Genomic DNA, 1,145,000 nt, shown 5'->3' on the forward strand with positions numbered 1-1,145,000 from the left:
GCCAAGCCCAGCTGTAACAACAACAAACTCAAAGGCTCAAACTGGGATGCGTTAGCTTCTCAAACTGGGACACTGTGTTAAGTGCAAGGGCCAGGAAATAGTGTTCATATTGCGTGACTCCATACTAAAGACAAACAGTGGTGTTATTTTATTATATTTTTTTAAAAAGGCCGATCAATACTCATACTAATGATAATTATAACTTGAGATAAAGTCAGTGAGCCAAATATATCTGCTGCTTTATGTTTGCTTATTTAGTATTACAAAATAAAAATACATTCCCAAATCATATACATCTATACACCCATTCATGAACAGTCTTATTCTTAAAAAACAAAAGAAAAAAAAACTGCCTCTATAATGTTTCATCGTCCAGCTACATGGTGGTGAAATTTATTTTTAATTTACGCTAACAGCACAAATTGTTACTCTCACTCAGGATCCTTCTACTTTATTCTCATAACATTTTTAAGGACGCGATTTCTCCTTCAGTTTTCAACCAATCACCACCAAATTTCACATGAAGGATACCTCCGGGCTGAATTACCTTGCTATGGCTTTTGGTGCTGATCCGGATCACTGAACCGAAATGATCCATGAAAAGCAGGATTTTTTTCAATCACTTATTGACTCTGAAAATTCAATAAATTTGAATTATTTATTTGAATAATTTAAAATAACATTTTAGAAATAATATAATTTATAATTTTATATAATTATATAAAAATAATATTTTTAGAAATAATAATTTAGAAAAATCAAATTCAGAAAATGAACACTGTCAATTTTCATTTTTTTTTTCAATCAGTTTTTTTTTTTTTCCTCAGGGCGGCAGGGCGCAACTTTTCCTCACCAAGTGTCACTCTATTTCTTACCGTTACGGATCTATAGATAGTTTTCACTGACGTCACGGCATTCCGGGGAACGCCCCCCAGCCGCCATCTTGTGGAGCAAACAAAACGGACCATCGCCACTACCGGCTACGTTATCTTGGACGAATTTATGAAGTTATATAGTCAGTTTTCTAAAATAAAGATCAATGTTGGCAAAATCAAGCAAACAGAAGTATATAGATACCTTAGACGACATCTCATGACAACGGTATGCAGCCAAACTGGCCTTGATTGGGGGAATTGACCCCTACGAAGTGGACAAAGATGCATTTTCAAGTGACTATGCAGGGCTGCCAAAGCCTGAAACTGCCAAAGCCTGCTCCAAAGCCTGAAACTGACTTCATCAAACTTTAAAGGCTGTCTGATATATACAACTTTATATATTCTACAGCGCGCCTTTTGTCGGATGCCGCCTTTTTCACGGCTGAATCGCGCAGATCCGATTTTTTTTTAGGGGGGGCGTTGGAGTGTCTGATTATAATTTCAAAGTAAATTCTGTATTAAAATTACTAAATAAGCAAATCCATTACAGTCCATGAAACAGGAAGTATAAGGATGAGAAAAAAACAGTTTAAATCGGAAAACTGCGCACATTTGCGCAGTCCTGCACACCGCTCGGGCTGCGCAAATGTGCGCAGCTTTCCGATTTAAACTGTATTTTTTCTCATCCTTATACTTCCTGTTTCATGGACTGTAATGGATTTGCTTCTTTAGTAATTTTAATACAGAATTTACTTTGAAATTATAATCAGACACTCCAACGCCCCCCCTAAAAAAAAAAAAAAAATCGGATCTGCGCTATTCAGGCGGCATCCGCCAAAAGGCGCGCTGTTTGCATCCCAAACACAAATTAAATCATACAGAATAGACCTAAAATGTTTTTCAAAAATGACCCTTGCGTGAGTGAAGTGACAAGTTTCAAATAGAAACGTGACAAACGAGCGATATTAAAGGGATAGTTCGGGATTTTTGACATGAATCTATATGGTATCCCCGTCAGCAGTGTCGTGCATCCACACTGACTTACCCCCGACAGTGTTCTGTGAGCCTAGATATTGTACAGTGTTGGTCAGTGCACAAGTAGTTCCGGCAGGTTTCCTGGGGTCTGCAAAGTAACACGTTTTTCTTCTCAAAACAGCTCGTGTTCGAATGAGTGATTTATTAGCATAACAAAACCCTTGTAGTCCAAAAAGTCACACCTTGTAATTGCTTGGGGCTACTTTCTCTCAATAGCGATCAGTGCGCGCTGTCACTGTTAACAGTTGTGTGCGAGCTAGCCAACAACTTTCATTAGTTGTTCGACAGAGTGTTTAGCAGCAGCAAATTGCTTTCCTCCTCAGTATACAAGTGCGCTTCCATGGCAGGGAAAAAGAAACTACCACTGCTGCCTATGTAGTGCCCTATTTATACAAATAGGAGTCATTCAGGATTCAGCCATGACACGGAGCAAAAACATGGCTGAATCCTGAATGACTCCTATTTGTATAAATAGGGCACTACATAGGCAGCAGTGGTAGTTTCTTTTTCCCTGCCATGGAAGCGCACTTGTATACTGAGGAGGAAAGCAATTTGCTGCTGCTAAACACTCTGTCGAACAACTAATGAAAGTTGTTGGCTAGCTCGCACACAACTGTTAACAGTGACAGCGCGCACTGATTGCTATTGAGAGAAAGTAGCCCCAAGCAATTACAAGGTGTGACTTTTTGGACTACAAGGGTTTTGTTATGCTAATAAATCACTCATTCGAACACGAGCTGTTTTGAGAAGAAAAACGTGTTACTTTGCAGACCCCAGGAAACCTGCCGGAACTACTTGTGCACTGACCAACACTGTACAATATCTAGGCTCACAGAACACTGTCGGGGGTAAGTCAGTGTGGATGCACGACACTGCTGACGGGGATACCATATAGATTCATGTCAAAAATCCCGAACTATCCCTTTAAGTGTACATTACAATGTAAACGTACACTCAGCGGTTCCAGTTAGGCATTCTCCAGAGATTGTTCACACGATGTTTTGGTTTCCAAAAACAAACTTAAACACAATTGATTGTTTATTTAAACAACTTACCACTTATAAAATGATCGGAGCAGACTTTGCTGTGTTTGGAAGGCTGATAATCCTTGCGGTTGATTCTCGCAAGCCATAGATTTCTCCTTTGTATGCTGAGTTTGTTTGCTCGCCTTCGTGCTCCCGTACAGTGGGAATTCCATAAAAGCTCCGCTTGACTTCATCATCTGACCTATTACGACAGCCATGAATACAACAGGTGTGCACCATTGCTAGCTTTAAATAGCCTGCTTGGGTTCTTTTGAAGACTTTGTACTCGCGCGTTACAATGTGTGCTCAGTCACCCGTACGGTAAGCTTGACCCGCAAGATGGCCGCCACTAGGGAATCCCCGACTCTGTGACGTCATGTGAAAACTATCTATAGGGTACGGTGACCAGACGTCCCGGTTTGTAACAGCTAGCGCAAATTACTGTGACTTTAGTCACAGTCTCTATCAAGTTATATTTTGCTGTAAGTCACACCGCCTTTTAAACCACATCAGCAAGTCTGAATGTGGTTTGAGGCAGATATTTAAGTAAAAGATTTTGTATTTCCAGTGCAAAACTAAAGAAGCAAACACTGGACACTCATATCACTGCTGAAGGATTACAGCTGGTGTAAATACAAAACAGAGTAAATAAATTATATTTTCTGACAAAACTATTAGTTTAATTAATTGTAGTAGTACCTCTGTATATGCTCTCTCGCATAAGAACTTAATATCTTACATAGTGCAGGTGTACGACTGCTTTATCTGTCCAGTTCCTCAACGGCTGTTGTTTTGGAAATGCTTTTCTACCCATCACAAATCAAGTTCTGATTATTTTTTCACATCTGATGGATGTGAATCCTTCAAGTCCTTTATGAAGGAGCTCCAAGTTTACACTGATGCAGCAAGAGCCGAAGACGACACTGCAGAACACATGACCCCAGCACGCCATTTCCTGCTCAGGGAATGACTGGACACACCTCGGTCCTCCTGACCTGCTGAACCAACGCTCAGACAGACAGGGGTTACAGGGGTCCCTGCTGCAGAGCCTGATTTAGCCAGCTATTCTGGGAATGCGAGTCAAGAAAAGGGCCAGGACTGCCAGACTCAATTCCAGTGTTAGACGAACAAAAATAGGGCAACTTGAAGCATCCAACTTCAATGCAAACATACTCATTACTTCTAAAATCCTTTGATTCCTTAAAAAACTAGATAGAATTCGACACCAACGGCGTCGATGGGGACGCCTCCGCCCGGTAGACTACACGCATTATTAAGTTGTGATTTGGGGATGGACATTTGACCTCACAGTAATCTTGACCTGGTGAAATTACTTGTATTAGCCTTGGAGATATTGTGTTCACAAGGTTTTCGGACAGACATTTGACCTCACAGTGACCTTGACCTTAGACCTTTTGATCTCAAAATCTAATCAGTTCATGTTTGTCCCAAAGCGCACAAATGGTGAAAGCTTGGTGAAATTTCTTTCATTAGCCTTTGAGATATTGCGTTCACAAGGTTTCAGGATGGACGCACGCACGGACAACCCGAAAACGTAATGCCTCCTGCACCTTTCGGTGGCGGAGGCATAAAAAACATTAAAAAAAGATAGAACTCGACGCCAACGGCGTCGATGGGGACGCCTCCGCCTGGTAGACTACACGCCTTATTAAGTTGTGATTTGGGGATGGACATTTGACCTCACAGTAATCTTGACCTGGTGAAATTACTTGTATTAGCCTTGGAGATATTGTGTTCACAAGGTTTTCGGACAGACATTTGACCTCACAGTGACCTTGACCTTAGACCTTTTGATCTCAAAATCTAATCAGTTCATGTTTGTCCCAAAGCGCACAAATGGTGAAAGTTTGGTGAAATTCCTTTCATTAGCCTTCGAGATATTGCGTTCACAAGGTTTTGGGACGGACGCACGCACGGATAGACGGACAAACCGAAAACATAATGCCTCCTGCACCTTATGGTGACGGAGGCATTAAAAAAAATCCTTTGGGCTTCAGTGTGACCGTGTTCTTAGAACTGGATTTAGAAATGAAACCCTACGTCAAACACATCTGTAACACATGGAGCTGGGATTAATATCCAGAAATGTCAACAGCCCAATGTACACTGCATAAGCTCCAGAATTAATCGAGGTTAATTAGCTTAAGCCTAATAGGAAAGAAATCCATCTTTTAATCAAACTAATTTTACTCTAGGTACATTTTTAAAAATCGGTGTCAATTTGTTAATATTTTTAACAAAACCGTGTAACAGTTATGACATCTAGACATTTGAACACGATATGAATACAAGTGAAGCATGTTCACAGTTTACGTTGTCCTGAGTGTCTAGGAAATTGCTATTTAGTCTCCAATCTCATTGAGTGTTACAGGAGAAGACTCTGTGCCATTATACTGGCAACACAAAGCTGCACACGAAATACAGGTGTGCCAAAAATTGTGACTAAGGCTGGGCGATATGAAAACATAATACTGATATCGTGATAAACAAGATCAACTGTGAGCTACTGCTCACATACGTGAGCAATCGAAGGAACAGGACACTTATTACGAAATCAAGCAGCTGTGATTTATAGCTGCTGAGAAAAATGTTTAAAAAAAAAAAAATTTGTAAATCCACCCTGTGCGTTTCGTAAATACATTCAGTCAGTAAACAGGAAGTTGATGTGCGACAGACCTGAAAACGGTATACATGGTATAGAACCCCAAGCTGAAGCTCCGTACCAAATATCAAGCAGTTGTGATTTGTGGTTGCTGAGAAAAAGGGTGTTTCGGACGGATGGAGACAAGGACGGATGGAGGGACAGAGGTAAATAAACCAGTATACCCCCCTCCTTCGAAGTGTGAGTATAATTACAGTGTCCTGCAAAAGTATTCATCCCCCTTGGTGTCTGTCCTGTTTTGTCGCATTACAAGCTGGAATTAAAATGAATTGTTGGGGGGTTAGCACCATTTGATTTACACAACATGCCTATAACTTTAAAGGTGAAAACTGTTGCTTTATTGTGACGCAAACAATAAGATGAAAGGGAAAAAAAAAACAGAAATCTGGAGTGTGCATAGGTATTCACCCTAGCCTAGTAAACTAGACCCACCCGCCTAGCGGCCAAAAATATTTTTGCCTAGCGAATAGGTCTAGCCTCGCACCATATAAACAAAAACACCCCGGGCATCAAATCGTGCCCGCCAATCACAACGCAAGGTTTTTGTTTGGATTCTTTGGGCGGGCTTTTGCAGGAGTGACGACAAAGCTGCGCGACGCTGGAGAAAGCACAACAGGAAAGATGGCTACGGCTAGTGAACAGCGCGCGTTTGACTCCGCTTTGGAATCAGTTTTAGAAGAATTAGACTTGGAGTTTTCGTTGAAACATGAGCAGGAAGAGGCTCTCCGCTCATTCCTTTTCAAGAAGGACGTTTTCGCTGTTTTGCCGACCGGCTATGGCAAAAGTCTGATCTACCAGCTGGCTCCGCTCGTAGCCAAAAGGATGGGGCTAGTTTGTGCAGTACGAAGAATTAATAAACAGCTTTGAAACATTACTTTTTGATTGTTTCTTATTTTCCCGTTATTTTAAATTTAAGGGAAATTATTTCACCAAACACCACTAAATAAAAACTCTCAAAAACAGTTTAAGCAAACCCTTGAAAAAAATAAGAGTGTATGTTAAGTATGTGGTACAGACTCCAAACTTGTGGTCATTATCTCCAAACTTCTTAATATCTAGAACCTGTTTATTAATTAATACGCATTTTGAAAAATTATGTATTTCAAGGCCTCCCCCACTGCTTTCTGTCGCTCTGACTACGTCACAGCCACTGTTGCGCTGATTGGTCAGAGCGTTGGCCTATACGCACAGAGACAGTTTGAAAGACAGCGGTTTGTTCCTCCCACACCCGTCGGAAATGTCTACGAGCGAGGCCAGACTAAATATTCACATTTAGTCTGGCTTGCCAGGCTATATTCACCCCCCAAGCGGAAATTATTTTGTCAGATGTTTCGTATAAAGTTTTTATTTATCGAATTTGCAAAAATTAAAAATGCTCCGTTTCTTAATATCCAGTGAATGTGGATAGAATAAAAGTTATTCCACTCAATCTCGTCGTATACGGCTTACAGTGATCAGCTCATGTACGACTCGATTTCGTGGAATAACTGTTAAATATCACTTTACACTACAGATCTGAATAAGTGCTAATGCGGGGCCGTAGTGACTATGATGACAATTTAAGAAACACATCAGTACGTGGTGGATTAGTTACAGCGTCTCCTTCATGGAGAGAATGTTACACTGGGGTTAATGAACGCTTTATTACTACTTCACTTTTCACATTACTGCTTCATTTTTATCCAGAAACTAATGCATAAATGTGAGTAAAGAGTTTACTACAGGTTGTATAGCCATTACAAATTATTTTTAAAAAAAAAAAGCAGACCAGACCGGACCTTTACATGTCAGAGTGACGCAGCTGGCATGGATCGAAACCCTTTAAACGGAAACATAACCCCTTCAGAAAAGAGTCCGGTATGAATTAGTCTGGAGTGTGTAATGAACCACTAGTGTGATCATTGAGAAGTTAATAACTGTTAGAATGACAGACAGTATTTACTGTAATTGCTACTGTTATCCATGACATTAAATACAGTGCCATGCAAATTAGGACACGACAGGCATCTCAGACGTGTTTATATAATACTGCAGCTCAGACGCAGTTACCATTTAAACAAACGCTTGTGCACTTTTACATCAATGTGGTGCTCCGTCAAACTCGCAGCATCATTACATTTTGTAAAATCCGTCCTTTTTCACCTGGACCTATTTATCATTGCTCCCGCCAGGTCCTTTTCTTAATAAAGTATCTCAACTACACAAAAGCGGGTTAAAGGATGGTTTCAAACATGCAAGGTGACACTTCAAAACAGCCTGCGACAGGTTAGTGACGAGTGATTACAACCAGAACCAAGGCTTTAGAAATACTGTAAATTTCACAGCCAGCTGGCTTTCATATTTGCCTCATAAGAGCAATACAAACCAAAATGTGATGAATACTGTATTTAACTCCTTTCTTGTAATATTTTTTTTGTTTCTTTGAGTGGTTGAAAAGTTTTCCGAAAGTAACCTAAAAAAAAAAAATTTAACCAACAGGGAAGCGTGATAAGCCGATTTATTTTCCTATAACATCACATCCCAAAGTGTTTTATTCCTCTTATACTACAGTGAAATCCCAACGATTATGATTTTTTATTTTATTTTAAAAAATTACACGTTGTACTTTTTATCCATTAATTCTCATCTCATCTCATTATCTGTAGCCGCTTTATCCTGTTCTACAGGGTCGCAGGCAAGCTGGAGCCTATCCCAGCTGACTACGGGCGAAAGGCGGGGTACACCCTGGACAAGTCGCCAGGTCATCACAAGGCTGACACATACAGTGGGGCAAAAAAGTATTTAGTCAGCCACCAATTGTGCAAGTTCTCCCACTTAAAAAGATGAGAGAGGCCTGTAATTTTCATCATAGGTACATTTCAACTATGAGAGACAGAATGGGGGGAAAGAATCCAGGAAATCACATTGTAGGATTTTTAATGAATTAATTGGTAAATTCCTCGGTAAAATAAGTATTTGGTCACCTACAAACAAGCAAGATTTCTGGCTCTCACAGACCTGTAACAACTTCTTTAAGAGGCTCCTCTGTCCTCCACTCGTTACCTGTATTAATGGCACCTGTTTGAACTCGTTATCAGTATAAAAGACACCTGTCCACAACCTCAAACAGTCACACTCCAAACTCCACTATGGCCAAGACCAAAGAGCTGTCAAAGGACACCAGAAACAAAATTGTAGACCTGCACCAGGCTGGGAAGACTGAATCTGCAATAGGTAAGCAGCTTGGTGTGAAGAAATCAACTGTGGGAGCAATTATTAGAAAATGGAAGACATACAAGACCACTGATAATCTCCCTCGATCTGGGGCTCCACGCAAGATCTCACCCCGTGGGGTCAAAATGATCACAAGAACGGTGAGCAAAAATCCCAAAACCACATGGGGGGACCTAGTGAATGACCTGCAGAGAGCTGGGACCAAAGTAACAAAGGCTACCATCAGTAACACACTACGCCGCCAGGGACTCAAATCCTGCAGTGCCAGACGTGTCCCCCTGCTTAAGCCAGTACATGTCCAGGCCCGTCTGAAGTTTGCTAGAGAGCATTTGGATGATCCAGAAGAGGATTGGGAGAATGTCATGTGGTCAGATGAAACCAAAATAGAACTTTTTGGTAAAAACTCAACTTGTCGTGTTTGGAGGAGAAAGAATGCCGAGCTGCATCCAAAGAACACCATACCTACTGTGAAGCATGGGGGTGGAAACATCATGCTTTGGGGCTGTTTTTCTGCAAAGGGACCAGGACGACTGATCCGGGTAAAGGAAAGAATGAATGGGGCCATGTATCGTGAGATTTTGAGTGAAAACCTCCTTCCATCAGCAAGGGCATTGAAGATGAAACGTGGCTGGGTCTTTCAGCATGACAATGATCCCAAACACACCTCCCGGGCAACGAAGGAGTGGCTTTGTCAGAAGCATTTCAAGGTCCTGGAGTGGCCTAGCCAGTCTCCAGATCTCAACCCCATAGAAAATCTTTGGAGGGAGTTGAAAGTCCGTGTTGCCCAGCGACAGCCCCAAAACATCACTGCTCTAGAGGAGATCTGCATGGAGGAATGGGCCAAAATACCAGCAACAGTGTGTGAAAACCTTGTGATTTTCTGGATTTTTTTTTTCTCATTCTGTCTCTCATAGTTGAGGTATACCTATGATGAAAATTACAGGCCTCTCTCATCTTTTTAAGTGGGAGAACTTGCACAATTGGTGACTGACTAAATATTTTTTTGCCCCACTGTAGACACAGACAACCATTCACACCTACGGTCAATTTTAGAGTCACCAGTTAACCTAACCTGCATGTCTTTGGACTGTCGGGGAAACCGGAGCACCCGGAGGAAACCCACGCGGACACGGGGAGAACATGCAAACTCCGCACAGAAAGGCCCTCGCCAGCCACAGGGCTCGAACCCGGACCTTCTTGCTGTGAGGCGGCAGCGCTAACCACTACACCACCGTGCCGCCCTATCCATTAATTGTTCCGTTTAATATTGTGGAATGCAAGACAAGATAGTTCCTCTCTCTTGACGTTAACGAGATGAAAAGAAAACGCAGTCATGTTGTTGTTGTTATGCCCAGGTCAGATGGCAGAAAGATGCATGCTGCGACCTGAGATTGGTCAGGTGGCGACCGACTGCAGGTGGACGCAGGTGTTTTGCATCAAATCCTTCGTTGTGGTCAGACGTATTGCAAGACGCAGAGTTTTTAAGCTGAATCTTGTCACAAGCCAACCTCTAGGTCCTGATCCGATCTTTCACCCCATTCCCCGGTTTTCCCCGAGCTGCAGTCAGCACACCTGTCTCTCATCAGCTCATCCACGACTCTATATTATACCGCTCGGATATTCATTCGGCGCGAGATTGTCTTCGCCTCAGGATATGGTTTTTGGCCCCCTTTTTCCGCCTGGTTTTTGTATTCTATTATTTTGTTACTTTGCTGCGTGCTGTGGATATCTTTCATTGGGACTGTGAGCGCGTTGTTTTCCCGACGCAGAAGAGCTTTGAACTTTTAAACTTCTGAACTGTGTTCTTTGAACTGAGAGCTCTTTCCCGTTGTGAGGCTGTTTTTTCAGCCCACGACCGGTTGCTCAAGCGTTGCACGACCGCCTGCCTCTACATGCGTCAACCTGCTATTTGCACCGATTGGAAGCGAATCACAGCTGAAATGCGAACAGATCGTGATCCACTTGCGTCAGCCTGCCCCTACTAAAGACTCTCTGCAACACTCTGCCATTATCTGCGTTGTCGTACGTCGACGCAAGACCAGTTTTGTGTGTACCTGCGATTTTGTTATCGCAGGTAGACACAAGTAGTTGAAAACTGGTTGCAGCCTGCCGTCTGACCTGGGCATTACCAAAAAGCCACTAAGCAAAAACTCTTATTTCCTGAAGACTTTCCCAAGGTGGAAAATTATTTATTGCTGACTGTAATAAATAAAGCAGCGCGGACACTCCTTCCTCAAATGTTAAATAAGCATCTCTTCACCATATCACCACTTACATGTTTTTCTTTCCTGAATAGCAAAGTATTCTTAATGTTTATTATTATACATACAGGACACTTTTCCCATGGAATAAAAACATGTGTTCTATTCCCTTCTAGCGGGTTTCATTCATTTGGTTTGACAGCATGCAATATTGTTAGCATATCGCTTATCTTACGTGCATTACATCACTCTACCCAATGGAGAATGAGCGTTGAATATGATTTACGATATTGCACGGTTGTCGGGACAACATGACGTCACACGTCGGAGCTGATGCGAATATTTAAATGAGAGAGAGTTTTCTGCTGCGCGTGCGCAGAAGCATTTCTCTGTTCGCCGGGAAAGAGAAAGACGTGTTGAGCACCCGAAAGGCTACCAAAACTTCATTAGATATTCTTTACGCATATTTACAAGAGAAAAAAACATACCAACGGACATCGAAAAACTGGAAGAGAGACACATCGGAGATGTAAAACTTCCACGCTAGTGAGCGACTGCGACAGTTTGTAAACAAACATGGCCGCCAGGTTTGTGGAAGATTTTGAAAGAGAAAGACACGTTGAACACCTGAAAGGAACGTGTATGTATAATAATAATAATGGCTTTTCTTCATGGTATAGCAAGTATATTCCATTCAGCTACTTGTCTTTGATTCGTTCAAGATCATGCTAGCTGAATTGAATATATCTGCTATAACACAAAAAAAGCACCAGTCGATATTAACTTTAGATCATACAGAGCGTCCGCCATCCAAGTCCTTGTGAATGAGATGCGAAACGACGACGTATTAGAACGAGTGCATTAATATATACTGGTTATTTGACTGACAGCTGGAAGGACTGTCAGAGCTCCTGTTACAGACCAATCAGAATAGAGAAATGAACAGCACTGTGGTTAAAAAAAAAAAGCTGATAAAAGATGTATAACGGGGGCGTCGTGGCTCAGGTGGTTAAGGCGCCATACCATGAATGCGGGCGACCCGGGTTCGATTCCGGCCCGAGGTCATTTCCCGATCCCTTCCCGTCTCTCTCCCGCTCATTTCCTGTCTCTACACTGTCCTATCCAATAAAGGTGCAAAAAGCCCAAAAAAAAATATCTAAAAAAAAAAAAAAAAGATGTATAACTGAGGGCCCGTTTACACGAGGACGCTGTCGGGTAAAAACGACTAAATATTTTATCGGAAGTGCCTTTCGTCTACACGGGGACGGCGTTTCCGAGGCTGAAAAACGGAAAAAATTGAAAACGCCTTCCAGAGTGGATAAGTTAAAAACAGCCCCCGTTGCATATCCGTCTAAACTACCCAATACGCGAAACTCTGCTCGGATCTGCTCACGTCGGGTACGCGTTTACGTCATACATATGTCATATACTGTACATGCCAGCCCGGGAAGTAAGAAAGTAAGTAAAAAAGTAAGAGCATGTCTGATTACATCGATCCAACGGACCTTCAAGCTGCTCTGGCAGCTTTAATAAACGTCCAGGAGTCCTTCGAACATCTATACCGAATCTGCACATATACCGTTAATGAACAGAGGCGGGTATAGCATGCTCTTACTTTTTTACTTACCATAGCCAGAGTAGTCAAAGTTTTCGCAGCGCAGATGTGCAGATCAGACAAGACGGAAGACGTTGCGCATGCGTACAGACATAGCGGAGGTCTTTCACAGCACCACCTAGCCGCCTGGCATGCACATCCAATTGAATTCCGCACATTTATGCGTCACCGTATAGACGCAGATTTCGTCCTTGAAAACGGTCGTGTAGACGCGGAAAAAAGTGAGAACGAAAACGGACTTTTGCGTTTTTGTTTCAGACCGTCCCCGTGTAAAGTGGGCCTGAATGATCTGAATTTCTCCCAACACTAAAATCAGTGATTCTGGATGTGTAGGCGTGCAGGTATTCCAGTGCGATAAGCCGACAGCGAGTGTGGCGCACCGGGGAGGTTATGTTAGAGAGTGGGACAAGCAGGCTTCAGCAAACTCAGGGAGAAACAGAACACCTACAGGATCACCTCAGAGAAGCAGGCACTGCTCTTAACGTACCTGTTTGTCCCTTGGAGCCGTGCTAACTGCCGTCAGAAGAAGAGAAAAAAGATAGGAGGGAGGAGGGGACAGAAAACCACAATGATGAAGGAGGGGAAGAAGAGAGAGAGAGAGAGAGGAAAATAAAAAGTAAATAAATAAAACAGAAAAAGAACAGGACACAATTAGAAAGCAAACAGAGACAGATAGGAAGTGAAAATGATTGGAATATTCACCAAGGACACAGCAGCACCAGAGAGACAAAGATACCAAAGATACAACATGCACATAAATCACATGTTCATCTTATTCTGAAGAAGAGCTCGTTCATCTAAAGCAAATTTGCATACCCAAATTTTGTCCCCCTGGCATTAATTCCAGGTTCATTTCCTTCCATTTTACTGGTATTTGATAATCAGAGGGTCACCAGTACAGACATGAAAATACAACCCAAGTCCTGAAAGCATTTAACCCAAATGACATAAGAGCTCCAGCAGCTGTTCAGCTTGGCAAGGTTATTTCTCAGCTGCTCAGCTCAGCTCCAAAACAAACGTTATGAAACAGGCCTGGTGCCGCATCTCTGCTGTAGGAAGTCCGTGCTGTTGTATTGGGTCGTGTGCTCTTGATTTGAACATAATGTAAATTTTAATCCTATGAAAAAAAACACTTCCTAATGGGAACTGACCTCATTACAGTGATTAACAATTACAGGAACATTCCACCCCGAAACATATTGTGAGAGAATTTTGTCTCTAGCTTGTGGGTATAAGCTTCAGAATGTGTTGGGATTCCTGTAGACTTTCTGTCTCTGGAGGCACCAAAAGGTGTGAAGATCTCGGTCTCTGTAGCCAGTTATTTTTTTGTTGACTAGGTTACAAATACCCCTTTTCCACCAAATCAGTTCCAGGGCCGGTTCGGGGCCAGTGCTGGTGCTGGTTCACAACTCGTTCAATTTGCGAACCAGCTGAGAACCAGTTTGCTTTTCCATAGCTCGCGGTGCTAAGGGAAGCCACGTCATTACGTCGTTGTATACGTCAGTTACGTCACTACGTTTGCATAAACCTTGGCGCAAATATCAAAGCAAAAACAACACGGAAGAAGCAGCAGCAGCAACAACAATAATAATAATAATAATGGATGACTTCGCGTTTGTACAGCTGCTGCTTCTCGTCGCTTAAAAATGGCGATCTTTCACGGTCTTGTTATTGTTGTTGGTCTTAACAACTCCGCCCCCCCGCTGACGTAAGCGGTTCTTTCCTCTGGCCCAGCAGAGAGCTGGTGCTAGCCTGGAACCGGTTTTTCTGGCCCCAGAGCCAGTTCTTTGTCAGTGGAAACAGAAAACCCAGTTCCAAACTAAGCACTGGCCCCGAACCAGCCCTGGAACTGCTTTGGTGGAAAAGGGGACTGCTCTCCCATTTCAATATCACACCTCCAGTCACACACTGAGGACACACACACCAGACACATTCCACACCCCCAAACGGTTTTAACTTGCTTCAATTTTTCATCTCATCTCATTATCTCTAGCCGCTTTATCCTTCTACAGGGTCGCAGGCGAGCTGGAGCCTATCCCAGCTGACTACGGGCGAAAGGCGGGGTACACCCTGGACAAGTCGCCAGGTCATCACAGGGCTGACACATAGACACAGACAACCATTCACACTCACATTCACACCTACGGTCAATTTAGAGTCACCAGTTAACCTAACCTGCATGTCTTTGGACTGTGGGGGAAACCGGAGCACCCGGAGGAAACCCACGCGGACACGGGGAGAACATGCAAACTCCGCACAGAAAGGCCCTCGCCGGCCACGGGGCTCGAACCCGGACCTTCTTGTTGTGAGGCGACAGCGCTAACCACTACACCACCGTGCCGCCCCTGCTTCAATTTTTTTTAGCATGAATTTATGATTGTTATACTCAAGAAGTATTTGAACATCAAGCTCCTTTAAGCTGAGCCACTTTGAGTTTAAATGTTTAGAGGACCTCATGTATGTGTGATCATATTGTGTTCTCCACCACTGATTATCATTGTAAAGACATTTCGCATGACAAACACAGACTCGTCATTAAGTAATAAAACCTTTAGAATGCCATATGGTAAATGCAGGAAATATGTTTCAGCCAATCAAAAGTCTGTGTTTCAAACAAAGTCCTTTTACAATGATTTTAATAGGCGCTACCATTTTGTTTTGGGGTGGTCCTGAGGCGGTCCTAGGGTGGGTCTCCCAAAAAAGAGACCCGACTTAAAAACTAATGGAAGAAACTTAGGCCTCAGTGTTTTCGTAGGATTCACTCACGCTTGCATTGTTTCTGTGCAATAAAAGCATTTAAGACAACTTCTTATGGCTACTTCTGAGGTACAGACTTCCACGACAATATGAAATAGGTTTCATATATAATTGGCGGGAGAAGTTAGTGCTCATGTGCCGCGCTGACATCACAGAGACATTTCTACCTCAAATAGTGAAGGCTGCATCAGGGGGCGGAGCCTTTTCTTACAGAGCCCCACAGACATGGAACAGCCTTCCAAGTAGTGCTCGGGACTCAGACACAGTCCCAGTCTCAGTTCGAAACATATTTGGGGTGGGTTTCCCAAAAGCTTCTTAGCGTTAAGAGCATCTTAACTAGGAGAGAGTGTGTTCATTGTGATGCTCGCTCTACCTTGTAACAGTGATCTCTGTGCTATGATGCTTTTGGGAAACCCACCCGTTTAGTCAAACCTTTTTTATTAGGCAATGGAGTGGATCTGGAGGGTCTTCAGGCATAGTGCGTTTGGTAAACTGGGATGTATGGATGCTGTCGCTCCTCACTCTCATACGTTCACTCAGGTTTGTTGAAGGTGTAATGGCTGCTGCTTTATGTCCCAGGGCTCCCTCATGCCTGTTACCTTCTGGCTCTCCCTTTAGTTACGCCATCATAGTTAGTCTTGCCGGAGTCCCTGCTTGCACTCAGTGGACACCGTTCTTAACCATTCGTTGACAACAGGCATACCTGTGTTTTCTCTCTGTCTCTCTCTCTCGTTCCCCCTCTCTGTCAAATTACACGTCAATCCTGATATACCAGTGATACTGTCCTCTCCTACTCTCTGGACCTGCCTGATCCATCCTGCTGCCCTACTTCTAGCTGCAGTTCTCATCACTTCGCTCACACTATGGGCAGCCTAAAGAACACACTCAGAAGATAGCTTTGGACAATTAAGACAAACAGTTTTGCGACGAGGGTTTAGGACTATAATCACCATGATAACTTTCAGACTGCAGCTGTCATGAATGGTTTTGCACTCAAGTCTCCATCAATGTTAATGAACAGGTGATAACTTGAACAAAATAGACTTCCTGTGAAAACTATAATGAATTTCCTGGTTACACCGTTGTACTTTATGACGACTGTATATATATGACGTAGTTATAGAAGCGAGTTATTTATAAATCATGCTATCTGTTATCACCCAGATGAGGATGGGTTCCCTTTTGAGTCTGGTTCCTCTCAAGGTTTCTTCATGTCGTCTGAAGGAGTTTCTCCTTGCCACCATCACCTCAGGCTTGCTCATTAGGGATAAAATTAGTTCATATGTTTAAAACCTTTATTTTTTTCTGTCAAGCTGCTTTGCGACAATGTCTGCTGTTAAAAGCGCTATACAAATAAGCTGACTTGACTAGCGCAGTTACTGTATAATGGTATTTAAAAGGAGAAAAAATTTAAAATAAGTGACAAGGTTTCACGATCAGCTCCTAAAAACAAAAAACAGTAAGAGCTTAAGTTTTCCCCCCTCACCAATTTTCAGTAACGTTCAACACCATATTAAGAAATCCAGTGTAGAAGTAGAGGAGACGGTGGTGCACGTGCTGGACTCAAAGAGTGACAGCAGAGACTCGGTTCAGCTAGTTAGTGAGCTACGAGATGACGAATGCAACGGCGTGGATGGTGGTGGTAGCATGAAAGCTGATCAGTTTGAGCAGAGCGTACAGATGAGGGGTGAGAGAGCTGGACAGACTGAAGGCCTGAAGTACCACTGCATTGCTCTGGTTAGGTAGAGATGAAGCGAGGGCTAAATTCCACCACACCATTATCAACAGGTTGTCGTACAACATTGTAAGTAACTTAGAAACCATTTCCTGAAGTGAAACTAGACCAACGTGTTGATGATAGATGTTTAAACCAAAGAAGTCAACTCGGAGTTTAATTACAAAATAAATCTTTACGTCAGTCACTATGTTTACATGCACAAAATATTCGCCCTTATTTGGAAAAAGATGATACACGGCTCGAAACTCGCGGTGGTCCGGTCGCCCGAGGTGACTTATACCCTGTCCACACTAGGGATTTTGTACCGATACGAAACTACTTTCGTACCACAACACCTGTCCACACTAGCAACTATACCGGTACTGTAGCGGTATAACTGTATTGGTATGAAACCCACAAATGTATGGATTTCGTACTGGTACAGTATCGGTACTGTAGCGCTTCGCTGTAGTGTGGGCAGATGAAGCGGCTCTGTATCGATACAAATATAATCGATGTCTTCGCTGAATAAAATAGTGAAGAACGGAGATTTGTTTGTTTCTTTCTCAACTGCCTCACGCGTTTTATACGATTCGACTGAATAAATGACCACCAGAAATACAGACTGTACACTGACAACAAAAAGCACACACACGTTGTTTCATCCGTACGGAAGCCGAGAGAGGCCCTTCATATAATCCTTTTTTTTTTTTTTTTTTATTCACCTTGTTATCCCGAGATAACGACATAATTAATTCAGGATCTCGAGAAAACAACACAACTAATTCGAGAGCTCGAGAAAACAAAACCGTTATTTCGAGATCTCGAGAAAACAAAACGATTATTCCGTGATCTCGAGAAAACAAAACAATTATTTCATGATCTCGAGTAAACAGCTGAGAAATGGTTCATTCAGGTGCGCCAAGAGACTTGTGATATGCTGACTTTGGGGCTATTTCTCATTCTGTATAGACGCAACTTTGGTCATTAGAATGTCTGGAATAATCGATCACCTAATAAGGGAATATTTTGATCAGGGGTTGACACAGGGAGAGATTGCATCAAGTCTTTTAATAAGGGATAATTTCAAAATTAGCTTAGTCCGTGGCACCTCCGCAGAAGACTGGCCCGGCTTCGTCTCTACCGACGGAGATACAGTGATCCAGCTGAGATCATGAAATAATTGTTTTGTTTTCTCGAGATCACGGAATAATTGTTTTGTTTTCTCGAGATCTCGAAATAACGGATGCCATATATTCTCGGAAGGAAGTTACTCGGTAACCACGGAAACATTTCGCGCACGCGCATTTCAACTACCGTGAAAGAAAACCGCAAACATTTCTCGCTAGTGTGGACAGATGCACTAAACTGTACCGGTATACTTTGTATCGATACAGTTATACCACTTTCGTACCGGTATAAGTGTGAACACAGCATTAATTTGTCATTTGGTGGGCAATTCCTGTCACTAGCCAGCCCGGCTGGCTAGTTGAAAATAAAAAAATATATATATGAAGCGAAGATTCAGACACACCGTCAGCTAAAGCCGCCACAAATTAAGCATGTGCCGTGTCTGTGTTAATCAATGTGTTTATCGGCAGGACGGAAAATACCGAAGAATTCCGAATCATATCGTGTACGAGTCAGGCTGTCGGTTTTTTCACTACTGCGCATGCATATAACGCGTCTCGTTGAATATCGCAATAATCACGTTATCAAATTCAATAGATGTGGCCACATTATCGCCCATTTAAACACGCGGTTTTTTTTGTTGTTTACATCTACATCTGCCAAAGCTACGATGCGATGTGGAATTTTCTGAAAGGTGTACAGAAACCGCCAGAGACGGGGACAAAGCGACCTCGGTCTGAAGAGGAGAAAAAGGCCGCCGATAAAGCGTACGAGAAGGAGAAACGACAAAGGACTTGTAAGCAAACGTGGGAGCAGGGTAGGCCTTGGCTGCGATACGATTTTTATGGAATAATTAATTTTTTTCAAGTTGATTCCTAGTCAATATGAAGCTCCGAATGCTTTCTCTCTCATAAATGGTTAAATACAGAAAGCATGTTGGACATATTTTGGGTGCTATAGTCATGATAGTAAGTATATTTGTTTTCAATACTCATACACCAAGTTGCCAAGTTTTCCAATATATTATTATTTGTTGATATTATATTATGGTGCTCTGTGTTGTTCTCATTTACAGTATGTATTTAACAACAGTATCCAAATACTCGTGTCTTGAAATAAATGCAGATTAGTCATGAACAATGGTAACTACTCTCTTTTGTGTTATTTTTGACAGAAGTAAAATTCATACATGAACAAATTTTGGCGAGTTACTTTGGAAGGTAACTAGTCCGGCTGGCTGGTGAAAAAATACATGAATTTCTAGGCCTGTGATATAGAGCCCTGCACTCCCGCGGGAGTCCCACGGGACTCGCCGCAAAGCAGTGTGGTGCAGGACAAATTTTGAAAGCTCATTGCGGGCGCGACCGGAAGTGCACATATGCGGGCGCGGGAGTGCACATATGCGGCGCAGGCGGGAGCGGTGATAAGCTGCAGTCCCGCTAACTAAAAACGTGTTTGAAATAAAATTTATAAATTATTAATTTATGTCTATCATATATAATTTGTGCTGGACATTTTATTTGGCATTAATAAAAACATTTTAAGATGCCTAAATTTGCAGAGAGATTCAGATTGCCAGATTGAGTGAGGAATGGCATCTTAAATTTGCCTTTGATCACTCTAATGACTCGCCGTTCACACCCAGCTAGCAAGAGAACTATGAGTGAAGTGATTTACTGCTTGAGTTAGTCTACAACTCTAATCAGAGAGACAGGTTACACAGTGACGGTAGGCTTGACTCAATGCTATCCCAGAAATCCTTCCTGTAATATGCAAATTTGGCTGTCCAATCAGAGGTAGCCAAATTTGCATATTACAGGAAGGATTTCTGGGATAGCATTGAGTTAAGCCTACCGTCACTGTGTAACCTGTCTCTCTGATTAGAGTTGTTCACTCATGGTTCTCTTGCTAGCTCTGCTTTGCAATAAAAAAAAAAATTGTTACAAAGCAAGCCCATTCACTTTTTTATGCTGATCAGAGAATTACAATGGTTTCTCATGTGATAAAAATGTGCGATTCGCGATTAGATATTTTAATCGCTTGACAGCACTAATTATTATTATTAGAGACACTACATGCTGAATTCAGAAACAAGGTAAATAATAACAAACGTGAACGTGAGCTGTAGATATTTATGCTCAAATCCACTCAAAGTAGGGGGCGGGGCACCATCACGCTGTGTCAAAACAAGCACTTTCCTGAGAAATAACGTGAACGTCTGCATCATGCGGGATTTGCGGGCGGGAGTGGGACAAAATATGGCAGGCGCGGGCGGGAGCGGGACTGAAAATCATAATTCTTTCTGGGTGCGGGCAGGAGCGGGACTGAAAATCATAATTCTTTGCGGGCGCGGGCAGGAGTGGGACTGCACAATGCGGGCGCGGGTGGGACTGAAAAATCCGACCCGCGCAGACCTCTACTGTGATATTCCTACTAAGCTGTTCATATGTCTAATGGAAATTAATATTCCTTTAATATTCCCATTTACACACAGACATGCACACTTCCAGCCTCACAAACTGCTGTCTAGTTTCGTTTGTGTACAACACCACACACAGCTGACCATAAACAAGTAAGAGGCCGTGCGACACAGACTGCCGTAAAGCCCCAAATCGAGACGCATATTCCGAATGTGCTGTACACATGTCCAAAGAACGCTGCTAAAACCTGAATATCATCAGCATATCCTATGTCTTAATCGGAAAATTCCAAATTGGGAATATCCAACTGGAATATCCTGTTTACACCACCTGTATCAACTTCTGAATATTGGTGGAATATTAGCGTGCATGTAAATGTACTGACTGAAGATCACAATCATAAATACTGATTTGAAATAGTTCAGGGTGGATTTTTCCTTAAAAATCAATAAATTGTGATCATTAGAAATCAGAGCAATTCAAATGGCTTTCTTTAACTATTAAAGACAGAAAACGACGGGAAAACGGGATTCATTAGGAAGTGTTTTTAAGCAGGTAAATAAAATGCTGTCTTTCCTCAAAGCAAAGTGTTTGATAAAACTGATTGTCATAACTGGATTTTGTAGAACTATACATCAGAGGAGGCACCAATTAGCAACTAATGAATGAAAAAATTAAAAAAGACAGACTATAAATTTAAAACTCAGTAAATTGCACTTATTTGTCAAGAACTGGCTCTTTTAAACTGAACATTTACCAAAGGAGCGAAAGAGGATCATTGTATAAATGCTATAGAGAGTAAATTGGGGGGGGATTCAGATATACACATCAAAAAAGTGAAACAGAGAGAGAGACACTCAAATATACACATGAACTAAGAGAAACACACAGCGAGCGAAACAGACACACATGAAAAAAGAGAAACAGAGAGAGAGAGAGAGAGAGAGAGAGAGAGAGAATCAGATATACACATGAAAAAAGAAAAACAGGTGAAAAAGAGACAGTGAGAGATATGAAAAAAGAGAAATACAAAGAGAAAGACTCAGATATACACATGAAAAAAGAGAAACAGAGAGAGAGACAGACACTCGGATATACACATGAGCAAAGAGAAACAGAGAGAGAGAGACAGACAGACAGACACTCGGATATACACATGAAAAAAGAGAAACAGAAAGACAGAGAGAGAGAGAGAGAGAGAGAGAGAGAGAGAGAGAATCAGATATACACACATGAAAAAAGAAAAACAGAGGTGAAACACACAGAGAGAGAGAGACACACTCAGATATGCACATGAAGAAAGAGAGAGAGAGAGAGACACTCGGATATACACATGAAAAAAAGAGAAACAGAGAGACAGACACTCATACACATGAAAAAAGAGAAACAGAGAGAGAGACAGACACTCGGATATACACATGAAAAAAAGAGAAACAGAGAGACAGACACTTGGATATACACATGAAAAAAAGAGAAACAGAGAGAGAGACAGACACTTGGATATACACATGGAAAAAAGAGAGACAGACACTCAGATATACACATGAAAAAAGAGAAAGAGAGACAGACACTCATACACATGAAAAAAAGAAACAGAGAGAGAGAGAGAGACAGACACTCGGATATACACATGAAAAAAAGAGAAACAGAGAGAGAGAGACAGACACTTGGATATACACATGGAAAAAAGAGAGACAGAGACAGACACTCAGATATACACATGAAAAAAGAGACAGAGACAGAGACAGACACTCAGATATACACATGAAAAAAGAGACAGAGAGAGAGACAGACACTTGGATATACACATGAAAAAAGAGAAAGAGAGACAGACACTCGGATATACACATGAAAAAAGAGAGACAGACACTCGGATATACACATGAGAAAAGAGAGAGAGAGAGAGAGAGAGAGAGAGAGACAGACACTTGGATATACACATGAAAAAAGAGAAAGAGAGAGACACTCGGATATACACATGAAAAAAGAGAGAGAGAGACAGACACTTAGATATACACATGAAAAAAGAGAAACAGAGAGACAGACACTTAGATATACACATGAAAAAAGAGAGAGAGAGACAGACACTTAGATATACACATGAAAAAAGAGAAACAGAGAGACAGACTGATAGACATTCGGATATACACATGAAAAAAGAGAAACAGAGAGACAGACAGATAGACATTCAGATATACACATGAAAAAAGAGAAACAGAGAGAGAATAATGAAATGAAAAGCATTAGTTTCACACCCTTGTAATTACCTCACTGCCAAGACTGAACTCATGATCAGTTTTTTGGTTCGTCTATTTGATGGAATAAAAGTCAATATCTGCGTTTACACTCCGGTCACAGCAGGTTATTTACTTCTATCAAAGATCCATTCAAATATATAAATCGCAGCTCTAAATCAGTGATAACTGGGCAACCTTTTATAAATAACGGCTTTAGGCTAAACGCCTGTGCTTGCACTCAATTGAACGACTCGTTATAATGACGCAGGTGGGGTTTATTTATAGGCTACAGTGCATGGAAATGCGTTTATTAAAAGCGACAGAAGCAGAGTAACCATAGCAACAGGCATATAATTGATATGTTGGTGGGAATAAAAAAAAAAAAAACTGAAAAAGGCTTACAATTAAAGTGCCAAGCTTTCGATTTAGATAATTAAACACATACAAAGCGTCCACTGTGATTAGTTTTGGAGCAAGATAACGGCTAACAAAGACTCCAGATATGGAAAAATTTATTTTGCTGGAGGTTATTTTCCAATTTCAAGACACAAATTTGTGTAATTGTACTTTCCAGAGGCGGTATGTTCCTATATCTCTCAGAATATTAAATTAATAACACATATCTTGACACATGTACACGGTTTCTGATTTTGCAATGTGTAAATAAAGTGAATAGAGAATGATGACCCTCACAAGATGCCATGTGCTTTACCGGAGGAGCCGGATGGAGGCGGAGCTCCAGATTTCTGCCACAGCGTTGCCTCTGCAGCCAAGCGCCTCACGTACACGTCCGTCACGTCGAGCAGGATGTTCTCCGGCTTGATGTCAGTGTGGATGATCTTGCACTTGGTGTGCAGGTAATCCAGACCCTGGAGAACCTATGCAAAAGTTTAAAACGTTGAAAAGTTTTTCCCCCCTCCTCAGTGACACCAAATGTAGTGTGCGTAATGCACGTCTTCTCGACTGTTACGTTAACCCTAGATCACGGTTTTGATTTGATGCACACAAGGATGCTAAACCTTCCTGCCAATAAATAACTGCAAGCAAATGATGCCAACTGTTGGGTTCGTTGGTTTCGTCAAGGTCACGCAGTGTTCCAGCTAGCTTTCCAAGAGGGCAGGGTGCCAATAATTATCACAGACAAATTTTCGTTTATTACTATAGACAAAGAATCTATCATGCAAAATTAGCCATACTGGGGAACGATGCAAGGTAGATTACATTTGTAAAATAAAGTAAGCAAACCTGAAACTTCTTAATTAACCTGTATCATTATTCCTAACGTCACGTCCGTGCACGTTCACGCTTGGCACACCTCGAACTGTCACTCTCATCCACACACGTTTGCGAGGAATAATAACCATACACCTGCTCCTGATCAGAGCGTAATCACAGCACATAAGGACTCCAAACCCTAATAACAAAGCTAATAAATCTAATAAATCACCAATAACATGATGCACTGGGATTGTTAGTTTTAATTAAATATTAGCACAAAAATATTAGAGAATACAGATCTGGAAATCATCACCACCTAAAACGAGATCATGGGCCAAATATAGACCAATAACATTAGGTTGCTGTACATTAATAGGCCTAATTGTCAAGATTTAACATTTAGCTTTATTGCTGTATTATAATATTAACAGCAGAACTAACAGTTAGGCCTCTTTAAAATTAAAAATCAAAAATGTTTGTAATCCAATTGCAATTAACCTTGACTAGGTCTAACATTAGTTAATACGAAGAATAATAGTAATACTAATAGCGTTAATCAATCAATAATTAATATTATACCAGGATACTGAAGTTAATGTTAGATCTTGCCTAGCACGTTAATGTCAGCTTCTAGATCTACTTGTGTTCAGGCAGACAGAGATGCCGAGTTCTCCGAGCCCCTTGTTGCATTTAGCAAATTTTTTTCTCTCGTGCCTTTGTCAGCATCGCTGCTTTTCGAACGTACCTTGCTGCACTGACTTGTTATTGTAATAAGACACAAGTGTTGCCGGACAAAACAAATTTTGCCCGGCAGCACTTATTTTATACAACCCCGATTCCAAAAAAGTTGGGACAAAGTACAAATTGTAAATAAAAATGGAATGCAATAATTTACAAATCTCAAAAACTGATATTGTATTCACAATAGAACATAGACAACATATCAAATGTCGAAAGTGAGACATTTTGAATTTTCATGCCAAATATTGGCTCATTTGAAATTTCATGACAGCAACACATCTCAAAAAAGTTGGGACAGGGGCAATAAGAGGCTGGAAAAGTTAAAGGTACAAAAAAGGAACAGCTGGAGGACCAAATTGCAACTCATTAGGTCAATTGGCAATAGGTCATTAACATGACTGGGTATAAAAAGAGCATCTTGGAGTGTCAGCGGCTCTCAGAAGTAAAGATGGGAAGAGGATCACCAATCCCCCTAATTCTGCGCCGACAAATAGTGGAGCAATATCAGAAAGGAGTTCCACAGTGTAAAATTGCAGAGTTTGAACATATCATCATCTACAGTGCATAATATCATCAAAAGATTCAGAGAATCTGGAAGAATCTCTGTGCGTAAGGGTCAAGGCCGGAAAACCATACCGGGTGCCCGTGATCTTCGGGCCCTTAGACGGCACTGCATCACATACAGGCATGCTTCTGTATTGGAAATCACCAAATGGGCTCAGGAATATTTCCAGAGAACATTCTCTGTGAACACAATTCACCGTGCCATCCACCGCTGCCAGCTAAAACTCTATAGTTCAAAGAAGAAGCCGTATCTAAACATGATCCAGAAGCGCAGACGTCTTCTCTGGGCCAAGGCTCATTTAAAATGGACTGTGGCAAAGTGGAAAACTGTTCTGTGGTCAGACGAATCAAAATTTGAAGTTCTTTATGGAAATCAGGGACGCCGTGTCATTCGGACTAAAGAGGAGAAGGACGACCCAAGTTGTTATCGGCGCTCAGTTCAGAAGCCTGCATCTCTGATGGTATGGGGTTGCATTAGTGCGTGTGGCATGGGCAGCTTACACATCTGGAAAGACACCATCAATGCTGAAAGGTATATCCAGGTTCTAGAGCAACATATGCTCCCATCCAGACGACGTCTCTTTCAGGGAAGACCTTGCATTTTCCAACATGACAATGCCAAACCACATACTGCATCAATTACAGCATCATGGCTGCGTAGAAGAAGGGTCCGGGTACTGAACTGGCCAGCCTGCAGTCCAGATCTTTCACCCACAGAAAACATTTGCCGCATCATAAAACGGAAGATACGACAAAAAAGACCTAAGACAGTTGAGCAACTAGAATCCTACATTAGACAAGAATGGGTTAACATTCCTATCCCTAAACTTGAGCAACTTGTCTCCTCAGTCCCCAGACGTTTACAGACTGTTGTAAAGAGAAAAGGGGATGTCTCACAGTGGTAAACATGGCCTTGTCCCAACTTTTTTGAAATGTGTTGTTGTCATGAAATTTAAAATCACCTAATTTTTCTCTTTAAATTATACATTTCCTCAGTTTAAACATTTGATATGTCATCTATGTTCTATTCTGAATAAAATATGGAATTTTGAAACTTCCACATCATTGCATTCCGTTTTTATTTACAATTTGTACTTTGTCCCAACTTTTTTGGAATCGGGGTTGTACCTATATGTTGATAATGGTGATATTCTTCAGTCATCAGCTGTTAGGTTATAGTCGTCTGAAAATCCATGACCTTGAGTTTGACATTTCAAAGTCATTCAAGGTCAAAGGTCATGGTGCCAAATGAAAGCCCATATGGCACTTTCTATAAGTTGATAATGGTAAACAGTCTACCATCAACTGTTTTCAAGTTACAGCCCTCTGAAAATCCGTGACCTTGAGTTTGACCTTTCAAGGTCAAAGATCATGGTGCCAAATGAAAGGCCATATGAGAGTTCCTATATGCTCATAATAGTAAACATCTGTCTATCGGCAACCGTTTTTGAGTTATAATGGAAAATGTGTTATTTTGACTGAAAGGTTGACCTTTCCGGTGACCTTGACCTTCACCTTGACCTGACTACCTCCAAAACTTAATCGGCTAATCTTACCGGGCGCCCTGGTAAAATAAATAAACTAACTGGAACAGTCACATAATGCATTTGACATGAGCATAAAGCCCACTTTACACCAAAAGCATCACTGATTGCATGCACCAGGAAGTGATGTCAAGAGTTTAGTAAATATAAAGTGCAAATGTCTGAATATTATAAACATGCATTAGCAGTGTATGTGAAAATGTCCCCTTACGTTTGCTGACTGACAATACGATCACCTGTTTCTTTGAGTGGGAAGCCACGTCATTACGTCGTTGTATACGTCAGTTACGTCGCTACGTTTGCATAAACCTTGGCGCAAATATCAAAGCAAAAACAACACGGAAGAAGCAGCAGCAGCAACAACAATAATAATAATAATAATAATGGATGACTTCGCGTTTGTACAGCTGCTGCTTCTCGTCGCTTAAAAACGGCGATCTTTCACGGTCTTGTTATTGTTGTTGGTCTTAACAACTCCACCCCCCCGCTGACGTAAGCGGTTCTTTCCTCTGGCCCAGCAGAGAGTTGGTGCTAGCCTGGAACCGGTTTTTCTGGCCCCAGAGCCAGTTCTTTGTCAGTGGAAACAGAAAACCCGGTTCCAAACTAAGCACTGGCCCCGAACCAGCCCCGGAACTGCTTTGGTGGAAAAGGGGACTGCTCTCCCATTTCAATATCACACCTCCAGTCACACACTGAGGACACGCACACCAGACACACTCCACACCCCCAAACGGTTTTAACTTGCTTCAATTTTTCATCTCATCTCATCTCATTATCTCTAGCCGCTTTATCCTTCTACAGGGTCGCAGGCAAGCTGGAGCCTATCCCAGCTGACTACGGGCGAAAGGCGGGGTACACCCTGGACAAGTCGCCAGGTCATCACAGGGCTGACACATAGACACAGACAACCATTCACACTCACATTCACACCTACGCTCAATTTAGAGTCACCAGTTAACCTAACCTGCATGTCTTTGGACTGTGGGGGAAACCGGAGCACCCGGAGGAAACCCACGCGGACACGGGGAGAACATGCAAACTCCACACAGAAAGGCCCTCGCCGGCCACGGGGCTCGAACCCGGACCTTCTTGCTGTGAGGCGACAGCGCTAACCACTACACCACCGTGCCGCCCCTAGTAGCAATTTGTGTCAACATTTATTTTCGCATTTCTCAGAAGAATAGTATTAATTTTACAGCATGGATAGCGATAACGACAGTCTTCATAGCGAAAGTGAGTTTTACTACCCTGAGGAAGAAGAAATAAAACTAGATCACATTTCCACCGAGAAAATGCAAAGTGTGCTTGCGGAGCTGTAGCAGAACAGCTATCATGCTAGCATGCTAAAAGCTAGCATACCAACATGCTAATGCCAACATGGTAACAACTAGCATGCTAGCAGTTAGCATACTAACATGCTAAAAGCTAACATGTTAACGCTAACATGCTAATAGATAGCATGTTATCTATTAGCATGTTAACAGCTAGCATTCTAACATGCTAATGATTAACATGCTATTTGTTAGAATTTTAACACTTTAAGGCTAATATGCTGACAGCTATCATGCTAACAGGCTAACATGCTAATGGCTAGTATGTTAACTTTTAACATGCTAACACGCTGAGGGTGACATGCTAACAGCTAACATGCTAACAGTTAGCATGCTAACATGCAAACTCTGCATGCTATCATGCTAATCCTAACATGCTAACAGCTAGCATGGTAACACATGAATGCTTATATGCTAATTGCTATCGTGTGTGCGTGTAAGTATTCCTAATAAAGTGGACATTGAGTTGAAGTTGATTTGCTGTCAAAGTCTCAAATGAGCAGATCCTTGCCAAATGCATCATCACCTATAGGGGAAGGGAGGAATGACTCAGTCAAGCTTCCACTGATTAGCGGCAAAATGGAGAAAAAATGGACGGATGAAAGGCAAGAGAAAGACGAGTGCGGGTCAGAACCGATATCATGTGTGTGATGGTGATTTGGCCTGAGGTGCCGTATGAAGTTTGGTGGATGTGTGGTGAAGTGTTACTGAGCAAAACTCCATTCATTTGAAAGGGGCCAAAAATCAATATTAGCCTATGGAGGTAAAAAGAGATGCGTGAAAACCGAGGAAAAGACGAGTGCAGGTCTCAGATAAGGGGATGGATCTGTGCGGGGACTTGGCCTGAGGCATCAAGTGAAGTTTCGTCACTTGGTTAAAGAGAGTGATGGAGAGTGAAAGTTTTTCTCCTGAAACACCATTCATTTTCAATGGGGCCAAAAATCAATGCAAGCCTATGGAGGAAAAAGGGATGAGCAAAAAGAAAGGAAAAATATGAGTGCGGGTCAGAACCGATTGCATGTATGTGTCGGGGGAGTTGGCCTGAAGTATCACATGAGGTTTGGTGCATCTGCGATGGAGCGTGTCCGAGTAGGACGATTCGATTCATGAGCCCTATTCATTCTCTATGGGGAAAAAAACAAACAAAAAAACGACAAGAACAAGAGAACGGGCACGTTGATCCAAAAGCTGTATACAAGCACACTACAACACTTCAGGCCCGACGTCTCAGAGTTGGAACAGTGTCTATCTCGAACGCCCTAGGAGGATTAGTGGATCCAAAAAACGTGCCGGAATAAGGCAGAATAAGTAAACTTAAGAACAACAATAGTGTGCTTGCCTTTGGCAAGCACACTAATAAAACATTCCAGGAGAAAGCTAAAAACTTCTAACTTGCTGACGCCGAGCAAAAACATGGCTGAATCCTGAATGACTCAATTTTGTATAAATAGGGGACTACATAGGCGGCAAAATGTAGTTTTTTTTTTTCCTGCCATGGAAGTGCACTTGTATACCGAGGAGGAAGCCATTTGCATTACAGCCGTGAATGAGGATTCAAAATGGCGGCTCGACTCGGCTTGGTTTTCCCTTTCGGGCGCTCTCGTTTTCTGTTAGAATTTGGGAAAGAAAAACTAAATATATTATTTACCAGCTTAAGGTCGGTCCGTATGGTGAAATACCATGACCTCGGCCTTGAATACTGACCTCGGCCCAGAGGGCCTCGCTCAGTACTTTCAAGACCTCGATCGCGGTATTTCACAATACAGACCTCCCAGCTGGTAAATAGCATGTATTTATTTTTTTCACAGTGCGGTTTCCATCAAATCCTGTGCTCTGATTGGCTGGCAAGCGGGTCTGTATCCTACGATACGGACCCCAGTTACGGACTTCTGGCGACTCGCTCGTTCACAACAACAAACAACTTAGTAGAATTTTTTGTCAACATTTATCTTTTTTTTAAATACGATTTATTGATAAGATTATCAAAAATCTTATAAATTTTTGCCAGCATTTCTCAGGAGAACAGCATTAATTTTACAGCATGGATAGCGAGATATATATATATATATCTTTGGTTAAAACATTTTCATTTCAGGCTGCTTATGGATAAATTTTACATATTACAATACAATAAGCAATATAAATAAGCAATAAGCAATATAAATATTGCAATATAAATTTGTTTTGCTTTAGATATTTTGTGTTTTATAGAGGAATTTTTGTACAATAGACAATGTTTTGTAATTTACGGTAGCTATTTATTAATGTCTATAACGTGCATTTGATCATATTTAAATGTTAATTTGCATGAAATAAGTATTAAATTATTTAAATGGGCGTGGCCATACATACATACATACATACATACATAATGCATATTGCACGTACATGACATTAGAAAAAACATCAGAAACATTTACATGTCAGTTGTAGCCGCAATCACTAACATTAGCTTTCAGGGAGTTTTTGCTGTAGCTTTTTTTGCTGCACAGGCTACATGTGCATGCGTTCAATTCTTACAGAGTGAACTCGCTCTGATAAACACCATACTGTGTCATTTTCTTAATTTAAACCACTGTTCATGTTTTGAGAGCAAAGACATTCATCTGTTTATCAGCACAGACACATCAGAGAAAGACATTTCGTTGCTTTGCTCCAAATTCAAACAGCAGGTTTTTAGGTTTTGTACAGGATACACAATCGGATAAAAGGAAATCCGTTTTATGAAATACAACAGACTTTGTTTGGATATTAAAGCTTTTCCAAAAAGGATTTAAACAGCCATCGCAATAGTTGGACTCGATCGCAGAGTCTATGGAATCAATTTTGTGCCAAAATGTTCATACAATACTTTTGAAATATCAAACAAAAACGACAAATCAAAATACAAAAGAGTCAATTTTTTTAGACTGGCAAACAAATTATTCGTGTAATCGTGCAAAATATCAGTCTGTTACTCTTCAGAAACCTTTTATTTTTGTTCCGCGTCTTTCTCAGTTTTGCTTGACGTAATTTATTTTGTTTGTGATTATGATACTGAATTAATTCAACAAAGTGTAAATTCAATATCATAGTCGCCACTGAAGTCCACTCGATCCTTGTTTACCGTCAATGGATCGGTCACTCGTCAAACAGTCCGCCAGAATCCGAGTAGGGAATGGCTGAGCGTAGCTGTCAGTCAAACACAAGTTAGCCAATGGGAATGCATTCCTGGACAGCCCACCCACACGTGAAGTTTGTGCCAAAACTGCAAGCAAAAAGTCAGGGAGCGCAAACGAGAAAGCTGGAATCGCAACCAAAATAAATTACGTCAAGCAAAACTGAGAAAGACACGGAACAAAAATAAAAGGTTTCTGAAGAGTAACAGACTGATATTTTGCACGATTACATGAATAATTTGTTTGCCAGTCTAAAAAAATTGACTTTTTTTCTTTTTTTGTATTTTGATTTGTCGTTTTTGTTTGATATTTCAAAAGTATTGTATGAACATTTTGGCACAAAATTGATTCCATAAGAGTCCTGATACTGTGGTCAATCATCTCAAGCCGAGAACAGTTTCATTAATCTAATGACATTTTCACTCATTCGCCAAGTTCGGATTTTAACCAACGGTGTGAAACGTGCTTACGAAGAGCTTCGTATTGATTGAATGTTAATAGTACAAATTTTAATTAAGGCTAATTCATTTTTAGAGTTTAGTTTTAATGATTATTTTAAAATATTCCACAAATCCAATTTAGAAACACAGAACCACAATAAGCAGTTAGTAAAACTCTCCACCTGTGGAACACGGCTGTGGTTTGTACGTGATTATTTTCTCTGTACGTTCTCAGCGTAACATGTCGAATTGAGACGCGTACCTGACGGAGGATGCTCTTCACACACACCAGAGGCAGGCCCATGTAGTTGGACTTGATGATCCATTTAAGCAGCTGGTGCCCAAGCACCTCGAGCACCATACACACATCTTATGAGTCAAAAGAGTCAAGGTTATTACTGCCGAGTTATTAATAGTAATAGGGTTATCACATTCCACCATGAACTGTATGTGCATCTACAAAACGTGAAAATAACATGATGGTCCATCTACAGAAATAGATTTTGGCGAGCACGTACAGCAGGATACGGACACCGTTGACTCCAGATATCTTGAAATCATCAATGAGCTGAACTATCGTCTCCCGTTTGGCATCTGTAGGGTCGCTGTCTCGAACCTGTTCAACATGCAAAGATACAGAAACGACAGAATTTAAAAAAAAGTTAATAGATGAAACATGAGATTTTAAAGTGCTGATGACACGTTTTTGACATCTTTGGCGATGTTTTATAACATAAGTAATTCCCGATGATCCATATATTAATTCACGAAGGCGCCTATTTTACAAGTTATGATAAAAAACGCGGCTATTGGGCAAATTTGACGGGGCTGCAGCACCCAGGAGACGAAAGAGGAGGAGGAGCTATATGACTTCAGCGAAAGAACCTTCCTCCTAACTTACCAGTTTGTTGTTGATGCGGCAGGTGTTCAGTTTGTCATTATTAGTATTATTATTATACATTATTTTATATATATTAGTTATTATGCCTTCGCGTTGTGTTGCCGGCTTTTGCTCCAAAACCCACAAGGATGGGGTAAGTTTATTCAAGTTTCCCAGAGATCCCGAGCTGCATGCGAAGTGGGTGAAGCAAGTCAGGCGCACTCGTGACAAGTGGGAGCCCTCACCAACATCCGTCCTGTGCTCTGAACACTTCGATTTGGATTGTTTTGACACCCTTCCCACCTTAAAAGAATCTCTTGGGTGTTCAGTTCAGCACAAACGTGTGTTACTACCATCAGCAGTGCCTACACAGTGTTGCCAGACTGGGAGGTTTCCCGCCCAGTTGAGCGGTTTCAAGTGCATTTTGGTGGGTTTTGAACATATTTTGGGCTGGAAAATGTCAGCAGTATCTGTTGCCAGATAGTGCTGAAGTTTTCCAGCCCAAAATATGTTCAAAACCCACCAAAATGCACTTGAAACCGCCCAACTGGGCGGGATTCCTCCCAATCTGGCAACACTGCCAGTATTCCGGAGGGGGTCTACTAGTAGCTATGCCGGATCCAAAGACAGTCCTCCTGTCAGAACATGTGTTGTGAAACGACATAAGATAAAGGTACGTAGAGCTATAGATTCTACATGATAATCATAAATGTAATCATAAAGTCGGCGTGATATCAGTCATGTATTTGCTTGTGAAAGCTTGCGGCTTTCATGTAACTGCCGCCTAGCAACGAGAGGCAAAGGGTAAAGAGGGTAGGCTATCATAGATTCTATTCGGAAGAGATCAACACAATTCTAGACTCCCAGAAGAGGAAGAGCTAGCACTAAAGAGTTCACCGGCGTTTTCATGCGCCATTTCCATTGAGTAGAACCAGAGTAGAACAGCCAGTGAACTGCAGCGTGTTCTTCCGCTGACGTCACAACATGGCCGCGAGCCACGGACCCAGTTTTCTTGCGCTGTGCAATTAAAAGTTGGATATTCGCGTAACAACAGCTTCTTTTCACGTAATTATAACAGAAATCTAACATGTTTGCCATGTTGTATAGTTTATTTAAGAAATTGCATAGAGTCATGTTCGTGTCATCAGCCCTTTAAGCTCATTCGTTTTAATTCTTTTATATTAAAGACAATGCTATCAGTTATGTTATAGCAGCTATAAACAAACAGTCGTTCCCTCACCAGCCAGGGCTCGACATTAACAGTAGCCCGACTGTCCGGGACAATGAAATGTTTGGTCAGGACAAGTCAAATCCGCACCTGCCTGCCTGATAGGATGAGTTGAATATTTGTTGAAAATCACCATTTTCAGAGTAATTATTCAAGAGTTACATCAATAAAGTTCCAAAAAAACTAGTTCAATCCCTTCAGTGATCTGGCCATGTTATTGTTTACGAAATTCCAGGGAAGCCAAATACAACAGGTGCATGTGTAAAAATAACCACGTCATAATATCTAATTTTATTCTATCCACATTCACTGGATATAAGCAATCGTGCACACTGATTGGCTACTCTACTACTAGGATATCAGCTCGTATACCGTGAGTAGAGAAAAACAAAATGGCGGCGCGTTGCTGAACCAACCGAGGACGAAATAAAAACTCTACTCGAAAATAAAACCCCAAAACATACAAAAAAAAAGCAACAAAATATGGAACGAAAGTATTTGATGGGAAGAATGTATCTTTTTTTTTATTTTTCAAGAATTATTATTATCGCATTTTTCACAAATTGCTCCTGTCATTTCCCTGTTTTGTTTACATTCTTCAGTTTAAGCATTAAAATTTGTTGAATTTTTTTAGACTGGTTCAAAAGCTCAAAGAAGTTTGAAAATTACACAACTGAAATGTCCAAGGAAGAATTAAATAAATGTCTAAAGCTATTCTATACCTCGGCACGACAGCACTTTCTACAAACAAGAGTGCTCCGAGAGCACAATATCCCCCGCTGGCAACAATGCCATAACTCTGGTAAAATGCGACTGAATTGAACGAAATTGCCATATGACAAAGAAGCCTGTCAAGTTTTGTGAAATTCCTCTAAAAATTGTGAGAGGAGTTGATTTCAGAAGGTGAGTACCCTTCCGGGCAGCACGGTGGTGTAGTGGTTAGCGCTGTCGCCTCACAGCAAGAAGGTCCGGGTTCGAGCCCCGTGGCCAGCGAGGGCCTTTCTGTGCGGAGTTTGCATGTTCTCCCCGTGTCCGCGTGGGTTTCCTCCGGGTGCTCCGGTTTCCCCCACAGTCCAAAGACATGCAGGTTAGGTTAACTGGTGACTCTAAATTGAGCGTAGGTGTGAATGTGAGTGTGAATGGTTGTCTGTGTCTATGTGTCAGCCCTGTGATGACCTGGCGACTTGTCCAGGGTGTACCCCGCCTTTCGCCCGTAGTCAGCTGGGATAGGCTCCAGCTTGCCTGCGACCCTGTAGAACAGGATAAAGCGGCTACAGATAATGAGATGAGATGAGTACCCTTCCCAGGATGGACATTGCCACGGCATAATCCCTCTTCGGGCCTTTCGGCCAGCGGGGGAGAATAAAAATTGTGAGGGAAGCTGATTTCAGAAAGCAAGCACACCTTGATGAAATTGCCAAAGTACACATTTGTGAATAATCAAGGGCATAACTCTGGTAAAATTTTGCCCAAATTAAACGAAATTTTAATATGCGTATTACTGTCATATCACAAAGCCTTTTGCCAAGTTTGGTGAAATTCCTCCAGTAATTATGAGAGGAGTTGATTTCAGAAGGAAAACACACCCTCATGAAATTGTCAAATTATAAATTTTGTTAATCAAGGGCTGTAACTCTGGTAAAATGTGACTGAATTAAACGAAATTGCAATATGTGTACTACCGATATATAACAAAGAATCATGCCAAGTTTTGTGAAATTCCTCCAAAAATTGAGAGAGGAGTTGATTTCAGAAGGTGAGCACCCTTCCCAGGACAGACGGACAGATGGACGGAAGGAAAGAAAGAAATCGCCATGACATAAGGCCCGAAGGGGGATTTCGACCAGTGGGGGATTAAAATAATAATAATAATAAAAAAATGAAAAAAATGTTTAAATTTAAAAATAGTCAATTCGTGCAGCCAGTGATAGGTTTTTAAGAAGTCTGTCTAAGCGGAAATGATTTTGTCGGACATTTTTTATTAAAGTTTTTATTTATCGAATTTGCTAAAAATACAAATGCTCCGTTTCTCAAAATCCAGTGAACATGGATAGAATAAAGCAGTTATTCCACTCAATCTCATCATATACGGTATGGCTTATAGACAACTTGGGGCTACGCACCTCGTCAGCTATCAGCTCATGTACGACTCGATTTCGTAGAATAACTGTTAAATAGATTAGACTTTGAATTAATCAAAATCGGAGAAATGTCGATCAAATACCTCAATAAAATAAACATCTGTGCGTGAATCTTAATTTCATTCAGATATTCAGTGTATTATTATTATTTTTTTAATTGTATGGTTCACATTAACAATCATAAATGCCGTAGAATATTTCAGGGGAAAGTTACGACAGTGCTGAACTCGCTTACGTTTTGTTTTCATTCACAATGCGATTCTGTCACCTTTATCATGTCCAACTTGTTTTCTTTCAGTTCTTTAAATTAATTTATACTTCAGGTTTTACTGGATTAATCAAGATTCAACTTTATTTCCTCCAGAAGCTTTGAATTTGGCTGAGTCTAACTCTTAAAACTGCAGATCAGGTAATGGGTTAGAACAAAAACAACATATACGCCATAAGGAGGCATTGGATAGTTTTTGTTTATTGTTACGGTTAAAGTCGGAGTTTTATTGAAAAATTAATAATTAAAACGATTCTCATAACCAGACCTGCTTTTTGATAAACTTTGCGAACCACTTTCCTTTCAGTGAACTAGTAAATACATAGTAATAAAAAGGTTATGATCAGTAAAAGTGAAAAATCTTGCCGCTTGTCCGACTGGATTAAAAAGTTAATATTGAGCCCTCGCAGCCTCTCTTTATTTCTCCGTCTTGAAACCCGTCCTTCATCAAGACTTCCCCAGTGTCAAAAAACTTACAGCTTTACCTCTGACTGTTATAAAGCTCCAACACCGGAGACTCCTTCCACAAACGCGAAATAAAAACATTTCCTTACAGAAAACATCATCACATCAACAATTATAGCTTTTTCTGGGTTTATGTGGAGCATCTGCCATATAAGCCCATGTGAATGAGGCATTACCATAGAAAAAAAATAACCTATTAGAACACGTGCATTAATATAAATCTGACCAATCAGAATCAAGAATTTGACAGCATTGTGGTATATGTATATATAATAAACCACATTTTTCCTGCTAATTCAATTCAGCTGAAAAACACAATTACGGCTACACGGAGTTAACAGGCAGCAGTTCTGATGGATGGGGAATACAGGAAGTCCCTCCCTCCCACCCAGACAGCAGGTCGAGTTACACTTCTACCCTTCCCAAATAGCTACGGTTGGGATTATGTGATCCAGAGCACCACTCCAGATCAGATACCCATCGTGTTTGATTAAAAAAAAAAAAAACTTCAAGTTTCTTTCACACTTACACATTTCAGCAGTTTAATCTCATCCAGTGCAGTCTCCGTGTAATGTGGAGCACTCTTAACCACCTTTAAGGCCACAAATCTCTTCCTCCTAGACACAAAAATACAGATTTACAGTAAATCTGATGCATGGATTACGTGTCAAAGCTGTGACTCTCACAATGTACATGTTAAATAGATTGGAAGAATTGGTAATAAATTCAGGTGTCATCAAGCAGATATCAAACAGCTAAATTAAATTGGTTGCTTTGTTCTTTTTTTAACTGTGAGGATATAGTGTTCTAGGCTGCGTTTGAAACAGAAGGTCACTGCCTTGTTGCCGTAATAACCAGGTGTCGCATAAGGCAGGACTTTCAAATGAAGGACATTCGTTCGAAATAATCTTTTAAGGTAGCATTTACAGTAACGTGACATCAGCACACCATGTAACTAAAACAAGAGTGCTCTGAGAGCACAATATCCCCCGCTGGCAATAATGCCATAACTTGACTGAATTGAACGAAATTACAACATGCATATTAATGACATATAACAAAGAATCCTGCCAAGTTTCATGAAATTCCTCCAAAAATTGTGAGATGAGTTGATTTCAGAAGGTGAGTACCCTTCCCAGGACAGACGGACATCACCATGACATAATCCCCATTCGGGCCTTTCGGCCAGCGAGGGATTTAAAAAAAATTTTTTGCCAAGTTACATGAAATTCCTCCAAAAATTGTGAGGGAAGTTGATTTCAGAAAGCAAGCACACCTTGATGAAATTGCCAAAGTACAAGTTTGTTAATAATCAAGGGCATAACTCTGGTAAAATTTGCCCAAATTAAATTAAATTTCAATATGCGTAAAACTGTCATATAACAAAGCCTTTTGCCAAGTTTGGTGAAATCCCTCCACTAATTATGAGAGGAGTTGATTTCGGAAGAACGTACACCCTCATGAAATTGTCAAATTATAATTTTGTTAATCAAGGGCTGCAACTCTGGTAAAATGCGACTGAATTGAACGAAATTGCAATATGCGTACTACCGACATATAACAAAGAATCCTGCCAAGTTTGGTGAAATTCCTCCAAAAATTGTGAGCGGAGTTGATTTCAGAAGGCAAGTACCCTTCCCGGGACAGACGGAAATCACCACGACATAATCCCCATTCGGGCCTTTCGGCCAGTGGGGGATTTAAAAAACAAACAAACAAACAAACAAACAAAAAAAAAAAAACACTTTTCGCCAAGTTACATGAAATTCCTCCAAAAATTGTGAGGGAAGTTGATTTCAGAAAGCAAGTACACCTTCATGAAACTGCCAAAGTACAAGATTGTTAATAATCAAGGGCATAACTCTGGTAAAATCTGCCCAAATTAAACGTAGTTTCAATATGCGTACTACCGACATATAACAAAGAATCCTGCCAAGTTTGGTGAAATTCCTCCAAAAATTGTGAGCAGAGTTGATTTCAGAAGGCGCGTACCCTTCCCGGGACGGACGGAAATCGCCACGACATAATCCCCATTCGGGCCTTTCGGCCAGTGGGGGATTTAAAAAAAAAAAAAAAAAACACTTTTCGCCAAGTTACATGAAATTCCTCCAAAAATTGTGAGCGAAGTTGATTTCAGAAAGCAAGTACACCTTCATGAAACTGCCAAAGTACAAGATTGTTAATAATCAAGGGCATAACTCTGGTAAAATCTGCCCAAATTAAACGTAGTTTCAATATGCGTACTACCGACATATAACAAAGAATCCTGCCAAGTTTGGTGAAATTCCTCCAAAAATTGTGAGCAGAGTTGATTTCAGAAGGCGCGTACCCTTCCCGGGACGGACGGAAATCGCCACGACATAATCCCCATTCGGGCCTTTCGGCCAGTGGGGGATTTAAAAAAAAAAAAAAAAAACACTTTTCGCCAAGTTACATGAAATTCCTCCAAAAATTGTGAGCGAAGTTGATTTCAGAAAGCAAGTACACCTTCATGAAACTGCCAAAGTACAAGATTGTTAATAATCAAGGGCATAACTCTGGTAAAATCTGCCCAAATTAAACGTAGTTTCAATATGCGTACTACCGACATATAACAAAGAATCCTGCCAAGTTTGGTGAAATTCCTCAAAAATTGTGAGCAGAGTTGATTTCAGAAGGCGAGTACCCTTCCCGGGACGGACGGAAATCGCCACGACATAATCCCCATTCGGGCCTTTCGGCCAGTAGGGGATTTAAAAAAAAACACTTTTCGCCAAGTTACATGAAATTCCTCCAAAAATTGTGAGGGAAGTTGATTTGAGAAAGCAAGCACACCTTGATGAAATTGCCAAAGTACAAGTTTGTTAATAATCAAGGGCATAACTCTGGTAAAATCTGCCCAAATTAAACGAAGTTTCAATATGCGTATAATTGTCATATAGCAAAGCATTTTGCCAAGTTTGGTGAAATTCCTCCAAAAATTGTGAGCGGAGTTGATTTCAGAAGGCGAGTACCCTTCCCAGGATGGACGGACATCGCCACGACATACAGTAATCCCCCTTCGGGGCCTTTCGGCCAGCGGGGGATAACAAAATTTAGCTACTGGGACAACAGGCGCCTCACAAAGCATTTGGCTACAGTCACGGGATACAAGATAGTACAATGCTTATTTCTTGGTAACGTTTCAAAAGTCAAAGCGAATAAAAAGCCCCAAAACTTAAATTTGTATCTGAAAATCACTTTTCTGTTAAATTCAATCCGCCATCTTTTTTATTTTTTGCACTGCTTGAGGGAGATGCCGCACAGATTTGATTTATTGGTCATACGCAGCATCGAGGATACATCGCTGATGCCTTCAACTGGGGCAACTCGAAGGCACCTTAGAAGACAGGAAATGAGAGTATGATCAGTTTCGAAGAGTTCTTGATGCCTCGCTGTCTTGCTGTCAGCATTTTCCCCGTTTCGAACACACCCCAGTCCACAAGTTCACGCAGAGTTAAAACCCCAGTTTATACTTTCTCTAAATTTCTCACATTTGTTCAAACTTGTGATGATGGAGGAAGAATGAACCAAAGGAACAAAAGCAAATATTTCAGCTCAGCTGAATTTGGTCCAGGTACACAGTGTGTGTGTTGTCTATCAGTTTTCAAATATCTATCTGAATTTAATGCAACACACACACACCTCCCTCTAATCATCACAGCACCAGCATTAACTGCGCACATAGAATAGCAAGATAATGACAACGTGACTGGACTAGAACAGTTAAGTGGTTAGCTTTCAGCATTTAAGAACGGATTACTCACTGAAGATCCCAGCAAAGCCACACGGTGGAGAAATGACCCCATCCGAGCTTCCTAACTACGTGGTATCTTCCATTAAACAGGTCTCCGATCTTCACTGGGTAATAACCTCCTAAAGGAAAGACAATTAATAACAAATGTTTAATTATTTACTAATAAATAATATTTATAATAAGTCAGATTACAAAACATTATAGTTGCTACACCATAAATGCCAAAAGGAACCAACTAGTTTGTAGACATTTTGTTAACAATAAAAAGTAAATCTCTGGAAAATTGGTGCAGTATAACAGAAATAAAACAGTTCAGAATATCCCGTTATTGACAATTTTATTTATTTACACTGCCTGTCCAAAAAAAGTTGGTGTCTGGATTTAAATAAGCAAATACTTAAGAGCCTTTGCCTAAATAATTACACGATTCTTTTAACCCGAACTGATGCAGTGAGTAGCTTCTCATTTCTTAAAACAACCATATCAAAAGATGCATCCTGTGCTCAGGGAAAAGATGTTCTTATGTTTCAGAAGGATCAAATTACTGGCCTGCATGAAGCAAAGAAAACAATTAAAGGAACAGTCCACCGTACTTCCATAATGAAATATGCTCTTATCTGAATTGAGACGAGCTGCTCCGTACCTGTCCGAGCTTTGCGCGACCTCCCAGTCAGTCAGACGCAGTCAGACGCGCCATCACTCCTGTTAGCAATGTAGCTAGGCTCAGTATGGCCAATGGTATTTTTTGGGGCTGTAGTTAGATGCGACCAAACTCTTCCGCGTTTTTCCTGTTTACATAGGTTTATATGACCAGTGACATGAAACAAGTTCAGTTACACAAATTGAAACGTGGCGATTTTCTATGCTATGGAAAGTCCGCACTATAATGACAGGCGTACTAACACCTTCTGCGCGCTTCGACAGCGCATTGATATCTGAGCTCAGATATCAATGCGCTGTCGAAGCGCGCAGAAGGTGTTAGTACGCCTGTCATTATAGTGCGCACTTTCCATAGCATAGAAAATCGCCACGTTTCAATTTGTGTAACTGAACTTGTTTCATGTCACTGGTCATATAAACCTATGTAAACAGGAAAAACGTGGAAGAGTTTGGTCGCATCTAACTACAGCCCCAAAAAATACCATTGGCCATACTGAGCCTAGCTACATTGCTAACAGGAGTGACAGTGCGTCTGACTGCGTCTGACTGACCGGGAGGTCGCACAAAGCTCGGACAGGTACGGAGCAGCTCGTCTCAATTCAGATAAGAGCATATTTCATTATGGAAGTACGATGGACTGTTCCTTTAAGAGATTACTGAAATGACAGGAATTGGGATAAGAACTGTACAAGGCATTATTAAAACCTGGAAGGATAGTGATGCTATCACAAAGTCAACTTTTAGGAAAAAATGTGGTCGGGGGAAAAAATAAAAAATAAAAAATTCTGACCGACTATGATCAGAGATCACAAACACTTGGTGAAGTCAAATCATGGGGGGAAATAAATTGAAACTTGAACTCACAACTATGTTTAATAGTAAATGAATGAGCTTTCTACACTCACAATGTGAGAGAACTTTACAGGATTGGGACTAAACAGCTGTGTGGCCAGAAGAAAACCACTTCTTAGTGAGGATGATCAGAAGAAAATGATTCAATTTGTTAGGGAGCATAAAGATTGGACTCTGGAGCAATGGAAAAAGGTCATGTGGTCTGATGAGTCCAGATTGACCCTAATCCAGAGTGACGGGCGTGCCAGGATAAGAAGGGAAGCGCATGAAGCGATGCATCCATCATGCATAGTGGTGACTGTACAAACCTCTGGAGGCAGTGTTATGATCTGTGGTTGATTCAGTTGGTCAGGTCGAGGCTCAGCAACGTTATGGGGCAATAAAATGACGTCAGCTGACAACCTGAATGTTCTGGATGACCATTTTATCACATTTCTTCCCTGATGCTATCACAGAGTCCTGATCTTAACCCCGCTGAAAGTCCTTGGGATGTGCTGGAGAAGACTTTATTGCCGCTTTTCCACTACCAACGCGGCTGAGTTGGGCTGAGCCGTGCCGTGCTGAGTTGGGCTGAGTCGAGCTGAGCGGGGCTGTTGGAGTTGCATTTCGACTACAACCGCGCTGAACCGTGCTGGCTGGAAGTGGGTGGACACATTGGGTGGAGTTAGCGAAAGTGGGTGGACGTCACATGATGTCGTTAGGCGGCGCAAACAGTGACATCAGTGACCTTTTAAGCGGTAGTCTCACGACACGGAGAGTAAACAATAAACATGGAGTCGTTAGTGTTGCTGGTCTTGGTGCTGTGGCTTGTTGTCACCGACAACGCCAACAGATACTGGCAAGAGCGTATAGATGAGGCGAGGCGCATAAGGCTTCAGAAATTCTCGTAATTCGTAATTATTCTTCTTCCGGGTTTACGGTGTTTACAGATCCCAGCGCAGCGCTCGAAACTAACGGTGTCCCGATGTCCCGGGGACCATAAAAAATGTCATCGGGACACAAAATTATCATATCTGGGACAATCCCGGGACAATGGAAAAAAATAGATCTAGAAAAAAAGTTCTACATTAATATTATTTACAAAGCCGTAACACATACGTAGACATTCACCTAATTTGTCAATTTTAATTTTAAAACGTTAACAGCGAAAAATACATCGTAGCTACACTTTCGATGCACCTGCATCAGTAGGCTACAGAGCAGCGCATTCTGTTCTAGAATCTTCGGCCGGAGTCCGCATTATATGGACTTGGAATGGAATTGCTACCGCACACGCTGCGCCGACTCTTGCCAGAACAAAAATGCTGAAGTGGTTGAAGCGGACCGACCGCGGGGAAGAAACTGAAAGCCCAGACATAACGTCTCCGGGACCTTCAGGATCCAAAGTGTCATCGCCTGGTCTGCAGGCAACGCTAGCAACTGAATGAACTTAATGAGCACTGTTAGACACGTTATAAAATACAACAGGAATGATGTGGATGATATTGACGGAAGATACCGTTCAACAGAATAAGTGAGTTTTCTTGGTGTCTTTCTAGTTCAGAAAGTTTAGTCAGTCAGCAGCACAACTAGGCTCGGACCTGCCACTATGCTGATGTTGCTAACATTTGCACCCAAGTTTCGGCAGCGAAAGTTCATAAAATGGATAACGGAAAGTTCATAAAATGGATAACGGAAAGTTCATAAAATGGATAACGGAAAGTTCATAAAAATGGATAACGGAAAGTTCATAAAAATGGATAACGGTAATGGATAACGGAAAGTTCATAAAAATGGATAACGGTCTCATCTCATCTCATCTCATTATCTGTAGCCGCTTTATCCTGTTCTACAGGGTTGCAGGCAAGCTGGAGCCTATCCCAGCTGACTACGGGCGAAAGGCGGGGTACACCCTGGACAAGTCGCCAGGTCATCACAGGGCTATGGATAACGGTAATGGTGAAAATGATAAGTTGGCCTTATAAGTGCCAACAGATATTCAAGGTATAAGTAGATGAAATGAACATAAAAGGGGTCTTATTTTCAACTAAAGTGTACTGCAGATGTAGTGAGTTGAAACATTTTCTGAATGAGCTAGTTGGCCCCTTTAAATAAACGGGTATCTATTCATACAGTGAGATCGCCAAAGTTTAATAAACTGAAAATGCAATAACTGTAATTTTGAAGTAGATGATGTATAGGACATGTGTCACTTGTGTCTTAAATGATATAAAGGGTTCAAAATCACATAGTTACAAATATAATAGTAACTTCATATGATAATATTAACCACTGGTTATTTCAGAGAGGAAAAAAATGGGGACACTATTGCTTCCATTCGGGACAATACAACACAGAATTCGGGACCACTGGGGGACACAAAGAAAAAAAGTTAATTTCGAGCCCTGTCCCAGCGTGCTCGCGGGGCGTGTGTGGGCATGTGAGGACACTCCTCCTCACCAATCAGTGCACAGGGGAGTGTCTCCTCACGCCCCTAGCCCCACTCGGCTCGGTTTGGCTCGCTTCAGCCCTACTCCAAAACCGTGCGAGTTTTGGGTGCTGAGTAGGGCTAAAGCGAGCTGAGTCGTGCTGTTCTGAGGTAGTCGAAACGCGAGCCGTGTCGGGCTGAAGTGAGCTGAAAAAGGGTAGTGGAAAAGGGCCATAAGATGTGGTTCGACTGTCCCGTCATCAATACAAGATCTCGGTGAAAAATTGCCGCAACTCTGGTCCGAAATAAACGTTGTGACATTGCAAAAGGTTGTCAAAACAATTCCACAGCGAATGCAAAGCGAAAGGCGGTCCAACAAAATATTAAAAAGTGCGTCACTTTTTTGTCCAGGTAGTGTATTTTTTCCCCCACAGTAACAGTCACTCCATTTTATGTCAGTCACATCTAACCGCCCCATCTTTGATGATATTCCAATAAAAGCATGCCTTGTCATGTTTAATTCCTTGCATATTAGTTATAAATAGTGACTTACATCTCCACTGGTAATGTTACACGCTGCAAGAAGTTGGCGTGCTTGTGCTTGTGTAGTGGCTCTAAGAGATGCTTTGATGTATTACGCATCTGCCAATGTGTCACACAGCATTTCAAACTCAAATCTCAAACAAAACCCCATCGAATAAAATTAAGATCTGTTCCTGTGTAATCTCAGTGGTTTAACACTTCAACTTCTCCAAGGCGTCACTAATATTTCCAGTTCAATCCATCTTCTAGATGTGGAGAAAAAAACTAGTCTGTCTGAAAACGGTCACGTTTCACGCAAATAAAAACCCGGTCAGATAAAACAGCTGTATTATTGACTGTACCTTTGCAGTAATCTGCAGGATTCTCCTGCTCTTCATCATCTGATCCGAGGAGTTCTGCTGGGGGTGGGGTAAAATCAGGCGGGGGCGGACTCAGAGCCTGAGGCGGGGTTGTCGGTTGGGACAGGGCGATCTGAGTGGGAGGGGTTGTAGAGAAAGCAGAAGGTAGGCCCAGTGAAGGAGGTATGGAAGCACTTGGTGTTTCTGGTGATGAGAGGATGTAGGGAGAAGGAAGAGCTGTAACGGGGACCGAGATCGGGGCTGAATGGTGAACTGGTGCTACAGGTTGGAGGTCTGGAGCTACAAGCTGAAGGTCTGATGCCACAGGTTGGAGATCTGGAGCCACGGGTTGGAGGTCTGGAGGACTTTGTGAGAGATTCAGAGGAGGAGAGGGTGGTGTGTCCGGGGGAGTGGTGGCTCTGTGAATAGTAAGGATGTGGCACACTTCATCTGAGGTCTGGATCTGGGGCCTGTGAATCAAACAAACAAACAAACAAAAACAAAGCTATTACACAACTATGTAAAACCTGGGTGTCAAACTTCTTATTGTGTCCAATGTCGTCAAGTGAGCTGGATAAAAGAAAACCATGTTTATTCGACCAGTAAAACACCAACTCCTCTTAAATGTGTTCATTTATAGGCAATTAATCTGAAAGTTACAAATAACAGATGTAAAACTTGTGAAACAAACGCACAATTATTCACACGTTAACACATTTTGTCGGTAGCTGAGTTTACAGCTCTGAGTTTGTTTATTACTCAATGTTGACCTCTAGTGGAAGAACAGAGACTAGCTATTTATTTCCAAATCTTTCAAATACAGTCTCAGACACGATGCATTTACATTCCTGTCGGTATCAACTTGCTAAGAGTATATACAAGTCCTTCCTGCACCATACATGGCGCGTTTGGCGGTGCTGATCTCCGTTTCGTAGCCCTCGGCCTCTCACCTATATTACATAGCTAGGGTTACAGTGGGGGGGCTGGTCCTCTGGTAACCGCGAGAGTTTGACTCCCCACTCGCATCTATATTGCAGCATGCCTTGCCAGATGGCAGTAGGCACCTTTTTTTTTTATGATGGTCTTTGGTATGACCCGACCATGAGTAGAACTCATGATCTCCCGATCGAGAGGTGGACACGCTAACCATTGGACCACTCACCAGTTTTATATATATATATATAAGTGCTGTCAAAAATGTCGCGTTATTAACGCGTTAACTTGACTCAATTTTAACGGCGATAATTTTTTTATCGCGAGATTAACACTCTGTGACATGATGCCACGCCCCGCACAGCCAGAGTCCTCTGCCCTCCCCCGAAGAGCCACGGTGCTCGGCTTAGGTTTCGTTTTCCCATCGGCGGCTCCAGCCCCACTTTGCAGTGGCTGTGACAAGACGTGTTATGCTCTGCAATAAAAAAAATAAAAAAAAAACACTGGTACAACCAGTGTTCAAACTATGCCGCTATTTTCGGGGGGTCCCTTTTTTTCCCTTGGGGGGGTGCTTGCGCATGTCTCAGAGCGCGGATCTCCATCGTGCGCTCACTTCGGATATGCAAATGCTTCCCGTTACACACGATTGCTATGTCAATAAACATCATTTTGCCAATATTTTAGAGACCCCCCCCCAACATTTCCCAAATCATGTTTTCAAGGGATCTCATGTCTGTTTCAGGGGATCTCGGATCCCCCGAGTACCCCCGTAGTTCGAACGGTGAGCAAGCCCATTCACTTTTTTATGCTGGTAAGAGAATTACAATGGTTTTTCATGTGACAAAAATGTGCGATTAAATTGCGATTAATCGCGAGTTAACTATGACAGTCGCGACATTAATCGCGATTAAATATTTTAATCGCTTGACAGCACTAATATATATATATATATATATATATATATATATATATATATATGTATAAATAAACAGTGGTATGCAAAAGTTTGAGCACCCCTGGTCAAAACTGCTGTTACTGTGAACAGTTAAGCAAGTTGAAGATGAAATGATCTCCAAAAGGGATAAAGTTAAAGATGACTCATTCCCTTTATATTTTAAGCAAAAACAAATGTTTTAATTTTCATCTTTTACATTTTCAAAATGACAAAAAAGGAAAAGGGCCTGAAGCAAAAGTTTGGGCACCCTGCATGGTTAGTACTAGTAACACCCCCTTTGACAAGTATCACAGCTTGTAAACACTTTTTGTAGCCGGCTAATAATCTTTCAGTTCTTACCTGGGGGATTTTCACACATTCGTCCTTGCAAAAGGCTTCCAGTTCTACAAGTTTCTTGGGCTGTCTTGCATGCACTGCTTTTTTGAGATCTATCCACAGATTTTCAATGATGTTTAGGTCAGGGGACTGTGAGGGCCAGGGCAAAACCTTCAGCTTGGGCCTCTTGAGGTATTCCATTGTAGATTTTGAGGTGTGTTTTGAATCATCGCCTTATTGTAGGACCCGTCCTCTTTTTAACTTCAACTTTTTTACAGATGCTGTGATGTTTGCTTCCAGAATTTGCTGGTATTTATTCGAATCCATGCTTCCCTCGACCAGTGAAATGTGCCCTGTGCCACTGGCTGCAACACAACCCCAAAGCATGATCGATCCACACCCATGCTTCAGAGTTGGAGAGGTGTTCTTTTCCTGGAATTTGCCACCCTTTTTTCTCCAAACATACCTTTGCACATTGTGGCCAAAAAGTTCTATTTTGACTTCATCAGTCCACAGGACTTGTTTCCAAAATGCATCAGGCTTATTTAGATGTTCATTTGCAAACTTCAGATGCTGAATTTTGTGGCTAGGACGCAGGAACGGTTTTCTTCTGATGACTCTCCCATGAAGGTCATATTTGTTCAGGTGTCGCTGCATAGTAGAACAGTGCACCACCACTCCAGGGTCTGCTAAATCTTTCTGAAGGTCTTTTTCAGTCAAACAAGGGTTTTTATTTGCCTTTCTAGCAATCCAACGAGCAGTTCTTTCAGAAAGTTTTCTTCATCTTCCAGACTTCACCTTGATCTCCACTGTTTCTGTTAACTGCCATTTCTTAACATTACAATCTGAGGAAACAGCTACCTGAAAACACTTTGCTATGTTCTTGTAGCCTTCTCCTGCTTTGTGAGCATCAATTATTTTATTATTCAGAATGCGAGGGAGTTGCTTAGAGGAGCCCATGGCTGTTGATTTTAGGGACAAGTTTAAGGAGTCAGAGAATTTATACAGCTTTGAAATCTGCATCATCTGACCTTTCCTAATGAAGAATTTGAACAAGCCACAGCTCAATAAGCTAATTAAGGTCTGGAACCTTAGTAAAAGTTACCTGAGAACTCAAATGTATTGGGATGCCCAAATGTTCGCATGGTGTTCCTTTTCTTTTTTCACTCTCCAATTGTACAAAACAAAAATAAATACACAAGTCTTGCAGAAAACACTGAAAGGAAATGTCTTGTCTTTACCTTTATGCCTTTTGGTGATCAGTTCATCTTCTGCTCATTTAACTATTCACAGTAACAGACATTTTCGGCAAGGGCGCCCAAACTTTTGCATGCCATATATATATATATATATATATATATATATATATATATAAACACTGCTGTAATAGAGCTCTATTCTGGTTCTGAGGGCATCGCTACCATTTAATACTGGAACAGTTTTTAATCCTTTAAAATTGCAAATCAATGGCAAACCAGCTAGGAGATAAAACTATGCACCACCATGCACCCTTCTTCCCTTCCCTCAGAGCAGCACGTCATATCTGAGAGACGCTATAAAGAAATATGCGACAGAGATGAAAGCAATTATTATTTCTATGGTCACAGCGACGACTCTGATTGATGGGTCTTGCTTCAGGACTGTGGGTAGCTACTTCACTGGGGTTTCAGGATTTAAATAGGTTTTATAAAAAATAAAAAGTTGGAATTAGACCGAGTTGTGGATGCTGGAGGAGCGTACTTCATTGATGAGGAATCTCATAGCTCAAGGTAATAAAATTTTGTAAAGGATTATAAGCTACATTATGCTGAACACACAGCAAGAAAATGCTGTGCTAACAAGAAAATCAGGGCATAATAAAGTTTATCTCATCTCATTATCTCTAGCCGCTTTATCCTGTTCTACAGGGTCGCAGGCAAGCTGGAGCCTATCCCAGCTGACTACGGGCGAAAGGCGGGGTACACCCTGGACAAGTCGCCAGGTCATCACAGGGCTGACACATAGACACAGACAACCATTCACACTCACATTCACACCTACGTTCAATTTAGAGTCACCAGTTAACCTAACCTGCATGTCTTTGGACTGTGGGGGAAACCGGAGCACCCGGAGGAAACCCACGCGGACACGGGGAGGACATGCAAACTCCGCACAGAAAGGCCCTCGCCAGGGCTCAGTCGACTAAGGCGCCATACCATAAATCCGGGGACCCGGGTTCGATTCCGACCCGAGGTCATTTCCCGATTCCTCCCCGTCTCTCTCTCCAACTCATTTCCTGTCTCTACACTGTCCTATCCAATAAAGGTGAAAAAAGCCCTAAAAAAAATCTTTGAGAAAAAAAAAAAAAAAAAGGCCCTTGCCGGCCACGGGGCTCGAACCCGGACCTTCTTGCTGTGAGGCGACAGCGCTAACCACTACACCACCGTACCGCCCCATTATTATTATTATTATTATTGCCATTGATTAAAAGCTACAATATAAAAAAAATTGAGTAAGCAAGCAAACACAAACCCATAAATTGAGTAAAATAAAACTAATCATTCAATTATGATGAAAGAAACAGTGCTGTGTAAACGGAGGACGGGCCAATCTGTCTGCTCAGAGCCGTAATCCATAAACAAACACCTCACCTGATGGAGGATTTAGTGCTCGGTTATTCTCATCTCATTCTCATTATCTGTAGCCGCTTTATCCTTCTATAGGGTCGCAGGCAAGCTGGAGCCTATCCCAGCTGACTACGGGCGAAAGGCGGGGTACACCCTGGACAAGTCGCCAGGTCATCACAGGGCTGACACATAGACACAGACAACCATTCACACTCACACCTACGCTCAATTTAGAGTCACCAGTTAACCTAACCTGCATGTCTTTGGACTGTGGGGGAAACCGGAGCACCCGGAGGAAACCCACGCGGACACGGGGAGAACATGCAAACTCCACACAGAAAGGCCCTCGCCGGCCACGGGGCTCGAACCCGGACCTTTTTGCTGTGAGGCGACAGCGCTAACCACTACACCACCGTGCCGCCCCTGCTCGGTTATTATTATTAAAAATATTTTATTGGTATAGAAGTGAGTCAAAATAACTTCCACTTCTATCTTTCAGACTTTACTCTTATTGTTCATTTCATGCTCCCAGCAGTCTGTGCTCTTGACCTTTTATGGAGTTTTGTGGGCGTCGCTACAAGCAAAGCAGGTGTTTTGGAATGCATTTTACGGGTGATCGATATGCAGTACTGTCCAAAAGTCTCAGGCACATATAAAGAAATGCTGGAGGCTAAAAATGGCTTAAAAATAATGAAATGAAATGTTTCAACATTAAAAAAAAAAATACTATAAACAGTAAGTCACAATAAATCAATATAACAAAGTCAATATTTGGTATGAGACGACCCTTTGCTTAAAAAAAAAAAATAGTAGTCTGAGGTACAATGAGTGCAGTTTTATGCGGAAATGAGCTGTAGGTTTTCCTGAGCATCTTCCAGAACCAGCCACAGTTCTTCTGGACACTTTGTCACACTCGCTTCGTAATTTTGCACCAAAACCCAGTAGCCTTGATTATGTTTTCTTTTTTAATCTGAAAAGTGCTCTCTTACGGAATACGCTGCTCAGATACAAACTTTTTTTTGTGTAACATTTAATTTTGTGCTGGGAAAAAAAAAGTGAACGTTTGGAACTCAAATGTTTTTGTACTGACGCAATCATGTAGAAGTCATTAAAAAAAAAAAAAAGGAGGGGGGCAAGACTTTTGCACAGTACCGTATAGGCATGGGAGTACAAAGAAAATCAGTCTTTTTTAAAGGTCCCATGGCATGAAATTTTCACTTTCTGAGGTTTTTTAACGTTAAAATGAGTTCCTCTGACCTTCTTAAGTCACCCCAGTGGCTAGAAATTTCATAATGTGTAAGCCAAACTATGCCCACCCTTTGTCAACATTTGAGAATGGCGCGTCAAAATGGCGCGTTGATAAGCTCTTCCCTTTACTACGTCAGCAAGGGAGACGATCCCCACGCCCCCCCTCTGGATTCCCACCCACTGTATGGATTGCCCGCCCAGCTCAAAAGTTGCCACCAAACATGGAAGTTGCGCTGTACATGGATGTGACAACACAGAAAGGAGTCTGTTTTTACTGCCGACGGGAGAGCCCCTGAAGACGCAGTGGCTTAATTTTATTTACTCCAATAATACGCCGTCGAGTCTACCTAAGACGGTGTATGTTTGTCGGAAGCATTTTCCTGATGAATGTTTCCACAACTTGGGACAGTACAGGGCAGGTTTTGCACATCAACTGTCACTGAAGCCTGGGTCCGTACCAAGCATCCTTGCCGCATCAGCCACAAACACCGAACAAGTAAGCGTATAACTGTTAAGTCGTTTTGCCGTGTTTTAAAATCGGTGCGTTAGCCTTGCAATGGCTACATTAGCTGTGCAGCTAACCGCTTCCTGCAGTTAGCCAGGTACTCTGCGCTACAAAACCAAAAAGCATGCAGCATGCTCTGTTATAATAGCCAATCAAAACAGTTTTTACAAAGACACCCACATTCTTTTTTTTAAGTCACTTGTTCATTTTATTTGTTTGTTCAGTAAAAACCCAAACATTTGTTGAATTTATTTTATTTCCTCGCGTCGCACCTTAATGACGTCAGCGCGCGGTATTTTTCCCTTCGCGGTTTGTTCCTTCTCTCTCGCCATAGTAAGACACCCACATCCGCTTGTTCTGACCCACTGGAGGCAGCGTCACAGTGCTGTTAGCCAATCAGAGGTAACACATTTACATGTCATGAATATTAATGATAAGAGCTGAAATCCTGTCGTTCTCCCGCCACCCGCTCCTCCACCAAACTAGAACAGCCTGAAACAGGAGAACCACAGCATTTTTTTCACCAAAACCAGCTCACAGGGCATTCATTCATACTAGAGACCACCGCACAATTAATGAAAAAACGATGCAATGAGACCTTTAAAAACACTTATCAATCTGGCGGAAAAATTTAATTCAGTTTAGGTTACGCAAATATTTACACACGAGTTCACTAAAAGGCTGATCAGTGAGGCTCAATGTTGGTACGGAGATCTTAGACATCTAGAACTAACCGTGCAGAGATCTGATAATGGGCGTAAAACTTCAAATCTGCTGAGAAGGCTTGAGGTTTTTTTTTTTTAGGATGCACCAATCCTGCTGTTTGTTCCACTTTCTATACCTTGCGAATACCCGTCGGTGTAGATTAAGGTAAGGACAGTAGGAACATGTCCCTAGCATCTTTCAGGAAAGCTGAAATATCCTTACCAACATTTAGACCTGTAAATCACGGCGCAAACTGAGAATTTTTATTCATTTATTTATTCCATTAGGCACTGTCATGCACTTCATCCTCAGCCAGACTGGGTTAATGATCCATACTACCCGGCTCGCGCACACTGCAGGGTAGGATTACTGCACACGCGCATGAATAGAGTCGCTCAACACCACCTTGTCCACGTCAGTCAGTGTATCAGCTACTGATGGAGACAGGTGATGGATGGGGAGTAAGTAGTTTGGTTATTATCTAAACAGGAATACTAGATTTTTTTTTTTTTTTTATATCTTCTAGTTGACTGTAAAAAGGTTAAAAAAAACAAAAACAAACATATATATATTTATTACACAGGCACGAGTGTTTTAGTGGGAAATACGACACTCGTATTTTTCATCCGAGCTCCATCCGGGACATGGAGAACCAAAACCGTGATATAAATCTCTATACGTCACTTGTGAGGAAATCGATGAACTGTTTTGATAAATTTGGGGACTTTTTGTTTGTGAATGTGCCGATATAATAAAAAGAAACTCACACGTTGGCTTGAAGATATGAAGTTTATCTTCTCTTGTTGAAAAACTCGCATTTTACATACAAAATACATCGCGGATCTGAGTGACGTATTTAAATAATATTGGCTGGCATTTTTTTTCGTGGTCTATCAGATATATTCCATACAGCTAGCATGATATTGAACAAGTCGAAGACGAGTAGCTGAATGGAATATATCTGATAGACCACGAAAAAAAGCCAGCCAATAGTATTATTATTATTATTATAATAATACATACACATTCCTTTCGAGCGTTCAACATGTCTTTCTCTTTCAAAATTCTTTCAAAACCTTCCGTATTTAGCGAAGCAAACCTGGCGGCCATGTTTGTTTCAAACTGTCCCAGTCGCTCACTAGTGCGGAAGTTTCACGTCTCCGGCGCATAACGTCAGGTTGTCTTGACAACCATGCAATATCGTAAACCATATTCAATGCTCATTCTCCATTGGGTAGAGTGACGTAATAAGACGTAGGATAAGCGATATGCTAACAATATTGCATGCTATCAAACCAAATGAATGAAACACACTAGAAGGGAATAGAACACGTTTTTATTCCATCGAAAAAGTGTCCTGTATGTAGAATAATTCCTGATATTTCACTCCGATGACGTCACTCCTAGTGTTTTCCCGCTGACTAGTCAAAATTAAAATTCTTCTGATTGACTTGCGTATTTTTTTTTGTGGATGTGTCCATATTATACAAAGAACATTACACGGTGGAGCAAAGATATGAAGTTTATCTTCTCGTGATATATCCATTCACCACTCGAAGATAAACTTCATATCTTCACGTAACCATGCAATATCCTCTATTTAATTTTTTTTTCGCGGTCCGGTTTCCATCAAATCCCGCACTCTGATTGGCTGGCAAGGGGGTCCGTATAATACAGTACGGACCCCGGTTACGGACCTCTGGCGCCTCGCTCGTTCACAACAACAAACATAGTAGCAATTTTTGTCAACATTTATTTTCGCATTTCTCAGGAGAATAGCATTAATTTTACAGCATGGATAGCGATAACGACAGTGTTCACAGCGAAAGCGAGTTTTACTCCCCTGAGGAAGAAGAAATAAAAGAAAACATTTCAGGAGAAAGCTAAAAACCTCTAACTGCTGCTAACACCGAGCAAAAACATGGCTGAATCCTGAATGACTCAATTTTGTATAAATAGGGGACTACATAGGCGGCAAAATGTAGTTTTTTCCTGCCATGGAAGTGCACTTGTATACCGAGGAGGAAGCCATTTGCGTTACAGCCGTGAATGAGGATTCAAAATGGCGGCTCGGCTCGGTTTTCCCTTTCGGGCGCTCTCGTTTTCTGTTAGAATTTGGTAAAGAAAAAAATAAGTATATTATTTACCAGCTTAAGGTCGGTCCGTATGGTGAAATACCGTGACCTCGGCCTTGAATACTGACCTCGGCCCAGAGGGCCTCGTTCAGTACTTTCAAGACCTCGGTCACGGTATTTCACCATACGGACCTCTCAGCTGGTAAATAACATATATAAATGGGCATAAGCTTGCTATCTAGGTAGTTAGTTAACAGCGAGTTATGCCGTGACTTTTTTTTTTTAACTTTAATCTTGATTCGTATGATGGGCTTCCTTAAATAAACCAATTTCATGCTTGTTTGTATTATATAATGTCAGACAGTGACTTTAGGAGACATTTTGTAAATAGCTGACACTTGGCTAGGTAAATGTAAAACCTTTTTGCAGGTCAAGTTTCTGTTCAGGATGTGCCTTGAATACTGGCTATCGCTGAGATAGCTAGCGAATGTTTATCTCCCAGCCTATTTTTGTGAGCAAATATCAAATAGCAGGCAAACGTTGATTAATAAAACAGAGGAATATAAAAAGTTAACGTACGTCCCTGAGAATAATTTCTTGCGTCTGTGTGTGTTTATCAGTCATGTCTGAGCTTTGATTAAAATAAAATAAAAAAAAAAATCATGTGTCAAATGGACATCACCAAACACCAGTCTACTGTGTGGGCGATTCCCAGCTTCATAGTAATGTCATTAATGATGATTAGTAGCAAATCAATGAAACCAATCAAACCAACGGGGGGACCCCCCCCCCCGAAAGTCCCCCCACACACATTTTAAGGACCGAAGAAACAGGACAGGAGCGCAGTGCAGTTCTATTGTAAAAAAAAATTGTTCTAATTATTGTTCTAAAATAAACATGACCCCTTTAACTGTTTGTTCAGGTCCAAATGCTCTGTAATCGGAGCCACAGGGAGGAGTCCTGCAGGTCACCATCCTGATTCAGCACATAAAGTTAGGGGAAACACTGATTAGCTAATAAAAAATATATACTTTAGCGAGCCTAATTAGTGCATCCCTGCCAACTTTCAAACCGGCGAGTTGGCCTAGTGGTTAGCGTGTCCGCCTCTCAGTCAGGAGATTGTGAGTTCTACTCACGGTCGGGTTATACCAAAGACCATCATAAAAATGGTACCCACTGCCGTCTGGCAAGGCACGCTGCAATACAGATGCGATTGGGGAGTCAAACTCTAGCGGTTACCAGAGGACCCGCCCCCCACTGTAACCCTAGCTACATAAGAGGCCGAGGGCTACGGAAACGGAGATCGGCGCCGCCCTATGCGCCACATGGCGTCGGAAGGACCAACTTTCAAGCCAAACCTACTGTATACCCGAGCACTGATACCAAGATTCTTTTAGAAAACAAGCCAAAATCTTGTGTTGCAGTCATATGAAACAAAGCATGATTAATAGGGTGCATCAGTTGCCCTCACTTTCATAAAATCTGATGCATTTTTGATTGGGTGTTCCTTTTCACCAATAAAGACATCCTGTGAAATTTTTTGACCATATTCAAAAGTCTAATGGTGGCACCATGAGGTTCATTTTTTGCCAAAAAAACGCTTATTTTATGTTTTCGCGCAAGGTTTGAATCACAATGTTGGGCTCCATTTATTGATTTCTTGTGACCCAGAGATCATGTTAAGAACCTTTGCAAGGGATTGAGAAGCATTAATGTGATTCATAATACATTTGTATTGTTTAGTTGAACAATCAGGGTTTTTTCTAGAAAAATTTAGTATGAGGGCGCTCACCATGGCGAGGGAGCGAAGGGGGGGGGGGGGGGAGATGGTGCCGGTTGTCCACCCCCCCACCGTGCGAAGCCTTTGAAAAACTGAGGCTACAATGGGACATTCTGAGGCTATCTGAGAGGGAAATTGTAACAAATTGTCTGTCAACATTGAAAAAGAAAGAAGTAATCTTCTTCTGCCCCGGACAGTCTTTGGCTTTCTTCCGTTTCGTGCCGCGGGATGACATCTTTAAATGCCCAAGTGTCAACAAAAACAACTCGCGAACTACTTCTGTCAAAAGCTCCCGCGCCGGTGGTTGAAAGGTCATTCAGTCTCGAGAAATCTCGCTCTACAAGTCAGCTGACCTTGTATGTAACCCATGTCAAATCTTGCGAGAGCAGCCGCGACAAGTAAACAACTAAACAACATGGCGCCTCAGTCTGGAAAACGCCGATTCAGATTGTTTTTGCACCGTCTGGCGGTGTATCTACTATGATTGGAATATTTTTAGAGTAATTATAACGTATTTGATGATCAGACACATTGTCACGTGGTGTTGCTGGGATGTTTTCACGGAGAAAAGATCGTTTTGAGAAAGATTGCATGTTGTGCAGTAGCATATAAGTGCATGGCCTAAGTGTGACTTGGGGTTCAATCGGCATTTCGGTAAGAGGGCGCACGCCGAGAGTAAAGGCCTCTGCATGCTCTTGCGACAAGGCTTTCGCAGATAGCTTTTCGCAGACAGTTGTAATTTATTGTTGAGCGGGAGTAATAGGCGTGCGCGATGTTATTCACCGGCACAACGCAAGGGGGCGCGAAGTCGCTAGGAGTAGTTGGTGGGTGTGGTTAGTGGAGTGTTTATCCTCCGGTTACTTATAATGACTAGAACTTTTTTTTTTTATAATGACTAGAACTGGAGTCGTATAGATGTCCATACTTCCTCAATCAACCGCTCTTCATGCTGCTCCATCTTCGCTCGTGTTTTTAAAAATGCCGGTCATGAAAACAAAACAAACCGGGAAAGTAGGGAAGCGGAAGTGCGTGTACAGCGGATGTAGAGTGGACCAATCAGAGCCCTCTTGTCTGCGGCGCTGTCTGCGAGGCTTCTGCGGTGGTCACAATTTTTGGGAGGTGCGCGCAGAGCGTCTGCGAAGGTGGGGGGGCTACGCAGACACTGTCTGCAACGCTATCTGCGAGGATTGGGTTGTCAGTATAAATTGGCCTTAAGAGGGCGCAGCGCCCCTGTTCCCCGGTTTAGACGAAAGCCTGACAATGATTCAGTGAACAGCTAAAACTCAAACTGTGCTTGATAATATATTTAGAATATGTACTAAAAATGTGTATCTAGGATATTTGGTATACTCTATAAGGTGCCATAATGTTTCATGAAAAGTGATCGAAATTTTGTCATAAAAGTCATAAAATAGCAGCTTTTTCCATAACTTTGAGCTCCTGGTGCCACCATTAAACTTTTGAATTTTGTCAAAATATTTCACCCAGTGTGTTTTCTTACCAAAAGGAACATAAAAACAAAAATGCATCATGATCGGAGGAACTTTTCATTTTTAGGGGGCAACTGATGCACCCTAATGATTAAGACTGTGCGTCATGTTAAATCAACGGAGCACGAACTCAGGGCAAAAAATACATCGGTGAATCAGGTTGGAAAATATGTCCAACCCAGTGATCCACAACCCAATCCAGAGTCTCGGGGCAGCGTTCAGCACTGATAGTGATACTCGGCAGCGGATCAGTGCACCTCTCTGTGTTTTGTTGTTTGTTTTTTTAATATGTATGTTATGCTACAGTACAAGTCACCACCAGTGCTCCTGATCATCAGTCTGATGACTGTGCTGCTGTTCATATGTATTGTTCAGGTGACATTAAAATAGACACACATGGGCAGAAGGGGAGGGCAGGAGTCAGTGTGCATATGTGGAGAAGTGAGTCCCTTCACCGGCTGGAGATATTTTTAGCACACACTCATACACTGCAAAAAAAAAAAAGAAATCTGGGCCATGTCCTGTTATGTGTGTGTGTGTGTGTGTGTTGTAAGGATACTTACCCGAGCTCAACACTAGGAATCACCACCTCTGTGGTTGATTTGCGGTGTTTCTTTTTCTTTTTCGGCTTCTTTGCTCGGTTGTTCTGCGGGATTGTGTTACCGCTGGACACTGCCATCACACACACACACACACACACACACAGTGTTATCACCCTTATCTCACTGCTATTCCCACATCACACTGGGTTCAGTCCCGAATTGGCTCTGTACTATACCCGTAGTGCACTAGCTATGACGTAGACGCCACTGCTTCTATGCCTACCTAGGGCCCTCACATAGGGCGCACAGAGCTGTTTGAGATTCTACCCCCGTATAACGGCGAATCAAAACACTGACAGCCCCAAGGAATAATTTAATCTACAAAATAAGACCGGTTTAAACCAGTATACTTATTTAAATCCATATTTCAAAATGCTTCATCATTATTTGTGAGTTTACCGTGAAGAAATAAGAGACGCTGCGTCCTGGTGGCTAAGCTAACTAGCTCGCTACACCGCTAGCCTCTTCATATGTAATGCAAAGTGCTAGCTGAGACTCGTTTTCAGATTAAACTTCTGACATTAAATGACTAAACCGGCGTTTACACAACTGTATCGCTTAAATATACACGGTGTATGTGCGCATCAGCAAAAACAAAATTTCACCGAAATCGATTTTGTTTTTAAAACTCTCACCGTCAGTCGATATCATCGGGACAGCTGTCACCGCGCGCGCACGCGTTTCTGCGGCACGATTTGCGCATGCGCAGTTGAGGAGGACGGCTGGAGAGACAGGTGGTTGTGTGGCCATGAATAAACGCTTTACGAGCATGCAAGCAATGACGGACCATGTACACATCCATCCAAGCCATCCATTCAATCCGTCCATCCATCCAAGCCATCCGTCCGATCCATCCATCTTTCCATTCAATCCATCCATCCCATCCAGCCATCCATTCATTCAATCCATTCATCCATTCCATCAATTCAATCCATCCCATCCATCTATCCATTCAATCCATCCATCCCATCCAGCCATCCATCCAATCCATTCATTCAGTCCATTCATCCATTCCATCAATTCAATCCATTCCATCCATCCATCCCATCCATTCATTCAATCCATTCATCCATTCCATCAATTCAATCCATTCCATCCATCTATCCATTCAATCCATCCATCCATCTATCCATTCCATTCATCCATTCCATCCATCTATCCATTCCATTCCATCCATCTATCCATTCAATCCATCCATCCATTCAATCCATCCATCCATCCATCCAATCCATCAATTCAATCTATTCCATCCATCTATCCATTCAATCCATCCATCCATCTATCCAATCCATCCATCCATCTATCCATTCCATCCATCCATCCATCCATTCAATCCATTCATTCAATCCATCCATCCATCCCATCCATCCATCCATCCATCCATCCATCCATCCATCCATTCCATTCATTCAATCCATTCATCCAATCCATCAATTCAATCCATTCCATCAATCTATCCATTCAATCCATCCATCCAATCCATCAATTCAATCCATTCCATCTATCCATTCCATCCATCCATTCCATCCATCCATCCAATCCATCCATCTATTCATTCAATCCATCCATCCATCCATCCAATCCATCCATCTATCCATTCCATCCATTCCATCCAATCCATCAATTCAATCTATTCCATCCATCTATCCATCCATCCATCTATCCATTCAATCCATCCATCTATCCATCCATCCATCCATCCATCCATCCATCCATCCATCCTTCAATCCATCCATCCATCCATCCATTCCATCCATTCCATCAATTCAATCTATTCCATCCATCCATCCATCCATCCATTCAATCCATCTATCTATCCAATCCATCCATCCATCCATCCATCCATCCATCCATCCATCTATTCATTCAATCCATCCATCCATCCATCCAATCCATCCATCCATTCCATCCAATCCATCAATTCAATCTATTCCATCCATCTATCCATCCACCCATCTATCCATTCAATCCATCCATCTATCCATTCAATCCATCCATCCATCCATCCATCCATCCATTCAATCCATCCAAATTAAGGAGAGAAAATAAAGGAGTGTGACATTACCACAGCTAAGTCAGACACAATTAGAAACACATTCATTCATTTTTATTAACTGCTTTATCCTGGTCAGGGTAATCCAAGTAATAGTGAGTGCAGCAGAGAAGTGAAGGAGAGAGTGCAAGAAGGTTGGAATGGAGGAAGAGAATGTCAGAGGTGATTTGTGACAGAAGGTTGCCATCAAGAGTGTACAAGACAATAATAAGAGCAATGATGTTGTACGGTTTGGAGACAGTGGCACTGACAACAAGACAGGACGTGGAACTGGAGGGAGCAGAGCTAAAGGTGTTGAGATTCTCACTGGGAGAGACAACGCTGGACAGGTTTAGAAATGAGAATATTAGAGGAACAGGACATGTAGGACGGCTTGGCAACAAAATGCGAGAGGCGAGACTGAGATGGTTTGGACACGTACAGAGGAGAGATCCAAGGTATATTGAGGAAAGGATGCAGGAGATGGAGTTGCAGGTAGAAGGAAAAAAGGACAACCAAAGATGAGATTTATGGATGTGGTGAAGGAAGGCATAAGGCCGGTTGGTGTGACAGAAGAAGATACTGCATACAGGAGGAGATGATGGAGGGACGTTATATATTGTGGCAACCTCGAACAGGAACAGCCAAAAGATGATGATGATGATGATCCTGGTCAGGGTCACTTCTTTCCCCCCTGTTCTACCAAAACTGAAAAACTTCAAGAGCTGCACCAACATTTTGCTGGTTTAGAACCAAGAACTACTTACATCAGGGCCTGTGGATGGGATTATCATGACCACCATGATACAAAACTTTGTGATTACCTTTTTTTTTTTTTTTAAACAGAGCTAATGTATTGACCAGTGTGCCTCATCCAAAGAAGAAGAAGAAGAAGAAGAAACAGAGCTGGACGTGAAATTGAAGCAGCAGTGGTCCATGAAGGAGACAAACTCTCTCGTACACAGATGTATACAGTGACATACAGTGATGTGGCTCTGTGGTGGCTCTTGAGCCCATGGAAAAGCAAACCGGTTCTTAGAAAGTTTACAAGTTGAACCAACTCCGAACCAGCACCAGCACTAACCCAGAACTAGCACTTAGTTTGTGTTGGTGGAAAGCAGGTATTTGGTTCCAAAGTCTATCCTGGGAACACTGGGCACACAGTGGGAATACACCCTGGATGGGATGCCAGTTCATCACAGGAAATCAGGAAATCATACACACACACACATTCATACACTAGCTGCAATTTATAGCAGAACTGATCCACCTACTGGAAGGAAACCAGAGAACCTATGAAGAAAGGCATGCAAAAATAAAAGTATGAAAATAAAACACCTCCAAATCGCTCAAGAACACTATAAATTACTGTAAATTAACGTAACTTCTGTAGTTCTGTGGACTATTTATCATCCTCGATCTTTCCTAACTTTGTACATTAAAAAATGACAGTGAAAAAATATTTTTGTGCCACATTCTACTGAACACGGGCGGCACGGTGGTGTAGTGGTTAGCGCTGTCGCCTCACAGCAAGAAGGTCCTGGGTTCGAGCCCCGGGGCCGGCGAGGGCCTTTCTGTGTGGAGTTTGCATGTTCTCCCCGTGTCCGCGTGGGTTTCCTCCGGGTGCTCCGGTTTCCCCCACAGTCCAAAGACATGCAGGTTAGGTTAACTGGTGACTCTAAATTGACCGTAGGTGTGAATGTGAGTGTGAATGGTTGTCTGTGTCTATGTGTCAGCCCTGTGATGACCTGGCGACTTGTCCAGGGTGTACCCCGCCTTTCGCCCGTAGTCAGCTGGGATAGGCTCCAGCTTGCCTGCGACCCTGTAGAAGGATAAAGCGGCTAGAGATAATGTGATGTGATGTGATTCTACTGAACACCTTAGATTATTATTATTTTAAATATAAATTAAGGTTTTCGCTTGTATTTTTTTTCTGAAAGACGGATTTATTTTTACATCATGCACCAATCCTAAACTGTGCAAATTGTATATATTCTAAAACAATATTTTTACATTTTTAAAATAAAATAAAATTTGTCTTTACCTTTACAATTTTAGACCTTTACATGCCTTTTTTAATTTTTAACACTTTTTATTTTATTATTTTTATCATTTAATTTTATTAAAATTTTTAATTCGTTCATTTTTAATTATTATTTCAAGCATACTCTTTTAGCCTTTTTTTGAACTGATGTACAATCCATGGACTTTTTATAGGATATTTGATCGAGTCAAAGTTCATGCATCTTGCAATATTAAGTTTTTAAAAAAGAGGAAAAAATTCTGAAGAATCTGGATTTATACGTGTATAAAAATTGATGCAAGAAAGAGTTAATTTGTGTTGTCAGCTGTTATTATTGTTAGTAATACTGTTATTACCATACATAATGACATTTTAATCTCTCTCTCTCTCTCTCTCTCTCTCTCTCTGAATAATATGGCTAGTTGATGTGGTTTAAATATTTCAGGTCTCAAAATGCTGACACTGTGAGACACGAGTTGAGAGGATTTCTGGACATCTTGTTGCCGTTAGTTACAGCGCGTGTTCTCTTAAACCTGAAGTACAACATCGTCCTTTATCTATCTATCTATCTATCTATCTATCTATCTATCTATCTATCTATCTATCTATCTATCTATCTATCTATCTATCTATCTATCTATCTATCTAATTTTGGACTTTTATTAGTTTTGTGTTCTAGTAAAAGATTTTCCAGCTTCTTCCTGTCTGTTCAGGCATTTCAGCTTTTAAATTTGCCTTTAAAACAGCTCCCTGAAGCCTGAAAAAAGGCCACTGAAGGGAGAGATACATTTATTTATTTATTTATTTATTTATTGCCTGTTCCTATTTTAAAGGTGCAATATAGTTGGTTGTTTTATTTCTTACTTTAACAAACAACCTGGAAGCCATGCAATGGTTTAAATTATGGCCTCAAGACAAGTGCATTATGTAGCTGAGAAACCTGTAAAAAAAAAAATCCTGTGATTTCCTTTTGTTTACATCTTGAGAAAGTGTGAAAAGGCAGAAGAGATGACAACTAATCCAAGAGCCTTTCCATGAATTAACCCTTCAGTAAGCTCAAGGCTGGTTTTGTTTTTTATGTTTGTGAGATTATTATCCTCTTATTTGAAGGAAGAATTTGTTTCATTCGCAGTTTAACATTTTAGGAAGGTTTTTTTTTTTCGGGTGATGATAATCTTCAGCCTAAGAAGAAGAGCTTTATTTATCACATGCACACTTAAGCATAGTGAAATTTCTCTCTGCAGTTAACCCATCTGAACACGCACGTGAACAAATGAACACACACACATACCCAGAGCAATGGGCAGCTACGCTACAGCGCCCAGAGGAGCAGTTGGGGTTTAGGTGCCTTGCTCAAGAAGAAGAAGACGACTTTTTTGTCACAACTACATTCAAGTACAGACTTAAACACACAGTGAAATTCCTCCTCTGCATTTAACCCATCTGAAACAGTGAACACACACAAGTGAGCAATGAGCACACACACATACCCAGAGCAGCCCAAGGCCGCCTCCTATTAATCTAATCACGTCTTTGAACTGTGGAGGAAGTCCACGCAGACAAGGGGAGAACATGCAAACTCCACACAGAAAGGCCCCTCATTGGCCACTGGACTCAAACCCAGAACCTTCTTGCTGTGAGGCAACAGTGCTAACCACTACACCACTGTGCCACCTACCTCCTTTACTCGTTTTGTTCTTTTCTATAGACGCTTGTCATTTATAAGTCCATGCACTGTATATTCTTACTTCATCATTAAATTTATTTTTAGTCATTATTTAGTTGTAATATGAATCAACTGTGTAAGCATAAATCAAGGGTTTTAAATTTTCCTTTGTGAAATGCTTTGCTTCTTTTGATTGATATGTAAATATAACCCATATTTGTTTTAATTTTTTTTTTTGATAAATTCTTTCATTTGTGACATTTTAACATACAAACTATGTAAAGGTTGCTTTACAATTGGGGGGGGGGGGGGGGGAGTCCACCAAATGAAGGTCAGGATGTCATTCCAATGGTGTAGCAGCCACAGTCCCACCAAAAGGCGCACGAAAACAAGTCCCACACCTCCAGCACAGCCGCTGCGACGGCACCAGGCAACCTCACTCAGAACACCACACCATGGATCCACAAAGCGAGCACAGAAGCACCGCCAGGCAGAGCACTGGTATGTCCCAAACTGCCTGCACAGCTGCCGCAACGCCACCGAGCAACATCGCTCGGAACATCACGCCAAGCATTAAAGCACAGAGCGCTGGACAACCATGATGTTAAAATGAGCAACAAGCTCACTGCAGTCCATAGTGAGGAGCACAGGCATCACCCACAGCGAACCAAGGCCTGGAGAGAACCGACGCCCAAAACTGGGTCCAGAGCTACACCACAACCGGCGGACAAAACACTCAAACAAAAACAAACCACACAAACACAAAAAAGAAAAACAAAAGAGAAAATAAAATAAAAATCTCCGGTGAGAAGCGGCAGCCAGAATGCACACAACGTACTCTTAACCGGAAACGGAAATGCTTCCACTTTATTTATTTATCACTACTATTATTTTATACAGGCAGTGAGGGTGGTGCAGTGATTAGCACTGGCGCCTCGCAGCAAGAAGGTTCCAGGTTTGAATCTCACAGCCGATGAGGGGCCTTTCTGTGTGGAGTTTGCATGTTCTCCTCATGTCTGCGTGGGTTTCCTCCAGGTGCTCAGGTTTCCCCCACAGTCCAAAGACATGCGGTTAGGTACAATTGGCTACGTCCATGACCAAAAGCAGCGCAGCAAAGGAGCGGCTAGCTGGATGTACTTACTGAGCCAAGAAACACTAGGAAAAGGGACCCAACCCAGAACACACTGGACAGGTGAAGAAGAAGAAGATTTTATATTAAGGATGATAATTATTACTCAGTGTGAGCATGCATCATTTATGACAAAGTTGACTTTTTTTTTTATCACGTTAGATGTATTGAAAACTACAAAGTTGGCAGTGTTTTGTCAATAGTGTCCATTTTGATAATACCAGATATTCCTCTCATGGTAATCTTTACATGCCACCTTAAAGGACTAACGTACAGTAGGTAAAAAACTACTTCCTTCGCTACCACCCAAATTTGCAAAAAACCTTCTTCAGGCCATCAAATTGTCAAACAGGTTCTCTTTTGCTAAAAAAGTGAAACTTTATCTTGTAGAATAACAAATTAAAAACTAAATCTTAAAGCTAGACGGCCTTTTGATTTCATAAAATCGGTGAAATTTAGTGCTCTCTGAAATGTGGTCATATGTTTGTTTCTGTAATATCTCACAAAAATATCAGACCATTCTGTTCCGTGGCTGGGAACTTATTTAATTTGAGGGGATTAAAGCAAATAATGTGCATGAAATCGCTCGCTTCGCGCAGTCAAGCAGACAGAGGAAGTCTGTGCGTGTGCGCATGCGCAGGTTTACCTTTGACGCTGCACTGACAGTTCCATCATTCTGTCGTTAAATGAACAGCTGATCACACCGAGCTGCTTGCTGACCGCCGATATATATTTATTAGTTTGGTCCTGCGTTTCCTTTCCTTCGTATATAACATAACGTCTTTTCTTCTCGCTTTCCATTACTGTAGTCGGTCTTTCATGCTTCATTTGCACACTCACATCCACCATTTTTCTCTCCTGTTTCAAGTTTGTATCCCACAATGCCTTGTGCGAACAGGGAAAGCCCACCACGTCATGCATGATGTAGTATCTTGTATTGCGTCATGGTGAAGCAGGAAAAAAATAGCGGAGAATTTAAAGCCACGTGGCTCTAAATTCATTGTCTCGTCATCTCGTCTTCTTCCGCTTTATCCGGGACCGGGTCGCGGAGGCAGCAGTCTAAGCATGGAAGCCCAAACTTCCCTTTCCCCAGACACCTTGGCCAGCTCCTCGGGAAGAACACCGAGGCGTTCCCAGGCCAGCCAAGAGACATAGTCCCTCCAGCGTGTCCTGGGTCTCTCTCCAGGGAGGTGTCCAGGAGGCATCCGAAAGAGATGCCCGAGCCACCTCAGCTGATTCCTCTCGATGTGGAGGAGCAGCGGCTCTACTCCGAGCTCCTCCCGAGTGACTGTGCTTCTCACCCTATCTCTAAGGGAGCGCCCAGCCACCCTGCGAAGGAAACTCATTTCGGCCGCTTGTATCCGCGATCTTGTTCTTTCGGTCATTACCCAAAGCTCATGACCATAGGTGAGAGTCGGAACATAGATCGACCGGTAAATTGAGAGCTTCGCCTTTTGGCTCAGCTCCTTCTTCACCACGACGGACCGGTAAAGCGACCGCATCACTGCATCAATGCCCCCGACAACATAACTCCTAGGATCATTCAAGCACACAAACCCCTCCACCACAATAAGGTGGCAGTTCTAGGAGGGGATTCATTAATTGTTCTATTAAAAAAAAAAAAACTAATAAAATTGGAAGTCCATGATTCAAATTCAGTAGCTTTCGGTCCACTAAACAAAAATAATTAGGTGTCGGGGAAAATTCTTTCTATGAGCTACACTTGAAAAATCTGAACGGCAGTCTATCTTTAATAATTCAAAATGAACGTTGCATAAATTAAAAATTCTGGCTTTTGTTTAATCATAGTCTCCTTTTCACCAATTATTTTTATTAACCAAAATTAACTAGGGGTTAACTAGACAACTGTCAGTTCACTTAGCCGCTAGGCACAAAACTTCAAAAAATATTTTTTTTCATAATCATTGTATGCTTTTATATCTCTATTGTGCAAAATAAAATTGTTGTTGAACAGTAAAAATCCTTCAGATGTCCGGGAATCTTTGTAGAATCATCTCACACCACTGGCCTGGTTAAGACTTGGCTTTAATCATGTTCTTCTTCATGTCTTATAAACAAGGTGTCTACAATCTTACAAAGCCGAAGCCCAATTGAATCGAAGTGACTAATCTGGCTCGTGTTTGAAGAGGGGAGATGAGGAGGTAAAACGTTGTGCATACTGATCGACCCCACTAACTCCACTCTCTCATCTTTCATACAGCAGCAGCAGCAGCAGGCCCCCAAGACTTCTGCTGCTGCCAAATGAATTAAAGATGACTCGTCTCCCCTCCAATGCTCCTCTCACTCTACTTTTTTTCCCCCTCTCACTCGGTGTCCTTTGATACCATTTTTTTTCTCTTTCGGAATAAAATAACGTTTCGCATTTTACCACAAATTAGTCAAAGTTGAGTCCCAAGCAGGCCTGACAAGCAGGTTTCTTCCTGTCCATGCCTCTACTTTACACCTGAAGGTCTGTTGGTAATATAACATAGACCTATTTGACAGGGCCATAAAAATTCAACAAGCATCAGCTAGCTACACTGGTCAAGTGTAATTTAGCAGGTCTGTCCAACTATCTTGTGTTTCTTTTCTTTTCTATAGAACAGGTAATGAGGTGCCATGCAGGCTCCTGCTCCCCTGCTGCTCCTCCACACCATCTGCTGGTTGCCCACTCTACCCCTCTTTGCCCTCACCAACCCCCCAACCTTCATCTGTCTCCACGAATGGCACCTTAACCACCTCTTCCTGGACTCAGCTTGGGCTACATCTATGTAAATGTGGTTAACTGCATGAGCTGCACAGGAGGCTACAACCTGGCACAAGCAGCTGCGATGGGAACTTACCTTGGAAAAGCCACCATCTTTGTTGCCATGGCAGCGGGGCAGGCGTCGACACCCATGCCCATGGGGTGCTTGATGTGTGTGTGTGTACAGCATGGAGGAACTGGATCAGGAAAAGGAGACAAAGAGCAGGAGGCGTACATCGCATACAAAGTCTCCTCCAAGTGCCTCAAGCTTCCTCCGCAGAGTCATCACGAAAACATTAACGTGTTAGGTACATATTGGGTTACATTACGTGCTACCTGGCTACACTGTAATAACATTCAGGTATTGCGGAAATTTAATTACAGATTTAATTATTTCAAGGCTTAAAATCACTGTTTCATCTTATGAAAGGTTGGGAGACGAAAAAAAAACCCCTTGATGTTAAGAAAAGAAGAGAAATAGTGAGTGTGGGGTTTTTAAAGGTCACAAAGGAAATAAGGTCATGTATTTACTATAGTACAGGAAGGATTACGTTCAGCTGTATGCCTCATTGTTTACTGTTAACTCAATCCATTTGACAGCAAAAGTTTGCGTACCCTTAAATCACAATGTAAAAGACAAAAATTTTCTTCTTTTTTTTAATTTTAACCACAACTGCAAGTCTGAGATTATATAATAATAACAGCAACAACTCAACACAGTATAACAGACAGGCCTCGGGAGAGTGCTCAATGATCCGTATGCATGAGGTTTTATTCACAAGTCCCAAACAAAATCCGAGTCCAAAAGCAATTAACAGATCTTCATTCAAAACAGTGATTAAAAGAATCCAAACCACAACCAAAAGGTCAAAGGTTTTGTACAGCAGTCAAAGAAATAACAAGGCTCAAAACTTGCACAAACTAGAGGTTTGTAGTTGACAAGACTTCGCAAAGTGCATTTATGAACCATGTACAGTACTGTGCAAAAGTTTTTTTTTTCCTTCCATGCAAACTTCGTTCTAGATTTCTATTTTATGACTTCTACATTTTCGAGACATTTTAGAGTTACAAATGTTAGGGGGTTTTTTCCAGCACAAAAATGAAACGTTACAGGAAAAAAAAAAGTTTATATCTGAGCAGCGTATTCCATAAGAGAGCACTTTTCAGATTAAAAAAAGAAAACAATGAAGGCTACTGGGTTTTGGTGCCAAATTACGAAGCGAGTGTGACAGTCAAAGTGTCCAGAAGAACTGTGGCTGGTTCTGGAAGATGCTCAGTAAAACCTACAGATCATTTCCGCATAAAACTGCACTCATTGTACCTCAGACTACTATTTTTTTTTTTGAAGCAAAGAGTCGTCTCATACCAAATATTGACTTTGTTATATTGATATATACTCAACAAAAATAAAAACTTTACACTCGTTTCAAAGTCAATAATTTGAACATTTTGGAAAATAGGTTTGAAATAACGACTGTATTCAATTATCTTGCCATTAAAGATGCTATAGCATACAGATCATGTTTATCATGGAATCGGTTCCACCGGAAATGCGACGACAATGTCCATGATCAAAAACTGTGAGTCACAACTTAATGAAATCATGTCAATATCGGGTGTGTCTTCCATGGGCGTTCACAACTGCGATACAACGTCTCCTCATGGATTGGATGATGCGTCTGAACACAGCTTGGGGAATGCGCCGCCATATTTGTACCAACATGGCACCAAGCTCCTGCAAGTTCTGTGGAGGGTTCCTTACGGTCGGCTGTGGTGCCAGTTTGATGGAGACGTGTCTGGAGATTATGGATGGTCTGTCGACTGCATCCCATAACCCTCGCAACGTCAGTGACGGATGTTCCCGTATTCAGCATGCCAATGGCACGTTCACGCTGAATGTTTGACAGTCGTGGCATTGCAAATTAACGAATAATTAACCATAAAACCTTGTTTTTCTGAGATGACACTCTACTCTGCTACCGTGAGATCAACTGCACGTGTATCAATAGGTCACGTCACTTGTGTCACGTGGAAACGTGATTTTAGCGTGCAGTGCTCTCGCACGTGCTACGTAGGCCCGACCAGTAGAATGAATGTGTGACGTAATGCCCTTGACAATGCATTTAACCATAATCACAACAAGAACTCTTTCAAGAAAAGTTTCTAAACACTATTTGAAAAATAATGAGTGTCAAGTTTTTATTTTTGCTGAGTATATTATGTCTTACTGCTTACCGTTTATAGTATTTTTAAACGTTGAAACATTTCATTTCATTATTTTTTAAGCCATTTTTTGGTCTACAACATTTCTTTACATGTGCCTGAGATCTTTGGACAGTACTGTACTTATATACGTTTGCTAAACCAGGAAGTTAACAGGAAGTTGTGAATGTGGACGAAAGTTACAAAATTTGTTTTCTCATACTGTATCATGTCATTGTTAGTTGTTGTTTGCTGTTAAGTCAGAAAGGTGGAAATTCATTAGTCGTCATTGTAGTGAAATACAAAGCCACTACACTAACTTTGTGTGTACACGAGGGTAAGTCAAAAAGTTCTAAGACAAATGGAAAAAAATCTTTATGAAAATAACAAAGCTATTTCTCTACATATCCTCCATTTAAGTCTAAACACTCCTGCGAGCGATGTTTCCATCAGAGAATTCCTTTTGAAATTATAACATCTGTCTTAGAACTTTTTGACTTACCCTCGTACGTATATATACAGAATTCTGTGCCTGAATACTCGTGCGGAGGTGAACACACCCCTAGCCCCATCACCAGTGCAGTGCCCCTCCAAGCCACGCCCACCATCACCTTGATAACTCAAATCACAGCTGTTGCTGTAGCAACCAAGGCTGGTCAACTGTGGTGTGTTCTTGTTAGATAGTTCATGACTTATCACAGATAAGTGTGATCTGATGTGGCAGTTTAATAATAATAAAATTAAATTAAAAAAACAATAGAAATGGTCCAATCCTACATGTGCCCACCCACTTCCCCAGGTAAACTGATGCTTTATGGACTGCATTTGTTTCCTGGAAACTGACAGGCTTTTATGATTTATGACTCTATACTATTTAAGAATCTGTCTCACAGTGTTACGTCTTTGGCAATACTGTACTATTTACATGTCACTGGATATGCCATGTAAGACGCTTTACACCAATATATTGTTTTAAAAGATACTGGGAGGAAAAAAAATGAAAATTTGCATCTGCATTGGTTTATTAATGCTAACAAGCTCAGTAAGGCTCAGTGTATTAAGGATTTTTCACAGAGAGCCTTATTATTCCAAGGTCTTGACTTGCCTGCCACATGTTCAATGCTAGTTCTTATTTTTCTAATGAGATTTTCAGCTCCCTCAGTTTCTTAAAAATTAATGCATCAGAACCACTTTTTGCACACTTTGACCAGTCGGCACACTCAGTTCCTCAGAAAGGAATTAAATCAGATTTATTTTACAAATAAATGAATGTCACTTTGGTCAATACTTAACTTACCATGTTATTTAAGTCATTTCTAATTATGACACACTAAGTGTTTCATGTTTCAGTGTGTGTGTGTGTGTGTTTCAGTTGGACACCATAGACTGTAAAAATAATGGACAAAGCCTCTGTAATGCCACTCATAGGATTTCTGAAGAGCGGGTTTGAAGCTCAAATAAGGAGGCTCCAGGCATCGCCATCTTGGCAGCACCTGACTCCGCCTAACTCCCAGCTAGTCCATAAACGGAGAAAGAGGTGGGGATAGTGAAGCCTGGTTGCTGGAATAGTATGGCTGGAACACGCCTACTGACCTCGAAGCTAACTATAGAGATCGTGCACGTGATGTCACGAGCTCACGTGATATTTGTTTATCTGCCATTTTGGACGGCAAGGCCGCGCATAGAACTTAGACGAACCAGTTCTAATTATCAAGTGTGTGGGAGTAGATCTTTCGAGAATGGTTATATCTTGTTCAGCATTTGGTTGTACCAATAGACAGGGCCAAAAGGAGGGCCTGTCATTTTATCAGGGGCACAGATACGTTTTTTGAACTGGGGGGGACAAAGCTGCCAGCAAACCAACCCCAACCCCACCCCCAACATGTGTTGACTTTCTAATTATTCCTGTGTGTTGCGTGAGCGGCAGTCAGTCAACAACTCTGAAATTATGGCAGGGAACGCCAGATTAAACATTAAAACTGCCTTCTGAGCACTGTATCTACAGGCTACCACCGAAAGAAGGAGGCTACCAGAAAGGCATCTCTACTCCGTACGATTTTACTTTCACTACGACATTACTTTGAACAGACTATCAAAAAATTGCAAGGTGATATGATAAAGTGAGGCACAGTTTACTTACAGTCGTTGTTTTTTGAAAAAACGATGCAATCGTTTTCTGCCTTTTCGGTTTGGCACCCTTCATCATGCCGTGTTGGGGTCCTGAACTAGGAGCTGTCCCCGATATGCCTGTCAAACTTGCTGTGGGTAACCATAGCAACCAAGCTCGAGCTCACAACCTGTGCAGTCTGCGCAGCTCAACCAACCGAATATCAGGTCTTTGTTTTGTTTTATGTGAGTTGTTGCAACCATGTATGTACTGCTGTGCACCTCAATAAACCGAATGGTAATTAGTCTTTTGATTTTTCCGTGAGGTTTGCCAATGCAAAGAAAGACAGCATAGACGTTTTTTCCTCCCTATAAGTGGGGGGGACCGAACGAGGTGAATTTAAATCTGGGTGGGACAAATCCCACCTGTCCCACCCTCTATCTGCGCCCGTGCATTTTATAGATTCCCCGCAGACGAGGAGAGACGCGCAAAATGGGTGTCCGCTGTGCGAAGAGAAAACTGGTACCCCAGTTCTACCAGCCGAATTTGTAGTGAACACTTCATATCAGGTAGATGTAATCTTTTAATTCAATACTCCTAGTACATCTGTTAAGTTGATTTTCGGATTGAATGATAACTGCATACTTAGAAACTAGACAGTCTCTAACGTTTAAAATGGCTATGCCTAGCCCTACTACCCTGGCCTAGTCTATGACAATGTTTTAGCTTTTTGGCTCATATATGCCTTTGAAAGGCCAATCCACAGTAGGGATGGCGAAAACTAAAAAAAAATCTTGACCGACCACCGAGCCTCATTAGCCAGTTAAAGTCGGTTAACCTATGAGTTTAAACAGGGATGCAAACGGCGGATGCCGTTTCACGGCTGAATCGTGCAGATCCGATTTTTTTCTTTAGGGGGGCGTTGGAGTGTCTGAATAATTTCATCAGAGTAAATTCTGTATTAAAATTACTAAATAAGCGATAAAACGTCCTGCATAGTCTCTTTATGATAAACGTCTTAATGCCACTTACCCGTGAGGTTATCAAGTAGACATTCTTCTTCGGAACCTTCCAGAGGTATAGTTCAGATATCCATCCCGCAACAAAATATTTATAAGCTTCCAGGCTCTTGTAAGCTTTGAGGGCTTTGCCAGTGTAACACGATTAACGAGAAAATTGTAAAATGTCATGGTAGGCCAGATCGGGCAAATCGCCGGCACCGCAGCTCCGAATTTCCCTGAACAAGGATTGCGGCAAGTTGTACGGATCTGCAATCCCCAACCTGGAACACTTTTCCATGTAACGCTGCCTCACGTCACCTTCAAGATGCTGAACAAACTTAGACAAGTAATCGTGCGATGTAGATGGGGTATTTTCCGAATTTTCTTGGGGATTACTCCCTGGATCCATTACGCTCGCGCAAGGTAAACAATCCTGAAGCCGTCCAGTATGGCGGAGTAAACACGGACGGGTCACGTGACTGCACATCCTCTATACAAGCTAGCCAACAAGCTACTGGTTAAATTAAAAGAAGCTGCTCCATAAGATACAGACCATAACCTCAACAGCTGGTTTGCAAAAAAATTAAAATAAAATCACCAGGCGTGATCAAAGAGTGTCGTCTTTTAGTCACTCAAGCTGTCAAATTGTCAGCCTGAGCCTAATTTACTGAAGGGGAGACCTTGATAAACTTCATCAGCAGCGACTATGTCAAAAATATTGAAATGTAAGTACAATCTAATAAAGCAAATTAAAGTCACTTCCAGGTGTAGTAGTGTGTAAAAGAAGTTGTTTGCATGGAAAAGCTCAGACGAAAATAAGCAAGGCTCCATAAATTATTTTCTGAGGTAAGTTCTGAGGTAATGCCAGCTAACAACAAAATGACACAAACCCAGCTGTCACTCAAATCAGCCCCACCCCTAATTATGCATAAATGTATGACTCCGTATAAATTAAGCTGTTGAATTATGCAAAAAATTCACCCCCCGTACAGCTGTCATGAAGGGGGAAACTAGCTATAGAACCCGAACTTGTTTTTTTTGTACCAGGCTGTTTTTTGCTATAAAGTTGGACATTTTAACATTGGGGTTGATGGGAATTGACTCGCTTTTGGAGCCAGCCTCAAGTGGCCATTCAAGGAACTGCAGATTTTAACACGTCCACACTGGCTTACATACAGTACAGGCATTTAGTAAACGATCTTATCCAGAACAACGTACAACATACATACCTGGAGGAGCCTGAGGAGCAATTGGGGGTTAGATGCCTTGCTCAAGGGCACTTCAGCCATTCCTGCTAGTCCAGGGATTTGAACCAGTGACCTTTTGGTCCCAAAGCTGCTTCTCTAACCATTAGGCTTCACATGGCTTCACTTTTCTGGAGGTTGCCACTTGGTGCACACAGAAGCTAGAGTGTACCTGCCATTCACAGCCTCACCGCTGGCTGATGAGTTATGGTCATGATCGGCAGTGTGTATCCATCCAGAATCTGGATCCAGCCATTCAGAACCAGGAGGAGCAGACACAGGTACACACTTACACTGCATCTCACATGATTACATGTGAAGATGTTCATAAACTGGAATGAAGTCATTCTGATTGCAGATTCTAAAGAAATAATATGTGAGTCCTGTCACGAGTGTAGTTCAGTGTGTTAGCCTAGTGTTCTCTCACGGGTCATGTTTTTTTTTTTACATAAGACATGAGCAAAATAAACTCAAAGGTGAACTCAACACTGAAACACAGTGTTAGGTTTTGATCTGTGTGTACCGAAGGAATTGAAGAATCGAACTGACAAAGTATGATCTAGGAAAGTTGACCTCTGTCACCTAGGAGAGGTCAACTTTCATGGTAAGTGAAGTATTGACAGTTGTCATGAAGGGGGAAACTAGTTATTAGAGACCAAACCTGTTTTTTGTACCAGGCTGTAAACAGGTTTGTTTTCGCTGTAAAGTTGGACATTTTAACATTGGGGTTGATGGGAATTGACTCGCTTATGGGGTGGCACGGTGGTGTAGTGGTTAGCGCTGTCGCCTCACAGCAAGAAGGTCCGGGTTCGAGCCCCGTGGCCGGTGAGGGCCTTTCTGTGCGGAGTTTGCATGTTCTCCCCGTGTCCGCGTGGGTTTCCTCCGGGTGCTCCGGTTTCCCTCACAGTCCAAAGACATGCAGGTTAGGTTAACTGGTGACTCTAAATTGACCGTAGGTGTGAATGTGAGTGTGAATGGTTGTCTGTGTCTATGTGTCAGCCCTGTGATGACCTGGCGACTTGTCCAGGGTGTACCCCGCCTTTCGCCCGTAGTCAGCTGGGATAGACTCCAGCTCGCCTGCGACCCTGTAGAACAGGATAAAGCGGCTACAGATAATGAGATGAGATGAGATGAGATGAGACTCGCTTTTGGAGCCAGCCTCAAGTGGCCATTCAAGAAACTGCAGATTTTAACACGTCCACACTGGCTTACATACATTACAGGCATTTAGCAGACGATCTTATCCAGAATTTTATTATTTTGCTCATATTCATATTTTGCTCATGTCTTATGTTACAAAATATGACATGAGTGAACACTAGGCTAACACACTGAACGATCTGGGAGCAAACAGTCACGGACACAGACACAGCTGCTCAGAGATGTTTCTCGGTTTATTGTAGGACAAACATGAGCATATATTCACATTCAAGAGTGTGTTGTAGCTATGGGATTGGATAATGATGTGATTGACAAAGCTAAGTTATCTACGTATAAGGTAAATGAGTGATGAAGCATTACATCACTGGTTTAGACTACACTAATGTCTCTCTTCTTTCAGACATTACATCGCCATTACATCACCCGTCAGGATCATAGTCTTATGAAAGGAGGACATTACTGGTCAACGTAACCTTCATTAAAGGAGATATGCAGATCCATGGCCTCACTTTCGTTTATAAATGCCTTGAGACCTCAAGAATGGCACAGGAATAGTTTTAAGCGTTAAGAATAAATCTAATATAGTAATTTTTACGATTAAAGTGATTTATCTAGGTAGCGGTCTGAGTGAATGACCTTGACGTCCGTAACGTCACAGCAGGAAGTCTGTCGGTCTCATCGCCATTTCCGTCAGGTGCGGGTGCAGCAACACGACAGAAGGTGGATTTACATTGCATTCATGGTCTAAGAATGTTCAAACTGCAAAGATTTGGATGCGTTTTGCAAGAAGTTCATGGGCGCTTTGGGCGCCTATGAAGTGGTCTCTCCTCTGCTCTGCACATTTTACTGAAGACTCGTACGAGACCTCTGATCTGTTGAGGAGCGTTGGCTATAAGCCAGCATTGAAAGAGGGTGCCGTATCAACAATTAAAGGAAAATAAAACTACAAGAAAAGGAACGTATTTATTTATTTTATTTATTTTTAAAAAGTTAAGTAAGTTCAGTTGCACCAGTTCTCCCGGAGCGTGAGCCGAGGGTTGTTGGTAAAACCCGGGATGGAACGGGACGTGACATATTATTGCTTGATCAGTGACCTCCCCGCGGTTGTTGCTAAAGCCAGTGACGTTCTGTCCCAGGTTTTAGTAATTGCCTGAGCCGAGCAGTAATGGCGGAGTACTCAGTATGGAGAAAATGGAGAATGAGTGGAGAAGCTGTCTGATTTCTCCACTGGATATTGCTGCCATCTTGCCCTTACGTGGAAGAAGCAAATGAACGGAGAACTGAATGAACAACTGAAAGTCAGATTGTTTCAAAACAATCGGCCACAAGATTGGCCTTCAAGAAGCGAGAACACAGACGGGTAAGCTCCGACTCGCATTTGTAAGTAAGTAAAGTAAGTAAATTTAATTTATAAAGCACATTTAAAATAGGGCGGCACGGTGGTGTAGTGGTTAGTGCTGTCACCTCACAGCAAGAAGGTCCGGGTTCGAGCCCCGTGGCCGGCGAGGGCCTTTCTGTGCGGAGTTTGCATGTTCTCCCCGTGTCCGCGTGGGTTTCCTCCGGGTGCTCCGGTTTCCCCCACAGTCCAAAGACATGCAGGTTAGGTTAACTGGTGACTCTAAATTGAGCGTAGGTGTGAATGTGAGTGTGAATGGTTGTCTGTGTCTATGTGTCAGCCCTGTGATGACCTGGTGACTTGTCCAGGGTGTACCCCGCCTTTCGCCTGTAGTCAGCTGGGATAGGCTCCAGCTTGCCTGCGACCCTGTAGAACAGGATAAAGTGGCTAGAGATAATGAGATGAGACATTTAAAATAGTTTTCACTGACCAAAGTGCTGTACATAGGGTAGCTAAGAAATCAGAAGTAAAATGGACAAACAAGCATAAAAAGAAAAGATGCATTAATAGCTGCAACAAAAATACACATTACAAACACAGAGATGGACAGATAGACAAAGAGGCCAGAATTACACAAACAACAAATAAACAACAACATTGAATTAAAGCCGCAAGCGGCCTCGACGGGCCCTCGCACCAGCGGCCAAGGGGGGCGGGGGCATGCGTCCCCGCGAAAAACCTTCCACAGCTTCTTCGGCAAGAGACATTACTCCCGCAATGGCGACAAAGCACAGAATTGGACACATGGCAACGATAGGGTCTCGCACTGAACGGTGCTCGGGCCCTAATAATAATAGCGCCCCAATAAGGGTCTTGTAAAGAGTTTGCTTGCCAAGTTTGACAAATCAGAAGCTGCAATATCATTTCTGCCATAACCAGCACCCCCAGGGGCGAAAGTGCACAAAATTTGGCATACATGTCAGGTGAGCTATGAAGAGTTTGCGTATGAAGTTTGATGACAATTGAGTAAATAGAAGATGAGATATAGATTTTTGAAGAATACATTTTTTGGTTTTTCCCATGTCAGTAGGTGGCGCTATGCTGTACATAAGCGATTAGGAGTTGGAAAAAAAAGTGATTACAACAGCAACGCACTATCACAAGGTAGTGGTGTGAAGGAAAAGCGTTATGGAATTATTTACCAAAAATCCATTTTGGAGCAATTGCGTCGGCCAAAAACAGCGCCCCCCATGGACGAAAATTCCCAAAATGTGGTATACATGACATGGGAGGTAGTAAGAGGGTGGCCGTGAAGTTTGACCAAATTTGAGGAAAGATTGGATTTTTTGCACAAAAATAGCGCCCCCAGTGGCGAAATATCACAGAAATTGGGTAACATGTCAGAAGCCCAATGAGTGATTTGCGTGTGAAGTATGAGCGGTTTGGAGCAATTAGAAGATTTGTTATGAATTTTTAAGCATGTAAAATTTTGCATTGAAAATTGATTGACGTATAACTTCTGAACGGTTTATGCTACGTGAAACGTATTTAGTAACTTTTGTCAGCCATGTCTGTAGATGATGTGTATCAATTTTGGTGACATTCCTATGAACGGTCTAGGAGGAGTTGCGCCGTCTTCGTGGCCATGCATTTCGCACATAAGTGAAATTACCTCACTTCCTGTTGGGTGTGGCTAATGCATTGGCATTACATTTTTGTCCGGCTTAGTGAGATACATAAGCGTTCCAAATGGCATGCCACTACTACAAACTACATGGCAACCAGGCACCTTAATGCGGGAGACCAAAATCACAACGACTTAGGGGGCGCTATAGAGGCCCTGAGACCCGGCCAAGTTTGGGCTTCTGGTTCTGAGTAGCGGTGGCAATTCTCGGAACTGGGCGAAAACGCACGAAATTTGGCACCATGGCAAGCGCCCCGAAAATGGCCCAACAGCGGAGAAAAATAAAGAAGAAGACGGAAGAAGAATAATTAAAGCCGCAAGCGGCCTCGATGGGCCCTCGCGCCAGCGGCCAAGGGGGGCGGGGGCATGCGTCCTCCCGAAATAACTTCCACAGCTTCTTCGGCAAGAGACATTACTCCCACAATGCCGACAAAGCACAGAATTGGACACATGGTAACAATAGGGTCTCGCACTGTACGGTGCTCGGGGGGCGCTATAGAGGCCCTGAGGCCCGCCTGGATCTGGGCTTCTGGTTCTCAGTAGCGGTGGCAGTCTAAGAAAAAGGAGCCAAATTTCGTGCGTTGTCGACCATGGCAAGCGCCCCAATAAGGGTCTTGTAAAGAGTTTACTTGCCAAGTTTGACAAATCAGAAGCTGCAATATCATTTCTGCCATAACCAGCACCCCCAGGGGCGAAAGTGCAGAAAATTTGGCGTACATGTCAGGTGAGCTATGAAGAGTTTGCGTATGAAGTTTGATGACAATTGAGTAAATAGAAGATGAGATATAGATTTTTGAAGAATAAATTTTTTGGTTTTTCCCATGTCAGTAGGTGGCGCTATGCTGTACATGAGCGATTATGAGTTGGAGAAATAAGTGTCTACAACAGCAACGCACTATCACAAGGTAGTGGTGTGAAGGAAAAGCATTATGGAATTATTTACCAAAAACCCGTTTTGGAGCAATTGCGTCGGCCAAAAACAGCGCCCCCCATGGACGAAAATTCCCAAAATGTGGTATACATGACATGGGAGGTAGTAAGAGGATGGCCGTGAAGTTTGACCAAATGTGAGGAAAGATTGGTTTTTTTGCCCCAAAATAGCGCCCCCAGTGGCGAAATATCACAGAAATTGGGTAACATGTCAGAAGCCCAATGAGTGATTTACCTGTGAAGTATGAGCAGTTTTGAGCAATTAGAAGATTTGTTATGAATTTTTAAGCATGTAAAATTTTGCATTGAAAATTGATTGACGTATAACTTCTGAACGGTTTACGCTACGTGAAACGTATTTAGGACCTTTTGTCAGCCATGTCTGTAGATGATGTGTATCAATTTTGGTGACATTCCTATGAACGGTCTAGGAGGAGTTGCGCCGTCTTCGTGGCCATGCATTTCGCACAAAAGTGAAATTACCTCACTTCCTGTTGGGCGTGGCTAAGGCATTGGCATTACATTTTTGTCCGGCTTAGTGAGATACATATGTGTACCAAATGGCATGCCACTACTACAAACTACATGGCAACCAGGCACCTTAATGCGGGAGGCCAAAATCACAACGAGTTAGGGGGCGCTATAGAGGCCCTGAGGCCCGCCTGGATCTGGGCTTCTCGTTCTCAGTAGCGGTGGCAGTCTAAGAAAAAGGAGCCAAATTTCGTGCGTTGTCGACCATGGCAAGCGCCCCAATAAGGGTCTTGTAAAGAGTTTGCTTGCCAAGTCTGACAAATCAGAAGCTGCAATATCATTTCTGCCATAACCAGCACCCCCAGGGGCGAAAGTGCACAAAATTTGGCGTACATGTCAGGTGAGCTATGAAGAGTTTGCGTATGAAGTTTGATGACAATTGAGTAAATAGAAGATGAGATATAGATTTTTGAAGAATAAATTTTTTGGTTTTTCCCATGTCAGTAGGTGGCGCTATGCTGTACATGAGCGATTATGAGTTGGAAAAGTAAGTGTCTACAACAGCAACGCACTATCACAAGGTAGTGGTGTGAAGGAAAAGCATTATGGAATTATTTACCAAAAACCCGTTTTGGAGCAATTGCGTCGGCCAAAAACAGCGCCCCCCATGGACGAAAATTCCCAAAATGTGGTATACATGACATGGGAGGTAGTAAGAGGGTGGCCGTGAAGTTTGACCAAATTTGAGGAAATATTGGATTTTATGCCCAAAAATAGCGCCCCCAGTGGCGAAATATCACAGAAATTGGGTAACATGTCAGAAGCCCAATGAGTGATTTGCGTGTGAAGTATGAGCAGTTTTGAGCAATCAGAAGATTTATGAATTTTTAAGCATGTAAAATTTTGCATCGAAAATTGATTGACGTATAACTTCTGAACGGTTAATCCTACGTGAAACGTATTTAGTAACTTTTGTCAGCCATGTCTGTAGATGATGTGTATCAATTTTGGTGGCATTCCTATGAACGGTCTAGGAGGAGTTGCGCCGTCTTCGTGGCCATGCATTTCGCACAAAAGTGAAATTACCTCACTTCCTGTTGGGCGTGGCTAATGCATTGGCATTACATTTTTGTCCGGCTTAGTGAGATACATATGCGTACCAAATGGCATGCCACTACTACAAACAACATGGCAACCAGGCACCTTAATGCGGGAGACCAAAATCACAATGACTTAGGGGGCGCTATAGAGGCCCTGAGCCCCGGCCAAGTTTGGGCTTTTGGGTCTGAGTAGCGGTGGCAATTCTCGGAACTGGTGCCAAATTTCGTGCGTTTTCGCCCATGGCAAGTGCCCCGAAAATGGCCCAACAGCGGAGAAAAATAAAGAAGACGGAAGAATAATTAAAGCCGCAAGCGGCCTCGACGGGCCCTTGCGCCAGCGGCCAAGGGGGGCGGGGGCATGCGTCCCCGCGAAATACCTTCCACAGCGTCTTTGGCAAGAGACATTACTCCCACAATGGTGACAAAGTACAGAATTGGACACAGAGTACACGGTGCGCTGAGACGTTGTGATGGACAGAACATTTTATGCCATGGCTTCCCAACCAAATTAATGTATTTACCTCATCAGTCACCAAGCTATAGCTACATAGGATTGTCTTCTGTTAGACATCTATTAGTCTGTATGTAACGCTACAACACTTGCTCCCGACTGCCTACCCATTCCCCACAAGTCATGTGTGTTTAAGGCAACCAAAACAACATACTCCTGGTGCCTCATGATTGTAAACACCTCTCCTGCAACTGCTACAGTGCAATGAGCGCCCCCAGTGGTCCACAAGTCATGTGTGTTTAAGGCAACCAAAACAACATACTCCTGGTGCCTCATGATTGTAAACACCTCTCCTGCAACTGCTACAGTGCAATGAGCGCCCCCAGTGGTGAAAGTTCACCAAATTTGGTATACATGTCAAGGGACCTATGAAGAGTTGTTTTGTAAAGTTTGATCAAGTTTGACCAATCAGAAGCCGAGATATAAATTGTTGCCTGAAAACAGCGCCCCCAGTGGCAAAAGTTCACAAAATTTGGCAGATATGTCAGGTGACCTGTTAAGAGTGTGCGTATCAAGTTTGATCAAGATTGAGAAAATAGAAGATGAGATATTGATTTTTGAAGAATAAATTTTTTGGTTTCTCCCATGTCAGTAGGTGGCGCTATGCTGCACATGAGCGATTATGAGTTGGAAAAATAAGTGTCTACAACAGCAACGTACTATCACAAGGTAGTGGTGTGAAGGAGAAGCATTATGGAATTATTTACCAAAAACCTGTTTTGGAGAAATTGCGTTGGCCAAAAACAGCGCCCCCCATGGACGAAAATTCCAAAAATGTGGTGTACATGACATGGGAGGTAGAAAGAGGGTGGCCGTGAAGTTTGACCAAATTTGAGGAAAGATTGGATTTTTTGCCCAAAAATAGCGCCCCCAGTGGCGAAATATCACAGAAATTGGGTAACATGTCAGATGCCCAATGAGTGATTTGCCTGTGAAGTATGAGCAGTTTTGAGCAATTTGAAGATATGTTATGAATTTTTAAGCATGTAACATTTTGCATTGAAAATTGATTGATGTATAACTTCTGAATGGTTTATTCTACGTGAAAGGTATTTAGGAACTTTTGGCAGCCATGTCTGTAGATGATGTGTATCAATTTTGGTGACATTCCTATGAACGGTCTAGGAGGAGTTGCGCCGTCTTCGTGGCCATGCATTTCGCACAAAAGTGAAATTACCTCACTTCCTGTTGGGCGTGGCTAATGCATTGGCATTACATTTTTGTCCGGCTTAGTGAGATACATAAGCGTACCAAATGGCATGCCACTACTACAAACTACATGGCAACCAGGCACCTTAATGCGGGAGGCCAAAATCACAATGAGTTAGGGGGCGCTATAGAGGCCCTGAGGCCCGCCTGGATCTGGGCTTCTGGTTCTCAGTAGCAGAGGGAGTCTAAGAAAAAGGAGCCAAATTTCGTGCGATGTCGACCATGGCAAGCGCCCCAAAAAGGGTCTTGTAAAGAGTTTGCTTGCCAAGTTTGACAAATCAGAAGCTGCAATATCATTTCTGCCATAACCAGCACCCCCAGGGGCGAAAGTGCACAAAATTTGGCGTACATGTCAGGTGAGCTATGAAGAGTTTGCGTATGAAGTTTGATGACAATTGAGTAAACAGAAGATGAGATATAGATTTTTGAAGAATAAATTTTTTGGTTTTTCCCATGTCAGAAGGTGGCGCTATGCTGTACATGAGTGATTATGAGATGGAAAAATAAGTGTCCACAACAGCAACGCACTGTCACAAGGTAGTGGTGTGAAGGAAAAGCATTATGGAATTATTTACCAAAAACCCGTTTTGGAGAAATTGCGTCGGCCAAAAACAGCGCCCCCCATGGACGAAAATTCCCAAAATGTGGTATACATGACATGGGAGGTAGTAAGAGGGTGGCCGTGAAGTTTGACCAAATTTGAGGAAAGATTGGATTTTTTGCCCAAAAATAGCGCCCCCAGTGGCGGAATATCACAGAAATTGGGTAACATGTCAGAAGCCCAATGAGTGATAAGCGTGTGAAGTATGAGCAGTTTTGAGCAATTAGAAGATTTGTTATGAATTTTTGAGCATGTAAAATTTTGAAGTGAAAATTGATTGACGTATAACTTCTGAACGGTTTATCCTACGTGAAACGTATTTAGAAACTTTTGTCAGCCATGTCTGTAGATGATGTGTATCAATTTTGGTGACATTCCTATGAACGGTCTAGGAGGAGTTGCGCCGTCTTCGTGGCCATGCATTTCGCACAAAAGTGAAATTACCTCACTTCCTGATGGGCGTGGCTAATGCATTGGCATTACATTTTTGTCCGGCTTAGTGAGATACATAAGCGTACCAAATGGCATGCCAGTACTACAAACTAAATGGCAACCAGGCACCTTAATGCGGGAGGCCAAAATAACAACGACTTAGGGGGCGCTATAGAGGCCCTGAGCCCCGGCCAAGTTTGGGCTTGTGGTTCTGAGTAGTGGTGGCAATTCTCGGAAGTGGTGCCAAATTTCGTGCGTTTTCGCCCATGGCAAGCGCCCCGAAAATGGCCCAACAGCGGAGAAAAATAAAGAAGAAGAAGAAGACGGAAGAATAATAATAGTGAACTCTTACAAGAACAATAGGGCCCTCGCCCATAGGGCTCGGGCCCTAATTAAAGCCGCAAGCGGCCTCGACGGGCCCTCGCGCCAGCGGCCAAGGGGGGCGGGGGCATGCGTCCCTGCGAAAAACCTTCCACAGCTTCTGCGGCAAGAGACATTACTCCCACAATGGCGACAAAGCACAGAATTGGACACATGGCAACAATAGGGTCTCGCACTTCGTGCGTTGTCGACCATGGCAAGCGCCTCAATAAGGGTCTTGAAAAGAGTTTGCTTGCCAAGTTTGACAAATCAGAAGCTGCAATATCATTTTTGCCATAATCAGCACCCCCAGGGGCGAAAGTGCACAAAATTTGGCGTATATGTCAGGTGAGCTATGAAGAGTTTGCGTATGAAGTTTGATGACAATTGAGTAAATAGAAGATGAGATATAGATTTTTGAAGAATAAATTTTTTGGTTTTTCCCATGTCAGAAGGTGGCGCTATGCTGTACATGAGCGATTATGAGTTGGAAAAATAAGTGTCTACAACAGCAACGTACTATCACAAGGTAGTGGTGTGAAGGAAAAGCATTATGGAATTATTTACCAAAAACCCGTGTTGGAGTAATTGCGTCGGCCAAAAACAGCGCCCCCCAGGGACGAAAATTCCCAAAATGTGGTATACATGACATGGGAGGTAGTAAGAGGGTGGCCGTGAAGTTTGACCAAATTTGAGGAAAGATTGGATTTTTTGCCCAAAAATAGCGCCCCCAGTGGCGAAATATCACAGAAATTGGGTAACATGTCAGAAGCCCAATGAGTGAGTTGCGTCTGAAGTATGAGCAGTTTTGAGCAATTAGAAGATTTGTAATGAATTTTTAAGCATGTAAAATTTTGCAGTGAAAATTGATTGATGTATAACTTCTGAACGGTTTATGCAACGTGAAACCTATTTAGAAACTTTTGTCAGCCATTTCTGTAGATCATGTGTTTCAATTTTGGTGACATTCCTATGAACGGTCTAGGAGGAATTGCGCCGTGCTCGTGGCCATGCATTTCGCACAAAAGTGAAATTACCTCACTTCCTGTTGGGCGTGGCTAATGCATTGGCATTACATTTTTGTCCGGCTTAGTGAGATACATATGCGTACCAAATGGCATGCCACTACCACAAACTACATGGCAACCAGGCACCTTAATGCGGGAGGCCAAAATCACAACGAGTTAGGGGGCGCTATAGAGGCCCTGAGGCCCGCCTGGATCTGGGCTTCTGGGTCTCAGTAGCGGTGGCAGTCTGAGAAAAAGGAGCCAAATTTCGTGCGTTGTCGACCATGGCAAGCGCCCCAATAAGGGTCTTGTAAAGAGTTTGCTTGGCAAGTTTGACAGATCAGAAGCTGCAATATCATTTTTGCCATAACCAGCACCCCCAGGGGCGAAAGTGCACAAAATTTGGTGGAGATGACAGGTGAGCTATGAAGAGTATGCGTATGAAGTTTGATGACAATTGAGTAAATAGAAGATGAGATATAGATTTTTGAAGAATAAATTTTTTGGTTTTTCCCATGTCAGTAGGTGGCGCTATGCTGTACATGAGCGATTATGAGGTGGAAAAATAAGTGTCTACAACAGCAACGTACTATCACAAGGTAGTGGTGTGAAGGAAAAGCATTATGGAATTATTTACCAAAAACCCGTTTTGGAGCAATTGCGTCGGCCAAAAACAGCGCCCCCCATGGACGAAAATTTCCAAAATGTGGTATACATGACATGGGAGGCAGTAAGAGGGTGGCCGTGAAGTTTGGCCAAATTTGAGGAAAGATTGGAAATTTTGCCCAAAAATAGCGCCCCCAGTGGCGAAATATCACAGAAATTTTGTAACATGTCAGAAGCCCAATGAGTGATGTGCGTGTGAAGTATGAGCAGTTTTGAGCAATCAGAAGATTTGTTATGAATTTTTAAGCATGTACAATTTTGCATCGAAAAATGATTGACGTATAACTTCTCAACGGTTTATCCTACGTGAAACGTATTTAGTAACTTTTGTCAGCCATGTCTCTAGATGATGTGTGTCAATTTTGGTGACATTCCTATGAACGGTCTAGGAGGAGTTGCGCCGTCTTCGTGGCCATGCATTTCGCACAAAAGTGAAATTACCTCACTTCCTGTTGGGCGTGGCTAATGCATTGGCATTACATTTTTGTCCGGCTTAGTGAGATACATATGCATACCAAATGGCATGGCACTACTACAAACTATATGGCAACCAGGCACCTTAATGCGGGAGGCCAAAATCACAACGACTTAGGGGGCGCTATAGAGGCCCTGAGCCCCGGCCAAGTTTGGGCTTTTGGTTCTGAGTAGCGGTGGCAATTCTCGGAACTGGTGCCAAATTTCGTGCGTTTTCGCCCATGGCAAGCAACCCGAAAATGGCCCAACAGCGGAGAAAAATAAAGAAGAAGAAGAAGACGGAAGAATAATAATAGTGAACTCTTACAAGAACAATAGGGCCTTCGCCCGATAGGGCTCGGGCCCTAATTAAAGCCGCAAGCGGCCTCGACGGGCCCTCGCGCCAGCGGCCAAGGGGGGCGGGGGCACGCGTCCCCGCGAAATACCTTCCACAGCTTCTTTGGCAAGAGACATTACTCCCACAATGGTGACAAAGCACAGAATTGGACACAGAGTACACGGTGCGCTGAGATGTTGTCATGGACAGAACATTGTATGCCATGGCTTCCCAACCAAATTAATGTATTTACCTCATCAGTCACCAAGCTAAAGCTACATAGGATTGTCTTCTGCTAGACATCTATTAGTCTGTATGTAACGCTACAACACTTGCTCCCGACTGCCTACCCATTCCCCACAATCATGTGTGTTTAAGGCAACCAAAACAACATACTCCTGGTGCCTCATGATTGTAAACACCTCTCCTGCAACTGCTACAGCGCAATGAGCGCCCCCAGTGGTCCACAAGTCATGTTTGTTTAAGGCAACCAAAACAACATACTCCTGGTGCCTCATGATTGTAAACACCTCTCCTGCAACTGCTACAGCGCAATGAGCGCCCCCAGTGGTGAAAGTTCACCAAATTTGGTATACATGTCAAGGGACCTATGAAGAGTTGTTTTGTAAAGTTTGATCAAGTTTGGCCAATCAGAAGCCGAGATATAAATTGTTGCCTGAAAACAGCGCCCCCAGTGGCAAAAGTTCACAAAATTTGGCACATATGTCAGGTGACCTGTTAAGAGTGTGCGTATCAAGTTTGATCAAGATTGAGAAAATAAAAGATGAGATATTGATTTTTGAAGAATAAATTTTTTGGTTTCTCCCATGTCAGTAGGTGGCGCTATGCTGCACATGAGCGATTATGAGTTGGAAAAATAAGTGTCTACAACAGCAACGTACTATCAGAAGGTAGTGGTGTGAAGGAGAAGCATTATGGAATTATTTACCAAAAACCTGTTTCGGAGCAATTGCGTTGGCCAAAAACAGCGCCCCCCATGGACGAAAATTCCCAAAATGTGGTGTACATGACATGGGAGGTAGTAAGAGGGTGGCCGTGAAGTTTGACCAAATTTGAGGAAAGATTGGATTTTTTGCCCAAAAATAGCGCCCCCAGTGGCGAAATATCACAGAAATTGGGTAACATGTCAGATGCCCAATGAGTGATTTGCGTGTGAAGTATGAGCAGTTTTGAGCAATTTGAAGATATGTTATGAATTTTTTAGCATGTAAAATTTTGAAGTGAAAATTGATTGACGTATAACTTCTGAACGGTTTATCCTACGTGAAACGTATTTAGGAACTTTTGTCAGCCATGTCTGTCGATGATGTGTATCAATTTTGGTGACATTCCTATGAACGGTCTAGGAGGAGTTGCGCCGTCTTCGTGGCCATGCATTTCGCACAAAAGTGAAATTACCTCACTTCCTGTTGGGCGTGGCTAATGCATTGGCATGACATTTTTGTCCGGTTTAGTGAGATACATATGCGTACCAAATGGCATGCCACTACTACAAACTACATGGCAACCAGGCACCTTAATGCGGGAGGCCAAAATCACAATGAGTTAGGGGGCGCTAAAGAGGCCCTGAGGCCCGCCTGGATCTGGGCTTCTGGTTCCCAGTAGCGGTGGGAGTCTAAGAAAAAGGAGCCAAATTTCGCGCGATGTCGACCATGGCAAGCGCCCCAAAAAGGGTCTTGTAAAGAGTTTGCTTGCCAAGTTTGACAAATCAGAAGCTGCAATATCATTTCTGCCATAACCAGCACCCCCAGGGGCGAAAGTGCACAAAATTTGGCGTACATGTCAGGTGAGCTATGAAGAGTTCGCGTATGAAGTTTGATGACAATTGAGTAAACAGAAGATGAGATATAGATTTTTGAAGAATAAATTTTTTGGTTTTTCCCATGTCAGTAGGTGGCGCTATGCTGTACATGAGTGATTATGAGATGGAAAAATAAGTGTCCACAACAGCAACGCACTATCACAAGGTAGTGGTGTGAAGGAAAAGCATTATGGAATTATTTACCAAAAACCCGTTTTGGAGAAATTGCGTCGGCCAAAAACAGCGCCCCCCATGGACGAAAATTCCCAAAATGTGGTATACATGACATGGGAGGTAGAAAGAGGGTGGCCGTGAAGTTTGACCAAATTTGAGGAAAGATTGGATTTTTTGCCCAAAAATAGCGCCCCCAGTGGCGAAATATCACAGAAATTGGGTAACATGTCGGAAGCCCAATGAGTGATGTGCGTGTGAAGTATGAGCAGTTTTGAGCAACTAGAAGATTTGTTATGAATTTTTAAGCATGTAAAATTTTGCATCGAAAATTGATTGACGTATAACTTCTGAACGGTTTATCCTACGTGAAACGTATTTAGTAACTTTTGTCACCCATGTCTGTAGATGATGTCTATCAATTTTGGTGACATTCCTATGAACGGTCTAGGAGGAGTTGCGCCGTCTTCGTGGCCATGCATTTCGCACAAAAGTGAAATTACCTCACTTCCTGTTGGGCGTGGCTAATGCATTGGCATTACATTTTTGTCCGGCTTAGTGAGATACATATGCGTACCAAATGGCATGCCACTACTACAAACTACATGGCAACCAGGCACCTTAATGCGGGAGACCAAAATCACAACGACTTAGGGGGCGCTATAGAGGCCCTGAGCCCCGGCCAAGTTTGGGCTTTTGGTTCTGAGTAGCGGTGGCAATTCTCGGAACTGGTGCCAAATTTCGTGCGTTTTCGCCCATGGCAAGTGCCCCGAAAATGGCCCAACAGCGGAGAAAAATAAAGAAGAAGACGGAAGAATAATAATAGTGAACTCTTACAAGAACAATAGGGCCTTCGCCCTATAGGGCTCGGGCCCTAATAATAGTGAACTCTTACAAGAACAATAGGGCCTTCGCCCTATAGGGCTCGGGCCCTAATTAAAGCCGCAAGCGGCCTCGACGGGCCCTCGCGCCAGCGGCCAAGGGGGGCGGGGGCATGCGTCCCCGCGAAATACCTTCCGCAGCTTCTTCGGCAAGAGACATTACTCCCACAATGGCGACAAAGCACAGAATCGGACAGAGAGTACACGGTGCGCTGAGATGTTGTCATGGACAGAAAATTTTATGCCATGGCTTCCCAACCAAATTAATGTATTTACCTCATCAGTCACCAAGCTATAGCTACATAGGATTGTCTTCTGTTAGACATCTATTAGTCTGTATGTAACGCTACAACACTTGCTCCCGACTGCCAACCCATTCCCCACAAGTCATGTGTGTTTAAGGCAACCAAAACAACATACTCCTGGTGCCTCATGATTGTAAACACCTCTCCTGCAACTGATACAGCGCAATGAGCGCCCCCAGTGGTGAAAGTTCACCAAATTTGGTATACATGTCAAGGGACCTATGAAGAGTTGTTGTGTCAAGTTTGATCAAGTTTGACCAATCAGAAGGCGAGATATAAAATGTTGCCTGAAAACAGCGCCCCCAGTGGCAAAAGTTTACAAAATTTGGGAGATATGTCAGGTGACCTGTTAAGAGTGTGCGGATCAAGTTTGAGCAAGATTGAGTAAATAGAAGATGAGATATTGATTTTTGAAGAAAAAATGTTTTGGTTTTTCCCATGTCAGTAGGTGGCGCTATGCTGTACATGAGCGATTATGAGTTTGAAAAATAAGTGTCTACAACAGCAACGTACTATCACAAGGTAGTGGTGTGAAGGAAAAGCATTATGGAATTATTTACCAAAAACCCGTTTTGGAGCAATTGCGTCGGCCAAAAACAGCGCCCCCCATGGACGAAAATTCCCAAAATGGGGTATACATGACATGGGAGGTAGTAAGAGGGTGGCCGTGAAGTTTGACCAAATTTGAGGAAAGATTGGATTTTTTGCCCAAAAATAGCGCCCCCAGTGGCGAAATATCACAGAATTTGGGTAGCATGTCAGAAGCTCAATGAGTGATCTGCGTGTGATGTATGAGCAGTTTTGAGCAATTAGAAGATTTGTTATGAATTTTTAAGCATGTAAAATTTTGCATTGAAAATTGATTGACGTATAACTTCTGAACGGCTTATCCTACGTGAAACGTATTTAGGACCTTTTGTCAGCCATGTCTGTAGATGATGTCGATCAATTTTGGTGACATTCCTATGAACGGCCTAGGAGGAGTTGCGCCGTCTTCGTGGCCATGCATTTCGCACAAAAGTGAAATTACCTCACTTCCTGTTGGGCGTGGCTAATGCATTGGCATTACATTTTTGACCGGCTTAGTGAGATACATATGCGTACCAAATGGCATGCCACTACTACAAACTACATGGCAACCAGGCACCTTTATGCGGGAGGCCAAAATCACAACGACTTAGGGGGCGCTAAAGAGGCCCTGAGGCCCGCCTGGATCTGGGCTTCTGGTTCTCAGTAGCGGTGGCAGTCTAAGAAAAAGGAGCCAAATTTCGTGCGTTGTCGACCATGGCAAGCGCCCCAAAAAGGGTCTTGTAAAGAGTTTGCTTGCCAAGTTTGACAAATCAGAAGCTGCAATATCATTTTTGCCATAACCAGCACCCCCAGGGGCGAAAGTGCACAAAATTTGGCGTATATGTCAGGTGAGCTATGAAGAGTTTGCGTATGAAGTTTGATGACAATTGAGTAAATAGAAGATGAGATATAGATTTTTGAAGAATAAATTTTTTGGTTTTTCCCATGTCAGTAGGTGGCGCTATGCTGTACATGAGCGATTATGAGTTGGAAAAATAAGTGTCTACAACTGCAACGTACTATCACAAGGTAGTGGTGTGAAGGGAAAGCATTATGGAATAATTTACCAAAAACCCGTTTTGGAGCAATTGCGTCGGCCAAAAACAGCGCCCCCCATGGACGAAAATACCCAAAATGTGGTATACATGACATGGGAGGTAGTTAGAGGGTGGCCGTGAAGTTTGACCAAATTTGAGGAAAGATTGGATTTTTTGCCCAAAAATAGCGCCCCCAGTGGCGAAATATCACAGAAATTGGGTAACATGTCAGAAGCCCAATGAGTGATGTGCGTGTGAAGTATGAGCAGTTTTGAGCAACTAGAAGATTTGTTATGAATTTTTAAGCATGTAAAATTTTGCATCGAAAATTGATTGACGTATAACTTCTGAACGGTTTATGCTACGTGAAACGTATTTCGTAACTTTTGTCAGCCATTTCTGTAGATGATGTCTATCAATTTTGGTGACATTCCTATGAACGGTCTAGGAGGAGTTGCGCCGTCTTCGTGGCCATGCATTTCGCACAAAAGTGAAATTACCTCACTTCCTGTTGGGCGTGGCTAATGCATTGGCATTACATTTTTGTCCGGCTTAGTGAGATACATATGCGTACCAAATGGCATGCCACCACTACAAACTACACAGCACCCAGGCACCTTAATGCGGGAGGCCAAAATCACAACGACTTAGGGGGCGCTATAGAGGCCCTGAGCCCCGGCCAAGTTTGGGCTTTTGGCTCTGAGTAGCGGTGGCAATTCTCGGAACTGGTGCCAAATTTGGTGCGTTTTCGCCCATGGCAAGTGCCCCGAAAATGGCCCAACAGCGGAGAAAAATAAAGAAGAAGAAGAAGACGGAAGAATAATAATAGTGAACTCTTACAAGAACAATAGGGCCTTCGCCCTATAGGGCTCGGGCCCTAATAATAGTGAACTCTTACAAGAACAATAGGGCCTTCGCCCTATAGGGCTCGGGCCCTAATAATAGTCCTTCAAAAACAAGAGGGTCTTGCACTGGACGGTGCTCGGGCCCTAATAATAATAATAATAATAACTAGAAACTATATGCCAAGCAGGCACCTTAATGCGAGAGGCAAAAATCACAATACGTTAGGGGGCGCTATAGAGGCCCTGAGGCCCGCCTGGATCTGGGCTTCTGGTTCTCAGTAGCGGTGGCAGTCTAAGAAAAAGGAGCCAAATCTGGTGCGTTGTCGACCATGGCAAGCGCCCCAATAAGGGTCTTGTAAAGAGTTTGCTTGCCAAGTTTGACAAATCAGAAGCTGCAATATCATTTTTGCCATAACCAGCACCCCCAGGGGAGAAAGTGCACAAAATTTGGCGTATATGTCAGGTGAGCTATGAAGAGTTTGCGTATGAAGTTTGATGACAAGTGAGTAAATAGAAGATGAGATATAGATTTTTCAAGAATAAGTATTTTGGTTTTTCCCATGTCAGTAGGTGGCGCTATGCTGTACATGAGCGATTATGAGTTGGAAAAATAAGTGTCTACAACAGCAACGTACTATCACAAGGTAGTGGTGTGAAGGAAAAGAGGAAAGATTGGATTTTTTGCCCAAAAATAGCGCTCCCAGTGGCGAAATATCACAGAAATTGGGTAACATGTCAGAAGCCCAATGAGTGATTTGCGTGTGAAGTATGAGCAGTTTTGAGCAATCAGAAGATTTGTTATGAATTGTTAAGCATGTAAAATTTTGCATTGAAAATTGATTGACGTATAACTTCTGAACGGTTTATGCTACGTGAAACGTATTAAGAACCTTTTGGCAGCCATGTCTGAAGATGATGTGTATCAATTTTGGTGACATTCCTATGAACGGTCTAGGAGGAGTTGCGCCGTCTTCGTGGCCATGCATTTCGCACAAAAGTGAAATTACCTCACTTCCTGTTGGGCGTGGCTAATGCATTGGCATTACATTTTTGTCCGGCTTAGTGAGATACATATGCCTACCAAATGGCATGCCACTACTACAAACTACATGGCAACCAGGCACCTTAATGCGGGAGGCCAAAATCACAACGAGTTAGGGGGCGCTATAGAGGCCCTGAGGCCCGCCTGGATCTGGGCTTCTGGATCTCAGTAGCGGTGGCAGTCTAAGAAAATGGAGCCAAATTTCGTGCGTTGTCGACCATGGCAAGCGCCCCAATAAGGGTCTTGTAAAGAGTTTGCTTGCCAAGTTTGACAAATCAGAAGCTGCAATATCATTTCTGCCATAACCAGCACCCCCAGGGGCGAAAGTGCACAAAATTTGGCGTACATGTCAGGTGAGCTATGAAGAGTTTGCGTATGAAGTTTGATGACAATTGAGTAAAGAGAAGATGAGATATAGATTTTTGAAGAATAAATTTTTTGGTTTTTCCCATGTCAGAAGGTGGCGCTATGCTGTACATGAGCGATTATGAGTTGGAAAAATAAGCGTCTACAACAGCAACGTACTCTCACAAGGTAGTGGTGTGAAGGAAAAGCATTATGGAATTATTTACCAAAAACCCGTTTTGGAGCAATTGCGTCGGCCAGAAACAGCGCCCCCCATGGACGAAAATTCCCAAAATGTGGTATACATGACATGGGAGGTAGTAAGAGGGTGGCCGTGAAGTTTGACCAAATTTGAGGAAAGATTGGATTTTATGCCCAAAAATAGCGCCCCCAGTGGCGAAATATCACAGATATTGGGTAACATGTCAGAAGCCCAATGAGTGATTTGCGTGTGAAGTATGAGCAGTTTTGAGCAATTTGAAGATTTGTTATGAATTTTTAAGCATGTAAAATTTTGCATTGAAAATTGATTGACGCATAACTTCTGAACGGTTTATTCTACGTGAAACATATTTAGGAACTTTTGTCAGCCGTGTCTGTTGATGATGTGTATCAATTTTGGTGACATTCCTATGAACGGTCTAGGAGGAGTTGCGCCGTCTTCGTGGCCATGCATTTCGCACAAAAGTGAAATTACCTCACTTCCTGTTGGGGGAGGCTAATGCATTGGCATTAGATTTTTGTCCGGCTTAGTGAGATACATATGCGTACCAAATGGCATGCCACCACTACAAACTACATGGCAACCAGGCACCTTAATGCGGGAGGCCAAAATCACAACGAGTTAGGGGGCGCTATAGAGGCCCTGAGGCCTGCCTGGATCTGGGCTTCTGGTTCTCAGTAGCGGTGGCAGTCTAAGAAAAAGGAGCCAAATTTTGTGCGATGTCGACCATGGCAAGCGCCCCAATAAGGGTCTTGTAAAGAGTTTGCTTGCCAAGTTTGACAAATCAGAAGCTGCAATATCATTTCTGCCATAACCAGCACCCCCAGGGGCAAAAGTGGACAAAATTTGGCGTACATGTCAGGTGAGCTATGAAGAGTTTGCATACGAAGTTTGATGACAATTGAGTAAGTAGAAGATGAGATATAGATTTTTGAAGAATAAATTTTTTGGTTTTTCCCATGTCAGTAGGTGGCGCTATGCTGTACATGAGCGATTATGAGTTGGAAAAATAAGTGTCTACAACAGCAACGCACTATCACAAGGAAGTGGTGTGAAGGAAAAGCATTATGGAATTATTTACCAAAAACCCGTTTTGGAGCAATTGCGTCGGCCAAAAACAGCGCCCCCCATAGACGAAAATTCCCAAAATGTGGTATACATGACATGGGAGGTAGTAAGAGGGTGGCCGTGAAGTTTGACCAAATTTGAGGAAAGATTGGATTTTTTGCCCAAAAATAGCGCCCCCAGTGGCGAAATATCACAGAATTTGGGTAGCATGTCAGAAGCCCAATGAGTGATTTGCTTGTGAAGTATGAGCAGTTTTGAGCCATTAGAAGAATTGTTATGAATTTTTAAGCATGTAAAATTTTGCATTGAAAATTGATTGACATATAACTTCTGAACGGCTTATCCCACGTGAAACGTATTTAGGAACTTTTGGCAGCCATGTCTGTAGATGATGTCTATCAATTTTGGTGACATTCCTATGAACGGCCTAGGAGGAGTTGCGCCGTCTTCGTGGCCATGCATTTCTCACAAAAGTGAAATTACCTCACTTCCTGTTGGGCGTGGCTAATGCATTGGCAATACATTTTTGTCCGGCTTAGTGAGATACATATGCGTACCAAATGGCATGCCACTACTACAAACGACATGGCAACCAGGCACCTTTATGCGGGAGGCCAAAATCACAACGACTTAGGGGGCGCTAAAGAGGCCCTGAGGCCCGCCTGGATCTGGGCTTCTGGTTCTCAGTAGCGGTGGCAGTCTAAGAAAAAGGAGCCAAATTTCGTGCGTTGTCGACCATGGCAAGCGCCCCAAAAAGGGTCTTGTAAAGAGTTTGCTTGCCAAGTTTGACAAATCAGAAGCTGCAATATCATTTTTGCCATAACCAGCACCCCCAGGGGCGAAAGTGCACAAAATTTGGCGTATATGTCAGGTGAGCTATGAAGAGTTTGCGTATGAAGTTTGATGACAATTGAGTAAATAGAAGATGAGATATAGATTTTAGAAGAATAAATTTTTTGGTTTTTCCCATTTCAGTAGGTGGCGCTATGCTGTACATGAGCGATTATGAGTTGGAAAAATAAGTGTCTACAACAGCAACGTACTATCACAAGGTAGTGGTGTGAAGGGAAAGCATTATGGAATAATTTACCAAAAACCCGTTTTGGAGCAATTGCGTCAGCCAAAAACAGCGCCCCCCATGGACGAAAATACCCAAAATGTGGTATACATGACATGGGAGGTAGTAAGAGGGTGGCCGTGAAGTTTGACCAAATTTGAGGAAAGATTGGATTTTTTGCCCAAAAATAGCGCCCCCAGTGGCGAAATATCACAGAAATTGGGTAACATGTCAGAAGCCCAATGAGTGATGTGCGTGGGAAGTATGAGCAGTTTTGAGCAACTAGAAGATTTGTTATGATTTTTTAAGCATGTAAAATTTTGCATCGAAAATTGATTGACGTATAACTTCTGAACGATTTATGCTACGTGAAACGTATTTAGTAACTTTTGTCAGCCATGTCTCTAGATGATGTCTATCAATTTTGGTGACATTCCTATGAACGGTCTAGGAGGAGTTGCGCCGTCTTCGTGGCCATGCATTTCGCACAAAAGTGAAATTACCTCACTTCCTGTTGGGCGTGGCTAATGCATTGGCATTACATTTTTGTCCGGCTTAGTGAGATACATATGCGTACCAAATGGCATGCCACTACTACAAACTACATGGCAACCAGGCACCTTAATGCGGGAGACCAAAATCACAACGACTTAGGGGGCGCTATAGAGGCCCTGAGCCCCGGCCAAGTTTGGGCTTTTGGTTCTGAGTAGCGGTGGCAATTCTCGGAACTGGTGCCAAATTTCGTGCGTTTTCGCCCATGGCAAGCGCCCCGAAAATGGCCCAACAGCGGAGAAAAATAAAGAAGAAGAAGAAGACGGAAGAATAATAATAGTGAACTCTTACAAGAACAATAGGGCCTTCGCCCATAGGGCTCGGGCCCTAATAATAGTGAACTCTTACAAGAACAATAGGGCCTTCGCCCTATAGGGCTCGGGCCCTAATAATAATAGTGAACTCTTACAAGAACAATAGGGCCTTCGCCCTATAGGGCTCGGGCCCTAATTAAAGCCGCAAGCGGCCTCGACGGGCCCTCGCGCCAGCGGCCAAGGGGGGCGGGGGCATGCGTCCCCGCGAAAAACCTTCCACAGCTTCTTCGGCAAGAGACATTACTCCCACAATGGCGACAAAGCACAGAATTGGACACAGAGTACACGGTGCGCTGAGATGTTGTCATGGACAGAACATTTTATGCCATGGCTTCCCAACCAAATTAATGTATTTACCTCATCAGTCACCAAGCTATAGCTACATAGGATTGTCTTCTGCTAGACATCTATTAGTCTGTATGTAACGCTACAACACTTGCTCCCGACTGCCTACCCATTCCCCACAATCATGTGTGTTTAAGGCAACCAAAACAACATACTCCTGGTGCCTCATGATTGTAAACACCTCTCCTGCAACTGATACAGCGCAATGAGCGCCCCCAGTGGTGAAAGTTCACCAAATTTGGTATAAATGTCAAGGGACCCATGAAGAGTTGTTGTGTCAAGTTTGAACAAGTTTGACCAATCAGAAGCCGAGATATAAATTGTTGCCTGAAAACAGCGCCCCCAGTGGCAAAAGTTCATAAAATTTGGCACATATGTCAGGTGACCTGTAAAGAGTGTGCGGATCAAGTTTGATCAAGATTGAGTAAATAGAAGATGAGATATAGATTTTTGAAGAATAAATGTTTTGGTTTTTCCCATGTCAGTAGGTGGCGCTATGCTGTACATGAGCGATTATGAGTTGGAAAAATAAGTGTCTACAACAGCAACGTACTATCACAAGGTAGTGGTGTGAAGGAAAAGCATAATGGAATTATTTACCAAAAACCCGTTTTGGAGCAATTGCGTCGGCCAAAAACAGCGCCCCCCCATGGACGAAAATTCCCAAAATGTGGTATACATGACATGGGAGGTAGTAAGAGGGTGGCCATGACGTTTGACCAAATTTGAGGAAAGATTGGATTGTTTGCCCAAAAATAGCGCCCCCAGTGGCGAAATATCACAGAAATTGGGTAACATGTCAGAAGCCCAATGAGTGATTTGCGTGTGAAGTATGAGCAGTTTTGAGCAACTAGAAGATTTGTTATGAATTTTTAAGCATGTAAAATTTTGCATTGAAAATTGATTGACGTATAACTTCTGAACGGCTTATCCTACGTGAAACGTATTTAGGAACTTTTGTCAGCCATGTCTGTAGATGATGTCTATCAATTTTGGTGACATTCCTATGAACGGCCTAGGAGGAGTTGCGCCGTCTTCGGGGCCATGCATTTCGCACAAAAGTGAAATTACCTCACTTCCTTTTGGGCGTGGCTAATGCATTGGCATTACATTTTTGTCCGGATTAGTGAGATACATATGCCTACCAAATGGCATGCCACTACTACAAACTACATGGCAACCAGGCACTTTTATGCGGGAGGCCAAAATCACAACGACTTAGGGGGCGCTATAGAGGCCCTGAGGCCCGCCTGGATCTGGGCTTCTGGTTCTCAGTAGCGGTGGCAGTCTAAGAAAAAGGAGCCAAATTTCGTGCGTTGTCGACCATGGCAAGCGCCCCAATAAGGGTCTTGTAAAGAGTTTGCTTGCCAAGTTTGACAAATCAGAAGCTGCAATATCATTTTCGCCATAACCAGCACCCCCAGGGGCGAAAGTGCACAAAATTTGGGGTATATGTCAGGTGAGCTATGAAGAGTTTGCGTATGAAGTTTGATGACAATTGAGTAAATAGAAGATGAGATATGGATTTTTGAAGAATAAATTTTTTGGTTTTTCCCATGTCAGTAGGTGGCGCTATGCTGTACATGAGCGATTATGAGTTGGAAAAATAAGTGTCCACAGCAGCAACGCACTATCACAAGGAAGTGGTGTGAAGGAAAAGCATGATGGAATTATTTACCAAAAACCCGTTTTGGAGCAATTGCGTCGGCCAAAAACAGCGCCCCCCATGGACGAAAATTCCCAAAATGTGGTATACATGACATGGGAGGTAGGAAGAGGGTGGCCGTGAAGTTTGACCAAATTTGAGGAAAGATTGGATTTTTTGCCCAAAAATAGCGCCCCCAGTGGCAAAATGTGACAGAAATTGGGTAACATGTCAGAAGCCCCATGAGTGATCTGCGTGTGAAGTATGAGCAGTTTTGAGCAATTAGAAGATTTGTTATGAATTTTTAAGCATGTAAAATTTTGAAGTGAAAATTGATTGACGTATAACTTCTGAACGGTTGATCCTACGTGAAACGTATTTAGTAACTTTTGTCAGCCATGTCTGTAGATGATGTGTATCAATTTTGGTGACATTCCTATGAACGGTCTAGGAGGAGTTGCGCCGTCTTCGTGGCCATGCATTTCGCACAAAAGTGAAATTACCTCACTTCCTGTTGGGCGTGGCTAATGCATTGGCATTACATTTTTGTCCGGCTTAGTGAGATACATAGGTGTACCAAATGGCATGCCAGTACTACAAACTATATGGCAACCAGGCACCGTAATGCGGGAGGCCAAAATCACAACGACTTAGGGGGCGCTATAGAGGCCCTGAGCCCCGGCCAAGTTTGGGCTTTTGGTTCTGAGTAGCGGTGGCAATTCTCGGAACTGGTGCCAAATTTCGTGCGTTTTCGCCCATGGCAAGCGCCCCGAAAATGGCCCAACAGCGGAGAAAAATAAAGAAGACGGAAGAAGAATAATTAAAGCCGCAAGCGGCCTCGACGGGCCCTCGCGCCAGCGACCAAGGGGGGCGGGGGCATGCGTCCCCGCGAAATACCCTCCACAGCTTCTTCGGCAAGAGACATTACTCCCGCAATGGCGACAAAGAACAGAATTGGACACATGGCAACGATAGGGTCTCGCACTGTACGGTGCTCGGGCCCTAATAATAATAGCGCCCTAATAAGGGTCTTGTAAAGAGTTTGCTTGCCAAGTTTGACAAATCAGAAGCTGCAATATCATTTTTGCCATAACCAGCACCCCCAGGGGCGAAAGTGCACAAAATTTGGCGTTGACGTCAGGTGAGCTATGAAGAGTCTGCGTATGAAGTTTGATGACAATTGAGTAAATAGAAGATGAGATATAGATTTTTGAAGAATAAAATTTGTGGTTTTTCCCATGTCAGTAGGTGGCGCTATGCTGTACATGAGCGATTATGAGTTGGAAAAATAAGTGTCTACAACAGCAACGTACTATCACGAGGAAGTGGTGTGAAGGAAAAGCATTATGGAATTATTTACCAAAAACCCGTTTTGGAGCAATTGCGTCGGACAAAAACAGCGCCCCCCATGGACGAAAATTTCCAAAACGTGGTATACATGACATGGGAGGTAGTAAGAGGGTGGCCGTGAAGTTTGACCAAAATTGAGGAAAGATTGGAATTTTTGCCCAAAAATAGCGCCCCCAGTGGCGAAACATCACAGAAATTGGGTAACATGTCAGAAGCCCAATGAGTGATTTGCGTGTGAAGTATGAGCAGTTTTGAGCAATCAGAAGATTTGTTATGAATTTTTAAGCATGTAAAATTTTGCATCGAAAATTGATTGACGCATAACTTCTGAACGGTCAATCCTACGTGAAACGTATTTAGTAACTTTTGTCAGCCATGTCTGTAGATGATGTGTATCAATTTTGGTGACATTCCTATGAACGGTCTAGGAGGAGTTGCGCCGTCTTCGTGGCCATGCATTTCGCACAAAAGTGAAATTACCTCACTTCCTGTTGGGCGTGGCTAATGCATTGGCATTACATTTTTGTCCGGCTTATTGAGATACATATGCGTACCAAATTGCATGCCACTACTACAAACTATATGGCAACCAGGCACCTTAATGCGGGAGGCCAAAATCACAACGACTTAGGGGGCGCTATGGAGGCCCTGAGCCCCGGCCAAGTTTGGGCTTCTGGTTCTGAGTAGCGGTGGCAATTCTCGGAACTGGTGCCAAATTTCGTGCGTTTTCGCCTATGGCAAGCGCCCCGAAAATGGCCCAACAGCGGAGAAAAATAAAGAAGAAGAAGACGGAAGAAGAAGAAGAAGAAGACGGAAGAATAATAATAGTGAACTCTTACAAGAACAATAGGGCCTTCGCCCATAGGGCTCGGGCCCTAATAACACCCACTACAAAAAGAACTAGGGAATGGGCAGCTAAGAGGATGCAAAAGCCAGTGAGTAGAGGTGAGTTTTGAGCCTGGATTTAAAAGAGGAGATAGAGGGGGCGAATCTAATGTCTGGGGGCAAACAGTTCCACAGACTTGGAGCCGCTACTGCAAATGCCCCATCACCTTTTTGTTTAAGGTGAGTCCGGGGCACATGGAGGAGACCTTTATCAGCAGATCTGAGGGACCTAGGTGCAGGGGGTGGTTTCAGAAGATCTGAGATGTACCGTAAATAGGGGCTTGACCATGCAGCGCCTTGTAGACCATTAGTAGGACTTTAAATTGGATCCTAAAACTAATGGGGAGCCAGTGTAAAGAAGCCAGGACAGGAGTAATGTGCTCTCTCTTCTTGGTACCCGTCAGCAGTCTAGCAGCTGCATTTTGCACCAACTATAAACGCATTAATTGAGACTGGGGGAGACCAAGATAGAGGGAATTGCAGTAATCTAGCCGGGATGTAATAAAGGCATGGATGACTTTTTCTAGGTCTTCAAAGGATAAAGAAAGTTTGAGACGGGAGATCATTCTCAGCTGGAAGAAGCTATTCTTAATAACAGTACTAATCTGCTTTTTAAAGCAGAGTTCTGAATCAAGAGTGACACCTAGGTTTTTAGCATATGACTTAACGTATGGAAAGAGATGAGCAAGCTTGTTAGCCGCTGAGGATCTAGATTTGGGAGGACCAAAAATGATAACCTGTATGGAATGTGGCTGTATGTGGCTGTATGGAATCCCTAGATTTAAAGGGGAGGTACAGTTGTGTATCATCTGCATAGAAGTGAAAGGAGATATCATACTTTCTAGTAATAATCACCTAGAGGGAGCATATACAAACAGAAAAGTACTGGACCCAAAATAGAGCCCTGCGGGACCCCATAGGAGACTGAGGCTGAGGAAAAATGACCGAGAGATACGGAAAAGGTTCTGTGTTTTAGATAGGATCTGAACCAAAGCAGTGCTGTCCCATTAATGCCTACCCACTCCTCAAGACGAGAGAGGAGGATGTCATGGTCCACAGTATCAAAGGCCGCACTAAGGTCCAATAGGACCAAGATTGCACTCTCGCCTGAGTCTAGAGTGAGCAGTAGATCATTAGTCACTTTGAGCGGAGCTGTTTCAGTACTGTGGAGTGCTCTAAAACCTGACTGGAACGGCTCTAAAATGTTGTGCTCAGACAGGAAGGGAAGCAGCTGGGACAGCACGACTTTCTCCAGCACCTTGGAAATGAAAGGGAGCTTAGAGATAGGGCGGTAATTAAAAAAAAAAAAAAAAGGGCATTTGGATACAAAACAACATGTTGTTTACCTGCATTTAGATTAATCCATGTAACTTGTATTGTGTGTTTAAGTTACCGGTATAAGATTATTTCATTTGCTTCAGAATGTGATTGTCTCAGTTCATCTGATTATTTAATTAGCCTTTTACGTTTTATCAGTGAAAATGCATGCATGCATGCATGCATGTATGTTGCACAAGTTATAACACCCATCCTGTTTTAATGAGAGTCAACCCACAATCACTGAAGTCAAATCAGTCTTAAGGCCAATTTATGCTGACAACCCAGTCCTCGCAGATAGCGTCGCAGACAGTGTCTGCGTAGCCCCCCCACCTTCGCAGACGCTCTGTGCGCACCTCCCAAAAATTGTGACCACCGCAGAAGCCTCGCAGACAGCGTCGCAGACAAGAGGGCTCGGATTGGTCCACTCTACATCCGCTGTACACGCACTTCCGCTTCCCTACTTTCCCGGTTTGGTTTGTTTTCACGACCGGCATTTTTAAAAACACGAGCGAAGATGGAGCAGCATGAAGAGCGGTTGATTGAGGAAGTACGGACATCTATACGACTCCAGTTCTAGTCATTATAAAAAAAAAGTTCTAGTCATTATAAGTAACCGGAGGATAAACACTCCACTAACCACACCCACCAACTACTCCTAGCGACTTCGCGCCCCCTTGCGTTGTGCCGGTGAATAACATCGCGCACGCCTATTAATCCCTGCTCAACGATAAATTACAGCTGTCTGCGAAAAGCTATCTGCGAAAGCCTTGTCGCAAGAGCATGCAGCGGCCTTTAGTTGAGCAAGTCGGTAACGGTATTTCTTACTTTCACCATAAATTTTTATTTATATGACTTTGGTCTATAGCTGTCAAAGGCCTCGGCCTTAAAACCGGTTACCGCTGTGACGTCACGCACTCAGGGCTGGCTGGCTCAGCGGGGCAGCTCGAATGCCAACTTTGCGGTCGATTTTAACTCTCAAAAATATATATTTTTTATTCCCATTTATGCGGCATACAAGAGTCAAGGATGGAGATACTATCCACTCAGAAATGTATTTAAAAATAAAGGTTCTGCGTATCTCCTTTAAGCAGAGAGCAGAATGATAAATGTAAGCGAAGCTCGATCTCAAGGATTTACCTAACCAAAACAAGCAGCAATCAGACCAGCCTGTACCAGTTCAAGCATGCCAAACAGTTATTTCTATCACACAGTAAATGTGTTTATGCTGAAACAATACAATGTCACAGGGGGGACACTTATTATTAGCACAGTTGCAAAGAATCACAGGATTTAAAATGAACTCCCAGAGGGGGAATCTGCTATTCTGGTTATTTCTACTACACTGGGAGGCGTTTACACAGTATAGTGGTAGTTAATGTTAATGATATTACTGGATTTTGGGCAAATTATGATTGATGAGACTGACAGGGAAACAGCATGGTGACTTGTAACACAGCAGGGACTTTTGTAGAAATGACTGGGACTAAGCGCGTCACTGAATGCAGCCAGTCGCTGTTTACCTGCTCTAAATCTTGTTGTGAACCATCGTCTCTCAAGTTTTGCATACAGGAGGTTACTGGGGGCCGAGAGAATCGACAGAAAACAAGGCGACGTAAGAAGTAAAATCTGAAAGGGCAAAGAAGAGACCATGCAAAGACTGTTACTGCTGTCACTGCTGCTGAAAACAGGAAAGGACCCAAGAAATGTGAAGAATTTTTCAGTAGGATTTATCAAAAGAACTGGGTGTCAATGAGTAACATGATTACGCACATGGAAAAAGGATTGCATCAGGCTAAATGTCAACACGTGGTGAATCGAGTCTCCCGACCTGCTTTAGTTTTCGAGTAGCTCAATCCGTGTCTTAGGATAAAAGTGGCTCATACTTCACTTTTGTGTGATTGCAATAGAAATTGTTAGCATTCTGAATTTTTTTTTTCATAAACTAATATTATTCTATCCACATTCACTGGATATGAGCAATCATGCACTCTGATTTGCCTACTCTACTACTAAGATATCAGCTCATATACCGTGAGTAGAGAAAAACAAAACGGCGGAGTGTATCGCTGAACCAACCGAGGACAAAATAAAAACTCTTAACTCGAAAACAAAACCCCAAAAATACAAAAAAAAAAAACAAGCAACAAAATATGGAATGAAAGTATTTAATGGTAAGAATGTATCTTTTTTTAATTTTTCAAGAATTATTATCGCATTTTTCACAAATTGCTCCTGTCATTTCACCAGTTTGTTTACGTTCTGAGCGGAAATGACTTTGTCAGACATTTTGTCTAAAGTTTTTAGGTATCAAATTTGCAAAAAATAAAAATCCTGTTTCTCAAAATCCAGTGAATGTGGATAGAATAAAAAAATAGTTATTCCACTCAATCTCGTCGTACATGTACTGTATATCTAGTCCGCCCCACCACTCTAGATATACAGTACACATCCATCCATCCATCCATCCACCATAACAAGAGCAATGACAGACAATATACACATCCACACACATCCGTCCTTCCATCCACCCACCAGACAGATGAATGTTTATTCGTAGCAGTAAGTTGGTCTGTCAGTGCTCTAGTCATTATGATAAATGGATGGATGGACAGGTCATATACACATCCATTCATCCATCAATCAATTACTGAGTCTATCTACAGTGGTGCTTGAAAGTTTGTGAACCCTGTAGAATTTTCTATATTTCTGCATAAATATGACCTAAAACATCATCAGATTTTCACACAAGTCCTAAAAGTAGATAAAGAGAACCCAGTTAAACAAATGAGACAGAAATATTATATGTGGTCATTTATTTATTGAGGAAAATGATCCAATATTACATATCTGTGAGTGGCAAAAGTATGTGAACCTTTGCTTTCAGTATCTGGTGTGACCCCCTTGTGCAGCAATAACTGCAACTAAACGTTTGCGGTAACTGTTGATCAGTCCTGCACACCGGCTTGGAGGAATTTTAGCCCGTTCCTCCATCCAGAACAGCTTCAACTCTGGGATGTTGGTGGGTTTCCTCACATGAACTGCTCACTTCAGGTCCTTCCACAACATTTTGACTGGATTAAAGGTCAGGACTTTGACTTGGCCATTCCAAAACATTAACTTTATTCTTCTTTAACCATTCTTTGGTAGAATGACTTGTGTCGTTGTCTTGCTGCATGACCCACCTTCTCTTGAGATTCAGTTCATGGACAGATGTCCTGACATTTTCCTTTAGAATTCACTGGTATAATTCAGAATTCATTGTTCCATCAATGATGGCAAGCTGTCCTGGCCCAGATGCAGCAAAACAGACCCAAACCATGATACTACCACCACCATGTTTCACAGATGGGATAAGGTTCTTATGCTGGAATGCAGTGTTTTCCTTTCTCCAAACATAACGCTTCTCATTTAAACCAAAAAGTTCTATTTTGGTCTCATCCGTCCACAAAACATTTTTCCAATAGCCTTCTGGCTTGTCCATGTAATCTTTAGCAAACTGCAGAAGAGCAGCAATGTTCTTTTTGCAGAGCATTGGCTTTCTCCTTGCAACCCTGCCATGCACACCATTGTTGTTCAGTGTTCTCCTGATGATGGACTCATGAACATTAACATTAGCCAATGTGAGAGAGGCCTTCACTTGCTTAGAAGTTACCCTGGGCTCCTTTGTGACCTCGCCGACCATTACATGCCTTGCTCTTGGAGTGATCTTTGTTGGTCGACCACTCCTGGGGAGGATAACAATGGTCTTGAATTTCCTCCATTTGTACACAATCTGTCTGACTGTGGATTGGTGGAGTCCAAACTCTTTAGAGATGGTTTTGTAACCTTTTCCAGCCTGATGAGCATCAACAACACTTTTTTTCTGAGGTCCTCAGAAATCTCCTTTGTTCGTGCCATGATACACTTCCACAAACATGTGTTGTGAAGATCAGACTTTGATAGATCCCTGTTCTTTAAATAAAACAGGGTGCCCACTCACACCTGATTGTCATCCCACTGATTGAAAACACCTGACTCTAATTTCACCTTCAAATTAACTGCTAATCATAGAGGTTCACATACTTTTGCCACTCACAGATATGCAAGATTGGATAATTTTCCTCAATAAATAAATGACCAAGTATAATATTTTTGTCTCATTTGTTTAACTGGGTTCTCTTTATCTACTTTTAGGACTTGCGTGAAAATCTGATGATGTTTTAGGTCATATTTATGCAGAAACATAAAAAAATTCTAAAGGGTTCACAAACTTTCAAGCACCACTGTATCTATCTATCTATGATCAGTTCAATGACTAACTAAATTCTGATACAATGATTAATAAAAGATGTGAAAGGAGTACAATTGATGTCTTATACAGCAGAGGAGGCTAGTGCATGTTTCACTCTTGCGGAGTAAGTTCATCCATCAATCCATCGCCACTTATCCTGTGCAGGGTCGCGGGCAAGCTGGAGCCTATCCCAGCTGACTATGGGCTCAGAGGCGGGGTGCACCCTGGACAAGTCTCCAGATCATTACAGGCCTGACACATAGAGACAAACAACCATTCACACTCACATTCACACCTACGGTCAATTTAGAGCCACCAATTAGCCTAACCTGCACATCTTTGGACTGTCAGGGAAACCGGAGCACCCGGAGGAAACTCGTGCAGACACATGCAAACTCCCCCGTCCGCCACTGGGCTTGAACCCAGAACCTTCTTGCTGTGAGGCAACAGTGCCAACCGTTCCACCACCGTGACGCCCTCTTGCGGAAGAAGTAAGAAGTGAAAAACAAAGGAATGTGAAATTACAACAGCTAAATTATAACTTTGAAACAGATGTGTGTAAATCATATTTGGGGCCTTTGTTGACATACCTGTTTAGAGGCCAGTCAAATCATCATCAGTGTCTGAATAAATCATTCATCTCTTAAATAATCACTTTATCCTACTCAGGATCGCTGTAGCCAATCGTTGAAACACTGGGTGTGAGGTGGGAATACACCGAGCCCCAAACATTCACTGGCATGTTTTTCGGCAGTAGCAGAACAGAGACCCTGGAGCTGTGAGGTGCCAACTCTATCCACTCCAGGGTCCTGGGATTGATCCTAAAAGGTCCACCTTTTCTTCCTTATGTCTCTGTGTGTTTCCTCTGGGTACTCTGGATTCTTCTCAATGTCTGAAACGTGCCATTAGGTGGATTATTGACCCTAAATTGCCTGTGTGTGTGAATGTGTTCGTGTCCATGTTGCTCTGAGACAGACTAGCATCACATTCAGGGTGTATTCCAATCTATTTTTTTTAAATTAATTTTTTATTTCAAACGTGTATAAAAAAATGTACGTAGCTATTTGTACATACAAAAGAAAGAAAACAAGAAAGTGACAAAACAATTAATAAATAAAATACATAAAGAGCTAAGACATTACAATACACCGCACATTGTTCGAAAGAGGAGTGGGAAGAAGTACAATCTTGCACCCACTGTGAAGTTGAATGAAGAAAGAAAGAAAGAAAGAAAGAAAGAAAGAAAGAAAGAAAGAAAGAAAGAAAGAAAGAAAGAAAGCACAACTTTATTCATCACACACTTGTGAAATTCCTCTCTGCATTTAACCCATCTGAAGCAGTGAACACACACGTGAGCAATGAGCACACACACACACACCCAGAGCAGTGGGCAGCCATGCTAACAGCGCCCGGGGAGCAGTTGGGAGTTGGGTGCCTCGCTCAAGGCCGTCCCATATTAACCTAACCGCATGTCTTTGGACTGTGAGGGAAACCGGAGCACCCAGAGGAAACCCATGCAGACACGGGGAGAACATGCAAACTCCACACAGAAAGGCCCTCGCCAGCCGCTGGGCTCAAACCCAGAACCTTCTTGCTGTGAGTGGAAATGTGGCGGCACGGTGGTGGTAAGTGGTTACCACGGAAAGGTGGTATTTAAAAGAAATATTAAAGGGGTACCAAATATAATATATACAGTTGCTGATGTGACAAAGTAACGTATTCTTAAGTATTCTATCAAATTTATATACTAGAAAACAACGAAATATCTTGGTAATTGTAAATATAATACTTTATACGCTAAACCGCACAAGAGTCGCCATTTTTAAAAGACCGTGACGTCAGCGCTACCCACTGCACTAGCGGAACTCTCCGAAATAGAGGAGATAAGCGTGTAATCATGGCGTCGGGCGCATCAAGTGAAAGCGACAGCTCTGTCGAATCATACGAAGAGATCCCGCAAGACACACTGCAAGCAGGCTATGGCTTAGAAGGGTACCAGTTTGAACCTAGGAGAGGTACTATGTAGTGGAAGTTCATTATGTCTAACTATTAAAGCTATTTTAAGTTTGTTTCTTAAGACAAGGATTTTTTAAGATGTTACCTTGTTGACAGTTTCGGCGAGAATCTTCCACCTTCTTCAAAACAGTCACCAGATGTCGAGTGGTGACGTGCCTTATCAGCTGATGTTATGCTACGGAGGCGTGAACGTCCCGCCCAATTTGACAGGTAGTTCACGCCTCCTGCTGTCAGGTCGCTCCCCCAGGACACATCTGGTGACTGTTTTGAAGAAGGCGGAAGATTCTCGCCGAAACTGTCAACAAGGTAACATCTTAAAAAATCCTTGTCTTAAGAAACGAACTTAAAATAGCTAGGAGAGGTACTCTCGACTCCGGTGATGAAATAAGAGAAGAAAGCTCGGATGACGGCGAGGATGAGACTGATGCTGACCATGGGCGTGGCGAGCGTGGGGCAGAGCGTCTGCGTGCAGGTGACACGGCGTGGTGCTCGTGCGGAAAATGTAACGTGGAGTTGCTCACGAGTCCAGCAGAATTTATTTGCTGCAATGAGATAGGCGCCACCCGTGGACTTGCGAAATCGTCGCAAGAGGCAGAAACGGGTATTTCACACGTGCTATTCCCAACCTCGATGAGCCAACACAACTGGGCACATACATACGTCATGAGTGTTACGCAGAGAAAATGAACGTGCATTCTGATTGGATAAAATTAATATCATGGCGGGCTGTTCAAACTGCGGAAATAGTTTGCTCGAGCTACTTTCAAAACACTAGAACTTTCCAACCTTAGAACAAAAAACTTTTGTAAGTCTTGAATAAGGTTCGTTAATGTGTGTTTTATTGTTATATTTACTCTATATATTGCCCTCTGTTCCCCTTTAAATAACAAGAGACACCACATCCAGTTCCTCTGTTAAAATTATAACTTTATTTTTTTTAATTTCTCATACAAATTGTGATTTCATTCATTTTAGTGATTATTTTGGCTCTTGATTTCTCTTCAGCAGAGAAACGTATCAGAGTCAAAAAGTTTTTTTTTTCTTCATAATATTTACAGGCACATATACACAACTGTTAGCAAACTATATTCAATACAAATACAAAAGAGGATTGAAGTTTACAACGGGCCGAAGCTTTCTTTTAACCCTGATTCCATTAGAAAATTACCTCATAGTCTTTTTTCTTTTTTTTTTCCCCCTTTGTATAAAAAAATTGTGTAAAATATGGCGATTCGCTCCACACACACCATTCAATCAACAATCAATCAACTGTCCCTCTGGTGTCACGTGATGAGTAAAATACAGTAAAAGTAATGCACGTTTGGCAAGACAGTGTCACAGACTGTACAGTGAGAAAAGAGTTCAGCAGTTTCTCTCTCTTTTTTTTTTTTCTCTTGGGGAAAAGTGTGTTTTACTGGAGGTGCTCAGACTGTCGCCGTACACAGGGGCTTGCTTATACATACATACACACATACATACACGCGTTTTCCGATCGGGCCGGTTGTGAACCACAGACACAAGCATCATGCGCTCATTTAAAAAAAAAAAAGGCAATAAAACCTCATGCATGCACAAGTCTCTAATAATTAAGACTACACTGAGAAGCCAAACATTCAAATATCAAATTTCAGGCTAACACACATGTACTGTATAAACAAATGAATATTCACCTGCTGTTTTAAATTACCAAATCCTTCTGCATGTACTTGAGTATTATTTTCACCAACCCTGATATTTCTAAATTATATATTCTAAATAAATATCAACTAGCAATTTGTCTTTTTTTTTTTTTTAAAGAAACTCTAAAGTAGGAACAGTACATTTGATTCAGCAGTCCCTTGCAACAAAGGTGCAGTTTGTAACCATTTGAAAATATAATACCTTATAAAAAATTGTGGTTCGTAACATCGCCATGCAGTGGGTGTGGCTAGTTTTTTTTTCATGTCCAGTCTGAAAAGTAGCTCCGCCCTCAGCTGGAAGAGAGCTCCACCTTTTCTCTGGTTGCTTCACAAAACTCCAATCGATGCCTCCTTGGTTCCTCCATCGATCGATGATCAAGTCCACCATCTTTAACGATACATATCAATTCTAAAGTAACAACAATTCTTACAGAGTGAGGATACACAGGTGTTTCCAGCAGAAGCGTACTTTGTTGTCAAGTGTAACAAGGTTTAAAATTTTTTTTTTTTTTAAATTACTCTCTCTCCCCTGGTAATCACAGTGACACGAGCCAGTCGTGAGCATCTGTGAGCTCATGTATGTGGAAGAAGGCAGACAGCGCTTTCCTCTGAGTGTGTTACGCTGCTTTGTGATGCAGCATGAGCGGCAGTTTTGATAAAAGACGCAGAGATTAGCTGGTTGGTTTCATGTGTCTTGGAGGAAGCACGTGTTAGCCTTCACGCTCCCTGGTTTGTAGCTGTCGTATAACAGGGGAGTGTTAGCTAGTGGGTGGGACCAAATTAGGGGGAAAAATGAAGCAAATTTTTAGTCATTATCTTGTTTCGCTTTCTTGCCTCTTTTCTCAGCTTTCTTGAAAAGAGGAGCTAAAAAGAGGAGTGTAAAAAGGGAAGCGATAAACGGAAATGTAGACGCGTCTATAAAGAAATGAGAAGCGCTGGTACTTTCAATATACGGGGCTGGGGTCGATTAAAGGAAAGGGGAACCGCTATTCAAAAAAAAAAATTTTTTTTTTCTAAAATTGCAATTGCAACCAGTAGACGGCTTTACAAATTACAAACAACTCCTTTAATATGACAGTATATACATATAGGTGTGTGTTTTTTGGTGCCCAGCATTTTTTATTTTTTTTTACTGTACACAAGAGTGGCTGAAAGAGGGCACACACCGCACACACACACCCACCCACCCCATTCAAGCAATCAGGAAACACACTAGCAAAGCTTTATAAAGCGACAGAAAAGACAAAAGTGTAAACGGAAAGTGCTACAGACAAAAACAAAAATGAACTGAGACAAAAAAAAAAAATCCACACGTGATTACAATCCAATATCATTTCTATTTACAGAGAACACGAAAAAAAAAAATATGAGCCTGAAGACTGAACACTTCAGAACAGTGTACAGTGAAGTACGCTGGGAAGTATTTCGCAATACTGAAATTACTGAGAAGGGCAGCTGTGATCCTGAGACAGTAAACAATAAACACACTTCTCAACAACAACAAAGCCATAAGTGGTGTGAACTGCAGAATCTGTCTGTCCAGGCCAGCTTTTTTTTTTTGTCTTTTCAAACCCTGTGGCACTTTCCTCCTCTCTATTTGGCAAATAACGTTAAGCTTGTATACTGGAATCGGTAATCATTATTAAAGGTTATAAACAAGGCACGTTTGGCAATCCTGTATAAATAAGTGCTATTTACAGTAAAAATAAGTTAGTTTCCTCTATTCAGTGTCCACACATCTTCCACACTTTGTGGCTCCACCCACTTGCCCATATCGCCAATCCACTCGTTTAGAAAGGCCTACAACAGGTCCCAAATCCAGTTTCATTCTTTTGTCGAATAAAAACATTAACTCTGAGCTCTGTGCTAAGGCTTCGGTCAGTGAAATTATTTTTGATCTTTTCACTGAAGTCAGCAGCAAAGTATCAGGTATTTTTGAACCACGTTGAATTTAACACATACTGATGACACGTACATCAGGTGACGAAAAACACCCAGGGCTAAATTGATCATCATGGTTAGTTTCAATATTTCAATACTAAAATCGCGATTATTGCTCATAATTATCTGGAAGAAAATTTTGTTCTACAAGTTTAACTTAATATGCACATTGTATATTTAAATTCTGTATTACCCAATTATCTACCTTTAACTAAACTGACCGATAATTTTTTTTTTTACCCACTCTCAGCTTTGTTTAATGAACTGAAGAATTCAGGATCATGATTAAAATACGATGACTGGACTCACTCAGCCCCACTATAACATACATCTGTCGAACATCTTGTTACTGCTCAAATATTTTGCTGCTTTTGTCCCTATTATATAAAAAGCAATGAATCCAGTCTGATACCCTACCAGTGTATTCATTCTGACAAATCGTGTCAATAAAAGCTAAAAGTTGAAATGTTATCGTTCCAAAAAAAAAAAGAAAATAAATAAAACACAAAGCACGGCGCACCCACATATACACAAACACACACACAGCTGCTCTCTGACACATGCACACCTTGTGCTGTAATTTTAAAACGTGCTATTTTTGCACTTGTTATGGCACTTGTGCTTGTGATTTATAATTTGACATGAACGAGTTTGTCATTAATAACTGGTAATCTAAGAACCCAATTAAAATTCCAGACTGCAAAACTGAAAAACAAAATCACACGAATGCTATGTTACATAAAGCTACACTTTGATTAAAGCGACATTCTGATTCTGACTCAAAGCAAAAAAAAAAAAAAACCTGATCTCTCTCACACACGCGCGCGCACACAAAATCGCACTCACGCACCAGACGTGTCATACGAGCACTGAATAGTGTTTGACATTAGTAGAAAAACAGTTCGATGTGCTTAGCAGATAAAAAAAAATGGCTGTGTGTGCTTTTTTTTTTTTTTTTAAATCCCACACTCTAAAAACCTGCTTAACAGCCGACGCTTCAGCCTTATTCAATCTTTTCCCTTTTGTTAAGGCTGAAGCATGAAGTGGGGGTGCAGGCGAAGGGGTGGGGGAATCCGATTTCTCAGCTCGACTGGATTTCACGCACCACCGAGCTGGCTCCTGTCAGCTGTACCAAGCTGGTCAAAGACTCTCCATCTCTGGGTCAGAGGTCAAAGGTTCAAAGGTCAGTGACTTTGTTCTCCACCAGGGCAGCGACCTGCTGTAACCGGTAGGCTAACTGCATCTTCTGTCCTGCAGGATCTTCCTCTAGAGCCATGATGATCTGCATTCACAACACACACGCAACCATAAACGAGCCTTATAAATTACATAAACAATAGCGTTCTCATAAGGTGTGTTTCTTTGGTGCTCCAACACTGACCTGATCATAATATTTGTTGATGTATTTATAAACCTCGTGCAGAGCCACCAAGCTGTTCATCTCTGAAGCAAAGCTCTGAAACCACACAAAGCATATGTTTTGCTTCAAATAAACTTAGAGCTCATAATTTATTTAGCATTAGACCACAACACTGGTGAATTCTCATTTCTGATTGGTCAGAAGGTGCTGAATGACAGTAGCCGAAGCTGAGTTTTTATTTGTCTTATTTAACAAGGTTCCCAGTCTAACTCAAATGTCAAGTTCCCTGCGTTTCCCTTATCTTTCATCGACTGAAACGCTGAATTTCCATTATCTAAAATAAACTGAAAAATGCCCTCTTTGTGCTGAGCTTTATGTGCTAGTTCACAGACGTTTTCAGTACAAAACAAAGTTTTCGTTGTTTAAACATAGTGAAATTACCTGATAAAGAAAAACACTGCAGTGAAAATATTACATTTTGATAAAATGGCAACTAAAATGTAAACGTACTACAAACAAAATTCCCTGATATTCTATGAGCTGACCCAAAAAACGATCAAATCCTCTGACTTTCCATGTCTGGACTACACTTTTTAAAATTCCATGACATTCCAGAAATTCCATGACTTGTGGGAACTCTGTATTAATTTTAAGAGACAGAAAAAAAAAAAGACAGGATGCAGAGGGAATGACTCTGTTTAGCTGCTGTAATGTATGTGATAACTTGTTTCACGAAATGGATAAAAAGTATGAAGTTTTGTTCTGTAATAAACAAAAATTGTAATCGTTGGCAAATTGGTGTGGTATAAGAAGGATTATTCTGTCCACATTCACTGGATATGAGCAATCGCACGCTCTGATTGGCTACTCTACTACAAGGCAATCAGCTCGTATACCCTGAGTAGAGAAAAACAAAATGGCGGAGTGTGTTGCTCAACCAACCGAGGACGAAATAAAAACTCTACTCGAAAACAAAACCAGGAAAAAAAAAATAAAGCAACAAAATATGGAATGAAAGTATTTGATGGTAAGAACGCATCATTTAAAAAAAATTTTCAAGAATTATTATTAACGCATTTTTCACAAATTGCTCCCGTCATTTCGCTGGTTTGTTTACATTCTTCATCTTTAAGCATTAAAATTTGTTGAATTTTTTAGACTGGTTCAAAAGCTCAAAAAAGTTTGAAAATTACAGAACTGAAATGTCCAAGGAAGAATTAAATAAATGTCTAAAACTATTCTATACCTCGGCACGACAGCAAGACGGCACTTTCTACAAACAAGAGTGCTCTGAGAGCACAATATCCCCCGCTGGCAATGGTGCCATAACTCTGGTAAAATGCAACTAAATTGAATGAAACTGCAATAACCAATCTTAATATAATTATAAATACATGTCTACAGCTATTCTATACTTTGACACGTTTGGCGTTTCTGTTTCCGATTGAGAGTACGTCGTGCGCGTTCTGGCTGCCGCTTCTCACCGGAGTTCTTATTTTATTTCTTTTTCTATTTTTTTTCTTTCCTGTGTGTTTGTGTAGTTTGGTGTTTGTTTGAGTGTTTTGTCCGCCGGTTGTGGTGTAGCTCCGGACCCAGTTTTGGGCGTCGGTTCCCTCCAGGCCTTGGTTCGCTGTGGGTGATGCCTGCACTCCCAGCTGTGGACTGCAGTGAGCTCGTTGCTCATTTTACATCGTGGTTGTCCAGCGCTCTGTGCTTTAACGCTTGGCGTGATGTTCCAAGTGATGTTCCTCGGTGGCGTCGCAGCAGCTGTGCAGGCGGTTTGGGACACACCAGCGCTCTGCGTGGCGGAGCTTCTCTGCTCGCTGTGTGGATCCACGGCGTGGTGTTCAAGCAATGTTGCTGACGGCGTCACGGCGGCGGTGCTGGAGATGTGGGACTTGTTTTCGTGTGCCTTTTGGTGGGACTGTGGCTGCTACACCACGGGAATTACATCCTGACCCCTACTTGGTGGACTTTTTATTTTTTATTATATTTTTATTTATTTATTTATTTTTCTTTCCTTGTCTATAATTGTAAAGCGTCCTTGGGTTTTTTGAAAGGCGCTATATAAATTTAAATTATTATTATTATTGACACGACAGCAAGACAGCACTTACTCCAAAAAAAAAAACCACACTAAAAAGTCAATTTGTGCAGCCATCGAGAGCTTTTTAAGAAGTCCGCCTAAGCAGATATGATTTTGTTGATCGTTTTGTATAATGTTATCAAATTTGCTAAATAAATAAATAAATGCTCCGTTTTGCAAAATCCAGTGAATGTGGATATAATGAAACAATTATTCCACTCAATCTTGTGGTACACGGTTTATAGCTATCAGCTCATGTACGACTCAATTTTGTGGAATAATTGTTAATTAAACAGCTGCTTTTTTTGGAAAATGATCAACTTTGGGGTGGCAACAGCTTTAATGACATCATGACATGGCTGATTATTTTCCTGCATGCCCCCAAGTGTTTTATTCCTTGCATAAATTTTGCTCATGCTGCATTTAAATTGCCTTAAACGATTAAATGTCACTTTGCAGATTAGAAACTGGAGTGTAAATTGGTGCGGTAAGTGTTATAACTCACCCCGGATAACTCCGTGAGCATGGAGTTCATTTCCTGGTAGCATCCTGATGCAGCACTGTGAATATCACTATAGTACCTGCAGCATGAACAGACCACATAATTTAACAGTGCTGCACTAAAAACGGGTGTGTTACTGGTCATGATTGTCTGAATGTCTTTGTGTGAATATTGGAAAAACCTGCATTGTGCTTGTGTGTACTGTGAAAGCCTCACCTCTCCACTAGCTGTTTGTATCGAGGTATTTCTCTGGCATACAGCAGCTTGTTCACAGGGGAATCCTAAACCACAACAAAACAAAGCACACTTTACCATGCAGTGTTTAAATATGTCCTGTCATCCCGCTGTCTCTCTGAGCATGCTCGCTGAGCCGTCACAATCCACGACAAGGTCAGCGAGGAAGGAGGTCACACAGTTAATTAACACTGACCCAGCATTCAGGGGTTAATTAGCTTACTGACCCGTCCCACTTTGTGCTCGGAGGTGGTGCAGGAATCAATGAAAGTCTGAGCGATGACGGACAGGACGGCGTCTACGCTATCTGTTACTTGCACGTCAAATACAAACTGAGGGTTCTTCAAGATGTTCACCCAGAATCTCAGAGGTAAGCTGGAGAAAGAAAGAAAAAAAAATTAATGATTGATTAACAGAGATAAAGGCTGCAGTGCTTCCCACACATACACAACCAGTCAAAGGTTTGAACACGTTAGACTGAATATACACATTTTCAATTGTCATAAAAACATTTTTGATAAAAGGCTTCTGGTTTAAATTTGATTCGAAGACATGTAAATCGTGAAGTTATATTATATTTAACAGTTATTCCACAAAATCGAGGCGTACATGAGCTGTTAGCTGACGAGGCACGTAGCACCGAGTTGGCTATTAGCCATGTACGACGAGATTGAGTGGAATGACTTTTATTCTATCCACATTCACTGGATTTTGAGAAACAGAGCATTTTTATTTTTTGCAAATTCAATAAATAAAAACTTTTTACAAAACATCTGACAAAATCATTTTGGCTTAACAAACCGGCGAAATGACAGTAGCAATTTGTGAAAAATGCTATTATAATAATAATTTTTGAAAAATAAAAAAAGATACCTTCTTTCCATCAAATACTTTCATTCCATATTTTGTTGCTTTTTTTTTTTTTTTTTGCATTTTTGGGGTTTTGTTTTTGAGTAGTTTTTATTTCGTCCTTGGTTGGTTCAACAACACGCTCCGCCATTTTGTTTTTCTCTACTCACAATATATGAGCTGATATCCTAGTAGTAGAGTAGCCAATCAGAGCGCTCGATTGCTTATATCCAGTGAATGTGGATAGAATAGTAAGTTACATTTCAAGTTATTTTTACTTGAAATTGTTTTCTTAAATAAGCAGTTTTCATTTTAAAATTTCATTACAAGCAGCCAACGACAGCCCGTCCTATTTAAGAACTTGGTCTCATGGGTGAAGCTCCTTATGAAGCTGGTTGAGATAGCATGAGTGTTCAAAGCTTTTTTTTTTTTTTTAAAGAATTTAAAGTACAAAAAGGTCTCATTCTCATTATCTGTAGCCGCTTTATCCTGTTCTACAGGGTCGCAGGCAAGCTGGAGCCTATCCCAGCTGACTACAGGTGAAAGGCGGGGTACACCCTGGACAAGTCGCCAGGTCATCACAGGGCTGACACATAGACACAGACAACCATTCACACTCACATTCACACCTACGGTCAATTTAGAGTCACCAGTTAACCTAACCTGCATGTCTTTGGACTGTGGGGGAAACCGGAGCACCCGGAGGAAACCCACGCGGACACGGGGAGAACATGCAAACTCCGCACAGAAAGGCCCTCGCCGGCCACGGGGCTCGAACCCGGACCTTCTTGCTGTGAGGCGACAGCGCTAACCACTACACCACCGTGCCGCCCAGTACAAAAAGGTTTTAAAAAAAAATTGTTTAACATGTTTCCTTGGTCACTGCATAATTCCATATGCATAATTCCATATTATTATTTCTTCTTCTTCTTATTATTATAAAATAGTAGATAATTACAAAAATAAAGAAATTCTTACTATGAGCAGTCATGCCCAAATTTTTGACTGGTGGTGTCAATTTCATTTACAAATCTGCAATGGGTTTCCCAAAAGCCTCTTAACTTTAAGAGTGTCTTAACTAGGAAAGTGTTCATTGTGCTGCTCGCGCTACCATTTAACGATGATCTTTGTGTTGCAATGCTTTTTGGAAACCTACCCAGTTCAGAGAAAACATGACCCCTTGTTTCCTATTTGGTGGTAACATTATCACAGCTCAGAGTCAGGGAGAGAGAGTGCGAGAGAGAGAGAGAGAGAGAGAGATACCAAAACTCCTAACAGTCAAGCTGATGCAGGTGATCAGAGACAGGGTATGTGTTTATTCTATGTTATTTCTAATGTCTATCTTATCTATCATACCGAAAGTATCTGGGGGAAAAAAAAAAAGCAACACGTATTAGGACCTGCCCCTTATGCCCCCACAACCTCCTCTCTGTCCTCGGACCCCCATCTAAGGTTTGTTTCAGATCTGTTGGTAACACTGGGTTGCAAAGAAAAAACAAAACACTGCATCACCTTTGTTCACAAAATCAAACATATTTTTCTGAAACTCAAACGGTTTCAATGCTGTACCGACATTCTTGTGTATACCTGTTCGTTTTCCATATGTGTACGGTCTCTGGGTCATCGATGCCGTGCTTCTCTGCCATGTCATCCAGGAAGTCGAAGAAAAACCTGACGGCAATCGGAGGTGGCCGCTTGGTGCTCAGGATGGCTACAAACACGTCGTCCACAAATTTCTGCAGAGTTCCCTGAACACACACACATACACGACAGTGTAAGAGCAAATACTGCAATGCAGCAGTGAACAAACTGACAGTGACACTGACATTAATACTGAGTGATGTAACTCCGTGTTCACGCCGGCATTTGAAGATGTGACAAAGTCATTTCTTTTCCTGAGAGATGCAGATTTAAAGCAACAGAAGCTGTAGCAACTGGTGACTCAGTCAGGCTGAGCAGAAGTGAAGATATAACAAAATTAAAAAAAAGTAAAATATACTATGCATAATAAAATAGACGAAATAAAGAAAGAAACACAGGAAGAAAATTATAGAAAATGGTGCAATGCTTGCGCTGAGTGCTCATCTAAAGGCACAAGAGAACTGACTTTAAAACAGATGAATCTTTTTTTCTTCTGGAAGTTGGTTCCAGCTATGAACATCATGATCGCTAAATGAAGCTTCTCGCAAATGAGAACTGGAGCGATGTGGAGACTACCAGTGGGAGTGAGGACAATGGGGCTCAGGAAGCCTGATTTTCTCCCACTGTGAAACATTTTGCAATTAAGAACAAAAATGTGTTCACTTTCAAGACAGAGGAGGAACTGATTGCTGTGATGTACCATTTCAAACCTAGCTGGATGTAAAATAAAACAAATGATGCTTGACAAGAAAAAAAAAAATTGTAGTGATCCTGGGCAAGTTTGACACATTAATACACAGACAGATTGCGAAGCTAATTACAAGTTAATTACTTTATTACTGAACACTAATAAAAGATTGTGAAGTTGAAGAAACTGGAATCAGAATGGTCTTTGCTGCTAGAAAAAAAAAAGTATAACAAACAAGTTCACGAAATTATGGAAACCAGGAGGAGCATCGGGTAATACTCTACCGTTCAAAGGTTTGGGGTCACCCAGACAATTTTGCGTTTTCCATGAAAAGTCACACTTTTATTTACCACCATAAGTTGTAAAATGAATAGAAAATATAGTCAAGACATTTTTCTGGCCATTTTGAGCATTTAATCGACCCCACAAATGTGATGCTCCAGAAACTCGATCTGCTTAAAGGAAGGTCAGTTTTATAGCTTCTCTAAAGAGCTAAACTGTTTTCAGCTGTGCTAACATGATTGTACAAGGGTTTTCTAATCATCCATTAGCCTTCTGAGGCAATGAGCAAACACATTGTACCATTAGAACACTGGAGTGAGAGTTGCTGGAAATGGGCCTCTATACACCTATGGAGATATTGCACCAAAAACCACACATTTGCAGCTAGAATAGTCATTTACCACATTAGCAATGTATAGAGTGGATTTCTGATTAGTTTAAAGTGATCTGCATTGAAAAGAACAGTGCTTTTCTTTCAAAAATAAGGACATTTCAAAGTGACCCCAAACCTTTGAACGGTAGTGTACATGAATGAATGAACCCTTTATTGGTCACTAGTCACAAGTGCCAGCGAAATTGACCATCAACCCGTCCTTACATATACACATACATACAATTGACAGAGGGGGAGTAGACAGGACAGGAAGACAGGGATGAAAAGAAAAAATACAGAGTAACATGAGGAGAGGGGAGGAGAAAAAAGCAACCCCCACACGATGCTCCTGTGAGGAGTACAATGTGGGAACATTAAAAAACACCTCAGCACATAAGCACAAAATAACACAAGTACACTTTACAACATGAAAACTCGGGACTTGGGGGGAGGTGAGAGGTAGATGTAACCCAGCGCAAGCAAGTAGCCGTCCATTCCTGCAGCCATGACGGCGCTGGTCGCACATCCGCTTGTCACACTGGGGGTAAAAGCGGCAACCGTGGGAAGTGGGGGAAGGAATGCAAGAGCGTCTCACTGCAGTGATCTTCAGGGGGAGTTGTTGTTCCAGCAACAGCCTTGGCCGAGGCCAGTGCTGTCTGAGGGAGCCGAAAGCAGATAAGATTGGGATTGTTTGGTCTTGGGGTGAGTAGACGCATATACAGGTAACTGAAACCGTATTCAGTCGGGGTGTAACGATACACTCTGGTCACAGTTTGATTCGATTCGTGATACTGGCTTCATGAATTGATTCAGTTCAATTCTCAGAATATTTTTCAACAAAATTTAAAAAGGTCTGACTGAAAAGACTCCTTTTTTATTTCTGAATAATAAACCATGCAAAACATTTTGAATTTTTGTCTGAAAATAATTTAATAAATGAAAAAAAAAACAATTTGCGACGCATATAAATGTAATATTGTAAACAAAATGTACTACAGTCACCATATCTTAAAAATAAATACATTTATACATTCTCCCAAAATTTTTTTATTAAAAGTAGATCAAATAAAGAATACATTTCTTTCAATAGATCAAATAAAGGATAAATTTTAAATAGATCAAAAATTAAATAGAGCAAAAATTAAATCGATCTAAAATTAGATAATATAAATAGAATAAATAGATAATTTAGATAGAATAGACAATTTAAATAGATCTAAAACTAATTAGATAATTTAAATAGAATAAATACATAATTTAAATCAATCTAAAATTAAATAGATCATTTAAATCAATCTAAAATTAAATAGATACTTTAAATAGAATAAATAGATAATTTAAATAGATCTAAAATTAAATAGCTCAAATAAAGAATACATTTTCTCAAATCTCATCATCTCTAGCCGCTTTATCCTGTTCTACAGGGTCGCAGGCAAGCTGGAGCCTATCCCAGTTGACTACGGGCGAGAGGTGGGGTACACCCTGGACAAGTCGCCAGGTCATCACAGGGCTGACACATAGACACAGACAACCATTCACACTCACATTCACACCTACGGTCAATTTAGAGTCACCAGTTAACCTAACCTGCATGTCTTTGGACTGTGGGGGAAACCGGAGCACCCGGAGGAAACCCACGCGGACACGGGGAGAACATGCAAACTCCGCACAGAAAAGCCCTCGCCGGCCACGGAGCTCGAACCTGGACCTTCTTACTGTGAGGCGACAGCGCTAACCACTACACCACTGTGCCGCCAGAATACATTTTATTAAATAAATGTATAAATTCTCCCAAAAATCCAATCCTAAGACATGCGGTTAGGTTAACATGGGGCAGCCCTTGAGCAAGGCACCTAAACCCCAACTGCTCCCCGGGTGCTGTAGCATAGCTGCCCATTGCTCTCGGTATGTGTGTGTGCTCACTTGTGTGTTCACTGCTTCAGATGGGTTAAATGCAGAGGAGACATTTCACTGTGCTTAAGTTTGTGCTTGAGTGTATGTGTGATAAATAAAGGCTTCTTATCTTGTCTAAAAAAAACCCCCCAATTTGATCAAATAAACAAAGTCTCTGACCCAGGGGAAAATGAGCGACTGAACATAATGAGCTCTGTAGCAGAGCTTGAGGCATAATTTTAACCAGAAATAGAGCTGCAAAGTTCACCAAAATACTTGAGTTTAGCGAGCTCTTTCTTGAGCACCGTGTATCGCAGCGATGTGGCACTGGTGTTGTTTCAAAGCATCTGAAGAGCTCTTTTTACAAAGTCATCATGTAATCATATAACGTAATGCATGTCAGTCCCGGTGTGCACTCTATAGAGGGTTCCCGCATGACGTCACCGCGCCGCGAGATTTCGGTAGTCACCATATTGGAAGACCAAGTACACATCTATGCAAGTACATACATACATAAAACAAACTACACCTGAAATGTAGCCAGGGCCGGTTCTGCCCTAATCTGGACCCGGGTGCAACATCGCGCAACCCCCCCCCCCCCAAAAAAAAAAAAAAAAAAAACAACACCAGTCTAAATCAGGACAACCAGTGTTCGAACTACGGGGGTACTCGGGGGATCCGAGATCCCCTGAAACAGACATGAGATCCCTTGAAAACATGATTTGGGAAATGTTGGGGGGTCTCTAAAATATTGGCAAAATGATGTTTATTGACATAGCAATCGTGTGTAACGGGAAGCATTTGCATATCCGAAGTGTTGTGTTTACATCAAAGATAAAATAAACCGATATGACAACGACTGCTGCTGCCAGGTTGGTTGTTGAGTAGCCTGACTGTTTTTTTTTCTTGCATGTGGTATCATTGTTGACGCGAGGTTGTTTTTTGAACATGCCAATGTGGACACGATTTCCCCTGATGAGTTATGACTTCAGAAGCGATGCGTGTGTGGAGGTGTGGAGTCCGCGTGATATGTGCGTAAGATAGGCTTCTCATGTGTTTGGAGATCCGCGCTCCGAGACAAGCGCAAGCACCCCCCAGGGGAAAAAAGGGACCCCCCGAAAATATCGTCAGACCGTATTTTCTGGACTATAGAGCGCACCTGTATATAAGCCGCATCCGCTCTATTTTTAAAAAAAATTTTTTTTAAAAAGATATACAAGCCGCACCGGGCTATAAGCCGCAGATATCTATGTTGAAAAATTAGATATTTACTGCATGTACAGAACGATTTTGTACTGTAAATGTACATGTATGTACCTGAACAGATTCTTTCCGAACAGTGCCTTTTAACACGGCAGCAACTTTGCTGATTAAAACGGAACAGAACCAAGAGAAAATAACCGGTATTTATTTACCTTCATTTCTCCTGTGTTTGAAACCACAAGTCACTTTAATCATCTTCGCTGGATTTGAAAATAATTACCAGTTAGTAATTTGTCGTGCATGTTCCATCTGCTAAAGATCTGCTAATTCTTCTTTGCATTGATTTTTCGTCTATCTTATTTTTGATTCTACTTCCGGTTAGAGCGCCCCTAGTGGTGGAAGAAAAATCCACAGAATAGCCGCACCTTTGTATAAGCCGCATGGTTCAAAACCTAGGAAAAAAGTAGCGGCTTATAGTCCAGAAAATACGGTAGTTCGAACACTGAGGACAACAATCACATAACTATAAACATTTTAGATCAACTATTTTAACTAAATGGGCTATAATAAATAAGCCTGCAGGCAGCCACGGCGGGCTGCCTCAGAAAAGTAACCATTCAATGACACAACTGAAAGCCTGCAGCCACGGCGGGCTGCCTCGGAAAAGTAACCATTTGTCCTACCTTAAAACTCGTTTTGCATTTTCTGCCTCCTTTTTTGTATTTTCGACCCTGCGTTTATTTTCTTTCCTTTTCTGAAAACCCGATTTGTGTCCAGACATTTTGTTCTGCTACCAACGAACTAACTCGTCAGGTCTCGTCTCTCGAGTCCGCGATGAAGGGCAACAATTGATACATTTTTAAAAAGTTTACTATTGTAGGTTTATGATGAATCAAATGCCTCGTGGGTTTAAATTCCGCGCGCTGCTGTTATTTCCCCCTGATCACAAGTTTGTTGGTCTTCCAATATGGCGCAGGGTCTGTTTACTTCCGGTTTCGTCAGTGGGAAGGGTCTATATATTTAATCTCAATATGTTTCGCAGATTGAGACCTCCGGTGTTCAAACATTGCAACTGCATTAGACGCAAAATTAACAGAATGTTGATTCCCCCACATGTTCAGTCCCTCATGTGACCCCAATCATTCAATGACATTTTCATTCTAAAGAGTGAGCTACCTTCATTGAGAGCAGCCTTGTGAGATAGATCTCAGGGATGGCTTTGGCACGCTCTCGCTCTCTCATGCTGCTTTTTCTGTGTTTGGGGATTTCGGGATCCTCGCTGGACTTCACAAGGTGCCACAGACGTAGACCCTCATCTTCCTCCCCCTCTAACATGGGCGTCTCTATTAACAAAACACACCGAAAACAAGAGCAGCTTAGAGAAGAAGGTTGAAGCTAGAAAAGAGCATGTAGATCAAGTGTGAATATTCTACATTTACTGTACAAGATTTCTCATCAAACTGTCTGTGATGGCTGCTCTAATTTATTCAAAGGACAAATCCGTCCTGAATGATTTGCATATTAATGTTTATAATTAACGTGATTTTTAATGCCATCCAAAAAATATTTTGTAAGGAAATATGTTGATTTTACTTTAAACTTCTTTCATAGACATGTCAGTTTATTTTCACTTTGGTTAGCAGTTTCCTATATTACCCACCACTACCTGCTGATAGAGGAGATACAGTAGTGGGTTCTCCATTTCTATCAAAAGAGAGCGATGCAGCGGCGCTTTAGTTAGTCCTTCAGTCTGTCCAGCTCGCTCATCTCAAACAGATCAGCTTCCAAAGCTACACTTAAATGCTAATACCACCATCAACACCATCGTGTTCATCATCTCATAACCAAGTCTCTACTATAACTCTGTGTACCTGCCTCATACAGCTGCACTGATTCTGCAACTTTGAGTCCGATGCTTCCAGCCTTCACTACTTCTACACTGGATTTCTCATTAATGCTCTTTTTAGGAGCTAACAGTTAAACCTGGCTGTTATCGCTTACACTCACTGGCCACTTTATTAGAAACACCCATCCAACTGCTGTTTTATGCAGTTCTCTAATCAGCCAATCCCTTGACAGCAGCACAATGCATCAAATCATGCAGATATAAATCAAGAGCTTCAGTTAAAGTGCATATTCGGGACCAATTTAGTGCTTTTTGTATGAAAGTATGTCCCTTTACACACTCATCCAGAAGGGTAATTTTGCACAAGGCCATCTGTCTACAGCAGAAAAAAAATAAAATAACAAAACGTGTCTGGAAAAATCCCAAGGGAGTCTGGAGCCAGATTCATGACGTTATCTGCGGAAGCGCCAGCAGGCTGCGTGAGCTTTGCACGGTTTCAGTGCACAGCCTGTGTAGACCAAGCGCTCCCATTTCTCTCTCATTGTCCGGTCTTTTGGGAAACGATGAGTACTAATCCCATCAGGATTGGTGTTGCTACACCCTCCTACCATACATCTGTTAACCATTTTAATAATTACACGATAACATTGAAGAAATTTGCAGAAAACCACCGGGTCGTTTTCTCATAAACAAACCAGGGCTGACGTAGGATTCAGAGGGAGGTGTCCTGCATGCGACGTCACGAAAATCAATGTTTCCCGGGAAATTCAAATGCAAAGTTTTTTCAGAGGCGGACCAATTCGCCTCAAATGGCTTGATTTCAACTGAATTTTTCTGGTATTGCGCAAGGGGGAAAAAATTGCAGAGAATGCAGAATGTTACAGATATTTGACCAAAGTTTAATATAAAATAGGAGAATTACATTGATCTTGCTCCTGAATTTACCCATGATACGCCCTTTAATGTTCACTTCAAACATCAGAATGGGAAAAAATTGTGATCTCAAAGTGTGACTTTCTTTCACTGTGGCATGGGTGTTGGTTTGAGCCAAATGGACTGGTTTGAGGATTTCAGAAACTGCTGATCAACTGTGGGTGCGTGACAGTTCTGTGGGTGGAAACAAACGCCTTGGGGTGGGTTTCCCAAAAGCATCGCAGCACAAAGAGCATCGTTAAATGGTAGAGCGAGCAGCACAATGAACACTCTCTCTCTTAGTTAAGACGCTCTTAGCATTAAGAGGCTTTTGGGAAAACCAATCCAGATTGGTTCAAGCTGCCAGGGAGGATATAGTAACTCATAGCAACTCTTTACAACCATGGTTAGCAGAAAAGCATCTCAGCATCCAACAGCTGAACAGAAGACCACATTAGGTTCCACTCCTGCCAGCTGAGAACAGGAGTCTTAGAATCAAGAACAAGTTCCTATTAAAGTGGCCGGTGAGTGTATGTTTGAAATTGCTGAAATTTCTCTTCTCTTATTAAATGCGCCAAGAATAAAGAACCAAATTAACATCAGATTATCATCACTAAACACGTCACAAATATTTTAATATAAACATATTAATGCATTTTAAGGTGGAGTCTTACTTTAATTTTGTATTTTAAATTAAATGTAGTCCAATTTAGCTTCTTAAGATCGGTAAATATTTAAAGACTGATGATGATGATTGTTTACATGTTCGAAATAAACTAACAATGAATAAATAAACAGAAAACAAGCAAAACAGCATTTGCAACAAGAACTAAATTAGTAAAAAGTAATTTAGTAGTAAAAAGCTACTAAATTAGAAAATAAACCATAAATAATATAGGTAAAAATAATAATATAATATCAAAATCAAAACAAAAGAAAACAAAACAAAAAGACAAACAAGGACGCACTAAGCAGTTTTGAGTTTACATGTCCGAAAAGGAGTGGGCTGAAGTAAAATCTTATTTAATCCCACCCCTCTTCTTTAATCAATATAAATTGATTATCTAGCTTCCTTAGACACACACACACACACACACACACACTGTATATTAATTATTACTTCAACTATTCAGATATCAATTCTCTGACTATATCATATAATTAATTATATATGTATATCCATATGTCTACACATAAGTTTACTACTAATACCACACTCACAATAGAGAACAAGATAAAAACAAAACAAATAGACGATGACTCAAAAAAGAACAAAATAAAAAAAAAAATACACAGTAAACAGCCAGTTATGATTAATCCCCTTCATCCAATTATACCTTGTGAAAATCAAATTTTTGTACATCTTTTTAAAACGCTTCATGTCTGGACATCCCTTGAGATCCTCATTCAAACTGTTCCACCGTTTCACCCCACAAACAGAAATACAAAAACTTTTCTTGGTTGTGCACACCCTATAATTTTTAAATTTATATAAACCCCTTAAATTATAACTCCCTTCTTTTTCAGTGAACAGTTTCTTTTCTTTTCAGTCTAAAAGACTACTTAAACATGCAGCTAAAAGCTGCCAGATATTCTTCACTAAGGAGAAAAATGTCTTATTTCTGAACCGAAGGACATGGGACAATGGATTTTCTAACTCTGAGCTAATCGAACCCTGCAGCTGATACAGCTTCTATGTTTATAATTTAGCCGCTTTGCAGCCATACAGGACTGGAACAGAGCAGCCATCACTTTTTTATTTACCATGAATCTTACTTTCTCCAGTTTGGAAGATCTGATTAATGCCTGTGACACCGGCACTTGAACGAGGGATGAGAGCCACCGTAGCTCCGTCTGGCACCTGAGGATATAGAATGAGGCTGAATGAGGGCATCAGATAAAATCAGACATGATAGAATACACGAATTACGCTGCCTGTAGTGCTGCTGAAATTTCCTACAGGCTGTGAATGGGCTTTCAAAGTATAATTAATAGTGAAGGAAAACAGAAGCTGGCAAATCTCCGAGCTGACTCGATGCCATGTTCTCACAAGGTAAGCACGGTGAAAGAATCCACGGCAATGCTGGACTGGATTATTGATCGTTACATAATTGAATTCCCCTTGCATGTCTGTTCACTTGAAGAGGTGCAGAGAAAAGAGGAAATGCCATAATTGATAGATTTTTTTTCTACTTTAATGCATTTCTTAAAAAAAAAAAAGACAGTCTGCAAATAAGCACTCTACAGCCCATAATTACACACTTTTAAATGGACATTAGGAGTAATATGAGATGCGACACCTTGTAGTGCTGCAAAGTATTGATCCTCTTCCAGTGACCTTGAACTATGCCTGTGACATCATCATCAGACAGGGTCAGGTGACCTGCTTGCCCCGATCGCCACTCTATTAACGTGAAACACAAATGAAAGCGTTTATAGCCTAAATTATGGTCACCCAAGCAGCCTGCAAATGGACACAACCAAAAAAAAAAAAATTCCAGAGAAAGAAACAAAGACAATGATATTGAATGATTTCATAAACATAAATGGTTTCTTCGTTTCTGACTAAGCTGTACCGAGGTCCAGTGAATCAGCTGAGGGCCTCTGAGAAAACGGAGCTCCTTTGTAGATCTGGTCCAGGATCTTGTCTTTCACCTGAGTGATGGTGTCGATGTCCAGAACCTTAACAGGACAGGGTTGGACTTCTACCCCGCTCTTTACCAGCACTGTCAGAGTCTGGCGAAACAACACAGTAGCATGTTTATACTGATGAAAAGCCAAATATCTGATATATGTGGCTTAAAAATGGTATTAGACAACTAGAGTCTCTGAATATAAAAACTGCAACCATCTGAACCATACATTCTCAACGTTGGAGTCACAACCACACATGGGATCATCTGAGATGCATTTGGGGTCACAGGAGAATTTTATTATTAAGAAAGATGAGATATTTATACATGTTATATAAGATTTATTTATATCTATGCATGTAAATTGATTCATGAAATATCTATTAATAACACCGGTCAACAATTTTTCAGAAGTTGTCTGCTTCAGAGATGAAGTTGGCTGTTTGCTATGAAATATGGCGTGTTGAATTCAATAAAACAGCTGTCTGACTATGGCTTACAAGATATTTAAGATTTTACATTTTATACTTACGTACATTGTGTAGATAGTAACGTTTTAAGTATAAATTGTAAACCTAGGTCTCTTCCTGTGTTTATGGTTGGTTTACATGATATTTCACGTGTTCTCTTTATGTAACACTAGAAAATCATCAAAAAGTTTATATAAATAAAATGCATTATGAACCAAATAGCAAAAAACAATTATGTATAAGTATTGAATAGGTTTAGTCCTTATTCAGTGTGTACTCAGCAGAGTGATGTAAGTTGACTTATAATTGCATCATAAGTGACTTCTAGGAATAACATGATATCATGTATGATACAATACCAGCTTCAGATTGCATCATTCATTGTTTTGCCAAAAAAGTAAAGTACTATCCAAACCCAATCATAGATTTATTCATAGATCCAATCTTGAAAACTAGAGCCAATGAACAATTTTAAATTTCATTTTCGTTCTCAGCAACCCAGAATTAGTAAAGTTTGACTATATTTATTTCGGAAGCATTTTGGCTGTAGACCAGTGTAATCAAAATGGTCAAATAATTCAAATAAGTCAAATAATGAATGGCTTGCCATATTATGACGTCCTTCAAACTGTCCTGTTATGCAGAATGAACTGACTCGCTGGTGAAGATTGTATCATGTCGCAGTATATTTTAGCGTGCCAACCAGTGGCTCTGTTTGCAGAAACACTGTACTGTCTGAGAAGCTCTCATTTTAAGCATGCACTGTATGCATCAAGGAGCCCAGGTGTTACGCTTGATGCATGCACCAAGGGGCCTGGGGGCCCTAGTGGTCAGCTCAAGCTTTAAAGTGCTGATGACACGTTTTTGACATCTTTGGCGATGTTCTCATCTCATTATCTCTAGCCGCTTTATCCTGTTCTACAGGGTCGCAGGCAAGCTGGAGCCTATCCCAGCTGACTACGGGCGAAAGGCGGGGTACACCCTGGACAAGTCGCCAGGTCATCACAGGGCTGACACATAGACACAGACAACCATTCACACTCACACCTACGGTCAATTTAGTCACCAGTTAACCTAACCTGCATGTCTTTGGACTGTGGGGGAAACCGGAGCACCCGGAGGAAACCCACGCGGACACGGGGAGAACATGCAAACTCCACACAGAAAGGCCCTCGCCGGCCCCGGGGCTCGAACCCAGGACCTTCTTGCTGTGAGGCGACAGCGCTAACCACTACACCACCGTGATCTTTGGCGATGTTTTATAACATAAAAAGTAATTCCCGATGATCCATATATTAATTCACGAAGGCGCCTATTTTACAAGTTATGATAAAAAACGCGGCTATTTGGGCAAATTTGACAGGGCTGCAGCACCCAGGAGACGAAAGAGGAGGAGGAGCTATATGACGTCAGAGAAAGAACCTTCCTCCTAACTTACCAGTTTGTTGTTGATGCGACAGGTGTTCAGTTTGTCATTATTAGTATTATTATTATACATTTATATATATATATATATATATATATATATATATATATATATATAAAATGTATAATAATAATACTAATAATGACAAACTGATATATTAGTTATTATGCCTTCGCGTTGTGTTGCCGGCTTTTGCTCCAAAGCCTACAAGGATGGGGTAAGTTTATTCAAGTTTCCCAGAGAACCCGAGCTGCATGTGAAGTGGGTGAAGCAAGTCAGGCGCACTCGTGACAAGCGGGAGCCCTCACCAACATCCGTCCTGTGCTCTGAACACTTCGATTTGGATTGTTTTGACACCCTTCCCAGCTTAAAAGAATCTCTTGGGTGTTCAGTTCAGCACAAACGTGTGTTACTACCATCAGCAGTGCCTACACAGTGTTGCCAGATTGGGAGGTTTCCCGCCCAGTTGAGCGGTTTCAAGTGCATTTTGGTGGGTTTTGAACATATTTTGGGCTGGAAAACATCAGCAGTATCTGGCAACAGATACTGCTGACGTTTTCCAGCCCAAAATATGTTCAAAACCCACCAAAATGCACTTGAAACCGCTCAACTGGGCGGGATTCCTCCCAACCTGGCAACACTGCCAGTATTCCGGAGGGGGTCTACTAGTAGCTATGCCGGATCCAAAGACAGTCCTCCTGTCAGAACATGTGTTGTGAAACGACATAAGATAAAGGTACGTAGAGCTATAGATTCTACATGATAATCATAAATGTAATCATAAAGTCGGCGTGATATCAGTCATGTATTTGCTTGTGAAAGCTTGCGGCTTTCATGTAACTGCCGCCTAGCAACGAGAGGCAAAGGGTAAAGAAGGTAGGCTATCATAGATTCTATTCGGAAGAGATCAACACAATTCTAGACTCCCAGAAGAGGAAGAGCTAGCACTAGAGAGTTCACCGGCGTTTTCATGCGCCATTTCCATTGAGTAGAACCAGAGTAGAACAGCCAGTGAACCGCAGCGTGTTCTTCCGCTGACGTCACAACATGGCCGCGAGCCACGGACCCAGTTTTCTTGTGCTGTGCAATTAAAAGTTGGATATTTGCGTAACAACAGCTTCTTTTCACGTAATTATAACAGAAATCTAACATGTTTGCCATGTTGTATAGTTTATTTAAGAAATTGCATAGAGTCATGTTCGTGTCATCAGCACTTTAAGCACCATGGAACCTCACACTGTAGGTTGAGGTAAATGAGAGCTTCTCGGACAGTACAGTGTTTCTGCAAACAGAGCCACTGGTTGGCACGCTAAAATATACTGTGACATGATATAATCTTCACCAGCGAGTCAGTTCATTCTGCATAACAGGACAGTTTGAAGGACATCATAATATGGCAAGCCATTCATTATTTGACTTATATTTGAATTATTTGACCATTTTGATTACACTGGTCTACAGCCAAAATGCTTCCGAAATATAGTCAAACTTTACTAATTCTGGGTTGCTGAGAACGAAAATGAAATTTAAAATTGTTCATTGGCTCTAGTTTTCAAGATTGGCTCTATGAATAAATATTCCACTGCCCGGGGGCCCTAGTGGTCAGATCACACTTTAAGCCCCATTGGCTAGGGGGTCTAGTGGTCAGCTCACTCTTTAAATGCCAAGGGGCCTGGTGGCCCTCTCAATGTAAGTGCTGAGGGGCCCAGAGGCCCTATTGGTCAGCTTACATTTTAAACACCAATGGTTTGGGGGCAGTAATGCTCAGCTCATGTTTTAAACACTATGGGGATTGACCTCACATTGTAAGCACTTAGGGGTCTGGGGGGGCCCGAGTGGTGAGCTCATGCTATAAGCACCCAGGGACCTCATGGTCAGCTTGTACTATACATGCTGAGGGCCCTGGCGTTGAACTTCCTTCAGAAGTCTTGGGCTACGCACGGTGCGTGACCTAAGGCTTAGAGGCCCCCTTGCAGGCCGAGGCCCTGGAGCACTGGCCTGATCCACAATCCAGCCTTGCATAGCTCCAAATCTTCTGATCATTATGCTCATAATAATATACACAATGCACTGCCTGCATTTGCATTCTGGAATATAATAAGCTGCACTCCTGATACCATAACACTTCTCTAATTTGAACAATAACACAGATTTTCCACTGAGATTTTCAGGCCTGTTTTATTTACAGAAAAGCACAAAACTTTCACACTTTGACAAATTTATTCTCTCGTGAAAGGGTTTAATCGTTAAAATAGTTTTTTTGAAGTATCAAGTGAGAAACAGAAAGACAGTCAGAGTCAAAAAGGGGGGGGGGGGGGGGGGGGGGGGGGGGAGGATTAAAGAACTGACGAATGTTCTCTAGTATCTCTGTAGCCCAGATTCTCTTAAAAAGCCAGTCCATACGGGATCATTAAATGTTTGGTGAGAAATGGCCGTTATCTCCTTTCTTCCTAACACAACTCATTCTATACATCTAGACACGGCCATTGTTCTCAGCATTCAGAGGAAGTCCAGTGTTATGGAAAGTGCACAGCAACACAACTCTATCAGAGCAGCAACAGAGACACAGAGTACTAAAGTGCGCAGTAAAAGTCTGAGATTAGAATGAAATGGGATAGAGAAAGAGAGCAAGAGTAAGACAGAGCAAGAGTGACACTAATAGAGACATTCTGTGTCAGCTGTCAGTCAAGTGTCTCTCAATCTGCTTATAAAAGAGAGCGAGAGAGAGAAAAAGACACTTACCATGGAGCAGTAGTCTATATCCTCTCGGAGTAGATGACTGTCATTAAGGGTGCGCTTGGCTTTACCCGTCACTGCGTCCACTGGGCCTTTGTCTACTTGATATTTTATAGCTCTATACAGCATGTACAGAGGCTCCCCTGCCACCTCCTGCAAACAAGTGAGAAAAAAAGCATAAGTACAATGTTTATTTTAGAAATTTATGTTCATCAATTTGATATGATTAATTAAAATTAATATTATTGTGATTGTATGAATTATTATTACTTATCATACATTACAGGACAGTTTTTTAATGGAATAAAAACATTTATTTTTTTCGCGGTCCAGTTTCCATCAAATCCTGCGCTCTGATTGGCTGGCGAGTGGGCCCGTATCCTACGATACGGACCCCAGTTACGGACCCCGGTTACGGACCTCTGGCAACTCGCTCGTTCACAACAACAACAAAAATCGTAGCGATTTTTGTTAACATTTATTTTTGCATTTCTCAGGAGAACAGCATTAATTTTACAGCATGGATAGCGATAACTACAGTGTTCACAGCGAAAGCGAGTTTCACTACCCTGAGGAAGACAAAATAAAAGAAAACATTTCAGGAGAAAGCTAAAAACCTCTAACTTGCTAACGCCGAGCAAAAACATGGCTGAATCCTGAATGACTTAATTTTGTATAAATAGGGGACTACATAGTGTCCCCTATTTATACAAAAAAGTGTCTGTCAAGCCTCAGATCAAACAATATTATTCTCTTTAACATACCAACTCCTAGAACCAATTTTGGAAAATTAGCCTTTCAATACAATGCCCCCTCAACCTGGAATGAACTCCAGAAACAGTTAAAGCTAGATTTGTTCATTCCATTGACTGATTTTAAGTTACGCATTGCTGACATACTAAAATATCAATGCAAGTGTTTTTAAGGTTAAGGCTATTCTATTGAACACATTCAGTGCATTATTTTTATGTTCATGTTGCAAGTATGCCAGCTTTGGTCTATGTTACCTGTTATGTGCTTGTTTGTGTTCTTATTTCATTGTGTACCTATCTTTTACGGTAATCTCTGCTCTCTTGCTCTCTAGCATGCTATGTTTATATTCTGCTTGTCTCAACCTGCGTGTATATTAATATGTAGTGAAAGTTCATTATGTCTACCTATTGAAACTATTCTTTAAATTCGTTTCTTAAGACAAGGATTTTTTAAGATGTTACCTTGACAGTTTCGGCGATAAACTTCCGCCTTCTTCAAAACAGTCACCAGATGTCGAGTGGTGACGTGCCTTATCAGCTGATGTTACTCTAAGGAGGCGTGAACGTCCCGACCAATTTGACAGGCAGTTCACGCCTCCTGCTGTCAGGTCGCTCCTCCAGGATGGCGCTCCAGGTGTGTGACAGCGCGTACGCGCCCTCATCCCGGTTCATCGTTCTCTGCGCACGCTTGCGTATCTCCACTGCCTCTAAAATCCAACGCTGGAATCTATTTTCTTCAGCACGAATGACTCTGGCCTCTTCCCAATTCATTCCCAGATCCGAAAAAGAAAAAGCACACCAAGAAAACTTAAAATCAGCCATTTCAGACCACTGTAAACGGCAAAATCATATAATGAATTGGGAAGAGGCCAGAGTCATTCGCGCTGAAGAAAATAGATTCCAGCGTTGGATTTTAGAGGCAGTGGAGATACGCAAGCGTGCGCAGAGAACGATGAACTGGGATGAGGGAGCGTACGCGCTGTCACACACCTGGAGCGCCGTCCTGGAGGAGCGACCTGACAGCAGGAGGCGTGAACTGCCTGTCAAATTGGGCGGGACGTTCACGCCTCCTTAGAGTAACATCAGCTGATAAGGCACGTCACCACTCGACATCTGGTGACTGTTTTGAACAAGGCGGAAGTTTATCGCCGAAACTGTCAAGGTAACATCTTAAAAAATCCTTGTCTTAAGAAACGAATTTAAAGAATCGAATAAATGCGTGTATATTAAGCTAAGTGTCTCTTGTCCAACATGTTATTGATGTGTCCTGTCTGTCTTTTAACCTATTGTGTGTTTTAAGCTGTGTGTATCTTGTTGCCCTGAATGGTATGTTTTTGTCCTGCTTGTCTTATCAAGTTGTGTGTGTTGTTTAGTATGATGTGCTCACGCCCTGCCATTCTTTTAAGCTATGCATATCTTGCTTATGTCCTGCATGTTTTGGTTATGTCCTGCATGTTTTGATTATGTCCTGCATGTTTTGATTATGTCCTGCATGTTTTCTGTCCTGCATGTTTTCATGTTTTAATCTTTTATGTCTTTGCTCTTAATCTTTGTTATGCTTTGCTGCTGTGCTTATCTGCATGTCTGCTTTATGTTGTCTGTTTTAGCTTATTGCTGCTTTCTTGGACAGGGCTCACTTGAAAAAGAGGCAACAGCCTCAATGTGACTACTCTGGTTAAATAAAGGAGAATAAATAAAGGAGAATAAATAAATAAATAAATAAAATAGCCGGCAAAATGTAGTTTTTTTTCCTGCCATGGAAGTGCACTTGTATACCGAGGAGGAAGCAATTTGCATTACAGCCGTGAATGAGGATTCAAAATGGCGGCTCGCCTCGGCTCGGTTTTCCCTTTCGGGCGCTCTCGTTTTCTGTTAGAATTTGGGAAAGAAAAAAATAAATATATTATTTACCAGCTTAAGGTCGGTCCGTATGGTGAAATACCGTGACCTCGGCCTCGGTCAGTACTTTCAAGACCTCGGTCACGGTATTTCACGATACGGACCTCCCAGCTAGTAAATAACATATGTATTCTATTCCCTTCTCATGGGTTTCATTCATTTGGTTTGATAGCATGCAAGATTGTTAGCATATCGCTTATCCTGTGTGTATTACGTCACTCTACCCAAACGAGAATGAGCACTGAATATGGTTTATGATATTGTATGGTTGTTATGACAATATGATGTCGCACATCGGAGACATAAAACTTCTGCGCTCGCGAGAACTGTGACAATTTGTAAACAAACATGGCTGCCAGGTTTGCTTCGTAAAATACGGAAGATTTTGAGAGAATTTTGAAAGAGAAAGAGGTGATGAACACCTGAAAGGAATCTGTATGTATAATAATAATAATAATAATAATAATAATGTTGGCTTTTTTTCGTCTTTTTTTCATCTTCGACTTGTTCAATATCATGCTAGCTGAATGGAATATATCTGATATACCCCTCAACGCCAGCCAATATTATTTAATTAATAACCGAGACTTCGAACTTGAGGCAGATAATTGTTTTTGTATAAATACACAGATGATTATTTTTAAAAATCATATTAAAACAATTATTTCAAACTTGAAAAGCGGCATGCAAATGTAATAACGGCGCGGCGCAGACTTGTGTCACTTATCTATACTGACTCACATAAAATACTTTGCTTTGAAATCGATAAAATAAATCACAATCCCACCTTACTTTTGAATAGTTTTAGACCAAACTTCGTAGCATCTTTAGTGCTTTTAGGAACAGTATAATTCTAATTCTTCCTCACTTACGGTGACGAAGCGATCGGCTGCCATTTTGCAGAGTCGCTCGAGGTGATTATAGAGAAATATTCCGAATTTCTCGACCAATCAGCACGTCCAATTTTCTATAAATCACCTGTGTATTTATATTAATTTCTTATATTAACTGTACTATATTTTTAGGTACTTTTATTTACTTTTTGTAGTGGAGTTTTTTGTGTCTGAATGCAATGAATGTTTGAGTAAAAAGTAAATACTATATCTGCACGCATGTTGTGCGAATTAAAAGTGGATTCATGATATATTTATGGATGAGTATAAAAATTAGCATCTCCTCATTCATTCGTTTCATTTATTCATCTTCAGTAACCACTTTATCCTGGTCAGGGTCACAGTGGATCCACAGTCTATCCCAGGAACACTAGATGTGAAACGGGAATACTGGACACCTTGGACGGAATGCAGGTGCATCGCATACACTCATTTACACCTATTATATTTGTTTATCTATTCTATCCTAAATACACAAAATTATACCAGTTTTGTAGCTTGTGATAATGACAAAGAATTGTAAAACTCTTTCACTGTTATAAATTGTCAAACCTTTTGCACTCAACTGTAAGCAGGCTGTGGGTTTCTTCCAATTGCACCACACAGTACTAAAGTATTTTTGTCTTAGGCATAAAATTCATTGTACAGCGTTACAGTGTACCTTAAGGAATGAATAGAGACAGATGGACATCCAGTTCGTAAGCATTTTCTCCACCACTGTCTCAGTTCTGCAGTAACACAAATGAAGAAAAGCATGATGCACATTAAAGTATATTCACTATCTGATCTGAGGAGAAAAAAAAAAATCAGCAATTAATCCAATAAATGAGCTATAAAAAAGGAACCAGCGGGTGTGCGTTTTACCTGCGCAGCATTAGTTTGGGATTTTTAGCAACATACTGCTGCACCAGATCTCCTAACAGGGTCTTCATGACGTCGGTGAAGTATTCCAGCTTATCGTGGAGTGCCATAGTGAGCAGTGACGCCACGTAGCCGCGGTCCCGCTGGGAGAAGTTCTGCTGCTCCTCCAGGGTGTGGATAAACTACAAAAACAGAAAATCTATAACTAGAAATCTGTACTGCCATTCTTTGGTTTCTGCCTATTTATTTTCCATTCTCAAAGAACTGCATGTACTTGCCTAACTGCTCTAACATCATTTGACCAAAAATAGTGAAGCTGACACAAACCTTCCTTTAGTATTGGGAGAAACCCTAGTCTCTCCACTGGGTTATTTTGTTTCATTTATCAGAACAGAGTTTTCTAATAACGATATGAATGCTTGGTGTGTTTAACTATGGATACAAAAAAAAAAATTCAATTGTGCATCATAAATAAAATACCACACTCATAATGCCCATTCCAACACAATTCAAACCCTCGGTTCAATATTGTGAACAAAATACTTAAAAATGCATGAAGCACTAAGCCAAAGCGTTTTCATTTTGAGACTGGGAAGTTTTATCATTAATAGTATAGACAGGTACCGCTGTGTGAACACACAAGCTGAATTCACAATATTGGCCTTATTCTTTTTAACTCTTTAAGGTGAAATAATGTGCCTTAGCCTATGTAGTAACTAGTCATTCTAGGCTTTTTCTCTTCAAGGATAAATTATAAACTATGTTTAAAATGTCAGTACGCAGTAGCAGTAGATATAACATGTCAAGCCAACGCACTTTCACTATAATGTAGCCTTGGACTGAACACAGTTACTTTCACTGGCTCTACTTCGAGTAACTTTAGAGCAGTTTCAGTCAAAAATTCAGTTTACACAATTCTCCCAGGGGCGGCACGGTGGTGTAGTGGTTAGTGCTGTCGCCTCACAGCAAGAAGGTCCGGGTTCGAGCCCCGTGGCCGGCGAGGGCCTTTCTGTGTGGAGTTTGCATGTTCTCCTCGTGTCCGCGTGGGTTTCCTCCGGGTGCTCCGGTTTCCCCCAAAGTCCAAAGACATGCAGGTTAGGTTAACTGGTGACTCTAAATTGAGCGTAGGTGTGAATGTGAGTGTGAATGGTTGTCTGTGTCTATGTGTCAGCCCTGTGATGACCTGGCGACTTGTCCAGGGTGTACCCCGCCTTTCGCCCGTAGTCAGCTGGGATAGGCTCCAGCTTGCCTGCGACCCTGTAGAACAGGATAAAGTGGCTCGAGATAATGAGATGAGATGAGACAATTCTCCCACTTACACCAATTTTAGACAGACAAGTTCCCTAGCTAGCTGCTCATATGGTTAGGGCATGGAGAAGTTAAAAGTTAGAGAAGCAGCTTTGGGACCAAAAGGTTCCTGGTTTGATTCCCCAGACCATCAGGAATGGCTGAAGTGCCCTTGAGCAAGGCACCTAACCCCTAACTGCTCCCTGGGCTGCTCTGGGTGTGTTGTATGATATTTTAATTAACATCTGAAAGAATTTTATATTATGTTATTGTGAGTAGCTAATGACAGACGCCACTCCTTCCCATCTCTTGCACTGGCTTGTGCACCCCTGGGTGTTTTTACCTAATCTGCATGTCTTTGAACTGTGGGAGGAAACCGGAGAACCTGGAGGAAACCCATGCAGACACAAGGAGAACATGCGAACTCCACACATAAAGGCCCTCATCGGCCGTGAAGTTCAAACCCAGAGCCTTCTTGTTGTGAGGAGACAGTGCTAAACCACTGCACCACCGTGCCACGTTCCTCTGGTTTCATGTGGACTCTGGAAACGATGGGTGTTTCTCAGTGTTAAGGATGGTAGGATGGGTCCTTCCAAGTGGGGTCCTTCAGAGACTAGGCAGGACTCATTCTTAGCATTAGCATTCGTAGAACACATAATGGAACAGTCTATCAGGTGTGTAGATGGCAAATTTTCTTTTTTTGCAGGGTGGCTGGGGAAAACTCATGAATATTCCAGAGGAAAGTGCTACCTGATTGGCCAGTGAATGCCTTAATGTTTCACTACATTGTGCAGACTTGGGAACCCCAACTCAGAAAATACATATATGGCAGTAAATTAAGGGTTACAATTTGGATCAGGGATAGAGTCAGGTAAAGTTATATTATTAGATGATCTCTGAAATATGTAGCCAATCACTGAATATATAATTTCTATATGTGGACAAATAATTAAAGCATGAACAGCTGCGCTAATTACTACGCATGACTGGCTTCAGTGGGAATCATACTCAGGGCACAAAACGCTATACAACCCATAAGAGAAATTAGATAAACAAATGAGTATCACTGCCTCACAGCTACAGCACCCTCTACTGGATTCACGATGAGTCTAACCACATTAAAGTTCAATGCCGAAGATAAAGAGATGTTTCACAAACTCGTGTGAGGAAGAGTCTGTTGTTGAGCAGGTTGTTGAGTTGACCGAGGCCTTGCTCCACTGTCTGTCTGCGAGATTCTGGCAGGTCCAGGTTCTGGCTCAGTGGCGCCCCTCTCTGACCAGGGAAAAAAATGCGCTCGGCGTATGTGCGGTAGTCCAGGAATGGTATGCCTGGACCACCGACGTCGCTGCTTAAATCCATCATCTCAGTCATCAGATCTGAATTCAAAAGAGAAAAGCATGCAACAGGCTTTCGGTTAATCCTCTATAAATCCTTCGAGAGAGAGAGAGAGAGAGAGAGAGAGAGAGAGAGAGAGAGAGAGAGAGTGTGTATGTTTGGGGGGCAGGAGATGAAAAATCCAAATACACCTGTGAACTCCTTCCTGCACTGGTCTCCAACATTGATCTCTAATGTTTCCAGTTGGACCAGAACCTTCTTGTAGTCTCTCATTGCTTGCTTACTCTTTCTCCTGCACACAATCATAACGTAATATCACAGCATAATACACCATAATCATAGCATAATAGACGCAAACACAAGATGAGACAAAAAAGGATTTGAATATATACAAAAAAAACAGACAGACGGCTCCTAATTTACAGTTAATAGCTTCTGTTAAGAATTTAAAGCGTTCTCTTAAGCAAGAAACCTCTAAATTGGAGGGGAACTGGCACTCCCTGGATATGACAGAATGTCTGTGTATAAACATTTCATCTGTTATGTTTAAGTGGTGTACCTGTACATAAGGATGATGACAAGGACGATGAGCACGACCACAGCTGCTCCAGCTGCCAGCCCTACTTGAGCCTCCAGAGGGACGGGTGTGTGAGTGCCGATGTCGTACTCCACTGTACCCAGATTAAACTTCAAGTTCCCCATTTCCACCTGAGAGACAGACACATACGGTACACACTAGGGACGTAACCGAAATTATTCTATCCACATTCACTGGATATGAGAAATCGCACGCTCTGCTTGGCTATTCTACTACGAGGCTATCAGCTCATATACAGTGAGTAGAGAAAAACAAAATGGTGGAGCGTGTTGCTCAACCAACCGAGGATGAAATAAAAACTACTTGAAAACAAAGCCACAAAAATACAAAAAAAGCAACAAAATATGGAATGAAAATATTTGATGGTAAGAACGTATCTTTGTAAAAATTTTTCAAGAATTATGATTACCAAATTTTTCAAAAATTGCAACTGCCATTTCAGCCAGTTTGTTGACATTCTTCATCTTTAAGCATTAAAATTTGTTGAATTTTTTAGACTGGTTCAAAAGCTCAAAGAAGTTTGAAAATTACAGAACTGAAACGTTCAAGGAAGAACTAATTAAATGTCTAAAGCTATTCTCTACCTCGGCACGACAGCAATTTCGACAACAACAACACTACTAAATCAATTCGTGCAGCCATTGATAGGTTTTTAAGAAGTCTGTCTAAGCAGAAATGATTTTGTTGGACATTTTGCATAAAGTTTTTATTTATCGAATTTGGAAAAAAATAAAAACGCTCTGTTTCTCAAAATCCAGTGAAAGTGGATAGAACAAGACAGTTATTCCACTCAATCTCGTCTCGACTTGATTTCGTGGAATAATTGTTAAATAGATGATGTGCTCTGAACAGATGCTACACAAAATGAGATACAAAAATCTAGGTGCACAATTCTTTTTTTTTTTGTTCTGTTTGTTTTAGAAAGCTTGCTATGAAGAGTATTTTTTTTTTACAGGGCATCTAGTTGAGACTAGAGGTTTGCAACATGCCTGGGATTCCACGGGATCGCAACAAAAATTCACAGCCTGAGGATGGTTTTTACTTTCACGTGGATGCGAGTGTGCAGTAAGAAGTAAAGGATGCTAGACAGAAGTCATGTTTAGTAAAGTACAGTTTTCATTCACTCATCCCTAATAACTGCCTGGTACAGGTATTTAAAAAATATCTAATCAGGATTTTAAAAAAAGAAGTCCCACACACATCATCAGTTGAGACCAATTATCAACTCAAGTGATGTATCAGAGGTTGAGGAACTGTCAAACCAGAATTCCCACACCATGCTAACACCATGTTCATATTTCTGGTTTAGGCCGTGCCTACTTAAATCCAAACACAGATACAGATATTTGGTGGACAATACATACGCAGATACAGAGAGTGCCATTGCGTTACACCCCTAATGCACACACAAAAGAATATGCAATCCCATGAGTATACAAATGTACAGTGGTGCTTGAAAGTTTACGAACCCTTTAGAATTTTCTATATTTCTGCATATGACCTAAAACAACATCAGATTTTCACACAAGTCCTAAAAGTAGATAAAGAGAACCCAGTTAAACAAATGAGACAAAAATATTATACTTGGTCATTTATTTGTTGAGGAAAATGAGCCAATATTACATATCGGTGAGTGGCAAAAGTATGTGAACCTCTAGGATTAGCAGTTAATTTGAAGGTGAAATTAGAGTCAGGTGTGAGTGGGCACCCGGTTTTATTTAAAGAACAGGGATCTATCAAAGTCTGACCTTCACAACACATGTTTGTGGAAGTGATATCATGGCACGAACAAAGGAGATTTCTGAGGAGCTCAGAAAAAGCGTTGTTGATGCTCATCAGGCTGGAAAAGGTTACAAAACCATCTCTAAAGAGTTTGGACTCCACCAATCCACAGTCAGACAGACTGTGTACATCTTATCTCATTATCTCTAGCCGCTTTATCCTGTTCTACAGGGTCGCAGGCGAGCTGGAGCCTATCCCAGCTGACTAAGGGCGAAAGGCGGGGTACACCCTGGACAAGTCACCAGGTCATCGCAGGGCTGACACAAGTACACAGACAACCATTCACACTCACATTCACACCTACGCTCAATTTAGAGTCACCAGTTAACCTAACCTGCATGTCTTTGGACTGTGGGGGAAACCGGAGCACCCGGAGGAAACCCACGCGGACACGGGGAGAACATGCAAACTCCGCACAGAAAGGCCCTCGCCGGCCACGGGGCTCGAACCCGGACCTTCTTGCTGTGAGGCAACAGCGCTAACCACTACACCACCGTGCCACCCAGACTGTGTACAAATGGAGGAAATTCAAGACCATTGTTACCCTCCCGAGGAGTGATCGACCAACAAAGATCACTCCAAGAGCAAGGTGTGTAATAGTTGGTGAGGTCACAAAGGACCCCAGGGTAACTTCTAAGCAACTGAAGGCCTCTCTCACATTAACATTAGCCAATGTTCACGAGCCCACCATCAGGAGAACACTGAACAACAATGGTGTGCATGGCAGGGTTGCAAAGAGAAAGCCACTGCTCTCCAAAAAGAACACTGCTGCTCGTCTGCAGTTTGCTAAAGATCACCTGGACAAGCCAGAAGGCTATTGGAAAAATGTTTTGTGGACGGATGAGACCAAAATAGGACTTTTTGGTTTAAATGAGAAGCATTATGTTTGGAGAAAGGAAAACACTGCATTCCAGCATAAGAACCTTATCCCATCTGTGAAACATGGTGGTGGTAGTGTCATGGTTTGGGCCTGTTTTGCTGCATCTTGGCCAGGACGGCTTGCCATCATTGATGGAACAATGAATTCTAAATTATACCAAAGAATTCTAAAGGAAAATGTCAGGACACCTGTCCATGAACTGAATCTCAAGAGAAGGTGGGTCATGCAGCAACACAACGACCCTTAGCACACAAGTCGCTCTACCAAAGAATGGTTAAAGAAGAGTAAAGTTAATGTTTTGGAATGGCCAAGTCAAAGTCTTGACCTTAATCCAATGGAAATGTTGTGGAAGGACCTGAAGCGAGCAGTTCATGTGAGGAAACCCACCAACATCCCAGAGTTGAAGCTGTTCTGTACGGAGGAACGGGCTAAAATTCCTCCAAGCCGGTGTGCAGGACTGATCAACAGTTACCGGAAACGTTTAGTTGCAGTTATTGCTGCACAAGGGGGTCACACCAGATACTGAAAGCAAAGGTTCACATACTTTTGCCACTCACAGATATGTAATATTGGATCATTTTCCTCAATAAATAAATGACCAAGTATAATATTTTTGTCTCATTTGTTTAACTGGGTTCTCTTTTATCTATTTTTAGGACTTGTGTGAAAATCTGATGATATTTTAGGTCATATTTATGCAGAAATATAGAAAATTCTAAAGGGTTCACAAACTTTCAAGCACCACTGTACATGCTTACACATAAAGGCATGTTAAGGAAACATGTCACTTAATTTTTGATCAGTTGGACTGTTCCACTTGCTAATTCCCTTATATTTACATGCGTGGACGATAAAACAAACATTACCAAGGCTTTGTGCGATTTCCGTCTTATTTTGGCATTAAAAACAGTCACAATTGACTAAACAGATTAAAGTGGCTTTTAGTGCCCATTAAGATCAAAGAGGAGGTCACCACTTCATCACTGCATATGCATTTACACGAGTGCAAAATACCAGGCAGAGATTATAGCAATGAACCACCCATTTATCAAGGCTGTTGGTAATTATAGTGACTTTGTACACATGCTATTTAACGACTGTAAAAAGCTGGTGTTATTTTGAGCACGAGCAACCGAGGAGACTTTGCACAGGCAGTGCTTTCAGATACTTAGTATTATGTTCAATGACCAAAGAAGCCATTTTGCGAGCACACTGCCTCTGGGGTCATTTCTGGAAGTACAAATACACATAATGGGCCTCATTTGACAAGCTGGATACAAACAAATGCATCATTCATTCACAGCAGCATTTATACAAGAAATGTGATCTAAATGAAAATCTTGTTAGTTTGGAAAAAGAAAAAAACCTTTCATATCCTACAAGTGCGTATACATTTATACAAGTTTATGTACAACTGTATAAGCAGACTCACTACTGCTAATGAGTTAATGCAGTGTTATACACAGATTAAAATGTCTAAATTAAACCGATCAGATCAAGTTTAAACAGCTTATTTATTTCAATTACGCACATGAACATTAATGGAAAATTTGTAAAACATTTTCATGGCTTTACAGAAAGCGATCCAAAACAAATCCATACTATAATACAAATAAGCCAAGCCATTCAATTCAGGAAAAAGTAATGGCGCTGTCTAAAAAGAGGAAGAGTTCGTGTGTGTCTGCTTAAGTCGAAGCACTGGCAGATTTAGGCTACATCCACACGACAACGGCAACGAGATGTTATTTAAAAATATATCGCGTCCAAATGGGCAACGATCAATAAAATATCAGGTCCATATGGCAACGCAACGCTTGCTGAAAACGATGCAATACACATGCCACACCTCTAGGGGCGCTGTAAGACGGTCCCTTCGGAGACACCAGAACAATAGAAGAAGTAAGGATGCATGTGCATAAACTATTATGCGCGAGACTTCATATTAGCCACAAAGTCAGGAAAATCTGTTCGTAAAATTACATTATAATGACCAAATACAATGAAAAGTATTTTTCCAGTCTCACCTGTGAAAGGTAATCCCATGTGATCTCGTTTGGACGGCAAACCCGTTGGTACAGTTAAACGCAGCTAATCTTTATTCTCCGCTTTGACCTATCCAATATGGTGGCGAGGATGACGTATGATTCTACGCGGAAGGCGGCGTCTTTAATGGTCCGGAATAAATTGAATACTACACGTTGATGGATTAATTTGTTGTTTCTCACCTGTGAAAGGTAATCCCATGTGATCTCGTTTGGACGGTAAACCTGTTGGTACAGTTAAAGGCAGCGCATGAATCTTTATTCTCCGCTTTGACCTATCCAATATGGCGGCGAGGATGACGTATGATTCTACGCGGAAGGCGGCGTCTTTAATGGTCCGGAATAAATTGAATGCTACACGTTGATGGATTAATTTGCTCCTCTACGCCCTTTTTGAGGAATGTATTGTAGGACTAAAACCAACATCTGAAGAGGTGAGATCGCTCCTTTTTTTCCCTATTTTTGCTGGCGGGATTGACTCTGCCCTAAGGGCAGAGTCTCTCTCTCTCTCTCTCTCTCACTTTGCACCATTACACAATAAATATTCACAGTGAAAATATTTTGTAAGCGCGTTTCATGAACCAAGTTATAGGATTTGTTGACAACTCGCATCGCATCGCAATGAGAAGATCATTGGCACTACTGGTGTTAAGAATCAGACCATTTCATAAATGAATATTTTGCTGTAGAGCTGCAGTGTTTGTACAATTGCGTTTCTGCTTCACTATTACTGTCACTATTCTGCTTCTTGCATTACTACTGTGAACTAACACTGAACATAACAATAATAATAATAATAATAATATCCAAGCTCGTGTTTCACTCTCACGAGTGCTCTGTAAGGCTTTTTCCTGGTGATATCCTGGTGATATTCGTTACACTTCTACCCGGCGTGAAGCACTCACAGTCATGTGGTTGTGACGTCATCGTAAACAAATCCGTTCTACTCATCCAGACGACTTCACAACGGCAACGTTGCCAGATCTTTCCACTCTGGAACCCGTTCTCAAAAAGATTGCGTTTTGGGCACCCAAAACGCCGGTGCCGTGTGGACGCCAGGCCTAAACGATAAGCAATTGTATCGGAGTCACCTGAATCCGTTGCCGTGTGGACAGGGCCTTAGTGTGCATCATGCTTAAGAGGAGCTCTTTCACTGTTTGGTCACAACTGGTTGGTTTCAGTTCTCTGTGAGCTTTTTTATGGAGTTTTGTTGGCATCACTAAATGTAAATCAGCTTTGCCATGAACACGCTTGGTAATTCATGCATGATTGGCATTTATCAAAATATGCACAAGAGTATGAAAAAAAAAAATCAGTACTGCCAAAATATTTGTAAATCTGGTGAGAATTTTTAGTGCAATTTAATTACATTTACACACAGCTTTACTAAAAGCTTGATAAATGAGGGCCAATGTTCCCAAAATGGCCAGGATTCATGCAGTTAATGCAACATGAATTTTTAAATAAACACGGTGCGATAGACACGACTTACATTCAGTTAATTTCATCTGTCAGTAATGGACATGTTTGGAAACAAAGCATGCAGTCCTTAAAGTGCATATCACGGGTAAATTCAGGAGCAAGATCAATGTAATTCACCTATTTTATATTAAACTTTGGTCAAATATCTGTCTCATTTTGCATTTTGTGCAATTTTTTTACCTTGCGCAATACCAGAAAAATTCAGTTGAAATCAAGCCATTTGAGGCGAATTGGTCCGACTCTGAAAAAACTTGGCATTTGGATTTCCCGGGAAACATTGATTTTCGTGACGTCGCGTGCGGGACGCCTCCTTCTGAATCCTACGTCAGCGCTGGTTTGTTTATGAGAAAACGACCTGGTGGTTTTCTGCAAATTTCTTCAACATTATTGCGTAATTATTAAAATGGTTAACAGACGTATTGCAGGAGGGTGTAGCAACACCAACCATGATGGGATTAGTACTCATCGTTTTCCAAAAGACCGGACAATGAGAGAGAAATGGGAGCGCTTGGTCTACACAGGCTGTGCACTGAAACCGTGCAAAGCTCGCGCAGCCTGCTGGTGCTTCCGCAGGTGACGTCACGAGTCTGGTTCCAGACTCCCTTGGGATTTTTCCAGACACCTCATCTCATTATCTCTAGTCACTTTATCCTGTTCTACAGGGTCGCAGACAAGTTGGAGCCTATCCCAGCTGACTACGGGCGAAAAGCGGGGTACACCCTGGACAAGTCGCCAGGTCATCACAGGGCTGACACATAGACACAGACAACCATTCACACTCACATTCACACCTACGGTCAATTTAGAGTCACCAGTTAACCTAACCTGCATGTCTTTGGACTGTGGGGGAAACCGGAGCACCCGGAGGAAACCCACGCGGACACGGGGAGAACATGCAAACTCCGCACAGAAAGGCCCTCGCCGGCCACGGGGCTCGAACCCGGACCTTCTTGCTGTGAGGCGACAGCGCTAACCACTACACCACCATGCTGCCCTTTTTCCAGACACGTTTTGTTATTTTATTTTTTTCTGCTGCAGACAGATGGCCTTGTGCAAAATTACCCTTCTGGATGAGTGTGTAAAGGGACATACTTTCATATTAAAAAACAAAAAAACAAAATTGGTCCAGAATATGCACTTTAATATTAAAGTTTTGTGAAATACATGCTAGGCAAAACATTCCACATCCCATTTGCTTGACCTTTTGTCAAGTGCAAAACATGCTAATTAGGCACCGTGCACCTGTGTTCATTTTTATCTAAGCAACTACTAAAGTGTCCAGGCCCGTCAATTCAAAAGGTGCATTAAAACGCCATAATTAGCACTTCTCAATTTTTTTTGAGGAGAAAATTGTGTGGTATTTAGGCCTAATGCACTGACCTTCAGCCTGGGCAGGTTTTCATTGTCCGTACTGATTGGCTGCTTCTCTGGAGGTTCACAGTAGAGGTGAGTATCATCCAGAGTCTTCACATCACATATCTGGTCTCCAAGCCAAGCCACCACCTCATCTTTACTCATAGCCTTAGTTAGACCTTTCCCCTGCATAGTAAAAAAAAAATAAAAAATACACAGCAGAAACACAGGTGATGCATATCAGACTGATACTTGTTCACAAAATAGGTTTAAAAAGTGACAAAATTTAGATTTTTCAGGCTTAAAATTATACTTATCCGATTTTTCCCCAGAACTATAGTATTTTAATTAGATTTGAGCCGCATACCTATGTGGTCCTAGATTAAATACACAGAGGATATTACATGGTTGTGTGAAGATATGAAGTTTATCTCTGAGTGGTGAATGCTTGTGATATATTTTTCAACACGAGAAGATAAATTTCAAAGCTTCGTACCACCATGTAATATTCTTTTCATTATATAGACACATGCACAAAAAATACGCAAGTTAATCAAAAGAATTTTAATTTTGAACCGGCTCGCCATTTTGACAACGCGTGTCTCGTCAGTGAGAAAACACTGGGAGTGACGTCTTCGGAGTGAAATATCGGGAATTATTATACATGCGGGACACTTTTTTGATGGAATAAAAACGTGTTCTATTCTCTTCTAGCGGGTTTCATTAATTTTGTTTGATAGCATGCAATATTGTTCGCATATCGCTTATCCTACGTGTATTACACCACTCTACCCAATGGAGAATGAATGTGCAATATTGTTACAATATTGCACGTTGTCAAGACAACACGACATCACAAGTCGGAGACGTAAAACTTTGGCACTAGTGAGCGACAATTTGTAAACAGACATGGTCGCCAGGTTTGTTTCATTAAATACGGAAGATTTTGAGAGAAATTTGAAAGAGAAAGACGCATTGAACACCCGAAAGGAATGTATATGGATAATAATAATAATAATAATAATGGCTTTTTTCATGGTATATCAGATATATTCCATTCAGCTACTTGTCTTCGACTTGTTCAATATCATGCTAGCTAAATGGAATATGTCACTCAGATCCACGATGTGTTTCATATGAAAAATGCACTCAAAACAATACAAACAGCAACATTATTTAATGTTTTTCCTCATGAATTGTATTGTATTTTTTCAAAATAAACACTTATTTTAATTTTGATTCTTGCAACACATTTCAAAAAAAGTTGGGATGGTAAAGTATTTACTACTTTGCAATGTTGCCACTCCTTCTCACAACACTTAAAAGATGTTTAAGGACTGAATACACCAAGTGATTAAGCGTTTCAGGTGTTATTTTGTCCCATTCTTCCTGCAAACAGGTCTTAAGGAGGTGTAAAACAGTACGGGGTCGTCACGGTCATATTTTTCATTTCAACATTCACCACACATTCTCTATTGGGGACAGAGGGGACAGGCACCCTCTTCTTCCACAGCCATGCCTTTGTAATGTGTGCAGAATGTGGTTATACACTGTCTTGTTGAAATCTCCCTGGAAAAGATGTCGTCTTGAAGGCAGCATACCGGTATGTTGCTCCAAAATCTCAATGTACTTTTCTGCATTAATGCTCCATCACAGAAGCGCAAGTTACCTTTACCAAGGGCACTGACACAACCTCATACCATGACAGACCCTGGATTTTGAACTTGTTGCTAGTAACAGTCTGGATGGTCCTTTTTGTCTTTGGTCCAGAGCACACAGTGTCCATACTGACGACTCATCTGACTACTATACACATTTCCACTGTGTGATGGTCCATCCCAGATGCCTCCGAGCCCAGAGAAGTCAACGGTGCTTCTGGACACAGTTAACATAAGGCTTCCTTTTTGCACAGTAAAGTTTTAACTGGCATTTGTGGATGTAACTCCGCATTGTAGTGCTTGACAAAGGTTTGCCAAAGTAATCCCGAGCCCATGTGGTTACATCGGCTATAGATGAAAGACTGTTATTGATGCAGTGCCGTCTGAGGAATCGGAGATCGCAGGTGTTCAGCTTATGCCGCTTTTCCACTACAAACGCGGCTGAGCCGTGCCGTGCTGAGTCGAGCTGAGTCGGGCTGAGCGGGGCTGTTGGAGTTGCATTTCGACTACAACCGCGCTGAACCGTGCTGGCTGGAAGTGGGTGGACACATTGGGTGGAGTTAGCGAAAGTGGGTGGACGTCACGTGATGTCGTTAAGCAGCGCAAACAGTGACATCAGTGACAGTGGCGGAACAAGTCAGAGCCGGGCCGGGGGCGGGGCAAATGACCGGGCCCTTTATTAAAGCTTATCATAACATCATTTTAGGCTACAAAATGTCCGCAACTGCGGTGTTTACCAATTTCAACACTACCGGGTGCAACTATATGTTATTTAGTACATCAAGTCCTTCAAACGAACATGTAACTCAGAAACAAAAAACATTAGGATACTGTACATGGCTCATAATAAAACATCAATAGCCTATACTGCGCACATTATTTGAAGGGCATACGAATGAGCGCTCAGAGTGGTGACAGGAAGAGTCAGAAATAAAAGGAGGGCGGTGCAAACCTCACTGAATGCACTGTGTTTACCAATTTCAACACTACGGGGTGCAACTATGTTATTTTGTACATTAAGTCCTTCAAACGAACATGTAACTCAGAAACAAAAAAACATTCGGCAACATACTGTACATGGCTCATAATAAAACATCAATAGCCTACTGCGCGCATTATTTGAAGGGCATACGGCGAGCCTTGCGCTCCGCGAACTCGTCCACGATGCTCTGTATGTCACTGATTCAGTGAGCTTTTAAGCGGTAGTCTCACGACCCGAATAGTAAACAATAAACATGGAGGACATGGAGTCGTTAGTGTTGCTGGTCTTGGTTCTGTGGCTTGTTGTCACCGACAACGCCAACAGATACTGGCAAGAGCGTATAGATGAGGCGAGGCGCATAAGGCTTCAGAAATTCTCGCAATTCGTAATTCTTCTTCTTCCGGGTTTACAGTGTTTACAGATCCCAGCGCGCTCGCGGGGCGTGTGTGGGCATGTGAGGACACTCCTCCTCACCAATCAGTGCACAGGGGAGTGTCTGCTCACGCCCCCAACCTCACTCGGCACGGTTTGGCTCGCTTCAGCCCCACTCCAAAACGGTGCGAGTTTTGGGGGCTAAGCAGGGCTGAAGCGAGCTGAGTCGTGCTGGTTTTTGGTAGTCGAAACGCGAGCCGTGTCGGGCTGAAGTGAGCTGAAGCGAGCTGAAGTGAGCTGAAAAAGGGTAGTGGAAAAGGGCCATTAGGCTTGAGCCCTTGCCCTTTACGCACCAAAATTCCTCCAGACTACTTGAATCATTTAATGATATTATGCACCGTAGAGGGTGAAATATCCAAATCAGCTTCATATCTTTCTCTGAAGAACACTGTTTGAATTATTTCAATTATTTTCTCCTCATACAGCTGTTGACAAACTGGAGATCTTCGGCCCATCTTTGCTCCTCAAAGACTAGGCCTTTCCTGGATACTGATTTTGTACCAAATCATGATTACAATCACCTGTTGACGTCACCTGTTTCAAATCGCATCATTATTTAATTGTTTTACCCAGGGCTTTTAACCGGTTCAAGGAACGAAAACCAGGAACTTTTTCTATTTCACATGGAACAGAAACGAAACCAGAAACTTTATTTTTTTTTTATGTTCCGGAACAGAAACGCTTATTAAAAATAATGGTAACCGGTTAATACCGGTTTTTATTTCGTTCCTCAAAGTTTCCATAGCCTACAAATAAAAAAGCCATTCTTCTCCTGCGCAAGTTTCTATGACCCGCTGGGGTTCACTTCCTGTGTGACGTTCGCTGACTGAATGGAGAGAGCGGGAAGGTGGACTACTATCACGTCTCCATGTGATAATAAGTGCATTACTGAGTGTCTGAGCAAAGAAGAGCCTGAACGATGCAACCTCCCTATTGGCTGTTTGTAAAAATGCATCAGTTGTTGCCCTTCCCACGGGAATCATCGCGGGCTCGAGAGACGAGACCTGACGAGTTAGTTCGTTGGTAGCAGAACAAAATGTCTGGACACAAATCGGGTTTTCAGAAAAGGAAAGAAAATAAACAGAGGGTCGAAAATACAAAAAAGGAGGCAGAAAATGCAAAACGAGTTTTAAGGTAGGACAAATGGTGACTTTTCTGAGGCAGCCCGCCGTGGCTGCAGGCTTTCAGTTGTGTCATTGAATGGTTACTTTTCTGAGGCAGCCTGCCGTGGCTGCCTGCAGGCTTATTTATTATAGCCCATTTAGTTAAAATAGTTGATATAAAATGTTTATAGTTATAGTTATGTGATGGTTGTCCTGATTTAGACTGGTGTTTTTTTGGGGGGAGGGGGGGAGGTTGCGCGATGTTGCACCTGGGTCCAGATTAGGGCAGAACCGGCCCTGGCTACATTTCAGGTGTAGTTTGTTTTATGTATGTATGTACTTGCATAGATGTGTACTTGGTCTTCCAATATGGCACCTAACAAAATCTCGCGGCGCGGTGACGTCATGCGGTAGCCCTCTATAGGGCCTGACTAGCCTTTGGTAACACACTAAACAAATTATCTTTCATTTTTGGCACTTTTTCTGTTTGTGTAGATGGGAAGACATACTGAGAATCCAAATCGCCAACATTTGAAATAATAATTGTTTTGAATTATTTCTTGTCTTATTTAATGAAGGTTGTAATAGAATTAGCCTACATTTGGCTTAAGCTGGATGAGACCGAGACATAACTTTATAGCCATTTGTTAAACCGCTGACAGGGAACGTAATTAACCGTTCCGGGAACGAAATTTTTTTGTTCTAACCGGTTCGGGAACGTCTATTTAATGGTGGAACCCAAAACCGGAAACGTTAAAATTCCGTTTCTGTTCGGAACGAACCAATAGGAAAAAAATTCTGGTTCAAAGCCCTGGTTTTACCTCATTACTAGCCCTAAATTGCCCTGTCCCAACTTTTTTTGGAATGTGTTGCTGGTCTGAGACGTACAAATGAATGTATAATTAACAAATTAAGTGAAGTTGACCAGACAAAACATGAACCATCTTGGGTTCATACAGTCTGCAATGCAATACAAGTCAAAGTAAATTTAGAAATCACTATTTTTTTTATTTATTTGTATTTTCCTTACCATCTCAACTTTTTCTGATTTGGAGTTGTACAAGAATGCCGTAAAAATCAATTAGTAGGCTGACATGCAATACATTCATTCACATATCAGATTAAAGAAAGAAGGGTACATCACAGATTAGATGTACTGCCATATAAACCATTTTTAGAATAAAAAACTGAACAAACAAGCACAAATAAATCAGAAAAAGTCACTCTGAGGTCAATTATGTTTTTAAACAGGTAGGTTTTCAACGTGTACTGTACTCTCTGGTGCATCTATGCAGTGAACACAGTTATATAGGTCAACATGAGCAATCAGAGCCTGAACATTTAGCTGACATCCCTCTCGAGGTACAAGTAGGTTAAATATCGATAGTAGTAAAATGAATCATGGTTAATATATTCAAAGTGTTCTCATGAGAGTTGAGACGTTTTTAGAGTATTTTTCAGCTCATATTAACTGCAGTTTCTTAAAAAGAATTGAGTTTCATCACATACTGTATTGGTTTTCTGCTGTTCATATGCAAAGCATTTCTTTAGAGGCTTTGGATAGAATAAATTTAAAAAAAAGGGGGGGGGAGAAGAAAAATGACATGGTTCGGAAAGACTGAAAACAATTGATTGAGTCATCCATTCATCAACATGACAACCCATCAGGAGAGCGATTGAACAAAACCTTTCTTTAATTAAAAAGCATCTTTTAATTACATTAAGTAAAAGAATGAAGGCAGCTGCTAAAGATTAAATGAGCAAGTGACAGGAAAGCTCTTTGACTGATGCTACTAATGAAATTAAGTGACTGCAATATAATCTGTCTTTATGCTGTTACAGAACGTTTGACAAGATATGGATTAGGGATGTCTGTATATATTCTGAGCGCTAATAATAAATGCTAATTTAAGGTAATGATTTGAAGGCATGTATAATCAGTCAGCCTCACCTCCACAGCGAGCACTCCTCCAGGCTTGAAGCGGATAGGTAAGGACGGGTTGTCGCGGTTCAGTCGGTCTAACACTGGATCTGGATGGTATGTAAATCCTATGCCCTTGATACTCTCAAAATCCAAATGCACGTTATCCATCTCGAACCAAACTCTCACGACACGGGAGCCCTTTGGCACTGGAGGACTCGGACACTTCATCCGCTCTGAACTAACGTTTACACAGGGTTCCTTTTTCTGAGAGACAGAAGGGAAAATGACAAACGGATTAAACAGAGCCATACTGAAGGAGAGGGAAAACAATAATGTGCAATGGCAGAAAGAAGACAGAGTGGTTGTTAGGGAGAGATAGCAACAGAGTACTGTAGCTTGAGATATAGACTTGCTCTTTCCTATCATGTAGGAACTTCATCAACCAACTTGAGAGGACGAAGGCTTCCTAATGTGTGCTTCCTCTGGAAACATAAAACCAGTGTGCGTTTTCTAACTGCTGCTCATGCTGCGTCACAGGTCAGCTGAACAAATTTGGAGGAAAGTGCTGTCTGCCCTCTTCCACATACACAAGCTCAGTCACCCACGATTGGCTACTGTTGCCCTGATTGACAGTGTAAAAGTATTTTTAAACTCTTGAATGTCTCAGGAAAATGTACTCGTCCTTCTGTCAATTAGATGTCCATGATGGTCAATTAACAATTATTCCTTTGTCCCTCACGCCATCAGACTGTACAACTCCTCTCTGGGGGGGAGGAAGGGTAACAGGAGGACAGAGGATGGGAAGGAGCAGTAGCCTAGCCTGACAAAAAGCAATACTGGACAATGTGCAATATAAATGTGCAATACCTCTCCTGCTGGCCCCCCCCCCATATCTTATTCTTTTTTATATTTGTATATGTAAATACTTAATTTAATTTATCTAGAAGTTTTCTCTATTTTCTATTCTCTGTTTATCTTGTAATGATGCTGCTGGAATTTTAATTTCTCTGAGGGAACCCTCTCAAAGGGATCAATAAAGTTCTATCTAATCTAATTCCACGAAATCGAGTTGTACATGAGCTGATAGCCGATGAGGTGCAGTGTGCCTCGTTGGCTATAAGCTACAGTATATACAACGAGATTGAGTGGAATAATTGTTTTATTCTATTCACATTCACTGGCTTTTGAGAAACAGAGCATTTTTATTTACAGCAAATTATTTTGCAAATAAAAACTTTATACAAAACACCTGACAAAAACATTTCCGCTTAAGCAGACTTCTTAAAAACCTGTCGATGGCTGCATGAATTGACTTTAGTGTTGTTTTTTTGAAGAAAGCGCCGTCTTGCCGAGGTATAGAATAGCTTTAGACATTTATTTAATTCTTCCTTGGACATTTCAGTTGTGCAATTTTCAAACTTCTTTGAGCTTTTGAACCAGTCTAAAAAAAATTAAACAAATTTGTGACCCCTCACCGAATCCAGGGACACATGTCGGCCGAAACGAATCCGAGATAATCGCAAAAGAAGCATTTTTTTCGAAATTTGTGATTTTTGTTTTTTTCCATCATGTGCAAGTTGAGATCTTGAAGAATGCAATCAGTATTTCAGATAATAGATTGTTTTGTTGGAAAAGCATACATTTTTTGTTGCAAATTGTCTCGTTTTTGTCAGGACTGTAGCCTGCTGGGGGGTGTGGGTAAATTACCATATGGGCCATTCACGTGATGATTTAAGTCTTTTGTTTTTTTTTCGCCAATCAGCTGTATGATACGAGCTGAGCTCGTGGCTACTTAAGCTGCATACAGGCATGTAATTTCACTATGGAATGAGGAAGCTAAACAGAGCACAGAGGAGCTGAAACACCGCGAAGCAAACAGACACACGGTATTTACATCGGAGATAACCATTTCTAGCAAAAAAAACCCAACCTCGTTTTCCAGATTGAATGGAATACTTGAATGGTCGGATGATACACGGACCGTTCTAGGATTACATTCCATCGGAGGCATTGGTGTGTGCAAGGCGACGTTTCTCTTTCTGATGGGGTAAGTTTATTAATCTAAGGCTGTGTGGTTATTTTTGCATGTAACGGAGAGTGTTGTGGTTTGGTTAAGCCTAGGTCACAACCGGACGTACGATTTTTTGGCCGTGCGATTTTTGGCGTTTCCCAAATCGCTGTTTTTTTTTTTTGGTTCACGGAGAAAGACGCGCGTTGGCCGTAAGTTTGTCTTGCAACCTGAAAAAAATGTAAGCGCCCGTAGAGTTTGTTTGACATGACAAAGAACCTCTGCAGCCGGTCTGCGGCTCGAAAATCAGCACGTCACACGCGCGCTCTCGTGCGTTTCATGCGCGCCCTCCGTGCGTTTCTTGCGTTTTTTGCATGTAGACCAGCCGTAGGAGCACGTATGGCCGGTTGTGACCGAGGCTTTACATGAAACTAACATTGTGTTAGTTGTGTCATCATCGTGCTCTCTTTCTTTCTTACGGTGTGAGTAATTTTTCAACCACAAAACGTTAAAGTATACTTTAGGACTTATTTTTGTACTTCATACCGTATTTTCTGGACTATAGAGCGCACCTGTATATAAGCCGCATCCGCTCTATTTTTTAAAAAAAATTTAAAAAAAGATATACAAGCCGCACCGGGCTATAAGCCGCAGATATCTATGTTGAAAAATTAGATATTTACTGCATGTACAGAATGATTTTGTACTGTAAATGTACATGTATGTACCTGAACAGATTCTTTCCGAACAGTGCCTTTTAACACGGCAGCAACTTTGCTGATTAAAACGGAACAGAACCAAGAGAAAATAACCGGTATTTATTTACCTTCATTTCTCCTGTGTTTGAAACCACAAGTCACTTTAATCATCTTCGCTGGATTTGAAAATAATTACCAGTTAGTAATTTGTCGTGCGTGTTCTATCTGCTAAAGATCTGCTAATTCTTCTTTGCATTGATTTTTCGTCTATCTTATTTTTGATTCTACTTCCGGTTAGAGCGCCCCTAGCGGTGGAAGAAAAATCCACAGAATAGCCGCACCTTTGTATAAGCCGCATGGTTCAAAACCTAGGAAAAAAGTAGCGGCTTATAGTCCAGAAAATACGGTAATTGTTTTGGGCATACTTTGCATGGAAGGAAAATTGACGTGGTGATCTTTGTTTACATGAAAGTAGCATCGTGCTAGCTAGTAGGGGGTAGAGCTTTCATTAATGTCATGCAAATGAGCACCATTATGTGCCCGCCCTACACCCAGAGTAGCTGAGATGGAAAACTTTGAGGGCGATTTTCTCCCTTTTCTGTTTTAAGAGGTATACACTTTCAAAAGGCCACACATTCTTCAAATATTGTCAGATCTCCACATGGAAGGCATCATTGGAAAGCTTAGAAACTGTACTTTCTGAATCTGTCAATAACTCAAAATGCCCCCGGGCAGACATGTGTCCCTGGATTCCGTTATCGGACACATTTTAATGCTTAAGGACAAAGAATGCAAACAAACCAGCGAAATGACAGGAGCAATTTGTGAAAAACGCAATAATAATAATAATTCTAAAAAAAAATAGATATGTTATTACCATCAAATACTTTCATTCCATATTTTGTTGCTTTTTTGTATTTTTTCGGGTTTTGTTTTCGAGTAGAGTTTTTATTTCGTCCTCGGTTGGTTCAGCAACACGCTCCGCCATTTTGTTTTTCTCTACTCACGGTATATGAGCTGACAGTCGAGTAGTAGAGTCGCCAATTAGAGCGCACGATTGCTCATATCCAGTGAATGTGGATAGAATAATAATGAATATCTGCGATGATCAGCATGCACTGTGCTTCAAAAACACGCTGACACTGAAAGACTCAAATGCTCATTTGGCTATTATTCTTACTATTATTCTTATTTTACACTGAATTAAACAGACAAAATTTCATCAGACTTGGCTTTGAGTGCATATATAAAGGTTCATTATACAGACTGAGCCGTTATTGCATAGTTACACAGCATTTAAGCTTCCAACGCATTTGGACTAAACATAGAAAAAAGATGCAGGAAAGATAAAAGGGTCAAGAATAATACATCACTAAAGAGTTAAGTCTGTGTGAATCTGTGTGTGAATTTCCGTCTATTTGCATTTTTCCAACTGTGGACATTCCACACATTCATAAAGAGTGCTGTACCGTGGCCATGGTGCTGTCGAGGGGAATGTTCCGAGCTGAGACATGACTGTATCGGCGTCTTCTGACATTGCTCTCGTACCGAATGGACATCATCGGCTGCTGGACCACATCCAGGTTCTGGCCGATTACCGTTATATTACGCCCACCTCTATAAAATGTGGAAGATTAAAAGATTCATCTCACTAATTTTATAGCTTATATACAGTGGTGTAAAACAGTGTTTGTCCCCTTCCTGATTTATTTGCATGTTTGTCACACTTAAATGTTTCAAATCATCAAACCAATTTAAATATTAGACAAAGACAACACAAGTAAACACAAAATGCAGTTTTTAAATGAAGGTTTTTATTATTAAGGGAAAAAAAATCCAAACCTACATGATCCTATGTGAAAAAGTGATTGCCCCCTAAACCTAATAACTGGTTGGGCCACCCTTAGCAGCAATAACTGCAATCAAGCATTTGCAATAACTGGCAACGAGTCTTTTACAGCGCTGTGGAGGAATTTTGGCCCACTCGTCTTTGCAGAATTGTTGCAATTCAGCCACATTGGAGGGTTTTCGAGCATGAACCGCCTTTTTAAGGTCATGCCACAGCATCTCAATCGGGTTCAGGTCAGGGCTTTGACTAGGTCACTCCAAAGTCTTCATTTTGTTTTTCTTAAGCCATTCAGAGGTGGACTTGCTGGTGTGGTTTGGATCATTATCCCGCTGCAGAACCCAAGCGCACTGAAGCTTGAGGTTACGAACAGATGGCCGGACATTCTCCTTCAGGATTTTTTGGTAGACAGCAGAATTCATGGTTCCATTTACCACAGCAAGTCTTCCAGGTCCTGAAGCAGCAAAACAGCCCCAGACCATCACACTACCACCACCATATTTTACTGTTGGTATGATGTTCCTTTTCTGAAATGCTGTGTTACTTTTATGCCAGATGTAACAGGACATACACCTTCCAAAAAGTTCAACTTTTGTCTCGTCAGTCCACAGAGTATTTTCCCAAAAGTCTTGGGGGATCATCAAGATGTTTTCTGGCAAAACTGAGACGAGCCGTTATGTTCTTTTTGCTCAGCAGTGGTTTTCGTCTTGGAACTCTGCCATGCAGGCCATTTTTGCCCAGTCTCTTTCTCATGGTGGAGTCATGAACACTGACCTTAACTGAGGCAAGTGAGGCCTGCAGTTTTTTGGATGTTGTTGTGGGGTAGGGTTGGGCGGTATTACGGTAAGAAGGTATCCCGAGGTATCCAAAAGTACCAACGGTATCGGTCTCATTACCGTCATTTTAAAAAAATATATAATATCTAAATAAATATGGAGTACATGAGGTCATAATATAAAATAATAAATTGAAGATCATCCCGAATAACTGTGTGATCGTATTTTCACTAATTCTATCAATTTCCTAAAGAAGTTCTCATCGCGTGCAGGGTTGTTTATGTCGTTACCATGGCAACCCTGCGTGACATTTGGAGTCTGACAGAAAGCTTCGCAAGAGAGTGAGACCGGGGGTGTCATGGCTCAGATGGCTAAGGCACCGTACCATAAATCCGGGGACCCGGGTTCGATCCCGACCCGAGGTTATTTCCCGATCCCGTCTCTCTCTCCCCCGCTCATTTCCTGTCTCTCTATACTGTCCTATCTAAAAAAAAAAAAAAAGAGAGACTGAGACCGCAGTTGAAAGATGGCAAGTCAAGATAACGAGTTAGTGGCAAAAAAAAAAATACAACATCGGCAGTGTGGCAGTATTTTGGTTTCAAACCAAACGAAAAATCTAATATGTCCCCTAAGGCACACCATAGCCTGGGGTACTCCACTTCCACGAGATCTCTCCAATGAGTTGTGTTTTGAGTAGGTTACATGAGTAACAACAAGGTAAAATAATATAACGTATGACATTTGGGATGTGGGTAATAAACGTTTGAAATGTCCTCTACTGAAGAAACGGAAGAAAACATCGTAGCGTGAACTGTTCGGTTTCTGGTGGGAATTAGCAATGCGCTTGCTATCTTTGTTGGGTGTGTTAAACCGTATGGATTTAAGTGGAATAATTGTAAGGAGTTATGTGATCAAGACAACGTTTTAAGCAAGGTAAGGCCATTTGATTATTAATTTCCCCGCCACGGCATGACGTGGGCCCATATGATTTTGCCTTGTGCAGCTATCACGCATTTGAATTAGGTTCGCCTCATTTGCGCTGAAGAATATGGTTTATCGCGCAGTCTAAACGGACTTGGGTGTTGGTTGATTCTTTTTCTTTTTTTTATTTCCCATGCTTGAAAGGGTATGATCCTGCTCATCGTGTACTTTTTTTTGATGGAGTAGGTGAAATAGTGCTGCAAATGCGTTTCAACGCAGACATGTGTAAACGACAGTTGAATGCTATTTTCAAGATGAAGGAAGAGTTGCGTGATGCTTTGAAATATCTCTTAATCCATTCATCAATGCACAAAATTCGCTTTGCTGCTTAATCCATACCACAATGCACACAATTCGTTATGCTGCTTTTAAATAGTACATTTGAGGCATAGGCGCACGTTACACAGTAGGCCGAAACAAAATATTATTTTTTTCTCGGTAATAGCGTATACCCCGGGAAAACACAGAGACAGTTTAAAGGTATCAAAATTTGGATACCGCCCAACCCTATTGTGGGGTCTTTTGTGACCTCTTGGATGAGTCGTCGCTGCGCTCTTGGGGTAATTTTGATCGGTCGGCCACTCCTGGGAAGGTTCACCACTGTTCCATGTCGTCGCCATTTGTGGATAACGGCTCTCAATGTGGTTCGCTGGAGTCCCAAAGCTTTAGAAATGGCTTTATAACCTTTTCCAGACTGATAGATCTCAATTACTTTGTTTCTCATTTGTTCCTGAATTTCTTTGGATCGCAGCATGATGTCTAGCTTTTGAGGATCTTTTGGTCTCCTTCACTTTGTCAGGCAGGTCCTATTTAAGTGACTTCTTGATTGAGAACAGGTGTGGCAGTAATCAGGCCTGGGTGTGGCTAGAGAAATTAAACTCAGCTTTCCAAAGATGTGATAAACCACAGTTAATTTATGTTTTAACGGGGGGGGGGGGATCACTTTTTCACACAGGGTCATGTAGGTTTGGATTTTTTCCCCTTAATAATAAAAACCTTCATTTAAAAACTGCATTTTGTGTTTACTTGTTTTATCTTTGTCTAATATTTAAATTTGTTTGATGATCTGAAACATTTAAGTGTGACAAACATGCAAAAAAAAAATCAGGAAGGGGGCAAACACAGCAATGGTATTTATAGTACCACACAGGAAAAACAAACAAACAAAAAAAAACAGATAAATAGCAAAAAGGTATTATAATCTTTTATTTACTACACTGATGACCAGCAAAATCTTAAAATGATATTTTGCTGAATTAAACTCACCCATAGAAGCTCTCGGTAGGAGTCGCATCAGTGATCACCGGATCCTCTAGATAGTGAAACAGGATATTACCCACAGTCCTCTCTGCTGTTCCAAACTGCACCCGGACACGTACTTTTGCAGTTTGGTTTGAGTGGCTGGTGCGGCAGACCAGCTGTGTGTCACTCACTGCAACCACACTGTAAAATTAAATTAAATAAATACATATATAAAACAAACGAAAAAAAAAACCCTAATAAAATGGATAATTTCATTGTCAACTCTAAAATATACAGGATGTTCTTTTCACATGTGTGCGTGACACACAATTATTATCCATACAGGACACTTTTTCGATGGAATAAAAACATGTGCTCTATTCCCTTCTAGCAGGTTTCATTAATTTGGTTTGATAGCGTTGTACGCATATCACTTATCCTACGTGTATTACGTCACTCTACCCAATGGAGAATGAGCGTTGAATATGGTTGCATCGTTGTCAAGACGACATGACATGACACATCAGAGCTGATTCCAATGTCCAATGAGAAAGTTTTCTGCTGCACATGCAGAAGCATTTCTCTGTTCTCCGGGAAAGAGAAAGACGCACTGAACACCGGAAAGGCTACCAAAACTTAATTAAATATTCTTCACGCATATTTACAAAAGAAAAACATACTGACGGACACTGAAAAACTGGAAAAGAGACACATTGGAGACGCAAAACTTCTGCGCTAGCGAGCAACTGTGACAATTTGTAAACAAACGTGGCTGCCAGGTTTGCTTCGTTAAAAACGAAAGATTTTGAAAGTAAAAGGCACATTGAAGACCCAAAAGGCTACTAAAATTTCCTTCGATATTCACATATTTATAGGAGCTTTTGGAGTTGGACCATTTTTATTGCTAGAACTTTGACTTTCTTACATGTACATTGAATTGACAGAACATTGAATTACATTGGATCAGAATCAGGATTGGATATTGGTAAGCATACATGTCAACCTATACGGAATGTCCGTATTTTATACGGATTTGATTCAATAAACGTAGTATACAGGCGTATAAATAAAGTTATACGGATTCTTTAAAAAAAAGTCAATATTTATTTAGAGCTATAATCAATTCCCATGATGATAAAGGAACGCATAACATTTACAAACGTACTGTACACCACAGACAGCCAGTAAAGAGTCTTATGAAATCGCGCGTTATCTTGTGGTAGCGAGACTTCGTTCCACTTTTGATCATGCGCACACCGCATTGCGAGAATCCCGACAACCGGGAAGTCATAGACATATAAACATAGACGCCGCCTTCTGCGTAGAATCACACGTCGTCCTCGCCGCCATATTGGATGTGGCAAAGTGGAGATTCTTCAACCGTCTCTGGTATAGCGTCTAGACAGTAGCCGAGAATAAAGATGCCTCATTCATGTGCTGCGTTTAACTGTACCAACAGGTTTACCGTCCAAACGAGATCACATGGGATTACCTTTCACAGGTGAGATTGGAAAAATACTTTTCATTGTATTTGGTCATTATAACGTAATTTTATGAACAGATTTTCCTGACTTTGTGGCTAATATGAAGTCTCGCGCATAATAGCCGCTCGGTGAAACCTGTCTCCAAACAACGAAGTATTTCCTTCGTAACTACGCTGATAACACTTTGTGTTTTTGTCAAATATTGGAGCTTTGTATTCATTCTGAAGGTTTATTGTTATTAATATTGAATAAAAAGTAACTGGGATACATCATTGTTAATTATCATTCAAATTTTAGGTAAATTATTTTAATTTGCATCTTATACGGATTTTATAAGGGAAATACGGATTTTGGAGGTTGGCTATACAGGTTTGATTGACCAAAGGTTGACATGTATGGGTAAGTAACCCCCTGTTCTTAATTTTCTGTAAAATCTATAATTGTTCCATTGAATGTGTATAATAATAATAATAATAATAATGGCTTTTTTTGTGGTATATCCGATATATTCCATTCAGCTAGAACCCGTCTTCAACTCGTTCAACATCATGCTAGCTGAATGGAATATATCTGATATACCACTCAGCACCAGCCAATAATATTTAAATGCTGCATGTTACTTTTTTAATGACAAGTTTAATGAACGGACTCACATGTGACAAGGCTGCGAGCCCACGAATGCCCGGAGGTCAGTGTCTTGCCCTGTGAGGAGCTGAGCACCGTGCACGGTAAGTCTGGTGCCTCCTGCCATAGGGCCTTTACTGGGCACAATGCGGATCAGCTCAGGGTTCTGGTAGGTGAACGTCTGCTGGGACTGACCGGGCTCTGAGATCCCCACCGCAGTCACCACCACAGGCCCTGCGGTGACATTCATGGAAGGCTGAAGCTCACACATGATTCTGAAAACACACACACACAAACAAACAGCAAAATGAATACCATACATATGCAGGACCTACACCCAATCAAACCATTAAAATATGCTGGTCTGACTGAATTTCTATGGAAACGGTATCATTTATCTGAAGGATTTTCTCACACAGAGCCGCATTATTTGCATTAAGAAAGGAAACGAGAGCTCGCTGAACGTCACACCAGTAAAGATAATGTTGAAGTTTCGTACAGATGATTTCCATATCAGTCTTACATTTAAGGGTGTACTCACACTAGGCAATCTGTTTACGTTTGACCCCCAAAGTCCAGTTTCTTTGAGCAGTGTGATCGCTGTGGGCCCGGTTTAGATATTGTGCCCTAGCTTGCTTGAAGAGGTAGACTTGGGCACAGTTCAGTTGGACTCAGGCACAGTACACAATTACTATGATCGCTAACCATGCCCAATTGTACTTGGGCACAGTACAAGGCAAATGTGCCTCGAGTGAGTATACCCGTAAGCAACATTTATTGTTAGGAAGAAGCTACGTCCATCACTACCACTGATGGGGTTGATTACTTTATTAATCCCCAAAGGGAAACTGCAGACTTCAGTTTCGAGAGGCGGCGTACACCCTGGGCAGGTCACTGATCTATCACAGGGCTAACACAGAAACTAACAGTGATTAACACTCACATTCACACCTATGGGAGTAGCCAGTTGACCAAATCGGCATGTCTTTAGACTGTGGGAGAAAACTGGTGCGCCCAGAGGAAACCCATGCAGGCACGAGAAGAACATGCAAACTCTACACAGAAAGGCCCAATTAGGGCGTAAGTTTCAAACCCAGAATGTTCTTGCTGTGAGGTGACGGTGCTAACCACTACGCCACCATGCTGCCCAGGAACAACATAATTATAACATTTTTTAAACCAATAAGTAAATAAATATATTACATTACAGGCATTTAGCAGACGTTCTTATCCAGAGTGACGTACAATGTACCCAGAGCAGCCTGGGGAGCAGTTGGGGGTTAGGTGCCTTGCTCAAGGGCACTTCAGCCATTCCTGCTGGTCCAGGGAATCAATCCAGCAACCTTTCAATCCCGAAGCTGCTTCTCTAACCATTAGGCCATGGCTTCCCCCAAAGAGTTTAAATTAAAAAAAAAAAGTATAAATATACTCTGACTATAGTCTAACCACCCTGTGATAAATTGGCGACCTGCCCAGGATGTACCCTGCCTCTCATCCGAAGTCAGCTGGGATTTGGCTCCAGCTTTCCCTGCAACCCTGATGAATAAATGGTATAGATAATGAATGAAAGGCTGGATGTATGAATGGATGGATATAGTCTCACCCTTTTTTACCTGTTGTCCTACTGACCTAGGAAATACAGTTTCACGCAACCCACATCCTTATCTCTAAAATATCAAATCCGTAACGCAGAGTTTCCCTCAGTAGCATAAGTACAGTATTGTGTACTTTTAAAACGATATTTTTGTTCCCATTTAAATGATTTATGTTTTCAGCAAAAACACTGCAATAGGTCTCCTATTTTCAATCAAATGTTGTCTGTTGCCAGAGTGTATGGTAGTGAGTGACTTCTTTTGTCCTGTCGATAAGGTGTTGTCGTCTCTGGCATTGTGTGTGGTATGATGTTGTCTCCTGCTTTGTCTACTGTCTTCGTGGCTGTATTTGTAAGACTGATTCAATTTGTAGTGATGTGAGTGTCTTGATGGTTTGTCTGATGTGTAAACACTTTTCTGTTCTGTTACTGCTTTGTTTGTTTGTTTCTGTTATGCTTGTTTATGTCTTTGCTTTTAACAACCTGACTTTTACAAAAGTTGGTCACACGGGCCTACAAACATCATGCCTAAGGACTGAAGTTGAAAATTAGCCCGCAGGCTAACGCTGGCACATTTACAGTTTTGTTAATTAATGTGCAATATCCTTTTAAATAAATGAATGAATGAAATGAAATCTACGACAGGAGTATATCATTAAAACATATTTTCGATTATAAAGAAAGAAATGTAATATAGAGCACTGGTTAATGGTAGTGTGTCCGAGGATGCGTATACCGGGTTGATATAAGGTAAGCGTTACGCAGCGGCTTGCAGGTGACTCCAGCCACCATTACTCCATTCTCAATATCCTCGTAACGCTGACCCAAGTTGGAGCCCAGGACAGTGACGACAATCCCTCCTTCTAATGGTCCTGTCAGTGGCCTAACCTGAACACAACACACAAACACGTGTAAATGCACATGCACTATATATAAAACTATCTAATAAAAGCTGAAAATTGTGCGTATGCAATGTATGTATATCTCTGTGTGTGTGCACGCGCACGTGTCTGTGCAGGGCTGTAAAATATTGCTGCACATATGAGCAGAAATTCATTAAATTTAATCAAATGCGGCTGTCAGTGTTGATTTTTCTGTCACAGACACTCAGCTGAAAGACTGTCACGGTGCTTCACGTCTCAATCAAGAACCATGTGAGCCTCCCTAATCAGATAAAAAGTTAATGATCATAGGAGCATTACCGTTAACATCCAGTCTTATAGCTATAATCTTAAGTGCCTCAGGGATATTCCTTGCCTAAGCAGAAAATGGATGCTTTGTTTGTGGTGTCAGGCGAGGCAAAGGATTACAACAACTGTCACTACGTGAAAAAAAGCAGATCGATTGAATGCAAGTACTGTACGTTTTTAAAAATGAACACCTTTTACGTTTTCTGTGTCTGAATTCTTTCAGTCTGCGTGTATATAGTGGTTGTGTGTGAGTGTGTATTAGTAGTGTACCTCAGTAATGAGCGGTGGAGGACAGGCTTCTTCAGTAATGCTGGAGCAGGACTCGTGAAACACACAGCGTGGACTTTCTCCTCCGCACCACACACATGTGTACTGTTTCGGTACGGCACGGCACTGACTGCAATCTGACTGACCCACTGAGCAGTTATACAGCTGCACTGTATTCACACACACACACACACACACACACACCAAGCCAATGCATTAGTAACCCCACTAATGTTTTCAGAGCAAGAGTAGGGGGCGTGTAGTTTGTTTAGATAAGTGAGCGATGCTGGTGAAAAGCTACACCTGCAATATGTCGGGGTCTGAAATCAAAAGGCGATAAATGCAGTGTGAAAATGAAAGCTGCTGCCTGTGGTGTGTATTTTGGGGTATTATGGTAATGACATACAGAAACTAGTGTTCTTTTTGAACTTAGAGTCAGCTGGATAATGGTTATTTACAGCTTCAGCACTGACTAAGTGCAGCGGTGGACAAATCAGTATCCCTGCGACAGGAAATTTACGTGTTTTTTATGCAGCAGACAAATAGGCTCAGTAGGCTAGTGGCCACCAGTGTGTTTTTTTTCTCTTTCAATAAGCAGATTTAAAAAAAAAAAAAAAAAAAACACACACATCCCAGTTACTTTCACAAAACAACATACACTAGTATTTATTCTATCCACATTCACTGGATATAAGCAATCGGGCGCTCTGATTGGCTACTCTACTATGAGGATATCAGCTCATATACTGTAAGTAGAGGAAAAACAAAACGGCAGAGCGTGCTGCTGAACCACCCATGGACGAAATAAAAACTCTACTCGAAAACAAAACCCCAAAACTTATCAAGTATTTAAAAGAAAAACAGAAATAGCTAAAAGAATATAGTCCCCCCAATATCTCCTGTTCCACACTCCAGCCCAGTCGATGGCGATAATGCACCTTTAAGTTTAACCGCCAAAAAACCTTGAAGGCAAGGCAAGTTTATTTATATAGCGCATTTCATACACAGTGGCAGTTCAATGTGCTTTACAGAAGTAAAAGCAAAACAGTAAACAATAGAAAATAAAATTACATAAAATAAATGGGGAAGATGAGAGAAAAGAAAATAAGAATTAAACAATAGTAGAAATAAAATAATAAAATGAAGTAAAAGTTCAGTAAAAAAAAAAACAGTAGAATAAAATAGAATAAAAGTTAAGTTTAAAACATGCAGAGACTGTAAAAGTAAAGAAAGTTCAAAACGTAAAACAAAAAAAATAATAATAATAAGTTACATTTATATAGCGCCTTTCAAAAAACCCAAGGACGCTTTACAATTATAAACAAGGAAAGAAAAAATAAATAATAAAAAATAAATAAATAAAAAATAAAAAGTCCACCAAGTAGGGGTCAGGATGTAATTCCCGTGGTGTAGCAGCCACAGTCCCACCAAAAGGCGCACGAAAACAAGTCCCACGTCTCTAGCACCGCCGCCGTGATGATATTAATCAGTTAGCAGAAAGCATCTGAAAACAGCTTGGTCTTTAGTCTAGATTTGAAGCTGCCAACAGCAGGAGCATTTTTGATGTCCTCTGGGAGTTGGTTCCATAGCTGTACTGCATAGTAGCTAAAAGCTGCTTCACCACACTTTGTTTTAACAACAGGTTTTACCAGTAAATTTTGCTGCTGCGATCTGGTAGATCTGATTGGGTTAGGCCGCTGCAACATATCAGAGAGGTAATTGGGCCCTGTACCATTTAGAGATTTGTACACCAGCAGCAATGCTTTAAAGTCAATTCTTTAGCTTACTGGAAGCCAGTGAAGGGACCTTAGAATTGGAGAAGAAAACCCCCCGAGAACGTATCTTTTTTTTTATTTTTCAAGAATTATTATCGCATTTTCCACAAATCGCTCCTGTCATTTTGCCGGTTTGTTTACGTTCTAAGGGGAAATTATTTTGTTGGACGTTTTGTATTAAGTTTTTATTTATCGAATTTGCAAAAAATAAAAATAAAAATGCTCTGTTTCTCAAAATCCAGTGAATGTGGATAGAATAAAACAGTTATTCCACTCAATTTTGTTGTACATGGTTTATAGCCAACTCGGTGCTACGCGCCTCGTATCGGCTAGCAGCTCATGTACGACTCGATTTCGTGGAATAACTGTTAAATATACACATTGATATATACACTCACCATCAACTTTATGACGAACATCTGTACACCTGTATATTCATGCATTTATCAAATCAGCCAATCACGTGGCAGTAGTGCAATGCAAAAAAAATCATGCACAGGCCAAGAGCTTCAGGTAATGCTCATATCAAACATCAGAATGAAAAAAAAAAAAAAAGTGTCATCACTGTGACGTTGATCATAGTATGAATGTTGGTACCAGATGGGCTGGTTTGAGTATTTCATAAACTGCTGATCTCTCATACAGAATGGTGCGAAAACCAAAAAACATTTTGAGCGACAGTTCTGTGCGTAGAAACGTCTTGCTGATAACAGAGATTGGAAGGAAATAGGCAGACTGTTTCGAGCTGCCAAGAAAGTTCGAGTAATTTATATAATCGTTCTTTATATCTGTGACGAACAGAAAAGCATCTCAGAATGCACAACGTTGAGGTGGATGGGCTACAACAGCAGAAGACCACACTCCTTGGGTTCCACTCCTGTCAATCAAGAACAGGAATCTGAGGCTATCATGGGCACAGGTTCACCCAAAAGGACAGTTGAAGACTGTGTGTGTGTGTGTGTGTGTGTGGGGTGGGGGGGGGTGGGGGGTGGGGGTGGGGTCACCTGGTCTTTTTCCAGTCTTCCAGTCTTGGCAAGTCTGTACCCATGATAGCCTCAGATTCTTGTTCTTGAATAACAGAAATGGAACCCAATGTGGTTTTCTGCTGTTGTAGCCCATTCTCCTCAAGGTTTGGTGTTTTTTTTTTTTCCCCTGAAATGCTTTTCTCTTCACTACGGTTATAAAGGAGCACTTATTTGAGTTACTACAGACTTCCTGCCAGCTCAAACCAGTCTGCAAGGATGACAGGCAATCTTTCAGAAGTATGCGGAAACACCCACCCATTAAACACATCACAGAATGTCTTCACTGTAGAAAATCAATCTTACATCTATCGAGAGAGCTTAATAGTTTCATCTGGAGAGATTTCTTTAATATGAATGTGTCTAGGAAGGATTTTTAAAACACGAACTGGAAATTTGATGACATTGATGTGACTAACGTTACCTATTCATCACTGGTGATTTAATAACTCATTATTTGGGACACATGGCTATTCCGAGCGCACTGTAAACTAACTAGCCTAATTATAAAATCCATCCTAATGTTATTAGTAGTGCATGTGTTCAGTGACAAACAAATGGCTTTTGCTCAAATGTCGATAGCTGGCTGGTGAGATATCGTTAATACTGAAATAATATAGATATCACGGTGGCTAGATGGCTAGGTAGCTTGTGCGATCAATTAAACAAGCATTTTTCTATTCAACTTCTTGATGTTTTAAACATTTTTAATAGCTAACAGTTTGTCTTAGTGCACGTGTCCAGAAAAGTTCAAATAAGTAGATATATGAAGTGAAGTTTGGTGGTCTCTTCCAGTCACGGCTGTCAATCACTTCATTTCCAATTGTATCCGAGCCTTTGTATGATATAGTAGATTATTATACATACAGGACACTTTTTCGATGGAATAAAAACGTGCTCTATTCCCTTCTAGCGGGTTTCATTCATTTGGTTTGATAGCATGCAATATTGTTAGCATATCGCTTATCCTATGCGTATTACATCACTCTACCCAATGGAGAATGAGCGTCGAATATGGTTTAGAACATTGCATGGTTGTCAAGACAACATGACGTAACACATCGGAGCCGATGCGAATATCCAATGAGAACGTTTTCTGCTGCGCATGCGCAGAAGCATTTATTTGTTCGCCGAGAAAGAGAAAGACGCGCTGAACAATTGAAAGGCTACCAAAACTTCAATCGATATTCTTCACGCATATTTACAAGAGAAAAAGATACACATCGAAAAACTGGAAAAGACACTCGTCAGAGACATAAAATTTCCGTGCTAGCGAGTGACTGACAATTTGTAAACAAACGTGGCCGCCAGGTTTGTTTTGTTAAATACGGAAAATTGAGAGAATTTTGAAAGAAAAAGACGCGTTGAACATCCGAAAGGAGTGTGTATGTATAATAATAATAATAATAATAATAATAATAATAATAATAATATTGGCTGGCTTTTTTTCATGGTCTATCAGATATATTCCATTCAGCTACTCGTCTTCGACTTTTTCAATATCATGCTAGCTGAATGGAATATATCTGATAGACCACTCAGCGCCAGCTGATATTATTTAAAATGTTTTAAAAACTAATTTCTGGCGGGGGGGGGAAGAAATTGCGCAGATATGAGCAAAGGGAAAACTGTTTGAGTTAGATACTGCAGATGGAAAGATTTTTAGACCAAAAATGTAACGTGGAAAAAAGGGCCATTTTGTGATTGAAACACATGATGATGGGCGGAGCTAAAATTGTACTGCAGCCAGTCAGCAGGGGGGGCTAGACCTGTGGTGGCTTCACTTTTTAAAGGCAATATGCTGTCCATGTTTTCTCCAATCTTGTTTGTATGTGTGTTGCTTTCTTTAGTTTGATAAATGCTGGTAAGTTGTGAGATTCAGGGCTTTCCCCAGAAAAAATATCAGAGCGATGCTATTGATGTGGAGCTGCCCGGCCCAGAGAGCCCTGAAGACTGCTAAGGGGGTCCGGGGGCATGCGCCCCTGGAAAATTTTGAAATTAGAGACTTCAAATAGTGCATTCTGTTGGCATCTAGGGCTGATTTATGCACAATTCTACGTTATTAAATTTGCTATTTTTTTTACCTTGTCAAATATGCAAGGGGAAACATTTAAAGGACAAAACTAGATTTGAAATGAAAACCCTTCGTAGCGCGCCTCTTCATTTTCCAATTCCAGGATGCCAGGAACAGAATCGAGGTCAATTTACGCAACAGCGCCATCTAGCAACCAACGCCCAGAGCATGGTTTTATGTATGGTTTCGAATGGCAGTCAGTGCACGTAGCGAAACCCTTTATTTTCACTTCTGGGTTGAGTACCAGGATAGTCTAGACGTACTGTATACAGTATATTACAATATCTTCCAATTTCTATAGTTATTACTCATTTTCAGAAGGGAATAGAAGATATTTAGGTGCGGAAAGTATTCTGCATTGTTCAATTTATGTTTTTTTTTTTTTGGTGTGCAAGTGACAGTGTGGTGGATCACTGTGTATCTGCACTTTGGGGAAAGCCCTGAGATTGTAAAAATGTAATTCAATAAACATTCCTTTACTCCTTTTTTTTCTGTCATGATCAATCACTGATGTCCATTATGAGTGCGATGCTGTAATGTAGAGGCCACCAGTCTTTAGCTTTTCATTCCAGCCACACTGAATACTCAGTTGAAGACCAAGGTCAATCGATTAACCAATCGGGTGCAATCGGGTGTAGCTGGAATGGAAATCTGCTGGAATGGAAATCTGCAGCCACACACTGGCACTTTTGCAGATAACACTGAAGAACTGTAAACAGATCAAAGATCAGGATGTGATGCAGTGCACAGTGCATCAGTGTGTGAATCTGGAGTGTGTGCAGATCACAGGTCAGTATACTTACAGCGGAGGTGTGGAGCTGAGTCTATACGCCGAGTGCCTCTCTGTAGGTACACTGGAGCCAAGTACTCCATCTGTTTTACTGTGTACTGAAACTACACACACACACAAAACACAATTAAAACAAAAGTCATTAAATTATCTCATCTCATCTCATTATCTGTAGCCGCTTTATCCTGTTCTACAGGGTCGCAGGCAAGCTGGAGCCTATCCCAGCTGACTACGGGCGAAAGGCGGGGTACACCCTGGACAAGTCGCCAGGTCATCACAGGGCTGACACATAGACACAGACAACCATTCACACTCACATTCACACCTACGGTCAAAGTTAACCTAACCTGCATGTCTTTGGACTGTGGGGGAAACCGGAGCACCCGGAGGAAACCCACTCATTAAATTATGAATGCTTTTTTTCCCCCTCAATGTACCTGTGATCATCTATTCTCTGCTTAAATATTGAACATAAAATCATTAAACCAGACTTAGGTATTTTGCTTTCAGGCTTGGTCCCGGAGATGAGTCCAGAACAAAAAGCTTTATTCAATGTTCTTTTAAAAAGTAATGACTCAAGGAAAAATATACATGTAGCCTTAAATTTAAATTGTCATAAATTTAAATAACTACTTGAATAAAAGTAAGGAATATAAGGAGGTGAAAAAACTACTAAACTAATGCATCACTAGTTACAAATTGCATGGTCAGATTTAAAGTGCTTCCCTCTTCACTTTTGACAAGCACCACAGGCTGAATAAATGAGACATCTATTTTGAATTTGATCCCAGGAGAATAAATGCATACTTCTTAGTCTTTATTATACATTCTGTTTTCACTCTCTCTTTATAAAGGCCTTTTGTCAGTTCTGTAAAAACTCTCCACTTTCTTAACTAACATCTCCAGGACTGTTGCTAGTCTCTGGTTTGCTAAATAATTACAAATAAATGCATATAATTGGATACAGCACGACCCCTACATCATGTACATATTATTATATGGCACAAGCTACTTCTGGGAAAATCGTGTGCTCTGATTGGTCCCTTGGCGGGCAGTATTTTCCTGTAATGCCCGTGGGCGATTACGGACTTTTTTCCCAAGGTGCCGGCTTTCAATGTTGCAAAAAACAAACAAAACCAAAAAAAGATTAACTGGAAATCAAAACGGAATCAAGAACAGCCAAAACACAAACAAGAGTCACCAAGTTATTCAAGAAATGAGCAACGTAGAGCGTTCAGAAACCGCTAACTGCTAATAGCAATTCGGTTTTGAAACCGTGAGACGTTTATTCTGAACGCGTGACTCAACTACTTTACAAACATGACGTGACTGAAAGCATCACCACGCCTCATTATAATGACCGTCGATTTTAATCTTAGAAATAAAAAAATAAAAAAGCCTCAATGAGGCTGTAGCTCATACCGGCCACTGTTGGTGTGTGTGAGTTTGAAATCCGATCAGTCCTGTAGGAGGAGTAGCGATTTTTGTGAAATTGTATATGACCCCTGTGTAGCTGCATCCAGGGCAGGTGGCACCACCTGGTGAACAATTCTTGTTGGAATATGTCTTTAGAGTCTTCTGGGTGAGTTTCAGTGAAAACGTCCCAGCAGTTTATGAACAGTAGTGTTTGGTGTAACGAGTCACCCAAAATTTTCAAATGTCCATAAAATGTTAAATATGACAGGTGGCGCCACCGTCTGGACAACTTTTATACAAACCAACCTGGAGACCATTGTCTGTGAGTTTGATCAAAATCTAAATCACTCCTGTAGGAGGAATAGCGATTTTTGTGAAATTGCACGTGACCCCTCTGGAGCCTCAGCTATGGTAGGTGGCGCCACCTGGTGAACAATTCTTCTTGGAATATGTCTTGAGAGTCTTCTGGGTGAGTTTTAGTGAAAATGTCCCAGCAGTTTACGAAGAGTAGCGTTTAATGTGATGAGTCACCCAAAAATTTCAAACGCTCATAAAATCGTGAATATGACAGGTGGCGCCACCATCTTGACAATTTTTATGTGCATCCACTTGGGGAACATTCTATGCGAGTTTGATTGAAATATGATCAATCCTGTAGGAGGAGTAGTGATTTTTGTAAATTGTGGATGGACAACAACGGACGGACGATGTGTGATTGCATAAGCTCATCCTTGCCTGGCCTGCAGTCAGAGGAGCTAAAAAGTCATATAATAAACTCCTTATTAACCTCGCTTGCTCGGTCTTTACGAGAAAATATCAGACCGAGGTCTTTTTGTACGGACCTTGCCAACAGCTCAGGGGTGGGTTTCCTAAAAGCCTCTTAACGCTAAGAGCATCTTAACCAGGAGAGAGAGCGTTCATTGTGCTGCTCGCTCTACCATTTAATGATGATCTTTGTGCTACGATGCTTTTGAGAAACTCAGGCCAGTCCGTACTGTCAAGACCTCGGTCTGATATTCTCCCATAAAGACCTTGCGCTCAGTTAATAAGGAGTTATTTTTTTCGTGGTCCGGTTTCCATCAACCGGACCACGAAAAAAAAAATAACGTGACCGGTCCGGTCCGGTTTCCATCACCCCTCCTAGAACTGCCACCTTATTGTGGTGGAGGGGTTTGTGTGCTTGAATGATCCTAGGAGCTATGTTGTCGGGGGCATTATGCCCCTGTTAGGGTTTCCCAAGGCAGACAGGTCCTAGGTGACAGGCCAGACCAAGAGCAGTTCACCAAAAAACCCCTATGGAGAAAAAAATCCAGGACCGTGACGTCGCCCGGTAGGACACAGCCGGGGCCCCACCCTGGAGCCAGGCCCGGGGTTGGGGCTCGTATGCGAGCGCTTGGTGGCCGGGCCTTTGCCCATGGGGCCCGGCCGGGCTCAGCCCGAAGAGGTGACGTGGGCCCGACCTCCTGTGGGTTCACCACCCACAGAGGTAGCAGTAGGGGTTTGGTGCAGTGTGGATTGGGTGGCAGTCGAAGGCAGGGGCCTTGACGACCTGATCCCCGGACACAGCGGCTGGCTGTTGGGACATGGAATGTCACTTCGCTGGGGGGGAAGGAGCCTGAGCTTGTGCGGGAGGTTGAGAGGTACCGGCTAGAGATAGTCGGGCTCACCTCCACGCACAGCTTGGGCTCTGGAACCCAGCTCCTCGAGAGGGGCTGGACTTTCCACTTCTCTGGAGTCGCCCGTGGTGAGCGGCGGCGGGCTGGTGTGGGCTTCCTTATAGCTCCCCAGCTCAGCCGCCATGTGTTGGAGTTTACCCCAGTGAACGAGAGGGTCGCCTCTCTGCGCCTTCGGATTGGGGAGAGGGCTCTTGCTGTTGTTTGTGCCTACGGGCCAAATAGCAGTATAGAGTATCCGGCCTTCTTGGAGTCCCTGGGAGAGGTACTGAGGGGTGCTCAGACTGGGGACTCCATTGTGCTACTGGGGGACTTCAATGCTCATGTGGGCGATGACAGCGACACCTGGAGGGGCGTGGTTGGGAGGAACGGCCTCCCCGATCTGAACCCGAGTGGTGTTTTGTTATTGGACTTCTGTGCTAGTCACAGTTTGTCCATAACGAACACCATGTTCGAGCATAGGGGTGTCCATAAGTGCACGTGGCACCAGGACACCTTAGGTCGGAGGTCGATGATCGACTTTGTAGTTGTGTCATCTGATCTCCGACCCTATGTCTTGGACACTCGGGTGAAGAGAGGGGCTGAGTTGTCAACTGATCACCACCTGGTGGTGAGTTGGATCCGCTGGCGGAGGAGGAAGCTGGACAGACCTGGCAGGCCCAAACGTATGGTGAGGGTCTGCTGGGAACGTCTGGCCGAGCACTCTGTTGGGGAGGTCTTTAACTCCCACCTCCGGGAGAGCTTTTCCCAGCTTCCGAGGGAGGCGGGGGACATTGAGTCTGAGTGGACCATGTTCTCTACCTCCATTGTGGATGCAGCTGTTCGGAGCTGTGGCCGCAAGGTCTCCGGTGCCTGTCGTGGCGGCAATCCTCGAACCCGGTGGTGGACACCGGAAGTAAGGGATGCCGTCAAGCTGAAGAAGGAGTCCTATCAGGCCATGTTGACCTCCGGGACTCCTGAGGCAGCTGACGGGTATCGGCAGGCCAGGCGTGCTGCAGCTCGGGCAGTTGCGGAGGCAAAAACTCGGAACTGGGAGGAGTTCGGGGAGGCCATGGAGAAGGACTATCGGTCGGCCTCGAAGAAATTCTGGCAAACCGTCCGGCGCCTCAGGAGGGGGAAGCAGTACTCTGCCAACACTGTTTACAGTGCGGGTGGGGAGCTGTTGACCTCGACTGGGGACATTGTCGGGCGGTGGAAGGAATACTTTGAGGATCTCCTCAATCCCACCGTCATGTCTTCCACTGAGGAGACTGAGGCTGATGACTCAGAGGTGGACTCGTCCATTACCCAAGCCGAAGTCACTGAGGTGGTTTGCAAGCTCCTCGGTGGCAAGGCACCGGGGGTGGATGAGATCCGCCCTGAGTATCTCAAGTCTCTGGATGTTGTGGGGCTGTCTTGGTTGACACGCCTCTGCAACATCGCGTGGCGGTCGGGGACAGTGCCTCTGGAGTGGCAGACTGGGGTGGTGGTCCCTCTTTTTAAGAAAGGGGACCGGAGAGTGTGCTCCAATTATAGGGGAATCACACTTCTCAGCCTCCCAGGGAAAGTTTACTCCAGGGTACTGGAGAGGAGAATTCGACCAATAGTCGAACCTCGGATCCAGGAGGAACAATGCGGTTTTCGTCCTGGTCGCGGAACACTGGACCAGCTCTATACCCTTCATAGGGTGCTCGAGGGTTCATGGGAGTTTGCCCAACCAGTCCACATGTGCTTTGTGGATCTGGAGAAGGCATTCGACCGTGTCCCCCGTGGTATTCTGTGGGGGGTGCTTCGGGAGTATGGGGTTCGGGGCTCTTTGCTAAGGGCTGTCCGGTCCCTGTACGAACGGAGCAGGAGTCTGGTTCGCATTGCCGGCAGTAAGTCAGACCTGTTCCCAGTGCATGTTGGACTCCGTCAGGGCTGCCCTTTGTCACCGGTTCTGTTCATAATTTTTATGGACAGAATTTCTAGGCGCAGCCAGGGGCCGGAAGGAATCCTGTTTGGGAACCACAGGATTTCATCTCTGCTTTTTGCGGATGATGTTGTCCTGTTGGCTTCTTCAAACCAGGACCTTCAGCATGCACTGGGGCGGTTTGCAGTCGAGTGTGAAGCGGCTGGGATGAGAATCAGCACCTCCAAGTCCGAGGCCATGGTTCTCGACCGGAAAAGGGTGGCTTGCCCTCTCCAGGTTGGTGGAGAAGTCCTGCCTCAAGTGGAGGAGTTTAAGTATCTCGGGATCTTGTTCACGAGTGAGGGAAGGATGGAGCGTGAGATCGACAGGCGGATCGGTGCAGCCTCCGCAGTGATGCGGTCGCTTTACCGGTCCGTCGTGGTGAAGAAGGAGCTGAGCCAAAAGGCGAAGCTCTCAATTTACCGGTCGATCTACGGTCCGACTCTCACCTATGGTCATGAGCTTTGGGTAATGACAGAAAGAACAAGATCGCGGATACAAGCGGCTGAAATGAGTTTCCTTCGCAGGGTGGCTGGGCACTCCCTTAGAGATAGGGTGAGAAGCACAGTCACTCGGGAGGAGCTCGGAGTAGAGCCGCTGCTCCTCCACATCGAGAGGAACCAGCTGAGGTGGCTCGGGCATCTTTTTCGGATGCCTCCTGGACGCCTCCCTGGGGAGGTGTTCCAGGCATGTCCCCCCGGGAGGAGGCCCCGAGGAAGACCCAGGACACGCTGGAGGGACTATGTCTCTCGGCTGGCCTGGGAACGCCTCGGTGTTCTTCCCGAGGAGCTGGCCGAGGTGTCTGGGGAAAGGGAAGTTTGGGCTTCCATGCTTAGACTGCTGCCTCCGCGACCCGGTCCTGGATAAGCGGAAGAAGACGAGACGAGACGAGACGGTTTCCATCAAATCGTGCACTCTGATTGGCTTGCGAGCGGTCCGGAATCCTACGATCCGCACCCCGGTTACGGACCTTTGGCGACTCGCTCGTTCACAACAACAAACAACATAGTAGCAATTTTTTGTCAACATTTATTTTCGCATTTCTCAGTATAATAGCATTAATTGTACAGCATGGATAGCGATAACGCTAACGCCGAGCAAATCCAGTAGTTTATTGAGGAGCAAAGGGCAGAAAATACAACAAAAAAGACGACCTATGACCTCAATGTCTTTGGGAAGTTCTGTCGAAACCTAAATGAAGGTTGAAAGGTGGAAGACATACCTGGCGAAGAACTAAGCATGTTGCTGTGCAACTTTTTCATGTCCGCAACAAAGAAAAATGGCGATGTGTACGAGCCGTCCTTGCTCACATCTTTCCAGAGAAGTATCCAGCGCTATCTGAATCAGGTTTGTTCTAAATATGGTTTCCCTTTCGGGCGCTCTCATTTTCTGTTAGAATTTGGTAAAGAAAAATATAAATATATTATTTACCAGCTTAAGGTCAGTCCGTATCGTGAAATACCGTGACCTCGGCCTTGAAAATACCGACCTCGGCCCAGAGGCCTCGGTCAGTATTTTCAAGACCTCGGTCATGGTATTTCACGATACGGACCTCCCAGCTGGTAAATAATATATATTTATTTTTTTCGCGGTCCAGTTTCCATCAAATCCTGCGCTCTGATTGGCTGGCGAGCGGGTCCATATCCTACGATACGGACCCCGGTTACGGACCCTGGATACGGACCTCTGGCGACTCGCTCGTTCACAACAACAACAAACATAGTAGCAATTTTTGTCAACATTTGTTTTTGCATTTCTCAGGAGAATAGCATTAATTTTACAGCATGGATAGTGATAATGACAGTCTTCACACTGAAAGCGAGTTTTACTACCCTGAGAAAGACGAAATAAAAGAAAACATTTCAGGAGAAAGCTAAAAACCTGTAACTGCTGCTAACGCCGAGCAAAAACATGGCTGAATCCTGAATGACTCAATTTTGTATAAATAGGGGACTACATAGGCGGCAAAATGTAGTTCTTTTCCTGCCATGGAAGTGCACTTGTATACTGAGGAGGAAGCCATTTGCATGACAGCTGTGAATGAGGATTCAAAATGGCGGCTCGCCTTTCCCTTTCGGGCGGTCTCGTTTTCTGTTAGAATTTGGGAAAGAAAAAAAAATATATATATATATATTATTTACCAGCTTAAGGTCGGTCCGTATGGTGAAACACCATGACCTTGGCCTTGAATACTGACGAGGCCCTCTCAAGACCTCGGTCATGGTATATATATTCTGACAACTTAGAGACTAAATATTTTTTTCAAATTCTGCCAAGGATGCCTTTCTTCTGCTGAGTCACTGATTTATGATAAAACTGTCAACCACAGGCTCACAAATGGTGCAACAGAAAAGTGTTCAACCTATTTATAGGAGATTACGAATTCGAAACACACAGCCATCCTTAACTGAGCCTAGACAGCAAAACTATTCTCAGGGTGGGAGGGATGGTGTTATTTTAAATTCCCTGTCGATCACAGTGACGCTAGCCAATCATGTGCGTCTCTACATGGTGCTTTCCTCTGAGTGTATTAAGCAGCCTTGTAATGCAGCATGAGTGGCACTGTGAAAAGGTGCGACTGGCTGGCTTTGTGTGATAGCCTTCACTCTTGCCCGCTGATAACCACTGTTGATCTTAATGTAACAAGGTTTGATCGCTAACTCAAGACGTGACCTCATTGTGGCTTCAGTTGTGTCTCTCGGATTCAATGGAGCACTGATTAAAGAAAACAAATCTCTAGAGAACAAGGTGACATTAAAAACTTAGAAAACGTAGTAGGAAGAACATTGCTTTGTTCTCACTTGTCCACATTTAGTCAAGTAAGATTAAAACTACTCAGGACAATTTATTTAAGAAGTTTGTACAGTAATAATAAGTGCAATAATGCCTGCTTGCCTGCTGCAACACACACCCTTCTGATGCAGGTTATTGAATGTGACGTGGGACTGAGGAAATGAAAGGCGTTTTTATCAACGCTGGTACCTTATGAGTGGCGCACTTGAACACATGGGTACCCGTCTCTTTGCTCCTGTCCAGGGTGGCGTGTAATAGCATCTCCTGGCCCTCAATTACCACCACACACACATAATCCTCGTCGCCCTGCACACATGGACACAACTCATTCTCACAATCCAATAACAGGTGCTCTCTCGAGTCTGATACCAATATCATGACTCATAACCTCAGTGGCCTTTCAAACACCCGCCGCCACGTAATGGTTTTTATAAAAGTATTTCCATAAAACAGAGACCGGATAATCAAGGAGACAACAGAACCAGGGTTTCTTAAGGAAAAAAAAAAAGAATATAATAAACAGAATTACTTTATCACCTTAAAGATGTCCAGGTTTTTGCCTTGTAATAACAGCTGTGTGTCAACTCCAACCGGAATCAAAGTGGAACTTTCCAAAGCCCATACGCACGGGCACGCATCTGCACCATGGGGTTCTGAGATCTCCTGTTACACACAACACAGCAAGCACAGGATTAGATTTTGCTCATCGATGATTAACAATCAAAGAAATATATGGACTTATAACAAAAAAAAAAAAAAAGTTATAGACTCTAATCCAAATGCCACCCTAAGCCATATAATCCTCCTCCTTGGTCCTATAAAATAATATGATGGGTTATGGGTAAGAGACTGCTAATGCTGGATTCACTAAAGAGAGCATTAACGTTGCATAGTGTGTTTGTAAGCTACAGTGAACTACTTAGGATGAGTCACAGTAATAACACCTGCAGAGGAAAACCTGATGGGACGGGTTTAAATAGGCAATATGGCAAAACTAAGACAGTATTACCAAATTACACGCATTTTTCACAAAACACGATACCAGGGTTCCCGCTGGTGCTAGTCACAGACGAACATAAGCCATCAGTGATGAAGAGAAAATTACTAGCGGTTGTCACAGTGACGAATGTATTTGTCATCGTTATCATTAACCTAAGTCATCTTTTCTAGAAATCCCTCCACAAATCCTTCCGTTTGCTGAAATCCAACCCCAGTGAAGAGACGGCAGGAAGCCAGAATGTAAACAATGAGTACATGCTTGTGACCAATAAAAACTGACTACGCATAATGACCAAATGAGGGCCAAGCTTTTGACCAATCGTGATACGCGTCTTCATCGACCTGGTGTGGTGGTGTAATTATCTTTGCCGTGAGCCGAACAATGGCGCAGTCTAAGCTGACAAAGTTTTTTGGGCGGGGCTTCTTCAAGCACTGAAGATGATTTAAGGGCTGAGGGGGAGGCACACTCAGAGCCCCTACCGTCCCCGAGCACATCAGACAGTGTCAGTAATACAGGGGTTGGTTAAAAAAGCGCCAAAGTAAAAGTGCTGTCAGCTGTGGCAAGTGACTGAAAGGAGCTATGTTTCAGAGGGCGTGGCGTGTTGAGTCCCCGTGGCGAAATCATGATAAAAAACGTGGTGTCATTCTGTGTTCGGTTCATAAATCGACGGGAAATTTGGATTCCTTCACTGTTGGTTGTTCCAAGACTCTTCTCGACTCTGAAGTAAAGGCTAAAAGGAGTCCTAATACCTCTTTTGAATAATTCCATGCTAAAATAACCTTCAGTAAGCTCAAACTAAAGAAGTTTATTTTGCCTTAATGGCGCACAGACTGCCCAAAATCAAGTCTTTCTTATTAGAGGCTGGAGTGGAGCCCAAATTTTATATGTAATGGAGAGGCCTGTACAAATATTTGAATTGTGCCAGTTTGGTTGGTATAAACCTGTATTAAGTCCACTTTGACGAGTCGGTAACTAAGAAAAAATACAGATTAAGTGGAAAAAAAAATAATGAAAAGTGAAGAATACTTCTTTGACTTGATTTTTCAAGGAAAAAAGTGCAGAATATTTTTCAGAACCCGGGGGAACGCTGCAGTACATACTGAATATTTTGTCTGCTAAGGATTTTAAAGTGCCATTCCACCATTGGATGTATTCTTTGGCATAAAATACAATATATTTTATGACAACATGACTAGACAGAGAAATCTTTTAGCTTCAAAATGATATATCAAACATAATTTTTTGACAACGACAAGTATATTAATTTTCCTACCCTTTTAATTTCCGCGCGGTAGTGAAACGTGATGTCATCGGCAGGTTCCCCTTCTTGTGTACCACGTGTCGGTCTATTTTTAGACCAGGAAACCCCCAAAGTGAGAGAGTCATTTCTCCTCGTATATGGGGGCCAAAAAAATTGCGAAAAATTTTGAGTTAATCTTTCAGTTAGCTAGATTTATTGGTATTAGCTAGATTTATTGGTATTATTTTTATCGCGTTCTATCCGCCATTGCTGATAATATGTGCCACGTCACAGGTCACGTGGTACACAAGAAGGGGAACCTGCCGATGACATCACGCGCGGAAATTAAAAGGGTAGGTGACTTTGGTCGCAAAATTAATATACTTGTCGTTGTCAAAAAATTATGTTTGATATATCATTTTGAAGCTAAAAGATTTCTCTATCTAGTGATACCATTTATATATGTTGTCAAAATATATTGTATTTTATGCCAAAGAATACATCCAATGGTGGAATGGCACTTTAAGAGTCAATACAAAAGCAAAACAGTGGAAAAAAAAGATGCCACAGAAAATTTTTTCCCCCAGTGTTTACAAAAATAAATAAATAAAATCTGACAAACAGTTTTAATTCAAACCAATTCAAAAGTACAGAAAAACCCCAATGTTTTTTAAACAGCATAAAGCCAATGGATGTTCATAACACGATCTGTATGACTCGGCTTAATTCCTTTTTTATTCTTGTCCTGATGATACCTGGAACTCAGTCAGCAAAGGATATAACTTTTACATTCACTCAACAGTGGTGGATATCGGATGGTTCTATGGAATAAACAAACTTCTTGTGACTCACTGGAGATGTTCCTGGCTGCGTACTAAAAATGATTTGCCCTCTAGACAGTCATAAAACAATGCTATGTACTACCCTGACTAGTTTGTGGGAAGGAAAACATTGAAATTTCGACTTGAAAACATTGCCATTAAGTTTTTATGAGCTACTTTCATGCGCAAATACTTATCTGGATGACCACTTTTACTTCCAATTGAAACTTTTGCTTTTTAAAAAAATAACAGTACATTTTTTAAGTGATTTTGGCCACATTTGCTCAATGCTGTATTAGAGTAAAGTAAAAGAGAAAAGAAAGACGCAGGAAGTGACAGAAACCAAAAGGGGGTCAAAAAAACCAACAACCACGAACCTAAAACAATAAACAGAGCCCGACACAGACGAAAACAAAAAGAAATCTTACTCTGCTGTTGTAGATGATGTGTTGCTGCGGGCAACTGTGGTTGTGAGTGCAGAGTTCATCTCGAGCGCACCAGCGACACGGCCACTCGCTGCTCACACACGCCATGCACCTGCAGTGAGAGGGATGATATTACACACGAGCAAATTCGCAAACATCTGTCACGCACCTGAAGCAAGAGCGAACCCATTTACATACAGATGCACGTCGTGCACCCGCAGCGCTGGCTATCCGATTACGCTTTTAAACACAAGAAAATGACTGGTGTCAAATAATCTCCTTGAGTTATATTTACTCTTTTAGAGCTAAATATGATCCAGTTTACCTCTAGGACATCATTCAATACTGGGGATCTGATACACACAAACACATGGCAAGGACAGTGAGTATGGAGGATGATCTGTTTTGGTTCATAACCTACAGTGAGCTATAAGTGGGTGTGTGCGTGACTAATTGGTTGCTGTTCAAGTTTCTTAATTTAGTAAGCATAAGACTTCATTCTTCAGCCTAATCTTCCTGCACTGAGGAAAAAAACTGAAATATTGGCAGTCTAAATGCAAAAAAACTATTCTTGAACACTTTCTTGAATTATGAAGTCTTCAATCAGATGTAGAATTTATTAATTCACTCATTCATCTTCAGTAAGCGCTGTATCGTAGTCAGGGTGATGGTGGAGTCAGAGCTTATCCCAGGTACACTGAGGTGGGAACACACCCTGGACAGACCCAGGGCACCACACACCCATTCATACGCTCATTCACACCTAGGAGCAATTAAGATGTGGGTGGAAACTAGTCTGGTTAACACCAGACCATATCACAAGTGAAATATGATCTGGAATCCGCCTATTGAATTTCTCGTAGGGGAGGTGTGGTTTACGATTGTCAACGGCCGTTTATTGGACGTTGCGAATGTCTATCATTTGGCGTATACGTAGCCCATGGCCAATCATGGCAGTTGTACCAGGTGACGTAGTTAGAGTGACGAAGAAGACGAAGAGGCGCTGTTCTTTTTTTTAAAACAAACTTTCGCTCTAAACTATTCAGAGCAGTGTCTAAGGCTTGATCGAAAGTTTGGTTCGTATCGCTCTCCGCCATGTTAAATGTGATCCGTAAACAGTCCCAAATAAACTACAAGCTTCCGTTTGTCGAGTAGTATGCGTCACCGTCTTTCCACCCCTCCCCGCTCTCTGATTGGCTCCCTAACTCAGGCGAGCCTTTAGACCATAGTTTCCATGCTGTCTTTTCAGATCGGAACGATTGTGCAAAGCAGCATGGGATTTCCCAGGCTAGGTGGAAACTGGAGAACCCAGAAGAAACCCACAAAAGACACACAGACAGGAGACCAAAGCTGGAACTATTAGGTGTATCTGGATAATTCTTCAATTTAAAAATAGGACTGCTTAAAAAAAATAAATAAAAGGAAAATATGTTGTCATGTTCAATGCAGTTGCATATTTTCAGGGCGAGTTGAAATTCAATAATTACACTTAAGGCGACGATACACGGGGTAACTTTTTGGGCAATGTTGCCGGTGACGGGCAACCAGGTGAGACACAGGGCAACTAATTAGGGCAACAGACAATTGGCAACGACCAATCAGATAAGAGCAAATCTATTGCTAGGGAGACACGCACCGCAAAGACGGACACTGAAACATTTGCAGCTGTCACTTTTGTCTTGGCTTCAGCTTTTATTTATTTCGCTCGAGTAAGTATCACTTCTGGAACAAGACTGAACAGATGCTCTGGGCAAAAGATTATTTGCCATTATTTTATCATTTAAAAGTCAAAATAACCACATTATTCTGTTAATCATAAACACTTTTTAAATCTCTTTAAAAATGCTACTAGCCTCAATCCCATATGCTATATAACTAATAACTGACAGATACATCACAGAAACATAATGGCGAAAACATAATCGTTTAATTCTCATCTCAGCAAAAAAGAAAAAAGGACATGGAGCAGGAGATGCTGCTGAGGAGGAAAAGGGGCTGACAGAGCTCCTGAAAGGCTTTCTTTCTTTTTTAGATCCCGAAGTTTGTACTGTTTTGACCTCGGGTTCCACAAGTAGCCATGCTCTGTATGTGAATTAGATCAGACGGTAAGTTGGACAATCTCTATTACAACTCATAAAAAAAAAAAAAAAAGAGCTGCCCATCACTTAACATGATGCAAGAGAGCTAATGTTATCCCTACATAGCTAGCGATAATGTTCAACTAACTATGCTAGCAAAAACCACCGTTAGTTAGTTAAATCCCATTCAGTCTCTATGGAGCGGTGGTTAGCTAACGGCAGTTTACACCTAGATGAAATAAATCGATGGCTTAATTACAATCTGAGCACGTAAAAATAGATGTCTGTTGGTTTTCTAAGCATTCGATGAGGTAAAATCACCACTTTGGGTTTACACAGAACAACTTACCGGCAATTTCGCTCCACTGCCATTGAGACGCCGCCATCTTTGTTGAAAATTTCAGGAGCTCTCAGGTGGTCATGTGTTTCACTGCGAGCACTCTGATAGGATGATCTTAAAAAGTTGCCCAAAATGATCAAAATCGTTCAGATAGAAATTATGTTGCCTAATCTCAATGGGGGCGGCACGGTGGTGTAGTGGTTAGTGCTGTCACCTCACAGCAAGAAGGTTCTGGGTTCGAGCCCAGCGGTTGGTGGGGGCCTTTCTGTATGGAGTTTGCATGTTGTCTGCGTGGGTTTCCTCCGGGTGCTCCGGTTTCCCCCCACAGTCCAAAGACATGCAGGTTAGGTTAATTGGTGGCTCTAAATTGACCATACAGTGGTGCTTGAAAGTTTGTGACCCCTTTAGAATTTTCTATATTTCTGCATAAATATGACCTAAAACATCATCAGATTTTCACACAAGTCCTAAAAGTAGATAAAGAGAACCCAGTTAAACAAATGAGACAGAAATATGATACTGGGTCATTTATTTATTGAGGAAAATGATCCAATATTACATATCTGTGAGTGGCAAAAAGTATGTGAACCTTTGTTTTCAGTATCTGGTGTGACCCCCTTGTGCAGCAATAACTGCAACTAAACGTTTGAGGTAACTGTTGATCAGTCCTGCACACCGGCTTGGAAGAATTTTAGCCCATTCCTCCGTACAGAACAGCTTCAACTCTGGGATGTTGGTGGGTTTCCTCATATGAACTGCTCACTTCAGGTCCTTCCACAACATTTCGATTGGATTAAAGGTCAGGACTTTGACTTGGCCATTCCAAAACATTAACTTTATTCTTCTTTAACCATTCTTTGGTAGAGCGACTTGTGTGCTTAGGGTCATTGTCTTGCTGCATGACCCACCTTCTCTTGAGATTCAGTTCATGGACAGATGTCCTGACATTTTCCTTTAGAATTCGCTGGTATAATTCAGAATTCATTGTTGCATCAACGTTGGCAAGCCGTCCTGGCCCAGATGCAGCAAAACAGGCCCAAACCATGATACTACCACCACCATGTTTCACAGATGGGATAAGGTTCTTATGCTGGAATGCAGTGTTTTCCTTTCTCCAAACATAACGCTTCTCATTTAAACCAAAAAGTTCTATTTTGGTCTCATCCGTCCACAAAACATTTTTCCAACAGCCTTCTGGCTTGTCCACGTGATCTTTAGCAAACTGCAGACGAGCAGCAATGGTTTTTTTGGAGAGCAGTGGCTTTCTCCTTGCAACCCTGCCATGCACACCATTGTTGTTCAGTGTTCTCCTGATGGTGGACTCATGAACATTAACATTAGCCAATGTGAGAATGGCCTTCAGTTGCTTAGAAGTTACCCTGGGGTCCTTTGTGACCTCACCGGCTATTACACGCCTTGCTCTTGGAGTGATCTTTGTTGGTCGACCACTCCTGGGGAGGGTAACAGTGGTCTTGAATTTCCTTCATTTGTACACAATCTGTCTGACTGTGGATTGGAGGAGTCCAAACTCTTCAGAGATGGTTTTGTAACCTTTTCCAGCCTGATGAGCATCAACAACGCTTTTTCTGAGCTCCTCAGAAATCTCCTTTGTTCGTGCCATGATACACTTCCACAAACATGTGTTGTGAAGATCAGACTTTGATAGATCCCTGTTCTTTAAATAAAACAGGGTGCCCACTCACACCTGATTGTCATCCCATTGATTGAAAACACCTGACTCTAATTTCACCTTCAAATTAACTGCTAACCCTAGAGGTTCACATACTTTTGCCACTCACAGATATGTAATATTGGATCATTTTCCTCAATAAATAAATGACCAAGTATTATATTTCTGCCTCATTTGTTTAACTGGGTTCTCTTTATCTACTTTTAGGACTTGTGTGAAAATCTGATGATGTTTTAGGTCATATTTATGCAGAAATATAGAAAATTCTAAAGGGGTCACAAACTTTCAAGCACCACTGTATGTGTGTGTGTGTGTGTGTGTGTGTGTGTGTGAATGGCTGAGAGGAGAAAAGTTCTATAATAATCCAGTAGAAGGCAACAGGAAACCACTACTGTAATGTTCCTGAGACACTCTGATGGCTGAAGCTGTCAGAGTGGCCATGTCACTGTAGTGATATGCCAAAATGGATGGAATCTCAATGGGAAAGTGTCGAAGCGCAATTGCCCGGCAATACTGCCCAAAAAGCTGCCCCGTGTATCATCACCTTTATGCTTCCGTTATAACTACATCAGAGTTTCGTGTTCTTTTCTCAGTACAGGCAAACATGTCAAAATTCTTATCTGCAGTAAGTAAGTTTGCATAAACATTAGATATGATAAATAGATTAGAGTCAGTATCATCAGTGTGTGTGTGTGTTTGTGTGTGTGCTTACGGCGAAGTGGCATTGAGCCTGCCCACAGCTCTGCAGTCATAAAAAGTGATATTTGTGTCAGAGACGGTAACGTTTCCATACATCAGCGCTAGCCTGATAGTCATGTGATCTAGAGAACAAAAAGAGAGAACATCTTACAATCAGAGCAGTCCACAAAACCACAGACAATTACTAAGCAACTAAAAGAACTGACTGAACATCTGACCTCAAACTATAGACCACTAATACCATTTCACTATTCTAACACAGCTGATGACGGGTTTCATAATAAGCGGATGAGTCAAGGGTGTTACAGCGGGGGGGGGGAGCACTAAGCTTTTCAGACTATCAACATGACTTCTATCAACATGATGACATAGATGTCTACAGGCATGCAGGGAATCGCTGTTTGCTAAACTCTATCACTGAAATCTCAGCCTGTGATGTTTACTGCTTAAACATGCCTTCTGGAAATTCTTTTCTCTGAGGAATCCATTAAAGATGGAGTGATATCGCAGGTTGTGGGGTTTTTTTTTTGTGCTTCGGTTGCTTGCGTAGTTATTTATTTTTAACATGAATTTAGACCTCTATCTACGGAAATGCCTCATTTCCATGGCATATCCTGTTTAAAAAAAAAAATTATTCCCCCGTGTGAATTTGCATGTTCACGGACCAACAGCTGGCTTTCGGGCTGAAATTACTTTGGTAAGAAGAACGGCAAAACCACTCACCACTGCCTGCTGGACTCGGGGGGAGGAGCATAGGTGGTGGTGATTGACAGGTGATTCTGTTGCTCTCCACAATAGCAGGTTCAGCAGGCAAAGTCCCAAATGCACAAGACAGAGACTCATTCTTAGACAGCGCTGGCAATGGCAGCACCATGAAAGAAACCTGTGAGAAAGGAGGAAGGCAAAAAAAACAAAACAAAACCAAACCCCGTGTTTTTATTTTAGCAAAGAAGGTTGCCAAGACTGCAGCAGGGAATACGAAGCAGAAATGTAGCCAGTCGTTGTTTTCTTTTTCTGTGAAAAGCCAGAAATTTTTTCACTGTGACTGCTTCCATGGTGGCACACGAATGCAAGGTATTCAGATATTCGGTGTGTTGTCAGGCTGCCGCATTCAGCTGGGTGTGTGTAATGAGTAAATTGGGGTGTGCTGAGGCAGATTACATGTCAGACTGTCTCACGCTGACTGACAACTAATTCCATAACTGCTCATTACACTGACTCCGGTCAAAACACTGACACAGTTTACACTCTTTAAAAAGAATACTTTTGGGGCATTTTAGTAAATGTGGTGTCAGTTATTCCACGCTGAAGAGATGTGCGCATGTGGGTGCTGAGATGTGAAACTTGAAATTAAATGTCAAGGGATACACTAATGCAGGAAAGTGGATTTAATTGAACTTCTTACCACAGTGGTGTCAAAGTTTAGTGTTCACAAAACATGACAAACAAACAAGACAAAAGTACTGGAGCAGCAAAGTTGTATAAATATTTCTCAGTACTGAATAAAAAGGAAGTACTTGATTACATGGCTTCACAAAAAGACAAATATTTAGAATAGTGCTGTCAAAAATGTCGCGTTATTAACGCGTTAACTTGACTTAATTTTAATGGCGATAATTTTTTTATCGCGAGATTAACGCTCTGTGACATGATGTAGGTTTTTCATAAGCTTTTGAACAGAGGAACAGAGACTTTGCTTAGAAAACCGATAGCAGCTAGACTGTAATGCCACGCCCCGCACAGCCAGAGTCCTCTGCCCTCCTCCCCCAAAGAACCAGCGCGGGCAGGGCGCGCTAGTAGAGATGGGATTTATGGCTCTTTGATGGGATCCGCATCTTTGTGATCCGTTCTTTGAAAAGAGCCGTTCAAAAGACTGGCTAATTTGGCTCTTTTTAAATATTTATTCAGTTTTAAGAAGACAGCGTCTAAAGAAGCCAGATCCCTCTGAACTGTAAACTCAAGGCTATCCCAGAAATCCTTCCTGTAATATGCAAATTTGGCCGCCTCTGATTGGACAGCGCGACGCATCAACAGGCAGAAAGTGTAAAAGTACAAAATGTGTTAAGTGAGCTGAAACAGTAAAGATCAGATTCAATGCAATATTTATCAACGAACAACTTAAACTTAATATAATAGTGTACTTTATATTATAATCAAGCATGTCAAGGCTACCGTCACTGTGTAATCTATCTCTCTGCTTAGAGTTGTAGACACTCAAGCAGTAGATCACTTCACTCATGGTTCTCCTGCTAGCCCCGCGCCGGTGCTCGGCTTAGGTTTCACTTTGTAGTGGCTGTGTCAAGACGTGTTATGTTTTGCAATAAAAAAAAAACAAAAAAACACTGGTACAAAGCAAGCCCATTCACTTTTTTATGCTGATAAGAGAATTACAATGGTTTTTTTTATGTGACAAAAATGTGCGATTAAATTGCGATTAATCGCGAGTTAACTATGACAGTCGCGACATTAATCGCGATTAAATATTTTAATCACTTGACAGCACTAATTTAGAATTATTACACATACAGGACACTTTTTCCATTGAATCGAAGCATGTTTTCTATTCCCTTCTAGTGGGTTTCATTCATTTGGCTCGATAGCATGCAATATTGTTAGCATATCGCTTATTGTACATGCATTACGTCACTCTATCCAATGGAGAATGAGCGTGCAATATTGTTACAATATTGCACATTGTCAAGACAACATGACGTCACATGTCGAAGACGTAAAACTTCCGTGCTAGCAAGCGACTGTGACAATTTGCAAACAAACATGGCTGACAGGTTTGCTTCATTAAAAATGGAAGATTTTGAGAGAATTTTGGCTGCCAGGTAGCTCCGTTGTGTTGTCAATGTTGATTTAAAAAGTAACTAAGTAAATTACATAGGGAAATTAATACTTAAGTATGAGTGAAAAATACTGTGGCGAGCGTGCGTGGAAGAAGAGTCTGGAGACCGAAATCTTAGTTTCTTGATCATTAGCCTGTGCGAGTATCTCTCGGTAGCACTGGCTTGACTGCGCTAGCATTGGCCTTTGCTAACACCACTGCTGAAGGCTACATCGGCTGGAAAGAAAGAAAGAAAAAGAAAGCATAACTTTATTCATCACACACTTGTGACATTTCATCTCTGCATTTAACCCATCTGAAGCAGTGAACACACACATGCGAGCAATAAGCACACACACATACCCAGAGCAGTGGGCAGCCATGCTAACAGCGCCCGGGGAACAGTTGGGAGTTAGGTGCCTCGCTCAAGGGCACCTCAGCCCAAGGCCGTCCCATATTAACCTAACCGCATGTCTTTGGACTGTGGGGGAAACCGGAGCACCCGGAGGAAACCTACGCAGACACGGGGAGAACACGCAAACTCCACACAGAAAGGCCCTCGCTGGCCACGAACCCAGAACCTTCTTGCTGTGAGGCGACCGTGCTAACCACTACACCACCGTGCCGCCCAGGCCCAGAAGGTAACTGGACTGCCATGCTAACAGCACCAAATCACCACTGGCCTTCACTAACACCACTGCTGAAGGCTACATCAGCTGGAAGGTAACTGGACTGCCACGCTAACAGCACTGAGTCACGGGTAAGCTAGCACTGGCCTTCGAGAATGCTAATATGAAGAGAATGTGTATGTATTATAATAATACTAATACTAATAATAATGGCTGGATTTTTATGATCTATCAGATATATTCCATTCAGCTAGCATGATATTGAACTCGTCTTCGACTCGTTCAGTATCATGCTAGCTGAATGGAATATATCTGATATATCACTCAACGTGGGTGGCACGGTGGTGTAGTGGTTAGCGCTGTCGCCTGACAGCAAGAAGGTCCGGGTTCGAGCCCCGTGGCCGGCGAGTGCCTTTCTGTGCGGAGTTTGCATGTTCTCCCCGTGTCCGCGTGGGTTTCCTCCGGGTGCTCCAGTTTCCCCCACAGTCCAAAGACATGCAGGTTAGGTTAACTGGTGACTCTAAATTGACCATAGGTGTGAATGAGAGTGTGAATGGTTGTCTGTGTCTATGTGTCAGCCCTGTGATGACCTGGCGACTTGTCCAGGGTGTACCCCGCCTTTCGCCCGTAGTCAGCTGGGATAGGCTCCAGCTTGCCTGCAACCCTGTAGAACAGGATAAAGCGGCTACAGATAATGAGATGAGATGAGATACCACTCAACGCCAGCCAATATTATTTAAATGTCACAGGTTTAATCTTTCTTGTTTCAGACGTTAGTCCTTCTCAGACAGGAATAATTACATGACAATATGTGAAAATGCCAGCTTTTACCAGTGCAACCTAGAGATTTATTTTATCTTTATATCCAGTGTCTGGGTTTCTCTCACCCTACCAATAAGAGTACATGCGATAGAGCCCTGCACTCCCGCGGGACCCGCCGCAAAGCAGTGCGGCGTGGGACAAATTTTGAAAGCTAATCGAGGGCGCGACCGGAAGTGCACATATGCGGGCGCGGGCGGGAGCGGTGATAAGCTGCAGTCCTGCTAACTAAAAACGTATTTGAAATAAAATTTATAAATTATTAATTGATGTCTATCATATATAATTTGTGCTGGACATTTTATTTGGCATTAATATAAACATTTTAAGATGCCTAAATTTGCAGAGAGAGTCAGATTGCCAGATTGAGTGAGGAATGGCATCTTAAATTTGCCAATGATCACTCTAATGACTCACCGTTCACACCCAGCTAGCAAGAGAACCATGAGTGAAGTGATCTACTGCTTGAGTTAATCTACAACTCTAATCAGAGAGACAGGTTACACAGTGACGGTAGGCTTTACTCAATGCTATCCCAGAAATCCTTCCTGTAATATGCAAATATGGCTGTCCAATCAGAGGTGGCCAAATTTGCATATTACAGGAAGGATTTCTGGGATAGCATTGAGTCAAGCCTACCGTCACTGTGTAACCTGTCTCTCTGATTAGAGTTGTTCACTCATGGTTCTCTTGCTAGCTCTGCTTTGCAATAAAAAAAAATAAAATAAAAAAAAAAAAACATTGGTACAAAGCAAGCCCATTCACTTTTTTTATGCTGATCAGAGAATTACAATGGCTTCTCATGTGACAAAAATGTGCGATTTGCTATTAAATATTTTAATCGCTTGACAGCACATTATTATTATTATTAGAGACACTACATGCTGAATTCAGAAACAAGGTAAATAATAACAAACGTGAACGTGAGCTGTAGTTATTTATGCTCAAATCCACTCAAAGTAGGGGGCGGGGCACCATCACGCTGTGTCAAGACAAGAACTTTCCTGAGAAATAACGCGAACGTCTGCATCATGCAGGATTTGCGGGCGGGAGCGGGACAAAATATGGCAGGCGTGGGCGGGAGCGGGACTAAAAATCATAATTCTTTGTGGGCGCGGGCGGGAGCGGGACTGAAAATCATAATTCTTTGCGGGCGGGAGTGGGCCTGCACAATGCGGGCGCGGGCGGGACTGAAAAATCCGACCCGCGGAGACCTCTAACATGCGACTCCCTTTTCTGTGATTTTATAAGAAGAGACGGCATTGGAGGACGTTTTGCACACCACAACACGCTAATAATTTTGCTATCTGTGTTTGGGAATCATTTTAAACACCTGTTAATCACAAAATAATTAACGTTCTAAAAGTCTCTGAAAACACATAGTTGCTACGTGCCACATCACTTCTTCTCCATCATGCCTTCACTGACAGCCCATTAAATGGAAAAAATAAAGCCAATCAAAAGAATGCGATACTGCAAGCTGATTAGACTGTTATAATGTCGGCTCTGAAGATAAAGATCTCACTTCATGCTCGCATGACCGCAGTGTTCTATAAATAAATCGTTAATCTTATCATGGGATCGTGTTACCATTTGTGTTAGGATGATCTTATGTTGCCGTGAAGTGCTGGAACACAAGGAGGAACCATGGAATATTTTATTACAGAAATTAATGCTGACTGAATAGGAATATACAGTACCAGTTAAAAGTTTGTACCCCCCCTACTCTACTCATTCATAGGTTTTTCTGTATTGTGACGATTTTCTACATCGCAGAACAATACCGAAGACATCAAAACTATGAAATAGCATACGGAACATATATGGAATTATGTGGTAAACAAAAAAAAAAAAAAGTGTTGAAAAGAACAAAAAAGTTGAGATTTTAGACTCTTTAAAGTATCCAGCATTTACCTTGATGATGCTTTGCACACTATCTTAACCAGATTTATGAGGTAGTCACCTGAAATGCTTTTCAATTAACAGGCGTGCCTCGTCAAAAGTTAATTAGTGGACGAGCTTATTGCCTCCTTAATGCGTTTGAACTCAAACAGTAAATAGGAAATTATAAAAACACAGTAAATAGCCCTATTCAACACCATAAATGTAGTAATCCATACAGTATTATGTCAAGAACCAAACAACTAAGTCAAGAGAAACGACATCCATGATTACTTTAAGACATGAAGCGTCTTTTAATTCTCATCTCATCTCATTATCTCTAGCCGCTTTATCCTTCTACAGGGTCGCAGGCAAGCTGGAGCCTATCCCAGCTGACTACGGGCGAAAGGCGGGGTACACCCTGGACAAGTCGCCAGGTCATCACAGGGCTGACACATAGACACAGACAACCATTCACACTCACATTCACACCTACGGTCAATTTAGAGTCACTAGTTAACCTAACCTGCATGTCTTTGGACTGTGGGGGAAACCGGAGCACCCGGAGGAAACCCACGCGGACACGGGGAGAACATGCAAACTCCGCACAGAAAGGCCCTCGCCGGCCCCGGGGCTCGAACCCAGGACCTTCTTGCTGTGAGGCGACAGCGCTGACCACTACACCACCGTGCCGCCCGCGTCTTTTAATTAATAAAAATAAAGAAAAACCATTGAATTATAACATGTGTCTAAACTTTTGACTTGTACTGTACTACTGTACAAAGATACTTTTTGTTCTCTTTGGTATTTCAAGAGAATGAGAGTTACGCAGATGTTTCATCAGACCAGCATTTTGTCAGTGGGATGAAACTCTATTAAGGCTGCTTCTCAGCTTCTAAGTTATTTGAGAGAGAGAGAGAGAGAGAGAGAGAGAGATTTTTTTCTTTTTAAAACTAGAAATATTGAGCTAACACACCAGCCTCAATTGTCAATGTGGGCCATTTTCTTTCATCATCACACTGAAGAAAAATCACTTGTCCTGCTGCCTGGTGCGGCGTACGTGCTATCACTAAGTCGATAGATCGGTTTTCTCAACGTCTTTTCTTCAGAAGGGTAAAAATCTCACAAGTATTTGATGGCTCCGGTAGGAGCAACAGATTGAACTGCTCTCAAAGTCTATCATCATTTTAGATGTTATTGTAAGTAAGGGTCCCTCCCACGACCCCCAAAGAAATCTCTTGAAATTGAAAACACTGTACTATCTGGATGATATTGTGGTCCATGTATGTTTCGCTCATTTCATTTCAAAATGACTATCGAAAAACAAGGAAGCGTTTTTATTTTATATTTGTTTTTCTTGCCGCATACAATGTTTGGAAATAAAATATGGACTCTTTCTTTCCACCACAGAAGTCTAGAAATCAAATATTCATGAATCCGAATATAAAAAAAAAAGCCTACTGCAGTACATTTCAGCATGAATAAAGTGAACTTGGAAGTACAATAAAACTGTTTTACACACTCTTTACTCAGGAACTGGCTTCTATTTTAATTAAAAACATGACAAACATGAGATCTCTGATCGCAGAAATAGATTTTGGATGATTATAATATTCATAATATTCATATATAATCATCCACGCCGTCTTCCTTTTCTACCATCAGCCTCTTGTTATTTTTAAAAAGCACGCTGTCATCCGTATCAGGCGCTAACGCCGATCTTTAATCGACTTTCCTTGACACTAAGTGCTCATTAACTGCTGATACACTTCCGTGTCATTCAAGTTCATTCATTAATTTTAGCCTTGTAATGAATCTGTAATGATGAAAAACACGCAAAGGAGAAATCTGACAGCTTTCTATAGGAGTTATTATTTTAAAAAAGGCAAACATCTCTTTTTCATATTTGAAAAATGAATCATGCAATGTATGCAGACTCTTCAAAAAAAAAAAAAAACCCTAATACACCATTTATCAAACGTTTTCAATACACTGTTTTTTCCCCCCCTTCTCGTTCAAATCACTATTGTTTGCGGTGCAAGACAAGGCCAGAACGCTCAGTGTGAATTGGAACAGTCGTGTAAGCCACCTGGTCTGAGCTCAAAGTGCAGCAGCATCCATCAAACGTGACAGTTATTATTATACACTTAGAGCAGGTAAACAGCAACTGGCTGCATTCGGCATCGCACTCAGCCTCTCTCGTTTCCACGAAAGTCCCTGCTGTGTTAAAAGGCACCATGCTATTTCTCTGTCAGTGTCGTCAATCAGCAATTTGCCAACAAATGCATTAAGATCATTAACCACAATGCTGCAGACGTACCTCGGAATCCCAGCACAGTAGAAATAACTAGAATGGTACGTTTCCTCTGCTGAGGGGTTAATTTCAGTCTCTTTGCACTCCTAGCAGACTGTTTTTACCCTGATAAACAAACTTTTCTACTGCATTGCCTGAAAGACCGGCTGTAATAACATTTTATGAGATTGTATGAATACGAATGTTGATACCAAACTGAAATTAGTGATAAGTGAATGGAGCTTATCTACTAGCCTAGGCAGTGCCAGTTTTGTGTTTCCGATACTGACGGCCTTGTAGCTGCCCGTTCCACAATACAGCAGTGTTTAACCTTATCTACACAGTGCCAGCGTGAGTCCACGCTCAGCCTCCAACCACTCAGCAACACCCATAATCCAACTCATTCAATTCATCTGTCTGGCAGCAGATGCTTTTTTGGTCCCTGAGATCAGTGTGTAGAAATACAAGCTTTGGTAAAAACCCAAGTAATATCCAGGCAGCGCTTTCTGAATAGAGAATTAAGAAGGAAACATAAAACTAATGATGAAAAGGACTGCATGATACCAGAATATTTTCAGTAGTGAGCAGCTAATTTTGCATGCAGCCTAACAATCTGACTGATAGCTCATACATCATAAACAGCCTTTACATGTACACCCGGATTTCTCCAGGTACAAGCTCGTTATATAATATATATCGTTATATTGTAAATCTCTAACTACTGTAGCTTAGCTGACTCTCTGCCACAACTTGGAGCAACTGCAAGATATACTGTAGCTACATTGCATTCTGGGACATGGCTGCTAAACACTAACTCACAGGAATAACAAAAATACAGCAATCAGCCAACAAATTAGCACCAGAATCACGAAACACATCACAAATACTTCAATACAAAGCTATATCACCAAAAGTTTGTGGACACCTGACCACCACACCCATACACGACCCTTGCCCGAACACAGTTGTAAAGAATGTCTTTGTATGCTGCAGTATTACAGTTTCCCTTCACTGGAACTAAGAAGTCCCAACCTGTTCCAACATGACAATGCTCCTGTGCACAAAGCAAAGCTCCATGGACACATGGTATGCTAAGGATAGAGTGGAAGAACTCAAAAGTCCTGACAGAGCCCTGACTGAACTCAACCCCACTGAACACCTTTGGGATGAACTGGAACACTGACTGCACCCCAGACCTCCTAACCCAACAGGACCTCACTAAAGGCCCAGTCCCACAATACTGTTAACTGTACCTATAACTACAACTGTAATGATAACTATAAATAAATCGGTCCCCTGCAGTTTATGTGGTCGGTGCTCACACCAGACCGATAACAATCCCTACATCCCAGTCCTGGGTTTATCCGTATCGGTGAGATTACTTCTGGAGCGATTTTTCCAGGCCTGGACCTGATCCGATAAAACATCTGACCAATCAGGTAACTGTTTACATGTGACGTCGTCTGAGCACATGCCATTTTCCCTCGGGCATCTTTGTACATCCTTGTTGCATCTTGAAGTTACAGAATACGGATTCACGGAAAATAAAAAACACAATACAAAGCATGGATCTTTTATTCACGGGTATGTGATTATTTTCCATGAAATATCAATAGTAAATTAATAAAGTAAACATATAAATGCAGGTAAAATATTTTAATTATGAACTTCGGCAGTCCAAACATTTAATTGCTTTAGACTTCTTAATTTTTTTTTATCCGTGATGGATCATCTGTATGAAATCAATAACCAATCTGTAATATGCTGAAACGTCCGTGACCAATCTGTAAATTATTAGCAACTGTATTAAAATCCGTAACCACTCCTTATTTTTTTCGCGATCCAAATCCTGCGCTCTGATTGGCTGAAGAGCGGGTCCGTATCCTACGATACAGACCCCAGTGACGGACCCCGGTTACGGACCTCTGGCGACTCGCTCGTTCACAACAACAAACATAGTAGCATTTTTTGTCAACATTTATCTTTTTTTTTTTTTTTAAAATAAGATTATTATCAAAAATCTTAATTTTTGCCAGCATTTCTCAGGAGAACAGCATTAATTTTACAGCATGGATAGCGATAACGACAGTGTTCACAGCGAAAGCGAGTTTTACTACCCTGAGGAAGAAGAAATAAAAGAAAACATTTCAGGAGAAAGCTAAAAACCTGTAATTTGCTAACACCGAGCAAAAACATGGCTGAATGACTCAATTTTGTATAAATAGGGGACTACATAGGCGGCAAAATGTAGTTTTTTTCCTGCCATGGAAGTGCACTTGTATACCGAGGAGGAAGCAATTTGCATTACAGCCGTGAATGAGGATTCAAAATGGCGGCTCGCCTAGGCTCCGTTTTCCCTTTCGGGCGCTCTCGTTTTCTGTTAGAATTTGGTAAAGGAAAAAAATAAATATATTATTTACCAGCTTAAGGTCGGTCCGTATGGTGAAATACCGTGACCTTGGCCCTGAATACTGACCTCAGCCCAGAGAGCCTCGCTCAGTACTTTCAAGACCTCGGTCACGGTATTTCACCATACGGACCTCCCAGCTGGTAAATAACATATGTATTTTGTATCCTTTTTTATTATATTTCCGTAATCCGTGACCTATCCGTATTATATCAACCACCGGAGTGTGTGCATGGGTTGTTTTGGAGTCCAAGCTGTACAGTATGACCCGGAATAATGTGCTACGACTTGAAAAAAACTTCCATGACTATTCCTAAGTTGTATGCGTTTATTTCCCTGAGTGGCAGGACCAAGCGATATTATAGTCAGGATTATAGCTGTGGTGTTTCTGCTCCAGACTGGAACTAAATTCAGGTATAGGTACAGTCAGAGTTGTAGTTTTAGGCATAGTTATAGTTATTGGTGTTGTGGGACCGGGCCCTAATGCTCTTGTAGCTGAATGAACACAAATTCCCACAGCCACGCCCTAAAATCTAGTGGAAAGCCTTCCCAGTAGAATGGAGGTTATTATAACAGCAAAGAGGGACTAAATCTGGAATGAGATGTTCAACAAGGACATATGGGTTAGGTGTCCACATACTTTTGGTTGTATAGTTTTTTTTTTTTTGTCTGTTTCAATGTGAAGTTCTCCTTTAAGATTACTTAAAGGATGTTTTGGTCATCATTCATGAGTCATGTTAAAAATATAAAACAGGTGACTGAACATTTGGTGAAGACACTGAAATCACTGCTACTCGAATAAACAGCATAGAAGTTTTAAAAAGTTTGTATTGAATCTGCAATCAGAATGAATTCGTTCTAGTTTATGAACATCTTTGTATGTAATCATGTGAGCTGCAGTGTAAGTGTGTACCTGTGTCTGCTCCTCCCGGCTCTGAATGGCTGGATCCAGATTCTGGATGGACACACACTGCTGATCATGACCATAACTCCACAGCCAGTGGTGAGGCTGTGAATGGCGGGGACACTCTAGCTTCCGTGTGCACCTGAAACACACACACATAATTGCGAAATGAGATCAATGTTTGATCCATTATGCGAGTAACAGAGTAGCACAGTGACAAGAGAAAGAGAAGGAACAGGAAGATAATCTGAGGAAGGAGGAGGCAGGTAGAGAAAAGACAGGAGACTTACCTGCCCTTTAGTGAGCACCATCCGCAGTAGGGGTCTCGCACAGAGAGGCATGAATGACAGTCTGAATGCCTCTCACACTGAGACACTGGCAAACATGTTACCTTGGAAACACACACACAGAGTTACGTCACTCCTTGAATGACTCTCACAATGTCAAATATGCAACATCAGGAGCAAATCATCTTACAAAAAAAATGAAAGCGTCTCTCCTTAACAACTGCACAATCACTAATTACAAACTCCTACTGTCGCACTACTGCTAATGCTGAATGTTAGCTCTGGGAGTATAAAATTAGAGAATAATTAATATTTGAATAATAAATCAATAAAGTAATTAAAATCTAAATGTGATCTGTAAAGGAATTTGACAGCTCTAATCTCTGTATCTCAACTGCTCGTTCGTGTTCCGAGAGGATGGATAGCATTTAGCTGCCGTACAGCAGTTAGCACCACGGAGTGGTGAGGATTACACTCATTACACTATTCTTCTTGCGCTCTATGTATGAAAGTTGAGAGATACTTTGACAGTCAGGTGTTCTCACATATTTCTGTTAAACATAATGTAGGTTAGTCATTAGGGTTGTGTTCACACTAACGGGGGGGGGGGGGGGGGGGGAGAGCGCTGCCAAAACAAAGCAAAGCGCTTTGTGCTGAAGAAAAGGGGAAAAGCAGCTCATGTGAAGCACACACTGTAACCATGGTGATGCTGTTATCACTGAGTTCTGCCTTATGTTTATTGTTTATATTATTTATTTAAAAAAATAAATTAGGTTTACTGTGCAACATCTAACCTAACTAAGTTCGAGAGTGACACCAGAGAACAATGCAATTAAACATGAAACTGGTACTGAAATAAACCCAATATAACACATCATAGCTCCTTATATTCACTTGCTATATTTAGGAATATCTACTACGATAAAAGAAAGGTGCTTTCTGCTTACAAATGAACACTGCACGGGTGGGTGGGGGGACAGAACCATAAGCCAATGTCCAAAACTGTTGCTATAAAATACTCTATTGCAACCACAATTTTTGAAAAGGTAAATCAGGAAAAGATCAATATCACACAAACAGCAAAATGCTTCTTTTTTTTAACGTTTGAGCTCGGCTTTGGCAAAAAGACACTTGTGGTGATTTTAACAAAGATGTTGCCCTCAGCTGCAGCCACTTGCATGCGTACCTGTGGTCAGCGGATGTAAGTGGGTCAGAACTCCCACAGGATCGTGTGTAATAATACGAAGTAAACATGGCAAGTGTGTACACAGCCTAAGGCCAGCAAATTCACCCACATGCTGGCAATAAACTGCAATGTTACCTCTATTACTTACTGCTGTTTGGAGCCATGTGTGTGTCTGTGTTTAGTTTCAGTACACACTAAAACAAATGGAGTACTTGGCTCCAGTGTACCTACAGAGAGGCACTCGGCGTGTGTGTGTGTGTGTTTAGCTGAACGTACCTTCTTCTCAGTCATGACGTAAACATTGCGTAAGGTGGAGTCCAGCAGGAGGTCGGCGTTAACAGGCCTCTGAGGGTCCAGCTTCACCGAGTCATACTGAGAACCTGAACCATTCACATGAACAAAGACCTGCACACACACACACACACCAAGTCATACAATACACCTGAACCATTTGAACACACACACACACACACACACACACACACACACACACACACACAGTCATACTATGCACCTAAACCATTTGCACACACGCACGCACCCCCCCCAAGTCATACTATACACCTAAACCATTTGAACACGCGCGCACACACACAGACACACACACCCCAAGTCATAATACAATACACCTGAACCATTTGAACACACACACACACACACACACACCAGTCATACTATGCACCTAAACCATTTGCGCGCACGCACACACACACACACCCCAAGTCATACTATACACCTAAACCATTTGAACACACGCGCGCGCACACACACACACCAAGTCATACAATACACCTGAACCATTTGAACACACACACACACACCCCAAGTCATACAATACACCTGAACCATTTGAACACACACACACACACACACACCAGTCATACTATGCACCTAAACCATTTGCGTGCACGCACGCACACACACACACACCCCAAGTCATACTATACACCTAAACCATTTGAACACGCGCGCGCACGCACACACACACACACCCCAAGTCATACAATACACCTGAACCATTTGAACACACACAAACACACACACACCAGTCATACTATGCACCTAAACCATTTGCGTGCACACACACACCCCCCCCCCCCCCCAAGTCATACTATACACCTAAACCATTTGAACACGTGCGCACACACACACACACACACACACACACACACACACACCAAGTCATACAATACAACTGAACTATTTGAACACACACACACACACACACACACACACACACACACACACACACACACACACATCATACTATGCACCTAAACCATTTGCGCGCACACACACAAGTCATACTATACACCTAAACCATTTGAACACACGCACGTGCGCGCGCGCACACACCCACCAAGTCGTACAATACACCTGAACAATTTGAACACACACACACACACACACACCAGTCATACTATGCACCTCAACCATTTGCGCGCACGCACACACACACACCAAGTCATACTATACACCTAAACCATTTGAACACGCGCGCGCACACACACACACACACACACACACACACCCAAGTCATACAATACACCTGAACCATTTGAACACACACACACACACACACACAACAGTCATACTATGCACCTAAACCATTTGCGTGCACGCACGCGCACACACACACACCCCAAGTCATACTATACACCTAAACCATTTGAACACGCGCGCACACACACACACACACACACGTCATACTATGCACCTAAACCATTTGAACACGCGCGCACACACACACACACACACACGTCATACTATACACCTAAACCATTTGAACACGCGCGCACACACACACACACACACACGTCATACTATGCACCTAAACCATTTGCGCGCACACACACACAAGTCATACTATACACCTAAACCATTTGAACACACGCACGTGCGCGCGCACACACACACCCACCAAGTCATACAATACACCTGAACAATTTGAACACACACACACACACACACACACACACACACACACGTCATACTATGCACCTCAACCATTTGCGCGCACGCACACACATACACACTAAGTCATACTACGCACCTAAACCATTTGCGTGCACGTACACACACACACGGGGCCTGTATACTGTTTGCGTACCACTGAGTCACATAGGGTCCCTGTACAACTTGTGGACAAACACCTGCAGTCACACACTCATTACTAAATCGGGAACGAACTAATATGGATAATAACGCACCACAAAAACTCTCACATTAGAACCCACACCCACCCACACACACCCATACATGACAACACAAAATTAAACAAATGTGCACTAAAATGTCTTGTTCTGGCTCTAATTGCAGCATGTTCACATACATACCCAGTGCATCAGTTTGCATATTCATGCCAGTATCAGTGTGTGTGTTTTCCAGCAGGCACATGGCAGGGTCGGTGTAAGGCTGGAATGAAACTAGCCGGAGGAGTTCGATGCTGTAAACAATTGTGTTTGGACATTCATATTTTATTCAAGCCTGGAGCTGCTGTAGTGGCTGTCGCTCCTATCTGCCTACAAACAATACACCAAGGAGGTGCAGCTCCTCCGGGACCAACACTCCTCACCAAGATAAGCCCTCTCATCTCTTTTACATACGCACAAATGCAGACGTACGCAAACATGCAAACGCGTACACACACACACGGTTCATATACAGACACAGCAGAGTTGTCAAATTGTTTTTTAAATCCTTTTTCATAATGCCACAGACAAAACAAACATCACAATGACTCAACCACTGTAAAATCAAAACTTGCTGTTCAACAAAGTAAACATGTTTTCTTAAAGAAAAATGTGTCAACCTTATATAAATCACTGATTTAATCATTGCTTATTTATGTGCATTATTTTCGTATAACCGCACAGACTGTCAAGTGTTTTTCCATACTAATTAAAAATTATTCGCTGAAGTCGAAGTGAATATCTGTGAATGATAACTGAGACGAAGTCATGGATATTATTCACCGATATTCATTGAGCCTGAGGCAGATAACTGTTTTAGTATAAATACACAGGTAATTATTTTTTTTAAAAATCATATTAAAAAAATTATTTCAATCTTCAAAAGCGGGATGCAAATGTAATAACGGTGCAGCGCAGACTTGTGCCACTTATCTATGTGAGTCACATAAAACGCTTTGATTTGAAATCAATAAAATAAATCATAATTCCGCCTTACCTTGGAATAGTTTTAGACCAAACTTCATAGCATCTTTAGTGCTTTTAGGAACAACATTTTCTTTTATAATGTCTAATGTGACAAAGTGATTGGCAGCCATTTTGCCGAATCACTCAAGATGACTATCGAGAAATAGTCCGAATTTCTCGACCAATCAGCATGCACGATTTCCTATAATCACCTCCATATTTATACTAATATACCGTATGGACCCTTTTCACGTGACGTCATGACAAACGCGGCCGCCATTTTGGACATGAACTACCAGTAGTCTACCACAGCCAACAACGAGAAACGACGGCGAAGCATCGAAAGGAATATAGCCATCAAAGAAAGTTTTTACTTTCAGCAAGACTTCCATCATGCCATTATATCGTTGTGCACCTGGATGTAGAAACCATCAACACGCAAGGCAAGACTTATCATTTTACCGGATCCCGACAGATGCTGACCGACGGAGAAGATGGATGGTCTCTAAAATATTGGCAAAATGATGTTTATTGACATAGCAATCGTGTGTAACGGGAAGCATTTGCATATCCGAAGTGTTGTGTTTACATCAAAGATAAAATAAACCGATACGACAACGACTGCTGCTGCCAGGTTGGGGACACAAACTAGTAGAAAGGAAGTGTGCCAACAGACTTCCTTTGTGGTCGATTCTGCTTTAAGGTAAGATGCATTTAATTATTCGTCTGCTGTGGGTTTGGAATCGGTAGCCTGACCGATTCGTTCATGTTTGTGGTGCCATTTGTTTGTTGACGCGTGTTGAAATGGAAGATTGGTTGTTGACATGATTTCCAGTGATGCTTTGGTGCTGCTGTGGATCAGATGTGTTGAGTAGCCTGACTGTTTTTTTTTTCTTGCGTGTGGTATCATTGTTGACGCGAGGTTGTTTTTTGAACGTGCCAATGCGGACACGATTTCCCCTGATGAGTTATGACTTCAGACGCGATGCGCGTGTGGAGGTGTGGAGTCCGCGTGATATGCGCGTAAGATAGGCTTCTCATGTGTTTGGAGATCCGCGCTCTGAGACAAGCACAAGCGCAAGCACCCCCCCCCACAAGGGAAAAAAAGGGACCCCCCGAAAATATCGGCATAGTTTGAACACTGGGTTGGAGAAAGTAATGGCAAATAGTGAGTGCACAAACCATAGAAGGTAAACTGTACACAGCGCCAGGGCAGTGTGATGGTATGTCTACTTTTAGATTGTGTTAGCTTATCAATGAACACACTCGTAACTCGACGAGTTTCACGTCTTTACGACGGATACTTAAATGTGTGTTAGGTATTATTGTTGCAGTCTAAGCAGTCATTGTAGCAGCTAGATGAGCGAGAACCGAAAGGGTCTGTGCCATAAACCGTTATTTCTTCATGTCCAAAATGGCGGTCGCGTTTACGAAGGTCACGTGAGTGAAAAGGGTCTATACTATCGAAGTGATCTATGGCTGGTTAAGGTAGCTGAACATATGGTAACTATCAGCACATGGTCATTATTTTCCATGAAACTATTTTTTTTAAAATTAATTTCAGACCTCCTCTGATGAAATTCATTGCCCCACTTTTATGTATGACTTCGCGCCCCCTTGCGTTGTGGCGGTGAATAACATCGCGCACGCCTATTACTCCCCGCTCAACGATAAATTACAACTGTCTGCGAAAAGCTATCTGTGAAAACCTTGTCGCAAGAGCATGCAGAGGCCCTAAGGGATATTGGCCTCTGTGCCCCCTCATATTTGTCCCCCAGTTAATCAGGAAGTCATGGATTAAAGCTTGAAAGTTCCTACACACTCCAATCAACTTAAAAATGTCCAATTTAAATGAGAAACATGCTTCAGTTACATTGTGTTCAATATAATTTCCAGGGGTGCCAATAATACTGGCACAAGTGTTTTTTGTTGAAAATAATTATTTGATGATGGATTTGTTTTTCTCTGAATAAATTCGCTTCACTTAATGGTTGGATTGTTCACATTTTTTCAGTGTGAGATGAAGCGACTTCACCAGAAGGTGGATTTCTTCTAACAAGGGTTGCCACGGATATCGATATACTCTGGCTCATGTAGGAATCAATCAATCAATCAATCAATCAATCAATCAATCAATCAATCTATACACATTCCTATATAAGACAGGGTATATAGGTAAGTATATTCACTTTAAATCCAGAGTCTGTCCCAGAAACAGTGGGAGTGAGCAGGGAATACACGCATTCACACCTCGTGGCAATTTAGCATAAATAATCCACCTATCAGCAAGTTTTTGAAAGGTGGGAGGAAACTGACACAGACATGAGGAGAACATACACAGAAACTCCACACCGATACTAAACCGAGCTCAGGCCTGAACCAGGGACCTACGAAGTGACAACGCTACTCCCAGCACCACTGTGTAGCTCTGACTAGGTTACAGATAAACCTCTATAGAGGCTTGTCTGGTGTTATCTACAGAAATGGAATCAGGTTCAACAGCCCCGTCTCCAGAAGAGCTGAAGATAAAGAAAAAACTCAGTGTACCTAAGAGAACCGATGAAGTTTTAATACCCAACAGGGTTACACCAAATATTGGCTTGGTTTAGTTTATCACTGTTTACTGCTCCATTTTTATGCAGTCCCTCCCCGCTGCAAAGATTAGAACAGCAAGGCTGATTGTTTTGTTTTTGTTATACACTGAAGACATTTGGGTTTGAGATTAAAAAGGGGAACAGATTAGAAAGATGACATGATAGATCAGACTTTCAGCTTTTATTTGCTGATATTTAAATCTTGTGCTAAACATCTTAAAACACGACACCTTTGGGGCAGCCCACACGCTTTTTAGGTAAGCAAACTATAAGAACAGATAGTCTTAAAGTAAATAACATTTATTAGTCTATCCACATTCACTGGATATGAGCAATCGCGTGCTCTGATTGGCTACCCTACTCCTAGGCTGTCAGCTCATATTCTGTGAGTAGAGGAAGACAAAACGGCATAGCGTGTTGCTGAACCAACCGAGGACAAAATAAAAACTCTACTCGAAAACAAAACCCCAAAAATACAAAAAAAAGCAACAAAATATAGAATGAAAGTATCTGATGGTAAGAACATATCTTTATTTTTCAGGAATTATTATTCTAGCATTTTTCACAAATTGCTCCTGTCATTTCGCCGGTTTGTTTGCATTCTTCATCTTTAAACATTAATATTTGCTGAATTTTTTTTTTGACTGGTTCAAAAGCTGAAAGTTTGAAAATTACAGAACTGAAATGCCCAAGGAAGAATTAAATAAATGTCTAAAGCTACTCTAGTAGCTACTGCACTTTCTACAAAAACAACACTAAAGTCAATTGCAAATGCAGCCATCGATAGGTTTTTAAGAAGTCCGCCTAAGCGGAAACGATTTTGTCGCATGTTTTGTCTCATTCATTCATCTCATCTCATTATCTCTAGTCGCTTTATCCTGTTCTACAGGGTCGCAGGCAAGCTGAAGCCTATCCCAGCTGACTACGGGCGAAAGGCGGGGTACACCCTGGACAAGTCGCCAGGTCATCACAGGGCTGACACATAGACGCAGACAACCATTCACACTCACATTCACACCTACGCTCAATTTAGAGTCACCAGTTAACCTAACCTGCATGTCTTTGGACTGTGGAGGAAACCGGAGCACCCGGAGGAAACCCATGCGGACACGGGGAGAACATGCAAACTCCGCACAGAAAGGCCCTCGCCGGCCCCGGGGCTCGAACCCAGGACCTTCTTGCTGTGAGGCGACAGTGCTAACCGCATGTTTTGTATAAAGTTTTATTTATCGAATTTGCAAAAAATAAAAATGCTCCGTTTCTCAAAATCCAGTGAATGCGGATAGAATAAAACCATTATTCCATTCAATTTTGTCGTACATGGCTTATAGCCAATTCGATGCTATGCGCCTCGTCGGCTATCAGCTCATGTACGCCTCGATTTCGTGGAATAACTTAAATATTTGGTTGCATATCTCTCGTTTGCATCAAGCCGGTGACCCACTGACATCACTAAATGGTTGCATTCTTCTCTTGTGGTGCTTTAACAGGCATGGACTGAAGCTTCTTTCAATAGTTGTTTGTTTTGGAGGTGGTGGTGGTGGGGGTCTCCCTTCAGTCTCCTCTTCAGGAGGCTAAATGCATGCTTAATTGGGTTAAGGTCTGGCGATTGACTTAGCCAGTCCCAAACTGTCCACTTTTTTCCCCCTGATGAAATCCTTTATTTTGTTGGCGGTGTGTTTTGGGTCATTGTCTTATTGCATGATGAAGTTCCTCCCAATTAGATTGGATGCATTTCGATGTATAATGGCAGACAGAATGTTTCTGTAGACTTCTGAATGCTACTATCAGCCACATTTGTTCTTGCTGTGCCTGTGCGGGTTTCCTTCGGGTGCTCCAAAGACGTGGATAAGGTCAACTGGCTACTCTAAACTTCCCATAGGTGTGAACGTGAGCGTGAATGGTTGCTCACCTCTGTGTTAGCCCTATGATCGACTGGTGATTTGCAAGGGTGTATGACAGGATGTACACCACCTCTCGCCCAAAGTCAGCTGGGATTGGCTCCAGCTACCCCGCAACACTGACATATAAGCAGTATAGATAATGGATGGATGGATGCTACTATCATGAGCTACATCATCAATAAAGGTTAGTGAGGTCGTTCCAGAAGCAGCCATGCAAGCCCAAGCCATGACACTCCCTCCACCATGCTTGACAGATGAGTGTGTATCTTTTGGATCATGAGCAGATCCTTTCTTTCCTCACACTTTGGTCTTTCCATCCTTTTGGTAGAGGATAATTTTGATTCCAGAACTTTTGTGGCTCATCTTTATATTTCTTTGCAAAGTCCAATCTGATTTTCCAATTCTTACTACTAAGTGGCTTCCATCTTGTAGTATGGCCCCTCTATTTTTGCTCTAAAAGTCCAACAGTGGATTGTGATACCTTCATGTTGGTGATGTCACTGACTATTATTTTTGGGTTTTTCTTCACAGTTCTCACTACGTTTCTGTCATCAACTGCTGTTGTTTTCCTTGGCTGACCTGTTCCATGTCTGATTGTTAGTATATCAGTAGATTCTTTCTTTCTCAGCACACTCCAGTTGTTATACAGGTGAAACGCAGAGCTCAAACCAAGAGTAAACATTTAGCGATTCAATATTTAAACAATCAATCAATCTAACAGGGCATACCAGGGCAAGACGAAACACTTGTCAGTCAAATGTTCCCATATATTTTGATCACTTGAAAAATGGGTGAGTTCAAACAAAAGGCGCCATAAAATTAAATCTGAAATTCTGATTTATCATATCATATTCATCTTTTGATCTCAAACACAAATGTCTTCAGTGTATAGCAAAGACAAAAGAATTGGCTTTGCCATTCCAATAATTTTGGAGGGCAATGTATGAAGAAATGCTTCATCTCTGTTTGTTGAAGACATCTTTGTTTTACAAATCCTTTACGTGAATGAATGAATGAATGAATGAATAAAGACCCCGGGGCAGACCCAGGACACACTGGAGAGATTACATCTCTTGGCTGGCCTGGGAGCGCCTCGGTATTCCCCCGGAAGAGCTGGTGGAGGTGGCTGGGGAGAGGGAAGTCTGGGCTGCTCTGCTTAGGTTGTTACCCACGCGACCCGGATAAGCGGTAGAAGATGGATAGATGGATGGATATGTGTGTGTGTGTGTGTGTGTGTGTGTGTGTGTGTATATATATATATATATATATATATATATATATATATATATAAAAATTTGGGGGGGGGGGGGGGGAATCACTTCATGGTAGATGATTTTGGGGCTTCTGGGGGTCAACCGGCATGCGCTCCGGGTCCTTCCGTCGGAATACGTGAGAGCTGGGGAGCTACATTGACAACCGGGAGAGCATCCCCAGAAAGTTTGGTCGTGTTGAAAATTGTCGTGCGTTTGTACCAGATGAATTCATCTGTCGCAAACGTGAAGGCATCTGTGAGCATCCCTGAGGCTTATGTGAGCATCCTTGAGGCTTACGTGTGCTACCGAGGATTACCGTAGCATTCTGGCACAACCAATGAGCTCAAAATGTTCACAGAACAACATTCTGCAGAAAGTGAAAAGTTTGCCTAGGGGGTGTGGCTTATTTCGTGTTGCCGTGGCTATGCCATACTGCAGCCATGAAAACCATACACGCTGCTGTCACTGCCGTAAGGCCACACGTCACTGCTGCCGCCCAACCGCCCTCAACCGCAGAGGCTACTGCCGCCCAGCCTTCGTTACCGTCGGCAACCATAATGGCATCCATCGTTGCCAGTGGTGTTTCCGGCGTCTACTGTCCCAGCTACCGTGACTTCATTTGCACATTTACTCTGCCCAAATTTATGCAACAGATCATCTACAAAATCTGCCAGAATGACCACGGTAGCCTCAGCCATGGTTCTCACTGTTCAACCGGCTATGTGTGACCTTAGCGTTAGAGCACAGTGAAATTCTTCCTTTGCACTTAACCCATCTGGCGATGGGAGCACACATACCCAGAGCAGTGGGCAGCTGTGCTGCAGCGCCCAGGGAGCAGTTGGGGATTAGGTGCCTTGCTCAAGGGCACTTCAGCCATTCCTGCTGGTCCAGGGAATCAAATCAGCCACCTTTTGGTCCCAAAGCTGCTTCTCTAACCTTTAGGCTATGGCTTTCCCTCTTTTTTTTTTTTTTTGTATTAAAATAAAAGAAAAAAAATCCACTCATACAGATGCACACACATCTCTCATGATCACACACACATCCCTTCGGGCCAGATCAGGCTGAGCGCGGCTGGCAGACATTCCTCACAGCAATAGCGACCCAAACGAGTGAGATCATAAACCACCAGCAGCTGACACACACACAAACATTACACACACACACACACACACACACACACATTTACATACCCCATTACAGCAGTGATGCAGTCTTAAAGAAGCTCCCCACCGTGTGCACATTTAGTAGCTATAAAGTTCAAAACCGACAGCAACAAATGATCATCTGCCTCCGTAGGGCTCAAAGAGAGAGTGTGGAGATAGTACAAGACTTACCACATGTGGTTTTCTTTTTTCCTTGAGTGAAAATGCAGATAATCTTTCTGCCTCTGAGTAAGACGGTGAGTAGCAACCTGATAAGCAGATTAGGATACACATGTAGTCACCTGCCCGTGGTAAATCTACCAGAGCCATGAACGAACATGTCAAGACGCTAAAGCAATCATGGCAGATTTTCTCTGCTCCAACACGCATGATATAACACATGAAGTGTTTTGTAATTAGCCGTTATGTCCCACCAGGTTTGGTGTTATTAGAAGGAAATACAGCTAAGAGCTGTAAAGCGCTGGTCTTGACACTTAACCCAGTGCTAAGTTTCTTTTGTTACATTTATGTCACTGACATTTTGAATAAACTGTATTTATACGATGTTTAACATTTTGCTCGTTCTGTTCACTACACGTTCTTAGTTCATTTGCTTCAGTTGCTTATCACACACTCACATTTCGGTGAAGTCACACTGAGGTCACTCCTTGCTTGACTCTTTGACTCATTTCATTGTGGCTAAACAGTGGCTAAAACTGACGCATTTATTGCAGAGTATGACTCAGCGTGACTCAGCATAAGCATTCCTGACTACATATTGAAAATTATTCTATCCACATTCACTGGATATGAGCGACCACGCACTCTGGCTATTCTATGACTAGACTATCAGCTCATATATCATGAGTTGAGAAAAACAAAATGGTGACGCGTGTTGCTGAAGCAACCGAGGACAAAATAAAAACTGTACTCGAAAACAAAACCCCCAAAAATACAAAAAAAAAACCGAATAAAAGTATTTGATGGTAAGAACGTATCTTTTTTTATTTTTCAAGAATTTAGAATTTTCACAAATTGCTCCTGTCATTTCGCCGGTTTGTTTACATTCTAAGCAGAAATTATTTTGTCGGACGTTTTGTATAAAGTTTTTATACATTGAATTTGCAAAAAATAAAAACAAAAATGCTCTGTTTCTCAAAATACAGTGAATGTGGATAGAATAAAACAGCTACTCCACTCAATCTTGTCGTACATGGCTTATAGCTGACTTGGTGCTACGCGCCTCGTTAGCTATCAGCTCATGTACGACTCGATTTCGTGGAATAACTTAAATATTTGCCCACCAGACTGTCATAATTAGGAATAAAACACAATGCCGTTATCGGAAAATTACCAGTATCGAGGCTGCGTAGAGTTACTCTTACCACAACAAAAGTTGATTATTTTCCTATTGAGGATTTGCACGTGACGTCACGAGGTCACGTGATATTTGTTTATCCACCATTTTGGACGGCAAGGTCGCGCATAGAACTTAGACGGACCTGTTCTAATTATCAAGTGTGGGGGAGTAGATCTTTCGAGAATGGTTATATCTTGTTCAGCATTTGGTTGTACCGATAGACAGGACCAAAAGGAGGGCCTGTCATTTTATAGATTCCCCGCAGACGAGGAGAGACGCGCAAAATGGGTGTCCGCTGTGCGAAGAGAAAACTGGAACCCCAGTTCTACCAGCCGAATTTGTAGTGAACACTTCACATCAGGTTAGCCTGGGAAATCCCATGCTGCTTTGCACAATCGTTCCGATCTGAAAAGACAGCAGGGAAACTATGGTCTAAAGGCTCGCCTGAGTTAGGGAGCCAATCAGAGAGTGGGGAGGGGTGGAAAGAGGATGACGTGTACTACTTGACAAACGGAAGCTTGTAGTTTATTTGGGACTGTTTACGGATCACATTTAACATGGCGGCGAGCGATACGAACCAAACTTTCGATCAAGCTTTAGACACTGTTCTGAATAGTTTAGAGCGAAAGTTTGTTTTAAAAAAAGAACAGTGTTTGGCGTTACAGTCTTTCTTCGCCTTCTTCGTCGCTCTAACTACGTCACCGGGTACAACTGCAATGATTGGCCATGGGCTACGTATACGCCAAATGATAGACATTCGCAACGTCCAATAAACGGCCGTTGACAATCGTAAACCACACCTCCCCTACGAGAAATTCAGTAGGCGGATTCCAGACCATATTTCACTTGTGATATGGTCTGGTGTTAACCAGACTAATATCAGGTAGGTGCAATCTTCTAATTCAATACTCCTAGTACATCTGTTAAGTTGATTTTCGGATTGAATGATAACTGCATACTTAGAAACTAGACAGTCTCTAACGTTTAAAATGGCTATGCCTAGCCCTACTACCCTGGCCTAGTCTATGACAATGTTTTATCTTTTTGGCTCATATATGCCTTTGAAAGGCCAATCCACAGTAGGGATGGCGAAAACTAAAAAAAAATCTTGACCGACCACCGAGCCTCATTAGCCAGTTAAAGTCGGTTAACCTATGAGTTTAAACAGGGATGCAAACGGCGGATGCCGTTTCACGGCTGAAACGTGCAGATCCGATTTTTTTCTTTAGGGGGGCGTTGGAGTGTCTGAATAATTTCATCAGAGTAAATTCTGTATTAAAATTACTAAATAAGCGATAAAACGTCCTGCATAGTCTCTTTATGATAAACGTCTTAATGCCACTTACCCGTGAGGTTATCAAGTAGACATTCTTCTTCGGAACCTTCCAGAGGTATAGTTGAGATATCCATCCCGCAACAAAATATTTATAAGCTTCCAGGCTCTTGTAAGCTTTGAGGGCTTTGCCAGTGTAACACGATTCACGATTAACGAGAAAATTGTAAATGTCGTGGTAGGCCAGATCGGGCAAATCGCCGGCACCGCAGCTCCGAATTTCCCTGAACAAGGATTGCGGCAAGTTGTACGGATCTGCAATCCCCGACCTGGAACACTTTTCCACGTAACGCTGCCTCACGTCACCTTCAAGATGCTGAACAAACTTAGACAAGTAATCGCGCGATGTAGATGGGGTATTTTCCGAATTTTCTTGGGGATTACTCCCTGGATCCATTACGCTCGCGCAAGGTAAACAATCCTGAAGCCGTCCAATATGGCAGAGTAAACATGGATGGGTCACGTGACTGCACATCCTCTATAAGAGCAGATCATGAAGTGATTTGTTCCTCATATACCACAGCAATTTGGCAATTACAATTTGTATCTTGATTAAATGACACGTCCTACTTTTCAATTTGATTCAATTCGATTCTATTTTATTTATACAGCACCTTTAACAATGGAGATTAGACACAATGCAGATTTGCAGAAATCCAGATATAAATTTAAAATTTATAAATTTATCTGTAATGAGAAAGTCAGAGGCAAAATGCTTCATCTGTTTGCAGTTAAAAATTATTTTCCAAGCTGTTGTTATACAAAAATAATTAACAGTGTGACCAATCAGAATCGAGAATTTAACAGTGCTGTGGTATACTACTGTTATAATACTTACCCTTGTTGTGTCCTGAAAATTGTGTGCATTTCTGCATGTAAAAACACTTTAACTTGAGAGATGATGTTGCAGTAAGCTGCAGTAGCTCTGCCTGTGATAAACCTAAGTGCCAGTTGTGATGACTTTAGCTGCTGAAGGGATCTACACAACCAACGTAGCTGAAGTGACAGTGTCTCTCTCTCTCTCTCTCTCTCTCTCTCTACTCTGAAGTTTGTCAAACTTCCGCTCCCTTTGAAAACTGATATTTCAGCCTCTTGAGAATTGTCCTTGACCCAGGAGAAATGTAACTCAACTCCGGCTTTGAAGTCAAATTGATGTTCTGGGTTTCACAAAAGCACACTGTGCTCTCGTAATACAATCTAGTACATAGAGAAAAACTATGTAGAGTGTTATGTACTGACCAAGGTCACGTTCATTTCTGTATAATACACCTGATTAAATAATGTCTAAGGAACTGAGTGTATGGACAGGGCAAACAGTGCAAAAAGTGCTTTTGATGCATTCTTTTTGAAGAAACTGAGGAGACTGAAAATCTCACTGAAAAAAAATAATGGACCTAGTTTTGGACATGTGGCAGACTAGTCTAGACGTTGCAATTATATATTTATGTCCAATAACTCCGTGAATTTGAAGCACACAAGGCTCAAAAAACCGCACGGTCGATCGTCTGAGACGACTAAAGTATGTGCAAGGATGAGTAAAACTTTAATGGTAATAGTCCGATCAGACGACAAAAGTTAGTTCTAGCAACCTAAGCAACACATACAACCGTTCCGTGATGCAGGCCTGAACTGTCAGTCCGGTAGTAGCATATTTTACACACACACACACACACACACACACACACACACACACACACACACACACACACACACACACAGCGTTCCGTCCTCTCCAAAATGAAATAAAGCTCTGGGCAAGTGGAATTGTTTTTCAGGCAAGTATGCTTTGGGTGCTGTTTGCCCATTGGGCAAGTAAGACAGGGCAATTTTTTTCAAGGACTGCACTATTAATGCACACTCACCTGTACAATGCACATACACACTTTTTTTATCGTTAAATTTTTATCTGTATATTATATAATCGGCTTGTTCTTGGGGTTTTTTAAATTCTATTTTATGTTGTACAGGGTCTCTTTTTTTCCACTTGTCTGATAACTTGCAATAACTAACAATTTTCCAGCTTGGGATCGATCGATCGATCGATCGATCAATCAATCAATCAATCGATCAATCGATCAATCAATCAATCAATCTCTACTGAGCCACAAGTCTTGAGCCCCAATAAGACAATGGGAAAGACTTAACTTTATTTTTTAAATAAATTTTAAGCAATGTATTTGGCGTAAAATGTCTTACATATATTCAGTAATATGTAAGACAATGCCATACAAAAAAAAAAAAAGACGACTTTATAATTCCTTATAAAATCCTGAAGACTTAATGTATCACAGGAGCGGACAAATCATAAATTCATTAGCTATCCCACCAGTGAAGTGAAAGTTTCAGTGTGCTGCCCATTGCTGTGTTTTCGTTGCCCAAACTCAGCTAAAAAGTTTTATTCTATCCACATTCACTGGATATGAGCAGTCGTGCATTCTGATTGGCTACTCTATGACTAGGCTATCAGCTCATATACCGTGAGTAAAGAAAAACAAAATGGCAGAGCATGCTGCTGAACCAACTGAGGATGAAATGAAAACTCTACTCGAAAACAAACCCCCCCCAAACTGTTATCAAATATTTAAAAGAAACAGAAATAGCTAAAAGAATATAGTCCCGTGTCCCCCTCCCCGAATATCTCCTGTTCCACACTCCAGCCCAGACGGTGGCCGTAATGCACCTTTAAGTTGGTTTGCCAAGCACCAAAAAAACCCCTAAAGAAGAAGAAGAAAACCCCCCCAAAAATACAAAAAAATACGGAATAAAAGTATTTAGGCGGCACGGTGGTGTAGTGGTTAGCGCTGTCGCCTCACAGCAAGAAGGTCCTGGGTTCGAGCCCCGGGGCCGGCGAGGGCCTTTCTGTGCGGAGTTTGCATGTTCTCCCCGTGTCCGCGTGGGTTTCCTCCGGGTGCTCCGGTTTCCCCCACAGTCCAAAGACATGCAGGTTAGGTTAACTGGTGACTCTAAATTGACCGTAGGTGTGAATGTGAGTGTGAATGGTTGTCTGTGTCTATGTGTCAGCCCTGTGATGACCTGGCGACTTGTCCAGGGTGTACCCCGCCTTTCGCCCATAGTCAGCTGGGATAGGCTCCAGCTTGCCTGCGACCCTGTAGAAGGATAAAGCGGCTAGAGATAATGAGATGAGAATAAAAGTATTTGATTGTAAGAACATATCATTTTTCATTTACTCGCGAACTAGCTTGGAATAATTGATTACATTGCATTAGATATTTAACAGTTATTCCACTCAATCTTGTCGTACATGGCTGATTGCCAACTTGGTGCTATGCGCCTCGTCAGCTATCAGCTCATGTACGACTTGATTTTGTGAAATAACTTAATTATTTTTTTCGCGGTTCAAATCCTGCGCTCCGATTGGCTGGCGGGCAGGTCCGTATCCTACGGTACAGACCCCAGTTACGGACCCCGGTTATGGACCCCTGGCGACTCGCTCGTTCACAACAACAACAAACAAAGTAGCATTTTTTTCAACATTTATCTTTTTTTATAAGATTTATTTATAAGATTATCAAAAATCATAAATTTGTGTCAGCATTTCTCAGGAGAATAGCGTTAATTTTACAGCATGGATAGCGATAATGACAGTCTTCACAGCGAAAGCGAGTTTTACTACCCTGAGGAAGAAGAAATAAAAGAAAACATTTCAGCAGAAAGCTAAAAACCTGTAATTTGCTAACACCGAGTAAAAACATGGCTGAATCCTGAATGACTCCTATTTGTATAAATAGGGGACTACATAGGCGGCAAAATGTAGTTTTTTTCCTGCCATGGAAGTGCACTTGTATACCGAGGAGAAAGCAATTTGCATTACAGCCGTGAATGAGGATTTAAAATGGCGGCTCGGTTTTCCCTTTCGGGCGCTCTCGTTTTCTGTTAGAATTTGGTAAAGAAAAAAAAAATATATTATTTACCAGCTTAAGGTCGGTCCGTATGGTGAAATACCGTGACCTCGGCCTTGAATACTGACCTCGGTCCAGAGGGCCTCGGTCAGTGCTTTCAAGACCTCGGTCACGGTATTTCACCATACGGACCTCCCAGCTGGTAAATAACATATGTATCTAATGCAATGTAATCAATTATTCCAAGCTAGTCAGCGAGTGCATTAATGCAGACTGTTTGTTTCTGAGTTTTATTCTTCAGAACAACTCGCAGCCTGAAGGCTGAATTACTGTACATGTTCCATACAGCAATTATACATGTATAAAAAAAAGTAAAAGATGACCATATACCAAACATTCACAATATATCAACATTTACAATTGTTTAAAAAAAAACACCTACCACTCAAAAACCGACTATTATAATAGAAAATCCAAAAGTTTAATTTACACAGGTAACTACAAGTACTGCAGCAATAATCTTCAGTAAACACATGCTAATAGGCGGGTCTAACTACGTTGCATTATTTAAAAGTTTAACGAGGTAGGGTAGTGGGCTTTTAGCATAACGAGCGGTGCGTGCTGGCAGTTGGTCAAGTTTTTTGTTTAGTCTTGTGATCCTGCCGCTCACCTCACCCCTTAGTCGAGGTAACCAGTGTTTGTACAGTTCAGACTTATACAGCTTCTTGGCAAAGTTCAGACACAAGGTGATGCGTCGATCTTCGAGTTCTTGGAGATGTAGAGTTTCACAAGCCGCAGAGTAACTGGTAAAGTTGTTGCCTAAGATGATTTTTGTTGCTCGCACTTGGATGTTTTCTATCTTTTTTCGTTGGATAGTAGTTAAACCTGGATGCCACAGAGGTATGGCGTACTCCAGGACCGGACGTACAAAACATGTGTAGACAGTCACCAGGTCATGTACGGGTAGATGAAATTGCCGTAGTCGGCAGAGGAGATAAAGCCTCCGATTCCCCTTCTTGGTTATCTCAGTAACAAGAAGGGGAATCAGAGACTATGGGAAAAAATAAATGAGTACATAATCATCATCATCCATTTTTAAGAACGTTTCTAATGTAGCACATTGTGTTTGCACTACTGACATTAAAGGCCTTTTTTCACATTTTCATATCGCAATTTAGTGTCGTATCCGGCCTTTACACACTGAAACTGCGATGTGAGAATCTGAAAAAATGCACACCCAGTCTGATGCAAAAGTTTTAAATATGTCACATTATATTTTGTGCTCTTTTTATACTGGTTTCACGCCACGACTGTCAGTAGCGTCCAGAATGAATAATGGAGTTGTCTAGTAGTGATGAAAACAAAATAATTATAGACGTGCTCTCAAGAAAGACAAAGTTTTGGGTACACCCATTGTTGGAACATCGATGACAACTGGGAGAGTTTCATAATCTCATTCAAGAGCTGAAGCTGAGAGATGGGATGTTGGGAAACAAGAAACAAAGCGATGCTCACAGTGTTGTGTGTTGATGGGTGAAATATAGCTGCTCAGCTCCCTGACGTGAGTGACGCCAGTGCACAGCAACGGCTCGCCGCAACATTCTTCTGTGACATCAATGGAAACCAGTGGAAGCTTCATTCGATTGGTCAGATAATCATTTCACGTTATAAAACAAACAAGACAGAACCGAATTTATTTTTCATCGTAACGAATTTCGTTCTTGGTGTGTAAACACTAATGTGTGTAAATGGTGTGTAAACGACTTGTGTGATTTTGTGCAAATATTTCATCCAAAAATCTGGACTTGGTGTGCAAGGGATTTAAAGGGGAACTGAAGGCAAATTTTTTTATCATCAAAATTCTATTTCTCTCATTTTATTAAATATAGGAATGCATTTTTGAGAGCTATTTTGTCACTCCTATAGCAAGTTATGAGTGTTTGAAATACGGTATGCTCTGTAATATATCAGTCCATATGTCAAAGCAATGGCCGTAAATGAGATTCGTTGAGACCTGTGCGAGACATCATAGGATTAAAGTAAAACATACAGCAGAAATCAAAGTGACCAACATTTGCCAACGCTGTTACACGTGCGCGCCCTCTTTCGAAAGCTGACGTAATCAAGCCCGAAATTTTCCCTGTGTCCAAAATCGCTCCCTACTCACTATATAGGGCACTATATAGTGAGGACGCCATTTTGTAGTGCCATCTGAAACCTTAGTGAGGATTATTTACACCCTATATAGTGAACTCAAAGTATCCCACAATGCATCACGAAAAGTAGTGTACAACCGATGTTCACTAACCAAAGCAATATATCCCATCATGCTTTGCGGTCACGCTGAAAGAAATCAAATTCAAAGTCTCAAATTTGATTTAATAAAAGGCAGCGGCAAAGAAGAAAGTATTCGGCCTTGATTTAAAAGAACTGAAAGATGCAGGGACTTTTCTATTGATTGTGGGAAATGCGCTCAGTATAATATGGATTTATCACAAAAATTCATGCATGTATTAATTATTTTGAAAACCCACCAGCCACCTGATCTGGCACGTTTTAATTGTGCGACAGTAATGATGTAAAAACCAGGATGACGGACTAGTGTCTGAAAGCTTTTTTTTTTTCCATTTAACCAAATGGTTCAAAGTCGTATGGAATAATCTCCATCACTGATGAAGCTGGCAAATCTCGAAATGAATCTAAATTGGAATGATATGGCGATCTGGCCGCTGTGTAAACAGTTTTCAAAATTGGCGGCGCGGACACTTCCCGTTTGAAGTCTCGCACAAGTCTAGTGAAGATCGCGCGGATAAGCGGCGCCTGCTGTGGACCATACGAACTACATTCAACACGGCTAAAAACCGAAAAGGCCGATAAGTGTGATATAATATGCCGATACGAGTCACGATACAAGGTTAATTAAACAGAAAATGTAATTGAATAACACGTTAATTAAGAAATAAAGCAAGTTTAAAAATGACTTCAGTTCCCCTTTAAGTCAGCAAGTGGTTTCCAGTTTGAGAGCTGTTCTGTCCTGACACTGCACATCCAGGATGTTAATCAAGTAAGTCTTTATTTTCTCTCAATATGTTTAACCAATAATTTGTAGTAAGCAGGTATTTAACACTCATTCCATGAAATCAAGTCGTACATGAGCTGTTAGCTGACGAGTCGCGTAGCACTGAACTGGCTATAAGCCATGTACGACGAGATTGAGTGGAATAATTGTTTTATTCTATCCACATTCACTGTATTTTGAGATACAGAGCATTTTTATTTTTTGCAAATTCAATGAATAAAAACTTTAAACAAAATGTCAGACAAAATCATTTCCAATTAGAATGCAAACAAACTGGCAAAATCAGTATCAATTTGTGAAAAATGCTATAATAATAATAATAATAATAATAATAATAATAATAATAATTCTTGAAAAAATAAAAAAAAAGATACTCACCATCAAATACTTTTATTCCATATTTTGTTGCTGCTTTTTTTTTGGGTTTTGTTTTTGAGCATTTGTTTATTTCATCCTCGGTTGCTTCAGTAACACGTGCCGCCATTTTGTTTTTCTTTACTCACGGTATATGACTTGATAGCCTAGTAGAAGAGTAGCCAATCAGAGCGCATGATTGCTCATATCCAGTGAATGTGGATCGAATAATATATGTTACATGATGGCCTCATCTTTACTTTGCTATGTTTCATCAGTGTTTTCATAAACCTACGCGTTCCTGATACAGAAAAGGTTCTCTGTGTACAGACAGATCACGCCTTGGCCAGTGTGTGTAGTGCATCACAACAGCACGCAGTGTGTTTGAACACAGCCTTATTACCAAATGAAACCTTTTGTTTTGCAAATGTCAATAAAAAATATTTTTTTTCTCTTTCTGGTTATTGAACCTACTTGCCTGTAGGAATCTATGAATTTAAAAAAATCTAATAACCCAGACAAGAAATGTGCTTTTCTAGTAGCACGAACTACTGACTTATCCAACCTTGTGTCACTAATACATGAGTGACCCTATTATGTTCCAGTTTGCAAATACAATATCATTTCCCAGACGTAAACCAATTCTCCAGCGTGTTTATACATACAAATCTCTGCATAGCCTCCTCTCTGATTTTTCCTGCCAACTAATGATGCTTTGATGAAATTGCCACACTCAATCAAATAGTGATGATCAGATCTTTAACTAATCATGCACTAGCGCTCTCTCTCTCTCTCTCTCTCTCTCTCTCTCTCTCACACACACACACACACACACACACACACGACTGTTCAAAAGTCTTAGGCAGCCTATTTATTTTTCATACAAACTTTTATTTCTATTTTATGACTTCTACATTATCGAGTCGGTACAAAAACATTTTAGAGTTCCAAACATTCGTTTTGTTTTCCAGTACAAAATTAAATGCTACAGGAAAAAAAAAAAAAAGTTTGTATCTGAGCAGCATATTACACAAGAGAGCACTTTTCAGATTAAAAAAGAAAACATAATGAAGGCTACTGGGTTTTGGTGCAAAATTAAGAAGCGAGTGTGACAGTCAAAGTGTCCAGAAGAACTGGGGCTGGTTCTGGAAGATGCTCAGTAAAACCTACAGCTCATTTCCACATAAAACTGCACTCACTGGACCTCAGACTGCTTTTTTTCCTTTTTTTTTTTTTTAAAGCAAAGGGTCGTCTCACACCAAATATTGACTGTTTCATTTATTATGGCTTACTGATTCCTGTTTATAGTAGATTTTAACGTTGAAACATCTCATTTCATTATTTTTAAGCCATTTTTGGTCGACAGCATTTCTTTACATGTGCCTAAGACTTTTGCACAGGACTGTATGGCTGTACATACAGACAAAACATACAACTTAGAAATGATACACATATTTATACATGTAATTTTCATATGCTCCTTGTTAGAGCTGGGCGATAAATCGATTTTATCGATTAATTCGAATTTACAGTTAAGGACGATGTGTTTTTATGAAAATCTGTTTTCTCTCAGTTTTAACCTCCGTCACCGACGCTCCCCTCTGCGCATGTGCAGAACAGATCGGGCAGCAGGGACGGATCGGGCACTGACGCTATAGTCCTCCTCCCGCGCGCTTGCCATAGACACACACAAACAACATGGCAGCGATTGGGGGAAAGCCGCAACTTGTGCCCAAGAAAGGAATAATTTCCTCCATGATCTGGAATTGGTTCGGTTTTGCGGCGTTGGACGCAGACCAAACAAGTCCTCGTTGTAAGGTGTGTTTGAAAACACTTGCTTCCAAAGGAAGCAGCACGATGAATTTATTCCAACACCTTAAACAGAAGCAGAGGAGTGGGAGAAGTGCTGCTCCCAGCGGAATGAAAACAGCCGCAGCATGAGCGCACCATCCACACTAAAGCAAGCAACCATCCCGGACACATTTTCGAACCGTGTGCCTTATGATAAGAATGCGGCGTGGTGGAAAGCGATCACAGATGCTATCGCGAAGTTTATTGCAAAAGACACGGTGCCCATACATACGGTGGAAAAGTCGGGATTTTTTCCCCCATTTTGTCAGTTTTATCGAAAAGGACACAATTTTATTTATTATTATTATTATTATTATTTTCGCGGTCCAAATCCTGCGCTCTGATTGGCTGGCGAGCAGGTCTGTATCCTACAGTACGGACCCTGGTTACGGACCTCTGGCGACTCGCACGTTCACAACAACAACATTTATCTTTTTTTTTTTTCAAGATTTATTTACAAGATTATCAAAAATCTTATACATTTTTGCCAGCATTTCTCAGGAGAATAGCATTAATTTTACAGCATGGATAGCGATAACGACAGTCTTCACAGCGAAAGCGGGTTTTACTACCCTGAGGAAGAAGAAATAAAACATTTCAGGAGAAAGCTTAAACCTGTAATTTGCCAACACCGAGCAAAAACATGGCTGAATCCTGAATGACTCCTATTTGTATAAATAGGGGACTACATAGGCGGCAAAATATAGTTTTTTTCCTGCCATGGAAGTGCACTTGTATACTGAGGAGGAAGCAATTTGCATTACAGCTGTGAATGAGGATTCAAAATGGCGGCTCGGCTCGGTTTTCCCTTTTGGGTGCTCTCATTTTCTGTTAGAATTTGGTAAAGAAAAAAATAAATATATTATTTACCAGCTTAAGGTCGGTCCGTATGGTGAAATACCGTGACCTCGGCCTTGAATACTGACCGAGGCCGTACTTTCAAGACCTCGGTTACGGTATTTCATGATACGGACCTCCCAGCTGGTAAATAACTTTTTTTTTTTTTGAGGGGGCATTTTTTTTAAGGGGCATTGTGTCAGTGCCAGTTTGAGACTAAGCTATGTTGGAGAAAGCTTTCTAAAAGTTACTGTATGTTCTCACTGTTTACAATGGCATGGTCTGCCATCTCATCTACAAGCTTGTTTTTTGGCTTCTTTTTGGTTTCTGGTTGCACTTTAACCCCAAAGGGGAAATTTAAGTGAAAACAAAATAAAGGTAAAACTTGTTTTGAACCATTTCTTTGTCATCTGTAGTTTGATTTTTAGTAGGGGGAAAAAAAATCGATTAAAATCGAAGATTTTTTTTTTAGGCCATATCGCCCAGCTCTACTCCTTGTAGACACACACACACACACACACACACACACACACACACACACACACACACACACACGTGTTCTGTACCTTGTGAAGTTGTCCACTCTTGTCACCCAGGAGTGCAATGGTGTGGCCAGCCTCAGTTGCTACAGCAACAGCGGTGAGTTGAGTTGCCCAGGTGATGGTGGGGTTGACCTGGAGGGGCACTGCACTGGCAATAGGGCTTGGGGTGTGTTCACCTCCGCATGGGTACTCATCCACAGATGTCTGTACACACACACACACACAGAGTGAAATGACACCCTGAGGCCACTGGTCTAATGGTTTTAATCTCAGCCAGGGCATTACGCATCACATTACAATGGCAATAAATTATCCTGCAGCAGTATGACTGGATCTGTGCTAGCTTTGTTCTTACAGTGGCAGAGTTCTACGATTTTAGCCGTCCGATGTTCTCCCTGTTTCAAAAACACACCAGCTAGATGCTGTAAGGAAACAACTTTCCAACTTTGACTGAACAGCAAACAATAAACAAAAACAACAACAAGAAAAGCTATATTTAAAAAATGTCAGGATGTTACAGATTAAAATGTTCACGGTATAAAAATGTATATGTTACAGGTCAAAAAATTTCAACCTAGGTGATTTTTTTTTTTAATCTGGGTTAAAATGTTTAACCTAGTTCATAATTTCCAACCTAGGTAAAATTTTGGATTATCTAAGATTCTTAAAAGGGATTCTCCATCACTTCTTTTTTCCATCCACTTCCTTTCTGTGTACACCTGCCCAGTATTTCCTCTTGTCTGTCTACCTATTCACCTAATTAGAATCGGGGGTTTTTACGTATCTTTTTTCATACTTAACCAGGATTCAAACCCAGAACCTTCTGATTCTTAACCCAACACCTTAACCATTAGACCAGCGATGACTGCAATGGAAGGAGTGATATATAGTTTGAATTTATTAATGAGTCCAGTCTTATTACATCACCAAGTAATTTAAAATACAAAGTCTTCCAAAATCCTAGATACAGTAAGTCCCCATAACAAGTCACAAGTCCTTCCCACACCATGCCCTGGTCTTCCCAGGCAGTCTCCCATCCCAGTACTAACCAGGCTGTTAAGGCGCATTGGGTGGCGCCGAGCTCTGTTTCCGTAGCCCTCAACTATATAGTGGGGGGCTGGTCCTCTGGTAACCACGAGAGTTTGACTCCCCACTCACATCTGTATTGCAGCATGCCTTGCCAGATGGCAGTAGGTACCATTTTTATGATAGTCTTTGGTATGACCCAACCATGAGTAGAATTCGCAATCTCCTGATCGAGAGACAGACACGCTAACCACTAGGCCAGCTCGCGGTAAGGCTCCCTAATACAAGTAGCAAATTATGAACTGGGTTAAAAATTCTAAGCTAGGTTGAAAAATTCAACCTGACCTACAATTCTGACCTGTAACCAGTGTTGGGCACGTTACTTTCAAAAAGTAATTAGTTATAGTTACTTTTACCAAAAAGTAACTGAGTTAGTAACGGAGTTACTTTGTCATAAAAGTAACTAATTACCAGAGAAAGTAATTATTCCGTTACATTTTGTTCCCCTCAAAAAAAATCAAATTCAATTAGTGTAATCATAATAAAAGTGAATGTTAAATGTGTTTAATGACTGAAATGGACACTTAACAGAACCAATTAGTAACTTTATCTACACTATATTAATATTTTTGTGGGACAATGTGAGATAAGACATCTATCAAATGTAATATATTTTTGCAGTTATTAAAATTATGTTACTAATTACTGGCCACTGACGAGGACAAACGCTTTGTTCCTCAACATAATGTGCATTGCACGTAAACACTCTTGCCTTTTATTTCAAGTAATGAAAAGTAATGGCTGTATTTCCAGTGTGAAAGCGCAGTGCTGGGCTGACCGCTCGCCATCGCTGGGTCTTCCGATTGAAAGAGCGTGCAGTAGTGCAGTAGGCGTGGCCTACCTACATATGTTGTCCAAATCTACTCTGATTGGCTTACTGTGCCGTTGTCTCGTGTCTCCCCGCCCCACACTAAAGCAGAGTAAAGAAAGGCTGAACGAGCAGCGTGCCAGATGAGAACAGCTTTAATAAAGTAACGCATAGTATTTTATTGTAAGTAACGGGAACGGCGTTATAACGATGTAAAAAGTAATTAGTTAGATTACTCGTTACTAAAAAAAGTAACGCCGTTAGTAACGCTGTTTATTCTAACGCCGTTATTCCCATCACTGCCTGTAACACATTTTTTTCAAGAAAAGCAATGAAAGAAAGTAAAATGATAAAATCCCCTAAATTTTCTTCTTTTTCCCCGTAATTCTTCTTGTTTTCTTATTTCTGAGGTCACGTTTTTTCATAAAATTCATACTGTCAGTATTTATCAGGTTGTCGTTATAAGCAGGAGCTTGAATTTGACCAGGTTAAAAAAAAAAGTGAACAGTAGTAAGAGAAATGCATTTTAATTGAAAGTTTGAAGTCAACAGTGAGGTAACCATCCATTCAACCATACAACGTGACTCAGCATGACATGAACACAGTTTACTCCAACCTCGTCTCTGGCTCATGGTAGTTTGATACCTTGACAGGTTTGGGCTCCGAAGTTGACTACTTTAGTTTTAAATGAGATCCACACGGTCAGTGTAGCTGACAAGTAAAGGCAGCATGTGTCCCCCAAACCTCATGCCTAAATCATTACCCACTCACCTCAAACCGTGATATGATCTCAAACAGACTTCTTTATGTGGTTTCTGGCCCTGTGTGACCTGCTGTTCTTTATAAAAATGGATAAAGACTGGAAGTAGCAGCCATCTCTTTCTTTTAAAGATGGAACGGAATGGAGTTGAAAGTGGTTCACACAAGAACTTGTATATTTTATTGATGATAAAACTTTTTTTTTGCTATGTTATAGCATTTTTTAATGCACAAATAATCGTAAATTACCCAAATTCTGTCTTTTCAGATGTTGATGATTTATGATACAGTCTGTACAAAGCTGTAAGAGGATATAATCTTCTTTTACTAGCTCCATAAGCCTCGTAACTGCAGTACAACACCAAATCAGCAAACCTCAGACGCAAACCATGGCTGGCTGATGGATTATACTTGGATGCTTGGGGTGGATAATAAGGAAAATTCCATTTTGCCCAAACTCTACCTTTAATCTTTCCACTGCATAGTGTAAGGCAAGCAACGTCCTTATAAATCATCAAACCCGGCTCTGAAATTCAAATCCGGCACTGTGCTCAACTGTGGCAGCCGTGTCCTTGCACTTTTCTCCGTTGTAAAGTGAAAAGACTCTCTGCTATGTGACTGAGAAATGTTTGCAAATTAACCCTGAGTAAATGAAAGTGTAACCTCCCGTTCCCTTGGTGTGCCAGCTGCTGACTCCAAATGCCTCCTGTCCTCAGTTCGCAGGAGGAAAACCCTCAGAGACATAGCACTGACTAATAATTATTAATAATTCAGGCAGAATGTTAAATATTAAGTGTGTAAGTGTAAAACGATGAATTAAAAAAAACAGGTGTGGGGCGAAGCTGCTTACAGAAGCTTCCAGGAAAAACACAGATCCCTGCACCCACCCTGTGTCTGGAGGGAGGCACCAGCAGGTGCTATTCATCTCGCTCTGTGAGATAAATCAATACGGTCATTAGGAGTTAAGGCAAAAATAAAAAAGAGCTGAAAGGAAGGAAGGAAGTGCAAACACACGTGGCTATCAAATCAATATTAGGGTCAAACACTGACTGCCACTGTGTGTGGGCAATATTGCCAAAACGTTGTCTCTTTTCATTCTGTCTCTTAAATCACTTCTCTTTTGACTTCAGTTTAAAGTTACAACAATATGTCATGCATACAAAGAATCATTCATATGCAGGAAACGGCAATGAAACAAACCACAATAAAAATATCATTCTGTCTATTATACAAGAGAAACCACAAACCAGTGCAGCGGTAGGTGAAGTTTAATTACCTTCCTTGTGAAATGGTTTGCATTACTCACATTCAATCAATTACTGTACCTCCTAACAGCTTTGTGTCTTTGTGACATCCACACTCGCTCTGATTTGCATCATGGTAGCTAAAGAGGACACCTAGTTTACGCTTGACAAATTTCTACTTACATGAGGAAGCCCATGATAAAGTGGTGTAATAACAGTTATTCTGTCCACATTCACTGGATATGAGCAATCGCGCACTCTGATTGCCTACTCTATTACTAGGCTATCAGCTCATATACCGTGAGTAGAGAAAAACAAAATGGCGGAGCGTGTTGCTGAGCCAGCTGAGGACGAAATAAAAACTACTCAAAAACAAAACCTCAAAAATTGTTAAAAGTCTTTAAGGATTGGTAATAGGGCTTCAGCCAGCATTATCACAAACATTGGCACCCCACAGGGATGCGTCCTCAGCCCCATCCTTTACACCCTGTTCACCCATGACTGTGTCGCCTCCCACAAGGACATCATCATCCTGAAGTTCGCGGACAACACTGCAGTGATGGGACGCATCACTGGCGGAGATGAAACGGCCTACAGGAGGGAGGTGGCCAGTCTGGTGTCATGGTGTGAGGACGACAACCTCACTCTCGACACGGACAAGACGAAGGAGATGATAGTGGACATGAGGAAGGAGAGGAGACCTCATCGGCCACTGTTCATCCGGGAGCTTGAGGTGGAGAGGGTGAGCAGCTTCAAATACCTGGGTATTCACATCAGTGAGGACCTCACGTGGACACCTAACACCACACAGCTGGTTAACAAGGCTCAACAGCGGCTGTACTTTCTGAGGAGGCTGAGGAAGTTTGGTATGTCGCCCAAGATCCTCAGCAACTTCTACAGCTGCGCGATTGAGAGCATCCTGACCAACTGCATCACTGTGTGGTACGGCAGCACTACAGCTATGAACCGCAAATGCCTGCAGAGAGTGGTGAAGACTGCTGAGAGGATCACCAGAACTCCGCTGCCCTCTCTGCAAAGCATCTATCACCGCAGAGTCCACAGGAGAGCTGCCTCCATCCTCAAAGACCCCACCCACCCCCAGCACGGACTGTTCACACTTCTACCCTCAGGCCGGAGGTACAGAAGTGTGAAATGCAGGACTGTCAGATTAAAGAACTCTTTCTTTCCCACCGCCATCAGACTCCTGAACAGCTGACAGGAGTCTATAACCATGGACTACCTCCCTGTAAACCGTCCTTGACTGTTTAGATCTGTTTGCACACTACTGCCCTTTTTGGTGCTACGTTCTATCATTGCCTTGTAATTTGGCATTCATGGTGGACGGCAAACTAAGAATTTCACTGTGCAAGAGGACATGTTCCTTACTGTGCATATAACAATAAACACTTTGAAACTTGAAAAGAAACAGAAATAGCTAAAAGAATATAGTCCCCCCCAATAGCTCCTGTTCCACACTCCAGCTCAGTTGGTGGCGGTAATGCACGTTTAAGTTGGTTTGCCAACTACCAAAAAAAAAAAAAACCTAAAGAAGAGCCCCCCCAGCAACAAAATATGGAATAAAACTATTTGATGGTAAGAACGTATCTTTTTTTTTATTTTACAAGAATTATCACATTTTTCACAAATTGCTATTGCCATTTCGCCAGTTTGTTTACATTCTAAGCAGAAATTATTTTGTTGGATGCTTTGTATAAAGTTTTTATTTATCGAATTTGCAAAAAATAAAAATGCTCTGTTTCTCAAAATACAGTGAATGTGGATAGAATAAACCAGTTATTCCACTCAATCTCGTCGTACATGGATTATAGCCGACTCGGTGCTACGTGCCTCATTGGCTATCAGCTCATGTACGACTTGATTTCGTGGAATAACTGTTAATTGTTTTGGCTGTTCACTTTAGCGCCACATGACTGTCAGTGACCGTGTCATGCACGTGAAATTTTTGATCAAAGCAACTGTTCGCGTCTTAATTCGACATTAAATGCCCAAAGTATAAAGCAGGCTTAAAGTCGTCGGAACAGGGCTGAAAGAAGTGGCGCAAAACAAAAAATCAGAAATCTCTCTGAAATTTGGAAGCCAATGGAGCAAAACTGGCTGTGCTCTCCGTGTGGGACGGATGGCCTACTGTCTCTCTCAGAGTGATATTCGTCAAAGGTGAGCTAATGCATGCAGAAGAGGAAGGATAGAGCTTTCCTACAGCACTTTGAAAAGATAAATTAGGCTGACTTCACATGTCTCGAAGTAAGTGTGTCACAAAATCCCTGCCTCAGCATGAGGCATGTTTCCCTGACCAATATGCACCGCTTGCATGAAATTTTGTTTTGAGTTCACTCCTTTGGTTTCTAGTCCTGTCACTGATGTGCTATCCAAATGCATTCACCTTGATTAGTCTGTCTATTTATACCTTACTGCTTCCTTGTATCACTGTGACAATTTGGATCATTATTTTGCGAGTCCAGTTTTCCGATTTATATTCCATGTCTGTGTTTATATCCATCAATCACCTGTGTTATCTTTTATGCTTGATGCGACCTAGGGCTGCACAATTAATTGAATTTAATCGAAAATCGCGATTTTGGCTGCCACGATTAAATTAAATGAAAATCGCGATTTATTTCCATTTAAAATGCGAGCTCTGCTGTATATCTTTTTTTTGACATGTATTTTTATTATTTCAAAAGATATATATGTCACAGTACAGTATTATATTACACTCTCTCAAAGTCCTTATAACCCATATCCCACCCACAACATTCCTGCCAGGAAAGAAGGAAAAAAAAAACAAAACAAAAAACAAAAACAAACAACAAACAAAAATCACACAAGAGGGGAAGGGAGGGGGGGGCTCCTCTGCTGTATATCTGATCAAGCACTTTTTGACCAATACTCCGCCAAACCATTAGGGGGCGAACCGACGCATGTAAGGTTTCCAAGCAAGCCAAGTGCAGTGTTGCCAGATTGGGCGGTTTTAGGTGCCTTTTGGCGGGTTTTGAACATATTTTGGGCTGGAAAACGTCAGCAGCATCTGGCAACACTGGCCAAGTGCGCAGAGCTTCAGTGCAGCGGTATCTTCTTCAAGGGGTGATAGCGTGAGAGTAGGTAGCAGATTGAGGTGAGAGAGAAAAGCTAACTATGTCGGAACAACAGACTATTCAGCACTGGAGGCAATGTTGTGACCTGCCTTCGCTCATGTTTAAAGCCAGAGCATGTTGATAGGCTGGTCTTTCTAGCTAAAAACTTGTAGGCCTCAGTATAATGCTATGTAATTGTTCCAATTAAGTTTTCAGTTCCTTCATCCTTTGGTAATTTCTTGGATAAATTTCATTTATTTGTCATTTGGAAATCAGAATTTCTCTTTTAAATTTCATTCTGCACTGAAAGCTGTTCATATTGTTTGTTTGAATATAGTGAAATAAAATTTAATTGATTTCCCTAACATCAAGAATAATCGTGATTAATAATCGCGATTACAATTTTGATCAAGATAATCGTGATTATCATTTTTTCCATAATCGTGCAGCCCTAATGCGACCTGCCTGTGTTTTGAGCCCCAGCATGGACTTTGAATATGATTTTTTTTGGACTGCCCCTAATAAATATCCAGGGTTCTCCAGAAAATCTGAAGTAGCCAGCTAAAAAATAGTAGGTGGCTAATGCTACTAGATGTCCCCCGCCCAGAAATTTTTGAAATTTACATGCCTTCTGGTGCACTCTCAGCTAATAAATTACTAACCATTTCCCTGTAAAATACTTGCAAATATGTATGAAATTTCCCTCCAGATCTGTGAGTGCTTGGCTTTCTCAGTTACCCTCTGTAGTACGCTGCCTGGCTCTGTAACATAACTACATGGTGAGCTTATTTGGTGCCTGTGTAATGTACTTGATGTGCTTCTGGTGTGGTATAGTTTTAATTTCAGCATAAATATTTGCACACAATTACTTATTTGCACTTGCACTTTAACTATGAAGCCTTAATTAAGGGACAAGACATCTCTATGGGACCTTCGGCACTCCCGGTAACTTCTGGATATGAAAATAACAATTCTTAGAAATGAAAATATTAATTATGATTTATATGTACAAACCTGCAGAAAACAGATTTTACATTTATTTGGTCAACAGAAGGTGTTAGTTTCTTCTTCGGTGGCATTTTGTGAAAACCGAGTGACATCATCTACAACAACCACCAACTGCGTCTTTACCGTCTGCTATAGCGTGGTCACTTGGTCCGGCTCAGCCAATCAGAGCATGAGAATCGATCAACAAATATAGCATCGCTTCCAGCCATACTAGACCCGAATTGAAGACAATTTCGTAGTGAAATAACTGGATTTGCAGCAAATTATGGACACTGGAGATAATATAAAAATCGCTTGAACATTGAAAGGCAAGTTTTTATTTTTTTTTCTGGGACCAAGTAGCCGGCGTAAACCATCTGTGTGGGCGGAGAAAATTGCCAGTTGCCGGTGCTTGTGGACATCTCTGAATATCACTGATTTTATGCACTTGCGTTCTTCCTTTACTAAACGCCTACACTTCACAACCTCACACGCTCAAGGCATTCAAGGAAAATACATCAGTCACCTTTGTAGTTTTGCTCAATTGTGGTAGAAACATCCATCCATTACCTATACCATAATCTATCAGGGTCACAGAGGAAGCTGGAGCCAAACCCAGCTGGCTTTGGGAGAGAGGTAAGGTACACCCTGGACAGGTCACCAATCTATCGCAGGGCTGTGATAGAAATAATTTCTCAAAATTTATCCTGGTTGACAAATTTCTCAATTATAGCCAAGGGTGTAGGAAGAATTTGGGAGTTGATTTGGGGACGGTGATGCTTCTTGAGTGGTGCAGGATATTAAGTATGTAAACGCGCATTTTCATTGGTTTCAAAAGCAGCATTTATTGCTGGTGACACAAAAACAAGCAAACATCGCAACAACACTGCAAAAACACTCAGGAGTTATTTCAACATCCAGCAGGTGAAGCACAAGGTGGTAGTTACGCAGAAACACACTTCTACAAGCCTTGTAAACATCTCAAAACTAACAGAACTGCTTAGAAACTATTTTTTAAAAACGTGCAAACTTTTTTTTTGCAGGAAAGATCAGTGGCTGCTGAATTAATTAGTGACTAATTAGCGACTGTAGGCTGAAGTACTGGTCTATATTTTGCTACTGGAGATTACAGTCTTCCTTTCTTTTTCTAAAAATTTCAAAAACATGTATCCTTGGCTCATTTGCTGAGATGAACCGCTTGCATGCTTTAAAAGTGCCTAAATCATCCACCTTATCATGATTAATGTGACAGATTACAGTGCTGTGTAAACGATGTACAGCAGACGACTTCTTGAAAAATTGAAAAATGTCATTCTTCTTTATCCATGTGTCTCTTTTGCTTTTTATTACACACAAATAATTAAAGCAAGCGCTCATGATTCATTATATCTCTTTTTTGATTGAGCATCCACAGCAGGCAGGCTTCTCTTCAAACTAAAACCACGTTGTTGCAAAATGAAGTAAAACTTTATGGAATTTAGGTCATGGAACAGCTATTTACATCCAGAAGTTGATTATTTTCCAAGAACAGCATATACTGAAGTGTGTTATTCTTCTTATACCAGAGCAATTTGCTAATGCATACTTTATTATTATTAATGAACGTCATTCTTTTTATCCATTTATAGTAACGTTTAATCGTGTGGAACACGAGACAAGCTAATTCTTGTTATCACTTATGTTACAGCAGCCATAAACAGTCGTTCCCTCAACAGCCTTTTTTTCTGACACTGCAGACTCCTTCCATAAAAAATACACGTGTCCTTCCAGAAAGCTTCACCATACCAACGATAACACATTTTTCTTTGTTAAAACTTGTACCTTAGCCTGTTTATTAGTATCCTTAGATACGCAATACATACAGTATTGTTCAAAAGTCTTGGCACCCTCCTTTTTTTTTTTTTTTTCATACAAACTTTGTTATAGATTTCTATTTTGTGACCTCTACATTATCAAGTCAGGACAAAAACATTTTAGAGTTCCAAACGTTTGTTCTTTTGTTTTCCATCACAAAATTAAATGCTACAGAAAAAAAGTTTGTATCGGAGCAGCATATTACATGAGAGAGCACTTTTCAGATTAAAAAATAAAACATAATGAAGGCTACTGGGTTTTGGTGGGCAGCATGGTGGTGTAGTGGTTAGCACTGTTGCCTCACAGCAAGAAGGTTCTGGGTTCGTGCCCAGTGGCCTTTCTGTGCGGAGTTTGCATGTTCTCCCCGTGTCCGCGTGGGTTTCCTCCGGGTGCTCCGGTTTCCCCCACAGTCCAGAGACATGCTGGTTAGGCTAACTGGTGGCTCTAAATTGACCATAGGGCCATTATTAAAAAATGTTCTGTTTCCGGTCCACCGGCCGGGTGAGTGCCGTTTGTGCGGGTGAAATTTTTTTTTTTAACGCTGGTTTTTCGACATTTTTTTCGGGTTCGTAAATCTAAACTCGAACTTGACATTTACACATTCCCAGGGCTTTCCACTAAGGCTCATACTAGCCAGCCATGACAAATAAGTAGCCAGCCGGGGGGGAGTAAACACAAAATAAACTCCTGTGCACGCAGTTCCCAGGATTAAACCCGACACACTACTGCCTCCGCCGAGTGCGCGCGCACACACTGCATGTTAGGGCCGTGGATGAGTTACTCTCTCTTGATCGAGTCGGCGGGGAATTTGTGGTTATTATCGGTACAAACAGTGCGAATCACAACTTAAATGAGTGCGGTTCAGTTTGACATTATTGTCAGTTCGTTAGATAAACATTTAATTTTATTAAAATCGAAAATTAATATTTAGAGCCTGTGGGCTACAAAAATAATAGTCATTAAATTAGCCGGCTGGACATAATTGTGTGGCCGCAGCCGGCGCTTGTAGAAAGCCCTGTCGAATCAGCTCTGCGCATGCGCCGTGCGGCACAAAAAAAATGGCAGCAGCTGGCGCTTGTAGAAAGCCCTGTCGAATCAGCTCTGCGCATGTGCCGTGCGGCACAAAAAAATGGCAGCCACCATGAAGGACGGAGATCCGGAGTTTTCAAACATTTGCTTAAGTGTGAAATCGCAAAATGGTATTCTAGCGAACAACAAAATAGTAAAGATTCAGAAAAACAAATCATTCAGTGATCATTTTAATAGTGTAATTTCATCCGAACTCGGCCTAACGGTCAGTTTAGAACTACAAAAAGGCCGTGTGTCGGACATTTTAAGTACCTTTGTAAAAGTTTTGCAAATGTTGCAGTCAGCATTTAAAATGCTAACTTAAAGTTTTTGTACAAGTTTCAGTTGATTAAACTGTCATATTTTATTACATGTGTCTGCTTTTGTAATAAAAAAGTACTGAAAGAAAAAGCAAACACAGCATTGCGATTTCTTATCCATCCATATATAATTTAAAAAAAAAAAAACCTCCCTCCCGACTGAAATTTTTTTTGCTCACCCGGTGGACAGGAAACGGATTTTTTTTTAAGGATGGCCTAGGTGTGAATGCGAGTGTAAATGGTTGTTTGTCTCTATGTGTCAGCCCTGCGATGATCTGGCGACTTGTTCATGGTGTACCCCGCCTCTTGCCCATAGTCAGCTGGGACAGACTCCAGCTTGCCCGTGACCGTGTACAGGATAAGCGGTTACGGATAATGGATGGATAGATGGATGGATGGGTTTTGGTGCAAAATTAAGAAGCAAGTGTGACGGTCAAAGCATCCAGAAGAACTGTTTCTGGTTCTGCAAGATGCTCAGTAAAACCTACAGCTCATTTCCTTATAAAACTGCACTCATTGTACCTGAGACTACTTTTTTTTTTAAGTAAAGGGTCATCTCACACCAAATATTGACTTTGTTTAATTTATTATGGCTTACTGCTTACAGTATATACATGTTGGAACATTTAATTTCATTATGTTTTAAGCCATTTTTGGTCTACAGCGTTTCTTTAAATGTGCCTAAGACTTTTGCACAGTCCCGGTCAATGAGCTGTTACTTTCGAAATAATACTGTTTCTATAGTGCAAGGTAATTAATATAAATCTGCAATTTGTGTTACTACTGTAAGAGCCACTGTTATTCAAATTAATCACCTTCTGACCAATCAGATTAAAGAATTCAACAGCTACGTCGTATGATGGGTACACAGTCACCCACCCCACGTTACTACTCCCCTGTTTATATTGGTATTGCGCCAAGCATTACTGTGAGTTGTGTACTCTAGGTTAGTGTTACTCTAGAACTGCAGTTGTTGAGTTGGCTGACAGACAGACAATAGCTGGGTGGGGGGGTGGGGGGCTGGCCGGCTGCTGAGCGCTGGCATATGATTAAAGTCAACTTGGAACACACATACGTATGCACAAACACACTCGGAGCACTACTGCGATTTCTTTCAGAGATGATGGCGACTCTGTGATGTTTACAACCACAAAGCAGTTTTCTCTGCGTGAGGTTTTAAATTAAACCAAACTGGCGCTCAACGAGGAGCCCGGGCGTGTTTTGTTTGGTTACAAAAGCCACTGTGGTGACAGTGTGGGTGTCTGTGTGTGTGTGACTGAGGTGTGGGGGGCAAAGTGGCGATTAGAGGCTCAGGGGTCAGTGTGGATTTGGGATGTGTGTAAACAGTATATACATGCTGTGTGTGTGTTGATGGTTAAAGAGTGGATTAAGAATGCAATAGGAGATTAAAGGTCAGTAGTCCGCTGTAAGCGCGCGCGTGTGTGTGTGTGTGTGTGTGTGTGTGTGTGTGTGGGGTGTGTGAGAGAGAGAGAGGTTGTGGGGGTAAATCCAGCTTAGAGCAGCAGCTGGATCGAGTTGTACTGACCCACATACCACAAGCACACCCTTTCACTGACCAACACACACACACACACACACACACACACGTTTTCTCACTATCCTTGTGAGGACCTTCCACTGACATGACTATTATTACAGTTAATTAATGCTGTGCCTGCACCTAAACCAAACCCTAACAACCTCAGTAACGAAAAGGAAACTTTTTGGCTCTTTTATTCATTCATTTATTTAAAAAACGCGACTACAGCAATTTCCTTGTGGGGACCACGCAGATGTTCTCACAAGGTCGAAATCGTCAGATCTTACTATCCTTGTGGTTACATTTGGTCCTCAGTTGTATATAAAACACACACACACACACTGTTTCTTACAAACATGCCCCGCTTTGTGTCTTCCTCCCCCCCACATCCCATTAAAAGCCCCCGTGTGAGTTTCCTCCTTCCTTTCACACATGCCTAAAAAAGAACATCCCGTTTTTTAAATTTTCTCACATGTTCCTGAGATGAAACAGCGGGTTCTTGCAAATGTGCAAGAGTGATTCTTTTTTTAGTGATTTTTCACGCACACTCTAAAATCATGAATAAAACATTTAAATATTGTTCCGCTACACTATACAAGCTTCATAAAACCACAAATGAATGAAACCCATTTCTTTAATTTTATCACATGGTAATAACTTGCTCAATAGACCAACTGATTATTTGTTTTAGTGTTAATTTTTTTAGGGTTTCACATTACAAAAAAGAAATTAAACTGTTTATTCACTCAAAGTGGCTATTATTTTGTGACAGTGACAGAGGTCTGAAGAATCATGCTGCCATCATGTGACACTGGAACTATCGGAAAAACTCCTGACTCGGTTCCTGACTCCAAGCGGATATTTCGGAAACGATTTAAAACAGGATTGCCAACATTTCAATGAATCAAACCACACTGGCATGATTGGTGCGTCCTTCAAAACAAGCTCACAGTCTGAAATTTAACCGAATGCACGTTTCTGTTTGATAAGAGTCCACCATTTTGTTTCGCTTCTTTTGGGTTTCTTTATCCTTTTGGGTACATTCTGTTGTCATGCTTCTTCATTTTAGCCAGCTCTGCTTTGTGTGCTTTGTGAATGGAGGTTGCTTTAAAAATAAAAGAAACAAATAATGCTAAACGACACAATTGGCAGTGTGAAGGAGAAGTGTTTTTAATTTATTGTTTTGGGTGAAAGTCGATACAGTGGAATCCAGTGGCAAACTATGCCACTTATGCAATATTACTGTACATATAAACAACTGTACATGTGTTCATACTGCTGCTGCGCACACTGCCACTTTATTGTACATATAAACATCTGGACATATGGGTTAACAACTGCTAACTGTATATACAACCTTACATGCTTTGTAATCCTGTCCACTTCCCCTTTGTAAATATGCATTTAAATATTTACAAACATCTCTGTATATTGTCCCTGTACATCTGCAGTACTTATTTCTGGCACATTTCTGTAAATAATATTGTATGTTGCACTTCTGATTAGATGCTAACTGCATTTCATTGGCTTTGTACCTGTACTCTGCACAACAAGTGTTGCCAGGCAAAACAAACCTCGCCTGGCAGTCTGGCCTATACACCTTACAAGGTGAATTCGTGACCTTCAGTTTGACATTTCAAAGTCACTCAAGGTCAACATTCATAGTGCTAAATGAAAGCCCACATGGGACTACCTATATGTTGATAATGGCAATATTTCTCAATCATCAGCTGTCAGGTTATAGTCCTATGAAAAAGCCTTGAGTTTGACATTTCAAAAGTCATTCAAGATCAAAGGTCATGGTGGCAACTGACAGTCCACATGGGACTTCTTATATGTTGATAAGGGTCAACATCTGTCTACCATTAACCATTTTAAAGTTATGAGCCTCTGAAAACCCGTGTCATATGTCAGTAATATTAAGTATCTGTCTGTCTTGAACCGTTTCACAGTTATGAGCCTCTGAAAATCCGTGACCCTGCGTATGACCTTTCAAAGTTACTCAAGGTCAAAGGTCATGGTGCCAAATGAAAGCCCATATATGACTTCCTTTTTGTCGATAATATTAAGTATCTATCTTGAACTGTTTCCCAGTTATGAGCCTCTGAAAACCCGTGACCTTGACCCTTGACATTTGACCCCAACCGCTAAGAAAACTATGAGAGACACCCCATCATGTACAGGGCTCGACATTAGCACTTGCCCGATGGCCCGGTGGTGTTTTTAAGTCTTTTGGGCCAGTTCGGGCCACTAAATTTGGCCAAACAGTGGCCCGGACGGGCCAGTACGTTTTCGATACAAATTAACAAATTTTATTACTCATATTTTACCCAGAATTGTGAAGAAATTGTTCGTAAAATGCACCTTTTCGATACAAGGTCCGTCATCTTTGTTTTCGTCACGCTCCGCTCCACGGCAGGAGTGTGTCGTCTTCGTGCATCTTCGGAGATGTTCGGCACTGTTCGGAAGCGCTGTTCGGAAGCGTCATTTTGGTGGGAAAATAGCATCTTGTAGACGAAGACGGTTGCGGCAAGGAGACCATCAGAACGGTGAAATTCAAATAGAAATATGTTCAAACTCCACGCTCCCCAACCTGGCCAAGGCCAGGTAAATAGTTTAAATACGATCGTGCATAAATTAACTATCGGGTGTTAACGAACGGCTTCATTTTGAACTCGGCAGCCAATCAGAACGCGTGACATCACGCTCGGTTTACAACTTGCCAAATCGTAAAACAGCATTTCAACACATGCGCTTTAGCTTCAGATGGTGTAAAATCATTTAGACTTTGTATATTAATATCAAAATTTCAGGATACACTGCCAAGAAATATGGCTACACGTATCAACTTTTAGTGATTAAAGAATGAAGTATAAATGTTGGTTGCTATGACTGAAATAGAAGAACAGATAAAATAATCTGGTAAATTAGATCTGATCCCATATATTACATTATTCAAATATCCAAAGATGATGAAATCTATCAAAATAGCCAAACTAGATCTACATTAGTTCATTACAACAAATAATAACTATTCTGACCCTCTCTGGTACAACCAGACCTTGCTAAACCCAGTATGGACCCTTTTCACGTGACGTCACGACAAACGCGGCCGCCATTTTGGACATGTACTACCAGTAGTTTACCACAGCCAACATTGAGGAACAGCAGCAAAGAAAGTTTTTACTTTCAGCAAGACTTCCATCATGCCACTATATTGTTGTGCACCTGGATGTAGTAACCATCAACAAACAAGGCAAGGTTTATCATTTTATCGGATCCCGACGGAGAAGATGGATAGCGGCCATTAACAGGAAAGATTGGCAGCCCTCGGCATACCAACGCTTGTGTAGTGACCACTTTGTTGGAGGTAAGACGAATCAAATTAGCCAGAAAAGGTATTACATTGCTGTTAACATTCTGTGGCGGCGAGTGTGTAACCAAATAGGTTAAAATAACCCATTGTAACCTCTTTGTTCTTCTGTAGTAGCTATTGTTGACTAGCTAATGTCAACAAGTAGCTAGTATGTTACTGTAGCAATGTTTACGTTCAGTCATTTGGATGACTGTTAAAACTTTTCAGTCTCAAGTTTTTCCTTTACTGTATTTACTAGTTTACTGTAATTATGATCTGGCAGCTATTTACACCGGATCCAGTGTAAATAGCTGCTGGAGCCAACGTCCGAGGTTCCGGAGCGCGCTCCGGCTTGCTCCCCCTCAAATTAAGCAGCGCGCTCCGGCTTGCTCCCGGAGTGCTCCGGCCGAGGTTCCGGAGCGCGCTCCGGCTTGCTCCCCCTCAAATTAAGCAGCGCGCTCCGGCTTGCTCCGGAGCAAGCCGGAGCGCGCTGCTTAATTTGAGGGGGAGCAAGGCGGAGCGCGCTCCGGAACCTCGGCCAGAGCACTCCGGGAGCAAGCCAGAGCGCGCTCCGGAACCTCGGACGTTGGCGTGTATGTGTATGGCGATGGGTTTTTAACGACATAGGTATACAGATCATGTGGGCCGAAGTCAGGTAAAGACGAGGGCTTCGTGTACTTCCGTAAGTCAGTGAACAATCCTGGTGGAAGCAGGTAAACGTCGTTCTCTAAGCCTGCTAACTTCAATTTTTGCAAATACCTCTCCCTCTGCTCGCCCTGTAAATGCCCTACGTCGCTGGATAGTGAAGGTGTTTTCTGCATCTCGCTCCTTTTTCTTTTATGTTTTTCGTTTGTCGCCTTCCTCGCATTCAAACTGATTCGAGCCGAAGTCCACTACATGTCCAAAATGGCGATCGCGTTTACGAAGGTCACGTGACTGAAAAGGGTCTATACCCCCAGTTGCTAGGCTATCTGCTGTTGCCATGGCAACGGTTTATGCAAATTAGCTGAATTAGCAAAAATTTACTACTAGTTCCCCCAAGGGCATATCCTGAAAATTTGGTGTTTATATCTTCTCTTATTAAAAAAAATACATTTCACCCCTTTTTGGCTCACCTGAGCATACCTGTTAATTAGCTAATTAACAGGTAATTAGGGTTATAAATCACCCCTGAGCAGGTAAGGCTTTGCAAAAATCTCACTAGATTATTCCCCAAAGTCCACCCTTTCAGGAAATGTATGGTTTGTCAATGATTCTCATGATATTTTATTAATTAAAAAATAAAACTTCTTCATAGGCAATAAAAATGCCCATTTAAATCCAGCATGATAAGGGTTAGTAGGCCACCCTCAACATTCATCCAGACTTGGGACTGGCCTGTGTGTGTCTTGTGGCTATTATATAAAGGTGTATTTAAAAAGTTAATTGTACTTCTATTTCTATAAGAATATCTACAGTGGTGAGAATTCAATATCTACAGTGTTGAGAATATATGAGCCAAAGTTGAAACCATGACAAAAAAGGAAAATATGTCTACATCACACAGGGTGGGTTACAGGCAAAGCTTATTCTATAAACAAGTTAGTTGCAGGGCGGCACGGTGGTGTAGTGGTTAGCGCTGTCGCCTCACAGCAAGAAGGTCCGGGTTCGAGCCCCGTGGCCGGCGAGGGCCTTTCTGTGCGGAGTTTGCATGTTCTCCCCGTGTCCGCGTGGGTTTTCTCCGGGTGCTCCGGTTTCCCCCACAGTCCAAAGACATGCAGGTTAGGTTAACTGGTGACTCTAAATTGACCGTAGGTGTGAATGTGAGTGTGAATGGTTGTCTGTGTCTATGTGTCAGCCCTGTGATGACCTGGCGACTTGTCCAGGGTGTACCCCGCCTTTCGCCCGTAGTCAGCTGGGATAGGCTCCAGCTTGCCTGCGACCCTGTAGAAGGATAAAGCGGCTAGAGATAATGAGATGAGAAGTTAGTTGCATGGTGAGGCAAAACTTAGCTTATTCTAAAACTTATACAAACAATTGTTAATGTAAAACAGTAATCAACATCATGTGTTAAATGAACAGAGAACAAGAACAAATGAAATTTTTAAATGTAACTAAGAAATTGATAGAACAAGAAATGCAAACAATAAAATATCAATGTGAACAAACAATAAAGATATAATAAATGTTAACAAAATATGAATAATCTTATTTTCATTAATTTCACCTTAAAATGCACCAGAATGCACGAATATGAATTGAAAAATCAAAATTTTCCAGGGGAGGGCCCCCCCCCTTTGTGCAAGCACCTATGGTGCTTGCAGCGGCTGCCTATGGCAGCCGTGGTTCGGGTATCGTGCGCATTCGGGCCACCACATTTTCCATTTGGGCCAGTAACTTTTCAATTCCACTGGCCCAATGGGCCACCAGTGGTAAATGCTTAATGTCTAGGCCTGATGTAGCATATCAATGGAAGCAGAATTGAAAGGCAAACATTTTGGATTTGGTTTGAAGTAAATATGATGAATATGAAGGAAGCTATTGCAAAAAAAAAAAAAAAAAAAAAGGATTTTGACCTTTTGGTGACCTTGACCGGATGACCCTCAAAATGTTGGAGGTTCTACTTGATACCAATGCCCATCTATCCTGAAAGTTTCATAAAGATTGGTCCAGCTGTTTTCCCGTAATGTTGCTGACAAAAAAAGCAAAAACAAAGAAACCCCACCAAAAACAATACCTCGCCCCCTGGTGGACTCTGTCCCGGGCGAGGTAATAAAGTTGAATCTAATCTAATCCAATCTAATCAGAGATTCTCTGCCTACACAGACTATCTGCGCTGGCTACTCGATTCCAAGAAAAAAAATTTTAAACTTGCCTTTTAATGTTCAAGCAATTTATATCGTCTCTGCTGCCATTAATTTGCTGCAAATCCAATTATTCCACCATGAAATTGTCTTTGATGCAGGTCTAGCATGACTGGAAGCGACGCCATATTTGTTGATTGATTCTCGCGCTCTGATTGGCTGAGGTGTACCACATGACCACGCCATAGTGTATGTAGCTATGTTACAGAGCCAGGCAGCGTACTACAGAAGGTAACTGTGAAAGCCAAGTACAGAAACATCTGAAGGGAAATTTCATACATATTTTTCATGTATTTTATAAGGAAATGGTGAGTAATTTATTAGCTGAGAAGCTACCAGAAGGCATGTAATTAAAAAATTTTCTAGGGGGGCATATGCCCATACTCCCCCCCCCCAGCATTAGCGCGCCTTTGGCGCTGCAAATTCCAGAGCCACCTACTACTTTTTTTATTAGCCGGCTACTTCAGATTGCCCCTGTGCACAAAGTGAGCTCCATGAAGACATGGTTTACCATGTTGTTGGAGTGGAACAAAATCAGTGCACAGAGCCCTGACCTCAACCTCAACCCCACTGAACACCTTTGGGATAAACAGGAATGCCGACTGCACTCCAGACCTCCTCACCCTACGCCGGCACCTGATCTCATTAATGCTCTTGCAGCTGAGTGAACACAAATCCCCACAGACACACGCCAAAATCTAGTGGAAAGACTTCCCAGAAGAGTGGTGCTCATTATAACAGCAAAGGATGCTCACGTAGCACATATGGGTGTGATGGTCCACAAATTTTTGTTCATATAGCGTGCACTCTAGCACAAAAACTTCATAATTTTGAGTTTGAAACAGACAAAGAGATAATGGGGAGGGGGAGATGATGTTAAACCAGCATCATTACTGAGAAATGACCAGTATCGGCTTCTGAGTGTATCTCTGAATGGCCATCGATATCACTGGTATCACGGTATGGAATGGTCCAGGCAGTGAATTTGTTCTAGTGTTACACACACACAGTGCTGTGTGGATTAGTGTTGTCTCTGGCAGCTTGAGCCTAATCTGTGTCAGCGCTGAGGCAGCTGCCCTCTGTCTGCTCTACAGAACTGTGATGTGAGCCCAGACAGCCCTGATGAGTCTTCCCCGTATGTTCCACTCTGTAACATCTCTTCACCTCACTGTCACACTCTGACCCTGCTAATGTGCTCAAAACGGTCAACCAGACCCGAATAAAAAAGTGAAAAAGTCTCCAGGCAGAGTGCCAGTGAAAAAGTCGCTTAGCATGCAGGATTGTTCTTGTTCCGAATACAGTTCATTACAGTATAGAGTGGCTATGTGACCATATGTGCTCTAAAATACAGTACAGATTTTCATTTAAGGGCTTTGATTAGTTCTTGCATCACCTTTTATAGCATTATATGCTAATGCACAGTAAACCAACCCCGAAATGCGACTTTGACAAATTACCAGCCCAAGGCCATTTTTCTAATGCAATCATGAGGTAACCCACACAAACTGGAAGCAACACACAATGGAAGCGTTTAACAACTTTTCCTTACCGCACTTCAAATTACTTAAATAGTGATTTATATTTTTGATATAGTTTTATATTAAATCTTTAAGAGGAAACGGCACATTTTTCAGGGACTTTTTTTGGTTTGTTTTTTAGCCATTAAAATTTTTCCTGGTCACAATTTTTTGTAATTCCTAACCATTTTTAAGGCAGCATTTATTGTTATTATACAACCATACATATATTTAACAGTTATTCCACGAAATCGAGTCGTACACGAGCTGATAGCCGACGAGGCGCGTAGCACTGAGTCAGCTATAAACCATGTACGATGAGATTGAGTGGAATAGCTTATTTTTTTCCACATTCGCTGGATTTTGAGAAACAGAGCAATTTTATTTTCATTTTTTGTAAATTTGATAAATAAAAACTTTACACAAAATGGCCGACAAAATCATTTCCGCTTAGAATGTAAACAAACCGGCGAAATTACAGGAGCAATTTGCGAAAAATTCTATAATAATAATAATAATGCTTGAAAAATTAAAAAAAAAGATACGTTCTTACCATCAAATACTTTTATTTCATATTTTGTTGCTTTTTTGTATTTTTGGGGGGTTTTGTTTTCGAGTAGAGTTTTTATTTTGTCCTCGGTTGGTTCAGCAACACGCTCTGCCATTTTGTTTTTCTCTACTCACGGTATACAAGCTGATATTCTAGTAGTAGAGTAGCCAATGAGAGCTTTGATAGCCAATGAGAGCAACGATTGCTCATATCCAGCGAACGTGGACAGAATAAAAATACATACATACTTTCAAACACACCAAACATGTAATTTAGACACTAGCAATTAGGCTAATCCGTTCGTTAACCGCTTTACCCTGGTCAGGGTTGCGGTGGATCTCGAGTCTATCCCAGGAACACTCCTTTGATGGGACACCAGTCTGTGAGCGGACACGGTCACACACTCAGTCACACCTAGGGGCAATTCAGAGTCGCCAATTGAGCAGCTGAAGCATAAAAGCCTTGCTCAGTAGTAGCTTGGTCATGCTGAGAGTTAAAGCTTCAATATCCCAGAGCCTTAACTGCCCTAACTGCTGAGCACTACCCTTGCATGAAACAAATCAAGACAGTAAATTCCTTCAAAATGAAGAAAATACTCTTAAATATGCAAATTTACTCTTAATCCTGTAGTGAAGCTACACAGGACAAACATGACTGCAATGTGGTTATCACGCTTGACGAGATTCCTGTATGAATTCTACATTTTCTTTCCACTCAAAAATCTTAGCAAGGAACTAAAGAACACTGCACTGTTTGCAAATTACCATGCTACACGTTTCATCATATCACGCTCTGTATCATGTAAAACAATGTGAAAAAATTATCATATAAATGGGCAGAAAACTGTCTAACCAGATCAGCATAATTATGTCTCTGTTATTCTGCTCATATAGGATAATCATGCTTATTTACTATATTAATTATTTAGTCATGGTTCACAAAATGCGACCTTCAAGGATGTAAAGCAGGTCTAACATCATTACAATTTCACAACAGCACACAATTTTGATCCATGTTCTGATAAAAACAGTGTTTCACAATCAGAAATCAGGTTTGGTAATTGTCCTGGTCCAGGTGACAACATACAGAATCCAGTATGAATGCTGACGATGATGCGCATATGGTGTTCCTATTCTATACACCAAACTGTACTAATAACAATATGGTGTATTATTATACATACAGGACACTTTTACCATGGAATAAAAACGTGCTCTATTCCCTTCTAGCGGGTTTCATTCATTTGGTTCGATAGCATGCAATATTGTTAGCATATCGCTTATCCTACGTGTATTACGTCACTCTACCCAATGGAGAATGAGCGTTGAATATGGTTTACGATATTGCATGGTTATCAAGACAACATGACGTCATACGTCGGAGTTGATGTGAACATCCAATGAGAAAGTTTTCCGTTGTGCATGCGCAGAAGCATTTCTTTATTCGTCGGGAAAGTGAAAGATGCGCTGAACACCAGAAAGGCTACCAAAAGTTCATTAGATATTCTTCACGCATATTTACAAGAGAAAAACATACCAACGGACATCGAAAAACTGGAAGAGAGATACGTCAGAGATGTAAAACTTCCATGTTAGCAAGCGACTGTGACAATTTGTAAACAAATATGGCCGCCAGGTTTGCTTCATGAAATACAGAAGATTTTGAGAGAATTTTGAAAGAGAAAAACGCATTCAACATCTGAAAGGAATGTGTATGTATAATAATAATAATAATAATTAAAGCCGCAAGCGGCCTCGACGGGCCCTCGCGCCAGCGGCCAAGGGGGGCGGGGGCATGCTTCCCCGCGAAAGACCGTAAAGAGTTAGCTTGCCAAGTTTGACAAATCAGAAGCTGCAATATCATTTTTGCCATAACCAGCACCCCCAGGGGCGAAAGTGCACAAAATTTGGCGCATATGTCAGGTGAGCTATAAAGAGTTTGCGTATGAAGTTTGATGACAATTGAGTAAATAGAAGATGAGATATAGATTTTTGAAGAATAAATTTTTTGGTTTTTCCCATGTCAGTAGGTGGCGCTATGCTGTACATGAGCGATTATGAGTTGGAAAAATAAGTGTCTACAACAGCAACGTACTATCACAAGGTAGTGGTGTGAAGGAAAAGCATAATGGAATTATTTACCAAAAACCCGTTTTGGAGCAATTGCGTCGGCCAAAAACAGCGCCCCCCATGGACGAAAATTTCCAAAACGTGGTATACATGACATGGGAGGTAGTAAGGGGGTGGCCGCGAAGTTTGACCAAATTTGAGGAAAGATTGGAATTTTCGCCCAAAAGTAGCGCCCCCAGTGGCGAAATATCACAGAAATTGGGTAACATGTCAGAAGCCCAATGAGTGATTTGCTTGTGAAGTATGAGCAGTTTTGAGCAATCAGAAGATTTGTTATGAATTTTAAAGCATCGAAAATTTTGCATCGACAATTGATTGACGTATAACTTCTGAAGGGTTTATCCGACGTGAAACATATTTAGTAACTTTTGTCAGCCATGTCTGTAGATGATGTGTATCAATTTTGGTGACATTCCTATGAACGGTCTAGGAGGAGTTGCGCCGTCTTCGTGGCCATGCATTTCGCACAAAAGTGAAATTACCTCACTTCCTGTTGGGCGTGGCTAATGCACTGGCATTACATTTTTGTCCGGCTTAGTGAGATACATATGCGCACCAAATGGCATGCCACTACTACAAACTATATGGCAACCAGGCACCTTAATGCGGGAGACCAAAATCACAACGAGTTAGGGGGCGCTATAGAGGCCCTGAGGCCCGCCTGGATCTGGGCTTCTGGTTCTCAGTAGCGGTGGCAGTCTAAGAAAAAGGAGCCAAATTTCGTGCGTTGTCGACCATGGCAAGCGCCCCAATAAGGGTCTTGTACAGAGTTTGCTTGCCAAGTTTGACAAATCAGAAGCTGCAATATCATTTCCGCCATAACCAGCACCCCCAGGGGCGAAAGTGCACAAAATTTGGCGTACATGTCAGGTGAGCTATGAAGAGTTTGTGTATGAAGTTTGATGACAATTGAGTAAGTAGAAGATGAGATATAGATTTTTGAAGAATAAATTTTTTGGTTTTTCCCATGTCAGTAGGTGGCGCTATGCTGTACATGAGCGATTATGAGTTGGAAAAATAAGTGTCTACAACAGCAACGCACTATCACAAGGTAGTGGTGTGAAGGAAAAGCATTATGGAATTATTTACCAAAAACCCCTTTTGGAGCAATTGCGTCGGCCACAAACAGCGCCCCCCATGGACGAAAATTCCCAAAATGTGGTATACATGACATGGGAGGTAGTAAGAGGGAGGTCGTGAAGTTTGACCAAATTTGAGGAAAGATTGGAATTTTTGCCCAAAAATAGCGCCCCCAGTGGCGAAATATCACAGAAATTGGGTAACATGTCAGAAGCCCAATGAGTGATTAGCGTGTGAAGTATGAGCAGTCTTGAGCAATCAGAAGATTTGTTATGAATTTTTAAGCATGTAAAATTTTGCATCGAAAATTGATTGACGTATAACTTCTGAACGGTTTATGCTACGTGAAACGTATTTAGTAACTTTTGTCAGCCATGTCTGTAGATGATGTGTATCAATTTTGGTGACATTCCTATGAACGGTCTAGGAGGAGTTGCGCCGTCTTCGTGGCCATGCATTTCGCACAAAAGTGAAATTACCTCACTTCCTGTTGGGCGTGGCTAATGCATTGGCATTACATTTTTGTCCGGCTTAGTGCGATACATATGCGTACCAAATGGCATGCCACTACTACAAACTACATGGCAACCAGGCACGTTAATGCGGGAGACCAAAATCACAACGACTTAGGGGGCGCTATAGAGGCCCTGAGCCCCGGCCAAGTTTGGGCTTTTGGTTCTGAGTAGCGGTGGCAATTCTCGGAACTGGTGCCAAATTTCGTGCGTTTTCGCCCATGGCAAGCGCCCCGAAAATGGCCCAACAGCGGAGAAAAATAAAGAAGAAGAAGAAGACGGAAGAATAATAATAGTGAACTCTTACAAGAACAATAGGGCCTTCGCCCATAGGGCTCGGGCCCTAATAATAATAATAATAATGGTAAAAATTGGCTGGCTTTTTTTGTGGTATATCAGATATATTCCATTCAGCTACTCATCTTCAACTCGTTCAATATCATGCTAGCTGAATGGATCTGATTTCCCACTCAACGCCAGCCGATATTATTTAAATGCAAGTATATAAATATAACCAATTGCAACAGCATTAAAACAGCTATGTGCAAAACTCTGCGTCTCCCATTTCTGTTTCTGTATAAAAACTAGGGGTGTAACGGTACATGTATTTGTACCGGACTGTTTTGGTACAGGAATTTCAGCACGGTACAGATGTGTACTGAATGCAGTCTTTAACAGTAGGCTTTTTTGCGTACTTCAAACCCGAGTTCCCACACGAACATGTTAAGTGGCGGACCGTACGTTTGTTAAGTCTCCGCCTCGCACTTCGAGCGCACTACACACACAGCCAAGCTAGCAAACGTCATGGGTAATGTAAACGAGAAGCCAGAGCTTGAAGACCCACCCTTATCATTAAGGTCTCCTGTTTGGGAACACTTCGGTTTCCTGGTGAAATACAACAACGGACAAAGACAAGTGGATAAGATGAAAGCACTGGGTCAACATTGTTCAGTAGTAATCGGTTACGCTTCTGGCAACACATTTCACATCAAACTTAATCACTCATGTGAAACAGCACCACACGAATGTGAATATAACCTCTGTCCCAAGCGAGAGGGTATTTTCTACAGCTGGAGACACTGTAATTGCCAGCAAATCTGCCCTTTCAGAGGACAATGTGGACAACTTAATCTTTCTGAAGAAAAAAAAGAAAAAGTTGAACGAATCTGAACAGGCCTACAAGCTGGAGCTGTTGATGCTGCTTGTCAGTCAATATGGAAAAGTTAATTTCATTTTAACTTATTTGAGAATCTTATTTATTGGAGATGTTATCAGTTGTTTGCATCAGTATTCTGTTTTTTATTCTATTTTATTTTTATACATGGGGCGGCACGGTGGTGTAGTGGTTAGCGCTGTCGCCTCACAGCAAGAAGGTCCTGGGTTTGAGCCCCGGGGCCAGCGAGGGCCTTTCTGTGTGGAGTTTGCATGTTCTCCCCGTGTCCGCGTGGGTTTCCTCCGGGTGCTCCGGTTTCCCCCACAGTCCAAAGACATGCAGGTTAGGTTAACTGGTGACTCTAAATTGACCGTAGGTGTGAATGTGAGTGTGAATGGTTGTCTGTGTCTATGTGTCAGCCCTGCGATGACCTGGCGACTTGTCCAGGGTGTACCCCGCCTTTCGCCCGTAGTCAGCTGGGATAGGCTCCAGCTTGCCTGCGACCCTGTAGAACAGGATAAAGCGGCTAGAGATAATGAGATGAGATGAGATGAGATGTTATCAGTTGTTTGCATCAGTATTCTGTTTTTTATTCTATTTTATTTTTATACATGGGGCGGCACGGTGGTGTAGTGGTTAGCGCTGTCGCCTCACAGCAAGAAGGTCCTGGGTTTGAGCCCCGGGGCCAGCGAGGGCCTTTCTGTGTGGAGTTTGCATGTTCTCCCCGTGTCCGCGTGGGTTTCCTCCGGGTGCTCCGGTTTCCCCCACAGTCCAAAGACATGCAGGTTAGGTTAACTGGTGACTCTAAATTGACCGTAGGTGTGAATGTGAGTGTGAATGGTTGTCTGTGTCTATGTGTCAGCCCTGTGATGACCTGGCGACTTGTCCAGGGTGTACCCCGCCTTTCGCCCGTAGTCAGCTGGGATAGGCTCCAGCTTGCCTGCGACCCTGTAGAACAGGATAAAGCGGCTAGAGATAATGAGATGAGATTTTTATACATTATTTTTTAGTAAGTTTCATTTAAAATGATATTTAAAAACTATAAACTGTTGATGTAGCCCTGCGATGACCTGGCGACTTGTCCAGGGTGTACCCCGCCTCTTGCCCATAGTCAACTGGGATAGGCTCCAGCTTGCCTGCGACCCTGTAGAACAGGATAAAGCGGCTACAGATAATGGATGGATGGATGGATGGAAACTGTTGATGTTTACAAAAGTTCATAATAAACAACCTGCAATGAACTGAACCGTGACTTCAAAACCGAGGTACGTACTGAACCGTGATTTTTGTGTACCATTACACCCCTAATAAAAACCAGAACAACAATCCAAAACATGAAAAATCAACAGAAAAATAGTCTGAAAAGAACTGAAGGAAACAAGTCAGCGGTTTGCTCCAACTCTCTTCAACTCCGGATCTGAATAGACAAAGGAAGTGTTTGACATCTGGGAGAGTTATAACCAAAAAGTGAACAAGACATGCAAAGACTAGTCGAACCATATGACAAGAGATTAAAAAAAGTTATCACATCCAAAAAAAAAAAAGGAGATTTTAAACTGACCTTGATTTTTTTTAACTTTACAAACACTATTTCATATAACAATAATAATTTATTACATTTATATAGTGCTATATCTGTACACGCTATAGTGCTTTACAATTAAAAAAAAATGCAAACAAACAACGAGCGCGTCAATGATGGCGTAGCTCACTCAGGACCCGTCTAATCCAGAAGGAACGATCTAAAGTGGGCCACCTTGCGCAATAAATGCTGCAAGCGATATACACTATATACAAGCTATATACATCCTAGGAATACCGACCTATTTGCCAGAAAGAATCCGGAATGGCGAGGAATTGACTGAGAAGAAGCCATTTTTGTTTAACTGCTTATTAAGGCTTAATTAGTCCATAACTTCATTAATAATTGCAATTAAGCAAATCTGGGTAGAAGTTATATGCACCCTACCTTCATGCCGAAAAGAATCAAAATCGGTGAAGAATTGAGGGAGAAGACGCGATTTGTGTGGAAACTGCTCGTTAGGGCTTAATTACTCCATATCTTCATTATTAATTGCAATTATGTGAGTTTGGGTTGAAGCTATATGCACCCCAGGCAGACCTACCTTCCTGCCAAAAAGAATAAAAATTGGTGAAGAATTGAGAGAGAAGCAGCGATTTTTGTGAAATGTGGATGACGCCGGACAACACATGATGGGATATCACTTGTCGGCCGGATGAGCTAATAATTATACTTAAAGTTTAAAATCACTACAGAATAAAAATTTAAATCATTAAAATTCAATAAACAAGTCAGAATCTAAGAAGCATGAGCTGATTTCAATCGGAAAGTTGTCAATTGTATCTTGAAATTGTTAATGTTTACACATGACTTAAGTTCACTCGGCAAGGTATTTTATAACTCGGGACCTGTGTAGGCTTGCATTCTTCCACCAGATGAATCTCTCTTGATACTAGGAACCACCGAATCATTGTGGTTGTCTGCTCTAGTTCTTTTTAGGGGTCTTTTCAGTCTAAGTTCTTTGAGGTACGGTAGAGAAAGGCCATCTGTGAAAATTAACTTACACTAAACATCTTGCTGGTTAAAATACATTTCTCTGTCTTTTTTTCCAACCTGTCCCAAACTATTACACTCAAATTTATTTAACCAACAGTAAACAATGACGCATACAGCTGAACTTAATCCTTCCTGTACCGCAGTAAATACGTGAGCTTCGTTCCCTTATGACCTTTTAAAAACCCACACTCATTACTCCTTTTCTTCACAAACTCCAAACCAAAACATCCACGTTTTTTTTTTGTCTCCCAACCTTTCATAAGACAAAACAGTGACTTAAGTCTGTGAAATAATTAAATCTGTATTGTCCGCAATATCTGAACGCTATTACAGTGTAGCCGAGTAGCACGTAATGTAACCCAAACATTAATGTTTTCGTGATGACTCACCTGAGGAAGCTTGAGGCACTTGGAGGAGACTTCGTACGCGATGTACGCCTCCTGCTCTTTGTCTCCTTTTCCTTCCTGTGTGTAGCACAGAAACTGTGTCTGGTTCAGCACCTGATCCAGTTTCTCCATGCTGTACACACATAGTGCCGAGCGCCCTGTGGGCGTGGGTGTCGACACCTGCCCTGCCGCCATGGCAACAAAGATGGTGGCTTTTCCAAGGTAAGTTCCCATGGCAGCTGCCTGTGCCAGGTTGTAGCCTCCTGTGCAGCTCAGTGGTACCTCCACATACGAGTAAAAGCTGGGGTCTCCGGCACAAAGGCGTGATATGTATGTCTGATAATCACGTGTGTTCAACGTATCGCGACGTGAGAACAGGAAATAAATGTGTGTGCCATGGTGCAGTGCCTTCACAAACTGGTTGTTGTACTCGGAGTAACTGCCCACTACAAGCTTACCCAGTTCCTCGTGTGAAAACGCAGGAGAGGACTGGTACTGCTCAAGGCGGCGCATTGTGATTGGTGGAATTCCACCGGGTCCTTTGCTGGTGTAGCCTCGTCCCACAAGCATGAGGCGCATGCCCTTGTGCTCGTTGAGCACGGCCACGGTGAAGACACGCGGGTCATTGGCAGCGACGTACTGTGTGTCCACGGGGTTGGCCGTGTGGTACAGCACCTGGGAGACATTGGCCAGGCTGCGCTTCTCGCAGATGCCTTGTAGCACAGTGCCGCACACAATCAGGCTCTGTGCTTGTGACCCTTCCTGTTTTTCCAGGAGCAGCAGCTGGTTGGTGTTGTCAGTCTGGCGTGCCTGGCTGCAGTCTTTAGGCTCAATCGGGGGCAAACAGTCAGGGCTGTCCAGCGTGGGCCCTGTTTTGCCCCATGAGATGAGCTGGAGGTCTGGGGAGAGATGGTAGAGCGCGTTAACTGCACCTACATAGACATAGCCTGAGCTGGAGTCCAGTAAGAGGTGGTTAAAGCGCGAGTCGTACAAGGAGATGAAGGTCGGGGGATTGGTGAGGCCAAAGAGGGGCATGGGGGGCAACAACAGGAACAGCACCAAGGGCCACCAGCAGATGGCGTGGAGGAGCAGCAGGGGAGCAGCAGCCGGCATGGCACCCCCTTACCTGTTAGAGAGACAGACAGAGAGAGAATACGGTAAGGGAAAAACAAGATAGGAATGAATGTGGGGTGGGGGTTTTTTTGGGAAAAAAGTGTTGCAGGGATGGCAGGAAGGCAAAAGAGAGGGCACACGAAAGCATTTCATGAATTCAGAAAGAGCACAATAGAACCAGAGCAAAGGAAGAACACAGCGCAGAAAAAAATAGTGCATGAAAGGAAGGAAGCAAACAGGGGAAAGGATGGAAAGTTTGGTACAGTATAAGAGAAAGGAAACACATGGAAGAATGATTGCAAGATAGTTGTAGAGGGACACATTGAATAATAGAGAGAGAAAAACAGAGAGAGAGAGAGAGAGAGAGAGAGAGAGAAAATAAGGAGAGAGGGCAAAAAAGACAATAGTTAGGTTAACACAAACACACCAGAGAGAATATGTTCTGCAGTGCCTTAGTATACAACACAAAGGCTTGCTGCTTCAAACAGATTCTTCTGTTCTTCAAAGTCCTGTCACCTTCAGAAGAACGGCGGAGGACATTCAGCTCCGACCCGGCATCTCTCTCAGCTAGCCTCAATCAAACTGCTGCTTTGCAGACACAGAAGCGCAACAGCATCTGCTGCGTTCATTCACAAAGGGCAGATGTGCAAACCATAAGCTACTTTTGGTATCATCTGAGACACACTCATAAGAACGACGGATGAAGGAACGAGTAGAAGTAGATACGAGTAGACGTTCAGTGCTAAATTACACGTCCCGTGACATGATGTAACTACTTAGCGCTTCTTGAATTTTATGAAATTTTATCACCAGAATCAGACGTGGAAAGTAATGGCACCTGAAACCAGACACATCTTGAAAGCAGACACCATTCTGTTTCTCTACATATGAAAACTGTCAGACCTGCTTGGGACTCAACTTTGACTAATTTGTGTTAAAACACAGAACGTTATTTCATTCCAAAAGAGAGAGAGAGAGAGAGAGAGAGAGGAAAAAAATGGTATCAAAGGACACCGAGTGAGAGGGGGAAAAAAAAGTAGAGTGAGAGGAGCATTGGAGGGGAGACGAGTCATCTTTAATTCATTTGGCAGCAGCAGAAGTCTTGGGGGCCTGCTGCTGCTGCTGCTGTATGAAAGATGAGAGAGTGGAGTTAGTGGGGTCGATCAGTATGCACAACGTTTTACCTCCTCATCTCCCCTCTTCAAAGCCTCAGCTCAAAGGCCTGTTTGACACGCTAGCCAGATTAGCCACTTCTTTTCAATTAGGCCTCGGCTTTGCGAGATTGTAGAAACACCTTGTTTATTAGGAGTGAAGGCGGAACATTGCCTTCCACGCCACGCCTCGGCCTTCCAGTGGGAGACGCTCATGCTGGCCTGCATTAAAGTACATGATCAAAAGGCTGGTAAAAAATAAAACAAAAATAAAACTGTGCGCTAACTGGCAACAAACCTCACCACTGACAATTTTTAAAAGATTTTAAGCTAATGTTGTCCGGGTAGACAATTGTGGAAAGCTTCCTGTGCATCCAGTGATGCTAGGGCTGTATTAACAGATGTAATAAGTCTCCACCTACTATCTATTTTAAATAGTTTGCTGTGCTTAATTAATTTCTTTGTGCTTCCTCTGAGAGGAAAAAGGGAAGATGGAAAAATTATGTGTGATTAATATATCATTAGCAACTACTTTTGAGAAATAATAATAATAATAATAATAACCAAAATAGCAAAATGAGTACAAAAAACTGATTAGGTCTATGATATCAGTGACAAACCATGGCCTAAAAACACAAGAGTAAAAAGCCAAGACCTTCACAGAGGCCCCACCCTGCCAAATAAATTAAGAAGTGTTACTGAGGGGGGGAAAAAAAGGGTGTGTCACCTACAACATCCTCCATGAAATCACAGGCAAGAGACAAAACAGACAACAAAACCGGAGGACGTCTCCTGGATCTGCACTGCCCACATACGTGTACGTGTGTGCCTTTCTAACCCGGGGAGGAAAGAGAAGCGAACAAAAGGCTGATATAATAGAGTGCAGGGGGTCTCGCTCGCTGTCAAAACATCCAATTTCATGGCTCAAATTTGAAACGAGCGTTTTCTGCACGATCAGCGTTCAACAATATCTCTCTCTCTCCTCTACAGTGTCTCGTTCTCTCTTCTTAAATGATAATAAGCCTTCCAGGGCATATGAGAAGGAAAGAGAGGAAAACACACACACACACGCACGCACTCAGCTGAGTGACAGAACTTCTTTGTGCGGGGAATTGAAAGAGAAAGGCATGAGGGGGGCTGTATTGGGAGACGAGCTCTTCCTTACACTTTGGAATGAGCTGTGTTGTTTGATGGGATGAAAGTAAATGGGGTTGATTTTTGCTTAGCGACGTTGCGATAACAGACTCGGTGCAGCTTCTTGGAGTCTGCTGAATGACTGGATGCTTTCTCTGACACAGCGCACGGTTAATGGAGGCAGCAGAGCTGAACACTACTGAAGAATTTTTTTAAGACTTTAACAGGCTCAGATTCCAAATCTGACCTTTGACTCTGGTTACGCCTACTCGTTCCCTACCCTCTCTCATTTTCTTTCTCTCTTCTGGTCAGTGGTGTGTTGCAGAGAGCTCATCTTTGGCATGTTGCTTAGTTGGCTGCAGAGTGCTGTCAAAATTCCACCCATTTCCCTCAGAAACAGACATCCGGGCAATTATAATGGTGTGTGTTGCACCATACAATGATAAACGGAAACACAGAAACACACCAACCCACACATGCAGAGCCTTTCTCAGCTGCACAGAAGTACTACAATTTTTGGCAACAGAAAACTCAACAGCACTGGCCAACAGTTCAGTACCAATGGTTCCAGCTGCTCAAAACTGACGCTACCAAGAACTAATGCAATTCGTGGGGTTAACACTACTCACTGCTACATCCTACAAACACTGAATAAAATTACAGCTACGTTTGAGTTGCTTTATTCTCTACGCATCTGTATTTTTGATTCAGCAAATTTCTTCTACAGCACAATCCATCCAGCCATCCATTTTCTGCACCGCTTATCTGTCAGGGTCAAGGTTCTTTATTTGTCACTTACAAATTACATACATATGATGTAATGTCTTTCTTTAATTCTTCATCCCACACTGCATCAGTACACACAACCAAAAACAACAACGAAATATATTTAAACACTACTGGCTTTTTTTCATGGTATATCAGATATATTCCATTCGGCTAGAACTCGTCTTTAACCCATTCAATATCATGCTAGCTGAATGGAATATATCTGATATAACACGAAAAAAAGCCAGCCAATATTATTATTATTATTATTATTATTCATACACATTCCTTTTGGGTGTTCAACGCGTTTTTCTCTTTCAAAATTCTCTCAAAATTTTCCGTATTTAACGAAGCAAACCTGGCAGCCATTTTTGTTTACAAATTGTCACAGTCGCTCACTAGCGCAGAAGTTTTACGTCTCCGACGTGTGACGTCATGTTGCCTTGACAACCATGCAATATTGTAAACCATATTCAACACTCATTCTCCATTGGGTAGAGTGGTGTAATACACGTAGGATAAGTGATATACTAACGATATTGCATGCTATTAAACCAAATGACTGAAACCCGCTAGAAGGGTATAGAACACGTTTTTATTCCACCGAAAAAGTGTCCTGTATGGATAATAATATCAATTATTACACATATGGGCCACTTTTTCCATGGAATAAAAACATATATTCTATTCCGTTCTAGCGGCTTTATTGATGGCATGCAATATTATCATATCGCTTATCCTCCATGTATTACGCCACTCTACCCAATGGAGAATGAGCGCTGAATATGGTTTACAATATTGCACATTGTCAAGACAACACGACGTCACACGCGAAGATCCAATGACAAAACTTTTCTGTTGCGCATGTGCACAATCATTTCTTTGTTGACCGGGAGAGAGAGAAAAAGGGGTTAACTCAGTGCTCGGTTTAAGCATTAAATAAAACTGAAACTAAAAACATGCTGAACACCCGAAAGGCTACCAAAACTTCATTATATATTCTTCACGCATATTTACAGGAGAAAAACAGACCTCAAAAAACCGGAAAAGAGACACGTTGGAGATGTAAAACTTCCGCGCTAGTGAGTGACTGACCGTTTGTTCACAAAAATGGCCGCGAGGTTTGCTTCATTAAAAGCCGAAGATTTCAAGAGAAAGACGCGCTGAACACCCGAAAGGCTACCAAAACTTCCCTGGATATTCTTCACGCATTTAATCTTCACGCATTAAATATATGGAAAAACTGGAAAAGACACACGTCAGAGACGTAAAACTTCCGCGCCAGCGAGTGACTGACAGTTTGTTCACAAAAATGGCTGCGAGGTTTGCTTCATTAAAAACCGTAGATTTAAAGTGACAGACGCACTGAACACCCAAAAGGCTACAAAAATTTCACTGGATATTCTTCACGCATATTTACAAGAGAAAAACATACCAATGGACATCAAAACCTGGAAAAGAGAGCAACAGCAGAAATATAAAGTTCTACTTGGAGGTGAGGAAAAGTGATGGAGACTTTTCCAAGAGGACTTCACTCAGCAAAGCCCTTTTGTTTTGAACAACTGCAATGGAACAATGAACTACAACCAAGAGTAACTTTGAACTTGCACTCTCAACCTGTATATCGCTTGCTGGGTTGCTGTTCAGGGTTTTTGGACTTGTACCATTTTTATTGTTAGAACTTTGACTTTGTACATGTACATTGGATTGACAGAACACTGAATTACATTTGATCAGATTCATCAATCAATATTTGTAAGTTACCCCCTGTTCTTAACTTTTTGTAAAATCTATAATTGTTCCAGCGAATGTGTATGTAGAATCATAATAATATTGGCTGGTTTTTTTCATAGTATATCAAATATATTCCATTCAGCTAGAACTCGTCTTCAACTTGTTCAATATCATGCTAGCTGAATGGAATATATATGATATACCACTCAAAGCCAGCCAATTTTATTTAAATATAAAATGATGCAGGGAAGCTAGAGTCAAGCCCAGCTGACTTTGGAGGTGGGATACACCCTCACCCTGGGCAAGTTGCCAATCTATCGCAGGGCTAACACAGAGATGAACAACCATTCGCACTCACATTCACACCTATGGGCAATTTAGAGGAGCAAAATGACCTCATCTTCATGTCTTTGGACTGTGGGAGGAAACCAGAGCACCTGCTTGCTGTGAAGCGACAGTGATAAATATTGCACCACCATATCGCTCCAACACGACACACACAAAATAGTTTCAATTTTTATTCATATCAAGTCATACCTTCCTTATTGTTTATCGTTCATTCATTTTTGTGAGCAGTCAAATGAAATTAAAATGATTTTTTCCCCCAAACAATTTACTGCTTTAATATCAACAGATCTTCGATTAAGGTACATGAATCCTTTCATCATGGCACACCTTCAGCCTGTTCAGTTTAGTCATTCTTCCTCCGTTGGTAGCGATAGCTTTATTTGTGATAAGTGCAGATTAGTTAGCTCTCTGACGGAGAAGATTACAGTGCCAAAAGCGTGTATCCAGGCTTTAGAGAAGGCCAGTGAGAACGAGAACAGTGTAGTTTCTGTAGGGGAAGTCTGGATGCCCTAGGTGGAGTTAGTAATCCCCCAACTCCAGCATTAGAGCCCTTACAGCGAGGCAAATGGGTGACGGCTCAGCGGCATAAGCGTAGAGCCAAAGCTACCGCTGAGGCTCGCCCATGGGAGCACCACTCCTCTCCGCGTCACGTGTCGAACAGGTTTGCTCTCCTTAGTGATGCACCCACTGAGAAACCTGAAAGAGCTCTGGTTATAGGGGACTCTATCATACGGCATGTGAAATTAGCTCAGCCTTTAGGGGCACCAGCAGCTTTAGTCAGGTGTATACCGGGAGCCAGGGTGCCAGACATAGCAGGTAATCTTAGGGTCCTAGGTAAGCACAAGTTCTCAAAGATAGTTATCCATGCAGGAGCTAATGATATATGCCTTCGTCAGTTTGAGGTTACCAAGAGTAACTTTGTAGAGGTGTTTAAATTAGCGAAGGCGATGTCCGATGCTGTAGTACGCTCTGGCCCCATCCCAATGCGGCGTGGCGATATAGCTTACAGCAGGTTATGGTCGCTGAACTGCTGGTTGTCCAGGTGGTGCTCTGAAAACAGTGTGGGCTTTATAGATAACTGGGCTAATTTTGAGGGCACTGCTGGCCTGTTAGGGCGGGACGGTATCCATCTCACTCGGGAAGGTGCTGCTCTCATTTCCTGCAGTATAGGTCATAGTCTCAGAACAGGCCTAGTTAATTTCTGACAATCCAGAGCCAAGGCCAGGGAGCAGACGAACAGGCTAAACCGACTGTCTGCTAGCTGCACAGAGTCGTCACTCAGGGTCCACTACATCAAGACTGTACCTGTTCCCCGAGCTCAACAAAAAAGTAGAAATACTCAGAGTTTGTTCCAGTAACCTAATCAATATAAAACTAGATCATACTGACTGTACAGCCACTGCCAGCACCTTTGATCAAAAGGTGGGGCTATTAAATATTAGATCTCTTACATCTAAAGTGCTAATGGTTAATAAACTCATTACTGATCAGGAGTTTAATGTACTTTGTTTAACTGAAACATGGATTAAACCAAATGAATATATAGCATTAAATGAAGCTAGTCCTCCTGGATACAGTTATATACACCAGCCTCGTCTAACTGGCAGAGGAGGAGCCATCGCCGTTATTCATAATGATTATCTAGGTGTAACACAAAAAACTGGCTATAAATTTAATACATTTGAAGTTCTTCATACTCATATAATGTATGTAGCCTTGAAAAATAGGTCTACCCAGTTAATTCCGTTGCTTATTATTTACAGGCCCCCGGGGTCATATTCTGAGTTTCTTTCTGAATTTGCAGATTTTATCTCAGATCTGGTTATTTCCTTAGACAAAGCTTTAGTTGTCAGATTTTAATATTCACTTCTATAACCCAGAAGACCCTTTGAAAATAGCGTTTGTGTCCATTTTAGATTCAGTAGGGATTAATCAGACTGTCATAGGACCGACCCATAATGGTGGTCACACCCTTGATCTAATACTAACATTCAGGTTATCTCATCTCATCTCATTATCTCTAGCTGCTTTATCCTTCTACAGGGTCGCAGGCAAGCTGGAGCCTATCCCAGCTGACTACGGGCGAAAGGCGGGGTACACCCTGGACAAGTCGCCAGGTCATCACAGGGCTGACACATAGACACAGACAACCATTCACACTCACATTCACACCTACGGTCAATTTAGAGTCACCAGTTAACCTAACCTGCATGTCTTTGGACTGTGGGGGAAACCGGAGCACCCGGAGGAAACCCACGCGGACACGGGGAGAACATGCAAACTCCACACAGAAAGGCCCTCGCCGGCCCCGGGGCTCAAACCCGGACCTTCTTGCTGTGAGGCGACAGCGCTAACCACTACACCACCATGCCGCCCTCATTCAAAATATGTCTGAGTAATAATATATGCACCTCACCATGCTACTGTATTAAATGTACATTCACGTCAACTACTGCACAGGCTTTATAAATTATCTCCCAGAGTTATCCACTTTGATTGGGTCACTGTCAGCCCCTGCAGAACTTGATCAGGCAACTGAATGCTTAGAGTCAACGTTCCGCCATACTTTAGATAATGTAGCTCCTCTTAAAAGGAAAATGGTCAGAGACAAAAAAAATTAGCACCCTGGTATAATGATGACACTCGCACTTTAAAACAGACCACTCGAAAATTGGAACGTAAATGGCGTCAAACAAAATTGGTAGTGTTCAAATTAGCTTGGAAGGAGAGCTTCCTGAAGTATAGAAAAGCTCTTAGTGCTGCTAGATAAACATATCTCTCCTCCCTAATAGAAGATAACAAAAATAATCCTAGATTTATTACTGTAGCAAAATTAACCAGGAATAAGTCCACACATGCACGCCTGCAGTATGTAGTAGCAACGACTTCATGAATTTTTTTTTAATGACAAAATTGAGAATATCCGACAAAAAATTCAAACCACTAATCTCCGCATCAAAAGCCTCAACTTGTGTACTAGATCCCTTACCTACATGTCTATTCAAACAGATAATACCTGAAGTAATTGAACTGCTTCTAAAAATAATAAATTCTTCTCTGAGGATCAGGTATGTACCCAAATCCTTTAAACTAGCAGTTATCAAACTCCTGATTAAAAAAAACCTGACCTTGATCCCTGTCAGCTGTCCAATTATCGGCCAATATCAAACCTCCCCTTTATCTCCAAGATCCTTGAAAAAGCTGTGGTACAGCAGTTATGCTCATATTTACATAGGAACAACATCCATGAAATGTATCAGTCAGGATTTAGACCTCATCATAAGCCTAGGTCACAACCGGCCGTACGTGCTCCTACGGCCGGTCTATGTGCAAAAAAACGCAAGAAACGCACGGAGGGCGCACGTGTGACGTGCTGATCACGTAGGCCGGCCGCAGAGGTTCTTTGTCATGTCAAACAAACTCTACGGGCGCTTACGTTTTTTTCAGGTTGCAAGACAAACTTACGGCCAACGTGCGTCTTTCTCCACGAACAAAAAAAAAAAACCGCAGCGATTTGGGAAACGCCAAAAAAAAATCATACGTCCGGTTGTGACCTAGGCTATAGCACAGAGACAGCTCTGGTTAAAGTAGTAAACGACCTACTGTTGGTGTCTGATCAGGGCTGTGACTCACTGCTTGTGTTGCTTGACCTTAGTGCAGCATTTGATACCATTGATCGGGGTGGGCAATTATTTTTTCCATGGGGCCACATGAGAAACAGAAAATTTTGTGGAGGGCCAGACCAAAAGGCTGAACTAAATTCTGTATAATATTAATTGTATTTCTTTATATAAAGCAATAAATAACATTGTTTTTACAAGCTGCTAAGACTGGTAAGAGTATGGAAAAAACGAGGTTGCCTTACAAAAAATGTCATTTATTCAATCAAATTTCCCAAAACAATGGTTAACAAAATGTGAACGTTTGTACCATTTTTTTTCAGTCACATTCACCCCAAAACACAATAAAGACATCACAATATTGTCTTTCTACTCCAAATATCAGGCAAGATACATCATATTATAATAATGATGCCCACATTTGTAGTCTAATCACCTCATTTGGTGTTTTTCAGTTTTTTGGATCTGCTCTCCGCAAACTAAACACACGGCTTTATCTCTGACTTCAGTAAATAAATACTTAGCAGTCCATGTTTTGTTGAAAGCCCTGTATTCGGCATCTACCTTTCTTCTTTTTGCGGACATTTTGGGGGCTAAAGTCTTCCTGTGACCTGCTCGCAACAATGTTGATTCGGTGTAGTTATCAGATCTATAGATCGGCTCGGGCGCCTGCTGGTGACGTCACACTATGTGATTGGCTGGACCGTTTGAAGGATGACGTACAAGTTTGTGGTTGGTCTGGACAAATTACGGAAGTAGTTATCGTGGGATTAGGCTTCGTGGGATTTCATGTCATGCTCATGTCGCGCGCATTGCGTTTTTGTTGAACACAACTTCAAAATAAAAGCAATGCACATTCAGAAAAGAAAAAAAAAAAAAGAAGAAACCGGTTGTACGAATTGCTATTCAGTCCATGAGGTAAAATTAGAAAATACGTTTATTTTGTAATTTCTAATTAACCTTACACGGGCCGGTCAGAATGAACCGAAGGGCCGGATGCAGCCCGCGGGCCGTAAAATGCCCAGGTCTGCCATTGATCATTCCATTCTTCTGGATAGACTAGAAAATGTTGTGGGAGTTAAGGGAATGGCCCTCTCCTGGCTCAGGTCTTATTTAACTGATCGCTATCAGTGTGTTGATGTAAATGGTGATTTTTCTAGACATACTGAGGTAAAGTTTGGTGTTCCACAAGGTTCTGTCTTGGGTTCACTGCTTTTTTCTTTCACGTGCAGCAGTAAAAGACCTCGGGGTGATTACTGACCCCAGTCTTTCATTCGAAACTCATATTGATAACATCACCCGGATAGCTTTCTTTCATCTCAGAAATATTGCTAAGATAAGAAATTTAATGTCACTACATGACACGGAAAAACTAGTTAATGCTTTTATTACCTCCAGGTTGGATTATTGTAATGCCTTACTGTCTGGATGTTTCAATAAGTGCATAAACAAGCTCCAGTTAGTTCAAAATGCAGCAGCAAGAGTCCTTACTAGAACTAGAAAATATGACCACATCACCTGTCTTATCCACACTGCATTGGCTCCCAATCAAATTTCGTATTGATTTTAAAATACTACTACTGACCTTTAAAGCACTGAATGGTCTCACACCACAGTACCTGAGTGAACTTCTGCTCCTCTATGACCCGCCACGCCTACTTAGATCAAAAGGTGCAGGCTATCTGCTGGTACCTCGTATAGTGAAGGCTACATCAGGGGTCGGAGCCTTTTCTTACAAAGCCCCACAGTTATGGAACAGCCTTCCAAGTAATGTTCGGGAATCAGACACAGTCTCAGCATTTAAGTCTAGGCTGAAAACATATCTGTTTAGTCAAGTCTTTTGTTAATGGTGTTTATGAGGTAAATGAGTAGATCTGGAGGGTCCTCAGACAGAGTGGTTTGGTAAACTGGGATGTATGGATGCTGTCAGTTCCCCACTTGCTTGCTCACTCACTCGAGTTTGTTGATGGTGTAGTGGCTGCTGCTTTATGTCCCAGGGCTCCCTCATGCCTGTGTTACCTTCTGGCTCTCCCCTTTTAGTTATGCTGTCATAGTTAGTTTTGCCGGAGTCCCTGCTTGTACTCCGTGCAATATGTATACTGTTCCTACTTATTCAGGTGACATTGGGCATACCTAACAACCTGTGTTTTCTCTCTCTCTCTCTCCCCCCCCCAATCTGTCCCTCTGAGTTACATGTCGATCCTGGGATCGAGCTGCTGACCTCTTCTGCTCCTCGGACCTGCCTGATCCATCCTGGTGTCCTGTGTCTGGTTGGAGTCTCATCGCATTGCTCCTGTTGAGGACGGCCCCATGAGGACAGTTGAAAGCCACACCTGGAGGACGCTCTGGACACTTACAGTAATGCTTTTATGGCTGAGGACTACAGTTGACTTGCTAACTTTAGGACTGCGGTTGTCATGAACAGTTTTGCACTCAAGTTTCCATCAATGAAGAGTTTATAACATTAACGAAACTGACTTCATGTTAAAACTGTTAATGTTATAGTCATGTTGTCGTTGCCCAAATGAGGATGGGTTCCCTTTTGAGTCTGGTTCCTCTCGAGGTTTCTTCCTCGTGTCGTCTGAGGGAGTTTTTCCTTGCCACCGTCGCCACAGGCTTGCTCATTGGGGATAGATTAGGGATAAAATTAGCTCATGTTTTAAGTCGTTCAAATTCTGTAAAGCTGCTTTGCGACAACGTTTATTGTTAAAAGCGCTATACAAATAAACTTGACTTGACACTCCTCACTCTCAAACCTACAAAATTGTCTCATTACTACAAACTTTTTTTTCATGGCAATTACTGAAGAAAAAAAAAAAGCAATTAATGGATAATATGCTTTATAATTAACAACTGAGTAATAAGCTAGGAGATTTAGGAGGTTACTTTCATCACTAATTTCATCACAGCTATAGGGGAAACGTCATGGGACTTTTGTACCAGATGTGCTGTTTACAGAATGCATAGAAACGGCGTTGAAAAGCGCACAATATTTTGGACTGTTTTCGTTGGCTGATCCAGTAACTATCAACAAATAATCTTCAATAGCGCCCCCTACAGGATACATTTACCACTTTTAACATCATCCCCGACTGAGACAAGTATAGATCTTCCTTCTGCCATAATATCAGTGAATGACGTTTTGATTTGTAGTGAAAATGCGTCGATCATGCAAGCGCAGTTTTCACGCAACATTCGCTTGGCAGCGCTAATAGTTCACCACGTGTTTTCTTGCCCTTCCGAGCAACATTTTGTGGTCTATTGCTCAACAAATCTGCGAAATGTGTCAATAATCTACAGTTGAGATTGTCTCCTGATGGATTCACAAGGTTCTGTATCATCTGGAGTCAGTGCCTGGAAAATGGACCATTTTGGGTTGCGTGCACATGATGTCATGTCAGATTTATAATAAATTCCATTGGTCTGATTTCACTTTGGTTTGTATTTCCTGCATATAGAGACTGGGTAGTTTAATGCAGCAAGTATAACTCAAAATCCACAATCTAAGCATCTGGTGTGAAAATCTGATGGACTGACACAAAGGCTCAAGCGAATATTCGAACCGTTTCTGCGCTGAAATTAATAATGACATTGCTCAAGCGGTCTCTAAGCTTGGTGGAAAATGAACGAGATGTTCTATTGGTTCCTGTTTGGACCTGTTCATGTTAAAAAAAAAAAAACTCCATACAGACACCATTAATGGCAGACTCAGTCGTACAGACACGTACACAAAGCTGAAGGACACTACACAAAGCCTGCACTTCACTTCGAGCCAGGAATAAAAAGCTATGTCTCTGCACATTTCTCTCTGGGTGTGTGCGCGCATGTGAAGGAAGACTGCTTTTGAGGGCACCATGTTGAATTTGAAGAGCAATTTGAACCCCACCCATGTGGCTGGAATCGTAAGTCAATAAGAGCGCCGACTGTCAGCTGTCAAATACCAAATACCGGCGCACAAATACCAAAGCAGGCACACTAACTCACGCGCCACACTTTCCTCCTGAATTCGAATGAGAACTACTTCTTTTTTGCATTAGCATAAATTCAATTTATAAAATCAACAGATTTCAAATGTGGAAGCTGTGGAAGCATTAAGGAGAATTAAACGGCAACAAATCTCACATTAACCCTGAGGTTTTTCAGATAATGTTCTTGGGGTAGAGGGCATGCGGCACTGGTGTGCAAGTGTGTATCACGCACGAGCGTGTGTGACACAACAGGGGATTTTTACCTGGTAATAAAACATGAAAAACTGCTGGAGAGGAAGACAAAGAATTTCATGTACCACACACACACAGCAGCAACTGCAACAGCAGCGGGAGGAACATCTCCGGGCAATGAATTCATTCCAGAGACAGCCAATGATGATTATAGGAAAGCGAGAAAGAGAGAGAGAAAGAGAGGGAGGTTGAGGGAGAAGAGGGCAGACTGGGATTTACAAGTCTCTTTGATGCCAAACACGAGAGTGTCAGCATACCAAGTGTGTGTATGTGTGTGAGAGAGAGAGTATATGCTTCCAGTGTGCTTGGGTTTTAATCACCACCTCAATATGATGGAAGGAGCTCATTATCATACCCAACACTGAGTGGGTGAAAGGGTGGAGAAACCGATACTCAGGAAAGTGTGGAACTAGTATAAAACCGAAAAAGGGAGTGGAAAAAAAAATCCCTGGCTGGTTGAAGAATAGAAGCAGGAATGAAAGCGGAGATAGAAAAATAGTGAGATTTGCAATGTAACCTCATAAATATTTTATCAGCATGAAACGGTACAGTACGTGCCGTTTTCCTAATGTATCACAAGAGGAAGTCTCTCTGTCTCTGTTTCCCTCCTTATTTACTCCCCGCCGTCTCCCAACTCCAAACTCTAACGTTATCTTTTCCTGACGGCTGCAATCTCTCTTTTGTTCATTTTATCCTCATCCTTCCTGCGTGAATATTTCTTGCAACATTTGATATCTCCCAGGCCCTGGTACGAACTGTGTGTGTGAGAAAGAGTGTATGTGTGAAGTGAACACGGTTTAAGTGAGATTCTGCTCCTGCAGGAATTTCCAATGGAAGAGGAAGCAAAAAAAAAAAAATTCTCTGCACTGTCGAGCAGAGGCTGTCGACCAATCATAGCGTGCTTGGGCTAATTATCACCTCTCAGAATAAACAAATATGATGATGACATCTCGTTTTGATGCTAATGACCCTTAATGGGCACTCGGGGAGCTGCGATGGCATTCTAATAACTCCCTGCGATAAGAAAAAGACTGTAGTTGCGCTGTCGGGTGAAAAAAAGAAAGACTTAACATTTACCGGCAATAAGGCAGCACACTTAATCTTGATTAGGTGCTGAATGTCAGGCCCTGAATGTGAGCTGCGACACGGGGAAAAAAAAAAAAACTGAAGATATCCTTCCATATGATTATCATTATTAGATATCACCTCGGCTCTCGTTTTCACACCAACACACTTCCTCTCACTTTTACACACACACACACACACGTAGCACGCAGCACATCAGCTTTCATCACCTCCCTGTCAAGCATCTGTGCATCGTGCTGTAATGTTAATTATTTGACGGAGACTGATAAACAGAGCGCTCTACTGCAAAACCAACGGAGAAGTTTATTAGCGCCTACACAGTTATCTATACATCTATACACACTAATCTTCTGAGCATCAGCATCACCCTGAAATATTAGATTGGATTTGAAATGCTGTTCAATCCAATTCACTGCGTGTTTTCTGTAACTGCTATGAATGCATCTAAGGTGTGAATAAGTTGTCAGATACCATTTATGGTTAAAAGAAAAAAAATGTGTTTAATGTCGTTAATGGATATTTTTGGGGAAAATGGGAGAGATGTGTATTATAAATTATATAGTTTGGTGTTGGGATATGTGATGGGAGGACTGGGGGGCTTACACCATTCAAACATCACTCTATAACCTAATAATAATAAGTTCAATTTATATAGCGCCTTTCTCAAAACCCAAGGTCACTTTACAATAATAGGCAGAAAAAAGAAAAGAAAAAAGTCCACCAAATAGAGGTCAGGATATCATTCCAGTGGTGTAGCAGCCACAGTCCCACCAAAAGGCGCACAAAAACAAGTCCCACACCTCCAGCACAGCCGCCGTGACGCCGCCAGCAACCTCGCTCGAACACCACACCATGGATCCACAAAGCGAGCACAGAAGCACTGCCACGCAGAGCACTGGTATGTCCCAAACCGTCTGCACAGCTGCCGTGACGCCACCGAGCAACATCACTCGGAACATCACGCCAAGCATTAAAGCACAGAGCGCTGGACAACCACGATGTTAAAATGAGCAATAAGCTCACTACAGTCAATAGCTGGGAGCACAGGCATCACCCACAGCGAACCAAGGCCTGGAGGGAACCGACGCCCAAAACTGGGTCCGGAGCTACACCACAACCGGCGGACAAAAACACTCAAATATCAAACACAGAAAAAAGAAAAAAATTAAATAAAAAAGGAGAGAAAATAAAATAAAAAAGCTCCAGTGAGAAGCGGCAGCCAGAATGCGCATGACGTACTCTCAACCAGAAACCAGAAATGGAAAAAAAAACAACACAGCAATAACAATGCCTTAAGTAGTTACCTAAGCATGAAAAAATAATCAGGACGTGCTGTATACTCCACAACAAGGTGGTGTGATGTTACCACACTCACGTGGACTGTTTTCCAAGAACTGCACGCCCTGAAGTATTTTCCTACTTCTGTTATCACAATAAATTGCTTACAGTTACTATCCATCCATTATCTGTAGTCGCTTATCCTGTACAGGGTCACGGGCAAGCCAGAGCCTATCGCAACTGACTAGGGGCAAGAGGCGGGGTACACCCTGGACAAGTTGCCAGATCATCACAGGGCTGACACAGAGACAAACAACCATTCACACTCACATTCACACCTACGGTCAATTTAGCCCATGTTTACATTAGACCGTATCAGCGGATCATCAGATTAACGTTTTTAAAACGATTAGTGTGCACACAGCAACACCAATACATGATTTGCGTGCACACAGCAATACCAATACACGGATACGCTCGGCTCCGCAGGCATCCTGCGCTCCAAATCACTCCGCCCTGAACAGCGAGTGCCCTCTGGAGGGTGCGCACTCCGGCCTTGCGCAGCTCACAGAGCACGCGAGTGAAGTGAACAAGCTGTGATTCGGGACTGAGCCGCTGTGTGTGTGATCCCAGCGCACATCACTTACCACTTGCAAATGGAAGGATGGCAAGCCTAAAGACAATCATAACTAGACAATGGGCAGTATTTGCATCAGTATTTGCAGTATTTTCATACTTTTATACTCTTTAATGAAAGGTGATACAAGGCGGAAGTCCGCGCCGTTTTTCAGCAGTCGCGTCACATGACCAACGCCAGCAAATCAGGAAGGTGGATGTCACAGTGACGTTGTCCAATGAGACGCCAGCTAGAGCTCAGCACAGCGTATCCGCGTATTCTGAATGTTTACACAGCACCGGAGCGGACACGATCTGGATTGAATACGTGGACGCTGGCGGATTCCCGTTTCCCGGCGTTTCCAGGCGGTTTAATGTAAACGGACAGTGCATCTGTGAAGAAAACGAGACAGATACGGTCTAATGTAAACGTAGCCTTAGAGCCACCAATTAGTCTAACCTGCACGTCTTTGAACTGTGGGGGAAACTGGAGGAAACCCACGCAGACACAGGGAGAACATGCAAACGCCACACAGAAAGGCCCTCACCGGCCGCTGGGCTCAAACCCAGAACCTTCTTGCTGTGAGGCGACCGTGCTAACCACTACACCACCATACGATTACTATTTTAATGTAAAAAAAAAACATTTTTAAAGACATGGTTAATTGGTGTTGTAATTGGTTGATTAGTTCATGGCATATATATACTGTCATGTGATGCAAGACTAGTCATTCCTCATTAAACTTAAGATGGCGTAAGATGTGCCGAAACATTTCTTTAAAAAGTTGTTTCGTGGGGCGTCGTGGCTCAGTTGGATAAGGCGCCATACCATAAATCCGGGGACCCGGGTTCGATTCTGACCCGAGGTCATTTCCCGATCCCTCCCTGTCTCTCTCCCGCTCATTTCCTGTCTCTACACTGTCCTATCCAATAAAGGTGGAAAAAGCCCAAAAAAATCTTAAGTTGTTTTGTGCTTTTTTTTTTTAATTTCTCTTATTTTTAATGTATTAATGAACAACATGTGAAGATTGTTAATCATTTATACTTGCATTAAATGTTGTGGAACAGCTGCAAAACAAACCAAGTTAGTTCCTGCTATCGTTTACACTGTAGCAGCTATTTAACAATTATTCCACGAAATCGAGTCGTACACGAGCTTATAGCCGACGAGGCACGTAGCTATAAGCCATGTATAACTCGATTTTGTGGAATAACTATTTTATTCTATCCACATTCACTGGATTTTGAGAAACAGAGTATTTTTATTTTTTGCAAATTTGATAAATGAAAACTTTATACAAAACGTCCGACAAAATCATTTCCGTTTCAAATGTAAACAAACCGGCGAAATGACAGGAGCAATTTGTGAAAAATGCGATAATTCTTGAAAAATTAAAAAAAGACACGTTCTTACCATCAAATACTTTCATTCCATATTTTGTTGCTTTTTTTCTGAGGTTTTGTTTTCGAATAGAGTTTTTATTTCGTCCTCAGTTGGTTCAGCAACACGCTCTGCCATTTTGTTTTTCTCTACTCATGGTATATGAGCTGATAGCCGTGTAGTAGAGTAGCCAATCAGAGCGCACGATTGCTCATATCCAGTGAATGTGGATAGAATAAAAATAGTTGTTCCATCACCAGACTCACTTTTTCCTCTCTCATGAATTTTATATATTACATGACAATCAAAACTCCTTCGATGTTAATAGAAATTTAATCAACACCTTCTGACCAATCAGACTGAAGAGGTCAAAAGTGTGATGCTACGAATAGAACTGAACCACTTTCAGAAAAAGGGGACTTTACTGTTTCTGAAATGAAAACCCTGTGTTGTAGGGTTCTAGACAGACCATCTAAGGGTTCCCCAGAGGGACACACCCGTCTAAATGCTGCACACGCTGTAACAGCGATGTTATAAATGTTTTAAGCTCAGAGCCAAACAAATAAGACAAACATTTCCCAAACATCCATAATCCACACAATGCACTCTATGCATTTGGCTCGCTGCTCATCTTACAGCTGAAATAAGGCTGATGGTGTTTGTTGGAAACAGAGGCCTGGGTTTTAGAAAGCATCTGAAACAGCCGTAATTAGTTTGTTATTGTGGATGTCTGGTAGCCATTGTTCAGTAATCCATGTAATGGATGTTTTTAATGTCAGAAAACAAGCAAAACAGCTGTCTGGGGTTTTGTTCTTGCTGCGTGCCTCAGACTTGCGGTTCGGAAGGGGTTTGATGTGGTGCTCGGGGTTGAACGTTCCCAGACGCGTTTACGAGTTTCATGGTTTATGAGAAAGGAGTTCTCTTTGAAGAGATTTTTTTTTCAAATTGGCAATAAGAAAGAAAGAGTGACAGTGAGTGAAGGCTGTTTGTGGGTCTGGGGTTTGTGTGACAAGCAGATTACTGGCAGAACAACACGTGCTGAGCGCGAGGTGAAAACCCCACTGCTCCTGAGAACGGAGGCAGCGTTTAAGATGGCAAACAATAGAGTGATAACAAGACAGTGTGCATGCATCGCATATGTGTTTGCGGGTGTGTGTATAATTGCGTGGGCGAGAGTGAAGGGAATATCTGTGTGTGATGTGTGGGCGGGAGTAAGAGAGACAATCAAGCATCGGTGGTGCATGAGAGAAAAGAGTAACGGGGGGGAATTAGTGTGCGCGCACGTGTGTGTGTGTGTGTGTGTGTGTATTCAAATCCTACTCTGGCAGCTCTGACCGTGGCAAACTGCTACTCTGACAGAGCAGCCACACCTCCCTAGAGATTAATGCAATAACCAGCAGAAATAACCAAGCGAACCTCTAGGGAAGGAGATCGAACAAATGCATGATTAAATATCCAGTAACACTTTAATTAGCTTCTAACACTTTATTTCTCTTTGTGGCTTCTTACACAAACAGTTCACGCAAAATCCCGCAAAACCATAGTTCTGAAACGACTTCTTGCTTACTTGAAAAATTCAAATTGATGATGAATAATTTTTGATAAAATGATGTATTCTTATCATGCTGGTGTAGTGACTAAATATCATCACAGATGTAAAACACTAGTCGCGACAAAGAAATAAAGCCAAGATAGAAAAAGGGAACGTCTCTAACAAAGGAAGAAAACAAGCAATAGTGAATTATGTATGCTTTCAGAACAACTGAACTACAAAAAAAAAATCCATGAAAAAAGTTAAAACTACTAAAGAAATCAGTGTGTACTTGTATATAAAATCACAAGAGACAAAGACAAACCACTAAGGCTGTAGTACATGATTTATGCTCACTGAGGTGGTGCGTTTTACTCCAACTTAAAAGAAAAAAAAAAACAGATAAAACAAAAAAAGAAAGAAATGAAAATCACACAGTGGGTTATAAATGACAAGAGGGAACAATCTGAAAAAGAAGACAAAGCACTAGTCTCAGACTGACTATCAGCGTTAACGGCAAAAGAAAGATACTAAAATCTGAATTAAAGAAATTCTGATGAAATGAAATGCCACGTAAAAATCACAGGAGCTGAAAATCTTTTTTTTTAACAAAGGGAAAGAACAAAACGCCCATTTAGCCTGGTGGAGTGTTTGATCAGCTTGGTTCATAGAGAAGCTCTTGAATTAGTTGACGGCTCTTCTGCCTTTTCACACTTTCTCAAGTGGAAAGAGCGCACACAAGTGTGCGCACACACACGTTCATCTTACTATCCTTTTGAGGACCTTCCACCTAATTAATACACCTAAATCTAACCTCGATCTTAACATCAATAACCAAAAAGGAAGCTTTTGGGATATTTAAGCTGTTATTGTGGTCGTTTTAATACATTATATTGACTTTTTGTGAAATTATAACATTGTTCTTCCATTACCGGACCAGCCTAAATGTTTCCACAAGGTCTAAACTGGGAGACAATTGCTGTCTTTGTGAGGACATTTGGTCCCCACTGAGATATAAAAACACGGACACACGAGAGCGCGCGCACGCGCACACACACACACGGGTGCGCGCACACACAGCAGTGCAGCTGCTGATGAGGAGCTCGAGCTCGTTTTAAAATGGGAATAGGCAAAATAATAATAATAATAATAATAATAATAATAAATATTCATTTAGGAGTCCTTTTCAGGCTTTTTACAGAAATGACACACCTGAATTGCAAGGCAAGCAGCCGGAAAAGCTTTTACTAAAAAACACACAACTCAGAAACGTCCATTCAGAGGAAAGAGAGAGAGAGGAAAAAAAGAGAGAGAGAGAAAAGAGGAAAGCCGTAAAGGAATGAAGGGTCATGTTGTAGTACTTCAGGTTCACGATAACATACTACACACTGTAACTAATAGCAACAAGATGACAAACAAACAAACAAACAAATACATAAAACTCTCAACTAATTCCCACCCGTTCTTGTTTAAACTTCCTTACTCGCTTCTCCAAGCATTTGTTTGACCCTTAGCAGGTATTTAAACCACACAAACGTCGCCAAGTTGTGAAAGTTTGCCTGAGGTATTATCTGAGGTAATAACGGTAATAACCGTCAACACATTTAAAAACACAAATCCTTCTCGCATAGCGATAAAGACTACTTACTTTATTTATTTCAGCACCGCCGAGTTTTCATTCCCTTCACCCGTGAAGGATATAGAGCGAGTCTGTCCTCTTTGTGTGTGTGTGTGGTGGGTTTTTTTAAATATATTTATTGTTTTTTTTAATTTTTAAAACTCCGAAGCGTCTGAGAGAGCAAACTCCCAACTCTCACACAGCGCACAAATCCCATCGCGTGCGCGAGCTCACTGGGCTCGAGCGTTTAAAAGAGCAGCGCGACGCGAGCCGAGCCGAGTCGAGCCGAGCCTCGTGCGCCTGGGCGGGGCTTTCGGCAGCAAAAGGGGCGGTGTATGCAAATTAACATTCAATTGTCCTTATCTGAAACAAGTGTACTGTATTTAAAGTAGAAAGCCACGCCCACTATTCTCCAGAGAGAGAGAGATCCTGATTTATTTTAATGCCACAATTCTTTAGCAGTGTAGAGACGGCCATTTTAGGTGTTTCTTGAGAATTAGTTCTTCTTCTTCTCTACCACTTTCATGTCCTCTCTCACCACATCCATGTATCTCCTATTTGGCCATCCTTGTTTTCGTGTGCCTGGCAGCTCCATCCTCAACGTTCTCCTTCCAACATGCTCTGCATCTCTTCTCAGGATGTGCCCGTACCATCTCAGTCTCATCTCTCTTAGCTAAGGCCCCGGTCACACCGCCCGAACTTTGCTGGAGCGTTCCTGGAGCGGTGAAAAAAATTCATCACCGCTCGTAACCGTTCACCACCGTTTAACAAAAGTTGGCCCCCGTTAAAGCAACGCCGTATACGCTCGGCCACCGCTGATGTTTCTCGAGGGGCCCTCCTACCGCTCTGAAAGTTTTGAGCTGCACAAAATATTGCGAGTGGTGAGGAGGGGGGCAATTTTCCGCCCCGGCAACGTTCACCCCCGCTCCACCAACGCCCAGTCAAAGTTTGGCACCGCTAGACGCAAGTTCGTGGACGCTTGGGTCCGCTAGGCCAACGCAGAATTCTTGAACGCTGGACCACCGCTGCTTCGCCAGCGTTGCCCGGGCGGCGATTAAACGTTGCACAAACTTCGGTGTAGCGGTTGTAAGCGTTTTACGAGCAGACACGGGGTTGCTGGAACGGTGTCGGGCGTTGAAGCAGCTATCCATGGCGGCGATTAACTTTGGTTTGGCGTTGGTATAGAGGTGTCGGAGCGGGACCAGAATTTGGCTATAAATATGGGGAGAAATGGACCAGGAGCTCATTTGGAATCGATCTGCCGTTGAGTTCAGACCTCATCTATATCGAATTTGCTCAAAGTTACAGTAAAACTGCATCACCATGGATGCTGAGAGACTTGCTATGATTGGTGCTAAACCAACTTTGTACCCCCGCCGAGCCAAAGCCCGCATGCGCAGAACGCCGCTATACCAACGCTCGCGTCACCGCTAAACCAACGCTCGTTACCGCTAAACCAATGCTAAAGCAACGCCGGCTTCAGCGGTGCACCGCTAAGCCAATGCCCGTGTTTTCGATTTTTTTCCCTATTTTGTGCGCGGTGACGAGCGTTGTCGAAATTCGGCCCCCCCCACCGTTCAAGGAACGCTCCAGCAAAGTTCGGGCGGTGTGACCAGGGCCTTACTTCCCTGTCTGTCCCTCTGATGTGCTCGTTCCTTATCCTGTCCAACCTCCCATCGCAAACCTTGACATCCTCAACTCCGCCACCTCCAACTTTGCTTCCTGTCTCTTCGTTAAGGGTACGGCCTCCAATCCATAATCACAGCTGGTCTTACTACTGTCTTATACATCTTACCTTTTACTTTTGCTGGGACTTTCTGATCACAAATGAATTAATTCTTGAGAATTAGTTAAGTGTAATATTTTTTAAGAAGAAGAAACCTTGGCGGCAAGGTGGTGTAGTGGTTAGCGCTGTCGCCTCACAGCAAGAAGGTCCGGGTTCGAGCTCCGTGGCCGACGAGGGCCTTTCTGTGCGGAGTTTGCATGTTCTCCCCGTGTCCGCGTGGGTTTCCTCCGGGTGCTCCGGTTTCCCCCACAGTCCAAAGACATGCAGGTTAGGTTAACTGGTGACTCTAAATTGACCGTAGGTGTGAATGTGAATGGTTGTCTGTGTCTATGTGTCAGCCCTGTGATGACCTGGCGACTTGTCCAGGGTGTACCCCGCCTTTCGCCCGTAGTCAGCTGGGATAGGCTCCAGCTTGCCTGCGACCCTATAGAACAGGATAAAGCGGCTAGAGATAATGAGATGAGATGAGAAGAAACCTTTATTTGTCACATGCACACTTCAAGCACAGTGAAATTCATCCTCTGCATTTAACCCATCTGAAGCAGTGAACACACACACACACGCACCCAGAGCAGTGGGCAGCCACACTAGAGCACCCGGGGAGCAGTCAGGGGTTCGGTACCTTGCTCAAGGGCATTTCAGCCCAAGGCCGCCCCACGTTAACCTAACTGCATGTCTTTGGACTGTGGGGGAAACCGGAGCACCCGGAGGAAACCCACGCAGACACAGGGAGAACATGCAAACTCCACACAGAAAGGCCCTCGCAGGCCGCTGGAATCAAACCCAGAACCTTCTTGCTGTGAGGCGACCGTGCTAACCACTACACCACCGTGCCGCCCCACATTTATGCAGTGAGGATCTCATTAAAATCTCATGTGATCCTGGTTACAGCCCTGATGCTGGAAAATTGAAATGAACAGGGGAAAAAAAGGAATTACAATAATTAAATAATTAATATAGAGGTTTAATATAGAGTAAGAAAGAAAAAAAAACTATTCATCACACACTTGTGAAATTCCTCTCTGCATTTAACCCGTCTGAAGCAGTGAACACACACATGCATACACACACGTGAACAATGAGCACACACACATACCCAGAGCAGTCGGCAGCCATGCTAACAGCGCCCGGGGAGCAGTTGGAGTTAGGTGTCTTTGCTCAAGGCACCTAACTCCCATATTAACCTAACCGCATGTCTTTGGACTGTGGGGGAAACCAGAGCACCCGGAAGAAACCCACGCAAACATGGGGAGAACCTGCAAACTCCACACAGAAAGGCCCTCGCCGGCCGCTGGGCTCAAACCCAGGACCTTCTTGCTGTGAGGCGACCGTGCCGCCCATGAGTATGTTAATGGTTCAAAATGGCATGTTGAGTGTGTGTGTGTGTGTGAGAGAGAGGTTTAAAAGCTCATGTTTATGACTGCACTTATTTATTTATTTATTTTAGTCCTTTCTTGTTTGCCATAGTGATGGATAGCTTGACGGACGAAGTGAGGCAAGAGTCACCATGGAACATGATGTTTGCGGATGATATTGTGATGTGTGGGGAAAGTAGAAAGGAGGTTGAGTTGGGTTTGGAGAGATGGAGGTATGCATTGGAACGAAGAGGAATGAAGGTGAGCAGTAGCAAAACAGAATACATGTGCATCAATGAGAATGGGGATGAGAGTGTAGTGAAGATGCAAGGAGTAGATGTAAAGAAAGTTGGTGAATTCAAATACCTGGGGTCAACTGTGCAGGAAAATGGGGGCTGCGATGGTGAGGTGAGAAAGAGAGAGCAGGCAGGGTGGAGCAGTTGGAGAAGGATTTCGGGAGTCATTTGTGGTCGGAAAGTCCCAGCAAAAGTGAAAGGTAAGATGTATAAGACAGTAGTGAGACCAGCTGTGATGTATGGATTGGAGACCATACCCTTAACGAAGAGACAGGAGGCAAAGTTGGAGGTGGCGGAGTTGAGGATGTTAAGGTTTGCGATGGGAGGTTGGACAGGATAAGGAACGAGCACATCAGAGGGACAGACAGCACATATGGAGAGCTTGGGAATTAAGCTAAGAGAGATGAGACTGAGATGGTGCGGGCACATCCTGAGAAGAGATGCAGAGCATGTTGGAAGGAGAATGTTGAGGATGGAGCTGCCAGGCACACGAAAACGAGGAAGGCCAAAGAGGAGATACATGGATGTGGTGAGAGAGGACATGAAAGTGGCAGGTGTGGTAGAGAAGGATGCAGAAGACAGGGAGCAATGGAGACGAAAGATCCGCTGTGGCGACCCCTAATCGGGAGCAGCCAAAAGAAGAAGATGGTTTTATTTAATTATTGTAATTCCTTTTTTTTCCTGTTCATTTCAATTTTCTAGCATCAGGGCTGTAACCAGGATCACATGAGATTTTAATGAGATCCTCACTGCATAAATGTGTCAGTTAATATATGAGAGCCAAATGTGTACTACATCAGCTGCTAATTTCAGATCCTCATAATATGGTCCTTCCATTCTTACATGCACTGTAGTTAGACTGTTTCATTTTGCGGAGTTCATAAATGAAATAGTTAACAAAAGAGTTTTCATATTCGTATTGAATTTGACAAATGGAGACGCTAGAAAACTACGTAAGGGGTAGACTTAAACAAAAACAAACAGACAAACAAACAAATAAATAAATGAAAAGTTGTGCAGAGCAAGATACAGCCGAAAATCACAAACAAACGAAAGTTATGGCCGATTAGATGTTTTTACAAGATTTGATCTTGGTGACCTTGACCCACCAAAAACTAATGATGTCTTTCGCTACGTTCACACTGCAAGGCTTAATGCTCAATTCCGATTTTTTTGTGAAATCCGATTTTTTTGTGAGGTCGTTCACATTAACAAACATATGCGACTTGTATGTGATCCTCAGTATGAACAAAAAGCGACCTAAAAGTGTTCCGCATGCGCATTGCACGATACGATGACGTCACACGCAGTGAGCATGGCCAGTGTTTACGGAAGTAAAACCGCCCGGTTGCGGTATGACTCATCCAATCTAGCTTGAATAGCTGCATCCCCCCAAATGGAAATCAGCTCCCTAACCTCTGCGTCCTTCCATTGAGAAGATTCAGAACCTTCACAGCCCGAAGCGTCCCTCGCATTGATGTCATGCGCAGGGGCGCAGATACGTTTTTTGAACTGGGGGGGACAAAAAACTGGGGGGGGACAAAGCTGCCAGCAAACCAACCCCAACCCCGATATGCCTGTCAAACTTGTTGTGGGTTACCATAGCAACCAATCTCAAGCTCGCAACCTGTGCAGTCTGCGCAGCTCAACCAACCGAATATCAGTCTTTGTTTTATGTGAATTGTTGCAACTATGTATACACTGCTGTGCACCTCAATAAACCGAATGGTAATTAGTCTTTTGATTTTTCCGTGAGGTTTGCCTTATGCAAAGTGGGGGGGGGGACCGAATGAAGTGAATTTAAATCTGGGTGGGACGAATCCCACCCTCTATCTGCGCCCGTGATTATGTGCCATGTTGTTGTAACTTTTTTTGAGAGACCCGCCGCCTACTTCAGCGCAGAATAGTGACGTTTGTGGCTTGTTGATGACGTGTAAGTCGGATGAATGCGACCTGGCGGTTCAGACTGAAGTCGCATATGAAAAGAGCGGATAGGAATCGGAATTAGGACCACATATCCAAACGGCCTGGGTCGGATTTGAAAAAATCGGATCTGTGTCGTTCATATTGTCAATAAAAGATCGGATACAGATCACATATGGGCGAAAAGATCGGATTTGAGTCACTTCAGCCTGCAGTGTGAACATAGCCTTTGTGTGACCCTAGTGAGTTGTCCTGTCCATTTTGGTGAAGATTGGTCAAGAAATGACGACACTAGAGCACAAACAAACAAGCAAAAACAAATGGACAGATCAACGTACTTGCAAAAATCTTTGATTTTCGCAAGTAACAAACCTTATGGCATTACTGATATAGCTAATTTTATTATATCCACATTCACTGGATATGAGCAAATCGCACGCTCTGACTGGCTATTCTACTACTAAAGGCCAATTTATGCTGACAACCCAGTCCTCGCAGATAGCGTCGCAGACAGTGTCTGCGTAGCCCCCCCCCTTTCGCAGAAGCTCTGCGCGCACCTCCCAAAAATTGTGACCACCGCAGAAGCCTCGCAGACAGCGTCGCAGACAAGAGGGCTCTGATTGGTCCACTCTACATCCGCTGTACACGCACTTCCGCTTCCCTACTTTCCCGGTTTGTTTTGTTTTCACGACCGCCATTTTTAAAAACACGAGCGAAGATGGAGCAGCACGAAGAGCGGTTGATCGAGGAAGTGAGGAAGTACGGACATCTATACGACTCCAGTTCTAGTCATTATAAGTAACCGGAGGATAAACACTCCACTAACCACACCCACCAACTACTCCTAGCGACTTCGCGCCCCCTTGCGTTGTGGCGGTGAATAACATCGCGCACGCCTATTACTCCCCGCTCAACGATAAATTACAACTGTCTGCGAAAAGCTATCTGCGAAAGCCTTGTCGCAAGAGCATGCAGAGGCCTTAAGGCTATCAGCTCATATACCATGAGTAGAGAAAAACAAAATGGCGGAGCGTATTGCTGAACCAACCGAGGACGAAATAAAAACTCGACTCGAAAAACAAAACCCCAAAAAATACAAACAAGCAACAAAATATGGAAAAAAAGTATTTGATGGTAAGAATGTATATCTTTTTATTTTTCAAGAATTATTATTACAGCATTTTTCACAAATTGCTCCTGTCATTTCACCGGTTTGTTTACATTCTAAGCGGAAACGATTTTGTCAAATGTTTTGCATGAAGTTTTTATTTATCGACTTTACAAAAAAATAAAAATAAAAATGCTCTGGCTCTCAAAATCCAGTGAATGTGGATTGAATAAAACAGTTATTCCACTCAATCTCGTTGTACATGGCTTATAGCTGACGAGGCACGTCAGCTCATGTACGACTCGATTTCATGGAATAACTGTTAAATAGCCATGAGTGTTGCATTCAAAATAACTTATTATATGGCACAAGCTACTTCCGGTAAAATCGTGTGCTCTGATTGGCTCCTTGGCAGGCAGTATTTTCCCGTAATGCCCGTGAGCGATTACGGACTTTCTTTCCAAGGTGCAGGCTTTCAATGTTGCAAAAAACAAACAAAAACAACAAAAAAGATTAATTGGAAATCAAACCAGAATCAAAAACGGCCGAAAAACACAAAAGACAAACAAGAGTCACCTAGTTATTCTAGAAACGAGCAACAAAGAGCATTCAGAATCCGTTAAAGTGCCATTCCACCATTGGATGTATTCTTTGGCATAAAATACAATACATTTTATGACAACATGACTAGACAGAGAAATCTTTTAGCTTCAAAATGATATTTTTCATTATCTCTAGCGTCAAACATAATTTTTTGACAACGACAAGTATATTAATTTTGCGACCAAAGTCACCTACCCTTTTAATTTCCGCGCGGTAGTGAAACGTGATGTCATCGGCAGGTTCCCCTTCTTGTGTACCACGTGTCGGTCTATTTTTAGACCAGGAAACCCCCAAAGTGAGAGAGTCATTTCTCCTCGTATATGGGGGCCAAAAAAATTGCGAAAAATTTTGAGTTAATCTTTCAGTTAGCTAGATTTATTGGTATTAGCTAGATTTATTGGTATTATTTTTATCGCGTTCTATCCGCCATTGCTGATAATATGTGCCACGTCACACGGTACACAAGAAGGGGAACCTGCCGATGACATCACGCGCGGAAATTAAAAGGGTAGGTGACTTTGGTCGCAAAATTAATATACTTGTCGTTGTCAAAAAATTATGTTTGATATATCATTTTGAAGCTAAAAGATTTCTCTATCTAGTGATACCATTTATATATGTTGTCAAAATATATTGTATTTTATGCCAAAGAATACATCCAATGGTGGAATGGCACTTTAACCACAATTCAGGTTTGAAACCGCTAGTTGTTTATTCTGCATGCGTGACTCAACTACGTTACAAATATGATGTGACTGAAAGCAGCGCCACGCCTCATTATAATGACCGTCTATTTTAATCTTAGAAATAAAAAAAGCCATATAATAAACTCCTTATTAACCTCGCTTGCCTGGTCTTTATGGGAAAATATCAGACCGTAAAGACCTCACGCTCAGTTAATAAGTGGTTAATAATACGCATCATATTAAGAATAGTGTAGAAAAAAAAATCAATATAAATGTAACCAGTAGACATATTGAAAGTTAGCAGGATGACATGAGTGTGACATACATGATGTACAATACAGAATAAAAAGCTTTCTAGACATGATGTTTGTAGCTACACCTGATCATACATAAGCCAAGGTTGCATTTGCTTATTGAATATTTCTTGAATGCTGAATTTTCTTCCTGAATATTCGATTGCGGATCTTTTACTCAAAATGAATAGCCACATAATTATGTAATAACACAATACGAGCATAAAAACTTCCAGCTAGAAATCAAAATCATGATACAAAGGCAGGTAATGTTTATTTCACCCTACGTTGTCCTTTTTTTGTCATCCTCATTCTTGTCCCCTTTTCTTTTTTGATTTCTCTTTTTTTATTAAACCTGCTAGATAAAGCCTCCTGGCTTACAAGGATTTGGTAAACAGAGCAAAAAACATTGTGTTCAGTGCTAAGGTCAATAACCTACAGCAGATTCTGTTCATCTATCCCGCTGAGGATAGTTGCCAGGGTTACCTAGGAGACAGGCCACACCCACTTGAAAAAAAAAACTGTATTTGAAGGCCTTTGAAGTAATTACTCTTAGAATAAAATAATAATAATAATAATAATAATAATAATAATAATAATAAACCATTAATTATGTGAATGTGCAAGTGCCAGGTTTTGCATTGAACTGTAGGCTACATACTACATACAATAATAATTATATTACTCATTTATTAACATCACAGCGGTCTAATACAACAATTTAGCTTTCCTTACCTAAGGTGTGAATTTAAACTCGGCTTGTGCTTACATTCGGACGTCCTCCTGTACGCCGCAGTTTGGGTAAGCAGATGGTTTTTTGGCACATGACTTGCCTTCGTTAAACCAGGGCTTGACATTCGACATGAAACAGTGTTGAACTCAAAATGTGTCGGATTTAATAGATTACTGCACATCCCTTTGGAGCCTGTCTGTGTAATGGGACACAGCTGTGATGAATTTCCCACGATGTCAAACTTCCACTAACAAACAGGTACAAAAAAAATTAAGTCAAAATATGGATATGCATTAAAAGGTTTTTAATGGAAAAAATGGAATGGATCCAAACTAAAGAAGTTGTGTTAACACTGCCTCGGTGTGTGTGTGTGTGTGTGTGTGTGTGTGTGTGTGTGTGTGTGTGTGTGTGTGTAAGAGAATCAGAGACAGAAAGAGAAAAAAGGAAGTAGGAAGAGAGAGTAGATTAAATGTAAAGGTGAGACAGTTGTGTATATAGAGACAGAGAGAGAGAAAGAGAGTGAGTGACAGGGGCAGTGGACTGGACGGCTCCCTGGTGGGAGACAGAGGACGAGCTCAGCTGGGAGTGTTTGGCCAGCAGTGACGAGCCTCATCAAACTGCTCATAAAATATTAATCACACTCACAAAGCGCCTCCATCACACACTCCAGGCAGACAAGGAAGAGGAGGAGGAGGAGGATGAAGACGAGAGAGAGAGACTATAGGAAAAAGAGGCGAGGCAGAGAGACAGAGGTAAAGTGGAGGAGGTAGAGAGAGGTGGACAGCTTGAAAAAAAGGAGTAAATGAAAGAAAGGAAGGAAAAGAGAGGAAGTGACTGAAGATGAGGGAGACAATGGGACTATGCAAGAAACAGGAGAAAGGAACAAAGGAAAGACAGAGGAAAAGACGGACAGAAGAAAGACAGGTTGGGAAGAAACAGAGAGAGAGAGGAGAAGATGGAAAGAGAGTGAGAAGAAGTGATAAGAAACAGAGGGAAGAGAAATGGATAGAGGAAAAGAAAAAGGCAAGATTGAGGAAGAGAGGAAAAGGGGTAGAATAAGAGCTGGAGAATTGAAAGAGGAAAAGAAAGGAGAGATGGAGGAAGAGTGGGGTTGGAAGAGGATGGAGAAGAAAGAGAAATGAAAAAAGAAGGAGAAAAAGAGTGGTGATGAGAGAGAGAGAGACTATAGGGAAAAGAGGCGAGGCAGAGAGACAGAGGTAAAGTGGAGGAGGTAGAGAGAGGTAGACAGCTTGAAAAAAGAAAGGAGTAAATGAAAAAAGGAAGGAAAAGAGAGGAAGTGACTGAAGATGAGGGAGACAATGGGACTATGCAAGAAACAGGAGAAAGGGACAAAGGAAAGACAGAGGAAAAGACGGACAGAAGAAAGACAGGTTGGGAAGAAACAGAGAGAGGAGAAGATGGAAAGAGAGTGAGAAGAAGTGATAAGAAACAGAGGGAAGAGAAATGGATAGAGGAAAAGAAAAAGGCAAGATTGAGGAAGAGAGGAAAAGGGGTAGAATAAGAGCTGGAGAATTGAAAGAGGAAAAGAAAGGAGAGATGGAGGAAGAGTGGGGTTGGAAGAGGATGGAGAAGAAAGAGAAATGAAAAAAGAAGGAGAAAAAGAGTGGTGATGAGAGAGAGAGAGAGAGAGAGAGAGAGAGAGAGAGAGAGAGAGACTATAGGAAAAAGAGGCGAGGCAGAGAGACGGAGGTAAAGTGGAGGAGGTAGAGAGAGGTAGACAGCTTGAAAAAAGAAAGGAGTAAATGAAAAAAGGAAGGAAAAGAGAGGAAGTGACTGAAGATGAGGGAGACAATGGGACTATGCAAGAAACAGGAGAAAGGGACAAAGGAAAGACAGAGGAAAAGACGGACAGAAGAAAGACAGGTTGGGAAGAAACAGAGAGAGAGGAGAAGATGGAAAGAGAGTGAGAAGAAGTGATAAGAAACAGAGGGAAGAGAAATGGATAGAGGAAAAGAAAAAGGCAAGATTGAGGAAGAGAGAAAAGGGGTAGAATAAGAGCTGGAGAATTGAAAGAGGAAAAGAAAGGAGAGATGGAGGAAGAGTGGGGTTGGAAGAAGATGGAGAAAGAAAGAGAAATTTAAAAAGAAGGAGAAAAAGTGGTGATGAGAGAGAGAGAGACTATAGGAAAAAGAGGCGAGGCAGAGACAGAGGTAAAGTGGAGGGGGTAGAGAGAGGTGGACAGCTTGAAAAAAGAAAGGAGTAAATGAAAGAAAGGAAGGAAAAGAGAGGAAGTGACTGAAGATGAGGGAGACAATGCAAGAAACAGAAGAAAGGGACAAAGGAAAGACAGAGGAAAAGATGGACAGAAGAAAGACAGGTTGGGAAGAAACAGAGAGAGAAGATGGAAAGAGAGCTAGAAAAAGTAATGAGAAATAGAGGGCGACAACAAGGGAAGAGAATGGGATAGAGGAAAGGAAAAGGCAAGCTTGAGGAAGAGAGAAAAGGGGTAGAATAAGAGCTGGAGAAATGAAAGAGGAAAAGAAAGATGGAAGAAGCGTGGGGTGGAAAGAGGATGGAGAAAGAAAGAAATGAAAAAAGAAGGAGAAAAAGATTGGTGATGGGGAGAGAGAGAGAGAGAGAGAGAGAGAGAGAGAGAGAGAGAAACAGGGGACGGAAAAGTATTTAAAGCAGAAGAAAGGGTGATAAAGAAAAAGAGATAAAGGAAAAGAGCCTGAAGCAGATGAAAGTAAGAAGTAAGTGTGATGGAGAAAGATAAAGGGAAAGACGGTGATGGAGGAAGAGGGCAAAAAGCAGAAGAAGGGGTGGTAGAGAAAAAGAGATAAAGGAAGTGAGCCAAAAGAAAAGCTAAAGTGATGGTGAAAGAAAGAGGAGGAGAGAGAGCGAGAAAGAGAAGCTAAAGCAGAAGAAGGGGTGATGAATAATAAAAAAAAAGATAAGGAAGAACGCCGCCAAAAATAAAAGAAAGGGTTAATTAGGGAGAGAAAGTGAAAGAGATGGAAGAAGAGAGTTAAAAACAAGAGAAATGATGGAGAAAGAGAGAGGAAATACAGGAGGTGTGCTGGAGACAGATTGAATGCAAGGAGGAGAGGTAATGAATGGCCGGACGGGTGGAGGAGGGGTGTGTGTGTGTGTGTGTGTGTAGGGGGGGTAGGGGTCACATGCTGTAATTGGGAGGGAATCTGTGTGACACAGAGGAAAGCATTATTGGCAGGTGGAACAAAAATGTACGCTTCTCTGAAATAATGAAGAGGAGAGAGAGAGAGAGAGAGAGAGAGAGAGAGAGAGAGAGAATAAGGACACAGAAGCCACAGAGCTACAGGAAATAACATCAGCTTGTTCTCAATTAATAGCAATTGCCTTTCACTAAAATGGTGTCTTTTTTAAAATACAGCAATTAGGAGTCAGGAATAGCAGCAGCAGTTTGCGTGTGTGTGTATATGTGTGTGTGTGTGTGTGTGTGTGTGTGTGTGTGTGTGTGTGGCCAACACAAAATCGAACAATGGAGGATTTGTTAGGAGGATGTTACTCTGCTCCCTTACACACATACACACTCACACACGCCAAGGACACTCTCAAAAGAGTACACACACACACACACACACACACACACACACACGCGTGCACACACAGACACCATACACACAGAGAAGCATATATTTATTCACTCTATTCATTTCTCCATCTGTGCAGCCATTCATTTGTTCTTTATTGATCCATCCAAACACCCATACATTTATCCACCCATTTATCCATCTACCTATTCATTTATCCACCTGTACATGCATCCACCCATACATCCTTACATCCATCCAACCATACATCCATCTAGCATCCATCCATACATGTATCCACCCATACATCCATCTAGCCATCCAACCACCTGTACCTGCATATAGCCATACACCTATCCATCCATCCATCCATCCATCCATCCATTTGTACATCTGTTCATCTGCACATCCATCTGTCCATCCATCCAACCTCCCATACATGTACTGTATCCAACCATCTGTACATCCATCCATCCACCTGAACATTCATCTATCCATCCATCCAACCATCCATGCACATATCCATCCATACACCCATCTATCCATCCAATCACTTGTACATCTGTTCTCCTGTACATCCATCTATCTAACCTCCCATACATGTATCCAACCATTCCGACACCCATCCATCCATCCATCCATCCATCCGTCAATCTATCGATCCATCCAACCATTCGTACATCCATCCATCCATCCATCCATCAAACTATCCATCCATTCGTCCATTCATCCAACCATCCGAGCATGTATCCATCCATACTTCCATCTATCCATCCATCCAACCATCTGTACATGCATCCGTCCATCCAACTATCCATCCATTCATCCATTCACCTGAACATCCATCCATACATCGATCCTTCTATCCACCAATCCTTACATCCACCCACCTTGCATTCATCCATCCACTCGTGCATCCATTCATCCATCTATCCATCCATACATTTCCCTCCATTCATTCATAACTCACCCCACCCACTCATCCATCCACCAATCCATTCATAATTCATCCACCCACTCATCCATTCATTGATAACTATTCATCTATCCATTCTTTCATATATATCTGTCAATTCATCCATTCATCCTTCCACCCTGCTCTGCCAATCCATCCATCCATCCATCCATCCATCCATCCACCCATCTTGTCACTTTCTTACAGCATGCATTAATTCATCAGTTCATCCATCTAATCACTCTCTTAAAACATATATTAATTCATGCATGCATGCATCCATCCATCATTTGTATTCTTATCTATCTATCCATCTATTCACTCTCTAAGAATCCATAAATCTTTCTCTCTCTGTATATGTATATATAATATACAGTCTCGCCATCCATCAATACATCCATCCATGGTGTATTCTGTCTATTTAATGAGTAAAATACTATATAGGAGAAGGTGCTAAACAATTAACAACACACACACATTTTATTATGTTATGTGGCGAGTTCTAAAAGGAACACAAAAAGCAACATAAATGAGCAAAATAAAGAGCAGACAGTTTGAAACAAATATCAGTTTCCTCTTGTGGTTAGTAAGGTGAGAGCTCTGCTTGCATGCAGCATGTGGTTTGGCTTTTATGCATCTAAAGAAAAAAAGTTCTACATCTGTAAGCTTGACTTGTGAAAAACGTCATATACATATATAAAATAGCGAGATAAGTTTATTAACACCACAGTGCAAAACATCAGATGTGGGAAATGATACAACACACACATACAGTATTCTATATAACACACACACACACAACTGTATAACAGTGCACATGTTCGTGATTAAAATCTGCTACAGAGTTCTGACTAAAGATTTTTTTTTTACTTTAGATTCATCTGATGTTCTATTTTCTAGCTAGTTAGTGCTTAACAAAATGATGTCACAGGGTTGATAATCCCACTCATATTTGATATGTAGGATCTGAATAATGGTTTTAATTACACAATACAAGAGTTTAGCCAAATTAGGTATGCTAGCTACTTAGCGTAACTCATGTTACCATGAAGTAGCTAGCAAAGCTTACTAGCAAACATTAGGTAAACTATTATTTTATATAATTATTCCAAAACAGCATTCAAATCCACCACCAAGTCGACTAAGGTTTTGCAGGTAAGGCTTAAACACGACAAGTTGTGCCGTTATCGGAAAATAATCAACGATAGGTTCGTGTGACATGGTGCGACATGAAGCAGATTTACTGTTACCGTCCTGAGGTAGATTATTTCATCCTAAAGTGTTTTATTCCACTTATACCACAACAATTTACAAGTACTATCTATCTATCTATCTATCTATCTATCTATCTATCTATCTATCTATCTATCTATCTATCTATCTAAATAAATGACACACCAGATTATTATCTGTTTATAGTAACATTTATGGAAGTTTCTTTTATCACTTATAGAAGCTATAAATATGCATTCCCTCACCAGTCTCTATTTTTTTGCTTCTCTCTTGAAATTAATTAAAAAAAACAAAAACCACCATGTCATGCTGCCTAGAAACCACAAACGTCAAGTCCTCTGTTCTGAAGACTTTCATGTGGAGGAAAACCTACTGACTGTCACAAAAAAGCACTGACACTGGAGACTCCTTCCATAAATACTAAATAAACATCTCCTTAATGAAAACTTCACCATAATCTTTTTTAACTCATTCCCTACAGCAAGCCGCTGACAGCGGCTCGGCGAATTTTCCCATTCCCTACGGAAAGACGGTACTATTGGCTTTGGTGACGTCATACGGAATTCCCTCGGAAACTCCCATAATAAAGCAGTACACGTGTATTTGACCAATCAGAGCCGTAGAGGACTGCACATAGACCACATTTGGATATTACAATTAGCGGGAAACCCCAGAAGTCATGCGTAGGGAAGGTTTATTATAGCAGGTATAGACTGCTATAATATTATTATAGTATTCATCTCATCTCATCTCATTATCTCTAGCCGCTTTATCCTTCTACAGGGTCGCAGGCAAGCTGGAGCCTATCCCAGCTGACTACGGGCGAAAGGCGGGGTACACCCTGGACAAGTCGCCAGGTCATCACAGGGCTGACACATAGGCACAGACAACCATTCACACTCACATTCACACCTACGCTCAATTTAGAGTCACCAGTTAACCTAACCTGCATGTCTTTGGACTGTGGGGGAAACCGGAGCACCCGGAGGAAACCCACGCGGACACGGGGAGAACATGCAAACTCCGCACAGAAAGGCCCTCGCCGGCCCCGGGGCTCGAACCCAGGACCTTCTTGCTGTGAGGCGACAGCGCTAACCACTACACCACCGTGCCGCCTTATTATAGTATTATAATATTATAATATAATATTATGACTGATGCTTGTGAAACCTACCATACTTTAGAATTATACAAAAATAATTCCATATTTAGAAAGGATAGGTTTCAAGGACTCGGTAAATGTATACTTTTCTACCTCTAAAATAATTTGTTATGGAGATAGAGACATTTAACTGAATGTACCTATTAAATTCGTGATTTTCACAAAAAGTATTCCGTCAAAACGTGACTGAAAAAAATTGGAGTATTCCGTAAGGAATGGGTTAAATATGTTTTTTAAATCTGTTTATGTGGAGCATCTGCCATTCAAGTCTCTATATACATTGTTACTATAGAAATGACAAGCATTTTAATATTAATTACTGCCAGAGCTGCTGTTAAAGACACGAATCAACACCTTTGGTCCTTCGGTGTAGTTAGAGCTACAGCTGGAGTTTGCTAGCAACACTTTTTAACCTAGGTTTTTTTTTTTTAAATAAACTAAATATGTACATCCCCAATTCCAAAAAAAGTTGGGACACTGTATAAAACGTATAAAAAGATTTGCAAATCATGGAAACCCTATATTTCATTGACAGTAGTACAAAGACAACATATCAAATGTTGAAACTGAGAAATTTTTTATTGTTTTTTAAAAAAATAGATGCTCATTTTGAATTTGATGTCAGCAGCACATTTCAGAAAAGCTGGGACAGGGGCAACAAAAGACTGAAAAAGTTGTGTAATGCTAAAAAAAAACAACCTAATTTGGTTCATTGGAAACTGGTCAGTAACATGACTGAGTATTAAAAGAGCATCCCAGAGAGGCGGAGTCTCTCAGAAGTAAAGATGGGGAGGGGTTCACCGCTCTGTGAAAGACTGCGTGGGCAAACAGTGCAACAATTTAAGAATAACGTTCCTCAATGTAAAATTGCAAAGAATTTGTGGATCACATCATCTGTGGTCCATAATATCATTAAAAGATTCAGAGAATCTGGAGAAATCTCTGTAGACAAGAGACAAGGCTGAAAACTAACATTGGATGCCTGTGATCTTCAGATCCTCAGGAGACACTGCATTAAAAGCAGACATGTGTCTGTAGTGGAAATCACTGTATGGGCTCAGGAACACTTCAGAAAACCATCGTCTGTGAAAACAGTTCATTACTACATCTACAAATGCAAGTTAAAACCAGATATAAACAATATCCAAAAACACCGCCACCTTCTCTGGGCCTGAACTCTTTTACGATGGACTGAGGCGAAATGGAAAGTTGTCCCGAGGTCTGATGAATCAAAAGTAGAAATTCTTTTCAGAAATTATGGACACCACGTCCTCCAGGCTAAAAAGGAGAGGGACCATCCGGCTTGTTATCAGTACACAGTTCAAAAGCCAGCATCTGTAATGGTATGATGGTGCATTAGTGCACATGACACGGGTAGCTTGTACATCTGGGAAGGCATCATTAATGCTGAATGATATAAACATGTTTCAGAGCAATATGCTGCCATCCAGACAAAATCTTTTTCAGGGAAGGCCTTCCTTCTTTCAGCAAGACAATGCCAAACTGCTTTCTGCACATATTAAAACTGCATGGCTCCATAGTAAAAAAAAAAAAAAAAAAAAAAAAAAGAGTCCAGGTGCTAAACCGGCCTGCCTGCAGTCCAGACCTGTCTCCCATTTAAAACATCTCATCTCTAGCTGCTTTATCCTGTTCTACAGGGTCGCAGGCAAGCTGGAGCCTATCCCAGCTGACTACGGGCGAAAGGCGGGGTACACCCTGGACAAGACGCCAGGTCATCACAGGGCTGACACAGATACAGACAACCATTCACACTCACATTCACACCTACGGTCAATTTAGAGTCACCAGTTAACCTAACCTGCATGTCTTTGGACTGTGGGGGAAACCGAAGCACCCGGAGGAAACCCACGCGGACACGGGGAGAACATGCAAACTCCGCACAGAAAGGCCCTCGCCGGCCACGGGGCTCGAACCCGGACCTTCTTGCTGTGAGGCGACAGCACTAACCACTACACCACCGTGCCGCCCACATTTGGTGCATTATGAAGCACAAAATACAACAACGGGTACCCCGAACTGTTGAGCAACTGAAATTGTATCTCAGGCAAGAATAGGACAACATTACTCTTTTAAAGCTACAGCAATTGGTCTCCTCAGTTCCCAAACGTTTACAGAGTGTTGTTAAAAGTAGAGGTGATGCAATACAGTGATAAACATGCCCCTGTCCCAACTTTTTTTGAAACATGATGCTGGCACTAAATTAAAAATGAGCATGTATTTTACATTTCTCAGTTTCAACATCTGATATGTTGTCTTTGTACTATTTTCAATGAAATATAGGGTTTCCATGATTTGCAAACCATCGTATTCTGTTTTTTTTTTTTTTTTTTATGTTTTAAAGCAAAGTTTGCTGGCAAGCTTGACATTGGTGGTGATTTTTGTACATGAAATTTTGAAATTGGTTGATCAAATTTACATAAGGTTCGACCTTTGTTATGTGATCCTTGGTCACGTTTCCTGCAATGTGGTGGAAACACAGACCAAGAACTGTATGGTTCTGCTTCGGTGTCTGTTGGCTATAAAGAAGCCTCTCACTCAGCATGTGAGCAAGTGTGAGAGTGGAAAAATGAACGTGATAAGATCTTAATGGCGAGGATGGTTGTGTGCTTGCGCATTTATGTGCATGTATAACTATATATATATATATATATATATATGTGCGTGTGTGCGTGCGTTTATAGCTGTGTGAATCAAAGAGTGTGTGGGCCTGTAAGTGAACGAGTGCGTGTGTTTGAAACAGAAACTGAAAGACATCGATTGTGCCCAGTTTCGTGCCCTGGCTGCATGTAAAGAGCCTCCTCCACAGCACAGAACACCCCACATACACTCCACATTCCTCCTTGGTCCCGCTCTGTCTCTCTCGAACACTTCATTTTTTTTTTCCACTCGTCTCCCTTTCTCACACAGTGCACTCCATTAACACCAGGCGGTTAAAATGCGCAGGCCGTATGCCCATTACAAAATCAAAGCGGGATTTGATAAAGATGACCAGTGTGCGTGTTAACGGAAGCGCCGTGACCTTCCCGTGTTTTGGATGGCTCTCGTCGGGCTTTGAATGGAGCCACTGTGACTGTGCATGACCTCTGACCTCTCTCTACTGCAGAGTTTCCTTTTTACATGCTGAGCCAAATATGCGACTGGCAGAAAGCAGACCTGCACAGAATAATAATTCTTCGGCTGATTCGATTCGGCTCGCGTTAACTGAACTGGAGACGCGCATCGTGTCTGGCTGAGGATGGAAACGCTCAAACTCACTGTGGATAAATACAGCAATATTTCACGCTCTGTAACTAAATGCTTATACAATCAAACAAAAGGTTCTGATCTGATAACAGTGTCTTTGAGCTGCACAGTGTGGATTCGAGATGACACTGATTTTATGATTAAATATTGTGACTGTGATGGACAGATCGTGATATACCTTATATTAAAAACTGATTCTGACCTGTGAGATAAGGCTGCGGTCCTGAGAGGGAGAGGCGTGGTAGAGGGGGTAGTGCAGCTGTAGACTCATTGCTAGCTGCTAAAACGGTGTGTGTTCAAATCTGAGGACTACCAGACAGGTAGGGACCTTTTGCCTCTTGAGCCAAAAGGTCCCTAAGCTACCCTTAACCTCGGAATAGTCTTGATCGGATTCTTTTGCCTCTTCTTGATTATTTGTCATCCCACAGTGCTGCTGAATTCTGAATTCAGATTGGTCAGTAGGTGTTGATTCGTTTTCAGTAACAGCAGCTCTGACAAGAAGTTAATTCACAGGTTTATATTTTATATCATTATCCATACAGGACACTTTTTCAATGGAATAAAAACATGTATTCTTGGTTTGATCGTATGCAATATTGTTAGCATATCGCTTATCCTATGTGTATTACGTCACTCTACCCAATGGAGAATGAGCATTGAATATGGTTTACGATATTGCATGGTTGTCAAGACAACATGACGTCACACGTCAGAGACGTAAAACTTCTGCACTAGCGAACGACTGTGACAATTTGTAAACAAACATGGCTGCCAGGTTTGCTTCGCGAAATGTGGAAGATTTTGAGAGAATTTTGAAAGAGAAAGACGCGTTGAACATCCAAAAGGAATGTGTATGTACCGTATAATAATAATATTGGCTGGCTTTTTTTCAAGGTATATCAGAGATATTCCATTCAGCTACTTGTCTTCGACTCGTTCAATATCATGCTAGCTGAATGGAATATATCTGATAGACCACTCAACGCCAGTCAATATTATTTATTATCAGTGATGGGAATAACGGCGTTAGAAATAAACGGCATTACTAACGGCGTTACTTTTTTTAGTAACGAGTAATCTAACTAATTACTTTTTACATCGTTATAACGCCGTTCCCGTTACTTACAATAAAATGCTCTGCGTTACTTTATTAAAGCTGCTCTCATCTGGCACGCTGCTCGCTCAGCCTTTCTTTACTCTGCTTTAGTGTGGGGCGGGGAGATGCGAGACAATGGCATAGTCAGCCAATCAGAGTAGATTTGGACAACATACGTAGGTAGGCCACGCCTACTACACTACTGCGCACTCTTTCAATCAGAAGACACAGCGATGGCGAGCGGTCAGCCCAGCACTGCGCTTTCACATTGGAAATACAGACATTACTTTTCATTACTTGAAATAAAAGGCAAAAATGTCTACGTGCAATGCACATTATGTCGAGGAACAAAGCGTTTGTCCTCGTCAGTGGCCAGTAATTAGTAACAATTTTAATAACTACAAAAATATATTACATTTGATAGACGTCTTATCTCACATTGTCCCACAAAAATATTAATATAGTGTAGATAACATTACTAACTGGTTCTGTTAATTGTCCATTTTGGTCATTAAACACATTTAACATTCACTTTTATTATGATTACACTAATTGAATTTGTTTTTTGTTTTTTTTTTTTGGGGGGGGGGGGGACACAAAATGTAACGGAATAATTACTTTCCCTGGTAATTAGTTACTTTTATGACAAAGTAACTCCATTACTAACTCCGTTACTTTTTGGGAAAAGTAACTAGTAACTATAACTAATTACTTTTTGAAAGTAACGTGCCCAACACTGTTTATTATACATATAGTACACTTTTTCGATGGAATAAAAACATGCATTCTATTCCCTTCTAGCGGGTTTCATTCATTTGGTTTGATAGCATGCAGTATTGTTAGCATATCGCTTATCCTATGTGTATTACGTCACTCTACCCAATGGAGTATGGTTTACGATATTGCACGGTTGTCAAGACAACATGACGTCACACGTCAGAACTGATATGAATATCCAATGAGAAAGTTTTCTGGCTGCGCATGCGCAGAAGCATTTATTTGTTCGCTGGGAAAGAGAAAGACGTGTTGAACACCTGAAAGGCTACCAAAACTTCATTAGATATTCTTCACACATATTTACAAGAGAAAAATATACCAAGGGACATCGTCTTCGACTCGTTCAACATCATGCTATCTGAATGGAATATATCTGATATACCATGAAAAAAAGCCAGCCATTATTATTTAAATATGTAATCGTTTTATAGTAAAAGCTCATTCACAGGGACTCCTAAAACAGATGTTCCAAATGTAAGCAGACATTTATGTAACGTTTATTTAACATGAAAGGAGTCTCTCATGTAAGAGCTTTGTTACAGTCGTACGTTTTCCAAAAACAAGCTGGTTTTTTTGTTCTGATTAAGAGACAAACCAGATACACTGTTTACAGCTGCTATAAGTGATACCATAGGTGATAACAGGAAATGATAACGTTATCACATTAACCATAACAATAAACAGATTAAAAGTATGAATAAATAGCCTCGTGATTTTCTAGGCCAATTTTCACCTTCCACGGTTTGTTATTATGAATGGCTCACTCTGTCTATGGCAGTATTATGTGTTCATTAATATTCAAATGGTCTCATTAATATTCAAGCTTGTTTAATACGTAAATAGAATTTCAGTAGAATGCTTGGAGGACGCTGACAGCCCTGGGCTGTAGGTGATTATGTGTGTGTGTGTGTGTGTGTGTGTGTGTGTGTGTGTGTGTGTGTGTGTGTAGATACATCTTGCGATGCACTGGGACACATCTTCAGTGATGTATATATATATATATATATATATATATATATTTTTTTTTTTTTGCAAAATCCTGTGTAGTTTAAATCTGATGATGTTTTGTGTATCGATGTACAAACAATGTAAGTACTGATTGCTTTTCCTAATGCCTCAGTGATTTATAGACATTCGCTTTAATTCAATTTTGTTTGTACAGAGCTTTTAATAATTGATATCATAAAGCAGCTTTGCAGAAATCCAGATGCAGACTTGGATCTCAAACAAGCAAGGCAGAGACAACACTGAAAAGAACGCAGAGGGTGGAATTATTATTATTATATTTCATTACATTTTATTTATCTCATCTCATTATCTCTAGCCGCTTTATCCTGTCCTACAGGGTCGCAGGCAAGCTGGAGCCTATCCCAGCTGACTACGGGCGAAAGGCGGGGTACACCCTGGACAAGTCGCCAGGTCATCACAGGGCTGACACATAGACACACAACCATTCACACTCGCATTCACACCTACGCTCAATGTAGAGTCACCAGTTAACCTAACCTGCATGTCTTTGGACTGTGGTGGAAACCGGAGCACCCGGAGGAAACCCACACAGACAACATGCAAACTCCACACAGAAAGGCCCTCGCCGGCCACGAACCCGGACCTTCTTGCTGTGAGGCAACAGCTCTAACCACTACACCACCGTGCCGCCCACATTTTTATATATATATCTCAGTGGCGGCTGGTAGTCTTTCAAACAGGGGAGGCTGGTCGGTTACGATATTTCCAGATTTTAAAAGAAAAAACATCAATTTTGCCCATACTCTTGCCTCTGATCTGGCTGATTGTTGGCAGCGTCACAAACTGTGAAATAACAGGGTCTTTTGGCCCATTAGCCTACCGTCCAATATACATGATGGTGGTGTTGGGGAGAACATGCAAACTCCGCACAGAAAGGCCCTCGCCAGCCACGGGGCTCGAACCCGGACCTTCTTGCTGTGAGGCGACAGCGCTAACCACTACACCACTGTGCCGCCCACATTTGGCGCATTATGAAGCACAAAATACAACAACGGGTACCCCGAACTGTTGAGCAACTGAAATTGTATCTCAGGCAAGAATAGGACAACATTACTCTTTTAAAGCTACAGCAATTGGTCTCCTCAGTTCCCAAACGTTTACAGAGTGTTGTTAAAAGTAGAGGTGATGCAATACAGTGATAAACATGCCCCTGTCTCAACTTTTTTTGAAACATGATGCTGGCACTAAATTAAAAATGAGCATGTATTTTACATTTCTCAGTTTCAACATCTGATATGTTGTCTTTGTACTATTTTCAATGAAATATAGGGTTTCCATGATTTGCAAACCATCGTATTCTGTTTTTTTTTTATGTTTTAAAGCAAAGTTTGCTGGCAAGCTTGACATTGGTGGTGATTTTTGTACATGAAATTTTGAAATTGGTTGATCAAATTTACATAAGGTTAGACCTTTGTTATGTGATCCTTGGTCACGTTTCCTGCAATGTGGTGGAAACACAGACCAAGAACTGTATGGTTCTGCTTCGGTGTCTGTTGGCTATAAAGAAGCCTCTCACTCAGCATGTGAGCAAGTGTGAGAGTGGAAAAATGAACGTGATAAGATCTTAATGGCGAGGATGGTTGTGTGCTTGCGCATTTATGTGCATGTATAACTATATATTTTAACATTTTATATTTTAAGATTGTGGCATGTTGTTTAAAAATTGACCTCGGCTGTGTTTTTGTTTAAAAATGTTTTCCAAATTGTAGCTGTGTTTAATTCATATCCAGAAAAACATATATTCCAATATAATATACTCAGCATAAACATTTTAAATAGATTCTATATTTGTGGTCCATCCATGACATATTACTAAAGTAGCCTATTTACTGTTGTTGATGTGGGTCACTTGCTGTTAGCCAGTTCACTTTCTCGTACCAGGAGAGCTGAAAGGAACGAGTATTATTCCCTACCTTTTTCACCAAGTCAATTTGAGGCGTTGGTCTGCCCTGCTCTTTAATTTTAATTTTTTCCTCGAAAGGAAGACTGGCAAATGGCTTCGCCAAAATTAAATCAGCAATGCTTGGCATCCGTGCGCAGCTTTCTTGCTAGCTGACTAGCCCCCTCAAGTTCAAGTTCAGTCACTCAAATAAACGAAATTTCTGGAACTAAGATAGCAAACTTGACAACACTATATTTACAATGAAAATATATACAAACTAAAAAAGCTGGTAGAAACCGTATGTAATGAATGAAATCGAAATGTAAGCTGATCTCTTACAATACACCACAGCACTTGCGAATCCGCATGGGACTGAACTGATGTTGCCAGATACTGCTAACGTTATCCAGCCCAAAATATGTTCAAAACCCGCCAAAATGCACTTAAAACCGCCCAATTGGGCGGGAAATCGCCCAATCTGGCAACACTGTCCGCTGCCTGTCTATAGTTGAAACGAGCTGTCAATCAAAGAAAATATCCAGCCGCTTTCACCAATCACCAGTCTCCTCGCGGAAACTGCCATGTCCCTCCCATGTGAGGCTCGGAGTCCGTGGGCGGGCATTTTCACAGTATTTGTCCAATAACCGTCTTGCATTTTGATATTGAAAGCGCATGGCTCCCAAATGCCGTTGAAGTCCATTGAGGCTGGGAGTCCGTGAGACTCCGTGGGCGTGCGTTTTCGCAGTATTTGTCCAATAATCGTCTTGCATTTTGAGATTGACAAGCACATAGCCCCCAATCCACTGAGGCTGGGCTGCATTGCGCTGTCACGAGGGGGAAAAACTCACGCACACATTAGGCGAACTGGGGAAAGTTATAAGGGAATGATTTCGCACTGTAGTTGGGTTGAGCACATATATTTCTATGATTCTGGATCTGAAATAGCAATGTTATAAGGTCGACTATAACATAAGCCTAGCGCAATTCATCCTACACGATGTTCGTCATTTTTAGAGGAGGCTGAGCCTCCCTCGTTGTCTTAGAGCAATCGCCCGTGATATATATATATATATATATATATATATATATATATATATATATATGAGAGAGAGAGAGAGAGAGAGAGAGACCATGTTAAAATGTGTCAAAACTATGTAGAACATTTGGTATGAACTCGGCCTGGATGCTTTCTAAACATCAATTATAATAACATTCATTTGTATTTTTAAAAAAATTGCAATGATTACATCTCTTCCCCATGCCTACGTATAAATCTGTTTAAGCAGGGTTGTTATGGCAACACTACTGTAGTCGAGTCACTAAACCTCGAGTCTTAGTCCAGTCTTAAGTCCCCAGTGTTCAAGTCCAAGTCATTAAAGAAAATTTCGAGTCGAGTCCACTATTGATCCAGGTCGAGTCCGAGAACAAGACTCCAATTGCACCATTTGACGGTGGCTGTTGCTGCCTTTATGTGAAACCGTTTATGCTGCCCGCACGAGTATCCACTTAGTCTGGAGTGCGCCCAAGAGTCTATCTGATGCACGCACCAAGGCGCGCAGTTGTGACACTCTTGCATGAAATTCGTACAAAAATTAATGTAGATATAAATATCTTATGCCGAATTATTACGGCATGTTACAAAAAATAAACAAAAAGTCAGAGTCCTCGTCTCTAATTTACGAGTTCGAATGCAGTTAATACACGAGTCTGAGTCCAAGCTCGAGTCATCAGTGCTCAAAACCAAGTCAAGTCACGAGTCTTTAAAATTAGAGCACGAGTCGGACTCGAGTCCGAGTCCTGAACTCAAGTACTACAAGCCTGCATGGCAACCTATTTCTCATTGCTCACGCTGGTTTCTGACTTCTTCGCATCCTGCTCTCTTCTTGCACCAGAATTTAAAACATTTACCAGCTCCTTTGGTTTAGACATGGCTTAAACACTGCAAAACCCAGAACACCACAGTCAGATTCCATCACATCATATGCCACAATCGCTCGTGATTGGTGGAAATACTCAGTCTGAGCAGAGACGTAGATAGAAACAGCTAAATTATGTTAATTTCATCAAAAAAGTTGAAATTAATTGGACTTAAATTAACTGTTTCAAATTACTTTTCTGCCTATTCCCCTCCCAAAATCCTCATCTGTCAAGGATTAGCACCGATTACACGTTAATCATCGCCGATAGCTGATTACATCGTCCTATCATCCAGCTCCTTTGTGTGCATCCGAGATAAATGTGTAGTGACCTGATGTTCATAATTCCTGTGTTAAAAAGCTGACAAATGCATTGTCAGGACTTTAAAGAATTAATGAAGATGAATTCATAACCATTCGTGTAAAAATGACATTTTAACAAAAAGATTAGCGGTAATCCCAATAATAATGCAACAGCCTCTGTCAACTTGCTCTCATTGGTAAGGTTTAGTAAATAGCTTTGTTGAAGATGGCTGGGAAAGCCATGCCTCTACAACTCATAGCAGCTTACAGACGCTGAACAAATCTTCTGAGAATTTTATCAGCTCACATCCCAGTGACGTGTTACTGGACGTTCCATTCACAACTGATTTAGATACGCATAGTACATACAGTATACTGCATTTATGGTATTTTGGATATCAGAGCTGTTGATTTCCATATTCTGATTCATCATGACTAATGGTGTTGATTAATTTTCTATAACAGCAGCTCTGACAGGAGTTCAGACTTTAAGGGTTATATTAATTAATGCACTTGCTGTCATGTAAATTTGGAAAGGAACTTGTACCGTATGGTAGATGCTCCACATAGATATAAGTAAGAATTAGTTTTTTTTTTCATTTATGGAAGGAGTCTAGTTGGTCTAGGGGTTAGCCTGTCTGCCTTTTGACTGGGAGATCGCGAGTTCTACTCATGGCCGGGGGCTGGTCATACCAAAGACTATCATAAAAATGGTACCTACTGGCATCACGAAGAATCAACTGAACTCATTTGCCACCGGCTGTTATTGTACTATATTAAACATCGAGTGAACTGATAGAATCACCAATGAATATGTCCTGGCTACCACCAAGAGGAGAAACCTTGAGGAAAGACTCATAGGAAAACAGTTACGCACCCTCGGACACTGGCTTAGAAGACCAGCTGAATCAACCATACATCAGGGACGGATCCAGCCCAAGAATCTGACAGATGCACGTCTGCAGAAATATTTTCTCTAATTTTACCAGATCGCTATGGATTTTCACAAGAGCGTAGCGCACACCAAGCCCTTTCCGAAGAGGGCAGCCATAGCTCGCTATGACCACAGCTCAGCCCACTATTCGCCCACGAAGCCCCAAGCAAGCGTGGCTCACCGAAAACTTTAATACGAGCCCTGGCTTCAGCCACGTGCAAACGCCGGGATTTAAAAATTCATAACTTGACCACCAAAAGTCCTAGCCCTGCCGAACTTTACAGGCACCTCTCTCTCACCAAGACCTTTCGAAACAGCCACGGCCCGCTATGACCGCGGTTCGGCCCGTTATTTCAACCTCTTTCTGGAGCATTTTATTGGTTTTACCTAGATTCTTTGTCTCAGGTCATGCTATACAAAGAATTGTGAGAATACAGGTCATTAGGTCAAGTACGCATCACTGCTTACCACAGGTGGTTGGATCCTGAACCATTGGTCTGTTGGTTGAACGTGGCTATAGCCCATGTAGCCAACTAGCGGTAAAGTAAACAAATGCTCTGTGACCAACACCAAGTGGTGCGCATACATTTCTCACCAACGCACGTGCATCGGTTTCATCGGTCTGGCTCCGTCCCTGCATACATCGCTATGCTTTATACACAAAAATGCAAGGCTGTAATAGAAGAAGAAGACCTTGACTAACCTACGTCAAAAACATGGAAGAAATCACCGGCCTCAGCCTAGATGAGATGTATTGTTGTGCGATGGACAGAGATGACTGGAGAAGCAGTGTATTTGGGAGATTCAACCCACAAACTCCCAGCCAGGAAGGAAGGAAGGAAGGAAGGAAGGAAGGACTGCCATCACAGCCAACAGGGAGTCAAATGCTTGCAGTTACCAGAGGACTGGCTCACCACTGTAACCCTAGCAATGTAATAGGCGAGAGGCTGAGGGCTATAGAAACGGAGATTGGCGCCACCCAATGCACCTTAAAGGCCTGGTTAGTACTAGGACAGGAGACTGCCTGGGAAGACCAGGTCCTGGCACAAGCAGTTCTTTAACTTTGATGGAAGGAGTCTCCAGTGTCAGTGCTTTGTAACAGTCAGAGGTAAAGTTGTAACTATAAAGATTTCAAACATTGGAGATTCTTCATGACAGATTCTTTGTAACATGGACAACACGGCGCGTTTTTGTTTCCTACCAACTTCAACTTTCCACTCACATAGCCACATGAAGCAAACATACACATTCACATTGATCATAAATTATACACGAAGCTAACACAACATATATTAAAAAAGAAATCTCAGCACTGGGATTTGTTTAGAACGCGAGCTTTACCTCCAACAGCAACATTATATGAGCTTTGATAAGGCCTGAGCACACTGACCTAATAAACATCAACAACTCCCTCGAGTGCCAGACAGACACTCTTGGCCCTGAAAGTAAAAGGCTCTTCACCCTCACATGCCAGCATTACGCTTGAACTGTATAATTGGATAAAAGCATCTGCCAAATAAATAAATGTACGTAAACAGGGTGTCGTGCCAACGGAGCATATGCTGTAATCCATTAGATGGAACGTGTGAATTGGTACATGTGCAAAATGATGAAAATCCTTATACAACTATTATCCTTATCGGAATTTGGTAAACTTACAGTTTGGTCACATCACCGTAAAGACATTGTTATATCTTCCTAAATAGGAGTACCAGTTAAAAATTTGGACACACCTACTCTACTCGTTCATAGGTTTTTCTGTATTTTGACTATTTTCTACATTGTAGAACAATACTGAAGACATCAAAACTATGAAATAACATCTGGTACTTACATTTAACGGTTATTCCACGAAATCGAGTCGTACATGAGCTGATAACCGACGAGGCTCGTAGCACCGAGTTGGCTATAAGCCATGTACGACGAGATTGAGTGGAATAACTGTTTTATTCTATCCACATTCACTGGATTTTGAGAAACAGAGCATTTTTATTTTTATTTTTTTGCAAATTCGATGAATAAAAACGTTATACAAAATGTCCGACAAAATAATTTCCGCTTAGAATGTAAACAAACCGGTGAAATGACAGGAGCAATTTGTGAAAAATGCGATAATAATTCTTGAAAAATAAAAAAAAGATATGTTCTTACCAAAATACTTTTATTCCGTATTTTATTGCTTTTTTTTCATCTTTTGGGGTTTTCTTTTTCTTCTTTTGGATTATCTGGCAGTTGGCAAACCAACTTAAAGTGCATATTCTGGACCAATTTCGTTTTTTTTTTTTATATGAAAGTATGTCCCTTTACACACTCATCCAGAAGGGTAATTTTGCACAAGGCCATCTGTCTACAGCAGAAAAAAATAAAATAACAAAACGCGTCTGGAAAAATCCCAAGGGAGTCTGGAGCCAGATTCGTGAAGTTATCTGCGGAAGCGCCAGCAGGCTGCGCGAGCTTTGCACGGTTTCAGTGCACAGCCTGTGTAGACCAAGCGCTCCCATTTCTCTCTCATTGTCCGGTCTTTTGGAAAACGATGAGTACTAATCCCATCATGATTGGTGTTGCTACACCCTCCTACGATACATCTGTTAACCATTTTAATAATTACGCGATAATGTTGAAGAAATTTGCAGAAAACCACCAGGTCGTTTTCTCATAAACAAACCAGCGCTGACGTAGGATTCAGAAGGAGGCGTCCCGCAGATGACGTCACGAAAATCAAATGTTTGCTGGGAAATTCAAATGCAAAGTTTTTTCAGAGGCGGACCAATTCGCCTCAAATGGCTTGATTTCAACTGAATTTTTCTGGTATTGCGCAAGGGGAAAAAATTGCACAAAATGCAAAATGTGACAGATATTTGACCGAAGTTTAATATAAAATAGGAGAATTACATTGATCTTGCTCCTGAATTTACCCGTGATATGCACTTTAAAGGTCCATTACCGCCACCAACTGGGCTGGAGGGTACAACAGGAGACATTGGGTGAAAACAAACAAACAACTACATTCTTTTAGATATTTCTGTTTCTTTTAAATACTTGATAATTTTGGGGTTTTGTTTTCAACTAGGTTTTATTTCGTCCTTGGTTGGTTCAGCAACATGCGCCGCCATTTTGTTTTTCTCTACTCACGGTATATGAGCTGATATCCTAGTAGTAGAGTAGCCAATTGGAGCGTGCGATTGCTCATATCGAGTGAATGTGGATAGAATAAATGGAATTATGTGGTAAAGAAAAAAGTATTAAAAAGAACAAAATGTCTTTCATATTTTAGATTCTTCAGCATATCCAGTGTTTGCCTTGATGACCCTTTGCACAATATTGGCATTATCTTAGCCAGCTTCATGAGGTCGTCACCTTGAATGCTTTCCAATTAACAGGTGCCTCATCAAAAGTTAATGAGTGGACGAGCTTCTTACGTTCTTAATGCGTTAAACAGTAAATAGTGAATAATAACAATACAGATAACAAAACAGGCCTACTCCATCTACAACTGTACTAATCCATACAGTATTATGTCAAGAACCGCTCAACTAAGTAAAGAGAAAGGACATCCATCATTACTCTAAGACATGAAGTGACTTTTAATGAATAAAAATAAAGAAAAAACATTGAATTAGAAGGTGTGTCCAAACTTTTGGCTGATGCTGGACTTAAAAGCAGGCAATTCACGTAGAGTATTTGTTTGTACTGAGGAAAATAGTGTACCTGAATGAAACCCACAGACTTTGGGAAAGCATGTAACACTAAACACCTAGGATAACCACCATTCAGGGTCGAATCTGGGACACCACTACCTGATGAATGAAGTCTATCTAAACTCACTGGTCACGTTAACAGGAACCTGTACACCTGCTCATTCATACAGTTATGCAAACCAGGTGATTTTTTTCTAATCTTCAACTGTCGCTTTGCTCATGGTAGTGTCGGATTCCTGTTCTTCGCTTACAAGAGTGGAACACAATGTGGTCTTGTCGCCCATCCACCTCAAGGTCAATGTTTGGTGCATGCTGAGATGCTTTTCTGCTCACCATGTTTGTAAAGAGTGATTATATAACTTGCTATATCCTTTCTGGCAGCCCGAATGAATCTTGTCCAATCTGAACTCATTTTCCTCTGACCTCTCTTATCAACAAGATGTTTGTTTCCACCCACAGAACTGTGTTGCTCACTCAGTGTTTTTTATTTTTCACACCATTCTGTGTAAACTCGAGAGACTGTTGTGTGTGAAAACCCCAGGAGATCAACAGCTTCTGAAATACTCAAAACAGTCCATCTGGCACACAGACAGAGATTATGAAATTTCTTCATTCTGTTGTTTGATGTGAATGTTAAATGAAAGTGGATAGTGATTCTATCTATCTATCTATCTATAGTGGTGAAAGTTTGTGAACCCTTTAGAATGTTCTATATTTCTGCATAAATATGACCTAAAACATCATCAGATTTTCACACAAGTCCTAAAAGTAGATAAAGAGAACCCAGTCAAACAAATGTGTTAGGGCTTTGCTGGGATTCGAACCCGTGTCGCTGGCGTGATAATCCAGCAAACCCCCACTAGGCCACCAGGGGGATGACTCAAGTGCAGAGGCGTGAGGTGAAAGTAGAGTATCAAAAACAGTTTATTTACACTATATACAGTCCAAAGGAAAAAACAAAAGGATAATCCAAAAGCTCAGATGATGTACAAAAAACAAAAATATCCAAAGGGTCAAAGTCCAAAATCCAACTAAGAAAAGAAGAGGCAAAAACTCAAACGCTCAGAAGATCAAAAGGTCAAAACAAAATTCACAAAGTCCAAAAGAAAGAAGCAAAAACCAAGAATACAAAGACACAGGCAAGGTACATGGGACAGAGGGAACTAGCACTAACAGCATAGCATAGGAAAAAGACTCCGTGACAAGGGAACAAACAGAGGGGTATTTATACACACACTAATTAAGGAAAGGGCGGGGCAGGAAACAGGCAATAAGACAAAAACAAAACACAGAACACAGTGGTGACCTCTAGAGGCCAAAACAAACATGACCAGAAAAGGAAATAACAGCAGCCTCTAGAGGCCTAAACAGTCCCAGTCCTAACAAAATGAGACAACAAATATTATACTCGGTCATTTATTTATTGAGGAAAATGATCCAATATTACATATCTGTGAGTCGCAAAAGTATGTGAACCTTTGCTTTCAGTATCTGGTGTGACCCCCTTGTGCAGCAATAACTGCAACTAAACGTTTCCGGTAACTGTTGATCAGTCCTGCACACCGGCTTGGAGGAATTTTAGCCCGTTCCTCCGTACAGAACAGCTTCAACTCTGGGATGTTGGTGGGTTTCCTCACATGAACTGCTCGCTTCAGGTCCTTCCACAACATTTCCATTGGATTAAGGTCAGGACTTTGACTTGGCCGTTCCAAAACATTAACTTTATTCTTCTTTAACCATTCTTTGGGAGAATGACTTGTGTGCTTAGGGTCGTTGTCTTGCTGCATGACCCACCTTCTCTTGAGATTCAGTTCATGGACAGATGTCCTGACATTTTCCTTTAGAATTCGCTGGTATAATTCAAAATTCATTGTTCCATCAATGATGGCAAGCCGTCCTGGCCCAGATGCAGCAAAACAGGCCCAAACCATGATGCTACCACCACCATGTTTCACAGATGGGATAAGGTTCTTATGCTGGAATGCAGTGTTTTCCTTTCTCCAAACATAAAGCTTCTCATTTAAACCAAAAAGTTCTATTTTGGTCTCATCCGTCCACAAAACATTTTTCCAATAGCATTCTGACTTGTCCACGTGATCTTTAGCAAACTGCAGATGAGCAGCAATGTTCTTTTTGGAGAGCAGTGGCTTTCTCCTTGCAACCCTGCCATGCACACCATTGTTGTTCAGCATTGTGTTCTCCTGGTGGTGGACTCATGAACATTAAGGCCCAATCCCAATTCTAATTTCTACCCCTACCCCTCCGCCTTCCCCTCCGCCTTCCCCTTGGCCCTTCCCCTTGAAACTGAGCTACAAGGGATAGGGCTTGAAATTCAACCCTTACGTATTGGGATAGCCCTTCAACGATCGCATACGTCATCGCGTACCTCCGTCAGCGTTTACGTTAGCAAAACGCGACCAAATGCGTCATTGGCTGCGACCAGCCGCTACAGTCAGAGCCAGAACAGAAATCTCTGCTGGCAGGGTGTGATTTGTTAACTAACACCACTGAATGGGATATCTTTGGCGCTTCGTGCACCACATCCGACAGAATGAGGTGTCAGAACACTCATGTAAACAATAAAAGCGAGAATAACAGAACAAAACGTACGCAGTCAAGCAACCGAAAACAATACTCACTCCCAAAGCTTTTTAGCAGCAGCTTGGATTTCAGAAATCGCTGCTCATTCTCAGCTCGAAAGCGAATCAAGCGGCGTGTTTCCTCTGGATAACAACTTAAAACACGTAAATAATGGAGAAAATACATTTATGACAATCTTTCGCCGCGGGAACCGCCATCTTTCTGAAATCCGCATGAAATCTCGCTGAAATCCGCATGGCATTGTGGGAAATCACTCAAACCCCTTCGTTTGGAGTCAGCTCCAGGAAAATCTCCGTTTGGAGGGGTACAGAAGCCCTCCCCCTTCCCCTACCCCTCCGCGTTAACTGGGATTGGGATACCCCTACCCCTTCACGTGAACGCACAAAATGGAGGGGAAGGGCTAAGGGGTTGGTCCAAGGGGTGAAATGGGATTCGGCCTAACATTAGCCAATGTGAGAGAGGCCTTCAGTTGCTTAGAAGTTACCCTGGGTTCCTTTGTGACCTCGCCGACTATTACACATCTTGCTTTTGGAGTGATCTTTGTTGGTCGACCACTGCTGGGGAGGGTAATAATGGTCTTGAATTTCCTCCATTTGTACACAATCTATCTGACTGTGGATTGGTGGAGTCCAAACTCTTTAGAGATGGTTTTGTAATCTTTTCAAGCCTGATGAGCATCAACAACGCTTTTCTGAGCTCCTCAGAAATCTCCTTTGTTGGTGCCATGATACACTTCCACAAACATGTGTTGTGAAGATCAGACTTTGATAGATCCCTGTTCTTTAAATAAAACAGGGTGCCCACTCACACCTGATTGTCATCCCATTGATTGGAAACACCTGACTCTAATTTCACCTTCAAATTAACTGCTAACCCTAGAGGTTCACATACGGTACTTTTGCCACTCACAGATATGTAATATTGGCTCATTTTCCTCAACAAATAAATGATGAAGTATAATATTTTTGTCTCATTTGTTTAACTGGGTTCTCTTTATCTACTTTTAGGACTTATGTGAAAATCTGATGTTGTTTTAGGTCATATTTATGCAGAAATATAGAAAATTCTAAAGGGTTCACAAACTTTCAAGCACCACTCTATCTATCTATCTATCTATTGATCAAAACGTAGCCCAAAACAAAATTGAAAAGAGAAAAATTAGAATTATTCTATCCACATTCACTGGATGTAAGCAATCACACGCTCTGATTGGCTACTCCACTACTAAGATATCAGCTCATATACCGCAAGTAGAGAAAAACAAAATGGCAGAGCCTGTTGTTGAACCAACCGAGGACGAAATAAAAACTCAACTCGAAAACAAAACCCAGAAAAATACAAAAAAAAAGCAACAAAATATGGAATGAAAGTATTTGATGGTAAGAATGTATCTTTGTTTTATTTTTCAAGAATTATTATCATCGCATTTTTCACAAATTGCTCCTGTCATTTCACCGGTTTGTTTACATTCTAAGCGGAAATGATTTTGTCGGACGTTTTGCATTAAGTTTTTATTCATCGAATTTGCAAAAAAATCCTCTGTTTCTCAAAATCCAGTGAATGTGAATAGAATAAAACAGTTATTCCACTTAATCTCATCGCGTACATGGCTTATAGCTATCAGGTCATGTATTTTGTGGAATAACTTAAAAAATTCTAACTAGCTATAGATAGTTTTCACTGACGTCACGGCATTCCGGGGAACGCCCTCCAGCCGCCATCTTGTGGGGCAAACAAAACGGACCATCGCCATTACCGGCTACGTTATCTCGGACGAATTTATGAAGTTATATAGTCAGTTTTCTAAAATAAAGATCAATGTCTGCAAAATCAAGCAAACGGAAGTATATAGATACATTAGACGACATCTCACGACAACAGTATGCAGCCAAACTGGCCTTGATTGGGGGAATTGACCCCTACGAAGTGGACAAAGATGCATTTTCAAGTGACTATGCAGGGCTGCCAAAGCCTGAAACTGCCAAAGCCTGCTCCAAAGCCTGAAACTGACTTCATCAAACTTTAAAGGCTGTCTGATATATACAACTTTATATATTCTACAGTGCGCCTTTTGTCGGATGCCGCCTTTTTCACGGCTGAATCGCGCAGATCCGATTTGTTTTTTAAGGGGGGGCGTTGGAGTGTCTGATTATAATTTCAAAGTAAATTCTATATTAAAATTACTAAATAAGCAAATCCGTTACAGTCCATGAAACAGGAAGTATAAGGATGAGAAAAAAACATTTTAAATCGGAAAACTGCGCACATTTGCGCAGTCCTGCACACCGCTCGGGCTGCGCAAATGTGCGCAGCTTTCCGATTTAAACTGTATTTTTTCTCATCCTTATACTTCCTGTTTCATGGACTGTAACGGATTTGGTTATTTAGTAATTTTAATACAGAATTTACTTTGAAATTATAATCAGACACTCCAACGCCCCCCCTAAAAAAAAAAACCGGATCTGCGCGATTCAGGCGGCATCCGCCAAAAGGCGCGCTGTTTGCATCCCAAACACAAATCAAATCATACAGAATAGACCTAAAATGTTTTTCAAAAATGACCCTTGCGTGAGTGAAGTGACAAGTTTCAAATAGAAACGTGACAAACGAGCGATATTAAGTGTACATTACAATGTAAACGTACACTCAGCGGTTCCAGTTAGGCATTCTCCAGAGATTGTTTACACAATGTTTTGGTTTCCAAAAACAAACTTAAACACAATTGATTGTTTATTTAAACAACTTACTACTTATAAAATGATCGGAGCAGACTTTGCTGTGTTTGGAAGGCTGCGTCTCCTGCCAGTCATCATGCAGACAAACTTCTTTTGTGCCTAAAGGTCATATTTGATGTTTCTGAGTGTTAAGGTGGTGTAGTGGTTAGCACTGTTGCCTCACAGCAAGAAAGTTCTGGGTTCGAGTCCCGTGGCCGGCGAGGGCCTTTCTGTGTGGAGTTTGCATGTTCTCCCCGTGTCCACGTGGGTTTCCTCCGGGTGCTCCGGTTTCCTCCACAGTCCAAAGACATGCAGGTTAGGTTAACTGGTGACTCTAAATTGACCGTAGGTGTGAATGGTTGTTTGTCTCTGTGTGTCAGCTCTGCGATGACCTGGCGACTTGTCCAGGGTGTACCCCGCCTCTTGCCCATAGCCAGCTGGGATAGGCTCCAGCTTGCCTGCGACCCTGTACAGGATAAGCGGCTACAGATAATGGATGGATGAATCAGGGATCAATCAAATGTTAAGGACCACTGTGGTATGTGTTACAGGTGATTTTTGAAATCAGATTAATCTGGATTTACCTAGGTGAATTAGGCTGACATTCTTAAAAGGGATATTTAGGGGGTTCATAAAAGAATGAGAACATTTCGACAACCACTTTCTATTGCTGGGTTTCAGTCATGTGACTTTTCTTAGCGGTTTTACCGGAAGTGAAATAGCTGGTGGTCTAAATGGCTGTCGTAGTGCAAACAACTAGCGATAACTTAAGCCTAGGTCACAACCGGACGTACGATTTTTTGGCCGTGCGATTTTTGGCGTTTCCCAAATCGCTGCGGTTTTTTTTGTTCATGGAGAAAGACGCGCGTTGGCCGTAAGTTTGTCTTGCAACCTGAAAAAAACGTAAGCGCCCGTAGAGTTTGTTTGACATGACAAAGAACCTCTGCGGCCAAGCTACGGCTCGAAAATCAGCACGTCACACGCGCGCTCTCTGTGCGTTTCTTGCGTTTTTTGCACGTAGACCGGCCGTAGGAGCACGTACGGCCAGCTGTGACCGAGGCTTTATCAGAGTACGCTTGTACTAATCTAGAAGCCACTGCTGGCTTTAGATATATTCAGAAGATTGCTATGTGCAATGGAATCGACCCCTACAGTCTGGGAAAGAAGGATATATCGAATGATCTCAAAAACTACCCTTCAGTCGAGTTCCCCGACATCTCGAACTATCTGGTGTTGCAGACGTCCTTCTACACCACAAAACAGATGAAAGCGTGGAAGAGTATGGAGGCTTACAACTTTTTTGTACGTGGCTGGGTAAAGGACCTCGGGATCAAGTCGCTGCCGAATGAATCTTGGATTGTTTTTGCCCGTCTAAGTATGGGTTTTTTTTTTTAAGCTTTTCATTCACGTCTTTACAACGAAGCGCTGCAAGTTGAAGTGTAAACAAAGAACAGTTGGCTTGATTCTGACTTGTGTTGGCTCTTATCTCTCAGCTAAATCATTCACAAAGATCATCAGAAACCCCTTTAAAGACCTGGAGCTTCGTGAAACAAGACAGAGAAGTGATCACGGCGCATTGTAACTGTACGGCTGGGGAAGAATTTTGTCGCGACCTTCATGCATATGGACTTTGTGAGGAGTGAACAAAGAAACAGCTGGGGACTTTAGCGCTTCGTGACTAAAAAAAAGTACCGTAAAATAACGACACATAGCAAGAAAAGTACTTGGAAAACCCTAAGGATGTAGCTGAGAGGGAAATACAAACCTTTCACCAAGTGATCACTGCAAACTCGAGCATGCTTCGACTTGGCTCCCTTCGATTTCAGTGAGAGGTTCGAAAGCCACCTTTCTCCACGTCTTTTTGTGAAATCCTGTGTTCGTTCACCCTTTTTTATTAGTTCACGTGGAACCCTGAAGAAACTTTTATCAGTTTTACGGTTTAATTGATTCGAACAACCTAAAACAACGCAAGCGTAAGGCATTTTTCATGTGAGCAATGCACCTTCTCCGTACAAACGCTTTGTCAACTGAGCTTTAGTAGACCACCAGCTAAAGTTCTGAATAACTAATGAGGCGGATGTGACGTTACGTGAAACCCAGCAATTCATCTTTCCCCCTCGTTTTCTCACTCACCCCACCCCCTTTAGATCTTCTTATACCTCTCTACCCAGAATTACACTTATATATCTGCCTTTCTAATTTAATTTGCTTTTTTTCCCCCCCTACTGTTTACTATCCTTGCTGAGAATTGAACTCAGGAACTTCTGCTCTGAAGTCTACCACTTTACCACAGAGGATTCAGTTGCAGCAAAGAAATTAAACATTCCACTAGATCACCCAACCCTAACCCTGAATCCAGAGTCACCCGATTTCAAAAATCATCTGTAACACATGTCTGAAACTAAAGTATCTCTGAAAACAACATCTGTGTTGATTTGGCCAAAATACAGAGGAAAAGAGAAACACGGTTTCTGCAACAGTGGAGAAGAAAACAAGTTTGCAAAGCAAGCTGTGATCTTGTGGTCCTCACAACAACGATCAAAGTGTGAGAAATAAATACAGAACTAGGCACAGGTTTCAGGTTCTACTTTCTGTGTGTGTGTGTGTGTGCGCGCGCAGTCTAACAGGTTTGACCTCAGAAACAGACTATGCACTGCAAATAGAGAAATCCTCCCACACCATCTGAGAAGCGCCACTGGGAAGCCGGAAACATACAACATTTATTGCAGCAGGGCGAGAGAGAAAAAAATCGTCTTTATTACCGCAACCTACGGCACATCGAGCCACACGATCAGCACCTTAATCAATCAAGAGGAATCCAATTTTATGGCGAAGAATACACTGCGCTACAATTGTATAAGGACGTTGAAGGAGGCGCAGAACACAATTTTGACTGTAGAGGAATATGCAATAAGTGCTTTTAGGCTGAAGGCGGAGAGGATCTGGGAGAAATATGAGTTTGTGAATATTCTGTTTTAGCGATGAGACTGGCTACACTGCTTTTAGTCTCCATATTTTTCTTGGTTAATCCGTACTTAATGCTTCACATCCTTAAAATGATGAACCCAGTATGCTGTGAAAGTCGAGTGTGTGTGTGTGTATATATATATACATACACACACACACACACATACATACACACATACATACACACACACACACATACACATACATACATATATACACACACACACACACACACATACATACATATATATATGTGTGTGTGTGTGTGTGTGTGTGTGTATCCCCACAGGCACTTTGGGATTTCAGGAACACACATATCTCGGTTTCTTTTGTTATTACATCTCATTAAAAAAAAAGTCTCTGTATCAAAAGGCTTTTGGTGCACAGGCTTAAGAGCTAGACCAGAAAATGTGTGTGTGTGTGTGTGTGTGTGTGTGTGTGTGTGTGTGTGTGTGTGTGTGAGAGTGAGAGAGAGAGAGAGAAAGAGAGGAGAAGAAAGAGGAAAGAAACAGATGCTGTGGCGTTCAGACAGCTGCAGACTAAAAGGCAGCAATTACAGTGCCACCCTGCCTCTGACACACATTATTACACACTCTGTAATCTCCACTGTGACTCGTACACCCACACACACACACTGCCACGATGGAGAGAGAGAGAGAGAGAGAGAGAGAGAGAGAGAGAGAGAGAAGGAATGTGGTGAGGCTGAGAGACAGAAACTCAGAAGATGATGGAGCACAGAGGCTACAGCTAGTAAGCAAAGAAAACATGAGAGAGAGAGAGACAGAGAGAGAGAATAAAGAGGAAGGAAAAAGAGAGGAGGAAAGAGAGCAGACAGAAAAAGGAGAGATGGTAAGATAGAAAGAGAAGGAAAAAGTTGAAGAGGGAAAAGAAAGAAAGAAAGAAAGAAAGAAAGAAAGAAAGAAAAATGCAAGAAGCAAAGCACATGAAGAGAAAGAAAGAAAGAAAGAAAGAAAGAAAGAAAGAAAGAAAGAAAGAAAGAAAGAAAGAAAGAAGAACAAAGTGAAAGAGACAGAGTAAAAGAAAAAGAAAGATGAACAAAGTGAAAGAAAGAAAGAGAGAGTGAAAGAAAGAAAGAAAGAAAGAAAGAAAGAAAGAAAGAAAGAAAGAAAGAAAGAAAGAAAGAAAGAAAGAAAGAAAGAGACAGAGTAAAAGAAAGAGATGAACAAAGAGAAAGAGTAAAAGAAAATGAAAGAAAGACAGTGAAAGAAAGATGCAAAGCTCATGAAAGAAAGAACAAAGTGAAAGATAGAGTAAAAGAAAGAAAGAGACAGCATAAAAGAAGGAAAGAAAGATGAAGAAAGATGAAGAAAGAAAGAAAAAAGTGAAAGAGACAGAGTAAAAGAAAGAGATTAACAAAGAGAAAGAAAGAGTAAAAGAAAGTGAAAGAAAGATGCAAAGCTCATGAAAGAAAGAAAGAACAAAGTGAAAGATAGAGTAAAAGAAAGAAAGACAGCGTAAAAGAAGGAAAGAAAGATGAAGAAAGAAAGAAAGAAAGAAAGAAAGAAAGAAAGAAAGAAAGAAAGTGTGGCAGTGGGGGCGTGGTCAAGCGTCGGTCTGTGAATGGAGGGCGGAGTCAGGGAAGGTAAGTGGCAGAATCACTGCACCTGATGTGGGTTAACCTGTGTTTGTGTGTCTTCCCCAGTGACCGCGCCCTATAAAAGGAGAGAGAGAGCAGAGAAAGGGAGCTCTCTCCCGACCCGAATGCGTGTGTGTGCGTGTGAGAGAGTGAATGAGCTGAAAAGCCACATATATACCCGAAAATAAAAGTTTCTGAGAACTCAGTTCTGGCCTGCCGTGCTTCTGTGCTCCACCCACCTGCTCTGGTTGTACAGACAGACAGACAGACAGACAGAAAGAAAGAAAGATGCAAAGCTCATGAAAGAAAGAAAAAGAAAGAAAGAAAGAAAGAAAGAAAGATGCAAAGCTCATGAAAGAAAGAAAGAAAGAAAGAAAGAAAGAAAGAAAGAAAGAAAGAAAGAAAGAACTCGACGCCAACGGCGTCGATGGGGACGCCTCCTCCTGGTAGACTACACGCATTATTAAGTTGTGATTTGGGGATGGACATTTGACCTCACAGTAATCTTGACCTGGTGAAATTACTTGTATCAGCCCTGGAGATACTGTGTTCACAAGGTTTTCGGACAGACATTTGACCTCACAGTGACCTTGACCTTAGACCTTTTGATCTCAAAATCTAATCAGTTGATGTTTGTCCCCAAATGCACAAATGGTGAAAGTTTGGTGAAATTCCTTTCATTTGCCTTGGAGATATTGTGTTCACAATGTTTCGGGACGGACGCACACACGCACGGACGGACAACCCGAAAACATAATGCCTCCTGCACCTTACGGTGGCAGAGGCATAAAAACAGACAGTGAAAGAAAGAAAGAAAGAAAGAAAGAAAGAAAGAAAGAAAGAAAGAAAGATGCAAAGCTCATTAAAGAAAGAAAGAAAGAAAGAAAGAAAGAAAGAAAGAAAGAAAGAAAGAAAGAAAGAGAACAAAGTGAAAGAAAGACAGATAGAATAAGAAAAAGAAAGAGTAAAAGAAAGATGAACAAAGAGAAAGAAAGAAAGAAAGAAAGAAAGAAAGAAAGAAAGAAAGAAAGAAAGAAAGATGCAAAGCTCATGAAAGAAAGATGAAAAGTGAAAGAAAGACAGACAATAAAAGAGAAAGAAAGAGATGCAAAGCTCATGAAAGAAAGAAAGCTCATGAAAGAAAGCTAGAAAGATGAACAAAGTGAAAGAAAGAAAGAAAGAAAGAAAGAAAGAAAGAAAGAAAGAAAGAAAGAAAGAAAGAAAGAAAGAAAGAAAGAAAGAAAGATGAAAAGTGAAAGAAAGACAGACAATAAAAGAGAAAGAGATGCAAAGCTCATGAAAGAAAGAAAGAAAGAAAGAAAGAAAGAAAGAAAGAAAGAAAGAAAGAGATACAGACAGCAAAAGAAAGAAAGTGTTAAAGAACGAGAAAGTGTGGCTGCACTTTTGCGTTAACTCTCGTTCTTTGGGTCCAGCAGTCTCTCTCAATTTCTCTGTCTTTACCTCTCAGAATCTCTCTCTCTCTCATTCTCTCTAGGTCTCTCTTTATTTTCCTTCCCCCATCGCTTTTTCATTCCGGCTATCTCTCTATCCTTGTCTTTCTATATCCCTCTATCTTTTTATTTTCTCTGTATCCCTATACTCCGTCTCTCTCTCTATATCGCTACTTGTTTTCCTCAGAGGGAAAGCCGAGACACCATAAACACACACACACACACACACCAGATCACCTCAGTGAGACCCACCTTTATTATTTATTGATTTATTTATTTATGCAATCTTTATCCCTGTGAGTCCCCAGTGAGCCAGTACAGTGCGTGTTCCCGGGACACGCTCCGGATCCACTGCAGCCCGACCCGGATAAAGCACACGGGGAAGATGAAAAGATCATTTTTAAAGAACTTCAGTTTGAAGTGTGAAACAAACTCTTATCATGAACCAATGTTGAATTTCCAACCGCCAACTGATGATGTCACAACAGCTGACCAATCAGAAGCTTTGCTTAAACGGTCAGGAGTGTAACAGTGCATTACTTCACTCTTCCTCCCTCTTTCCTTTTCTCACTGTTTCTTCCTCCATCCCTCTTTGTTTCTTTCTTCTGTTCTCTCTCTCTATCTATCATTCCTTATCATTTATCTATATTTCTCTCCTGTTATTTTCTGTAATCCTGCTCTCTCTCTCCACTGCCTCCACCATGAACATGAACATTTCTAATTTAGAGAAGCTCTTTTTCCTTTCATCCCACTGCAAGTGTAATATTTCCTTCAGGAAATGCACATCTCATTTATTCTACTACATTGTATTTCTGTTCCTTCGCTCTCTCTCTCTCTCTCACGTCTCCAGAGCTGCTGGTTCGATCCTCGGCTCCTCTTTCCTCTCGCCTAACAAGAACATGCCTGTAGGTGGATTAACAATTCTAAATTGCCCTAGGTGTGTGAGCGCGCGTGTGTGCGGAGTGTGCATATGCACACTTCCTTGTGATGGTCTGGCATTCTTACAGTAAATATTCCTAAAGCTGCTATTTGAAAAGAAACTTTGGCAGTCAGTTCACTTCTCCTAAACATCACTCTGTGGTGCTATATCTGTCTGTCTGTCTGTCTGTCTATCTGTCTCTCTCGCGCTCTCTCTCTTTTCTCTACGCTCTCTTGAGATCAGTCAGTCTTTCTCAGCTGATTTACTGCACTGGTTAATAAGAAAGCGAGCCTGGATCACTGTCTGCTGTACGAGAGAGGGAGAGAGAGAGAGAGTGTGTCAGTGGATAGTCTTCTCTGAGTGTGATCTCTCTCTAGAACTGCACGCTCACTGACGGATCACTCTGTGTGTGTGTGTGTGTGTGTGTAGGATCATGATGCTGTGTCGGACAAGCTGACACACTCTGAGTAATTTTAGCCATATCACACTGAGCTAATGGTATCTTCTTCTCTTTTCTCTTGTTCACCCCCCTGCTCGCTTACAACCTCCTTTTACCTCCTTTTCATTCTCATCTCTCTCACCATCGAGCTCTTTTATGTGACTTGTGAATTAAAATGGAATGAAAAATAAATTTTAAAAAAAGCCCTGAATATATCTTTTGGCTGACTTTTTTTTTTTTTTAATTATTTTCAACATTGAGAAACATTTGAATGGAAATACAGCTTATGATTCTTTCTTTCTTTCTTTCTTACCTTATACAGAGAGACATACAGAGTGAGTGAGAGAGACATACAGAGAGAGAGAGAGAGAGAGAGAGAGAGAGCGAGAGCAGGATTACAGAAAATAACAGGAGAGAAATATATAAAATGATAAGGAATGAGAGAGAGAGAGATACAGAGAAAGTGAGAGAGAGACATACAGGAAGAGTTTGAGAGAGAGAGATTTTGAGAGACAGAGAGAGATACAGAGACAAAGATTTTGAGACAAAAAGAAAGAGAGAGACAGACAGAGAGGGTGAGAGACATACAGAGGGTGAGAGAGAGAGACATACATACAGAGAGAGTGAGAAAGAGAGAGACAGACAGACATACAGAGAGACATACAGAAAGAGAGAGAAAGTGGGACAGACAGACAGACAGACAGGTTGTGTGACTTTTAATTCACCTATTACAGGCAGCAGAATCTCACACTGTTTTAAACCGACATCCAAATCAATTCAACAGAAAAGTCTTATAAACAGCACCCTAACAAGTGTGTGTGTGTGTGTGTGTGTGTGTGTGTGTGTGTAACCAAATGACAGTCTTCATGCTAAAGGCAGCTCTGCGATTAAAGGGTCACATTGTTATGGGAGAGTGAGATTTGTTTAACGTACAGCAGAACCAAGAACTCCCTTATCATCAGAGAGAGAGAGAGAGAGAGAGAGAGAGAGAGAGAGAAGGAACAGAAATACAACATTGTAGAATAAATGAGCTTGAAGTGCATTTCCTGAAGGAAATATTACACTTGCAGTGGGATGAAAGGAAAAAGGAAAGAGAGCTTCTCTAAATTAGAAATGTTAATGTTCATGGTGGGGGGGCAGGATTACAGAATATAAGAAACAGGTGAGAAAGATGGATAAAGGGATAAGAAAGGATAATGAAAGAAAGAGAGAGAAAAAGAAGGTAAAGGTGAGAAAGAGACAAGATGAAAGATGAGGGAAAGAAAAACAAATTAGAGAGAGAGATGGATGGATGGATGCTGGGATGTGGCGCACTCACACGTTCACTCAGGTTTGTTGAAGGTGTAGTGGCTGCTGCTTTATGTCCCAGGGCTCCCTCATGTCTGTGTTACCTTCTGGCTCTCCCTTTTAGTTACGCCATCATAGTTAGTCTTGCCGGAGTCCCTGCTTGCACTCAGTGCACAGTGGACACCGTTCCTAAGCATTAGGTGACAACAGGCATACCCAACAATCTGTGTTTTCTCTCTCTATTGAATTACACGTCAATCCTGAGATACCAGCGATACTGTCCTCTCCTACTCTCTGGACCTGGTTGATCCATCCTGCTGCCCTACTTCTAGCTGCAGTTCTCATCATGTCACTCCTGTGAGGATGGTCCCATATAAGGAAGCCATGGCCTAATGGTTAGAGAAGCAGCTTTGGGACCAAAAGGTTGCTGGTTTGATTCCCTGGACCAGCAGGAATAGCTGAAGTGCCCTTGAACAAGATGTCTAGCCCTCAGCTACTCTGGGTTTGTTGTACATCGCTCTGGATAAGAGCATCTGCTAAATGCTTGTAACGTAATATGGAAGATAGACTCAGAAGATGGCGCTTGACACTTACAGTTTTGCAACAAGGGTTTAGGACTATAATCACCATGATAACTTTCAGACTGCAGCTGTCATGAACAGTTTTACACTCAAGTCTCCATCAATATTGACAAACAGTTGATAACTTCAACAAAATAGACTTCCTGTGAAAACTATAATGAATTTCCTGGATACACGGTTGTACTTTGTGATGACTGTATATAGGACAGGCTTATAGAAGCGAGTTATTTATAATCACGCTATCTTATCACCCAGATGAGGATGGGCTCCCTTTTGAGTCTGGTTCCTCGTGTCGTCTGAGGGAGTTATTCTTTGCCACCGTTGCCGCAGGCTTGTTCATTAGGGATTAAATTAGTTCATATGTTTAAAGTCTTTATTTTTCTGTAAAGCTACTTTGCGACAAAGCGTGTTGTTAAAAGCGCAATACAAATAAACTGACTTGAGAAAGAAAGAAAGAAAGATGAACAAAGTGAAAGAAAGACAGACAGAATAAGAAAAAGAGTAAAAGAAAGTTGAACAAAGAGAAAGAAAGAAAGAAAGAAAGAAAGAAAGAAAGAAAGAAAGAAAGAAAGAAAGAAAGAAAGATGCAAAGCTCATGAAAGAAAGATGAAAAGTGAAAGACAGACAATAAAAGAGAAAGAAAGAGATGCAAAGCTCATGAAAGAAAGAAAGAAAGAAAGAAAGAAAGAAAGAAAGAAAGAAAGAAAGAAAGAGTGAAGTAATGCACTGTTACACTCCTGAACGTTTAAGCAAAGCTTCTGATTGGTCAGCTGCTGTGACATCATCAGTTGGCGTCTGGAAACTCAACATTCATTTGTTTCACGCTTTAAACTGAAATTCTTTAAAAATGATCTTTTCATCTTTACTGTGTGCTTTATCCTGGTTGGGTCTGCAGCAGATCCGGAGTCTGTCCCCAGGAACAGTGTTGTAGTCGAGTCACTAAACCTCGAGTCCGGGTCCAGTCTCAAGTCCCCAGTGTTCAAGTCCGAGTCATTAAAGAAAGTTTCGAGCCGAGTCCACTATTGATCCGAGTTGAGTCTGAGAACGAGACTCCAGCCGCACCATTTTACGGTAGCTATTGCTGCCTTTATGTGAAACCGTCTCTGCTACTGTGTTGGACTAACGTTACTGCTCAACTGCCCCATTTTAGCTAATAGGCTACAGATAAAAAGCTTGTTCATCGCTCAGCAAGCCCCGCCCATTATCAACAGGGCTAATAACATGAAAGAGGTTTAACACTAACTAGTTCATCGCTCAGCAAGCAAGCCCCGCCCACTATCAACAGAGCAATGTACATAGTGTGTCACTTTCTTCTCTGGGTGGAGTCTTACCAAACGACGATTGAAGTTCGAGGTCATCCCCTCGATAGTTCTTCTACATATGGAACACACAGCAGTGCATTTTTTCCCACTGCACGAGAAGTCTGTACAATAGATAGTTTTCACATGACGTCACAGAGTCGGGGATTCCCTGGTGGCGGCCATCTTGGAGGGCAAGCTTACCGTACGGGTCACTGAGCACACATTGTAGCGCGCGAGTTACATTCATTTATATATTATTTACATTTATAGTTACATTACTACTATTTAAAGCTAGCAATGGTGCACACATGTTGTATTCACGGCTGTCTTAATAGGTCAGATGATGATGTCAAGCGGCGCTTTTATGGAATTCCCACTGTACGGGAGCACGAACGCGAGCAAACAAACTCAGCATACAAAGGAGAAATCTATGGCTTGCGAGAATCAACCGCAAGAATTATCAGCCTTCCAAACACAGCAAAGTCTGCTCCGATCATTTTATAAGTGGTAAGTTGTTTAAATAAACAATCAATTGTGTTTAAGTTTGTTTTTGGAAACCAAAACATGTGAACAATCTCTGGAGAATGCCTAACTGGAACCGCTGAGTGTACGTTTACATTGTAATGTACACTTAATATCGCTCGTTTGTCACGTTTCTATTTGAAACTTGTCACGTCACTCACGCAAGGGTCATTTTTGAAAAACATTTTAGGTCTATTCTGTATGATTTAATTTGTGTTTGGGATGCAAACAGCGCGCCTTTTGGCGGATGCCGCCTGAATCGCGCAGATCTGGGTTTTTTTTTTTTAGGGGGGGCGTTGGAGTGTCTGATTATAATTTCAAAGTAAATTCTGTATTAAAATTACTAAAGAAGCAAATCCATTACAGTCCATGAAACAGGAAGTATAAGGATGAGAAAAAAACAGTTTAAATCGGGAAGCTGCGCACATTTGCGCAGCCCGAGCGATGTGCAGGACTGCGCAAATGTGCGCAGCTTCCCAATTTAAACTGTTTTTTTCTCATCCTTATACTTCCTGTTTCATGGACTGTAATGGATTTGCTTATTTAGTAATTTTAATACAGAATTTACTTTGAAATTATAATCAGACACTCCAATGCCCCCCCTAAAAAAAAAAAATCGAATCTGCGCGATTCAGGCGGCATCCGCCAAAAGGCGTGCTGTGAATATATAAAGTTGTATATATCAGACAGCCTTTAAAGTTTGATGAAGTCAGTTTCAGGCTTTGGAGCAGGCTTTGGCAGTTTCAGGCTTTGGCAGTTTCAGGCTTTGGCAGTTTCAGGCTTTGGCAGCCCTGCATAGTCACTTGAAAATGCATCTTTGTCCACTTCGTAGGGGTCAATTCCCCAAATCAAGGCCAGTTTGGCTGCATACTGTTGTCGTGAGATGTCGTCTAATGTATCTATATACTTCTGTTTGCTTGATTTTCCCGACATTGATCTTTATTTTAGAAAACTGACTATACAACTTCATAAATTCGTCTGAGATAACATAGCCGGTAGTGGTGATGGTCCGTTTTGTTTGGCCTCCAAGATGGCAGCTGGGGGCGTTCCCCGGAATGCCGTGACGTCAGTGAAAACTATCTATAAGCAAAGCGGACAATCCTAGGGGCGTCTCTCCAGGCATTTTAGCGCCATTAACGTTTTAGCTTGTTCCTGAACATGACGTATGAACAGGCGAATGTGCATTCTCTTGAACAAAATTAGTATAAAAATTAACGTAAATATAAATATCTTATGCCAAATTATTCTGGCATGTTACAAAAAAAAAAACAAAGAAAAAATCCGAGTCCTCGTCTCCAATTCACGAGTCCGAATGCAGGTCATGCACGAGTCCGAGTCAAGTCTTGAGTCCTTAAAATTAGGGCACGAGTCGGACTCGAGTCCAAGTCCTGGGCTCCAGTACTACAAGCCTGCCCAGGAATACCGGCAGTGAGGTGGGAATACACTGCAAAAAACTGAAAACCGAATTTAAGGAGAAAATTACTTAATACGAGTGAAATTATCTTGCTGCATGGACAGATATTTTTACTTGATAAGACATCTTAGAATAAGTTGGTTGCAATCTAGAACTAGGTTTAATAATCTCAGAATTGGTGTCTTGTATTCTTCTAATAGGAAATGCTAGATTGATTCAACTATTTTCAAGATATTTTCACTTGCTAAGATATTTTTTTTGCAGTGTACACACTGCACTGTCTTCCTGGGGACTAAAAGGTATAAAAGATTGTCAATAATAATAACAATAATAATAAAGATGATTATCGCTGAGGTGACGCAGTGAGTAGCGTACTGTGTGTGTGTGTGTTGTCTCGGCTTCCCCTCTGAGGTGTTCTCAGGACCGGTTCCAGATCCATGACGGATAAATGACAAGATGAAGTCTGAAAACGCTCTGCAAAAGACAATTTAGAAGAAAAAGCACTAAAAGCAGCAGTAGTGCGAGGAACAGCTCATCTTGTGGAGACTGTAACAGGAGAGAATGTTCAAATCTCCAACATCTCTACATAGCCTGGAGCTGCTATTTCCCTTTGGAACTCAAGCTGCCCAATCCCTCCCACCCACCCCCAGGCGCGCGCGCACACACACACACACACACACACACACACACACACACACACACACACACACACACACACTCTCTCTCTGACAAAAGGCCCAAGTTTAGGAGCCTTTTGCTGAGTTTCTCCTCCCATCTGGGCTAAATTTAGCCTAATTGTTCTCTCATATCGGGCTCATAATAGCAGAGCCGTGTGCCCACTTCGGCAAGTCGCTAAATCGAGTTAGCTCACTTAATGAGTGGAGAAAAACGCAGCGTGTGCCTGCAGTATGGCCGTAATCAGCCCGCTCGCGGCAAAGACAGAGATGCAATCCTCCACCGTATACCATGAGTGAAGTGGCTTTAAAAAAAAACTGCCTAATCCTGACAAGCTCGTTCCTTATGGAGAGCTTACTGTCAAATTCAAACACTCAAACGGAAAGAAAGGGAGACATAACGATAACAGAGAAAGCTAAAGGATACAGATAGAATGACAGAAAGACTACAGTAAGAGAGAGAGAGAGAGGATGAGAGATCTATGACAGCGAGAGAGACAGATTTGAGAACAGAAAAGAGAGTGAGGGAGAGATAAAGAGATAAAAAGGCAGAGAAAGGGGAAAGAATCCAGGCGTTGCTCAAGATAGAGATTAAGAAAGAGCAACAGAGAGTGTGAAAGAGTGAGAGAGAAACAGGGAGAAAGGGAATACTTATCAGGAGAGACAGACCGAGAGGCATAGAAAGACTTGAGGATTTAGAGCTTCCTTCACACTGTAGTGGAGCAAAGCGTTTTTCATGCCTCGTCCCTTTTCTATTCTCCCGAGACAGGTGAAAATCCTGTGCAGGGGATTGTGGGAGCGAGAGCGTACCAAACAGCCATTCAGAGCGGAAAAATTGCCGGGAATTTCGACTTTATGCAAACGAGCAGTCAGTATCGCTCTGGATCAGCCAATCAGATTGGCAAAGGAAGGATCAAGTCATGTGCCACGCCCACACCATCAAATCAGCATACATGACAGTGTAGTGACACGCCCTTTAAAAAGCTCGAGTGCTGGTGAAGAAAGAGAGACAGATAGACAGGGAAAGACAGATAGAAGTAGAAAAGAATGTGTAAAAGTGGACAGAGGTGTAAACAGAACAGAGAGGGATAAGGAAAGAAAATCTGAAGAGAGAGGGTGATAGAAAGAACGAGACAGGGATGGAGAAGAGGAGACTGATCCAGAAAGATAAAAGAGGGATAGAGGGATTGAAAAATAGAGAGAGAGAGAGAAAGGGAAAAGACGATAAAGGGATAGAGAATCAAGATTGAAAAAGAAAGAGAAGCAGATAGAGGGATGATGAAATACTAGCCTGGGCCCGCCCATCCTAAGCGTGACGCAACACGAGGGCCTGTTGCGAGCTTAGTCTGGCCAGGCAAGCTATCTACAGCTCTTCCAAGCTCCCGAAAAATCGGGAAACAATCAATTTTGAGCATCTCCAACGGCCCTGGGTAGAGGCGTGTTCAAGGCACTGACGTAGTAGAACTGCGACCGGAAGCCATAGATTGTTTACAGAATCTATGCCGGAAGCGCTTCATTCACGCTTCCGCATCTATTACGCATAGATGCTGTATTGAAAGCATTCAACGGGAAGTTCTCATTGAAAACGGAGCAAAGAGCAGCCCTGGAGGTATTTATTGAAAGGAAGGACGTTTTCGCCTTGCTCCCGACCGGCTTCGGTAAGAGTTTAATCTACCGGTTAGCCCCGTCGCGTACGTCAGAGGAAAGAGTGATGTGATTGGTTTAAGCTTCGTCACAGCCTTTTCTGGCTTCGACCAGTAGCAAACTGAGGCATTTCAGGGAGGCGGGTCAACCACGGGCTCTGGGAAACGGTTGGGCTTAATATCTTGGCCAGACCAATAGCTCGGAGAGCTTTGAAGTCGCGTTAGCCAGGCTAATGAAATACAGAGGCAGGCAGACAGATGAAGAAAGACAGAAAGAGATAGAAAAAGAAACTGGTAATGGTATAAAGAGGGAGACAGAGACTGGTGGAGGATTAAAGGTGCCGTTCCACCAAAAACGTTTAATACTGGCTCTTTTTGAAATACCATAGTTCACTCCGAGTTGCATATGCATGCTGCATGTGAAAATGTAATTCTCCTCCCATTCCCTGTATTAGCTTGTGAGGGACCAAGTGGCCACCTCCCTCGCAGGATGCCGATACGGTTGGAAGTCAGGGGTACAAGGAGTAAAACAAGTTGTCCAAAGTCGCAAAAATAGATTTCAAAAATAGGTGTTTTTTTTTTTTTTTTATAAATGCACTTTCCACCAGCAAACCAAAATGTCCAAAAATAATAAAGCTCGGGAAGTATTTAAAATAACAATACAAAAATACTAAACACAAAATCAAAATACTAGACTTCAAAATCACTTAGCGACAAGCCTACACAGCTCTCTCCGGTAAACAGCTCCTCCCTACATACCCCCAACTGCAAAATGAGCGGAGTTTAAATACACCCGTCCATTCCCTCAAAATTGGACCAATCATTGAGTAATAGGATGATTGGCCCATACCACTCTAACTGACAGGTAAATACACTCAGGCCCTGTCCACACGGCAACGGATTCAGGTGAACCTGATAAAATTGTTTATCGTTTCGGCCTGGCGTCCACACGGCACCGGCGTTTTGGGTGCCCCAAAACAAAATCTTTTGAGAACGGGTTCCAGAGTGAAAAAATCTGGCAACGGCGCCGTTGCGAAGTCGTCTGGATGAGTAGAACGGATTTGTTTACGATGATGTCACAACCACATGACTGTCAGTGCTTTACGCCGGGTAGAAGTGTAACGAACTCGATGCGAGTCGTCAACAAATCCTATAACTTGGTTCATGAAACGCGCTTACAAAATATTTTCACTGCGAATATTTATTGTGTAATGGTGCAAAGTGTGAGAGAGAGAGAGAGAGAGAGAGAGAATAGCCCTTAGGGCAGAGTCTTTAGTCCAAACACTGCGGAAGCAGTACGAAACCGCGCACCACCCGTGCACTTTCCAAAAACAAAAACAATCCCGCCAGCAAACATAGGGAAAAAAAAGGAGCGATCTCACCTCTTCAGATGTTGGTTTAAGTCCGACAATACATTCCTTTAAAAGGGCGTAGAAGAACAAAGTAATCCATCAACGTGTAGCATTCAATTTATTCCGGACCATTAAAGAATTCTGGAGGATATCAGAATGTTGGCGTACCGGCTTCCATCTACCCCCATTCATTACTCTTTCCGCGTCTTTCGTTTTACGCTACTGATTAATAATCAAAACTTTATGTGGCTAATGCTACAGAAGAAGGGGTTTATGCGCATGCGTCTACTTCTTCTATTGTTCTGGTGTCTCCGATGGGACCGTCTTACAGCGCACGTAGTGGTGTGGCATGTGTATTGCATCGTTTTCGGCAAGCGTTGCGTTGCCATATGTACCTGAAATTTTACTGATCCGTTGCCCATGTGGACGCGATATTTTAAAAAAAAAAATCTCGTTGCCGTTGTCGTGTGGATGTAGCCTCAGTTAAACAAAATCTAACACATACAAAACAATACCATATAACCCAAACATAAACCACACACATTATAAACACTATTTACAAACGTGATACATATTTTGACACACTAGAAAAGACTACAAACACAACCTGCACTTTCACACCCCCTTCACAAACATTTCGCCCCCTTACCCAAAGTCACGATGATTGGAGAAATACTACCAATGCGGCGCATGCTTCCGTTTGGCAGTACAGCCATGGTGACAGAGCATGGAGGAAACATGAGGCGAGTATGGCGTTTGTGCACATGAATGAACCGGAGATTTAGACGGCTATATGGGTGTAAAGTGTCGCATGAGAGTGGGTACCTCACCCTAATGCCGGAGATGTTAAACTAAATGCTTGGCACGGAGATATCTGTGTTATGGCTGGTTTGTTTATTAGCGCGACAAGCGCTAATTGTTTTTAATGACGGGGGTAACACAACATGATGAACAATGAGTTTGGGAACACATACCTGAGGCCTGTAGGTCAACTGGAGACAACTTTCATGCTGCAAATAGTGTAGGCAAACTTTAAAGGCTGTATGTGGGTAGCATGTGTGTAGTGTGCGTATGTATGCATGCGTGCAGGCGCTCAATGTCTCTCGTAGCCCCTCCTTGTCTCGCGGTGCTACCGTAATACACACAGTTAATCAAAGAAGTCCACAAATGTCCATAATTCATATATGAACACCATAAAATCTATAAAACACTACACTCGTGAGAAGGGCAGAGCTACCTTCGCACATAGCTTATGAAAGAAAATAGTCGGAAAAACGAGCGAATCTAAAAAAGCCCTACAAACTTGCGTCACTTTGAAGATTAGTATTCATGGCCTCGCCCACCTTGGGTTGCGACCGCCCCCGGGAAGAAAGTTCGGATTTCAGCGCGAGGAGAGATAGCAGAGCCCATTTCGTCAGTAGCTAATGAAGAGGACCTAACAGCAAGTTGAAAACATGTCTGAACAAGTTCGTGCCTGTTATTTGTGGCAGTAACAGATCAATGTTGCATGTTTGGGGAGGCTGGGACCTCCCCTGCGCGAGTTACGAGCGTTCAAATTCGGGCTGGAGCCGCCGACAGAAATGAAACCTAAGCGGAGCACCGCAACTCGCCTCGGGGCGAATTACGTCCCGAGGCGCGGGGCTAGCCCGCCCTGGCAGTGCTGGTTCGTTGGGGAGAGGGCAGAGGTCTCTGGCTGCCAAGTTTGGGGAGGCTGGGACCTCCCCTGCCCGAGTTACGAGCGTCCAAAGCAGCGCTCGAAACTAACGGTGTCCCGATGTCCCGGGGACCATAAAAAATGTCATCGGGACACAAAATTATCATATCTGGGACAATCCCGGGACAATGGAAAAAAATAGATCTAGAAAAAAAGTTCTACATTAATATTATTTACAAAGCCGTAACACATACGTAGACATTCACCTAATTTGTCAATTTTAATTTTAAAACGTTAACAGCGAAAAATACATAGTAGCTACACTTTCGATGCACCTGCATCAGTAGGCTACAGAGCAGCGCATTCTGTTCTAGAATCTTCGGCCGGAGTCCGCATTATATGGACTTGGAATGGAATTGCTACCGCACACGCTGCGCCGACTCTTGCCAGAACAAAAACGCTTAGGTGGTTGAAGCGGACCGACTGCGGGGAAGAAACTGAAAGCCCAGACATAACGTCTCCGGGACCTTCAGGATCCAAAGTGTCATCGCCTGGTCTGCAGGCAACGCTAGCAACTGAATGAACTGAATGAACACTGTTAGACACGTTATAAAATACAACAGGAATGATGTGGATGATATTGACGGAAGATATCGTTCAACAGAATAAGTGAGTTTTCTTGGTGTCTTTCTAGTTCAGAAAGTTTAGTCAGTCAGCAGCACAACTAGGCTCGGACCTGCCACTATGCTGATGTTGCTAACATTTGCACCCGGCAGCGAAAGTTCATAAAAATGGATAACGGAAAGTTCATAAAAATGGATAACGGTAATGGTGAAAATTATAAGTCGGTCTTATAAGTGCCAACAGACGGGGGCGTCGTGGCTCGGGTGGTTGGGGCGCCATGCCATGAATGCGGGCGACCCGGGTTCGGTTCCGGCCCGAGGTCATTTCCCGATCCCTTCCCGTCTCTCTCTCCCGCTCGTTTCCTGTCTCTGCACTGTCCTATCCAATGGAGGTGCAAAGGGCCCAAAAAAATATCTTAAAAAAAAAAAATAAAATAAGTGCCAACAGATATTCAAGGTATAAGTAGATGAAATGAACATAAAAGGGGTCTTATTTTCAACTAAAGTGTACTGCAGATGTAGGGAGTTGAAACATTTTCTGAATGAGCTAGTTGGCCCCTTTAAATAAACGGGTATCTATTCATACAGTGAGATCGCCAAAGTTTAATAAACTGAAAATGCAATAACTAATTTTGAAGTAGATGATGTATAGGACATGTGTCGCTTGTGTCTTGTGACTTATTGTAAAAATGATATAAAGGGTTCAAAATCGCATAGTTACAAATATAATAGTAACTTCATATGATGGGCAGCACGGTGGTGTAGTGGTTAGTGCTGTCGCCTCACAGCAAGAAGGTCCTGGGTTCGAGCCCCGGGGCCGGCGAGGGCCTTTCTGTGTGGAGTTTGCATGTTCTCCCCGTGTCCGCGTGGGTTTCCTCCGGGTGCTCCGGTTTCCCCCACAGTCCAAAGACATGCAGGTTAGGTTAACTGATGACTCTAAATTGAGCGTAGGTGTGAATGTGAGTGTGAATGGTTGTCTGTGTCTATGTGTCAGCCCTGTGATGACCTGGCGACTTGTCCAGGGTGTACCCCGCCTTTCGCCCGTGGTCAGCTGGGATGGGCTCCAGCTTGCCTGCGACCCTGTAGGGCAGGATAAAGCGGCTAGAGATAATGAGATGAGACTTCATATGATAATATTAACCACTGGTTATTTCAGAGAGGAAAAAAATGGGGACACTATTGCTTCCATTCGGGACAATACAACACAGAATTCGGGACCACTGGGGAACACAAAGAAAAAAAGTTAATTTCGAGCCCTGGTCCAAAGTCAGGCTGGAGCCGCTGACAGAAACGAAACCTAAGCGGAGCAACGTTGCAAGATAGAAGAGGTGAAGAAGAAATGGTTGGAATTTATCTTTGGAACACCACCAGCGAAGTATAATGCAGCGTTCGTACTGTGTTCTGATCATTTCAACCACAGTGACTTTTCAAACTTCGGTGCCTTCAGTAGTGGTTTTGCTTCGAGGTTGTTTTTAATACTTGGAACTGTCGACCACCAGCTCACAAGCTGTAAGTAAAACATGAACTTTTTGTTTGAAGGTTTTTGTTACAAAATAGCATGTTCATATTCTCCATGTTAGCATGCATGACATGGTCACAAGCTAGGCAGGGATGAGAGTTTTCCGCTTTTCGGCAGATTTCCGCTTTTTCTGAGTAAAAAAACGACCTTTTTATATTATGCCGAATCCGTTGAGAATTTTTTTAAATTAATTTCAGGGGGTTGGGGTATGTTCCTTCATGCTGTTCAAACTTTATTAACTCCAACGATGTTTACACATTATTTGTAAGTCGCCATCTTTAGTCTTGTTTAAATCTCGTTGAATGTGACGTAAAATTCGTGTTATCTACATTGTTATTGGTCAAAACATCGATGTCGAGACCATAATAGCCAATCAAAACAGTTTTTACAAAGACACCCACATCCGCTTGTTCTGACCCACTGGAGGTAGCGTCACAGTGCTGTTAGCCAATCAGAGGTAACACGTTTACTGATTGCTGTTAGCCAATCAGAGGTAACACGGTTACATGTCATGAATATTAATGAGTAAGAGCTGAAATCCTGTCGTTCTCCTGCCACCCGCTCCTCCACCAAACTAGAACAGCCTGAAACAGGAGAACCACAGCATTTTTTTCACCAAAACCGGCTCACAGGGCATTCATTCATACTAGAGACCACCGCACAATTAATGAAAAAACGATGCAATGAGACCTTTAAAGAAGATGGAGTGACAGAGGCAGAGAAAGAAAAGTTAAAAAAAAAAAGCACAGGAGAAGCAGGAGAGCATGAAGGAGTTGATCGAGAGAGGAGCCAGATAGAGGGAAGAAGAGACCAAAGAAAGTGAGAGAAAATGAGAGAGTGAGAGAAATACATGGGTTTATTAAGGAATACAGATAGATTCTCTGGCATTTCATCTTTCATTCCCTCTCTCCATCTCTCTCTCTCTCTTTTTCTTTCTGTCTCTATTTTTCCATCTGTCTGTCTGTCTTACTCACTCTTTGTCTCTATCTGTTTATCTCTCTCTCTCTGCCCCTCTTGTTGTCTGTCTGTCTGTCTGTCTATCTCTTATTCTGTCTCCTGTTTCTCTCTGTCTTTATCAGTCTGTCTCTATTTCTCCATCTGTCTGTCTCTCTCTGTCTGTCTTGCTTGCTCTTTCTGTCTCTCTGTCTCTCACTCTGTTTCTCCCTGTCTTTATCAGTCTGTCTGTCTCTCTGTCAGAAGGTGAATGCTGCCACCGGGGGTCAAGAGAAATAGAAAGAGAGAGTGAAAGATAGAGAACAATACAGAGAGAGAGAGAGAGAAATATACAGGTTTATTAAGGAATACAGATAGATTCTCTGGCATTTCATCCTTCATTCCCCCTCTCTCTGTCTTTTTCTCTTTCTGTCTGTCTCTCTGTTTTTTTCTGTCTGTCTGTCTTGTCTCTCTCTCTGTTTCCCTCTCTGTCTGTCTTGCTCACTCTTTGTCTCTATCTGTTTATCTCCCTCTCTGCTTCTCTTGTTGTCTCTCTCTCTCTCTCTTATTCTATCTCCCTCTCTGTCTTTATTAGTCTGTCTCTCTCAGTCTGTGAACACTGCCACCAGGGGTCAAGAGAAAGAGAAATAGAGAGAGACAGACAGACAGAAAGAGAGAGAGAGAGAGAGAGAGAGAGAGAGAGAGAGAGAGAAATGCAGGGATTTATAAAGAAATAAAGGCGAGGTTAAACACACGTTTCACATCTTAAATGCTCTGGAGTTGATTTGTGCCTAAATCCTTCGGCTCAGCTCTATCTCTCACTCACAGACGGTGGAGGGATTTGAGCGATGGTTACCGCCACCGAGGTCATGACCAGCTAGGTGGGAAAACAAGGGCCCTTGTTTGGAGTGCGCACTACAGCTCATACGGACAGTGTCCCACTCAGACAAAGAGGCACAATGAGTTTGTGCAGATGAGCAAGCGAGCTGAAGCCTGTGCGGTGAACAAGCTATTGTTTAGGAAGGCAGAATCACCCTGAATGTAAAAGTCCCCTGGGGAAGGCATGATGGGGGAAAAAAAAAGGCATGATGGGAAAAATCAGCACTTGTGTGCATTTCAGAACATTGAGGAAAAAAGCTGCTTTTTATCCAGGGTGCAATTTGACAAGTGAAAGGGAGGAAAGAGCAGCAGCTCGCATGATCAAGGGCACTTCATAACACACACACACACACACACACACCCTGCCAAGGCTTGTCAGGATCCACGTCTGAGCCGGGAGGTTCCTAATCTGTGTGTGCTTCGTGTGGAGGGGGAAGCCACGCACAATCTCCAGGAACGCGTCATGAGGGGCTAAAGCAGGGGTGGGCAATTATTTTTTCCATGGGGCCACATGAGAAACAGAAAATTTTGTAGAGGGCCGGACCAAAAGGCTGAACTAAATTCTGCGTAATATTAATTGCATTTCTTTATATAAAGCAGTAAATAACATTGTTTTTACAAGCTGCTAAGACTGGTAAGAGTATGGAAAAAACGAGGTTGCCTTATAAAAAATGTCATTTATTCAATCAAATTTCCCAAAACAATGGTTAACAAAATGTGAACGTTTGTACCATTTTTTTTCAGTCACATTCACCCCAAAACACAATAAAGACATCACAATATTGTCTTTCTACTCCAAATATCAAGCAAGATACATCAGATTATAATAATGATGCCGTGTCGATTCGGTGCAGGTATCAGATCTACAGTTCGGCTCGGGCTCCGGCGCCTGCTGGTGACGTCACACTATGTGATTGGCTGGACCGTTTGAAGGATGACGTACAAGTTTGTGGTTGGTCTGGACAAATTACGGAAGTAGTTATCGCGGGATTAGGTTTCGTGGGATTTCATGTCATGTTCATGTCGTGCGCATTGCGTTTTTGTTGAACACAACTTCAAAATAAAAGCAATGCACATTCAGTCCATGCATGAGGTCAAATTAGAAAATACGTTTATTTTGTAATTTCTAATTAACCTTACGCGGGCCGGTCAGAATGAACCAAAGGGCCGGATGCGGCCCGCGGGCCGGAAAATGCCCAGGTCTGGGCTATAGGGTCTTTCTTACCCTCACACACACACACACACACACACACACACACACACACACACACACACACACACACACACACACATTTCCTCCCCCAAAACCAGCATCAGCCTCAGTGATCACACAAGGCTTTGATCATCATGAATACACACCTTGTTTGATCTACAGCAATGACAGCAAACTAACCATTCTAGCGTATTAACATCTCTGACACACATCATTTTAAACCTAACCTATATTAAATATTACACTTAACAAATGCCGAAGAAACATCTAAAATAGCGGTCTCTACAATTACTCCTTTATAAAGAATGGAAGGATGTACCCCTTAGGGATCGACCGATATGTTTTTTTCAGGGCCGATACCGATTATTATGGAATTGGGATGCCGATAACCGATATGTGCAACCGATAAATGTAAACATTATAATTCACATGAAATTAAACATAGCACACACTGACACAGACCTTCATATCCATGAAATGTATGTTTAATTGTAAAATTGAACATGAAATTTTGTGCAGGGAGATGCCAGCAGCATTTGTACAATAAAGTCAAACATTAGTTAGAATAAAATGAGAAATAAAATAATAATAAAATAAATATTCACCAATAAAAAAATAAATCACTCCCTACTATATTACAGCTCACCATTTTCAGTGGAAAATAAATGAAAATACACTCTGGATTGTTTTACGCTAAGAACCAAGTAAGACTTACCAACTTCAAGTAGTTTTTAAATAACAAATCAAGTGTAGGGAGCTGCCTGCAGCATTTTTTAAAAAGTAAAATCAAACATAAAGTAGGCTATCACTTCCTATTATGTAACAACTTAACAAGTAACCATCTACATTCTAATGCTTTTAATCTCATCTCATCTCATTATCTCTAGCCGCTTTATCCTTCTACAGGGTCGCAGGCAAGCTGGAGCCTATCCCAGCTGACTATGGGCGAAAGGCGGGGTACACCCTGGACAAGTCGCCAGGTCATCACAGGGCTAACACATAGACACAGACAACCATTCACACTCACATTCACACCTACGGTCAATTTAGAGTCACCCGTTAACCTAACCTGCATGTCTTTGGACTGTGGGGGAAACCGGAGCACCCGGAGGAAACCCACGCGGACACGGGGAGAACATGCAAACTCCACACAGAAAGGCCCTCGCCGGCCCCGGGGCTCGAACCCAGGACCTTCTTGCTGTGAGGCGACAGCGCTAACCACTACACCACCGTGCCGCCCCTAATGCTTTTAATGCCCAAGCCTAATATTCCCAATTTAGGAGGATTATATTGTAGTGAAGGAAGCATTACATGTGGTTTCAGCGAGACTAGTTGGTTGTAGGCTAATTCAAGTGCTTCCTTCCGTAAGCCAAGTTTGCCTGGCTACACAGATGCAAATGGACAATTTTAACGAGTAGTAGATGAAGAGTATAAACATATAATGATGTTGTGCTTTTGCAACTTGTGTGTTTGTGACTTATTGCGGCAAAAGCAGCGTGTCCTTACCTTGAAGTGGGATCTGCTTCTGCCCGAGTGCCCGTACGGCCGCCTTGAAACAGTTCACAGCGTTTAGCTACGCGTGTTGATTGGCTGTATCCCTTGTGCCACTTCTGCCCGAGTGCCCGTACGGCCACCTTGAAACAGTTCACAGCGTTTAGCTACGCGTGTTGATTGGCTGTATCCCTTGTGCCGCTTCTGCCCGAGTGCCCATACGGCTCCCTTGAAACAGTTCACAGTGTTTAGCTACGCGTGTTGATTGGCTGTATCCCTTGTGCCGCTTCTGCCCGAGTGCCCGTACGGCCGCCTTGAAACAGTTCACAGCGTTTAGCTACACGTGTCGATTGGCTATATCTCTTGTGCCAAACAAATCAGATGTTGTGGTGGGCGGGACCGTGTTCTTGAACTCAGAGAGGCGAGTGCAGGAAAGGACGTGTAGTGACAGTCGCGTTAGAAACGAAATGGCTGCAAAAAGGCATGTTATCGGCATATCGGTGGAAATTATGGCCGATATCGATAACCCTAAAAATGCAGAATATCGGCCCGATATATCGGCCAGGCCGATTATCGGTCGACCCCTAGAACCCCTACCTCGGATCAAATCACACCCCAGATCCTTTAAGACTACAAATTGCCCCTTGCCTACATCATTTAATCACTAACCTACTGCAGGATTTCCTCAATGGCTTCCATATTGTCCAACAGTATGGCTGCACCCATGAAAGTTAGCTTTGTTGTTGATGCTAACTGCAATAATAACAGTATGATTTTTAGCTGTAAAGAAGCTTTTCATTTAAATTGTATCAGCATATCTGAGGTAAATGTTGATCTTCTCAATACTTTGGGCTTGTTTCCTCTGTTCCTATGCCTTTACATTACCCACATAAAACAATGTTAGTTTTAGGGATTGGCTAGCTATTCGCTTGACTAGCAACACTGTTCTCCTGACCTGAACCACTTTGTGTTTACTTTTCCAGGTTAAAACTAGACTTTCATACACACATTCTGGGAAATCATTAATTAGCAGACAATTCCATCAAAATATAACCTACCACGACAATCTCAGTTTCTTTTAATTTGCTAACTTGGTTAAGCTAGTTAGCTAGCATACAAGACATGTTCTGTTCTCAAGCATTTTTTCCAGCCAGGAATCACTTTAACTGTGAATAAAATCCCAAGGACGCCTCAGGATAGATTTATAAAGATCATAAAGAACATAATCGAGTTATTCAGATGTGAGAGTAATTATTTAAATGTGTACAATAATATAGTTACTACTGTACGTATTGGAAGCCCTGTGATGACCTGGCGACTTGTCCAGGGTGTACCCCGTCTCTCCCCTATAGTCAGCTGGGATAGGCTCCAGCTTGTCTGCGACCCTGTAGGACAGGATAAGCAGCTACAGATAATGGGTAGATGGATGGATGGATACACGTATTGGAGCCATAAAGCTTTTAATTCCTGAAGATTCTTCTCACAGAATACATTTTTATTCATGTCTTCAGATTGATGTTGATATTATTAATAGGTTACTTTTCTTTGAGTTATTGAGGTTTGAAGCGAAGCATTTTAAATCAAATGACCAGCCAAATAAGGTTCTTCTTCTTCTGGCTGTTCCCGTTAGGGGTCACCACAGCAAACAATGTCCCTCCATCTCCTCCTGTCTGCCATATTTTTTTCTGTCACACCAACCATCTTCATGTCCTCCTCCACCACATCCATGAATATTATCTTTGCGCTTCCTCTTTTCCTTCTACCTGGCAACTCCATCTCCAGTGTTCTTTTCCCAGTACACCCTGGATCTCTCCTCTGTACGTGTCCACACCATGTCAATCTCACCTCTCTTACTTTGTCCCCAAGTAGGGCTGTGCGATATGGGAAAAAATGAATATCCCGATACATTTTCTCCATTTCACGATATACAATATATATCTCGATATATTTAAATCTCCTCTAAAGGACCCCATGAAATCTAACTTTTACTCTTTACTGTTTTCACTACAATCCCTGCAGATTAAATAACATTCTTGGTTAACTTTACAGGTGGTTTTCAACAACACATTTTAAATTTTCATGTTAGTGATTAATCACAACTGAATTGAAATAAGACCATTTTTATTCAACAAAGATGTGGCACAAACTGCAAAAACAATCTTGAAAATTGCAACAAAGGGGCAACACAATACAGAGCTGCTCAGAGCTCAAACCAATAAAGTGCAAGCTCAACACTGAGAAAGACATTTAGCCTAAATAAGAAAAGTGCTCATTCATTAAATTATTTTAAAAAATAGATCTCCAAGCTATTAACCTGACTACTGAGAACCACTGGAACATTCACAATAGAGAGAGAGATTGAGGGAGAGAAGAGAGAGATCTGCAAAACATCATTTTTCTCTTTGCACACTTTTGAACTGAATGCTTTCTGGCTCTGCCTCTCAGATGTGTATAATTCCGGTATTGCCTTCTCTGTAAAATGTCTGCGACCAGGCAACTCATGTTTGGGATCGAGTGTGTTTAGTAATTTTTGGAAGCCTGGTTTTTCCACTATACTAATCGGGATCATGTCTTCGGCAATGACGTTAGTGATTGCATCCGTTATAGCTCTCCATCTCTGACTCGTTTTCTCATATGGGGGGGCTTTGGAGAACGAGGCCGCTATGGTCATTTGTTTAGCTTGTGGGGGGGTTTAGCTCGTGGGCAAGTAGTTCGGAGTTTAAGAGACTCTTCATGCTGTACCGGGTGAGTTTTCAGGTGATGGAACATATTTGTAGTGCTGCTGCCTTTCGTGATGACAGGTTTTTTTTGCACACTTTACAAACTGGCATTTGCTGTTCCACGTCCTCCTCGCAATATCCAAAAAATGTCAGATGACTGACCCCTTACTAGTTCTTTTAGGAACCAATTAGTCCGCTTCCATTTTTAATTTGTCGCTGAAATTGACAGAGCTTGCACAGTAGCCTATGCAACACCAGCGATTGCACGAACTGAGTCAGCGCTGTAAGCCGGAACCAGGAAATCTTCATACTGCTGACGTTTTCCAGCCCAAAATATGTTCAAAACCCGCCAAAATGCACTTAAAACTGCCCAATCTGGCAACACAACCTAAACTAGAAAATCTTCCCGGAAGTTCCTTTCAGCACCGAGATGTTGCCCGGGATTGGTTGGCGAGTGCGTGACGTTATTGTTTTCTTTACCCTTAGGCAGCCTCTCACGTTACTGCCTGAGGGACAGGGAGAAAACCACCGGAAAAGGTTTTAAACAAACGCAAGTCGGAAGATGACCATAAAATACTCGATAGTTACGATATAATAATTTTATGTATCGCACACAGAATTTTCGGCGATATATCGAGTATATTCGATATATCGCACAGCCCTATCCCCAAGCCATCCTACATGTGCTGTCCCTCTCATATATCTACTCATTTCTAATCTTGTCCAACTTTGTCACTCCTAATGAGAATCTCAACATCATCTCTGCTCCCTCCAGTTCAGCGTCCTGTCTTTTTGTCAGTGCCACTGTCCCAAATAGGGTTCCTTTTCTTCTTTCAGTTGTTCCTGTTGGGGTCACCACAGCCGATAATGTCCCTACATCATCTCCTCCTGTCCACTGTATCTTTTTTCTGTCACACCAACTGTCCTCATGTCCTCCTTCACCGCATCCATAAATCTCATCTTTGCTCTTCCTCTTTTCCTTCTACCTAGGAACTCCATCTCCAGCATTCTTTTCCCAATATACCCTGGATCTCTCCTCTGTACGTGTCCACACCATCTCAATCTCGCCTCTCTCACTTTGTCTCCAAGCCATCCTACATGCCCTATCCTTCTAATATACCTACTCGTTTCTAATCCTGTCCAACTTTGTCACTCCCAATGAAAATCTCAACATCTTCATCTCTGCTCCCTCCAGTTCGGCATCCTGTCTTTTTGTCAGTGCCACTGTCTCCAAACTGTACAACACCGCTGCTCTTACTACTGTCTTGTACACTTCTGTCACAAATCACTCCTGACACTCTCCTCCATCCATAAGAGATCAGCTTACATTTCGATTTCATTCATTACATACGGTTTCTACCAGCTTTTTTAGTTTGTATATATTTTCATTGTAAATAAAGTGTAAATATAGTGTTGTCAAGTTTGCTATCTTAGTTCCAGAAATTTCGTTTATTTGAGTGACTTAACTTGAACTTGAGGGGGCTAGTCGGCTAGCAAGAAAGCTGCGCACGGAGGCCAAGCATTGCTGATTTAATTTTGGCGAAGCCATTTGCCAGTCTTCCTTTCGAGGAAAAAATTAAAATTAAAGAGCAGGGTAGACCAACGCCTCAAATTGACTTGGTGAAAAAGGTAGGGAATAATACTCGTTCCTTTCAGCTCTCCTGGTACGAGAAAGTGAACTGGCTAACAGCAAGTGACCCACATCAACAACAGTAAATAGGCTACTTTAGTAATATGTCATGGATGGACCAAAAATATAGAATCTATTTAAAATGTTTATGCTGAGTATATTATATTGGAATATATATTTTTCTGGATACGAATTAAACACAGCTACAATTTGGAAAACATTTTTAAACAAAAACACAGCCGAGAACATTTCACACTACAGACCTGGATTAAAAGTGAAGGGTTATCAAAATTGTCAATAAAACATTTCTCAGTCAAAATAAGTAAAATATAGGGAAAGTGTCATTGAATGAAATGTGTGGCACCCAGCTCTATGTTTGGCTCCCCAAGGTCAGTGCTTGTGCCTATTCCAGAACACTCTGCTGTTACTGCTGAGGTTCCTGACAAAGAGCTGCTTTCAATAATGATCAATTTTTAAACAACATGCTACAATTTTTAAATATAAAATGTTAAAATATACCCCTCCCCCCCAACACCACCATCATGTATATTGGACAGTAGGCTAATGGGCCAAAAGAACCTGTTATTTCACAGTTTGTGACGCTGCCAACAATCAGCCAGATCAGAGGCAAGAGTATGGGCAAAATTGATGTGTTTTTTCTTTTAAAATCTGGAAATATCGTAACCGACCAGCCTCCCCTGTTTGAAAGACTACCAGCCGCCACTGATTCCAACCTGCTTGCACTCTCTTCACTTCTCTTCCACACTCACCATTACTTTGTCCAGTTGACCCCAGATATTTCAACTCGTCTGCTTTGACCACCTCTCTTCCTTGTAGCCGTACCATTCCACTGTCCTCCTCACCTTCATTTATGCACATGTACTCCAGCCAAATAGGCTAATAACTTTGATAACATTTATAAAAACCTATAATAACTGCAATAACTTTTATATTATAAGCCATGGGTGTAAAGTATCCAGTTACCACAGTGCTCTCCTCGAATAATTAGCAAAAACAGACATCAGAGGTTTTGTTTCACAATATTACAAACTGAGTTAATATCTTCCATGGAGTTCCAGAGTTCTTTAACTACTAAAGTTGAGAACAATGAACGAGGCAGAAATGGTGTTTATGAGGTGTGTGTGTGTGATTCAGAGGTACAGTAATCGTCAGGAACTCATTAACCATAAACAGCTGACCGTGCACTACGAGTTCCTCAGGGGTGGGAGGAGATCTGTCTCTGCCTCTTATGCCCTCTCTCTCTCTCACAGGAAGCTGTCTCTCTCTTTTTATTTTTCTTCACGCTCTAGAAGAGCTCAAACACCAAACGCCATATATAACTATCCCTACAGATCTTCAACCTGACCGTAAACAAGCACACGAAAGTGCAGACACTAGCATTTTCCCACTCTAAGCAGCGAGGCTTTGCTAATCCTGTTCTGGAGCAGGTGTAGGCAAACGAGTGTTACAAATCCAGCTCATACCCCACCCCTCCTCTCCTTTGCGTCCTCACCCTTTTGACCCCTCGCTTTCTCTGTGTGAACTACCATCCCCCCTTTGAGCTTTCTATGATTCCCTAAAAACACACACACACACACACACACACACACACACACACACAATGTACATAGACATCAATATATAAACATAAAAGTGCGCTTGGAGCCATATTTCCTGTCTGTTGCTTTCTGAAGTGGTGCGAGTTTGATTGTGACTTCATACACACATGCAAAATCTGAGCCATGCTCGAGCATGCAAACAAGGGCAGGAAGTGAGGACGCGGTGGTACAGGTCTGTCCAGTTGTCTGTTTGTATAAACGAGCCGTGTGTGTGCGTGTGTGTGTTTCAGCCTGAGTAGTTCAAAGCCTTTGTAAACAGGAACATGTATACGGGTTCTAAAGATGCTGTAGTGGTTGCACAAACATAACACGCTGACGGTTCAAGTTGGAAAGTTGCCCACTAGCAAATAAGATAAACAACAGCCTTATCTAACAGCCAGGAGCAATCATAAGCACGGCTTGTGTTTAATTCAATTTCACGAAGTCTATTTCTTTGTCCGCGACCCTGACGATCGTCTGATAACCCTAAACATGAAATGTCAGTGATTTACCATGCGCCGACAGATGTCTCCTTTGTGTGTGTTAAATGTGTGAGTGTGTGTAGTCTATGTGAGTGGGGGTTGGTAGGTGGGCTGTTGGATGTGTGAGTGAGCATATGAGCTAGTGTTCTGGTTCAACTCATCCCTTTGAAGGAAAATCCCATGGTAATCCAGATTGAGGAACAAGCACTGGTGATGGTAACCACTTAAAGGGTTTTTCATGTAACGTTCTCCAACTGAAGACTGAGGCAGTGAGTACGACAGTAAAACAAGAGACTGGGGCCAAGTTTACATTAGACCGTATCTGTCTCGTTTTCTTCGCGGATGCACTGTCCGTTTACATTAAAACGCCTGGAAACGCCAGGAAACGGGAATCCGCCAGGGTCCACGTATTCAATCCAGATCGTGTCTGGTCCGGTGCTGTGTAAACATTGAGAATACGCGGATACGCTGTGCTGAGCTCTAGCTGGCGTCGTCATTGGACAACGTCACTGTGACATCCACCTTCCTGATTCGCTGGCGTTGGTCATGTGACGCGACTGCTGAAAAACGGCGCGGACTTCCGCCTTGTATCACCTTTCATTAAAGAGTATAAAAGTATGAAAATACTGCAAATACTGATGCAAATACTGCCCATTGTCTAGTTATGATTGTCTTTAGGCTTGCCATCCTTCCACTTGCAAGTAGTAAGTGATATGCGCTGGGATCACACACACAGCGGCTCAGTCCCGAATCGTGGCTCGTGCACTTCACTCGCGTGCTCTGTGAGCTGCGCAGGGCCGGAGTGCGCACCCTCCAGAGGGCACTCGCTGTTCAGGGCGGAGTGATTTGGAGCGCAGGATGCCTGCGGAGCCGAGCGTATCCGTGTATTGGTGTTGCTGTGTGCACGCAAATCGTGTATTGGTGGTGTTGTGTGCACACTAATCGTTTTAAAAACGTTAATCTGATGATCCGCTGATACGGTCTAATGTAAACATGGGCTGGGTGACGATGGGTGTGACACCGTTCATGTTTAACCATCTGATTGGCTGATGGGTCTAAGGACCTTTTTCAACTACATAACCAAAAGTTACCAGAACTTTTGGCACCACAAAAAAACAACTCAGGCCCTGTCCACACGGCAACGGATTCAGGTGAATCTGATAAAACTGTTTATCGTTTCGGCCTGGCGTCCACACGGCACCGGTGTTTTGGGTGCCCCAAAACGAAATCTTTTGAGAACGGGTTCCAGAGTGGAAAAACCTGGCAAGAGCGCTGTTGCGAAGTCGTCTGGATGAGTAGAACGGATTTGTTTACGATGACATCACAACCACATGACAATCCCGCCAGCAAAAATAGGGAAAAAAAGGAGCGATCTCACCTCTTCAGATGTTGGTTTAAGTCCGACAATACATTCCTCAAAAAGGGCGTAGAACAACAAAGTAATCCATCAACGTGTAGCATTCAATTTATTCCGGACCATTAAAGAATTCTGGAGGATATCAGAATGTTGGAGTACCGGCTTCCATCTACCCCCGTTCATTCCTCTCTCTCTCTCCATCTACCCTCGTTCATTCCTCTTTCCGCGTCTCCATTCAAAAAACGAGCACGTGATTTAAAGGGACTATAGCCATAGGACAGGGAGTGAGAAGGTGTGCACGTGTGACAGGGAAGAACCTAGGCTCATGCTCACCCTGAATTTCTCTTAAAGTGAAGGCAGAAGAACGTTCAGTGCCTGGCCAGACTTTCTATGTATTAATTTACATAGACATTTTAATATGAAATATAAATAAGTGTCTTAGACAATAGATACTATTTTACGCTACTGACTAATAATCAAAACTTTATGTGGCTAATGCTACAGAAGAAGGGGTTTATGCTCATCCGTCTACTTCTTCTATTGTTCTGGTGTCTCCGATGGGACCGTCTTACAGCGCACGTAGAGGTGTGGCATGTGTATTGCATCGTTTTCAGCAAGCGTTGCGTTGCCATATGGACCTGATATTTTACTGATCCGTTGCCCATGTGGACACGATATTTAAAAAAAAAAATCTCGTTGCCGTTGTCGTATGGATGTAGCCTCAGAAGCACAGGTTCCAATCGTTGACCAAGATTGGTTACTAACACCAATTAATTGTACTAATCGAAGCTGTTAACAGAGGAATGAAAGGGGCTGTTTATTTTTAATCCCATTAGCACCTACTCCTGAAGGATTTCTGACCAATCCCGATCTCTCCTGTAGATGCTCGGTTTAATTCTGCCCGTCCCACAGTTATGACCGTCTCCACTTGTATTTTCTGGTTCTATTTGTGAAAATATCATAAGAGCACAAACTAAAATGTGCCAAATTTCACTTATATCAAATTTCATGTTGATTTAAAGATGTTTGTGTTAACATTTAAAAAAAAATATGATTATTGAGTCAACTGAGAAAAGAAATACTGTATAATCTGATATTCCTGAGTTGTTGTGAGTCACTTTCACGATCTTGGAAAAGAAATTCTCAGTCAGGACTGCGTCAGGGATGTAGGGGCCGGAAACGGAGGTAAATTTGAGTACATGAGTCACACACACCAAAGGTCACGTTAAAACATCAACATGGTGATTGTGAAAAAGCTGCAGCCAATCAGGGAGAGAGAGAGAGAGAGAAAGAGAGAGGGAGGGAGTGTAAGTAAACAAAAAGGGGGGAAATATTATTATACTATAAGAGAAATAAGGATTCAAGAGTAATAAAGTTTTAGTTTTTTTCTTGCTTCACAGGTGAGGCACTTATTTGTTCTAAAGACACAGCAAATGGCAGTTCACAGGTTTTGCCTTTTCATCAGGTCCTCAGTAAGAATGATAGTCATATTAATGTGCAAATTAATTAACAATTATTCACTGAAGCTGAAGTGAGTATTTAAATAATATTGGCTGGCTTTTTTTCATGGTATATCAGATATATTCCGTTCAGCTAGCATGATACTGAACAAGTCGAAGACGAGTAGCTGAACGGAATATATCTGATATACCACGAAAAAAAAGCCAGCCAATATTATTATTATTATTATTATAATACATACACATTCCTTTCGGGTGTTCAATGTGTCTTTCTCTTTCAAAATTCTCTCAAAATCTTCCGTATTTAACGAAGCAAACCTGGCAGCCATGTTTGTTTGTAAATTGTCACAGTCGCTCGCTAGCGCGCAAGTTTTACGTCTCCGACGTGTGACCTCATGTTGTCTTGATAACCATGCAATATCGTAAACCATATTCAACGCTCGTTCTCCATTGAGTAGAGTGACGTAATACACATAGGATAAGCGATATGCTAACAATATTGCACGCTATCGAACCAAATGAATGAAACCTGCTAGAAGGGAATAGAGCACATGTTTTTATTCCATCGAAAAAGTGTCCTGTATGTAGAATAATGGTGAATAATAACTGAGACGAAGTCGAGATTATTATACACCGATATTCACTGAGCCTGATGCGGATAATTGTTTTAGTATAAATACACAGGTAAAAATGTATTTAAAAAAATAGTTTATTTCAAACTTCAAAAGCGGCATGTAAATGTAATAACGCTGTGGCACAGATTTGTGTCACTTATCTACGCCGACTCACATAAAATACTTTGCTTTGAAATCGATAAAATAAATCACAATTCCACCTTACCTTTGAATAGTTTTAGAGCAAACTTCATAAAATCTTTAATGCTTTTAGGAACAGCATTTTCTTTCATAATTTGTAATTCTTCCTCACTTACGGTGACGAAGCAATTGGCCGCCATTTTACCGAATCATTCAAGGAGATTATCCAGAAATTAGTTGTAATCACCTCCGTATTTATACTAATATGTTTTATTCTCCAGCACTTCTGTAATACTTAGCAAATGAGTCATGAATTCTTGTGCTGTGTTCCAAAGCATTCAACCGTATTAAATAGTATGTCACATCATATTTTGCACTTTCCCATAACACCAGTGCCAAGAACAACAACAACAACAATGGCATACTACTGAATTAAGCAGACTAGATGCTACACTAGCTCTGTTTTTTTTTTTTTAATGGGACTTACACAGTTTTAACTGGTCCACCCCCAGCCCATGACATAAATGGCCCTTAGTTCTAGACCAGCAATGTGTTGGTGCTGCTCTTGAACCAGGTTCCTTGGCCAAGAGCCAGTTCTTTGGCATGTCAAAACATGGAGAACTAGTTCATGATTAGACACCGTTGGAAATTTTGCGTTGGTGGAAAAGGAGTAACGGTCAATTTGAACAGTTTGAACAGTTAGTGGAGAGCAAAATGTTAAGAAAGTTTTCCATCAAGAAATTACAAAATCTTACAGATTTAAATATTTAAAATTTAGTTATGATGTTGGATTTTGTATTGTACTGTTTCTTCATCCATCCATCAATACCACTTATGCCTCAGGGTCTCTGGGGAAGCTGGAGCCAATCCCAGCCAACCTTGGGTGAGAGGTGGGGTTCACCATGAAGTTCGAACCCAGAACCTTCTTGCTGTGAGACGACAGTGGCCACCACTGCACCACCCTCATTTATTTATTGTTGATGAAAATTTTAATATAGCAGCTGATCAGACAAATCCATGATAAACGCAATAATGTCGTCACTGCGCTGTAATCATGATGCAGTTGTTTATAATGTCACTCTGAGTGTTCCAGCTGAGAACCTCAAGTTCCTGTTTGGGCCTGTTTTGGTTCTGTGAACACATTCAGTTGGTTCCATAAACACATTTAAAGTGTTGAAAGAAAACAAAAAAGTTAGTCATCATCAACTCTGTTCTTGTTAACCCGGGCAATCCATTAACAGAATTGACGGTAATAGAGTTGATGGTTTCCACCATTTTGTGTCTTAACTCCACATGCGAACCTCAAACTCACTACCACATGGCATGTATAAAAACAGAATTTTATGGATTTTAATCATGTTATTGTTGCTGTTTTTTTAAATGAGCGAGCGAGAGATTCACTCCAATATCACAATAACAGAGTTGACGAATAATCAATCTACTATTGGTGTAAAATCCTCAATATTTTGTTCAAATGAATGAGAGAAGAAACAGAACACACCTTCTGAAGTTTCCCGCCAGAGGAAGCGACAGCTCTCGGCGCAGGTGTCATGCGTATTATTAAAAGCCTTTGTGGATTTGATGCGGTTATATAACAGAATTAACAGAGTTGACGAGAACATTGGGACGGATAAAAAGCATATTTTTTTTTATTACTGAAATGTCACATAATACAGAAAACAGACTTTCTATACAATTGATTTTATAACAGTTAATAGAATAAGCTCCAAAAAACAGGGGTGGGTTTCCCAAAAGCATCGTAGCACAAAGATTCATCATTAAATGGTCAAGTGAGCATCATAATGAACACTCTCTCTGCTAGTTAAGATGCTCTTAGCATTAAGAGACTTTTGGGAAACCCGCTCCAGATTGTTAGACCGAATCATTTCATGTTTATTCAAGTTGCATGTATGAATCAGGAGTCAAAGACAGCTGATAAATGTGTGCGTGTGTGTGTGGGGGGGTCACTGAGTTAATGTTTTATGCATAAATTGGGTCTAAAATGTAGCTCAACCATTGCTATTGGTGAAAGTTTGTCATAATTTGTATTATTTTTTTTGCGGTCCGGTTTCCATCAAATCCTGCGCTCTGATTGGCTGGCGAGCAGGTCCATATCCTACGGTACGGACCCCTGTTATAGACCTCTGGCGACTCGCTTGTTCACAACAACAACAAACATAGTAGAATTTTTTTGTCAACATTTATCTTTTTTTATAAGATTTATTTATAAGATGATGAAAAATCTTATAAATTTTTGCCAGCATTTACATTACAGCATGGATAGTGATAACGACATTCTTCACAGCGAAAGCGAGTTTTACTAAACTGAGGAAGAAGAAATAAAACAAAACATTCCAGGAGAAAGCTAAAAACCTCTAACTTGCTAACGCTAAGCAAAAACATGGCTGAATCCTGAATGACTCCTATTTGTATAAATAGGGGACTACATAGGCGGCAAAATGTAGTTTTTTTCCTGCCATGGAAGTGCACTTGTATACCGAGGAGGAAGCCATTTGCATTACAGCCGTGAATCTCATCTCATCTCATTATCTCTAGCCGCTTTATCCTGTTCTACAGGGTCGCAGGCAAGCTGGAGCCTATCCCAGCTGACTACGGGCGAAAGGCGGGGTACACCCTGGACAAGTCGCCAGGTCATCACAGGGCTGACACATAGACACAGACAACCATTCACACTCACATTCACACCTACGCTCAATTTAGAGTCACCAGTTAACCTAACCTGCATGTCTTTGGACTGTGGGGGAAACCGGAGCACCCGGAGGAAACCCACGCGGACACGGGGAGAACATGCAAACTCCGCACAGAAAGGCCCTCGCCGGCCACGAGGCTCGAACCTGGACCTTCTTGCTGTGAGGCGACAGCGCTAACCACTACACCACCGTGCCGCCACAGCCATGAATGAGGATTCAAAATAGCATTAATTTTACAGCATGGATAGCGATAACAACAGTGTTCACAGCGAAAGTGAGTTTTACTACCCTGAGGAAGAAGAAATAAAAGAAAACATTTCAGGAGAAAGCTAAAAACCTCTAACTGTTCCTAACGCCGAGCAAAAATATGGCTGAATCCTGAATGACTCAATTTTGTATAAATAGGGGACTACATAGGCGGCAAAATGTAGTTTTTTTTCATGCCATGGAAGTGCACTTGTATACCGAGGAGGAAGCCATTTGCATTACAGCCGTGAATGAGGATTCAAAATGGCGGCTCGGCTCGGTTTTCCCTTTCGGGCGCTCTCATTTTCTGTTAGAATTTGGTAAAGAAAAAAGTAAATATATTATTTACCAGCTTAAGGTCGGTCCGTATGGTGAAATACCGTGACCTCGGCCCAGAGGGCCTCGCTCAGTACTTTCAAGACCTCAGCCACGGTATTTCACGATATGAACCTGGTAAATAACACATTTATTGTTCAAAACTGATTCAATAAAAAAATTCTTTTGTGGGAAATAACGAAAGGTTTATCTCGGAGATGCGAAATGTACCCCGAATTCTAGATGGACCCGTATACAATAATTTAACAATTGGTGATTTGCAAAGTCTGTATGTACAGACCTTTAAACAGAACTTGTCTCCTTTTTATGTAAAGTGCTTGGTCTTGACCTCGGGTGAAGTTTGCATACGCGTAAATTTGTAAATGTGTTTCTCTCGCAGTGCTCTTATCTTAAACGTATCCATTCCTAATTAAATGATCTCTTCAATCCTGAGCAACTTGTGAGTAAAAGCATGATTTTCATCTCATTACAAAATAAGATTATTCCATCATGACCCATTGTTGGTTATTGAGCATGCAAAATGTCTGGTTTTTTTATTAATCAGCATCAGTAGGTTGGTACATGGAGGGTAGGGTTAATCAATCCCAATTCGGTGCTGTAGCAGGCTTTAAGTCTTGGACATTCAAATGTCAATCAAACCGACTCATTAGAGGACTCTTTAAATGAGAAACGCCCACACACAGGGTTCTGTCAGATCAGGAAGTTGAGCTTGCGTATGAGTGGCGCTTTAACGCATTTCTGGCTTGTTATTTTCATTCAAGGTTCGACACTCATGTTTTGGTATCATTAACTGAAACATGAACATCCACGTTAATTAATACAATAGTTATTCCATCCATGATTAAAAAATAACTACTCTTAGTGAATACTCAGTTTCAGCCAGAGTTGTCGGAGTTCATTATACAAGGTGTTTTGAAAAATTTTATATTATTTGAGATATGTCAATATCCCGGAAACTACATATTAATAGGCAAATTAAACTGAATAGGCTTAATGTTGAACAATAGAAGATTTATTCCTCAAAATTTGAATGAGAAATTCAAAGGTATGTGGATTCCATGAACGATTTCACAAATTTTCAATATGTGCGCTACCTGAGACACAGACACACACACACACACAGAGACAGCCTTCCTCTTTGAACTTTCTGTGCCGTGTCCAAATCTGCTTTGCAGTTGGTGCATTTTTTAGAGAATTCTCTCATAAATGCACGCTGCACAGTCTTGTTCGAGACTCTAACACACAAAACACCTTTTCTTTTCTACTGAATGGTATTTCTATAACTAAAAAGATAAAAACATCTCATCTCATTATCTCTAGCCGCTTTATCCTGTTCTACAGGGTCGCAGGCAAGCTGGAGCCTATCCCAGCTGACTACGGGCGAAAGGCGGGGTACACCCTGGACAAGTCGCCAGGTCATCACAGGGCTGACACATAGACACAGACAACCATTCACACTCACATTCACACCTACGGTCAATTTAGGCCCTGTCCACACGGCAACGGATTCAGGTGACTCCGATACAATTGCTTATCGTTTAGGCCTGGCGTCCACACGGCACCGGCGTTTTGGGTGCCCAAAACGAAATCTTTTGAGAACGGGTTCCAGAGTGGAAAGATCTGGCAACGTTGCCGTTGTGAAGTCGTCTGGATGAGTAGAACGGATTTGTTTACGATGACGTCACAACCACATGACTCTGAGTGCTTCACGCCGGGTAGAAGTGTAACGAACTCGATGCGAGTTGTCAACAAATCCTATAACTTGGTTCATGAAACGCGCTTACAAAATATTTTCACTGTGAATATTTATTGTGTAATGGTGCAAAGTGAGAGAGAGAGAGTCAATCCCGCCAGCAAAAATAGGGAAAAAAAAGGAGCGATCTTACCTCTTCAGATGTGGGTTTAAGTCCTACAATACATTCCTCAAAAAGGGCGTAGAAGAAATTAATCCATCAACGTGTATCATTCAATTTATTCCGGACCATTAAAGACGCCGCCTTCCGCGTAGAATCATACGTCATCCTCGTCGCCATATTGGATAGGTCAAAGCGGAGAATAAAGATTCATGCGCTGCCTATAACTGTACCAACAGGTTTACCGTCCAAACGAGATCATATGGGATTACCTTTCACAGGTGAGAAACAACAAATTAATCCATCAACGTGTAGTATTCAATTTATTCCGGACCATTAAAGATGCCGCCTTCCGCGTAGAATCATGTCATCCTCGCCGCCATTTTGGATGGGTCAAAGCGGAGAATAAAGATTAGCTGCGTTTAACTGTACCAACAGGTTTGCCGTCCAAACGAGATCACATGGGATTACCTTTCACAGGTGAGACTGGAAAAATACTTTTCATTGTATTTGGTCATTATAATGTAATTTTACAAACAGATTTTCCTGACTTTGTGGCTAATATGAAGTCTCGCGCATAATAGTTTATGCGCATGCGTCCTTACTACTTCTATTGTTCTGGTGTCTCCGAAGGGACGGTCTTACAGCGCCCCTAGAGGTGTGGCATGTGTATTGCATCGTTTTCAGCAAGCGTTGCGTTGCCATATGGACCTGATATTTTACTGATTGTTGCTCATTTGGACGCGATATATTTTTAAATAACATCTCGTTGCCGTTGTCGTGTGGATGTAGCCTTAGAGTCACCAGTTAACCTAACCTGCATGTCTTTGGACTGTGGGGGAAACCGGAGCACCCGGAGGAAACCCACGCGGACACGGGGAGAACATGCAAACTCTGCACAGAAAGGCCCTCGCCGGCCACGGGGCTCGAACCTGGACCTTCTTGCTGTGAGGTGACAGCGCTAACCACTACACCACCGTGCCACCCCAGATAAAAACATTAAACATAAAATTTTGACCTGTTTCAACAGATGCTGTTAAAATTTTGAGGTCAACTGATCAATAATTGCCAAAGTTATTAGATTGTGAAATGATATCGAATTTTTTGAAACACCCTGTACGAGTATTCATATTTATTAAAGCCATTTATGCTAATTGATGTGGATTTTAGGTGGTGTTTACATTAGACCGTATCAGCGGATCATCAGATTAACGTTTTTAAAACGATTCGCGTGCACACAGCAACGCCAATACACGATTCGCGTGCACACAGCAACGCCAATACACGGATACGCTAACCACATGACTAATTAGACGTCACGTAAGTTGAAATGTGTCAGTGCGGCTCAGCGCGTCCTCCTCAGCGGCTGCGCTCCAAATCACTCCGCCCTGAACAGCGAGTGCCCTCTGGAGGGTGCGCACTCCAGCCCTGCGCAGCGAGTGAAGCGCACGAGCAGTGATTCGGGACTGAGCCGCTGTGTGTGTGATCCCAGTGCATATCGGGCATGCGCAAGTCACTCACCACTTGCAAGTGGAAGGATGGCAAACCTAAAGACAATCATAACTACACAATGGGCAGTATTTGCATCTTACCATGAACAACATTAAGAATGACAAAGCAAAGCATTATATTCATAATTTTATACTCTTTAATGAAAAACAAAAAGGTGATACAAGGCGGAAACAATAGCAGGAAGTGAAGTCCGCGCCGTTTTTCAGCAGTCGCGTCACATGACCAACGTGGCACGACAAACGCCAGCGAATCAGGAAGGTGGATGTCACAGCGACGTTGTCCAATGACGACGTCAGCTAGAGCTCAGCACTGCGTTTCCTCGTATCTCAATGTTTACACAGCACTGGATCAGATACGAACTGGGTTGAATACGTGGGCCCTGGCGGATTCAAGTTGTTCCGCCTGTGGAGTCGTTTCCCGGCGTTTTAATGTGAACGGACAGTGCATCCGCGACGAAAACGAGACGGATACGGTCTAATGTAAACACCACTTTAGTCATAGCTAGACGTCTACTTTTAACTGTCGATTAATGCAAATTAATGTTAATTACTTTGACATTGCTCATAGTTTATTCATGGTTAATTATTACTTGCTAATTCTTCGTGGGCATGTGACGTCACGCTGATTTTCCAAACCGGAAGTCCGCCATGTTGGATGATAACAACAACAACCAGGAATCAGCACTGCATGTGTGAGCTGCTGCAACGCTTCATGGTTTTCTTTCGATTTCTTTACCTTTGAAGAAAGACAATGCCTACTTTGTGTGCGGGATATAATTGCGCTAATAATGCTACTCGTGACAAAGAGAAACGGTTCTTCAGAAAGAATTCCCAAAATAATTGAAAACAGCAACAAAAAACGGATGAACTGTCTGAAGAATGCCGTGCGAACGCTGTGGTTCAAAAACATCCATTGTAAGGACTTAACTGAGGAAAAAGCTAATTACACTACACCCACGTGTGTGTGTGTGTGTGTGTGTGTGTGTGTGTGGTGACCACTTTATATCTGGGAAGAGTTCATTGCCAATTAAAGCTGTGTTTTCTGCTGATTAAATTGATCTTTTGAGCGGACACTCAGCTTCTCACTCTGCAGGAGCACCACAAACCTACACGACTGGGCACCAATGCTCAAATTAGGACACGATAAGATCAAGATGAAAACTCATCTCACAGTATCAAGAAGCAACAGGATAAATGAAAGATCTGCCAAGAAAGCCAGATTAGAAATAGCGCAAACCTTAGCGAGTTTGGATACACAAGGAGAACAACGCGGGTCAAGTTTGCCAGGTGAGAGATTAGCGATGCTGTTCTAGTAAACCAGTAACTTTGGTTTACTTATGCACTTTGTTTTACAGACGTACCAGAGTCAAATAAAATTGTGCCTGAAACTCTTCCAGCAGAGACGCACACTGAAAGTGGTGCCAGACGGAACTCGCTGGGTTACAAATATCTCAAATGGAGCAGTGCAATAGAGATAGGACTTGTGAATTGGTGGAACTTTAAAAAAAATATATATATATACCGTAAAATACCAAATAATAGCCCGGGCGATTATTTGTCTCAATCACGTAAGAGACCCGGCGCGTATTAGAGACTAGGCGGCTATTTGGAACAGGCGATTAATTCCTTCTTCACAAACACCTTCCCCAAAATCTACCTCAAAACGGGGAAAAAAATCATTCTCAGATAGGCCTACTTTTAACCAGTATAACTTACAGTTTGTTTAGAGTTAGATTACAGATAGCACGGTGCCGACTTCGGGGAATTTTGAAGACGCAGAATGCATCTTCGCATGGCACAGTCGGGGTGGATAAAGGATAAATCACACACCTTTTCCTGTTAATGACTAGTTAAGCGCATGCTTTACAAAATAATCAAGAAACCACACCATTGTCTGTGCGCAGCACTGTGATTTAATTACTCTGCAAAGTTATGGTCACTTGCTATCACCCTCACCCATGCAGCCTCCACCCTTTGCGCTTCGCGATGTCTGTCAATCTGAAATTGCATGGAGGGCGCGACGTTGAAGCAACATAATTAGGGTGCGAAGTGTCAAACCAAAGGGTTTTTTCTTATGCTGAAAAATAAGTGACCTGCAGTGGCTACATACTGTCATCTTGCATCACGTTTCTCTCCAAGACGTCTCCCTATTTGGCCGATATGAGCCTATTCCCCGAGTGAGTTGGTACGGTGGCTCGACCCCGTAGAAAACTTAAAGTTCGGATGAAAGTTAGTTGAATAGGTTACTGACTTGTAGGCCTACATGTTGCCTGCCTGACGCGTGCTTCTGCCCAACTTGCACGACAGATTACTTGTTGAAAAGGCCTTGGATTAGATTGGCCGCGAGCAGACTGAAATGCATGTTAGAACGCTCTCACCTTTTTTGTAAAGCGTCTTCCAGATCCGAATGGGTAAGGGCAAGTGAAATGGTATAAGGTCTTTAATAAAACTCAGTGTGTGCTTTGACGCATGCATTCGGCAATTTAGGTCGTTTAACAGAAGCAGCAGTCCAACCTTGGAAACCCGCAGTCCTCAATGTCACCACACACGCTGGCTTTCGTTGGGTATACCCAAAGGGGTGGCTAAGACATCTGTCAAAAGTTACGGAGTTGCATTCCTCAAGAAATATTACGGTAGACCAAGATTATAACATTGAAATGGCATGTTTATTATCACGTAACAAAATGTTGTAAACAGTATTATAGAAATAATTTCATTCATTCATTCATTCATTCATTCATTCATATTGTTTCGGTAGAAAACTATGCAATGCAAAATCGTTTAAACACCAGAAAACCAGAAAAGTGCTGGGCCTCAAGATTCTAGATAGAACGTTCGGACGCTTTTTTTTTTTTTTTTTTTAGACCCCGGCGAGTATTCGGAACCGGCCTTTATTTGTCACAACACACGCGTACACCCGGCCGTTAAAGGGAACTCGGCGGTTAATTGGAACTCGGCTATTATTTGGTATTTTACGGTATATATATATATATATATATATATATATATATATATATATATATATATATACACACACACACACTAACTTTAAAAACGCACATTGATAAAACTTGCTGAATTCGTGCTGAGCTTATCTCAAGAAGAAAAGAAATATATCACAATGGAAAAATAACTTCGCTCCGCCCGAATAAGTTCCAAATCTGTGCTCAAATCAGAATTTAAGGGAGTTGTACTCAATAACGTACAATATGACTCGGGTAGTCAATGACATGGACAGGCTTTAATTTTCAAACAAATTTTGCATACACTGTACACACACAATCTTGCCTATAAATACCCGGGGGAAATGATGGGAAAATTGTCATTATTGAAGATGCCACGCCTAAGCCAAAATCAACGTGAACAGGCCATCGGGATGTTGCATGCCGGAAGTACACAGACAGAGGTCGCCCGGCACTTCGGTGTTCATCATTCGACCATTTCCCGTTTGAGTCAGTGTTACAGACGGACAGGGAGCACCAGGGATCGTCCACGCCCTGGCCAGCCACGCCCTGGTCACGACGCCAGTTCAGGATCAGCACATCAGGCTAGCTCACCTCCGTGACAGATTCCTGACACCCTCAGTCACTGCTGCTGAGACCCCTGGACGACACAGACCCAGAATCTCCAGCATGACGGTCCGAACATGGACCAACTGTCACTTTGAATTTTTTTATTGTGAATTAATTCTTGAGTTTGACAATAAATGTCCTTTATCGATGTTTCAAGATGTGTGTGCATTACATACAATATCATAAATTTCAAATATATGCATGGATCTAAAGTGATATCGTGTTGAATTCCATTGTGCGTTTTTAAAGTTACTTAGTATATATATTGGAAGCTGATTTAGCATGCCAAAGTATGCTGTGCCTTGTGTAATTTATCTCCATCATTTGTTCCTTTTGATTAGTGATTTTACTTTGTCGATGAAAAGAAAACTGAATCAACATTAAATAGTACTACTTGCTTAGCGATGTTTTTACTGCATGCTTTGAGACTGTGTGTGTACTCTATTTTGTTAAATATCTTTGTTTGAAATGTAAAGGTTTGTTGGGTTAATAATATAAAAACAAGAATAATTAGAATATCAAAATATGTTAATAAAATTTACTACTTATGTATACACCCTTGAATTCTAGATTTGTACATCAATTCAATATGGCGGCGGGTGGGCGGCACGGTGGTGTAGTGGTTAGCGCTGTCGCCTCACAGCAAGAAGGTCCGGGTTCGAGCCCCGGGGCTGGCGAGGGCCTTTCTGTGTGGAGTTTGCATGTTCTCCCCGTGTCCGCGTGGGTTTCCTCCGGGTGCTCCGGTTTCCCCCACAGTCCAAAGACATGCAGGTTAGGTTAACTGGTGACTCTAAATTGACCGTAGGTGTGAATGTGAGTGTGAATGGTTGTCTGTGTCTATGTGTCAGCCCTGTGATGACCTGGCGACTTGTCCAGGGTGTACCCCGCCTTTCGCCCGTAGTCAGCTGGGATAGGCTCCAGCTTGCTTGCAACCCTGGATAAGCAGTCAAATTCAGGAGAAAATATATATATTACATGTGTGTGTCAGAGAAAACCTGTTCGATGACTGAATTCTGCCAAACATTCAGAAAAACACAAAAAAATCAGGTTTTAGCCAAAATAGTCTTTTTTTTTTGCTTCCATCTCGAACAAACTTCGACATCTCAATATAGTTCATCAAAATACCATGGAAATGTTTTTATTCCTGTTTTAATCTTCTCTTGGGATCGTTCTGCATAAGCAGTTGTGGATAATGGATGGATGGAATTTAATCTTTAATCACCAAAAACAGATTAAACAAAGCATTTGTTCATATCCGTCATCGTAGACTTATTCTTTAAAGGAGAACTGAAGTCATTTTTAAACTTGCTTTATTTCTTAATTAACGTGTTATTCAATTACGTTTTCGGTTTTAGTAACCTTATATCGTGACTCGTATTGGCAACTAATTGCAATTAAATATTATACTTATCGGCCTATTCGGTTTTTAGCCATGTTGAATTTAGTTCGTTTGGTCCACGGCAGGCGTCGCTTATCTGCGCGATCTTCACGAGACTTGTGCGAGACTTCGAAACGTGAAGTGTCGGCGGCGCCATTTTGAAAACTGTTTTCCAAACGAAATATTGCACAAAAATGAGTTTAAATGATGATTACTGCCTACTTTTTTTTCAAACGTTCCTGATCGCTATCAAAACAAATAAAACTTCCAGCTCGATTACGTCAGCATTCAAACGAGGGCGCGCGCATCTTTTGACAACGTTGGCAGATGTTGGTTGCTTTGATTTCCGCTGTACGTTTTACTTCCGTCCTACGATGTCTCGCACAGGTCTCAACGAATCTCGTTTACGGCCATCGCTTTGACATATGGACTGATATATATTACAGAGCATATTTCAAACACTCGTAACTTGCTATAGCAGCGACAAAATAGCGATCAAAAATGCATTCCGATATTTAATAACATGAGATAAATAGAATTTTGATGATAAAAAAAATTTGCCTTCAGTTCCCCTTTAATTTTTTTTTTATCACTTTTTATTCCTTAAAGCTAGACTGCCTTTCAGATTTTTCAAGTGTAGGTCATAAAAAGAATTTTACCCGACACCTAATTATTTTTGTTTAGTGGATCGAAAGCTGAATTCGAATCACAGACTTCCAATTTTATTCATTTTTTAAAATAGAACAATTAATGAATTTATCTCTACGTGGCCCTAAATTCTCCGCTGTTTTTTCCTGCTTCACCATGACCCAATTCAAGATACTACATCATGCATGACATCACGTGCTGGGCTTTCCCTGTTCACACACGGCATTGTGGGATAGAAATTTGAAACAGGAGAGAAAAATGGATCACGTGAGTGTGCGAATGAAACGTGAAAGACCGACTACAGTAGCGGAAAGAAAGCGAGAAGAAAAGACGTTATGTTATATACGAAGGAAAGGAAACGCAGGACCAAACTAATAAATATCGGCGCTCAGCGAGCACCTCGGTGTGATCAGCTGTTCGTTTAGCGACAGAATGATGGAACTGTCAGTGCACGCTCACAGGTAAACCTGTAGATGGCAGTAATGCAACACTGTGGAAGCCAGCTGCAGTAAAACCCAAAAGAAGAAGGTAAACCCGCGCATGCGCACACGGACTTCCTCTGTCTGCTTGACATTATTTGCTCAGGAATCCCCTCAAATTAAATAACTTCCCAGCCACAGAGCAGAACGGTCTGATATTTTGTGAGCTATTACAGAAATAAACATACATCACAATGACCACATTTCAGAGGGAACTAAATTTCACCGATTTTATGAAATCAAAAGGCCGTCTACTTTTAATTTATCGTCATCCCTAATGTAAATCATACACTGAAGGGCACCATTACCAGAATTCAAGACTAAATTTACATGATCCTTTTATCATTTTAAAAAATAATTGTAAATCTCTGCAATTTAGCAAACCTAATACCTCGAATACGCGAACCCACCATGCACACGTTAGTCCAATTATACGATCATGTGTGACTGGTAATAACAGGTAATTGGTCACAATCAGCACGTATTATAAGCTAATAATGCATTACCGACAGGGTGAACAAAAACCTTCACACTTTCACAGCCTCATATGGTATTGATTAGAGCGCACAATAGCGTGGCAGGGAGCCTCGGCCATCGCTGCAGGCGAAGAAGGGAGGGGGCGAGGTCTTCGGGTAATACGGTGCAAACAAAAGGATTTCACACCTTCCTTCCTCTGGCCCTCCACATGGGGTTTAAGGGGGAGAGGAGACGGAGGCAGGCATTCATCTGTCTGTCTGCCTTTCTGTCTAGGCCGTAAATTAACTGCGTAGATTCCAGCACTAACTAGTGTGAGTCCAGAATTAGGAATGGCTCATTAGGGATGATCATAACACACTTAATCATACACTTTAGCGTTGGCACGTTCTCATATAGCATCATTGCTACTCACACAAGTACCTGTTGGGATGTGTGTGGGTGCAAATTGGCAGGTGATCAAATTCAGGAGAAAATATATATATTACATGTGTGTGTGTGTCAGAGAAAACCTGTTCGACGACTGAATTCTGCCAAACATTCAGAAAAACGCACACAAAAAGAATCAGGTTTTAGCCAAAATAGTCTTTTTTTTGCTTCCATCTCGAACAAACTTCGACATCTCGATATAGTTCATCAAAATACCATGGAAATGTTTTTATTCCGGTTTTAATCTTCTCTTGGGATCGTTCTGCAAAGATCATGTTGTGTAAGGTACCAGATTAGCAAATGTCCTGCTTAAACATGTCTAAAACGTCTTCATAATACTTATCGTCTCAGTACAGCGAACTGTAGCATCAGTGCTATAGTTTTAACAGTTGATTACGTCCGTATGTTGATTAATCTGAAGTAAATACTTGTTTTTTTATAGAAATGTGTTTGCATAATACTAATAATATTTGCTGGCTTTTTTTTTCGTGGTCTATCAGATTGATATATTCCATTCAGCTACTCGTCTTCGACTCGTTCAGTATCATGCTAGCTGAATGGAATATATCTGATATACCACTCAAGGCCAGCCGATATTATTTAAATACATCACTCAGATCTGCGATGTGTGTCGTCTGAAAAACACGAATTTTTCAACACGAGAAGATAAACTTCATCTCTTCAAGCCAACGTGTGAGGTTTTTTTTTTATTATATTGACACAAACAAAAAATCCCCACATTTATCAAAACAATTCATTGATTTCTTCACAACTGATAGAGATTTATGTCACGGTTTTGGTTCTGCATGTCCCGGATGAAAACTAAGAGCGAAAAATATGTATTTCCCAGTAAAACACTTGTGTCCATATACTACAAGTATATAAGGCCGAATCCCATTTCACCCCTTGGACCAACCCCTTGGCCCTTCCCCTCCATTTTGCGCGTTCACGTGAAGGGGTAGGGGTATCCCAATCCCAGTTAACGCGGAGGGGTAGGGGAAGGGGTAGGGCTTCTGTACCCCTCCAAACGGAGATTTTCCTGGAGCTGACTCCGAACGAAGGGGTTTGAGTGATTTCCCACAATGCCATGCGGATTTCAGCGAGATTTCATGCGGATTTCAGAAAGATGGCGGTTCCCGCGGCGAAAGATTGTCATAAATGTATTTTCTCCATTATTTACGTGTTTTAAGTTGTTATCCAGAGGAAACACGCCGCTTGATTCGTTTTCGAGCTGAGAATGAGCAGCGATTTCTGAAATCCAAGCTGCTGCTAAAAAGCTTTGGGAGTGAGTATTGTTTTCGGTTGCTTGACTGCGTACATTTTGTTCTGTTATTCTCGCTTTTATTGTTTACATGAATGTTCTGACACCTCATTCTGTCGGATGTGGTGCACGAAGCGCCAAAGATATCCCATTCAGTGGTGTTAGTTAACAAATCACACCCTGCCAGCAGAGATTTCTGGTTCTGCCTCTGGCTCTGACTGTAGCGGCTGGTCGCAGCCAATGACGCATTTGGTCGCGTTTTGCTAACGTAAACGCTGACGGAGGTACGCGATGACGTATGCGATCGTTGAAGGGCTATCCCAATACGTAAGGGTTGAATTACAAGCCCTATCCCTTGTAGCTCAGTTTCAAGGGGAAGGGCCAAGGGGAAGGGGGAGGGGTAGAAATTAGAATTGGGATTGGGCCTAAGTATGAGTCTTGCTAGCATGCAGGACTTGCGGAAATTTATTCTGAACTGTCGTGCTTTTCAAAAAGACGAATGTCGGTCCTACCTGTCTGGAAGCTGGAAAAGACAGAGAAAACAAGACGAGGTAAAGAGGACGCAGAACTATGGTAAGGGGTGGAGATAATCTGATCACGAAATTAAAGACTTGAAGAAGCACGGTAGCAATTTGTTACAAGTATTGTAACGCTAGCTAAACCGCATTTTGGCAAGCAAGCAACTAGCTAGGTGGATGTAATAATTATTTTTGGCCAGAATTTAAAATTTTCCTCAAATTGCTTTGATAGCTTGGTCCTTTAAAGTGCTGATGACACGAACATGACTCTATGCAATTTCTTAAATAAACTATACAACATGGCAAACATGTTAGATTTCTGTTATAATTACGTGAAAAGAAGCTGTTGTTACGCGAATATCCAACTTTTAATTGCACAGCGCAAGAAAACTGGGTCCGTGGCTCGCGGCCATGTTGTGACGTCAGCGGGAGAACACGCTGCGGTTCACTGGCTGTTCTACTCAATGGAAATGGCGCATGAAAACGCCGGTGAACTCTCTAGTGCTAGCTCTTCAGCAACCAAATACTGGTACTTTAAGCAGTGATCATGATGGCATGATTTTATCTGATTTTAAATAAATGAGATTGATAATAATGTGAATGTTCACAACTAGTACATACAAACTCTGTAGCTTCTAATTCAGCAGCTGCGTCATACTCCACAAAAACATCAGCAAGAACCTACAGTATAAATGGAAATGCAATACACTAAGCTCAAATGACTTTTGGAAAGTATAATTTCTAAATTTTTTCTACATATTCTTGAAGTCGGTCATCGGGGTACTTGCTACCGTTCCCTAACAACGCATGGCAAAGGGTAAAGTGTAGTGTTGCTACGAGTACTTGCTAAAGCCTCCGGTGGAAGATCCTCAATGTGCTGATAAGACATACAGTTCTATAGAACACACAAGTGTCACGATAATCACAAAGCAGATGCAAATTGTTAAAATACCTAATTTTTAAGCATTCATGTATTGATCTCTTCCGAATAGAATCTATGATAGCCTACCCTCGTCACCCTTTGCCTCTCGTTGCTAGGCGGCAGTTACATGAAAGCCGCAAGCTTTCACAAGCAAATACATGACTGATAATCACGCTGACTTTATGATTACATTTATGATTATCATGAATGTGTACTCTATGATGTGTACTCTATGAGCGCTCTGGAGCAAGTGACTTCCAAGATGGCCGCGCAGACCGCATGGTTACTATTTTTAGCATCATGTCGGAGCACTCTATAGCTCTACGTACCTTTATCTTATGTCGTTTCTCAACACATGTTCTGACAGGAGGACTGTCTTTGGAGGAGTTGGCTTGTCCCAGGCGACTGCTGGATCCGGCATAGCTACTAGTAGACCCCCTCCAGAATACTGTACGCACTGCTGATGGTAGCAGCACACGTTTGTGCTGAACTGAACACCCAAGAGATTCTTTTAAGCTGGGAAGGGTGTCAAAACAATCCAAATCGAAGTGTTCAGAGCACAGGACGGATGTTGGTGAGGGCTCCCACTTGTCACGAGTGCGCCTGACTTGCTTCACCCACTTCGCATGCAGCTCGGGATCTCTGGGAAACTTGAATAAACTTACCCCATCCTTGTGGGTTTTGGAGCAAAAGCCGGCAACACAACGCGAAGGCATAATAACTATATATAATAATAATGTATAATAATGTCTAATAAAAATACTAATAATGATAAACTGAACACCTGCCGCATCAACAACAAACTGGTAAGTTAGGAGGAAGGTTCTTTCGCTGACGTCATATAGCTCCTCCTCCTCTTTCGTCTCCTGGGTGCTGCAGCCCCGTCAAATTTGCCCAAATAGCCGCGTTTTTTATCATAACTTGTAAAATAGGTGCCTTCGTGAATTAATATATGGATCATCGGGAATTACTTTTTATGTTATAAAACATCGCCAAAGATGTCAAAAACGTGTCATCAGCACTTTAAAGGTCAAGAGAAATGCGGAGGGGTTTTGTTTGTTTTTTTTTAGCTTAAACAGAATAGCAGTTAAATTCGGCGAGGTTTATTGAGTCCTTGAACAGAGGCAACTATTCTCTAAACCGCATGGTAGCGGATATATTCGCAGACAAAAGCCGAGTAAATTTAGCCCTTTTAGACCCACCTGCCAAGCAACCGGAAGTAGCAGACGGAAGCTGCGTAACATCACAAGTGTATGTCGGATAGGAACAACAACATGAGCGACCAAAACGAGCAGGAATTTAGTGAGGGAGAAAATTCAAGTTTTACCCTGTGTCCGAAATCACTCCCTACTTATTATATAGGGCACTATATAGTGAGGATGCCGTTTTGTAGTGCTGTCCGAAACAATAGCGAGGATTATTACACCCTATATAGTGCACTCAAAGTATCCCACAATGCATCACGAAAAGTAGTGTACAATCGATGGTCACTAAGCAAGCAATATATCCCATCATGCTTTGCGGTCGCGCTGAAAGAAATCAAATCAAAAGTCTCAAATGTGATTTAATAAAAGGCAGCGGCAAAGAAGAAAGTATACAGCCTCGATTTAAAAGAACTGAAAGATGCAGGTGCTTTGTATTGATTAATGTGGGAAATGCGCTCAGTATAATATGGATTTATCGCAAAAATGCATGCATGTATTTATGATTTTGAAAACCCACCAGCCAACTGATTTGGCAAGTTTTAATTGTGCGACAGTAATGACGTAAATACCAGCGCGACGGACAAGTGTCCGAAAGCGTTTTTTCATTTTAACAATGAGCTCACTGTATAGTCCTCTATATAGTAATTCCCTATGTAGGGAGTAGTGAACAAGTGAGCGATTTCGGACGCAAGGTTAGTAGTTTTTCGTCAGTTCAAGTTGATGATGACGTACTGACAGAAGAAGAATTGGCCAGCGATAGGGAAGAAGAGAGAGGCATCGAACCGTACTGATTCGAGCCAGAATTGTCCGATGAGGGCGGGGTCAGTGACAGTGACAATGATGAACCCGAGGACGATCATGAAGATCGACTTGCAAATATGGAAGGGTAAGCTTTCCAAAACGTTCTTAGATTTAGAATAGACTTCTCATCTCATCTCATTATCTCTAGCCGCTTTATCCTTCTACAGGGTCGCAGGCAAGCTGGAGCCTATCCCAGCTGACTACGGGTGAAAGGCGGGGTACACCCTGGACAAGTCGCCAGGTCATCACAGGGCTGACACATAGACACAGACAACCATTCACACTCACATTCACAACTACGGTCAATTTAGAGTCACCAGTTAACCTAACCTGCATGTCTTTGGACTGTGGGGGAAACCGGAGCACCCGGAGGAAACCCACGCGGACACGGGGAGAACATGCAAACTCCGCACAGAAAGGCCCTTGCCGGCCCCGGGGCTCGAACCCAGGACCTTCTTGCTGTGAGGTGACAGCGCTAACCACTACACCACCGTGCCGCCTTAGAATAGACTTTAAAAAAAAAAAAGACTAAGATGATACGCTAGCCTAGTACAGCTACCAGTCTTCAGTTCAACTTTTCCGTAGCCATGCATAGTCTATCGCTGGCCTACCATTGTAGCATATGGGCTACAACTGCAAGCGATGCAACTTCCTTCATCAGCTAGCCTGCTAGGCTAATAATTACAACATTCGGGGTGGTGGTAAGGATGACTGGAAGTTGAAGATGCATTCTTCAAGTTAGTTTTATTACAGTATGTTGAAAACAAAATGCTTTGCAGTTCATTGTAGCGACTAGCGAAGTATTGACTAATTAGCGATTATCTTTTGGGAAAAGGAACAGGGCCACTCCCTCCACGGCATTTCTGTTGCTGCACCCAGCAGCGATGCATCGCTTTCCCTTTTTTTTCCTCTCTCCCCCTTCTTCTCCATAACGGTTGTAGATTGTAGTTTAACAACTTCAAAACTCTTTCTACGTTGTGTTCTGTCGCAAGTTTCCGCCAAAACGAATGTATTCTAGCAGAGAGTTGGACAGAAGCTACACTGTGTGGACGTCAGTGGAAAAACCGCAGGTAAAACCACTCACACTCATGACGTCACGCGAAAGCCAGCTAGTAATGGCGACATTGGTACCGGGATTCCCTTGGTGGCAAATTTAAACTCGACAAATTCTGAATGTTCCCGACATTTACGACGTGGGTTTCAATGATAAGTTTTCATTGTTGGGACTTGTACTATTATCATCATCCAAGGAGGCCTTCAAAGTATTTACAGAGTATAAAAGCCAAAAGTGTTCTGTTGTTGTCTAGGTGATGTGACACTGGTTTCTTTAATTGATCTAGCACTACAGCTAAAGCCTCGGTCACAACCGGCCGTACGTGTTCCTACGGCCGGTCTACGTGCAAAAAACGCAAGGAGGGCGCGCGTGTGACGTGCTGATTTTCGAGCCGTAGACTGGCCGCAGAGGTTCTTTGTCATGTCAAACAAACTCTACGGGCGCTTACGTTTTTTTCAGGTTGCAAGACAAACTTACGGCCAACGTGCGTCTTTCTCCATGAACAAAAAAAAAACAAAAAACGCAGCGATTTGGGAAACGCCAGAAATCGCACAGCCAAAAAATCATACGTCTGGTTGTGACCTAGGCTTAACACGTTTAGACAGTTATTCTATTGCATTGAAGCACAATATAAACTTGGAGAGTCCTGTGCATTTTGCAATATCACATGGAATTTTTTTTTTCTTGTCAGAAAATGCAGTTAATTTTAAAGTCTTTGTGGAAACATGGTTTTGTTTTTTTGCAAATATAATGCTTTTATTACCGTTTGACCGCTAAGGCCACACCCAAGCAGGCAATCCCTGTGCACCGGTTAAAAGGGCGTGTTACTTTTTGCTTGTTCCCTTTGTTAAAAACAAAACAAAAGCTGTGTTCCTCAATTACTCAAAGTACCCTATTATTATGAATAATGTGTAATCATCTTAGTATTTATCACGATTAAATCATTTGTAATTTAGGAACCTGAGGCAGCATAATGGTGTAGTAGTTAGCGCTGTTGCCTCACAGCAAGAAGGTTCCGAGTTCGAGCGACGAGGGGGCCGACGGGGGCCTTTCTGTGCGGCGTTTGCATGTTCTTCTTGTGTCTGCGTGGACATGTGGATTAGGTCGATTGGCTACTCTAAACTGCCCATACAGTAGGTGTGCATGTGTACCCGCCACCAGATGAGGGTTTGGGTCCCTCTGGTGTGCTGTAATCCTAGCTGATGGCTTCCCGGATCGCCGACCCTCAACTATGAGGACGGCAACACACAGAATTGAGAAACTGGCTGCTTTCTCTGTGTGTTCTTGGAAACTCATTCTTGCATTAGTGTCAGCACTTTAAACATTCCAGCGTACATCTTAAACTGGATAAGGCTTCACTCATAAGTCACTGAGGATATAAATGTGAAGGAACCTCGTAAATAATTTTACAGAGAAGAGAAGTAAAACCTCACTGCCGGTTGTTAGGAATTCAACAAGACACCAAGAAATACCTTAAATAATTCAAACCTCTGCAGTAAGATAAAGAATTTTAAATGCGTATTATGAGTATTAACAATGTGTGTAATATACAGGATAAAGATAAGGCTCGGTCTCCTGAGCCGGCGGAAGAGAGTTACCCTCCTGCAAAGGGGTTATTAAGGAGAAACGCACTAATGAGGACTGCTGAAATCCACTAATCCACAAACTATTGGAGAGAGAGTGACAGAGGGAGGAGTAATGATGGAGAACGGAGGGAAAGACGAGAGCAGATTATTACTGAGAAAAAGATGAGCTGAAACAGGAAAAGGAAATTTAGCTAATGGATTGCATCTGAAGGATGATTTTCCTGACTCAAAAGAAGGACTGATGACAATGTACTGTATAAAGACGAGCAGATCGGTTCATCAGTTTATCAGCAGCGCAGACGACTGGAACGGAAACGCAACTCAGAGGTGACAATCATCCATCCTAACCCACAACTTCCTTAATGAGCACGCACGTGAACACGCAAAATATGGAAAATGGAAGTGACATTAAAAAAAAAAAATAATAATAATGAGGAAGTGGGATCACTCCTGCGTATCTGAAACTGGATTGCATGTCAACTTGTCCTGTCCTGTTCTCTTCCCTTCTACTTGGCAACATAGTGAGGTGAGGACCAACCACTGAGTTGGTGAAAATGAGCCAAATGGCTGCGAGACAGACCCGAATCTGCTGGTACACATCTGCTCAGGGGGACGAAAGCAACACGGGACTGTCTGAAAACACTGCCCTCTGAAACACTACAAACCCAGCCTTGTCGCTCTGACACAGGTTTGGACATCGTTGTACGAATCAGTATAAGGTTTCAGCTTCATCCTAACCACGATAGGAATCATGAAACTTTTGGCTTAAATTTGAGATGATGCTTCAGACTCCCAATTTTGTAAGGGCGTGTGTGCACTTAGAGGAAAACAAGACCGTCAACGACAGCGTGGCTCACTCCGGCCTCGTCTAGTCCAGAAGGAACGATCTAAAGTGGGCCACTTTGAGCAATAAATGTTGCAAGCGATATACACTACATACCAGCTGTATATAGAAGCTATATCCACCCTAGGAATACCGACCTATTTGCCAGAAAGAATCCAAAACGGCAAGGAATTGACCGAGAAGAAGCGATTCTTGTTGAACTGCTCATTAAGGCTTAATTAGTCCATAGCTTCATTAATAATTGTAATTCAGTAAATCTGGGTAGAAGTTATATGCACCCTACCTTCATGCCGGAAAGAATCAAAATCAGTGAAGAATTGAGGGAGAAAAAGCGATGTGTGTGGAAACTGCGCGTTAGGGCTTAATTACTCCATATCTTCATTATTAATCGCAATTATGCACATTTGGGTAGAAGCTACATGCACCCCAGGCAGACCTACCTTCCTGCCAAAAAGAATAAAAATTAGTGAAGAATTGAGTGGGAAACAATTTTTGTGAAATGTGGACAATGCCTGCAAACTCGACTGCAAAGTTTTTTTCGAGTGTGTTTTGAGTTTTTTTCGAGTTCGAGTGTGAAGCGGCTGGGATGAGAATCAGCACCTCCAAGTCCGAGGCCATGGTTCTCGACCGGAAAAGGGTGGTTTGCCCTCTCCAGGTTGGTGGAGAAGTCCTGCCTCAAGTGGAAGAGTTTAAGTATCTCGGGATCTTGTTCACGAGTGAGGGAAGGATGGAGCGTGAGATCGACAGGCGGATCGGTGCAGCCTCCGCAGTGATGTGGTCGCTTTACCGGTCCGTCGTGGTGAAGAAGGAGCTGAGCCAAAAGGCGAAGCTCTCAATTTACCGGTCGATCTACGTTCCGACTCTCACCTATGGTCATGAGCTTTGGGTAATGACCGAAAGAACAAGATCGCGGATACAAGCGGCCGAAATGAGTTTCCTTCGCAGGGTGGCTGGGCGCTCCCTTAGAGATAGGGTGAGAAGCACAGTCACTCGGGAGGAGCTCGGAGTAGAGCCGCTGCTCCTCCACATCGAGAGGAACCAGCTGAGGTGGCTCGGGCATCTTTTTCGGATGCCTCCTGGACGCCTCCCTGGGGAGGCGTTCCAGGCATGTCCCCCCGGGAGGAGGCCCCGGGGAAGACCCAGGACACGCTGGAGGGACTATGTCTCTCGGCTGGCCTGGGAACACCTCGGTGTTCTTCCCGAGGAGCTGACCGAGGTGTCTGGGGAGAGGGAAGTTTGGGCTTCCATGCTTAGACTGCTGCCTCCGTGACCCGGTCCCGGATAAAGCGGAAGAAGACGAGACAAGACGACAATGCCGGACAACACACGACAGCATAAACTCATCACCTATTGGCTGGATGAGCTAATAATCAACAACAGGGTGGTGTCGTCATGTGGCCCAGTATGAAGCAAACTTACAGTTACCACTATGAAGTTGATCATTTTCCTGTAGAGGACCTTCACTGACATCATGGAGCGTCTGCCGTATTGTCGGGCAAACAAAGAACCATGGCCGCAACAGTTAATGAAGAAAATCGAGACGACTGCAGTCAGTACAATCGCTCTGAAGTTATAAAAAAAATTTAGATCACACCAGCAGATCTTGTAACATCCAAAAGCTGAAACATGCAGGTATCACATATCCATATAACTTGCCCAACAACATTTTTATTCCACTTAAAAAGTGTTTGGCAAACCAGCTACCGCATTTGTGACACTATGACATCCTGAACTATTTAGTATTTAGACTTTCTAAATACACCAAAGACGCTAAAAGCTTATAAAAGTGCAGATGCCTACAAATATTCCGAGGCAGGTTTCATGCCAGAATGTTATGGGAAATTCCCGATAAAGAAAAATACCTTAGGCCATTATTAAAAAATGTTCTGTTTCCGGTCCACCGGCCGGGTGAGTGCCGTTTGTGCAGTTGAATTTTTTTTTTTTTTAACGCTGGTTTTTTGACATTTTTTTCGGGTTCGTAAATCTAAAATCGAACTTGACATTTGCGCATTCCCAGGGCTTTCCACTAAGGTTCATACTAGCCAGCCATGACAAATAAGTAGCCAGCCTGGGAGGGGGGGGGAGTAAACCCAAAATAAACTCCTGTGCACGCAGTTCCCAGGATTAAATGTATTTTCCACAGACCATTTATTTATTCACTTTACTCAAATACAAAGTAAAATGGCAGTAAATCTTCTTTCTTTTCTTGCGTATTGCATCATGAGGCGTTCCTGGCTTGTAAATCTCTTATTTTCGGTGCATGACGCATTCACGCAACTGAGCATGCTACGAATTAACAACGACAACGGTCTGCAATGGGGCTACACAAACACTCAGCGAACATTTCTCCATTTGTGTATGAAAATACACTCCAACCACTCAGTTTGGTTTCATTTACAACCAACGGTGTCTTTTGATGCCAGCACGTAATTGAACGAGAGAAGACTGGTTTACCGGAGACAAAATAAGCGTTATCTCTGCTTCTGTTCCCTCCGACGGCCCCGACACGCTACTGCCTCCGCCGAGTGTGCGCGCGCGCGCACACACCGCATGTCGGGGCCGCGGATGAGTTACTCTCCCTTGATCAACGAAGTTGGCGGGGAATTTGTGGTTACTATCGGTACAAACAGCGCAAATCACAACTTAAATGAGTGCGGTTCAGTTTGACATTATTGTCAGTCTGTTAGATAAACATTTAATTTTATTAAAATCGAAAATTAATATTTAGAGCCTGTGGGCTACAAAAATAATAGTCATTAAAGTAGCCGGCTGGACTTAATTGTATGGCCGGCGGCCGGCGTTTGTGGAAAGCCCTGCATTCCGCGCAGAATATAGAACTGAATCAGCTCTGCGCATGCGCCGTGCGGCACAAAAAAATGGCAGCCACCATGAAGGAAGGAGATCCGGAGTTTTCAAACATCTGCTTAAGTGTGAAATCGCAAAATGGTATTCTAGCGAACAACAAAATAGTAAAGATTCAGAAAAACAAATCATCCAGTGATCATTTTAATAGTGTAATTTCATCCGAACTAGGCCTAACGGTCAGTTTAGAACTACAAAAAGTCCGTGTGTGGGACATTTTAAGTACCTTTGTAAAAGTTTTGCAAATGTTGCAGTCAGCATTTAAAATGCTAACTTAAAGTTTTTGTACAAGTTTCAGTTGATTAAACTGTCATTTTATTAAATGTGTCTGCTTTTGTAATAAAAAAGTACTGAAAGAAAAAGCAAACACAGCATTGCGATTTCTTATCCATCCATCATAAAAAAAAATCCCTCCCTCCCTACTGAAAAATTTTTTGCTCACCCGGTGGACAGGAAACTGATTTTTTTTAAGGATGGCTTTATCATGACAAAGGTAAGCTCAAACATGGGCTTCTAAAAATAATAAACAAGCCAGGGCCTAGATCTAGCATATTTTATGGTGTTTATCTGAATCTACATTATCAGTACATCACAAACATGCTGCTAGTCGAGCCAAGCATTAGGTCTAATAAAATATATCGCGTCCAAAGCCCACATCCAGATCTACATTTTAACGTTGCACAGAGCTTTCACTCTAACCTGATATAAAATGTTCTCCACACACACAGGAATGCTTTTATCATCCAGTCTTCCTGTTTAACTGCAGTTCGCCATTTTTCTCGTCTTTCTGGGTTCACCGGGAAGTGGTGAAAAGTTAAACCAGGCTTATCTCCACGTCTGTTATTACATCCAAAAGCACTACAAGTCTCTGGCGTAGGTCTAAAGGTCTTTTAGATGCAACTTAAAAAAGTTTCCGTAGATGTTTGCTTACAATCCCTTGTGTACACTTGTGCCGGTCATTTTCAAACACAAAGCTCGCCCGGCAATATGGCCACGTAAAACAAATCCACAGTTGCATCACATGAAAAGTCACGTGAAAGTCCTCCATAACACCATTTTTCTGATAACAAAACCATTCTGAATTACAATGGTACAGCACTAGCCTAAAACCCTGAGGTATATCATCAACAATTTAATATAAAACCTTCCAAAAAGTTAAAAGGAAAGTAGCGACATTAACAGTTGTGGGTGACAATCAGTCTTGATAAACACATTCTGTTTAAAACGCGTCACTGGTGAGTTTTGAGCAAGCGCCCTCTTGAATCACAGCCATGACTCACTCGCCCATTTATTTATTTCATACATTTAGTTAGCAAATAGGAATTTAATATTCAGTACATACTTAAACATAGAGCTGTGGTCAAAAAAATCGATCCACGATTCGATATCGATTCACGCGAAAAAAAACACGATATCGATCCAACAACATGTGAATCGATTTCTTCCAGGTGCCTATAACACTATTTTCTCGAACGCGCAAGGAGCACTATAAAAGCGGGTGCCGGCAAAACGAAACTTATAAAGAAAACAAGAAGATGGACGAAGCTGCCCGGTTAAAAACACCGCCGGGGATGAAGTCGGATGTGTGGAAACACTTCGGCTTCAAACGGTATGAGGACAGAGACGAACTGGACAAAACGAATGCAGTTTGCAAGTTATGCCAAATAGAAGTAAAATATCTGGGCAATACCACCAATCTAAAGAAACCATTTATCCAGGCACCACCCCGAGACAGCTAGTGCTAAACCTGACGCGAAGCAGACGGCACTTGAAAATGCATTTGGTGTGAAATTTCCCCCACAGTCTAAGCGTGCTATGAGCCTTACAGAGGGAGTCGGGATCTTTATTTGTAAAGACCTCCGCCCCTACAGCGTAGTCGAAAATGCTGGGTTTAGGCTACTAGTAAAGAGGTTAGAGAGCCACGCTATGTCTTGCCCAGCCGAAAACATCTAAGCGAGACGGTAATTTCTTGACTGATGAGCTTTTTTTTTTTTTTGTGTTCAGAAACCCAGACCTGGGTATGTTATTTAACTAGAAGAGGGCCACCAAATGTCATAGTTTGTTACACTCTGAGACTTATCAAACATAATTTCTTGACTGATGAGCTATTTTTTTGTGGTCAGAAACCCAGACCTGGGTATGTTATTTAACTAAAAGAGGGCCACCAAATGTCATAATTTTGATTTAGACTTCAAATAAAACCTGGATATGTTTCATTCCAAAATAAATAAGCTTTCTTTCAAACTTGAACTCTTGTCTCTCTGTGTGTCCCTCTTACACATACACAGATACAAGCACAAACAGACATGGAGCTGTTTGTCAATAGGGTCAGTTTTTATTTAAAAGTTTTAAAGTGACAATACAGCAATATGTACATGAATCGATATCGAATCGAATCGGATCGAATCGTGGATCGAATCGGATCGTGACCTAATGAATCAAAATCGAATCGATCCAGGAAATCCGGATCGATTCCCAGCCCTACTTAAACACTCAGCACAGGATTGTGTTTGGGACATTTTAAAATTCGCTCACAGCTTTCCGACATTGTTTCTCCACTTTTTCTTCTGTGGACTCGCTGAGCTTCAACGGTGGTACAAGCTGATTGGTCTAAGCGAATAACGTCATATGCTGATTGGTCACAGCGAATAACGTCATAAATATGCGTTTTGCTCTGCTCTATGCAAAAGTTGTCGGATCTATGCAAAATGCTGCAGATTGGATACCGGATCGTATTGCATCAAGAAACTAATCAACACAATTTTTTTTTTTTCTTGGTTAGCCACTTAAAGCTAACTAGCTAGGTTAGTGCTTTGGATCAGGTGTTCCTTTAGCCCTTTATCCTCCCATGACACTATCATCATCTAATCTTTTCATTGTAAATCTCAGAATCATGTGCTTTCTGTATCTAGCTGGGATTTTAAATTCATAACTTCCCTGTTTCTGTTCTCTCTTACACCGTTGTTATTTCGCCACGTGCTGCTCCATGACTTCTCAAGGTTCTCTACTACTTTTTTTTTATACAGAAGACTTATGACAAAAAAAATGTTGCATATACACTGACTGGCCACTTTATTAGGAACACCCATACACACACCTGCTGTTTGATCATCAGCCAATAAAATCATGTATCACCGGAGCGCTTATTTTATTTCTTTTTCTATTTTTTTTCTTTCCTGTGTGTTTGTGTAGTTTGATGTTTGTTTGAGTGTTTTGTCCGCCGGTTGTGGTGTAGCTCCGGACCCAGTTTTGGGCGTCGGTTCCCTCCAGGCCTTGGTTTGCTGTAGGTGATGCCTGTGCTCCCAGCTGTGGACTGCAGTGAGCTCGTTGCTCATTTTACATCGTGGTTGTCCAGCGTTCTGTGCTTTAACGCTTGGCGTGATGTTCCGAGCGATGTTGCTCGGTGGCGTCGCGGTGGCTGTGCAGGCGGTTTGGGACACACCAGCGCTCTGCGTGGCGGAGCTTCTCTGCTCGCTGTGTGGATCCAGGACGTGGTGTTCGAGCGATGTTGCTGACGGCGTCACGGCGGCGGTGCTGGAGATGTGGGACTGTGGCTGCTACACCACGGGAATTACATCCTGACCCCTACTTGGTGGACTTTTTATTTTTTATTATATTTTTATTTATTTATTTATTTTCTCTTTCCTTGTCTATAATTGTAAAGCGTCCTTGGGTTTTTTGAAAGGCGCTATATAAATTTAACTTATTATTTATTATTATGTAGATACAAATCAAGAGCTTCAGTTCATTAATGTTCAAACATCAGAACGGGAAAAATTGTGATCTCAAAGTGCGACTTACTTTCCCTGTGGCATGGGTGTTGGTTTGAGCCAGATGGACTGGTTTGTTTGAGTATTTCTGAAACTGCTGAACTCCTGGGGTTTTCACACACAAAGGTCTCTAGAGTTTACACAGACAAAATGGTGCAAAAAACAAAAAACACTGAGTGAGTGAGTGAGTGAGTGAGTGTTCTGTGGGTGGAAACAAACGCCTTGTTGATAAGAGAGATCAGAGGAAAATCGACAGATTAATTCAAGCTGCCAGGAAGGATAAGGAGATATATATATATATATATATATATATATATATATATATATATATATATATATATATATATATATAAGCTTTCATATAATCACTCTTTACAACAGAGCAGAAAAGCATCTCGGCATGCAACAGCAGAAGACCACATTGGGTTCCAGTCCTGCAGCCAAGAACAGGGATCTCAGAATCAAGAACAAGTTCCTATTAAAGTGGTCGGTGAGTGTATATTTACACACACAACATATTTGAATATACGTATACTCAAGCAGTCGTCTTTGAGGAGTTTAACAGCTTATACTTTGTACTTTAAAGGAGAACTGAAGTCATTGTTAAACTTGCTTTATTTCTTAACTAGAAAAGCACTCGGAGAGCGCAGACCCCCGCCAAGAATCCTTTAAAAAAAACAAGAATAATTAGAATATCAAAATATGTTAATAAAATGTACTACTTATGTATACACCCTTGCATTCTGGATTTGTACATCAATTCAATATGGCGGCAGGTGGGCAGCACGGTGGTGTAGTGGTTAGCACTGTCGCCTCACAGCAAGAAGGTTCGGGTTCGAGCCCAGCGGCCGGCGAGGGCCTTTCTGTGTGGAGTTTGCATGTTCTCCCCGTGTCCGCGTGGGTTTCCTCCGGGTGCTCCGGTTTCCCCCACAGTCCAAAGACATGCAGGTTAGGTTAACTGGTGGCTCTAAATTGAGCGTAGGTGTGAATGTGAGTGTGAATGGTTGTCTGTGTCTATGTGTCAGCCCTGTGATGACCTGGCGACTTGTCCAGGGTGTACCCCGCCTTTCGCCCGTAGTCAGCTGGGATAGGCTCCAGCTTGCCTGCGACCCTGCACAGGATAAGCGGTTACGGATAATGGATGGATGGAATTTAATCTTTAATCACCAAAAACAGATTAAACAAAGCATTTGTTCATATCGGTCATTGTAGACTTATTCCTTAAAGGAGAAATGAAGTCATTTTTAAACTTGCTTTATTTCTTAGTGTGTTATTCAATTACGTTTTCGGTTTTAGTAACCTTATATCGTGACTCGTATTGGCAACTAATTGCAATTAAATATTATACTTATCGGCCTATTTGGTTTTTAGCCATGTTGAATTTAGTTCGTTCGGTCCACGGCAGGCGTCGCTTATCCGCAAGATCTTCACGAGACTTGTGCGAGACTTCGAAATATGAAGTGTCAGCCAGGTGTCAGTGCCGCCATTTTGAAAACTGTTTTCCAAATGAAATATTGCACAAAAACGACTTTAAATGACGATCACCGCCTACTTTTTTCAAACTTTCCTGATTTAATATCAAAACAAACAAAACTTCCGGCTTGATTACGTCAGCATTCGAAAGAGGGCGCGCGCGTCTTTTGACAACGTAGGCAGATGTTGGTCGCTTTGATTTCCGCTGTACGTTTTACTTCCGTCCTACGATGTCTCGCACAGGTCTCAACGAATCTCGTTTACGGCCATTGCTTTGACATATGGACTGATATATTACAGAGCATATTTCAAACACTCATAACTTGCTATAGCAGCGACAAAATAGCCATCAAAAATGCATTCCGATATTTAATAAAATGAGACAAATAGAATTTTGATAATAAAAAAAATTTGCCTTCAGTTCTCCTTTAAAAAATTGTTAAACAGCATGTGTATGATAATGATTCAAAGGTCTCATATGTTTTTTTATTATTCTTCTTAGTTCTCCTTCTAATTGTAAAGAAAATGAACAGATGCTAGGTAAACCACTCTGAATGTTTCCAAGCCTCCACCTTAATTCGTACAGTCTAAATGAAATTACACTTTCTCAGAAGGGAAGGATAAATTCCTCTTGACCGGTCTAAACCCAATATATTGCTCAGTGAGCTAGCTTTAAACCCCCCGGATTACCCATAAGGCTTTAATACTGGCTAATCACTTCCGTGAGAAATATGCATGTCTATGGATCAACTGAAGCAAAGGTAAGACTATGGTAAGCCAATTGGTTCATTCATTGAAAGTGGATTATTTATTTATGATGCCTTTGCCAACCAAAATTACACGATTAGATCTTTTCTAACCAGGGGTTTAGCCAGGATTGGGAAGGTTGGGAGTGTTTTTCTGAAAGTAGGGAGTGTAACTTGGTCACGACCGGAGGGGGGCGGGGATTTTGAAAATTTCATCTTTTTGGTGCAATCTGATGACTTCCGGCGTTAACGTAATAAAATGTTATAAAGTTTAAATGTAGGTTCTTATTCATTAACCAGAACTTTACAAATCACTGTAATTATCAATAAAATCTTCTACAAATTCCTGCAATAAAAGCAGAAACCTTAAGTTATAATTTCTAGTGCACTTGAGATAAAAAACAAAATACAAATTGCTGCAATCGAGTCGTATTACACGGAATACATCTTTACGATAAACAACAAAGACAACAAATGAGATCCAGCCAACTTTGAACATTAATATTATGAAATTATTGTATACAACTGAGATGTATAACACCCACAACTTGTAACGTAGCACCAATAACCTGTTTGTCGTTTAATTTGCAATACTTCACCACTACTACCTCTGCCATCTCTCATCGATGCAATTATGTGCAATAATATAGGCCCGAAACTATTTTTATGCATACTTATATTTATATATAAATATTATGTATATGTGTGTATATATATAGAGTCTACCTGTAATGTGCAATTTTCCGAGCCTCTCAATAAGGCAATTTTTCTATACTTTTTCACGGTAGATAATGCAAATAGCCCTCTGTATTTAATCCTCCGTTTGTCTAATTTTTATTTCAGTTTTGTTATCTGTTTGACATTTTCTTGCTACTGTAACACGTGAATTTCCCCGATGTGGGATGAATAAAGTGAATCTAATCTAATCTAATCTAAAATAATAGTTTTGATTTTACAAAATATACATAATGCAAATGTTGCATCACAAAATGTTAGGAATCATTTTGATTCTGTTAAAAAGTGCAATAAACAGGAGTTAAAAATAAGTGGAATTAATTTACAAATGAAAGGAAATTTTCCTGTAGTTACTTGAAATGTAAATACTGTAAACAATACAAAAAATATTCAATAATAATGGTAGTTTATGAAAAAGTCTTATATAAGATAATGTAAATGTTGGCGGAATAGAAACCAATTGAAACCGAAAGAGTGAAAGTGATTATCATGCCGTTACCATGGGAACAGTCTTTTATGAATGCAGAAGTGGGCGCTCAGTACGCCGAGTCCGGTGTGACTGAGGAAGGTGATAAGTTTTATGTTTCATCTAATTTAGGTCATTTAAAAACTATAATATATTATTCAGCAGCAGTGTTGGGCACGCTACTTTCAAAAAGTAATTATAGTTACTAGTTACTTTTCCCAAAAAGTAACTGAGTTAGTAACGGAGTTACTTTGTCATAAAAGTAACTAATTACCAGGGAAAGTAATTATTCCGTTACATTTTGTGTTACCCCTCCCCCCCCCCCCCCAAAAAAAAATCAAATTCAATTAGTGTAATCATAATAAAAGTGAATGTTAAATGTGTTTAATGACTGAAATTGACACTTAACAGAACCAATTAATAACGTTATCTATATTATATTAATATTTTTGTGGGATAATGTGAGATAAGACATCTATCAAATTTAATATATTTTTGTAGCTATTAAAATTGTTATGTTACTAATTACTGGCCACTGACGAGGACAAATGCTTTGTTCCTCGACATAATGTGCATTGCACGTAGATATTTTTGCCTTTTATTTCAAGTAATGAAAAGTCCTGGCTGTATTTCCAATGTGAAAGCGCAGTGCTGGGCTGACCGCTCGCCATCGCTGTGCCTTCTGATTGAAAGTGTGCGCAGTAGTGCAGTAGGCGGAGCCTACCTACGTATGCTGTCCAAATCTACTCTGATTGGCTTACTGTGCCGTTGTCTCGTGTCTCCCCGCCCCACACTAAAGCAGAGTAAAGAAAGGCTGAACGAGCAGCGTGCCAGATGAGAACAGCTTTAATAAAGTAACGCATAGTATTTTATTGTAAGTAACGGGAACGGCGTTATAACGATGTAAAAAGTAATTAGTTAGATTACTCGTTACTAAAAAAAGTAACGCCGTTAGTAACGCCGTTTATTTCTAACGCCGTTATTCCCATCACTGTTCAGCAGTGGCCATGGAGGAAAGTGTAAAGTTTGTCAATATGTTTATCATACTTGCATGACAAAAAACTCGAAGATATTTATTGGCGAAGCTCTCAAAACTCGTAGTATTTTGCTTCTATTCAAGCCTTGTTTCGAAGTCTGACCAATAAGAACGCTACATTTTTGGTGGCAGATTTGATTTTCTCGATTTAACTTCTATATATGGAAAGCACGCGTGCTGGGCACGCCCCGGGAAACCGCTGACCGTCGACAAAAATGTCCACAGAAATGCACAAAATTAGGTCACAAAACAACAAAATTTCACAAAATTTTGTTTAGCACGGGCTAGTATAAAATTTATAGGCTGTGTTTGGGGATTTATGGCCGTGTTTTTTGAGAACTGGCCGTGTAAAACACGGCTGCACGGCTCGCTCGGTAAGCCTACGTTTCTAACATGAAAACTTTATATTAGCTTAGCTTTCACACTTGCAACTTATTGCACATTAACTTTGTGTTCAACTGTGTGTGTGATGAACCATCCACCCACCCACCCACCCACACACATGCCCCTTTTCCACCAAAGCAGTTCCAGGGCTGGTTCGGGGCCAGTGCTTAGTTTGGAACCGGGTTTTCTGTTTCCACTGACAAAGAACTGGCTCTGGGGCCAGAAAAACCGGTTCCAGGCTAGCACCAACTCTCTGCTGGGCCAGAGGAAAGAACTGCTTACGTCAGCAGGGGGGGCGGAGTTGTTAAGACCAACAACAATAACAAGACCGCGAAAGATCGCCATTTTTAAGCGACGAGAAGCAGCAGCTGTACAAATGCGAAGTCATCCATTATTATTATTATTATTATTATTATTATTGTTGCTGCTGCTGCTTCCGTGTTGTTTTTGCTTCGATATTTGCGCCAAGGTTTATGCAAATGTAGCGACGTAACTGACGTATACAGCGACGTAATGACGTATACAACGACGTAACTGACGTATACAGCAACGTAATGACGTGGCTTCCCTTAGCACCGCAAGCTATGGAAAAGCAAACTGGTTCTCAGCTGGCTCGCAAGTTGAACGAGTTGTGAACCAGCACCGGCCCCGAACCAGCCCTGGAACTGATTTGGTGGAAAAGGGGTAACAGACAGACATGTCTGAGGTACGGTGACTGACATTTGACCCTTTCTTCCAACCACAGCAAGAGCCACAGACATAAATATGTTTCTGGGGGAAAGGGGCAGTGAGAGAGAGAGAGGAACGCTAAATCTGGAACATGCTAACTTGCTGAACTCTACAACAGAACTGTATTGTCATGAAGGAGAGCTGGCCAAAGAAAGACCCAAAAGAGGAGAAAGTCAGAAGAACAAAAATTGAAAAAGGAGTGCTACGATCAGGCAAGGACGAAGAGCTGCGTTAACATCAGTGAGGCTTTCAGAGAGTTGAAAGGCATGAAGAGGGATGCGAAGGTTGCTCCATTTCTGCTTGACAGGTGGATAACATTAGTTGTGCCTTGTTTCACAGAACCAATTGGTCAGTATGGTTGTTAGCGTCAATGCCTTGGAAAAGCGTGTCCATGTGGGTTTGGCTGTCGAGTTCAAACATCAACAATCTTTCTCCAGAATCACTGATGCCATCTTTAAGTAAACACTCTACATTTATTTATTTCCCAGTAATTCACTTCCTGTAGAGCGGTTGGTTTATAAACAGTCCATAATGATGAATAACGTTCACCTTGCAGTACAAATTAGTATAAATACGGAGGTGATTACAGACAATCGCATGCGCCGATTATCGAGAAATAGTCTGAATTTCTCGACCAATCACCTCAAGTGACTCGGCAAAATGGCGGCCAACTGCTCAGTCACCGTAAGTGAGGAAGAATTACAAATGATGAAACAAAATGCTGCTCCTAAAAACACTAAAGACGCTATGAAATTTGGTCTAAAACTATTCAAAAGTAAGGTAGGATTGAGATTTATTTTATCGATTTCAAAACAAAGACTCGGCGTAGATAAGTGACAAGTCTGAGCCGCGCCGTTTATTACATTCGAATGCCGCTTTTGAAGTTTGAAATACATTTTTTTAAACAATCATCTGTGTATTTATACTAAAACAAATTATTCACCTCAGGATCAATGAATATCAGTTATTATTCTATCCACATTCAGTGGATTTGAGCAATCGCACGCTCTGATTGGCTACTCTACTACTAGGCTATCAGCTCATATACCGTGAGTGGAGAAAAACAAAATGGCGGCGCGTGTTGCTGAACCAACCGAGGATGAAATGAAAACTACTTGAAAACAAAGCCCCGCCGCCAAAAAAAGAAACAAAATACGGAATGAAAGTATTTGATGGTAGGAACGGTTTTTTTTTTTCAAGAATTATTATTATCGCATTTTTCACAAATTGCTCATCATTTCGCTGGTTTGTTTACATTCTAAGCGGAAATTATTTTGTTGGATGTGGATAGAATAAAACCGTTATTCCACTCAATCTTGTCGTACATGGTTTATAGCCGACTCGGCACTCTGCGCCTCGTCAGCTATCAGCTCATGTACGACTCAATTTCATGGAATAACTGTTAATTATTCATCTCCGTCTCGGTTATTATTCACCGATATTCACGTCGCCTTCAGCGAATAATTGTTAATTACAAAACCAATTACAACCACAGCACCAGTGATAATAGACTAACTTCAGAGATAGAAAAAACAAACATGACATGCATTTTTAACTCTGATCTTCACTGAACATTCCTCACACATCTACTCGTGATTATTTAGCTGATTTTTCTCCTGTCTCAAAACCTGGCAATAACAAATGACTAAGTCCCAGGACAAATGTATCTTCAAAATACATCCGAATCAGAAACATGCAGGTTTTCTTTTGCTCTCGTCCACCAGGAACAGCTGAGAAATGAGTAGGTGTAATTTTCTCATCTATTAACTCTCAGAGAGCATAAAAGAATAAAATAAACGAGCTTACTAAAGGGTTTCAGACGTAAAAAAAAAAGTATTAACAGGCTTTCAAACAGGTACGTGTCAAAGTAACACACAGCCGTTGACGAACAACGTCAAAAATGTCTCTGTCAAATTTCATATCTTTAAAGTGCATCAAAGCATGATGCGTGATTTCAGGTCGTCTGGTAGAATATGCTAGCAGGGCTATGACCTCGTTCTCTCTGAAGGAAAAAAAATGCATCTCATCTCATTATCTCTAGCCGCTTTATCCTGTTCTACAGGGTCGCAGGCAAGCTGGAGCCTATTCCAGCTGACTACGGGCGAAAGGCGGGGTACACCCTGGACAAGTCGCCAGGTCATCACAGGGCTGACACATAGACACAGACAACCATTCACACTCACATTCACACCTACGCTCAATTTAGAGTTACCAGTTAACCTAACCTGCATGTCTTTGGACTGTGGGGGAAACCGGAGCACCCGGAGGAAACCCACGCGGACACGGGGAGAACATGCAAACTCCGCACAGAAAGGCCCTCGCCGGCCGCTGGGCTCGAACCCGGACCTTCTTGCTGTGAGGCGACAGTGCACCACCGTGCTGCCCTCGAGAAAGAGGATGTGAAATAAAAATGGACATGATTATAAAAAAAAAAAAGCCTTAGGCAAAAATAGAAGTAACTAGATTAAGCAAATTGTTCAGGTTGAGTAATGCATTATATCACATGGTCTCATCAATAAGAATGAGACGGGGCAAATTATTACGCACACTTAAAGGCAGACAGGCAGTTGCGTTCGTGATTTCATTTCTTTTTAAACATTTCAAGCTCATAGGCAACGGTTTTAATTTTATGCACATTTGAAACTTTATATGTTAAAACACCCTTTTTTAATTAATTGCTCATTTTAACATCGTGGTTGTCCAGCGCTCTGTGCTTTAATGCTTGGCGTGATGTTCCGAGTGATGTTGCTCGGTGGCGTCGCGGCAGCTGTGCAGGCGGTTTGGGACATACCAGCGCTCTGCGTGGCAGTGCTTCTGTGCTCGCTTTGTGGATCCATGGTGTGGTGTTCGAGCGATGTTGCTGGCGGCATCATGGCGGCTGTGCTGGAGGTGTGGGACTTGTTTTCGTGCGCCTTTTGGTGGGACTGTGGCTGCTACATCACTGGAATGACATCCTGACCTCTATTTGGCGGACTTTTTTTTCTCTTTCTTTCTGCCTATAATTGTAAAGTGACCTTGGGTTTTGAGAAAGGCGCTATATAAATTGAACCTATTATTAATTGTTGAACCTATTATTCACTGCAGTCAATATTTTTGTGCTGAACTCATGTCACATGACTGGCGGCCATTTTGAAATTGCCAGATCCAAGTGCATACTTTAAACCCAAAACTAACAGACACAAAGAAGCACTCAAACTGCTGTCAAAAGTCCTCACCAGGTAAGTTAAATTGTGTTTTATATCAAATGGAGCTTATTCTTTACATTTCCATGAAAAAATTGATTCCATTGAGTATCACAGCTTTGGGGCCTTTTAGATCTAACAAGTAGCTTTGTTCACTGATTGATATTATGACTAAGAAAGAGAAAATTACCACATTTTATCTCTCTCTGTACATCAAATCATATGTCAATTTGGAAAGTGTCGCATCAGTTACCAAGAATGTTGCGTCAGTTACTGTACATTCCATGATCTCAACTGTCAGTTCTAAACATTTTTCATAGTTCATTTCTTTCATTGTATACTATGGCATGTTAAAAGCAAAGTTGGAAAAAATGTGAATAAAATTGCAACAAGTTTCACAGAAATTGGCGTTTGTACTTGTGTGCTCACAGCTGTCGAATTCACCAAGTTGCGTCAGTTACCAATGTGATCTGCATGCCACTAAATAAATTATTCATATCTGGGGGAAAAACTCTGTATTGTCCAAGATGGCCTTTGGGCCTTAAGCCATCATAGATTTGTTTGAGTTTGCCCTTTCTATAATAGCCACACAGTTTCATTTTAAACCCTCTGAATGTTGCGTCAGTTACCTGTGGAATTGCCCCCAAATAAAAATTTATTCTAGCAATTTATCCATTTTAAAAGTTATGATATTGTTAAAAATAGGCTTACCTAGATGCACCAAAACCGGATATCCGCTTGTGACATAACTGGATCACTAGAACACTGTTTACCTTTGTTACACAGAGCCATCAAATAAAGGCTTCGAAATCTAAAAACAAAAAAAATCCCCAGGCGCCACTGCTCTCTCTCTCTCTCTCTATGTGCATGCGCATGCATGTGTTTTCACTGCTTCAGATGGGTTAAATACAAAGAACTTCACTGTGGTGTAATGTATATGTGACAAATAAAGGCTTCTAATTCTAAAAAGCTAATCAGAAATTTTCTGTAACCTTGTGATTTTACTGGCAACAAAATACGTGAATCAACAGGCTTTACTTTTATGAAGTGTAAATCTAACTCTGCTAGAGAACGCATACTCAGTACTGACACAGATACTATTAAGCGATGTCCGTTGTCATAGCAATCTGATTCTTGTCGTCTAAAAGGATCACTTTTCTCAGTGAATAGAAATAAACAGTCACATAAAATTACAAGGACAAATTTAATATTTTGAAAAGCAAACAAGCAAACAAAACAAAAAAAAAAAAACCACTGCAAGTTGTCAGCAATGGAGCATTTATCGGCGGATAAAGGTGTCTGCTCACGTGTGTGTTTTCACTGTTTCAGTGATCAGGCTTATTTTTACAGCTTGACACTCGGGCATCCTGAGTGTTGTTTACAACAATTTTTTTTTTTTAAAGATATTTTTTTGTGCTTTTTGCACCTTTATTGGATAGGACAGTGTAGAGACAGGAAATGAGCAGGAGAGAGAGAGATGGGAAGGGATCGGGAAATGACCTCGGGCCGGAATCGAACCCGGGTCGCCCGCATTCATGGTATGGCGCCTTAACCACCTGAGCCACGACGCCCCCAACAATTTAAAAGTAAATGTATCTACTAGATCTCATCCTCGGTAAATCATACGGAGTGTAAGTGACGTCACAATCTCTGATTATCTCACGCAATTTGTCCTCAGGGTGCGATATGTGAACCTCAGAGAAAGTAAGACGGCAGCACTCAGGACATTGTTTTTCTTTCCAAATAAAATCTGTACACAGTATGTACAGATCTGAACAAATGAATAATTTAATACGTCTTGCATGGATATTATCCGTCAGCGTAAAGGAGTTTGGGCTTTGTTTGGCTTTAAGCTGTGGTTGGTAGAAGAGAGCAACTGGACTTGCTTGAAAAGTCTTGAAGACGTTTCGCCTCTCATCCGAAAGGCATCCTCAGTTCTATCTGTCTCTGTTCAGTGATGGTCATTCCAGGTTGACAAAAATGAACGTCTTCAAGACCTTTCAAGCAAGTCCAGTTGCTCTCTTCTACCAACCACAGATTACTATGTACCTGGAGGACTGAGTATCTTCACAGATATGTTTGGCTTTAAAGTGCCATTCCACCATTGGATGTATTCTTTGGCATAAAATACAATATATTTTATGACAACATGACTAGACAGAGAAATCTTTTAGCTTCAAAACGATATATCAAACATAATTTTTTGACAACGACAAGTATATTAATTTTGCGACCAAAGTCACCTACCCTTTTAATTTCCGCGCGGTAGTGAAACGTGATGTCATCGGCAGGTTCCCCTTCTTGTGTACCACGTGTCGGTCTATTTTTAGACCAGGAAACCCCCAAAGTGAGAGAGTCATTTCTCCTCGTATATGGGGGCCAAAAAAATTGCGAAAAATTTTGAGTTAATCTTTCAGTTAGCTAGATTTATTGGTATTAGCTAGATTTATTGGTATTATTTTTATCGCGTTCTATCCGCCATTGCTGATAATATGTGCCATGTCACACGGTACACAAGAAGGGGAACCTGCCGATGACATCACGCACGGAAATTAAAAGGGTAGGTGACTTTGGTCGCAAAATTAATATACTTGTCGTTGTCAAAAAATTATGTTTGATGTATCATTTTGAAGCGGTGGCACGGTGGTGTAGTGGTTAGCGCTGTCGCCTCACAGCAAGAAGGTCCGGGTTCGAGCCCCGTGGCCGGCGAGGGCCTTTCTGTGCGGAGTTTGCATGTTCTCCCCGTGTCCGCGTGGGTTTCCTCCGGGTGCTCCGGTTTCCTCCACAATCCAAAGACTTGCAGGTTAGGTTAAGTGGTGACTCTAAATTGAGCGTAGGTGTGAATGTGAGTGTGAATGGTTGTCTGTGTCAGCCCTGTGATGACCTGGCGACTTGTCCAGGGTGTACCCCGCCTTTCGCCCGTAGTCAGCTGGGATAGGCTCCAGCTTGCCTGCGACCCTGTAGAACAGGATTAAGCGGCTAGAGATAATGAGATGAGATATCATTTTGAAGCTAAAAGATTTCTCTATCTAGTGATACCATTTATACATGTTGTCAAAATATATTGTATTTTATGCCAAAGAATACATCCAATGGTGGAATGGCACTTTAAGGTGTAAAAATTTTGATTGGTGGCACCATTGGCCTCCCATATTAAACTCTTAAAGAACTTTGGAGAGGAGAAAAAAGCATAATAATAATAATAATAATAATAATAATGATGATGCAGGTTTTTTTTTTTAAGTGTCAGCCCTGTTCTTACATCACCATGATGTTACACAATGGACAGATAACTTATACAAACATTTCCACTGTTAAAGTGATCTACTTTTACTCTGACTTTAATAAAATAAAACTAATTCCCTATGAAAGTGGTGTGCAGTAATGAGTGTGCACCCTGAGCCTGGGTGTAGAGACAGTGTCCTGTGCAGCTGGGGTGAAACCGGGAGTGTGCTGCCTGAGAACATCTCTTACCTTCCGCACTCACTGCTCCACAGGATCCGGCTGAGATTCGAACCAATGTCCGCTGGCTGTTCGACACCGCAGCCCGGTTCGGTCCAAGGTCCCTGATCCCCGCCCCCGAGATCCTGCACACGCCAAAAAAAACTTCCCCGAGCCACAGTGGGTGAGGAGTGCAAAACACCCACAATGCAACACGTGGAGGTGGAGAGGAAAAAGCGCTCGAGCGCGCCGTACGAAACACGCGCACAGCGGGGAAGTGAGCGCGCGACTCCAGCGGCACCACGTGGCCTTGGATAGATCCAGTTATTAGGTTTGTATCACATCATCACCATCACGTCATCACCATCACATCACCATCACATCATCAGGAGTGTGTGTGTGTGTTAGATGGTGATGGATAAAAAAAGAAAAAAAAGAAGGCAGAGAGGGAATGATAGATAAAGCAAGAAAGAGATAAATGAGAGAAAGCGAGATAGATGAGAAAGAGATGAAAGAGAAACAAAAAGAAGGGGGAGAGAGATGATAAAATAAGAGGTGGAAGATAGAAAAAGAGAGGGATATGAGAGCTGATAAAATAAGAGGTGAAAGAAAAAGAGAGGAAGTGAGAGATGAGAAAGATCTGAAAAAAGAGAAGCAAACAGAAGAGAGGAATGAGAGAGAGAGGATGGTGATGGATAAAAGAGAGAAAGAAAGAGGAAGTGAGTTGGATGAGAAAGAGATATGAAAAAGAGAAACAAAAAGGCAGAGAGAGAATGATAGATAAAGCAAGAAAGAGATAAATGAGAGAAAGCGAGATAGATGAGAAAGAGATGAAAGAGAAACAAAAAGAAGGGGGAGAGAGATGATAAAATAAGAGGTGGAAGATAGAAAAAGAGAGGGATATGAGAGCTGATAAAATAAGAGGTGAAAGAAAAAGAGAGGAAGTGAGAGATGAGAAAGATCTGAAAAAAGAGAAGCAAACAGAAGAGAGGAATGAGAGAGAGAGGATGGTGATGGATAAAAGAGAGAAAGAAAGAGGAAGTGAGTTGGATGAGAAAGAGATATGAAAAAGAGAAACAAAAAGGCAGAGAGAGAATGATAGATAAAGCAAGAAAGAGATAAATGAGAGAAAGCGAGATAGATGAGAAAGAGATGAAAGAGAAACAAAAAGAAGGGGGAGAGAGATGATAAAATAAGAGGTGGAAGATAGAAAAAGAGAGGGATATGAGAGCTGATAAAATAAGAGGTGAAAGAAAAAGAGAGGAAGTGAGAGATGAGAAAGATCTGAAAAAAGAGAAGCAAATAGACGAGAGGAATGAGAGAGAGAGGATGGTGATGGATAAAAGAGAGAAAGAAAGAGGAAGTGAGTTGGATGAGAAGGAGATATGAAAAAGAGAAACAAAAAGAAGGCAGAGAGAGAATGATAGATGATAAAGCAAGAAAGAGATGAAAGAGATAAATGAGAGAAAGCGAGATAGATGAGAAAGAGATGAAAAAGAGAAACAAAAAGAAGGGGGAGAGAGATAAAATAAGAGGCCGAAGATAGAAAAAGAGAAAGTGAGATAGATATGAGAGATATGAAAAAGAGAGGGATATGAGAGAGAGATGATAAAATAAGAGGCGGAAGATAGAAAAAGAGAGTGAGATAGATATGAGAGATATGAAAGAGAGGGATATGAGAGAGATGATAAAATAAGAGGTGAAAGAGAGGAAGTGAGATAGATGAGAAAGGTCTGAAAAAAGAAGCAAATAGAAGAGAGGAATGAGAGAGAGATGATGTGATGGATAAAAGAGAAAAAGAGGTGAAAGATGGAGATAAAGGAGAGAAAAAAAGAGAGGACGCAAGTTCGATGAGAAAGATATGAAAAAGAGAAACAAAAAGAAGGCAGAGAGAATGATAGATGATAAAGCAAGAAAGAGATAAATGAGAGAAAAAGCTAGATAGATGAGAAAGAGATGAAAGAGAAACAAAAAGAAGGGGAGAGAGATGATAAAATAAGAGGTGGAAGATAGAAAAAGAGAAAGTGAGAGATAGAGATATGAAATAGAGAAACAAAAAGGAGAGGGATGAGAGAGAATAATAGATAATAAAATAAGAGGTGAAAGAAAAAGAGGAAGTGAGATAGATGAGAAAGATCTGAAAAAAAGAGAAGCAAATAGAAGAGAGGAATGAGAGAGAGAGAGATGATGGTGATGGATAAAAGAGAAAGAAAGAGGTGAAAGATGGAGATAAAGGAGAGAAAAAAGAGGAAGCGAGTTCGATGAGAAAGATATGAAAAAAGAGAAACAAAAAGGCAGAGAGAGAATGACAGATGATAAAGAAAGAAAGAGGTAAAAGAGAAAAAGAGAAACAAAAAGAAAGGAGACATAGATGATAAAATAAGAGGTAGAAGATTAAAAAAGAGAAGAGAGGAAGTGAGACAGACGAGAAAGAGATTTGGGGAAAAAGAGAAGCAAATAGGAGAGAGGAATGAGAGAGAGAATGATAGATGATAAAGAAACAGGTGAAAAAGAAAAAAGATGAGATGAAAAAGAGAAACAAAAAGAAGGGAGAGGGATGAGAGATGAGAATGATAGATGACAAAGAAAGAGATGCAAGATAGAGATGAGAGAACATGAGATGGATGAGAGATATGAAAAAAAGAGAAACAAAAAAAGGAGAGAGAGAATGATAGATGATAAAATAAGAGGTGAAAGAAAAAGAGAGGAAGTGAGATAGACAAGAAAGAGATCTGAAAAAAGAGAAGCAAATAGAAGAGAGGAATGAGAGCAAGAGAGAGAATGATAGATGATAAAGTAAGATGTAAAAAAGTGAGGTAGATGAGAAAGAGACATGAAAAAAGAGAAACAAAAAGAATGGAGAGGGATACGAGAGAATTTTTCTCCTAATTATTCCAAGTATCCCACAACATCCAATCCCAATCAACCCGAACCCAATCTATCTTAATCCAGCCCAATCTACCAGAACCAATCTAACTAAACCCAACCTACTATAATAACCTACTGTATGTGCCATAACCCAACCCAGTCTAACCCAACCCAGTTTACCCAAACCAATCTAAACCCAACCTACTGTAACCTAATGTTCCATAATCCAATCCAATTTAACCAAAACCTAGCCCAATCTGGGGGCAGCGCGGTGGTGTAGTGGTTAGCACCGCCACCTCAGAGTAAGAAGGTTCTGGGTTCAAGCCTGGTTGCCGAAGGGGACCTTTCTGTGTGGAATTTGTATGTTCTCTTCATGTCTGCTCTGCATGGGTTTCCTTTGGGTGCTCTGGTTTCCCCCACAGTCATAGACATGCAGTTAGGTTAATTGTCCATTGATCAAGCTTGGAGAGGGATGGGCTCCATCAAGGTTAAAATGCCCTAGACTCACCAATTACGGACTGTTAAAATGTCATCAGTGGTGTCCCTTACGGCCCTTACTGGCTATGGGAAGAAGAACCCAATCTGATCTAACCCAACCCAACCGAAGTACCCCACAACATTCAATCCCAAATCAACACTAACCCAATCCATCTTAATCCAACCCAATCTACTCTAACCAATCTAACCCAAGTTCCCCACCCCACCCCAACATAACTTCACAACAAGAAGGTTCTGGGTCAAACTTGCTGGTTTCTGTATGGAGTTTGCATGTTCTCTTCATGTCTGTGTAGGTTTTCTCTGGGTGCTCTGGTTTCCCCCACAGTCCAAAGACATGCAGTTAGGCTATTTGTCCATTGATCAAGCTTGGAGAGGGATGGGCTCCATCAAGGTTAAAATGTCATCAGTGGGGCCCCTACAACCTTTGCTGGCTATGGGAAGAACAACCACCATCCAATCTGATCTAACCCAACCGAACTATCTAAAGTCCTTCCCACACCATATGACGCATTAAGCAGCGCCGATCTCCGTTTCTGTAGCCCTCGGCCTCTCAACTATTACATAGCTAGGGTTACAGTGGGGGGGCTGGTCCTCTGGTAACCGCGAGAGTTTGACTCCCCACTCACATCTGTATTGCAGTGTGCCTTGCCAGATGGCAGTAGGTACCATTTTTGATGATGATCTTTGGTATAACCCGACCGTGAGTAGAACTCGCGATCGAGAGGTGGACACGCTAACCACTAGGCCAACTCGCGGTTAGATCAGATTGGGTTGGGTTATGGCACATTAGTGTAGCAGATAACTGAAACAATCTTTCAAATGGTGATACAAGCACCAAACTTGGCACAAATACTCCTTAGACATTATTCTTTTGAAAAACTACGCGGGCCACCTGAAATTCAAGATGGCCGCCGCTGCAGACTTGAAAATGGGATATAATCTGGCCACTTTGACCGATTTGAATGATCTTGGTGTCTAAAAGTAGGTTTTTGACTATGAGAAATCTAAAATTCCCACTCTTAACCTTCTAGGGAGCTCCTTTCTGCCATTTCTAGCAAAAATATGATGAAAAATATACATAGACCAGAACATATCCTACAAACTATTTTATTTATTTGTTATTTTTAAATGCACAACTGGAATGTTTAGTTATGGTCAATGTTTGTCACTGCAGAGTGCAATGAGTCAAATACAGAGCTCACAAATGCACTGTTCACCCCAGCAGTGAGCTGCATGTTTTCACTTGTCCTCACATTTGCAGCTACATAGTCCGGTGCAGGTGAGACTGAATCGGTAGCATTTGCACCTTCCACGGCATTCAGATTTGCATCCACATTTGGTCAGCTGTTGGCAACTCTCGGCAATAGGTGGAAGCGTTGTCCAGAAGACCTTCCATGTGTCTCCACTCTTTGTCCATCCCCAGTCAGCAGGACTTTGTGTTTCTGGTTGGCGCAGTGTTGACTGACTCCATATACAGCCTGCTTGATAGGCAGCGCGCTTTGCATGCTGAAGTAGTGCTGCTTGAGTTGGAGGGATGGCTTCATATGGCCTCTGCTTTCGAGCAAACATATCCAGCCTGGCATCATCAACACGTGCAACTGTACTGGACCTGTCATACATTGTCACCACAAACTTCTCCAGGACCTCCAGCTCATCATCATCTACTGTTGGTGGGTACTGGCTGAGCTTGGCAAAGACATCAGAAGCTTCAGCATACACATCCCAGGTTTGCCATGCAGACTTCTTCCCTTTGCTGCGGAAGCCTGATACAACATCGCAACCAATGAAGGCATGGAAGAAGAGTATTCCTTTGCTCTTCCCCAGTCCTAAAGAGAGGTGCAGGTCATGTACAGGAATCCATCTCAGGTTCCGTCCTTGGCCAAAGGCCACCCACAACTGGTGCAGACCAATCCCTTAAAGGAGAGGCAGAACACCGATTGCTATGACGAGGACATCCTCTACCTCTACTGCTACACCCTACACCCCAAACTATAATTATTGCTACAGTCTATACAAACGTGCATGCTAGCTATGTTAGTGGACTATTTTACAAAAGGCCAAGAATAAGGCAAAAGTAAGCTTCTGAGTGATTTTATTCTCCCAGATTTGGATTCTACATGGTCAAAAATGTATAATTTGATGCCAGAGTCATCCATATCGGACAAGTCTGTGCATAGTTATGGCAAAACGATATATTTCTGTACTGGACAGGGCAGCCATCTTGAATTTCAAGTGGCCCGCGTACTTTTTCAAAAGAATAATGTCTAAGGAGTATCTGTGCAGAATTTGGTGCTTGTATCACAATTTGAAAGATTCCTCTGAAATATTATGTTATCTGCTGCACTACATTGAGTTATAGTAGGTTGGGTTTAGTTAGATTGGAACCAAAGTATCCCACAACATTAAATCCCAGTCAACCCTAACTCAATCCAACCCAATCTACCCATCCCACCCCAATCTACTCTACTCCAACATAACTTCACAACAAGGTGGTTCTGGGTCAAACTTGCTGGTTGATGGGAGTCTTTCTGTGTGGAGTTTTCATGTTTTCCTCATACTTGTGCGGGTTTCCTCAGGGTGCTCCGGTTTCCTCCCACAGTCCAAAAATATGTAGATTAAGTCAACTGGCAATTCAAAAGCCCAACCCAAACTAAGCTAACTCAACCTAATTTAACTTAAACATAACCCGACCCAACAAATCATTGGTGTCGTTTGTTTGTCTGACGCAAACAGACAAACAAAAACTAAATCTGAGGTACAAGTATGCATGTCACTACTAGGACAGAATTTAAGGTCTTTGAAGGGAGGTAATTAAGAGAGAAACTGTATACATGTTATGACAACCGTTATGTTCAGCTAACTTCAAAACCACCATCACCGATTCTACCTTTAATCAGACTTTCTGTTTGATCATCCTGATCTAATTAGAGTCGTGTTCACTTCTCGCCTCTCACATCTTTCCACTGATAGACACTAACCTAATATCAACATTCAAAAGGAGTCCTCTTCATTTTTACCATAAAAGGAAATGTTTGGTTTAATAGCGCAACACTAACTCAGCTGCGGTCTGCTAGCGCTGCCATTAGTGAAATAGCCCGTTCATGTTTTTGTTATGAGCCATTTTACTGAGCAGAATATTGTAAACAGTAATAAAAGCCTTCCCAATACAAGAAGCAGCCGGTGTGCTTTGATTAAAGGTGTTGATTCTGTAGTAATCAACTGGCTGTACATGTTTATTCTTCATGCATCATTTGCATATCATGTAACGTTCCATATATTTTTATATAAAATTACACACAAGTCTCGTTTTTCCTCATTGTGTAAAAATTAGAATGGTATTAAACTCAGCAATAAAACTTGCAGTGTGTTCACTCTGCACACCACAAAACTAATTAATAATAATAATAACAATACCATCATGATGATGAATTATTCATGAAATGTTCTCCACACCAGAAATCAAATCAAGTCTTTTATCAGAACACCAACACTAGTGGAGGAAAAACTAACATGTCAGACAAACGAGTGAAAGCATCCAAGCAGAAAGTGTGGATTTCTAACCAATGGGATTTATTAGATTCTATAAACATAGGAAAATAATCTAAAGTCATGCAGGCAAATGTGCAAATTAAACCTCCATCACTGACAGCAATGAGATTTTTATCGTCATCATCACAGAGTCAAAAGATATCCAAAGTTAACATTTGTAAAATACGAATTGGGGTGGGTGGGTGTTGTGTTAGTTTTAAAGGTCCCATGGCATGAAATTTTCACTTTCTGAGGTTTTTTAACGTTAAAATGAGTTCCTCTGACCTTCTTAAGTCACCCCAGTGGCTAGAAATGTCATAATGTGTAAACCAAACTATGCCCACCCTTTGTCAACATTTGAGAATGGCGCGTCAAAATGGCACGTTGATAGGCTCTTCCCTTTACTACGTCAGCAAGGGAGATGATCCCCACGCCCCCCGGATTCCCACCCACTGTATGGATTGCCCGCCCAGCTCAAAAGTTGCCACCATAGATACGTCACTTCAATTTTGTAGTGAGGAGACCATAGAGGACACAACAACATGGCACCACCTAAGCGAGCGAAACATGGAAGTTGCGCTGTACATGGATGTGACAACACAGAAAAGAGTCTGTTTTTACTGCCGACGGGAGAGCCCCTGAAGACGCAGTGGCTTAATTTTATTTACTTCAATAATACGCCGTCGAGTCTACCTAAGACGGTGAATGTTTGTCGGAAGCATTTTCCTGATGAATGTTTCCACAACTTGGGACAGTACAGGGCAGGTTTTGGACATCAACCGTCACTGAAGCCTGGGTCCGTACCAAGCATCCCTGCCACATCAGCCACAAACACCGAACAAGTAAGTGTATAACTGTTAAGTTGTTTTGCTGTGTTTTAAAATCGGTGCGTTAGCCTTGCAATGGCTACATTAGCTGTGCGACTAACCGCTTCCTGCAGTTAGCCAGGTACTCTGCGCTGAAGGTACTCCTGCTGAAGTTGGTGATTTACAGTTTGTTCAACTGCTTGCGCTTCTGCTTCGGGGTCGGACTCCGGGTCAAAAGCAAAAGCTTGGACTGTTGCTTGACCTTCCATTGCTACTGTTCACACACAGGTAGCATGCCCGCAGCTTGGTCAAGCCCCTCCCCCCATGGCCCGCCCCCACCCTCTACCCTTCCCCGCCTCCATGCTTCTCATTAGCAAAACAACGCACTGGGAAAAGCGCTGAAATGGGGCTTTCTCCCAGGAGGCTATATCTACGTGCCGAGGGTTCATTTCGAGAAAGGCTGCGGATATAACATCCGGAAACCTCCACGAGCCCGTTTAAAGCATCAACAAACCACCATGCCATGGGTCCTTTAAAAGAGCCATACTCTACTCGACATGGAAAATTCATCAGATTACACCAGATCATTGATATCATCATGATACAAAACCGTCTGTGCAAAATCTGACTTAAATTTCTTACTTTTAGGGTAAACATCATGAAAAATGAAAAAAAAATTTTTTATAAACCTAGTCTGCACATTTAAACATTTTTAAAGCAGCGATAATTTTTTTTTTTTTTTGCTACAAACACCAGTCAACTGACAGATTTAAATCAGCAAAGTAAGTGGTTTGATTTTTTTTTAAGAAAGAAATTGAAAGGACACTTTCATTATATACAAAAGGAGGTAATCTAACAAAATAAAATAAAATTAAAAATGTTCACTGCTAGAACATCGTTGTATTAAACTGTTGATCTGCGTAGATCCAATCCATCGGACAGCATTACCGGCTCAAAGTGGCATTTACTGTATACGTTTAATTGTGCGCAAAAACGTTAGACTTCAGGTTTTTACAACACCGTGATTACAGAGTAAAAGGTCGGCTAAAAAGTTAACACAGTCCAGAGACTGGGAATAAAAGTGAATCAAGATGCGTCTACACTACAGTGATGGATTAAAATAAATCAATTTGCTACAGGCTGCTAAAGCAAAGATAAAACAAAAAAAGTTTGCAAACTTCCTCACAGGCAGTTCTCACGGATTGTACTGTAGTGACCTCGGCACTGGACGTGACCTTTTTACCTGGGGGTCGCTGCTCCATGCCTCATTGTAATTCACAAAATCAGTACATTTATAACACTGATCGATTCTCGGTGACAAACAAAACAAAAAAAAACAAGCAAACAAACAAAAAAAAAACCTCCCACAGCTAGTTGGACCTTAGGATGTAATTATACCACAGTGCTGTCGAATTCTCAATCCTGATTGGTCAGAAGGTATTGATTAATTTCCTTTAACAGCAGCTCTGATAATACTGCCAGCTGTAAGACAAGTCACATGTTTATATCAGTTACGGTTTCTATGGTAACAGTGACTTGCATGGTGGGCATGCTACAGAATCTAAGTGGTAACAGGAAACACCTTGTTTCGTTTACATTAAAATGTCATGTTGTTTGGTAATAAGCTGTAAATTTTAACTGTTGGCACTTAGCGGTTATTTAAGCGGAATAAATCACTACCGGGTATGCTGCTATAGGAAATTATTATACATACAGGACACTTTTTCGATGGAATAAAAACGTGTGTTCTATTCCCTTTGAGCAGGTTTCATTCATTTGGTTCGATAGCATGCGATATTGTTAGCGTATCACGTCGCTCTACCTACGGGAGAATGAGCGTTGAATATGGTTTATGACAATATGACGTCACATGTCGGAGACGTAAAACTTCCGTGCTAGCCAGCGACTGTGACAATTTGTGAACAAGCATGGCCGCCAGGTTTGCTACATTAAATACGGAAGAATTTGAAAGAATTTTGGCTGCCAGGTTGCTCTGTTGTGTGTAGCTGTTGATGTTGACTTTAAAAAAGTTAATTACACAGGGAAATATTATTATTATTATTACTACTACTACGTTCAAAAGTTTGGGGTCACTTTGAAATGTCCTTATTTTTGAAAGAAAAGCACTGTTCTTTTCAATGAAGATCGCTTTAAACTAATCAGAAATCCACTCTATACATTGCTAATGTGGTAAATTACTATTCTAGCTGCAAATGTCTGGTTTTTGGTGCAATATCTCCATAGGTGTATAGAGGCCCATTTCCAGCAACTCTCACTCCAGTGTTCTAATGGTACAATGTGTTTGCTCATTGCCTCAGAAGGCTAATGGATGATTAGAAAACCCTTGTACAATCATGTTAGCACAGCTGAAAACAGTTGAGCTCTTTAGAGAAGCTATAAAACTGACCTTCCTTTGAGCAGATTGAGTTTCTGGAGCATCACATTTGTGGGGTCGATTAAAGGAACAGTCCACCGTACTTCCATAATGAAATATGCTCTTATCTGAATTGAGACGAGCTGCTCCGTACCTCTCCGAGCTTTGCGCGACCTCCCAGTCAGTCAGACGCAGTCAGACACGCTGTTACTCCTGTTAGCAATGTAGCTAGGCTCAGTATGGCCAATGGTATTTTTTGGGGCTGTAGTTAGATGCGACCAAACTCTTCCGCGTTTTTCCTGTTTACATAGGTTTACATGACCAGTGATATGAAACAAGTTCAGTTACACAAATTGAAACGTAGCGATTTTCTATGCTATGGAAAGTCCGCACTATAATGACAGGCGTACTAACACCTTCTGCGCGCTTCGACAGCGCATTGATACGGAGCTCAGATATCAACGCGCTGCCGAAGCGCGCAGAAGGTGTTAGTACGCCTGTCATTATAGTGCGGACTTTCCATAGCATAGAAAATCGCTACGTTTCAATTTGTGTAACTGAACTTGTTTCATGTCACTGGTCATATAAACCTATGTAAACAGGAAAAACGCGGAAGAGTTTGGTCGCATCTAACTACAGCCCCAAAAAATACCATTGGCCATACTGAGCCTAGCTACATTGCTAACAGGAGTGACAGCGCCTCTGACTGCGTCTGACTGACTGGGAGGTCGCGCAAAGCTCGGAGAGGTACGGAGCAGCTCGTCTCAATTCAGATAAGAGCATATTTCATTATGGAAGTACGGTGGACTGTTCCTTAAAATGCTCAAAATGGCCAGAAAAATGTCTTGACTTGATTATTCGGCTTGACTGCGCTAGTGTTGGCCTTCGCTAACACTACACTGGCTGGAAGGTAACTGGACTGCCATGCTAACAGCACTGAGTCGCGAGGGAGCTAGCGATGGCCTTCAAGGTTCAAAATCACTTTATTATCCCCTAATGGGGCAATCTTTTGTGCAATAGATAGTATACAGCTCACACCCAATCACACACACACTGCTAACACTACACTACACTTCGCTAACACTACACCAGCTGGAAGGTAACTGGACTGCCATGCTAACAGCACTGAGTCGCGGGGGAGCTAGCGTTGGCCTTCAAGGTTCAAAATCACTTTATTATCCCCTAATGGGGCAATTTTTTGTACAGTAGATAGTATACAGCTCACACCCAATCACACACACACACTGCTAACACTACACTTCGCTAACACTACACCGGCTGGAAGGTAACTGGACTGCCATGCTAACAACACTGAGTCACGGGGGAGCTAGCGTTGGCCTTCGAGAACGCTGATATGAAGAGAGTATGTATAATAATAATAATGGCTGGTTTGTTCGTGGTCTATCAGATATATTCCATTCAGCTACTCGTTTTTGACTTGTTCAATATCATGCTAGCTGAATGGAATATATCTGATATACCACTCAACGCCAACTGATATTATTTAAATAATCAACTTTAGGTTAATAACATCACGCTGCTACTGATCGTCTTCCTATAACAGCACACCCCTGCACATTTTATTCCTTAATTATAATATTTATTTTAATCTAATTTATTGAAACTATAAGTTTAGAGAGGAAAAAAAAAGGATCGTTACTGTGTATATTTAGCAAATGTTAATATATGGATTGCATGTTGTAAAAATAACTTCCTATGATGTTTTTGGGTTCTCAAGTCATGTAAAAGATTTTGCTCTTTTTTTCAGATCACGAGTTTGAATCTTGACAATTCACGCCCAGTAGTTTAAATAGCACTGGTTTGACCTATCAACCGTTTGCACCATTTCTAGCTCCACACGTACCCTGATAAAAGGGAACCCAATTGCATCATAGGTACTTATATACAGACAACCGACTTCCTACTGAACCGTGCCATATCACGCTGTCCGATGAAGTTGTGCAACTTTCTTATCTCGTGAATACAGAATAGCACAGCGCTCTCCTAGAAGCATGTTAAAGAAGAAAATCTAGGCTTTATATCTTCTAAGATGGGTGATGGTCATATGACCTGTAGCTAGAGGATGGAAACAAGGTAGAACTAAATTGGGAGAAAATTTTTAAAAGTATCGTGATACAAGTTTCCGGCGTAAATCGCCCCAACCCTGATTCATAGTTTCACGAACCGCTCCATCAAACTGTGCAGTGGTTATCATTCTGACGGAGTATAAAATTCACAACCTTCTGCTCTTTGTACAAAACACGGCCCAAAAAGAAGCCTACAGCACTGAGTGGTAATCCATAACGTTTCATCAGCATCGCGAGACTGGTATTAAAATAAAACGAACAGTACAACAAACACAACTGTAGTCAGTGGGCTGACAGCAGCTCTTTCCTCAAATACCTCCCTTCTCACTTCCTCACACACACACACACACGCATCCAAGGTGCCAGAGAGAGTTTGTGCAAATTCTGTAGAGAATTGTAAAAACATGGGATTGAGCAGCTTTCATTATCTACTGCACCTGCAAGAACTGGCACCAACCTCCAGCTTTTCTGCACCTCGAACACACACACATGCACAAACATGCATGAAGTGGAAAACATGGTTAAGAAAAGCCCCTAAAGACCACATCAGAGCTAAGAATTCTGATCTGAGTTTTTTTTTTTACCCACGTACATGGTTCAGCACACTCGCACAGACACACACACACACACACACACACACACACACACACTTTCACACGCACAAACAGCTGGCTTTGAAATCATCTCCGTCTCCTGGCATCAAATCACTCCATAAGGCCTCGTCCCTGTTCACCGGAGAGCGCGTCTCTCTCCACCCTCTCCTCCTGCTGCTTCCTGTCTCTCTCCTCCTCCCCTTGTCGCTCCCCCTCTGTCTCTGTGGGGCTCAGCAGGCTGCTGTTTTCACCCAGAATGCTGCACAGTTCAGACAGACGCTGCTGCATCTTGGGGATCCCTGAGAGCTGCGTCTCCAGCCGCAGCTTCTCGTCCTGCAGCGAGAGCCGTGTAGACGCGTCCAGCTTTTCGAAGCGCCAGCCGCCCTCGCCGTCAAACTGCAGCAGGTGGGTATGGTATTTCCTGTGGTCAGAGAAAAGGAGAACCATATGGCATAATTAACGAGGACCATTAATCATAACAACAGAAATAGCAATAATTAGGGAATCTGAAAGCTCATTAATTTTTAGCCTTAAATGAAATCTGTTCTAGGAGGCGGAGCACGAGTGCCTGTCAGTCCAAGCGAAGAAGCCTGGTCCTATTTGTCAGTCCAAATGAAATAGGTGTGACCTCTGAGCCTTTAGTCCTAATGAAAGGAGCATGATTTCTGTGCCAGACAGTCCCACATCAGGAGGCGCGGCCTCTACTGCGCGCCCGCCAGTGTTATGGAAGGAGGCGCGGCCTCTACTGCGCGCCCGCCAGTGTTAAGGAAGGAGGCGCGGCCTCTACTGCGCGCCCGCCAGTGTTAAGGAAGGAGGCGCGGCCTCTACTGCGCACCCGCCAGTGTTAAGGAAGGAGGCGCGGCCTCTACTGCGCGCCCGCCAGTGTTAAGGAAGGAGGCGCGGCCTCTACTGCGCGCCCGCCAGTGTTAAGGAAGGAGGCGCGGCCTCTACTGCGCGCCCGCCAGTGTTAAGGAAGGAGGCGCGGCCTCTACTGCGCGCCCGCCAGTGTTAAGGAAGGAGGCGCGGCCTCTACTGCGCGCCCGCCAGTGTTAAGGAAGGAGGCGCGGCCTCTACTGCGCGCCCGCCAGTGTTAAGGAAGGAGGCGCGGCCTCTACTGCGCGCCCGCCAGTGTTAAGGAAGGAGGCGCGGCCTCTACTGCGCGCCCGCCAGTGTTAAGGAAGGAGGCGCGGCCTCTACTGCGCGCCCGCCAGTGTTAAGGAAGGAGGCGCGGCCTCTACTGCGCACCGGCCAGTGTTAAGGAAGGAGGCGCGGCCTCTACTGAGCGCCCGCCAGTGTTAAGGAAGGAGGAGGCGCGGCCTCTACTGAGCACCCGCCAGTGTTAAGGAAGGAAGCGCGGCCTCTACTGCGCACCGGCCAGTGTTAAGGAAGGAGGCGCGGCCTCTACTGCGCACCGGCCAGTGTTAAGGAAGGAGGCGCGGCCTCTACTGCGCACCGGCCAGTGTTAAGGAAGGAGGCGCGGCCTCTACTGTGCACCGGCCAGTGTTAAGGAAGGAGGCGCGGCCTCTACTGCGCATCGGCCAGTGTTAAGGAAGGAGGCGCGGCTTCTACTGTGCACCGGCCAGTGTTAAGGAAGGAGGCGCGGCCTCTACTGCGCACCGGCCAGTGTTAAGGAAGGAGGCGCGGCTTCTACTGTGCACCGGCCAGTATTAAGGAAGGAAGCGCGGCCTCTACTGTACACCAATTAGTGTTAAGGAAGGAGGTGTGGCCTCCGCGCCCGCCAGGGTTAAGGAAGGAGGTGCGGCCTCCGCACCAGCCAGTGTTAAGGAAGGAGGTGCAGCCTCTACTGCGCACCGGCCAGTGTTAAGGAAGGAGGTGTGGCCTCCGTGCCCGCCAGGGTTAAGGAAGGAGGTGTGGCCTCCGCGCCCGCCAGTGTTAAGGAAGGAGGTGTGGCCTCCGCGCCCGCCAGTGTTAAGGAAGGAGGTGTGGCCTCCACGCCCACCAGGGTTAAGGAAGGAGGTGCGGCCTCCGCGCCCACCAGGGTTAAGGAAGGAAGCGTGGCCTCTACTGTACACCAATTAGTGTTAAGGAAGGAAGGTGTGGCCTCCGCGCCCGCCAGTGTTAAGGAAGGAGGTGTGGCCTCTGCGCCCGCCAGGGTTAAGGAAGGAGGTGCGGCCTCCGCGCCCGCCAGGGTTAAGGAAGGAGGCGTGGCCTCCGCGCCCGCCAGGGTTAAGGAAGGAGGCGTGGCCTCCGCGCCCGCCAGGGTTAAGGAAGGAGGCGTGGCCTCTACTGTACACCAATTAGTGTTAAGGAAGGAAGGTGTGGCCTCCGCGCCCGCCAGGGGTAAGGAAGGAGGCGTGGCCTCTACTGTACACCAATTAGTGTTAAGGAAGGAAGGTGTGGCCTCCGCGCCCGCCAGGGTTAAGGAAGGAGGTGCGGCCTCCGCGCCCGCCAGGGTTAAGGAAGGAGGTGCGGCCTCTGCGCCAGTCAGTGTTAAGGAAGGAGGCGTGGCCTCTGGGCAAGTCAGTCCAATTCTATGCGGCACATCCTCTGTACCCATCAAGCCCAGTGGGGGGGGCTGAGACGGGGGACAGACGGTGTCCTTCCCACACTTCAAAACTAACTTCAGAGTTCTTTAAACTCAAACTTTAAACTGCTCTGTATCATATTACTGGCTGCTTTAAATACATCTTTCATTCTTAGAGCAACTTATAATATCTAAAAAACATCTGCCAGTTCCTATGTGGTGGCGACAGGCTTCATTAATGAGAATATTCATCTCGTTTCCAAAACAATTTCAGTCAAACCAATCTGCTCAAATGCTATTCCTGGCCTGCAAACTACTCCAGCTCTAACTCCTCAGTTCTCCTCCAGCTATGCAAGAGCGTTTCGGTTAGAAAGATAACAGAAAGACCCACCATAGAGATGGACGGTGTGTGATTGAGAGAAGCGCAATCCCAGCATCCTTGGCAGCTTCAAAGATTTTGCCCTCCACATCAATACTAACGGCACTGGTGCACTCGTCCAGTAGAGCGTATTTGGGCCTGGAGGAAATCAGTCAGGGATGAGTCAACATATGGCATAGAGCTGTCAATCACAGTCAACTTTACAAGCATGAAAAGAATTTTAAAAATAATCTGCTGCCAGGAAAGCTTTTTTTTCCCTCATCTTTGTGTTTGTTTGCTCAGTATGGACAGAAAGTTTCCCAGAACCTTGAGTTGCTCTAAACTTCAAACTCTAAGGGCAGCCAAGAAGAGTATATGGTTCTATATTGAATATCAATTTGTATTTCCCCCCCCCACAAACGTGTCAAAAAATAGCCACATAAATATGATTTCCCAGTTAGTTGATCAGTTTTTGTGAATAGTCTCAAATATGCATACAAGTACAGGTTTCTGGTGAGTTTCGGACACTTTTTTTTATATATAAATAAGACATTAAAAGTCTCACTTGTGGTAGAACATCCTGGCCATGCCCATTCTCTGTTTCTCTCCTCCAGATAGAACGTCCTTCCAATCACTTTCTGCATCCCAACCTGCCAAAACACCATGCATCAACCACCTCGGTCTAGACGCAGGCCTTTCAATATTAAAATGACCTTCTATACACTTTCAGTAGCTACAGTGATCTTCAGTAGCACCAACGGCTAGTGTGTAGCTACTGGACCTTGAACTTGAGTTAGTTTCTGGGTTTCATCCAAATCAAACAGCATATGAAATTCTATTCTAAAGTAAAAAAAAAAAGTCACGCCCTTAGGCAGCTGAATTAGGTCTACTGCAGCTGAACAATGCTAAAATGTGCTGTCTATGCAGAAAAAAAAAAGTGAATCTCAGCAGCGTTTATTGGTGAACGTGTGCGCTCACCTCCCTCCCTCTCGAGGATATAGAGGAGGTTGACGGTGCGCAGGATTCCCTCTAGCTGCTGATCAGTGAAGCCTCGCTCCTGCATCTCCTGATCCGTGTCGGGGTAAATCACCTGATCCCGCAGAGTGCCCACGGACATATAAGGCCTGCGTGAACACGCGCGTGACAAGAGACAAAAAGAATTTTTCACTAGAAGCCCTCTCAAAGAAATCAAAGCTGGTATGTACACAGCCACGTTCAAAACATACAATCTTCTTCAGGAACCCTGACCACGCAATGACGGGCAAAAACACTAAAGCACTTACTCAAAAAGGTCAAATCCATTTTTGTTCCCTTGGATACTGTTTCACATTCAAGAGCAGAGGAGTAATTTGGCCGAGCATACAATTTTTCCTTTTGAGACATGGGTCGTGTACACAGTTTGCTTCACTGGTTTTGTATTTACTTTTGCTGTTCGTTTATTTTTGGACTGAATTGCTTTAAAATGCCAATTTTCTGCATTATTAAAGTAAACAGCGCTGACTAATGCTTGATCCTGATTGGTCAGAATGTGGCGATTCATTTTTCATTTTCTATAACGGTCGTTCTGATAGTAGTTCCGTCTCAAATCACAGATTTATATTCACACACACCTTCTGATACTTTATCCTCTCTATAGTCAAAGCTTGCACAGGGACTTTTATGGAAAACGCGCCATGATATAGTGACGTTTTCTGTAACAAGATGTTTATTTAGCATTTTGGAAGGACTCTCCAGGGTCAGCACTTTCGAAAAGCCTGAATTAAAGCTGTAACTTTAAATTTTCCAACAACGGAAAATCATCAGGACAGAGGACATTCCACTTTGTCGTTTCTCTGTAACATGACCGTCTGTGTTTGTCTTATTGACTTCAAAACAGTATAAACAAGAAGACAGTCATCTATATCCCCCGCCCTATATACCAAGTTTCAAGATATTATTTGTCACATTTTTCAAGTTCTGTTGCAGGAAACCAACCCGACCTCTTTACACTGACCTCAGCAGCCCATGGCATAAACCCACCGGACCATTGGCCCAGGTGAGCTAAAAATTAAAATCTCACATTTCTTAATATCAAAAGGCACATATACATTACTTAATCAACACATATACCAACTTTCAAGACCGTACCACTCTTAATTTTCAAGTTCTGCTCCGGAAACAAAACCTACCCCAAGACTAACCTGAGAGACTAAGTCTGAAATTGTTTCCATGGAAACATGAAAAATTTCTCAAATTTCTTAACATGAAAATGCACATCTACATCACCTTGTTAACATGCATACCAAGTTTCAAATCTGTATAATGAATAGCTTTGGATATATGCTCCAGAAACGAACATTGCTCTTAGAAACTAAGTCAAAATCTATTTTTTAATGTAAAAATTTGAAAAACACTTTTTTTTCTTCAAAAATCCAAAATAGTAAAAGGCACCACTTCACATGTTGCTTGATATGTACACAAAGTTTCATGAAGATATCTTCAAGGCAAGGCAAGTTTATTTATATAGCGCATTTCATACACAGTGGCAGTTCAATGTGCTTTACAGAGGTAAAAGCAAAACAGTAAACAATAGAAAATAAAATTACATAAAATAAAGGGGGAAGAAGAGAGAAAAAAAAAAAGAAGAATTAAACAATAGTAGAAATAAAATAATAAAATGAAGTAAAAGTTCAGTAAAAAAAACCAGCAGAATAAAATAGAATAAAAGTTAAGTAAAGTTTAAAACATGCAGAGACTGTAAAAGTTAAGTAAAGTTTAAAACAATTTTAAAAGTAGTTTTAAAAGATATAGCCTGGAAATGTGACCGGACGGACAGACAGCCCGACGGACGGAACCTGTTTCTATACTGGATAAAAAGAGGCTAGTTAAGGAAGGACTGTTTATAGCTTCTATAATGTAAGTACCGTATTTTTCGGACTATAAGTCGCACTTTTTTTCATGGTTCGGCTGGCCATGCGACTTATACTCCGGTGCGACGTATACATGTTTTTTTTTTTTTTCACCGCGGAATAACTGGAGCTGATGCCGAGTCTGACGACAGCCACGCAGAAGAAGAGGAAACGGCGCTTCATCTGCCGCTGGAGGCAGAGTTGTTCAGAAGCGACACCGAGGATGAGGAATTCAGTGGATTTGCTGATTTGGAGTGAAATCATCAGCTTGATAAACTTGATTGACCTGTGTTTTATTATTAATGATAGGCCTATAGTTATTTAAATAAGTTATGTAGTGATTTTAGGCAGTGCTTAATTTGTGAAGTGGGAGGTCCCAGAACGCAGGAGGTGGGTGGGTCCAGCGACTCAAAAAAAAAAAAAAAAGGCGGGGGATGGTTTACTATAACTTTACGCACATGCGCTTATTGTGTGTGTAAAATAATAATAATAATAATAATAATAAGACATTATGATCTTAGAAAATGCTTTAGTGACAAACAGTTACAGACAGTAATATGTCGTGATATTATAAAATATTAATTTTTATTAGTCTATATATTAAATTATATATTACATTTATCTTCTAAAATAACAGACTGTACTCATCACAACCGGTTTATTTCACCATTGGAGATCAGATCACACAAGACATGAGTTAAATTACTCATTTTAAGGATTTAAGTTGGGGATTTAAAAGCGGTTGTTGTTTTTTTTTCACTAGACGGTTGTTTTTACTACCGTACCTGTCTTTGGAGATGATATACCTATAGCCTACCTGACCTCTGATTTGATGAAATAAAATTCGACAAAAATGAAGAATGACACTCCTCGATGATGACTACAGCTTTAATAACACAGATGAAAGAGCCATGGGGCGATAATAAGCCCTACCGGTAAAAATATTCTAAAAGCAAACTGATTAATGCATCAGTAATAGGCTACTAATATTAGTTATAATAATAATATAGGCTATTAGTAATAACGATAGTGATAGTATTAAAGATAGTAGTAGATATTTAAAATAATCAGACTAGGCTACTTACAGGGCAAAGGGCGCGTTATCACTGCTCAGCTGTTCGTTTATTAAATAAACAATGCAGTCGCGCAGTAACCACGCGCCGCTTATCAGATACAATCACAGATTCTATGGATAGAATAACCCTTCAAAAAAGTGCGACTTATAGTCCGGTGCGACGTATATATGTTTTTTTCGTCTTCATAATGCATTTTTTGGCTGATGCGACTTAAACTCCAGAGCGACGTATAGTCCGGAAAATACGGTAATTAAAAAATAATAATGTTCCACAACATGTACTTAAATGTATCTATAAACAGATAAAGTATGACATATCATTCCTCAATTAACCGAGGCCCACTTTACACGGGGACGGTCTGAAACAAAAACGCAAAAGTCCGTTTTCGTTCTCACTTTTTTCCGCATCTACACGACCGTTTTCAAGGAGGAAATCTGCGTCTATACGGTGACGCATAAATGTGTGGAATTCAATTGGATGTGCATGCCAGGCGGCTAGGTGGTGCTGCGAAAGACCTCCGCTATGTCTGCACGCATGCGCAACGTCTTCCGTCTTGTCTGATCTGCACATCTGCGCCGCGAAAACTTTGACTACTCTGGCTATGGTAAGTAAGAAAGTAAAAAAGTAAGAGCATACTATACCCGCCTCTGTTCATTAACGGTATATGTGCAGATTCGGTATAGATGTTCGAAGGACTCCTGGACATTTATTAAAGCTGCCAGAGCAGCTTGAAGGTCCGTTGGATCGATGTGATCAGACATGCTCTTACTTTCTTACTTCCCGGGCTGGCATGTACAGTATATGACATATGTATGACGTAAACGCGTACCCGACGTGAGCAGATCCGAGCAGAGTTTCGCGTATTGGGTAGTTTAGACGGATATGCAACAGGGGCTGTTTTTACCTTATCCACTCTGGAAGGCATTTTCAATTTTTTCCGTTTTTCAGCCTCGGAAACGCTGTCCCCGTAGCCTGGGAAATCCCATGCTGCTTTGCACAATCGTTCCGATCTGAAAAGACAGCATGGAAACTATGGTCTAAAGGCTCGCCTGAGTTAGGGAGCCAATCAGAGAGTGGGGAGGGGTGGAAAGACGGTGACGCGTCCTACTCGACAAACGGAAGCTTGTAGTTTATTTGGGACTGTTTACGGATCACATTTAACATGGCGGCGAGCGATACGAACCAAACTTTCGATCAAGCTTTAGACACTGTTCTGAATAGTTTAGAGCGAAAGTTTGTTTTAAAAAAAGAACAGTTTTGTTTTGCCTTCTCTTTCCTTCTCTTCTTCGTCGCTCTAACTACGTCACCGGGTACAACTGCCATGATTGGCCATGGGCTACGTATACGCCAAATGATAGACATTCGCAACGTCCAATAAACGGCCGTTGACAATCGTAAACCACACCTCCCCTACGAGAAATTCAATAGGTGGATTCCAGACCATATTTCACTTGTGATATGATCTGGTGTTAACCAGACTACCGTCCCCGTGTAGACGAAAGGCACTTCCGATAAAATATTTAGTCGTTTTTACCCGACAGCGTCCTCGTGTAAACGGGCCCTGAAATTCATAACTGTTGGTGTCGTGGAAGTCTGTACCTCAAAAGTAGCCAAAAAAAAAATCTCACACACACACTTACATGAAAGAAGTTGCCTTAGAAGCGCTTTTATTGCACAGATTACTGCAACTCACATACTGAGTGCTATCCAGACACACGCTGGCCTCTGACCTTCTTAAAAACAGTTTTTAAGTCATGTCTCTCTTTGGAAGACCCACCCTAGGACCACCCCAAGACACAAAACGGGGGCTCCTTTTAAAATCACTGCAAAAGGACTTTCTTTGTTTAAAACACAGACTTCTGATTGGCTGCCCCAATGGGGTGTCTCAGTGGCTAAAACATATTTCCCACTATTTTCAAAAGAAAACAGACTTGCTTGCATTTACGATATGGCATTTTAAGGGTTTTACGACTTAATGTCAGGTCTGTGTTTGTCACGCGAAATGCCTTTACAATGATGATCAGTGGAGGAGAACACAAGATAAATCACATACACACACTGAACATTTCAACTCAAACTCTACTTCAGCTCAGCTTAAAGAAGCTTAATAATAAAACATTTTCACCATTATATCAAAAATAATTGCAGCAAGCTAAAACAGTTGTGTGTCACTGGGTGTGTGTGTGTGTGTGTGTGTGTGTGAGGAGCCCATAAAATACTGAAATGAGAAAGAGTAGTCCTGGAGGCTTCACGCCTTGACCTAACAAAATGTGGATTCTACCATCTGGCCCTCGCAGCCCGGAGCCATGAAATAAAGATGACAGGATAACCGTGGAAAACCCAACACCTTCTGATGCCCCAGAAACCATGGAATTCCTAACACATTCTGAAGCTCTAAACAGCAAGCTAGAGTCAAAATACTCTCACATCGGCAAACTGATGTGGTATAAGAGGAATAAAACACTTCAAAACATGCTATTATAGGAAAATAAATCAATGACAGTATGGCAACAGTCACTGATTATTGGGGCCAAGCTGCGTAGGCACCCATTGTATTTCTAACATTTTTTAATTAAGCTGCTTCTTCTGGATAGGGTATCGAGCACACTGATTGGAGACTGTCCTCTGATTCTTTTCACCAAGTTTCATGTTTGCACCTTGAGTACTCCGGCACCACCAACAGGTCAAATTTGGAGATGTGTTTACGCATGTAACTTCTGAACCGTATGCCTGATTATCAAAAATGAGATTCTACTGGATTCCTTGGCTCAAACCGAGTTCAACGCATCCACATGACATCAATACTGGATTTACCACCATAGCTGATCTTATTAAAAACTAAAAAGTTTTCACAGGCCATAAATTTTGTTTATGAAATTTGGCACAGATAATCTTTTAACCAAACAATACAAACGTTATTTGTTGGCTTTTCGATTTGGAAAAGCGTTCAACCATTTATAGCCAATCAAATTCAGTGGTGAAGCCGCCACACAGGAAGTGAGGTCGTATGATGCATCAAAACCAAACCTCGTACATGCACCCGGGCCCCCATTTTCAGGAAGCACAGAAAATATTTGTGTTATTTGACCACTGGGGTGGGATAGGGGTGCTAGGGGTGCTGCAACAAGCAAATTTTTTTTTTTTGGCAAATAACTGTTGATGTGTGTTTACCTTTATATATTTTAAAAAAAAACAACCTTACTTTGCAACTTGCAGTCAAGTCAACGTAATTGATCCAGCTGCCATATTGGATTTTAAATTGTTTCGGTTTAACTCTTTACCCCTTAAAGCAGTTGCTATAGACCCTTTTCACGTGACGTCACGACAAACGCGGCCGCCGTTTTGGACATGAACTACCAGTAGTCTACCACAGCCAACAACGAGGAACGACGGCGAAGCATCGAAAGGAATATAGCCATCAAAGAAAGTTTTTACTTTCAGCAAGACTTCCATCATGCCATTATATCGTTGTGCACCTGGATGTAGTGACCATCAACACACAAGGCAAGATTTATCATTTTATCGGATCCCGACAGATGCTGACTGACGGAGAAGATGGATGGTCTCTAAAATATTGGCAAAATGATGTTTATTGACATAGCAATCGTGTGTAACGGGAAGCATTTGCATATCCGAAGTGTTGTGTTTACATCAAAGATAAAATAAACCGATATGACAACGACTGCTGCTGCCAGGTTGGGGACACAAACTAGTAGAAAGGAAGTGTGCCAACAGACTTCCTTTGTGGTCGATTCTGCTTTAAGGTAAGATGCATTTAATTATTCGTCTGCTGTGGGTTTGGAATCGGTAGCCTGACCGATTCGTTCATGTTTGTGGTGCCATTTGTTTGTTGACGCGTGTTGAAATGGAAGATTGGTTGTTGACATGATTTCCAGTGATGCTTTGGTGCTGCTGTGGATCAGATGTGTTGAGTAGCCTGACTGTTTTTTGTTTTTTTTTTCTTGCGTGTGGTATCATTGTTGACGCGAGGTTGTTTTTTGAACATGCCAATGCGGACACGATTTCCCCTGATGAGTTATGACTTCAGACGCGATGCGTGTGTGGAGGTGTGGAGTCCGCGTGATATGTGCGTAAGATAGGCTTCTCATTAGAGGTCTGCGCGGGTCGGATTTTTCAGTCCCGCTCCCGCCCGCATTGTGCAGTCCCACTCCCACCCGCGCCCGCAAAGAATTATGATTTTTCAGTCCCGCTCCCGCCTGCACCCACAAAGAATTATGATTTTCAGTCCCGCTCCCGCCCGCAAATCCCGCATGATGCAGACGTTCGCGTTATTTCTCAGGAAAGTTCTTGTCTTGACACAGCGTGATGGTGCCCCGCCCCATCCCATATTTGAGCATAAATATCTACAGCTCACGTTCACATTTGTTATTATTTACCTTGTTTCTGAATTCAGCATGTAGTGTCTCTAATAATAATAATTAGTGCTGTCAAGCGATTAAAATATTTAATCGCGAATCGCACATTTTTGTCACATGAGAAACCATTGTAATTCTCTGATCAGCATAAAAAAGTGAATGGGCTTGCTTTGTACCATGAGTGAAGTGATTTACTGCTTGAGTTAGTCTACAACTCTAATCAGAGAGACAGGTTACACAGTGACGGTAGGCTTGACTCAGTGCTATCCCAGAAATCCTTCCTGTAATATGCAAATTTGGCCGCCTCTGATTGAACAGCCAAATTTGCATATTACAGGAAAGATTTCTGGGATAGCATTGAGTCAAGCCTACCGTCACTGTGTAACCTGTTTAAAACACGTTTTTAGTTAGCGGGACTGCAGCTCATCACCGCTCCCACCCGCGCCTGCATATGTGCACTCCCGCCCGCGCCTGCATATGTGCACTTCCGGTCCCGCCAGCACCCGCAATGAGCTTTCAAAATTTGTCCCGCGCCACACTGCTTTGCGGCGGGTCCCGCGGGACTCCCGCGGGAGTGCAGGGCTCTACTTCTCATGTGTTTGGAGATCTGCGCTCTGAGACAAGCGCAAGCACCCCCCCAAGGGAAAAAAGGGACCCCCTGAAAATATCGGCATAGTTCGAACACTGGGTTGGAGAAAGTAATGGCAAATAGTGAGTGCACAAACCATAGAAGGTAAACTGTACACAGCGCCAGGGCAGTGTGATGGTATGTCTACTTTTAGATTGTGTTAGCTTATCAATGAACACACTCGTCACTCGACGAGTTTCACGTCTTACGACGGATACTTAAATGTGTGTTAGGTATTATTGTTGCAGTCTAAGCAGTCATTGTAGCAGCTAGATGAGCGAGAACCGAAAGGGTCTGTGCCATAAACCGTTATTTCTTCATGTCCAAAATGGCGGTCGCGTTTACGAAGGTCACGTGAGTGAAAAGGGTCTATAGTCACCCTTATATACGTATATACTGTTCACCCTTAGAACATATTTACAAAAAAAAAAGTCGTCATTAAGGGGTAAAGAGTTAAAAATTTTTCACAGGCCACAGATTTCAGGGTTTTTTCTAGAAAAATTTAGTATGAGGGCGCTCACCATGGCGAGGGAGCGAAGCGGGGGGGGAGATGGTGCCGGTTGTCCCCCTCCGCCGTGCAAAGCCTTTGAAAAATGCTCCAATGGGACATTCTGAGGCTATCTGAGAGGGAAATTGTAACAAATTGTCTGTCAACATTGAAAAAGAAAGAAGTAATCTTCTTCTGCCCCGGACAGTCTTTGCCTTTCTTCCGTTTCGTACCGCGGGATGACATCTTTAAATGCCCAAGTGTCAACAAAAACAACTCGCGAACTACTTCTGTCAAAAGCTCCCGCGCCGGTGGGTGAAAGGTCATTCAGTCTCGAGAAATCTCGCTCTACAAGTCAGCTGACCTTGTATGTAACCCATGTCAAATCTCGCGAGAGCAGCCGCGACAAGTAAACAACTAAACAACATGGCGCCTCAGTCTGGAAAACGCCAATTCGGATTTTTTTTGCACCGCCTGGCGGTGTATCTACTATGATTGGAATATTTTTGGAGCAATTATAACATATTTGATGATCAGACACATTGTCACGTGGTGTTGCTGGGATGTTTTCACGGAGTCGGTAAGAGGGCGCACGCCGAGAGTAAGAGGGCGCAGCGCCCCTGTTCCCCCGTTTAGACGAAAGCCTGGATTTTGTCAAATCATTACCAAATTTGGCAAAGATGACCTTCAGAATAACCTCACGGAAGTCATCAGACAGATTTTTTTAAAAATTTCAAAACCGTCAATCCATCACAACCTGTAGAATTCGTCAGTGAAGCCGCCAAACAGGAAGTGCGCTCATACCCTTGACAAAATGGCGACGTTTCCATGGCAGTATTCCCTGTTGGGCTGCTTGGCCCCCCTCATCGCTGCTTGCAGCTATATTTTTCTCAGTATTTTAATCCATGACCTATTTTATCCGGTGTTGTACGTGATTAAAATGTACCACATACAGTAGAACATCCTTCGCTCTTTTGCATTATGCTTCCCTCTCCACATGTGTTTAGATCACTGTTAAACTATAATGAGCCTGAACATGTCTCGAACTTAATTGATGTTAAAAACAAGTGTATTATTGCGCGGTTACGTTCGGTTGCCGCTGCTGCGAGTGTAATCTCTTTCACTTGTGCAATGAGGCAGTCACGTCAAACAGTCGCTCTGCAGGCCCATCTGGACCCACTGCTCTCAGAACCTGCTCCACTTCATCACCACCTTCATCACTACTAATTAGCTTAGCAGGGCATGAAATGAGAACGAACACACCCACTTACACACTTCCATAACTTCTAAACAGTTGGGAGTCATTCTAACGGTTAAATTAAGAAAAATGCAGCACCCTGTGATGTGTGACCATCCTTTAGTCTGTTATTCGCATCCGTAATGGAGGACGATAAATGGTTACATTCAAGCTCAAGGCTTCCTTTCCTTGTATCCATACAATTACAGTGGCATTAAACATCAAGTAACTACGTTAAATCAGTTATTTGCCTTACATACTATTAATGAGGTTTACTATAAAAAGCTGCACCTACCTCTGTGGGATGTAGAACATGTGCTGCGGCGGAGGTTTATACAGGACGCCACTGTACACAGGCCACAGACCGTTCAGGATCCGAAACAGCGAGCTCTTACCACAGCCATTCGGGCCTGTGATTAACAGATGCATTCCTTCGTCCACCTTCATGCGCACACATACCAAAACGAAAAACAAGACAAGGGGAAAAAAAAAAGACAGAGGAATAAGTGAATAAAACATTATGGGTTGTTTTACAATCAGGGTACAAAGTTTGTGTCACAGGGGTCCAAAATTCAAATTGATTCAAACTGGTTCTTGTACCAGTTTTTAAGTGAAGGACAAGTTAAAGAACAGATTTCAGGTAATTTTTTTGACATGCGTGTATGGTAGTTTTGTGTAATCTGCTATAAGATAAAGAAGATTAAGTGTAGCTTTAAGCAGGGCTGGGAGAAACAAATGAAGTGATTCTCGGAGTGGACATTTTTTTTTGACAATTCAGAATCCACTACTTCCATAGTGCTTTTAAATATAAGGCTGTAAGCTTTGTGTTAGTTGTCTCTAATATTTATGTCCCAATATCTTGACCACATTTTAGGATGAAAATAATCATTTTAGATATGTTATTTTATATTGAAAAATTAGCTGTCTCGGAGAGGACATTTTTTGTTGACACAATTCCATACTAATTTGATCAAAATAGTCTGAAAACTTACTGGCATTCAACATTAAAACTTAACTATGTTTCCATTGATATGGAACCAAATATCTGTTTTATGGTATAAAGAATGATTTAAGTGCATCCCTTTTGGAGCTACCGGTGGTCAAAAAAGCACTTTTTCTAAATGACACGAGTAATTTTGCTAAATATGACATATATTGCCATACATTCACCAAAAATAATCTCATCTCGTCTCATTATCTCTAGCCGCTTTATCCTGTTCTACAGGGTCGCAGGCAAGCTGGAGCCTATCCCAGCTGACTACAGGCGAAAGGCGGGGTACACCCTGGACAAGTCGCCAGGTCATCACAGGGCTGACACATAGGTGGGGTTTACATTAGACCGTATCAGCGGATCATCAGATTAACGTTTTTAAAACGATTAGTGTGCACACAGCAACGCCAATACACGGATACGCTCGGCTCCGCAGGCATCCTGCGCTCCAAATCACTCCGCCCTGAACAGCGAGTGCCCTCTGGAGGGTGCGCACTCCGGCCCTGCGCAGCTCACAGAGCGCGCGAGTGAAGTGCACGAGCAGTAATTCGGGACTGAGCCGCTGTGTATGTGATCTCAGTGCATATCGGGCATGCGCGTCACTTACCACTTGCAAGTGGAAGGATGGCAAGCCTAAAGACAATCATAACTACACAGTGGGCAGTATTTGCATCAGTATTTGCAGTATTTTCATACTTTTATACTCTTTAATGAAAGGTGATACAAGGCGGAAGTCTGCGCCGTTTTTCAGCAGTCGCGTCACATGACCAACGCCAGCGAATCAGGAAGGTGGATGTCACAGTGACGTTGTCCAATGACGACGCCAGCTAGAGCTCAGCACAGCGTATCCGCGTATTCTCAATGTTTACACAGCACCGGACCAGACACAATCTGGACTGAATACGTGGACCCTGGCGGATTCCCGTTTCCCGGCGTTTCCAGGCGTTTTAATGTAAACGGACAGTGCATCCGCGAAGGAAACGAGACTGATACGGTCCAGGGCTTTGAACCAGAATTTTTTTCCTATTGGTTCGTTCCGAACAGAAACGGAATTTTAACGTTTCCAGTTTTGGGTTCCACCATTAAATAGACGTTCCCGAACCGGTTAGAACAAAAAAATTTCGTTCCCGGAACGGTTAATTACGTTCCCTGTCAGCTGTTTAACAAATGGCTATAAAATTATGTCTCTGTCTCATCCAGCTTAAGCCAAATGTAGGCTAATTCTATTACAACCTTCATTAAATAAGACAAGAAATAATTCAAAACAATTATTATTTCAAATGTTGGTGATTTGGATTCTCAGTATGTCTTCCCATCTACACAAACAGAAAAAGTGCCAAAAATGAAAGATAATTCGTTTAGTGTGTTACCAAAGGCTAGTCAGGCCCTATAGAGGGCTACCGCATGACGTCACCGCGCTGCGAGATTTTGTTAGGCGCCATATTGGAAGACCAAGTACACATCTATGCAAGTACATACATACATAAAACAAACTACACCTGAAATGTAGCCAGGGCCGGTTCTGCCCTAATCTGGACCCGGGTGCAACATCGCACAACCCCCCCCCCAAAAAAAACCACCAGTCTAAATCAGGACAACCATCACATAACTATAACTATAAACATTTTATATCAACTATTTTAACTAAATGGGCTATAATAAATAAGCCTGCAGGCAGCCACGGTGGGCTGCCTCAGAAAAGTAACCATTCAATGACAACTGAAAGCCTGCAGCCACGGCAGGCTGCCTCAGAAAAGTAACCATTTGTCCTACCTTAAAACTCGTTTTGCATTTTCTGCCTCCTTTTTTGTATTTTCAACCCTCCGTTTATTTTCTTTCCTTTTCTGAAAACCCGATTTGTGTCCAGACATTTTGTTCTGCTACCAACGAACTAACTCGTCAGGTCTCGTCTCTCGAGCCCGCGATGATTCCCGTGGGAAGGGCAACAACTGATACATTTTTACAAACAGCCAATAGGGAGGTTGCATCGTTCAGGCTCTTCTTTGCTCAGACACTCAGTAATTCACTTATTATCACATGGAGACGTGATAGCAGTCCACCTTCCCGCGCTCTCCATTCAGTCAGCGAACGTCACACAGGAAGTAAACCCCAGCGGGTCATAGAAACTTGCACAGGAGGAGAATGGCTTTTTTATTTGTAGGCTACGGAAACTTTGAGGAACGAAATAAAAACCGGTATTAACCGGTTACCATTATTTTTAATAAGCGTTTCTGTTCCAGAACATAAAAAATAATAAAGTTTCTGGTTTCGTTTCTGTTCCATGTGAAATAGAAAAAGTTCCCGGTTTTCGTTTTCGTTCCTTGAACCGGTTCAAAGCCCTGATACGGTCTAATGTAAACTTGGCCATAGACACAGACAACCATTCACACTCACATTCACACCTACGGTCAATTTAGAGTCACCAGTTAACCTAACCTGCATGTCTTTGGACTGTGGGGGAAACCGGAGCACCCGGAGGAAACCCACGCGGACACGGGGAGAACATGCAAACTCCGCACAGAAAGGCCCTCGCCGGCCCCGGGGCTCGAACCCGGACCTTCTTACTGTGAGGCGACAGCACTAACCACTACACCACCGTGCCGCCACCAAAAATAATGTTATCACCAAATTTTTTTTGCATGGTAAATAGAGCTATCACAGGGCTACAATAAACAACCAAGTTTATTTAGTCAAGCTTTTTAATATTGAAGATAATAAGTGTTAAATGTGATTTTTAGCTTGCGTACCCTGATTGTAAAACAACCCATATGCATTCTCTGCTAAAGCTAGTCACACCAAATACTTCATAAAGCGGCAAAATTAACTCTGAATCGGTCACCGTGGTCGTCCTCTGCTGACACACTCAAAGAACTCAAGTGGCTGGACTTCTCAACGAAGAGAACTCCATCGCTGTCTTTACATGCATAATAAAGCATCTGAAGATACAGTCAAGCTTCTCTAAAGCCACAGACTTCCACAAGTACAATCCACGCAATAAAAATAATCCTGAGAACCGTTCAATCCAACACCAACTGGGGTCTGTTAAGATCTCAAACCTCGTGTCTACACAGCTGGAACTCTTTACCGGATGATAATCAATCACTGTCAACTGTTAAGAAATTTAAAAGAGCAGTGAAAGTTTTTATAGTAAATAATTAGGCTCTGTTTTTCTTTTTTTTAACGTTTATTTTATCGACAGTGTTTTTTTTTTTATCATCATCATGTATTAGAGTGACTTACTAACTGTTTAAGTGTTTTTTTATTACACTACCGTTCAAAAGTTTGGGGTCACTTTGAAATGTGCTTATTTTTGAAAGAAAAGCACTGTTCTTTTCAATGAAGATCACTTTAAACTAATCAGAAATCCACTCTATACATTGCTAATGTGCTAAATGACTATTCTAGCTGCAAATGTCTGGTTTTTGGTGCAATATCTCCATAGGTGTATAGAGGCCCATTTCCAGCAACTCTCACTCCAGTGTTCTAATGGTACAATGTGTTTGCTCATTGCCTCAGAAGGCTAATGGATGATTAGAAAACCCTTGTACAATCATGTTAGCACAGCTGAAAACAGTTTAGCTCTTTAGAGAAGCTATAAAACTGACCTTCCTTTGAGCAGATTGAGTTTCTGGAGCATCACATTTGTGGGGTCGATTAAATGCTCAAAATGGCCAGAAAAATGTCTCGACTATATTTTCTATTCATTTTACAACTTATGGTGGTAAACAGAAGTGTGACTTTTCATGGAAAACACAAAATTGTCTGGGTGACCCCAAACTTTTGAACGGTAGTGTATGTAACAGGGCTTTCCCCAGAAAAAATATCTGAGCGGTGCTGCTGATGCAGAGCCCAGCCCATGAGGGCTGGCCCGGTCCGGAGAGCCCTGAAGGTTGCTACGGGGGTGCGGGGGCATGCTCCCCTGGAAAATTCTGAAATTAGAGACTTCAAAATGGTGCATTCTCTTGGCATCTAGGGCCAATTTAGACACAACATTCTTCAACATTATTAAATTTGCTGTTTTTTACTAGTCTGGCCAGGCAGGCTATCTACAGCTCTTCCAAGCTCCCAAAAAATCGGGAACCAATCAACTTTGAGCATCTCCAACGGCCCTGGGTAGAGGCGTGTTCAAGGCACTGACGTAGTAGAACTGCGACCGGAAGCCATAGATTGTTTACAGAATCTATGCCGGAAGCACTTCATTCACGCTTCCGCATCTATTATGCATAGATGCTGTATTGAAAGCATTCAACGGGAAGTTCTTATTGAAAACGGAGCAAAGAGCAGCCCTGGAGGTATTTATTGAAAGGAAGGACGTTTTCGCCTTGCTCCCGACCGGCTTCGGTAAGAGTTTAATCTACCAGTTAGGCCCGTCGCGTTGCATACGTCAGAGGAAAGAGTGATGTGATTGGTTTAAGCTTCGTCACAGCCTTTTCTGGCTTCGACCAGTAGCAAACTGAGGCATTTCAGGGAGGCGGGTCAACCACGGGCTCTGGGAAACGGTTGGGCTTAATATCTTGGCCAGACCAATAGCTCGGAGAGCTTTGAAGTCGCGTTAGCCAGGCTAGTTTTTTACCTTGTCAAATATGCAAGGGGCAAAACTGAAACACTTCGTAGTGCGCCTCTTCATTTTACAATTCCAGGACGCCAGGAACAGAATTGAGGTCAACTCACGCAACAGCGCCATCTAGCAACCAGCGCCTAGAGTGTGGTTTTAAGTATGGTTTTGAATGGCAGTCAGTGGACGCAGCGAAACCCTTTATTTTCACTTCTGGGTTGAGTACCAGGATAGTCTAGACCTATACATTACAATATCTTCCTATTTCGATAATTATTACTCATTTTCAGAGGAGAATAGAAGATATTTAGGTGCGGAAAGCACTCTGCATTATTCAATTTATGGCTTTTTTTTTTTTGGTGTGCAAGTGACAGTGTGGCGCTGATGTCACACAGCGCGGTGGAGCACTGCGTTTCCATGCTTTGGGGAAAGCCCTGTGTGTGTGTGTGTGTGTGTGTGTGTATATATTTCCCCAGAGTCCTGCTGAAAATCATATACAGGTAGTCGTCGAATTATGACCTACGCGACTTACGACCGATCGACTTTACGACCGTCTGGTTATGACTGGCAAGTGTTTCCCAGCAGAGCTAGCTGAGCGTACGGCAGTTTCCACCCCAGCTCCCGGCAGCGCCTCTCGCCGCGTACAACAGTTTCCGCCCCAGCTCCAGGCACATGCGCAGTCTCTCTCACGCTCCCTCGCGCACTCCGTCATACAGTTTCCGCCCCAGCTCCTGGTTTATGAAACAAGCAAATCCTCCCGCCAGCCCGAGCGCTGCAACAGCTGATGATGACGTAGACGACCCACAGCCAAGCACCAGTGATGCCAGCGGTCACTAAATTTTGTATTTTGCTATGTTTTACATTTGTATTTCGGTATGTTTCAAACTAAAATATGTTTTCTATTTTTCACTCCTGTATTTCGTATTTTTTGTTTTGCACATATTAAACGAATTGTACTGTACGCAGTATCGTATGCAGTGTTTGACTTAAACCAAATAATGAGCCAAGGTAATGAAAAAAGAAAATGTTGATAAAATAAGACTTTAAGATGATTACAATATCATTACACATCACAATATACTTACGTTCATTTAACATAGGCCGACTTACGACCAGATCGGTTTACGACCGGCCAGTCGTTACCAAACGCAGTCGTAAGTTGACGACTACCTGTATATACACATACACACAATATAGTCAAAAGTATGTGGACACCTGACTATTACGCCCTCTTTTCCAAACTGTTGCCACAAAGCTGGAAGTACAGAATGTCTTTGTATGCCGTAGCGTTAAGGTCTCCTTTCACTGGAACATGTTCTACTGGAATGCTGACTGCAACGCCAGGCCTTCACACCTAACATCAAAGCCTGACCTTATGAAAGCTCTTGTGGCCGAAACGCATCAGGGTTCAAGCCTTGATACAATTCCTAACTCGAGACTGAGCAAACCTGTCTAAGCGGTTGTCACACATTAGAACTACAAGAGCATTTCAGTGATTCCTTGACTTGCTCGAAGAAATTATAGAAATTGTACCCCTCCTTTTAATTCCTTGGCAGTGTCACTATCTGTCAGCCTGACACAGTCGTCTGGAAACGGTAGCCACGGTTCAATGCACTCTTTAATGATATCACTGTCTTTTTTCCCCTACAAATCTCTACTTGTATCTATAAAAAGGGGAGGCGTGGTGCTGTTTAAGGCTGTCTCACAATGCATTGTGGGAAACAGCTTTGAGTCACGCGGGTGGCAGATGACTGCTGCACGCAAGCCATGGAGGGTTATTAGCGATGCGATCTCTTTAACGCTTCAGCGGAACAGCGTGTCATCACAGGAAGGCCTGTCCCCGTGAGTCCAGAGGGATGGCGGTGTTTGGGAATAATCAACACATTGTTCCTGGCAAACAGGCAATGAGCCAGAAGGCATCAGGCTTTGAAGTGCAAAGCCTGCTTCCCAGAAGTTAACAGGAAACATGATTATTCACAAGACGGTCTGGTGTAGAATGACTGACATCATTAAGAAAACAAGACTCGATGGAACAGCAACACCAACATACAAATGGATTAAACTATAATTCAACAAAAAAAACTAAATTCGGAGAATCCTTACAATTATGTTGTGCAAACACCGAGCGATCAGTAATTAGTGATATAGTTGGGTTTGAATGTCATTTTGCTTCCCAGGATTCCACAGCCGTTTTACATTTCTGGACTATTTCCTCTTCCACCACAGTGGGTCAGATAATTCATAATAATTATAATTGCTTTATACCACAGAGCTGTTGAATTCTGTATTCAGATTGGTCAGAAAGTGCTGATCAATTTTCTGACAGCGGCTCTAACCGTAGTCGCTGATTATTTTCTGTCTGCTGTCGTGTTTTAGTCCTTACTTGTGTCGAGTGATTAGATCCTTTTAAGGAAATGAATTTGAGTTTGCTCAAAGGCAAAAAAAAAAAAAAAGTGTCACTGCAGTGATTTTGCAGAAAAAGGAAAGTGGCAGTGTTACTGAAGAGTGAGAGTTAGCAGATGACAAGCAAGTGTTACTGTGTCAATATACAGTACAGTGAAAAAGTCTTAGGCATGTGTAAAGAAATGCTGTAGGCCAAAAATGGCTTTAAAAAAAAATACTGTAAGCAGTAAGCCATAATAAATGAAACAAAGCCAATATTTGGTGTCAGACGACCCTTTGCTTTAAAAGTAGTGTCAGATACAAATACTAATGAGCGCAGTTTTATAAGGAAATGAGCTGTAGGTTTTACTGATCATCTTCCAGAACCAGCCACAGTTCTTCTGGACACTTTGTCACACTCGTGTCGTAATTTTGCACCAAAACCCAGTTGCTTTCGTTAGTATGTTTTCTTTTTAAATCTGAAAAGTGCTCTTTTGTGCAAGATGCTGCTCAGATACAAAAAAAATTTATTTCCCCTGTAACGTTTAATTTTGGGCTGGAAAATGAACGCTTGGAACGCTGAAATGTTTATGTACTGACTCGATAATGTAGAAGTCATAAAATAAAGTTTGCATGAAAATAATAATGATAGGGTGCCAATACTTTTGCACAGTACTGTACATCATATACCCCTTTTCCACCAAATCAGTTCTAGGGCTGGTTCGGGGCCGGTGCTGGTTCACAACTCGTTCAACTTGCGAGCCAGCTGAGAACCAGTTTGCTTTTCCATAGCTCCTGGTGCCACGTCATTACGTCGCTGTATACGTCAGTTACGTCGCTACGTTTGCTTAAACCTTGGCGCGAATATCGAAGCAAAAACAACACGGAAGAAGCAGCAGCAACAACAACAACAACAATAATAATAATAGATGACTTGGCGTTTGTACAGCTGCTGCTTCTCGCTGCTTAAAAATGGCGATCTTTCGCGGTCTTGTTATTGTTGTTGGTCTTAACAACTCCGCCCCCCCGCTGACGTAAGCGGTTCTTTCCTCTGGCCCAGCAGAGAGTTGGTGCTAGCCTGGAACCGGTTTTTCTGGCCCCAGAGCCAGTTCTTTGTCAGTGGAAACAGAAAACCCGGTTCCAAACTAAGCACTGGCACCGAACCAGCCCTGGAACTGCTTTGGTGGAAAAGGGGTAATAGTCAGGTTTCAGTATGCAGCTGCTTGCAGCATTGGTTCACCAGGATAAGGAAGGAAGGGAGGGGGTTAAGGGGGTAAAACATCTAGGATTAGGGTCTTTTCAATTTGTATATTCATGGAAACTGAATTTCTTGATGAGGTGCGTCTCCGCCTTTTTTTTTTTTTTTGTCTAATAACATTTGCATGGAACCGACAAAATAATTGACTGGATGGATGGTTTTCAAATCTAACCTGAAGTGACTAACAGGAATAATTGGCAAATTTCTGGCCTGTGTGTTCCTAATGAACAGAAAAACGTAAGAGTTTATCCTTAAATTGTCTGTTAATCAGATGTCCCGCATCTTTGTTGATTTGCTGTCACTGCTCTGTGGACTGTACTAAGGCAGATTCTACCGTAACTGGATCCATTAACCACTTGCCCACAAAATAAGAAATTTTTCTTGCCCTTTTTTCAGTGAGGTAATATTTTCAAGATTGAAAATATGGTATTTGGTCTTCTAAAACAGCACATCATTTAAAAATACACCGAGTATACCAATAAAAGATTTTTAAAGAATAAAGTTCTATTTCTTTGACATATCTGACAGACATAACTCCCATTTTAAAAATCACTTTTATTATCCCTGTTGCTATCGTCAGTGAATTTCTGTCAGATGACCTGACGATAGACTCGGCCATTATGGATCTTTGGTAGTTATCGTGTGGAAGCAGGCTTTATCATTTTTGGGTGTCAACAGATAGAGTTGAAATAGATTAACAGCGAAAAAACTATTTCGTTCACAAGAGAAGCCCACAATTATTTTTAAAAAATGCTATCGTCAGTCTGTCAGTCTAATGCACCTGACGATAGCAAAATTCAAGCCCTCACCACGCACATGTTGACTGACGCAAAGAGGAAATTCTACTGCGCATGATTTTTGTGACAGCAGACATTTACTTCCGGGCAAGACTTGGAGTTCTGACAGCTAGATTTCATCAAATAAATCAAGGTAAGATTTTCAGTCAGCTATCCTGACGATAGAAATTTTTGACGATAGAAACATTGAGAATATATTTGTGCATTCATCTCATCTCATCTCATTATCTCTAGCCGCTTTATCCTTCTACAGGGTCGCAGGCAAGCTGGAGCCTATCCCAGCTGACTACGGGCGAAAGGCGGGGTACACCCTGGACAAGTCGCCAGGTCATCACAGGGCTGACACATAGACACAGACAACCATTCACACTCGCATTCACACCTACGGTCAATTTAGAGTCACCAGTTAACCTAACCTGCATGTCTTTGGACTGTGGGGGAAACCGGAGCACCCGGAGGAAACCCACGCGGACACGGGGAGAACATGCAAACTCCGCACAGAAAGGCCCTCGCCGGCCCCGGGGCTCGAACCCAGGACCTTCTTGCTGTGAGGCGACAGCGCTAACCACTACACCACCGTGCCGCCCCTTGTGCATTCATATTTTAATTTTTCTGGAGGAAAACTATCATAAGTTGAGATAAATCAGAGCCACTTGCGACCCTTTCAGCCGACAGGCCATTTCAATGTGTTATTTCCCCGCGAAAGTGACACAGTCGTGTCTATCGTCACTGTTCTGACAATTATTGTTGATATTTCAATTTTGAAAATAAATTTTATCTTTATTTCAATATATTATTTTATTATTTGGTTCTAGTGATGAGATATTTAATATTATTACTAAATTTGTCAGATTAATAATGTAAGAAACAGTTTTGTTGCTATTGTCATCTAGAGTGTCTGTCAGAATATGATGGTAGACGTTAGTTTGTCTGTCAGATTTTGATGATAGAAACCGATGTGTTTCTATTGTCATGTAGCATGTCTGTCATGTCAGGCTTTTATTAATTAGTTACCACGACTACTGTCCTAAAATTTACTGTGAATGTCCAAGACCCCAAATGCTACTAGAAAAACTTAACAGAATGATCAAAATAATCAATTCAGCAATTTAAGGAGATGGGACTTAACTGGCCTCTGTTATGGTAGAATCTGCCCTAACAGCTGAACACTTGAATTAAAGGCTTGACATTTTTCCTTAAAAATGCATTGAAACATGGCGACCGCTCTAAAGAAACGTTTTTAAAGCAAACCACCAGTAATGGCAGTGGTGGTACAAGTGGTGTTGCATGCTTGAGCAAGGTCCAGAAGCACCTTGGATAAACGCAGCCACCAAAATGAATAAACGCAAAATGATCAGCAGCTGCAGAGGAGATGCTTTGATGCACTGTTTCAGTTCAGGTGATGCTCTACTCTGCCACAGGCACATTTCAGACTTCAGGTGTCTTTAACCAGCTAATTCGGCATATCTAGAAGTTATTACGTTCTCCCTGAAACACTGAAAAGGTTCCTCAAGAAAAGGAGCAGGTCAAGTTTTAAAATAAATAACAAGCTTAGACCCATCAACGGAGACTTGAGTTCGGAAATATGCATCGCACGGCACCTCAAATAAACTAGGCCAAGCCACAAAGTCTCTAGCAACAGTTCACTAGACAATACCATATAAACTTCCTGCCTCATTAACCATTAAACTAACGGGAAACTAATTTACCTTCTACCTATACTTTTTAGGGCTAGCTTTTAAACGAACTTTAAAGTTTTCTGAAATGCTATATTCACTCATTATACATTTAATACACACACACACACACACACACACACACACACACTCACGACCTGTTATTTTAAAGAGAAATCGGTTGTACTTTGTTTCCCCAAGCTCATACCCTTGCACCTGATAAAGTGACCGCATCCATAAAGGTTTAAAAATAATTTCGTATCAATAACAGACTCTCTCAGGTCAAGAAAATCAGCCCTGGTTCGAGTAAGAGGCAGATCAGACGCTCGCTGGCCGTGCTGTGAAAATTGCGCTTGCAGACGGTCATGCAAGTTTCCAAATCTGTCACTGCTTCACTCTTAACTATTTTCTATCGTGAATATAATCATCATAATATAATTTCTGCTTTCCAAAGAAATTTCTCGTTAAGATCGGTTCAGTACTTTAGGAGTAACGGCAGGTTGAATTTGGTACAAAAAAAAAAAAAGAGCACACACTGTGTTCGCGGGACGTTCCGGTGATTTTCTTTTTGAGTCACGGGAAAGTGGTCAGGCTCTCTCTCTGTTCTGATCGGTTTCCGACTGGATTACTCATGAATATCAATCAGATGACTTTTACAGTATAGGGATGTTCTCTCGCCACTGAGCTCTACACTACCGTTCAAAAGTTTGGGGTCACTTTGAAATTCCCTTATTTTTGAAAGAAAAGCACTGTTCTTTTCAATACAGATCACTTTAAACTAATCAGAAATACACTCTATACATTGCTAATGTGGTAAATGACTATTCTAGCTGCAAATGTCTGGTTTTTGGTAGCCTGGGCCCGCCCATCCTAAGTGTGACGCAACACGAGGGCCTGTTGCGAGCTTAGTCTGGCAAGGCAAGCTATCTACAGCTCTTCCAAGCTCCCGAAAAATCGGGAGCCAATCAACTTTGAGCATCTCCAACGGCCCTGGGTAGAGGCGTGTTCAAGGCACTGACGTAGTAGAACTGCGATCGGAAGCCATAGATTGTTTACAGAATCTATGCCGGAAGCGCTTCATTCACTAGAAACATTACGAACATGGAGCAAGTTCTCATTGAAAACGGAGCAAAGAGCAGCCCTGGAGGTATTTATTGAAAGGAAGGACGTTTTCGCCTTGCTCCCGACCGGCTTCGGTAAGAGTTTAATCTACCGGTTAGCCCTGTCGCGTCACATACGTCAGAGGAAAGAGTGATGTGATTGGTTTAAGCTTCGTCACAGCCTTTTCTGGCTTCGACCAGTAGCAAACTGAGGCATTTCAGGGAGGCGGGTCAACCACGGGCTCTGGGAAACGGTTGGGCTTAATATCTTGGCCAGACCAAATGCTCGCAGAGCTTTGAAGTCGCGTTAGCCAGACTAGGTTTTTGATGCAATATCTCCATAGGTGTATAGAGGCCCATTTCCAGCAACTCTCACTCCAGTGTTCTAATGGTACAATGTGTTTGCTCATTGCCTCAGAAGGCTAATGGATGATTAGAAAACCCTTGTACAATCATGTTAGCACAGCTGAAAACAGTTTAGCTCTTTAGAGAAGCTATAAAACTGACCTTCCTTTGAGCAGATTGAGTTTCTGGAGCATCACATTTGTGGGGTCGATTAAATGCTCAAAATGGCCAGAAAAATGTCTCGACTATATTTTCTATTCATTTTACAACTTATGGTGGTAAATAAAAGTGTGACTTTTCATGGAAAACACAAAATTGTCTGGGTGACCCCAAACTTTTGAACGGTAGTGTATATAAAATCTGGAGCGCTCATAGCCTATTCCCTGCTGTAGAGACGAGTGAAGCCATCTGGCCACCATCTTACCACTCGCATCACGTGTATTTGGTTTGTGTGTTAAACCATTGTATCCGATCAAACTTGTCCCAAGAAAAGTAATCTCCTGACATTTTTCCCCCCCTTTCAAGACCTCCTCTTATTTTCTCAACTTTACCCACATTTCTTACACATTTTTATACTGCTCCCCTTCACTGTTTTTTTTTTCCAGTCTAGTCTCTGATCTTTTTTTCTGAACGGCTCTTTTATTTCAACGGAGATTATTTCAGTTTCTCTCTTAAACAGTGCATCTTTCTCTTATCTAGCTATACCAGCACACGGGCTATACAAGACTTCCTTTCTCTTTAGGACAGTTGTTGAAACAGGATTGTTTTCTCATGTCGTTTGCCGTTTTCACTTCATTCTCACAGTCGTGTCTTAACAATATTTATTGGTCATATTGGTTGCAAGCTGCATGAATATTGAGACAGTGACCAATAAATACTGTTAAGACACGACTGTGAGAATGAAGTGAAAATGGCAAACAATCCTGTTTCAACAACTGTCCTAAAGAGAAAGGAAGTATTGAACAGCCTTTGTGTTGGTATAATAGTATAAATAGCTAGATAGAAAGACAGAAAGAAAGGAAGAATGATACGAAAAGAGAAAGATACACTGTATAAGAGAAAAATTGAAATAACCTCCGTAAAAATAACTATACTAGTAAAAGAGCCATTCAAAAAAAAAAAAAAAGTCATCTATATCCCCCACCCTACAGTATATACCAAGTTTCAAGATATTATTTGTCACATTTTTCAAGTTCCATTGCAGGAAACCAACCCTACCTCTTTACACCGACCTCAGCAGTGACCCATGGCATAAACCCACCGGATCTTTGGTCCAGGTGAGCTAAAAATTAAAATTTATCACATTTCTTAGTATCAAAAGGCAAATATACATTACTTAAATCAACACATATACCAGCTTTCAAGACCGGACCACTCATAGTTTTCAAGTTCTGCTCCGGAAACAAAACCTACCCCTAAGACCAAGTCTGAAATTGTTTCCATGGAAACATGAAAACTTAAAATTTCTTAGTATGAAAAGGCACATCTACATCACCTTGTTAACATGTATACCAAGTTTCAAATCTGTATCATGAATAGTTTTGGATATATGCTGCGGAAACCAACATTGCTCTTAGAAACCAAGTCAAAATCTATTTATGTAAAAATTTGAGAAAAAAAACCCAAAACTTTTTTTCAAAAATCCAAAAATAGCAAGAGGCACCAGTTCACATTAAAACTACTGAAGATATCCTCATTAAACTTTTTATACACATCAAGCAGATCTGTATACAAAGTTTCATGAAGATACGTTCAGTAGTTTTAAAGATATGGCCCGGAAAAGAAAATGTGACCGGACGGACGGAACCCGTTTCTATACACCCCCCGCCAAACTTCGTTTTGGCAGGGGATAATAAATAGATAGATGGATGGATGGATGGATAGAAATAAAGGAAGAACTACTATACAGAAAGAGAAAGATATGCTGTATAAGAGAAAAACTGAAATAATCTCCGTAAAAATAATTATACTAGTAAAAGAACCATTCAGGGGAGGGAAAAACAAAAAACAAAAACCAATAATAATGGTGAGCGCTATAAAGATATGTTAAGGAATGTGGGTAAAGTTGAAAAAAATAAGAGGAGGTCATGGGGGGGTCAGGAGATACTTTTCTTGGGGCAAGTTTGATCAGATATGACGGTTTAACATATAAACCAAATACATGCGATGCGAACGGTAAGATGGCAGCCAGATAGCGTCACTCTGACGAGCCTATGAGCTCTCCAGATTTTATATAGAGCTCAGTGTCTCTTGCTCTCACGGTTTCTGCCGAAGTATTCAGCAAAATTTTCTGTCTGCTAGTTTTGACGTTATGCTTCACAGGAGACAGAGGCAAGTTTTCATAGCTTTACCTACTTATTTTTTCAAATAAAACTGATTCATGTAAATAAATAACTATTTTAGAATATAACTGTAGTTGTTTTGATGAATAATATTGAGATCTTAGTGGTCGGAATCTCATCTCATTATCTCTAGCCGCTTTATCCTGTTCTACAGGGTCGCAGGCAAGCTGGAGCCTATCCCAGCTGACTACGGGCGAAAGGCGGGGTACACCCTGGACAAGTCGCCAGGTCATCACAGGGCTGACACATAGACACAGACAACCATTCACACTCACATTCACACCTACGGTCAATTTAGAGTCACCAGTTAACCTAACCTGCATGTCTTTGGACTGTGGGGGAAACCGGAGCACCCGGAGGAAACCCACGCGGACACGAGGAGAACATGCAAACTCCGCACAGAAAGGCCCTCGCCGGCCACGGGGCTCGAACCCGGACCTTCTTGCTGTGAGGCAACAGTGCTAACCACTACACCACCGTGCCATAGTGGTCGGAATGATATTTTAAATTAAAAAATAAAAAAAGGAAGTCAGAAACACGAGTGTCAATTTCAGTTCAATTAGTCATTGAACTGTTTATTGGAAGTGGCTCATCTGCGGAAAAAAACGTTAATTGTTGAATTAATGCTTATTTATGCATGTTTTATAATTAACATTGATTTATCCTTCTTTGTGATGTATAAATGAGAGTTAAGATCAGTTATATTGCACAAATAATGCCATTTAGTGAAACTTTGAAGAAGAAAGTGTACTGATTTAATGTTTAAAACTATTAGCATAATTAATAATAATTGAATACACATTTGCATAACTTTTTTTTTTTTTTACTAATTTTTAAACTTTGTATTCAGTATACAATCATCTATGTGCTTGCCATGTAAATATGTTGAAAAATTAAGAGTTATTAAGAAAAAAAAACCCATTTGATCTCATTCGTTAATGAGGCCCATTTTGGAGCATAAAGGCCAATTTATGCTAACAACGCAGTCCTCGCAGATGGTGTCGCAGATAGCGTCTGCGTAGCCCCCCCACCTTCGCAGACGCTCTGCGCGCACCTCCCAAAAATTGTGACCACCGCAGAAGCCTCGCAGACAGTGTCGCAGACAAGAGGGCTCTGATTGGTCCACTCTACATCCGCTGTACACGCACTTCCGCTTCCCTACTTTCCCGGTTTGGTTTGTTTTCACGACCGCCATTTTTAAAAACACGAGCCAAGATGGAGCAGCACGAAGAGCGGTTGATCGAGGAAGTGAGGAAGTACGTACATCTATACGACTCCAGTTCTAGTCATTATAAGTAACCGGAGGATAAACACTCCACTAACCACACCCACCAACTACTCCTAGCGATTTCGTGACTTCGCGCCCCCTTGCGTTGTAGCGGTGAATAACATCGCGCACGCCTATTACTCCCCGCTCAACGATAAATTACAACTGTCTGCGAAAGCTTTGTCGCAAGAGCATGCAGAGGCCTTAATACATATTATTATGGCAGTTTTCGAAAAATTACGCCGTTTCTTCAATCCTTGATTTGTAAGATCTCAAGAACGGATAAACATTTTAACTCTGTAAAAAGCAAGTTGCTCAGCATTCAATTTGAGCAGCTTCAAGAAATTTGGATTGAATTTGAATTTTCACCTGATATGCCTATTAGTAATAGGGTAGTCACACTAGAGGCGGAATGAGCTGGAATGAAAATTCTTCGTATATTCCGGGATATTCAAAGAGCATTCTAAAAATTCTGACTGCGTTTTGAGTGCATTCCAAACATTCGGGCCAATTCTTGTGGCCGGCCCGAATGTTTTGCTCATGCTCAAAACATTCGAGGTGCATTCGAAGAGGAGAAATATCGAACGGCATTCGAAGTGTATTCCAACTGCATTCTAAAATGTTCTTACGGCATTCCAACAGCATTCGAAACATTCCGATCGCGTTCGAGGGAAAAATCGAAATGGCAAGCCACTTCAAATCCTGCCAGAATATCCCGAATGTGTCTCGAATGAGTCGGAATGCCGTCGGAATTAAAATTCTTCGTATATTCCAGGATATTCGAAGTGCATTCTAAAAATTCTGAGTGCATTCCAAACGTTCGGGCCCATTCTTGTGGCCGGCCTGAATGTTTTGCTCATGTTCAAAACATTCGAGGTGCATTCGAAGAGGAGAAATATCGAACGGCATTCGAAGTGTATTCTAACTGCATTCTAAAATGTTCTTACGGCATTCCAACAGCATTTTAAACATTCCGATCGCGTTCGAGGGAAAAATCGAAATGGCAAGCCACTTCAAATCCTGCCAGGATATCCCGAATGTGCCTTGAATGAGCCGGAATGCCGTCGGAATTAAAATTCTTTGTATATTCCAGGATATTCTAAGTGCATTCTAAAAATTCTGACTGCATTCCAAACGTTCGGGCCCATTCTTGTGGCCGGCCTGAATGTTTTGCTCATGCTCAAAACATTCGAGGTGCATTCGAAGAGGAGAAATATCGAACGGCATTCGAAATGTATTCTAACTGCATTCTAAAATGTTCTTATGGCATTCCAACAGCATTCGAAACATTCCGATCGCGTTCGAGGGAAAAATCGAAATGGCAAGCCACTTCAAATCCTGCCAGAACATCCCGAATGTGGCTCGAATGAGCCGGAATGCCGTCGGAATTAAAATTCTTCGTATATTCCAGGATGTTCGAAGTGCATTCTAAAAATTCTGACTGCATTCCAAACATTCGGGCCCATTCTTGTGGCCGTCCTGAATGTTTTGCTCATGCTCAAAACATTCGAGGTGCATTCCAAGAGGAGAAATATCGAACGGCATTCGAAGTGTATTCTAACTGCATTCTAAAATGTTCTTACGGCATTCCAACAGCATTCGAAACATTCCGATCGCGTTCGAGGGAAAAATCGAAATGGCAAGCCACTTCAAATCCTGCCAGAATATCCCGAATGTGCCTCGAATGAGCCGGAATGCCGTCGGAATTAAAATTCTTTGTATATTCCAGGATATAGTACATACTAAGTATTCAAGCTGCATTCTCTTTGAATTCTTAGACGTTCAAAACCTATTCGGCGGCTATTCCGGGAGCGTTCTGACTGCATCTGAGGTGAATTCGTACAGCATTCGAGGCACCTTCTGACCAGACTTCAGGTGGTATTCAGGCAGCAATCGAACCGCACTCGTACGGCATTCGAAGTGCATTCTTAATATTCTAACAGCATTCAAGGTATACTGTGTTCCAACTACATTTGAACTGCATTCGAAAGCTAGTACACCCGGAATGTGCAAGAATCATTCGAGGCGGGTTTGAAGCACGTTCTAAGTATTCGAACAGCATTCTTACAAAGCTGTAAGAATATTGGTCAGTTTGAAATTCCCGCTCGAACGTGGCACGAATTTTGAAAAATTTTTCATTCTGGCTGGTTCTGCTTGATTCCTGCCAATTCTGAATAAGTGTGACGGGGGCCCTAAAGCGTGTAAAAACAGATCGCGTAGTCAGGTGTGTATACCTTGATGTTGAGGCTGGATACTACCACATCACCTGTGGGTGTGATAATAGGCAGGTTCTCACACCTGATGCCTTGCTCCACGTCAATCACTTGACCTGCATGCATAAAACACACACTTGTATATTAACATGTATAGGAATATAATTCAATAAAGTTAAACCAGCGAACGGAACAAAACCTCACCTCGAATATGTAGCGGCCCCTCCAACCTCATACCATGTTTCACCTCACGTGAACCGCCACGGTTCTCTGTACCCTGTGGGTCCTCGACTGATCGGCGATACACACCAACGCGCACCTCCTCAAAAACATCAAACATCTCATACACACGCGCCGTGTAGCCTGCTAGCTCCGTCACCTAACATGAGATGGAAAATAAATAAAAGAACTACAGCTATATGAATCTGTAAACGTCACCAAGTCCTTGCTACTAAATATTAGTAACAGCCCAATACCACCACCTTTAGGACATCATGGAGCATCTCACCTCCTTGTAGGAGCTCATAATCCGCTCCACAGCGTCGGCTCCTGCGTTTAAAAGATTCCTGGCTGTGGTAAATGCCTGCGTGCGCTCGCTCACCATCTCTTCCTCCTTCATCACCATCACTGCCTGCTTCACGTCCTCTGAATCTAAAAATAAAACCATCACTGCAACTTAATGACGACGTGAAAGAGACGCCTGTAAACCGTTACGCACTGTTCCTTTGGAAAATTAACACATCATGCTACAAATACCACAGGCAAGGTGTGTGTCGATTGGTTACCGATTAACACAGTCAGCCACAGGCTAAGAGCTGGCTTGTTTTTAAAAAAAAAAAAAAAAAACAGCATTAAAAAGGCTTTGGATAAGTCAGGAAGCTGTGTTCAGGTATTAAAGCCAAAAATCAAGTCCTGTCATGCTTCACTGCATCCTAAGTATCCTTGACTTGGAAGTGACGTCAAAGCAAAATAGAAACCCGGATGTCGGCCATGTTGGTGGATATAGACCCTTTTCAGTCACGTGACCTTCGTAAACACGACCGCCATTTTGGACATGTAGTGGACTTCGGCTCGAATCGGTTTGAATGCGAGGAAGGCAACAAACAAAAAACATAAAAGAAAAAGGAGCGAGATGCAGAAAACACCTTCACTATCCAGTGACGTAGGGCATTTACAGGGCGAGCAGAGGGAGAGGTATTTGCAAAAATTGAGGTTAGCAGGCTTAGAGAACGACGTTTACCTGCTTCCACCAGGACTGTTCACTGACGTACGGAAGTACACGAAGCCCTCGTCTTTACCTGACTTCGGCCCACATGATCTGTATACCTATGTCGTTAAAAACCCATCGCCATACACTACATGCCAACGTCCGAGGTTCCGGAGCACGCTCCGGCTTGCTCCAGGAGTGCTCCGTCCGAGGTTCCGGAGCGCGCTCCGGCTTGCTCCAGGAGTAAGCCGGAGCGTGCTGCTTAATTTGAGGGGGAGCAAGCCGGAGCGCGCTCCGGAACCTCGGCCGGAGCACTCCGAGAGCAAGCCGGAGCGCGCTGCTTAATTTGAGGGGGAGCAAGCCGGAGCGCGCTCCGGAACCTCGGCCGGAGCACTCCGGGAGCAAGCCGGGAGCAAGCCGGAGTGCGCTGCTTAATTTGAGGGGGAGCAAGCCGGAGCGCGCTCCGGAACCTCGGACGTTGGCTCCGACAGCTATTTACACTGGATCCGGTGTAAATAGCTGCCGGATCATAATTACAGTAAACTAGTAAATACAGTAAAGGAAAAACTTGAGACTGAAAGGTTTTAACAGTCATCCAAATGACTGAACGTAAACATTGCTACAGTAACATACTAGCTACTATGTTGTTGACATTAGCTAGTCAACAATAGCTACTACTACAGAAGAACAAAGAGGTTACAATGGGTTATTTTAACCTATTTGGTTACACACTCGCCGCCACAGAATGTTAACAGCAATGTAATGCCTTTTCTGGCTAATTTTATGCGTCTTACCTCCAACAAAGTGGTCACTACACAAGCGTTGGTATGCCGAGGGCTGCCAATCTTTCCTGTTAATGGCCGCTATCCATCTTCTCCGTCGGGATCCGATAAAATGATAAACCTTGCCTTGTTTGTTGATGGTTACTACATCCAGGTGCACAACAATATAGTGGCATGATGGAAGTCTTGCTGAAAGTAAAAACTTTCTTTGCTGCCGTTCCTCAATGTTGGCTGTGGTAAACTACTGGTAGTACATGTCCAAAATGGCGGCCGCGTTTGTCGTGACGTCACGTGAAAAGGGTCCATACAAACATGGGGTCAAGCGACATTCCATACAAAGTATAGTCTGCTAAAAGAACTGCTTTAAGCGTTCTTTTAGCGCTGCCATATCTTTGTGCTGTATAGAGACTCGGATTGTTTTGCAGTGTGGGCCCCTCCTGGGAAAAAACAGGGGCTCATTTCTACAATGGGGGGGCCCAGTGATTATCCTTCAGTTGAAGTGAACCTAGTGAGCGAAGCGAGCCCAATGAACAGCTGGGGCAGCCCAGGGGCTGTTTTTTTCTTCTCAATTCTGGTTTTTTTTTGTATTAGAAGCCATATGAAGCAATGTAGATGACAAAAATCAATGCTTCAACCAAATATATTGAGATATTGTTTAATCAGTGGCAATATTTTGGAATTCAACCACAGGCCACTATATATCACATCTATATTATCTCCTCCTTGTAAATTATAGCACAAGAATGGGTTTGTTTTTTGCATGCTGTGACGGTCTAATTCTGCTTGTCTCTAATCATCTCTACTTCTAATTTCAGAGAATCAGATGGGATGCTGAATCTTCAATCTTGGGTTCAAATTCAGGCTATGAAGTTTGAAAATTAATAATGTCTGATACTAATGATAGTGGCAGTGGTAGCAGTAGTGGCTGCTGTTGTAGTAGTTGATGTTGCAGTAGTAGTTGTTGTAAATCTAGTATGACTAATTAGCTTGGGTATCGGGGTATCAGTTTTTTCAGGTGAATGCACTCTTTCTGCCAAAGAATGACAAAACAGATGTATTTTTCTTTTTTTTTTTCTTATCCATGTTTTCTTGTCTCTTTCGAATATTCGTACATAGACCATAAGACGCCACCTAGCGAAAGACTTGGATCAGGTTTTACTCGCTTGGGACGCTACAAACGGGGCGGCGTAAATACACGAACGGGTCCGATGTATATTCAATATGGCGGTGGTCAAAACAAATTCATCCGAGGCTGAAATCTGTTGAATATCCAGATAATTATGTTGGAAGTTGCATATTTGTGCAAGATTTTCGATATTGAGACCATGAAGTCAAGTAATACGCCACGAAACATTCCAAATAGGGTATAAAATGCTCGCGTCCATATTGGCCCCGCCCCTCTCGACAACGCGTTCATTATTCGAAATAGTGCGTCTTAGACGCAGGCGCGCCAACAATCTGAGGCCCTGTCCACACAGCAACGGATTCAGGTGAATCTGATAAAATTGTTTATCGTTTCGGCCTGGCGTCCACACGGCACCGGCGTTTTGGGTGCCCCAAAACGGAATCTTTTGAGAACGGGTTCCAGAGTGAAAAAATCTGGCAACGGCGCCGTTGCGAAGTCGTCTGGATGAGTAGAACGGATTTGTTTACGATGACGTCACAACCACGACTGTCAGTGCTTCACGCCGGGTAGAAGTGTAACGAACTCGATGCGAGTTGTCAACAAATCCTATAACTTGGTTCATGAAACGCGCTTACAAAATATTTTCACTGCGAATATTTATTGTGTAATGGTGCAAAGTGAGAGAGAGAGAGAGAGAGAGAGAGAGAGAGTGTGAGAGAATAGCCCTTAGGGCAGAGTCTTTAGTCCAAACACTGCAGAAGCAGTACCAAACCGCGCACCACCCGTGCGCTTTCCGAAAACAATCCCGCCATCAAACATAGGAAAAAAAAAAAAAGGAGCGATCTCACCTCTTCAGATGTTGGTTTAAGTCCGACAATACATTCCTCAAAAAGGGCGTAGAAGAACAAAGTAATCCATCAACATGTAGCATTCAATTTATTCCGGACCATTAAAGAATTCTGGAGGATATCAGAATGTTGGCGTACCGGCTTCCATCTACCCCATTCATTCCTCTTTCCGCGTCTTTCGTTTTACGCTACTGATTAATAATCAAAACTTTATGTGGCTAATGCTACAGAAGAAGGGGTTTATGCGCATGCGTCTACTTCTTCTATTGTTCTGGTGTCTCCGATGGGACCGTCTTACAGTGCACGTAGAGGTGTGGCATGTGTGTTGCATCGTTTTCAGCAAGCGTTGCGTTGCCATATGGACCTGAAATTTTACTGATCCGTTGCCTATGTGGACACGATATTTTAAAAAAAAAAAAAATCTCGTTGCCGTTGTCGTGTGGATGTAGCCTGAGTCTCTGTGTATATGGTCATGGTCACAACCGTACTCGTCACCGTGGCACGTTCCGATTTTTTTAAATTCCTTCCGTGAAACTCTGAGGATTAGTACGGAGAGGACACAAGCACGGCTGAACAACGTCGGCACGGCTGATCTAACAAAGGCTAAAACCAAAAACAGCTCATCTTTGTAGCGTTCATTTTATCTCGGGTGAGATTCAAAAGCCTTCTCGATAATATCATGGAAGAATTTTATTTCGTGTTACTCGAATTTTGCTATAAAATGAGCGTTCTCTCTCTTGTCGTGGTTCACTCAGTCATTGTTATAATTTTAACACCATTTGTGTATTACCATTTCGCTTCTAGGAGCGCTAGCAAAATTATACGATAGAAACAATCCAGACTGGGCACCCACTCAGAACATGGGCTATGTTTCGTCCAAGGTCGGACTGGATTCTTCAGCAGCCGAACCAGATAGAACGCGATATCTGGGTACTCGATGGTCAGTAGAAGCGTCTTATCTTCAGAAAAGTCTGACTTTTTTAAATAATACGGGTCAAAACCACATACATCTCTCTTCTCTTTATATTGAATCTTCGCTCGACTGTTCAAATCGTGGTAATAGTGAGAAAATTCAGCATTATTTACAGACAGCTTTCAGCAGCTGACATGCTAGTTGCTTTGTATATCCACCATCATGGCGGACACTCATGACATAGCACATTTTGATCACGTGGTTGGCAAGTCATCTATTAGAACGAGTGCATTAATGTAAACCTGTTACTTGAATTAAATCATCCGGACCTACTGTCAGAGCTGCCGTTACAGAAAATTTTAAAAAAATCAACCAATCAGATTCGAGAATTCAACAGCGCAGTCTTAAGATTTCCTTTTGTTCAGATATCTAGTTTTGAACTAAACAAGAACAAAATCATTCGCTTTGAATGAACAGGTCTGCATGTATATTACTTTCTGTACTTTTAAAAATAATATTCGAGTTGTTTCATGTTACGTTGCGGTACCCAAGGCTTTGTCGCCACCTCCTGGATGGTCCTCGATGTCTGGAAAGATCAATACTTTCATTCTGGTTTAAAACTATTGCCTCAATCATCCAGGCTAGTATAAATTAGTACACGTTAATTACTGTTACTTTTGATTAAAGCGTATCTTAAGTAAGGCAGTATGACACGTAGCAAAGTGTCGATGCCAGCCTGGAGTGGATTATTTTCATGGAACTGCACCATCTGGAGTTTATTATTCCGGATGTACTCCAGCGATTTGCTCATGATTACAATGTTTAATTTATTAGCCAATGACATTTCACACATTTTAAAGACTTTATAGTATAACAGTATATTTGACTGAGAAACTGGAAAGTCCTTTTACTCTCATCCGCCGGGAAAATTTACAGGGTTCTCCAGAAAATCTGAAGTAGAATTTGTAGCGCCAAAGTCATGCTAACGTTAGGGGTTCTGAGGACGCGCCCCTCAAGACAATTTTGAAATTCACATGCCTTCTGGTGCACTCTCAGCTAATAAATTACTCACCATTTTCCCTGTAAAATACTTGCAAAATATGTATGAAATTTCCCTCCAGATGCGTGTGTGCTTGGCTTTCTCAGTTACTCTCTGTAGTACGCTGCCTGGCTCTGTAACATAACTACATACGCTACAGTGTGGTCACGTGGTCTGGCTCAGCCAATCAGAGTGCGAGAATCGATCAAGAAATAATGGCATCGCTTCTGGTCATGCTAGACCCGCAATGAAGACAATTTTGTGGTTGAATAATTGGATTTACAGCAAATTATGGGCAGCAGAGATTATATAAATTGCTTGAACATTGAACATTTTTCTGGGATCGAATAGCCGGCGCAGATCATCTGAGTAGGCGGAGAAAACCGCAGGTCGCCGGTGCTTGTAAATTTGCAAAGCACCGTCGAGACTGCTACAAAACGGAGACACCGCAGACACCCAAGACTCCCTCCATAAATGTTAAATAAATCTCTCCTAACACAAAAGACAAGGGGGGAAAAAAAAGTTTAAAAAAAAAAAGTCACATGCATGGTTATACAGTATGTCTTCTGTTTTTAAATGTCTTTTTTTTTTTTTTAAGTCTTAGATCGTTATATCTACTGCCTGTTCATCACCTACCCGTTCATTTACTGCCCAACACGCCTCGCACTACAACTCCCATCATGCTTTGCACCGCTCCCTGTCCCCTGAGTACTAATTATGGACAGCTGTTCTCAATCACCACCACCTCTCTCACACACACGCACCATAAGGACTCTGCTTTCAGAGACACTTTATGAAGTATTGCTCTGGTTCATGCTGTCCATTACCAAGCCATGATTAATTTGCACTGGCACAAATTGCGATTCTCACTCAGGATCTTTCGACGACTTATTATTATTCTCAATGTTTTTTTAGGATGTTATTTCTCCATCACTTTTCAACCAATCATCACCAAATTTCACATGAAGAATACATCTGGGCTGAATTTACATTGCTATGACTTTTGGTGCTGATCTGGATCACTGATCTGGAATGATCCATGAAAAACGAGCTTTTTTTCCCCCCTCACTAAGCATCGTTCTCTATCTCTTACCGTTCCGGATCTAAAGGGTACTGTTCTACTTTACCATTAGCCTACGATGACCAGATGTCCAGGATTGTAAGAGGTGACGCAAATCACTGTCACAGTACCTATCTATCTTCTATTATTATTATTCTCCTAACATTTTTTAGGATGCTATTTCTCCCTCAGTTTTCAACCAATCACCACCAAATTTCACATGAAGAATACCTCTTGGCTGAATTACGTTGCTATGACTTTTGGTGGTGATCCAGATTGATCCATGAAAAAGGGAATTTTTTGTTTCCAGTCACTTATAACTGTCTTTTTTTTTTTTTTAAACAACTTTGTTCAGGGCAGCAGGGCGCAACTTTTCCTCACTAAGCGTCATTCTCGATCTCTTACCGTTCCAGATCTATCGCGTACAATGACCAGACGTCCCGGATTGTAAGAGGTGACGCAAATCACTGTGACTTTAGTCACAGTATCCATCTAGTTCTTCTTAATAATAATAATAATAATAATAATAATAATATCCTAACTTTTTTTAGGATGTTATTTCTCCCTCACTTTTCAACCAATCATTACCAAATTTCACATGAATACCACCACCTCTGGGCTGAATTACGTTTCTATGACTTTTGGTGGTGATCCGGATTGATCCATGAAAAACGGAATTTTTTTCAGTCACTTATAACTCTCTCAATTTTTTTTTCAATAATTATTATTTTTCAAACTTTGTTCCAGGTGGCAGGGAGCAAATTTTCCTCACTAAACATCATTCTCTATCTCTTACCGTTCCGGATCTACAGGGCACGATGACCAGACGTCCCGGTTTATAAGAGGTGACGCAAATCACTGTGATTTTAGTCACAGTATCCATCTAGTTCTTTTTCTCCTCCTAATGTTTTTTAGGACGCTATTTCTCACTCGGTTTTCAACCAATCATTACCAAATTTCACATGAAGAATACCTCTGGGCTGAATTATGTTGCTATGACCTTTGGTGGTGATCGGGATCGATCCATGAAAAACGGGATTTTTTTTTCTGTCACTTATAACTCTCTGAATCAGTTTTTTTTAATAAATTATTATTATTGTTTTTTTTTTTTTTACTTTGTTCAGGGCGGCAGGGCGTAACTTTTCCTCACTAAGCGTCATTCTCTATCTCTTACCGTTCCAGATCTCAAGGGTACAATGACCAGACGTCCCGGATTGTAAGAGGTGACGCAAATCACTGTGACTTTAGTCGCAGTATCCATCTAGTTATTATTATTATTATCCTAACTTCTTTTAGGATGCTATTTCTCCCTCAGTTTTAAACCAATCATTACCAAATTTCACATGAAGAATACCTCTGGGCTGAATTACGTTGCTACTGTATGACTTTTGGTGGCGATCCAGATCGATCCATGAAAAACAGAATTTCCTTCAGTCACTTAAAACTCTGTCAATTTTCATTATTTTTTCAATCAGTTTTTTATTTTTATTTTATTCAGGGCAGCAGGGCACAACTTTTCCTCACCAAGCATCATCTTCCATCTCTTACCATTCTGGATCTACAGGGTACGGTGACCAGACGTCCCGGTGTGTAACAGCGAGCGCAAATCACTGTGACTTTAGTCACCGTCTATCTCGTTTATGTTTACCATTTCCGTGTCTGACTTGTGCCTATTTATTGGCACTGCCTCTTGGTTTATTCTGTTTATGCCAGTTTGCACACTGCATGAACTCTGCCTCTGCTCATTGTTTTGAATTTGTTTGCCTTTTCAAACTTTCAGTAAAACACCATTCTTCTGCACTGCCTGGTTCGTGATACAGATCATGTAGCGTGTCTGCTGTGGAAGTCCCTGAATGAGCAGTTACTATAAAAACGATAACCTATCAGAACATGAAAATAATACGCTCTTTCTGACCAATCAGAATTGAGAAAATCAACCATACCATGGTATGAAGTTAACTTCTGACTCAGATTCAGAAAAATACAGAACGGCACTAAAGACAGACCAAATGCAGGTAAGACTGTGATATCATTATTAACATTATGAGAGCGGAGAATTGGGGGAAGGCTGGAAATGTTATCCAACACCATCACCAGACAAAGTGAACACCTGGCTGGGCAATGTGTTCCATCTTCATTTCTAAAATAAATCCTGAATTATTTCCATTTTATTCACTAGCTTTGAGCTCAGATCCACACACGCCAAAAAATCTGACGGTCCTCCCCCCAGTGCCAACATGTGATGCGAGTGTACACAGAGAAGAGTAAGGGTCGTACCACGTGAGGAATACCCCGGAGCGGTGATGATGGGCACGGCCACCATGACGAGACCCGAGGCGCTCCACAGGTACTTCATGAGGAACTGCTCGAGCATGACGTACCACAGCCGCTTGAAGAGGATCAGGTTGATCTGCGAGCGCAGTGCCTCGTAGCTCCGCTGCAGCTGTGACCTCTCCACCTACGCACGACACAACGGCAGAAGTGTGCACACACGCGCAGACACACGTACGCACACACGAACACACAACAGGTGAGCATTATGAGAAATCGGGAACGATGCAGACTTTCAAGTAATTAAATGTCCCTTTCCTATAATTTAGGGTCAGTCACGGGTCATGAAGTTGGGACAGTGAAATGAAAGCCTACAGTTCAGTCTGTGTGTGCGCTAAAAGGCCACTGACCACTGTGTGTGTGGGCGTAGGGTCAGAACAGCCTGACACAGAAACCTGCCCCAGTTCCAGGATTTTCTCTTTGTTCTAAATCACATGATGCTTCTTTGGTCTAGGAACAGTAACTACTGTGGAAGCACATGATGTTTGTTTATGGGGCAGGTGTTGTATACTTGTAACATGCTCAAAGCATCAGAATGACTGAACACACACACATGTGAAGCGGGTCAATATGCCAATAAGATATCAAATAAAGAATAAAAACATTGACAGACACGCTGTTAATTAACAATCATTCACCGATCTTCACTGAGCCAGAGGTGGAGAATTTTAATATAAATACACAGGTAACTTTTTTTTTTTTAATATCTAAATAATTTCACATTTAAAAACCAGCATGCAAATGTAATAAAGTTGTGGCGCAGACTTGTCACTTATCTACGCCGAGTCACATAAAATACTTTGTTTTGAAATCGATAATATAAATCACAATTAATTCCACTTTACCTTTAAAATATCTTTAGACCAAACTTCGTAGCATCTTTAGTGCTTTTAGGAACAGCGTATTCTTTCATTATTTGTAATTCTTCCTCACTTACGGTGAGTGAGCGATTGGCCGCCATTTTGCCAAGTCGCTCAAGGTGACTGGTCGAGAAATTCGGACTATTTCTCGATAATCAGCACGCGTGATTTTCTGTAAATCGCCTGCGTATTTATACTAAAGGAAAGTGATTCGTTTTCTATAATCACGTCTCCATGTGCAATATAACTGGATTTTCTAACTTCTGTTTCTACCTCCTCGACCAAAATGTGCAATACTCACTCGATTTGTGTAATACTCAATATGTACAATACCACTTCAGATAGATATTTATTACTTTTTTATATATGGGTCTGCCTCAGAAACTGGGTACTGTGGGGGTACCCCACTAAATATACCCAGTCAATAAACTATACGGTTTTGAATGGTGATGTTGGTTTTAATTTGAAGAAAAATAATACAGATAAAACTAAATCTTTGATGTGAATATTCAGAATTTGGCAAAAATTCTGCAAATTTGTGGAAAAATGGCGGCTTGATCTGGGACACGATAAACGGTCGACTACATCGCATTCCCTTAAAAAGGTTGTAGTCCACTGAAAAGTCTACAGTTATCACTGATTGTATTTTAACTTGTAACTTTATCCACCTGAGGATTGGTGCGCTCACAGAATAATCATAACCGTAATAAAACATCATGCAAAATATTTGATCACCGTCGTAACTCCATTTTCTGCAGACCCAAAACCAATACGATCGTGTGTTTTGATCTAAACGGAAAGCCTCAGGGTCGAGGTCACTACCTCGCCAAAAGTAGTAACTTAAAATCACTACGCCGTATAAAAATTGTTATAAATCTGCAATTTTGTTTTTTAAAACGAAAGCTGAAAAGTTAGGTATAGAATATGTTTCTTACAGAATATGTTATGATGGTAGCTGGTCTTGTATGAATTTCTGAGCTATAAAATGAGTCGTGGTCTATTTTTTACCGTAGCGTGTTATTTGTGTGCGCGGAAGGACACACATTAACAATTTGCATGTGTAGAATGGAATTTTCCACTCCGACAGTTAGAAGCTGATCGTGCTTCCATTTGCGGTTTTTCTGTTACATGGGTGATCTGTTCGGACGTTATCACTGAAAAGGTGAGTTTTGACAGTTTTTTGTTTTAGTCTTGCAGTATAAGGCAATAGAATGTTTCTTTTTCATCGTACTTTCATATTTCGTAGTGTTTGCGTATTTTTGGCCAATATTTTGCAACCATGGTCAATTTAGATCGAACTTTTGATAGAATCTATGGCCAGTCATTTTTGCCCCGCCCCGCCTCGCGCTCCGTCCGGTGTTGTAGCGATGTCCCGTTGCTCGCACGCCGCAGCAGAGACCTGCGCGACCTTCAGCCGGTACAGTCGCTGTTCTTTTACCACCGCCGTTATTCTCATCTTTCCGGTGTGTTCTTGATTTTTCCATTGTGTCCTATTTCGCCATATCAAATACCCAAAATGTATCATATTATTCATATTTAAGTGAATAATCAATTCGGTCATCATAACTTGGCATTTTTAACCCAAGCAATCAAAGAGGAAATTTTCAATATTTTCACTCATCTGTGAAGGAGGGGCTTTAATTCTTCATGCTGTAGTTATTTTATATGTAAATCAATTTTACAAAAGCATTTGAATTGTAATCAAAATTTCATAGTGGAGGCCAGATAAAGCAAGATGCTATCTTTATTCGTATTAAACATGAAAAAAGAAACATTGAGTGTTTAGGTAAATGAAAAAAAAAAGTAAAATTAGAAAATGTATTTTTTGACCATAATGTCCCAAAGGAAAGACCAGTTTCTGAGACGGACCCATATTTATTCATATACAGTTGCACTCTGTTTAATGACAGCCTTACATAGCTCTATCTAGCTCCCTCACTGTTTGTTATAATTGTGTATTATAGTGTTTTTAAATTTTAGAATGTATGTTTCGTATTTTTCTAGTCCTCCCCCCCACCTTTTTTTTTTTAAATAATAATGTCTATGAAGCCGACTCGTGGAAAACGCTCAAGGATTCCAATGTACCTGTACTGTAATGTATTTGTGGAAATGGCAATAAACTCTAAACTAATAATGTCCCATAATGTTTTATTCTTCTTACATCACAGCAATCTGCTAACAATAACACTTTTTTACTTAATTAGAATCTTATCCAAGACATAAAGGTAATCATTCACACGCCTGCTTGTTCAAGGGCCCTAATTTGGTTAAAGAACCACAGACATTTGGATTCTACCTTGTGACCCCCGTAGAAGGCAATCTCCTCCGAGTTGGCGATGATGCGTGAATGCATGTACCTCAGGTCCCCTTTTCTCTTGGCCTCTTCGGCCACCAGTTTGCCGAAGCGTGGAGAAAACGCCCGCAGGATTTTGGCTGTGAGCGCCACTACGATGCCGGCGATCGCCGAAGGCCAAGTCGTGTTGGCGCCTTTAGACTCCGCTGTTTTGATCAGCGTGTAGCAGGTCATCACGACATCCAGGCAGGGCTTGGTCAGGTTGGAGTACAGGTGGGCCACAGAGCCGGCGAACATCACCATGTCTTCGGTCAGCGACTGGTCCGGGTTGGCCAGCCTGCCGTCCATGTTGCTGACGCGGTAATAGGTCTGGTTGCTGAAGTAGAGGTGGTAAGCATGGCTCACCAGCCTGGTGCGAAACGCCAGGGTTAGCTGACCTTCTAGATAACGGATAGCACTGTTCACAAACGTTGCAGGGATAGCGATCAGGAGCCATTTGGTTAACTCCCACACAAATGCCTGGGGGTCTTTTTTCACTATGGTCTTCACTATTTTACCATCCAAGTTGGCAACATAAATAGACAGGAATGTGCGCGAGATAAGAGCGATCGAGTGGAAACCCAGCAGAGCCAGCTCTTTGCAGAAAAGCCGAGGGAAAAGAATGCTCAGAAGTCGCTTTAAACGCAAAAGGAATTCTCGGTTCACAGCCGGAGAGTTTCTCTTCCTCTTTCGCCTCTCCGTGACCTCCAGCGGCTCTCCATTCACATGATGTGCATTCAGTCTACCGCACTGAGGATCAGCCTGTCCTTTCAGTCTTTCAGAAATATACGGGTAGAGTCTTTTCACTCCATACGCAGCAACGAGGAGGAAAACCGCTTTCTTTGCTGCTGAAGACCTCTTCAGCTGCGAGGGCAGTTTTGAATATAATACAGGCATTTTTTCCTTGATTTTTTTTTTGCAGACCTAGATAAAACGAACCAGTGCAGTTTCGCACATACTAATGAGAACAATGGTCAACTGTATAACATTAACGCTTCTGAAACGTGTCCGACTTGCATGAGATCCAAGCGTCTCAACTAGTAGGTAAACTTTTTACACGTTTAAGTCGTACTGTAAAACTTCTGTTTTTATGTTTGAGAAGAATGCATCATTAAATTACACGCAATCATATAATGTTAACAGTTACCCCATTTATATCGATATCAATCTATCCAACGTCGCTATATGGCTGAGTAACGCTAACAGTTACCTAATTTACAGGTATTGGTTTCTAAAACGTTCTGGAAATGTTTGTTTTTTGTTCTGAGAGCTATTTCCTCCCCTCTCAAGTTCTCAATACAACTCAAGTTTGTATATTTAAAAAAAATCAAATAAAAATCTGAAAACTTCCTGGACAAGTACGTTTGCTCACCAAAATAAAACGTTCTCAAAACGTTACGAAATGGTTCCCAGAATAACCAAAGTGGAACTATGGGTAATTTGGACTACCATTTAAAATATAGCCTGTAGATATTTTTTTTCCTCAGTGAGGTTTTTTTTTTAAAATAAATAAAAACTTGACTAAACGTTTTAAAAAAGAAAAATATTTTAAGGGGGGAAAAGACAATAGCAATTCAGCTAGTTTAGCAGACGTGTTAGCAACTTTTGCTAGTAAATAAAATGAACTAGAAAAGGTAACTAGCTAGGAATAATTAATTAGATAACTAGCGAATGATGCAAGCAAACATTCCTAAAGCTATGTGTAATATTAAGATATAAAAGATATTGATGATAACATTAATGAATTTAAGTTATTTAATTAGCTAGTTGCTCTGGAAATCACTTTTGTCGTTCTTAGTCAACTGACCGCTTACTGTACTGACTGTAAACACAGTGAGGCAGCTAACTAACCCCGGTTACATAAATATCGCTAAAATAAATTTATTTACCTTCACTTATTAACCGAACAACACGTTTGGACTTTAACGCGTTTAATAATAATAAAAAATAAACCAGTCGTCACATTTTGTAAATTCACGGCTGCTCCCTGACTGTCCTCCCGTTCAGCACCGCATTAAGGAAGTGTTTATGCTAACTGATGCCCGTTAGCTAGCTGCAAAAACTTTACCCTCGTATTTTATTTACATATACCTCCAAATTTCGACTGAAAATCATCCTCAAGCGTGATCCGTGCTATTTTTAGCTATAATTAGCTCTAAAAACCTTGCTGAGACTAGCCTTTCTTCGTGGTCTATAAGTTGAGCAGACTGTAGCGGCTGAATACCGAATACCTCCTCGCTTCCTACTTTAAGTGCACTAGCTATGATGTGGAATAACGGCCTCTGCTGCCTACCTAGAGCGCTTTATGTCAATTTAGGATGCGGCCTTTGTATTTATATGCACATAGCCTGAGTATCAGACTACAGCAGTGCTGCCCAATAGGAGCAGGAGTAAAGAGGTCTGCCTACCACACACACACACACACACACCCCTTCTGTAGGTTGATTAAATCCGTTACATAACGGATTCCCTCCCACCACACACACCTCACCTACTTCCCTGCCCTTGGGGACAGCCATGGCCTGAAGGTTACAGAAGGACCCAAAGGGTTGCAGGTTCGAGTCCAAGGACCGGCAGGAAAAATGTGAGGGTAGTTGAGTGAATGAACAGCACTTTCTCCCACCCTCTGTATCATGAGCCAGACACCTAACCCCAAAGGGTTGCAGGTTTGAGTCCCAGGACTGGCAGGAAAAATGTGAGGGTAGTTGAGTGAATGAACAGCACTTTCCCCCCTCCCTCTGTATCATGAGCCAGACACCTAACCCCAAAGGGTTGCGGGTTCAAGTCCCAGGACCGGCAGGAAAAATGTGAGGGTAGTTGAGTGAATGAACAGCACTTTCCCCCCTCCCTCTGTATCATGAGCCAGACACCTAACCCCAAAGGGTTGCAGGTTTGAGTCAGTCCCAGGACCGGCAGGAAAAACGTGAGGGTAGTTGAGTGAATGAACAGCACTTTCTCCCGCCCTCTGTATCATGAGCCAGACACCTAACCCCAAAGGGTTGCAGATTTGAGTCCCAGGACGGGCAGGAAAAATGTGAGGGTAGTTGAGTGAATGAACAGCACTTTCCCCACTCCCTCTGTATCATGAGCCAGACACCTAACCCCAAAGGGTTGCGGGTTCAAGTCCCAGGACCGGCAGGAAAAACGTGAGGGTAGTTGAGTGAATGAACAGCACTTTCCCCCCTCCCTCTGTATCATGAGCCAGACACCTAACCCCAAAAGGGTTGCAGGTTTGAGTCAGTCCCAGGACCGGCAGGAAAAATGTGAGGGTAGTTGAGTGAATGAACAGCACTTTCTCCCGCCCTCTGTATCATGAGCCAGACACCTAACCCCAAAGGGTTGCGGGTTCGAGTCCCAGGACCGGCAGGAAAAATGTGAGGGTAGTTGAGTGAATGAACAGCACTTTCTCCCGCCCTCTGTATCATGAGCCAGACACCTAACCCCAAAGGGTTGCAGGTTTGAGTCCCAGGACTGGCAGGAAAAATGTGAGGGTAGTTGAGTGAATGAACAGCACTTTCCCCCCTCCCTCTGTATCATGAGCCAGACACCTAACCCCAAAGGGTTGCGGGTTCAAGTCCCAGGACCGGCAGGAAAAATGTGAGGGTAGTTGAGTGAATGAACAGCACTTTCCCCCCTCCCTCTGTATCATGAGCCAGACACCTAACCCCAAAGGGTTGTAGATTTGAGTCCCAGGACTGGCAGGAAAAATGTGAGGGTAGTTGAGTGAATGAACAGCACTTTCTCCCGCCCTCTGTATCATGAGCCAGACACCTAACCCCAAAGGGTTGCAGGTTTGAGTCCCAGGACTGGCAGGAAAAATGTGAGGGTAGTTGAGTGAATGAACAGCACTTTCTCCCTCCCTCTGTATCATGAGCCAGACACCTAACCCCAAAGGGTTGCGGGTTCGAGTCCCAGGACCGGCAGGAAAAATGTGAGGGTAGTTGAGTGAATGAACAGCACTTTCTCCCGCCCTCTGTATCATAAGCCAGACACCTAACCCCAAAGGGTTGCAGGTTTGAGTCCCAGGACTGGCAGGAAAAATGTGAGGGTAGTTGAGTGAATGAACAGCACTTTCTCCCGCCCTCTGTATCATGAGCCAGACACCTAACCCCAAAGGGTTGCAGGTTCGAGTCCAAGGACCGGCAGGAAAAATGTGAGGGTAGTTGAGCGAATGAACAGCACTTTCTCCCGCCCTCTGTATCATGAGCAAGACACCTAACCCCAAAGGGTTGCAGATTTGAGTCCCAGGACCGGCAGGAAAAATGTGAGGGTAGTTGAGTGAATGAACAGCACTTTCTCCCGCCCTCTGTATCATGAGCAAGACACCTAACCCCAAAGGGTTGCGGGTTCGAGTCCCAGGACCGGCAGGAAAAAATGTGAGGGTAGTTGAGTGAATGAACAGCACTTTCCCCCCTCCCTCTGTATCATGAGCCAGACACCTAACCCCAAAGGGTTGCAGGTTTGAGTCCCAGGACCGGCAGGAAAAATGGGAGGGTAGTTGAGTGAATGAACAGCACTTTCCCCCTCCCTCTGTATCATGAGCCAGACACCTAACTCCAAAGGGTTGCGGGTTCAAGTCCCAGGACCGGCAGGAAAAATGTGAGGGTAGTTGAGTGAATGAACAGCACTTTCTCCCGCCCTCTGTATCATGAGCCAGACACCTAACCCCAAAGGGTTGCATGTTTGAGTCCAAGGACCGGCAGGAAAAATGTGAGGGTAGTTGAGTGAATGAACAGCACTTTCTCCCACCCTCTGTATCATGAGCCAGACACCTAACCCCTGAGGTGCTGTAGCATCCCTGCCCACTGCTCTGGGTGCATGTGCATACACTCATTGCTCACGTGTGTTAAATGCAGAGGAAGAATTTCACTTGTGTACATGTGACAAGCTGCTTCTTCTATGCTTTGAACTATTTTTAGGTACCTACCTTCCTTCATTGGTCTCGTATCAAGTACAGTTACTGACCCTAGTCCATCTCTTACCTTATACATCACTGTTTCTCAACACAGTAGGTATATAATAGTCCTTTTTGCATTACTGATGCACCAGATACATTCATATCAGCACCATCACCACTAACTGCTTACCTGTGAAGTGCACCTACATGGTAGCTGTTCCTGATAAAAGGACTAGATGAGTGCATTTTTCAATAACAAATGCAAAACTGAACCTTGACAAGCAAGGAATAGAGCACAAGCACTTCAATTCATGGGTGGGAAATATTGAAACGATGGAAGTGATGATATTATTCATGACTGCAGTTTCGACAAGGATAAGCAGATGTTTGTAGACATATTGTTTAAGTTAACAAGCTAGTTGAAAGCTGTGAGAACTAATAGCCATGTTTGTTGTTCATCCCATCTCATTATCTCTAGCCACTTTATCCTGTTCTACAGGGTCGCAGGCAAGCTGGAGCCTATCCCAGCTGACTACGGGCGAAAGGCGGGGTACACCCTGGACAAGTCGCCAGGTCATCACAGGGCTGACACATAGACACAGACAACCATTCACACTCACATTCACACCTACGGTCAATTTAGAGTCACCAGTTAACCTAACCTGCATGTCTTTGGACTGTGGGGGAAACCGGAGCACCCAGAGGAAACCCACGCGGACACGGGGAGAACATGCAAACTCCGCACAGAAAGGCCCTCGCTGGCCACGGGGCTCGAACCCGGACCTTCTTGCTGTGAGGCGACAGCGCTAACCACTACACCACCGTGCCACCCCCATGTTTGTTGTTTACATTCATTATTATAATGTGAGGTGATTTTGTTTTTTGTTTTTGTTTTTTTTTACACGTGACTGAGACGAGGTATTTGGATGACAACGACGTGCTATGCTCTTCCCATCTACACTCTCCCTTATGGACTCATCCTCCAGCAGTAGTCAGGCAGTGCGCGTTCATGTGTCTTGGAGGGAGCAATGAAGCGAAGACGTGAGATTTTGCAGCTGGATACTTTCAAAATCTAGCTTACTTTTGCTGGTTTCTCCAAAATTACCTACCCTAGTTTTAAAAAAACTCCACTCGGACACACTAAATATTTTTATACATAGTTTTCACTGACGTCACGGCATTCCGGGGAAAGCCCTCCAGCTGCCATCTTGTGGGTCAAACAAAATGGACCATCGCCACTACCGGCTACGTTATCTCAGACGAATTTATGAAGTTATATAGTCAGTTTTCTAAAATAAAGATCAATGTCGGCAAAATCAAGCAAACAGAAGTATATAGATACATTAGACGACATCTCACGACAACGGTATGCAGCCAAACTGCCCTTGATTGGGGGAATTGACCCCTATGAAGTGGACAAAGATGCATTTTCAAGTGACTATGCAGGGCTGCCAAAGCCTGAAACTGCCAAACCCTGCTCCAAAGCCTGAAACTGACTTCATCAAACTTTAAAGGCTGTCTGATATATACAACTTTATATATTCTAGCATTAAATAGACTGTTGAATGTTATGCAACCGCAATAAGTTGATTAAACACAAATCAAATCATACAGAATAGACCTAAAATGTTTTTCAAAAATGACCCTTGCGTGAGTGAAGTGACAAGTTTCAAATAGAAACGTGACAAACGAGCGATATTAAGTGTACATTACAATGTAAACGTACACTCAGCGGTTCCAGTTAGGCATTCTCCAGAGATTGTTTACACAATGTTTTGGTTTCCAAAAACAAACTTAAACGCAATTGATTGTTTATTTAAACAACTTACCACTTATAAAATGATCAGAGCAGACTTTGCTGTGTTTGGAAGGCTGATAATCCTTGCGGTTGATTCTCGCAAGCCATAGATTTCTCCTTTGTATGCTGAGTTTGTTTGCTCGCCTTCGTGCTCCCGTACAGTGGGAATTCCATAAAAGCTCCTCTTGACTTCATCATCTGACCTATTACGACAGCCGTGAATACAACAGGTGCGCACCATTGCTAACTTTAAATAGCCTGCTTGGGTTCTTTTGAAGACTTTGTACTCGCGTGTTACAATGTGTGCTCAGTCACCCCTACGGTAAGCTTGACCCACAAGATGGCTGCCACTAGGGAATCCCCGACTCTGTGACGTCATGTGCAAACTATGTATTATTAAAATATTCCTAATGTTCTTAGTCATTCTTGTGCTAATTAGTTGGTTGGAGCTGTTTGTGAGCAGTTTGTGGTTTTGTTCTGTGCGGAGGTTACAGCCATTAGGTTAGCCTCTAAAAAACTAAACAAAGGTGTGCGTTTGTGGAACAGTTGAGTGAGATACACCGTTATTGCTTGATTTGAATAAGTCACAGAATTCCATATATATAAAGTTATTCCACGAAATCGAGTCGTACATGAGCTGATAGCTTGGCTAGAAGCTGTGTAAGACAAGATTGAGTGGAATAACTCTTATTCTACCAACATTCACTGGATTTTGAGAGACAGAATTTATTATTTATTTTTATTTTTTTGCAAATTCAATAACTAAAAACTTTATACAAAATGTCCGACAAAATCATTTCCGCTTAGAATGTAAACAAACTGGCGAAATGACAGGAGCAATTTGTGAAAAATGCAATAATCATTCTTGGAAGGGAAAAAAAAAGCGTTCTGACCATCAAATACTTTTATTCCATAATTTTGTTGCTTTTTTTGTGTGTATTTTTTGGGTTTTTGTTTTCAAGTAGTTTTCATTTCGTCCTTGGTTGGTTCAGCAACACGCGCTGCCATTTTGTTTTTCTCTACTCACGGTATATGAGCTGATAGCTTAGTAGTAGAGTAGCCAATCAGAGCGCGCGATTGTTCATACCCAGTGAATATATACATGACGTTATGATGAGTCAATATTATGCAAAATCATACAGCCAATCTTTATTTGCAAACGGATTCACACAACACGACGACGTCTGCTCTAGTTGGTCGTGCAACACTGAAAAGGAAACACACTGTCTGCATATTAAGACCAAAAAAAGCTTTTTTATTTATTAAAAACAAACTATATACAATTTCATCATAGTTACTGTTTTTCCAAGAGTATTGCAAACTATAGTCGGGCACCAACAGGGCTAAAGGTCACCAGAGGTCAAATGAACTAAATACAATATAAATCTTGTGTGTGTTGCAGAAATCGGATCTCTCCATGATCAGAACTTTGCTTCGTGTCCAGAGTTTACATCTGCGTTTTGATTATGAGAGCCTTTAGTCCCGCTGTACTCTACTATACAACCATATATTTACATTTTCTTTTTATGAAGACCATTTACATTGCTTAGTACTGTTTTTTTTAACCAAAAAAAAGTAAAACAACTTGTAATATACAAATACAAAAGACAGACGCATTAATCAGGGTGGGTTTTTTTTTTTTAAATACCAAAATGTGGCAATAACATTGCAAACAACAGTGATTTATTTCTGAAGAATGTTTTTTATCTGTTCAAAATAAAATGTTTCTGGCTACGCCTTTGCTTTGGGTGAAAGTTAAAGATGTTTCATCACAAGGCCAATGAAAGGAGGAGTGAAAATAGAACATACAAAACCGTTTAGTAAACCGGAGTCAGCAAAGTAAACATTCAGTGGCCTTCACGGAGGTCACTTGACTTGTGTTGCCATGTGGATAGAAGAAAAAAATAAAATAAAATAAAATGGTTGTCTTGTATCTGTAGTATACGGAGCATCTGAGGTGACATGGTGGTTCGTTTTTAAGACGGTGTGGCTTATATACGTAATTAATTTACTGAAGTAGCAAGACAATATTTTCAGGCCATGAGATAATACCGTACAACATGGAGGCAAAAAGATACATCGAGGCCACAAGATAATACATCGTGAGCTTTAAATAATTTACTCAGGCCAAGAGATAATATATTGTAAGTCCGGATTAATATGTTGAGGCCACGAGATAATGCATTAAGGTGACGATATAAATGTATTGAGGCGTATGTATTGGTAGTAAATTCGCAAAGAACGTTCAGTCGGTGGTTACATGTGCAGATAATGATCTGAGGGATTATTTGCTTAAAATGTAAATGTTTAAATCCAAGCTTATTGTCTACCAGCAGCATTGGCTTTTACGTTGGTCATTCAAGACATAAGGATGACACATATACGGGCTGTTCTGAGACTGCAAGAGGTAAAAGATATTGATGCATCCCAAAAAAAAAAAAAAAGGACAGATGGTTGCTGATCTTCACAAATAACACTCCGTTCAGACTGCAACCTGAAACGACCCATATCCGATTTGTTGTGAAATCCGATTTTTTTGTTAGGCCGTTCACATTACCAATTATATGAGACTTGTATGCGATCTCCAATATGAACGGAAAACGACCCAAAAGTGTCCCGCATGCGCAAATTGACACGTAATAAGCACATCTACGTAATACGTAAACAAAAAAAAAAGCGCACTCTTCAAGTTTAATGATTTTTTTGTTTGTTTGTTTAATTATCTGGTTAGTGTTAAAGTGTGAGGTCTCGTGTGTGTTTTTGTTTCTGAACTGAAATGAAAACGTGTAGCCTGGTAACGAGGGTTGACTCCTAAATGTGTCTCTAATTTCTATATAAGCGCACTACATGTTACTAGGAAGTAATGGATTTTTAAACTCTATATAGTGCACTCGAGCTTCAGTAGGCAGTCATTTGGGATACGGCCGCTGTATTACCAAACTCTTAATTCAGGCTTAATAATTTGCACATATTTATTTCGTCATATTAATAAACTTTTTCTACATTTTTATAAATATTTATTTAGATTGTTTATAGCCAGCTGAATTCTGCAACTTCTCTCAGCGCTGGCTCAAGGTGCAGAAACACCAGTGCAGTTTGCGATGGAGATGAGGCGAGACCTGGCGATGTGGTTTTTGTGGCGGCGGCGGAACTCGCACAATAATCTGATTAATGTGGGCAGCAGACTAATGAGACCGAAGGTGTCAAATTACTGGAAATTTCCAGAACAATCTTATAATCTTGTAATACAGGATGGTTTAAGTTATAAATCAGTTATAGAAACCGTTTTATTTAATCAGGCTAACAGATCAACATCCAGGTCCCTACCAAATCCACCATTAGCTTGATCAATTCTATAAAAGTCTATTTAAATTCTGAAAACTGTACAAATGTTGTTGTTTTCCACCAAAGAGGCGGGATTAGCCAACGCAGAATAGTGACGTTTGTCTCTTGTTGATGACGTGTAGGTCGCATGAATGCGACCTGTCCGGTCAGACTGCAGTCGCATGTGAAAATAACGGATATGCATCGGAATTAGGACCACATATCCAAGTGGCCTGGGTCGCATGTGAAAAAAATCGGATCTGTGTCATTCAGATTGTCAATAACAAATTGGATACAGGTCGCATATGGGCAAAAAAATCAGATATGGGTCGTTTCAGGGTGCAGTCTGAACGTAGTCTAAGATAAAAAATATTATATTATGGAGCACAAAGAAGCCCCAAAGAGGAGTATTCAAAGGTAATCCGAAGAATTGAACATCAATATAAATAAGGGTGCCATTAATTCTGGAGGGTCTGATAAAGTCTTTGAGGAATATTCATCTCATGCTGTGGTTGGAGAGTTATTATTATTATTAATAATAATAATAATAATAATAATAATAACTCCCAGCATTTTGGTCAGGACATGACTGATATGATTCAGTAAACTGGTAGAACAGAAATCTTGGGATTTAAAAGATGGAGTATAAACCTGAAGGGTTGGGAGGGAAGGGGGAGTTTGTTTGCTTGCTTGTTTAAATACACACAACTACACGAAGTAATTTTCAGTTTCATCTCACCTTTTAAAAAAGGTAAACTGGTTATCATGACAATTTTTTAAAAATGCAATTCTATTTAACAGTTATTCCACAAAATCGAGGCGTACATGAGCTGATGGCTACGTAGCACCAAGTCGGCTATAAGCCACGTATGACGAGATTGAGTGGAATAACTGTTTTATTCTATCCACATTCCCTGGGTTTTGAGGAACAGATCATTTTTATTTTTTGCAAATTCGATAAATAAAAACTTTATACAAAATGTCCGACAAAATAATTTCCACTTAGAATGTAAACAAACCAGCGAAATGACAGGAGCAATTTGTGAAAAATGTGATAATTCTTGGAAAAAAGATACGTTATTACCATCAAATACTTTTGTTGCTTTTTGTTTGTATTTTTGGGGGCGTTCTTCTTTAGGGTTTTTTTTTCTTTTGGTGGTTGGCAAACCAATTTGAAAGGTGCATTACTGCCACCGACTGGGCTGGAGTGTGGAACAGGAGCTATTAGGAGGAAAAAAAGGAAGAAACCCCCGCCCCAAACTATTCTTTTAGTCGACATTTCTGTTTCTTTTAAATATTTGATAACTATTTTGGGGGCTTTGAGTAGTTTTTATTTCATCCTCGGTTGGTTCAGCAACACGCTCCGCCATTTTGTTTTTCTCTACTCACGGTATATGAGCTGATATCCTAGTAGTAGAGTAGCCAATCAGAGCGCACGATTGCTCAAATCCAGTGAATGTGGACAGAGTAATTACTTTTATGCATTATTATTAGCTATATTTAGTAAGTTGTTGGGTGCTTTTGTAAACTATAATTGAATTTGTGCGGTGTGAAGACTTATTATTATGGCCACAAGATAGTACAGGGTGTTTCAAAAAAATTTGATATCATTTCACAATCTAATAACTTTGCCAGTTCTTGTTCAATTAACCTCAAGTTTTATCATCGTGTGGAAAGAGGTCAAATTTTATGTTTTAATGTTTTTTGTTTTTATCTTTTTAGGTATATAAATGCCATTCACTAGAAAAGAAAAGGTGTTTTTTGTGTTTGAGTACGCTCAAACGAGAATTTACAGAATTCTCTAAAAATGCACCGTTACCAGAAAAGACTGTTACCAAAGACATGCTGCAGCGTGTTTGGCAGGAGCTGGACTACCGACTTGACGTGTGCCGTGTCTCAGGCTGCGTGCATATTGAAAATTTGTGAACTCGTTCATGGAATCCATATACCTTTGAATTTCTCATTCAAATTTTGAGGAATAAACCTTATACTGCTCAACGTTAAGCCTGTTCGGTTTCATTTCATCTCAAATATCATCAAATTTTTTGAAACATCCTGTATATTATGGCCACTAAGAAACATATCGAGGCCACAATTTGAAATATCGAGGCCACGAGACAGTATCTTGATTTCACAAAAGAACATCTTGAGGCCATGGGACAACGTGTCAATATGTCGAGTCAACATAATATAATATAATATAATATAATATAATATAATATAATATAATATATAATATAATATAATATAATATAATATAATATAATATAATATAATATAATATATCCAGGCCACAAAATAATAAATTAAAAGCCACAAGTTAATGCATAAAGTCCATGAGATAATATTTCGATGCCAGAAGATATCAACTCAAGTTCTTCACGCAACCTTGGACAAGCCGTTTCAGCTATTTCCTCCAAATCATTAACCGGAGTCCATGTATTCAATAAGAAACACTGCAAAAAGTAAAATCTAACCAAGATTAAATATCTTAAATCAAGACAAAATATGCTTGTTATTTGTCTGCCAAGATAATTCTCCTTTCCAGGCAGGTTTTGTGTAAGAGTATTTCACTTACTTTAAGCATTTTTTTCCCTCAATTATCTTAATAAGGTATTATAACTTGTTATTGAGATTTTATTACTGGTTATGAGTAAGTTCTGTCTTAAAATGAGAACTACCATAATTTCATCGGTGTTATATTAACCATGACAGGTTTGTCAAAGTCAGAATTTCTTATTTCAAGCATCTTATCCTTTCTTTTAATCTCCTAACACAAAACAGATAATTAAATTAAATGAATTGTTGTATTGTCAATCTGGCAACAAAAATAGGCTACAAAATGGATTGGTTTGTTGTTTTGATTTTGATTTATTTGGCGGTCTCAGTTGGTATAAACACTTACTTAAACAGAGCACACCAATACGCCCAGATGAAATAGTCAAACTGTTGGTTGGGGGACAAAGTATCTAGCATGTTAAAGTGAGTAGTACAACTTTACTTGTTTTTAGTATAAATACACTAGTTTTAAGACATCTGTGGGGTTTCTAAAGCTAGATATATTTACTTGTTTTTAAAAATCTTGCCAAGTCAAATTTTCTTGTTCTGTTGGCAGATAATTTTGCTTATTTTAAGTAAAATATTCCTAATTTTATTACTTTTTTTTCTTGTTTTTGTAAGCTGGGTTTTTGCAGTGTATTCCCACAACAGTCACTTGTTGACTTAAGTTAAACAGTTTGTGACCCTAATACATTAATTCATGGCCACGCCCAATTGAAAAACAACCACCATGTCAGTTCAGCAGCTTTGTCACGGTGCTACCCATTCAGCCGTGGTGTTGATTTTTAAAGAAAGGAAGTGGGAGCAGCTTTTAGTTTGGTCCTGAGACGAACATGGCAGCATTTGGCGACAAGGTTAGAGCTTCCCAAGTACACTGAGGGAGACTCCTGATTGCTTTAGTAGTAGCATTCATGAGCATTGCCTTCTACACAAATATGCTCGTTTCATTACTATTTTCAACACACCCTCGTCGACTCATACTCACATTTACACAGAAAAAAAGAGAGAATTTCTCATGGGATATCTTTTAGAATATGTGCAGTCAGCTTCCCCCCCCCCAAGCTATATACAGTCCCATTAGGTTCTTGATACTAGTTAGCAAACTAGCATGGTATGTTGTATAGATGGAATGAATGAATGAATATACATCACATCTGAAACTGAATTAGAAAAAAAAATCCAGCAGGGAGTGTAAATTGCAATTTAAATAAATGATTTTGTGTACAGTGTCGGGGTTTTTTTTTTCGGTTTTTTTTTTAAATACTGAAATAATACTGATGGTCAGTTGACAAGGGTGAGTTAAAGCCACCAATTTTTGAGACAAGAGGACCACTATTGGCTCAGTTCAGAGATATAAAAACAACAGGGCTAGGGCATGAACGAACAGGAGGTTGTCAGAGTTGACGATCGAGTACCCGCATGCGCTTGAATAGGAGAGTTCATGTAGAAAACAGTAATAACACTATCAAAAACCAGATTATGATACATGATTTGGATTAGCCTGCAATCCTGACCCCTGCAATCCCCCCCAGTCTTGACCTGAAATACAGTCTGACTGTGAGAAAACGCACAGAAGCATGTTGAACTATACTTTGTCGGTTTTTACATAAGCCTAAAGCTTTATACTGTATATACAGTACTGTGCAAAAGTCTTAGACACATGTAAAGAAATGCTGTAAAAAAACAAAACAAAAAAACCCCTATAAACAGGAAGCAGCAAGTCATAATAAATGAAACAAAACCCTGTGTCCGAAATCGCTCCCTACTCACTATAGAGATCTTGCAGTCACATGACCAGAAAGTACACAGACGCCATCTTGTCGGGCAACAACACCGCTGAATACTGCTGCACTCGTGTACAGAATGGATCAATTTCAACCGACGGACTACACGGCTCATTTTTCTAATGAACAGATAACTAGATATATGTCTAAAATAAACGAGCTACAGATTAGTGACCCTTATGGCTTTCCGGACGGAGTTTTCACGACCGTGTCAGTGGATATGGAACTGCCAGAGGTGGAATACCCGGATGTGTATAATTACCTCATTAACTTTCCCTCGCTGTTCAGTGGTGAAGCACTGCATGCTTATAAATCTCTGCACAGTTATCTTTACAGAAATTCAGGATTTGTCAGCAACTCAGATGTGGCATCTTGTAAACAAGAAAACAATCCTCATTGGATGGGTAAGTCACTTAAGTATTACTAGTACTGCACTGACCAGCCGATTATAGAATAGAATAGAATAAGGTAATTCCAGCTGTAATTCCAAATCGTCCGTTTTGTTTACCATGGATCTGGCGTTGGAGAGATAGAGGCTTAGCAGTGGAGGTTTGAGTAGCTGTTTTCTGAGCTTAGTCAACAGGCCGGCTCTACAGCCTCGCTTTTGCTTCCGCTCCCGGTGCCGCCTCCTTCGCTTTGCTTCCGATAACAATCCACGGTGACCCCACTGGTCTCGCTATCTCGTCCGGAATGTTTTTTTTTATTCTCGTCCGGAATGTTGTGCATGCGATGGAAATCGCTACAAACCATCATTTTCTGCTGGAAACCAATGTCCAGTAAGTCCATACGGTTGTAGTGGATATTGAAGTCCGGTACAGATGAACTACACGCAAAAATACACACAAAAAACATAAAAACCGTGCACAGGTAGGGAGAGCTTGTAGCCGCAGCCGTTGCAGTAGAATTGTATATAGTAGGGTTTTCCAGAAGAAAAGGTAGAAGTAGAAGCAGAAGTAGAAGGCGGAAATATGGCGTTTGACCGACAAGATGGCGTCTGTCACAATCTGGATCGGCTGTGACGTCACATGCAAGTGCTCCATATAGTGAGGACGCCATTTTGTAGTGCTGTCTGAAACCTTAGTGAGGATTATTGACACCCTATATAGTGCTCTCAAAGTATCCCACAATGCATCACGAAAAGTACTGTACAACCAGTGGTCACTAACCAAAGCAATATATCCCATCATGCTTTGCGGTCACGCTGAAAGAAATCAAATTAAAAGTCTCAAATTTGATTTAATAAAAGGCAGCGGCAAAGAAGAAAGTATTCAGCCTCGATTTAAAAGAACTGAAAGATGCAGGGACTTTGTATTGATTAATGTGGGAAATACACTCAGTATAATATGGATTTATCACAAAAATACATGTATTTATTTTTTCGTGGCACGGTTTTCATCAAATCCCGCGCTCTGATTGGCTGGCGAGCGGGTCCGTATCCTATGGTACGGACCCCGGTTACGGACCTCTGGCGACTCGCTCGTTCACAACAACAAACATAGTTGAATTTTTTGTCAACATTTATCTTTTTTTTTATAAGATTTATTTATAAGATTATCAAAAATTCTTATACATTTTTGCCAGCATTTCTCAGGAGAATAGCATTAATTTTACAGCATGGATAGCGAAAGCGAGTTTTACTACCCTGAGGAAGAAGAAATAAAACATTTCAGGAGAAAGCTAAAAACCTCTAACTTGCCAACGCCGAGCAAAAACATGGCTGAATCCTGAATGACTCAATTTTGTATAAATAGGGGACTACATAGGCGGCAAAATGTAGTTTTTTTTCCTGCCATGGAAGTGCACTTGTATACCGAGGAGGAAGCAATTTGCATTACAGCCGTGAATGAGGATTCAAAATAGCATTAATTTTACAGTATGGATAGCGATAACGACAGTGTTCACAGCGAAAACGAGTTTTACTACCCTGAGGAAGAAGAAATAAAAGAAAACATTTCAGGAGAAAGCTAAAAACCTCTAACTTGCTAGCGCCGAGCAAAAACATGGCTGAATCCTGAATGACTCCTATTTGTATAAATAGGGGACTACATAGGTGGCAAACTGTAGTTTTTTTCCTGCCATGGAAGTGCACTTGTATACCGAGGAGGAAGCCATTTGCATTACAGCCGTGAATGAGGATTCAAAATGGTGGCTCGGCTCGGTTTTCCCTTTCGGGCGCTCTCGTTTTCTGTTAGAATTTGGTAAAGAAAAAAATTAATACATTATTTACCAGCTTAAGGTCGGTCTGTATGGTGAAATACCGTGACCTCGGCCTTGAATACTGACCTCGGCCCAGAGGGCCTCGCTCAGTACTTTCAAGACCTCGGTCATGGTATTTCACCATACGGACCTCCCAGCTGGTAAATAACATCTCATCTCATCTCATTATCTCTAGCCGCTTTATCCTGTTCTACAGGGTCGCAGGCAAGCTGGAGCCTATCCCAGCTGACTACGGGCGAAAGGCAGGGTACACCCTGGACAAGTCGCCAGGTCATCACAGGGCTGACACATAGACACAGACAACCATTCACACTCACAATCACACCTACGGTCAATTTAGAGTCACCAGTTAACCTAACCTGCATGTCTTTGGACTGTGGGGGAAACCGGAGCACCCGGAGGAAACCCACGCGGACACGGGGAGAACATGCAAACTCCGCACAGAAAGGCCCTTCGCCGGCCACGGGGCTCAAACCCGGACCTTCTTGCTGTGAGGCGACAGTGCTAACCACTACACCACCGTGCCGCCGGTAAATAACATATGTATTTATTATTTTGAAAACCCACCAGCTGGCTGATCTGGCACGTTTTAATTGTGCGACAGTAATGACGTAAATACCAGTGCGACGGACAAGTATCCGAAAGCGTTTTTTCATTTTACCAATGAGCTCATTATATAGTCCTCTATATAGTAATTCCCTATATAGTGAGTAGGGAGTAGTGAACGAGTGAGCGATTTCGGACACAGGGAAAGTCAATATTTGGTGTGAGACGACCCTTGCTTTAAAAAAAAAAAGTTCTCAGGTCCAATGAGTGCAGTTTTATAAGGAAATGAGCTGTAGATTTTACTGAGCATCTTGCAGAACCAGCCACAGTTCTTCTGGACACTTTGTCACACTTGCTTCTTAATTTTGCGCCAAAACCCAGTGGCTTTCATTACGTTTTCTTTTTTAATTTGAAAAGTGGTTTCTTATGTAATATGCTGCTCAGATACAAACATTTAACTTTGTGCTGGAAAACAAAATGAACATTTGGAACTGTAAAATGGCTTTGTACTGACCCGATAATATAGAAGTCATAAAATAGAAATCTATAACCCAAAAAAAAAAAAAAGTGCCAAGACTTTTGCACAGTACCGCACATTACTTTTTTTTTTTAAATTCTTATTGCTGCTAGGCACGATGGTTGATGGTTGTCGGTTGTCATCCTGGCTTTGAATAAACCACGCTGTAAGTGTCCAGTGGCCAATGGATTGACCATGAAAGGGTTGTGCAGGAGTTCTCATCAATGGCATAAGAATTATTTGGGCACAGTATTACACGTACGCTTGTGCACGGGATCAGATGACACAAATTCAGGCTGATTGAGACACGAACTTGTGGCCGATAAATTTCCAGTGCTGGACCCAAATATGGACGTTTGGGACAATGGACAGGCCTTGAAGTGCGACATAATTCAAGAACAATGATGTGGAATCTGGGACGGCCCAGGACATCCTGATAACTTCTACGGCGTGTTCCTTGATTGCCACGATTGACAATCTCTTGACCCTCCTCCCCGACGACACACAAGGACGTGAATGATGATCGGTCAAGGTCAAACTTGTAATGTCGCCAGTCTCCTGCCTAAGACACGGCAAGAATTTATGGCACTCATGGTCACCACGTGAAAGACAAAAATATTGTATAGTCTTATCCCGGCAGATATCCAGTCGATTAATGCTCTACCAAGTTCAGAAAAACGGTAACCCTTTTATTCAATTGGATGATCTACGCTTAATCCATCTACCTTTAGTCTTGCCTCCAAAGCCATTTCAGGGGGAACGATAGCATTATGACGGCATAATAATTCACCATGTAAACATTCAGAAGGTGCATGGGAAATACTGAAATCACTTCTACTGTGTTGAAAAAATAATCAGCTTTGTTGATACAAACAGGCTGCATGAATCTACAGTGTGGGCCAGGAAGAAATCAGCCCCAGCCTCGCTTCTTCACACGACAGTATTGTGTAATTTTTTCTATCACCATCGGTGGTGCTGTTGCGCTTCATTCCAGAAAAATCCCAACTAACCAACCGTAGTCAGTCATTTATTAACAGCAAGGTATCTGCTGTTAAAGTGCCATTCCACCATTGGATGTATTCTTTGGCATAAAATACAATATATTTTGACAACATATATAAATGGTATCACTAGATAGAGAAATCTTTTAGCTTCAAAATGATATATCAAACATAATTTTTTGACAACGACAAGTATATTAATTTTGCGACCAAAGTCACCTACCCTTTTAATTTCTGCGCGTGATGTCATCGGCAGGTTCCCCTTCTTGTGTACCACGTGACGTGTGACGTGGCACGTATCAGCAATGGTGGATAGAACGCGATAAAAACAATACCAATAAATCTAGCTAATACCAATAAATCTAGCTAACTGAAAGATTAACTCAATTTTTCACAATTTTTTTGGCCCCCATATACGAGGAGAAATGAGTCTCTGACTTTGGGGGTTTCCTGGTCTAAAAATAGACCGACACGTGGTACACAAGAAGGGGAACCTGCCGATGACATCACGTTTCACTACCGTGCGGAAATTAAAAGGGTAGGTGACTTTGGTCGCAAAATTAATATACTTGTCGTTGTCAAAAAATTAAGTTTGATATATCATTTTGAAGCTAAAAGATTTCTCTGTCTAGTCATGTTGTCATAAAATATATTGTATTTTATGCCAAAGAATACATCCAATGGTGGAATGGCACTTTAAGGTCAAAAATGAAAGACAGGGTGGGGCTTGCTAGCCCTGCTAGCCTATTTTATACCAGCTGCCCCAGGAAGCCTCATACACAGGTATATATAGTGTTTAATAAATAACGTTACAATGGAGAGAAACTGGGACTCTTCCATTATCAGGCTTTTCTACGTTTCGCAGTTGAATCTAATTATAATGAAGCCGAAGCCGAGATGACCAAGTGACCTCGGTAAAGGGCCATTTGCATGTGTGAATACTGAACAAGGAGACACAAATGAGCAACAGTCAGATCTAATCTCTCACTCACGCTCGTTCTCTTTCTCTCACACACACATACACATCTCATAAGAGATTTTGCATACACCAACAGTGTGTGTACATGTGTGTGTGATATATATAATGCTTCTTACAGGGCATCTTGCACACCAAATACCCGATTCCTTGCGTCTTAAAACAAAAAAACACATACTCACCCCCTTCCCTCGCTTTAGCAGCGGATATTTTTGTCTTTTCCACTTCAGAAAAGCAAAACTTCAGATTGGAAAAGTTGTATAATACCAAGAAAGCCAGGGAAGAGTAAAATGTTTAAGATTTGGTTGAACGTTCTCGTTAGAAACGCTATTTTGCATTCTGTATGAAAAAAAAAATTATATTAAACAAATCAATCATATATTAAAGACTATTCATCTTTTCTTCGAGTCATCTTGATTTTAATTTGCATAGGAATTTGTGTGTGTGTGTGTAAAGATTTATTAAAAGATCCTGACCCTTTAAATTAAAAATGGAATCTGAGTCGAAGCTGATCTATCGAGAAAGACCGGATATTTAATACTGATTTCACCAGATGATAAACATAAATCAAAATATTCAGCAAAGCAAATCAAAGCGATGCGAATTCAGACACGGCAAAGTCATCAAACGTACAGTTCGGGGTTTAAAATGACGTGCTACCTTGTTAAAGTTGACTGGGTTATTACTTCTACATGATCGTACTTAAAAGTGAAATCACTTTTGAACCACTGGAAAAAAAAAGAAAAAAAAGAAAAAAAGGATTTCAAGTGGGTTTTCTGTTGTGGTGGTTGTTGTCCATTTCAGTTCTTTTAAAACACCAAAGTGTCATCTATAAGAACAGGAGTGTGTGTTTACATCAGAGCTACTGGGTTCTGGTTAGGACTCCGTATTGTCTATAAAACAAGCCTCGTCTCGTTGTGCCAGTTTATGCACCCAACGTTTATGCACGTACGTGTGCGTGTTACACAAGTGTGCCTGGACTGGGTCGGTCATCATTCGTCTCCTTCAATGTCAAGTCCTCCATTTTGGAAGAGAAGGTGTCTTGGTACGGAGACAAATCCGCAGACCTGCAGAGAAGAGGGGGAAAAAAAAATTAGAGGATAAAATGACGTATTACACAATGACTTATTACACACGTCCTGTAAAAGATTGCATTCTCGCTACTGACATTTTACGACTGATCAAAATTGCTGTAGACTAATATATTTTATTTTATTTTATTCACATTCACCGGATATGAGCAATCGCGCGCTCTAATTGGCTACTCTACTACACGGCTATCATCTCATATACCATGAGCAGAGAAAAACAAAATGGCGGAGCATTTTGCTGAACCAACCGAGGACGAAATAAAAATTCTACTCGAAAACAAAACCACAAAAAATACAAAAAAAAGCACAATGAAATATGGAATGAAAGTATTTGATGTACGATCGTATTTTTTTTTAAATTCAAGAATTATTATTAATCGCATTTTTCACAAATTGCTCCTGTCATTTCGCCGGTTTGTTTACAGTCTAACCGGAAATTATTTTGTCGGACAAGTTTTTAATTTGGGCGGCACGGTGGTGTAGTGGTTAGCGCTGTCGCCTCACAGCAAGAAGGTCGGGGTTTGAGCCCCGTCGCCGGCGAGGGCCTTTCTGTGCGGAGTTTGCATGTTCTCCCCGTGTCCGCGTGGGTTTCCTCCGGGTGCTCCAGTTTCCCCCACAGTCCAAAGACATGCAGGTTAGGTTAACTGGTGACTCTAAATTGACCGTAGGTGTGAATGTGAGTGTGAATGGTTGTCTGTGTCTATGTGTCAGCCCTGTGATGACCTGGCGACTTGTCCAGGGTGTACCCCACCTTTCGCCCGTAGTCAGCTGGGATAGGCTCCAGCTTGCCTGCGACCCTGTAGAACAGGATAAAGCGGCTAGAGATAATGAGATGAGAAGTTTTTAATTTATCGAATTTGCAAAAAAAAAAAAAAAAAAGCTCTGTTTCTCAAAATCCAGTGAATGTGGATAGAATAAAACAGTTATTCCACTCAATCTTGGTGCTACGCGCCTCGTCGGCTATCAGCTCATGTACGACTCGATTTCGTGAAATAACTGTAAAATATACAAATAGCTGATATTTTATGACCGATACTGTGTCCGTGTATATAATTCTCTGTAAATTCGGCACAAGAAAAATCATATTGCAACAAACCAACAATTATACTTTTCACACAAAAAAAATTCACTAAAATCCACATCAGTTACCAAATAAAGTGGTGATTTCATATTATAATATACGCGTCTACGTATTTCAAACTCAACACTGTCAAAAAATATCCGTTTAAGGCCCTGGTCACACGACAGCTCGTGATGGGTTTGTGAATACTTCGCGATGAAATATTGGTAGCATTGCCACCAATCGTGTGATGCACGGCAAATGTTCTCCAAGCTTCGTGAGTTGTTTTGGGCCAAAAAACATTGTGAAAAATTTCAACACATGCACTGAAATTTGGTGGCAATTATGTTTTTGTCAGCAAACTAAGTGGCGAATTCTCGCAGACGGGTTTGGGAATATTTCCTGAAGCTCGGGGAACTTTCATCGAGCCTCTTGAGATGCATTTGTCTCGAATCCATGTCCACGATGTTGGCAGCAGCCTCATCAACACAACGGCTCAGCATAGCCCAACCTTCGCTGAGAATTAAAGTGCATTTATGTTCGGGGATCCTTCGGAGTGTGTTGTGCGTGCTCTTGGGAGTTAGTTGTTCTGAGAAACACCTGATGCTGATTTGAGCGCAATCAGTACACGCATACAAGGACGCTGTTTACATGGACACTTTGTAAAGTATTCTGTCAGGTATGTGGCGGTAGACGGATGTAGCAGGCGTGATATTTACAAAAACAACACGTGAGGCAAGGTCAGAGTAACAAAAAACACAAACAAATCCAAAAGCGGAGTGATAAACATGGCGAGAAACAAGCGTGACCGTGATGATTATATGATTGTGTTCAAATCAGCATCAGGTGTTTCCCATAACGACTGGGTCCCAAGAGCGTGCACAACACACTCCGTGAGCGTGCACGGCCATTCGAGCTGCCAGACTCAAGCACGCGAAGGTGCGACGGTCAAATGTTCACCTGCTGTGTGACCACAACTTACAGCTCACCATGCATCACCACCAATACGCCTCATTTTCATCGATAACCCATCGCAAAGCATCGTGAGCTGTAGCGAGACCGTAGCTTAACACATTAGTTCTGATATAAAATCAATATCCTGATTAACTACATCACAATACACTTTGCTGAGAACTCATCGATATTGTGATATCTTGTTACTTTTGTAAACTTTATTTTTATGTAATTACAAACGACTTAAATAATTAAAATTCTAAATTAAAAATCACTTAAATATTATTGCATTTGTTTACGGATAATTAATTATTTATAATAGTGTTTTAAATGCAATGCTACTGTATTGCTGGTACAAAGCTATACATCGTGAAACGTATAGAAATCCTTTGGAGTAAATGTGATCCTGTATGATATTTCCACAAACATTTTGCATCAGTGTTACTATGGCAACAAGAACTTTACGCATCCCGTCAAAATGGATGTAAAACACAGTTTGTATAAAGTGCGTCTTTAACGTAACGAACTCTGTCTCTGGCTCACCGTAACGGATGTCCATGGAACGTAGCGGACTGGGGCAGATGTGTGTATGCCATGTCTCCCTGAAACGACTGTGCCTGTTGTTTAAGCGGTGGATGTGAAGGGTGCAGCGAGGCTGTGGTCCGTCTGCGCTGAGACGGCGCCCCCTCCTGGCCTTTCCCCGTGCACGCCGTGCCCGGCTGCCCCAGTGCATTGCGCAGGTACCAGTCCCTCAGACCCTCGAGTGCCAGGGCCTTGTGCAGGTTGCGCGTAGGTTCATCCTGAGGGGCGGAGCCAGAAGACAGGTCTGTGTTGTAGTTTGGGGGTCTTTGCCGGGGTTGAAACTGTCCCATTCCGTTGTGTCCGTTAGCCAGAGGGATCTCCGTGTAACCTTGCTGGACTGGAATAAACGGCCCGCAGGATTTGGTTCGGCTCACCTTGACCCGCCGAGGTTCGCCCGGTTTACCCCGCAGCATCAGTGGGCTGTAGGCTGGCGGTCCTGAGCCCAGAACCAGGCCCTGAGATGAGGAGAAGCCATTCACGTAAGGGGGAGGGGGTATAGAGGGCACTTCGTGCCAGGCTCGTGCTTTTATACCATTTTGAGCCTGCAGTCTTTGCTGTTGCTGCTGCATCTTCTGCTGCTTACCCCACACATAGTCCAGCAAGACGTCACTGTAGCCGCCGGCGGAGACGCTCGTACCACGGCCGCCTGATATAGAGCGGACGCGGGTCAACTCCGCGTGTCCATTCACCTGTTTCAAACGGCCGTCCAGCAGCGCCTCGGAGCTCTTGTGAGACCCGTTTCGGACCATAGGACCTGATAACTGACCTTCATCCACACAGCGGTCCAGCAGCGCATCAGAGCTGTTGCTGCGTCGTGTTTGGGCGCTGTAAGAACACCCCAAGTGCCCAGTGGATAAAACATCCTGAGATGGAACAGACACCGTTTGGGTTACTTCAGAATTATCGGATCGCTGCTTTAATGCTGAAGTGCTGCTGGAGGATTCAGACCTGGAAAAAATTTTTTGAAATATTTTCACAAATCGCTTAAATGCAGTCAAAAAGCTAAAACATGTTTGGTGTCCAGTGTTTTTTCTATTTAGTTATACGTGGGAGCGTCGCTGTGTAGCTGAATACTATAGTGGTACAGAGGCGGCCATCTTCTTGTCCCACTTTGAAATAAAGAGCGTAAATACAGACTAAGAACCTAGCAATTTTTATTTTTTTTTTACAAAATTTCTTATTACTGCCATCGAGGAGGGTATGTTTTCCGTGTGGGTTGGTCGTTTGACTTAAAGAAGGATTGGGTAAAACCTACTGACCCGATTTCCATGAAACTTGGTGGAAAGGTGGAGGTTGGGCCAAAGAAGAACTCATTAAATTTGGGGGTGGATCTGAGTCATGGGGCGGATCCACGCATTTAGTATCTCTTTCGCTAATGCTGCGAGATACATTTGGTTTGTTTAACTTAAAGCAGGATTGGGTAAAACCTACTGACCCATTTTCCATGAAACTTGGTAGAAGGGTGTAGCTTGGGTCTAAGAAGAACCCATTACATTTTGGGGTGGATCTGAGTCACGGGGCAGAGCCACGCATTTACTATCACTTTCGGTAATGCTGCTAGATACGGCATTCGGCCTTGTTGGAGGTCTGCGCTCTTGAAATGCGTTTTCGTTTTAAAATGAGATTATGTAGTTGGAAAAACTAAATAAAGATAGACGTTTTCTACCCTGAAAATTAACCCAGATTTTATTTGCACTCGCCAAAATCCTTGCATTATTTCACAATTACACGTTAGCTATTCTGCTTCAATCCAAATCCTGCTCAAATTTCTACAGAAGGTCAATGCGACAAAAACGATGGCCATGATAACCATATCAATGGAACTAAACTCAGTGGAAACAAGGTTCAGTCAACCAGGTGAGGTACAGACCTGACATGCACACCGATCGGGCCGTTCCGGGTCAACTGGGGCGTTGCCGGGACGCTTCTGCCCTCCAGATTGGACACACTCCGCGGGAGAGAGCGACTCGGGCTGGGAAAGAAACATCAAGCTTATTCTAAATTTCTTCACATCGTGTTACAATGCAAGAATGATAAGCCAAGACAAAACGTAAACAGTTTGTGTTGCTGCTGCATTGCATGTAATTACAGCACTAATTCCAGCTGCTAGATGTGGCTCGCGAAGAATGTACATGCAAATAAAAACATGTCGATAACTTATAAGTAACACATACATTAAAGGGTGTTTTTACATTAAAGATTAAACATGCATTAAAGCAGTGACGCTTGTTATTAAGGTTTTCAAACAGCACATAACCTGAAGAGAGTGTGTGTGTGTGTGTGTGTGTGTATATATATATGTTTTGAGGACCAAATGCCGCCACAAGGATAGTAAATCTGAAAACGTTGACCTTATGGGGACCATCAAACTGAAAGTGGTGTTTCAAAAATAAATAAATAGCTAAAAACATTTCCTTGTCACTACTGAGGTTAAGGTTAGGTTTAGGAGCAGGCACAGTATTAATTAACTGCATTAATAATTAACTACTTTAATAACTAATAACTGCATCAGTGGAAGGTCCTCAGAAGGATAGTAAAACAAACGTGTTTGTGCGCGCGCACGTGCTTTGTTTAGCTCAATATTAACTCAATATAAAATTGATTACATTTGCAATACGAGAAAATCCACATTTAATTTCATTACACATTTTCTTTTCTTTCTTTTCTTATTTCTTCTAATAATTTCATAATAATGGCCACATGTTGGCAAAATGATTTCATCGCATTTCATCACACATACTGTATATTAAATTATTTTCAGAAAACATGAACAGTTCGAACGTGCTGTCCCTGTGGCTTCAATGTTTTTTTTTTTTTAAAAACACACAGACAGTGAATAGTGCATGCAACCAAAAAAAAAAAAAAAAAGTCCCTCTAATTCCCTTCAGCCATGACAAGCAGGCGATTCATTACAATCTCTGCTCACTCAGTATTGTGCACTTCGAAAAGAAAACTCCCCTAAAATCCACATGCAATAAGCCAAAAACGCAAAACAGTCACGATCTTATCAGCAAGCGTTTGGTGTTTAATCACACGTCGGGTTTCGATGCCGAAGAGATGATTTTCTGATGCAAACGTTTCGTATATATGGATCTACATGATATAACTCGAGGCTATTCAAACTTTTTGCAGCCAGGGATCTCGTTCACAGTAAAATAAATTCAATGTAATCCAACTATTTCAATATTAGGATAGTTATACATGTACAGTGGGGCAAAAAAGTATTTAGTCAGTCACCAATTGTGCAAGTTCTCCCACTTAAAAAGATGAGAGAGGCCTGTAATTTTCGTCATAGGTACACTTCAACTATGAGAGACAGAATGAGAAAAAAAAAAATCCAGAAAATCACATTGTCTGATTTTTAAAGAATTTATTTGCAAATTATGGTGGAAAATAAGTATTTGGTCAATAACAAAAGTTCATCTCAATACTTTGTTATATACCCTTTGTTGGCAGTGACAGAGGTCAAACGTTTTCTGTAAGTCTTCACAAGGTTTTCACACACTGTTGCTGGTATTTTGGCCCATTCCTCCATGCAGATCTCCTCTAGAGCAGTGATGTTTTGGGGCTGTCGCTGGGCAACACGGACTTTCAACTCCCTCCAAAGATGTTCTATGGGGTTGAGATCTGGAGACTGGCTAGGCCACTCCAGGGCCTTGAAATGCTTCTTACGAAGCCACTCCTTTGTTGCCCGGGCGGTGTGTTTGAGATCATTGTCATGCTGAAAGACCCAGCCATGTTTCATCTTCAATGCCCTTGCTGATGGAAGGAGGTTTTCACTCAAAATCTCACGATACATGGCCCCATTCATGCTTTCCTTTACACGGATCAGTCGTCCTGGTCCCTTTGCAGAAAAACAGCCCCAAAGCATGATGTTTCCACCCCCATGCTTCACAGTAGGTATGGTGTTCTTTGGATGCAACTCAGCATTCTTTCTCCTCCAAACACGACAAGTTGAGGTTTTACCAAAAAGTTCTATTTTGGTTTCATCTGACCATATGACATTCTCCCAATCCTCTTCTGGATCATCCAAATGCTCTCTAGCAAACTTCAGACAGGCCTGGACATGTACTGGCTTAAGCAGGGGGACACGTCTGGCACTGCAGGATTTGAGTCCCTGGCGGCGTAGTGTGTTACTGATGGTAGCCTTTGTTACTTTGGTTCCAGCTCTCTGCAGGTCATTCACTAGGTCCCCCCGTGTGGTTCTGGGATTTTTGCTCACCGTTCTTGTGATCATTTTGACCCCACGGGGTGAGATCTTGCGTGGAGCCCCAGATCGAGGGAGATTATCAGTGGTCTTGTATGTCTTCTATTTTCTAATAATTGCTCCCACAGTTGATTTCTTCACACCAAGCTGCTTACCTATTGCAGATTCAGTCTTCCCAGCCTGGTGCAGGTCTACAATTTTGTTTCTGGTGTCCTTTGACAGCTCTTTGGTCTTGGCCATAGTGGAGTTTGGAGTGTGACTGTTTGAGGTTGTGGACAGGTGTCTTTTATACTGATAACGAGTTCAAACAGGTGCCATTAATACAGGTAACGAGTGGAGGACAGAGGAGCCTCTTAAAGAAGTTGTTACAGGTCTGTGAGAGCCAGAAATCTTGCTTGTTTGTAGGTGACCAAATACTTATTTTACCGAGGAATTTACCAATTAATTCATTAAAAATCCTACAATGTGATTTCCTGGATTCTTGCCCCCCATTCTGTCTCTCATAGTTGAAGTGTACCTATGATGAAAATTACAGGCCTCTCTCATCTTTTTAAGTGGAGAACTTGCACAATTGATGGCTGACTAAATACTTTTTTTGCCCCACTGTGTATACACAAATGCGTACAATAATATTTGGGTTATTTATTAAAGCCATTTTCCTGAGGTTTTTTTTTGTTTAATTCCTGAACTTTGCACTGACAGAACACATTAGATTCAGGTTGATATGACAACAAGGCCAAAGTTATTTAAATTAGCTTTAAAGCTAGACGGCCTTTCGATTTCATAAAATCTGTGAAATTTAGTTCTCTCTGAAATGTGGTCATTGTGATATATGTTTATTTCTGTAATATCTCTCAAAATATCAGGACGTTCTCTTCTGTGGCTGGGAAGTTATTTAATTTGAGGTTTACATGCGCAGGTTTCCCTTTGAGCGTGCACTGACAGTTCCATCATTCTGTCGCTAAACAAACAGCTGATCACACCGAGGTGCTCGCTGACTGCCGATATTTATTAGTTTGGTCCTGCGTTTCCTTTCCTTCGTATATAACATAACCTCTTTTCTTCTCGCTTTCTTTCCGTTACTGTAGTCAGTCTTTCACGTTTCATTCGCACACTCACGTCTTCCATTTTTCTCTCCCGTTTCAAATTTGTATCCCACAATGCCTTGCATGAACAGGGAAAGCCCATTACGTCATGCATGACGTAGTATCTTGTATTGGGTCATGGTGAAGCAGGAAAAAATAGTGGAGAATTTAGGGCCACATGGCCTTAAATTCATTAACTGTTTTTTTTTTTTTTAAAAAGGAATAAAATTGGAAGTCTGGTGATTCAAATTCAGTAGCTTTTGGTCCACTAAACAAAAATAATTGGATGTTGGGGAAAATTCTTTTTATGACCTCTTCTCATCTCATTATCTGTAGCCGCTTTATCCTGTTTTACAGGGTCGCAGGCAAGCTGGAGCCTATCCCAGCTGACTACGGGCGAAAGGCGGGGTACACCCTGGACAAGTCGCCAGGTCATCACAGGGCTTTTTATGACCTACACTTGAAAAATCTGAAAGGCAGTCTAGCTTTAAACAAATTCAATTCAAAGGACCAGAGAAATAGGCTAATAATGATATGAGCTCAATAATAACAACTAGAAAGGGACTCGGTAGCGCGCATACCTTCATCAAGCCACATATCATCAACATCAAAATCACTTGAAACTAGGATAATATTAAAGCTGTCCATCAAATTTCATCCAAATCCGTTCAATATGAGTTACGTTGGGAAAAGATTTTTAAAAAAAATAAAATAAAAATCCTGGATCCGCATGCATATCTGGATCCTGGATCTACATATATATCTGGAGTTGCATCAAAATCTAATCGATTGTTCCTTGGCCCATGGCTCACATTTCCTCCAAACTTCATCCAAATCCGTTCACTACTTTTTGAGTTATGTTGAGAACAAACAAACAAACAGAGGCAAAAACATAACCTCCTCCAAAACAGTTGGCGTGGGTAATAATAAAACATAAAAACTTGGGATAATGGTGGGTTGTGATATCCAACAAAGTAATAAAAAAATAAAAATTCAGAAAGAAAGAAAGAAAAATCACAAACTTGGTCTGAGAGGCAGGGATTTTACACACAATGTGAAATCAACAAAATTCCTCCATTGTTTTGTTACTGAGGTTAAGGTTAGGGTTAGGAGCAGCTTAGCATTAATTAGCAACGTTAATGTGTGCATTTCTGATTGGTCGATACCTCGCTGAGCTGGACACAGAGTTGCGTCTGGCTTTCATCTCGTAGTAGATCTCGACAGGGGAGAGTTTCCGACAGAACTTGCTATCTGGGCTCCCCGGGACCAGCCGGGGCTGAGAGGAGGACAGACCATCAGAGACCTCCTCTAAAAGAGCCGAAGAGGACGACAGGAGAGAGATATAATGAATCAAAGGTCAGTATTATGAAGTAATGGCTGTCTCCTTCTGGGTTCGATTCAACCACAAGAGCTCATCACCTGCAATTTACCTCTACAGCGCCATCATTTCCCTCATCCTTACACTAGATTACCGAGTCGACCATTTTCATCCATGTGCTAGTTACAGGAGGTGGAACGGCCATTTTGTGCTCCAAAAATCTGGAGCTAATAGTACGACTTCTCAATGATCATCAGGCATGACTTATCTAGTCCCTGTTTTTTTTTTTTTTTTAAATATTTTTATATTACATTTTCTCAAAACGCAAAACACACCGAACTGCTCAGACACGACAGAAAAGGAAAAAAAAAAAAACAGCAGAATGTGGGCATGTGGGTACAGTAAATAGAAAATAATTATGAAGACAGGGCAAGACAGCAAGACAGGGCAGTATCCAGATAGGAATCAATACAGAGCATACAAAACACAGCAAGGCTACAAGGTGCTTGTTAGATAGTGAGCACTTAAAACAAAGTCACAGACAGGCTAGGTTGATCTGGGAAATCCACGAAGCAAGGAAGATGACAGCGTGGGCCCAATATGCTGCAAGTAAGGGTCCCAGACCTTACAGAAAGCATCTATTTTGAAGTGTAGCATGCACGTGATGTATTCACTAGGAATGCAGTCCATAACTACAGAAGCTGAGAGAGGCCCTTCGTATAATCCTTTTTTTTTATTCACCTTGTTATCCCGAGATAACGACATAATTAATTCAGGATCTCGAGAAAACAAAACCGTTATTTCGAGATCTCGAGAAAACAAAACAATTATTCCGTGATCTCGAGAAAACGAAACAATTATTTCATGATCTCGAGTAAACAGCTGAGAAATGGTTCATTCAGGTGCGCCAAGAGACTTGTGATATGCTGACTTTGGGGCTATTTCTCATTCTGTATAGACGCAACTTTGGTCATTAGAATGTCTGGAATAATCGATCACCTAATAAGGCAATATTTTGATCAGGGGTTGACACAGGGAGAGATTGCATCAAGTCTTTTAATAAGGGATAATTTCAAAATTAGTCCGCGGCACCTCCGCAGAAGACTGGCCCGGCTTCGTCTCTACCGACGGAGATACAGCGATCCAGCTGAGATCATGAAATAATTGTTTTGTTTTCTCGAGATCACGGAATAATTGTTTTGTTTTCTCGAGATCTCGAATTAGTTGTGTTGTTTTCTCGAGATCCTGAATTAATTATGTCGTTATCTCGGAATAACGATTTTGTTTTCTCGAGATCTCGAATTAGTTGTGTTGTTTTCTTGACATCCTGAATTAATTATGTCGTTATCTCGGGATAACAAGGTGAATAAAAAAAAAAGATTATATGAAGGGCCTCTCGCGGCTTCCGTACATAATGTTGTGCCATGATTTTTTTGTTGGAGCAACCAGTGTTCGAAATAGATTCTGGTTCAGTGTCAGTGACCCTGGTCACCCAAAACTTAGATAATAAACTTTATGGGAATCAGTTGTTGTTATACCGTAATAATGTGTTATACCATAATAATAAGGTAAATAAACAACGTATAAATCTTAATAACAGTGCAGGCCCAAATAACAGTATAGCCAAGAAATTCTTGAGCGATAATAATAGTACAGGACGGAATAATAGTATAGAGCAGAAATATCTCTTAATGGTTTGTATTTTACCACAGGCTTTGTAATTAATTGCAATAAACTGTTTTAAAATACTTTTTATGTAACGATGCATCTTATCTTTACTTGTTTCAACAAATGGGTTAAAAGCATTTGTTTTCTTTATCGTTGATGTGTTTACTGTCTCGACAAATACGTGTACTAGTCGTGCTATAGCATTTTAATTTCGTAATAAGTCCTGGAGCCTTTGGAAATAGTTTCTGGTGCTGTCTGACTGGCGCGCGAGAGACTACTTAGTAGTGCGACGTCACACAACAGCAACGAGGCAAACTAAAATAAAACGCTGTCTGACTGGCACGAGAGAGACTACTTAGTAACGCGACGTCACACAACAGCGTACAGACCCAAATAAGGGTATAGCTTTGACTCATGTGGGGGTTCAATAAACGTACAGACCCAAATAAGTGCGTATAGCTCAGGGGGGTTTTTTTGTGAAAAAGAATAATCGTACATGTACGGTTATTTGGAACATGAGAGTATACACATCAAAATTTGATGAAGTTATTGAAGTACATGTAAAAGATGGAATAAACTTACCAGTGATTGTTTGCAACACCAGTGAAAGCACATGCACACTGTATGCAGATGCAGGACAGATTAGGGTGAGTGACCCGAGTGACCACTGTGGCCTAATTAATTAGGGCAGGGGTTTTCAAAGTGTGGGAGAGTCCGCCCACCTCGGAGAGCAAATAAACAACAGCGCCCCCTTACAATTTTTGTTGTTGCTATACTTAATGTTCCATTCGTATTTTTAAAAAATGGTTGTTGTACACATTTTTATTTTTTTCTTTTTCACATTTTAAACATCTGTGCTTTTTAAAACATTTTTGTTTTACACATTTTAAACATCTCGTAGCATCGTCAGCTAGCACCTCTTGGCAGACAACACACTGTGGCAGTGGAGCATCTTCAGATCCAGTCCATGAAAATCCAAACTTTAAATAATCGTGGTCATACTTCCTTCTTTTTTCAGTCCCCCCAGGATTTCGCGGGCCTTTTTTGTGATTGTTGCGGGCTAAAATGTCTGATGTTGCGGGGGGTTTTCCAAAAAATTGCGATGAAAGTTGCTGTGTTTTTTTAGGTTTTTGTTGCAATTACATTGCGGGAGGAAGTGAAAGTTGCGATTTTCTCTTTTTGTGATTAAAATTGAGTGACAAGTTATTACTGAAAAACTATTGATTAAAAAAACAGACACTGAGAAATGGTCCTATAAACAACTTTACCAATATAAAAGATTACCAGGACTACAAAAATGCAAAAAATAGGCTTTACTTATCCAAATGCACCTGCTGGTTCAAAAGTTAAAGTGCATAGAACCTCACAGCACAACATGAAGTTACCTTAAAATATAATATAAATGCCTCAGCTTTCATGTAAGAAAAAAAACTATTAATACTAGTACTGTGTGCAGGCAGTCTCTCCTGAAGACCAAATTAAACAATAATTATAAACTAATAAAATAAATGTCTCAGGCTTCATAGAAGAAAAAAAAAACAATTTGAACAGAATCTCACAGTATGATGCTGAAGCTGCCTAAACAATGGAAAATAAAATACCATTTTGGCAAAAATGTTGGCATCCATTAATTTCTTGTATTAAGTAAAAAAAAAAAAGTAAAGTGCACACAGTCCTTCACTGTAAACATAACACACTTTCAGTAACAGAATTTAAGCCTATATAAACACTGACTTGCACATCATGCAATGTTGCCAGATACTGCTGATGTTTTCCAGTCCAAAATATGTTCAAAACCCGCCAAAATGCCCTTGAAACTGCCCAATCTGGCAACACTGTGCGCATGCTGCTTCTCTTGAACATATACACGGAAGTAAGGCGGAAGGTAGTTTGTCGACGTCACCTCAAGACGATGCCAACGATTGGTCAAATTTGCGGGAAAGTTGCGGTGATTGGATATAATTGCAACACCGCCCTGAATTCGCGGGGATTGGTTGAAGTTGCAAATCGCAACATCCTGGAGGCTCTGTTTTTTTGCTTGGCCCAGACTCTGTCTCCTCACTCACTGTAGCTTTAGGTACTAAAAATCGATCCATTTTGTCTCTGGTAAAGGCTAGCTGAAGTTCGCTAAATGTCCGCAATAGTAACTTATTCTGGTTTATTTTTCCTCACGTTGAGTCCCCCCCGAAGAACTCTGGCGCCCCCCCTGGGGGGGGGGGGGGGGGGGGGGGGGGGGGGGGGCAGGCACACTTTGAAAAGCCCTGAATTAGGGAATATCCGAATTAGGGATGTACCAGTTTAGGTTTAAGGAAGGGGACAATGGGTTATGGCTATTACAGTACATTATAAACTTACGCGTAATGCATTTATTATATAGGCTCATGCACAGGTTTTAGAGGGGTCTTTTTGGGACCCACCCTGGTCTTTTAAAATACATCTTTCGAGGGGGCTTGTTTAGCTTTTGGGAGGGTCAAACCCCCCTCATTTCGCACACTGGGAGCAACATTCTTGATCCAGAAGAGTAGAATGTTCTTTCTAGCAGCAAAAGTCAGTATATTGAAAAGTCTCCTGTGTTTACTGTCAGTGATCCGACCATCTGGGAGACCAAGTATCAGGCACATAGGGTCCATCCGTATTGGGACACCAAAGATAGCAGTCAGTTCGTTCACAATACTAGACCAATACCTTTGTAACTTCACACATGACCAGATGCAGTGAGCATAATTACCAGTCTCAGAATTGCATTTCCAACAAAGCGGGGAAATATTAGCGTCCATTTTGTTCTTGACAACAGGTGTTCTATGCGTGCGATGTACAATTCTAAACTGTATGGATTTGGTGCGGTTACACACAGAAATGTTCATGGCCTGAGACCAGACTTCCTGCCAGTCAGCATCATCTATAGCAACGCCTAGATCTTTCTCCCAAGCTTGCTTGATGGTTTGTGAGGTAAGAGGAGAATTAGAGTACAGGGCTCTGTAAAAAACAGGAATGCATTTCTTATTAATCTGTAGAGACAGGGCCTTCTCTACACATGAAGTGGTGTTATTAGTCATTAAGGTGGTGTCTTTAACTATGAAATCTCTAATTTGTACAACCCCGATTCCAAAAAAGTTGGGACAAAGTACAAATTGTAAATAAAAACGGAATGCAATTCCATATTTTATTCAGAATAGAACATAGATGACATATCAAATGTTTAAACTGAGAAAATGTATAATTTAAAGAGAAAAATTAGGTGATTTTAAATTTCATGACAACACCACATCTCAAAAAAGTTGGGACAAGGCCATGTTTACCACTGTGAGACATCCCCTTTTCTCTTTACAACAGTTTGTAAACGTCTGGGGACTGAGGAGACAAGTTGCTCAAGTTTAGGGATAGGAATGTTAACCCATTCTTGTCTAATGTAGGATTCTAGTTGCTCAACTGTCTTAGGTCTTTTTTGTCGTATCTTCCGTTTTACGATGCGCCAAATGTTTTCTATGGGTGAAAGATCTGGACTGCAGGCTGGCCAGTTCAGTACCCGGACCCTTCTTCTACGCAGCCATGATGCTGTAATTGATGCAGTATGTGGTTTGGCATTGTCATGTCGGAAAATGCAAGGTCTTCCCTGAAAGAGACGTCGTCTGGATGGGAGCATATGTTGCTCTAGAACCTGGATATACCTTTCAGCATTGATGGGGTCTTTCCAGATGTGTAAGCTGCCCATGCCACACGCACTAATGCAACCCCATACCATCAGAGATGCAGGCTTCTGAACTGAGCGCTGATAACAACTTGGGTCGTCCTTCTCCTCTTTAGTCTGAATGACACGGCATCCCTGATTTCCATAAAGAACTTCAAATTTTGATTCGTCTGACCACAGAACAGTTTTCCAATTTGCCACAGTCCATTTTAAATGAGCCTTGGCCCAGAGAAGACGTCTGCACTTCTGGATCATGTCTAGATACGGCTTCTTCTTTGAACTATAGAGTTTTAGCTGGCAACGGCGGATGGCACAGTGAATTGTGTTCACAGATAATGTTCTCTGGAAATATTCCTGAGCCCATTTTGTGATTTCCAATACAGAAGCATGCCTGTATGTGATGCAGTGCCGTCTAAGGGGCCGAAGATCACGGGCACCCGGTATGGTTTTCCGGCCTTGACCCTTACGCACAGAGATTCTTCTAGATTCTCTGGATCTTTTGATGATATTATGCACTGTAGATGATGATATGTTCAAACTCTTTGCAATTTTACACTGTTGAACTCCTTTCTGATATTGCTCCACCATTTGTCGGCGCAGAATTAGGGGGATTGGTGATCCTCTTCCCATCTTTACTTCTGAGAGCCGCTGCCACTCCAAGATGCTCTTTTTATACCCAGTCATGTTAATGACCTATTGCCAATTGACCTAATGAGGTGCAATTTGGTCCTCCAGCTGTTCCTTTTTTGTACCTTTAACTTTTCCAGCCTCTTATTGCCCCTGTCCCAACTTTTCTGAGATGTGTTGCTGTCATGAAATTTCAAATGAGCCAATATTTGGCATGAAATTTCAAAATGTCTCACTTTCGACATTTGATATGTTGTCTATGTTCTATTGTGAATACAATATCAGTTTTTGAGATTTGTAAATTATTGCATTCCGTTTTTATTTACAATTTGTACTTTGTCCCAACTTTTTCGGAATCAGGGTTGTAAATATCTGTCGAAGTCACCTTGATTAAATAAACCAAATTGCTGTTGCAACTGCTGAAAGGATAGTAAAATCTGGGCTTTAAATAGATCACCTATTTTCTTCAGCCCTTGGGTGCTCCATACTTTAAAGCCCTGGTCCTTACAGCCTGGCAGGAAGTCCGGGTTATCAAGAATGGGAGTGAGAAGAGATGATAAATGAGCCCGGTCTTCTACAGAGCGAATGGATCTCCAGGCTCTGATGGTACTGAGAGTAATAGGGTTAGAGCAGTGGGTTTTTTTAAACAGATTCAGGATTATTCAAAAACAACAGATTCAACAAGGGACACTTCGACTGAGAGAATTCAATATCATGCCAAATCGAGGCTGGATCACAGTTGTGCCAGCTTGCAATCACCTGCAGGTGTGATGCCAGTTGGTAAAATCTAAGATTTGGTACATCTAACCCTCCATCACAACCTGCCATTTGAAGTTTTGTCATCTTGAGACGGGACTTCCTTTTGCTCCAAATGAAGGAGCTTAGCCAGCCTTCAAGCACCTTAATAACCTTGTTGGATAATAAGATAGGGATCATTTGCAGTGGGTATAGCAGTCTGGGCAGGACGTTCATTTTGATAAGAGCAACCCTACCAAGCCAGGAAAGAGGGAGCGGGGCCCAGCGGTCTAAGTCTGCCCTTATAGCATCCAGGGGGGGTTGGACTTAAACATCTGACCAAAAGTGGGTGTTGCATGCACTCCTAAGTAAATGAAACCGGTGGGAGACCAGCGGAACGGGACGGGCTCAGCCATATCTGGAACACATGTTAATGACCCTAGGGGCATAGCCTCGGATTTTGCAAAGTTAATTTTATATCCCGAAAAGACGCTGAATGATGAAATGACCTTAAAATCAGGCAGGGAACAGAAGTTTGGGGTTGCGATAAATGTATCAAAATGTCATCCGCGTATAAAGTAATTTTGTGTTCCTTTTCACCAACGAAGATACCAGAAATTAAAGTGTTTTGCCTTACTGCTTGGGCCAGCAGCTCAATAGCAATATCAAAGAGCAGGGGGCTGAGGGGGTCGCCCTGCCTATTCCCACGGTGGAGGGGGAAGTTGTCGGATCTCAGCCCATTAGTCAGAATCGCCGCCATCAGAGTATTATACAGAGCCCTAATCCAATTCACAAAATTATCGCCTAGGCCAAATTCCTCCAGAGCGTAGAACAAATACGACCACTCGACCCGGTCGAATGCCTTCTCGGCGTCGAGAGACAGCACGAGGGCCGGGTCCTTGCAGCTCTGGGTTAGTTGGATGATGTTAAGAAGCCTCCTCACATTATCACAGGAGTTCCGGCCTGTGACAAAACCAGTTTGGTCCTCCCTGACAATATGAGGCAGAACCTTCTCTAGGCATAAGGCCAAAATTTTATTTTATTTTTTTAAAGATTTTTTTGGGGCTTTTTTCGCCTTTATTATTGGATAGGACAGTGCAGAGACAGGAAACAAGCAGGAGAGAGAGACGGGGAGGGATCGGGAAACGACCCCGGGCCGGAATCGAACCCGGGTCCCCGGATCCACGGCACGGCGCCCCATCCACCCGAGCCACGACGCCCCCAAGGCCAAAATTTTAGAGAGCAGTTTTTGATAAGAGTTAAGTAGGGCTACCAGCATGTATGAGGCACAGCTATCCGGGCATTTTCCTTTTTTAAGGATGAGAGAAATGTTGGCCTCCCTAAGGGCTTGAGGTAGGATCCCATTTTCAAATGAATGATTGAGCATAGACAGCAGAGGGTCTAAAAGAATACCACTCAACTCCTTATAAAACTCACATCCGAATCCATCTGGCCTGGGGCCTTACTGGACGGCATAGATTTCAAAGCAAGTAGCGCTTCCTCTCTCGTAATTGGGGCATTGAGTTGTAATTTTTGATCATCCATGGCTTTGGGGAGTCTCAAGTCTGCAAAAAACTGACGCACAAGGGTCAGGGCATTGTCAGGCCGCTCGGAACTATATAGGTTGGAATAAAATAATGCCAAGTGTTTATTAATGGTTCTAGTATCGAACGATCTTACACCATTAGTCAGTAAGAGAGACTATATTTTGAGAATCTGCCCTCTTTTGACAAGATTAGCAAGATATCTTCCAGGTTTATCCCCAAACTCGTATAGTTTCTCATTATCTCATCTCATTATCTCTAGCCGCTTTATCCTGTTCTACAGGGTCGCAGGCAAGCTGGAGCCTATCCCAGCTGACTACGGGCGAAAGGCGGGGTACACCCTGGACAAGTCGCCAGGTCATCACAGGGCTGACACATAGACACAGACAACCATTCACACTCACATTCACACCTACGGTCAATTTAGAGTCACCAGTTAACCTAACCTGCATGTCTTTGGACTGTGGGAGAAACCGGAGCACCCGGAGGAAACCCACGCGGACACGGGGAGAACATGCAAACTCCACACAGAAAGGCCCTCGCCGGCCCCGGGGCTCGAACCCAGGACCTTCTTGCTGTGAGGCGACAGCGCTAACCACTACACCACCGTGCCGCCTCGTATAGTTTCTGCCTGGCAAATTTAAAGGACTGTAGTACCTGTTTTTTTTTTAACAGCTATTTACATTACCATATCATTTTATAGTACCTAGAGCTACACTTACTGTACTTATTTATAAATAAACAATCATTAATGAGATACTAAATAATATTGATTTGAGTACTTATTTAAGGAAGCGTATTGCTGCCACACCAGAGAAAATAAAACAGTATCATGTTATAACCTGAAAAGTTTTAGTACATTTTTTTTTAATGCTTCAAGATGTTTTTCATGACATACAAACTTATCACGCTATAACAGGAAACTTTTCTTGCCATTTATCTTATGACATGAAATACTTCGCGTTAAAACGTGATGGAACAATAAAAATTAACATTTCCTGTTATAAGGAGATATTATTACACCATCACCCACCATGTTCCATAACAGCAGAATCGTGCTGGGTCTCAACCCAAGCTTGAAGTAGGACTTAATCAAAATGTTCATACACTCATTCCTCAGTGTATCCGTTCTCCACACACTGTTTCCTCATCAAACACGAGTTTCATATTATAGCCCAACAATATAACAAGCCTCACATTATAACATGAAACGTTTTATAACAATACTTTCACATTCTAACAAGATCAATTGGATATAGAAGTTTCTTGTTATAAGCTGACAGGTTTGCATGTCGTAATGTGAAAAACATCATGTTATAGCAATAACATTTTCATGTTATAAAGCCATACTGATCTGTTTTTTCTTTTTCTGGCATCACTTCTGTTTTATTTTGCTAATTTAGACATTTTTATATTTTTCTGCCATTTTTTTAAAATTACATTTCTGTAAACTGTTAGAGCAACTCTTACTAAGCAAGAACTTTCTTTCTGGGATGAATTCTTAAAATAAAGCGACATTTTAAAACACTAAAAAGTGCCATATATACAGTGTGTATGTGTATTTATTCTATCCACATTCAGGGGATATGAGCAATCGCGCACTCCGATTGGCGACTCTACTACTACGCTGTCAGCTCATATACCGTGAGTAGAGAAAAACAAAATGACAGAGCGTGTTGCTGAATCAACCGAGGACAAAATAAAAACTCTACTTAAAAACAAACAAAACCCCAAAAATTGTTAGCAAGTATTTAAAAGAAACAGAAATAGCTAAAAGAATATAGTTGGGTTTTTTTTTTGTCCCCCCACCAAATCTCCTGTTCCGCACTCCAGCCCAGTTGGTGGCGATAATGCACCTTTAAGTTGGTTTGCCAACCACCAAAAAAACCTTAAAGAAGAAAAAGAAGCCAACGAACACCCCCCCCCCCCCAAAAAAAAAAATAAATAAATAAAAATATGGAATGAAAGTATTTGATGGTAAGAGTGTATCTTTTTTTTATTTTTCAAGAATTATTATTATTATCGCATTTTTCACAAATTGCTCCCGTCATTTCGCCGGTTTGTTTATATTCCAAGCGGAAATGATTTAGTCGGACGCTTTGTGTAAAGTTTTTATTTATCGAATTTGCAAAAAATAAAAATAAAAATGCTCTCCGTTTCTCAAAATCCAGTGACCGTGGATAGAATAAAACAGTTATTCCACTCAATCTGGTCGTACATGGCTTATAGCCAACTCGGTGCTACACGCCTCATCAGTTATCAGCTCATACACGACTCGATTTCGTGGAATAACTGTTAAATAAATTAAATTCCTGATGAGTTTATGATTTTATCCAAAGTGTGACAAATGCCAAAAAAGCCATCATTCATTAATAGATGATAAATTGTAATCGTTAGTAAATTGCTGTGTATTAGAGGGGAAAAAAATTCTTGAAAAATATTCATCTTCAGGATGATAACAGTCATTCCACTTTGCATCAGGCGATATACAGTACCAGTTAAAAGTTTGGACACCCCTTCTAATTCAATGTTTTTTCTTTATTTTTATTCATTAAAAGTCACTTCATGTCTTAAAGTAATGATGGATGTCGTTTCTCTTTACTTAGTCGAGCGGTTCTTGATATAATACTGTATGGATTAGTACAAGTGTGGTGTTGACTACGGCTATTTACTGTGTTTTTATAATTTACTATTTGATGAGTTCAAACACATTAAGACAAGAAACTCATCCACTAATTAACTTTTGACTGTTAATTGAAAACCATTCCAGGTGACGACCTCATGAAGCCGGTGTGCAAAGCGTCATCAAGGTAAACGCTGGATACTTTGAAGAATCTAAAATATGAAATGTATTTTGTTTAAGACTTTTGTTGACCACATAATTCCATACATGTTCCAGATGTTATTTCATAGTTTTGATGTCTTCAGGTTTGTTGTACAATGTAGAAATTAGTCCAAATACAGAAAAACCGATGAATGAATAGAGTAGGGGGTGTACAAACTTTTGACTGGTACTGTATATCAGCTCACTTCAGCATAGGTTATTTTTCTATAATGGCACGCCGCCAAGTATTTTATTCCTTACAAGTCGATCCTGTAACACAGTGCTGAGTGTTAACACGTCACTGAGATCAGTCACATGGCTGAAGCTTACCGTTCTCTTGGCTGGTGGAGTCGGATGTTGAGCTGCTCTCTGACCTCACAGTGTTCTCTGGAAACGCACACACACACACACACTTTATTAAAACCTGTTGGTGATGATTCTCACATGCACTACCCTTCCAGTCAAAAGTTTTTGCTCCCTCTGTATTAATATTTTGGCTTCAAGATAAATGCTGAAAGATTATGATGAGGTGTGAGTGAAATTATTGTATTTTATTTGAAGAAAAAAAAAAGATCTGCTAAGAAAATCTTGAAATCACAAATATATATTTGTCTCCCAGCCAATACTAACACTGTAACTGAAGATAATACAATAACTTAGTCTTATAGTCAAGGCTTCACAGCTTCAGACAAGTGCACTTGCTTTTAATAAAGCATTAATTTAGAGTCCTATATGAGAGAGGACTATTATTATTATATTTATTTTTTGTTTATTTAATTGCCAATAGTGTTTGAGCTGTAATAGAACATAAGAAAGCAGCATGTCTATTGCGTTTACAACAGACCATCCCTGTGTCTGAAATCTCTCCCTACTCACTATATAGGGCACTATATGGTGAGGACGCCATTTTGTAGTGCTGTCCGAAACCTTAGTGAGGATTATTTACACCCTATGTAGTGCACTCAAAGTATCCCACAATGCATCACAAAAAGTAGTGTACAACCGATGGTCACTAACCAAAGCAATATATCCCATCATGCATTGCAGTCACGCTGAAAGAAATCAAATTAAAAAGTCTCAACTCTGATTTAATAAAAGGCAGCGGCAAAGAAGAAAGTATTCAGCCTCGATTTAAAAGAACTGAAAGATGCAGGTGCTTTGTATTGATTAATGTGGGAAATACGCTCAGTATAATATGGATTTATCACAAAAATACATGCATGTACGGTATTTATTATTTTGAAAACCCACCAGCCGGCTGATCTGGCACGTTTTAATTGTGCGACAGTAATGACATAAATACCAGCATGACGGACTAGTGTCCGAAAGCGTTTTTTCATTTCATCACTGAGCTCACTATTTAGTCCTCTACAACCCCGATTCCAAAAAAGTTGGGACGAAGTACAAATTGTAAATAAAAACGGAATGCAATGATGTAGAAGTTTCAAGATTCCATATTTTATTCATTCAGAATAGAACATAGATGACATATCAAATGTTTAAACTGAGAAAATGTATCATTTAAAGAGAAAAATTAGGTGATTTTAAATTTCATGACAACAACACATCTCAAAAAAGTTGGGACAAGGCCAAGTTTACCACTGTGAGACATCCCCTTTTCTCTTTACAACAGTCTGTAAACGTCTGGGGACTGAGGAGACAAGTTGCTCAAGTTTAGGGATAGGAATGTTAACCCATTCTTGTCTAATGTAGGATTCTAGTTGCTCAACTGTCTTAGGTCTTTTTTGTCGTATCTTCCGTTTTATGATGCGCCAAATGTTTTCTATGGGTGAAAGATCTGGACTGCAGGTTGGCCAGTTCAGTACCCGGACCCTTCTTCTACGCAGCCATGATGCTGGAATTGATGCAGTATGTGGTTTGGCATTGTCATGTCGGAAAATGCAAGGTCTTCCCTGAAAGAGACGTCGTCTGGATGGGAGCATATGTTGCTCTAGAACCTGGATATACCTTTCAGCATTGATGGTGTCTTTCCAGATGTGTAAGCTGCCCATGCCACACGCACTAATGCAACCCCATACCATCAGAGATGCAGGCTTCTGAACTGAGCGCTGATAACAACTCGGGTCGTCCTTCTCCTCTTTAGTCCGAATGACACGGCGTCCCTGATTTCCATAAAGAACTTCAAATTTTGATTCATCTGACCACAGAACAGTTTTCCACTTTGCCACAGTCCATTTTAAATGAGCCTTGGCCCAGAGAAGACGTCTGCGCTTCTGGATCATGTCTAGATACGGCTTCTTCTTTGAACTACAGAGTTTTAGCTGGCAACGGTGGATGGCACGGTGAATTGTGTTCACAGATAATGTTCTCTGGAAATATTCCTGAGCCCATTTTATGATTTCCAACACAGAAGCATGCCTGTATGTGATGCAGTGCCGTCTAAGGGCCCGAAGATCACGGGCACCCAGTATGGCTTTCCGGCCTTGACCCTTACGCACAGAGATTCTTCCAGATTCTCTGAATCTTTTGATGATATTATGCACTGTAGATGATGATATGTTCAAACTCTTTGCAATTTTACACTGTCGAACTCCTTTCTGATATTGCTCCACTATTTGTCGGCACAGAATTAGGGGGATTGGTGATCCTCTTCCCATCTTTACTTCTGAGAGCCGCTGCCACTCCAAGATGCTCTTTTTATACCCAGTCATGTTAATGACCTATTGCCAATTGACCTAATGATTTGCAATTTGGTCCTCCAGCTGTTCCTTTTTTGTACCTTTAACTTTTCCAGCCTCTTATTGCCCCTGTCCCAACTTTTCTGAGATGTGTTGCTGTCATGAAATTTCAAATGAGCCAATATTTGGCATGAAATTTCAAAATGTCTCACTTTCGACATTTGATATGTTGTCTATGTTCTATTGTGAATACAATATCAGTTTTTGAGATTTGTAAAATTATTGCATTTCGTTTTTATTTACAATTTGTACTTTGTCCCAACTTTTTTGGAATCGGGGTTGTATATAGTAATTCCCTATGTAGGGAGTAGTGAACGAGTGAGCGATTTCAGACACAGGGCAAGTGTTGTGTGACTGTATTATGGATGTGTGTATATACTGTAGTGTCAGTGTATATATATATATATATATAAAAAATTGGCTACTCTACTACTAGGATATATCAGCTCATATACCGTGAGTAGAGAAAAACAGAATGGTGGAGTGTGTTGCTGAACCAACTGAGGATGAAATAAAAACTCTACTCATAAACAAACTCCCCAAAATTATCAAGTATTTAAAAGAAACAGAAATATCTAAAATAATAGATAGGTTTTTTTTGTTTGTCTCCCCCAAATCTCCTGTTCCACGCTCCAGCCCAGTCGGTGGCGATAATGCACCTTTAAGTTGGTTTACCAACCGCCAAAATACCCTAAAGAAGAAGAAAACCCCAAAAAAATGTGCAAAAAAAGGCAACAAAATATAGAATAAAAAAGTATTTAAAAGTAACGTCTCTTTTTTTTTTCTTTTTCAAGAATTGTAGAATTTTCCACAAATTGCTCCTGTCATTTCGCCGGTTTGTTTACATTTGAAGCGGAAATGATTTTGTCAGATGTTTTGCATAAAGTTTTTATTTAGCGAATTTGCAAAAAATAAAAATGCTCCATTTCTCAAAATCCAGTGAATGTGGATAGAATAAAACAGTTATTCCACTCAATCTTGTCGTAGATGGATTATAGCCGACTCGGTGCCATGCACTGCTCTGGGTGTGTGTGTGTGTGTGTGTGTGTGTTCATTGCTCACGTGTGCACATGTGTGTGTTCAGGGTTAAATGCAGAGGAGGAATTTCACTGTGTGCTTAAGTCTGTGCTTGAGTGTATAAATAAAGTGACAAATGAGTGACAAATAAAGTCTGTTTCTTCTATGACTCAATTTCGTGGAATAACTATATATATATAAAATTTGAGAGAGAGAGAGAGAGAGGGAGGGAGAGAGAGAGAGAGAGAGAGAGAGAGAGAGAGACACTGTGTTCCACATTAATAATGAAAGGAAACAACCCAGTCTAATAAACTTCCTTCACCCCTTGTAATGTCTCGCTTATCTAAGGTGAACTTTTTTTATCCCCCCGGTGCGTGTGTGTGTGTGTGTAAAGGAAATTAATTTCACAGCACACACACACTTCCATATGTTCCCACGCTCCACAGTTGGAACCCCTACCTGTGATGCTAATATGGTGTAAAGTGGTATATTTAACTTGAGCTGGGAGCCTTCCCTCTCTCCCTCCTTCTCTCTCTCACACACACACACACACACACACACACACACACACACACACACACACAGTGTGTGTAAACCATACAGCGACTTTGCGGAGCTGTTTACATGCTTGAAAAAGGTCAAAGAAAAAACAACAACAATAGATCTGAGGCTTTGCATGATCTTATAACACTCGCTAAGGTTCCTGTTATGTTTCTGCTAAATTCCACATTGTTCAGAAGAAAGACATAGAGATAAAGTTTAATAATTGACCTTAAGCCTGAGACTTTCTTATACAACCGTACAAATATGTGAGCTGCATATAAAAGGAAATATATATATAATTATCTACATCACTACACTGTTGAATTCTGGCTTCTGATTGGTCAGAAGGCGGCAATTCATTTCCGATTAATACGTTATCGTTTCTATAGTAACAACTTCCACAGGGATTTGTAATAGCAGATGCTCCACATAACAGATTTTTTAAAAATGTATATAACGGTACAGTTTTCTGCAAGGAGACATTTATTATTTAGCATTTAAGTTAGAAGTCTCGAGCAACAGCATTCGTCAACAGCCGCAGTCAGGTAATGTTGTGGACATCACACAACATTAAACGCAAGTATAAAAAGTCATTCTTTAATCAATAATAAATAGTAATAATTGACAAACTGCTGTATGTACAAGGAATAATTAACAGCTATTCCACGAAATCAAGTTTGCTATAAGCCATGTACGACGAGATTGAGTGGAATAACGGTTTTATTCGATCCACATTCACTGGATTTTGAGAAAACAGAGAGTATTTTTATTTTTTACAAATTCGATAAATAAAAAACTTGATACAAAACGTCCGACAAAATCATTTCCACTTAGAATGGAAACAAACCGGTGAAAAGACAGTAGCAATTTCTGGAAAATGCTATAATAATAATTCTTGGGGGGAAAAAAAAAAATTCTTACTATCAAATAATTTTATTCCATATTTTGTTGCTTTTTTTAATTTCAGGTTTCGTTTTCGACTAGAGTTTTTATTTCGTCCTCGGTTAGTTCAGCAACACACACTGCCATTTTGTTTTTCTTTACTCACAGTATATGAGCTGATAGCCGAGTAGTAGAGTAGCCAATCAGAGCACGCGATTGCTCATATCCAGCGAATGCGGATAGAATAGTTAACAATTATTCGCCAAAGGTGAAATGAATATCAAGGAATAATAACTTTGACTTCGTCTCAGTTTTTCTTCACTGAGCTTGAGGTGGAGAATTGTTTTAGTATAAATACACAGGTGATTAATTTAAAAAAAAATAAATAATTTTAAAAAAATATTTTATTTCAATCTTCAAAAGCAGCATGCAAATGTAACAACGGTGCGGCGCAGACTTGTGTCATTTATCTACGCCGAGTCAGGTAAAATACTTTTGTTTTCAAATCGATAAAATAAAAATCACAATTAATTTCACCTTACCTTTGAATAGTTTTAGACCAAACTTCGTAGCATCTTTAGTGCTTTTAGGAACAGCGTTTTCTTTCACCATTTGTAATTCTTCCTCACTTACGGTGACGACGCGATCGGCCGCCATTTTGCCGAGTCGCTCGAGGTGATTATCGAGAAATAGTCCGAATTTCTCAACCAATCGGCACGTGGTTTCCTATAAATCACCTCTGTATTTATACTAAACACGGTTATTGGAAAATAATCAACTTCAGAGTGGTAACAGTAACTCTGCTTGGTATCACACCACCCTGTTACTGATTATTTTATACTCTACAATAACACACCCCAAGTGTTATTCCTTACTCATTCATTATAAGCCATGCATTGCTGTAACCACTTCTTTCATCTCACCTGTGTGACATCCCCTGTGAACCGTCGTCCTCTTTCCGTGAGCAAGCTGTTGCTCCACTTCTATGTGCCTGCGGAGGGCGCCACTGAACAGAGTCGACTTTTTCGATTTGCGCTGAGACGCATCTTCCTCCTAAATCGCAAGACAATCCACAAGCGTATTAAGGAAACATGCAAGAACCTGTACAAATCTTTGTAATAACATCCTGTGGAATCCCCCCACACACACACCTCGCTTTTTAAATTGTTCTTGGAGCCGGAGCGGGCTGAACCAACTCTTCTCCGCACGTGAGGAGGGTTTTCTCCTGCTTCTAAAGGAAACTCGCTGGGAAGCTCACCGGTCAATTCCTGCAACATGAGCCAATATTACAATGCAAAGGAACAGTTTGGCATTAAAGTGCATATCACAGGTAAATTCAGGAGCAAGATCAATGTAATTCTCCTATTTTACATTAAACTTTGGTCAAATATGTGTCACATTTTGCATTTTGTGCAATTTTTTTATCTTGCGCAATACCAGAAAAATTCAGTTGAAATCAAGCCATTTGAGGCGAATTGGTCCGCCTCTGAAAAAACTTGGCATTTGGATTTCCCGGGAAACACGGGCGCAGATAGAGGGTGGGACGGGTGGGATTCGTCCCACCCAGATTTAAATTCACCTCGTTCGGTCCCCCCCACTTATAGGGAGGAAAAAACGTCTATGCTGTCTTTCTTTGCATAAGGCAAACCTCACGGAAAAATCAAAACACTAATTACCATTCGGTTTATTGAGGTGCACAGCAGTACATACATAGTTGCAACAACTCACATAAAACAAAACAAAGACTGATATTCGGTTGGTTGAGCTGCGCAGACTGCACAGGTTGCGAGCTCAAGCTTGGTTGCTATGGTTACCCACAACAAGTTTGACAGGGATATCGGGGACAGCTCCTAGTTCAGGACCCCAACACGGCATGATGAAGGGTGCCAAACCGAAAAGGCAGAAAACGATTGCATCGTTTTTTTCAAAAAAAAACCAACGACTGTAAGTAAACTGCGCCTTACTTTATCACATCACCTTGCAATTTTTTGATAGTCTGTTCAAAGTAATGTCGTAGTGAAAGTAAAATCGTACAGAGTAGAGATGCCTTTCTGGTAGCCTCCTTCTTTCAGTGGTAGCCTGTAGATACAGTGCTCAGAAGGCAGTTTTAATGTTTAATCTGGCGTTCCCTGCCATAATTTCAGCGAGCATATTGTTTCATAAGGAAACTTTGCGAAGAGTTGTTGACTGACTGCCGCTCACGCAACACACAGGCATGGTTAGAAAGTCAACACATGTTGACAACACATGTTGGGGGTGGGGGTTGGTTTGCTGGCAGCTTTGTCCCCCCCAGTTCAAAAAACGTATCTGCGCCCCTGCCAGGAAACATTGATTTTCGTGACATCGCGTGCAGGACACCTCCTTCTGAATCCTACATCAGCGCTGGTTTGTTTATGAGAAAACGACCTGGTGGTTTTTTGCAAATTTCTTCAACGTTATCGCGTAATTATTAAAATGGTTAACAGATGTATCGTAGGAGGGTGTAGCAACACCAATCTTGATGGCATTAGTACTCATCGCTTCCCAAAAGACCGGACAATGAGAGAGAAGTGGCAGCGCTTGGTCTACACAGGCTGTGCACTGAAACCGTGCAAAGCTCTTGCAGCCTGCTGGCGCTTCCGCAGGTGACGTTACGAATCTGGCTCCAGACTCCCTTGGGATTTTTCCAGACGCGTTTTTTTTTTTTTTTTTTGCTGCTGTAGACAGATGGCCTTGTGCAAAATTACCCTTCGGGATGAGTGTGTAAAGGGACATACTTTCATATAAAAAAAAATCCGAAATTGGTCCAGAATATGCACTTTAAAGTAAACAGGTTCTGGTGTAAATATTCTACTTAACACATACATAATTGAGCAGCTAAAATGTCTAGAACGTCATAAAAGCTTCTTTAAACGTGGCTAACAAGTAAAGAAAGTCCGTCTTGCCTTAAATATTTTACACGGATACACACCCAAATCTTTAAATACTACCCGCTTCAAAATAATAATACCAAGCTACAGAATCTCATTTCATAAAACATCAAGGAAAGTACATGGTACGGTTTGGAGACAGTGGCACTGACAAAAAGACAGGAGGCTGAAGTGGAGGTAGAGGAGATGATGTTGAGATTTGCATTGGGAGTGACAAAGTTAGACAGGATTAGAAACAAGAAGGTATATTAGAAGGACAGGACATTTATGGTAGGACGGCTTGGAGACAAAGTAAGAGAGGGGAGATTGAGATGGTTTGGACACATACAGAGGAGAGATCCAGGGTATATTGGCAAAAGAACACTGGAGATGGAGTTGCCAGGTAGAAGGAAAAGACCAAAGATGAGATTTATTGATGTGGTGAACGAAGACATGAGGACGGTTGGTGCGACAGAAAAAGTTACGGAGGACAGGAGGGACATTGCTTGCTGTGGTGACACCTAACAGGAACAACCAAAAGAAGAAGAACCCTATTTGGCTGCTGATTTGATTTTAAAGGCTTCGCTTCAAACTTCAATAAAAGTAACCTATTAATAATTTCAACATCAATCTAAAAACAACATTAATAAAAATTTATTCTGTGACAGGAATGTTCAGGAATTAAAAGCTCTATGGCTCCAATACGTACAGTAGTAACAACATTATTGTACACATTTAAATAATTACTCAAACTTCTGAATAGTTCGATTATGTTCTTTATGATCTTTATAAATCTATCCTGAGGCGTCCTTGGGATTTTATTTACAGTTAAAGTGGTTCCTGGCTGGAAAAAATGCTTGAGAACAGAGCATGTCTTGTATGCTAGCTAACTAGCTTAACCAAGTAAGCAAATTAAAAGAAACTGTAATAGTCATGGTAGGCTATATTTTGACAGAATTGTCTATTCATGAATGAATTTCCCAGAATGTATGTCTGAAAGTCTAGTTTTAACCTGAAACAGCAAACACGAAGTGGTTCAGGTCAGGAGAACAGTGTTGCTAGTCAAGCGAATAGCTAGCTAATCCCTAACGCTAACATTGTTTTATGTGGGTAACGTAAAGGTATAGGAACAGCGGAAACAAGCCCAAAGTATCGAGAAGATCAACATTTACCTCAGATATGCTGATACAATTTAAATGAAAAGCTTCTTTACAGCTAAAAATCATACTGTTAATATTGCAATTAGCGTCAACAACAAAGCTAACTAGCTTAACCAAGTTAGCAAATTAAAAGAAACTGCGATAGTCATGGTAGGCTATATTTTGACAGAATTTATTCATGAATGACTTTCCCAGAATGCGTGCGTGAAAGTCTAGTTTTAACCCCTTGGCTGCCACCCATAATTAATTGTAATGTAGGACAAAAATAGGTCAAAATTGGGATATTTTGATAATCTTTCTCTAACTTGTTCAGAACTTTATATTTTTAATATTTGTATATAAAAATCTCAAAAAACACTGTTGTAGAGTAAAAATAACTTTAGTAGTCAAAAACAACAGACAACGGGTCTTGTCAGTGAGAACCTGTCCATAAACATGAATTACTAGTAATTGAAAACACAATGTACACCAAGTAACTGGGTACCATTTTTACGATGGTCTTTGGTATGACCCAACTGTGAATAGAACTCGCGATCTCCCGACTGAGAAGCGGACACGCTAACCACTAGGCCAACTCGCTGTAATGTGCCACTGTGAAGTAAATGTGCCATGTAAGGTACACTACCGTTCAAAAGTTTGGGGTCACTTTGAAATGTCCTTATTTTTGAAAGAAAAGCACTGTTCTTTTCAATGAAGATCACTTTAAACTAATCAGAAATCCACTCTATACATTGCTAATGTGGTAAATGACTATTCTAGCTGCAAATGTGTGGTTTTTGGTGCAATATCTCCATAGGTGTATAGAGGCCCATTTCCAGCAACTCTCACTCCAGTGTTCTAATGGTACAATGTGTTTGCTCATTGCCTCAGAAGGCTAATGGATGATTAGAAAACCCTTGTACAATCATGTTAGCACAGCTGAAAACAGTTGAGCTCTTTAGAGAAGCTATAAAACTGACCTTCCTTTGAGCAGATTGAGTTTCTGGAGCATCGCATTTGTGGGGTCGATTAAATGCTCAAAATGGCCAGAAAAATGTCTTGACTATATTTTCTATTCGTTTTACAACTTATGGTGGTAAATAAAAGTGTGACTTTTCATGGAAAACACAAAATTGTCTGGGTGACCCCAAACTTTTGAACGGTAGTGTACATAAAAGGAGGTGTTTATGACGAGTAGCGTACGTCATAAGGCACAGCGGTAAAAGATTTCATGACGTACGTGACTCGTCCGAGGGCATTGAAGGCGTTAACCTGAAAAAGCAAACACAAAAGTGGTTCAGGTCAGGAGAACAGTGTTGCTAATCAAGTGAATAGCTAGCTAATCCCTAACGCTAACATTGTTTTATGTGGGTAACGTAAAGGTATAGGAACAGCGGAAACAAGCCCAAAGTATTGAGAAGATCAACATTTACCTCAGATATGCTGATACAATTTAAATGAAAAGCTTCTTTACAGCTAAAAATCATACTGTTATTATTGCAATTAGCATCAACAACAAAGCTAACTAGCTTAACCAAGTTAGCAAATTAAAAGAAACCGCGATAGTCATGGTAGGCTATATTTTGACAGAATTTATTCATGAATGAGTTTCCCAGAATACGTGCGTGAAAGTCTAGTTTTAACCCCTTGGCTGCCACCCATAATTAATTGTAATGTAGGACAAAAATAGGTCAAAATTGGGATATTTTGATAATCTTTCTCTAACTTGTTCAGAACTTTATATTTTTAATATATGTATATAAAAATCTCAAAAAAAACACTGTTGTAGAGTAAAAATAACTTTAGTAGTCAAAAACAACAGACAACGGGTCTTGTCAATGAGAACCTGTCCATAAACATGAATTACTAGTAATTGAAAACACAATGTACACCAAGTAACTGGGTACCATTTTTACGATGGTCTTTGGTATGACCCAACTGTGAATAGAACTCGCGATCTCCCGATTGAGAAGCGGACACGCTAACCACTAGGCCAACTCGCTGTAATGTGCCACTGTGAAGTAAATGTGCCATGTAAGGTACACTACCGTTCAAAAGTTTGGGGTCACTTTGAAATGTCCTTATTTCTGAAAGAAAAGCACTGCTCTTTTCAATGAAGATCACTTTAAACTAATCAGAAATCCACTCTATACATTGCTAATGTGGTAAATGACTATTCTAGCTGCAAACGTCTGGGTTTTGGTGCAATATCTCCATAGGTGTATAGAGGCCCATTTCCAGCAACTCTCACTCCAGTGTTCTAATGGTACAATGTGTTTGCTCATTGCCTCAGGCTACGTTTACACTAGACCGTATCTGTCTCGTTTTCTTCGCGGATGCACTGTCCGTTTACATTAACCCCCCTGGAAAAGCGGGGAAACGGGAATCCGCCAGCGTCCACGTATTCAATCTAGATCGTATCAGCTCCGGTGCTGTGTAAACATTCAGAATACGCTGTGCTGAGCTCTAGCTGGCGTCTCATTGGACAACGTCACTGTGACATCCACCTTCCTGATTCGCTGGCGTTGGTCATGTGACGCGACTGCTGAAAAACGGCGCGGACTTCCGCCTTGTATCACCTTTCATTAAAGAGTATAAAAGTATGAAAATACTGCAAATACTGATGCAAATACTGCCCACTGTGTAGTTATGATTGTCTTTAGGCTTGCCATCCTTCCACTTGCAAGTAATAAGTGATATGCGCTGGGATCACACACACAGCGGCTCAGTCCCGAATCGTGGCTTGTTCACTTCACTCGCGCACTCTGTGAGCTGCGCAGGGCCGGAGTGCGCACCCTCCAGAGGGCACTCGCTGTTCAGGGTGGAGTGATTTGGAGCGCAGGATGCCTGCGGAGCCGAGCGTATCCGCGTATTGGTGTTGCTGTGTGCACGGCTAACGGTTTTAGTGTAAACGCGAATCATTTTAAGAACGTTAATCTGATGATCCGCTGATTCGACGTAATGTAAACGTAGCCTCAGAAGGCTAATGGATGATTAGAAAACCCTTGTACAATCATGTTAGCACAGCTGAAAACAGTTGAGCTCTTTAGAGAAGCTATAAAACTGACCTTCCTTTGAGCAGATTGAGTTTCTGGAGCATCGCATTTGTGGGGTCGATTAAATGCTCAAAATGGCCAGAAAAATGTCTTGACTATATTTTCTATTCGTTTTACAACTTATGGTGGTAAATAAAAGTGTGACTTTTCATGGAAAACACAAAATTGTCTGGGTGACCCCAAACTTTTGAACGGTAGTGTACATAAAAGGAGGTGTTTATGACAAGTAGCGTACGTCATAAGGCACAGCGGTAAAAGATTTCATGACGTACGTGACTCGTCCGAGGGCATTGAAGGGGTTAACCTGAAAAAGCAAACACAAAAGTGGTTCAGGTCAGGAGAACAGCATTCCTAATCAAGCGAATAGCTAGCTAATCCCTAACGCTAACATTGTTTTATGTGGGTAATGTAAAGGCATAGGAACAGAGGAAACAAGCCCAAAGTATTGAGAAGATCAACATTTACCTCAGATATGCTGATACAATTTAAATGAAAAGCTTCTTTACAGCTAAAAATCATACTGTTATTATTGCAATTAGCGTCAACAACAAAGCTAACTTTCAGCCATATTGTTGGACAATATGAAAGCCATTGAGGAAATCCCTGAATGCACTGCAGTAGGTTATTGACCCCTAAGGGGAACAGCCAGAAGATGATGACGCAAAGTACATATCTTCATATTTCATACTGCATATTTAACTAATTGCTATAGAGTTATGTGTCTTATATTGTCAGAGCATCGAAGTGCATCACAGCACTTAAAACATATTGTTCCCTGACATTTACTTAAACACAGCTCTAGACCAAATGAAAACATTTGCTTTGCAAAAGGTCAATAAAGGAGTCGTGGCTTTTCTTTTCCTCGTTGTTGAACCTACTTGCATGCCAGGCAAATACAAATCAAAATTTCCAGGACACAAAATTTGCTTGTCCCATTCACCCGGGCTACTCGAGGTCCGATCAGAGAGCGATCATGAAGCTGACACAGGAAGTGCACATAAAAGTCGTTTTTACATCGTAGAATTATTAACTGACCAAATGAATCGAAAAACGAGAGCGTCGATGACGGCGTAGCTCGCGCCGGCCCCGTCTAGTCCAGAAGGGACGATCTAAAGTGGGCCATCTTGCACGATAAATGTTGCAAGCTATATATCGAAGCTATATCCACCCTAGGAATACCAACCTATTTCATACATGTCAACCTTTGGTCAATCAAACCTGTATAACCAACCTCCAAAATCCGTATTTCCCTTATAAAATTCGTATAAAGACGCAAATTAAAATAGTTTACCTAAAATTTGAATGATAATTAATGATGTATCCCAGTTACTTTTTATTCAATATTAATAACAATAAACCTTCAGAATGAATACAAAGCTCCAATGTTTGACAAAAACACAGTGTTATCAGCGTAGTTACGAAGGAAATACTTCGTTGTTTGGAGACAGGTTTCACCGAGCGGCTATTATGCGCGAGACTTCATATTAGCCACAAAGTCAGAAAAATCTGTTCGTAAAATTACGTTATAATGACCAAATACAATGAAAAGTATTTTTCCAGTCTCACCTGTGAAAGGTAATCCCATGTGATCTCGTTTGGACGGTAAACCTGTTGGTACAGTTAAACGCAGCACATGAATGAAGCATCTTTATTCTCGGCTACTGTCTAGACGCTATACCAGAGACGGTTGAAGAATCTCCACTTTGCCACATCCAATATGGCGGCGAGGACGACGTGTGATTCTACGCAGAAGGCGGCGTCTACGTTTATATGTCTATGACTTCACGGTTGGCGGGATTCTCGCAATGCGGTGTGCGCATGATCAAAAGTGGAACGAAGTCTCGCTACCACAAGATAACGCGCGATTTCATAAGACTCTTTACTGGCTGTCTGTGGTGTACAGTACGTTTGTAAATGTTATGCGCTCTTTTATCATCGTGGGATTTGATTATAGCTCTAAATAAATATTGAAGTTTTTTTTAAAGAATCCGTATAACTTTATTTATACGCCCGTATACTAAGTTTATTGAATCAAATCCGTATAAAATACGGACATTCCGTATAGGTTGACATGTATGCTATTTGCCAGAAAGAATCCAAAACGGTGAGGAATTGACCGAAAAGAAGCTTTTTTTTTTGTTGAACTCCTCATTAAGGCTTAATTAATCCATAACTTCATTAATAATTGTAATTAAGCAAATCTGGGAAGAAGTTATACGCACCCTAAGTACCCCTACTTTCATGCCAGAAAGAATCAAAATTAAAGAAATGAAGAATTGAAGGAGAAGAGGAGATTTGTGTGGAAACTGCTCGTTAGGGATTGATTAATTACTCCAGATCTTCATTATTAATTTAAATTATGCAAATTTGGATAGAAGCTACCGTATATGCACCCCAGGCAGACCTACATTCCTGCCAAAAAAAAAAAAAAAAATCGGTGAAGAATTGAGAAAGAAGTAGTGATTTTCATGAAATGTGGACGCCGGCGTACGGACGACAGACAAGACACGATGGCATAAACCAGGGGTGGGCAATTATTTTTTCCATGGGGCCACATGAGAAACAGAAAATTTTGTGGAGGGCCGGACCAAAAGGCTGAACTAAATTCTGCATAATATTAATTGTATTTCTTTATATAAACCAGTAAATAACATTGTTTTTACAAGCTGCTAAGACTGGTAAGAGTATGGAAAAAACGAGGTTGCCTTACAAAAAATGTCATTTATTCAATCAAATTTCCCAAAACAATGGTTAACAAAATGTGAACGTTTGTACCATTTTTTTTTCAGTCACATTCACCCCAAAACACAATAAAGAGATCATAATATTGTCTTTCTACTCCAAATATCAGGCAAGATACATCAGATTATAATAATGATGCCCACATTTGTAGTTTAATCATCTCATTTGGTGTTTTTCGCCGGAGATCGGCTCCGGCTCCGGCGCCTGCTGGTGACGTCACGCTATGTGATTGGCTGGACCGTTTGAAGGATGACGTACAAGTTTGTGGTTGGTCTGGACAAATTACGGAAGTAGTTATCGCGGGATTAGGTTTCGTGGGATTTCATGTCATGTTCATGTCGCGCGCATTGCGTTTTTGTTGAACACAACTTCAAAATAAAAGCAATGCACATTCAGTGCATGCATGAGGTAAAATTAGAAAATACGTTTATTTTGTAATTTCTAATTAACCTTACGCGGGCTGGTCAGAATGAACCAAAGGGCCGGATGTGGCCCGCGGGCCGTAAAATGCCCAGGTCTGGCATAAACTCAATCACTTGTCGGCCGGATGAGACAATAATGTAATTTTAATATACAGTAATTGTAACCTCTTACAAAGACACCGCAGAGTCTTTATTTTTCTTACTTTTCTTATTAGTCTTACTGTGTTCTAAAGCAGATCAGGAAGTCAGTGTGACACCACTCAAGAACTGATGAGGTTTGAGGCAAATATTTACAGAAAAGGGTTTTTAGGTGGGATGGAGCTCTGTTAATTGTTAGCGATTATTAGTCCTGCAGTTCCGGTTCAACAATCATGAGACAATGCAACCAAATCTGAGCTTCTCATGCAAAAAACAATAGTGTGTATGTATGTGTGTGTGTGTGTGTGTGTGTGTGTGTGTATGTGTGTGTCAGCACGTCACAGCCAACAGTCTGATCAGGAGCATTTGCACTCAGAGGAAGCACAGCAGGAATGCAGCACTTATGCCCAGTTATCCAGCACCACATGGCGTTTGTGTTACTCACAGACAGCAGGCTACAGCAGAGAGAGTGCAGCAGTGTCCGATCACTCCACAGCTCAAGAGTGTGATAATGAGCTGTGTGCGTGCGTGCACATGACAGAGGCTGGTTCCACATGCCAAAGGGATGTCACTTTGACAGGAAGCAAGTATCATACATTTATGTGAGTGTGGCTCTGTGTGTGTGTGTGTGTGTGTGTGCACACACGTGACACTCACCGCCTCCTGGAGGCACACACGCCTGAGTTCAGCGAGGCGAGTGTTCAGTAAAGCCTGAAGGCTCCTCCGTCTCTCCTGCAGCTCCACCATTCTTTCAGCACGCTGCTTGGTGTCCGTGGAGCCCTGCAGCTCTACACACACAACACACACACACACACTTCATATCAAACAGGTAAACCCAAACAGACATTTTCCCTGATTCTACCCATAACCTATTCCGTCTTTGCACATTGTTCACCGCATCACAGTGCTGCTTAATCGTCATTTCTGATTGGTCAGAAGGTGATGTTTAATTTTCTACACCAGCAGCTCTGATGGTATTTCCGGCTCTAATTCAAATCCCAAGTTTTACTTTAAAGGAACAGTCCACCGTACTTCCATAATGAAATATGCTCTTATCTGAATTGAGATGAGCTGCTCCGTACCTCTCCGAGCTTTGCGCGACCTCCCAGTCAGTCAGACGCAGTCAGACGCGCTGTCACTCCTGTTAGCAATGTAGCTAGGCTCAGCACGGCCAATGGTATTTTTTGGGGCTGTAGTTAGATGCGACCAAACTCTTCCACGTTTTTCCTGTTTACATAGGTTTATATGACCAGTGACATGAAACAAGTTCAGTCACACAAATTGAAACGTAGCGATTTTCTATGCTATGGAAAGTCCGCACTATAATGACAGGCGTACTAACACCTTCTGCGCGCTTCGGCAGCGCATTGATATCTGAGCTCCGTATCGATGCACTGCCGAAGCGCGCAGAAGGTGTTAGTACGCCTGTCATTATAGTGCAGACTTTCCATAGCATAGAAAATCTCCACGTTTCAATTTGTGTAACTGAACTTGTTTCATATCACTGCTCATATAAACCTATGTAAACAGGAAAAACGCGGAAGAGTTTGGTCGCATCTAACTACAGCCCCAAAAAATACCATTGCCCATGCTGAGCCTAGCTACATTGCTAACAGGAGTGACAGCGCGTCTGACTGACTGGGAGGTCGCGCAAAGCTCGGAGAGGTACGGAGCAGCTCGTCTCAATTCAGATAAGAGCATATTTCATTATGGAAGTATGGTGGACTGTTCCTTTAACGTGCTTGGTTGTCATCATACGTTATCGTTTCTACAGTAACCACTCTTTCACAGGGACTTGTATGGTCAAGGCTAATAATAAACAAATTACAATAAACTGCTGCACTGATAAGTCTTACGTGTGCTCTGGAAATAAACGCAGCGTGCTCTGCAGGGTGGAGAGCTAGTCTTTATTTTTCAGTATTAACAATGCACTGATGTATCCTTTAGTGCTTAGGGGGGGAAAAAAACAAAAAAATCAACAACCCAGAGCTGGGAAATTGGGGGTGGAGGAGTGTCGCATGTGTGTTTGTGTCATGAGATCAGATTCGCTTGGATGCCTTCAGGTTTTGGAATCTGTGCAACACTTGGCTTTGCTGAATTGCCTGCTGTGGAAATCTGTGATGAATAAAACACTGCTATGTTTACCAGGCCCAGTGATGAGGTGACTTTTGACCTCCATATCATGTGTCTTGCTGCTTGATTGTGATTTCACCTACATGGAGAAAGAAGATGCACTCAGCTTTTCTGTAATCTGGATATTTTAAAATCATCATCAGAGGATCTGCAGCGATGTCTATATTTCTCAGATTTTTTTTCCCCCCTCACCTTCCAGCTGTGCTCATGCGTGCTGCAGTGTGTTGGGCTCGTGGCCATACAGCACCTCTACAGACCGGCCTGAAGGGGGAGCCACTGTGCTGCTGCTGCTGTTGATGCTGCTGCGGATGCTGCTCGATGCTTTCTGAACTCAATGCCCTGCCACACACACACACCAAAGCCGAGTGAATGATGCAGCCTTTGACAGCGAGCATAAGGGTCCAGGTTAAAAGACTGACTTTGAAAGGAGACTGATAAGGATATAAGTGGGCTCTGCGAAGTTACACATAACTGTAAGAGCTCAGGTGCAGTGGGGGTTATAACAGCCTAACAGTTTAGCTTTGTGTATAAAGATACACAAAGCTCGCACACCAGGACCAGGTGCAGGATCAGACTGGAGCTTTGAAAATGTGTTGAAGTCACTTCTCTTTACCTAGTTGTTCGGTTCTTGACATAATGCTATATGGATTATTACAGTTGTGGTGTCGAACAGGGCTATTTACTATTTGATCTCAAACACATTAAGACGACAAGAAACTCGTCCACTAATTAACTTTTCACGAGGCACACCTCATCTCATCTCATTATCTCTAGCCGCTTTATCCTTCTACAGGGTCGCAGGCAAGCTGGAGCCTATCCCAGCTGACTACGGGCGAAAGGCAGGGTACACCCTGGACAAGTCGCCAGGTCATCACAGGGCTGACACATAGACACAGACAACCATTCACACTCACATTCACACCTACGCTCAATTTAGAGTCACCAGTTAACCTAACCTGCATGTCTTTGGACTGTGGGGGAAACCGGAGCACCCGGAGGAAACCCACGCGGACACGGGGAGAACATGCAAACTCCGCACAGAAAGGCCCTCGCCGGCCACGGGGCTCGAACCCGGACCTTCTTGTTGTGAGGCGACAGCGCTAACCACTACACCACCGTGCTGCCCCACGAGGCACACCAATTAACTGAAAAGCATTCCAAGTGACGACCTCATGAAGCTGGTTAAGATAATAATTCGCCAATAGTGTGCAAAGCGTCATCAAGGTAAACGCTGGATACTTTGAAGAATGCAAAATTTCAAATATATTTTTGTACTACATACTTTCAGTATTGTTCTACAAATGTACAAAATGGTAAAAAAACAAAAAAACAAAACTATAAGTAGGTGTGTCCAAACCTTTGGCTGGTACTGTACACGTACACAATATATAGAGAGAGGTCTTATTAATGAGAGAGATTTATACCACACACATTTATTTGAACTGGATTAATAACCTGTTTTCAAATACCACTTTACTTAAAAACTGAAGTACAAATACAGTATATAGTGTAATAAAATATATTATTACTAGCAGGTTACCCGGCGTTGCCCGGGTTTTGCAAAATTCTGGGTTGCCCCCAGACTTCCATGTCAAATTTAATGACGATCCGTCGAGAAATGGTGACGTTAACTCAAGACAAACAAAAATCCAAAGCATCCATCACCAGGGGCCCGTACATGAATTTTGTTTATATCTGCAAAATTCCGGGTCATCCCCAGACCTACCTGCCAAATTTGGTGAAAATCCATCGAGAAATGGCGACGTTAGCTAAAGACAAACAAACAAACTTTGCCGCTTATTATATAGATACATACAGGACACTTTTTTGATGGAATAAAAACGTGTTCTATTCCCTTCTCGCGGGTTTCATTCATTTGATTTGATAGCGTGCAATATTGTTAGCATATCGCTTATCCTACGTGTATCATGTCACTCTACCCAATGGAGAATGAGCGTTGAATACGGTTTACGATATTGCATGGTTGTCAAGACATGACGTCACACGCCAGAGACGTAAAACTTCTGTGCTAGTGAGCGACTGGGACAATTTCTAAACAAACATGGCTGCCAGGTTTGCTTTGTTAAAAACGGACAATTTTGAGAAAATTTTGAAAGAGAAAGACGCGTTGAACACCCGAAAGGAATGTGTATGTATAATAATATTGGCTGGGTTTTTTTCGTGGCACATTAGATATATTCCATCAGCTACTCGTCTTCGACTCGCTCAATATCATGCTAGCTGAATGGAATATATCTGATATACCACGAAAAAAATCCAGCCAATATTATTTAAATATTAGTCAAAATATTAAACACAAGGGCGGCACGGTGGTGTAGTGGTTAGCGCTGTCACCTCACAGCAAGAAGGTCCGGGTTCGAGCCCTGTGGCCGGCGAGGGCCTTTCTGTGTGGAGTTTGCATGTTCTCCCCGTGTCCGCGTGGGTTTCCTCCGGGTGCTCTGGTTTCCCCCACGGTCCAAAGACATGCAGGTTAGGTTAACTGGTGACTCTAAATTGAGCGTAGGTGTGAATGTGAGTGTGAATGGTTGTCTGTGTCTATGTGTCAGCCCTGTGATGACCTGGCGACTTGTCCAGGGTGTACCCCGCCTTTCGCCCGTAGTCAGCTGGGATAGGCTCCAGCTTGCCTGCGACCCTGTAGAACAGGATAAAGCGGCTACAGATAATGAGATGAGATATTAAAGGGATAGTTCGGGATTTTTGACATGAATCTGTATGGCATCCCCATCAATAGTGTCGTGCAAACACACTGACTTACCCCTGACAGCATCCTGTGAGTCCAGTTCTTGTCCAGTTTTGGTCCAGACGAAAGTAGTCCGGCAAGTTTGTTGGGGTCACGAAAGTAAAACGTTTTTCGCCTCAAAACATTATGCGTTCAAAAGAGTGATATATTTGCATCACAAAACCGTTGCCAAATAAAAAGTCAGACCTCGAAATCGCTTGGCACTATTTTCTCTCCCTTCTTATCACTGCACGCTGCCGACAGGTGACAGCCACAGCCGTTTCATTCATTGTTTACTGCTAGCAAAGTTAGCGCCAACATGTCTGACTACGACAGCGACGTTGAAAACACTGACTTCATCTCACAGCCAAAGGGATATCTTTATGAACCCGAATATACAGATGAAGAAATTCGCCAGATGGAGTTAGAACGGGCAGAGAGAGAAAGGGCGGACAGAGAAGTGGAAGAAGGTGAAGCTGGAGCCGCAGCTTGTTAGCGCCGCTGATCTGAACTCCTAATCACTGCCAAACAATGGGAAAGGTGTCGATTCCTGCGCAGATGTCAACATGACAGCGCGCAGTGATAAGAAGGGAGAGAAAATAGTGCCAAGCGATTTCGAGGTCTGACTTTTTATTTGGCAACGGTTTTGTGCTGCAAATATATCACTCTTTTGAACACGTACTGTTTTGAGACGAAAAACGGTTTACTTTCGTGACCCCAACAAACTTGCCGGACTACTTTCGTCTGGACCAAAACTGGACAAGAACTGGACTCACAGGATGCTGTCAGGGGTAAGTCAGTGTGTTTGCACGACACTATTGATGGGGATGCCATACAGATTCATGTCAAAAATCCCAAACTATCCCTTTAAACCAGGGCTTTGAACCAGAATTTTTTTCCTATTGGTTCGTTCCGAACAGAAACGGAATTTTAACGTTTCCGGTTTTGGGTTCCACCATTAAATAGACGTTCCCGAACCGGTTAGAACAAAAAAAATTTCGTTCCCGGAACGGTTAATTACGTTCCCTGTCAGCTGTTTAACAAATGGCTATAAAATTATGTCTCTGTCTCATCCAGCTTAAGCCAAATGTAGGCTAATTCTATTACAACCTTCATTAAATAAGACAAGAAATCATTCAAAACAATTATTATTTCAAATGTTGGCGATTTGGATTCTCAGTACGTCTTCCCATCTACACAAACAGAAAAAGTGCCAAAAATGAAAGATAATTCGTTTAGTGTGTTACCAAAGGCTAGTCAGGCCCTATAGAGGGCTACCGCATGACGTCACCGCGCCGCGAGATTTTGTTAGGCGCCATATTGGAAGACCAAGTACACATCTATGCAAGTACATACATACATAAAACAAACTACACCCGAAATGTAGCCAGGGCCGGTTCTGCCCTAATCTGGACCCGGGTGCAACATCGCGCAACACCCCCCCCCCCCCAAAAAACAAAACACCAGTCTAAATCAGGACAACCATCACATAACTATAAACATTTTATATCAACTATTTTAACTAAATGGGCTATAATAAATAAGCCTGCAGGCAGCCACGGCGGGCTGCCTCAGAAAAGTAACCATTTGTCCTACCTTAAAACTCGTTTTGCATTTTCTGCCTCCTTTTTTGTATTTTCGACCCTCCGTTTATTTTCTTTCCTTTTCTGAAAACCCGATTTGTGTCCAGGCATTTTGTTCTGCTACCAACAAACTAACTCGTCAGGTCTCGTCCCTCGAGCCCGCGATGATTCCCGTGGGAAGAGCAACAACTGATACATTTTTACAAACAGCCAATAGGGAGGTTGCAACGTTCAGGCTCTTCTTTGCTCAGACACTCAGTAATGCACTTATTATCACGTGGAGACGTGATAGTAGTCCACCTTCCCGCTCTCTCCATTCAGTCAGCGAACGTCACACAGGAAGTGAACCCCAGCGGGTCATAGAAACTTGCGCAGGAGAAGAATGGCTTTTTTATTTGTAGGCTACGGAAACTTTGAGGAACGAAATAAAAACCGGTATTAACCGGTTACCATTATTTTTAATAAGCGTTTCTGTTCCGGAACATAAAAAATAATAAAGTTTCTGGTTTCGTTTCTGTTCCATGTGAAATAGAAAAAGTTCCCGGTTTTCATTTTCGTTCCTTGAACCGGTTCAAAGCCCTGCTTTAAACACAAATAGCACAATTATGATATCCCGGATACCTCGATTATCACCACCACTAACCGGTATCCAAGCTCTAAAGCAACCAAGCAATGAACTAATATCACATGCACAGAAAAGTGTTGAAGCTGAATCCAAAATGATGCCACCAAGGGTCCTGACGGTTGAAACGCTGCCTACTAAAAGGGAAGAAAAACAAACAAAGTATATACGATAAATTAAAAAGTGAATAAAGTTTAGTCAAATCATCGTGAAGGTTTTAGACTAGCCTAAGCCCATGATGCAGCGATGAGTAATAATACACCTTGTAACTGTTTTGAGTCGTAAAGATTAGACACTGTATGAAAGTCATAAACCCTCCGAGTGCATCCAGCTTCCCTCTCCACCCACGGGTCTCTCCGTGGGAACTGCAGACAGGAAATTGAGCTCCAAGAGCAGGAAATGGCTCATAAAGGAGGAAGTGAGTGAGGGAAGCAAAAAAAATAATAATAAATGGGAGGCTCAAAAACTGACAGACACAAACAATATCGAGAGCGAGAGTCTTGCGTGAACAATCTAGGCATAACCATGACTACAAAGCCTTAGACGGGGGGACCAAAAACAAATCAATTTTTTTTTTTTTTTAAATCCAAAAGGTTCAACAGAACCACTTCCTGTAAACATGTCCTTCACCACAGGCACCGCTGAACTCTTCGTTTTTAGCTTCAGAGCCCAACGACAAGCTTCTCCGTTTCTCATGGTGAACCGACACACAGCGGTTTTTCCCCAAACAGTTATTATGTGTGGACTGCAGGAGAGCACACGGCATGAACAGTCTGTCTCTAAAGTGCAAGCGATGAGTATGCTCAAAAAAAATGTTGCATCCTGTCGTCAAAAGACAGAAGGTAGACAACAGACGGCTTGATTTCAGGCTCGTTTTTTGTTGAAGGAATAGAGCGGGCTGAGTTAGCTTCGTCCAGAGATGAGCCCCAGGGCTATACGGTGATATACATTTCTCATCAATCTTAAAATACAGTGCTGTGCAAGAGTCTTAGGGACATGTTAAGAAATGCTGTGGACCAAAAATACAATAAACAGTAAGCAGTAAGCCATAAGAAATGAAACCAAGTCAATATTTGGTGTGAGACGAGACAGACCTTTGCTTATCAGCACGGTGGTGTAAGTGGTTAGCGCAGTCACCTCACAGCAAGAAGGTTCTGGGTTTGAACCCAGCGGCCGGTGAGGGCCTTTCTGTGTGGAGTTTGCATGTTCTCCCCGTGTCCGCGTGGGTTTCCTCTGGGTGCTCCGGTTTCCCTCACAGTCCAAAGACATGCAGTTAGGTTAATATGGGACGGCCTTGAGCGAGGCCCCTAACTCCCAACTGCTCCCCGGGCGCTGTCAGCATGGCTGCCCACTGCGCTGGGTATGTGTGTGCGCTCATTGCTCACGTGTGTGTTCACTGTTTCAGATGGGTTAAATGCAGAGAGGAAATTTCACAAATGTGTGATGAATAAAACTGTGCTCTTTCTTTCTTTCTTTTTTTTTTTTAAAGTAGTTGTTTCAGGTCCAGTGAGTGCAGTTTTATGCGGAAATGAGCTGTAGGTTTTACTGAGCATCTTCCAGAACCAGCCACAGTTCTTCTGGACACTTTGACTGTCACACTCGCGTCTTCATTTTACACCAAAACCCAGTAGCCTTCATTATGTTTTCATTTTTTAATCTGAAAAGTGCTCTCTTATGTAAAATGCTGCTCAGATACAAACTTTTCCCCCTGTAACATTTCATTTTGTGCTGGAAAACGAATATTTGTAACTCTAAAATGTTTTTGTGATGTGACAAATTGTGCTGGGGCGGCACGGTGGTGTAGTGGTTAGCGCTGTCGCCTCACAGCAAGAAGGTTCTGGGTTTGAGCCCAGCGGCCGGTGAGGGCCTTTCTGTGTGGAGTTTGCATGTTCTCCCCGTGTCCGCGTGGGTTTCCTCCGGGTGCTCCGGTTTCCCCCACAGTCCAAAGACATGCAGGTTAGGTTAACTGGTGACTCTAAATTGACCGTAGGTGTGAATGTGAGTGTGAATGGTTGTCTGTGTCTATGTGTCAGCCCTGTGATGACCTGGCGACTTGTCCAGGGTGTACCCCGCCTTTCGCCCGTAGTCAGCTGGGATAGGCTCCAGCTTGCCTGCGACCCTGTAGAAGGATAAAGCGGCTAGAGATAATGAGACGAGATGAGACAAATTGTGCTGACAGACAACACCATAGACAGCTACATGCTAACTATGCTAACTCACTCCCTTCTAACACTCCAAATCATTCGGTTTGACTCTGTTTTTTGTGCCAAGATTCCTGAAAATTTCTTTCAATAATCCTGCAAGTTTATCCTTTCTTACCAATTAATAAATTAGTTACTAATACATTTTTCTAGCGGGCGGCACGGTGGTGTAGTGGTTAGCACTGTTGCCTCACAGCAAGAAGGTCCGGATTCGAGCCCCGTGGCCGGCAAGGGCCTTTCTGTGTGGAGTTTGCATGTTCTCCCCGTGTCCGCGTGGGTTTCCTCCGGGTGCTCCGGTTTCCCCCACAGTCCAAAGACATGCAGGTTAGGTTAACTGGTGACTCTAAATTGACCGTAGGTGTGAATGTGAGTGTGAATGGTTGTCTGTGTCTGTGTGTCAGCCCTGTGATGACCTGGCGACTTGTCCAGGGTGTACCCCGCCTTTCGCCCGTAGTCAGCTGGGATAGGCTCCAGCTTGCCTGCGACCCTGTAGAACAGGATAAAGCGGCTAGAGATGATGAGATGAGACATTTTTCTAGCTATAAATCCATCTTAAGTCATTCCAAAGCATTCTGTCACAGTCCTAGCTTGCTAGCTTTGTACTTAGCAGAGCTTGTTAGCTAAAAGAAACATGTCTTCAAACAACAGCTTGATTTCATCATTCATTCACTAATGCGTCTTCAGTAAACACTAGATCGTAGTGTGAACAGACTTTCACTAAATTTGACAGCCGGTTGGAGCAATTAATGTTGTTTTCTACCACTAAATGCACTCAAATAGCAGATTTAATCTTGTTAGCTTATTACTTACCCACTATGTGTAACATCTTACAAAGTAATTCCAAATAATTATCGCCCATATAAAAGATTCTTAGCAGAAAGTGCTAACTGAATGAAACAAATTAGACACACAGATGGGAACCGTCAGGGCCTTTCTAGGCCTTCGGAGAAGGCCCTGACATATCAGCATTTCAAAAGTTATATTTAATTTCTTTCATTCTTTCATAATTCCATTATAATTATTCTCTTCCAATTCTAATTTGACCTCATTTTCTATCAAATTTGCTTCAGAAATGAAAGGGTTACTGTCCTAAAAACATTAAAATCAAGTTAAGGCTGCACGGTGGTGTAGTGGTTAGCACGGTCGCCTCACAGCAAGAAAGGTTCCGGGTTCGAACCCAGCAGCCGGCGAGGGCCTTTCTGTGTGGAGTTGGCATGTTCTCCCCGTGTCTGCGTGGGTTTCCTCCGGGTGCTCCGGTGTCCCCCACAGTCCAAAGACACGCAGCTAGGTTAACGTAGGGCGACCTTGGGCTGAAGTGCCCTTGAGCAAGGTACCGAACCCCTGACTGCTCCCCGGGCGCGCTAGTGTGGCTGCCTACTGCTCTGGCTGTGTGTGTGTTCACTGCTTCAGATGGGTTAAATGCAGAGGATGAATTTCACTGTGAATGTGACAAATAAAGGTTTCTTCTTCTTCATCAAGTTATCCAATGAAATTTTTTTTGGTTTGTTGTCTCTAGGCTGAGAAGAGTTTAAAGCTGCTCACTTCATTGGTTAGGACTTCATTACCGGGACAGAAGGCCATGGCAGTGTATGTTTATGTAGTAACCGATGAATTAACCAATCAGAGTTTGATTTATAGTGGGAGGGACCAAAAGTTTATCACCCTTAGCCTGCTCAAAGGCCAACGTGAGCTTAACCACGAGTCGGCGCCGTTAGCGCAGCAGTGAAGTCACCTTCCAGCCGGTGTAGCGTTCATCAGTAGTGTTAGCGAATGCTAATGCTATCGAGAGCAAGTAGCACAGGTTAATGACCAAGAAACTAAGATTTCTGTCTCCAGACTCTTCTTCCACGCTGCACGCTCACTACAGTATTTTTCACTCAGACTTAAGTATTCATTTCCCTGTGTAATTTACCGAGTTACTTTTAAAATCAACATCGACAGCTACGCACAACGGAGCGACCTGGCAGCCTGCCGCTAATCCCTTACAAAATCCTTTGCCCTTTTGCTTTTTTGGTGTCTGGCTAAGTTTTGGCTGAGCTCAAGTCCCAGCTCTAATAGTAACGGTTCGCCACTGGACACACATAGTAACCTAGCTAAATAATCCCTTAGCATAGGAATGAAGCCAGTTGGTTAAATACTTTGCAAAGCCAGATGAAACTGTTAGCTAGCTGTCTGGACAGACACATTTCATGTCGATGCATTACAATGTATACAACAGTCATGTAGAAGCATGGAACGGCATATAATGTGATGTCATGATACAAATCTATAACAATTCGAATCAATGAAATAAAAAAACGAATCACAATAATCAGGCTGCTTAATCGCCTTTTTCTAACAGTAATTGTGTTGTTTAGATAGCAGAGGGTGCAATAACAATTGCAGGAATACGCGTGACTTCACTGTAGGTGGCAGTAACACAGCTCTAATGTCACAAAAACACACAAAACAGCTCTAAAATGGGAAACTGCTGTTGTGTGATTGACTTTACGAATAGATTTAACAAGAAATCAAATCTCTCTTTTTACAGACTGCTGAAAGATAAAAGAGAAGCAAATGGAAGAAGTACAAATGTTCATAAAAATATTAAGAAAAGGAATATTTGTCAAGTTGATTTTTAGTAAAAGGAATATTTTAGCTAATAGGCTATTATATTTGATTCCAACCTTTACAAATGTAGGTAAATAATTATTGTTGGCTATTAAGAAAATGAAAAAAGTTTTTTTTTTTTAATTTAACAAAAACAATAGTTAACTTGATAAAGAAACTTGATAGGAAAATCAACGTTGCGTTTTTTGTAATAAAATTTTCATTTTTTTTTTCTTCAAAAAAAAAAAATATTGTGAATCAAATCGAATTGGGTGAATCGTTTCACGTCGATTCAGAAGATATTAGAAATGAAACAATGAATACTGACCAGCCAACTGCAGTTTCAATTATCATTCAACAATCTGATTTTAATCAAATCATCATGTAAAACTCTATATAACAGCATGCAAATTAATCTACTCTTTCCACGTCGTTGGCGCTCGATCAGCTCTTCCATGCCTCCTAAATCGCATTAAAAATTTACACAACTGTGCTTGGGCAAATGAAAAGAATGGAGTTTGTGAAGCACTTTGTTCACAGTTAACACACCAGACTCACGCAGAGATCCAGAGAGGGTCAGCTGAAAACGTGATCTACCTGATGAGCTCATCACAAATAAAACACACGCTGGTAGAGCAAACACAGGATACGAGTCTGCCTCCGTTTGCTCAGTGTAGGATTTCAAGGAACGGAGTCCCTGCTGTTGTGTGTGAGAGTGAGACGAAGAGCATTTCAAACAAAAACAGGACGACAAAACAACACGGTATACAGCGAAACCACAAATACAAGCGACAAAGGCAGATTTGAGAGAACATACTCGTACTCTGTGTGTAATGTCTCTGACTGTGCGCGAGTGTGTGAGCGAGATGGAGCAAATGTCGAGACAAATGGTCTGCGGTCCTCGGTAAGCTTGCCAGCATTCCCGGCACCTCCACTTAGTCATGTTGGAGCCTGCGTTATTGTTTTGGGAACAGATGTTGGGCCTGTCCATCCTTCATCATTCCTCTTTCTCTCTCAGTCTTTTCCTTCTCGCGCCATTCCCTTCCATTCTTCTTTCTCCTTACCTCAGCACAATCCTGCAACGCAGTTCTTGTCTTCTCAGACTCGTCACCTCTGTTTCAGACTGTGACATTACTGCAACTTTCTGCTTGCACACCTCTATAGCTGCCGCCGCTGCCTCAAGGGAGACGATTTTGCCCTCGAATTGCTCTTTCATGCAGAAGAAAACCTGACGCATGGACTCGGGAAATTTCTCTTCCCAGGACTGTCTGCGACCTCTCTGATCCCAACAGGCGCTGCCGGATACCCCTACACACACACAAAGTTCCCTGCCTCCACTAAATTAATCCAGCACTAACGAGGACGTGTGGACACAGCTGTTTTGAGCACATGTCCTGCGTGTAACCGCAGAACCCAACACTCCATGCTGACACAAGGCTGATAAACAGCTTAAAAGACGTCACAAAAATATTAATGACCGTCACGGATAGGACAAGATTCGAGAAGCAAAAACAGCTTACGTCTGAACAGGTGTCAGTACTGTTACACCAATAACATGTAGTTGATTCATCAACATATTCATAACATTTATTCCACAGCCAGGGCCGCTGACAGCTTTGGCTGGGCCCGGGACAAAATGCTCTGAATGGGCCCCCCCTAACAACCCCCCCGGGCCAACCCACACCCCACACACACACACCCACCTCTCTTATCCCAGTCTCTACTCACTCCAACCCTTAAATGACAGGTATTCAAAAAGGTATTCCTAAACTCGTGGATAGTCTACTATAATCACGCGATTGGGGTGCTCTTGAAGGAGCAGCAATGGACGGGGGATTTCGGGCAGGGCTGGGGGCGAACATAGTATACTGTGCGTGCGTACTGTCCAGTGTGAAAAGCAGAGAACACCACACCGCTCGAGAAACGGCGGGATATGATTGCGGGCTAATGTGAATATCCTTAGCTTCAATCAGATATATGAAACACAATGTTATTAAGCCGTTGTGGTTATGAAATTATTCAATGCCCTGTGCGTTTGATATGGTGTTCAGTGTGACTTGCTCTCCCCTCGTTTGTAACATGAATTGCGTGCCGCGCGTGCCTTGGTTGGGGTTACTTTACGGGGCTGGAAAAAGTTGGCTGTGTCTTACCTGGCTCAGCTGCCCCACTGCCTTTGCTAGTACCTGCTGCATCATCTGAATCTTTTTTAAAATATTTATGCAGTGAGCCTCTGAGTCTCTTGGTTTCTTCCACTCTTTTTCTCTTTTCTTTTCTGTGCTCCTGACTTGTGCATGTTGGCAAATGGCACGCACGCTGATTGTCGAAGCGCTATGATCGAACGATGTCGGTTTTTTCCCCTTAACCAAAGAGTCAGACCAAACCATTTTTGCATTAGGGGTGGTAGGGGGTTCTTGACGCCTTTTTCAAAGACAATAAAGGCAAAAGATCTAGAAATTATTTATCGAATGCAAATATAGCACGTTTCTCCCCCAAATCAACACATTTTGAAATGAAATAAAATAATTTAATCGCAACTTCATGAGAGCCCAGTTCTGGGCCCTCCCCATTCCTGGGCCCGGGACAACATACCCGTTTGTGCCCCCCTGTCGGCGGGCCTGTCCACAGCGATTGCTAAGAAAGCATTGATTATTTTTTAAAAACTGATAAACAGCAACTCTACACACACACACACACACACACACACAATAGTAACGTGTGTTATTTGCTCATACCACAGCACTGCTGAATTCTCAAATCATTAAAGAGGAAAAAAAGAAAGAGAGAGGCTAATGAGGGAACTGCTACCGGCACAGCTGTTCACAGCTGCTAAAGCATACAGTACTGTGCAAAAGTCTTGGCATCCTATTTTTCTTTTCATACAAACTTTGTTATAGATTTCTGTTTTATGACTTCGACATTGAGTCAAAACATTATAAAACATTTTAGAGTTCCAAATGTTCGGGGTTTTTTTTTTCCCAGCACAAAATTAAACGTTACAGGAAAAAAAAAAGTTTGTATCTGAGCAGCATGTTACATAAGAGAGCACTTTTCAGATTAAAAAAGAAAACATAATGAAGGCTACTGGGTTTTGGTGCAAAATTAAAAAGCGACTGTGACCAAGTGTCCAGAAGAACTGTGGCTGGTTCTGGAAGATGCTCAGTAAAACCTACAGCTCATTTCCGCATAAAACTGCACTCACTGGACCTCAGACTACAATTATTTTTATTATTATTTTTTTTTTTAAAAGCAAAGGGTTGTCTCACACCAAATATTGACTTGGTTTCATTTATTATGGCCTACTGCTGTTTATAGTGGTTTAGGTTTTTTTTTTAACGTAGAAATATTTAATTTCATTATTTTTGAAGGCATCATTGCTCTACAGCATTTCATTCCATGTAGTATAAGAGGAATAAAATACCTTCGGACATCTCAAAGTTATTATAAGAAAATAATCAACTATGGGGTGTCACTTTTTGTCAGGCTATATCACTATGTCGTTGATTATTTTCCTATAAATAAAATAGGGGGCGGGCGGCACGGTGGTGTAGTGGTTAGCGCTGTCGCCTCACAGCAAGAAGGTCCGGGTTCGAGCCCCGTGGCCGGCGAGGGCCTTTCTGTGTGGAGTTTGCATGTTCTCCCCGTATCCGCGTGGGTTTCCTCCGGGTACTCCGGTTTCCCCCACAGTCCAAAGACATGCAGGTTAGGTTAACGTAGGGCGGCCTTGGGCTGAGGTGCCCTTGAGCAAGGTACCGGACCCCGACTGCTCCCCGGGCGCTTTGGTGTGGCTGCCCACTGCTCCGAGTGTGTGCGTGTGTTCACTGCTTCAGATGGGTTAAATGCAGAGGATGAATTTCACTGTACTTGAAGTGTGCATGTGACGAATAAAGGTTTCTTCTATAAGAGCACCCCCCTTTGATTGTTTAATCCCAAACTTTTTACCAGTGCTTTTCTTTTTAACTCACTCACTTTTGTAAATAATATCAACCCCATTAAACTTAATTGTATCATACCAAGTCTATACAAACTTTATATATAAATTACGTTTAAAAAAAATACAATCTAAATCAAGATATTTACAGTAGTAGTAGTAGTAATAATAGGCAGCACAGTGTTGTAGTGGTTAGCACAGTCGCCTCACAGCAAGAAGGTCTGGGTTCGAGCCCCGTGGCCGGCGAGGGCCTTTCTGTGTGGAGTTTGCATGTTCTCCCCGTGTCCGCGTGGGTTTCCTCCGGGTGCTCCGGTTTCCTCCACAGTCCAAAGACATGCAGGTTAGGTTAACTGGTGACTCTAAATTGACCATAGGTGTGAATGTGAGTGTGAATGGTTGTCTGTGTCTATGTGTCAGCCCTGTGATGACCTGGCGACTTGTCCAGGGTGTACCCCGCCTTTCACCCATAGTCAGCTGGGATAGGCTCCAGCTTGCCTGCGACCCTGTAGAACAGGATAAAGCGGCTACAGATAATGAGATGAGATGAATAGACAGACAGATAGATAGATAGATAACGGTCATTCACCTGTACATTCAAAATGCACATTTGAACAAAATTTCGTTCCACTGGCTTACATCAATATAACTGCTGCCAGTGTTGTAGTCGAGTCACTAAACCTCGAGTCCGAGTCCAGTCTCGAGTCCCCAGTGTTCCAAGTCCGAGTAAAGTCCACATCATTTCGAGTCCGAGTCCAAGACTCCAACCGCACCATTTGATGTTGGCTGTTTCAGCGCCATTAACATTAGTTTGTTCCTGAACATGACGTGTGAACAGGTGAATGTGCTTCTCTTCATCAGGGAGTGTGAAGTATTCTGTCAGAGATGGTTGGGAGACGGATGTAAGTGCAGAAGGTGTGCTTATTAATACAAGTGAAGACACAAACAATCCAGAACGGCAGGAAAAATTGTAAAAACAGTGAAACAGGCGATAGGTCGAGCGAGGCACAAACAGGCTATCGTAGACTCGGCAGGATCAAAGATGAGAAACAGGAAATCAGGGATCAGGAAACCAACCAAGGAAATAAGGCTCGGTAATGTGTCAGCAATGCAGCTCAATTCAACACTTCGCAAAGTAAGTGCATTTTCACATAGGCATGCTGATTGTGCCTTAATCCTGTGCAGGTGTGAGTCATTTACGGCGTGTGCACGAGAGTCCACTTGGCATGTGTGCTGTCCGGAGCGCGCCCGAGAGTCTGTCTAACGCACATGCCAAAGCACGCAGGTGTGACACTCTTGCACGAAATTAGTACAAAAATTAATGTAGATATAAATATAAATATCTTATGCCAAATTATTATGGCATGTTACAAAAAATCCAAGTCCTCGTCTCCAATTCACGAGTCCGAATGCAGTTAATGCACGAGTCCAAGTCAAGTCACGTCACAAGTCCTTAAAATTGGGGCGAGAGTCGGACTCGAGTACTACAAGCCTGACTGCTGCATATAATTATTGCACATAATCCACTAACTAAAAAAAATTACTAAAAAAACACCTTAAATAAAATCATATTCTACAGAATAGAATATACCATGTTAGATATATTGCACAATAAAGAATTTATAGCAGCATGTAAGATATTGCACATCATCCACATAGTGAGGTTCTTGCTCAGATGTATACGGTAGGGCATTATGTAGAGTTCAGGAGTCTGATGATATGCATGTATAGCCTAGGTCACAACCGGACGTACGATTTTTTGGCGTTTCCCAAATCGCTGCGGTTTTTTTTGTTTGTGGAGAAAGACGCACGTTGGCCGTAAGTTCGTCTTGCAACCTGAAAAAAACGTAAGCGCCCGTAGAGTTTGTTTGACATGACAAAGAACCTCTGCGGCCAGTCTACGGCTCGAAAATCAGCACGTCACACGCGCGCCCTTCGTGCGTTTCTTGCACGTAGACCGGCTGTAGGAGCACGTACGGCCGGTTGTGACCGAGGCTTATATAATCATCAAATAATTAAAGTCATGATTTTATTTTTTTTTTTAGTTATTGTTTTCGAAAGGTTGTTAAATCAACGCCCTGCCCCTAGCTCATTGTGACATCTCTTTGGGAGATAAGCCAAAAGAGCCTGGCTACTTCAAGTGGATGATGAGGACTAGAGGTGATAACCAGACACAGTTATGGTGCCACAATGTGTACACTCTTCAGCGTGAAGGTCAACGGTTGTTAAATGTGTGTGTGAATATGTGAGAGAGAGAGAGAGAGAGAGAGAGAGAGAGAGAGAGAGAGAGAGAGAGAGAGCACGACAGAGTGCCAGTATCCTGCAGTTCTTTGGCACCTCTCCATTCTAATCAGAAAGTGTCTTCCTTTTGTCCCTGACCAAACACTGAATGTCAAAACCTCAGGATTTAGAACATCGCTCAAAACCCGAGGTCTTCGTTTCCAAATAATAGTAGGTTATAAAGGAAAAAAAAGTCAACAGCTGAGCTCAGGACTTGGATCAAAATGATCCCACGTGTCGTTCTTTTAATAAATACGTCATGTTATTCGGAAAAAGAAAAACACCAGCTAGAACTTGTGGACCTGTGGATTCTTTAAATCTATGTAGTTACAGTGAAGGCCAGTGCACGTGAAAGCTAGATGCTCATTTTTACTCTAGCAATTATACTAGAGCAAGTTATATATAATTACTTGTGATTACATGTAATTTTCTTCTACTGTTTTCACTTTCACAGACTGAGGTCACGAACGAACCTCTGTAAACAGCGCAGAGGTATTGTCATTCGATGTGGCGTGAACATCACCAGGCTGAACAAGTAAAGCAGACAGGAGAACTTTAATTACAGGTAGAGTGCTTCTCTTTCCTAAAACTTCCTCCCAATTTAGACGTTTCGACTTCCCAACCACTTCCTAGTCCTTCCTGACTGCGCCACAGCTACCAATCCTTTTCAAAAATAGACTCACAGGAAAAATTTTAAGGTGCCTAAAACTGCTTGGAAGAGACCATTATTTTATTTTATTGCTGGGTTTCACGTGACGTCACATCCGCCTTATTAGTTAATCAAAACTTTAGCTGGTGGTCGACCAAAGCTCAGATGACAAAGCGTTTGTACGGAGAAGGTGCATTGCTCGCATGAAAAATGCCTTACGCTTGCATTGTTCGAATCGATCAAACCGTGAAACTGGAAAAAAGTTTCTTCAGGGTTCCACGTGAACTAATAAAAAAAAAAAAAGGGTGAACGAACACTAGTCTGGCTAACGCGACTGCAAAGCTCTACGAGCTATTGGTCTGGCCGAGATATTAAGCCCAACCGTTTCCCAGAGCCCGTGGTTGATCCGCCTCCCTGAAATGCCTCAGTTTGCTACTGGTCGAAGCCAGAAAAGGCTGTGACGAAGCTTAAACCAATCACATCACTCTTTCCTCTGACGTATGCGACGCGACGGGGCTAACTGGTAGATTAAACTCTTACCGAAGCCAGTCGGGAGCAAGACGAAAACGTCCTTCCTTTCAATAAATACCTCCAGGGCTGCTCTTTGCACCGTTTTCAATGAGAACTTGCTCCATGTTCGTAATGTTTCTTCCGGCATAGATTCTGTAAACAATCTATGGCTTCCGGTCGCAGTTCTACTACGTCACTGCCTTGAACACGCCTCTACCCAGGGCCGTTGGAGATGCTCAAAGTTGATTGGTTCCCGATTTTTCGGGAGCTTGGAAGAGCTGTAGATAGCTTGCCTGGCCAGACTAAGCTCGCAACAGGCCCTCATGTTGCGTCACGCTTAGGATGGGCGGGCCCAGGCTAAACGAACACAGGATTTCACAAAAAGACGTCGAGAAAGGTGGCTTTCGAACCTCTCACTGAAATCGAAGGGAGTCGAGTTGAAGCATGCTCGAGTTTGCAGTGATCACTTGGTGAAAGGTTTGTATTTCCCTCTCAGCTACGTCCTTACTGTTCTCCAAGTACTTTTCTTGCTATGTGTCGTTATTTTACGGTACTTTTTTTTTTTTTAAAGTCACGAAGCACTAAAGTCCTCAGCTGTTTCTTTGTTCACTCCTCACAAAGTCTATATGCATGAAGGTCGCGACAAACCTCTTCCCCAGCCGTACAGTTACAATGCGCCGTGATCACTTCTCCGTCTTGTTTAACTCAGATCCAGGTCTTTAAAGGGGTTTCTGATGATCTTTGTGAATGATTTAGCTGAGAGATAAGAGCCAACACAAGTCAGAATCAAGCCGACTGTTCTTTGTTTACACTTCAACTTGCAGCGCTTCGTTGTAAAGACACGAACTAAAAGCTTTAATAAAACCATACTTACACGGGCAAAAACAATCCAGGATTCATTCGGCGGTGACTTGATACTGAGGTCCTTTACCCAGCCACGTACAAAAAAAGTCATAAGTCTCCATACTCTTCCACACTTTCATCTGTTTTGCGGTGTAGAAGGACATCTGCAACACCAGATAGTTCGAGATGTCGGGGAACTCGACTGAAGGGTAGTTTTTGAGATCATATGACAAATCCTTCTTTCCCAGACTGTAGGGGTCGATTCCATTGCACGTAGCAATCTTCTGAATATATCTAAAGCCAGCAGTGGCTTTTAGATTACGAGCAAACTCTTATAATGAGGCTTTTCCACTACCAACGTGGCTGAGTCGAGCTGAGTGGGGCTGTTGGGGTTGCATTTCGACTACAACCGCGCTGAACCGTGCTGGCTGGAAGTGGGTGGACACATTGGGTGGAGTTAGCGAAAGTGGGTGGACGTCACGTGATGTCGTTAGGCGGCACAAACAGTGACATCAGTGACCTTTTAAGCGGTAGTCTCACGACCCGGATAGTAAACAATAAACATGGAGGACATGGAGTCGTTAGTGTTGCTGGTCTTGGTGCTGTGGCTTGTTGTCACCGACAACGCCAACAGATACTGGCAAGAGCGTACAGATGAGGCGAGGTGCATAAGGCAAGGCAAGTTTATTTATATAGCACATTTCATACACAATGGCAGTTCAATGTGCTTTACAGAAGTAAAAACAAAAACAGTAAACAATAGAGAAATAAAATTACATAAAATAATTTTATCTTTATTCTAAAATAATTAATTAAAAGAATTAAAAGAAAATAATAAGAATTAAACAATAGTAGAAATAAAATATTAAAATGCCAAAAAGAAAAAGAAAAAGGAGAAAAAGAAGAAAAAAAGAAACTAGCAGAATAAAATAGAATAAAGTTAAAGTAAATTTAAAACATGCAGAGAAAGTAAAGATTATAAAAAATGTAAAAATATTAATTATTTAACAGAAAGCATCTGAAAACAGCTTGGTCTTTAACCTAGATTTGAAGCTGCCAACAGCAGGAGCATTTTTAATGTCCTCTGGCAGTTGGTTCCATAGCTGTACTGCATAGTAGCTAAAAGCTGCTTCACCACACTTTGTTTTAACAACTGGTTTTAATAGTAAATTTTTCTGTTGCGATCTGGTAGATCTGATTGGGTTAGGCCGCTGCAACATATCAGAGAGGTAATTGGGCCCTGTACCATTTAGAGATTTGTACACCAGCAGCAATACTTTAAAGTCAATTCTGTAGCTTACTGGAAGCCAGTGAAGGGACCTTAGAAGCATAAGCATAAGGCTTCAGATCCCAGCGTGCTCGTGGGGCGTGTGTGGGCATGTGAGGACACTCCTCCTCACCAATCAGTGCACAGGGGAGTGTCTCCTCACGCCCCTAGCCCCACTCGGCTCGGTTGGAGCTCACTTCAGCCCCACTCCAAAACCGTGCAAGTTTTGGGTGCTGAGTAAGGCTGAAGTGAGCTGAAAAAGGGTAGTGGAAAGGCCCATTACTTATAGCTAGTTGTTTGCACTCCGGCAGCCGTTTAGACCACCAGCTATTTCATTTCCTATAAAACTGCTAAGAAAAGCCACGCAACTGAAACCCAGCAATATACACAAGGTAACATGCTAGCGTTGGCTTGATTGATTAAGGAGCACGTGCCTTGTTTAAAGATGAACAAAATAACACATTACATTACTGGCATTTAGCAGACGCTCTTAACCAGAGTGACTTAAAACATACCCAGAGTAACCTGGAGAGCAGTTGGGGGTTAGGTGCTTGCTCAAGGGCACTTCAGCCATTCCTGCTGGTCGAGGGAATCAAACCAGCATCCTTTTGATCCCAAAGCTGCTTCTCTAACCTTCTCTAACCATTAGGCCATGGCTAGCAACCAGGAGCAACGTTCTCTTCTACTCATCATTAGCATTAGCACCAGGGCTTTGAACCGGTTCAAGGAACGAAAACGAAAACCGGGAACTTTTTCTATTTCACATGGAACAGAAACGAAACCAGAAACTTTATTTTTTTTTATGTTCCGGAACAGAAACGCTTATTAAAAATAATGGTAACCGGTTAATACCGGTTTTTATTTCGTTCCTCAAAGTTTCCGTAGCCTACAAATAAAAAAAGTCATTCTTCTCCTGCGCAAGTTTCTATGACCCGCTGGGGTTCACTTCCTGTGTGACGTTCGCTGACTGAATGGAGAGAGCGGGAGGGTGGACTACTATCACGTCTCTACATCTTAAATAAGAGGTAAATATTGCAGTCTATCGTTATTCAAAAACGTCAATTTCAAACACGATATCAATATATTTGTCCACGTTAATGAGAGGCTCGCGAACATTAAATGACGTTAACCTCTGTTAGCCTATCAATGCATAGGGCCTGACTAGCCTATGGTAACACACTAAACAAATTATCTTTCATTTTTGGCACTTTTTCTGTTTGTGTAGATGGGAAGACATACTGAGAATCCAAATCGCCAACATTTGAAATAATATTTGTTTTGAATTATTTCTTGTCTTATTTAATGAAGGTTGTAATAGAATTAGCCTACATTTGGCTTAAGCTGGATGAGACAGAGACATAATTTTATAGCCATTTGTTAAACAGCTGACAGGGAACGTAATTAACCGTTCCGGGAACGAAAATTTTTTGTTCTAACCGGTTCGGGAACGTCTATTTAATGGTGGAACCCAAAACCGGAAACGTTAAAATTCCGTTTCTGTTCGGAACGAACCAACAGGAAAAAAATCCTGGTTCAAAGCCCTGATTAGCACTTCAGCATTTTTTGGGTGAAGTAATCCTTTAATGGCAGGTCTTATAGAAATCTCCGTTACACTTTCAGTGCTTTCGGGTGTTCCCTAAAGACTAGGAGTGACATTTTTCTTGCAAAAAACCACACAGAATGATGGCGAAAAGAAAAGCATTACACCTTCATAACCCCGTAAGGGTGGAGGTCAGGTCCTGGCTTTTCTATGTCAGTCAGGTGGTACCGTGTTGCTGCGACACAATCTTTTCTTTTCAAGGGCTTCTAAGCTTCTGACGCAATCAACTCTGACAGTCACATTCTCAGGAACTGATTGAAGCACAAGTCAAACAACCAGGAACATGCAGTCTGGCTACGACTGCAGATTTTCAACCGAGGCCAAATGGGGGTTTCAACGGGTCAAATATGACACGGCGAATAAAGATGGGGTACGGGTCTGATGAGCATTCCCTACAGAGAGCACCTTCATGCTCTTTACTCTCCTTTCCCATCTCTCTCCTTTGTTCTTTCACCCCAAAAATCTGCCCCCTTCCCCCTGCAGTAGGCCAGGTGGAAGCCACATTTCCTCTGACTGGCAGGAACAGCAGCTCCAGCAGGGAGCAGGCCGAGAGGCTGCAGACAGCAGATGGCGAGAGCACACATGCGCTCCGGTTAATCATCCATCCGCATTCACCGAGATGATTTTCTTGCCTTTAAAAACACTGCCATGTTGATGCAAGATCTTCATAATGCCATTTCAAAAACTCCAAGACCTTTAATAACCACTAAAACATCAGAATCATCGAGAAAAGGGGGAAAAAAAAAAAAAAAACCTGTTACACAATATTCTCATTCTTGAGAGGTCACTAGTGTGTTTACTTTTTCCGGCTGTGAGATTAGCTCTGTTGCTCAGCTCTATCACACACTATCCACCTTACAGTTAACCCACTAGCTACCTGTAATCGCCTGGACATGTGTAATATTGCCGAGAGAAAAGACTGTCCCACAGAGTCAAATCAGTGCAGTACTAAACAAAAATGGTGTACGAAGATGCAAGAAGCAAAGCTAGCACAATTGCTGGGTTTCAGTCGCGTGACTTTTCTTAGCGGAAAATTTTACCGGAAGTGAAATAGCTGGCGGTCTAAACGGCTGCCGTAGTGCAAACAACTAGCGATAAGTTATAAGAGTTTGCTCGTAATCTAGAAGCCACTGCTGGCTTTAGATATATTCAGAAGATTGCTACGTGCAATGGAATCGACCTCTACAGTCTGGGAAAGAAGGATTTATCGTATCGTACAATCTCGAAAACTACCCTTCAGTCGAGTTCCCCGACATCTCAAACTATCTGGTGTTGCAGACGTCCTTCTACACCGTAAAACAGATGAAAGCGTGGAAGAGTATGGAGGCTTATGACTTTTTTGTATGTGGCTGGGTAAAGGACCTCGGGATCAAGTCGCTGCCGAATTAATCCTGGATTGTTTTTGCCCGTGTAAGTATGTTTAAGCTTTTCGTTCGTGTCTTTACAACGAAGCGCTGCAAGTTGAAGTGTAAACAAACAACAGTTGGCTTGATTCTGACTTGTGTTGGCTCTTATCTCTCGGCTAAATCGTTCACAAAGATCATCAGAAACCCCTTTAAAGACCTGGATCTTAGTTAAACAAGACGGAGAAGTGATCACGGCGCATTGTAACTGTACGGCTGGGGAAGAATTTTGTCGCGACCTTCATGCATATGGACTTTGTGAGGAGTGAACAAAGAAACAGCTGAGGACTTTAGCGCTTCGTGATGAAAAAAAAAAAAAAGTAACGTAAAATAACGACACATAGCAAGAAAAGTACTTGGAAAACACTAAGGACAGAGCTGAGAGGGAAATACAAACCTTTCACCAAGTGATCACTGCAAACTCGAGCATGCTTCGACTCGACTCCCTTCGATTTCAGTGAGAAAATGAAAGTAAAGAGCAGTGTTCTCCCCAGATATTTCAAATAGCATCCTGGTAAACGGTCATTTTGAAATAGCATCAAAATCCACCCTATATGTTTCGTAAATGCATTCAGTCGGTAAACAGGAAGTCGATGCGTGACAGACCTGAAAACGGTAAACATGGTATAGAACCCCAAGCTGACGTTTGGTACCAAGTGGCTATGATTTGTGGTTGCTTAGAAAAGGGGCGTTTTGGATGGACGGACAGAACTATGGAGATACGGACGGACAGAGGTAAACCAGTATACTGTACTCCCCATCATCAAGGGGGGGGAGAGAGAGGCCACATGTTTAGATAACAAAAATATCTTTATTCTTTTAACACGTGAACATTCACACTGTTGTGATGTTAGCCATGCGTGCTAGCTCGTATCTAAACAAATGCTGTTGCGTTGACGTGAGACGTAAATCACAGGGACATGTCCTAGCAGGTAGCTACATATGTCCTTTCAGATATGGAGCATTTCTTTGCAATAATAAAGGGATAAACAGAACCAAAATAACATTAAAAAAAAAAGTTCCTGGTACTATACTTGGCATTTTGAATTGGGTTCTAATTTGGAACCGAGTTTCAGTTCCCAACCCTTAAAAAGTTAAGTTAAAGTCCTTCCCACGCCCAGTACCTGGTATTCCTTGGCAGTCTCCCACTCAAGTACTAACCAGGCCCAACTCTGATGGTGGCGCATCGGGCGGCGCCGATCTCCGTTTCCGTAGCCCTCGGCCTCTCGCCTATTACATAGCTAGGGTTACAGTGGGGGGCTAGTCCTCTGGTAACCACGAGAGTTCAACTCCCCATGCACATCTGTATTGCAGCGTGCCTTGCCAGATGGTAGTGAGTACCATTTTTATGATGGTCTTTGGTATGACCGGACCGTGAATAGAACTCCCGATCTCCCGATCGAGAGGCGGACACGCAACCACTAGGCCACTAGTCGGTACAGTTCCCAACCCTACTGTTTTTTAAATAAGTAAAAAATGTAATTGTTGGCAAATTGCAGAGATATAAGAGGAATAAAAACTTCATTATGTCCCATTTTAGGAAAATAATAAAAGGTGCTAACAGTAGCCTAACTCCGCTTCGTTACACCACTCTGACTCGGATTACTTTACTATAAAACTATAATAAGCCTTTATAAATGTTATACTTGGGCGGCACGGTGGTGTAGTGGTTAGCGCTGTCGCCTCACAGCAAGAAGGTCCGGGTTCGAGCCCCGTGGCCGGCGAGGGCCTTTCTGTGTGGAGTTTGCATGTTCTCCCCGTGTCCGCGTGGGTTTCCTCCGGGTGCTCCGGTTTCCCCCACAGTCCAAAGACATGCAGGTTAGGTTAACTGGTGACTTTAAATTGAGCATAGGTGTGAATGTGAGTGTGAATGGTTGTCTGTGTCTATGTGTCAGCCCTGTGATGACCTGGCGACTTGTCCAGGGTGTACCCCGCCTTTCGCCCGTAGTCAGCTGGGATAGGCTCCAGCTTGCCTGCGACCCTGTAGAACAGGATAAAGCGGCTAGAGATAATGAGATGAGATGAATTTTATACTTTACACGGATAACAGAGTAACACTCAAGGGTATAACGAGCACATTTTGAGTGGGCATGAGCTCTTTAGTGTGGTGTGTGAAATGACAGTGGGACAGGAAGTGTGGCTTCTGCACTCGGACAAAACAGAGTCTTACACAGGCAGCGCTGGCACAATGCTGACCAGCTGAACAGGAACAAGCACGTCGGGTTACGAGACCACTGCCAAGTCCTCACCGTAACATTGAAGACGTCCAACTATAGGCTATTAATAGCTTAACTGAAAAGAACAAAACAGCAGCGCGCACACACACACACACACACACACACACAACGACCTAGTGCATAAATAATCCTAAGAAATGCACATATTCGTGAGCGAGTTGTTGGTCTCTCAGCTGCACTGGTCTCCAGAGACAATACAAAGCATTCAGGAATGCCATTGATCAAGGTCAGATCCTTCCACAGGTAATAAACACAATATTTATCAGCCTTATTGCTTTCCACTGGTTCGGCTCTCCTTTTATAAACCTGCCTAAATAAACGTTACATCTCTATCGTCTCTATCTATAGTCTCGGAGATAAACATTTCCCTCCTTGTTCATATCCCTGGAATGCGGAATGCCACTCACACGTCAGGTTTTTTTTCCCCCAGGCAGACACTCTGTTTAGAACAAAAAAACCACGTCGAAAACCAGCCATGGAAACCGCGTACAACTTGTGAGAACCGCAGGAGGCGGCAGTGGCTGCTGATCGAGCATCAGGTCAGAAAGTGAGGACACCCAAGGGATCCGTGACAAATGCTGACAGTGGCTGGGATTTTTTTTTTATCATCCAAAAAATAAAAATAAATTTATTATATAGTGGAGGAAATGATTATTTGATCCCTTGCTGATTTTGTAAGTTTGTCCACTGACAAAGAAATGAACATTCTATAATTTTAATGGTAGGTTTATTTTAACTGTGAGAGACAAAACATCAAAAAGAAAATCCAGAAAATAACTTCATATAAAGGATATAAACTGATTTGCATTTCTTTGAGTGAAATAAGTATTTGAACCCTCTAGCAAACAAGACTTAGTATTTGGTGGCAAAACCCTTGTTGGCAAGCGCAGCCATCAGACGTTTCTTGTAGTTGATGACCAGGTTTGCGCTAGCCTGGGAAATCCCATGCTGCTTTGCACAATCGTTCCGATCTGAAAAGACAGCATGGAAACTATGGTCTAAAGGCTCGCCTGAGTTAGGGAGCCAATCAGAGAGTGGGGAGGGGTGGAAAGACGGTGACGCGTCCTACTCGACAAACGGAAGCTTGTAGTTTATTTGGGACTGTTTACGGATCACATTTAACATGGCGGCGAGCGATACGAACCAAACTTTCGATCAAGCTTTAGACACTGTTCTGAATAGTTTAGAGCGAAAGTTTGTTTTAAAAAAAGAACAGCGTTCTCTTTCCTTCTCTTCTTCGCCTCTTCGTCGCTCTAACTACGTCACCGGGTACAACTGCCATGATTGGCCATGGGCTACGTATACGCCAAATGATAGACATTCGCAACATCCAATAAACGGCTGTTGACAATCGTAAACCACACCTCCCCTACGAGAAATTCAATAGGCGGATTCCAGACCATATTTCACTTGTGATATGGTCTAGTGTTAACCAGACTAGGTTTGCGCACATGTCAGGAGGAATTTTGGTCCACTCCTCTTTGCAGATCATCTGTAGACCATTAAGGTTTTGAGGCTGTCGCTTTGCAACTCGGAGCTTCAGCTCCCTCCATAGGTTTTCTATGGGATTAAGGTCCGGAGACTGGCTAGGCCACTCCATGACCTTAATGTGCTTCTTCTTGAGCCACTCCTTTGTTGCCTTGGCTGTATGTTTTGGGTCATCGTCGTGCTGGAAGACCCATCCACGACCCATTTTCAGTGTCCTGGCAGAGGGAAGGAGGTTTTAGGGTACATGGCCACGGCCATTCTTCCGTTGATGTGGTGCAGTAGTCCTGTGCCCTTAGCAGAGAAACACCCCCAAAGCATAATGTTTCCACCTCCATGCTTGACAGTGGGGACAATGTTCTTCGGGTCATGGTCAGCATTTTTCTTCCTCCAAACACGGCGAGTTGAGTTAATGTCAAAGAGCTCGATTTTGGTCTCATCTGACCACAGCACCTTCTCCCAATCACTCTCAGAATCATTCAGGTGTTCATTGGCAAACTTCAGACGGGCCTGCACATGTGCCTTCTTGAGCAGGGGGACCTTGCGGGCATTGCAGGATTTTAATCCATTACGGCGTAATGCGTTACCAATGGTTTTCTTGGTGACTGTGGTCCCAGCTGCCTTAAGATCATTAACAAGCTCCTCCCGTGTAGTTCTAGGCTGATCTCTCAGCTTTCTCGTGATCCTTGATACCCCACGAGGTGAGATCTTGCGTGGGGCCCCAGACCGAGGTCGATTGATGGTCATTTTGTATTTCTTCCATTTTCGAACTATTGCACCAACAGTTGTCTCCTTCTCACCCAGCTTCTTGCTTATGGTTTTGTAGCCCAGTCCAGCCTTGTGCAGCTCTACAATCTTGTCCCTGACATCCTTAGACAGCTCTTTGGTCTTGCCCATGTTGGAGAGGTTGGAGTCTGATTGATTGATTGATTGATTGATTGATTGATTGATTCTGTGGACAGGTGTCTTTTATACAGGTGTCAATTTAAGACAGCTGTCTTTAATGCAGGTAACGAGTTGATTAGGAGTGTCTAACTGGTCTGTGGGAGCCAGAACTCTTAATGGTTGGTAGGGGATCAAATACTTATTTCACTCAATGAAATGCAAATATCAATTTATATATTTTATAAAATGTGATTTTCTTTCTGATATTCTCTCTCTCACTGTTAAAATAAACCTACCCTTAAAATTATAGACTGTTCATATCTTTGCCAGTGGGCAAACTTACAAAATCAGCAAGGGATCAAATAATTATTTCCTCCACGTATATGTTGGGAATTTTTTTTATAGCTATAAGCCTAACTGACACTTGAATTGATTGTAACAACAATGAATGTCCTGTGTCTCTCTCTCTCTCTCGGGTGTCTCTCTGTCGTGTTTCTCTGTCTGTCTGTCTCTCGCTCATGTGTGTCTGTCTCTCTGTCTCCCTCTCTCTCGGGTGTCTCTCTGTCGTGTCTCTCTGTCTCTCTCTCTCACTCGTGTCTCTCGTTTGCGTCTGTCTCCCTGTCTCGTGTCTCTCGTGTGTTTCTCTTGTGTCTCTGTCTCTCTCATGTCTGTCTCTCGTGTGTCTCTCTCTGTCTCGTGTGTCTCGTCTCTCTCTCCCCCTCGTGTGTCTCTCTGTCTCTCTTGTCTCTCCCTTGTGTCTCTCTGGTCTCGTCTCTCTGTTGCTCTCCCGTGTGTCTCTGTCGCTCTCTCGTGTATCTCTTGTCTGTCTGTCTCCCTCTCTCTCGTGTCTGCCTCTCTGTTGCTCCCTCATGTGTGTGTCTCTCTCTCTCTCCTTTCTCTCTCTCGTCTCTCTCCTCTCTCTCTCTTGCTCATGTGCCTCTCTCTCTCTCTCTCATGTCTCTCTCCTCTCTCTCTCTCTCTCTCTCTCTCGTGTCTCTCTCTGGATTACACAATGGATTGAGCTCTGTTTATGGAAAGTTCAGGAATAAAATGCGCTAATAAATGAACAATCTCTCATATGGTTGATATTTCTCATGTGGATCATCTTTAAAAAAAATAAAAATACACCTGGGCTGCAAATTTTTTACACTTTAAAAGAGAACATGTGATTTAAAGGATCACATTAAGCAGATCCAAGTTTAGTTCGATAAAAAAATAAATATAACCCTGAATCCAAGTCTACACCAAATCAAGCCTTTCTTGTTAAGCGTACAGACTGCAGCACGGCCTCGCTTTGTTCTCTTATCGCCTCAATCTGCTTACGCATCTCAGATCCACAGGATTCGTCCAAAGGCAGGTGATAGTTAGGATGTATCGCCCGTATGAGTGATAAACATCAGTACGTGCACATCTGGTGGGCACATGCTGCCTCCAATTTACCTCTTTTGTCTGTAAGTCAGGGCTGAGCTTCAGAAAACACTCACACGATACGGTTAACAACAGAATGCAGGTGTGAAAATACTGTACAAAACACCACAAGTCTGTAATGAAAATGGCTCCTTATATATAAAACACGTCTTAAATATTCATCCACAATAGAAAGCGGATGTAACAAAGAAAGGAAACCTTTGCTTATGGATTAAGAAGTGTACTTCCTGTTTAAAGATATCGGCGTGTACATAACGTTCATGAGAAGACCTCTCATTGAGGACTGTTCAGTGTCCCTGCTGGAGGATTTCCAAAATCTATCATTGATTCGGTCTTCAAAGATCTCGGCGAGAAAAACAGGAGCTGCTTTAAATCAGAGCACGAGCTGCAGCAGCGCCGCGGCCTCCTTTTATAGCCGAAGGATTTTACGGCTTTTTTTTTTTTTGCTCTTTGATCTTTCTGCGGCACTCGGAACATTACGGCAATGAATCCAGGCAGGTTCAGGTTCGGTGGGGGAAAGCCGTAAAGAGAGAGAAAGTGCAACAACGGCAACAAGTAACATGGAAACGTCAGAAGAAAGAGAAAATCGGATGGGTGTGGGCGCAACGTGGGGAGCCTGAACACAAGTTACGATGAGCTAGGGTACCGAAATAAGGATTTAAAAAGAGGGAAGGATTAAAAGAAGGACCAGGGGATGTAAATAGTGACAGAGTGAGGATAAATGAGTAAGTTAGGATGTAGAAAGAGATGCACAGGAAGATGAGAACAAAAAGAACGGGTTAATTTAAAAGGAAAAGAAAATCAGAACACCCAGTACTGAGCAGCTGGAATCATACAGATGCAAATCAGAACCCAATTTGAATATTTAAAGCCAGAGGGAAGGACGGTGTGTGTGGGGCGTAGCACAGAGACCAAGCAGGCATTGTTTTATGTCCTGATCCTGTTCATTGTTCCACCAGGTCCACCTAATTCCAGGATGGCTTATATCATATCGTATATCATAAATAAATAAATAGATAAATAAATAAAATAAATTACCCGATATCCTCTCACAGCAGTGATATTTCTAAAGTTTAGGCAAAGGCGAGGGAGAAAAATATACATCTCAAAGAATTACACCTGCAGGGCTACTTCTGTCCTGAGCTGAACTTGCATCCGATGCTTTCCAAGCCCATACTGCAGATACACCTGGTGCCCAACCAAACACCCAGGAGACGTTGTTCTGAACTGTATTTTATGACGAATGAGCAGAGGTGGACAGTAACGAAGTACGTTTGCTTGAGTACTGTACTTAAGTACACTTTTTGAGTATCTGTACTTTACTTGAGTATTTTTTTTTGGAAACTTATGCCTTTCAAACTTCACTACATTTGAAAGGCAAATATCGTACTTTTCACTCCACTACATTTCCATCAAGGCCCTCGTTACTCGTTACTATGAAGCAGCTTTGAAAGTGGATGTTTTTCTCTTTTCTTTTCTAAAACGTGATTGGTTTTTTCGCAGGCGACACTGAGACAGCCGATCAGTAATCACTAGGGTCACGTCACATCCATAGACTGGATAAAATCAAGATCAGTGCTTTCTCGGTAGCGTTATTTGAACACGATCCGTTGACGGCAGAATGTGAGGCGGTTCTTCTGAGAAATGCACGCGCTCATGGCCCATGAACCCATGTTTCAGTTTTCTGAAAGGATTAAAGATTCATTTCATTTTAATTGTTTGCTTTGTTTGCCTAAAACGAACCACAAATCACGGCCGACAAAAACTCGCCGTCCGACCTGCGGAAGCATATTGCGGAAACACATCTTCAATTACGTTACATTTTATTTGGACTTTATAAACTGGAACAAACAGAAATATGGACGTAAATCTAGATCCCTAATGAGCAAGTCATAAGCAATAGTGCTGCGAGGAGGAGGAAAAAAAAAAAAATTCACCAAGATTATGAAGACGAAACTTAAGAGGAATCATTAATATTTTGCTTCTTACACACATCTCATCTCGTTATCTCTAGCCGCTTTATCCTGTTCTACAGGGTCGCAGGCAAGCTGGAGCCTATCCCAGCTGACTACGGGTGAAAGGCGGGGTACACCCTGGACAAGTCGCCACAATTTAGAGTCACCAGTTAACCTAACCTGCATGTCTTTGGACTGTGGGGGAAACCGGAGCACCCGGAGGAAACCCACGCAGACACGGGGAGAACATGCAAACTCCGCACAGAAAGGCCCTCGCCGGCCACGGGGCTCGAACCCGGACCTTCTTGCTGTGAGGCGACAGCGCTAACCACTATACCATCGTGCCGCCCTATGATAATGGGTGATACCTGTTTCTATTTTAATTAAAATCATCATATTCTGGACATTACCTTATTTCAAAAGACAAGAACTTGTACCTCGAGAGATGAGGTATGATTTCAACATCATGCCACGTCATCCGAGCTCCAAAAAAAAAAAAAAACACCCATTACTAGTCAGCGTTATTGCCCTGTGATAATTAGTCCTCTCCTCACACATTTTCCCCTCATTCAGATCATCAGTCACTGATGCGTCTCAGATCAGATCCACCACCAGAGCTAATGTTCCAGGGAGAATTTAAAGATGTATTTACTTTACTGTCCTATAATTATCTCTGTATTTCAACAGTTAGGTCTCTGGGCTGATGATTAGCCGATGAGTCGGATAAAGTGCTCATTGCAAAACGTCGGCTTGGAAACGGAGACAGAGAAATAGCTGTTCAGAGAAAACAAACAATGAGTTCATCGTCAGCACCGGTGCGGTAAATTACATCACCCTGAGAACAGGAAGCAAATCTGACAGCCAGATAGCGACACAATGACAAATGATTATGTAAACACCATTTTGTACATTAACCTCTACTTTACACGTCCTGTCATGCCTGGACCATTCTAGAATACTTTAATAATACCATAGCACTAATGACTTCTTTATTTAAATAGTATTGGCTGATGTTGAGTGGTATATCAGATATATTCCATTCTGCTAGCACGAGTCAAAGATGAGTTCTAGCTGAATGGTATATATCTGATATACCATGAAAAAAAAAATCCAGCCCATATTATTATCATCATCATCATCATTAAACATACGCATTCCTTTCGGGTGTTTGACGCATCTTTGTCTTTCAAAATTCTCTCAAAATCTTCCGTGTTCAACGAAGCAAACCTGGCGGCCATGTTTTGTTTACAAATTGTCCCAGTCGCTCACTCGCTTGCGTGGATGTTTTATGTCTCCGGCATGTGACATGTTGTCTTGACAACCACGCAATAATTGTAAACCATATTCAATGCTTATTCTTGTAGGTACAATACACAGTCCCTTTAGAAACTACATTTCCCATCACCAGCTTCTACGTTGACCTACATCACGCCGGGGCGGGATCACCAACAATCACATCCTCCATGAAAGAATAAGTAACCCGGAAACTTCCAACTCGGTCTCTTTTGGCGCCGTGAATTCAACACGGACACAAGGAGGACTTTTCTCTCTCTTTCCGTCTGGACCAGCGGTCTGCAGGCAAAAAGAGGATTTGCTCCACCAGAAAACCAGATAAAGACGTCTTTTCTTTTCTTTCTTGCAAGATCCACGATTTAACGCGATTTCTTTGTTTACCTTTGGCCACGGTAAAAATCCAAAATTGCGCGATCTAACTCAGATGAGTTACAAGCGGGTTTTTTTATTCATTATCAGTACGTACGACTGTAGCCCAAACAGTTTTAATTAAAAAGTTAGGAGTGACCGGAATTCCTCCTAATTAATTCTCTGTGCACATTGTTTGATCAGAGACTTTCTTTCATCACGAGCGACCACGCGTCGGACCGAGAAACTCTCTGCGCTTCACGGAGCGACTCATGTGCTTCACAATGGTGAAACTCCAAACGTCTCGGAACATCTCTTCATAATTTTGCGTAGAGGCAAAATACTGAGTAAGACTGGCAATTTTGGGCATAAAAACTAGTCTTAGGAATTAGCTTTTATGAAGAAGTGTGAATTTAAACTCAGGAACGGTTCAAATGTGTACACTGTAAACACGCAGCGTGTTGAATTAATTATTGTTTTGTTTTGATCTCTCAGTTTTGTTTAATAGATAAGTTTTGCATGCTTTCCTCTTTTCCCTTTCTAACATTTTAATTTCATTCTTACACATCTTTTGACCTTATCAAGATTTCAGTGAATGTAATACTGTTATAAGCTAGTGAAACTAGCCTACAGCTAATTCTTTTGTCCCATTAGCATCCAGGGCTAATTGTATTGTCTCAAGGGATCACACGGCCTCCACCACGTGGAGTTAGCTACACAGAGCTAATCTTTCGTCTCCAACACGTGGTCATCCTCCCCCACATCTTAGCTAGCATTCCTTTGTCTTAGCTAGCGACACAAGGCTAACCTGTGGCTCCACACGTGGCCAACACATCTCAATTAGCAACCAAAGCTAACTCTCGCTGTACTCAGGCCACGTGGTCACCAGGCCCCCCACACACACCCAAACACATCTTAATTAGCACACAAAGCTAATCTTTTGTCTTCACCACAACACACTCACATCTCATCAAGTATATATCATATTTGTATATATTTCAACTGTTATTATTCATTTTTATCATTGTTATAATAAATTCATTTATTATTGAAACTGTGTGTTTGTGTTCCAATATTTCTGAAGTCAACCAATCTCCAAGAATTCAAAGGTGCATATGATTTATGTAATATGGTACGTGATCATAATTTGGAATACACCATAACTTAGCTGTTTGGTAAGTTATTATTAAGCACCAAAATTAATGGTATTAATTAATGAGACTGATTCAATGAGATGATTCAATGAGACTGATTCAATGGTATGATTCAAATGAGACTGATTCAATTCTAATTATTAACCTTCAGATTTAATGAGATCGATCACTCAATTACCCAATTGCACCTACATGTTCCACTGGATAGAGTGATGTATAATACACGTAGGATAAGCAATATGCAAACAATATTGCATGCTATCGAACCAAACCTGCTAGAAGGGAATAGAACACGTTTTTATTCCATCGAAAAAGTGTTCTGTTTGTATAATAATGCTTTTGATTGGTCAGAAAGTATTGATTATTTGACAGTAGGTTCTGGGTGTAATGTTTATATTAGTGCGCTAGTTGTAATATGTTAACGTATGTTTCTATGGTAACAACTTACACCAGGACTTGTAGGGTGGATGCGCCACAAAAACGGACTACGAACCGTGTGCAGTTATTGAAATGGTGTTGAAACGTCTTCTGCGAGAAGGTGCTTATTTAGTATTTTTGAAGGAGACTCCAGTGTCAGTGTGAAGCGACGATCAATTAGTCAAAAATAAAATTAATAATAATTTGAGGTGGTGACGGGAGCTTCACTTTGCATCCAACCGGCGGCGTCCACATTTCACGAAAATCGCTTCTTCTCTCTCAATTCTTCAATGATTTTTATTCTTTTAGGCAGGAAGGTAGGTCTGCCTGGGGTGCATACAGCTTCTACCCAAATTTGCATAATTGCAATTAATAATGAAGATATGGCGTAATTAAGCCCTAACGAGCAGTTTCCACACAAATCTCTTCTTCCTCAATTCTTCATTTCTTCGATTTTGATTCCTTCTGGCATGAAGGTAGGGGGACCTGGGGTGCTTGAAAGTTTGTGAACCCTTTAGAATTTTCTATATTTCTGCATAAATATGACCTAAAACATCATCAGATTTTCACACAAGTCCTAAAAGTAGATAAAGAGAACCCAGTTAAACAAATGAGACAAAAACATAATATTTGGTCATTTATTTATTGAGGAAAATGATTACATATTGGTGAGCAGCAAAAGTATGTGAACCTCTAGGATTAGCAGTTAATTTGAAGGTGAAATTAGAGTCAGGTGTTTTCAATCAATGGGATGACAATCAGGTGTGAGTGGGCACCCTGTTTTATTTAAAGAACAGGGATCTATCAAAGTCTGAGCTTCACAACACGTTTGTGGAAGTGCATCATAGCACAAACAAAGGAGATTTCTGAGGACCTCAGAAAAGGCGTTGTTGATGCTCATCAGGCTGGAAAAGGTTACAAAACCATCTCTAAAGAGTTTGGACTCCACCAATCCACAGTCAGACAGATTGTGTACAAATGGAGGAAATTCAAGACCATTGTTACCCTCCCCAGGAGTGGTCGACCAACAAAGATCACTCCAAGAGCAAGGCGTGTAATAGTCGGCGAGGTCACAAAGGACCCCAGGGTAACTTCTAATGCCGCTTTTCCACTACAAACGCGGCTGAGTCGGGCTGAGCCGTGCCGTGCTGAGTCGAGCTGAGTGGGGCTGTTGGAGTTGCATTTCGACTACAACCGCGCTGAACCGTGCTGGCTGGAAGTGGGTGGACACATTGGGTGGAGTTAGCGAAAGTGGGTGGACGTCAGGTGATGTTAAGCAGCGCAAACAGTGACATCAGTGACCTTTTAAGCGGTAGTCTCACGACCCGAATAGTAAACAATAAACATGGAGGACATGGAGTCGTTAGTGTTGCTGGTCTTGGTGCTGTGGCTTGTTGTCACCGACAACGCCAACAGATACTGGCAAGAGCGTATAGATGAGGCGAGGCGCATAAGGCTTCAGAAATTCTCGTAATTCGTAATTCTTCTCCTTCCGGGTTTGCGGTGTTTACAGATCCCAGCGCGCTCGCAGGGCGTGTGGGCATGTGAGGACACTCCTCCTCACCAATCAGTGCACAGGGGAGTGTCTGCTCACGCCCCCAGCCTCACTCGGCACGGCTTGGCTCGCTTCAGCCCCACTCCAAAACGGTGCGAGTTTTAGGGGCTAAGCAGGGCTGAAACGAGCTGAGTCGTGCTGGTTTTTGGTCGTCGAAACGCGAGCCGTGTCGGGCTGAAGTGAGCTGAAGCGAGCTGAAGTGAACTGAAAAAGGGTAGTGGAAAAGGACCATAAGCTACTGAAGGCCTCTCTCACATTGGCTAATGTTAATGTTCATGAGTCCACCATCAGAACACTGAACAACAAATGGTGTGCATGGCAGGGTTGCAAGGAGAAAGCCACTGCTCTCCAAAAAGAACATTGCTGCTCGCCTGCAGTTTGCTAAAGATCACATGGACAAGCCAGAAGGCTATTGGAAAAATGTTTTGTGGACGGATGAGACCAAAATAGAGTTTTTTGGTTTAAATGAGAAGCGTTATGTTTGGAGAAAGGAAAACACTGCATTTCAGCATAAGAACCGTATCCCATCTGTGAAACATGGTGGTGGTAGTATCATGGTTTGGACCTGTTTTGCTGCATCTGGGCCAGGATGGCTTGCCATCATGGATGGAACAGTGAATTCTGAATTATACCAGCGAATTCTAAAGGAAAATGTCAGGACATCTGTCCATGAACTGAATCTCAAGAGAAGGTGGGTCATGCAGCAACACAACGACCCTAAGCACACAAGTCTTCCTACCAAAGAATGGTTAAAGAAGAATAAAGTTAATGTTTTGGAACGGCCAAGTCAAAGTCCTGACCTTAATCCAATGGAAATGTTGCGGAAGGACCTGAAGCGAGCAGTTCATGTGAGGAAACCACCAACATCCCAGAGTTGAAGCTGTTCTGTACGGAGGAACGGGCTAAAATTCCTCCAAGCCGGTGTGCAGGACTGATCAACAGTTACCGCAAACGTTTAGTTGCAGTTATTGCTGCACAAGGGGGTCACACCAGATACTGAAAGCAAAGGTTCACATACTTTTGCCACTCACAGATATGTAATATTGGATCATTTTCCTCAATAAATAAATGACCCAGTATCATATTTTTGTCTCATTTGTTTAACTGGGTTCTCTTTATCTACTTTTAGGACTCGTGTGAAAATCTGATGATGCTTTAGGTCATATTTATGCAGAAACATAGAAAATTCTAAAGGGTTCACAAACTTTCAAGCACCACTGTATAACTTCTACCCAGATTTGCTTCATTACAATTATTAATGAAGTTATGGACTAATTAAGCCTTAATGAGCAGTTCGATAAAAATGGCTGCTTCTCAGTCAATTCCTTGCCATTTTGAATTCTTTCCAGCTTGTATATAGTGTATATAACTTGCAACATTTATTGCACAAGGTGGCCCACTTTAGATCGTTCCTTCTGGACTAGACGGGGCCGGAGTGAGCTACGCCGTCATTGACGGTCTCGTTTACCCTTTACCCGCATGCTTGCAAGTGTTTTATTTCTTACATACAGTATTATTCCCCAGTATGTCAAGAATCACCTGGAAAGTGGACTATATGAATGCATCGTATAGTTCTGATGTCAAAAAACGTCCCAATAGTTTGTACGTACCTACCTTGCGGATGCCAAAGAGCAACAGGTTTCAGTTGCTCGTTTCCTCCTGTGCAGAAAATTTCCCTTCAGTCAAGAAGGCTCCATTTATTTGGGATGATCATGTCCAATCAGTGCACAAAGGACAAGCATCAAACATCAACCCTGACTGCACAACACAACACCATATCGATCTGTCCGCACAAGGGAATCAATAGGGTATAAACTGCGACAAACTGATTATAAAACCGATGTTTAACATCTCAGCAGAGCCAGAAAAGACCGTCACGAGACTGCGCTGGATCTCTGAATGCTCTAGAAGAAGAGATGTGGCACAAAACAAACAGCTGCTCGTATGGAATTCCATCGAGCCATTTAGCCGTCTAAGGAGAACGCATACATGCATAATAGCAGTCCGTCAGGAACGTTAGCTATGTCTGCCACACCACAGTCAATTATGACGAGAATGGCATCGATGTCCATTTGGCATTGGTATGCACGATATACACTCACCGGCCACTTTATTAGGTACACTCATCCACCTGCAGCTGTTTTATGCAGTCCCTTGACAGCAGCACAATGCAGATACGAATCAAGAGCTTCAGTTAATGTTCACTTCAAACATCAGTTATTATCTCAAAGCAGTGTTGTAGTCGAGTCACTAAACCTCGAGTCCGAGTCCAGTCTCGAGTCCCCAGTGTTCGAGTCCAAGACCCCAACCGCACCATGTCACGGTGGGTGTTTTACCATCATTAACATTAGTTTGTTCCTGAACATGCCGTATGAACAGGTGAACGAATGTGCTTCTCTTTATCAGGGAGTGTGAAGTATTCTGTCAGAGATGGTTGGGAGACGTGCAGAAGGTGTGTTTATTAATACAAGTGAAGACACGTAAACAATCCAGAACGGCAGGCAAAATCGTAAAACGGTGAAACAGGCGATAGGTCGAGCGAGGCACAAACAGGCTATCGTAGACTCGGCAGAATCAAAGACGAGAAACAGGAAATCAGGAAACCAAACAAGGAAATAAGGCTCGGTAATGTATCAGCAATGCAACTCAATTCAATACTTCGCAAAGTAAGTGTGTTTTCACAGTTTTTATATCGACATGCTGATTGCGCCTTAATCCTGTGCAGGTACGAGTCATTTGCAGCGCGTGCGCGAGAGTCCGCTTAGGGTGCGCGCGCTGTCCGGAGTGCACCCAAGAGTCTCTGATGCACACGCCAAGGTGCACAGGTGTGACACTCTTGTATGAAGTTAGTACAAAAATTAATGTAGATATAAATATAAATCTCTTATGCCAAATTATTATTATGGCATGTTACAAAAAAAAAAAATCCAAGTCCTCGTCTCCAATTTACGAGTCTGAATGCAGTTAATGCACAAGTCCGAGTCACGAATCCTTAAAATTAGGGTACGAGTCGGACTCAAGTACTCCAAGCCTGTCTCAAAAGTGTGACTTTCTTTTACTGTGGCATGGGTGTTGGTTTGAGCCAGATAGACTGGTTTGAGTATTTCAGAAACCGCTGATCTCCTGGGGTTTTCACACACACAACAGTCTCGAGAGTTTACACAGACAGAATGGTGCGAAAAACAAATTTGGTTCGAGCTGCCAGGAAGGATATAGCAACTCCTAGCTACTCTTTACAACCGTGGTGAGCAGAAAAGCATCTCAGCATGCAACAACAGAACAGAAGACCACACTGGCTTCCACTCCTGCCAACCAAGAACAAGTTCCTATTAAAGTGGCCGGTGAACGCATTTTGTACAACTTCCTGTATGCACAACTATCACTTATGTTTGATTTAGAAGTTGTCCAGGTGCACAGCTTTTACAAAACAAGTCCATTGTGTTCAGACTGAAATCAATCACATCTCTGCCAAGGAAGCAAACAGAGGAAGTTTCAAACAGATTTGAAATAAAAGGGTCACACGCACAGGCACAGCGCTGATAATGCTTTCATTAACCTGGTAACAAGATAAAGTCCCATTAACTTACTTTCTTTTTACAAAAGTGTGTTTGAGCTGCACTTGGCTACGTGCCACAATAATAAAGAAAAGGCTGGTTTCTAGGTAGCCCTCCAAACACTTCAGTAATCTCCGTCCTACTAGGCAACACTGCACTCCTGAAAGACCGGATTGTCCGAGCGAGCACTGCAAAACCAAGACAAAGTCATAATTTCTGTTAACTGCGATTGACTGTTGGTTTTTTTTTCCAAATGCTGTAAACCGAGTGAAATGCAAGTCCTTATAATGAAAGGTCAGCTCTTTCTGCACAGCACGAAAAACAAGATCCTACTAAAAATCCGAAAACATCTTGTATCTAAGAACTGTAGCTGTATTCGACAATGATAAGATGAGACGAGACAACAACGCGCAGAATGAACATTGTGGAAAAGTAATAATTTATATATTCACACTATCTGGTGTCACCCAGAAGAGGACAGGTTCCCTTAAAATTGAACTGAAGGCAAATTTATCACCATCAAAATTCTATTTCTCTCATTTTATTAAATATCGGAATGCATTTTTGATCGCTATTTTGTCGCTGCTATAGCAAGTTATGAGTGTTTGAAATACGCTCTGTAATACATCAGACCATTTGTCAAAGCGATGGCCGTAAACGAGGTTCGTTGAGACCTGTGCGAGACATCGTAGGACGGAAGTAAAACGTACAGCGGAAATCAAAGCGACCAACATCTGCCAACGTTGTCAAAAGACATGCGCGCCCTCTTTTGAATGCTGACATAATCAAGCCGGAAGTTTTGTTTGTTTTGACAGTGATCAGGAAAGTTTGAAAAAAGTAGGCAGTAATCGTCATTTAAACTCATTTTTGTGCAATATTTCCCGTGTCTGAAATCGCTCACTCGTTCACTACTCCCTACTCACTATATAGGGAGCTCATTGGTAAAATGAAGAAAAAAAAACGCTTTCGGACACTAGTCCGTCACGCTGGTATTTACGTCATTACTGTCGCACAATTAAAACGTGCCAGATTAGCCGGCTGGTGGGTTTTCAAAATAATAAATACCGTACATGCATGTATTTTTGTGATAAATCCATATTATACTGAGCATATTTCCCGCATTAATCAATACAAAGCACCTGCATCTTTCAGTTCTTTTAAATCAAGGCTGAATACTTTCTTCTTTGCCGCTGCCTTTTATTAAATCAAATTTGAGACTTTTAATTTGATTTCTTTCAGCGCGACCGCAATGCATGATGGGATATATTGCTTTGGTTACTGACCATCGGTTGTACACGACTTTTCTTGATGCATTGTGGGATACTTTGAGTGCACTACATAGGGTGTAAATAATCCTCATTAAGGTTTCGGACAGCACTACAAAATGGCGTCCTCACCATTTAGTGCCCTATATAGTGAGTAGGGAGCAATTTCGGACACAGGGTTCGTTTGGAAAAAACAGTTTTCAAAATGACGGCGCTGACACTTCACGTTTCAAAGTCTCGCACAAGTCTCGTGAAGATCGCACGGATAAGCGACACCTGCCGTGGACCAAACGAACTACATTCAACCGAATAGGCCGATAAGTATAATATTTAATTGCAATTAATTGCCAACACGAGTCACGATATAAGGTTACTAAAACCGAAAACATAATTGAATAACACGTTAATTAAGAAATAAAGCAAGTTTAACAATGACTTCAGTTCTCCTTTAAGTTTTCTTCCTATCATCATCTCGGAGTGTTTCCTCGTCTCTCGATCTAAATAGAAATCTACATCCGGATTTCTGTACAAGTGCCTTGTGATAATGTCTATTGTTAAAAGTGCCTTACTAATAAAATGGCATTGAATTGAACTCCTCAAAAAAAAAAAAGTCGTATTACTGTACTGTGAATTTCTAAGCTTTTCTTCTTCTATGGTTCTTTCCAAAGCCAAGCAGAACAGTTTATTAGGTGTTGGAGAGGAGAATCGCATGCAGATGACTATCTCAAAACCAAACACTCATCTTTGGGAAGGCTAAAGAATGAGTCAGCGTTTTCTTGCTAAGTAAGCAAACCGAGCTGACTGATTTTGTGTGAAAATCAGCAAGAGCAAGCAACACTATCAGATCAAATGGATCAGGGTGGAAACATGTTTGAGCTACATCTTCGAACCTTCTGATACATAAATCATTGATGGATACTATTAGAGCACATTCACGACGCCAGTCACGCAAAGCCGGGTTTAAACTGGACAATTTTCGACCTGATTTTGCCGTCACACACTGTAAAACAATCGCGAGTTGAGATTCGCAGTCTTAGAACACAAAGTTGTAATATCCTCGTCATCATCAAAGATGGCCGACAACAAAGTTCTAGCAACGTAAACCAAATCTCAGTGTGAGCACTGCGACAACGCTTTTCTAATGCCGGGATCAGACTACATGATATTTTCATCTTTCACAAACTGTTTGTCATTCCAGATGTTCATATTCTTTGTGCACATTTGACGTCACGCTTACTTTCCGAACCGGAAGTCCACCATGTTGGATGATAACAACCACCAAGATAGCGACGCGTCATGATTTTCTTTCTTTTGAAGAAAGACAATGCCTACTTTGTGTGCGGGATATAACTGCGCTAATAACGCTACTCGTAACAAAGAGAAACGGTTCTTCAGAAAGAATTCCCAAAGTAATTAAAAACAGCGACAAAACAGATGAAGAACTGTCCAGAGAACGCCATACACTATGGTTCAAAAACATCCACCGTAAGGACTTAACTGAGGAAAAAGCTAATTATACTACACCCGTGGGCATGTGTGGTGACCACTTTATATCTGGGAAGAGTTCATTGCTAATTAAAGCTGTGTTTTCTGCTGATTAAATTGAACGTTTAAGCTTTAACACCAACACTCTGCTTCTCACTTTGCACGAGCACCACAAACCTACACGACTGGGCACCAAACACTCAAATCAGGACACGATAAGATCAAGACGAAAACTCATCTCGCAGTATCAAGAAGCAACAGGATAAATGAAAGATCTGCCAAGAAAGCCAGATTAGAAACAGAGCAAACCTTAGCGAGATTGGATACACAAGGAGAACAACGCGGGTCAAGTTTGCCAGGTGACAGATTAGCGATGCTGTTCCAGCAAACGGACTTCGTTTTACTTATGCACTTTTTTCTGTAGAACAAGATAGTTCACGCTGATATCAGGATACTCAGTCGGTGGCAATGAAGCTAAATCCTCTGTATAAATCAGACGGCTTTAACATATACGGGTCAAAACCACAAATTTCAACTTTTTCTATGAACCTTGACTTGGCAGAGGACGCCAGAGAATCATAATATTTTGAGAAAGTCAGAGATGCATCACAGTTACTGTTCGCATGAGATGGCATTTTGGATTTGGAGATCATCCAACATGGTGGCGGATGCATGCGGTACGCTATTTTGTCACGTGGTTGCACATGAAGAATATAAGCCCGTTTTGTGCACGAGCCCAGATCAGACCAGTGTAGTTGATGATGCATACAGAACACAACATAGTACGTTACTATAAATACACGTCTGCTGATATATTATAGGATCTTCATCACGTAACCTGACAAGTTATTGCAATTCAGCCAAGGGTTTCTTGGGATTATTGTGTACAGTTTGAATGGGTTTAATGGATTAAGATCAGCCGCACAATTGTCACTGATTAATCCAGAAAATCCGGAAATGTAAATGATTTGATGAAATCACAACACAACCTAGTCACGATCAAACCAAACCAAACCACTCCTTCGTCAGGGTCACCGGCCCCTCAGGGCTGAAAACAGGGAGGACTGTCATCCTAAAGGGGGAGGAGGACTTTGTGCAGATGTATCCGCAGCTTTGTGATTAAAACAAACAGGGCTCGGTGTCATAAATGTGCCGTGTCGTACATTCGGATCTGTGAAGCAGATCAAGGCCAGATTTCGAGCTGCACTGAAGGCTGTTGGTGTCACTTTGTTGATAAGACGGGAAAAGTTGTATCGGTTGACTGGAGAACTTCCTGTGTCGGCTTAAACACAAGCACGATGACTGAAATCAGAAAACAGAAGTGTTTGATCAAACAGGTCCTACAAACTGGGAATTTCAAAAATCAACCAGTGGTGGCTGATAAAGGTTTCCACTCTGAAATGACCTGTAACTCCTGACCAGCAAGTCAGTCTGATAGGATTTAGAGTTTAATTCGGAAATGATCCAGAAGATGTGCATGTCTTATATTTTATTAATAGTAGGAACATTTTTAAAGTGCATCTTACATTCAGATCTTTATTCTAGTAATAACACTCACTATAATAAAGTAGCACTCACATGCATGACTCTTTTCCCTTCCCAGACCACAAGACAATTCATATCAATCAATCAATCAATGCATTTGATTCATCAAATACACTCTTACCTTAACTCAGCACTCCATCCAGACACACACTTTGTTATGGTCCTTAGGTTAAAGAGTTCACAAGGAGCTGCGTTTTAACAGGCATCAAATCCCTTTAAATCCCTCAGTGCATGAAAATACACATCACAGAACAACTCCTTGATGCAGTAATCACAAGAAACCTTTGTGTTAAAGCCAGACAGGGAAGTTTTATAACTAAAAAGAGGAATGTGAGTATGTTCAGAGCTCCTGGAGGAGAAGCAGCACTGAGACATTTCACCTCTGTTCTGCACTCAGGGCCAGGGAAGCCATCCAGCGGCCGGGCGATACCAACTGAGACGCTCAGAGGGGGAGCACTATTCCTCGGAACTACGTTTATTTAAAAAAAAAAACACACACACACATGAACTTGCTTTTACTTCGTTTAATCGACATTATTTATTATTGCACATCTTCGTTATCGTGATTTTAAAGCGGCATTTATGTTTGAAGTAGCTTTAATTTTACAACAGGCTCCCCTCAGGGAAAGACAGTTGGTCGAGACTGTTTTGGTAACATACAGTAGGCTTTCTTTCCAGCTTTCTTTTTTCTTACAAAGTGTTTCTTTTATCGAAAATATATACGTTTTAATATAACGATTTAGACTGGTAGTTTTCCGTTTTAAATGTATTTATCGCGTAAATATTTATCAAGAGTACCATTACTGGGAGTGCGTGCACGCTCATGCATTTACCCCCATTGTTTGTTTGTTTGTTTGTTTATTCAAATCAAGTGTCATTTTTAATTTGATCTAAAACTAGTTTCTACCAAAACAATATGGCAAACTTAACTTGGTGCCATCCCAAACAGAAAAGGGTTCACATAAGACCCAAGTGAATTGTGCGCTCAAACATGATTTGTTTTTTGTCCACTTCATGTTACCTGATGTCCTGGTTACACTCTCAGAAAACACAGTGCATTATTGTACCTTTACGACTACACGGCTTGATACACTATCAAGTGGTGCTTGAAAGTTTGCGAACCCTTTAGGATTTTCTATATTTCTGTATAAATATGATCAGATTTTCACACAAGTCCTAAAAGTAGTAAAAAAATTAGACTTGGTAATTTATTTATTGGGCGGCACGGTGGTGTAGTGGTTAGCGCTGTCGCCTCACAGCAAGAAGGTCCGGGTTCGAGCCCTGTGGCCGGCGAGGGCCTTTCTGTGCGGAGTTTGCATGTTCTCCCCGTGTCCGCGTGGGTTTCCTCCGGGTGCTCCGGTTTCCCCCACAGTCCAAAGACATGCAGGTTAGGTTAACTGGTGACTCTAAATTGACCGTAGGTGTGAATGTGAGTGTGAATGGTTGTCTGTGTCTATGTGTCAGCCCTGTGATGACCTGGCGACTTGTCCAGGGTGTACCCCGCCTTTCGCCCGTAGTCAGCTGGGATAGGCTCCAGCTTGCCTGCGACCCTGTAGAACAGGATAAAGCGGCTAGAGATGATGAGATGAGATGAATTTATTTATTGAGGAAAATGATCCAATATTACGGTGGTGTAGTGGTTAGCGCTGTCGCCTCGCAGCAAGAAGGTCCGGGTTCGAGCCCCGTGGCCGGCGAGGGCCTTTCTGTGCGGAGTTTGCATGTTCTCGCCGTGTCCGCGTGGGTTTCCTCCGGGTGCTCCGGTTTCCCCCACAGTCCAAAGACATGCAGGTTAGGTTAACTGGTGACTCTAAGGCCAAGTTTACATTAGACCGTATCTGTCTCGTTTTCTTCGCGGATGCACTGTCCGTTTACATTAAAACGCCGGGAAACGGGAATCCGCCAGGGTCCACGTATTCAATCTAGATCGTGTCTGGTCCGGTGCTGTGTAAACATTGAGAATACGCGGATACGCTGTGCTGAGCTCTAGCTGGCGTCGTCATTGGACAACGTCACTGTGACATCCACCTTCCTGATTCGCTGGCGTTGGTCATGTGACGCGACTGCTGAAAAACGGCGCGGACTTCCGCCTTGTATCACCTTTCATTAAAGAGTATAAAAGTATGAAAATACTGCAAATACTGATGCAAATACTGCCCATTGTGTAGTTATGATGGTCTTTAGGCTTGCCATCCTTCCACTTGCAAGTGGTAAGTGATATGCACTGGGATCACACACACAGCCGCTCAGTCCCGAATCGTGGCTCGTGCACTTCACTCGCACGCTCTGTGAGCTGCACAGGGCCGGAGTGCGCACCCTCCAGAGGGCACTCGCTGTTCAGGGCGGAGTGATTTGGAGCGCAGGATGCCTGCAGAGCCGAGCGTATCCATGTATTGGTGTTGCTGTGTGCACACTAATTGTTTTAAAAACGTTAATCTGATGATCCACTGATACGGTCTAATGTAAACCCCAATTAAATTGACTGTAGGTGTGAATGTGAGTGTGAATGGTTGTCTGTGTCTATGTGTCGGCCCTGTGATGACCTGGTGACTTGTCCAGGGTGTACCCTGCCTTTCGCCCGTAGTCAGCTGGGATAGGCTCCAGCTTGCCTGCGACCCTGTAGAACAGGATAAAGCGGCTACAGATAATGAGATGAGATGAGGATGACAATCAGGTGTGAGTGGGCACCCTGTTTTATTTAAAGAACAGGGATCCATCAAAGTCTGATCTTCACAACACGTATTTATGGAAGTGTATCATGGCACGAACAAAGGAGATTTCTGAGGAGCTCAGAAAAAGCGTTGTTGATGCTCATCAGGCTGGAAAAGGTTACAAAACCATCTCTAAAGAGTTTGGACTCCACCAATCCACAGTCAGACAGATTGTGTACAAATGGAGGAAATTCAAGACCATTGTTACCCTCCCCAGGAGTGGTCGACCAACAAAGATCACTCCAAGAGCAAGGTGTGTAATCGTCGGTGAGGTCACAAAGGACCCCAGGTTAACTTCTAAGCAACTAAAGGCCTCTCTCACATTGGCTAATGTTCATGAGTCCACCATCAGGAGAACACTGAACAACAATGGTGTGCATGGCAGGGTTGCAAGGAGAAAGCCACTGCTCTCCAAAAAGAACATTGCTGCTCGTCTGCAGTTTGCTAAAGATCACGTGGACAAGCCAGAAGGCTATTGGAAAAATGTTTTATGGACGGATGAGGCCAAAATAGAACTTTTTGGTTTAAATGAGAAGCGTTATGTTTGGAGAAAGGAAAACACCACTCCAGCATTATCCCATCTGTGAAACATGGTGGTGGTAGTATCATGATTTGGGCCTGTTTTGCTGCATCTGGGCCAGGACGGCTTAGTATTTAAATTATTTTTTTCTTTTCTTTAAGAAGGGTAGGCAAAATAAGCTTCGGCTTCAGCCTTCGGTGCCTTTCTGATTTAGCTGCCCTGACTCTACGTGTATATGTTTGTTCCTTGTGTAAATGGACCGAAATAAAACTCTTACTACTACTTGCCATCATTGATGGAACAATGAATTCTGAATTATACCAGCGAATTCTAAAGGAAAATGTCAGGACATCTGTTCATGAACTGAATCTCAAGAGAAGGTGGGTCATGCAGCAAGACAACGACCCTAAGCACACAAGTCGTTCTACCAAAGAATGGTTAAAGAAGAATAAATGTTTTGGAATGGCCAAGTCAAAGTCCTGACTTTAATCCAATGGAAATGTTGTGGAAGGACCTGAAGCGAGCAGTTCATGTCAGGAAACCCACCAACATCCCAGAGTTGAAGCTGTTCTGGATGGAGGAACGGGCTAAAATTCCTCCAAGCCAGTGTGCAGGACTGATCAACAGCTACCGGAAACGTTTAGTTGCAGTTATTGCTGCACAAGGGGGTCACACCAGATACTGAAAGCAAAGGTTCATATACTTTTGCCACTCACAGATATGTAATAATGGATCAGTTTCCTCAATAAATAAATGACCAAGTATAATATTTTTGTCTCATTTGTTGAACTGGGTTCTCTTTATCTACTTTTAGGACTTGTGTGAAAATCTGATGATGTTTTAGGTCATATTTATGCAGAAATATAGAAAATTCTACAGGGTTCACAAACTTTCAAGCACCACTGTATATGTACCTTTTTGGCCCTACAAAAGGTACACATCATTACCTTGAGGTCCAATAATGAGCCCCAGGAGGTACGTTAGTGTAGGTTGTACCTTGGGGGACAGAAATGGGCTCCTACTGTACCCCTATTTCTGACAGTGTAGGGTTGCCAATGCTGATGAAAACTGAGATGTCTCTCCTGCCCTGAATAACCCTGAGGGATCACGCACGCACACTAGGTTGATTTGCAAACCAATGAGCACAAGCACAGCTCCGAACAGGACACATCTATTCTCATGTTAAATACTGCCATTTAAATTGCACTACAGGACCATCTTCCTGCCTGAACTGACTACACACGCACTGCTTTAAGCATACGGAAAGGAACAGTTCAGTCCAAAGGCTAGCACCTCTCTAAAATTCACTAGAAAAGAGTTGAGCGTGTGTTCATCGAATTCAATCAGTTTTTGGATGGAAAGCTTGTTTTGCAAGCATTCATATCCTGTTACTGTCAATACTGTATATAAATTTTTTTTTAAATCACTGGTGGGCCCTTGAGCAAGGTTCTAAGCCCTCCTGGCTCAACCACACGACAATGGCAACGAGATGTTATTTAAAAAAATATTGCGTCCAAATGGGCAACGATCAGTAAAATATCAGGTCCATATGGCAACGCAACGCTTGCTGAAAACGATGCAATACACATGCCACACCTCTAGGGGTGCTGTAAGACGGTCCCTTCGGAGACACCAGAACAATAGAAGTAGTAAGGACGCATGCGCATAAACTATTATGCGCGAGACTTCATATTAGCCACAAAGTCAGAAAAATCTGTTCGTAAAATTACGTTACAATGACCAAATACAATGAAAAGTATTTTTCCAGTCTCACCTGTGAAAGGTAATCCCATGTGATCTCGTTTGGACGGCAAACCTGTTGGTACAGTTAAACGCAGCACATGAATGAGGCATCTTTATTCTCCGCTTTGACCCATCCAATATGGCGGCGAGGATGACGTATGATTCTACGCGGAAGGCGGCGTCTTTAATGGTCCGGAATAAATTGAATGCTACATGTTGATTGATTAATTTGTTCTTCTACGCCCTTTTTGAGGAATGTATTGTAGGACTTAAACCAACATCTGAAGAGGTGAGATCGCTCCTTTTTTTCCCTATTTTTGCTGGTGGGATTGACTCTGCCCTAAGGGCTATTCTCTCTCTCTCTCTCTCTCTCTCTCACTTTGCACCATTACACAATAAATATTCACAGTGAAAATATTTTGTAAGCGCGTTTCATGAACCAAGTTATAGGATTTGTTGACAACTCGCATCGAGTTTGTTACACTTCTACCCGGCGTGAAGCACTCACAGTCATGTGGTTGTGACGTCATCGTAAACAAATCCGTTCTGCTCATCCAGACGACTTCGCAACGGCAACGTTGCCAGATCTTTCTACTCTGGAACCCGTTCTCAAAAGATTGCGTTTTGGGGCACCCAAAACGCCGGTGCCGTGTGGACGCCAGGCCGAAACGATAAACAATTGTATCGGATTCACCTGAATCCGTTGCCGTGTGGACAGGGCCTAAGGCCCTGGTCACACTACAGCTCATGATGGGTTTGCGAATACTTGGCGATGAAAAATTGGTAACATCGCCACCAGTCGTGCCATGTACAGCAAACGTTCTCCGAGTTTCATGTGTTGTTTTTTGGTATGTCTCCGCCTCATGAGTGGCCAAAAACGTCGCGAAAAATTTCAAAACACGCATTGAAATTTGGTACCGGGGTTTTCATCAGCAAACTAATTGCCGAATACTTACAGATGAGTTTGGGAATATTTCCCGAAGCTCAGGCAAGCACTGCCACTAAATGCCTCATTTTCATCGATAACCCATCGCAAAAGCATCGCAAGCTGTAGTGTGACCGTAGTGTAGCCTTACCACATCGATTCCCTCAGTGAGGTGTGAAAAAGATGGAAGAAGAAGAGCATTGTCAGTAACTATTGAACGAACTTCAATAATACATTGATCATGTTTTTATATTTTGCTCGTTTCGTTTTTAACAAAACACCTAATTTACTTTTCAGTTTACCATGACTAGCTTGTTCTGTGTGTACTTTGTCTCTATGCAACGACCTCTACTGTTGTCACTTGTATATCTGTACTGTCCAGTATCCATCCATTATCTGTAGCCGCTTATCCTGTACCGGGTCGCAGGCAAGCTGGAGCCTATCCCAGCTGACTATGGGCGAGAGGCAGGGTACACCCTGGACAAGTTGCCAGGTCATCGCAGACTGTCCAGTATATATATTTTATTTTTTCACTTCAGATGAGAAATTGTAGTAGCTATATCTATACAGGTAGTCGTCGACTTACGACTGCGTTTGGTTACGACTGACCGGTCGTAAACCGATCTGGTCGTAAGTCGGCCTATGTTAAATGAACGTAAGTATATTGTGATGTGGCGGCACGGTGGTGTAGTGGTTAGCGCTGTCGCCTCACAGCAAGAAGGTCCGGGTTCGAGCCCCGTGGCCGGCGAGGGCCTTTCTGTGCGGAGTTTGCATGTTCTCCCCGTGTCCGCGTGGGTTTCCTCCGGGTGCTCCGGTTTCCCCCACAGTCCAAAGACATGCAGGTTAGGTTAACTGGTGACTCTAAATTGAGCGTAGGTGTGAGTGTGAATGGTTGTCTGTGTCTATGTGTCAGCCCTGTGATGACCTGGCGACTTGTCCAGGGTGTACCCCGCCTTTCACCCGTAGTCAGCTGGGATAGGCTCCAGCTTGCCTGCGACCCTGTAGAAGGATAAAGCGGCTAGAGATAATGAGATGAGATATTGTGATGTGTAATGATATTGTAATCATCTTAAAGTCTTATTTTATCAACATTTTCTTATTTCATTATCTTGGCACATTTGTTTTAAGTCAAACACTGCATACTACGCTGCGTACAGTACAATTCGTTTAATATGTGCAAAACAAAAAATACAAAATACAGGTGGGAAAAATAGAAAACATTTTAGTTTGAAACATACCGAAATACAAATGTAAAACATAGCAAAATACAAAACTTAGTGACCGCTGGCATCACTGGTGCTTGGCTGTGGGTCGTCTACGTCATCATCAGCTGTTGCAGCGCTCGGGCTGGCGGGAGGATTTGCTCGTTTCATAAACCAGGAGCTGGGGCGGAAACTGTATGACGGAGTGCGCGAGGGAGCGCGAGCAGGGGTGATTCTAGCATCTGATCTTTAGGGGTGCTTAGCCCCCAGAGCTGACAGAGGCACCTGGCTTGAACGACAGTGTTTCCACGTTTATTCCGCATTTAGACTAGACTTAACTAGACAAGAAGACTAGACTAGACAAGACTAGACTTATGCAATGTTTTAACAGAAGCTGACCCAATAAACTATGACATCTACACATTTACAACCACTGACACAAATATTTACGTTATATTTTTAACTAAACAAGACCTACTACTGCATTTGTAATGTTGGAGCTATTCATTTTATTGTGTTGTGTTTAACAATTGTAACTCCAGTCCATACCTTCACATCTCGCTATGCCAGTAATACTCAGGTGCTACTTCGAGTTCCTCATCGGCGTGGAATCCAGTTAAAAAAAACACCATGTCGTAGCAAGCACTCGCGCGGACAGGCAACCCAATCAGAGGGGACGCAAGGAGGAGAGGTATTTTACTGGTCATAGAACTATCACGTAACAGGCGAATTCAAGAACACACACACGGCCGCGCACACATTCATTGCGCAGTGCGCAAGGGCACTTATTTCTGAAAATTACGTCCAAAAGCAGTGTTTTTGAGGGTGCTGAGCTAGGGGGTGCTGAGCTCGTTTTTGGGGGTGCTTGAGCACCCCCCAAAATAGGCTAAACACACCCCTGAGTGCGAGAGAGACTGCGCGTGTGCCTGGACCTGGGGTGGAAACTGTTGTACGCGGCAAAAGGCGATGCCGGGAGCTGGGGCGGAAACTGTCGTACGCTCAGCTAGCTCAGCTGGGAAACACTTGCCAGTCATAACCAGACGGTCGTAAAGTCGATCGGTCGCAAGTTGCATAGGTTGTAAGTAGACAACTACCTGTATATATACAGTTAGGTCCATATATATTTGGACACTGACACAAATTTTGTTTTTTTACCTGTTTACTGAAACATATTCAAGTTATAGTTATATAATGGACATGGACATAAAGTCCAGACTTTCAGCTTTCATTTGAGGGTATCCACATTAAAACTGGATGAAGGGTTTAGGAGTTTCAGCTCCGTAACATGTGCCACCCTGTTTTTAAAGGGACCAAAAGTAATTGGACAATTGACTCAAAGGCTATTTCATGGGCAGGTGTGGGCAATTCCTTCGTTATGTCATTCTCAATTAAGCAGATAAAAGGCCTGGAGTTGATTTGAGGTGTGGTGCTTGCATTTGGAAGATTTTGCTGTGAAGAAAACATGCGGTCAAAGGAGCTCTCCATGCAGGTGAAACAAGCCATCCTTAAGCTGCGAAAACAGAAAAAAACCCATCCGAGAAATTGCTACAATATTAGGAGTGGCAAAATCTACAGTTTGGTCCATCCTGAGAACGAAAGAAAGCACTGGTGAACTCATCAATGCAAAAAGACCTGGATGCCCACAGAAGACAACAGTGGTGGATGATCGCAGAATAATTTCTGTGGTGAAGAGAAACCCCTTCACAACAGCCAACCAAGTGAACAACACTCTCCAGGAGGTAGGCGTATCAATATCCAAATCTACCATAAAGAGAAGACTGTATGAAAGTACGTATAGAGGGTTCACTGCACGGTGCAAGCCACTCATAAGCCTCAAGAATAAAAAGGCTAGATTGGACTTTGCTAAAAAACATCTAAAAAAGCCAGCACAGTTCTGGAAGAACATTCTTTGGACAGATGAAACCAAGATCAGCCTCTACCAGAATGATGGAAAGAAAAAAGTATGGTGAAGGCGTGGTACAGCTCATGATCCAAAGCATACCACATCATCTGTAAAACACGGCGGAGGCAGTGTGATGGCTTGGGCATGCATGGCTGCCAGTGGCACTGGGTCACTAGTGTTTATTGATGATGTGACACAGGACAGAAGTAGCCAGATGAATTCTGAGGTATTCAGAAACATACTGTGTGCTCAAATCCAGCCAAACTGATTGGTCGGCATTTCATAATACAGATGGACAATGACCCAAAACAGAAAGCCAAAGCAACCCAGGAGTTTATTAAAGCAAAGAAGTGGAATATTCTTGAATGGCCAAGTCAGTCACCTGATCTCAACCCAACTGAGCATGCATTTCACTTGTTAAAGACTAAACTTCAGACAGAAAGGCCCACAAACAAACAGCAACTGAAAACCGCTGCAGTAAAGGCCTGGCAGAGCATTAAAAAGGAGGAAACACAGCTTCTGGTGATGTCCATGAGTTCAAGACTTCAGGCAGTCATTGCCAACAAAGGGTTTTCAACCAAGTATTAGAAATGAACATTTTATTTACAATTATTTAATTTGTCCAATTACTTTTGAGCCCCTGAAATGAAGGGATTGTGTTTTAAAAAAATGCTTTAGTTCCTCACATTTTTATGCAATCATTTTGTTCAACCCACTGAATTAAAGCTGAAAGTCTGAACTTCAACTGCATCTGAATTGTTTTGTTCAAAATTCATTGTGGTAATGTACAGAACCAAAATTAGAAAAATGTTGTCTCTGTCCAAATATTTTTGGACCTAACTGTATATACACACACACACACACACACCGTGAGCTGGCCTAGTGGTTAGCGATTCCGCCTCTTGATTGGGCGATCGTGAGTTCTACGCGGGTCAAACCAAAGACCATCATAAAAATAGTACCTACTGCTGTCTGGCAAGGCATGCTGCAATACAGATGCAAGTAGGGGATCAAACTCTCGCAGTTACCAGAGGACTAGCCCCTCCACTGTAACCCTAGCTGTATTGGCCGAGGGAAACGGAAATGGAGATCGGCGCTGCCCAGTGCGCCTTAAGGGCCTGGTTAGTTCTGGGACGGGAGACTGCCTGGGAAAACCAGGTCCTGGCATGGGAAGGACTTTGACTTCTTTTGACGTCTATATTATATACATCTTTAAAAACTTGATAAAACACAGTTAAACACAAATTAAATTTTGTGCTAATCGGCAGGAAAACTGGTTGGTTGATTTACATGTTAAGCTTCATACTAGATGCATTGACAAAACATGCAAAGTAAGCTAAATATACTCGCTACACTCACTCACCGGACGCACCAGCAAGCTCCGCTACTTCCTTCCTTTTATTAATAATGTCTTTTATACACATTTAATGAGCGTTTGTATGTGGCAGGATAGGATGACTTCATGGTTATAAGGTTTATTTACTTTTGTGTGTGTCAAACAATAAAAGTTAGTGGGGAACTATCATCGAACTAACAGAGGAATCAATGGAGCCGATCATGAGGATTTGTTGCGTTACTATGCCATATCTGATTTGCAAAATGAAACTCGGTTATAACGTCATGTTTTCGCTTGCTGCTATGGCTGAAATCATGGCTTAGTGTCACACACACGCAGAGAAAACGAACGCTTTGTTGCTTGCTGCCGTGATAGGATAACGTACGCCAATATATTCTATGTACGTAATGAAACCGTTATCCACTTCTATATCTGTCTTGTCTATAACTAAAGCCTAGAGGTTTGGGCTGACGAAATCACATGTCGAAGGTTAAATAACGACTACACTTTGTTGCCTTTAATCAATTATTGAGATACGTTTGAGCGTGTTTATCATTACTGCTCTAAACCACAGCACTGACATATGATGAATTGGTTAATATTGTACAATTGCATGCTACGTCGCTGGTGGCCTGTGAGCGAGTGTTATCATCTGGGATTTGCATCAGAGACGAGAACTGCAGGGTAATTCAAGCGTGTGAACATGAATGGGGGGAAGTTCAGACGGGGAGCTAAACAGGTTACATCTCCTGCCCTTCCTGGAATTCTCTATGGCCTTGAGAGAATGTTCACACAAATGAGAAGAAACAGGAGAGACCGAGTCGGAGATATATATTATATATATATATATAAAAGGAGAGGAACAGGAGTGTTCCCTGCTGTGTATGGACTCCATCATTCACCCATCAATCACAACACACAATCAGCTATCAATCCTGCCACCTCCCACACCATGCCTCCTACCCCTGCCTCTGCTGTGCTTCAATTATCCTTACATATTAACTGAAGTGTACCATGTTTTTAACATGCCAAAAAAAAAAAAAAAGTGCTTTCTGTGTAGCTCAGTATGTGAGGGAGTTCTTGAAAACAGAACAAATGAAAATGATTGATTACGAGGCTTAATACATTTAACAACGTGCTTGGGAAAAACTTTTGTCTTTCATTTACCTTGATATTAGTAGCTACAGTAATACAATTCAAGGAAAAACACCGTACTTGAATGCAAAGTCAGAAGGGGAAAAAAAGAAAGAAAGGAAAGGATTTCACAATAATGCCTGGCATTATTATAATCAAAAATGTAATATCCGCATATATCCGGCTGTGAGCTTGGAATCAAGAATTACATCCAAAAGCACACATTATCATCCAGGATTTATGCTCTATTTTAAGAAATTTCTGTTGAGAGTACTATTTCGGCGTCATTGCTGGGATCTCTCTGTTCCTGTTGTGCAGTGAGTCATGTGACAGGAAGTATGCAGCAATTCAGACACACACAGTGGTGTAGTGGTTAGCACGGTCACCTCACAGCAAGAAGGTTCCGGGTTCGAACCCAGCCGCCGGCGAGGGCCTTTCTGTACGGAGTTTGTATGTTCTCCCCGTGTCTGCGTGGGTTTCCTCCGGGTGCTCCGGTTTCCCCCACAGTCCAAAGACATGCAGGTTAGGTTAACTGGTGACTCTAAATTGAGCGTAGGTGTGAATGTGAGTGTGAATGGTTGTCTGTGTCTATGTGTCAGCCCTGTGATGACCTGGCGACTTGTCCAGGGTGTACCCCGCCTTTCACCCGTAGTCAGCTGGGATAGGCTCCAGCTTGCCTGCGACCCTGTAGAACAGGATAAAGCGGCTACAGATAATGAGATGAGAATGTTTAATGTCTGAGGAAAGTAAATAAAGAAATGCTTACAATACAAAACATTTGAGAAATCCTGACATATTGGAGCATTAATTTATGCCAAAGTTGTGTGGATGGTTGGAAAAAGAGTGAAATGAGGTGATTGGGAGAGCCAAATGGAGACATTTGGGTTATTTCCCATCTGTTTTACAAATCGTCACATAAAACACTCCCTCCGCTTTTGCACATTTGTTTAACATTAGCCAAGGCCCCAAATGCTAGTCAGAAGGAATGACCCTACCCCCCCTAGCCAAAACAGTTGACCTGCAAACCTCCAAAATGGGGGTAGGTCGCCATGTTTCTCTTTCCCTCTCTCTCTCTCTCTCTCTCTCTCTCTCTCAGAAGTCCACTACGAGAGGCACCACTCCAGCCTTCGTTCTTCATGCATGCATTTTTATATTAACTCCACATGTGAGCGTTACACGCTAGCTACTTACATCCTTTCATCAAAAAGCTGCAAGCTCAGTGAAATGTTCGCTCTTGGGGAATGTTCCTGAGCTCTGGCAGGACATGAAAGAAGCTCTGTTTCCAGGACGTATCTGTACTCCAGGCACAAAAACAACGTGTTATAAATTTAATACCCCAAACTACAATTATGTATAATAGACGTTAATTATTTCTATCATATTATACAGCGTGTTAGAAAGGCACAGTGTTCTCACTGTCTGTTTCCTGAATTGAACCAGATTCACATTACAATGTGTCTCTTTATATATATATATATATATATATATATATATATATATATATATATATATATATATATATATATAAACACACAACACATGACATTTTTGGGGCGTAAGACAATAATCCATTGACGGCCAACAGCACAAAAAGTGTCCGAACAAATCTCTTGAAGAGAGCAGGCTGGAGATCTCTGGCAAACAGCTGATTCTGTCATGTTTAAATGCCGCACCTTTAATTTGCTGCCAGTTGGCTGGGAATTTTTTTTTCTCTCTTTAATCCGTTTGGTGAACGTTTAGAGAACCAGGACCCCCCCCCCAAACACTAATCCACAGCATGTTCAGACTCGCACGGAGGAGAACAGAGGACTCACATATGTAACCATGATGTACTGATGGACACTTCGAGCCCTTCACTTTTTGTACTGAATATTTAATGCACATTGCCATCTGGTCTTGCAGAGAGATGACATTCTTGTTTAATGACCCGTTAGCAGTGTTATAAGAATTCATTAATGCTCCTTAGAAATAAATATTAATGTGTGGGACACAACAGCTGAGACGGGAAGATCACTCCACAGACATGCACTCAATTTCCATTCATTCATATGCACACACAAAATAAGACTTCATATTAACGGACTCATTAACTGTTGCCTTCAATGTGTGTATTTCTGAATAACTATCTTGTAACTATGCTTTATTGGCACATTTTTTAATTATCCACGGACTTTGTACAGTTGTAGGTTTATTAATCTGAGCATCTTATAATTGCAATGTACTGTATTTCCCACTTTTTGTCACTGCTGTTGTTGTTGTTGTTACATTACATTATTGGCATTTAGCAGACGCTCTTATCCAGAGTGACGTACAACACACCTAGAGCAGCCTGGGGAGCATTCGGGGGTTAGGTGCCTTGATCAAGGGCACTTCAGCCATTCCTGCTGGTCCAGGGACTCAAAGCGGCGACCTTTTGGTCCCAAAGCTGCTTCTTTAACCGTTAGACACACCAGCTTCCCCTTGTGTGTGTGTGCGCGCGCGTTTTTTTTTTTTTAAACTGTTATTGCATCAGTACAATTTTCCTCAGAATGAATAGTGGAGTTGTCACAAATCATGGTCATGATTCGCAAAATATGATTCAAACTTCACAAATTAATTTCCTCTGACAAAAACATTTAAGGTGGTGTAGTGGTTAGCGCTGTCGCCTCACAGCAAGAAGGTTCAGGTTCGAGCCCAGCGGCCGGCGAGGGCCTTTCTGTGCGGAGTTTGCATGTTCTCCCCGTGTCCGCGTGGGTTTCCTCCGGGTGCTCCGGTTTCCCCCACAGTCCAAAGACATGCAGGTTAGGTTAACTGGTGACTCTAAATTGACCGTAGGTGTGAATGTGAGTGTGAATGGTTGTCTGTGTCTATGTGTCAGCCCTGTGATGACCTGGCGACTTGTCCAGGGTGTACCCCGCCTTTCGCCCGTAGTCAGCTGGGATAGGCTCCAGCTTGCCTGCGACCCTGCACAGGATAAGTGGTTATGGATAATGGATGGATGGAAAAACATTAATGTAATGTGTGACATGGGTGGCACCCTGGTGTGATTCCAAGTTCAGGTCATTGTCAGTATGCAGTTTCATATGTTCTCCCAGTGTGTGTGTTTGTGTAGTTCTCTAGTTTGCTCCCACCTCCCAAAAATATTGTAGTAGGTACATTAGCTATGCCAATCTGCTCCTTGGGGTGAATGTGCATGCAAATGTGTGTGTGCGCGCATGGTGCCCGTCAGTGGCGTCCTATCCAAGTTCTATTCCTGCATCATACTTATGTGGTAATCTCAGTGTGTGCGAATACTTATGCAAATCACAACATTCACCGATTTATTTATAAATAATTTTCCAAACTATATAGATTTTCCTTCCACTTTAATAATATTAAGGAATACATTCACTGGCCTCTTTAACAGGAACTTGTTCTTGATTCTAAGATTCCTGTTCTTCACAGGACCTGGAACCCAACGTGTTCTTCTGCCGTTCCATGCTGAGATGTTTTTCTGCTCACCACGGTTGTAAAGAGTGATTATCCGAGTTACTATACAGTTACCTTCCTGGCAGCTCGAACCAATCTGTCCATTTTCCTCTGACCTCTCTAATCAACGAGGTGTTTGTTTTCCACCTACAGAACTGTCACTCACTCAGGCTACATCCACACGACAACGGCAACGAGATGTTATTTAAAAATATATCGCATCCAAATGGGCAACAATCAGTAAAATATCAGGTCCACATGGCAACGCAACGCTTGCTGAAAATGATGCAATACACATGCCACACCTCTAGGGGCGCTGTAAGACGGTCCCTTCGGAGACACCAGAACAATAGAAGAAGTAAGGACGCATGCGCATAAACTATTATGCGCGAGACTTCATATTAGCCACAAAGTCAGAAAAATCTGTTCGTAAAATTACATTATAATGACCAAATACAATGAAAAGTATTTTTCCAGTCTCACCTGTGAAAGGTAATCCCATGTGATCTCGTTTGGACGGCAAACCTGTTGGTACAGTTAAACGCAGCTAATCTTTATTCTCCGCTTTGACCTATCCAAAATGGCGGCGAGGATGACGTATGATTCTACGCGGAAGGCGGCGTCTTTAATGGTCCGGAATAAATTGAATGCTACACGTTGATGGATTAATTTGTTGTTTCTCACCTGTGAAAGGTAATCCCATGTGATCTCGTTTGGACGGTAAACCTGTTGGTACAGTTAAACGCAGCACATGAATCTTTATTCTCTGCTTTGACCTATCCAATATGGCGACGAGGATGACGTATGATTCTACGTGGAAGGCGGCGTCTTTAATGGTCCGGAATAAATTGAATGCTACACGTTGATGGATTAATTTGCTCTTCTACGCCCTTTTTGAGGAATGTATTGTCGGACTTAAACCAACATCTGAAGAGGTGAGATCGCTCCTTTTTTTCCCTATTTTTGCTGGCGGGATTGACTCTGCCCTAAGGGCAGAGTCTCTCTCTCTCTCTCTCTCTCTCTCTCTCTCTCTCACTTTGCACCATTACACAATAAATATTCACAGTGAAAATATTTTGTAAGCGCGTTTCATGAACCAAGTTATAGGATTTGTTGACAACTCGCATCGAGTTCGTTACACTTCTACCCGGCATGAAGCACTCACAGTCATGTGGTTGTGACGTCATCGTAAACAAATCCGTTCTACTCATCCAGACGACTTCACAATGGCAACGTTGCCAGATCTTTCCACTCTGGAACCCGTTCTCAAAAAGATTGCGTTTTGGGCACCCAAAACGCCAGTGCCGTGTGGACGCCAGGCCTAAACGATAAGCAATTGTATCGGAGTCACCTGAATCCGTTGCCGTGTGGACAGGGCCTCAGTGTTTTTTGTTTTTTGGACCATTCCGCCTGTGTAAACTCGAGAGGCTGTTGTGTGCGAAAACCCCAGGAGATCAGGAGCAGTTTCTGAAATACTCACACCAGCCCATCTGGCTCAAACCAACACCCATGCCACAGTGAAAGGAAGTCACACTTCTTTGAGATCACAATTTTTCCTGTTCTGATGTCTGACGTGAACTTTGAGTTCACTTTTCTTTTCTTTTGGATTGTCCTGCATTACTTTTTTTTTTTAGATGTTGTCCTTGTTGCCAAACATAACTCCGGTAGATCAGAAGAAGACAAAAAAAAATTTTGCTGACTACGGGCGAAAGGCGGGGTACACCCTGGACAAGTCGCCAGGTCATCACAGGGCTGACACATAGACACAGACAACCATTCACACTCACATTCACACCTACGGTCCCGGAGGAAACCCACGCGGACACGGGGAGAACATGCAAACTCCGCACAGAAAGGCCCTTGCCGGCCACGGGGCTCGAACCCGGACCTTCTTGCTGTGAGGCGACGGCGCTAACCGCTACACCACCGTGCCACCCCCCTGTAGTTATGGTATATATCAAAATTTGAGGGGTCGTGGATTTGATACTGTGCTGTACAATCCAGCTAGAAGTGTCCTTCAGACCAAGATCTCGTATTCCTAAAATTGTTAGTAATTAGTTGAGAAGTTGAATCAGATGCATTCAGCCATTAAAAAAAAGAAATAAATACTGTGCATGACTGGCAAATGTTTTCCAGAAATGAAACTGGAATCCAGTGTCTGACTGAAATAAATGAAAGTCCAGCTGAGGAGATGTTATTCTGAGAGCCGGGTGTTTGTGTCTGCTATCGTTATTATTACATTACGAGTCATAAAGTTAGGCTTGGTCTGTGAGAGAGTGACTGGATTGTTGAGTAGGTCAGGTCACAGGGGTCGTGGTGTTCGAGTGTATTTCCTCCCAGCAGATCTTCATTCCACACACAGGATGATGGAGGAGCTCGCGGTCATGTGAACGTGAACGGCCATGTTTCCTCCACTTCCTCCTGCCATAATGAGCATGCACTCGAGCAGCTCTCAGCCAATGGAACAAAGTGCACTCGGAGTGCACAAGTGCAGAGACTGAAGCGCAGGGACACGACGCAAACGACTAATTTACTGCCCACTTTGCCACAGCACATGCTCCACCCAGGGTTACTTCATTCGGTGGAAACATAAATCAACCACAGAACAGCGAACATGACTAACGGTGTGTCAGATTTGGCATGGATGATCACTATGATGTCATGCTAACTGGTCCTACTGGCTTTTATTAATTTGTGCTAGCAGCACTGGTGCAAATTGTTACTCTTACTCAGGATCTTTCTACTTTATTTTTCTTCATCTTCTCCTTATTATTATTATTCTCCTAATGTTTTAGGACGCTATTTCTCCCTCAGTTTTCAACCAAACACCACCAAATTTCACATGAAGAATACCTCTGGGCTGAATTGCGTTGCTATGACTTTTGGTGCTGATCTGAATCACCGAACCAGAATGAGCCATGAAAAATGGGATTTTTTTCAAGAATTTATTTCTCCCTCAGTTTTCAACCAATCACCAGAGGTGGACAAAGTACCCAACTTCATTAAAGTCAAAGTGCAGATCCCACTGGTCAAATGTGACTCCGATACAAGTGAAAGTTGTCCAGTCAAATTTTTACTTAAGTTAAAGTACTGAAGTACTTGCTTTTAAAAATACTTAAGTATTAAAAGTACATTTTCTGTCAATGCATTGTTGTATTATTGCCACGACGCTTACAAAACCCAATGCCGTTACCAAAGACAGAAATGTGAATTCACAAAATGAACGCATGCTGTGCCATCATGGTGGTTTAACGTTAAGCTAGCTAGTCAGTGAAGTTCCACCTGACATGCTAGCAAACTCTTTTCAAACTCGAAATCATATTGGGTAGCTAATGCTACTAGAAAAGAAATATTTCTACATTGTTTATTTGGCAAGATTATGCTAAAACATATCTCTGAAAGGACTTCAGATAAGTTAACGTTATTCATGTTAGCGTAACTCAGTTTTTACATGCTAACAAACAGTGTCCAAGTTAACTAGTTATGTGTAAACAAGGCTACGGCAACTTGGCAGGCAAATCCATAGAAAGTCATTTGACTAACCAGACTGCATAGCTATTGCAACGTTATCGCTAGCTCTAAAAGCACAGACAACTTCACTGCAAGCTTTCTCTTGGAATAAAATGTTTCTATACCTCGATATGCTTCTGCAGGTCGGACGGCGAGTTTTTGTAGGCCGTGATGTGGTTCATTTTCAGCAAACAAAGCAAACATTTAAAACGAAACATATCTTTAGTCCTTTCAGAAAACTGAAACATGGGTTCTAGGTATGGCCATAGGGGCGTGCATTCTCCAGAAGAACCGCCTCCTTCCATTCTGCCATCAACTGATCATGTTAAATAAAGCTGCTGAGAAATCACTGAACTTGATTTTATTCAGTCTATGGATGTGACGTGACCCTAGTGATTACTGATTGGCTGCCTCAGTGTCCCCTGCGAAAAACCAAATCACGTTTTAGAAAAGAAAAGAGAAAACATCCATTTTTAAAGCTGCTTCATAGTAACGAGTAACGAGGACCTTGATAGAAATGTAGTGGAGTGAAAAGTACGATATTTGCCTTTCAAATGTAGTGAAGTTAAAGTCATAAGTTTCCAGACAAAATAATACTCAAGTAAAGTACAGATACTCAAAAAGTGTACTTAAGTACAGTACTCAAGTAAACGTACTTCGTTACTGTCCACCTCTGCCAATCACCCCCAAATTTTACATGAAGAATTTCTCTGGGTTGAATCAAGTTGCTATGACTTTTGGTGCTGATCTGGATCACCAAACCAGAATGATCTGTGAAAAACAGGCTTTTTTTTTTCAAAATCACTAATAACTGTTAATTTTCATGATTTTTTTTCAATCAGTTTTTTTTTTTTTTTTTTTTTTTCAAGGCGGCAGGGCACAACTTTTCCTCACTAACAGTCAGTCAGTCAGTCAGTCATTCTCCATCTCTTATTGTTCCGGATATATAGGGTACGGTGATCAGATGTCCCGGTTTGTAAGAGCTAGCACAAATTACTGTGACTTTAGTCACAGTCTCTATCTAGTTAATTGTTCTTTACATTAAGTGGTGGGAATATCGTGAGGAAGTCAGGAGAACGTCTCCGTCACACTCAGTGGTATATCAGATGAGAGAGACTGAGGAGAAGCAATCCAATCTTATCTGCAAAGGGTTGTTGTGGCTGCATGTTTTCATTCCAACTAAACAAGCGCAAAACCTGATACAACCAATCGATAACTGTTTGATAACTGAAACTAACTGATAGAAACCTGGAGATACAGTAAGTAAGAAATGAAACACTTTGGAACAGGATGGTATACACGCTAATGAGATGTGTCTAGATATAAATTGGAATTACTGTTACCACCAAAAAAGGTGATTATTTTCCAATAACTGGTCATCCTGAAGCGTTTTATTTCTCTTATACCAGATCAATCTGTCAGTGATCACAATCTTTTAATATATTGACCAACAATGATGCTACTTTTTTTTATCCATTTATAGTTGCAGAATGTCTATGAAACAAGGTCTAAAGTCCTTCCCATGCCAGGATCTGGTCTTCCCAGGCAGTCTCCCATCCCAGTACCAACCAGGCGCCAATCTCCGTTTCCGTAGCCCTCGGCCTCTCACCTATACAGCTAGGGTTACAGTGGGGGGCTGGTCCTCTGGTAACCGCAAGAGTTTGACTCCCCACTCGCAGCTGTATTGCAGCGTGCCTTGCCAGATGGCAGTAGGTACCATTTTTATGATGGTCTTTGGTATGACGTGAGTAGGACTCATGATCTCCCGGTCGAGAGGCGTCCACGCTAACCACTAGGCCATCTCGTGGTACGAAACAAGGTACCTCCTGTTATCACTTACGTTTCTGCAACTATGAACAGTCATTCCTTCACCAGCCTTCTTTTTTCCCCCCTTTTTCTTGAAAAACTGCTCATCATGTTACTGAGAAACAGCAAAACGCAAACTCCTCTGTGCCAAAGTCTTGCACACATGATAGAAAACGTAAAGTTGCCACTTCTGACTTTTACAAAGCGTCGACACTGGAGACTCCTTCCGTAAATGCTAAATAAACATCTCGTCTAAGAAAATGTCACAAAACAATTAGATACATTTTTTTAAACCGTTGATGTGGAGCCTCGACCATACAAGTCCCTAAGTCCCTTTGTACAAATATTACTAACTACTTATTAGCCTAGCATGAGGTCTTTACAGCTCAGTCCGTACTGTCAAGACCTCGGTCTGATATTTTCCCATAAAGACCGAGCAAGCAAGGTTAAAGGTCCCATGGCATGAAATTTTCACTTTCTGAGGTTTTTTAACGTTAAAATGAGTTCCTCTGACTTTCTTAAGTCACCCCAGTGGCTAGAAATTTCATAATGTGTAAACCAAACTATGCCCAACATTTGAGAATGGCGCGTCAAAACGGCGCGTTGATAAGCTCTTCCCTTTAGTACATCAGCAAGGGAGATGATCCCCACGCCCCCCCCTCTGGATTCCCACCCACTGTATGGATTGCCCCACCCAGTTGTAGTGAGGAGACCATAGAGGACACAACAACATGGCATCACCTAAGCGAGCGAAACATGGAAATTGCGCTGTACATGGATGTGACAACACAGAAAGGAGTCTGTTTTTACTGCCGATGGGAGAGCCCCTGAAGACGCAGTGGCTTAATTTTATTTACTTCAATAATACGCCGTCGAGTCTACCTAAGACGGTGTATGTTTGTCGGAAGCATTTTCCTGAGGAATGTTTCCACAACTTGGGACAGTACAGGGCAGGTTTTGCACATCAACTGTCACTGAAGCGTGGGTCCGTACCAAGCATCCCTGCCGCATCAGCCACAAAACACCGAACAAGTAAGTGTATAACTGGTCGTTTTGCCATGTTTTAAAATCGGTGCGTTAGCCTAGCAACGGCTATATTAGCTGTGCAGCTAACCGCTTCCTGCAGTTAGCCAGGTACTCTGCGCTACAAAACTAAAGAGCATGCAGCATGCTCTGTTAAACTGAGTTTAGTCTGGAAATTGACTGTAACTTATGAGCTTATGTTTGACTATTGCTCCGCAATGCATGTCTTCTGTTGGATAAGCGCTATGTTGCTGTAGTTGCTGCTTCTATCCTCTTTGGTTATGGAGTGCATGTTCAAGGCTAGGGTATTATACGTTCGTAAACTACCACTCCGAACACTCTCACTCTGTTCTCTGTGTCACGTTGAGTTTACGAAAGGAGTCCGAGGGAGAACGGGGCTTTGTCTTAGCAGCGTGGCTACAGGCGCTGATAGCAGCGAGTATGTGTGCGCGCAGCTTGGTCAAGCCCCTCCCCCGCCCCCCATGGCCTGCCCCCACCCTCTACCCTTCCCCGCCTCCTGCTTCTCATTAGCAAAACGACGCACTGGGAAAAGCGCTGAAATGGGGCTTTCTCCCAGGAGGCTATATTTAAGTGCTGAGGGTTCATTTCGAGAAAGGTTGTGGATATAACATCCGGAAGCCTCCACGAGCCCGTTTAAAGCATCAACAAACCACCATGCCATGGGATCTTTAATAAGGAGTTTATTATCTGGCTTTTTTATTTCTAAGATTAAAATAGGCGGTCATTATAATGAGGCGTGACGCTGCTTTCAGTCACGTCATATTTGTAACGTACTTGAGTCACGCATGCAGAATAAACGGCTTGCGGATTCAAAACTGAATTTCTGTTAGCGGTTCCTGAATGCTCTTTGTTGCTCATTTCTTGAATAACTCGGTGACTCTTGTTTGTCTCAACCATTTTTGATTCTGCTTTGATTTCCAATTCATCTTTTTTTGTCGCTTTGTTTTTTGCAACACTGAAAACCGGCGCCTTGGAAAGAAAGTCCGTAATCGCTCACAGGCATTACGGGAAAATACTGCCCGCCAAGGAACCAATCAGAGCGCACGATTTTACCATAAGTATCTCATGCCATATAATAATAATCAGTGACGGGAATAACGGCGTTAGAAATAAACGGCGTTACTAATGGCGTTACTTTTTTTAGTAACGAGTAATCTAAATAATTACTTTTTACATCGTTATAACGCCGTTCCCGTTACTTACAATAAAATACTACGCGTTACTTTATTAAAGCTGTTCTCATCTGGCACGCTGCTCGTTCAGCCTTTCTTTACTCTGCTTTAGTGTGGGGCGGGGAGATGCGAGACAACGGCATAGTAAGCCAATCAGAGTAGATTTAGACAACATATGTAGGTAGGCCACGCCTACTGCACTACTGCGCACATTTTCAATCAGAAGACACAGCGATGGCGAGCGGTCAGCCCAGCACTGCGCTTTCACACTGGAAATACAGCCATTACTTTTCATTACTTGAAATAAAAGGCAAGAGTGTTTACGTGCAATGCACATTATGTCGAGGAACAAAGCGTTTGTCCTCGTCAGTGGCCAGTAATTAGTAACATAATTTTAATAACTACAAAAATATATTACATTTGATAGATGTCTTATCTCACATTGTCCCACAAAAATATTAATATAGTGTAGATAACGTTACTAATTGGTTCTGTTAAGTGTCCATTTCAGTCATTAAACACATTTAACATTCACTTTTATTATGATTACACTAATTGAATTTGATTTTTTTTGAGGGGGAACAAAATGTAACGGAATAATTACTTTCCCTGGTAATTAGTTACTTTTATGACAAAGTAACTCCGTTACTAACTCAGTTACTTTTTGGGAAAAGTAACTAGTAACTGTAACTAATTACTTTTTGAAAGTAACGTGCCCAACACTGATAATAATACAGAAATAATCACACATTTGAACAAGCACATTAACATTAACATAAACCTGCGATTTGCCTTGCAGCTGGAACTACTGTCAGAGCTGCTGTTATAAACAATTAATCTACACTTTCACACCAATCAGGACTAATAACTCATCAGCGCTGTGGTATCAAAGATTTTTATGTAATATTTTATGCATTAGCGTTGTGGGAACAATCCTGCTTTCTCATTGGGCTTTCATTCATCGACTTTTCATCATGCAAGGATTGCGTCCCACTTTCCGTTCTGGTCCAGTACGCAGACTTGATCAGTGAAAATGAAAGGAGGATGAGCTTTTACTGGTTGTTCTCGGATATTTCCAGGCTGGTCTGAAGTCCACCAGGAACTCTCAGGGGAATTTTAGGTGAACCATGAACCGCTCGCTATGTTAGGGGTGTAGATCCAGTGCAAACTTAAACAACCTAGACGCCATTACCATTAACATCAGCTACAATTGGAGTAAGTGCATACGTTTGTATACGTTTTAGTTTTTTGCTTCTCCAAATTATTCCTTGAAGAAGTCCTGGTGAATATTCAGTTAGCTTTTTCACTCACACACACACACACACAAAAAAAAAGTCCTGATGAGATTCTGCACTCGGGCTTTCTTTCTGTTTTAAAGGCGAGGCAGCTCCAACAGGACTCGCGAGCTGCACTTCAAACAGAATGCGTGATCTCCATACGCCGCTTTGATATTCAAGGGGAGGAGCTTGTGTTGCCAAGCAACAGCTTTCGCATGATTTCCATGCTTGGAAGCAGTGCTAAGTTCTTCATCTCATCTCCAGGCTGAAAACACGAGAACATCGAGAGCACAAAGCTGTCTTTCAACCACAAGAAACTGGTTTGAAGTTCGGATCTAGCTCACAAACAATTACAACAGAATCCCGAGTGTTGCTCAAACTAGCTCTTGTAAGATATTAACAATTCTGATTCAACTTCATCAAAGTGTTCTCTGATTAAGAGATGCAAACCCAAGGCCTTTTATTCAAGTGTGTGTGTTCTGTTGAGTGCCTACACAGCTGCAGCAGCAGCCAAAGGGAGTGAAGGGAGAGGACTCGGAGAGATAGCCTCTGAAAAATAACCCAAACACTTGGCTGCACCTTCGACTTGTCAAGACCTGCATTTCTCATCGTCCTCTCACCGTAAGGGCTCAGCTGAGAGCTGAAGACAAGGAACAGGTTTCAGATTAACAGTAGCAATTACACTGTTTATATCAAAGCAATACAGGATATAAGGGCTGCTTTCTGAACTTGAAATTTAAAAGTAATTACAGTTTGAAGTTTTTAACTGCAGCACTACTGAAGACTGATAAATATAACGCTTCAGACAGACGGCTTTATTTAACTTTTTTTAGGACAACAACAAAAGCGGGCGGCACGGTGATGTAGTGGTTAGCGCTGTCGCCTCACAGCAAGAAGGTCCGGGTTTGAGCCCCGTGGCCGGCGAGGGCCTTTCTGTGCGGAGTTTGCATGTTCTCCCCGTGTCCGCGTGGGTTTCCTCCGGGTGCTCCGGTTTCCCCCACAGTCCAAAGACATACAGGTTAGGTTAACCGGTGACTCTAAATTGAGCGTAGGTGTGAATGTGAGTGTGAATGGTTGTCTGTGTCTATGTGTCAGCCCTGTGATGACCTGGCGACTTGTCCAGGGTGTACCCCGCCTTTCGCCCGTACTCAGCTGGGATAGGCTCCAGCTTGCCTGCGACCCTGTAGAAGGATAAAGCGGCTAGAGATAATGAGATGAGATGAGATGAGATGAGATGAACAACAAAAGCATTTCCACATCAGTGAACTTTACACACTCGAAAAGAGCACCGACTACGCACTAAAGTAACCAGGGATACATTAACACCTACACTGTTTAAGTGCTCTCTTGTGCACGCTGGGATTACACTAATCTCTGATGTATAGATGACTTGCAACCATGTGATCAAAATGCGCTACGTCATGCGCGTCCGCCATGATGGTGGATATACAAAGCGACTAGCATGGCAGCCGCTGGAAGCTGTCTGTAAATAATGCTGAATTTTCTCACTATTACCACGATTTGAACGTTTAAGCGAAGATTCTAGTCAAAGAGAAAATAGATAGGTGTGGTTTTGACCCGTATTATTTAAAAAAAGTCAGACTTTTCTGAAGATAAGACGCTTTTACTGACCATCGAATACCCAGATATCGCGTTCTATCTGGTTCGGCTGCCGAAGAACCAAGTCCAACCTTGGACGAAACGTAGCCCGTGTTCTGAGTGGGAGCCCAGTCTGGATTGTTTCTATCGTGTAATTTTGCTAGCGCTCCTAGAAGCGAAATGGTAATACACGTGTTAAAATTATAACAACGACCGAGTGAACCACGACAAGAGAGAACGCTCATTTGATAGCAAAATTCTTGTAATACGAAATAAAATTCTTTCATGATATTATTGAGAAAACTTTTTAATCTCACCCGAGATAAAATGATCGCTACAAACACAAGCTGTTTTGGTTTTAGCCTCTGTTAGATCAGCCCTGCCGATGTTGTTCAGCCGTGCTCGTCTCCTCTCCGTACTAAGCCTCAGAGTTTCCTTGTCCTCTTTCTGAATCATGGACGGAATTCTAAAAAATCGGAATGTGCCACGGTGACGAGTACTGTTGTGACCACAACCATATACAGCACAAAGGTATGGCAGAGCTAAAAGAACGCTTAAAGCAGTGGAAAAACAAAGAGAGTTGCACACGCGTGACTGTGTTTTGTATGGAATGTCACTTGACCCCGCATTTGTATCTCCACCAACATGGCTGACATCCAGGTTTCTATTTTGCTTTGACATCACTTGCAAGTCAAGGATAGAGTGCAGCCTCATCCCAGTGATGTACACTAATAATCAGATCATTGTCTGATCATCATCATCAGCCGTTTTAATTGGCTATGCAAACAAACATGCTACAATAGCTTAAGAAGATATTTAAAGCTAGACTGCCTTTCAGATTTTTCAAGTGTAGGTCATAAAAAGAATTTTCCTGACACCCAATTATTTTGTTTAATGGACCGAAAGCTACTGAATTCGAATCACATGCTTCCAATTTTATTTTATTTTTTTAAATAGAACAATTAATGAATTTAGAGCCACATGGCCCTAAATTCTCTGCTATTTTTTCCTGCTTCACCATGACCCAATTCAAGATACTACGTCATGCATCACATGGTGGGCTTTCCCCGTTCACGCAAGGCATTGTGGGATACAAATTTGAAACAGGAGAGAAAAATGGAGGATGCGAATGAAACGTGAAAGACTGACGACAGTAACGGAAAGCGAGAAGAAAAGACGTTATGTTACATACGAAGGAAAGGAAACACAGGACCAAACTAATAAATATTGGCGCTCGGCAAGCACCTCGGTGTGATCAGCTGTTTGTTTAGCGGCAGAATGATGTAACTGTCAGTGCACGCTCAAAGGTAAACTTGTGCATGCACGCACACACACACACACACACACGGACGGACTTCCTCTGTCTGCTTGACGCGAGCGATTTCATGCGCATTATTTGCTCAGGAATCTCCTCAAATTGAATAACTTCCCAGCCACAGAACAGAACGGCCTGATATTTTGTGAGATATTACAGAAATAAACATATATCACAATGACCACAGTTCAGAGGGAACTAAATTTCACCAATTTTATGAAATCGAAAGGCCGTCTGGCTTTTAAAAAAAAAATAAAAATTATGGGTCGAAAATGGCTCAAAGCGCCATCTAGTGGTTAAAATCATCCCAAACTCGTCAGAGTGCAGACACTTACGGACGCAATTGCAGGGGAGAGTGGGTATGTCGCAAACTGGTGAACAAATCCAAATCTTGAGACGAGAATCAGAGTCAGGTTCTTGCTAAGGGTCGGTCGATGTACAAATGGGATGTCACGATAAACCACAGTTTCAGAGTCGGGTAAATAACGTAGCGAGGATCAGAATAAATGGAATCAGGCCAAAACAACAAACGGCTCGGTATGATCAGGTATGGGGATATAGAACAATACTTCACAAGGAGCATGAGTGTTTGGCGTGCTTAAATAAGGAGCATTGATGACAGGGATGTGGAACAGGTGTGCTCCCAATCAATACTCGGGAGAGAGGGGGTGCTGTGGTGCTTTGGAGTTGTAGTTCATGGCAGCCATGTTTGAAGACTGCCACAAACCTGCGCAGTCACTGATAGAACTTTACCAGCCCGATGCTGATGCAGAGTCACCCATTTGGCACTTCTCCAAGTCATGAAATCTGGAAATTTAAAAAAAATTGCTAATGCGCTCTAACCAGATGTATCCAGGCCACCTCCCCCAGCCCCCGCCCTTGAGTGGGAGTCTGTGAAACTGTGCTCATTTTCAAATATACGTCGATTGAGACTTACTAAGCAACTTCTGCCTCACACATCCACACCCCACATGCCCCCCCTCCCCCAGCTCCTCCCCATTCCGCCTCTCAGCCCCCTTGCAAACTTTTTTCAACAATTATCCAGTGGGCGGAGTTAGGTTTAGAGCTGGGGTTGAAGTTACACTTGAAATAAGATAGCATTTATCAAGATGTCCAGTAAAGACATGTGTTGATTGTTTGTTAAGCATGGGGGAAGCCATGACCTAATGGTTGGAGAAGCAGTTTGGGGACCATAAGGTCACAGGTTCGATTCCCTGAAGTGCCCTTGAGCAAGGCACCAAATCCCAAACTGCTCCCCAGGCTGCTCTGGGTGTGTCGTATGTCGCTCTGGATAAGAGCGTCTGCTAAATGCCAGTAAAGTAATGTAATGTTTTTCTGTACTTCGGCTGTACTTATGCGCAAGCAACCAGAAAAAAAAAATGATCAAAATTCATAGACAAAAGACATAAGTGTGTGCAATTCAACCCACTAAACCTCACAAATAAAAACGTATTAATAAAGCAACCTGAGAGCGACTCCAAGCAACCGAAAAGTTACTCTATACAGCTAACTACGGGAAAGTAAACTAATAGCTAATAACTTGTAAAAATGCTACTGAGAGAAATCTGATTATTGGCTTCTTTATGAAGACCCAGAGTTTTCCATTTATCAGATTTACACAGTGCATATATATCTTGATTCTCAACTGAATTATTGCCAAAATCAGATTTTTCCAAAATGACTAGGTATATTTTGCGACAGTAAACATATAAGTGCAATGTTTTTACTTAAACTCCCCAAACCCACAAATAAAATAAAAAACACCTCTTAAAAGATACCAGCCATACTGCCAAAAATGGCAATGCTGTGAACAAATACACAGCTCATCTCATTATCTCTAGCCGCTTTATCCTGTTCTACAGGGTCGCAGGCGAGCTGGAGCCTATCCCAGCTGACTACGGGCGAAAGGCGGGGTACACCCTGGACAAGTCGCCAGGTCATCACAGGGCTGACACATAGACACAGACAACCATTCACACTCACATTCACACCTACGCTCAATTTAGAGTCACCAGTTAACCTAACCTGCATGTCTTTGGACTGTGGGGGAAACCGGAGCACCCGGAGGAAACCCACGCGGACACGGGGAGAACATGCAAACTCCGCACAGAAAGGCCCTCGCCGGCCACGGGGCTCGAACCCGGACCTTCTTGCTGTGAGGCGACAGTGCTAACCACTACACCACCGTGCCACCCAGACAAATACACATCTGTTTTTTAAATACATCATTACATTACATATCATATTAACTCATTATATTCATCAAGTATGTATTATAAAATGTGTTTTATGGCATATTATGCCATCCCAGCCTTCTCTTGCAGTTTATTTTTTTAATACATTTTGTACTCAAGTTTCCATCAATGAAGAGTTATAACATCAACAAAACAGACTTCATGTTAAAACTGTTAAAAATGTTATAATCACGTCGTCTGTTATCACCCAAATGAGGATGGGTTCCCTTTTGAGTCTGGTTCCTCTCGAGGTTTCTTCCTCAAGTCGTCTGAGGGAGTTTTCCCTTACCACCATCACCACAGGTTTGCTCATTGGGGATAGATTAGGGATAAAATTAGCTCATGTTTAAAGTCATTCAAATTCTGTAAAGCTGCTTTGCGACAATGTCTGTTGCTAAAAGCGCTATAAAAATAAACTTGACTTGACTAATACGCAAGTTTTTGGATGTCGTTGTAATACATACAGTATAGTGTTCCAACTAGCTGGCTATAAAACTCACATCACATCACATCACAGAAGCTACCTATAGCTAGCTATAAACATTTATCATATCAGGTAAGTAATGCATGTATGCTCGACTTTTATTCGCGATTGAAATGATAAATGACATATTAAAAGACAAAACACGAGAAATTTAACTGACATTATAATTAAAAAAAGAGAAATTAATTAAAATTGATGATTCACATGTATACAAGTAGTGTGGAATTCTCTCTTTTTACTGCAGCGTCCTTACGCTTTCATTTTGGCGCTCTTGATAAATGTTCCCTTCCTCTTTGGAGCTGCCATCATAAAATATATAGATCAATAACGTGCACACGCCGTGGAGGCCACTGCAGACCTCGATAAATCTCTTCATACAGCAAGAAATGGGGGTGGGACCCACGTTAAATCAGTGTCATTTGGTTTTCACAATCACAGACAGCCAGTATACATGTCCTATAAGAAAATCAGTATTTCTGCCAGTACAGAACAATGGCTAGAAGGGAGCTTGGTAGAGTCCATACCTCCACCAAGCCACATAGTATCAACATCAAAATCAAGTCGCTTGAACCTAGGATGATACTAAAGCTGTCCACCAAATTTCATCCAAATCCGTCTACTACTTTTTGAGTTACGTTGAGAACAGATTTTTTTTTTTTAAATCCTAGAGCCGCATCAAAATCTAAAATCAGTTGTTTCTTGGCCCATGGTTCAGCTTTCATCAATTTTTAACAAACAAATAAACAAACAGAAATAAACCCATAACCTCCTCCCACACAGTTGACGGCGGTAATAAGGAAGACACAAGACAGTGCCGATACTCTACACTGTTGCTTACTAGTCTACAGCTGGCACCTGGACAGAGGATCTGTTTGCCAAATCATCATTCCGATTTAAAACGTTCTGAGCAACCTGACAAAACCGACCTTAAAGCAGCCCAAGAGGTCAGCCAGAGGTACAGCTCCATATGTCATGCTGGCTTGCTCTATAAAGCAGGGAGTTTGTAGGTCCCGTGGATCCAGTGCACTGCACGCTTTTCTTTCTGGCTCCGTCACATTTTATTCAGTTCTTCAGATGGTTATCAAGACATTTACAAGTTAAACCAGGTGTGGATGTGCAGGAGAAATGAGAATGGCAAGAGATCCTTAATAACTTACACAGATGAAGGTAAAAACCAGAGGTGGACAAAGTACCTAACTTCATTACTTAAGTCGAAGTACAGATCCCGCTGGTCAAATGTTACTCCGATACAAGTGAAAGTTGTCCAGTCAAATTTTTACTCAAGTTAAAGTACTGAAGTACTTGCTTTTAAAAATACTTAAGTATTAAAAGTACATTTTCTGTCAACGCATTGTTGTATTATTGCCACAACGCTTACAAAACCTAAATCTGTGACCAAAGACAGAAATGTGAATTCACAAAATGAATGCATGCTGTGCCATCATGATGGTTTAACGTTAAGCTAGCTAATCAGTGAAACTCCACCTGACATGCTAGCAAACCCTTTTCAAACTTGAAATCATATTGGGTAGCTAACGCTACAAGAAAACAAAAATTTCTACATTCTGTTTATTTGGCAAGATTATGCTAAAACATTTCTGAAAGGACTTCAGATAAGCCATGTACGATGAGATTGAGTGGAATAACTGTTAAATTATTGCACCTTTAGGGGTACAATGGCTTGTCACTGGGTCAGTACCCCCTAAGATGCTCACTTGTCCCCTTTATATACTGCTTGGGAACATATATGTACTGTTTTGGCCTTAAAAAGGTCCACAGTTCCCTTGAGGTCTAATAATGAGCCGTAGGGGGTACATTAGTGTAGATTGTACCTTGGGGGACAGAAATGGACTCCTACTGTACTCCTGTTTCCAACAGTGTACGAGTGACAGTTGTGTCAGGAGATTACACAAAGTGATAAGAGATTAGCCACGTAGATTTGCTCTCCATTTGGGCTGATATTTTCAGACACATCCGTAACGTCCTCAGCGGTGATTGACAAGGTGTAAACGCACTAATGTACGGAAGCCGAGAGAGGCCCTTCATATAATCTTTTTTTTTATTCACCTTGTTATCCCGAGATAACGACATAATTAATTCAGGATCTCGAGAAAACAACACAACTAATTCGAGATCTCGAGAAAACAAAACCGTTATTCCGAGATAACGACATAATTAATTCAGGATCTCGAGAAAACAACACAACTAATTCGAGATCTCGAGAAAACAAAACCGTTATTCCGTGATCTCGAGAAAACAAAATTATTTCATGATCTCGAGTAAACAGCTGAGAAATGGTTCATTCAGGTGCGCCAAGAGACTTGTGATATGCTGACTTTGGGGCTATTTCTCATTCTGTATAGACGCAACTTTGGTCATTAGAATGTCTGGAATAATCGATCACCTAATAAGGCAATATTTTGATCAGGGGTTGACACAGGGAGAGATTGCATTAAGCCTTTTAATAAGGGATAATTTCAAAATTAGTCCGCGGCACCTTCGCAGAAGACTGGCCCGACTTCGTCTCTACCGACGGAGATACAGTGATCCAGCTGAGATCATGAAATAATTGTTTTGTTTTCTCGAGATCTCGAAATAACAGTTTTGTTTTCTCGAGATCTCGAATTAGTTGTGTTGTTTTCTCGAGATCCTGAATTAATTATGTCGTTATCTCGGGATAACAAGGTGAATAAAAAAAAAAGATTATATGAAGGGCCTCTCTCGGCTTCCGTACTAATGAATGTAAATAAGATGGATATTTTTAAAACCTTTTTATTTCCCCCAAATGCTTTTGGAGAAGAAATTAAAAATAGAAAAAGACTGGGGGTGTTGTGGCTAAGGCGCCATACCATAAATCCGGGGACCTGGGTTCGATTCCAACCCGAGGTCATTTCCCGATTCCTCCCCGTCTCTCTCTATCGCTCATTTCCTGTCCTGTCTCTACACTGTCCTATCCAATAAAGGTGAAAAAAGCCCAGAAAAAATCTTTAAAAAAAAAATAGAAAAAGACTGAGTGCACATTGTTCAATAAAAGTACAAATTATACACAAACATTACACAAGAAAGTGTCGCAGCTTGTTAGAGCGAAAGCGTTGGATATTTTGAGAAAACATGACCCAGTAAAAATACACAATGATATTAAGAAGCGAGGCTGGGGCTGATTTCTTTCTAGCTCAATCTGTAGTAAATTTCCTCATTAAAAAAAAAAGGAGAATTCTTAAAATACAGCTGTGAAGTGTTTGTGTTTAATACTTTGCCGGACCTCATTCTTATTACGTCACCAATGAGACCTCTTATCTGATCTCATGACGAGCCTTCATGTCTTTCTTCCTACAAGCATATGGCAATAAGGACTTGTAGGATATGTTTACTTCTGTTACATGAAAACGTCATCAGTAGATCAAGTTTTACTCATTCCAAGCCCAAACTACACTCACTGGCCACTTTATTAGGTACACCCGTACACCTTCTGTTTTACACAGTTCTCTATTCAGCCAATCCCTTGACAGCAGCACAAAATCATCTCATCTCATTATCTCTAGCCGCTTTATCCTGTTCTACAGGGTCGTAGGCAAGCTGGAGCCTATCCCAGCTGACTACGGGCGAAAGGCGGGGTACACCCTGGACAAGTCGCCAGGTCATCACAGGGCTGACACATAGACGCAGACAACCATTCACACTCACATTCACACCTACGGTCAATTTAGAGTCACCAGTTAACCTAACCTGCATGTCTTTGGACTGTGGGGGAAACCGGAGCACCCGGAGGAAACCCACGCGGACACGGGGAGAACATGCAAACTCCGCACAGAAAGGCCCTCGCCGGCCACGGGGCTCGAACCCGGACCTTCTTGTTGTGAGGTGACAGCGCTAACCACTACACCACCGTGCCGCCCCCACTTCGAACATGAGAATGGGAAAAACTGTGATCTCAAAGAAGTGTGACTTTCTTTCACTGTGGCACTGACCCAGATGGACTGGCTCGGAAACTACTGATCATCTGGGATTTTGACACACAACAATCTCCAGAATTTACACAGACATAATGGTGTGATTAACAAAAAACATCAAGTTTTGTGGGTGGAAACAAAGGCCTTGTTGATAAGAGAGGTCAGAGGAAAATGGCCAGATTGATTTGAGCTGCCATGAAGGATGTAGCAACTCATAGCAACTCTTTACAACCGTGGTGAGCAGAAAAGCATCTCAGCAAGCAACTGCAGACAACCACATTGGGTGCCAGCCAAGAACCGGGATCTTAGAATCAAGAACAAGTTCCTATTAAAGGAGAACCGAAGGAAAATTTTTTACTATCAAAATTCTATTTATCTAATTTTATTAAATATCGGAATGCATTTTTGATGGCTATTTTGTCGCTGCTATAGCAAGTTATGAGTGTTTGAAATATGCTCTGTAATATATCAGTCCATATGTCAAAGCGATGGCTGTAAACGAGAGTCGTTGAGACCTGTGCGAGACATCGTAGGACCGAAGTAAAACGTACAGCGGAAATCAAAGTGACCAACATCTGCCAACGTTGTCAAAAGACGCGCGCGCCCTCTTTTGAATGCTGACGTAATCAAGCTGGAAGTTTTGTTTGTTTTGATAGCAATCAGGAAAGTTTAGAAAAAGTAGGCAGTAATCGTCATTTAAACTCGTTTCTGTGCAATATTTCGTTTTCAAAATGGCGGCACTGACACCTGGTTGACACTTCACGTTTCGAAGTCTCGCACAAGTCTCATGAAGATCATGCGGATAAGCGACGCCTGCCGTTGACCAAACGAGCTAAATTCAACATGGCTAAAAACCGAACAGGCTGATAAGTATAATATTTAACTGCAATTAGTTGCCAATACGAGTCACGATATAAGGTTACTAAAACCGAAAACGTAATTGAATAACACGCTAATTAAGAAATAAAGCAAGTTTAAAAATGTTCTCAGTTCTCCTTTGAAGTGGCCAGGGAGTGTATGAAAAGTGAGCTAGTCATGCTTTTACATATTATGACAAGAAAGCTCAACGGGGGGAAAAAAAAAAAAAAACGTTTGGCCAGGGATTAGATCAAATGTTTTTTGTCTTCTTCTGACCTACAGGAGTTATGTTTGGCAACAAGGACAAAAACTCAGAAAAAAGTAAATGCAGGACAGTCCAAAAGAAAAGAAAAGTGAACTCAAAGTGAGGACAGTGTGGTGCAATGCAGTGTGGCGCGAGGAAGCGGCATTCATCTCAAGAAAGGACAGACACACAGAGACGAGAGGTCATTACTGGAGGAAGGAAAACAGGATGCAGACCTCATCACCAGCACAAACCAGCCTGTATAGTTTCAACAATCCTCAAAATACATCACTGTATTTTGAAGAAGCAGCTGATGGACATCTAATTAGCTAATACTCAACAGCACATGACCAACTCCGGAGATATTCAGCTCAGTCCTCAGAGACATCCTGGTCTGGGTAATCAGGAGCTCTAGAGGCTGGCTCAGGTGTGTTCAGAAATGGAAGACGGTAATATGTGGACTGGTAGAGCGTCCCCAAGGACCAAACTCTACCACCTGACTTCCTGCTGTTCGGTAAATAGGAAACGTGAGATTAAATAGATTTTAAGCCAAAATGACTATGCGATACTGCTTATGAATGTTACGCCTCACACAGTGAGACGTCTGAAGGGTCGGGTCAAACGTTTTTGCCATGTAGAGTGCACTTTAATCTGAAGCCAGTGATCCGCTGTGGGAAAGTGAGTGACACTTATGTTTAAAGAAGGCCATGTAGAGCCATCACAAATTAATAATACACAGATGCTGGCTCCCGAGTGGCGGAAAAGAAAAGCTGTACTGTCTGGGTGGGAGGGATACTCAATCTCTCCTGTCAATCGAAGGCTGGCTTCACTTATTTTGGATGAAGCACGTGCTGGCCTTCACCCTCCCTGGTTGGTAGCTGTTGTCTGGTTGGTGGGTGGGAATTAGCAGATGATCAAGCGAATAATAATAATAATAATAATAATAATAATATACAAAGGGATGAATAAGTAGTGAACACAGCAAGTGTTCCCACACCTTAATGGCTGCTTCATAGTTTTTGAGCTTTCGCTATTTTTAGTTCTAATTAATTTGCGCTACCAGCAGTAGTGCAAATTGTTACTCTCACTCAGGCAGGATCTTTCTACTTTATTCTTATTATTCTCCTAATGTTTTTAGGACACTATTTCTCCCTCAGTTTTCAACCAATCATCAACAAATTTCACATGAAGAATACCTCTGGGCTGAAATACATTGCTGACTTTTGGTGCTGATCTGGATCACCGAACCGGAATGATCCATGAAAAACCAGCTTTTTTTTCCCAATCAATCGATTATAACTGTCAATTTTCATTATTTTTTTAATCAGTTTTGTTGTTGTTGTTCAGGGCGGCAAGGCACAACTTTTCCTTGACCTTCAGTTGACAAAGGTCAGCTAGCACAAATTACTGTGACTTTAGTCACAGTCTCTATCTAGTTATTATAACTCTTGCACTTTTGGCCATATATCATCACTGTTTTAGTGATGGATGCTGTTGGATCAAATAGGTTAACTTATCCAAGTTCCTTTCTGCGATCTTTAAGGCGCCATGGACGAAACACAGTTGAATCGTTTATTTATTTTAACCTAAAGAACTGTGGGCTTTTGAGGTTTGTATGTGGAAACCACGCTGGCTGTTCAGTGTCTGGATGAATGAAGAGATGACCATACATGAGCTTGAAAGAATTATAAAGGACCCTAACCATCCAAATCGCATGTTCCTTCCAAGAATGGCAGCCCACAAGTACACAACTAGGAACAAAAAGTTGTCTCACAACAGGCTTATAGTACTCGAGTCCAGGACTCGGACTCAAGTCTGACTCAAGCCCTAATTTTAAGGACTCATGACTTGACTTGGACTTGAGCACTGATGACTCGGACTTGGACTTGTGCATTAACTGCATTCAGACTTGTAAACTGGAGACGAGAACTCTGATTTTTTTTTCTTTATTTTTTGTAACATGCCATAATAATTTGGCACAAGATATTTATATCTACATTAATTTCGTACTAATTTTGTGCAAGAGTGTCACACCTGCGCGCCTTGGCGCGTGCATCAGATAGACTCTCGGGCACGCTCTGGACAGCGCGCGTGCCAAGCGGACTCTCGCACGCGCCGTAAACGGCTTGCACCTGCACAAGATTAAGCCGCAATCAGCACGCCTATATAAAAGCTGTGCAAATACACTTACTTTGCGAAGTATTGAGTTGCGTTGCTGATTCATTACTGAGTCTTATTTCCTTGTGTGGTTTCCTGATCCCTGATTTCCTGTTTCTTGTCTTTGATTCTACGATAGCCTGTTTGTGCTTCGCTCGACCTATTGCCTGTTTCACCATTTTACAATTTTGCCTGCCATTCTGGATTGTTTACCTGTCTTCACTTGTATTAATAAACACATCTTCTGCAGTTACATCTATTTCCCAACCATCTCTGAAGGAATACTTCACACTCCCTGATAAAGAGAATGCACATTCACCTATTTATCCATCATGTTCAGGAACAAACTAATGTTAATGACGGTAAAACACCCACCGTCAAATGGTGTGGTTGGAGTTTTGTTCTCGGACTCGACTTGGCTCAATAGTGGACTTGAGTTGGATTTGACTCGAAATTTTTTTTTAATGACTTGGACTTGAACACTGGGGACTCGAGACTGGACTCGGACTTGAGGTTTAGTGACTCACCTATAACACTGTCTCGCAATACCATTATCAGAAACTGAAAGACATAAGAAGTCTTTTATCTCAGGAGCATGTCAACTCCTAAACAACTGGACATAGTCAAACTCTATGATCTGTTATAGTCTTGTTTTTGGATACGCATTTCTACGACTTTGTTGTAAATTCATCGTATACTTTTAGTTCAAGATGAATGAATAAAAGTTATTACTACAGCAACAACTTCCCCATTGGTTTCATTTACAGTTACAATTTACTTTGCCTAATATTTTAAACTCGGCTAATTTGCAAACTCAAACCAGCAATGGACCTGAGGTATGATAAAAACATAGAACCTGCACCAGAAAGCATCCATGTCTTATTTCTATTCCTATTAGTTATGTTAATGCATTTATTATTAGTTAATATATTTTGTACTTGAATTTGATCTACATTTATAGCTAAACGTGCCAGTTTTTCCCACCATGTTCTCCCATTGACAGTAGACTAAGAAAAGAAAACAAGGCAGAAACTCTTAAGAACAAAGTGTCCAACAGTTGGGGCCTTTAATAACACCAGCATTAAAGAGCGCTTTGAAATATTGCTCATTGAACTATTTTTTCAACATTTCCATTTATAAATGATCTTACATATAGCCACCATGGGTGTTTCCACTTCAAAATCCCTTGCGTAAGCTTCACCACTTCAGAATGAACTACACCACAACACTTGCTCAGCTGCAAAGTAGATTTACTCCATGGTTTTCCTGACCACGCCCTCTGATCACTGTTACCACCTGTTTCTTTTTATTAGCCCGTTTTGTCTTGTTACTCACCCATTACTCACTGGATATACACAATTTCTTGCATTGTAGCTTTGTTATCTCTGCCAACTTTGTTGGAGGAGGTTGTATTTTCACATCTATTTGTTTGTTTGTTTGGCTGTTCCCAACGTAACTCAAAAAGCAGCGAACGGATTTTGATGAACTTTTGAGGAATGGGCCAAGGAACAATTGATGAAAATTCAAATAAATATGTGGCTTGGCGGAGGTATACGCTCTACCGAATGCCCTTCTAGTTTAGAGCTGTATTTGTACTGCATGTGTAAGCCATGGTTACTAGATTTTGGGGAACTTCCCAATTTCCAAGTTCTTCATTTTTTATTTCCAAGTCTTTGTTCAATTTCCAGTCAGTATACTGGTCAGTGCCATACTAGATCTGAAGCCTATCCCAGGAACACTGAATGTGGTGTAGGAACACACCCTGGTTGGAGAAGCCATGGACCAATGGTTAGAGATGCAGCTTTGGGACCAAAAGGTGGCTGGTTTGATTCCCTGGGCTAGCAAGAATGGCTGAAGTGCCCTTGAGCAAGGCACTTAACCCCCAGCTGCTCTCCAGGCTGCTCTGGGTATGCTGTACATCGCTCTGGATAATGAAATATAATGTTGGAACTCAAGGCACCATGCAGACACACTCACGCCTAGGGTTGCTAATTAACCCACCAGCATGTTTTTGGTAGGTGGAAAGAAACCAGAGAAAACCGACATGGACATGAGGAGAATACACAAACTCTACACAGACACTAACATGAGCTCAGAATCAAACCTAGACATTTGAGCTAGTATTGACTGGAGTCCCATCCAGGGCGTCCATCGAGTATATTGACTGCACCAGCATTCTGCGTTCTGAAAAAGTCTTTGAATTTTCTAGTTTTGGACTCGATATGTTTAATCTTAAGGCCATGTAAGGTGTGTAACTATGATACTTGGAGTTGTCTAAATAAACGGATTCATTATACAGCATACGTCCTATTACCTCAGCCTCAGGTTTCATTGTCCATGTGAGGATGAGATTAAATGTTAAAGCTTATTACTTCCTCTACAATTTTCGACATAGGCAGACATATCATGAAACGGATCTGCTACAAACATTCAATGGAACACGTAATATTTTGATACCGTATATGCTCAATATGTACAAGTTTCAGTTCATTTCTGTGTATATCTGGTGTGTGTTGTGTGTATTTTGTGATATAATAGATTAGTATATTGTAATTTATTGTACCCTGTGTGCATCTTAAGCTTTACTGTTGTCTCATATTTGTCTTTGTTCTGGACAGTCTGTAACATTTCCAGCAAGAATTATAGACAATAAAGCTTTTTATTTGGGAGCAAGATCTGAATTTGACATTATGGCTGTCATTTATATAACAGAAGAAACATGAGCTGGATTTCTGGACATGCACACGTGCGCGCGCGCACACACACACACACACACACACACACACACACCCTCGTTTTGGGGTTTGGCCTGTGTAATGTGAAATTCTCCACAAAGTCTTTACTGTCCTCTAACCACAGAGTAAAATCAGGTTTAGCTGAGGTGTAGGTGGGAGTTTGAAGTGCAAGAGCGCCCTCTTTGGTAGAGAAACTGTACTACACCATTTATTTATTTATTTTATTATATTTTATTTATTAACCCTCCATCCATTATCTGTAGCCGCTTTATCCTGTTCTATAGGGTCGCAGCCAAGCTGGAGCCTATCCCAGCTGACTATGGGCGAGAGGCGGGGTACACCCTGGACAAGTCGCCAGGTCATCGCAGGATTGAAATAGAGACAACCAACCATTCACACCTACGGTCAATTTGGAGCCACCAATTAACCTAACTTGCATGCCTTTGGACTGTGGGGGAAACCGGAGCACCCGGAGGAAACCCACGTGGACACAGGGAGAACATGCAAACTCCGCACAGAAAGGCCCTTGTCAGCCGCTGGGCTCGAACCCAGGACCTTCTTGCTGTGAGGCGACAGTGCTAATCACTACACCACCGTGCCACCCTATTTATTAACCCCGCCCCCCCAAAAAAAAAGTGTGAACACTTTCCCAAAGATGTTTAAAAATAGATCACCTGTCTTTGCTTTTCTCCCAGAACCTCCTGACATCTTCCCTGTATCCGAGAGGGGGAAAAAAACCTTGAATGTAATGTTAATGTATTGTCTGGTCATTTTCCACAAAGGGTGGCGAAAACTGACAGAACGAGATAAGATTAATAGAGATCAAAGTATGGAGTTAATGATAACGTACACAAGAAGACTGTACACACTGGATGTAGACATTAATATCCAACACGTTTCGTTTTGAAGCACAGTTTTCTGTACATGAGCCGAAACAGCTCAGAGTTTCTCTTAGCCTCGCAAGCAAGGACGAAACTGGCAGCACACAGATGTTAGCCTGCTTTCCTTTCACAAACAAAATGAAAAACGGGCCCGTCCAAATTCACCAGTGCTTTGAGAGAAAACAATGTGTGCCAGTGCGAGTTCAAGGCCAGGTCACGTGCCTCTTCAGATTTCACTTTGTGTTAGTAAAATCTGAAGGAGACGCTGGATGCCGTGGACGTGATGTGGCACACTGGGTGACTATATTCTGTTGGAGAAGCTTCTTTAAAAACCTGGTCAGCTGCCAGCCAGTTAATCTCCATTAGACAGAAGTAGTTACTAAAATAAACCCAGTGGGAGAAGAATCTAAAAATATATATCTCATTATTATCTCTATAGCTTCTCCAGGACAACAATGAGATCAAACGGAAAGAGTCTCCTGTCTCCGATCAGCTTTTTTCTCCTGAGATCATAGAAGCTCAGTAGAGATCTAAAAAAAGACATGTTTTATTTAAAATTACTAATTAAAAAATTACTATTTGATGAGAAACCTTCAGTGATTAATAATATTAATTAATATTAAAGATAGACTGCCTTTCAGATTTTTCAACTGTAGGTCATAAAAAGAATTTTCCTCGACACCCAATTATTTTTGTTTAGTGGACCGAAAGCTACTGAAACCGAATCACAGACTTCAAATTTTATTAGTTTTTTTTTTAAATAGAACAATTAATGAATTTAAGGCCACATGGCCCTAAATTCTCTGCTATTTTTTCCTGCTTCACCATGACCCAATTCAAGATACTACGTCATGCATGACGTGGTGGGCTTTCCCCGTTTGCGCAAGGCATTGTGGGATACAAATTTGAAACAGGAGAGAAAAATGGAGGACGCGAATGAAACGTGAAAGACCGACTACAGTAACGGAAAGCGAGAAGAAGAGACGTTATGTTATATACGAAGGAAAGGAAACGCAGGACCAAACTAATAAATATTGGCGCTCAGCGAGCACCTCGGTGTGATCAGCTGTTCGTTTAGGGACGGAATGATGGAACGGTCAGTGCACGCTCAAAGGTAAACCTGTAGATGGCAGTAATGCAACACTGTGGATGCCAGCTGCCGTAAAACCCAAAAGAAGAAGGTAAACCTGCACATGCGCACACACACGGACTTCCTTTGTTTGCTTGACTGCGCGAAGCGCGTGATTTCATGCACATTATTTGCTTTAATCCCCTCAAATTAAACAACTTCCCAGCCACAGAATGGCCTGATATTTTGTGAGATATTACAGAAATAAATATATATCGCAATGAGCACATTCCAGAGGGAACTAAATTTCACCGATTTTATGAAATCGAAAGGCCGTCTAGCTTTAATAATTAAATGTAATGTGATTAAACTGTTGATAAATGTAACAAGTACCCACTTTTAACCTTATCCCATCACAAAACTACAGCAAATCACCCACTTCAGTTCTGAACCAAATAATATGATAAAACATCAAAATCTAGCCTTTTTTTGTCTATTTGCTTATTTAAATTTACACCAGAGCTACAAGGCATATAATAATTGAAGTTCAACTTCTATAAAATGCTTTCTGGAAATACATGGGTCAGTCTAGAATTCGGGGTACATTTCGCGTCTCCGAGATAAACCTTTTGTTAGTTTCCACAAAATAAATCTTTATTGAATCAGTTTTGAACAATAATGCAAATTATGACAAACTTTCACCAACTGCAATGCTTAATGTACATTTTAGACCCAATTTATCCATAAAACATTAAATGACTCCCACCCCTCCCCCACATTATCAGCTGTCTTCGACTCCTGATTCATTGATTCAACTTCAATAAACATGAAGTGATTCAGTCGAACAGCCTGTTTTTTGGGGGCTTATTCTATTAACGGTTATAAAATCAATTGCACAGAAAGTCTGTATTATGTGAAATTTCAGTAATAAAAACAACATTTTTTTTGTCCGTCCCAATGTTCTTGTCAACTCTGTTAACACTGTGATAAAACCGCATAAAATCCACAAAGACTTTTAATAATACGCATGACACCTGCGCCGAGTGACGTCACTTCCTCTGGCGGGAAATTTCAGAAAGGCAGCGAGGTATGTTACGTTTCTTCTCTCATTAATTTGAACAAAATGTTGAGGATTTTACACCAACAGTAGATTAATTATTCGTCAAATCTGTTATTGTGATACTGGAGTGAATCTCTCGCTCATTAAAAAAAAAATAAAATTAAAAAAATAAATAAATAATAATAATAATAATAATAATAATATGATTAAAATCTGTTTTTATACATATACATGCCTTGAGGTTCACATGTGGAGTTGAGACAAAATGGTGGAAAATGTCAATTCTGTTGTTGCCCAATTCTGTTAACGGATTGCCCGGTTTAACAATAACAGAGTTGACGATGACTAACAGACTTGAAACGTACCCGCAATTATAGAATGGGCCGCATAACATCCAGTTTTCTGTTCCAAGTCCACCTTTGTCGGAAATCGCGGTAGGGGAAAAAAAATTCGTAGGAAAACCTTCTCCAAGGGGTGGTGTAGTGGTTAGCGCTGTCGCCTCACAGCAAAAAGGTCCGGGTTCGAGCCCCGTGGCCGGCGAGGGCCTTTCTGTGCGGAGTTTGCATGTTCTCCCCGTGTCCGCGTGGGTTTCCTCCGGGTGCTCCGGTTTCCCCCACAGTCCAAAGACATGCAGGTTAGGTTAACTGGTGACTCTAAATTGACCGTAGGTGTGAATGTGAGTGTGAATGGTTGTCTGTGTCTATGTGTCGGCCCTGTGATGACCTGGCGACTTGTCCAGGGTGTACCCCGCCTTTCGCCCGTAGTCAGCTGGGATAGGCTCCAGCTTGCCTGCGACCCTGTAGAAGGATAAAGCGGCTAGAGATAATGCGATGAGATGAGACCTTCTCCAAGATGGCCGCCCCATAACATTTATAGCGTTCAACAGAGTGAAGTTTTGCTCATATTTATAGATCGCTCTATGTCTCGCTTTGTCCTGAAACACACCAGCAAGTCCATGTGACATAACTTAAGAACTAAAGACTAAAAATCATGGCTATGACTGTATATGTGCGGTACACTGATTTATTAGAGTTATTCATAGTCCAAAAAACAGGCATCAAACTACACTGCACTGAAATGAGGGGCGGGGCTTGTCATCACCAGAGGGCAGTAATGTGACCGATTTGCACAATATGACGTCTCATTATTTGTGTGTCATGACACATAGCAGATTTCCCCTAAGTGGAATTGCATACAAGTTTTCCATTGTTTCACAGATTCACTGGGTGTTCTGGAATTTTCTGCAGGACTGACACGATGTATATGTGCAAAGCGATTCATTTCAGTTTTTAACGAAAACATTTGAGGTGTAATTACTCTTCAAGTTAAAGTTATTGCAGTCAAAATGCATGCTTTTTCCGATAGAGTATAACCTCTACAGGGACTGGTTTACTGGAGCTCACTCAAAAGTCAGAAAGTGGTGAAAGCAGCCTGGCTATATTTAGGATCTGTGAAATCTAATTAGTTTTGATTTGAGTACTGTTGATGAATAGGTTAATTAAATAAGATAGCGGGAACTCGGTTATTTATAATTTAGCAACTCCTGACCAGCAATCTCCGAGTTTCTCTCTAGTGCAGTTTGTGATTACCAGCCCCACACCAGCTCTTCATTATGCTTTAACATTTTAGCCATGAGGCTTGTTGAGCAGTTCCAGCTTAGCCATAATCTGGTGGGTTGGATTTTAGATTTTTTTAAACAGATAGAACACAGAGAGTCAAAGTGAATGGCATTTTATCTGAGTCACTGTGTTCCTCTACTGACTCACCTCAGGGATGTGTTCTCTCTCCCTTACTTTTTATCCTTTATACAGATATGTGTAAGAGTGTCTATGAAAACAGGCACATTTTAAAATTTGCAGACGATACCGTCATTGTAAGTTTGTTACACAATAATGAATCCAGTCATGGTCCAGTCTTGGAGGATTTTATCATCAGGTGGTGCGATCTTTCTTTCTTGGTGCTTAATACATCCAAAACAAAGGACATGATTATTGATTTTAGAAATCAGGCTCCCCAAGTGATCCCACAGTCATCAAGGGCCAATCTGTTGAACGCGTGCATAATTACAAGTATCTTGGGATTGTCATTGATGACAAATTGACTTTTAACAAGAACTGCGAAGCAGTATGCAAGAGGGGACATCAGCGGTTGTTTTATCTTTGGAAATTGTTCCGGTTTAACATTGATAAAACTATGCTGACCCCACGGGCGATTGCTCTAAGACAACGAGGGAGGCTCAGCCTCCTCTAAAAATGACGAACATCATGTAGGATGAATTGCGCTAGGCTTATGTTATAGCCGACCTTATAACATTGCTATTTCAGATCCAGAATCATAGAAATATATGTGCTCAACCCAACTACAGTGCGAAATCATTCCGTTATAACTTTCCCCAGTTCGCCTAATGTGTGCGTGAGTTTTTCCCCTTCGTGACAGCGCAATGCAGCCCAGCCTCAGTGGACTTCAATGGCATTTGGGAGCTATGCGCTTTTCAATATCAAAATGCAAGACGGTTATTGGACAAATACTGCGAAAACGCCCGCCCACCAGACTCCCAGCCTCACTGTGGGAGGGACATGGCAAAGCTTTCCGCGAGGAGACTGGCGATTGGTGAAAGCGGCCGGATATTTTCTTTGATTGACAGCTCGTCTCAAATATAGACAGGCAGCGGTGAATTTCAGTTCAGTCCCATGCGGATTCGCAAGTGCTGTGGTGTATTGTAAGAGATCAGCTTACATTTCGATTTCATTCATTACATACGGTTTCTACCAGCTTTTTTAGTTTGTATATATTTTCATTGTAAATAAAGTGTAAATATAGTGTTGTCAAGTTTGCTATCTTAGTTCCAGAAATTTCGTTTATTTGAGTGACTGAACTTGAACTTGAGGGGGGCTAGTCGGCTAGCAAGAAAGCTGCGCACGGAGGCCAAGCATTGCTGATTTAATTTTGGCGAAGCCATTTGCCAGTCTTCCTTTCGAGGAAAAAATTAAAATTAAAGAGCAACGTCTCAAATTGACTTGGTGAAAAAGGTAGGGAATAATACTCGTTCCTTTCAGCTCTCCTGGTACGAGAAAGTGAATGGGCTAACAGCAAGTGACCCACATCAACAACAGTAAATAGGCTACTTTAGTAATATGTCATGGATGGACCAAAAATATAGACTCTATTTAAAATGTTTATGCTGAGTATATTATATTGGAATATATATTTTTCTGGATATGAATTAAACACAGCTACAATTTGGAAAACATTTTTAAACAAAAACACAGCTGAGAACATTTCACACTACAGACCTGGATTAAAAGTGAAGGGTTATCAAAATTGTCAATAAAACATTTCTCAGTCAAAATAAGTAAAATATAGGGAAAGTGTCATTGAATGAAATGTGTGGCACCCAGCTCTATGTTTGGCTCCCCAAGGTCAGTGCTTGTGCCTATTCCAGAACACTCTGCTGTTACTGCTGAGGTTCCTGACAAAGAGCTGCTTTCAATAATGATCAATTTTTAAACAACATGCCACAATTTTAAAATATAAAACGTTAAAATATACCCCCTCAAACACCACCATCATGTATATTGGACAGTAGGCTAATGGGCCAAAAGAACCTGTTATTTCACAGTTTGTGACCCTGCCAACAATCAGCCAGATCAGAGGCAAGAGTATGGGCAAAATTGATGTGTTTTTTCTTTTTTCTTTTAAAATCTGGAAATATCGTAACCGACCAGCCTCCCCTGTTTGAAAGACTACCAGCCGCCACTGGCTGACCCTATTTTATTGTGCTTTTATTGAGTCATTGTTATCTTTTGCCTTGGTGTCTTGGTTTGGTAATCTGTCATTACAGGACAAAAACTCCCTGAACCAAATCATTAAATGGGCTGGGCGGCTAATTGGGAAGCCTCAACCCACTATGTCTTCTCTTTATGACACACAGTTACAACGTAAAGCTACCTGTATTCTTAAAGATGGCTCACACCCTTTGCATGGCGAGTTCCAGCTCCTTCGCTCTGGTCGTCGTTTTGGGGTCCCTAAGGGAAGGACAAAACGGTACAGAAAGAGCTTTGTACCAACAGCAATTGTATTGCTGAACAGTAAGGCCCGGAGGTGAATAATCTTGTTCATACTGAACAATTGATGATGAAACATTTTTTTAAAGATCACACTTTTAAGGATTGTATATGTTAGGATGGGTGTACTGTTGTTGTCTTGTCTGTCACAATGTATTTTACGTACGTAGCTGTTATTTTGTATTGGGATCGCTGAATTCCTGCCTGCACAACGAATTTACCAGTACTACGGTATGGTACAAATAAAGAAACCTTGAACTGTTCATCTAGTGGAGTTGTTTTTTTTTTCAGTTTCCTTACACTCGGTCATTCTTCATCTGCAAGCCAGTATTTCCTTGCAAGCAATGTTTTTGTGGGGTTTTTCTAACGAAGCTACGGACACACCCAGTAACCTACAACAAGCACTTTCTCTGCACTGTGTAGGCAACTCCTTTAGAAAAGTGACAGCCACTGAATTAACCTCTGCCCCATCCATATGCTGGAGTAATGGATTTCCTTCGTCCGTTTTCTCTCACAATCTGTAATCTCACTTTTTACTCTATGTATATCCGTTTTCCTTTCCTCTCTTTCCCTCCGTTTCCTTTTTTTCCCCTTCTCTTGCTCCGTGTTGCTATGTGATTTGCCTTACAGTCTGGCCTATATTTTTCTGCTCGAGTGAAACTCAAATCTGTCACAGTTCAACACAGAGTCAAATAGCACAGTAACGAGAGAGCAAAATACCATAACAGAGTGAGTGATGGAGAGAGCAGGTTAGAGAGAGAGAGAGAGAGAGAGAGAGGATGGGAGGGGAAAAAAAGAAGAAGACACTCGACAGGCGAAAGCCAACCGCTGCATGGCAACAACGCTGAAAATCCCCTACTAAAAATAGTGGCATATCGCAGCCTGGCAGTTCTGACTGCACAGCCAATAACCTTTCACCCCTAGGGCGCTGGCAGTAGGGGGGCGGGGTCGAGTCACCACCAAGGCATCTGGGTGATTGACACAGACTCAGATGTTTGAACTGAAGCGACGAGGTCAAGCTCTCGTTTACGTGCACGATGGCCACGATGTTCATTCAGCAACAACAATGAAACAATGAAAACAGTAAGCTGAGTGTTTAAACAGCGCAGAGCTGCTCGCTCATATTTTTCCAGAAAGTTCCTCGGATGGCAGATTGAGCCGCTCCTCTAAATCCCCTGTGCCTTGTTTTCACACACATAGTTCTGCCATTGGTCACACTTCGGCCTGCCACTGTCCAAGAAGTCCCTTAAATTTGCTGCAGTCAGCAGAACACTTTGAAGATGCCACACCACTCTACCCTTCATGTGCAACCACCATGAATCTGTCCATCCCTTTACATGCCCTTCAAGCACAGAATTAGTCTACATTGGGAACTGAAAAGATGTGCATGTCTTGCTGGGATCTGGGGAATCCTAATCTCATCTCATTATCTCTAGCCGCTTTATCCTGTCCTACAGGGTCGCAGGCAAGCTGGAGCCTATCCCAGCTGACTATGGGCGAAAGGCAGGGTACACCCTGGACAAGTCGCCAGGTCATCACAGGGCTGACACATAGACACAGACAACCATTCACACTCACATTCACACCTACGGTCAATTTAGAGTCACCAGTTAACCTAACCTGCATGTCTTTGGACTGTGGGGGAAACCGGAGCACCCGGAGGAAACCCACGCGGACACGGGGAGAACATGCAAACTCCGCACAGAAAGGCCCTCGCCGGCCACGGGGCTCGAACCCGGACCTTCTTGCTGTGAGGCGACAGCGCTAACCACTACACCACTGTGCCGCCCGGGAATCCTAATACTTCAGTTTTATCCAGTCACAATTCTACATACTGTATGTATGAGCTAAACCATAGCTCAGTGAATATTTGTAATTGATTGGTGACGGGGTGCCAAAACTAAGCATCAGTACTTTAGATAGATATCAGGTTTGAAAAATTTTCTGAGCCGATCCATTAGATTTCATTCCATGACCACATATAATGTCAGCTTCTGAAAATATTTGATGTTGCGCAAAGTGGCAACAAAAGCTTCCAGACAGTCAACTGGATTCCTCAGACGTTTTTTGGTTCTTTGGCTGCTAAAGGCAACAGTTCTTGAACCAGTCCTCAGGCCCTCCCCCAGTCAGTCCAAAGGTCCTAAATTCCTAAAGGCATTCCACTATATTTTAAAATTATTCACTAAGGGAACTCCTCAGTTGTCGAGTCCTTCATTGAATTAGGAACAAACAATATAACACTTTAAGGATGCCAAAACAGAAAAGCATTTGCGCTATTGTCAGGAGATCATGAACAAAAGATATGCATGGCTGGGAGTCCATGAGAGAAAAATTCCATGTGCTCTATGTGTGGGAGGGATAGCATTACTCTCATGAGCAGCATTTTGGAAACGTTACATTTCTAACCCTAACCCTTGCAGGTTGGTAGCCATCATATGATCATCATCATCTTTCGGCTGCTCCCATTAGGGGTTGCCACAGCAGGTCATCATAATCTACATATTTGGTTTGGCCAAATATTTTATCAGCCACCTACAATGCAGCCATCAGCATTCTGATTCGGATTCTATGATGATCCATGAGAGGATAAATACTGGATACTCCCTAGTAGTCAGACAGAACTGAGGATGCCTTTAGGATGAGAGGCGAAACGTTTTCAAGAATCTTCAAGCAAGTCCAGTTGCTCTCTTCAACCAACCACAGATTACTATGTACCTGGATGACTGAGTTTCTTCACAGATATGTTTGGCGCAAGTTTGTATACCAGATGCCCTTCCTGACACAACCCTCCCCAATCTATCCGGGCTTGAGACCAGCACCAAGTATGCACTGGCTTGTGCAACCCCATTGGCTAGGTATTTTACTTAACTTGCATGTCTTTGAACTGTGGGAGGAAATCAGAGCACCTGAAGGAAACCCACGCAGACACAGAGAGAACATGCAAACTCCACACACAAAGGCCCCCGTTGGGCATGAGGTTAGAACCCGGAACCTTCTTGCTGTGAGGCAACATTGCTAACCACTGCACCACTCGTAGCGATCATGTGATGACGAGACCTATCTAGTTGGAGGATGCTGGCAAATGAACAAACTGGGAGAAAATGGTGTAATCCGTGGTGGGGGTTTTTTATGCTGTATGATTACACATCATATTCTGTTTGCAAGTCTTAGGTCAAACTGAAGTTCTAAATTAATATAAAATTACGGTCATATCAATACAACGGTCATGTTCATCAGACAAACCGAGAGACAGAACATTTAATATGTTTAGTATTTAGTCTCTTATAACTTCAGAGCCTCTCAAAACTATCACGCTTCTGCTTTTCTGCTAACTTTATGCCCCACTTAACAACTCTCAGTAGCTACGTTGCATTTGCGTTATGAAGCATTCAGCACAGTAGTTCTTCAAGCACATGCTGTTTACTCTATTCCGTATTTAAAGGGGAACTGAAGGCAAATTTTTTATTATCAAAATTCTATTTCTCTCATTTTATTAAATATAGGAATGCATTTTTGATCGCTATTTTGTCGCTGCTATAGCAAGTTACGAGTGTTTGAAATATGCTCTGTAATATATCAGTCCATATGTCAAAGCGATGGCTGTAAGCGAGATTCGTTGAGACCTGTGCGAGACATCGTAGGACGGAAGTAAAACGTACAGCGGAAATCAAAGTGACCAACATCTGCCGACGTTGTCAAAAGACGCGTGCGCCTTCTTTCGAATGCTGATGTAATCAAGCCGGAAGTTTTGTTTGTTTTGACAGCAAATCAGGAAAGTTTGAAAAAAGTACACAGTAATTGTCATTTAAACTCATTTTTGTGCAATATTTTGTTTGGAAAACAGTTTTCAAAATGGTGGCACTGACACCTGGCTGACATTTCACGCTTCGAAGTCTCGCACAAATCTCGTGAAGATCGCGCGGATAAGTGACTTCAGTTCTCCTTTAAACTAGAAGGACACTTGGACAGCACAGATCTCCGCCAAGGACGACAGTTGACTCTTGTATGATCTGCAAATCTGCAACTGCAACCACTTTATATGTCTGGATATCAATGCATCCGGTGACTGATTTGTGTGTTACGCCATCTTGCGGCACTACTGTTACTACGGTGGCAACTCGTCTGCTATTGCCTGCTAACAGCGGCTGATGATGACAATCACGGGTTACTGATGCAGGTACCTTATAAGCATTACATAACATTAACAGTATTTAGCAGACGCTCTTATCCAGAACAACGTACAACATACCCAGAGTAGCCTGGGGAGCAGGTGGGAGTTGGGTGCCTTGTTTGAGGGCATTTTAGCCATTCCTGCTGATCCAGGGAATCGAACCAGCAACCTTTTGATCCCAAAGCTGCTTCCCTAACCCTTAGGCTTTACATTTCCCATATGTAAGGTGATCTTACTGTTATTAAAATTTGAAATATTAGTTAGACACTGGTTACAACAAGAACCAGAAATAGAAAATTGAGAAAGAGGGGGAAAAAAAAAAATGGACCACTTGACTATCCACTACATTTCAAATGATGAAGTGTAATATACCGTCCTAATGTCGCTATAAAGCTAGTTAGCATAATCATTCACAAGTTGTGTTTGAACCATTACGGACCAGTTACATTTGAAAAACCAATACGAATTTGTATTTTTTATAAGTAGTCGAGATTATTTCATGAATTGCCTCTATGGAAAAAGGGAATCTATGCAATATGTATGATTTCAGTCAGGGCACGCTTCATTAAGAGTCCATGAAGGCTAGTTCATTTCACATTCAGTTTTTTCCCCAAAGTTGAACTTTGCCATTGTTGGAGCAGCTGAGAAGTGCACAGGATGGAGTACTTCCGAGGACCGATTGCATTCATATTGTAGGGAGCCGCTACCACAGTAATGGTACTTCCTTAGATATGTCTATATTTCCAAAACTATTAGATCTATGTGCCTACATGTGTATACCAGACGTTTATTGGTCCCTGTGAAATGTGTATTGTGATATGAAGTCATCGTATTTCTACAATGGCTATGTTTTGGGGGTTTTTTTTCACTATTGAACTTTCCTGCCATCTACTGGATTTTAAGATGCATAACATTGTTGAGCACAGACTTCCACCAAGGCCAAATGCTGTATCTGGTAACGTTAGCGAAAGTGAAACTAAACTTATGGATCTGCTCCACCTTTACACCAAGTTTTATGGAAATCGGGTTGGTAGGTTTTGCACAATTCTGTTTACAGAAAGATAAACAGATTGCACTGGAAGTATAACCTCCTTGGTGGAGGTAAACATTACATAAACCTCTTTTCTCTGGTAAAGCTGGGGTGTCATATGCCTGGTAATAATCTTATTCAACTTTTCTTGTGCTACAAGTCCATAAAATATAGGAACCAACTCAATTTATATAAAAAGTCCAAGTGAAACTATACATCATATTTAGAAAAGAGACATGAAACAGTGTAAAAAGCATACAAGTGTTTCAGTTCCAGATGTGTGAAGTGGTGATGGATGGAAAGCTTCAGCTGATTTGGTGCATGCTGGATAACACATGTTTATTAGATAACATTTAGTGTTCACTCTTTGGGTTTTTAGGTTTGCACTTGAGCTTTGAGGGTAATGTATGACTGTAGTCGATAAACATGAACAAAACTTTGCACTGGAACATTATAGGGACAGCCATCTTGAACAGTCCGAATCAATTTCCTGTTATTTATGGTTGGGGTTTACACTAGTAATGTTCTACAACCTTTTCGGAAAATATTAAACTGGAATTGTACTGGAAAGTCGAACCCAGTGTGGATTATTATACACTTCTACTTCCATTTCAATTTTAAATTTATTAACTCAAATTGTCCTGGGGATTTCACAAAATTGGTTAATTAAAAATACGTTTACAAAGATTGAAGAAGTCGTTTGAAGCAAGTATATAACAAATTGGGCATTTATGGGGGGAGATTTTCAGTGAGATTGGCCATTATCCTTTATTACTTAATAGCTACTATATCTTCGCCTCAAGCAAATGTAAGACTCTAACAAAACATGTCAGCTGACCATTTGGGATGTGTATATTTTATTTCTTGCCAAACTATTCTTCAGTGTTTCTAGGTGAAAAACAGCTGCCATATCAGAGCTGCCAATATATTTTGTTGAAATACTCCCATCACTTTATCCATTACCATTTTGAAATGCAAGGTCATCATTTTCAAGCATGTAATATGCTACTTTTATTGATGCTGAGCATGTAAAATTTATCCAGTCATTGGAATCACCGTTTTTATGAGGTTTCCCAAAATCTGTTTTCATATTGCCCGATTCTCCAAGCCTGGTTCGAATTAGAGTAAACCCCCCACCCTACACACACACACACACACACACACACACACACACACACACAAAATCCCAAATGTCTATTTATTGGTTTTTGTAAAGTATGTGGAATATTTATGTTCATAATCTCCTTGGGGTTTAGGTGTTCTTTCCCCTCTTGACCACTAAGCCTAAGCTTTTGTGTTCGGATACTGTGCTTCTACAGCTACTGCTGCTTGCTTTCGATACACCTAATATTAAAAGTGGACAAAGTAGGCCACACGGTCTCTTGCTCACAAGAATCGTGCCGGTTGTGCACAGACCTCTGGGTAAAGACAGCGCCGCAGGGCTTAGTTAATACAGCAGGGCAATGTTAATCCACTTTGGCCTCCTTCCAAAAAGTACAATATACTCATTCTTTCATGCAGGCGACAAAAGCACTGCTGCAGCTTTAAAGTGGAAGTCTGGTTCACGTCCAGGTGCACATAAAGATCTATAGTCTTAGAAAGACGCATAAATACGTGCATATGTAAGGAATAGTAATAATATAGTAATAGGAAAATAATCCAGTATCACCCAAAGTGTTTTATTCCTCTTATATCACAGAAATTTGCTTTTTTTTTATTAAAGAAGAATCAACATAAATTGATTTTTAAAAACATGTAATGGTTCATATGGTGAATTTGTCTATGAAGAGACATTTGTTTCATTCTTATGGAACGAGTCTCCAGTGTCAGCACTTTGCAACCATTCGAGCTTTAGCTCGAACTTCAGGTTTTCCAACATGGGAAGGTCTTCAGGACGGATAGCATTCTGGTTTGTAATTTCCATACAGCATGAAATGAGATTTGTTTTGTCATTTTTTTAAGAAATGAAAAAAGAAAAAATATCCAATCAATTTCTGGGTGGTAACAGTAACCTCAGGGACCCCACTCCATTCTTGATTACTTTCCTATAACAAGATGCCCCCTAGTGTTTTATTCTTTACTTAGTTTGCTGATATTTTTACTTTCTTTCATTTAAAATAATAAATAAATAAATAGAATCACATAAATAATTACCTTCACAACTCACGATATAAAATGCGACTCCCTATATCAATTCAAAGGTGCCATCAAATATTTATACATGCACTAAGGATCAGGTACTGCCAGGAATTTTTAAGTATACAGAAGTATATGAATGTCAGCGCAGAAATCAGTAACGACACAAATATTGAAGAGCAACACAAATCAGTGCAGAGTAATAATACAAGAGATGTGGTCTGGCACAGGAAACACAGATCGGGTACCAAAGTGCACTCCTTGGATAATGTTTCTACATACTTTGAAAAAATGAGAGAGGGAGGGAGAGAGAGAGAGAGAGAGAGAGAGAGATGCAAGGCAGTATCTGGCTTCATTCAATCTGATACCCAGCAGCCATATCATTAACTCATATTCAAATCGTTGAATCTTTACACTCCTTGATGACTCAGGAAGATCACATAAACTTGAAGGGCACTCGATGGAGTGCATACATCCACCAAGCCACATATTATCAACATCCAAATCAGATCACTTGAACCTAGGATAATACTAAAGCCGTCCACCAAATTTCATCCAAATCTGTTCACTAATTTTTGAGTTACATTGAGAACAGACCAAAAAAAAAAAAATCCTATATCCACATACATGTCTGGATTTGCATCAAACTCTAATCAATTGTTCCTTGGCCCATGGCCCACCTTTCCTCCAAATTTCCTCAAAATCCATTCACTACTTTTTGAGTTACATTGGGAACAGGCAAACAAATGGAGCCGAAAACATAACCTCCTTCAGAGTTAGCGTAGGTCAGTTCTAGTGTAGACTGTAGTAGCAAATTGAAATGACATTACTGTAGTAATGACAACTGAGGTACAAAGGATAACGGGCTTGTTTCAGATTGACAATTTACATCTTAACACTTTACTGAAATTGTAGAAAGGCTAAAAATTATTTTACACTTTCTCATTACACCGTAAAAACTCTGATAATTATCACACACACACACACACATCCCAGATACTGTTGGGCCCAGGACAAGATCGCCGTTTCTTTGAATCCATATATGCACTCTGCCCTAAAAACTGTTTTCTAAAATCACTCAGACAAAATTTTCTCCGATATTCTCATATCAGGTTTGTCTATGTTAGCCAGCTAACATTAGCAGTAATGATTTCCGAATATGGGGGCGGCACGGTGGTGTAGTGGTTAGCGCTGTCGCCTCACAGCAAGAAGGTCCGGGTTCGAGCCCCGTGGCCGGCGAGGGCCTTTCTGTGCGGAGTTTGCATGTTCTCCCCGTGTCCGCGTGGGTTTCCTCCGGGTGCTCTGGTTTCCCCCACAGTCCAAAGACATGCAGGTTAGGTTAACTGGTGACTAAATTGAGCGTAGGTGTGAATGCGAGTGTGAATGGTTGTCTGTGTCTATGTGTCGGCCCTGTGATGACCTGGCGACTTGTCCAGGGTGTACCCCGCCTTTCGCCCGTAGTCAACTGGGATAGGCTCCAGCTCTCCTGCGACCCTGTAGAACAGGATAAAGCGGCTAGAGATAATGAGATGAGATGAGATGAGATGAGATGAGATGAGATGAGATGAGATGAGATGAGATGAGATGAGATGAGATGAGATGAGATGAGATGAGATGAGATGAGATGAGATGAGATGAGATGAGATGAGATGAGATGAGATGAGATGAGATGAGATTTCCGAATATGACTTTAAATCCTGTCAGGAATCTTGTCAGATGAGCTCAGGTTAGCTTGATGGCTAGCACTAGTAGCAAATTATATAAAAAATCTTTCAGAAATCCTGTGAGGCTAGCTCATGTTTTATATTTTTACATTTTATAAATATTCATAAATATGACAAATAATTCTGTCAGAAATCCTGTCAGGGTGCTCATTTTACCTTACCTTTAGCTCTAATTTTGAATTTTATAAACAGTTATGAATATGACTTTAAAAATCCTGTCAGATTAGCTCGTGTTAGCTTGCTGGATAGCACTTTGAGTTAATTTTAAAAACCTTAATGAAAAGTAAAACTCCTGTCAGATATTCCCTCAGGTTAGCTTAGCATAACTTATTGGATAGCACAAGTAGTGAATTTTTTTTATATATTTTGTGAATATGACTTTGAATTTCCTGTCAGGTTTCCTCATGTTAGCTTACTGGCTAGCATTAGCATTATAGACACAGAAAGCAGCCATACTTGGGCATGATGTGCAAGTTACACCTCAACAACATTATAATCCTCTCATTTCTAATTGGAAAGCTGTTTTTAAAGCCAGGTAGCACACAACTGACCGCAATTAGTTAGCAACTGAATAAAAATTCAAACTTGTCTAAAGCTATAAACAGAAAAAAAGAAACTTGCATTAGCATTGATTGAATCAGGTTCACTGAGCCCCAAAGATTTCTCCAGAGCTCGTTCTGCTTATTCTTAAACATATATGAAGCTACATGCACCAAGCCAGATTCTAAACACGGCATCGTTTATTTGCGACGCAGAGACGTGTATTAAGTCACTCTCTTCCATGCTATCGTTAAACCCCCAAACCAGCACGTTTTCAGACTGCTTCTTAAAACTGCACACCTTCATCTCGGAGAACTGAGCGAAGACTACATTAAGCTCATAGCAACCCAGATTCTCCTGCTGAACATCCTGCCCCATTCAGCAGAGGAGAGAAAGCGTGCGAGAGAGGGATAGAGAGGACTTTGATTTAGACTCTGTGTAAAATATTCACTGAGCCTCCAGCCGCAGAGGATGAGCTGCTCTGAATGTCTAATTAGAAATCAGAGGCAAAAGGCTGCCCTAATTATACCCAACCCTACACACTCACTCTTTCACACCCGTGTTTCGCCTCACACCCCTCCCTTATTCGCTCCCTCCATCCAGCCATCCTTCCTTTCTCATTTTCCCTCCATCTCCTTTCTCCCTCTATGTCCTTCTGCTCTTCTCTTCTCCCTCCTCCTCCACCTCCTTCTCCTCCTCCTCTTCTATTCTCTCTGTCCATTCCCAAGTGGTCTAATAAAGTGGCCCCATTTCCCACTGCAGATCTCGTCCTGGAGTCGCTGGCACTTCTAACAAGCTTGCATTCGATCTCAGGCTGCATAATCAGGGTGAAATATCATAGTGTTTATTTAACATGACAAAACATGTTTCATTTACCTGTGTGGCATGGTTTAATAGAGAATTTCATCACGGAAATATGCTTCGATCCATCAGAACGGTATTTTGGTACATCTGCAATTCGTCAGTGTGATTTATTAGATGGATCATTTGCATATCATGACCTTTTTATGGTATTATATTGTAGAAGCTACATTGTATTGCAATATAGTGGAATGAACCGTAATGAAGAGATTATTGGAGTAAATGTTCCTGGCTGATTTGAGCCACCATTATTATTATTATTACTACATCTCATTTCTGCTGACTCATTAAAGTGCCATTCCACCATTGGATGTATTCTTTGGCATAAAATACAATATATTTTGACAACATATATAAATGGTATCACTAGATAGAGAAATATTTTAGCTTCAAAATGATATATCAAACATAATTTTTTGACAACGACAAGTATATTAATTTTGCGACCAAAGTCACCTACCCTTTTAATTTCCGCGCGTGATGTCATCGGCAGGGTCCCCTTCTTGTGTACCACGTGACGTGTGACGTGGCACATATTATCAGCAATGACGGATAGAACGCGATAAAAATAATACCAATAAATCTAGCTAATACCAATAAATCTAGCTAACTGAAAGATTAACTCAATTTTTCGCAATTTTTTTGGCCCCCATATATGAGGAGAAATGACTCTCTCACTTTGGGGGTTTCCTGGTCTAAAAATAGACCGACACGTGGTACACAAGAAGGGGAACCTGCCGATGACATCACGTTTCACTACCGCGCGGAAATTAAAAGGGTTTGGTCGCAAAATTAATATACTTGTCGTTGTCAAAAAATTATGTTTGATATATCATTTTGAAGCTAAAAGATTTCTCTGTCTAGTCATGTTGTCATAAAATATATTGTATTTTATGCCAAAGAATACATCCAATGGTGGAATGGCACTTTAAGGTAAGTCCTCTATAAATATACAGTATACTAGGGGTGTAACTCAATGGCACTATCTGTATCTGTATCTACAATACTGTCCAAACGTCTTAGGCACATGTAAAGAAATGCTGTTGACCAAAAATGGCTTAAAAAAAATAATGAAATGAAATGTTTTGACATAAAAAAAAATACTAAAGACAGCAGTAAACCATAATAAATGAAACAAAGTCAATATTTGGTCTGAGACCACCCTTCGCTTTAAAAAAAATAGTAGTCCGAGGTCAAGTAAGTGCAGTTTTATGCAGAAATGAGCTGTAGGTTTTACTGAGCATCTTCCAGAACCAGCCACAGTTCTTCTGGACACTTTGACTGTCACACTCGCGTCTTCATTTTGCACCAAAACCCAGTAGCCTTCATTATGTTTTTCTTTTTTAATCTGAAAAGTGCTCTCTTGTGTAATATGCTGCTCAGATGCAAACTTTTTTTCTGTAACATTTAATTTTTTGCTGGAAAAAACAAAAACAAACATTTGGAACTGTAAAATGTTTTTGTCCTGACTCAATAAGGTAGAAATCTATAACAAAGTTTGAGGGGGGAAAAAAAAAGCCAATACTTTTGCACAGTACTGTACAGGTCCAAATATCCATATCTGTTTTCAGATTTAAACACAAAGTGGTTGGGGTCTAAATCAGATTTTTTCAAAATTTCTATGCTAAGCATGAATGATTGAATGGATTTTGTAAACACATTGTGCAGCATCTCATATTTTTTTCATGTTTGTCCTACAAGCTTCATATCTAACTGCTCACGCTCACACTCACCCGCATGAAAGTAAAAACCTCCAGTTCATTCAACTTTTTGGTGTCCTACAGGTCCTCTACTGTGAACCTTTTTAAAAAGAAAACAACAACAACAGTGCCTCCTATTCACATCTGTTTACAGTACTTATATATATTTTCTATCCACATTCACTGGATATGAGCAATTGCACGCTCTGATTGGCTACTCTACTGCTAGGATATCAGCTCATATACCGTGAGTAGAGAAAAATAAAATGGCGGAGAGCGTTGCTGAACCAACCGAGGATCAAATAAAAACTACTTGAAAACAAAACCTCAAAAATACAACAACAAAATATGGAATAAAAAGTTTTTGAAGGTAAGAACATATCTTTTTTTATTTGTCAAGATTATTATTATCGCATTTTTCACAAATTGCTCCTGTCATTTCGCCGGTTTGTTTACATTTGAAACGGAAATGATTTTGTCAGACGTTTTGTATGAAGTTTTTATTTATTGAATTTGCAAAAAATAAAAATAAAAATGCTCAGTTTCTCAAAATCCAGTGAATGTGGATAGAATAAAACAGTTATTCCACTCAATCTTGTCATACATGGCTCATAGCCAACTCGATGCTATGTGACTCGTCGGCTATCAGCTCATGTACGACTCATTTCGTGGAATAACTGAAATACACACACACACACACACACACACACACACACACACACACACACACTATATGCACCACCACCCAGATCTGTTCATCGTTGTCATCATACAGCACAGTGACTGGAGCACATCATTAAGAGGTGTGGATGGATGGATGGATGGATGGATGGATGGATGGATGGATGGATGGATGGATGGATGGATGGATGGATGGGAGAAGACTCTGAAAATGGGCCGTGCCTACACATTAGATCCCTATAGTCATGTCCCTCACCCTCCACAAATCAGGCAGGTTTCCACCATGTGTTCTCTGTGCTAAGAAAAGCCAAAGCCGGGTTGGTGTGCTACATCCTCTTTAAGAAGAATAATAGTCGTGGGCCCTTTTCACCTCCAAAGTAGTCTGACCCAGTTCTTCCTGTAAGAACTACAGAGGAACCCATTTCTCCCTCTCTCTCTCTCTGCCATTTTCTCTATCTTTTCTCTTCTCGCTCTCTATACCAATGTAATTATGTGATTACAGTTTAGAGTGTAATGTGCATACAGGGCAATGCAGCTCTAGATTCTGGGAAAGGCTTAATGCACTGCGGGTCTTCTAATGATATCAGTACATTTACAAAACAATGTTAGAGACACCTTGGAGAGTGCTAATAGAAGAAAGAGGAAGGACTGGGAGAGAGAGAGAGAGAGAGAAGGAAAGAGAAACAAACAAGCTTATTCTCAAGCTAAGAAAGTAAAGTTCACCTAAAAGCGAAATTTCCAAGGCTCACAAAAGAAAGAATAAACAGAAACATTTGTGAGAAATGACAGACCAGACATCCTTGAAAAGCGAAACCTTGACATTAAACCTCTTTCAGTTTTCGCACAGATCAATGCAAAATGCATTTCTGGGACTGCACAAAGTACTAGGTGTGGTAGACAACCAGTTAAGCTTTTCTGCAAGTCCCAGCACTCTGAAGCTTTTTGCCAGAAATAACAGAGTGATGGATGAAACATTCAACATACCATTTTGTGTGTTTTGGCCAAAAGTAACCCTTTCAAAAAGAACACTGGAAAAAAAAAAAAACTTTTTACAGCGTCGTAGAAATTCATCTCATCTCATCTCATTATCTCTAGCCGCTTTATCCTTCTACAGGGTCGCAGGCAAGCTGGAGCCTGGACTGTGGGGGAAACCGGAGCACCCGGAGGAAACCCACGCGGACACGGGGAGAACATGCAAACTCCGCACAGAAAGGCCCTCGCCGGCCCCGGGGCTCCAACCCAGGACCTTCTTGCTGTGAGGCGACAGCGCTAACCACTACACCACCGTGCCGCCGTCGTAGAAATTATTATTAATTTATTTTGATTAAAACAGCCAAGGTACATTACAGTATGTCTTTATGACACTCAGTAACACATTTTTTATACCACATCACATTTGAATTCCCAATTCTGATTGGTCATAAGGTGTTGATTAGTTTTCTATAACAACAGCTCTGACTGTTGTTCCAGCTTTAATGCAAATCGCAGGTTTGCCTTCAGAATTGATGACCTTGCACTTAGTGGTTTCTGGGACATGGAGGATTTTTTTTTAATTAGCTTCAAGAGAAAAGAAAAAAAATAGAGGCTGGTGAGAGAACAAATGTTTATAGCTGCTATAACATAAGTGATACCAGGAAATTGTTTCGTGGATGTGCCAAAACACCAGATTTTTAAAAAATATGTTATTCCTCTTATATTGACTATAATATAAAAGGAATAAACATGACATGTTATAACAGGAAAATAATCTACTTCAGGGTCTTAACTCAGCTTTGTGCCAGGGAACATCACACCACCTCATTGTTAATTATTATCCTATAACAGCACACCTCCTTGTGTTTTATCCCTTACTTACAAAACACCTTGAACTGAAGCCAGGCAGCATATTAAAGGAGCTGTTTGTAATTTTGAACCTCTTGCTGCCTGCATAGCAAAATAACAAGGAAAAACACTGAAGTCTACTTCCTCCAAATTTAAACAATGATTTGTAAAAGGTATGAACCGGACAGCTAGAGACAACGTCCGCTATCTAAAGTGTTGAGTAGTGTTGTAGTACTTGAGAGTGGTCTTGGTATCAAGACCACTTTTTGAAGGTCTCGGCCTCGTCTTGGAATCAATTGCATTTTTACTGGGTCTTGTCTCGGTCTTAGACATGGAGGACTTGGGATTTTATTTCAAGACCAGTCAAGACTGGTTTGATTTAGTTGTTAACATCATCACTGTGATTGGATGTAAAATTTCCTGCTTCAAATGCAACCAATAACATGACTCATTGCTAATTTGAAAAGTTTCTTCCTGTTAACAGCCGTCAACCCTCCCTGCACCCCTTCACACACACACACACACACACACACACACACACACACTGGTTCTGATTCTGGTCTTGACTTGGTTTCGCCCTGCCTTTGTCTTGGTCTCAACACTTCAAAGTCTTGGTCTTGTCTTGGTCTCGATGCACTCTGGTCTTGGTCGTGACTTGGTCTCGGTTTAGGTGGTCTTGACAACAACACTAATGCTGAGTACACAAAGCTAATAAACAATTTTTTGAAATTATTATTTAAGCCATCAAACTTCTTTTACTTCAAACATGAAGTTGGCTAAGATTGTTTTTGACTGATGTTAAAATCTGATCACACAACGTCTCTTCAACTGCATGGTCAGGTTTTTAAGTTTTTTTGACTCATATCTCCAAAAGATGCTCTTATGGCTCTCCTTCACTCGAATGCAATACCTATATTTACTCTATTATTTTAGTTTTGTAGATAAATACCAATCTGATATCCAGTTTGTATAATCTGTTTGTGAAAACCTTGTGAAAACAGGTAGCTAATGAATTCATTTTGATGCCATATGGGTTGCTTTTAAAAGCAAACGAACTGCTCTACAAAGATTTATTTAAAACTTCAGGGTCAGAAAAATGCCTGCAAACTCCAGTGCATACGAATATTGTATTTTATTGCTTTTAAGTTACTGACTTATAGATCTTGATTCACTCCATACTGTACCTTTAAAGAAAGCAAATGGGTAAATGTACTGCAGCAACTCTAGCATGGATGGAATTCATTATGAATAAATAAATCGATAAATAAACAGTCAGTGTAGCATGTAGCATCACAGACAAAATGAACTGTCATTAAGTGTGTACTATTAATGTGCAATTTAGAGTTTTTAGAAGCAATGTACAGTATAGCTTACTTACTTTTTTAAAATTAACTGTAATTGTATTGCATTAGCACATCATATTGAGTTGTTAGTCATACATGTACAACCCCAATTCCATAAATTTGGGACACTGTGTAAAACAAATAAAATTAAAAAAAAACAAAACAGAATGATGGTTTGCAAATCATGGAAACCCTATATTTGATTGAAAATTGTACAAAAAGACAATATATCAAATGTTGAAACTGAGAAATTTTATTGTTTAAAAAATTTTTTATATATATATATATATATATATATATATATATATATATATATATATATATATATATATATATGCTCATTTTGAATTTGATGTCAGCAACACATTTCAAAAAAAGTTGGGACGGGGCAACTAAAGACTGAAAAACTTGTGTAATGCTAAAAAAAAACCTAATTTGGTTAATTGGCAACAGGTCAGTAACATGATTGGGTATAAAAAGAGCATCCCAGAGAGGCGGAGTCTCTCAGAAGTAAAGATGGGGAGGGGTTCACCACTCTGTGAAAGGCTGCGTGGGCAAACAGTGCAATAATTTAAGAATAACGTTCCTCAATGTAAAACTGCAAAGAATTTGAGGATCACATCATCTATGGTCCATAATATCATTAAAAGATTCAGAGAATCTGGAGAAATCTCTGTATGCAAGAAACAAGGCTGAAAACTGACACTGGATGCCTGTGATCTTCAGATCCTCAGGAGACACTGCATTAAAAGCAGACACATGTCTGTAGTGGAAATCACTGTATGGGCTCAGGAACACTTCAGAAAGCCATCGTCTGTGAAAACAGTTCATTACCGCATCCACAAATGCAAGTTAAAACCAGATATAAACATTATCCAGAAACACTGCCACCTTCTCTGGGCCCCAGCGATGGACTGAGGTAAAGTGGAAAACTGTCCCGAGGTCTGACGAATCAAAATTAGAAATTCTTTTTCAAAAAATCATGGACACCACGTCCTCCAGGCTAAAGAAGAGAGGGACCATCTGGCTTGTTATCAGTGCACAGTTCAAAAGCCAGCATCTATGATGGTATGATGGTGCATTAGTGCACATGACACGGGTAGCTTGTACATCTGGGAAGGCATCATTAATGCTAAACGATATATACACGTTTAAGAGCAATATGCTGCCATCCAGACAAGATTTTTCAGTGAAGGTCTTCCTTCTTTCAGCAAGACAATGCCAAACTGCTTTCTGCACATATTACAACTGCATGGCTCCGCAGTAAAAGAGTAAGGGTGCTAAACTGGCCTGCCTGCAGTCCAGACCTGTCTCCTGTTTAAAACATTAGGCGCATTAAATACGACAAAGGAGACCCTGAACTGTTGAGCAACTGAAATTGTGTATCAGGCAAAAATGGGGCAACATTTCACTTTCAAAACTACAGCAATTGTTCTCCTCAGTTCCCAAACATTTACAGACTGCTGTTAAAAGTAGAGGTGATGTGACAGTGGTAAACGTGCCCCTGTCCCAACTTTTTTGAAATGTGTTGCTGACATCAAATTTAAAAAAAACAACAATAAGATTTCTCAGTTTCAACATTTGATATGTTGTCTTTGTACTGTTTTCAAAGAAATATCAGGTATCCGTGATTTGCAAATTATCGCATTCTGTTTTTATTTATAGTTTACACAGAGTCCCAACTTTTATGGAATTGGGGTTGTAGCCTACTGCCAGTACAGAAGAGTCATACAGGAGTAACTGCAGTGCACTTCAACAATCAATCAATGTAGATACTGGTTGGATATTTTTTTTCTTTTAAGTCTAGTAGTCTATAGGATACATAATATCTAAAGAAGCACTCTTATGCAATTCCACAAATATTGCAATTATGTCATCCATCCATCATCTCTAGCCGCTTTATCCTGTTCTACAGGGTCGCAGGCAAGCTGGAGCCTATCCCAGCTGACTACGGGTGACAGGCGGGGTACACCCTGGACAAGTCGCCAGGTCATCACAGGGCTGACACATAGACACAGACAACCATTCACACTCACATTCACACCTACGGTCAATTTAGAGTCACCAGTTAACCTAACCTGCATGTCTTTGACTGTGGGGGAAACCGGAGCACCCGGAGGAAACCCACGAGGACACGGGGAGAACATGCAAACTCCGCACAGAAAGGCCCTCGCTGGCTGCTGGCCTCGAACCCAGGACCTTCTTGCTGTGAGGCGACAGTGCTAACCACTACACCACCGTGCCGCCCCAATTATGTCATTATTAGGCTAATTAATCAATATAATTAAGTTAGTTGCTGTTAATTAATTAATTAGACAGTCCTTTAAACAGGACCTGTAAACAAACCCTGGCACTGAATCCCACTGTCCTGATTAGTATACCAATGCAGAACACAGACTATAGTCATCAGTGGTAGTGTGTTATTCTGATATCCTACTGTATTTAATGCGCTATCATGCTGTTTGGACGCAATAAACTCAGGTAGGGCGTGGCATCATGTCAGAAAAACATGCCCAATGGTGTAAATCTAAGTCTCATATTAAGACCCACGTTGCCAAACCAGCACGACGAACACACTCAGACGATCAAGATCAAGTTTGTTTTTGTGTCAAGGTGACAAAAACGCGTTCGTGCTCGCGAATCGATTCGCCTGACCGACTCACCTAAAGGAGTCGTTAAAAAAGAAACGAGTCTCGAACCAATCACCCACCCACCTGGGGAGAAAAAAAAAAAAGATGCAGTTTTCCTCCAGACAGCAAGCATCTGAGCATGCAGAAATCTTGACCATAAAACGTAAACAAACCTGTGCGGACCCAGTCCTGGAGAATTACCGGCTTATTATTGCGCTTTGGGAGGTGAACAGATAGCTATCGGGTTCCTGAGGTGATGCGAAAACATCTTCTTCACATGATGTGCTGAGGGAAACCTGTCAGAATACAGAAAACAGCCCTCATCTATTTGTATTTGCCACGTAGCCCAGGAGGCTTATAAATAATAATAATAATAATAATAATAATAATAATAATAATAATAATCATGCATTATGAGATGGAGAAATAAATGCATTTGAATGTTTCTGTCATGCATGCAAAGAATTTATGCACACCGTAGCCTAATTAAGTGTTCATGAAAAAGAGAGAGAGAGAGAGAGGAATCCTAAATGGCGCTCGAATCCCTCCCTAAGTGCACTATATAGGGTGAAAAATAATAGAATATACTCCCTAGGTAGTGCACTATATGTCCCATACCGAGCCATTTGAGATGCAACCCGTGTCATGCTAACCATGTGGCGCGCGCCCCGGCGTTTCCAAAACGCGCACACGCATGCATGATGGATGCATGCATGCATGCATGCATGCACACAAGTGCTCGGTAATCCTTGCGCCATTTAAGTCGTTGTGAAATCGAGTCGTTGCTTTCCACCCATTCGTCATTGATCAAGGCTGTACCTCAGAGGATGCTGAGCTGGATGCTTCCATCCGCACACACGCGCTGCTCCGGCATCTCGTGCGTCAGTTCCTCGGTGCGCTCTCTCTCTCTCTTTCTGCTGCAGCCTTCGTTAACCTCACATCCTCCGTTCATGCATCATCTCTCTCTCTCTCTCCCCGTGTTTACACAACAGTAAGCGCTGTAGATTTAACCAGGACAGCCCTCCTAAACATACCCACCCTCCCTCCCTGTCAACCTGGTCACGTGCGCACAGACACAGGTGCGTGAAGATGTTTTGCAGATGTGCATGTAAACTGCTGCTCCTATGTTGTGACGTCACAAGTTAAACAGGCTATCAACTGCTTGGTGTTGTTGCCTTTTTTGCTTTTCTTTTTTCCCCCCCTTCTGTCGCAATAGGAATGTCAAATCTCAAGAGTGACGTGTTTACCTCCACTTCAGCATTCCTTTGATGAAAGCTTGAAGCTCCGCCCACTTCACCACGCGTCATATCCTCCTGCCTACCCCTGCAGCTTGGTATTTTTTTATTTTTACAACTAGACTTTATTTATCACATGGATGTTCAGGCACAGTGAAATTCCTCTTCTGTGTTTAACCCATCTGAAGCAGTGAACACACACACACACACATATGCACAGGCAAGTCAGCAATGAGCGCACTCAGAGCATTTTTTAACATAGTTACTGGGAGACCAAATGGTCTACCAGTGGCCAGATTTGGTCTCCTAGTCAATGCCAAACCAGCTTCACTGGGAGACCAAATTTTAAACCAAGTTATGTCTTATCATTTGGTTCAATTAGTTGCAATTAATTAACCAAGTACCATGTAAGTATACATTTAACAAGGAAAACAAAGATCTATGTTATAAGACAGGGCTTTTCAAAGTGTGGGGTGCGCCTCCCCTAGGGGGCGCCAGAGTTCTTCGGGGGGGCGCAACGTGAGGAAAAATAAACCAGAATAAGTTACTATTGCGGACATTTAGCGAACTTCAGCTAGCCTTTGCCAGAGACAAAATGGATGGATTTTTAGTACCTAAAGCTACAGTGAGTGAGGAGACAGAGTCTGGGCCAAGCAAAAAAAGAAGGAAGTATGACCACGATTATTTAAAGTTTGGATTTTCATGGACTGGATCCGAAGATGCTCCACTGCCACAGTGTGTTGTCTGCCAAGAGGTGCTAGCTAACGATGCTATGAGATGTTTAAAATGTGTAAAACAAGATGTTTAAAAAAAAAAGCACAGATGTTTAAAATGTGTAAAAGAGGTTTTAAAAAAGCACAGATGTTTAAAATGTGTAAAAAAGATGTTTTAAAAAAAGCAGATGTTTAAAATGTGTAAAAAAGAGGTTTTAAAAAAGCACAGATGTTTAAAATGTGTAAAAAAGGTTTTAAAAAAAGCACAAATGTTTAAAATGTGTAAAACAAAATGTTTTAAAAAAGCAGATGTTTAAAATGTGTAAAAAAGGTTTTAAAAAAGCACAGATGTTTAAAATGTGTAAAACAAGATGTTTTTAAAAAAGCAGATGTTTAAAATGTGTAAAAGAGGTTTTAAAAAAGCACAGATGTTTAAAATGTGTAAAAAAGATGTTTTAAAAAAGCAGATGTTTAAAATGTGTAAAAAAAAGAGGTTTTAAAAAAGCACAGATGTTTAAAATGTGTAAAACAAGATGTTTTTAAAAAAGCAGATGTTTAAAATGTGTAAAAGAGGTTTTAAAAAAGCACAGATGTTTAAAATGTGTAAAAAAGATGTTTTAAAAAAGCAGATGTTTAAAATGTGTAAAAAAAGAGGTTTTAAAAAAGCACAGATGTTTAAAATGTGTAAAACAAGATGTTTTTAAAAAAGCAGATGTTTAAAATGTGTAAAAGAGGTTTTAAAAAAGCACAGATGTTTAAAATGTGTAAAAAAGATGTTTTAAAAAAGCAGATGTTTAAAATGTGTAAAAAAAAGAGGTTTTAAAAAAGCACAGATGTTTAAAATGTGTAAAAAAGATGTTTTAAAAAAGCACAAATGTTTAAAATGTGTAAAACAAAATGTTTTAAAAAAGCAGATGTTTAAAATGTGTAAAAAAAGGTTTTAAAAAAGCACAGATGTTTAAAATGTGTAAAACAAGATGTTTTTTAAAAAAAAGCAGATGTTTAAAATGTGTAAAAAAAAGATGTTTTAAAAAAGCACAGATGTTTAAAATGTGTAAAACAAGATGTTTTAAAAAAAAAGCACAAATGTTTAAAATGTGTAAAAAAAAATTTCAAAAAGCACAGATGTTTAAAATGTCTCATCTCATCTCATCTCATCTCATTATCTCTAGCCGCTTTACCCTTCTACAGGGTCGCAGGCAAGCTGGAGCCCATCCCAGCTGACTACGGGCGAAAGGCGGGGTACACCCTGGACAAGTCGCCAGGTCATCACAGGGCTGTTTAAAATGTGTAAAAGAAAAAAAATAAAAATGTGTACAACAACCTTTTTTTTTAAATACGAATGGAACATTAAGTATAGCAACAACAAAAATTGTAAGGGGGGCGCTGTTGTTTATTTGCTCTCTGAAGGGGGGGCTGACTCTCCCACACTTTGAAAACCTCTGTTATAAGATATACACACAAGATCATGTTGGTTAAGGAAAACAAAACTAAAATTTGGTTACTGAGACGGCTGATGTCAGAATCCGATGTCATGACTGTGTAACTTTGAGTGTCTTTGACATAACATTTGTGCTTGGTAATTGCTCTTGATAGCTGTGTAGTCACTGTAGTGTGTTTGTCTGTATGGTGATTGGTGAACCATTTTGCATCACAGAATATGCCGCAGCGGTGCAGCCGCATGGACTCTGGGGCCTGTGATTGTGTTGCCCAGACCAGTTGGTCTCCTAGTGGAAAATCCTTAAAAAATGCTCTGGCGCACATACACACACATACCCAGAGCAATGAGCAAGTGGGGGTTAAAGGAGAACTGAGTTCATTTTAAAACTTGCTTTATTTCTTAATTAACGCGTTACTGAATTACGTTTTAAGATGCAATTTTTGCTTTAAGAATGTTAATGGAGAAGGCCAGAGAAAGCTACATTGTGTGACCTAGAGAAGGCATACGATAGAGTGCCGAGAGATGATTTATGGTATTGTATGAGAAAGTGTGGAGTGAATGAGAAGTATATCAGAGTGGTGCAAGACATGTATGAGAACAGTGAAACGGCAGTGAGGTGTGCAGTTGGAACAACTGAATGGTTCAAGGTGAAGGTGGGACTCCATCAAGGATCTGCTTTGAGTCCTTTCTTGTTTGCCATAGTGATGGATAGCTTGACGGACAAAGTGAGGCAAGAGTCACCATGGAACATGATGTTTTGCGGATGATATTGTGATGTGTGGTGAAAGTAGAAAGGAGGTTGAGTTGGGATTGGAGAGATGGAGGGATGCATTGGAACGAAGAGGAATGAAGGTGAGCAGGAGCAAAACAGAATACATGTGCATCAATGAGAATGGGGATGAGAGTGTAGTGAAGATGCAAGGAGTAGACGTAAAGAAAGTTGGTGAATTCAAATACCTGGGGTCAACTGTGCAGGAAAATGGGGGCTGCGATGGTGAGGTGAGAAAGAGAGAGCAGGCAGGGTGGAGCAGTTGGAGAAGGATTTCGGGAGTCATTTGTGATCGGAAAGTCCCAGCAAAAGTGAAAGGTAAGATGTATAAGACAGTAGTGAGACCAGCTGTGATGTATGGATTGGAGACCGTACCCTTAACGAAGAGACAGGAGGCAAAGTTGGAGGTGGCGGAGTTGAGGATGTTAAGGTTTGCGAGGGGAGGTTAGACAGGATAAGGAACGAGCACATCAGAGGGACAGACAGCACATGTAGAGAGCTTGGGAAGTAAGCTAAGAGAGATGAGACTGAGATGGTACGGGCACATCCTGAGAAGAGACGCAGAGCATGTTGGAAGGAGAATGTTGAGGACGGAGCGGCCAGGCACACGAAAACGAGGAAGGCCAAAGAGAAGATACATGGATGTGGTGAGAGAGGACATGAAAGTGGCAGGCGTGGTAGAAAAGGATGCGGAAGACAGGGAGCAATGGAGACGAAAGATCCGCTGTGGCGACCCCTAATCGGGAGCAGCCAAAAGAAGAAGAAGAAGATTGAATTACGTTTTCGGTTTTATTAACCTTATATCGTGACTCGTATCGGCATATTATATTACACTTATCGGCCTTTTCGGTTTTTAGCCGTGTTGAATGTAGTTCGTTTGGTCCACGGCAGGCGTTGCTTATCCACGCGATCTTCACGAGACTTATACGAGACTTCAAACGTGAAGTGTCAGCGCCGCCATTTTGAAAACTGTTTACACAGCGGCCAGATCGCCATATCATTCCAATTTAGATTCATTTTGAGATTTGCCAGCTTCATCAGTGATGGCGTGTCAGTCCTGCGCGCTGTGGCGTGTGCACCTGAAGGCGCGCCTGAGCTCAATTAAGGAACTGTGTGTTTGCCTATTTAAGGACTGTGCTGATGCATTTGCATCGTGAAGTATCACGATACACATGTACGCATTACTGAGCCTTTCCACCCGTTGTCTTGATTTCCTATTTCTCGTTCTTGTCCTTGCTTAGCCTTTGATGTACTGTTTGCGCCTCAACTGACCCTTTTGCCTGTCTTTTGATCTAGCCTGCTGTTTTGGATCGTTTGCCTGTGTATATATTGTCTCACTGTATATATATTCTGCACTTTATATATAGTATATAACTGTATACTTCTGCACATACATCTGCCTCCCTCGCGTCCGTGACATGGAGATTATTCAATGCGACTTCGAAACAACGTGGAGTAGAGAAGAGTTGGAAAGACGACAGGATAAGGACTAGTCCGTCACGCTGGTATTTACGTCATTACTGTCGCACAATTAAAACGTGCCAGATCAGGCGGCTGGTGGGTTTTCAAAATAATAAATACATGCATGCATTTTTGTGATAAATCCATATTATACTGAGCGTATTTCCCACATAATCCTCTCTAAGGTTTCAGACAGCACTACAAAATGGCGTTCACACTATATAGTGCCCTATATAGTGAGTAGGGAGTGATTTCGGACACAGGGGAAACTTCCGGCTTGATTACATCAGCATTCGAAAGAGGGCGCGCGCGTCTTTTGACAACGTTGGCAGATGTTGGTCACTTTGATTTCCGCTGTACGTTTTACTTCCGTCCTATGATGTCTCACACAGGTCTCAACGAATCTCGTTTACGGCCATTGCTTTGACATATGGACTGATGTATTACATAGCATATTTCAAACACTCATAACTTGCTATAGCAGCGACAAAATAGCCATCAAAAATGCATTCCTATATTTAATAACATGAGATAAATAGAATTTTGATGATAAAAAATTTGCCTTCAGTTCCCCTTTAAGTCCCTTGCTCAAGGGCACTTCAGCCCAAGCTTCAGGCCATAGCTGCCCCATGTTAACCTAACCGGATGTCTTTGGAGTGTGGGAGGAAACCCAGGCAGACACAGGGAGAACATGCAAACTCCACACAGAAAGGCGTCCGTCGGCCACTGGGCTCGAACCCAGAACCTTCTTGGTGTGAGGCAACAGTGCTAACCACTGCACCACCCCTTGTTTCCTGATGTATGTCAGTTTATGTGGCATTGCTATATGCATGTCAATTTCCTTTATGAATCATTATATAAACCCCATTAACTAAAGAAGAAACGTGTTTTAAAAAATCATACCGCATTTTAAAAACCGTTTTTCCTCAAAATGTTTTTTTATATTCAGGAAAAATAATCAGTTTGTCAATGAACATGCATTCATGAATTTCCCAAAATATTGATGATTGTATGTTGATTATCGAATAAAGGATTTCTCAACTGTTTCTCAAAAGCATCTTCACAGCGAAATATTTTCTCTCACATCATCAAAATACTAGATTTTGATTTTTCAAGTCACAAATACCTGATGTCTGCATATTTAATTAGCTGAAACCTAATTTGCATAAATACATATATTTTTAAAGTTCCAATATAAAATAATTTGTAAGAATATCAGCAATCAACTTGCAAAAACTGATTGTGATAGCCATTATTTTAAAATTCACCTTGCCACAATGATTGAATACATATGTTATTTACCAGCTGGGAGGTCCGTATCGTGAAATACCGTGACCGAGGTCTTGAAAGTACTGAGCGAGGCCCTCTGGGCTGAGGTCACGGTATTTCACCATACGGACCGACCTTAAGCTGGTAAATAATATATTTATTTTTTCTTTATCAAATTCTAACAGAAAACGAGAGCGCCCGAAAGGGAAAACCGAGCAGAGCCGCCATTTTGAATCCTCATTCACGGCTGTAATGCAAATTGCTTCCTCCTCGGTATACAAGTGCACTTCCATGGCAGGAAAAAAACTACATTTTGCCGCCTATGTAGTCCCCTATTTATACAAAATTGAGTTATTCAGGATTCAGCCATGTTTTTGCTCGGCGTTAGCAAGTTACAGGTTTTTAGCTTTCTCCTGAAATGTTTTCTTTTATTTCGTCTTCCTCAGGGTAGTAAAACTCGCTTTCGCTGTAAAGACTGTCGTTATCGCTATCCATGCTGTAAAATTAATGCTATTCTCCTGAGAAATGCGAAAATAAATGTTGACAAAAATTGCTACGATGTTTGTTGTTGTTGTTGTGAACGAGTGAGTCGCCAGAGGTCCGTAACCGGGGTCCGCAACTGGGGTCTGTATCATAGGATACGGACCCGCTCGCCAGCCAATCAGAGCGCAGAATTTGATGGAATCCGGACCACGAAAAAAATAAAGACTTAATGATGCACAACTAAATAATCAAAATCCCAACACAACTCATGCATCTAGCATTCGGGATAAATATACATATTTTTTGTAACATACTAATTCAGCGAAATTCAGCACTATAGCCTACTCCAAGCTGTTCAGTTAGTCTTAAAAAGTTAAAAATTGAGGATAAAATCAATTTAAAAACTGCATAGGACCTAATAAACAAAATGTAATTTGCTGGAATTTGTTTATTGGATGTGGGTGCAACCTCCCACCCCCTCATCAGAGTACTATTATGACTTTATTGGCAGTTATATGTCATTCACAAGTGACGAAATAGAGGACGTCCCAAAGGTCTGGATCCATCGGCATTTTTCCGTCGATGAAATTTAATATTTTTCTTTTTATTTCATAACCAAGAAGGCTTCAGGACTCAGAATAGAAGATCGAATTGAAGTCATTTTTTCTTTGGAATCATCTGAAGTCAGTGGTCCCTCAAAACAACAGTCGCACTAAAGGAGGAAATCCTCTCTGCATGTAACATCAGTTCTGATGCATTAAGAAATGTCACAAAGTCTCATCTCTCATCTCATTATCTCTAGCCGCTTTATCCTGTTCTACAGGGTCGCAGGCAAGCTGGAGCCTATCCCAGCTGACTACGGGCAAAAGGCGGGGTACACCCTGGACAAGTCGCCAGGTCTGTCACAAAGTCCAAGCCTGCAATTTGAGCATTTGTTTTTAATATGGGTTTGAAATAAATAATTGCTTATGGATCCAGACTTTTGGGACACACTGTATATAAACATAAACAATCAGCAATTAAAATGTTGAAAATGGGATCAACACAGATGATGCTTGGACCCCTAATAACGTGGACCACCAACATCGAAACCAATCATGACAAGGAGGCATCTGTACTTGAAGGTCAGATAATTCAGAAAGCTTTTACACTAGCATTCAGAACACTGAAGGGATGGGAGGTATTTGTTTGGACTTTGAGTTTTAGCTAACTTCCACCAAAACCCCAAATCACTGACTAGCCATTTAAGAACCTTACGATTCTGGAGTATCCTCAGGTTAAACCTCTTCTGTTATTTTAGGTTTCCATATTCATATCTTGTATGAACCTGTATTTCCACAAGTAGTAGTACTTACAAAACCTCTAGCTCTAGCCAGGAAGCTAAGATGAGCTCACTTGAGAGGAATTTATCATAAAATTAATACTGTTCAGAATCTTCACTAATAATGCTAGCTAGCAAACTGAATTTCACGAACTTGACAAGATTTCTGGGTTACTATTTTTTTTACGTTAATTCTGTTACTATTCATAATACTGCTAGTTGATATGAGCTAATGTACAATACTCTGGGGAGGATTTTAATGTTATATTCATAAATGTTTGTAGTTTTCACTGTTAATCGCATCTCATATTTATAAATGTTCATCATCGTCACTGATAATTGCTGTTGTCAGAGGTGGACAGTAACGAAGTACGTTTACTTGAGTACTGTACTTAAGTACACTTTTTGAGTACCTGTACTTTACTTGAGTATCAATTTTTTTGGAAACTTATGACTTTAACTTCACTACATTTGAAAGGCAAATATCGTACTTTTCACTCCACTACATTTCTATCAAGGTCCTCGTTACTCGTTACTATGAAGCAGCTTTGAAAGTGGATGTTTTTTTCTTTTCTTTTCTAAAACGTGATTAGTTTTTTTTCCACAGGTGACACTGAGACAGCCGGTCAGTAATCACTAGGGTCACGTCACGTCCGTAGACTGTATAAAATCAAGTTCAGTGATTTCTCAGCAGTATTATTTGAACACGATCAGTTGATGGCAGAATGGAAGGAGGCGGTTCTTCTGGGGAATGCACGCATCCATGGCTATAGCTAGAACCCATGTTTCAGTCTTCTGAAAGGATTAAAGATTTGTTTTAAATGTTTGCTTTGTTTGCCAAAAATGAACCACATCATGGCCTACAAAAACTCACCATCCAACCTGCGGAAGCATATTAAGGTCTGTAAACGTTTTATTCCAAGAGAAAGCTTGCAATGAAATTGTCTGCGCTTTTAGAGCTAGCGATAACGTTGCAATAGCTATGCAGTCTGGTTAGTCAAATGACTTTCTATGGATTTTCCCGCCAAGTTGCTGTAGCCTTGTCCACAGCTAATGATAACAAATAGCTAGTTAACTTGGACACTGTTAGTTAGCATGTAAAAACTGAGTTACGCTAACATGAATAACGTTAACTTATCTGAAGTCCTTCCAGAAATATGTTTTAGCATAATCTTGCCAAATACACAGAATGTAGAAATCTTTCTTTTCTAGTAGCATTAACTACCCAATATGATTTTGAGTTTTAAGAGAGTTTGCTAGCATGTCAGGTGGAGTTTCACTGACTAGCTAGCTTAACGTTAAACCACCATGATGGCACAGCATGCGTTCATTTCGTGAGTTCACATTTCTGTCTTTGGTAACGGCATTAGGTTTTGTAAGTGTTGTGGAAATAATACAACGATGCATTGACAGAAAATGTACTTTTAATACTTAAGTATTTTTAAAAGCAAGTACTTCAGTACTTTAACTTAAGCAAAAATTTGATTGGACAACTTTCACTTGTATCGGAGTAACATTTGACCAATGGGATCTGTACTTTGACTCAAATAATGAAGTTGGGTACTTTGTCCACCTCTGGCTGTTGTACAGTGCTGTGCAAAAGTCTTAAGCACATAAAGAAATGATGTCGACCAAAAAATGGCTTAAAAAATAATGAAATGAAATATTTCAACATAAAATACTATAAATAATAAGCCATAATAAATGAAACAAAGTCAATATTTGGTGTGAGACGACCCTTTGCTTTAAAAAAAGATACCAGTCTGAGGTCCAATGAGTGCAGTTTTATGCGGAAATGAGCTGTAGGTTTTACTGAGCATCTTCCAGAACCAGCCACAGTTCTTCTGGACACTTTGACTGTCATACTCGCGTCTTCATTTTGCACCAAAACCCAGTAGCCTTCATTAGGTTTTCTTTTTTAATCTGAAAATGGTCTCTTGTGTATTGTGCTGCTCAGATACAAACTTTTTTTTTGGCGGCACGGTAGTGTAGTGGTTAGCGCTGTCGCCTCACAGCAAGAAGGTCCGGGTTCGAGCCCCGTGGCCGGCGAGGGCCTTTCTGTGCGGAGTTTGCATGTTCTCCCCGTGTCCGCGTGGGTTTCCTCCGGGTGCTCCGGTTTCCCCCACAGTCCAAAGACATGCAGGTTAGGTTAACTGGTGACTCTAAATTGAGCGTAGGTGTGAATGTGAGTGTGAATGGTTGTCTGTGTCTATGTGTCAGCCCTGTGATAACCTGGCAACTTGTCCAGGGTGTACCCCGCCTTTCGCCCGTAGTCAGCTGGGATAGGCTCCAGCTTGCCTGCGACCCTGTAGAACAGGATAAAGCGGCTAGAGATAATGAGATGAGAATGAAATGGTCCAAGGAAGGACAACCGGTGACAGGGTTATGGGTCTCGAAGGCGCAACTGTAGCACAAACTGCTGAAAAAATAAAGAACTGTAAAATGTTTTTGTACTGACTTCTCATCTCATCTATATATATCATCTATAGTTTGTATGAGGAAAAAAAATAGGGTCCCTAAGACTTTTGCACAGTACTGTATATTTACTACTAGCATAACCAGCTAACATTAGCTAACCTGACAGGATTACTCCAAATAGCCCACATGCATCCAATTAGTAAATCCTAAATATCTTAAAAGGTAGACTGACATTCAGCTTTTTCAAATGTAGGTCATAAAAAGAATTTTCCCCGATACCCAATCACTTTTGTTTAGTGGACTGAAAGCTACTGAATTTGTATCACAAACTTCAAATTTTATGAGTTTTTTTTAAATAGAGCAATTAATGAATTTAGGGCCACATGACCCTAAATTCTCCGCTATTTTTTCCTGCTTCACCATGACCCAATTCAAGATACTACATCGTGCATCACGTGGTGGGCTTTCCCCGTTCGCGCAAGGCATTGTGGGATACAAATTTGAAACAGGAGAGAAAAATGGAGGACGTGAGTGTGCGAATGAAACGTGAAAGACCGACTACAGTAACAGAAAGCGAGAAGAAAAGACGTTGTTATATACGAAGGAAAGGAAACGCAATGCAGGACCAAACTAATAAATATCGGCGGTCAGTGAGCACCTTGGTGCGATCAGTTGTTCGTTTAGAAACAGAATGATGTAACTATCAGTGCATGGTCAAAGGTAAACCTGTAGACGGCAGTAATGCAACACTGTGGATGACAGCTGCCGTAAAATCCAAAAGAAGAAGAAAAAGGTGAACCTGCGCATGTGCACATGGACTTCCTCTGTCTGCTTGACTGCGTGAAGCGAGCGATTTTATGCATATTATTTGCTTTAATCCCCTCAAATTAAATAATTTCCCAGCCACAGAATGACTAAATTTCAGAGGGAACTAAATTTCACCGATTTTATGAAATCGAAACGCAGGCTAGCTTTAAAACATTGGTTTCGATCAATGTTAATGCAAGTTCCTTTCTTTTATAGCTTTAGACATGTTTGAATATTTATTCAATTGCTAACCGTGGTCAGTTGTGTGCTACCTGGCTTTAAAAACAACTTTCCAATTAGAAATGAGAGGATTATAATGTTGTTGAGGTGTAACTTGCACATCATGCCCAAGTATGGCTGCTTTCTGTGTCTATAATGCTAATGCTAGCCAGTAAGCTAACATGAGGAAACCTGACAGGAATTTCAAAGTCATATTCACAAAATATATAAAATTCACTACTTGTGCTATCCAATAAGTTATGCTAAGCTAACCTGCGGGAATATCTGACAGGAGTTTTACTTTTCATTAAGGTTTTTTAAATTAACTCAAAGTGCTATCCAGCAAGCTAACACAAGCTAATCTGACAGGATTTTTAAAGTCATATTCACAACTGTTTATAAAATTAAAAATTAGAGCTAAAGGTAAGGTAAAATGAGCACCCTGACAGGATTTCTGACAGAATTATTTGTCATTTATGAATATTTAGAAAACGTAAAAATATAAAACATGAGCTAACCTCACAGGATTTCTGAAAGAATTTGTATATACCGTAATTTGCTACTAGTGCTAGCCATCAAGCTAACCTGAGCTCATCTGACAAGATTCCTGACAGGATTTAAAGTCATATTCGGAAATCATTACTGCTAATGCTAGCTGGCTAACATAGGCTAACCTTATATGAGAATATCTGAGAGAATTGCGTGTCTTTGAGTGATTTAGAAAACAATTTTTAGGGCAGAGTGCATACATGAGCTCAAAGAAACCGCGATCTTGTCCTGGGCCCAGCAGTATCTGTGATGTGTGTGTAATGAATCAATTTTTACGGTGTAATGAAAAAGTGTAAAATAATTTTCAGCCTTTCTACAATTTCAGGAAAGTGTTAAAGTGCCATTCCACCATTGGATGTATTCTTTGGCATAAAATACAATATATTTTATGACAACATGACTAGACAGAGAAATCTTTTAGCTTCAAAACGATATATCAAACATAATTTTTTGACAACGACAAGTATATTAATTTTGCGACCAAAGTCACCTACCCTTTTAATTTCCGCGCGGTAGTGAAACGTGATGTCATCGGCAGGTTCCCCTTCTTGTGTACCACGTGTCGGTCTATTTTTAGACCAGGAAACCCCCAAAGTGAGAGTGTCATTTCTCCTCGTATATGGGGGCCAAAAAAATTGCGAAAAATTTTGAGTTAATCTTTCAGTTAGCTAGATTTATTGGTATTAGCTAGATTTATTGGTATTATTTTTATCGCGTTCTATCCGCCATTGCTGATAATATGTGCCACGTCACACGGTACACAAGAAGGGGAACCTGCCGATGACATCACGCGCGGAAATTAAAAGGGTAGGTGACTTTGGTCGCAAAATTAATATACTTGTCGTTGTCAAAAAATTATGTTTGATATATCATTTTGAAGCTAAAAGATTTCTCTATCTAGTGATACCATTTATATATGTTGTCAAAATATATTGTATTTTATGCCAAAGAATACATCCAATGGTGGAATAGCACTTTAAGATGTAAAGTGTTAATCTGAAACAAGCCCATCATCTTTTGTATTTAGTGCAGTACCTCAATTGTCATTACTACAGTAATGGTCATTTCAATTTGCTACTAGTCTACACCAGAACTGACATTTCATTACATCTGCCAATTTTGTTGGAGGTTTTGTCACCTCGGTTTGTTTGTTCCCAACATAACTCAAAAAGTAGTGAACAGATTTTGATGAAATTTGGAGGAAAGGTGGCCCGTGGGACAAGGAACAATTGATTAGATCTTTATGCAAATCCAGATATGTATGCAGATCCAGGATCCAGATATGTATGCAGAATTATTTTTGCCTGTTCTCAATGTAACTCAAAAAGTAGTGGACAGATTTGGATGAAATTTAGTGTATAGCTTTAGTATTATCCTAGGTTCAAGTGATTTGAGTTTGATGTTGATCATATACGGCTTGGCGGAGGTATACACTCTTCCAAGTGCCCTTCAAGTTTAAACTAAGATTTGTGTGCTTACCAATGCTGCAAAGTAGAAATTTCAAATAATGCAAATCTGATGTAATTACACGCACAAAAACAAATATTACTGTGCTAAAATAAATTTCCAAAACAAAGCAACAGGTTTAAACAAAGAAGAGGATTTAATAAATCTTTAACCACTCATAGAAATTATGTTTTAAAAATTTTCAATAAAGCAGGACCCCAACGCAGTATTATGCTACAGCTACATCGTGTTCATAATAAAATGTTGAGCTCTGTAACCTTTTTAGAGTCTTTAATAAAAATATTTCAGTCAACAACTTTGTATTACCTTTTTACTGTCATGCCAGTGACTGTACAAAAAAAAAAAGGGGGGGAGAAAAGTACACTAAATTCTGCAAAATATTTTAAGGGAATGGTGACTGTATTAACATATAGACATTTTTGTTTATATAATAAAAAAAAATCAAGGAAACAGTCATGGTACGGCATAAGAAAGCAACTTTTCAGTGTTTTATGAGGGACAAAAGAGTTTAAAATAATAATAACAATGCACATTTCTGACTTGCTCTGTCGTTCATGAATGCACAAGTGATAAGGGTACCAACAATCATCCAAACCATTTTAGGCCAGTATGGACAGTTCGGTGAATCAGATGTGTTAGCACAGGGAAAAATCACCAAACTGTAACTTTGGTCCATGAGTTCCTTCGTTTACATATCATCACACTTCAGCCTTATTTTCAACAGCACTGGTGAGACACATGTAGTCCGGAAATAGCAGGAAAAACACAAAACTGCCTTGCGTGCTGTCATTTTCCGGGAATAGAATGCTTCACTTTGGGACTACGCTTATTCATTTCAACAGCATCAACAATGCAAATACTGAGACACACCATGTATCATGAGCAACTTCGTGACATGAACTTGTGTAAAGTTTTAAAGTTTTCATTCAGTAGTTCAAGACACCAACCTAAAGTGATGTAATTAATGATTAAGGGTGCTTTCACACTTGGTGTTTTGTTACCAGGCTTGGAGAACTTTTATGCTGATTATCTGAAGGACCACTTTCTATTCAGCTTGTAGTAAATTTGTATTAAATATATGCTCAGTAACAAGATTTTTTTCCCCCCCACTCACCCATTGTCCTTCATGGTTTTTTTTTTTCATTGCACTGAGAACTTTGGAAACTGCACCGTGACAAAAAATGCCTTTAGCAGTGCTTTTAAAAAGCAGCCTCTTTCCATGATATTGCATGCAAGATGTGTTTTGCCGTATGAGAAAAAAAAATAGCAAGTGTGAAAGCAGCCTTGGAGAACATTTGTGTCACGGAAAGTGGCATTGGGGAGCAAATCCAACGCTGGACACTGTTTACTCAAGTGTAAAAATAGTATTATCAGCAAACATTCTTGTTAAATCACTAGCTAGGGGGAAAAAACAACAACAACAACGAAGGAAAAAAAAAAAAAAAAACAGTTTCCTGTCCCAGCTTCAGTAGAGCTTTTGGTTAACATCGATCGTCATTTTGGATTGTTTTTAGTAGCATAGACAACATTTTTTTTTGAAAAAAACATGAGCTGAAGAATCTTAGTGTGAGGAACCAACAACCAAATAGTTCTTTTACAGACAGGAGACAAATTAAAGGAAAAACCAACATCAAATGGTCAACCCTCAGTCGGTCTTTTGATCATGTTGCTGGAGATCTCATTGCTCCAAAATCTCCCAGTTACAATCTGGTGACTGTGAAGGACATGTATATGTTTTACATCATTTCCAGTCTCATTAAACCATTCAGTGTGCCCTGTCGATGAGGGCGGAGTCATCCTGGAAGAAACTCCTGCCATCAGAATCGAAATGTTCCATTATAGGACAAAGATAATCTGTTCAGAAAAACTTTGTATTGATTTGCAGTGACTATTCAGTCTACGGGGACAAGTTGAGCCAAATCATGCCAGCAAAATAAATAAAATACCTTCCACAGCTTAACAGTCATTGTTAATTATTTTCCCCTTTCAATTTGTCACCCATCTGTACTTTGTGTTACATTGCAAAATAGCTGATTTAATATGAACCCTTATTGAGTGATTTGACCATAGCTGTGTCTCAGATTGCATACCGTAATGTAATACTTAAAAGTGGATCAGTTTATCTTAAATCTAAAAACACAGGGGGAAGTTCAAGCCAGATTTTGGCAACTGTCAGTAAAATATTCATAATATAACAGAATCTCAGAGGAAAACGCTGCCAAAATCGCGGGCCTTTAAAAATGATATACGAATAAGTGTAGTAAGTTAGATATTTAGTATTGAACATAAAGTCAAATATGCAATCCAATCACTGTTGTACTTAAGGGAAATTAGGATTTAAATGAATGTGATGTGACCAATCATATTCCATAGCTTGCATTCAGTGTGAAAATTAAAATTTGTAATTTTAAAGTACGATTCGTTAACAGTTGCAGGTTTGAGACGGAAACACAAGCAGCGCTGGAGACAAAATCTCTCCTGCCATCAGTGGTAGCCATCTGCCACAAGGCCCTCCTGCTTGGATCCTCAATCACTCCAAAAACAGTCCATTATCCAGATTTTTTTTTTTAACTCCAAGACATTTGTTCGTTGTTTTTTTTTTCCCCTCTGTGAGCGTTCTAGACTGTTTTGGATACTCAATTTCTCTAGAATAGTACACAAGTATGTGATGTGAGACACAGCTCATGTCGGATAGCAATGTGTGTGTGGGGGGGAACAAAAACAAACAACCTACTTGTTTTCTGTGCTAATACTATCATTACAGTGTTGCGATACTGAAGAATTACATCGTAGAAATGGAAGAAGATCCATACCATAAGGTTTGTAAGGTTTCAAGGTACATTCTAAATAGAAGTGATTTGTTTAATTAATAAAATCATTTTTTTAACAGTAAACAAAAACAAACAGCAGCACTCCAAAACATCCTAGAGTTAAACCGCGTAATGTATATCATTACTAAAATCAACTACAAGTCAAAGCTTGATGACCTTCCATATGGAAAGCCTTCGAAACAACAAAAACGAGGTGACGTGCATCATTGGTGAAAGCTAAGCAAAAATGAGAAAAGCAATTCGAAACAGTCATGGACACCAGCAATGGCCCAAGGAATCACTGAGAGGTAGTTAAAGGTCAATGACTCTCTCAGTCCACACATCTGAGAGCAAATCAGGAACATAAGAACAGACAGCCGCCTAGACGGAGAACGTTTAAACGCTGCAGGGTTGGCCGTGGATGAGCGTCACAGGCTCGCTAAAAAGAGGCTACGCTACAGAGAGCTACTGTACATAGACAGGGGGAGAAAAAAAAAAAGCACCTTTAGGACAACAAGAGCAAGACTCCAGAGTAATTTCTTTTTGAAGACGACGTTAAATCAAACCAAGCCCTTAGAGCACCACTGTATAAAATCACAGTACTAATCAATAACTTAAAAGAAAGAAAGAAAAAAAAACCCTCTAAATTCCAGGAAGCGTCCTGGGGAACCGAATGGGAAATCTCAAATCTCACCAGGAATATTCCTTTACTTGCTCAGGCTTGTAAGCTTGACTATGCTGAGATGAATATCATCTATCCCGCCGGAGCAGTCACTGCCAGGAGAACTTTCAAAACGAGCACAAAACTTAAAGCACACTCCAGAATATTCCAAAATAATCCCCGTCTACTGAGCCTGTCCTGGGTGTGTGATGACCAGGACAATAAATACAACACATTTTCATGTAGCGAAAGACAACGACGACTACACCCGTTTCCTTGAGCCTCAAATATGTTGGAAGGCTAACAAAGGGCAGCTGCTGAAGCATCAATACATTTTTTTCTATTTTCTATTACAGCAGCTCTGACAGTCATTCCAGCTGCAAATCAAGTTTATACATACACGTTATTATTATGTATTCTAATATAATGTATTTAATATTATGCTCATTATAATAGACTATCATTTCTGTTTCTACAGTAACGACTTCCACAGGAACGAAAAGGAAAGTCTTCTGGACGGAGAAGTATGTGGTTTCTCTGAAACATCACAAAATTTTTCTGTCTTCTAAACTTCAAAAAAGAGAATGACTAAAAAAAAAATAGAGAATACAGTGAAGGAATAACTGTTTTTATTCTATCCACATTTACTGGATATGAGCAATCGTGCACTCTGATTGGCTACTCTACTACTAGGATATCAGCTCATATACCGTGAGTAGAAAAAAACAAAATGGAGGAGCGTTTTGCTGAACCAACTGAGGACGAAATAAAAACCCTACTCGAAAACAAAACCCCAAAAAATACAAAAAAAGCAACAAAATTATGGAATAAAAAGTATGATGGGAAGAACATCTCTTCCCCCCCAAGAATGGTTATTATAGCATTTTTCACAAATTGCTCCTGGCATTTCACCGGTTTGTTGAATTTTTTTTTTTTTAGACTGGTTCAAAAGCTCAAAGAAGTTTGAAAATTACAGAACTGAAATATCCAAGGAAGAATTAAATGTCTGAAGCTATTCTATACCTCGGCATGACAACAAGACGGCACTTTCTACAAAAAACAAAACAAAACACTAAAGTCAATTCATGCAGCCATCGATAGGTTTTTAAGAAGTCCGCCTAAGTGGAAATTATTTTGTCGGATCTCATCTCATCTCATCTCATTATCTCTAGCCGCTTTATCCTTCTACAGGGTCGCAGGCAAGCTGGAGCCTATCCCAGCTGACTACGGGCGAAAGGCGGGGTACACCCTGGACAAGTCGCCAGGTCATCACAGGGCTGACACATAGACACAGACAACCATTCACACTCACATTCACACCTACGCTCAATTTAGAGTCACCAGTTAACCTAACCTGCATGTCTTTGGACTGTGGGGGAAACCGGAGCACCCGGAGGAAACCCACACGGACATGGGGAGAACATGCAAACTCCGCACAGAAAGGCCCTCGCCAGCCCCGGGGCTCGAACCCAGGACCTTCTTGCTGTGAGGCGACAGCGCTAACCACTACACCACCGTGCCGCCCCCATTTTGTCGGATGCTTTGTATAAAGTTTTTATTCATCAAATTTGAAAAAAAAAAAAAGACAAGAAAAATACTCCGTTTGTCAAAATCCAGTGAATGTGGATAGAATAAAACAGTTATTCCACTCAATCTTGTCGTACATGGCTTATAGCTGACTCAGCTCATGTACGACTCGATTGCGTGGAATAATTGCGAAATAGCTGTTATGACGTAAGCGATAAAGGGAACTAACCTGTCTCACAGCCGTTTCACAACATAAATTGTAATTATAAATGAATACTAAAAAGTATTACGTATCGTTCTAAAACTGTGCAGCGTTGCCAAATTGCTGTGCGAATAAATTCCATCGTCGTGGTAACAGTAACTCTGCTTTGCACTGAACCGCATCACATCACCCAGTCTATGATTATTTTCCTCTAACAGCATGCTCCAAACTAAATGTGGACTGAATGGTGGTTCCAAATTTAAACTAAATATTAAATATTTTATATATTTGTTTTACATTCAATTAAATATTGCCTCAGTTTCCATCCGATTGTCCTTAAATAACAACACTCTTTAATATCTAAACATTCTCTCAAGTCTGTCTCATCCTTGAAAATTATTTATTTGAGTCTATAGGTTGTTCTTTTAAAATTTCACATTATATATTCATCCATTTGAAAAGTGTATTGAGTGTCTGAAGAACTGCCCTACAAGTCAGCAGGTTTTCTGTTCTTTTTTTTCCCCTCAATACAAGGAAATGTGTTGAAAATCTGGTCTGCTGGAATCAAAGATACACTACAGATTTTTTTTTTTTGTACAGAGATTAGTTTGGAAAACTTTGGAGTGAGTATTTCTTTAAAACAGGTTTGCTACCTGAAGTTTTGGCTTTGTTTATACATCAACACCAACCCCCTGCATTAATAAGGCTCTAACGTAGGATGATCGTATTGACTTCACACTTAACAATTAACCAGTGATTTGCAATGACTGTCAGATCTCCCCTCGTAACCGTTTGATCACAGACTTTTGCCGAGCTTCACGCACTAGCTCTTTACGAGAGGGTTGCACTCCTGGCATTTATCGCAGCAGTCCTCGTCCTGCGGGACGAGCAGCTGGCACAACGCGGCACGCGCGCACAGCAGCGGCTCTCGCTGCGAGTTCGCCTCGAAGCTCTGGTAGCCCTGACACACGTTCAGCTCCTCCAGGTCGAGCAGCAGGGCCACTACTTGGCTGACGGATGTAAGGCGGGCCGGATGGCGTTCGTACACAGCGTGTGTGGGCAGCAGCGGCTGGTTCTGCACGCTGATCTGGTAGAGGAAGCCCGGCTCGATCTGCAGCACCGTGTCAGCCATGGGCGAGAGCTTGGAGCACTGGAAGAGCTGCAGGATCGGGCCATTAGCCATCACACCCACCCAGTGCGCAGGGAGAATGGTGCGGCGCAGAGACGTCAGCAGCTCCAGTAACCCCGAGTCCCGCACCGAAGCACTCTCGGTAGAGTCTGGAAAGCTGTAGGTCTGTGTGAATAAAATGTTGTGCTTGAGCTGGTCATGCAAGATACAGCCAGTCGATATTTGTCAATGTGTATCCAAGGTCATGGTGCAAAAAAAAAAAAAAACACCACAACAACAGGGGCTATGTGCATATGACTATATAAAGTGTAAAATATAAATTGGAATCATCAGGTCCAGTAAAGACAACACACGACTTTAAATTCCAGGACTACCACAGAGCCAGTTCAACCATTTCCAATTCACAACGCCACCTAGGTGTTTGCACATCTATTCAAAAGTTTACTGTAAAATCAAGCACGTTTAAAAACAACAAATATCACCCAATTCAATTAATAAAGCCCAATTTAAAAAATCGTAATGAAAAGATGTACAAAATTGCATAAGGACTATTCATTTTTACTAATTGAGCAGGGATTCAATAAAGGGATTTGACTAGTTAACGAGTTGTTTTCTTCACAGTTAGAGCAAAAATAAAATTCGCCCCAGGACATCTATTAGTGCCGTTAAATGCTCAAAAACGGCAGCAAAGAACACGTTTTGCTGTGCTTGACTGGACTTAGGGCCCGGTCCCACAACGCCGATACCTCCAACTACAACTCTGACTATCCCTCTGCCTGAATTTATAAAGTTCCAGTCTGGAGCAGAAACACCACAACTATAATCCCGACTATAATATCGTTTGATCCTTACACTCATGGAAATAAAACACATGCAATGTAGGAATCGTCATGGAAGTTTTTTTCCAAGTCGCAGTACATTATTCTGGGTCGTACTGTACAAAACAACCCATGCACACACTCCGGTGGTTGATATAAGACAGATAGGTCACGGGCTACGGAAATATAATAAAAGTGGATACAAAATACGGCGCGATTTTAATACGGATGCAAATAATTTACGGATCAGTCATGGACGTTTCAGTATATTACAGATTGGTTACCGATTTCATACAGATGATGCGTCATGGATAAAAAAAATTAACAGGTCTAAAACAATTAAAATGTTTGGACTGACGAAGTTCATAATTAAAATATTGTACCTGCATTTATATATGTTGACTTTAAAGCATTGCTGCTGGTGTACAAATCTCTAAATGGTACAGGGCCCAATTACCTCTCTGATATGTTGCGGCGGCCTAACCCAATCAGATCTACCAGATCGCAGCAGCAAAATTTACTGTTAAAACCTGTTGTTAAAACAAAGTGTGGTGAAGCAGCTTTTAGCTCCTATGCAGTACAGCTATGGAACCAACTGCCAGAGGACATCAAAAATGCTCCTGCTGTTGGCAGCTTCAAATCTAGACTAAAGACCAAGCTGTTCTCAGATGCTTTCTGCTAAATTATTGATATTGTCAGGGGCGTCGTGGCTCAGGTGGCTAAGGCGCCATACCATAAATCCGGGGACCCGGGTTCGATTCCGACCCGAGGTCATTTCCCGATCCCTCCCCGTCTCTCTCTCCCACTCATTTCCTGTCCTGTCTCTACACTGTCCTATCCAATAAAAGTGAAAAAAAGCCCAAAAAATATCTTTAAAAAAAAAAATTTATTAATATTGTCATCTCTACATGTTTTAAACTCTTTACTTTTACAGTCTCTGCATGTTTTAAATTTTACTTAACTTTTATTCTATTTTATTCTGCTGTTGTTTTTTTTAATTGAACTTTTATTTCATTTTATTATTTTATTTCTACTATTGTTTAATTCTTATTATTTTTCTTCCCCATTTATTTTATGTAATTTTATTTTCTATTGCTTACTGTTTTGCTTTTACTTCTGTAAAGCACATTGAACTGCCACTGTGTATGAAATGCGCTATATAAATAAACTTGCCTTGCCTTGCTTAATTTACTATTGATATTTCACGGAAAATAATCACATACACTACCGTTCAAAAGTTTGGGGTCACTTTGAAATGTCCTTATTTTTGAAAGAAAAGCACTGTTCTTTTCAATGCAGATCACTTTAAACTAATCAGAAATCCACTCTATACATTGCTAATGTGGTAAATGACTATTCTAGCTGCAAATGTGTGGTTTTTGGTGCAATATCTCCATAGGTGTATAGAGGCCCATTTCCAGCAACTATGACTCCAGTGTTCTAATGGTACAATGTGTTTGCTCATTGCCTCAGAAGGCTAATGGATGATTAGAAAACCCTTGTACAATCATGTTAGCACAGCTGAAAACAGTTGAGCTCTTTAGAGAAGCTATAAAACTGACCTTCCTTTGAGCAGATTGAGTTTCTGGAGCATCACATTTGTGGGGTCGATTAAATGCTCAAAATGGCCAGAAAAATGTCTTGACTATATTTTCTATTCATTTTACAACTTATGGTGGTAAATAAAAGTGTGACTTTTCATGGAAAATACAAAATTGTCTGGGTGACCCCAAACTTTTGAACGGTAGCGTATCTGTGAATAAAAGATCCATGCTTTGTATTATATTTTCTATTTCCCGTGAATCCATGATGCAACAAGGATGTACAAAGATGCCCGGGAGAAAACGGCACATGCTCAGACGACGTCACATGTAAACAATTAGCTGATTGGTCAGATGTTTTATCGGATCAGGTCCAGGCTTGGGAAAAACGGCGCCAGAAGCAATCCTCACTGATACGGATAAACCCAGGACTGGGCTATAGGTATCGTTATCAGCCTGATGTGAGCACCGACCACATAAACTGCAGGGGACTGATTTATTTATAGTTATCGGTATTGTGGGACCGGACCTTTAAACAGCTACATACACAGATATAAAAGTTACATTCCCAGCTTTAAATTCTTTTTAGGTGACAACTTTTAAGGCTGTTAATGAAAAAAAAATCATGAATACAAATTAATAAATCAGCAAAAAAATATCTGTGCATCATATTGCATTAGTACCAATTCTAAAAAATGTGCTTGTGTGGAAGACCTGGAACTTTTATTCTGGAACTGAGAGCACAAAGCATGGAAGCTCATGTGCTTCACAAGAGTCCTCCTTATACACACCTCGTGGACCAGCCTTCTTTGGATAGAGGGTGTTGCATCTACAACAACATCTGGGTGTTTTTTTCAGGTTAATAACAACAAAGAAGGTAAACATCTTTAAAAGCGTCTGAAAACTGGAACGCTGTAGTAGTCGACTACTGAAAATATTAATTAACTCGTCGATATTGCCCTTAATGCTCGCATGTTTTCATGTTAATGAGAGGAGGTGTTTACAGTCTTTCAGTGCCTATTCTCTTTCAGCTCATTAAATTCCTGTTGGAATTTTGAAAAGCTTGCCCTGGTGTGTTTTACTTATGGAACGAAAATCCTGCATGCAAAGATTCTGAATATATTCATCTTGATTTCAGATACTCAATTAACTCTTTGCATGTAGTCGAAACTCTGCAGTCTGCTGAAACTCCCATTATTCTATCCACATACACCGGATATGAGCAATCGCGCGCTCCGATTGGCTACTCTACTACTAGGCTATCAGCTCATATATTATGAGTAGAGAAAAACAAAATGGCGGAGCGTGTTGCTGAACCAACCGAGGATGAAATAAAAACTCGACTCGAAAACAAAACCCCAAAAATACACACAAAAAAAAGGGGGCAACAAAATATGGGATAAAAGTATATGACGGTAAGAACGTATCTTTTTTTTATTTTTCAAGAATTATTATTATCATCGCATTTTTCACAAATTGCTACTGTCATTTCACCGGTTTATTTACATTTTAAGTGGAAATTATTTTGTCGGACGCTTTGTATAAAGTTTTTATCAAATTTGCAAAAAATAAAAAAAATGCTCAGTTTCTCAAAATCCAGTGAATGTGGAAATAATAAAAAAAAAAAGTTATTCCACTCAATCTCGTCGTACATGGCTTATAGACAACTTGGTGCTACGCGCCTCACCGGCTATCAGCTCACGTACGAGTCGATTTCGTGGTTAAACGTACATGTTAGAGCGCATCATCATAAGACGCTTGTGAAACCTGTAGAAGCTTTAAAAAGCTAACGTTTCACGCCTTAATAAAGACGTGAATTTAGGTTTACTTAGCAACACGCCTTCTATTTAACGGTTTGTTAAATGTATGAATCTAGCAAGTGGATGGAAATTTAACTGGGGGCCTGCCTTAATCAATTGATCCCAATTAGGTTAAATAAATATTTAACAGTTATTCCACGAAATCGAGTCGTACATGAGCTGATAAACGACGAGGCGCGTAGCACCGAGTTGGCTATAATCCATGCACAATGAGATTGAGTGGAATAACTACTTTATTCTATCCACAGTCACTGGATTTTGATTAACATAGTATTTTTATTTTTAGCAAATTCAATAAATAAAATCTTTCTACAAAATGTCCGAGAAAATCATTTCTGCTTAGAATGTAAACAAACCGGCGAAATGACAGGAGCAATTTGTGAAAAATGCGATAATAATAATTCTTGAAAAATAAAACAAAAGATACGTTCTTACCATCAAACACTTTCATTCCATATTTTGTTGCTTTTTTGGATTTTTGTTTTCGAGTAGAGTTTTTATTTCATCCTCGGTTGGTTCAGTCACACGGTCCGCCATTTTCTTTTCTTCTTTTTTTGGCGGTTGGCAAACCAACTTAAAAGGTACATTACTGCCACCAACTGGGCTGGAGGGTGGAACAGGAGCTATGGGGGGAAACCCAAAACCTATATTCTTTTATTTAGCCATTTCTGTTTCTTTTAAATACTTGACAAAGTAATATATCTGACTTGATGCGCTCCACCATTTTGTTTTTCTCTACTTGTAGTATATGAGCTGATATCCTAGTAGTAGAGAAGCCAATCAGAGCGCACGATTGCTCATATCCAGTGAATGTGGATAGAATACCATGTTTTATTCTGATTAGTCTACTGGTCAAATTATTATTATTAGGTTGAATGTAATCATAGCTGATGGTGAGTTCTAGCCTAGTGTACAAACTGTGATACTAATAGAAGTTATGAAATAGCTGCAGTTTGGAAGAAAGATGATGCATGAACCCTCATTTTCCTCCTAGCTATATAATAACATCGTATTTGCACACTGTGTATGGAATCCTAATAAAAGATTAGCGAACTGTGCCTCACCTCAGGCGATGCATCCAGAGTCCCTGGTTCACCTTGGCGCTCTCCTTCATGGCTGGGAGGATCTGTGGGAGGATCTGGAAGGATCTGTGGGATGGTCGTGTCCACCTCAACCAGTTCCAATCCATGATTCCTCAGAAAATCGCTGAGACGCAGAGACGCACCGTTGTTGGTCAGGACCTCGGAGTGCTGCTGAGGGGCAGCTTTGCTGGGCACGTCATCCAGTATCAGGGGCGCGTGTGTGCCTGGCACAGCACTCAGCTGTAGTGGAACACCATTAGGCAGGACCGAGCTCATCAGCTGAGGACCATCAGGTAGCCCTGGGACAGTGTACACCAGTTCCTATAGACACACAGGCAAATTTTGTGAATCTTCACACAATAACCAGAACGCTGACATGGCACGGAGGTTGTAAAACTATTTACAAATTGCTTAAGCAGCCACCCCCATTACTGTGACACCCCTACATCAGTTCAACTACAAAGTTATAGAGTAAAATACTGTATCATTAGCATATTTTGTCCGTAGCAGAGTTTACAGCCGCAAGATTATTCCTATATTTTGCCCCTTACTAGAATAACAGAGACTAGAGGTGCATCTGAATACGTACACTTCCATACTATTGGTACACAAAAAGCAGTATGCAGGGTATCTGAATACTTAGTAGGCGAACAGTACCCGAATGATCTACTACATCGCATACTCCGAGAACGTACTACAGTTACAGTCGGGTACTAAATACCATAGACTGTAAAAATAACGGATAAAGCCTCTGTGATGTCACTGTGATGTCTTCTTTCTGAAGAGCGGGTTTGAAGCTCAAAAAGGCAGCTATGGACATCGCCATCTTGGCAGCGGCTGACTCCGCCTAACTCCCAGCTAGTCCATAAATGGAGAAAGGGGCAGGGATAGTGAAGCCTGGCCACTGGAATAGTACGGCTGGAACACGCCTACACTGCAAAAAATTGAAAACTGAACTTGAGGAGAAAATTACTAAATACTAGTGAAATTATCTTGCTGCATGGACAGATATTTTTACTTGATAAGACATCTTAGAATAAGTTGGTTGCAATCTAGAACCAACTTTAATAATCTCAGAATTGGTTTCTTCTAACAGGAAATGCTAGTTCGATTAAACTATAGTCAAGATATTTTCTCTTGCTAACATTTTTTGCAATGTACTAACCTCGACACTAACAAGCTAACTATGCAAGCTAACCAACAAGCTACTGGCTAAAGTAAAAGAAGCCGCTCCATAAGATAGACCATAACCTCAACGGCTGGTTTATAAAAAAAAATAAAAAATTCACCAGGCGTGCAACTGTCCGATAACCTATTTGATCAAGGAGGGTCGTCTTTTCAATCTTAATAATTGTTAACAAAAACAACATTAGCGATAATATTTCCCCCTGTTGTCTTGTTCCCCTGATAGCGTCGATAACCCACGTTACCTTGTTTAATAGTTAGCTTGCTAGCGATATAGCTAGCTAGGAGTGGCCGAGCTTGACAGCAACCACTGTTAGATGGTCAGTCTATGACGGTCACATAGCACAGCGTATTTGATATGAAACAATTGACCAAACCTGCGATTTAGTTAAGAGATGCGTCTCTTGGTGAACGACTGACTGTTGCTACGCGAATCTTCATGCTGAATGGATATTATTATTACAACCCCGATTCCAAAAAAGTTGGGACAAAGTACAAATTGTAAATAAAAACGGAATGCAATAATTTACAAATCTCAAAAACTGATATTGTATTCACAATAGAACATAGACAACATATCAAATGTCGAAAGTGAGACATTTTGAAATTTCATGCCAAATATTGGCTCATTTGAAATTTCATGACAGCAACACATCTCAAAAAAGTTGGGACAGGGGCAATAAGAGGCTGGAAAAGTTAAAGGTACAAAAAAGGAACAGCTGGAGGACCAAATTGCAACTCATTAGGTCAATTGGCAATAGGTCATTAACATGACTGGGTATAAAAAGAGCATCTTGGAGTGGCAGCGGCTCTCAGAAGTAAAGATGGGAAGAGGATCACCAATCCCCCGCCGACAAATAGTGGAGCAATATCAGAAAGGAGTTCGACAGTGTAAAATTGCAAAGAGTTTGAACATATCATCATCTCCAGTGCATAATATCATCAAAAGATTCAGAGAATCTGGAAGAATCTCTGTGCGTAAGGGTCAAGGCCGGAAAACCATACTGGGTGCCCGTGATCTTCGGGCCCTTAGATGGCACTGCATCACATACAGGCATGCTTCTGTATTGGAAATCACAAAATGAGCTCAGGAATATTTCCAGAGAACATTATCTGTGAACACAATTCACCATGCCATCCGCCGCTGCCAGCTAAAACTCTATAGTTCAAAGAAGAAGCCGTATCTAAACATGATACAGAAGCGCAGACGTCTTCTCTGGGCCAAGGCTCATTTAAAATGGACTGTGGCAAAGTGGAAAACTGTTCTGTGGTCAGACGAATCAAAATTTGAAGTTCTTTATGGAAATCAGGGACGCCGTGTCATTCGGACTAAAGAGAAGAAGGACGACCCAAGTTGTTATCAGCGCTCAGTTCAGAAGCCTACATCTCTGATGGTATGGGGTTGCATTAGTGCGTGTGGCATGGGCAGCTTACACATCTGGAAAGACACCATCAATGCTGAAAGGTATATCCAGGTTCTAGAGCAACATATGCTCCCATCCAGACGACGTCTCTTTCAGGGAAGACCTTGCATTTTCCAACATGACAATGCCAAACCGCATACTGCATCAATTACAGCATCATGGCTGCGTAGAAGAAGGGTCCGGGTACTGAACTGGCCAGCCTGCAGTCCAGATCTTTCACCCATAGAAAACATTTGGCGCATCATAAAACGGAAGATACGACAAAAAAGACCTAAGACAGTTGAGCAACTAGAATCCTACATTAGACAAGAATGGGTTAACATTCCTATCCCTAAACTTGAGCAACTTGTCTCCTCAGTCCCCAGACGTTTACAGACTGTTGTAAAGAGAAAAGGGGATGTCTCACAGTGGTAAACATGGCCTTGTCCCAACTTTTTTGAGATGTGTTGTTGTCATGAAATTTAAAATCACCTAATTTTTCTCTTTAAATGATACATTTTCTCAGTTTAAACATTTGATATGTCATCTATGTTCTATTCTGAATAAAATATGGAATTTTGAAACTTCCACATCATTGCATTCCGTTTTTATTTACAATTTGTACTTTGTCCCAACTTTTTTGGAATCGGGGTTGTAGTCTGAGCCTAATTTACTGAAGGGGAGACCCCGATAAATCATAATCAGCGACTATGTCAAAAATATTGAAACATAAGTACAATCTAAAAATATAAAGCAAATTAAATTTCACTTACAGATGTAGTAGTGTGTAAAAGTTGTGTTTGCATGGAAAAGCCCTGAGATGAAAATAGGCAAGATTCCATAAATTATTTTCTGAGGTAAGTTCTGAGGTAATTCCAGCTAGCGGCTAACAACAATATGAGATAAACCCAGTTGTCACTCAAATTGACCCCGCCCCATCTCATCTCATCTCATTATCTCTAGCCGCTTTATCCTTCTACAGGGTCGCAGGCAAGCTGGAGCCTATCCCAGCTGACTACGGGCGAAAGGCATGACCCCGCCCCAATTATGCATAAATGTATGTCTCAATAAAATTTAAAGTGTTGAATTAATTATATAAAAATTCACCCAACGTACAGTTGTCATGAAGGGGGAAACTAGCCACAGAACCCGAACTCGTTTTTTGCACCAGGCTGTAAACATTTGTTTTCGCAGTAAAGTTGGACATTTTAACATGGGGGGTCTATGGGAATTGGCTCACTTTTGGAGCCAGCATCAAGTGGCCATTCAAGGAATTGCAGATTTTAGCACTTTCACATTGGATTCACTTTTCAGGACCGGAAGTTACTGCTTGGTAGGGTACTTAACTATGGAAATCAATTTTGTGCCAAAATGTTCATACAATACTTTTGAAATATCAAACAAAAATGACAAATCAAAATACAAAAAAAAAAAAAAAAAGGTCAGTTTTTTTAGACTGGCAAACAAATTATTCGTGTAATCGTGCAAAATATCAGTCTATTACTCTTCAGAAACCTTTGATTTTTGTTCCGCGTCTTTCTCAGTTTTGTTTGATGTAATTTATTTTGGTTGCGATTCCAGCTTTCTCGTTTGCGCTCCCTGACTTTTTGCTTGCAGTTTTGGCACAAACTTCACGTGTGGGTGGGCTGTCCAGGAATGCATTCCCATTGGCTAACTTGTGTTTGACTGACAGCTACGCTCAGCCATTCCCTACTCGGATTCTGGTGGACTGTTTGACGAGTGACCGATCCATTGACGGTAAACAAGGATCGAGTGGACTTCAGTGGCGACTATGATATTGAATTAATTCAACAAAGTGCAAGTACGGGACAAATGTGTTGTATGTGTTGCAGTAGTACACATTATGCAGGTGTTTCGTGAAAGTCAAATGTTAGCCTTCGCTCCACTACCCAATATAATAGCTGTCTTGCTAACGTTAAACACACCTGCATAATGTGTACTACTGCAACACATACAACACATTTGTCCCGTACTTACACTTTGTTGAATTAATTCAGTATCATAGTCGCCACTGAAGTCCACTCGATCCTTGTTTACCGTCAATGGATCGGTCACTCGTCAAACAGGCCGCCAGAATCCGAGTAGGGAATGGCTGAGCGTAGCTGTCAGTCAAACACAAGTTACCCAATGGGAATGCATTCCTGGACAGCCCACCCACACGGGAAGTTTGTGCCAAAACTGCAAGCAAAAAGTCAGGGAGCGCAAACGAGAAAGCTGGAATCGCAACGAAAAAAAATTACGTCAAACAAAACTGAGAAAGACGCGGAACAAAAATAAAAGGTTTCTGAAGAGTAATAGACTGATATTTTGCACGATTACATGAATAATTTGTTTGCCAGTCTAAAAAAAATTGCCTTTTTTTTTGTATTTTGATTTGTCGTTTTTGTTTGACATTTCAAAAGTATTGTATGAACATTTTGGCACAGAATTGATTCCATACTTAACCGGCATTAGTACTTACTGAGAATTCAGATGTAGCCTAGTTCTTTATTTGAAAACTTTCAATTTAATGGGTACCTTGAATTGGCACATTTCCTTGGCATTTACATTTGTCCTTGTCCTTCAGGTTCCTCTACTGTATCTCTATTATACCTATAGCTTCATCTTCAAGAACTCCTGCAAACGTCAGCTATAAACGCAGCTGGAAAACGCAGGAGCAGTCCTATGAAGAACATATTTGACACCCCTGATCCAAACAAAAGCATTAAATATGAAATAGTACAAAGAATCCGAGTGATCTTAAAGCATATACGCAGAACCATGGCCTCACTTTTGTTTATAAATGCCTTGAGACCTCAAGAATGGCACAGGAATAGTTTTAAGTGTTAACAATAAATCTAATATAGTAATTTTTACAATTAAAGTGATTCATATAAGTAGCGGTCTGAGTCAATTACCTTGACGGCCGTAACGTCACAGCAGGAAGTCTATTGGTCTCATTGCCATTTCCGCTATACTAAAACACAGAGCTGACTGCGACTCTGATCCTCCATTTTGAGCTAATTTATCGCCATGCCACGTAGATGTGCCAGCAACGTGACAGAAGATGGATTTATGTTGCATTCATGGCCCAAGAATGTTCCAACTGCAAAGATTTGGACGCGTTTTGCGAGAAGTTCACGGGCACATTGGGCCCCTACGAAGTGGTCTCTCCTCTGCTCTGCACATTTTACTGAAGACTCGTACGAGACCTCTGATCTGTTGAGGAGCGTTGGCTATAAGCCCGTATTGAAAGAGGGTGCAGTACCAACAATTAAATAAAACTACAAGTATTTATTTTATTTATTTTTTTAAAAGGAAAGTAAGTTCAGTTGCACCAGTTCTCCCGGAGTGTGAGCTGATTGTTGGTAAAACCCGGGACGGAATGGGACGTGACATGTCGCTCGAGCAGTGACCTCCCCATGGTTGTTGCTAAAACCGGTGACGTTCGGTTCCGTCCCAGGTTTTAGTAATTGCCTGAGCCAAGCAGTAATGGCGGAGTACTCAGTATGGAGAAAATGGAGAATGAGTGGAGCAGCCATCTGATTTCTCCGCTGGATATTGCTGCCATCTTGCCCTTACATGGAAGAAGCGAATGAACGGAGAACTGAATTAACAACTGAAAGTCAAATTGTTTCAAAACAAATCGGCCACAAGATCGGCTTCAAGAAGCGAGAACACAGACGAGTAAGCTCCGACTTTCATTTGGATACAAAACAACAAAAACGTTTACCTGCATTTACATTAATACATGCAACTTGCATTGTGTTTTTAAGATTATTTAATTTGCTTCAGAATGTGATTGTCTCAGGTCATCTGATTATTTAATTAGCCTTTTACATTTTATCAGTGAAAATGCATGCATGTACAGTGGTGCCTGAAAGTTTGTGAACCCTTTGGAATTTATATTTCTACATAAATATGACCTAAAGCATCATCAGATTTTCACACAAGTCCTAAAAGTAGATAAAGAGAACCCAGTTAAACAAATGAGACAAAAATATTATACTTGGTAATTTATTTATTGAGGAAAATGATCCAATATTACATATCTGTGAGTGGCAAAAGTATGTGAATCTCTAGGATTAGCAGTTAAATTGAAGGTGAAATTAGAGTCAGGTGTTTTCAATCAATGGGATGACAATCAGGTGTGAGTGGGCACCCTGTTTTATTTAAAGAACAGGGATCTATCAAAGTCTGATCTTCACAACACATGTTTGTGGAAGTGTATCATGGCACGAACAAAGGAGATTTCTGAGGACCTCAGAAAAAGCGTTGTTGATGCTCATCAGGCTGGAAAAGGTTACAAAACCATCTCTAAAGAGTTTGGACTCCACCAATCCACAGTCAGACAGATTGTATACAAATGGAGGAAATTCAAGACCATTGTTACCCCCCCCCGGAGTGGTCGACCAACAAAGATCACTCCAAGGGCAAGGCGTGTAATAGTCGGTGAGGTCACAAAGGACCCCAGGGTAACTTCTAAGCAACTGAAGGCCTCTCTCACATTGGCTAATGTTAATGTTCATGAGTCCACCATCAGGAGAACATTGAACAACAAATGGTGTGCATGGCAGGGTTGCAAGGAGAAAGCCACTGCTCTCCAAAAAGAACATTGCTGCTCGTCTGCAGTTTGCTAAAGATCACGTGGACAAGCCAGAAGGCTGTTGGAAAAATGTTTGGTGAACGGATGAGACCAAAATAGAACTTTTTGGTTTAAATGAGAAGTGTTATGTTTGGAGAAAGGAAAACACTACATTCCAGCATAAGAACCTTATCCCATCTGTGAAACATGGTGGTGGTAGTATCATGGTTTGGGCCTGTTTTGCTGCATCTGGGCCAGGACGGCTTGTCATCATTGATGGAACAATGAATTCTGAATTATACCAGCGAATTCTAAAGGAAAATGTCAGGACATCTGTCTATGAACTGAATCTCAAGAGAAGGTGGGTCATGCAGCAAGACAACGACCCTAAGCACACAAGTCATTCTACCAAAGAATGGTTAAAGAAGAATAAAGTTAATGTTTTGGAATGGCCAAGTCAAAGTCCTGACCTTAATCCAATGGAAATGATGTGGAAGGACCTGAAGCGAGCAGTTCATGTGAGGAAACCCACCAACATCCCAGAGTTGAAGCTGTTCTGTACGGAGGAACGGGCTAAAATTCCTCCAAGCCGGTGTGCAGGACTGATCAACAGTTACCGCAAACGTTTAGTTGCAGTTATTGCTGCACAAGGGGGTCACACCAGATACTGAAAGCAAAGGTTCACATACTTTTGCCACTCACAGATATGTAATATCGGATCATTTTCCTCAATAAATAAATGACCAAGTATAATATTTTTGTCTCATTTGTTTAACTGGGTTCTCTTTATCTACTTTTAGGACTTGTGTGAAAATCTGATGATGTTTTAGGTCATATTTATGCAGAAATATAGAAAATTCTAAAGGGTTCACAAACTTTCAAGCACCACTGTACATGTATGTTGCAGAAGTGAAACACCTATCCTGTTTTAATGAGAGTCAACCCACAATCAACGAAGTCAAATCAGTCTTAGTTGAGCAAGTTGGTAACAGTATTTCTTACTTTCACCATAAAGTTTTATTGATATGACTTTGGTCTATAGCTGTAAAAGGCCTTGGCCTTAAAACCGGTGACCGCAGTGACGTCACTCACTCAGGGCTGGCTGGCTCAGCGGAGCAGCTCAAATGCCAACTTTGCGGTCGATTTTAACTCTCAAAAATATATTTTTTAAAATTCCCATTTATGCAGCATACAAGAGTCAAGGGTGGAGATACTATCCACTCCGAAATTTATTTAAAAATAAAGGTTCTGCGCATCTCCTTTAAGGAAAAGTACAGTACTTACTGGGCCCTGAGGAAGCTCCGTGTATTCCACCTCCACTTGCTGATGTTCACTGCTCCTGAGCATATCAAGGTCAGCACCATTCTAAACAAGAAATACAAAAACAAAATATTTTTCACACCGGGTAGAACCGGGTTACATTATGATAGAATACTACTATATTGTAAATTGGGTCATAAGGCCGTTTCCTAAAAAATATCATTGATATCAAGACTTCTTAATAAACATAACACAGCTGACTGGTTGTTACTTTTCACTTTGCTTAAAGTGCCATTCCACCACTGGATGTATTTTTTTGGCATAAAATACAATATATTTTATGACAACATGACTAGACAGAGAAATCTTTTAGCTTCAAAATGATATATCAAACAATTTTTTGACAACGACAAGTATATTAATTTTGCGACCAAAGTCACCTACCCTTTTAATTTCCGCGCGGTAGTGAAACATGATGTCATCGGCAGGTTCCCCTTCTTGTGTACCACGTCACGTGTGACGTGGCACAGATTATCAGCAATGGCGGATAGAACGCGATTGTCAGCTTCGGAAAAGAAGCGAAGGAAAATAGCAAGTGATGCCCAAAGGAGACGGTCGATGGTGAATATCGGCACAGCAATCGACAAGTGGAAATCGCGTTCTATCCGCCATTGCCGATAATCTGTGCCGTACACAAGAAGGGGAACCTGCCGATGACATCACGTTTCACTACCGTGCGGAAATTAAAAGGGTAGGTGACTTTGGTCGCAAAATTAATATACTTGTCGTTGTCAAAAAATTATGTTTGATATATCATTTTGAAGCTAAAAGATTTCTCTGTCTAGTCATGTTGTCATAAAATATATTGTATTTTATGCCAAAGAATACATCCAATAGTGGAATGGCACTTTAAGGTCATATATCATTTTTACAACAATTCGTTGTCAGTTCTTCTATTGGAAATGTTATATCACGGCATTGCTATCTTGCTCTCATGCTGTGTACACGTGAACCTCGATAACTTTAGCGATGCTAAAATATTGCATTGCGAGATGAGAATTTTTGCCACATCAGTCACCCTCTAGTCTTTGCTATGCAGAAGGAATTTCACATTTATTAGCAGGTTCATCCAGAAAACAGGACGCTTTCGCGTGTGAAATGACATTCATTTCAGTTGGAATCGTTGCATCAGGTGATTCCAGAACCAAAGAAATGTTGCGTGCAAAACGCATTTCAACTTCATAGAGGAACCCAATGGAGAAAAAGCTTCGGATGCGTTAGGGCCAGATGGCATGGCACGTCTTATAATGGCCACTTTATTAGGAACACCCATCCACCCACTGTTTTATGCAGTTCTCTAATCAGCCAATCCCTTGACAGCAGCACAGTGCATCAAATCATGCAGATACAAATCAAGAGCTTTGGTTAATGTTCACGTCAAACATCAGAACGGGAAAACTTGTGATCTCAAAGTGTGACTTTCGTTCACTGTGGCATGGGTGTTGGTTTGAGTATTTCAGAAACTGCTGCTGACCTCCTGGGGTTTTCACACACAAACAAGAGGCCTCTAGAGTTTACACAGACAGAATGGTGTAAAAAAAAAAACACACACACAAAAAAAAAAAAAAAAAAAGAGTAAGCGAGCGACACTTTTTTGGGTGGAAACAAATGCCTTGTTGATAAGAGAGGTCTCAGGAAAATGGCCAAACTGGTGTTTGCTTTTTTGCCAGGAAGGAAACAGTAACTCATAGCAACTCTGTACAACCATGGTGAGCAGAAAAGCATCTCAGCATGTAGTGTTGCACCGATACCATTTTTTTGGCCCCGATACCGATACCTGGCTGTGCAGTACCGGCCGATACCGATACCATACGATACCACTCCGTTTGAAATGTGTGTGTATATATATATATATATATATATATATATATATATATATATATATATGAAGAGCTGCATACTTGGATGTAAAATCATTGCTATCATGGCTTTGTCAGGCTGCTGCTTACCTTTGTGAAACAGGAAAAAGACTAATACAAAGTGAATCCAGTAGAAACTCTTTGTGTTCATTCACATGTTTCGTCTTCAAATGTTTTATCAGGTTCGAGGTATAGAAACTGGCCGATTTAACTCCACCTCTCGAAACTTTCAGGCCGCAAATCTTGCATGTAGCCATTGTACTCGCCGGAGTTTCTATGCTGAAATATATCCAGACCGCCGACATTTTCTTCTCGTGGTTTGTTTTTCCTCCGCATGAAAAAGCTGCCCCTGTATTGGTTAAGAGCGGCTATTGGCCGAAGAGCGGCTATTGGCCGGCTCTCATTGGTCTGGAGCAGGTCAATAGCAATAGCTGCTTGGCGTGCTTGGCAGGCATGCACAGTGATCACGTGTGATCACACAACACAGAGTGTAGTGAGTGTCGGGAGAGAGAAGGCTGCGTTCAAGTGTCATACTAGCATTGGTAAATGGTATCGGCGCCCTATTTCTTGCTACTCGCCAATACCGATACCACCATTTTAGTGCCAGATCGGGGCCCCGCCCGATACTGGTATCGGTATCGGTGCAACACTATCAGCATGCAACAGCAGAACGCCACACTGGGTTCCACTCCTGCCAGCCAAGAACAGGGATCTTACCCTGTGTCCGAAATCGCTCACTACTCCCTATTCCCTATATAGAGGACTATATAGTGAGCTCATTGGTAAAATGAAAAAACGGTTTCTAGTCCGTCGCACTGGTATTATTTTTTTCTTTTACACATTTTAAACAGCCCTGTGATGACCTGGCGACTTGTCCAGGGTGTACCCCGCCTTTCGCCCAGTCAGCTGGGATAGGCTCCAGCTTGCCTGCGACCCTGTAGAACAGGATAAAGCGGCTACAGATAATGAGATGAGACTTAAATAAGCTATATTAATATATTTCTTATTAATTTATTTCTTATCTATGTTTCTTATTAATAATAGAGCATTCGTCAGGGCCTGTTATCTGACAAATATTCTCTACCTGTCTTGCCCTCTTTGAAACCCTGTCTCCTCAGTATACTGTTCTCTGTCTTTTTTTTTTTTAATTATTCACAAGTTGAAGTTCTTTGATATTACAGGTGACCATGCTTTATTTACTTTAACTGAGCAATTACATAAATCATAAATAATTAAAAATAAATACCCTGTAAATAAACAATAGGTATGGTGGCTAATGGCTCTTCTTGCATTTGTAATATTATCTCTATCAGGATAAAGCCGCTCGAGATAATGATGAGATGGGAATCAATACAAAGCACCTGCATCTTTCAGTTCTTTTAAATCAAGGCTGAATACTTTCTTCTTTGCCGCTGCCTTTTACTAAATCAAATTTGAGACTTTTAATTTGATTTCGTTCAGCGCGACCGCAATGCATGATGGGGTACATTGCTTGGTTAGTGACCATCGGTTGTACACTACTTTTCGTGATGCACTGTGGGAGACTTTGAGTGCACTGTATAGGGTGTAAATAATCCTCACTAAGGTTTCGGACAGCACTACAAAATGGCGTCTTCACTATATAGTGCCCTATATAGTGAGTAGGGAGCGATTTTGGACACAGGGTTAGAATGAAGAACAAGTTCCTATTAAAGTGGCCGGTGAGCGTATACAGAAATTTGTCAGAAGTGAGTTAGGAGGGTGGCTGCCATCTACTGGAAATATGATGAAAGGCAACAGTGAACAAAAAGATAAAATTAAATGGGCGAGGGTTATAGTTTTTTTTATACAATTTTTGAGAATGCATATGATATTAAATAAAATACTGCTTGTTCTGAAACCGTGTGTAATGGCAGGTGATGTGGGGCAGCCGCAATACACCTACAAACCCTAATGCAGTGAATAAAAGCGGCCCACTGCAGAATCGCTGAACCCTGCTCGGAACTGATCGGCAGGTGTGTCTAACCTGAATGTAGTTGTTTGAGTAGAGCTCCTCAGACTCGTAAAAACCACTGCTGCCATCATCACACACCACAAATGGGTCCTGTCAGAACAGGAGCAAGCGTGAGTATATAACCAGGTCTTCATCTAAGCCAGTGGTTCCAAACAGGCATACGATACTTGATCAATTTAGTTAATGTTATGGAACATCGAAGAAAAATGTTACGTGTGTGTTTTCACGTAAAGCCTAGGTCACGACCGGACGTATGATTTTTTTGTCCGTGCGATTTTTGGCGTTTCCCAAATCGCTGCGGTTTTTTTTTGTTCGTGGAGAAAGACGCACGTTGGCCGTAAGTTTGTCTTGCAACCTGAAAAAAAAACGCAAGCGCCCGTAGAGTTTGTTTGACATGACAAAGAACCTCTGCGGCTAGTCTGGTTAACACCAGACCATATCACAAGTGAAACATGGTCTGGAATCCGCCTATTGAATTTCTCGTAGGGGAGGTGTGGTTTACGATTGTCAACGGCCGTTTATTGGATGTTGCGAATGTCTATGGCCCAATCCCAATTCTAATTTCTACCCCTTCCCCTCCCCCTTCCCCTTGGCCCTTCCCCTTGAAACTGAGCTACAAGGGATAGGGCTTGAAATTCAACCCTTACGTATTGGGATAGCCCTTCAACGATCGCATACGTCATCGCGTACCTCCGTCAGCGTTTACGTTAGCAAAACGCGACCAAATGCGTCATTGGCTGCGACCAGCCGCTACAGTCAGAGCCAGAACCAGAAATCTCTGCTGGCAGGGTGTGATTTGTTAACTAACACCACTGAATGGGATATCTTTGGCGCTTCGTGCACCACATCCGACAGAATGAGGTGTCAGAACACTCATGTAAACAATGAAAGCGAGAATAACAGAACAAAACGTACGCAGTCAAGCAACCGAAAACAATACTCACTCCCAAAGCTTTTTAGCAGCAGCTTGGATTTCAGAAATCGCTGCTCATTCTCAGCTCGAAAGCGAATCAAGCAGCGTGTTTCCTCTGGATAACAACTTAAAACACGTAAATAATGGAGAAAATACATTTATTACAATCTTTCGCCGCGGGAACCGCCATCTTTCTGAAATCCGCATGAAATCTCGCTGAAATCCGCATGGCATTGTGGGAAATCACTCAAACCCCTTCGTTCGGAGTCAGCTCCAGGAAAATCTCCGTTTGGAGGGGTACAGAAGCCCTACCCCTTCCCCTACCCCTCCGCGTTAACTGGGATTGGGATACCCCTACCCCTTCACGTGAACGCGCAAAATGGAGGGGAAGGGCCAAGGGGTTGGTCCAAGGGGTGAAATGGGATTCGGCCTATCATTTGGCGTATACGTAGCCCATGGCCAATCATGGCAGTTATACCCGGTGACGTAGTTAGAGCGACGAAGAGGCGAAGAAGAGAAGGAAAGAGAAAGAGAAGGCAAAAAAAAAAAAGGAAAACAATGGCACCGAAATGATTTCACTTGTGATATGGTCTGGTGTTAACCAGACTAATTCAGAACAGTGTCTAAAGCTTGATCGAAAGTTTGGTTCGTATCGCTCGCCGCCATGTTAAATGTGATCCGTAAACAGTCCCAAATAAACTACAAGCTTCCGTTTGTCGAGTAGTACGCGTCACCGTCTTTCCACCCCTCCCCACTCTCTGATTGGCTCCCTAACTCAGGAGAGCCTTTAGACCATAGTTTCCATGCTGTCTTTTCAGATCGGAACGATTGTGCAAAGCAGCATGGGATTTCCCAGGCTACTCTGCGGCCGGTCTGCGGCCAGTTTACGGCTCGAAAATCAGCACGTCACACGCGCGCCCTCCGTGCGTTTATTGCACGTAGACCGGCCGTAGGAGCACGTACGGCCGGTTGTGACCTAGGCTTAAGGTATAGCAGGTATTAAGGGTTTTTTCCCCTCTCTTGCTTGAGTAAATAAAATACAAATCCGCACACTTGAAGTCTGTGCAAAGATTTCTTTACTGAGAAAGCAAGATTTCGGTCGCTAGACCTTCATCAGGCAGAGTGCATAGTCCAACAAACAGTGCTGAGTTAATACATTTTAATTAGTCTTAATTAGGAGCACCTGTAGTCAGTGCTGCAGCCACTCTGTGTCAGTAGAGCATCATGGGAAATGTAGTGAAAAATAGTCATGAAACATATACAAAAAAGAACAAGTCCATGCTGTGTACACATCAGGCTCCCGCCATCATATGCACTCTGCCTGATGAAGGTCTAGCGACCGAAAGCTTGCTTTCTCAGTAAAGAAATCTTTGCACAGACTTCAAGCGTGCGAATTTGTATTTTATTTACTCAAAGTTTTCACTTAATCCTGCACCTTGCCACAGATGAGCGGTGACCTTTGATTCTTTTCTCCCCCTCTTGCTTGAAAAGACAGCTTGTCATATTGCCGAGAAAAAAGTCCAAAGCGCAAAGCACGAACATTAGAGACTGGAAATAAACGTCTCCTTACTACAGCATATCAACGATGATGCGTTTTTAATGTTTACGTGGAGCATATAATAATAATAATAATAATAGGGAATGAATACATTAATCTCAACCTTGCAGCCAACACCACTGTCAGCTCCTGTGACAGAAAACTAATCAACAAGACTTTCTGATTAACAAGATTCGAGAATTTAACACCGCTGTGGTATAATTAACGATTATTCCACGAAATCGAGTCATACATGAGCTGACAGTCGGCTAGAAGCCATGTACGACAAGACTGAGTGGAATAACTCTTATTCTATCCACATTCACTGGGTTTTGAGAAACAGCATTTTTATTTTTACTTTTTGCAAATTCGATAAATAAAAACTTAATACAAAACGTCTGACGAAATCATTTCCGCTTAGGCGGACTTCTTAAAAACCCATCAATGGCTGCGTGAATTGACTTTAGCGTTGTTTTTTTTGTAGGAAGTGCCGTCTTGCTGTCGTGCCGAGGTATAGGATAGCTTTAGACACACTTATTTAATTCTTCCCTGGACAGTTCAGTTCTGCAACCTTCAAACTTCTTTGAGCTTTTGAACCAAAAAAAGTTCAACAAATTTTAATGCTTAAAGATGAAGAACGTAAACAAACCGGCAAAATGACAGGAGCAATTTGTGAAAAATGCGATAATTCTTGAAAAAAAAAATTCAAGATACGTTCTTACGATCAAATACTTTCATTCCATATTTTGTTGCTTTTTTGGGGGGGTAGGGTTTGTTTTTGAATAGTTTTTATTTCGTCCTCAGTTGGTTGAGCAACACGCAGTGCTGTAGGCGAGTCACTAAACCTCGAGTCCGAGTCCAATCTCGAGTCCCCAGTGTTGAAGTCCAAGTCTCTCATCTCATCTCATTATCTCTAGCCGCTTTATCCTTCTACAGGGTCGCAGGCAAGCTGGAGCCTATCCCAGCTGACTACAGGCGAAAGGCGGGGTACACCCTGGACAAGTCGCCAGGTCATCGCAGGGCTGACACATAGACACAGACAACCATTCACACTCACATTCACACCTACGGTCAATTTAGAGTCACCAGTTAACCTAACCTGCATGTCTTTGGACTGTGGGGGAAACCGGAGCACCCGGAGGAAACCCACGCGGACACGGGGAGAACATGCAAACTCCACACAGAAAGGCCCTCACCGGCCCCGGGGCTCGAACCCAGGACCTTCTTGCTGTGAGGCGACAGCGCTAACCACTACACCACCGTGCTGCCGAAGTCCAAGTCATTTAAAAAAAAAAAAAGTCGAGTCCACTATTGAGCGGAGTTGAATCCGAGAACAAGACCCCAACCACACCATTTGATGGTGGCTATTTCAGCACCATTAACTTTAATTTGTTCCCGAACATGCCGTATGAACAGGTGAATGTGCTTCTCTTTATCAGGGAGTGTGAAGTATTCTGTCAGAGATGGTTGGGAGACGGATCTAAGTGCAGAAGGTGTGTTTATTAATACAAGTGAAGACGGTAAACAATCCAGAACGACAGGCAAAATCGTAAAGCGCTGAAACAGGCAACAGGTCGAGCGAGACACAAACAGGCTATCGTAGACTCGGCAGGATCAAAGACGAGAAACAGGAAATCAGCGATCAGGAAACCAAACAAAGAAATAAGGCTCGGTAATGTGTCAGCAACACAACTCAATACTTCGCAAAGTGTGTTTTCACATCGGCGAGCTGTTTGCGCCTTAATCCTGTGCAGGTGCGAGTCGTTTACGGCTTACACACGAGAGTCCGCTTGGCGCACGCATTATCCGGAGTGCGGCCAAGAGTCTATCTGATGCACGTGCCAAGGTGCGCAGGTGTGACACTGTTACATGAAATTAGTACAGAACTAATGTAGATATAAATATAAATGTCTTATGCCAAATTATTATGACGCTACAAAAAATAAAATAAAAAAATCCCGAGTCCACGTCTCCATTTTCCGAGTCCTAATGCAGTTCATGCACGAGTCAGAGTTCAAGTCTGAGTCGAGTCACCTCATCTCATCTCATTATCTCTAGCCGCTTTATCCTTCTACAGGGTCGCAGGCGAGCTGGAGCCTATCCCAGCTGACTACGGGCGAAAGGCGGGGTACACCCTGGACAAGTCGCCAGGTCATCACAGGGCTGACACATAGACACAGACAGCCATTCACACTCACATTCACACCTACGCTCAATTTAGAGTCACCAGTTAACCTAACCTGCATGTCTTTGGACTGTGGGGGAAACCGGAGCACCCGGAGGAAACCCACGCGGACACGGGGAGAACATGCAAACTCTGCACAGAAAGGCCCTCGCCGGCCACGGGGCTCGAACCCAGGACCTTCTTGCTGTGAGGCGACAGCGCTAACCACTACACCACTGTGCCGCCTGAGTCGAGTCACGAGTCCGTAAAATTAGGTTATGAGTCAGACTCGAGACCGAGTCGTGGACTCGAGTACTCCAAGCCTAGCAACACGCTCCGCCATTTTGTTTCTCTCTACTCACGGTATAGGAGTTGATATCCTAGTAGTAGAGTAGCCAGTCAGAGCGTGGGATTGCTCATGTCCAGTGAATGTGGATAGAATAATATGTTTTAATGGCTGGGCATGGTGTGTTATTCAAGATATTGAAATATTACCATATTACTGCTGCCTTTAGTAAAGTCTAAGAAAGCAGGGTTTAGTTTCTGACGTTTGAGATTTATTCGTGTACGATTCTCTTTTAGAAACTTGTTTGCAGCTTTAGTTCATGTTCCAGAGTATAAAGGTATAACCCTTTACTGCACTACGCATTCTGTGACAAGTTAAAGGGCAAATGTGGGTTCCGAGGCAAGGCCAGTTGAGAACCACTGATTTAAGCTTTCAGTAGGCCGTGAAAGGAGAAAGTGCACTGATAATTAACCAGATCCTTCAACACAGTGAAATCGAGAATAAACAGAAGATTCTGTGCCACTAATTAGAACTGCTCCAAGATCAACTTTCAATTTATTCCCCCTTTTTCACACCCTTTTCTTTTTTTTACACAATTTGTCACATTTTCCTCACCTGCTCCAGATCGCCTGGTCCTCCGTCCTCAATCTCTGGATCCGACATCTTATCCTCTTCCTCTTCCTTCAGTCGTTTAAGACGGCGCACATATTTCCTCGGCTCGCCCCTTCGTCCTTTCCTGACCGAACGCCTGCCTTCGTATTTGCCGTCGTCATCGTTTTCATTGTCCAGACAGTATTTGTTGCTTCTTGAGCGACGCTTCATTTTCCGCCTCCCCCAGTGTCTGCCGTGCTTTCGGGAGCTCGGCTCACCTTGTCCCGTGTCCACCAAGCCGACAGATCTGGCGTATTTAAGTGACCCTGTCTGAAAAAGAAATGCGTATTTGCACTCGAGATGGGCTATACTGCTTCAGGAGATCAGGAAGATATTCCCCGAGCTCAACAATTCCGCTTTGTAAGTTGGGAATCAAAGAAAATTCACAAACGGACAAAAGAACACACGATCAATTTATTTCAGCATGACAAGAAAATTTTTCATTAAATACATGTTAAACGCAAGTCCGGAATGGATGCGGCTTATTATAATTACAAAACGGGTGTTTACCTGAAGGCGAGACCGAACCTGACATTGGCGAAAGCGACATTTCTGTCTCAGCTTGTTCGGCCCACCGTATCTGGTCTTGTCCAAGCAAAAATCGCATTTTCCACAGTTCTCGTTACGAAGGCAGGCCTTACACTGACCACACATTCGCCGTTTGCGTTTCCTTGGACCATACTGACCACAACAAAGAACAGAGAGCAGAATGGGGGAAAAAAAACAAAGCGTTTACACACTGTGGTAAAAACACTACTAGAGGACAAACTACAAAAAAAGTGCTTGTAGTGTGTAACAAAACACTCACATCATCGTCATCATCGGGTCCAGCGTCAGGCCCGTCGTCATCCTCATCACTGTCCTGCTGCAATTCCTATATTCACATAATGCCTTTTAGGATGACACAGTTACAGTACCACAGTCTATTGTTTTCTTCTCAGTGCAAGCATTATACTCCGTATTTAATACCGGCTTTGTCTGTTTAACTGGGTCCAGAGCAACATCAGACGTTAAACATCTCACCTTCTTAATCGCTTCCTTTATCTTTTCCTGTTGAGCCATCAATCTTAGTGACTTCTGCAAATCAGATGAAACATTAATAACGCACCAGCAAAAAGCGTCTCTCTTCCGTCTCCATAACTCAAACATCTTCCTTTCCCTTATTAACAGGTTATATATTTTATATTTATTCTATTCACATTCACTGGATATGAGCAATCGTGCACTCTGATTGGCTGCTCTACTACTACGCTATCAGCTCATATACCGTGAGTGGAGAAAAACAAAATGGCGGAGTGTGTTGCTGAACCAACCGAGGATGAAATAAAAACTATTTGAAAACAAAACCCCAAAAATTAGAGTATTTAAAAGAAACAGAAATGGCTAAGGGGCGGCACGGTGGTGTAGTGCTTAGCGCTGTCGCCTCACAGCAAGAAGGTCCTGGGTTCGAGCCCCGGGGCCGGCGAGGGCCTTTCTGTGTGGAGTTTGCATGTTCTCCCCGTGTCCGCGTGGGTTTCCTCCGGGTGCTCCGGTTTCCCCCACAGTCCAAAGACATGCAGGTTAGGTTAACTGGTGACTCTAAATTGACCGTAGGTGTGAATGTGAGTGTGAATGGTTGTCTGTGTCTATGTGTCAGCCCTGTGATGACCTGGCGACTTGTCCAGGGTGTACCCCGCCTTTCGCCCGTAGTCAGCTGGGATAGGCTCCAGCTTGCCTGCGACCCTGTAGAAGGATAAAGCGGCTAGAGATAATGAGATGAGAAATGGCTAAAAGAATGCAGTCCCCCCCCAGTATCTCCTGTTCCACACTCCAGCCCAGTCGGTGGCAATAATGCACCTTTAAGTTGGTTTGCTAACCGCCAAAAAAAAGATGCTGATGAGGAAAAAAAAAAAAAAAAAAGGGCAACGAAATATAGAATAAAAGTATTTGATGGTAAGAACATATTTTTTTTATTTTTCAAGAACTATCATTGCATTTTTCACAAATTGCTCCTGTCATTTCACCAGTTTGTTTACATTCTAAGCAGAAATGATTTTGTCGGACGTTTTGTATAAAGTTTGTTCATCGAATTTGCAAAAAAAAAATGCTCCGTTTCTCAAAATCCAGTGAATGTGGATAGAATAAAACAGTTATTCCACTCAATCTCGTCGTACATGGATTAGAGCAGGGGTTTTCAAAGTATGGGAGAGTGAGCCCCCCCTCAGAGAGCAAATAAACAACAGCACCCCCCCCTTTACAATTTTTGTTGTTGCTATACTTAATGTTCCATTCGTATTTAAAAAAATGGTTGTGTACACATTTTTATTTTTTTTCTTTTACACATTTTAAACATCTGTGCTTTTTTTTAAAAACATTTTGTTTTACACATTTTAAACATCTGTGCTTTTTTAAAACCTCTTTTTTACACATTTTAAACATCTGTGCTTTTTAAAACATTTTTTTACACATTTTAAACATCTGTGCTTTTTTTAAACATCTTGTTTTACACATTTTAAACATCTGCTTTTTTAAAACATCTTGTTTTACACATTTTAAACATCTGTTCTTTTTTAAAAACTCTTTTTTTTTACATATTTTAAATATCTGCTTTAAAACATCTTGTTTTACACATTTTTAACATCTGCTTTTTTAAAACCTCTTTTTTACACATTTTAAACATCTGTGCTTTTTAAAACATTTTTTTACACATTTTAAACATGTGCTTTTTTTTGAACATCTTGTTTTACACATTTTAAACATCTGCTTTTTTAAAACATCTTGTTTTACACATTTTAAACATCTGTTCTTTTTTAAAACCTCTTTTTTTTACACATTTTAAACATTTGCTTTAAAACATCTTGTTTTACACATTTTAAACATCTGCTTTTTTAAAACATCTTGTTTTACACATTTTAAACATCTGCTTTTTTAAAACCTCTTTTTTACACATTTTAAACATCTGTGCTTTTTTTTTTTAAACATCTTGTTTTACACATTTTAAACATCTCATAGCATCGTTAGCTAGCACCTCTTGGCAGACAACACACTGTGGCAGTGGAGCATCTTCAGATCCAGTCCATGAAAATCCAAACTTTAAATAATCGTGGTCATACTTCCTTCTTTTTTTGCTTGGCCCAGACTCTGTCTCCTCACTCACTGTAGCTTTAGGTACTAAAAATCGATCCATTTTGTCTCTGGCAAAGGCTAGCTGAAGTTCGCTAAATGTCCGCAATAGTAACTTATTCTGGTTTATTTTTCCTCACGTTGCGCCCCCCCTGAAGAACTCTGGCACCCCCTAGGGGAGGCGCGCCCCACACTTTGAAAAGCCCTGGATTATATCCAGCTCAGTGCTACGCGCCTCGTTGGCTATCAGCTCATGTACGACTCGATTTCGTGGAATAACTGTTAATTACATAATCTCTGCTAGAAATTTCATAGAATCTGTGCCATGACAGACATCATTTTGAATCATTTCTTTCAACCTGAACATGATTTAAGTATAATATTGGGCTTTATTGAGATTATTTTTTAGAGCCGAGAAAAGATTTAACTCTGCGTGGAACTGGAGCCGCTGCTTTGCTTTTGTACTCACAGAAGGATGCCGTCTATTCCTTAAGGGAGGCATGTTCTTTTTCTGGAAAAGGGAAAAAAAACAAAACAAAACCACACAAGCAATAATGGCTCATTTTTCAGATTCCCATGCTCACAACCAGATCTTTATTTTTATAAACAGAAATGAGAACCAAAAGCAGGTCATTCAAAAGGAAGGATACTTACAAGGGAATTGTCATTTTTGGTATTTCCAAGAATCCACCTATCCTGTCCTACCTTGGGGGAAAAATATATCACATTTAACAAAGGCACTAAAACATGATTTCAAGGACAGACAGCATCATCGAAGCAAAGCACTTTTTCAGAGGACCCAGATGTTTTTATTTGCTTGTGCGAACACGATTTGATCAGATCACGTTTGTGTTGGGTTGGGTCAGTTTTCTCCCTTTCGGCAAAGTAACAGCTCCCCCTTGCGAAGAGAAGGAGCATAAGCCAGATTCATGACACGAGTTTAAAAACAAAACAAAATAAAACAAAAAACAGCCACCTCGATTGACCTCAGGGTATTGACCAAGTGCTAATCAGCAAATTTCAGCATTCAGATAGGAATAAAAACAGAGTCAGACACTCAGAACCAGTCCTTACATCACAGTATTAAAGGAATAATCCGGAGTGATACGCTTTCTAGGTCTATTTTCGCATTATTGGGAGCGCATACGTTGAGTTGCTACCACAATCACGTCAATCGGATGTGTTTTGAGACAGTTCGTTTTTTGCGATTTCAACCGGAAAGCGCTAACACGGCAGTGCGAGGGGCGTGTCTTTTTGCCGATACAAAACGCTAGTTTTAAAACCATTGCAAAGCTCAAAACAACATGACAGTTCTGTGGAAGTGAGTAGAGGGTTCCTACAAACAAAACGAAGTGTCCCTAGCTCTGCAAGTGCACGGACAGAGCGTGTAGAAGAGTAAATACAAAGCCAGTACCTTACCTGAAGTTGTTCTTCTCCAGACGCCATCTTCAGGGGAAAGTCTGTAAAAGTCGAGTGCCGAGTGCCGAGCCCATCCCGCTGGAAATGCACAATTTCGTAGCATTTTACGGAAACACAGTCTACTTTTTAGGCCGAAATTGAAAGGAAATTGCGTGCAAAAACATTACAGTCCAAGCCGGTTGGAATTTTGAATAGGTGCATCATAACCGCTTGCCTATAATTTAGTACATGAAGTGGGGAGAACACGCCATTTAGAAAAAAATAAATTCTCTTGGACTAGTAAGAACTACAGACAATATAATAAATCATTTAGGAGAAGTAGCCTCAAAAAAAAAAAGTTATGCAACACTAAAAACGCCATGTCAATTAACATGCTCCATTTGTTTTCATAAAGCATCTTGACCAGCTATCTACTGTCCCTTGCGAAAAAACCCTGTGTTGTAATGCAGTATAAAAAAAGGTTGTCCTATCACACAAAGCAATTGTTTTGTAAGGGTAGGAAAAGGAATGGGCCACACACCAACCCCCCCCCCCCCCCCCCCCCCCCCCATAAGTCAACTATTCAGATCCCACTCGCGCACTTTTTTCACCCTCAGGTGGGGTTTACATTAGACCATATCAGCGGATCATCAGATTAACGTTTTTAAAACGATTAGTGTGCACACAGCAACGCCAATACACGATTCGCGTGCACACAGCAATGCCAATACACGGATACGCTCGGCTCCGCAGGCATCCTGCGCTCCAAATCACTCCGCCCTGAACAGCGAGTGCCCTCTGGAGGGTGCGAACTCCGGCCCTGCGCAGCTCACAGAGCGCGCGAGTGAAGCGCACGAGCAGTGATTCGGGACTGAGCCGCTGTGTGTGTGATCTCAGTGCATGTCGGGCATGCGCGTCACTTACCACTTGCAAGTGGAAGGATGGCAAGCCTAAAGACAATCATAACTACACAATGGGCAGTATTTGCATCAGTATTTGCAGTATTTTCATACTTTTATACTCTTTAATGAAAGGTGATACAAGGCGGAAGTCCGCGCCGTTTTTCAGCAGTCGCGTCACATGACCAACGCCAGCGAATCAGGAAGGTGGATGTCACAGTGACGTTGTCCAATGACGACGCCAGCTAGAGCTCAGCACAGCGTATCTGCGTATTCTCAATGTTTACACAGCACCGGACCAGACACGATCTGGATTGAATACGTGGACCCTGGCGGATTCCCGTTTCCCGGCGTTTTAATGTAAACGGACAGTGCATCCGCGAAGAAAACGAGACAGATATGGTCTAATGTAAACTTGGCCTCAAATTACCAAGTAATGCTGGGCTGCCAACTCTCACGCAATGAGCGTGAGACACACGCATTCGATTGTCTTCACACGCTCACACGCCATACCTCCGATTTCTCACGCTAGAAAAAAATCTAGTTTATCTATCTGATCTCGGCTACCCATTGCGTCGCGCCAACCACTTGCGATCGATCAATTACGCCTTACGCACGGCTAAACAGGCAGAGAGGTGTTCCCTTCCGTACACACTCCCCTATGGTAGGTGGCGCATCTAATGATGCTGCACTCGCCGGAAGTTGGATAATTGCCTACCGTCAATTTAGAGGAAGAGGAGAGAGAAGAAGGTATCCGAGTTGAAGACGGGTGTCTCAGACAGGTTTGTACATATGCACGCCAATGTGTGGTGTTACTGGCGTAATTATGAACTTGTATAACGTTTCTTAATTGTTTTAGCCTATAAGTGTTGTGAGAATATTTAATGCCATATCGAGAGCTGTGTACTAGGCATGCTAAATCATTATAGGCCTCCTGCCGTGCCACAGCCTCTATCTTCCCCAACAAGCAGCACGGGAGAGCACCTCCTTAGCACACGGTTATTAAGGCGCATTTTTAGTTTGTTTACTGTATGTTATCATACTTTATGACTTTATTTGAAGCCATACTGGAAATGTTGTAAAATAAAGCAAGTAAGAGATAATATTACAAATGCAAGAAGAGCCATTAGCCACCATACCTATTGTTTATTTACAGGGTATTTATTTTTAATTATTTATGATGTATGTAATTGCTCAGTTAAAGTAAATAAAGCATGGTCACCTGTAATATCAAAGAACTTCAACTTGTGAATAATTAAAAAAAAAAACAGAACAATATACTGAGGAGACAGGGTTTCAAAGAGGGCAAGACAGGTAGAGAATATTTGTCAGATAACAGGCCCTGACAAATGCTCTATTACTAATAAGAAACATAGATAAGAAATAAATTAATAAGAAATACATTAATATAGCTTATTTAAGTCTCATCTCATTATCTGTAGCCGCTTTATCCTGTTCTACAGGGTCACAGGCAAGCTGGAGCCTATTCAAGCTGACTACGGGCGAAAGGCGGGGTACACCCTGGACAAGTCGCCAGGTCATTACAGGGCCGACACAGACAAACATTCACACCTACGGTCAATTTAGAGTCACCAGTTAACCTAACCTGCATGTCTTTGGACTGTGGGGGAAACCGGAGCACCCGGAGGAAACCCACGCGGACACGGGGAGAACATGCAAACTCCACACAGAAAGGCCCCCGCTGGCCACGGGGCTCGAACCCGGACCTTCTTGCTGTGAGGCGACAGCGCTAACCACTACACCACCGTGCTGCCCGCTTATTTAAGTATGACCAAAATTTTTAAGCCCAACTTTGTGTGCACATTCCCACCTATGGCCAAGGTTCAGCTTTTTGTGTTTCAATACTGTTCAAACTTAATCATTTTAATATTTCTTGTAGCACATGCACATTTTGCTTACTGTTTAAGCATTTGATTTTTCTTTTGCTGTTGATATTTTTCCCCGTGCCAATCTTCTGCTGAACCCAGTGGTGGGGAAAGCCCTTAAATGCATAATGAATAGTCAGTGAGGGACAATCTTATTTTTGCAACAGTTATTAAAAACTTAACATTTAGTTTCAATTCAGAAGGTGTTTAGGCTTAGCTGATGAAATATTTTCAAACATGAACTTGCCTTTATATCTGAAACACAGGTCTATAGGGCTACAGGAACACTAGCAGTCATCTGTAGTTTTCTAGTGTGGGGGCTTTTAAGCCAAAACTTGGTGCTTTTGTTGGCCACAAGCTGAAGGCCTGGCAAGTCAGGGTGTGTAAGAATGTAGGTATGGCACAGCAGGCCACTCCAAAAATCCACCAGAATGCAGGAACATCTACTAAATCCAAAATCTCAAACCAAAATCATTGTCCATCTCCAGCTGGACAACCCACAAACAAAACACCAGAATGCAGGGGGACAAGTGAATATCAAACTGAATACAAAATTCCCACTTACTGCATGGTGTGCATAAAAATTTTGCCATCGACCCCCCCCCCCCCCAAAAAAAATCTCACTCCAAAGAATTTTGAAAAGTTGGCAGCCCTGAGTAATGGCAGACATGCAAAATTACGTCATGCTTGGTTCACAGAACAAATCAAGTAGGTAAATATATGACTCGCTAGCAAAAGTACAACAAACAGGTTTAGCCCAGACCCTCCCCCACCGAATGTAGGATCTATCGTGTATTACTACTAAACAGACAGGCCAATAAAGCAAATTCTGATACATTACCTCCAAAGATTTGGCCGCTTTTGGAATAGCATTTCTCTTCAAACGCATGCGTTGTGTCTGGTCATGAAATCTTCTTTCCTGGGTCAAGTCATCGGCGTCAAAGTGGGCACTGCAAACGCGGTAGTCCTTCTCCCTCGGGGTCTCTACCGGCGTTTCGACGTCTATTTGTAAAATCAGCAGCCACTGCTTCAATGTTTGCGTGTCATGAAATGGCAGTCTGTGGAAACTTACGGGATTGTACCACTTCATCTTCGTGCCACAGCCGGGAAAAGCACAAACACGCACCATTGTTTTAAAAGTTTGCTCCGCTGTTCAAAAACTTCTCTACACACGCAACACACCTCTTGTTCTTCAGTGTTCACCAGGTATTCACTCCACTTTCACGTGCACAGCGGAACATCCGGCAACAACATGTCTCGCGAGACATCACATGACCTCCGATTCAAAATTCCAACCGGCTTGGACTGTAATGTTTTTGCACGCAATTTCCTTTCAATTTCGACCGAAAAAATAGACTGTGTTTCCGTAAAATGCTACGAAATTGTGCATTTCCAGCGGGATGGGCTCTGCACTCGGCACTCGACTTTTACGGACTTTCCCCTGAAGATGGCGTCTGGAGAAGAACAACTTCAGGTAAGGTACTGGCTTTGTATTTACTCTTCTACACGCTCTGTCCGTGCACTTGCAGAGCTAGGGACACTTCGCTTTGTTTGTAGGAACCCTCTACTCACTTCCACAGAACGGTCATGTTGTTTTGAGCTTTGCAATGGTTTTAAAACTAGCGTTTTGTATCGGCAAAAAGACATGCCCCGCGCACTGCCGTGTTAGCGCTTTCCGGTTGAAATCGCAAAAAACGAACTGTCTCAAAACACATCCGATTGACGTGATTGTGGTAGCAACTCAACGTATGCGCTCCCAATAATGCGAAAATAGACCTAGAAAGCGTATCACTCCGGATTATTCCTTTAAATGTTCTATGATGCACGCAGGCAGGAGAATGAAGAATGAATGCTGCATCTTCTAATCTTGATCCTTTAAAAGGAACAAGGAACTAGAAAAGGACAAAAAGTTCATTTTTTTTTTCCCAGAAGGAAAGCATGGCAAAAGGAAAATCGACACGCAGATTTATATTTTCAGTCGGACAACAGCGGCTTGGGTCACGACCAGTCAGCTCCATTCATGCCATGAATATTTTCCCGGGCGAGAAATAAATCATTTAAGAAAGCGTCCAGAAGAGAAACGTACTGTTTCCACAAAAAAAAAAAAAAAAAACTGTGAAAAGTAAAGAACTGTAACTGATAATTTTTTTAACTATAATAATAATAATTCTTAAAAATGCATTAAAAAACATTGCATATAATCATAAAAAGAAAATATATATCTCACACACACACACACACACACACACACACACACACACACACACACACACACACACACAGTGGTGCTTGAAAGTTTGTGAACCCTTTAGAATTTTCGATATTTCTGCATAAATATGACCTAAAACATCATCAGATTTTCACACAAGTCCTAAAAGTAGATAAAGAGAACCCAGTTAAACAAATGAGACAAAAATATTATACTTGGTCATTTATTTATTGAGGAAAACGATCCAATATTACATATCTGTGAGTGGCAAAAGTATGTGAACCTTTGCTTTCAGTATCTGGTGTGACCCCCTTGTGCAGCAATAACTGCAACTAAACATTTGTGGTAACTGTTGATCCGTCCTGCACACCGGCTTGGAGGAATTTTAGCCCGTTCCTCCATACAGAACAGCTTCAACTCTGGGATGCTAGTGGGTTTCCTCACATGAACTGCTCGCTTCAGGTCCTTCCACAACATTTCGATCAGATTAAGGTCAGGACTTTGACTTGGCCATTCCAAAACATTAACTTTATTCTTCTTTAACCATTCTTTGGTAGAACGACTTGTGTGCTTAGGATCGTTGTCTTGCTGCATGACCCACCTTCTCTTGAGATTCAGTTCATGGACAGGTGTCCTGACATTTTCCTTTAGAATTCGCTGGTATAATTCAGAATTCATTGTTCCATCAATGATGGCAAGCCGTCCTGGCCCAGATGCAGCAAAACAGGCCCAAACCATGATACTACCACCACCAGGTTTCACAGATGGGATAAGGTTCTTATGCTGGAATGCAGTGTTTTCCTTTCTCCAAACATAACCCTTCTCATGTAAACCAAAAAGTTCTATTTTGGTCTCATCCGTCCACAAAACATTTTTCCAATAGCCTTCTGGTTTGTCCATGTGATCTTTAGCAAACTGCAGATGAGCAGCAATGTTCTTTTTTGAGAGCAGTGGCTTTCTCCTTGCAACCCTGCCATGCACACCATTGTTGTTCAGTGTTCTCCTGATGGTGGACTCATGAACATTAGCCAATGTGAGAGAGGCCTTCAGTTGCTTAGAAGTTACCCTGGGGTCCTTTATGACCTCACTGACTATTACACGCCTTTCTCTTGGAGTGATCTTTGTTGGTCGACCACTCCTGGGGAGGGTAACAATGGTCTTGAATTTCCTCCATTTGTACACAATCTGTCTGACTGTGGATTGGTGGAGTCCAAACTCCTTACAGATGGTTTTGTAACCTTTTCCAGCCTGATGAGCATCAACAACACTTTTTCTGAGGTCCTCAGAAATCTTCTTTGTTCGTGCCATGATACACTTCCACAAATGTGTTGTGAAGATCAGACTTTGATAGATCCCTGTTCTTTAAATAAAACAGGGTGCCCACTCACACCTGATTGTCATCCCATTGATTGAAAACACCTGACTCTAATTTCACCTTCAAATTAACTGCTAATCCTAGAGGTTCACATACTTTTGCCACTCACAGATATGTAATATTACATCATTTTCCTCAATAAATAAATGATCAAGTATAATATTTTTGTCTCATTTGTTTAACTGGGTTCTCTTTATCTACTTTTAGGACTTGTGTGAAAATCTGATGATGCTTTAGGTCATATTTATGCAGAAATATAGAAAATTCTAAAGGGTTCACAAACTTTCAAGCACACAATAGTAAATATACACATATATAAAAGCAAATAATATATAAACAAAATAGTAAAAAAAACTTAATATTTTATATTCACACACAGAGTCTAAAAGATCTCGTGTTAAATATTAAAAAGATGTGTCTTTAATTTTGACTTAAAAACAGTCTGAGAGTTTTTCAACAAGCCATGAAACCCTGAGTACCTGTGGAAGCGCTAATGCAGGAGACCAAACCGTTTAATGAGACCGTGAAAAAAATAAAATAAAATTTGTCTGATGAGTTGCAAATGATGTATAGGTTTTTTACATCTTTTCCCAGGTCAGACGGCAGAAAGATGCATGCTGCGACCTGAAATCGGTCGGGTGGTGACCGACTGCAGGTGGACGCAGGCGTTTTGCATCAAATCCTTCGTTGTGGTCAGACGTATTGCAAGACACAGAGTTTTTAAGCTGAATCTTGTCACAAGCCAGCCAGGAACATCTAGGTCCTGATCCGATCTTTCACCCCTTTCCCTGGTTTTCCCCGAGCTTTCACCACGCTGCGGTCAGCACACTTGCCTCTCATCAGCTTATCCACGACTCTATATTCTACTGCTCGGATATTCATTCGGCGTGAGATTGTCTTCGCCTCAGGATACGGTTTTTCGCCCCCTTCCTCCCCGGTTTTTGAATTCTATTATTTTGCTACTTTACTGCGTGCTGTGGAGTATTTCGCCCTTCTGTGGATATCTTTAATTGGGACTGTGAGCGCGCCGTTTTCCCGACAAGAAAAAGCTTTGAACTTTTAAACTTCTGAACTGTCTTCTTTAAACTGGGAGCTCTTTCCTGTCGTGATCATGCTTTTTTCCTTTTGCGCTCATTTGGGAGCTGATCTCTAATCTCAGTTTTTCCCCCAGTTACCCGTATTCCTGTATTTCTCCCATCGGCTCCTCCCCTCCACTCCTCCGCCATCCGGATTAAGACCTGCCTTCTACATGCGTCAACCTGCTATTTGCACCGACTGGAAGCAAATCGCAGCTGAAATGCGAACAGCTCATGATCCACTTGCGTCAACCTGCCTCTACTAAAGACCCTCTGCAACACTCTGCCATTATCTGCGTTGTCGTGCATCAATGCAAGACCAGTCTTGCGTCTACCTGCGATTTTGTTATCACAGGTAGACGCAAGTAGTTAAACTAGCTGCAGCCTGCCGTCTGACCTGGGCTTTCAAACAATCATTGTTTTATCAAAAGAGACATTTCAGAAAGTTCAATTCTGCACGACAAGGGACTATTAAACCCTCCTGGATCCCTCATCAGACCCAGGAACAGGACATCTTCACTGTTTGTGCCCCCTGAAGGCAGGCCGGGTCTGTGCCATTTTGCTCTTGCTGCTAATTTGCATAATTTTGAATCCAGATAATCTTTTTTTTTTTCCTATCACGCCATAAGTCAAGTTCTTTCTGCTCTCAATATATGGAATCAATTTTGTGCCAAAATGTTCATACAATACTTTTGAAATATCAAACAAAAACGATAAATCAAAATTCAAAAAAAAAAAGTCAATTTTTTTTAGACTGGCAAACAAATTATTCGTGTAATCGTGCAAAATATCAGTCTATTACTCTTCAGAAACCTTTTATTTTTGTTCCGCGTCTTTCTCAGTTTTGTTTGACGTAATTTATTTTGGTTGCGATTCCAGCTTTCTCGTTTGCGCTCCCTGACTTTTTGCTTGCAGTTTTGGCACAAACTTCACGTGTGGGTGGGCTGTCCAGGAATGCATTCCCATTGGCTAACTTGTGTTTGACTGACAGCTACGCTCAGCCATTCCCCCGGAGGCTGTTGCGGCCATTTCCTACTCGGATTTTGGCGGACTGTTTGACGAGTGACCGATCCATTGACGGTAAACAAGGATCGAGTGGACTTGTGTACTACTGCAACACATACAACATATTTGTGACGCCTCACCAAATCCAGGGACACATGTCGGCTGAAACGAATCCGAGATAATCGCAAAAGAAGCATTTTTTTTCGAAATTTGTGATTTTTGTTTTTTTCCATCATGTGCAAGTTGAGATCTTGAAGAATGCAATCAGTATTTCAGATAATAGATTGTTTTGTTGGAAAAGCATACATTTTTTGTTGCAAATTGTCTCGTTTTTGTCAGGACTGTAGCCTGCTGGGGGGTGTGGGTAAATTACCATATGGGCCATTCACGTGATGATTTAAGTCTTTTGTTTTTTTTTTTCGCGAATCAGCTGTATGATACGAGCTGAGCTCGTGGCTACTTAAGCTGCATACAGGCGTGTAATTTCACTATGGAATGAGGAAGCTAAACAGAGCGCAGAGGAGCTGAAACACCGCGAAGCAAACAGATGCACGGTATTTACATCGGAGATAACCATTTCTAGCAAAAAAAAAACCCAAACAAAAGGAAGCTAGGATTACATTCCATCGGAGGCATTGATGTGTGCAAGGCGCCGTTTCTCTTTCTGATGGGGTAAGTTTATTAATCTAAGGCTGTGTGGTTATTTTTGCATGTAACAGAGAGTGGTTTGATTAAGCCTAGGTCACAACCGGACGTACGATTTTTTGGTCGTGTGATTTTTGGCGTTTCCCAAATCGCTGCGTTTTTTTTTTCATGGAGAAAGACGCGCGTTGGCTGCAAGTTTGTCTTGCAACCTGAAAAAAACGTAAGCGCCCATAGAGTTTGTTTGACATGACAAAGAACCTCTGCGGCCGGTCTGCGGCTCGAAAATCAGCACATCACACGCACGCTCTCGTGCGTTTCGCGCGCGCCCTCCGTGCGTTTCTTGCATGTAGGCCGGCCGTAGGAGCACGTACAGCCGGTTGTGACCGAGGCTTTACATGAAACTAGTGTTGTGTTAGTTGTGTCATCATCGTGCTATCTTTCTTTCTTACGGTGTGAGTAATTTTTCAACCACAAAACGTTAAAGTATACTTTAGGACTTATTTTTGTACTTCATAATTGTTTTGGGCATACTTTGCATGGAAGGAAAACTGACGTGGTGATCTTTGTTTCCATGAAAGTAGCATCGTGCTAGCTAGTAGGGGGTAGGGCTTTCCTTAATGTCATGCAAATGAGCACCATTATGTGCCCGCCCTACACCCAGAGTAGCGGAGATGGAAAACTTTGAGGGCGATTTTCTCCCTTTTCTGTTTTAAGAGGTATACACTTTCAAAAGGCCACACATTCTTCAAATATTGTCAGATCTCCACATGGAAGGCATCATTGGAAAGCTTAGAAACTGTACGTTCTGAATCTGTCAATAACTCAAAATGCCCCCGGGCAGACATGTGTCCCTGGATTCTGGATTTGGGCACATTTGTCCCGTACTTACACTTTGTTGAATTAATTCAATATCATAGTCGCCACTGAAGTCCACTCGATCCTTGTTTACCGTCAATGGATCGGTCACTCGTCAAACAGTCCGCCAGAATCCGAGTAGGAAATGGCCGCAACAGCCTCCGGGGGAAATCACTGAGCGTAGGTGTCAGTCAAACACAAGTTAGCCAATGGGAATGCATTCCTGGACAGCCCACCCACACGTCAAGTTTGTGCCAAAACTGCAAGCAAAAAGTCAGGGAGCGCAAACAAGAAAGCTGGAATCGCAACCAAAATAAATTACGTCAGACAAAACTGAGAAAGACGCGGAACAAAAATCAAAGGTTTCTGAAGAGTAATAGACTGATATTTTGCACGATTACACGAATAATTTGTTTGCCAGTCGAAAAAAAATTTGACTTTTTAAAATTTATTTATTTATTTTGATTTATCGTTTTTGTTTGATATTTCGGCACAAAATTGATTCCATATCAATAGAACAATCACACAAAAAAAACCAGAAAGTCCACATCGACAGAAAATAAAAGCTTGAGTAAATGCATAAAATATTTACCTTCCTGAAGACAATATGAGGATGCTGATTTCTCCTTGCTGAAAAAAAAAGGGTTTATTGATTCGTCATTCATTTACAGAAAATAAAAGGGAAAAAAATATCACAAAATATTCACACACGTCTGCATTTGGGACACAGGAGCTGCTTCCCACTACCCATCCCTGGGTATTTACAACCACAGTTTGCACAGCCTCTGTAAAATAAAAAAAGACATCAAATTTCAGAAGAAAGGAAAAAAATAAAACTATAAATTTACTCCAACATTTCGCTAAAACAAAACTGATTTGTTGATCTTGGGGGGGGGGGGTTCAGAAATGAAACCACTCATGCTTCAAACTGCCTGCTGCTGATCTTATCCTCTTCCATTTCACTCAGATCCTCTACTGAGTTTCCTAAAAGCATCGCAACACAAAGATCATCATTAAATGGTAGAGCGAGGAGCACAATGAATGCTCTCTCTCCTAGCTGAGATGCTCTTAGTGTTAAGAGGCTTTTGGGAAACCCAGCTCTGTTGACCATCCCTTCTTTCTTCCACCTTTAGGAGCCTGTTCACTATCCATCCATCCATCCATCCATCCATCCATCCATCTCTGCTAGCCTACTTATCTTGCTTCCCTCCATATCTTTCGGCTTGCTCACCATCTGTCCGTATTTCCCTCCTCCCCCGGACGCCAGTTCACTTCCCCTCCCTCAGACTTTACCATTCTGCTCAGAATCTTTCAATTTTCACCCATTTTTTCCCAACCATCCCTGCATCTATCCTCATCTTTGGCCTGTTTACTATCCGTTCATCCTTCCTCCTGTATTGTCTCACTCATCATCCACCAATCCATCCCTCCCTCCCTCCTCTACTCTTCTGTCATAGTTCTCAATCAGTATTCCTTATACTAAAGTACTGAATATAGCCATGTTAGCATGTAACCTTGAGCAATAAATAACACTTTAACCTTCATCCTACCAAGTGGGGTCCATCTGGACCCCGCACCTATATGTTTGTTTGTCATTTTAAAAATATGTGACATGCTGCCTCACCGTTTTATGAATTTGTCGGAATTTATGTCTTAATTAAAACACTAAAGCACCGGAAGATCAGCTTTTTGCATTGTGAAGGTATAATTAATTTGTTACTGGGGTCCAACCGGACCCCAGAGTAAAGTTTATCTGTCTTTCATTTTATAATTGAATAGCACACTGAAAGTTAACTTCTTTTATTTCTTTTATGTTCCATAATGAAACTACCAAGGCATTCCTTCTTGGGGTCCGTGTGGACCCCACTGCTGCAATAAGCACAGGCTGCAAAACAAAAGCCCTAAATTATTTTACAATTACTTTTTTGTTTTAAATTCTGTAAGAAAAGACCTAAGTTGTAATCCAGAATGTTTTACAGCTGCATGAGCTGCAAAAATCATGTATATAATGCCAATTTTTTTTTGTGGCGCTATAATTTGCTACATGTATGCTAGTTATTGCAATATTATTGCAATGTTATTGCATTTATAATACATCATTGATATTCAGCCATAGTGGATTTTGTTCTTCAATAAAGTTATGTCTGTTTGCTGCATTGAATTGGTTCTTACTGCATTGATTTCAAGGTATTCCCTCCTGGGGTCCATACGGACCCCGCCTGGTAGTTTGTGTATGTAAAATTGGCTGGTAGGATGAAGGTTAAGTGTGTTCTTTATGCCTTGGGCCCTTTAGTGTATTGCTGTTATTAATACAAGATGTTCTGAACAAAACTTATCTGGTGATTTTGTCTTTATAAGCTTTAATTTTAAAGAAAAGTATTGGGGTCCAAACGGACCCCACATGGTAAGATTAAGGTGTAAAATAGCATGGTAGGATGAGGGTTAATCAAACCCTATACTGACAAATGACCCTCACATTGACTTTAAACTAATTATTTTAATTACGCAGAAAGTAATACACTGCAACCCTGTGATAACACCTTGAGGGACGTCTAAATAGTTCAGTATACCAAAAAGTTTGTAATACTGAAATGGACCCGCTCGTCACACCAAACATGTAAAACAAGACCAACTACTTGGTTTAATTAATATTTACTTACATATTTATGAAGTAAAGGAAATAAGGCACACTTTTCTAGGTGTCATGTCCAAGAGGAGGACAGACGGACGTAATTGCAGAATGAGTGTTTATTTACAAACAGGCAGGCAAACAGATCCAAAACGTAATGCGAAAGCACAGTGAGGAAACAGGCGAGGGTCAGGCGAGGCACAAACAGAATAGCCGAGGCAAGAATGAAAGGCAGAATCCAAACATACAAAACAAAATTAAAAAAAAAAAATTGCCTCAACGTACTAGCCACTGTTGTGTGGGAGTTTGAAATCCAATCACTCCTGTAGGAGGAGTAACAATTTTTGTGAAGTTGGATATGACCCCTCTGTAGCCGCATCCATGGCAGGTGGCGCCACCTGGTGAACAACTCTTGTTGGAATATGTCTTTAGAGTCTTCTGGGTGAGTTTCACTGAAAACGTCCTAGCAGTTTACGAACAGTAGTGTTTGGTGTGACGAGTCACCCAAAATTTTCAAACACCCATAAAACGTTAAATATGACAGGTGGCGCCACGGCACGGTGGTGTAGTGGTTAGCGTTGTCGCCTCACAGCAAGAGGGTCTGGGTTCAATCCCCATGGCCGGTGAGGGCCTTTCTGTGCGGAGTTTGCACGTTCTCCCCGTTTCCTTCGGGTGCTCCGGTTTCCTTCGGGTGCTCCGGTTTCCCCCGGGTGCTCCGGTTTCCCCCACAGTCCAAAGACATGCAGGTTAGGCTAACTGGTGACTCTAAATTGACCTTAGGTGTGAATGCGAGTGTGAATGGTTGTCTATGTGTCAGCCCTGTGATGACCTGGCGACTTGTCCAGGGTGTACCCCGCCTTTCGCCCGCAGTCAGTTGGGATAGGCTCCAGCTTGCCTGCGACCCTGTAGAACAGGATAAAGCGGCTAGAGATAATGAGATGAGATGAGATGAGATGAGGTGGCGCCACCGTCTTGACAACTTTCATACATACCAACCTGGGGAACATTCCATATGAGTTTGATCAAAATCTGATCACCCCTGTAGGAGTAGCAGCGATTTTCGTGAATTTGCACGCTACCACTCTGAAGCCTCATCCATGGCAGGTGGCGCCACCTGGTGAACAACTCTTGTTGGAATATGTCTTTAGAGTCTTCTGGGTGAGTTTCACTGAAAACATCCTAGCAGTTTACGAAGAGTAGTGTTTAATGTGACAAGTCACGCAAAAATTTCAGACGTTCATAAAATTATAAATATTACAGGAGGCGCCACCATCTTGGCAATTTTTATGCACACCCACCTGGGGAAAATTATATGCAAGTTTGATCGAAATCTGATCAATCCTGTAGGAGGAGTAGCGATTTTTGTAAATTGTGGACGTACGATGACGACGACAGATGACGGATGACGTGTGATCACACAAGCTCATTCGGCCTCGTCTACGGCTGAATGAGCTAATCAGAAGGGCAATACAGAGACAAAGTATACTTCGCAAAGTCTGTGTGTTTGCTGATTCCTTATAAGCGCACGCTGTGATGGCACACTGATCAGGAACAGGTGCATGGCATGCACGTGAGTAGCAGTTTGAGGCGAGTTGCCTCAAATGCACGCACGTACGTACGTGACAAAAGGTCACAAAAATAATGCAAATATAAACTTTCAATTTGTAAAAGTATAATACTACAGTAGCATCCCATCAGTTTTACTTGCCGAAGAAACTTGTAATCCTGGACTGCTTTAATTTTAGGCACATCCTCCTAAATCACGAATTTCTCCTTCTGAGTCACTATCACAGCGCAGTTCATTGACCGAGTTAAAGGATCACGAATGGAGGCGATGATTGATTTCTTCGTCTGTTGTGAAATGACGGAGGCTACCAGCGTATCGCATTATATCGTATCGATGTCCATGCACTCACTCCGTTTTCTAAATCTTCACCATTCAGTTCATTCATGTATTGTAAATCACTGATGTCAGCAGTCATTTTGTCCTTTTATAGATCCTTTGATCACCATTCTTGATAAATGTTCATGATGGACATCTAAGCGAGGCTCGTTAAGCCTTTGTTTTATGAAATTAACACGTATTGTGAACCTGACTGCGGACTTGATCATGTATTGTTTGTCTCTGGTGCAAAGAGGAGCAAATGGCTCAGTGATTTTTTTTTTTTTTTGAAGACTCCGACTCACTGTCAAGTGAGCTTGGTGGGAGGGATGGTGTTCTGGCCCTGACAGATGATTGGTCATTTCCATTTTTTTTTTTTTAAATGTAAAAACATGAACATTCAAATGTTAATATGATTATTATCCATGTATGATGTACCTTATTTTATGTTATTTAATACATAATTGGTCATCATTATGTTTTATTTTTCCTCTGCTGTCGGCGAGTGCATGATGGTGCCATGGGAATTTTATGTCCGCGTGTGTGTGTATGAATGTGATGATGGGGGGATGGGAGATGCTACCCAGCTTGTAACAAATTCCCAGATTCGAACAGTAATGGGTGTGGTGGTGCATGTGCTTCAGGGTGTTCACGAGTAATATTTAATGTAGATGCAGCATGCATTACCTTTAAATAACTGCACAACGCACATTTTCCACATACAATACTGAATGCACACTTAGCTAGGAAACCATATATGGATATGAGGATTTAGGCGTTGTCTGATATTAGCATACAGTAGGACAGTTTTAGGGTTCATTATCATTTGACTTAATAGGAAATGGATAATTATTAAGTTATTCCACGAAATCGAGTAGTACATGAACTGATCGCTGACGAGGTGCGTAGCACTGAGTTGGCTATAAGCCATGTACGACAAGATTGAGTGGAATAACTGTTTTATTCTATCCACATTCACGGGATTTTGACAAACAGCATTTTTATTTTTTGCAAATTTGATAAATAAAAACTTTCTACAAAATCTCATCTCATCTCATTATCTCTAGCCGCTTTATCCTGTTCTACAGGGTCGCAGGCAAGCTGGAGCCTATCCCAGCTGACTACGGGCGAAAGGCGGGGTACACCCTGGACAAGTCGCCAGGTCATCACAGGGCTGACACATAGACACAGACAACCATTCACATTCACACCTACGCTCAATTTAGAGTCACCAGTTAACCTAACCTGCATGTCTTTGGACTGTGGGGGAAACCGGAGCACCCGGAGGAAACCCACGCGGACACGGGGAGAACATGCAAACTCCACACAGAAAGGCCCCCGCCAGCCACGGGGCCCGAACCCAGGACCTTCTTGCTGTGAGGCGACAGCGCTAACCACTACACCACCGTGCCGCCCCTTTCTATAAAATGTCTGACAAAATTATTTCCACTTAGAATATAAACAAACCGGCAAAATGACAGGAGCAATTTGTGAAAAACGCGATAATAATAATTCTTGAAAAAAAAAAAAACCAAACCATTCTTACCATCAAATACTTTTATTCCGTATTTTGTTGATTTTTTTTTTTTGTATTTTTGGGGTTTTTCTTTCGTCCTCAGTTGGTTCAGCAACACGCTCCGCCATTTTGTTTTCCTCTACTCATGGTATATGAGCTGATAGCCTAGTAGTAGAGTAGCCAATCAGAGTGCACGATTGCTCATATCCATTGAACGTGGATAGAATAACCTCTGATACAGCTGATCACGGAAGCAAACCTGTTCTCTTTCTGCCTCATATTCGTGTTGTTTCAGTTGTTTTTGTTCGTCAGGAGAGTTTGAGCGCTTTTTGAATGATAATATGAATCCAAATCTCTCAAGACATCATGCAAAAATTGTCAAAAAAGATGGCATGTTCAGCATAGCAGAAGTCAGAACGACACACTAAATAAAGCAGTTCATAGACTAAAAATAATGAGGCTCTACGATCGGGTACCAGCCTCGGCGAAAAAAAAAAAAAAAAATCAATGCGTGGAATGAAAATAAGACAGCAATGCGATCGGGGACCCGTCCAGTAATAGCGGCAAATCAAAACAAGACCACGATTCATTAAGAAGACAACTTTTGCTCCATTTCTGTTCAATTTATTCATTATTTGAAACAAATCGGATACGCAAACCGATCAGACTGTTTCCTGGTCCATGCTCGTTTTATTTGGTCGTGGACCGGCGCTAAAATCGTTCGCTGCTTTTACTAAAAACAGGAACATGTAGTTCATTATATGCGAAAGTTTGTCATAAAAGAGTGCATTCTAGCAGGACTGCAGTGTACTATATAATTTACACTTAAAATTTTGAAAACGTTAAAATATTCTGAACTGTTTAGCTTCAGCACATCTGAAGCATTATCGCCTTTCCTATAGCACTGCACTCGTTTGAGTTATTATTATTCAGTTCACACTAGTCCTTTTGGGATTTCTAGCAAATAAATATCAGCATCATGATGGCATTTGTTATGGTGAGCACAGCATGCTGCAGGTTTTACTCACTCGAGAGGAGGAAGGCCATGATCCTGCATTCCTGCTTCAGGGTCCACGGCCAGATGTGTCGGCAGGGGTGAATGGAGGTACGGGGACTCTTTCACAGCATTCTGGCCATTTGGGTAAGTAGGGAAGTCACTCTCAGGGGTTTTGGTGGGGCTGACAGGGGCCAGAGAGGACTGGAGCCAGGACTGGGATACCGGGCTGGTTTGAACTGAGAGATCATCCAGTTTGAGTGATGGTGAAGGGCTGGGCTGCTGGAGGATGGTGGGTGAGACGCGAGTAAGCTCTGGGGGACTTCTGTAGGAGCTCTTTAGAGATGGAGAGGTGGTTGGTGTTATAGGGATGAGATGAGGTCTCTGGGGACTGAGGGGCCCATTCTGAGGGGGCGCAGTTATGTTTACAGAGGTGCGAGAAAGACTGGAGCGCCTGGTGCTTTCTTTCACACGAGCTCTTCGGCGCTGGAGAAACCACAAACGGTAGAAACATCATTTAAAAAAAAAAACAGAATGGAACAAATTTTAGTATGGACTCAAACCAACACCAAAGAAATAAACATTTACACAAAGATGCCTTCACTAGATTCTCTTCATCTTACTCTTCTCTCAAATCTCTTTATCTTATTCTCTTTACTTCATGGGAATATCCTCAACAAGAAGTCGAAACATTCCTGGATAAGTTCCTGTTTTCATTTCTGCTCCAATGCAGGAACTGTGGCCATTATGTGAAATAACACCACAACACACACTGCATGATTTAAAAAAAAAAACTTCGGTATGTTTTTAACTTTCTACTTCTCTAAACGTATGAACTAGAACAGTTCCTGGAACTATGCACTTAGAAAAAAGGGTTCTTTGAAGATTCTTTGGAAAGTTAAGGGTTCTTGGCCTCCGAAACACCCTCTCTGATAGAGACACACTCTGTTATAGTGTTCCTACACAAATCCCTACTTTGGAGAAACAAAAGAATGAATTTCCAGAGGGGAAGCCATGGCCTAAAGGTTCGAGAAGCAGCTTTAGGACCAAAAGGTTGCTGGTTCAATTCCCTGGACCAGCAGGAATGGCTGAAGTGCCCTTCAGCAAGGCACCTAACCCCTAACTGCTCCCGAGGTTGCTCTGGGTGTGTTGTACGTCGCGCTGGATAAGAGCGTCTGCTAAATGCCAATCATGTTTACGGGTTCTATATTTATGAATTTCTTCTAAAAAGCTAAAAAAAAAAAAAAAATCAACCCTGTGTTTCTGAAAAGGTTCCTGTGGTGGAAATATACATTCAGTTATAGCTTTTAAAAAGTGTAAATAGTAACTAGATGGATACTAGGAGGAACAAAAGTGTAAATAATAACTAGATGGATACTATAACTAAAGTCACAGTGATTTGCGCCAGGTCTTACAAGCTGGGGCGTCTGGTCACTGTACCCTATAGATCCGGAACGGTAAGAGATAGACGTTTCGTGAGCAAAAAAAAATCCCATTTTTCATGGATCATTCTGGGTCGGTGATCCAGATCAGCACCAAAAGTCATAGCAACTTAATTCAGCTCAGAGGTATTCTTCATGTGAAATCTGGTGATGATTGGTTGAATAATGAGGGAGAAATAGTGTCCTAAAAAATGTTAGGAGAGCAAGGTAGAGAGATCCTGAGCGAGAGTAACAATTTGCGCTACCGCTGCTAGTGCAAATTAATTTGTTTAATTTTAACTGGTGGACACACACTCAAAGTTTCTGAAAAAGGTACTGAGGTGGCAACGTATTCATCGACACTTCAGAAACAAATGCTAATTTTACAGATGCACTTTGTACGACATTAAATACTACTACCACTAATAATAATAATAATAATAATAGAATATTTCTTTTTAAAATTGTACACTATGTACCTTTCTTGGGATAACAGCATCCACAAACTTTCCTTCTTTATAGTCGAAGAGAGCCAGGTCAGCCTTAAGATGTCTGGCAAGCTGGACTTTACTCCTGATGCGCACACCTTTGGGACTGCAAAAGAATGAGAGACAAGAGGCTTTGGGGAAACGTGTTGCATTTTCCAGGCAAGAAGTCACTCTAAAGCATAAGACACACCATCAAAATCCTGTCCGTTTTGGGGAAAATTAATACACGTCACTTTGCAGGTAGTTTTAATTTTATATAATGTCTTGACTAACTGACTGACGCAAAAAAGGTGTTGGTTTATTAGCTCATCCGGCTGACAGGCGAGGCGTTTATGCAATCAGGTGTTGTCCGGCGTCCGTCCGCTGTCGTCCACGCTTCACGAAAATCACTTCTCTCTCAATTCTTCAGTGACTTTTATTCTTTTTGGAAGGAAGGTAGGTCTGCCTGGGGTGCATATACTATAGCTTCTACTCAAATTTGCATAATTGCAATTAATAATGCAGATATGGAGTAATTAAGCCCTAACAAGCAGTTTCCACACAAATCGCTTCTTCACCAATTTTGATTCTTTCTGGCAAATAGGTCGGTATTCCTAGAGTGTTCTACATATAGTTTGCAACATTTATTGCGCAAGGTGGCCCACTTTAGAGTGTTCCTTCTAGACTAGACGGGGCCGGAGTGAGCTACGCCGTCATCGACGCGCTCGTTTTTGTTTCTATAATCCTGTAATATTTTATTCTCCGAGCTAAACTCCTAATCCTTTCACCTTATCTGGAAAATATCTGTCTATTCGCACTTCATTCCAAAGATACTACTACAAAAAACATTTAACGCTGAAACCTTACATCATAATTCACTTTAGCTAAAGTAGCTGAAGTCCTTATCACATATGAAATCCTTTACTGTATGAGCAGTGGTGTAGTGGAGATTTTTAAAGTGGGGGTACGCGATTCGTGACGTCATCGATTTGATATCATGTCAGAAGCGGCAGCCTTTGTTTGGTCGCCTACGTTTGGTATGAATGATTTGTATAAATGTTACGTTCTTTTAACAACACAAGAGGGCACAAGAAGACACTTTTTTTCAGACATTTTTGTGTGTGCAATTTTCATTCGTGTTTGTCAGTACAGCCCAACTGTTATGGCGAAAAGCCGCGGTTTATTTTGTCTCCAATAAATATGCCGAAATGGCTAAAGAGGAACAAATTCGCCTTCTCCTTCCGAATGCATCGTCGTAGACAGCACCACTCTGCTGCTGGAACTCAACATAAACCTTGCATAGGTTTAACATGGACTATCAGGCGTGAAGCCAAAATATTGGAAATTATGATACACAAACACCTTTGTTCATGTTCGATTCATGTTCATTTGAGCCGAGCTGCATTCGGAATTCGATATTTTTACTAGCCTACTTACTGCCGTGGCAACAGCTACAGCATGTGTCCAGAAGTTCAAAAAAAGTCACGTCACTCACTCACATCGCATACAAACCAGCAATGGGCTGAAATTTATTATAAAAGGCACCAATCGAATAAATCAGGGCTTTTCAAAGTGTGGGGCGCGCCCCCCCTGGGGGGCGCCAGAGTTCTTCAGGGGGGGCGCAACGTGAGAGACAAAATGAATCGATTTTTAGTACCTAAAGCTACAGGGAGTCAGGAGACGGCCAAGCAAAAAAACAGAGCCTCCAGGATGTTGCGATTTGCAACTTCAGCGCAAATTCAACCAATCCCCGCGAATTCAGGGCGGTGCTGCAATTATATCCAATCACCGCAACGTTCCCGCAAATTTGACCAATCGTTGGCGTCGTCTTGAGGTGACGTCGACAAACTACCTTCCGCCTTACTTCCGGATGTCTATGTTCAAGAGAAGCAGCATGCGCCGTGCGAGTCAGTGTTTCTGTAGGCTTAAATTCTGTTACTGAAAGTGTGTTATGTTTACAGTGAAGGACTGTGTGCACTTTATTTATTTTTTACTTAATACAAGAAATTAATGGCTGCCAACATTTTTGCCAAAATGGTATTTTCCATTATTTAGGCAGCTTCAGCATCATACTGTGAGATTCTGTTCAAATTGTTTTTTTCTTCTATGAAGCCTGAGCCATTTATTTTATTAGTTTATAATTATTGTTTAATTTAGTCTTCAGGAGAGACTGCCTGCACACAGTACTAGTATTAATAGTTTTTTTTTCTTACATGAAAGCTGAGGCATTTATATTATATTTTAAGGTAACTTCATGTTGTGCTGTGAGGTTCTCTGCACTTTAACTTTTGAACCAACAGGTGCATTTGGATAGTAAAGCCTATTTTTCTGCATTTTTGTAGTCCCGGTAATCTTTTATATTGGTAAAGTTGTTTATAGGACCATTTCTCAGTGTCTTTGTTTTTTTAATCAATAGTTTTTCAGTAATAACTTAATATTTAACATATCACTCAATTTTAATCACAAAGAGAAGATCGCAACAATTTCTCGCAACTTTCACTTCCTCCCGCAATGTAATCGCAACAAAAACCTAAACACCGCAACTTTCATCGCAATTTTTTTGGAAACCCCCGCAACATCAGACATTTTAGCCCGCAACAATCACAAAAAAGGCCCGCGGAATCCTGGGGGACTGGAAAAAGAAGGAAGTATGACCACGATTATTTAAAGTTTGGATTTTCATGGACTGGATCTGAAGATGCTCCACTACCACAGTGTGTTGTCTGCCAAGAGGTGCTAGCTAACGATGCTATGAGATGTTTAAAATGTGTAAAACAAGATGTTTTAAAAAGCACAGATGTTTAAAATGTGAAAAAGAAAAAAATAATGTGTACAACAACCATTTTCTTTTTAAATACGAATGGAACATTAAGTGTAGCAACAACAAAAATTGTAAGGGGGGCGCTGTTGTTTATTTGCTCTCCGAGGGGGGGCGGACTCTCCCACACTTTGAAAACCCCTGGAATAAATCAAGCATTTAGTCTGGCGCGATTGAGGCACCTGCGTATACAAAATACATGACATGCAGCCATTGGGTTAAGCCCTACCATGCACTCCTTCTTAAAGACTTGAGTATTTCTTTAAATTTATTGTCATTTTTTTTTTTTGAATCTCACCTCGGGAGAAGTGGGTGGACGGCGTACCCCCGCGTACCACGCCCACTACACCCCTGTGTATGAGGTAAAAACAACACAGAACGGATAAACTTTCACTCCCACTCAGTTTTCTATAAAGGAAAAGTAACGGATATTGCGTATTCCCACTTGGAATGCTACGGAGTGTGAACCATGCAAATACATGTATATAACTCATGAAGTGGTACCGTAAGTGCATTGTTGTGAGAAGCCCAAGCTGAGACATTAGCTAGTTAGCAACATGCAATGAGTCGAGCTGTATCACATCTCTGTTGAGAGTCTCTTCCGGTTTCTGAGGATTTGTTTTGTTCAAACAAAGGCTAGTCATAACATTTTTGTTTATACAATGGGACCATTGTATGCTTGAGTGAGTCAGTGGATGCAAGCACAACCCCTTCAACTACAATTCCCACACACCCTGCTTTTGGACAGCATTATAGAAACTCGCTTTCACTTTGGACATTTATAAAACACAGCTTATTTAAACCCCTGGCTTCTGTTAGTTTGTCTTGCGTTTGTTTTTATTTTCCATGTTGATGCGCATGGTGTTGCTCACTTCTGCTGTCGCGTTTTCATAGCTGGCGGGGTTTTTTTTTTCCTAAATTACTTTGACTATCCTGTCTAAATAAAAGGTTTCCACACTTGCATCAGTCTTTACGCCTCAACCGTGATAAAAATATTAAAGGAGAACTGAAGTCACTTTTAAACTTGCTTTATTTCTTAATTAACATGTTATTCAGTGACGTTTTCGGTTTTAGTAACCTTATATCGTGACTCGTATTGGGAACTAATTGCAATTAAATATTATACTTATCAGCCTATTCAGTTTTTAGCCATGTTGAATTTAGTTCGTTCGGTCCACGGCAGGCGTCGCTTATCCGAGCGATCTTCACGAGACTTGTGCGAGACTTCGAAACGTCAAGTGTCAGCGCCGCCATTTTGAAAACTGTTTTCCAAACGAAATATTGCGCAAAAATGAGTTTAAATGACGATTACTGCCTACTTTTTTCAAACTTTCCTGATCGCTATCAAAACAAACAAAACTTCCGGCTTGATTACCGTATTTTCTGGACTATAGAGTGCACCTGTATACAAGCCGCATCCGCTCTATTTTTAAAAAAAAAATTTAAAAAAAGATATACAAGCCGCACCGGGCTATAAGCCGCAGATATCTATGTTGAAAAATTAGATATTTACTGCATGTACAGAACGATTTTGTACTGTAAATGTACATGTATGTACCTGAACAGATTCTTTCCGAACAGTGCCTTTTAACACGGCAGCAACTTTGCTGATTAAAACGGAACAGAACCAAGAGAAAATAACCGGTATTTATTTACCTTCATTTCTCCTGTGTTTGAAACCACAAGTCACTTTAATCATCTTCGCTGGATTTGAAAATAATTACCAGTTAGTAATTTGTCGTGCGTGTTCTATCTGCTAAAGATCTGCTAATTCTTCTTTGCATTGATTTTTCGTCTATCTTATTTTTGATTCTACTTCCGGTTAGAGCGCCCCTAGCGGTGGAAGAAAAATCCACAGAATAGCCGCACCTTTGTATAAGCCGCATGGTTCAAAACCTAGGAAAAAAGTAGCGGCTTATAGTCCAGAAAATACGGTATGTCAGCATTCGAAAGAGGGCGCGCGCGTCTTTTGACAACGTTGGCAGATGTTGGTCGCTTTGATTTCCGCTGTACGTTTTACTTCCGTCCTACGATGTCTCGCACAGGTCTCAACGAATCTCATTTACGGCCATTGCTTTGACATATGGACTGATATATTACAGAGCGTATTTCAAAACACTCATAACTTGCTATAGCAGTGACAAAATAGCCATCAAAAATGCATTCCTATATTTTATAAAATGAGAGAAATAGAATTTTGATCATAAAAAATTTGCCTTCAGTTCTCCTTTAAGAGGAAATGTCAATATTGTTCACGAGAGCGACAGAGACCACATTCACATAACTTATTACAGTACATTGTTATAACTTATTTTTTATTATTAGATAATGTCATATTCTGTGTAATTTATAAATTAAACTTTATCATATAATATAGGTATGTACATTAAAAACAAGCTTTATACACTGCAAGCCCGGTATAACGTACTCTTTTAGTACGAGCTTTCGCATATAATGAATTAACTTCGTGTCCCCTGTCCTTTATACCAATGAGTCGGAGTCTTCAAAAAACCATCACTGAGCCATGCGTTCCTGTTCCCTCCAGAGACAAACAATACGTAATCAAGTCCGCAATCAAGTCAACAATACGTGTTAACGCCATAGAACAAAGGCTTAACGAGCCTCGCTTAGGTGTTGATCACGAACAATAATCGAGAACAGTGATCACTGACTCCAAAAAGTCCCTTAAAAGGACTTTATTTTATGAGCTAAAAGCGGTTTTACTCGAGTCTTTACTCCAGAAGGACTGTTGTCATGGCTACTCGTAAATGTAAGATACTCTCCGTCTGTCAGAAAATGTAGGCGATAGACGGATATAGTCGCTGGAAGAGTTTTATTCAAAAACATGCTGACAAACAAACAGAGCCAATCTGAACAGTGATCAAAAATCAGAGTCAAGAAACAGGCAATGGTCAAACGAGGCACAGACAGGATATCAAAAGTGGAATATCAACACAGTGGTACAAAAGGCTTAGTAACGTGAGACACAAGGTACATCGTGTATACTTCAAAGTCTGTGTGGAGCGAGAGTCCTTACAAGCACACGCTGTGCTTGCACTCTGATCTGGAACAGGTGCACGGTAATGAGTCCTAATGACACTCCATGCGTGTATGCGAATACTGTCGAAGACAAACTTCATATCCTGGAGGGTCTAAAGCGTGGTGAGAAAGCAACGGATTTGTCTAAAGAATATGGTACCCTCATCTCATTCATCTCATTATCTCTAGCCGCTTTATCCTGTTCTACAGGGTCGCAGGCAAGCTGGAGCCTATCCCAGCTGACTACGGGCGAAAGGCGGGGTACACCCTGGACAAGTCGCCAGATCATCACAGGGCTGACATATAGACACAGACAACCATTCACACTCACATTCACACCTACGGTCAATTTAGAGTCACCAGTTAACCTAACCTGCATGTCTTTGGACTGTGGGGGAAACCGGAGCACCCGGAGGAAACCCACGCGGACACGGGGAGAACATGCAAACTCCGCACAGAAAGGCCACGGGGCTCGAACCCGGACCTTCTTGCTGTGAGGCGACAGCGCTAACCACTACACCACTGTGCCGCCCGAATATGGTATCCTGAAAAATTCAATTTCAACAACTTTTTACAGCAAAAGAAAAAGAGCTCAGAGACTTTGTTTATATCTGCAATCAGCATGACGGGCTGAAAAGAAAGAAGATACGGCAAGCAAACGACGGTGAGTGTGACTTATTTCCTTTACTTCGTAAATGTGCAAGTGAATTAAGAGTAAATATAAATTAAGCACAGCTGGTCTTGTTTTATGCAAGAGTGAGTGTTTGGTGTGACAAGTGGGTTCATTTAAAGTGGGGATTATGAACTTTTGGGTATCATGAAATATTTGGACATGCCCCAAGGAGTTTGTTATAGCGGGGTTGCAGCGTATACGGTTTACTCATATCTGCAGCTTTGGCTATCCGTGTAACATTTTGGAACGTATTCCTCACAGATACGGCTCTCCCACTGTATCTGCAGACATTTTCACTGCTTGTTGAGTTTCAGTTTCACAGTTTGTACGATTTGAGCAACCCAAAATAACACAATCGTAGGGCATTTTAACAACTAGCAAGGTTCCCCAGTCATCGTAACGCTTTGTGAACAGTGAGCTTAGCTGACCACCACTTCATGTCTCGCATACCTAATGAGGTGGATGTGACGTCGGATGCAACCCATCTATAGGTGCATCATAATTAGGTTAAATAGATATTTAATATAAATTTTAAATAATATTTCATTAGTGTTAGAAGTTGCAGCATTTGCAACTAAATAGAGACTGTGACTAAAAAGTCACAGTAATTTGCGCTAGCTGTTCCAAACCGGGACGTCTGGTCACCGTACCCTATAGATCCAGAATGGTAAGAGATAGAGAATGACGCTTAGTGAAGAAAAGTTACGCCCTGCCGCCCTGAACAAAATTTAAAAAAACTGAAAAAAAATCATGAAACTTGACAGAGTTAGAAGTGACGGGGGGGATCCTGTTTTTAATGGATCATTCCGGATCAGTGATCCAGATCAGCACCAAAAGTCATAGTAATGTAATTCAGCCCAGAGGTATTCTTCATGTGAAATTTGGTGATGATTGGTTGAAAACTGAGGGAGAAATAGTGTGCTAAAAAACTGTTAGGAGAATAATAAAAGTCATCAGGAGATGACATCGCAGCCCCACCCCGGCCCCCACATGAAACCCCACTTCAAATTCTCCTAAGCTGAACTGATTGCCATGGAAATACGGAAAAAAAAAAAAAATCCCAAAATGTCAAAAGGCACAACTCCTCTAAGTCACTTAACTGTGAGGGTTCGTGAAGAAGGATAAAGGAAAAAAAAATTCCTAATAGTTTTTGAGTTAGGCTCTGGAAACTAAAATGTTTGCAGACAGACAGAGCAATAGCTATATCCACCTGTATTATATGGTGGGGGATAAGAAGAAGAACTAGACAGACACTGTGACTAAAGTCACAATGATTTGCGCTAGCTCTTATAAACTGGGACGTCTGGACACCGTACCCTATAGAGCCGGAACAGTAAGAGATAGAGAACGACGCTTAGTGAGGAAACAAGCCTGTTTTTCATGGATCATTCCGGTTCAGTTTTCCAGATCAGCACCAAAAGTCACAGCAATTTAATTCAGCCCAGAGGTATTCTTTCTGTGAAATTTGATGATGATTGGTTGAAAACTGAGGGACAAATAGCGTCCTAAAAAACGTTAGGAGAATAAGAAGAACAACTAGATAGATCCTGTGACTAAAGTCAGTGATTTGTGCTAGCTATTACAAACCAGGCCGTCTGGTCACTGTAACGGTAAGAGATAGAGAACAACACTTGGTGAGGAAACTAGCCCGTTTTTCATGGATCATTCCGGTTCAGTGATCCAGATCAGCACCAAAAGTCATAGCAACTTAATTCAGCCCAGAGGTATTCTTCCAGGGTTCCTACAGATATTTTATGTTGAATTTACTACCTTTTTACTACCTTCACAATTTTTTTTACTACCACAGCGACAATTTGGATTTGGACATTTTCTCACAATTTAACAAGGTAATCTTTGAGTGTATGTGTTAGTCCAAGTGAATGTGCTACATATAAGTTAGTGACAACTCTACCCAAAGAGTTGGATTGATGAGACAAGATAGAAAGAAAATCTGAACGTACCGGTAGTGTAACTCTTTCCCTTTGGACACATAATAGAACCTCCCATTGCTAGGGCTACACATGGAGTAATGCATATTTGCATAAAAGAAAACAAACTTCCACATATAATTTATAATTTTATTGAACTGTGAAACTGTGGCCCATAACCTCTTAACGGGTACACAGATTTGCACTAAACCTTGTGTGTCAACACTTCACATTAGGTACAAGATCTGATTACATTTTGTCGGCCAACACTTTCAAGATGTCCAACATTTTGTTTGTGGAATAATCTTTTGAACAGGTGAACAGATTTGCACAAAAAATCTTATGTGCTTAGGTACATCAACTCATTACATTTAAATCAGGTCAAATGGCAAACACGAACCCACACACACACAAAGCGCACCAGGCGCACGCACACATGACAAAGACAAGACACACACCCTAAAGATACAAAACACACATAACCCAAGCCCTATTTTGGCAGTCTCTCAACACATTGCCAAGTTTGCTTAAGATAGTCATTTGCACCAGTCCTGTAGTGGTGAAGGCCCGTGGGCAGAGTCAACACCTTCCTCCCAGAGATCAGTGTTTTAGAGGGTTAATCTTAATCATTTGAACAGTTCAACAGATTTGCTCATCACATTTTGGATGCCTCAAATGGCGCGCACACAACGCACCAGGCGCGCGCACACAACGCACCAGGCGCGCGCACACAACGCACCAGGCGCGCGCACACAACGCACCAGGCGCGCGCGCACACACAACGCACCAGGCACACACACACAACGCATTACATGTGCCTCAGTTGTTTGACCTTTTCTTCGATCAACTTTTCAATGAACGCCTCTCGCCGATTGCCATCTACCGCCTTTAGCCAGTCTTTAAAATCTGGTTCCTCCAGCCAGAGGTCTGAAAATTTGCATTTCCCCATTGTTTAATTCTCGTGCAGATGTCGCCAGTCGGGTCAACAGATAGATTCGACTAGAGCCGTATAAACAAAGTCAGTCTCGTACTAAACAATCTCTGGTATAAATTTACACTGGATTCGACCGTTATTGGAATTCAATGCGCATGCGCCACCAACTCCTCACTGCGGTCCTCCTCGATACATAAAAATAAATTCGCCCAAATGTAGTAATTTATGGATATTATGGCATGCAGGTTAATTAAACGAATTAGAAAACACATAGGCCCAGTTGGATGGGGGTCAAAAAAAATTACTACCACGTCAGATTACGTTTACTACCTTTTACTACTTTTTACTGGCCATAATTTAGCCTATTTTAATTAACTACCTTTTAAAACCCCGCGGGAACCCTGTCTTCATGTGAAATTTGGTGGTGATTGGTTGAAAACTGAGAAATAGCGTCTGAAAAACGTTAGGATGATAATAATAAGAAGAAGAAGAAGTAAAAAGATCCTGAGTGAGAGTAACAATTTGTGCCAGCGCTGATTAGTGCAAATTAAATATGAGAAAACGGTATCATACAGTTTCTATGATAAGCATACTGTCTTTAGGCTAACAGACCTAGATTGAACAGGTAACACTCTACCTCAGGTAATATGTAGCAGTTTTGCCCGCACGCCAAAAGATCACTTTTCGTTTCCAGCCATTTCCCAGTTCAGGACAATCCACCCAGGCACTGCTCGATGACACTGACGGCCTCCCTCGCTTCCGCCTGTCACAAATAAAGGGCGGTAGCTGACATTATACTGTGCATGACCTTTAGCGTGTACTCAGCTTGCATATCTGTACTTCACTTTTGATGATTTGAGAGACAGAGAGAGAGAGAGAGAGAAAAAAAAAAGTTAATGCGATATTTAAAAACAAAGAAGCCATTTCAGGATCATTAACGTATTGAAGATGTGTAATATACTATACTTTTATATATTTAAAAATATATATATGTGTAAAAAAAGGACGTACGAAGCATTATTGCCCCTTCTCCGTCTTCGCTCGGTGCTCCTGTCAATCTCCACGCCTTCATCACCGTCGTCTTCACAGTCCTCCAAAGGCTCCAGCCAATCCGGAGGCGGCTCCGTCTCCTCTTCGCCTGGATCCATGACCGTCGCGACAGATGTCTCGTCCATCCCGATCGGAAGCGTGTAGTTTATCGAAGCGGATCCTGTCTCATCCTGCCCTTTCTCGGACTGTTCCCTCAACTCTTCCGTCACACCTTCCATTAATCTCACACTCTCACGCCAACGGATCCCCAGCTCCTAGCAGGAAGACTGAATGCCAGCTGGAGTCACATCCTTTTACCTTGTGATGGCTTCAGACCGTAAGATACGGAGATGCAGGCTGCATTTTGAACTGCTGGAGGGGAAAAAAAAAATGAAGCAGTTTAATACATCTATTTTTATCAACTCTGTTCAAACCACAACATTATTCTAGTTGACATGACAGACCTTGAAATGATAAATTAATGCTCTTTTACCAGAATGATGTTTAATTATTAACTAAACTGCCAAGTTCACTGGATCTCTGCTAGTCATTTGAGGCCTCTTTTCCTCCTCTCTATTGATGTAGTAGAAACTGCATAACTGCTGCCATATTTTTTTTTTTAGCCCGGATTTTATTTATTTTTTTGACGACAAAATGACATAGATGGAAGGAAGTGTGTCCTAAAAACCCTTCAACCTATTAAAAAACTACATTCCCAATATCACTAGAATTGTTAATCACATGCAAAGCAAGCCTAATTAATAGCTAGGCCTAGCATTCACACCTAGGCTAGAAAGAGAGCAGCAGCAGCAATAAATAAAATGAAAGCCCTCATTCTAAAGAGGTCCTTTTTGCACGGCCTGAGGCTAGCACAACACGCTCGACTGCAATGTGACGGAGAATATTTAGAGAAGCGAGAGGGAGGAGGGGAAAATAAAAGAAAAAAAAAAAAACACGAGCGGTTGCCACGGCAACGGTATCCCAGTGAGCCCGAGCAGAGACGTGCAGTGAGGCCAATAAAAGCGGCCGACATCTCGATATCTGCAACGCAACACAGCGCAGCGCCATTACTATGGCAAGCGTACAAAGCCAGCCATGACAAACACACACCACATGCCCAGGGTTTATTACTGCAATCTGTTCAATACAGATTATAGATTAGACAAGATTATAAAAATATTCCTCCTGCTAGGAGGAAACAATTAGCCTTGTTCACATCCAACTCTAGCCTAATCAGGAGATGATTAAGGACACAGATTTCAGAATCACCCAATGAGGAGTCATGGACAAAATTAGCATCATGACATCGACTGTATCTATCTGAGAGAGTGTGACTGAGACCGTATTGCCCCAAATACGTGCATTAAGCCTAAATAACCACCAAAAAGGCCAAATTTAAAAATATTCCAGCAGACACTAGTTAAAGGAGAACTGAAGGCAAATTTTTTAATCATCAAAATTCTATTTCTCTCATTTTATTAAATATCGGAATGCACTTTTGATCGCTATTTTGGCCCTGCTATAGCAAGTTATGAGTGTTTGAAATATGCTCTGTAATATATATCAGTCCATATGTCAAAGCGATGGCCGTAAACGAGATTCGTTGAGACCTGTGCGAGACATCGTAGGACGGAAGTAAAACGTACAGCGGAAATCAAAGCGACCGACATCTGCCAACGTTGTCAAAAGATACGCGCACTCTCTTTCGAATGCTGACGTAATCAAGCCGGAAGTTTTGTTTGTTTTGATAGTAAATCAGGAAAGTCTGAAAAAAGTAGGCAGTAACCGTCATTTAAACTCGTTTTTGTGCAATATTTCGTTTGGAAAACAGTTTTCAAAATGGCGGCACTGACACCTGGCTGACACTTGACGTTTCGAAGTCTCACACAAGCCTCGTGAAGATCGCGCGGATAAGCGACGCCTGCCGTGGACCAAACGAACTAAATTCAACATGGCTAAAAACCGAATAGGCCGATAAGTCTAATATTTAATTGCAATTAGTTCCCAATATGAGTCACGATATAAGGTTACTAAAACCAAAATGTAATTGAATAACACGTTAAGAAATAAAGCAAGTTTAAAAATGATTTCAGTTCTCCTTTAAGAATCCACTTATAGAGATGAACAGCTGATTATCCAATGTATAACATTCACACACTACAAGCTATTGACTCTTTATTCCTGCAACCTAAATTACATTCACAATGCCAATTAAAATAACAAATGCCTGTCTTGGAAGTAAACAGCATTTCCAACTTTCAACTACAACTTTAATCTGTATTAATAACGTTACTACAATTCGATTCATAATGAGACCTGCTGGAAGTTTAATCTAATAACTGACACATAACTGGCAGGAAGACATGTTTAATTTCGCAGAACAGAGTCTTCAGCTACATCTCCTTCACACCATTATATCTGCCACACTGTGTAATTAATAACACCATTTATACATATGGATAAAATAAAATACTCCAGATCAGCACATCAGCTACCGAGTTCCAGATTCTGGTCTAATTTTTTTAGGAAAAATACAGCTAATGTATATTTTTTCTATCCACATTCACTGGATATGAGCAATCACGCACTCTGATTGGCTACTCTACTACTAGGATATCAGCTCATATCATACAGGTCAACCTTTGGTCAAACAAACCTGTGTAACCAACCTCCAAAACCCTTATTTCCCTTCTAAAATAATTTACCCAAAATTAACAATGATGTATCCCAGTTACTTTTTATTCAATATTAATAAACAAACCTTCAGAATAAATACAAAACTCCAATGTTTGACAAAAACACAAAAAGTGTCACTTTAAAGGCGTCACGCAGTGGCGATAAAAGTCGCATTATTCTGCACCAGAATGCTTTCGAGATTCGAAATAAATTGACCGTCGATTTTTCAAAAGCTTCCCGTGGTTGTAATCGGTCCTTATTTGGTCATGCCCATCACTTGAAATTTCCCGCGTTCGCAGCGCCCCCTCTCGGTCAATGGAACAGCTGCGTGACGTCATACCAGTAACCACTCGGTGCAGTTGCAATGGCGGACACACCAGAAAATAGGAGCGATGCTGAGGAAATTAGCTTTGATTTTACCGATACAGAAGAAGAAAATGGCCCACAAGTAGAGATTTTGACAGCTGAATGTCCTGGTGGTATCCAGCCTTACAGATTTGAACCTGAGCGCTCATCTTCAGAAGAAAATGAGGACAGTTCTGACGACGACAGAAACGAAGACGAGAATGAAGAAGACCGGCGACTTGAAGACTTGTTTTGGTTGGTTTCTCTGACGAAATCACTACTTGTGTGTATTTTTAAAGACCATTTTCACTTGAATTAGAATGCTGTGTGATTAATCTATGATTATGTGTAATACTGATAGCTGTAGGGGGTGAAAGTATAGCTAGAAAGATTGAATTCTAGCAACTTGATAGCTTGCGATCTCGCGAAATGCAGTGGGCCTTCTGATACAGTAGACCCCTTGATATTCCAGTTTTCATCATTTTCCTTTTATTGCGGTTGATTTTAACTTGATATTCAGTATGTTATAGGCTGGGAGTATTGAGCTTTGTATTGTATTGTTTAGTAAACGTACAATCGTCAGTAATAAGTGATAATTATTAGTTAAAGGCAGCTCTGTGGCATAAATCTTTCAATTAATCTTCTGTCATCCATTTGCTAAAATTATGTGCCACATATGTTATCAAGACAACACTTCATGTGACAAAGAAAGATATGACAAATACATAAATGTATGAAAATCATTTTGTACAATTAATGATTGATACATAGAAACACTTAAAACATGTGTTTTTAAAAAAATATTTTTTTTCTATCAATACCTAGCCATGACCTTGAAATCAGATCCATTGATAACAGTCACAAATAGTGTTCAGTGTTCGTTGTTACAGCCAAACACAATACACCGATTAGGCATTTTGTATCACAGAATATTAATACATCATTTCATAGTGTTTTGAGTGTTCAAAACTATCCACAAACTGAATAAATCCACAAAATCCGCAATGGAAACAACTCTGGTAAACGCACGCTATAGAGAAAACATGGCGACAGGCCAGCATCACCCAAGGGAGGTTACTGGTATGACGTCACACATAAGTTGACCTAGTTAACGGCTGGCTGCCTAAATTTGGCTGTGCGCGTCAACTTTAAATGCTTGTAGCGGGCGCATCGTGACACTGAGATCGCGGGAAACCGAGGGGCTTGAATAACCCACCAAACCCGACATTTTGACACATGATATAGCCTGATTGCTGAAATTACCGCACGACGCCTTTAATGACATAATGTGAGAAACTTAACGGAGAACTGAAAGCAAATTTTTTATTATCGAATTTCTCTCATTTTATTAAATATCGGAATGCATTTTTGATCGCTATTTTGTCGCTGCTATAGCAAGTTATGAGTGTTTGAAATATGCTCTGTAATATATCAGTCCATATGTCAAAGCGATGGCCGTAAACGAGATTCGTTGAGACCTGTGCGAGACATCGTAGGACGGAAGTAAAACGTACAGCGGAAATCAAAGCGACCGACATCTGCCAACGTTGTCAAAAGACATGCGCGCCCTCTTTCGAATGCTGACGTAATCAAGCCGGAAGTTTTGTTTGTTTTGATAGCGATCAAGAAAGTTTGAAAAAAAAGTAGGCAGTAATCGTCATTTAAACTCGTTTTTGTGCAATATTTCGTTTGGAAAACAGTTTTCAAAATGGCGGCACTGACACCTAGCTGACACTTGACGTTTCGAAGTCTCGCACAAGTCTCGTGAAGATCGCGCGGATAAGCGACGCCTGCCGTGGACCGAATGAACTAAATTCAACATGGCTAAAAACCGAATAGGCCGATAAGTATAATATTTAATAGGGATGTCCCGATCAGGTTTTTTTGCCCTCCGATCCGATACCGATCATTTGATTTTGAGTATCTGCCGATACCGAGTCCCGATCCGATACTTCTTATAATCCATAAAAAATAAAGACGAGGAAAGAAACGGATCCAGGATGTTCCTCATTTTTTATTTAACACCTTATTTTAACATCCAACAACTCCGTTAGCAAACAGAGCACTTACGTGAGGCAGTTTGAACAATAAATAACAAATTAAAAAAAATAACCTTAAAATACCTGGCAGGAATGTAAACGAATAAAAAAAATAAAGTGCCACAGTGCCGGTAATTTGCTTTTAAGAACGCATCTCACAGTGGTGTACAGTAATTTCAATTAAGGAAATGAACATTTTTCTTGATGAAAACAAGCATTTCTACCCTTTCAGGTTTGAGCCCGTTTCTTTTGTCATCCAACGAAAAAAAAAATGATCTCATGCTTTGCTTTCCGCTTCGAACTGCTTCCGTGTTCAACTTTGCCGGCAACAGGCAGCCAATAACCAATAGCGTCTCCGCTACAAAGTGATGTCATGCCGCACGCGTTGATGTTGCTGTGTTGAGACAAGAGGTCTGGTCCCACTCTGTGCCAACGCATAGCTATTGATGTGTTAAAAATGAGAATATATTATATATATCCGATCCCTGATCGGGAGGCAATGCCCGATTCCGATCGAGTCTGAAACCATGTGATCGGGCCCGATTTCCGATCACGTGATCGGATCGGGACATCCCTAATATTTAATTGCAATTAGTTGCCTATACGAGTCACGATATAAGGTTACTAAAACCGAAAACGTAATTTAACACGTTAATTAAGAAATAAAGCAAGTTTAAAAATGACTTCAGTTCTCCTTTAACCCGAATGATGATTATTAAAACGCGATCTGAGCTCATTTCGATTCAGAATCAAGTAAGAAATATACCTTGCTTCTTTACAGTATCGAACTGTATTTGACACCAATTCGCTCTCAAATGTACAGTTCCAGACATGCATACATCGTTATACATTCGCTACTTCCGTAAAAACGATAAACTAGTGCCAGTGTTTGGTTGCACGGCAAGTGTAACAATTTAACCTTAAATTGGAATCCAGTCTATGAAATCTTCGCGCGAAGCTTGCTGCGCGACTTGACACTCGAACCAACAAGCGTTTCCAGGCAAAACAAATCTCGCCCGGTAGCACTTATGATGAATATGACGAAAGACATCGCAAAAAAAATAGGTTACCTGTGGGTCCATGTGACTACTGCTTATAAATAAAATAGTTTTCTGATCGCATGTCCATACAGTAAATACAGCATATATATTTACTTTATGAGGCAGTAGCCACAGAAATAAAGCATAATCCAAAAATGAACAACTTAAAAAATATATATCAGAGAAGTAAAATATACCAAGTGTCTGTACTTCATATTATTCTACTCTTACTGCTTAAAGTTTTCGAAACTGAAACCCCCGAACCGAGGCTGACATACACACGCTGTCGCCATGACCCAAACTCTTATTTCCCAGAAATGGCCCGGCGCTAGAGCTCAGTGGAACGCACGTTCCCTCTGTAATAAGCATAAACATGTCTGAAAGCAATTTCTTTCGTCTAGTCAGTTTATTACAAATGGTGAACCGAATTGTATACACTCACCGGCCATTTTAATCGGAACACGTGCATGCACATCGCACGATTGTTACACTCTTACAGCATGATGATGTAGTGGGTAGCACCTCTATATGAGGCACTAGACACAACAAAAACGATTTTGACCTTTTTTGGTGACCTTGACCGGATGACCCTCAAAATGTTGGAGGTTCTATTTGAGACTAACATCCATCTATCCTGAAAGTTTCATGAAGATTGATCCAGCCGTTTTCCCGTAATATTAACAAAAAAAAAGCAAAGAAACCCGACCGAAAACAATACCTCGCCCCCTGGTGGACTCCATCCTGGGCGGGGTAATTAAGACCGACACTAATCCTATCGCTCATGTCAACGAAGCAGGAAGTTGTATAATCGATGTTTATCAGAGTCCAGCATTCACACACGTGGTATAAATTGCTCACAATTTTTTATTTTCTGAATAAACAAATTGTTTGACATTTGGTGAGAAATTCCCGAAAAGATCAACATATACGGCTGTATTGAGGTATTTCACTCACGTGACCAAGTCATGTGAGGCTGCCATTTTGGACGTCACGGCTCGAATCAGTTTGAATGCGAGGAAGGCGACAAACGAAAAACATAAAAGAAAAAGGAGCGAGATGCAGAAAACACCTTCACTATCCAGTGATGTAGGGCATTTACAGGGCGAGCAGAGGGAGAGGTATTTGCAAAAATTGAGGTTAGCAGGCTTATGCCGCTTTTCCACTACAAACGCGGCTGAGCCGAGCCGTGCCGTGCCGAGTCGAGCTGAGCGGGGCTGTTGGAGTTGCATTTCGACTACAACCGCGCTGAACCGTGCTGGCTGGAAGTGGGTGGACACATTGGGTGGAGTTAGCGAAAGTGGGTGGACGTCATGTGATGCCGTTAAGCAGCGCAAACAGTGACATCAGTGACAGTGGCGGAACAAGTCAGAGCCGGGCCGGGGGCGGGGCAAATGACCGGGCCCTTTATTAAAGCTTATCATAACATCATTTTAGGCTATAAAATGTCCGCAACTGCAGTGTTTACCAATTTCAACACTACCGGGTGCAACTATGTTATTTAGTACATCAAGTCCTTCAAACGAACATGTAACTCAGAAACAAAAAACATTAGGATACTGTACATGGCTCATAATAAAACATCAATAGCCTATACTGCGCACATTATTTGAAGGGCATACGAATGAGCGCTCAGAGGTTGCAACGGTGACAGGAAGAGTCAGAAATAAAAGGAGGGCGGTGCAAACCTTACTGAATGCACTGTGTTTACCAATTTCAACACTACGGGGTGCAACTATGTTATTTTGTACATTAAGTCCTTCAAACGAACATGTAACTCAGAAACAAAAAAAAACATTAGGCGACATACTGTACATGGCTCATAATAAAACATCAATAGCCTACTGCGCGCATTATTTGAAGGGCATACAACGAGCCTTGCGCTCCGCGAACTCGTGCACGATGCTCTGTATGTCACTGATTCAGTGAGCTTTTAAGCGGTAGTCTCACGACCCGAATAGTAAACAATAAACATGGAGGACATAGAGTCGTTAGTGTTGCTGGTCTCGGTGCTGTGGCTTGTTGTCACCGACAACGCGGACAGATACTGGCAAGAGCGTATAGATGAGGCGAGGCGCATAAGGCTTCAGAAATTCTCGTAATTCGTAATTATTCTTCTTCCGGGTTTGCGGTGTTTACAGATCCCAGCGCGCTCGCGGGGCGTGTGTGGGCATGTGAGGACACTCCTCCTCACCAATCAGTGCACAGGGGAGTGTCTGCTCACGCCCCCAACCTCAGTCGGCACGGTTTGGCTCGCTTCAGCCCCACTCCAAAACGGTGCGAGTTTTAGGGGCTAAGCAGGGCTGAAACGAGCTGAGTCGTGCTGGTTTTTGGTAGTCGAAACGCGAGCCGTGTCGGGCTGAAGTGAGCTGAAGCGAGCTGAAGTGAGCTGAAAAAGGGTAGTGGAAAAGGGCCATTAGAGAACGACGTTTACCTGCTTCCACCAGGATTGTTCACTGACGTACGGAAGTACACGAAGCCCTCGTCTTTACCTGACTTCGGCCCACATGATCTGTATACCTATGTCGTTAAAAACCCATCGCCATACACAGGTATTGATCTGAAAGCGTATAAGAGTTTGGATGCCTACAAATATTTTGTGTCAGGCTGGGTAACATGCCTACATCAGCGGGTCATCCCTGGAGCCGGTGGTCGCCATCTGATTACAGCTAAGGTTTGTTCACATTTTCATTTACTTTCGGTCCTCAGGATAAACAAAATGTTATTAAATGTCATTGAAATAACTTCGTAGTCTGTTGAGACATGGCCCGTTATAAATTTGCTGTTACCAGGCAATGACTAAGAACTGTATTATTAGGGTCGGTGTAGTTGTAGCAGTGTATTAGCAACTAGCTGTTAGCACTAGCTAATGTCAACAACATAGTAGCTGGTATGTTACTGTAGCAATATTTACGTTCAGTCATTTGGATGACTGTTAAAACCTTTCAGTCTCAAGTTTTTCCTTTACTGGATTTACTAGTTTACTGAGCCATCGCGCGCTCGCCGGCCAAGCCGGGAGCCAGCGCGCGCTCGCCGGCCAAGCCGGGAGTAAACTAGTAAATCCAGTAAAGGAAAAACTTGAGACTGAAAGGTTTTAACAGTCATCCAAATGACTGAACGTAAATATTGCTACAGTAACATACCAGCTACTGTTGTTGACATTAGCTAGCTTGCCATCCAAAATGGTGGACACCGGGGCGTCACGTGACCCTGTGACGTCAGGTGAAATACCTCAATAGGTTCATTTTTGTTGAAAATCCGTATGAATTACAGCAAAACCGTATAACCTGACACGCATGTCATACACCGTGAGTAGAGGAAAACAAAATGGCGGAGCGTGTTGCTGAACGAATCGAGGACAAAATAAAAACTACTTGAAAAAAAAGAAACAAAATATGGAATAAAAGTATTTGATGGTAAGAACATTTTTTTTTTTCAAAAATTATCATCGCATTTTTCACAAATTGCTCCTGTCATTTCGCCAGTTTGTTTACATTCTAAGTGGAAATTATTTTGTCAGACATTTTGTATGAAGTTTTTATTTATCGAATTTGCAAAAAACAACAAAATGCTCAGTTTCTCAAAATCCAGTGAACGTGGATAGAATAAAACAGTTATTCCACTCAATCTTGTCGTACAAGGCTTATAGCTATTGGCTCATGTACAACTCGATTTCGTGGAATAACATTATTATTCACCAAATATCAACACTGGATTATACATTTAATGCTGCGTATGCTGAGTCACTTTATATTTCCATTAATACTTTATTGTATTTTGTGTATTGCATTCTTCTTGTACTTATTTTGCTCTATTTTTAAATCATACATGTCGGTGTTGCTTGTATTTTGCGTATTCTGGACATCATTTGCTTAGCAATTCCCCCCAGTGTCACCATAAGCAGTTCGATGTACATTTGATCTAAAACAAAAGGCCATTCAATATGCCCCATCTTTGTTGTATAAAAATAAGGACTGCATAATATTATCAGTCGGAAACCTGTGACATTACAGTATTATTGGGCTTTACAGTCGCGAGAACACAGCAGGCTACAACAAGCAAAGCAATACAGTACGCATATTGTGCTGGCCAATCTTCCAGTTCCTGATCAGTTTCTGTGGAGGTTTTTACACATCTAAAGGAGAACTGAAGGTAAATTTATCATCAAAATTCTACTTCTCTCATTTTATTAAATATAGGAATGCATTTTTGATCGCTATTTTGTCACTGCTATAACAAGTTACGAGTGTTTGAAATGCGCTCTGTAATACATCAGTCCGTATGTCAAAGCGATGGCCGTAAACGAGATTCGTTGAGACCTGTGCGAGACATCGTAGGACGGAAGTAAAACGTACAGCGGAAATCAAAGCGACCGACATCTGCCAACGTTGACAAAAGCCGCGCGCACCCTCTTTTGAATGCTGACGTAATCAAGCCGGAAGTTTTGTTTGTTTTGATAGCAAATCAGGAAAGTTTGAAAAAAGTAGGCAGTAATCGTCATTTAAACTCGTTTTTGTGCAATATTTCTTTTGGAAAACGGTTTTCAAAATGGCGGCACTGACACCTAGCTGACACTTGACGTTTCGAAGTCTCGCACAAGTCTCGTGAAGATCGCGCGGATAAGCGACGCCTGCCGTGGACCAAACGAACTAAATTCAACATGGATAAAAACCGAATAGGCCGATAAGTATAATATTTAAATCGCAATTAGTTGCCAATACAAGTCACGATACAAGGTTACTAAAACCGAAAACGTAATTGAATAACACGTTAATTAAGAAATAAAGCAAGTTTAAAAATGACTTCAGCTCTCCTTTAACAAGCACAAAACACGAATTTTTAAGGTCATGATTAACGGTGTAACAATTCAACGATTTGGATTGACAAATCGATTTAAAAGGCAACGACTGAAATTAATCAATCATCAATCCATTATTGTTGAAAAACGATTAATATTTTTAAACTAGTATAAATATGCAGGTGATTATAGAAAATCGTGCGATGATTGGTCGAGAAATAGTCTGAATTCCTTGACCATCGCCTCGAGCAACACGTCAAAATGGCGGCCGATCGCTTTGTCGTTGTAAGTGAGGAAGAATTACAAATAATGAAAGAAAGTGCTGTTTCTAGAAGCACTAAAGATGCTACGAAGTTTGGTCTAAAACTATTCAAAGGTAAGGTGGAATTGTGATTTATTTTATCGATTTCAAAACAAAAGCATTTTATGTGACTCGGCGTAGATAAGTAACAAGTCTGAGCCACGCCTTTATAACATTTGCATGCCGCTTTTGAAGTTTGAAACAAACGATTTTTTTTAAATACGATTTCTTTAATTTTTTTAATAAATCACCTGTTTACTTATACTGAAACAATTATCTGCCTCAGGCTCAGTGAATATCAATGAATAATAACCTCGACTTCGCTTCGGTTATTATTTAAATAAGATTGGCTGGCCTTGAGCGGTGTATCAGATATATTCCATTCAGCTAGCATGATACTGAACGAGTCAAAGACGAGTAGCTGAATGGAATATATCTGATATACCACGAAAAAAAAGCCAGCCAATAATATTAATTATTATTATTCATACACATTCCTTTCAGGTGTTCAACGCGTCTTTCTCTTTCAAAATTCTCTCAAAATCTTCCGTATTTAACGAAGCAAACCTGGCGGCCATGTTCATTTACAAATCGTCCCAGTCGCTCACTAGCGTGGAAGTTTTACGTCTCCGACATGTGAAGTCATGTTGTCGTAAACCATATTCAATGCTCATTCTCCATTGGTGATGCAATACACATACACTACCGTTCAAAAGTTTGGGGTCACTTTGAAATGTCCTTATTTTTGAAAGAAAAGCACTGTTCTTTTCAATGAAGATCACTTTAAACTAGTCAGAAATCCACTCTATACATTGCTAATGTGGTAAATGACTATTCTAGCTGCAAATGTCTGGTTTTTGGTGCAATATCTCCATAGGTGTATAGAGGCCCATTTCCAGCAACTCTCACTCCAGTGTTCTAATGGTACAATGTGTTTGCTCATTGCCTCAGAAGGCTAATGGATGATTAGAAAACCCTTGTACAATCATGTTAGCACAGCTGAAAACAGTTGAGCTCTTTAGAGAAGCTATAAAACTGACCTTCCTTTGAGCAGATTGAGTTTCTGGAGCATCACATTTGTGGGGTCGATTAAATGCTCAAAATGGCCAGAAAAATGTCTCGACTATATTTTCTATTCATTTTAAAATTTATGGTGGTAAATAAAAGTGTGACTTTTCATGGAAAACACAAAATTGTCTGGGTGACCCCAAACTTTTGAACGGTAGTGTAGGATAAGCGATATACTCACAATATTGCATGCTTTCAAACTGAATGAATGAAACCTGCTGGAAGGGAATAGAACATGTTTTTATTCCATGGAAAAAGTGTCCTGTATGTATAATAATCATTTCACCTTCTGCGAATAATCGTTAAGTATAAACTGGCTTGCAGGGTGATTTACTCATTAATCCGAAACTTTTAAAATAGTTTTCTCTATACCATTATCATTCAAGAATTCATCCCGATCCTGAATAAAGTTGGTCACATCGATCAGAGGCCATGGAATCAAATCATAAGATCATTTCATAACAGATAGAATGGCATTACCGAATATCAAAACGTTTCCTTATGAAATGAAATCGTATCATGATAATAATCATAATAATCACAATCATAAACCGAATATTTATCTTTAAGAAAATGGGTTTTGACTATAGAGCATTAAATGCTGCAATTACAATATATTGTATAGCTGTGGCACTGCGATATGGACTGCAATTTTATATTTGGTCTGTAGAATGCTGAATTAAATAAATAAATAACCCTGCCTCATTTATGTAACAGACAGAACAACAGCACAGCAGCAGTTACTTCCTGTAAGTTTTGTCCCAAGCTGTGCACTTTCCCCACCGCTAGAAAGTCCAAATATCAAACTAGATGACCTCTGAACTCTACAGCAAACAAGAGCATTACATGTTATCACTGCATGCTTATAACACACAATCTTCAACAAGCCAATGAAACTGGTTTCCACTTTTGGTAAATTCATAATACAGCTTTCCCGGCACATAAACACAACCTGAACTCAAAAGAGATTTTTTTTTTTTACACTCTTAGTTTGTGTTACAAGTCATTTCACAGATGATTCCTAACTGAATATGGCATCATGTACACGTCGATGTAGATCATTAACATCATGTAGATTCAATCCAGTCCAATCTCAATGGTTAACCCTAGCGTCAGGTTATGTCATCATCAAAATACTCTGAATATAAAATGTTGCAGAAATGCTACTTTCTGTTGTTTTCTTTCAACATCACAAAAAAACGTGACGCTCTTTCCACTCCAATAAAATTCGGTTTCTTTAGTAACAGCTCATTCACAGTAGCCTGGGCCCGCCCATCCTAAGTGTGACGCAACACAAGGGCCTGTTGCGAGCTTAGTCTGGCCAGGCAAGCTATCTACAGCTCTTCCAAGCTCCCGAAAAATCGGGAACCAATCAACTTTGAGCATCTCCAACGGCCCTGGGTAGAGGCGTGTTCAAGGCACTGACGTAGTAGAACTGCGACCGGAAGCCATAGATTGTTTACAGAATCTATGCCAGAAGCGCTTCATTCACGCTTCCGCATCTCTTACGCATATGGCCCTTTTCCACTACCCTTTTTCAGCTCACTTCAGCTCGCTTCAGCTCACTTCAGCCCGACACGGCTCGCATTTCGACTACCAAAAACCAGCACGACTCGGCTCGCTTCAGCCCTGCTTAGCCCCTAAAACTCGCACCGTTTTGGAGTAGGGCTGAAGCGAGCCAAAGCGAGCCGAGTGAGGTTGGGGGCGTGAGCAGACACTCCCCTGTGCACTGATTGGTGAGGAGGAGTGTCCTCACATGCCCACACACGCCCCGCGAGCGCGCTGGGATCTGTAAACACCGCAAACCCGGAAGGAGAAGAATTACAAATTACGAGAATTTCTGAAGCCTTATGCGCCTCGCCTCATCTATACGCTCTTGCCAGTATCTGTCCGCGTTGTCGGTGACAACAAGCCACAGCACCAAGACCAGCAACACTAACGACTTCATGTCCTCCATGTTTATTGTTTACTATCCGGGTCGTGAGACTACCGCTTAAAAGATCACTGATGTCACTGTTTGCGCTGCTTAACGACATCACCTGACGTCCACCCACTTTCGCTAACTCCACCCAATGTGTCCACCCACTTCCAGCCAGCACGGTTCAGCGCGGTTGTAGTCGAAATGCAACTCCAACAGCCCCACTCAGCCCGACTCAGCCGCGTTTGTAGTGGAAAAGCGGCAATAGATGCTGTATTGAAAGCATTCAACGGGAAGTTCTCATTGAAAACGGAGCAAAGCGCAGCCCTGGAGGTATTTATTGAAAGGAAGGACGTTTTCGCCTTGCTCCCGACCGGCTTCGGTAAGATTTTAATCTACCGGTTAGCCCCGTCGCGTCGCATACGTCAGAGGAAAGAGTGATGTGATTGGTTTAAGCTTCGTCACAGCCTTTTCTGGCTTCGACCAGTAGCAAACTGAGGCATTTCAGGGAGGCGGGTCAACCACGGGCTCTGGGAAACGGTTGGGCTTAATATCTTGGCCAGACCAATAGCTCGGAGAGCTTTGAAGTCGCGTTACCCAGACTACATTCACAGGGACTTGAGCGACAAATCCAAACGCCTAAATTACAATCTAGCGTCACATTATTTCATCCAAAACAAGTCACTCGGAAAAATATATTGTTTTAGAAACAAACTGCTTTTCATTTCTGAGATTTTTTTTTTTAAATACGTCATGAAAATATCTTACGCTTTTTTCAGAATTTTTTTCGTTTCTATAGTAACAGCTCGTTCACGGGGACCTGTGTCGGAATGATGCTCATAATATAAGATTAATAAACGACGGATTAAAATAAAGAATTTCAGAATCCCGACAAACCCAAACTGAAAACCAATGTCTAGGGTTATGTTGTTTCATCCTAGAAATTTGATGCTACAGACACAAAATGCTTTTTAAATGTTCCATAAATACAACATTTAAATAATATTGGCTGGTGTTGAGTGGTACTCGTCTTCGACTCGTTCAGCATCATGCTAGCTGAATGGAATATATCTGATATACCATGAAAAAAAGCCAGCTAATAATAATAATAATAATAATCATAATAATATTATCATTATACATACACATTCCTTTCGGGTGTTCGACGTGTCTTTCTCTTTCCAAATTCTCTCAAAATCTTCTCTATTTAACGAAGCAAACCTGGCAGCCATGTTTGTTTACAAATTGTCCCAGTCGCTCACTAGTGCGGAAGTTTTAGTACATCTCCAACGTGTGATGTCATGTTAGCTTGACAACCATGCAATATCGTAAACCCTATTCAACGCTCATTCTCCATTGGGTAGACTGACGTACTACACGTAGGATAAGCAATATGCTAACATTATTGCATGCTATCAAACCAAATGAACGAAACCCGCTAGAAGGGAATAGAATACATGTTTTCATTCCACTGAAAAGTGTCCTGTATGTATAATCATCAAAAATACTATTCAGAAATATTACTCGTATCTGTTTTATTATAGCTGCAAAATAAATTCATTTAGCATCATGTAGTTGTTTTACAAAATAACCACAAGTTATTCGAATATGCAAATGTATGCATATTAACTAATTAAATGCATTTTGCATTCTTTTTCACGGCATATAATATCCATTTTACATGCCTTATATTTATTTATTTAAGAATAGATCAATGATGCACTATTGTCATACCATAACAGATATCCTTATCTTTAGAACAACAACAACTTTATTTATCACATGTACACTTAAAGGAGATATGCAGAACCATGGCCTCATTTTCGTTTATAAATGCCTTGAGACCTCAAGAATGGCACAAGAGTAGTTTTAAGCGTTAACAATAAATCTAATATAGTAATTTTTACGATTAAAGTGATTCATATAGGTAGCGGTCTGAGTGAACGACCTTGACGTCCGTAACGTCACAGCAGGAAGTCTATCGGTCTCATCGCCATTTCCGCTATACTAAAACACAGAGCTGACTGCGACTCCGATCCTCCATTTTGAGCTAATTTATCGCCATGCCACGTACATGTGTTGCTGGCGGGTGCAGCAACACGACAGAAGGTGGATTTATGTTGCATTCATAGCCCAAGAATGTTCAAACTGCAAAGATTTGGATGCGTTTTGCGAGAAGTTCACGGGCACATTGGGCGGCTATGAAGTGGTCTCTCCTCTGCTCTGCACATTTTACTGAAGACTCGTACGAGACCTCTGATCTGTTGAGGAGCGTTGGCCACAAGCCCATATTGAAAGAGGGTGCAGTATCAACAATTAAATAAAACTACAAGAAAAGGAAAGTATTTATTTTATTTATTTTTTTAAAAAGGAAAGCAAGTTCAGTTGCACCAGTTCTCCCGGAGCATGAGCCAAGGGTTGTTGCTAAAACCCGGGATGGAACAGGATATGGCATATTATCGCTCGGGCAGTGACCTCCCCACGGTTGTTGCTAAAACCGGTGACGTCCTGTTCCGTCCTGTCCTGGGTTTTAGTAATTGCCTGAGCTGAGCAGTAATGGCGGAGTACCCCATATGGACAAAATGGAGAATGAGTGGAGCAGCCGTCTAATTTCTCCGCTGGATATTGCTGCCATCTCACCCTTACATGGAAGAAGCGAATGAATGGAGAACTGAACGAACAACTGAAAGTCAGATTGTTTCAAAACAATCGGCCACAAGATTGGCCTTCAAGAAACGAGAACACAGACGGGTAAGCTCCGACTCGCATTTGGACCACGTTGTTTACCTGCATTTAGATTAATACATGTAACTTGTATAGTGTGTTTAAGTTACCGATATAAGATTATTTAATTTGCTTCAGAATGTGATTGTCTCAGTTCATCTGATTATTTAATTAGCATTTTACGTTTTATCAGTGAAAATGCATGCATGTACATGTATGTTGCATAAGTTATAACACCCATCCTGTTTTAGAGTCAACCCACAATCAATTAAGTCAAATCAGTCTTAGCTGAGCAAGTAGGTAATGGTATTTCTTACTTTCACCATAAGTTTTTATTGACATGACTTTGGTCTATAGCTGTCAAAGGCCTCGGCCTTAAAACCGGTTACCGCAGTAACGTCACGCACTCAGGGCTGGCTGGCTCAGCGGGGCAGCTCGAATGCCAATTTTGCGGTCGATTTTAACTCTCAAAAATATATTTTTTATTCCCATTTATGCAGCATACAAGAGTCAAGGATGGAGATACTATCCACTCAGAAATTTATTTAAAAATAAAGGTTCTGCGCATATCCTTGAAGCACAGTGAAATTCCTCACTGCATTTAACCCATCTTAAAGCTAGACTGCCTTTCAACTGTAGGTCATAAAAAGAATTTTCCCCGACACCCAATTATTTTTGTTTAGTGGACCGAAAGCTACCGAATTCAAATCACAGACTTCCAATTTTATTAGTTTTTTAAAAATCGAACAATTAATGACTTTAGGGCCATGTGGCCTTAAAATTCTCTGCTATTTTTTCCTGCTTCACCATGACCCAATTCAAGATACTACGTCATGCATGACGTGGTGGGCTTTCCCTGTTCGCGCAAGGCATTGTGGGATACAAATTTGAAAAAGGAGAGAAAAATGGAGGACGTGAGTGTGCGAATAAAACGTGAAAGACCGACTACAGTAACAGAAAGTGAGAAGAAAAGACGTTATGTTATATACGAAGGAAAGGAAACGCAGGACCAAACTAATAAATATCGGCGGTCAGCGAGCACCTCGGTGCGATCAGCTGTTCGTTTAGCGACACAATGATGGAACTGCCAGTGCACGCTCAAAGGGAAACCTGTAGATGGCAATAACGCAACACTGGATGCCAGCTGCCGTAAAACCCAAAAGAAGGTGGTAAACCTGCGCATGCGCGCGCGCGCACACACACACAGTCTTCCTCTGTCTGCTCAATGCAAGAGATTTCATGCACATTATTTGCTTTAATCCCCTCAAATTAAATAACTTCCCAGCCACAGAACAGAATGGCTGGATATTTTGTGAGATATTACAGAAATAAATACACTACCGTTCAAAAGTTTGGGGTCACTCAGACAATTTTGTGTTTTCCATGAAAAGTCACACTTTTATTTACCACCATAAGTTGTAAAATGAATAGAAAATATAGGTCAAGACATTTTTCTGGCCATTTTGAGCATTTAATCGACCCCACAAATGTGATGCTCCAGAAACTCAATCTGCTCAAAGGAAGGTCAGTTTTATAGCTTCTCTAAAGAGCTCAACTGTTTTCAGCTGCGCTAACATGATTGTACAAGGGTTTTCTAATCATCCATTAGCCTTCTGAGGCAATGAGCAAACACATTGTACCATTAGAACACTGGAGTGAGAGTTGCTGGAAATGGGCCTCTATACACCTATGGAGATATTGCACCAAAAACCAGACATTTGCAGCTAGAATAGTCATTTACCACATTAGCAATGTATAGAGTGGATTTCTGATTAGTTTAAAGTGATCTTCATTGAAAAGAACAGTGCTTTTCTTTCAAAAATAAGGACATTTCAAAGTGACCCCAAACTTTTGAACAGTAGTGTATACATCACAATGACCACATTTCAGAGGGAACTAAAGTTCACCGATTTTAGGAAATCAAAAGGCCGTCTAGCTTGAAGCAGTGACTGTGTTTACATGCACATAGAGAAAATCGAATTTCTGCCGTTGCTCGACTGAAATCGAAGTTCTAAATGCCATGGATACACCTTAGCTAGGCTGAAATTGAACCGAACTTGATTTCTCGTAATCGAGCTATACGACCTAGATTATGCGATTTTTGCCGAGCTACTTAGTGCATGTAAACCCTATCGAGCTATGTAGTCGAGCTACTTACTTCAGCACTGCCCCTTCCGGAAGTGACGAGTGACGAGACCACAAGCGGGAAACACGACAGCCTCGGTCGGCATGACAACAGTAGCAGCGAGCAGCAGAAGAGGTCAGGAGGAACAAACGAAGAAGAGAAAATGGCGAGCAGAAACGTGCACTTCTGGAGCAATGAGGAGACAGAGTTCATGCTCATTCAGCTTAAGGAGTTGAATATATTAAAATTCATGGACCGGAGAAAAACGCGCAATGGAGAACACGGAACTGATAACTTTGTTTACACTCTTGAATAGCTCTTCTTCATGACGACAACCGGAAGTGTACCAACACGATGGGGCGTGTAGCGCCACCTGTGGCTCGGGTGCACAATGTACCTCACACAATAGCTCGATTTCCTTGTGTGTATGTAGGATTGGATTTCTCTGGCACCCCTGCTGGGACCCTTTGCTCGATTACCGACAGCAGCTCGATTTGGATGTGCATGTAAACGTACTGACTGAACAGACACATGCTACAGCACCCGGGGAGCAGTTAGGGGTCAAGTGCCTTGCATTCAAGGGCACTTCAGTCAGTGTCTGTCCCATGTTAACCTAACCACATATCTTTGGACTGTGGAGGAAACCGGAGCACCCGGAGGAAACCCACGCAAATACAGGGAGAACATGCACACTCCAAACAGAAAGGCCCTCATCAGCCACTGGGCTTGAATGCAGAACCTTCTTGCTGTGAGGCGACAGTGCTAACCACGACACCACAATGCTGCCCTAAAATCTTAGCGATGACACAAAATACCAACGTGGACAGTGTAAGACAGAAAGCACAACTTTATTCATCACACACTTGTGAAATTCCTCTCTGCATTTAACCCATCTGAAGCAGTGAACACACACACGAGCAATTAGCACACACACATACCCAGAGCAGTGGGTAGCCATGCTAACAGCGCCCAGGGACCAGTTGGGAGTTAGGTGCCTCGCTCAACAGTACCTCAACCCAAGGCCGTCCCATATTAACCTAACCGCATGTCTTTGGACTGTGGGGGAAACCCAAGCAGACACGGAGAGAACATGCAAACTCCACACAGAAAGACCCTCACCGGCCGCTGGGCTCGAACCCAGAACCTTTTTGCTGTGATGCGACCGTGCTAACCACTTCTAAGTGAATCTAAGTGGCTTGATTGTTGCCATCCTCTTTTCTTGTGAAAAGTTGTGTCATCCTGTATGTACTTGTGTGGCGCGTAAACAGCTAACTTGTCTTAACTAAGTCAAGGCTGAAAACATCTGTTTAATCAAGCCTTGTGTTAATGGTGTTTATGAGGTAAAGGTGTAGATCTAGAGGGTCCTCAGACATAGAGTGGTTTGGTAAACTGGGATGTATGGATGCTGTCAGTCCCCCACTCGCTTGCTCACTCGAGTTTGTTGATGGTGTAGTGGTTGCTGCTTTATGTCCTGGGGCTCCCTCATGCCTGTGTTACCTTCTGGCTCTCTCCTTTTAGTTATGCTGTCATAGTTAGTTTTGCCGGAGTCCCTGCTTGTACTCAGTGCAATATGTATACTGTTCCTACTTATTCAGGTGACATTGGGCATACCTAACAACCTGTGTTTTCTCTCCCCCCCCAATCTGTCCCTCTGAGTTACATGTCGGTCCTGGGATCGAGCTGCTGACCTCTTCTGCTCCTCGGACCTGCCTGATCCATCCTGGTGTCCTGTGTCTGGTTGGAGTCTCATCGCATTGCTCCTGTTGAGGACAGCCCCATGTGGACAGTTGAAAGTCACACTTGGACGATGCTCTGGACGCTTACAGTAATGCTTTTATGACTGAGGACTACAGTTGACTTACTAACGTTAGGACTGCAGTTGTGGAAACTCAAGTTTCCATCAATGAAGAGTTTATAACATCAACGAAACTGACTTCATGTTAAAACTGTTCATGTTGTCTGATGTCGCCCCAATGAGGATGGGTTCCCTTTTAAGTCTGGTTCCTCTTTCGCCACCGTTGCGCTCATTGAAGAATCAGAAGCCTTTATTTGTCTGCACACTTCAAACACAGTGAAATTCAACCTCTGCATTTAACCCATCTGAAGCAGTGAACACACGTGCACACACACTCAGAGTAGTGGGCAGCCATGCCAGAGCAGTCAGCGGTCAAGTACCTTGCTCAACCTGGGCACCCGGAGGAAACCCACGCAGACACAGAGAGAACATGCAAACTCCACACAGCCCTTTTCCACCAAATCAGTTCCAGGGCTGGTTCGGGGCCAGTGCTTAGTTTGGAACCAGGTTTTCTGTTTCCACTGACAAAGAACGGGCTCTGGGCTACAGGGCTCTACAGTGCGCACATTTCACTCGCATTTGCGAGCGAATTTTTCGGCATGCGAACGATGAAAAAAAACCACGCACATTCGTGCGAGGGCTTCTTGCGGCCGACAATTTAGGAAAGCACTGAGTACAGACGCGACGAGTTGAACATTCTAAAATGTATCAAACGTTAAACTGCAAAGTATGTAAATCCAGCGCTGGATAGCCTACCTAATATCATTTTTTACACTAGAGACAAGAAAATTACATCAATGTGTTCAGGAAAGCCTTGTGGCGCTCAATGTGAAAGAATTTTGTGAATATCTCCTTCCGTTTTCATGTAAATCCCCGTTGTTTGGAGGGAGCACTCTGAGAAAATCCTTCACTTTCTGTGTGACACTCTGTGTCTCTGCGCTCAGCGCGCGGGTGGGGGAGGGGCTGCTCCCTCTCATACCCCTTTTCCACCAAATCAGTTCCAGGGCTGGTTCGGGGCCAGTGCTGGTGCTGGTTCACAACTCGTTCAACTTGCGAGCCAGCTGAGAACCAGCTTGCTTTTCCATCGCTCGCGGTGCTAAGAGAAGACACGTCATTACGTCGCTGTATACGTCAGTTACGTCGTTGTATACATCATTACGTCGCTGTATACGCCAGTTACGTCGCTACATTTGCATAAACCTTGGCGCGAATATCGAAGCAAAAACAACGCGGAAGAAGCAGCAGCAACAACAACAATAATAATGGATGACTTCGCGTTTGTACAGCTGCTGCTTCTCGTTGCTTAAAAATGGTGATCTTTCGCGGTCTTGTTATTGTTGTCGGTCTTAACAACTCCGCCCCCCTGCTGACGTAAGCGGTTCTTTCCTCTGGCCCAGCAGAGAGTTGGTGCTAGCCTGGAACCGTTTTTTCTGGCCCCAGAGCCAGTTCTTTGTCAGTGGAAACAGAAAACCCGGTTCCAAACTAAGCACTGGCCCCAAACCAGCCCTGGAACTGCTTTGGTGGAAAAGGGGCATCAGAGAGACACAGGCTTGTAGCATCATGGCAGTGTAATGAGTAACGGCCTGTATTGTTGTAAGTGTGTGTGTGTTCAGTGTTGTGTACGTGTGTCTGTGTGTGTGTTCTGCCTGCGCCTTGCTCCCTGTCTGTAGTTGCGTGCATTGCCTCTGTCTTGCACTGCGGTGGTTCCCACGGTAGCTGGGGGGGAGAGTGAAAAAGTTACATTTTTTTGCCGTTCTGCCATGCTAGTGCGTTTTACCGGGCCATGAGATTTCAGCATTTTTATTCTTCTCGGTCTGTAGCTTGAATAAGTTTAGGCTACTGAATAACATTTTAAGTTAAAGTTGAATCTGGTGCTTTTGTGCTGACGCTACAATAGCCTACTATCACAATAAATATCCCCCGTAACATTTCCCGTTTTCTACTCATCTTTCTGTGATTGCCCTGCTTTCCCACGGTTGTATGTTGCGGGTGTGGCATTAGGTGGGAAAAGTGCTTTTTAGGGATTCATCAGATCATTCAACTGAGAGATAACGGAGAGCTGGTTCGGACAGAGCTGAGAAATATATTCGCTATGCAGAGTATAACGGCGTTTTTTAAAAGCAATGATGGTGGAAACAAGAATAAAAGAACGGACGAGGAAGAAAGTGTAGTGAAGAAAGCTAGAACGACGGGAGAAGGTGCGGGAAAATTATATAATGAGATGGAAAGCACACACCCCCGTGCAAACATTTAGATGGGAACATACAACACAGCAGAAAAACAAATAATATACAGTATATACAAATGGTGCATGTCACAACACAGCAGGAAAACAAAGAATATATATACACAACTGGGCATGTTGAGTTGCAGATGTTAATTGCACATTAGTTATAGAAACTCAGTTCAGCTACAAAACTCAGGATATTGCACTGTATTTGGTATTGCATTGTATTGGGTATGCAGGCTTTCGTCTAAACGGGGGAACAGGGGCGCTGCGCCCTCTTACTCTCGGCGTGCGCCCCCTTACCGACTCCATGAAAACATCCCAGCAACACTACGTGACAATGTGTCTGATCATCAAATACGTTATAATTGCTCCAAAAATATTCCAATCATAGTAGATACACCGCCAGACGGTGCAAAAACAATCCGAATTGGCATTTTCCAGACTGAGGCGCCATGTTGTTTAGTTGTTTACTTGTCGCGGCTGCTCTCGCGAGATTTGACATGGGTTACATGCAAGGTCAGCTGACTTGTAGAGCGAGATTTTTCGAGACTGAATGACCTTTCACCCACCGGCGCAGGAGCTTTTGACAGAAGTAGTTCACGAGTTGTTTTTGTTGACACTTGGGCATTTAAAGATGTCATCCTGCGGCACGAAGCGGAAGAAAGCCAAAGACTGTCCGGGGCAGAAGAAGATTAGGCCAAATAAAAAAATAAAAAAAAAAGTGTGTTTCCGGTAACCCGACCGATCAAGAATTTCCGCGTCGAAATTGCAGACCGTAAAGTTTTTATTACAAATTTCCCTCGATATTTTAGTGTAAGCGGCGTTAGTTTGTCATAATTTTTTGTTTTAACGCATTCAAGTTGTGAAAGAAACGATAAAAAGTAAAATGTTTCGCCACTTCTATCAGCCCTCCTCCATAAACTGAGCCGAGCCGCCATTTTGAATCCTCATTCAAGGCTGTAATGCAAATTGCTTCCTTTTCAGTATACAAGTGCACTTCCATGGCAGGGAAAAACACTACATTTTGCCACCTATGTAGTCCCCTATTTATACAAATAGGAGTCATTCAGGATTCAGCCATGTTTTTGCTCAACCCAAGTTCTACAGTAGGCTAGGCCGTCTGCTTTTAATGGAAGTAGCCTAGCCTAGGACGTTATTTTCACGTTATTTCTTGATAAGGTGTTTTCACGTTATTACATGAAAATATCATGAAATATCGCTTCCGTATATCATAACTCGAACTCTCGCAATATTTTTTTTATTCGTTTAAAGATTTAAAACACTTATTTTATTATGATGTGTGGTATAAAGGATTCTGTGCCAAAATACTATTTTGTAAGATGTTTACTTGTGTTAATTTTTTCGAAAAAAAAAAAACTTTCCTACCTACCGACCTTATTTTAGTATTTCATGTTACCGGAAACACACTATTTTTTTTTTTTTTGGCCTTACTTCTTTCTTTTTCAATGTTGACAGACAATTTGTTACAATTTCCCTCTCAGATAGCCTCAGAATGTCCCATTGGAGCATTTTTCAAAGGCTTTGCACGGCGGGGGGGACGACAACCGGCACCATCTCCCCCGCTTCGCTCCCTCGCCATGGTGAGCGCCCTCATACTAAATTTTTCTAGAAAAAACCCTGGTATGGATGTAAAAGTGTAGAAATAGAAATATAAAATATACAAAAGCTATAAAAACTAAAAAGTTGCTCTGTGAGGTTGCACTGTAATAAGTATTGCACTGTATCAGGTAAGTGTGAGAATATTGTCCTTTTAGGTCCTTGTTGGTGCATTGTTGCACCTGCCAGAAGTGGCATCAGTCAGTGCATGTAATTAGCCTTTTCACATTACGTCACTTGCAGAAGAACCTCACATCCGTTTTCAGCCTTTTGAATGGAAGAAGAGGCGGCATGCTAATCTGCTGGCTAACAAGTAGCAACCATAGAAAGTCAGTAAACTTCCTTTCCAAAACAAGGCAGATAGGTGACTGGAATGGTTGCTAACAATACGTAATGATAAACAACAATGCGCAATATTATTATAAATCTTATCTGTGAATGACACAGTTTTGTTAACATATGTTGCCGCCGTATACCTCTTCTTCCATTCAAAAGGCTGAAAACGGATACGAGTTCCCCTGCAAGTGACGTAATGTGAAAAAGGCTAATTGTTCAAGGTGGTTATGGCCTGTGGGAAAAAACTGTTTTTGAGTCTGTTGGTCCTTGCTTTGATGCACCTGTAACGCCTGCCTGAGGGCAGCAAGTCAAAGAACTCTGAGCCAGGGTGGGAGCTGTCCTTGATGATGTTGTTAGCTCTGCTGAGCTCTGCTCTCTGTTTAGCTACTGTTTGTTCATTCATTCAGTTGTTCGTTATTCATTTGTTTGTTCATTCATTCGTTCATTCTCAACTGAATTTTGCATTTTATGTGTTGGTGTGTCTAAGGTTTGCGCTGCAATAAACCTTTAAAATGAAAACCTACTTGTGCTTGTGCCCCCATTTTTTTCCCTGTGCTCCTAAAATTTTTAACTTAGGAGCACGTGTGCTCCTGAAAAAAAATTTAGCGTAGAGCCCTGCTGGGCCAGAAAAACCAGTTCCAGGGTAGCACCAGCTCTTTGCTGGGCTAGAGGAAACAACTGCTTACGTCGGGGGGGGGGGGGAGTTGTTAAGACCAACAACAATAGCAAGACCGCGAGAGGGCGCCATTTTTAAATAAGCGACGAGAGATCGTGGATGCAGTACAGCAGCAGTCATCCATTATTGTTGTTGTTGTTGCTGCTTCTTCTTCTCCGTGTTGTTGTTTATGCAAACGCAGCGATGTAACTGATGACGTGGCTCCCCTTAGCACCCTGAGCTATGGAAAAGCAAACTGGTTCTCAGCTGGTTCGCAAGTACCCCCTTTTCCACCAAATGAGTTCCAGGGCTGGTTCGGGGCCAGTGCTGGTGCTGGTTCACAACTCGTTCAACTTGCGAGCCAGCCGAGACACAGTTTGCTTTTCCATAGCTCGGGGTGCTAAGGGGAGCCACGTCATTACGTCACTGTATATGTCAGTTACGTCGCTGCGTTTGCATAAACCTTGGCGCGAACATTAAAGCAACAACAACACATACCCCTTTTCCACCAAATCAGTTCCAGGGCTGGTTCGGAGCCGGTGCTGGTTCACAACTCGTTCAACTTGCGAGCCAGCTGAGAACCAGCTTGCTTTTCCATCGCTCGCGGTGCTAAGAGAAGACACGTCATTATGTCGCTGTATACGTCAGTTACATCATTGTATACATCATTACGTCGTTGTATACGTCAGTTACATCGCTACGTTTGCATAAACCTTGGCGCGAATATCGACGCAAAAACAACGCGGAAGAAGCAGCAGCAACAACAACAGCAATAATAATAATAATGGATGACTTCGCGTTTGTACAGCTGCTGCTTCTTGTCGCTTAAAAATGGCGATCTTTCACGGTCTTGTTATTGTTGTCAGTCTTAACAACTCCGCCCCCCCGCTGACGTAAGCGGTTCTTTCCTCTGGCCCAGCACAGAGTTGGTGCTAGCCTGGAACTGGTTTTTCTGGCCCCAGAGCCAGTTCTTTGTCAGTGGAAACAGAAAACCCGGTTCCAAACTAAGCACTGGCCCCGAACCAGCCCTGGAACTGCTTTGGTGGAAAAGGGGCATCTTAAGAAGCAACAACAACAACGGATGACTTCGCGTTTGTAAAGCTGCTGCTTCTCGTCGCTTAAAAATGGTGACCTTTCGCGGTCTTGCTATTGTTGTTGGTCTTAACAACTCCGCCCCCCCCGCTGACGTAAGCGGTTCTTTCCTCTGGCCCAGCAGAGAGTTGGTGCTAGCCTGGAACTGGTTTTTCTGGCCCCAGAGCCAGTTCTTTGTCAGTGGAAACAGAAAACCCGGTTCCAAACTAAGCACTGGCCCCGAACCAGCCCTGGAACTGCTTTGGTGGAAAAGGGGCATCTTAAGAAGCAACAACAACAACGGATGACTTCGCGTTTGTAAAGCTGCTGCTTCTCGTCGCTTAAAAATGGCGACCTTTCGCGGTCTTGCTATTGTTGTTGGTCTTACCAACTCCCCCCGCCGCTGACGTAAGCGGTTCTTTCCTCTGGCCCAGCAGAGAGTTGGTGCTAGCCTGGAACCGGTTTTTCTGGCCCCAGAGCCAGTTCTTTGTCAGTGGAAACAGAAAACCCGGTTCCAAACTAAGCACTGGCCCCGAACCAGCCCTGGAACTGCGTTGGTGGAAAAGGGGCATCTTAAGAAGCAACAACAACAACAACGGATGACTTCGCATTTGTAAAGCTGCTGCTTCTCGTCGCTTAAAAATGGCGACCTTTCGCGGTCTTGCTATTGTTGTTGGTCTTAACAACTCCGCCCCCGCTGACGTAAGCGGTTCTTTCCTCTGGCCCAGCACAGAGCTGGTGCTAGCCTGGAACCGGTTTTTCTGGCCCCAGAGCCAGTTCTTTGTCAGTGGAAACAGAAAACCCGGTTCCAAACTAAGCACTGGCCCCGAACCAGCCCTGGAACTGCTTTGGTGGAAAAAGGGTGCTCGCCGGCCGCTGGGTTCGAACCCGGAACCTTCTTGCTGTGAGGGTGAGGCGACCGTGCCACCCATGTTTTAAGTCGTTCAAATTCTGTAAAAGCTGCGCTACAGAAATAAACTGGACCAAAAAACACAGACATTGTGAAGTTTCCGATGTCAGGTTTTCACACTAGAGGAACCTCTCTTCAGTGGTTCACTGGAAAGTAAAACTGATGCATGTTGTTGTTGTTGTTTTTATTCGAGGTTAAATGATAAAAAGATGTAATGAAACAGCTTGGGCACTTTCTAGACAGCTAGCTAGGGCCATTCTGGGGACTTGGAAAAGCGTCCAAGCAAGGAAAGACAAGAACGCATTGAGTCACGCGCTGCTGTTTGTTTGTTTGTTTGTTGCGTTAAAATGCAAGCAGCAGCGCGTTCTGAACGTGACAAAGTGGCAACAAAACTCGCTGTTTTTGTTCCAAGAGAGAGGCATCAGAGCCAAAGTTGAAGAGGAAATCGCTGTTGTGTGTGTGTGGTGGGACTGAAGCTCAGCCCCCACCGCTCTGCAATCCCAACTCTCCCTGCGCTTTGCTCAAAACCCCGCGTGCAGGAAAAACCATCAGCCATATCGACGTCTCGCGCTGGTTAAACTGTATCCGTGTCGCGTGCGTTCTTTTTTTTTAAGAGGCTTTTAAAGACGCACGTCCGCAAAAACAAAAACAATGCAAATGCAAACGCAATCTTTCGGTGTCTCGAAACGTTGATTATTTATAATAATTATATATATATCTATATATATCTATATAGCTATAGATATATATATACACACACATATATGTATATATAAACATACATTTATAAGCACCAGGAAGAGGTTGGGGAAATGCACGCTTACCGAACAACACGTCGAGCTCGCGCCGTCGTTTCCGACCCGTTCCTGAGACTCTCCTTCGATTAGCGATACTTTGCGCGCGCTACTGAGCATGTGCGAGCTACCGGGGGAAGTCCGACTTTCACACAACAACACTGAACGTTGAACAGATCGACTGTGCATCAACGTTAACGCTGCTGCACGAGACCGGTTGAACGCCTCGTGCATGACGTTGCACCGTTGACACGCCCACACTGGCGTCTTAGCTCGCGAATAGAAACATTATATACACTTAAGATGCACTTTATAACCAACGTGCCAGTCTTATAACAATAGAACACACGCCTCATGGAACCAAGTTGTTGGATTCTGATTGGTCAGAACAGCAGCCCTGACAAATCATAGGCTGAGGCAGGTCATTATTCAAATAGCATCGTTCAATATCATGCTAGCAGAATGGAATACGTCTGCTACGGTGGTGCTTGAAAGTTTGTGAACCCTTTAGAATTTTCGATATTTCTGTATAAAGCGTTATCAGATTTTCACCCAAGTCCTAAAAGTAGATAAAGAGAACCCAGTTAATTAAACAAACGAGACAAAAATATTATCTCATCTCATTATCTGACACATAAGGGGTGTTCACACGGCACATATTTGCATCGATGCTGCACCGATGTATTTTGTTGCGATATATCTTACACCGGTGTAAATTTTGTGGAGCGTTCACACGTCACAAACCTGCTTACTAGAGAGAAGCGTGTTAGCGCCGGTGCAGCCCCACTTGCGTTCACACGGCAGTTTTTGCGACCGTGCTATACAATAGTAATAATGCGGAAATTAAATATGCGCATGCGTGAAAATGTACTTCCTTTTCCCGGTTGTCATGACATCACTAAGCGGCGGGAAAACAACGTGGATGAAGTTCTGTTGTTGTTGATATTCGCCATTTTGGAAGCGCAAAATACCAGGATGCAAATTATGCAATGCCCGTATGTAATCAACTCTCCTCACGCGTAGCAAGTCTACCCCTGTAGCGTTCAGACGTCCTATTTTATATCGGTGCTGCCCCGCAAACTAGCATTTACTCCGGAGTAAATTTCTTAAACCACCTCCCGAGCAGGGTTAGATTTGCACCGGTTTAAGCAGCTTTCAGGGGCTACACCACTATAACTTTGTACCGTGTGAACGCTCTACCGGGGCAGCCGCGGTGCTACACCGGAGTAAAAGTTGCCGTGTGAACACCCCTATTATCTCTAGCCGCAGGCAAGCTGGAGTCTATCCCAGCTGACTACGGGCGAAAGGCGGGGTACACCCTGGACAAGTCGCCAGGTCATCACAGGGCTGACACATAGACACAGACAACCATTCACACCTACGGTCAATTTAGAGTCACCAGTTAACCTAACCTGCATGCCTTTGGACTGTGGGGGAAACCGGAGCACCCGGAGGAAACCCACGCGGACAACATGCAAACTCCACACAAAAAGACCCTCGCTGGCCACGGGGCTCAAACCCGGACCTTCTTGCTGTGAGGCAACAGCGTTAACCACTACACCAAAAATATTATACTTGGTCATTTATTTATTGAGGAAAATGATGAATATTACAGGCGGTACAGTGTTGGAGTGGTTAGCACTGTCGCCTCACAGCAAGAAGGTCCTGGGTTCGAGCCCAGCAGCCGGCGAGGGCCTTTCTGTGTGGAGTTTGTATGTTCTCCCCGTGTCTGTGTGGGTTTCCTCCGGGTGCTCCGGTTTCCCCCACAGTCCAAAGACATGCAGGTTAGGTTAACTGGTGACTCTAAATTGACCGTAGGTGTGAGTGTGAATGGTTGTTTGTCTCTATGTGTCAGCCCTGTGATGACCTGGCGACTTGTCCAGGGTGTACCCCGCCTTTCGCCTGTAGTCAGCTGGGATAGGCTCCAGCTTGCCTGCGACCCTGTAGAACAGGATAAGCGGCTACAGATAATGGATGGATGGATCCAATATTACATATCTGTGAGTGGCAAAAGTATGTGAACCTCTAGGGTTAGCAGTTAATTTGAAGGTGAAATTAGAGTCAGGTGTTTTCAATCAGTGGGATGACAATCAGGTGTGAGTGGGCACCCTGTTTTATTTAAAGAACAGGGATCTATCAAAGTCTGATCTTCACAAAACATGTTTGTGGAAGTGTATCATGGCACGACCAAAGCAGATTTCTGAGAACCTCAGAAAAAGCGTTGTTGATGCTCATCAGGCTGGAAAAGGTTACAAAACCATCTCTAAAGAGTTTGGACTCCACCAATCCACAGTCAGACAGATTGTGCACAAATGGAGGAAATTTAAGACCATTGTTACCCTCCCCAGGAGTGGTCAACCAACAAAGATCACTCCAAGAGCAAGGCGTGTAATAGTCGGCGAGGTCACAAAGGACCCCAGGGTAACTTCTAAGCAACTGAAGGCCTCTCTCACATTGGCTAATGTTAATGTTCAGGAGTCCACCATCAGGAGAACACTGAACAACAATGGTGTGCATGGAAGGGTTGCAAGGAGAAAGTCACGGTTCTCCAAAAAGAACATTGCTGCTCGTCTGCAGTTTGCTAAAGATCACGTGGATGAGCCAGAACGCTGTTGGAAAAATGTTTTGTGGATGGATGAGACCAAAATAGAACTTTTTGGTTTAAATGAGAAGCATTATGTTTGGAGAAAGGAAAACACTGCATTCCAGCATAAGAACCTTATCCCATCTGTGAAACATGGTGGTGGTAGTATCATGGTTTGGGCCTGTTTTGCTGCATCTGGGCCAGGACAGCTTGCCATCATTGATGGAACAATGGATTCTGAATTATACCAGCGAATTCTAAAGGAAAATGTCAGGATATCTGTCCATGAACTGAATCTCAAGAGAAGGTGGGTCATGCAGCAAGACAACGACCCTAAGCACACAAGTCGTTCTACCAAAGAATGGTTAAAGAAGAATAAAGTTAATGTTTTGGAATGGCCAAGTCAAAGTCCTGACCTTAATCCAATGGAAATGTTGTGGAAGGACCTGAAGCAAGCAGTTCATGTGAGGAAACCCACCAACATCCCAGAGTTGAAGCTGTTCTGTACGGAGGAACGGGCTAAAATTCCTCCAAGCCGGTGTGCAGGACTGATCAACAGTTACCGCAAACGTTTAGTTGCAGTTATTGCTGCACAAGGGGGTCACACCAGATACTGAAAGCAAAGGTTCACATACTTTTGCCACTCACAGATATGTAATATTGGATCGTTCTCCTCAATAAATAAATAACCAAGTGTAATATTTTTGTCTCATTTGTTTAACTGGGTTCTCTTTATCTACTTTTAGGACTTGTGTGAAAATCTGATGATGTTTTAGGTCATATTTATGCAGACATATAGAAAATTCTAAAGGGTTCACAAACTTCCAAGCACCACTGTATACCACGAAAAAAGGCAGCCATTATTATTCAGGGGCGTAGCTAGGATTTTTCAAAGCGGGGGTCACACACTGACTGCCAGCCTGAGTACATACCTGCAGGTTTGTAAATATTGACTTAGTACTAGAATAGAACTATGAAAAATATGTAACAAAAATAATTACCATTGCTAGTTTTAGGTAGCTTAGAAACCGGCTCTTCCATTATTGCTGTTTCTTCCACGTTTTCTTGATGTTGTGTTCTAGAAACGGCACTAAACCTTAGCTTCGAAGCCACAAAATGCAACTTTGATGGAAAAATATATATATAATAAATTGCTTACCTCTCTTCACATTGAAAGAAGGAGGAAAGTTTCGCTTGTTTTGACATGGCGAATTATTAACACGAGGAAATACTCATAATTTGCAACTAAACAGACTCCAGCTACACTGGCAGCTTGACCATGCTTTCTAGTGCGATCGTGTTGCGCTTGCACAGAACTGGGTTTTCGCGCCTACAACCACAGGAAGTCCATACAAGGTTATCGAAACGCTAATGAGGCTGAGGTGACAATCTAGTTAAAAAAAAAAAGTTAGAAAAATTACAGTGGGCACTTTTCTAATATTCTTATGTGGCTATTGAAAAATTGTATTGTCTGACAAGGGGGGGGGGGGGGGGGGGGGGTCACGGGCACCCCAGGACACAAACACCCCCCCAACTACACCCCTGTTGTTATTATTATTATACATACACATTCCTTTCGGGTGTTCAACGTGCTTTTCTCTTCCAAAATTTTCTCAAAATCGAGCATGTTTAATGAAGCAAAACCTGGCAGCCATGTTTGTTTACAAATTGTCACAGTTGCTCGCTAACGCGGAAGTGTTACATCTCCGACGTGTCTCTTTTCCAGTTTTTCAATATCCATTGGTATGTTTTTCTCTTGTAAATACGTATGAAGAATATCTAATGAAGTTTTAGTAGCCTTTCGGGTGTTCAGTGCATCTTTTTCTTTCCCACTGAACAAAGAAATGCTTCTGCACAGCCAGAAAATGTTCTCATTGGCTATTCGCATCAACTCTGATGTGTATTGACAACCATGCAATATCGTAAACCATATTCAACGCTCATTCTCCATTGGGTAGAGTGACATAATACATGTAGAATAAGTGATATGCTAACAATATCGCATGCTATCAAACAAGATTAATGAAACCCGCTAGAAGGGAATCGAACACGTTTTTATTCCATCAAAAAAGTATCCTGTATGTATAATATTTAACAGTTATTCCACAAAATCGAGGCGTACATGAGCTGATAGCCGACGAGGCACGTAGCACTGAATTGGCTATAAGCCATGTACGATGAGATTGAGTGGAATAACTGTTTTATTCTGTCCACATTCACTGGATTTTGAGAAACACAGCATTTTTATTTTTTGCAAATTCGATAAATGAAAACTTTATACAAAACCCCCGACAAAATAATTTCCGCTTAGAATGTAAACAAACTGGCGAAATGACAGGAGCACTTTGTGAAAAATGCGATAATAATAATAATAATTCTTGAAAAATAAAAGATGCATTCTTACCATCAAATACTTTCATTCCATATTTTGTTGCGTTTTTTGGTATTTTTGGGGTTTTGTTTTCGAGTAGAGTTTTTATTTCATCCTCGGTTGGTTCAGCAACACGCTCCGCCATTTTGTTTTTCTCTACTCACGGTATATGAGTTGATAGCCTAGTAGTAGAGTAGCCAATCAGAGTGCCTGATTGCTCATATCCAGTGAATGTGGATAGAATAATCACTGATATTCACTGAGCCTGAGGCGGATAATTGGTTGAGTATAAATACACGTGATTAAAATAACTTATTTCAGACTTCAAAATCAGCATGTAAATGTAATAACGGCGCGGCGCAGACTTGTGTCACTTATCTACGCCAACTCACATAAAATACTTTGTTTTGAAATCGATAAAATTAATCACAGTCCCACCTTACCTTTGAATAGTTTTAGAGCAAACTTCGTAGCATCTTTAGTGCTTTTAGGAACAGCGTTTTCTTTCATCATTTGTAATTCTTCCTCACTTACGGTGACGAAGCAATCGGCCGCCATTTTGCTGAGTCGCTCAAGATGATTATTGAGAAATAGTAGAAATACGCAGGTGATTATAGGAAATCGCATATGCTGATTGGTTGAGAGATTTGTACTATTTCTCGATTCGTCACCGTAAGAAAAAGCCTTTATATGCACAGCCAAATTCCTCCTCTGCATTTAAGCCATCTGAAGCAGTGAACGCACACAACTGAGCAACGAGCACACACACATGTGTGTATATATATATATATATATATATATATATCCAGAGCCGTGGGCAGCTATGCTACAGCGCCTGGGGAGCAGTTGGGGGTTAGGTGTCTTGCTCAAGGGCACTTCAGCCATGATACAGAGGGAGGGGAAAGTGCTGTTCATTCACTCAGCTCCCCTCACAATTTTCCTGGTGGTCCTGGGAATCGAACTGGCAATCTTTTGGGCTCAAGACTGCTTCACTAACCTTCAGGCCATGGCTGCCCCCATAGTGAGGAAGTTTATGATATTGTACGGTTGTCAAGACAACATGACGTCACATGTCGGAGCTGATGCGAATATTCAATGAGAAAGTTTTCTGCTGCGCATGCACAGAAACATTTCTTTGCATCCCACGGCGCCCACAGTAAACTGTTGCATGTGAATTGAAAATGCCATAAGATGTGTCTCATCTCATCTCATTATCTCTAGCCGCTTTATCCTTCTACAGGGTCGCAGGCAAGCTGGAGCCTATCCCAGCTGACTACGGGCGAAAGGCGGGGTACACCCTGGACAAGTCGCCAGGTCATCACAGGGCTGACACATAGACACAGACAACCATTCACACTCACACCTACGCTCAATTTAGAGTCACCAGTTAACCTAACCTGCATGTCTTTGGACTGTGGGGGAAACCGGAGCACCCGGAGGAAACCCACGCGGACACGGGGAGAACATGCAAACTCCACACAGAAAGGCCCTCGCCGGCCCTGGGGCTCGAACCCAGGACCTTCTTGCTGTGAGGCGACAGCGCTAACCACTACACCACCGTGCCGCCGCCATAAGATGTGTATTACAAGTAAAACTTCCATGCTAGCGAGCAACTGTGACAATCTGTAAACAAATCCATAATTGTTCCATCGAATGTGTATGTATAATAATAATAATAATAATAATAATAATATGGGCTGGTTTTTTTCATGGTATATCAGATATATTCCATTCAGCTACTCATCTTTGACTTGTTCAATATCATGCTAGCTGAATGGAATATATCTGACATACCACGAAAAAAAGCCAGCTAATATTATTTAAAAAATAATCACCTTGACTTCGTCTCGGCGGCACGGTGGTGTAGTGGTTAGCGCTGTCGCCTCACAGCAAGAAGGTCCTGGGTTCGAGCCCCGGGGCCGGCGAGGGCCTTTCTGTGTGGAGTTTGCATGTTCTCCCCGTGTCCGCGTGGGTTTCCTCCGGGTGTTCCGGTTTCCCCCACAGTCCAAAGACATGCAGGTTAGGTTAACTGGTGACTCTAAATTGAGCGTAGGTGTGAATGTGAGTGTGAATGGTTGTCTGTGTCTATGTGTCAGCCCTGTGATGACCTGGCGACTTGTCCAGGGTGTACCCCGCCTTTCGCCCGTAGTCAGCTGGGATAGGCTCCAGCTCGCCTGCGACCCTGTAGAAGGATAAAGCGGCTAGAGATAATGAGATGAGATGAGACTTCGTCTCGATTATGATTCACCGATATCCACTTCACCTTTGGCAAATAATTATTAAATAGTCCGAATTTCTTGACCAATCAGCACACGCGATTTCCTATAATCACCTGAATATTTATACTAAAGATTATCAATGCACTCTTTCTAATAGGTTATTTTATCATTTAAACAGTAATACAACTCATTCACAGGGACTTGCGGCACATAATCTAAGACTAATATTAAATTGATTAAAAAATGTACTGTTGTTTAATTTAACAAAGAAAATGAATCGTTCATACGGTGAAGACATTATCTGATTAATTTACCATGTATGGAAGGAGTCTCCAGTGTTAGTGCTTTATATAACAGTTAAACATCCAATGAACCCTTGAGGAACCTCATTACAGATTTAGGATATCAGAGGTAGTCGGGGCTATTTTACATAATTGTAGAACAGCAATGGTATTTTTGTAGCCTTTGTGTTTGAAATAAATCAATCGACCTACTGTTGTATGGGAAACCAGGGTCTCATGGTTCGAGAAGCAGCTTTGGAACCAAAAGGTTGCTGGTTTGATTCCCTGGACCCACAGGAATGGATGACGTGCCCTTGTGCAAAGCACCTGCTCCCCAGGCTGCTCTGGGTATGTTGTACATTGCTCTGGATAAGAGCATCTGCTAAATGCCATTAAGGTCATTAAACACAAATATTTACTACCTTTGTCCTCAGCAACAATGGTTGCTGAGGACAACCTTTTTAATCTTTTAGCTAGAAATGTGCATGTAATGTACCTTGAAAACTTTAAATAGAAAAGTAATTATGGTCCATTTATGTACCATAACTCATTTTAAAGGTACAGTATATCCAGTGTAGTGGTTAGCACTGTTGCCTCACAGTAAGAAGGTTCTGGGTTCAAGCCCAGCGGCTGATGGGGGCTTTTCTGTGTGGAGTTTGCATGTTCTCCCCGTGTCTGCAGGGGTTTCCTCCACAGTTCAAAGACATGCGGTTAGGTTAACATGGGGCAGCCATGACCTGAGGTTGGGCTGAAGTGCTCTTGAGCGAGGCACCGAACCCCCAACTGCTCTCCGGGCGCTGTAGCATAGCTGCCCACTGCTCTGGGCATGTGTGTGCATGTGTGTGTTCACTGCTTCAGATGAGTTAAAGAAGAACTTGTTATTTTTAAACTTGCTTTATTTCTTAATTAACGTGTTATTCAATTACATTTTCAGTTTAGTAACCTTATATCGTGACTCGTACTGGCAACTAATTGCAATTAAATATTATACTTATCAGCCTATTTGGTTTTTATCCATGTTGAATTTAGTTCGTTCGGTCCACGGCAGGCGTCGCTTATCCGCGCGATCTTCACGAGACTTGTGCGAGACGTCGAAACGTGAAGTGTCAGCCAGGTGTCAGTGCCGCCATTTTGAAAACTATTTTCCAAACTAAATATTGCACAAAAACGAGTTTAAATGTGTTTAAATCATTTACTTGAGTACTGTACTTAAGTACACTTTTTGAGTATCTGTACTTCACTTGAGTATTTTTTTTTTGGAAACTTATGACTTTAACTTCACTACATTTGAAAGACAAATATCGTACTTTTCACTCCACTACATTTCCATCAAGGTCCTCGTTACTCGTTACTATGAAGCAGCTTTGAAAGTGGATGTTTTTTCTTTTCTTTTCTAAAATGTGATTGTTTTTTCGCAGGTGACACTGAGAGCCGATCAGTAATCACTAGGGTCACGTCACATCCATAGACTGGATAAAATCAAGTTCAGTGATTTCTCGGCAGTGTTATTTAACATGATCATTTGATGGCCAAATGGAAGGAGGCGGTTCTTCTGGTGAATGCACGCCCCCATGGCCCATGAACCCATGTTTCAGTTTTCTAAAAGGATAAAAAATTCGTTTCGTTTTAAATGTTTGCTTTGTTTGCCGAAAGCGAACCACATCACGGCCTACAAAAACTCATAGTCCAACCTGCAGAAGCATATTGAGGAATGTAAATGTTTTATTCCAAGAGAAAGCTTGCAATGAAGTTGTCTGTGCTTTTAGAGCTAGCGATAATGTTGCAATAGCTATGCAGTCTGGTTAGTCACATGACTTTCTATGGATTTGCCCGCCAAGTTGCTATCGCCTTGTCCACGGCTAACGTTTACACATAGCTAGTTAACTTGGACGCTGTTAGTTAGCATGTTAAAAACGGAGTTATGCTAACATGAATAACGTTAACTTATCTGAAGTCCTTTCAGAAATGTGTTTCAGCATAATCAGCCAAATAAACAGAATGTAGAAATCTTTCCTTTCTAGTAGCGTTAGCTACCCAATATGATTTTGAGTTTGAAAAGAGTTTGCTAGCATGTCAGGTGGAGTTTCACTGACTAGCTACGTAGCTTAACGTTAAACCACCATGATGGCACAGCATGCGCTCATTTTCTGAATTCACATTTCTGTCTCTGGTTTTGTAAATGTTGTGGCAATAATGCAACGATGCGTTGACAGAGAATGTACTTTTAATACTTAAGTATTTTTAAAAGCAAGTACTTTAACTTCAGTAAAAATTTGACTGGAGAACTTTCACTTGTATCGGAGTCACATTTGACCAGCGGGATCTGTACTTTGACTTAAGTAATGAAATTGGGTACTTCATCCACCTCTGGCTAGATGAGTGTACACGGAAAGAGCTAGCAGAGTTGAGGTCGTCATACGCTTTCAAAACACAACACAGTAGCGCATATGTAAACAAAAACAATGAATTGAATCCTGGGAACGGTGAGATGGCCCCTTTAAATATGGAAAGCGCTACATCTTGATAATGTCGAGACAGAATCTCATCTCATCTCATTATCTCTAGCCGCTTTATCCTTCTACAGGGTCGCAGGCAAGCTGGAGCCTATCCCAGCTGACTACGGGCGAAAGGCGGGGTACACCCTGGACAAGTCGCCAGGTCATCACAGGGCCGACACATAGACACAGACAACCATTCACACTCACATTCACACCTACAGTCAATTTAGAGTCACCAGTTAACCTAACCTGCATGTCTTTGGACTGTGGGGGAAACCGGAGCACCCGGAGGAAACCCACGCGGACACGGCGAGAACATGCAAACTCCACACAGAAAGGCCCTTGCCGGCCACGGGGCTCGAACCCAGGACCTTCTTGCTGTGAGGTGACAGCGCTAACCACTACACCACCGTGCCGCTGTCGAGACAGAATGGTGAAAAAAAATCACTTTATCAAATTAAACAGATTAACTTGAGTCAGGCCAGTTTATCTGAAAATGGAAGTATGACATCACAAAGATTAGAAATGTGTGTAGTAAACAATCAACATTGTGGTTTATTAAATATGAAGTGGGACACATTTCCACAGCACAGACCTCACTAAGAGCTCCTGAATTGAGGACACCACTCGACTCATGCTTTGTTCCTGGCATTTGAGCAGCTGCCATCTGGTCGCAGGTTCCGCTGTCCGGCCTGTAAGACCCAGAGGAGGAGAGCAACCTTTGTTCCAACCAAGTGTTATTCTCCTCCTGAACTCTAAGACAGTTACAATAACTTAAGTCTTCTGTACAATACTCTAGTGCAATATCACATGATCTGATGTGCAATATTACAATATCACCTTGTCACTTTAACTACAATGTCACTCTAATCATATTGTCATTTTATTTATTTGCCATATTTTATCTGCTGGGCGGCACGGTGGTGTAGTGGTTAGCGCTGTCGCCTCACAGCAAGAAGGTCCTGGGTTCGAGCCCCGGGTCCGGCGAGGGCCTTTCTGTGTGGAGTTTGCATGTTCTCCCCGTGTCCGCGTGGGTTTCCTCCGGGTGCTCCGGTTTCCCCCACAGTCCAAAGACATGCAGGTTAGGTTAACTGGTGACTCTAAATTGAGCGTAGGTGTGAATGTGAGTGTGAATGGTTGTCTGTGTCTATGTGTCAGCCCTGTGATGACCTGGCGACTTGTCCAGGGTGTACCCTGCCTTTCGCCCGTAGTCAGCTGGGATAGGCTCCAGCTTGCCTGCGACCCTGTAGAAGGATAAAGCGGCTACAGATAATGAGATGAGATGAGATTTTATCTGCTGCCTTTTTTTTTTTTTTTGCCCACCCATTTTTGTGATTTTATTCTTTTTGTGATTTTATTTTCTTGCTCTTTTAATGTACCGCTCTTCGCCCTTCTAATTGCCCTTCGGCGATAAATAAAGTTTTGTCTAAGTCTAAGATAAGGAAAGGTACAGTTTAGTAACTACTGTACTATTTTGCAGATTGTGCATATTCTGGTCAGATTTGTTTCAATCTGAAAACTAAAGATCAGAAAAAGCCTATTAAAAATCCTGAGAGCTGCTGGAAACATTTGTGTTTTCCTTCTTCTCACATGCCAAACTCAATCCATGAAGGCCTTGGACATTAGTTTGTGTGAGAGAGGCAGCTGAGTGAACTCACTCCTGGACTCTGAGCCTCCTGCTGTGCCGGATTCCGACATTTTGTCTTCGTTCCTCGTGTTCAGGATTGCAGCGCTATTTTTGGAAATTTACAGCCGCGTGTAATCGCGGCATTACGGTAACAGGCAAACAAGGGGGAAAATATATGAATAATAAATGAGCGCGTGTGGCCTCAGTCATCCAATCACAGAGGACAAAGTATCTGCGGTTCGGTGTCGCTTTAATGGCGGACCTTCAGAATGCCAACATAAAGACGCCCAAAGTAATGGCACCTCAGCTTTATCACTGATGCTGCTCAAATATATTAAGTTGGTTTAAAACTTAATAAAACTTGGTTTAACAACTTTATAATAATAATAATAAATACTATTTACATGTATTGGGTCTACTGTAGTAGGCTAAGTGTAGAAAATCAATAAAGTTACAACTTGCCTAATAATAAACAATAATTTGGATAAAAGAGGCGACTTTTCTTTTTATAGCAAGAGACAAAGCTTGGTGAGTTGCTGTATACAGTCACCTGCTGTACAAGCAACTTCATATGGACCTGTATAGTCCATAAAGACTATATATCAGGGGCATAGCTGGGGGGTCCTGGGGTGCCCGTGACCCCCGCTTTGTTGGACCATACGTTTCTTCAATAACCGCATAAGAATATTAGAAAAGCACCCCCTGTAATTTTTCTAACTTTTTTTTTTAACTAGATTGTCACCTGGGCGGCATGGTAGTGTAGTAGTGGTTAGCGCTGTCGCCTCACAGCAAGAAGGTCCGGGTTCGAGCCCCGTGGCCGACGAGGGCCTTTCTGTGCAGAGTTTGCATGTTCTCCCCGTGTCCGCGTGGGTTTCCTCCGTAGTCCAAAGACATGCAGGTTAGGTTAACTGGTGACTCTAAATTGACCATAGGTGTGAATGGTTGTCTGTGTCTATGTGTCAGCCCTGTGATGACCTGGCGACTTGTCCAGGGTGTACCCCGCCTTTCACCCGTAGTCAGCTGGGATAGGCTCCAGCTTGCCTGCGACCCTGTAGAAGGTACAGGATAAAGCGGCTAGAGATAATGAGATGAGATTGTCACCTCAGCCTCATTAGGGTTTCTATAACCTTGTATGGACTTCCTGTGGTTTGGGCGTGAAAACCCTAGTTCTGTGCAAGTGCAAGACGATCACACTAGAAAGCATGGTCAAGCTGCACTGGTTGACTAGGGTAAGATGTTGAGCTGCTATCCATACACTGCCGGATAAAGCTGATTTGGCCTAATCATTGTCCAACATCTCAACAGCTCGCAACATGAGATGAAAGAATGATGCAAAGACCGCGTTATTTTCTCAAATGTATTCAATGTATTTTTTCATTTGCAAACCTACGGTTATGTACTCAGGCTGCCAGTCAGTGTGTGACCCCCCCCCTTGAAAAATCCTAGCTATGCCCCTGTACATGTATTCTCATCACATCGCTCCTGTGGAGGACGGCCCCATACGGACAGTTGAAAGTCACACTTGGAGGACGCTCTGGACACTTACAGTAATGCGTTTATAGTTGAAGACTACCGATGACTTGCTAACTTTAGGACTGCAGTTGTCATGAACAGTTTTGCACTCAAGTTTCCATCAATGAAGAGTTTATAACATCAACGAAACTGACTTCATGTTAAAACCGTTAATGTTATAGTCATGTTGTCTGTTGTCGCCCAAATGAGGATGGGTTCCCTTTTGAGTCTGGTTCCTCTCGAGGTTTCTTCCTCATGTCGTCTGAGGGAGTTTTTCCTTGCCACCGTCACCACAGGCTTGCTCATTGGGGATAGATTAGGGATAAAATTAGCTCATGTCTTAAGTCATTCAAGTTCTGTAAAGCTGCTTTGGGACAATGTCTATTGTTAAAAGCGCGATACAAACAAACTTGACTATACAAGCAAAAAAAAAAAAAGTGTTAAAATGCTTTGTGACATCCCACAGAGCCTTTCTTTCTCTCGCTTTTTCTTTCTTGAGCATAAGGCTACAAAAGAAGATGGAGTAGAAGTAGACAAAGGAACAATTTGAGCTAATAATGGTGGATGTTGCTGCTGCTCACTGCTGAGTTTCCTAAGATCATCGTTAAATGGTAGAGCGAGGAGCACAATGAACACTCTCTCTCTCCTAGTTAAGATGCTCTTAGCATTAAGCGGCTTTTGGGAAACCCACCAGTTCGGTTCAGTTCAGTTTTACAACCCCAGTTCCAAAAAAGTTGGGACGCTGTGTAAACTGTAAATAAAAACAGAATGCAATGATTTGCGAATCATGGAAACCGTATATTTAATTGAAAATAGTACAAAGACGACATATCAAATGTTGAAACTGAGAAATTTTATTGTTTTTTTTGAAAAATCTATGCTCGTTTTGAATTTGATGTCATCAATACTTTGTGGGGCAGCATGGTGGTGTAGTGGTTAGCACTGTCGCCTCACAGCAAGAAGGTCCAGGGTTCAAGCCCAGTGGCCGACAATGGTCTTTCTGTGTGGAGTTTGCGTGGGTTTCCTCCAGGTGCTCTGGTTTCCCCGACAGTCCAAAGACATGCAGGTTAGGCTAATTGGTGGCTCTAAATTGACCGTAGGTGTGAATGTGAGTGTGAACGGTTGTTTGTCTCTGTGTCAGGCCTGCGATAACCTGGCGACTTGTCCAGGGTGTACCCCGCCTCTCGCCCATAGTCACCTGGGATAGGCTCCAGTTTGCCTGCGACCCTGTAGAACAGGATTAGCGGCTACAGATAATGGATGGAATACTTTGTGGTGAGATTGTGATAGGTCTTCAGTCAGTAAGGAAGTTTTACCCCTTGTTTGTATGTACCGTAAATCATTTAATTTTTGTTCAATTAAAAAAAATGTGGTTGCAAATATGATTTACATAAGCCTATTTATTTAGAGAAACGGATAAACTCTCCACATTGAAGATAGATTTTCCCATGTCAGAAAACTTAGAGGTAATGTTACAGCTTCACCTCTGGCTGTCACGAAGCACTGGTACTAGAGACTCCTTACAAAAAACAAAACCCATCTCTCTCTTCACCAAATTACCAATTACACATGTTTATCTTGACAGGTCACCATACACCACCACGCCTTAACCATAAACACTTCGCTATATGTGCTGCAGAGCTTGAGAACAGCACCCCCTCACCTCCAATTGGGTCATGGATCAATGGTGCAAGGAATGGGAGGGTGCTCATTCCACCTTGCACAATTACATCCCTGAGCCCTCCACTAAACCTGCTGGGCACTCCCTCTCACACCCTGCCTGAACCATCTTTGCACCGGTTGGGGGAAAAATCCGGCCTTCCTCCACACCATTGGCGTGGCATCCCCCAAACTGTGAGCCACCTACTTGAACTCTGTCCCGTCTTCGGTGCCCCCAACGGAATCCTGGGGCTAAAGACTCTTGATAACCCCACTGTCAACTGGCTTTCTCGCCCTGACCTCCCACTGTGACTCCTGGTCGGTTTGTACAAACGACGATGATAACCATACACCAGGCTCTGTGTATGTTGTTACTATAGAAATAAGAATGCATTAGAACAAGCACATTATGTTTTTGTTTGTTTTGGCCAGGCACTGCCAAAATGATAATCATATCATCAGTTTTCCTTTGGCTAATCAGACACACGGTACGCCACCACTCTAGCTGGAGCAGTTGGGGGTTAGGTATCTTGCTTGAGGACACTTCAGCCAGTCCTTCTGGTTGAGGGAATTGAACCAGCAACCTTTTAGTTCAAAAGCTGCTTCTCTAACCATTCAGCAATTAGGCCATGGCTTCTCCGAACACATTAATATAAATCTTTCAGCTGGAACTATTACAGAAATGACGGAAAATTAATCACCTTCTGACCCATCAGAATTGAGAATTTAACAGTCTAAGAAAAATTCATTTTTAGCACAGAGGGTAGAAATTATATCTTCATTTTTTATTTTAACATAGATGAATGGTAATCACCAGTCATCTTTTCCAATAAATGTTATGATTTAGATCCCCCCCTCCCCCAAGTCATATAAAACAGACCAAAGACTGTAATTAATTATTATAATTTTATCTGTCACTCACTGCCAATCCTTTCATCAAGAGTACAGTCCATTAACATCAACTTCCATTTACACTCATCACCAAGCCATGAAAGGGTGAAAGTTAAGCATTGGTTGGTGTCCATTCATCTATAACGAAGGGCAAAAGCAATCATCTCATCTCATTATCTCTAGCCGCTTTATCCTTCTACAGGGTCGCAGGCAAGCTGGAGCCTATCCCAGCTGACTACGGGCGAAAGGCGGGGTACACCCTGGACAAGTCGCCAGGTCATCACAGGGCTGACACATAGACAACCATTCACACTCACATTCACACCTACGGTCAATTTAGAGCCACCAGTTAACCTAACCTGCATGTCTTTGGACTGTGGGGGAAACCGGAGCACCCGGAGGAAACCCACGCGGAGAACATGCAAACTCCACACAGAAAGGCCCTCGCCGGCCACGGGGCTTGAACCCAGGACCTTCTTGCTGTGAGGCGACAGCGCTAACCACTACACCACCGTGCCGCCCCAAAAGCAATCAAATGGAAAAAAAAATGAATGCAACATTATTGAACTGTTCTAGGTTACAACAACAACAAAAAAATCTTTAAAAAACACTTCCACACAACAGTTTATTTTAAGAAACGAAATATATCAGCTACGTTTACACAACAATACATGATTCTTTCTTCTTCCAAACAAGACAAGCACCAATAACTACTTTTAGTAAGTATGTTAACAATTTTAAAATGTAGAACAGTATAACGATGACTGATTAAGTGACACGTATGGACAAAGACAGCAACTTTACATATACACACACACAGTACGGTACATGGAGCACTGATAACTCATCTCCTAAAACTGAACCTCTAATGAATCTTTACTATAGTGTCATCATCATCATCCAACATCATTCTCATTTATTAAAAAAAAAAAAAAGTTAATATTATTTAAATGTAGATTTGAATGAAACACACTTGTTATTTCTTTTTCTAATAGTTTCTGGAATAAACAACAGACTGTATAAAAGAGAGTCCTGGCTGGTTATCTGTCTTTGCTGGTGCGCAGGTCTGTTGAATGTGGGTCGTGTTGAATCGTCTGATGCAGCATGAGAGCTAAGAGACCTGCGCGATTCGTCATTGCTATTCGGACGTTGCGCTCCTGTTCGAACAACTCGTCCAACTTGTACCACTGGAAAAGAGAGAGATAGAGAACGAATGAATGAACGAACACTAGTGTGAACAGTAAGTCACTGATCATCTAAAACAAAGATCCAACTAACCACTCGCACTCTCTCCAGGTCCACCTCGGCCCGGCGCAGTTTCTCCCAGCAGTAGTGTTTGTTGCACTTGCGTTTCGACACTCGGCAGTACTCACCCGTCGGCTCAAAAACATCACGCACCAAAGGACATCCACACACCTCATCTGCTGGAACCTACAAACATCAGATCCGCAATTAGGCTGGATTAGTAAAATTGGTTTATAAATGGCATTCGAACATTTATCAATACCGTAAAAATAGTTTCCGCTAATAAGTTTGAAGACGTGTGTAAATCCCCACCTTTGGATCGCGGGAATGCTCAGGACACAGAACCTGAAGCCTTTTACAGTACGTTTTGCTGTGAGGATTGTATACATCACAGAACAACCTGGTTGCACTGGGGGGGGAGAGAAGAAAAAAAAAAGGGGATGAGCAAAGAGTTTCATTTAATTTTACCCAAGAGTTCATTTTATTTTAATTTAGTTCGTGTTTATTTTTGTATTAACAGTTTAGCCACAGTTTGCCCTCCCTTATCACAAATTTTGTAGATTTTATCAAAGGTGTATTTGGTGTTTGCGTCCTTGTACTAAGGACGACTAAATAATCATAATTTCTTAAGTTCCTTTTGTTTGTACTTTAAAGGAGAACTGAAGTCTTTTTTTTTTTTAAAAGATATTTTTTGGGCTTTTTTCACCTTTATTGGATAGGACAGTGTAGAGACAGGAAATGAGCTGGAGAGAGAGAGAGACGGGGAGGGATCTGGAAATGACCTCGGGTCGGAATCGAACCCAGGTCCCCGGATTTATGGTGTGGCGCCTTATCCACCTGAGCCACGACGCCCCCTGAAGTCATTTTTAAACTTGCTTTATTTCTTAATTAACATGTTATTCAATTACGTTTTCGGTTTTAGTAACCTTACATCATGACTCGTATTGTAGAGGTGAAAGTGGAGCAAAGAAAAAAATCCTGAACTTCTGAAAGTCAAACTAACATTTGGGGGGGGGTAGGGTGTTAATGAGTAATTTTCAGGAGTGCATTGTTCTAAATTCAGAATTTTCACTATTGGATGTGAAAAAAAACTTATATAAAGTGATGCTGTCACAACTTATGTGCAATACTAGCCTGGGCCCACCCATCCTAAGCGTGACGCAACACGAGGGCCTGTTGCGAGCTTAGTCTGGCCAGGCAAGCTATCTACAGCTCTTCCAAGCTCCCGAAAAATCGGGAACCAATCAACTTTGAGCATCTCCAACGGCCCTGGGTAGAGGCGTGTTCAAGGCACTGACGTAGTAGAACTGCGACCGGAAGCCATAGATTGTTTACAGAACCTATGCTGGAAGTGCTTCATTCACGCTTCCGCATCTATTACGCATAGATGCTGTATTGAAAGCATTCAACGGGAAGTTCTCATTGAAAACGGAGCAAAGAGCAGCCCTGGAGGTATTTATTGAAAGGAAGGACGTTTTCGCCTTGCTCCCGACCGGCTTCGGTAAGAGTTTAATCTACCAGTTAGCCCCGTTGCGTCGCATACGTCAGAGGAAAGAGTGATGTGATTGGTTTAAGCTTCGTCACAGCCTTTTCTGGCTTCGACCAGTAGCAAACTGAGGCATTTCAGGGAGGCGGGTCAACCACGGGCTCTGGGAAACGGTTGGGCTTAATATCTTGGCCAGACCAATAGCTCGGAGAGCTTTGAAGTCGTGTTAGCCAGACTAGTGCAATACTGCATACATGTTTAGAAAATAATAATTCAACTGATATTAAATAGTTACACAAAAGAAAACCGCGTTTTCTAAAGCACGATATCGCAATAAAATCTCGTTTACATAACATGAGGTATGTATACAAGCATATAAGGTCTTGTACACACCAGCAAGCACTACGAGACTACAAAAATGGCAGCGCCCTGTTGCCGAACGTAAACAAGCCGCGCGATCGCAAAACCGAATTTCTATGAAACGGAACGCGAAAAATCCAAAAAATAAATTTCTCCATTCGGAAAACCGGAGATTTTCAAGAGTTTTGTCAAATATCCAGATTTCCAGGTAAATCCGGAAGACTTTCATCTATAGTATTGGCAACTAATTGCAATTAAATATTATACTTATTGGCCTATTCGTGTTTTAGCCATGTTGAATTTAGTTCGTTTGGTCCACGGCAGGCGTCGCTTATCCGTGCGATCTTCATGAGACTTGTGCAAGACTTCGAAACGTGAAGTGTCAGCCAGGTGTCCGTGCCGCCATTTTGAAAACTGTTTTAAACGAAATATCGCACAAAAACGAGTTTAAATGACGATTACTGCCGACTTTTTCCAAACTTTCTTGATCGCTATCAAAACAAACAAAACTTCCGGCTTGATTACATCACCATTCGAAAGAGGGCGCGCGCGTCTTTTCACAACGTTGGCAGATGTCGGTCGCTTTGATTTCCGCTGTACGTTTTACTTCCGTCCTACGATGTCTTGTACAGGTCTCAACGAATCTTGTTTACGGCCATTGCTTTGACATATGAACTGATATATTACAGAGCGTATTTCAAACACTCATAACTTGCTACCGTATAGCAGTGACAAAATAGCGATCAAAAATGCATTCCTATATTTAAAAAAAATGAGAAATAGAATTTTGATTAAAAAAATTGCCTTTAGTTCTTGAAGAAAACAACCCCAGGCAAGTACAAACTACAAAAGCTTAAGGTTTAACTGCCAACTTGAATTTACCTGCTACAAATACAAATCGTATTATTGAGCCAAATGATGTTTAAGGTGTGTGAAGATTTAGAAACGACTGATTAGATTTATAGCTCCAGTCCAAACAAAAGTAACTGACTTCAGATGGAAAGCAGGTCTTGGGTACTGGATTATGCTTGCACCCCAGGGCTCGACGTTAACTTTTTAATCCAGTCGGACAAGCAGCAAGATTTTTCACTTGTCCTGACCATAACCTTTTTATTCCTATGTATTTTAGTTCAATGAAAGGAAAATGGTTAAGAAAGTTTAATCATAAAGCAGGTATAGTTATGAGAACCATGATGCTTTAAAGGGGAACAGAGGGCAATATATAGAGTAAATATAACAATAAAACACACATTAACGAACCTTATTCAAGACTTACAAAAGTTTTTTGTTCTAAGGTTGGAAAGTTATAGTGTTTTGAAAGTAGCTCGAGCAAACTATTTCCGCAGTTTGAACAGCCCGCCATGATATTAATTTTATCCAATCAGAATGCACGTTCATTTTCTCTGCGTAACGCTCATGACGTATGTATGTGCCCAGTTGTGTTGGCTCATTGAGGTTGGGAATAGCACGTGTGAAATACCCGTTTCTGCCTCTTGCGACGATTTCGCAAGTCCACGGGTGGCGCCTATCTCATTGCAACAAATAAATTCTGCTGGACTCGTGAGCAACTCCACGTTACATTTTCCGCACGAGCACCACGCCGTGTCACCTGCACGCAGACGCTCTGCCCCACGCTCAGCATCAGTCTCATCCTCACCGTCATCCGAGCTTTCTTCTCTTATTTCATCACCGGAGTCGAGAGTACCTCTCCTAGGTTCAAACTGGTACCCTTCTAAGCCATAGCCTGCTTGCAGTGTGTCTTGCGGGATCTCTTCGTATGATTCGACAGAGCTGTCGCTTTCACTTGATGCGCCCGACGCCATGATTACACACTTCTCTCCTCTATTTCGGAGAGTTCCGCTAGTGCAGTGGGTAGCGCTGACGTCACGGTCTTTTAAAAATGGCGACTCTTGTGCGGTTTAGCGTATAAAGTATTATATTTACAATTACCAAGATATTTCGTCGTTGTCTAGTATATAAATTTGATAGAATACTTAAGAATACGTTACTTTGTCACATCAGCAACCGTATATATTATATTTTGGTACCCCTTTAATGATTTACAATTTTTTAATAAAACAAACTAACAATAAACAAAAACTATTCAATGTTCCATTATGGTGCATGTGTTGTTCTTTTTATAACCCATTACCTGATCTGCTCCTGTGGGTTCACCACCCACAGAGGTAGCAGTAGGGGACTGGTGCAATGTGGATTGGGTGGCAGTCGAAGGCAGGGGCCTCGACGACCTGATCCCCGGACACAGCGGCTGGCTGTTGGGACATGGAATGTCACTTCGCTGGGGGGGAAAGAGCCTGAGCTTGTGCGGGAGGTTGAGAGGTACCGGCTAGAGATAGTCGGGCTCACCTCCACGCACAGCTTGGGCTCTGGAACCCAGCTCCTCGAGAGGGGCTGGACTCTCCACTTCTCTGGAGTCGCCCGTGGTGAGCGGCGGCGGGCTGGTGTGGGCTTGCTTATAGCTCCCCAGCTCAGCCGCCATGTGTTGGAGTTTACCCCAGTGAACGAGAGGGTCGCCTCGCTGCGCCTTCGGATTGGGGAGAGGGCTCTTGCTGTTGTTTGTGCCTATGGCCCAAATAGCAGTATAGAGTATCCGGCCTTCTTGGAGTCCCTGGGAGAGGTACTGAGGAGTGCTCAGACTGGGGACTCCATTGTGTTACTGGGGGACTTCAATGCTCACGTGGGAGATGACAGTGACACCTGGAGGGGCGTGGTTGGGAGGAACGGCCTCCCCGATCTGAACCCGAGTGGTGTTTTGTTATTGGACTTCTGTGCTAGTCACGGTTTGTCCATAACGAACACCATGTTCGAGCATAGGGGTGTCCATAAGTGCACGTGGCACCAGGACACCTTAGGTCGGAGGTCAATGATCGACTTTGTAGTCGTTTCATCTGATCTCCGGCCCTATGTCTTGGACACTCGGGTGAAGAGAGGGGCTGAGCTGTCAACTGATCACCACCTGGTGGTGAGTTGGATCCGCTGGCGGAGGAGGAAGCTGGACAGACCTGGCAGGCCCAAACGTATGGTGAGGGTCTGCTGGGAACGTCTGGCCGAGCACTCTGTCGGGGAGGTCTTCAACTCCCACCTCCGGGAGAGCTTTTCCCAGCTTCCGAGGGAGGCGGGGGACATTGAGTCTGAGTGGACCATGTTCTCTACCTCCATTGTGGACGCAGCTGTTCAGAGCTGTGGCCGCAAGGTCTCCGGTGCCTGTCGTGGCGGCAATCCCCGAACCCGGTGGTGGACACCAGAAGTAAGGGATGCCGTCAAGCTGAAGAAGGAGTCCTATCGGGCCATGTTAACCTCCAGGACTCCCGAGGCAGCTGACGGGTATCGGCAGGCCAGGCGTGCTGCAGCTCGGGCAGTTGCGGAGGCAAAAACTCGGAACTGGGAGGAGTTCGGGGAGGCCATGGAGAAGGACTATCGGTCGGCCTCGAAGAAATTCTGGCAAACCGTCCGGCGCCTCAGGAGGGGGAAGCAGTACTCTGCCAACACTGTTTACGGTGCGGGTGGGGAGCTGTTGACCTCGACTGGGGACATTGTCGGGCGGTGGAAGGAATACTTTGAGGATCTCCTCAATCCCACCGTCATGTCTTCCACTGAGGAGACTGAGGCTGATGACTCAGAGGTGGACTCGTCCATTACCCAAGCCGAAGTCACTGAGGTGGTTTGCAAGCTCCTCGGTGGCAAGGCACCGGGGGTGGATGAGATCCGCCCTGAGTATCTCAAGTCTCTGGATGTTGTGGGGCTGTCTTGGTTGACACGCCTCTGCAACATCGCGTGGCGGTCAGGGACAGTGCCTCTGGAGTGGCAGACTGGGGTGGTGGTCCCTCTTTTTAAGAAAGGGGACCGGAGAGTGTGCCCCAATTATAGGGGAATCACACTTCTCAGCCTCCCAGGGAAGGTTTACTCCAGGGTACTGGAGAGGAGAATTCGACCAATAGTCGAACCTCGGATCCAGGAGGAACAATGCGGTTTTCGTCCTGGTCGCGGAACACTGGACCAGCTCTATACCCTTCATAGGGTGCTCGAGGGTTCATGGGAGTTTGCCCAACCAGTCCACATGTGCTTTGTGGATCTGGAGAAGGCATTCGACCGTGTCCCCCGTAGTATTCTGTGGGGGGTGCTTCGGGAGTATGGGGTTCGGGGCTCTTTGCTAAGGGCTGTCCGGTCCCTGTACGAACGGAGCAGGAGTCTGGTTCGCATTGCCGGCAGTAAGTCAGACCTGTTCCCAGTGCATGTTGGACTCCGGCAGGGCTGCCCTTTGTCACCGGTTCTGTTCATAATTTTTATGGACAGAATTTCTAGGCGCAGCCAGGGGCCAGAAGGAATCCTGTTTGGGAACCACAGGATTTCATCTCTGCTTTTTGCGGATGATGTTGTCCTGTTGGCTTCTTCAAACCAGGACCTTCAGCATGCACTGGGGCGGTTTGCAGTCGAGTGTGAAGCGGCTGGGATGAGAATCAGCACCTCCAAGTCCGAGGCCATGGTTCTCGACCGGAAAAGGGTGGCTTGCCCTCTCCAGGTTGGTGGAGAAGTTCTGCCTCAAGTGGAGGAGTTTAAGTATCTCGGGATCTTGTTCACGAGTGAGGGAAGGATGGAGCGTGAGATCGACAGGCGGATCGGTGCAGCCTCCGCAGTGATGCGGTCGCTTTACCGGTCCGTTGTGGTGAAGAAGGAGCTGAGCCAAAAGGCGAAGCTCTCAATTTACCGGTCGATCTACGTTCCGACTCTCACCTATGGTCATGAGCTTTGGGTAATGACCGAAAGAACAAGATCGCGGATACAAGCGGCCGAAATGAGTTTCCTTCGCAGGGTGGCTGGGCGCTCCCTTAGAGATAGGGTGAGAAGCACAGTCACTCGGGAGGAGCTCGGAGTAGAGCCGCTGCTGCTCCACATCGAGAGGAACCAGCTGAGGTGGCTCGGGCATCTTTTTCGGATGCCTCCTGGACGCCTCCCTGGGGAGGTGTTCCAGGCATGTCCCCCCGGGAGGAGGCCCCGGGGAAGACCCAGGACACGCTGGAGGGACTATGTCTCTCGGCTGGCCTGGGAACGCCTCGGTGTTCTTCCCGAGGAGCTGGCCGAGGTGTCTGGGGAAAGGGAAGTTTGGGCTTCCCTGCTTAGACTGCTGCCTCCGCGACCCGGTCCCGGATAAAGCGGAAGAAGACGAGACGAGACGAGACGAGACATTACCTGATCTGCAGTTTTAAGAGTTGGCATTGTCGTCTTTTTCCACTTTCTTTTGATGAAATGAAACCGAAAGAAAATGAGTCGGACGTGATCAGGGTGACAGAATGACGTTGTGAACGAAAACAAACCGTAAGCGATTTCAGCACTGTTGTAATATTTCCACAAAATATTTTACAACGACATTTGTGATGGTTAAATGTGAACTGTACAAAAGAAAATACAATAAATGTCCAAGTTAAATGAAGATTCACCACAGATATTCATTTTACTGAGGTATTTGATCACCATTTCTCCAATTTCGATGAATTCAAAGTCTAATAATCTATAATTAAATATTACGACGTGGTTATTTTTTTTATACACGCACCTACTGTACTTGGCTTCCCCGGAATTTCGTGAACAATAACACAGCCACACTGAGGGGACTAAACTGGTTTTGTTGGAATTTTACTGATGTAACTCTTGAATAATTACTATAAAAATAGCGATTTTCAACAAATATCCAACTCGTCCCGTCAGACAGGCAGATGCAGATTTGACTTGTCCGGACCAAACATTTAGTTGTCCCGGACAGTCGGACTACCGTTAATGTCGAGCCCTGGAGTATAAAGGAAATTGGGTAGATTTTATTTATTTTTTTGGCCAGATTATTCCTTTAATATAAAGCTAATCACGTTTACTTACCCCTCTATGCGTGTGGGATACATCGATCCAAAGGATGTCTGACTCTCATACTGTTCCAAGATAAGTAGAATACGATTTTAATATTGTGTTAATATATTTGAAACCGAGTATTATGACATTCACAGAATTATAAAACACACACAGAACAATAGTTCAGCTCACCTTGGAATAACATCTCTCCATGTGACGTAGCGCCACCTTGGGGTTGACCGGATGACTGCAGGAGACACAGAAAATTTGAAGGTCCGTATCGTCGTCTCCTTCGTTTACCTGCAGAGGGCGACAGTCGGCTCTCAGTGATACTGAAGAATTATGAATGAGCCGTATAAAAGTTCTATGCATTAACAGACCACAAGGAATATATTTACAGTGACTATAAATGTGGTTGTTATAACAACTTTGTTGCTATTAAGATGTACGCATGTGGATGTCAGTGTAGGCCTATATAAGCAATAATCAGTCATCAGGGTGACCATAGTGATGCCATCTTACTTCTTCGTCATGTTGGACGACCTGCTGCTTTGCCTTAGCAATGATGCCCTCCAGCTCGTGGAAACGTTTCTCCATATCCGTGAGCCGTGTCCGGGCTAACTGCTGCTCGCGCCGGATGCGTTCCAGAAGCTTCTTTCCCTGCTCCTCGGCGATGCAGGGGCTCTGCTGCCACTGCTGGATACGCTGAGGGAGGATCTCATAGATCCGGCTGATGGAGGAGGGCAGGGGGAAAAAGAAAAATCATTATTATACACCTCACCAGCCACTGTATTAGGAACACCTACTGTTTTACGCAGTTATCTAAATCAGCCAATCTCTTGACAGCAGCGCAATGCAGACAGAAATCAAGCGCTTCAGTTCATTAATGTTCAAACATCAGAACGGGAAAAATTGTGATCTCAAAGTGTGACTTTCGTTCACTGTGGCATGGGTGTTGGTTTGAGTCAGATGGACTGGTTTGTTTGAGTAGTTCAGAAACTGCTCCTGATCTTCTGGGGTTTTCACACACAACAGTCTCTAAAGTTTACACAGACAGAACGGTGCGAAAAACAAAAACAACACTGAGTGAGTGAGAGTTCTGTAGGTGGAAACAGACGCCTTGGAGATTAGAGAGCTCGGAAGAAAACGGACAGATTGGTTCGAGCTGCCGGGAAGGTAGCTGTACAGTAACTCATACACAGGTAGTCGTCGACTTACGACTGCGTTTGGTTACGACTGACCGGTCGTAAACCGATCTGGTCGTAAGTCGGCCTATGTTAAATGAACGTAAGTATATTGTGATGTGTAATGATATTGTAATCATCTTAAAGTTATTATTTTATCAACATTTTCTTATTTCATTACCTTGGCTCATTATTTGGTTTAAGTCAAACACTACGCTGCGTACAGTACAATTCGTTTAATATGTGCAAAACAAAAAATACGAAATACAGGTGTGAAAAATAGAAAACATTTTAGTTTGAAACATACCGAAATACAAATGTAAAACATAGCAAAATACAAAATTTAGTGACTGCTGGCATCACTGGTGCTTGGCTGTGGGTCGTCTACGTCATCATCAGCTGTTGCAGCGCTCGGGCTGGCGGGAGGATTTGCTCGTTTCATAAACCAGGAGCTGGGGCGGAAACTGCATGACGGAGCCCGAGAGAGACTGCGCGTGTGCCGGGAGCTGGGGCAGAAACCGTCGTACGTGGCGAGAGGCGCTGCCTGGAGCCGGGGCGGAAACCGTCGTACGCGGCGAGAGGTGCTGCTGGGAGCTGGGGCGGAAACTGTCGCACGCTCAGCTAGCTCAGCTGGGAAACACTTGCCAGTCATAACCAGACGGTCGTAAAGTCGATCGGTCGTAAGTCGACGACTACCTGTAATCACTCTTTACAACCGTGGTGAGCAGAAAAGCATCTCAGCATGCAATGGCAGAAGACTACATTGGGTTCCAGTCCTGCAGCCAAGAACAGGAATCTTAGAACCAGGGCTTTGAACCGGTTCAAGGAACGAAAACCGGGAACTTTTTCTATTTCACATGGAACAGAAACAAAACCAGAAACTTTATTATTTTTTATGTTCCGGAACAGAAACGCTTATTAAAAATAATGGTAACCGGTTAATACCGGTTTTTATTTCGTTCCTCAAAGTTTCCGTAGCCTACAAATAAAAAAGTGATTCTTCTCCTGTTAAACACAAAACAAACTCCGCCGAATGCGCGTGCGCACACTACGGCCTCCGCCGAGTGCGCGCACGCGCACACCGCATGTCGGGGCCGCGGATCAGCGAAGTCGGCGGGGAATTTGTGGTTATTATCGGTACAAACAGCGCGAATCACAACTTAAATGAGTGCGGTTCAGTTTGACATTGTCAGTCCGTTAGATAAACATTTAATTTTATTAAAATCGAAAATGAATATTTAGAACCTGTGGGCTACAAAAATAATAAAGTAGCCGGCTGGACTTAATTGTGTGCCGGCTGTATGGCCGGCAGCCGGCGCTTGTGGAAAGCCCTGTATAGGGCCTGACTAGCCTTTGGTAACACACTAAATGAATTATCTTTCATTTTTGGCACTTTTTCTGTTTGTGTAGATGGGAAGACATACTGAGAATCCAAATCGCCAACATTTGAAATAATAATTGTTTTGAATTATTTCTTGTCTTATTTAATGAAGGTTGTAATAGAATTAGCCTACGTTTGGCTTAAGCTGGATGAGACAGAGACATAATTTTATAGCCATTTGTTAAACCGCTGACAGGGAACGTAATTAACCGTTCCGGGAACGAAATTTTTTTGTTCGAACCGGTTCGGGAACGTCTGTTTAATGGTGGAACCCAAAACCAGAAACGTTAAAATTCCGTTTCTGTTCGGAAAGAACCAATAGGGAAAAAATTCTGGTTCAAAGCCCTGCTTAGAACCAAGAACAAGTTCCTATTAAAGTGGCCGGTGAGTGTATGGCACACCCTGTAAGGAAGAAGCACGTCACTCGGCTCTTACTTGGCAGCGAGCTTCATGCCGCAGTCATCAGAGCAGTACTTGGAGCTGGGACGCGCCGATTCAACGCAGCCTGGTCCGAGGCACTGTCTGGCTTCACCGCTGTCTCGAGCTTCCATCCTCTCACTGTGTCTCACCTTGTCCCTGTGCTTCTGCTTCGGTTTATGTTTACGGGGCTTGTTTTCCTCTTTCTGACAAAGGACACGGGCAAAAAATGATCAAGAAGTAAAGTAACACTTGGCTTATAAAGAATAAAATTTTCTTTTTTATTTATTCTCAAATCTGATTGGTCAGAAGGTGTTGATTAATTTCCTAGAACAGTAGCTGTGACAATAGTGCCAGCTGCAAAGTTTATATTAATGTACTTGTTCTAATAATGTGTTATAGCTTGCATGGGGACTTGTATGGAAATCATGGTTTGTACAGATTTGTAAAAGGCATGTACATTTTCTGTTCGATGTGAGGAGACGTGTGCGTGGGATTTTGTTAAGAATTTTTGTTAGGAGTCTCCAGAGTCAGTGCTTTGAAAAAGTTAGAGGTAAAACTGCCTCAGGAAAGACTTCGTAACAGAGGTTTCTCTCGAACATGAAAAATTGCGTTTTCGTCTTTTTTTTTTTGAGAGAGGAGTTATAGCTCCTAAGCAACTAGTTATACGTCCTATAACATAAGCAATGACGGGAACTACACCAAGTTGCAGAAGCTCGACGACTTTAAAATGTGACCGTAAACAGATAAAACATACAAGTTGTTTATTAATAAATAAAAATTGCCAAGAGGAATCAATTACTCCTGGGACATGCTGCTATATGGAAAATAATATCAGCTTGTACAAAGTGTTTTATTCTTTATATAAGAATTGATCTAAGTTTTTACAAGCTTTAAAGGTGAAGCCATGGCCTAATGGTTAGAGAAGTATCTTTAGGACCAAAAGGTCACCGGTTCGATTCCCTGCACCAACAGGAATAGATGAAGTGCCCTTGAGCAAGGCACCTAACCCCTAGCTGCTCTGCATGTGTTGTATGTCACTCTGGATAACAGTGTCTGCTAAGTGCCTGTAATGTAATGCTTTAGCTCTTTTACTTGAAACAACTTAAATTTTATGGGATTTTTTTGCATTTTGTCAGTCAGTAGGTATCTTTTAGGCCACGGGTCTTCAACTAAAATTGCAAGAGGTCCAGAAATCAACCCTTCTCCCCTTCTGGGGTCTGGATAAATAGATACGTACAATCAGTGTTGTAGTCGAGTCACTAAACCTCGAGTCAGAATCCAGTCTCGAGTCCCCAAGTCCGAGTCATTAAAAAAAAAAAAAATTCAAGCCGAGTCTTTTGTTTTGTTTTAAACGGGGTAAAGCCTTTACAAAAAAACAAAGAAAAAAACTCTCGTATATACTAACCCTGATTAACCTGTATACCCTGTATGCCCCCACATTTTGTATGCTGCTGAATCTGTCCTTTTTTCAGTAGCTTTGTATAAACAATAACCGCTAAATGTAATGCAATGTTATGTAAGGTGATCGCTAGGCATTCTCATTGTGAAAAGTAAGTCACATGTACATGGACTGGCATTTAATGTTGTATTTGTTCCTTTCTATTTGTTTTTTGTCTGTTCATATTCTTTTTGGGGGAGTAAAGTCAGTTTAAAAATGCCGTTAAATGCATAGGCCTATAGGCCAAGTTTAATGACCCTGAGGTTATCAGAGGTCATATGTCGTTTTACAAATGAAAAATGAATTCAGCACCCAAACATTTAACAAACAAGGCCATTTGCTAACTTCATTAATCATTTTAGTACATTTCATTCCTTAGAAAGCTGAGAAACTGGGTTCAGCTGAGACGTTTACAGGCCCAAAGTTCAATGACCTCTAGAGGCCAACAGAGGTCAGATAGAGCTCGGCATATTGCAGATTTGAATTCGGCACACCCAAATTGACAAAATAAGACTGTTTGCCGACTTTGTCTCAAAAATGCCTTTAACTCCTTAAATAAGCACTTTTTTGAATTTTGGTACCAGTCTATAGGCTTTTTGCAGCTTCGAAACTCTCCTCTCCACTCTGTGTCATGATTTGATTGTGGGTTTTTTTTGCAAATGTGTAGAGAAATAACCTTTTTCTCAGAGCGTTTCTCTCTCCTCTTCACATGCTTGACCTTCACAGCTCTCTTTCGCATGGTGGCATCAAGGTACGACCCATCGTCTTCATCACTGTTCCATCCCTGATAGAGAAAATTCGTAACTCTGTATTGCTTTTAGACAGTCTGAAATCATATACAAGTCATTGACAGCTGGAAATTGTGACTTTTGGTGAGCATCGGTAAAGACTGCAGTATAAGTCATGAGTTATTTTTAAACACTCGACTGCTTAGAGTTGTGTGTGGTGTTGATGTGGGTCATACGTGATCTGTGTATTTGCCGGCGCAGTACTGCTGGTAGAGCTCCAGCTCGTTCTCACTGTACTCGTCTGACAGGGGGTAGTCGGGCTGGAAGCGCTCTCGGCCTTTAGACATGGAATACTCCTCCTCCTTCACACGCAGCATTTTCTACAACACGCACACACACACATCTCACCAAACTAGAAGAACAGACCTTTGCGCATCAGGCATTATTAATCAAGAACGAACCCGTAAAAATCAAGGTCTCTGCCACGCTCTACGTTATTCTATCCTTCACATCAGAAACTTGCATGAATTATTTCCATGCCAACTTTAATTCCCAGAGGAAAACCCAGGATGTACCAGTTAACAGAACCGTCAGCAACAGTAGCATCTACCGTACATTATTTTAAAGGTGCTGACTTACAAACAGCCTCGTTTTGGTTAAAAGTAGGTTAAACACACCCCACGGTGGTCATGTGATATTGTCGCTTACTTGCTTCGGCGATCTCCGGAAACATAAAATGCGGGATGCTTTTTATCTCGGCAAAACATTTACACACAGGATACACGGTGTGTGTGCAGCAGCGAAACATCTGGAAACTCCAACAGCAATAGAAAATTTCTGCCCAGAATTCAATTTTGCAGTCAGAACCTTTAAAGTGCATATCACGGGTAAATTCAGGAGCAAGATCAATGTAATTCTCCTCTTTTATATTAAACTTTGGTCAAATATCTGTCACATTTTGCATTTTATGCAATTTTTTTTACCTTGCGCAATACCAGAAAAATTCAGTTGAAATCAAGCCATTTGAGGCGAATTGGTCCGCATTTGCATTTCCCAGGAAACATTGATTTTCGTGACATCGCGTGCGGGACGCCTCCTTCTGAATCCTACGTCAGCGCTGGTTTGTTTATGAGAAAACGACCTGGTGGTTTTCTGCAAATTTCTTCAACGTTATCGCGTAATTATTAAAATGGGTAACAGATGTATCGTAGGAGGGTGTAGCAACACCAATCATGATGGGATTAGTACTCATCGTTTTCCAAAAGACCGGACAATGAGAGAGAAATGGGAGCGCTTGGTCTACACAGGCTGTGCACTGAAACCGTGCAAAGCTCGCGCAGCCTGCTGGCGCTTCCGCAGGTGACGTCACGAATCTGGCTCCAGACTCCCTTGGGATTTTTCCAGACGCGTTTTGTGATTTTATTTTTTTCTGCTGTAGACAGATGGCCTTGTGCAAAATTACCCTTCTGGATGAGTGTGTAAAGGGACATACTTTCATATTAAAAAAACAAATGAAATTGGTCCAGAACATGCACTTTAACTCTGATTGAGGTCTTTATGCTGGTGAATTGTCCACAAGTGAAAGTGACATCATAAAATGTATCACAGCCTAAGAAAATTAATTCCTTCCTTCTTTCATCCATTCATTCATTCCTGCGTTCCTTCCTCCGTTCATTCCTTCCTTCCTCCGTCCGTTTGCTCGTTCCTTCCTCCTTTCGTTCATTCGTTCCTTCCTCCGTTCGTTCCTTCCTTAATTCCTCCGTTCGTTCCTTCCTTCCTCCGTCCTTCCTCCGTTCCTTCCTTCCTCCGTTCCTTCCTTCCTTCCTCCGTTCCTTCCTTCCTTCCTCCGTTCGTTCCTTCCTTCCTTCCTCCGTTCGTTCATTCCTTCCTTCCTCCGTTCGTTCATTCCTTCCTTCCTTCCTCCGTTCATTCCTTCCTTCCTCCGTTCGTTCATTCCTTCCTTCCTTCCTCCGTTCGTTCATTCCTTCCTCCGTTCGTTCATTCCTTCCTTCCTTCCTCCGTTCGTTCATTCCTTCCTTCCTTCCTTCCTCCGTTCGTTCATTCCTTCCTTCCTTCGTTCATTCCTTCCTTCCTTCCTTCCTCCGTTCGTTCGTTCCTTCCTCCGTTCATTCGTTCCTTCCTTCCTCCGTCCGTTTGTTCGTTCCTTCCTTCCTCCGTCCGTCCGTTCCTTCCTTCCTCTGTTCGTTCGTTCCTTCTTTCCTTCCTTCCTCCGTTCCTTCCTTCCTTCCTCCCTCCCTCCCTCCTTCCTTCCTCCCTCCCTCCTTCCTTCCTTCCTCCTTCCTTCCTCCCTCCCTCCTTCCTTCCTCCCTCCCTCCTTCCTTCCTCCCTCCCTCCCTCCTTCCTCCCTCCCTCCATTCCTTCCTCCCTCCCTCCCTCCATTCCTCCCTCCCTCCATTCATTCCTTCGTTCGTTCGTTCGTTCCTCCCTTCCTTCCTTCCTCTGTTCGTTCGTTCCTTCCTTCCTTCCTTCCTCCGGCCATTCGTTCATTCACTGCTTCCTTCCTCCATTCATCCATCCAGAAAAAAAAAACTAAAACAAACTTTCCCAAACTCATCTTTGTATCTCTACAAGTCACAGATTTTAAAACGTCATTAACTCCAATAAATGAAACGAAACAAAACTGTATTTAAAGATTTCATTCCAAATGTGGTGTAGGATCATGACAGACATTTTCACTTTTATAATTTGGCTCACCTCTGTTTCACTCCAGTACATTTAGTGTGTGAGGAAATCACACATAGTTAGCAAGATCTGAGAAATCTTCTTAAACTGGTTCCTTAGACAACATGAGCTTTGCTTCTTTTTTTTTTCCTTTCTCAAATTCAACCACAAGTCTGATACACAAATGTGAAACGGACTGAGATCCTAAAGGTTAAAACCCTGACAGACACACACTCACCCGGGCGCGCACTTCACACTGCCTGAGCCTGCACTTCTGCCTGATCTTATTGGGCCCGCCGAACTTCTTCATGTCCTTACAGAAGTCACACTGAGCGCAGTCCTCTGTCCGCATGCAGGGCTCACACTCCCCACACATACGCGCCGAGCGCTTGATCTGTGAGGACATCAGATAAACCGTGGGGTTTCTTTTTTCAAAATGCTAATAATCAGATCCTTTTCGCAGGTGGTGTAAGACCTCATGACTTTACCCACCCGTGACCCACGTCGCCGATCGTTCTTAAAATCGGGCGTGTCACACTCAAGCTGCCTCTCCATTTCGTCTCCGTCTGACTCTCGGTCCCGGCTTTTCTTGGAGCGATATTTTATCTCCAAAGAATCATCGTTACCTAGGATAGAAGGTAAACCAAGCTAAGGAAAAAATATTTTGAAGAAGGATTCTCCTCTCTGTTACACCAAAATGCAAGAGTCTAAAATGCGCTCCACCACCTGATACTCACTGCGACATTTTTCACAGTACCACACCCGAATGGATTTTGCCATCTTCTCGGATATATGAATGCAGTCGCCATGAAACCACTCGTTGCAGTTGTCACAACCGCTGTATGATAAAAGAGTGAATCACAAAATTATGAGCATCAAAACAGCTACTTAATCAGCTCCTCGGGACCGAACAATCTGATGCTGAGTAGCTGGAATTGGATCAGATTTCCAACTCAATTTATGCTGCTTGAACAAATGTGATTAATAATAACAATTCTTTAAAGGTCCCATGGCATGAAATTTTCACTTTCTGAGGTTTTTTAACGTTAAAATGAGTTCCTCTGACCTTCTTAAGTCACCCCAGTGGCTAGAAATTTCATAATGTGTAAACCAAACTATGCCCAATATTTGAGAATGGCGCGTCAAAACGGCGCGTTGAGAAGCTCTTCCCTTGCCGACGTCAGCAAGGGAGATGATCCCCACGCCCCCCCTCTGGATTCCCACCCACTGTATGAATTGCCCGCCCAGCTCAAAAGTTGCCACCAAACAAGGAAGTTGCGCTGTACATGGATGTGACAACACAGAAAGGAGTCTGTTTTTACTGCCGATGGGAGAGCCCCTGAAGACGCAGTGGCTAAATTTTATTTACTCCAATAATACGCCGTCGAGTCTACCTAAGACGGTGTATGTTTGTCGGAAGCATTTTCCTGATGAATGTTTCCACAACTTGGGACAGTACAGGGCAGGTTTTGCACATCAACTGTCACTGAAGCCTGGGTCCGTACCAAGCATCCCTGCCGCGTCAGCCACAAACACCGAACAAGTAAGTGTATAACTGTTAAGTCGTTTTGCCGTGTTTTAAAATCGGTGCGTTAGCCTTGCAATGGCTACATTAGCTGTGCAGCTAACCGCTTCCTGCAGTTAGCCAGGTACTCTGCGCTACAAAACCAAAAAGCATGCAGCATGCTCTGTTATAATAGCCAATCAAAACAGTTTTTACAAAGACACCCACATTCTTTTTTTTAAGTCACTCGTTCATTTTATTTGTTTGTTTGTTCAGTAAAAACCCAAACATTTGTTGAATTTATTTTATTTCCTCGCGTCGCACCTTAATGACGTCAGCGTGCGATATTTTTCCCTTCGCGGTTTGTTCCTTCTCTCTCGCCATAGTAAGACACCCACATCCGCTTGTTCTGACCCACTGGAGGTAGCGTCACAGTGCTGTTAGCCAATCAGAGGTAACACGTTTACATGTCATGAATATTAATGATAAGACCCGCCACCACCCTCTACCCTTCCCCGCCTCCTGCTTCTCATTAGCAAAACGACGCACTGGGAAAAGCGCTGAAATGGGGCTTTCTCCCAGGAGGCTATATCTACGTACCGAGGGTTCATTTCGAGAAAGGCTGCGGATATAACATCTGGAAACCTCCACAAGCCCGTTTAAAGCATCAACAAACCACCATGCCATGGGACCTTTAATTTTATATATATATATATATATATATATATATATATATATATATTAGTGCTGTCAAGTGATTAAAATATTTAATCGCGATTAATGTTGCGACTGTCATAGTTAACTCACGATTAATCGCAATTTAATCGCAAATTTTTGTCACATGAAAAACCATTGTAATTCTCTTACCAGCATAAAAAAGTGAATGGGCTTGCTCACCGTTCAAACTACGGGGGTATACGGGGGATCTGAGATCCCCTGAAACAGACATGAGATCCCTTGAAAACGTGATTTGGGAAATGTGTGTGTGTGTGTGTGTGTGTGTGGGGGGGGGGGGGGGGGGTCTCTAAAATATTGGCAAAATGATGTTTATTGACATAGCAATCGTGTGTAACGGGAAGCATTTGCATATCCGAAGTGAGCGCGCGATGGAGAGCCGCGCTCTGAGACAAGCACAAGCACCCCCCCCAAGGGAAAATAAGGGACCCCCCCGAAAATATCGGCATAGTTCGAACACTGGTTGTACCAATGTTTTTTTTTTTATTGCAGAGCATAACACGTCTTGTCACAGCCACTGCAAAGTGGGGCTGGAGCTGCCGATGGGAAAACGAAACCTAAACCGAGCACCGTGGCTCTTCGGGGGAGGGCAGAGGACTCTGGCTGTGCGGGGCGTGGCATCATGTCACAGAGCGTTAATCTCGCGATAAAAAAAATTATCGCCGTTAAAATTGAGTCAAGTTAACGCGTTAATAACGCGACATTTTTGACAGCACTAATATATATATATATATATATATATATATATATATATATATATATATATATATATATATATATATATATACATATATACATACACACACACACACACTCTTTCTCCACCCAAATGGATATTAAAACAATAATTAAAACAAAAATCACATAGTGTGCATGAACTGAGAAGTCAAATTGTTTTGCATCACATTTCAACCACTTTCCTTATTACTTTCCAAGACTCTGAACATTGAGATCAGTCTGTTTTTGAAGACGAAACTTTAGTCACACACTGGATTTAAAGACTAGACAATCTGTTTAACGTTTAATTCAAACCAGAGGTGGACAGTAACGAAGTACGTTTACTTGAGTACTGTACTTAAGTACACTTTGAGTATCTGTACTTTACTTGAGTATTAATTTTTTTGGAAACTTATGACTTTAACTTCACTACATTTGAAAGACAAATATTGTACTTTTCACTCCACTACATTTCTATCAAGGTCCTCGTTACTATGAAGCAGCTTTGAAAGTGGATTTTTTTTCCTTTTCTTTTCTAAATCGCGATTGTTTTTTTCGCAGGTTACACTGAGAGCCGATCAGTAATCACTAGGGTCACGTCACATCCATAGACCGGATAAAATCAAGTTCAGTGATTTCTCAGCAGCGTTATTTAACACGATCAGTTGATGGCAGAACGGAAGGAGGCAGTTCTTCTGGCGAATGCACGCCACCATGGCTTTACCTACAACCCATGTTTCAGTTTTCTGAAAGGATTAAAGGTTTGTTTAGTTTTAAATGTTTGCCGAAAACGAACCACATCACAACCTACAAAAACTCGCCGTCCAACCTGCGGAAGCATATTGAGGTCTGTAAATGTTTTATTCCAAGACAAAGTTTGCAACGAAGTTGTCTGTGTTTTTAGAGCTAGCGATAACGTTGCAATAGCTATGCAGTCTGGTTAGTCAAATGACTTTCTATGGATTTGCCCGCCAAGTTGACGTAGCCTTGTCCACGGCTAACGTTAACACATAGCTAGTTAGTTAGCATGTAAAAACAGAGTTACGCTAACATGAATAACGTTAACTTATCTGAAGTGCTTTCAGAAATGTTTTAGCATAATCTTGCCAAATAAACAAAATGTAGAAATCTTTCTTTTCTAGTAACGTTAGCTACCCAATATGATTTCGAGTTTGAAAAGATATTGCTAGCATGTCAGGTGGAGCTCACTGACTAGCTAGCTTAACATTAAACCTACATGATTCCACAGGCAGATTCATATGTGCATGAATACATACACTTGTGCACGTGAGACCTGTGAGATGGACAGTATTGTACTAGTCAGCCACAACAAATTGCTGGAATTTTTTGTTTTGATGTCAGACAATGGTCTTGCACTTTTTTTGTTGTCTTGCTTAAAGCAGTGTTGCTGTTGGGCAGTTATTAAGCTCGAGGTGTGGACCTGGGTTTTAATCAGGTTGGATTGTCATTTTTATTTTCTGAGCAAGCTGCATTTACACCGTCTTCCTGATTAACATACACATGCATGTGTGCACACACTGCCAGCGCTGGGTCAGAACACTACCATGCTGCTTTGTGGGGGTGCAGAGGAGTGTTAGAATTAAAAAAAAAAAAGGCTCTATTTCCCAACAGCCAGCCGCTGTGTCCGGGGATCAGGTCGTCGAGGCCCCTGCCTTCGACTGCCACCCAATCCACACTGCACCAAACCCCTACTGCTACCTCTGTGGGTGGTGAACCCACAGGAGGTCGGGCCCACGTCACCTCTTCGGGCTGAGCCCGGCCGGGCCCCATGGGCAAAGGCCCGGCCACCAAGCGCTCGCATACGAGCCCCAACCCCGGGCCTGGCTCCAGGGTGGGGCCCCGGCTGCGTCCTACCGGGCGACGTCACGGTCCTGGATTTTTTCTCCATAGGGGTTTTTTGGTGAACTGCTCTTGGTCTGGCCTGTCACCTAGGACCTGTCTGCCTTGGGAAACCCTAACAGGGGCATAATGCCCCCGACAACATAGCTCCTAGGATCATTCAAGCACACAAACCCCTCCACCACAATAAGGTGGCAGTTCTAGGAGGGGGCAGTTCTTTTTCGGATGCCTCCTGGACGCCTCCCTGGGGAGGTGTTCCAGGCATGTCCCCCCGGGAGGAGGCCCTGGGGAAGACCCAGGACACGCTGGAGGGACTATGTCTCTCGGCTGGCCTGGGAACGCCTCGGTGTTCTTCCCGAGGAGCTGGCCGAGGTGTCTGGGGAAAGGGAAGTTTGGGCTTCCATGCTTAGACTGCTGCCTCCGCGACCCGGTCCTGGATAAGCGGAAGAAGACGAGACGAGACGAGGCTCTATTTCAGTTCAGTTGTGTTTCGTTTTGTAACGTTCTACCAGTTGTTTATTCTACAGGTTCTACAAGTTAGTCAGTAAATCCAGTCCGTTGTTTCAGAGGCGTTAGGTTTTGTAAGTGTTGTGGCAATAATACAACAATGCGTTGAAAGAAAATGTACTTTTAATACTTAAGTATTTTTAAAATCAAGTACTTCAGTACTTTGACTTAAGTAAAAATTTGACTGGACAACTTTCACTTGTATTGGAATCACATTTGACCAATGGGATCTGTACTTTGACTTAAGTAATGAAGTTGAGTACTTTGTCCACCTCTGGTTCAAGCATTGCATCTTACATCATGAAGCAGTTGATGTCTGGTTTGCGACAGATGCAGTACACTGGAGCGTTGTCCTGGTTCATGCTCGTGTCCGTTCCTGAATGCAGGTCAAACTCTGAAGTCTCGCCGTCCTGGTGGAAGAAAAGTGAAAGACGAGGGTTAGAGAAAGAGCCAGAAAGGATTAATAAACAAAAACATGATGAACAGTTGCATAGAACAACTCCATTAAGCTTTGAATATAGAACTTGATTATATACCGTATAACCTCTAATGAACGCCCCCGGGGGTGTTACATTTTCCAAAAGGGGGGCGTTTATTAGGGGTAAAAAAAAAAAAAATCACAGTTGATTGAATTTTTCAAACCCTAACATAACTGCCCTACTAATTTTCCCTAAGTTTCATACGTTTTCTAGATGAAAAGTCGTCGAATTAAGTGTTTTTAAAAATTTATTTTATTATTTGGGGCGCTTACTGGAGTGTATACGGTAATGCAGGTGTTCATTCAGCGAGGAAACAGCCCAGATATGGAGCACTTGCATGTGACGTCACAGCCGATCCAGATTGTGACAGACGCCATCTTGTCGGTCCAACGCCATATTCCACCTTCTACTTCTACTTCTGGTTCTACTTCTGCTTTTACTTCTACCTTTTCTTCTGGAAAACCCTACTATATACAATTCTACTACAACGGCTGCGGCTACAAGCTCTCCCTACCTGTGCACGTTTATGTTTTTTGTGTGTATTTTTGCGTGTTGTTCGTCTGTACCGGACTTCAATATCCACTACAACCGTATGGCCTTACTGGACATTGGTTTGCAGCAGAAAATGACGGTTTGTAGCGATTTCCATCGCATGCACAACATTCCGGACGAGAAAAAAAAAAAAAAAAACATTCCAGACGAGATAGCGAGACCAGCGGGGTCTCCGTGGATTGTTATCGGAAGCAAAGCGAAGGAGGCGGTGCTGGGAGCGGAAGCAAAAGCGAGGCTGCAGAGCTGGCCTGTTGACTAAGCTCAGAAAACAGCTACTCAAATCTCCACTGCCAAGCCTCTACCTCTCCAACGCCAGATCCATGTAAACAAGACAGACGATTTGGAATTACCTTATTCTATTCTATAATCGGTTGGTCAGTGCTATACTCAATACTTAAGTGACTTACCCATCCAATGAGGATTCTTGTTTACAAGATGCCACATCTGAGTCGCTGACAAATCCTGAATTTCTGTAAAGATAACTGTCCAGAGATTTATAAGCACGCAGTGCTTCACCACTGAACAGCGAGGGAAAGTTAATGAGGTAATTATACACGTCCGGGTATTCCGCTGACAGTTCAAAATCCGGTCGTGAAAACTCCGTCCGGAAAGCCATAAGGGTCACAAATCTGTAATCGTTTATTTTAGACATATATCTAATTATCTGTTCATTAGAAAAATGAGCCGTGTAGTCCGTCGGTTGAAATTGATCCATTCTGTACACGAGTGCAGCAGTATTCAGCGGTGTTTTTGACCGACAAGATGGCGGTTGTGTATAGAGATCTTGCAGTCACGTGACCGGAAAGTACACAGACGCCATCTTGTCGGTAAAAAACACCGCTGAATACTGCTGCACTCGTGTACAGAATGGATCAATTTCAACCGACGGACTACACGGCTCATTTTTCTAATGAACAGATAACTAGATATATGTCTAAAATAAACGATCTACGGATTAGTGACCCTTATGGCTTACCGGACGGAGTTTTCACGACCGTGTCAGTGGATATGGAACTGCCAGAGGTGGAATACCCAGACGTGTATAATTACCTCATTAACTTTCCCTCGCTGTTCAGTGGTGAAGCACTGCGTGCTTATAAATCTCTGGACAGTTATCTTTACAGAAATTCAGGATTTGTCAGCGACTCAGATGTGGCATCTTGTAAACAAGAAAATAATCCTCATTGGATGGGTAAGTCACTTAAGTATTACTAGTACTGCACTGACCAGCCGATTACAGAATAGAATAAGGTAATTCCAGCTGTAATTCCAAATCGTCCATCTTGTTTACCATGGATCCGGCGTTGGAGAGGTAGAGGCTTAGCAGTGGAGGTTTGAGTAGCTGTTTTCTGAGCTTAGTCAACAGGCCGGCTCTGCAGCCTCGCTTTTACTTCCGCTCCCGGCCTCCCGCCGCCTCCTTCGCTTTGCTTCCGATAACAATCCACGGAGACCCCACTGGTCTCGCCATCTCGTCCGGAATGTTTTTTTTTTTTCTTGTCCGGAATGTTGTGCATGCGATGGAAATCGCTACAAACCGTCATTTTCTGCTGCAAACCAATGTCCAGTAAGTCCATACGGTTGTAGTGGACATTGAAGTCCGGTACAGATGAACAACACGCAAAAATACACACAATAAACATAAAAAATGTGCACAGGTAGGGAGAGCTTGTAGCCGCAGCCGTTGTAGTAGAATTGTATATAGTAGGGTTTTCCAGAAGAAAAGGTAGAAGTAGAAGCAGAAGTAGAAGTAGAAGGCGGAAATATGGCGTTTGACCGACAAGATGGCGTCAGTCACAATCTGGATCGGCTGTGACGTCACATGCAAGTGCTCCATAGCTCGCGTAGTCAGCTGGCTTCACACCTTTGATCTTTTCGCCGACCACTGTTACGTCATTCACTTTGCATAAAGCTCCCTTTTTGCAGAAGTCACGCGCCTCCCAGATAATTTGATCTGATCATTCTGTTTCTGAGCAATTCCAGCATTATGGACGTGACACTTGAACTCAAAATGGCAACAAATGACCCAGTGCATGTTTTATTGTCTCCCAGTATTTAAACAGGTGTTGCATATTTTAAGGCTGTACCATACTGGAGAAGTGATAGAACAAGAACAATTCCCATAGTACATCTAGGGCATGCCAGAAAATGCCAATAAAAGATGCGTTATGGACGTGACAGAAAAAGTATCACTTTTCTTGGGTGACTGTACATTTTTATCAAACTCTGTGAAATTGTAAACCTAATGCTGAAATGGAGATATCCATTTGATAGAGGGGTCCAAGGTGAATATTAAAAAATCTTTGTTTAAAATATTTTGTATTTCATGCAGAGTTTCGGAAGGAAAAGTCAGCGTTATGGATGTGACGAAATTCCGTTATGGATGTGACGCGTCTGAAATAGACATGGCATATGTTTAGAAAATCAGCAATTTAACCACCATAACCCTTTGAAAAACTCTCTAAATATCAGCTAAAACTATCAACGTTCTTAAATAATATTTAGGATGGCTATTGTTTTGCTGTTTTGTGGATTTTAGCATACATTTCTGTGGCTTGTGGCAATAATATAGAATTGTACATGATCAAAGTTGATTTTAGCTTGGGGTTTACATTATAAGAAAGAAAGACTGACATATTAAGGCGAAGGGAACAATTCTTGTGACAAATTGGTTCAACTTATTCACATCTGTAAAATACAGGCTTAGGTGATATCTCTGGGAGTGGTTTTGATGCATTACATGTTGCTTTATTTTTGCATGGTGAGGTTGACATTTACATGGAATTGCCCTTCTAATCGTAAAGATGGACACACGTGTTGAAAAGCACAAATCCTACACTGCGAGTTTTAAGCTAAAAGTCGTAAAAATGGTGGAGGAGAAAGGAAAGCACTTTGCTTCTAAACGCTACAAGATCAATCGTAAACGAGTCTGTGAATGGTGCCAACAAAAACGCAAGATTGAAACTTTTCAGTTTCAAAACTGTTCAGACTGTTAGTTTTTTTAATTTTGAATTTTTTTTTCCGAAATATGGGGGGGAGCATTAATTAGAGGTTATATGGTATGAACATATGTTTTTATTCCTTTCCTGTGTCGAATGATTTGCTTCGAAGTTAAATAACACTTACTACTTCTTTCGGTTTTTACACTGGATACTTTTCCTGACACAACCCTCCCCAATCTATCCGGGCTTGGGACTGGCACCAAATATGCACTCATGCCACCATACAAACTCCACACAAAAACACCCTAGTTGGCCGTGAGGTTCGAACCCGGACCCTTCTTGCTATGAGGTGACAGTGCTAACCACTACACCACCATGCTGCCCAAGTTCAATGACACCTGATGGCATATTTCTGTGCCGTTTTTAAATGCTTGCTGATACTCTATATTCAAACACACACTCACTGACCACTTTAAAAGGAACTTGTTCTTGATTCTAAGACTACTGTTCTTGGCTGCAGGACTGGAACCCAATGTGATCTTCCGCTGTTGCGTGCTGAGATGCTTTTCTGCTCACCATGGTTGTAAAGAGTGATTATATGAGTTACTATATCCTTCCTTCCTGGCAAAAAACCTCAAACCAATCTGTCCATTTTCCTCTGACCTCTCTTATCAACAAGGCGTTTGTTTCCACCCACAGAACTGTCGTTCGCACAATCACTCACTGTTTTTTGTTTTTTGCACCGTTCTGTCTGTGTAAACTCTAGAGACTGTTGTGTGTGAAAACCCCAGGAGATCAGGAGCAGTTTCTGAAATAGTCAAACAATCCAGTCCATCTGGCTCAAACCAACACCCATGCCACAGTGAAAGGAAGTCACACTTCTTTGAGATCACAATTTTTCCTGTTCTGATGTTTGATGTAAACTTTGAGTTCACTTTTCTTTTCTTTTGGACTGTCCTGCGTTACTTTTTTCAGAGTTTTTGTCCTTGTTACCAAACAGAACTCCTGTAGATTAGAAGAAGAGAAAAATCATTTGATTTTTTTCTCCCATTGAACTTGTTCTTGATTCTAAGGTCCTGGTTCTTGGCTGGCACCCAATGTGGTTGTCTGCAGTTGCATGTTGACTGAGATGCTTTTATACTCACCACGGTTGTAAAGAGTTGCTATGAGTTGCTACGTCTTTCATAACAGCTCGAACCAATCTGGCTGTTTTCCTCGGACCTCTCATCAACAAGCATACTTGCCAGCCCTCCCGATTTTGGCGGGAGGCTCCCGATTTTAGCCTCCGCCTCCCGATCGTATTTGTTAAAGTGCCATTCCACCATTGGATGTATTCTTTGGCATAAAATACAATATATTTTGACAACATATATAAATGGTATCACTAGATAGAGAAACCTTTTAGCTTCAAAATGATATATCAAACATAATTTTTTGACAACGACAAGTATATTAATTTTGCGACCAAAGTCACCTACCCTTTTAATTTCCGCGCGTGATGTCATCGGCAGGTTCCCCTTCTTGTGTACCATGTGACGTGTGACATGGCACATATCAGCAATGGCGGATAGAACGCGACAAAAATAATACCAATAAATCTAGCTAATACCAATAAATCTAGCTAACTGAAAGATTAACTCAAAATTTTTCGCAATTTTTTTGGCCCCCATATACGAGGAGAAATGACTCTCTCACTTTGGGGGTTTCCTGGTCTAAAAATAGACCGACACGTGGTACACAAGAAGGGGAACCTGCCGATGACATCACGTTTCACTACCGCACGGAAATTAAAAGGGTAGGTGACTTTGGTCGCAAAATGAATATACTTGTCGTTGTCAAAAAATTATGTTTGATATATCATTTTGAAGCTAAAAGATTTCTCTGTCTAGTCATGTTGTCATAAAATATATTGTATTTTATGCCAAAGAATACATCCAATGGTGGAATGGCACTTTAAAACTGGATAATCTCCCAGTTTGGGGAAATCCCTACCGCCAAGTTAAAAATACTCCCGATTATGTCCAATCAGAATCATATGAGAAACACTGCTGACGTCAACTGATTTTTAACCAATCAACGAACAGAATGACAGTCACTTCCGTAATGTAGGCTTCACCCAGGCTGTCCGACATTTTTTACAAGCAGTCATTCATCATAGCCACTAAACCAAATACCAAAAATATGAATGCAAATACCAGGTTGCGTGGGAGAATGAATTTCCATGGATAAGCAAGTTTTCAACCAGCCAGTTACACATTTTAAGGTAAAGATACCTTAAATCAGAATATAATGGACATTAGAGTGTGAAATTAAACTAGTCTTCTATACCATTTCAGAAACAAACTGTACAACTTCTAAAGTGTTTAGGGAAATTTTGCATGACAGAGAATTTGTTTGGTGAGTGTATTTGAATAGTGTGGTTGTGTCTTAGTGCTAGTTTGAATTTATGTTTGAAAGTTTTAAGTGAAAGTTTACAAGTGAATTATCTGGAAAGTGAGTGAAAGATTACTAGTGAGTGTATTTTGGTCGTACTAAAATTTTGCATTCGAGTGAATTTCTTTGTGGAGTATATTTTGATAGTATGGTAGTATTTATAGTGCAATTTTTGAATTTTGTTTGAAAACTTTCAAAGTTTGCAAATGAGCAAATTCCGTTGATGCATTCCAATAGGATTTTGATAGGATTTCTAGTGCTTTTTAAAAATTCTGCTGGAAAGCGTTGAGTGAGAGAGATTCATTTTAGTAGTACTAAGACAGTGCAGTATTTATTTAATTGAGTTGTTACTATTTTGGTTAAATCTTAATAAAATTTTATTTAATTTATATGAGTTCTCTGTATTTCTGCATGAGCTTACAGAAGGGAAACACATTTGATGCAATCCAGCAATACTTTCATTCACTGTGACTATTTTAAGGAATGATAAACATTCTTCTAACACTCTGTTCAGACTGCAACCTGAAACGACCCATATCCGATTTGTTGTGAAATCCGATTTTTTTGTTAGGCCGTTCACATTACCAATTATATGAGACTTGTATGCGATCTCCAATATGAACGGAAAACGACCCAAAAGTGTCCCGCATGCGCAAATTGACACGTAATAAGCACATCTACATAATATGTAAACAAAAAAAAAGCGCACTCTTCAAGTTTGCAAGTAAAGCATGGAGATGAGGCGAGACCTGGCGATGTGGTTTTTGTGGCAGCGGCGGAACTCACACAATAATCTGATTAATGTGGGCAGCAGACTAATGAGACCGAAGGTGTCAAATTACTGGAAATTTCCAGAACAATCTTATAATCTTGTAATACAGGATGGTTTAAGTTATAAATCAGTTATAGAAACTGTTTTATTTAATCAGGCTAACAGATCAACATCCAGGTCCCTACCAAATCCACCATTAGCTTGATCAATTCTATAAAAGTCTATTTAAATTCTGAAAACTGTACAAAATGTTGTTGTTTTCCACCAAAGAGGCGGGATTAGCCAACGCAGAATAGTGACGTTTGTCTCTTGTTGATGACGTGTAGGTCGCATGAATGCGACCTGTCCGGTCAGACTGCAGTCGCATGTGAAAATAACGGATATGCATCGGAATTAGGACCACATATCCAAGCGGCCTGGATCGTATGTGAAAAAATCGGATCTGTCGTTCAGACTGTCAATAACAAATCGGATACAGGTCGTTTCAGGGTGCAGTCTGAACGTAGTCTAGAGCATGGGTCTCTGTATGTATACAATATACAGGCATGAGTTTGTCAGCTAAAAATCTGATTTAAGACTTCCCTTTCATTGTTGTTATATTAAAATTCAAGACGAGTATTATTTCAGATGTTTCACTCTGAGCTCTCTCATGCCTGATACATGAATCCCATAACCTATAGTAACTGATAGAACAATATCAACAATTCAAAAACTCTTTAATTGTATAAATTTCAAATGGTTTGCAATTAATTGGGATCCACTGTTTTTATCGTTTCAACCGCGCATCATACCCTAGTCCAATTGAAAATGTCGTTCACGCACTTTTCTCCCCCATGAGAATTTTGAAAAGTTGGCAAGTATGAACAAGACGTTTGTTTCCACCCACAGAACTGTTGCTCACTCGATGTTTGTTTTTTGCACCATTCTGTCTGTTTAAACTCTGGAAATTGTTGCGTGTCAAAACCCCAGGAAATCAGGAGCAGTTTCAGGAGCGGCATAGTGGTTAGCACGGTCGCCTCACAGCAAGAAGGTTCTGGGTTTGAACCCAGCGGCCGGCGAGGGCCTTTGTGTGTGGAGTTTGCATGTTCTCCCTGTGGGTGTGCTCCAGTTTCCCCCACAATCCAAAGACATGCAGTTAGGTTAACGTGGGGTGGCCTTGGGCTGAGGTGCCCTTGAGCAAGGTACCTGCTCCCCGGGCGCTCTGGTGTGGCTGCCCACTGCTCTGAGTGTGTGTGTGTGTTCGCTGCTTCAGATGGGGTTAAATGCAGAGGACGAATTTCGGTGTGCATGTGACAAATAAAGGTTTCTTCTTTCTTCTGAAATACTCAAACCAGTCCATCTGGCTCAATGCCACAGTGAAAGAAAGTCACACTTTTGAGATGACAATTTTTCTCATTCTGATGTTTGAACATTGTGAGCATTAATTAACTGAAGCTCTTGGTTTGTATCTGCATGATCTGATGCATTGTGCAGGTGGATGGGTGTTCCTAATAAAGTGGCCGGTGAGTGTATAATACAGCGGGACAGATACTGTATTTGATTACGTTATTTCAAACATACATTAAATTAAATAAGAGGTATAACACTGTGCTATATGAATATTAGTATTTTTTATTATCCTTGTCATTATGCTTCATACTTTTACAGCATTTGGCCTTGTTTTTAAAACTATAGTCTAATAACAAAACCGTTACTCACCATTTCCGTTTTAGTCAAAGTTTAAAATCCCAAGTAAACCACCGAGCAAACAAAATAAATCTTTAAAAAGCTAAAAACGCAATACCAGATTTAAAAAAAAAGACTTATTTCAGGATTAGACGATTCATGCAGGCCTGTATGCCATTATAGTTACACAACAGCTCGCTGGGGAAAATCAAGCTACTTCCGCTTCCGGGATGAAGCTTCTATTTCTTCTTCGTGCCCGTGTTCGTTTTCCTCAGTGTTCCCCGATGATACATCAGAACCAATATCGCCACCTACTGGATGTTTCAGGCTTTTTCTTCTTCTTCTTCTTGTACTACGAGTGTCTTAATTATAGTATTATTTTTAATTTAATTCTAATATAATATTAATGTCTGCCCAAGGCTGTTTCCTTTAAGGCTTTTAACTTTTTTTTTAAATAAATCTAACTGGTAAAACAACAATAATTTTGTATATGTGTACAAACTTGGCTCAATATAATTAAAAAGCAATTTTGATTTTGATTGTCAGTCTGCATTATTCAACAGTAAGTCCTAATAAAACATTTGAATGAATGAATGAATGAACCCTTTATTATCACTGTACCAGTGAAATTGACCGTTAACATACTTACTTACATACATACACATAATTGACAGAGGGGGAGGAGACAGGGCAGGAAGTCAGTGAAAAAAAGAAAATTACAGAGTAACAAAAGGAAAGGAGAGGAGAAAAAAGCGACCCCCATCCTATGCTCCTGTGAGGAGTACAGTGTGGGAGCATTAAAAAAACCTCAGCACATAAGCACAAAAAAAACCACAAGTACACTTTACAACAGGGCGGCACGGTGGTGTAGTGGTTAGCGCTGTCGCCCCACAGCAAGAAGGTCCGGGTTCAAGCCCCGTGGCCGGCGAGGGCCTTTCTGTGCAGAGTTTGCATGTTCTCCCTGTGTCCACGTGGGTTTCCTCCGGGTGCTCCGTTTTCCCCCACAGTCCAAAGACATGCAGGTTAGGTTAACTGGTGACTCTAAATTGACCGTAGGTGTGAATGTGAGTGTGAATGGTTGTCTGTGTCTATGTGTCAGCCCTGTGATGACCTGGCGACTTGTCCAGGGTGTACCCTGCCTTTCGCCCGTAGTCAGCTGGGATAGGCTCCAGCTTGCCTGCGACCCTGTAGAACAGGATAAAGCAGCTAGAGATAACGAGACGAGACTTTACAACATGAAAACCACATAAACAAGTACACATTACAACATGAAAACACAGGACTTGGGGGGGGAGGAGGTAGAGGTAACCCAGCACAAGCAAGCAGCCGTCCGCTCCTGCAGCCATGAGGGCGCTGGTCATGCACCCGCTTGTCACACTGGGGGTGAAAGCGGCTACCGCGGGAAGTGGGGGAAGGAATATGAGAGAGACTCTTAAGCCTCGGTCACAACCGGCCGTACGTGCTCCTACGGCCGGTCTACGTGCAAAAAACGCAAGAAACGCACAGAGGGCATGCGTGTGACATGCTGATTTTCGAGCTGTAGACTGGCCGCAGAGGTTCTTTGTCATGTCAAACAAACTCTACAGGCACTTACGTTTTTTTCAGGTTGCAAGACAAACTTACGGCCAACGTGCGTCTTTCTCCACGAACAAAAAAAACACAGCGATTTGGGAAACGCCAAAAATCACACGGCCAAAAAATCGTACATCTGGTTGTGACTTAGGCTTTACAGCAGTGTTCTCCAGGGGAACTGTTGTCCCAGCAACGACCTTGGCCAAGGCCAGTGCTGGCTAGGGAGCCGAAATAGATAAGATTGGAATTTGTTTGGTCTTAGCGAGCAGACGCATTCTTTTGCACGCCTACGCCGCATGTCCACTATGTGCATCTTGGTCTCCAAAACGATCTAATTTCCATTGCAAAGCCGAAAGCTTCTCCAGGATATTATCCACGTTGCGGTTCAAGTTCTGAATAGCCACAGTCTGAGTGCTGACAGCTCTGCCCACCGCTTCAATCATGTCGGGCAGCTTTATGGGGCTTTGAACAGCTGTCACCGTTTTCTGATTTCCTCAATAAACCAGGGCAATGCCTAATCCAATCAGCAAAAGTCCTGTAGTCATGGTTCCGAATAGGTAGATGTCTTCAATGTCCTCCACAGAAAGAACCGCCAGGCACACGACCCGCCACTTCTCCCATGCGTCCATCGTGTAGCCGGCTGCGAACGTTCCAGCAGGACAGGCTGGTTCCCCCGAATCCAGGCTTCTCGTCAAGAAGATTGTGTCAATTGCGTGAAGAGACCAGTTTATCAATTCCATGGTTTTTAGTTTGGAGAGCAATGCGGAGAGAGTCTCTCAGAAATATAGACACTAGACAGACAAGACAGCAGAAGCAAGAAAGATAAGGGAAGGGAGAGGGAGAGAATGCGACCGCCTTCTGCGAGAACACGGAGAGAGAAAAAAAGTCCTAAAAAAAATAAGTCCTAATAAAACATTTAAATAATTGAATTCATCCTACAACCCCGATTCCAAAAAAGTTGGGACAAAGTACAAATTGTAAATAAAAACAGAATGCAATGATGTGGAAGTTTCAAAATTCCATATTTTATTCAGAATAGAACATAGATGACATATCAAATGTTTAAACTGAGAAAATGTATCATTTAAAGTGAAAAATTAGGTGATTTTAAATTTCATGACAACAACACATCTCAAAAAAGTTGGGACAAGGCCATGTTTACCACTGTGAGACATCCCCTTTTCTCTTTACAACAGTCTGTAAAAGTCTGGGGACTGAGGAGACAAGTTGCTCAAGTTTAGGGATAGGAATGTTAACCCATTCTTGTCTAATGTAGGATTCTAGTTGCTCAACTGTCTTGGGTCTTTTTTGTCGTATCTTCCGTTTTATGATGCGCCAAATGTTTTCTATGGGTGAAAGATCTGGACTGCAGGCTGGCCAGTTCAGCACCCGGACCCTTCTTCTACGCAGCCATGATGCTGTAATTGATGCAGTATGCGGTTTGGCATTGTCATGTTGGAAAATGCAAGGTCTTCCCTGAAAGAGACGTCGTCTGGATGGGAGCATATGTTGCTCTAGAACCTGGATATACCTTTCAGCATTGATGGTGTCTTTCCAGATGTGTAAGCTGCCCATGCCACACACACTAATGCAACCCCATACCATCAGAAATGCAGGCTTCTGAACTGAGCGCTGATAACAACTTGGGTCGTCCTTCTCCTCTTTAGTCCGAATGACACGGCGTCCCTGATTTCCATAAAGAACTTCAAATTTTGATTCGTCTGACCACAGAACAGCTTTCCACTTTGCCACAGTCCATTTTAAATGAGCCTTGGCCCAGAGAAGACGTCTGCGCTTCTGGATCATGTTTAGATACGGCTTCTTCTTTGAACTATAGAGTTTTAGCTGGCAACGGCGGATGGCACGGTGAATTGTGTTCACAGATAACGTTCTCTAGAAATATTTCTGAGCCCATTTTGTGATTTCCAATACAGAAGCATGCCTGTATGTGATGCAGTGCCATCTAAGGGCCCGAAGATCACGGGCACCCAGTATGGTTTTCCAGCCTTGACCCTTACGCACAGAGATTCTTCCAGATTCTCTGAATCTCATCTCATCTCATCTCATTATCTCTAGCCGCTTTATCCTTCTACAGGGTCGCAGGCAAGCTGGAGCCTATCCCAGCTGACTACGGGCGAAAAGGCGGGGTACACCCTGGACAAGTCGCCAGGTCATCACAGGGCTGACACATAGACACAGACAACCATTCACACTCACATTCACACCTACGGTCAATTTAGAGTCACCAATTAGCCTAACCTGCATGTCTTTGGACTGTGGGGGAAACCGGAGCACCCGGAGGAAACCCACGCGGACACGGGGAGAACATGCAAACTCCACACAGAAAGGCCCTCGCCGGCCCCAGGGCTCGAACCCAGGACCTTCTTGCTGTGAGGCGACAGCGCTAACCACTACACCACCGTGCCGCCATTCTCTGAATCTTTTGATGATATTATGCACTGTAGATGATGATATGTTCAAACTCTTTGCAATTTTACACTGTCGAACTCCTTTCTGATATTGCTCCACTATTTGTCGGTGCAGAATTAGGGGGATTGGTGATCCTCTTCCCATCTTTACTTCTGAGAGCCGCTGCCACTCCAAGATGCTCTTTTTATACCCAGTCATGTTAATGACCTATTGCCAATCGACCTAATGAGTTGCAATTTGGTCCTCCAGCTGTTCCTTTTTTGTACCTTTAACTTTTCCAGCCTCTTATTGCCCCTGTCCCAACTTTTTTGAGATGTGTTGCTGTCATGAAATTTCAAATGAGCCAATATTTGGCATGAAATTTCAAAATGTCTCACTTTCGACATTTGATATGTTGTCTATGTTCTATTGTGAATACAATATCAGTTTTTGAGATTTGTAAATTATTGCATTCCATTTTTATTTACAATTTGTACTTTGTCCCAACTCTTTTGGAATCGGGGTTGTAGTTTCATCATTTTGTCAGTCTTTTAAAAGACAGTTTAATTGCTTTTATTTAAAATAAAATGTTTCGAAATGTTTCCTGAGATTGTTTTCCTTCAGTGTCTTTGAATGTTAAATCCAAGCAGTGACCAGCAACTGTAAAATCTGAAGGATAAAATAGACAATTATTGAACATTATTGGGGGCGGCACAGTAGTGTAGTGGTTAGCACTGTCACCTCACAGCAAGAAGGTCCTGGGTTCGAGCCCAGCGGCCAACGAGGGCCTTTCTGTGTGGAGTTTGCATGTTCTCCCCGTGTCTGTGTGGGTTTCCTCCGGGTGCTCCGGTTTCGTCCAAAGACATGCAGGTTAGGTTAACTGGTGACTCTAAATTGACCGTAGGTGTGAATGCGAGTGTGAATGGTTGTCTGTGTTTATGTGTCAGCCCTGCATAACCTGGCGACTTGTCCAGGGTGTATCCCGCCTCTCACCCATAGTCAGCTGGGATAGGCTCCAGCTTGCCTGCAACCCTGTAGAACAGGATAAGCAGCTACAGATGGATGGATGAACATTATTGGATTAAAGAGACTTCTCTTTTCAATCCGCATGTTAGATTTGGCACAGTTTTATGCCGGATGCCCTTCCTGACGCAACCCTCTCCAATTTATCCGGGCTTGGGACCAGCACCAAGAGTACGCTTATGCACCCCCAGTGGAGGCGAGATTGAGAAGAGATGTAGCAATCTGTGAACAGCAGTACAGGTTTATGCCAAGGAAGAGCACGTCGGATGCAATTTTTGCTTTAAGAATGTTAATGGAGAAGTACAGAGAAGGCCAGAGAAAGTTACATTGTGTGTTTGTAGACCTGGAGAAGGTATATGATAGAGTGCCGAGAGATGATTTATGGTATTGTATGAGAAAGTGTGGAGTGAATGAGAAGTATATCAGAGTGATGCAAGACATGTATGAGAACAGTGAAACAGCAGTGAGGTGTGCAGTTGGAACGACTGAATGGTTCAAGGTGAAGGTGGGACTCCATCAAGGATCTGCTTTGAGTCCTTTCTTGTTTGCCATAGTGATGGATAGCTTGACGGACAAAGTGAAGCAAGAGTCACCATGGAACATGATGTTTGCGGATGATATTGTGATATGTGGTGAAAGTAGAAAGGAGGTTGAGTTGGGATTGGAGAGATGGAGGGATGCATTGGAACGAAGAGGAATGAAGGTGAGCAGTAGCAAGACAGAATACATGTGCATCAATGAGAATAGGGATGAGAGTGTAGTGAAGATGCAAGGAGTAGACGTAAAGAAAGTTGGTGAATTCAAATACCTGGGGTCAACTGTGCAGGAAAATGGGGGCTGCGATGGTGAGGTGAGAAAGAGAGAGCAGGCAGGGTGGAGCAGTTGGAGAAGGATTTCGGGAGTCATTTGTGATCGGAAAGTCCCAGCAAAAGTGAAAGGTAAGATGTATAAGACAGTAGTGAGACCAGCTGTGATGTATGGATTGGAGACCATACCCTTAACGAAGAGACAGGAGGCAAAGTTGGAGGTGGCGGAGTTGAGGATGTTAAGGTTTGCGATGGGAGGTTGGACAGGATAAGGAACGAGCACATCAGAGGGACAGACAGCACATGTGGAGAGCTTGGGAATTAAGCTAAGAGAGATGAGACTGAGATGGTATGGGCACATCCTGAGAAGAGATGCAGAGCATGTTGGAAGGAGAATGTTGAGGATGGAGCTGCCAGGCACACGAAAACGAGGAAGGCCAAAGAGGAGATACATGGATGTGGTGAGAGAGGACATGAAAATGGCAGGTGTGGTAGCAGACGCGCAGCTTGTGAACAGGCAAGGCAGGCAACTGCTTGGGGCCCCCTGGCCCAGGGGCCCCCCGAGAGTCGGGGCCCAAGGGCTTATTTATTTTGTTTTTTATTGTTCTTTACCATTGTATTTTCACGTTTGGAATTTAAAAAACTTTGGTTTCATACATTTTTCGTTGGTGTCAGATTATTTATAACATATTGGTGATGAACACTGGTCAGAAGGGCCCCCTGGAAATTTTTGCTTGGGGCCACAACAGACTCGCCTCTGTGTGGTAGAGAAGGATGCAGAAGACAGGGAGCAATGGAGACGAAAGATCTGCTGTGGCCATCCCTAATTGGGAGCAGCCAAAAGAAGAAGATTGGATTAAAGAGATTAAATATTAAGATGAACAGATTATTATTATTAGTAGTAGTAGTATTAGTATTATGAAGATTATTATTAAGATGATGAGCTTATTATTATCTCATCTCATTATATGTAGCCGCTTTATCCTGTTCTACAGGGTCGCAGGCAAGCTGGAGCCTATCCCAGCTGACTGCGGGCGAAAGGCGGGGTACACCCTGGACAAGTCGCCAGGTCATCACAGGGCTGACACATAGACACAGACAACCATTCACACTCATTCACACCTACGGTCAATTTAGAGTCACCAGTTAACCTAACCTGCATGTCTTTGGACTGTGGGGGAAACCGGAGCACCCGGAGGAAACCCACGCGGACACGGGGAGAACATGCAAACTCCACACAGAAAGGCCCTCGCCGGCCACGGGGCTCGAACCCGGACCTTCTTGCTGTGAAGCGACAGCGCTAACCACTACACCACTGTGCCGCCCCTATTATTATTATTATTATTATGAAGATGATGATTAAGAAGAAGATCCTGCTGCTGATGGTCTATCAAAATTTAGCCGCAACTCCCTCAAAGCTTTAGTCACAAACATTGTCTGAAGGATGAATGCTGTTATAATCTGGTTGCTATAAATACACATCAGCAAACATAAAATTAATTGAAATGGACTGGCTAAACTGCCTATATTTTTAAAAGAAAAAACCCCAAACCATATTCGGATTGTCAGGCTTATCAGACAAACTGCCAAGCGCTTCAAATGATGTATTTTCTATCGATGAAAAGAAAATCTTGAGTATAAATTTCCATAAGATGTTAACAGAAAGATTACCTGAATATTAATGAACAGTTTATAATATCCCACTCCTCACCGTCAGACTTCTGTCGCATGTCCCAGACCCGGTGAAATGTAACTGAATTGTCTTGGCCAGCCCTAAGGGTCCCATCTGCATCTCATCATTGCTGAGGAGTGTGCTCCCATCACCCAATCAAGCATCCAGCCAGAGCAAGTCATGATATATTTTTTACCATATTAACATGCCATTGTTGTGTGTTATGCCTGATGTCAAGACTCTCGTCTCTGCGAGCCTACCACACAGATTTAATACTTGTGTCATTTTTAGGGCATACCTAACAACGTGTTTTCTTTCTCTCTCTCTTCCCCCCCAATCTGTCCCTCTGAGTTACATGTCGGTCCTGGGATTGAGATGCTGGCCTCTTCTGCCCCTCGGACCTGCTTGATCCATCATGGCGCCCTGTGTCTGGTCGGAGTTTTATCGCATCGCTCCTGTGAAGGACGGCCCCATGAGGACAGTTGAGGGTTATACCTGGAAGACGCTCTTGACTCTTACAGTAATGCTTTTATGGCTGAGGACTACAGTTGTCTTGCTAACTTTAGGACTGCAGTTGTCATGAATCAGTTTTGCACTCAAGTTTCCATCAATGAAGAGTTTATAACATCAACGGAACTGTCCTCATGTTAAAACTGTTAATATTATAGTCAGGCTGTCTGTTGTTGCCCAAATGAGGATGGGTTCCCTTTTGAGTCTGGTTCCTCTCGAGGTTTCTTCCTCATGTCGTCTGAGGGAGTTTTTCCTTGCCACCGTCGCCACAGGCTTGCTCATTGGGGATAGATTAGGGATAAAATTAGCTCATGTTTTAAGTCGTTCAAATTCTGTAAAGCTGCTTTGCGACAATGTTTATTGTTAAAAGCGCTATACAAATAAACTTGACTTGACTGTCAAGTAAAGGCAGTTTTACCATTCCCACACTCGACTGTTGTGCTCTGTAGTGCTTTTATTTCACCAGATTGCAATCATAAACCAAAATGAAACTCTCCTCTCTGAAGACAAAAAAAAAAAACCCAACTCGGATTATATTCAGTAAACACTGAGAGGTGATTCATGAAGGAAAAGCTGAAGTTTAAACGCAACACTAAACAAGCTGAACGTTTTCTTCGTGTCCTCAAACCCAAAGGGTCGAGTTACAGAAACATAAAGGATCTTAATAACAAAAACAGGAGAAAAATAACTAATTGAAAACTGTCCCAGAGGATTAAATCTTCTGCATCTGGATCGTCATGCAGGTTTGTCTCAGGTTTTCTGCCACGGTTCCTCTTGTCTTCTGAGAGGAATCTTTATTTTAGACATTCCTTTACTGCAGAAACAATTTCATCCAGGATGGTATTTCTGTTCTCTTTGGTAACCTGTGAGGTTGAGAAAAAATGCAGAATATCAGTCAACTGAATGCAAATTAATTTATTAATAAAATAAGCTAATTTTATTGGTGATACGGTATTTAAACAAAACATTACAGCATCAACGTAATTATATTCTCTAAAAACACAGTAATAGGTCACAGGTTTGAAGAGCAGCATTATAGACCATGTACAATGGTGCTTGAAAGTTTGTGAACCCTTTAGATTGTTCTATATTTCTGCATAAATATGACCTAAAACATCATCAGATTTTCACACAAGTCCTAAAAGTAGATAAAGAGAACCCAGTTAAACAAATTAGACAAAAATATTATACTTGGTCATTTATTTATTGAGGAAAATGATCCAATATTACATATCTGTGAGTGGCAAAAGTATGTGAACCTTTGCTTTCAGTATCTGGTGTGACCCCCTTGTGCAGCAATAACTGCAACTAAACGTTTGCGGTAACTGTTGATCAGTCCTGCACACCGGCTTGGAGGAATTTTAGCCCGTTCCTCCGTACAGAACAGCTTCAACTCTGGGATGTTGGTGGGTTTCCTCACATGAACTGCTCGCTTCAGGTCCTTCCACAACATTTCCATTGGATTAAGGTCAGGACTTTGACTTGGCCATTCCAATACATTAACTTTATTCTTCTTTAACCATTCTTTGGCAGAACGACTTGTGTGCTTAGGGTCGTTGTCTTGCTGCATGACCCAACTTCTCTTGAGATTCAGTTCATGGACAGATGTCCTGACATTTTCCTTTAGAATTCACTGGTATAATTCAGAATTCATTGTTCCATCAATGATGGCAAGCCGTCCTGGCCCAGATGCAGCAAAACAGGCCCAAACCATGATACTACCACCACCATGTTTCACAGATGGGATAAGGTTCTTATGCTGGAATGCAGTGTTTTCCTTTCTCCAAACATAATGCTTCTCATTTAAACCAGAAAGTTCTATTTTGGTCTCATCCTTCTACAAAACATTTTTCCAATAGCCTTCTGGCTCGTCCACATGATCTTTAGCAAACTGCAGACGAGCAGCAATGTTCTTTTTGGAGAGCAGTGGCTTTCTCCTTGCAACCCTGCCATGCACACCATTGTTGTTCAGTGTTCTCCTGATGGTGGACTCATGAACATTAACATTAGCCAATGTGAGAGAGGCCTTCAGTTGCTTAGAAGTTACCCTGGGGTCCTTTGTGACCTCGCCGACTATTACATACATTGCTCTTGGAGTGATCTTTGTTGGTCGACCACTCCTGGGGAGGGTAACAATGGTCTTGAATTTTCTTCATTTGTACACGATCTGTCTGACTGTGGATTGGTGGAGTCCAAACTCTTTAGAGATGGTTTTATAACCTTTTCCAGCCTGATGAGCATCAACAACGCTTTTTCTGAGGTCCTCCAAATATGTGTTGTGAAGATCAGACTTTGATAGATCCCTGTTCTTTAAATAAAACAGGGTGCCCACTCACACCTGATTGTCATCCCATTGATTGAAAACACCTGACTCTAATTCCACCTTCAAATTAACTGCTAATCCTAGAGGTTCACATACTTTTCCCATTCACAGATATGTAATAATGGATCATTTTCCTCAATAAATAAATGACCAAGTATAATATTTTTGTCTCATTTGTTTAACTGGGTTCTCTTTATCTACTTTTAGGACTTGTGTGAAAATCTGATGATGTTTTAGCTCATATTTATGCAGAAATACAGAAAATTCTAAAGGGTTCATAAACTTTCAAGCACCACTGTATACTGTATATGATAGATATTGTATATTGTTCAGGCTTGTAGTACTCGAGTCCGACTTGTGCCCTAATTTTAAGGACTCGTGACTCGACTTAGACTTGAGCACTGCTGACTCGGACCCGTGCATTAACTGCATTCGGACTCGTAAATTGATGACGAGGACTCTGATTTTTTTCTTTATTTTTTGTAACATGCCATAATAATTTGGCATAAGATATTTATATTTACAGTAATTTTTGTACTAATTTCGTGCAAGTGTGTCACACCTGCGCTCCTTGGTGCGTGCATCATATAGTCTCTTGGGCGCGTTCTGGACAGGATTAAGGCGCAATCTGCACGCCTATAGAAAAACACACTTACTTTGCAAAGTATTGAGTTGCGATGCTGACACATTACCAGGCCTTATTTCCTTGTTTGGTTTCCTGATCCCTGATTTCCTGTTTCTCGTCTTCGATCCTGCCGAGTCTACGATAGCCTGTTTGTGTCTCGCTCGACCTATCGCCTGTTTCACTGTTTTACGATTTTGCCTGCCGTTCTGGATTGTTTACTGTCTTCACTTGTATTAATAAACACACCTTCTGCACTTTCATCCGTCTCCCAACCGTCTCTGACAGAATACTTCACACTCCCTGATAAAGAGAAGCACATTCACCTGTTCATACGTCATGTTCCGGAACAAACTAATGTTAATGATGCTAAAACAGCCACCGTCACATGGTGCGGTTGGGGTCTTGTTCTCGGACTCGACTCGGCTCATTAGTGGACTTGACTCTAAAGTTTTGGACTTGAACACTGGGGACTCGAGACTGGACTCGGACTCGAGGTTTAGTGACTCGACTACAACACTAATATTGTTGATATAGATATTTTATGCATAATATAGATATTTAGATTACAGATAGATATTGTATAATACAGATATTTTAGACATTGTGTATAATATAGGTATTGTATATTATGTATGTTGTATATAATAGTTATTGTAGATTGCACATTTATTATATTGTGTAATGTGTATATTGTCCATTACATATATACATTTTTATTATATTACATATACATATATTCACACTTTTTTCCTCCCCTGTATCACTAGAGAGACACCAACCACCAGAACCAAATTCCTTGTGTGTCAACATACTTGACCAATAAACATGATTCTGATTCTGATTCTCCATCAGTGAGTTTTGAATAAATAAGGCCCTGTCCACACGGCAACGGATTCAGGTGACTCCGATACAATTGCTTATCGTTTAGGCCTGGCGTCCACACGGCACCGGCGTTTTGGGTGCCCAAAACGCAATCTTTTTGAGAACGGGTTCCAGAGTGGAAAGATCTGGCAACATTGACGTTGCGAAGTCGTCTGGATGAGTAGAACGGATTTGTTTACGATGACGTCACAACCACATGACTGTGAGTGCTTCACGCCGGGTAGAAGTGTAATGAACTCGATGCGAGTTGTCAACAAATCCTATAACTTGGTTCATGAAACGCGCTTACAAAATATTTTCACTGTGAATATTTATTGTGTAATGGTGCAAAGTGAGAGAGAGAGAGAGAAAATAGCCCCTACGGCAGAGTCAATCCCGCCAGCAAAAATAGGGAAAAAAAGGAGCGATCTCACCTCTTCAGATGTTGGTTTAAGTCCTACAATACATTCCTCAAAAAGGGCGTAGAAGAGCAAATTAATCCATCAACATGTAGCATTCAATTTATTCCGGACCATTAAAGACGCCGCCTTCCGCGTAGAATCATACGTCATCCTCGCCGCCATATTGGATGGGTCAAAGCAGAGAATAAAGATGCCTTGTTCATGTGCTGCGTTTAACTGTACTAACAGGTTTGCCGTCCAAATGAGATCACATGGGATTACCTTTCACAGGTGAGACTGGAAAAATACTTTTCATTGTATTTGGTCATTATAACGTAATTTTACGAACAGATTTTCCTGACTTTGTGGCTAATATGAAGTCTCGCGCATAATAGTTTATGCGCATGCGTCCTTACTTCTATTGTTCTGGTGTCTCCGAAGGGACCGTCTTACAGCGCCCCTAGAGGTGTGGCATGTGTATTGCATCGTTTTCAGCAAGCGTTGCGTTGCGTTGCCATATGGACCTGATATTTTACTGATCGTTGCCCATTTGGACGCGATATTTTTTTAAATAACATCTCGTTGCCGTTGTCGTGTGGATGTAGCCTGAGTGATCTTGCTATTTTTTAAAATGAAACGTGTCAAAATTGAGATAAATCACACATTTCAGCTTAAAAAAACAACAACGACAAAACAAAAACAACGTGGAATATTCATTTAAGCAGACAAAAACAGTAATATTTTACAGATGCTTACCATGAAGACCTTGACATCCTTCCTTGCTCGGATTTCCTCGACTAATCCCAAAGGTTTTCCTTTAGGAACAGGGATTGTTCCCAAGATAGTGCAGTCCATGCTGTCCAGAGTCTGTCTCACCGCTCGGATAAACGCCTGACTGAAGAGCTCCATCTTCCCAATCTCATCTATAACGAACACCTTCCTGCTTCCATCGCTCGCCTGTCAGGAACAACGCAGGAAAACAGGAATAATGTTTTCGGAGCACAAGCTGAGTTTATCAGTTATACACTCACTGGCCGGCCACTTTAAGAGGAACTTGTTCTTGATTCTAAGATTCTTGTTCTTGGCTGCCGGAGTGGAACCCAATGTGGGCTTCTGTTCTGCTGTTGCATGCTGAGATGCTTTTCTGCTCACCACGGTTGTAAAGAGTTGCTATGAGTCCTTCCTTCCTGGAAAAAATGCTCGAACCAATCTGGCCATTTTCCTCTGACCTACCTCTCTTATCAACAAGGTGTTTGTTTCCACCCACAGAACGAACGAACTGACTGTCTGTCTGTCTCTCATTCACTGTTTTTTGTTTTTCGCACCATTCTGTCTGTGTAAACTCTAGAGACTGTTGTGTGTGAAAACCCCAGGAGATCAGGAGCAGTTTATGAAATACTCAAACAAACCAGTCCATCTGGCTCAGTGCCACAGTGAAAGAAAGTCACACTTTGAGATCATAATTTTTCCCATTCTGATGTTTGAGCATCGTGAACATTAATTAACCGAAGCTCTTGATTTGTATCCGCGTGATTTTATGACGGCATCGTGCTGCTGTCAAGGGATCGGCTGATTAGAGAACTGCATCATAAAACAGCAGGTGGATGCATGGGTGCTCCTAATAAAGTGGTCAGCGAGTGCAGCTGCAAACATATGTAAGACACATCTGGTTACTACGGCAACACAGTGAAGTGAGTGTTCCAGTAGGACCTTTTGTTTGAAGGAATTCTTCCTTCAGTATCGTAACTGTTCAGGACGCACAGGATTGGCAAAAGCCACAATCCGACAGAGTTCGGTTATTTACCTTGCGCTCCCATGCATTACCTGATGAGCAGCGAATCAACAAACTGTACTGGACTCAAACTAAGAGCTCCAGCAGCAGAGGTTTCTTCAGCTCTCTGTGTCAGTAACTCGTGCTTTCCTCCCAGATAATGGTGTCGTAACAAATCTCTGATCGGTATTTATAGTTATTATCATTTCTACTGCCACACTTGAGCTCTGAACTCATTCTAATGCGTGATTTGGGAAGGGAATGTCATTCCTATGGAACAGAGTGGGGCAGTCTGAAAAAGCTGCTCTCCAGAAGAGAAAATACAGTTCAGTACCTTTATTTCTAAAAGGATAAGGATCAGTCTTTTTTTTACGTGAACGTTTACTTACATTTTGGAAAAGTGGCAGTGCAAGACTCTCAAATGACGGTAGATCGACAACATATTGACCCACAGTATATTCACGTCTGCCAGATGGAGCTGTAGTTCTAAAATTAAAGAGAGATCAATCTAGTTACACAGCTTTTCTAGCACTATACAGGTCTGACTCCAGGCTGCACAGGTGGATAGATCATTTAGAAAGTGATTAAAATATAGATACCCGACTCTGGCCAGGATTCCTCTCTGGCCGTTTACTGTGACTACATCAAATCCCACTCTCCTCCCACTTTCGCGGACCTCCTCCGTGCAGAAGCCATGGATGCTCACACCTGTTGAGTTGATCGCCTCCCACACCTTCTGGACTAGTGTGGTTTTCCCCACTCCTGAGTACAGAACAGAACAGAACAGTTTACAGATAATGTAAGTCGTCATGAAATAGCTTGAGAGCAGTGATTCAATTCTGTATGTTGACAGGAAGTCAGAGTGACGGTGTACTGAAGCCAAGAGTTAAACAAGATTTCGTACTGTCATCTTCACTCATGACATGACTTTAATGACAATAATGCCCTTGACAACTTGATGCCATGTGTGTTCAGAGTTAGACTGAGATTCACAATAGTGACGAAGAGTTGGAGGGGAATCACCAGGAGGTGTCTGATACATCTGAGAGGCAGGATTAAAATCAATTTGAAATCTAATGCTACCTGATCAAATTTTCCCAACCAAGGTTTTTTTTTTTTTTGGGAAAAGAGAAGATGCACAAATAAAAACACAGAGACAAACCATGTTTTGCTCTTAAAGGTAGACGGCCTTTCAGATTTTTCAACTGTAGGTCATAAAAATGTTTTTTCCCCAACACCTGATTATTTTTCTTTAGTGGACCGAAAGCTACTGAATCTGAATCACAGATTTCAAATGTTATTAATTTTTTTATATAGAACAATTAATGAATTTATTTCCACGTGGCCCTAAATTCTCTGCTATTTTTTCCTGCATTCACCATGACCCAATACAAGATACTACATCATGCATCACGTGGTGGGCTTTCCCCATTCGCGCAAGGCATTGTGGGATACAAATTTGAAACAGGAGAGAAAAATGGAGGACGTGAGTGTGCGAATGAAACATGAAAGACCAACTACAGTAACGGAAAGCGAGAAGAAAGACATTATGTTATATATGAAGGAAAGGAAATGCAGGGCCCAAACTAATAAATATCGGCGCTCAACGAGCACCTTGGTGCGATCAGCTGTTCGTTTAGCGACAGAAGGATGGAACTGTCCGTGCACCGTCAAAGGTAAACCTGTAGATGGCAGTCCATGCAACACTGGATGCCAGCTGCTGTAAAACCCAAAAGAAGAAGGTAAACCTGCGCACACGCACACACACGGACTTCCTTTGTCCGCTTGACTGCGTGAAGCGAGCAATTTCATGCACATTATTTGCTTTAACCCCTTTAAATTAAATAAGGTCCCAGCCACAGAATGATCTGATATTTTGTGAGATATTACAGAAATAAACATATATCACAATGACCAAATATCAGAGGGAACTAATGGCCCTTTTCCACTACCCTTTTTCAGCTCACTTCAGCCCGACACGGCTCGCGTTTCGACTACCAAAAACCAGCACGACTCAGCTCGCTTCAGCCCTGCTTAGCCCCTAAAACTCGCACCGTTTTGGAGTGGGGCTGAAGCGAGCCAAACCGTGCCGAGTGGGGCTAGGGGCGTGAGCAGACACTCCCCTGTGCACTGATTGGTGAGGAGTGTCCTCACATGCCCACACACGCCCTGCGAGCGCGCTGGGATCTGTAAACACCGCAAACCCGGAAGAAGAAGAATTACGAATTACAAGAATTTCTGAAGCCTTATGCGCCTCGCCTCATCTATACGCTCTTGCCAGTATCTGTTGGCGTTGTCGGTGACAACAAGCCACAGCACCAAGACAGCAACACTAACGACTCCATGTCCTCCATGTTTTATTGTTTACTATCCGGGTCGTGAGGCTATCCGGGTCGTGAGACTACCGCTTAAAAGCTCACTGATGTCACTGTTTGCGCTGCTTAACGACATCACCTGACGTACACCCACTTTCGCTAACTCCACCCAATGTGTCCACCCACTTCCAGCCAGCACGGTTCAGCGCGGTTGTACTCGAAATGCAACTCCAACAGCCCCGCTCAGCCGCGTTTGTAGTGGAAAAGCGGCATAAATTTCACCGATTTTATGAAACTGAAAGGCCGTCTAGCTTTAAAGAGCTGCTAGCATTGAGTAAGACACACCCCCTGGGGGTGGGACATATGCTTTCTAGAGAGCATTTAATTGGATGAACACAACACTAGTACAGGATGATTCATCAAAAAATTTCAATTCTATTCCTGGAAGTGACAAAGTATAAAATTAAAACAAGAATGCCTCTAAAATATATACAGCATTTAGTCCATAACACTAAGGAACATATAGAAAAACTCTAAAGCACCAGTTTTCATTTTAAAGGCTCTTTAACTGCTGTTACATGGATTTAAAGGTGAACACTAAAGTTGCAACGTAGATGTTTCAATTCAAGTGTACAAACGCGATTTTATTCAGCGAACATTACAAAATAAAAGACGCTCTCTGACACGCACTGAGTAATGTGTTTAAAAGGATTTATAAACAAATAAAAAATGCTGTGTCGTAAAAATTAGACTGGTTAGTAAACTACCTGGAGAACCTGTCAGGAAAACGTGTCTAATCATGATAAATTAACTTTTTAAACCGTAAACAAAAACCACACAAGACATTTTCTCACGCCGGAGACTCAGGAGCTTAACTTCCGGTGTTGCGATTAACGCGCATGCGCAGATTAATCCATCGGCGCTGGTAAAAAGAAGCTAGAAATAAAGTGCTATCGAGTTCCTTCCACTCAAAGCAACAATAAATTAAAGTTTAATTTCTTTTTTTACAAGACAAACTACCCTAACACATAAATGATACCTAAATACATTCTTGCGTGGACAAAAAATATATAAAAAAAATAAACAATGTAAACATGCCATCTCTGGCTATAAAGCATTAGTTGCCATAGCAACCGCACCACTGGAGCTGGATTAAAGAAAATCTTTAATAAACAGTTAAAAAAAATGTGACAAGTGCAAGAAAGGATGGGATTTTTTAACTAATTTATATTGCACAAGAAAATCGTGTCTTATTCAGATTAACAATTATATTTTACAGCATTTTATCTTAAATTAAGAAATATTAAATTACTCTACAATCTATTATCATATCTGTTACCTAGCAACCAAAGCAAGGCAAACGGGTTGTCCTAAACTAACCATCAAAAGTTATCATGTCCTGTTGTAGCCTAATATGAATTTGTAAACAAACAAACAATTCAAAATGCTAAATACATACATAACTATGATCAATAATAATAATGATACTACTACTAATAAAAAATTAACAATACTACTACTACTAAAATGTATTTTTTTGTATATTGTGTCTTGTTTTATTTTATTGTGTCTTGTCTGTGAAAATACTACTACTAATACTAATAATAATACTAATACTAATAATAATAATTTAACAACAACAACAATACTAATACTACTAATAATAACTATAACTATAATAATAATAATAATAATAATAATAATAATAATAATAATAAACAATACTACTACTACTACTACTACTACTACTAAAATGTATTTTTTTGTATATTGTGTCTTGTTTTATTTCATTGTGTCTTGTCTGTAAAAATACTACTACTACTAATAATAATAATAATAATAACAACAATAATAATAATAAGAGAAGAATTTACCAACAATACTACTACTAATAATAATAATAATAATAATAATAATAATAATAATAATAATAATAATACATTAACAATACTACTACTACTACTACTACTACTAAAATGTATTTTTTGTATATTGTGTCGTTTTGTTTTATTGTGTCTTGTCTGTGAAAATACTACTACTACTACTACTACTACTACTACTACTAATAATAATAATAATAATAATAATAATAATAATAATGAGAATAATTTAACAACAATACTACTACTACTACTACTGCTAAAATGTATTTTTTGTATATTGTGTCTTGTTTTATTTTATTGTGTCTTGTCTGTGAAAATACTACTACTACTACTACTACTACTACTACTAATAATAATAATAATAATAATAATAATAAATTAACAACAATACTAATACTACTACTAATAATTATAATCATATTAAATTAACAAAAAAATAATAATGTATGGAATAGTATGGAAAGGAAACCTGGACTTTGATTTTACAGATCTGTTTATTATTATTATTATTATTATTATTATTTTTATTATTATTATTATTAACCCTGGTGTAGTGGATGTGGATTCAGCTGGAGAGGAAGGAAGAGCGCCCGAATTTCAGCACGCGCGTGTTACAGCTGGCCCTGTGTTGCCAGATTGTGCGGTTTTCAAAATGTCGAACTAGTTTTAATTAGGCAGAGCAGAAAATGTACCTGGGGTAGCTGTACAATATTTGGTCTGGTTTTCCATGATTTATATAGCACAGATTCGTGCATGAGGAGAGGATTAAATTCACATCAGCACTTTCCCCTCGCTAATGCTTATATAATAAGAGAAGAAAATAATATATGATAAGAGTTTATTATGCAGTCTGCTAAATACACAGTATGGCTACAGGTTTGTGGACACCTGCTCAGTCACACCCTTGTGTGCTTGTTGAACATCTCGTTCCAGATTTAGTTCCCCTTTGCAGTTATAATAACCTGCACTCTTCTGGGAAGGTTTTCCACTCGATTCTGGAGTGTGACTGTGTGTTCATTCAGCCACAAGAGCATTAGTGAGGTCAGGTACTGATGTTTGGTGAGGAGGCCTGGGGTGCATTTGGCATTCCACTTCAGCCCAGAGGTGTTTATTGGGGTTAAGGTCAGGGATGTGCAAGTGTCTCAAGCTCTTCTATACCAGATTACGTAATCCATGGATTCATGGAGCTCACTTTGTGCACAGGGGCATGCTGGAACAGGATTGGGCCTCTTTCACCCTTCAACTGATGTGGTGCTGCTGCCGGGTGCCTAATCTAGAACTGGTCTCAAGCAGTTCCACCAAAAAAAGATGGTACCACAAAATTGCTGGTCCCAAACTTGGAACCAGTGATGTCAGTGGTTATGGGAGGGGCTACCGCAAGAAATTCACCACCATTTTGATAAAACATGATGGAAATCACTACATGTCAAGTCAAAAAGTTTATTTGTATAGCGCTTTTAACAGTAAACATTGTCGCAAAGCAGCTTTACACAATTTGAACAACTTAAAACATGAGCTGATTTTATCCCTAATCTATCCCCAGTGAGCAAGCCTGTGGCGACGGTGGCAAGGAAAAACTCCCTCAGACGACATGAGGAAGAAACCTCGAGAGGAACCAGACTCAAAAGGGAACCTATCCTCATTTGGGCAACAACAGACAGCATGACTATAATATTAACAGTTTTAACAAGAAGTCAGTTTCGTTGATGTTATAAACTCTTCATTGATGGAAACTTGAGTGCAAAACTGTTCATGACAACTGCATTCCTAAAGTTAGCAAGTCAACATGCAGGCAACCTTCAAATGCAGGATGTTATGACTTTAAAAATAAATTTATAAAAAGCAAGCAAAGCAGACGTGCTCTGTTTGCCATGATTTTTTCCTGCAAATGTTACCCCGGGAACATTTCAATGGAAATAACCCCAACTTCCACTCCATAATGTTTGGTTCTCAAACCTGCCAAAATTGAAGCCAGGTCTCAACAGGCACAAAGGCAGAACTGGCTCCGCACCAGCATTGGCACTGGCATTGGTGCCGGCACCATCCTGGCAGCCAAGAGCTAGTTCCAGTGAAGGAAAATTGTAATTCTACAGTATACAAAGTCATCCTATACAATTGTGTGCTTCCAACTTTGTGACAACAGTTTGGGGAAGAACTACATATAGGTGTGACGGTCAGGTGTACACATACTTTTGGCCATATAGTGTATGCTTCATTGATTTTGGTTGTTGAATTGGGAAAATATATTTCATAAAACCACAGCGACTAAACAAGCATAACTTGAATAAATTGTTAATTAGTGTGCTTTATGTATTTTTATTCTTTTACACAGAAGAAAAGACTCCTTTAGAGCTAAATTCGAGGTAACTTGGCATTGCCAATCCAACTACCAACATGTTTTGTGAAGGTGGAGGAAACCAGAGAACCCTGAGGAAACCCAGAGTGACACAGGGAAAACATGCATACACTAACAGTAACCCAAGCTCAGGATTGTATTGTTGTTGTAATAGACATGTAAACTTTCCCTGAATTTAAAAGTAAAGATTAATACTGAAGCATGGTTATAGTGTTTGGGATTGACAATCGCATTTACAGATGCTCTCTGGAATTGACATGTAATGCCACTTTAATGCGAATGGAGAGGAACAGACATTGTCTACATGGACTGGTAAATGTGATCAATGACAACCTCAGAAACTGTGTCGTTCCTGTCACCTCTGAAAGGTTGTTCACAACTTTCTTGCATTCTTAATTATTTAATTTGTTCTCCACACTTGGTCATTTGTTGATAACACTTTTGTGTTCCATTCAGCTTTTTTTTTTCTCACTCAAATGTTAACCAGACGCTCCGGACTCTTACAGTAATGCTTTTATGGCTGAGGACTACAGTTGACTTGCTAACTTTAGGACTGCAGTTGTCATTAATAGTTTTGCACTCAAGTTTCCATCAATGAAGAGTTTATAACATCAACGAAACTGACTTCATGTTAAAACTGTTAATGTTATAGTCATGTTGTCTGTTGTTGCCCAAATGAGGATGGGTTCCCTTTTGAGTCTGGTTCCTCTCGAGGTTTCTTCCTTGTGTTGTCTGAGGGAGTTTTTCCTTGCCACCGTCGCCACAGGCTTGCTCATTGGGGATAGATTAGGGATAAAATTAGCTCGTGTTTAAAGTTATTAAAATTCTGTAAAGCTGCTTTGCGACAATCACACACACATCACATTATCTCTAGCCGCTTTATCCTTCTACAGGGTCGCAGGCAAGCTGGAGCCTATCCCAGCTGACTACGGGCGAAAGGCGAGGTACACCCTGGACACGTCGCCAGGTCATCACAGGGCCGACACATAGACACAGACAACCATTCACACTCACATTCACACCTACGGTCAATTTAGAGTCACCAGTTAACCTAACCTGCATGTCTTTGGACTGTGGGGGAAACCGGAGCACCCGGAGGAAACCCACGCGGACACGGGGAGAACATGCAAACTCCACACAGAAAGGCCCTCGCCGGCCCCGGGGCTCGAACCCAGGACCTTCTTGCTGTGAGGCGACAGTGCTAACCACTACACCACCGTGCCGCCCACATCAAAAGATAATAATAATAATCATAATAATAAGTTAGATTTTTACACCAGGATTCACAATTCCAAGTTTGCTTTACAGAAGGGATGAAAAAAACACTAAGCAGTAAGAGAGGAAGAGAAATGTTCATGGAAAGGATAAGGCTTCAATTGAAATTTGCAAGTAGATAAAGAAGAGGGGGCGGCACGGTGGTGTAGTGATTAGCGCTGTCGCCTCACAGCAAGAAAGTCTGGGTTCGAGCCCCATGGCCGGCGAGGGCCTTTCTGTGCGGAGTTTGCATGTTCTCCCCGTGTCCGCGTGGGTTTCCTCCGGGTGCTCCGGTTTCCCCCACAGTCCAAAGACATGCAGGTTAGGTTAACTGGTGACTCTAAATTGAGCGTAGGTGTGAATGTGAGTGTGAATGGTTGTCTGTGTCTATGTGTCAGCCCTGTGATGACCTGGCGACTTGTCCAGGGTGTACCCCGCCTTTCGCCCGTAGTCAGCTGGGATAGGCTCCAGCTTGCCTGCGACCCTGTAGAACAGGATAAAGTGGCTAGAGATAATGAGATAAGATAATAATAAGTTAGATTTTTACACCGGCATTCACAATTCCAAGGTTGCTTTACAGAAGGGATGAAAAAAAACACTAAGCAGTAAGAGAGGAAGAGAAATGTTTATGGAAAGGATAAGGCTTCAATTGAAATTTGCAAGTAGATAAAGAAGAGGGGGCGGCACGGTGGTGTAGTGATTAGCGCTGTCGCCTCACAGCAGGAAGGTCCGGGTTTGAGCCCCGTGGCCGGCGAGGGCCTTTCTGTGCGGAGTTTGCATGTTCTCCCCGTGTCCGCGTGGGTTTCCTCTGGGTGCTCCGGTTTCCCCCACAGTCCAAAGACATGCAGGTTAGGTTAACTGGTGACTCTAAATTGAGCGTAGGTGTGAATGTGAGTGTGAATGGTTGTCTGTGTCTATGTGTCAGCCCTGTGATGACCTGGCGACTTGTCCAGGGTGTACCCCGCCTTTCGCCCGTAGTCAGCTGGGATAGGCTCCAGCTTGCCTGCGGCCCTGTAGAACAGGATAAAGTGGCTAGAGATAATGAGATGAGATGAGATGAGATGAGATAAAGAAGAGTGGTGATGGAGAGATTGAAGAAGAGAACCCCAGAGTTTGGGGGTAATGGCACTGAAGGACCTGCCCCCCATGGTGGAAAGTCTGGTGCATGGGACAGTAAGTAAATTATTGCTAGAAGACCTTAGTGAGCGAATGGGACAAGCCTAATGGTTAGAGATGCAGCTTTGGGGCCAAAAGGTTGCCAATTCGATTCCCCAGAATGGCTAAAGTCCCCTTGAGCAAGGAACCTACTGGTAACCCCTACCTGCTCCCCAAGTTGCTCTGGGTATGTAGTAGTAGTAATAAATGAGCAATGCACAACATCCAGTGTGCTCTTCATCTCATCTCATTATCTGTAGCCGCTTTTGCAACCTAAGTCTAGGCTGAAAACATATCTGTTTAGTCAAGCCTTTTATTAATGGTGTTTATGAGGTAAAGGAGTAGATCTGGAGGGTCCTCAGACATAGAGTGTTTTGGTAAACTGGGATGTATGGATGCTGTCAGTCCCCACTCGCTTGCTCACTCGAGTTTGTTGACGGTGCAGTGGCTGGCTGCTTTATGTCCCGGGGCTCCCTCATGCCTGTGTTACCTTCTGGCTCTCTCCTTTTAGTTATGCTGTCATAGTTAGTTGCCGGAGTCCCTGCTTGTACTCGGTGCAATATGTATACTGTTCCTACTTATTCAGGTGACATTGGGCATACCTAACCACCTGTGTTTTCTTTCTCCCCCCCCCCCCCCCCCCCACTCCAAATCTGTCCCTCTGAGTTACATGGAGTCAACAGGAAATCTTTTGGTGGAGACGGTGGGGACCTCGACTGGCTATCGTAGCCTGCAGGGAATCGGCCGTCAGACATTCTGTCGCATGTCCCAGACCCGGTGAAATGTAACTGAATTGTCTTGGCCAGCCCTAAGGGTCCCATCTGCATCTCATCATTGCTGAGGAGTGTGCTCCCATCACCCAATCAAGCATCCAGCCAGAGCAGGTCATGATATATTTTTTTACCATATTAACATGCCATTGTGTGTCATGCCTGATGTAAAGACTCTCGTCTCTGCGAGCCTACCACACAGATTTAATACTTGTCATTTTTAGGGCATACCTAACAACATGTTCTCTTCCCCCCCCCCCCCCCCCCCCCCCCCCATCTGTCCCTCTGAGTTACATGTTGATCCTGGGATTGAGATGCTGGCCTCTTCTGCCCCTCGGACCTGCTTGATCCATCCTGGTGCCCTGTGTCTGGTCGGAGTTTTATCGCCCCACTCCTGTGAAGGACGGCCCCACGAGGACAGTTGAGGGTTATACCTGTTAAAACTGTTAATATTATAGTCAGGCTGTCTGTTGTTGCCCAAATGAGGATGGGTTCCCTTTTGAGTCTGGTTCCTCTCGAGGTTTCTTCCTCATGTCGTCTGAGGGAGTTTTTCCTTGCCACCGTCGCCACAGGCTTGCTCATTGGGGATAGATTAGGGATAAAATTAGCTCATCTTTTAAGTCGTTCAAATTCTGTAAAGCTGCTTTGCGACAATGTTTATTGTTAAAAGCGCTGTACAAATAAACTTGATTTGATTGATTTGAACTTGATTTATCCTTCTACAGGGTCGCAGGCAAGCTAGAGCCTATCCCAGCTGACTACGGGCGAAAGGCGGGGTACACCCTGGACAAGTCGCCAGGTCATCACAGGGCTGACACATAGACACAGACAACCATTCACACTCACATTCACACCTACGCTCAATTTAGAGTCACCAGTTAACCTAACCTGCATGTCTTTGGACTGTGGGGGAAACCGGAGCACCCGGAGGAAACCCACGCGGACACGGGGAGAACATGCAAACTCCACACAGAAAGGCCCTCGTCGGCCACGGGGCTCGAACCCAGGACCTTCTTGCTGTGAGGCAACAGCGCTAACCACTACACCACCGTGCCGCCCCAGTGTGCTCTTATGTTAAAGAATGTGGACTTTCTTTGTCCTGAGAGCGTCACATCAAACAGGACGCGTTGTTTGTGTTTGTAGCATCCATTGTCCCACTAAAGCTCTTTGTTTAGTGGGTTTTGTTCCTCCCCACTGTTTTCTTTTATGGAACCAGTTCTGTGGTGAACCACCAGGCTTGTGTTTGTGCTGTAAATGTTATTTGTCAATAAAAGAGCATGTGGATTGTTTTAACAGCGCTTCCTGGTCAAACTTCTTCTTCTTCTTCTTCTTCGTCCGACACCACAATATGACAGACAGGGTATCTTGAGACATGCATTGCTTTTAAAGTTGAAGTATAACTTACCACTGATCATTTGTGTGGGTTTAAAAACATGTTATTGCTTAGTCATGCAAAATCATTTTCCAACCTTCTGACAGACATCAGATTAATCATTGTCCCGCCCACCAGAAACACTGACTGGCATCAGTTTAATTCATTCCTGCTGGAAGAACCTCGCCTTGCCACGCCCATCTGTACAATGTACAATATCCAGCATCTTATGACACGATGAGTCTTTCACACCAATCTGGCAACACGGATCTCGCGCTCCCACAGACTGAGAGCAGCGCGAGCGTGTGGGAATGTGCAGAGTTGGGTGAGCGGGAGCGCTGGAGCGGCGCCGCGCGAGACTCGGTAAGATTCACTCACACTGTTACTTTGTGTTTTTGTTTTCCGGTTTATTGAAGCCTCGCCGTCAACAACCGCCGCACATCATTTAAATGCACCGGGGTTCACTGCTGGAGCGGGTCACAGCCACAGCCTCAGCCAGGTCTCAGTGACATTATAGCGGGAACTCAAACAGGACTTTTTGTTTGTTTGTTTGTTTGTTCAAAATGTGACGATTCCCAGGCTGTTGTTCTCTGAAAATGTTAAATTGCCAGGTTACACACAGTGATACAAAGTTGGAAAAACACTTAAACTTTTTGAGGTACGGAGTAACTTTATTTACATTTTACAGCCAATAAACATAAAGAACATGAAACTCTCTCTCTTTCTGTCTGTCTCTCTCTCTTTCTGTCTGTCTCTCTCTCTTTCTGTCTGTCTCTCTCTCTTTCTGTCTGTCTTCTATCTGACTCTCTCTCTCCTTGCCTGTCTGTCTCTTTGTCTGTCTGTCTCTGTCTGTCTTCTATCTGACTGTCTCTCTCTCTCCCCTTCTGTCTGTCTCTCTCTTCCTTTCTGTCTGTCTGTCTGTCTAGCTCGCTCTCTGTCATTCTGTCTGTCTGTCACTCTGTCTGCCTTCTATTTGACTGTCTCTGTCTCTCTGTCTCTGTCTGTCTCTCTCTGTCTGTCTTCTGTCTGACTGTCTGTCTCACTCTCTCCCCTTCTGTCTGTCTCTCTGTCTGTCTCTCTGTCTATCTCTCTCTGTCTGTCTATCTCTCTCCCTCTGTCTGTCTGTCTGTCTGTCTGTCTAGCTCGCTCTCTGTCTGTCTGTCTGTCTGTCTGTCTGTCTGTCTATCTCTGTCTGTCTCTCTCTCTGCCTTCTATTTGACTGTCTCTGTGTCTCTCTGTCTCTATCTCTCTGACTGTCTCTTTCTATCTGTCTTCTGTCTGTCTCTCTCTGTCTGTCTTCTGTCTGTCAGTCTCTCTCTGTCTGACTCTCTCTCTGTCTGACTATGTCTCTCTCTGTGTCTGTCTTCTGTCTGACTGTCTGTCTGTCTCTCTCTGTCTGACTCTCTCTCTATCTGTCTGTCTCTCTCACTGTCTGTCTCTCTCACTGTCTGTCTTTCTCACTGTCTGTCTCTCTCTCTCTGTCTCTCTCTCTGTCTGTCTATCTGTCTGTCTCTCTCTCTGTCTGTCTTCTGTCTGTCTGTCTCTGTGTGCGTGCGTGTGTGTGCGTGCGTGTGCTTTTCTGTGTTGGTGGGGACCAAAGATCAAATGTCCCCACAAGAATGGAAACATCTGACAGTTTTGACCATATGGGGACATTTGGCTGGTCACAACAATAACAACAAAACAGTGTATTTAAAAAAAATCTAAAGAAGCCAAAAGGATTTATTTTTGTTACTGAGGCTAACAATTATGCCAGTGGAAGGTCCTCACAAAATTAGTAAGACGTAAACGTGTGTGTGTGAGAACTTGGTTTTATATGGGATATAAATATGAGAAATTTTCCTCCTTGTGAATCCCAGACTCTGTTATGAATGAGTTTGTCGCTCCTTACTGTACTATTTTAGGAAATGTAAAGTTGTTATAAATGATAAATAGGGTTTGGGGTTGAATAATACCAAAACATATTATTGCGCGTGTCTCTGTGTGCAAAAATTCAACACGCCTTCATGATCATAACTGAATAAATATACTGTGCCATATAATCTATTGTTTAGTGTAACTTCGTAGTCAGTCTTCACTATTTCACTGTTAATCATATAGAAAGTACATTCAGTCACAATAACTAAAGCAGTGCAAACATGGAGAGGAAGCTTAAAAATCAAGTCTAGTTAAAATAGATGAGATATCTACTCAAATATTTACCGTACATGTTAAATGGTTAAAAATTAATCACACACTGATTTAATAATTTGGCCTGTCAGAAATTCCATTAGGAAAAAAAAGACTAATTAGATTTTTGAACAAGTCTGAAGAAGAGAAGTATGTTCATACAATATTGTTTACTGGTAAAGCCTTTCGTATGTATGAGGTGAATAGAAAGTCAGTACAGGGTATAGGATCCGTCCTTTTTTGTATAAAGTGGCAGAATGAGACCTTTTCCACGGCATTTACGAAAGTTCTGTGCTAAATAAATTAAAAAGCATCGCAAGAAACTTGGAAGCTTTTTTAATCAGGACGTAAAAGTAGCCAAGATCTTCATCATCATCATCTTTCGGCTGGTTTCATTCGGGGTCGCCACAGCACATAACGTCCCTCCATCTCCTCCTGTCCTTCGTATCTTTTTCCGGAGCACCAACCCTCCTCGTGTCCTCCTTCACCACATCATAAATCTCATCTTTGGTCTTCCTCGTTCGTTTCCTTCTACCTGGCAACTCCGTCTCCGGCGTTCTTTTCCTAGTATACCCTGGATCTCTCCTCTGTACGTGTCCAAACCATCTCAATCTCGCCTCTCTTACTTTGTCTCCAAGCCGTCCTACATGTCCTGTCCCTCTAATATACCTACTCGTTTCTAATCCTGTCCAACTTTGTCACTCCCAATTATTATGATTATTTATTTTTAACTTTTGAAGTTTTTTTCCCCCCTAAAATATTCACAGCACAAACATTTATGCAAGCTTCTTTTATTAGTCAGGAGGTGTGTGGTGTGATTTGTGATTCATGTCCACACCCAGAGAAACTCTCATCATCCAGAGAATCTGAGATTGATCAAGATCAGCACACAGTTGAACATTTGGCAATTTGTTAGAAAGCTTTCTTGCATATCGCAGCCTCGAGCAGTATATTAGTGTTGTTACAATGACTACGCTGTCGGAAATAAGGGCACAGTAGGAGTCCATTTCTGTCCCTCAAGGTACAGTCTATACTAACGGACTCCCTATGGTTCATTATTGGACCTTTAGAGCCAAAAAGGTACATACATGTTCCCAAACAGGATATAAAGGGTACAAATAAGTACCTTACAGGGTTCTGCCCCAGTGACGAGCCATTATACCCCTAAAGGTACAGTAATGTACTTTATTTTCCGAGAGTGTGTTTAATGAAATGTCGTGTCCACCCATTACATCATCTTCATCCGATTCTCACTGTGTAATCAGAGTTATTATTTTTAGATGTCTCATAAGGAGACAAAGGTCATGGACGTCCAGCAGCACAGCGGAAAGGATCGAACCCACAGGAACCATCTCATCCAACCCGAGAACAGAGCGGAGGCACAAGACGTCACACAACAGCCAGGTCAGTAAGGGTTTTGACTGTGATACAGCTTTTTTTTTTTTCTTTGTAACCTGACAATTTGTGCAAAAAAAACCAGGCAATATACCATGTACCGTATGGAGGCACAGATTTGGGAAAGACTGCCAAATTATTTCTTATTTGTACTTTAAAAAAAAAATTACAATCTGAAATATCACATTTTTCCCCCCATCATTCTTCAAAGCAAGAAGTTCGCAATCACAGACACTCTTTCCAGAGCGAGAGATAAGTCAAAGTATGTAAACGGGGAAGAAGGGCTTTAAATCAGGGAGGTGACCAAGAACTTCAAGGTCATGCTGACAAAACTCACGAGGTCTTGTATAGAAATGGGAGAACCTGCCGAAAAAACAAGACAAAAAAAAAAAAAAACAACTACCTCTGAAGCTCTCTACCAGGTTGTCTTTTATGGTGTGTGAGCAGATTGAAGCCACTCTTCATTAAAAGGTACATAACTGCTTACACGAGTTTTGGCCATTTAGACTCCTTAAGAACTCTCAGGCTATGAGAAACCAGATTCTATGGTAGAATGCAACAAAGACTGAACTTTTCGGCCTAAATGCCAAGCATTATATCAGGGGTGGGGTGGGGTGGGGTGGGGTGGGGGGTGGAACAGGCACTGCTTGTCACCTGGCCAATTCCATCCCTACAGTGAAGCACGGTGGTGGCAGCATCATGTCAGGGAGAGATTTTTCAGTAGCAGGAACTGAGAATGGGGTGGAGGTTTAACTCTCAATCTAATAATGGTCCAAAAAACATAGCCAAGACAATATATCCATGTAGATTCAAGATTGAAATCTGAAATTTTGGAGAATATAGCGGTACAGCGACATCTGACCTCTCATAAAAAGCTCTGCAGAGAGAAATGGGAGATCACACACTCATAGATGAAAAGACTTACGGCTGTAATCAGTACTAATGGTACTGCATAATGGGTCGTAAACTAGTGTAAACATTTCTGAGTGTAAAATGTTTATTATTAGCTCATCCGGCCGACAGGTGATGAGTTTATGCCGCCATCGTCGTCCACATTTCACAAAAATCGCTTCTTCTCTCTCAGTTCTTCACCGATTTTTATTCTTTTTGGCAGGAAGGTAGATCTGCCTAGGGTGCATATACAGTAGCTTCTACCCAAATTTGCATAATTGCAATTAATAATGAAGATATGGAGTAATTAATCAATTCCTAACGAGCAGTTTCCACACAAATTGCTTCTTCTCCCTCAATTCTTCACTGATTTTGATTCTTTCTGGCATGACGGTAGGGGTGCCTAGGGTGCTTCTATACAGATTTGCCTAATTACAATTATTAATGAAGTTATGGATTAATTAAGCCTTAATGAGCAGTTCAATAAAAATCGCTTCTTCTCGGGCAATTCCTTGCCGTTTTGGATTCTTTCTGGCAAATAGGTCGGTATTTCTAGGGTGTATATCGCTTCTATATATAGCTTGCAACATTTATTGCACAAGGTGGCCCACTTTAGATCGTTCCTTCTGGACTAGACGGGGCCGGAGTGAGCCACACCGTCATCGACGGTCGCGTTATTTTTCATTATGCAGTATTTTTGCAAATTGATGAGGGGGAAAAATGTATTTAATTTCACAGCTCATACTATTTTTTTAATCTCATACGTGACTGGTTGATTTCCAAATAGTTCCTAGTAGTTCCAAATAGTTCATACCAGCACCAGAAAAGCAATATGGAAAAATGTTCAGTCCTATTTTTTCCACTTTGACAGATCCTCTTTCCCCAAAGCTTCCATGTGCCAATGGAGTCGGTTACGGAGGAAGTAATGACTCTCTAACAGACATCGTAATCACAAATGAGGATGCTTTACTGCTTCCCAACCATGTGCCAGTGATCGTGCACAAACTTGACAAAGGTAACACCATTCAGCGAACTTAGAAACACCTGCTGAGGTTTCACTTGAGTTTCTGCGTTTACATGTAGAGATTTTTCATCAATGTGAATAAATTCGTTCACGTCGTGGATTCCAAATGATCTCTTTACATGTACACCAGAGCTCTATTAAATATTTACGTGCATTCAAGGAAAGGTCTATAGGACCAACGTTACCATGACAACAATAACAACAGCAATATGTCCTGTCAGTGTTTTTTTTTCTTTAAATCTATGTCAGTCTTGGAAAACCTGCTCATATTTGTCCTGGACATTCCATTCTTATGTGCCTCAGTTTTTTTTTTTTTCTCTCCAGCCGAGTTGGCATGGTGTCCACGGGATTATCATTTTAAAAGTTCTTGTACGGGTGGCATGGAGTGCAGTGGTTAGCACTGTTACTGTACTCCACAGCAAGCCGGTTCTGAGTTTGACCCTGTCGGTCATCCATGGCCTTTCTGTCTGGATAAACAGTAGAGAGAATGAATGAAAGCTACTGGATAAAAAATTATGTTGCACTTGTTTTTCTGTTTAATTGATTATTATAGAAATCCGCTGCGTGTAAACAAGTTAGTCGCAATCACGTGCTTGCCTAAATCGAGTCAGTGAGATGCTGCAAATTAGCTGAGGAGGTCATCATGGTGGAAGTGACATGTCGCTAATAATTTTTTTTTTTTGTCTATTTCAGAGACTCCCAGCCCTCTCGATGACCTCTCTCCTCCAGACACTGGGTCTAACAGAGCGCCACCTGTCTGTACACCACCCACTGCCTCGTCAGGTCAAAGGGCACCTGACTCTGAGCATATATCCAAGTCCAACAGGCAAAATAATCCCCACAAAAAGCGTCCTCCTTCCACCTCCAAAAGCCAGCAGAGCTTGAAAAAAAGTGCCAGTCAAATCCAGGAAGGCACTGGTGATGGTAAATATTCCATATAATACCGAACTTTTTTAGAGTAATAGGGCAGTTCAGTTGCCCTGATGTCACCCTGTCAGTTAGTTTGGCTCAGATAATGAACGGATTCATTGTTTACCTGTTTAATTAAATCACACGTAAGAATAGGCAAAGACATTAAAAAAGGGCAGTATGATGAACTTTATGATCAAGATTTTTCCTACTCCCTAACGATCAATGGTTAATTAAACTTCAAACTTCATGTGTGTGAGCATTTCTTCTCCTCTACTGCATTTCGAGAACTTGATATACAACAGATACACTATATGGGCAAAAGTATGTGGACACCTGGACATCACTCCGATATGTGCTTGTCGAACATCCCATTCCAGATTTAGTCCCCTTTTGTTGTTAAAATAACCTCCACTCCTCTGGGAAGGTTTTCTACTATATTTTGGAGTGTGCCTGTGAGGATTTATGTTCATTCAGCTACAAGATCATTAATGAGAACAGGCATTGATGTTGGCTGAGGTGGCCTGGGGTGCATTCGGCATTCTAATTCATCCCAAAGGTGTTTAGACTTAGACAACCTTTATTGTCATTCAGTATGCAACAAGTGTACACCGAACGAAATTTCATTGCAATTTGGCTCAGCGCAGAATTAAATATGAAGTGTATTAAATTACAACCCCGATTCCAAAAAAGTTGGGACAAAATACAAATTGTCAATAAAAATGGAATGCAATAATTTACAAATCTCAAAAACTGATATTGTATTCACTATAGAACATAGACAACATATCAAATGTCGAAAGTGAGACATTTTGAAATTTCATGCCAAATATTGGCTCATTTGAAATTTCATGACAGCCACACATCTCAAAAAAGTTGGGACAGGGGCAATAAGAGGCTGGAAAAGTTAAAGGTATAAAAAAGGAACAGCTGGAGGACCAAATTGCAACTCATTAGGTCAATTGGCAATAGGTCACTAACATGACTGGGTATAAAAAGAGCATCTTGGAGTGGCAGCGGCTCTCAGAAGTAAAGATGGGAAGAGGATCACCAATCCCCCTAATTCTGCGCCGACAAATAGTGGAGCAATATCAGAAAGGAGTTCGACAGTGTAAAATTGCAAAGAGTTTGAACATATCATCATCTACAGTGCATAATATCATCAAAAGATTCAGAGAATCTGGAAGAATCTCTGTGCGTAAGGGTCAAGGCTGGAAAACCATACTGGGTGCCCGTGATCTTCGGGCCCTTAGATGGCACTGCATCACATACAGGCATGCTTCTGTATTGGAAATCACAAAATGGGCTCAGGAATATTTCCAGAGAACATTATCTGTGAACACAATTCACCGTGCCATCCGCCGTTGCCACCTAAAACTCTATAGTTCAAAGAAGAAGCCGTATCTAAGCATGATCCAGAAGTGCAGATGTCTTCTCTGGGCCAAGGCTCATTTAAAATGGACTGTGGCAAAGTGGAAAACTGTTCTGTGGTCAGACGAATCAAAATTTGAAGTTCTTTATGGAAATCAGGGACGCCGTGTCATTCGGACTAAAGAGGAGAAGGACGACCCGAGTTGTTATCAGCGCTCAGTTCAGAAGCCTGCATCTCTGATGGTATGGGGTTGCATTAGTGCGTGTGGCATGGGTAGCTTACACATCTGGAAAGACACCATCAATGCTGAAAGGTATATCCAGGTTCTAGAGCAACATATGCTCCCGTCCAGACGACGTCTCTTTCAGGGAAGACCTTGCATTTTCCGACATGACAATGCCAAACCACATACTGCATCAATTACAGCATCATGGCTGCGTAGAAGAAGGGTCCGGGTACTGAACTGGCCAGCCTGCAGTCCAGATCTTTCACCCATAGAAAACATTTGGCGCATCATAAAACGGAAGATACGACAAAAAAGACCCAAGACAGTTGAGCAACTAGAATCCTACATTAGACAAGAATGGGTTAACATTCCTATCCCTAAACTTGAGCAACTTGTCTCCTCAGTCCCCAGACTTTTACAGACTGTTGTAAAGAGAAAAGGGGATGTCTCACAGTGGGAAACATGGCCTTGTCCCAACTTTTTTGAGATGCGTTGTTGTCATGAAATTTAAAATCACCTAATTTTTCTCTTTAAATGATACATTTTCTCAGTTTAAACATCTGATATGTCATCTATGTTCTATTCTGAATAAAATATGGAATTTTGAAACTTCCACATCATTGCATTCCGTTTTTATTTACAATTTGTACTTTGTCCCAACTTTTTTGGAATCAGGGTTGTAAGTTATTTTTTTCGCGATCCGGTTTCCATCAAATCCTGTGCTCTGATTGGCTGGCGAACAGGTCCATATCCTACGATACGGACCCCAGTTACGGACCTCTGGCGACTCGCTCATTCACAACAACAACAAACATAGTAGCAATTTTTGTCAACATTTATTTTTTTTACCTTTCTCAGGAGAATAGCATTAATTTTACAGCATGGATAGCGATAACGACAGTGTTCACAGCGAAAGCGAGTTTTACTACCCTGAGGAAGAAGAAATAAAATAAAACATTTCAGGAGAAAGCTAAAAACCTCTAACTGCTGCTAACACGGAGCAAAAACATGGCTGAATCCTGAATGACTCAATTTTGTATAAATAGGGGACTACATAGGCGGCAAAATGTAGTTTTTTTCCTGCCATGGAAGTGCACTTGTATACCGAGGAGGAAGCCATTTGCATTACAGCTGTGAATGAGGATTCAAAATGGCGGCTCGGCTCGGTTTTCCCTTTCGGGCGCTCTCGTTTTCTGTTAGAATTTGTTAAAGAAAAAAATAAATATATTATTTACCAGCTTAAGGTCGGTCCGTATGGTGAAATACCGTGACCTTGGCCTTGAATACTGACCTCAGCCCAGAGGGCCTCGCTCAGTACTTTCAAGACCTCGGTCACAGTATTTCATCATATGGACCTCCCAGCTGGTCAATAACATATATGTATTTATGATTTTGAAAACCCACCAGCTGGCTGATCTGGCACGTTTTCATTGTGCGACAGTAATGACGTAAATACCAGCATGACGGACAAGTATCCGAAAGCGTTTTTTCATTTTACCAATGAGCTCACGATATAGTCCTCTATATAGTAATTCCCAGTGTAGGGAGTAGTGAACGAGTGAGCGATTTCGGACACGGGGCACGTCTTCATGGAGCTCTTTTTTTGTGCACAGGGGCATTATGATGTCGGAACATGTTTGGACCTGTTAGTTACAGTGAATGGAAATTTTAATACTACAGCATACTATAAAATTGTGTGCTTCAACTTTTGTGGCAATAGTTTGGGCAAGGCTTACATATTCAAGTTCAAAGACATGTAGATTAGGTAAAATACCCAGCCACTAGAATTTGTACAAGACAGTGCATACTTAGTACCGGTCCCAAGCCCGGATAGATGGAAGACCCAGTGTAAGATTAGCATGAGCTGAACTGGTTATTAACCTTCTGAAAATAAAGTCTCATTATGTTGGTATAATGTTCAGGTGTCCAGGCTCTCATCACTTATGTTAAACGGAGTCTGTGTTTATGTCTGTAAAGTTAAAGTGCTGCAGAGAGAGAGAGAGAGAGAGAGAAAGAGGCCTCACCCATTGCGTTAACTGTAAATAAGCACTGGTCTTATCTGTCAGCTACACTGGGCCTGTGGCTTTATCTTTGTGCCTCATGCTGCCTGGTAGACATTTCCACTAGATCCTGACCTGGTGAGCCTAAATAACATTTGGCTGATCTGAAACACACACAGCTGGTATTTCAGTGCTAGCGCTGTGTCAAAGGGCAAAGATTACGTGACATTATATTACAGGCATTTAGCAGACGCTTTTATCCAGAGCGACATACAACATACCCAGAGTAGCCTGGGGAGCAGTTAGGGGGTTAGGTGCCTTGCTCAAGGGCACTTCAGCCATTCCTGCTGGTCCAGAGAATCAAACCACTAACGTCATGGTCCCAAAGCTGCTTCTCTAACCTTTAGGTCATTATAAAGTTCCTCAAGATAATTATAAGCTCATGAAGACTTAATAAGATCCAGGATGTGAGCCGTGTACAATACAGTGGTGCTTGAAAGTTTGTGAACCCTTTAGAATTTTCTATATTTCTGCATAAATATGACCTAAAACAACATCAGATTTTCACACAAGTCCTAAAAGTAGATAAAGAGAACCCAGTTAAACAAATGAGACAAAAATATTATACTTGGTAATTTATTTATTGAGGAAAATGATCCAATATTACATATCTGTGAGTGGCAAAAGTATGTGAACCTTTGCTTTCAGTATCTGGTGTGACCCCCTTGTGCAGCAATAACTGCAACTAAACGTTTCCGGTAGCTGTTGATCAGTCCTGCACACTGGCTTGGAGGAATTTTAGCCCGTTCCTCCGTACAGAACAGCTTCAACTCTGGGATGTTGGTGGGTTTCCTCACATGAACTGCTCGCTTCAGGTCCTTCCACAACATTTCCATTGGATTAAGGTCAGGACTTTGACTTGGCCATTCCAAAACATTAACTTTATTCTTCTTTAACCATTCTTTGGTAGAACGATTTGTGTGCTTAGGGTTGTTGTCTTGCTGCATGACCCACCTTCTCTTGAGATTCAGTTCATGGACAGATGTCCTGACATTTTCCTTTAGAATTCGCTGGTATAATTCAGAATTCATTGTTCCATCAATGATGGCAAGCCGTCCTGGCCCAGATGCAGCAAAACAGGCCCAAACCATGATACTACCACCACCATGTTTCACAGATGGGATAAGGTTCTTATGCTGGAATGCAGTGTTTTCCTTTCTCCAAACATAACGCTTCTCATTTAAACCAAAAAGTTCTATTTTGGTCTCATCCATCCACAAAACATTTTTCCAATAGCCTTCTGGCTTGTCCACGTGATCTTTAGCAAACTGCAGACGAGCAGCAATGTTCTTTTTGGAGAGCAGTGGCTTTCTCCTTGCAACCCTGCCATGCACACCATTGTTGTTCAGTGTTCTCCTGATGGTGGACTTATGAACATTAACATTAGCCAATGTGAGAGAGGCCTTCAGTTGCTTAGAAGTTACCCTGGGGTCCTTTGTGACCTCACCGACTGTTACACACCTTGCTCTTGGAGTGATCTTTGTTGGTCGACCACTCCTGGGGAGGGTAACAATGGTCGTGAATTTCCTCCATTTGTACACAATCTGTCTGACTGTGGATTGGTGGAGTCCAAACTCTTTAGAGATGGTTTTGTAACCTTTTCCAGCCTGATGAGCATCAACAACGCTTTTTCTGAGCTCCTCAGAAATCTCCTTTGTTCGTGCCATGATACACTTTGACAAAGTGTTGTGAAGATCAGACTTTGATAGATCCCTGTTCTTTAAGTAAAACAGGGCGCCCACTCACACCTGATTGTCATCCCGTTGATTGAAAACACCTGACTCTAATTTCACCTTCAATTTAATTGCTAATCCTAGAGGTTCACATACTTTTGCCACTCACAGATATGTAATATTGGATCATTTTCCTCAATAAATAAATGACCAAGTATAATATTTTTGTCTCATTTGTTTAACTGGGTTCTCTTTATCTACTTTTAGGACTTGTGTGAAAATCTGATGATGTTTTAGGTCATATTTATGTAGAAATATAGAAAATTCTAAAGGGTTCACAAACTTTCAAGCACCACTGTATGTGATTTTTACAGTCATCTCTGGATTCTGTGTTCTGCAAAAAGCAGTTAATTTTGGTCCCAGACAAATCATTGTAAAATACAGTTGTGGCCAGAAGTTTACATACAGTGACATGAACATCATCTTGGATATGAATGTCATGGCGATATTTGGGCTTTCGGTAATTTCTTTGAACTGTTCTTTTCTGTGGCAGAATGATTGTACAGCATACATCTTTAATTAAAAAAAAACACTAGAATTTGGTGCACAAGTTTTAATTTTCTTTGGGTTTTCTGAAATCAACACAGGGTCAAAATTATACATACAGGGTCAAAAATTTACATACGCTCACTTAGATTATTAATTCAGAGGTGCTGAAACTGGTGGCACAGTGGTGTAGTGGTTAGCACTGTCGCCTCACAGCAAGAAGGTCCGGGTTCGAGCCCTGTGGCTGGCGAGGGCCTTTCTGTGTGGAGTTTGCATGTTCTCCCCGTATCTGTGTGGGTTTCCTCCGGGTGCTCCGGTTTCCCCCACAGTCCAAAGACATGCAGGTTAGGTTAACTTGTGACTCTAAATTGACCGTAGGTGTGAATGTGAGTGTGAATGGTTGTCTGTGTCTATGTGTCAGCCCTGTGATGATCTGGCGACTTGTCCAGGGTGTACCCTGCCTTTCACCCGTAGTCAGCTGGGATAGGCTCCAGCTTGCCCGCGACCCTGTAGAACAGGATAAAGCGGCTACAGATAATGGATGGATGGATGGATGGATGAAGGTGCTGAAACTTCCAAAATGTCTTTTATCTTGCCAAGGCTGAGGTCTCTTAACTTCCTGTTAGTGATCATGATTGACTACAGATGGTAGCTTCTCTGTGTCTTCATAGAAAGGGTTTGTTTACAGCACTCATTGGATTGACCAACACACAGTAAAATGGAAAAGTCCAAGGAGCTCAGTACAGATCTGAGAAAGAGGATTGCAGATACAGGTAGTTGTCGACTTACGACTGCGTTTGGTTACGACTGACTGGTCGTAACCCGATTGAAAATATATGGACCGTGCTTATAAGTCGAGTCCATGCCAAGAAAACAAAAAATTTAATTGAACCCTACCATGAAGAGTCGTGAAATATCCAACCAGAATTCTGCCAGAAGTAAACAGAAATGGTGAATCTTGCAAAGGGACATTTTACCCAAATATTAGGTGTGCTGTATGTATATTTTTTGACCCTGTGTTGATTTCAGTTTAAAACTTCTCATCTCATCTCATCTCATCTCATCATCTGTAGCCGCTTTATCCTGTTCTACAGGGTCGCAGGCAAGCTGGAGCCTATCCCAGCTGACTACGGGTGAAAGGCGGGGTACACCCTGGACAAGTCGCCAGGTCATCACAGGGCTAGTTTAAAACTTGTGCACCAAATTCTGTTTTTTTTTTATTAAAGCTGTATGCTGTACAATCATTCTGCCACAGAAAAAGAACAGTTCAAAGAAATTACTGAAAGCACAAATATTGCCATGACATTCATATCCAAGATGACGTTCATGTCACAGTATGTAAATTTCTGACCACAACTGTGTGTGTGTGTGTGTATACAGACTGCTGTGTGCATTGCGTCCTGGCCTGTCTGTTCTGCGAGCTCCTGCCCATGTGCTCAGCCATGGCTCAGTGCTTGGCCTGTGGAATGGAGTGTGATGCTCTGTGCTGCTGTGGCGAGGCGTGCGGAGGCCTGGCGTGTTGCTCTGGAGACCCGTGCTCCGCCCTGCTGGACTGTGCCATCCTAGAGGACTGCTGCCAATCCTCCGAATGCCTGGAGATCTGCCTGGAGTGCTGCTCTATCTGCTTCCCTACTTAGACAGCAAATAGCCAATGATGAGGATGTTGGTACACTTACAGAGATGATCTGGAACGTGGCATCACACCAGTGTGTTGCAGAAAGGTTTGTTGTTGTCACGGAGGTTGCACGCCTTAATTTTTCTTTAGGCTAGCGAGAGGACTGAGATCAAGGTGTGACTGCTGTGTGAGAAATGAGTCACTGAAGTTAAATCACACACAAAGCAAAGCAGAGATGATAATGATGAGGTCATTACGTGAAGTACAGGACGTATTCGAATATGTGACGCGAGAGGCCTTACTGTATTTAAAGAATTAATATTCATATGCATGGCCACTACTGGATTGTTTTTGATGTTCATAGCTTCTGTGCCTTTTCTTTTCTCTTTTAAATCGAGCACATTTGCACTTGTACTCGCCCCGAACAGGGCCCGATGCATTCTGAAGCTGGTTCAGCAGAATTTGTTTGGAGAAATATTTTTATTTGAGATCATGGTCAAAGATAAGTAATTCAAAGGGGTTTAGGAATTAGCCACACTCCTAAGTAGACAGGATCTCAACAAAGACCAAGTTCTCTTTGTTTTATTCTCCGAGATCTGATGATGATGACTCATGTGAACTGTTTATTTTGTGTAAATATATCTGCGCTCTAAGTAATCTGTCATTTGCTTGTGATTAACTTATAATTTAATTTGATTTTGTTGTTGTTTTGCATAAGAAGTAAACAGGCTTTTTGTTTTCATAATCATGCCTCGTTTTTGCTCCATAAGCTCAGCAATGAAACTAAATAAGAATAATCATTGGCCCTGACACATTTTATTTGTAGGCACTGGTGAGCACTGAACTATCTGTAGGTCTTCAGTAAACTTGGTCAAGCCAGTGCTGAAACTAGTGTGAAAATGGTCTGGTCATTGAATCATCTCATCTCATCTCATTATCTGTAGCCGCTTTATCCTGTTCTACAGGGTCGCAGGCAAGCTGGAGCCTATCCCAGCTGACTACGCGAAAGGCGGGGTACACCCTGGACAAGTCGCCAGGTCATCACAGGGCTGACACATAGACACAGACAACCATTCACACTCACATTCACACCTACGCTCAATTTAGAGTCACCAGTTAACCTAATCTGCATGTCTTTGGACTGTGGGGGAAACCGGAGCACCCGGAGGAAACCCATGCGGACACGGGGAGAACATGCAAACTCCACACAGAAAGGCCCTCGTCGGCCACGGGGCTCGAACCCGGACCTTCTTGCTGTGAGGCGACAGCGCTAACCACTACACCACCGTGCTGCCCGTCATTGAATCAAGTAGCTGCATATTTATCTGGACTTGTAGAATTTCACAGGCTTCCGAAAACCCGTTACGCCCTGAAGTAGGCTCAGGTTTAGGCCCCGGGCACTGTGCTGCAAAGAGGAGAAAAAAAAAATATGGGAAGATCAGTGTGGAGGTTAAAATGCTCCTCTTAACTCATCACTTTAAGAAAGCTGATAAGTGTAGTGCAGATATGTCTCCTGAAGCAGCAGGCTATCGGGTGAGCCCTATAAACATCTGCACTGTACCCCAGACGGACACTGGAGAAGGAGAACTGATCATCCAGAACATCAAAATGTTTTACGCAAGGAATGGAAATGCATCGCATTGCATGTTTAACTGTACATAATTAAACTTCCACTGTGTTTTGGAGTCATAGCCTGGAAATCATGACACTTGGTTTGCTATAAAGCTAAAGCACCAGACTGGATGTACTGTATGATGCTCCATGTAAAGCGGTCAGGGATTTTAATCAGTGTGCTCTAAGACGTAGGACACAATGAGGTCCAAATCCCTCAGCTCGAGTTGACATGCAGCGGTAAATTTATATTTCAGACCCAAAAACACAAAGCAGGGAAATCTAAAGAACTATGGACAAGTAAACAAACGTAAACATGGATTTAGAGTTGCAGAGTATACAGGGTGTCCCGGAAGTCTGGATCCGTAGGTAAGTACAGTGGTGCTTGAGAGTTTGTGAACCCTTTAGAATTTTCTCTATTTCTGCATAAATATGACCTAAAACATCATCAGATTTTCACACAAGTCCTAAAAGTAGATAAAGAGAACCCAGTTAAACAAATGAGACAAAAATATTATACTTGGTCATTTATTTATTGAGGAAAATGATCCAATATTACATATCTGTGAGTGGCAAAAGTATGTGAACCTCTAGGATTAGCAGTTAATTTGAAGGTGAAATTAGAGTTAGGTGTTTCCAATCAATGGGATGACAATCAGGTGTGAGTGGGCACCCTGTTTTATTTAAAGATCAGGGATCTATCAAAGTCTGATCTTCACAACACATGTTTGTGGAAGTGTATCCTGGCATGAACAAAGGAGATTTCTGAGGAGCTCAGAAAAAGTGTTGTTGATGCTCATCAGGCTGGAAAAGGTTACAAAACCATCTCTAAAGAGTCTGGACTCCACCAATCCACAGTCAGACAGATTGTGTACAAATGGAGGAAATTCAAGACCATTGTTACCCTCCCCAGGAGTGGTCGACCAACAAAGATCACTCCAAGAGCAAGGCGTGTAATAGTCGGCGAAGTCACAAAGGACCCCAGGGTAACTTCTAAGCAACTGAAGGCCTCTCTCACATTGGCTAATGTTAATGTTCATGAATCCACCATCAGGAGAACACTGAACAACAATGGTGTGCATGGCAGGGTTGCAAGGAGAAAGCCTATGCTCTCCAAAAAGAACATTGCTGCTCGTCTGCAGTTTGCTAAAGATCATGTGGACAAGCCAGAAGGCTATTGGAAAAATGTTTTGTGGACGAATGAGACCAAAATAGAACTTTCTGGTTTAAATGAAAAGCGTTATGTTTGGAGAAAGGAAAACACTGCATTCCAGTATAAGAACCTTATCCCATCTGTGAAACATGGTGGTGGTAGCATCATGGTTTGGGCCTGTTTTGCTGCATCTGGGCCAGGACGGCTTGCCATCATTGATGGAACAATGAATTCTGAATTATACCAGCGAATTCTAAAGGAAAATGTCAGGACATCTGTCCATGAACTGAATCTCAAGAGAAGGTGGGTCATGCAGCAAGACAATGACCCTAAGCACACAAGTCGCTCTACCAAAGAATGGTTAAAGAAGAATAAAGTTAATGTTTTGGAATGGCCAAGTCAAAGTCCTGACCTTAATCCAATGGAAATGTTGTGGAAGGACCTGAAGCGAGCAGTTCATGTGAAGAAACCCACCAACATCCCAGAGTTGAAGCTGTTCTGTACGGAGGAACGGGCTAAAATTCCTCCAAGCCGGTGTGCAGGACTGATCAACAGTTACCGCAAACGTTTAGCTGCAGTTATTGCTGCACAAGGGGGTCACACCAGATACTGAAAGCAAAGGTTCACATAGTTTTGCCACTCACAGATATGTAATATTGGATAATTTTCTTCAATAAATAAATGACCAAGTATATTTTTGTCTCATTTGTTTAACTGAGACAAAAATACTTTATTTAAAACATTTTATGAAATAAACATCTGAATGAACTCCTCTGCACTTAGGCTTAACCTATAATTATATAACCTATATGCTTGTAAAAACTCCCAAACTGTGGCTTTAATCGTGTTATGAGCATTACGGATGTTTTTGGGACAAAGGGATGGATATTTTTAAATGATGCTGAAAAAGACTCAGGGGAAAAATACAAGTTTCACTCAACAGAGATCCCGATTCGAGCTGAAACAAAGTGAGACAGGAAGTGGGCTCTACTTCACTCTCTCATGAGCGCCTGAGGTTTTTGTGCTGGTCCATTTGGGCCGTGACCTTTGATCGACTGAGCAGATTGGCTTGAAAAGGAAGAAACCATGACTCACTCAAACACAGTTCTCACAGCACAGAAACATAAGATGCAGCATACGTTCCGGAGAATAGAGAAAACTATAAAAGTGCAACAAAAGCAGGCGGTTTCCACCAAAAAGAACAGGGTGTGATGCAGTTGGGATTTTATTTGGCTATTGTCTCAAAGCAGAATGCAAAATGCTGCTTCAGCATTGCCTATTCTTAAAAAAAAAAAAAACACCAGAAGACAAATAAGCCATTTATTAATATTCTATCCTTTCTATCCAAACTCTTGTGATCATGCCCAGTGTAAATGGATATTGGGATAAACTCTATCCAATGCGTATTGGAATTTAGTCTGAACCCCTGGGTGATGTTTTTAACATGCATGAGGTCCCGGTTTGGACCAGAGATGGACAGGAAAGCTATGTTTGTTGTAGAAATGTGCCAAACAGGAAGTGGAGGAAGTGACTGAGATGACAGCGTTGGGGTGAGAGGCTAAGACCCTGAGCTCCACCCGGTTCTGCGCTTCAAAGCATCACCGTCACTGTGGGTCTATACAGACAGGAAACAGCTTTACCAACACAACGCCAATCACAACCACTGCAGTTATGGATAAATCAGGAAGTTCCCAGACCACACAAGTCTAAAAAAAACCAGCCATACGTCTATACATCTCATGCAAATTCCTTATAACACTCAACTTAATCTCAGGAGAGAAAATATTTAATTTGATTCTTATTGACCAGGCATAACATTGAGCACTCATAGTAGAAAATCAGTTTAATTTGATTTTATCATATTTTTAGGGGCTTTTAATAGTGATGGAGTGAATAGGAAGCCATTTGGGATTTGACCCAACAGTGTTGGAAGGGACTCGGAAGGGATGAGTTCACATAAATTATCCTGGATCCTGGGTAGCTGATGTCATTTACAATCTTGCTAATTATCAGGAGTAAGACAATACTGCTGTGAGTAAAGTCAGCTTAAAAAGTTCGCTTCCATTTAAGTATTGGGCAAATCAGGCCAAGCGAGATCAGTGATGGGAGCAAATAAGATTCATTTTAATGCGGAAGAACATTTGGACCTGGGTGTAGAAAATATAATTCAGTTTTCATAAAGATCATTTAGGATTGTTTCAGCTTTGTTCTTGATGCATCTACAGTGGAGCTTGAAAGTTTGTGAACCCTTTAGAATTTTCTATATGTCTGTATAAATATGACCTAAAACATCATCAGATTTTCACACAAGTCCTAAAAGTAGATAAAGAGAACCCAGTTAAACAAATGAGACAAAAATATTATACTGGGTCATTTATTTATTGAGGAAAATGATCCAATGTTACATATCTGTGAGTGGCAAAAGTATGTGAACCTTTGCTTTCAGTATCTGGCGTGACCCCCTTGTGCAGCAATAACTGCAACTAAACGTTTGCGGTAACTGTTGATCAGTCCTGCACACCGGCTTGGAGGAATTTTAGCCCTTTAGTGACTCTTCTTTAACCATTCTTTGGCAGAACGACTTGTGTGCTTAGGGTCGTTGCCTTGCTGCATGACCCACCTTCTCTTGAGATTCAGTTCATGGACAGATGTCCTGACATTTTCCTTTAGAATTCGCTGGTATAATTCAGAATTCATTGTTCCATCAATGATGGCAAGCCGTCCTGGCCCAGATGCAGCAAAACAGGCCCAAACCATGATACTACCACCACCATGTTTCACAGATGGGATAAGGTTCTTATGCTGGAATGCAGCGTTTTCCTTTCTCCAAGCATAACGCTTCTCATTTAAACCAGAAAGTTCTATTTTGGTCTCATGCGTCCACAAAACATTTTTCCAATAGCCTTCTGGCTTGTCCACGTGATCTTTAGCAAACTGCAGACGAGCAGCAATGTTCTTTTTGAAGAGCAGTGGCTTTCTCCTTGCAACCCTGCCATGCACACCATTGTTGTTCAGTGTTCTGATGGTGGACTCATGAACATTAACATTAGCCAATGTGAGAGAGGCCTTCAGTTGCTTAGAAGTTACCCTGGGGTCCTTTATGACCTCGCCGACTATTACACGCCTTTCTCTTGGAGTGATCTTTGTTGGTCGACCACTCCTGGGGAGGGTAACAATGGTCTTGAATTTCCTCCATTTGTACACAATCTGTCTGACTGTGGATTGGTGGAGACCAAATTCTTTAGAGATGGTTTTGTAACCTTTTCCAGCCTGATGAGCATCAACAACACTTTTTCTGAGCTCCTCAGAAATCTCCTTTGTTTGTGCCATGATCACAACACATGTTTGTGGAAGTGTAAGATCAGACTTTGATAGATCCCTGTTCTTTAAATAAAACAGGGTGCCCACTCACACCTGATTGTCATCCTGTTGATTGAAAACACCTGACTCTGATTTCACCTTCAAATTAACTGCTAATCCTAGAGGTTCACATACTTTTGCCACTCACAGATATGTAATATTGGATCATTTTCCTCAATAAATAAATGACCAAGTATAATATTTTTGTCTCATTTGTTTAACTGGGTTCTCTTTATCTACTTTTAGGACTTGTGTGAAAATCTGATGATGTTTTAGGTCATATTTATGCAGAAATATAAAAAATTCTAAAGGGTTCACAAACTTTCAAGCACCACTGTAAATATTGTTTCAAAAAAAAGTCTACATGCGGTGAACTGAAATGTTTTCCCTGAACTTACAGCAGATTCAGCCCATCAGCTAGTTATTAAACCTGCTTCATAAGTGGAATCAGGTGTGAAAACAGCAAAATGTGCAATTCAGGAGACCTTCAGACTGGGTTGGATACTGGGTACTTCACAAAGTAATAAAGTGTGTATGGTTTTTTTGTACCGAACAGATCAGGACAGAGAAAAGGGTACGGACCCAACAGAAACTCTCAGTGCTGCACATTTTTCATGGTCGAGGGACACCGTTACTGCCGACTGCGTTCATTTTCGAACCTCAGACCATTTAGCATGAGCAGGTATTTCCTTTTCTTTCAAACAAATCTGAGAAAGAAAATTATTTTGCCCGTTTTACAATTCAGTCTCACAACAGGTTCCAAAAACAAGCAAGAATTTGCAGAGTTGCATTACAAACCTGAAGCCATTTCAGCACAGATGGAAATAACAGAATAAAATACAGGTGACCATAATGATCAGGATGGGGCGGAGCCAAGGCAGAGCCAAGGCGGAGCCAAGACTAATAAGAAAGTAGGAATTGTTCATGATGTGACAGACGATATATCAAACATGATTGTAAATATGGCCTGTATCACCATAAAATGAGTCCAGTTGATCAAAAACCAAATATTTATTGGATATTCTAAATCTACAGTTAATTATTTTTGAAATAAAGGGATCATTTGGTGCAGCCGGCGAATGAGAGAGAAATGAGCGAACATGATTCAGGTTTCATCACGTTAACAGAAATCAAGTTTGGAGAAAATCAGCTGTAAATGTTGTGAGGTTTAAATGGAAATTAATGTGTAGCACACATTTATTTAGCCTACAAAGTCATATTTATTGGCTGTTTTACAGTATATATACACATTTGCACGGTGGTGTAGTGATTAGCGCTGTCGCCTCACAGCAAGAAGGTTCTGGGTTTGAGCCCCGCAGTTGACAGGGGGCTTTTCTGCGTGGAGTTTGCACGTTCTACCCGTGTCTGTGTGGGTTTCCTTGGGTGCTCCGGTTTCTCCCACAGTCCGAAGACATGCAGGTTTGGCTAATTGGTGGCTCTAAATCGTCCATAGGTGAGTGTGTGAATGGTTGAGAGGAGAAAACCTCTATAATAATAAGTAGAAGGCAACAGGAAACCACAACTGTAATATTCCCTTGAGACTTTGATGGCTGAAGCCATCAGAGCGGCCACGTCACTGGAGTGATTTGCCAAAATGGATGGATTATACAGACCCGAGTGTTTTACTGGGAAATATACCACTCGCATTTTTCATCCAAACTCCATCCGGGAAATGGAGAACCAAAACCGTGACATAAATCTCTATATATTACTCGTGAGGAAATTGATTAATTGTTCTGATAAATTTGGGGACTTAGAATTGTGAATGTGTCGATATAATTAAAAAAAAAAAAAAAAGAAATCACACATTGGCTTGAAGATATGAAGTTTATCTTCTTGTGTTGAAGAACTCACATTTTTTCATACAAAATACATCACGGTTCTGGGTGACATGTTTAAATAATATTGGCTGGATTTTTTTCGTGGTATATCAGATATATTCATACATGTCAACCTATACGGAATGTCCGTATTTTATACGGATTTGATTCAATAAACGTAGTATACGGGCGTACAAATAAAGTTATACGGATTCTTTTAAAAAAACTTCAATATTTATTTCGAGCTATAATCAATTCCCACGATGATAAAAGAGCGCATAACATTTACAAACGTACTGTACACCACAGACAGCCGGTAAAGAGTCTTATGAAATCGCGCGTTATCTTGTAGCGAGACTTCGTTCCACTTTTGATCATGGGCACACTGCATTGAGAGAATCCCGCCAACCGGGAAGTAACATTTTGTTTGAAACGTGCATTTCCACCTGAGCGACTTTCACTAGCGACTGAAAAGATTCTGAATGGGCACTCCGGCAAGATCAACACAGACACTTGCTGTGATATGCAGCCTAGTGAGGTATTGGGGCAGAGTGCTAAAAAAGCCGTCATGGACAGTGTTGCCAGATTGGGCGGTTTTAAGTGCATTTTGGCAGATCTGAACATGTTTTGGGCTGGAAAACATCAGCAGTATCTGGCAACACTGGTCATGGAGTACAATTCAGAACATTAGAGTGACACGTGTTTTTGTCGAACATTGGAGCTTTGTATTCATTCTGAAGGTTTGTTATTAATATTGAATAAAAAATAACTTGGATATATATAATTATCATTCAAATTCTAGGTAAATTATTTTAATTTGCATCTTATGAGGATTTTATAAGGGAAATACGGATTTTAGAGGTTGGTTATACAGGTTTGATTGACCAAAGGTTGACATGTATGTATATTCCATTCAGCTAGCCTGATATGGAACGAGTCGAAGACGAGTAGGTGAATGGAATATATCTGATATTCCATGAAGAAAAGCCAGCAATAATTATTATTTATAGATACACATTCCTTTCGGGTGTTCAACACATCTTTGTCTTTCAAGATTATTTAATGAAGCAAACCTGGCAGTCATGCTTGTTTACAAATTGTCACAGTCGCTTGCTAGTGCGGAAGTTTTACATCTGACGTGTGACGTCATGTCTTGACAACCGTGCAATATCGTAAACCATATTCAATGCTCATTCTTCATTGGGTAGAGTGACGTAATACACATAGGATAAACGATATGCGAACAATATTGCATGCTATCAAATCAAAGGAATGAAACTCGCTAGAAGGGAATAGAACACATTTTTATTCCATCAAAAAAGTGTCCTGTATGTATAATAATTCCCGATATTTCACTCCGATGACGTCACTCCCAGTGATTTCCCGCTGACTAGACCTGCGTTGTCAAAATAGCGAACCGGTTCAAAATTGAAATTCTTTTTATTAACTTGCTTTTTTTTTTTGGTGGATGTGTCCATAAAATATAAAAGAACATTACATGGTGGCGCAAAGATATGAAGTTTATCTTCTCGTGTTGAAAAATATTTTCACTCGCTCACTCGTGATGTATACATCGACTACACGAAGATAAACATATCTTCACACCACTGTGTAACATCCTTTTTTAAAAATATATAAATAAAATTATTTACAGCAAAATTAGAAAATCGATATGCGAGTCATTTTTTGATGCACTCTTGCTATACCTCAGAATGAACTCATTTTGTACTGATGCCAAATATGTAGAAGTTAAAGAATATTATTAGTAACTAAAGTGTAGGGGAAAGCTGTTAAGCAAATATAAATATTTTAAAATAAATAGGAGACCCATATTATTTATTTAAAAGATAAAAGAAGGGAAAGTAAAACAATTGGTACGAAGAGAGATTTTAACATCTGCGCAATGTCATTTTACACATAATACTCAGATATCAGTATATTGTTATGGAAATATATTGTGATATCGATATTATAATATTTTATGTCCCCGTGTCCTACTAACAGTAACAGTGAGGTTTTATAAATACGAAGAGATGTTTAAAATGAATCTGTGCTGAGGTTAATCAGAACAAAGCTATTGGGAGAGTGTGATGGCCAGATCATTTCTGAACACACGCCTTCAATAACAAAAGGGTGTTGATTATTTTGGCTCCTGCTTTAACCTCGGCCTGCGGTGAGATTAAAGGAAAACGCACAAAAGATTTTTTAAAATAGCTTATTTGCGACCAGTTCAGTCCACACAGCACTTCAGCCTGTGGAGGCCCAGACTCGGGTCTTTAGGTGGACTCAGTAAACCAGCCAAAACTAACAGTGTGAAGCCAGGATAACGAGATTTTCAAAAGAAACCATCAACTGCTTTTTATTGCAGCAAGCTCGGCTCAAACTAATCATAGCCACAGGAATGCAAACAGCACTACCCACGGAGCTTATCACAAATTCACACTGAGATCAGACACCCAAACCCTGCAAACACACCCCTCAACAAACACACACACACACACAAATCTACAAACTAGAGTCATCATGAATAATTAAATTGCTTTGTTTCAGCAAAAAATTCTTCACATACTGAAATACAGTTGTACAGAACTTTCAGAGTTTTGTGCCAGAGCTACAGGGCAACTAAAAAAAAAAAAGTCATGGACGTTTCATTACTTCAAACCTAAAATCTTTAACAAGATGGCCATATATAGGATTATAAAACCTATTTCTAGACTTTTTGCTGCTGTTGTTCTACTGGCAGATATTTTTGCCCATTTTAACCAGTTATTTCTATCAAGAAAAAAAAGCATCTGCCAATAGATATGGAAGAACAACAACAACAACAGGATGTTTCTTGTGATTAATGCAGTAATCAGTCTTTATTCCAGTAAAGATCAGTAATGAAGAATCTGGAGCATCCTCCAGATTCAGCAGTGTAGGTCTGAACAACAAGAAACTCAAACTCTGAGCGAGTGAGTGAGTGAGTGAGGGGCAGTGAATGAGTGAGTGAGTGAGTGAGTGAGGGGCAGTGAATGAGTGAGTGAGTGAGTGAGTGAGGGGCAGTGAATGAGTGAGTGAGTGAGTGAGTGAGGGGCAGTGAATGAGTGAGTGAGTGAGTGAGTGAGGGGCAGTGAATGAGTGAGTGAGTGAGTGAGGGGCAGTGAATGAGTGAGTGAGTGAGTGAGGGGCAGTGAATGAGTGAGTGAGTGAGTGAGGGGCAGTGAATGAGTGAGTGAGTGAGTGAGGGGCAGTGAATGAGTGAGTGAGTGAGTGAGGGGCAGTGAATGAGTGAGTGAGTGAGTGAGGGGCAGTGAATGAGTGAGTGAGTGAGTGAGGGGCAGTGAATGAGTGAGTGAGTGAGTGAGGGGCAGTGAATGAGTGAGTGAGTGAGTGAGGGGCAGTGAATGAGTGAGTGAGTGAGTGAGGGGCAGTGAATGAGTGAGTGAGTGAGTGAGGGGCAGTGAATGAGTGAGTGAGTGAGTGAGGGGCAGTGAATGAGTGAGTGAGTGAGTGAGGGGCAGTGAATGAGTGAGTGAGTGAGTGAGTGAGGGGCAGTGAATGAGTGAGTGAGTGAGGGGCAGTGAATGAGTGAGTGAGTGAGGGGCAGTGAATGAGTGAGTGAGTGAGGGGCAGTGAATGAGTGAGTGAGTGAGGGGCAGTGAATGAGTGAGTGAGTGAGGGGCAGTGAATGAGTGAGTGAGTGAGGGGCAGTGAATGAGTGAGTGAGTGAGGGGCAGTGAATGAGTGAGTGAGTGAGTGAGGGGCAGTGAATGAGTGAGTGAGTGAGGGAGGGGCAGTGAATGAGTGAGTGAGTGAGGGAGGGGCAGTGAATGAGTGAGTGAGTGAGTGAGGGGCAGTGAATGAGTGAGTGAGTGAGGGGCAGTGAATGAGTGAGTGAGTGAGGGGCAGTGAATGAGTGAGTGAGTGAGGGGCAGTGAATGAGTGACAGTGAATAAATGAGTGTGAATGACAGTGACAGTGACTGATGACTGAGTGAGAGTGAATGAGCGACTGATGACAGTGAGAGTGAATGAGCGACTGATGACTGCGTGAGAGTGAATGAGCGACTGATGACAGTGAGAGTGAATGAGCGACTGATGACAGTGAGAGTGAATGAGCGACTGATGACAGTGAGAGTGAATGAGCGACTGATGACAGTGAGAGTGAATGAGCGACTGATGACAGTGAGAGTGAATGAGCGACTGATGACAGTGAGAGTGAATGAGCGACTGATGACAGTGAGAGTGAATGAGCGACTGATGACAGTGAGAGTGAATGAGCGACTGATGACAGTGAGAGTGAATGAGCGACTGATGACAGTGAGAGTGAATGAGCGACTGATGACAGTGAGAGTGAATGAGCGACTGATGACTGAGTGAGAGTGAATGAGCGACTGATGACTGAGTGAGAGTGAATGAGCGACTGATGACTGAGTGAGAGTGAATGAGCGACTGATGACAGTGACTGAGTGAGAGTGACTGAGTGAGAGTGAATGAGTGACAGTGACTGATGACTGAGAGTGAGTGAATGACAGTGACTGACAGTGACAGAGTGAGTGACTGAATGAGTAAGTGACTGACGTGAGGGTGGCATGGTGGTGCGCACTGTTCCCTTACAGCAGGAACATTCTGGGTTCGAACCCTGAGGCTGACTGGGTCCTTTCTGTGAGCTGGTTGCATGTTCTCCCTGCGCTTGTGTGGGTTTCCTCCCACAGTCCAAAGACGTGGATTAGATCAACTGGCTTCTCTAGTGTCCGTGGGTGTGAGCGTGTCTGTCTGTCTGTGGTTGCCCTGAGATAGACTGTGATCTGCTGAGAGTGACCCTTACACCCCTCACACACAGCTCACCTGTAAAAACAATAGATACCGTAAGCGGTACAGAGAATGCAACTATTACTCAACCTTTTAAAGGACACACAGGACCGTTCTGCCCTCTGCTGGCCTTTTACTGTCAGAATAAAACCCTTCTCGCCCGTGTGACTGCTTTGAAACTGCAAATATATATATCGTACAATTTTATCTTCTGAACGTCTGAGTAAAGAGATCAGTCGATTAGTTTATAGTCTATTCTCTGCATTGCCACAAGGTACATTTCACATGATGTATTTAACATTTTGATTTTCAAGTCACAGTAAGCACGGAGTATTTTTTTTAATTGAAAATTTGAAAAAAACGGGTAAGAATTTACAATACTGCATTACAAGGCGAATTGTTTATAACGTGATAGATGAGCAGTGTAAATAATTAATATTATTGGAGACTAAAATGTTGGGGTGATAAAGGAGCAGCATTTAAAGACAAAACACTGGAGCTGTGTTTAATTTCATGTGACAATTACCCCCAAATTCAATACACAAGTCATAGATCACAGCTTGAAAGTTACTACACACACACAAATACTGTACAATTTAATGCTTCAGTTACACTGTGTTCTTCATTTCCAGGGGCGAAAATTATAGTGGCATGTGTTTTTGTCGAAAATAATTATTTCTTGATGAGGGATTTGTTTTTCTGAATAAATTTCAGTTAAAGTTTGGATTTTCTCTCTCCCTCTCTCCCCCCCCCCCCAGTGTGAGATGAAGCAACTTCACCCAAAGTTGAATTTTTTCCTTTTAACCCTTTTTACTAATCTTTACAACAGAGGCCGTCCTCCTAAATCACTACTGACAAATTTCTGGATACTCTCACTGGCCACTTTAATAGGAACTTGTTCTTGATTCAAAGATTCCTGTTCTTGGAACCCAATGTGGTCTTCTGTTGCATGCCGAGATGCTTTTCTGCTCACCACGGTTGTAAAGAGTGATCATACGAGTTACTATATCCTTCCTTCCTGGCAAAAAAAAAAAAAGCTTGAACCAATCTGTCCATTTCCCTCTGACCTCTCCAAATCAACAAGGCGTTTGTTTCCACTCACAGAACTGTCACTCACTCGATGTTTTTCGCACCATTCTGTGCAAACTCTAGAAACTGCTGTGTCTGAAAACCCATGATCAGCAGATTCTGAAACAAACAAGTCCATCTGGCTCAAACCAACACCCATGCCACAGTGAAAAAGTCACGATTTGAGATCACAATTTTTCCCATTCTGATGTCTGAACATTAATTAACTGAAGCGCTTGATTTGTATCTGCATGAGTTCATGCATCAAAGGATTGGCTGATTAGATGACTGCATAGCACGGGCGATTGCTCCAAGACAACGAGGGAGGCTCAGCCTCCTCTAAAAATGACGAACATCGTGTAGGATGAATTGCGCTAGGCTTATGTTATAGCCGACCTTATAACATTGCTATTTCAGATCCAGAATCATAGAAATACATGTGCTCAACCCAACTACAGTGCGAAATCATTCCGTTATAACTTTCCCCAGTTCGCCTAATGTGTGCGTGAGTTTTTCCCCCTCGTGACAGCGCGATGCAGCCCAGCCTCAGTGGACTTCAATGGCATTTGGGACCTATGCGCTTTTCAATATCAAAATGCAAGACGATTATTGGACAAAATACTGCGAAAACGCCCGCCCACGGACTCCCAGCCTCAGTGGACTTCAATGGCATTTGGGAGCAATGCGCTTTTCAATCTCAAAACACAAGACGGTTATTGGACAAATACTGCGAAAACGCCCACCCCACGGACTCCCAGCCTCACAGTGGGAGGGACATGGCAGTTTCCGCGAGGAGACTGGTGATTGGTGAAAGCGGCCGGATATTTTCTTTGATTGACAGCTCGTTTCAAATATAGACAGGCAGCGGTGAATTTCAGTTCAGTCCCATGCGGATTCGCGAGTGCTGTGGTGTATTGTAAGAGATCAGCTTACATTTCGATTTCATTCATTACATACGGTTTCTACCAGCTTTTTTAGTTTGTATATATTTTCATTGTAAATAAAGTGTAAATATAGGTGTTGTCAAGTTTGCTATCTTAGTTCCAGAAATTTCGTTTATTTGAGTGACTGAACTTGAACTTGAGGGGGCTAGTCAGCTAGCAAGAAAGCTGCGCACGGATGCCAAGCATTGCTGATTTAATTTTGGCGAAGCCATTTGCCAGTCTTCCTTTCGAGGAAAAAATTAAAATTAAAGAGCAGGGTAGACCAACGCCTCAAACTGACTTGGTGAAAAAGGTAGGGAATAATACTCGTTCCTTTCAGCTCTCCTGGTACGAGAAAGTGAATTGGCTAACAGCAAGTGACCCACATCAACAACAGTAAATAGGCTACTTTAGTAATGTGTCATGGATGGACCAAAAATATAGAATCTATTTAAAATGTTTACGCTGAGTATATTATATTGGAATATATATTTTTCTGGATATGAATTAAACACAGCTACAATTTGGAAAAACATTTTTAAACAAAAACACAGCCGAGAACATTTCACACTACAGACCTGGATTAAAAGTGAAGGGTTATCAAAATTGTCAATAAAACATTTCTCAGTCAAAATAAGTAAAATATAGGGAAAGTGTCATTGAATGAAATGTGTGGCACCCAGCTCTATGTTTGGCTCCCCAAGGTCAGTGCTTGTGCCTATTCCAGAACACTCTGCTGTTACTGCTGAGGTTCCTGACAAAGAGCTGCTTTCAATAATGATCAATTTTTAAACAACATACCACAATTTTAAAATATAGAACGTTAAAATATACCCCCCCAAACACCACCATCATGTATATTGGACAGTAGGCTAATGGGCCAAAAGAACCTGTTATTTTTTCACAGTTTGTGACCCTGCCAACAATCAGCCAGATCAGAGGCAAGAGTATGGGCAAAACTGATGCGTTTTTTCTTTTAAAATCTGGAAATATCGTAACCGACCAGCCTCCCGTTTGAAAGACTACCAGCCGCCACTGCTGCATAGAGCGGCAGGTGGATGTATGGGTATTCCTAATAAAGTGGCCAGCGCATGACCAGCCCACCCCCTCCACCCACATGCTTCCCCATTCAGACCTAATGATCTGCACAAGACTAGGTGATATTTTAAAACTTTATTTATATATATATTTCCATAAAAAGTAAATAAAAAAAACCTACATATTGAACAGAGCAACTGAAGTGACAAATGTTTGCGTACACTGGAGCTGCAAAGGTACAGAAAAGTTCAGACACAAGAAACACGTGGAGACTCTGCAGAGACACTCGGCATGATTCAGACGTTCCCTTTCTCATAGATGCACATAATGAACTGCCGTTGCAATTAAAAAAAAATTCATTAGTCATAATTCTAATATTAGTAATATTTCCTGTACATATGATTGGAAAAATAAAACTAATGCAGGGCTGTTAGGACTTTTTTTTTTTTTAAATCAACATAAATTGCACATTTCAAGTATTACAAAAATAAAATGAACGCAACGCATTGCTATTTCTAAAAAGACTGAGGAAAATATCTACAGAAATTACACTTTGTTTTTTTTGCAAAAATATACTAAATATGAGGACAGTCATTATTTCCCTGTGGAGCGAATACAAGTGGTCGAACAGCTCTGTATATGCTACAATATATACCTGTATATTAATTAAGATGCGCGTCTCTAGTCGTGATGCAAGCATGCGTTTCTGTACAGCTCTTCAGACGCCAGACACGACTTCTCGCACGCCACAAGCCACAGACTATTGCATAGACTTTAAAATTTATGCATACTAGATCATTTTTCACTTCGGCTAAAATGTTCCTATTGTTCACCCACATCAACAACTTTAATAAAGAGGAAGGCATTTGTGACTTAGACATTTCCCAGTGAGGAAATAAAAAAAAAAACAAAAAAAAAAACAACCCCCCCCCCCAAAAAAAGTAGTAGTCTCGTTACCCGCACAACAAGAAAGCCAGACATTATTTTGGGGAATAATTAATATTTAACACTTAGAAAAATGCCATTTGAGGGAGTAAATATCTGAAGATAGATTTCTCAAGCCTTTACAATACAATCCAGTGGAAAACTACTGCATTTGTAGTTAGTAGGCAGGATGGCAAAGTGGACACGGCTTTCTGGCAGGTTTTAAAACGTATGAGAGTCTGATTTGTACATGTTGTCCTCTGATACATGTTAACACGGAGCTCACACCAAGCATTAATAGCAAAAAAAATCCAATTTATTAAAAAAAAACAAACCATGAACTTGCATAAGAAATCTGAAGAGTGTGATGCAGCAGCGCTTTAGTCATTTAGTCTGTCCAGCTCTCACCTGTACACTCCGCTCAAACTTTAATGCTATCATGCTCGTCATTTCGTAAATTACTAACTAGCTGAGAAAAAGCGCAGTAACTTGCTTTTAATACGATATCGAAACATCAATGGGAAAATGGCGTGAAAGAAAAACTCTTACTCTTGTTTTTTTTGTTTTGTTTTACAGAGCGAACTGTAGGCAGGTTTCTACAAAATGGAAGTTTTTTTTTTTTTTTAAATGAAAGTCGACAAAACACAAATTATATGTGGTCTGTGTTTCCATCGAGTGATGTGATGCTGGGGTTTCTTCTCCCGCGATACTCATCCAATTAAACAAGCCAATAGCTCTCACAGACCTGATTTTCTTTTGTTCGTTTTGTTCCTCTTCATGTGACCTAAATGCGTACAAAAATTCTCATTTTTCACTTTTCAAAACAGTGCTTGATCGAATCACCTGAAAAACCACCTCATTCTCATATCATCTCTAGCCGCTTTATCCTGTTCTACAGGGTCGCAGGCAAGCTGGAGCCTATCCCAGCTGACTACGGGCGAAAGGCGGGGTACACCCTGGACAAGTCGCCAGGTCATCACAGGGCTGACACATAGACACAGACAACCATTCACACCTACGGTCAATTTAGAGCCACCAGTTAACCTAACCTGCATGTCTTTGGACTGTGGGGGAAACCGGAGCACCCGGAGGAAACCCACGCGGACACGGAGAACATGCAAACTCCACACAGAAAGGCCCTCGCCGGCCACGGGGCTCGAACCCGGACCTTCTTGCTGTGAGGCGACAGCACTAACCACTACACCACCGTGCCGCCCTGAAAAACCACCTCATGCGGATAATTTATTATTATTTTTTTGGAAATTCACGTCTCTTTTTTTTTTTTTTTTAAGTCTGCAATTTCAAATCACACATTAAACCAGGTCAATGGGAATCCTCCTCGTGTGACCAAAACGTTATCACTAATGTTCAAGATTACCAAGTTTTATTCCTAATAAACTCCACCGTAACTGCATGAGCATTCACAAAACGTCTCCCATTAACTTGTCACAGAAGAAATGAAAATACAGCACCGACCAACAAATTAGCACCACAATCACTAAACACGCTTTTCATTTCAACTTCAGTCCATCTCACTGAAGTCAAAATGTCCTTGTCCTTTTCCACCTCCCAACTAGACAGAAAACAAAAACCATTACACTCAGGTTAGGTTATATTTTTCCATCAAGGTAGTCTGGAGGTTGAGAAGAACTACAGACTTTGGGTGGAAAAGTTTCAGAAAAACTACACCTCCCCCCCCCAAAAAAAAAGGAAAAAAAAAAGCGCCCCTTCTTAAATGGCCTGTATAACTCATTATCTCACTCACAATCAACTCAAAGTAACGCAATTGTTCATGGTGAAGTTCGGCTCACAAACAGGACGTGCTGAACACGAATAATTAAATTTTGAAACTTCAGCTAAAATCCGACATGCCGATTGAGCAAAACGTTCAACATCCGATCATCCCCCAGAGTGATGACCACGAGGGAGGTTCAGACAGAACGCGCGCAAAAAAAAAAAACCCACAAAAAGCCCAACAGTGATAATTTTCCAAAAATGCTTCACAGCAGATTTGGTGTTAATGTGGGAAATGAGATGAGTATGTACAAATAGTACATCTACCCAAAAGAGAAACTATTACACTGAAATACTCGCACAGCAAATATCACAAAACGCAACCTTGCACTCGAAAGCATGTCTCAATATATTAAACTGCCTTTAAACTCATCTTTGTTGGAATGTAAGAGTTTAAATAATTTTAATTAAGCCAATAACGATCATTTTTTGCTAGATACAGGATTGATCCAAAACTATCATTTCATCCTGGCAGAAAGAAAGCAGTGAAGCAGAATCAGATCGTCACTGGGTGCTGAAGCAGTGATGCAGATTTTTTTTTTTAAAAAACAACAAAAACGTGCTTTAACAGACTATTATCGTCACTGTCGGTTCTGCAGGGAGCCCCAAAAATAAAAACCCAACCCCACACCTCTCCATGCAGGAAACAAAAACAAAATCTGAACAGGGCATCATGCTTTTTTTTTTTCCTTTAAAGTGCCATTCCACCATTGGATGTATTCTTTGGCATAAAATACAATATATTTTATGACAACATGACTAGACAGAGAAATCTTTTAGCTTCAAAATGATATATCAAACAATTTTTTGACAAGTATATTAATTTTGCGACCAAAGTCACCTACCCTTTTAATTTTCGTGCGTGATGTTATCGGCAGGTTCCCCTTCTTGTGTACCACGTGACGTGTGACGTGGCACATATCAGCAATGGCGGATAGAACGCGATAAAAATAATACCAATAAATCTAGCTACCGTATTTTCTGGACTATAAGCCGCTACTTTTTTCCTAGGTTTTGAACCATGCGGCTTATACAAAGGTGCGGCTATTCTGTGGATTTTTCTTCCACCGCTAGGGGCGCTCTAACCGGAAGTAGAATCAAAAATAAGATAGACGAAAAATCAATGCAAAGAAGAATTAGCAGATCTTTAGCAGATAGAACACGCACGACAAATTACTAACTGGTAATTATTTTCAAATCCAGCGAAGATGATTAAAGTGACTTGTGGTTTCAAACACAGGAGAAATGAAGGTAAATAAATACCGGTTATTTTCTCTTGGTTCTGTTCCGTTTTAATCAGCAAAGTTGCTGCCGTGTTAAAAGGCACTGTTCGGAAAGAATCTGTTCAGGTACATACATGTACATTTACAGTACAAAATCGTTCTGTACATGCAGTAAATATCTAATTTCTCAACATAGATATCTGCGGCTTATATATCTTTTTTTAAATTTTTTTTAAAAAATAGAGCGGATGCGGCTTATATACAGGTGCGCTCTATAGTCCAGAAAATACGGTAATACCAATAAATCTAGCTAACTGAAAGATTAACTCAATTTTTCGCAATTTTTTTGGCCCCCATATACGAGGAGAAATGACTCTCACTTTGGGGGTTTCCTGGTCTAAAAATAGACCGGCACGTGGTACACAAGAAGGGGAACCTGCCGATGACATCACGTTTCACTACCGCGCGGAAATTAAAAGGGTAGGTGACTTTGGTCGCAAAATTAATATACTTGTCGTTGTCAAAAAAAAGTATATTTGATATATCATTTTGAAGCTAAAAGATTTCTCTGTCTAGTCATGTTGTCATAAAATATATTGTATTTTATGCCAAAGAATACATCCAATGGTGGAATGGCACTTTAAGCTGTTCATTTTCCTGATGGCGGTTTAAATGGATCCTCTTGAACTCATTTCGTCTTTATAGAAAACCACACACACACACACACACACACACACAGCTACTGTCCCTTTCATAAATCAGGTGGAAATGAATCTAAAACGATGCATCAGGCACCATGGACATACTGTACGTCTTCATTATAGTTTTCATCTCCTTCACGGAAACCATTACCAGCTGGCTTTTCTTTCTTTCTTTCTCCCCCATAAAGATGGCTCACACACCAACATGCCATCCATTTTTCCATCAAGCAGGTTATAAAGACACACAATGTACATGTTAGTAGTAGTTACTGCATTAACCTAATGCTGTTCTGCTTACTTTTATAACACTTTAAAAAAAAAAAAAAAAGTTTAAAAGTTGACGCATGATGTGAAGTGAAAAGCTTCCCATATTTCCCCCCCCAACATGCCAAATCTGGAGGTGAATTATTGTCTATATGCTACTGACGCTATCTAAATAAAGCCAATTGAGAGTCCAGTTGTGCTACACGGGGAGGTTGGGTTATGTAATTATTACCATTATAATGAAAACAGGATCTACTTATATAGAAATTATTTTAATCTCAGAGTTAAACATCGTAGAGAAATCGATTGTCTCAATGTTGAGCTTCAAATCCTAGTCGTAAGGGTGGCGTCAATTTACAACAAAATATACATTTAATCCATCGGCTACGTAGCTGTCTTGTCTTTATAGCTGAAAGATGTAATGTGACACCAGTCATGGACGCAGCTTTAGATTAGACTTTGTACTATGAAGATTAGCTTGAGTTAAACTACATTAAAAAAAAAAGTTTCAGTAAAATAAAGAATATTCATTTGTTCATAATATAGCTTTAGATAATTTTTATACATTTCCCACCATCTTTACTGTCCTTTTAAAACAGAAGGACCGTGTCTAAGGGTTTACGTCATATAGTGTTGGTTAAACTCTTTGCATAGACGATACGTCGCTCCAGCGAGCGTGTCGATGTCCGATTGCTTCTATGTACACTGTACATCAGGGTTTAAAATGAATTTCTTCATTTTCTGGGATTTGTGTCCCGCTGTCATCCGTCAGTCATTTTTCGTCGTCTCTGAGGTACACTTTTACTCAAACTCTTGATCTCTATGAAGAACCCCAGGAAATAATTTCAAATGAGTCAACATGGTAAAGATTACATCATGTCCTGTAGGAAGAAGGGTGTATGTATGCGTTTTTCTTTTAAACCATGGAGACACTATCGGAAGCATTCTGCCACCCTAAACCAATCCAATGGAATAATATGGTCTATATTTCATTATTTGGTGGAAGACATTGAGCCTATGAACGGTCAAGCATGGACACGATCTCTACAGCAAGCGGTCATGATAAAAGGTCAAAAGATGTCCTTCTGCATAATAAGATGCTGACTGAATCATTACTAAATAGACATGGGTCTGGAAAACTCATCCCGTCCAAACGGGCCTTTAGACAAGCAGCGCTCTCTCTCTCTCTCTCTACGTATTTATATATATATATACACACACAGAGGATATTACACAATGGCACGAAGATATGGAGTTTATCTTCGAGTGGCGAATGTATACATCATGAGTGAGCGAAGCGATATCTGTCAACACGAGAAGATAAACTTCATATCTTTGCACCACCGTGTAAAATGTTCTTTATATTATATGGACACATCCACAAGAAAAAAAGCGCAAGTTAATCAAAAGAATTTCAATTTTGATCCGGTTTGCCATTTTGACAACGCGTGTCGAGTCAGCGATAAAACATTGGGAGTGACCTCATCGGAGTGAAATATCAGGAATTATTCTATCCACATTCACTGGATATGAACAATCGTGCACTCTGATTGGCTACTTTATTACTAGGATATCAGCTCATATACCGTGAGTAGAGAAAAACAAAAATGGTGGAGCATGTTGCTGAACCAACCGAGGATGAAATAAAAACTCTACTTGAAAAAAAAAAAAAATGGAAAAAAAAGTATTTGATGGTAAGAACGAATCTTAACATTTTTCACAAATTGTTCCCGTCATTTCGCTGGTTTGTTTACATTCTAAGCGGAAATTTTGTATAAAAGTTCGTATTGATCGAGTTTGCAAAAAATAAAAATGCTCCGTTTCTCAAACTCCAGTGAACGTGGATAGAATAAAACAGTTATTCCACTCAATCTTGTCATACATGCTCCGACAGCCAAGGAGGCACGTAGCACCAAGTTGGCCATCAGTTCATGTACGACTTGATTTTGTGGAATAACTTAAATAAGTCAGTCACTCAGATCCACAATGTACAGTATTTCGTATGAAAAATGCGAGCTTTCCGACACGAGAAGATAAACTTCATATCGTCAAGCCAACGAGTGATTTCCTTCTTATTATATCGACACGCTGACGCACAAAAAGAACCCAAAACAATTCCTCACGAGTGATGTATAGAGATTTGTCACGGTTTGGGTTCTCCATGTCCCGGATGAAAAATACGAGTGGCGCATTTCCTAATAAAACACTCGTGTCCACATAATATAAACAGTCTGTGTGTTAGTCAATTATTTCCTTTAACCACGAATTAACTAGGGCGTGTCTTACAATACAGTGCTGCTTATTGTTCAGTAAATATAATCGGTTCATAAGTTAAAAATAATCAGCTCTTTTTATGCACATCATAAAAGCCTGTATACACAGCTATACGGCGCTGTTGTCTTTGTAAGAAATGAGTGTTTTTTGAGGAGAGATGGGAGAAAGGGGATGGGTAGGGTGCGGTTTAAAAAAAAAAAAAAAGTGTATCTGATAAAATGTGTTGTTTGCTTGGTCAGTGAGCACAAATATAAAATGCCTACTCCTGCTTCTAATGCAGAACGACAAACATGAAACCTTAAAACAGCTGCTTAGAATCCTTAAAAAAAAATCTACGCACATCTGCTTGCATCATACGTGGTCATCTTAACAGCTCCGCCCCTACAATCCTTTGTAAACTCCAGTACCCCTAAAATGCCGAGGTAAAAGTTGTAGAGTGCGTCTCAGTCAGCGCAGGAGTCAGAGCCATGCTGCATGTTGATTTTTTTTTTTTAAACAGTACTACAATTACAATGACAATTGACCTCAGGATACACTGCCCTCTATTGGCCAGCTTTGCAACATGCACAAGCAGGAATGGAGACGTCAGGCCTTGTGTTAACTCAGTTCGGCTAACGGAGCCCGCTAATCAGCATCAAATCACACAAAAGTGAAATCACGTCCATCACAAATCCTCCTCCATGCTGAAGCTGCTCCTGCGGCTGCTGGTCTTGGACGCTCCGGGTGAGATGGAGGACAGCAGGGGGTCGGCGCCGGTGTCATCCATGAGAATATCGCCCAAGCCCATTTCTCCGGCCATGAGACCGGGGCTGAACATGGACGAGGCGTGATCATCCAGCTCGCCGAAGGTCAGAGTTCCCAGGTCCAGTGGGACGGTCATGGCCCCACCCACTGGAGATGCAGAAGGGGGAGGGGAGAGTAAAGAGGAGACGTGGGTGTGGTTTAATGTTGGGCCGCCCAGAGTGAGGAGTGTTTTGGAGACGGGCTCAGCGCTGGACTGCAGAGATGTGAGCTGCTGCTGCTGCTGCTGGCTGATGATGGATTCGGAAAGCTGAGAGGGAGCGAGGCCGTGGAGACGAGCCTGCATCTCCAACTCCTGAGCCGAGGGGGGAAAGCAACAAATTAAAGCTCAAACCCAGACCCGGAGCTACAGCAATGACTGTAGAGAGATTTACTCAACACGCAACTGTAGTTTCATCACTGGAATTTGTTTAAATTATTAAATAAATTATAATAAAATAAACCCCCTGCCACTTACATCACTTTAATTTTAAAAAGAAAAAAAAAAAAAGTCCTTTATTTTTGCTATTTATTCTTTTAATACCTTTTCCCATCTTTAATTTTCTGTTCTTTGGTCTTTTTCCTTTATTTATTTCACTTTCCTTCGTTCTTTCGTGTTCTCCATTTTCTCCTCCCATTTTTCCTTTCTATCATTTCATTTGCTTCCTTCTTTCCTTTCCATCATTGCTTTCTTCCTTCAGTTTTCTCTTTCCTTTCTTGCACTCCCCTTTTCTTTCCATTTTCCTTTCCTTCAACTTTCTCATTCCTTTCATTTTCCTCCCTTTCATTCCCTTCTCTTTCCATTTTTCATTCTTCACTCCTTTCATTTTCCATCATTCCCTTCTTCCTTCAATTTTCTCTTTCACTCCCCTTTCCCTTTCTTTCTTCAATTTTCTCATTCCTTTCATTCCCTTCTCTTTCCATTTGCCTTTCTTTCTACTTTTCATTCCTTTCCATTTTCTGTCATTCCCTTCTTCCTTTCTTGTACTCCCTTTTCTTTCCATTTTCCTCCATTTCTTTTTCTTCATTACTTTCTTCTTTCAGTTTTCTGTCCTTACCCTTTCTTCCTTCAATTTTCTCATTCCTTTCATTCCCTTCTCTTTCCATTTTCCTTTCTTTCTACTTCTTTCTTCATTCCTTTCCATTTTCTGTCATTCCCTTCTTCCTTTCTTGTACTCCCTTTTCTTTCCATTTTCCTCCATTTCTTTTTCTTCATTACTTTCTCCTTTCAGTTTTCTGTCCTTACCCTTTCTTCCTTCAATTTTCTCATTTCTTTCTTGCACTCCCTTTTCCTCTCTTCATTCCTTCAATTCTCATTCCTTTCATTCCCTTCTTTCCATTTTTCATTCTATTTTTTTCTTCACTCCTTTCATTTTCCATTATTCCTTACTTCAATTTTCTCTTTCCTTTCTTGCACTCCCTTTGCTTTCCATCTTTCATTCCTTTTCCATCATTCCCTTCTTCCTTCAATTTTTCACTCCCCTTTTACTTACTTTCTTCAGTTCTCTCATTCCTTTCATTCCCTTCTCTTTCCATTTTTCATTTTCCTTTCTTTCTACTTTTCTTCAGTCCTTTTCATTTTCCGTCATTCCTTCTTCCCTTCTTGTGCTCCCTTTTCTTTCAATTTTCCTCCATTTCTTTCTTCTTTCAATTTTCTGTCCTTACCTTTTCCCTTTCTTTCTTCATTCCTTTCTTCCTTCAATTCTCATTCCTTTCAATCCCTTCTCTATTTTTCATTTTCCTTTCTTTCTATTTCTTCACTCCCTTCATTTTCCATCATTCTTTAGTTCCTTCAATTTTCCTTTCTTCCCATTTCTCTCTCTTCGCTCCTTCCTCCTATCTTCCCGTTTCTTCACTCTCAGACGGCAGAGTCATGGACGGTCCGTGCCTTGACAGACTTTGAGAAATTCTGTTGCATTATTGCGCAACTCCTGGTGCCACACAAGCAGACAAAAGGAGTCGAAAGTGGTGCTTTATTTATGATTCTCGGTTCACTTCTGCTGTTTTACCTTAAACTCCTCCATATAAAAATAAAACCCCTCAATAACTTGCTTGCTGGCTCGCTACTTAAACAATAAGCCCTTCAACGCTGCCCTCAAGCACTTCACACCGCTCCCAGATCTGCCTTTACGTACTGTAGCTTTAACTTTGAGCAACATCCAAGACAATAGAACAGCTATTTATTTTCATTTAGTCTCCTTAAAGTGCATATCCTGGACCAATTTAGTGTTTGTTTTTTTTTATATGAAAGTATGTCCCTTTACACACTCATCCAGAAGGGTAATTTTGCACAAGGCCATCTGTCTACAGCAGAAAAAAATAAAATAAAACGCGTCTGGAAAAATCCCAAGGGAGTCTGGAGCCAGATTCATGACATCACGTGCGGAAGCGCCAGCAGGCTGCGAGAGCTTTGCACGGTTTCAGTGCACAGCCTGTGTAGACCAAGTTTAGCAGCTAGCGATTTTGCATTGAAATATGGAATTGTCGCCTGAGCTTCAAAACCCATGGATTCATGCATCAATGCTCATCTATCTATTGTTACATAAATCATATTTTTTCTAATTACTATTATCATGGGCGCCGCCGGGGGGGAAAGGTTAGAACAATTCTAGGGGCCCAGCACTGCCATGGGGCCCTTTAAAGGAACAGTCCACCGTACTTCCATAACGAAATATGCTCTTGTCTGAATTGAGACAAGCTGCTCCGTACCTCTCCGAGCTTTGCGCGACCTCCCAGTCAGTCAGACGCAGTCAGATGCGCGGTCACTCCTGTTAGCAATGTAGCTAGGCTCAGCATGGCCAATGGTATTTTTTGGGGCTGTAGTTAGATGCGACCAAACTCTTCCGCGTTTTTCCTGTTTACATAGGTTTATATGACCAGTGACATGAAACAAGTTCAGTCACACAAATTGAAACGTGGCGATTTTCTATGCTATGGAAAGTCCGCACTATAATGACAAGCGTACTAACACCTGCGCGCTTCGGCAGCGCATTGATACGGAGCTCAGATATCAACGCGCTGCCGAAGCGTGCAGAAGGTGTTAGTACGCCCGTCATTATAGTGCGGACTTTCCATAGCATAGAAAATCGCCACGTTTCAATTTGTGTGACTGAACTTGTTTCATGTCACTGGTCATATAAACCTATGTAAACAGGAAAAACGCGGAAGAGTTTGGTCGCATCTAACTACAGCCCCAAAAAATACCATTGGCCATACTGAGCCTAGCTACATTGCTAACAGGAGTGACAGCGCGTCTGACTGACTGGGAGGTCGCGCAAAGCTCGGAGAGGTACGGAGCAGTTCGTCTCAATTCAGATAAGAGCATATTTCATTATGGAAGTACAGTGGACTGTTCCTTTAAGGGGCTGATAATATGCTTTTAATGATTTTAATAAGACTTTTGAAATAACAACAATGCAATATTCCATCTGGTAAAATTAGCTAATTGAACAAAGTTGTCTATTTCTTGAGTTCTTCAACATAGTCATTTAACCCTCCCCCTTTTGCGAAATGGTACGGTCCAGTTCTGGTAGAAGCGCGATGCGTTAAATCTGTGTGCTGATCAGTGCAACGCTACTTGCTGCTGTGTCGCGGTGCAGCAGCCAGCAGTGGAGTGCGTACAGTCTATGATCGCTAAATATGAAGAGTGGCTGTCAAAAACGTAAAGAAAGGCAGCTGAAAGCTGAGAGGGACCGGAGAGGCAGGCAACTGGTCACTCAGTTTCTCCCAAAGAAAGGTAGCTATCGTTCATGTGTTCAAAATGTTAGCGAATGGTAAATGAACAGTATGAACGTGGTTGGATTAGCCTATCAAGAGAACATTTTTACAGTCTGTACAGTGACATTTTTTCCATTTTAATAACTGAACTGACTTGTGTGATAAACAAGATGAAATATTATGTTATGCTGGTGCTAATAACTAGTGCTAATAACCAGTTTCATAACTAATGGGGTGCCCTAAATATGCACAGATTCAGCCTCAGGGGGACCTCCGCCCTACCAAACCACTGAACCCCCCTTTGGAGAAGGAGGTAAACAGCAATACAACCCATAAATGCTTTAGGATTGCTGCTTTTGTTGAAAGTTGGGGGGCCCAAAATTCTAATCTTTCATGGGGCCCAAAATTTCTGGCGGCACCCCTGACTATTATGTATTTTTACATTTCTTCATTTAGAAGAGTACTGGCTACTGTAGGAGAAAGATTTCATAAGCTACACGCATGGAAGCGGCTAAGCAGGGTTGTATATACATTTAATGTGTTTGACAGGTCCCAAGATCTCAAGCCCTGACACGCAGATCCCTTGATACATGAAGTGTATTATCGCCCAGTGCGTCAATAAATAACATTATCTGTGTACCACACAAACACGGGAACACCTAATTTAGAGTATAGTCTCTCTTATTTCTTACCCTGACAACAGTCAACTTGTGAATTGCTGACTTTCTTGGTCTTTTTCTCGGCTCTGCTTGGTCCTCGGCTTCCGGGTGCCTCGCACAAAGCGCTCCTATTTCTCTCTCATTGTCCGGTCTTTTGGGAAGCGATGAGTACTAATCCCATCATGATTGGTGTTGCTACACCCTTCGACGATACATCTGTTAACCATTTTAATAATTACGTGAGAACGTTGAAGAAATTTGCAGAAAACCACCAGGTCGTTTTCTCAAACAAACCAGCGCTGACGTAGGATTCCGAGGGAGGCGTCCCGCATGTGACGTCACGAAAATCAATGTTTGCCGGGAAATCCAAACGCCAAGGTTTTTCAGAGGCGGACCAATTCGCCTCAAATGGCTTGATTTCAACTGAATTTTTCTGGTATTGCGCAAGGTAAAAAAATTGCACAAAATGTGACACATATTTGACCAAAATTTAATACAAAATAAAAGAATTGCATTGATCTTGCTCCTAAATATACCCAAGATGTGCACTTTAAAGTGTTATTTTACTTCCCGAACCTTGTCATGTGCACCGTTATGAACCCCTCCCCCGCAGAGGAGAAGAAACCGAAGGAGATCAGACCTGTATGCGGAGCAGCAGCGCTCGGTTGGTGTGCTCCAGCTTCTTCTGCTTCTGCTCCATCTCTTTCGCCCTTTGCTGCTCCTTCTGCAGCTTACGGATGTAATCCACCGACGCCTTCAGGATGGTGCCCTTGTTCCAGCGCATCTCGCTGAACAGAAGAAGGAAAGCACAGAGGTATGGTTACACACCGAGACCAGATCCAATCCCCAGCTCACGCAGTATTATTAGTTAAAGTTGTACAAAAAACCGTAGGGAGCAAAGTAGGATTGATACTGACGGGTCACTGGATTTGGGTACGAGCTCTCCCAGTTCCTTAATGCGGTCATTGATGTTGAATCTCCTCCTCCTCTCGACTGGGAAGGAATAAACTCACTGAGTAACATGGCAGCAACACTAATTATTAATAATAATACTGACTAAAAACATAAACTATTTTTTTTTTTTTTAAAAACCGTTTTGATCTTTTAAAATCACCTAAAGCCTCGGTCACAACCGGCCGTACGTGCTCCTACGGCCGGTCTACGTGCAAAAAACGCAAGAAACGCACAGAGGGCGCGCATGTGTGACGTGCTGATTTTCGAGCCGTAGACCGGCCGAAGAGGTTCTTTGTCATGTCAAACAAACTCTACGGGCGCTTACGGTTTTTTCAGGTTGCAAGACAAACTTACGGCCAACGTGCGTCTTTCTCCATGAACAAAAAAAAAAAAGCAGCGATTTGGGAAACACCAAAAATCGCACAGCCAAAAAAATCGTACGTCCGGTTGTGACCTAGGCTTAACGCTGATAGAACCATTCTTCAGCAATACTGTGCTGTTGATTTATTCATTTTTTTAAGCAAAACAGGCTTTCATTAATTTCACAATTACTCGCTGAAGGCGATGTGAATCAATCATCGAGGTTACTGTTCACCGATATTCACTGAGCCTGAGGCGGATAACTGTTTTAGTATAAATACACAGGTGATTATTTAAAAAAAAAAAAATCGTGTGTAAAAAAAAAATTCATTTATTTCAATCTTCAAAAGCAGCACGCAAACGTACTAAGCGCAGACTTGTGTCACTTATCTACGCTGAATCACATAAAATACGTTTTTGAAATCAATGGGGGGGGGGGGGGGGGGGGGAGAGTGAGTCCCAAGTCCACCTTACCTTTGAATAGCTTTCGACCAAACTTCGTAGCATCTTTAGTGCTTTTAGGAACAGCATTTTCATCATAATTTCTAATTCTTCCTCACTTGTGATGACGACGCGATCGGCCGCCATTTTGCCGAGTCGCTTGAGGTGATTATCGAAAAATAATATAAAAGTGCAGGCGATTACAGAAAAATCGTGCGCGCTGATTGGTTGAGAAATTCAAACTATTACTCGATAAATCACCTTCAGCGACTTGGCAAAACGGCGGCCGACCGTTTAGTCACCGTAAGCGAGGAAGATTTACAGATTCTGAAAGAAAACGCTGTTCCGAAAAGCACTAAAGATGCTACGAAGTTTGATCAAACTATTCAAAGGTAAGGTGGGATTAATTGTGATTTATATTATCGATTTCAAAACAAAAGTATTTTAATGTGACAAGTCTGCGTTTGCCTTTATTACGTTTTCATGCCACTTTTGAAGTTCGAAATAATTTTTTTTTTTTAATAATTATGTATATTTATACTAAAACAGTGATCCACCTCAGGCTCTGAATATTGGTGAATAATAACCTCGACTATATTCACCTCGCCTTCAGCAAATAACTGTTACAGTCTGAATCTTTCAACCAATCAGCACGCGCGATTTCCTATAAAAAAAAAAAAATCACCTCTATATTTATACTAAAACTCATTAGTCCTGCTTGATTATCTGTTAATGACGAACCACAGAGTAATCAGGCGTGCTCAAAAAGTCTCTGGTTACTTTCTGTTTTCAGGAATAAGAAAAGTTACGACAGTTCAATTTGATTCAGAAACCACAATCCAAGGTTTGGAGCAAGAACAGACGAAACTCACTGAGATTATGGTTGTCTTTTTTCTGCCGTTCCTTGATGAGAGCTTTAGCCTCAGCATCTGCGGGGGAGGAAAAAAAAAAGTTTTTAATTCAAAATGTCATAAAGGAATAAGATGATTTTCTCAAAAACCTCACATGAAAATCAAGGACAGATTTCTAAAACTGGGTCTGATCACGGGAATTAACTTCTCATCTCCATCCAACACGACGCAAGTAAAGGACAAGATTTAAAATCTATCCGAAACGGACAACAAGCTCAAGACTAATTTCCAAGACGGATGCTCAAGAGATGCGTACTTAAAGTGGACGCAGGGGGTTAGACTTGCTTTAGGTTGCGCTTGCAAATTACAAATTTGGGGCTGGAGCAGATTCGTACTTTTCCTCAGGCGGAAAGATCAAGATATAAACACCATAGGAAGAGGAAGGGAGTTTGGGTTTGATCACTTTTAAAAGGAGAACTGAAGGCAAATCTCATTTTATTAAATATCGGAATGCATTTTTGATCGCTATTTTGTCGCTGCTATAGCAAGTTATGAGTGTTTGAAACATGCTCTGTAATACATCAGTCCACATGTCAAAGCAACGGCCGTAAACGAGATTCGTTGAGACCTGTGCGAGACATCATAGGACGGAAGTAAAACGTGCAGCGGAAATCAAAGCGACCGACATCTGCCAACGTTGTCAAAAGACGTGCACACCTTCTTTCGAATGCTGACGTAATCAAGCCGGAAGTTTTGTTTGTTTTGATAGCGATCAGGAAAGTTTGAAAAAAGTAGGTGGTAATCATCATTTAAACTCGTTTTTGTGCAATATTTCGTTTGGAAAACAGTTTTCAAAATGGCTGCACTGACACCTGGCTGACACATGACGTTTCGAAATCTCGCACAAGTCTCGTGAAGATCGCGCGGACAAGCGACGCCTGCCGTGGACCGAACGAACTACATTCAACACGGCTAAAAACCGAATAGGCCGATAAGTATAATATTTAATTGCAATTAGTTGCCAATACGAGTCACGATATAAGGTTACTAAAACCGAAAATGTAACTGAATAACACGTTAAGAAATAAAGCAAGTTTAAAAAAAAATTACTTCAGTTCTCCTTTAACCTCCTAAGGCCCAAGCTGTTTTTTTACATGCATTTTTTATTTCTCTTTGCTATTTGGGCTTATTAGAACCTGATTAGAATAAAAACTAAAGCATCATCTTTTGATAAGATGTACTTTTAGAGAAAAAGTATGTCCACATATGTGGATTCTTGTTCCGAATTTCCATAAAAGTGCTGTCCACGCATGTGACCGCTAAAGGCCAATTTATGCTGACAACCCAGTCCTCGCAGACAGCGTCTGCGTAGCCCCCCCACCTTCGCAGACGCTCTGCGCGCACCTCCCAAAAATTGTGACCACCGCAGAAGTCTCGCAGACAGCGTCGCAGACAAGAGGGCTCTGATTGGTCCACTCTACATCCGCTGTACACGCACTTCCGCTTCCCTACTTTCCCGGTCTGGTTTGTTTCCACAACCGCCATTTTTAAAAACACGAGCGAAGATGGAGCAGCACGAAGAGCGGTTGATCGAGGAAGTACGTACATCTATACGACTCCAGTTCTAGTCATAAGTAACCGGAGGATAAACACTCCACTAACCACACCCACCAACTACTCCTAGCGATTTCGCGACTTTGCGCCCCCTTGCGTTGTGGCGGTGAATAACATCGCGCACGCCTATTACTCCCCACTCAACGATAAATTACAACTGTCTGCGAAAAGCTATCTGCGAAAGCCTTGTCGCAAGAGCATGCAGAGGCCTTAAGCCCTAGGAGGTTAATGACGGAAGTTTGTTCGTCGCTACATCAATTAAAACGTCACTGCAAATAAATGTCGCACTACTGCAGGAAGGAAGGCAGGCCGCTGTGCAATCAGCTGCCCAATGATGGGGAAAGTTTGTTAACGTCAATTTAAAAATGGATGGAGAAAACTGGAGGAAAAAAAAAAAATATTACCCATTATAAATAATTCAAAAAGTTTCAACATCAGGAAAAAAAAAAAATAATAATAATCTTCTACTCCACCATGATCTACTTTCAAGTGGATTGTTGGTTAAACTGCTTCAGCCACAAACTCTATTCTCCCAGAATGCACTACAGCTATTAGACATGCATATACAGATCGAGGGAAATAAACAGAAAGATTGTGAAAAATATAATAATAATAATAATAATAATAATACAAAGGCAACGCACACATTGAAGAAGTACCTGTCAGCTCCGTCTTAACATTCTGCAGGTTTGCAGGACAGGAGTTGCTGACGGTAATGGTGGGCGTGGTCATCCCGGCACTGCTGTACACATCCAGGAGATTTCCTGAGACTGGCAGCTGCAAACAATCATTAGCAGAGTGTTAAAGCTGGCCCCGCCCACTCACTCCATTATCTCTATCTAAAAAACACACTGCAACAGCATGGCGTGCTATACTATTCTATACCATGCGCCTGAAGAACAACATGAAATCGATCAGACGTCTCGGAACTGCCAGCTCACGAGTCCCAGACACAATGTGTCCATACGCAACACCCGTTCTGGATCATTTATTACAAAAACTCGAATGAAACCCTGAGTGAAACATCAACTCGTCGTTCCCCCCTTTCCTCCATTCCACTCATACCAGGTCTTAGTCACGCCATCTTCATCTGTGGTTTGGAAATCCAGCAGTGTCAGCCATAACTGGCACCAAAGAACACACCAGACGCCCAACCTTGGATTACGCATATCCCATACTGCATTTGTAAACACGAATATATAATCTGCTTGTATACTGACAAGAACGCACGTTTACCTCCTCCAGATGCCATATGGACGAGTTTTACATCCGTCACGCTCCATCCAATTATCACTTACATCATGCAGCCACCGTCTCGTCTCCTAGACATAATGTATCTGCTGGATGGCATGAGATAGCTCTATAAATCAACCCAATGCTGAACAAGCTTAAACAATAACAATATTCCAAGGCTGTGTGAGATAACGTGTTCTTAAACTTCAAGCAACAGCGCGCCATCAAAAATTCAATCAAATCAGAGTGAATTACAGTGATGGTAATTTCTGTTTTTGTTTTTTTTTTTAGATTTGCCGTTGAACCAAAAATCATACCCGAGAGTCCGAGGAACGACAACTTGTTTAAAGATTACCGACACAGTAGGAAACTGTCTTTCTGGAACAAAAACAGCCAACAAAGAATTAATACTTGGTAACTTCCTTTAATCAGAGCTTCCTCTTTCTTTCTCCTCAGTGCCTGGGCTTTTCGATTTGAACATGGCCATGTGCTCGGTCTTGGACCTTAACCATATCTTCTACAAGACACTGACAACTCAATCCAGACACAACCTAGTCTACTTAACCAAGTTCAGATGGATCTGTATACGAGCTAACAAATTTGCACACCAATAAAACGTCCTACCTTTTACAAGCAAGACCGAGAGAACTACATCCTGCTGAACGTGTCCTCATAATTCCCAAAATCAAGAGTGTAAAAAAAAAAAAAAAAAATTTATTTAAAAAGTGCCCAGTTTACCTCAGTCTTAAGCCTTTTCTTTTCATTCTCCGGCACTAAAACCAGAATCCTCATCTTCTCCTAACTAACAGCATGCACTTGTTCCTCTTTCTGTCATGGCTCTTTTTTTTTTTTTTTATAAAGGAACGTTGAGAATGGGGAAATATCTCTCAGATAAAAAAAACAAAAAACCTTTTACTGTTGGCTATCAGCTTTAACACACACCCACAGAAACCTCTGTGTGTGTGTGTGTGTGTGTGTGTGGAACCCCCCCTCCTTCTGTCCAACTCGCACTGTGTTCCCCACCCAGCACCGCCCTTTTTGTAGCCATGTGTCAGAAGTGTATGTTGGTTTCCAGAGAACTTCTGGATTCCAGAAGCTGCTGCACAAATTCAAAAGCCGGTGGTTCATTAGTGACATGACGAGGCCTGTGCATTCGTAGCAACACTCAAGTAATTATGACTGCATGTACTGCTGCAGAAAATATTTCCTGAACACCAGCTGAACTGAACGCCTTGGCAGGAATATGAACCTGTATTCCTTGTATTAGGTTGAAACATGGTAGTTAATCGGTGCAAGGTCATGCAGTCAGTCACTGTTTACGAGAAACGTCCCGCTCTACATCAGATGCTTTCTGACAGATTGGATTTCACATCTGACACAATGCTAATGTTTCTCAATATGGAAGATCCCACTGCGAAGAAGTGTCATTTTGGCCACAGAACTAAAATTAAAAAAAAAAAAACCAAGGGGAATGCTGAAGTGTGGATATTTCCATTGTCAATTTATCCATTTACAGACCAAGTGCTAACCGGTTAAATGATCATTTTAGTAGTAAAGTCTTTTATACGCATTTCAAAAATGGATCTGAGGGAAATTAAGACGCCAATATGTATTCAGTGTTGGTTTTGTCCAGTAGTAATGGCAATATTTACGCAGCGAAAGTTACGCGCATTCAGAGTCGTTACGCAGTTGCTTACTGTAAGTCAAATTTCCAAGTGCTTTTAAAACACTTTTGAACACACAAAAATCAGGGATAGAAACAGGGTTTCATTCTTTAAAGAAAAAAAAAAAAAGAACCTACACTACCGTTCAAAAGTCTGGGGTCACTTTGAAATGTCCTTATTTTTGAAAGAAAAGCACTGTTCTTTTCAATGAAGATCACTTTAAACTCATCAGAAATCCACTCTATACATTGCTAATGTGCTAAATGACTATTCTAGCTGCAAATGTCTGGTTTTTGGTGCAATATCTCCATAGGTGTATAGAGGCCCATTTCCAGCAACTCTCACTCCAGTGTTCTAATGGTACAATGTGTTTGCTCATTGCCTCAGAAGGCTAATGGATGATTAGAAAACCCTTGTACAATCATGTTAGCACAGCTGAAAACAGTTGAGCTCTTTAGAGAAGCTATAAAACTGACCTTCCTTTGAGCAGATTGAGTTTCTGGAGCATCACATTTGTGGGGTCGATTAAATGCTCAAAACGGCCAGAAAAATGTCTCGACTATATTTTCTATTCATTTTACAACTTATGGTGGGAAATGAAAGTGTGACTTTTCATGGAAAACACAAAATTGTCTGGGTGACCCTAAACTTTTGAACGGTAGTGTACATATAAAAGATGGCAATCATACAAATACAGTACTCTAACCAGAACGTCAAGGACATGGTCGCTCATCTGGCCTGCCATCAAAACAACCACGACGACCAAAACATCTAACAGAACTGAAAACGTGACGATGTGAGAGAGGACGGACCTCCACGACTAATCGTTTACAACAGGAAAAATCAAAGGATTTCCTAAATTTTGTTCCCCGAGGAAAGACAGACTGACCCAAAACATCGATCAGAATTTAATTTGCATGATAAATGTGAATTCCAGTCAGAAGAAAAGATGTCTCAAGTTGAGCTAATTGCTAATGTTAGCAAAAAAAAAATTGACACAATGACCAAGTTCTGTGCAGAAGGTCGAGTTCTTTCAAATAAGACAATCAGAACTGAAGGAGGGAGGAGATACGATTTAACTGAAAATAAACAAATTGTTCACAACAGGAAACTCAGCAAACAAATGACCAAGTTGTGTTCCTCAAGGGAAGATCGACCCAAAACTTCAATCAGAACTAAAATCGGATGAGAAGATACAATTCTAGCGAGAGGCTTGGGAAATTCGTTAATTTAGCCTAATTACTAACTCGTTAGCAAAACATGGGGGGGGGGGGGGGGGACCAAAACCCCCCACACAACCAGGCTTTGTGCAGAACTGATGGAGGAGATACGATTTAACTGAATTGTGGACGACAGACAGATGACACGCCATGGCAACAGCTCATCGGCTTTATGGTCAGATGAGCTAACCAGAGTTGTGGTTTTTATATTATATAAAAATAAATAATTTACCAGCTGGGAGGTCTGTATCATGAAATACTGTGAGTACTGGGCCTCGGTCAGTACTTTCAAGACCTCGGTCACGGTATTTCACGATACGGATCGACCTTCAGCTGATAATTTTTTTTTTCCTTTACCAAATTCTAACAGAAAACGAGAGCGCCCAAAAGAGAAAACAAAGCCAAGGTGAGCCGCCATTTTGAATCCTCATTCACAGCTGTAATGCAAATGGCTTCCTCCTCAGTATACAAGTGCACTTCCATGGTGGGGGAAAAACAAACAAAAAACCTACACTTTGCCACCTATGTAGTCCTCTATTTATACAAAATTGAGTCATTCAGCCACGTTTTTGCTCGGCGTCAGCAACAGTTACAGGTTTTTAGCTTTCTCCTGAAATGTTTTCTTTTATTTCTTCTTCCTCAGGGTAGTAAAACTCGCTTTCGCTGTGAACACTGTCGTTATCGCCATCCATGCTGTAAAATTAATGCTAATCTCCTGAGAAATGCGAAAATAAATGTTGCCAAAAAATTGCTACCATGTTTGTTGTTGTGAACGAACAAGTGGCCAAAGGTCTGTAACCGCGGTCCGTATCATAGGATTCCGGACCGCTCGCGAGCTAATCAGAGTGCACGATTTGATGGAAATCAGAGCGCGAAAAAAATTAAATTACCTATGTTACTGCATGACTAGTCCTAGTTTTAATTATTACCGTACATTAAGTCACTGCAAATTTGGTTTAATGCACCAACACTGCTTCCACACTCGTTATTCAATAGATTATAAAACAGCACTTGATCCAGCACACGCTGTTAATTTATATTTTGATTTTTTTTTTCCCTGTACACAAATTAATGGCACCACAAGATATTCATGATCTTAATTTATGAAGATCATAATGTGAGAACAGGACGTAGACCGTTCTCACACTTAATTTATTATTCCGAGTCGACAAAATAATGAAACGTTGCCAATATTTGTGAATTTGACACAATCTGCTGTAAAGAAAAAAAAAAAAAAAAAACCACACCTACAGTTTGAACGATAAGCTGAACAAGCACTCATCTGCTACACTGATGGCTCACTTTAAAAGATAATTTTATCCACAGCCTTCGTGATTATCTTTGAAATAAGCAAGTTGTGACCTGGCGACTTGTCCAGGGTGTACCCCGCCTTTCGCCCGTAGTTAGCTGGGATAGGCTCCAGCTTGCCTGCGACCCTGTAGAAGGATAAAGCGGCTAGAGATAATGTGATGTGTGATGTGATAAGCAAGTTGTCTCTTCCAATGTCCTCGATATGGAGAAAAATAAACCTTTTTATCGACTTGAAAAGGCACAATACTTTTAAAATCAGTAGTGCCATACTTGTGTATTTAATACAGACCTCAAATATCATTCCGCAGTTGCTCTGAATGCATTTACAGCCCAAAACATAACGTTCGACTTTGTTTTTACATCAAATTGTCAGCCAGTGGCACTGGACTTACTGTTTCTCACCAGAACCAACACGCGAAAAATGGGTGCAAATTCAGAATCGCACATAACCGAGACGCATACCTGTTTTAATCCATCCTGTATGTGTGTAAAACTCTGCTTCCAACTCCGGGATAGCACTTACGGCTGTAGTTACGTCTAAGGTATTAACATTAGGCATGTAACGATTCACCCAATTCACGATATTCCTTTGATATTTTTGAAAATCAAAATTAAATGAAAATTTTAATTACCATAAAATGCAACATTTATTTTCCTATTCTTTGTCAACTTAAAATATTCCTTTTGTTACATTAAAAAGAAAAAAAAAAAAATCTCAGAATTGGCTCAATTTCGGGGCGTCGGGGCTCAGGTGGCCAAGGCGCCATACCATAAATCCGGGGACCCGGGTTCGATTCCGACCCGAGGTCATTTCCTGATCCCTCCCCGTCTCTCTCTCCCACTCATTTCCTGTCCTGTCTCTACACTGTCCTATCCAATAAAGGTGAAAAAAGGCCCCCCAAAAATATCTTTAAGAATTGGCTCAATTTCCATTTATGCCGCCCAGCTCTCTCCTTGACTCTCTTTTAGAGCTTAGCTCCATCCATAAAGGGCTTATCGGAAAAATTTACACGTCACTCATTTCTTATGACTTCGAACCCTTGACATGTTTAAAAAAAACAAATGGGAAGAAGAGTTAGGCATAGAAATTACTGAGGATATGTGGGATTCCACATTAGATGGGACACATTCATCCTCAATTTGCTTAAGACATAAAGTAATACAGTTCAAGGTTGTACATAGGTTACACTGGTCTAAAGCGAGACTGGCAAAGCTGACACCAAATATTGACCCTAACTGTGACCGCTGTGGAGCAGCAACAGCCACTTTATCATACATGTTCTGGATCTGCCCAAAATTAACAGAGTTCTGGCAAATCTATATTCAAATTCTTTTCTGACCCATTAGGAATACCCATGGAACCTCTTGCCATAACAGCAATTTTTGGTGTAGTACCGCAGGATTTCTGCCCCACTTGACAGAGCAAAAACATGATGGCCTTTGCTATGCTACTGGCTAGAAGACTCATATTGCTTAAATGGAAAGATAAATCTCCTCCAACCTTCAAATCAGTGGATCAGAGACCTTCTGCACCATTTGACTTTAGAAAAAAATCCGCTATGCCACAAGAGGCTGTGCCCTCAATTTCTATACTATATGGCAACCAGTTTTAGATCATGTAGAAAAGATAAATGCCTCAGATGTCTTAAATGTGTAGATGTAACCCCTCCTTTTTTTTGTGCGTGTGTGAGATTGTTTTATTTTATTATTTTTATTATGTACAATTATTACTGAACCTGTGCTGTATTATGGATTTGTGGTGGTGCAGTGGGGTGGGGTTGTTTGTGGGGTGGGATTGTATTGAAATGTATGTCAAATTGTATCGTTTACAGTATAACTGGAAAAAACAATAAAAACTGTTTAAAAAGAAAAAAATATTTTCTTAATAACCAACCATTATCATTTACCCACATTTGTAAAAGTTGGAGTAAAAAGATAATTAATTAAAATATTCCCTTCATTAAAAATCATAGAATTTAATAAATGCCTTTTCTTGATAAAACAACGAACATTTGTACTCCCTCGTTTTCTTCTCTTTTCTTTAACTTTCAGCAGGCTGTAAAAAGACAGCTCTGTTTTCTTGTTAAATCTATTTGTACAATTAATCACACAACAGCTCTTTCCCATTTTAGAGCTGTTTTTATGGCATTAGAACTGTGTTACTTCCACCCAAGGTGAATTCATATGTACTCCTGCTATTATATATTATCGTGTCCTCTGCTGTCTAAACTAGGGATGTTAACTGATGACCGTTTAACCGATGGTTGACCGAATCAATGTCAACCGGTTAATTTTTTTTTTTGGTTGTCGGTTAAAAAAAAAAAAAAAATCAATTGTTTTGAAGCTGCCGATTTTGGAGCGGAGAACCTGGAATTCTGTGTTATAAACACTTGGGGCATGCCATGCGGTGTAAGGATAACAGCTGACAAATCAGAAACACCCATTCAGTCATGTCCCGCCCTCCCGCCCCAGTTGAAGACAGCTGCCACTCGGCGAAAGAAAAGTCTCAGTGTTGGATTACATTTTACTACGATGTTAACCAGGTACGTAACATCAAGGAAATTCTTGACCATCAAAGAAACAAGAACACAGCGCATGAATGAAGTCGATGGTTGATTAGTCTGGTGAATATTAATGTCAACGTAATAATAATAATAATAATAATAATAATACACAAGATCTGAACTAAAACCTGGTTACTCACTGATGTTACTTAGCATCAGACAGTTGCTATATTAGCTTAGCGGCTAATCAGCTCAGCTCCAGCTATCCCATTCCCAATGGCTGTGCACAATTAGCAGCCATGTAACTGTAATATCAGTAGCTGGAAAACAATTGCAGTATGAGGTCTCTGTGCTCACTTCGAAGCAAAGTGCCGAGTCCGTAGCAGTATGCTTCAGAGCAACTTCAATACCATGCAGTAATGGTGTGTTGATATTGGTAACGGCGTTATAACGATTGTAGCTAATTAATTAGATTACCCGGCGTTATAACAGCCTTTATTTTAACGCTGTTATTCCCATCACTGAATGTTATGTACTACTTCTAGCACTTGACTTTATTTTCATGGCCAACTGAAACTGTCTCTAAGCTGGAGCCATTTGTCCTCCGCTCCAATACAAACCCCTCGACATCAGTGCCGCGTTTGACTAAATGTTTCGCGCTGTAGAAAAAGTAATGTGAGTGGAGGGCAGCGACTGGGACTGAATGTGCGGATGCTCGCGGTTCGATTTAGAATAGATTCTAATAATTCCAATTCTTGAATTTTAAAAACTCATAGGTTAACCAACTTTAACCAGCTAATGAGGCTCGGTGGTCGGTCAAGATTTTTAGTTTTCGCCATCCCTAGTCTAACACAATTACAACGAGGAAAAACGAAGAGATTTTCCAGCCTGTTAATAATCACGATTCATTTTTTTATTTCATCATTCAAACTGTCAGATTTGTATCACGATTTATCGTCGTACGATGCATCGCTACATGCCTACTTAACACTACTGTGCACAATATCAGTATTAAATCCTTATTATGCTCATTCTCCAGCTTTTAACATCTCTCCAATCATCTCGTCATATCCAGCTGCCTTGTTTTTCAGACGCTAAACAGATCGATCAACTTCCTCCCTATTGGGGTACTCAGATCAAGCGCTGAAGCTTGGAATACCACCCCACAAGAAGAGAAGCACTTAGCAGCTTTTCATACTACAGTGGTGCCTGAAAGTTTGTGAACCCTTTAGAATTTTCTATATTTCTGCATAAATATGACCTAAAACAATCAGATTTTCACACAAGCCCTAAAAGTAGATAAAGAGAACCCAGTTAAACAAATGAGACAAAAATATTATACTTGGTCATTTATTTATTGAGGAAAATGATCCAATGTTACATATCTGAGTGGCAAAAGTATGTGAACCTCTAGGATTAGCAGTTCATTTGAAGGTGAAATTAGAGTCAGGTGTTTTCAATCAATGGGATGACAATCAGGTGTGAGTGGGCACCCTGTTTTATTTAAAGAACAGGGATCTATCAAAGTCTGATCGTCACAACACATGTTTGTGGAAGTGTATCATGGCACGAACAAAGGAGATTTCTGAGGAGCTCAGAAAAAGCGTTGTTGATGCTCATCAGGCTGGAAAAGGTGACAAAACCATCTCTAAAGAGTTTGGACTCCACCAATCCACAGTCAGACAGATTGTGTACAAATGGAGGAAATTCAAGACCATTGTTACCCTCCCCAGGAGTGGTTGACCAACAAAGATCACTCCAAGAGCAAGGCGTGTAATAGTCGGCGAGGCCACAAAGGACCCCAGGGTAACTTCTAAGCAACTGAAGGCCTCTCTCACATTGGCTAATGTTAATGTTCATGAGTCCACCATCAGGAGAACACTGAACAACAATGGTGTGCATGGCAGGGTTGCAAGGAGAAAGCCACTGCTCTCCAAAAAGCACATTGCTGCTCGTCTGCAGTTTGCTAAAGATCATGTGGACGAGCCAGAAGGCTATTGGAAAAATGTTTTGTGGACGGATGAGACCAAAATAGAACTTTTTGGTTTAAATGAGAAGCGTTATGTTTGGAGAAAGGAAAACACTGCATTCCAGCATAAGAACCTTATCCCATCTGTGAAACATGGTGGTGATAGTATCATGGTTTGGGCCTGTTTTACTGCATCTGGGCCAGGACGGCTTGCCATCATTGATGGAACAATGAATTCTGAATTATACCAGCAAATTCTAAAGGCAACTGTCAGGACATCTGTCCATGAACTGAGTCTCAAGAGAAGGTGGGTCATGCAGCAAGACAACGACCCCAAGCACACAAATCGTTCTACCAAAGAATGGTTAAAGAAGAATAAAGTTAATGTTTTGGAATGGCCAAGTCAAAGTCCTGACCTTAATCCAATGGAAATGTTGTGGAAGGACCTGAAGCGAGCAGTTCATGTGAGGAAACCCACCAACATCCCAGAGTTGAAGCTGTTCTGTACGGAGGAACGGGCTAAAATTCCTCCAAGCCGGTGTGCAGGACTGATCAACAGTTACCGCAAACGTTTAGTTGCAGTTATTGCTGCACAAGGGGGTCACACCAGATACTGAAAGCAAAGGTTCACATACTTTTGCCACTCACAGATATGTAATATTGGATCATTTTCCTCAATAAATAAATGACCAAGTATAATATTTTTGTCTCATTTGTTTAACTGGGTTCTCTTTATCTACTTTAAGGACTTGTGTGAAAATCTGATGTTGTTTTAGGTCATATTTATGCAGAAATATAGAAAATTCTAAAGGGTTCACAAACTTTCAAGCACCACTGTCGATGCCTTCTCAGAATTCTTGGTGTGTGTCCTGGAGAGTCCACATCTCAAATGCAGAGATCTTTGAAAGAACTGATCAGGCTCCCCTAATTAATATCCTATGACGGAATCGGCTACCACGGATCGGCCACGTCGTACGCACGCTTCTAATACGCTTACCGCGCCGCTAGCTCCATTGGTTACTATCAGGATGACGTCATCCAGGCAGGCAACGCATGCGATGGAGTGATGCGGTCTCGAGACTTACAGGAGTCGGGTATCTCGTTTGAGGAGGCAGTGGTGGCAGTGCAGGACAGGAAGCAATGGCGATCCTGTGTGTTGGCGCTATGTGGGCGCGGCCCACTGCAGCAGTAACGTAACGCTCATTCAACTGTGTTTTTATAATTTCATTTTCCCCCTTATAAAAAAAAAAAAAAAAGACACAACTCCGTTCTAGCTGTTTGAATTGTAATTTCGATGTAAATTTACCAACACATCTAAAGCAAATATTGATTTGATGGTTTGATCCTCCCCTCACGATATTACACTGTCTCGATATCCAGTGATGTTCACTTTGATTACATTACATTCCCAAACCTGCCAGCGTTTACTCGTTTTGCATCGGAGCTCTGTAATTTGAGTACTCTAGGAAAAGTTCTCTCTCAAAATATACCAAAAGAGAAGCCTTTTTGCTTCTGATAAAACTGGAGATGAGCCAATCGACAAATTAATCTGGAAAGATCTGCGCAGACGTTTTAAACTTTCCTATATTAACTAACACTGCCTGGATGCCCCGCCCCCTCCGCCCAATCTCACAGGTTCTTGAGTAAACTTGCAAGGCTTCCTCGCTTTCTGTTAAGGTAAATGGCAAATATTTTGAGTCCATTAATATGAAATAAAATCTAGTAGTGTACGTTCCACTTAGCTAAGATTCAACAAGTCTATATTTAACACAAGTTAATAAAAGTTATTACGGACGCAACTGAAAAATCATCTAAAAAAAACGGGTTTATTAAAAAGGGGGGGGCCCACTTTCAGTTTTTGACTGAAAGGAAAAAAAAAAAAAAAATCACTTAAAGTTGAAGTAGGCCTACGACACTGTCAAGTCACGCATTTAAATCTAACAATAAATGTTAATGCTGATAATTACAAAATGATTAAATACACTGCTTTGCAGGTGCTTCAAAGTTTGGGAGAATAGCAGGGTACAAAATTTACAGCAGGGTGCAAAATGGTAAAATGTCTGCCAGCGGCAGAAATGGGTTCAAAACCCGCCAAAATGCACTTAAAACCGCCCAATCTGGCAACACATGGCAGTAATGGCTGCACTCATGTCGAGGATGTAAACAAAGTTGACGCGGCAACGGACATACATGACATAGTGGATGTAATTTACGTTCACAACTTTTTTTGCCGTCAGAAATATTTAATATTAAATTTTGTGACTCGACTGACAATAGCCGGCGGCATAACAAGCCACAGCCGGCGATTTGCCGCCGGTGACCGGCTACTTTTGAGACCGCTGGCTTTGTTTCCCTCCCTCCTGTGCCAGCCATGAAGATGCAAAGACTTTGGCTGTGTCTGAAATCACTTCATTTCACTACTCTCTACTCATTATCTAGAGAATCCTATATAGATCATGAGCTCATTGGTAAAATGAAAAAACCCTTTCGGACACTACTCCGCTGCGCTGTTATTTACGTCATTACTGTCGCACAATTAAAACGTGCCCCATCAGTCGGCTGATGGGTTTTCAAAATAAACACATGCATGTATAATTTGTTATAAATCCATATTATATCAAAGGTGAACAAAGTACCCAACTTCATTACTTAAGTCAGAGTATAGATCCCGCTGGTCAAACGTTACTCCGATACATTTTTACTTAAGTTAAAGTACTGAAGTACTTGCTTTTAAAAATACTCAAGTACATTTGTCAACGAATCGTTGTATTATTACCACAACACTTACAAAACCTAACGCTGTTACCAAAGACAGAAATGTGAATTCATAAAATGAACGCATGCTGTGCCATCATGGTGGTTTAACGTTAAGCTACGTAGCTAGTTAGTGAAACTCCACCTGACATGCTAGCAAACTCTTTTCAAACTTGAAATCATATTGAGTAGCTAACGCGACTAGAAAAGAAAGATTTTACATTGTTTATTTGGCAGGATAATGCTAAAACATATTTCTGAAAGGACTTCAGATAAAGTTAACGTTATTCATGTTGGCGTAACTCCATTTTTACATGCTAACTAACAGTGTCCAAGTTGTGTGTAAACATTAGCAGTGGACAAGGCTATGTCAACTTGGCGGGCAAATCCATAGAAAGTCATTTGACTAACCAGACTGCATAGCTATTGCAACGCTATCGCTAGCTCTAAAAGCACAGACAACTTCGTTGCAAGCTTTCTCTTGGAATAAAACCTTCATATACCTCAACATGCTTCTGCAGGTTGGACGGCGAGTTTTTGTAGGCCGTGACGTGGTTCGTTTTTGGCAAACAAAGCAAACATTTAAAACTAAACAAATCTTTAATCCTTTCAGAAAACTGAAACATGGGTTCATGGGCCATGAGTGCGTGCATTCCTCAGAAGAACCGCCTCCTTCCATTCTGCCATCAGAATGTTAAATAACGCTGCTGAGAAATCACTGAACTTGATTTTATCCAGTCTATGGACGTGACGTGACCCTAGTGATTACTGATCGGCTGTCTCAGTGTCACCTGCGAAAAAACCAATCATGTTTTAGAAAAGAAAAGAAAAAACATCCACTTTCAAAGCTGCTTCATAGTAACGAGGACCTTCATAGAAATGTCGTGGAGTGAAAAGTACGATATTTGCCTTTCAAATGTAGTGAAGTTAAAGTCATAAGTTGCCAAAAAATTAATACTCAAGCATAGTGCACTTAAGTACTCAAATACTCAAGTAAATGTACTTCGTTACTGCCCACTTCTGTATTATACTGAGCGTATTTCCCACATTAATCAATACAAAGTACTTTGTCTCTGCTGCATCTTTCACTTCTTTTAAATCAAGGCTGAAGGCTTACTTCCTTCAATCAGATTTGAGGCTTTTGATTAATTCCTCTCTCTACACTAACTTATTCTTATGTCTTATTCTATTTTAGCTCTTTTTTAAAAATTCTTACTATTTTTAATTGTACTTGAACGTCCGTTTATAATGTGTTGCTTCAGCGAGCCCGCAATGCATGATGGGATATATTGCTTGGTTAGTGACCATCGGTTGGTTGTATACTACTTTTCACAGTGCATTGTGGGATACTACGAATCCAATATTTAGGGTGTAATAATTCTCACTATACATTCGGACAGCACTACAAAAGGGCGAAATCGCTATACGGTCCACTACAGTGTGAGTAGTGAGTGATCTCGGACACAGGCATAGACTATGGTGGCCATTAGATAAAGGATTTGTAAACATATTAAAAACGTACTGCTGTGTTTTGTGTGGATTACCGTGGTGAAAGCAGCTGGCAAAACAGCTACAACTGCACAGATGATCATATTTTTATACCTTCAAGCAGAACTGGTGAAAATACTCATTTTTCTGTCCTACTTTCGGCTATCATTTATTGCTATGTATATTAGGGTGGTCCCCAAATATTTTTTTTTTTAGGATTTTGTTACAACCACCTTGCCTTTTTTTTTTACATTGCCTAAAAGTAGTTATTGTGCGAAATTTGGTTAAGATTGAACAATGTTTAGAGGTGCCACAAAGCCATTAAAAGTTTTCACTCAAGACACAATATAAAATAATGTGGCTTATTAACGGTTTCATATTAAAGGTGGGGTATGAGATTTTTTTCAGGAGTATTTACCATATTGCTTGAAAAGCTCCTCACACCCATGTTGCAAGCAGTACAATAGAAGGTTTGACCCAAAAACGAAATATTTTAATCCAGTCTACAGTGTAAAATAAAGGAAAAACGCCATCCAATCATATCGAGGTACCACCTCAAAATGATTGGATACTGACACGTCAATCAGACTGAAGCCCGTGAGCAGCCCGTCCCTTCTGTGTGCGTGCGCGTGTGTGTGAGTGAGAGAAGCCCCTCCCCCAACCGCGCGCTGAGCAGAGAAAAAAGGGCAGCTTTCCCTCAGAGCGCTCCCTCCAAACAATGGAGATTTACACGAAAACGGAAGGAGATATACAAAATTCTTTCACAGTGAGCGCCACAAGGCTCTCCTGAACACACTGATGTAATTTTTTTGTCTGTAGTGTAAAAAAAATGAGGTCACTAGAGCAAGTTAAAAACGAGTGACTTTTCTGATTTTGCAGTCACAGCGTAGCCACGTTTATAGGGGTGGAGACGCGGGGGGTGGGAGCATGGCGAGGGCGGGCGTGTTTCTTTTCAAAATATGGCTTGCGGGAACCGTTATTCCAAAATCTCGTACCCCACCTTTAATACAAACAATACAGTAATATAACTTCCTGTGTTCAAAGTAACGATAGCTATTACTTGTCTGTGATTTTCTAAACCCTTTGGTATTATGGTATCTTGTGGAAATAAAAGAACACACTAAGGACTTCCCTAGCAGAAGGAAGCTTTCTCCCAGACAGTTCCTTGGAAGTGGGACCAGTTAACCAAACACAATTGTCCTTTCTGGTTTTGTGCTTTGCACCACCGGTACTACCTGTATTACTGTTGCTAGCCGTCTGAAAAACATAGAAAGAAAAACATTCACAACTTCAGCATATTACGATCAGTGCTCATTGTTTAAGAACCCCTTAGTGCATGAAAGTTAACCTTCTATCAGTCTATAAACTCTTCCTGCCTCTTTTTCATAGAAGTGGCATATTCCCTCTAGAACTGTGACTTTTTGGGGATTTGAGATCTTCTCTGCAACAGTCTACGCACCAACTAATGTTAAAGGAACAGTCCACCGTACTTCCATAATGAAATATGTTGTTCTCTGAATTGAGACGAGCTGATCCGTACCTCTCCGAGCTTTGCGCGACCTCCCAGTCAGTCAGCTAACTCCTGTTAGCAATGTAGCTAGGCTCAGTATGGCCAACGGTATTTTTTGGGGCTGTAGTTAGATGCGACCAAACTCTTCCGCGTTTTTCCTGTTTACATAGGTTTATATGACCAGTGACATGAAACAAAGTTCAGTTACACAAATTGAAACGTGGCGATTTTCTATGCTATGGAAAGTCCGCACTATAATGACAGGTGTACTAACATCTTCTGCGCGCTTCGACAGTGCATTGATACCTTCACTCCTCTTCGGGCACGGCCAGGCAGGCGAATGCCCTGGTCCGTCCGCCCTATCTAAAAAAAAAAACGGTACAACTCGAGCCCCATAGTAAAACTGGGACTTTGTCATTTTTTCAGCCTAAGGCCCATGGTAAAACTGGGACTGTGTCATTTTTCCGCATGAGGCCCATGGTAAAACCACACTTCCAGGAGGGGCTGCCGTCTGCCTCCCAAGCCGGCCGAGAGCGCTCCTCGTCGAGCACGGCCAGGCGGGCGAATGCCCTGGTCCGTCCGCCCTGTCTTTTTAAAAAAAAAAAAAAAAAAAAAAGGTACAACTCCGAGTGAAGGTATCAATGCGCTGCCGAAGCGCGCAGAAGGTGTTAGTAGGGTTATAGTGCGGACTTTCCATAGCATAGAAAATCGCCACGTTTCAATTTGTGTAACTGAACTTGTTTCATATCACTGGTCATATAAACCTATGTAAACAGGAAAAACGCGGAAGAGTTTGGTCGCGGCGGCACGGTGGTGTAGTGGTTAGCGCTGTCGCCTCACAGCAAGAAGGTCCTGAGTTCGAGCCCCGGCGCTGGCGAGGGCCTTTCTGTGCGGAGTTTGCATGTTCTCCCCGTGTCCGCGTGGGTTTCCTCCGGGTGCTCCGGTTTCCCCCACAGTCCAAAGACATGCAGGTTAGGTTAACTGGTGACCCTAAATTGACCGTAGGTGTGAATGTGAGTGTGAATGGTTGTCTGTGTCTATGTGTCAGCCCTGTGATGACCTGGCGACTTGTCCAGGGTGTACCCCGCCTTTCGCCCGTAGTCAGCTGGGATAGGCTCCAGCTTGCCTGCGACCCTGTAGAAGGATAAAGCGGCTAGAGATAATGAGATGAGATGAGTTTGGTCGCATCTAACTACAGCCCCAAAAAATACCATTGGCCATGCTGAGCCTAGCTACATTGCTAACAGGAGTAACAGCACGTCTGACTGACTGGGAGGTCGCGCAAAACTCGGAGAGGCACGGAGCAGCTCGTCTCAATTCAGAGAAGAACATATTTCATTATGGAAGTACGGTGGACTGTTCCTTTAATGGCTAACCCGATTTGCAACCTCGTGTGGCACCTCGAAATATTAACCAATTTTTCTGAAATGTTGCTTGTTGCCTTCTTTTAGTCTATGTAAAAAATGGTAGGGTGGTCGGAATGTTTTGGTAAAAAAAAAAAAAAAAAAATTTTTCCCATACATTTCGGAACCACCCTAATGTATATTTAAAATGGCCGGTCACAAACAAGTGGGGGGAACAACCCCTTTGCACAAGCCTAGTCTGTACTGTCGTGTTCTAAACTATTAGCCAGCCTTGTCTCGAAGTTTATACTCCAGGTCCATCTTCCAGTTTCCTAACAATAGTGTTCCTACTGCTTGAACAGGAAGTGTTCACAGTGTGCTTCCCGGTCCATGTTAAGTTTTGTACATGCCTCTTACAAAGCAGGACAGCCAATCAAACATCTACCACACCTTTAAAAAAAAGACCTCCGTAGCTTCTGCTGGCTCTGTTTAAGGAATCGACGACGAGGGGGCTTTGAAATGAAAAAGATTTCAGACGCCATGTTTTTGGGACGCCAGGACATACCGTGCTGGGCAGCTGGAGGCCGGTGTCAATCATAGTCATGAACTCGTCGTTCAAACTGGACTCCAGGCTGATGATGTCATCAATTACGCCATCGATCTGTGTATTAAGTAAAAAAAGAAAACCATTATAGGTTAGTTGAGAAGAAGAAAAAACACCACCACCACCACAAACTACAGCTGCTTTACATGAAAACATAAAAAGGTCCTTGAATTGGTCCCCGTCTGAGCTGAGTCATACAGCTTCGAGGTCTAAAATAAACACAAAGTGCAGCACTTTTATGGTGACACACCATCCACCCTGCCATGAGACATACAGCAGGTCATTTCAAACATCAGCTAAAAAGATGTTCATGTTGGTTTTCCATTAACCTCAGAGACAGTGTGTACTTCAACGTGTGGCTCTGCAGCAGCCTGGGTAAAGCACACACACACACACACTGAATGGTTAAGGAGTCGCCGCACATCCAAGTGGAGCTTTAATAACCAAACCCACGGAGTGTACAGGCACTCATTGGGCTCTCAGTGTGATATTTACCAGCACAATGTGGTACTGAACGGTGAGCGCACGAGAGAGGCTGGCCGATTTCACGAGGACGTGACAAAGCATGCTATTGTCTTTACAGAGGGAACTGAACACACTGCTAAAGGAACTAGACCTACTGCTGCTCTGTTAATAGAACAAAAGTGCACTAGAGTGTTGATCCTTTCATGGCTCGAAACTGGGTGCATTTAAAGATTAAGCTGGCTCGGTTTTGTATGTGGACTATTAATAAGCAGGTCCGACTTCCTCACGGTCCGAGACGTCGGACTTGTCATTAGTAGGTTGTGAAATTTTCAGCAAAGCCACTTTTTTACTTCGTCAAGGAGTGGTTTTACTTGTACTCGATTATCTAGCCTTAAAGGAACAGTCCACCGTATTTCCCTAATGAAATATGCTCTTATCTGAATTGAGACGAGCTGCTCCGTACCTATCCGAGCTTTGCGCGACCTCCCAGTCAGTCAGACGCGCGGTCACTCCTGTTAGCAATGTAGCTAGGCTCAGTATGGCCAACGGTATTTTTTGGGGCTGTAGTTAGATGTGACCAAACTCTTCCGCGTTTTTCCTGTTTACATAGGTTTATATGACCAGTGATATGAAAAAAAGTTCAGTTAAAAATATTGAAACGTAGCGATTTTCTATGCTATGGAAAGTCCGCACTATAATGACAGGCGTACTAACACCTTCTGCGCGCTTCGGCAGCGCATTGATACGGAGCTCAGATATCAATGCGCTGCCGAAGCGCGCAGAAGGTGTTAGTACGCCTGTCATTATAGTGCGGACTTTCCATAGCATAGAAAATCGCTACGTTTCAATTTGTGTAACTGAACTTGTTTCATATCACTGGTCATATAAACCTATATAAACAGGAAAAACGCGAAAGAGTTTGGTCGCATCTAACTACAGCCCCAAAAAATACCGTTGGCCATGCTGAGCCTAGCTACATTGCTAACAGGAGTGACCGTGCATTTGACTGCGTCTGACTGACTGGGAGGTCGCGCAAAGCTCGGATAGGTACGGAGCAGCTCGTCTCAATTCAGGTAAGAGCATATTTCATTATGGAAATACGGTGGACTGTTCCTTTAAGCTACTGCAGATTTTTTAAATGGTTGCTAAATATGTGCATGTCCCAATATCACCATTTCACAACTGGTGGAAATTTCAACAGCAACAAGTAAATCAGTACCTTTTTTTTTTTTTAAGAATTAGTATGGAGACAAAAGTAATGACTCATAGCCAAGTCATCTATCTGATAACGGTGCTCATTAATGATGCAAATATGAACGTAACCATCACTAACAGCACAAGCCTTTTTTTTTTTTTTTTTAAAAAGTCGGACATTGCATCCAGTATGGATTTGCATAAACATTTACGGTCATTTTCTGTCAAAAGCAATCGTGTGTAATATTTAATTTAATATCAGTGTGTACACTTCTTACTTTTCACACGGTCAGCTCATACTTTTGCTCTGTGTATTTACAGATTATACACCGTTTGTTTCGGCAATACACAGATCTTTCTGGTTTAGCCACGCCCCTTGTGTGATGTGGCTCCAGGGACGCTGTGTCACGGCTGACCCCGCCCTCTGAACCCACCTTCCTAACAAGCTGGGATATCTGAAACGATTTCACTGTCCTGTACTTCTGTATCCATGTTCGGAAGCCAGGATTTGCAGTTTGAGTAATATGATGATTGTATAATAAAGACACGAGTGTTTTACTGGGAAATACGCCACTTGTATTTTTCAGATGAGCTCCATCATGGAGAACCAAAACCATGACATAAATCTCTAATGTGTCACTCGTGAGGAAATCGATGAATTGTTTTGATAAATTTGGGGACTTTGTTTGTGAACGTACCGATATAATAAGAAAATCACATGTTGGCTTGAAGATATGAAGTTTATCTTCTCGTGCTGAAAAACTCACATTTTTTCATCCGAAATACATCACGGAACTGAGTGACATATTTAAATAATATTGGTTGGTGTTGAGTGGTACATCAGATATATTCCATTCAGCTAGCATGATGTTGAACAAGTCAAAAAGACAAGTAGCTGAATGGAATATATATCTGATATACCACGAAAAAAAAGCCAGACAGTATTATTATTATACATATTCCTTTTAGGTGCTCAACACGTCTTTCTCTTTCAAAATTCTCTCAAAATCTTCCGTATTTAACGAAGCAAACCTGGCGGCCATGTTTGTTTACAAATTGTCGATGCGCCGAAGTTTTACGTCATGTTGTCTGGACAACCATGCAATATCAAACAATATTCAACGCTCATTCTCCATTGGGTAGAGTGACATAATACACATAGGATAAGCGATATGCTAACAATATTGCATGCTATCAAACCAAATGAATGAAACCCGCTAGAAAGGAATAGAACATGTTTTTATTCCATCAAAAAAAAAAAAAAAGGGGGGGGGGGGGGGGGGGGGGGGTGTCCTGTATGTATAATAAAAATGTGTTATTTACCAGCTGGGAGGTCCGTATGGTGAAATACCGTGACCGAGGTCTTGAAAGTACTGAGCGAGGCCCTCTGGGCCAAGGTCAGTATTCAAGGCCGAGGTCACGGTATTTCACCATAAGGACCGACCTTAAGCTGGTAAATAATATTTATTTTCTTTACCAAATTCTAACAGAAAACAAGAGCGCCCGAACGGGAAAACCGAGCCGAGCCGCCATTTTGAATCCTCATTCACGTCTGTAATGCAAATGGCTTCCTCCTCGGTATACAAGTGCACTTCCATGGCAGGAAAAAACTACATTTTGCCGCCTATGTAGTCCCCTATTTATACAAAATTGAGTCATTCAGGATTCAGCCATGTTTTTGCTCGGCGTCAGCAACAGTTACAGGTTTTTAGCTTTCTCCTGAAATGTTTTCTTTTATTTCTTCTTCCTCAGGGTAGTAAAACTCGCTTTCGCTGTGAACACTGTCGTTATCGCTATCCATGCTGTAAAATTAATGCTATTCTCCTGAGAAATGCTGGCAAAAATTTATAAGATTTTTGATAATCTTATAAATAAATCTTATAAAAAAAGACAAATGTTGACAAAAAACGCGACTATATTATTTGTTGTTGTGAACGAGCGGGTCGCCAGAGGTCCGTAACCGGGGTCCGTACCGTAGGATACGGACCCGCTCACCAGCCAATCGGAGTGCAGGATTTGGACCGTGAAAAAAATAAATTCCCGATATTTCACTCCAATGATGTCACTCCCAGTGTTTTCCGCTGTCTAGACGCATGTTGTCAAAATGGTGAACCGGTTCAAAATGAAAATTCTTTTGATTAACTTGCTTTTTTTGTGGATGTGTCGATATAATATGAACAGATTCACCACTTGAAGATAAACTTCATATCTTTGCGCCACCCTGTAATATCCTCTATGAACTTGTGAAATGCAAGTTAAAATCTGATTACCGTATTTTCTGGACTATAAGCCGCTACTTTTTTCCTAGGTTTTGAACCATGCGGCTTATACAAAGGTGCGGCTATTCTGTGGATTTTTCTTCCACCGCTAGGGGCGCTCTAACCGGAAGTAGAATCAAAAATAAGATAGACGGAAAATCAATGCAAAGAAGAATTAGCAGATCTTTAGCAGATGGAACACGCACGACAAATTACTAACTGGTAATTATTTTCAAATCCAGCGAAGATGATTAAAGTGACTTGTGGTTTCAAACACAGGAGAAATGAAGGTAAATAAATACCGGTTATTTTCTCTTGGTTCTGTTCCGTTTTAATCAGCAAAGTTGCTGCCGTGTTAAAAGGCGCTGTTCGGAAAGAATCTGTTCAGGTACATACATGTACATTTACAGTACAAAATCGCTCTGTACATGCAGTAAATATCAACATAGATATCTGCGGCTTATAGCCCGGTGCGGCTTGCATATCTTTTTTTGAATTTTTTTTAAAAAATAGAGCGGATGCGGCTTATATACAGGTGCGCTCTATAGTCCAGAAAATACGGTATAAACCTGCAATTCGTTTTAACAGGGGGAAAAAAAAAAAAAACCTACAAATCCATAAATCAGCAAGCACATTCGTGTAAAAATGCCACAAATACGTAGCCGAGTAAACTAAACCCACCCGCCTAGCGGCCAAAAATATTTTTAGTCTGGCTTGCCAGGCTAACAAATACGTGCATCAGTTGTCTGCTACAGAATTAAATTCTGTAATAGGATCATTTCAAAATACTACCCTCTAAGCCTTCTTAGGATCGCAGTAATCTCTGATTACGATCCACAGTGCTACGTGGAACACGACTGAGCAGTTAGAGAAGTTTTCAGTTCCTGTTCTTTAATAGGTCGTAAAAACCCTGACCAGGCCACAGTTTCCCTACCTACATCCCTAGACATTATTCAGCAAAGTCTACAAACACAACATGCATTCAGACATGCGTTCAGTGTCGAGTTTGTAATTAATATTGAAATCGTGCTCAGACCTCAGCCCTGTTCTGTTCAGTCAGTGAAGCAAGCTGAGAACTACAGAATACTACCAGTCCAAAAACTTGTGTAACGCTTATTTAATTAAAGCGTATTGTTCCTGTAAAGTCCGCAGAAATGTTTATTTTTGCGCACAAGGACACTGGAAAAGACTGAAGGCAGGATCGCATTCTTAGATATTGCTCATTATGTACTGTATATAACTACGAACTCTAGGCCATTATTAAAAAATGTTCTGTTTCCGGTCCACCGGCCAGGTGAGTGCCGTTTGTGCGGGTGAAATTTTTTTTTTTAAACGCCGGTTTTTCGACATTTTTTTTCGGGCTCGTAAATCTAAAATCGAACTTGACATTTCCGCATTCCCAGGGCTTTCCACTAAGGCTCATACTAGCCAGCCATGACAAATAAGTAGCCGGGGGGAGGTAAACACACAAACTCCTGTGCATGCAGTTCCCAGAGTTAAATGTATTTTCCACAGACCATTTATTTATTCACTTTACTCAAATACAAAGTAAAATAGCAGTAAATCTTCTTTCTTTTCTTGCGTATTGCATCATGAGGCGTTCCTGGCTTGTAAATCTCTTATTTTCGGTGCATGACACATTCACGCAGCTGAGTGCACGCGCACACCGCATGTCGGGGCGCGGATGAGTTACTCTCCCTTGATCAACGGTTCAGTTTGACATTGTCAGTCCATTAGATAAACATTTTATTAAAATCGAAAATTAATATTTAGAGCCTGTGGGCTACAAAAATATAGTCATTAAAGTAGCCGGCTGGACTTGATTGTGTAGTTGGCTGTATGGCCGGCAGCCGGCGTTTGTGGAAAGCCCTGTCGAATCAGCTCTGCGCATGCGCCGTGCGGCACAAAAAAATGGCAGCCACCATGAAGGAAGGAGATCCGGAGTTTTCAAACATTTGCTTAAGTCTGAAATCGCAAAATGATATTCTAGCGAACAACAAAATAAAGAATCAGAAAAACAAATCATTCAGTGATCATTTTAATAGTGTAATTTCATCCGAACTAGGCCGAACTGTCGATTTAGAACTACAAAAAGCCCGAGTGTCAGACATTTTAAGTACCTTTGTAAAAGTTTTGCAAATGTTGCAGTCAGCATTTAAAGGAACAGTCCACCGTACTTCCATAATGAAATATGCTCTTATCTGAATTGAGACGAGCTGCTCCATACCTATCCGAGCTTTGCGCGACCTCCCAGTCAGTCAGATGCGCTGTCACTCCTGTTAGCAATGTAGCTAGGCTCAGCATGGCCAACGGTATTTTTTGGGGCTGTAGTTAGATGCGACCAAACTCTTCCGCGTTTTTCCTGTTTACATAGGTTTATATGACCAGTGATATGAAACAAGTTCAGTTACACAAATTGAAACGTAGCGATTTTCTATGCTATGGAAAGTCCGCACTATAATGACAGGCGTACTAACACCTTCTGCGCGCTTCGGCAGCGCACTGATATCTGAGCTCCATATCAATGCGCTGTCGAAGCGCGCAGAAGGTGTTAGTACGCCTGTCATTATAGTGCGGACTTTCCATAGCATAGAAAATCGCCACGTTTCAATTTGTGTAACTGAACTTTTTTCATATCACTGGTCACTGACTGACTGACAATTACGTAACTTACGTTGTCCTCGGAGATAGTGTCGCAGACAGTGTCTGCGTAGCCCCCCCACCTTCGCAGACGCTCTGCACGCACCTCCCAAAAATTGTGACCACCGCAGAAGCCTCGCAGACAGCGTCGCAGACAAGAGGGCTCTGATTGGTCCACTCTACATCCGCTGTACACGCACTTCCGCTTCCCTACTTTCCCGGTTTGGTTTGTTTTCACGACCGCCATTTTTAAAAACACGAGCGAAGATGGAGCAGCACGAAGAGCGGTTGATCGAGGAAGTGAGGAAGTACGGACATCTATACGACTCCAGTTCTAGTCATAAGTAACCGGAGGATAAACACTCCACTAACCACACCCACCAACTACTCCTAGCGATTTCGCGACTTCGCGCCCCCTTGCATTGTGGCGGTGAATAACATCGCGCACGCCTATTACTCCCCGCTCAACAATAAATTACAACTGTCTGCGAAAAGCTGTCTGTGAAAGCCTTGTCGCAAGAGCATGCAGAGGCCCTTACTGTTTTCTTCTCATACTTATACTTCCTGTGTTTCATGGACTCTAACAGCATTTGCTTTAGTAATTTTAATACAGAATTTACTTTGATGAAATTATAATCAGGCACTCCAACGCCCCCCCCCCCAAAAAAAAAAGCCTCATCAGATCTGTGCGATTCACACAAGTCCCCCAGACAGCCGTGAAAAAGGCGGCATCTGCCAAAAGGCGCGCCGTTTGCATCCATGCAGGTGCATTACTGCCACCAACTGGGCTGGCGTGTGGAACAGGAGATATTGAAGCAGGGAACTGTATTCTTTTAGCCATTTCTGTTTCTTTTAAACACTTGATAAAGTGATATATCTGACTTGATGCGTTCCGCCATTTTGTTTTTCTCTACTCACGGTGTATGAGCTGATAGTCTGGGAATAGAGTAGCCAATCGGAGCACGCGATTGTTCATATCCAGTAAGTGTGGATAGAATAGAATTATTTTTATTATGACTTAATAAAATGGACCTTCTCAGACTTGATCACGTGACCTGAAATGGGGGGGAAACAAATCCAAAATGGCGGTCGCTAATAGCTCTACTAGTGCACCTGGTGATAGTTTGGACTCGATAAAATGACGCAAGTGTTCACGATTACTGTCGCAAATCATCTTTCAAAGTGTGTTAACAAGAAGTTGGCGAAAAAGGTTATAAATTCTTGACAGAAAATTATTTACAGTGTGTGTGTGTGTGTATATGATTTAGGATGACGGTGTGTTTGTGAAAGGCAAATTCTACCATAACAGGCATGAAACATAGGAAGTATAAGTATGATAAAGCTGCGCACGTAAAGCCAATAGGCTGCGCGCCATTATCTGCTGCTGGCTGCACTTCACTGCACGCGCAAGGATTTCCATCAGTCCAACGTAAGTTACGTAATTGGCTTTATGTGCGCAGCTTTCTGATTTAAGGCCAATTTATGCCGACAACCCAGTCCTTGCAGATGGCGTCTGCGAAGCCCCCCCTTTCGCAGACGCCATCTGCAAGGACTGGGTTGTCAGCATAAATTGGCCTTAAATCAGAAAGCTGCGCACGTAAAGCCAATTACGTAACTTACGTTGGACTGATGGAAATCCTTGCGCGTGCAGTGAAGTGCAGCCAGCAGCAGATAATGGCGCGCAGCCTATTGGCTTTACGTGTGCAGCTTTATCATACTTATACTTCCTATGTTTCATGGACTGTAACGGCATTTGCTTATTTAGTAATTTTAATACAGAATTTACTTTGATGAAATTATAAAATCAGACACTCCAACGCCCCCCCCCAAAAAAAACCCCAAAAACTCATCAGATCTGCGCAATTCACACAAGTCCCCCAGACAGCCGTGAAAAAGGCTGCATCCGCCAAAAGGCGCGCCGTTTGCATCCATGACCTTTAAGTTGGTTTGCTAACTGCCAGAAAAACCCAAAAGAAGAAGAAAATGGCGGAGCGCGTTGCTGAACCAACCAAGGACGAAATAAAAACGCGATTTGAAAACAAAACCCCCCCAAAAAACAAAAAAAATGGAGTAAAAAGTATCTTAAAAATTTTCACGATTCATTATCACATTTTTCACAAATTGCTCCTGTCATTTCACCAGTTTGTTTACATTCCAAGCGGAATTTTTTTTTGTCAGACGTTTTGTATGAAAGGTTTTTATTTACCGAATTTGCAAAAAAATAATGATCCGCTTCTCAAACTCCAGTGAATGTGGATAGAATAAAACAGCTATTCCACTCAATCTCGTCGTACATGGCTTATAGTGAACTCGGTTATAGCTACACGCCTCATCGACTATCAGCTCACGTATGACCAGATTGAGTGGAATAACAAATATTTTTCATGTACTACATGTGCTGTGCTGGATTAAGTGCCTTGTTACAAATCGTGGTGGAAGTTGCTCAAGGGAAAAAAAAAAAAAAAAAACCCAGGCAATCTCAGAGGCGTGAACTACACACCGGTGGCTGAAAATTAATTTAAAATTTATATTAACATGTCCTTTGACTACATCCCTTGATAAATCAGTCCATACATTCATTATATGCCATATTATACAGGATGAAGGATAAGCGTAGCCTGGATGGTACACTGTACCACTTTATTATAGTGCCCCATTTTCTTAAAACCTATTAAATGCCACACTGATGCCAGACATTTCTTGGAAGCTAAAACAGCCAGTGAACAGGTTTCTGCCAAAGTATGTGCAGCACCTGCTAAGCCAAAAGAAAACACGTACTGTTTAGTGAAAAGGCATGCAGAGAACTCAAGCAGAGCGTGCTACAGACTAACCAAGTCTGTTTTGTTCGCCATTGTTTTACAGGGATTTCTGGCCACTAGAAACCACATCCCGGCCAAAATAAACACGCTCACCTTTTTCACTACTGGGGGAAAAAAAAAAAAAATCATCTTTACTGAAATCTAAAACTGACACTATCGCAGGGGTCGTAAACTGGCAGAAAGCCGTGTGGATGTAGACGAAACAGTATTTCAACAGACCGAATGAGCACTTTAAACAAACATTTCAACTGAGATAATAAATGTTTGTTGGGGGGGAAAAACTAGCTGGAGCTTTAGTTTTCAAAGAACCACAGCTTTCAAGTCAGACCTTTGATGTGGGTTGTTGGAGCCAAATCGTGCATTTTTGTGAATTATTTCGCTGAACGCAGCTCATTCTATCAGAGACCTATTCACAGCACTCGAGCGCACAATTTGGATCATTTTTCACAGATTTTTCATTTTATTTACAGTGGTGCCTGAAAGTTTGTGAACCCTTTAACATTTTCTATATTTCTGCATAAATATGACCTAAAACATCATCAGATTTTCACACAAGTCCTAAAAGTAGATGAAGAGAACCCAGTTAAACAAATGAGACAAAAATATTATACTTGGTCATTTATTTATTGAGGAAAATGATCCAAAATTACATATCTGTGAGTGGCAAAAGTATGTGAACCTTTGCTTTCAGTATCTGGTGTGACCCCCTTGTGCAGCAATAACTGCAACTAAACGTTTGCGGTAACTGTTGATCAGTCCTGCACACCGGCTTGGAGGAATTTTAGCCCGTTCATCCATACAGAACAGCTTCAACTCTGGGATGTTGGTGGGTTTCCTCACATGAACTGCTCGCTTCAGGTCCTTCCACAACATTTCCATTGGATTAAGGTCAGGACTTTGACTTGGCCATTCCAAAACATTAACTTTATTCTTCTTTAACCATTCTTTGGCAGAACGACTTGTGTGCTTAGGGTCGTTGTCTTGCTGCATGCCCCACCTTCTCTTGAGATTCAGTTCGTGGACAGATGTCCTGACATTTTCCTTTAGAATTTGCTGGTATAATTCAGAATTCATTGTTCCATCAATGATGGCAAGCCGTCCTGGCCCAGATGCAGCAAAACAAGCCCAAACCATGATACTACCACCACCATGTTTCACAGATGGGATAAGGTTCTTATGCTGGAATGCAGTGTTTTCCTTTCTCCAAACAGAACGCTTCTCATTTAAACCAAAAAGTTCTATTTTGGTCTCATTCTTCCACAAAATATTTTTCCAATAGCCTTCTGGCTTGTCCACGTGATCTTTAGCAAACTGCAGACAAGCAGCAATGTTCTTTTTGGAGAGCAGTGGCTTTCTCCTTGCAACCCTGCCATGCACACCATTGTTCAGTGTTTTCCTGATGGTGGACTCATGAACATTAGCCAATGTGAGAGAGGCCTTCAATTGCTTAGAAGTTAACCTGGGGTCCTTTGTGACCTTGCCGACTATTACACGCCTTGCTCTTGGAGTGATCTTTGTTGGTCAACCACTCCTGGGGAGGGTAACAGTGGTCTTGAATTTCCTCCATTTGTACACAATCTGTCTGACTGTGGATTGGTGGAGTCCAAACTCTTTAGAGATGGTTTTGTAACCTTTTCCAGCCTGATGAGCATCAACAACGCTTTTTCTGAGGTCCTCAGAAATCTCCTTTGTTTGTGCTATAATACACTTCCACAAACATGTGTTGTGAAGATCAGACTTTGATAGATCCCTGTTCTTTAAATAAAACAGGGTGCCCACTCACACCTGATTGTCATCCCATTGATTGGAAACACCTGACTCTAATTTCACCTTCAAATTAACTGTTAATACTTAAGGTTCACATACTTTTGCCACTCACAGATATGTAATATTGGATCATTTTCCTCAATAAATAAATGACCAAGTATAATATTTTTGTCTCATTTGTTTAACTGGGTTCTCTTTATCTACTTTTAGGACTGTGTGAAAATCTGATGTTTTAGGTCATATTCATGCAGAAATATAGAAAATTCTAAAGGGTTCACAAACTTTCAAGCACCACTGTACCTGTATGCTTACGTCATTAACGAATCGTCAAAACGGTTTGTTTAATAAAAAGACACACTGGCCGCTCACAGAAGTTCTTGCTTATCCTGCCCGCTTCAAATTCAAAAAATATACACCATCTTTTGACTCGTGCACACTTTACACTGTCATACAAACTGATCGCTAATTATCTACGTCTACACAAGGACATTTCCGTATTGCTGTGTTCACACTTATACCGGTACGAAAGTGGTATAACTGTATCGATATAAAGTATACCGGTACAGTTTAGTGCATCTGTCCACGCTAGCGAGAAATGTTTGCGGTTTTCTTTCACGGAAGTTGAAATACGCGTGCGCGAAATGTTTCCGTGGTTACAGAGTAACTTCCTTCCGAGAATATGGCGGATGAAACAACGTGTGCGCGCGCTTTTTGTCATCAATGTACAGTCTGTATTTCTGGTGGTCATTTATTCAGTCGAATCGTATAAAACGCACGAGGCAGTTGAGAAAGAAACAAAGAAAACAAATCTCCCTTTCTCCCCCCTCACTTTCTCCCTCTTCCCCTCCCTTTCTCCCTCCCTCTTTCTCTGCTCCATGTAGCTCCACGGTCGTTTTGAGCCATTTTGACGTTTTATTTACAGCTTATCTGTGACGAATCTCAGTCATCCAGGTACATAGTAATCTGTGGTTGGTAGAAGAGAGCAACTGGACTTGCTTGAAGATTCTTGAAAACGTTTCGCCTCTCATCCTAAAGGCATCCTCAGTTCTGTCTGACTAACAGGGAGTATCCAGTATTTATCCTCTCATGGATCATCATAGAATCCGAATCAGAATGCTGATGGCTGCATTGTAGGTGGCTGATAAAAGATGCCATAGACACCCACCTCTGTTCAATGATGGTCGTTCCAGGTTGACAAAAATGAACGATCCTCTCTGGCTAAGATGTCTGCCAGTTTTCTGGAAGTCCTCTCATAGGGATTTCATCCCAAAGTGTGTAGAAACATATCTGTGACGAATCTCAGTCATCCAGGTACATAGTAATCTGTACCTGGATGTAATCCTGTAATCAGGGGTGCCGCCAGAAATTTTGGGCCCCATGAAAGATTAGAATTTTGGGCCCCCCAACTTTCAACAAAAGCAGCAATCCTAAAGCATTTATGGGTTGTATTGCTGCTTACCTCCTTCTCCAAAGGGGGGTTCAGTGGTTTGGTAGGGCGGAGGTCCCCCTGAGGCTGAATCTGTGCATATTTAGGGCACCCCATTAGTTATGAAACTGGTTATTAGCACTAGTTATTAGCACCAGCATAGCGTAATATTTCATCTTGTTTATCACACAAGTCAGTTCAGTTATTAAAATGGAAAAAAATGTCACTGTACAAACTGTAAAAGTGTTCTCTTGATAGGCTAATCCAACCACGTTCATACTGTTCATTTACCATTCGCTAATATTTTGAACACACATGTGAGCGATAGCTACCTTTCTTTGGGAAAACTGAGTGACCAGTTGCCTGCCTCTCTGGCCCCTCTCAGCTTTCAGCTGCCTTTCTTTACATTTTTGACAGCCACTCTTCATATTTAGCGATCATAGACTGTACGCACTCCACTGCTGGCTGGCTGGCTGCTGCACCGCGACACAGCAGCAAGTAGCGTTGCACTGATCAGCACACAGATTTAACGCATCGCGCTTCTACCAGAACTGGACCGTACCATTTCGCAAAAGGGGGAGGGTTAAATGACTATGTTGAAGAACTCAAGAAATAGACAACCTTGTTCAATTAGCTCATTTTACCAGATGGAATATTGCATTGTTATTTCAAAAGTCTTATTAAAATCATTAAAAGCATATTATCAGCCCCTTAAAGGGCCCCATGGCAGTGCTGAGCCCCTAGAATTGTTCTAACCTTTCCCCGCCTGGCGGCGCCCATGCCTGTAATGACCATCATTGAACAGAGGTGGGTGTCTATGACATCTTTTATCAGCCACCTACAATGCAGCCATCAGCATTCTGATTCGGATTCTGTGATGATCCATGAGAGGATAAATACTGGATACTCCCTATTAGTCAAACAGAACTGAGGATGCCTTTAGGATGAGAGGCGAAACGTTTTCAAGAATCTTCAAGCAAGTCCAGTTGCTCTCTTCAACCAACCACAGTTTATTTACAGCTGGAAAGCACGGGTGTATTGTATTGTATGAATAACCCGGAAGACGTAGGAATGGTTCTTTGCACTTGCGCGTTATATTTGTATCGATACAGAGCCACTTCATCTGTCCACACTACAGCAAAGCGCTACAGTACCGGTACGAAACCCATACATTTGTGGGTTTCGTACTGGTACAGTTATACCGCTACAGTACCGGTATAGTCGCTAGTGTGGACAGATGTTGCGGTACGAAAGCGTATCGGTACAAAATCCCTAGTGTGGACAGGGTGTATGATGTACAAGAAGATTTCAGTAAGAGCTCTGAGCTTGTCGTGGTTTAGAAATTACCTCCTCTTTATTGGGGCCGAGACTCAGCACAGCCAGGGGACTGCTGGGAGTGCTGCTGGCGGCTGGGGCCAGCTCGGGGGCGGAGCCTGATTGGGGCGAAGGCGACATGGCTAGCTGGCTGGCCACTCTGTTGCCGAGGGTGTGGGAGAGGTACTGCTTCACCTGCTGCCTCTGAGCCTGCTGGATGTGATACTTCGTCGGGTTTTCCAGGTGAGTCTGAACCTGAGGAGAGGCAAAATAAAAACGCACATTTCGCTTAATTTGTTGCTTAGTCACCACACTGGCTTTTCATTTTACCAAAAATGTACGTACGTCTAAAAAGAAAGAGGTGCTTTATTCATTGACCTTTTACAAGTGCGGCTAACTCGAATGTAATCTATCCAACACATGAAAATCCCATGTTTAAAGAAGCAGTTGGTTTTTTTTTTTTTTTAAGAACCTACTACCTGCAAGTTGAAGTGCAACATGGTCAAGCTTTCACTTTTAGACCCCGCCCCATGTGTAGAAAACTATACATGCTCTCTAGGTTGCCTTTAAAAGAGAAAAGTTGCAAAGCTGAGCAGCTTTGCTTTGGCTTGGGGATGGAGCTCATTTCCGGACCAGAAAAAAAACAGAAACCTAAATCAAATCAAATGTATGGTAATTTCGCAGTTTTTTTTAAAGCCTGGTTGAAATTATAGCATGACTAGAAGGTCTAGAACCACCTTTTAAACTTACATACTGCACCTTTAAAAAGAAACAAACAATGATGCCATCACTCTTAAAACCGGTCTTACAGCAGGAGTACGTAGAGTTCTTCCCATAAGCACACCTACTTTTAGCACCTCCACGGGGACCTGCGTGGTTGTCGGGCGAGCGTTGGGCAGAGACGAGGAGACGGAGATGGCGGGAGTGGAGTCAACGGGCCGAAGCTGAGCGCTGGAAGCCTGCTGCTGGGCTTCTCTCCTCTCCTGGTCCTGCGCCTGCTGCCTCATCAGCTCCTGCCTCATCAACACCCGTGAGGACATGGCAGTCGTGCTCAGGGTCACAGCAGGAGCAGCGGGGGCAACTGAGTCACTAAAGGAGAGGGTGGGGGGAAATAATAATAATAATAATAATAATAATAATAATAATAATAATAGCCTGCCATCACATTACTACTCATTTTAAAGTCTGAACTAGCAATTAGAAATCTCAGGACTGTCAGAAAGCCTCCCGCTGGGCCTTGGAGCAAAACTCTTCATTCACTGCAGACGTTTATTCTCTCTCAAATCAAACAGCACTCTGAATAAAGAAATTTGGCAAATTGATAAATGTAAAAATGTACTACTAATATCAGAATCACTATTAATCCCCGGAGCGAAATTCAAATTTGCTACCAAGCTCCTGAATCAATCAGAGAAGTAGTAAACGTCTAAAAATAGAAGAAAAAATCATCTGAAAAAAAAGAATAAAGTTCAATAACTTACGCAAAAGCAAAAAGAAGTGATTTTATACAAATGATTCCTATATACGTATATTGCACCCGAGTTAAGGATACAGTATACATGGTAAGACAGTGTACCACAGTTATACAGTGGCATTGTACAGCTTGACTGCAACAGGTAGGAATGATTTCCCATCTGTCGCAGTTTCCTACCGGTTCCATTTCCTGTGTCTCTCAGTTATGCATAAAATCATCTCTGTTGATGTACTGCATCGAGTTGCAGATAAAAGGCAGAAACTGAGCTGACATCAGATCAGATTTATTTTCTAAAAGAAGTGAATATATGCAGGTCTATACACACAGACTAATGATGTGTGCTTATGTGTTTGAAAGGTGCTATAATGCTCCCCCCACCCCATTTTATTGTTTCTTACTAGTTCAAATAAGGTGTAAATATGTACATGATTTAAAAAAAAAAAAAAAAAAAAAAATCCAGAAATCTGCCTTCTCTTCAGGAGAGCTTGTTTGATTTTGGTTGATACCCAGCTACGTGTAAACGAAGTATTTATGAAAACGGCTATCTTCTCCTCCCCGTACTAGAAAATAATTCCGTTTACACAATGCTCAAAAACAACCAGGGAAGGCTGTCAAAAACATGTCCAACAAATAGAAAGCCAACCAGAGATCTGAAAGCCAAGAAGGAGGGACCGTCAGATCACAATGCTAAAAAACTCAGTTTTCCCCATAACACGGAGAAAATTCCGTTTTCCACTATTTACACGCAGGCATGAAAACTGAGTTTTCACAAATCTCCACTTTGCCCGGAGTTTTCGAAAGCAGCTGTTTTCAGTGACTGAAACCTCCGTTTACGTGTAAATGATGGGTGCAACCGCATCTCATAAAATATCCGTTTTTATAGATACCCGGCTACGTGTAAATGGGGTCTTAAGGCCTCTGCATGCTCGTGCGACAAGGCTTTCGCAGATAGCTTTTCGCAGACAGTTGTAATTTATTGTTGAGCGGGGGAATAGGCGTGCGCGATGTTATTCACCGGCACAACGCAAGGGGGCGAGAAGTCGCTAGGAGTAGTTGGTGGGTGTGGTTAATGGAGTGTTTATCCTCCGGTTACTTATAATGACTAGAACTTTTTTATAATGACTAGAACTGGAGTCGTATAGATGTCCGTACTTCTTCACTTCCTCAATCAACAGCTCTTCATGCTGCTCCATCTTCGCTCGTGTTTTTAAAAATGCTGATCGTGAAAACAAAAACCGGGAAAGTAGGGAAGCGGAAGTGCGTGTACAGCGGGTAGAGTGGACCAATCAGAGCCCTCTTGTCTGCGAGGCTTCTGCGGTGGTCACAATTTTTGGGAGGTGCGCGCAGAGCGTCTGCGAAGGTGGGGGGGCTACGCAGACACTGTCTGCGACACCGTCTGCGAGGACTGGGTTGTCAGCATAAATTGGCCTTCAGTCTCTTGTCAGTCATTTTGTAGCCACACCCCTTTACTCCACCTCAATTTCAGTCTCAAATCAGCAAGCGCCCAGAGCAGCCAGGTAACAAGCACCAAAAAAAAAAAAACCTCCAAACAAACAAAAAACCCCACATGTGCCTTGAGGGAAAAAAAAACCTTCACAAAAGAAACAAAAGTGAAACCAGAATAAACCCTCAACACTTTTTTTCAAGATGGAGTTAAAAAAAAAAAAAAAAACCCTTCACAAAAGAAACAAAAGTGAAACCAGGATAAACCCTCAACACGTTTTTCAAGATGGAGAGTTTTTAAAAATAAATAAATTTTGCCTCTGGTGAAGGGAATGAAATCCAACACAAAATTCGTGACGATGGTTAGGTTCAGGCATGTATAGAAAATCTGTATAAAATGTTTGCATTTGCAAAAAAAAAAAAAAAAAAACCCATGGTGGGTCTCTCAGCTAATAATACCAACCTGCTAGAGCTTATGAGAAATTATTACGGGGCGGGAAGACGACGGACCCAGGGACAGCGACTTCACAGTAGATGAACTGCCTCATAAAACGTTAAGAAACAAATCCTTCCCGTTTATAGTTTTAACTTTCCTTTGAAGCAGCTGAATGGCTTATCATTTAGCTCGTAATGCTATCAAGCTTGCCTGGGTGTCATGACTGTCCTTGCTATTTTTAACTCGAGCTGGAACACTGTAGGTTCTGGGGACGGAGCTTTGTGTACACGGGTGGGAATATGGAGCGGGCTCAAGGAGTTCAGCCATAACTCTGGTAAAATGCGACTGAATTGAACGAAACTGCAATATGCGTATTACCGACAAAGAATTGTGTCAAGTCTCATGAAATTCCTCCAAAAATTGTGAGAGGAGTTGATCTCAGAAGGCGAGCACCCTTCGAGGGAGGGAGGGAGGGACAGACATCGCCATGACATAATCCCTCTTCGGGCCTTTCAGCCAGCAGGGGATTAAAAATGAGAGGAGTTGATTTCAGAAGAACGTACACCCTCATGAAATTGTTAAAGTACACGTTATTTAAAATCAAGGGTCAAAACTCTGGTTAAATTTTCACAAACAAAATTAAACTGCAACATGCGTATTACCGTCATATAACAAGGCCTTTTGCCAAGCTTCGAGAAATTCGTCTAAAAATTGACAGGAGTCGATGTCAGAAGGAAAACATTCATAAAACTGTCAAATAATTTTGTTAAATCAAGGGCTGTAACTCTGGTAAACTGCGACTGAATTGATCGAAATTGCAATACGTGTATTGCCGACATATAACAAAGAATCCTGTCAAGTTTCGTGAAATTCCTCCAAAAATTGATTTCAGAAGGCGAGCACCCTTCCCTTCCAAGGACGGACGTCACCATGACATAATCCCCCTGGATGGCGTGTTGAGTCCCCGCGGCGAACGCATGATGTAAAACGCGGTGTCATTCCGTGTTCGGTTTGTAAATGGACGGCAAATTCAGACTCCTTTACTGTTGGCTGTTCCAAGACTCTTCTCGACTCTGTTCAATTCTAAATCAAGATTTTTGTTGACGTAAAAAGGTAAGGGGAGTCCGAATACCTCTTTTGAATAATTCCCTGCTAAAAGAATCTTCAGTAAGCTCAAAATTAAAAAAAAAAAAAAGCTTATTTTAGCTCGATGGTGCACAGGGCGCCAAAATCAACTCTCTCTTAGGCCAAACAAAATAATGTGTGTTTCCGGTTACCCGACCGACCCTGTAAAAAAACACTGCGACCCTTCAACTGTTTATGACCATGATAAACTATTTCTCGTGCCCGACCCTACCTGCTTGGCAGCCACCTGGCGAGTCAAACGAGAACTGCTAGGGCGTGTCATATAAACCACTCGATATTTGCCGAAAGACACGAGGCCCGTCAGGAGTAAATTGACAACCAACATGCACCTCCCTCTACCCCAGCCCTTTCAAACCAGCACGGGCACGGCCTGGTAGGACGGTGCCTCGGCCAGTCATTCGCCACCGTGCAAGCGCTGCTCAGGGACTTAAGTTTTGATTTCATCCATGGCTCCAGCCCACCTTTAAACGCTTATAACTCGGACACCGACGGTCGCAGCAAAGCCAAATTTCGTAGGCATTTCTAGACAGGGGTCACCGTTAGATGCAATCGAATACACAGCTGAACAATGCTGCGCATTCTTGCTAGTGTTACAGTGATGATTATCTTAGATTTTTAAGTAGAAAAACTGGCCACCCTTGTGTTCATGCCTCGAAGGATCGGATGTAAATGACCGCTTGCACATGCGCAGTATATTTCATCGATTCTTCCGGGTGCCTATAAAATGGAGGTTCGCCTCGGAACAAAAAGCGACACAGTGGACAGAAATGTTTGCTTGTCAAATCAGCCTATTGCAATGCAAAAGATATTCACAACAATTAAAGGTCCCATGGCATGAAATTTTCACTTTGAGGTTTTTTAACGTTAAAATGAGTTCCTCTGACCTTCTTAAGTCACCCCAGTGGCTAGAAATGTCATAATGTGTAAACCAAACTATGCCCACCCTTTGTCAACATTTGAGAATGGCGCGTCAAAAGGCTCTTCCCTTTACTACGTCAGCAAGGGAGATGATCCCCACGCCCCCCCTCTGGATTGCCCACCCAGCTCAAAAGTTGCCACCGTAGATACGTCACTTCAATTTTGTAGTGAGGAGACCATAGAGGACACAACAACATGGCACCACCCAAGCGAGTGAAACATGGAAGTTGCGCTGTACATGGATGTGACAACACAAAGGAGTCTGTTTTTACTGCCGACGGGAGAGCCCCTGAAGACACAGTGGCTTAATTTTATTTACTCCAATAACACGCCGTCGAGTCTACCCAAGACGGTGAATGTTTGTCGGAAGCATTTTCCTGATGAATTTTTCCACAACTTTGGACAGTACAGGGCAGGTTTTGCACATCAACTGTCACTGAAGCCTGGGTCCGTACCAAGCATCCCTGCCGCATCAGCAACAAACACCGAACAAGTAAGTGTATAACTGTTAAGTCGTTTTGCCGTGTTTTAAAATCGGTGCGTTAGCCTTGCAATGGCTACATTAGCTGTGCAGCTAACCGCTTCCTGCAGTTAGCCAGGTACTCTGCGCTACAAAACTAAAGAGCATGCAGCATGCTCTGTTAAACTGAGTTTAGTCTGGAAATTGACTGTAACTTATGAGCTTATGTTTGACTATTGCTCCGCAATGCATGTCTTCTGTTGGATAAGCGCCATGTTGCTGTAGTTGCTGCTTCTATCCTCTTTGGTTATGGAGTGCGTGTTCAAGCCTAGGGTATTATACGTTCGTAAACTACCACTCCGAACACTCTCTCTCTGTCTCACGTTGAGTTTACGAAAGGAGTCCGAGGGAGAACGGGGTTGTGTCTTAGCAGCGTGGCTACAGGCGCTGATAGCAGCGAGTATGTGTGCGCGCAGCTTGGTCAAGCCCCTCCCCCCACTGCCCGCCCCCACCCTCTACCCTTCCCCGCCTCCATGCTTCTCATTAGCAAAACTACGCACTGGGAAAAGGGCTGAAATGGGGCTTTCTCCCAGGAGGCTATATCTACGTGCCGAGGGTTCATTTCGAGAAAGGCTGCGGATATAACATCCGGAAACCTCCACGAGCCCGTTTAAAGCATCAACAAACCACCATGCCATGGGACCTTTAAAAATATTTCCAAATAAAGAACTATAGAGTAACTACAACATTGTTTCCTACAACAAATCACACAGTTCTGACATTCTGGGATCAGTTGCAAATGTTTAATGAGCATTTTGCAAAAAAAAAAGTTTTCAAAGGAAACTTCTCACTTTTTCCTACCTACCCTAGAAAATGTGTCGTAAACTTTTGGGATAAACAATTTTTTTTCCCTACCTACCGACCCTATTTTGAAAACCCAGGAAACACATTATTTGGTTTGGCCCAAACTCTGTGTGTGTAATCGAGAGGCCTAGATGTATCTGTACAAATATTTGAATTGTGCCAGTTTGGTAAATCCGCTTTGACAGGTCGATAACTAAGAAGGAAAAAAAAAAAAAAAGGGGGGGGGGGGGGGGACGACGACAAACAAACAAACAAAAAACCCTGCAACCTAAGTGAAGAAAATTTCGTTGACTTGATTTTTCAAGGGAAAAGAAAATGGAGAATATTTTTCAGAACCCAGGAGGAATCCTGTGAGCCCAACGTTCTGCGTTCTGGCTGCCGCTTCTCACCAGAGCTTTTTTTTTTTAATTTCTTTTTCTATTTTCATTTTATTATTTTTTTTTCCTGTGTGTTTGTGTAGTTTGATGTTTGAGTGTTTTTGTCCGCCGGTTGTGGTGTAGCTCCGGATCTAGTTTTGGGCGTCGGTTCCCTCCAGGCCTTGGTTCGCTGTGGATGATGCCTGCACTCCCAGCTGTGGACTGCATTGAGCTCGTTGCTCATTTTACATCGTGGTTGTCCAGCGCTCTGTGCTTTAGTGCTTGACGTGATGTTCCGAGCGATGTTGCTCGGTGGCGTCGCGGTGGCTGTGCAGGTGGTTTGGGACACACCAGCGCTCTGCGTGGCGGAGCTTCTCTGCTCGCTTTGTGGATCCATGGCGTGGTGTTCGAGCGATGTCGCTGACGGCGTCACGGCGGCGGTGCTGGAGATGTGGGACTCGTTTTCGTGCGCCTTTTGGTGGGACTGTGGCTGCTACACCACGGGAATTACATCCTGACCCCTACTTGGTGGACTTTTTACTTTTATTTATTTATTATTTATTTTCCTTGTCTATAAATGTAAAGCGTCCTTGGGTTTCTTTAAAGGCGCTATATAAACTTAACTTATTAACTATAACGTTACAAAAATACTATACTCCTTCAGTTAAAGAAAAAAAAAGGAGCACAACTTGATGATTAAAAAAAAAAAGGGCACTTTATAACTGTTTCGAGATTGCGAAGGTTTTCCTACAGACTCAAATCAAGGCACTCCAGTCTAAACACACACCCCTCGACTTCCTCCAGCTACAGTATCCTCACTTTCGCTTCACCACTCGCTAATGCTGCTCGTAATCTCAATTAGGAGCGACACTAAGTCTTAATAATCTTCTACAAATCTCCCATCTCATATCTTAAGTTCAAAATAAACAAATTAGGAAACTTATGACCTTCTGGCCATGCCTTTTCTGGATGCGCTGAGCCAATTACAATACAATGATGGCTTGCTGTCAAATTATAGGCTTCTACGTGAAGGAATGACCACAAACACCGTTTTAAACAGCTTTATGATCTCAAAGCCAACATGGCCCACCTGGACTTACTGTAACAGGATAAACTGCCAAACTAATCTGGAAACCCAACTTCCTAAAACTGAACACAAGACCAATTCATTAGAATAAAATATAAAAACAGAGAAAAAAAAAAAATCCCACACAAGTATCCAGTGTGTCGAATTTCCTGTAAAAACCCCACGTCTCTTTTCCCAATAAGGCCGGCGTTGTGCTGAGTCACTGTGGGAAGTCCCAGAGATTTAAAGCAGCCAAGGGCAACAACAACAAGCAGCAGCAGCAGCAGATGTGCTCACATGCTCAGTGAAGAAGCATGCGAAGCCGGACAGCAGCGTGGCATTCGTTCTGCACGGCTGTGAGAGAGTTCAGACCTCGCGACTTTCCGAAACACGTCTTTGACCTTTGAAAGGTGTCTCGTCATGCAATACTTGGGTCAATCAGGTGTAAGCAAATCTTCGGTTTCAGGCAAAAATTCCTCACTGGGGTAGGGCTGTTTTTCTAAGGAGGGAGTTGCGTTTCAAACTTTAGGCTTTGACAGAATATGGAGTGAGCTGCTCGTGTCTTCACTACCAACATTACATCAACACATGGGGCAAATAAATAAATAAATAAATAAAATCCCTGCTACAATCAACATTTAATTATCATTTGGCTTTAAAAAGGAAAAAAAAACCCTTAGTGAAAATCAAACAACTGACATGTCAAATAGCGCAAATACACTCCCCCCCCAAAAAAAAATGCTGCTAAAAATCTTAAGGGGTGTTCACACGGCACATATTTGCATCGATGTATTTTGTTGCGATATACCTTACACCGGTGTAAATTTTGTGGAGCGTTCACACGTCACAAACCTGCTTACTAGAGAGAAGCGTGTTAGCACCGGTGCAGTCCCACTTGCGTTCACACGGCAGTTTTTGCGACCGTGCTATACGATAGTAATAATGCGGAAATTAAATATGCGCATGCGTGAAAATGTACTTCCTTTTCCCGGTTGTCATGGCATCACCAAGCGCCGGGAAAACAACGTGGATGAAGACACCAGTGTTGCCAGATACTTCTGACGTTTTCCAGCCCAAAATATGTTCAAATCCGCCAAAATGCACTTAAAACCGCCCAATCTGGCAACACTGGAAGACACGCAGTTCTGTTGTTGTTGATATTCGCCATTTTGGAAGCGCAAAATACCAGGATGCAAGTTATGCAATGCCCGTATGTAATAGGGCTGTAACGATACACCCAACTCACGATTCGATTCGTATCTCGATTTTTGACCCACGATTCGATACACCCACGATTTTTTTAAAAATGTTTTTTTAAAGTAGTAAATTTGACTTATTAACATTTACTTACTTACATTAACTATTTAATAACAAATAATTCAGACCACTGCAGAGAATGAGTAATATGTATGCAAAAATGAACAAATGTATATCCAAAGATTATTATTTTGAGAAATAAAACACTGTTGAGCCGGAAGCGCTGTTTTTTTTCAGTTCTGAAAAAGTCATTTTTCCAAATTGTGTAAATCCGTTAAGATTTTTTTTTGGGGGGGGCTCTCTCACTGTCTCACTCTCATAGGGCCAATGATTTTCTGTGATCGCGGAAAACAGATGGAAATTACGGAATTTTTATAGTGAAACGTTGCTCGCGTGTCAAAATGTAACTGCCGCAGAAGGCTTTGCCCAAGCAGACATGCCTTCAGTGTTGCCAGATATTGCTAACGTTTTCCACCCCAAAATATGTTCAAAACCAGCCAAAAAGCACCTAAACCTGCCCAATCTGGCAACACTGCATGCCTTTCCGGTCAAGTGATTGTGATTGGCTTGTGGCACACCTAGCCAGCCAATGAGCTGCTTGTTTACAGATTCGCTCCCCGCGTCGCAACCAGAATGGCGACCGCTTAAAACAAATGAATGCTCTGCCAGTGGCGAGTGTGGACGTTGCGTAACTCGCAGAAGATTGTCGCAGGTCGGCGAAAAAACGACTTACTAATAGATATAAAAAAATAAAAGTAATTTAAGTCAGTTTAAAATGTAATTTAAATAAAAAAGTATTCATAAATTGAAGTTTGGAAGCACCTCTGTTCTTGGGCTGAGGAGAAGTTTGAAAGGGTGTACCGCGATTCTGCCTTCTTGTATCGCGATACGGATCGTGGCTCTGCGTATCGCGATTTCGATTCGCATATTGTTACAGCCCTAGTATGTAATGAACCCTCCTCACGCGTAGCGAGTCTACCCCTGTAGCGTTCAGATGTCCCAATTTATATCGGTGCTGCCCCGTAAACTAGCATTTACTCCGGAGTAAATTTCTTAAACCACCTCCCGAGCAGGGTTAGATTTGCACCGGTTTAAGCAGCTTTCAGGGGCTACACCGGTATAACTTTGTACCGTGTGAACGCTCTACCGGGGCAGCCCCGGTGCTACACCGGAGTAAAAGTTGCCGTGTGAACACCCCTTTAGTTTTACCCCAAAAGACCTGTGGATGAGATGTGAACTTTTCTAAACAGCCAAAAGAAAAATGGCAAAACAAAATTCTAGTGTGACTGACAATAAGTAGCTCCTTTTTTTTTGTTGTTGTTTAAACGGACCAAAAAGACCACATTCCTGTCAACAATCCAGCTACACAAGACCAAGCCTTGTGCGTTCACGAGTCAAAGTTCACCAGCGATGCAGTCGTTCACACAGCTGTACCATGAAAACTCAGACTCGTTTATAATTAGCCAAGCTATTCTTCATGAGAACAATTAGATCTTCCAAACAAAACAATCCGAATCAAAATCCATTGAAAACTCGGAGGATGAGTGATTTTTGTGAAAATGTGGACGGGCCATGGACGCCGCGTGATGGCAATAGCTTACCAGCCTATGGCTGTGTGAGCTAAATAAAAGTAACTACCATCATAAGTAATTAATCTTTCACATCTCGCGTCCTTTCTCCTTCCGGGAAGAGTGAATTACTTTTTCAGCTAGACAAATTGTATTCCTGGTGTTTTTTTTTTTAAACCTCGCCTGCTACGGAGTAAGCGAGGTGAGGTATTGTTTTCGGTCGGGTTTCTTTGCTTTTCTGTTAAAAATGTTACGGAAAAAAGGCTGGATCAAGCTTCATGAAACTTTCAGGATAGATGGGCATTGGTCTCAAATAGAACCTCCAACATTTTGAGGGTCATCCGGTCAAGGTCACCAAAAAAAGTCAAAATAGTTTTTGTTGTGTCTACTGCCTCATATAGAGGCGCTAGCCACTACGTCATCGTGCTGCAAGAAATGTAACAAATCGTGCAGTGTGCATACGCATACACGTGTTCTGATTAAAATGGTCAGTGAGCGTTTACAATTCGGTTCAGCATTCATAAACTGACTAGACTAAAGAAACTGCTTTCAGACATGTTTATGCTTATTACAGAGGGAAAGTGCGTTCCACTGAGCTCTAACGCTGGGCCATTTCCAGGAAATAAGAGTTTGGGTCATGGTGACCGTGTGCGCGCGTGCGCCAGCCTCAGTTCGGAGGTTTCAGTTTTGAAAACTAAGCGGTAAGAGTAGAATAATATAAAAGTACAGACACTCGGTATAGTTTACTTCTGTGATTTTTAAATAGCTCATTTTTGGATTATGCTTCATTTTTGTGGCTACTGACTCATACAATAAATATGTATACGCTGTATTTACTGTACAGACAGGGGATCAGACAATTATTTTATTTATAAGCAAGGGCCGCATGGACCCACGGAGTACCTTTTTTTTTGTGATATCTTCCTTCATATTCATCATAAGTGCTACCAGGCGAGGTTTGTTTTGCCTGACATTTTTTTGGGGGGTGGGGTGGCACGGACTTCCCCTCTGTTGAAGGGAGAACGCAAGCATGAATCCCAAATGATGGATAGATTAGATTTACTTAATTTCCTATGGAATCAATTTTGTGCCAAAATGTTCGTACAATACTTTTGAAATATCAAACAAAAACGACAAATCAAAATACAAACACAAAACAAAAAAGTCAATTTTTTTAGACTAGCAAACATTATTCGTGTAATCGTGCAAAATATCAGTCTATTACTCTTCAGAAACCTTTTATTTTTGTTCCGCGTCTTTCTCAATTTTGTTTGACGTAATTTATTTTGGCTGCGATTCCAGCTCTCGTTTGCGCTCCCTGACTTATTGCTTGCAGTTTTGGCACAAACTTCCCGTGTGGGTGGGCTGTCCAGGAATGCATTCCCATTGGCTAACTTGTGTTTGACTGACAGCTACGCTCAGCCATTCCCTACTCGGATTCTGGCGGACTGTTTGACGAGTGACCGATCCATTGACGGTAAACAAGGATCGAGTGGACTTCAGTGGCGACTATGATATTGAATTTACACTTTGTTGAATTAATTCAATATCATAGTCGCCACTGAAGTCCACTCGATCCTTGTTTACCGTCAATGGATCGGTCACTCGTCAAACAGTCCGCCAGAATCCGAGTAGGGAATGGCTGAGCGTAGCTGTCAGTCAAACACAAGGTAGCCAATGGGAATGCATTCCTGGACAGCCCACCCACATGGGAAGTTTGTGCCAAAACTGCAAGCAAAAAGTCAGGGAGCGCAAACGAGAAAGCTGGAATCGCAACCAAAATAAATCACGTCAAACAAAACTGAGAAAGACGTGGAACAAAAATAAAAGGTTTCTGAAGAGTAATAGACTGATATTTTGCACGATTACACGAATAATTTGTTTGCCAGTCTAAAAAAATTGACTTTTGTATTTTGATTTGTTGTTTTTGTTTGATATTTCAAAAGTATTGTATGAACATTTTGGCACAAAATTGATTCCATAATTTCCAAGCTTGGGATCAATAATGTTACAGCAGCAAATTAATTAGACATGTGGAAAGTACAACATAAAACAGAATTTTAAAATAAATAAAAATGCCACAGCCGTGCATGAGTAGGAGTCCAAGAGAGCAAAATGAGCAAGCCCTGCTCTACAGTATGTGGGATCCCCATCAAACCAATCATCTGCGTCTGTAAGCTCATGTATGTGGAAGAGGGCTGATACACAGCAGCACAAAGGAGATAGTCGGAGATTGACTGACGTGTATACACTAAACGTCTTTTTTTTCTGCATTTGGCAGTCTATTATTTATTAAAGCCCAACAGTGGTTCTGTGGCAGCCATCCGATCAGACCTAATAGTAAATAATTAGGCTTGGTTGTTTTTTTAAAATATTTATTTTATCGACATCTGGGTTGTTGTTTTTTGTCGTAACCATCATATTTATTAGAACGACTTACTATACATGTCCCCCCCCTTGATTTTTCCAGAGCCCGACTAAAAATCATATTGTGTGTTGTAGGTCTTCTGAATGAAGACTCCTCTGATGACCTCACAACCTCCTGGTCCCCATCAGTGTCCGCCCACATCCCTTTACACTGCATGTGTTAGTGTGTACCGAACTCACCTGGCTGTAATGGGCTGACTCTTGAGCTGATAAAAGGTGTCTGAATCAGACGTGAGGACGCCGTCCACCTCAATGTCAGCGACGATTCCTGACTCGGGTAAAAGTGGTTCCACTCTGATAAGATGAGGGGGGACAAAAAACAGAAGCACATTAAAAAGCAAGAAATTTTTCCCAACACTGAGCACAAACACAGAGGATTCTTCAGGGAAAGTCTGCTCGGGTGAGCCTAAAGATCATGAGGGCAGAAGATCACGAAGTCAGACTCGAGAATTAGCGAACTAGTTTGCACTTGATTTATAGCTGCTTTCATTCGGGGTGAACAAAATTACTTTGGCTTGGGCCCAAGACTGAAACCAGTTAGCTCACTAACAGATGAATCCTGCTTTGTAGAACGCTCACAGAATTCATTAGCATTTTCTTTTTTTTACGAAAAGGAGTGCTGAACATAACGGAGTGGGTAAGACAACCTGATTAAACTGGGTCAAAAAGATACATTACTGTGAATCCATGGCTGCATTTACTTTTTTTTTTTTTTAAATGCAGGCCCGCAACTCCTAATACTTCGAAACTGATCAGGTTTTTTTGTCATCACATCTTTTCACACACACACACACACGTCAGACCTAACCCGTGTTTACATCAGTCCCTCACTGTAATATGTTTTTCCTGGCAGCATCACCACAGTTGTAGATAGGAAAGCAAGTCTTTTGTTTTCACTGTGGTTTCTGAGGTCTTCAGCCTCTTTGTAACTTGCCTTCATGATTTTTACTTTATATTGGCATTATACACCGTCAGAAACAGGGGTACAGCAGGAGTCCAGTTCTGTCCCCCAAGGTACAATCTACACCAATATACCCTCTAACAATATACCTCAACTTCTGTGCAGACGTAGGCCGAATCCCATTTCACCCCTTGGACCAACCCCTTGGCCCTTCCCCTCCATTTTGCGCGTTCACGTGAAGGGGTAGGGGTATCCCAATCCCAGTTAACGCGGAGGGGTAGGGGAAGGGGTAGGGCTTCTGTACCCCTCCAAACGGAGATTTTCCTGGAGCTGACTCCGAACGAAGGGGTTTGAGTGATTTCCCACAATGCCATGCGGATTTCAGCGAGATTTCATGCGGATTTCAGAAAGATGGCGGTTCCCGCGGCGAAAGATTGTCATAAATGTATTTTCTCCATTATTTACGTGTTTTAAGTTGTTATCCAGAGGAAACGCGCCGCTTGATTCGCTTTTGAGCTGAGAATGAGCAGCGATTTCTGAAATCCAAGCTGCTGCTAAAAAGCTTTGGGAGTGAGTATTGTTTTCGGTTGCTTGACTGCGTACGTTTTGTTCTGTTATTCTCGCTTTTATTGTTTACATGAGTGTTCTGACACCTCATTCTGTCGGATGTGGTGCACGAAGCGCCAAAGATATCCCATTCAGTGGTGTTAGTTAACAAATCACACCCTGCCAGCAGAGATTTCTGGTTCTGCCTCTGGCTCTGACTGTAGCGGCTGGTCGCAGCCAATGACGCATTTGGTCGCGTTTTGCTAACGTAAACGCTGACGGAGGTACGCGATGACGTATGCGATCGTTGAAGGGCTATCCCAATACGTAGGAGTTGAATTTCAAGCCCTATCCCTTGTAGCTCAGTTTCAAGGGGAAGGGCCAAGGGGAAGGGCCAAGGGGAAGGGGGAGGGGTAGAAATTAGAATTGGGATTGGGCCGTAGTCTCCCCCACTAAGGCCCTGTCCACACTGCAACGGATTCAGGTGAATCCAATAAAATTGTTTATCGTTTCGGCCTGGCGTCCACACGGCACCGGCGTTTTGGGTGCCCCAAAACGAAATCTTTTGAGAACGGGTTCCAGAGTGAAAAGATCTGGCAACGGCGCCGTTGCGAAGTTGTCTGGATGAGCAGAACGGATTTGTTTACGATGATGTCACAACCACGTGCTTCACGCCGGGTAGAAGTGTAATGAACTCGATGCGAGTTGTCAACAAATCCTATAACTTGGTTCATGAAACGTGCTTACAAAATATTTTCACTGTGAATATTGTGTAATGGTGCAAAATGAGAGAGAGAGAGAAGCCCTTAGGGCAGAGTCAATCCCGCCAGCAAAAATAGGGGGAAAAAAAAAAGCGATCTCACCTCTTCAGATGTTGGTTTAAGTCCTACAATACATTCCTCAAAAAGGGCGTAGAAGGACAAATTACTCCATCAACGTGTAGCATTCAATTTATTCCGGAGCATTAAAGACGCCGCCTTCCACGTAGAATCATACGTCATCCTCGCCGCCATATTGGATGGGTCAAAGCGGAGAATAAAGATGCCTCATTCATGTGCTACGTTTAACTGTACCAACAGGTTTGCCGTCCAAACGAGATCACATGGGATTACCTTTCACAGGTGAGACTGGAAAAATACTTTTCATTGTATTTGGTCATTATAATGTAATTTTACGAACAGATTTTTCTGACTTTGTGGCTAATATGAAGTCTCGCGCATAATAGTTTATGCGCATGCGTCCTTACTTCTATTGTTCTGCTGTCTCCGAAGGGACCGTCTTACAGCGCCCCTAGAGGTGTGGCATCTGTATTGCATCGTTTTCAGCAAGCGTTGCGTTGCCATATGCACCTGATATTTTACTGATCCATTGCCCATGTGGACGCGATATTTTTTTTAATAACATCTCGTTGCCGTTGTCATGTGGATGTAGCCTAAGACTGTACGGTGTTACCCTAATAACAAGCCATGGGTAACACAGGAAATCAAAGTTGTCCTCAACAGGAAGAAGGCCGCCTACAGGAGCAGGGATAGGGAGGCGATGAAAGCAGCACAGCAGGAGGTGAAATGCTGCGCGAGTGAAGCTAAGGACAGCTACAGGAGAAAGGTGGAGCAGAAGCTGGAGAACAGCATGAGGGAGGTGTGAAAACCATCACAGGCCACAACACAAAAGACCAGAGTCGTAGGGGGGACCGTGGAGAGGGCGAATGAGCTGAATGACTTCAACCAGGTCAACCAGTCCACGTTCCGCCCACCCTCCCCCTCACTGCAGCCATCTCTCCTTCCCTCAACACACCTCCCCCCAGTCATCGCAGCAGCCCCCTCCACCTCAACACAGACTCCTCCATGCATCACTGCAGACCAGGTCATAGGTCAACTGAGGAAGCTTCACCCCAGGAAAGCAGCAGGCCCGGACAAGGTGCGTCCCCGACTACTGAAGACCTGCGCTGCTGAACTGGGTGAACCACTCCAACATATCTTCAACCTCAGCCTGCAGCTGGGGAGAGTGCCCACCCTCTGGAAGACATCATGCATCGTTCCAGTTCCCAAGAAGAACTGGCCCGGAGAGCTGAACGACTTCCGACCGGTGGCACTCACTTCACATCTGATGGTGTTGGAGCAGCTCTTCCTCAGCCCTCAGGTGCAACACGCCCAGGACTGTCTGCAGTTTGCGTACCGGGCAGGTGTTGGTGTGGAAGACACCATCCTCTACCTGCTACACCGAGCCCACTCGCATCTGGATAAGGGAAAATGGCACAGTGAGCATCCTCTTCTTGGACTTCGAGTGCCTTCAACACCATCCAGCCCTTCAGGACAAACTGAACAGGATGCGAGTGGACCCCTGCCTGGTCACCTGGATCTCCAGCTACCTCACAGACAGGCCGCAGTACATCACGTCTGACACTGATTAGCAGCACCGGAGCACCCCAGGGCACAGTGCTGGCCCTTCTCCTCCTCACCCAGTACACCACAGACTTTTGCTACAACTCCAAGCAGTCACATTCCGAAGTTCACCGATGACACAGCCATAGTGTTGGTGTATCAGGGACGACAGAGAGGAGGAGTATAGGAGCCTGGTGAGGGACTTTGCTGTTTGGTGCAACAGGAACCATCTGCAGCTCAACACCTTGAAGGCCAAAGAGCTAGTCATTGACTTTGGGAGGTCCAGACCGAGGTCACGACCAGTTCTGATCAAGGGAGTCGAGGTGGAGGCTGTGGATTCCTACAAGTACCTCGAGCTGTGGCTGGACAGCAAGCTGGACTGGACTTGCAACACCAGGCCACCTGTACAGGAAGGTACAGAGCAGGCTGTACTTCCTGAGGAGGCTGCGGTCCTTTAACATCTGGAGGAAACTTCTGTGGATGTTCTATCAGTCCGTGGTCGCCAGTGTCCTGTTTTACACCGTGGTTTGCTGGGGGGGCCGCACATCCAAGGAGGACACATCCAGGCTGGACAAACTGATCAGGCAGGCCGGCTCTGTGGTCGGCGTGAAGCTGGACTCTCTGGTGACGGCAGCAGAGAAGAGGACTACGGATAAACTACTGAACATCATAGATGATGCCAGTCACCCTCTACACACCGTCATCAGCAACCAGAGGAGCCTGTTCAGTGACAGAATGTTCCTTCCCAAGAGCAGGACTAACAGACTTAAAAACTCCTTTGTCTCTCACGCCATCAGACTGTACAACTCCTCTCTGGGGGGGAGGAAGGGTAACAGGAGGACAGAGGACGGGAAGGAGCAGTAGCCTAGCCTGACTAAAAGCAATACTGGACAACGTGCAACATCTCTCCTGCTGGACTTTTTTTCATAACTTGAATATATTTGTATATGTAAAGACTTAATTTATCTAGAAGTTCTCTTTTTTTTTCTATTCCCTGTTTATCCTGTAATGATGCGACTGGAATTTTAATTTCCCTGAGGGAACCCTCCCAAAGGGATCAATAAAAGTTCTATCTAATCTACGGATCATTATTGGGCCTCAAGGTCCAATAATGAGCCAAAAGGTACATACACATTCACAAGCAGTATATAATTAGCAGTTATTGGCCATGAACCTGATTTCCTCCGAACGGTGCTTTTCGAGGTCCTGTACAATCGAAACTCTCAGGCGAGTGGGGGAGGGGAATCCCTGCAGAGGGTGCACGCGGTGTGCTAGTGCGAGCATGTAGCCCATAGGAAATGAATAATGTGTTGGATTAGCACTAATCCCATGTTTTGGAAAATTGAAAATGTTGTCTTGGGCCCGTCTGGGGTGTCACCGATATGGAATATGTGCATGCAGCTGTGTCGATTTGCATAGGTGAACAGACAGGCGGATGGATGGAGACAGACAAATAGACAGAGAAAGAGGCAAATGTCAAAGACAAAGGCTGAGGTAGAGAACAAAAGCAGGGCTCGACATTACGCACTGCCCGACTGCCCAGGGCAAGTGAAACATGCATTCAGGCAAGTGGGATATGTCCCCGACATGCCCGACCGGGCAAGTTAGAATGAGCATATATTACAAACTAGCACCACAAAAATTAGGCTTTTTGATCTTTTATTTCAGTTCCTAAAAGCATCCCTCACTACGTATCCGCCATTATGTCTTGGCTGTTTTCTTAGTCTCGGTTTCATTTACTGCTTTGCAAGTTATTTTATATCCCCCCGCTGTTGAAGTATGGTACGCGTACTGTTTACAGACCCCTTGTGCATGACTTCACACAGGACGTGATAATTACAGCTGGGGTCAGACAGACACCGTCTTTCCTGAAAGCAAGGCTTAATCTGTCTTCAGTATGGTTAATTTTTGTGCCGTTTCTGCTTTGTTCAAACAGAGAAAAGGCGTTAGTTACTGTCTCCTCGAGATCAAGAAAAATGTTAACAAATAGAAGCAAATGCTTCAAGAACAACGAGGAAATGAGCGGTTAAAGAATACGAGGAGAGGAACTCAGCCTGAAAACTCCAGAGAAATTCACGATTGTATTTAAAACGCATTTTACAAAGTTGGAAGTGAGGATGGAAGAGTTTGCTTAAGAACCTTGTTTTATTTTTTCTGCTCGCATTCGAGTTAGCTCCTTCATGAAGGTGTTTGATTTTCTTACAGCTGAAGCCACTTCCTTATTCGACACAGAAAACCCAGATTGGTTTCAAACAACTCGAGCATTCCAAAAAAAAAAAAAAACCCACACCACTCAGAGCAACATGCGCGATAAATCCTGAAAGAACAGAACAAACTAGGAGCAGAACACAGTCCTGTGCAAAATATTTATATTTATTTTTTTCATGGTCCGGTTTCCATCAAATCCTGCACTCTGATTGGCTGGTGAGCAGGTCTGTATCCTACGATATGGACCCCAGTTACGGACCCCGATTACGGACCTCTGGCGACTCGCTCGTTCACAAAAACAAACATGGTAGCATTTTTTGTCAACATGGATCTTTTTTTATAAGATTTATTTATGAGATTATCAAAAATCTTATACATTTTTGCCAGCATTTGTCAGGAGAATAGCATTAATTTTACAGCATGGATAGCGATAACGACAGTCTTCACAGCGAAAGCGAGTTTTACTACCCTGAGGAAGAAGAAATAAAAGAAAACATTTCATGAGAAAGCTAAAACCTCTAACTGTTGCTGACGCCGAGCAAAAACATGGCTGAATCCTGAATGACTCAATTTTGTATAAATAGGGGACTACATAGGCAGCAAAATGTAGTTTTTTTTTTCCTGCCATGGAAGTGCACTTGTATACCGAGGAGGAAGCCATTTGCATTACAGCCGTGAATGAGGATTCGAAAATGGCGGCTCGGCTCGGTTTTCCCTTTCGGGCGCTCTCGTTTTCTGTTAGAATTTGGTAACGAAAAAAATAAATATATTATTTACCAGCTTAAGGTCGGTCCATACGGTGAAATACCGTCACCTCGGCCTTGAATACTGACCTCGGCCCAGAGGGCCTCGCTCAGTACTTTCAAGACCTCGGTCACAGTATTTCACCATATGGACCTCCCAGCTGGTAAACATATTTTTTTGTTACATCATTCACCTCTAGGTTTATTTAAAAAAAACAAACAAACAAACAAACAAAAAAAAAAGCGCTGCTTCATGACAGACCGGCTGCACTGATTCAGTTACAGGTTGCCATGTCTGTATAAACGCCCTCAACCTACACACTAAACAATAGTTTTAAACTCAAACATTATCCTGTCTGGGGGTTTAAAACATACAGGTGTATAATACAACCAAAATCTATATAAAATTAAAAAACAGTACTATTCAAAAGTCTTGGCACCCTATTGTTTTCTTCATACAAACTTTGTTACAGATTTCTATTTTATGATTTCTACATTGTCGAGTAACGAACCTACAGTCAGTCAGAGAGTTCTACACAAACACACTGAACTTTACAACAGCTGCATACGTGTGAAATGGAAATAAATCAACTAAGGCAGGAAAACCATTTTGGTTAAAAAGAGAAAGAGAGAAAGATACAGACAGAGGTGGGTTCTGCCCCAGTGACAAGCCGTTGTACCTCTAAAAAGGTACAATAAATGTACTTTTTTTTCCTGAATCCAGGATCGACTGCATCCTTTTGCTATTACAGATTTCCCAAAAAATCTCCTTGTATTGGGGGCGTCGTGGCTCAGGTGGATAAGGCGCCAGCCCATAAATCCGGGGACCCGGGTTCGATTCCGACCCGAGGTCATTTCTTGGTCCTTCCCCGTCTCTCTCTCCCACTCATTTCCTGTCTTTACACTGTCCTATCCAATAAAGGTGAAAAAGCCCCCAAAAAAATCTTTAAAAAAAAAAAAAAAAAAACTCCTTGTATTCATTTCAAAGAAAGAAACATCCTCAACTTTTAATTACATCCATCTACAAACAAATAAGATGATCAAGTTCATCTCGACTCTCCTGACTACCTTTCATGATTCATGTCTCACTTGGGAAAATCAAATGGGAGTGTTTAGAGACAAATGACCAGATAAACATTTCTGAGCAAGATATCCATATAAAGCCTAGGTCACAACCGGACGTACGATTTTTTGGCCGTGCGATTTTTGGCGTTTCCCAAATCGCTGCGTTTTTTTTTTTTGTTCGTGGAGAAAGACGCACGTTGGCCGCAAGTTTGTCTTGCAACCTGAAAAAAACGTAAGCGCCCGTAGAGTTTGACATGACAAAGAACCTCTGCGGCCGGTCTGCGGCTCGAAAATCAGCACGTCACACGCGCGCCCTCCATGCGTTTTTTGCACGTAGACCGGCCGTAGGAGCACGCACGGCCGGTTGTGACCGAGGCATAATACAAATCAGATGTGAAAAAGACCGATCCGAGCTGTTTACTGAAAGGGGAAAAAAAGGGAGTGGGAGGAGAGTGAGAAAGAAAGGAAAAGTCAGTTGGCAGCGTAAATACAACCACGCTCTCGGCCCCCTTCCATGCATTAAGTTTTTAATTACTGACCAGTATGACTTTAATCTGGGAAATCAATGCTAACAAGCACTGCATGTGAAACGCACAACTCCAAATAAGAACCACTGAGACAGAGGAAAGGATGTTTTGATCTGATGTTCTCAACATTACTGACATACTGAACATTTTTACACAAGGGCTGTTAACCACATTTAAAACAGAACTAAAAAAAAAGCACATGCTGAGAAAAAAAAAAAAAAAATGAAACTGTCGAGCATGATCGCAACAAACTGTAGACTAATATCAAAACAGAGTACAGTATGAGGAAATAGGAACATTTTAGCATGAAAAAGTATTTATTCAGTCAGTCAGTACCGAATGCTTCAAGTTCACTACTTTACATCCTGGACACAATGTTTACGTGATCATCTACATCAGAGATTTGAAACTGAAACACATCCAGTGTGTTTTGGTAATGTCATTTTGGAAAATGACATTACAGGGGTCTTCGAGTTACTTTAGTGACTTGTCTGGTCACTTGAATGGAATGAGTTTCATATAAACATCAATCTAAAAGAAGCAGGCTTATAAATAATCACAGCCTGGGCCGAATGTGTTCAGTCAGTGGAAAGTTCAGGAATACAAAGATCTACAGTTCTAACGAAGGGACAGAATGTACATGTTTCAGTAATGTTCATGAAATTAATCTGTACTAACGGGGAGCGTGGGATTTATTTTACAGGTATAATACGTTTTACAACCCGATCTACACAAACGGTGAAAATGTGAATTTACTTGCATTTAATCTAAACCTTAAAGGAACCTTAAATTTAGTAGCATATTTACGTTACCTTTCAGACCAGCCCTTAAATTCAGTACCGCGTTTGTCACCTTTAAGACCAGCCCTTAAATTTAGTAGCGTATTTACGTTACCTTTAATTCCAGCCCTTAAATTCAGTACCGCATTTACATCACCTTTAATTCCAGCCCTTAAATTCACTACCGCATTTACGTCACCTTTAAGACCAGCCCTTAAATTTAGTAGCGTATTTACATCACCTTTAATTCCAGCCCTTAAATTCAGTACCGTGTTTACGTTATCTTTCAGACCAGCCCTTAAATTTAGTAGCATATTTACATTACCTTTAAGGCCAGCCCTTAAATGTAGTAGCGCATTTATGTCACTTTTAAAGCCAGCCCTTAAATGTAGTAGCATATTTACGTTACCTTTCAGACCAGCCCTTAAATTCAGTACCGCGTTTGTCACCTTTAAGACCAGCCCTTAAATTTAGTAGCGTATTTACGTTACCTTTAATTCCAGCCCTTAAATTCAGTACCGCATTTACGTCACCTTTAATTCCAGCCCTTAAATTCACTACCGCATTTACGTCACCTTTAAGACCAGCCCTTAAATTTAGTAGCGTATTTACATCACCTTTAATTCCAGCCCTTAAATTCAGTACCGTGTTTACGTTATCTTTCAGACCAGCCCTTAAATTTAGTAGCATATTTACATTACCTTTAAGGCCAGCCCTTAAATGTAGTAGCGCATTTATGTCACTTTTAAAGCCAGCCCTTAAATGTAGTAGCGCATTTACATTACCTTTAAGACCAGCCCTTAAATTCAGTAGTGTTTGTGTCACCTTTCAGACAGGCCCTTAAACTTAGTAGCGTATTTATGTTACCTTTAATTCCAGCCCTTAAATTCAGTACCGCATTTACGTTACCTTTCAGACCAGCCCTTAAATGTAGTACCGCATTTACGTTACCTTTCAGACCAGCCCTTAAATATAGTAGCGCATTTACGTTACCTTTCAGACCAGCCCTTAAATTCATGATGCCTTCAAGATAACATCTTTTTCCAGGGAGATTTCAACAAGACAGTGTAAAACCACATTCTGTACACATTACAAAAGGCGTGGCTGTGGAAGCAGAAGGTGCTCGTCCCCCCCGTCCCCAATTGTTGGGTTTCACGTGACGTCACATCCGCCTCATTAGTTATTCAAAACTTTAGCTGGCGGTCTACCAAAGCTCAGCTGACAAAGCGTTTGTACGGAGAAGGTGCATTGCTCGCATGAAAAATGCCTTACGCTTGCGTTATTTTAGGTTGTTCAACTTGATCAAACTGTAAAACTGTTTAAAAAAAAAAAAAAGTTTCTTCAGGGTTCCATGTGAGCTAATAATATATAGATTTAGGCACTGCCTAAAAGCGGAGCTCCCATCTGTTTCTGGGTTGTAGAATTCTCTTATATCATAGTCAGTCTCTTGTTTTATTTCTTTACTGTCTAGCACTGGCCACTAGGCAGTGTCTATGAGTGGTAATTACTAACACTGGCCACTAGGCGGTGTCTGAGTGGTGGTACACACACCACAAAAAAAACTCGATGGGTTTACCATTTTTTCTTAGGGATGGTGCTCCACTGAGCTCCGCTCAAAAAGGGTGAACGAACACAGGATTTCACAAAAAGGCGTTGAGAAAGGTGGCTTTCGAACCTCTCACTGAAATCGAAGGGAGTCGAGTCGAAGCACGCTCGAGTTTGCAGTGACCACTTGGTGAAAGGTTTGTATTTCCCTCTCAGCTACGTCCTTACTGTTCTCCAAGTACTTTTCTTGCTATGTGTCGTTATTTTACGGTACTTTTTTTTTTTAAAAAGTCCCCAGCTGTTTCTTTGTTCGCTCCTCACAAAGTCCATATGCATGAAGGTCGCGACAAAATTCTTCCCCAGCCGTACAGTTACAATGCGCCGTGATCACTTCTCCGTCTTGTTTAACTCAGATCCAGGTCTTTAAAGGGGTTTCTGATGATCTTTGTGAATGATTTAGCTGAGGAGATAAGAGCCAACACAAGTCAGAATCAAGCCGACTGTTCTTTGTTTACACTTCAACTTGCAGCGCTTCGTTGTAAAGACGCGAACAAAAAGCTTAAAATTTAAAAAACACGGGCAAAAACAATCCAGGATTCATTCGGCAGCGACTTGATCCCAAGGTCCTTTACCCAGCCATGTACAAAAAAAAAAAGTTGTAAGCCTCCATACTCTTCCATGCTTTCATCTGTTTTGCGGTGTAGAAGGACGTCTGCAACACCAGATAGTTCGAGATGTCGGGGAACTCGACTGAAGGGTGGTTTTCGAGATCGTACGATACGATAAATCCTTCTTTCCCAGACAGTAGAGATTGCTATGTGCAATGGAATCAAATCAATCTGAATATATCTAAAATGAGCAGTGGCTTCTAGATTACGAGCGTACTCTGATAACTTATCGCTAGTTGTTTGCACTACGGCAGCCGTTTAGACCACCAGCTATTTCACTTCTGGTAAAACTTTTCCTAAGAAGAGAAGAGTCACATGACTGAAACCTAAGAATAGAGAACATGTGGTGAATTTTAAAATGAGAAACAAAATGACAATTACAAACCCGTAACTTTTCCTGCATAAAGAACGGGACAGAACAACACCTGAAACGCTTCGTCACTTTAGAGTCTTCAGTCCTTAAACAGCTCAAGTGTTCTGAGAAGGAAGGAAGGGAGGAAGGGACAACGTTCAACTTTTTTTTTGAAATGTGTGTGTTGCAAGAATGAAAATTGAAATGTTTCTTTTGAAAAAAAAAAAGTTCATGAGGTTGATAAAAGTTCAATATGCTGTTGTATTGTTCTGAACTGAATGCAGGTCAAAGATTATTTACAAAAAAATTTAAAAAACTTCAACATACAGCCGTCCCAACTTTTTCTGATTTGGGGTTGTGTTAGTGACACAATCATATACGTTTCTAATAATAATAGTATTTATTTATTTACATGATCACAGACATTGATGTAACATCATCTCTGGTCACGTGACGAACGTTAGTGCACAGGATGTGTGTCTCTTGTGAATAAAGCACACACACACACACACACTTAACCCACCTCGGTTTTACTTTCGACTCTTTACAGCAGTGTCACATCCCGATTCCGCGGAGCTGTGCACCGACCGAGCCTGGTGAAGAGCAGAGCAGAGCAGAGCAGCATTCCGGAGGCAGCGCGTTAAAGCCCGGCCGTCCCTGCCCGTGCTGTGGCCATGTTTACTGCACCCACATTACCCGCTTTAACACTCCGCCGGAACAACCCGACCACACCGAACCGCGGAGAGCATCTTACACACTCCCTCCGCTCAAAATCACTCCGGAAAGCTCCGCAGATAAACAGAAATGCCCTCCAACCAGGAAATCACTCGAGCTGCGCACCACGAAACAAACTGCGAGTTTCTAAAATTAGGAAGCGAAACTACAACACTGCCAACCGACAGAGGGCGCCATCGCGCCGTTTCAGCCAAACAACCATTTCTACCCCAGGCGCACAAAGCCCGCCTCCTGAGATGTGACTGGCTGACGGAATCCAGCCTCCGTTCTGCTATTGGCTAACCTTTCATCCTTTTTTTTTTCCGCGACACTGTGATTGGATAGTCTCATAAGCCAATCATAATGTTCGCGTGTCCAAGAGGCGGAGTGTGCATAAATAAATACAACGCAATAAAAAGAAAAAAAAAAAAGAATGAAATAAAAAACGAAAGTTTTAAAAAATTGAGGAAGTTAAGGTTTGAGACCGGGTGATATTGGGACTACAAACATGAATAAATATTGTGAAATAAAAATAAAATTTTATATATATAAATAAAAGACCTGAGATGAAATGAACCTGGGACTAAAATATTTATGAATTATTTAAAAATAAAAGGGCAAAATTAAAGAGATAAAATTGAAAACAAAAATAAAAGAAAATAATTCAGGACTCCAGTGAAACTTGCAAAGCTAAATTGGATGCTCCTGGATAAATATTGATTTAAATGTAAAAAAAAAAAAAAAAAAAAAAAAGTGTAGTAGTTAGCACTGTCGCCTCACAACAAGAAGGTCCGGGTTCGAGCCCCGTGGCCGGCGAGGGCCTTTCTGTGTGGAGTTTGCATGTTCTCCCCGTGTCCGCGTGGGTTTCCTCCGGGTGCTCCGGTTTCCCCCACGGTCCAAAGACATGCAGGTTAGGTTAACTGGTGACTCTAAATTGACCGTAGGTGTGAATGTGAATGGTTGTCTGGGTCTCTTGCCGCTTTTCCACTACCAACGCGGCTGAGTTGGGCTGAGCCATGCCGTGCTGAGTCGGGCTGAGTCGAGCTGAGCAGGGCTGTTGGAGTTGCATTTCGACTACAACCGCGCTGAACCGTGCTGGCTGGAAGTGGGTGGACACATTGAGTGGAGTTAGCGAAAGTGGGTGGACGTCACGTGATGTCGTTAGGCGGCGCAAATAGTGACATCAGTGATCTTTTAAGCGGTAGTCTCACGACCCGGATAGTAAACAATAAACATGGAGTCGTTAGTGTTGCTGGTCTTGGTGCTGTGGCTTGTTGTCACCGACAACGCCAACAGATACTGGCAAGAGCGTATAGATGAGGCGAGGCGCATAAGGCTTCAGAAATTCTCGTAATTCGTAATTCTTCTTCTGGGTTTACGGTGTTTACAGATCCCAGCGTGCTCGCGGGGCGTGTGTGGGCATATGAGGACACTCCTCCTCACCAATCAGTGCACAGGGGAGTGTCTCCTCACGCCCCTAGCCCCACTCGGCTCGGTTTGGCTCGCTTCAGCCCAACTCCAAAACCGTGCGAGTTTTGGGTGCTAAGCAGGGCTGAAGCGAGCTGAGTCGTGCTGCTCTAAGGTAGTTGAAACGCGAGACGTGTCGGGCTGAAGTGAGCTGAAAAAGGGTAGTGGAAAAGGGCCATATGTGTGTCAGTCCTGTGATGACCTGGCGACTTGTCCAGGGTGTACCCCGCCTTTCGCCCGTAGTCAGCTGGGATAGGCTCCAGCTTGCCTGCGACCCTGTAGAACAGGATAAAGCGGCTAGAGATAATGAGATGAGATGAAACTGGGACTAAATATTTATTAATATTAAGGAAAAAAAACATAAAAACAAAAATAAAAAGAAGGGGGAAAATGAAGGTTTGAGACCAGGTGATATTGGGACAACAAACATGAATAAATATTCCTAAATAGAAATAAAAGTGTGTGTGTGTGTGTGTGTGAGAGAGACCAAGTGAACCTGGGACTAAAATATTTATGGATATTTAAAAATTAAAAAAAGGACAAAATGTAAAAAAACCAACCAACCAAACAAACAAACAAACAAACAAACAAACAAAAAAAAGAAATAATTGAGGACTCCAGTGAAACTAGCAAAGCTAAATTGGATGTTCCTGGATAAATATTGATTTAAATAAAATAAACAAAAAGATTTGGGACCAGATGAAACTGGGACTATAAATATTTAGCATTAAGGACAAGAAATAAAAACAAATTTAAAAAAAAGGGGGGGGGGGGGGAAATGAAGGTTTGAGATCAGGTCAAACTGGGACGACAAACATGAATAAATATTCTTAATTAAAATATGTTTTAAAAAGTGAAAAAATAGAAATGAACAGAAATAAAATTGAATTTAAAAAAAAAAATTCAGTACTCCATTTAAACGAGCAATACTAAACTGGATTTTCCTGTATAAATATTGATTTGAATGAACAAAAAAAATAAATTATTTTTTTAATTAAGAAGATTTGAGACCAGATGAAACTGGGACTATAAATATTAAGGAGCATGAACTTAAAAAAAACAAACAAAAAAAACCAAACCCATTTGCAATTGAACTTGATACACACATTACGACCCTACACATGCACTAATTTTACTGAATTATCGAGGAGACCTAATTTTATTCCACAACACACAATTTATGTTTCCCAACAAAGTACCAGCAATTTGTTGCTACATTTATTTTAAAAGAAAAACCCCGTTTTAACCTCAAATCTGGTTATTTCTCATTATAAATCACATTTCTACTGAATTCTCAGATCTGATTAATCAGGTGTTGTTGATTAATTACCAATAACAGCAGCTTTGACAGTTGTTCTAGCTGCGAATCAAAATCACAGGTTTTTATTAATGCGCTCATTCTAATAAGTTATTGTTTCTATCGTAACTTATCAGGACTTGTATAGTAGACGCTCTGCATGAAATGATTAAAAAGCGTGTTAATGTTGATGTGGAGAAGTTTCCGGCGTTTATGGAAGGAGTCTCTGGTTACGACTGTCACTAACAAGTGGAGGTGAAGCTGTTTCTCAACACGGAAAAGTCATCATGGGAACAGTAATTCATGCTTTATGTCATGGCCCATAACACAGACTAGTCATTGATCATTTTCCAATAACAGCACGCTACCAAGCGTTTTCACTCAGCCAGGGTTATGAAAGTACTGCTGACACCTGCGAGATATCACAGAAACGTGTATCATGGTGTAACATAACCTAGCATTACACAGCGACATCCCCCAGCTCTAATCACGTCTACAAGTCATCACAACTCCAGCTCAGTAGTTCATCTCGGTCATCATGTTGAGGAAATCAGGAACAAGGAACTCTGATGAATAAATATGCTGCCTGATTTCTTAACATGACCCCAAGGCAAAGATGTTTTCTGTTCAGTTATCTTTTAGGTGGAAAAAACCAATGTTGACAAAGGTGTTCCTTCAGGCACACAATTCCCTGCACTCAGCAAAGCTTCACACGAAGCAGTAAAACAACACGGAGAGCTCTGCCGAGTCAGTTCCTCTTGGATGCAAGCTCAGGATGAAGGCAGGAAAAACAGCTGTAACATGGCTCGCTTCTTTTCTGGGAAACACAAGTTTTTATTTCAACTAGTATGATGGCTTTAATTATGAAACTGTCTGCGTCGTGACTTTTCTCTAAAGCACCTCAGTACAACGGTCACAGGAGGACAGTACGTTATGGATCTTTTAAAACAAAAAAGAAAATGGTTTTAACACCAAACAATCATTTAAGACTGTGGGGTTGTCTCTCAGATCCTTAACATCTCCGAAAAACAAAAAGAAACAAAACACTGGCTCTTGATGCTCATTTGAGCACAAGACTTAACGATCTATGGTAATTAAAAAGCCGGGACATTATTTATATAGCAGAAAGCCACTGCTGAAACTAAAGCCAAACTGTGGTTGGGTTTTCCATTTATTAAACAGACTCGGAGATTAAAGGTTCTGGGTTAGTGACTGGAAGACTTTTAACCCTCATATGGTGCTGTAAAACATCTGATCTCAACGCAACTATAAAACTAAAATGTCATCTTGATACGCTGAATCAAATCAGACACTTGGCAAATTCAAGGAAAGATGGCGTCTCATGATGACGAGGAGTGGGTGTGTGTGTGTGTGTGGGGGGCATTTATTTATTTTTCCTGCATGCATTTTGTCCACTCATGTCTTAAGCCAGTATCTCACTGGGCTGCGACAGCTTGCGAACGCCATTCACGAGAGAGTTTCAAAAGTGTCTTGAAACATTCGCGGGGCTTCTCAATTTCCTCGCACGAGTCGCAAAGCGTTGCTCCTTCGTCGCTGAAATTTTGAACATGTTCAAAAAAATCGCGCGACAAAATTTCTCTCAAAATAGCTGCAAAAACCCTTCTCAAGTCAGTTTCCGTGAGGCTTCCTCTACTTCCCTGCCTGCCGAGGGAAAGCCGGCCTCCGACAGCCTGCGACTAGTTGGAGACACAATAATTACGGTAAAACATGCGAATATCAATGTGATTCCAAGTGAAAATTGTCGCTAATCCGCATATTTTAATTGCAATTGTGTCTCCAACTAGTCGTGGGTTGTTGCAGCCCAGTGAGATACTACCCTTAGACGGAAGAGTCCGTACAATCATCATTACAGTTCCTCTGACTGATTATATTCATCCGATGATGAAATAGTTCTACTCCGATACCATCCCCACGGTACGAGGACTCACTGAATGGCTTTATGAGCATGATGTGTTGGACAGGAACAGTGCTCTTTTTCACCATCAAAATATCAACCGAGAGGATATTGTTTGAAAGAACGTGGTAATAATAATAAATTCCAAAGCATAAGGTTTCAATGATCCAACAATAAAAATAATGAGACTGTCAGTGACAGTGTAGCTCACTCCAGCCCCGTCTAGTCCAGAAGGAACGATCTAAACTGGGCCACCTTGTGCAATAAATGGTGCAAGCTATACACACACACACACACACACACACACGTTATTCCACAAAATCGAGTCGTACATGAGCTGATAGCTGACGAGGCGCAAAGCACCGAGTCGGCTATAAGCAGTGTACAACGAGATTGAGTGGAATAACTTTTATTCTATCCGCATTCACTGGATTTTGAGAAAGAGAGCATTTTTATTTTTTGTAAATTCGATAAATAAAAACTTTACATAAAACGTCCGATGAAATAATTTCCGCTTAGAATGTAAACAAACCGACAAAATGACAGCAGCAATTTGTGGAAAATGCTATAATAAATTCTTGGAAAAAAAAAAAAAAAGTTCCGCTCTTACCATCAAATACTTTTATTCCATATTTTGTTGCTTTTTTTTGGGCGGTTGGCAAACCAACTTAAAAGGCGTATTACTGCCACCGACTGGGCTGGAGTGTGGAACAGGAGATAGTGGGCAGGGCTGAACAATATGGACAAAATTTCATATCTCGATATCGATACGATACGACTACGGGTTCGGTGAAAACCAAGCATTTTTCAGAAAAATAAAACCTCATACTACAAAAAAAAATGTGGAAAGTGCAGTTTTATTTTTATCCCCGCTATGCTCCCCGGGGAAGGAGGACGTCTGCAGACAGTGGGTCTTGAGTTCGAAGTTTGTTGTAATAAAATGGACCGTTAAACTGATGTAAGGTTCGGTTGTCCGGCTTGACCACAGGTCCGTGGTTGTGGCGAAATGATCGATTTCACGGAGCTCGGATTCAACATTCATTTTACACTCATTATAGAATTTCGGAATGGCCACTTGATTAAAATGTGTTCGGGATGGTATTTTATAACACTTGTCCAGCGTCCGAACCATTTTTTTAAAGCCCACTTTCGAGACTGTGTACACAGGTACCATGTCTTTTGCAATGTAGTATGTTATAGCGTCTGTAATTTCTTTATGTCTGGTTGACGTCGACTCGTACGGTGTAACGCTACTGACCGCATCAGCAATCAAACTTTGCTTTGGCTTATTTTGGGATGACTGAGAAGTCCCCGGTGTTTCTCTCATTATCATACACTCTTCGTGCAGCACGCGATGGTGTTGTTTCAGGTGGTGAAACGTGTTTGTTGTGCTACCTTGCTTCGTCGCAATTTTTGCTAAGCACGACCTGCACAACACCTCGCTCTGGTTAACATCGTCCTTTTTGAATCCAAAATACCTCCAAATAATGGAGGAGGATTTATGTTTTGGCACCAAGTCAGATTCTGCACCGCCACCGGCCGCATTATCTTCCGCACTCATTTTCTTTCTCTTTTTAATTTCCCCGCTGTGCCTGTAGTGTGTGCGCGCGTCGGTCTCCGTCTCCCTCACTTCCGCCCTCATATGTTTGTCATTGGTTGGCTTCAGCTGTCGATCCACAGCAAGCATGAAATAAGGTTTGTGGTTGGCTGGCCTTAGCGGTGCATTCAAGGGCAATCGTAAAAAATGTTTGTTGTGACTGCCAGAGCTGTACATGCAGGGTGAGCGCGGGGAGGGGAAATCTATATCGTTGCTTTTTCGATATTAATATCCTGAATGTTCATATCTAGATATAGATACGATAACGATATATCGTTCAGCCCTAATAGTGGGGAAGGGAAAAAACAAACATCTCCTTTTTGCCATTTCTGTTTCTTTTAAATACTTGATGCCAATTTTTGGGGTTTTGTTTTCGAGTCGAGTTTTCATTTCATCCTCGGTTGGTTCAGCAACACGCTCCACCATTTTGTTTTTCCTCTACTCACAGTATATCAGCTGATAGAGTAGCCAATCAGAGCGCACAATTACTCATATTCAGTGAATATGGCTCATTTTATATTATATATATATATATATATATACACACACACACACACCAGCTGGGAGGTCCAGATCATGAAATACCGTGACCGAGGTCTTAAAGTACTGAGCAAGGCCCTCTGGGCCGAGATCAGTATTTAAGGCCGAGGTCACGGTATTTCACCATACAGACCGACCTTAAGCTGGTAAATAATATATTTATTTTTTTCTTTACCAAATTCTAACAGAAAACGAGAGCGCCCGAAAGGGAAAACCGAGCCGAGCCACCATTTTGAATCCTCATTTACTGCTGTAATGCAAATTGCTTCCTCCTCGGTATACAAGTGCACTTCCATGGCAGGGAAAAAAAAAAAAAAAACACTACATTTTGCTGCCTATGTAGTCCCCTATTTATACAAATAGGAGTCATTCAGGATTCAGCCATGTTTTTGCTCAGCGTTAGCAAGTTAGAGGTTTTTAGCTTTCTCCTGAAATGTTTTCTTTTATTTCTTCTTCCTCAGGGTAGTCAAACTCGCTTTCGCTGTGAACACTGTCGTTATCGCTATCCATGCTGTAAAATTAATGCTATTCTCCTGAGAAATGCTGGCAAAAATTAAGATGTTTGATAATCTCATAAATAAATCTTATATTTAAAAAAAAAAAAAAATGTTGACAAAAAAAATGCTGTGTTTGTTGTTGTGAACAAGCGAGTTGCCAGAGGTCCGTAATCGGGGTCCGTATCATAGGATACGGACCTGCTCGCCAGCCAATCAGAGCGCAGGATTTGATGGAAACCGCACTGCGAAAAAAATCAATTTTATCATTTCTCTCTTAGAACTGATATTTAGAGACTGAAAATGTTAAAAAAAAAAAAAAAATCAATAAACACTGAAACACGATGTCCATCTGTAAAAGACCGGTCAGTCTGGTCCTAAGTGCTTTAAACATTAGATATGTATTTTACAGTTTTCCCATTTTACGATACTGATATCATATCTGATGATGTAACTGACGCATGACGTGTCTTCACATGCAAGATGTGTGTCAGGAGTCAAAAGGGGAAGAAGGGCAAAAGGGAAAAGATAAAATAAATAAAATCACATACCAAATAAAGCACATGAGTGAATCAGATAAGAGTAATGTCACAAATCTGAACTGATTCCAATCCAGTATTGGTTTGTTAAACCCCCATTAAACATGCTTAGAGCATTTATTTATTTACACATACAGTTTCCCAGCACAGGTTATCCATTTGGATCGTTTTCTCCAAAATCGTTGGATCAACTGTATGCTGAAGCGATGTATAATAAAGGATTTAACAGATTTACCATGACGAGAATGATGACCATGTGAAAAATCATGATTAACGTTTATCCATATGGATGAGTAAACAAGTCCTGAATGGAATCAAGCTAAAATTAAGTCAATAACTGAAACCCAGAGTTTGTTGGTGAAACAAGCCCAAGCCCTGAACATAAACAGGCTTTGTTGTTGATTATTTTCCTCGACTATATGCCCTTAGATCGAGCACAAACGAGGCTCTTGTCCTCTCGATCATTATGCACATCAGTGTCAAAGCTTTGACTGAGCTTCCCGTTGCAAGACTCGCACAAACCCACTTCCTCTTTCCTGTACATGCTAAGAGCTTCGTCTGCAGTCTCCGATAGAGAAATCATCCAAAGTGTCACACTACAGGCATTAAAAAAACCCCACACATTAGTGCTGAGAGCGGCAAAGTGTTCGTCAGATGAGAGAGAGAGAGAGAGACGAGCAGCAGTTGTAATCAACAACGTTCGCACTTTGCACTTTTATGCTCTCGGAGACGCTAAAGCATCATAAACTCCAGTCACGATACACACAGGGAATTTATTTCGCTGAAACAGCTGTTTCGCTCTCAGTTCGAACCCTCGCGCTTGTTGATCCGTGTTGCACGCATGACTAGCTTCAATCTTTAACACTTCACATGATGGATTCCTTTCTGTGACGCAACACTGTCTTTATCTACGGACACAAATATTTAGCTCGTTAATTAGTGTCAAGTCACAACAGGCTCACGGATCACCACGCTCAAGACCACAATCTACCATTAAATTATAGGAATACAGTGTTGTTGAATTCTTCAATCTGACTGATCAGAAGGCATCACATATTAGCGCTGCTGCTGTGATTCGAATCACAGGTTTATTATATTAACGCACCCGTTCGATCACGGTGTCCGTCCAGTGCATTGTCAGCACTTCATAAAGGTCAGTAAGCTTTCCACCACTGACTGGGAAGTCTTCAGGACAGAAGTTGGTGTTTTGTGGTTTCTTGGCAACATAAGCTTCTCTTCTGGCATTATTAACTTCACATGAGAGGAAATGACACTAGAAGAGGGAACGGGAACAAGCTTGCTTCATGGACATTCGGTGACGTTTAAATGCAATTATAAATGGATAAAAAGTATGACATGGTGTTCATTATCAATAAATTACCAACTGCGGATCGAGGGGAAATTACTGCGGTACCATGTAAGAGCAATTAAAAAAAAAAACAACCAGGATCTCAGTGTGGTCACATGATACCACGTCATCGTTGATTATTTTCCTATAACAGCACGCCCCCGTTGTGCCTTATTTCTTAGCCATAGTTCTAAGCGTAACTGGTCACTTAAATTGAATCTTTACACACACACACACACAAAAAAAAAAAAAAAACATCTAACTGCAAATTAAGTACTTTTCTTAGCCTGTTCAAAAAAATAAAAAATAAAATGCGGAAGGGATTTTAAGCCTTTATTCGTCACGTACATTAGAGCACAGTGAAATTCTTCCTCTGCACTTAACCCATGTGGGGATGTGAAACACACACACACCCAGAGCGGTAGGCAGCTGGGCTGAAGCACCCGGGGAGCAGTAGGGGGTTAGGCACTTTGCTCAAGGGCCCTTCAGCCATTCCTGCTGGTCCAGGGAATTGAACCGGCGACCTTTCCCCTGGACCCGCAGGAATGTCTGAAGTGGCCTTGAGCAAGGCACCTATGATAAGAATGTACATTTTAACATGACACAACTGGTTGGAAGTTCAGGAAGAAAAAACTAAAGGCAGCAAAATCAACCAACCAATAAAAAAAAAAAAATTCAAATCAATCAAACAAAAACAAACATCAATCACACAGTTGAAAACGTTACAAAAATGTTTGTGTTTCAGTCAAGAAAGCAGCACATTACACAGGAGACACTTTTCAGACCAAACAAGCAATAAAGGAAAAAAAAAAAAAGCCGCAGGCAGAGAGACACAAGCAGGCAGAGAGAGAGAGACACACACAGACAGACGGGCAGAGAGAGAGAGAGAGAGAGAGAGAGAGAGACACAGAGACAGACGGGCAGAGAGAGAGAGACACACAGACAGACAGGCAGGGAGAGAGAGACACACACACAGACAGACAGGCAGAGAGAGAGAGAGACACACACAGACAGACGGGCAGAGAGAGAGAGAGAGACACACACACAGACAGACGGGCAGAGAGAGAGAGACACACACAGACAGACGGGCAGAGAGAGAGAGACACACACAGACAGACGGGCAGAGAGAGAGAGAGAGAGAGAGAGACACACACAGACAGACGGGCAGAGAGAGAGAGAGAGAGAGAGACACACACACAGACAGACGGGCAGAGAGAGAGAGAGAGAGACACACACAGACAGACGGGCAGAGAGAGAGAGACACACACAGACAGACGGGCAGAGAGAGAGAGACACACACAGACAGACGGGCAGAGAGAGAGAGACACACACACAGACAGATGGGCAGAGAGAGAGAGAGAGAGACACACACAGACAGACGGGCAGAGAGAGAGAGAGAGAGAGACACACACAGACAGACGGGCAGAGTGAGAGAGAGAGACACACACACAGACAGACGGGCAGAGAGAGAGAGAGACACACACACAGACAGACGGGCAGAGAGAGAGAGAGACACACACACAGACAGACGGGCAGAGAGAGAGAGACACACACACAGACAGACGGGCAGAGAGAGAGAGACACACACACAGACAGACGGGCAGAGAGAGAGAGACACACACACAGACAGACGGGCAGAGAGAGAGAGACACACACACAGACAGACGGGCAGAGAGAGAGAGACACACACACAGACAGACGGGCAGAGAGAGAGAGACACACAGACAGACGGGCAGAGAGAGAGAGACACACAGACAGACGGGCAGAGAGAGAGAGACACACAGACAGACGGGCAGAGAGAGAGAGACACACAGACAGACGGGCAGAGAGAGAGAGACACACAGACAGACGGGCAGAGAGAGAGAGACACACAGACAGACGGGCAGAGAGAGAGAGACACACAGACAGACGGGCAGAGAGAGAGAGACACACAGACAGACGGGCAGAGAGAGAGAGACACACAGACAGACGGGCAGAGAGAGAGAGACACACAGACAGACGGGCAGAGAGAGAGAGACACACAGACAGACGGGCAGAGAGAGAGAGACACACAGACAGACGGGCAGAGAGAGAGAGACACACAGACAGACGGGCAGAGAGAGAGAGACACAGACAGACGGGCAGAGAGAGAGAGACACAGACAGACGGGCAGAGAGAGAGAGACACAGACAGACGGGCAGAGAGAGAGAGACACAGACAGACGGGCAGAGAGAGAGAGACACAGACAGACGGGCAGAGAGAGAGAGAGACACAGACAGACGGGCAGAGAGAGAGACACACAGACAGACGGGCAGAGAGAGAGACACACAGACAGACGGGCAGAGAGAGAGAGAGACACACAGACAGATGGGCAGAGAGAGAGACACACACAAACAGACGGGCAGAGAGAGAGACACACACAAACAGACGGGCAGAGAGAGAGAGAGAGACACACAGACAGACGGGCAGAGAGAGAGAGAGAGACAGACGGGCAGAGAGAGAGAGAGAGAGAGAGAGAGAGAGAGACAGACGGGCAGAGAGAGAGAGAGAGAGAGAGAGAGAGAGGCAGGCAGAAACAGAGAAAGGATTTTGGTGCAAAATGAAGACGTGAGTGAGAAAGTGTCCAGAAGAACCGTGGCTGGTTCTGGAAGATGCTCAGTAAAACCTACAGCTCATTTCCTTATATTATAATTAGTGCTGTCAAAAATGTCACGTTATTAACGCGTTAACTTGACTCAATTTTAACGGCGATAATTTTTTTATTGCGAGATTAACGCTCTGTGACATGATGTAGGTTTTTCATAAGCTTTTGAAACTGCCAGGAACTTGGAACAGAGACTTTGCTTAGAAAACCGATAGCAGCTAGACTGTAATGCCACGCCCCGCACAGCCAGAGTCCTCTGCCCCCCCCCCCAAAGAACCAGTGCGGGCAGGGCGCGCTAGTAGAGATGGGATTTATGGCTCTTTGATGGGATCCGCATCTTTGTGACCCGTTCTTTGAAAAGAGCCGTTCAAAAGACTGGCTAATTTGGCTCTTTTTAAATATTTATTCAGTTTTAAGAAGACAGCGTCTAAAGAAGCCAGATCCCTCTGAACTGTAAACTCAATGCTATCCTAGAAATCCTTCCTGTAATATGCAAATTTGGCCGCCTCTGATTGGACAGCGTGACGCATCAACAGGCAGAAAATGTAAAAGTACAAAATGTGTTAAGTGAGCTGAAACAGTAAAGATCAGATTCAATGCAATATTTATCAACGAACAACTTAAACTTAATATAATAGTGTACTTTATATTATAATCAAGCATGTCAAGCCTACCGTCACTGTGTAACCTGTCTCTCTGATTAGAGTTGTAGACTAACTCAAGCAGTAGATCACTTCACTCATGGTTCTTTTGCCAGCCCTGGTGTTCGGCTTAGGTTTCACTTTGCAGTGGCTGTGTCAAGACGTGTTATGCTTTGCAATACAAAGCAAGCCCATTCACATTTTTATGCTGATAAGAGAATTACAATGGTTTTTCATGTGACAAAAATGTCCGATTAAATTGCGATTAATCGCGAGTTAACTATGACAGTCGCGACATTAATCGTGATTAAATATTTTAATCGCTTGACAGCACTAATTATAATACATAGGGCCAAATTACTCAATTCTGATTGGTCAATCAAGGATGGCTTTTTTCCTTAACACGGGGCCGTATTTCTGAAATGCTATTGGCTAGTTCGTTGCTTGGTTACGGTTACAAAAATTAGCAAATTTTTTCAACAAAAGGGCTGACTCTGCTGACTCAGCAATGCCGCGTTTTGCTATATTTGACGAAGAAATGATAAACCACTTGAAAGCTGCAAGCGAAAATGAAAAAGTACGAATTTTTGGCTTTCCGTGTTTAAGAAATGGGCCACAGAAAGACAAGTAAACGACTCTAGTGGAATATGAATACTGAGTTAGACAAGGTGCTATCGCAGTTTTTTTGTGTCATGATGAAAGACACTTTAAAAACTGATTCAAACGTGCAAGATAGTCTTGCGCCCTGATTGGTTCAGAAAACGTGAATGACAATGTCGTGAACTTGAATGGCTTCCCAAGTATGAATTTGGCCCTATAACAAGTAAAACAGAATACATGTGCATCAATGAGAATGGGGATGAGAGTGTAGTGAAGATGCAAGGAGTAGACGTAAAGAAAGTTGGTGAATTCAAATACCTGGGGTCAACTGTGCAGGAAAATGGGGGCTGCGATAGTGAGGTGAGAAAGAGAGAGCAGGCAGGGTGGAGCAGTTGGTGAAGGATTTCGGGAGTCATTTGTGATAGGAAAGTCCCAGCAAAAGTGAAAGGTAAGATGTACAAGACAGTAGTGAGACCAGCTGTGATGTATGGATTGGAGGCCGTACCCTTAACGAAGAGACAGGAGGCAAAGTTGGAGGTGGCGGAGTTGAGGATGTTAAGGTTTGCGATGGGAGGTTGGACAGGATAAGAAACGAGCACATCAGAGGGACAGACAGCACATGTAGAGAGCTTGGGAAGTAAGCTAAGAGAGATGAGACAGAGATGGTGCGGGCACATCCTGAGAAGAGATGCAGAGCATGTTGGAAGGAGAATGTTGAGGATGGAGCTGCCAGGCACACGAAAACAAGGAAGGCCAAAAAGGAGATACATGGATGTGGTGAGAGAGGACATGAAAGTGGCAGGTGTGGTAGAGAAGGATGCGGAAGACAGGGAGCAATGGAGACAAAAGATCCGCTGTGGTGACCCCTAATCGGGAGCAGCCAAAAGAAGAGGATATTATAAACAAGTAATCGTATGGTTCCTTGTAAAATTAAGGATGAATTTCACTCATGATTTCAAAGTTTTCAATTTTCAAAACTTCGAAATCACTTGTGAAATTCATCCTTAAATTTTACTCGGCCCCATACGATTACTTATACAAACTGCACTCACTGGACCTCAGACTATTTTTTTTAAAGCAAAGTTTTATCATACCAAATATTGACTATTAAAATTTCCTATGGTTTACTGCTCTTTATAGTATTTATTTTAAAGTGCATATTACGGGTAAATTCAGGGGCAAGATCAATGTAATTCTATTTTATATTAAACTTCGGTCAAATATCTAACATTTTGCATTTTGTGCAATTTTTTTTACCTTGCGCAATACCAGAAAATTTCAGTTGAAATCAAGCCATTTGAGGTGAATTGGTCCGCCTCTGAAAAAACTTGGCATTTGGATTTCCCGGGAAACATTGATTTTTGTGACGTCGCGTCCGGGACGCCTCCTTCTGAATCCTACGTCAGCGCTGGTTTGTTTATGAGAAAACGACCTGGTGGTTTTCTGCAAATTTCTTCAACGCTATCACGTAATTATTAAAATTAATAACAGATGCATCGTAGGAGGGTGTAGCAACACCAATCTTGATGGGATTAGTACTCATCGCTTCCCAAAAGACCGGACAATGAGATAGAAATGGGAGCGCTTGGTCTACACAGGCTGTGCACTGAAACCGTGCAAAGCTCTCGCGGCCTGCTGGCGCTTCCGCAGGTGACATCACGAATCTGGCTCCAGACTCCCTTGGGATTTTTCCAGATACGTTTTGCTCATTTTATTTTTTTCTGCTGTAGACAGATGGCCTTGTGCAAAATTACCCTTCTGGATGAGTGTGTAAAAGGACATACTTTCATATAAAAAAAACAAAAAAAAAAAAAAAACAAAATTGGTCCAGAATATGCACTTTAATGTAAAAACGTTTAATTTCAATATTCCTGAAGGCATCTTTGCTCTACAGCATTTCTTTACATGTTTCCACACCTCAGATTTTTCCACAGTACTGTACATCTATAAACAAAATCTACAGTGCACTCAGGACACAGATAGTCCCTGGATTACAGAAATCAGTATCAAGTCCTGTCATTTACTTCCGGTGCAGGTAATAAACACAATCGTTAGCCTAATAGCATAATTGCCCAAGTCATTTTTTTGGCCAAATTGTGATATCTGCCTAATTTTATTCTCCTACCACTGCTGCATCACCCTGCCTTATTGCCCATGTCCTCAGCCTATCAGAACACATTTTAGAGTCCAAAATCACTATCTGCCTTAGTCTGGGCAGACACTGTGCGATTTTTTCAATCGCGGTATTTAGCTGCTGCTCACACTGTACGAGTAAATCGCAGGGGTAAACAGCACGGAGCTTACGATTCCTGTTCTCACACTATACGATCCGATGCTCGGATGCGATCTGACTGCTCACACTGTATTTCCATACTTCCAGATTCTTTTTATCCGGAACTGCAACGTGATATAGTGTTGTGACGTTCGCGAACGAACCGATTCTTTTGAACGGCTCCTAGGCATGAACGATGAGAACTGAGTCTCGAGCTGGGGGAGCCGTTCTTTCTGTCGTTCTTTTTCTGTACTGTGTTTCAGATAGTTTATAATGTTGTGCGATATTAATGATAATATTGTGGGAAAACTACTTTGCACGGACGTTCATTTAATTTATTCTATCGTCATTTTCTTTGTTCCATTTTTGTGTATTTTATTTATTTATCTGTTTTGTATCTCAGACTTAAATATTTTTGTAAAACAAGTTTTTCTATAAAATATTCTTGCGTTCTTGATAACTATGTTCTTGAGTGGGTTCTTTTTTTTTTTTTTTTACAGAAAAGCCGTTCTGCATGGACATTCATTGAAGCCCTCATTGTTTTTTAATGGTTATTTATGAGTCTTTAGGGGTTACAATAATGTAAGTCTAGGTTGCATTATATAAAAGGTATGTCCAGAAATATTGATGTCACTGTCTAAGCAGAGGGATCTGGCTTCTTTAGACGCTGTCTTCTTAAAACTGAATAAATATTTTTAAAAAAGAGCCAAATGAGCCAGTCTTTTTAACGGCTCTTTTCAAAGAACGGATCACAAAGATGCGGATCCCATCAAAGAGCAATAAATCCCATCTACGTGAAGAGGAGGAGGAGACCGGAAGTGCTGCTCAGTGTTTGTTTTTCTCTTCCGTATCTGTGTTCGCGCATGTGCAGTGTGACAGGTTGAGGTAAATCGGCTCGTGACACTGCTTCAACAGTGCGATAGCCTCACGAGGGGCGACCAGGATTTCAAACGTTTGATTTTCATCCAATCGATCGGGAGGAGGTCGTGAGATGTTAATCGCTTGTTGTTACCCCATGTATACTACACGATCCGAGACGCACGATTGAGCCAAAAATCGGCCTGATCTCCAAAATAGTCGCACAAGTGAAAATCGTGTCAAAATCGGGCCAAAAATCGCACAGTGTCTGCCCAGCCTTAGTCATCTCTTTGACAGGCATTTTTGACGCACAAATGGAGCGTGACTCCATGCATAGCCACGTGATGACATTGTCATTGTCATCTTTGAGACTGCACGTTTGCATCCATCCCCATACAAGGTGACCCAGCTATACCACAATGACTTCATGAAGTTATCTGGGGCCTATGTCACCAACATTCGACCAGGCAGAAAAAAGTTGGCGACCCCACAGTCCATGACCTTCGGGGCTCTCCAGTACTTGGCAGATGGTCGAACCCGGCACAAGTTGGATTTTGAGTCTGGCTGGGAGGACCTACCTCAGCATCCCTGAAGAACCGCTCCACTGGGTCCCACTCTTTCCTGCTCAATTGCCAGTTACTCTCAGGAAATTCAAATGACTTGCAGGCAATGAAACCAGTACTACCAAGAGTGGTCCACCAGTACTATGACAACCTCCCTTATCAATAGACAGTGTGAAAACGAGTTCACACAGCACCTGAGTAGGACTTTGGTTAAGGTTAAACAAGTAAAACAACTTGGTTAAGGTCAGACATGTAGAACAACTTGGTTACGTTTAGGAAAGTAAAACTACTTTTCTATGTTATGTTTGTATTTGGGGCGGCACGGTGGTGTAGTGGTTAGCGCTGTCGCCTCACAGCAAGAAGGTCCGGGTTCGAGCCCCGGGGCTGACGAGGGCCTTTCTGTGTGGAGTTTGCATGTTCTCCCCGTGTCCGCGTGGGTTTCCTCCGGGTGCTCCGGTTTCCCCCACAGTCCAAAGACATGCAGGTTAGGTTAACTGGTGACTCTAAATTGACCGTAGGTGTGAATGTGAATGGTTGTCTGTGTCTATTGCCCCTTTTCCACCAAAGCAGTTCCAGGGCTGGTTCGGGGCCAGTGCTTAGTTTGGAACCGGGTTTTCTGTTTCCACTGACAAAGAACTAGCTCTGGGGCCAGAAAAACCAGTTCCAGGCTAGCACCAACTCTCTGCTGGGCCAGAGGAAAGAACTGCTTACATCAGCAGGGGGGGGCGGAGTTGTTAAGACCAACAACAATAACAAGACCATGAAAAATCGCCATTTTTAAGCGACGAGAAGCAGCAGCTGTACGAACGCGAAGTCATCCATTATTATTGTTTTTGCTTTGATATTTGCGCCAAGGTTTATGCAAACATAGCGACGTAACTGACGTGGCTTCCCTTAGCACCGTGAGCTATGGAAAAGCAAACTGGTTCTCAGCTAGCTCGCAAGTTGAACGAGTTGTGAACCAGCACCAGCCCCGAACCAGCCCTGGAACTGATTTGGTGGAAAAGGGGTATATGTGTCAGCCCTGTGATGACCTGGCGACTTGTCCAGGGTGTACCCCGCCTTTCGCCCGTAGTCAGCTGGGATAGGCTCCAGCTTGTCTGTGACCCTGTAGGACAGGATAAAGCGGCTAGAGATGATGAGATGAGATGTTTGTATTTATACGCAAGAGAAAAATTGCCTAAGTCATGGCACATTCTGCCTAAGTCACTTTTATTTGTTATGCAATCCATGATGTGTCCTTTTTTTTTTTTTTGCAAACTTGTTCACACATCTTGTTGAACTTACTGTTATAAAATCAATAAAAAATACCAATGTGCTTGCTAAAAATTGTGTTTTCTCCTGTCTTCCGAAAACATTCAAAAATATGACTTAGGCAATTATGCTAACCACATGTAATGTGTGTAATATCCGAGGTGCAGGACAGATGTGACAGATGTGTCCCACATTTTCCATGTTGTATTTGATGTTTGTCGTGCAGGAGAACTGAACACCAAACACTGCACTCACCTGAGCAAACTGAGAGATTCAGATGAATCCAGGATGACAAAGACAGTCTGAGGTTCTTCTCCAGGTAGCTCAACCTGTCTGAGGCTCTTCTGAAGATCCGGATTGTCCTTTTCTTCCCCCTGCTGCTGAGTTTTTAAAGACATTTCTCCACAAACTCGGAACAAAATGTGCTCCTGTTCCTGATTACTCTAAAAACCCCTTTACACTTATTCAGAAACCTTACTATTTTTAAACAGCTGTTCAGCTGCACTGTTAGAGCGATTAATATTAAAAATTTTCAAGCTGCTTCTCGTTTGTTTGACAAAAATTCTTTTTTTTTTAAAATGAACAAGACAGAAGTAAACAACACGACTGCTACCAAGCCCACTGTTGCTAGACTTCCAGAAAAACAAAACAGTTAGCTAGTTAGCTAATTAGCTCTACTAACTAGCTTCAAAACAACACATCAACTAGTTAGCTAGCTAGCTAACTTTGTCCCTTTTAATCAACTTTCAATTTCTTAAATGTCTGACCAGCTCTGAGCTCCAAAGCCTTCGCTTGAAATGACTCATCCAGCCGATGAGATCCACAAAAGTAGCTAGCCATGAAGGACTAAGAGTCGTTCGACAAAGGAGTCGATTCTTTGATTCTAGGAACTCCGAAGCTTTAGAGTCGATTCCTACTATGTCTGACAGGGTTATATTATTTATTAATTAATTAATGACTCAGTGAGTGAGTAAGTCAAATGTAAACTTGTTTTAAAAATAAAACAACCAAATAAATCTTAACCTGACATAAGATTCAGACATTACAATTCTAACTCAAATGACCAACTGTTCATGATGAAAGAAGGCTAATTTAAGACAAAAATACACACCCTGGGTGTTTTTTCAACAGCATTTAATTAATAAGCCCCAAAACTTGACGTTTGGTAATAGTAATTATCATATATATTGACTTAATTGCACAAAACATGCAGCCCGAACCGATACTGTCAATACAGAATCGACTCTTGGAGTCGACTCTAACATTTCTGGATTCGAACAAACCTGGAGATAAAACGGAAAATCCCTGAAGTGACATCACTACAGACGAATGATCGGCAGAGCCTGGACAGACAGGCGCATTGACCAATTAGCACTGTGCATGGGCGGGGTTTAGTGAGTTTCATATGTCTTTCCCACCAATCAGGCAACGAGTGAAAGGATCTTTTACATCCAGCATTAAAAGACCCCTTCTTTGAGCCAATTTCACAAGAAATTTCATCATCCAAACAGATTTAAAAAAAAAAAAAAACACTTATATATACTATGTATTATGTACATTATTTAAAAATGTTTTATATAATAATTTATTAATTATCATATTACTAATAGTATTTTCATTGCAAACCTCACAGGTTCTAATGTACTCTATTGTATAATAATATATGACAATAAATGAATCCTTGCTTCAAACACATTTCTATATCTATTATACCTGTTATTAGATTTTTATTTAATTCCTATAGCCATAAAATGCATACCAATATAGTACTCTGTTCAGTACGTGTAACATACCTGGCCATAATAATAATAATAATAATAATAATAATAATAAATGAGGTGGCACGGTGGTGTAGTGGTTAGCGCTGTCGCCTCACAGCAAGAAGGTCCGGGTTCGAGCCCCGTGGCCGACGAGGGCCTTTCTGTGAGGAGTTTGCATGTTCTCCCCGTGTCCGCGTGGGTTTCCTCCGGGTGCTCCGGTTTCCCCCACAGTCCAAAGACATGCAGGTTAGGTTAACTGGTGACTCTAAATTGATCGTAGGTGTGAATGTGAGTGTGAATTGTTGTCTATGTATGCCCCTTTTTCACCAAATCAGTTCCAGGGCTGGTTCGGGGCCAGTGCTTAGTTTGGAACCGGGTTTTCTGTTTCCACTGACAAAGAACTGACTCTGGGGCCAGAAAAACTGGTTCCAGGCTAGCACCAGCTCTTTGCTGGGCCAGAGGAAAGAACTGCTTACATCAGCGGGGGGGTGGAGTTGTTAAGACCAACAACAATAACAAGACCATGAAAGACCGCCATTTTTAAGCGACGAGAAGCAGCAGCTGTACGAACGCAAAGTCATCCATTATTATTATTATTGTTGTTTTTGCTTCGATATTCACGCCAAGGTTTATGCAAACGTAGCGACGTAACTGACGTATACAGCGACGTAATGACGTGGCTTCCCTTAGCACCGCGAGCTATGGAAAAGCAAACTGGTTCTCAGCTGGCTCGCAAGTTGAACAAGTTGTGAACCAGCACCAGCCCCGAACCAGCCCTGGAACTGATTTGGTGGAAAAGGGGTATATGTGTCAGCCCTGTGATGACCTGGCGACTTGTCCAGGGTGTACCCTGATTTTCGCCCGTAGTCAGCTGGGATAGGCTCCAGCTCGCCTGCGACCCTGTAGAACAGGATAAAGCGGCTAGAGATAATGAGATGAGAAAAAAATGATGACTCATATCCTGTATTGTTCTGGTTACAAAAGTAGTCAAAAGCTCATTCTATGATCTGAAGTGAGATGAAACACTCAAGATGTTTTTTTTTCTTTTAATTCCTTTAATTCATAAACATTTTCATGATCTTGCACAGATTTTCATTGGGTTATCAACATACAATGGTACCCAGTGGCCTGCCACTAATATAATTAACGATAATAATTAGAATAGTACTTGTAATAACAGTGATACTCATCATGTGTACAGCAAATTTATACAGATTCCATGATGGACAGAAGAGAGAAAAAAAAGAAAATATGAAATGTAGTGATTTTGACAAACATATATGACACATTTTGCATAACGCAAATATGTTAGTGCTGTCAGAGATTTGGTATTCATTTTCTGAACCAGTCAACACAGGCGTATCGTTTCAGAACGCATGGGCGACCTCGCTGATGAAAATGAACCTCAGTACACCCACACCCACACAATGTCCAGCCAAAAGAAACATTTCTATTCCATGTGGCAAAAAGCCAGCGATTAATCCTTCACAATCCAAAATCAGACGGCCATGTGGTCGAGAGATAAATGTAGCGGTGAAGGATGTTGTCTGAATCTCTGGGAATCATTTGGACAGATGAAAAACAGAACCAGAGAACCTCCATAACGTCTGCTTCAATTTAACTCATCTTTCTTCACTTTTAAAAATGATGCTACCGAATAACCCTGGAGAAGTAAATCAGACTAAATGTACATGTGATCAACTTCATACACCGCTTTCTCTCAAATTTTCACTTTCTGTCAAATTTATGCCGTGTCTAATTTGTGAACACGTTTGTGGATCGAAGTGCTCGTTTGTAAAATTGTTTCCAAAGACGACAAACGTCAGATCTTCTGACAGCTTCTTGCAAAATGTGCGGTTGGTGCAACCGTCCTGAGATGCTTGTGTGAGAAAACGCTACGCTGTGTTCCAAGGCTATAAAATCTAGCACTGACTCCTGACTGAGGAACAAAATGTCGCATGGTCATATCCCGTTTAAAACGGCATCGCTCATGCACCAGGTGAAAATTCAGTTCTACTCCATGATCCATAAAACCGAGCCTGTTACTTTGAGAATTTTGCTGCTTCGTAGTCATTACAAAATCTGCTCTGCACACAATTGTTCTTACTGTTCAGTTCTCATCACAAGAACTATACGAAAGTATAAAAAACAACAACAACAACAACAACAACAATAAATATGTGTGGTACAAATAAACCCCCCCAATAACACATAGATAAACACAATAATACATCTCTCCTGCAGTATACTTTGGCAAAAAGCTTTTTTTTCCCCCTACAACAAAAAGTCAAATGTAAAAAAAAGGAAATGTATGGAAGAAGGAATGGCAGAAAGAATGAAAGTGTAATGGAGGTGAAAAGCCCTACGACAGGTAAACACATATTTTTGTTGGTGTGGGATGCTGGAGGTCTGAATGAGTGAAAGAGTGGCAGGCTCAACTGATGAATAAATGATAATATCAATATGAAGTATGATCTCTCTCTCTCTCACACACACACACACACACACACACACACACACACACACACACACATTCAAGGAGCAAAATGCACAAATCTCCTTCTCGAAGATGATTACCATATTTTCTGGACAATAAGTCACACCAACATATAAGACACACAGACCTCGAAATAAAATGTATGCATTGAAATACTGGATATAAACGCCGTAATACATGGTGGAGAAGTTCTTGCTTTTCGTTTGTGACACGATGACAGTGCGCCGCCACGGCGACCGGCGAAACCTTCACTGCATTGCTTTTACTGTGTTTCGTCTCATTATTTGTTCTACTGTATATTTATTTATTATCCCATTCTGTCTAATTTTGTCTTGCGCTCATCTCACATTGGTGTGTATTTGCACTTTATGTAGTCTGTTGTTATGTGATGCACAACGAGCCTGGAGAAATGACATTTCGTGAAGTAAGAATTAAACACGGGATTAAATCCATGCCGTATACTCTGACCAGCCACTTTAATAGGAACTTGTTCTTGAGTCTAATGCCGCTTTTCCACTACAAACGCGGCTGAGTTGGGCTGAGCCGTGCCGTGCTGAGTCGAGCTGAGTGGGGCTGTTGGAGTTGCATTTCGACTACAACCGCGCTGAACCGTGCTGGCTGGAAGTGGGTGGACACATTGGGTGGAGTTAGCGAAAGTGGGTGGACGTCAGGTGATGTCGTTAAGCAGCGCAAACAGTGACATCAGTGAGCTTTTAAGCGGTAGTCTCACGACCCGGATAGTAAACAATAAACATGGAGTCGTTAGTGTTGCTGGTCTTGGTGCTGTGGCTTGTTGTCACCGACAACGCGGACAGATACTGGCAAGAGCGTATAGATGAGGCGAGGCGCATAAGGCTTCAGAAATTCTCGTAATTCTTCTTCTTCCGGGTTTGCGGTGTTTACAGATCCCAGCGCGCTCGCGGGGCGTGTGTGGGCATGTGAGGACACTCCTCCTCACCAATCAGTGCACAGGGGAGTGTCTGCTCACGCCCCCAGCCTCACTCGGCACGGCTTGGCTCGCTTCAGCCCCACTCCAAAACGGTGCGAGTTTTAGGGGCTAAGCAGGGCTGAAGCGAGCTGAGTCGTGCTGGTTTTTGGTAGTCGAAACGCGAGCCGTGTCGGGCTGAAGTGAGCTGAAGCGAGCTGAAGTGAGCTGAAAAAGGGTAGTGGAAAAGGGCCATAAGATTCCTGTTCTTGGCTGGCAGGAGTAGAATCCAATGTGGTCTTCTGTTTTCTGTTGCATGCTGAGATGCTTTTCTGCTCACCACGGTTGTAAAGAGTTGCTATGAGTTACTATATCCTTCATTCCTGGCAACAAAGCTCGAACCTGTCTGGCCATTTTCTTCTGATCTACTTTTCTTATCAACAAGAGATGGTTGTTTCCACCCACAGAACTGTCACTCACTCACGCTCCCTGTGTCCAAAATCACTCCCTACTCACTATATAGTGGACTATACAGCAAGTTCACCATTTTGTAGTGCTGTCCGAATGAGAATTATTACACCCTATTTCATGCATTCAAAAGTATCCCACAATGCATCACAAAAAGTAGTGTACAACCAACCGATGGTCACTAACCAAGCAATGTATCCCATCATGCATTGCGGTCGCGCTGAAAAAAAAAAGCGTGCTGGGGGGGTGAATGGACGGAGGAAGAAACACATGATAAACGGACATTCAAATACAATTAAAAATAGTAAGAGAATACAAAATAAGCTAAACTCGAATAAGACGGATAAAATACAAGAATAAAAGTCACAGCGCAGAGCGAGGAATGGACCGAATCGATCAGATGATTCACTGCCGTTGAGTCATCAAATTTGATTGAATAAAAGGCAGCGGCAAAGAAGAAAGAAAGTATTCAGCCTTGATTTCAAAGAACTGAAAGGTGCAACAGACACAAAGTACTTTGTATTGATTAATATGGGAAATACGCTCAGTATAATATGGATTTATTTTGAAAACCCACTAGTCGACTGATCTGGCACGTTTTAATTGTGCGACAGTAATGACGTAAATTCCAGTGCGGTGGAGTAGTGTCCAAAAGGTTTTTTTTTTCTTTCATTTTACCAATGAGCTCACTATATAGTCCTCTATACAGTAATTCCCTATATAGTGTAGGGAGTAGTGAACGAGTGAGTAGTTTCGGAAACGGTCAGTGTTTTTTGTTTTTCGCACCATTCTGTCTGTGTAAACTCTAGAGACTGTTGCGTGTGAAAACCCCAGGAGATCAGCAGTTTCTAAAACACTCAAACCAACACCCATGCCACAGTGAAAGAAAGTCACACTTTGAGATCACAATTTTTCCCATTCTGATGTTTGAACATTGTGAACATTAATTAACCGAAGCTCTTGATTGGTATCTGCATGATTTTATGATGGCATTGTGCTGCTGTCGATGGATCGGCTGATTAGAGAACTGCGTAATGATCAGAGGTGGACAGTAACGAAGTACGTTTACTTGAGTACTGTACTTAAGTACACTTTGCGTATCTGTACTTTACTTGAGTATTATTTTTTTTAGAAACTTATGACTTTAACTTCACTATATTTGAAAAACAAATATAGTACTTTTCACTCCACTACATTTCTATCAAGGTCCTCGTTACTCGTTACTCTGAAGCAGCTTTGAAAGTGGATGTTTTTTTCTTTTCTAAAACGTGATTGGTTTTTTCGCAGGTGACACTGAGACAGCCGGTCAGTAATCATTAGGGTCACGTCTCGTCCATAGACTGGATAAAATCAAGTTCAGTGATTTCTCAGCAGCGTTATTTGAACACGATCAGTTGATGGCCGAATGGAAGGAGGCGGTTCTTCTGGCGAATGCACGCACTCATGGCCCATGAACCCATGTTTCAGTTTTCTGAAAGGAATAAAGATTTGTTTCATTTTAAATGTTTGCCGAAAACGAACCATATCACGGCTGACAAAAACTCGCCGTCCAACCTGCAGAAGCATATTGAGGTATATAAACGTTTTATTCCAAGAGAAAGCTTGCAACGAAGTTGTCTGTTGTTTTAGAGCTAGCGATAACGTTGCAATAGCTATGCAGTCTAGTTAATCAAATGACTTTCTATGGATTTGCCCGGCAAGTTGCCATCGCCTTGTCCACGGCTAACGTTAACACATAGCTAGTTAACTTGGACACTGTTAGTTAGCATGTAAAAATGGAGTAACACTAACATGAATAACATTAACTTATCCGAAGTCCTTTCAGAAATATGTTTTAGCATAATCTTGCCAAATAAACAGAATGTAGAAATTTTTCTTTTCTAGTAGCGTTAGCGACCCAATATGATTTCGAGTTTGAAAAGAGTTTGCTAGCATGTCAGGTGGAGTTAGCAACGTAGCTTAATATTAAACCACCATGATGGCACAGCATGCGTTCATTTTGTGAATTCACATTTCTGTCTTTGGTAACAGCGTTAGGTTTTGTAAGCGTCGTGGCAATAATACAACAATGCGTTGACGGAAAATGTACTTTTAATACTTAAGTATTTTTAAAAGCAAGTACTTCAGTACTTTAACTTGAGTAAAAATTTGACTGGAGAACTTTCACTTGTATCGGAGTCACATTTGACCAGTTGGATCTGTACTCTGACTTAAGTAATCTAGTTGGGTACTTTGTCCACCTCTGATAATAAAACGGCTGCAGGTGGATGGATTGGTGTTCCTAACAAAGTAACCAGTGAGTGTATACTGTATTGTGTTTCACTGTGATTCCATTTCACACTGAAAAGCAAAACCTTCATTGGTCACTTTATCTCTCGGTGAACAATCAGCCGGGGAACGATTTTATGTATTATTTTTTTAATATTTAATTCCACCCTTATGCTGATCAGAAGTGAATATAATTCCCTGTATTGCACTTTGCACTTCCCTGCCTACTACGTTGCACTCACACCACACTGAAATGCAATCACTGTCCAATCACAGCCCGAAGCTGTACTCAGGACCGTGGCTGTAATCAGAGAGCTGGAGTTACACAACCTACAAGGATCCATTTCCTGGAAGCATCGCATATAAAGGAATCGCATTGTTTCTTCATAGGTGCTGCAATGAACCATTAACGTAATTGGTTTAAAATACAGACAGCTCATAAATTTGTCCTCATGTCACAAACGAAAAGCAAGACATCCTGTGTGTGTGTGTGTGTTGCATTTCCATACTCAAGAGGATATTATATAGTATATAATATAAATGGTCTTGTGTGCCATTTGACCGTGATTCATTTTTACATCAGTATCAGCTGATCCTGATATTCATATTTGTAAAAATTACATATAGCTTACAATATAAAAAATGTACAATATTCTGGTTGTGTTTTTAAGTCGAAGCATGACTTTGAGTCCAGGAAATACAGTAAACCTTTTAACAGTCTGGATAGTACGGGAAACAGTCCACTGCTCATGTAATTCCTGTTTGGGTTTTTTTTTTTTTTCTGACATCATTGTTAAGCCTTTCAGTGAGAGACAACCAGGCAACACTGAAAAGTCACTGAACTATAAAACAAGCCTCACTATCCTGAATCGAACAAAGTGATTTCTGACCAACAGAGAGCAAGATCAACAACACAAATAGTTCTAGCAATCCAGCATGAGCAACTTAACCCAATCATGCTGGCAAACCCAACTTTGAAACACATCATATTGACTTTTCGAGTCAAGAATAAAAGGTGTTCCAAAAAAAACCCCAAAATAAACCAGAGGTGAGTCACACACTCTCTACAGGATGCTCTGATGTCGATACAAATGGCACGTAATGACTTTAACACCAAGCTTGGAGATAACACCTGACCCACAAAACTGGGTCTGGGGTTCTGACAATAAATTATATATTTACAGACGCAATTTTGATTCTTTTACCACTTTCCATACACAAATACAACACTGTTTAAAACGCGCAATAGTATCATCCAAACCTTTGCCATGTTTTATTTCATTATATATTCTCTTCAGGTTCTTATTAAAACCCCCATGTTTACATTAATAAGTGAGAAATTTCACAAATTAATAATCATTCGGTTTTGAGACCTCTCTCTCTCTCTCTCTCTCTCTCAGTCTACAGTCTCCCAGTATCGAAATCTAATCAAAAACTACTGCACACTCAACAAAGACCTTACTAATAGTCACTTTTTTCAGTTTAGAGGAGAGATTTTATCAGCGCTGTGATTTAGAGCCCTGTTGTCTGATTGAGACATATCATAGTTTTATTAATCTTCCTTTTGTTTATATTGTATTAAGCCAAATATTATAAGGATATTGCAGTGCACTAAATGTCCACAGGGTGGCACAATGGAGCTCATCAGGTGCTAAAGGTTGTCAGTTTTCCATGGTTTACAGCTAAGGGTTTGTGTAAGTCAGTGAAAACGGTCAACCTGACAAATGTCAGGAGAGATACAGTCCTCCAACTGTCACAAGAGATTTCAGGGATTTTAGTGTAAAATACATATCTATATTTGAAGGTATATGTAGTATATATTACTGTATATGGGTGTAAGTGAGTCAAATGGGGAAGAAGGAGAAGGAGAAGAAGAAGGAGGAGGAGGAGGAAGAGAAGGAGAAGAAGGAGGAAGAGGAGGAGAAGAAGGAGGAGGAGGAAGAGGAGGAAGAGGAGGAGAAGAAGGAGGAAGAGGAGAAGAAGAAGGAGGAGGAAGAGGTGGAGAAGAAGGAGGAAGAGGAAGAGGAGAAGGAGGAGGAAGAGGAGAAGAAGGAGGAGGAGGAAGAGGAGGAGAAGGAGGAAGAGGAGGAGAAGAAGAAAAAGGAGGAGGAGAAGGAGATGAAGGAGGAGGAAGAGAAAGAGGAGAAGGAGAAGAAGAAGGAGGACACGTAGAAGAATAAGAAGGAGAAGAAGGAGGAGGAGAAGAAGAAGGAAAAGAAGAAGGAGGAGAAGAAGGAGGAAAAGAAGAAGGAGGAGGAGAAGGAAAAGAAGGAGAAGAAGGAGGAGAAGAAGGAGGAAAAGAAGAAGGAGGAGGAGAAGAAGAAGAAGAAGAAGAAGAAGAAGAAGGAGGAGGAGGAGGAGAAGAAGTGTCTTGCCATTATATTTGGAACTGGTGACATTTCTTACACATTTCTATTTTTTCTTTCAATTTTTAGTCAAAGTCAGAAAAGCATTTTAATTGCCATGAATACAAAATACGCCCATTGCAATGTCAATAATAAAAAATAAATCATCTTTGGTTCCACTGTTTGGATAAAACTTTGTCCCAAAATCGAACTGCGAAAAATTACACACCAGTACAAAAAAAACAACAACTGTTTGATCTGACAATCAATGAATTTCGCAGCTATACTCTGTTCTCTGTTTATCCGCAAGATGTTCTTGTGATATATTTCAAGTACTATTGTTTCCATTTACAGAGATACAGGATATAGAATTCTATTTTTTGAGCCAATTTATAAAAGTTTTATTTTAATAGAAAATATTGTTGTTATACAGTATGACACTGCAAACCCTTTGACCCATATAAAGTGTATTATTCTATCCACATTCACTGGATATGAGCAATCACACGCTCTGATTGGCTACTCTACTACTAGACTATCAGCTCATATACCTTGAGTAGAGAAAAACAAAATGGCGGAGCGTGTTGCTGAAGCAACCGAGGATGAAATAAAAACTACTTGAAAACAACCCCCCTCCCCCCCCCCCCCCCAAAAAAAAAACAAAATATGGAATGAAAGAATTTGATGGTAAGAACGTATCTTTTTAATTTTTCTTCCAAGAATTATTATTATTATTACATTTTTCACAAATTGCTCCTGACATTTCGCCGGTTTGTTTACATTTTAAGCGGAAATGATTTTGTCGGACATTTTGTATTAAATTTTTATTTATCGAATTTGGAAAAAAAAAAAAAACAACCCAACAATAAAAATGCTCCGTTTCTCAAAATCCCGTGAATGTGGATAGAATAAAAGTTATTCCACTCAATCTCGGTGCTACGTGCCTCGTCAGCTATCAGCTCATGTACGACTCGATTTCGTGGAATAACTGTTAAATATATACTGTATATACACATGCATACTTACAGTAGCAGTCAAAAGTTTGGACACGCCTTCTAACTCAATGTTTATTCTTTATTTTTATGAATTAAAAGCCATGTTGTGTCTTAAAGTAATGATGGATGTCGTTTCTCTTTACTTAGTTGTTCGGTTCTTGATATAATACTGTATGGATTATTACAGCTGTGGTATGGAATAGGGTTATTTGATTATTTGTATTGTTATTATTTACTGTTTGATGATTTCCAACGCATTAAGTAGGCAAGAAACTCGTCCGCTAATTAACTTCTGACGAGGCACAGCTGTTAATTGGAAAGCATTCCAGGTGACGAACTCATGAAGCTGGTTAAGATAATAATAGTCGATATTATTATAGCAAAGCGTCATCAAGGTAAACGATGGATACTTTGAAGAATCTAAAATATGAAATGTATTTTGTTTACAACTTTTTTTTTTGTTTACCATATAGTTCTAGATATGTTCCAGATGTTATTTCATAGTTTTGATGTCTTCAGTATTGTTCTACAATAGAGTAGGGGTGCACAAACTTTTGACTGGTACTGTACATTTTATATATATCGATATATAATACAAGGGCAAGCTTTTATTTCCGCCATTTTTTTATGTGACCCTCTGTATACTATACTATTAATAAGAATATGATAGACCTTCCAGACGATTCGTTCATTTTGCGATGATTCCTGTTAATCTGCGCCACGGGATTGCTCTTTGTAAAATGGTAAACCTTACAGAGGAAATGTTGTCCAATACACTACGGGCTTCTCTATTCCGACTCTGTTCGTGTTTATTACCTTGTACTGAGTCGTCTGATCACGTCATCTTCTCCCAAAACGACAAGTGTGAAACCCTGCACTGAAACTGAGGCAAGAAACCAGTCATTTAAAACAGCAAAGAAATGGTTCGGAATTAAAAAAAAAAAAAAAAGATCAGATCTATCTAACAGAGAACTGGTCAGCGATGGAGGAGGAGAGATGATATTAAGCAGGGTGACGATACTGACACGTTCGTTTGATGCACCATGTGCAGGGCGATGACACTCACGGAGGATGAACAGTACACAGAGAAACGTACCTGGAGATATTTCATGCAACTTACGACAGACAGTTAGACCGGGTTTGTGTCAAAGTTGTGAAGGGGTGTGTGTGTGTATCTGTGTGTGTGTGTGTGTGTGTGTGTGTGTGTGTGTGTGTGTGTGTGTGTGTGTGTGTGTGTGTGTGTGTGAGTTTATGGCAGGTAACTGTCCTTCTTGTCACATTTGTACAGTTAATGTGTGCAAAAAAGAAAAAAAAAGAGATGTTTCATAAACCAATCATGTGCTTTCTCCTAGAGAGCTCGGTTCCTCAGCTTCTTCTTCCAGAGCCTCTGAGATTGGGCCGTGCACTTGTAGCTCCTCCCCTCTCCCGGCTCTGGAGAGGACCTCCATCCAGCGGCGTTGGAGCTCCTCCGCCTCGGCGCTGAAGTAAACAGTCAGGTGACTCTGGCTCATTTTGAAGGCGTAGCGCCGCTCCAGACGGTCACATGACTCAGGGAGGGAGACTTCGAAACCAATTAGTGGGATGCTGCGCTGGGCCTTCACATCCTGCTCATAACGCCAAACAGAGACAGGAGAGGAGAGGAGAGGAGAGGAGAGGAGAGGAGAGGAGAGGAGAGGAGGAGACCATTAGAAGGGAGATTAATACAAGTTGGTACATAATAACCTTAATTAAAAATAATAATTATAATTTTCGTTAATTCCCTTCATATGTTATTATCCAGCATAATGGCTCTTGACCTGCATGTAAACCACACATTATATCAATAAGTAAGGAATAACACACTTGGGGTGTGCAGTTAAAGAACAATAATCAGTAATCACTGCAATTTTATCTTTTATTCATGAAATAATGACATCTGGGCAACACGGTGGTGTAGTGGTTAGCGCTGTCGCCTCACAGCAAGAAGGTCCGGGTTCGAGCCCCGTGGCCGGCGAGGGCCTTTCTGTGCGGAGTTTGCATGTTCTCCCCGTGTCCGCGTGGGTTTCCTCCGGGTGCTCCGGTTTCCCCCACAGTCCAAAGACATGCAGGTTAGGTTAACTGGTGACTCTAAATTGACCGTAGGTGTGAATGTGAGTGTGAATGGTTGTCTGTGTCTATGTGTCAGCCCTGTGATGACCTGGCGACTTGTCCAGGGTGTACCCCGCCTTTCGCCCATAGTCAGCTGGGATAGGCTCCAGCTTGCCTGCGACCCTGTAGAACAGGATAAAGCGGCTAGAGATAATAAGATGAGAATGAGATGAGACAAAATATACAGCTTCTCATACTACTGAGAAACTGAAAAGTTCTCCTTTCTGAAGACTTTCGAATGGAGGAAGGATCTGTACAATGTTCTGACACTGGAGACTCCTTCCATTGATGATAAATAAACATCTCCTTACAGAATTACAGAACGACGATCTGGTTTTCTTTGTCAAATAACGGCATGTTTTTTAACAGGAATAGATAATACGGAGTGTCCGTGAAACACATAATCTGAACTAGCGTGTTAATATAAACCTGTGATTTTCCTTGCAAGTGGCAGTACTGTCAGAGCTCGAACCCAGAACCTTCTTGGTATGAGGCGACAGTGCTAACCACTACATCATCCTGCCACCCTTATTACACTGTGAGAAGAAGACGTCCTGATTGGACTGCTAGTCAAAGGCTCTCTATATAGTCCTCTATATAGTAATTCCCTATATAGGGAGTAAGGAGTAGTGAACGAGTGAGTGATTTCAGACACAGGGTTAGCGTGTAGTTTTAGTGTGTTCCGAGAAATTCACGTTTGTTTTAAAATCTCAGACTTTCCAAATCAAGAAAGAGGAAAAGAGTGTTGAGGGAGTGTCAGCACTATAAACTACACATTATCTAACGGTTGAGCTGATTTCCCACCTGTGGAGCTCCATAAATGTAAAGCACCAGAGGTTCATTTTCAGGGATGACAAACCAGGCCTTCTGCCAGCTGCGACCGCTGCCCTTGTCCATGTAGTGCAGGAAGCTGCAGAGGACGCTGTTCTCCGCCACCACAGAGGCCTGTTTCTGGAGCACACAGGAAGAAAACCAGTTGTTAACCAGATCACACTAGAACGATTCCCTGAGCTCGGGATACATTTCTCGGGACTTGTTGAGAAGACCTAGCCACTGGGGCGCTCCTCCAAGAACTACATACAACTGAAGGCAAATTTTTTTTATTATCAAAATTCTATTTCTCTCATTTTATTAAATATCGGAATGCATTTTTGATCGCTATTTTGTCACTGCTATAGGAAGTTATGAGTGTTTGAAATACGCTCTGTAATATATCAGTCCATATGTCAAAGCGACGGCCGTAAACGAGATTCGTTGAGACCTGTGTGAGACATCGTAGGACGGAAGTAAAACGTACAGCGGAAATCAAAGTGACCGACATCTGCCAACGTCGTCAAAAGACGCGCGCGTCCTCTTTCGAATGCTGATGTAATCAAGCCGGAAGTTTTGTTTGTTTTGATAGTGATCAGGAAAGTTTGAAAAAAGTAGGCAGTAATCGTCATTTAAACTCGTTTTTGTGCAATATTTCGTTTGGAAAACAGCTTTCAAAATGGCGGCACTGACACCTGGCTGACACTTGACGTTTCGAAGTCTCGCACAAGTCTCGTGAAGATCGCGTGGATAAGCGACGCCTGCCGTGGACCAAACGAACTAAATTCAACACGGCTAAAAACCGAACAGGCCGATAAGTACAATATTTAATTGCAATTAGTTGCCAGTAAAAGTCACGATATAAGGTTACTAAAACCGAAAACGTAATTGAATAACATGTTAATTAAGAAATAAAGTAGTGCTGTCAAAGTTAACGCGATAATAACGCGATGTTAACGCGATCTCAATTTAACGCAATTAAAAAAAATAGTGCCGTTAACGCAAATTCTAATTTGGCCCTGTGAGTCACCCGTAGTTCCTGTTGAGGCTTGTCGCGCGCTGCTTCAATAAGAGTACGTGTGAGTGATGGAGAAAGGCATAGACATATAAACATCCTCGCCGCCATATTGGATGGGGCAAAGTGGAGATTCTTCAGCCGTCTCTGGGATAGCGTCTAGACAGTAGCCGAGAATAAAGATGCCTCATTCATGTGCTGCGTTTAACTGTACCAACAGGTTTACCGTCCAAACGAGATCACATGGGATTACCTTTCACAGGTGAGACTGGAAAAATACTTTTCAATACTGTTCCTTCAGTCTTCAGTTTCCCAGCTCATCTCCACCGGGTAGGTGTAGAGTTATACGCAGTGAGAATTAGAGAATACAGTGCCACACAATGATGAACGTTTTTGAACGTATGATGAATGTTTTTATTTGTGTTATCTGTTTTTTTCTTCTTTTATGGCAAATACTTCTCTTCAAAAGAAACTAATGAAGAGTAAAATAAAACATTTTTTTTTATTTTCACAGTGATATGCACTTTATTTTTCATCCCTTGGTTTTCTCATCTAATATGGAAGTTATGGATGTCAGTGGCTGTGACAAGACGTGTTATGCTCTGCAATAAAAAAAAAAAAAAAACATTGGTACAAAGCAAGCCCATTCGCTTTTTTATGCTGATAAGAGAATTACAATGTTTTTTCATGTGACAAAAATGTGTGATTAAATTGCAATGAATCGCGAGTTAACTATGACAGTCGCGACATTACACACACATCACATCACATTATCTCTAGCCGCTTTATCCTTCTACAGGGTCGCAGGCAAGCTGGAGCCTATCCCAGCTGACTACGGGCGAAAGGCGGGGTACACCCTGGACAAGTCGCCAGGTCATCACAGGGCTGACACATAGACACAGACAACCATTCACACTCACATTCACACCTACGCTCAATTTAGAGTCACCAGTTAACCTAACCTGCATGTCTTTGGACTGTGGGGGAAACCGGAGCACCCGGAGGAAACCCACGCGGACACGGGGAGAACATGCAAACTCCACACAGAAAGGCCCTCGCCGGCCCCGGGGCTCGAACCCAGGACCTTCTTGCTGTGAGGCGACAGCGCTAACCACTACACCACCGTGCCGCCTGTCGCGACATTAATCGCGATTAAATATTTTAATCGCTTGACAGCACTAAAATAAAGCAAATTTAAAAATGACTTCAGTTCTCCTTTAAGGGCTTTTTGTTTTGTTTGTATTCGCACTTTTAGATGGTTGCTAGAGTGACATCACTATGTTTGTTTGTTTTCGTATGAATGTACGTCTTGTCCACCAATGTTCTTGTGTAGCTGTGAAAACAGCAAACTAGCAACATTATGATTAAACTTGTCCACTTTTGTGTGTCGTGTTACGTTCACGTGTTTCTATCAAAATGGATCGTTTCACTGACTATAGAACGATGGAGACCTGGAAGTATTACATGCTGACAGTAAATGAATTATTTTACATTATAAAAAGTGAATTTGTGGTGAAAAATAGTTAACGACTGCTTAAAATATGTTTACCTAACATGTGAGTGTAGATTATGATTTTATAACAGGTTTTCTTATGTGATAGCTAAAAAATACTTATGGACAAACACATTTAGTTTAATTATCATTTTTATATTTTGATTAGACGTGTCAAAATCGTGTCGGATTTCCTCCATTACATATCAGCTCAATAAAGCCTGGACTTCACTGTTGGTCCTCTTGTCCATGTTTTTTTGTTTTGTTTTGTTTATATACGGCTAATATTTTATATGGATTTTTTTTAATGGTGGGTGTCAGTGCTGCATTGGCTTGTGTTCGGCCGTACGCTTACATCACATACAGTACCGTTCAAAAGTTTGGGGTCACCCAGACAATTTTGTGTTTCCCATGAAAAGTCACACTTTTATTTCCCACCATAAGTTGTAAAATGAATAGAAAATATAGTCAAGACATTTTTCTGGCTATTTTGAGCATTTAATCGACCCCACAAATGTGATGCTCCAGAAACTCAATCTGCTCAAAGGAAGGTCAGTTTTATAGCTTCTCTAAAGAGCTCAACTGTTTTCAGCTGTGCTAACATGATTGTACAAGGGTTTTCTAATCATCCATTAGCCTTCTGAGGCAATGAGCAAACACATTGTACCATTAGAACACTGGAGTGAGAGTTGCTGGAAATGGGCCTCTATACACCTATGGAGATATTGCACCAAAAACCAGACATTTGCAGCTAGAATAGTCATTTACCACATTAGCAATGTATAGAGTGGATTTCTGATTAGTTTAAAGTGATCTTCATTGAAAAGAACAGTGCTTTTCTTTCAAAAATAAGGACATTTCAAAGTGACCCCAAACTTTTGAACGGTAGTGTATGGCTCCTCTTGTGCTGGGAGACTACCTACCAACCAGGGGCGATTTCTCAGAGACAACAAGGGAAGCCGAGCTTCCCCTAAAATTCTCTGCCCAAACTGCGGCGTCTATGACGTTGAATTCTCATTAAAACAATAACTTTCATAACATAATATATGCCCAAGATTGTATTTATGTTCATAACTATCCTGTAACTTATTTGAGTGATGTCTGACGAACTTGAAGTTCGCTACGAGAATCACCTTTGCTGCCAGGCTGTAACCTTTCTTATTTCAATGGGCTCTATGGACTGGCAGCAGTGTTGCCAGATTGGGCGGTTTTAAGTGCATTTTGGCGGGTTTTGAACATATTTTGGGATGGAAAACGTCAGCAGTATCTGGCAACACTGACTGGCAGCCGGGTATCCGTTGCAGTCTACGAGACGGCTCTGAACAGCCAATTTCGGCTAGTTGTTATTGGTTAAAATCGACAAAATCGTCACTTCCAGGGAAGCCGGGCTTCTCTGGGACTAAACGAGACAGTGGGAGGGACAAGAAGCCGGGCTGATAAAGGATTATTGGAGGTAGTGTTTGAAAGACATGAGGAGGGCGGTACTTCGGCGAGGAACACGGAAGTATGATCAGTCAGTCCCTAGTGGATGTCGAGAAAGAGTAGTCGTGTGCCAAAGTGCTGTCCGAATTTCTTTTCATATAAACGTTTCTTCTCATTGATGTCTCTGTACATTACTCTGTAAATAAATGTAAATATTACTCGTTGTGCTCCGTTAACTTTCATCCATTCTATCAGTTTGATCATTCGTGAATTCACTCGTTTATTTCATTAGTAGTTCAATCTGGTTGTAGGCTAGCTTGAGCCTTATTGGGATCTGCAGTGCTAGCTGCTAACAGAAATTGGTGAAGTCTCTGGAAAGCACAACCAGCTGGTATGACAGGGTCACAGACCATTTTCTGGAAAAGGAGCGGAGGGCAGAATTTGTGTATAAATAGTGTTCATGTTCATGAATCTGAAGTGTGTATATTGTTCAGTAATGTTAAGAGAATGGTGGGCTCTGTGTTATAGGTTATACCTGGGTATAATATTCAAGGTTGTGTGTGTTGCATAGCCTACCTGGTTATGAATTTCCAGACTGTGTTGCAGAAGATGTTCAAGGATGTGTTACACAGCTGGGTGTTGTGTTAAAGACTCTGTGTTGCATATCAGGGTATGATTGTTCAAGGCTCTTCGTTGAATAGCCAGTGATTTTTGGATGTTTGATATTTTTGATTAAGGATATGAGGCACTAGCCTGGCAAGCCAGACTATAACATGAAATGTACAAGCAAAAATACTTTCTGCCACTAGGTGGGGTTGTCTAGTTCACTATGCTAATGGGGCACACCTTTCTATGCTTTGATATCCGGCCTACAGGTTTTACGATGAATGCGTAAAATGGGCTTCCCCTGTTTTAAAAACCAGCAGCCGCCACTGCTACCGACCATGAAAAAAAAGAAACTAAAAAAGTCCCATGAAATGGGATTCTAAGAACTAAGATCGTCCCCAGGTCCAGCAGTATGGACGCTCAAAAAAGGCAGAACTTCCTCCAACAGTTCTAAGAACTATGAAAAAGCTTCTTCCAGTCCAAAAGCACCAACTGTCTGTGTGGAGTTTTACATGTCCGTGTGGGTTCCTCCAGGTTCTTTGACTGGTTGGTGGACTAGCTATGATAAACTGCCCCTAGAGTGTGTATGAGTTTGCGAACATACAGTCCTGTGCAAACATCTTAGGCTGATGCAAAGAAATGCTGCAGACAAAAATGGCTTAAAAAATAATGAAATTAAATGTTTCAACATTAAATATACTATTCTTAGGTTTCGGTCACGTGACTTTTCTTAGCGGAAAATTTTACCAGAAGTGAAATAGCTGGTGGTCTAAACAGCTGCCATAGTGCAAACAACTAGTGATAAGTTATCAGAGTACGCTCGTAATCTAGAAGCCACTGCTGGCTTTAGATATATTCAGAAGATTGCTACGTGCAATGGAATCGACCCCTACAGTCTGGGAAAGAAGGCTTTATCGTACGATCTCGAAAACTACCCTTCAGTCGAGTTCCCCGACATCTCAAACTATCTGGTGTTGCAGACGTCCTTCTACACCACAAAACAGATGAAAGCGTGGAAGAATATGGAGGCTTACGACTTTTTTGTATGTGGCTGGGTAAAGGACGTCATACAAAAATACATGCATGTATTTATTATTTTGAAAACCCATCAGCCGCCTGATCTGGCATGTTTTAATTGTGCAACAGTAATGATGTAAATACCAGCGTGACGGACTAATCCTTATCTTGTTGTCTTTCCAACTCTTCTCTACTCCATGTTGGTTCAAAACAACCAAAAATGCGTCTTTTGGCAGACATTGGTCACTTTGATTTACGCTGTACGTTTTACTTCCGTCCAACGATGTCTCGCACAGGTCTCAACGAATCTCGTTTACGGCCATTGCTTTGACAAATGGACTGAGATATTACACAGCATTTTTCAAACACTCATAACTTGCTATAGCAGTGACAAAATAGCTATCAAAAATGCATTCCTATATTTAATAAAATGAGATAAATAGAATTTTGATAATAAAAAACTTGCCTTCGGTTCTCCTTTAAAGCTAGACGGCCTTTCAACTTCATAAAAGCGGTGAAATTTAGTTCTCTCTGAAATGTGGTCATTGTGATACACAACCCCGATTCCAAAAAAGTTGGGACAAAGTACAAATTGTAAATAAAAACAGAATGTAATGATGTGGAAGTTTCAAAATTCCATATTTTATTCAGAATAGAACATAGATGACGTATCAAATGTTTAAACTGAGAAAATGTATCATTTAAAGAGAAAAATTAGGTGATTTTAAATTTCATGACAACAACACATCTCAAAAAAGTTGGGACAAGGCCATGTTTCCCACTGTGAGACATCCCCTTTTCTCTTTACAACCGTCTGTAAACGTCTGGGGACTGAGGAGACAAGTTGCTCAAGTTTAGGGATAGGAATGTTAACCCATTCTTGTCTAATGTAGAATTCTAGTTGCTCAACTTTTTAGGTCTTTTTTGTCGTATCTTCCGTTTTATGATGCGCCAAATGTTTTCTATGGGTGAAAGATCTGGACTGCAGGCTGGCCAGTTCAGTACCCGGACCCTTCTTCTACGCAGCCATGATGCTGTAATTGATGCAGTATGTGGTTTGGCATTGTCATGTTGGAAAATGCAAGGTCTTCCCTGAAAGAGACGTCGTCTGGATGGGAGCATATGTTGCTCTAGAACCTGGATATACCTTTCAGCATTGATGGTGTCTTTCCAGATGTGTAAGCTGCCCATGCCACACGCACTAATGCAACCCCATACCATCAGAGATGCAGGCTTCTGAACTGATCGCTGATGACAACTTGGGTCGTCCTTCTCCTCTTTAGTCCGAATGACACGGCGTCCCCAATTTCCATAAAGAACTTCAAATTTTGATTTGTCTGACCACAGAACAGTTTTCCACTTTGCCACAGTCCATTTTAAATGAGCCTTGGCCCAGAGAAGACGTCTGCGCTTCTGGATCATGTTTAGATGCGGCTTCTTCTTTGAACTATAGAGTTTTAGCTGGCAACGGCGACTGGCACGGTGAATTGTGTTCACAGATAATGTTCTCTGGAAATATTCCTGAGCCCATTTTATGATTTCCAATACAGAAGCATGCCTGTATGTGATGCAGTGGCGTCTAAGGGTCCGAAGATCACGGGCACCCAGTATGGTTTTCCAGCCTTGACCCTTATGCACAGAGATTCTTCCAGATTCTCTGAATCTTTTGATGATATTATGCACTGTAGATGATGATATGTTCAAACTCTTTGCAATTTGACACTGTCGAACTCCTTTCTGATATTGCTCCACTATTTGTCGGTGCAGAATTAGGGGGATTGGTGATCCTCTTCCCATCTTTACTTCTGAGAGCCGCTGCCACTCCAAGATGCTCTTTTTATACCCAGTCATGTTAATGACCTATTGCCAATTGACCTAATGAGTTGCAATTTGGTCCTCCAGCTGTTCCTTTTTTGTACCTTTAACTTTTCCAGCCTCTTATTGCCCCTGTCCCAACTTTTTTGAGATGTGTTGCTGTCATGAAATTTCAAATGAGCCAATATTTGGCATGAAATTTCAAAATGTCTCACTTTCGACATTTGATATGTTGTCTATGTTCTATTGTGAATACAATATCAGTTTTTGAGATTTGTAAATTATTGCATTCTGTTTTTATTTACAATTTATACTTTGTCCCAACTTTTTTGGAATTGGGGTTGTATGTTTATTTCTGTAATATCTCACAAAATATCAGGCCGTTCTGTTCTGTGGCTGGGAAGTTATTTAATTTGAGGGGATTAAAGCAAATAATGTGCATGAAATTGCTCGCTTCGTGCATTCAAGCAGACAGAGGAAGTCCGTGTGTGTGTGTGCACGCACATGCGCAGGTTTCCCTTTGAGCGTGCACTAACAGTTCCATTATTCTGTCACTAAACAAACAGCTGATCACACCGAGGTGCTTGCTGACCGCCGATATTTATTAGTGTGGTCCTGCGTTTCCTTTCCTTCGTATATAACATAACGTCTTTCCTTCTCGCTTTCCGTTACTGTAGTCGGTCTTTCACGTTTCATTCACACACTCAAATTCTCCATTTTTCTCTCCTGTTTCAAATTTGTATCCCACAATGCCTTGCGCGAACGAGGAAAGCCCACCACGTCATGCATGACGTAGTATCTTGAATTGGGTCATGGTGAAGCAGGAAAAAATAGCAGAGAATTTAGGGTCATGTGGCCTTATATTCATTAATTGTTCTATTTTTAAAAAATAAAAAAATTGGAAGTCTGTGATTCGAATTCCGTAGCTTCTGGTCCACTAAACAAAAAAAATTAGGTGTCAGGAAAATTCTTTTTATGACCTACAGTTGAAAAATCTGAAAGGCAGTCTAGCTTTAATGTCTTTATGAATTAAAAAAAGAGCACTCGAGGCCATCATGTTCTTTGGGTCTTACCTCTAGAATGGAGCGTCTTCTCTGAGTACTATTGGTCAAGCTGGCCGGAGAGGGCGGGACTCCCACCAGCGTCGTATAGCAGTCTATACACACACGATTCGCTCGATTGTTATCATACAACAACCGGGCGCGAAATTCTGAACATTTTCCACATACCACCTGAAAACAAGATGCTGAACGTTAGCACTCTCCTGTTATCCAGTATTTTCCAAAACTCACAAACACATTTTGTTGTAATGTCATTTTACAACCGACAAATAGAATGAACTCGTGTGAACAAGAGAAGAACATTCTGGAGATTTCCAAATATAAAAATTTGTTATGTTTGGAGTCAGGGCGGCACGGTGGTGTAGTGGTTAGCGCTGTCGCCTCACAGCAAGAAGGTCCTGGGTTCGAGCCCCGGGGCCGGCGAGGGCCTTTCTGTGTGGAGTTTGCATGTTCTCCCCGTGTCCGCGTGGGTTTCCTCCGGGTGCTCCGGTTTCCCCCACAGTCCAAAGACATGCAGGTTAGGTTAACTGGTGACTCTAAATTGACCGTAGGTGTGAATGTGAGTGTGAATGGTTGTCTGTGTCTATGTGTCAGCCCTGTGATGACCTGGCGACTTGTCCAGGGTGTACCCCGCCTTTCGCCCGTAGTCAGCTGGGATAGGCTCCAGCTTGCCTGCAACCCTGTAGAAGGATAAAGCAGCTAGAGATAATGAGATGAGATGAGATGTTTGGAGTCAGTGGTGTTTGGTAATCGCTCTGGCATTGCCGTACTGAGGTGAGAACGGTGTGTTGTGTGTTACAGGAACACTCACATGTCCGCATGCTTTGCAGTGGTGGCGTCTCTTGGTGATGGAGTTGAACGGCTCCTGGCACTTCATGCACAACGTCACTTCTTTTTCCCGGATCGGAGTGGGAGCACGCTTCCCCAGCTCGGTGCAGTTCTGAACCAGACAGAGAGACAGCAGGGAAATTAGAGGTGTACCAGGAACAGTGTTTATGATCCAACTGTTCTGATTTAAAACAGCTGGTCTTGGGCAAAAATAGGTAAGCAATCATGACTGAATCAATTCAGGCATCTGGACTGACTCAACATTCCCACTTATTTTTATTACATTTTTTATAACTGTTTTATTTTAAATTTGTATCAAAAATAATTTCCTTTGGCACTGAGCTTTTCTCTCGCTATCTTGCCCACTAGGATCCTCTGTTTCTGTAAGTCTCAGTGATGGAGGCGTGGCCTTTCTGTCTGTCATTCTCATGAAGGAGTACACCTGGTACGCCTTTCTGACTGTCACTCTCATGAAAGAGGTGTGGCCTTTCTGTCCGTCATTCTTAGTGAAGGAGGTGTGGCCTTTCTGTCTGTCATTTTCATGAAAGAGGTGTGGCCTTTCTGTCTGTCATTCTCAGTGAAGGAGGTGTAGCCTTTCTGTCTGTCATTTTCATGAACGAGGTGTGGCCTTTCTGTCTGTCATTCTCAGTGAAGGAGGTGTAGCCTTTCTGTCTGTCATTCTCAGTGAAGGAGGTGTGGCCTTTCTGTCTGTCATTTTCATGAAAGAGGTGTGGCCTTTCTGTCTGTCATTCTCAGTGAAGGAGGTGTAGCCTTTCTGTCTGTCATTCTCAGTGAAGGAGGTGTGGCCTTTCTGTCTGTCATTCTCAGTGAAGGAGGTGTAGCCTTTCTGTCTGTCATTCTCAGTGAAGGAGGTGTGGCCTTTCTGTCTGTCAGTCTCAGTGAAGGAGGTGTGGCCTTTCTGTCTGTCATTTTCATGAAAGAGGTGTGGCCTTTCTGTCTGTCATTCTCAGTGAACGAGGTGTGGCCTTTCTGTCTGTCATTCTCAGTGAAAGAGGTGTGGCCTTTCTGTCTGTCAGTCTCAGTGAAGGAGGTGTGGCCTTTCTGTCTGTCAGTCTCAGTGAAAGAGTTGTGGCTTTTCTGTCTGTCATTTTCATGAAAGAAGTGTGGCCTTTCTGTCTGTCATTCTCAGTAAAAAAAAGGTGTGGCCCTTCTGTCTGTCAATCTCATGAAAGAGATGTGACCTTTCTGTCTGTCAGTCTCAGTGAAAGAGGTGTGGCCTTTCTGTCTGTCAGTCTCAGTGAAAGAGGTGTGGCCTTTCTGTCTGTCAGTCTCAGTGAAAGAGGTGTGGCCTTTCTGTCTGTCATTCTTGTTAAAGAAGGTGTGGTCTCTGTGCCTGTCAGTCTCAGTGAAGGAGGTGTGGCCTTTCTGTCTGTCATTCTTGGTGAAGAAGGTGTGGTCTCTGTGTCTGTCGTCAGCCTCAGTGAAGGAGGTGTGGCCTTTCCGTCTGTCAGTCTCAGTGAAAGAGGTGTGGCCTTTTTGTCTGCCAGTGTCAGTGAAGAAGGTGTGGTCTCTGTGCCTGTCAGCCTCAGTGAAGGAGGTGTGGCCTTTCCGTCAGTCAGTCTCAGTGAAAGAGGTGTGGCCTTTCTGTCTGTCATTCTTGTTAAAGAAGGTGTGGTCTCTGTGCCTGTCAGTCTCAGTGAAGGAGGTGTGGCCTTTCTGTCTGTCATTCTTGGTGAAGAAGGTGTGGTCGCTGTGCCTGTCAGCCTCAGTGAAGGAGGTGTGGCCTTTCCGTCAGTCAGTCTCAGTGAAAGAGGTGTGGCCTTTCTGTCTGTCAGTGTCAGTGAGGGAGATGTGGCCTTTCCGTCAGTCAGTCTCAGTGAAAGAGGTGTGGCCTTTCTAGAAGTCATTCTCATGAAAGAGGTGGTGCTTTGCTGTCTTTCATTCTCAGTGAAGGAGGTGTGGCCTTTCCGTCAGTCTCAGTAAACTAGGTGTGGCCTTTCTGTCTGTCATTCTCAGTGAAAGAGGTGTGGTCTTTCCGTCAGACAGTCTCAGTGAAACAGATGTGGCCTTTCTGTCTGTCAGTGAAGAAGTTGTGGTCTCTGTGCCTGTCAGTCTCAGTGAAAGAGGTGTGGCCTTTTTGTCTGTCAGTGTCAGTGAAGAAGGTGTGGTCTCTGTGCCTGTCAGCCTCAGTGAAGGAGGTGTGGACTTTCCGTCTGACAGTCTCAGTGAAAGAGGTGTGGCCTTTCTGTCTGTCAGTGAAGAAGGTGTGGTCTCTGTGCCTGTCAGTCTCAGTGAAAGAGGTGTGGCCTTTCCGTCAGTCAGTCTCAGTGAAAGAGGTGTGGCCTTTCTGTCTGTCAGTGATGGTGTGGTCTCTGTGTCTGTCAGTCTCAATGAAGGAGGTGTGGCCTTTCTGTCATTCAGTCTCAGTGAAAGAGGTGTGGCCTTTCTATCAGTCATTCTCAGTGAAGGAGGTGTGGCCTTTCTGTCTGTCGCTGTCAGTGAAGAGGGTGTGGCCTCTGTTTCTGTCAGTCTCAGTGAAAGTGAGCTATTTTTATAATTCTAAACTACGTGGTATGATACTGTATCACATCAAAAAGCTATAAATCATATTAAATGATAAAATATGATTTAGAGGCGTTTGAGAAAGACTAATGTTTATTTTATAAACGGACTGGATCACTCCACTCTATGAGATGTGCATTATATAGTCTGAAGGAGAGAAAGTAAAATAAATACAAATTGATGTCATAAGTAGAAAAACAGGTTTGAAAATGGCGTCTCACCGGAGAGTTGGGGGGCGTGCAGTCCTCTTCCCGCACCGAACAGTTCAACATCCTGAACGTCTCAACACTCTGCTCATGCCTTTGGATAGTGGCCTGGATCGACTGAGAAACACAAATGGGAGACGTAGAGTGAGCCATGGAAATAAAAATCATAAGTAGCACAAAAAGGAGGGCCAAAAAAACATATGGTTTCTCAACATTTCTGTTGAAACAGAGCTGGGACACGACACGTAGGAGGTGCTCACCTGAATCCAGTCTTTCTTTTCTTCTTCAGTTCTATACAAAAAGAGATTGAACACACAGTCAGAGTGCTGCTTTTCAAAATATCAAGCTCCACCCACAAACACACCTTACAAAAAAACTAGCAACAGATTTCAGTGTTTTTGGACAGAAGTGTCTCGTGAACTCAATCATGTTGACCATCTTATAGCTGTGAGCGTGATGCTCTGTTAAACTCACCTGGCTTGTAATTCGAGAGAGCGCTGTTTTCCCGACACCAGAAACGTCCGTGGTACGTTCATACTGCTCGTCTCTTTCAGCTGTCAAACACAATGTGTTCATCCTCCTCAGTACATTACCTTCAGTAATTTGTCAATTACCTTCAATTACATGTCAATTACCTTCAGTGCCATATTTTCTAAGCTATAAGACACTCGAGCTGGTGCTGAAACTTGTCAAAGCTAACAATTCTTTAACTGAAGAATGATACATTGCATTTTTATTCTTTTTATGAAGTTATTTAACAGTTATTCCACGAAATCGAGTCGTACATGAGCTGATAGCCAACGTGGTGCAAAGCACCGAGTTGGCTATAAGCCATGTACAACGAGATTGAGTGGAATAACTGTTTTATTCTATCCACATTCACTGGATTTTGAGAAACAGAGCATTTTTATTTTTATTTTTTGCAAATTCAATAAATAAAAACTTCATACAAAACGTCAGACAAAATCATTTCCGCTTAGGCGGACTTTAAAACCTATCGATGGCTGCACAAGTTGACTTTAGTGTTGTTTTTTTGTAGAAAGTGCCGTTTTGCTGTCATGCCAAGGTATAGAATAATTTTAGACATTTATTTAATTCTTTTCTGGACATTTCAGTTCTGTAATTTTCAAACTTCTTTCAAGCTTTTGAATCAGGCTTATACCGTAGTACTCGAGTCCGACTCATGCCCTAATTTTAAGGACTCATGACTTGACTTGGATTTGAGCACTGATGCGTCTTGGACTCGGACTCGTGCATTAACTGCATTCGGACTCGTAAATTGGAGACTCGGACTCGGATTTTTTCTTTATTTTTTTGTAACATGCCATAATAATTTGGCATAAGATATTTATATTTATATCTACATTAATTTTTGTACTAATTTTGTTCAAGAGCGTCACACCTGTGCGCCTTGGCGCATGCATCAGATAGACTCTCGGGCACGCTCTGGATAACGCACGTGCCAAGTGGACCATCGTGCGCGCCGTAAACGACTCACACCTGCACAGGATTAAAGCGCAATCAGCGTGCCTATATAAAGACAGTGAAAACACACTTACTTTGCGAAGTATTGAGTTGTGTTGCTGACACATTACCGAGCCTGCCTTCCTTGTTTGGATTCCTGATCCCTGATTTCCTGTTTCTCATCTTTGATCCTGCCGAGTCTACGATAGCCTGTTTGTGTCCCGCTCGACCTATTGCCTGTTTCACCGTTTTATGATTTTGCCTGCCGTTCTGAATTGTTTACAGTCTTCACTTGTATTAATAAACACACCTTCTGCACTTACATCCGTCTCCCAACCATCTCTGACAGAATACTTCACACTCCCTGATAAAGAGAAGCACATTCACCTGTTCATACGGCATGTTCAGGAACAAACTAATGTTAATGGCGCTGAAACAGACACCGTCACATGGTGCACTTGGGGTCTTGTTCTCAGACTCGACTCGGATCAATAGTGGACTCAAGTCGAAAATTTTTTTTAATGACTTGGACTTGAACACTGGGGACTCGAGACAGGACTCGGACTCAAGGTTTAGTGACCTGACTACAATACTGATTTGAATCAGTCTAAAAAAAATCAACAAATTTTAATGCTTAAAGATGAAGAATGTAAACAAACCAGTGAAATGACAGCAGCAATTTGAGAAAAATGCGATAATAATAATAATTCTTGAAAAATTAAAAAAGATACGTTATTACCGTCAAATTCTTTCATTCCATATTTTGTTAACTTTTTTGGGATTTTGTTTTCGAGTAGCGTTTTTATTTCGTCCTCGGTTGGTTCAGCAACACGCTCTGCCATTTTGTTTTTCTCTACTCACGGTATATGATCTGATACCCTAGTAGTAGAGTAGCCAATCAGAGCTTGCGATTGCTCATATCCAGTGAATGTGGATGGAATATTTCCTGTTCTCACTTAAGTTATAGCAAAACCAGTCTTTCTTTTTCCTCTCTTCAAGTTTATGCAGCTTGTCATGTTACTGAGCAACCAGAAACCTCCATCCTGAAGTCCTTTCTGTGTCGGAAAGTTTCTTTTACAGTGAGCTGACACTCTTAGAATGAGACTCGATCCATAAATGTTCAATAAACGTCTCTTTCTGACCAATCAGAATCGAGAATTCAAAAGTGCTGTGCTACTACGGAATTGATTTTTGCCTTTAAGCACTCCGGTGCATTTAATAATCTGGAAATTATGGTTTGAAATTGTACAGAAAAGCTATTTGGGTTATTCTTTGGGTTATTCTGGTTACAAATGTGGCCAGTGGATTTTTTAAGATCTTAAGTTGTTAAATTACTCCTTAATTTCTATTTATTTTTATTTATTTTCATTTTATTATTCTTAATTTGGGCGGCACGGTGGTGTAGTGGTTAGCGCTGTCGCCTCACAGCAAAAAGGTCCTGGGTTCAAGCCCCGTGGCCAGCGAGGGCCTTTCTGTGCAGAGTTTGCATGTTCTCCCCGTGTCCGCGTGGGTTTCCTCCGGGTGCTCCGGTTTCCCCCACAGTCCAAAGACATGCAGGTTAGGTTAACTGGTGACTCTAAATTGACCGTAGGTGTGAATGTGAGTGTGAATGGTTGTCTGTGTCTATGTGTCAGCCCTGTGATGACCTGGCAACTTGTCCAGGGTGTACCCCGCCTTTCGCCCGTAGTCAGCTGGGATAGGCTCCAGCTTGCCTGCGACCCTGTAGAACAGGATAAAGCGGCTACAGATAATGAGATGAGATGAGATGAGATTATTCTTAATTTGTTAAATTTATTTCTAGTCTACATTTTAATTTTACTTTCATTTTAAATTTTATCTCTATCATTATTTTATTATTTGAAATTATATCCAGTTTTATTCTATTTTACTTTTTACATTTTGTTAAGTGTGTATATATATTGTACAATTATGTGCGCTATATAAATGCTAATAAACTTAAACTTCAACTTCTTGTTCCAGCAAGGTTTGTTTGGATGAAAACTATTTGTATACAAACCTCCATGCCGTCGACATCAATCCGCGCCCGCACTCCAAATTTCTGTCCGATCAGTCTGAGTTTAGGGACACAGTATAGCAACCTGTCGTTGAACTAGAGAGAGAGAGAGAGAGAGAGAGAGAGAGAGAGAGAGAAAGACAAGTTATAGTTAAATGCCCCAAAATGCTAAGAATGAATTAAAAAAAAACAACAAAAAACCTCTGTATTATTTGGCACAAACCCCTCACCAGTATGAGGTATCTGTCCTGTGAGGTTCCGTTCTTGGCTGACAGTTTGAGGATGTGTCCCTCCTTAATGAGTTCATTAGTCGGGTTCACAATGTCCTCTTCTCCCCCGAGTAGCTCATACACCTTCAGCAACTTCCTCATGCGCTCCTGAGGGACACAAACGACAGTACAAAAGCACACTAGCTTTTAAAACATCATACAATAATGACAAGTAAATCAGCTCAAGGCTATCTGTTCGTATTTCCATGAGAATAACACATTAAAATCGTCACCATGAGAAAAAAAACGCACTGGTAAGAGACACTTTGGGCTAATCAGGGTGGCACATTTACTGCTGCCAGTCTGAGTGATTTTCTCTCACAGAGCACAGACCGTGAAAGCAAAGCACTGGCAATTAGCAGGCTGAAATGACAGACTCTGGACGTCCCTCTGCTCATGAAAACGATGCCCATCTCTAATTACAAAGCGGCTCAGCTAAGTGGCAGCGCGAGCTCTCAGCACAAACACTTCATCAGTGCTGGGAAACAGCGTGGAGAGGAAGTCGAGGGCGATGTCGTCGAGTTCGGTACACGCCGGCCTCACGGCTCATACGCACGCTTCCTGATATGTGTTTGTATCATGTTTTGGGAAATCTACTCACCATTTTTCTAATGGCTGCATTGGAATGTTCGGCTGCTGTAGCAATCAGCTCCAAAGATTCTGATGGAGAGAGAAATGACAAATTTTATTTTAGGAGTAAAAATAGGAGATTATGTCGTATGATAAGGAAGAGCACATAGTACTGTGCAAAAGTCTCGGGCAACTTATTTTTTTTCTTCATACAAACGTTGTCACAGATTTCTATTTTATGACATCCACATTACCGAGTCAGTACGAAAACATTTTACAGTTCCAAATGTTCGTTTTGTTTTCCAGCACAAAATTAAATGTTACAGGAAAAATGTTTGTATCTGAGCAGCATGTTACATAAGAGAGCACTTTTCAGATTAAAAAAGAAAACATACTGAAGGCTACTGGGTTTTGGTGCACAATTAAGAAGCGACTGTGAGAGTCAAAGTGTCCAGAAGAACTGTGGCTGGTTCTGGAAGATGCTCAGTAAAACCTACAGCTCATTACCGCATAAAACTGCACTCACTGGACCTCAGACTATTTTTTTTAAAGCAAAGGGTCGTCTCACACCAAATATTCACTTTGTTATATTGATTTATTATGGCTTACTGCTTACTGTTTATAGTATTTTTTAATATTGAAACATTTCATTTAAATATTAAAATATATATTTTTTAAATTTTATTAATTAGTAGTAGTAGGAATAATAGTAGCATATGTTATATATTTAACAGTTAGCCACAAAATCAAGTCATACATGAGCTGATAGCTGACGAGGTGCGTAGCACCGAGTTGTCTATAAGCCATGTATGATGAGATTTTGTGGAATAATTGTTTTATTCTACCCACATTCACTGGATTTTGAGAAATAGAGCATTTTTATTTTTACAAATTCAATAAATTAAAAACTTTATACAAAATGTCTGACAAAATACTTTCCGGTGAAATGACAGTAGCAAATTGTGAAAAATGCTATTATAATAATCCTTGAAAAACAAAAAAGATGCGTTCTTACCATCAGATAATTTTATTTCATATTTTGTTGCTTTTTTTGTGTGTATTTTTTGGGGTTTTATTTTCGAGTAGAGTTTTCATTTCGTCCTCAGTTGGTTCAGCCACACGCTCTATCATTTTGTTTTTCTCTACTCACAGTATATGAGCTGATAGCCTAGTAGTAGAGTAGCCAATCAGAGTGCACAATTGCTCATATCCACTGAATGTGGATAGAATAATAGTAGCTGTAACAGTAACATTTGTAGTAGCATTAGTCATAGTAATGGTAGTAATTATGAAATCAGTAGCTCGTTGAAATTATGAAATCAGTACATTTATGTATTAGAGGATCAAGAACACTATTTCGGAAAACAACCAATGAAACAGTGGACGATTTTAGATTATTTTCTTTCAGAGCTGAGGTTTTGTAATTTTTAAAAAAATGTTTTAAACTAATTGAGGAATAATTTATGTTGTTTTTATCTTAAATGAAATAATGCACTGACTATTAAAAATTTTATATTATTGTAGTAGCAGTAGTAATTATAGAAATACAGTTGTATTATTATTATTATTATTATTATTATTATTATTAGTAGTAGTAGTAGTAGTAATATTTATAGAAGTACAGTTTTATTATTATTATTATTATTAGTAGTAGTAGTAGTAGTAGTAGTAATAATTATAGAAGTACAGTTGCATTATTATTATTATTATTATTATTATTATTATGAATTGTAGTAGTAGTAGTACTCGTCATAATAGTTATAGAAGTACAGTTGTTTTATTACTATTATTATTAGTAGTAGTAGTAGCAGTAGTAATACATACTTATAGAAGTACAGTTGTTTATTATTATTATTATTATTATTAGTAGTAGTAGTAGTAGTAGTAATACATAGTTATAGAAATAGTTGTTTTATTATTATTATTAGTAGTAGTAGTAGTAATACATAGTTATAGAAATACAGTTGTTTTATTATTATTATTATTAGTAGTAGTAGTAGTAGTAGTAGTAGTAATAGTAGTAATACGTAGTTATAGAAGTACAGTTGTTTTATTATTATTATTATTATTATTATTATTATTATTAGTAGTAGTAGTAGTAGTAGTAATATGTAGTTATAGAAGTACAGTTGTTTTATTGTTATTATTATTATTATTATTAGTAGTAGTAGTAGTAGTCGTAGTAGTAGTAGTAATACGTAGTTATAGAAGTACAGTTGTTTTATTATTAGTATTAGTAATAGTAGTAATACGTAGTTATAGAAGTACAGTTGTTTTATTTTTATTATTATTGTTATTATTATTATTATTATTAGTAGTAGTAGTAGTAGTAGTAATAATTATAGAAGTACAGTTGTATTATTATTATTAGCTGTTGTATTATTATTATTAGCAGTAGTAGCAGAGAACCCTCTTGTTATTAATAAGTCATATATTATAAAGTATAATTCCACTCTATTACTCTGTTGTCTCATAAAAGTTTTTTACTGAAATGTACTGTAAGTACAAATGAATGCCTGGCACAGTCTGAAGAATATTTTTAAAAAACATTTAATACCTTGTAATCACTGAACCACTTCTGCCTGCTGGCATTACTCTACTCTCTTCAGCCAAATAAAATTCTTTTTCTGGAACAAACTCCTCCACACTCGCATTTTTGTCTGCTTTTCTTTGATGTGGTCTCGTCTCAAATTAAATTACAATACCAAAGAATGAACGCACTAAGATTGGTTAAAACACTCAGACACGTTCGTGACTCTACTGAAACGTAAAGGATGAGTCAGTTTGAAAATAAATGAGATGTGAAATACAGGAGATGCTGGAATCGTTAGCTGTTCCTTTGTTTGTTTATATACGCAGTACCTGATATAAAGGTCTGTTGCTTCCATCTGGCTAGTTAGCAAATGCTTAGGCAACTTTAAGGCTACATCCACACGACAACGGCAACGAGATTTTTTTTTTTAAATATCGCATCCACATGGGCAACGGATCAGTAAAATATCAGGTTCATATGGCAACGCAACGCTTGCTGAAAACGATGCAACACACATGCCACACCTCTACGTGCGCTGTAAGACGGTCCCATCGGAGACACCAGAACAATAGAAGAAGTAGACGCATGCGCATAAACCCCTTCTTCTATAGCATCAGCCACATAAAGTTTTGATTATTAATCAGTAGCGTAAAACGAAAGATGTGGAAAGAGGAATGAATGGGGGTAGATGGAAGCCGGTACGCCAACATTCTGATATCCTCCAGAATTCTTTAATGGTCCGGAATAAATTGAATGCTACACGTTGATGGATTACTTTGTTCTTCTACGCCCTTTTTGAGGAATGTATTGTCGGACTTAAACCAACATCTGAAGAGGTGAGATCGCTCCTTTTTTTTCCTATTTTTGCTGGCGGGATTGTTTTTGTTTTTGGAAAGCGCACGGGTGGTGCGCGGTTTGGTACTGCTTCCGCAGTGTTTAGACTAAAGACTCTGCCCTAAGGGCTATTCTCTCACTCTCTCTCTCTCTCTCTCTCTCTGCACCATTACACAATAAATATTCACAGTGAAAATATTTTGTAAGCGCATTTCATGAACCAAGTTATAGGATTTGTTGACAACTCGCATCGAGTTCATTACACTTCTACCCGGCGTGAAGCACTGACAGTCATGTGGTTGTGACGTCATCGTAAACAAATCCGTTCTACTCATCCAGACGACTTCGCAACGGCGCCGTTGCCAGATTTTTTCACTCTGGAACCCGTTCTCAAAAGATTTCGTTTTGGGGCACCCAAAACGCCGGTGCCGTGTGGACGCCAGGCCAAAACGATAAACAATTTTATCAGATTCACCTGAATCCGTTGCCGTGTGGACAGGGCTTAAGTCAACTGGAAGCTGTTCGCATGAAACCAAGCTGAAAAACCCATCTTGCATTTATGTACTTTGATGAAACTGATCTCAATCTAGAGAATTTTTATAGCAGTACCTGATATAAAGGTCTGTTGCTTTCATCTGACTAGTTAGCAAATTCTTAGGCAACTTTGTCAACTGGAAGCTGTTCGCATGAAACCAAGCTGAAAAATCCATCTTGCGTTTATGTACTTTGATGAAACTGACCTCAATCTAGATGCAGGTCTGTTTTTCCTTCATTATTACAGTGTATTGGCTAACTTTTTTTGAGCACTCGCCAAACCTGTTGAACGCTCGCCACATGACTTAATTTGGGGGGGGGGGGGGTCATCATTTTGACAATTGTTCATAAAGTATTCTTAAGTTCCATATAATTTAACTCCTTGATGTATTAATTAAATGAGTATTAGAACAAACGAATAGCTCCATGAGATCCCTGGTGGTTTTTTTGGACATTTTTGTAGATAAACCCCTGTGTCCCCTGTACTGCCCCCCCCCGGAATATTTCTTAAAATGCCTATACCTAGTATTTATCCTGTTGGGACACCTGAGAGGGGACCCAATAATGAGCTGTACAGTACATTGCCCATGATACGCGCAAAATGTCACTGGGCCCCCTCCTAGAAAATTTCTGGATCCACCAGTGAGTCCATTTAAAAAGCTCTCTAATGCATGAATTCTGTATATTTCAATGTCATTTGATAGCACTGTGTTCATTCTTAATCATTTTTTAAATTACTCAAATAAATTAACTGATAAAAACTGCTCAGGTATTGTCTCCGAAACTTGTTTTACACATCTTGACTTTTTTTCATCCAATAAGAATACATTTCCATTCATAATTTTGTTATTTCTTTCATCATTTTCTGTGTTGACTTACCCTTTTGTTTTGACCTTCAGGACAGGGGTCCCAGATGGGATGATGTAAAAAAAAAAAAATGGACGTCTACTATGCTAAACTCATGCTTAAATCGCAATTTATATACCTAATATATACCCACATAATAGTTGGGGCCCCAAAAAAGGATATCTGGCAAGTGCGAGTAGAGATTTTCTATGTAATCTGGTCTAATAAAACGATCTCTCCCCACAATCGGCCCCAGCTGAACACGCCCGAAGTCGACACTCGCTGATTCCCGTCATTTCTGGTTTTGTTTTCATTTTGCAATGGCGGCCCCCAACATGCGTAAGGAAGGAATTTTTGTCAAATATTTCTTGGACTTTACATGAATACTAGGTCGATTACATGAATACTAGGTCGATTATTGAATACTAGGCCATTGTTTTGACCACACTCGCCGAGAAAGGCGAGTCTGGGGCGATCTTTACTCGCCATTAGATTTCACAACTCGCATTTGGCGAGTGGTTAAACTACACACTGTTATTATTTCATACACTCAGTGAACACTTTATTAGGAACACAATGGTAATACTGGGCAGGGCCTCGCTTTGCTTTTAAAGCAGCATTAATTCTTCATGGCATGGATTCCACAAGATGTTGAGTTTGTGGATCCCTTTGAATTTGTGGTTCATGATGACGTGACTGCATCATGAAATTCGTGCAGATTTTTCAGGTGCACTTTCATTCTGCAAATCTGTTATTCATCCACATCCCAAAGGTCTTTTATAGGATTCGGATCCGGTGACTGGGAAGGATTCAAGAACATTGAACTCATTCTCATGTTCATGAAACCAGTTTGAGATGACTTTTGCTTTGGGACATGGTGCGTTATCATGTTGGAAGTAGCCATTAGAAGATGGGGAAACTGTGGTCATGATGGGATGCACATGGTCAGCTACTCAAATACTCAAACAAGCTGTGGCATTGAAGCGATGATTGATTGATTGATTGATTGATTGATTGATTGATTGATTGATTGATTGATTGATTGATTGATTGATTGATTAATTGATTGATATTAACAGGCCCAAAGTCTGCCAAGAAAACATTCTCCACACTATTACACCACCTCTACCAGAGTGAACTGCTAGCACAAGGCAGGTTGGGTCCAAGGATTCATGCAGCTGGCACCACATTCTGACCATACCATTAGTATTTCGTAGCAGAAATTGACATTCATCAGCCCAGGCTATATTTTTCTAGTCTTCAGCGGTCCAGTTTTGGTGAGCCTGTTTCCACTGCAGCCTCAGCTTTCTGTTCTTGTCTGACAGAAGTGGTTTTCTGCTGTTGTAGTCCATCTGCCTAAAAGTTTGACGTTTTGTGCATTCTGACATGCTTTTCTGCTCAACACACTTGTACAGAGTGGTTATCTGAGTTACTATCAGGAGGTGAACAGTAACGAATTACATTTACTTGAGTACTGTAGAGTAGAGTGGGGGAAAAAGCCCCCCTTAAGGAAAATTCAGTTTTTCTCCAAGTTGAAATGAACATGTGTTTAGTTTTAATCATAGTTTTTGACAACAGTGACATGAACAATAATGCCACCTAAAGTTTGCCTAAAGTTAATACTTATTTTTTTTTTTTTAACAAAAACAAACATTGTGCCAAGGGGGCCTTTTACCCCCCCAGTGGGGTAAAAGGCCCCCTGAGGTGGGGCAATAGGCCCCCTCACTCAAAAAAAGCTGTTTGGATAGCAAAAGTGTTTACTTAAGCCTATAATGTGAAAGAAACAAGAAAATATCCCTGAATTAATGAATAGATGCATTATTTTATTATATTTCACATTTTAATTAAATTTTTTTTTTAAATTTCAATTATTTTTAATATTAAGTTCAAATTACTTGCTTTACTCAACCAGATAAGCGAGATATTATTAAAAACTATGTATCTGCTATTCAGAAATGTATGAAATACAGTAATTATGATAAAAGGAAACGATGCCCCCTGGGGGCCATTTACCCCGCCATTAAGGGGGCGTTTTACCCCACAGACTACACTTTTACAAAAAAGGGTCTTACTTTCAAAATGTGATTCAACTTTTTATACCTAATGTATTTTTTTAACGTACTGACTACTCATACCACATACACAGCTGTGATATCTGACGAAATAGCAGCTATCTAAATACAGTTTTACTGATATCTGAAAATTATATCACTTACCATGAAATTTGATTTCTCTCCGCTGTGTTGCCGATATGCGATCCACAGTGGATATTTGTATATCCCCGTTGTCAAGCCAGTCCATAGCAACAATAGAAATGTAACTTTGCGCCATCTGGTGGTTATTTTGGGTAAAACAGGCCAGGGGCGTATTACCCCACTCTACTCTACTTAAGTACACTTTTTGAGTATCTGTACTTTACTTGAGTATTTTTTTTGGAAACTTATGACTTTAACTTCACTACATTTGAAAGGCAAATATCGTACTTTTCACTCCACTACATTTCTATCAAGGTCCTCGTTACTATGAAGCAGCTTTGAAAGTGGATGTTTTTTCTTTTCTTTTCTAAAACATGGTTGTTTTTTTCGCAGGTGACACTGAGACAGCCTGTCAGTAATCACTAGGGTCACGTCACATGAATAGACTGGATAAAATCAAGCTAGATTATTTCTCAAAAGCTTTATTTGAACACAATCAGTTGATGGCCGAATGGAAGGAGGCGGTTCTTCTGGGTAATACACGCACTCATGGCTTTACCTAGAACCCATGTTTCAGTTTTCTGAAAGGATTAAAGATACGTTTCATTTTAAATGTTTGCTTTGTTTGCTGAAAACAAACCACATCACAGCCTACAAAAACTTGCCGTCCGACCTGCAGAAGCATATTGAGGTATATAAAGGTTTTATTCCAAGAGAAAGCTTACAATGAAGTTGTCTGTGCTTTTAGAGCTAGCGATAACGTTGCAAATGTAGCTATGCAGTCTGGTTAGTCAAATGACTTTCTATGGATTTGCCCACCAAGTTGCCATCGCTTTGTCCACGGCTAACGTTTACACATAGCTAGTTCACTTGGACACTGTTAGTTAGCATGTAAACACGGAGTTATGCTAAAATGAATAATGCTAACTTATCTGAAGTCCTTTCAGAAATATGTTTCAGCATAATCTTGCCAAATAAACAGAATGTGGAAATCTTTCTTTTCTCGTAGTGTTAGCTACCCAATATGATTTCGAGTTTTAAAAGAGTTTGCTAGCATGTCAGGTGGAGTTTCACTGACTAGCTAGCTTAATGTTAAACCACCATGATGGCACAGCATGCGTTCATTTTGTGAATTCACATTTCTGTCTTTGGTAACGGTGTTAGGTTTTGTCAGCGTTGTGGCAATAATACAACAATGCGCTGACAGAAAATGTACTTTTAATATTTAAGTATTTTTAAAAGCAAGTACTTCAGTACTTTAACTTAAGTAAAAATTTGACTGGAGAACTTTCATTTGGGGGCGGCACGGTGGTGTAGTGGTTAGCGCTGTCGCCTCACAGCAAGAAGGTCCTGGGTTCGAGCCCCGGGGCCGGCGAGGGCCTTTCTGTGTGGAGTTTGCATGTTCTCCCCGTGTCCGCGTGGGTTTCCTCCGGGTGCTCCGGTTTCCCCCACAGTCCAAAGACATGCAGGTTAGGTTAACTGGTGACTCTAAATTGACCGTAGGTGTGAATGTGAGTGTGAATGGTTGTCTGTGTCTATGTGTCAGCCCTGTGATGACCTGGCGACTTGTCCAGGGTGTACCCCGCCTTTCGCCCGTAGTCAGCTGGGATAGGCTCCAGCTTGCCTGCGACCCTGTAGAAGGATAAAGCGGCTAGAGATAATGAGATGAGATGAGATGAACTTTCACTTGTATTGGAGTAACGTTTGACCAGCGGGATCTGTACTTTGACTTAAGTAATGAAGTTGGGTACTTTGTCCACCTCTGGTTACTATAGCTTTTCTGATAGCTCGAACCAGTCTGGCCATTCTCTGCTGAGTTGAGCCGTCTCAACAACAAGAATTTCTGTCATTAAATGTTCTTCTGTCCGTCTGCAAACCTTTTAGTTTCCGGAGCGTACCTCAAAAACTATTTGGAATTTTTTTCATAAAACCTGACAGCTATGTTAAGTGACAAGAAGAGTTGTGCCTTTTGACATTTTGGGATTTCTGTGATTTTTATTTTTTCCGTATTTCCATGGCAACCAATTCAACTTAGGAAAATTTGTTGTGGGGTTTCATGCGGGGACTGGGGGGATACATCATCTCCTGATGACTCTTGTTTCTTTTCTTGATTGCTCCATTCGGAGTAAACTCTACAGACTGTTTGCTTGAAAATCCCAGGAGATCATCAGTTACAGAAACACTCAAACCAACCCATTTGGCACCAACAGCCATGCCAATCTGACAGTTGATGTAAACGTTACCCTGGATGATGCTGCATGATTTTATGCACTGCGCTGCTACCATGTGATCGACTGATTAGATAATCGCATGAATGAGTAGGTGTCGAGGTGTTCTTAATAAAGTGCTCAGTGAGTGTAAACGTTTGTGATTTTCCAATTGCGTTACTCTTGTGTCATTTTCCTGAAACAGATTGTCCATAGTGATGCACCAATAGCCGGTGCATGGCCTGTATTTTGGCATCTGGTACCTGGCCCCAAGCTGGATTACTCAGCATGGCGGTCAAGTACGCAGCTCCTCTCTTGTCCGTGCAAGGTAACTTGGCAAGAAAATGTTTCCCAGTAACACAAGTCTGGCTCTTTGCATTCTGGGTACAGAGAAATATCCATTGTCTGAGAGTTTCAGCTACGACCACTAAAAGCAGATGGAGGTCTGTTTAGAGTTAGTGGAGCTTGCAGGAACACTGAGCTCTCTCTCTCTCTCTCACACACACACACACACACACACACACACACACACACACACACACACACACACACACACACACACACACATTCACTCACTCTGTGCATCCTTAAAATCCTCAGCGTCCTCAGGCAGCCGGTGCAGGTAGTCCTTCAGCAGGAGCTCATAGCGAGGGATCCGCTGTACAGGCTCTAACATGTGGTGCTGTAAGGTGAGGTTTCCACACATCTCCTCTTTCTGAACACGCAACAACAAGAAGGATATACGTATGAAGTCCTGAACACAGTCAGAGAGCAAGTGCTAGCACTAAAATGATGAAACAGACTAAATATATTCAAAAGAATTAATAATCTATTATAAACTATGCATTAGGGATGGGCGATTTTGACAAAAATATCATATCACGATACTTGAATACGTTTTAACAATATGTGTCGCGGTACATTAGGCAAAACAGTCGTGTTGCTGCATTTTACAACATCTCTGAAACTGAGTTTAACAATATCATTATTTAATGGCCTAAAAGAAATTATAATGCTGAAAATCCATTTTATAATTTTAAACACTGAGTCTAAGTTTAACAGCTAATCCGCCGCTTCTAATCAGCGTTTCAAACCGGTGTAAAAATATTGCCGATATCTGAGAATAAGGTATTATCACACACTATCATGATGTTGATATTATATCATTATATAACCCAGCCTTACTACAAATAATTCTTCAGGTCAGTTTTTATAAGGCGATATGACAACCACATGAGCCCTAGAGAACACTGACATCAACAGTTATTCCAGCAGGGGTCACCTGTCAAAGACTGCTATCATCACTTTTGACGTCAAGTCGATATCACACCTGAGTCAAGCTACAGATTTAAGATGGCATAAGGGTATTATGACACATTTTGGGCTTTGCTGACATTAGAACTCGTAGTCATTTGAGTCACATAATGTGACATGACATCTATCCAAACCAACTCATGCTAATTCAGCGTCAACTCTGTTGGTACATTGTCAGGGTGTATATTCAGTCAAACAGTTATGATAAAAAGGTAAGACATCAGATACATAAAGCTGTCATAATAGGGTTATGGTATTGTCATAATATTCCTGAAACTCTTATAAGCAGAAATACATACTAGAATTATACTACGCTATAAAGTCATGCCAAGCTGTATATAAATAAAATTCTAATGTCAGGCCTGAAAGCTTCATAACATGTTATATTACTTGGTTCAGGTGTTCAGGTGTCATCAGGGAATCAGAATTGATGAATTCACTTCTAATAACAGCTGAGGTGTGTTGTAATAAACATTTTTAAGCCTTTATGTATGTTTAGGTCAGGTTTTATGATAGGCTTATGTAGCTGAGATGTAACCTAATGCACAAGTCAAGTGAACAAGTCGCAGAACTCCATCCTTTGGAGGATCAACAGCTTTTACTGTTGTTATTATTAAATTAAAAGGCCATTGCATGAGCAAATATTTTGTACTAATCATCTATTATTATTATTATTATTATTAGTTTTTTTGTTGGTATTGTTATTTATTATTTTAATAATAATAATGTATTACCATTATAATTATTATTTCAGGCGGCACGGTGGTGTAGTGGTTAGCGCTGTCGCCTCACAGCAAGAAGGTCCGGGTTCGAGCCCCGTGGCCGGCGAGGGCCTTTCTGTGTGGAGTTTGCATGTTCTCCCCGTGTCCGCGTGGGTTTCCTCTGGGTGCTCCGGTTTCCCCCACAGTCCAAAGACATGCAGGTTAGGTTAACTGGTGACTCTAAACTGAGCGTAGGTGTGAATGTGAGTGTGAATGGTTGTCTGTGTCTATGTGTCAACCCTGTGATGACCTGGCGACTTGTCCAGGGTGTACCCTGCCTTTCGCCTGTAGTCAGCTGGGATAGGCTCCAGCTTGCCTACGACCCTGTAGAAGGATAAAGCGGCTACAGATAATGAGATGAGATGAGATTATTATTTCAAAATATTTTATGATTATTATTATTATTTAACAACAGCAACTAATCATATTAGTTATTATTATTATTATAAATGTTGTTGTTGCTATTATTTATTATTCACATAATTTAAAATAATAATAATAATAAAAAATAATAATACAATAATGTATTACCATTATAATTATTATAAAAATATGTATTATTATTATTATTATTATTAAATATTAATTAAATAATAATAATGATAATAATAACAGCAGTAATTTACTATTATTTAAATAAACAACAACAACAATAATAATAATTATTATTATTATTAATATTATTTAAATAATAATAATAATCATAATGTATTAATATTATTATTATTTAAATAATCATTTATATTATTATTTAAATAACAATAAAGATTATTATGATTATATTATTATTATTATTATTATTATTATTATTATTATTATTATATCATAAACAACAATAATTATTTTATAATTATCCTTGTTATTGTTGCCTATTATTTTATTAATAATAATAATAATAATAATAATAATAATAATAATTTATTTATAGAGTTATATTTATTTATTTGTTTGTTTGCTTATATTTTAACTCTCTCACTAAGGCTTCTGCATATACTACGATTCGTTAGTCTAAATATCTTCTGAAAAAGTCTGGAATATGATTCATCCTCCACCATGTGTGAACACAGAGGTGTTGGTGTTGATCCTTTTGAATCAAAACATTCTTCGATCAACATAGATCATTAATTAACAGTAAGCAGTCGATGATGGGCGCCGAGTCGTCAGCCGTTTTTGTGCGAGTGTTTCTGAATTGTATTAATTGTATCCTGCGTGTGTTTTTGGAGCATGGGTGTGAATTAAGTAACGGCGGTGTCTAATTAACACCAGTTGTAACTGTGCGAAAGACAGAATTGGCAAGAATTCACGTCTTTCACACATCTGCGGAAAGTGTAATGCTCTTACTCATCCCAGACCAGCAGAGTGTTTAACAGAAGGCCCTGCTTCCACTAACCGCTGAAGAGATTATGCTCTCATATCCGCACCATCCACCCACACACCAAAACACTGAATTTTTTCCAAGCCTTTCAAAGAAGGAACGCAGGAATTCATAGAAATGGATGATTTTTACAAATAAAATGTAGCAAACAGTGCTTCCTGTTTCTCTCAGATATACTGAAGATCTGGTCTGGGAAGAAAGGAGGGAAGAAATAATGTTGCATAATCTTGTGTTTAGCAGATTTGAAAGAATTTTGCAAGTTTTAGTGGAGAAAGTGATCCTCCAGTGCAACAACAAGGCCTCAGAAGTGTAGCATGGAACTCTGAACATGCACATCGATTGCGTGTATAGGGAACACGCATTTCTTTTTTTTTTAACTGTGGCCCATGGATCATGGTCCTGACCTCATAGCCTGCTGAAAGAAAATACTGATGGTTTCCATTAACCATTTCCCTGTCACTTCTTATGAGTTTAATAGTTACTGGAATCCATTAGGCTACTTGATTCATTAGAAATCTCTAAAAATAAAGCAGTAGAAACACAATAAAACCCATTAGAAATCACAAGAAATCTCTAAAATGAGACCACCAGAAGCAGATCAAAACCATGACGAGTCACAAGAATGAGGACCACCAGAAAAATATTAGAAACCAGGGGAAACATCTAGAACACATTAATAATCACTTAGTAATCAAATCTAAAAAAAAAATGTAACCAGAAACCCATTAAAACCCACCAGGAACCACAAGGAATCTGAAATGGTGGGCAGGTTTGGCCTGGTTGTACCTGAATGTCATGAACGATGGCTTTGAACTGTGACGAACGCTCCATCCAGGTGTTCACCAGCTCCATGGCTGTGTCAAAGTTCTTCACATATTCACCATACATCTTCAGGAAAGGAGCCAGCTTCTGGAGGATGTCCCCAATCCGTGGGTTCACATCCCTGAGAGTAAAGGTCAAGAGTTAAGGGTCAAGTTGGGGTTGTATGGAGAACTTGCAGACAGCAAACACTTCCCACCAGGGTCTAACCTCACATATTTCTGACTACAGAGGAACACACTGAGGTTTCTCATCATTCTGATGAGGTGGGGACGTCATGTGGGAACATCAGTGTGTACATTTTGGTTGAGAGAATGAACTGACTGAGGAACCGGAGGAAATGTTCTTCCTGACACAGCACTGTGGTACGATTGAGCGAACTGCCTGATCTCTCACTTTCTCACCAACACTGTGTCTTTCTCGCTCTTGCACTATCTTTGTTCTCTCACACTCCTGCTTTCTTTGGCTATGTTTAACCTCCTTTCCACTTCCTGTACTCTCGCCCCCACTCTCCCTCGCCTCCTTCTACCACTCCTTCATCTTTCTCTCACTCCACGATCACTCCCTCATGTCCATATTCTTTATTTCCTCCCATATTTCAAGCTGGAGAACTGGAAGACTGGTGATGATCGAGACACATTAGTCCATTTTGGCTGAATCGAACCGCTAGACTACGGTGGTGCCAAAGTTTTAACTGCAATTTAGAATGACTGATTTAATTTAGGAGTAGTAATTAATATTGTAATTATACATTTGTGTCCGTCCACCAGATTTTCATACCAGATGCTTAGATGATGGATTTTGAGTTATACCTGCTGCATTACACTACCAAGCCTCTGTATGCAGGAACTACAAACCAAAGTGAAATTGGACCAAGGGAAGTTACTGTAAATCTGACATGAGATCATGTGCGTGCAACCCAAAATGGTCCAGTTTCCAGGTAGAAAGCCTTCAAAATGTCCATGATCTTCTAAACATGATGTTTCAGCTTGGTCTAAAGTATAATTTTGGACCCTTTGACTATGGATTTGCAAAACAGCGATAGGTAATTGAATTTGATGCCTCATGGATTGGTTGGTGCCATGCCAAATTAATTTTTGACACCATGTCAATTGTGTCAGTATATTAGTCGCCGATACTCTGTTTCTAACACAGGACCAACTTTAAGCAGTGTTGTAGTCGAGTCGCTAAACCTCAAGTCTGAGTCCAGTCTCGAGTCCCCAGTGTTCAAGTCCGAGCCATTAAAAAAATTTCAAGTCGAGTCCACTATTGATCTGAGTTGAGTTCGAGTCCAAGACTCCAACTGCACTATTTGACGGTAGCTGTTTCAGCGCCATTAACATTAGTTTGTTCCTGAACATGGCGTATGAACAGGTGAATGTGCTTCTCTTTATCAGGGACTGTGAAGTATTCTGTCAGAGATGGTTGGGAGACGGATGTAAGTGCAGAAGGTGTGTTTATTAATACAAGTGAAGACACGTAAACAATCCAGAACGGCAGGCAAAATCGTAAAACGGTGAAACAGGCAATAGGTCGAGCGAGGCACAAACAGGCTATCGTAGACTCGGTGGGATCAAAGACGAGAAACAGGAAATCAGGGATCAGGAAACCAAACAAGGCTCGGTAATGTGTCAGGAACGCAACTCAATACTTCGCAAAGTAAATGTGTTTTCACAGTTTTTATATAAGCACACTGATTGCGCCTTAATCCTGTGCAGGTGTGAGTCATTTACGGTGCACGCGAGAGTCCACTTGGTGCGCGCACTGTCCAGAGCATGCCCAAGAGTCTATCTGATGCACGCACCAAGACATGCAGGTGTGATACTCTTACACAAAATTAGTACAAAATTAATGCAGATAGGCATGTTACAAAAAATAAAGAAAAAATCAGAGTCCTTGTCTCCAGTTTACAAGTTTGAATGCAGTTAATGCACAAGTCCAAGTCCGAGTCTGAGTCATCAGTGCTCAAGTCCAAGTTGAGTCACGAGTCCTTAAAATTAGGGCACAAGTCGGACTCAAGTCCGCGTCCTGGACTCCAGTACTACAAGCCCGACTTTAACCTGTACAAAAAGCTACCAACAAAGCTAGAACTGCTGTTGATACAAGATAGTCATAAAATGTGTTTTTATTCTTTCTACCCTCTGAACATGCAGTGTTGAAAACATGGAGACCAGGACTCAGAATCAGTCAGTCGTCGGCTGTCCAACGCTAGCGATGATGACTGCTTCATTAGGATGCACAGAAATGCAGATGGGCCGTGAGGCCCGCACCAGAGCGACAGAGTCGTCCGCGGTGGCAGCACGAATGGCCCGGCCGAGCCACCATGAAATGTCTGACCTCGTGACTTCTCACATACTATTCTCCTCTCCTTACGAAGCGCCTTATACAGTAAGGTAAGACAAACGATGTCGTGACCCCATCATGTTGTCTCTCTGGACCTCCAGACCTGATGCCAAGTGGTGCACAAAAGTGCCACAGACCTGATGGGTATGGAAGTTGCCCCACAGTGACAACTGACTTGCCAAGTGATGTCATCCGTTGGCCATTTGAACGGCTCTTCCACATACCATCTGGTGGTGTGCCATTGACCCTGTTGGGTTCATCTGCCACAATGCACCGAAAAGTGTCCTGCTGCCAGAGCCTTATTGGTTATGTACTATTTAACCCATAGCTGGGACCCAGGCAAGTGCTACCACTCTGGGTCAGACCAGACCTGGGAGCAATGGTGATTAAGGGGTAACTCCACTTTCCCCAATACTCAAGTCCTCCTGGACCTGAGACTCACCACTGGCTGCAGTTTGAAGTCATACCCAGGACTAACGAATGGACGCTGTTGAGTGTTGACTCATTTCTGGTTCTGGACAGTCACTACATGGTAGTCATTTAAAATGAGTCCCTGTCTCAAGTCCTCTAGAACCAGCCTCAGTCCAACACAGTTGTGGATGATGTTAAAAGTGGTAAATGTATCCCATAGGGTCACTATTGAGGCAATTCTTCATTGATCAGTCAGTGAAAACGGTGCAAAATATCCTACGCTTTTCAACACCATTTCTACACATTCTGTAAACAAAGCATCTGGTACAAAAATCCCGTGGCACAACACATTTACAGATCATGAGCACATACCTTGTTTGGCTACCTGTCTGACTCGTTTCCAAGGAACTCAAAAATGCAAAAAGTAAAATATAGTTATTCCAACTAATGCAGCCAAAGCAGTTGTGCTACTGGTCAACAACGCAAATTCCCATGTTATGGTTCAGAAGGTTGCCCATGTTCAACTTAATGCAAAGTTTTTCTTTTTTTTTCGCTATGTTTGTTCATCTAGTGATACAACCCCAATTCCAAAAAAGTTGGAACAAAGAACAAATTGTAAATAAGAAGGAGAAGGACGACCCAAGTTGTTATCAGCGCTCAGTTCAGAAGCCTGCATCTCTGATGGTATGGGGTTGCATTAGTGCCTGTGGCATGGGCAGCTTACACATCTGGAAAGACACCATTAATGCTGAAAGGCATATCCAGGTTCTAGAGCAACATATGCTCCCATCCAGATGACGCCTCTTTCAGGCAAGACCTTGCATTTTCCAACATGACAATGCCAAACCACATACTGCATCAATTACAGCATCATGGCTGCGTAGAAGAAGGGTCCGGGTACTGAACTGGCCAGCCTGCAGTCCAGATCTTTCACCCATAGAAAACATTTGGCGCATCATAAAACGGAAGATACGACAAAAAAGACCTAAGACAGTTGAGCAACTAGAATCCTACATTAGACAAGAATGGGTTAACATTCCTATCCCTAAACTTGAGCAACTTGTCTCCTCAGTCCCCAGACATTTACAGACTGTTGTAAAGAGAAAAGGGGATGTCTCACAGTGGGAAACATGGCCTTGTCCCAACTTTTTTGAGATGTGTTGTTGTCATGAAATTTAAAAATCACCTAATTTTTCTCTTTAAATGATACATTTTCTCAGTTTAAACATTTGATATGTCATCTATGTTCTATTCTGAATAAAATATGGAATTTTGAAACTTCCACATCATTGCATTCCGTTTTTATTTACAATTTGTATTTTGTCCCAACTTTTTTGGAATCGGGGTTGTACAAAATCACTGTAAATGTCCACTTAAAGGAATTTCATTGTTCACTTCCTATGAATTAATGTGCGTGTTTCTCTCCTGCCTCCTGGCCTCTATTCACTCACCACTCCTCCATACGTTTCTCCAGCGCTGGTAGCAGGAACTGTTGATGGAAGCAGTAGATAGAGCAGATGTTGGAAAAGATGCCCATCACCACCTCGCAGGGGAAAGAGCCTCGTGCTCGCGCCTCCTCCATCAGCCGCCCGCAGAACACCTGGTCCAGGAGGTGAAGCCTGGACACGTACGCCTTCTCCGTGTGGAGGAGCTCGTTGGCTATGTTAAACACACGCTGCTGCACTGATAGCTGCACACACATACACATCTGTTGGACATCTGGATTGACAGTGTGTTCAACGTGTAGTGAAAGCAAGCTCAGTGTCCTCCAGGAATCTTTTACGTGCAGGATTTTCTAAGGCCCATATTTTCAGGCATAAATATAACGGCATAAAATGACACAGCTGACATGAAGATATGGCAGAAATATTCATGGTATTTATTCCTGTGACCATTTGTGCAGGTTGTGATGTGGTGCAAAGCAGCATAACTGTGATAAAGATGGGTTTAAAATGAGGACGTGATCAAGCCGAGTCCTGCTGTGAGATCCAATCAAATCAGCATCTCTCAACCCCTTCAAATGCAGAGCAGTGACATTTTCATAATGATTAGATCTCACATTGATTTTTTTTTTTTTCTCGGAGCAGAAATAACCAGATGGCTGCTTCTGATTTACATTCCGAGGATCATTTACATTAGTTAAATCCTTTGCACTAAGACGCCGAATTGAATTTCCGTTCCTTGAGTCTGGAATGGTTCATTGTTATCTGGGAGATTGGGTATAACCTAAACAGTGTACATTCACAAAATGTGAATTGAAGCCTTGAAGCAGGAATTTTAAGGCTTTAATTCAAGTCAAGGAAATCATATTTTGGCTTCGTGTCAGAGATATGAGCGTCCCAAGAGGTAGGATTGTTGATGCATTCTTGGAACGAAGTCAGTTTTAAAGGCACTATCAAAAGCATGGAGGCGTGTCGAGCAAAAAACATGCTCGGAAAACACTCGGATTTATCGGTTCACAAATACAGCAACGGGAAAAGGTAAACTAACGAGTGCCAAGTGTGTAGAACATGAAGTTGGCACTGCATAAATGATACACAGTACTGTGCAAAAGTCTTTGGCACATGTAAAGAAATGCTGTCGACCAAAAATGGCTTAAAAAATAATTAAATTAAATGTTTCAATGTTAAAAAAATACTATAAACTGTAAGTAGTAAGCCATAATAAATGAAACAAAGTCAATATTTGGCGTAAGACAAAATTCCCTTTGTTTAAAAAAAAAATAGTTTCAGTTTTATGCGGAAATGAGCTGTAGGTTTTACTGAGCATCTTGCAGAACCAGCCACAGTTCTTCTGGACACTTTGACTGTCACACTCGCTTCTTCATTTGGCACCAAAACCCAGCAGCCTTCATTATGATTTATTTTTTTAATCTGAAAAGTGCTCTCTTATGGAATATGCTGCTCAGATCCAAACCTTTTTTTTTCTGTAACATTTAATTCTGTGCTGGAAAACGAACAAACGTCTGGAACTCTAAAATGTTTTTGCAATGTTTTGACTCGATAAAAATACAGAAGTCATGAAATAGAAATCTGTAACAAAGTTTTTGTGAAGAAAAAATATTTAGGGCGCCAAGACTTTTGCACAGTACTGTGTATGACGCACTAATTCACTAAGAAAATAAGAGACAGGAGATTTTTAAGGGGAAAGTCATTTTGAATAAAATCGATTTTGTCGTAATACACTCAGAGGAAAGGGCTATCCTATGGAATCAATTTTGTGCCAAAATGTTCATACAATACTTTTGAAATATCAAACAAAAACGACAAATCAAAATACAAAAAAAAGAAAAAAAAGTCAATTTTTTTAGACTGGCAAACAAATTATTCGTGTAATCGTGCAAAATATCAGTCTATTACTCTTCAGAAACCTTTTATTTTTGTTCCGCGTCTTTCTCAGTTTTGTTTGACGTAATTTATTTTGGTTGCGATTCCAGCTTTCTCGTTTGCGCTTCCTGACTTTTTGCTTGCAGTTTTGGCACAAACTTCCCATGTGGGTCGGCTGTCCAGGAATGCATTCCCATTGGCTAACTTGTGTTTGACTGACAGCTACGCTCAGCTAGCCTGGGCCCGCCCATCCTAAGTGTGACACAACACGAGGGCCTGTTGCGAGCTTAGTCTGGCAAGGCAAGCTATCTCCAGCTCTTCCAAGCTCCCGAAAAATCGGGAGCCAATCAACTTTGAGCATCTCCAACGGCCCTGGGTAGAGGCGTGTTCAAGGCAGTGACGTAGTAGAACTGCGACCGGAAGCCATAGATTGTTTACAGAATCTATGCCGGAAGCGCTTCATTCACTAGAAACATTACGAACATGGAGCAGCGGCAAGCCTTTGACACAGCGGTAGATGCTGTATTGAAAGCATTCAACGGGAAGTTCTCATTGAAAACGGAGCAAAGAGCAGCCCTGGAGGTATTTATCTTCTTCCTGTTACTCAAGCAGTTTCCGTCGCGTCACATACGTCAGAGGAAAGAGTGATGTGATTGGTTTAAGCTTCGTCACAGCCTTTTCTGGCTTCGACCAGTAGCAAACTGAGGCATTTCAGGGAGGCGGGTCAACCACGCGCTTTGGGAAACGGTTGGGCTTAATATCTTTGCCAGACCAAATGCTCGCAGAGCTTTGAAGTCGCGTTAGCCAGACTAACGCTCAGCCATTCCCTACTCGGATTCTGGCGGACTGTTTGACGAGTGACCGATCCATTGACGGTAAACAAGGATCGAGTGGACTTCAGTGGCGACTATGATATTGAATTAATTCAACAAAGTGTAAATTCAATATCATAGTCGCCACTGAAGTCCACTCGATCCTTGTTTACCGTCAATGGATCGGTCACTCGGCAAACAGTCCGCCAGAATCCGAGTAGGGAATGGCTGAGCGTAGCTGTCAGTCAAACGCAAGTTAGCCAATGGGAATGCATTCCTGGACAGCCCACCCACGCGTGAAGTTTGTGCCAAAACTGCAAGCAAAAAGTCAGGGAGCGCAAACGAGAAAGCTGGAATCGCAACCAAAATAAATTACGTCAAACAAAACTGAGAAAGACGCGGAACAAAAATAAAAGGTTTCTGAAGAGTAATAGACTGATATTTTGCACGATTACACGAATAATTTGTTTGCCAGTCTAAAAAAAAAATGACTTTTTTTTCTTTTTTTGTATTTTGATTTGTCGTTTTTGTTTGATATTTCAAAAGTATTGTATGAACATTTTGGCACAAAATTGATTCCATACTATCCGCCCTCTTCCACATACATGAACTCACAGATGCTCACGATTGGCTAATGCTGCTGTGACTGACAGGAAAGAAACAGAATGCTCCTCCCACTCAGAAAGCACGGCCAGTTTTCTGCTCTGGACTCCTATCCATGGATGACTGTGGCATCCAATGGAAATGTTTTTGTACTGACTCAATCATATAAAATAGAGATCTATAACAAAGTTTGTATGAAGAAAAAAAACCCCACCAAGGTGCCAAGACTTTTGCACAGTACTGTATAATTAATTCATTTTAAAACGATTTATATTTCACATCCAGGGTTTATGTTCTCGTCTTGTTTGCTGGAACAAATCTCCAGAACGTTTTCTGGAGAGAGCAATCTTTTCCTGTTTTCGACAAAACAAACAACGTGTTCGGTTAACTTCCTGCACTTGGGTTCATTCAGAGTCAAACAACTTTCTCACTCTGGTTGAGAACATCTTGCTTCCATGCTCTCAGAGCAGTTGTTCTGGTGTGTAGTCAAGTGTAATTGCTGTGTTCTGCCTAAAAAAGCACCATGATTGGGAAACACGTAACAGGTTTCCGTTTAAATGGACTAAGTGTTGTATATTTAACAGTTATTCCATGAAATTGAGTCATACATGAGCTGATAGCCGTGTATCAACGTGTAACACGAAAACAAAACCGCCCAAAATACCATCCATCCATCCATCCATCCATCATCTGTAGCCACTTATCCTGTCCTACAGGGTCGCAGGCAAGCTGGAGCCTATCCCAGCTAACTATGGGCGAGAGGCCGGGTACACCCTGGACAAGTCGCCAGGTCATCACAGGGCTAACACATAGACACACAACCATTCACACTCACATTCACACCTACGGTCAATTTAGAGTCACCAATTAGCCTAATTCCCCCCAAATTAGTCTTTGGGGGAAACCGGAGCACCAGGAGGAAACCCACGCAGACAACATGCAAACTACACACAGAAAGGCCCTCGTCAGCCGCAGGGCTCGAACCCAGGACCTTCTTGCTGTGAGGTGATAGTGCTAACCACTACACCACCGTGCCGCCCCCCCCCAAAAAAAAAAAAAAAAAAAAAAAGCAACAAAATATGGAATAAAAGTATTTGATGGTAAGTACGCATCTTTTTTTTACTTTTCAAGAATTATTATTATTATTGCATTTTTCACAAATTGCTCCTGTCATTTCGCCAGTTTGTTTACATTCTAAGCGGAAATTACTTTGTTGGACGTTTTGTATAGTTTTTATTTATCGAATTTGCAAAAAATAAAAATAAAAATGCTCTCTTTCTCAAAATCCAGTGAACATGGATAGAATACAACAGTTATTCCACTCAATCTTGTCGTACATGGCTTATAGACAACTCGGTGCTACGGACCTCGCTGGCTATCAGCTCATGTATGACTTGATTTCGTGGAATAACTGTTAAACGTACATGTTAGAGCACATCATTATAACAAGACGCTTGTGAAACCTGGAGAAGCTTTAAAAAGCTAATGTTGTTTCATTCCTTAGTAAAGACATGAATTTCGGTTTACTTAGCAAAATGTCCTCTATTTAACGGTTTGTTAAATGTATGAATCTAGCAAGTGGATGGAAATTTAATTGGGGCCTGCCTTAATCAGTTGATCCCAATTAGGTTAAATAAATAATTAATAGTTATTCCACGAAATCAAGTCGTACATGAGCTGATAGCCGACGAGGCGCGTAGCTATAACCGAGTCGGCTATAATCCATGTACGACGAGATTGAGTGGAATGACTGTTTTATTCTATCCACATTCACTGGATTTTGAGAAACAGAGCATTTTTTTTTCTTGCAAATTCGACGAATAAAGACTTGACACAAAACATCCGACAAAATCATTTCCGCTTAGAATGTAAACAAACCGGCGAAACGACAGGAGCAATTTGTGAAAAATCTCTCATCTCATCTCATTATCTGTAGCCGCTTTGTCCTGTTCTACAGGGTCGCAGGCAAGCTGGAGCCTATCCCAGCTGACTACGGGCGAAAGGCGGGGTACACCCTGGACAAGTCGCCAGGTCATCACAGGGCTGACACATAGACACAGACAACCATTCACACTCACATTCACACCTACGCTCAATTTAGGGTCACCAGTTAACCTAACCTGCATGTCTTTGGACTGTGGGGGAAACCGGAGCACCCGGAGGAAACCCACACGGACACGGGGAGAACATGCAAACTCCGCACAGAAAGGCCCTCGCCGGCCACGGGGCTCGAACCCGGACCTTCTTGCTGTGAGGCGACAGCGCTAACCACTACACCACCGTGCTGCCAATATATAATACGATTTATGATTTATTCCCATATCAAAAATTCATTCAAATTCCCAGAATTTATTTTAAAGCCTCTTATCTCTACTGACAGTTTTAGAACGAAACCCACCTCTACAGAGTCCTGTCTCTCCGTTTTGGGCTGAGACTGTATGGCCATGGCGTTCTCGCTCTCATCGCCGCTACCTTCTTCCAAATCGCTGTCTCCTTCCGAATCCCTCGTTCCTTCCTCCACGGCAGCAACGGCTCCTTCTCCTGATGCTCCTTCCACACATCCGCATGAGGAAGAGGAGGAGAGGCGAGGAAGAGACATGCACACCTCTCGGTCATCGCCGGCGAAGCACAGCTCCTCGCTGTGAGACGGAGAGCTGATGCTGTCAATGCCGCTGTCCCGATTGGCCAGTTTAGCGTCCGTTTGCTGCGGAGGAAGGGACAAGCGGTCAGGGGGAATTTCTGATTGGCCGAGGTCTCTTATCTCCATTGCGTCCAGGAGTCTGTCAGAGGCGCCGTAGCCGGACTCTGTGGAGAGTCGCTTTTCCACGCAGGAGGCTCCCAGCTCATCTTCGATGTCCTCCTGTACCTCCCCTTCCTCTTTAACTTCCTCCTCTTTAATTTCCTCCTCTTCCTCTGTTTCTTTCTCGACACAAGGAGACTCCATGGGCTCGTTGAGGGAAGTGCAGGGTAAAATAGCGTCCGTAGTGGGCTGTGGTTCAGGTACCCTCGGCATGCACATCACTCCTCCTGTGATATCAGGCACCATGATGATTTGCTCCCTGAAATTACAGTAAAAATATTTAGAGTAATATAAGACTGGAAATGTGTCACATGAACGTGTTCCTGACATTAATGTGATAATTACATTCTGGAAGGATAAACAGCGAAAATGCAAAAATGATGCTGGAAGGATGTGATGCTCTTTCACCTCTCAAATCTCTCGATGAGTGACAGGACACACGTTGGGGAGGAGCTTCCCTCGGCCCGCGGCAGGCCTGTCCGTGATTGGCGAGGGTCTGCTGGGAGTGGGCGAGATGGAGGCGGGGGCAGGGGTTTGTCCGGAGGCCGGGGTCGGCGGCCGCTCTGTTGTTGGAGATGTGGTGGTTTCGGGGGCACTGAGCGAGACGAAATCAATAAAGCAATCGCTATTGGAAGTCTGAACCAGGTCATGTTACTATATCTAACCTAGACATGCAGACAGGGTCAGTATTGCTGGACCAGATTTTATATTTAACACTTATTCCATGAGCTGATAGCCGACAAGGCGCGTAGCACCAAGTTCACTATAAGCCATGTACGACGAGATTGAGTGGAATAACTGTTTTATTCTATCCACGTTCACTGGAATTTGAGAAACGGAGCATTTTTATCTCATCTCATCTCATCTCATTATCTCTTGCCTCTTTATCCTGTTCTACAGGGTCGCAGGCAAGCTGGAGCCTATCCCAGCTGACTACGGGCGAAAGGCGGGGTACACCCTGGACAAGTCGCCAGGTCATCACAGGGCTGAGCATTTTTATTTATTTATTTATTTATTTATTCGATAAATAAAAACTTTATCGAAAACGTCCAACAAAATAATTTCCGCTTAGAATGTAAACAAACTGGCGAAATGACAGGAACAATTTGTGAAAAATGCGCTGATAATAATAATAATTCTTGAAAAAAAACATTCTAACCATCAAATACTTTCATTCCATATTTTGTTGCTTTTTTGGTACTTTTTTTGGGGGGGTGGTTTGTTTTCAAGTAGACATTTTTCCGGCAACACACTCCATCATTTTGTTTTTCTCTACTCATGGTATATGAGCTGATATCCTAGTAGTAGAGTAGCCAATCAGATTGCGCGACTGCTCATATCCAGTGAATATGGATAGAATAATATCTGATATTACTATTACAAGTTTTTAATAATGTTCTACTTATTTCACAGACGTTCCACAACGTTAAACATAACTATAAACAGATAAAAAGTACAATGGATTGCTTGTTATGTCATTGAAATAATTACGGTTGCAAATTGCGACCCCTCAATAAGGGGAATAATGCACTTTGGGACATGCTGTTACCGGAAGATTATACGCTTCAGGGTGGGAACTTGAACTCATCACACCATCTGGACACTGATTATTTTCCTGTAACAGCACACCCCTCTCAAGTGATTTATTATTTAAATAAAATCCAGCAAACATTGTAAACATTTAAAAAAAATGTTTTAACAAACATGACTGAGAGACCCACCTTGTGGTTTAGGACCGGGTAATGGCGGCCGTGTTTTAGGGGGTAAAGGTGGGGAGATTTGAGGCTCGTTCTCGCTTGTGCCATTGCAATGCTGCAGTCCCAGGGGCCCGGGGTCTGAACAGAGCCGCTGAGGGGCCTCATGGGCTCCTGGACACGGGCCTGGCTCCAGAGATAGACTCTTAGTCAGGAGCCGAGGACTAGATGTGGATGGGCCTGAGAGAGAGAGAATTACAGAGATAGAGAGAGAGAATTACAGAGAGAAATACAGAAAGAGAGAGAGACAATTACAGACAGAGAGAGAATTACAGCGAAAGAGAGAATTACAGAAAGAGAGAGAGACAATTACAGAGAGAGAGAATTACAGAAAGAGAGAGACAATTACAGAGAAAGAGAGAGAGAGAATTACAGAGAGAGAGGGAGAATTACAGAGAGAGAGAATTACAGAAAGAGAGGCAATTACAGAGAGAGAGAGGGAGAATTACAGAGAGAGAGAATTACAGAAAGAGAGAGAGACAATTACAGAGAGAGAGAATTACAGAAAGAGAGAGACAATTACAGAGAAAGAGAGAGAGAGAATTACAGAGAGAGAGGGAGAATTACAGAGAGAGAGAATTACAGAAAGAGAGGCAATTACAGAGAGAGAGAGGGAGAATTACAGAGAGAGAGAGAATTACAGAAAGAGAGAGAGACAATTACAGAGAGAGAGAATTACAGAAAGAGAGAATTACAGAAAGAGAGAATTACAGAGAGAGAGAGAGAATTACAGAGAGAGAGACAGAGAGAGAGAGAGAGAGAGAGAGAGAGAATTACAGAAAGAGAGAGAATTACAGAAAGAGGCAATTACAGAGAGAGAGAGAGAGAGAGAGAGAGAGAGAGAGAATTACAGAGAGAGTGAATTACAGAAAGAGAGAGAATTACAGAAAGAGGCAATTACAGAGAGAGAGAGAGAGAGAGAGAGAGAGAGAGAGAGAGAGAGAAAGAATTACAGAGAGAGAGACAATTACAGAGAGAGAGAGAATTACAGAAAGAGAGAGACAATTACAGAGAAAGAGAGAGAATTACAGAGAGAGAGAGAAAGAGAGAATTATATATAGAGAGAAAGAATTACAGAGAGAGAAAATTACAGAGAGAGACAATTACAGAGAAAGAGAGAGAGACAATTACAGAGAGAGAGAGAGAATTACAGAAAGAGACAATTGCAGAGAGAGAGAATTACAGAGAGAGAGAATTATAGAAAGAGAGAGAGACAATTGCAGAGAGAGAGAGAGAATTACAGAGAGAGAGACAATTACAGAGAGAGAGACAATTACAGAGAGAGAGAGAGCGAGAGAGAGAGAGAGAGAGAGAGAGAGAATTACAGAAAGAGAGAGACAATTACAGAGAAAGAGAGAGAATTACAGAGAGAGAGAATTACAGAGAGGGAGAATTCAGAGAGAGAGAGGCAATTACAGAGAGAGAGAATTATAGAAAGAGAGAGAGACAATTGCAGAGAGAGAGAGAGAGAATTACAGAGAGAGGGAGAATTACAGAGAGAGAGAGACAATTACAGAGAGAGAGAGAGAGAGAGAGAATTACAGAAAGAGAGAGAGACAATTACAGAGAGAGAGAGAGAGAGAGAATTACAGAAAGAGAGAGACAATTACAGAGAAAGAGAGAGAATTACAGAGAGAGAGAATTACAGAGAGAGCGAATTACAGAGAGAGCGAATTACAGAGAGGGAGAATTCAGAGAGAGAGAGGCAATTACAGAGAGAGAGAGGCAATTACAGAGAGAGAGACAATTACAGAGAGAGAGAGAATTACAGAAAGAGAGACAATTACAGAGAGTGAGAGAGAATTACAGAGAGAGAGAAAGAGAGAATTACAGAGAGAGAAAATTACAGAGAGAGAGACAATTACAGAGAAAGAGAGAGAATTACAGAGAGAGAGAATTACAGAGACAATTGCAGAGAAAGAGAGAAAGAATTACAGAGAGAGAGAATTACAGAGACAATTGCAGAGAAAGAGAGAAAGAATTACAGAGAGAGAATTACAGAGAGAGAGAGAGACAATTGCAGAGAGAGAGAGAGAGAGAGAATTACAGAAAGAGAGACAATTACAGAGAGAGAGAGAGAGAGAGAGAGAGAGATCAGTCTTTTGCATACAATGTTGAAATATCATTCATTTCTCAATACTTCATGTAAAACTGAAACTGTTTGTCAACACATTTTGTTCTTCAGCAGTAAACACTGCTACAAAATCAGGGTTCCTCATGAGTTCTTTAGATGATCCACTGTAACCCTGTCAGAAACAGAATCTCTCCGCTGTAGGGTTCTGTATGGGTTCCCCAAAAAAGACAAACCAAATAACCTTTTATTGAACTAGTAAATAGTAAAATTAGTCAGCAACAGAAACAAAACACAGAGGAAACAGTACCCAGTCTGACTACTAGTTCAAAATGAGCAACTTCTGAATTTTTTCACTCACCAAATAGATCACAGGCCTTCTGTGATCAGACAGACGTTCCGCTGTGAACGGAAAGTAAACACTACCTGAACTTTTATGTGTCTTTTCTCCTTCAGTGAATCTCTTTTACATCTGACAATTTCTAATTTGCATTTAAACCATTACTTTAGCTGAGAAAGCAGAAAAGCGAGTCCAAAAGTAAATGCTACGGCTAAACCACACATGTTGGAACCTCGGTTTTAAGATGCTTTACCTAGGTGATTATAGAAAATCGCATGCGCTGATTGGTCGAAAAATTCACACTATTTCTCGATAATCACCTCGAGTGACTCGGCAAAATGGCGGCCAATCGCTCAGTCACCGTAAGTGAGGAAGAATTACAAGTAATGAAAGAAAACGCTGTTCCTAAAAGCACTAAATGTTTGGTCTAAAACTATTCAAAGGTAAGATGGAATTAACTGTGATTTATTTTAACGATTTCAAAACAAAGTATTTTAGGCCACACCAATACGATTAGTTGGTTCTCAGAATCGCCGCTTGAAGAAAATGAAAAATGAAAAAAAAAATCGAAATCGACTAAAGGTTGAGGTCACGTGACGTTGAAAACCAATCAAATCGCCCCTTTCACTTTAGATAAAGACTTGTGGAAGAAACATGCCTGTGGAGGGGAATCCTGCAAAGCCTGTTTGTGATTGTTAGGATATTCAGTGAACAGAAGCGTAAAATCTTTCACAGGTGTGTCGAAACTCCAGAGGGGGAAAACTTTGCAAGTTGTACTCAAGATGCCGTGAGCTTGTTACCCTGCGATGTGCCAACTTAGACTACAACTCTGTGGAGGTGGGTTTGATTTATATATTTCATTGATTGATGTGAGGGGCAAACAAAAAAAATCATTCGAAGTATTTAGCCATCAGAAGTAGCCTACTCCTGGTCAAATCTTTTTTTCTGTGCATTGTAGATGTTCAATTGACTGTAATTCAATCGTTTATTTAGCCTATCTGTTTACTGGTTTGCCTGATAAAAGACGTGCAGCCAGAGCTCGCCCTGAATGCATATGGGTGGAAATAAGATAAGCTATTAAAAGAGCCATATGAAATGTGTAACAATAATGCATTGTCTTTGTTTTGTTTCTCTATTATGAAAGCCCTCTATTTCCACCGCTAATTTTACCATCAGAGCATTTTTTAATTTTTATTTTTATTTCGCGCGCTCGCTTCATATTTTTCCTGAAAAAATCCGAGAACCAACTAATTAAATTGGTGTGGCCTTATCTGAGTTGACGTCGATAAGTGACACAAGTCTGCGCTGTGCTGTTATTACATTTGCATGCTGCTTTTGAAGATTGAAATAAATGATTTGTAATATAATTTATTTTTTTTAAATAATCACCTGTGTTTTTATAATAAAACAATTATCTGCGGGCGGCACGGTGGTGTAGTGGTTAGCGCTGTCGCCTCACAGCAAGAAGGTCCGGGTTCGAGCCCCGTGGCCGGCGAGGGCCTTTCTGTGCGGAGTTTGCATGTTCTCCCCGTGTCCGCGTGGGTTTCCTCCGGGTGCTCCGGTTTCCCCCACAGTCCAAAGACATGCAGGTTAGGTTAACTGGTGACTCTAAATTGAGCGTAGGTGTGAATGTGAGTGTGAATGGTTGTCTGTGTCTATGTGTCAGCCCTGTGATGACCTGGCGACTTGTCCAGGGTGTACCCCGCCTTTCGCCCGTAGTCAGCTGGGATAGGCTCCAGCTTGCCTGCGACCCTGTAGAAGGATAAAGCGGCTACAGATAATGAGATGAGATGAGATGAGACAATTATCTGCCTCAGGCTCAGTGACTATCGGTGAATAATAACCTTGACTTTGTCTCGCTTATTATTCACAGATATTCACTTCACCTTCAGTGAATAATTGTTAAATATTTAAATTTTTTTCTGGGTGTATATTTAACAGTTATTCCACGAAATCGAGTCGTACATGAGCTGATAGCCAGCGAGGCGCGTAGCACCGAGTTGTCTATAAACCATGTATGACAAGATTGAGTGGAATAACTGTTTTATTCTATCCACATTCACTGGATTTTGAGAAACGGAGCATTTTTTGGTTTCATTTTTTGCAAATTCAATGAATAAAAACTTTATACAAAAATGTCCGACAAAATAATTTCCGTTTAGAATGTAAACAAGCCGGCGAAATGACAGGAGCAATTTGCGAAAAATGCGATAATAATAATAATCCTTGAAAAATAAAAAATAAAAGATACGTTCTTACAAACACATTTTCATTCCATATTTTGTTGCTTTTTGGGGTTTTGTTTTCAAGTAGAGTTTTTATTTCGTCCTCGGTTGGTTCAGCAACACGCTCCGCCATTTTCTTCTTCTTTTGGGTTTTTCTGGTGGTTGGCAAACCAACTTAAAGGTGCATTACTGCCACCGACTGGGCTGGAGTGTGGAGCAGGAAATACTGAAACAGGGAACTGTATTCTTTTAGCTATTTCTGTTTCTTTTAAATACTTGATAAAGTGATATATCTGACTTGATGCGCGCCGCCATTTTGTTTTTCTCTACTCACGGTGTATGAGCTGATAACTTGGTAGTAGAGTAGCCAATCAGAGCACGCGATTGCTCATATCCAGTGAATGTAGATAGAATAGAATGATTTTTATTATGACGTAATGAAATGGACCTTCTCAGACTCGATCACATGATCTGAAATGGGGAAACACAAATCCAAAATGGCGGCCGCTAACAGCTCTACTAGTGCGCCCGGTGATACAATTTGGACTCGATAAAATGACAAAAGTGTCCACGATTACTGTCGCAAATCATCTTTCAAAGTGTGTTAACAAGAAGTTGGTTCAGCAACACGCTCTGCCATTTTGTTTTTCTCTACTCACGGTATATGAGCTGATATCCTAGTGGTAGAGTAGCCAATCAGAGCGCACGCTTGCTCATATCCAGTGAATGTGGATAAAATTAAATGCATTATAGCATCTGATGGAAGAATTAGTTTGCTTTTGATCAGTCCTGTAATATCTAAACCTCCGTTTATTACTACGTTCAGACCCTTCACACAGTTCTCTTAAAGCTCTTTCTCTCTCTCGCTCTCTCTGCTGTTGTCATAAACATTACACTTCTTTCAGACTTCAGTGTAAACAGAGCAGCTCAGATTATAAGAAACGTCTCTTCTGCTCACTGGCTGCTACTTGGGGTGATACACAGAAAAGCAGCAGATGAAAGAAATCCCATGATTTAAATGCGAAGCCAAATAAACTCGCTTTGATAAATGCATTTGCTATGCACTTTGGATTACAGTCTTACAGAAATATTTCCTGACAGCTGAGACGTTTTCACGTTCTCTAAGATATGTGGTGGAATAACTTTTGGGATGCAATGATGCAAAATCCCGACAGCGTTATCACACAGCGAGAGTGTTTGGGTTGGATTAAACACGACCAATAGCTTTTGATCCAGTTTAAACTCATGCTCTGGATCTGACATCTAAAACAGGCTCCTATTACTCTGAGAAACGCGAAACTAATAAACTTGAAAAACATCCATTACACAAATTACAATTTCATGACAGAACACACAAAAAGGATGAAGTCATAACTTGTACATTTCCTCATTCAATCACAAGACGAGACATGCTTGGGCCCCTTAATCACTGTTTGCAACTTTTTTTTTTTTTTACCATCAATGATTTCCATCAAGGGCAGCACGGTGGTGTAGTGGTTAGCGCTGTCACCTCACAGCAAGAAGGTCCGGGTTCGAGCCCCGTGGCCGGCGAGGGCCTTTCTGTGCGGAGTTTGCATGTTCTCCCCGTGTCCGCGTGGGTTTCCTCCGGGTGCTCCGGTTTCCCCCACAGTCCAAAGACATGCAGGTTAGGTTAACTGGTGACTCTAAATTGAGCGTAGGTGTGAATGTGAGTGTGAATGGTTGTCTGTGTCTATGTGTCAGCCCTGTGATGACCTGGCGACTTGTCCAGGGTGTACCCCGCCTTTCGCCCGTAGTCAGCTGGGATAGGCTCCAGCTTGCCTGCGACCCTTACCCCTTTTCACCAAATCAGTTCCAGGGCTGGTTCACAACTCGTTCAACTTGCGAGCCAGCTGAGAACCAGTTTGCTTTTCCATAGCTCGCGGTGCCACGTCATTACGACGCTGTATACGTCAGTTACGTCGCTGTATACATCATTACGTCGCTGTATACGTCAGTTACGTCGCTACGTTTGCATAAACCTTTGCGCGAATATCGAAGCAAAACCAACGCGGAAGAAGCAGCAGCAGCAACAACAACAACAATAATAATAATGGATGACTCCGCGTTTGTACAGCTGCTGCTTCTCGTCGCTTAAAAATGGCAATCTTTCGCGGTCTTGTTATTGTTGTTGGTCTTAACAACTCCGCCCCCCTGCTGACGTAAGCGGTTCTTTCCTCTGGCCCAGCAGAGAGTTGGTGCTAGCCTGGAACCGTTTTTTCTGGCCCCAGAGCCAGTTCTTTGTCAGTGGAAACAGAAAACCCGGTTCCAAACTAAGCACTGGCCCCGAACCAGCCCTGGAACTGCTTTGGTGGAAAAGGGGCACCTGTAGAACAGGATAAAGCGGCTAGAGATAATGATTTCCATCAAATCACTCAGCTTGTACGACATTCATTTGATATGTTTTTCAAGCAACACAGTTTTGCACACAAATGTAGGAAAGAAAAAAAATCCAACATTCAAAACGTAAAAATCAAGAGACAGCATTATTATTAATCTAAGAGTTTATTTATTTACAGTACACCTATTTCAAATTCAGCAGCCAGGCCCATTTCCATGAAATTTAGGTCTATAACAGGGGCTTAAGCTGAAAACCTGAACGGTCGGAATGCCAAACGCTGCTTGCGTGCATGCGTGTGTCTGGAGTGGATTATGTAGGTCAGTGTGTTAGGCCTACAGCGTAGCCATACTGTGTTATGATTTGCCTGTTTAGTGGCTCAATCAATCCCAACACTTCATAGCTCCCGTCGCATAATGATTTCAAGAACAAGGAAATGCTGGAGTGAGCTGTACCAGCTTAAAATAATCCCCTGGAAAAACAAACAAACAAAAAAAACGTACAAATGCCTTCTGAAAAAAAAAAAAAATCTGGCATGGAATTTTTTAAAAAGTGCCACAGACAGGTCGGATGGTGTGCAGACTACTCGTGTGATGTTGCATTTTTTTTTTTTTAAAGGAGAAAAAAATCTGGCATGTGTACCATTACCCAGGGGTAATTGGTTCCATATGACGACACTCGTACCCACTTCTGCAGGCAGGAGGCTGAAATGACTTCCACATGCTCCGTTAAAATGCCTTAAAGGGGAAGAGAAGAGAAAAAAACAGGAGAGGAGGGGAAAAACAAAGCTCTCCCAGCCGCAGGATATCTCAACCGCTCAGTGTCTTCTGGGTTCGCTTTATTTTATTCCTTTTTGTACTTCTCAAACCTTCTCTGAAATACTCCAGCGCTCGGCGGCGTGAGAATGTTTAGATTGAATGCGAACAACAATTTTTGGTCGACGAGCCCATTTTAGGTGAAATATGAGAAATATTTGTGCTCTGAATGCTGGCTTTTGCAGGGCATATATTTATATATACAAACACGTGCTCCACATTCATCAAGTGTTTTCACAGCTGATGCAGCATCGCTTTTGAAATGCAATATGGAAGGTCACGCACGACTACAAAACAAGGCATCGTCGTAATCCTATACACCTTCAAATATACAAACACAAAGCAAGCATTATAAATCAAAGTTATAAAATACAGTATAAACCTTTAGAGAAAATTTATGTGACGCATCAGACATATTGTTCCATAGTCATCAAAAAGCAGACAGAGGAAAGATATTTTCCATTTGTTCTTCTTTTTTTCCCCCTCCTTTGCAGTCTCTAGACCAGTCTACATCATTCAAACATCTAAACAGATGGATAAATTCTCTCTCTTTCATTCCATGGTCTCTGTCTGCTCTTTCTCAGAAAACACAAATTACAGTCTTCTAATCTGCCTTCTATAAAGCTGTGTGTTTTACTAGCTATCTTTCTGCCAATGTTACCACAAATAAATGCCACGTTAAAAGTGTCAGGTGATGAATCACAAATTCATAAATCTATAACTTGAACCGAATACCTCTGAGTGCAATCATGATATAATGTTTGAATAAGAATTTACGCACAACTTTCATGCTTTCATTTATGAATCACTGGTTACACTGGCGCCAGAGTAAACAATCACGACTCAAGAATTAGGAATTGAAACCAGATAGAGAGTGTGACTGAAGTCACAGTGATTTGCACGAGCTGTTACAAACCGGGACGTCTGGTCACCGTACCCTTCAGATCCGGAATGGTAAGAGATAGAGAATGACGCTTAGTGAGGAAAAGTTGAGCCCTGCTGCTGTTAAAAATAAAAAGTAAAAAAAAAAAAAAACAGATTGAAAAAATCATGAAAATTGACAGAGTTATGTGATTGAAAAAATCCCGCTTTTCATGGATCATTCCGGTTCGATGATCCAGATCAGCACCAAAACCCACAGCAACTTAATTCAGCCCAGAGGTATTCTTCATGTGAAATCTGGTGATGATTGGTTAAAAACTGAGGGAGAAATAGCGTCCTATAAAAGGTTAGGAAAATAATAATAATAAGAGGAAGAAGAACTAGGTAGAGACTGTGACTAAAGTCGCAGTGATTTGCGCTAGTTGTTACAAACCGGGACATCTGGTCACCGTACCCTATAGATCTGGAATGGTAAGAGATAGAGAATGATGCTTAGTGAGGAAAAGTTGTGCCCTGCTACTATAAATCTAGGGCGTAATTTTGGGTAGGGATGCTAGGGATGTGTCCCTACCAATATTCAGCCGCTACTGTGTAATCACGATCAATAAAACCGATGTCCTAACCTGAGCAATGATTATATGGCGCACAAAGGGTTAAATGTATGACACTGCTAATAATCCCCCCTCTAACGTAGATATACATTCTCTGATTAGCTATCTGTTTCTCGCTAACTTACATGGTTGGCTATCCCAGCTGTCACTCCATCTGCTGTAAAAGCAGCACACTTCCCACAGCAGCCGTGACTACCCGCCCATCAACCCCCCGTATCTCACACGTACACACCTGACCTACCCCACGCACCCCCCACTCTCCGTCAGCCTACAAATTGAGCTGGACTTCGATGTCCATGCATGCTTGCCCTACGACTCGCATGCTGACTTGAGTATCATGGATGACAGCCCCCCTCCCAAGAAACGAGACATTTGTTCATTCTTCTTCAAAGTCAAGAATGTAAGTGCAGGGTTTCTGTCGAGCTTTAAAAACTCAACAAAATCCTTTTGATGTATGGAAACCCTTCATAAAAGTATTGCTGAGGCAATAAGATCTGCATGACATGAAATTATGATTGCTAATGGAAAAAAAAAAACACCTTTCGGAAGCTCTGCCTTGGATCACTTTTGTGTCCCCACCAATGTCAAAATCAAAGTTACTCCCTTGCTATAAATTTAAAAAAAGTGAATTTTTTTTTTTTAAATCACGAAAATTGACAGAGTTATAAGTGATTGAAAAAAAAATCCTGTTTTTCATGGCTCATTCCAGATCAGTGATCCAGATCAGCACCAAAAGTCATAGTAACTTAATTCAGCCCAGAGGTATTCTTCATGTGAAATTTGGTGATGATTGTTTGAAAACTGAGGGAGAAATAGCATCCTAAAAAACATTAGGAGAATAATAACAAGAGTCATCAGGAGATGACATATCCCCCCAGCCCCCACATGAAACCCCACTCCAAATTCTCCTAAGTTGAACTGGTTGCCATGGAAATACAGAAAAAATAAAAATCACAGAAATCCCAACATGTCAAAAGGCACAACTCTTCTCGTCACTTAACATAACTGAGTTTTCGTGAAAAAAAAAAATCCTCATAGTTTTTGAGTTATGCTCTGGAAACTAAAATGTTTACAGACGGACGGATGGACAAATGGACGGACAGACGGACAGAGCGATAGCTTTATATATCATTCTATGCTGGGGGGTTAATAATAAGAACTAGATAGACACTGTGACTAAAGTCACAAAGATTTGCGCTAGCTCTTATAAACTGGGACGTCTGGACACCGTACCCTATAGAGAATAGATCGAGATAGAGAATGATGCTTCGTGAGGAAAAAAGCCCATTTTTCATGGATCATTCCAGTTCACTGATCCGGATCAGCACCAAAAGTCATAGCAACTTAATTCAGCCCAGAGGTATTCTTCATGTGAAATTTGGTGATGATTGGTTGAAAACTGAGGGAGAAATAGCCGAGTCAAGTCAAGTTTATTTGTATAGCGCTTTTAACAATAAACATTGTTGCAAAGCAGCTGTACAGAATTTGAAATAGCTTCCTAAAAACATTAGGAGAAGAAGAAGAAGAAGAGGAAGAAGAAGAAGAAGAGGAAGAACTAGATAGACACTGTGACTAAAGTCACAGTGATTTGTGCCAGCTCTTATAAACCGGGACGTCTGGTCACCGTACCCTATAAATCTGGAACGGTAAGAGATAGAGAACGACACTTAATGAGGAAAAAAGCCCATTTTTCATGGATCATTTCAGTTCAGTGATCCAGATCAGCACCAAAAGTCATAGCAACTTAATTCAGCCCAGAGGTATTCTTCATGTGAAATGTTGTGATGATTGGTTGAAAACTGAGGGGAAAAAAGCGTCCTAAAAACGTTAGGAGAACAATAATAATAATAATAATAAGAGAAGAATGTAGAAAGATCCTGAGTGAGAGTAACAATTTGCGCCAGCGCTGCTAGTGCAAATTAATAAACCTCTCGAGGGGTGTGGCCAAGTAAGAGATGAGGTGGAAACAAAACAAAAATAACAAAGATGTTCACACTAACAAGCAAATAGTCATCGCTTGTAATTTGCCTCTGCTGGATATGTGACAAATGCTGCAATGGGGACTCACTGTTGTAAACAGGGAACTGTAGAAAAGTCAGACTTTACATATCATAAGATTGGTCCAAGAAATCATTCAAGCCAACTGTTTGGATTTGTCGCTTTACCACGTCGTACCTTATTTGCATACAACATAGGGTAACTGTCAACATGCAAAAGGTAAAGTGTAAAGATCTAAAGTAAGCACTGAACATGTTTTGATAGCGATCAGGAAAGTTTGAAAAAAGTAGGCAGTAATCGTCATTTAAACTCGTTTTTGTGCAATATTTTGTTTGGAAAACAGTTTTCAAAATGGCGCCACTGACACCTGGCTGACACTTCACGTTTCGAAGTCTCGCACAGGTCTCGTGAAGATCGCGCGGATAAGCGACGCCTGCCGTGGACCAAACGAACTAAATTCAACACGGCTAAAAACCGAACAGGCCGATAAGTATTATATTTAATTGCAATTAGTTGCCAATATGAGTCACGATATAAGGTTACTAAAACAGATAACGTAATTGAATAACACGCTAATTAAGAAATAAAGCAAGTTTAAAAATGACTTCAGTTCTCCTTTAATTGTGCACCAAAACCCAGTAGCATAGGCGTAGAATTGGGGATGGATGGCATGGACATGTCCCTACCAATATCAAACGACGGCTGATATGTCCCTACCAATATTTCTGATTGAAGAAAAAAATCACTCTCCGTGCGCGGTACACAAATGGTTACTGTCGGTTTCCACTGGGCAAAACACCACGCAAAATTTGCTCATGAATATTCGCTCTGGGGCATGGTCACGAAAACAGCAAGCAAGTTTGGCTACCATGTCAATTAGCAAGTGCGGTTGCAGTGCAGTGACCGGCTGCTAGCTAGCAAGCTAGCAAACTGTCCTTGAGGAATGTAACATTAGATTAGCTTGTAAAATGAATCAGTTAAGGCCCGGTCCCACTGCACTTACGGATGCAAAGAGGATGTAAAACATAAAAAAATCTTTGCCATCCGTTGGAAAACGCTATGCATCCGTTGTGTACTCATTGCATACGTGCTTCATACGCTCTATCCATCGAGCATCCGTCCACTGTGATTTCATCCGCGCAAAAAGTTTTGAGCTGCACAAAACTTTTAGAACGGATGAACTTTCCGCCGTGTACGATGTAAATCCGCGACATATACGAGCAACAAACGTTCTATGTCCGTTATCATCCGTTAAACGTCTGCTGTATCCTCTCTGCATCCTCTGGGCATCCTCGCAACTCACATCCGCTGCAGCTGAAAACGGAAAGAGGGAGGAAAGATAAGGTACATGAAACGTCTATTCATCGTTAGTAGCACGGAAATAGAAAGGATGTAAGCGTATGCATCTCGTATATAAAGTATTCAAAACGGACAAAGCGTTTATATCTGGGATGTATCTCGTATATTTAGGATGTCTGGAGTATGTCTAAAGTATGTATGAGGACACCTAGCGGATAATCGGTCTGCATCCGATATACATCCGCGCAACATCCCCTTTGTTTCCGTTAGGCGTACGTGATGCATCCCCTTCATCCGCTATGCATCCGCTCTTTCTGCTATGCGTCCGCTTCTCAGTTATCACCGGTAACCCCTTCGGAGCTGTCATCCACTTCCATCCGCTTTCATCCGCTAGGCTTCCTATGAACATGCGTTTAACATCCCCGCTATATACTACCCACGTCCGTTCTTTTCCGTTCTGTTTTCACAAATTTTCGCCAATTTTGTCCATTTCTGGAGCGGATGAAAACGGATAGAGCCACCCCCGAAATTTTGCTCGTCCGCTGTGTCCTTTTTGCATACGTTTTGTGTCCATCAGCCAGTGGGACCGGGCCTTTAACAACAGTTCATATTCACTGTGTAAAAACGACAACATATGAGTATGACTGTTTTCTAAGTTTGTGTGGCATGTAAATAACAATCCGATTTGATACTTATTCACTTGTAAAACACATTTGCAAATTGTTAGAATGAGTTAATCATCACATGCAAGATTCGCAATTAATCAAATGAATTGCATATTATTATTATTATTATTATTATTATTATTCATGAATTACTACAGTTCTGAACTTTACATTTTAAAAGTCTGGACTTTGGAGAGATGATGGACATTCTTTTGGTGGAACACAATGGGGCAAAATATTGTGACCCTCTAATGTTGACGCCACTGGGGGTTGGAATTGGGTTTATGTCCTCACCAATGATCATACCAAACCTACGCCCTTGCCCAGTAGCCTTCATTACGTTTTCTTTTTTAATCTGAAAAGTGCTCTCTTATGTAATATGCTGCTCATACAGGCATTTTTTTTTTCTGTGACATTTAATTTTGTGCTGGAAAACAAAACAAACATTTGGAACTGTAAAATGTTTTTATACTGACTCGATAATGTAGAAGTCATAAAATAGACATCTATAACAAAGTCTGTATGGGAAAATAAAAACAGGATGCCGAAGACTTTTGCACAGTCCTGTATTTCAGAAACAGTCAGTACATTTATAAATTCCTCTCAGTGAGTAGCCTCATGCTAACACAATGCTAACATGCACAACGACCTGCTAGTTATAGAGTGAAATTTCTTTCTGACTGACTGATAATTTCATGCTCCACTTCCCATGCAGGTCTTTCAGTCTAAAAGAAGATTGAGTAAAAGGGATACAGAAATACAGTACACTCCGACTGAACTGTCAGAGATCTGGTGCAAAACGCTAACATTCATGTCTACAGTAGTTAGCATTCAAACAGTAGGACTTCCTTACTGAGCAGCAACCAGGTCAACAAACCCATTGTATTAAATAAACGAGCAGTGTGTGAGAATTTTTTTTAATGTGAAAAATGAAAAGAAAGGGGAAAAAACAAGAATTGTGTCAGGAGAAATAAATGATATTACTTCTGTAATTAAGGGCGGCACAGTGGTGTAGTGGTTAGCGCTGTCGCCTCACAGAAAGAAGGTCCGGGTTCGAGCCCCGTGGCCGGCGAGGGCCTTTCTATGTGGAGTTTGTATGTTCTCCCCGTGTCCGCATGGGTTTCCTCCGGGTGCTCCGGTTTCCCCCACAGTCCAAAGACATGCAGGTTAGGTTAACTGGTGACTCTAAATTGAGCGTAGGTGTGAATGTGAGTGTGAATGGTTGTCTGTGTCTATGTGTCAGCCCTGTGATGACCTGGCGACTTGTCCAGGGTGTACCCTGCCTTTCGCCCGTAGTCAGCTGGGATAGGCTCCAGCTTGCCTACGACCCTGTAGAACAGGATAAAGCGGCTAGAGATAATGAAATGAGATGAGATGATTGCTGTAATTAGCTACTGAACTCTCAGTCAGTCTAGCTAGCTAGCTGATGCTAGGTGGCTAGTTGACTAACAGTGAGGGTTTTTAAACTCTAGCTAGGCTGTATATTATCTCCAACAAATAGTTTTATCTGTAAGTTAACCTTGTTTCAGGCTGGAACAAGAATTTATCATTCAGCATTAATTACTGAATCTTGTATGTTTACAATAACAATAAAGGTATCTGTAGTCAGCTAGCTGTGAGCTAGCTGCTGTGTGTTGAGGTTTTTATTGACTCTCGTTTGTGAATAAGCAACACGTCCACATGTAGGTAGTTCGAAAATACTTTTAGTTTCCTGTCAGAATAAATTACAACTAGAAATCATCGATCTAACACCACAGTTTGTGACGTATTACAGGTACAGCCTGATAGAGTGCAAAACTATTAGCACAGTCTCAATGGAGATGGAAAAAGCGCATTTATAACAACTGGACTAACTAAGATTCAATAACATTGTGAAACAGTTAATAGCGCTATTTATTTTTTTCGCGGTCCGGTTTCCATCAAATCCTGCGCTCTGATCGGCTGGTGAGCGGGTCCGTATCGTACGATACGGACCCCAGTTGCACACCCCGGTTACGGACCTCTGGCGACTCACTCATTCACAACAACAAACTTAGTCGAATTTTTTGTCAAAATTAATTTTTTTTATAAGATTTATTTATAAGATTATCAAAAATCTTATAAATTTTTGCCAGCATTTCTCAGGAGAATAGCATTAATTTTACAGCATGGATAGCGATAACGACAGCGTTCACAGCGAAAGCGAGTTTTACTACCCTGAGGAAGACAAAATAAAAGAAAACATTTCAGGAGAAAGCTAAAAACCTGTAACGGTTGCTAACGCCGAGCAAAAACATGGCTGAATCCTGAATGACTCAATTTTGTATAAATACGGGACTACATAGGCGGCAAAATGTAGTTTTTTTCCTGCCATGGAAGTGCACTTGTATACCGAGGAGGAAGCAATTTGCATGACAGCTGTGAATGAGGATTCAAAATGGCGGCTCGGCTCGGTTTTGCCTTTCAGGCGCTCTCGTTTTCTGTTAGAATTTGGTAAAGAAAAAAATAAATATATTATTTACCAGCTTAAGGTCGGTCCGTATGGTGAAATACCGTGACCTCGGCCTCAAATACTGACCTCGGCCCAGAGGGCCTCGCTCAGTACTTTCAAGACCTCGGTCACGGTATTTCACGATACGGACCTCCCAGCTGGTAAATAACATATATATATATATTAAATGGACACAAGTGTTTTACTGGGAAATACGCCAGTCGTATTTTTCATATGAGCTACATCCGGGAAATAGAGAAAAGCAACCATGACATATTTCCCTATATGTCACTCGTGAAGGAATCGATGAATTGTTTTGATAAATTTGGCGACTTTTTGTGTTTTGTGTGTGAATGCGTCTATATAATAAAAAGAAACTCACACGTCAGCTTGAAGATATGAAGCTCAATATCTCGTGTTGAAAAACTAGCATTTTTCATACAAAATACATCACAGATCTGAATGACAAATAATATTGGCTGGCGTCGGGGCGGCACGGTGGTGTAGTGGTTAGCGCTGTCGCCTCACAGCAAGAAGGTTTTGGGTTCGAGCCCAGCCGCCGATGAGGGCCTTTCTGTGTGGAGTTTGCATGTTTTCCCTGTGTCTGTGTGGTTTTCCTCCAGGTGCTCCGGTTTCCCCTAAAGTCCAGACATGCAGGTCAGGCTAATCGGAGGCTCTAAGTTGACCACAGGTGTGAATGTGAATGGTTGTTTGTGTCTCTGTGTCAGCCCTGCGATGACCTGGCGACTTGTCCAGGGTGTACCCTGCCTCTTGCCCATAGTCAGCTGGGATAGGCTCTAGCTTGCCTGCGACCCTGCACAGGATAAGCGGTTATGGATAATGGATGGATGGCGTTGAGTGGTATATCAGATATATTCCATTCAGCTAGCATGATATGAGTCACAGAGATCACAATTTTTCTCATTCTGATGTTTGAACATTGTGAACATTAACCGAAGCTCTTGATTTGTATCTGCATGATTTGCTGCACTGTGCTGCTGTCAAGTGATTAGCTGATTAGAAAACTGCATAAAACAGCAGATGGGTGTATGGGTGTTCCTAATAAAGTAGCCAGTGAGCGTATATCTGTATATGGAAATGTCCACACCTGTTTTTACTACTTGCTTGACAAAATCAGTGGATTTGATGAACAGCAAATATATTTGTAATCTACTGTGAGTGAATGCAGAGGCTCAGCATGATGGTAAAAATCTGAGAGCTGCACGAATGAGCTCTAGGTCAAACCATCAGAAGCTGTGCGTGAATCAAGAGAGCAAAAATCACAAACAAACACCCACCCACCCATACACCCACACACACTCCTTTTCATGCATGGGCAAACAGGACAAACACGGAAGCTGCAGGAAAGCAAGCGTTTAGCAGAGCCAGAGATTCCTCTGCAGTGTGGAGCAGTAGAGCAGACAGGATTGAGTGCACTGGGCTTCAGACGACTCCACAATGGAGACAGATGAACGGCTGAGTAAGCAGACGAGTGCCAAGAAGGCCACGGTTTTAGCAAACATGTTTTTGGCATTCCTTCTAGAGGATGCTTCAACTCACAGAAAAAAAAACCCTACTGATTAAAATGCATTTCCTTTTATCACAATATATTGTATGTATATATTTTTTTCTTAAACAAATCTCAGGAAAACGTTCAACTTTTACCATGATTGTTTTTATTGTAAAACAGTTTCATCGTCATCTTTTAAGGTATTTCACAAGAATGAGGTATTTTGGATATCTTAAAGATGCCATCTTTCTATCTACTAATCTCAACACCTCTGTATTTTTGTTCTTTATATATTTGGTGCTAATAAAGCCTGGAAAATGTCAGCATGCTCAAAATTCAGCACCAGAACTTCACTTAATCAAAAGGGGAAAAAAATTAAGTTAAAAAAAGTATACAGTACATGTTATCAGGAATTAAAATTAAATATATATTTTTTTCTTTTTGTTTTTAGTTTCTGCTATTTATTTATTTATTTATTTATTTCTGAGACACATACACTGTTGCATCTTTCACTATTTTATCAGAATTCATGATTTTCTATCTTTTAGATTTGCATCTATCAATATTATAAAACTAAAGCATACGTACTACAGTACTGTGCAAAAGTCTTAAGCCCACGGGCGATTTTCCGTCGCTTGGTCATGCAACTTTTTGACGCAAGTGAAAAATTGCTTCGTGTGCGGATATTTGCGACGGCGATTTTTTGCTGCTTGCGACAGATCGCAGGTATCAAACATACTTGATATTCTGCGACAAAAATCGCCAGCCGCTGACTCGCTGCAGAGATGTCGCCGCGTGTGCGTGTCTTTACGATAATGAAGCGATGACCTCCAAAGGCTAAGCCAATCCCCGCCCGCAAAGCAGTCACATGATTTCCACGTGACTTGCATCCCCCTCTCCAAATCGCACAGATAACGTGCACACGCAGCTATCTGAGAGGGGAAACTTCCAAACGTCTAAAAATTGCAATATGCTTGCGATGAGAAGTCGCCCGTGTGCGCCAGGCTTTAGGCACATATAAAGAAATGCCGTCGACCAAAAATGGCTTAAAAAATAAGGAAATTAAATGTTTCAACATAAAAAAAATACTATAAACAGTAAGCAGTAAGACATAATAAATGAAACAAAGTCAATGTTTGGTGTGAGACGACCCTCTGCTTTAAAAAAATTTACAATAAATAATAGCCTGAGGTCCAATGAGTGCAGTTTTATAAAGAAATGAGCTGTAGGTTTTACTGAGCATCTTCCAGAACCAACCACAGTTCTTCTGGACACTTTCACTACGTTCAGACTGCAACCTGAAACGACCCATATCCGATTTGTTGTGAAATCCGATTTTTTTGTTAGGCCGTTCACATTACCAATTATATGAGACTTGTATGCGATCTCCAATATGAACGGAAAACGACCCAAAAGTGTCCCGCATGCGCAAATTGACACGTAATAAGCACATCTACGTAATACGTAAACAAAAAAAGCGCCATTGTTGTTGTTTTCCACCAAAGAGGCGGGATTAGCCAACGCAGAATAGTGACGTTTGTCTCTTGCTGATGACGTGTAGGTCGCATGAATGCGACCTGTCCGGTCAGACTGCAGTCGCATGTGAAAATAACGGATATGCATCGGAATTAGGACCACATATCCAAGCGGCCTGGGTCGCATGTGAAAAAAATCGGATCTGTGTCGTTCAGATTGTCAATAACAAATCGGATACAGGTCGCATATGGGCAAAAAAATCGGATATGAGTCGTTTCAGGGTGCAGTCTGAACGTAGTCTTTGACTGTCACACTCGCGTCTTAATTTTGCACCAAAACCCAGTAGCCTTCATTATGTTTTCATTTTTAATCTGAAAAGTGCTCTCTTGTGTAATATGCTGCTCAGATACAAACTTTTTTTTTCCCCTGTAACATTTAATTTTGTGCTGGAAAACAAAATGAATGTTTGGAACTCTAAAATGTTTTTGTTCTGACTCGATAATGTAGAAGTCATCAAATAGAAATCGATAACAACATTTGTATGGGGTCTAAGACTTGTGCACAGTCGTCTATATCCCCTTGTGTGGGAGGAGTTTGGTGGAAAAAGAAAAGATGCACCAAAGCTGCGATAATCCTTCAAAAATGTATTTTAACCTCCACGCTGTGTCATCAGGAAGGGTTTCCCAGTGTTCAAACTGGTAACTGGTGTGTTACAACAGATGTATTGGTGTTTACAAGTTCTAATTTTGTCCTTAGTGTCGCTTTAAGGCAAACACACAAACGCAAAACAGAAAAACCTCAAAGAGATGTTTGAAATGCCTCGGTCTTTCTGCTTTTGGTTTTGCTGTTTGTTCCGTGAACTTGCGCTCCGACTCACAGACATCTTGTGACATCTGATTGACTCTATCTGTGAGGATCTATAGATTCTGACTCATTCGAGAAAATCGACCTGCTGCTCTGGCAGGTGCATCTGGCTCAATGGTCCTTTTTAAAATGCCATCCTTTTCGCTGACCATGGCATCTTTCTTATCTGACTTTTACATGAATATTTCATGAATCCTGTATAATCCTGCACCACCTAATTTAAAGCAGAACTGAAGTCATTTTTAAACTTGCTTTATTTCTTAATTAACGTGTTATTCAGTTACGTTTTCGGTTTTAGTAACCTTATATCGTGACTCGTATTGGCAACTAATTGCAATTAAATATTATACTTGTCGGCCTATTCAGTTTTTAGCCATGTTGAATTTAGTTCGTTCGGTCCACGGCAGGCGTCGCTTATCCGCGCGATCTTCACGAGACTTGTGCGAGACTTCGAAACGTCAAGTGTCAGCCAGGTGTCAGCGCCGCCATTTTGAAAACTGTTTTCCAAACGAACTATTGCACAAAAACGAGTTTAAATTACGATTACCGCCTACTTATTCTAAACTTTCCTGATCGCTATCAAAACAAACAAAACTTCCGGCTTGATTACGCCAGCATTCGAAAGCGGGCGCGCACGTCTTTTGACAACGTTGGCACATGTCGGTCGCTTTGATTTCCGCTGTACGTTTTACTTCCGTCCTACGATGTCTCGCACAGGTCTCAACGAATCTCGTTTACACCCATTGCTTTGACATACGGACTGATATATTACAGAGCATATTTCAAACACTCATAACTTGCTATAGCAGGGACAAAATAGCGATCAAAAACGCATTCCGATATTTAATAAAATGAGAAATAGAATTTTGATCATTAAAAATTTGCCTTCAGTTCTCCTTTAACTGACCATGAAAATTTTGGAAACATCTGGATGTGATATCTGTGCGATGTAGCTGTGTGTAGTGTTGGTGCATTTTTAAAAAAACACATTTTTTCCAGGTAATCATTAGCATTTCACATGATATGGTAGATACAGCTGGATTTTATTTTAGCTTTTTTTTTTTTTAACATGGAAGCTGTGTGGCTTTCATGCAGCAGTCGCACTTTGAAAAAACAAACAGAATGTTAGCACACGTTCGATATTATCTTGTCTCCAGCAAGTGAAAGACTTGTTGCAAATTGCAGGCTATTTTTATCCACTCACTATTGACTGCAACAGGACAGTCAACACACAGTCGGCGCTCAGACATGGCTCGATCTAAAGCCATGCTGTCAACACATCAGCTTGTTTTTCTCCCTGATATGATTACAGATGCTTTCAGAAGTCAGTCTCGTCTCATCTCATTATCTCTAGCCGCTTTATCCTGTTCTACAGGGTCGCAGGCAAGCTGGAGCCTATCCCAGCTGACTACGGGCGAAAGGCGGGGTACACCCTGGACAAGTCGCCAGGTCATCACAGGGCTGACACATAGACACGGACAACCATTCACACTCACATTCACACCTACGGTCAATATAGGCCAAGTTTACATTAGACCGTATCTGTCTCGTTTTCTTCGCGGATGCACTGTCCGTTTACATTAAAACGCCTGGAAACGCCGGGAAACGGGAATCCGCCAGCGTCCACGTATTCAGTCCAGATCGTGTCTGGTCCGGTGCTGTGTAAACATTGAGAATACGCGGATACGCTGTGCTGAGCTCTAGCTGGCGTCTTCATTGGACAACGTCACTGTGACATCCACCTTCCTGATTCGCTGGTGTTGGTCATGTGACGCGACTGCTGAAAAACGGCGCGGACTTCCGCCTTGTATCGCCTTTCATTAAAGAGTATAAAAGTATGAAAATACTGCAAATACTGATGCAAATACTGCCCATTGTGTAGTTATGATTGTCTTTAGGCTTGCCATCCTTCCACTTGCAAGTGGTAAGTGACGCGCATGCCCGACATGCACTGGGATCACACACACAGCGGCTCAGTCCCGAATCACTGCTCGTGCACTTCACTCGCGTGCTTTGTGAGCTGCGCAGGGCCGGAGTGCGCACCCTCCAGAGGGCACTCGCTGTTCAGGGCGGAGTGATTTGGAGCGCAGGATGCCTGCGGAGCCGAGCGTATCCGTGTATTGGCGTTGCTGTGTGCACACTAATCGTTTTAAAAACGTTAATCTGATGATCCGCTGATACGGTCTAATGTAAACCCCACCTTAGAGTCACCAGTTAACCTAACCTGCATGTCTTTGGACTGTGGGGGAAACCGGAGCACCCGGAGGAAACCCACGCGGACACGGGGAGAACATGCAAACTCCGCACTGAAAGGCCCTCGCCGGCCACGGGGCTCGAACCCGGACCTTCTTGCTGTGAGGCGACAGCGCTAACCACTACACCACCGTGCCGCCGCTTTCAGAAGTCAGTGTCGAACATAAATCAATGACTTGTGTCTGTACTAGTGACTGGAAGGTTGTTGGTTCAAATCCCAGCTTTACTCTTATGCTTAGATTGGACAAACTATATACTGTCTGCCAAATAAATAAATAAATAAACCAAATGGATCATCAATAACCAAGTACCAAAACAAAAAACAGGCATCTACGGTAATCAAACCCAGAATGGAGACCGATTTTAGGCAGTCTGAATCTCGAACACTGATATACTCTCAAAGATCTCAAAGATCAGACAGACCCTCGGTGACATTTAAGCCTCCAACTCTCTCATGCATCTGTCAACAATTGTAACCGATACGACACGCTGACCAATCAAAATGACATTCACGCAACCATGACTCAAGGGAAAGGCTGCGGAATAATAGACCATGCACTCCAAAGATCGCGGTTTAGCTTTTTGTTTTTTTCCAAGTAGGCCAGCTACACTGATATCCATGGTGATGCTTTTGAAAAGGGAGAAATGAATGACTAGCTGAGCGGGAAACAGAAACACCAGCGACGCCCACCACAACATGGCACGACAGACGGAGCATGGGCATCGTGTCTTTGTATCCCATCATTGCAGGACATTTATAGATTTGTGTGGCACAGGATATGGGAAACGCTGCAGCTGCAAGATGCACGGACGCATGCATGCATGACGTGACCACTTGAAACCATCACACACACACACAGCACATGTGGCTTGTTATTAGCAGAGCGCCTGCATCATATCATATATCATATCATATCATGGACTAACCTTTAAATGCATGCAGACACCAGGGTGGTGGTTGGCCATGGCAGTATAGTGCCTCCCTGAGATTCAGCACTCTGTCTCACACACATGCACACACACACACCATACTGCATGCAACCTGGATGCCAGCATAGCATCCTTCCTGCATCCCTGCATCCTCCCTCAATGTGCACCAGAAACACGACTCTACAACGCATCTACCAAGTAGAAAATCTGTCAAAAGCAAAAATAAATAAATAAAAACAAAGCTGCACGAGATATTAATCAAATTTTTGACATGCAACGTGCAGATTGAAAACATAACCCTCACTGAGATCAGAAGGGATTTACAAGCAAAACTGCAAACAAGGATTATTCACTCTTTTCTTTCTTGCATTGCATTGCAAACCGTTGCTAGGATGCATTTGTCTCCTTACATGAGATTAATATTAATATGATCATGGTGCAGATGGACATGGACATGGACATGATGGACATATGTAACATTTTTTAATTGCAATCATCATCAAGCTGTTAGAATGCACATAAGCTCAAAAAAGAAAAAGGAGAAGGTGAAAAGCTCTTACCCCGGAGCACATTGGTTTTCTCCATGTACATCGCGCAGCAAAGCACGAAACCGGTCATTAAAATACAGCACGGGGGAGAGCTTCTTCCCCACACACACACACACACACACACACACACACACACGCTTAAATGACGGAGGGGGGGGAATAAAAAATGACAACAATAACAAAAAATTAACGCAAAAGAGGCGAGAGCAGTGTAATGGTGAGAAAAGCCCTGATCATGCAACCGGCCATCTTCAGGAGCACAAAATCATCAGCAGCATCAGCATCATCAGCATCCTCAGCATCCTCCACTGCGTGCTTCTCAGAATAAAAAGCGATCAGGGATGAATTACAGCCAGTACATCAGCTATGAAATGGGTTTACAGAGATGACACTTGAAAGAAAAAAAAAGCAAAATAAAGGGAAGAAAACGCGCTCCCTCCACCCCTTTCCGGCTGCCCCTGTGAACGCAGCAGCAGCAGCAGCGCCTTAACACCGCCTCAGCCACTCCTACTCGCTTAGCCACGCCCATCCACATTCGTTCCCATCTCTCTCTCTCTTCTTTACACTGAGCACTATCCACGCCCACTACTGTTCCTCTGTTGCCTTGGCAACGCATCCAGAGCTCCGACTTGTGCTTGTGACAGAAGCGTCGGCAGTTAGCACTGACAGAGCCATGAAAACAAAATGACAGTGTTTAATGAACACCTGCAGAGCGGAATGGATGTATACAGAGTTAAAATAAACTGTAGGCTGAACACCTGCAGGTTAGAAATAAGTCGTACAATAACCTACTGAACAAACACCCAGGCGTACTGTGCTTGTCAATTTTTTTTTCTTTTTGGAAACCTAGCACTGTCACTTCACAGCAAGAAGGTTTCAGGTTCGAACCTCAAATAAAGAATTTTCTCTATTTCTGCATAAATATGACCTAAAACATCATCAGATTTTCACCCAAGTCCTAAAAGTAGATAAAGAGAACCCAGTGAAATAAATGAGACAGAAATATTATACTTGGTCATTTATTTATTGAGGAAAATGATCCAATATTACATATCTGCGAGTGGCAAAAGTATGTGAACCTCTAGGATTAGCAGTTAATTTGAAGGTGAAATTAGAGCCAGAGTCAGGTGTTTTCAATCAATGGGATGACAATCAGGTGTGAGTGGGCGCCCTGTTTTATTTAAAGAACAGGGATCTATCAAAATCTGATCTTCACAACATGTTTGTGGAAGTGTATCCTGGCACGAACAAAGGAGATTTCTGAGGACCTCAGAAAAAGCGTTGTTGATGCTCATCAGGCTGGAAAAGGTTACAAAACCATCTCTAAAGAGTTTGGACTCCACCAATCTACAGTCAGACAGATTGTGTACAAATGGAGGAAATTCAAGACCATTGTTACCCTCCCCAGGAGTGGTCGACCAACAAAGATCACTCCAAGAGCAAGGCGTGTAATGATCGGCGAGGTCACAAAGGACCCCAGGGTAACTTCTAAGCAACTGAAGGCCTCTCTCACATTGGCTAATGTTCATGAGTCCACCATCAGGAGAACACTGAACAACAATGGTGTGCATGGCAGGGTTGCAAGGAGAAAGCCACTGCTCTCCAAAAAGAACATTGCTGCTCGTCTGCAGTTTGCTAAAGATCACGTGGACAAGCCAGAAGGCTATTGGAAAAATGTTTTGTGGACGGATGAGACCAAAACAGAACTTTTTGGTTTAAATGAGAAGCGTTATGTTTGGAGAAAGGAAAACGCTGCATTCCAGCATAAGAACCTTATCCCATCTGTGAAACATGGAGACCAGTGGAGAAAAACACACAGTAAAACATCGGATTGTGGTTATAGAAAATGTATGGACTCTTGGAATACTGCTTGATCAATTAAATTAGTGGACTGGAACCAACTGTTGGTTGAACCAATTGTTGAACCAATTGGAACCAACTGTTGTAGCTTTAAATGCTAAAACTAGTTAGCGTTTAAAGCTAACTAATTAAACACAATGTAAACATGCAACAGATAAAAAAAAAAAACAAAACACTAGATTAAGCCATGGCCTTAGCAAATTTGCTGAGAAAACCCGTTTGGAAAACTGACTTCCGGTTTAGAACGCTTGTTTGTGATTGGATGCGCCTCCTGTCAGTCATTTTATAGACACTCTACAGGCCACCTCAGATCCTGACGGCAGAGCTGCATGAACATGAACACTGGTGGGAATCATTCAAATGTCAAACCCACCTAAATGTTTGAGACCTAATCTTACCTAGCACACCTTTAAACAATGCAGCAATTAATGTTGTTTGGTTTATAATTGGTTGTTTTCTTTACATGTCATGTGCTTGGCTTTGTACTCGATTCATTGACAGATTAGCAAAACAAGCAAATATGCTAGCTATGTCCATGCGCCAAAGACATCAGCAGCATCTTGTGACTTTTGTTCGGAGCTTTCATCTCATCTCATTATCTCTAGCCGCTTTATCCTTCTACAGGGTCGCAGGCAAGCTGGAGCCTATCCCAGCTGACTACGGGCGAAAGGCGGGGTACACCCTGGACAAGTCGCCAGGTCATCACAGGGCTGACACATAGACACAGACAACCATTCACACTCACATTCACACCTACGGTCAATTTAGAGTCACCAGTTAACCTAACCTGCATGTCTTTGGACTGTGGGGGAAACCGGAGCACCCGGAGGAAACCCACTCGGACACGGGGAGAACATGCAAACTCCGCACAGAAAGGCCCTCGCCGGCCACGGGGCTCGAACCCGGAACTTCTTGCTGTGAGGCGACAGCGCTAACCACTACACCACCGTGCCGCCCAGAGGTCATATATGACAAGCTAAAATGAAACCAGAGTTACACGTTTTTCTTCATATATTTTTTTGTGCATCAGACAGTGTTGGGAACTCTTTTCAGAGGAAAAGAGAGAAAGTACATTCAAAAAGTCGCTAAAAGTAACGAGATGACGTCATGTACTGATTTGCATATTCATGCGTTCATCATGTTCATTTGCAAATCAAATTCCAAGTTAAATTAGGGTCAGTTATTAGGCTAGTTCACGAGTTCTGGCACAATGTTGACATTTATCGCAACCTGACAAAGGGTTAGTGCTTAACGCTAAGTGTACTTATGGTGTGTATTGGTAGGAAAGCTCTTTTTGGTAATTTACACACATTTCTTAGGAAAATGCTGATTTTCCTTAAGGTATTGTCTCGTTTCTATTTTCGTTCTGCCTTCACATTGTTTATTTGAAAGACCTAATCGCTTCTAGCTAGTAGCTGCATCGTTAACCTTAGCTGATCGCTAGTTTATAGAGTAGTTGGTATCCATGTACAGTATTTCAACTGCTTCTTGTTTTTAATGTATGAACTCACAAGTTCCATTTGAATGGTTTTGAAGAAGCCGAATTTTACTCGTGGGACTGTAAATCACTACATGTAGAATATATTCATCAATATGTTGACAATAACAGCCATTAGGGACTAGCCTGGCGTCTGCATTCCCCAGTATGCCCAAGTGACTGTTAAACTAATCCTTAGTAAAGTAGATGTGTTCCCACCTGCTGAGATTCAGGCTCAGACTTGAAATGTGTTAATTGCGGAGGTGTTACAGAACGGTCCGCTATCTTGTTTGGAAAAGAAAAAAAAATATGATAAGCCGTTTCTATCTTCACATCAGCGTCAAGCTATTAGTGTTAAAAAGCATGTTAAAGAGGCTTAATATTGTTAGGGTTTTGCTGGGATTCGAACCTGGTTCGTTGGTGTGATAATCCAGCAAACCCCCACTAGGCCACCAGGGGGATGACTCAAATGCAGAGGCGTGAGGCGGAAGTAGAAAAAGAATCAAAAGGTTTATTTAAACTATATACACTATATACAGGGCAAAACAAAAGACAAAAAAAACCAAAGAGCATAATCCAAAAGAAAAGCAAAGTGCAAAAATACAAAAGCTAAGAAGATCAAAAAACACAGTACAAAGGAAACTGGAGATAAACATAACAGCACAAAGACTCCGTGACAAGAGGACTGAACTCAGGGGTATAAATAGACAAACTAATTAAGGACACAGGTGAAGATAATTAGGCAATTAACACAAACACAAAACACAGGAACAGTGGCGGCCTCTAGAGGCCAAAATAAACACGACATGAAAAGGAAATAACAGCGGCCTCTAGAGGCCAAAACAGTCCTAGTCCTAACAGGACCCCCCCCTCTAGGAGCGTCTCCTGACGTTCCCAGGGCGATCCGGATGGGCCGAATGGAAGTCCCGACATAGTTCTTTATCAAGGACATCCCGAGCAGGAACCCAGCAGCGCTCCTCAGGACCATAGCCCTCCCAGTCCACCAGATATTGCAACCCGCCGCGGACCCGGCGGGAGTCAAGCAGGCGATTCACAGTGAACACAGTCTGCCCCTGGAAGATGCGGGGGGGTGGGGGGTTCCTAGGGGCAGGGGCATACGTAGACGTCAGTACGGGCCGTAACAGGGAAACATGGAAAGTGGGGTTGATCCTCAGAGTCCGGGGCAACTGGAGCCGGTAGGAGACAGGGTTCACCCTGCGCACCACCTTGAAGGGGCCAATGTAGCGAGGAGCAAGCTTGCGGTTCTCCACCCGCAGTGGAAGGTCCTTAGTGGACAGCCAAACACGCTGCCCAGGGCGGAAAGCGTGTGCAGGTCTTCTATGGCGGTTGGCCTGAGTCTGGTTGGTTCTGGAGGTCTGTATGAGGGTCTTCCTGACCTTGCTCCAGGTCTTGCGACACCGTCTCACATATTGGTTGACCGAGGGCACCCCCGCGTCCTCCTCCTGGTCCGTGAACAGAGGTGGCTGGAACCCGAATTGGCACTGGAATGGCGACAGCTTGGTGGCCGATGACTGCAGGGTGTTGTGGGCGTACTCCGCCCATGGCAGCCAGGTGCTCCACGATGTCGGGTTATCCATAGCCAGGCCTCGCAGGGTGGTTTCCAGGTCCTGGTTGAGCCTCTCCGTCTGACCATTGGACTGTGGGTGAAACCCAGAGGAGAGGCTGGCAGTGGCTCCGATGACCTTGCAGAACCCGTGCCACACTCGGGAGGAGAACTGGGGCCCTCGGTCTGAGACGATGTCCTGTGGAAGACCAAAGACTCGGAAGACATGATTAAACAAAAGTTTCGCAGTTTCAAGAGCAGAGGGGAGTTTGCACAGTGGTATGAAGCGGCAGGCCTTGGAGAATCTGTCAACTAAGACCAAAATGACCGTGTTACCTTGTGACTCAGGGAGACCCGTGATAAAGTCGACTGCCACGTGGGACCAGGGACGCCGGGGAATGGTCAGAGGATGCAGGAGACCCTGGGGACGCTGTCGTGGGTTCTTGGTTCTGGTGCAAACCTCACAGGACAGGACAAATGACCTTACTTCCTTCTCCATGTTAGGCCACCAGAAGCGTCTTTTCAGGAAGTCCAGGGTCCTCCGAGCTCCCGGGTGGGCGGTGAGAGGGGAAGAGTGACCCCACTGGAGAACCTTGGCCCGGGCTTGATGTGGGACGTACAAGAGGCCTGGTGGCCCCGTCCCAGGACCGGGGTCCTGGCGTTGGGCTCGTCGGACAGCCTCCTCAATACCCCAGCGGACAGGGGCCACAATCCGGGACACAGGGATAATAGGCCCGACTTCATTCTCCCTGTTAGTGGCAGAGAACAGTCTGGACAGTGCGTCAGGTTTGGTGTTCTTGGAGCCGGGGCGGTATGAGAGGGTGAAGTCAAACCGACTGAAAAACAGGGCCCACCTAGCCTGTCGAGGGTTCAGTCTCTTGGCTTGCTGGAGGTACTCCAGGTTCTTGTGGTCAGTCCAAACCAGGAATGGATGTTGTGCTCCCTCCAGCCAGTGCCTCCACTCCTCAAGGGCCAGTTTGACCGCTAGCAGTTCTCGATCCCCCACATCGTACCGGGACTCAGCAGGACTCAGGCGGTGGGAGAAGTAAGCGCAGGGGTGCAGCTTTCCTTCCGAACGTTGAGAGAGCACCGCGCCTACACCACTGTCCGAGGCGTCCACCTCCACGATGAATGGTTGGGAGGTGTCCGGGAGAACCAGAATGGGTGCCGTGCAGAAGCGGTCCTTGAGGTCTTTGAACGCCTTTTCTGCCTGAGGAGACCAGCCATAAGATCCACCTGTCCCTTTGGTGAGGTCTGACATGGGTGCTGCCACAGAACTGAAGTTCCTGATGAACTTGCGGTAGAAGTTAGCGAATCCTAAGAACCGCTGAACCTCCTTAACGGACTTGGGAGTAGGCCAATCCCGGACGGCCAGGGTCTTGGCAGGGTCCATTTGGAGTTGGCCTGTCCGTACAATAAATCCCAGAAAGGAGACCTCGGGAACATGAAATTCGCATTTCTGGGCCTTGGCGAACAGATTGTTCTGTAGCAGCCTCTGGAGAACCTGGCGGACATGGTGGCGGTGCTCCTGCACGGTCTTGGAAAAGATAAGGATGTCGTCGAGGTAGACAAAAACGTATAGGTTAATCATGTCCCTTAAGACGTTGTTGATTAGGGCCTGAAAAACAGCTGGTGCGTTGGTGAGTCCGAAGGGCATCACCTGGTATTCGTAGTGCCCAGATGGGGTGTTAAAGGCAGTCTTCCACTCGTCTCCCTGTCGGATACGGATGAGGTGGTATGCGTTCCGTAGGTCCAACTTGGTGAAGACGGTGGCGCCTTGGAGCAGGTCAAAAGCAGTGGACATCAGCGGAAGGGGATATCGGTTGCGCACAGTAATCTTGTTCAGGCCCCTGTAGTCAATACATGGTCGAAGCCCCCCATCCTTCTTGCCGACAAAGAAGAAGCCGGCACCAGCAGGTGAGGTGGAGGGTCGAATGAACCCAGAGACCAGGGCGTCTTTGAGGTATTCCTCCATAGCCTTGCATTCTGGCTGAGAGAGGGAAAACAGTCTGCCACGAGGAGGGGTAGTCCCAGGGAGCAAGTCGATGGCACAGTCGTAGGCCCGGTGCGGAGGAAGAACGGCGGCCCTGCTCTTGCTGAATACCTCCTTGAGATCCCAGTACTCTGTGGGAACTTGAGATAACTCGGTGAGATCAGGGGGCTCGGCAGGAGACACAGGAGAGCTAGAGAGCAGACAAGAGGCATGGCATGCAGGGCCCCATTCCACAACCTGGCTTGTTACCCAGTCTATGCGAGGGTTGTGGCGAGTAAGCCAAGGAAGGCCTAGAATAACTGGGAACTCAGGTGAAGGAATCAGGTGCAGGGATATTTCTTCCTTGTGACCTTGAGACTGGAGGAAAACTGGAGAAGTAACTTGGGTGACTCTTCCATCACCTAACGCTTGGCCATCGAGGGCAGACACAGACAGTGGGACTTCAAGAGGTGCAGTCGGAATATTGATGCTTTGGGCGAAGTGAATATCCATAAAGTTCCCAGCCGCCCCTGAGTCTATCAAAGCTTGACAAGAGTGGACAGACTCACCCCAGGAGATGGAGACCGGGATGTAGATTCCTTGGCCAGGGAGTCCGGGAGAGAGGGTAGGCCCCGTCACAACCCTCCCTCGGCTGGACGGGGCGGTCCTTTTCCCAAGAGTTCGGGACATGATGCTCGGAAGTGACCAGGCTTGCCACAGTAGATGCAGCACTTGTCCCTCCTTCTGCGCTCCCTCTCAGATGCGGAGAGGCGAGTACGACCCACTTGCATGGGTTCTGGACAGTCACTGAAGGAGGTAGACGGTCTCCAGGTAGAGGTAGGGAGGCTGGGGGGGCTCAAGGCTTGGTGGCGTTCTCTCATCCTGTTGTCCAGACGAATAGCATGTGAGATGAGGGTTTCGAGGTCACTTGGGCATCCAATAGAGGCCAGACCGTCCTTGATGGGGTCAGACAGACCATGGTGGAAGGCTGACACCAGGGCAGTCTCGTTCCATCCACTTACTGCTGCGAGTGTTCGGAACGAGATGGCGTAATCTGCGACGCTTCCTCCTTGCCGGATGGACATGAGCTTTCGGGCTGCGTCGGTACTGATGTCTGCCTGATCGAAGACCCGAAGCATCTCTTCAGAAAACAGCTGGAAATCAAAGCACTCAGGTCCCTGTCTTTGCCAGATAGCAGTAGCCCAGGCTCGCGCCTTACCAGCTAATAAGGTTATCACAAAGGCAATCTTGCGGCGATCCGTAGTGTAGGTGGTAGGCTGAAGCTCAAAGGTGAGTTGACACTGGGTAAGGAACTCTCGGCACTCACTGTGCTTGCCGTCATACCTCTGTGGTGCAGGAAGGCTGGGTTCGCGAGGTGAAGAAGGCAGCATTGCAGGAGGCACTGGAGCAGGAGCTGGATCAGGAGCAGGAACTGGATCAGGAGCAGGAGATGCAGGCAGAGATGTCAGCTGTGCCAGGGTTTTCCCAATTTGCTGAAGCAGTTCCTCGTGGCGAGCGAGGGCCTCACGTTGGCTGGTGAGTGTACGTCCATGAGCGTCCATGGTCGCTCCGAAGCGTGTCAAAGCTGCCATAATTCCCTGAAGGTTGGCCGGGTAGACAGTTGAAGCAGCCTCTGCTGAGTCGGTCATGACGGAGTCTTTCTGTTAGGGTTTTGCTGGGATTCGAACCTGGTTCGTTGGTGTGATAATCCAGCAAACCCCCACTAGGCCACCAGGGGGATGACTCAAATGCAGAGGCGTGAGGCGGAAGTAGAAAAAGAATCAAAAGGTTTATTTAAACTATATACACTATATACAGGGCAAAACAAAAGACAAAAAAAACCAAAGAGCATAATCCAAAAGAAAAGCAAAGTGCAAAAATACAAAAGCTAAGAAGATCAAAAAACACAGTACAAAGGAAACTGGAGATAAACATAACAGCACAAAGACTCCGTGACAAGAGGACTGAACTCAGGGGTATAAATAGACAAACTAATTAAGGACACAGGTGAAGATAATTAGGCAATTAACACAAACACAAAACACAGGAACAGTGGCGGCCTCTAGAGGCCAAAATAAACACGACATGAAAAGGAAATAACAGCGGCCTCTAGAGGCCAAAACAGTCCTAGTCCTAACAAATATGCATTACAGGAGATGAGAGCTGGCTTTTATCGCTTACTGCTGGAAGTATAATGCTGTGTGGACAGTAAAATTGCTTTGGTAATTGGCTGCCATTATCTGTTCACTAACTGTTCATGTCAGCTCAGCTTTGTGGAACGCTCATGTGGGTTGGTTAGAGTTAGGGTTAGCAGTATGCTGGTTAATTAATAGCACAGACTAAAATTCATTTGTAATATGTATTACAATATTACAGGAGATAAGAGATGAAGTAAATGTTTTTTTTTGTCTTGTATTTTGGAATATATTATATGGACACAAGTGTTTTACCGGGAAATACGCCACTCGTATTTTTCATCCAAGCTCCATCCGGGAGAACCAAAACCGTGACATAAATCTCTGTAAGTCACTCATAAGGAAATCATTGAATTTTTTTGATAAATTTGGGGACTTTTTATTTGTGAATGTGTCGATATAATAAAAAGAAAATCACACACTGGCTTGAAGATATGAAGTTTATCTTCTTGTGTTGAAAAACTCACATTTTGCAGACGAAATACATCACGGATCTGAGTGACATATTTAAATAATATTGGCTGGTGTTGAGTGGTATATCAGATATATTCCATTCAGCTAGCAAGATATTGAATGAACGAGCCAAAGACGAGTAGCTGAATGGAATATATCTGATATACTCAGAAAAAAAGCCATTATTATTATTATTATTATTATTATTATAATACATACGCATTCATTTCGGGTGTTCGACGAGTCTTTCTCTTTCAAAATTCTATCAAAATCTTCCATATTTAACAAAGCAAACCTAGCGGCCATGTTTGTTTACAAACTGTCCCGGTCACTCACTCGCTAGCATGGAAGTTTTACGTCTCCGACGTGGAACGTCATGTTGGCTTGACAACCATGCAATATCGTAAACCATATTCAACGCTTACGGCATTCTCTATTGGGTAGAGTGACGTAATACACATAGGATAAGTGATATGCTAACAATATTGCATGCTATCAAATCCAATGAACGAAACCTGCTAGAAGGGAATAGAACACGTTTTTATTTCATGGAAAGAGTGTCCTGTATGTATAATAATTCCCGATATTTCACTCCGATGACGTCACTCCTAGTGTTTTCCTGCTGACTAGTTGCGTGTTGTCAAAATGGCAAACGGGTTCAAAATTCAAATTCTTTTGATTAACTTGCTTTTTTGGTGGATGTGTCCGTATAATATAAAGAACATTACATGGTGGTGCAAAGATGTGAAATTTATCTTCTCGCGTTGAAAAATATCACGAGTGAGCGAAGTGAACAAGTGATATATCCATTCACCACTCGAAGATAAATTTCATATCTTTGCACCACCGTGTAACATCCTCTCTCTCTCTCTCTCTCTCTCTATATATATATATATATATATATATATATATATATATTATACACATACAGTACATACAGTTGAAACAGTAAAACAAATCAATACTGGATCAGCTTCCAATAATTAAGGATTAATGATGCACGAACGCTGTACTTACTGTAGATTTATTATCTGTAAGACTAAGTCTTAAGACTTGTTTGATGAAAACAAACAAGAAAAGGGTTCAGGGTGCACAATAAGAGATTACTTTGCTTAGTATCGCAATTAAATTTTAAACATTTTACAACCCATTCTGACATTAAATTGTTGGCTTATCACTGTTTAGCTTTCAAGGCAGTAGAAACACTTTACAGGCTATTTATATACTGAAGACACGGACTGATACATAACACAGCGACGGGATCGCAATCCCTCCATCCCAAAAATGTCAGACTAAGAGAAAGAGTGAGGCTTTCCCTATTGCTTCCAATCAAAGAGGATTATAGAAGCAATACTAATCACAAGTGCACAGTGCATATGCTCGCTTTATGCATTTTATCATAGCGTGATAAACTGTGTAGTGTGTTTCGAAAAGCCACAGGCTCTGTGCTCATTGTGACAAGACTTAATAATCTCCAGCAGAGACTCCATTCAGAATAGAGACCTTTGAGGCTATGTATTGTCCCTACTGTCTCTGTTTTTTTCCCCCTCCCCTTCCTGTCAGTAACCCCTGCTGGGTCTGCGGGACTGTTGCTCTGTCCGGCCTTGGCGCAGGTTGAAGGTTTTAAATGGAGAGATTTACCCCCTGATTTCCCTGGAGAGATGGCCATCTGCCTCCTGTCACCCAGCCCACTCATGCTGCTCCTACACATACACACAGGTTAGTGATAATAACACACACAGCATGAACCCGGGTGCATTTACTTACACATAGGCAGACGACAAATAGCCTGCAGTTCTGTTTACAGCTTTAATGAAGGCGCCAATGATTGCCTTAGACTATGTATAAAAATAAAATGCATACCTAGAGTAAGGAAGGTGAGCCTGAAATTTATTTGGATTAAAGGTATAAATACAAGTAGACACGAGCCTTATAGTGATGATGTTCTGGATAATAATAATAATAATAATAATAATAATAATACAACCCCGTTTCCAAAAAAGTTGGGACAAAGTACAAATTGTAAATAAAAACGGAATGCAATAATTTACAAATCTCAAAAACTGATACTGTATTCACAATAGAACATAGACAACATATCAAATGTCGAAAGTGAGACATTTTGAAATTTCATGCCAAATATTGGCTCATTTGTAATTTCATGACAGCAACACATCTCAAAAAAGTTGGGACGGGGCAATAAGAGGCTGGAAAAGTTAAAGGTACAAAAAAGGAACAGCTGGAGGACCAAATTGCAACTCATTAGGTCAATTGGCAATAGGTCATTAACATGACTGGGTATAAAAAGAGCATCTTGGAGTGGCAGCGGCTCTCAGAAGTAAAGATGGGAAGAGGATCACCAATCCCCCTAATTCTGCGCTGACAAATAGTGGAGCAATATCAGAAAGGAGTTCGACAGTGTAAAATTGCAAAGAGTTTGAACATATCATCATCTACAGTGCATAATATCATCAAAAGATTCAGAGAATCTGGAAGAATCTCTGTGCGTAAGGGTCAAGGCCGGAAAATCATACTGGGTGCCCGTGATCTTCGGGCCCTTAGACAGCACTGCATCACATACAGGCATGCTTCTGTATTGGAAATCACAAAATGGGCTCAGGAATATTTCCAGAGAACATTATCTGTGAACACAATTCACCGTGCCATCCGCCGTTGCCAGCTAAAACTCTATAGTTCAAAGAAGTAGCCGTATCTAAACATGATCCAGAAGCGCAGACGTCTTCTCTGGGCCAAGGCTCATTTAAAATGGACTGTGGCAAAGTGGAAAACTGTTCTGTGGTCAGACGAATCAAAATTTGAAGTTCTTTATGGAAATCAGGGACGCCGTGTCATTCGGACTAAAGAGGAGAAGGACGACCCAAGTTATTATCAGCGCTCAGTTCAGAAGCCTGCATCTCTGATGGTATGGGGTTGCATTAGTGCGTGTGGCATGGGCAGCTTACACATCTGGAAAGACACCATCAATGCTGAAAGGTATATCCAGGTTCTAGAGCAACATATGCTCCCATCCAGACGACGTCTCTTTCAGGGAAGACCTTGCATTTTCCAACACGACAATGCCAAACCACATACTGCATCAATTACAGCATCATGGCTGCGTAGAAGAAGGGTCCAGGTACTGAACTGGCCAGCCTGCAGTCCAGATCTTTCACCCATAGAAAACATTTGGCTCATCATAAAACAGAAGATACGACAAAAAAGACCCAAGACAGTTGAGCAACTAGAATCCTACATTAGACAAGAATGGGTTAACATTCCTATCCCTAAACTTGAGCAACTTGTCTCCTCAGTCCCCAGACGTTTACAGACTGTTGTAAAGAGAAAAGGGGATGTCTCACAGTGGTAAACATGGCCTTGTCCCAACTTTTTTGAGATGTGTTGTTGTCATGAAATTTAAAATCACCTAATTTTTCTCTTTAAATGATACATTTTCTCAGTTTAAACATTTGATATGTCATCTATGTTCTATTCTGAATAAAATATGGAATTTTGAAACTTCCACATCATTGCATTCTGTTTTTATTTACAATTTGTACTTTGTCCCAACTTTTTTGGAATCGGGGTTGTATAAACAAAAGGAGCTGTGTTTCCAGTAGAAAGACATCAAATCGCAGAGATTTCCTCCAATCATGAGCTGAATATCAAGCTACCAGTGTACTTATATAGCACTTTTAATGTAGCAAAAATTAATTGCTATGGTAAACCGCCAGTGGTGAAAAAATTTATCAAAAATTCCCACACTTGAATAAATGATTTTAACCAAAATGTTTTCAACTCGAATCCGATTTAAAGTTATGAAACTTAAAGTTAAGATTAGGAGTGGGTTTAATATTTGTATCTTTTCTCATGACTTCATTCATACTGAATGTAATTGAATAAAATCCAAGCACATAACTTTAATCTAGAGGATGTAAGACAGTCCTTGTGCATACAAGTTTAGATTTATAGGAATAAATGTGATTAAAGTAAAACTGATGTAACCCTTAAAGCTAGACGTCCTTTTGATTTCATAAAATCGGTGAAATTTAATTCTCTCTGAAATGTGGTCATTGTGATATATGTTTATTTCTGTAATATCTCACAAAATATCAGGCCGTTCTGTAGCTAGGAAGTTATTTAATTTGAGGGGATTCCCGAGCAAATAATGTGCATGAAATTACTCGCTTTGCGCAGTCAAGCAGACAGAGGAAGTCCGTGTGTGTGTGTGTGTATGTGTGCACATGCGCAGGTTTCCCTTTGAGCGTGCACTGACAGTTCCATCATTCTGTCGCTAAACAAACAGCTGATCACACCGAGGTGCTCGCTGAGCGCCAATATTTATTAGTTTGGTCCTGCGTTTCCTTTCCTTCGTATATAACATAACGTCTTTTCTTCTTGCTTTCTGTTACTGTAGTTGGTCTTTCACGTTTTATTCACACACTCACGTTCTCCATTTTTCTCTCCTGTTTCAAATTTGTATCCCACAATGCCTTACATGAACGGGGAAAGCCCACCACGTCATGCATGACGTAGTATCTTGAATTGGATCATGGTGAAGCAGGAAAAAATAGCGAAGAATTTAGGGCCACGTGGAGATAAATTAATTAATTGTTCTATTTAAAAAAAAACTAATAAAATTGGAAGTCTGTGATTTAAATTCAGTAGCTTTCAGTCCACTAAGCAAAAATAATTGGGTGTCGGGGAAAATTCTTTTTATGACCTACAGTTGAAAAATCTGAAAGGTAGTACAGCTTTAAAAGTCTGTAATAACATCAGTGGCATGAAAAATTATGTCTTGGCTACTTGGCTTAAGCATTTCCGAATTATTTGGGGTGGAGTCTTTAATGCTGCATTTTATCACGTTTTCATTTTCTGTTCAATTTTCAACCTGGAAGTTAGTTGTAATATACATGCTCTGTTTTCTTGAACCTTATAAAATGTTATAGAAAAAGACTCGGTGCTGTTTTACTGGCAAATGGAGGTTGTCCAAACCAAAGTATTAAAGTATGGAGAGGTGCCAATAATATCGGCACATGCTTTTTGTTGTAAATAATTATATCTTGATGACGGATTTGTTTTCTCTGAATAAATTTATTTTGATTAAAGGTTGGATTTTTCTTATTTTTTTAGTGTGAGATGAAGCGACTTCACGGAAAGGTGGATTTTTTAAAACCCTTTTTACAAATCTTTAAAGTGGGGTGGCCAATAATTATGGAAGGGCAAGGTGAGTGGCAAAGTGTGTGTCTGTGTTTTAGTCTAATAACAGGTGAGATCACGTTTCCACTCACCTTCCCTGGCCCTGCCCTCCATTCAGAAACCGATGCTTGACCACGCCCCGGTTGCGACAATTATATTGAAAAAAATATATACTATATGGACTATATAGCCATCAGTTTGTGGATACCTGACTATCACCATCACGCCCATACGAGGTTCTTCTCCAAACTGTTGCCACAAAGTTGGAAGCACACAGTTGTCTGTCATGTCCTTGGATGCCGTATCATTACAATTTCACTTCCCTGGAACTAAGCGGCAGCCTGACAATGCTCCTGTGAACTTCAACCCAACTGAACACCTTTTGTATAATTTGGAACGCTGACACACACCAGGCCTCCTCGCCAGACCTCAGTAATGCTCTTGTGGCTCAAAGGGCAGAAATTCTGGGAAGGATTTCCACTAGATTAAAGATTAGAAGAACATGGCTGTGGATACGCTCCAAAATCTGGTGGAAAGCCTTCCCAGAAGAGTGAGTGGCGGTTACTGTAACAGCAAAGGGAGGACTAAATGTGGAAAGGGATGTTCACTAAGGAACATGTTACATATCTATTTGAAATGGGCCAAAAATAGGCTGAGATATATATATGTGAGGGTTAAACTGGTAGCTGAACAAAAGAAAAAGAACTGAGTCATGATTTGAAAGCAGTAGCAGTTGGTGGTCTTTGAAATTGGGGAAGCTTGGCTTTAGGGCTATGTAATTAAAAATTTTCAATTATTTGGCGTTGTTTATATGTGAATTCTGCCATGTTCTACTCCGACTCTGCCAAGTAAACTTAATCGTGCACATGAACTTAATGTTCCTTGCTTTTCTCATGCCTTTTGTCTGCCCTGTCAATTCATCCATTATCCGTAACCGCTTATCCTGTGCAGGGTCGCAGGCAAGCTGGAGCCTATCCCAGCTGACTATGGGCAAGAGGTAGGGTACACCCTGGACAAGTTGCCAGATCATGGCAGGGCTGACAAATAGAGACAAACAACCATTCACACTCACATTCGGTCAATTTAGAGCCACCAATCGGCCTAACCCAGATAGCACACCTACGTCGGTCCACCGTCGGCTGCGCTGATGGTCCATGAGAGGTATGACCAGTGGGCCTTTGTCGGGCCGACGTCGGCAATCCGATAAAGGGGACAAAAAAGGATGCAGATATTCACTTTAATTGCTCTCATATTTTTTTTATTCTAAAGATTATTCAATTATAACAACAGCAGAGTAGTATTGTAACTTTTTATTTTCAGAATCTGCAGAATATTTTCAGAATCCGGCGGCCCACTAGCGACAGTGAGCAGCAAACACATCTGGTGGTCCATTATCGGACCACCAGAGGCTCGCGGGTGGCAGGACATGCAAGAGTAATGAGATCTCGTTTTTTTTTTCCCCTTTATCAGCTTGCCGACCTGGGCCCGACAAAGGCCCGCTGATCATACCTCTGATGGACCATCAGCGCAGCCGATGGTGGGCCAATGTTGGGCCGACGTAGGTGTGCTTTCTGGGAACCTGCATGTCTTTGGACTGTGGGGGAAACCAGAGCACCCGGAGGAAACCCACGCAAACACGGGGAGAATATGTAAACTCCACACAGAAAGGCCCTCGCCGGCTGCTGGGCTCGAACCCAGAAGCTTCTTGCTGCTAACCACTACACCATCATGCCACCCCTGCCTTGTCAAAGTTGGCCAAATCTCCAAAACCCAGTTTTGACCCAATGATCCATTCCTGGGATGGTCTTATTAAGAGACAAAGCCAACAGGACATTCTCTTGGTCAAAGCACTCCCAGTGAACCAGTTTACTTTGTCATCCCAAGATAGCTAAAATGAGTGATTGTGTCTCGCTGACTTTTGAATTAAATCAATCTTGGGCATTGATCTGCCCTGTTTAATTTTAAGACTCTCCTCGTAAAGAAGAGCATCTCCAAAATCAGATCGACAACATTAGCAATGCTTGCTATTTCGCACAGCTAACAGCTGGCTAGCTGGCTAGATTTCCCCTCCATTGTCTGGCTTAAAATAAACAAACAGCCTTTACTGAACCAAAACGAAATGAAACGAAACGAAACAAAATGAAAGCAAGGAACAAACTCACAAACTCTATATTTACAATTTTATTTATAGTATATACAAATGGAATTAGGAGCTGTATATTGGTCGGAAAAGGAATGAGAATGAGCAGCAGCTAGTCTCAAGACTTCACTTGCCAACACATTGTACGGACTGAGCTTGAATCCTTCCGATCGATGCAACGTATAATTTTTTTTTTTTTAAGATTTTTTTGGGGCTTTTTTCACCTTTATTGGATAGGACAGTGTAGAGACAGGAAATGAGCTGGAGAGAGAGACGGGGAGGGATCGGGAAATGACCTCAGGTCGGAATCGAACCTGGGTCCCCGGATTTATGGTATGGCGCCTTAGTCGACTGAGCCACGACGCCCCCCGCAATGTATAATTTTAAAACGCTGTCAGTCACATGACATTCAAAAGAGATCTGAGAGATCCTCCAATCATCACAGTCCCACCTTACTGTCAGCAACTCTCCATAGACCCGCGGTGAAGCCGGGCATCTGGAAATTGCATTTTAAAAGCATTTTGTCCAATAAATCTCTACCTTTGCTGCACTAAGATTAAAGCATATCTTGTCGTGGCATTAAACTACAGACACGCTGGGCATCGGTGGGTTTTCAATGGGTCGTGCTTCCTCAGGCTTCTATGGGGAAAAAAAAATCACATTATCAGATTATGATGACCAGCGAGAAATAACTGCTGAATGATCTAGCTGTAAAGCTGAGCACTTTCTAGCACAAAATATCGATTTGGACTCGAATAAGAGAGTTAAGTAATGCAGCGGGGAACCGTCATGGCCTTCTAGTCCTTCAGAAAACCCCAAACATATCAGCATTTCAAATGTTATATTTCATTTCTTTCATTCTTTCATAATTTCATAATAATTATTCACTTCTAATTCTAATTTGGCCTCATTTTCTATCAGATTTGCTTCAGAAATGAAAGGGTTACTGTCCTGAAAACATTAAAATCGAGTTATCCAATGAGATTGTTTTGTTTGTTGTGCCTAGGCTGAGAAAAGTTTAGAGCTGCTCACTCATTGGTTAGGACGTCATTGCCGGGACAGAAGGCCATGGCAGTGTATGTTTATGTAGGAAGTGACAGATGAATTAACCAATCAGATTTTGATTTATAGTGGGAGGGACCAAAAATTTATCACCCAAGGGCTTCTCGAAGACTAGCGCTAGCTTAACCGCAAGTCGACGCCGTCAGCACAGCAGTGAAGTCACCTTCCAGCCGGTGTAGCGTTCATCAGGAGTGTCAGTGAATGCTAATAAAGCGATCAAGCCAGTGATATCGAAAATGAGTAGCACAGGTTAACGACCGAGAAACTAAGATTTTTGTCTCCAGAATCTTCTTCCACGCTGCACGCTCGCTACAGTATTTTTCACTCAGACTTAAGTATTCATTTCCCGATGTAATTTGCTTAGCTACTTTTAAAATCAACATCGACAACTACAGACAACAGCGCGACCTGGCAGCCTGCCGCTAATCCCTTGCGAAATCCTTTGCCCTGTTGCTTTTTTGGTGTTTGGCTAAGTTGTGGCTGAGCTCAAGTCCCAGCTCTAATAGTAACAGTTCACCTAAATACATATTTAACAGACAAACTTTTTCGTAACATTTTACAAGAAGCTGGGCTTCCTTTGGAGTCTTAGAGCAGTCACCTCTGTTTGGAACCCAGATTTGATATTCCAGGAATAAAATGCTTGGGAAAAAAAAAAAGGTTCCCTCCTCCCCTCATGAAAATGTAAAGTCCAAATGTCCAAAAATAAGGCAATTACTTAATTAAGCTCTTTTTATAATCTGTAACTACTGAAAGCTGAGAATTATCCTCAGTCTGTTTTTAACAGTTTATTTAAATAATCATTTTCAGACAGCAGTCGTGTTTTTACCACGAAGCAGATGTTGTGACAAGCCAGATACCCGTGATATTTAATAGTTTGGTTATCAAAGCAGTGTTTTTTCTTCACATGGCTCCATGCATGTGTTCAGCCTTTGTGAGTTGGATTTGTTCTGTTGAAACAAGAAAAGGGTGCGGACTCTGTGTCCTGGGACAGCTGGGTGAAATGGGGGTTAACATGGCCGACCTTTGCCTCCCTTCACTCCCACCCTCTTTTACAGCCCTTTCAACAAACACACCAAGTTATCCTAAGAGTAATTACCAACGCGCACGATGCACATGGGGACCGCAGCTTCAATTTCATCACTTGTGCAAAGAAAGTGAATAGAAATGGCTTTTCATTATCATTCCTTTGTGGGAATTTATCACATTCAGGAGAACAAATGTGACGCTGGGGACTCATATACCTACAGTACATTCTGTGCTTTTTCCCGCATGAATATCCTGTTCGTTTGGAAGGTTATTGTTGGAAATGAAGAGTAATTACAATCTGGGACTTTGACATTAACTGGAGTGTATGAGAGAAAGGATTCAATTAAGACAATGCAGTTTATCATGTAGTGGACAATTGCTAGACAATGTCCCTGTGTAACACTGTTCCCAAGCCTCTGAGGAAATCACCGAATCTAATCATGCAGTATTAAATTATCTCTTAAACACACTTCATCAGGGTGGCACGGTGGTGTAGTGGTTAGCACTGTCGCCTCACAGCAAGAAGGTCCTGGGTTCGAGCCCCGTGGCCGGCGAGGGCCTTTCTGTGCGGAGTTTGCATGTTCTCCCCGTGTCCGCATGGGTTTCCTCTGGGTGCTCCGGTTTCCCCCACAGTCCAAAGACATGCAGGTTAGGGTAACTGGTGACTCTAAATTGACCGTAGGTGTGAATGTGAGTGTGAATGGTTGTCCGTGTCTATGTGTCAGCCCTGTGATGACCTGGCGACTTGTCCAGGGTGTACCCCGCCTTTCGCCCGTAGTCAGTTGGGATAGGCTCCAGCTTGCCTGCGACCCTGTAGAACAGGATAAAGCGGCTACAGATAATGAGATGAGATGAGATGAGATGAGACACACTTCATCGTTATCACTGGTCACCTTATTAGGAACACCCAGTCACCTGCTGTTTGTTTGATGCAGTTCTCTAATCAGCCGATCCCTGGACAGCAGTACGATGCCGTCATAAAATCATGCAGATACAAATCAAGAGCTTCGGTTAAGTAATGTTCGCAATATTGGAACATCAGAACGGGAAAAATTGTGATCTCAAAGAAGTGTGACTTCCTTTCACTGTGGCATGGGTGTTGTTTGAGCCACATGGGTGTTGGTTTGAGTATTTCAGAAACTGCTGATCTCCTGGGGTTTTCACACACAAACAACAGTCTCTAGATTTTACACAGACAGAATGGTGCGAAAAACAAAAAACATAGAGTGAATGAGTGAGTGAGTGAGAGTTCTGTGGGTGGACACAAGCGCCTTGTTGGTAAGCGAGGTCAGAGGAAAATGGACAGATTTTTCGGTGGTTCGAGCTTTTTTGCCAGGAAGGAAAGATATAGTAACTCATACCGTATAATCACTCTTTCCAACCGTGGTGAGCAGAAAAGCATCTCAGCATGCAACAGTAGAACAGAAGACCACATTGGGTTCCACTCCGGCAGCCAAGAACAGGAACCTTAGAATCAACCACAAGTTCCTATTAAAATGGCCGGTGAGTGTATAAGACCTGTTATTATCTGTTATACCATAGAATGCTCTCAGAGTAGCTTTGAATGCAAGGTTTATATTCATGTTAGTTCATATTAATACTTTATCATTTCTATAGTAACAGACACTTGTATAGCAGACACTCCATATATTTTCAGACTAATAACGAGACCATTAATGACAGCGTAGCTCATTCGGGCCTCGTCTAGTCCAGAAGGAACGATCTAAAGTGGGCCACCTTCCTTGCACAATAAATGCTGCAAGCTAGAGGTCTGCGCGGGTCGGATTTTTCAGTCCCGCTCCCGCCCGCGCCCGCATTGTGCAGTCCCGCTCCCGCCCGCAAAGAATTATGATTTTTCAGTCCCGCTCCCGCCCGCGCCCGCAAAGAATTATGATTTTCAGTCCCGCTCCCGCCCGCGCCTGCCATATTTTGTCCCGCTCCCGCCCGCAAATCCTGCATGATGCAGACGTTCGCGTTATTTCTCAGGAAAGTTCTTGTCTTGACACAGCGTGATGGTGCCCCGCCCCCTAGTGGATTTGAGCATAAATATCTACAGCTCACGTTCACGTTCGTTATTAATTACCTTGTTTCTGAATTCGGAATGTTGAAATGGCAGCATGTAGACCTAATAATAATAATTATTAAATAGGCTAATCATTTAAGTATGCGCTCTCCCGTGGTGCGTCTCCTATGAATAATTAGTGTGAAAGGAGAGATGGATCGCACTCTTGAACTTATTCTTTTAGTTACATTTCTTTTCAGTTGTTTTTAGCAGCAGAAGGAGACAAACGTTTCGGCTGTTGCCTTCGTCAGTGTCTCTAATAATAATAATAATAATAATAATAAACAATAAACAATAAAAAAAGACAGGCGAGGACGTAATTCCAAGTGGAAATTTGGTATATTTATTGTTCAGCCATACAAAACATTAGGCTAACCCAGTTTACATTTGTAAAGCATTTCTAACTAAAATGTCCGATTTCAGGACTCTTGACTTTTTAATGGTAAATGTACCTCTTTTTAAAGCAGCACTTACTTTTGAAGCACTGTGAGCTTCAGTAAAGGAGCTCTGCTCTTCTGCCATGATCGGAGATCTCAAACACGGAAGAGGAAAGGAATCGGAAACGTACGAGAGTTATTTATCCTCTCCTGGATCAGAATCAGAATCAGAATTCTGATGACCAGCTCATCTAAGGTGTCATTGAGGCATCATGTTAGTGTGGGTCACTGGAGGCTGGGTGTGAACGGCGAGTCATTAGAGTGATCAAAGGATTGCCCGTTAGGGTGATCAATGGCAAATTAAGATGCCATTCCTCACTCAATCTGGCAATCTGACTCTCTCTGCAAATTTGGGCATCTTAAAATGTTTTTATTAATGCCAAATAAAATATCCAGCACAAATTATATATGATAGACATCAATTAATAATTTATAAATTTTATTTTAAACACGTTTTTAGTTAGCGGGACTGCAGCCTATCACCGCTCCCGCCCGCGCCCGCATATGTGCACTCCTGCTCCTGCCCGCGCCCACAATGAGCTTTCAAAATTTGTCCTGCGCCACATTGCTTTGCGGCGGGTCCCGCGAGTCCCGCAGGGCTCCCGCGGGAGTGCAGGGCTCTACTGCAAGCTATATACACTACGGTATATATGAGCTATATATAGAAGCTATACACACCCTAGGAATACTGACCTATTTGCCAGAAAGAATCCAAAACGGTGAGGAATTGACCAAGAAGAAGTGATTTTTTTTGTTGCTATTGTTGAACCGCTCATTAAGGATTAATTAGTCCATAACTTCATGAATAACTGTAATGAAGCAAATCTGTATAGAAGTTATATGCACCATAGGCACCCCTACCTTCATGCCAGAAAGAATCAAAATCAGTGAAGAATTGAGGGAGAGGAAGCGATTTGTGTGGAAACCGCTAGTTGGGGCTTGATTAATTTGTCCATTATCAATTGCGATTATGCAAATTTGGGTAGAAGCTACTGTATATGCACCCCAGGCAGACCTACCTTCCTGCCAAAAAGAATAAAAATTGGTGAAGAATTGAGAGAGAAGAAGTGATTTTCGTGAAATGTGGACGATGGATGATGGACATACAATGGACAACACATGATGGCGTAAACTCATAGCCTGTCGGCCAGATGAGCTAATAATAAACATTGAAAAATGTTATTCAACAAATAAAACGTATAATCTTTGAGACAGTAAGGTTTTATGTAAAGAGACTTTATTCACATTTATGGAAGGAGTCTCCAGTGTTAGAGCTTTGCAATAATCCGGGGTAGACCTTTAACCAAGTTTGCCAAACTGGAAAGTCTTGAGGGCAGAAAATGTGTTTCCGCGTGCATTCTTGGTAACAACAAATCAAGCTCTTTTTTTTTTTGTATTATTTTACATGAGAAAAAAAGAGAAGTTGGTAAAGGTGTGACTGTTTATGGCTGCTTTTAGTGTAAGTAATAACAGAAATTAAGTTGCTCTGCAGATGTTCTACAACACTGAATATAAATCTAATAAACAGGTAAAAAGTAGGCGGCACGGTGGTGTAGTGGTTAGCGCTGTCGTCTCACAGCAAGAAGGTCTGGGTTCGAGCCCCGTGGCCGGCGAGGGCCTTTCTGTGTGGAGTTTGCATGTTCTCCCCGTGTCCGCGTGGGTTTCCTCCGGGTGCTCCGGTTTCCCCCACAGTCCAAAGACATGCAGGTTAGGTTAACTGGTGACTCTAAATTGACCGTAGGTGTGAATGTGAATGGTTGTCTGTGTCTATGTGTCAGCCCTGTGATGACCTGGCGACTTGTCCAGGGTGTACCCCGCCTTTCGCCCGTAGTCAGCTGGGATAGGCTCCAGCTTGCCTGCGACCCTGTAGAACAGGATAAAGCGGCTACAGATAATGAGAACCTTGAAGGGTACAACATTTTTTACCTGTAAGGGCGTGTGTGTAAAGCGTACCTTTAAATCTTTGTTATAAACCTAATTGAGGTCCGATTATGCACACTTTAACATTTTATTCATGCTTTCATTCACATTTCCAGGTACGTACTAAAAGGTGCTGACTGCAAAGTCATCTGACTACAAAACAACCAAGTCATCTAAAAAAAAAATGTTTTTTTTAAATTGTGCATGGCATTTTCTTCTGTCCTACAAGAACAATATCAAGCGGACGAATGAGATGTGATCATTTTGATGTCCTGAGGGTCGCTTTTTTCTGTTTTGGGACCGTTTTCCTCCCTCTTGAGGTAAACAGTATGACCCTACGGAAACAGGAAACAGCTGAATATGAGGAGCGTTAACTAATTAGCATAACTATGGAACTGCGTCACACCAAGATGGCGGCATTGACTCTGCATTGACATCGACATCGGAGAGTTTTGAGTCGCAGGGATGTAATTTGTGGTTGACGTTCGCAAATAGATCCATGAAACAAAAGATGAATATATATATTTTCTCTCTTCCTGCTTTTGTGTTCTCGTTTCTTTCTCTGTCAGATGAAAATATGAGGTGTATGACTCCATACTCGCTACCGTGGAGTCGAGTGCATGCATTCTAAGGCTAGCGCTAGCTAGAACGATTTACAGTGGTGCTTGAAAGTTTGTGAACCCTTTAGAATTTTCTATATTTCTGCATAAATATGACCTAAAACATCATCAGATTTTCACACAAGTCCTAAAAGTAGATAAAGAGAACCCAGTTAAACAAATGAGACAAAAATATTATACTTGGTCATTTATTTATTGAGGAAAATGATCCAATATTACATATCTGTGAGTGGCAAAAGTATGTGAACCTCTAGGATTAGCAGTTAATTTGAAGGTGAAATTAGAGTAAGGTGTTTTCAATCAATGGGATGACAATCAGGTGTGAGTGGGCACCCTGTTTTATTTAAAGAACAGGGATCTATCAAAGTCTGATCTTCACAACACATGTTTGTGGAAGTGTATCATGGCACGAACAAAGGAGATTTCTGAGGACCTCAGAAAAAGCGTTGTTGATGCTCTTCAGGCTGGAAAAAGTTACAAAACCATCTCTAAAGAGTTTGGACTCCACCAATCCACAGTCAGACAGATTGTGTACAAATGGAGGAAATTCAAGACCATTGTTACCCTCCCCAGGAGTGGTCGACCAACAAAGATCACTCTAAGAGCAAGGCATGTAATAGTCGGTGAGATCACAAAGGACCCCAGGGTAACTTCTAAGCAACTGAAGGCCTCTCTCACATTGGCTAATGTTAATGTCCATGAGTCCACCATGAGGAGAACACTGAACAACAATGGTGTGTATGGCAGGGTTGCAAGGAGAAAGCCACTGCTCTCCAAAAAGAACATTGCTGCTCGTCTACAGTTTGCTAAAGATCACGTGGACAAGCCAGAAGGCTATTAGAAAAATGTTTTGTGGACGGATGAGACCAAAATAGAACTTTTTGGTTTAAATGAGAAGCGTTATGTTTGGAGAAAGACAAACACTGCATTCCAGCATAAGAACCTTATCCCATCTGTGAAACATGGTGGTGGTAGTATCATGGTTTGGGCCTGTTTTGCTGCTTCTGGGCCAGGATGGCTTGCCATCATTGATGGAGCAATGAATTCTGAATTATACCAGTGAATTCTAAAGGAAACTGTCAGGACATCTGTCCAGGAACTGAATCTCAAGAGAAGGTGGGTCATGCAGCAAGACAACGACCCTAAGCACACAAGTTGTTCTACCAAAGAATGGTTAAAGAAGAATAAAGTTAATGTTTTTGAATGGCCAAGTCAAAGTCCTGACCTTAATCCAATCGAAATGTTGTGGAAGGACCTGAAGCAAGCAGTTCATGTGAGGAAACCCACCAACATCCCAGAGTTGAAGCTGTTCTGTACGGAGGAATGAGCTAAAATTCCTCCAAGCCGGTGTGCAGGACTGATCAACAGTTACCGGAAACGTTTGGTTGCAGTTATTGCTGCACAAGGGGGTCACACCAGATACTGAAAGCAAAGGTTCACATACTTTTGCCACTCACAGATATGTAATATTGGATCGTTTTCCTCAATAAATAAATGACCAAGTATAATATTTTTGTCTCATTTGTTTAACTGGGTTCTCTTTATCTACTTTTAGGACTTGTGTGAAAATCTGATGATGTTTTAGGTCATATTTATGCAGAAATATAGAAAATTCTAAAGGGTTCACAAACTTTCAAGCACCACTGTAGTTATCTGTCCAGAAAAATGACACGTCATCTAACCTTATTCTATCCTGCAGTTGCACTCAATAGGCAGGCTTTCCTTTTCTTTTCCACTGGAGGGAGAGCCGAGTCCGCCATGTTTGCCCACGCCGACTTGTTTTGGTTAAAAGTAGGTCAAACACACCCCATGGTGGTCACATGATATTGTTGCTTACTTGCTTCGGCGATCTCCGGGATCGTAAAATGTGGGACGCTTTTTATCTCGGCAAAACATTTACACACAGGATACATGGTGTATGTGTGTAGCCGTGAAACATCTCAAAACTCCATCAGCGATAGAAATAGAGCATTTCTGCCCAGAATTCAATTTTGCAGTCAGAATCTTTAAACGACAAAGAGTTAACCAGCACTGTGTACGTCATCGTCAACAAACTTGCTTACACTTAACCAGAGTTTAAATTTTGTAGACTGTTTTCCTTGTTTGTAACTCAATGACAGTTTATTTCGCTAATTATCTAATCCCCGACCACAACAGGCTACGATTATCCAAATGTTGCCATGGCAACATACTGCAGCTTATAAACCATTCCTCCCAAATTAAAATGAATGTTTTAACTGCCCCCTTAAATTCAGTCTATTACATCAAAGATACATGAAGCTTGAGGAAATTAAGCAAAATTAATTAAGAACAATAAATCTACGGTATTTTCAGCATAAAGCTTGAAACAGGACTGAGTTTAGGCATGATGTGGTGTTTTATTGTTTCCCGTTCAGAAGGCTCATGCTAAGCAAACATTTAAATCAATGTTTGTACTGAGGTTGAGATGTGACAGAATAACAGTCAGAGCATGCGTTTTATTATTTTTCTCAGTGGGCCGTATCTGTAAGCATCCTACTACACCCATGCTGGTGCTTTCCAAGCAAATAAACACTCGTTAAAATCGACGTCATGCATTCTTCTCATTGTTACTTGGCATTTCAATAGCGAAGGCAGTAATAAAGTGTCAGTACAGGCCAAAAGATTTTAATACATTTGAACAAGCTTTTATATTCACCAGAAGCACTGATTTAAAGCGATATCTTTGACAGGATCTACTTTGGAGGCATGAACTTGTCATCAAAGACAAGTCAAAATATTATCAATACATTATTATCTACATTAACTGATCTAAAGCTACAGTGGTGCTTGAAAGTTTGTGAACCCTTTAGAATTTTCTATATTTCTGCATAAATATGACCTGAAACATCATCAGATTTTCACACAAGTCCTAAAAGTAGATAAAGAGAACCCAGTTAAACAAATGAGACAAAAATATTACACTTGGTCATTTATTTATTGAGGAAAATGATCCAATATTACATAACTGTGAGTGGCAAAAGTATGTGAACCTTTGCTTTCAGAATCTGGTGTGACCCCCTTGTGCAGCAATAACTGCAACTAAACGTTTGCGGTAACTGTTGGTCAGTCCTGCACACCGGCTTGGAGGAATTTTAGCCCGTTCCTCCGTACAGAACAGCTTCAACTCTGGGATGTTGGTGGGTTTCCTCACATGAACTGCTCGCTTCAGGTCCTTCCACAACATTTCCATTGGATTAAGGTCAGGACTTTGACTTGGCCATTCCAAAACATTAACTTTATTCTTCTTTAACCATTCTTTGGTAGAACTACTTGTGTGCTTAGGGTCGTTGTCTTGCTGCATGACCCACCTTCTCTTGAGAGTCAGTTCATGGACAGATGTCCTGACATTTTCCTTTAAAATTCGCTGGTATAATTCAGAATTCATTGTTCCATCAATGATGGCAAGCCGTCCTGGCCCAGATGCAGCAAAACAGGCCCAAACTATGATACTACCACCACCATGTTTCAAAGATGGGATAAGGTTCTTATGCTGGAGTGCAGTGTTTTCCTTTCTCCAAACATAACGCTTCTCATTTAGACCAAAAAGTTCTATTTTGGTCTCATCCGTCCACAAAACATTTTTCCAATAGCCTTCTGGCTTGTCCACGTGATCTTTAGCAAACTGCAGATGAGCAGCAATGTTCTTTTTGGAGAGCAGTGGCTTTCTCCTTGCAACCCTGCCATGCACACCATTGTTGTTCAGTGTTCTCCTGATGGTGGACTCATGAACATTAACATTAGCCAATGTGAGAGAGGCCTTCAGTTGCTTAGAAGTTACCCTGGGGTCCTTTGTGACCTCGCCAACATTTCACGCCTTGCTCTTGGAGTGATCTTTGTTGGTCGACCACTCCTGTGGAGGGTAACAATGGTCTTAAATGTCCTCCATTTGTACACAATCTGTCTGACTGTGGATTGGTGGAGTCCAAACTCTTTAGAGATGATTTTGTAACCTTTTCCAGCCTGATGAGCATCAACAACGCTTTTTCTGAGCTCCTCAGAAATCTCCTTTGTTTGTGCCATGATACACTTCTACCCTGTCCACACTAGGGATTTTGTACCGATACGAAACTACTTTCGTACCGCAACACCTGTCCACACTAGCAACTATACCAGTACTGTAGCGGTATAACGGTATCGGTACGAAACCCACAAATGCATGGGTTTCGTACCGGTACAGTATCGGTACTGTAGCGCTTCGCTGTAGTGTGGACAGATGAAGCGGCTCTGTATCGATACAAATATAATGCGCATGCGCAAAGTCACACACCTCAATCGATGTCTTCGCTGAATAAAATAGTGAAGAACGGAGATTCGTTTGTTTCTTTCTCAACTGCCTCGCGCGTTTTATACGATTCGACTGAATAAATGACCACCAGAAATACAGACTGTACATTGACAACAAAAAGCACACACACGTTGTTTCATCCGCCATATATTCTCGGAAGGAAGTTACTCGGTAACCACGGAAACATTTCGCGCACGCGCATTTCAACTACCGTGAAAGAAAACCACAAACATTTCTCGCTAGTGTGGACAGATGCACTAAACTGTACCGGTATACTTTGTATCGATACAGTTATACCACTTTTGGACCGGTATAAGTGTGAACACAGCATTCCACAAACATGTGTTGTGAAGATCAGACTTTGATAGATCCCTGTTCTTTAAATAAAACAGGGTGCCCACTCACACCTGATTGTCATCCCATTGATTGAAAACACCTGACTCTAATTTCACCTTCAAATTAACTGCTAATCCTAGAGGTTCACATACTTTTGCCACTCACAGATATGTAATATTGGATCATTTTCCTCAATAAATAAATGACCAAGTATAATATTTTTGTCTCATTTGTTTAACTGGCTTCTCTTTATCTACTCTTAGGACTTGTGTGAAAATCTGATGATGTTTTAGGTCATATTTATGCAGAAATATAGAAAATTCTAAAGGGTTCACAAACTTTCAAGCACCACTGTTATAAACTGATTTTAAGGTAGGCTGCCTTTCAGATTTTTCAAGTGTAGGTCATAAAAATAATTTTCCCAAAACCCAATTATTTTTGTTTAGTGGACCAAAAGTTGCCAAATTCGAATCACAGACTTCCAATTTTCTTCGTTTTTTAAAAATAGAACAATTTGTGAATTTAAGGCCATGTGTCCCTAAATTCTCTGCTATTTTTTCCTACTTCACCATGACCCAATTCAAGATACTACATCATGCATCATGTGGTGGGCTTTCCCTGTTCGCGCAAGGCATTGTGGGATACAAATTTGAAACAGGAGAGAAAAATGGAGGATGTGAGTGCACGAATGAAACGTGAAAGACTGACTACAGTAAAGGAAAGCGAGAAGAAAAGACATTACGTTATATACGAAGGAAAGGAAACGCAGGACCAACCTAATAAATATTGGTGGTCAGCGAGCACCTCGGTGTGATCAGCTGTTCGTTTAGCTACAGAATGTACTTCAGGGTAGGCTCTCTCCCAGCACAAGAGGAAGCATAAGTGATGTACGTGTACATTGATTGGTCGAACATGAGTCAATGCAGCGCCGGCACCCTCCATTTTTCAAAATCCATGTAAAATGTTAGCCGTGTAAGCAACAGCTCTTAACATTAGTGTTAAAAATGCAGAAAAAAGAATAAACATAGACAAATGGACCGACAGAGATGTCCAGGTTTTATTTAGCATATATGCAATGGAGAAAATCCAACACAATTTTGACGCATCAAAACAAAATCTAAAAATCTTTGCATTTCCTGCTAACACCATGCTAGCAAGCTGGCTTCCATCACTTCAGCATTCCTACTGGTGGTGCAAAGCCAAAAAAAAAAATCCCTTGAAAGTATGTAGTTCTTGGAGGAGCTACCTCATGGGTTCCTCTCACTAAGGGTGTATTCAGACCAGGATAGTTCGATAGTTCACTTGCTTTGGTCCGAACCAAATGTTTTTTTTTATTTTTTCATTTTGGTGCGGTTCGCTTTCACACTGTACATTTTAGTAAGCGGACCAAAATCTGTCAACAAAGCCACGCGCCCTGAGGTCGTTCAGCTATTGGTCAGAGACGACACGCGCACAAAGCGTTAAGTTCAAAAGTAGTCATGGAGGCTTTCCGTGCTGTTATTCTTTTTAATGTCATCAAAGCTATATGTTTTTTCCAGTTTTTACTGTTTTCACAATTGTGCGATTACTATGCTGTTGTACAAGTAATTTATCAACGACGACGACAAAGGGCAAGGCGGCTACGGAGGATAGCGCTGATGAGCGCACATCATGTTCTGACAGTTCTGGCTCTTCACGCAATAGATGAATTTCTTTTTTGCGTCGCTAGTACCGCCACTTTTTGAAAGAATGTCCCTGATTTTAATGTAGGTCTGACGGAGTTTCTTCACTTTTAGCCGACATTGTTCTGGGGAGCGCGTGAACCCCTTCTCCTTCATTTTCTCACTGAATACAGCAAACACGTCGGCATTTTTGTGTGTTCTCTCCAAAAGCTCAGATATGTGGACATCTGCCCATATATCCACAAGGGTACGCGTTTCTTCCTCGGCCCACGTTTGCCCCCTACTCATTTTTTGTACTCTGTAGTCTAGCCTACCACTGGTCTGAATGACTGAACGACTGTTGTAAGGTTCCCTTGACAACCGAAATAGTGTTTGCACTTTGCGGTGGAGTGTCAAGACTCTGTTTCCCATAATGCTCGACAAACGACGGAAGCTCCCGAGGTACAAAAAAGCAAAACTGTCGGATTAGGTCCGGTCTGCTTTCACACCTCCAAAAGATCTGCACCAGGGTTCCTCTGGTCTGGACCGAGTCCGACCTTGCAGCTCGGTCTCGGTCCGCTTGTTTGGTCCGGACCAGAGTTCGGTGGTTTGTATTCAGACCAACCCAAAAGGTCCGGACCAAGGGAAATTTGGTTCGTTTGGTCGTTTGGTCCGGACCAAACAACGTAGGTGTGAATACGCCATAAGTCTCTAGAACTGTTTGGTCTGAAAGTGGACTATTCCATCATGGTAATTCCATACTACAAACGTGATAGTATTTCTGGACCGGAGATTAAAAAGATCTTCTGCCGATCTTCACCTCTCGTTGTTAAGTATCCAGTTTAAATAAATGCTGAGCTTACATGATGAGAGAGCTACAGTAACCCGGGAAGTGAATTCCAAACGACTACCACGAGCTGAATTCAGCATCTCAAGGTCAGTTTGCTAATCCACAAGGGCGGCTTTGTATTACATCCCTCTGGGAAGGACCTGTGGTCTAGTTACAGATTAAAGCTCAGATTAAAAACAGTGAGGTCAGAGTCCAGTCCTGGATGCTGGGATTTGTGGTCTCCAGTTTTACTAACACTATAAATTCAAGATTAGTGATGAATTAAACCAGAGGTGTTAAATGAGGCGTGGTGTCAAACTATTCGCTACTGTGTCCTTCAAGAACTGGAGTTTCATTTGTCCTGCTTTAAAATATTAGTTAGAAACCAAGAGGGCTTGCTTTTTTTTCCCAAAATAAAATCTCATACCTTCACTACAGTGCTTGATTGGGGTCTAAAGGATGGCTGAAGCTCTGATTTTGGTGGCTCAGCTGTTGCTGATCAACTCACTCCTGTGTGGGTGGATCCGTTTTCAGTCGCTTTCTTCCTTCAGCTCTCTCTCTCTCTCTCTCTCTCTCTCTCGCTCTGACACACAAAAACACTCATACAGAAATACTTCTCTAGCTTATTTTCGGCAATATTGGATTATAACGAGGTCTGTTATGGGTTAATTTTTTAAATCTGCCAATCACAAAGAAAATGACTGTAGGATCTCTCGAAATTACATTTTTGGAATAAACATCTGGATAAACAGCTGAGATATGGTTATAATGATGTCTTATGTCCTTGACCACTGGCTAGATGTTTTTCATGGACTAATATCTTCATACCGGGACTGGTATCTTCATTACTTTATTACTACAGCGTTTATTCTTATCTTTATGGTTCATCATATGAAATACATAACTCTATTACTATTTAATAATAATAATAATAATAATAATAATAATAATCTCATCTCATTATCTCTAGCCGCTTTATCCTGTTCTACAGGGTCGCAGGCAAGCTGGAGCCTATCCCAGCTGACTACGGGCGAAAGGCGGGGTACACCCTGGACAAGTCGCCAGGTCATCACAGGGCTGACACATAGACACAGACAACCATTCACACTCACATTCACACCTACGGTCAATTTAGAGTCACCAGTTAACCTAACCTGCATGTCTTTGGACTGTGGGGGAAACCGGAGCACCCGGAGGAAACCCACGCGGACACGGGGAGAACATGCAAACTCCACACAGAAAGGCCCTCGCCGGCCACGGGGCTCGAACCCAGGACCTTCTTGCTGTGAGGCGACAGCGCTAACCACTACACCACCGTGCCGTCATAATAATAATAATAATAATAAATGCACAAATTTATATAGTGCCATATCTATGACTTTGTGGCACTTTACACTAATAATAATCAAAATTGACTGTGTACAATTAAAATAAATGTCTAAAATATACATGAAAATAAAACCATAAGTTATTCATAAGCCATTCTCAAGAGATGTGTTTTAAGTTCTTTTTTGAACTGTTTGAGATTGGTTATGTTCTTTAAGTTCTTTGGAAGTGTATTCCATAATTTACGGCCAGCATACTTAAATGGCCTTCCACCAAAAGTACAGTGTCTTGCAAAAGTATTCATCCCCCTTGGTGTTTGTCCTGTTTTGTCGCATTACAAGCTGGAATTAAAATGGATTTTTGGAGGGTTAGCATCATATCATATGATTTACACAACATGCCTATCACTATAAAGGTGCAAATTGTTTAATTTTATTTATTTATTTATTTATTTTTGTGACACAAACAGTAATCAAGATGAAAAAACAGAAACCTGAGGTGTGCATAGGTATTCACTCCCCAAAGTCAATACTTTGTAAAATCACCTTTTGCTGCAATTACAGCTGCAAGTCTCTTGGGGTATGTCTCTATTAGCTTAGCACATCTAGCCACTGGGATTTTTGCCCATTCCTCAAGGCAAAACTGCTCCAACTCCTTCAAGTTAGATGGGTTGCGTTGGTGTACAGCAATCTTTAAGTTATGCCAATGGGATTGAGGTCTGGGCTTTGACTAGGCCATTCCAAGACATTTAAATGTTTCCCTTTAAACCACTCCACTGTAGCTTTAGCAGTATGTTTAGGGTCATTGTCTTGCTGAAACATGAACCTTTGTCCCAGTCTCAAACTTCTGGTTGACCCAAACAGGTTTTCCTCCAGAATTGCCCTGTATTTAGTGCCATGCATCTTTCCTTCAGTCTTGACCAGCTTCCCTGTCCCTGCAGATGAAAAATATCCCCACAGCATGATGCTGCCACCACCATGCTTCATTGTAGGAAAGGTGTTCTCAGGGTGTTGGGTTTGCGCCACACATGGCGTTTCCCGTGATGGCCAAAAAGTTCAATTTTTGTCTCATCTGACCAGAGAATCTTCTTCCCTGTGTTTGGAGAGTCTGCCACATGCTGTTGGGCAAACTCCAAATGTGTTTTCTGATTTTTTTTCTTTAAGCAATGACTTTTTTTCTGGCCACTCTTCCATCAAGCCCTGCTCTGTGGAGTGTGTGAATTAAAGTGGTCCTATGGACAGATACTCCCATCTCCACTGTGGATCTTTGCGGCTCCTTCCGTGTTATCTTTGGTGTCTTTGTTGCATCTCTGATTAATGCCCTCCTTGCCCGGTCTGTGAGTTTTGGTGGGCGGCCTTCTCTTGTGAGGTTTGTAGTGGTGCCATATTCTTTCCATTTTGCTATAATGGATTTAATGGAGCTCCTTGAGATATTCAAAGTTTGGGATATTTTTTATAACCCAACCCTGATCCGTACTTCTCCACAACTTTGTCTCTGACCTGTTTGGAGGCTCCTTGGTTTTCATGTTGCTTGCTTAGTAGTGTTGCAGAGTCAGGGTCCTTCCAGAACAGGTTGCTTTATACAGACATCATGTGACCGATCATGTGATATTTTAATTGCACATACGGGTAGGTGGATCTTAATCATCTAATTATGTGACTTATGAAGTGAATTGGTTGGACCAGCTCTTATTTAGGGGTTTCATACGAAAGGGGGTGAATACCTATGCACACTTCAGATTTGTTTTTTTTTTTATCTTAATTATTGTTTGTGTCACAATAAAAAAAAACAATTTGCACCTTTAAATTGGTAGGCATATTGTGTAAATCAAATGGTGCTAAACCCACAAAAATCCATTTTAATTCCAGCTTGTAATGCGACAAAACAGGACAAACACCAAGGGGGATGAATACTTTTGCAAGACAGTGTACTGCATTTGAATCTTGGAATGACAAGATCAGCCCTGTGATGATCTGACGACTTGTCCAGGGTGTACCCCGCCTCTCGCCCATAGTCACCTGGGATAGGCTCCAGCTTGCCGGCGAACCTGTAGGACAGGATAAGCGGCTACAGATAATGGATGGATGGATGGATGGATGGATGGATGGATGGATGGATGGAATGACAAGATCATTGCTGCCATCCGCTCTTGTGCCTTTGTTGGGTCTCTTGTGGAGAATTTCCATAAGGTATGACAGCGAGGCTCCATAAAGCGACTTGTGTACAGTAACCAAAACTTTATAGTCAATCCTTCCTCTGATAGGCAACCAATGGAGAGCTTTCATTACAGATGTAATACAATCGTACTTGCCAGTGCGGCTGATAAACAGTGCAGACGACTTCTGTTTATCATGCAGGTAGTTAAGACTAGAAGCTGGCAGGCCATCGAGGATACCATTACAGTAATCTAACTTTGATGTAATCATCATGTTTACCATGATCTTGGCAGCCTCCTCACTAATGCAATGGCGAACTTTAAGCATGTTGTTTAGCTTAAAGAGGCAGATCTTTGCAATGTTCTTGATATGCTCCTTTAGAGTCATTGTGTTCTCCAGATCACATCCTAGAACATGGATAGAGTTAGTAAGAGTAACAGGTTCCTGGCCAACCATCAGAGGGGATAGCTCGGACTATGTCGAGGACCTGCGATGACAATAACTTCGGTCTTGTCATCGGTGAGTTTCAGTTTGTTGGCTGACATCCATTGACGAATATCAGCCATCAGGCACTCCATTTGGGCTTTCACTAGAGATGAGTTTCCATTGGTGAAGGTAATGTACCGCTGACAATTGTCAGCATACAGATGGATGTTGACGCCATGCTTTCGGGCAATGTCATCAAGAGGCAAAATGTACATGGTAAAGAGTTTAGGGCCCAAAACAGATCCCTGTGGTACTCCAAACTTCAGGTCTTTCAGTTCTGATTTGATTTAAAGAAAATTATAATAAAACTTGACCAAAATACAGGCAACACTGATGGTTATGGAAATCTTACTGAATAACCTTCTCATAGCCAAAGGTTAAACAGTGTTAGGATTACAGTTACAGCCGTAGTAGCTGCAGTCATAGTTTCACAGGTGTTATGAAGAAGAAGAAACCTTTATTTGTCACACGCACACTTCAAGCACAGTGAAATTCATCCTCTGCATTTAACCCATCTGAAGCAGTGAACACACGCACACACTCAGAGCAGTGGGCAGCCACACCAGAGCGCCCGGGGAGCAGTCGGGGTTAGGTACTTTGCTCAAGGGCACCTCAGCTCAAGGCCGCCGCACGTCAACCTAACTGCATGTCTTTGGATTGTGGGGAAACCGGAGCACCCAGAGGAAACCCACTCAGACATGGGGAGAACATACAAACTCCACACAGAAAGGCCCTCGCCGGCTGCTGGGTTCGAACCCGGAACCTTCTTGCTGTGAGGCGACTGTGCTAACCACTACACCACCGTGCTGCCCCACAACACTACAAGAGTGCTCTGAGAGCACAATATCCCCCACTGGCAACTAAAATGCGACTGAATTGAACGAAATTGCAATATGTGTATTACTGACATATAACAAAGAATCCTGCCAAGTTTCGTGAATTTCCTCCAAATATTGTGGAGGAGTTGACTTCAGAAGGTGAGTACCCTTCCCAGGATGGACGGACATCGCCATGACATAATCCCCCTTTGGGCCTTTTAGCCAGTAGGGAATTAAAAACTTTTTACCAAATTACATGAAATTCCTCCAAAAATTGTGAGGGAAGTTGATTTCAGAAAGCAAGCGCACCTTGATGAAATTGCCAAAGTACAAGTTTGTTAATAATCAAGGGCATAACTCTGATAAAATCTGCCCAAATTAAACAAAATTTAAATATACGTATAACTGTCATATAACGAAGCCTTTTGCCAAGTTTGGTGAAATTCCTCCATTAATTGTGAGAGGAGTTGATTTCAGAAGAACGTACACCCTCATGAAATTGCCAAAGTACAAGTTATTTAATTAAGGGTCAAAATTCTGGTAAAATTTTCACAAACGAAATCAAATCATAATATACGTATTACCGTCATATAACAAGGCCTTTTACCAAGCTTCGAGAAATTCGTCAAAAAATTGTGAGAGGAGTTGATGTCAGAAGGCGAGCACCCCTTCATGAAATTGTGAAAGTACAAGGTTGTTAATCAAGGGCTGTAACTCTGGTAAAATGCGACCGAATTGGACAAAATAACAATATGCGTATTTCGGACATACAACAATGCCTTCTGCCAAGTTTCGTGAATTTCCTCAAAAAATTGTGAGAGGAGTTGATTTCAGAAGGTGAGTACGCGTCCCGAGACGGACGGACGGACAACGCCACGACATAATCCTCCTTCGGGCCTTTCAGCCAGCGGGGGATAAAAAAATTTTAAATAAAAAAAGAAATGAAAAGAGACATCATGCAATTTGAGAAGGCTGAATTTTTCTGCTGAATTTTTAGATGAAGGATAAACCCTGAGAACATGTCACTTATTATTAACATCAATATTTAATTTTGCTTGGCTTTCTAGATGAGTCAAATCCTTTCAATTTCAACACGACGGGTACAATATTTGAAGTTTTATCAGCGCCTGGATCACAAAGGGAGCGGCTGAGGCTTAACAAAAGAAGTGGTGTTTACTCTGAGAGCTTTATCAGAGGTTCCTTTGCAGTGTCTTAGCAGGCCCTTTCGTTCTGCTTTAAAGAGCTGGAGATATGAGACTAATCCCATCCTCAACACGCCAAAAAAAAAATCATCTCTAAAATAGCGAGACCGTGCAGGTTTTTGAATATCAATGCAACTTTTTTACTGAACGGAACAAGACTCTTTGAGCAAGAGCTTAGTTTTATTCCCCTCGGTAAATCTGCCTTGATACGAGATGGATCTTTTTCTCGCTGTGCTCTGTAGAATCCACACTGCTGTAAGACTCTTTGGATTTATGATATTCATAATATCTAGGTTCTGTTCAGGAAAAAGGAAAATCTTTTCACAGGCTTATCAAGTTTGCACAGAAAACATTGAATAAATCACGGTCTGAACGTTTTGCACCAATTCCATGAATTACCTTTGTAAACTGAGATTCAAATACAGTTCTGAAAGGTTTGACCACCCAAATGTGTGGACGCTCCTTTGTGTTTGGGAATGCAGAGAATGTTAGTTCAGTGCTCTCGGACCCAGTGTTTCGGCGTCTGGAATAACACACAGGAAGTAACGGAGATGATGCTGCATCCAAATTCAGGCTGAATTCAATGCTGCACCAATTACTCATTTTCCCTTCTTTCACAAAGCAGGAAAGCACATGATGTCCGACAGTAAATACTGCCCACTGCTGAATGAGGTCCATATGCTGTACTGTGCACGTAGGAGGAGAGGTAACGTTAGCTTCCCTCGTCTCTCTGACACTCTCCAGTGGATTAGTGCGTCTCGCTTCATGTGTCTCGAGTCTTTTCCTGTCCTCTCGTATTACATTTTGTGCTATTCAACAGGAAAGCCGATACACACGCACTACACATACCATGTGCACACACACACACACACACCACAAACACCACACACACCCTATTGAGTCACTTTTTTAGGCATTCTAAACATTTCTGGTGATTTGAGGGTGCACTTTCCTGCTCAGTCGTTTTACAGAAAAGAAACACTCGAGGAATTGTACGAGCCGGTTAAATCTCTCTCATGCTGCTTCTCTGGTGATTAAAGTTTCCACTTACTCATTCGCTTGTCCGCGCACACACACACACACACACACAGAGCTTCTCCCCCACTATCTCTTTCACTCCCTAGGATTACACACACACACACACACACACAGTCTGTGTCCTTCCCACTATCTAGGTAGGCCTCTCTCTCTCTCTCTCTCTCTCTCAATCTCTCTCTTTTTCTCTCAATCTCTCTCTCTCAGTCTTAATCTCTCTCTCTCAAGCTCTCTCACTCTCTCTCCCAATCTCTCTCTCTCTTTCGCTCAATCTCTCTCTCTCTCAATCTCTTTCTCTCAGTCTCTCTCAATATTGCTCTCCCTCTCAATTTCTCTCTCTCTCTCTCTCTCTCTCACACACACACACACACACACACACACACACACGCTCCCTCATCTCTTGCCACGTTGCTTGTGGTTCCTGATGGCAGCATGGCATTCCCACACACTGACACACTGACATACTTCCCTCCCATCCTGTTTCTCTGCTCTCCTCTTTTCCACTGTAATTAATCACTCTTGTCTCTCTTTTCTCCACTTCTTCATTTTCTCCCGTCCTTCATTTTCACCTCTCGTCTCTCCTCAAGATTTTCTCCCCATTTCTCTCCCCTGTTCCTTTTCTCTCCTTCGCAGCTGCTGCAACGGGCAGCATTTGGGCTCTCGTCTTTGCACAAATTACTTGTTTGATATCTCTCTCTCTCTCTCTCTCTCTTTCACACACACACAGAAAATGCATTAAAATACTCCAAAGGATTGTTCAAATCAATAAACTCTAAAGCCGTCCTTTAAGTACGCACCAATATCCACTAAGAGAGCATACTGTATCTATACAGTAGAGTGCAAAGGTTTGCACACCCTTACAACAAAATAATAAGGCGAGGAAATGTATTTAATACCAATATCAAATTTACAGAATTGTTTTATAATCATTACCCAAGCGCAAACACAGACAAGCCAACTCTATCCATTCACACGGTAGTTTGACAGGTGAATACCGCCTACAGATTTTAGTTCTATAAAAATAACACATTACAAAATAATCAGTGAACACTGTTGGGTTTGCTTCTTTCTTCTGACCTCGCTTCAGCTATAAGTATTGAGGTATTTCACCTGACGTCACAGGGTCACGTGACGCCCCGGTGTCCGCCATTTTGAAGGTCAAGCTAGCTAATGTCAACAACATAGTAGCTAGTATGTTACTGTAGCAATGTTTACGTTCAGTCATTTGGATGACTGTTAAAACCTTTCAGTCTCAAGTTTTTCCTTTACTGTATTTACTAGTTTACTGTAATTATCATCTGGCAGCTATTTACACCGGATCCAGTGTAAATAGCTGCCGGAGCGCGCTCCGGCTTGCTCCCCCTCAAATTAAGCAGCGCGCTCCGGCTTGCTCCCGGAGTGCTCCGGCCGAGGTTCCGGAGCGCGCTCCGGCTTGTTCCCCCTCAAATTAAGCAGCGCGCTCCGGCTTGCTCCCGGAGTGCTCCGGCCGAGGTTCTGGAGCGCGCTCCGGCTTGTTCCCCCTCAAATTAAGCAGCACGCTCCGGCTTGCTCCCGGAGTGCTCCTGGAGCAAGCCGGAGCGCGCTGCTTAATTTGAGGGGGAGCAAGCCGGAGCGTGCTCCGGCAGCTATTTACACTGGATCCGGTGTAAATATCTGCCGGATCATAATTACAGTAAACTAGTAAATCCAGTAAAGGAAAAACTTGAGACTGAAAGGTTTTAACAGTCATCCAAATGACTGAACGTAAACATTGCTATAGTAACATACTAGCTACTATGTTGTTGACTTTAGTTAGTGCTAACAGCTAGCTGCTAGTACACTGCTACAACACAGACACCGACCCTAATAATACAGTTTTTGGTCATTGCCTGGTAACAGCAAATTTATAACGGGCCATGTCTCAACAGACTAAGAAGTTATTTCAATGACATTTAATAACATTTTGTTTATCCTGAGGACCGAAAGTAAATGAAAATGTGAACAAACCTTAGCTGTAATAAGATGGCGACCACCGGCTCCAGGGACGACCCGCTGATGTAGGCATGTTACCCAGCCTAACACAAAATATTTGTAGGCATCCAAACTCGTATACGCTTTCAGATCAATACCTGTGTATGGCGATGGGTTTTTAACGACATAGGTATACAGATCATGTGGGCCGAAGTCAGATAAAGACGAGGGCTTCGTATACTTCCGTACGTCAGTGAACAGTCCTGGTGGAAGCAGGTAAACGTCGTTCTCTAAGCCTGCTAACCTCAATTTTTGCAAATACCTCTCCCTCTGCTCGCCCTGTAAATGCCCTACGTCGCTGGATAGTGAAGGTGTTTTCTGCATCTCGCTCCTTTTTCTTTTATGTTTTTCGTTTGTCGCCTTCCTCGCATTCAAACTGATTCGAGCCGTGACGTCCAAAATGGCAGCCTAACGATGCATCACATGACTTGGTCATGTGGGTGAAAAACCTCAATATAGCGTCAAACAGTCATATTAAGTAATTATTTGACACTATATGCTCAGGAGGACGTCAGTGGAAACAGCCTCGCCTTTTTGGAGTGCGGCATGTGCATTGAACAAGACAGAAGCCTTAGCATCGAGGTCTGCCGGAAACCCACACACACAGACCAGTACCTACTGTTGGACTTTCACCACCCACTGGAACACAAATTGGGGGTCATTAGGACCTTACATCACAGGGTTCAGAACATTCCTACAATGGTAGAGGGAAAAGAGAAGGAACAAAAACACCTCAAGGAAGCACTTTGGAAGTGCAGGTATCTCAACCGGGCTTTCGTCAAGACCAGAAAAAAAAAACATAATGGACAGGGAAGAAAACTGCAACAAAAGTAAGAACATTGTCCATCCATCCATCCATTATCCGTAACTGCCTATCCTGTGCAGGGTCACGACCAAGCTGAAGGTGCACCAATCCTATCCCGATAGATGTCAACGGCTGTCCAACATAAACCGGGCTGATCTAAGTGATGAGAAAGCAAAAACTGTACAAGTCTTTAGTGAACGTTTTATCAATGCTAAGTGCTATGAACTAGTTATTAATGAAAGAAAGATCGCAATATATAAGAAATATTGGATCGTTTAATTGCCTGGTCGTGCAGAAACTCGCCGTGATCATCGAGTGTGTGATCTGACCAGAGGTGGACAGTAACGAAGTACATTTACTTGAGTACCGTACTTAAACACACTTTTTGAGTATCTGTACTTTATTTGAGTATTATTTTTTTGGAAACTTATGACTTTAACTTCACTACATTTGAAAGACAAATATCGTACTTTTCACTCCACTACATTTCTGTCAAGGTCCTCGTTACTCGTTACTATGAAGCAGCTTTGAAAGTGCACGTTTTTTTCTTTTCTTTTCTAAAATGTGATTGATTTTTTCGCAGGTGACACTGAGACAGCCGATCAGTAATCACTAGGGTCACGTCACGTCCATAGACTGGATAAAATCAAGTTCAATGATTTCTCCGCAGCGTTATTTAACACGATCAGTCGATGGCCGAATGGAAGTGTTAGGACTAGGACTGTTTTGGCCTCTAGAGGCCGCTGTTATTTCCTTTTCATGTCGTGTTTATTTTGGCCTCTAGAGGCCGCCACTGTTCCTGTGTTTTGTGTTTGTGTTAATTGCCTAATTATCTTCACCTGTGTCCTTAATTAGTTTGTCTATTTATACCCCTGAGTTCAGTCCTCTTGTCACGGAGTCTTTGTGCTGTTATGTTTATCTCCAGTTTCCTTTGTACTGTGTTTTTTCGATCTTCTTAGCTTTTGAATTTTTGCACTTTGCTTTTCTTTTGGATTATACTCTTTGTTTTTTTTTGTCTTTTGTTTTGCCCTGTATATAGTGTATATAGTTTAAATAAACCATTTGATTCTTTTTCTACTTCCGCCTCACGCCTCTGCATTTGAGTCATCCCCCTGGTGGCCTAGTGGGGGTTTGCTGGATTATCACACCAACGAACCAGGTTCGAATCCCAGCAAAACCCTAACAGAAAGACTCCGTCATGACCGACTCAGCAGAGGCTGCTTCAACTGTCTACCCGGCCAACCTTCAGGGAATTATGGCAGCTTTGACACGCTTCGGAGCGACCATGGACGCTCATGGACGTACGCTCACCAGCCAACGTGAGGCCCTCGCTTGCCACGAGGAACTGCTTCAGCAAATTGGGAAAACCCTGGCACAGCTGACATCTCTGCCTGCATCTCCTGCTCCTGATCCAGTTCCTGCTCCTGATCCAGCTCCTGCTCCAGTGCCTCCTGCAATGCTGCCTTCTTCACCTCGCGAACCCAGCCTTCCTGCACCACAGAGGTATGACGGCAAGCACAGTGAGTGCCGAGAGTTCCTTACCCAGTGTCAACTCACCTTTGAGCTTCAGCCTACCACCTACACTACGGATCGCCGCAAGATTGCCTTTGTGATCACCTTATTAGCTGGTAAGGCGCGAGCCTGGGCTACTGCTATCTGGCAAAGACAGGGACCTGAGTGCTTTGATTTCCAGCTGTTTTCTGAAGAGATGCTTCGGGTCTTCGATCAGGCAGACATCAGTACCGACGCAGCCCAAAAGCTCATGTCCATCCGGCAAGGAGGAAGCGTCGCAGATTACGCCATCTTGTTCCGAACACTCGCAGCAGTAAGTGGATGGAACGAGACTGCCCTGGTGTCAGCCTTCCACCATGGTCTGTCTGACCCCATCAAGGACGGTCTGGCCTCTATTGGATGCCCAAGTGACCTCGAAACCCTCATCTCACATGCTATTCGTCTGGACAACAGGATGAGAGAACGCCACCAAGCCTTGAGCCCCCCCAGCCTCCCTACCTCTACCTGGAGACCGTCTACCTCCTTCAGTGACTGTCCAGAACCCATGCAAGTGGGTCGTACTCGCCTCTCCGCATCTGAGAGGGAGCGCAGAAGGAGGGACAAGTGCTGCATCTACTGTGGCAAGCCTGGTCACTTCCGAGCATCATGTCCCGAACTCTTGGGAAAAGGACCGCCCCGTCCAGCCGAGGGAGGGTTGTGACGGGGCCTACCCTCTCTCCCGGACTCCCTGGCCAAGGAATCTACATCCCGGTCTCCATCTCCTGGGGTGAGTCTGTCCACTCTTGTCAAGCTTTGATAGACTCAGGGGCGGCTGGGAACTTTATGGATATTCACTTCGCCCAAAGCATCAATATTCCGACTGCACCTCTTGAAGTCCCACTGTCTGTGTCTGCCCTCGATGGCCAAGCGTTAGGTGATGGAAGAGTCACCCAAGTTACTTCTCCAGTTTTCCTCCAGTCTCAAGGTCACAAGGAAGAAATATCCCTGCACCTGATTCCTTCACCTGAGTTCCCAGTTATTCTAGGCCTTCCTTGGCTTACTCGCCACAACCCTCGCATAGACTGGGTAACAAGCCAGGTTGTGGAATGGGGCCCTGCATGCCATGCCTCTTGTCTGCTCTCTAGCTCTCCTGTGTCTCCTGCCGAGCCCCCTGATCTCACCGAGTTATCTCAAGTTCCCACAGAGTACTGGGATCTCAAGGAGGTATTCAGCAAGAGCAGGGCCGCCGTTCTTCCTCCGCACCGGGCCTACGACTGTGCCATCGACTTGCTCCCTGGGACTACCCCTCCTCGTGGCAGACTGTTTTCCCTCTCTCAGCCAGAACGCAAGGCCATGGAGGAATACCTCAAAGACGCCCTGGTCTCTGGGTTCATTCGACCCTCCACCTCACCTGCTGGTGCCGGCTTCTTCTTTGTCGGCAAGAAGGATGGGGGGCTCCGACCATGTATTGACTACAGGGGCCTGAACAAGATCACTGTGCGCAACCGATATCCCCTTCCGCTGATGTCCACTGCTTTCGACCTGCTCCAAGGCACCACCGTCTTCACCAAGTTGGACCTACGGAACGCATACCACCTCATCCATATCCGACAGGGAGACAAGTGGAAGACTGCCTTTAACACCCCGTCTGGGCACTACGAATACCAGGTGATGCCCTTCAGACTCACCAATGCACCAGCTGTTTTTCAGGCCCTAATCAATGACGTCTTAAGGGACATGATTAACCTATACGTTTTTGTCTACCTCGACGACATCCTTATCTTCTCCAAGACCGTGCAGGAGCACCGCCACCATGTCCGCCAGGTTCTCCAGAGGCTGCTACAGAACAATCTGTTCGCCAAGGCCCAGAAATGCGAATTTCATGTTCCCGAGGTCTCCTTTCTGGGATTTATTGTACGGACAGGCCAACTCCAAATGGACCCTGCCAAGACCCTGGCCGTCCGGGATTGGCCTACTCCCAAGTCCGTTAAGGAGGTTCAGCGGTTCTTAGGATTCGCTAACTTCTACCGCAAGTTCATCAGGAACTTCAGTTCTGTGGCAGCACCCATGTCAGACCTCACCAAAGGGACAGGTGGATCTTATGGCTGGTCTCCTCAGGCAGAAAAGGCGTTCAAAGACCTCAAGGACCGCTTCTGCACGGCACCCATTCTGGTTCTCCCGGACACCTCCCAACCATTCATCGTGGAGGTGGACGCCTCGGACAGTGGTGTCGGCGCGGTGCTCTCTCAACGTTCGGAAGGAAAGCTGCACCCCTGCGCTTACTTCTCCCACCGCCTGAGTCCTGCTGAGTCCCGGTACGATGTGGGGGATCGAGAACTGCTAGCGGTCAAACTGGCCCTTGAGGAGTGGAGGCACTGGCTGGAGGGAGCACAACATCCATTCCTGGTTTGGACTGACCACAAGAACCTGGAGTACCTCCAGCAAGCCAAGAGACTGAACCCTCGACAGGCTAGGTGGGCCCTGTTTTTCAGTCGGTTTGACTTCACCCTCTCATACCGCCCCGGCTCCAAGAACACCAAACCTGACGCACTGTCCAGACTGTTCTCTGCCACTAACAGGGAGAATGAAGTCGGGCCTATTATCCCTGTGTCCCGGATTGTGGCCCCTGTCCGCTGGGGTATTGAGGAGGCTGTCCGACGAGCCCAACGCCAGGACCCCGGTCCTGGGACGGGGCCACCAGGCCTCTTGTACGTCCCACATCAAGCCCGGGCCAAGGTTCTCCAGTGGGGTCACTCTTCCCCTCTCACCGCCCACCCGGGAGCTCGGAGGACCCTGGACTTCCTGAAAAGACGCTTCTGGTGGCCTAACATGGAGAAGGAAGTAAGGTCATTTGTCCTGTCCTGTGAGGTTTGCACCAGAACCAAGAACCCACGACAGCGTCCCCAGGGTCTCCTGCATCCTCTGACCATTCCCCGGCGTCCCTGGTCCCACGTGGCAGTCGACTTTATCACGGGTCTCCCTGAGTCACAAGGTAACACGGTCATTTTGGTCTTAGTTGACAGATTCTCCAAGGCCTGCCGCTTCATACCACTGTGCAAACTCCCCTCTGCTCTTGAAACTGCGAAACTTTTGTTTAATCATGTCTTCCGAGTCTTTGGTCTTCCACAGGACATCGTCTCAGACCGAGGGCCCCAGTTCTCCTCCCGAGTGTGGCACGGGTTCTGCAAGGTCATCGGAGCCACTGCCAGCCTCTCCTCTGGGTTTCACCCACAGTCCAATGGTCAGACGGAGAGGCTCAACCAGGACCTGGAAACCACCCTGCGAGGCCTGGCTATGGATAACCCGACATCGTGGAGCACCTGGCTGCCATGGGCGGAGTACGCCCACAACACCCTGCAGTCATCGGCCACCAAGCTGTCGCCATTCCAGTGCCAATTCGGGTTCCAGCCACCTCTGTTCCCGGACCAGGAGGAGGACGCGGGGGTGCCCTCGGTCAACCAATATGTGAGACGGTGTCGCAAGACCTGGAGCAAGGTCAGGAAGACCCTCATACAGACCTCCAGAACCAACCAGACTCAGGCCAACCGCCATAGAAGACCTGCACATGCTTTCCGCCCTGGGCAGCGTGTTTGGCTGTCCACTAAGGACCTTCCACTGCGGGTGGAGAACCGCAAGCTTGCTCCTCGCTACATTGGCCCCTTCAAGGTGGTGCGCAGGGTGAACCCTGTCTCCTACCGGCTCCAGTTGCCCCGGACTCTGAGGATCAACCCCACTTTCCATGTTTCCCTGTTACGGCCCGTACTGACGTCTACGTATGCCCCTGCCCCTAGGAACCCCCCACCCCCCCGCATCTTCCAGGGACAGACTGTGTTCACTGTGAATCGCCTGCTTGACTCCCGCCGGGTCCGCGGCGGGTTGCAATATCTGGTGGACTGGGAGGGCTATGGTCCTGAGGAGCGCTGCTGGGTTCCTGCTCGGGATGTCCTTGATAAAGAACTATGTCGGGACTTCCATTCGGCCCATCCGGATCGCCCTGGGAACGTCAGGAGACGCTCCTAGAGGGGGGGGTCCTGTTAGGACTAGGACTGTTTTGGCCTCTAGAGGCCGCTGTTATTTCCTTTTCATGTCGTGTTTATTTTGGCCTCTAGAGGCCGCCACTGTTCCTGTGTTTTGTGTTTGTGTTAATTGCCTAATTATCTTCACCTGTGTCCTTAATTAGTTTGTCTATTTATACCCCTGAGTTCAGTCCTCTTGTCACGGAGTCTTTGTGCTGTTATGTTTATCTCCAGTTTCCTTTGTACTGTGTTTTTTCGATCTTCTTAGCTTTTGAATTTTTGCACTTTGCTTTTCTTTTGGATTATACTCTTTGTTTTTTTTTGTCTTTTGTTTTGCCCTGTATATAGTGTATATAGTTTAAATAAACCATTTGATTCTTTTTCTACTTCCGCCTCACGCCTCTGCATTTGAGTCATCCCCCTGGTGGCCTAGTGGGGGTTTGCTGGATTATCACACCAACGAACCAGGTTCGAATCCCAGCAAAACCCTAACAGGAAGGAGGCGGTTCTTCTGGGGAATGCACGCACTCATGGCCCATGAACCCATGTTTCAGTTTTCTGAAAGGATTAAAGATTCTTTCGTTTTAAATGTTTGCTTTGTTTGCCGAAAACGAACCACATTATGGCCGACAAAAACTCGCCGTCCAATCTGCAGAAGCATATTGAGGTATATAAACGTTTTATTCCAAGAGAAAGCTTGCAATGAAGTTGTCTGTGCTTTTAGAGCTAGCGATAACGTTGCAATAGCTATGCAGTCTGGTTAGTCAAATGACTTTCTGTGGATTTGCCCGCCAAGTTGCCATCGCCTTGTCCACGGCTAACGTTTACACATAGCTAGTTAACTTGGACACTGTTAGTTAGCATGTAAAAACGGAGTTACGCTAACATGAATAGCATTAACTTATCTGAAGTCCTTTCAGAAATATGTTTTAGCATAATCTTGCCAAATAAACAGAATGTAGAAATCTTTCTTTTCTAGTCGCGTTAGCTACCCAATATGATTTTGAATTTGAAGAGTTCGCTAGCATGTCAGGTGGAGTTTCACTGACTAGCTACGTAGCTTAACGTTAAACCACCATGATGGCACAGCATGCGTTCATTTTGTGAATTCACATTTCTGTCTTTGGTAACGGCGTTCGGTTTTGTAAGCGTTGTGGCAATAATACAATGACGCGTTGACAGAAAATGTACTTTTAATACTTAAATATTTTTAAAAGCAAGTCCTTCAGTACTTTAACTTAAGTAAAAATTTGACTGGAGAGCTTTCACTTGTATCGGAGTAACATTTGACCAGTAGGATCTGTACTCTGACTTAAGTAATGAAGTTGGGTACTTTGTCCACCTCTGGATCCGCCAATCAAAGACTTCTACGATTATTTCATTTTAAAAAGAGTTGTATGTCATTTTTGATGGCGCTGCTTTTATTTTGCTTTTTCTTTCCATTCGGGAAACCACCTGATCTCTACAATCCAGACTGGGCTCCGACACAAAATATGGGTCACAATGCAATAAAATCAAAGATGGTAGCTACTAAAGCAGGAGCTCGAAATGCTCGGCTTACAGAGCGCAGAAAGAAACGCAAAACTATTGAAGAATCTTCCCAAAAGATCAGAGTCAATCGAACAAGATTCATGTCAAGCCACAACCTCAAATCCTGCAGCCTCGTCACCCGGTGAGGGCTCTTTTAGAACTAAATACAGTATGTTATATAGTGTGTTATGGCCCTTTTCCACTACCCTTTTTCAGCTCACTTCAGCCCGACACGGCTCGCGTTTTGACTACCTCAGAGCAGCACGACTCAGCTCGCTTCAGCCCTACTCAGCACCCAAAACTCGCACGGTTTTGGAGTGGGGCTGAAGCGAGCCAAACCGAGCCGAGTGGGGCTAGGGGCGTGAGGAGACACTCCCCTGTGCACTGATTGGTGAGGAGGAGTGTCCTCACATGCCCACACACGCCCCACGAGCACGCTGGGATCTGTAAACACCGTAAACCCGGAAGAAGAAGAATTACGAGAATTTCTGAAGCCTTATGCGCCTTGCCTCATCTATACGCTCTTGCCAGTATCTGTTGGCGTTGTCGGTGACAACAAGCCACAGCACCAAGACCAGCAACACTAACGACTCCATGTCCTCCACGTTTATTGTTTACTCTCCGGGTCGTGAGACTACCGCTTAAAAGGTCACTGATGTCACTGTTTGCGCTGCCTAACGACATCACATGACATCCACCCACTTTCGCTAACTCCACCCAATGCATCCACCCACTTCCAGCCAGCACGGTTCAGCGCGGTTGTAGTCGAAATGCAACTCCAACAGCCCCACTCAGCTCGACTCAGCCCAACTCAGCACGGCACGGCTCAGCCCAACTCAGCCGCGTTGGTAGTGGAAATCTTTTAGATCCCAATCTTTTGAAGCAGTCAAACTGATTGTTTTTAAAATAGATTTGGGAAATGAGTCCAAGCTTCTAAACGTAACTCCTTTTTACCTTCCACTCTGTACTCTTACCACTGTGATATATATATATATATATATATATATATATATATATATATATATATATATGAGTGATTCCACGCTTATGGGTACTGAAATGGGGACATGAGCTTATTTTTAAAAATTCACCTAAAACCATTTCTTTTTTTACCATCAGATCACAAAACATGTAATCTTTAATGAATATGTTAAAAGATAACTTTAATTTTCTGAGATGTAATAAAAACATATTTATATGCCAAAGTCAGAACGTAACAGAAGTGTTGTGGACATATAGATTCTCAATTTTAACAATGTAGAATTATTTTATAACTGTATTTTATTATGTATAGATAAAGTAATGATATATTAGAATATAACAGTGAGGGTTTTTTTAATGTAGCAATCTACATCAGCTTTTTTTTAATAATGTTTGACACCAATAGAATGACATTGTCTGATACAAAAATGTAAAAAGACTGCTTGGCTTTTTGAAACATAGGAAGGTGATGTTTTAGCAAATATAATTAATAAACATGTGTAGTAGAATAAACATACACATTCTTTCAATAAGATTAACATGGTATATAGCTAGATTGTAATTAATTTGTAACAGACGTGAGATGGACAATCGTAACAGAAGTAATGTAACAGTCTGTTTACATGTCAAATCGTGAAACCCGAGATTAACTATTTTTGAGGTATATCTTATCGTACTTAACCTACATGTTACTTAAAATAAGTGATTAGAAATAGACTGAAACTAAGCAGGTGCCGAGGAGTTGACTATACTTTGAATTGATAGACACGTTACGTCCAGACTTGGTTAATGTAACGGAGCGTGATGGTAAACATATCGTTGACGGGAAACATACCTCTTCTTAGCTTCGGCCATCTTGCTTGTGTACACATGATTTGATGACGTCAAATAAAAGACCGCACAAAAATATATACTCTCTAAACAGCAATATCTTAAATAGCCGGGCAATTTTTTTTTTATCGGTAATTGAACAGAACGTAATGTTTGACGGATTTACGAACACTCGCATTGAAAGCGATTACAATTGATAAAAAAATAACGCAGACGTTCTCTGTTCATTATATAAGAAAACTAATAGTGTTTTCTACCATTTTTCAAAAATATCCATTATCCAAACTTTGTATGGTAAAATTAATTATCATGTGTATTTTTGACGGGACGTCAAACGTGAAACGTCTGTTCAACGTATTTTCAAATGTTTCTAAATCGATATATATACACTTAAATATATATAACAATATATAAAATTCAAAGGTACGTCCCCTTCTTGAATTTATAAATGCAAAACTCAATAATAGTAGGCATTAGAGCCATGTGAGAGCCATGTGAAATAATGCATCTGAGAATGTCCCCAACAGCTCTTGCGAATCTGACGATTTTTTCAAAATGATTATTTAATAACTTTTGATTTAATATGGATTGAGCATTAATTTTATCTTAATTATCTCTCAAAGTTACAATTAATAACTAGCAATAAATCATTCATCACTACTGTGAGTAAAATTTAATTGTTAACACGTTGTATATACCCATGTCTGCATATCGCCATATTACCCATAAGCATGGAATCACTCATATATATATATATATCTCATCTCATCTCATTATCTATAGCCGCTTTATCCTTCTACAGGGTCGCAGGCAAGCTGGAGCCTATCCCAGCTGACTACGGGCGAAAGGCGGGGTCGCCAGGTCATCACAGGGCTGACACATAGACACAGACAACCATTCACACTCACATTCACACCTACGGTCAATTTAGAGTCACCAGTTAACCTAGCCTGCATGTCTTTGGACTGTGGGGGAAACCGGAGCACCCGGAGGAAACCCACGCGGACACGGGGAGAACATGCAAACTCCACACAGAAAGGCCCTCGCCGGCCACGGGGCTCGAACCCAGGACCTTCTTGCTGTGAGGCGACAGTGCTAACCACTACACCACCGTGCCGCCCATATATATATATATTGTATATGCTCCAACATGGCGGTGGTCAGTGACGCAAGCAGTTTTGGTCATGTGGCTGCAAACGAAGAAGTCTGATCCTATATATTTCTTCACCTTCACTTCATGCAAGTTTTAATACAAAAGTACTTGACAGGAAGACAGAGACACAGACCGAGCGAGTGGGGGAAGGTAAGATCCTGTCAGAACAGTCATCACACTTTTTTCTCACATACTTTCACCATGTTCACAGCTGAAGCACTCACACAGTACCTGCTAAAGATCTCACGGGGCATGGTGATTAATCACCCACTCTCCAGGCTAGCAAGCTGAAAGAGATACCATCACACACACACACACTCGGCATTATATGTTTTTTAAGTAGGGGTTTATAATGGGACGGTGTCTAAAGAACAACCTGAGGGGGTGTTGGGGGTTGGGCAGAATGAGGTTACTGTGTAACCTGCACTGAGGGGTTAAGTGTCTTGCTCAAGGACGCAATTGATTTTGTGTGTTTGAAAGGTTTGGGAAAACACCGTGCAGGTTTTAGCGCTTCAGAACCCAAAACATAAAAATCGAATCATAAATTCCTGTAATTTCATATTCCTTAACAAAATCAGCCACCACATTCATACACCAGAGCTGTGAACGAGCGCTCATACTGGGACCGAGAGATTAGTTCCGGAAATTTTCTGTCTATAAAGGAACAAACAAACTCCTTTAGGTCCAATTATGTGCTTTAATGATGGTCCTCTACAACTGTCTCTCTCTCTCTCTCATTAAAGGTGCAAACACACACACACACACACACACACACACACACACACACACACACACACACACACACACACACACACACACGAGGTTGAATTCCACTGATTAACAAGTGATTATGCTTAAGAAAGAAACCCTAGATAATAAAATCAGAACACGATCAAAGCTTTGCTTTCACCAATGAGTATGAATAGTTTTAATTCTGAGATTAAACCATAAAATCAGAATCAGATCTACCCCTAAATAAATAAATAAACAACTGAAGGAATAGATTTCCTCTGATTCTATCACATACAGTAGATTCCGAATCGAAAGGACTCTTTGACTCCACCATATAGTTAAGATAAAATCAAATCAACAGCTCCATCATGAATTCATAATTTAAAGGGGAACTGAAGGCAAATTTTTTATGATCAAAATTCTATTTCTCTCATGTTATTAAATATCGGAATGCATGTTTGATCACTATTTTGTCGCTGCTGTAGCAAGTTATGAGTGTTTGAAATATGCTCTGTAATATATCAGTCCATATGTCAAAGCGATGGCCGTAAACGAGATTCGTTGAGACCTGTGCGAGACATCGTAGGACGGAAGTAAAACGTACAGCGGAAATCAAAGTGACCGACATCTGCCAACGTTGTCAAAAGACGCACGCGCCCTCTTTCGAATGCTGACGTAATCAAGCCAGAAGTTTTGTTTGTTTTGATAGCGATCAGGAAAGTTTGAAAAAAGTAGGCAGTAATCGTCATTTAAACTCGTTTTTGTGCAATATTTCGTTTGGAAAACAGTTTTCAAAATGGCGGCGCTGACACCTGGCTGACACTTGACGTTTCGAAGTCTCGCACAAGTCTCGTGAAGATCGCGCGGATAAGCGACGCCTGTCGTGGACCGAACAAACTAAATTCAACACGGCTAAAAACCGAATAGGCCGATAAGTATAATATTTAATTGCAATTAGTTGCCAATACGAGTCACGATATAAGGTTACTAAAACCGAAAATGTAACTGAATAACACGTTAATTAAGAAATAATGCTCGCTTAAAAATGACTTCAGTTCTCCTTGATGGAGCCTTCTGGTTCCAGACGAGATTCAGGTTTCACCAAACATTCAGAATTAATACAAATCTCAGGTTCTAGCAGTGATTCAGAACAAAATAAATTCCCTGGTTCCACCATGAATTCAGAATATATAATAATAATTTCAATTTATATAGCGCCTTTCACAAAACCCAAGGTCGCTTTACACTTATAAATAAATAAAGTAAGTAAGTAAGTCCACCAAATAGGAGGCCAGGATGTCATTCCAGTGGTGCAGCAGCCACAGTCCCACCAAAAGGCGCACGAAAACAAGTCCCACACCGTCAGCACAGCCGCTGCGACGATGCCGGCAACATCATTTGGAACACCACGCCATGGATCCACAAAGCGAGCACAGAAGCACTGCCACGCAGAGCGCTGGTATGTCCCAAACCGCCTGCACAACCGCCGCGACGCCACCGAGCAACATCGCTCGGAACACCACGCCAAGCATTAAAGCACAGAGCGTTGGACAACCATGATGTTAAAATGAGCAACGAGCTCACTGCAGTCCATAGCAAGGAGCACAGGCATCACCCACGGCGAACCAGGGCCTGGAGGGAACCGACGCCCAAAACTGGGTTCAGAGCTACACTACAAACGGCGGACAAAAACACTCAAACAAAAGCAAACATCAAACTACACAAACACACACAAAATAAAATAAAAAATAAAAAAGAGAGAGAAAATAAAATAAAAAAGCTCTGGTGAGAAGCGGCAGCCAGAATGCGCACGACGTACTCTCAACCGGAAGAATTTTATATATATATATAATTCCCCACTCGCCCCTCCTTCAGGTGGTATTTTTTCCCCTCAACCTCTGGTCCTCTCTCAGAGGCCTGGGAGTTTGAGGGTCCTGCGCAGTGCCTTAGCTGCTCCTAGGACTGCGCTTTTCTGGCCAGAGATCTTGGATGTTTTTCCTGGGATCTGTTGGAGCCATACTCCCAGTTTAGGGGTCACTGCACCGAGGGCTCCTATCACCACGGGGATCACTGTTGTCTTCATCTTCCACATCTTTGCTAGCTCTTCTTTCAATCCTTGATACTTCTCAAGCTTCTCAAGGTCCTTTTTACTGATGTTGTCAACTTTTCTTTTTTTTTTTTTTAAATTAGAATTAACCGCATGTAGAAATCATTTCAAAAAGCAAAAATCAACGTCCTGACATCGCACCTCCGCTTTGAAGCAGGAAGATCTGATAGTGTATTGCGGTTTAATTTACATTTTTATTTATGCAGATACAATTCCAAAGCATTCAATGTATTTTATACTGTATATAACAGTTATTCCACGAAATCGAGTCGTACATGAGCTGATAGCCGACGAGGCGCATAGCACCGAGTTAGCTATAAGCCATGTACAACAAGATTGAATGGAATAACTGTTTTATTCTGCCCACATTCACTGGATTTTGAGAAACGGAGCATTTTTATTTTTAGCAAATTTGATCAATAAAAACATCCGACAAAATCATTTCCGCTTGGAATGTAAACAACCCGGTGAAACGACAGGAGCAATTTGTGAAAAATGTGAAAGCATAATAATTCTTGAAAAATAAAAAAAGACGTGTTCTTACCATCAAATACTTTCATTCCATATTTTGTCGCTTTTTTTGTCTTTTGTTTTCGGGCAGAGTTTTTATTTCATCCTCAATTGATTCCGCAAAACACTCTGCGGTTTTGTTTTTCTCTACTCACGGTATATGAGCTGATATCCTAGTAGCAGAGTAGCCGATCAGAGCGCGCGATTGCTCAGATCCTGTGAATGTGGATAGTAAATACGCAGGTGATTACAGAAAATCGCACGTGCTGATTGGTCGAGAAATTCGGACTATCTCTCGATAATCACCTCAAGTGACTCATCAAAATGGCGGCCGGTCACTTTTGCCCCTTTTCCACCAAAGCGGTTCCAGGGCTGGTTCGGGGCCAGTGCTTAGTTTGGAACCGGGTTTTCTGTTTCCACTGACAAAGAACTGGCTCTGGGGCCAGAAAAACCGGTTCCAGGCTAGCACCAACTCTTTGCTGGGCCAGAGGAAAGAACCGCTTACGTCAGCGGGGGGGCGGAGTTGGTAAGACCGACAACAATAACAAGACCGCGAAAGATCGCCATTTTTAAGCGACGAGAAGCAGCAGCTGTACAAACGCGAAGTCATCCATTATTATTATTGCTGTTGTTGCTGCTGCTGCTTCTTCCGTGTTGTTTTTGCTTCGATATTCGCGCCAAGGTTTATGCAAACGTAGCGACGTAACTGACGTATACAGCGACGTAATGACGTGGCTTCCCTTAGCACCACGAGCTATGGAAAAGCAAACTGGTTCTCAGCTGGCTCGCAAGTTGAACGAGTTGTGAACCAGCCCTGGAACTGATTTGGTGGAAAAAGGGGTATTTGTCACCGTAAGTGAGGAAGAATTACAAATGATGGAAGAAAACGCTGTTCCTGAAAGCACTAAAGATGCTACAAAGTTTGGTCTAAAACTATTCAAAGGTAAGGTGGAGTTGTGATTTATTTTATCGATTTCAAAACAAAGTATTTTATGTGACTCGGCGTAGATCAGTGACACAAGTCTGCGCCGTGCCTTTATTACATCTGTATGCTGCTTTTGAAGTTTGAAATAAATGATTTTTTAAATACTTTTTTTGAAAAATAATCAACCGTGTATTTCCGCTAGTTATTATTCACTGATCTTCACTTCACCTTCACCTTCACAATGCATAAATACAGTGATGTGAATCGATTGAACTCTTAATAGAATCATAATTCCATTTTCCTTTTCTGGGAGATTCTGCTGTCTTCGTCGCGCCATCACTGCCAGGCTCTTTATTCCTCCATGCTGTTCACCGTGCCCCAGCTCGGCCAGGTTCGACTGCTATTTATACCCGCAGCTGGTGTGAGTGTGAGTGAAGCTGCTGTCAGTTCTATCTGATAGGCATTAACTCTGAACGCACCATCCCCCTCTGCTTAAAGCAGCAGCTGCTCGGGAACGAGGAAAAGTGCCCTGCAGCTGCGGTTCAGCTCTGAATCCCAGCTGGGCCACATACTGTCTGGAGCTGGAGGTCTCCAAGGATGTAATTAGCTGATTTCTCATTGCGAGGAAAGGACAGAGGAACCATTCTCTTTCCCAGACCCTTGTACATCACACCTTTCTCTTCTGATTACGCTGTAACGGTTCATATGAATGAAAACACTGTAAGTGTAGCACGGTGCTCTGGTGTCTGGTGTTGTTGTATTCAGTCTCTGAGATGGATGTGAGTGGCCATGTTGACTTAGAATGTTGACTCAGTAGATCCCTAGCATGATATCCCATGGGAAAATGGAACATATAGCAGTTTTTCCATGAAATCAAGTCATACGTGAGCTGATAGCCGACGAGGCACGTAGCACCAAGTCGGCTATAAGCCATGTACGACGCGATTGAATGGAATAACTGTTTTATTCTATCCACATTCACTGGATTGTGACAAACAGAGCATTTTTATTTTATTTTATTTTACACGGTGGTGTAGTGGTTAGCGCTGTCGCCTCACAGCAAGAAGGTCCGGGTTCAAGCCCCGTGGCCGGCGAGGGCCTTTCTGTGCGGAGTTTGCATGTTCTCCCCGTGTCCGCGTGGGTTTCCTCCGGGTGCTCCGGTTTCCCCCACAGTCCAAAGACATGCAGGTTAGGTTAACTGGTGACTCTAAATTGAGCGTAGGTGTGAATGTGAGTGTGAATGGTTGTCTGTGTCTATGTGTCAGCCCTATGATGACCTGGCGACTTGTTCAGGGTGTACCCCGCCTTTCGCCCGTAGTCAGCTGGGATAGGCTCCAGCTTGCCTGCGACCCTGTAGAACAGGATAAAGCAGCTAGAGATACTGAGATGAGATGAGACGTTCTTACCATCAAATACTTTAATTCCATCTTTTGTTGCTGCTTTTTTTGGATTTTTTGGAGTTTTGTTTTCAAGTAGAGTTTTTATTTCATTCTCGGTTGGTTCAGCAACACGCTCCACCATTTTCTTCATCTTCTTGAGGGTTTTTTTTTTTTTGGTGGTTGGCAAACCAACTTAAAGGTGCATTACTGCTACTGACTGGGCTGGAGTGTGGAACAGGAGATATTCAGGAGGGAAACTATCCCTGTGTCCAAAATCGCTCACTCGTTCACTACTCCCTACATAGGGAATTACTATATAGAGGACTATACAGTGAGCTCATTGGTAAAATGAAAAAACGCTTTCGGACACTTGTCCGTCGCACTGACATTTACATCATTACTGTCACACAATTAAACCGTACCAGATCATGCAGCTGGTGGGTTTCCAAAATAATAAATACATGCATGTACCATATTTTTGTGATAAATCCATATTATACTGAGCGTATTTCCCACATTAATCAATACAAAGTACCTGCAACTTTCAGTTCTTTTAAATCAAGGCTGAATACTTTCTTTCTTCTTTGCCGCTGCCTTTTATTAAATCAAATTTGAGACTTTTAATTTGATTTCTTTCAGCGCGACCGCAATGCATGATGGGATATACTGCTTTTGCTAGTGGCCATCGGTTGTACGCTACTTTTCATGATGCATTCTGGGATACTTTGAGTGCACTATATAGGGTGTAAATAATCCTCACTAAGGTTTCGGACAGCACTACAAAATGGCGTCCTCACTATATAGTGTCCTATATCATGAGTAGGGAGCGATTTCTGACACAGGGAATATTCCTTTAGCTATTTCTGTTTATTTTAAACACTTGATAACAAAGCAGCCATTTTGTTTTTCTCTACTCACGGTACCGTATATGAGTTGACATCCTAGTAGTAGAGTAGCCAATCAGAGCGTGCGATTGCTCATATCCAGTGAATGTAGATAGAATAAACTGCGATACAATATGTTGCTTAACAAAAAAATTAAAAGAGTATACAGTATATTGGCAAAGCCTAATGGTTAGAGAAGCAGCTTTGGGACCAAAAGGTCGCTGGTTCAATTCCCTGGACCAGCAGGAATGGCTGAAATGCCCTTGAGCAAGGCACCTAACCCCCAATTGCTCCCCAGGCTGCTCTGGGTATGTTGTATGTCGCTCTGGATAAGAGTGTCTGTTAAATACCTGTAATTTAATGTAATATATATCAGTGACTTTGGTGGGTTGAGTATTTAGAAACGGCTGATCTCCTGGGATTTTCACGCACAACAATTTGTAGATATTTACAGATACAAAAAAAATAATAATCTAGGAGTCAACAGGAGTTCTGTTGGTGGAAACACCACTCTTGATAACTACGCTGAGCAGAAAAGCATCTCAAGGCGCACAACATGTCAAACCTGGAAGCAGATGGGCTACAAGAACAGAAAACTACCCCGTATTTTACTCCTGTGAGCCAAGAACAGGAATGTGATGCTACAGTGGGCACAGGATCACTGAAACTGGACAGCTGAAGACACCGAAACGTTGTCTGGATGAAATAGATCCAGGTACAGTCAGTGGGACTGCGTTAGACCCCTTATGTATACAACATTATTTTAATGGAACATGCTGTAGAGACTTAACTGTATCGTTTCTCTTTAAAAGCTTGCCAAGGGGGCGTCGTGGCTCGGGTGGATGGGGCACCATACCATAAATCCGGGGACCCGGGTTCGATTCTGGCCTGAGGTCATTTCCCGATCCCTCCCCGTCTCTCTCTCCCGCTCATTTCCTGTCTCTACACTGTCCTATCCAATAATAAAGGTGAAAAAAGCCCAAAAAAATACCTTGGAAAAAAAAAGAAGCTTGCCAAGCCGTGCTTATTACCAGCTCACAGCTCCTTCTTATCTGGGAGACGGTAATAAGCATAACGTTTGACAATTTTCAACAGAAACAATCCAGTTAAGTCTCATCAGTCCATGTAGAACTTCTCTGCCAGTTGGTTTATTTGCCGTGTGATGAAAAAAGCATATTACTTCACGGTAATGAAGCATGAACTATATATGAACGCGATGCCGATTTGCTAAATCAACAGCTGACATGGGAGTGTAATGAAATATGGCCTTTTCTCTCTCATTTTTTTTTTTAAGAAACAGTGTTAACAGTGTTTTCGCCTCATATGAAAGTCCTGAGCATGGAAAACTGTTGTTTTCTCACCTAAAGCCATTTACAAACTTGTCCAAATGCGCTCACACTTATACGACACACTCAATTTCCACACACGAGTTTCTGTGAACACTTGAAGCCATAAGCCTCTTTGATCACAGTTCCTTTCAGCTTTATTATGAGTATAATAATAACAAAAACAGGACAATGGACATTTATTTTTGACATTAAAGCAACGTTTGCGGACCCTCAAAGGCTCACCACTGACTTATAAACTTCCTTTTGTGCACAAAGGACTCGGCTGTGTAATCTAATCTTTAGGCCAGATGGTTTTTATATGACTATGGTGCGTAAAAAACTTCTTAAAGGGTACGTCTGCCAAATTAAAGGCAAAGATCAAGCTCCTTATCCCAGATCAGCAGGGTTTCCTATATGACTGCAGGAATTAAAGCAGCAGTAAGCATCTTTTTAAGAACACTTCAGCTAATCTGCCATTATATTCTGATAGGTAGAACTTGAATAGATGCTCTGAGAGAAAATGTCTCTGGGAAAGCCTGGACTCAGCAAGCTTGACGGAGTAAGAGATGGACTACATCCTTGCCAACTTTACTGATTCATGCCCCGATTTTGACAGGTGAGTACCGTCTACGGATTTTCGTTCTAAAAATTATCGCCTTCCAAAATAATCAGTGAACACTGTCGGATTCGCTCTTCTGATCTTGCGCCAGCTGTTTTCGGTACAGGGGATACAAGTATACAGCGTCAAATATTCATATTAATTGAAGCCGAGAGTTAATGGAACGGCGCGATGATGATGATGTTGATCTAAATTGTATCGCTCTATCGTGCCATTCCAATGGTTCTCGTTATGGTTCTAGCCAATCAGCAATGGGGTCACATTTTACAACAAATCGCACCAGTATAAAAGTGTCACAAAGTGTGACAACGATTTGTTTCAAAATAAAAAAATAAATAAAAATAAAACAATTTGCACGTTTATAGTGATAAGCATATTGTGTAAATCATATGATATGGTGCTAACCCTCCAAAAATCCATTTTAATTCCAGCTTGTAATGCAACCAGGGCTTTGAACCGGTTCAAGGAACGAAAACGAAAACAGGGAACTTTTTGTATTTCACATGAAACAGAAACGAAACCAGAAACTTTATTATTTTTTATGTTCCGGAACAGAAACGCTTATTAAAAATAATGGTAACCGGTTAATACCGGTTTTTATTTCGTTCCTCAAAGTTTCCGTAGCCTACAAATAAAAAAAGTCATTCTTCTCCTGCGCAAGTTTCTATGACCCGCTGGGGTTCACTTCCTGTGTGACGTTCGCTGACTGAATGGAGAGAGCGGGAGGGTGGACTACTATCACGTCTCCACATCTTAAATAAGAGGTAAATATTGCAGTCTATCGTTATTCAAAAACGTCAATTTCGAACACGATATCAATATATTTGTCCACGTTAATGAGAGGCTCGCGAACATTAAATGACGTTAACCTCTGTTAGCCTATCAATGCATAGGGCCTGACTAGCTTTTGGTAACACACTAAACGAATTATCTTTCATTTTTGGCGCTTTTTCTGTTTGTGTAGATGGGAAGACATACTGAGAATCCAAATCGCCAACATTTGAAATAATAATTGTTTTGAATGATTTCTTGTCTTATTTAATGAAGGTTGTAATAGAATTAGCCTACATTTGGCTTAAGCTGGATGAGACAGAGACATAATTTTATAGCCATTTGTTAAACAGCTGACAGGGAACATAATTAACCGTTACGGGAACGAAATTTTTTTGTTCTAACCGGTTCGGGAACGTCTATTTAATGGTGGAACCCAAAACCGGAAACGTTAAAATTCCGTTTCTGTTCGGAACGAACCAATAGGAAAAAAATTCTGGTTCAAAGCCCTGAATGCAACAAAACAGGACAAACGCCAAGGGGGATGAATACTTTTGCAAGGCACTGTAACAGCTGATCCTGACTAGCTAACAAGCTCGCTATATGTTATCACATTACATTCGCTACAACTTTCATCTTAATCAATTATATTCCTGGGCAATCAAAGCATAGGACTGGGCATCGCCTGGAGCCTCCACGTCCCCGGTGGGCTTGCTAATAAATTTATGATTTGGACTCTACAGAAACCAGAGTGGGATAAAATAATAATAATAATAAAGCCTACAGTTACTGTTCTCCATCTGCCAAACTCTATTTAAAAATATTTACAATAAAGACAATCAGAGTGTGACTTAAGGTTTAGTTTTCAAGCTCGCTAGTCAAGCCAGAGACACACACTCTGATTCCCACCCTATATATGGACACGCAGCTCAACCTCTGGGCATTACAGCACTCTGGAGATCTCCAGAGGGTCTGACTCATTCACACAAGTGTTATTCTCCTTGCACAGCACGGAAGAGCTGCCAGACGCACTTCCTGTCCGTCCGAGAAACGACCTGGTTCTCGCGCTGTCATAACAGCTGCACGTTAAAAGTCCCAGCAAGCTGCTGTGTGAATGCAGCTGAACTGAATTGTGTTGTGCTTTTCCTTTTCTTGGCGAGATTTTCATGATCTCCATCGGGGAGGAGATAAGCTTGTTTTACAGTTGGCAGAGGAACTTCCGGACACCATGTGACAATGATGAGCGGAGTTTCTGTGGAACACCAATACACTCCTCTCCAAAACAGATGTACGGGGTTTATCCTCGCAAAACATTACAGACGCACGAAAAGTCCCTCACACTCCAACACATTCTGGAAACATTCCTTCACCCAGACATGCAGGACGATGACGGCGCGTCAACTATTTCTGTCAAGTTACAGTGATGGTGGTCCAAAAACTTCAACTGAAGCGTTCGTTTAATTAAGCCCTGATGATCGTTACACTAATCACTTCCAATCTGATACGGATTCATTATGATATCTGTCCAACTGCAATTATTATTATTATTATTATTATTATTATTATTATTATTATACACGGCAAATATAGGCGAATTTATCGAATATTTCTGATTAGATCACTAGAACTCAAATATAAGATTATTATCTTCCTTTTAAACACTTTTACTCATTTCAAGCTTTAAATTTTCTTATTCTGTTGGCAGATAATTTTGCTAAGTTTAAGCATTTAATTCTCGAAAGAAGTCAAATTATTTGCCAAAAGAATAAGAAAATTTAAAGCTTGGAACGAGTTAGTGTCTAAAAGTAAGCTAAATAATCTTATTCTATCCGCATTCACTGGATATGAGCAGTCGCGTGCTCTGATTGATTGGCTCCTCTACTACTCAGCTATCAGCTCATATACCATGAGTACAGAAAAACAAAATGGCGGAGCGTGTTCCTGAACCAACCGAGGACAAAATAAAAACTCTACTCGAAAACAAAACCACAAAAGTACAAAAAAAAGAGCAACAAAATATGGAACGAAAGTATCTGATGGTAAAAACTTATGGGTTTTTTTCAAGAATTATTATTAGAGATGCACCGATTGCAATTTTTTGGGCCGATTCCGATTTCCGATTTTCCATGGAGTGTGACCTGCCGATACCGATTTTGGCCGATTCCGATTTCATTTTTTCAAACCACTTCACAGCACACACAAAGACTATTTTCTTTTTATCTTTTCTTTAATAGAACATTCTGCCAGATTTTCAGTAATAAATTTTCAACACCTCAAAGGTTGAAAACAAACAAAAAGACATTGTTCTTTGTAAAATCTTTCTTCATGTTTGGTATTAACATATTAATTCCTGTAATAGGAAATTCACACAAACATTTTTTCTTTTCCCATCCAATATCTGGCACAAAAACAACTTCCCCCTCATATATTATTTGCCAACTGCTACGGAACACACTTTCATAAGCCTATTTACATCTGAAAACTTATGCCTTATAGAACAACCCATTTCTTCATTCAGTATCAAAATACAAAAATAATTTCCAGTCATACTTATACCACAGCCATTCTATCATCTTTGTCAAATGTGTATTTGTAGAGTAATTTCCAATGGAATCAAGTGCAACCAAGGTCGTAAAACAAACAAAAAGACATTTTTTTCTTTCTCTCTTTGTACAAATCTAACTAGATGTTTGGTAATAGGCTAACGTATTAATTCCTGTAATGGGAAATTCACACAACCACAAATGTTTTCTTCTTTTCACATCCAATATCTGGCACAAAAAAAAAAAATTAACTATCGTGAATTTTTTTTTTTGTTAACGGCGCGCGCCGGTGCTCGTTAGGCGCTCAGGACTGACACTGTTCTGCGCAAGCGCAACACAATCGCACTAGAAAGCATGTTCAAGCTGCCAGTGTAGCTGCAGCCTTTTTAGTTGCGAATTACGAGTATCTCCACTTTCATCTCTATGTGATACACAAGTTTTGATCGGCAGAAAATCGGCATATTTTAATTTTGACCGGCCGGTCGCCGGTCATGGCCGATCACGTGAAAATCGGCCGATTCCGATCGGCAGCCGGTCAATCGGTGCATCTCTGATTATTATTATTATTATTATTATTATTATTAGGTGGCATGGTGGTGTAGTGGTTAGCGCTGTCGCCTCACAGCAAGAAGGTCCGGGTTCGAGCCCCGTGGCCGACGAGGGCCTTTCTGTGTGGAGTTTGCATGTTCTCCCCGTGTCCGCGTGGGTTTCCTCCGGGTGCTCCGGTTTCCCCCACAGTCCAAAGACATGCAGGTTAGGTTAACTGGTGACTCTAAATTGAGCGTAGGTGTGAATGTGAGTGTGAATGGTTGTCTGTGTCTATGTGTCAGCCCTGTGATGACCTGGCGACTTGTCCAGGGTGTACCCCGCCTTTCGCCCGTAGTCAGCTGGGATAGGCTCCAGCTTGCCTGCGACCCTGTAGAACAGGATAAAGCGGCTACAGATAATGAGATGAGATGAGAAGAGTGCTCTGAGAGCACAATATCCCCCGCTGGCAACTATGCCATACTGTAACTGGTAAAATGCGTCCAAATTGAACGAAATAACAATATGCGTATTACCGACATATAACAAAGAATCCTGCCAAGTTTCATGAAATTCCTCCAAAAATTGTCAGAAGAGTTGATTTCAGAAGGTGAGCACCCTTCCCGGGACGGACGGACGGACGGACAGACGGACATCACCGCGACATAAAGTTTTTATTTATCGAATTTGCAGAAAATAAAAATAAAAATGCTCTGTCAAAATCCAGTGAACATGGATAGAACAAAACAGTTATTCCACTCAATCTGGTTGTACATGGCTTATAGCTATCGTCTCATGTACGGCTCGATTTTGTGGAATAACTGTTAATTTGATAAATTCACCCATACGAAAGATAAAAATACTTTTTCTTCACAAGATATCTTCTTTTTTTTGCAGTGTAGTTATGGTTATCCTCTACTGGCAGAGATCATGATTTCGAAATCTGCTTCTGGTTTCATCCCCAGTCCACCACCCCCACTAGCTAGCTCACTGGGGACAAAAAAAAGAAAAGTATGCACTTCAAATTGAGCTGAGGAGTCTGTGTGTGGCGGGTGGGAAGGTCATGGGAAGGCTGTGCTATATTGGGAGTCTCAGAAGCAAAGCAAATTTCCCAAAGCCTCTGTTTAAAAGAGCACGGATGATGAAAACACGCTGCTCGAGCTGACATACTGTTAGCGTTTAACGGAACAATCTTAAAGGTTGTTTGTACTTATCATTAGGGATATCAGTGCTGTTTCACATACATAGGTTATACTTCTGGGCTTCTGGTTATACAACAGCGCTATTGAATTTTTGTGGATGTTATCATTCAATATACATACATGTTATCAGTGGTGGACAGTAACGAAGTACATTTACTTGAGTACACTTTTTGAATATCTGTACTTTATTTTTTGTTGAAAACTTATGACTTTAACTTCACTATGTTTGAAAGACAAGTATCGTACTTTTCACTCCACTACATTTCTATCAAGGTCCTCGTTACTCGTTATTATGAAGCAGCTTTGAAAGTGGATGTTTTTTCTTTTCTTTTTCTTTTCTAAAACGTGATTGTTTTTTTCCCAGGTGACACTGAGACAGCCGATCAGTAATCACTAGGGTCACGTCACATCCATAGACTGGAAAAAATCAAGTTCAGTGATTTCTCCACAGCTTTATTTGAACAGCTTTATTTAGTTGATGGCCGAATGGAAGGAGGCGGTTCTTCTTGGGAATGAACGCGCTCATGGCCCATGAACCCATGTTTCAGTTTTCTGAAAGGATTAAAGATTTGTTTCATTTGAAATGTTTGCTTTGTTTGCTGAAAACGAACCACATCACGGCCTACAAAAACTCGCCGTCCGACCTGCAGAAGCATATTGAGGTGTGTAAACGTTTTATTCCAAGAGAAAGCTTGCAACGAAGTTGTCTGTGCTTTTAGAGCTAGCGATAACGTTGCAATAGCTATGCAGTCTGGTTAGTCAAATGACTTTCTATGGATTTGCCCACCAAGTTGACGTACGGTAGCCTTGTCCACGGCTAATGTTTACACACAACTTGGACACTGTTAGTTAGCATGTAAAAACGGAGTTACACTAACATGAATAACGTTAACTTATCCGAAGTCCTTTCAGAAATATGTTTGAGCATAATCTTGCCAAATAAACAGAATGTAGAAATCTTTCTTTTCTCGTAGCGTTAGCTACCCAATATGATTTCAAGTTTGAAAAGAGTTTGCTAGCATGTCAGGTGGAGTTTCACTGACTAGCTACGTAGCTTAACGTTAAACCACCATGATGGCACAGCATGCGTTCATTTTGTGAATTCGCATTTCTGCCTTTGGTAACGACATTAGGTTTTGTAAGTGTCGTGGCAATAATACAACAATGCGTTGACAGAAAATGTACTTTTAATACTTAAGTGTTTTTAAAAGCAAGTACTTCAGTACTTTAACTTGAGTCAAAATTTGACTGGAGAACTTTCACTTGTATCGGAGTCACATTTGACCAGCAGGATCTGGACTCTGACTTAAGTAATGAAGTTGGGTACTTGGTCCACCTCTGGCTGTGATGGCCATGTGTCCATTTAGGGTATTATCAACGTAATTGTGTCTTTTTTGTTTTTGTTTTATTAATTAATTCCTGTTCTCGAGATAAAGTTTGACACAAAGCATAACGATCGCTGCCTTCTAAACAATCATACAGCATTATAACAGCTTGCTCTAGTGACGCAGACTGAAAAGTGAAGGAGTTGTCATGTAAGAAGTTCATATTCTCTATGAGTAGTGCTGTTTTTGATACGATGCCTCCATTCCAATCCTATCAAGCATCATACTGTAGATTCAAGTTCAGCATGCTGGGATTAACTAATTACAGGGCACAAAATCACAACATTCTGATTCATATATAATTAAGTGCGCCGCCTTAGGATGAAAACATAATGCCTTGTTTTACATCTGCTCATGTGCGTGCGCATGCACGCAATGACATGTATAACCGCAAATCAATAGAAGAAGAAACCTTTATTTGTCACATGCACACAGTGAAATTCATCCTCTGCATTTAACCCATCTGAAGCAGTGAACACACACTTAGAGCAGTGGGCAGCCACACTAGAGCACCTGGGGAGCAGTCAAGGGTTCGGCATCTTGCTCAAGGGCACCTCAGCCCAAGGCCGCCCCACGTCAACCTGACTGCATGTCTTTGGATTGTGGGGGAAACCGGAGCACAACAACATGCAAACTCCACACAGAAAGGCCCTCACCTGGTGCTGGGTTCGAACCCGGAACCTTCTTGCTGTGAGGCGACATCTCTACAGCCAAATTATTATTATTTTAAAAAAGCACTGCATGCAAGAAATGCCTCCATCTCTCCTTATCATCCTCAGCACACACACTTATCAGTTTCCCAGAGCTTAATTGGATTTTACAACACAGTGCTCGAGCAAACAGACCGAAGGCAGTGCAGTACACTGCAAAAAATAAAAATCTTAGGAAGTTTATTTGTCTATTTTCAAGTCAAAACATCTAGCCACCCTTATTATAAGACATAATTGCCCAACAAGCAAAACCTCATTTAGCTAGAAAGGCTAGTTTTTAGACAGTCCATCCTGAAAATCTTGTATAGACAAAATGTCTTGAAAAAGTCTTATTTGGAGCACCTTTGAAAATAAAACAAGTTTTTTTAAAACAAGTAAGTACATTTTGGACATTTGTCAAATGCGGTTCATCTTGTTTCAAGAAAAAAAACAAAGTATGCTTGTTTTGGGAATAAATGAACTTTACGATTGAGATCCTTCTAGATGCTGTACACACTCTAGACCAGACAAGTGCCTTCAAAAAGGCTATGAGTGAGTGGAGGGCGTTTTAGTGAGGTCTTTTTGGAATGCTGTGAGTTAAGTTCAGTGGTTTTTGTTTGTTTGTTTGTTTGTTTGTTTGTTTGTTTGTTTTGTGCCTGATCTTGCAAACCCCTCGTACACTGCACTATTGCTTTGGCGTTGTGTAAGCACTGTAATTCAAAATGCGTAGACTTTTTTTTTTTTTTTTTTTTTTGGTGCCTGAGGTCCTGGGGAAGTGGAATCTTAAGACATGTTTTAATGTTTGAATGTTGAAATGGTAAAAAAAATAAACTTGTTCCAATGCTACACGTGTCGTCAACTTGATTCAAGATAGTCTCTGGTCTCATATCTAGAGTATTCTACTAATTACAGGTCACAAAAGGAGAATCTTTTAAGCTAGCAATGCTTAGTTGTAGAATTTAACAGTCCTAATATTAGTATATTTGTCTTAAATTCAGTTTTTACTGCTAAGACTTTGTCATGAATTTAAGTGAAATACCCTTAAAATGAAATAAATAAAAATGACTTGAATGGCTAAATGTAAGAAGTACGATCTTGTTATAAGAACTCATCTCATCTCATTATCTGTAGCCGCTTTATCCTGTTCTACAGGGTCGCAGGCAAGCTGGAGCCTATCCCAGCTGACTACGGGCGAAAGGCGGGGTACACCCTGGACAAGTCGCCAGGTCATCACAGGGCTGACACATAGACACAGACAACCATTCACACTCACATTCACACCTACGGTCAATTTAGAGTCACCAGTTAACCTAACCTGCATGTCTTTGGACTGTGGAGGAAACCGGAGCACCCGGAGGAAACCCATGCGGACACGGGGAGAACATGCAAACTCCGCACAGAAAGGCCCTCGCCGGCCACGGGGCTCGAACCCGGACCTTCTTGCTGTGAGGCGACAGCGCTAACCACTACACCACCATGCCACCTATTATTATTATTAGTAGTAGTAGTAATAATAATATCAGCTGGATTAGCTGAATCAGGAAGTCATGGATTACAACTTGAAAGTTCTTCCACACTCCAATCAACTCATCTCATCTCATCTCATCATCTCTAGCCGCTTTATCCTGTTCTACAGGGTTGCAGGCAAGCTGGAGCCTATCCCAGCTGACTACGGGCGAAAGGCGGGGTACACCCTGGACAAGTCGCCAGGTCATCACAGGGCTGACACATAGACACAGACAACCATTCACACTCACATTCACACCTACGGTCAATTTAGAGTCACCAGTTAACCTAACCTGCATGTCTTTGGACTGTGGGGGAAACCGGAGCACCCGGAGGAAACCCACGCGGACACGGGGAGAACATGCAAACTCCGCACAGAAAGGCCCTCGCCGGCCACGGGGCTCGAACCCGGACCTTCTTGCTGTGAGGCGACAGCGCTAACCACTACACCACCATGCCACCTATTATTATTAGTAGTAGTAGTAGTAATAATAATATCAGCTGGATTAGCTGAATCAGGAAGTCATGGATTACAACTTGAAAGTTCTTCCACACTCCAATCAACTCATCTCATCTCATCTCATCATCTCTAGCCGCTTTATCCTGTTCTACAGGGTTGCAGGCAAGCTGGAGCCTATCCCAGCTGACTACGGGCGAAAGGCGGGGTACACCCTGGACAAGTCGCCAGGTCATCACAGGGCTGACACATAGACACAGACAACCATTCACACTCACATTCACACCTACGGTCAATTTAGAGTCACCAGTTAACCTAACCTGCATGTCTTTGGACTGTGGGGGAAACCGGAGCACCCGGAGGAAACCCACGCGGACACGGGGAGAACATGCAAACTCTGCACAGAAAGGCCCTCGCCGGCCACGGGGCTCGAACCCGGACCTTCCTGCTGTGAGGCGACAGCGCTAACCACTACACCACCGTGCCGCCCGTTATAAGAACTATTTTGAGTTAATCAGATCTCGCATAATAAGTTCCCCAATCTTATTTTGGAATGATTTCATCTAAAAACAGGTTAGATTTTTCATCTTCCTTTAAGAAATCTTCCCAAGTCAAATTTGACTAGTTCCATTGGCAGATTTTTTTTCACCTGTTTCAAGCAAATTATGCTTTGTTTTAATCTTTTATTTCTTATTTTTGAAAGGCCTTTTTTTTTTGCAGTGTACCAGCTGTGTGCAACATCTTATGTCTTTTTTTTTTTCTCCTTTTCCTCCCTTGTGCATGGGCAGGGAGCCACGTGAATGCCATTATATCCGCGCTGCATGCTGCATCTTCTGTGTTCTCTCTGATTCGATTTTACAAATTGCATCAACGTCACTTCAAATAGCTCTTCTGCTTGCTTAGACACGCCCTCCCTCCCCCCACGCCCACGTGACACTAAACCGTCCTCGTACACAGCTGATGACTTTTCGTGTCATTTGTCTTTTATATCGGATGACCTTCAGTCGGGCACGCGCGCAAGATGCTCAGGCTACCGGTATACCGGGGCACATTTGAATGCGCGTGCACTCTGTCTGTCTGTGCGCTCCAGACGCGCGCGTGCTGCACGACGCAGTTCTTGCATCCTGGCACGAGCGTTTCATACGGCTCATGGAGAACGTTCAGAAATGATTTATCTCATCTGTAGTGCATCTAAAACACACACACACACACTTAAAGATGTGCATCCAAATAGCTGCGTCTTCCTGCAGGTGTCATAGTGAAGAAAACATTGTGTGTGGCCTCCAAGGTGTTGCATTAGATCTCACGCAGAATGCATGATCCACAAGCATCAGACAGAGGAAACTCACCGGCTCTGCGGGATCCAGGCTGCGGGCTGAGGTGGTAGGAAAAGCGCATGGTCTTGAACTGGCTGGAGAAGGTCTGGTGCGGGTCGGATGGAGGCGGCAGCGGTGGCGGTGGAGGGCTGAAGCCGATCAGCGCGCTCCTGGGCCGGTTCAGGTGCATGCCTGCGCGCCTGCAATCACGTTTGCAGGGCAGGAACACGGGTTTGACACTTCTAATAGGCAAGGTGAGATAATGCGCACACACTCAAGCATACAAAAAAAAAGAATCACAGTCCTCAAAGAGGTGCGCTTCTGCCTCCAGGTGCCCTTCCGAGCTTCGCGTCCAGACCGGATTGTCCCGGTTGCTCGGTCGCGATCTGGAAGCTGAACAGGGTCCAAGTCAAACGGTAGCAATCCGCCGGTGTGCCATCCAGCCGCAGAGTCAAAATCCCATCCGAGGCCCTGTGGACGGCGTCAAACTCCATCAAAGAGAGCGGTTCTGTTCTGTCCCTCTGTCCTTCTGTCCCTCTCTCTCTCTGCTCTGTTCAGCCCATATAACATAAAACCTAGGATTACGTGACTGATTAGTTATTTTAGGGAAATAAACAAAATGCGCATTTTGTTTTCAAATAAAAAGCGCGCGCGCGTGTGCGCTTTTATGTTCAATAAGAGTCGTTACACTCCACCTTTGATGTTCTCTTCCAATAACCCAAGACTGCAAGACTCCTTCTGGTTGCCATCGTGTCACACAAAAACCACCAAAGAAGAGAAGAAAAGACGTGGAACAATTACCGCAAACAATCCCAAAAAGTTTCTTAATCCATCTTGCTGCCACGTCTTTGTTGAAAAAGCAGGCCTGGAGGAATAATCGAGCCTACAGCCGACGACTAAGTGCCAGAAACAGAACAATAGCCATGTCAAAAGTTGCTTCCCGTTAATTCGCACCGACGTTTAAGCAGAAGTTGAGCGCGCGCTCCGGCTCGTGGGGCCGTTAACGTCTCCACACACTCCAGTCGGGGAAATGTGCACACTCAGCTGCTTCAACCAAACCTCCAAACCCTCCAAACCTCTCCGATCCGCATGATGAGCGTCTCCTAAATGCGCTTTATCTTCACTGCTAGAAATAAACCATGAAGCTCGTGAGTCAAATCCAGGTGCGTTTTTATTATTATTATTATTATGATTATTATGATTATTATTATCTCGACTCGTTGTGTCCTCCGGTGTGTATACAGTCAGATCCCAACTCCAAAGTGCCCTCCGAGTTCCCAGCTCCTTCCTCCTGGATCCTTTCTCCCTCCTGTGCGCTTTACTCCGAGGTGATGTGAGATTCAAAACCGAATCGGTTCCTTTTGATCGAATCGTTTAACTGAGTCGGTTCAGCAGGAATAAGGAATCAAAATTCGTGACGCTCTTGTTTGTTTGTTTGTTTGTTTGTTTGTTTTATTGATATGCTGATTGTTAGCTGTGATATGTCACAGTTAAAATCAATATATCAGAGTTAATAGGTTATGGCCAGGATATCAGGCTAATGAATCAAATCAATCATCTTAGCCACAAAAATGAATCATGAGTCAACTGGAACAACACAATACTGTAGGTTGTTGGGTTTTTTTAGACAGCTGGTCGTTGAATCAAACAAACACTCGGATAGTTTGATTCATATAAACTGGTTGATTGAAAAGAATCGAATCAGGACAAGTGAAAAAAGTGTTAAATCGTAGAACAAAACAACATTGTTGCTCTTTGCGACTCACTTACTGATTCAGTGAATGATTCTTTTGAATGAATCGATTCACAAGTACTAATAGAAAAGAAAGAAAGCACAACTTGATTCATCACACACTTGGGAAATTTCCTCTCTGCATTTAACCCATCTGAAGCAGTGAACACACACATACGTGAACAATGAGCACACACACACATATCCAGAGCAGTGGGCAGCCATGCTAACAGCGCCCGGGGAGCAGTTGGGAGTTAGGTGCCTCGCTCAAGGGCACCCCAGCCCAAGGCTGTCCTTGGCTGTGCATGTCTTTGAACTGTGGGGGAAACCAGAGAACCCAGAGGAAACCCACGCAGACACAGGGAGAACATGCAAACTCCACACAGAAAGGCCCTCGCCGACCGCTGGGTTCGAACCCAGAACCTTCTTGCGCATCACTATTGTTCTTCTATGCATTTCTTATTAGTGATGCAGTGCAGAGCACGCATCACTATTGTTCTGTGAGGCGACCGTGCCACCCATATAAGTTGCAACTATTCATTCATTCATTCATTCATTCATTCATTCATACTATGTTGACATATTGTGTAGTTCTCCATGTTAGATGCCTTATTATTTTGTGAATTATAGTCACAAATTAGGTGGCATGGTGGTGTAGTGGTTAGCGCTGTCGCCACACAGCAAGAAGGTCCGGGTTCGAGCCTCGTGGCCGGCGAGGGCCTTTCCGTGCGGAGTCTGCATGTTGTCCGCGTGGGTTTCCTCCGGGTGCTCTGGTTTCCCCCACAGTCCAAAGACATGCAGGTTAGGTTAACTGGTGACTCTAAATTGACCGTAGGTGTGAATGTGAGTGTGAATGGTTGTCTGTTTCTATGTGTCAGCCCTGTGATGACCTGGCGACTTGTCCAGGGTGTACCCCGCCTTTCGCCCGTAGTCAGCTGGGATAGGCTCCAGCTTGCCTGCGACCCTGTAGAACAGGATAAAGCTGCTAGAGATGATGAGATGAGGCTATGTTTTTGTTTGAAGGTTGTCTAAGCAAAACTGAGTTACTCTAAAAGTGCAAAATTTTCTACAGACTATATCACTGCTGATTCAATCAGTGGTGGTAAATCAAATGAATCGAATCAGTGAACAGTGAGTCATAATAAGAGTCAATACACATCCAACTCCTCACACTACTGCATCTATATGATATGACATGAATCTAGATGATAAAGTAGTTAAAGGCCCACTATGCTAATATTATTTTGTCACAGTAACTACTTAGTGCCCTAGAATGCAGTTTGGGACACACCCCTCTGACATATGAAACCAGGAGCTAAACCCTCCTCCTCCTCCTCCTCCTCCTCCTCCTCAACCTCTGCTTTTCCCAAAGTCTGTTTCTCATTTGGGTTTTTTTTCTCCCTCCCCCCAGTCTATGGGTTTTAGGCTTGAAATTTGATGCGAAGAAAAACTCTGAGAGGATTTGAAAGAATCTCTCTCTCTCTCTCTCTCTCTCTCTGTGTTGAAAAAATTTTTGAACACAGCACTTATTTTATGGCCTGATGTGTCCTAATAGACGGGGTGATGGGTTATATTCCCTGAGTGGAGTATTTACTGGCAATAAATAAAATCTACATGGCCTGAGTAGAAGGAAGCGAGAAGGATGGCAACAGAAGCTGACCGAGGACATGACCTCTTCTGATCTAACTCCGAGTTAAGCTCTAGGACCTCTAACTGGAAAAAGAAGTAAAAAAAAAAAAGAGCAGAGATTATTTGCGTAGTTATTAAACTATATGTGGTCCAAAATCAGATGTACTCTGATTAGATTATACAACTACACAGCAAGTGGTTAGCGCTATCGCCTCACAGCAAGAAGGTCCGGGTTCGAGCCCCGTGGCCGGCGAGGGCCTTTCTGTGCGGAGTTTGCATGTTCTCCCCGTGTCCGCGTGGGTTTCCTCCGGGTGCTCCGGTTTCCCCCACAGTCCAAAGACATGCAGGTTAGGTTAACCGGTGACTCTAAATTGACCGTAGGTGTGAATGTGAGTGTGGTTGTCTGTGTCTATGTGTCAGCTCTGTGATGACCTGGCGACTTGTCCAGGGTGTACCCCGCCTTTCGCCCGTAGTCAGCTGGGATAGGCTCCAGCTCGCCTGCGACCCTGTAGAACAGGATAAAGCAGCTACAGATAATGAGATGAGATGAGAACTACACAGCAAGCGAAACCATCTTCAATATCGTCAAATGTAGTGTATCTATTACAGGGGCCTAGCTGGGGGGGTCCTGGGGTGCCCGTGACCCCCCCCCCTTTGTCGGACCATACATTTTTTCAATAGCCGCATAAGAATATTAGAAAAGTGCCCACTGTAATTTTTCTAACTTTTTTTTTTAAACTAGATTGTCACCTCAGCCTCATTAGCGTTTCTATAACCTTGTATGGACTTTCTGTGGTTGTGGGCGCGAAAACCCAGTTCTGCGCAAGCGCAACACGATCGCACTAGAAAGCATGGTCAAGCTGCCAGTGTAGCTGCAGTCTTTTTAGTTGCGAATTATGAGTATTTCCTCGTGTTAATAATTCACCATGTCAAAACAAGCGAAACTTTCCTCCTTCTTTCGACATGAAGAGAGGTAAGCAATTTATTATATATATTTTTTTCCATCAAAGTTGCATTTTGTGGCTTCGAAGTTAAGTTTTAGTGCCGTTTCTAGAACACAACATCAAGAAAACGTGGAAGAAACAGCAATAATGGAAGAGCCGGTTTCTAAGCAACCTAAAACTAGCATATTTGTTAGATATTTTTCATAGTTCTATTCTAGTACTAAGTCAAATTTTTTATGATAAAACAGACTCAAAACAAGATGCATCATCGCTTTCGGCAGACCAAGAAACACCGGCCCAAGCGGCAGTTGCCGGTGAGTGAGCGAGCTTGGTTTGCTTATGCTATGGTCGCCGTTGTTTGGTTTGATAGAATTGGCCCAAAACATGAGTACGGTCAGTAAGCTCAACCATTCTTTTTGGTCGATGTAGGCTTTTTTGATTTGCCAGATGAAATAATCTTGAAGGTTATGAAGCACGTACCGCTCTCGGCAGTGTTCCATAGCTTGTCGAGTACCTGCAAAAGGCTGCTGCGGCTATCTCACACGGTTGTGTTATGGAAACGTTTCACGTTACAAGATACAGGACGTCCTCCTTTCTACGCCATCCATAGTTTTAAGAGCATTTTTGAGAGGCATTGTACTCATTTTCACCATCTTCTGAACAACATTTCACCTTTCAATTTAGTAAATTCAATCTTACACAAAGATATGTACTCAGGCTGCCAGTCAGTGTGTGACACACACACACCGAAAAATCCTAGCTACACCCCTGTTATTACGGTATATCCTGTTATGAGATTCAAACAAATAAACATTTGTACTCATTTCAAGCTTGAAATGTTCCATTGGCAAATGATTTTGGGAATTACGCCTCGAAATAGGTTGAACGATCTTATATTGTGTTTACAGTAACCCTGGAAGAGGAAATACTAGATCAGTTTGACGATATTCTGTTAATCAGTATAATCAGTTCGACTATATTCTAAGGCGGCCCTTAATTCCAAAAGGAATATGAAGGAATTGTAGAGAATTTTATATATTTATTTCGTAAATACGCAAGTGATTATAGAAAATCGCATGCGCTGATTGGTCGAGAAATTCGCACTATTTCTCGATAATCACCTCGAGCGACTCAGCAAAATGGCGGCCAATCGCTTCGTCACCGTAAGTGAGGAAGAATTACAAATGATGAAAGAAAATGCGACTTCATCTCGGTTATTATTCACCGATATTCACTTCACCTTTGGCGAAAAGTTGTTAAATATAAATACACCGATCAGCCATAAGGACCACTGACAGGTGAAGAAGTGAATTACATTGATTATGTCATTACAATGGCACCTGTTAAGGGGTGGGATATATCAGGCAGCAAGAAAGAGAACAGTCAGGTATTGTTGGAAGCAGGAAAAATGGGCAAGTATAAGTGAGAGACTTTAACAAGGGTCAAATTGTGATGGCTAGATGACTGGGTCTGAACATCTCCAAAATGGCACATCTTTTTGTTTTAGCCAGCGTTTACTTTTTCAGCAGTTTGTGCTACAGGAGCTCTTCAGTTCTTCTGGATTGGACCATATGGGCTAGCCTTCGTGCCCCATGAGAATCAATGAGCCTTCGACACCCATGACCCTGTCACCAGTTCACCGTTTGTCCTTTGGATCCTTGGACCACTTTTGGTTGGTACTAACCACGGCATACCAGGAACACCCTACAAGATGTGCCATTTTGGAGATGCTCAGACCCAGGCATCCAGCCATCACAATTTGGCCCTTGTCAAAGTCGTTTGCTTATGTTTGCCCATTTTTCCTGCTTCCAGCACATCAACTTCAAGAACTGACTGTTCTCTTTCTTGCTGCCTGATATATCCCACCCCTCGACAGGCGCTATTGTAATGACATAATCAGTGTTATTCATTTCTTCACCTGTCAGTGGTTTTCAGAGGTGGACAGTAACGAAGTACATTTACTTGAGTACTGTACTTAAGTACACTTTTTGAGTATCTGTACTTTACTTGAGTATTTTTTTTGGAAACTTATGACTTTAACTTCACTTCATTTGAAAGACAAATATCGTACTTTTCACTCCACTACATTTCTATCAAGGTCCTCGTTACTCATTATTATGAAGCAGCTTTGAAAGTGGATTTTTTTTTCTTTTCTTTTCTAAAACGTGATTGTTTTTTTCCCAGGTGACACTGAGAGCCGATCAGTAATCACTAGGGTCACGTCATGTCCATAGACTGGAAAAAATCAAGTTCATTGATTTCTCCACAGCTTTATTTGAACAGCTTTATTTAGTTGATGGCCAAATGGAAGGAGGCGGTTCTTCTTGGGAATGAACGCGCTCATGGCCCATGAACCCATGTTTCAGTTTTCTGAAAGGATTAAAGATTTGTTTCATTTTAAATGTTTGCTTTGTTTGCTGAAAACGAACCACATCACGGCCTACAAAAACTCGCCGTCCGACCTGCAGAAGCATATTCAGGTATATAAACGTTTTATTCCAAGAGAAAGCTTGCAACAAAGTTGTCTGTGCTTTTAGAGCTAGCGATAACGTTGCAATAGCTATGCAGTCTGGTTAGTCAAACGACTCTCTACGGATTTTCCCGCCAAGTTGCCATTGTCTTGTCCACAGTTAACGTTTACACATAGCTAGTTAACTTGGACACTGTTAGTTAGCATGTAAAAACGGAGTTACGCTAACATGAATAACGTTAACTTATCTGAAGTCCTTTCAGAAATATGTTTTAGCATAATCTTGCCAAATAAACAGAATGTAGAAATCTTTCTTTTCTAGTAGCGTTAGCTACCCAATATGATTTCGAGTTTGAAAAGAGTTTGCTAGCATGTCAGGTGGAGTTTCACTGACTAGCTACGTAGCTTAACGTTAAACCACCATGATGGCACAGCATGCGTTCATTTTATGAATTCACATTTCTGTCTTTGGTAACGGCGTTAGGTTTTGTAAGCGTTGTGGCAATAATACAACGATGCGTTGACAGAAAATTTACTTTTAATACTTAAGTATTTTTAAAAGCAAGTACTTCAGTACTTTAACTTGAGTAAAAATTTGACTGGAGAACTTTCACTTGTATCGGAGTAACATGTAACCAGCAGGATCTGTACTTAAGTAATGAAGTTGGGTACTTGGTCCACCTCTGGTGGTTTTAATGTTATGGCTGATCAGTGTGCATGTAGACACAAACAAAAAAATCTTATTTTTCTGCCTAATGTTTCTTTCATCAGTCTGTCAATAAAACCCGGGTTGAAATTTACGCACAAAGTTCATATTTTCAGAAAGCAAGTGCGTAAGGATAAGGTTATATTTGTTACAAGACTTTAAGGTTAAAGTATAATATCTGAAGTAAAATCTGCAATTTAAAAAAAAAAATTTTTTTTGATCAATTAACAGCCAGACTGCATTCCAATTCCTGGTGTTCAACACAGTTTGTCTAGCTGATAATTAATTTATTTATTCACATTGGAATATTTAAAATAACTGTCTACATGTAAAAATAAATCCAGCATTTTATATATTGATTCATTTAAATGGATAAACGCAGGTTTATTTGTGTTACACAGTGTCCCAGGTGTCTCCTTTAATGACCACACACGCAAAAAAAAAAAAAAACACCCGAACGCAACATGCCATACAAAGCAACTTCTTTCTCGTAAATGCATCAACGATTAAAACAGTCCAGGTTTAATTTCAAGGTCAAGCAGGCACAAAGAGCTTTCCAGAAATGAAAACAGGATTGGAAAGGAGAAACATGCAAAGACTTGTGTATGTCGTGTAAAATAGTGAATTATGACTGGAAGTGGGCGGCACGGTGGTGCCGGTTAGCGCTGTCGCCTCACAGCAAGAAGGTCCTGGGTTCGAGCCCCGGGGCCGGCGAGGGCCTTTCTGTGCGGAGTTTGCATGTTCTCCCCGTGTCCGCGTGGGTTTCCTCCGGGTGCTCCGGTTTCCCCCACAGTCCAAAGACATGCAGGTTAGGTTAACTGGTGACTCTAAATTGACCGTAGGTGTGAATGTGAGTGTGAATGGTTGTCTGTGTCGATGTGTCAGCCCTGTGATGACCTGGCGATTTGTCCAGGGTGTACCCCGCCTTTCGCCCGTAGTCAGCTGGGATAGGCTCCAGCTTGCCTGCGACCCTGTAGAAGGATAAAGCGGCTAGAGATAATGAGATGAGATGACTGGAAGTCAAAGGAGATGCCTGGATGGAAATGTTCACTGTAGACTAAAACAGAAATGAACATGATGACCTGCGGTTTGATTTTAAATACAATTAAAAAAAAAAGGTTTGATCAGGTACATGAAGTGTCTGGAAATTTCTACGTTTTCTAGAAATTTCCAAAGACGAAACTATGACGTCACAACCTTTTTCGGGTGGATTTTTTTTTTGGGTCACAAAAAACATCCATGGAGTCTTCTGAAAGGTAGTTCAGAAGAACGAAGTTCTTCTAAGAACTAACAAAGTTCTGGTAGTTGATGTACAACCCCGATTCCAAAAAAGTTGGGACAAAGTACAAATTGTACATAAAAACGGAATGCAATAATTTACAAATCTCAAAAACTGATATTGTATTCACAATAGAACATAGACAACATATCAAATATCGAAAGTGAGACATTTTGAAATTTCATGCCAAATATTGGCTCATTTGAAATTTCATGACAGCAACACATCTCAAAAAAGTTGGGACAGGGGCAATAAGAGGCTGGAAAAGTTAAAGGGACAAAAAAGGAACAGCTGGAGGACCAAATTGCAACTCATTAGGTCAATTGGCAATAGGTCACTAACATGACTGGGTATAAAAAGAGCATCTTGGAGTGGCAGTGGCTCTCAGAAGTAAAGATGGGAAGAGGATCACCAATCCCCCTAATTCTGCGCCGACAAATAGTGGAGCAATATCAGAAAGGAGTTCGACAGTGTAAAATTGCAAAGAGTTTGAACATATCATCATCTACAGTGCATAATATCATCAAAAGATTCAGAGAATCTGGAAGAATCTCTGTGCGTAAGGGTCAAGGCCGGAAAACCATACTGGGTGCCCGTGATCTTCGGGCCCTTAGACGGCACTGCGTCACATACAGGCATGCTTCTGTATTGGAAATCACAAAATGGGCTCAGGAATATTTCCAGAGAACATTATCTGTGAACACAATTCACCGTGCCATCCGCCGTTGCCAGCTAAAACTCTATAGTTCAAAGAAGAAGCCGTATCTAAACATGATCCAGAAGCGCAGACGTCTTCTCTGGGCCAAGGCTCATTTAAAATGGACTGTGGCAAAGTGGAAAACTGTTCTGTGGTCAGACGAATCAAAATTTGAAGTTCTTTATGGAAATCAGGGACGCCGTGTCATTCGGACTAAAGAGGAGAAGGACGACCCAAGTTGTCATCAGCACTCAGTTCAGAAGCCTGCATCTCTGATGGTATGGGGTTGCATTAGTGCGTGTGGCATGGGCAGCTTACACATCTGGAAAGACACCAATGCTGAAAGGTATATCCAGGTTCTAGAGCAACATATGCTCCCATCCAGACGACGTCTCTTTCAGGGAAGACCTTGCATTTTCCAACATGACAATGCCAAACCACATACTGCATCAATTACAGCATCATGGCTGCGTAGAAGAAGGGTCCGGGTACTGAACTGGCCAGCCTGCAGTCCAGATCTTTCACCCATAGAAAACATTTGGCGCATCATAAAACGGAAGATACGACAAAAAAGACCTAAGACAGTTGAGCAACTAGAATCCTACATTAGACAAGAATGGGTTAACATTCCTATCCCTAAACTTGAGCAACTTGTCTCCTCAGTCCCCAGACGTTTACAGACTGTTGTAAAGAGAAAAGGGGATGTCTCACAGTGGTAAACATGGCCTTGTCCCAACTTTTTGGAGATGTGTTGTTGTCATGAAATTTAAAATCACCTAATTTTTCTCTTTAAATGATACATTTTCTCAGTTTAAACATTTGATATGTCATCTATGTTCTATTCTGAATAAAATATGGAATTTTGAAACTTCCACATCATTGCATTCCATTTTTATTTACAATTTGTACTTTGTCCCAACTTTTTTGGAATCGGGGTTGTATCCCAGTTATACCACAGGGCTGCTAAATTCTCCATTCTGATTGGTCAGAAGGTGTTGATTCATTTTCCCGAACAGTAGCTCTGACAGTAGTTCCGGCTGAAAGGCAAATCACAGGTTTATATATTAATGCGCTTGTTTTAATCCGCTTGGTAAGTCTGACGTCAGTAGCCATTTCCAGGGCCAAACACCTACTTAGCATTGCCAATGTCGGGATTTTGTCACGCGATTTGGTGATTTTATTTTTTTATACTCCTTTAGAGAATTTAATTTAAGAAAACAACAACAAACAACAAGTGACAAATCTAGCGACTTTTTCAGCACCCATTAGTGACTGTCCCAACTCTATATGGCTCTCGTCACATCACAGCCTGTTATATGAGTTTAGAAATCAGGTTCATTCGACTCATAGTGTAACACCTGACTTGCATTTGCGACCAATCACTGATCGCCACTGTTAGCCCCACACTCTCACCTTGTTGTAAACTTTCTTTTTGGACATATATAACAGTTATTCCACGAAACCGAGTCGTACATGAGCTGATAGCCGACGAGGCACGTAGCACTGAGTTGGCTATAAACCATGTACGACGAGATTGAATGGAATAACTGATTTATTCGATCCACATTCACTGGATTTTGAGAAACCGAGCATTTTTATTTTTAGCAAATTCGATAAATAAAAACTTTATACAAAACGTCCAACCAAATTATTTCCGCTTAGAATGTAAACAAACCTGCAAAATCACAGGAACAATTTGTGAAAAATGCTAAATTCTGGAAAAATTAGAAAAAAGATATGTTCTTCTCATCCAATACTTTTATTCCATATTTTGTTGCTTTTTTTTTTTTTTAAGTATTCTTTGGGGTTTTGTTTTCAGATAGAGTTTTTATTTCGTCCTCGGTTGGTTCAGCAACACGTTCCGCCATTTTGTTTTTCTTTACTCATGGTATATGAGCTGATAGCCTAGTAGTAGAATAGAGTAGCCAATCAGAGCGCATGATTGCTCATATCCAGTGAATGTGGATAGAATAATACAGTTTATAAGTACTAAAAGTGAGGCACGGTGGTGTAGTGGTTAGCGCTGTCGCCTCACAGCAAGAAGGTCCGGGTTCGAGCCCCATAGCCGGCGAGGGCCTTTCTGTGCGGAGTTTGCATGTTCTCCCCGTGTCCGCGTGGGTTTCCTCCGGGTGCTCCGGTTTCCCCCACAGTCCAAAGACATGCAGGTTAGGTTAACTGGTGACTCTAGATTGACCGTAGGTGTGAATGTGAGTGTGAATGGTTGTCTGTGTCTATGTGTCGGCCCTGTGATGACCTGGCGACTTGTCCAGGGTGTACCCCGCCTTTCGCCCGTAGTCAGCTGGGATAGGCTCCAGCTTGCCCGCAACCCTGTAGAAGGATAAAGCGGCTAGAGATAATGAGATGAGATGAACAGATTGCACCGTTGTTGTTTTTTTAGCTTATATAACTCGGTTTTTTTTAAACATTTTCTTAACTCCAAGAGAGAAAAAATGAAAATCTGGTGATGGAACTATTGTTTAAAGCTGCTATAATGCAAGTGATACCAGTGAATATCTCTTGGATATTCAACAACATTAAATATAAGTATAATTGTATCAAATACATATCATTGTTTTGATAAATCATTAGTGTTAGCAGGTTGCTGTGGTATAAAAGGAATAAAACATTATGAAATGTATTCTTATGGGAAACTAATCAACTTCAGGGTAGTAAGAGTATGACACCACTCCGTCACTGATTATTTTACTGAAAACGCTCATTCAGAAGTGATTTATCCCTTACTTAGGAGCCATTAAACTAAATACAGTAGCTAATAACTAGCTAATGTGAGCAGCCTCACACTATAAAGTTATTAAGAGAGCTAAAAGGACTGGGCTGCACGGTGGTTAGCACGGTCGCCTCACAGCAAGACGGTTCTGGGTTCGAACCCAGAGGCTGGTGAGGGCCTTTCTGCGTGGAGTTTGCAAGTTATCTGCGTGGGTTTCCTCCGGGTGCTCCGGTTTCCCCCACAGTCCAAAGACATGCAGGTTAGGTTAATATGGGACGGCCTTGGGCTGAGGTGCCCTTGAGCGAGGCACCCAACTCCCAACAGCCCCGGGCGCTGTTAGCATGGCTGCCCACTGCTCTGGGTGTGTGTGTGTGTGTGTGTGCTCATTGCTTCAGATGGGTTAAATGCAGAGAGGAAATTTCACAAGTGTGTGATGAATAAGGTTGTGTTTCCTTTCTTAAAAGCGTAAGCCATACAGTTTAGCCATGAAGCACTAAAACAATAATTAGACAATTCAACAGCTCCATGCCGAAGAGCTGATTATGAAAGAAAAAATGGAAACTAGCAGATGTTAAACATTCTACAACTTAATAATAACGAACTGCGTCTTGTTCCAGCACTGAGGGAACGAGGAGAGGCAGACTCACCAACCTCAGTGGTATTTCCTGGAAATGTTTATATTGAGTTTGATTCATACAAGTAGCTCATATTCACAGCATGCGGTGCATCAACTTCACAGAAACGCCGCGGGAGCCGTGTATGACTGCACGGCCTGGATATGTGTGTGGGAGGTCACGAAGGTCAGAGAGAGAGCAAGAGAGACAGACAGAAAGACAGACAGAGAGACCCAGAGTGAGAGAGACATTTACAGTAAGTATCTGAAGATGGTTCTGTACATTTACAGTAATATCTATGGCTGAAGACTACAGTTGTCATGAACAGTTTTGCACTCAAGTCTCCATGATAACGTCAACAAAACAGACTTCATCTTAAAACTATCATGAATTTCCTGGTTACACAGTTGTACTTTATGACTACTGTATATAGGACACACTTATAGAAGCAAATTATTTATATAATCACGCTGTCTGTTATCACCCAGATGAGGATGGGTTCCCTTTTGAGTCTGGTTCCTCTCAAGGTTTCTTCCTCGTGTCGTCTGAGGGAGTTTTTCCTTGCCACCGTTGCCACAGGCTTGTTCATTAGGGATAAAATTAGCTCATATTTAAAGTCTTTGATTTTCTGTAAAGCTGTTTTGAGATAATGTGTGTTGTTAAAAGCGCAGTACAAATAAACTGACTTGACTTAATGTTGACTATAGGATCGATGAAAGCATTTTCAATTAAAAAAAAAAAAAAGATTCAAACTCTTACCTGGAGTCACGGTGTCACATTAAATCACTAGCTGGAATATGTAAACCATCAGTGTGTCTAAACATCTGTACAGTGGTGCTTTTGAAAGTTTGTGAACCCTTTAGAATTTTCTATATTTCTGCATAAATACGACCTAAAACATCATCAGATTTTCACGCAAGTCCTAAAAGTAGATAAAGAGAACCCAGTTAAACAAATGGAGACAAAAATATAATACTGGGTCATTTATTTATTGAGGAAAATGATCCAATATTACATATCTGTGAGTGGCAAAAGTATGCGAACCTTTGCTTTCAGTATCTGGTGTGACCCCCTTGTGCAGCAATAACTGCAAGTAAACGTTTGCGGTAACTGTTGATCAGTCCTGCACACCGGCTTGGAGGAATTTTAGCCCGTTCCTCCGTACAGAACAGCTTCAACTCTGGGATGTTGGTGGGTTTCCTCACATGAACTGCTCGCTTTAGGTCCTTCCACAACATTTCCATTGGATTAAGGTCAGGACTTTGACTTGGCCGTTCCAAAACATTAACTTTCTTCTTCTTTAACCATTCTTTGGTAGAACGACTTGTGCTTAGGGTCGTTGTCTTGCTGCATGACCCACCTTCTCTTGAGATTCAGTTCATGGACAGATGTCCTGACATTTTCCTTTAGAATTCGCTGGTATAATTCAGAATTCATTGTTCCATCAATGATGGCAAGCCGTCCTGGCCCAGATGCAGCAAAACAGGCCCAAACCATGATACTACCACCACCATGTTTCACAGATGAGATAAGGTTCTTATGCTGGAACGCAGTGTTTTCCTTTCTCCAAACATAACGTTTCTCGTTTAAACCAAAAAGGTCTATTTTGGTCTCATCCGTCCACAAAACATTTTTCCAATCGCCTTCTGGCTCGTCCATGTGATCTTTAGCAAACTGCAGACAAGCAGCAATGTTCTTTTTGGAGAGCAGTGGCTTTCTCCTTGCAACCCTGCCATGCAGACCATTGTTGTTCAGTGTTCTCCTGATGGTGGACTCATGAACATTAGCCAATGTGAGAGAGGCCTTCAGTTGCTTAGAAGTTACCCTGGGGTCCTTTGTGACCTAGCCGACTATTTCATGCCTTGCTCTTGGAGTGATCTTTGTTGGTCGACCACTCCTGGGGAGGGTAACAGTGGTCTTGAATTTCCTCCATTTGTACACAATCTGTCTGACTGTGGATTGGTGGAGTCCAAACTCTTTAGAGATGGTTTTATAACCTTTTCCAGCCTGATGAGCATCAACAACGCTTGCTCTGAGGTCCTCAGAAATCTCCTTTGTTCGTGCCATGATACACTTCCACAAACGTGTTATGAAGATCCGATTTTGATAGATCCATGTTCTTTAAATAAAACAGGGTGCCCACTCACACCTGATTGTCATCCCATTGATTGAAAACACCTGACTTTAATTTCACCTTCAAATTAACTGCTCATCCTAGAGGTTCACATACTTTTGCCACTCACAGATATGTAATATTGGATCATTTTCCTCAAATGACCAAGTATAATATTTTTGTCTCATTTGTTTAACTGGGTTCTCTTTATCGACTTTTAGGACTTGTGTGAAAATCTGATGATGTTTTAGGTCATATTTATGCAGAAATATAGAAAATTTTAAAGGGTTCACAAACTTTCAGGCACCACTGTATTTCACACTTTCACTGGTTTAAAGTCTGACTGAAAGGGAAATAACTGTCTTGGACCAAACTGGTACATTATGACTCAGACAGAGCTTCAATGCCAGTGCTGATGTTCTACTCCAGCAGGGTTTCCTTTGAATTTAAGCAGGAAAAAAAAAGAAGCAATGAAAGCATCTCTCCAGAAGGTGGTAGCCTTGCTGAGGGAGTTTGATTACACGGCTGATTACAAAAGGCCTTGGTGAGATCAACAAAAAACACTCAAAGATGAATTTATCAACCATATTCACCACGGTCACAACAATTCTGAGTATTAAAAGCATAGTTTATTATACAAATCCACAAGAAATCCATGAGAACCGTGATAACAGCTACTAGACTTCCATATTTCACAGACGTGGTCATTCGTCACACCCCCTCATCTCCCAGAGATCAGTAGGAGTCTCTCGCGCCTTTTGGCTCTGGGGCACATAAAGATTTCCTGCTCCTCAGGTTGTATCTTGGCTGTGGACGAGAAATTTGATGTCAGCAAACAAATGCAGCTGCGACGTAAAAAAACAAGACAAAAACAAAAACAACCCCCCCACCCACGAAGTACGAGAACATCTCACAGACGTATGATCAATCTCTAAACACGTGATCTGTGTGAATAGGATGGAATGGAATTTAAAAGGAAGGTCCTGATGAATTCCTGGCATGCCGGAGATTTAGGAAGGAATTTTTAGAACGTGCCGGCTGACGAAGGTGAATATATTCTGCAAAAAGGACGTTTTGGGGTTTTTTTTTTTGAGTTTCATCTGGGGTGGCACAGTGGTGTAGTGGTTAGCGCTGTCGCCTCACAGCAAGAAGGTCCTGGGTTCGAGCCCCGGGGCCGGCGAGGGCCTTTCTGTGTGGAGTTTGCATGTTCTCCTCGTGTCCACGTGGGTTTCCTCCGGGTGCTCCGGTTTCCCCCACAGTCCAAAGACATGCAGGTTAGGTTAACTGGTGACTCTAAATTGACCGTAGGTGTGAGTGTGAATGGTTGTGTGTGTGTCTATGTGTCAGCCCTGTGATGACCTGGCGACTTGTCCAGGGTGTACCCCGCCTTTCGCCCGTAGTCAGCTGGGATAGGCTCCAGCTTGCCTGCGACCCTGTAGAACAGGATAAAGCGGCTAGAGATAATGAGATGAGATGAGTTTCATCTGTCTATCAGTGATAGAGTTCGAGTTTAATAAAACCATAAGCATTTTATCCCCATTAACCACTGATATTTACCCTTGCGTCAAAGTCCGGTTAGTTTAAAATCACATCATTTCTAAGAGATGATGTTGTCTCTACTGTGTAATCCATCATCATTACAACACTGTGGTCCACAGACACATTTCTGAAGCTTTAGCTGTCTTTCTGCCGGCAGAGTTCACGTTTTTATGCAGAGTGGTGACTAGATTTCCTGATGACCAATTTTTTTTTTACTGAGGTCATGATATCACGCATTCAGAAGGATTGTGGTCATCAGATGTGGCTTGGACAGACGGATGGATTTACACATTCTGCCAAAACGCAGTTCTGACTTCGGGTGATCAGATTTAAAGCCGCTTTTAAAGCCGAGTCCAGTCTCAAGTCTCCAGTGTTCAAGTCCGTGTCATTTAAAAAAAAAAATTAAATTAAATTCGAGTCAAGTCCGAGAACAAGACTCCAACTGCACCATTTGACGGTGTCTGTTTCAGCACCATTAACATTAGTTTGTTCCTGAACATGACGGATGAACAGGTGAATGTGCTTCTCTTCATCAGGGAGTGTGAAGTATTCTGTCAGAGATGGTTGGGAGACGGATGTAAGTTCAGAAGGTGTGTTTATTAATACAAGTGAATACGGTAAACAATCCAGAACGGCAGGAAAAATCGTAAAACAGTGAAACAGGCGATAGGTCGAGCGAGGCACAAACAGGCTATCGTAGACTCGGCAGGATCAAACACGAGAAACAGGAAATCAGGAAACCAAACAATGAAATAAGGCACGGTAATGTGTCAGCAATGCAACTCAATACTTCGCGAAGTAAGAGCGTTTTCACAATTTTTATATAGGCACACTGATTGCGCCTTAAATCCTGTGCAGGTGCGAGTCGTTTACGGCGCACGCGTGAGAGTCTGCTTGGCGCGCACTATCCGGAGCGCACCCGAGAGTCTCTCTGACGCACGCGCCAAGGTGTAATGTAGATATAAATATCTTATGCCAAATTATTATGGCATGTTACAAAAAATAAAGAAAAAAAAACAAGCCCTCATCTTCAATTTACGAGTCTGAATGCAGTTAATGCACGAGTCCGAGTCCAAGTCATCAGTGCTCAAGTCCAAGTCGAGTCACGAGTCCTTAAAATTAGGGCACGAGTCGGGCTTGTAAGCCTGGATGTAGATTCACTCACTCAGCTCCGCATGCTCCCAAAGGGAGCATGGCGCCTCTGCATATGGCTCTCCAAGCGAGTCTGTTCCTGGCAGCCTCCCAGGCAGTGGCGATGTTGAGGCCAGCAGCCTGCAGGTCGTCGCTCAGCTGGTCAGACCATGTGCGTCTGGGCCAGCCTCTGGGACGGGACCAGGTGGTGGGGGTTGGTTCCCTCGGTAGGGCGGCTGGTTCCAGGGGTGGCTCCGCCCTGGCGATGTGGCCGTAAAGCCGGAGACGGGCCAAGCGGATCTTGTTGGACAGCGAAGGCTGGTTGGTGATCTCACGCAGGGTGGCATTGGAAACGTGGTCATACCACCTGATCCCCAAGATCCTTCGTTGGCACTTGGTGTCGAAGGCATCCAGGCGGTGTTCCTGGGCAGCTGTTAGAGTCCAGGTCTCGGCTCCATACATGAGGATGGACAGCACGAGGCTGTTATACAGCCTGATATTAGTTTGGACCGAGAGTTTCCTGTTGGACCATACGCTGTCAAGGCTTGCCATTGCAGAGGTGGCACGACCGATGCGGAGCTGGATGTCAGAATCGCTCTTGCAGTCAGACGTTATTGTGCCTCCGAGATAGCAAAACCTGTCAACAGCTTCCACGGGGTGGGAGTTAATCACCAGTCCTGCTTGGGGTGTCTTGTAGTCACTGAGGCACTGAACCTTGTTTTTTCCCAGCCGATCATCAGGCCGAGCGGTTGGGTTTCCGTATCCATGGCCTGCAGGGCAAGTACATCGTCTGCGTAATCCAGGTCTGTGATGGTAACATCTCCAAAGCTAGCACCGCAGGCACACTGAGCCACAGTTCTCCCCATGACATAGTCGATGGCTGTATTAAAGACTGTCGGGGCCAAGACACAGCCCTGGTGGACGCCAGGATGTAGATAATCCGTACGCTGGATGTAGATAATCCGTATATAATCCTGATCCTCAACCAAGCAGGTGTCAAAGTCAAGGACTTTTGATTAAACATTTTTTCCCCAAAAAATGTTGGGATTTTGATCCAATTCCTGATAAAATGCAGTAAAACTGGAGTTTTCTATGAATCACTGGGAAAACCTATTTACAAAAGCTTGCTCACTGGAAAACCAACATCCTTTCTTCAACATAAAACAACCAACACCATACAAAAAGAGGAAATAAATGGTGGATGTGATTCACGCAAATGTTTTAAACTAGTAATTTCCATACTACTTCTTCTTTCTTATGATGTACACAAACTACCAGGCTTGTAGTGCTCAAGTCCAGGACTCGGACTCCAACTCGAGTCTGACTCGTGCCCTAATTTTAAGGACTCGTGACTTGACTTAGACTCTAGCACTGATGACTTGGTCTTGGACTCGGACTCGTGCATTAACTGCATTCCGACTCGTAAACTGAAGACGAGAGCTCTGTGGTTGGTAGAAGAGAGCAACTGGACTTGCTTGAAGATTCTTGAAAACGTTTCGCCTCTCATCCGAAAGGCTTCCTCAGTTCTGTCTGACTAATAGGGAGTATCAAGTATTTATCCTCTCATAAAGGAAGCCTTTAGGATGAGAGACGAAACGTTTTCAAGAATCTTCAAGCAAGTCCAGTTGCTCTCTTCTACCAACCACAGATTACTATGTACCTGGATGACTGAGTTTCTTCACAGATACGTTTCTACGCACTTTGGGATGAGATCCCTTCGACTGGTGCGGGAGTATGAGAGGACTTCCAGAAAACTGGCAGACATCTTAGCCAGAGAGGATCGTTCATTTTTGTCAACCTGGAATGACCATCACTGAACAGAGGTGGGTGTCTATGGCATCTTATCAGCCACCTACAATGCAGCCATCAGCATTCTGAGTCGGATTCTATGATGATCCATGAGAGGATAAATACTGGATACTCCTTATTAGTCAGACAGAACTGAGGAAGCCTTTCAGATGAGAGGCGAAACGTTTTCAAGAATCTTCAAGCAAGTCCAGTTGTTCTTAGTCTGGCTAACGCGACTTCAAAGCTCTGCGAGCATTTGGTCTGGCAAAGATATTAAGCCCAACCATTTCCCAAAGGCATGGTTGACCCACCTCCCTGAAATGCCTCAGTTTGCTACTGGTCGAAGCCAGAAAAGGCTGTGACGAAGCTTAAACCAATCACATCACTCTTTCCTCTGACGTATGTGACGCGACGGAAACTGCTTGAGTAACAGGAAGAAGATAAATACCTCCAGGGCTGCTCTTTGCTCCGTTTTCAATGAGAACTTCCCGTTGAATGCTTTCCATACAGCATCTACCGCTGTGTCAAAGGCTTGCCGCTGCTCCATGTTCGTAATGTTTCTAGTGAATGAAGCGCTTCCGGCATAGATTCTGTAAACAATCTATGGCTTCCGGTCACAGTTCTACTACATCACTGCCTTGAACACGCCTCTACCCAGGGCCGTTGGAGATGCTCAAAGTTGATTGGCTCCCGATTTTTCGGGAGCTTGGAAGAGCTGGAGATAGCTTGCCTTGCCAGACTAAGCTCGCAACAGGCCCTCATGTTGCGTCACACTTAGGATGGGCGGGCCCAGGCTAAGTTGCTCTCTTCAACCAACCACAGATTACTATGTACCTGGATGACTGAGATTTGTCACAGATAAGATGAGAGGTCAGATTTTTTTCTTTATTTTTTTGTAACATGCCATAATAATTTGGCATAAGATATTTACATCTACATTAATTTTTATACTAATCTTGTGCAAGAGAATGCACCTTCACCTGTTCACACATCATGCTCAGGCGTATCTCTAGCTCTCATTGTTTCTGATGAAGTATTCGGCAAAATTTTCCGTCTGCTAGTTTTGATGTTATGCATCACGGGAGACTTTGAAGTGAGTTTTCATAGCTTTACCTACTTGTTTTTTCAAATCAAACTGATTCATGTAAATAAAATAACTTTTTTAGAATATAACTGGAGTTGTTCTGATGAAAAATATTGAGATCTTAGTGGTCGGATTGAGATAAAAAAAAACCCGAAGACAGAAACGCGAGCGTCGATTTCAGTTCAGTTAATGTGAATTGTTTCTTGGATGTGGATCAGACAGGTTTTTTTGAGGTTCGCCTTGAAAGCGGTGAATATTAATCGAAATAAGAATCATTTATATTCTTTCATATAAACACTACTAGGCCCTACTTTTGAGAAATACAAAGGCCTACAGAGCACAAAGAGGGGATTAGAAACAATCTTTTATTACTTTTTTATTGAGTGGACCGATTTAACGGTTTTACCTAATTAGCATAATTAATACGAATTAAATGCTAATTTGCATAATTTGTTTTTACTCATTTTTTAATCTTTGTATTCGGTATCCAACCACCTATGTGCTGCCAATTTCCATGTAAATATCTTGAAAAAGTTATTAAGAATAAACATTTGCTCTACAAAGCCAATTTCCCCCCACTTGTCGAATCTATGAAAAATGATCTTGATCGCTGGAATCTATTACCATTATCATTAGGAGGCAGAATTAATACTATTAAAATGATTGTGCTACCTAGATTTTTTTTTAATCTGTTCCAGTGTATTCCTATTTTTTTGACAAAATCCTTTTTTTTGCTTATTGATAAATTGTTATCCTCATTCATCTAGAATAAAAAAATTCCACGAATACAAAAGAACATTTTACAGCGGCACCGTGAACATGGAGGACTATCTTTACCCAACTTACAATATTATTACTGGTCGGCTAACATACGCGCTATGCTACATTGGCTTAATCCATCACAAGATAGTGACCCAAAGTGGTTGCGGCTGGAAAAGTCGACATGTGAACCTGCCTCTTTACATGCTTTACTTTGCTCTAAGCTCCCACTATTAGAACCTCTATCCAGATATTCTATAAATCCAGTTGTTAAGCACTCCTTGAAGATATGGGCACAGTTCAGACGGGCACTTTCACTTAATAACTTGTTAATTAATGCCCCTATATAGAGAAACAATATGTTTAAACCTTCCATCACAGACGGATCCTTTGATATCTGGACCAGGAAAGGATTAGCTACTTTAAAAGACCTCTATATTGATAAGAATTTTGCATCATTTGAGCAATTGAGATTGAAATATGAAATTCCCAACACACACTTCTTCAAGTACCTGCAACTTCGCAACTTTGTTTCCTCAGAATTGGCTCAATTTCCATCTATGCCGCCCAGCTCTCTCCTTGACTCTCTTTTAGAGCTTAGCTCCAACCATAAAGGGCTTATCGGAAAAATTTACACGTCACTCATTTCTTATGACTTCGAACCCTTGACACGTTTAAAAAACCAATGGGAAGAAGAGTTAGGCATAGAAATTACTGAGGATATGTGGGATTCCACATTAGATGGGATACATTCATCTTCAATTTGCTTAAAGTGCCATTCCACCATTGGATGTATTCTTTGGCATAAAATACAATATATTTTATGACAACATGACTAGACAGAGAAATCTTTTAGCTTCAAAACGATATATCAAACATAATTTTTTGACAACGACAAGTATATTAATTTTGCGACCAAAGTCACCTACCCTTTTAATTTCCGCGCGGTAGTGAAACGTGATGTCATCGGCAGGTTCCCCTTCTTGTGTACCACGTGTCGGTCTATTTTTAGACCAGGAAACCCCCAAAGTGAGACAGTCATTTCTCCTCGTATATGGGGGCCAAAAAAATTGCGAAAAATTTTGAGTTAATCTTTCAGTTAGCTAGATTTATTGGTATTAGCTAGATTTATTGGTATTATTTTTATCGCGTTCTATCCGCCATTGCTGATAATATGTGCCACGTCACGTGGTACACAAGAAGGGGAACCTGCCGATGACATCACGCGCGGAAATTAAAAGGGTAGGTGACTTTGGTCGCAAAATTAATATACTTGTCGTTGTCAAAAAATTATGTTTGATATATCATTTTGAAGCTAAAAGATTTCTCTATCTAGTGATACCATTTATATATGTTGTCAAAATATATTGTATTTTATGCCAAAGAATACATCCAATGGTGGAATGGCACTTTAAGACATAAAGTAATACAGTTCAAGATTGTACATAGGTTACACTGGTCTAAAGCGAGACTGGCAAAGCTGACACCAAATATTGACCCTAACTGTGATCGCTGTGGAGCAGCAACAGCCACTTTATCGCACATGTTCTGGATCTGCCCAAAATGAACAGAGTTCTGGCAAATCTATATTCAAATTCTTTTCTGACCCATTAGGAATACCCATGGAACCTCTTGCCATAACAGCAATTTTTGGTGTAGTACCGCAGGATTTCTGCCCCACTCGACAGAGCAAAAACATGATGGCCTTTGCTATGCTACTGGCTAGAAGACTCATATTGCTTAAATGGAAAGATAAATCTCCTCCAACCTTCAATCAGTGGATCAGAGACCTTCTGCACCATTTGACTTTAGAAAAAATCCGCTATGCCACAAGAGGCTGTGCCCTCAATTTCTATACTATATGGCAACCAGTTTTAGATCATGTTGAAAAGATAAATGCCTCAGATATCTTAAATGTGTAGATGTAACCCCTCCTTTTCTTTTTTTTTGGTGTGTGTGTGAGATTTTGTTTTATTTTATCTTTTTTTTTTTAATTATGTACAATTATTACTGAACCTGTGCTGTATTATGGATTTGTGGTGGTGCAGTGGGGTGGGGTGGGGTTGTTTGTGGGGTGGGATTGTATTGAAATGTATGTCAAATTGTATCTTTTATAACTGGAAAAAACAATAAAAACACTTTGTTTAAAAAAAGAATAAACATTTGATCTCATTGGTTAATGACGCTCATTCTGGACCATGTGATCCTCATACGGAATATTACGGCAGTTTTCTAAAAATTACGCCGTTTCTTCAATCTTTGATTTGTAATAGCTGAAGAACGGATAATTGTATTTTAATTCTGTCAAAAGTATGTTGTTCAGCATTCAAATCTGAATTCAGTGAGAGCAGTATCAAGCTATTTGGATTGAATTTTCACCTGATATGCCTATTTACATATTGCTCTGTCTAGTAATTCTGCTGTGTATGGTATTGAAAGTAAAATAAATTTTTTTTTTAAATTGCAGGCAAGACTCTAATACAGGGGCGGCACGGTGGTGTAGTGGTTAGCGCTGTCGCCTCACAGCAAGAAGGTCCTGGGTTCGAGCCCCGGGGCCGGCAAGGGCCTTTCTGTGCGGAGTTTGCATGTTCTCCCCGTGTCCGCGTGGGTTTCCTCCGGGTGCTCCGGTTTCCCCCACAGTCCAAAGACATGCAGGTTAGGTTAACTGGTGACTCTAAATTGAGCGTAGGTGTGAATGTGAGTGTGAATGGTTGTCTGTGTCTATGTGTCAGCCCTGTGATGACCTGGCGACTTGTCCAGGGTGTACCCCGCCTTTCGCCCGTAGTCAGCTGGGATAGGCTCCAGCTCGCCTGCGACCCTGTAGAAGGATAAAGCGGCTTGAGATAATGAGATGAGATGAGATGAGATGAGACTCTAATACATTTAACAAGTTTGAACACATTTATATTCAAATAAATATCCACCTGTCATTTTGTTGCTGGTTAATGTGAATGTCGGGTAAAGCTTGCGTTTGGGTCTGGAAATTCCTTTCGGGCTTAACCTGGAAAATTTTTCTAGATGCTGCTCTGGATAGTGAATCAAAATGTCACATTTCGCTTGATTTTTTTTCCCCCCATCAAACTGCAAATTGACAGGTCTTCCCCTTCCCCCCCACCTCCACTGTGGAAATTACTAATGCTTAGTGGAGGGAGGGGAGGGGTCAGCTTTTCCAACTGGAGGTGGAGCTTATTTCAGGCCCAGAAAAATGAAAACTCTAGTAAGAGTTCTCGTATTGTTCTAGTAACAGCAACATGAATTCTAAAGTTTATTTGAAATTCTATCCCCGTGTCCGAAATCACTCCCTACTCACTATACAGTGGACTATATAGTAACCATTTCGTAGTGCTGTCCGAACGCACAGTGAGAATTATTACGCCCTATATAGTGGACTCATAGTATCCCATAATGCATCATGAAAAGTAGTGTACAACCAACCGATGGTCACTAACCAAGCAATATATCCCATCATGCATTGCGGTCGTCCTGAAAGCAAAGCTGTTTCATAAGGAGCGTTAAGTATTTTAGACTGAGTGTAGTAGTAGTTTGTTTTTCCTTATAACAACAGGCACGATTTAGAAGTTGTGGCACGAAAATAGCAATAACACTTGTATTGTAGTGTGTTGGGGCGAACGGACGGAGGAAGAAACGCATTATAAACGCACGTTCAAGTCCAATTAAAAATAGTAAGAGAATAGAAAGTAAGCTCAAATAGAACAAGACAGATAAAATACAAGAATAAAAAGTTACAGTGCAGAGCAAGGAATTAATCAAAAGCCTCAAATTTGATTTAATAAAAGGCAGCGGCAAAGAAGAAAGAAAGGATTCAGCCTTCATTTAAAAGAACTGAAAGATTCAGCAGACACACAAAGCACTTTGTATTTATTAAATGTGGGAAATACGATCAGCATAATATGAATTTATTCTTTTGAAAACCCACCAGCCGACTGATCGGGCACGTTTTAATTGTAATGACGTAAATAACGGTGCAGCGGAGTAGTGCCCGAAAGTGTTGTTTTCTCCTCCCCCCCCCCCCCCCCCCCCCCATTTTACCAATGAGTTCACCATTATAGTCCTCTGTATAGAATTCCTTAGATAGTGAGTAGGGAATAGTGAATGAGTGAGTGATCTCGGACACAGCTTATGATTATTAGACGTCTACAACCCAGTACAGGTTTGTGAATGGAGGGCGGAGTCAGGAGAGTAAGCAATAAGGACCTGCACGTGGTGGTGGTGGTGGGGGATTTTTGCTAACGAGCGTTTTATGTTTCAGGAAGTGGCGGTGAGGATTTAAAAAAAAAAAAAAGGGAGGAGATGAGAGCCACAAGAGAGAGCTAGAGAGAAAGCTGAGCAGCACAGAACCGAGAGTGTGTGTGTGTGTGTGTGTGTGTGTGTGTGCGCGCGCGCGCGTGCATGCGTGGGTGCTTTGGAAAAGCAAAAAAATAAAAAGCACCTTTCTGAGTTGTCTCTTAATTTCCTGTCGAACACAACGGGCGTCGCACCGTGCACCGCAAAGAGGTTTATACCTGAAGCTCTCCCATGTTGTCACTTTAAGTTCGAAATTTCATGAGTCAGTATTCGTACCTGGCTGTGGCTGTCCTCCACGATCACGCTGTAGACGACTGCTGAAGAGTTACGCACACGGGAGCCTGAGGAACGACGCTGCCGTCTTTTTGGGATCTCGGATGTGCTCGGAGCTTCCAGTGGCGGAACAAAGCTCTCACGTAGTCTGCCTAATAAGCACAAAGATAAAAAACAGAACAGGAAGTCCAACAGAAATGTAGCATCAAGAAATGGTTCCGGCAAACTGATATTTTCACTCAAGATGTTTTTCCGCTAAAACTAAAGGTGTTAAGAATTTTTGGCTGAAATTTCAGTGTATTAACGAGATAGAGAGCCTGACTAAAGTCACAGTAATTTGCGCTAGCTCTTACAAACCGGGACGTCTGGTCACCGTACCCTATAGATCCGGAACGGGAAGAGATCAAGAATGAGACTTAGTGAGGAAAAGTTGCGCCCTGAACAAAATAAAGATTGAAAAAAATCATGAAAATTGACAGAGTTATAAGTGATCGAAAAAAAAATCCTGTTTTTCATGGATCATTCCGGTTCAGTGATCCAGATCAGCACCAAAAGTCATAGCAATGTAATTCAGCCCAGAGGTATTCTTCATCATGTGAAATTTGGCAATGATTGGTTGAAAACGGAGGGAGAAATAGCATCCTAAAAAAACATTAGGAGAGTAATAATAATAATAAGAAGAAAGTAAAAAGATCCTGAGTGAGAGTAACAATTTGCACCAGCGCTGCGAGCACAAATTAATAAGTAGTTTTCTGATGTCAACAATACACTCGTCCAACATTTCCAGTAGGAAAATCAAGATGATATGAGATTGGCACAGGCCAAACGGTGACTAACGAGGTCTAAAAGTCTGTCTAGCAGTGGGGGCGTGGCCAAGCCTTGGCAACATACGGACAGAAGGTGGGCTGAACTGGCAGGTAACGTGTGGCGATTTTCACCTGTGTGATTACTAACCACTTATTAACCTCGCTTGCTTGGTCTTTACGGGAAAATATCAGACGGAGGTTTTGACAGTACAAACCGAGCAAGTGAGGTTAATAAGGAGATTATTATCTCATCTCATCTCATTATCTCTAGCCGCTTTATCCTGTTCTACAGGGTCGCAGGCAAGCTGGAGCCTATCCCAGCTGACTACGGGCGAAAGGCGGGGTACACCCTGGACAAGTCGCCAGGTCATCACAGGGCTGACACATAGACACAGACAACCATTCACACTCACATTCACACCTACGCTCAATTTAGAGTCACCAGTTAACCTAACCTGCATGTCTTTGGACTGTGGGGGAAACCGGAGCACCCGGAGGAAACCCACGCGGACACGGGGAGAACATGCAAACTCCGCACAGAAAGGCCCTCGCCGGCCACGGGGCTCGAACCCGGACCTTCTTGCTGTGAGGCGACAGCGCTAACCACTACACCACCGTGCCGGAGTTTATTATCTGGCTTTTTTTTTTATCTCTAAGATTAAAATAGACAGTTAAAATGAGGTGTGACGCTGCTTTCAGGTCATGTCATATTTGTAATGTAGTTGAGTCACACGTGCAGAATAAACAGCTCACGGTTTCAAAACTGATTTTCTGTTAGTGGTTAGCGGTTTCTGAACGCTCTTTGTTGCTCATTTCTTGAATAATGCGGTGATTCATTTGTCTTTTGTGCCATTTTTGGTTTCCGTTTTGATGTCCAATTCATCTTTTTTTGTTTTTGTTTGTTTATTGCAACACTGAAAGTCGGCACCTTGGAAAGAAAGTCCGTAATCGCCTACGGGCATGACAGGAAAATACTGTCTACCACGGAACCAATCAGAGCGCACGATTTTACCAGAAGTAGCTTGTGCCATATAATAATGGAAATTGAGTTATATGTGCTTTGCTTGTCCTTTCAGGAACATAGCTGAGAATGTAATAGGAGCCTGAATCTATGAGGAAAAGTCGCCTGCCTCCTTTCGGAGTCCACACACACACACACACACACACACGCACAGAGGGTTGTACAGCCTGGTCCAAAAAAATATGACTCATTAGCAACTCAGCATTACTGTTATAAATCCATTATGTTTGGAGTTTCATACACACAAAAACACAGCTCACTGAAAAACACACACACACACACACACACACACACACACACACACACACGCAGGCTGTATTCGTGACCATCAAGTGTTTTAATTCTGTAATCATGCCATGTCTCTTTCAAACTGCACACACGGCAAACAGAAACGCTGAGCTCACTGATAACCCGCTCTTTAAACCAAACAACAAAACTGTCGCTGCTTTGTGTAATTTCTGCTTTGGTTGCACAACGTCGTCTTCGTTTACTTAGGTCTAGGGTGTCTAACAAAGGCATCAAAAGCATTTTAAAAATGATCAATGCTCGAGAATATCTTGTCCATCTTTCTTCATCTGCACTTTCCTAATCACGATACAGATGATGCATCAGTGAAGTGGGATTGAATAAACAAGATCAACTGTGCGCTCCTGCTCACACGCGTATCCCCCCGCCGCTCTCGCTTATATCAGAACACAAGCAATCGAAGGAATAGGACACTTTTATGAATGTTGACTTCAACAAATAATGAACCCTGAAACCAGTAATTAAAGAGCAGTGTCTCTCTCCAGGGGTTTCAAACAGCATCCTGGTAAACTGTCATTTTGAAATAGCATTTTGCTTCTTGAAATAGCGTCAAAATCCACCCTACATGTTTCGTAAATACATTCAGTCGGTAAACAGGAAGTCGATGTGCGACAGGCCTGAAAATGGTAGACATGATACAGAATCCCAAGCTGAAGCTCGGTACCAAATATCAAGCAGTTGTGACTTGTATTTGCTGAGAAAAATGTTACAAAAATTTTGTAAATCCACTCTATTATGTTTTATAAAGACATTCAGTCGGTAAACAGGAAGTCGATGTGCGACAGACCTGAAAACGGTATACATGATATCGAACCCCAAGCTGAAGTTTGGTACCAAGTGGCTATGATTTGTGGTTGCTGAGAAAAAGGGTGGTTCGGACAGACAGAAATACGGAAATATGGACGGACAGAGGTAAACCAGTATATATTATAATTATATAATTAGCCCCAGTAGGTTTCACTTTCTGTACAATCAGCGAACATGACCAAATCTACAGTCTGGGCTGGAAAGAAAATCAGCCTCACGTTGTCATACAAAAACTCATATTATATATACTATAGATAGATAAATAGATCTCGTCTCATCTCATTATCTCTAGCCGCTTTATCCTGTTCTACAGGGTCGCAGGCAAGCTGGAGCCTATCCCAGCTGACTACGGGCGAAAGGCGGGGTACACCCTGGACAAGTCGCCAGGTCATCACAGGGCTGACACATAGACACAGACAACCATTCACACTCACATTCACACCTACGCTCAATTTAGAGTCACCAGTTAACCTAACCTGCATGTCTTTGGACTGTGGGGGAAACCGGAGCACCCGGAGGAAACCCACGCGGACACGGGGAGAACATGCAAACTCCGCACAGAAAGGCCCTCGCCGGCCACGGGGCTCGAACCCGGACCTTCTTGCTGTGAGGCGAGAGCCCTAACCACTACACCACTGTGCACCCCAGATAAAAAGATATTTACATTTATTTATTTATACGACAGATGCCATGAAAATATACAGTACAGACGCTTAAGCCCTGGTCCCATAATACTGATAAATACAATTACAGCTATAACCATAACTATAAATAAATCGGTCCCCTGCAGCTTATGTGGTCGGTGCTCACACCAGATTGATAACGATCTCTATATCCCAGTCCTGGGTTTATCTGTATCGGTGAGATTGCTTCTGGAGTGATTTTTCCAGGCCTGGACCTGATCCGGGTGGCACGGTGGTGTAGTGGTTAGCACTGTCGCCTCACAGCAAGAAGGTCCGGGTTCGAGCCCCGTGGCCGGCGAGGGCCTTTCTGTGCGGAGTTTGCATGTTCTCCCCGTGTCCGCGTGGGTTTCCTCCGGGTGCTCCGGTTTCCCCCACAGTCCAAAGACATGCAGGTTAGGTTAACTGGTGATTCTAAATTGAGCGTAGGTGTGAATGTGAGTGTGAATGGTTGTCTGTGTCTATGTGTCAGCCCTGTGATGACCTGGCGACTTGTCCAGGGTGTACCCCGCCTTTCGCCCGTAGTCAGCTGGGATAGGCTCCAGCTTGCCTGCGACCCTGTAGAAGGATAAAGCGGCTAGAGATAATGAGATGAGATGAGATGAGATGGACCTGATCCGATAAAACATCTGACCAATCAGCTAACTGTTTACATGTGATGTTTTCTGAGCATGTGCGGTTTTCCCCGGGCGTCGCTATACATCCTTATTGCATCATGAAGTCACGGAATACGGATTCACGGAAAATAAAAAACATAATACAAAGCACGGATCTTTTAATCACGGATTTTCCATGAAATATCAATAGTAAATTCATAAACATATAAATGCAGGTAAGATATTTTAATAATCAACTTCGGCAGTACAAACAAAATTGTTTTAGACTTTTTTTTTTTTAAATCCGTGATGCATCATCTGTTTGAAATCGGTAACCAATCTGTAACATACTGAAACGTCCGTGACCAATCCGTAAATTATTAGCATCAGTGATGCATCCGTATTAAAATCACGCCGTGTTTTGTATCCGTTTTATTATACTTCCCTAATCCATGACCTATTTTACCTAATTATGTGCACAGGTTGTTTTGAAGTCCAAGCTGTACAGTATGACCTGGAATAACGTGCTACTACTTGGAAAAAACCCTTCCATGACTATTCCTAAGTTGCACGCGTTTATTTCCCTGAGTGGCAGGACCAAGCGATATTATAGTCGGGATTATAGTTGTGGTGTTTCTGCTCCAGACTGGAACTAAATTCACGCAGAGGTATAGTCATCGTTGGTATAGGTATCGTCATCGTTGGAGTTATAGGTATCAGTGTTGTGGGACCGGGCCCTTACTCTTGTGAAGGGAAGAAAATGACGGTAAGGTGGCCTCTATGGCGCCAGAAGGATGCAGAATGACCAAACTGCTGTCTTCTTCTTGATCCCACTTTCCACCCCATTGCTTCCGTCTGGGCTTGGTCCAATTATTCAAAGATCCTGAAAGATGTTCTGGGGAAGAAAAAAAAACAACAACACAACAACAATAAAACTCAGACTCATGGACACACCCATAAGTTGCGCATCCCGGCTGAAGCCAGTCCCTTACCTGCTTTCCTCAAAGTTTGCTGAAGGTTCCTGTGAGTCTCTTTCAGCTCCCTCAGGATCTCCAGACTTTCCCTGTTCACGTTGCGGAACCGAATGGCAAAATAGAGCAGAACAACGCAGGCGATCAGCACCATGGCCTTCCTGAGAAGCCCGACCAAAAAGGCGAGCCGCTCCTGGAGTGTCAACATAAAAAACAAACAAAGAAACCACACACACAACAGAAACAGGTGTTCACGCGAGGAATAATTCATTCGGACCTCATCATGACTCATTATGGGTTCATATTCCTGGGGAATTCTTAAATTTTTTTTTTTTTAACCAACTTTTTTTTTTTTTTTTGTATTTTTGGGGTTTTGTTTTCGAGTAGAGTTTTTATTTTGTCCTTGGTTGATTCAGCAACACGCTCCGCCATTTTTTTTTTCTGTACTCATGGTATATGAGCTGATTTCCTAGTAGTAGGAATACCACAGCACTGTAGATTTCCTGATTCCGAATAGTCCATTAGTGCGCTCCTTCCTCTAATATACAACCTTTCCGTTAGCAATATCTCATTCACAGGGACTTGTATGTTGCATGATCCTGATAATCTAATTTTAATAATAAACAGATTTTTTTTTTATGTTATTGAACAAATCAAAACATCACTGATACAGTGACGCTTTCTGTAAGAAAATATTTACATGCTATTTTATAACACTAATGGAAGGAGTCTCCAGTGTCCGGACTTTATAATAGTCAGTTTTCCACCACAGGAAAGTCTTCACGAAGGACAGGGGAGTTTGTGCATTCACGCATTATCGGCAACATCGCAAGCTGAAATTTTTGTCGTATTAAACACGGGAGAGAGGAAAGAGAAAAAAAGCTGAAGGAATGACGGTTTATAGCTGCGATAATATCAGTGACAAAACTTGTTTCGGAGAATTTCCACAACATTAACGTAACTACGAATGGATAAAAATTATGACTGTGTATCGCTCGGAGTGGTAAAAGAACTGTAACACCACTTTATTTAGTTTATTATTTTCTTAGAAGAATATGCTCCATCTTGTTTTACTCCTCTGTGCTTTCTCTAGAACATGGCGTATAACCGATTTATTATTTTATCCACATTCACTGGATATGAGCAATCGCGGGCTCTGATTGGCTACTCTACTACTAGGAAATCAGCTCATATACCATGAGTACAGAAAAAAAAAAATGGCGGAGCGTGTTGCTGAATCAACCAAGGACAAAATAAAAACTCTACTCGAAAACAAAACCCCAAAAATACAAAAAAAAAAAAAAGTAACAAAATATGGAATAAAATTATTTGATGGTAAGAACGTATACATGTTATTTACCAACTGGGAGGGCCGTATGGTGAAATACCGTGACCTCGGTCTTGATCTGTTATGTAGGACTAGGTGTTGTTATCCCAATAGATACTTAAGGCACCAACGAGATACTTAAGGGCCTCGCTCAGTATTCAAGGCCAAGGTCACAGTATTTCACCACACGGACCGACCTTAAGTTGGTAAAGAATAAATTAATTTTTTTCTTTACCAAATTCTAACAGAAAACGAGAGCGCCTGAAAGGGAAAACCGAGCCGAGACACCATTTTGAATCCTCATTCACGGCTGTAATGCAAATGGCTTCCTCCTCGGTATACAAGTGCACTTCCATGGCAGGAAAAAAAACTACATTTTGCCGCCTATGTAGTCCCCTATTTATACAAAATTGAGTCATTCAGGATTCAGCCATGTTTTTGCTCGGCGTTAGCAACAGTTACAGGTTTTTAGCTTTCTCCTGAAATGTTTTCTTTTATTTTGTCTTCCTCAGGGTAGTAAAACTCGCTTTCGCTGTGAACACTGTCGTTATCGCTATCCATGCTGTAAAATTAATGCTATTCTCCTGGCAAATGCTGCCAAAAATTTATAAGATTTTTGATAATCTTATAAATAAATCTTATTTAAAAAAAAAAAAGAAGATAAATGTTGACAAAAATTCTACTATGTTTGTTGTTGTTGTGAACGAGCGAGTAGCCAGAGGTCCATAACCGGGGTCTGTAACTGGGTCTGTAAATCGTCTGTATCCTACGATACGGACTCGCTTGCCAGCCAATCAGAGCACAAGATTTGATGGAAACCGACTGCGAAAAAAATATTTTTTTTTATTTTCAAGAATTATTATGATTATTATATCATTTTTCAGAAATTTCTCCTGTCATTTCGCCGGTTTGTTTACATTCCAAGCGGAAATGATTTTGTCGGCCATTTTGTATAAAGTTTTTATTTATCGAATTTGCAAAAAATAAAAATGCTCCATTTCTCAAAACTCAGTGAATGTGGATAGAATAAAACGGTTATTGCACTCAATCTCGTCGTACATGGATTATAGATAGCTCATGTACGACTTGATTTCGTGGAATAACTTAATTATACATACAGGGCCTTTTTTTTTTGATGGAATAAAAACGTGTTCTATTCCCTTCTAGCGAGTTTCATTCATTTGGTTTGATAGCATGCAATATTGTTAGCATATCGCTTATCCTACGTGTATTACGTCACTCTACACAATAAAGAATGAGCGTTGAATATGGTTTACGATATTGCACGGTTGTCAAGACGACATGACGTCACACATCGGAGATGTAAAACTTCCACGCTAGCGAGTGAGTGAGTGATCGTGACAATTTGTAAACAAACATGGCCGCCAGGTTTGCTTCGTTAAATACGGAAGACTGAGAGAATTTTGAAAGAGAAAGACGCGTCGAATACCCGAAAGGAATGTGTATGTATAATAATAATAATAATAATAATGGCTTTTTTCGTGGTCTATCAGATATATTCCATTCAGCTACTCGTCTTCGACTCATTCAGTATCATGCTAGCTGAATGGAATATATCCGATATGCCACTCAACGCCAGCCAATATTATTTAATTATTGTTACATGTTAAAAACATACCATCTGCTGATATCCAGGATTATCATCATCTTCCATCACCGTCCTACCAATCAAACGTTCCAGGTACACATTTAGAGCCACCAGGCCGAACAGAAAAAGCCTTCAAGACAAGATAATTATAAAACACATAGTTTATACAGTTGCATTACATTCAAACATCAGCAGGATCAAACAATGCCCTGTGATCATATGTGAGACAGCGGGCATCTCTAATCCTGCTCCAACACTCGAGCTGTAGCTTATCAGCTAATTATCGAGCGCTAGATGAGCTTAATCACGGAGCCCTTCAAGAACCGCCTGTGTGAATACTCTGCTATTACTGAAGCACTGAAAACATTTATCTGCTTAATCATAATGAAAGAGCAGGGGGACGACATCGTCCCCTTTCGGACAAGTGTGAAAAAATACTCTCAAGTTTGGAAACTGTGTTTTGCTCGCCAGAAAAAGAAGAAGAAAAAGGAGAAGACTTTTTTTATTCGTCACATACATTACAGCACAGTGAAACTCTTATTTACGTATCCCGGCTTGTTAGGAAGTTCGGGTCAGAGTGATACAGATGATACAGTGACCAGAGGTGGACAAAGTACCCAACTTCATTACTTAAGTCAGAGTACAGACCCCGCTGGTCAAATGTTACTCTGATACAAGTGAAAGTTGTCCAGTCAAATTTGTACTTAAGTTAAAGTACTTGCTTTTAAAAATACTTAAGTATTAAAAGTACATTCTCTGTCAACGCATCGTTGTATTATTGCCACAACGCTTACAAAACCTAACGCCGTTACCAAAGACAGAAATGTGAATTCACAAAATGAACGCATGCTGTGCCATCATGGTGGTTTAATGTTAAGCTACGTAGCTAGTCAGTGAAACTCCACCTGACATGCTAGCAAACTCTTTTCAAACTCTAAATCATATTGGGTAGCTAACGCTACGAGAAAAGAAAGATTTCTACATTCTGTTTATTTGGCAGGATTATGCTAAAACATATTTCTGAAAGGACTTCAGATAAGTTAACGTTATTCATGTTAGCGTAACTCCATTTTTACATGCTAACTAACAGTGTCCAAGTTAACTAGCTATGTGTAAATGTTAGCCGCAGACAAGGCTACGGCAACTTGGCGGGAAAATCCATAGAAAGTCATGTGACTAACCAGACTGCATTGCTATTGCAACGTTATCGCTAGCTCTAAAAGCACAGACAACTTCACTGCAAGCTTTCTCTTAGAATAAAATGTTTACATTCCTCAATATGCTTCTGCAGGTCGGACGGCGAGTTTTTGAACGCCGTGATGTGGTTTGTTTTCAGCAAACAAAGGAAACATTTAAAACAAAACAAATCTTTAATCCTTTCAGAAAACTGAAACATGGGCCATGAGTGCATGCATTCCCACAAAGAACCGCCTCCTTCCATTCGGCCATCAACTGATCGTGTTCAAATAAAGCTGTGGAGAATCACTGAACTTGATTTTTTCCAGTCTATGGACGTGACGTGACTCTAGTGATTACTGATCGGCTGTCTCAGTGTCACCTGGGAAAAAAAACAATCATGTTTTAGAAAAGAAAAAAAAACATCCACTTTCAAAGCTGCTTCATAGTAACGAGTAACGAGGACCTTGCTAGAAATGTAGTGGAGTGAAAAGTACGATATTTGCCTTTCAAATGTAGTGAAGTTAAAGTCATAAGTTTCCAAAAAAATAAATACTCAAGTAAAGTACAGGTACTCAAAAAGTGTACTTAAAGTGCATATTCTGGACCAATTTCATTTGTTTTTTTACAACCCCGATTCCAAAAAAGTTGGGACAAAGTACAAATTGTAAATAAAAACGGAATGCAATAATTTACAAATCTCAAAAACTGATATTGTATTCACAATAGAACATAGACAACATATCAAATGTCGAAAGTGAGACATTCTGAAATTTCATGCCAAATATTGGCTCATTTGAAATTTCATGACAGCAACACATCTCAAAAAAGTTGGGACAGGGGCAATAAGAGGCTGGAAAAGTTAAAGGGACAAAAAAGGAACAGCTGGAGGACCAAATTGCAACTCATTAGGTCAATGGCAATAGGTCATTAACATGACTGGGTATAAAAAGAGCATCTTGGAGTGGCAGCGGCTCTCAGAAGTACAGATGGGAAGAGGATCACCAATCCCCCTAATTCTGCGCCGACAGATAGTGGAGCAATATCAGAAAGGAGTTCGACAGTGTAAAATTGCAAAGAGTTTGAACATATCATCATCTACAGTGCATAATATCATCAAAAGATTCAGAGAATCTGGAAGAATCTCTGTGCGTAAGGGTCAAGGCCGGAAAACCATACCGGATGCCCGTGATCTTCGGGCCCTTAGACGGCACTGCATCACATACAGGCATGCTTCTGTATTGGAAATCACAAAATGGGCTCAGGAATATTTCCAGAGAACATTATCTGTGAACACAATTCACCGTGCCATCCGCCGTTGCCAGCTAAAACTCTATAGTTCAAAGAAGAAGCCGTATCTAAACATGATCCAGAAGCACAGACGTCTTCTCTGGGCCAAGGCTCATTTAAAATGGACTGTGGCAAAGTGGAAAACTGTTCTGTGGTCAGACGAATCAAAATTTGAAGTTCTTTATGGAAATCAGGGATGCCGTGTCATTCGGACTAAAGAGAAGAAGGACGACCCAAATTGCTATCAGCGCTCAGTTCAGAAGACTGCATCTCTGATGGTATGGGGTTGCATTAGTACATGTGGCATGGGCAGCTTACACATCTGGAAAGACACCATCAATGCTGAAAGGTATATCCAGGTTCTAGAGCAACATATGCTCCCATCCAGACGACGTCTCTTTCAGGGAAGACCTTGCATTTTCCAACATGACAATGCCAAACCACATACTGCATCAATTACAGCATCATGGCTGCGTAGAAGAAGGGTCCGGGTACTGAACTGGCCAGCCTGCAGTCCAGATCTTTCACCCATAGAAAACATTTGGCGCATCATAAAACGGAAGATACGACAAAAAAGACCTAAGACAGTTGAGCAACTATAATCCTACATTAGACAAGAATGGGTTAACATTCCTATCCCTAAACTTGAGCAACTTGTCTACTCAGTCCCCAGACGTTTACAGACTGTTGTAAAGAGAAAAGGGGATGTCTCACAGTGGGAAACATGGCCTTGTCCCAACTTTTTTGAGATGTGTTGTTGTCATGAAATTTAAAAATCACCTAATTTTTCTCTTTAAATGATACATTTTCTCAGTTTAAACATTTGATATGTCATCTATGTTCTATTCTGAATAAAATATGGAATTTTGAAACTTCCACATCATTGCATTCCGTTTTTATTTACAATTTGTACTTTGTCCCAACTTTTTTGGAATCGGGGTTGTATATCAAAGTCTGTCCCTTTACACACTCATCCAGAAGGGTAATTTTGCACAAGGCCATCTGTCTACAGCAGAAAAAAATAAAATAACAAAACGTGTCTGGAAAAATCCCAAGGGAGTCTGGAGCCAGATTCGTGACGTCACCTGCGGAAGCGCCAGCAGGCTGCGAGAGCTTTGCACGGTTTCAGTGCACAGCCTGTGTAGACCAAGCGCTCCCATTTCTCTCTCATTGTCCGGTCTTTTGGGAAACGATGAGTACTAATCCCATCATGATTGGTGTTGCTACACCCTCCTACGATACATCTGTTAACCATTTTAATAATTACGCGATAACGTTGAAGAAATTTGCAGAAAACCACCAGGTCGTTTTCTCATAAACAAACCAGTGCTGACGTAGGATTCAGAGGGAGGCGTCCCGCACGCGACGTCATGAAAATCAATGTTTGCCGGGGAATCTAAATGCCAAGTTTTTTCAGAGGCGGACCAATTCGCCTCAAATGGCTTGATTTTAACTGAATTTTTCTGGTATTGCGCAAAATTGCAGAGAATGCAGAATGTTACAGACATTTGACCAAAGTTTAATATAAAATAGGAGAATTACATTGATCTTGCTCCTGAATTTACCTGTGATATGCACTTTAAGTACAGTCCTCAAGTAAATGTACTTCGTTACTGTCCACCTCTGACAGAGACCCTGGAGCAAAGAGGGTTAATCAGGGCCTTGCTCAAGGGCCCTACAGCTAGAGCCCCTGACCTTCAGATCAGTAACCCAGAGCCTTAACCTTTGACCCACCACTGCCCCATGGCTGTCATTACATTACAGGCATTTAGCAGACGTTCTTATTCAGAGTGATGTACAACACACCCAGAGCAGCCTGGGGAGCAGTTGGGGATTAGGTGCCTTTCTCAAAGGCACTTCAGCCATTCCTGCTGGTCCAGGGAATCAAACCGACAACCTTTTGGTCCCAAAGCTGCTTCTCTAACCTTTTATCCATGGCTTCCCCATGTGATATAAAACCACTACAATTCCATTTGGAATATTATGATCTGCTTAGCACCCTGGATGGAAATAGTACACTGTGGTGTTCACTCACCTCGCTCCTGAGGTGCGGCGTGTACAGGTGAGCAGGAAGGAGGCACAGAACCCCAGCGCATTGTACAACAGAGAGCTGAGGGTGTGTGACTCGGACATGATGAAGCTCTGAAGGAAAGCGACACGGTTAAAGATCTCAGCAAACGCCACCTGCTGCTCCTGGACAGAATGCTTCATCTCGGCAAACACATCTCTCAGACCTGCAGGAGAAACGTTGGAAAGGAAGGAATAAAACACAGCAACAACAACAACGTGGACCCAATTTGTGAAAAATGCGATGATCATAATAATAATTCTTAAAAAAAAAAATCTTACAATCAAATACTTTCATTCCATATTCTGTTGCTTTTTTGTATTTTTCTGGGTTTTGTTTTTGACTAGAGTTTTTATTTCGTCCTCGGTTGGTTCAACAACACGCTCCGCCATTTTGTTTTTCTCTACTCATGGTATATGAGCTGATATCCTAGTAGTAGAGTAGCCAATCAGAGCGCACGACTACTCATATCCAGTGAACCTGGACAGATTAATAAAAGTTTTATACCTTAGAACATAAATGAAGTTCTAAACACCTGATTTGTCAAGTCATTCGGCCAAAACGACGCACAAAACATTATTGAAGGAGTCCTTCGTGCATGAACAGGTCCCAGAAGTGTATTTCAGTTGTGATCAGAGACACGGAGCGAGAGGAATAAAATTTGCATAAAAATAGCTGTAAACTACGGAAGCCGAGAGAGGCCCTTCATATAATCTTTTTTAATTCACCTTGTTATCCCGAGATAACGACATAATTAATTCAGGATCTTGAGAAAACAACACAACTAATTCGAGATCTCGAGAAAACAAAACCGTTATTTCGAGATCTCGAGAAAACAAAACAATTATTTCATGATCTCAGCTGGATCACTGTATCTCTGTCGGTAGAGACGAAGCCGGGCCAGTCTTCTGCGGAGGTGTCGCGGACTAATTTTGAAATTATCCCTTATTAAAAGACTTAATGCAATCTCTCCCTGTGTCAACCCCTGATCAAAATATTGCCTTATTAGGTGATCGATTATTCCAGACATTCTAATGACCAAAGTTGCGTCTATACAGAATGAGAAATAGCCCCAAAGTCAGCATATCACAAGTCTCTTGGCGCACCTGAATGAACCATTTCTCAGCTGTTTTCTCGAGATCACGGAATAATCGTTTTGTTTTCTCGAGATCTCGAAATAACGGTTTTGTTTTCTCGAGATCTCGAAATAACGGTTTTGTTTTCTCGAGATCTCGAATTAGTTGTGCTGTTTTCTCGAGAACCTGAATTAATTATGTGGTTATCTTGGGATAACAAGGTGAATAAAAAAAAAAGGATTATATGAAGGGCCTCTCTCGGCTTCCGTAGTAAACTTTTTTTTTCTTAAAGAAATGTGGAATTCCAATAAGGTTGCATGAAGGGCAGAAATGGTTATTTCCATTAATGGAGGTTCATACACAAAGTCTGCTTTCTATGAGAACAAACACTCCAGGGTGTGTTGTCCACTTATGGTGCTTTGCAGTGTGTGAAAGCAGACCACAATTTCCTTCTGGTTTAAAGTTACCCTTTGCCGAGTGCTGCAGTGTGGTCTTGAGCTCTTCTCCATTGCGCAGGATGGCTTCCTGAGACTTCAGAGCTGCACTTTGGGCCTCGACGAGATCCTCAGCCATCCTCTGGGTGGACGCCAGCTGCTCGGCCACACCGGCTGAACTCTCTGTCAGCCTGATGTAAACAGAGACACACAGTTTTTTCCCCCCCTCTCTAGTTTAAACTTGCAGAAAAATTACTACAAAACAACAACTGATTAGATAACTGGGATGATTATTAAAACAATATCTGACTGGTGTACTTCATATTCTTGGCACAGACAATAAACTAAACAGTCAGCTCCAGAATTATTGGTTAAAAAAAACATTATTTTCTTAGATGAAATTTACTTTAAAAGGTAGATCTCTCATATTTTACTTCAATTTCCTTACCTACGGTTACCAAGGGTGCCAATAATTATGGAGTTGACTGCAATTGTGGACTGTTTTCCAGGTACATGTTACAAAAGTTTATGAAATTGTCCACCTCTACACTACATTAAACGTAAGACTGTAATGAAGTTAAAAAGCTCTGCAGTACTCGAGCTGTTCGATCACCTGTGGATGGTGGTTTCAGCCCGACGCTGCCACTGCTCGCTCTGGAGGTAGTGGCAAATGCTGTGGGCATGGGTAAAGAACTCTGTGTAGGTGTTAAACGCGACGGGGTCCATGTCACGAGTGCACGTTTTAACATCGCTGCCCTCGGGACACTCAGGAAAACTCCGTCCAGACCTATAATAAACCCAACTGGCTTTTGAATGGACACTGAGACTGTAGAAGTTTTATATACAACATTAAAGCTAGACTGCCTTTCAGATTTTTCAAGTGTAGGTCATTAAAAAGAATTTCCCCCGACACCCAATTATTTTTCTTTAGTGGACTGAAAGCTACTGAATTCGAATCACAGACCGGGTTTTTTTTTTAAATAGAACAATAATGAATTTAAGGCCATGTGGCCCTAAATTCTCCGCTTTTTTCCTGTTTCACCATGACCCAGTTCAAGATACTACGTCATGCATGACGTGGTGGGCTTTCCCTGTTTGCACAAGGCATTGTGGGATACAAATTTGAAACAGGAGAGAAAAACGGAGGACGTGAGTGTGCGAATGAAATGTGAAAGACCGACTACAGTAACGGAAAGAAAGCGAGAAGAAAAGACGTTATGTTATATACGAAGAAAAGGAAACGCAGGACCAAACTAATAAATATCGGCGGTCAGCGAGCACCTCGGTGTGATCAGCTGTTCGTTTAGCGACAGAATGATGGAACTGTCAGCGCACGCTCAAAGGGAAACCTGCGCATGCACACACACACGGACTTCCTCTGTCTGCTTGACTGCGTGAAGCGAGCGATTTCATGCACATTATTTGCTTTAATCCCTTCAAATTAAATAACTTCCCAGCCACAGAACAGAACGACCTGATATTTTCTGAGATATTACAGAAATAAACATATATCACAATGACCACATTTCAGACAGAACTAAATTTCACCGATTTTATGAAATCGAAAGGCCGTCTAGCTTTAAAGCAAAGTTGTCAACCTGTGATGGTTCACAATGAGAAAAACTGGCTTGCATGAATTTGACGCAAATTAGTTTCTGATCACTCCAAAGCCACAATTTAACAAAAATAAATCAAAGTTTCCAGCAATACAATGGTTCTCAAACTGTTTCAGCCCGTGAGCTTTTAACTGCAAAATAAACTCCACACAATCTCTCAGGGGCGGCACGGTGGTGTAGTGGTTAGCGCTGTCGCCTCACAGCAAGAAGGTCCTGGGTTCGAGCCCCGGGGCCGGCGAGGGCCTTTCTGTGCGGAGTTTGCATGTTCTCCCCGTGTCCGCGTGGGTTTCCTCCGGGTGCTCCGGTTTCCCCCACAGTCCAAAGACATGCAGGTTAGGTTAACTGGTGACTCTAAATTGACCGTAGGTGTGAATGTGAGTGTGAATGGTTGTCTGTGTCTATGTGTCAGCCCTGTGATGACCTGGCGACTTGTCCAGGGTGTACCCCGCCTTTCGCCCGTAGTCAGCTGGGATAGGCTCCAGCTTGCCTGCGACCCTGTAGAACAGGATAAAGCGGCTACAGATAATGAGATGAGACGAGACAATCTCTCAGCACATTTATTTTATTCACATAATCCAACCATTCAGCTCATTGCTTACATATGTACAATACAGTAACTAGCGAGAATAATAACTATTTAACAGTTATTCCACAAACTCGAGTCGTACATGAGCTGATAGCAGACGAGGCGCGTAGCACCGAGTCGGCTGTAAGCCATGTATGACGAGATTGAGTGGAATAACTGTTTTATTCTATCCACATTCACTGGATTTTGACAAACACAGCATTTTATTTGTATTTTTTGCAAATCCAATACATAAAAACTTTTCACAAAACGTCCGACAAAATCATTTCCGCTTCGAATGTAAACAAACTGGAGAAATGTCAGGAGCACTTTGTGAAAATGCGATAATAATAAGTCTCAATAAATAACAATAATGTTCTTACTATCAAATACTTTTATTCCATATTTTGTTGGGGGGGGTTGTGTAATTTTTGGGGTTTTGTTTTCGAGTAGAGTTTTTATCTCGTCCTCGGTTGGTTCAGCAACACGCTCCACCATTGTCTTCTTCTTCTTTAGGGTTTTTTTGGCGGTTGGCAAACCAACTTAAAGGTGTATTACTGCCACCGACTGGGCTGGAGTGTCTAACCAAAACCTATATTCTTTTCGCCATTTCTGTTTCTTTTAAATACTTGATAAAGTGATATATCTGACTTGATGCGCGCCGCCATTTTGTTTTTCTCTACTCACGGTATACGAGCTGATATCCTAGTAGTAGAGTCACCACTCAGAGTGCACGATTGCTCATATCCTGTGAATGTGGATAGAATAAAGAGATTTGTTCCTGAACTTTCCACCACCAGAACACATTCGGTCCGTGTCAACATTTTTTATAGTTTGACTTGTTTTTGAGTTGTTGATGTTTTAGATTCAACCCATTCAATTTACACACCAGGCTAATAACTATAAAAACTCAATAATTCTTCCAGTAGCTTTGATAATACTAGGTTCTGATTTCCGTCACTGTAATACAATTTTAAAAACATTCACAGATCCCACTGCCTATGTCTCACAGAACCCTGGGGGTCTGTGGACTCCACTTTGAGAACCACTGCAGTGTTATACAATTCATGCAGGTTTATAATGAGTCATATTTTTCTCACTTTGCTTAAAATAATCCGTTTTGACCAAACGCCTAGAAAAAACTGGGCTCTCTGGACATCTGAGAAACCATGAGGAGACACGTTGACCTTTTGAAGACCATCCAAATGAAGGATTTGTTCTTTCCAGTGGTGGGACTCTTCAACAACTATGCCAGGATCAGACTACACAATGTGTTTGTCTTTCACGATGGTCACCATGTCAGATTAGTCCATCATAGTGCCATAAATTCTTGTTGTGCTGGGTAGGAGACTGGAAATACTGCAAGTTTGACCCTGACCAATCACCGTTCAGGTTTTTGTGTGTCGTCAGGGAGGAGGGTCAAGAACCATGAACCCAAGAATCATGGCTTTCGAAGAAACGTCAAGGAACACATCATAGGAGTTGTTGAACCAAATAAGAAAATACAGACAGGAAATTATACGATTGTACGAAGATATGAAGTTTATCTTCCAGTGTTGAATGTACAGGAAAAATGACTGAGCAATTTTTGCAGAGTTAAAAGGATTTTCTTCAAAAATATAGTTAATTTTGCTCCATTCTGAGTTTAGAGAGTAAAATTTGGAGTTGGAGTGGGAGCAAAATTACAGAGTAATGGTTGTGGCTCTGAACTGAGTAAAATAGCACAAGATTTGATTTCAAGACACACCGAATAGAGTCAAATACCATGACAAGGAGAAGAATATTAACACTGAATTGAAGAGAATTGGGGCGGCACGGTGGTGTAGTGGTTAGCGCTGTCGCCTCACAGCAAGAATGTCCAGGTTCGAGCCCCGGGGCCGGCGAGGGCCTTTCTGTGCGGAGTTTGCATGTTCTCCCCGTGTCCGCGTGGGTTTCCTCCGGGTGCTCCGGTTTCCCCCACAGTCCAAAGACATGCAGGTTAGGTTAACTGGTGACTCTAAATTGAGCGTAGGTGTGAATGTGAGTGTGAATGGTTGTCTGTGTCTATGTGTCAGCCCTGTGATGACCTGGCGACTTGTCCAGGGTGTACCCCGCCTCTCGCCCGTAGTCAGCTGGGATAGGCTCCAGCTTGCCTGCGACCCTGTAGAACAGGATAAAGCGGCTACAGATAATGAGATGAGAATGAAGAGAATTGACTCCAGAAAAACAGCTCTATCAAAAGTTTTTTCAGAAAGGGACCAACTGTTATCTGGCATAGAGTAAAATTTTCTTCAATTTGAGTAAATTTTACTCAGGCAAATTTCCTGAGTGTATAGATTCACGATTGAGCGTAGCAAACAAGTGGAAATACGTTCAACACGAGAAGATAAACTTCATATCTTCGCACCACTGTGTAATGTTCTTTATATTATACGGACACCCATCTCATCTCATCTCATCTCATTATCTCTAGCCGCTTTATCCTGTTCTATAGGGTCGCAGGCGAGCTGGAGCCTATCCCAGCTGACTACGGGCGAAAGGCGGGGTACACCCTGGACAAGTCGCCAGGTCATCACAGGGCTGACACATAGACACAGACAACCATTCACACTCACATTCACACCTACGCTCAATTTAGAGTCACCAGTTAACCTAACCTGCAGGTCTTTGGACTGTGGGGGAAACCGGAGCACCCGGAGGAAACCCACGCGGACACGGGGAGAACATGCAAACTCCGCACAGAAAGGCCCTCGCCGGCCACGGGGCTCAAACCCTGACCTTCTTGCTGTGACGTGACAGCGCTAACCACTACACCACCGATTATACGGACACATCCACAAAAAAAAAGCAAGTTAATCAAAAGAATTTTAATTTTGAACCGCTTCACCATTTTCACAACACGCGTCTAGTCAGCAGGAAAACACTCGGAGTGACGTCATATCGGGAAATGTGTCACTCAGAGCCGTGATGTATTTCATATGAAAAATGTGAGTTTTTCAACACGAGAAGATAAACTTCATATCTTCAAGCCAATGTTTGATTTTCTTATTATATAGACACGTTCACAAACAAAAGAATTCATTGATTTCCTCACGAGTGACAGAGATTAGTCACAATTTTGGTTCTCCATGTTCTGGATGGAGCTCGTATGAAAAATCCGAGTGGTGTATTTAAATAATATTGGCTGGCGTTGAGTGGTATATCAGATATATTCCATTCGGCTAGTATGATATTGAACGAGTCAAAGACAAGTAGCTGAATGGAATATATCTGATAGACCATGAAAAAAGCCAGCCGATATTATTATTATTATTATTATTATTATTATTATACATACACACTTCATATCAACATTCTCGAATTCCAACACTAGCTGACCCATGACTCAGTGCTGTTAGCACGACAGTCCAGTTACCTTCCAGCTGGTGTAGCATTGAGCAGTAGCGTTAGCAAAGATCAATGCTAGCTTACCTGCAACTCGGTGTTGTTAGCACTGCAGTCCAGTTACCTTCCAGCCAGCGTAGTGTTAGTGAAGGCCAATGCTAGTGCAGTCAAGCTGAATATATATTATTTTCCCTGCTGTGTAATTTACTTAGTTACTTTTAAAATCAACATCGACAGCTACACACAACCGAGCGACCTGGCAGCCAAAATTCTCTCAAAATCTTCCGTTTTCAGCAAAGCAAACCTGGCAGCCATGTTTGTTTACAAACTGTCACTGTCACTCACTAACGCGGAAGTTTTACGTCTCCGACATGTGATGTCAAAACAACATGACAACGTACAATATTACAACAATACTGCACGCTCATTCTCCACTGGGTAGAGTGACATAATACATGAAGGATAAGCAATATGCTAACAATATTGCATGCCATCAATAAACCCACTAGAAAGGAATAGAATATATATATGTTATTTACCAGCTGGGAGGTCCGTATCGTGAAATACCATGACCGAGGTCTTGAAAGTACTGAGCGAGGCCCTCTGGGCCGAGGTCAGTATTCAAGGTCGAGGTCACGGTATTTCACCATATGGACCAACCTTAAGCTGGTAAATAATATATATATATATATATTTTTTTTACCAAATTCTAGCAGAAAACGAGAGCGCTGAGCCGAGTCGCCATTTTGAATCCTCATTCACGGCTGTAATGCAAATTGCTTCCTCCTCGGTATACAAGTGCACTTCCATGGCAGGAAAAAACTACATTTTGCCGCCTATGTAGTCCCCTATTTATACAAAATTGAGTCATTCAGGATTCAGCCATGTTTTTGCTTGGCGTTAACAAGTTAGAGGTTTTTAGCTTTCTCCTGGAATGTTCTTTTATTTCTTCTTCCTCAGGGTAGTAAAACTCGCTTTTGCTGTGAACACTGTCGTTATCGCTATCCATGCTGTAAAATTAATGCTATTCTCCTGAGAAATGCTGGCAAAAATGTATAAGATTTTTGATAATCTTATAAATAAATCTTATTAAAAAAAAAAGATAAATGTTGACAAAAAATGCTACTATGTTTGTTGTTGTTGTGAACGAGCGAGTCGCCAGAGGTCCGTAACCGGGGTCCGTATTGTAGGATATGGACCCGCTCGCCAGCCAATCAGAGCGCAGGATTTGATGGAAACTGGACCGCAAAAAAAAAAAAAAATGTTTTTATTCCATGGAAAAAGTGTCCTGTATGTATAATAATAATAATAATTCCCAATAACACACTCATGTCCATATAATATAAATAATTCTGACACAATTATAAACTTTTTGGCAGGGTGTCATCGAGCATCCTAGTCCCACATTGCTGTTCTTCGAATGTCACACTACAAGGCCCGTTCGTTATTCCTCATGCTCATATTTGTCCCCGACCCTAGAAATTGGTCAGCCACGACAACATGGTGTCAAAATCGGGCTGAATTTGTGTATTCTGATCCCGGCATAATGGATACAACATTAATAACATCTGTAGTTAGTTCATACTTGCTGTGATGGAAGCAATTATGTAGTAAAATATATGAAAAATGAGCTCACACTTTTGCACTTTTGCTTTAGAACCCCATGTTATGACATCAGCTATTACATTATCAACCATTTCAATCGATTGGTTTCACCTTCAAAAGTGTTTCAAAAGCACTTTGCTTGCACAGCTGATGAAGGACTTTTCTGAGACATGATATCCTGTTTTCAAAATTTTTTCTGTACTTCTTCACTTAACTTTGACCATATCTACATTCTTCAGGCATGAACGTTGTGTCACCTTTGTCAGCCCATGTTTAAAGATAAGGCACACTATTGCAGGATTCTTTGACTGCAAAGGCCAGCATGGTATTGGAATTTAAAAAACAGCTCTCCAGACACTGTTAAACGTTTTCTTCTTCCACAGAAAGAGGATAAGACCGGATTCTTGGGTTAGAGCTCAATGGTTAGGATCTAACTCTGGGCTCAACTTAAGCTTGCAATGCATGAAACTGATCCAGAGTAATAAGAGCCTACATTCAAGTCAAAGCACACAGCAGTTATGTGAAGCAGTGAATCCAGATTCATGATAGCAGCAACAGATCCATCTAAAACACTGGAGGAACACTGCTGCATGGATGGATGGATGGATGGATGGATGGATGGATGGATGGATGGATGTGTTCCAGGTCAGAATTGTCGGTCAGGTGGAATTTTTCAACCTAGGTTAGAATTTTTAACCCAGTTCATAATTTGCTACTTGTATTAGGGAGCCTTCTATCTATCTAAACCTATCTAGGGTTAGGTTTCGGATTTAGGAAGACTTTGCATTTTAAACTTGATGACGTAATAAGACTGGACTCATTCATAAATTCAAAATATATAATCACTCCTTCCACTGCGATTGTTGCTGGTCTAGTGGTTAATAAAGTTTTAGGTTAAGAATCAGAAGGTTCCGAGTTTGAATCCTGGTTAAGTATGAAAAAAGATCTCATCTCATCTCATTATCTCTAGCCGCTTTATCCTTCTACAGGGTCGCAGGCAAGCTGGAGCCTATCCCAGCTGACTACGGGCGAAAGGCGGGGTACACCCTGGACAAGTCGCCAGGTCATCACAGGGCTGACACATAGACACAGACAACCATTCACACTCACATTCACACCTACGCTCAATTTAGAGTCACCAGTTAACCTAACCTGCATGTCTTTGGACTGTGGGGGAAACCGGAGCACCCGGAGGAAACCCACGCGGACACGGGGAGAACATGCAAACTCCACACAGAGAGGCCCTCGCCGGCCACGGGGCTCGAACCCAGGACCTTCTTGCTGTGAGGCGACAGCACTAACCACTACACCACCGTGCCGCCCCTATGAAGAAAGATATTTTTAAAAAATGTGTATAATTAGTTACATAGGAATAGGTGGACAGACAGACTAGGGATGTTAACCGATGACCGTTTGACCGGTGGTTGACCGAATCAACGTCAACCGGTTAATTTTTTTTGGTTGTCGGTTAAAAAAAAAAAAATCAATCGTTTTGAAGCTGCCGATTTTGGAGCGGAGGACTTGGAATTCCATGTTGTAAACGCTTGGGCCATGCCATGCGGTGTAAGGACGACAGCTGACAAATCAGAAACACCCATACAGTCATGTCCTGCCCCAGTTAAAGACAGCTGACAAATCAGAAACACCCATTCAGTCATGTCCCGCCCTCCCGCTGCCACTCTGCGAAAGTGTAGACACAGGCTTTTTAGCTTACAAATTACTATTCTGTTTTTTTTTTTTTTAATTATTATTAGAAGGCACATGGAGTTTAGTCCTGCCTTGGCCAGTGCATTCTGAAAGTATGTTTCGGTCTGTAGCCAACAATTCATGTTATTGCAGATCATATCTCTCCACACAAACTAAAGGTGCAGATGCCGACTTTTTTTTTTTTGAATCGCGCAGATCCGTTTTTTTTTTTTGGGGGGGGGGGGGGGGGGGGGGCGGGCGTTGGAGTGTCTGAATGTAATTTCAAGGTGGATTCTGTATTAAAAGTACTAAATAGGCGGGTGCCGTTGCAGTCCATGAGGCGTGGGGGGTGTGGGAGGAAGGCAGTGGTTCGGGGGGCTGCGCGCGTTTGCGCGGAAGCTGCGCACATTAAAATTTTGCGCGGCTTCGGCGCGGGCATGCGCGGCTTTCTGATTTGCTGTTTTCTTCTCGTGCTTGTACTTCCTGTGTTTCGTGGACTGTGGCGGCATTTGCTTATATGCAGAATTTGCTTTGATGAAGTTGTGGTCGGACGCTCCAACGCCCCCCCCTTGGGAAAGGAAGGTCGGATCTGCGCGATTCAGCTGTGGAGAGGGCGGCATCCGCCAAAAGGCGCACCGTTTGCATCCCTGTAATAATTCCAATTCTAGAATTTTAAACTCATAGGTTAACCGACTTTAACCGGCTAATGAGGCTCGGTGGTCGGTCAAAATTTTTTTTAGTTTTCGCCATCCCTAAGACAGACAAGAGGAAGTGGATAGAAGAAAGAGAGACAAAAGAAATGATGGAAAAATCCCTTTTAAGAATCTTAGATAATCCAAAAATTTACCTAGGTTGGAAATTACGGACCAAGTTAAAATTTTTTAACCCAGGTCAAAATAAATAAATCACCGAGGTTGAAAATTTTTGGGGTTAGCACTATCACCTCACAGCAAGAAGGTTCTGGGTTCAAGTCAAGTGGCTGATGGGGGCCTTTCTGTGTGGAGTTTCCGTGTCTGTGTGGGTTTCCTCTGGGTGCTCCAGTTTCCCCCACAGTCCAAAGACAGGTTAGGCTAATTGGTGGCTCTAAATTGACCGTAGGTGTGAATGTGAGTGTGAACGATTGTTTGTATCTATGTGTCAGCCCTGCTATGATCTGGCGACTTGTCTACAACCCCGATTCCAAAAAGGTTGGGACAAAGTACAAATTGTAAATAAAAAAGGAATGCAATAATTTACAAATCTCAAAAACCGATATTGTATTCACAATAGAACAAAGACAACATATCAAATGTCGAAAGTGAGACATTTTGAAATTTCATGCCAAATACTGGCTTATTTGAAATTTCATGACAGCAACACATCTCAAAAAAGTTGGGACAGGGGCAATAAGAGGCTGGAAAAGTTAAAGGTACAAAAAAGGAACAGCTGGAGGACCAAATTGCAACTCATTAGGTCGATTGGCAATAGGTCATTAACATGACTGGGTATAAAAAGAGCATCTTGGAGTGGCAGCGGCTCTCAGAAGTAAAGATGGGAAGAGGATCACCAATCCCCCTAATTCTGCGCCGACAAATAGTGGAGCAATATCAGAAAGGAGTTCGACAGTGTAAAATTGCAAAGAGTTTGAACATATCATCATCATCTACAGTGCATAATATCATCAAAAGATTCAGAGAATCTGGAAGAATCTCTGTGCGTAAGGGTCAAGGCCAGAAAACCATACTGGGTGCCCGTGATCTTCGGGCCCTTAGACGGCACTGCATCACATACAGGCACGCTTCTGTATTGGAAATCACAAAATGGGCTCAGGAATATTTCCAGAGAACATTATCTGTGAACACAATTTCACCGTGCCATCCGCCGTTGCCAGCTAAAACTCTATAGTTCAAAGAAGAAGCCGTATCTAAACACGATCCAGAAGTGCAGACGTCTTCTCTGGGCCAAGGCTCATTTAAAATGGACTGTGGCAAAGTGGAAAACTGTTCTGTGGTCAGACGAATCAAAATTTGAAGTTCTTTATGGAAATCAGGGACGCCATGTCATTCGGACTAAAGAGGAGAAGGACGACCCAAGTTGTTATCAGCGCTCAGTTCAGAAGCCTGCATCTCTGATGGTATGGGGTTGCATTAGTGCGTGTGGCATGGGCAGCTTACACATCTGGAAAGACACCATCAATGCTGAAAGGTATATCCAGGTTCTAGAGCAACATATGCTCCCGTCCAGACGACGTCTCTTTCAGGGAAGACCTTGCATTTTCCAACATGACAATGCCAAACCACATACTGCATCAATTACAGCATCATGGCTGCGTAGAAGAAGGGTCCGGGTACTGAACTGGCCAGCCTGCAGTCCAGATCTTTCACCCATAGAAAACATTTGGCGCATCATAAAACGGAAGATACGACAAAAAAGACCTAAGACAGTTGAGCAACTAGAATCCTACATTAGACAAGAATGGGTTAACATTCCTATCCCTAAACTTGAGCAACTTGTCTCCTCAGTCCCCAGACGTTTACAGACTGTTGTAAAGAGAAAAGGGGATGTCTCACAGTGGGAAACATGGCCTTGTCCCAACTTTTTTTGAGATGTGTTATTGTCATGAAATTTAAAGTCACCTAATTTTTCTCTTTAAATTATACATTTTCTCAGTTTAAACATTTGATATGTCATCTATGTTCTATTCTGAATAAAATATGGAATTTTGAAACGTCCACATCATTGCATTCCGTTTTTATTTACAATTTGTACTTTGTCCCAACTTTTTTGGAATCAGGGTTGTAGGATGTACCCCGTCTTTCACCCGTGGTCAGCTGGGATAGGCTCCAGCTTGCCTGCAACCCTGAACAGGATAAGTGGTCATGGATAATGGATGGATGGATGGATGAAATTTTTTGACCTGTAACACATGGATGCATGGATAGACAGATAGACGATGCATGCATGCATGCATGCATAGATAGATAGATAGATAGATAGATAGATAGATAGATAGATAGATAGATAGATAGATAGATAGATAGAACCCCGATTCCAAAAAAGTTGGGACAAAGTACACATTGTAAATAAAAACTTTTTTGTCGTATCTTCCGTTTTATGATGCGCCAAATGTTTTCTATGGGTGAAAGATCTGGACCGCAGGCTGGCCAGTTCAGTACCCGGACCCTTCTTCTACGCAGCCATGATGCTGTAATTGATGCAGTATGTGGTTTGGCATTGTCATGTTGGAAAATGCAAGGTCTTCCCTGAAAGAGACGTCGTCTGGATGGGAGCATATGTTGCTCTAGAACCTGGATATACCTTTCAGCATTGATGGTGTCTTTCCAGATGTGTAAGCTGCCCACGCCACACGCACTAATGCAACCCCATACCATCAGAGATGCAGGCTTCTGAACTGAGCGCTGATGACAACTTGGGTCGTTCTTCTCCTCTTTAGTTCGAATGACACGGTGTCCCTGATTTCCATAAAGAACTTCAAATTTTGATTCGCCTGACCACAGAACAGTTTTCCACTTTGCCACAGTCCATTTTAAATGAGCCTTGGCCCAGAGAAGACGTCTGCGCTTCTGGATCATGTTTAGATACGGCTTCTTCTTTGAACTATAGAGTTTTAGCTGGCAACGACGGATGGCACGGCGAATTGTGTTCACAGATAATGTTGTCTGGAAAATATCCCTGAGCCCACTTTGTGATTTCCAATACAGAAGCATGCCTGTATGTGATGCCGTGCTGTCTAAGGGCCCAAAGATCATGGGCACCCAGTATGGTTTTCCGGCCTTGACCCTTACGCACAGAGATTCTTCCAGATTCTCTGAATCTTTTGATGATATTATGCACTGTAGATGATATGTTCAAACTCTTTGCAATTTTACACTGTCGAACTCCTTTCTGATATTGCTCCACTATTTGTCGGTGCAGAATTAGGGGGATTGGTGATCCTCTTCCCATCTTTACTTCTGAGAGCCACTGCCACTCTAAGATGCTCTTTTTATACCTATTGCCAATTGACCTAATGAGTTGCAATTTGGTCCTCCAGCTGTTCCTTTTTTGTACCTTTAACTTTTCCAGCCTCTTATTGCCCCTGTCCCAACTTTTTTGAGATGTGTTGCTGTCATGAAATTTCAAATGAGCCAATATTTGGCATGAAATTTCAAAATGTCTCACTTTCGACATTTGATATGTTGTCTATATTCTATTGTGAATACAATATCAGTTTTTGAGATTTGTAAATTATTGCATTCCGTTTTTATTTACAATTTGTACTTTGTCCCAACTTTTTTGGAATCGGGGTTGTAGATCCATCAACCTGTTGGATAGATGGATGCGTGCATGGACAGACCGACGCACGCCTGCATGGACGGACAGACCAACGCACGCCTGCATGGACGGACAGACCGACGCACGCACGCATGGACGGACAGACCGACGCATGGACGGACAGACCGACGCACGCACGCATGGACGGACAGTCCGACGCACGCACGCATGCATGGACGGACAGACCGACGCACGCACGCATGCATGCATGCATGGACAGACCCACGCACGCACGCACGCATGCATGCATGGACAGACCGACGCACGCACGCACGCATGCATGCATGGACAGACCGACGCACGCACGCATGCATGCATGGACAGACCGACGCACGCACGCACGCATGCATGGACAGACCGACGCACGCATGCATGCATGCATGCATGCATGGACAGACCGACACACGCACGCATGCATGCATGCATGGACAGACCGACGCACGCACGCACGCATGCATGGACAGACCGACGCACGCATGCATGCATGCATGCATGCATGGACAGACCGACACACGCACGCATGCATGCATGCATGGACAGACCGACGCACGCACGCATGCATGCAGGCATGGACAGACCGACGCACGCATGCATGGACAGACAGACCGACGCACGCATGCATGGACAGACAGACCGACGCACGCACGCATGCATGGACAGACAGACCGACGCACGCACGCACGCACGCACGCACGCACGGACAGACCGACGCACGCACGCATGCATGCAGGCAGGCATGGACAGACCGACGCACGCACGCATGCATGGACAGACAGACCGACGCGCGCATGCATGGACAGACAGACCGACGCACGCACGCACGCACGCACGGACAGACCGACGCACGCACGCATGCATGCAGGCAGGCATGGACAGACCGACGCACGCACGCATGCATGCAGGCAGGCATGGACAGACCGACGCACGCACGCATGCATGCAGGCATGGACAGACCGACGCACGCACGCATGCATGCAGGCATGGACAGACCGACGCACGCACGCATGCATGCAGGCATGGACAGACCGACGCACGCACGCACGCATGCAGGCATGGACAGACCGACGCACGCACGCACGCATGCAGGCATGGACAGACCGACGCACGCACGCACGCATGCAGGCATGGACAGACCGACGCACGCACGCACGCATGCAGGCATGGACAGACCGACGCACGCACGCACGCATGCAGGCATGGACAGACCGACGCACGCACGCACGCATGCAGGCATGGACAGACCGACGCACGCACGCACGCATGCAGGCATGGACAGACCGACGCACGCACGCACGCATGCAGGCATGGACAGACCGACGCACGCACGCACGCATGCAGGCATGGACAGACCGACGCACGCACGCACGGATGCAGGCATGGACAGACCGACGCACGCACGCACGGATGCAGGCATGGACAGACCGACGCACGCACGCACACATGCAGGCATGGACAGACCGACGCACGCACGCACGCATGCAGGCATGGACAGACCGACGCACGCACGCACGCACGCATGCAGGCATGGACAGACCGACGCACGCACGCATGCATGCAGGCATGGACAGACCGACGCACGCACACACGCACGCATGCCTGCAGGCATGGACAGACTGACGCACGCACGCATGCATGCAGGCATGGACAGACTGACGCACGCACGCATGCATGCAGGCATGGACAGACCGACGCACGCACGCTTGCATGCAGGCATGGACAGACCGACGCACGCACGCTTGCATGCAGGCATGGACAGACCGACGCACGCACGCTTGCATGCAGGCATGGACAGACCGACGCACGCACGCTTGCATGCAGGCATGGACAGACAGACAGACCGACGCAGGCATGCATGCCTTCATGGACAGACAGACCAACGCAGGCATGCATGCATGCATGCATGCATGCATGCAGGCATGCATGCATGGACAGACCGACGCACGCAGGCATGGACAGACCGGCGCATGCATGCATGCACAGACCGACTCATGCATGCATGGACAGACCGATGCATGCATGGACAGACCGATGCATGCATGGACAGACCGACTCATGCATGGACAGACCGACTCATGCATGCATGGACAGACCGACTCATGCATGCATGGACAGACCGACTCATGCATGCATGGACAGACCGACTCATGCATGCATGGACAGACCGACTCATGCATGCATGGACAGACCGACTCATGCATGCATGGACAGACCGACTCATGCATGCATGGACAGACCGACTCATGCATGCATGGACAGACCGATGCATGCATGGACAGACCGATGCATGCCTGGACAGACCGACTCATGCATGCATGCATGGACAGACCGACTCATGCATGCATGCATGGACAGACCGACTCATACATGCATGCATGGACAGACCGACTCATGCATGCATGCATGGACAGACCGACTCATGCATGCATGCCTGGACAGACCGACTCATGCATGCATGCATGCATGGACAGACCGATGCATGCATGGACAGACCGACTCGTGCATGCATGCATGGACAGACCGACTCGTGCACGCAAGCATGCATGCATGGACAGACGGATAGACGGACGCATGCATGCATGTATGCATCGACGGACAGACGGACACATGCATGCATGCGTGGACAGACGCACGGACGCATGCATGGACAGACGGATAGATAGACGGACGCATGCATGCATGGACAGACGGATGCATGTATAGATAGAAGACAGATACATGGATGGGTTTGTGTGTGATAATTCTGACCTTCTGAGGTGACAGTGAGTGAAGGCCAGAGCCATCACACTCTGCGTGTCGTCAGAGAAATCCCGACAGTTTGCCTGCACTCTCTCCAGCGCCCCGGACCAGCACGCGCCGTACCGCGTCTCAACCGCAAACTCCCGCAGCCGCTGGAACTGCACGCGCCCTTTCTCTGCTAAAGCTTCATCCGCAGCCGCGGCGCAAAGCAGATTCAACGCAACGCAAAGTACCGGAACCGCGCACATCATTACATTAAAAACCAGTAGAATATAAGATCATATACTGTATATATATATATATATATATGGGGGCGTATCCACCACAGAATGAACTGGACCTCAGCGCGTGCACAAGGCCAACACGAAGCCACTTCCGGTCGGCGAATAGATGACTGATACACAACTAAAAATGCTACTGTTCTATCTATTTCACACTGAAGTAAAACTAATCTGAAGTAAAGAGACGAAATAAATAAAAATCAGGGCCTTGTTTCATTACAAACGTAATAAAACGTCAACTTGCCCTGGCGACCTTTCCCTGAGGAAAACACGCCGCCATTTTGAAGGCCATCACACAGCAGTGACCCGCCCGAGCAGCCCTGCAGTGCTCATCACTTTCATCAGAATTACATAAAATATCATGTTTATCACGTTATAAATCTTTGTTTCTATTAAAACTTTAGAGGACCGAGGGTCCAAAGAATATAATCAGAGTGCCTGTTCTTGTCCATATTCCCTACAAATGTGCATTAATGTGTGCAAGTGTTGCTCACTCTTTTCAGGGGAAAGTAGCTCAGTGCTGCTCAAAATGTCACTGCAAGTCACCAGATGACGTCAAGGCTGTGCTTGTTTGCATATTAATTTATTCCTCATGATGATTTGCATAGGCGACACGGTGGTGTAGTGGTTAGCGCTGTCGCCTCACAGCAAGAAGGTCCTGGGTTCGAGCCCCGTGGCCAGCGAGGGCCTTTCTGTGTGGAGTTTGCATGTTCTGTCTGCGTGGGTTTCCTCCGGGTGCTCCGGTTTCCCCCACAGTCCAAAGACATGCAGGTTAGGTTAACTGGTGACTCTAAATTGACTGTAGGTGTGAATGGTTGTCTGTGTCTATGTGTCAGCCCCAGCGGTCTCAAAAGTAGCCAGTCACCTGCGGCAAATTGCCGGCTATGGCTTGTTATGCCGCCGGCTATTGTCAGTCGAGTCACAAAATTTAATATTAAATATTTCTGACAGCAAAAAAAGTTGTGAACGTAAATTACATCCACTATGTCATGTATGTCTGTTGCCGCGTCAACTGTGTTTACATCCTCGACACGAGTGCAGCCATTACTGCCGCCTGTGTTGCCAGATTGTGTTTACATCCTCGACATGAGTGCAGCCATTACTGCCACCTGTGTTGCCAGATTGGGCGGTTTCCCGCCCAATTTGGGCAGTTTTAAGTGCATTTTGGCGGGTTTTGAACATATTTTGGGCTGTAAAATGTCAGCAGTATCTGGCAACATATTTTTTTACTTAATACAAGAAATTAATGGATGCCAACGTTTTTGCCAAAATGGTATTTTATTTTCCATTTTTTAGGCAGCTTCAGCATCATACTGTGAGATTCTGTTCAAATTGTTTTTTTTCTTCTATGAAGCCTGAGCCATTTATTTTATTAGTTTATAATTATTGTTTAATTTAGTCTTCAGGAGAGACTGCCTGCACACAGTACTAGTATTAATAGTTTTTTTTCTTACATGAAAGCTGAGGCATTTATATTATATTTGAAGGTAACTTCATGTTGTGCTGTGAGGTTCTATGCACTTTAACTTTTGAACCAACAGGTGCATTTGGATAAGTAAAGCCTATTTTTCTGCATTTTTGTAGTCCTGGTAATCTTTTATATTGGTAAAGTTATTTATAGGATCATTGCTCAGTGTCTGTTTTTTTAATCAATAGTTTTTCAGTAATAACTTAATATTTAACATATCACTCAATTTTAAACAACCCCCACGCCTCCCCCATGGCTTGCCCCCATAGTCTCCAAAATTTCTGTGGGAAACACTGGCGTGCGTAACAACGCTAATCAAGCTTAAGCTAGACGACCTGCCTCAAATATCTGTCCCGGGTAAATGTTATCCCAATTTTAGATGGCCTGTTCCAAACCATCCTGCCCGATGAAAAATTCGTACTTGCATCTATCTATCTATCTATCTATCTCATCTCATCTCATCATCTCTAGCCGCTTTATCCTTCTACAGGGTCGCAGGCAAGCTGGAGCCTATCCCAGCTGACTATGGGCGGAAGGCGGGGTACACCCTGGACAAGTCGCCAGGTCATCACAGGGCTGACACATAGACACAGACAACCATTCACACTCACATTCACACCTACGGTCAATTTAGAGTCACCAGTTAACCTTACCTGCATGTCTTTGGACTGTGGGGGAAACCGGAGCACCCGGAGGAAACCCACGCGGACACGGGGAGAACATGCAAACTCCACACAGAAAGGCCCTCGCCGGCCCCGGGGCTCGAACCCAGGACCTTCTTGCTGTGAGGCAATAGCGCTAACCACTACACCACCGTGCCACCCTATCTATCTATCTATCTATCCATCCATCCATCCATCCATCCATCCATCCATCCCTGCATGCTTTGCGTGCATTATGTCTGCTGCTGGCAGACATTTTACCATTTTGCACCCTGCTGTAAATTATTTGTACCCTGCTATTTTCCCAAACTTTGAAGCCCCTGCAGCCCTGTGATGGCCTGGCGACTTGTCCAGGGTGTACCCTGCCTTTCGCCCGTAGTCAGCTGGGATAGGCTCCAGCTTGCCTGTAGAACAGGATAAAGCGGCTGGAGATAATGAGATGAGATGATTTGCATATCACAACGGCACATATGAAGAGGGAATCTTTCCTGAAGACACTAAGAATAGAGCATAATATAATAGAAGTGTATTTGATAATACTGGATTATACTTATATTCTAAGAAGACAGAAGGGTAGTAAAGAGTTCAAGAAATAGACATCTCATTCTCATTATCTCTAGCCACTTTATCCTTCTACAGGGTCGCAGGCAAGCTGGAGCCTATCCCAGCTGACTACGGGCGAAAGGCGGGGTACACCCTGGACAAGTCGCCAGGTCATCACAGGGCTGACACATAGACACAGACAACCATTCACACTCACATTCACACCTACGCTCAATTTAGAGTCACCAGTTAACCTAACCTGCATGTCTTTGGACTGTGGGGGAAACCGGAGCACCCGGAGGAAACCCACGTGGACACGGGGAGAACATGCAAACTCCGCACAGAAAGGCCCTCGTCGGCCACGGGGCTCGAACCTGGACCTTCTTGCTGTGAGGCGACAGCGCTAACCACTACACCACCGTGGCGCCCAGAAATAGACATGAATGATATTTATTAGTTGTAAATATGGCCAAGAAGAGAGTTTAAAGTCTTTGGGGACAATGGTAATCAGTCATTGGGGATTATGGTGATCAGTGAGTGATTATTGAGGACAATGGTGATCAGTGATTGGTTATTGAGAACAGTGGTGATCAATGATTGGTCATCGGGGACGATGGTGGTCAGTGAATGGTTATTGAGGACAATGGTGATCAGTGATTGGTCATTGGGGACAAGGGTGATCAGTGAGTGGTCACTGGGGACAATGGTGATTAATGATTGGTAATTGGGGACAATGGTGATCAATGATTGGTCATTGGGGACGATGGTGATCAGTGATTGGTCAGTGAGGACAATGTGATGAGTGATTGGTTATTGGGGACAATGGTGATCAACAATTGGTCATTGGGGACGATGGTGATCAGTGAGTCATAATTGTGGACAATGGTGATCAGTCATTGGTCATTGAGGACAATGGTGATCAGTGATTGGTTATTGAGGACAATAGTGATCAACGATTGGTCATTGGGGACAATGGTGATCAGTGAGTGTTTACTGGGGACAATGGTGATCAGTGAGTGGTCATTGGGGACAATGGTGATCAACGATTGGTCATTGGGGACTGTGGTAACCAATGATTGGTGATTGGCACAAGCACAACTCAGTCAGGGTTTGGTCATTAGTCATTTTGTCCCTGATGACTAATCATTGATCACACATTGGTGGCAAGTTAACTGAACCTGGTCTCTCAACTTGCATAACCAGCGGCTACGATGTAAGCTGTAGAACTGAATCAACTACAGGACAGTCACCAGTTTTGTTGCTCAACTATGTTTTGAAATAAAGTTGTAAAGGGGTCTAAAAAGTCACCAAATCCAGCAACAAAGTCACAACATTGACAACACTGTTTTGTACCAGCAGTTTTTGTACACAAAGCTATTGCAGTATATTGTGGGATTGAGTGCACTGAGTATTATTCATAATGCTTTCATAATGCTCCACCTGCACTAAACACAGTGAGATTTTCACACAGAGCCATAATAACCTTCAGAAGCAAAAAATTACCCAGGAGGAATTGCAGTCTCATGTAGTTTCCTTTTCAATGTAATAAGAAATGTCAAAGCTCTTTGTGAGCAGGAGCAATATTTCAAATAATATCTAACAATTTGTCCACATCAAATTGCGTTTTATTTAGCCCACTGCTCCATTTATAGCTGACATAGATGAATTTACTCTGCATTTAGTTAGCACTCTTATTTTAGGACTCTGTTTCATTACAGCTCAAGACTTTGTCAGCTTGCTCCTGCCATTTCCTTTCAGGGGAATCCCCACAGCCATCTTAAGGCCTTCTTTATGAGTTTATGAAGGGCTTATCACTTCATAAACACCCATGTGATGATGATAAAATTTTACAATTATAAATTGTAGTGCTTAAGGGATCAATAAACATAACTTCAGTAGCAAAAATGACCGAGATGGCACTGTGATGTGGCATAATTTCCTTTTTAAACCTAGCAACAAAAAAAAAGAGAGAAAACTGTTTATATGTATGCGCACAAGACAACTGAATTATCTTGTGTGCATAAGTATATGTATATAAAGACAATGCAAATTAATTAACAGTTAATGCTCGATAGTTATTGTAAAGGTACTTAACATCAAGCCTTTATTACTCCTAAAATATTTAGTTTAAGGCTGAATACAAAGAAATGTACCACTTATAACTCTAAACGTGAAGTGTATTAAAACTAATAACCCTGAAAAAACTAACATTTAAAGTTTCAACAGCACAATGGTGCAGTGGTTACCGCTGTCGCCTCACAGCAAGAAGGTTCTGGGTTCAAGCCCAGTGGCTGACGGGGGCATTTCTGAATGGTTGTTTGTGTGGCGAAGCTGCGATGGGCCTAGCAAGCTGGTGGTAGATGAAGTGTGCTCCTGATAGATGCAGACAGGTCAATTAGCCTACAAGGCGTCAGGGTAAAATAAAAAAAAAATTAAGTTTCAAGAGTTGCATTTGGAGCACTGAGTCAGATATTTAATCCTGAGTTCCTGTTTTTGTCTGTGCAGATTTCTGAATGTTATTATTCAGAAATATAAGTCATCACCAATTGTCGTTTTTATATTACAGTGGAAACCACAATCAAAACCACAATCAAAATATTGACATTTAATCGCACGTCGCATCATTCAAATGGAAAGGTTATTTCTTTATGAGTAAATTTCGGAAAGCAGAGGTGAGCACAAGAAATGTTGATAATAACTGCACTATTATTCTTATAATAGGTGCATGTATTTCTTCAAAAAATATTTCATGCAACAGTGCTGCTGAATTGTCAAACCTGCTTGTTCAAAAAGGGTTGATTAATTTCTTATAACAGCAGCTCTGACAGTACATTCCAGCTGTAGTTCCATAGAATACAGTGGGGCAAAAAAGTATTTAGTGAGTTACCAACTGTGCAAGTTCTCCCACTTAAAAAGATGAGAGAGGCCTGTAATTTTCATCATAGGTATACCTCAACTATGAGAGACAGAATGAGGAAAAAAATCCAGAAAATCACATTGTCTGATTTTTAAAGAATTTATTTGCAAATTATGATGGAAAATAAGTATTTGGTCAATAACAAAAGTTCATCTCAATACTTTGTTATATACCCTTTGTTGGCAATGACAGAGGTCAAACGTTTTCTGTAAGTCTTCACAAGGTTTTCACACACTGTTGCTGGTATTTTGGCCCATTCCTCCATGCAGATCTCCTCTAGAGCAGTGATGTTTTGGGGCTGTCGCTGGGCAACACGGACTTTCAACTCCCTCCAAAGATTTTCTATGGGGTTGAGATCTGGAGACTGGCTAGGCCACTCCAGGACCTTGAAATGCTTCTTACGAAGCCACTCCTTCGTTGCCCGGGCGGTGTGTTTGGGATCATTGTCATGCTGAAAGACCCAGCCACGTTTCATCTTCAATGCCCTTGCTGATGGAAAGAGGTTTTCACTCAAAATCTCACAATACATGGCCCCATTCATTCTTTCCTTTACACGGATCAGTCGTCCTGGTCCCTTTGCAGAAAAACAGCCCCAAAGCATGATGTTTCCACCCCCATGCTTCACAGTACTGTAGGTATGGTGTTCTTTGGATGCAACTCAGCATTCTTTCTCCTCCAAACATGACAAGTTGAGTTTTTACCAAAACGTTCTATTTTGGTTTCATCTGACCACATGACATTCTCCCAATCCTCTTCTGGATCATCCAAATGCTCTCTAGCAAACTTCAGACGGGCCTGGACATGTACTGGCTTAAGCAGGGGGACACGTCTGGCACTGCAGGATTTGAGTCCCTGGCGGCGTAGTGTGTTACTGATGGTAGCCTTTGTTACTTTGGTCCCAGCTCTCTGCAGGTCATTCACTAGGTCCCCCCGTGTGGTTCTGGGATTTTTGCTCACCGTTCTTGTGATCATTTTGACCCCACGGGGTGAGATCTTGCGTGGAGCCCCAGATCGAGGGAGATGTGGTCTTGTATGTGTTCCATTTTCTAATAATTGCTCCCACAGTTGATTTCTTCACACCAACCTGCTTACCTATTGCAGATTCAGTCTTCCCAGCCTGGTGCAGGTCTACAATTTTGTTTCTGGTGTCCTTTGACAGCTCTTTGGTCTTGGCCATAGTGGAGTTTGGAGTGTGACTGTTTGAGGTTGTGGACAGGTGTCTTTTATACTGATAACGAGTTCAAACAGGTGCCATTAATACAGGTAACGAGTGGAGGACAGAGGAGCCTCTTAAAGAAGAAGTTACAGGTCTGTGAGAGCCAGAAATCTTGCTTGTTTGTAGGTGACCAAATACTTATTTTACTAAGGAATTTACCAATTAATTCATTAAAAATCCTACAATGTGATTTCCTGGATTCTTTCCCCCCATTCTGTCTCTCATAGTTGAAGTGTACCTATGATGAAAATTACAGGCCTCTCTCATCTTTTTAAGTGGGAGAACTTGCACAATTGGTGGCTGACTAAATACTTTTTTGCCCCACTGCACTGTAAAAAAAAAAAATGGTTGACAGAACTGAAATTATCTAGGCAACGTGATGCATTTGTTTTTTTGAGTTCTCTTTACCTAAATAAGCCAAAGGTTGACACAACACAAATTTGCGAATTCTGCCAACCTCTTCACTTAAATAAGTCAAAGGTTGACACAACACAGATTTGTGAATTCTGCCAACCTTTTGTTTTTAATAATACAAACTCATTATACTAAGTTTGATCAACAAAGACTTTCAGTTTCATATGTAAAATCTAACTTCTACCAATTTTGTTTTTTGAGTTCTAACAATTTTCACCACACCCCATCATTCAACACAACACAAAGTGTAGTTAAAAAAAACCCTTTTATTCACCATTTTGAAAATTTCACATTACAATTGTGAATTCACAGACTCGTGCCCTATGAACAGGGCTTCTTGAGAACTAGTCTTATACTGTGTATGAATGTGTGAGTATTGGGTCTGAGAATGAATGCTAGATATGTATGAGGGAATACACACATTATGCTGTGAAATTCAACATCAGACTTGCATCTAATGAACTGACCTTAAGAACCAGTCTTTACTGCATACACACATTTAACTTTGAAATTTCACATCAGACTTTCGCCCTATATGAACTGAGCTTCTTAAGAACCATTCTTTACTGTGTATGCAACTCTGGAGACAGCCAATCGTGTCAACCTCCTTTGCGACCTCGAAGTGAAAGGAGAAAACGTTGGGCTTGTGGAGAAAGGAAGGAAACCCCGTAGTAGGCGTGTCAATGAACATAAAGTAAGAAAACTTAAAACTTCTTGTTAGAGAGTAGGACAGTCTTTAGAAATTTGAGGGAAACTAAGAAAAACTTGTTTTGCTTAATCAAGTATCTTTGTTAGTTATTTTCTAAGAAAAATGAGTTGTACAAACGTGAGTTTGTTTGTTAGATGTCAAAATTGTTTTTCTGAGTCAGTTTACAATAAAATTGTGAGCTTGAACAACAACTGTCATTTATATTTTTTACAGTGTGTATAAGTCTAACGACAAACGGATTAAAAAAAAAACATGCTATATAGCAATGAAAAACATAGTCGTTGATATGGTGAAGATTTCTGGAAGGAGACGTTTATTTTACTTTTATGGGACGAGGTTCCAGGGTCAGCACTCTGGCACAGGAAAGTCTTCAGGATAGACGGGTGTGTGCTTTGCAGACTCACCCTTCCCAAATCCAATTTGTTGTTTCTTCTGTTTTGAAAGCACACAAGAAGAAGAAGAAGCCTTTATTTGAAGCAGTGAACATTACACATGCACACACAAGTGAGCAATGATCACACACACATACCCAGAGCAGTGGGCAGCTATGCTACAGCGCCCAAGGAGCAGTTAGGGGTTAGGTATCTTGCTCAAGAGCACTTCAGCTCAAGGTCGCCCCATGTTAACCTAACTGCATGTCTTTGAACTGTGGGGTAAACCAGATCACCCAGAGGAAACCCACGCAGACACGGGGAGAACATGCAAACTCCACACAGAAAAGCCCCCATCAAACCCAGACCCTTCTTGTTGTGAAGTGACAGTGCTAACCACTACACCACCGTGCAACCATGACTGCTACGTACCTGCTGGCTCTCTGTGCAGCAAAACCTCCGCAAATTCACTGTTAATGATCCATTCAAGACTCATCTCAAATTTGTTCTTCATCAGTGTGTTATACGTAAAAGCTTTGAACAAAATATGCCTTATTTTTTCTTTCCTTTGCCGGAAAATGGAATAGATCGGGGGGAAAAATAAAAATATAGTATAGATACTTTAACAAAATATCTTCAATTTCATATATCTTTCATAAAATATGTTAAATTTTACAGTTTAAGATTTATGGTCCAGCCGGATTGTTGCAAATTGTTTCTGGAATATTGCTTGCACAGAAAATGGTGACTTGTTACTTGGTGCAGAGGATTCTGGGAAGGGTGAGCTGGCCTGGTGCTGGTGAGGGAATGACCGTGTATAGCTGCTATAACATTTGTGATAAGGTTAGAAAAGCCTGAAGGTTAGAAAAGCAGCCTTGGGCCCAAAGGGTCGCTGGTTCAATTCCTGGGACCGGTAAGAAAAACGTGAGCGGACTTGAGTGAATGAACAGCACTTTCCCCTCCCTCTGTGTCATGGCTGAAGTGCCCTTGAGCAAGATACCTATCCCCCGGGGCATTGTAGCATAGCTGCTCACTGCTCTGGGTATGTGTGTGTGCTCCCTGCTGCAGAGGAGGGATTTCACTGTGCTTGTGTACATGTGACCAAATAAAGACTTCTTCTTCTTAAATAACAGGGACTGACTTGTCTCATGGATGTTCATTCTCATCTCATTATCTCTAGCCGCTTTATCCTTCTACAGGGTCGCAGGCAAGCTGGAGCCTATCCCAGCTGACTACGGGTGAAAGGCGGGGTACACCCTGGACAAGTCGCCAGGTCATCACAGGGCTGACACATAGACACAGACAACCATTCACACTCACATTCACACCTACGCTCAATTTAGAGTCACCAGTTAACCTAACCTGCATGTCTTTGGACTGTGGGGGAAACCGGAGCACCTGGAGGAAACCCACGCGGACACGGGGAGAACATGCAAACTCCACACAGAAAGGCCCTCGCCGGCCCCAGGGCTCGAACCCGGACCTTCTTGCTGTGAGGCGACAGCGCTAACCACTACACCACCGTGCCGCCCCTCATGGATGTTGTACAAAATTAAATGTAAATATAAATGGATAAAAAATATTTCATGACGTTCTTTAATTAATAAATTAAAACAGGTCACCATTAACAAATTGCTGAGGAATAAAGACTTTAGGATGCGCTTCAACATCTGGGTGCTAACAGTAACTCTGTGTTGTACTGTTGATTACTTTTCTATCACGGCACACCCTGTCATGATTTATTCATGGATTATTTGTCGAGCAAATGGTCCTGTCTAGGTATGACTGTACATAGTTCGAAGGGAACTAACTGTACGAGACAAATCACTTCATTTGGAAACATTGTGAAAAATAAGTCTCCATTGTTCCACTTTCTCTTGGTTATAACGTGCACCAGTCATGAAACGTGGGCACATCAGCTATCAGAGGAAGTCAAAAAGGCCATGCAGAAAACGGTAATGAAATGGCGCTTAAATGGTCCTGTGGGCTGGTTATTTTTCCCATTAGCATTGTGGCGTTCAGATGATTCAAGCTGCGTATCAGTTTACACTTGATCAATGAGATACGATGCTTTAGGGAACGTCTGTCTGATCATTTTGGCTCAGATGGAAGTGGAAGTGAGATTAATACTGATTACAATACGAGGTGATGTAATCATGAAGTACTTAATGGCTACAAAGACATTTTCCAGTTAAAAACAAATGCTTGGTGATATTCATCAGTGTTGTCGTCGAGTCACTAAACCCCAAGTCTGAATCCAGTCTCAAGTCCCCAGTGTTCAAGTCCAAGCCATTAAAGAAAATTTTGAGTCAAGTCCGAGAACACGACTCTACCCGCACCATTTGATGATGTCTGTTGCTGCCTTTATGTGAAAGCGTCTCTGCTACTGTGTTGGACTAACGTTACTGCTCGACTGCCCCATTTTAGTTAACAGGCTACAGATTAAAGCTTGTTCATCGCTCAGCAAGCCACGCCCACTATCAAGAGGGCAAATAACATGAGAGAGGGTTAACACTAGCTAGTTCATCGCTCAGCAAGTAAGCCCCGCCCACTATCAACAGCGCGATGAATATAGCGTGTCACTTCCTTCTCTGGGTGGAGTCTTACCAAATGATGGTTGAAGTTCGAGGTCGTTCCCGTCGTCTCCTCGATAGTTCTTCTACATATGGAACACACAGCAGTGCATTTTTTCCCACTGCATGAGAAGTCTGTATAAGCAAAGCGGACAATCCTAGGCGCGTTCTCTCCAGGCATTTTAGCGCCATTAACGTTAATTTGTTCCTGAACATGACGTATGAACAGGTGGATGTGCATTCTCTTGCACGAAATTAGTACAAAATTCATGTAGATATAAATATAAATATCTTATGCCAAATTATTATGGCATGTTACAAAAAATTAACAAATCCGAATGCAGTTAATGTACGAGTCCGAGTCCAAGTCCGAGTCATCAGTGCATACATGTCAACCTTTGGTCAATCAAACCTGTATAACCAACCTCCAAAATCAGTATTTCCCTTATAAAATCCTTATAAGATGCAAATTAAAATAATTTACCTAAAATTTGAATGATAATTAACAATGATATATCCAAGTTACTTTTTATTCAATATTAATAACAATAAACCTTCAGAATGAATACAAAGCTCCAATGTTTGACAAAAACACAAAGTGTCACGCTAATGTTCTGAATTGTACTCCATGACAGCTTTTTTAGCACTCTGCACCAATACCTCACTAGGCTGCACGTCACAGCAAGTGCCTGTGTTGATCTTGCCGGAGTGCCCATTCAGAATCTTTTCAGTCGCTAGTGAAAGTCGCTCAGGTGGAAATACGCTTTTCAAACAAAATGTTACTTCCCGGTTGGCGGGATTCTAGCAATGCAGTGTGCGCATGATCAAAAGTGGAACGAAGTCTCGCTACCACAAGATAACGCGCAATTTCATAAGACTCTTTACTGGCTGTCTGTGGTGTACAGTACGTTTGTAAATGTTATGCGCTCTTTTATCATCATGGGAATTGATTATGGCTCTAAATAAATATTGAAGTTTTTTTAAAGAATCCGTATAACTTTATTTGTACGCCCGTATACTACGTTTATTGAATCAAATCCGTATAAAATACGGACATTCCGTATAGGTTGACATGTATGTCAGTGCTCAAGTCCAAGTCAAGTCACGAGTCCTTAAAATTAGGGCACGAGTTGGACTTGAGTACAACAAGCCTGATATTCATCCATGTAATGGATGAAGTTATACCACAGTGTTGATGAATCTTCAAATCTGATTGGTCAGGAAGTGGTGATTAATGTTTATACTGTATTTTTTTTAGGGCTTTTTCACCTTTATTGGATAGAACAGTGTAGAGACAGGAATCGAGCAGGAGAGAGAGACGAGGAGGGATCAGGAAATGACCTCGGGCCGGAATCGAACCCAGGTCCCCGGATTTATGGTACAGCACCTTATCCACCTCAGCCATGATGCCCCCATGTTTATACACTATTAATGTGCTCATTTTAATAAATATATTATTGTTTCTATAGTAACAGCTTACACAGGAACTTGTATGCCTGACGCTTCACGATAAAGTGGGGATGATAATAATTGGTTTGTTGAAAAATTGTTACTTAACAAAAGGAAAAATAGGATAATTGTTGATTTAGTGAAACATCTGTAAGACGATATTTATTTAATAACGGTCATGGAAGGAGTCTCCAGTGTCACTGCTCTAACTTTATCACAAAGGAGTTTATGTTTTGCTGTTTCTCTGTAACATGTTAAGCCGCTGTATGTTTTTTGCTTCGTTACCTTTTAAATAAATAATTTAAAATAAGCTGATGATGATCACTGTCGATAGCTGCTATAACATAAATGATAATAGGAATTACTATATTATGAGAAGTAAATTATGATATTATGATAAATAAATGATGATAAATTGTTCCATAATACAATTTTCTGGTATATATGATTTTTTTACATTCATTTCTTTTTAAATTTTTTAAATGTAAAATTTTTTTAATTAAGTAAAACTTAAGTTGAAAATTAAAAAGCTTTCTCTTTCAGTGATACATTTTTTATTTAACAATACAATATATATAAAAATATATAAAATAAAAAATATTAAATAAAATACTTTAAAAATTAATTAAAACATTTTGTATTAAATCCGATTTATTATGTTTGCTAACTGGAATTACTCCATTCTTTGGATTAACATTAAAATATAACTAAAACAATTACAATGATGATACCAAGTCAAGAAGCATGCATCCTATCATTGAAAATGTGTGTGCGAAGGTAAACATAAAACCATGTAATGGACCTGAGAGAGATATTAGTCATTGATTGGGAAGCGAGGAGCAGATTGCATACACAGTAAGCAGCTTAAGGGAATACAAATAGCAGCATGGAAAGTTAAACGATTGTTTTATTGGACCAGAGGAATTGTAAATCAATGATTGTAAGAGTAAGTAAAGGAAAGGAAGTAAATGGGGTACATAGCCTTCTGCTTCCAATCATTAGCTTATAGTGAATCATGTAAAATCTGGAGGAAATATGTTCGGCTGTATAGACGTGATAATTCTGTTCAACAGACGTTGAAGTAAAAACAGTGAACGCCCACAGAAAGAAATACTGAAAATTATTTTTATTACAACATTCTTATCAGAATGTAAAAAATGATTTGAATGATTCGAACATCCAGGACGTTTCCAGTGTAAATAATGACAATGTGTTTGAATGGAAAATTGGCCAATTTGATTGAGATCACTATGTACTCTACTACTTTTTTCCCCCTGCTTCCTTGAAGTGCACGATCATTACAGATTACAGCAAACATCACAGAAGTCCTCTGTGTCCATTAAATCATCCTAAACTCTGTGGAAAGCAGAAGGTTGTTTTAAACCGAGGATGAACTTGGGTAATCTGGGACAAGTCTTTAAAAAATTTTTCTTGAAGCCACTTTGCTTCAAGAAAACCCAAACCGTCACCCTGAGCTGAAAGGAAATTGGTTTGGATGGTCAGGAACAACCTGGGAACCACCATGGCACAGCCCTGCCATGAACTGGAAGCTGATGGATCACTGTCTACAGTTCAGATCACCATGGACTAAGAGGCTGCCATCCAAGAAATAACCTCCTGCTCCAAAATTGACACCTTCAAGCTTAACTGAAGTTTGAAGCTGACCACACGGACAAAGAAAAAGCCTTCTGGAGGAAAGCTGTATGGTCAGATGAGACAAAGATTGAGTTGTTTGGCCACAATGACCACCATGTACAGAGGGACACTGTACCAGCTGGTGGTGGTGGTAGGATCATCATGCTCTGGGGCTGTTTTGGTGCCAGTGGAACTGGTTCATTGCACAGAGTGGATGGAATAATGAAGGAGGACGACCTCAGAATTCTTCAGCATAAACCATCAGAAACTTGAACACGACTTGGGACTTGGGAGTTACAACAGTGAATGACAATGAACCCAAACACGCATCAGAGCTGGTTGTGGAGGATAAAGCAGGCAAACATTAAGCTTAAAACAAGTTCTGACTTCAACCCTATTGAAAATATATGGACCGTGCTTATAAGTCGAGTCCATGCCAAGAAAACAAAACAAATTTAATTGAACTCTACCATGAAGAGTTGTGAAATATCCAACCAGAATTCTGCCAGAAGCTTGTTCATGGTAAACAGAAATGCATGACTCAAGGTGAATCTTGCGAAGAGACATTTTACCCAAATATTAGGTGTGCTGTATGTATAATTTTGACCCTGTGTTGATTTCAGAAAAATCAAAGAAAATCAAAATTTGTGCACCAAGTTCTAGTGTTTATTTTTTAATTAAAGATGCATGCTGTACATTCTACCACAGAAAAACAACAGTTCAAAGAAATTACTGAAAGCCCAAATTTTGCCATGACAATCATATCCAAGATGACATTCATGTCACTGTATGCAAACTTCTGACCACAACTGTATGTACACCGTCAATGACGGCGTAGCTCACTCCAGCCCCATCTAGTCCAGAAGGAACGATCTGAAGTGGGCCACCTTGCACAATAAATGTTGCAAGCAATTCCACTATATACAACCCTGATTCCAAAAAAGTTGGGACAAAGTACAAATTGTAAATAAAAACGGAATGCAATGATGTGGAAGTTTCAAAATTTCATATTTTATTCAGAATAGAACATAGATAACATATCAAATGTTTAAACTGAGAAAATGTATCATTTAAGAGAAAAATTAGGTGACTTTAAATTTCATGACAACAACACATCTCAAAAAAGTTGGGACAAGGCCATGTTTCCCACTGTGAGACATCCCCTTTTCTCTTTACAACAGTCTGTAAACGTCTGGGGACTGAGGAGACAAGTTGCTCAAGTTTAGGGATAGGAATGTTAACCCATTCTTGTCTAATGTAGGATTCTAGTTGCTCAACTGTCTTGGGTCTTTTTTGTCGTATCTTCCGTTTTATGATGCGCCAAATGTTTTCTATGGGTGAAAGATCTGGACTGCAGGCTGGCCAGTTCAGTACCCGGACCCTTCTTCTACGCAGCCATGATGCTGGAATTGATGCAGTATGTGGTTTGACATTGTCATGTTGGAAAATGCAAGGTCTTCCCTGAAAGAGACGTCGTCTGGATGGGAGCATATGTTGCTCTAGAACCTGGATATACCTTTCAGCATTGATGGTGTCTTTCCAGATGTGTAAGCTGCCCATGCCACACGCACTAATGCAACCCCATACCATCAGAGATGCAGGCTTCTGAACTGAGCGCTGATAACAACTTGGGTCGTTCTTCTCCTCTTTAGTCCGAATGACACGGCGTCCCTGATTTCCATAAAGAACTTCAAATTTTGATTCGTCTGACCACAGAACAGTTTTCCACTTTGCCACAGTCCATTTTAAATGAGCCTTGGCCCAGAGAAGACAGCTGCGCTTCTGGATCATGTTTAGATACGGCTTCTTCTTTGAACTATAGAGTTTTAGTTGGCAACGGCGGATGGCACGGTGAATTGTGTTCACAGATAATGTTCTCTGGAAATATTCCTGAGCCCATTTTGTGATTTCCAATACAGAAGCATGCCTGTATGTGATGCAGTGCCGTCTAAGGACCAAAAGATCACGGGCACCCAGTATGGTTTTCTGGCCTTGACCCTTACGCACAGAGATTCTTCCAGATTCTCTGAATCTTTTGATGATATTATGCACTGTAGATGATGATATGTTCAAACTCTTTGCAATTTTACACTGTCAAACTCCTTTCTGATATTGCTCCACTATTTGTCGGCGCAGAATTAGGGGGATTGGTGATCCTCTTCCCATCTTTACTTCTGAGAGGCGCTGCCACTCCAAGATGCTCTTTTTATACCCAGTCATGTTAATGACCTATTGCCAATTGACCTAATGAGTTGCAATTTGGTCCTCCAGCTGTTCCTTTTTTGTCCCTTTAACTTTTCCAGCCTCTTATTGCCCCTGTCCCAACTTTTTTGAGATGTGTTGCTGTCATGAAATTTCAAATGAGCCAATATTTAAGATCGCATTATTGACATACAAGTGTTTGAATGGGCTGGCACCGAATTACCTTAAAGACCTTATTGAGATCTACACTCCACAACAAACACTAAGATCCAGCAGCCAGGACAGCCTCAAGGTCCCTAGGTGTAGGACTCAGGTTGGGACCCGAGCCTTTACTCATGCAGCTCCACAGGAACTTAATTTAATTGACATTAAATTCAATGATCTGGACTCTTTTAAGAAACATCTTAAATCATACTATTTTAAACAAGCATTTTAAATTGTATATTTATACATATGTTTTTAATTTTATTATATTTGTTATTTTATCATTTTTACTTCATTCCCTGTGTTATGTACGTGCATTGAGATTTTTATTTTCTGCACTGAATAAATAAACTGTTAAACTGTTAAATTGACTGAGAAGAAGCAATTTTTTTTTGTTGTTGTTGTTGAACTGCTCATTAAGGCTTAATTAGTCCATAACTTCATTAATAATTGTAATGAAGCAAATCTGGGTAGAAGTTATATGCACCCTAGGTACCCCTACCTTCATGCCAGAAAGAATCAAAATCGGTGAAGAATTAAGAGAGAAGAAGCGATTTGTGTGGAAACTGCTCATTAGGGATTGATTAATTAGTCCATATCATCATTATTAATTGCAATTATGCAAATTTGGATAGAAGCTACTGTATATGCACCCAGGCAGACCTACCTTCCTGCCAAAAAGAATAAAAATTGGTGAAGATGGTACCAGCTAATTATAACCCTATGGTCAACTCTGTAGTAGATTCTATTAATAGATGGAAATCTTTGCCGGTGTCCATGATTGGGCGACTTAACATTCTGAAAATGAATATTCTTCCTGGGTTCCTTTACCTCTTCCAAACCATTTCCCCTCCAACTGATTTTTTCACCAGAATGAAACAGATTTTTTGTCATTTTATTTGGAACAGTAGACGCCCCAGACTGCGCTTGACCTTGTTGTACTTACCGTATGACAGGGGAGGGTTAGGCCGACCTTTCCTCCAGGGATACTATTGGGCATTGCATTGGGTGATGATGGAGGAGATCTCTACTCAGCAAACCTTCCCACATTGAAAAAACTCACTTTAAACCCCTTTGTTAGAAATACTCTGATAATATGGCATGAGGTGTTAAATTACCTAAAAGAAAATGCTCCTTTATCCCAATTCACCCCTATTTGGGGGAATAGGAATTTTACGCCAGGCACTAATGATCTTGGGTTTAAGTTACGGGTGGATAGAGGTATCAGCAAAGTATCAGATCTATATGACAAGGATATTCTTTTAAGTTTTAATGAGATAAAGCAAAAGTTTAATATTGACTCAAAACACTTTTTCAAATTCCTCCAGATAAGAAACTATATATCAAGGAATCATCAAAATTCCCTAGATCTCCCCACTCAGAACTCTTTGGATCACAACTGTGAACCATTATGGTGCAGCAGGACTGATCTCCCGATTTTACCAGATCATTATAGCTGGAAGTAAAGAATCCTCAGAGGATAAAAGACGTGCATGGTGTTCAGATCTTAAGGAGGAAATTACTGTAGAAGAATGGAAGGATGTATGTTTACAGTGTCATGTTCAAACAATAAATACACAGTTCAAATTATTACAGTACAAATGGCTGATGAGAATGTACATTACCAATGAGGTACTACATCGTATCTACCCTAACATGCCTGATACATGTGTCAAATGTGGTACACATAAAGGCAGCTTATATCATTGTATTTGGGAATGTTCCACCATTCAAGAGTTTTGGAAGGAGATCATTATAATCTTATCGAAGGTAACAAATGAACCTCTTCCTTTGTGTCCTAAACTCTGTATATTTGAACTTTTTCCAGAAAACTGTACACTTAGGAAGTTTAAGAAAATGATGGTCATATTGTGTCTCCTTGAAGCCAAACATAAAATTGCACTGTCATGGAAGTCAGTTCATAGAACAAGTAAGCAAAGTTGGGTTGAGGGGCTATTGCAATGTATTGCTATGGAAAAACTGACTTACATAGTTAAGGGGAAATATAAGAGGTTTAGAAGAAGAAACCTTTATTCGTCACATGCACACTTCAAGCCAGAGCATTTTTTAACATAGTTACTGGGAGACCAAATGATCTCCCAGTGGCCAGATTTGGTCTCCTAGTCAATGCCAAACCAGCTTCACTGGGAGACCAAATTTTAAACCAAGTTATGTCTTTTCATTTGGTTCAATCAGTTGCAATTAATTAACCAAGTACCATGTAAGTATACATTTAATAAGGAAAACGAAGATCTATGTTACAAGATATACACACAAGATCATGTTGGTTAAGAAAAACAAAACTAAAATTTGGTTCCTGAGATGGCTGATGTCAGAATCCGATGTCATTACTGTGTAACTTTGAGTGTCTTTGGCCAAGTTTACATTAGACCGTATCTGTCTCGTTTTCTTCGCGGATGCACTGTCCGTTTACATTAAAACGCCTGGAAACGCCGGGAAACGGGAATCCGCCAGCGTCCACGTATTCAATCTAGATCGTGTCTGGTCCGGTGCTGTGTAAACATTGAGAATACGCGGATACGCTGTGCTGAGCTCTAGCTGGCGTCGTCATTGGACAACGTCACTGTGACATCCACCTTCCTGATTCGCTGGCGTTGGTCATGTGACGCGACTGCTGAAAAACGGCGCGGACTTCCGCCTTGTATCACCTTTCATTAAAGAGTATAAAAGTATGAAAATACTGCAAATACTGATGCAAATACTGTCCATTGTGTAGTTATGATTGTCTTTAGGCTTGCCATCCTTCCACTTGCAAGTGGTAAGTGACGCGCATGCCCGACATGCACTGAGATCACACACACAGCGGCTCAGTCCCGAATCACTGCTCGTGTGCTTCACTCGCGCACTCTGTGAGCTGCGCAGGGCCGGAGTGCGCACCCTCCAGAGGGCACTCGCTGTTCAGGGCGGAGTGATTTGGAGCGCAGGATGCCTGCGGAGCCGAGCGTATCCGTGTATTGGTGTTGCTGTGTGCAGGCGAATCGTGTATTGGTGTTGCTGTGTGCATGCTAATCGTTTTAAAAACGTTAATCTGATGATCCACTGATACGGTCTAATGTAAACCCCACCTTTGACATAACATTTGTGCTTGGTAATTGCTCTTGATAGCTGTGTAGTCACTGTAGTGTGTTTGTCTGTATGGTGATTGGTGAACCATTTTGCATCACAGAATATGCCGCAGCGGTGCAGCCGCATGGACTCTGGGGCCTGTGATTGTATTGCCCAGACCAGTTGGTCTCCTAGTGGAAAATCCTTAAAAAATGCTCTGCTTCAAGCACAGTGAAATTCATCCTCTGCATTTAACCCATCTGAAGCAGTGAACACACACGCACCCAGAGAGTAGTCAGGGGTCAGGTACCTTGCTCAAGGGCACCTCAGCCCAAGGCCGCCCCACATCAACCTAACTGCATGTCTTTGGGGGAAACCAGAGCACCCAGAGGAAACCCGCACAGACAACATGCAAACTCCACTCACTGGCCGCTGGGTTTGAACCTTCTTGCTATGAGGCGACCGTGCTAACCACTACACCACTGTGCCGCCCACGGTTTATAAAGAAAAAACCTGCAAAAAAACCAATCATGTTTTAGAAAAAAAAAAAGAAAAGAAACATCCACTTTCAAAGCTGCTTCATAGTAACGAGTAACGAGGACCTTGATAGAAATGTAGTGGAGTGAAAAGTACGATATTTGTCTTTCAAATGTAGTGAAGTTAAAGTCATAAGTTTCCAAAAAAAAATAATACTCAAGAAAGTACAGTTACTCAAAAATCATACTCAAGTAAATGTACTTCATTACTGTCCACCTCTGCCCACTCTCACATGCGCCATAAACGACTTGCATCTGCATCGGATTAAAGTGCATATCACGGGTAAATTCAGGAGCAAGATCAACGTAATTCTCCTATTTTATATTAAACTTTGGTCAAATATCTGTCACATTTTGCATTTTGTGCAATTTTTTTACCTTGCGCAATACCAGAAAAATTCAGTTGAAATCAAGCCATTTGAGGGGAATTGGTCCGCCTCTGAAAAAACTTGCCATTTGGATTTCCCGGCAAACACTGATTTTCGTGATGTCGCGTGCGGGACGCCTCCCTCTGAATCCTACGTCAGCGCTGGTTTGTTTATGAGAAAACGACCTGGTGGTTTTTTGCAAATTTCTTCAACGTTATCACGTAATTATTAAAATGGTGAACAGATGTATCGTAGGAGGGTGTAGCAACACCAATCTTGATGGGATTAGTACTCATCGTTTTCCAAAAGACCGGACAATGAGAGAGAAATGGGAGCGCTTGGTTTACACAGGCTGTGCACTGAAACCGTGCAAGCTCGCGCAGCCTGCTGGCGTTTCCACAGATTACGTCACGAATCTGGCTCCAGACTCCCTTGGGATTTTTCCAGACGCGTTTTATTATTTTATTTTTTTCTGCTGTAGACAGATGGCCTTGTGCAAAATTACCCTTCTGGATAAGTGTGTAAAAGGACATACTTTCATATAAAAAAAACAGGAACTTGGTCCAGAATATACACTTTAAGGCACAATCAGTGCGCCTATATAAAAACTGTGAAAACACACTTACTTTGCGAAGTATTGAATTGCGTTACTGACACATTACCGAGCCTTATTTCTTTGTTCGGTTTCCTGATCACTGATTTCCTGTTTCTCGTCTTTGATTCTGCCGAGGCTGTTTGCGTCTCGCTCGACCTATCGCCGGTTTCACTGTTTTACGATTTTGCCTGCCGTTCTGGATTGTTTACGTGTCTTCACTTGTATTACAAAACACATCCGTCTCCCAACCTTCTCTGACAGAATACTTCGCACTTCTTGATAAAGAGAAGCGCATTCACCTGTTCAGGAACAAACTAATGTTAACGGCGCTAAAACAGCCACAGTCAAATGGTGCGGTTGGAGTTTTCAGACTCGACTCAAATTTTTTTTAATTAACCGGACTCGAAGTTTCGTGACTCGACTCCAACACTGCTATCTTGCAGTGGTGCTTTTGTGGCTGGGGACTGCAGTTGACTTGCTGACTTTGGGACTACGGTTGTCATGAACGGTTTTGCGCTCGGGTTTCCGTCAGTGGAGGGTTTATAGCATCAACGAAGCTGACTTTATGTTTGGACTGTTAATGTTATAGTCATGTTGTCTGTTGTTGCCCAAATGAGGATGGGTTCCCTTTTGAGTCTGGTTCCTCTCAAGGTTTCTTCCTCATGTCGTCTGAGGGAGTTTTTCCTTGCCACTGTTGCCACTGGTGTGCTCAGGTGGATAAGGCGCCATACCATAAATCCGGGGACCTGGGTTCGAGTCCAACCTGAGATCATTTCCTGATCCCTCTCTGGCTTGTTTCCTGTCTCTACGCTGTCCTATCCAAAAAAGGTGAAAAAAGCACAAAAAAAATCTTTTAAAAAAAATTAGCTTATATTTTGTCATTCAAATTCTTTAAAGCTGGCAGCACGGTGGTGTAGTGGTTAGCGCTGCCGCCTCACAGCAAGAAGATCCGGGTTCGAGCCCTGTGGCCGGCGAGGGCCTTTCTGTGCAGAGTTTCCATTTTCTCCCTGTGTCTGCGTGGGTTTCCTCCGGGTGCTCCGGTTTCCCCCACAGTCCAAAGACATGCAGGTTAGGTTAACTGGTGGCTCTAAATTGACTGTGAGTGTGAATGGTTGTCTGTGTCTATGTGTCAGCCCTGTGATGACCTGGCGACTTGTCCAGGGTGTACCCCGCCTTTCGCCCGTAGTCAGCTGGGATAGGCTCCAGCTCGCCTGCGACCCTGTAGAACAGGATAAAGTGGCTACAGATAATGAGATGAGATTAGATGAGATGAAATTCTGTAAAGCTGCTTTGCGACAATGTTTATTGTTAAAAGCGCTATACAAATAAACTTGACTTAATGTTAACGGCGCTAAAACAACCACCGTCAAATGGTGCTATAGGAGTTTTCGGACTCAACTCGAATTTTTTTTAATGACTCGGACTTGAGGTTTCGTGACCCGACTCCAACACTGCTATCGATGATATGCTATACATATGGTTACTATGGGGCCGCACGGTGGTGTAGTGGTTAGCGCTGTCGCCTCACAGCAAGAAGGTCCGGGTTCGAGCCCCGTGGCCGACGAGGGCCTTTCTGTGCGGAGTTTGCATGTTCTCCCCGTGGGTTTCCTCCGGGTGCTCCGGTTTCCCCCACAGTCCAAAGACATACAGGTTAGGTTAACTGGTGGCTCTAAATTGACCGTGAGTGTGAATGGTTGTCTGTGCCTATGTGTCAGCCCTGTGATGACCTGGCGACTTGTCCAGGGTGTACCCCGCCTTTCGCCCGTAGTCAGCTGGGATAGGCTCCAGCTCGCCTGCGACCCTGTAGAACAGGATAAAGCGGCTACAGATAATGAGATGAGATTAGATGAGATGAAATTCTGTAAAGCTGCTTTGCGACAATGTTTATTGTTAAAAGCGCTATACAAATAAACTTGACTTAATGTTAACGGCGCTAAAACAGCCACCGTCAAATGGTGCGGTAGGAGTTTTCGGACTCAACTCGAATTTTTTTTAATGACTCGGACTTGAGGTTTCGTGACCCGACTCCAACACTGCTATCGATGATATGCTATACATATGGTTACTATGGGGCCGCACGGTGGTGTAGTGGTTAGCGCTGTCGCCTCACAGCAAGAAGGTCCGGGTTCGAGCCCCGTGGCCGACGAGGGCCTTTCTGTGCGGAGTTTGCATGTTCTCCCCGTGGGTTTCCTCCGGGTGCTCCGGTTTCCCCCACAGTCCAAAGACATACAGGTTAGGTTAACTGGTGGCTCTAAATTGACCGTGAGTGTGAATGGTTGTCTGTGCCTATGTGTCAGCCCTGTGATGACCTGGCGACTTGTCCAGGGTGTACCCCGCCTTTCGCCCGTAGTCAGCTGGGATAGGCTCCAGCTCGCCTGCGACCCTGTAGAAGGATAAATTGGCTACAGATAATGAGATGAGATTAGATGAGATGAAATTCTGTAAAGCTGCTTTGCGACAATGTTTATTGTTAAAAGCGCTATACAAATAAACTTGACTTAATGTTAACGGCGCTAAAACAACCACCGTCAAATGGTGCTATAGGAGTTTTCGGACTCAACTCGAATTTTTTTTAATGACTCGGACTTGAGGTTTCGTGACCCGACTCCAACACTGCTATCGATGATATGCTATACATATGGTTACTATGGGGCCGCACGGTGGTGTAGTGGTTAGCGCTGTCGCCTCACAGCAAGAAGGTCCGGGTTCGAGCCCCGTGGCCGACGAGGGCCTTTCTGTGCGGAGTTTGCATGTTCTCCCCGTGGGTTTCCTCCGGGTGCTCCGGTTTCCCCCACAGTCCAAAGACATACAGGTTAGGTTAACTGGTGGCTCTAAATTGACCGTGAGTGTGAATGGTTGTCTGTGCCTATGTGTCAGCCCTGTGATGACCTGGCGACTTGTCCAGGGTGTACCCCGCCTTTCGCCCGTAGTCAGCTGGGATAGGCTCCAGCTCGCCTGCGACCCTGTAGAAGGATAAAGTGGCTACAGATAATGAGATGAGATTAGATGAGATGAAATTCTGTAAAGCTGCTTTGCGACAATGTTTATTGTTAAAAGCGCTATACAAATAAACTTGACTTAATGTTAACGGCGCTAAAACAACCACCGTCAAATGGTGCTATAGGAGTTTTCGGACTCAACTCGAATTTTTTTTAATGACTCGGACTTGAGGTTTCGTGACCCGACTCCAACACTGCTATCGATGATATGCTATACATATGGTTACTATGGGGCCGCACGGTGGTGTAGTGGTTAGCGCTGTCGCCTCACAGCAAGAAGGTCCGGGTTCGAGCCCCGTGGCCGACGAGGGCCTTTCTGTGCGGAGTTTGCATGTTCTCCCCGTGGGTTTCCTCCGGGTGCTCCGGTTTCCCCCACAGTCCAAAGACATACAGGTTAGGTTAACTGGTGGCTCTAAATTGACCGTGAGTGTGAATGGTTGTCTGTGCCTATGTGTCAGCCCTGTGATGACCTGGCGACTTGTCCAGGGTGTACCCCGCCTTTCGCCCGTAGTCAGCTGGGATAGGCTCCAGCTCGCCTGCGACCCTGTAGAACAGGATAAAGCGGCTACAGATAATGAGATGAGATTAGATGAGATGAAATTCTGTAAAGCTGCTTTGCGACAATGTTTATTGTTAAAAGCGCTATACAAATAAACTTGACTTAATGTTAACGGCGCTAAAACAGCCACCGTCAAATGGTGCGGTAGGAGTTTTCGGACTCAACTCGAATTTTTTTTAATGACTCGGACTTGAGGTTTCGTGACCCGACTCCACACTGCTATCGATGATATGCCATACATATGGTTAACATGGGGCGGCACGTTGGTGTAGTGGTTAGCGCTGTCGCCTCACAGCAAGAAGGTCCGGGTTCGAGCCCCGTGGCCGACGAGGGCCTTTCTGCACGGAGTTTGCATGTTCTCCCCGTGGGTTTCCTCCGGGTGCTCCGGTTTCCCCCACAGTCCAAAGACATGCAGGTTAGGTTAACTGGTGGCTCTAAATTGACCGTGAGTGTGAATGGTTGTCTGTGTCTATGTGTCAGCCCTGTGATGACCTGGCGACTTGTCCAGGGTGTACCCCGCCTTTCGCCCGTAGTCAGCTGGGATAGGCTCCAGCTCGCCTGCGACCCTGTAGAACAGGATAAAGCGGCTACAGATAATGAGATGAGATTAGATGAGATGAAATTCTGTAAAGCTGCTTTGCGACAATGTTTATTGTTAAAAGCGCTATACAAATAAACTTGACTTAATGTTAACGGCGCTAAAACAGCCACCGTCAAATGGTGCGGTAGGAGTTTTCGGACTCAACTCGAATTTTTTTTAATGACTCGGACTTGAGGTTTCGTGACCCGACTCCAACACTGCTATCGATGATATGCTATACATATGGTTACTATGGGGCCGCACGGTGGTGTAGTGGTTAGCGCTGTCGCCTCACAGCAAGAAGGTCCGGGTTCGAGCCCCGTGGCCGACGAGGGCCTTTCTGTGCGGAGTTTGCATGTTCTCCCCGTGGGTTTCCTCCGGGTGCTCCGGTTTCCCCCACAGTCCAAAGACATACAGGTTAGGTTAACTGGTGGCTCTAAATTGACCGTGAGTGTGAATGGTTGTCTGTGCCTATGTGTCAGCCCTGTGATGACCTGGCGACTTGTCCAGGGTGTACCCCGCCTTTCGCCCGTAGTCAGCTGGGATAGGCTCCAGCTCGCCTGCGACCCTGTAGAACAGGATAAAGCGGCTACAGATAATGAGATGAGATTAGATGAGATGAAATTCTGTAAAGCTGCTTTGCGACAATGTTTATTGTTAAAAGCGCTATACAAATAAACTTGACTTAATGTTAACGGCGCTAAAACAGCCACCGTCAAATGGTGCGGTAGGAGTTTTCGGACTCAACTCGAATTTTTTTTAATGACTCGGACTTGAGGTTTCGTGACCCGACTCCACACTGCTATCGATGATATGCCATACATATGGTTACCATGGGGCGGCACGTTGGTGTAGTGGTTAGCGCTGTCGCCTCACAGCAAGAAGGTCCGGGTTCGAGCCCTGTGGCCGACGAGGGCCTTTCTGCACGGAGTTTGCATGTTCTCCCCGTGGGTTTCCTCCGGGTGCTCCGGTTTCCCCCACAGTCCAAAGACATGCAGGTTAGGTTAACTGGTGGCTCTAAATTGACCGTGAGTGTGAATGGTTGTCTGTGTCTATGTGTCAGCCCTGTGATGACCTGGCAACTTGTCCAGGGTGTACCCCGCCTTTCGCCCGTAGTCAGCTGGGATAGGCTCCAGCTCGCCTGCGACCCTGTAGAACAGGATAAAGCGGCTAGAGATGATGAGATGAGATGAGATGACTACCATGATACTGATAGACATATTGTGTGACTTTTGTTTGGAGAGAATGCAGACAAATTAGGAAGTAACCAAACAAACAGCGTGGTGAACAGTTTATTGTGATATGCACTGCACTGAGCGTCCCTTCCAAGGCCTAGACATTCCTCTCTGATGATCATCACCTTCTGCTAGTTCTCGCGAGAGGACAGGATCTGAGCGCAGCCGTTGCGGAAATCTCGCGAGAATCGGTGTTGTAGTAGAGGGAAAGGGAGAGGGTGAGAGGAGAGGAGAGGAGGGGTACTCACAAAGATGTTGCGTGATTTTTTTGGAAATTTATTTATTTAAATAAAAAAAATGGCCGCCGCAGAGAGCGGAGAGGAGAGACTGTAAGTGTGAATGGCTGTGTTTGTGTTGTAATGTTGTGGCGAGTTTAAATTAAACTGCGCGTGTTGCAAATCGCTATTGCGTATGTTATCGCAGCTAACCATTATTATGTGTGGTGGAAAAACCAAAAAAACAAAAACGTTAGCTTGCTAAGTCCGTTAGCTTTAGCGTTAGCTGTAGCTTTAGCTTGGAATAACGTCACTTGTATTTCCCCAGATCATGGATGGACACTTTTAGCTTACTTGCTAACCACCTAGCTAGCTAGCTAGCCTGCTAGCTACTAGGAGGAGGTGTGTGTATGTGTGTGTATGTCATTTTCTGACGTTACTCAGAACTCCTAGCTAAGCTAATCTCCTCACACTTACCGTGCAGCACTACAGCAGCTTCCTGTCGCTTATCTGATATCTGACTGAAAGCATGTTTACATCTTCAACTCTGCACATTTTTATTAATGGCTGTCAAAACACCAGGCAGCTCGAAGTTAGCTGGCTAAGAAGCAGCTAGTGCACAGCTGCATGCTGGAATTACATTTCGTCCCATAAACCTGTTTAGCTCATTTTCCTCACATGATGTGATGAATGTAATATATAAATCCTCATGTCCTGTATGTGCAGGTTTGTTTATGTGCCTGGACATCCATTCAAGTTTGCACATGCATGCATGCATTTAAGTTAGTTAGATTTCTAAATGCAAAACACCTATATTGATATTCGAGCAAATTCAGCTGTTTCTGAGCTGTTTTTTTTTTTACAATAATCAAGTGAAATGAAATTAAACATTGTGTTTCGGGACACCTTGTTGTACCTGATTTCAGAAAAAAAATAGTTTTGGATGTTTAAACTTCTGTCACTCTTGGGGTTTTATTTTATTTATTTTTTTGATGATGATTCATCCTGTGTTTATCCAATTAAATCATCTCTATCATGTTTATGTCCCGCCCCTTAGAGAGAGAGAGAGAGGTAGAGGGGGTGTGTCTTATTCGACAGCTCATTAACAGCAAATTATAGGTGTAATGAAGAATTCAAATTCACAACAATGATGCTTTAAGCTGAACATCGGTGTTTTGTTTTTACCGGATCCGTTCCGACTCGTACGACGAAACGTTAATCACGATATGGGCGTGTCTAAAGCGAAAGGCTTTTCATATTCGTCTCGGAATCAGAAGCTACATTTAGAGCACACACATTTTTACGTATGGATTCCGAACGTCCCGTTTACGTGAAAGTGCGTGTTTTGTTTATACGTCCGAAGCGTGCATCAGGAACAGAATTCGTGATATGCGTACAATTCCTGTTTATTCTGTCCACCTTGACTGGATATGAGCAATCGGGCGCTCTGATCGATTGGCCGCTCTATTACGAGGATATCAGCTCATATACCGTGAGTAGAGAAAAAACAAAATGGCGGCGCGTCTTGCTGAACCAACCGAGGATGAAATTTAAAAAAAAAAAAAAACTTAACTCGAAAACAAAACCCCAGAAATACAAAAAAAAAGCAACAAAATACGGAATGAGAGTATTTGATGGGAAGGATTTTTTTTCAAGAATTATTATTATTATTAGAGCATTTTTCACAAATTGCTCCTGTCATTTGGCCAGTTTGTTTACATTCTAAGCGGAAAAGACTTTGTCAGACGTTTTGTTTAAAGTTTTTATTTATCGAATTGCAAAAGATAAAAATAAAAATGCTCCGTTTGTCAAAATCCAGTGAATGTGGATAGAAGAAAACAGTTAAGGCCAATTTATGCTGACAACGCAGTCCTCGCAGACGGTGTCGCAGATAGCGTCTGCGTAGCCCCCCCCCCCACCTTCGCAGACGCTCTGCGTGCACCTCCCAAAAATTGTGACCACCACAGAAGCCTCGCAGACAAGAGGGCTCTGATTGGTCCACTCTACATCCGCTGTACACGCACTTCCGCTTCCCTACTTTCCCGGTTTGTTTTGTTTTCACGACCGCCATTTTTAAAAACACGAGCGAAGATGGAGCAGCACGAAGAGCGGTTGATCGAGGAAGTGAGGAAGTACGTACATCTATACGACTCCAGTTCTAGTCATTATAAGTAACCGGAGGATAAACACTCCACTAACCACACCCACCAACTACTCCTAGCGATTTCGCGACTTCGCGCCCCCTTGCGTTGTAGCGGTGAATAACATCGCGCAAACCTATTACTCCCCGCTCAACGATAAATTACAACTGTCTGCGAAAAGCTATCTGCGAAAGCCTTGTCGCAAGAGCATGCAGAGGCCTTTATTCCACTCAATCTCGTCGTACATGGCGTATAGCACTATCAGCTCCTGT

At 42.0% G+C, this 1,145,000-nt stretch overlaps 11 protein-coding genes and 1 long non-coding RNA gene across 25 annotated transcripts in view; 2 read left to right on the forward strand and 10 right to left on the reverse strand.

The window, feature by feature from the left end:
- Positions 1-59,371, reverse strand: part of srpk3 (SRSF protein kinase 3) — a 77,456-nt gene extending 18,085 nt beyond the window's left edge. For all 3 annotated transcript variants that reach the window (XR_009655545.1, XM_060932432.1, XM_060932431.1), the window contains exons 1-9: positions 59,312-59,371; positions 58,638-58,746; positions 45,466-45,932; positions 40,673-40,781; positions 37,417-37,504; positions 32,434-32,521; positions 32,168-32,274; positions 23,622-23,787; positions 13,135-13,160 (exon numbers count right to left, since the gene is read on the reverse strand). Coding sequence is in view for 2 of the 3 variants with exons in the window: in XM_060932432.1 (XP_060788415.1) it covers positions 13,135-13,160; positions 23,622-23,787; positions 32,168-32,274; positions 32,434-32,521; positions 37,417-37,504; positions 40,673-40,781; positions 45,466-45,932; positions 58,638-58,746; positions 59,312-59,327 (1,176 nt within the window). In the remaining variant the exon portion in view is untranslated. The remainder of the gene's footprint in view (positions 1-13,134; positions 13,161-23,621; positions 23,788-32,167; positions 32,275-32,433; positions 32,522-37,416; positions 37,505-40,672; positions 40,782-45,465; positions 45,933-58,637; positions 58,747-59,311) is intronic.
- A 52,498-nt stretch (positions 59,372-111,869) lies between these two features.
- Positions 111,870-387,709, reverse strand: plxnb3 (plexin B3). 3 transcript variants are annotated; one of them, XM_060932435.1, is made up of 35 exons: positions 387,625-387,709; positions 255,005-256,127; positions 226,165-226,344; positions 203,150-203,278; positions 201,691-201,791; positions 201,410-201,542; positions 190,361-190,520; positions 189,651-189,759; positions 184,834-184,942; positions 181,882-182,007; positions 181,534-181,650; positions 173,546-173,636; positions 167,875-168,041; positions 167,151-167,302; positions 164,853-165,098; positions 162,740-162,916; positions 159,340-159,487; positions 155,192-155,428; positions 149,093-149,251; positions 141,488-141,636; positions 141,120-141,220; positions 140,752-140,969; positions 138,310-138,488; positions 138,107-138,173; positions 133,908-134,054; positions 129,213-129,372; positions 128,937-129,040; positions 128,401-128,497; positions 125,055-125,221; positions 119,386-119,546; positions 117,177-117,324; positions 116,932-116,996; positions 116,719-116,794; positions 114,149-114,223; positions 111,870-114,049 (listed from the first exon to the last, which is right to left on the reverse strand). In XM_060932435.1, exons 2-35 carry the CDS (start codon positions 256,112-256,114, stop codon positions 113,945-113,947), a joined length of 5,670 nt encoding a protein of 1,889 aa, XP_060788418.1. In that variant the 5' UTR covers positions 256,115-256,127; positions 387,625-387,709; the 3' UTR covers positions 111,870-113,944. The 3 variants fall into 3 exon arrangements, with proteins under 3 accessions (XP_060788418.1, XP_060788419.1, XP_060788417.1); XM_060932436.1 differs by lacking the exon at positions 387,625-387,709 and adding an exon at positions 276,629-276,832 and having other exon boundaries at positions 128,413-128,497; XM_060932434.1 differs by lacking the exon at positions 387,625-387,709 and adding an exon at positions 276,629-276,832.
- Positions 387,710-398,448: 10,739 nt separating this feature from the next.
- abcd1 (ATP-binding cassette, sub-family D (ALD), member 1) lies at positions 398,449-447,525 on the reverse strand. Its single transcript, XM_060932437.1, has 10 exons — positions 445,269-447,525; positions 442,059-442,239; positions 433,315-433,457; positions 433,011-433,185; positions 432,828-432,922; positions 414,176-414,321; positions 404,167-404,312; positions 403,754-403,838; positions 403,222-403,347; positions 398,449-400,766 (listed from the first exon to the last, which is right to left on the reverse strand). The coding sequence occupies exons 1-10, from the start codon at positions 446,199-446,201 to the stop codon at positions 400,457-400,459; spliced, it is 2,340 nt and encodes a 779-aa protein (XP_060788420.1). The 5' UTR covers positions 446,202-447,525; the 3' UTR covers positions 398,449-400,456.
- A 17,880-nt stretch (positions 447,526-465,405) lies between these two features.
- Positions 465,406-613,070, reverse strand: ccdc120a (coiled-coil domain containing 120a). Of its 2 annotated transcripts, XM_060932442.1 has the most exons (12): positions 613,045-613,070; positions 611,971-612,093; positions 504,158-504,304; positions 503,978-504,044; positions 502,490-502,620; positions 492,599-492,715; positions 492,371-492,500; positions 486,637-486,693; positions 475,069-475,210; positions 470,481-470,582; positions 468,572-469,558; positions 465,406-465,990 (listed from the first exon to the last, which is right to left on the reverse strand). In XM_060932442.1, the coding sequence occupies exons 3-12, from the start codon at positions 504,203-504,205 to the stop codon at positions 465,885-465,887; spliced, it is 1,887 nt and encodes a 628-aa protein (XP_060788425.1). In that variant the 5' UTR covers positions 504,206-504,304; positions 611,971-612,093; positions 613,045-613,070; the 3' UTR covers positions 465,406-465,884. The 2 variants fall into 2 exon arrangements, with proteins under 2 accessions (XP_060788425.1, XP_060788426.1); XM_060932443.1 differs by lacking the exons at positions 611,971-612,093; positions 613,045-613,070 and adding an exon at positions 508,302-508,434.
- Positions 613,071-630,741: 17,671 nt separating this feature from the next.
- Positions 630,742-717,886, reverse strand: mbd1a (methyl-CpG binding domain protein 1a). 3 transcript variants are annotated; one of them, XM_060932439.1, is made up of 17 exons: positions 717,685-717,886; positions 689,198-689,584; positions 688,824-688,949; positions 678,807-678,921; positions 676,941-677,392; positions 670,597-670,670; positions 670,478-670,515; positions 659,192-659,242; positions 659,007-659,048; positions 656,459-656,512; positions 656,244-656,309; positions 655,946-656,116; positions 655,400-655,705; positions 649,897-649,974; positions 645,997-646,077; positions 637,522-637,860; positions 630,742-632,443 (listed from the first exon to the last, which is right to left on the reverse strand). In XM_060932439.1, the coding sequence occupies exons 2-17, from the start codon at positions 689,452-689,454 to the stop codon at positions 631,973-631,975; spliced, it is 2,721 nt and encodes a 906-aa protein (XP_060788422.1). In that variant the 5' UTR covers positions 689,455-689,584; positions 717,685-717,886; the 3' UTR covers positions 630,742-631,972. The 3 variants fall into 3 exon arrangements, with proteins under 3 accessions (XP_060788422.1, XP_060788421.1, XP_060788423.1); XM_060932438.1 differs by having other exon boundaries at positions 689,198-689,587; XM_060932440.1 differs by lacking the exon at positions 649,897-649,974 and having other exon boundaries at positions 689,198-689,587; positions 717,685-717,885.
- A 15,411-nt stretch (positions 717,887-733,297) lies between these two features.
- Positions 733,298-764,475, reverse strand: cxxc1a (CXXC finger protein 1a). Its single transcript, XM_060932441.1, has 14 exons — positions 764,276-764,475; positions 755,700-755,812; positions 750,817-750,917; positions 750,572-750,705; positions 750,318-750,473; positions 747,634-747,777; positions 747,346-747,453; positions 745,247-745,434; positions 742,769-742,976; positions 742,439-742,546; positions 742,277-742,326; positions 734,854-734,950; positions 734,575-734,727; positions 733,298-734,483 (listed from the first exon to the last, which is right to left on the reverse strand). Exons 1-14 carry the CDS (start codon positions 764,276-764,278, stop codon positions 734,337-734,339), a joined length of 1,710 nt encoding a protein of 569 aa, XP_060788424.1. The 5' UTR covers positions 764,279-764,475; the 3' UTR covers positions 733,298-734,336.
- An 8,195-nt stretch (positions 764,476-772,670) lies between these two features.
- ntpcr (nucleoside-triphosphatase, cancer-related) lies at positions 772,671-781,437 on the reverse strand. The gene is made up of 5 exons (XM_060932444.1): positions 781,298-781,437; positions 778,815-778,977; positions 778,605-778,701; positions 777,201-777,401; positions 772,671-773,097 (listed from the first exon to the last, which is right to left on the reverse strand). The coding sequence occupies exons 1-5, from the start codon at positions 781,329-781,331 to the stop codon at positions 773,029-773,031; spliced, it is 564 nt and encodes a 187-aa protein (XP_060788427.1). The 5' UTR covers positions 781,332-781,437; the 3' UTR covers positions 772,671-773,028.
- Positions 781,438-789,579: 8,142 nt separating this feature from the next.
- On the forward strand, positions 789,580-803,945 carry zgc:113363 (uncharacterized protein LOC791449 homolog). Its single transcript, XM_060932445.1, has 5 exons — positions 789,580-789,683; positions 792,770-792,893; positions 794,647-794,790; positions 795,493-795,723; positions 802,966-803,945. The coding sequence occupies exons 2-5, from the start codon at positions 792,770-792,772 to the stop codon at positions 803,220-803,222; spliced, it is 756 nt and encodes a 251-aa protein (XP_060788428.1). The 5' UTR covers positions 789,580-789,683; the 3' UTR covers positions 803,223-803,945.
- Positions 803,946-815,008: 11,063 nt separating this feature from the next.
- On the reverse strand, positions 815,009-911,689 carry tfe3a (transcription factor binding to IGHM enhancer 3a). 7 transcript variants are annotated; one of them, XR_009655546.1, is made up of 12 exons: positions 911,625-911,687; positions 911,113-911,234; positions 880,601-880,714; positions 867,854-868,094; positions 867,039-867,260; positions 853,084-853,179; positions 836,167-836,299; positions 833,930-833,986; positions 832,220-832,295; positions 831,943-832,090; positions 826,487-827,242; positions 815,009-815,973 (listed from the first exon to the last, which is right to left on the reverse strand). XR_009655546.1 is itself a non-coding variant. In XM_060932452.1 (11 exons), the coding sequence occupies exons 1-11, from the start codon at positions 911,661-911,663 to the stop codon at positions 815,959-815,961; spliced, it is 1,263 nt and encodes a 420-aa protein (XP_060788435.1). In that variant the 5' UTR covers positions 911,664-911,689; the 3' UTR covers positions 815,009-815,958. The 7 variants fall into 7 exon arrangements, 6 of the variants coding, with proteins under 6 accessions (XP_060788435.1, XP_060788431.1, XP_060788430.1 ...); XM_060932452.1 differs by lacking the exon at positions 826,487-827,242 and having other exon boundaries at positions 911,625-911,689; XM_060932448.1 differs by lacking the exon at positions 815,009-815,973 and having other exon boundaries at positions 823,488-827,242; positions 836,182-836,299; positions 911,625-911,688.
- An 11,604-nt stretch (positions 911,690-923,293) lies between these two features.
- fgd1 (FYVE, RhoGEF and PH domain containing 1) lies at positions 923,294-1,061,233 on the reverse strand. The gene is made up of 17 exons (XM_060932446.1): positions 1,059,981-1,061,233; positions 966,789-967,001; positions 965,476-965,662; positions 964,666-965,326; positions 958,978-959,216; positions 954,740-954,896; positions 951,080-951,218; positions 941,386-941,444; positions 940,746-940,892; positions 940,519-940,611; positions 937,512-937,591; positions 937,298-937,328; positions 937,053-937,154; positions 934,292-934,420; positions 933,493-933,651; positions 925,047-925,193; positions 923,294-923,719 (listed from the first exon to the last, which is right to left on the reverse strand). Exons 1-17 carry the CDS (start codon positions 1,060,135-1,060,137, stop codon positions 923,450-923,452), a joined length of 2,970 nt encoding a protein of 989 aa, XP_060788429.1. The 5' UTR covers positions 1,060,138-1,061,233; the 3' UTR covers positions 923,294-923,449.
- A 14,306-nt stretch (positions 1,061,234-1,075,539) lies between these two features.
- LOC132892625 (uncharacterized) lies at positions 1,075,540-1,090,787 on the reverse strand. Its single transcript, XR_009655471.1, has 3 exons — positions 1,090,697-1,090,787; positions 1,085,742-1,085,890; positions 1,075,540-1,075,666 (listed from the first exon to the last, which is right to left on the reverse strand). It is a non-coding gene; the product is annotated as an uncharacterized LOC132892625 (long non-coding RNA).
- A 51,828-nt stretch (positions 1,090,788-1,142,615) lies between these two features.
- mecp2 (methyl CpG binding protein 2) overlaps positions 1,142,616-1,145,000 on the forward strand; it is a 36,175-nt gene continuing 33,790 nt past the window's right edge. Inside the window, exon 1 of the mRNA XM_060932454.1 lies at positions 1,142,616-1,142,701. Within this exon, the coding sequence (XP_060788437.1) occupies positions 1,142,670-1,142,701 (32 nt within the window). The 5' untranslated portion in view covers positions 1,142,616-1,142,669. The remainder of the gene's footprint in view (positions 1,142,702-1,145,000) is intronic.

Source organism: Neoarius graeffei, chromosome 10 (genome assembly GCF_027579695.1).
Source record: "Neoarius graeffei isolate fNeoGra1 chromosome 10, fNeoGra1.pri, whole genome shotgun sequence".
In the NCBI taxonomy this organism is placed as follows: Eukaryota; Metazoa; Chordata; class Actinopteri; order Siluriformes; family Ariidae; genus Neoarius; species Neoarius graeffei.

What these genes read in the sequence shown, in the direction of transcription:
- plxnb3 (XM_060932435.1), bottom strand. Translation starts at nt 256,114, where the DNA reads ATGCCGGCTGCTGCTCCCCTGCTGCTCCTCCACGCCATCTGCTGGTGG. An exon ending in ACATCATCTACAACAGCAGA is followed by an intron (nt 182,008 to 184,833) that starts GTAAGATTTCTT and finishes TGTGTGTAACAG; the next exon opens with GAGATCTCAGAACCCCATGG. An exon ending in ACAGACTCTTCCTCACACGA is followed by an intron (nt 138,489 to 140,751) that starts GTTTGTGAAACA and finishes CTGTTTTTGTAG; the next exon opens with TTTATCCACACCCTGGAGGA.
- abcd1 (XM_060932437.1), bottom strand. Translation starts at nt 446,201, where the DNA reads ATGCCTGTATTATATTCAAAACTGCCCTCGCAGCTGAAGAGGTCTTCA. An exon ending in TTATGAGCTCCTACAAGGAG is followed by an intron (nt 433,186 to 433,314) that starts GTGAGATGCTCC and finishes ATCTCATGTTAG; the next exon opens with GTGACGGAGCTAGCAGGCTA. An exon ending in TATCCAGCCTCAACATCAAG is followed by an intron (nt 414,322 to 432,827) that starts GTATACACACCT and finishes GTGCGCATGAAG; the next exon opens with GTGGACGAAGGAATGCATCT.
- ccdc120a (XM_060932442.1), bottom strand. Translation starts at nt 504,205, where the DNA reads ATGGCCACGAGCCCAACACACTGCAGCACGCATGAGCACAGCTGGAAG. An exon ending in CCGATCGGTGTGCATGTCAG is followed by an intron (nt 469,559 to 470,480) that starts GTCTGTACCTCA and finishes AATTTTTTCCAG; the next exon opens with GTCTGAATCCTCCAGCAGCA. An exon ending in TTCCATGGACATCCGTTACG is followed by an intron (nt 465,991 to 468,571) that starts GTGAGCCAGAGA and finishes TCTTCTCTGCAG; the next exon opens with GTCTGCGGATTTGTCTCCGT.
- mbd1a (XM_060932439.1), bottom strand. Translation starts at nt 689,454, where the DNA reads ATGGAAGGTGTGACGGAAGAGTTGAGGGAACAGTCCGAGAAAGGGCAG. An exon ending in CGGAGCTTCCTCAGGGCCCA is followed by an intron (nt 637,861 to 645,996) that starts GTAAGTACTGTA and finishes GTGTGTCTATAG; the next exon opens with GAACTGGTGTACACTGTCCC. An exon ending in CTCTGGATGCATCGCCTGAG is followed by an intron (nt 632,444 to 637,521) that starts GTGAGGCACAGT and finishes TTATTCACACAG; the next exon opens with ACCTACAGCTTTCCAGACTC.
- cxxc1a (XM_060932441.1), bottom strand. An exon ending in AGTGTGAAGTGCGCGCCCGG is followed by an intron (nt 747,778 to 750,317) that starts GTGAGTGTGTGT and finishes TGCGTGTTGTAG; the next exon opens with AAAATGCTGCGTGTGAAGGA. An exon ending in TCGTCCAACATGACGAAGAA is followed by an intron (nt 742,547 to 742,768) that starts GTAAGATGGCAT and finishes CGCCCTCTGCAG; the next exon opens with GTAAACGAAGGAGACGACGA.
- ntpcr (XM_060932444.1), bottom strand. Translation starts at nt 781,331, where the DNA reads ATGATTAGACACGTTTTCCTGACAGGTTCTCCAG. An exon ending in GGAATCCTGGCCAGAGTCGG is followed by an intron (nt 778,702 to 778,814) that starts GTATCTATATTT and finishes CTTTAATTTTAG; the next exon opens with AACTACAGCTCCATCTGGCA. An exon ending in AGGATGTCAAGGTCTTCATG is followed by an intron (nt 773,098 to 777,200) that starts GTAAGCATCTGT and finishes TCAACCTCACAG; the next exon opens with GTTACCAAAGAGAACAGAAA.
- zgc:113363 (XM_060932445.1), top strand. Translation starts at nt 792,770, where the DNA reads ATGTCTCATAAGGAGACAAAGGTCATGGACGTCCAGCAGCACAGCGGA. An exon ending in AGACGTCACACAACAGCCAG is followed by an intron (nt 792,894 to 794,646) that starts GTCAGTAAGGGT and finishes CCACTTTGACAG; the next exon opens with ATCCTCTTTCCCCAAAGCTT. An exon ending in CCAGGAAGGCACTGGTGATG is followed by an intron (nt 795,724 to 802,965) that starts GTAAATATTCCA and finishes GTGTGTATACAG; the next exon opens with ACTGCTGTGTGCATTGCGTC.
- tfe3a (XM_060932447.1), bottom strand. Translation starts at nt 911,663, where the DNA reads ATGAGTCATTTCAAGCGAAGGCTTTGGAGCTCAGAGCTG. An exon ending in TCCCCGTGGAGGTGCTAAAA is followed by an intron (nt 867,261 to 867,853) that starts GTAGGTGTGCTT and finishes GCCTCTCCTCAG; the next exon opens with GTTCAGACTCACCTGGAAAA. An exon ending in TCGGCCCCAATAAAGAGGAG is followed by an intron (nt 853,180 to 867,038) that starts GTAATTTCTAAA and finishes CTTAATACACAG; the next exon opens with ATCGATGGCGTAATTGATGA.
- fgd1 (XM_060932446.1), bottom strand. Translation starts at nt 1,060,137, where the DNA reads ATGCACCTGAACCGGCCCAGGAGCGCGCTGATCGGCTTCAGCCCTCCA. An exon ending in TTGATGTCGACGGCATGGAG is followed by an intron (nt 937,592 to 940,518) that starts GTTTGTATACAA and finishes TGTGTTTGACAG; the next exon opens with CTGAAAGAGACGAGCAGTAT. An exon ending in ACTGCAAAGCATGCGGACAT is followed by an intron (nt 933,652 to 934,291) that starts GTGAGTGTTCCT and finishes TCTTGTTTTCAG; the next exon opens with GTGGTATGTGGAAAATGTTC.